The sequence below is a fragment of the Kogia breviceps genome, chromosome 8, assembly GCF_026419965.1.
Source record: "Kogia breviceps isolate mKogBre1 chromosome 8, mKogBre1 haplotype 1, whole genome shotgun sequence".
Taxonomy (NCBI): Eukaryota; Metazoa; Chordata; class Mammalia; order Artiodactyla; family Physeteridae; genus Kogia; species Kogia breviceps.
In genome coordinates this window covers 36,026,431-37,179,863 of record NC_081317.1, presented here as the reverse complement: position 1 = coordinate 37,179,863, position 1,153,433 = coordinate 36,026,431, and the positions used below count along the sequence as shown (strand labels likewise).

The window sequence follows — 1,153,433 nt, the reverse complement described above, 5'->3', positions numbered from 1 at the left end:
AGAATCCAGACTTAAACCTGGGTCCTTCTCACTCCAAAGTTCAAACTCTTTCTACTACACTGGCAGACATTGCTTTTGGAAGCCCAAACAGTGTCCTTTAGAGCAACATGTTTTGCAAACTGTGAAGTGCTGTGCAAACGTAAGGAATTGTTATTGATGGCTGTTTTCCTGACATTTGAGAGACTTAACAGTGGAGAGTAACTTGGCCAGTGAACATCCTCTGTCTGTGTGCTATGCAGATCTGAGGTCTTCAAGAGGAATTCATGGCCAGTCACAGCAGAGGACAGAAAATTTAAGTCGAAGCTCAGATTTCTTCCAACTAAAGCAACGGTCCCAAAACTTTGCTGCACAATAGAGTCACCTGGGAGGGCTTTCAAACCCTAATGCCCAGATCGCACCCCAGAGAGGTAGAAGCAGAGCATATGGGTGGGAGCCCGGCAGCAGGAGTTCTTAAAGACCCTGGTGATTCCAATGTGCTGTGAGATTTGGGAACTAAGGCCTGTTCTTATCGTGTCAGGAAGGATCTAGACAGTTTGGCACACATCCCTGGTTTGGATGTGGTGTCTGAGAAATTACCTAATTCACCCCAGAGCAAACTAGAAGCTTTTGTCTGCCCGTTGGAGCCATTTCAGGACTTGAGGGCGGGCAGAGAGAGGCGGGTGGCATGAGTGTAAAGCGTGCCTCCTCCGGAGTGCCTACCTGAGTTCCGACCACATCCCATGGCTGTGGTTCTCAGCTGGGCAGTTTCACCCCCCAGGGGACGCTTGGCGATGTCCAGAAACATGGGGTTGTCACAACTGGTGGAAGGGGGACGCTACTGGTGTCTAGTGATGGAGGCCAAGGTGCCTCTAGCCATCCCACAGTGCACGGGACAGCCTTCCACAGCAGAGAATCGTCCTGGCCAAAATGTCAGTAGTGCCGAGGCTGAGAAAAGCTGATCTGACGGCAGGGATTGTGACCGGGGTTGAGAGATTGGCAGGTGTGCTGTCTGTCAGATCCGGGCATTCCCCCAGCCTCCCCGGGGGAATAGAACTTGAACTGTCCCTGGTGAACACTGAGAGATGAGCCAAAGGCCCCTTAGTCTTCTTCTTTAAAAAAAATGTTGCTTTTCGGGCTTCCCTGGTGGCGCAGTGGTTGAGAATCCGCCTGCCGATGCAGGAGACACGGGTTCGTGCCCTGGTCCGGGAGGATCCCACATGCCGCGGAGCAACTAAGCCCGTGAGCCATGGCCGCTGAGCCTGTGCGTCCGGAGCCTGTGCTCCGCAACGGGAGAGGCCACAACAGTGAGAGGCCCGCGTACCGCAAAAAAAAAAAAAAAAAAAAAAAAAAAAAATGTTGCTTTTATTTCTTTTGAAGTTGCCTCTCATCTTTTCTACTTTTAAATTTGCAATAATTCCTAAAACTGCAGCAGAAAGATACCTCAGCCTCCGTTCCCTCCTCGGTAGTGCGTGAACAGCCGGCGTTCCTGCCGCCCTGGAGTGGCTCTGAGGTTACTGCACACGACTCACTGAGATTATTAGGAGGCGCTCAATAAATGTTAGCCATCATCGTGCATGTTCACGGCCTGGAAACAGAAAGGAATTCGTTCGGTGTGAAACTGCAGCCCTGTGAAAATTCTCTAGTTAAAAAGCAAACACCAGAGTGCCGTGGACCCTTATTTCCTCCTTTTATGTTCACCGAAAATCTTCAGATCAAAATTGTAAAGCTCAGCCTTTTCTTTGAAACGCACAGTAATTACCAGTAACTAGCTTGATATGAGTGCTGCAGATTGTCCATGGAAGGATTTTAAGACGTTAGCTTCCACTAACTAGAATTTGCCAGCAAATGACAGTCTTTATCGTTGGCCTAACTGAAGAGAGGAGGTTCCGGACGAAGGGTAATCTGCCCGCTAACGAGGTGCCTGGTTTGATTAAAGCCTGTGGGCCTGAGACATCTCGCCATTGGACCTCAAAGCACCGATGCACGGATTTTTCTACTTCTTATCTTCCTTTTTTGGACAATCAAGTGAAATAAGGATTCCACAGAAAGGGAAATAATCCAGGACATGGTCTTTTGTCCACCTTATTTGCTTCTGATGTTTGTTACACCGTTTCTGCCTCAGATGGCAGTACTGGTGTGTGGAACACACAGCTCTCTGTCGTGGAGGACAATACTAATCGTTTTTCTCCAACAGGATGGAAAGACAGCAGAAGATCTTGCTAAATCGGAACAGCATGAACACGTAGCAGGTCTCCTCACAAGACTCCGAAAGGTGAGAAATTGTGGTCTGAAATGCTCTGTTTTTATGTGAAAGATTCTGTTTTTTCTCTTGTAAACTATGAGGATGAACAAAAGAGGCTTTGGACACACAGGTGGTACCAAAAGGCACTGGTCCTGTGCTGTGGTTTGCATATCGATTTGCATGAACACATTGGCTACCTCTCTGATTTCTTCTTCTGTATCGAGACTTGGAAATCATTGGCTTCTTTGCAGTCGCTATGCCTGGTTTCCCTCCTCCTACCCGCTTTGTAATACCTGCCCCCTCCCCACTGTGAAGTAGAGGGGAAATGAGAAAGCTGACTCTGCTTCTTTCCTTCTTAATGTTTCAAGCTCCAAGATATCACTTGTGCTCCAGTTTATCCAACGTTATTGCTCTAAGGTTTGAGGAAACATGACAAAAATAAGTAAATGCAGGTGTACCTTTCCAGCCCACATCATAGCAGTATGTACTGAGAGACTTCAAAATAGTCACACCCTTTAAGCTAGGGATTCTATGTCTGTGACTGTATCCTGAAGAAATGGAAGAAACACAGAGAAAGAAAGTTCTATGCACAAAGATGTCCACTGCAGTATTATTTAAAATACAGTAATAAAAATTGGAAACATTGAATGACCAACAATGAAGTCTAGTAAATTGACAGACAGCTATAAAAGAGAGTGGTTTGGGGCCGTTAAAATGTTTTTGAAGAGGTTTTAGTAACAGGAGTTTATTGCTTAGGATGTTCCTGGGCTTCAAAGCAGAAGATAAATTATGTGCACATTGTAATCTCAGCTATGTCTTTTTTTTTTTTTTTTTTTTTTTTGCGGTATGCGGGCCTCTCACTGTTGTGGTCTCTCCCGTTGCGGAGCACAGGCTCCGGACACGCAGGGCTAGCGGCCATGGCTCACGGGCTTAGTTGCTCCGCGGCATGTGGGATCTTCCCGGACCAGGGCACGAACCCGTGTCTCCTGCATCGGCAGGCGGATTCTCAACCACTGCGCCACCAGGGAAGCCCTCAGCTATGTCTTTTTAAAATGCATGGGAAGAAAAGGGTAACAGTGGTGTCTTTGGATTTTGCTTTTTTAATTAACACTCTTCTTTACACATTACTGAATTTTTTCCAAATTTCCTATAATAATCATGTAATAATTTTTCAAAAAACAAACTATATAGAAATAAAAAAAATTACTCAGTTAAGTGCTCATTGAAAAGGTATTGTCCAGAATGAGCTTGGTGTATATCCTACAGAGATCCTGCCATATAAATTGAAAAGTGCCTGGGAGAGGGATTATAATGTCTTATAATCATAGTAACTTTCACAGCTACTGAAAGTTTGAATTTTCACAGTGGTCCCCTGGCCTCCTGGTCCTGGTTGAGGGGGGAGTGAGAAGGGACACATACGTAGGTTGGAATGATTTCTTCCCCAGTGCTCGGAGTTGACCTGGGGAAGATAATTCATTTTCACACCTTTGTGTTTTGGATCCTGTGAACTGATAAACACTGAGATCCCCAGGCCACTGCAGCGGTTCAGTCTCTTCTTTGATCTAGAGGTTCCAGAAAGAGATCCCTCCTTATTCACACGTTCTCACAGGAAAGACTTAAATTAACTCTGGGCTTAATTAATTCTCCTACTCTGTACCACCACGGACTGTCTCATTGTGAGGGAGAATTTGAACTAGAAAAACAAGGGAAAACCTTTTGTGTACAGGCAAAACAAGGGGTGTGCCGGGGAGCCTATGCGTCTGTCAGCAAGTCAATAATGAACTTTCACATAAAATCTCCTGATCTTAAAATTCACTTTATTTGAAGCTGTATTCAGCCAAATGAAACACAACTTCAGGCCACCAGTTTGCAACCTCTGACTTTTGCTGGATTTTATAGCAGGGAGCCCCATATTTGTGTGTGTGTGGAGTCTTACGTTCGTAGACAAATTGTCACAATATAAGAGCTGTTTGAAATTGATTCCTCATTATAGTTTTCATCCACAGTGGAAAGAAACGGAAACAAAATCTGGCCTTTCCACAGGCTGGATGAGCACACATTTTTACAGTTAATTATTTAGCCTCTAGTACGGCCCACTGGTAGAAACACTTTATTAAGCTTAACACCTTAGCAGGTATATAAACTTGCTGAGTCAGGTATTCTCCGTTTTCCCAAATTCCACAGAGTGGGATTTTAACCCACCTGCCACTCCTGGCGCCATCGTCCTGATCTGAGCCCTAGCATTGTCCCTGTGGGTGTTTTGTGGGCTCAGCTGGCACACGGGGAGCCCCCTCACAAGTGGCGCACTCTGGACAGTCCCATTGCCACATACTTTCTTGGAGTGCGGTTCACCATCTCAGAAACTCTTGTTAAACAGCAGTGACCCCAGGGGAAGGTGCAGTCTATTCTTTAAGCAAAAATCAACTGCAAACCACAACCTCCAGTGGTCTGAGGGTCACCCTTGGCCGAGGGACGAGGCTTTTCCTTGGACTGTGCTGTGTTTTACTGCCCATCTACCCGTTAGGAAGATCCTTCCTTTTATTTAAAAACAGATTGCTACGCTGGGTGCAAACCCAGATGTCTATTATGGCAGGTTGGAAACAACGGATAAATGCCCAGAAAAAAGACAGGAAGGAGAGCACCCAACACGATAGCTGAGGTTGGGTGGATTGGATGGGTGTAATATGTTTCGACTATTTTATAATTAGAAATATATATAGGAGGTGCAGCTCCACGCATCTCAGGGAAGGGTGGCTGTTTCCAGACCAGAATTTTGAATTCCGGGTGGCGTGGGTTCTTGCCTGTTCCCAGTTTGGCTTTCCCTTTTTTTTTTTTTTTCTTCCATTAATTTGCACTTTGTTTTTTGGTGTCTAGATTTTTTTAAGAGGGAATATTACAACGTTTAGTATTTTACCATTATCCTGTGGTTTTTGTAAGGAGACAAAGAAAGTCTTTCAATGCCTGTGAATATAGTACATCATCCATGTTAGAGCCCAAAATCTACCTAAAGGTTCCCCTCTCATCTTTGCTTTGAGAGGCAAAATATGGGGTAAAGGCTGAGAGTGCAGACTCAGGAGACCCCAGTCTGCCATCTAGCTGGATGAACTAGCCAACTGTTTAACAGCCCTGGGCCTCACTTTCCCTGTTTGTTAAATGGGCTGAATATAGTGCTACTCACGGGATGGTGATGAGGGTCAGATAGGTGATGTAAATGATGTCCTTAGAGCAGTGCCTGCACACAGTAAGCACCATGTGTTTGCCACAGTCGGCATCCTTGCTTGCATCCTGTGGTCCACTCTCTGAGTCCGGGGGAAACATGGAGGTTTCCATGGAGACTCCTCTTGTGACGCCCCCCTCCCAGGAGCAGAAGTTGGGGCATCAGCAATGGCAAATGTGGCAGGGTACACTTGACAGTCATTTTTAGTAACAGCCACCATTTACTCCTCGGTATGTGTGGCGGCACTGTAATTTTACATCCCCGAGATGGGGATGCTCCTGCAGGAAACCTGGACTCCACAAGGTTAAGCAACATACTAATTCGTGCAGGGCAGAGATCCAGACCAAAACAGAAATATCTGCTTTCAGGGCTCGATCAGGGGCTCAGGGCTTCTTCGGTGCTGATTCCTCGCCAGCCAGGGATGGTCCTTTCCCCCAGTGAGCTCACGTGCTTTGTGGCAGGCATGGGTCGCCTTCCGCGGGGTCACCCAGAGCCCCATGCCCTGCAGCTGAGTTTTCCCCAACTCTGTGTTCAGAGAGACGTGCGTTTTCGCTTGCCTTTGTCATTCCCTCAAATGGCTCTAGACCTCAGCTTTCTGAGTCGCCAGAAAGGGAGGAGTTGGCTGCCAAGCATTTCTAACCACCCTCTATCTTTTTTTTTTTTTTTTTTTTTTTTTTTTTGCGGTACGTGGGCCTCTCACTGTTGTGGCCTCTCCCGTTGCGGAGCACAGGCTCCGGACGCGCAGGCTCAGGGGCCACGGCTCACGGGCCCAGCCGCTCCGCGGCATGTGGGATCTCCCCGGACCGGGGCACGAACCCATGTCCCCTGCATCGGCAGGCGGACTCTCAACCACTGCGCCACCAGGGAAGCCCTATCTTTTAAAAAAAAAAAAAAAAAAATCCCAAAATAAATAACTGCTTGGGATTTGGGGACACCCAGCACTGGAACCTGATTCTTGAAAATGATCGTGATATCCCAGTGCATCCCTGGAGAATGCATCGCGGAGGACTTGTGGGCGGTTGCCTCAAGGAGCAGGCTCTACCTGCAGAGAAAGCCAAGAAAGTAGATTTAAGTACAATCATAACCTGGATCATCTGCAGGAAGAGACTGTCCACAGCCCGGTACAATGGGTGAGGGGAACGGGAAGAGGGTAGTTTATACTTAGGGGCATCTTATCACCATTTCCTTTCAATGTCATTGTCTCCTCCATATTTGCCAGTGTTTCTCATCAGGGTGTTATCAGCATCAGCATTTTGGGTGGGTGGAACTTCCTGTCTTTGGAGGATGCGAGGACCCCCAAGCGTCTAATGTTTAAGGTATTCATTCCTTCCCCCATTCATTGTGGAAACCAAAAAAACTGCCTCTATACCTTTCCTAACACCCCTTAGGGTGTTGCCACCCTCAGTCCTACCCACCCCACATGGATCCTAAGCACAGTCATGAGGAGAAGTCTGCATCTGGGACAGCAGGGAGGTTGGCCTTAAGTTGCCTTGCTATGCCATTTGGTTTCTAAGGGCCAAATTAGCAACAGAAATGTTCCCTGTGTCTTCACCTTTAATCAGTTGGCAAGTCTAGGAACGTATTTTTAAACATTTGTTAGGGATAAGCCATGGAGCTTTCTCTTCTGGAAATAGAACCAAAGTCATCTTGTTCTTCTGCCTGATCCAGGTGTTGGTATGTCCCAGGGTTACATCTGTTCACTCTTAACCCCCTTCCAGTGGGTAGTGTCATCTTTGCCTTGGACTTCAACTGTTGACGCGTACTGAGGACTTTCCAACCCTCCCTCCATCTCTCATCTCCTTCTAGAAGCCCACACCTGTGTGTCCAGAGATCTTTTTTCTTTTTAAATTTTATTTATTTATTTTTGGCTGTATTAGGTCTTCGTTGCTGCGTGTGGGCTTTCTCTAGTTGAGTTGAGCAGGGGCTACTCTTTGTTGCGGTGCACGGGCTTCTCATTGCTGTGGCTTCTCTTGTTGCGGACTCTAGGCGTGCAGGCTTCAGTAGTTGTGGCACGTGGGCTCAGTAGTTGTGGCTCGCGGGCCCTAGAGCACAGTCTTAGTAGTTGTGGTGCATGGGCTTAGTTGCTCTGCGGCATGTGGGATCTTCCCAGACCAGGGCTCGAACCCGTGTCCCCTGCACTGGCAGGTGGGTTCTTAACCACTGCACCACCGGGGAAGCCCATGTCCATAGATCTTCTGATCTCCATCTGATGACTCACAAACTTGATGTGTTTAAAAGTCTATTCTTCATCTTCCTCTCTAGTCTGTTCTTCCCTAGTGAATGCATGACTCTTTCCAATCACGGCAATCAGAAATTTGGAAAAAAAGAAAAAAAAAAGTCATCGTGTTGACCAGCTCAGGACAGCAGAGGGTGGGCCGGAAGAAACTGAGAGAAGATTCTGATCCTTTGTGCAGGAGGCTGACTTCGGGGAAGTGAGACCCTTGCAGCCAGCACATCGGGGCAGGTGGGGGGAGAGGGCGGCCGAGCTGGGGCTTGTGAGGGTAGGAAGAACACAGTGCATCTTCCTCTCTGATCCAGTTCAACAGGAGATGATTTGGGGGTAGTGGCATGTTGGGGCCCCAGGCACTGTCTGGGAGACCCCCCCCATACACATCTCTCCCCAGCTGCGTGTCCAGTGCCATCACATTCGGGGCTTGAAATCAGCCGTGGTGGTGGTATTTACCCCACAGGAATCAGCAAACACTACAGATCAGACCTTTCCCACCCCCGCCCCAAGCCCCCTGCAATGAGCTGCTTTTCCAGCACACCATTGCTACGGGGTCTCTGGAGGCTCCCACAATTCCACCTTGCATTGTAGGTACTACCTTCTTATAAAGAGGAGCTGCACCCTCCACTGCCCCGGTGCTCACCCCCACTACTAAACAAAGCCCCCTTCAGCCCTCCAAACCTGCCCAAGAACTGTGTTGTTACTTAGCCAAACCACTTCTCCTTCTCCTAGAAAAAGGAGGGGTGCATGTTATGACAGGCGGGGGAGGGCTTGCACTTAGATTTTGCATTGGCATCCATTTTTACTATCACTGCAAGGTCAGTTCTCATCTGATTTTAAAATACTACTTTCAAGGGGGTTGGGGGAGTTGGCTTATTTTTATTTTGTTTGATTGTTCTTCTAATCAGCTTTTCTGTAAACTGATATTAAAAGTAGTTGCTTTTCCTAAGCCTGAGACTAGACAGTGAAGAAACATGCCCAGGAATATTTTGAAAAATAGGACAAAGTTGGGAGTTTGCCCAGAATTTAAAATTCACCACAAGTAAACTGCATTTGCATAATTAAGAGCTGCTGCTCCCATCCTGCTGGGTCTAATTGCATCCTGCCACGTGTGGAAAGCCATGTCATCTCTCCATGCTCTTATCTGGCTTTCCCAGACTGGAGATGGGCCTGCCTGTCAATCTGCTCATGTTTAGTTACCATTGCAGGTGAGAAAGTGAACGCTAAATTGCCAGGGGGCACAAGGTGCTGGAAGAAAGGAAACTAGAAACCCAAAGTAACCAGGCCTTCAAAAAGCAATGCAGTTTCCAAATAATACCCATTTAAAAGATAGTCGTAGTATCTACTATAGGCCAAGAACTGTTCTAGGCACCAAAGAGACCACAGCAAACAAAGGGGAAGGGAAGACCAGCCAATAAATAAATAAGAAAATGCCAGATAGGTCAGGGGGTGGCAAACAATGGCCATAGAGCCAAAACCAACCCATCACCTGTTTTTGTAAATAAAGTTTTATTGGCGCACAGCTACATCCCTCCATCTACTCCTGTCTCTGGCTGGTTTCTAGACACATACGTGGCAGTCACAAGAGACCACTTGGTCCTTTACAGAAAGCTTTGCTGCCCCCTGGTGTAAGTGAAGGGGATTCAAATGGGGTGAAATGAGAGAAAGTAAGGGGATGGCAGGTGGTGGCTGCTTTCCACTTACTGGTGTGGGGATGCCTCTGTGATGGTGACATTTAAACCAACACCCAAAGCCAAGAAAGAGGAGCCAACCAGAGGAAGGGCTGGGAGAATGCAGAGGGAATGAGTGAAAAGGGCCTGAGGCAGTCAAGAAAGAGTCAGGTGTGTTCTAGGAAATAGATCAAAAAGGAGGGGGTGGGCTTCCCTGGTGGCGCAGTGGCTGAGAGTCCGCCCGCCGATGCAGGGGACGCGGGTTCGTGCCCCGGTCCGGGAAGATCCCATGTGCCGCGGAGCGGCTGGGCCCGTGAGCCATGGCCGCTGAGCCTGCGCGTCCGGAGCCTGTGCTCCGCAACGGGAGAGGCCACAACAGTGAGAGGTCCGTGTACCGCAAAAAAAAAAAAAAAAAAAAAAAAAGGAGGGGGTGATGGGGTTAGCAACAGAGTTTGAGTGTGGTCTTTGGGGCAGAAAATGATGCCCGAGGAGATCTGATCTGAAAGATAGGCCCAGCTTTACAGATCTTGGTAAGGTGACTGGTTATTGGTCCAAGTGTGTTAAGTAAGTAGGTTAGGAATTTCCCCCCGCTCAGACCGAGAGACCAGATAGAAGGTGGTCTTGGCGGCCAGGTGAGATAGGACAGCTGCTTGGACTAGTGTTGTCCAGGCTCAATTACTTTGTGAGCTTTGGGCAAGAATACAAATGAGAGCTCACTTTCCCCATGTAAATATTTAAAGTATATAGTTAAAGCTAACGGGGAAACATGTGCTCTAGCCTCCCACTTTCACAAGAGCACCTTTGTGAGCGCCTGGAAGCCCAGGTTCTGGTTTAGGATTCTGATTCCTCGGGGTTCACTGCTGCTTCCCCCCAGCCTCCCAGCCTGCTTGCAAGAGGCCTCACCACGTCCCAAACACATCCGCCAGCCTTTGGGGGCGAGCAGGACAGGACACGAGAATATTTCAACGCATGAGCCACGACTTGGGTAACAAAGAACCCTCCACTCCCCCGGGGAAGTGTCCCTGCTTATGCTCCCCCGGCCCAGCCAGTGAGGACCTGACCAGCCCGGGCACAGGGAGGGTCTTAGAGCTTCTGTTAAATACAGACCACGGATGGACTTTAGTGCTCCCCCTCCAAAGACATCGATATCCTACCACCTTCTAGAGCTAGCCAAGAGCACACTCCGTACCCTCCTTTGCCCCTCTCCGCATCAAAACCAGTCTGCCTTGGAGAGCACAGACTCTTAGACTGATTGATGCAAGCTGCCTTCCTGGGGACCCCGGTCTGGATGCGCCACCCGTCCCTGTTGCGACATCTCGTGGTGAAAAGTGGAAACGCATCACCCACCAGGAGGGGAGAGATTTCAGAAACTTCTGTCTCAGATTGCTGTATCAAATTCAGTTGTGTTCAGATTCTCCGAAGTTCTTAGTGAGCACGAAGAGGGGTCGTCCTCGAGGACGAGCTTAAATTTCCTTAGATAGGAAATCTAGAGTATATCTTGCTTTTCCTTGCCTTTCGAGATAATGGTGGATTCTGTCAGTCTTGATGGAGAGCAGTGTCCTGGCTCATCTTCCCAAGGACAAGGTGAAGGATGAATGAGTCCAGCCCAGCCCAGGCCAGCAGGTCCTGGTGGAAGGGGAAAGGAAGGGCCAGGAGACGTGCAAAGGCCCTGGGCAGAGAGCAGGAACGTGGGATGGCTTGCAACCCCTGTACCCGTTTCTTTGGCCTGCGAATTATCTTTCTCACCTGCCCACCGTTCACCTCCACTTGAAAGGTGAGAACGCGTGTGTGTTCGTATGATCGTCTGGAATTGAGGATTGTAAAAGCCGAGCTGTCAGTCCAGTGAAGCAGTATTTTCTTGGACAAAACAAGATTTCTTGAGGACAGTTATTATTGGAGAAACAACATGTGAGCTAGTGATGGGTTCTGAGATGAGCACAGCCCCTCCAGATGAAGGCTCAATCTGCAATTTCATAAAAAAAAAAAAAAAAAATCTTGAAGCCTCCCTGGGGCTCCCCGAGGATGTGGAGCCTGTTAACGCAGGCCAGCAATCCAACTCATTTGCTTAGGAAAAATGAGGTGCTGAAATGTGCCCTTTGTCCAAGCAGATCCAGAGCAGTGTTCCCCTTCTCATTCTACTTGCCTTTATCGTAGCAATGACTTATAAATCTTACTTTAAATCGGCACCCTGCACTAACTGGGAAGCGTCTTCTGAGTGGGACAAACCGGAAATTGCCTCCTTGGATATTCAGTGCTTGTAACTCAAGACATCCCCACTTTGAGATTCTGCTCTTGATCTGCAAATCCTTGTTTACCGCTCCCAGTCCCCTTCTGAGAAACCCACCACCTCCCTTTCACTGACAGCAGTGGTAGAAAAGAGACCTGGTGGTGAGCTCTGTCTTTGCCTTGGGCAAGTGCCTTGGCCCCTCTGAGCCTTGGTTTCCACATCTGAAAGAGAGAACGACCACATTAACCACAGAGGTTTCTTTGAGGTTTAATAAGGGATGTGAGTGAAAACACAGCATAAGCTGGGAGATACAAACGTGGAAGTTACTGCTGCAGACAGGAAATGCATCTGTCACAACTCCTCCGGCTGTTCATGAAAGAATAATTCATGACCCTTCCGGGGTTACTGCAGTGGGCGTGTAGCAGAGGAGAGAGACTGGCTCAACCCCAACTTCAGCAAAGACAAGTGGGGATTTATAGCCAAGGAGCAAGGCGGGGAGGACAGTGGGTGGAAAATTGCTAAGAGGAAACCCAAAGGCGGGGAGGCTTCTTGCTGGATTGACTGCTTTGGATTCTCTTATGAGATGGTCAGCCGGTTGTGGCCACGAGAGGAGACAGAGGGGAGGCTCAGGGCAAAACATAGGTTTTTATATCATAAACAGGGGTTAGAGCATTGTCACAGAGCTCAGACTCAAGCCAGGGGCAAGCTGTGAGCCCCCGTGGCAAGTGCCTTTACTAGGGATCAGGGTGGGTACATGAGGAAAGGCAGGAGGACTGGGGGGTAGTGTCACTGGTGCGTTTGAATGTCACGGGGTCACCCTCGGGAGGGTAGGAAGGGGAACTTGTGGCTGAGCCCACCTTACACACCGGTGCACCTGGGCCGGCTCTCACAGCCCGTTTGTGGGGATGTTGAGGCAGCGGGAAAATAGGAAGTTTTAAAGGTTATAATATTCTGGGCTTCCCTGGTGGCGCAGTGGTTGAGAGTCCGCCTGCCGATGCAGGGGACACGGGTTTGTGCCCCGGTCCGGGAAGATCCCACATGCCGCGGAGCGGCTGGGCCCGTGAGCCATGGCCGCTGAGCCTGCGCGTCTGGAGCCTGTGCTCCGCAAAGGGAGAGGCCACAACAGTGAGAGGCCCGCGTACCGCAAAATTAAAAAGGTTATAATATTCATCAGAATTCTTGCTGAAGGCGCGCCAGGGTGATCAGGTATCAAGGTTGGGCATGAAGAATTTGCTCAGCTATCAGGGGTGGGGGATTTTCTGTAAACGTGACCCTGCAGGATTCTTGTTTAACCTGGACTAACCGGACCAAGGTCACAGCCCACTGTCACTGGGTCCTCTTGCCTCCGGCTTCCATTTCTGGGGCTGACCTGGGAAGCAGGCAAACAGATCGCCAGCCGCTGCCGGCCCACCACTGCCCTGCGTGGAATGGGGAGGAGTGAGCGGGGCTCTCAGCCTCAGGCGGCGCTGAGCAAAGTGGAGACATACCGTCTCTCAGCTGCGTGGGGCAAGCCCACCTTGGTTCACAGCTGCTGCTGGAAGCACGCAGGGTAGCACCTGTGTCCCTCGGTTCCCTGGGTGCAGGTCTGCTCAGAGAGGAAGGGCCTGCGGGGACTCGTGCAGAAGGGACAGAAGTGCCCTCACTCCTTCCCACAGGACAGACACGTTGGCCAAAGCTCACAGTGTCAGGATCAGGAAGGCACGAAACAGAAGAGAGCAGCGAGCGATTCACTGCACAGTGCGTCCAGACCTAATGACGGGATTGAAGCTGGAAGCAGGTTTTCTGCCTTTGCCCCGTATCAGGAGAAGCAGATACTGGCTTCACGCAAAGGAGCTGTGCGTGTTGGGTGGCTGTGGGTCATGAAATAGGTGGAGAACTTTTTAATTTACGCAGTGAGGTACTCCTAGCGGAAGGGGATGCTGACAGTTCAGACACTCAGCGTGAGGTGGTTGGAGATGTAGTGGGGGCCTGACTTAAAGGGAAGATAAAGGGCTGGTTTCGGAGATTAAATTAGAATGAGAGATGGTAGATTTCTTTCAGGGGATCATGGGCTCATCCGCAGCAGTAGATGACATGGGGAGAATGCCAGCGCCCCATTTCTTCATGCCTGCTCAGCAGCACCCCAGTGAGTAACTGTCTCAGGATAGAACTTTTCAGCTTCTGTGCTGACTTGGGTAATAATTCAGGGCAATTGCTGGCAAGATTCCCTAGCTTTTTCCACCCAATGCAGTGCTTGAGGTTAGAAAAAGAAACCAGATCACTGTCCAAACCATGGTTTCCAACCCTAGCCGACCCAGTACTTTATAATGTACATACTGTGATGCCCCTTTACTCTCCCAAAATAAAATTCAAAGATAACAATGTACCTACACAGGTAATTTTAAAAGGTCAATAGAGGGAATTCCCTGGTGATCCAGTGGTTAAGACTCATGTGCTCCCAATGCACAGGGCCCAGGTTCGACCCCTGGTCAGGGAACTAGATCCCGCATGCCACAACTAAGAGCCCGCGTGCCGCAACTAAAGATCCCACAGGCCACAACTAAGACTTGGCACAGCCAAATAAATAAATATTTTAAAAATACAAATAAAGGGCTTCCCTGGTGGTGCAGTGGTTGAGAATCCGCCTGCCGATGCAGGGGACACGGGTTCGTGCTCCGGTCCGGGAAGATCCCACATGCTGTGGAGCGGCTGGGCCCGTGAGCCACGGCAGCTGAGCCTGCGCTTCCGGAGCCTGTGCTCCGCAAAGGGAGAGGCCACAACAGTGAGAGGCCCGTGTACCACAAAAAAAAAAAAACAAATAAAATAAAAGATCAATAGAGTGCCCTAACTATAATATAACAAAGACATCGAAGGAATATATATAGTATAATAGAATGTGTATGTAAATGTGGAGCACAGGCAAAGAGGAGACATTGTGAAATTGGCAGATACTTGGACCCATCTGCAGAATCACTGAATGTAACACCTACAGATGCCACGGATGTGGGAGGGATAGCAACTCAAATACAGCAGCAACAGGCTGACATTTCAGAAGTGGGGATCAGAGCTCCTGAAAGCTTAGGAAAAAAACCCATGTATATATAATTCCACCAGTGTATAAAATAGTTGCATTCTTGAGAAAGTCACTATGTATTAAACCAAGCCCTCCCAAAACCCTCTGGGTCATATGTAAAATGCAATTAAGTCCTAAGCTCAGATGATCATAAACAAAGTTTTTCTCTTATATAAATGCTCAGCAGACACTCAGAAGTCAGGCAGACTCAAGAGAATTCTTACCGCTCAGGACATTGTACGTACACGTCAGGACCCCTAGCACCCACCTACCCACCACCAGCAGTATCCCCCAACGCTGAGAACTAAAGCTGCTACCGTCCATTTCCAAAATGCCAGCTAGGGGACAGTGTTGCCCCTGCTGAGAAAGATGGATCAGTGTTTACCAAGAGAAAATGGGGGTAGGAACTCAGGGGAGCCGTGTTTGTTACTGAGCACGCTGCCATCCTTGGTCATTGGTGGAAAAAGTAACGGTGGCCCAGCTGGAAGAGATCAGCAGTAAATCAGCGCCTCCCAGGATTTGGGTCTGGAAGCAGTGGTCCGGCCAGGTCTGAGATCACACTGAAAGGGAAAGGCACACACTCGCCTCCGAAATGCTCTTGCATGGGTCACCCCATGAGTACATCATTTACACAACACCTCTTTATTGGGCATCCTACCTGTGCCAGGTGCTGGGGATACCGTCTCTCCCCTCAAGATTTGGCCCTTGAGTCTAAAGGAGAAGAGTGTCACAGTCTAGTGGGGTGACGATGGAGAGCCACACGTGTGCTTGAGCCTGCCTGAGAGGAGACCTCCTGGAGAGGCCGCAGCAAGATAGGTCTCCTGGGATGCGTGGAAGTTAACAAGCTAAAGCAGAGGGGATCATCGTAGGTAGGCCGGGTGTGTGAGGCTGGGATGGAGCCAGGGTGGCATGATCAATGCCCCCCCACGTAGCCCTTGAGATGGGTTCTCTGGGGGGCACAGAGCACCTCACCAACACCATCCCTTCAAAAGCACCAATGTTATATTTGATGTCACACCGTTCGCATGTCTGTGTCCCCCCAAAACTGCGGATCTGGGGCGGGTGTAGACCTTGCTGTTCCGGCACACGAAAGGTCCTCCATAAATGTTTGATGATGAATCTGTGAATTCTCCAGGGCTGCAGAGACGCCTGCTTCTCCCCTGTAGGGCTGAGAAAGAAGAAAGCGGAAAGGTTGTCGTGGCCCCCAGGCCCCTCCCCAGCATTTAGCTTTGTACCTTGTGATGCCCTTCTTCTCATCATCTTGTACCTTCAGAGAGTCGTAAGGGAGCAAGACCCCTCCACACAGAAGGAGCAGGTGACCTGACCAGTCTAACGGGGCTGACCCCGTTTCACTTTTAAATTGACCACTTGGCAGGAATCGCTCTCTCCAATTCATTGTGCATCAAAAGGCAATGGAAGTAGGCAAATCCACTGAGACAGCACACTGGTGGTTGCCAGCAGCCGGGCAGAGAGGGGCCTGGAAAGTGACTGCTCAGGGGCACAGAGTTTCCTTGTGGGGGTGTGAAAGCGCTCTGGGACCAGATAGCAGTGATGGTTGTGCAACATTGTACATGCACTAAAAGCTGCTGAATGGTTCACTTTAAAATGGTGAATTGTATGTTTATTTTACATTTAAATTTTTTTAATGCAGTGGGGACAGAACAGACTGTATCTGCCACGTGGGTAGAAATTGCAGGTTGGGGTACAAACTTCCAGTTATAAGTTAAATAAGTCTTGGGGATGTAACGTACAGCGTGGTGACTGTACCGCACATTTGAAAGTTGATGAGAACAGCTCTTTAAAATTCTCATCACAAGGAAAACAGTTGTTACTATGTGTGGTGATGGATGGTAACTAGTCTTACTGTGGGGATAGTTGCACAATATATCCAAACATCAAATCATTTACGTTGTACACCTGAAACTAATACAATGTTATAGGTCACTTATACCTCAATTTTTTTAAAAAGGCAAAGAAAACTCACAGACCGGAAGGATGCAGCAGGGGTCCTGAACGGTGGGAATCAGGATGTGCCTTTTGCTGAGGGGCTGCTCTTCTCCTGTGACTAACAGGCCCTCTCTCATCTATATTCAGGACACGCACAGAGGACTCTTCATCCAGCAACTGAGACCCACACAGAACCTGCAGCCGAGAATCAAGCTGAAGCTGTTCGGCCACTCGGGGTCTGGGAAGACCACCCTGGTGGAATCTCTCAAGTGTGGGCTGCTGAGGAGCTTCTTCCGAAGACGCCGGCCCCGGCTGTCCTCCACCAACTCCACCCGGTTCCCACCCTCACCCCTGGCCTCCAAGCCGGCAGGTAGGCACCCCACCAGTCCCTGTCTCTCCACTGGGTACTTCCAAGGTCACGGTCAGGGAGGAGGTGTGGCTTTGTTTGGAGCTCTTGGCCTGAGGCTGACCGGTTCCCGCTGCCTTGGTGGCTTCCAGGTGTGGTCCTCCCGGCTCTTGGCCAGTGAGCGCACCCTGCCCTGGTGCTAGCGAGGAAAGGGCCTCACTGAAATCACGGTCCTCGATCACAAACGTGCAAAATAGCACAATCGTGTTCTGCTCTGGGACTCTGCCCTTGAAGACACAAAGAGCTTGTCTGGACTGACACAGGTTCAAGGTTGCACGGATGGAACATCGGCCCGCAGGACGGGTCCTCACCCCTTATGCTTTCTTCTTGGAATGCTGCAGGTACATCCAGGAATGCGAGAACACAGAGCCACAAAACTGGGTGCACGGGGAAGCCCGCCCTCGTGTATCTGGAAGTGGGGTGGTGGCTTTGAAAGGCTCCTTTATGGCTTTTCAGTTAGCCCGTCTGTTCCCCGGGACCCTAGTTGGGAAAACGATTTTGCTGTCTGCCTCCACCTCCCACAGACACGATTATCAACGGGTTCATGCCCGGCACTCCAGGGTGGCCTGTCCCTCCCCAGGGAGAAACACCTGCAGCAAGCAAGAGGAAGTGGTGCAGTCTGGGGTGTCATTTTTCCTAAACCCACCCTTTTAGAGTGAGGAAATTAAGGTTTTCAAAGATAAGACTAGAGACCTTCAGAGAGTTTCCTAAACAACGTCAGTGTTGAAGCTCTGTGCCTCAGACTCACATTCTGTACATATTACGAAGGTGTCATATCTGTTCCCTAGGATGAAAACAAATGTTTTAAAGTTTGTGTTTCTATGTAATTTCTCTCTCCATGAGGAAGGATGTCTGGGCAGCATTAGCTGGAGTGAGGGAGAGCTGACTGAGATCTGCATGCCCCTTTCAACTTCTTCCCTCTGAACACAGCAATAGAATTGAAACTAGGGGAAGAAGTGTAACCAAAATGGATATATAATTAGAATGATTACAATATTGCTAACACGTGTTGCTAATGCGTACTGAGTACTAACTATGTGCCGGGAGCTAGGCAAAATGTGGTACGTGTGACACCTCATTTAATCCACGTGACAGCCTTATTGGCATTTTTACCACCCTTTTACTGAAGCCTTGAGGGGTCGAGTAGACTGCCCGGAGTCACACAGCTGGCGATTCATGAAGTGTCGGGCTTCTGAGCCAGGGCTTATTAATGATACTTATAACTCCGTCTGACTTGGGGCATATTTGTGCTCATGCTTTCCATTTTCCATTCCATGTAATTTTGTTCAGTTTCAGTATGTAAGATAGGTCTACACCTTCTCAGAAGCCAATAGTTTTCCAGGTTTAATGATTAAGTTGAGCCTCTTATGTGTGGGCCAGACCAGTATTGCTTCAAGGTTCAAAGTGAGCTTCTCTAGCAGTTCCTTGTGTCACCCCTAGAGGGAACCAGCTCTCTCCTGCTGTGGGTTAAGGTCACTCCAATCTCTGGGTGGGGGGGTGGGGGTGGGCAGGGGGCCGGAGAGACAGAGACAAAGAGCAGAGACAGAGAGAAAGACAAAGAGATGAGAGCTATCCAGATCTGTGACCTGGAATTTTTATAAGTCGTATTGGATATGAATTTATGCCTCAGGAGCCCATGGGCTAAAGTGAAGCAGCCACATATCAAGTGACATCTGGGTTCCCCCGGAGGGAGAACAGCTCAGCCCTCACCCCTCAGAAGTAATATCTCCAGTCATCTTCCTTCTGGTCAATTTCCCACATCTGGAAGAATCCAGATATAGAGTCTTGATAAAATGCAGCTCAGGATGGCTGGATTATCGGCAAATGTCACTGTGTCCTTCAGCCAGGGCTTAGAGAGACTTGGGTCATGGGGCTGACTGACACAAGATTCTCTCGAGGACAACAGGTGCTCTGGACAAGGAGAACCTCCCCACTACACTCAGCAGAGAGAAAAGTAACTCGAGGCGCTGGGAAATAAGTCAGAGGTCAGCAGCCTGGTGAGCTGCAGCATTCTGTGTAGTATGAGGGGAAGGAGAAACATTGAATTAGCTTCCAACGTTTAAAAGTCAAGATGTCTGGACTTCCCTGATGGCACAGTCGTTAAGAATCCGCCTGCCAATGCAGGGGACAGGGGTTTGAGCCCTGGTCCGGGAAGATCCCACATGCCGCGGAGCAGCTAAGCCTGTGGGCCACAACTACTGAGCCTGCGCTCTAGAACTTGCGAGCCACAACTACTGAGCCCTCGAGCCTAGAGCCCGTGTTCCTCAACAAGAGAAGCCGCTGCAATGAGAAGCCTGTGTGCAGCAACGAAGACCCAATGCAGCCAAAAATAAATAAAATCAAGAAGTCTCACCTAAAAAGTTGGCTATTTGGTTTCTTGTAACAAGTTGGTAGTTCTGGCACACTGGATTCACATTTCCGCCTGGAGCCAGTTAGTGGAGAGGAGGGGCTACCCCATGTAGAGGGGCGCAGGCTCTGCATTTCACCCTGTCTCACACAGCACCCTAACTCCAGGTGGGAGAGCTCAGGAGCAGACTCCTCCACGCCCGTGTCTGAAGGTTTGCCCTGTGGCAGAAATGACATTTCAGGAGTGCATTGGAGTGTGTGACCCCTGGACTAAGGTCATACCTAGTTCATCCCAGAGCTGTCTGGCCAGAGCCAGGCAGCCTCCCACAGGGCCTGGGCAAGGACGGAAGAGGCCCGCGCTGCTTCATGCCCAGGTGGCCGGTCTGCTCCAAGGGGGTGCGTGAAGTTTCTATCCAGACAACCCCTGCAGGTGACAAGATTCGTCCTCAGTTAATTCTAGTCCTGCCTGAGGCCTGGAAGAGCCAGGAGGCTATGTCTGCAGGAGGCTCCAGAGCAGGCCCTCCTCCTGCCCTGCCCTGCCCTGCCCAGTGCGGGACGAGCACACCCTGCAGGGCCTGGACCCCGCCAGTCCTCCACTGGGCCTGGCCCTAACATAACAGCAGAAAGGAGTCCTGGGAAAAGCAGCGTGGCACAAATAGGAAGTGCCAGGACAGCCACCTGCGGGAGACCTGACCAGAGGCATCTGGCAGGCCCTAGGGGCGTCGTGTGCCGTAGGGGAATGGACAGAGCAGCGTTTCTTTGTCAGGCACTTGAGGAAAGCCTACTCTGGAGTGTGGCTTCCAGGGAAGGAAGTCCGTCTCCAGAAACAGCTGCATTGTCCCTCCACAGTGGCATTGCTCGTGCCTGGGGGCCATGCTCTGCTGTGTCCCAGGCCAGAGCTCTGGACGCCCCTGACCTCTCTGCTAGAATGGTCAGGCCTTCTTCCTTTCCCTGGGAGAGGTGCCCACGTGGACACATTTACATCACTCAGGCAGCAGGAAGGTCGTTTGCCTTTAGCAACTTGGCTTAGCGTTGCACTGGAGGCTAAAGGCTGAGCCACCAGCCAGGAGACAGGATGGGGTGATGTGGGGACCTGGAGACAGCCACTCATGGCACGTGGCTGCCATGCACACACTGCCTTTGTGGCCAGCTGAGTGCCATAGCTGCTGAACTGTGGTTCTGCGATAGGAAGGAAACCCCGGGTGCCAGCAGAGGAGCGCACAGCCAAAAAGATCACTGCAGGAGGCTGTTGCCAGCTCACCAGATAGGAGCGTTTGCAGGAAGTCTCTTCTGACCAGGGTGCAAAAGCGGCTTCTCCCTCAGGGCCTGCCACTTTTTACCACTAGGGGTCAGTGGTTAGCAAAAAAAAATGTTTTCCTCCTATGATTTTAATGTTTCCCTATGAAATTGTTATTTTAATAATACTGTATACAAACTCTGTCCTAACCTTTCATCCTCCCAGCAAAAACTGTCCGTGAGGTGCCGGAGTGCCTGGCATTTACCAAATCCGTTCTGGTCTCCCTCGGCAAGCCCCAGCCCACAGTGCCACTAAGACAAAGCTTATTCCTGACAGGGGTCGTCCTGTACACAGGTTTCCAGGCACAGGGAAATGGACAAACCCATTCTTGTGAAGTCGCATGGCTTTTCTCGGACTTGGACTAACAATCTCTAAAGAAATACACTAAAATGTCCATCCCATTGGCCTAGAGAGTTGAGTCATTTTGTTTTCTTCTTTACACTTCTGTTTGCCAAGTTTTCTACTTTTATAACCCGGGGCAGTGGGGAGCTCCAGTTTTCTCTTCCTCCCCGCCAACCCCTTGGATATTCCCATTGTCCTGTCCTCAGTCTGAAGTCTTTGGTCTTTAAACAAGGGTTACCTTTGTGTTTGGATCACCAATTTTAAAAGTCAGGTCTTGCAGTGACTGTCACTATTAACTCTGAACCAAAGGTACGAACTATATGGTGCGATTCGGTTCACTGAGCCCCTCCCTGATGCACTCATGGAGCCTCCCCCTGTGCCCACCCCAGTTCTAGCCCTGAAGCGGAGAGGCCAGCTCTGCCTTCGGGGGTCTGTTGTGAGAGACAGGCAAAAGCCGGAAGGAGGTCAGGACCGAGGGCACACAGGGCACCTCTCCTGGCCCAGGGGACCCAAATGTGTTATTCAGCTGATTCCCCTGCCCCACAAAGTTCTACCATTATTATTTATGTAATATTTATAAAACTGATTCTTTTTATTTACTAAAAGACATAGGTTTGAAAGTGAAATCGCTAATGTCCTTACCATAAATGGAAAACCCATACCACTACTACCAATAAATAAAAATAAATGCAATGAACAGCAATATGATTAAAATCTAGGGCTTTCCTGGTGGCGCAGTGATTGAGAGTCCACCTGCCGATGCAGGGGACACGGGTTCGTGCCCCGGTCTGGGAAGATCCCACATGCCGCGGAGTGGCTGGGCCCGTGAGCCATGGCCGCTGAGCCTGCGCGTCCAGAGCCTGTGCTCCGCAGCGGGCGAGGCCACAACAGAGAGAGGCCCGCGTACCGCAAACAAACAAACAAAACAATTCTAGCTATATACTGTTGCCCACTCTCTGTTTTTTTTTGTCCTAGAAAGAGGATGAACATGCTTCCATATTTTTCTTTTTTTTTTAATAGGGGTATAGTTTTTTACACTCTCTCTTTATTAAAAGGGAAGATTAGCAAGGATTGAAGACATGCTAAAAACTTAATGTCACAAATTGAGACTTGCTACTAGAGCAATTTAAAGACCTTCAAGGGGATTTTATAAAGGAATGACTTTCTCACTGTGTGATTCAGCATTACTTAATGCCGTGGCCTGTTACTAAGATCATCTTGCATTCAACCTAACAATCTCGTGTACCAGAGTGGTACTCATTTTATCTGTATCAGTCAGGGTCCTGGTGGAGATTTAATGAAAGTTCAAAGTCACAGGCACAATTCACAGGAACATACAAGAGACAGTGAAGCATCCGGAGGCTAGGAACAGAGGGGAGCCATTAGTTCCCACCCCTGAGGCTGAAAAGGCAAGAGGAAGAAGTCACGATCCTGGGAAAGCTGGAGCTCCAGGGGAGAAGCCGCCAGGGGGTCTAGGGTCAGAGACACAACTGGTATCAGAAAAGCTGCAGGCAGTGAGGAGGGAAAATATAGACCTCGACCTTTCTCTCCTCCCAGGCTCTACAGTGCCTCTCACCGGTGGACCGTAACCGGAGGCAAATGGCAAGCAAGCCTGGGAGATGCAGTCCATGGGGTTAGCCTCTCGGGACACAGAGTAGCGCAGGAAAGGATGTGGGAGGTGGAGCAAACAGTCAACACAATGTCCCCGGGAAACATTGCTGCCCAGCATACACGAGAGGCACACACACAAAGCAGCCTGAAGCAGTGGTGGGGCAAGGGCAGAGGGCAAAGTCTGGGAAGGAGGGCAGGGGGCAAGGTCTAACGTGCTTGCTGTCTGGCCTGCAGTTTCCGTGAGCATCAACAACCTGTACCCGGGCTGTGAGAACGTAAGCGTCAGGAGCCGCAGCATGATGTTCGAGCCGGGCCTCACCAAGGGGATGCTAGAGGTGTTCGGGGCCCCGTCCCACCACCCGCACTGCTCCGCCGATGACCAGTCCACAAAGGCCGTCGACATCCAGAACGCCTATCTGAACGGTATGGCTCTCCCACCCCAAATGGGAAGGACCTCGAGTTTCCCCCAGGGAGCCTGGCCCAGCAGGCATCCATCACAGCCGCACAAAGGATGGAAGGAGGGCCAGCGCAGAGTGATATTGGGAGTGACCCAGAACTAAAGCATGGCTGGTTAACACCCCCAAAAAGTAAAACTAAACCCCCTGGTGTCCCTAGCACCTGGCAAAGCACTGGGCACACAGAGGTGCTTAATAAATGACTTGAGTAAATTAGTACATTTTTAAAAGTACTGCTGAACTTCCACTTGGATGGGAAATCTCATAAAATACGGTCCCACTAGCATTTTGATATACCCGAGTTTGAAACCCAAGTGCTGCTTCCCCGGAGCTCCCAGGGCCCCCAGCTGGGCCCAAGGCACTGGAACACAAGCCACAAGTTGAGACACGGTCCGGGGCAGTTTCTCTGAGGCTAAGTTCCCACAGCTGTGAGGATTTTACGAGCTCGTGTTTATTAAAGGTCCTAGTATAATGTGTAGCAGGGAGAGGCTCTCAAAAAGTGAAAATGGGGGAGCATCTTCATGAAGGCCCTTTTATTATACTAAACCCAGTGAAAAATAGAATACTCAGGGTGTTTACCTAAAGCAGAGTGGTTCTTAGACTCCAGTGTGCGCACAGATCCCCTGGAAGGCATGTGAAAACACAGACTTGCCAGCCCTGCCTCGAGTCTCTGATTCAGCCCATCTGGGGAGTGGCTTGGTGCTGCTGCTGCTGGGCCAGGGACCCTAATGAAATAGAATTAAGTCCGTGTGCATTCTGCTCTCTTAAAAGCTGAGTGTTCTCTGAGCTCCCAGGAGCAGAGCTGGCCCCGCAGCATTGGGAGAGCAGAAGTGTGTCCTCAGCACCCATCACCCTTACCCTCGTCGCTCATCCTCCCCTGGCCTTATCCCATCCCATGTCCGGCTCCCAGTGTTCCCCAAGCTCAAAGGGCCTATGTCTGTGTTCCAAAACTGTTCACGCTACGGCCTTAGCTTCCAGACTTAGAGGGCCATGTTCCCCAGGAGCACCTGTGCTCTAGAAAAGCCCTATGGATCTTCCAAAATGACTCTCAACTGCAGAATTTCTGGCACGGGATAAGCACCAAGGGGAAAAATTAGGGAAAGGGAGCCTGAAATCCTATAACATAAGTGGTCCTGCCTGGTTTCCCGGAGGCCAGTGGGTGGGTGGTCACTGACCTGGTGGGGTGTGGCAGCGTAGAGGTGACTGTGAGCATGTGTCTGCACCGTCGTCAGGAGGTTCCGGGTGCCTAGGAACTCCATGTCAGAATCTCACCCATGACACTTGTGGGAAAAGCAGCCGCCCCCAGAGCTCCTGTGTGGGAGAGTGGGAGAGTAGCTGCCCCCCTACCCACACCCACAGCCTTCCTCCCCCCGCCCCTTCGGCTGCCTCCCCAGCAGAGGTGGCCTCTCGGACCCAATCTCCTCACAGTTCCTCTTACATCCTTCCTGTGCAAAGCTGCTCATCAATTACTGCATCTTACACCTGTGCACGGCAGCCTGCTCCCTTCTGACAGAACAAAACAGGTCTCTCATTCACCTGTGGAAGGTGAATTTAGTCACCATTTAACCAAAATTAAGGTTACATTTCATAGTGAATATACCAACATTTGGGGGTGAAAAACAAAATATATGTGTCCACGTACACCTTTCCATGTATGCTTATAGGCATGCATATACACACACATGTGTGGGGTGTTATGTGTGTGGGGGGGTGGATGTGTGTGGGCGCGTGTGGGTGTGTGTACCACTCTGCGGTATTATAAGTAGATGTGCTGGAGATAGAGATACAGATACAATAACGAAGGCACTAAGGAAAATTGATAAGCAGATACAGATATAAGTAGGTTTATGGATATAGATATTGTAAAAGGCATGGATGTAAAAACAGACATAGACATAAGAAATAGGGAAATGTAAATATTCCATATGTAGATCTATACTTAAGTAGCTACATAAATAAATAGATGAATGCTATGAATGTCACTGTCCCTACTGGTCATCCCTAAAGTGCTGAGAAAAAATGTGATTGAAATTTGGTGGTGGTGTTTCACAATCATAATCTTTCTTTTTCTTTTTTTCTGTAGGTGTTGGTGATTTCAGTGTGTGGGAGTTCTCTGGAAATCCTGTATACTTCTGCTGTTACGACTATTTTGCTGCAAATGACCCCACATCCATCCATGTCGTCGTTTTCAGTCTAGAAGAACCCTACGAGATCCAGCTGAATCAAGTGATTTTCTGGCTCAGTTTTCTGAAGTCTCTTGTCCCGGTTGAAGAACCCATAGGTAAGGGCTTCCCTGGTGGCGCAGTGGTTGAGAGTCCGCCTGCCGATGCAGGGGACACGGGTTCGTGCCCTGGTCCGGGAAGATCCCACATGCCATGGAGCGGCTGGGCCCGTGAGCCATGGCCGCTGAGCCTGCGCGTCCGGAGCCTGTGCTCCACAACGGGAGGGGCCACAACGGTGAGAGGCCCGCGTACCGCAAAAAAAAAAAAAAAAAAAAAAATAGAACCCATAGGTAAGCCGAGGTGACCCTCAGGGAGGGTGTGCCCTTCCTGCCGGCCTTGCACCCTGGTCATGCCCAGATCTGACAGCTTGTGGCCCACAGCTGCGGGCACCCTTGTCCCTCCTTCCTATCAGGAGATTTCCACTCTGGAAGTTTCCTAGGGCTCAGCTGTTTGTTTTGTTCTGCAAGGAGTTGTTTCATGATTGCATATTTCTGCCACAAAGACTCAATTCTGAGCAATTCCTTGAGAGCCATTTCTCGCTTTCTTTCTATATTTTAGGGCTGTGGTCATTTTTGTTAGGTTCAAAGTGGAATACCTCCTTTGACAGCTACTGTGCCTTACCTAATGGGTACATAATTAACCGAATGAGCTCTCCTTTGTTCTGTAGTTCCATCAAAAATGATAGAAAAGGAACCATGTTAACTGAATGCATTATCTTAGCTTTATCCCTAGAGGAAAAGACAGCATGGACAGACTTATTTTGTTCTTTTCATACAAAAAAAGAAGCAGCCTTCCCTGATGAAATGCAAAACTCAGCAGTCATTTCTTTTTGAAAAGCTTACAATAATAAAATAAATTGGGTTAATTCCCCTCAGGGTACCTCCAATTTTGCCTCTTTCTTTCTCATTCTTTTTCATGTTTTCGTTTTAAACACTCCCATAAGTGAGAGGCTCTCTGCCTGTGTGAACTGCAGGAGTCTCCCTTTTGAGCCATTTCTGTGCTGGTGCTGCATTCAGCGGGCTTACTCTGGTCTTATAAAGGGTGTCCCCCTGGTCAGAGGTTAGATCTCTCCTCACCATGCAAACAAGGCCTATTTGGAGGAAGATCTGAGAAGCTGCCTTATGCCCTGTGGTCACTTCTAGTCCACTTCTTAGCAATCTTCCTGGAGGCCCAGGAAATAGGCTCATTCCATTCTGGGCCAGGCCTAGGCCTTCCAGAGGTCACTGCTAGCAGCAGGCCTGGGGCCCTCAGGTCTGCGGGAAAAGTTGCATGTCCACCTGGCGAGACAGCCCAGGCCTCAGGCAGAGCACCCAACCTCACCTGGGCAGGATGGAGGACCCACCTGTGAAAAGGTTTGCTCTCTGCCCTCAGCCTTTGGCGGCAAGCTGAAGAACCCACTCCGAGTTGTCCTGGTGGCCACCCATGCCGATATCATGAACATCCCTCGTCCAGCTGGAGGCGAGTTCGGATATGACAAAGACACCTCATTGCTGAAAGAGGTCAGGAACAGGTAAGTCGGCTGCTGCATCTTCAGGGCTGATACAGCCGAAGTCATGTGACCCAGAGAAAGGAATTAAAGAAATGAAAGGCCTCTTTGGCTTGGTCAAATTTTTTTTACTGAAGCCACAAATACACTTAATAACATCAAACAGAAGTAAAGGGCACATAATAAAAATCAGCAGCCTTCTCACTTCTGTCCTCACGCCCGAGTACCACTGCCCAGAGGTAACTCCTTTTAGTTGTTTTATGTATTTTTTTTTTAGCTCTAGGGAGGAATAATTGACGAGTGAAATTGTAAGATATTTAAAGTGTATAAAGTGGTGATTGGATGTATGTATACAATGTGAAAGGATTCTCTCCATCTCGTTAATTAACATATCACCTCACCCATTTTATCTTTTTTTTTTTTTTTTTTGGTGAGAACATCCATCAGTATTTCTCAAAATGTAAGTTGCAACCTGCTAGTGGATCATGAAATTCATTTAGGAGGTCTGGAGTGGAGTGGAGGGGAGAAGGACGTGTTGGAAAATATCAGAGAGCATTTTGTGTCAAGTATTTTTGGAAAAATTTTTTTCTCACTTATAAATATGGATGTGCACAGAATCACAATGTAAAAGTATCTATTTTTACTTAGTGTCCATCCCCAAAAACGTTTGAACCTGCAGTTCTATTTAATATGCTAGTAACTTAAATTCTTGGTTTATCAACTGACAACACTTCTCTGTTATCTTCCTGATGTGAGAAATAGGGCTTCTACTAATATTTTAGATCTAAGGTGTTATTTCATACTCATCCCTCTGTTCTCACTCCATCAACCTGCAGAAGCATCTCTTCTCCTGCCTTGTAAAGTGAGTGCATTAGGCCTCCCCTTTCCTGCATCGGGGGAAGCTGTTTCCCCCATTTTGTGGAAGCTGGGGCGCCTGTGCACCCGGAGCAGGCGGTGTCCCCAGGCCTCCGCCCCAGAGTGACGTTACAGAGTCCAGCCAACAGCAGGTGCGGGGTGTCTCTGCAAGGCCACCAGAACTTTCTTGCCTCCCACCAGCCTTTTGGGCCAGCAGGAGCCTGGCCCTCTGTGGAAACACCCGGTGAGACTGCGTCACTCTGAGGAGGTCACTGCTCTTCCCTTAGGTTTGGGAACGATCTTCACATTTCAAATAAGCTGTTTGTTCTGGATGCTGGGGCTTCTGGGTCTAAGGACATGAAGGTACTTCGAAATCACCTGCAAGAAATACGGAGCCAGATTGTTTCGGTGAGTATACCTGGGGAGGGCTGGACCCAACCTTTCCCCGGACCATCCAGTGACCCGGGAGTTGGGCCTCTTTGTGTGGCCCACTGGGTTTGGTCTGGTTTTCATGGGACCCAGTACGAGGTGTCTGCATGGCCATGTTTTTATCCTGTTACCCTGGGGTAAGGAAGGAAGAGTAGAGAAACAAGGAGATGGCCTTGAGATGAAGCGTTGTTATGGGCAAGGTTAGAGTGTATGAAATTCTGACAGTTTTGGTTGGTTGTGTAAAAGTAAAATTGTTTGTTAGAAATTACAAAAGCAATTCAAAAGTGACTTACTGTGAAATATTTGGGAAATGCAGAAAAGTAGAAAAACAGTCACCAACAAAATTCACTGAAGAGCATAAAATAATACCTGTCCAAATGGAATAAGATGGTGTTCTTGGATGGCAAGATTTTATTACTAAGTGTTTCATTTTCCCAAGTTATATAAACTTCATACAGTTCCAGTTAGCATCTGAATGGGATTGAGGAGATGGGGTTTTTGTCTTAAAATTTTAATAGAAGAATAAATGAAACATGTTATAAAGGCTCTGTAATCAATAAACCAATAAGTAACTGGAATAGATTCGTGAATGTTGAAGTAAATCAGAACATCTGCAGAAATTTAATAGAGAGCATAGATGTTACTTAAATTTAATGGGGAAAATATTTATTTAATAAATGATCTGGCACAACTGGCTATTTGCCTAGAAGGAAATTAGGTTGAACGCTTGCTCATTACATAGCGCAAAAATAGACTGTAGGCTGATTAAAGCTTTTAAATGTAAAAAATAAAGTAATATCTTGATGGAAATGCAAGATAATTTATTTTTAAAATAACTTAGAAGTGCTTTGAGAAAACTTTTAAGCCAAGATAGAAAAGCTCAGAAGTTTTCAAAGAAAATACACCAATATTTTGTCAAATACATTTGACAACATAGAAGATTTTTCTGGCAAATAAATTCCATAAACAAAGTTAAAAGGTGAGATAGATTGGGAAAAAAATATTCTCAATGCCCCTGGCATATAAAAGGTTGCTATCCATAATATTCAAAAAGCTGTCTGAAATGGGTAAGAAATGGGCAAATATCCCAATGGAAAAAATCCTAAAAAAAAAAAAATGCTCCGGGGACTGTTCTTGCTTCTAAGCTCCAGTGTAACAAGGAGGACATGGCTCTCGTTCGCCTGCCTGGCAGGTGCCGTCTTTAGTGATAACTCATCGTTTGCCTGATAGAAGCGCCGTGCTTACAATACCAGGCTCCAGTTCTAGACATGTTTTTGGAATTTGCAGGAACCCTCTCCTCTCTCGTGAAGCTTGACCCTCGCTTTCTAAAGGGGGCTACACTACGGCAGAGTCAGTGGGCAGGGGGTAAGCCTGGATGGCCTTGGAGAACCTGGTCACGGAAACCAGTGGGTGGCGATCAGGAACAGCGGTCTGTGAGTGGCTCAGCGCCTGCTCACCAGATGGGCTGAGGGCCTGTGCTCCCTGAAGAGTCTTGAGCTGGGGTGTGGCATGATGTCTGCTTCACATCCCGCACACCCCCAACTTCTGCGGTCAGGCAGATGAAGCTCACCAAAGAAACTGCTTTTATCCCTGGGAATATTGTTTGTTGAATAGGGAGTGGAATTCAGGGGGTGTGAAAGATGAGATTCTAGAAGGGACTGCCTGATTAATGATGCAGTACAGTGTATGACTCATGGCGTTTTTAATTAGGAAAGTGTGCTGATTATGAGTCTGTAACATAGACTGATTTATTTAACCAACTTAAGAGATTAAAAACTCATTTCAAGCCAATTACCAAGAATTAATCAAATTTGAAATATTTCAACAGTAATCCCCATGAATACCTAATTTACTGGTAAAAAGCCATCTAATATTGATAATGATACTCTCTTTCCCTGTCTCTTTGTTCATAAAGTGGCCATCAGCTGGCTCCAAGAGAGGGAGGGAGGAAAACATTAGGAGTTAGTGAACGTTAGTTAATTGAGTCCACAATTCCAAAGCCATTTTTTGTGAATCCTTGCCATCTATTTAAGACGAGCAGTGGAAATGAAAGCCTCTATAAAATTTTATATTAGTTAAATAGATTCTGCTTAAAGGCAACACTGAAAAAACAAAACTGCCCCAGTACTTAACCAGAAGCACTGGTGCAGCCAAAGAATTACATGCAACAGTGCAGATGTGAGCAGCATCGTTTCATCCCAGCTCCTCCTGAGTCCCCACAGCTGTGCGTTGACCTGCCTGTCCTGCATGTTCTAGGTCTGCCCTCCAATGACTCACCTTTGTGAGAAAATCATCTCCACGCTGCCCTCCTGGAGGAAGCTCAACGGGCCCAACCAGCTGATGTCATTGCAGCAGTTTGTGTACGACGTGCAGGACCAGCTGAACCCCCTGGCCAGCGAGGTGGACCTCCGGCACATTGCCCAGCAGCTCCACAGTGCCGGCGAGGTGAGGGCTCCAGCCCTGGCAAGGGTCTGGGAGGGGGCCCTGGGATGCAGTTCCAGTGTCTGAAGGTGGGATGAGCTGCGGAGGCCGAGTGGCAACTGCCCACTACCCATGATGTTTCCAGACGTGTGACTATCACAGGAAGCCTCGAGTGATTCCCCGAACTGCAGTTCTTTGCTCTCCTGTTCACCTTAAGGGCTGTTCTTTTGTCTTGCTTTGGTTGGTTTGTTTTCCGGCTTCTCTTAGTTTGGGAGCACAGTTCCTGCTACAATGGGTGACTGGGCCTCTCCTCTCTCTCCCTGGGGCAGTTGATGCTTAGCTGTGATTCCTGCAGCCTTCAGGATGGCTGCTCTCCATGGAGTGTATCAGCTCCAAACAGACCTCTCGGGCTCACAGACAATCAAGAAATAGTAGTGACGTATCTCCAGGGAGAGAACATCTGGAGACACTAAGACATGGCAAACAGTGATCCCCAGAAATGACCAAGAAATAGGAATCTTCCTGGTTAAGCTCTGGGGTGCAGTTTGGGAACCCTGTTCTAATTGCTTCATATGCTGCCTGTCCCTCTCAAGGAGTATAGCCTTCACATTCTTCCATCATGTGAAATCAGGAGACAGTGTAAGCTAGTATGGGCTAAGAAGAACAGTTCTGAATATGAAAAACCAGAAGCAGTTCCAGGAATTTTACAAACCAGAAGCTTCTCTGCTCAGTCTCAGGTGCCACGTGGGGCCCTTGGCCAAGGATTACATAGGTTTGAAATTCTACTTGAATCAAGAAGCCAGTGACCCTAAAAACTAGAGCCTCAAGCAGTGATTGTGTCAGTCTTTGAATTCCAATGAAACTACAGGCTAATCTACTGGCCCCTCCAGCAGTACTTTTTTTTTTAACATCTTTATTGGAGTATAATTGCTTTACAATGCTGTGTTAGTTTCTGCTTTATAACAAAGTGAATCAGCTATACATATACATATATCCCCATATCCCCTCCCTCTTGCGTCTCCCTCCCACCCTCCCTATCCCACCCCTCTCGGTGGTCACAAAGCACTGAGCTGATCTCCCTGTGCTATGCGGCTGCTTCCCACTAGCTATCTATTTTACACTTGGTAGTGTATACATATGTCCATGCCACTCTCTCACTTCGTCCCAGCTTACCCTTCCTGCTCCCCGTGTCCTCAAGTCCATTCTCTACATCTGCGTCTTTTTTTTTCTTCTTTCTTTTTTTTTTTTTTTTTTTTTTTGCGGTATGCGGGCCTCTCACTGTTGTGGCCTCTCCCGTTGCGGAGCACAGGCTCCGGACGCACAGGCTCAGCGGCCATGGCTCACGGGCCCAGTTGCTCCGCGGCATGTGGGATCTTCCCGGACCAGGGCACGAACCCGTGTCTCCTGCATCGGCAGGCGGACTCTCAACCACTGCGCCACCAGGGAAGCCCTACATCTGCGTCTTTATTCCTGTCCTGCCCATAGGTTCTTCAGAACCATTTTCCTTTTTTTTTTTAGATTCCATATATGTGTGTTAGCATATGGTATTTGTTTTTTGCTTTCTGACTTACTTCACTCTGTATGATAGACTCTAGGTCCATCCACCTCACTACAAATAACTCAGTATCGTTTCTTTTTATGGCTGAGTAATATTTCATTGTATATACATGCCACATCTTCTTTATCCATTCATCTGTTGATGGACATTTAGGTTGCTCCCATGTCCTGGCTATTGTAAATAGAGCTGCAATGAACATTGTGGTACATGACTCTTTGAATTATGGTTCTCTCAAGGTATATGCCCAGTAGTGGGATTCCTGGGTCGTGTGGTGGTTTATTTTTAGTTTTTAAAGGAACCTCCATAGTGTTCTCCATAGTGGTTGTATCAATTTACATTCCCACCAACGGTACAAGAGGGTTCCCTTTTCTCCACACCGTCTCCAGCATTTATTGTTTGTAGATTTTTTGATGATGGCCATTCTGACTGGTGTGAGATGATATCTCATTGTAGTTTTGATTTTCATTTCTCTACTGATTAATGATGTTGAGCATTCTTTCATGTGTTTGTTGGCCATCTGTATATCTTCTTTGGAGAAATATCTATTTAGGTCTTCTACCCATTTTTGGATTAGGTTGTTTGTTTTTTTTGTTATTGAGCTATATGAGCTGCTTGTAAATTTTGGAGATTAATCCTTTGTCAGTTGCTTCATTTGAAACTATTTTCTCCCATTCTGAGGGTTGTCTTTTTGTCTTGTTTATGTTTTCCTTTGCTGTGCAAAAGATTTTAAGATTCATTAGGACCCATTGTTTATTTTTGTTTTTACTGCCATTTCTCTAGGAGTTGTGTCAAAAAGAAACTTGCTGTGATTTATGTCATAGGGTGTTCTGCCTATGTTTTCCTCTAAGAGTTTGATAATGTCTGGCCTTACATTTAGATCTTTAATCCATTTTGAGTTTATTTTTGTGTATGGTGTTAGGGAGTGTTCTAATTTCGTTCTTTTACATGTAGCTTTCCAGTTTTCCCAGCACCACTTATTGAAGAGGCTGTCTTTTTTCCATTATATATTCTTGCCTCCTTTATCAAAAATAAGGTGACCATATATGCGTGGGTTTATCTCTGGACTTTCTATTCTATTCCATTGATCTATATTTCTGTTTCTGTGCCAGTACCATACTGTCTTGATTACTGTAGCTTTGTAGTATAGTCTGAAGTCAGGGAGCCTGCTTCCTCCAGCTCTGTTTTTTTCCTCAAGATTGTGTTGGCTATTCAGGGTCTTTTGTGTTTCCAAAGAAATTGTGAAATTTTTTGTTCTAGTTCTGTGAAAAATGCCATTGGTAGTTTGAAAGGGATTGCATTGAATCTGTAGATTGCTTTGGGTATTAGAGTCATTTTCACAATGTTGATTCTTCCAATCTAAGAACATGGTATATCTCTCCATCTGTTTGTATCATCTTTTTTCTTTCAGCAGTGTCTTATAGTTTTATGCATACAGGTCTTTTGTCTCCTTAGGTAGGTTTATTCCTAGGTATTTCTTTCACTAGTATATAGGAATGCAAGAGATTTCTGTGCATTAATTTTGTATCCTACTACTTTACCAAATTCATTGATTAGGTCTAGTAGTTTTCTGGTAGCATCTTTAGGATTCTCTGTGTATCATGTCATGTCGTCTGCAAACAGTGACAGCTTTACTTCTTCTTTTCTGTCTTGGATTCCTTTTACTTCTTTTTCTTCTCTGATTGCTGTGGCTAAAACTTCCAAAACTATGTTGAATAATAGTGATGACAGTGGACAACCTTGTCTTGTTCCTGAGCTTAGAGAAATGGTTTCAGTTTTTCACCATTGAGAACAATGCTGGCTGTGGGTTTGTCATATATAGCCTGTATTATGTTGAGCTAAGTTCCCTCTGTGCCTACTTTCTGAAGGGTTTTTATCATAAATGGGTGTTGAATTTTGTCAAAAGCTTTCTCTGCATCTATTGAGATGATCATATGGTTTTTCTCCTTCCGTTTGCTAATATAGTTTATCACATTAATTGATTTGCATATATTGAAGAATCCTTGCATTCCTGGAATAAACCCCACTTGATCATGGTGTATGATCCTTTTAATGTGCTGTTGGGATTCTCTTTGCTAGTATTTTGTTGAGGAATTTTGCATCTATGTTCATCAGTGATATTGGCCTGTAGTTTTCTTTCTTTGTGACATCCTTTTCTGGTTTTGGTATCAGGGTTATGGTGGCCTCATAGAGTCAGTTTGGGAGTGTTCCTCCCCCTACTATATTTTGAAAGAGTTTGAGAAGGATAGGTGTTAGATCTTCTCTAAATGTTTGATAGAATGTGCCTGTGAAGCCATCTGGTCCTGGGCTTTTGTTTGTTGGAAGATTTTTAATCACAATCTCTATTTCAGTGTTTGTGATTGGTCTGTTCATATTTTCTATTTCTTCCTGATTCAGTCTCGGATGGTTTTGCTTTTCTAAGAATTTGTCCGTTTCTTCCAGGTTGTCCATTTTATTGGCATAGAGTTGCTTGTAGTAATCTCTCATGATCCTTTGTATTTCTGCAGTGTCAGTTGTTACTTCTTTTTCATTTCTAATTCTATTGATTTCAGTCTTCTCCTCGTTTTTCTTGATGAGTCTGCCTAAAGGTTTATCAATTTTGTTTATCTTCTCAAAGAACCAGATTTTAGTTTTATTGCTCTTTGGTATCGTTTCCTTCATTTCTGTTTCATTTATTTCTGATCTGAGCTTTATGATTTCTTTCCTTCTGCTAAATTTGTTTTTTTTTTTTCCTCTAATTGCTTTAGTTTTTTTTTTTTTTTTTTTTTTTTTTTTTTTTTTTTTTGCGGTATGCGGGCCTCTCACTGCTGTGGCCTCTCCCGTTGCGGAGCACAGGCTCCGGACGCGCAGGCCCAGCGGCCATGGCTCACGGGCCCAGCCGCTCCGCGGCATGTGGGATCTTCCCGGACCAGGGCACGAACCCGTGACCCCTGCATCGGCAGGCGGATTCTCAACCACTGCGCCACCAGGGAAGCCCTAATTGCTTTAGTTTTAAGGTTAGCTTGTTAATTTAAGTTGTTTCTTGTTTCTTGAGTTAGAATTGTATTGCTATAAACGTCCCTATTAGAACTGCTTTTGCTGCATCCCAGTGGTTTTGGGTCATCCTGTTTTCATTGTCATTTGTTTCTAGGTATTTTCTGATTTCCTCTTTGATTTCTTCAGTGATCTCTTCGTTATTTAGTAGTGTATTGTTTAGCCTCCATGTGTTTGTATTCTTTACAGATTTTTTCCTGTAATTGATATCTACTCTCATAGCATTGTGGTCGGAAAAGATACTTGATATGATTTCAATTTTCTTAAATTTACCAAGGCTTGATTTGTGACCTAAGATATGATCTATCCTGGAGAATGTTCCATGAGCACTTGAGAAGAAAGTGTATTCTGTTGTTTTTGGAGGGAATGTCCTATAGATATCAATGAAGTCCATCTTGTTTAATATATCATTTAAAGCTTGTGTTTCCTTATTTATTTTCATTTTGGATGATCTGTTCATTGGTAAAAATAGGGTGTTAAAGTCCCCTACTATGATTCTGTTACTGTCGATTTCCCCTTTTATGGCTGTTAGCATTTGCCGTATGTATTGAGGTGCTCCTATATTGGGTGCATAAATATTTACAGTTGTTATATCTTCTTCTTGGATTGATCCCTTGACCATTATGTAGTGTCCTTCTTTGTCTCCTGTAATACTCTTTGTTTTAGAGTCTATTTTGTCTGATATGAGAATTGCTACTCCAGCTTTCTTTTGATTTCCATTTGCATGGAATATCTTTTTCCATCCCCTCACTTTCAGTCTGTATGTGTCACTAGGTCTGAAGTGGGTCTCTTGTAGACAGCATATATACGGGTCTTGTTTTTGTATCCATTCAACCAGTCTATATCTTTTGGTGGGAGCATTTAATCCATTTACATTTAAGATAATTATCGATATGTATGTTCCTTTTACCATTTTTGTAATTGTTTTGGGTTTGTTATTGTAGGTCTTTTCCTTCTCGTGTGTTTCCTGCCTAGAGAAGTTCCTTTAGCATTTGTTGTGAAGCTGGTTTGGGGGTGCTGAATTCTCTTAGCTTTTGCTTGTCTCTAAAGGTTTTAATTTCTCCGTCAAATCTGAATGAGATCCTTGCTGGGTAGAGTAATCTTGGTTGTAGGTTTTTTTCCCTTTCATCACTTTAAATATGTCCTGCCACTCCTTCTGGCTTGCAGAGTTTCTGCTGAAAGATCAGCTGTTAACTTTTTGGGGATTCCCTTGTATGTTATTTGTTGTTTTTCCCTTGCTGCTTTTAATATTTTTTCTTTGTACTTAATTTCTCATAGTTTGATTAATATGTGTCTTGGCATGCTTCTCCTTGGATTTATCCTGTATGGGACTCTGTGCTTCCTGGACTTGACTATTTCCTTTTTCACATTAGGGAAGTTTTCAACTATAATCTCTTTAAATATTTTCTCAGTCCTTTTCTTTTTCTCTTCTTTTTCTGGGACCCCTATAATTCGAATGTTGGTGTGTTTAACGTTGTCCCATTGTCTCTGAGTCTGTCTTCAATTCTTTTCATTTTTTTTTCTTTATTCAGCTCTGTGGTAGTTATTTCCAGTATTTTATCTTTCAGGTCACTTATCCGTTCTTCTGCCTCAGTTATTCTGCTATTGATTCCTTCTAGAGAATTTTTAATTTCATTTATTGTGTTGTTCATCATCATTTGTTTGCTCTTTAGTTCTTCTAGGTCCTTGTTAAACGTTTCTTATATTTTCTACATTCTATTTCCAAGATTTTGGATCATCTTTACTATCATTACTCTGAATTCTTTTTCAGGTAGACTGCCTATTTCCTCTTCATTTGTTTGAACTGGTGGGTTTTTACCTTGCTCCTTCATCTGCTGTGTGTTTTTCTGTCTTCTCATTTTTCTTAACTTACTGTGTTTGGGGTCTCCTTTTCACAGGCTGCAGGTTCGTATTTCCTATTGTCTTTGGTGTCTGCCCCCAGTGGCTAAGGTTGGTTCAGTGGGTTGTGTAGGCTTCCTGGTGGAGGGGGCTAGTGCTTGTGTTCTGGTGGATGAGGCTGGATCTTGTCCTTCTGGTGGGCAGGACCGTGTCCAGTGGTGTGTTTTGGTTAACTGTGATCTTATTACGATTTTAGGCAGTCTCTCTGCTGATGGGTAGGTTTGTGTTCCTGTCTTGCTAGTTGTCTGGCATAGGGTGTCCAGCACTGGAGCTTGCTGGTCATTGAGTGGAGCTGGATCTTAGTGTTGAGATGGAGATCTCTGGGAGAGCTTTTACTGTTTGATATTACGTGGAGCCAGGAGGTCTCTGGACCAATGTCCTGAACTCAGCTCTCCCACCGCAGAGGCACAGGCCTGACACCCAGCCCAGAGCACCACTTCAGCCACATGTCTCAGTAGAAAAGGCACTAAAAAAGAAAGAAAAGAAGGAAGGGAGGGAGGGAGGGATGGAGGAAGGAAGGAAAATAAAGTTATTAAAATTAAATAAATTATTAAAATTTTTAAGTAATATTTTAAAAAAGGAAAGAAAGAAGAGAGCAACCAAAAAATCAAATCCACCAATGATAACAAGCACTAAAAACTATACTAAAAAAGAAAAAGAAAAAAAAATAGATGGAACCCTAGGACAAATGGTAAAAGCAAAGCTATACAGACACACAAAGAAGCATACACATACACACTCACAAAAAGAGAAAAAGAAATAAAATATATATATTTATATATTTTAAAAAAGGAAGGGAGCAACCAAATCAATAAATAAATCTACCAATGATAATAAACTCTAAATACTAAACTACAATAAACATAAAACCAAAAACAAATTAGATGCAGAAACCAAACCCCAAGTCTACAGTTGCTCCCAAAGTCCACCACCTCAATTTTGGGATGGTTTGTTTTCTATTCAGGTATTCCAGAGATGCAGGGTACATCAAGTTGATTGTGGAGATTTAATCCGCTGCTCCTGAGTCTGCTGGGAGAGATTTCCCTTTCTCTTCTTTGTCCTCACAGCTCCTGGGGTTCAGCTTTGGATCTGGCCCCACCTCTGCGTGTAGGTCACCTGAGGGCGTCTGTTCTTCACTCAGACTGGCCGGGGTTAAAGTAGCAGCTGATTAGGGGTCTCTGGCTCACTCAGGCCGGGGGGAGGGAGTGGTACAGAATGCGGGGCGAGCCTGCAGCGGGCAGAGGCCTGCGTGACATTGCAACAGCCTGCGGCGTACCATGTGTTCTCCTGGGGAAGTTGTCCCTGGATCACGGAACCCTGGCAGCCTCCTGCACAGGCTCCCAGGAGGTGAGGTGTGGATAGTGTCCTGTGCTTGCACACAGGTTTCTTGCTGGCTGCAGCAGCGGCCTTAGCATCTCATGCCCATCTCTGGTGTCCACACGGATAGCCGCAGCTTGCTCCCATCTCTGGAGCTCGTTTAGGCGATGCTTTGAATCCCCTCTCCTCGTGCACCCCAAAACAATGGTCTCTTGACTCTTAGGCAGGTCCAGACTTTTTCCCGGACTCCCTCCTGGCTAGCTGTGGCGCACTAGCCCCCTTCAGGCTGTGTTCACTCAGCCAACCCCAGTCCTCTCCCTGGGGTCTGACCTCCGAAGCCCGAGCCTCAGCTCCCAGCCCCCACCCGTCCCGGCGGATGAGCAGACAAGCCTCTCTGGCTGGTGAGTGCTGGTCGGCAGCGATCCTCTGTGCGGGAATTTCTCCACTTTGCCCTCTGCACCCCTGTTGCTGCACTCTCCTCCGTGGCTCCAAAGCTTCCCCCCGCCCACCCCCTGTCTCCGCCAGCAAAAGGGCTTCCCAATGTGTGGAAACCTTTTGTCCTACACAGCTCCGTCCCTGAGGTGCAGGTCCCGTCCCTATTCTTTTGTCTCTGTTTATTCTTTTTTCTTTTGCCCTACCCTAGTACATGGGGAGTTTCTTGCCTTTTGGGAGGTCTGAGGTCTTCGCCAGCGTTTACTAAGTGTTCTGTAGGAGTTGTCCCACGTGTAGATGTATTTCTGATCTATCTGTGGGGAGGAGGGTAAGCTCCATGTCTTACTCCTCTGCCATCTTGAAGGTCTCTCCAGCAGTACTTTAAATGATTGAATCCCAGGGTGGGGATAAGCAAGGGATCAAACCTTACCTTGTAATATAGTGCTAGATATAACAATATATATTGTAACCATAATAATAAACTCACTCTTTTAATACAGTATTCTCTTGCCTTGTGGCATTTGCCAGCAATTTTCTAGCTCATAGTGATTAATCCACATTATTTGACACCACATTCCTCATTGCCCTTGAGACTTTAATAAGTAAATGAAGGCAGAATTAAAAAGAAGGTAAATCTAAATCAGGTGGCCTCCATTCTCATTGGCCTCCAGCCCCTCCTCCAGTACTATTCCTGCCCTCTAGTAAGTAATCTAAGGATCTTACTCAGATTTCATCAGTTGTCCTGTATTTTTTCGGCTCAGGATCCCACACTGCACTCAGTCATCTGTCTCCTTAGTCTCCTCCAATACGGGACAGTTTATCAGTCTGTCTTTTGTGACCCTGAGGAGATAGTTGTGTCTAGGAATGAATTGCAGGCAGTATTCCACCAAATGCCTTATCAAACATTAAGTAGATACTGCTCTACATTCCAGAAATGTACACTCTAAGTCTCAGTTTTGAACAGAATCATATCTACAGGGCATCTCAAAGATTTAAACCAGACTGTGGGGAAAAAGTACTTCTGGTGCAAACAGGTCCAGGGTCTCAGCCTCCATGTGAGAATGGAGTCCATCTTGGATCACCATTCTTTGTAAAACTAGCCCAGAATAGGGAGGGAAGGGAGGGAGGGGTAAGTGTTCCGTAAAGGGGAAAGTTGCTTCTATTTATTGTCACTTTTTTTTCTTTCTGACATCTGCTTTTTAAAGAAATGAATGTGACAGGAAAAGCTTAAGTCCCTTTTGGCCACCTCTCACCACTTTCCTCTCTCCCCACTCCAGGGCCAACCACTGTCATGGTAGCATATCTTTCTAGACCTTTTTTATATGTATGTGTGTTAAAAATTTACCTAACAGTCTAATATTGTAACATTCTGAACTTCTTTGAAAAATTCCAAGCATTCAGAGAAGTTGGAAGACTAGTACAATATCTCCTCATATCCTCGACACCTAATTTAACCAGTTGTTTACATTTTGCTACATTTGCTTTATCTCTTTCTCTTCTATTTATTTATTTGCTTTGCAAACATCATGACCTTTCACCCCTAAAAAATTTAGCTTGTACCTCCTAAGGAGAAGGACATTCTCCCACATAACCACAATATAATTAATTATCACTTCCTGGAAACATAACATTGATATAATACTATTGTTGAATTTATAGTCCTCATTCAAGTGTTTGCCACTTGTCCCAGTAATTTCATTTATAGCTAATTTCATTCATTTGTATATTTATTTGGGGATTCAGAATCCAGTCAAAAATCACCCATTGCATTTGGCTACCCTCTCCCTCTCTCTCTCTCTCTCTCTCTCTCTCTCTCTCTCTCTCTCTCTCTCTCTCTGTCTTTTATTACATTGACCTTTTATAAGGGTCAAAGGTAGTCTTTTCAGAATCTCCCTTATGACATTGCCAAGCTGGTTTTTTGGCTCAGTATTGATTTTTGAGATCTGTCCATATGAATGTGCTGAGCCATTCCTTATGGTATCTGCACAGATTTCATCCTTGCTCAGGCCATTTAGTGCTCTCAGCAGCTGAAGCATCTGGCCATTTATGTTCCTATGTGTGACTTCCCATTGTCCTCTCTGGCAGATCAACATCATGCAGAGTGAAACCGTCCAGGACGTGCTGCTCCTAGACCCCCGCTGGCTCTGCACCAACGTTCTGGGGAAGCTGCTCTCCGTCGAGACCCCACGGGCCCTGCACCATTACCGGGGCCGCTACACCATGGAGGACGTCCAGCGCCTGGTGCCCGACAGCGATGTGGAGGAGCTGCTGCAGATTCTAGATGCCATGGATATCTGTGCCCGGGACCTGAGCAGCGGTGCCATGGTGGACATACCCGCCCTGATCAAGACTGACAACCTGCACCGGTCCTGGACGGATGAGGAGGACGAGGTGCGGGTCTACGGCGGCGTGCGCATCGTCCCTGTGGAGCACCTCACGCCCTTCCCGTGCGGCATCTTTCACAAGGTGCAGGTGAACCTGTGCAGGTGGATCCACCAGCAGAGCGCGGAGGGAGACGCGGACATCCGCCTGTGGGTGAACGGCTGCAAGATTGCCAACCGTGGGGCCGAGCTGCTGGTGCTCCTGGTCAACCACGGCCAGGGCATCGAGGTCCAGGTGCGCGGTCTGGAGACGGAAAAGATCAAGTGCTGCCTCCTGCTGGACTCGGTGTGCAGCACCATCGAGAACGTCATGGCCACCACGCTGCCCGGGCTGCTGACGGTGAAGCACTACCTGAGCCCCCAGCAGCTGAGAGAGCACCACGAGCCCGTCATGATCTACCAGCCGCGAGACTTCTTCCGGGCACAGACCCTCAAGGAGACCTCGCTGACTAACACCATGGGCGGGTACAAGGAGAGCTTCAGCAGCATCATGTGCTTCGGCTGTCATGACGTCTATTTGCAGGCCAGCCTGGGCATGGACATCCATGCGTCAGACCTGAACCTCCTGACCCGGAGGAAACTCAGTCGCCTGCTGGACCCACCCGATCCCATGGGGAAGGACTGGTGCCTTCTCGCCATGAACTTGGGTCTCCCCGACCTTGTGGCAAAGTACAACACCAATAACGGGTCTCCCAAGGAGTTCCTCCCGAGCCCGGTCCATGCCCTGCTCCGGGAATGGACCTCCTACCCCGAGAGCACGGTCGGCATCCTCATGTCCAAACTGAGGGAGCTGGGGCGCCGGGATGCAGCGGACTTCCTACTGAAGGCATCCTCTGTGTTCAAAATCAACCTCGACAGCAACGGCCAGGAGGCCTACGCCTCAAGCTGCAACAGTGGCACATCTTATAATTCCATTAGCTCGGTCGTGTCCCGGTGAGGGCAGCCTTTGGCTTGGGCAGGGTCTCTTCCAACTGCAGAGGCAAGGGGGACACAGCCCATCTTTCCCAGTGGAGATTCTGGCGCATCCCTTCCTACGCCCACATCCTGAAGGACGCCACCCTCCCTTCTGCTTCACCTATTTCTCTGCTACTACCTCCCTCCTCTCACACATTGCATTGTGTGTGAATGGTCTTTCTAGTTTAAGAGCAGACCCTATCCTTTCCTTTGGCCATTTGAAAAGCTAGCCTCCCTCCATCTCTCACCCTCTAGTACCTTGCTTCTTACTGATAATTTTACTGGAATTCCTAACTTTTCAATGAAATTTTTTAAAACTATTATATTGATTGTCCTTTTTTTAAAAAAAGTGCACATTTATCCAAAATGTGTATTTCTTATACTTTTTTCTTTGTTATACCATGTCCTCAGCTTATCTCTTTTATATTTGTAGGAAAAACTCCCATATAAGGAATCCCACTGTATGATTTATAAACAGACAATATGTGAGTGCCTTTTGCAGAAGAGGGTGTGTTTGAAATCATCCAAGTCAGCCCGGAGCTGTCGCGAAAGAAACGCTCCCTCTCTGTCTCTTGCTGTATGCTGATCATCGCCAGAGGTGCTTCACCCGAGGTTTTTTTTTTGTTTGTTTTTTTTTTTTTTTTTTTTTTTTTGGCAATTTTTGGCAATTTTTGTGTTTCCTTTGACAAGGAAAGGGGAGAAAGAAACCTCCTCTAGAGCAATTTCATGGCCAGTGTTGTTGCTACGATAAGACATGTTTGTGTTTGCTTTTGTTTCAACGTCAGTGTGAACATCCACGTGGAACCTGCAGACTGTCACGCTTCATCATCCCCTGTCATCTCAGGTAGAAGGCTGACACTGTTGTAGGGAGCCAAGACTGTGTGAGAATTCAGAAGACCCCCGACTCATGATTTGTGGCAGTTTGTTGTCATTTGTGCATAGCAGATGGTTCCCCACATTTAGATCCTGGTTTGATAACTTCCTGTACTTGAAGTCTCAAAAAGAAAATAAAGGAAGCAAGTTTTCTTGCAGTGATTTTAAATTGTGATAGAGTTTTAAATCGAAATAAGGGAACATGTCCTAATTCTTCTGTCCTGAGAAGCATGTAATTTTAATGTTATATCATATGTATATATATATATGCAGTATGTATATACATATATATTAATACAGGTATTTTTACTTAATCTATAAGATGTAGTTTAAAAGGTTTTATTTCCTTTTTAGTTCTTTTTTTTCTTTTCCTTTTTTTTTTTTTTATAAATAAACTGTTGCTTGTTGCATTAGTTTGTTGGTGTTTAATTCAAAAGGGATTCTTTTTCTTTGTTTTGTTTTCATTTGCCAGTACCCCACCTCGTGGGACAAACCAGTCCAGAAAGTGATTAAACCTAAACTCTCGGGGGGGGGGGGGAAATCAACCCAATTTATTAGGTGCTTAATTATTACTAAAGTTGGGAATGATGTGGGGAAAGAGAAAGAGCTCAGGTGATTTCACATGTATTTCTTAATTTTTTTTTTTTAATTTTTATTTTTTTTGGCTGTGTTGGGTCTTTGTTGCTTAGTGCAGGCTTTCTCTAGTTGCAGCAAGCGGGGGCTACTCTTCGTTGCAGTATGCAGGCTTTTCATTGCAGTGGCTTCTCTTGTTGCAGAGCACGGGCTCTAGGTATGCAGGCTTCAGTAGTTGTGGCACACAGGCTTCAGTAGTTGTGGCACACAGGTTCTAGAGCGCAGACAGTGGTTGTAGCGCACGAGCTTAGTAGCTCGGCGGCATGTGGGATCTTCCCAGAGCAGGGTTCGAACCCGTGTCCCCTGCATTGGCAGGAGGATTCTTAACCTCTGCACCACCAAGGAAGCCCCTCACGTGTATTTTTGCTTTAAAGAAAAGAGGCCCCTTCCATTTTCCTTGGGTGAACCCCCAAACCCAATTGGATCATTCAGGCTCAGCAATGGGGGACAGAGGAAGCTTTCTATTCCTATACAAAGGTGTAGGGAGCTCCTGCGGAACAAGAGAAAACTTGCTACAAAAGATACATACCTTCCCGCCCATCTTTACTTAGAGACCACACTGCAGCAGACCATCAACTAGGAACCCTAGTTTTGACCTGCATGGTAGCTATAAGTGACAAAAGCTCTAATGACAAAACCCATTTTTAGTAAGATCTCAAGACTGGTTTTAAAAAAAAATGGACAAAGAAAGAAGATTGGAAGGAAAAAGACTACAATGATATGGGTGATTTTCCCTACGGTTGTGGGAGTAGAATTCATTTCTGTTGTGCCTAAATGGTCTGTAATAAACATGATTTATTTTTATAAGGAGAAAAGAAATAAGGAGTAAAATTAAAAGCTACATGTAAATATGCGTCAAAAGGATGACACTGAAATTGAAGTCGTGATTGCCTTAGAGGAGTTGAACTTCCTTTTCGTGAGTTAACTCCCTCCCGAACGTCAACTTCATCTCTCCTGCTTCAAAAGTGCTTCATATCGCAGGATCTGGCACCAAGATCTAGGACCCAGGAGGCAGTAAGTAAAATCCCTAAGAAGGAGTCTGACTGCTCCAGTCTCGGTCATGGAGCCATCCCAGCGGTTGGGAGAGAGAGAGTCACAAGATTGCCCTGGCCCTGGGGACCCTAGGACAGTGTTGGGAAAGGAGCAGTTTCCCCCAAGAAGGGAGTTCTGTTAACAGGAAAAAGCGGGAGAGGGAGGATGCTGTGCAAATGCAGCAGAGGACTGCAGGAGTCTTTATACTTTTATTTTAAGCAGGTGCCTGTCCATAAGGTTATGGGGCAACCTAAGCTCCTGAAATGTTGAAGCCATACTTCAGAATCATCACTACACAAATTTGAAGAGTTTAAGGTCCACTGAGCTCACTGCCCTGCCCTGGGAAATGCTGTGGGGTCATTCCAGGCGGCATCTCAGAGTCTTCAGTGCCATGAACTCTGGTTAGGCTGAAACTGCCTGGCAAAGGCCCAGCATGGGTAGCTGGCTCTGCCTCCTGCAGAAGGGGAGAAACCAGGCCATACATAGCTCACTTCCTGCATCCACAGTGGGAATCAAAAGGTACAGGTTCTTAGGAGCCAGAAGCAGCCTTTCATGGACCCTTTTTCTTAGAGTTGCTGTAAAATGCACTCGGGCGACATGTTCCTTATCCCCTGGGAGCTGTGGCTCCCCTGGGGTGCCTGAGGCTCCCCTATGGACAAGAGCATCCCAGGGACCCAAAGCCTCCCTGGCACGGGCTGGAGGGCACTTCTGAGAGTTCTAATTGTTTCCAGAATCTGGAGATCACAACTTTGGAAAGAAATCAGAACTCTGGGTGGTCTTTTTTTCAGAAAGGGGTTTACAATTTAAACTACAGGATTTCCTGAAACCATAAAACTACATTTGGCCCTATCGTATCAGTGTCCAGAGACTACGCCAGTCTTACCAAACCCTGATGGTGTGACCCCAGAAAAGCCACTCCAAAATGAAAGGCTGGGCCTGGCTATTCCTGCCTCAACAGCAGCTAGATGCCAGCCAGGCTGTAAAACCGAAGAGTAGATCTGAGCTGAAAAGCTTCATTAAGAGTAAAAGGATAGTTGCAGTTTTGCAATGTGAAAAAAGTTATGGAGGTGGATAGTGGTGATGGTTGCACACCAATGTCAATATATTTATTGCCACTGCACTATGCAGTTACAAGTGGTTAAAATGTTAAAAAAAATTATGTTATATTTATTTTAGCACAATTTTTTAAGAACAAGAGAAAAAAGATAAAGCTGGAACCGAAAAATATCCAGGTAACGGTAAAGCTTGCCGAGTACAGGACTACCCATGTGTTCAGAGCAGCCCAGCAAGGCCTGTGCCCCCCACTATGGGGAAGAGGGGATTAAAAAATGAAAGATTGCTTTTAAGAAGATTTGATATTTTTTATTTTTAAAAAACCTGTAAAATGGTTATCATGGGAGGAAGAAGTGAGAATTTTGTTTGGCTTCTTTTCTTTTTTTGTTTATTGTTCAGTGTTTTGGGTTTTTTTGTTTGTTTTTCAGTTCGAATTCATACCTGGGATGGCACCAATAGTCTTTTAAGGAGTTTGGATTCTTTTTTCTTTTTTTTTTTTTTTTTTTTTTGGCTATGTTGGGTCTTTGTTGCTGTGCGTGGGCTTTCTCTAGTTGCAGCGAGCAGGGGCTACTCTTTGTTGCATGCATGGTCTTCTCACTGTGGTGGCTTCTCTTATTGCAGAGCACAGGCTCTAGGCACATGGGCTTCGGTAGTTGTGGCTCACAGGCTCAGTAGTTGTGGCTCGCAGGCTCAGTAGTTGTGGCTCATGGGCTCTAGAGTGCGGGCTCAGTAGTTGTGGCACACAGGCTTAGTTGCTCCATGGCATGTGGGATCTTCCCGGACCAGGGCTGGAACCCGTGTCCCCTGCATTGTCAGGTGGATTCTCAACCACTGTGCCACCAGGGAAGCCCTGCGTACAGTTTTTTAAGAAAACTTAAGCCATCCTAGCACTCCTCAAAGGACCTCCTAAATTCTAATAAGGCAAGTAAAGTTATCTGTAACATACAGGTAAAACATATGAGACCATGGATTGTATTTTAAGTTCTGTGGGTATAGTCTTAGGACATGTAGGCCTGATTTTATCAGTTGGGGAGCATAGTTTAATAATGTTAACTCTATCTTGGCTTTTAACATATAGGCTTACTTACCGCTATAGTTTATGGTTCATTTCACTAATTTGATAACCTGGCTCATAAGAAGTAAAGAGGTAAGTAGGGGTTGTTTGTGAATCAAATTCTTGCATAAATGTTTTCTGAATTAAGCAAGAACTCTGGAAGGATTTTTTGACCTCACAATAAAACAGTATTATATTAGCCCTACTATAGAAGCTAATGCTTTACTTCATTTTCATAACAATCCTATGAAAAAAATATAATTTGTATCCTCATTTCCTCAATGAGAAAACTGAGGCTTAGGGGAGTTACATAAGCTGCCTACCGCCCCACAGCTGGAAAGCTGCAGAATGGCTGCTCTACCCCAGCCCTGACTCCAAGCCCACACACTGAGTCTCTCTGTACACCACTCTCACACTGCAGAGAAGTGTTCAAGACAGACGTGAAGAAAGAACACAGGCTGCCTTCACAGAGGTATTTCAAGATAAGCAGGCAGTACCTAACTGTTTAGAGATATGAAAAGAGGCTTCTAAGTAGAGCAAAATCAATACTCAGGGCAAATTCAAGATCTACTGATATACACTTCTTTGCTTGAAATAGCTATTTATGTCCCAGTTTTAGGAATATTGCTTAGCTTTCCAGCTGCTAGAGGTGGCCTGGCCATCTTTATGAAAGATGACTAATCCCACCCTACAACTGCAACTCCCTTCAACACAAGGCCCAACTATTCTTGTAGGCTTTAAGATCAAAGGAATAAGTATCACCATGAAATGTTTTTTCAAAGAGTACAAAAGTGTATACCATTGAATGGGGAAAAAATGTGTTAAGCAGCACATAATGTGCTACCTCTTATGGAAAAAGAAAAGGAGAGAATAAGAATCTATATTTTCATTTGTTCTCATATACATAAAGAAATTCTAGAAAGATGCGTAAGAAATGAATAGTAGATTTACATGGGTGGGATGGGGACTGAGATGAAAGAAAAATTTGACTATATACCCTCATATATTTGGGGGTGGGGAAAGGTCGCAGAATGTGACTTTTGTAAAAAAGTTACTCAAATATTTGTTTAAATAAAATAATGGTGAATAACAAAAAAGAACATGAAGTAAAAACTTGATGTCTCCAACACAGGCCATTCTTTCTCATTGCCACAGATAACTGTTCTAGTGTGCTACATATTCTCCTAGATTTTCTCTTTATATAAACCTATGTTCTTTTATCAAAATGCACAGATAGTTATTTTATTTTATTTTATGTTGGCTTTTAATGGGATCTTACTATGCACATTGTTCTGGAATTTGCTTTTTGCACTCACGCAGCCATAAATGCTGGACATTTTTCCATATTTGGACACACGTCAACATAACTAAACAATCCCCAACTGACAAATATTTAGTTTATTTTCCAAAGTTTTCTATCACAAACAGTACTACAATAAAAATATTTGAATATGTGAAGTATGTACATTTAAAAAATGATGAAGATTTCCCAGTAGCTGGACCAAAAATTGTATCAATTTACAAAAGCGAACAAGAAGACCCATTTCTCCACACTTTCACCAACCCTAAATATCATCAGTCTTTTACACTTTCACATAGCTGAGAGGTTAAAAATAGAAAAAGATCTTAATTTGCATCTCCTGGATTATGAGAGGGTGAGCATCTTCTGGTATTTCATCTCCTTTTGCTTATACTGTGAGAACAAGAGAGGTCATGAGATGGAATCTATGGTGGGAGCATAGTCTCTCCTCTGAACTCCTTAACTCAGAATGTTCTCATCACATCAGAGGAGCAAAAGTGATGAGACATAAATTCATCCAAGACAGAGGTTGCAAATCGAAATGCCTTGGAGGGCCCCCAGGAAAATGTAAATAAATGCTGAAGGGCAACAGTAGAGAGTGGTGAGGCCTTTGGTGAGTGCAGAATGCCACCCTATCTAAAGGATTCACATTTTTTAAAGTGTTAATGATTGTGCAGACCCAATATCTTGTCCCTGACCTAAAATGGTAAAGTCTGATTGTCCAAAGAAATACATCTAAGTACCAGATTTGGGCTTCTGTAGAAAAAAATCCTTATGTTTAAAATTCTAAACTTTTGCTAAATTCTTTTCTTGTTTTAAATTTTAAGTTAAAGTTTTTGTCTTGATTTTTGTTTCAAAATTAACATAAAACGTAATGTTTAGAAAACACATAAAGTGGGCTTCCCTGGTGGCGCAGTGGTTAAAAATCCGCCTGCCAATGCAGGGGACACCAGTTCAAGCCCTGGTCCAGGAAGAGCTCACATGCTGCAGAGCAACTAAGCCCATGTGCCACAACTTCTGAGCCCACGTGTCACAACTACTGAAGCCCACATGCCTAGAGCCCATGCTCCGCAACAAGAGAGACCACCACAAGGAGAAGCCCGTGCACTGCAACGAAGGGTAGCACCTGCTCGCCTCAAATAGAGAAAGTCCTCATATAGCAACAAAGATCCAACACAGTCAAAAATAAATAAATAAAATAAATGGGTTTTTTTAATTAAAAAAAAGAAAACACATAAAATACTTTTTCACCTCACTTAGACCTGAAAAGGAAGATCAACTGAAAGTAATTATGAATTTGCCAGGAAGCAAGTTTTATTTTTTTAAATGTATTTATTTTTGGCTGCATTGGGTCTTCGTTGCTGTATGCAGGCTTTCTCTAGTCGTAGCGAGTGAGGGCTACTCTTCATTGTGGTGCATGGGCTTCTCATTGTGGTGGCTTCTCTTGTTGTGGAGCACGGGCTCTAGGCACGCAGGTTCAGTAGTTGTAGCTCGCGGGCTCTAGAGCACAGACTCAGTAGTTGTGGCACACGGGCTTAGTTTTTCCGTAGCATGCGGGATCTTCCCGGACCAGTGATAGAACCTGTGTCCCCTGCATTGGTAGGCAGATTCTTAACCACTGAGCCACCAGGGAAGTCCATGAAGCAAGTATTAAGAATTTGCTTCTTTACTTTAGTACTTACTTATGTTTATATAGATATATTCTAAGTAAAAGAATTCTCTTTTTTTTTACAATTTGAATACTGCTTTATAATTTTGCAAATATTTTTACCTACATTTAATAAAGTATTCATACAATTACAAAACTTAGTCCATTTACTGCATAACCTCATAACATAATTAAGTAACAGACATAAAGAAAATATCGACTCTCCACACCGCCCCTCCCGGGAGCCTGTGCAGCCCGCCGCTGCCGGGGTCCCAGGATCCAGGGACAGTTTCCCTGGGAGAACGCGAGCCTGGTGCAGCGTCATGCTGGCCTGTGCCGCCGTGGGCTTACCTTGCATCCGTGCCCCTCCCTCCCCCCGGGCTGATGAGCCAGAGCCCTCAAATCAGCTGCTCCTTTAACCCCGTCCTGTCTGAGCGAAGAGCAGACGCCCTCGGATGACCTACACGCAGAGGCGGGGCCAAGTCCAAAGCTGAACACCAGGAGCTGTGCAAACAAAGAGGAGAGGGGGAGGTCTCTCCCAGCAGCCTCAGAAGCAGCAGATTAAAGCTCCACAATCAGCTTGAAGTGCCCTGCATCTGTGGAATACCTGAATAGACAGCGAATCATCCCAAGTTGAGGAGGTGGACTTTGGGACCAAGATATATTATTATTTTCCCCTTTTCCTCTTTTTGTGAGTGTGTATGTGTGTGCTGCTGTGTGAGATTCTGTCTGTATAGCTTTGCTTTCACTATTTGTCCTAGGGTTCTGACCGAACCGTTTTGTTTTTGTTTTTTTTAAATGAAATTTTTCTTCTTAATAATTATTTTTTATTTTAATAACTTTATTTTATCCTACTTTATTTTATCTTCTTTCTTTCTTCCTTTCTTACTTTCTTCCCTCATTTCTTCCTTCCTTTCTTCCTTCCTTCCTTCCTCCCTTGCTTCCTCTCTTCCTTCCTTTCTTTCTTCCTTCCTTCCTTCCTTTCTTGCTTTCTTTCTTCCTTCCTTCATTTCTTCCTTCCTTCATTTGTCCTTCCTATCTTCCTTCCTTCATCCTTCCTTTCTTCCTTCCTTCCTTCCTTTCTTCCTCCCTTCCTTTCTTTCTTTCCTTTCTATATTTTCTCCCTTTGATTCTGAGCCGTGTGGATTAAAGGCTCTTGGTGCCCCAGCCAGGCGTCAGGGCTGTGTCTCTGAGGTGGAGAACCAGCTTCAGGACACTGATCCACAAGAGACCTCTCAGCTCCACATAATATCAAACAGCGAAAAACTCCCAGAGATCTCCATCTCAACACCAAGACCCAGCTTCACTCAACGACCAGGAACCTACAGTGCTGGACACCCTATGCCCAACAAATAGCAAGAAAGGACTACAGCCCCAACCATTAGCAGAGAGGCTGCCTAAAATCATAATAAGGCTACCGACATACCAAAACACACCACCAGACGTGGACCTGCCCACTAGAAAGACAAGATCCAGCCTCATCCACCAGAACACAGGCACTAGTCCCCCCAACCAGGAAACCTACTCAACCCACTGAACCTTAGCCACGGCGGACAGACACCAAAGACAATAGGAACTATGAACTTGCAGTCTGCAAAAAGGAGACCCAAAACACAGTAAGCAAAATGAAAAAACAGAAACACACACAGCAGATGAAGGAGCAATGTAAAAACCCACCAGACCTAACAAATAAACAGGAAATAGGCAGTCTACCTGAAAAAGAATTCAGAATAATGATAGTAAAGATTATCCAAAATCTTGGAAATAGAATAGACAAAATGCAAGAAACGTTTAACAAGGACCTAGAAGAAATAAAGAGGAAGCAAGCAGTGATGAGCAACACAATAAATGAAATTAAAAATACTCCAGATGGGATCAATAGCAGAATAAATGAGGCAGAAGAATGGATAAGTGACCTGGAAGATAAAATAGTGGAAATAACTACTGCAGAGCAGAATAAAGAAAAAAGAATGGAAAGAACTGAGGACAGTCTCAGAGACCTCTGGGACAACATTAAATGCACCAACATTCGAATTATAGGGGTTCCAGAAGAAGAAGAGAAAAAGAAAGGGACTGAGGAAATATTTGAAGAGATTATAGTTGAAAACTTCCCTAATATGGGAAAGGAAGTGGTCAATCAAGTCCAGGAAGCACACAGAGTCCCATACAGGATAAATCCAAGGAGAAACACGCCAAGACACATATTAATCAAACTATCAAAAATTAAATACAAAGAAAACATATTAAAAGCAGCAAGGGAAAAACAACAAATAACACACAAGGGAATCCCCATAAGGTTAACAGCTGATCTTTCAGCAGGAACTCTGCAAGCTGGAATGGAGTGGCAGAACATATCTAAAGTGATGAAGGAGAAAAACCTACAACCAAGATTACTCTACCTAGCAAGGATCTCATTCAGATTTGATTGAGAAATTAAAACCGTTACAGACAAGCAAAAGCTGGGAGAGTTCAGCACCACCAAACCAGCTTTACAACAAATGCTAAAGGAACTTCTCTAGGCAAGAAACACAAAAGAAGGAAAAGACCTACAAGAACAAACTTGAAACAATTAAGTAAATGGTAATAGGAACATACATATCGATAAATACCTTAAATGTAAATGGATTAAATGCTCCCACCAAAAGACACAGACTGGCTGAATGGATACAAAAACAAGACCCATATATATGCTGTCTACAAGAGACCCACTTCAGACCTAGTGACACATACATCCTGAAAGTGAGGGGATGGAAAAAGATATTCCATGCAAATGGAAATCAGAAAAAAGCTGGAGTAGCAAGTCTCATATCACACAAAATAGACTTTAAAATAAAAACTATTACAAGAGACAAAGAAGGACACTACATAATGATCAAGGGATCGATACATGAAGAAGATATAACAATTGTAAATATTTATGCACCCAACATAGGAGCACCTCAATACATAGGGCAAATACTAAGAGCCATAAAAGGGGAAATCGACAATAACACAATCATAGTAGGGGACTTTAACACCCCACTTTCACCAATGGACAGATGATCCAAAATGAAAATAAATAAGGAAACACAAGCTTTAAATGATACATTACAGAAGATAGACTTAATTGATATTTATAGGACATTCCATCCAAAAACAACAGAATACACATTTTTCTCAAGTGCTCATGGAACATTCTCCAGGATAGATCATATCTTGGGTCACAAATCTAGCCTTGGTAAATTTAAGAAAATTGAAATCGTATAAAGTATCTTTTCCAACCACGCTATGAGACTAGATATCAATTACAGGAAAAGATCTGTAAAAAATACAAACACATGGAGGCTTAACAACACACTACTTAATAACAAAGTGATCACTGAAGAAATCAAAGAGGAAATCAAAAAATACTTAGAAACAAATGACAATGGAGACACGACGACCCAAAACCTATGGGATGCAGCAAAAGCAGTTCTAAGAGGGAAGTTTATAGCAATACAATCCTACCTCAAGAAACAATAAACATCTCAAATAAACAACCTAACTTTGCACCTAAAGCAATTAGAGAAAGAAAAACGAAAAAGACCCAAATTTAGCAGAAGGAAAGAAATCATAAAGATCAGGTCAGAAATAAATGAAAAAGAAATGAAGGAAACGATAGCAAAGATCAATAAAACTAAAAGCTGGTTCTTTGAGAAGATAAACAAAATTGATAAACCATTAGCCAGACTCATCAAGAAAAAAAGGGAGAAGGCTCAAATCAATAGAATTAGAAATGAAAAAGGAGACATAACAATGGACACTGCAGAAGTACAAAAGATTATTAGAGATTACTATAACCAACTGTATGCCAATAAAATGGACAATCTGGAAGAAATGGACAAATTCTTAGAAATGCACAACCTGCCGAGACTGAATCAGGAAGAAATAGAAAATATGAACAGATCAGTCACAAGCACTGAAATTGAAACTGTGATTAAAAATCTTCCAACAAACAAAAGCCCAGGACCAGATGGCTTCACAGGCACATTCTATCCAACATTTAGAGAAGAGCTAACACCTATCCTTCTCAAACTCTTCCAACAGATAGCAGAGGGAGGAACACTCCCAAACTCATTCTATGAGGCCACCATCACCCTGATACCAAAACCAGACAAAGACGTCACAAAGAAAGAAAACTATAGGCCAATATCACTGATGAACATAGATGCAAAAATCCTCAACAAACTACTAGCAAACAGAATCCAACAGCACATTAAAATGATCATACACCATGATCAAGTGGGGTTTATTCCAGAAATGCAAGGATTCTTCAATATACGCAAATCAATCAACGTGATACACCATATCAACAAACTGAAGGAGAAAAACCATATGATCATCTCAATAGATGCAGAGAAAGCTTTTGACAAAATTCAACACCCATTTATGATAAAAACCCTGCAGAAAGTAGGCATAGAGGGAACTTTCCTCAATATAATAAAGGCCATATATGACAAACCCACAGCCAGCATTGTTCTCAATGGTGAAAAACTGAAACCATTTCCACTAAGATCAGGAACAAGACAAGGTTGCCCACTCTCACCACTCTTATTCAACATAGTTTTGGAAGTTCTAGCCACAGCAATCAGAGAAAATAAAGAAATAAAAGGAATCCAAATAGGAAAAGAAGAAGTAAAGCTGTCACTGTTTGCAGATGACATGATACTATACATAGAGAATACTAAGGATGCTACCAGAAAACTACTAGAACTAATCAATGAATTTGGTAAAGTAGCAGGATACAAAATTAATGCACAGAAATCTCTGGCATTCGTATACACTAATGATGAAAAATCTGAGAATGAAATTAAGAAAACACTCCCATTTACCATTGCAACAAAAAGAATAAAATATCTAGGAATAAACCTACCTAAGGAGAGAAAAGACTTGTATGCAGAAAACTATAAGACACTGATGAAAGAAATTAAAGATGATACAAATAGGTGGAGAAATATACCATGTTCTTGGATTGGAAGAATCAACATAGTGAAAATGACTCTATTACCTAAAGCAATCTACAGATTCAATGCAATCCCTATCAAATTACCACTGGCATTTTTTTACAGAACTAGAACAAAGAATTTCACAATTTGTATGGAAACAAAAGACCCCGAATAGCCAAAGCAATCTTGAGAACGAAAAATGGAGCTGGAGGAATCAGGCTCCCTGAATTCAGACTATACTACAAGGCCACAGTAATGAAGACAGTATGGTACTGGCACAAAAACAGAAATATAGATCAATGGAACAGGATAGAAAGCCCAGAGATAAACCCACACACATATGGTCACCTTATCTTTGATAAAGGAGGGAAGGAAACACAGTGGAGAAAAGACAGCCTCTTCAATAAGTGGTTCTGGGAAAACTGGACAGCTACCTGTAGAAGTATGAAATTAGAACACTCCCTAACACCATACACAAAAATAAACTCAAAATGGGTTAAAGACCTAAATGTAAGGCCAGACACTATCAAACTCTTAGAGGAGAACATAGGCAGAACACTCTATATGACATCAATCACAGCAAGATCCTTTTGGACCCATATCCTAGAGAAATGGAAATAAAAACAAAAATAAACAAATGGGATCTAATGAAACTTAAAAGCTTTTGCACAGCAAAGGATACCATAAACAAGACCAAAAGACAACGCTCAGAATGGGAGAAAATATTTGCAAATGAAGCAACTGACAAAGGATTAATATCCAAAATTTATAAGCAATTCATGCAGCTCAATAACAAAAAAACAAACAACCCAATCCAAAAATGGGCAGAAGAACTAAATAGACATTTCTCCAAAGAAGATATACAGATAGCCAACAAACACATGAAAGAATGCTCAACATCATTAATCATTAGAGAAATGCAAATCAAAACTACAATGAGAAAAAAAAAAAAAAAAAAAAAACTACAATGAGATATCATCTCACACCGGCCAAATTGGCCATCATCAAAAACTCTAGAAACAATAAATGCTGGAGAGGGTGTGGAGAAAAGGGAATACTCTTGCACTGTTGGTGGGAATGTAAAATGATACAGCCACTATGGAGAACAGTATGGAGGTTCCTTAAAAAACTACAAATAGAACTACCATATGACCCAGCAACCCCACTACTGGGCATATACCCTGAGAAAACCATAATTCAAAAAGAGTCATGTACCAAAATGTTTATTGCAGCTCTATTTATGATAGCCAGGACATGGAAGCAACCTAAGTGTCCATCAACAGATGAATGGATAAGGAAGATGTGGCACATATATACAATGGAATAGTACTCAGCCATAAAAAGAAATGAAACTGAGTTATTTGTAATGGGGTGGATAGACCTGGAATCTGTCATACAGAGTGAAGTAAGTCAGAAGGATAAAAACAAATAACATATGCTAACACATATATATGGAATCTAAAAAAAAAAATGTCATGAAGAGATTAGTGGTAGGATGGGAATAAAACACAGACCTACTAGAGCATGGACTTGAGGATATGGGGAGGGGGAAGGGTAAGCTGTGACGATGTGAGAGAGTGGCAGGGACATATACACACTACCAAATGTAAATTAGATAGCTAGTGGGAAGCTGCAGCATAGCACAGGGAGTTCACCTCTGTGCTGTGTGACCACCTAGAGGGGTGGGATAGGGAGGGTGGGAGGGAGAGTGACACAAGAGGGAAGAGTTATGGGAACATATGTATATGTATAACTGATTCACTTTGTTGTAAAGGAGAAACTAACACACTATTGTAAAACAGTTATACTCAAATAAAGATGTTAAAAATAAATAAATAAATAAATAAATAAAATTTAAAAAAAAAAGAACTCTTACAACTCAACAATAAAAGGATAAATAACACAATTTTAAAAACGGGCAAATGATTTGAATAGACGTTTCTCCAAAGAATATATACACATAGCCAACAAGCACATGAAAAGATATTCATCATAATTCATTAGGGAAATACAAATCAAAACCAATAGCTATCACTTCTACCTACTAGCGTGGATATCACTTCAAAATGGACAATAAGATGTCTTAGAGAGGATGTGGAGAAATTAGAACCCTCATATGATGCTGGTGAGAAAATAAGACGATGTAGCCACTGTGGAAAACAGTCTGGTATTTCCTCAGAAAATTATACATACCAATTCCTATGTATATACCCAAGAGAAATTTAAAAATTCCCTTCATGCAAAAACTTGTATACAAAAGTTCATGGCAGCATTATTCATAATAGCCAAAAAAGTGAAAAAAACACAAACGTCCATCAATTGATGAATGAATTTTTAAAATATGGTGTATTCATGCACTGAAATGTTACTCAGCCATAAAGAGGAATGAAGTACTGATACATGTTATAATATGAAAAAACCTTGAAGACTTTATGCTAACTGAAGAAGCTAGGCACAAAAGGTCACATTTTTCATGATTTCATTTCTATGAAATGTCCAGAATAGACAAATCCATAGAGCCCCAATGTAGATTATGGGAATTGGAGTTGGAGGGAATTGGGACTAACTGAGACTAATAAGTACGAAGTTTCTTTTTGGAGTGATGTGAATGTTCCAGAATTGGATGGTGGTGATGGTTGCATACCATAGTGAATATACTAAAAAACCACAAAATATTCACTTTAAAATGGTGGATTTTATGTGAAAATAATGTTATATATTTAAAAAGAAATAGGACATAAGTAAAAATCAATTCCTATATCATTAAGGTAAGTAGTCAAACAGAGGAAATCTTTGTGTTGTTGGGAGAGCTTGCGTATGTAAATGCCCTGGGGTTTGTTCCACAGGAAGGGCATCTCCACCTCTGAGTACCTGGTACTCCTGGAAATTAAAGCATGATTAGAAAAGATTCCTGCGATGATAATGATGATTCTCATATCTAAATAACACAGGTGCCAAGCAATGTTCTGAGTTTTTTATATGTGCTCCTTCATTTACTGTTCCCAACAACCCTATGACAGTGGTTCTCCAACTTGAGGGTGCATCTGAATCACCTCGGGGTTAGACAGCTGATCTCCATCTCCCAAGTGTCGGATTCAGTGGGTCTGGGAAGGGGTTCCAGAATTTGTTTTTCTAACAAGTTCCCAAGTAATGCAGATTCTACCGGTCAGGAGACCCACTTGGAGAACCACTGCCCCAGAAGATGGGTGCTATTGTATGCCCCATTTTACAGATGAAGATGGTCACAGCAGTGGGGTATACAAAATCAAGCGTGGTGCCAGATTCCCCTCTAAAGTGAAAAAATAAATGTGCTTCAGGCCAGCAGAGCTTAGAAAAGGAAGCTGAGCCTTGGGAACTTTGCCCTCATCCCTCACCCCCCAGCCCCCATCACTCGTTTGGCAAACTGGACTCTGGGTGCCAGAGGGCATCAAGAGAATGAAACATGAGCACTGAGGACATGGTGAGATAAGGAACCAAAGCTCCCCAGGGCCAGGCTCTGGACTTCAGTGCCAGTGCTGACTTACCTGGTGTCAAGTGAAAAGAGGAAAAGACAGGTGAGCGACACAGAAGGCATGCTGCCTGCCCTGGGCTGGGCCTCTTCCTACCCCATCGGCCTCCAGGAGGGTGTTTTGCCCTGTGCCTCCTGTGTGTTTTTTGCTTGATCATTTCTTAGTGACAAAAGCTCTGCAACTTACCTCCAATGATAATCTCAGGTATTAAAAAATGAGGTTCATTCATTCACCAATTCTAAAGACACACTGAAACATGTGTTTAAAAATTCTGAGACCACAAAAAAGAAAAAGAACTCTATAATCAAGCATCCCCAATTCTCTGTATGATCACCTCAAAAACCAAAACCAAGGATATCTTCTCAATATAAACTTTGGATGTTTGACTGAGTTACTGACTCTACTGTGTGGTTTATTTTTGTTTTTCCTTGTGTCTGTATGTCCCCCCTCAACACCTAATGCTTGTTGCCTCCCTATCCTGGTTTCATCAGCCTTGAAGCAGACCTGTAGCTGTAGATTCAAGCACATCTAAACTTTATCCTCAAATCTATAGAATCCACTGAGGAACTCAGCTTCTATTTTTGAGAACTAACTTATTCTCTGAATAAAGAATCTGATAATTCTTGGGGAGCACTGCTAACATGGCCAGATGAAATAGCATGTAAGAGTTCAGTACAGAACACAGAGTTCTGGTTGAAGGAAGCCACAACTGCTTCTTTTAAATGCATTTTATTATTAATAGCATCCTGTGCCCAGATGATATTCTCCCATTCTAGGAGAAGTTAAGTGGATGGCAGAACACCCAGGTCAGATTTGCAGAAGAGATCCTCTTGTGTTCAGAGGATTGTTTGTAGACTTGGAAGTAGGGATGAGGAATGTGGGGAAAGTGACACAAGGTCACAAGTGTACCTACTGCTCCAAGATGCTTGTCATAATTTCACTGATATATATCTATCATGCTCTGTGCCCATTTGCTGTAAAATCAGGATGATGGTGGGAATCGTAGGTTTTAAAATAGAGAGGCTGAGTCTGAGAAAACTGTTAGGAAAGGAACATGTAGATTGTCTCTACAGAAATTCTCAAACTACACCAAGCAAAGGAGAATGAGCACAAGGTCAGAGTTTAATTAATTCTTTTTGATTGATTGATTTAATGAATTGGCTGACTGTTTAACTCTACAGGAAAAGCAATGTTACAGTAGCTCAGAAAACTAAGTTGTTTCATAAATGGCTTCATATGAATATCAACAGTCTGTTGTCATAAACAGGTTCTTTTCCATAAAATTATAAGTGATAATAAACCACTTTACAAATGGACAGTTGTCTGGATAATGTTTCTTAAGCATAATTCTTGGCTCATTAAATTTAACCAAATTGGAGGGGGTTGTTATATTGGGCAGAGCTGTTAAGTTGCCTCAGGGTCTTGAATACCACCACACGAGATTTGTTCACTCCCTTATGGTTTAAAACTTCCAGAGATGGGGTAAAGAATCATATCCTGTTTAACTAGTGAGCAAAAGAAATCTAGACAGATGCACACAAGAATATACTTTCACACAGATCGCCTCATCCATCAGAGGGCAGAGAGCAGATGCAAGAAGAACTACAGTCCTGCAGACTGTGGAAGGAAAAACACATTCACAGAAAGATAGACAAAATGAAAAGGCAGAGGATTATACACCAGATGAAGGAACAAGATAAAATCCTAGAAAAACAACTAAATGAAGTGGAGACAGACAACCTTCCAGAAAAAAAATTCAGAAAAATGATAGTGAAGATGATCCAGGACCACAGAAAAAGAATGGAGGCAAAGATCAAGAAGATGCAAGAAATGTTTAACAAAGACCTAGAAGAAATAAAGAACAAATACCTAGAAGAATTAAAGAACAAACAAACAGAGATGAACAATACAGTCACTGAAATGAAAAATACACTAGAAGGAATCAATAGCAGAATAACTGAGGCAGAAGGGATAAGTGACCTGGAAGACAGAATGGTAGAATTCACTGCTGTGGAATAGAATAAAGAAAAAAGAAGAAAAAGAAATGAAGACAGCCTAGGAGACCTCTGGGACAACATTAAACACAACAACATTCGCATTATAGGGGTCCCAGAAGGAGAAGAGAGAGAGAAAGGACCCAAGAAAATATTTGAAGAGATTATAGTCGAAAACTTCCCTAACATGGGAAAGGAAATAGCCACCCAAGTCCAGGAAGCGCAGAGTCCCAGGCAGGATAAACCCAAGGAGAAACACACCGAGACACATAGTAATCAAATTGACAAAAATTAAAGACAAAGATAAATTATCGAAAGCAGCAAGGGAAAAACAACAAATAACATACAAGGGAATGCCCATAAGGTTAACAGCTGATCTTTCAGCAGAAACTCTACAAGCCAGAAGGGAGTGGCATGATATATTTAAAGTGATGAAAGGGAAGAACCTACAACCAAGATTTATCTACCCAGCAAGTATCTCATTCAGATTCGACAAAGAAATCAAAAGCTTTACAGACAATCAAAAGCTAAGAGAATTCAGCACCACCAAACCAGCTCTACAACAAATGTTAAAGGAACTTCTCTAAGTGGAAAACACAGGAGAAGAAAAGGACCTACAAAAACAAACCCATAGGGGCTTCCCTGGTGGCGCAGTGGTTGACAGTCCACCTGCCAATGCAGGGGACACGGGTTCGTGCCCCAGACTGGGAAGATCCCACATGCCACAGAGTGGCTGGGCCTGTGAGCCATGGCCGCTGAGCCTGCACGTCTGGAGCCTGCACTCCACAACGGGAGAGGCCACAACAGTGAGAGGCCCACGTACCGCAAAAAAAAAAAACACCATAACAATTAAGAAAATAGTAATAGAAACATACATATCTATAATTACCTTAAAGGTGAATGGATAAATGCTCCAACCAAAAGACACAGGTTTGCTGCATGGATACAAAAACAAGACCCATATTTACGTTGTCTACAAGAGACCCACTTCAGACCTAGGGACACATACAGACTGAAAGTGAGGGGATAGAAAAAGATATTCCATGCAAATGGAAATCAAAAGAAAACTGGAGGGCTTCCCTGGTGGCACAGTGGTTGAGACTCCGCCTGCCGATGCAGGGGACACAGGTTTGTGCCCCGGTCTGGGAAGATCCCACATGCCACGGAGTGGCTGGGCCCGTGAGAAATGGCTGCTGAGCCTGCGCATCCAGAGACTGTGCTCCGCAACGGGAGAGGCCACAACAGTGAGAGGACCGCATACTGAAAAAAAAAAAAAGAAAAAGAAAACTGGAGTAGCAATACTCATATCAGATAAAATAGACTTTAAAATAAAGAATGTTACAAGAGACAAGGAAGGAAACTACATAATGATCAAGGGATCAATCCAAAAAGAAGATATAACAATTATAAATATACATGCACCCAACATAGGAGCACCTCAATACATAAGGCAACTGCTAACAGCTATAAAAGAGGAAATTGACAGTAACACAATAATAGTGGCGGACTCTAACATCTCACTTACACCAATGGACAGATCATCCAGACAGAAAATTAATAAGGACACACAAGCTTTAATTGACAGAATAGACCAGATAGATTTAATTGATATTTATAGGACAGTCCATCCAAAAAGGGCAGATTACACTTTCTTCTCAAGTGCACGTGGTACATTCTCCAGGATAGATCACATCTTGGGTCACAAATCAAGCCTTGGTAAATTTAAGAAAATTGAAATCATATGAAGTATCTTTTCTGACCACAACCCTATGAGATTAGAAATCAATTACAGGGAAAAAATGTAAAATACACAAACACATGGAGGCTAAACAGTACATTACTAAATAACCAAGAGATCACTGAAGAAATCAAAGAGGAAAGCAAAAAATACCTAGATACAGATGACAATAAAAACACAATGATCCAAAACCTATGGGATTCAGCAAAAGCAGTTCTAAGAGGGAGGTTTATAGCAATATAATCCTACTTCAAGAAGCAAGAAAAATCTCAAATAAACAATCTAACTTTACACCTAAAGGCTCTAGAGAAAGAAGAACAAACAAGTAGAAGGTTGGTAGAAGGAAAGAAATCATATAAAGATCAGAGCAGAAATAAATGAAATAGAAACAAAGAAAACAATAGCAAAGATCAACAAAGCGAAAAGCTGGTTCTTTGAGAAGATAAACAAAATTGATAAACCTTTAGCCAGACTCAACAAAAAAGAGAGGAATCAAATCAAAAACATTAGAAATGAAAAAGGAGAAGTTAAAACAGACACCACAGAAATACAGAGCATCATAAGAGACTACTATAAGCAACTCTATGCCAATAAAATGGACAACCTGGAAGAGATGGACAAATTCTTAGAAAGGTATAACCTTCCAAGACTGAGCCAGGAAGAAATAGAAAATATGAATAGGCCAATCACAAGTAATAAAATTGAAACTGTGATTTAAAATCTTCCAACAGGGCTTCCCTGGTGGCACAGTGGTTGAGAATCCGCCTGCTAATGCAGGGGACACGGGTTTGTGCCCTGGTCTGGGAAGATCCCACATGATGCGGAGCAGCTGGGCCTGTGAGCCAGGGCCGCTGAGCCTGTGCGTCCGGAGCCTGTGCTCCACAATAGGAGAGGCCACAACAGTGAGAGGCCCGCGTACCACAAAAAAAAAAAAAAAAAAATCTTATAACAAACAAAAGTCCAAGACCAGATGGCTTCACAGGTGAATTCTATCAAACATTTAGAGAAGAGCTAAAACCCATCCTCTCAAACTCTTCCAAAAAATTGCAGAGGAAGGAACACTCCCAAACTCATTCAATGAGGCCACCATCACCCTGAAACCAAAACCAGACAAAGATACTACAAAAAAAGAAAATTACAGACCAATATCACTGATGAATATAGATGCAAAAATCCTCAACAAAATACTAGCAAACAGAATCCAACAACACATTAAAAGGATCATACAGGGCTTCCCTGGTAGCGCAGTGGTTGAGAATCTGCCTGCCAATGCAAGGGACACGGGTTCGAGCCCTGCTCTGGGAAGATCCCACATGCCGCGGAGGAACTGGGCCTGTGAGCCACAACTACTGAGCCTGCGCATCTGAAGGCTGTGCTCCGCAATGAGAGGCCGTGACAGCGAGAGGCCCGCGCACCGCGATGAAGAGTAGCCCCCGCTCGCCACAACTAGAGAAAGCCCTCGCACAGAAATAAAGACCCAACACATCCAAAAATAAATAAATAAATTTATAAAAGGATCATACACCATGATCAAATGGGATTTATCCCAGGGATGCAAGGATTCTTCAGTATACACAAATCAATCAATGTGATACACCATATTAACAAACTGAAGAATAAAAACCATATGATCATCTCAATAGATGAAAAAGCTTCTGACAAAATTCAACACCCATTTATGATAAATACTCTCCAGAAAGTGGGCATAAAGGAAAATTACCTCAACATAATAAAGGCCATATATGACAAACCCACAGCAAACATCATTCTCAATGGTGAAAAACTGAAAGCATTTCTTCTAAGATAAGGAACAAGACAAGGATGTCCACTCTCACCACTATTATTCAACATAGTTTTGGAAGTCCTAGCCATGGCAATCAGAGAAGAAAAGGAAATAAAAGGAATACAAATTGGAAAGAAGTAAAACTGTCACTGTTTGCAGATGACATGATACTATACATAGAGAATCCTAAAGATGCCACCAGAAAACTACTAGAGCTAATCAGTGAATTTGGTAAAGTTTCAGGATATAAAATAAATGCACAGAAATCGCTTGCATTCCTATACACTAACAATGAAAGATCAGAAAGAGAAATTAAGGAAACTATCCCATTCACCATTGTAATAAAAAGAATAAAATACCTAGGAATAAATCTAAGGAGGTAAAAGACCTGTACTCAGAAAACTATAAGACACTGATGAAAGAAATCAAAGATGACACAAACAGATGGAGAGATATACCATGTTCTTGGATTGGAAGAATCAATATTGTGAAAATGTCTATACTACCCAAAGGCATCCAGAGATTCAGTGCAATCCCTAACAAATAACCGGTGGCATTTTTTACTGAAATAGAACAAAAAAATCTTAAAATTTGTATGGAGACACAAAAAACCCCGAAGAGCCAAGCAGTCTTGAGGGAAAAAAACGGAGCTGGAAGAATCAGACTCCCTGACTTCAGATTATACTACAAAGCTACAGTAATCAAGATAATATGGTACTGGCACAAAAACAGAAATATAGATCAGTGGAACAGGACAGAAAGCCCAAAGATAAACCCACACACCTATGGTCAACTAATGTATGATAAAGGAGGCAAGGATATACAATGGAGAAAAGACAGTCTCTTCAATAAGTGGTGCTGGGAAAACTGGACAGCTGCATGTAAAAGAATGAAATTAGAATACTCCCTAACACCATACATGAAAATCAACTCAAAATGGATTAGAGACCTAAATGTAAGACTGGACACTATAAAACTCTTAGAGGAAAACATACGAAGAACACTCTTTGACATAAATCACAGCAAGATCTTTTTTGATCCACTTCCTGGAGTTATGGAAATAAAAACAAAAATAAGCAAATGGGACCTAATGAAACTTAAAAGCTTTTCCAAAGCAAAGGAAATTACAAACAAGACAAAAAGACAACCCTCATGATGGGAGAAAATATTTGCAAATGAATCAAGGGACAAAGGATTAATCTCCAAAATATGTAAACAGCTCATGCAGCTCAATGTTAAAAGAACAAACAACCCAATCCAAAACTGGGCAGAAGACCTAAATAGACATTTCTCCAAAGAAGACATACAGATGGCCAAGAAGCACATGAAAAGCTGCTCAACATCACTAATTATTAGAGAAATGCAAATCAAAACTACAATGAGGTATCACCTCATACCAGTTAGAATGGGCATCATCAGAAAATCTACAAACAAGAAATGTTGGAGAGCGTGTGGAGAAAGGGGAACCCTCTTGCACTGTTGGTGGGAATGTAAATCGATACAGCCACTATGGAGAACAGTACGGAGGTTCCTTAAAAAACTAAAAATAGAATTGCCATATGACCCAGCAACCCCACTACTGGGCATATACCCAGAGAAAACCATAATTCAAAAAGACACATGCACCCCAATGTTCATTGCAGCACTATTTACAATAGCCAGGTCATGGAAGCAACCTAAATGCCCATCGACAGAGGAATGGATAAAGAAGTTGTGGTACATATATACAATGGACTATTACTCAGCCATAGAAAGGAACGACATTGGAGCATTTGTAGAGACGTGGATGGATCTAGAGACTGTCATACAGAGTGAAGTAAGTCAGAAAGAGAAAAACAAATACCATATAATAATGCATATATGTGGAACCTAGAAAAATGGTGCAGATCAACCGGTTTGCAGGGCAGAAATAGAGACACAGATATAGAGAACAAATGTATGAACACCAAGGGGGGAAAGTGGCTGGGGGGGTGGGGTGGGGGTGGGATGAATTGGGAGATTGGGATTGACATGTATATACTAATATGTATAAAATAGATAGCTAGGGCTTCCCTGGTGGCACCGTGGTTGAGAGTCCTCTTGCCGATGCAGGGGACACAGGTTCATGCCCTGGTCTGGGAGGATCCCACATGCCGCGGAGCGGCTGGGCCCGTGAGCCATGGCCGCTGAGCCTGCGTGTCCGGAGCCTGTGCTCGGCAACGGGAGAGGCCACAACAGTGAGAGGCCCGCGGTACTGCAAAAAACAAAAAAACAAACAAACAAAAAACCCAAAAAACAAAAATAGATAACTAATAAGAACTTTGCTGTATAAAAAAATAAAGTATAATTCAAAAATTCAAAAAAATAAGAATACACTTTCACAGATATTGCATTTTAAATAGGAATCAGGAAGTTCTGCTAACTGCATTTTATCAAAGGCAGAGTTAAGGATTGGTCACTTGACTAAAATGTGACCATTTTCATAATGAGCACTCATTTAAGTTATTTGGCAATGCAATGAGATAGAAGAGTAGAAATAAGAACAAAATGGTTTAGCTAATGTCTTTCTGTAACACATTACTTAACAGATTTTATATAAATAGATGTTGCAGTTTCTTGCTTAAGTGGCCTTCTCCCATATTTCTCTGGCATTTAGATATTTCTTGGTCTAATTGTAGATTTGAGGCACATTCGGTATTTTTAAAAGTCCAGCGTTCTCCAATGCATTTGCATCACATTCCAAGGAACAAAGGAGCCGCCACCCTTCGGAACAGCCTCCAGACAGGCTATTGCTCCAGGTACTCATGGTCATGCAGTGGCAGGTTTTTCCACCCTGTGACCCAAGGGCAACTGTAAAACCCATAGATTACATTATGTACTTAGATTTCTTGAGTGAATGATTGTGTTGAACTCCATGGTGTATTAAAAAAAATTTTTAACCTCCAGTCATTTATAATACAACACGCTTTTGTAACCACCTAAGAGCTTCAGCCTCTAGTCATGTCTGAGAAAGAAAAGTTTCTATTTCCTCAAAGATCTTAACATTTTTAAAGAATTGATTTTTCTAAATTGTATGGTGTTGCCAGGACCATTCAATAGGGAAAAGATAGTCTTTTCAACAAATGATGTTGGGAAAGTCGGATATCCACATGCAAAAGAATGAAATTGGACCCTTCCCTTACACCATATGCAAAAGTTAACATAAAATGGATCAAAGACGCAAACATAAGAAATAAAACTATAAAACTTTAGGTGAAAACACAAGGGAACAGCCTCCTGATATTGGGTTTAGTAATAATTTTTTGGATACGATACCAAAAGAACAGGCAACCAAAGAAAAAATAGGTAAACTGAACTTCATCCAAATGTGCACCAAAGGACAGTATTGACTTTACGAAAAGGCAACTCAAAGAATTTAAGAAAATACTTAAGATTGGAACTCTGTGCAATGCTGGTAAAATGTAAAATGGTGCAGGCACCATGGAAAACATAGAAGAAAATTAAACATAGGATTACCATATCCAGCAATTCCACTTCTGTGTAGATCCCCCAAAGAACTGAAAACAGGAATTTGAACATTTGTACAACAACGTTGACAGAAGCATCATTCAAAAGAGTCCGATGTGGAAATAACCCATATCCATCCAGGGATGACTGGAGAAACAAAACACGGTGCATTCATACGAGTGAATTTTATTCACCTTTAGAAAAAAAGAGAAATTCTGACACGTTACAACCTGAATAAACCTTTAAGACATTATGTGAAGCATAAAAGGACAAATATTAGATGATTTCACTTATGAGAGGTACATAGTCAAATTCAGAGAGACAAAATAGTGGTCGCCAAAGGCTGGGAGGAGGGAGAAATGCAGAATTATTGTTTTGTGGGTACAGAGTTTCAGTTTGGGAATATGAAAAAGTTCCAAAGATGGCTGATGGTGACGGTTGCACAACAATGTGAGTGTACTTAATGCCACTGATCTGCACACTTAAAAATGGTTAAAATAGACATTTTTATGTTATGTACATATTAACACAGTAAAATTGTGTCTGATTGTGCTCCCAGAATGCTTATCCATTTAATCTTAAGTAGAAATTAGTTTACAAGGCCAGTGAACCATGACTACATTTTTATTTTAAAAATTCAAAATATACAGAGAAAAAAGGTAATGTGGGAAGGGACATGAGGTAATGATAAATTTTTTCTAAAAGGTATTTTCTACAATGAATATATTTTTATGTAGTAAAGAACAAACATGTATAACTTTTCTGGCTTGTGTTCCTTAAATTATTAATTATATAAATTAATATTTAATATATAAATATATTTCCCTCCATTTAAAACGTTTCACTAACTGTCATTTAAATCCTGACATTAAATGTAAAGTAGAGGGCTTCCCTGGTGGAGCAGTGGTTGAGAGTCCGCCTGCCGATGCAGGGGACACGGGTTCGTGCCCTGGTCTGGGAGGATCCCACATGCCGCGAAGCGGCTGGGCCCGTGTGCCATGGCCGCTGAGCCTGCGCGTCCGGAGCCTGTGCTCCGCAACGGGAGAAGCCACAACCGTGAGAGGCCGGCGTACCGCAAAAAAAAAAAAAGTAACGTAGAACTCACTGAAGTGAAAGTCAAATTTCTTAAATCTCAAGAAAAGCCCCTTAGATACTAAGGAAGACATAACAATCCCTAATGCAGAGTGTGGGAAGGTAAAAGCAGTTTCTACCTTCCACCTTTCCTTTTTTTAAACTAAATTTTTCTGTAAAGAACTCGTTTCTGTTGGTTTTGAGGAAAGCTTGACAGGTGAGAGGAGCCCCTGACCGGGGAAGACAGGAAAGGGGCATTACAGAATGCCATGCCTTCTCTGGAGACCCACCCAGCCCGTCCTCTTTCACTCCTGGGATTTGGGGAGTGACCAGCACTTCCGGAGCTTTGAGGAACTGCCTTTCCGCTCCGATTCTTCTCAAACCCAGCTTGTACCACCCTCAGCCCGGGAGGTAAGGCGTCTGTCTGAGGGCTCCGCATTCCTCCAGCCCGCCCCACCTTTGCTGTGGAATAAGCGGGAACCCCTAAACTAGACAGTTCTCAGCCCTCCCGCAGACTTTCACCAAAAACTCTAGGACTAAAGGAGGCACAAGGTTGCGCTGAAAATCCACCTGGTGCTCCCTATAAGCTTCTTTTCATGAACCACCGGCCGAGCGCAATCGAGGTAATTAGTTGATCCGGGTCCCCAAGGAGACGCCGGCCGCCCTTCCCAGCGCTGCCCAGCTCGCAGCCGTCGGGTCCACTGAAGCTGGCACCTGGCCACGTTGGGACCAGCCTCGTGAGGCGCCGGGAGTCCCAGCACAGGGACCCCGCCCACATGCAGCTCAGCCAATCGCGGCGCGGGCTAGCGGGGGCCGGGGCAGGCCGAGCGGAATACCGGAGCCTTAAATGGGAGGACATGTGCCCACAGCCCAACCTCCGACGCCCCCGGATCCATAGTTGCTGGCTGCGCCTGCGCAGCTGCGCCCGCCGCAGGTGAGCTTACCGGGCTGGGGCCTAGCGCGACGGGGTCACCCCGGGAACCAGCGGGACTGCCAGGCTTGGGGTTTGGAGCGGTCCCAGGAGGCGCCGGTCACACAGGGCAGGCTTACTCCCGCACGCCGGGCTACACAGCTCGCTGTTCCCTGCGCCGCGTCAACATCCTCTGAGAGCGGCGGGCGTTCGCCGGGGGCGGGGCGGCACGCCCCTGACCTGGCCCCGCCTGCAACGCGGGAGGGAACTTCGCCTTAGCCGCTTCTCTGAGTCCCGGAGGAGCCTGACAGTCTCTCCGGCGCGGAAACTGGGGTCTCTGAGGTGTTTTTCTTTATCCACGTACTTAGCCATCCCCTACAGTCCTTGTGTAAATACTTGGGAAGATAAATGTTTCTACTCCACCATAGTGGGTATAACGTCTCAGAAAAAAGTAGGATGGCCTTTTAGTAAGATTGGTTTAATCAGATACTCATTTCTTTTCCCTTCCTAGGCTTTTGAAACATGAATCCTTCACTCCTCCTGACTGCCCTTTGCTTGGGAATAGCCTTAGCAGCTCCAAAACTTGATCTCAGTTTAAATGCACAATGGAAATTGTGGAAGGCAACACACAGGAAACTATATGGCTTGGTTGGTAACATCTGAAACTGTCCATCTGAAACCCCGCAGAGAATGGTCCGTGCTGTTGGGAGTTTATAGCAGATAGTAGCCTCTTGAGGCTGGCTCTTACCAGGGCAGTAACTTCATGGCACCCATTACTGAGTACAGTACGGGCATACGACCCTGTTGTGTGGGTGCTGGGAAACAGTTCCCAACAGTATAAAGCCATCTCTGGCCATGCTTTCTCTTCCTCTCTGTCTGCAAATCCACTTGGTGAAGGTGGGTTGGTTTTAAATAGAAATAAAGAGTATAGGTTACCTGTTTGCCTGTAGAATGAAGAAGGATGGAGGAGAACAGTGTGGGAGAAGAATATGAAAATGATTGACCTGCACAATCAGGAATACAGCCAAGGGAAACATGGCTTCACCATGGCAATGAATGCCTTTGGTGACATGGTGAGTGTGGCATGAACTTTTTGTGCCTCCCCTCCTTAATACTTTAGGAAAATAACCTCTTGCTTTTCAACATTGTTTCCTTTTCCTTGAAGACCAGTGAAGAGTTCAGGCAGGTGATGAATGGTCTTCAAAACCAGAAGCACAAGAAGGGGAAAGTGTTCCCAGTACCTGTCTTTGCTTTGATTCCCTCATCCATGGACTGGAGAGAGAAAGGCTATGTAACTCCTGTGAAGAATCAGGTATGACAGTATTCAGCAGATCTCTCTCCAAGAGTAAAGCCAAATAGGCGTTGCCATCCTTGCAATGGTAGGCTGTGGAACAACATGCCATTTACTCGTTTTTTTTGTTTGTTTGTTTTTTTTCAAGAATTTAAAACATTTTATTTGTTTTCAAATTTCCTTAAGAGAAAAAGAATTGTGTTGATAAGTTTCTTGGAATGAGAGACGCATTTGCTGTGATGAAGAGTTGTTTGCCAGCTCTTGAAGACTTTTCCTTCTGAAGCATTGAAAGTGGACACAAGAGCCCTCAAATGCCTGGAGAAGAGGTTTCCTTTTGGAAACGCCCCATGGCCTGCTCTGAATGACTAGAGTTTGGATGCAATTCACAAGTTTTTAAAAGCATTTTCAGATATATGGGTTATTGTTAAAGTCTTGCTGTTTGTTTTGTAGACCAAGAGCTTTTACATTTTGTTTGCAGGGTCATTGTGGTTCTTGTTGGGCTTTTAGTGCCACTGGCGCCCTTGAAGGACAGATGGTCCGGAAAACTGGCAGACTTGTCTCACTGAGTGAGCAGAACCTGGTGGACTGCTCTTGGCCCCAAGGCAATGAGGGCTGCAATGGTGGCTTAATGGATAATGCCTTCCAGTATGTTAAGGACAATGGAGGCCTGGACTCAGAGGAATCCTATCCATATCTTGGAAAGGTAAAAGGAGCTCCTTATCTTGTTATCAAAGTTCAACACTTTGGGGGAAAACAGATACCAATTTAGAATTCACATTTTAGATTGTAGACTCTATACCTGCAGACTGTCAGAACTAGCATTAAAATGTTAGCCTTGCACAGTTCTCTGTTTAGATAGTTACCATAAATCTGTTAATATTTCTGTGTCATGTGGAAATACACATACCATTCTATGTAAGTATAAATTTCTCCAGAGTAAAAGTTTCTTATGGACAGGTAGACTGAGCATGTCTCATTGAATAGACACCAGCTACTTTCTCCATTTCAAACCAACCAATATCATTTCATCTCCTGGGATACTTTATAACGAACTTGACTTGGAAATCATTAAGCTGCAGACTGTCTTGAACTCATGTACCCCAGGAGGGGGATGGTATTAATCAAGTCTCTTCCCCATTACCTTTGAAAGGATGAATCCTGCCACTACAGACCCCAGAGTTCTGCTGCCAACGACACTGGTTTCGTGGACATTCCTAAGCAAGAGAAGGCCCTTATGAAGGCAGTGGCAACTGTGGGCCCCATCTCTGTTGGTATAGATGCAAGCCATCCAACCTTCCAGTTCTATAAAGCAGGTAAGCATTTGTCTGTATGGAAGTTTAGGCAGAAAAATTGGAAAACCACCATGATATACAGCAAGATTGACTCTTTGGTGTGTAGAATTTGGGGATGTGTAGATTTAACATAGTTGTTCATGTAGTAATTGTGCCTGATGTATCCATTTGACATTACTTGAACCATATCCCCATGATTTTAAGCACTTCACAAATATATTTAAATGGCTACTTAATTTGATTCTTATAGCTTAATTTACTTTTCTACAGTTGTTAGACTTTTGAAATTTTCCAAAGAATTTTACTCCTGTAATTAAAACTGGAAAGAACCTCTTGCCTGAAGTAATTTTGTGTTGTGTGCTGTTTCCCTAGACTGACATTCTGAAAGTAAAATGATAAGGTTTTAGGGTGTGGTCTTTCATGCCTCTTGACACATTGTTTACAAGAGATCGTGCCAGTATTTCTGCTAGTGTTAGATGAGAACCTAGATCCCTAGCCTAGATTTTAAAAAAAGATCTTGTTTTTAAATCCTATCCAGATTTATGTCCTTTAGCTGAATTTTGAGGTGTCTCTCTTATCCTAGTTGATAGGCTGGGTTACTGTCATGTGTCACTTGGAGGTCCTCACCCCAACATTGAATTTTATTTTCCCAGGCATTTATTATGATCCATACTGCAGCAGTGAAGACCTGGATCATGGTGTTCTGGCAGTTGGCTATGGGTTTGAAGGAGCAGACTCAGATAACAATAAATACTGGCTTGTCAAGAACAGGTATAAAGTGCCCAAAATACTTACATTTGAGATTGAAATGGGAGTCCCTTTTGGAATCAGTATTTGGATACAGGTTCTCAAACCCTTAAGTACACTTCCGAAGTCTTTATGACACTTAGGGTGAACACTGACATATTAATGTTTGATTATAACATTAAGGTACTCTCTCAAGCTTGCCTAGGGTATTGATGTAGTTTTGACACCATTGCATTTCTTTTTTTAAAAATTTAATTAATTAATTATTTTTTTTTTTTTTTGGCTGCTTGGGTCTTTGTTGCTGCACGGGCTTTCTCTAGTTGCGTCGAGTGGGGACTACTCTTCGTTGCGTGCGTGTGCTTCTCCTTCCGGTGGCTTCTCTTGTTGCAGAGCACAGGCTCTAGGCACGCGGGCTCCGGTAGTTGCGGCATGCAGGCTCAGTAGTTGTGGCACACGGGCTTAGTTGCTCCACGGCATGTGGGATCTTCCCAGACCAGGGATCAAACCCGTGTCCCCTGCATTGGCAGGCAGATTCTTAACCACTGCACCACCAGGGAAGTCCCAGCACCATTGCACTTCTAAATCTGAAAATTTTCTTAAATCTGAAACACATCTGGCCCCAAGAGTTTCCTTTTTCTGCCTCTAATTTTGCAATTCCATGAGAGGTTTGGAGATTGAAGTTATTTACACATTTAGAACTCAACCAGGAACAGGAACAACTGCCCCTCTTGCTTCTTTCTGAATCTGTCCTGGCCTCTGGGGCACTATTTAAGTATTAATAAAGATAAATGTGTTTGATTCTTTGTATAAAATGGAAAACCCTCTCTTCTTTTAGCTGGGGTGAAGATTGGGGCATGGATGGCTACATAAAGATGGCCAAAGACCGGAACAACAACTGTGGAATCGCCACCATGGCCAGTTATCCTACTGTCTAAATCTCAAAGGCAGGATTGAGAACAGAATATACAGAGGAAGTATTTTCTTTAAAACTACCCAGACCTTATTGTGTGGGATGAAACACTTGAATCATTGAAGATCCAAGTTGTGATTTGAATTCTGTGACATTTTATGCTGGTGAAATGTTACCACTCCTTTAATACTATTGTAAATAGGTTTGTATAAATTGACTTGCCTCAAGAATTTTGAATTTTCATGTTTTAAAAGGATGTATAAAGTTTTACCTTTAAAATAAAACAATTTCAGAGTAGAGGTGGTACATCTTTCTGTTTTTAATACATTAAGTTTTTGTAGAGTAAAAAAGGTAATTGGGCCCTGAAAACATAACTGAGTGTGCCAGTGGTCTGTTAGAATGGCTGCGTGGCCTTCTGGTTCTCATAATTCTGAATATGTCAGCTGCCTATTGACTGTGTCTGACCCAACCCTTGAATAGAACAAAATTTGGCAAACAATCTAAAGGACAAAGGTAAATTATTTTAATAAGGAAAAAATTCACATTTTAGAAAAGTGAACACACATACATATGATTTCCAATCAAGAAAAGGGCCTTAGAGATCATGATCATTTGACCCACGATGGTGACAACCCAGCAGAGTTACAGGATGAACGTCACAGAGCCAATTTCTGGTGCATCTTCCCCAACTTCTAGCAAAGACTATGTGGCTACTTTGCAACTGAGGAAGGACCAGACACAATGGCTTGCCAAGAATGTTTGTCTTTGTGTCCATATGCGATGAAGGATAAGCTCCCACATTTGAGGCTGGGCTTCAGAAATAGTCTTGTGACCTCAGAGGTGGGCAATAGGTGAAAGCATCAAAAGAGATAGTCTGAAGCCTAATATACACCTAGCTGCCTAATTCCTGAACTTGTTTTACAAAAGAAAAACTCCCTACATTCCACAGGCTAAGGAAGCACATAGTTTCATTTGCTGTCTTTGGGTTTAAAATTCTCATGTTCCTTCCTACTCAAGGAAATAAAGAGTAGGTGGAAGCATTTAGTTATTAGACCCTGTAATTCCTTCTGAAGACATGAGGTGGAGGACAACTGGGGTCTCAGCCCACAAGACCTCCAGCAGCCTCTGGTCAAGTCCATCTGCACTGGACTGTGTGCCATGCTGGACCCTCAATGTGTCCTTCCCTCGCAGGCACTTACATTTCCAACTTTCTGACCTAAAATGACAGATGTTGTGTCATTTGGAGTAAAATTCTGTGGGTTTTAGGATAGCATGATCAAGTGTAGCCACAGGAAGATTTCGGAGGCTCGCAATCTGAGTCCCTTCTACTGGTTGGGACCACACTGAGACAACTGGAATTGAGGTAGCATCCATGGCGTCCCAGTCATCACCCTGTGGAAGAGACATTCCCAACCCTGAGAAGGAGATGGTGCTGTTAGAGGAGGTGATTGAAACACCAGAAGGAAGAGAAACAGGACATGGACCCAGAGGAGCCGGGCAGTAACACAGGATAAAAGGGTGGGTATCTGAGCAGAGACTTCCCGGGTCAGAACCCCTTAGAAAAGAGAAAACATTTAGAGGAAGTGGGAAGGTTGAGGCGTGGGAGATGAGGCTGGGCCCACACACAGGTTTTTAGGACACGGACACAAATGGGGCATGCAGTGAAAAGACTATTCTGGTTATCTATTACTAGAAAACAAAATACCAGGAAACAACAGCTTGACAAAACCATATTTCCAATTTCCTGACTGGGCTTAACGACATGTTTTCCTTTGGAAGTCTTTCACGTGTGCTGGAATCATTAGCGGTTTTGACTGGGCCAACATCCAAGCAGGCTCACTCACATGGCTGTCCTAGATGCTGGTGTGGGCTGGGCATTCAGCCCTGGCTGCCCACCAGAGTATCTGCATGGGCCTCTCCATGGCTTGGGCTCCCATGGCACGAAGGCTGGCTCTGAGAGGAACATCTCAACAGAACGTAAGCCAGAAGGCCCAGTGAGGAACTGCAAGGCTTCTTATAACCTGGTCTTAGTCCCCAGTGGAACCTCTGCTGCTGCATTGTATTCAGAGCATGTCACCAGGGACACCCAGGTTACAGGGGAGGGGGCTGACAGTCTACCTCCTGGTGGGGAGAGGCAAGGTCACTTAGCAGAAAAGCATGAGGGATGGAAGACGTTGTGGCCATCTTTGGAAAATGCAATCTGCCACCTTCAGTCTCTGAAAGTCCACTAGAAAGGACTCCTTAGTGACTGTCACCTTGCTTCACTGTGACAGGCTAGCTCATACTGCTGTCCACATAATCTTGGAAGTACAGCCCAAGACTCTAAGAAAATGCCTAGGTACTGATATGAATGAAAATGTGAAGACCTCTCAGATGTCATACGATTAAACAGATATTAGAGTCTTCTGCAACTTTCAAAGACATTTATATTTATTTAAACTTGTTAAAAGTTCCAAACTAAACAATACCTAAATGATTAAACAGATGTTAGAAAGTTCTGTAACTTTCAAAGACATTTAATTAATTTAAACTGTGAAAAGTTCCAAACAGCATCTATCATAAAAGCTTTTTAAAATAAGCCAGACGTTGGGCTTCCCTGGTGGCGCAGTGGTTGAGAGTCCGCCTGCCGATGCAGGGGACACGGGTTCGTGCCCCGGTTCGGGAAGATCCCACATGCCGCGGAGTGGCTGGGCCCATGAGCCATGGCCACTGCGCCTGCGCATCCGGAGCCTGTACTCCGCAACGGGAGAGGCCACAACAGTAAGAGGCCCGTGTACCACAAAAAAAAATAATAATAATAAGCCAGTCGACATGAATCAAATAAAGCTGAAAGGGCTTCCCTGGTGGCGCAGTGGTTGAGAGTCCGCCTGCCGATGCAGGGGTCACGGGTTCATGCCCTGGTCCGGGAAGATCCCACATGCCGCGGAGCAACTAAGCCCGTGAGCCATGGCCGCTGGGGCTGCGCGTCCGGAGCCTGTGCTCCGCAACGGGAGAGGCCACAGCAGTGAGAGGCCCGCATACTGCAAAAAAATTAAAAAATTAAAAAAAAAAATAAAGCTGAAAACAAATTTTGATTTTACAAATGTGGATGAATGTCGCCTGTCATGTCAGTAAGCCAAAGATATTGCAGCCATCAAGCCCTCTGCCACTGCAACTGCCCCCAACTGTGCACCCTGAGGGGATTCAGGATGGAGAAAAACAGGATACCGGCCCTAGATAGTTAAGATGCATATCAAAGGAGTAGTTTCAATAAGTCCAGACTCTGGCATCTTCCTACTCATGGAAAAGCACTAAATTCGTCAACTTGAGATGTCTGGTTTTCTTTAATTAACAGTAATCTTTTGATGTTCTGACTACCTGGTTTTATTTGTTTGTTTGTTTGCAAAGACTCCTATATATATCCAGGCTCCTCCCTTACCTGTTCAGAACAGTCCCTCAGCTATCTGAGAGGATGTCTCCCCAGCTTAAGTCCTCAGAATGTCTGACAAATAAAGCATAATTCTCAACTTTTAGGTTGTGCTTTTTTTTTTTTTTCAGTTGACACAAAAAACTTGTCTGAAACATGAACTTACTATCAGAAGCTGGAAGAGACAACAAAGGATTCCTCCCTAGAGCCCTCTGAGGGGATATAGCCCTGCAGACACTTTGGTTTGGAATTCTGGCCTCCAGGCATGAGAGAATAAATTCCTGTGAGTTTAAGCCAGTGATTTTGTGGTATATGTTGTGTCAGCCCCAGGAAACTACTGTGCTTGTCCTGCACAGCTAGCCTCGTGCTCTCCTTAGCAGCCCAGAGGTCACAGGTGTGGCAAGCAGAGCCGAACTTTGGTGGTCTGGTCAAGACCACCACTTCTCTGGTGGTTAAGAATCCACCTGCTAATGCAGGGGACACAGGTTCGAGCCCTGGTCCAGGAAGATCCCATATGCTGTGGAGCAACTAAGCCCGTGCACCACAACTACTGAGCCTGCACTCTAGAGCCCGTGAGCCACAACTACTGAGCCCATGCGCCTAGAGCCCATGCTCCACAAGAGAAGCCACCTCAGTGAGAAACCTGCATACTGCAACGAAGAGTAGCCCCCACTCGCCGCAACTAGAGAAAGCCCGCGCGCAGCAACGAAGACCCAATGCAGCCAAAAATAAATTTAAAAAAAAAAAACACCACCAAAGACAAGTCAGACTTGCTAAACATAAGGGAGAGATAAGTAAGAAATCTCTCAGCTCACAATGGTTCTCGGCCTTTCCGCACATGCTTCAAATGCTACAATCCACAAGGAAATGGTTGGCTAAGACAGGAGAAGTTTGGATTTAAAGATTTGCAAGCAGAAGAAAAGACACAAGAAGTTTGGGTATCTTTTCCCTTCCTCACATATCCTCTCTCATCTAAATCAGGCACTGGTGAGCCCTGCAAAACAGGAACAGTCAATACCTCATGGCAACACATTCTCACACATTAAAATGCACTGAAAACAAGCTTTGCTTCCTTCTCTTTGTATTTAACTTGGTGAAAATTAATTTCTTTACTCTCTGGCACCTCTTTCACTGATGACACCAAATGTTTCCTGTTTTTCTCTGCGAGGGAGGAAAGACCATTAGAAAGATATGAAGGAAAACATGAGAGTTGATGCAAGAAAGCTTAATATTATATATGCTGCTCAAAAAGTAGTGGTGACACAAAATGGCCTAACTCATGCTGGGGAATACTGTGGTCCTTTTTGACACTAAAGTCCTGATCTCTGGTAACAAATGCTCTTCCAGGGTTTTGTGCTCTGTCTTCTGAGTGTAGGCTGTCTCCTGTGGCAACTTTTGTTTTCCTTTGGTAGTAAGTAGTCCTGGTCTGCCCTTGCTGGCCCACCATTCTCACTGTCCCTGGATGTCTTGGGAGCCTTTTGTCACATGACTGTCATATTGTCCCGGGTGTCAGTCTAACTTCCAAGAGGAAGATAGCTTCCCAGGGATGAGCTGCATTTCCAAACAAAAAGCCCCTTGAGAAGCTCTTTTGTTAAGGAACAGGCCAGAGAACATGGTCTCAGGTGGAGTTAACAATTCACCTGGTGGGAACCTGCACTTATCTCCTTCCTACTCACTTTCCCAGCTATCAAATGTGCACCAGCCAATCAAAACTACAATGAGGCACCACCTCACACCAGTCAGAATGGCCATAATGAAAAAGAATACAAATAACAAATGCTTGGAGAGGGTGTGGAGAAAAAGGAACCCTCCTACACTGTTTGTGGGAGTGTAAATTTGTGCAGCCACTATGGCGAACAGTATGGAGGTTCCTTCAAAAACTAAAAATAGAGTTACCATATGATCCAGCAATCCCACTCCTGGGCATATATATGGACAAAACTATAACTCTAAAAGACACATGCACCCCAAGGTTCGTAGCGGCACTATTTACAGTAGCCAAGAAATAGAAACAACCTAAATGTCCATCAACAGATGAATGGATAAAGAAGATGTGTTACACATATACAATGGAATACTACTCACCCATAAAAAAGAATGAAATAATGCCATTTGCAGCAATATGGATGGACCTAGAAATTATCATACTAAGTGAAGGAAGTTAGATGAAGACAGATATCAAATGATATCATTTATATGTGGAATCTAAAATATGACACAAGTGAACTTATCTATGAAACAGAAACAGACTCACAGACATAGAGAACACACTGTGTTTGCCAAGGGTGTGGGGGGGTTGGGGTGAGGGATGGATTGAGATCTTGGGATTAGCAGATGCAAAGTATTATATATAGAATGGATAAAAAAAGGTCCTACTGTATAGCCCAGGGAACTACATTCAGTGTCCTGTAATAAACCATAATGGAAAAGAATGTGAAAAAGAATATATATATATGCATAACTGAATTACTTTGGTGTACAGCGGAAATTAATACAACATTGTAATCAGCTATACCTCAATAAAATAAATTATAAAAACAACAACAACAAAATGTGCATCAGGCCATTCGTGAGATTCTGGAAGTAGGATGCTTAAAAACATGCATAGAGTATTTTTTTTAACGTTTTGAAAATTTTTTTAGTTTAAATGTACTTTTATGTATTTTTTGTCCCCTTCCCTATAAGGCTTTCCCCTAGGTGTATACAAGGCTCCCCACTTCCCCCTGGACTTGGCTGGAATGTCATCCTCTTTGTGAAGCCTGTCTTTACCAGGAACTAAAATTAAAACAACCCCTGGTAGTATTGTTCTCCCCTCCCCTGATTTATTTTTCCCATAGCATTTATCACCATCTGACATGCTATTACATTTTATTTGTTGGTTTTGTTTATTGTGTCTCTTCCACACATCAGCACTTAGTGTGTACAGAGACCCATACAGAGACAAGGGGCTCTGTTTTGTTCACCTCTCTATCCTCAGCACTAAAGACAGGACCTGGTACAAAGCAGGCACACAACAAGATCTGCTCTCTGGACGAATGAGTAATTGATGTATCCACATTGTATGAACACATTCTCAGAGTTTTAAGAGTCAAGCAGTGAAGATAAAGCAAAGGCCCGTTTTAAATATTCCCCTTCCTCAGAGGAACAACCACAATTATTAATTCAGGGATATTAACAGTCCTTTTGCTTTGTCTTTCCCCAAACACACATGCAGTTTTGTTTTTCATTGTTTTTATTCCTTCTTTTTTTTTCTTTAAAGATGTAAGTGTGTCTTGTCCATCATAAAACAAGCAAGTAAAACCCCTCTTAACCCTGGGTTATTCCAGTTACTGCATTATGTTCCTCTTCCTGTTTCCAGCTGAACCTCTTGAACAGCTTGTCTAAACTTGCTATCCTCCACTTCCTCACCTTCTATTCTCATCCTAACTTAGGTCCGTCCCTAAAGTAAAGCTTTCCTTCGAGACCCTCCCAAATGACCTCATCTAGTCTAATTTCCAACCTTCCTTCCATATCTTTTTCATTTGTATTCTCTTCCTCACTAAAAAAAAAAAAAAAAAAAAAAAAAAAAAAAAAGGCGATTAGATTTCATTTCATGAAAGTGAAGCCAGCGAGTAAAGAACATATTAATTCTCATCAGGTTAAAAAGAAACAAAAGACCTTAGGGTGCTAGCTAATATATTTCTTTCTTTCTGCATTTGTCTATTTTGATGTTAAGAATGCCTTTGCTTAAAACTATTTCAGGTATTTATTTCCACATTCATAAAAGACTGGAGTGGATTTGTAAGTCCCAACTTATTTAAACTGCTGCACAACAAATCAATTATCTCCCTACAGGTGGACATTTAAATTGCTCTCATCTTTTTGCCATTACAAGCAATACTTAATTTTTAAAAGACTAATATAGGCTGTTTTATACATACCAAAGTGTAGGACTACTGGGCCAGAGGAGCTGTCCATTTAAACAGAACTGCCAAATTGCCTTCCCAGAAGGCTGTCCCCACCATCTGTCTCACCAGCAGGGGGAACGGGGTCATTTCCCTGCATCAAATGTTTTCAGTCTTCATTGTACCTTGCCAATCTGAGAAGTGAAAAGTGATGTTATTTTACTTACATTTCCCTGATCATCAGGGAGTCTAACCATCTTTTCACATGTTTAGTGACTGTTTGTTTTCTCTTCTGCAAATTGCAGTTTTATATCATTAGTTTATTTCTCTAGGATAGTTTCCTTTTCCTCTCAATATGTATGATTCTTGACGTTCATTTTTTGTTATAGGTTACAAATATTTTCTCCTAAGCTATCAATTGTCTTTTAACTACGTGGTGTATTGTTTTTATTTGATATATTCACATCTGTCTTTCCTTTATATCTTATGCTTTGTGTCTTTTGGTCCCGTTTAAGGTCATAAATATATTCTTCTTTATCTTTTTGCCATAGCTTTACAGTTTTATTTTTTGGGTTTAATTCTGAAATGCATCTGCAACATGTTTGGGGATCTATGTTTTGTGGTGTTGTTGTTTTTTTCCCCCAAATGACTAGCTTATTATTCAAACACCAGTCATTCATGTCCCACTGATTTGAAACACCATGTTTTCTTCTTATTTTTAAAGAGTATCTATTAAAATGCTTCTCTCCTTTTGATGTGTTAATGGTCTGCCCCCCAAGCTGCTGAAGCTCATCTGCCCCAAAATACAATAGAAACCAGTGAATGGTCCCACCTTCCCCAAGTGGGGCCAGACCTGTAGAGGGTACTTTGGGGGCTGCTGGAAAATGGAAAGAACAGCTGGATTTCTCCTGAGATAGACAAAAGCATCTAAACTGAGAAGGCAATCAGGAGGGAATGAGAAACCAAGAGGAAAGGGATTCTCAGATCACTTCAGCCAGAGAGCCCAACTTCTTTTGAGGGTCTTTCCAGACCCTGCCTATGAAAGCACTGGTCACCCAGGCACCATTGCACCAATGCCCTCAAATCTTTGATATGTAGCCACTGAGAATGGAATGCGAGTCCCATACTCTTCTCTAGTTTCCCGTTCTTAGATTTGAGGTACAGGGACCAAGAGTCTCAAGCTTGAAGAAGGGTAGTGAGTGAATGGATCTTTCCCTGACCACCTACCACATTCATCAAAGCAACACAGACCATGATTGAAGGTGCTATCATTCACCTTAGTTTCCAAAAAATCCTTCCCCTCCTGGCTGTGTAGTCCTGAAACCATGTGCTCACCAGATCAATTTATTCCTAAGAAGTGAAGACTTCAGTTTGAATCTTTGAGATATAAGTTTCTGATGAAATGTCTAATGAAGCATTAATAGCCCATTGGTTAGAATCAGAATGTTTCCTAGAAAATCTTTGTGTTTTGTGGAGGAAGATGAAAATTTTTCAATTATGTATTGACTTTTACTGCTTCTGTTACTGCTGCCAAGCAGAGGTGGACTGAGGAACACCACTGAATCCTGAATTATATCCAAATTGAAATCCATCTTTGGGTGATATGAACCACCTCATCCAAAGCTAAAGTGGGAAAGGAATGTTTCTTCCCATGGTTTCTCCTAGCCCCCACCTCCCCACCACTGCCTTTTGCTTTAATCGAATGCATTATTTAATGGATTTTCTTTTTTTTAATTAATTAGTTTATTTATTTTATTATTTTTGGCTGCACTGGGTCTTCGTGGTTGCCCGCAGGCTTTCTCTAGTTGTGGTGAGCAGGGGCTACTCTTCGTTGCGCTATGCGGACTTCTCATTGCGGTGGCTTCTCTTGTTGTGGAGCACGGGCTCTAGAGCGCAGACTCAGTAGTTGTGGTGCATGGGCTTAGTTGCTCCACGGCCTGTGGGATCTTCCCGGACCAGGGCTCTAACCTGTGTCCCCTACATTGGCAGGCGGATTCTTAACCTCTGTGCCACCAGAAAGTCCCTGGATTTTCTAATATTGAATCATTCTTGAATTTTGGAGTTAAGCCTGATTTTGTCCTGATGTATCTTTGTTTTAAATATTTCTGGATTTGTTTGTGAATATTTCATTAGGTATTTTTGGCCTCCAGGTCCATAAACATATATAGCAACTCTTGGAAAAGGAAGCTGAGATTTCTGATGCATATGCCACCCCATCCCAATCTAGACATAATTTGGACAAATGAAGGGTCATTAACCAGTGCACTCTGGTTAGGACCTAGGATAGATTAAAATGTTTCCTGAAAATATTAAAAAGGAAAAGTAAAGAGGTTGAGAAAAGTAGGTATTAGTTTTTAAATATTAATTCCAATTAGCATGTGGTTTTGTCAATAGGTGACCACATATTTCTATTCAAATAGTTGTTGGTTATCCAAATAATTGCTCCTAATAAAGCCTTGATCCAAAATTTTAGAATTTAATACCCGGGCTTCCCTGGTGGCGCAGTGGTTGAGAGTCCGCCTGCCGATGCGGGGGTCACGGGTTCGTGCCCTGGTCCGGGAGGATCCCACATGCCGCGGAGCGGCTGGGCCCGTGAGCCGTGGCCGCTGGGCCTGCGCGTCCGGGGCCTGTGCTCCGCAACGGGAGGGGCCGCAGCGGTGAGAGGCCCGTATACCGCAAAAAAAAAAAAAAAAAAAAAAAAAAAAAAAAAAAAAAAAAAGAATTTAATACCCATGAGATTTCTAACTCAAAACTATCCACAATAAGACAAAAACTTCTAAGAAATTAAGTCAGCCATTTATATATTTAAATATATATAATGTATATATTTATATACCTTGAATATATGTAAGTATATATAATAAGTATATATATAAAATATACATATCTATTTTATAAGAAAGGAAATTAATCACTATAGCACTCAGACACTAGGTTCAAATTTTAAGCAAACCAAGACAAATTCTTAACTGATCTCTGTACCTATTGCCCACAGGTGGATAGCTGCTGATTACTTGGGCTGATAGACTTAGAATCACAACCCTATTTGCCACAGTTCATGACGGAAGACAAATCAAAGTTGTTCTTTTCACACGTGGGTTTTATTTTTAGCCCTTTACACTGACCACAGACTCGCCTCTGGCTTCTAGACTTATCGTGAGCGCTTGGCTGCTGCTCTTCTGGATGTGATTTGGTGGATTTGCCTTTTGTTTCTCATCACCAGCATTCACTCACCTATCATTCATCTAGGGTCCTTAACAAGGTACGACACAAAGAGAAGAGGGCTTGAGGGGTCAGACTCACTACCTGCCTGCCTGTGTTTTCTGTACACAGGTGAGATATTCCTGCACATCATCCGGGGACCCTAGAATGATGGGGACTCGTTGGTGAATGGCCTCAGGCTTCACGTCCAGCACAGGCTGGGTGCCTGTGGTCGCCATGCCTCCTGCCTGCTCGATGATGTAGGCCACAGGATTGCACTCATACAAGAGCCGGAGCTGCAGAGGAACAGAGTCAGGTGGACAAGTGTTGCAAGTTGTCAAAATTCCCAAGCCGTGCCCCTAAAGCTCCATGAGGAATTCCAACTACTCAACTGCTGTCTCATTAGTGCGAGTGCATTCGTGCATCTCAGCGGAGCCGGCCACCCGGAGCCCTACACTCTCCAGAAGGCTGGGCACCTCAGCTGATGCTCATCACATATGCCTCTGGGGACACCTCTGGTCGATATCTACCTATCTTGTGACCTTTGTGCTTATGAGAGCTTGGCCTTCTCACTTGGGAGTATGAGATCTAGGTACTCATTTCTCTTTGGTTCTGCAATGAGGTGAACTGATTTTAGGAGCCTCTGGATGCCAGGCCTTATGGCCAGTCAAGAGTCAAGCTTGGATGGGATCGGAAGGTCACCTCGGGAGTGCTGGCCAGTCTCTCAAGATAACCAGAGTGTCCGGCATTGTGGGGAGGAACATCGCAAGTGTCGACTTGGCCGAACAGTTTGCTGGTGTTTAAATGGCCTTTCCTTTTGGCCCCTTAGACTAAGTTAGTTAACTCTCTCGTTGCGTGCTCTCCCACAGTATCCTGTACTTCCCCTTTCATAACAGTCCTGACTCTGAAGTTTGTTTAACATCTGCCTTCCTCCTTGGATGCCCTCCCTTGAGGGCAGGGAAGGGGTCTGTCAAGGTTGGTCTTTGTGGCATCTCCATTCCTAGTACTGCCTGACATGTAGAGAGTGTCCAAACAAGGCTACCGTGTACATTGCATAGGGTCTCCCAGTGGAGGGCAGAAATGGGGGAGGAAATCAGCCTGCACTTTTGTTTGCCAAGCCAGGTACATGGGTCCAGGGCCGAGCCTGTTCTGAGGAAGAAATGCCTTTCTAAAAGGCACTGTGACGGCTAGCGGGTGTCTGTCCTGTGTCCAGTTAGAATATGGTGAATTGAATTGAAATGGGCTGACTGAATGTCCTTTCTGGATCTACTTCTGTCATTATGTTCTGACTCCCTCCCCATCCCCTGACCCACAGCGGACACACACACACACATCGCATTAGATTCAGGGTGACATTCTAGCTGCACGCTCTGACTCAGTATCATACTATCTTCTCCTTCCTTCCCCCATAGGTACGAAATCTGTAGTTAAAAAAATTTTCTCCTTTTCTGCAATGAGCTTTCAAAGTGGTTGATCTAGTTCTGTGCAGCCTTTTTCTTTCCATCCTTTTCTTGAAATGCGTTTGTTAAAACTACTTGGAGAAAATAGTTATATCTTGTGCTGATTTTTAAATTATTGTTATTTCAAAGAGAGGAACAAAATATCTCCAATCTGGGTTGGAGAGCCAGGCATCAAGGAGAAAGTAAATTAAGACTGTAGAGGGCATTTATTGCCATTTTGGGAGAACAGCATACCATGTTTTTGTTTGTATGTTGATTCAGATACAATAAATAAATAAGTAAACAAATAAATAAGCACAGCATTCTTGCATAAAGCTTGTCTTGGAGCCAAGGTTTGTTCTGACCTTAAAATGCCATTGTTGTAGTAAACGCATCTTAAAACACAATGTCCAGATCTTCATGGTACCTTGACCTGCAGGCCATGCAATCTAATTTTTTTCCACAGTTAAAATCTACACTGCTCTACAGAGACAAGTGCACATAGGAGGAAAACCCAACCACTCACCCACACACACAAATGTGGTCAGAGACCTTGAGGGCTAAAACATGGAGGTCAGAAACCAATGATACTTTCAATATGGTGCTATGAATATAGATCTATATATGCAATTATACATGCTTATGGAAATGTTTTTGTAATTATATGTGGATATTTTCAGACTCATTTTAAATTATCTTAATAATTAGTAATAATTAGTCTTAATGTTCTCCCCATTGGAAATGCATACATGGCAAGAGCGGTTCTACTTAAGAATTTCCACATTAAAAAATAAAAAATAGGGGACTTCCCTGGTGGTGCAGTGGTTAAGACTCCACGCTTCCACTGCAGGGGGCATGGGTTCAATCCCTGGTCGAAGAACTAAGATCCTGCATGCTAGGCAGTGCAGCCAAAAAAAAGAATTTCCACATCTTCTACTCTATCTCACTTAATACTCCATAACACTTTTCTTTCCTCCAGCACCTTTTGTGCAGATTTATCTGTGACTCTTAGTTCAACCAGCTAATATAGGTGAGCTAAACACTCACGTGAAAAAAAAAATGTCTGACATACCAAGCTGCATATTAAAATCTCCTCTCTGGTCTCATGTGCTGTGTTAGATTTCTTATTGTGGCTTTGAATCTGGCATTCCAATAATTCAGGTCGCCCATGCTGAGAGACATATATACATGTGGCTACTTGTTAGTGTGTCAGAGAATACGACAGGCCTTTGTCTGGATTTCTCTACTTGCCTATGATTCTGTGACTGGCTAAAAATCAGACACCTTTCCATGGCAGTGTCTATTCAAAACAGATGCATTGGGATCATAAAGTTGCAGTGAGACCTTCCAGGAGCTACCTTTCCAGAAATATAGAATGAGTTCTGAGCAGAAGTGCTTAGTCTGGACTTTGGGATCTCTCTAGGGAATTTTTGGGTAGACCTCATATCATCGTGAACCCCCTGAAAACATATGTCATGTGTATGTTTACGTGTGATTTTCTTCTGGGAAGTGGGTCCATAAGTTTCATTAAATTCTCAAAAGGGGCTATGATGCAAAATCAGTTGTTGATGATGCTAAAAGATAGACACAGCATTGGGAAAGTGAGAGATGAACACAGTTGACTCACAGTGAATGGAGGGGCATGAGGCCCGCGGAAGTGAAGGCCAGTGACAATCACCAATAACAACAACTTCAGCCGCCTCCTTCTCCACACCTTCTACCACAGCCTCAGAATTCACTAATGGGATATAGACTTCGTTTCTCTTCCACCTACCCACTCGCAGACAGACATGCCAAGGACAGGGCAGTAGCCAAAAAGCAGGCATGATGAGAAAGCGAATTCTGACTAGTTTCCTGAACGGGTTCAGCCAGCAGACAAAGGAGAGTTACCTTGCCCTTCGGATTTTTCTGGTTCGCTGGGTACAGGAAGATCCCTCCATAGACCAGGGTGCGGTGCACGTCAGCCACCATGGAGCCCACATACCTGGCCCCATAGGGAGCACTGCCATCCTAGAAGGCAGAGAGGAAAGAGACAAGATGCAGTGAGCTTAGCAATTACTCAGCACCTGCTTCAGGTTACACATCCAGCTGGTGCGACCTCTGCATTCCAGGGCCTCCTTCTTCCACCGACTAGCTTAGGAGCTGAAAATATTATATAACTGAGCATTCCATTCATTAGGAGCCCCCAAACCTCAACTAGTGATTGGACTCATGAAATGTTGGACTACTTAAAGTGAGAAACAGGGCTTTCCTGGTGGCATAGTGGTTGAGAGTCCGCCTGCCGATGCAGGGGACGCGGGTTCGTGCCCCGGTCCGGGAAGATCCCACATGCCGCGGAGCGGCTGGGCCCGTGAGCCACGGCCGCTGAGCCTGCGCGTCCGGAGCCTGTGCTCCGCAATGGGAGAGGCCACAACAGTGAGAGGCCCGCGTACCGCAAAAAAAAAAAAAAAAAAAAAAAAGTGAGAGACAATATGTGTCCTAAGACAGAAGCTAACAAGAAAAAAAAAAAAAGTAAAAGAAAGAAAAAGGAAGTACAGACCAATGCCAACTGTTTGGCTGCTCCTTGAATCTCCTCCTCGGCCCCCAGAGTTCAGAGCACTTTTCAGCTTTCTGAAAACCAGACTCCCTTGAACCATGATAACTTTTGCACTTAGTGTAAGCAGTGCTTATTCACTGGCAAAATTATTTTAAAGAGCCTTAGAAATCATGCAAAGAAACACAACAACTTCTTTATAAACCTCAATTTCATTAGTCATGTAATGAAAAGAATATTTGTTCTGAAAAAAACAAAGTTCATAATTTCCCTTAAGTAGGGCATGTCAGGTAAGGCATGACTGTCTGATGAAATGGTTTGGGCAGGTTTGCTTTTCCTCATTCAGTGACCCATCTGAGATTTCTGTGTCTAATCTAATAATTCTCTGACGGTGCAGGGAAACACCAAAATTCCTCAGGGCAGATATCCAGTGTTTTATGTGGCATCAGCCACAATAAAATGCATTGATTTCATAAGCATTTATATTCATAAGCCCCTCCATCAGTCTGTGACACCCTTGGAGAAAAGACTTTCTGCTTGATCTTGGCATTCCCTGAGCCCAGCCTGGTGTGAGGCAAGTACGTGCTGGGAAAATACTTACTGAATTTCATTTACGTGAGATTTCTTTTTTTTTTTTTTTTTTTTTGCGGTATGCGGGCCTCTCACTGCTGTGGCCTCTCCCGTTGCGGAGCACAGGCTCCGGACGCGCAGGCCTAGCGGCCATGGCTCACGGGCTTAGTTGCTCCGCGGCACGTGGGATCTTCCCGGACCAGGGCACGAACCCGTGTCTCCTGCATCGGCAGGCGGATTCTCAACCACTGCGCCACCAGGGAAGCCCCTACGTGAGATTTCTTGAAAGCACTACTCAGGTTGTTACCTTAAAAATTACATGGGAGATTTTGCCTCCTCCATTTTATTCACATAATGATATTAAGTATATAAAACACCTTCAGGGCTTCCCTGGTGGCGCAGTGGTTGAGAGTCCGCCTGCCGATGCAGGAGACACGGGTTCGTGCCCTGGTCTGGGAAGATCCCACATGCCGCGGAGCAACTAAGCCCGTGAGCCATGGCCGCTGAGCCTGTGCGTCCGGAGCCTGTGCTCCGCAACGGGAGAGGCCACAACAGTGAGAGGCCCGCATACCGAAAAAAAAAAAAAAAAAAAACACCTTCAGATGCCAATTAACAGACTTCTCAGTAGGTAAAAGAACACAGGTCTGAATTAGACCAATGGCCATAGGGATTAAGAAGATGGACTAACTTGAGAGATATTTAGGAAATAGAGTTGATAACACCAAGTGAATGTTTAGACATGGGCATAAGAAAGAGGTAATCCTCTTGACTCACTCCCTGAATGTTGTTGGCAATGAGTATGATGGTTGAGGCAGTATGGATCAAGAGAAGAAGAACCAGGAAGGAGCAGGCTCGGGGGTGTATGTTTAGCGGGGGGTGAGGGATAGGAGGGTCAGAGTTGGACATGTGGAGTTCTAAGTGTCTGAGGAGCAAGCAGATCTGAATTCCATCAGAAGAGACTTGATGAGTTCACCCTGGCAGGATACCAAGCGTGAGCTGAAAGGTTTGTTTGGAATAGAGTCCTGTACCAAGCTTGAAGGGCAGGCAGAAGCGTGGAAGCCAGTAAAGGAGGCTAAGAGGGCTTCCCTGGTGGCGCAGTGGTTGAGAGTCCATTTGCCGATGCAGGGGACATGGGTTCGTGCCCTGGTCCGGGAAGATCCCACATGCTGCAGAGCGGCTGGGCCCGTGAGCTATGGCCACTGAGCCTGTGCGTTCTATGTCTGTGCTCCGCGGCGGGAGAGGCCACAACAGTGAGAGGCCCGCGTACCAAAAAACAAAACAAAAAAGAGGCTAAGAAGATGATTAGGAAGGTGGATGGAAAACCAGACACAAGGCCAAGGAAGGGGTAAACAGCCCTAAATGCCATGGAAAGGTCAGATAACATAAGGTGGAACATGAAGCTAGATTTGGCAACACAGATAAAAGAGGATTATAAAGGGCAGACAATTGAGCAAAGAGGGTTAAAGAGGGAATGACAGGAAAGAAAAACTTAAAAAAAAAAAAAAGGAAATATCCTTCCAACTTCTGGGTATTTACCCTAAAAAAATAGGAAATAGAATCTCAAAGAGATCTCTCCATACTCATGTTCACTGCAGCATTATTCACAATAGCCAAGAAGTGGAAGCAACCTGAGTGTCCATTGACAGATAGGTGGATAAGAAAATGTATATACACACAGTGGAATATTATTCAGACTTTAAAAAGAAGGAAATCCTGTCACTTGTTACAACATGGATGAACCTTGAGGACATTATGCTAAGTGAAATAAGTCAGTCACAAAAAGACAAACACTACATGATTCCACTTATCTGATGTATCTAAAGTAATCCAGCACATAGAAACACATAGGAGAATGTGATTACTAGGGATGGGGGCGGGGAGGAGGAAATGAGGAATTGTTCAATGGATGTAGAATTCCAGTTTTACAAGATGAAAAAATGCTCTGGAGATCTGTTGCACAACAGAAGGCTTAGATTTTAATCCTGGTTCTACCAATTAAATAAAGTCACCTTTACTCAAGTTACTGAATGAGGAAGAACAAATCTGTTTATTTTACTTTAACCTTCATTCATTGCTTTTGCTACAAATTAAGAATGTTGCCTCTAGGCTGAAATATACAGGACAGTCCATTCTCAAGGGTCTGACCTTCAAAGGTCACTTTTCCATTCATATAGAGATAAAAAGTTGCAGAACAGAGAATAACATTTGTCTTGTTGTAGATTTACAGGAGCATCCTAACCTGACCTATCTTGACAGCTGCAAGAACAAAGGATGCTGACACCAAGAAGTCTGCAACAACCAATCACACCCCCTTCCCTTTTAGTATAAAAGAAGCCTGAATTCTAACTCAGGTAAGGTGGTTCCTTGGGACACTAGTCCACCATCTTCTTGGTCTGCTGGCTTTCCCAATAAAGTCGCTATTTTTTGCCCCAGTAACTCATCTCTATTGGCCTCTATTGCCATGCAGCAAGCAAGAAGAGCTTGAACTCGGTAACATTACTTGACTGTTCAGGGCCTCAATTTCCCCATATGTAAAATGGGGACTGTGGTATTAATACTTATCTTGTAGTCTGTTGGAGAATTGAATGAGTTAGTACACAACAAGCACTAGGAACAGTGTCTGATGCAGTATACCCGAGCTACTATTATCATGACTAATAGAAGAGTGCAGTCAGGGATAGAAGAAGCTGTTACTGTCAGGAGACAAAACAGCAAAGAAGGACTGCTCCTTCCACAATGGCGGAGGGTAAAGAAAAGTGCCTGGACCACTTTCCATCGCCCGGGGGTGCGGTGTGTGGGAGAACACAAAGATCCTGCAGGGAAGCAATGGCCTCAGGAGGAATGAGGAGTAGGAGGAGCACTGCCTGCTCACAATAGAGGGGCTTCCCGAGGGCAAAACTACAGGAGAGTAAGGGCACTTCTTTTTCAAAACAGAATGATCTATTCTTTCCATTTTTAAGTGCAAAAGTAAACATTCGTTTTAAATGGAAGAAGAAACCACAAAATATTACAAATTTTTAAAAGCTGACTCACACTGTATTGAACAACATAAAATCCAGAAAAAATATATTTTTATTAATTAACTACTTGATATGCTTTTTCCCTTTAAATTTTTTTGGTTGTATACTCTTTGATTGCCTCTTCAACTGACAATGCGTTTGCAATAATTTCTACAAAGAGAGTTGGAATGATCCGTTTTCAATAACACAGGATCATTGCACATATTCACACAAGAGAAAGTGAAGAACCCTATAACCTCAACTTCCAGAAACCACTATTAACAAGATGGCACATTTTTAAGACATTTTATGCATATATACATACTATGTATATCTGTGTGCATAAATACGTTCACATATATATGTGTATTTTGTGGACATGTTTCACTACCAATATATAAAGAAGCACTTACCTTCCTAATGGATGAATAGATGTGTGGCACAATATTTCACTAGAATATTGTGGATGCCCCCAACCAATCCTTCTTGATGGATACAATACTTCAGTTGTTCCTTTGTTGTTATAAACAACGCTGCAGTGACATATCCTTGTTCATTTATCTCTTTTTATTTGACCTATTAGTTCCTTAGGATCAGTTTCCAGGGGAAATTTAGGATTAACTAAGTCAAAAGATTTGAATATTTAATACTTGAAATCATACTGCCAGATTGCCTCCCCCCAGAAAAGTTGTGGCATTTATGTTTCCTTTAACATTTTATGAGAGCGCTTATTTTCCCACACCACTGAGCACTATTCATCTGTTAGATCTGGGCAAATCTCATATGTGGAAATGATGTTGCATTTTAATTTGCCTTTCTTTTTTATTAACATCTTCCCATTTGCTGACTGGATATTTGTTTCTTCCATGACTTGCGCTATTGTGCCCTTTGCCTGGTTTTCGGTTTGGGTGTTCATCCTTGTATTTAGGTCCTTGTGTAGACACTGTTCACCTGTTGTCAGTCATATGCGTGGTGATTACTTTTTTTCTCAGTTTGCAACCTCTCCTTCAAAAAGATTTATGGGTTTTTTTTCATACGAGTTTGGTTTTTCAGTGGTAAAGTAAGTATCTTCCTTTTGGGTTCTAGAAGAGGTGCATTTTAATTTAGAATGAGAACCACCGTGAAATCACCTCCAAGACTGGGAACTTGTAAATAATTTTGACTTTATCAACCTCACAATTCATATCCTGTTGCTTCCGCCCTTAAGATGTCTAACAGGTTTGTGCATGACAGCAAAGGAGGGGTACAGGAGACTGCACTTCTAAGAATTTTGCTTAAAGAACAAACAGAACAGAGAAAGAAGAAAACTCTCTAAAGCTTCCATTTGAGGCAGCAAACGGAAGGTCCCAGAACCCTGTTGACTAACTGCTCTGGACCCTCTGGAATCCTGAGCTTTTTCTCCCTGGAGTTCGTGAAGGGCTTCCAGGGACAGCCAGGCTGGCACATCACACCACTGCTTTTCCAGCCACTTCCTGTGTAGGTCAGACTTCACATTCTTGATCTGGAAATGCTCTGACTCCTTCACACACCTGTCTTAAAAGCGCTCTTTGTATGGCAGACATACGTACTGGATTGTTTGGGCTATATTAATAGCCACATGAAGCCCAGGACTCGGTGATCACACTGAGAGCCAAAGACCTTCCTAAAACTTGGAGTAAACACCAGGCCCTGATATTAGAGCATATGAATGGTACTTTTTTTTTTTTTTTTTTTTTTTTTTTTTTTTTTTTTTTTTTTTTTTTTGTGGTATGCGGGCCTCTCACTGTTGTGGCCTCTCCCGTTGCGGAGCACAGGCTCCGGACGCACAGGCCCAGCGGCCATGGCTCACGGGCCCAGCCGCTCCGCGGCACGTGGGATCCTCCCGGACCAGGGCACGAACCCGTGTCTCCTGCATCGGCAGGCGGATTCTCAACCACTGCGCCACCAGGGAAGCCCTGAATGGTACTTTTAAATGTACTTATTCCACCTAAATACAACTAAGTGACCAGAATCAGCACAGGTGGTAGCTCAGCAAAAAATGACAGGGGAGATGCTCTGGCCTGAAACTCTGGATTTTGAAACATTGGTCTCTGCCTTCTTCATAGACAATTTCTCCTGGAAAAACTCACCTGGCAAGTATTATCTATAGTACGTAAATTTTAGCTATGAAAGATATTGATTGCTTATGAAGAAAGTCAGAGTTTGCCATTCTCATATGGGCCAGAGCCATAAACAGGGACACCAACCTCTTTCAGCCAGGCCCCGACATCCATCCCTGAAACAGGAACCCACTGAGACAGCATTCCCCCTGCTTCCGCCTTAGCTTTCTTCACTCACCTCGGGAAATTTCTTTTTCTGCACATATTCTGTGGTGGCAGCATCAAAATACTTGGCATAGCCCTCATTGAGGCTGTAAATCTTTCCTTTGTTTTTAATCTTGACATCTTTTTCCACCAGGACAAATTCACCAAGAGCCTAGAAAGGTGAAGAGAAACACCAGGAAGAAGAGAGATATCAGGAAACAAAAGCCAACAGCACACACCAACAACCAGAGAACAGTAGAAGATGTGGGTCTGCTAAAAGAATCCTTGGGTTGCGCTTCCTGGTGGCACAATGGTTAAGAATCTGCCTACCAATGCAGGGGTCACAGGTTCAAGCCCTGGTCTGGGAAGATCCCACATGCTGCAGAGCAATTAAGCCCATGTGCCACAATTACTGAGCCTGTGCTCTAGAGCCCACGAACCACAACTACTGAGCCTGTGTGCTGCAACTACGGAAGCCTGTGCGCCTAGAGCCTGTGCTCCACAACAAGAGAAGCCACTGCAACAAGAAGCCTGCGTGCCACAACTAGAGAAAGACTGTACACAGCAACAAAGACCCAATGCAGCCAAAAATAAAAATAAATAAATTTATTTAAAAAAAAAAAAAAAAAAAAGAACCCTGGGGTTTGCCAGGTCCTCTGCAGGCTGCCCAGTGATGTTTTTATGAGTTGTATAAAGAACGGTGACAATATGGAGCCTGCACAAGCAGCTCAAGCAGTGATATAACAAGAAATAAAATAATTCAAAGGAAAAAGAGGGAAAATTTCCTTTGTAACTTTCACCGTAGCTGGGTTACTCATTTGTAAAGAACCTAGCTGTATTTTTCCCCCAAGTTCTCACCCCCGGTCAATTCCTAATGTTTTCCGGAAGATTCGGGCCATCAACAATGAGAAGAAGTTACTCGAATGGTATTTGTCATGAAGGTGGGGGATGCAGTTAGACCACTAATTTGTGGTCCAGTTATTCTTCTTTAATTTATTTATCCTGTATTTTCTATAATGTTTTTGCCATCCTCTTCCACTTTCAGTTCAGCTTTTTTTTTTTTTGGTGTCGGGGGGTGCCGCAGGGTGAGGCATGTGGGATCTTAGTTCCCCAACCAGGGATCGAACCTGTGCTCCCTGCATCGGAAGCATGGAGTCTTAACCACTGGACTGCCAGGGAAGTCCCCAGTTATTTTGTTTATCTTAACGACTCAATGTTGGAAACCATTCGAAGTTCCTTGTATCCCAATTACTCTTATATGGGTAAAGAGAAATCCCTTCAGTCAGAAACTGTATTCGCTCAGCATGAGGAATAGTTGATAAAAAAATGTTTTTTAAATCCTCAGAATTAGAGTGCTGATGGTCTCATCCCTAGGAATGTAATTAGCTAGCTGCAGATTCACTTTGAAGGGCTGGATGTTTCTGTAAGTCACTAGGAAGAAAATCAGACCCTGGAAATCTAATCAGTTTTGATTAAACTTTAAAGACTGAGAAAATAAAAATCCCCCAAGATGACAGCTCACAGCTAGAAAGCTCCTAATGAACGTCCACAACAAAGAGACAAGGCCACACTGATCGTGTCTGAAATCAGACAATGATGAGTATACTCAAGTGCAAAAACAACTCAACACGCCTCTCTTCTGCCAAATGTGAGTGATGGATGCTTCTTTACCAATGAATCTTTACCCTCACTTTAAACGTCCCACCTCCTACATATAAACTGAGATACACAGTCATTCATTGTACCCACATCTAGACAACACCCAATCCAGAACTGACCCTCTCTTTCTCATATACTCCTTAGAATCATCAAGCAAAACCCCAAGTGCTATAATAAGCCCAAGCCAACCCAAGCACGATGCCTCACGGTTCCTCCAAAGCCTTCTCCTTTGCTAGTAAACCAGCTCCTTATGTTGCAGGGAAGTACTTGATGGTCTCTGAATCATGAGCTTTAATAACTTGATCTGGACATTTGTTGCTTTGGAGCAGCTCAGCATGGAGTTCCACGTCCTAAAAGCACCCGAACTTCCTTTGAATAATTAACTTTTCTCATTGGATGCCAGTCTAAGAAGACTCTAAGCTGGGCCTCCTCTAGCCCAAGGTCAGGCACCTGACTGAGCTTAGCAAATTACATACTCCTCTCTGGCATTTGAAACCTGAGCGAGAGACACAGCATCAGGGGTTGTGTCCAGACCTGACTGGCTGTCCTGTGGGACGGTTCCTGTGAATCCTGCTTCCCAGACCTGCCCATCTCTAGCCTGGGGCCTGAGCTTTCCCATTAATACAGTAAGTCCTTGACTTAGTTTAGCCAGGATCCTTTTCTTTTTGTTTATCAGCAAAGATCAAAGACAGATACTGTTGTCTAAATAATGTCTTCGCTTATTTATCCACCCCAGGGGCTGTGGGTGTAGACACTCAGGCCCCTGGAGAGTTGTTCCCTATTGTAGGATGGAGGAACTGGCTGTGAAGCCTTACTCTAACCTGGAAAATAAATGCCTTTTCCTGACTGTGTGATCACTGGCGCCCATTGAATATTAAAAGTGCCTCCCACAGCTTTGAGAAGAGGGTACCTGATTATTAAATGCAGATTTTGTTTTGTTTTGTTTTTTTGCGGTACATGGGCCTCTCAGCTGTTGTGGTCTCTCCCTTTATGGAGCACAGGCTCCGGACGCGCAGGCTCAGCGGCCGTGGCTCACGGACCCAGCCGCTCCGCGGCATGTGGGATCTTCCCAGACCAGGGCACGAACCCGCATCCCCCGCATCGGCAGGCGGACTCTCAACCACTGCGCCACCAGGGAAGCCCGAGGGTACCTGATTATCAGGCACCATATCCTTGTCACCCAGAAATGATATCTGCCATTTGTAAACAAATGCCTTGTCATTGCGGCTTGTACCACAGTTGAGAGTTTGGTTAACGTGAGGCAGTCCCTCTGTGCCTGAACAAAATGTGTGCTCTGACAAAATCAAATTACCAGCCCTGCAAACTCACAGATCAGGCAGGCTCTTGTTGCCCCACCAAGGAACTCCGGCCTGTGAGGCCCTGCCTGAGTAACCTGCTAGCCACCCTCTATGGTTTTCTAACTGTGACAATTGCCATAAGCTGCTTCAACTTGAAGTCAACCTTTCAAACTGGTCCTCAGCTTCATACCCTGGGTCCTTGCTCAAGTGTCCTTTGTAGTAGGGTGATGCGATCCAAAGGGTTTTCAGGCTAATAAAGAGAGCTCAGCAGAGAGCATGCTATGGTTCGTCTCTTCTTTCTGATGTGTGATCAAACTGTCTGGCCTACCTGTATCCAGACTGGGGCCCCCTATCATGACCGAAGGTGGAAAGCATGAGCTGTGTCTCTAGAATCCTTCAGCTGGACCCCTGAGCCAAAGGCACCTCCCTACTACCCTTAGAACCACTTCAGAATGTTCTTGGAGATATGTTGCTTGTAATTGAGAGAGTTTATTCAAAATTGTCTGGTATAATAGTTAAGCACAAAACTGCCTGTGAATTGGTGTGCCAAGGCCACTTCCTCTGTGTGTGTGTTTGTGTGTGTGTATGTGTGTGTGTGTTGGGGGGGTGGGTAGGGGAGGAGTCCCACACATACTGTTAAGGGAACCACTGACAGAAACCACTGGCCCTGGTCAGGTACCACTCATTTGCATGAGTTATCTTACAAGAGGAGGTCCTGGTAAGGAACATGGAACTAATAAGCTACCGCCAACCGGAAGAATTCGGTAAAGGTCAAAAGGAGAGAGGAGACCCCAGTCCATATATATATATATCTTACCAAGCTCCCAGAATCCTTCTTGCTGGAATCCTTCTTGGCTGAGTGACGCAGGCACCACCAGGAAGGAACCTCAGTCAGAATGATGGGTCAGAGACAGCCCCGAAACTAATCCATTACCATAAAACCCAAGACTGTGAACCACATGGAAGAGCAGTTCCCCTGGGTTCCCTTCCCCTGCTGCTCTCTGCCCGGGTGCTCCTTCCCAATGAAGTCTCTTGCTTTGTCAGCACGTGTCTCCTTGGACAATTCATTTCCAAATGTTAGACAAGAGCCCACTCTCGGGCCCTGGAAGGGGTCTCCCTTCCCTTCCTGCAACAATTCAACCAAGCAATTCTCGGACACCAGCAGTGTGTCTGAAATTCAACTCAATTCTGACACTATCTACACAGAGATAGCATCAAATTCTACAAGTTAAGGGTTCCGTCCTACAAGTCTGCCCTCTCCCGAAGTGGGGACACTTCAGACGCCAGTTCCAAACCCAGGTTGTCACCTATAATTCTGACCGGCCATAAATCAGAGGTTCCCAGGATGAAACCAAGCAGGGCCCTATGGGGCTCCCAGGCATAGAGGCCTTTCTGTCCCCCATTTCTTGCAGGCAAGACTCCAGCCTCCATGACTTTCCCTGAGTTCCAAAGGGCAGATTCCAATAGTTGCTAATTAAGAAAGGAGCAGCCATGAAACCACCTAAGGTAAGATAAAAGGGACCCGAGAAGCTCATCAAGATTAGGAGACCTGACCACCTGAGACCCTGCACAACCCTAATCTTGTCAGCAACGCCACCCTTTTGAAACTTTGCAGAAGAATGCAAGACTGTTACTGCCTTTATCCTTATCACATACCTCTGACCATAAGACCTCTCCCTATTCCCCAGGGAGGGGGGCACAGTTCTTGAGGCGCTAGCCTACTGTGTTCCCTCTGCCTGGCAAAGAAATAAAGCTTTCTTTCTTCTCCACAATTCTGTCTCCATATTTCTGTTCAGCATCAGTATGCAGGAAAGCCAAGATTTGGGCATCAAGGACCTCTTTCTCAGGTCAGTTAATTTGCTACAGTGGCTCCTGGAACTCAAAGAAGCATTTTACTTACTAGATTACTGGTTTCTTACAAAAGTCTGTAACTCAGGAACAGCCAGATGGAAGAGACGCACAGGGAAATGGTGAAGAGCTTCCCTGCCCTCTCCAGGCTCACCACTCTCCTCAGTCTCAACCCAGAAGCTCTCTGAACCCAGTCCTTTGGGTTTTTATGGAGGCTTCGTTATACAGGCATTATAGGCATGATTGATTAAATCATTTGCAATTGATTCAACCTCCAGTCCCTTTCCCCTCCTCAGAGGCCAGGGGGTGAGATTGAAAGTCCCAACCCTCTAATCACGTGGTTGGGTCCATTGGAAACCAGCCCCCATCTTTAGGAGCCTTCCAAAAGCCACCTCATTACCATAACAAAAGACACCTTTAGCACTTTCAACACTTCAGAAATTCCAAGGGTTTTGGGAGCTGTGAGCCAGGAACCATGGATGAAGAACAAATATATGAGGAATATATTTTGGTCATCTTGAAACCGTGCACCTCAGATTGGGACTTGAAGCCACACTGCTAGGACTCAAACCCGGCCAAAACCCAGTCTTCCAACTGAGATCCCACACCTGGTTTCAGGACTGAATGAAGCTCATGTTCTTGATGTCTCATTGCAGAAAGAATTCAGTGAGAGACAAAGTGATAGGTAAGAAGTGGATTTATGTATAGAGAAACACACTCCACAGAGTGTGGGCCATCTCAGAAGGTGAGAAAGGAACCAGGGTATGGGGTTGTCAGTTTTTATAGGGGTGGGTAATTTCATAGGCTAATGAGGGGGAGGAGTATTCCAGCTATTTCAGGAAGGGGCGGGGATTTTCAGGAACTGGGCTACCGCCCACTTTTTGATCCTTATGGTCAGTCTTGGAACTGTCATGGCACTTGTGGGTGTGTCATTTAGCTTGCTGATGTGTTACAGTGAGCATATACTGAGGCTCAAGGTCTAGTGGAAGTCGACTTGCCGGCCATCTTGGACCCATTTGGTTCTATTCAGTTTATGTCATGTCCTCGGGCTGTGTCATTCTTTCAAAGGTCGTGCCCTGCCCCCTTCCCTCCTGTTTCAATCTGAATGATCAAATTTATTTTTTTCTTATAAATCACAATGATTACAGCCTGAGTATGACTCTTGGCTCCACTGCTACTAGCATGACCTTGGGCAAGTTACTTACCCTCTCTGTGCCTCACTTTCCTCATCTGAAAATGAGAATAGTAGTAGGCCCTCCCCTCACAGGGCTGCTGTGAGGCTTAAATGCATTAATATATGCAAGTTGCTTAGAACAGATACCTATCCACCACTTAATAAGCACTGTCTAACTGTCAGCTACTATTCTGAGAGTATTATTGTAACGCTAAATCAGACTCCATGCTCGATCTGTTTCTTTGACTTTAACCTTTACTTTTCATTGCTTTTGTTATTATAATCATACATAATGGCCTGCCACAGGGAACCTTTACCCTGTGGCTGAATGTTAAACTAAAGTGCCTTTGCTCAGCTCACAGGGAGATAATCTGATCCTGACCACCTGTGAATGGCTGCAGAAAAGAAGAAATTAACACACCACCTCCCGATGTTGGCCAAGACAGGCAAAACTAATGGCCTCTTTACTTCACTTCCTCACCTCCTCCCAGTCTCTGTTCTATAAGTGAAACTGGCATCCAGACCCCGGTAAGATGGTTTCTTGGGTACCCTAACCTGCCATCTTCTCGGTCTGCCAGCTTTCCAAATAAAGTCGCTATTCCTTGCCTCAACACCTTGTCTCCCAATTTATTGGCTGTCGTGCGGCAAGCAGAACAAGCTTGGGCTCAGTAACATTATTTGTGAACTACAGATTCCTGCTTCTGGGCTTCCCTGGTGGCGCAGTGGTTGAGAGTCCGCCTGCCGATGCAGGGCACACGGGTTCGTGCCCCGGTCTGGGAAGATCCCACATGCCGCGGAGCGGCTGGGCCCGTGAGCCATGGCCGCTGAGCCTGCACGTCCAGAGCCTGTGCTCTGCAACGGGAGGGAAAAAAAAAAAACAGATTCCTGCTTCTATGAAAATAAGGAGAAATTAGAGCATCAGTAAACCAACACAGCAATGCGTTTTGCTCTGATGGGTTTATATGTGAAAAATTTAGACTTTAAAAAGTACCAGGGCTTCCCTGGTGGCCCAGTGGTTGAGAATCCGCCTGCCGATGCATGCAGGGGACACAGGTTCAAGCCCTGGTCCAGGAAGATCTCATATGCCATGGAGCGGCTGGGCCCGTGAACCATGGCCGCTGAGCCTGCGCATCCGGAGCCTGTGCTCTGCAACTGGAGAGGCCGCAACAGTGACAGGCCCGCATACCACAAAAAAAAAAAAAAAAAATAGGTACCAGATGGACTTCCCTGGTGGCGCAGTGGTTAAGAATCTGCCTGCCAATGCAGGGGATACAGGTTCAAGCCCTGGTCCAGGAAGATCCCACATGTCATGGACAACTAAGCCCATGCACCACAACTACTAAGCCTGCACTCTAGAGCCTGCAAGCCACAACTACTGAGCCCACGTGACACAACTACTGAAGCCTGTGTGCCTAGAGCCCATGCTCCGCAACAAGAGAAGCCACAGCAATGAGAAGCCCATGCAACGCAACAAAGAGCAGCCCCTGCTCGCCACAACTAGAGAAAGCCCACATGCAGCAACGAAGATCCAACGCAGCCAAAAATAAATAAATAAATAATTTTTTTAATAAATAAATAAAAATTTCAAAGATACCAGATTTCCATATTATAGAGTTTAGTTTAACTGTTTTGAAATTTGTAACCCCCTTCCCTCCACTCACATGTGAAACAGGAAAGAAGGGGGCAGGGCACAACCTTTAAAAGAGTCACAGAGCCATTGAGGACACAACAAAAACTGGTTAGAATCAATTAGGCTCAAGATGGCAGAAGACTTGACTTCCAGTGGACCTTGAGCCTCGTGATACGCTCAATGTAATACACCAGCATATGCTAAATGACACACCTACCAGCACCATAACAGTTCCAAGGACGACCATAAAAGGTCAAAAAGTGGGCAGTGGCCCAATTCCTGGAAATTTCCGCCCCTTCCCCAAAATAGTTGGAATAACCCTCCCACTCGTTAGCCTATGAAATTACTCAGCCCATAAAAAGCTAACCACCCCTTCGGCTTCCCTGGTGGCGCAGTGGTTGAGAATCCACCTACATGCCGGGGAGCAACTAAGCCCGTGAGCCATGGCCGCTGGGCCTGCGCATCCGGAGCCTGTGCTCTGCAATGGGAGAGGCCACAACAGTGAGAGGCCCGCATACCGCAAAAAAAAAAAAAAAAAAAAAAAAAAAGCTAACCACCCCATATTTCCGGGCCTCTTGCCTTCTGAGATGGCCCATACTCTGTCTGTGGAGTATGTTTCTGCTTTGGCCACTCTCACTTTCCAAGACAACCCCATGTCCTGTGGCCATTCTCACCTTTTGAGACAGATTCTGTGTATGGAATGTGTATCTCTCTAAGTAAATCCACTTCTCACCTATCTCTCTCACTGAATTCTTTCTGTGATGAGACATAAAGAACCTGAGACCTGAGACCAGATGTGTGATCTCAATTAAAAGACAGTGAGTTCAAGTCACAGTCCGAGTTGTGCGGTTTCACATGCACCAGCATGTAAAATCCTGAAATGTTTGTCTAAAATGTTTGTTTGATCAGTGCATTATCTCCCTCCACTGCCTAGAATGGTATATGGGGACACACTAGATGCTCAATAAACATTTGTAATTTCAAATTAAGTTGAAATACTGAACAATAGCTTTTGCTTCACAGAATACTGGAAATTTTGAAGTGGACTTTGGTCAAAATTATTTGAGTTTTCACAAGACCTGATTATATTTAGCAAAGTAGTTCACAAGTAATAAGCAAAGCATCCAGCATTTAAAAGAGAAATTCTATAAGTTACACATATTTTCCAAAATTTCTCCTGAACACTTTTGATGTACATTTGCCATGAAGGCTCACCCTTTATTTTTGAACTCTTGTGTCTTTATCCAATTATGTCATCCTCCAAACACCGTTGTGCTATAATATTTTTTATCTTCCCAGAGGTTTTGGTTCTTCCCCTTCTGCTACTGAGCATTTTCTCATTGTGGAGAGCATGGAGAACAACACAGAATCTGATAAAAATAGCTTTCTACCAGTCACTCCTCCCATTGGGAAGAACGTGTATTAGGGGAAGTCCTCCAAACTGGTGTCCAGTAGGGTAGCCACTAGTCACATGAGGCTATTTAAGTTAATTAAAAAGAAATAAAATTTAGAAACCCAGTTTCTTAGTCACACTAACCACACTGCAAATGTTCAATGGTCACAGGAAGCTAGTAGCTGCCGTAACAGACCGTATATTTTACAGAACATAGCCATCATCACAGAAAGTTCTATTGAATGGTGCTACTCTAAAGAATCCATGCTTCTGGCTGGAAATTGGCATCATTGGGATTCTTAAGTCATTGGATTCCCATAAACCAAAGAAGTTGAATGCATTTTTTGGTCATAAATTCCTTAAGAACAGGGCCTGAGTTGCTACGACTGACTCTGTAGAACCCCTCAAATGCCCTCACTTGAACAGAGGTTCTTAATGTTTTTAGATGATTCTGTTGGCTCTCCAAACTAGACTCTGACCCCAAAAGCAAGTATTAGGAATGACTAGGAAATTATCTCTGAGGACAGGAATTAAAGCACAAAGGCCCATACTGCCTTATTGGGTACCTACTGGGTCAAGCATGAAGAGGTCCACTCCTTGCCCAGTGGAAAGAGCCACCAGTGTTGCACTTCCATAGAGTGCATAGCCGGCGGCTACCATGTTGCGGCCTGGCTGCAGGGCATCCTTTTCAGAAGGCTCATCCTCTGAGATCTGCAAAAGAGAAAAGGGAAACATTACTGTCTCTGGAGAGAACGCTTTGCCAGAGGCCTGCATTTCAGATCTACTTGAACCACTGAAGGAAACGGAGTTCTAGAATTTCAAGCCACAGCAAATGCATCTAGAGGAAACACGTTGCCATGTTAATGAATGGTTCTAGATGAACCATTGCAAAGGCCATTCTTGGACTTTTCCCTGTTTTCTGAACGTATTTGTCTCCATCCTGCCAAGAACAGCACCCAAAGTGCTAAAACTACACCTTCCCTTAAAAATCATAAGCCATGCTCCTTGATGATTATAACGACCAAGGTCATTGAGCTCTGATTTTGTGCAGTACCTCATTCTACATACACAGCAGCACTCCAAGGTAGATACCTTTATGACCTCCATCGTTCAGATGAAGAACTCAGAGCCTGAGCGATTGGATAACTCACCCAGCATCAAGAGGAGCTGGAGTCAACCCAGGCAGCTGGGCCCAGAGCTCGTCACCGTCCACGCGCTGCCCCTTGAAGACTCTGCCCCTGTCTGTCCCCAAGTTTACAGCTCTGGATGTTTTCTTGAGGACGCCTCTCTCTTTGGCTAGCAGCACTAACAGTGCCAATGGGAGTGGGAATTCAGAGAGACAGGGCAAGGCAGGCGTGCTGACGAAGGAAGAGCGAATGTCCTTAATGGAGGGGCAGAGCCACAACTGAGACTGGATTTCACAACCTACTTTTCCAGGTATCTCTTGAAGGGCTCGTCCCTCCCTACTTCCTTGTGCTCAAAAAGGCAAGGAGGGACTTCCCTGGTGGTGCAGTGGTTAGGATTCCGGCCTTTCACTGCTGTGGCCCGGGTTCCATCTCTGGTTGGGCAACTGAGATCCTGCAAGCTATGCGGCGCAGCCAAAAAATAATAATAAAAAATAAAGTTTTACCTTTAAAACTGTAATCTATTTTGAGATGATTTGGGTATAAAATATAAAGTTTAGGTTGAGTTCTTTTTTTTCCCCCTCTGTGGATATACAGTTGATCCAGCATTAATTGTTGAAAAGACTCCTTCCTCCATTGAATTGTCTTCACAACTTTGTCAAAAATCTGTTAGCCATAAATTGTGTGAAACCATTTTTGTGTTCTCTGTTCTGTTCCATTGAACATGTGTCTATCCCTCTGTTAATATCATATAATCTTAACTTTTAGAATAACCTTATCTATATCTACAAAATATCTTGCCAGGATTTTGAGAGAAATTGAGTCAAACCTATACATATATCAGTTTGGGGAGAATTAACATCCTTTACAATGTTGAGTCTTCCAACCCATGAACATGGTATGTTTCTCCATACAAGACATATTATTTGATTACTTTCATCAGTAATTACTGGTAGAATTACTATTCCTTTTTTTTTGAGTAATTGTAAATTGTATCATATTTTAAAGTTTAGTTACCATATGTTTATTGCTGACATATAGAAATCCAATTGATTTTTGTATGTTGATTTTGTATCCTGTGACCTTGCTGAACTCACTTATTAGTTCTAGGAAGCTGGCTTTGGTTTTGGTGTTTGTAGATTCCTTAGGAGTTTTCTACATGGACCATCCTATTAACAGTTTTTCATTCCAATCTGTATGGTTTTATTTCTTTTTCTGGCCTCACTGCCCCGGCTAGCTCTTTCAGCATTATGTTGAATAACAGTGGTGAGGTTGGACATCTTTGTTCTTGATTTTAGAGAAAAAGCATTTTGTCTTTCACTGTTAAATATGTTAGCTGTTGTCTTTTTATAGATGTTCTTTATCAAGTTGAGGGAAGTTTCCCCTCTATTTCTTGCTTCCTGATAGTTTTTGTTTGTTTGTTTTGTTTTGTTTTATAACTGAGTGTTGAATTTTGTCAGATGGTTTTTCATCATTGATGGACATGATTCTATGATTTTTCTTCTTTAAGCTTGTTGATGTGGTGGATTACACTGACTGATTTTTGAATATTGAACCAGCTTTCCATAACTGGAGTAAACCCACTTACTCATGGTATATAATTCTTTTTATGCATTATTGAATTTTATTTGTTAATATTTTGTTGAAGATTTTGCAACTATTCATGAGAGATATTGGTCTGTAGTTTTCCTTTCTGAACTGTCTTCATCTGGTTTTGGTATCTGCGTAATGCTGGCTTTAGAAAATAAACTGGGAAGTATTCCTTTCCCTTCTCTTTTCTAGAAGAGATTGAATAATCTTTAATCATTTGGTATAATTCTCCAGTGAAACCATCTGGGCCTAGAGATAACTCTTTTGAACTCTATTTTCTTAGTAATTATAGGACTGTTCAAATTATCTGTTTCATACTGAGTGAGTAATAGTAGTGTGCTTTTTAAAGAATTGGTCTACCTCATCTAAGTTATCAAATTTATGTGTGTAGAGTTACTTATAGTATTATATTATCCTTTTGATGTCTCCAAATGTTTTAAAATATCAGAACGACTCTGAGATGAAAAATCTAGTGCATAAACATGTGTTTCTCTGATTATTTTCCCAAGAGAAATTCCAAATAATAAAAGTATTGGGTAAAAGACTTTTGATACATATTGAAAAGTTGCCATGCAGAATCTGATAAACATAAGATGGTATTGTCTTTTCAACTTGGCCAACTTGATAGGTACAAAAAAAGACATCTACTTTAATTTCCATTTTGTATAGTTAATAAAGTAAATTTTTATATATTTATCGACAATTTTTATTTCTTATTTTGTAAGTTGTCTGTTTGATGTCATTGCTTATTTTTCTATCAGGGTACTCATATTCTTATTGTTAATTTTAATAGCTTTTTATATATGAAAGATATAAATACCTTATATGTTACAAACATTTTCCCCAATTGTCATCTGCCTTTTAATTTTATTTAGAGTGTCTTTTTTTTGCAGGTTTTTTGGTAATTAAAACTATTCATTACAGCCTAATTATTTTCTTCTCTTGTCTTTATGTTTAGACAGAATTTCTCCTATATCAAGACAAGATTAGACAAATATTCCACAATTTTTTTCTGGTTTTATTCCCCACCTCGGCACCAAACTTACAACCCATCTGTAACTTATTTCAGTTCCTGGAAAAAAGAAAGTTTCAACTCTCGTTTTCCCTCCAATATGATCTTGGAACTCCCAAAATACACTTCATGTTAGTATTCTCCATTGCCATGACACTTTTCTCAAAAATCTCAGAGGAGTTTACAAATGATTTAGTGCTATCTTTCTCAAATCTTTACATTTTTCCCTACTCCACTAAAATCTTTATATTTTTCCCTACTCCCTACTTCCCTGTCACTTATAAAGGCAGTGATGCCTCCTATGGCCACTTATCAGTAAAGTTAGTGACAATTGCAAAGGCTCAATGTGTTTGGTGGTAGAAGGTATGGGAAAGTTGATGATCTTTCTTTTAATTGAGGTATAAATTACATATAGCAAAGCACACAAATCTTAACTATACAGTTTGATGAATTTTTACATATATATAGTACATACTGATGTAACTACTAAGATCAATTTATAGAATATTTCCTGCCACCTAGCAGATTCTCTTATACCCTCTTTCAGTCACTATCAGCTCCCCCAAGGTAACCTCTATTCTGGCCTTTCTTATCTGGATATCAAAAGAATAACTAGCTTTGACTGTTTTGGAACTCCATATAAATGAAATTACAAAGCATGTGTTTTTTTGTATCTGGCTTATGTTTCACAACATATGTCTTTGTGATTTTATCTGTGTTGTTGCACATAGCAATAGTCTGTTCTTTTGCATTGCTATGTAGCTTTTTGTCATGTGACTATATCACAGTTTATTTATCTACTCTTATGTTGATACACTTTTTGATTTTGTTCAGTTTGGGTCTTTTATGAATAATTTGTACACAAATTATTAGTCTTTTTAATTTTAACCACTCTGGTTGGGGGCGGGTGGTAAATGATGTCTCTGTTTCCTTGTCCATTTCCCTGATGACTAATGATTTTGAGCATCTCTCATGTGCTTATTAACGAGCTGGGGAAAAAAACCTCTTTTTTGAAGTTCCCGTTCAAGTCTTTTGCCCATTCCAATGATCAGATTGACAGTATTTTTTTTATTGATTTGTAGGAGTTCTTTATTTATTCTATATATGAGTTCTTTGTTGGATGTATGCATTGAAAATTTTTCCATCCGTCTGTAGTTGCCTTTTCACTCTCTTAATGTTGTCCTTTTTTAAAAATTAATTTTTATTAGAGTATAGTTGACTTACAATGTTGTGTTACTTTCTGCTGTACAGCAAAGTGAATCACTTATACATATACATATATATATATATATATATATATATATATATATATATATATATCCACTCTTTTTTAGATTCTATTCCCATATCGGTCATTATTGAGTATTGAGTAGAGTTCCCTGTGCTATATACCAGGTTCTTATTAGTTATCTGTTTTATATATAGTAGTGTGTATATGTCAATCCCAGTCTCCTAATTTACCCCTCCCTCCCCTTCCCCCTTGGTAACCATAAGTGTGTTTTCTACATCTGTGATCCTATTTCTGTTTTGTAAATAGGTTCATTTGTACCGTTTTTTTAGATTCCACATATAAGCGATATCACATGATATTTATCTTTGTCTGACTTACTTCACTAAGTATGACAATCTCTAGGTCCATCCTTAATGTTGTCTTTTGATGAACAAAAGTTCTTAGTTTCAATGAAGCCCAGTTTACTAGCCTTTTCCTTCATGGTTAGTACTTTTTATGTCCTGTTTAAAAAATCTTTACCTTCCCCAAAGGCATGAAGATATTCTCCTGTGGTTTTTTTTTTCTAGGAGCTTCATAGCTTTACTTTTTACAGTGAAGTCTCTGGTCTTTAATTAATCTTTGTGTATGGTGTGAAGTAGGAGTCAAGTTCATTTTTTCTCATACCGATTTTCACCTGGACCAGCATCACTTATTGAAGGGATCATCCTGTACAAATTAAACTTCAGTATTGCCTTTTCATAAATCAAGTGATCATACACATGTGGGTTTATCTCTAGGCTCTCTTTTGTGTTCCACTGGTCTATGTATCCTTATGTCAGTAAAAGAGTAGAATTTTCATGATGTTGACTTACCCATAATAATGGGAGACGGGGTCTCCTGACCCTGTGTGTTAAAACCCACACCCTTGATTTACTCAGATCAACAAGACCAGCTCCTCCCATCAGGACGACTCCCTCAGTCCTCTTCTTAAGCCTCTGCTTTTCAGTTTTCTGTGATTCTGGTCCCCTGCCCCTTACCTTGTGTTTATTGCTTGTTCATTTCAATGAGCTCAGCCACGAATTTATAGGATGATATACTGTATCCAAAAGTTCTGGATGTCTTGAAGGGAGAGAGTTTGCACTTTGTCTAATCTGTGACTGTTGGAAATGGAAAATGTCAACTTCAAGAAAAGGGAAAATCATAAAACAGGGAGCTGAAAGCAGTATGGGACATCTTAAAGGGTGTTTAGCAATGCTCCTCAGAGATAAGGGGAAGAAAATACTTTTGACAGTTCTCTGACAGTCCTGAAACTTCTATCTCGATGCTTGTAGAGAATCACAGAAATCCTGGTCAGAAACGGGCATCATTCCTGGCTTTGACAAGGTTCTAAGAGGCTGTGACAGCCCGGTGAGGTCTCTGAAGCAAGCTGCTCTCTCATTAGACATTGCTTAAGCATCACAAAGCTTTCTCTTCATGTCTCATTCGTTTCTCAAACTTGCTCCCCTTCTTTAGAAACATTATCAGAGAAAATCTATGGTTATTTGGACTAGCCTTCAAAGCCTCTGGTTTATTTGAATTTTAAGACAAAATCTCTGTGTTCAAAAATCACCAAAATTCAAGTGTGAATATCCCATATAATGTATAGTAATATTCTTCTTTTTTGTTTCAAAGACTTCATTTTTTTGAGAACAGTTTTAGGGTCACAGAAAAATTGTGAGAAAGATATAGAGATTTCCCACATACACCCTGTCCACACACATGCACAGTCTCCCTCATTATTCCTCTTTGTTTTTAAATCAGTTGGCTTTAAGAAGCTATTAAGACCATCAACAAAATGAAAAAGCAAAAAATATTTGGAGACCATAAATAGAATAAGGGATTAATATCCAAAATATACAAAGAACTCACACAACTCAATGACCAAAAAAAAAATGATCTGACTGAATAGACATTTTTCCAAAGAAGGCATACAAAGGGCCAACGGGTACAGGGAAAGGTGCTCAACATCACTAAACATCACTAATCACCTCACACCTGTCAGAATGACTAATATCAAAAAGATCATCAATAACAAGTGTTGGTGAGGATGTGGAGAGAAGGGAACCCTCGGGCACTGCTTGTAGGAATGTAAATTGGTGAAGCCACTATGGAAAACAGTATGGAGGTTCTTCAAAAAATTAAATATAGAGCTATATAAGATCCAGCAATTACACTTCTGGGTATATACCTGAAGGACATGAAATCACTCTTTCACAGATATATATATATAAAATTAAGCAATGAAAAACAAGGAAATCCTGCCATTCATGACAATATGGAAGGACTTTGAGGGCATTATGCGAAGTGAAATAAGTCAGAGAAGGACAAATACTGTATGATCTCACTTACATGTGGACTCTAAAAAAAAAAAAAAAAAAAACAAAACTCATAGAAACAGAGAACAGATTGGTAGTTTCCAGAAGCAAGGGGTGGGGTAGGTGAAATGAGTGAAGGTGGTCAAAGGTACACACTTCCAGTTATAAGATGAGTAAGTCCTGGGGATGTAATGTACGGCATTGGGATTAGAGTTAATAATACCATAGTCGGGCTTCCCTGGTGGCGCAGTGGTTGAGAGTCCACCTGCCGATGCAGGGGACACGGGTTCGTGCCCCGTTATGGGAGGATCCCACATGCTGCGGAGCAGTTGGGCCCATGAGCCATGGCCGCTGGGCCTGCATGTCCAGAGCCTGTGCTCCACAGCGGGAGAGGCTGTGGCAGTGAGAGGCCTGCGTACCGCAAAAAATAATAATAATAATAATAATAATAATATTGTCACACTTTCTTCTCAACTGCTCATGGAACATAATACAGGATAGATCATATCTTGGGTCACAAATCAAGCCTTGGTAAAATTAAGAAAATTGAAATCATATCAAGTATCTTTTCTGACCACAACACTATGAGACTAGATATCAATTACAGGAAAAAAATCTTTACAAAAATACAAATACATGGAGGCTAGACAATACACTACTTAATAACCAAGAGATCACTGAGGAAATAAAAAAATACTGAGAAACAAATGACAATGTAAACAAGACAACCCAAAACCTATGGGATGCAGCAAAGGCAGTTCCAAGAGGGAAGTTTATAGCCATACAATCCTACCTCAAGAAACAAGAAACATCTCAAATAAACAACCTAACCTTACACCTAAAGCAATAAGAGAAAGAAGAATGAAAAACCCCAAAGTTAGCAGAAGGAAAGAAATCATAGAGATCAGATCAGAAATAAATGAAAAAAAAATGAAGGAAACAATAGCTAAGAGCAATAAAACTAAAAGCTGGTTCTTTGAGAAGATATACGAAATTGATAAACCACTAGCCAGACTCATAAAGAAAAAGAGGGAGAAGACTCAAATCAATAGAATTAGAAATGAAAAAGGAGAAGTAACAACTGACACTGCAGAAATACAAAGGATCATGAGAGATTACTACAAGCAACTATATGCCAATAAAATGGGCAACCTGGAAGAAATGGACACAGTCTTAGAAGACCAAAACCTTCCAAGACTGAACCAAGAAGAAATAGGAAATATAAACAGACCAATCACAAGCACTGAAATTGAGACTGCGATTAAAAATCTGCCAATAAAAAAAAAAAAATCTGCCAATAAACAAAAGCCCAGGACCAGATGGCTTCACAGGCAAATTCTATCCAACATTTAGAGAAGAGCTAACACCTATCCTTCTCAAACTCTTCCAAAAGATAACAGAGAGAGGAACACTCCCAACCTCATTCGACAAGGCCATCACCCTGATAGCAAAACAAGACAAATATGTCACAAAGAAAGAAAACTACAGGCCAATATCACTGATGAACATAGATGCAAAAATCTTCAACAAAATACTAGCAAACAGAATCTAACAGCACATTAAGAGGATCATACACCATGATCAAATGGGGTTTATCCCAGGAATGCAAGGATTCTTCAATATATGCAAACCAATCAATGTGACACACCATATTTACAAATTGAAGTATAAAAACCATATGATCATATCAATAGATGCAGAAAAAGCTTTCAAAAAAATTCAACACCCATTTATGATAAAAATCCTCCAGAAAGTAGGCAGAGAGGGAACTTACCTCAACATAATAAAGGCCATATATTACAAACCCACAGACAACATCATTCTTAACAGTGAAAAATTGAAACCATTTCCACTAAGATCAGGAAAAAGACAAGGTTTCTCACTCTCACCACTATTATTCAACATAGTTTTGGAAATTTTAGCCACAGCAATCAGAGAAGAAAAAGAAATCAAAGTAATCCAAAATGGAAAAGAAGAAGTAAAGATGTCACTGTTTGCAGATGACATGGTACTATGCATACAGAATCCTAAAGACGTTACCAGAAAACTACTAGAGCTAATCAATTAATTTGGTAATGTAGCAGGATACAAAACTAATGCACAGAAATCTCTTGCATTCCTATACACCAATGATGAAAAACCTGAAAGAAATTAAGGAAACACTACCATTTACCATTGCAACAAAAAGAATAGAATACCTAGGAATAAGCCTACCTAAGGAGACAAAACACCTGCATGAAGAAACTATAAGACACTGATGAAAGAAATTAAAGATGATACAAACAGATGCAGAGATGTACCATGTTCTTGGATTGCAAGAATCAACACTGTGAAAATGACTATACTACCCAAAGCAATCTACAGATTCAATGCAATCCCTATCAAATACCAATGGCAGTTTTCACAGAGCTAGAACAAAAAATTTCACAATTTGTATGGAAACACAAAAGACCCCTAATAGCCAAAGCAATCTTGAGAAAGAAAAACGGAGCTGGAGGAATCGGGCTCCCGGACTTCAGACTATACTGCAAAGCTACAGTAACCAAGACAGTATGGTACTGCCACAAAAACAGAAATACAGATCAATGGAACAGGATAGAAAGCCCAGAGATAAACCCATGCACATATGGTCATCTTATCTTTGATAAAGATGGCAAGAATATAAAATGGAGAAAAGACAGCCTCTTCAATAAGTGGTGCTGGGAAAACTGGACAGCTACATGTAAAAGAATGAAATTAGAACACTCCCTAACACCATGCACAAAAATAAACTCAAAATGGATTAAAGACCTAAATGAAAAGCCAGACACTATAAAACTCTTAGAGGAAAACATAGGCAGAACACTCTATGACATAAATCACAGCAAGATCCTTTTTGACCCACCTCCTAGAGAAATGGAAATAAAAACAAAAAAAAACAAATGGGACCTAATGAAACTTAAAAGCTTTTGCACAGCAACAGAAACCATAAACAAGACGAAAAGACAACCCTCAGAATGGGAGAAAATATTTGCAAATGAAGCAACTGACAAAGGATTAATCTCCAAAATTTATAAGCAACTCATGCAGCTCAATATCAAAAAAACAAACAACCCAATCCAAAAATGGGCAGAAGACCTAAATAGACATTTCTCCAAAGAAGACAGACAAACTGCCAATAAACACATGAAAGAATGCTCAACATCATTAATCATTAGAGAAATGCAGATCAAAACTACAATGACATATCACCTCACATCAGTCAGAATGGCCATGATCAGAAAGTCTACAAACAATAAATGCTGGAGAGGGTGTGGAGAAAAGGGAACCCTGTTGCACTGTTGGTGGCAATGTAAATTGATACAGCCATTACGGAGAACAGTATGGAGGTTCCTTAAAAAACGAAATATAGAACTACCATGCGACCCACAAATCCCACTACTGGGCACATACCTTGAGAAAACGATAATTCAAAAAGAGTCATTTACCACAATGTTCATTGCAGCACTATTGACAGTAGCCAGGACATGGAAGCAACCTAAGGGTCCATCGACCTATGAATGGATAAAGGAGATGTGGCACGTATATACAATGGAATATTGCTCAGCCATGAAAAGAAACGAAATTGAGTTATTTGTAGTGAGGTGGATGCACCTAGAGTCTGTCATACAGGCTGAAGTTTAAGTCAGAAAGAGAAAAACAATACTGTATACTAACACATATATATGGAATCTAAAAAAAAAGAAAATGGTTCTGAAGAGCCTAGGGGCAGGACAGGAATGATGATGCAGATGTATAGAAAGGACTTGAGGACATGGGGAGCGGGAAGGATAAGCTGTGACGAAGTGAGAGAGTGGCATGGACAGATATGCACAACCAAATGTAAAATAGATAGCTAGTGGGAAGCTGCCGCATAGCACAGGGAGATCAGCTCAGTGCTTTGTGTCCACCTAGAGGGGTGGCATAGGGAGGGTGGGAGGGAGACACAAGAGGGAGGAGATATGAGGATATATGTATATGTATAGCTGATTCACTTTGTTATAAAGCAGAAACTAACACACCATTTTAAAGCAATTATACTCCAATAAAGATGTTTTAAAAAAAATACTGTATTGTCTATTTGAAAGTCGCTGTGAGAGTAGATCTTAAAAGTCCTCATCACACACACACACACACACACACACACACACCACACACACACTCACACACACAAATTGTAACTATATGAGGGGATGGATGTTGACTGTTTCAGTGAATTTTGCCAACAGCCTAAGCGAGCCTGGAAGTGAATTCTTCTCAATAGGATGCCAGGCCAGCTGACACCAAGATTTTGGCCTTACAAGACAGAGAACCCAGCCATGCCTGCCAATCTTCTGACCCAAGAACTGGGAGATAATTAATGGAGGTTTTTAAGCCTCTAAATGGGTGGTGAACTGTTACAGCAGCAACAGAAAGCAAACGCAGTAAGATTCAAGATACACAAGGAAGGAACAGAGGGGCCTCAAGATGCCACCTGGAACCAGTTCCACGTCTGGCATTTGTGTTGCCTCCAGATTTTCAAAACAAGGCCCCATCTATCAGCTCACCCTCCCTTCCTAGGCATGCCGAGAACAGGACTGAAGGAAATGACCGATTCGGGTATTCAGTGAGAAGCCCGAGGCAGAGAGAGGTTCATGGCTTGCTTGCCACGCTGTGTCTGGTTAGTGGGAGGACCGAGGTTAGAACTCCAGATTCATGGCTCCCAGAACAGGAATGTTTGGAACCACCAGAGGAAGGAGGTGTTAAAGAGCATACTGTTTACTCACCTTTCTGTAGATGGCAAATATGGTTCCAATGGAGGCCAGGCAGTCGATGTTCGAAGATCCATCCAGTGGGTCAAAGCAGACCACGTATTTCCCCTACATGCACAGAGGGCAGAACACCTGATCAGGTCACCTTCCGAGCAACACACTCTATGTACGTGGCTGTGTGTGGAAGACCACACTACAGCAAAAGCGATTCAGAGCAAAGGGATATCCTCGTCAAAAAATGCAATTATTTAAGGAGTGCAGAGTGTATCAGCATACATTCACTGTGCAGCTCAGAGCCCACCTGCCCATAAACAGATTAACTGACACCCACAGGGGGTCACCAGGGAGGTCCCACCCACCTCCGAATAGCTCTCCTCCCACCTGCCCTGGCTCCGCCCTCCCCTCCTACCTAGGACCAGTGGGGACTCAGAGCTGCTGAGGGTGTGAGAGGGAAGTGGTGGAGAAGCTGGAGATGACCTTGGACAAGCTCTACCCACGTCCACAGTAAGGTTGGCTATTGATTTACTGATACTTCTGAGCCTGTCCCCAGACGGGCTTTTTTCATTTTAGCACATTTTTACTGAAAGAAAATCTCAGAACAATGTCCCAGGGCCTTTAGGTCTGTCTTATTAAAATAGCTGGTATGTATGACTGCATCAGGAGAGTAAAAATACTCCTCTGGGTTTTGCTGCATCCACCCTACCTTGCTGATGTGAAGGTCAGAGACAAAGCAGGTGGGGTCTTGAAATACCATGTCCCTCATGCCCACTCGCGCTGCTGTCACCGGCAGCTCAGGGGAAAGAAAGCACCAGATACTTTTTACAGGCCTCTTATGTGCAAGGTTCTGCGAGAGCCTTAGTGATGGGGACTGGGGTGTCCTGGCTAATTAAACACGGGTAATAAAGCACCAAGTAAAATGGAAGTCATTTTTCCCACCTCTAAACTACTTTCCCCTGACTTTCCAATGAGTAATGCCCTAGCTTAATGTGAGCTTTCTTCCTTTCTTTCTTTCCTTCCTTCCTTCCTTCCTTTCTTTCTTTCTTTCTTCCCTTTCTCCTTTCTTTTTTCCTTGTTCAACAGGAGGTGAGGCGTGGAGGGCAGTGGAATTCATAAACTTGGAAATTCCCCATTCTCCCTGTAGATAAGCCAATTCAGCCCATTCATTTCACACATGCATGCATTCAGCAGATATTTGTTGAACATCAAGCATATGCTGGCGAAGGTTCATGAGCTGATGTGGGAACAAGCAAGAAGTATTCAAGAACTAGCATGAAGACCTGTGTAGCTCAGGCCAACGGGGAAACCATGAGATTTGATCAGAGAGATAATCAAGGGTCATATCGTGGAAATCGAAAGTTGAAAATAATAGGTGTGACTTAGCCTGATGATGTGAGACAACAAGTATAACATGCTTTGGCACAGTCCCCACCATACAGCAAGTGATCAATAAATTTGGCTTTGCTTTACTTTTTCCATCCTTTCAGCTAATCACAAGGAAATGGCACCTTGTCCCCAGGGTCCACTGTACAAAACAAGGGCCAACAGGGCTTCCCTGGTGGCGCAGTGGTTGAGAGTCCGCCTGCTGATGCAGGGGACACGGGTTCGTGCCCCAGTCCGGGAGGATCCCACATGCCGTGGAGCGGCTGGGCCCATGAGCCATGGCTGCTGAGCCTGTGCGTCCGGAGCCTGTGCTCCGCAACGGGAGAGGCCACAACAGTGAGAGGCCCGCGTACCGCAAAAAACCCCACAAAAAACAAGGGCCAACAGTCTTAGCGTTTATTTGGCATCACTGTTCGGCAGCTGAATATGGGTTGAATTTTTTGGCCACCAGCTTTTTTGTTGTTTTTAATAAACTGTGAAAACATAGTGAATATAGACCCTCCCCAGTCATGCCCTGCACTAACCAAGTTTACCATTGCATTAAGGCCAGAGCAACGATCTTTAGGAATTCTTTTATGTTTTAGTCTAACAGTTTGTCAGGCATGAAGAAATCTCTGTTGAAACCAAACCCCCTTGGTTAAGGGGCTGGGAGTATACTTGGGATGAGAAGATTAAGAGAGGGTATAGTACCACAGGAACTCTACTTCTTACTGGACTGGATTTTCAAGCGCTCCAAAATGTTGGGACTTGTTACCAGTACAGTAAGTGAAAACCCATGATGAACCCCATCCACTGAGAAGTTTCGGTAAAGCACTCTGATTTATTTCCGGAATGAATCACTGCCCTATTACAGAGTCTGTTTGACTAGACAGCATAAGGCTTCCAACTAAAGAAGTATGCAATCCCTTGTTTGTTTCCAGAAAATAAAAAATTAATCAATAGAAGAAAATACCAGAAATTTTAAAAAGCAAGGCAACCAGTCTTCCCAACTCAGCTGCGCCCTCTACTGGTGAGTAGAGGAACTTCAGCAAGGCTGCCACACTCACCCTCTTCTCCGGGGTGGTGATAAGTGCGTCTTTATTCTCTTCCGAGACCAGGACGCAGGTGCTGTAGGAGGACTGGAGCATGTTGATCACCAGGGAATTGGATAACACGTCCAGTTTCTTCACCTCATCCCCTGTCACGTTCACGCTCCCCGCGATTCCGTACCTAAGAAGACAAAAGGCTGGAGGAAATCAGGAAGGGAGCCTGGACTCCTGCAAAGATGACCAGACGCTAAGATACTGCCCCTGTATCCCTCTTTTCCCTTCATGGCGCCAGAGTCTCCAAATTATAAATACGACCAAGTGCGTCCTGTCTCACAGCGCTGGTTCTTACTCTTGCTTCCTTTACACCTCAGGGATATTGTCCTAAGTCCCTCATCGTCCCAGTAACACTAACCAGAATTCAATCTTACTAATGAGCAACCCTGCCCCCCGGCCCTGGGAGAGAGAATTCATAAAGTCAGACACATCGCCATAATTAATAACTCTAAAAAGTAAAGGACCGTGGCTTTCCAGCCCCGGAATTTCTAGTATTTGTTGATTATCCTCAAATAGTGGCCTGCTGGGCTGAATTAAAATTTGCTCTGCTGTAGCTTGGCATTACTTGAATAAGAAGGAAAGTGGGAGACAGACTTAACTAGTTTAATTTGATTCTTTACCACCATTCCAAGCAATGTGAGAATGAACACTACTGTAAGAATTCTATCTGGAGGCTTTGTGTTTTAGAGGATTGCTATGCAAAGGTCTCCAGGGAATTCCCTGGGGGTCCCATGGTTAGGACTCAGTGCTTTCACTTCCCCAGGCCCGGGTTTGATCCCTGGTTGGGGAACTAAGATCCCGAAAGCTGTGTGGCTCGGCCAAAAAAAAAAAAAAAGTCTCCAGCTCCCACCCTCGTGGGTGGGATCCTTCTAAAATCAGCCAGATCACCCCTGTCTCTCCCAGAGTTCCCAGGTCCTCCACAGTGGGTTTCAGGCCACACCAAGGAAGGTCTGGTCCCACACTGGACTTGCCTCTTGCCCCTCTCACCCTCAGTCTCAGCCTCTGGAACCCAACGGGCACACACCTGTCTTACACAGACCCATGGGTTCCCTGTCCCCCACCCCCCATGCTCTTCTCTCCGTGAGCCACATGGCTACCACCCCCGTTAAACCCTTCTCATGCCAACAGCCACCAAGGTCCTGAGGCCACCAGCACCCAGCAAGCTGTTCCTCTCCTCTCCCCCTTCACTCATGGTATCCCCCTCATGGGAGTGCTTTCTGCCTACAGACAGCTTTCTTCTACTTGCCCTCCTAACCTCTTCCAGAAGCTTCCCTGGCCACACACACCAGATACAGCCTTGTCAGCCCTTCCAGAGCAGCTCACAATCCGTCTGTGGGAATGTCCTTCCTGCTGGATTATCTGCTCACCGAAGGCAAGAGCTGTGACTCACTGTACTTGTTTCCACAGTGCTCAGATGCTCAACATACATTCACTGAATTATGAAGAGTGGATGGCAGGAAAGTAATTCCCTCCCCTCTCCTTTTTGTTAACGCCATTTATTTGTTGAAGGAATCCTCAGGCATCTCTAACAGGTAGCCAGGGTTGAGATCCACTGATTCACCCTAAGCCTGGGCAGGGGACAACTCATTTCCCACCTTTTTCCCTGATTGACAGCCTCTCCCCTCCCCCACAGATCCCCCCATTACTTGATGTCTGATGTGATGAGATCTGCCTTGGAAAACAATACTGGTGGCCTCACCTCAAAGACTGTACCTTCTGGTTCAAAATAAAAGCAAACAAACACACAACAGCAACCACAAAACTGGGTTATGTTGCATCAGAGTTTAAAGGGTCCACAAACCCAGTCCGTTGTTTAACTGGAATCTTGATACAGCTTCTACCGGAGAATGAAGAGCTGGGGTGCCCAAGGCCTGTGGGTGTTGGAGAAACGGGTTCTCTGTCCTGTGCTTTGCAAACACTTCCTCCACTTCCACACAAACCCCGCCCTTATCCCGCCCCTCAACCCACCCTCTGCACCCTCCCTGAAGGGCATTCTGCTCTGCCTATCCCCTCCCACCATCCACACCCCTCCTTTCAGAAAGAATGGAAGATCATCACAATGAGATCTAATCGCCTGACAACTGCTCCAAGTTAGATAACGAGCAGAAAAGTGCTTTTAAACCCGTAAGACAGTATTTTTTAGATCTTAACTAACATTTAAGCTTTACTGATAATTTTTTAATGGATTGTTCTGCTGTTTTGACATTAGAAAGCCGTGGAGAGGATTCCAGGGGTGGTATCTAGCATTCCCTTCTTCCTACAGCAAGGAGCAGAGAAAAAAGAAGAAAAATATGAGACTTTCTGATCTGTTTTGCATTTATCGAGCAGGTGCCTAGAAATGTCTTCCCAAAAAGAGGAAGCAAAAGAATGAGGGGCTTGAGGCCCCCTAAATGGGAAAGTGGCAGGAATATGTTAAAGTCCCATTTTCATGAGCAGAATTGTTCTGGGATAGGACGCAACCTTTTAGCTCTTTGAGAAGCATTCCAGGGTCCTCTTAAAATTATCTCAGCATCTTATTAGAAAGAAGGAATTTCCAGCCAATGGACTTCTCCCACTGACACTTTGGGTATCTATTACAGAGGCACCCAGGGAAGGATGCCGCCTGAATTGGCAAAATACGTGGTCTCTGCCTTACGGAGGATACCTGCCGCAGCCTCCGAGAAAAATGCGAAATCCTGACGTCTTGTTTCCACGGGCTGCGCCTGCCACCTAGTGGTGGGTTAGCGACATCGCCCTGTTAGCCGGCAAATTTTCCCAGATTCGGGCTTGGAACCACAGTAATAAGGAGCATTTATTATGGGGCTGGCACTGTCGAAATCATCATCACGTGGACCTACTAAGCCTTACAACTAGCCCTACGAGTTAGGTGCTATTAGTATCCAATCCGTTTTACAATTTTACAGGCCCTAGCGAGAGTAGATCACTGACCATGATCACATGGCACAAAAAACCAAGTTGGAGGAGCACCTGAATTATCCAATCGCTGAGTCCAGGTCTTCTGGACACTCCACGGCCACAAAGTCAGAGTTCTGCAGCGGTTAGCACAACCCCACCACAGCAGCCCCTGCCCAGCCCAGCCCCTCTGCACTGGGGGTAACATAGTTTGTTTTTTTGTTGTTGTTGTTGTTTTGCAGTACGCGGGCCTCTCACTGTTGTGGCCCCTCCCGTTGCGGAGCACAGGCTCCGGACGCGCAGGCGCAGCGGCCATGGCTCACGGGCCCAGCCGCTCCGCGGCATGTGGGGTCCTCCCGGACCGGGGCACGAAGCTGTGTCCCCCGCATCGGCAGGTGGACTCTCAACCACTGCGTGACCAGGGAAGCCCAGGGGGGTAACATGTTAACATGGGTAACACTGAGAGGTCAGCAGGCAACCCAGGTAACTGCTCTATGCGTAGCCCAGCTCACCACGAAATAGGAGCAGAACGGGGGCAAGTAGCTGTGTCTCACCTTCATGACGGTCTTTAAAGGTAGAGCTGGCCATTATTGGCAAATGAGGTACTCATACAGTTACAGCAATACACAGAGAGGGGGAAAACCAGTCACAATCACCTTTAACTTGTAGCTCATTACTGAGTCACCAAGCATTATATAAATAAAGTCTGCAATTATCACATTTTTTTTGTGTTAAAAGTACTAAGTTGGGCTTCCCTGGTGGCGCAGTGGTTGGGAATCCGCCTGCCGATGCAGGGGACGCGGGTTCGTGCCCCGGTCCGGGAAGATCCCACATGCCGCGGAGCGGCTGGGCCCATGAGCCATGGCCGCTGAGCCTGCGCGTCCGGAGCCTGTTGCCACAACAGTGAGGCCCGCATACCACAAAAAAGAGGAAAAAAAAAAAAGTACTAAGTTGTTAGAATAAATATTTCAAATTATTGGACTTTGTTATTTCTTCATTTTGGAATAATAATAATAATAACAACAATGGGTCTCTTCATCTTCTGAGAGGACCTCCACTGCAACTGCTACCAGGAAAATGGAAGCCCAGAGAAAGACTGCTTCTTTTCACCACAGACTTAAACTGGACCCTTGGCTGTGAGAATCAACAGCTGTAGCATGAACTTGGGTAAAGCACCGAGAGCGCAAAGTGGAAGAACACTCTTCATTCCCTTCTCCCGGGCCCAGCACCTCCCAGCTTCCTGCACACCAAGTGGAGAGAAGATTGAGTCACAGAGAAGAAATAAAATACTGTTTTAAAAGCAGAAGACTCTTTTCGATGGTGAGAAAGGAGATGGACAGCAGGCCCTGGGATTCAGTAAATAATTTTACCTCCTACTGACTATGGGCAAAGGTCATGGTAATAAAACGCTCATATCTGCAAAGGGCGTCAAGCGTCCTCTCAGGTCTCCTGACGGTTGCTTTGTGCCAGTGAGAATGCAAGCACAAGTCACGATAACTCAGGATATGTTCCAATGGAACAAGCCCCTGAGCTTGTTATCATTATAATACATGGTAACTGGGAAAATTATACATTTTTTCTCCTTAGCATGTCTCCAAGTATATTGTTTCTTTCTTGAAACAAATCAAAGGCCCCTTTATCAAAGCACACCTGGCAGAAACTTTAAAGGCAACTTCCCTCCAGGGCGCACAGGCTAATACTTCTGAGCCCCTTTCGGCCCAAGCAGCTACAGCTCTGCCCACCCGCACCTGTGCCCCCGGCGCTGCGTGTCGCGCGGTGGGGGGGGGGGGGGGCGGGGGCGGGTGTAGACTCACAGATGGGCCAGGCCGGCCTTGCGCACGGCCGAGGAGATGGCTTTGATGGCCGTCAGCATGGAGTTGATCAGCTGTGTGAGCTCCCCGGTGCCTTTGGCCTGACGCCCCTTTTCCATAACGTAGCGGGTCAGGGTGAGCATGTCCGTTGCGAAGGGGCTTCTGTCCCCCATTGTGGCGGGTAGCTTTTCAAATCCTTTTCTCCCTGCAGAAGAAAGCCTTATCTCTAAGGGCTGGTCAGTGGTTCTGCAGTATCAGAGCTGATTAGAAATCTGTACTGGCCGTGCCAGGACCTTTAAGGGAAAGTGCCCCAGGCCACGTGGTTGAGATAACTGGGCGAGTCCTCAAGGAAACCTCTCGGGCCTGGCTGACCTGAAGGCTGCCAAGCTGTAAATAGAAACGGGCAGCTGGGAAACACAGACCTACTTTTTCTTGACGAAACTTTTTCTTTAAAGATCCTAAGAAGCAACCGTTTAGTAAAGGTAAGACATGACAATTCCAGCCACTAAAAAAAAAAAAAAAAAAAAAAATCCATAAAACCCTCTTATTCAAAGACTCAAAAGGTTTCTTCACATGTATCTACTGCAGGGCCCCATTCCCTCACGTTGCAGGAGGCAGATTGGTAGATATCTTACCTGGGGTATAGGTCACATAACAAAATAACGGCAATCCTGGGACTTCTTAGCCAGGGTTCTTGCATATGTTTGAAAAGGATGCTTTTAAATTCCAAAAAGCATGTATGATTGGATGGATATTTATAATAGGTATTCAAATCTGGAAGAAAAAAATATTCCTAGTGCCTAGCACTAGGGTTATTTTATCAATTCTTTATTTTTTCAGTTTCTCTAGATTTGCATTTTTATAGCAAAAATGATGCCTGCTTATTGAAAAGGAAACACTACAGAACCAGCCCATCCTCCAACCCACTGCCAGAAATAACTACATTAGAGGTGGTGGGGGTCTGTCTTTGTAAACAGGGGAGGAGGTCTGCATAGGGTGGTTCGAGCACTTTCTCTAGGGGCAGAGACACCTGGCTCCGAGTCCCAGGCTAGTCATCTGCTAGTTGTACAGTTTGGAAAAGCTCTGAAGCCTCAGTTTCCTCACTTGTAAATGGTGACAGCAATAAAACATCTACCTGACAGAGTGGTTGTGAGGATTAAAGTGATAAGATGTGCCTGTCATAGTAGGTGCTCAATACTTGCTAGTTGTTATTACCCTTCCAATTTGTTGATGTATGTATAACTATCGTGTATACATATACAATTTCATTTTACAAAATAGGACAATATGCATATTGCCGTGCAACTTGATTTTTTTCCTTTGACAGTTACTTCAATCAGAATGTGTTTAGCTGCAAGTAATAGCAAACATAGAGTGGTTTAAATATGTGGGGTTCATTAGTCTCATATTTTCTCTGAGGAAGCAGCTGGCATTCATTTAGCTGGTCAAAAGTTGCATTAGGAACCCCTCTCCGTTTCTTCTCCGTTATCCTCGGTCGGCTGGCTTTTGCCTCCAAGCTTATCATCTCACGGGCACAAAATGGCCACTACAGCTCTGAACATCTGAAGACCGAAAGAAGGGAGAAGGGCAACACATCCGTTCCCTTTTATTAGGAAAGAAATAGTTCCCCAGAAACACCCTCTGCCTACCCCGCACCCCCACCCCAAGTAGCCTTCCACTTTTGTAGCATTGGCCAGATTTATGGCATATGATGATGCTTTGCTGCAAGAGTCAGGCACCGATATTGAATCAACCAATCGGAAGTGTCTTCCACAGCCAAACATCTGGGAAATACATCCGTGTCGACACACAGAGACATACTGCTTTCCCACGTGTGGACAGTCAGATATTTTTGAAATATTTGCTCCTCAAACAATGCTGCACCAAGATCCTTACCTTTGTGTATGCGCTTGTGTGAGGGCTTCAGTAAGATACAGCCCTAGAAGAGGAGCTTCTATGTCAGAACATTTTAATTTTGACATCACCAGGGTCTAAATTGGAAAACTTTCTTTTTCTTCCCCAAGAGCTTCTGGAAATTGTGAAGACTGTAGAATGGAACTTTCTTTGATCCTGATGTTTCATGTTGCCATCAATAAATAAGTCAGTTTTGTCTTTCACATGGGAGATCAACCATGATTCTTCAGACATAATTATAGAAAGACCGGTGGCTGGATATTAGGAGTTCTGGGCCAGTAAATGGCTGCAAGATAAAGAGAGTGGCCTGGCTGATTGGTTTCCAGATTTCCTTTGAAGTCGAATGTCATCATCTGATTAAGAGGGTTTCCCCTCTTTGTGGTGGTACAAAACGATGCCACTCAGAGTGGACTGTCACATCTTCCCTAGAGAAATGAATTGTATGTTCCAACCAAAACCCATTCGTGAATATTTATAGCAGTTCTATTTATAATTGTCAGGAACTGCTAGCACCCAAATGCTCTTCAATGGTGGTAAAGAAACTGTGGTAGATCCATAAAATAGAACACTATTCAGCAATAAAAAGGAACAAGCTATTGTTACATGTGGCACTGGGACTAATCTCAAAGGCATTATGCTGGGTGAAAGAAGCCAGTCTTAAAAGACTATATGCTGTATGATTCCATTTATATGATATTCTCAGAAAGACAAAATTAGAGGGCTTCCCTGGTGGCGCAGTGGTTGAGAATCTGCCTGACAATGCAGGGGACACGGGTTCGAGCCCTGGTCCGGGAAGTTCCCATATGCCGCGGAGCAACTAAGCCCGTGAGCCACAACTACTGAGCCCGCACATCTGGAGCCCGTGCTCCGCAACAAGAGAGGCCGCGACAGTGAGATGCCCGCGCACCACGATGAAGAGTGGACCCCGCTCGCTGCAACTGGAGAAAGCCCTCGCACAGAAACGAAGACCCAACACAGCCAAAAATAAATAAATAAAGAAGCTTTCATTTAAAAAAAAAAAAAAAGACAAAATTAGAGAGTTAGAGACCAACTTCATGGTTGCTGGGGATAGTTGGTATGGGGCAGGGAGGACAGGATGGGGAATTTTTTGCCTGATGGAACTGTTCCTTATCCTGATTATGGTGATGGCAACTTGAACCCATACATGTGTTAAAATTCAGAGAACTGTACATTTTTAAAAAGTCATTTTACTGTAAAGTGAAACTCTGTGCCTATTAAACAATAACTCTCTCTTCCCCCTCAATCCTTAGTCCCTGACAACCAGCAATCCACTTTCTGTTTCTATGAATTTGATTATTCTAGGTACTTCATATAAGTGGAATCATACAATATTTCTCTTTTTGTTGCTGGCTTATTTCACTTAGCATCATATTTTCAAGGTTCAAACATGTTGTAGCATATGTCTGAATTTCCTTCCTTTTTAAGACTGAATAATATTCCATTGGTAGATATACAACATTTTGTTTATCCATTAATCCATCAACAGACACTTTGGTCATTTCCACCTTTTGGCTATTGTGAATAATGCTATCATGTCCACAGTAGGACAAATACATGTTCAAGTCCCTGCTTTCAGTTTTTTGAGGGTATATACATACAAAGAAGTAGAATTGCTGGTTCATATGGTAATTCTATGTTTAACTTCTTGAGGAATCACTGTACCATTTTCCACAGTGGCTGTACCATTTTACATTCCCACCAGCAGCGCACAAGGGTTCCAATGTCTCAACATCCTTGTCAACAGTTGTTATTTTCTGGTTTTTTGTTTGTTTGTTTGTTTATAACTAGCATCCTAATGGGTATGAAATGGTATCTCATTGTGGCTTTGATGGGCATTTCCCTAATGATTGGTGATGTTGAGCATCTTTTCATGTGTTTATTAGCCTTTCTAGTTAATTTTTATTATGTATTTGTTCACAAGAGATTGGAAGTAAACAAGCACACTAGTGCTTCAGCGCAACTGTCTGGAGAATCCCTGGTGCCCAGCACACTATGGATGTTAAGAATGAGCAAGACTAGATAATTTGGGAGTCAGAAGGGAGAGTATTGGCTGGTGTCCTTTATAAGCAGTCAACCACTCGTCCATAAAGGGATCTGAGGGAGGGGCTGCTACTTCTGTCACCATCCAGCCCAGGCTGACAGCCGGTACAGCAATCCCACCACTTTGAGGCTGCATTTAAATGTCAGAAGTGTGTTACCCAATGGTCTAAAATTGCAGCTGATGACCTTTCAGCAAATGCCAAAGTTCTTTCAGGGCACAGGACAGAGTGGAAACTGAAAGGACAGCTGTGGCGAAAGCCCAGAGGAAGGTAGAAGAGCATCCAGCTCACATTTATTTCAGTGCCAAGGATACACTGGTGACCACAAAGCTATCTATGGCTTTGCTCTGCTTAGTGAAAGATGCTCACAGGACTGCGTCTAACTAAATAAGGTCAAGCAGACCGTCCTAATGGCTGGGGCAACCTTGCTCCTGCCTCAGCGCCCTCCACCCAAAGACAAGGATCTGGAATGTGCCTCTAGAATATCAGCTGAGGGACCATTCTTTGTTAGCAAAACTCTGCTAAAATGCTTTATGTAATCCCAACATAGATTTTTTGTGTTTTGTTTTGTTTTTAATATTTATTTGTTCATTTGGCTTCACCTGGTCTTAGTTGCAGCATGCGAGATCTAGTTCCCCGAGCAGGAACTGAACCCTGGCCCCCTGCATTGGGAGTGTGGAGTCTTTAACCATGGGACCACCAGGGAAGTCCCCAACATAGGTTTTTGTTTTACTTTGTTTTTGAAGTTTTCAATCAGAAAAGGTTTTATTATAAGAAACAATGCTGGGCTTCCCTGGTGGTGCAGTGGTTAGGAATCCGCCTGCCAATGTAGGGGACATGGGTTCGAGCCTTGGTCCAGGAAGATCCCACATGCCGTGGAACAACTAAGCTCGTGCATTACAGCTACTGAGCCTGCGCTCTAGAGCCCATGAGCCACAACTACTGAGCCCGCGTGCCACAACTGTTGAAGCCCGCATGCCTAGAGCCCATGATCCACAAGAAAAGCCACCGCAGTAAGAAGCCCACACACCGCAGCCAAGAGTAGCCCCCGCTCGCCTAAACTACAGAAAGCCAGCAGGCAGCAACGAAGACCTAATGCAGCCAAAAATATAAATAAATAAATAAATAAATTTGAAAAAAAATGAAAAAAAAAAGGAAATAATGCCATCAGGTAAAAATGCAAAAAATTTTACAATTATGGCAAATGTTTCAAAATATCTGCGCACTTGCCCCCATAGGACTACAGTACTTACTACATACCAGAGCACTGAACATTGAGTGCCATTCTAAACAGCTTCACATAGGAACTCTGTTTCTTTGCAGATCACACCTTCCTTTTCTCATGTGCCAGTGAAACCAGCTTTATGCTAAAGCATCAGCTTTGTTGGATAACAGAAAACAAAGATAAAAAATAAAGAATACAATTTCTGCTTTCCTATAACATAGTTTTACCAAGATACCAAGTCTAGTTTTCAATGTATAAAAATATGTAGGAAAGTGCTATATATGTTCTTCAAATGCAAAAATAAAGTTAAAGTGGGACTGGCATATGTTGGAACTATATTTTAATTCTTTCTTTCTTTGGTACCCATTGCACCATTTACTTATATTCTCATCACACTATGCTTTTAAAAAAAAAATAATAAGGCTTTATCTTTTAGAGTAGTTGAGGTTTACAACAAAATTGCAAGGAGGTACAGAGATTCCTCATTTCCCTCTGTACCCACACATGCACGGCCTTCCCTGTTATCAACATCACTCACCAGAATAGTATTTCTTTTTTCTCTTCTCTTTTTTTTTTTTTTTTTACAAAAATGAACCTACATTAACCCCTCATTATCACCCAAAATCCATAGTTTACCTTAAGGTTTACTATGGGTGTTGTACATTCTGTGGGTCTGGACAATTGTATAATGACATTTATCTATCATCATAATATCACACAGAGTAGTTTCACTGCCCTAAAAATTCTCTATGCCCTGCCTTTCATCACTCCCCACCACCTTACCCCTAGTGACCACTGATATTCTTATTGCCTCCATCGTTTTGCTTTCTCCAGAATGTAAAGTAGTTAGAATCATACAGTAGGTAGCCTTTTCAGATTGGCTGCTTTCACTTACTAACATGCATTTAAGATTCCTTCATGTCTTTTCATTGCTTGATAGCTCATTTCTCTTAGCAATGAATAATATTCCATTGTCTGGATGTACCACAGTTTATTTATTCATTCCTCTACTGAAGGACATCCTGGTTGCTACCAAGTCTTAGCAATTATGAATAAAGCTACTATTAACAACAGTCTGCGGGTTTTTGTACTAATGTAAGTTTTCAGCTCCTTTGGGTAAATACCAAGGAGTGTGATCATATGGCGAGAGTATGTTTAGTTTTGTAAGAAACCTCCATCTGTCTTCTGAAGTGGCTGCACCAATTAGCATTCCCACCAATTTTGTATGAGAGTTCCTGTTGCTCCATATCCTCACCAGCATTTGGTATTCTGGATTTTGGTCATTCTAATAGGTGTGTAGGAATGTCTCATTGTTGTTTTAATTTGCATTTTCCTGATGACATATGATGTGGAGCATCTTTTCATATGCTTATTTGTCATCTGTGTATCTTCTTTGGTGAGGTGTCTGTTAAAGTCTTTGGCCCATTTTTTAATCTGTTGTTTCCTTATTGTTGAGTTTTAAGGGTTAACAGTCCTTTATCAGATGTGTCTTTCGTAAATATTTTCTCTCAGTTTGTGGTTTGTCTTCTCATTCTCATGATACTGTCTTTCCCAGAGCAGAAGTTTTTCTGGTTTTTTTTTGCAGTACGCAGGCCTCTCACTGTTGTGGCGTCTCCCGTTGCAGAGCACAGGCTCCGGACGCGCAGGCTCAGCAGCCATGGCTCACGGGCCCGGCCGCTCCGCAGCACGTGGGATCTTCCCGGACCGGGGCACGAACCCGCGTCCCCTGCATAGGCAGGCGGACTCTCAACCACTGCACCACCAGGGAAGCCCCCTCTCCACTTTTGATGGATAATTTTACAGGGTACAGAATTCAGAGGTTGATGGGTTTTTTCCTCTAAACACTTTAAATATTTCACTCCAAGTCTTCTTGTTTGCATGGTTTCTGAGAAGTCAGATGTAATTCTTTGTTCCTCTGTAGGTAAGGTGTTTATTTCCTCTTCTGGCTTCTTTCAGGATTTTTTCTATATTTGATTTTCTGTAGTTTGATGATGTTAGGCTTAGGTGTGGTTTTTTGGCATTTATCCTGTGTGTTATTCTGTGAATTTCCTGGATCTGTGGTTTGGTGTCTGACATTAACTTGGAGGATATTCTCAGTCATTATTTTTTTTTTTTTTTTTTTTTTTTTTTTTTTTTTTTTTTTCTCAGTCATTATTATTTCAAATATTTCTTCTGTTCCTTTCTCTCTTTCTTCTTCTTCTCCTGATGTTCCCAATATGCATGTTACATCTTTTGTAGTTGTCCCACAGTCCTTGGATATCCTGGTTTGTTAGGGTTTTTTTCCAGTCTATGTTTTTCTTTGTTTTTCAGTTTTCAAAGATTATTGATATATCCTAAGGCTCGGAGATTCCTTCCTTAGCCATGACCATCAAATTCCAATCAAAGCCATTCTTCATTTCTGTGACAATGTTTTTTTTTAATCTCTAGTATTTCTTTTTGGTTTCCTTCTCTTTGCTTACATTGCCCATCTGTTCTTGCATGCTATCCATTAGAGTCCCTAGCAAATTTATAATTGTCTTATTTTTTTTTTGAATTTTATTTATTTTTGGCTGTGTTGGGTCTTCATTGCTGTGCATGGGTTTTCTTTAGTTGCAGTGAGTGGGGGCTACTCTTCATTGCAGTGCATGGGCTTCTCATTGAGAGGATTCTCTTGCTGCAGAGCACGGGCTCTAGGTGCATGGGCTTCAGTGGTTGCAGCCCACGGGCTCAGTAGTTGTGGCATGCAGGCCCTAGAGTGTGCAGGCTTCAGTAGTTGTGGCACACTGGCTCAGTAGCTGTGGTGCACAGGTTTAGTTGCTCCATGGCATGTGGGATCTTCCTGGACCAGGGATCGAACCCATGTCCCCTGCATTGGCAGGCAGATTCTTAACCACTGCACCACCAGGGAAGTCCCATCATAATTGTTTTAAATTCCCAGGCTGGTAATTCCAACATCGCTGCCATGTCTTGTTCTGAAGCTTGCTCTGTCTCTTCAAATTGTGGTTTTTTGCCCTTTGGTTTGCCTTGTAATTCTTTCTTGATAGCTGGACATAGTGTACTGGATAAAAGGAACTGCTGTAAATAGGTCTTTTTTCTCCCCCCCGTAAGTGGTATGGGATGGCTAGAATTGGCGAGAGTTTGGTATTTTCCCTTCCCCAGGTCAGTTAAGACTGAGAATCCTTGATTGGGTTGCTCTAGTTAACTAATTTCCCCTGAGGGCAGGACTTGTTAAGAACAGAGTGCTCTGGTGTGTTTCAAAATGTTTCCTTTTCCCATCCGCAGCCAGAAGCCCAGTATTTTCTTCAGCATTCACTGTGGGATCCTGGTCAAGCTCCTAGAGGTAAAACTCACAATCCTGAGGGGCCCCCTGTAGGTTGCCCTGGAGTTTTTAACTCTCAGAACTGTCCAGGCTGAGCTGCCAGCAATTTGTTAATTACAGTTCAGGCTTTAGACCCCAGCACTGGCTCCTACAGCAATTTCCCTTCGTGAGTCTTTGCTCTGGTGAGATGTGACTGCCTGTTTTCACCTGTCTCGCCAACCTTGGGGACAATGGTTTGTCCTGTGTCCTTCCTTCTCTTATGGACCCAAGAAGAGTTTTAGACTTTTCAGCCTTTTCAGCTCTTCACTTGCAGTTAGGCTGGAGTGGTGACTTCCAAGCTCCTGACAATGCAGAATCAGCCTGGCATATGCCTTTTCATGTTAACCTCAACATCCCTGTGTGTAGCATGGCAGATATCTTTGAGGTATCTGCTCAGCCCATGATCCCCATGTCTCTGGCTGCAGCTGATTGGATCAGAGGTAGACATTTGATATAAGGTGAGCCAATCAGATTTTCTGTCCTGGGAACTTAGCTTGAGACACAGAGACACTAGTGAATTGGATGATAATGCTGGAACTAAGAAGGATGTGTCCTTTGTAAGCTGTCCTCTGCAGTGGGTACTGAACTTCATGAGATCCCCTTGAAACTTTCCAACAAATTCCCTTTCTGATTTAGTTGGCCTAAGTAGGTTACTTACAGTGAATATGGCCTTGACTACAACAATAATTACTACAATTAACATTTTTTTAATGAAGAAACTGAGGTGCAGAAAAGTTAAAAAAAGAAAAGCAAAGCTTACCCAAGCTCAGTCTTAGGATGGCCTAGGTTATGTTGCAGTAACTAATAAGCCTGAATGAAATTCTAGGAGCTTAGTACATCAAAGGTTCATTTCTATTTCACATCACAACCTAATGTAGACAGAGTGGTGGCTCAGACACTCAGGCTTTTGTCCTGTTGTAATACTGTCATTGAAACACATGACGTTTGATGCATGGAAAAGAGTGGATGAAGGATTATTCATTGGGTTGTCAAACTAGAATTAGTATACGTCATTTCCACCTACATTCCACTGGCAAAATCCTAATATATGTAGAGCTTAAGAAAGTCCAGATGTTTCTTAACATCTGATATAACTTGCCTATAATCTTGGAATTCCAGTCCAGAAAGAACCAGGGTCAGCTAAGGGAGGAAATGTTTTTACACAGAGCCTAATAGAAAAGTGCTTGTTTGCAACAAATTGTATTTCCTAAATCTTGTTCTTGTGGTGAATCCTTTTCTTTATGGTAATGAAACCTTACAAATGATTATATTATGTTAATTCAATGAAGTGTTATGTTTTTATAAAAAAACTTATCACTGAGTAATAATATAAACCTTCATTTGTGCCTCAGATGCTTAAACCCATGTACAGGAGGCCAAGAGGTCCTAGATGGGTACCACCAATAATATGTCACTTCTCCAGTTCCCAGGAGGTCTTAAAAGCATTGCTCTGGGCTTCCCTGGTGGCGCAGTGGTTGAGAATCCGCCTGCCGATGCAGGAGACACGGGTTCGTGCCCCGGTCCGGGAAGATCCCACATGCCGCGGAGCGGCTGGGCCCGTGAGCCATGGCCGCTGGGCCTGCGCGTCCGGAGCCTGTGCTCCGCAACGGGAGAGGCCACAACAGTGAGAGGCCCGCGTACCGCAAAAAAAAAAAAAAAAAAAAAAAAAAAAAAAAAAAAGCATTGCTCATGTTGATTCTGCACCCCCAGACCTGAACAGACAACACACCGGAGAAGTGATTCATTAACTCCAAGTTTAGTGGCCAGACTGCCTGGGTTCGTATCCCAGCTCTGTAGCTCACAGGCTGGTGACCTTGAGCAGATTACCTCACCTCTCGGTCCTCCATTTCATCAACTGCAAAATGGGTTACTCTCAGTGCCCAATTCATAAGGTTGTTATGACGATTAAATGAGTTATCTAATGTTATATGCATTAGCTGTTATTATTATTACTGTTATTTGGCACAAAGCAATGAAGACTTTTTTTTTTTTTTTTTTTTAGAAAAAGGAAGAATGTTTATTTCTCCTCTAGCCACTCAAAATATATCGTGACCATCTGTGGCATTACTGAGATAGCATTTTGGCTAGGCAGCATAAGGCATTACACAGCATTTGATGGTGAAAATATCCATACTTTTAATTTCTATGTCTAGGAATATCTGATGCACAGTCAGAATGGGGTAGCACCCTGTGAGATCAAAAGTCCAGATAAAAGGCAATTCTATTTGGTGTGGGCAAGGCCAGCTCTTCATTTGGCAGCGTGCTTCTTATATAGCTCCAGGAACTCAGTCACGTCTTCAGGAGACCCCAAGATGATTGGCGCCCTCTGGTGGATGTCAGTGGGAACAATGTCCAATACAGCTTCCTTCCCGGTGGTAGCCAATCCTCCTGCCTTCTCCATGACATAGGCCATGGGGTTACATTCATACAATAGTCTCAACTGGAAAACAAGAGCAGCATTCTCAGACCAGAATAGATTACACAGAAAAGAGATCTGTTTCATAGAAAAATAGTGCAGAGCTGATCAAATTAACTGATACTTTCCCTTACTTTCCATCACAAGGTTGCATCTAACACCGAATGGTTAATTTAACCATTTGGTTAAATTAAGCCATCCATCAAGAGCCAGCAATAGATTGCCTGACGCAAATGTGAGGCAGACCACCTGGGCTCAGGACCGAACGACATTTTGGCAGAACCGATGTTTCCCTTCTCTTTATAGCACGGAAACTGGACCTAATGAGTGATTCTGTGTGTGTTTTGGATGGAGCTTTGCCTATTCTATAAGCATTTAAAAGTCCATGGTAGTGTCTGGCTGCAGACATCTGGAAAGCAGCCTGGCTCCTCCAAACAGTATAATATTGTTTGCAACTCTGTACACATTCCTTTTACAATTCTCCTAAGGCTTGAGGGTTGGAATTTAGTATGTTATACATCTTGGCATTTACTTTTAAATATTAACTTTTTTATTGTATGCATTTTCATGCAGTCTGCCTACTGAGTAGACAGCTTTTTGCAGGTGTTTCCTGACTCTATTTCCATACAGGTGTCAGGGTCAGATTTGCAAAACTGAAAAAAAAAGAAAAAGGAGGAACCTCAATATTTGTGTTAAGGAACAGTTTTTTGAGGCATTAGAGAAAAGCGCTATAAAGCAGGCTAATCACAGGTTGGGATGCCCGAGGTAGGTGGCTATGGTAAGAGTGGGTGTTTTAATGTTTTCAGTAAACTGGACGCCACATGCCATAAACAGAGATCTGAGCATATCTGAAATACATCCGTTTCTAACTATGGGGATTATTCCTATTCCTTCTCTCACATTAAAAATAAAATAAAATAAGAAAAACCTGTCTGTCCTTTGAGAAAAACAAAGGGACAATACTTGAGAAGGAAACACACTGTCCCTCTGTGTCGAAGAAAAGTGGGTGTCCCTTCGCCAGCATGAGCAAACACAGCCCACCCCATGGCTTGTAAGAAGGTCGTGGAGATGAGACCAATGCATCAGTTACAGCTTACCTGAAAGCTCTAGGTGTCCCCAGAGATGCTTTCCTTCCCTAGAAAGGTAGCATTTCTAAGCAGCAAATGTCAGCTCACTAGTCATTTCAATTTTATGCCTTTTGAAAACAATCAAAGAAAACCTCTGTTCGGGATGCATATGTGATTTGCTGCCTTGGTAATGAGGCTGGACTATTTCATTTCATTTTATGAATGGCATTCATTTTGCCCAAGCCAAACCATGTGTATCCACTGGAAGCAGGAAGCACTTTTAGTACCCTCTGACCATAGCATCATTACTTATCTTTAGCAATGGAAGGGCTCTCAAGAGATCATTTTTAGCTGATATCGCCTGGCTTTAACCAGGACAGCCTTTAATCTAGAAAAGAATATGCCACAGACATCCTTGGCACCCCACTGCAGAGCATAACAGCTACCATGACCTTTTCTTCCTCAGTCAAATCCCCCAGGCTGCAAATGAAATCCACTGCTTCTCAACCACTCTTCAGGGGATTTATTTACCTTTCCGTTGGGGCTTTTCTTGTTAGCTGGGTACAAAAAGATCCCTCCATAGACCAGGGTGCGGTGAACATCAGCCACCATGGAGCCCACGTACCTGGCACCGTAGGGGGCTGAGTTGTCCTACAAGGTTAAGACCAGTAATTGTTAGGGTTACAGAAGAGAGAGCTCTCTTTATGTCCTCTATGCTTATTTGATTCAACCATCGAACAGAACACCATCAAGGTGTGTGTTTGGGGCTGTGCTAGGAAATGTGATGAAAATTCTGTCCCCAAGCAGCAGAAAATGGAATAATGGAGACAGCCTCTTACATCTTACAATAACTCAAATTACCGGAGGAGGCCCTAAGGAGGGTGTGGTGGATTCAGGCTCTGGGGTGGGGCAGGCATTTAGCAGGACCCTGAAGGAGAAGAAAGATTTTGCAGAGCTAAGGAGAGGGGGCAAGGGTGGGGTTTTCATCTCTGCAGGAGCAGGAACTGCCCAGCCAAAGGTAGGGCAACTAGAGAAGCACGGTGCAGTCTGCCTTGGGCCCTGGGAGGAGCCTGGTGCAGCTGGGGGCAGGAAGGGATCTCTAGGGAAAGGTGGAAGGAGAGATAATAAGGCTGGAGAGAGAGCCTGGGGCCAGCTTGGAGGGCCCTGAATGCCAAACTAACAACATCTAGGCTTCTTCCTCAGAACACAGCAGCCTTCAATGGCATTAAGCAAGAGTGAAACTGAGTGAGGCCCGGTGGGGCTCCCAGGCATGGAGGCCCTTTTGTCCCCCATTTCTTGTAGGCAAGACTCCAGCCTCCATGACCTTCCCTGAGTTCAAAGGGCAGATTTAAACAGTTGCTAATCAAGGCAGGAAAGGCCAAAAAACCACCTGAGGCAAGATTAAAGGGACCAGAGAAGCTCAGTCAAGATTAGGAAACCACCTGAGAGAAGATTAAGGCGGGCAGGCCCTGCTCACACCCTGATCTTGTCAGAGACCCCAGCTCGAACCACTGTTATATAACCCTCATCAAATCCTCCCAGGGTGGAACATATAGTTTTCTTTCTTTCTTTTTTAAATAAAACTTTTTAAAATATTTATTTATTTATTTATTCTAGCTGCACCGGGTCTTAGTTGCGACATGCAGGATCTTCACTGTGGCATGCGGGATCTAGTTCCTGACCAGGGATTGAACCCGGGCCCTCTGCATTGGAAGAGCAGAGTCTTACCCACTGGACAACCAGGGAAGTCCCTGGGACACATAGTTTTCGAGGGCAGGAGCCCACTGTGTCCCCCTTTGCCTGGCAAAGCAACAAAGCTATCCTTTTCTACTTCACCCAAAACTCTGTCTCTGAGATTTGATTCAGCACCGGTGTGTACACAGAGGCCGAGCTTTCAGTAACAAGAGTAGGACAAGATTGGATATTCCTACATAGAACCATCTCTACAAACAGCCATTTCTTCTCTTCGTGTTCAGTGATCTGTAACCTCTTTAGAGAGATGCCATGATGGAGGCTCTCAGTCTAGAGATGACTGATAGAAATCCTTCAGGTGCCACAGGGCCGGGGCCTGGGGTGGAAGAACCATGTTTTGTACCAACTGGGATCAGGGACCCCAGCAGTGAAGCATGTTTTATTGCCATGACTTCATTCATCCGGCGGACTTTACAGTCCTGATTTTCTTCTGCCAAGAGAAAGTGGCAAAGGGGTTGCTGTCTCAGGGCAGAGGTTCCAGTCCCCAGCACAGTGGAATCCACCCACTTCTGTCCCTGCCGCCTTTCTCTCCAGGGTAGATCATGAATCAACACATAACTCAGGGGCCCTCCCCCAACCCCGACCCCGCAGCCCTCACTTACTGGGGGGAACTTCTTCCTCTGGACATACTCCATGACAGCAGGGTCGAAGTCCTTGCTGTAGCCCTCGTTGAGGCTATAGATGCTCCCTTTCTTTTTGATCTTCACATCCCTGTCCACTAAAATGAACTCTCCAATGGCCTATGAAACAGGAAGGAAAGGTGGAGCCGTGACATCTCCTTCAGGCCTGTGGGAGGGGGTGGCGTGAGGCCTGTGTCCTTCAGCACAAAGAGCTTGGTTTTTATTTTTTTGTTTTTTCAACTGAGGTATAATTGACATAGCATTATGTTAGTCTCAGGTGTACAACATAATGATTCAATATTTGTAACATTGTGAAATGATCACCAGCAAGGGAGTTTCTCCTTGGCCTGGGATACCCATGCCTTTGAAGAAAAAAAAAAAAATTGGTGCAGACAGGAGGTAGGATATCAGGAGAGATGGGCAGCTGAGTTACACCGATGTGTTCATGGCTGCTCTTAGCTTTCCATTCTTTCGTTTCTATCTGGATGTCATTTTACCCGAGCACAGTGAGTTTCGATTCACAGCATATATAGCTTCTGGTGTCTTTGCTCACTGATCTACAGAGTGCTTCTCAGAACTTGGCCTCCCACAAAGTCCAAGTGCTAAGCTGATGCCTTTAAGGCTTAGGTTCTTCAAAGGAGATTCGAACTTTGGAGTAAGGTGTTACATAACTCCTATAGCTCTGGACTGAGGACTGTTTGGAGGTCCTACACGTCCCTGATAAGAGAGTGATTGAGGCTCCGCCCGTCTGGGTTGGGAGGTTGCTCCAAGGAGACAGAGTTAAGGGAGGTCCCACCTTGGACACATCTCTCCCCAGCCACTTATTCCCATAGCAAAGCTTGGTTCCTGCCAATATGGAGCATGTTGGAAGTAGAGAGGAAGTGGGGGAGGGAGAGAGGAGGGCAGGGGGTGGAAAGAGACTAGAATTAACAGTGGTCACTGAAAGGTATCATTGTGAGTGATTCTTTTCTTTTTTTCTTTTATGATTTTTTGGTAAAAGTCTGGAAAATGAAGCCATCACACAACAGGTGCTCATGAAGCCATGCTTTGCAGGCGCCCCACCCTGGTATCTGGCCACAGCATCCTAGCTGTGAAGGAGGTTAGTCTCTTGGACATGAGAAAAAGACTGAAAAGCTTTTCAAACCTTAAAGCCTGCTAGAAATGCAAATAAAGCTGTTGTGGTCTTCTTAGCAGAAGCTGTCAGCCAAAATGAAAAGAAAGCACTAAATTGACCCCCATCCTGCAGGCATTCATCAGATCTGGGAGGTCAGCCAGCAGGGGGTAGTACAGCCTCCAAACACTGAGTGGCCATTAAGTGTGAGGAGGGCAAAAGACTATGAAACACACAGAAACTTACTCCCGGACACAAGGTCTGCAACCTGGAAATAAGAAGAGATTTCATGTTTTCTACACATCCATCACCTGAAAGGTAACAGAGAAGTTACCGGAAGAATGTCTTGGGAAGCGGTAAACGCCTGCTGAGAGGATAAATCCAAAACATCATTGATTTCGGAAACTGTACCCTGGGCTCAGAGTGAACTTCGCTCGGGCCACTACTTTACCCTGAAATCACCTCCTTTGGAGGCTTAAACTTGTGCTGTTTCCCTACCCTTGTTGATTTATTAAGCACGGGTGCTTCCAAGGAGGCAAAGTCCAGTTGTGCAAGCGTGCAGGGGACAAAGGCAGTCTACATTCTGATTTATCCCACCCACCACCCACAAACCTCAAGGCCCCACCACCAGCAACCCGCCCCTCACAGGATTCTAGCAGCTGATTGTACCTGGTGTTCGGTTTGTCAGCAAAAAGCACCAAATAAATAGTGCTTTTTATGTCTTTCATGCATAAAAATAATGCTTTTTATGCATTAATAGTGCATTAATGTCATCTGAGGACATTTCTAAAACTGAAAGGTATTTATAACCTCAATTCTTTTTCCCTTGGGACACTGGACCAAATGCATAATGAATGTGCTGACCTACGGAAGATGATTCTATGGAGTCCATTTCAATGGTGGGTTTAGTTATGCCAAATATGTAAAGAGATTTCTTTGCTCAATTTATCTGCTCTGTCGAAACTGTCATGTAACAGAATAAATAAAGAACTCCAATTAATACACATGTGGAAGAAAATTATCCACAAATTAAAAATTGTTAATGAATATTTTTCATGGCACCTTGGGCTCCTCTCCATGAGGAATTGGTTCCTTTTTTGGTTTTCTGGCCGAACCACGTGGCTTGTGGGATCTTAGTCTTGTCAGGGACTGAACCTGGGCCCCAGCAGTGAAAGCGCCGAGTCCTAACCACTGGACCACCAGCGAACTCCCGAGGGAGTTTTTCCGCTATAAGTTGGACAGACTACGGAATTATCTTCATTTCCTGCTTTATTTTCACTTCCTTGAGTTCGTCAAAGGCTTTCAAAACCACAAGGGTTCACCGAAGGTTTGTGTGCACGTGCACATCAAATGAATTTCGGAGCTAATTTTGAAGAAATGAGGTGGTCCACTGCTTCGGCCGGGACACCCATTCACCTCAGGAAAATAAGCTAGTAATGGATAGCGTGGGTGGCAAACAGACCATCTATGGGCCCCATCTGGTCCACAAATGTGTTTTAGTTGGCTAGCACAGTGTTTTACACATCCAGAAACATTACATTTTCTAAAAGTCCAGTGTTTCTTGAAACACTGGAAGCCTTGGCAAAACTGAGCTGCTATTCCCAAGGAGTAACAACTGCCAGACCTCCCCAGTTCCCCAATGCCCCGCCACTGCCCTGCCACCACCCTGACCATCCTTTCCCAGCACACTCCACTCATCTGTGTGGCCTGCTCAGCCCAGTGGGTATCTGAGTCAGCTGAGTAATGTCCACTCTAAAGAATTCATCGTGGAAGAAAGACTCCTTACGCTCTGGACAGACACCATTTCTCACCTCGCTAGTCTTCTCATGATGGTCCCCTCCATCTCCCTTCCCCCCTTCCCCAACCCATCATCTCTGCCCCTTCATGGGTCTCACCTTCCACCTCTAGGTACCGCCTCTCCCCGCTCCACACACACACACAATAAACACTCACGCACAGCCACCAGCGAAGCACCCAGCTTCCCCTGGGGTCTCTCACCGGGTCCAGCATGAAGCAGTTGACTCCATTCGCCATGGCCAGGACCAACATGGTGGCACTGCCATAGAGTGCATAGCCAGCAGCCACCAGGTTCCGGCCGGGCTGCAGAGCATCCTTCTCAGAAGGGTCATCCGTTGAAATCTAGGACAAGAAAGAAAACAAAACACGTTTTTGTTGCGCTCTGTTTTGTGGTTCTTTTTTGCAGTTCATCCATTAGCAAGATGCATTATCAAGGTGCTCTCGTAATGAAATAGGGCTTCTTCCTAGAGAAGCCTTCCTCCTCACATCAGTAATATCCTGATTATATTACCACAGCGGCCTTCCCACCAAACCCCAAATTTCCTGCATCTGGATCCTTCTTTCCAATCAGGGTCCTCCTCCAATTTTACTAATTTGATATTCTCTCATCTCTCCATTATCACTCTCAAAAAAAGAGCATGCTTCCTTGTCAGCTCCTACTAATTTAATCTTATTACAGTCATCAATGTCTTTCCCCTGCCTACTCTATCTTTATTTAAACAAATTAAAACAGGGCTGCAGGGCTTCAAGTCTGGTACAGAAATCAATTTCATGAGCTCCTGCCAGTTGCAGCACATACTCCAGTGAGCAGTGTGGTCCATACTCACACATCAAAGAAATTCTCAGAAATATGGCAACTGAGACTCTCCAGAGTTGTTACAGTGTAGGTCAAATGCTTTCCCTTTTTTTGACCATGACTCACAGTAAAAAAATACATTTTGCATCACAAACCAGTACCAACACACATGCACCTGCACACACAACTACAAAAATTTAATAAAACAATACTTAGGGCTTCCCTGGTGGCGCAGTGGTTGAGAGTCCACCTGCCGATGCAGGGGACACGGGTTTGTGCCCCGGTCTGGGAAGATCCCACATGCCGCGGAGCAGCTGGGCCCGTGAGCCATGGCCGCTGAGCGTGCGCGTCCGGAGCCTGTGCTCCACAATGGGAGAGGCCACAACAGTGAGAGGCCCGCGTATCACACACACACACAAACTTACATTTAGAACATGACATGTTCTCTAATCTTTTCTTTGTTTTTTATTTAAAACACAGCCCACTGGGTCGTGTGACTCAGTTTGTTCCCTAATACTAAGGAAAGGAAAAACTTAAGGGCATGGCTCCTAATCAATGATTACTAACTGATAATTACCTTCTTAACACTTGACAATTGGCTTCTATGATTCTCAAAACAGCCTCAAACAAATCTTTCAGCTTGAATATTCTCTATTTGAATTTAAACAGAAATGCAAATGGGCAGTTTCTGCCAATTTCATTTATTCCTTCCCCAACCGCAGATTCCAGGGGCTGAGAATAAGTAAGGGCATCTATCTATATCATGATACCAGAGATGGAGGTCATCTCAGCAAAAACATTCCTGGTACGGGACTTCCCTGGTGGTCCAGTGGGTAAGACTCCATGCTCCCAATGCAGGAGATCTGGGTTTAGACCCCTGGTCAGGGAACTAGATCCCTCATGCGTGCCGTAACTAAGAGTTCGCAGGCCGCAACTAAGAGTTCGCATGCTGCAATTAATAGTCCACATGCTGCAGCTAAAGATCTCATGTGTCACAACTAAGACCCCGTGCAGCCTAAATAAATAAATAAATAAATATTTTAAAAAAGAAATACATTCCTGGTAATTTCTTCCTATAACTTTTGAAAGTGTGGTCCAGAGACCATGTACATCAGAATCACTTGAGATGCTTATTTAAAATGCAATTCTGGGGCTGCAGCCTTGACTTACTAAGTCAGACTTTCTAAGGTGGGCCCTGGGAATCTGTATTTTACCATGCACCATAGCTGACTGACTCTTGCACTGAAGCTTAAGAACTACTCATGTAAAAGGAAATGTCAAAAGAGCCATTTCTCTTTTTTTTTCCCCCTTGTCTCCAATCTTTGTGTTTAATAGTTTTCATCTAGGTGGTTGGTTGCTTGCTTGGCTGGTTGGGTTGGGTCAAGTTATTTAATTTAGTTTGGTTTGTATTCACAGGGTAGTGCATTGCAGCTAAATACAGATTAAACACAGTATCAAAAATTTGAGTTGTTTCTCAAACTCCAAATTTTGCCAGTGTACAACCTTGAAAAAGGAACCAGCTTCCTTCAAAGCCAGTGACATAGTGGGAGGAAAACAGTCAAGCTCTAACCGCTTCCTCTGTCATAACTACTTAACCCTGAAAGTGCAGCACAAAATAAGACAAAGACAACATTTAAATAAGTAAGTTGACTGGAAGCCCCTAGGCTTGGAGTAGTCAGTTCTCCACCAAGAAAAGTCCCCCAGAGATTCACCTCATCCAGAACCACCCATGTCTGTCTGTGGCACAAGGATGAACAGCCTTTCCCTCAAACACTGTCACCAAATAATCTCAGCCTTTAACTTCCTTGCATGGAATAAGAAACAGTAACATTATCTATGATCCATATACTCAAAAGAAAGACAAAATAATTCCATCTAGTCATTAATTTGGAGGAATACTTTTCTACCCCGACCCCCTTTCTAATGCATGAATTCCCTCCTCCAAACCCTCAGCAATGAATGCCTTTGTTCCAAGGGAATCCACTACAGTCTCATGTGGATGCTCATGGACCAATGTGCATAAAGCACTTGACAAAATGAAAAAGCCTCTGGACCCTACCTTTACTTATCCCAGGCCACCACCTGCTGTAGGTGTTGCTCTGTTTTAATCCACGTCACTCCATATAGAGTATGAAAGACACCATGGATTCTGGAGACTTGAGGTGGTGGAGGAGAAAGTCAGGCAGAAGTGGGGTGGGGCTGTCATATCATCAGATGGTCTTCCCTCAGAGTGGCAGCCAAACCCTCCCTAGAAGGTCTCATAGGGCATATGGCAGAGTCTCCAGTAACTCAGCCAATATTGTTCACCTACTATTGTACCAGGCTCCCTAGCAGACAAAAAAATATATAAGAGAAGGTCCCTGCTCTCAAGGCGTTTATAATCTGCAGTGAACATCCATTGATTTTGCCTGGCCAGCACCCATCACCCTTCTGCTGATAATTGAACCTTAACCTTCCTCAAAATACTACCCCCCTGGCCCTCAGTTCCAGGAGTGAGCACATGACCCCGGTCTAGCCAATCAGATCACTGCATGCCTCAGGCCACAGTGATTGGTTGAGAGATGGAGACATGACCTAAGCCAAGACAATCAGGGCCAATGAGATGATATTCTTGTTGGAATTGTTGGAAAAGAGGTTTGCATCTTCTGTTTGAGTTGCTGAAAGGATTGGATGTGGGCCCAGACATACTGGGAGCCATTTTGCCACCAGAGAGGAGGGAGCAATAGAGATGGAGAGGAAGTGTGTCCTGTTTATGTCGTCTGAGTCCTTGAATGCAGCTGGACTTTCTAGTTACATGAACCAATAATTCTCCTTTCCTTTCCTCCCTCCCTCCCTCCTTTCCTTCCTCAAGCTAGTTTGAGTTGTGATACTCTCTGTTGAATCTTAATACACAAAACAAGACAAGTAATATTAATAGCTACCATTTATACAGCACTTTTTATATGCCAGGCACTATTTTCATTGCCGTTGTGCTTAATTTTCAGTATCTCCCCTTTATGGATAAGGAAGCAAGAGGTTACCTTGCCCAAGGTCCCACAGAGCTAGTAAGCATCAATGTCAAGAAGCCACATTCCATATGGCTATTACATCTCCCTGTGCCCAGTTAAGGGAAGTGAATTGGATTCTGAAGCTGCTAGAGCACTCTGCTTTTAGTCATGGGGACTGGATATTTTTAAAGGGTGTTGAAAATTCGAATGGTATCCAATAGAGGGTGACCACACTAGAGAGGTCGAAAAACCATCTCACATGAAAGATATTCAACTTAAAGAAGATTTAAAAGAAGGGGAGGGGAGGGCGCAAAAGCCATTTCCAAGCACGTAAAAGAGTCTTCTGACGCTCCAAAAGGCCATATGAGCAACAGGGAGACAGATTTTGACCCAATATTTGGGCAAACACTCTAGAATGCTACCTTTTCTGAATGTCTCCAGCCAGAGGCGGGGTGACCCTTCCGGAGGTGCTGTGGCAGGAACTTCATAGAAACACTGGACCACAGGCCCTAAGAGATCCCTTTGGAGCCTATTTCCAGGCACCATGTGGGCAAGACCAGATCACTGTTTCCGAGTTCCAGTTACCAACTAATGTTATGCCACTGAGCGGGTGCACCAGGGAGCTGAATTCCAGCCCAGATCCAGCTCTACAGAAAGCAGGAAAGGTCTCCTTTAAAACATCAGACGGTCAATATTTATGACCCATAAATCCTCAAACAATCAATAAGGCTTTTGAAAACTGAAGTGACTTAAAGGGAATGTGACACTCATCACCTCTTTCGGTCTTTTAAGAGAGTCACTTCAGGTTTACTGAGAAGAGTGTGGAGACTCATTGTTGAGTTGTTCTAGCATTTGTAATTCCAGTTGCTGTTGCAGGCTGTTTTGATTTTTTTAGTTGATAGCCAGTGTCAGTTTTCTTGGGTTTTTTTTTCCTTAAAAAGAGTCTTTATTTGGGGGGCTAAGGTGGAAACTGGGGCTGGCAAACATTAGTGCTGCTTTAGCTTTGGCTGAGTCATTATCAGAAGTCTTCCTCTACATGAAGAATTTTGCTGCAAAGTTCTGTTGCTATGCTATATAGATCTGATAACTTGCAGGTCAAATTACATGCCTCCATGTCTATAACAAGAATGCGATGTTTCATGGTATGACTTGGAAAACAGATTAATTACTGCCTTTGTCTTTCTGGTACGAGTATTAGAACTTTCAGTTACTCAAATTGATCTGCCTCCCGGCCAAGACAAATGCAAAGTACATTTCAATGAGGAAATAGAACTGTCCCATGGTGGTCCTACTTCCCATGTTTGAAAGGAGTTTATGTGCAATAGTAGACAACAAGTCACTTTGAAAAACAAAGCACAAATTGCAGTCTCACTTCTTAAGTGATGGCCTCTGTATCCCAGAACAACGAAAGTTGGAAAGGGCTCAGCCTCAAAGGCATCTATGAGGTTTTATTTCTAAAATAAACAAGAAGGCTGAAGCCAAGATGACATATTTTAGATTTCATCATTTTTTATGATGGGCCCACGGCTATTCATTCTATTTTTCACTTGTATATTATTTGGATGCACTTCCACCAAACCGCCCCCCTCCACCCGCAAACACACACACACACACTTAAAGCAATAGAAGGGAAGAGAGACTTTTGAGGTGGAGTTACCTGCTCAGGTCACCCAAGTAGAAAAGACCCAGGGCAGGAGCCTGGATCCCCACACTGTACCAGTGTGCTTTCTATAATTTATAGCAGAGTCAGAAAACTCTTTCCATAAACCAACAGATAGTAAATATTCTAGGCTCTACTGTCACACAGTCTTTATCAAAATCACTTAACCCTGCCTGTGCAGTGCAAAATCAGCCAAAGGCAACATAGAAAACAAGTGAGCTGACCATATGGCATTAAAACTTTATAGACAGTGAAAATTAAATTTCATATAAATATCACGGGTCATGAAATATTATTCTTTAGATTTTCTTTTTAGCCATTCAAAAATTCAGAAGAGTTATTTTTTGCTCACAGGCCATAACAATCAGGCAATGGGCTGGATTTGGCCCGGGGAGACCATAGTTTGCAGACCCCTGATTTAGAGGATTTAAAGGACAATTTTGATATAAGTACTCTCTATTGTTGTCACACTCTCACAATTTTTAGTCACATAGTTACATCATTGCAGCTACCCTACACTGTCTCTTTTGTTTTTAATTTTATTTTCTGTCACAAAAGAAAGCAAGGTACAGTTAAAAGAGTGAAATATCTTTCTCTTCCCACCCACCTTTTACTACCTTTTCTTTTAACAACCTAATAGATTTTCACTATGCAGTTAAGGCTGGAAAAAGTCAGAACTTGACATATAAACCTAATTCAAGCCTCACAAGGTTTCATGATCTACATTCTGGCTGTGCTACCAATAGTGAAACAGGACTGGATGTTCAACCTTAACTCTCTTTTTGGTCCCAAACCAGGAGCTTGATCCATTACATTTTACCTTTCTGTAGATGCCAAAGATGGTTCCAATGGATATAAGGCAGTCGATGTTGGAAGATCCATCAAGAGGATCAAAACAGACCACATATTTACCCTGAGCAAAAAAAAAAAGAAAACACAACTTTACATTTTAAATGAATACATTGGGACTTCCCCTGTGGCACAGTGGTTAAGAATCTGGAATCTGCCTGCCAATGCAGGGGACATGGGTTTGATCCCCGGTCCAGGAAGATCCCACATGCCATGGAGCAACTAAGCCCGTGCACCACAACTACTGAGCCTGCATGCTGCAACTACTGAAGCCCGTGCACCTAGAGCCCATGCTCCGCAATAAGCAAAGCCACCGCAGTGAGAAGCCTGTGCACTGCAACAAAGAGCTCGCTGCAACTAGAGAAAGCCTGTGCACAGCAACAAAGACCCAATGCAGCCAAAAAAGAAAAAAAAAAAAAAAAAGAACACATTGTCATGAAATAAAGAGTATACACTAAGGGGTTAAAAGAGGGAATCTAGGCGAAAATTCAAGAAATGTGTCTTATTTATACTCTGTCAGGGAAGGTATGAGGTGGTATACAGAGTGAAAATAACAACAAATATATATCAAAAGATCATTAGGCAGAGAAAACACAACTTAGAATAGGAGGCATAGATATAGATAAAGGTGAGGAATACAGATAATTAAGTAATAATTTCCTATATCATTGATTTGAATGAATCATAATTTTGGTTTGAGTTTCCTGGCAGTCAAAGGAAGAAGAGAAACAAAACTTTATTCTTAAGGGCAAAACATAATATCTTAGATGAAGCAAAGACAACATTAAGATCTCTAAGAAAATTTTCATGCAGTTCTTATAGATGACACTTGGGGTTACAGTGCACAGAGTTCTCAATCATATCCCTACTGTAACTCCCAAAGGAAATAACCCTCAGCTGTTGTAGGACTACTAAAGACTCATTCTTTGGACAGGATTTTCAGGGGTATGTGGGAGCTGCCTGGAGTCAGCTCTCAAGGGCCAATGGTGTACATCTCTTCCCAACTCTGTTTTCAGTGATGTCATGTTGGTAGTCTAAAATCAACTCCGGAGGATCATTTGCACAGTTGAAAGTGGCAAGTGCTACAAATCAGAGGGGTTTTTTTCTAACAGAGAGCCAGTTTACCAGCACACCACTGGAGATTTTCCACCTTCAAATTAGCCACTTTAAGAGGTGGTTTATAAATTTCTGCATCAAATTAAGGCAATTCTTTGATTCCCTGACCTCTTGCTCTTAACAAATCACCTTGGTTGATGCAGGAGAAACTGTCATCAGGAAAACAGGAACATGCTTACCACGAAGGCACACTGTAGTCAGAGAAGTTGGGCAGACCAATAGAGAATACTAAAAACAAATTCAATCCACATGCCTAAAACTGCCAAGTACCTTCAGAAGCCCAGGAGAGAACAACATGAACTTGAATCTGACACGTAGTGCATTTTAAGAATGATGTAAAACAAGTTAATCAGATGTGGCTCCCCATCCCTCTTATAAATGTCAGACTGGATATCAGGCAGTCTCTTTAAATTCATCTTCTGACTGATTTTTTTCTCATCCTACTCCTTCATGTCCCCAGTTCATCTCAAACAGGGAAAGATAGTAACCCATCTCAAATGGGGTTTTTTTTTTGTTATTATTATTACATGGTTTTTGTTGTTCAGTGAAAGCTGGATATACTCTGTCATTCACTTTTTCAACAATAATTTATTGTTGATCCCCTACAATGTTGTGCTAGAGACTGGGATACAGAGAAGAATATAATTCATTCTCTACCCTCAAGAAGCAATCAGACCGTAATTGAGCAGGACGCTACAGGGCTTTCTTAAGACAGATTCCCCCCACCCCAATGTCCTCTGCCTGCCTCTTTTCTGTAGAAAAACTTTAGCCAAAGAATAAGTTTAACCAGAGAAGTGAGAAAATGAAAAAACAAAGGAAAACAATCAAATAAGACAAAATAATAATAGTTTAGTCATTAAACAAAGTCAGGAAACTTTAGTTCCTCTTCATGGGGTATATATAATATTCTGAGCCATATCCTTTAAGCTGTTTTGCAGATACTGAATCCCCCACAGGTGGAAGAAGTTAACTACATGATGACCAGACTAGAAATGACAAAAGCTCCTCCATCTTACACAGTTCTTTTTAAGAACTGGCCTCAAGGAGATGGGAACAAACTGACCCTGGAGTTGAAGATTAGCTGTACTTAAAACAATCAAGATGACACTGATCAGACCACCACATGGCCAATTTCAAGATGATTATCAGAGCTAACTGTGCTGTTCTGCATGTAGCCCCCTCCCTCTGCTTATACACCCCTGAAACTCCCCTTTAAAAACTCTTGCCCCCAGATGGGCAACAGGGAGTTGGTTCTTTGGGACATGAGTCCACCTTCTCCCCAGGATTGCTGGCTTCCTCAATAAGGCTATCTTTCCTTTTACCCAACACCTGTCTCTCAGTATTGGATTCTTGAGCATCCTGAGTTTGGTAACAAGATTAATAGGATTCCAATGGATTCCAATGCATGAATCACTGATATGAACAGTTTATATTGGCAGGAAGGTTGGTTATGAAGGTTGGGAATTGGGTGGATGGAAGGATGTAGTTAACAGAGCCAGACTTTGAAGAGCCTTGAACATGACAATAAAAAAAAAAGTTAGAAGTGGAGGTGAGTATGAGTATATTTGAGTCTCTCCCATGTATGAGCATGCAGGAGAGATGATAACGGCATGGACTGTGGTGGAAGTGTAGATAGGAGAGGACAGTTTGAGATATAGCAGTGAAGTGTAATCTGTGAAATGATGACTGATGGTTCAGGAGGGATCTAGGCTGTGTCTTAGGAATCCAGCTTGGCTGAACAAGTGGAGTTATTTATGAAGCCAGAAAGAAAAATGATTACATTAAAATCCTCAATAGTATAGGAGCAGACCCACCCTTTTCTCAGGTTCTACTATTATGGCGTGTTTATCTTCTTCCGACACAAGAACACAGGTAGCAAAAGATGACTTTAACACATTAATAACCAGGTCATTGGAGAGGATATCCAACTTCTTCACTTGATCACCCGTCACATTGGTAGAGCCAGCAATTCCATAGCTACAGGGAAGAAAAGATACAAAAATATAAGCCATGACCACCAGAATATGTCAATGCATCTATAAACTCACTCAAAGAGGGCATTTGGTAAGATTTAGAAGAAAGGAAAGAAGACACATGATTTGGGAGAAAGAGAATGAGAAAGATGGTCATCCATCTGGATTGGCCCCTGGAGGGAAGGAGATATCGTCATTCACCTGTCCAGTGCCTATCATGGTACCCAGCACACCTTTGTGGTTAAATCGATGTTTCTCAAGCTTTTTTTTCATTATGGCCCCTAAGGAGGTTTTTTTTCCCTAACACACTCCCCCATGAAATTTTTTTTTTTTTTTTTTTTTTTTTTTTTTTTTTTTTTTTTTTTTTTTGCGGTATGCGGGCCTCTCACTGTTGTGGCCTTTCCCATTGCGGAGCATAGGCTCCGGACGCGCAGGCCTAGCGGCCATGGCTCACGGGCTTAGTTGCTCCACGGCATGTGGGATCTTCCCGGACCAGGGCACGAACCCGTGTCTCCTGCATCTGCAGGCGGATTCTCAACCGCTGCGCCACCAGGGAAGCCCCCCATGAAATTTTAATATTGCAGATAAAGTGTGTATCTGTTTATGCACTGTATGTACATATATTTCACACCCAAAAAGATTGATTTTTTTTCACCTGCCCCAAGAACCAATTTTCACTCCCGAATGCATGAGCTAATGCATAATGAATCAGTTGACAGACATAGCAAGCAAGGAAACTTTCTGGGTGGGAAGGAGCCTGAGAGGGAAACTAAGCCAAGGGATCTATGGTTTTATAGCTGATGAGACCCCCAAAGAAAAGTAATGTCGGCAGATCCCACTACCCCATTTTATAGGGGAGGACACTCACTCCAACGGGCTTCTCTAAACTGGAGCAGCAGAGCAGAGGTGAGAAGCTCACTTTGACTTCCAAGCCAGGCCTCTCCTAATGGCACCTCACTGCCTCTGGCAGGAGTCCTAGGGGCTGAAGGCATTGGGAAGTCTGGAGTCCTTACTTTATTTTCAAGGTATCTGCAAGTCAGTAATTATGGAGCTTCCAGAATCCAAGTGACTGGTCCAAAATGGAGCCTAGTTTGTTAGAATGAAGGAAGAGGAAGGTTGTCATAGCCTGGGGTTGAGTAGGAACACTGAAAGGAGGGAAAATGTTTTAGAAGAAGGATGCACTGAACAAGGTAAGAGACTGGATGTGGGAAGGGAAAGAGCAGGAGCAATGAAGATACCACCAAGCAGCTGAGAATGGGAGAGAAGGGGTACCATGGCGCCCTTGGCTGAGATTGCTGGAAGCACTTGCCTGGGGACCGATTGTCACGGCATTCACTGCTCAACTCCTGAAAATGCATTTTCTCTAAACATAACTTGCATGTCTCTTGCTGGAGAAAACTGAGCCAACACCAGAAACTCTCTGAACCCAAAGGGTTCACACAGCCTGACTCTCCAGGAGGTAACTCCAGTTATCATCAAGCCCATTCTCCAGTGTTGCCTCTTTCAGCATCATTCCCTCGCCCACCTGGAAAACAGTGTCTTGTCCCTCTAGCCCTCCTCCCACTTCTTTTCATCATGTCATTCCTATTTCATGAGTAAAAGACCAAGGGATCTATCAAACTTGCAGCTGGGGTTTCCCTTCTCTTTCCACATAGTCTCTTTCTCACTTCAACTGTGAGGCCGACACTGATGAAGAAAGAAGGCAGCCAAATTCTGGATGGAACTAGGGCTTAGCAGGGGCCAACAACTCAATGGCCTACATCTTCCTCAATGGCCCTGCTGGAACCAATTGGCTCTCTTTCCTAGCCTGACACTTCCACCATTAAAGTCACTACTAATTCAGGAGGGTGAATAACGCTGATGGAAAAGAACATGGGCTTCATGGCAGAGACCTGGCTCAGCCCTCAGCTCTGCAAGGCCCCTGCTCTCTCTGAGTCCTCCTTTTCACGCGTGACCAGGGTCGTGGGGTTGTTGGAGGATTATACACTTATCACACATACACAAAGGGTTTAGCACAGCCCTTCACACCTCATGTTAAGTCCCTTGTTTGCTCTATAAAGGGAGCACTCATTACGGATCTGCAATACTGTGGGAGGGGAGGGGGCTCTCAAGATCCCCCAGGCTTCATCATCTTCATGTTGGCATGGTTGTTTAATCTGTACTTCCACGAGGATGAGGACAGAGGGTATGTTTTCCCCCACTGTGTCCCAACTTCCAGCACACAGTAGGCCCTCTAGCAATACTTGCTGAAAAGCATCCGCTGAAGAGAAGAGAAACCCAAGCCTGCAGGAATAAGTATAGGAGCAGTAGACTTCAAGGTCATTCCACACCTTGGAGTGTGGAGGAAGCCACTGGAACAGTCCCCAGAGGGACCAGCCTATGGGGACAGTTCCAGGGAGGCCTGGGAGGCTGGGACAGGTGGACAAGGCACTGAGGCAGACATGGGAAAAGCCTACTTCACACTTTGTTCTGGGTTATCTGGCTCAGCGAGATAGGTGAAGAACAGTTAGGCCTCAGTTCCTCTTACTCAAAAGCTTCCTAGAGGCCTGTGTAAATGATCATTTATTCCACAAATATCTATTGTCCCCACTGTGCTGAGTGCTGGGGTTACAGTGCTGAGCAAGATGGATGAGATCCCTGCCCTCATGGAGCTTATGTTCTAGTGAGTGAGGTAAACAAGAAACAAGCAAGTGCTTTTGAATGAATAAGATAATGTTGGATAGTGACAGGTGCTCTAATAAAATGAAACAAGATGCTGGGGGATGGCAGGGTAAGGGGTTTAGATGGTCAAGGAAGGTCTCACTGTAAAGGAGCAGTTCCAGCTGAAGGATACTTTGAATGTTTTTCAAACAAAAATGAAGCTATAACAAAGCCCTAAAAGAGCCCAAATGAGCCAGCCAGTAATGATTCCAAAGAACAGCTCCGGGTCAGTAATTTATCCAAAGGAACAGGGAGTTTGTTTTTCATATATTTCCAAATGGGAGGAGTTACTCTGTGCACATTTATATAAGTAACTTTTTAAACCTCAAAGTCTTTTTCCCATGCGGTGAGCTACGAGAGGTTACAGTCAGCGTCAGGGCAGCTGGATTGTCCAGCCAAGACCACCAGCCAGGTTCCTCACTGCTGTTCCAGGGTTTTGAGGTGGATCCTGCCCTTGGATCACAGAGAGTAGCACCACCGGTCCACGGGGAGTCGGGAGGGGCCGTATAACAGCTGCAGGATGAACACTGTAAGGGACACTCACCACACCAGAACTGAAATGGCCATCTTCATGGCCAAACCATGCAGACCACTGGGATGGCTCCACCTCCCTGCCTGGTTGGGTGGTCACCCCTCCTTGCTCCTCTTTACTCCCATGGAGGGTCCTCCTCCTCTGTTCTAACCAAAAGGACCTTTCCCCATCTATCCTCCAGTTGCTGGTGAAGCATAAAAAACATGGAGATAGATGATTCTGGGACCCTCAAACTCAAAATTCAGGCACTTTATAACGCTTCTAGGTCATCTTCTGGGAGGGTTTCCCTTGGTGAAACCTTGGTGAGACCTTGTGTTAGGAAAGTCTTCGAGAAGGCCCAGGAAAGTGATTCTAAGGTAGAAACAGGATTCAGGAGAATGAATTCCCAGCTTGCCATGTCAATAGTGACAATATCTTGAGTCTATACCCAATCACCTCAGATTCTGTACGTTGCACCTTAGCGCAGGAAGTTAGCCATGACACGAGGAGTTTCTCACATGGCCCTGTGTCATCCTGCCCAGGGATGAGGAGTCAGGACTAGGCAAATGCTCAGTCAGACTTCTCCCAAGATGCCTCAGGAGGGGCCCCCAGAAGGGAAGCAAGACCCCCGAGGGAACACATTCCATGGATCAATGAAAAGCCGGAAGCAGGAAAGGCTTCTACAACTCTGACAGAAGAAAAAAGCCCTAAGAAAATCCTCAAGGAACTAATTAGCCAAAGAGCACATAGTTTATTTTCTTGTAAGTTTTCAGAAAATCCCTTAGAAACAATACTCTTCTGCATTCTGATCAGTCATCATTCCATCAAAGGCCCCAAAGGATAGAAGAAGAGCCTTTATTGTATAACCCGATGGCCACGTGCGGGAGCAGTGGGGAAAGGTAGCGTCATCATGCGCTTTCCTCCATGGGCTGGAACTCTAGACCCTGGGGGTTCAAATCCCAGCTCCGCCACGTGTTAACCAACCCTGTGCAAATCTCTTAGCTTCTCTGATCTTCGGTAAAATGGGAATTTAGTGCATCTATGTCACAGTATGTAGAGAGGGGGAGTAAATGAGGTGACATAGGTAAAGGGCTTAGAAGAGAGACCGGCGCCAAGGTAGTGAACAAGAAATGGTATCATTCTCTTCCCATCCCTAACTCCCCTCAGCAGTAATACCACCATGCTGAGAAGCAAGGTGGGTCCTGACAAGAACACAGCACCAGGGACCTGGGTTCAAATTCTGCCTTCCCTCTTCCTGATTATATGACTTCCATCAAGTTGTCTCAGCTCCCTGACTGTTTCCAGGCTTTGTAAGGGTGAGGGCTAACCCACGTGATGCACCTGATTCATAGCGGCCAATGGCAGCCATCACTGTTCTTAATGGAGCCCACAGATTGGTTGTATAGGTTGGTTGATGAAGGGGAAGGGAAATGACTTCTAAACCAGTTTTTCAGGCAGCTCCTGGGAAGACAGGCAATGCAGAACAGTGTCACAGGTAACTAACTGAGAGGAAAAGAAAGTGCTCAGAGTTCACATTTGACTGAAGTCTCCCTGGGAATATTATTTCATTTGAGATGCTTATATGTCACTTCAATTTTAGTCATATTAGCTGGCCCTGCAGCCCAAGTTGTTCAGGGAAGCACAGCATCCTGTGGTTTATGCTGTCAGGGTTTATGCCCCTGTGACTCTGTTTTTAAACCCCCAGAGACACAAAACTTCTCTTTCTGGAGTTTGGGGGAAAAAAATCAATTTGAGAAGCTGCCGTCTGGAATATCTCTTCTTTTTGTTTTTTGTTTTTTTGGCCACACCACAAGGCGAGTATTGTAATATCTCCTTTTATGCTTACTATAAAAACCTCACTGAAAAATGGAAACAACTGTTAAGTCATTTTAATTCATATCATGGGAAACTCTTTAGAAGGATAGGTTAATTTGGCCAGTATTTTTAAATCCTTAGATATTTGGACTAAATATTAGCATGGTTTTTCAAATTTGCGTACGGTTTCTCCAGCCATTTCACAGCCATAAAGTCTGCAATTAATGATGGTCAGGAGAAAGGCTCCTTTAACATTTCTGAAGCAGATCCCTAGACACAAGGACCGGAGCCAGGGCCACACTTAGGGAAGAACTTTTGATGACTTCCTTGATTTGCTAACTAACTAGACCTTTTCCGTCTGATGTCAGCATGGCAATGTAAAGCAGGCCGCCCTTTAGATAGCATGCACAGGAGCCAAGAGGAAGAGCGCATTTTTAGAAGAAAAAGGAAGGCAGGTTATTATTTAATCCTTATCACTGAAGTCGAAAGTAACATGACTTGTTATTGATTGATTCTGAAGTAAATGACCAACCATTCACCCAGCCCAGAACATCCAAAGGTCAGATGAGAAATACAGGCCGCCCTCGGTATCCTGGGGTTTTGCATCTGCGAATTTCCATTGTTAGTTGAATCCAAGATCACACAGGGCGGACTGTACTCAGCCATTTTACCTAAAGGACTTAAGCATTCGCGGATTTTGCTATCTGCTGGGTGTTCTGGAACCAATCCCTGGTGGATACCTAGGGATGACTATACATTGAATAAGAGGCGTCAACCAGAGCAGCTTCAAAGGCCACAAACCCCAAGGCTGGCTTGAGTTCATGCCAGCCCAAAATGAGCAAATAGGATGGTATGTGGCTGGCTATGCTTCTGGTGTGGAAAGGAAGTTACAATTCCTTTTTGGTAATATGGAGATGACAATACAAGAAATATAAGATACATATGATAAAATGTCCAGAAATTTAAGATTGTAAACTCTGCAAACTTGAAGATAAGCTCAAGTATGTGTTAACTGACCTGTAATTCCAAAATTAAAATGAAAGTTATTTATTATTTTCCTCCACCAAACAACAGAAGTGACCTCACATTTACAAGAAAGTTTTCTTGATGTCACGTGAGCACAATGGGAAGTTTCCGGTAACCAATCTGAGGGAGCAAAGTCCTCTTAATATATAATATTCTAGCCTGGAATATATCCTTGTTGAAATGCATGTGGGCAGCTACTAAGGAATGAAAAGCAGAATATAGAGCTATCTGTTTTCTAGAAACAAAAAACTTCAACTTAGGAAAACAATGATGACAGTATCAATGTAATGAACTCAGTTCTTCCACATACAACTCTTTGAGGATTAAAAAAACAAGTTGTCTCCATCTTACAAGTGGGGAAGCTGAGGCTCAGAGATGTTACGCCAATTGCCTAAATCCTCACAGAAGTTAAATAGCAGAGGCAGGAATTTGAGCCCAGCTCCACCTCTCTCCAAAATGTGCTCTTAAAGCCTTGCATGTTCCTGTTCTGCTAAACCGGGTCCTAATTTTCTTCTCCTCTTCCTCTTGCCTGAGGAGTGGATGTGCCAAAATCCAGTGGCCTAATCTTCAGTCAGTTCTTCACACCCAAATTCCAGACTGTCGCAACTAACTGCAGCCTGCGCAACATCTCCAGCTATATGGCGGCCCTCTAACACCTCAAGTTCCACATCACCAAAATGTCAGCATCATCTTCCTACCCTTCTCCAGCCTCTAAAACCCAGCTCCTCCTTTGGAATTCTGGGTTTTGGGGTTTTTTTTTTTGTTTTTTCGTTTTTGTTTGTTTTTGTTTTTTTTTTTTTTTTTTTTTTTTTTTTGTGGTTTTTGTGGTATGCGGGCCTCTCACTGTTGTGGCCTCTCCCTTTGCGGGGCACAGGCTCCGGATGCACAGGCTCAGCGGCCATGGCTCACGGGCCCAGCCGCTCCGCGGCACGTGGGATCCTCCCGGACCGGGGCACGAACCCGTATCCCCTGCATCGTCAGGCGGATTCTCAACCACTGCGCCACCAGGGAAGCCCTGTTTTTGTTTTTAATGGCACAGCCCTGCTTCTCGGGGTTCTTTGAGAACCTCCCTTGCTGTCCTTCTCCCCCATCCCCACCCAGACTTCTCCCAGATCCTCCCCCTCCTCCCCTCTAATCCCCTAGATCTGAATGCTGCTTTCCTCACCTCTCCCCTCTTCAGTTGGTGTTCCACATGTCTTAGCTTTCTCTCTTTTAACTCTATACTTCCAGCCATACCTGCCCCAGATGAATCTCCATTCATTCCACTGCCCCACTCAAAAACCTGTACCTCTCCCCTTTGCTTAAACCCCCAAATATAAAGTATTCACCCTTGCCATTTGATGTTCCCCCAATGCACCCACAATTTAACATCCACAAATGCCGCATCACTACATTACTTGAAGTAGTCCAGGCTTCAGTCAAACGGAATGAGCAACTTTTCCAGAAACATCTTCCTACTTTGTACATTTCCTCACACGATGGCCCAGCCTAAAATGCTCTCCAGCCATCAAACCTAGGACCATCTTTTCCTGACCATTGCAAATGCCTATCTTGATACTCCACAGTCCTCTGCATCCACATCATATTTTTGGTACCTCTAGGAAAGTATCTTTCAGAGCTCTATTGTTTTATAGTTCTATATTTGTAATATTTTTCCTACAGCATAAGCTCTGTATCATTCTCATCTCTCAGTCTCTTCTAGAACTAAAGAGACGGGGGGGGGGGGGGGGGGGGGAGAGAAGAGAGAGAGGGAGAGAGAGAGAGAGAGAGAGAGACCTCTCCAGGCTCTACATTTAAACTCCTGATCTGTCCCTGATGATGAGTCATGGCTGAGCTCCATAAACTGGTTCCCCAAGGTTCCTGCAATCTGTGGATCACCTTGTCCCTCTGGCTAGATGCCCTTCTAGGGCAAGTCATCAGCACTAAGAAGTTATTTGCAGGCATGCTGGCCTTTTCATCCAGGATATCGAAGTCATGAGTGTAATCTGGAGGCCTAGGTTGAGATCTTGTCTTATTGCCCCCTGCTCAACTACATGTGATACTGAGACAGTCAAACTGATTTTCCCACAGGAGTACTTAATGTCCAGGTTCTAGTCCTCCTCTGTCAGCCACCCACATGGCCATGCATCAACACCCATTTCACAGGTACAATGCTGTTTGAAATAGTCAAAGAGCAGTGGCATGCCCAAACATATGGGAAATGTCAAATAGCTCATGATATGTCCATGCAGTGGAACACAATGCAGCAATTAAAAACAAGGAGGTGGGGCTTCCCTGGTGGCGCAGTGGTTGAGAGTCCGCCTGCCGATGCAGGAGACACGGGTTCGTGCCCTGGTCCGGGAGGATCCCACGTGCCGTGGAGCGGCTAAGCCCGTGAGCCATGGCCGCTAGGCCCGCGCGTCCAGAGCCTGTGCTCCGCAACGGGAGAGGCCACAACAGTGAGAGGCCCGCATACCGCAAAAAAAAATAAATAAATAAAAATAAAAATAAAATAAAAATAACAAGGAGGTGGATTTACATGTCCTAACATTGAAGGATGTTGAATATATATATTGTTGAATAATGAAAGCAAACTGCAGAAGAATATGTTAAGTGTGATTCCATTTTGTTTGCTATTTACAAAGAGTCATATGGAAATACGTATCCATGTATAAATTTATATTAATATAAAGAAGTATCTAGTATAACTGACTCACTTTGCTGTACACCCAAAAACTAACACAACATTGTAAATCCACTATACTCCAATTTTTAAAAAAGACATTAAAAAAAAAAAAAAAAGAAAAGAAAAAGACATATCAGGCTTCCCTGGTGGCGCAGTGGTTGAGTGTCCGCCTGCCAATGCAGGGGACACGGGTTCGTGCCCCGTTCCAGGAAGATCCCACATGCCAGGGAGCGGCTGGGCCCGTGAGCCATGACCGCTGAGCCTGCGCGTCCGGAGCCTGTGCTCCGCAACGAGAGAGGACACAACAGTGAGAGGGCTGCGTACCTCAAAAAAAAAAAAAAAAAAAAAAAAATAGTATCTAGTAAAATAACCAGTAAATTATGAATAGTGGATACTCCAGGGAATGGGTAGAGGTGGGTTTCACTTTTCCCGTTGTGGTTTGAATGTTTGTTGAGTGCAATTTATTAAGGAATTTATAATTATAGCAACAACAATATTTTTTAACCTGGTATTTACAGGTACCTAGTGTAAAACTATACATAATTTATATAGCCAACATTAGCACCCTTTGTCCAGGTCCCACTATCGAAATCACACTACCTAAGGTCCCACTATCTGACATTACTTAAAAGGCGGGAAAGATGCACCTCAAAGCAGATCTTGTGTTTCTGAGTCTCTCTGGGGTTGTGAAAGGTGCTGACACATTTTAAAATAATACAAGAAATGACAAACACTCTTTTTGAAGAAGCCCCCTGGTTTTCAAAGGCAGGTAAAGCTGTTAGGACACTTTTACTTATTGTAAATTAAATCTGAAGTAAGATTTTAATTGAGTGTGTTTCCTAAAGCACAGCCTCCTTAGAAATGTATTAAGAGGGACCATAGGTGAAATAGTAATGGAATCACCACCTTCCTAACATACTGTCCCAATCCCTCTCCCAGCAAGGGCCGTCCCTGCTTGATATCTGAAAACAAATGTGATGATACACTCCTTCCTTAACAGTTAGCTCGGATAGATTAGGAGTTTGGGATTGACATGTACACACTGCTATATTTAAAATAGATAACCAAGGACCTACTGTATAGCACAGGGAACTCTGCTCAATACTCTGTACTAACCTAAATGGGAAAAGAATTTGAAAAAGAATAGATACATGTATATGTATAACTGATTCACTTTGCTGTACACCTGAAACTAATACAACATTGTTAGTCAACTATACTCCAATATAAAATAAAAATTAAAAAAAAAAAAGTTAGCTCTACCAAGCCATACTGTGGGACCAAAGGCAAAGAGCTGACCAGAAAAGGAAACTAGGTTGCAGGGATTATACTTTTTCAGATCAGCTAAGAGCACTATGCACAATGTTTAAGGTGTTCCTAAGTGTGGGAAATATTAGGAAGAAGTGTGGGCAATCTGAAAACCCAGGCATCCTTCAGCTATACTGAGGACCAGTCTAAACAAAACGCTCGTGCACACCAGAATAAACCAAAGAGCACTTGTGTTACTTACAACAAGCCACACAAGAAGGTACTCTCTGAATCCCCTTGTCCTGTGATTGCTTTGCTAAATAGAATGTGATCTGCGGACCAGCAGTCTCAGCACCACCTACCACAGGAGAACGTCTTAGAAATACAGCATCTCAAGCCCCACTCCAGACCTCCTGCAGCCCTGTGCTCACCAGCACTGCCGCCCCTGAAGACTCTGGACAGAGGGCCTCCTCCCAGCCTCCTCCCAGCGGGGTTTCGACCCACTGCTCCTAACAGGACTTGTCTAGGGTCAAGGAGATACTGAATTAGAAACCTGACTTGGGACCCCAATTCCAAAGGGAGTGAAGGAGGTCAAAGAAAAGAAAGGGAAAGGAAGGCACCTGGGCCAGCACTTTCCTGTTTGAGGCTAGGATGGGTATGGCAGTCAGGCCAGGTGCCCATCTGGTCAGCCAATTTCATCAGGAGGAAGCCAGAGGGGTGCTAAGGCAGGCTGCTCAGCCCAGGGGAGCAGGCTGCAGGATGGATGCAGCTGTGGACCGTGAGACAGGCCCCCAGGTGGAAAGCTTAATGGAAGGGGGAACTAGGCTTGAGTGCGGCTTGAGCTTCTGTAGAGGGGCAGAGAGAGAGAGGGAGGGAGGGAGGGAGAGGGAGAGAGAGTCCCAGATGTCAAAGAGAGACTGACAGTATGGGCAGAGGGTCAGACATCGGACTGCCCGGCAGATCCCCTGCCAGAGAGAGAGGACACGGCCAAGGTGAGGGGTCCGGGGGTACAGAGGCCTGACTCACAGGTGCGCAATGCCCGCCTTGCGCACAGCGGTGGAGATGGCTTTGATCGCGGTGCAGAGCGAGTTGAGCAGCTGGGTCATCTCGCCCGTGCCGCGGGCCTTCCTGCCCTCCTCCATGACGAAGCGGGTCAGGGTGACGATATTGGTGTCGAAGACCGCCTGGTCCGTCATGCTGTGGCCGGGTTGCTGAGCGCTGGACGGCAGGTGCAGGCGGCTGGACGCGGTGGGACGCGGCTGGAGCGCAGACCGACGGCCTCCGAGGGTCAGCACCGCTCGGAGTGGGCCGGGCCCCAGAGGGGTGCCCCGCGGAGCCTATAGGCGCGGGTCACCGCCCTCCGCCCACAGGAACACCTCCGCGCCCTGGCCCCGCCCCTCCAACTGCAGCCCCGCCCACTCCGTCCCCCACCCCCACCCCACGTCCGGGATCCTCGTCCAATCTCAGTTCCTCCAACAGCGGGGCTGCCCCCTCCCCCGCGGCCCACCGCCACCTCCGGTTCCTCCGCTGTCGCCGCGCCACGCCTCAAAGCACGGCCACTGGCGTGGTGGAGCGCTGCTCCGGGCCACCTACATGGTCTTTTTCAGTCCCCACAACGACCCTGCCACAGAGGTGCAATCATGATTTTCCCCCCAAGATATAAAACTTAAGTTGGGAAGGGTAAGCGTGGTGCTCAGTGCAGTGCTGCAGCCCAGCTGCTCCCGGGTTCCGGCAGGCGGCTCTAACCGCTGCGGTTCCCTCCCCCTCCGTGGCCACCTGCCATCTGCTCCCTGCCCTCTGTCCACCCCTGCTTGGCCTGTTACCTGGGTCTTCTGACTAACTTCAGGAGACATGGATTCCCTTGTTCATTACCTGTCTGATGGCCCGGCTTTGGATCCTTAATTCAGGCCTCTTCTCAAGATTGCTATAATTTGAGAGCTGTTAACCTTCCTTTCCAACAACTGCATTTTGCAGAGAAAACAGTCACAGACACAGGAAAGTGTCTCCCGGATACCATACTGAGGACAGGGGCTCTGAGGCCACATCTTGACTGCTCTGTAGGCACATTGCTGCAGTCCTAAGGCAGTTCATACACTGATTCATAGAACAACATTTATTGAGCACTTACTGTTAGTGAAACAGTGCTTTGAGAACTATCCCCTGTCCCCTTGTCACAAGTAACAAATGCTTCTGTTTAATCAAAGTACTTGGTGTGGGGACTTCCCTGGTGCCATAGTGGATAAGACTCCGCGCTCCCAGTGCAGGGGGCCTGGTCAGGGAACTAGATCCCACATGCATGCCGCAACTAAGACCCAGTGCAACCAAATATATATATATATATAATTTTTTTAAAGTACTTGGTGTGTTCATTGGCTAAGCACCCCAAAAGATGGACCCATTGAGTCCAGTACAATTTCTGGCAACTCTGGTAGGACATGTGCCCTGACCAGGGACAAGGGGAGCCGGCCACACCGGAGTGAAGTAGACTTATTTGCTTCTGGTATTGGTCAGATCATCCGGGTTCTCTTGGTCAAACATTGTTCTTCTGGGTATCTGTTGGTTCAGAGACTGCCCCCTGGATCTCCGTGAGCAAAGTGGTCACGCGAACGACTCTGTTCAGTGCTAGTGTTACCGAGTCCAAGCTCGCTCTGCTCGCCTAATGACAGGCCAGTGAATCGGAAAAGAGCTGTTGAGGCAAGGAATACGACTTTATTTGGAAAGCAGCAGACCGAGAAGATGGCAGACTAGTGTCGCTGAAAAACCGTCTTATCAGGGTTTGGATGCCAGTTTCTTTTATCGCACAGAGAAGGGGAGGAGATGAGAAAGTAAAGTTAAAAGGCCATACGTTTTGCAAATATCCCCTAAAATGGCCAGCCTCGGGGAGGGGATGTGTTAATTTCTTCTTTCTTGCAGCCATCAGCAGGTGGTCAGGGTCAGATTGTCTCCCTGTGAGCTGAACAAAGGCACTTTAGTTTAACACTCGGGCAGAGGGGCAGGGTTCCCTGAGGCAGGCCATTATGTATGATTATAATAACAAAAGCAAAGAAAAGCAAAGGTTAAAGTCAAAGAAACAGATCGAACATAGAATCCGATTTAGCTCTTCCCTGTTACACCAGCAGACTTCAGAGGGTGTGTAGAATTCAGGACCGGTGCTATAATAGGTGGGGATATCAGGATAGCCTCACTTTTGATTAAAGCAGAATTTGAGAAGCACACAACTGGGCTTGGGTATTCGATTTCATCCTGGGTTTGTGTCCAGCGGTTCTGATTTCTGTAACTGGGAGGTTGCATTCCTGCGGGTAAGGAACCACAGGTCTCTGTGAGTGGGAACTCCATTCCTACTATTCTGGAAGGTTGCATTCCTTCCTGTGGGACACTAGAGACCTCTGGGTTTAGAAGCCACCTTTTCTGTGACTGGAGGGGGGCAAGGGTTGAGTTCCTTTTTAATAAGAAACAAGAGACCTCTTGGGTGCAGGGAACACAGGTGTGAACAGGGTCCCTGAAATCACTCTTCCAGATGGCAGAAACTGACTGCCAAACTTGGGTCTGATTATCTTATATGTTTAAAAGAATTAGTTGAGGGCTTCCCTGGCGGCACAGTGGTTGAGAGTCCGCCTGCCAATGCAGGGGACATGGGTTTGTGCCCCGGTCCGGGAAGATCCCACATGCCGCGGAGCGGCTGGGCCCATGAGCCATGGCTACTGAGCCTGCGCGTCCGGAGCCTGTGCTCCACAATAGGAGGGGCCACAACAGTGAGAGGCCCGCATACCGCAAAAAAAAAAAAAAAAAAATTAGTTGAAACTGAGTTCCTTGGTGACCTTAGAAAAACTACTTTTGATCTTTGATGGCCTCGGCCTGCAGCGGCTTGAAGCAGGATTTCGGTTCCTGGCCATAGACTGAAGTCAGGCTGCAGCAGTGAGAGCACTGAATTCTAGCCACTAGACCACCAGGGACCAGTGGCCAGTGACAAGGCCCTGGCCCGTCAGCTGTGTAGAAATGAATTTCCACATAGACCCGGGAAGTCGTGAAGCAAATAAAGTGTTTATTAGGAGGAAAAAGAGTACAGTACTTGTGGATAGACACACGTGTGGGCTCCCAGAGAGAGTCGCACCCTCATGATAGTCTGAATCTCTTTTATGGGGCATTTCTTCTGGGTTTCCTTTGACCAATCATCTTGCTTTGCCTGGTTCTGAGTCTGTATTTGGTACATCTCAGGGTGCTCCTATGTGTGCGTGTGCATCTCTTAGCCAAGGTGGATTCTAGCGCAGAGGCCTATGGGTAGGTTGGCATCACTTACTGTGGGGTGGTGCCCCCTCACTTTTTGACCTCCAAGGAGTCTTTCTACGCACATGTAGTCAGGAGGGTCTCCTTGACTTTGAGAATGAGGAATATGTGGTCTTTTGTCTTCTATCTGGGCGGGGCCCAGCCTCCTCTCTCCATAGTCCTGCTATTGATATTTTGCAGTTTCTGTCCACAGGGAACGAACTCCAGCTGCTCAGTCTGGGGCCCAACTATCTCCTGCCTCACTTTCAGGCTCAAGATGAGCAAACTCTGGCATCTATAACTCACATTAGTCAGCCTTTGAGAATGGCTGCCTCCCAGTGGTACATCAGAATGGGAAACAACATTTCTGTTCCCAACTGTAGTCCATTGGAATGTATTCTAAACTGGAAATCTTTTGAGTATCAACCCACGCAAAAAACCAGATGGTGTTTCTCAGTAATGCTGCCTGGCCCCAATACTTGTTAGAAGATCAAGAAAAGTGGCCAGAAAATGGGCCTCTAAATTATACCACCACCCTGCAATTGGATCTTTACTGCAAAAGGTTAGACAAGTGGGACGAGATCCCCTATGTTCAGCGCCTTATGGCACTTTACCAAAATAGGGGCTGCAGCAACGCCAAACGCAGCCCAATCACCAGATCCGGAGAACAACAGCTGGAGGGGGAATTAAAAACAGCTGTCCTTCTTTTACAAATCTATTTCTTTACAGGACCAGAGGTCCTACAGAAACAATCCAAAGCCTACCAATCCTTTTACGACTCCCCAAAGCCTCCCCTATTCGTCTTAAGAGGCTTATAAGTATTGAGAAAATTTTATTCTTATCTCAAAGTAACGCAAGTTTCTTCTAGGAGGAACTTGCATTTCTCCTCTTAGGTCTTCTCCAGGCATTCTTATCTAGGCCATCTTTAAAATGAAAATTTGAGGAAGGTAACTATTATCGAAAGAAAAAAAGGAGGGGGTAGGTAATTTCGGAACTTGACTTGTCAAGGACAAATACAAATCTTGAGTGTCTTCTCTATAAATATTAGTGAAAAGGGGTTAACCATCTAAACAGGTGACCTTCATTTGTTCCATTTTCCAGAAATGCAATTTGAACCCAGCCTCTTTTGTAACTGATGACTTTTGTACTATTGTACAGGATTCAGGGCTGACCCATGTGCCAGATGCTGCAGGTGGGCCCAGCAAGATGAGAGCTGAAAACTGACTGCTGAGTTCAGTCGTGGGGACCTTGATGCTGATAACTGTGCCCAGGGCTGTCAGATGGGGGAGCACTGGATGAGGTAAGTTGGTGGGACCACCAGGAAAGACAACTACTGACTCCTCACATAGCCCGAGGTGAGGGGGGGCTGATGCCACCGCAGACAGCAGGAAGAGCAGACCCTTGAGGACCCAGTTAACTTTTCAGGAGAAATACTGCAGAGAGCTCAAAAGGGGGGAGGGCCTTGGAAAAGAAATATTTCCTTAAAATATAAAATTTGAAGTGTAATGACTAATATTTTTGGCCTAGCAACTAGTTATAGCAGCTCTATTCAAGTGTTTGCCCATGTATGTGTCAGACATTTAGTCCTTGGGGATCTCAGATTTGCTGGGACTGTAAAAGTCCAGCCCAGCCCTGCTGAAGTTTAATCCCTTGGAAACCATCCCTGGTAAGAGGTGAAGCACTCAGGACTGGGATTGGGCAGGCCTGCTGGATTCCCAGTTCTCCCCAGCCTGGAGACCTTAGCCAGTTACCCAATCTTGCAAAACCCAGTTTATTTGTGGGTAAAGTAAGATGGTTGTTCCAGCTCGGAGGGATGTCATGAGCAAGACATGATATAATGGCAGAGTGCTCAACTCCCAGCCGGACACAGAGGACACACTAAGTACATGGAAGAGACTTCTGTCTAGCTCAACTATTGATCCCTGTCACCCACAATGAAGGGACACCCAACTACTTACAAGACAAACCATCCCCTTAGATATAGGCCATTTTGCATGGTGGTCAGGTACACAGACTCTGGAGCTAGATGGCCTGGGTCTGAGTCTCGGCCTTACCCCCTTACTGGTGTTATAGGCCTGTGCAAGTTACCGACATCACTGAGCAACATTTTGTTCATCTGTGTATTGGGACTAATGACTGTAGCCACCTCATAAGATTATACAGTGATGCAGGTACAGTGTTTAAGAACCACGCCCAACCTGTAGTAAGTACATGCCATGTAAGCTTTGTTATATGAGTAGTGACAATGCTACTAAACTGAGGAAGCCAATACTCAAGAAAGTGTTGGTTGGAAAGGAAAGTTTGCTGTACTCAAGAGGCCAGCAACCTGGGGAAAAGGCAGACTCATGTCCAAGAACCAACTCCAAAGATTCTGCTTGACCCTGAAAGTTTTTAAAGGAAGAGTCATTTGGGGAGGGGGTCAGCATCTTCATTATCTTCCACTGTGTGCAGACTTTCTTCTGATTGTTTGGTAATAGGGCAGTATTTCAGGAATCTTGGGCTCAGCCTGAAGTTACCACCCTCCACCTGGGTAGGGGCCTTAGTGCCTGCAGAAGAACTCAAAGATAGCATCACCCATTTCTTGACCTGGCTCCAACCCCAGGAAGTCAGCTCTGCTTTTTATCAGAGGCAGGAAGTTGAGAAGTGACAGCCTGGGTGATCACCTGCCGCCCTACCACCCACCCCCTGAACCGAGGGCACTGCTGCTTGCTTCCCCCGCACCCCAGGGCAGCTACTGCAACAGGGAAAGATAATACCAAGTGGCTGCTGATGAGAGGGATTGCAGCAGTGTGGCCCTTCCTTAGGTGAGCACTAGCTCCTGGGATCTCAGTGGCCTCATGCAGGTAACAGAGAGAGGACCTGTAATCTCTGGAGTGACAGAAACTAAAGAGCCAAGCCCTCAAACTGACATCTATTTAGCACTTGCTAAGTGCCCAGCATTCAGAGAGGGCTGTAGTCACAACCTTTCATTAACCTGGCAGCCCTGTCAGGTGGCTTCTACTCATGCCCCTATCTTTCCAGATGAGGGAACTGAGGCTATTCAAGGTCAAAGAACTTGTCCACGCCTGTGGCCAGCCAGGAAGTGGTAGAGCCAAGACTTAAACCCTGGTCTATCTGATTTTAAACCCCATGTTCCCACTGGCCTGTTGGTTCCACAGTTGCCTTGGTGATGAGGCTCTAAGCTTGCCAACCACAGCTGCAAAAATCTGCTCTACAAATTCTCTACCCACCCATTAGCTCTAGACCTACTTCTTAGGCCTGTGTTCATTCATTCACTCAACAAATAAGTTATTGAACACCTGCTGTGTGCTAAAACTGTACCACACGGTGGGGTTACAGTGGTGAACTAGACAGACCTATCTCTGTCCATATGAGGCTTACATTCTCAGAAAACAGAATCACAGAATAGACAGGGGGCAAAGAGTGCCATGAAGCACGTGAAACAGGGCAACGAGGTAGAAACTGATCACAGAAAGATTTCTTAGGAAATGACCTTTGATTCAAGACTGAACAACAGAAGGAATGGGACAAGTGAGCATATAGAAGAACAAGCAAAGGGCAGCAGGTGTAAAGGCCCTGAGGTAGAAATAGGCTGGAGTATTCAAGGACCAGAAAGAAGAAGGCCAGTGTGGCTAGAAGGGGTGGGGCATGGTGAGGAAGAGCCATAGGAGATAGGTTGAAAAGAGAAGCAACAGCCAGATGATGAAAGGCCTGAGAATAAACTGTAGGCGATCAAGGTGGAAGTGGGGAGACCAGCAGGAGTTTGACCCAGCCTCTACTTGATTGCCTGCCAGATGTGGGAAGACTGGGGCTTCCCTGGTGGCACAGTGGTTAAGAATCCACCTTCCAGTGCAGGGGACACGGGTTCGAGCCCTGGTCCAGGAAGATCCCACATGCCATGGAGCAACGAAGCCCATGTGCCACAACTACTGAGCCCACATGCCACAACTACTGAAGCCCGCGCGCCTAGAGCCTGTGCTCTGAAACAAGCCAAGCCACCGCAATGAGAAGCCGGCACACTGCAACGAAGAGTAGCCCCTGCTTGCCACAACTAGAGAAAGCCTGGGCGCAGCAACGAAGACCCAACACAGCCAAAAAAAAAAAAAAAAAGTGTGAAGAGTGCTGTCATATTCCTCATAAATCTTTACTTCTCCTCTACATATTTTCAGTTCCTTCAACTGTTGCTCATATGGCAAGGTTCTGAAGTGTCTTCCTGTCCTGCTCTGAACCCACTGACTCCCTGAGACCTTCCCACACCATGCTCCATTCCTATGATGGCTCCCGCTCTCCTTCTGTTCCACCCTACTCCCCAGTGATCCATTCTCCTACCTCAAAAATCAGCTTTCTTTTCTCACCCCTGATGATAGTAAACAGGCTGATTATTGCAGCAGCAGGATGGAGCTCATGGTGCAGTTGCAGGAGAGGGCTCAGCCAGCCCTGTGGGGACCTCTGAAGCTGGGGTGACCCTTCAGAGTAGTCTGTAGCTGGGGCAACGGGGCCAGAACTTCTATCCCCGTGTCAACCTGTCATTGGCTCTAGGCTGCTGTGGGAAGGGTCATGACATAGGAGAGGTAGCTCTCTTCTGCCCACGCAATAGTCCCAGGAGCTGGGGAACAAGTTCTTTTTCTTCAGTGAGGAACTGGGTGAATAACCAAAGAAGTCTAGGAACTGGGGTGAGGCAAGTGTCTCTCTGCATCTCTCAGTTTTCTTTTGCTCTGTGTGTCATCACTGAGACACTCTCTCCCCTTGAAGGAGCATGTATGGCCAAAGGCATTTCCAGACCTATGTTCTACAAGCTCAGCTACTCCCCACCCCCCGGTTCCAGCAAAAATCCAATGTTGAACTCTCACTGGTCCAGATAAGTGATCATTCCTCAGCCAATGATTGTCATTATTGGGATAGCACTGAATCTCCTCTAATCTATAAAAAATGTAAATAATTATAAACATTACTGTTGGAAGCCAACCTGGAGCCTCTGTGCCATGACAGGGTCATGGAACAACAATCCAAGACAGCGCTGCAGGGCAGTGCTGTGCCCAGGAAGCTAACTACATCTCTTCTGATCTGTTTTGTAATTTTGTGCTTCTGCCTTGACAAAGTACATGGGGGATTTGCCACCCACCCCCACCCCCATCCCAAGCTTCACCGTGTAAAACATCCTCTTCCCCCTCCCAAACCAAAACCTACAACTTGGGACTTTTTAACAACAGCCCCTGGCTGGTGGGAGAAAAAACAAACAACCTGGAAATGTAGGGTTGTTTCTATGGAAAACACCAATAATAAAAAAACAATGGCCCTACATGGGAGTAATAAATGTTTATGGGTATTGTTGGTTCTGGTATAAGGATAAATTAATCATACAGAGTCAACTGCCAACATTGGAATTGTTGACTCGTCCATTCAGACAAGGCTTCTTGCCCAGAAGAACACAGTGATAGATTAAATTGTGAACTATATTGTAGATGATTTAGGGGTACATTGTTAAGACTTGTCCATGCGGACCTCTGGGACACATAGGAAAGTTCAGGAAACTTCCTCCTTCATAGTTTCTTTTAATGGCTTGTTACATATTAGCTTGGCTTTGTTATTAGTATGGATTGAACCTACTCTAAGTAAAAACGATGTTTTGAGAACCTTTAGAATTATTTTTAAAGTACATATAGAAATATTAGGTACACGCTATTATAAATATCTTCTGAGGTTTTAGCTAAGCACCTGATGATGTAATCACTTAGGGTATATAAATCTGACTGTGAGAAAATAAAATATGAGACCATGCTTGCACATACAGAGTGTTATTGATTTATTTAACCTCCCCTCGCCGACGCTGTCCATCCCTCGGGTATTCCTGGACCTGCAGGAGCTGGACTCCCGCACATTAGCATTTTGCCTGTTGTACAGGTTCAATGAAATCATGCATAAAAGCGTAGCTCCTGAAAATTAATAGATGCTTAATCTACTGCTATTGTTAGGATTTAGATAGGTATTGAGGGTTGATATCCAGGATGGAACATTCTGGAGTTAAAAAGAATGAGAAATAGCATAAGAAAGCTGAGTCGAGTCTGAGGGACTGTGAGCCAACCAGACTGACAAGGAGGAAGGTTGTGATGAGAGAAGAATAGTGGAGAAGCCTGGAGAGTAGATTGGCTGAGACTATGGAGGGTTTGAATATGAGAGTAAGGCGGTTGAACATAGTTCTGGAGGCCATTGCCACTGCAGGTGGGGTCTGGTCTGCAGTGTTTATTACCTGTCTATGATAAGTATAGAGATTGGGAGTAGAAAGTCACAGCAATTTGACAACAAATGTATGTCTAAGGAACCTAATAATAAAAAATTGGGACCTGTATTTTATGTCTTTCTAATCTCATTTTTCTTGATATTCACTTTTATTGTATTCTACAGAAGCAATGACCCATGATGGATTGGGAATGTTTTTTAAAACCAGTCTTTCACCACAAATAGTTTGAGAAGCACCACTGAGGACGGCAGAGGACCTTCAAAGTTTTATGACAAATGACATGTGACAAGATTCTACTTTTCCTAAATGTAACGCTTGGGGTAGATTGAAGTGGAGAGAAAATGGAGAAGGAGACACCAAGTGGGAGCCTCCCAGGACCGTCTGGGTGGGAGCCAATAAAGGCCAGTGGGAGCAGAGATCAATATTCTGTTATAACCTAAATGGGAAAAGAATTTGAAAAAGAACAGATACATGTATATGTATAACTGAATCACTTTGCTGTACACCTGAAGCTAACACAACATTGTTAATCAACTACACTCCAATATAAAATAAACATTTAAATGATGAAGTCATAAAAAAATAAAAAATTTAAAAGACAAAACAAACAAACAAAGACAAACCACTCACAAGATTATCACCTGGAGATTCTTTTAGCCCATGGAAAGTATTTCACTCTGTGAGTATACCAAAACACTTCTCACTAGACTCCTACTGATGATATCCATTGAATTGTTTCTGTTTTTAAAAATAATAATGGGGACTTCCCTGGTGGCATGGTGGTTAAGAATCCACCTGCCAGAGCAGGGGACACGGGTTCGATCCCTGGTCCAGGAAGATCCCACATGCCACGGAGCAACTAAGCCCACGAGCTGAAACTACTGAGCCCATGCACCCTAACTACTGAAGCCCCTGCACTCTAGGGCCCGCGTAGTGCAACTACTTAAGCCCATGAGCCGACAGCCCGTGCTCCACAACAAGAGAAGCCACTGCAATGAGAAGCCCACGCACCGCGACGAAGAGTAGCCCCTGCTCACTGCAACTAGAGAAAGCCTGCCCATAGCAGCAAAGACGCAATGCAGCCAAAAAAAAAAAAGTGATAATAATAATGTATGATGCAGTGATGTATATTCATGTACACCAAGTGTTGCCCGTATGTCCAAATCTTTCCTTTTAATAAATCCTTCCAAGTGTAATTTCTCAAGAAAGAAAGAAAGAAAAAAAGAAAAAGGGCATAATGGAACATCCATGGGCTGGGTTTCTTGAATGTGTCTTCACTGCCTATGACAGTGATTAATCCCTATGACAATCTCCTGAGGTTCTTAGCTCCATTTTCATAAAGCTTAGACAGGTTTACTCTCCTGCCCAATGCCATACAGTAATAGGTAGCTGAGTGGGGATTTGAACCCAAGCACTAAACATACAGCTTCTGTATCGTGGGATGAGACTAAGAAGGAAAACACCCAGATTCCAGGACCAGCTCTGTTAGAAACCAGCTTATCTTATGAATGTCACTTAATCTCTTCGGGCCTAGCTTCCTTACTTGTAAAATAAGGAGATGAAACTAAATGTTTTTGCAAACTTACTTCCTTCTTTTACATTCTTTGACCCTGAGTAATAATAATAGCTAATGTTTGTTGAGTTCTTATTAAATGCCTAGCATTGTGCTAAGTGTGGTTTTAAACAAATTATCTCATTTGATCCCACACACCCTTATGAATAAATGCAGCTATGATTCCACTTTGACAAATGAGGAAACTGTGGTTTGGAGACATTAAGTAACCCTCCCAAGGTCACACAGCTAAGCAGCAAGATGAGCAGGTTCTAACTCAGAGAAGCTGCCTCAGGAGTCTACTTCTTAGCCTGTCTGGCTTCCAAGATCTCTGTAGCCCAGTTCTCTCCTGCCTCAAGCCTGGGCCACCTGCTGTTTCCTTGCCTGAAACAGTTCACCCCTCTCCCTGAGCTCACTTGTCCCTGGTAATTCTTGGCCACCAGACAGGTCTCTGAGGCCCAGCTTCCCGGAGCTGGGTCAGCTACCCTCCTGTGGGCCCTCACTGCCCTTTGGACCTCCTCCATCATCTCCTTATTCTGGCGCTGGGTACCTTTGCTGCCCCTCACACTGGGCTACAGGCTCCAAGGAGGGCAGGAATTGCCCTTGCTGCCCCGGGACATAGAACAATGCATCGTACTGTAAAAGGGTAATAATGTCTTTACTTAGAGCAGCACTCACTGAGGAGATATCAAAACGGAATGCTGCTTCACCTCAACTCATTCTAACTGGGTGAAGAGACGTAGGATGCTAGTCCCATAGTAGAACTCACTGAAGACTCTTTTGTGACCAATGAACAAGGGATTTTTTTCTAAGCCACCCTATCCAGGGTACATTCTGGCAATCCTCAATTAGCATAGCTACCACGAAACCTATTTTTTCTAATTCCTAAAACAAAAAAACCTGAGTTTTCTCCTCCCAGAAAACAAGTGAGTGAATTTCTTCACTTGCCTGACAAGTAAATAAATTCAGCGTTATTATAATTAGTAGTAGTAGTAGTATAGTTATGTATGTATGGCTCTCTCTGATGGTCATTGTATTACTCTTTGACAGTGCACAGTAAGTGCAATAAATATTTGTTGAGTGTCATAAATACAAATAACTGTTGCATCAGGTGAGGAATGATATTCACGTGGATTCCTCAGGAACCAGGAAGAAGGCAGAATCACTTCTCCATGAGGTAACCGGGGAAGCGTTCACAGAGGAAGTAAGGGGTGAACTTGGGTTTGGTAGTCATCCTCTACTTTTTCCTAATCTACCAGCCTCTTTGTTCCAGACTTCCTTTTCCAGCATAGGTCCCACAAGGCATCATTTCATTGACATTCTTGGCAATATTCTCAACTCCTTGCCCTCCTGTATTTTCATCACCTCTGCCAAGATAAACCCAGCTATTTGCTCTCTCCACTGATCACTCCACTGGAGAAAGTCATACCAACTGGCTCAGCATAGATTCATAAAGCCATACTTTGCCCTCAACACTGTTGGACATTTCTCCAATCAATTCACCCACCTATTCTCAAACCTCCAGCCCCTCACCTCCAACTTTATTGATTAAATAAAAGCTTTAGGTAGGAGCTCTTCAACTTCTGCCTAAGTGAGAAATCTAACTACATCTGCCTCTAATCTGACCCTCTTTCCTTCCTCCTAAAACCAATCCTGCATCTGAGCCTTGGAGCCCATCTGTTTGCTGTCTCAGCAAACCCTGCCCCACTGTTGAGTGTCTGCTTCTTGTTCATTCAACTACCTCCTCTCAAATGGATCTGTCTTATTATCTTATTATGTTCAAATCCCTCTCATCTTAAAAGGAAAACAAACAAAATCCTACCCTGGCCCCCCCTTACTCCTCTCCAGCTACCATTTCACAGTCAAGACTCTTGAGAAAACGTAAAAAGGGTCAACGACTATAAAAACTTGCTCCATTTTTCCAGCCTATTGTGGGTTAGCTTTGAACCCGATTTGCCCATTGAATAAACCCTGGCCAGGGTCCCTGATGACTTCCATGTTGCTAAGCACAGCATACATTTTCAGTTCTCCTCTTGACTTCTCAGGAACATTAGACATTGTCGACTGCTCCCTTTTTCTTGCAACACTCTCTTGGTTCCTTTGTCACACACCCTCCTGCTTTGTCTTCTACCCCTCTGGAGCTCTTCATGGACCCTCTTGGTAGTAGTCTCCCAAGGCCAGCCCATGGCTTTAATTGCCATCTGTTTTCTAATGGCTACTAAACTCCCATCTCTATCCCAGATCTCCCCTTGGAGCTCCAGATTCCTACGTTCAGTTGCTTCATATTTTCAAAAAGACCCCATTTTTTCTTTTTAGAGAAGTTTTAGATTCACAACAAAATTGAGAGGAAGGTATAGAGATTTCCCATACACCCTCTGCCCTACACATGCACGGCCTCCCCGTTATCAACATCACTCACTAGAGTGGTATATGTGTTACCAAGGATGAACCTACATTGACACATCATCACTCAAAATCCATAGTTCACATTAAGGTTCACTCTTGGTGTTGTACATTCTATGGGTTTGGACAAATGTATAATGACATATATTCATGATTATATTTTACAGAATATTCTCATTACCCTAAAAATTCTCTGTGCTCTGCCTATTTATTCCTCCCCACCACCTTGCCACTGGCAACCACTGATCTTTTTACTGTTTCCATAGTCTTGCCCATTCCCCAAATGTCATGGTTGGAATTATACACAACATGGATTTTCCAGATAAGCTTTTTTCACTTAATAATATTCATTCAAGTTTCCTCATGTCTTTTCATGGCTTGATAGCTCTTTCCTTTTTAGTGCTGAATACTATCCCATTGTCTGAAAGAACCACAATTTATTCAACCATTCACCTACTGATGGACATCTTGGTTGCTTCCAAGTTTGGGCAATAATGAATAAAACTGCTATAAACATCCTCTTGCAGGTTTTTGTGTGGACATAACTTTTCAACCCCTTTAAGTAAATACCAGGGACCATGATTGCTGTTTTGTATGGTAAGTGTAGGTTAGTTTTGTAAGAAACCACCAAACTGCCTTCCAGAGAGGCTGTACCATTTTGCATTCCCACCAGCAATGTATGAGAGTTCCTGTTGTTTCACATCCTGAAGAGAGAGGCAGAGGCTAGAGTGATGCAGCCAGAAGCCAAGGAACACCTGGAACCCCCAGAAATGGTAAATGGCAAGGAGGGTTTCTCCTTGTAGGGTTTCTCCCTACAACCATCAAAGGAAATACAGCTCTGACAACCCCATGATTTCAGATTTAGCCTCCAGAAATGTGCAGGAATACATTTCTGTTGTTTTAAGTCACCGCATTTGTGGTACTTTGTTATGGCAGCCATAGGGAGCTAATACAGGGACAATTCAAATCCCCTGATGGAATTCCTTCATTTTACAGATGAGAAAAATAATATCTTAGCAAGTATGAAATGTTTCCACACAGCTGACCACATTGAATGACCATAGCAACTCTCCAAGATAGCGGTTGTTGTGCAAGAGGAGGGAACTGAAAGCAGTTCAATGATTCGCCTGATAACAAGCATCTGAGCCCTGGAGCAGCATGTGGATTCTTCTTGCAAAGTTCATACTCTTCCCACCAATTCTCTCTGCCTGTGTCTCAGAGGGGTCCAAGGACATATCCACATCACACAGCTGATGAGACACAGTCTAAAATAGAGGACTTTTTTCCCTCGTATTTCTGCTCCAGGTACAATAGGCTGCATCTCAAAACTGTCGAACCATCAAGAGACTGGTTCTGCGGGATGACCTCAGAGTTCATAACCTACATCCTTGGGCTAAATAAAAATTGATGTCTTCAAACGACAGGGGTCATAAGCTGCAAGTTACTTGAATGAATTGTATGGGCTGTTCATTTCTTTATGAAATATGCTTTAAGATTCTCCATACACTCAGAAAGTCAAGATAATCAACAGCTCTCCCAGGCCAAGCGGGTTTGGGGGACCCTTCATTCCAGTCTGTCTTATAAAATATTTATATGCTGCAAGGGGCACTACATCAAAGTCCCAATGGTTCTAATGGTAATGAGTGAACAGTCCTGTTAAGCAAATAGCAAGGACAATAACAATTGTTCTTGTGATAAAGCCCCCCAGTTTGCAATTACTTGGTTTAAAGTCACTTCGTTTGGGAAATTTTGCCTCTGAGAAAGGCTGAGGCTCTCTCTCATTCAGAGGCCAGTTAAATTAGGAACAACACATTAGCTGGGGAGTCTTCATTCATTTGGGGTTATTTGCAGCTTTGATTATAATTCAGATACAGCCAGAGCCATCCTTTGGAACATTTTCTTGCCTCAGCGGGCACTGCAGGTGATTGGGTCCCTGGGAGATGCCAACAGCCAAGGCTGTTGTGTTACCAGATTCTACTCTAGACCCATTCTCCCTGCTACTAAGGGACAGTCACAGGAAGTGAGAACCCTTAATAAGATCTTTCTTCTGTAAAAACAGCTTTGTTGAGGTATAATTAACAGATAATAAAATGCATACCTTTAAATTAGATAAGCTTTGACATGTGTATATACCTGTGGAAATAACCTCACAATCAAAATAATAAACATATCATTGTTATCTCAAATTTCCTCATGCCTTTTACAATCTACCCCCCCAAAACTACTCCCCCATACCAGTCCCGCCCCCCACCTGCACACGTGAGAGCACACACATATTCAGGCAACCACTGGTCTGCTTTTCATTGTTATAGATTAATTAGTTTGCACTCTTGTTTTATTTTTTCACACAGCATAATTATTTTGAGATTCATCTACATTGTTGCTAGCATCAATAATCTCTTTTTATCGCTAAGTAGCATTCCGTTGTACAGATATACTACAATCTAGCTCTTCAGCTGTTGAGAAATGTGGCCTGTTCCCAGTTTGGGGCTGTTACAAATAAAACTGCTGCAAACATTTGTGTGTGTATATATATATATGCTTTCATGTCTCTTGGGAAAATACCTATGGGTGCAATGGCTGGATCATATGGTAAGCATACAGTTAATTTTTCAGAAATCGCCAAACTGTTTTCCAAAGCCATTGTACCATTTTGTACCCATCAGAAATTTATGAAAGTTACATTGATCTCCCTCCTCACCAACACTTGGTACGGTTGGTTAGTAATTTTAATGTTAGCCATTCTAACAGGTTGTATGGGTATTTTTAAAATTAACTTTATTTTATTTTTGGCTGTGTTGCGTCTTCATTACTGCACATGGGCTTTTCTCTAGTTGCGGTGCGCAGGCTACTCTTCGTTGCGGTGGCTTCTCTTGTTGCGGAGCACGGGCTCTAGGTGCACGGGCTTCAGCCAAAAATAAAAAATCATGTTAAAGGAGATTTTTAATTTTTACTTTTGGCTGCATTGGGTCTTTGTTACTGCGCGTGGGCTTTCTCTAGTTACTGCCAGCGGGGGCTACTCTTCGTTGCGGCGCGCGGGCTTCTCATTGCGGTGGCTTCTCTTGCTGCGGAGCACCGGCTCCAGGCACGCGGGCTTCAGTAGTTACGGCGCGGGCTCTAGAGCGCAGGCTCAGTAGCTGTGGCACACGGGCTTAGTTGCTCCACGGCATGTGGGATCTTCCCGGACCAGGGCTCGAACCTGTGTGCCCTGTGTTGGCAGGCGGATTCTTAACCACTGCACCACCAGGGAAGCCCTAAAGGAGATATTTTTAAGCAAGGAAAGATGATTGCTGTATATGGCTAGGTGAAAATTGTAATGCACTATCTGATATTATTTTTTGCAAAGCAAAAGAACAGAGACAGAGATTGGAATAATCTTCAAGTTACAGGTTTAAATGAAAAAAGTAAGGTGTATAAGAGTACGTACAGCATTCTTCAATTTGTGTTTAAAAACCAGTGTGGAGGGCTTCCCTGGTGGTGCAGTGGTTGAGAATCTGCCTGCCGATGCAGGGGAAGCGGGTTCGTGCCCCGGTCTGGGAAGATCCCACATGCCGCGGAGGAGCGGCTGGGCCCGTGAGCCATGGCCGCTGAGCCTGCGCGTCCGGAGCCTGTGCTCCACAACGGGAGAGGCCACACCAGTGAGAGGCCCGCGTACCAAAAAAAAAAAAAAAAAAAAACCAAAAAACCAAAACAAACAAACAAACCCAGTGTGTATGAGTGATTGGAAAATCCTATCACAGGACTTCTAGTTTAAATCACTTGCTATTATAAGAAAAGGCAACATAATAAGGAGGGAGAGCAAAAAAATAAAATAAGGAAACCTGTTAGGGGCTATGGAAGGAGGGAAAAAAAAACACTGGAAAAAAAATCTGCCAAGATTCACATCATCGAGGTCTTTTCTCCCATTTTCAAATATCCTCCTAGTAGTTTTGCTGTCTCAGTCCTGTATTGACAAACGCCGGTAATGGGAACGTATTACAGCAATAGTACTCTGAGGAATCCGTCCGGCTTTTAAATGTGGTTCCATTATGGGATTATGCGGCGCCTCCAAGTCCAATACCTGCATCCCAAGGATGGGGGATGTGGCCCAGGGATTGCAGGCAAAACAACAAAGGAGCCGGTGGTTCAGGCTCTAGGGGAGCAGATAACATTCCCTTCTTCCAAAGAACCACAAAGCCTTTTAAAAAGCAAACGGAATAAAGATGTGAGTGAGAAGTCCCCCTTCCTGAGATAAACAGATCCGGGAGAAAGAAAGTAGAAAGCAGGTGAACTGCCAAAGAAGACAGTAACGTGAAAAACCGTCAAAATTTCGGAGTTAATTACATACCACTCTTCAAGAAATGAGAGATAAGCAGCCAGAAAAATACTAATTTACTGAAGGTTGAACAAACAATTCTTTTCCCAGTGGCAAAGGACGGGAGAAGCAAGCATCTCTAAACACTGGCAATTATGCAGATGGCGGAAAGAATAAAGCCTCAATTTCATTGGCGATGCAAGCCCACATAATAAGGGAGAGTATTAGGGAGACAAAAAGCAGTCTGAAGTGTTTACAGTTTCAAGTGTGCCAACAGCTCAGCAAGCATTTAGAACACATTATCTCAGTTGTGAAAACTGCCCTCCGAAATTAAAGAAATTAATCAAGAAGTTAAACATTTATTAAAAACAGGCTCAGAGAATATAGGAGAAAGGTCGTGTCTGAAGAGTCACCGAAAGCCGAATCAGGTGTTTCTGTGCTGCAGGGTGGGTGGTGTTTGATTTGGAGCGCAAGGTCCAGATGTAAGGGGAACTTCTGCAGGCCCTGTGGGCTTTGCGGGCCTCGAGCCTGCAACACAGGAAAATAGCTCTCGGTGTCAGTTACTCTTGCGAAAAGCCGCTGATGCAAACACTGAACAACTGGGACCCAACCCCTCATGACGTCCGTACTCAGGGAAGGGAAGCCAGCATTTGTTTGCAGCCACATAACTGTTGGACTTGGCTATGGGGCAACATTCAAAATTAAACCCAGCCCGAGTCTTCCAGCACCCAGTTGCCAAGGTCTCGACTCCAATTCCCCGGGTGAATAAAGCGCTTTGCTGTGGGTGGCAGCCTTGCTTCCCCACACTCCTTTTGTCATAAATGTTGAGCAAACAGGAAAGATCATTTTTCTACAGCTAAGGCTGTCTCTGAGGCACTTCTTAGCACAGTACTGAAAACGCGGGATGTTGCAGGGATGTGCACAAAGCTACTTTGGGGGATGGAAGTGAGGATGAGGGCTTTTCCTGATGACTAATGAGTTTGCACCTCATACCTGCCCGGAGTGAGATCCAGCAAGCGTAAGATCGTTACGAACCTTGGTCAAAATGTGGATGGCACAGAATCCTCAGGTAGTCAAGAGGGAGAAACAAAAAGGCAAATTTCCTGTCCTCCCACCTTGGTCTAGTTTATCTTTCATGAGTACCTATTACTAACCCCTCTCTCTAGAACTCCGTGAATTAAGACATATATAAAAAGTTTACATGACCAAAATTTTTACCAGGAAAGGGAATAAGATTTAAAAAAAAAAAAAAAAAAAACGGAAGCCGTTCCCTTAGCATCCTTTAGTTGCATTAGAACTTACAGCAGACATCTTGAACTTCTTAAAGTTATGTGAAATCCTAAAGGTCCTATTCTCTCAGGCAGGTATTATTTGGGGAGATGATGGTAGAATGCTTATGAGCTTTTGAGTCGAAAAGGAGTAGTTCAAATGCCAGCTTTGTCAATTACTAGTTGTGTACCCTTGAGCCACATGCTTAATCTCACTGAATCTCAGTTTCATCATCTGTAAAATGGAAATAATAACATCTCCTTTATGGAAACATTCAACACAATAACGCCCACAAGATAGAATGCACTTAGCACAGTGATTGGAGCATAGAAAATCTCAGTAAATAACAACTATTAGTATTATTAAAATAAGCTAGAATTTTGAAATAAATGTTTTCTCTAAATGATTAATTTCAAACCTTTTGAACCAAATGTGCCCTATGAATGAATGCAACCTGCACTGTAACAAAATAAAAAGGACTCAGCATTAGAAATGTTGCATGCAAATATTCAGAAGAAAAATTGAAATTTTCCTATCCCCCGGTAACTCTTGTTGAGTCAAGTTTGTTCTGTCAGCAAGCACTACTATTTCAAACTAAATGAAACCTCTGACATTTTCCCTGATACCTAGAGTTTTGATGTATGACAATGTTTATTTTTTAAATTTATTTATTTTATTTATGTTAATTTTGGCTGCGTTGGGTCTTTGCTGCTGCACACGGGCTTTTCTCTAGTTGAGGCAGCGGAGGCTACTCTTCATTGCAGTGCGGGGGCTTCTCACTGCGATGGCTTCTCTTGTTGCGAAGCAAGGGCTCTAGGCATGAGGGCTTCAGTAGTTGTGTCACATGGGCTCAGTCGTTGTGGCTCAGGGGCTCTAGAGCTCAGGCTTAGTAGTTGTGGCGCACGGACTTAGTTGCTCCACAGCATGTGGGATCCTCCTGGACTAGGGCTTGAACCCGTGTCCCCTGCATTGGCAGGTGGACTCCCAACCACTGAGCCCCCAGGGAAGCCCTATGACAATGTTTATATTCTAATGTCCTACAGTTCCAGGAAGTTTGGGTGACGACATAATATAAATTCCAAAATAATCGTGTGTTGTGAAACATTTGTGTTTCAAATACTGTGTGTTAGTATTCAGAGAGAGAAGGAAAACATGGGTCTTTGTACAGCTCCTTGCTAATATAATTTACTGTAAATTTATGCATCACACTTAAGAGAGTGAATATTTTCATCAGGGTTCAGCAGCAGAAAATAGAAATGCCCTAGGCACTTTAAGCACAAAGGGACTTAATACTGTGAGTTATGTTATGTGCTTACAAAATCATCAGAGGGTTTGGAGGAACAGCTCTCCAGGAGCTGCTGCCTCAGTATCCTCAGAAAGATGGGGAATCAAGAAGCCGCCTGGGACTATAGCCTTGGGGTGTACTTTTGATGCAAGTCAGGGATCAGAAAGCCTCGTGGCCTCAGCCCTCAGAGCCACATCTCTTGTCCTAGATCTGTGCTGGCAAAACTAGTATCCCTCCATGTCTCTTGACTCCCAGGCAGCTGTGCGGCAAACAATCCGCCTCCGTTGCTGAGTTTGCCAGCAGAAAGAACAGAAAGATGCGTTGCGCTAATCCACCTTCAGACATCGTGGGAGTGCGTCTAATCCATGTAACCCAAATCATATCCAGAATCCAACTGTAGGAGAGTCTGGAAAGGAGGTTTCTTACTTCTGAAGGAGGTGCAGGAAAGTATGCTAGAAGGAGCTGGAAATGGATGCTGAGTACCAGCCCATTCTAGCATCACCTGTGATGTGGGGCAGGACTGGGCCTGGAAGCCAAGGAACCAGATGTGAACACCGACTCTGCTCCTTGCTAGTAGCTGTGTGATCACAGCAAAAGCTCGTAGTTCCTTCACATGTAAAACAAGGTGGTTAGACTACACCCTTTCTAAAGATCTTGTCAGTTCTTGAAAGAAAAATTCACTTCTCTAAAAAACATGAGGAGAGATCATCCTCCTGCCCCTTACCTCCCAAATGTAGCATTGTGGGTTTTTTTTTTTTTTTTTGCAGCACGTGGGCCTCTCACTGCCGTGGCCTCTCCTGTTGCGGAGCACAGGCTCCAGGGCCATGGCTCACAGGCCCAGCCGCTCCGCGGCATGTGGGATCTTCCCGGACCGGGGCACGAACCCGCTTCCCCTGCATCGGCAGGCAGACTCTCAACCACTGGGCCACCAGGGAAGCCCTGTAGCATTGCTTTGTCTTTGCGGTCTTTGTCCTTTCTGGGAAGTTTATACTAGTATCAGCTGGGCCTCAGCTGTTTTCTATTTATAGGACTCCCCCAGATGCCCTCCAACCCATCCCACCTTGGAACTTTAGAGTACATTGGAATTTGCTACAGTTAGAAGTAGGAATAGGGCAGGAAAATGTTGGCAGAGCTGAAGTTCTCTGATCCCACACCTGCCTTTCCAAGAGTCCCTAGACAGCCTCTGCTGTCAGCCAACATTCTTGGAGCCACTTTTGTGAACATACCAAGCTGGATAACGTGTTTCATGGCTTGTAGGTGTTGCACTGAGCTCAAACACACCCTAAGAAAATCCTTTTTTTTTTTTTTTAAAAAAAGGGCTTCCCCGGTGGTGCTGTGGTTGAGAGTCAGCCTGCCGATGCAGGCACGAACACGGGTTCGTGCCCTGGTCTGGGAAGATCCCACATGCTGCGGAGCGGCTGGGCCCGTGAGCCATGGCCGCTGAGCCTGAGCGTCTGGAGCCTGTGCTCTGCAACGGGAGAGGCCACAATAATGAGAGGCCCGTGTACCACACACACACACACAAATTCATAAAAAAAAAAAAAAATGAAAGAAAATCCTTCTTAATAAACCCTTAGAGCAGTGCTTCTCAGACTTTGATGTGCACACAGATCTCCTGGGATCTTGTTAAAATGCAGATCCTGAGTCAGCGGGCCTGGGGTGGGGTCTGATGTACCCTATGTCTGACAAACTCAGGTGCTAGATTTACAGGCACCACACTCCCACCCCAGCCTCACCCCAAGTGGATTGAATTAATGCAAATATCTGTGTTAGAATGTCATACATTGAAGATTCTAACCCTGAAGGGATTTGTGTGTGTGTGTGTGTGTGTGTGTGTGTGTGTGTGTGTGTTTTCCTGTAAAGATTCAGTACAAATCTGGCATAAGCGCTCAGAGACACATATACCAAGGGGTTTTGTCTGCACAGTTTCTCCCCCTCCCATATCATCCCTATTTCCTTGCCCACTCCTTCTGGGTTTGGGCTTCAGTTTCCTCATCTGTAAAGTGGGGATAGAAATGTCTACCTATGGTATTGATAAGGGGAATAAGTGAGATACGGCATGCCAAGAGCACTTGCTACATCACTGGAAGCTTCGAGCTGTTACTTGTCTCCTCATCCTTAGTTATCCCTGTCCTTGTCTCAATCCCATTTCACTTTGGAACCTCCCTTCTATCACATGTAAAGAAAGATATTATTCACCTCATTTCCATAGCATGGAAAAGCTTCCATTAACTCTTGAATGGTAAGGGGGAATACTGAATGGTATAAGATAGAGAGTTTTAAAAGCTTTCAAATATTTATCCTAAAATGGTACCCTGTGAATTTATAGAATTGCTTGGTATAGTAAGTTATGGTAATAAAAACAGAAAAAAAGTCAGTGACAAAAAAAGAAGAAATTGAACAAATACTCAAAAAAGGAAACATGAATTAAGAATGAGGATATTCATTGTAGCTTTATATAGAATGACAAAGGAAACAACCTAAACGTCCAGCATTCTAGATACAGGTATGTAAAGCATAGTGTATCTATACACAGAATACTGCGTAGCCTATATTGCTTTGTTTAGATTTTTAGTGGCATGAAAAATGTTTATGACATGATGTTTAGAGTAATAAGAAAATCTGGCTACAAATGATGTCTACCGAATTAAAACACACAGAGAAAATAAGGCAGGAAGGAAGCATGCTACAGTAAAAAATAGTGGTTGATCTGTTTTTCTTTTTTTTTTCTGTTTCTTCATACTTTTCTGCACTTCCCAAACTCTCAGTAATGCCAGTATATTATGAGCACAGACTGTGGAGCCAGACTGTTGCCACTGCTGGTGTTTTACCCTCTCTGCTGCCTGCCAGCTGGGCGAGTCCTCACACACAGCTCTCTGTCTCTATTTCACCATCGGGAAAATGGAGATAGTAATCACATCTAACTCTTGGAATTCAGTTAGGATGAAATGAGTGAATACTGATTAAATGTTTAGAGCAGTGCCTTTTATAAAATAAATGCTTTGCAATTATTAGCTCTGATTTTCATAGCTATTGCTCATATTAGCAAAAGAAAATCAAGTAAAAACTTAGAAAAAGATGAAAGATTGGAGAAAAACATTTATAAATGTTAGGATGAGATTTGGATTTTGTTTTGTTTTGTCTTTTAAATATTAATTAATTAATTAATTAATATATTGGGTTGGGCCGGGTCTTTGTATTGGCATGCGGGATCTTTAGCCGCAGCATGTGAGATCTAGTTCTTTGACCAGGGATTGAACCCAGGCCCCCTGCATTGGGAGCATGGAGTCTTAGCCATTGGACCACCAGGGAAGTCCCAGGATGAGATTTGTTTTAAATGAACTTTGTATTTTGAACTAATTTCACATTTATAGAAAGCTACAGAGTTCAGAGAGACTTCATATATCCCTCACCCAGTTTCCTTCATTTTATTCTTTAATTTTGTTGTTTTTTGTTTGCTTTTTACTTTTCTTTCTTTTTTTTTTAACATCTTTATTGGAGTATAATTGCTTTACATTTTTGTGTTAGTTGCTGCTGTTTAAAAAAGTGAATCAACTATACGTATACATATGTCCCCATATCCCCTCCATCTTGCGTCTCCCTCCCACCCTCCATATCCCACCCCTCTAGGTTGTCACAAAGCACTGAGCTGATCTCCCTGTGCTATGTGGCTGCTTCCCACTAGCTATCTATTCTATATTTGATAGTGTATATATGTCAATGCCACTCTCTCACTTCATCCCAGCTTACCCTTCTCCCTCCCCATGTCCTCAAGTCTATTCTCTATGTCTGTGTCTTTATTCCTGTCCTGCCCTTAGATTCTTCAGACCACTTTTTTTTTTGGATTACATATATATGTGTTAGCATATGGTATTCTCTTTCTGACTTACTTCAGCCTGTATGACAGACTCTAGGTCCATCCACCTCACTACAAATAACACAATATCGTTTTTTTTATGGCTGAGTAATATTCCATTGTATATATGTACCACATCTTTTTTATCCATTCATCTGTTGATGAACACTTAGGTTGCTTCCATGTCCTGGCTATTGTAAATAGTGTGGCAGTGAACATTGCGGTACATGACTCTTTTTGAATTATGGTTTTTTCAGGGTATATGCCCAGTAGTAGGATTGCTGGGTCATATGGTAGTTATATTTTTAGTTTCTTAAGGAAACTTCATACTGTTCTCCATAGTGGCTGTATCAATTTACATTCCCAGCAATAGTGCAAGAGGGTTCCTTTTTCAACACACCCTCTCCAGAATTTACTGTGTGTAGGTTTTCTGATGATGGCCATTCTGACTGGTGTGAGGTGACACCAGTTTTGACAGTAGTTTTGATTTACATGTCTCTGATGATTAGTGATGTTGAGCATCCTTTCATGTGTTTGTTTGCAATCTGTATATCTTCTTTGGAGAAATGTCTGTTTAGGTCTTCTGCCCATTTTTGGATTGGGTTGTTGGTTTTTTTGATATTGAGCTGCATGATCTGCTTGTAAATTTTGGAGATTAGTCCTTTGTCAGTTGCTTCATTTGAAAATATTTTCTCCCATTTTGAGGGTTGTCTTTTCGTCTTGTTTATGGTTTCTGTTGCTGTGCAAAAGCTTTTAAGTTTCATTAGGTCCCATTTGTTTATTTTTGTTTTTATTTCCATTTCTCTAGGAGGTGGGTCAAAAAGGATCTTGCTGTGATTTATGTCATAGAGTGTCCTGCCTATGTTTTCCTCTAATAGTTTTATAGTGTCTGGCCTTACATTTAGGTCTTTAATCCATTTTGAGTTTATTTTTCTGTATAGTGTTAGGGAGTGTTCTAATTTCATTCTTTTACATGTAGCTGTCCAGTTTTCCCAGCACCACTTATTGAAGAGGCTGTCTTTTGTCCATTGTATATTCTTGCCACCTTTATCAAAGATAAGGTGACCATATGTATGTGGGTTTATCTCTGGGCTTTCAATCCTATTCCATTGATCTATATTTCTGTTTTTGTGCCAGTACCATACTGTCTTGATTACTGTAGCTATGCAGTATATTCTGAAGTCCAGGAGCCTGATTCCTCCAGCTCCATTTTTCTTTTGCAAGATTGCTTTGGCTAATCGGGGTCTTTTGTGTTTCCATACAAATTGTGAAATTTTTTGTTGTAGTTCTGTGAAAAATGCCATTGGTAGTTTGATAGGGATTGCATTGAATCTGTAGATTGTTTTGGGTAGTGTAGTCATTTTCACAGTGTTGATTCTTCCAATCCACGAACATGGTATATCTCTCCATCTGTTTGTATCACCTTTAATTTCTTTCATCAGTGTCTTATAGTTTTCTTCACACAGGTCTTTTGTCTCCTTAGGTAGGTTTATTACAAGGTATTTTATTCTTTTTGTTGCAGTGGTAAATGGGAGTGGTTCCTTAATTTCTCTTTCAGGTTTTCCATCATTCGTGTATAGGAATGCAAGAGATTTCTGGGCATTAATTTTGTATCCAGCTACTTTAACAACTTATTGATTAGCTCTAGTAGTTTTCTGGTAGCATCTTTAGGATTCTCTACATTTAGTATCATGTCATCTGCAAACAGTGACAATTTTACTTCTCCTTTTCTGATTTGGATTCCTTTGATTTCTTTTTCTTCTTAGACTGCTGTGGCTAAAACTTCCAAAACTATATTGAATGATAGTGGTGAGAGTGGGCAACCTTGTCTTGTTCCTGATCTTAGAGGAAATGGTTTCAGTTTTTCACCATTGAGTATGACATTGGCTGTGGGTTTGTTATATTTGGCCTTTATTATGTTAAGGTAAGTTCCCTCTATGTCTACTTTCTGGAGAGTTTTTATCATAAATGGGTGTTGAATTTTGTCAAAAGATTTTCTGCATTTATTGAGATGATCATATGGTTTTTATTCTTCAATTTGTTAATATGGTATATCACATTGATTGATTTTCGTATATTGAAGAATCCTTGAATTCCTGGGATAAACCCCACTTGATCACGGTGTATGATCCTTTTAATGTGCTGATGGATTATGTTTGCTAGTATTTTGTTGAAGATTTACATCTATGTTCAGTAGTGATAGTGACCTGTAGGTGTTTTTGTGTGTGTGACATCTTTGTCTGGTTTTGGTATCAGGGTGATGGTGACCTCTTAGAATCAGTTTGGGAGTGTTCCTCCCTTTGCTATATTTTGGAATAGTTTGAGAAGGATAGATGTTAGCTCTTCTCTAAATGTTTGATAGAATGCGCCTGTGAAACCATCTGGTACTGAGCTTTTGTTTGTTGGAAGATTTTTAATCACAGTTTCAATTTCAGTGTTTGTGTTTGGTCTGTTTATATTTTCTATTTCTTCCTGGTTCAGTCTTGGAAGGTTGTGCTTTTCTAAGAATTTGTCCATTTCTTCCAGGTTGTCCATTTTATTGGCATATAGTTGCTTTTAGTTATCTCTCATGATCCTTTGTATTCTGCAGTGTCCATTGTTACTTCTCCTTTTTCATTTCTAATTCTGTTGATTTGAGTCTTCTCTCTTTTTCTCTTGATGAGTCTGGCTAATGGTTTATCAATTTTGTTTATCTTCTCAAAGAACCAGCTTTTAGTTTTATTGATCTTTGGTATCATTTCCTTCATTTCTTTTTCATTTATTTCTGATCTGATCTCTATGATTTCTTTCCTTCTGCTAACTTTGGTGGTTTTTTTTTTTTTGTTCTTCTTTCTCCAAGTGCTTTAGTTGTAAGGTTAGCTTGTCTATTTGAAATGTTTCTTGTTTCCTGAGGTGGGATTGTATTGCTATAAATTTCCCTCTTAGAACTGCTTTTGCTGCATCCCATAGGTTTTGGGTCATCGTGTTTTCATTGTCATTTATTCCTAGGTATTTTTTGACTTCCTCTTTGCTTTCTTCAGTGATATCTTGGTTATTTAGTAGCATATTGTTTAGCCTCCATGTATTTGTAATTTTTACAGATATTTTTCCTGTAACTGATATCTAGTGATATTGTGATCAGAAAAGATACTTAATACAATTTCAATTTTCTTAATTTACCAAGGCTTGATTTGTGACCCAATATGTGATCTATCCTGGAAAATGTTCCATGAGCACTTGAGGAGAAAGTGTAATCTTCTCTTTTTGGATGGAATGTCCTACAAATATCAATTAAGTCCATCTTATTTAATGTATCATTTAAAGCTTGTGTCTCCTTATTTATTTTCATTTTGGATAATCTGCCCATTGGTGAAAGTGGGGTGTTAAAGCCCCCTACTATGATTGTGTTACTGTCGAGTTCCCCTTTTATGGCTGTTAGCATTTGTCTTATGTATTGAGGTGCTCCTATGTTGGGTGCATAAATATTTAAAATTGTTATATCTTCTTCTTGGATTGATCCCTTGATCATTATGTAGTGTCCTTCTTTCTCTCTTGTAATAGTCTTTATATCAAAGTCTATTTTTATCGGATATGATAATTTCTTCTGCTGTTTTCTTTTGATTTCCACGTGCATGGAATATCTTTTTCCATCCCTTCACTTTCTGTCTGTATGTGTCTCTAGGTCTGAAGTGGGTCTCTTGTAGACAGCATATATACGGGTCTTGTTTTTGTATCCATTCAGCCAGTCTATGTCTTTTGGTTGGAGCATTTAATCCATTTACATTTAAGGTAATTATTGATATGTATGTTCCTATTACTATTTTCTTAATTGTTTTGGGTTTGTTATTGTAGGTCTTTTCCTTCTCTTGTGTTTCTTGCCTAGAGAAGTTCCTTTAGCATTTGTTGTCAAGCTGGTTTGGTGGTGCTGAATTCTCTTAGCTTTTGCTTGTCTGTAAAGGTTTTAATTTCTCTGTCGAATCTGAATGAGATCCTTGCTAGGTAGAGTAATCTTACTTGTAGGTTTTTCCTTTTCATCACTTTAAATATGTCCTGCCACTCCCTTCTGGCTTGCAGAGTTTCTGCTGAAAGATCAGCTGTTACCCTTATGGGGATTCCCTTGGATGTTATTTGTTGCTTTTCCCTTGCTGCTTTTAATATTTTTTCTTTGTATTTAATTTTTGATAGTTTGATTAATATGTGTCTTGGCATGTTTCTCCTTGGATTCATCCTGTATGGGACTCTTTGTGTTTCCTGGACTTGATTGACTTTTTTCTTTCCCATATTAGGAAATTTTTCAACTATAATCTCTTCAAATATTTTCTCAGTCCCTTTCTTTTTCTCTTCTTCTTCTGGAACCCCTATAATTCGAATGTTAGTGCATTTAATATTGTCCCAGAGGTCTCTGAGACTGTCCTCAATTCTTTTCATTCTTTTTCTTTAATCTGCTCTGTGGTAGTTATTTCCACTATTTTATCTTCCAGGTCACTTATCCATTTTTTCCCTAGTTATTCAGCTATTAATTACTACTAGAGAATTTTTAATTTCATTTATTGTGTTTTTCATCATTGTTTGTTTGCTCTTTAGTTCTTCAAGTTCCTTGTTAAATGCTTCTTGTATTTTCTCCATTCTATTTCCAAAATTTTGGATCATCTTTACTATCATTACTCTGAATTCTTTTTCAGGTATACTGCTTATTTCCTCTTCATTTGTTTGGTCTGGTGGGTTTTTACCTTGCTCCTTCATCTGCTGTGTATTTCTCTGTCTTATTTTGCTTAATTTACTGTGTTTGGTGTCTCCTTTTCGCAGGCTGCAAGTTCATAGTTCCTGTTGTTTTTGGTGTATGTCCCCAGTGGGTAAGGATGGTTCAGTGGGTTGTGTAGGCTTCCTGGTGGAGTGGACTGGTGCCTGTGTTCTGGTGGATGAGGCTGGATCTTGTCTTTCTGGTGGGCAGGACCGTGTTCGGTGGTGTGTTTTGGGGTGTCTGTAGACTTAGTATGATTTTAGGCAGCCTCTCTGCTAATGAGTGGGGTTGTGTTTCTGTCTTGCTAGTTGTTTGGCATGGGGTTTCCAGCATTGTAGCTTGCTGGACTTTGAGGGGAGCTGGGTCTTAGCATTGACATGGAGATCTCTGGGATAGCTCTTGCCGATTGATATCACGTGCAGCTGGGAGGTCTCTGTTGGTCCAATGTCCTGAACTCAGCTCTCCCACCTCAGAGCCTCAGGCTTGACACCCGGCCAGAGCAACAAAACCCTGTCAGCCACACGGCCATGTACGTGGGGAGTTTCTTGCCTTTTGGGAAGTCTCATGTCTTCTGCTAGCATTCAGTAGGTGTTCTGTAGGAGTTGTTCCACTTGTAGTTGTATTTTTGATATATTTGTGGGCAGGAATTTGATCTCCATATCTTACTCCTCTGCCATCTTGAAGGTCCTCCTGTGTCCTTCCTTGTTCCTCTGTTGGTGCTTTCTTGTAAACTCTAACATTTACAGTCTCCAGTGGTGCTGAGGTTTTCCTATGCCCAGTTTTGTTGGCTCATCAGACAGACTGAAGCACCTTTCTGCTCCTGACACCAAAAATCTTCCTTGATTTTTAACATCTTACATACCACAGGACATGCATCAAAACTATGAGATTAACATTGGTATATTATTAATTACACCTCAGATTTTACTTGAAATTCATCTATTTTTCTATTTATGTACTTTTTTGTTCCAATAGGATAAGATTTTTGAATTTTGCCTAATGTGGTTGGGTTTTTTTTTTTTTTTTTTTTTCCGGTACGCGGGCCTCTCACTGGTGTGGCCCCTCCCACCGCGGAGCACAGGCCCCAGACGCGCAGGCCCAGCAGGCACGGCCCCAACCGCTCTGCGGCATGTGGGATCCTCCCGGACCGGGGCACGAACCCGCGTCCCCCGCATCAGCAGGCAGGCTCCCAACCACTGCGCCACCAGGGAAGCCCTTGGGTTTTTTTTTTTAACTTTTACTTGTGAAGCATATATAGACTTTATAAAACACAAATGTACTGTTTAAAGAACATCACCAATGCCTTAGAATGTCATCTTGTATCCTTTTTTCATCATAATTCCCTTGAACCTCCCTACTCCAGAGATAATCATTATCTTGACTTTTATGGCAATCACATCCTTGCTTTTAATCAAGGGAGGAGCAGCCAAGAAACCACCTGAGGCAAGATTAAAGGAATCAGAGAAGCTCATCAAGATTCGGAGACCACTTGAGATGAGTTTAAAGGAGTACAGGCCCTGCACACAGCCTAATCTTTATCAGCAACCCTGCCCTTGAACCATTGCTATAAAACTCCTTACTGAATCCTCCTGTGTTGGGACACACAGTTTTGAGGGGGCATGAGCCTACCAACCTTTTTCCTGACAAAGCAATAAAGCTATTCTTTTCTACTTCACCCAAAACTCTGTCTCAGTGACTCAATTTGGCACCACTGCCCAGAGACCAAGTTTTCGGCATTGGAGTTAGCTATCTTTACCACTCAGTAGTCCAGAATCGCATACTGCCTTATAACATCCTTTTCACTACTGTATTAGTTAACTGTCACATATTTTTAACTAAATAATAGAAAGCTCAACTGATATGCAATGCTTGCCTGTTAATGTCCATAGCACTACACCAAATCTCAAGGAGTATTTGCTGAATGAAAAGTCATGTTCTTAACGAACTCAACAGAGATTTAAAGTATTCAGTTGCACGCCATGTAAAGAAGTAGCATGCAAAATGAGGATACCGATTTTTAAATGTCTTGACTTCAGTGTTTAATTTGGCTATGTTAGCACTGGATCTGTTTTCAGCAGGGCTTGGAAATATTTTTTCTAAGTGTGAGTTTCTTGGCTGAAATGCAGTGGGGTAGCCACTCTGTAATGAAACCTGTAACTATGCCATTCAAAATAAGAGAATTCTGTGTGGGGGAATAGAGACAGCTCTGGGAACTTTGATTTTCTTACCTCTCAGATTTAAAGGAACAGCTCTGCCCCAGTGAGACAACAGATGGAGATGTATACTTTTGCTCTTGGTCTATGTGATATTTACCAAAAAGAAAAAGACAGAAATGGTAAAATAAGTGGTTTCCAGCATTCTCTGAATTCCCGGAACAATGTTGAAATAGACATTTTTCTGAGGAAGCCATTATAAGGTATTGTGTTTGGCCACTGCTGAGCAGGTCTTTTCCTTCCAAAGTTATTTAATTTTTGCTTATTATTATTCGGGCTGAAACATTTTTGGAACCCATCCTTTCTGTCCACTCTCATGAATATGGTCAAAATAGCTGTACATCACTGTTGGACCAAGTTCCAAGTCAGTCACCACACCGAGCTGTCTCTACTGTTCCTTTCTGCCTCGCTGGTTGCAAGTTCCTCATCATTTCATAGATGAATAGGAACTCTGGTCAAAGTCTGAGCACCTAGGAGTTCCTATCATCTTTTCCTTTAGCAGTCATTTATTTGAATATCTGCAATTGTTAAGCTTTTAAGTTCTTTGTCCTGTTTAACCCTCCAAACACCTCACAAGGAGATCATATAATTGTCTTCATTTGACAGAGGACAGAAATGAGACTTAGAAGCCACCAAGGGTCTAGATGGCACAACCCAGAAGTGACGGGCATTTGGCCATCTAGGGGTATACACTGACCACTGGGATACAGGAGACAGGAAGGAGTTGGGCAGATAGATTCCCCCTCTTCCATGGAGTTATAACCCTTCCAGAGAAGCCCCCTTGGGAAGTGGCCATGCCTGCTGTACAGTATGCTCTTTCTCTTTATGGCTTATTGTGATGCCATGGCCAGTGCAGTAATGTGTTACCTCACGTTGATTTACATCTTTCCTTGCTTCACAGACCACCTCTTCCCTCACCCTCACTGCCCTAGGTTTGCACCTCCCAAATAAATTACCAGAACTTTAATCCTTGTCTCAGGCTCTGCTTTCTTGAGGACCTGGGTTAAAACAATTATTTTATATTCCCAATTTATGAAACTGGGTTACTGGTTTTAAAATGGTTCACTGAGGGCTTCCCTGGTGGCGCAGTGGTTGAGAGTCCGCCTGCTGATGCAGGCGACACAGGTTCGTGCCCCGGTCCGGGAAGATCCCACATGCCGCGGAGCGGCTGGGCTCTGCAACGGGAGAGCCCACAACAGTGAGAGGCCCGCATACCACAAAAAAATAAAAAATAAAAAATAAAATGGTTCACTGAGGCATGAACAGAGTAATGAGCATGGTAACATAAACTACAATTCAGAAAAACTTCCCAAATATAAGCAGTGGGTAGGAATTTCTTGTATATATGGAATATGAGTCCATGTGGATCAAACAAGTGATTATTTCACGAAAGAAACAGAAAAAGAAAAGTCAAATTGAGCATGTACTGTCTTCTATGAAACTTTGTCAAACTCTTGCTTTATTTTTATACAAAACACTCTGAACTCTCTAGTAGAACAATTTAGTTTTTCTAGGATAAGCACAAAGTAATGTTTTGCAGTATTCAATTTTGTTGCTAAGGCCAAAGAAGAGACCAAAAGCATAGAGACACCATTCAAATTCCTACTTCTTTTAATAAAAACAAGTAGTTTGCTTTGCTGCCAAGAATCTTGTAAAATCAGTCCCAAATTTGTAAATGTCATGCCAGGAGTAAGAGCAGAGTAAATTCCTATATAAAACATCTCCGTGGACATCACATAAAATTAAATGGTGTAAAAATGTGGAAAAGCCATTCCTATCATATGTATGAGCAGATAGTTTACTTTAAAGCTGGATAAAAGTGTTCATGTCCAAAGTACGAATCAACTTTTGGTCTGTGTAAAGTCAAGTAGGGCTAGACTACATGTAACAACAAATAAACCCTGAAACTGTGCCTTTATAAAGTCTGACGCAGCTGGGTGACCCCCTACTGTATTGTAGCTGGGCCATGTAGAACAAGGTCTTCCAAGATCACTGCAGCATGGAAAGAGACGGAGGAGGGACATCAGCTCTTAAATATCTTAGCCTGGAAATGACACACTGGGAAAAGCCAGGAGGAACCAGTGTAGGAACAACAAACCATGGTCCCTGCCATAGTGTTTGTATGAGGGAGAAGAACTACTGACTTTGTTGTTGCTGATTACCAATGAGAACCCATGCTATGGAAAAATGGTGTGTGTGGCTGTTCGGTTAAATAAACTGGGAGATGTGATGTGACCTGGAAAAGCTGCCATGGGGTCAGTGCTGATGGGGCATCAGCTCTGTGTCCACAAGAAGGGACATTGCCAGGTAAAGAAAAGAGGCTACATCGGATGTCGATCCACACTCAGGGTTATCCCCAGAGAACAGCCAATGGTCGATAGCATGCTTCTGATCCTGAGTCAGTATTTAAGAAAATGGAGAAAATTGCACCTGTGATCCAAATGCATCTACTGAAAAAAAAAAAAAAAAAGCTGTGGCAAAAAATGACAGTAAACATGCGACGTTGCTGTTCCAAAATCAATATAACAGCTGTCAAAGTAAAGAATGCTCACATGAGATTCTGAAGTAAAGAATGATAATTTTAGTAAAGATTGTTTCTGTGATTTCATAAAGTTTGTTCAAGTGACATCTGGCAGCGAAATTTTCAGTACCTTGCAATACCTGATTCAGTCACTTCAGGCTGTAAAAATTCTTAGCATTGAGAGTAGGCTATCCGGACTTTGTAAGATGACAAAGCTCTATTGTAAGCGGCTCAGTCCCTGAGAGCTGGACTCTCCCCAACTCTAGGTGTTTTCCTTTGCTCGTTGGTGAAATGGATCGATGGCCTAAGGTTGGACGTACTTAAAAACTCAAGCCCAAATGTTGCAACAGAATGTGAAGGAATTATTTCCTGGGATATATGCAACCAAAGAATGGATTAGGCACCCAACCATTCACTACTGTCTCCTGAGCTGAAACATTCCATACTTCAGCTTTTGGGCATAATGAGCCCATCCGCATCACAGCTGCAACGCACTAACAGGCGTCCTACAGAGAAATAACCCTGTGGTTTCTGAACGTGTTTGACAACGTCACTAAACACGTGCCATTCACTATAAGCTCTAATTCATTAGGAATAAGGAACATGAAAAGAAAACAAGTGGGGAACCTCACCTATGCATCAATCCATTTACTTTCTAGCCATATATATATATATATATATATATATTTTTTTTTTGGTGAAATATTACCAAAATATTATCCCTGTCAATACTATGAAATATATTACTTAAAACATTAACATATATTTTTATTTAAAATTGTGATGAACCTTTTAAGTTTTCCTGAAATTGCCTGAGTATGAACCACACACCACAAATTGGTTTATAAATGAAAAAAATGTTCCAGGAACACCCTTAGCTGCTCTTCGGAATAGTCTTTGAGGTGTCAGTAGAGTTGAGGAGTTTATCTTCTGGCTTCTTTTAGCTTCTAGGCCCCAAGGGAGGCTAGGGGGGCAGGGAAGCCTGGAACTTGTATGGTCCTTGAGTCCCTCATGGTCCTTTACCTGCTTCTGGTTCACTTTGTCTAGTGGTATGCAGGTCTGAGCAGAAATATCCAAACACTTAGGGTCCAGACGGTGTACTTCCACGCAAATGTGAAACAGATAGTCATTAACTAAGGGCCTGGAGGACAACAGCAGATATCACCCAACAGAAAAGGCCTCTCCTCAGTGACTGTGAGCCCAGGAAGAAGGAAGCTTTTGCTGATGATGCAAGCTGTCTAATATCACAGCATTTCTCAATTTTTTCTCTTGCCTGTTATTCTCCATAAGAAATATATTTTCTAACACAACCCAGTACATACATACATACATATAACAGAAACAAAGGTCTCCCAAATTAAAACTTCCTCTTCCCCTTTGAAATGCACTCAGCTCTTTCTTCTTCTCTTAGTTTCCATTCTAATTTCTCTTCTCTTCTCTTATTTTCCATTTGTTCTATTCTATTTCATTTTTTAAAATACTGCTCAAATGGAAAACAGATCAGTGGTTTCCAGGGGTTACGAATAGGAGAGAGGGTAATCATAAAGGGGTAACATCAACTTTCATAGAGAGAGAGAGTTCTGTATACAAATCTGTACATACGATAGAATTATACGTAACACACATAAAGTTGTACGCGTAAAAAGTGGTGAAATCTGAGTGAGGTCAGTAATCTGTAATAGTGAATGTATTATGCCAATGTCAATTTCCTGCTTTTGATGAGGTGCTATAGATGATAAGATGCTGCCTTTAAGGAGACTAGGTGATGGGTACATGGGACCTCTCTGAACTATTTTTGCTACTTCTTGTGTATCTCTAGTTCAAAACAAAAGTTTTTTAAAATGTTGCTCAAGACCCATTAGATTGATATCATGAGGTTGCAACCCATAATTTAAAAATTAAGCCCTATTTCTCCAAAGTTGGACATTGGATTAGCATGCAGCTGTGGCTACATGAACTGATTTGTCTGAAGAAGGACCTCAGCCTCTGCAGACCTGTGTTTGAGCAGCTGAGCTACAACTTTAACTCCTGTTAGCCATCTAGTGGAATTGGTTTTGGGGTTGCATTGAGTAGACAGACTTTTGTTCCATTTTGTTTGCGTGTCATCTTCTATATAAATGCTCCTCCCTACCCACATCCTATTAAAAAAAAGAACTGATCATCATTCTACCACTCAGACATTAGAGCTGTGTTTCTTAAAGTGTGGTCCCCAGGCTTAATTAATTAGACTTTTTGGAAGTGGGGTTCAGAAATATGCATTTCATTTTAAAAATTAATTAATTTCATTTTTCCTTCCAGTTTTGTTGAGATATAATTGACATAATAGCACAGTATGAGTTTAAGGTGTACATCATAACTATTTGACTTACATATATCATGAAATGATTACCACAATAATTTTAGTGAACATCCATTATCTCATGTAGCTTCAAAATAAAAGAAAAAGAAAAATTTTTTTTTTCCTTATGATGAGAACTCTTGGGATTTATTCTGTTAACAATTTCATATATAATATACAGCAGTGTTAATTATATATTGGATATATCCAGTATATATATTGGATGAAGATAGTCAAAAGGTACACACTTTCGGGACTTCCCCGGTGGCACAGTGGTTGGGTACCCACCTGTCAATGCAGGGGACACGGGTTCGAGCCCTGGTCCAGGAAGATCCCACGTGCCGTGGAGCAAAGAAGCCCGTGCGCCACAACTGCTGAGCCTGTGCTCTGGATCCCACGAGCTACAACTGCTGAGCCTGTGTGCACAACTGCTGAAGCCTGTGCGCCTAGAACCTGTAAAAAAAAAAGGTACACACTTTCAGTTATAAGATAAATAATTACTAGCAATGTATTGTGCTACATGATTAATATAATTAACAAAAATTTTAAACAAGGTCTCCAGGGATTTTTATGCACATCAAATTGTTGGGAGGCCTGGAGAAGTTTGCTAAAACTGGACATGTGAACACATGGGATGCTTACTGCAACAAATACAGGAAGTGAATTTGAGTTTAAAAGTTCCTCTGTTGTGAAAGTAGGATTTCTGAGAGTAGCTTTCTTTCTAACTTATATTCTCTTTAAGCAATAAAGTTTTCAATGTTGGCATAAGCCACATTTCCTGCCTTTCATGACAAAAACATTACTTTAGTGACTCAGTTTCTCCAAGCGTAAGGATAAAAATTCCAGGAATCTCCCTAATTCCTAGTGCTTCTGCAGACAATGACCATTTATTCTCAGATGGAAGTAATTCCATTAGCATAAGTGAATGCATATTTTATAAACACAGGCACATGTGTTTCATATTCTACTCATATTTATTTACACATTCTGTAAACATATGTATACACAGAGCCACATGGACATTTTTAGAGGAGCCATGAAACATTTTGCACATGTAAATACCACAGTTGATGTCTCAGGGTCTTTTTTCTCAGTTAACTACCTTTTCTCAGGTAAACATGTACCCTGCAGCAAGTCAGCCTCTGGAAATTTCTCAACTTTCTTCCTCCCCTGAGAATGTCCTAGTCTCTTGAGCTTCTGATTTGTTGGAAAGCAAATGCATCCTAACGTGGTAATGATTTCTAATAAGTCAATATCATGGTCTTCCCAGATAACATATCTCTAAGTCCCCAGTCCCCAACCTTAATGAAGAGAAGTTTAATCAGATTGACAAGGGGCTACTTTTTGACAATTACATCTTACAGCTCCCTTCCATTAACACTAAAGCTCTTGGACATTCTAACTAAACTTCCATAAAGTTAAGTTAGAATGAACCTAGTCCTGGAGAGTCAGGCTTGCACAGAGCTGGAGGGGGGTGGGGGGAATGGGAAAGGGAGCTGCAGGTACTCTTCGATTTGAAAATAGTGTCTCTCTTCTGAGCCTCCCACATGAGACTGAAACAGACCCAAATACTACCTCTTGCAGTGGAAACAATCAGTTAACCACAACCCAGTATCTCCTGGGCTAAATTTTTTGTGTTTTTTTTTTAAACTAAGTACTCAATATAATGTGAGAGAGAAAGGTAGAAATTGTTTTCCCCAAAGTTCTCTGGATTTAAATGGCGTGTTTTGGTCCAGAGATTGTGTCCCTTTTCTCTCCCCTCTTTAAATTTGTTAAGCTTTTTTTTTTTTTTTTTTTTTTCTGAGAGTGAAATAGCTGTTTCCTGCTGAGAACTTATTCTGCTCCAGGCATATGCTAAGCCCTTTACATTCATCCTTTCAAAGGGCCTGTGGGGTTGATATTCTTGGCTTCACTTTATAGATGAGAAAACAGATACTCAGAAAGAGTCAGCAGCTTGCTCAGGGTGAAACAGCTCATTAGTAGCTGAGCTGATGTCTGAACCCAATGACCATGTGCTGGGATGGATACTGTCTCCCAAATTCCTGCACTTCCCAGAACCTCAGAATGTGACTTTGGAAACAGGGTCCCTGTAAATGTAATTAGTTAAAATGAGGTCATGGCAGAGTAAGGTGGACCCTAATCCAACATGACTGGTGTCCTTATAAGAGGAGAAGAGACCCAGAAGACAGGGAGAACACCACGTGAGGACGGAAGAGGCAGAGTTTGGGATGATGAGGATTGCTGATGACACCAGAAACAGAGAAGGACACAGAACAGATTCTCTCCCCTAGAGCTTCTGAGAGAGCATGGCCCTACTGACACCTTGCTTCCAGACTTCTGGCCTCCAGAATGTCAGAGAATAAACTTCTGTTGTTTTCAGGCATCCATTGTGTGGTACTTTGTTACAGTAGCCCTAGCAACATAATAGAGTCCACAAACCATTTACCGTAGAAATTTTGGAAAACAAAGAAAATTTACAAAGTCCTGATGATCCCATGTTCCAGAGCCAATCACTGAAGATCATATATTTTCAAGTTTTCTTCACTTCCTTCCCCTGGCCATTCCATCCACTTCCACCTTTTAAAAATAGCAGCAACTCTATTGTGTATTTTCTTCTCTTTTTTTGTTTGATCAGCTGTACTCTTTATGGGATGTGCTTTTAAAACAGTGAGAACAGCTGTAAACCACAGTATCCTCTGTATTTTATCATCATCATCATCATCATCATCATCATCATCATCATCATCATCAGTGTCATCTTTTCAGCTCATTGAAATAGGTAGGTCCAGTTGAGATAAGTGGACCCATCTTCGATTTGGAACATTGGCACTAAAAGTAGAACAGCTGGCTGTGGGTGAGATCCCCAGAAGATGGCAGTGTGGATCATAAAACCACACCATCCACATGGACACTTCACCACCAGCCAGTGAATCCTTCTTGTACAATGGCATGCGTTGGGCTCAGGGGCCTTTGCAAAGGATCCTGGAAACAGCAGTCAGACCACTAACTAGCCTGAGAGGCTACTTGGAGTGAATGTTTTCCAACTTTGCAAGGTCTTTTATTCTAACTAAAGAGAGAAACACTGAACTGCAACTCTAAGCCCTTCATTTGAAGAAGCTTACAGTTCAGACACTGATTTTTGTCAACAATATTTTGCCATATCAACTATAATCTCTATTTTCTGTCCCCTACTGATCTGAGGGTATAAGGCAGGCATCTCAGTTCCAGTATATACAGATTGTGGATAAAGAAGGGAGAGCTGAGAAAGAATGAAATGGAGAGAGCTCGGAAGGAACAAGGAAACAGAACACCAAGACACGACTTCAGTGCTCACTAGCTGTGTGATCCTGGGTTACTCACTTAACCTCTCTAAGTATCCTCATTTGTTTTGTTTTGTTTTGCTTTTTTCATGTGCGTGTCTGCTATGCTGATTCTGTACTGTTGTAGCACAGCTCAAGTGAGAAAATGACTATTAAAACTATAAAACATTATTTTTATTATCAATTATTTTCATAAGTATGGTCTAGCAGTGATTCTCAAACATGATCTTGGATCAGAATCACCTGGAGGGCTTATTAAAGCACGAATTGCTGGGCCTTACTCCAGAGTTTCTGGTCCAGAGAATTTGCAGCCCAAACAAATTCCCAGATGATACTGATGTTACTTGTTAGGAGGGCACTTGGAAAGCCACTGGCTAGAGCAAGGGTAAGAGAATTTAGTACACTGAGGCCTTCTACCTTTCTTGGAACTTCCTAGGCTACTTTTTAACATAAAATTAAGGAAACTGTTTTCAAAAAATTAGGTAATCTGTCCTAGTCTTTATCCTGTGTATGTGTGTGCTCAATGGCTAGATGTAGCTGAACATGTAACTAAATTATGGATCGTGTCATTTCCAGTGGGTGTATAGTTTTCAGGAGTGAGTGTTTTCTGCCCCATGGGGTCTGGAATAGTCCATTCCCCATGGCTGCCACGAGGAGCTGGTGGCTGCTGAATGCACAGTGGAATCAATGTGGCCTGCAGGGTTCCCTCAAAGGCCAGAAGGGAAGCTCAGAGAGGACCAATCTCTATCTTGAGAACTACAAAAAGTGGTGGAAAGTATTTGGGTCACTGCTGGCCTCCTAGCATCTTACCCTACTCTATTTTCACCACTGTATCAACACTTTCTAATATATTTCCCCCTCATTATTAGGTTTATTTTTTGCTTACTGTCTATCTTTCTCTCTACAAAGATCAGGGAGTTTTGTTCACTTTCATACGTCCCCAAAACAGTGGCTGGCAAATAGCAGGCACACAAATGTTTCGTTGAATGAATGGATACATGCTGACAGTGCCCTGCCTCTCCCAACCACTTATGATTCCACAAACCACATTTGAGCCTACAGTCAAATCTACTGTAGATTTTGACTTTACAGTCACCTTCCAGAATGACTGTGAGAATGGCTGAGTTGTTTAAGCAAAACACACACTAACCATAATGAACTATAAAACCCAGGTATTTAAGGAGAGTACCCAAATACTTGCTCATGTATTAAAACAATCAAAACTCACATAATTCAATCAGGAGTTAACCAATGTCAACGAACATGGAATTACAGAACCAAAAATGTTAGCACTGAGAAGGGCTAAGCAATTCTTTAACTCCCAGTACTTTATAGATGAGGAATTAGAAGGTCCCTTCCCACAATTGGCTGAGGAGCAGGTGACCAGTGAGGGCCCAGATCTCTCTCCTGGGCCAGAATTTCTGCCTTGGGTTTCTGTCGGACACCTGGGAAGTGAACCCCACGATGACATCCTCCTAGCATTAAGAGAATTAGCATTGAGACTTCCCTTGTGGCACAGTGGTTAGGAATCCACCTGCCAATGCAGGGGACACGGGTTTGAGCCCTGGCCCGGGAAGATTCCGCATGCCGTGGAGCAACTAAGCCCTTGTACCACAACTATTGAGCCTGTGCTCTAGAGTCCCAGAGCCACAATTACTGAGCCCACATGCTACAACTACTGAAGCTCACACACCTAGAGACCGTGCTCCGCAACAAGAGAAGCCACCGCAATGAGAAGCCCACATACTGCAACAAAGAGTAGCCCCCGCTCGCTTCAACTAGAGAAAGCCCGCGTGCAGCAATGAAGACACAATGCAGCCAAAAATAAATAAATAAAATTAAAGATTTAAAAAAAGAGAATTAGCATCCAGTGAATGCTGAGAGTGTTGCTGGTGGTGAGTCAAGTGGTTCACCTTCAGGAATATTTAATTCCCCACCAACCTGTAATGTATATTCTAGGCTGAACCACATTAAATTGTCATTTTTATAAGTCAAAAATGGTTGAGTAGCAGTAATATCATTTGGCTCAAACTAAAAATTATTATTCCCATATTATAGATAAAGAATCTGAGCCTCAGAGTGGATAAATATACTGCCATCAGTCATTTGGCTAAAAAATCAAGGAATAGAAAATTTTGAACCCAAATCTGGTGGACTCCAAATCTCATTCCCTTTCTACTATATTATGGGGCTAAAAAGAAGATTAAGCTAAGCGAAAGCCATAAGCAATCACACTGTATTGTACTGGTCAACGTTTCTTTTAATAACTTATAATTCTTTACTCTTCCTCTAGAGTCATAAATAATGCACTTTCGGAGAACTGCAAGTACTATCTTGAAGGGGCCTTAAGTACTAAAAGAACCACAAATGGCTGTTTTCAGGTTATCAAATTTTAATAACATTATTTTGTTGCAATCCTGCATTTATCCTTTTAAATAGAATGTTCCAAGAACTCATTATGTGATTATAAAATAAGACTCTTTATAGAGTGATGAACAAAAGGCAGTCCCTCCTGTGGAAACATGCAGGATCCCTTAAATTTTTAAAAAATCCTAAGCATGTGACAATGCTTTTTAGAGCATGAGTATATAAAGCACAAAGTAGGTATATGTGGGGAAGTAAACAAAACATGATCAAAATTAATCTGGCACATATTAATTACACTTCCAATAATATCATAGAGTGATATAGTCTTAACTCTTTTTTTTTTTTTTTTTTTTTTTTTTTTTTGGGAACTTCCCGGACCGGGGCACGAAGATATAGTCTTAAAGGTTGGTGATTCTCAAGTGACAGTGATGGTAATGTCTTTTACACACAATCAATTTGAATATTTGGGGTTTTCTCTTCTTTTGTGCTCTGGTATCATTGTTAAAATTTTCCCTTATCATGCGTTGTTTAATCCTAAATGCACACACTTGGATGGAACCTAGTAGAAGCTTAATAAATATGGGAAAAATAAGTGATATTGAAAGACCAAAGTCTTTGTATCATTTTATCAGACAGTTGGGTATCCACTGTGCTAAACACTGGAATGAAAATAAAGCAGTATTTAGACATTTTTCTGGCTGCTCACACTGTACATCTTACGATGAAATTTCTGTGATCTGACACTGATTAGTAGATGATGTATGAACAGAACAGAAACAGCTTTGTAGTTCATGAGATTTTGATTCTACAGCATTAAGAGGGTAAAAATATGAGCATGTCAGTTTAGATGTTCCTTGTCTACACACAATGCATGGAAAAATACTGCTATTTCCACAGTCCAAACAGCCCCTCTCCAATAACTAGCTTCTTGCAGTTGTGATAAGACAAGTTGTGACAAGATGTAGGTACACCAGAGGCTGTGCCAGAGGTTTCAATTTATAAAGAATGGGGTTAACTGATTATATATGGGATTTCTTATGCCCAGCTTCATTTAGTTTTTTTTTTTTTTTTTTTTTTTTTTGCAGTACGCGGGCCTCTCACTGTTGTGGCCTCTCCCGTTGCGGAGCACAGGCTCCGGATGCGCAGGCCCCGTGGCCATGGCTCACGGGCCCAGCCGCTCCGCGGCATGTGGGATCTTCCCGGATCGGGGCACGAACCCGTGTCCCCTGCATCGGCAGGCGGATTCTCAACCACCGCGCCACCAGGGAAGCCCTGCCCAGCTTCATTTAATGAAGGACCTTGCTCAGAATCAAATAAATACGATGCTTCATGGTATCTGTGGGGTTGGGTGTCAGCTTGCTTAAGATGGAAACTTGTTTCCCAGAATCTCCTTCCTGTGTGTGGTTCCAGGTTAAAGTTGCCCAAAGAGGAATTTGAATGAGGAAGGGAAGCAACAGCCGTAACCTGAATGGTCATTGCAGTTGGACAGGCATTCCTGGAGGCGCTGGAGGTTTCCAGCTTGTTCTGCCTCCTGTGCTCCGTATCTTGATCTGCTTCCGGACTTCTGGACCATCACCAGATGCTTCGCTATGGAGCCTCAAAGACAACATCTTCTCCCACAGCCGCTTCTTGGTGTTCAGGGATGGGATGTTTTTGGCTTCTAGGATTGACTGGAACCTGAGTCCTCTGATCGCCAGTCCTCCTTTCAGGTTTTTCCCTCCCCAACACCTCTCGCCATGGTGTAATGTCTACTTTCTGTAATCGATCCTGAGTTCCGTAACTCATAGTGATTCTGCCTTCCCGGTTGTACCCTGATGAAACGGTAACGGTTTAATTTGTAATAGCTCTGTTGTTCTGAAATTTAATACTACACACTCATAATTTTTAAAGTCGAGCAATAAAGTACAAGGAAGAAAGCAAGGGATCACTTACTCAGTCTCACTAACCAGAAGTAGATTTAGTGCTAATTTTCTACAAATTTACCTTTGTGGTTCAGGGCACATCAACGTCATTCACAGAAAGGAGAGGAAACGGGTGTAATGGATCTGAGTAAATAATTAAATTTTATGCCACTGCCACCCTGGGTTCTATTCGTGGATTACTTTCTGGATTAAAAAAACAGGTGTGCTTATTTCTCATGCCACAAACCTGCTTCATAAGCATATATGTTAAAGAAAATTTTAAGTGGCATTTCTCCCTCATTTCAGTTAGGGTCCGTATAACATATTTTTGCTCCAGTTTTAATCAGAACTACAAACGCCTCCCTTCCTCCACCAAAAGAAGCAGCGTTGAGTAATTTGTGTCATGCTCCATTTTTAACTTGAGTATCATTGCATTTTTTCCGAGAAGAGCAACCTCTTGGGAAAAGAGTCAGGATACTTTGGGTAAGATATCATAGCAACAGCTTAAACTGAGAAAAGATTGTGGAAATATATCTTCCCCAATTTTCCAAACCCAGACTTGTGCTCCATTCATGCTTTTAACCATGGAAGACCCAAATACAGCATAAGAAATTGACTTTTTTTTTTTCTTTTCTTTAAAAGCAACTTTTAAGCTCCCCCCCGAAAACATGTTGGAAGAGAAAAGTTTTAGCCCTTTGCTCTCTGCCATAGATAGATCCCGAGACCTTCCAACCCTGCAAACCCTCCACCATGTACCACAGGCTGGAGCAACAGAGCTGAGGAGGGCGGAGGTTACCAGGCAAGTGGCCAGACCCACTCACTAGCTCAGGGCCTCCCTCCTGCCGACCAGCCTCCTGCAACAGATTCGAGCTGTGCCACAGCAAAAGTATCAAGGTACTGCATCACTTGAACTTCTCAAATAGCTGAAAGTGCAAATATTGAATCTACAAAAGCTAGGAGTAATGTAGTCATGCATTTGACTTCCAGTGCAAGGAGCTGAAGTTCAGCTCTAGCTTTGACACTCAAGTGGTCTTGGGCAAATTACCCAAACTCTCTGTTGTGCAGGGTGAAGATAAAAATGACATAATGTCTGTGAAACGTTTTCTGAATTATAAAGTACCGTATGAATGTACTGTACTATGGGAGTCCAAGTGACTGGTCTGATTAGTGACTGTCTTCATTCCAAAGCATTTCCCAAATTTTCCACAAATTCCCGGGGCCCCATAATCTCAAGGTCATGCCTGTCTCCATTCTTCCGCCTCCTCTGAATCCCATTTCTGTATCATCTCAGGTTCTCTGCTTGCTGTCCCTGCTTCATAATGTGTCAATCCAGATATAGAATTCCAGCCCTTTCCTCGTTTCCTCCCCAAACTTCACACAAGGCCTGTGCTTGTAGCAGACTTTACTAATGTTTTTGAGGAGACAGAGTAGGTTTACATGGCAGAAACTCCAAATACCATAAAACCGAGTCTGAGACTCCCTTTGGCCATTCTACCCATTCTATCACACTGAGTGAAGGTTCCCTGGCTGCTTTCTTTGATCTATTTCCTTCTCAAAACCAACAATGCCTACACTCTCCCTCTTCTCTTGCTATACCCCAGCTAACAACAGGCCTTCCCCGTGTATATTTTCAAATGTTCCCTGTACTCTGCCCAGGAATCTCCTCTTCTTTATGTCTTCATCTTTGCAGGGGAAAGGAAGTGATATAGAATTTTATTTCTCCTGGACAATAAATTGTGTCATCCTCATCCCTCCCCCTTAGAAGACAGAAGCAGCTACAGTCTGTTTGTGTTTAACAACATTTTAAAAAAATTGTTCATTCATTCAACGAGTACTGACATCCTTCACTGTGCCAGGGCCTATGCTAGATGCTGCGATGCAGCCACAGCAGACAAAAATCCTACCATCGTGGAGCTCATATTTGAGTAGGAGGAAACAGACAATAAGCAAATGCATAATTAAAATGAATGTACGTCAGAGTGTGCCGAGCAGAGAAAGATAAAGCAGGATAGGGCAATAGGGAGAAATGACACGGGGGAGGTAGCCTGCGATTTTAAATTAAGGAGTCAGGGAAGGTCTTCTTGAAAAGGGGTCATGGTAGCAAAGACTTGCAATGTGCCTGGGAGTGGGTCACATGACTGTGTGGGGGGGAGATGTTGCAGGCAGAGAAACAGCCAGTGCAAGGGCCCTGAGGCAGGGTGCTATCACATCTGTATTCCATCTGAATGAAAGATAAGATTTCACCTTTAGTTTAGCTCAATGTGAAGAGTTCCTTTAGGGTCCCAGAACCTCCTCAAATTTATCCTTACCTTCTTTTTGTATTTCCTGTCGGTTCTACCTCATCTATCCATATCTTGAATGGATCCCTTCTTCTCCATCTGATCTACCATTGCACTTGTTTGTACATTTGTGATCTTCCCCCTGGATTACAGATACAGCTTCCTAACTGGAGAGTCCAGCCCCCTTCAGCTCCCATCAGAGTGATTTATAATTCAAATCTGAACACATTGCTCTGCTGCATTAAATAGCTCAATTCACCACTCCCTCCAGCTTCCATAACCTCAAGAATAAAATTCCACCTCCTCGGCATGGCTGTAGCAAATGTTGTCAGTGCCCCACTCATATCCCCTAGCACTCGTTGTTCTAGGATATGCCCACAGCATCCTATTGTAAGCGCCTGCTACTCTTCACTTGAGGGATTTCTCTTAGTTGTGAGCGATAAGTGTCAGGAAATTAATGCTCCTAGGGAGCAGCCCTCAGCCAGTGATGGATGGGAATTGAAGGATAAATTCTCCATCTTCCTGGCCCCTGGGGCAGGGGGGTGGAGAGGAAGAGAGAGAAGAACTTTGAAGTATTTTCCATACTATCTCCCAGATGCTCCCAGTGGGACTGACTTCAATTGCCCACAGCAGCGACCACTCCGTAATGCACATTATTTTGGCTTCCTTTTCTTCTCTGTCTTTCTCTCCCACTCCTCTACCAATGATTCCTAGAAGCATCCCGCAGATGAACGACTTGTACTCAAATCTTTGTGTTTTGGTTATTGTTTTAGGTTGAACTGTGTCCCCACCAAAGATAGGTTGAATTCATGACTCCCAGGTACCTGTATACGTGACCTTATTTGGAAAGGTTTTTACAGATGTAATTAAGTTGAGATGAGGGATGGACCCCAATCAATAAGATTTGTGTCTTATAAGAGGAGGAGGGAGACACATACAGGGCGGAGAATGCTGTGTGAAGACAGAGACACGTGGGAGAACGTCACGTGACAACAGAGGCAGAGATGGGAGTGATATGTCTACAAGCCAAGTAATTCCAAGGATTTCCAGCATTTCCAAGTTTTCTCCCTTAGAAACTTCAGAGAGAGCCTGGTCCTGCCTACACCTTGGTTTTGGACTTCTGGCCTCTAGAACTGTGAGACAATAAATTTCTGTTGTTTTAAGCCACCTGGTTTGTGGTGCTTTGTTACAGCGGCCCTGGGAAATGAATGCAGTTATCTATTGCTCGGTGTAACAACTGCCTCAAAACTTAGTGACAAAGACAACAGCCATTTTCTCTTCTCTCACAACTTTCTGGGTGAGGAATTTGGGCAGGGCTCAGCAGGGCACATTTCTGTCCCACGTGGTGTCAACTGAGCTTACTCATAGGTGTTCAACTTACAACTGGGAAAGTCCAGAGTATCCAGGACAGCTTTGTTCATGTGCCAGGCTCTCTGGCAGGTATTTCAGGGATGGCTGAAAGGCTAGACTTGTCTGGGAGGGTCTACACACGGTCTCTCTAACATGACAGTGGGAGGGTCATTGGAGTTCTTACGTGGCAGGTCAGGGCTCCCAGAGAGGGTGCTCCAAGAGACCCAGGCAGATGCTGCAAGGCTTCTTGTGACTTTGTTTCAGAAGTCTCAGAATGTCACTTCTGCCACACTCTTTTGGTCAGCAGGTCACTAAGTTCAGCCCAGTTTCAAGGGGTCATGAATAAGACTCCACTTCTCAGTGGGAGAAGTAGCAAGGGGTTGTGGCTGTCCTGAATCTACCTCGCCTTGTCTCAGGGGCTGCCTCTGGGGGAGCCCCACCTGAGACAACGAACTTCAGGAGCTTTCAGAGTCTGCCCTGCTGACCTCGAAGGGCATCTCTTGCCCTCACATTCACCTTTGGTGCCTGCTGTACTAGGCTCTTCGCTGTTTTCTAACACCCCATGCTCCATCTTGCTTCCATGCCTTTATTTACTTTATTTTTAATGTACACTGTAAAAAAAAAAAGTACACAATAGATGCTACACTATAGACGTCCATACTCTTCTCTGCTTAGAATGCCCTTCCCCCTGGTTTTTGCTCACCTGGCAGGTGAACCCAGACCTAGCCTGGACTTCACATTCTCCATTCCAGCAAGGGCACACGCCTCTCCTCTTGTTCCTGCCTCAACTGCAAGGTAGAGATCTGTTTACTTTTCAGGAAGTTCCTTGGGAGAGGGGACTCTTCTCTCCTCTTCTCTATTCTCATGTCTGTTGATGGATGAATGGCCTGTGGTCCTAAGAACCCCAAGGCAAAAATCCAATAAATTAGGCAGATTACTAACGTTTTACATTGGGGTTCTTCTGTCATTTCTTGAGTGATTTTTTAAATGTCAACCAGCTCACTGTGGAAGCTGGTCATCAAGCCTTCATGGGGAGAGGAGCACAGGTGAGAAGATCAAATGCAACTATTTGATTTAAAATGATGGAACAGTGTACACAATTGATTGTTCCTACACCCTCATTTAACATCGAACTCTCCTTGTTCCCTAATAGGCTTGGTTGATATCTAATAAAGTTGATCTCTTTCTTGTCCCTTGTCCTGTTCTGGCAGTATAAGGGAAGTCACGACTGCTCCCAAGAGGGGAGATTTGTTCATAAACCTGTCAGAGTCCTACACTGGAAAAAAGCATTATGACAGTGAAAAGGTCAGTAAAACTTTTCTGTACAGAGACAGATAGTAAATATTTTAGACTTTGTGAGCCAAGAGGCAAAACTGTATATATATATATATATATATAAACCACCCCCCCTCTTTTTTTTTTTTGGCCACACCGTGAGGCAAGCAGCAACTTATTTCCCGGACCAGGGATCGAACCTGCGGCCCCTGCAGTGGAAGCGTGGAGTCTCAGCCATTGGACTGCAGGAAAATCCATATATAACCATTTTAAATGTAGCCATTGAAGAATTTAAAACATCCTTCAGCTGGCAGGCAGTGGGCCAGATTTGGATCATGGGCCGTAGTTTGCCAACCCAGAGAGTAGCTGATTAAAAGCAAGATTTGAGGTAAGGAGAGCTGGGTTCAAGCCCTTGCACCATCACTTATAATCACGTGATCTTGAGCAGTCACATCTATGGCAGAAGGCCCTGCTGGAGGTTCTGCCAGTGGCGGAGGCTTCACTTCTGAGCGGGGCGGGGGTGGGGTGACAAAGTTAGGGATCCTGGCTAACCTGCTATGTTCCAGGGCCAAAGGGAGTTGCAGATACTTGATTCTAGTGGAGCAGCGAAGGAAAGGAACATGGTCACAGGACCGGCCCTCCAGGGAACAGACTGTGAGCTCAAGCCCCATCCCAAGAGCACACTGATGGATGCGCAATGCTGGGCCCATGATAAAGGGAAGGGACCTGTGTGATGGGCCTCACGCCAGTGCAGAAACAGGGGCTCAAGCAGAGCACGTAGCCCAGCATCCCATTCTGCATCAGCGCCCAAACAAAAGCCCTCTCGTCATCAGGGTTCCAGTTCCCCTGTGACTTAGTAATTAACTGGCACTCGGGCCCGGTTATCCAGGGATGCTGTGAGCACAGGGGTTCTCTAGCGGGATTGGTAGTGTGCTCCTGCGAGGTTCTGCCCAGCCCATTCATCTTCAGGGAAGGGTGTTTGCCAGAGATGGCACAGGTTCTGCAATCCGTGGAACAGACACACACGGTGAGACACGTCCTGACCCAAATGCCATCAGCGCCCCGCTGAGAAGTGTTGTGATGCTGGTGTCCCTGAGACATCCTTGTTACCTTTAACTCTGATGCACCTCCCCTTCCTCATCTAACCTCCGAGGTGCTTGCAAGAATCAAGAGATAATGCATACGGAAGTCCTTTGTAGACTGGCAAATGTTATAAATATATCGTTGTCCTCGGGTGGCTCCTAAGGGTGATGCCCTTATTTATTTATTTATTTATTTTTGGCTGTGTTGGGTCTTCGTTTCTGTGCAAGGGCTTTCTCTAGTTGCATTGAGTGGGGGCCACTCTTCATCGCAGTGCACGGGCCTCTCACTGTCGTGGCCTCTCTTGTTGCGGAGCACAGGCTCCAGACGCGCAGGCTCAGTAGTTGTGGCTCACCGGCCCAGTCGCCCCGCTGCATGTGGGATCTTCCCGGACCAGGGCTCGAACCCGTGTCCCCTGCATTGGCAGGCGGATTCTTAACCATTGCGCCACCAGGGAAGCCCGGTGATGCCCTTTTTAAAAATAAGTGAGATATAACTTACATGCAGTGAAGTACCCAAATCTTAAGGTACAGCTTAATGACTTTTCCATATGTGTACACACCTGTCTAACTACCAGCCAGCTGAAGATGTTAAGGTGTTCCCATCACCCCGGAAACTTCCCTCATTCCCCTTTCCAGCCAATAACCGCCTCCCAGAGGCAACCACTGTTCTGAACACTCCATAGCTCAGTTTTGCCTATTCTTGAACTTCATGTAAATGGAATCAGACAGTATATGCTCTTTTGTGTCTTCTTTTGAGATTCAGCCATGTTGTGGCTTGTATCAGTAGTTCATCTCACACTGATTGCAGAAGCAACATAGAATCATTCCATCTCTAGCCTGAGTTCTGCTCCTGGGCCTTCCCAGCCTCTCCCTCTCATGCTTGGGGAATTATAGTCAATTAGCTTTCATCTGCGTTGGGTTAGGACCAGACTGTCATCCCTAACAAGGACAAGGTCTTTAAGGGGAAAAGGTTCTATTAGCTTAACATGTCTTAACCTACTAATCTGTTCTTCAAATCAAGATTCTGCTTGTTTCTTCTTTAACTGTTTTATTTACATAGAAATAAGAAAGACAGACTACCACTCTCAACTTGGGAGCAGGGTGCTTTAAGACAAAAAAGTACACACTCTGCAAACAAGATGTGGAAAGGGGAATGGAAAACTCCACTGAGTGCTTTCCTGGCTTCTTGCCACTCCGTGAATACTTAACAATATATATTTTTTAAAGCCAACTGTTCTCACATTTAGGCAAAGTTTTCGTTTGCTAATACGGTCTTTTCTTGACTTCAGTCTGAAACAGATTGGAAATCGAGAAAGATATATTCTACCTGCAGTTTTATTTCACCAATAGTCCGTTCAATTTCCACTAAGAGCGATCATTTATGTATCTTTAAATATTAATGTTGACACTAAAGAACACAAGACAATTCAACGTTCAGAGCCCAAATTGAGTAAGGACTCCTGTGGAGGTGCAGGCGAGGGGGGGTTTCTTCAGGTTAGTCAGTTTGGTTTGGTAATGCCCGTTGCTGGAGGTGAGGGGACCCACAAGGAAATGAATGAGCCCAGAGGGAACAGTGTCTGTCACCAGTCTGTGGATTTAGATATATGGTTAGGCAAGTGTCTGACACATTTTCTGTAACTGTCAATGGTGCCATGTTAGATTGAATCTGGACCCCCTTAGAAGTCGAAAAGAAACTCAGAGAGAAATGACCTTATACTTCCCCTCTTGTTTCTTGTCACTGTGACATTACTGCACCTTAATCAGCATCCCCAGGATTAGCCTTTGTATTTCTTAGTGCTGTGTCCCAGAGCTCACCCCAATTTGGTTCTTAGATTAACACAGGAGGGCATGATTGCCACACTGAAGTCTTTAAGAGGGTAAATTGAATTCGGCAAGTAATGCACTTAGTAAGTGCAGGAAGCCCTGCCTCTCTGCTACCTCCGGTTCACATTGAATGTTGCCCCAAGGAAAGCTGCAGAATAAGCCCTTCAGAAGATGTTATAAAGGTTAATTAAAAGGCAGAGTCCGGGCTTCCCTGGTGGCGCAGTGGTTGAGAATCCGCCTGCCGATGCAGGAGACACGGGTTCGTGCCCTGGTCCGGGAAGATCCCGCGTGCCGCGGAGCAGCTAGGCCCGTGAGCCATGGCCGCTGAGCCTGTGCGTCCGGAGCCTGTGCTCCGCAACGGGAGAGGCCACAACAGTGAGAGGCCCGCATACCGCAAAAAAAAAAAAAAAAAAAAGGCAGAGTCCCTATTTTAAAATAATTAAATATAAAGTCTTGTCCACAGAATGAGAATAAAGTGTCTTCATTTGTCCCAGCAAACTGACTAAAACAATCAGGTATTATGGCTTATTGTCTGTCTTCTCCTGCCTTCTCTCATCAGAATATAAGCTCCGTGAGGGCAGTGACTTTGTTTAGTTCACCATTATATCCCTGCTGCCTAGACCAGTGCCTGACACATAGTAAATAAATGTTAAATAAATGAGGAACTGAAGGGATAAGGGAAGGAAGGAAAGAATAAGGTTCATATCAGTCAAAGTGCCTTGCGCCAGGTCACACAACCACAGTGACCTTGGTGTTCAAGAGGGACTGATCATAAACACCACCCCTTTGTTAAATCTTTTCACTTTTCATTTCTGTCAACAGCATTCCCTGTCTTTATGGGGCAGGGAGGTGAGAGAGGACAGAAGTTGCCATTTTTCTAGAAAAACACTTTTAACAAGTCATCAGAATTACTGCATATCCTACCTAAGGAAGAGGGCAATAAAGTTGCTTTGGGAGTGGATGCTGGTGTCTGGCTAGGCCCACCAACCAGCAGGTAACTTGCTGACTTACGGCATATGATTCAAACTCTCAGATCACAACGTAGCAGAGACCTTAGAAAGGCTGTGACTGTTTTAATTCCACAGATATTACAGGTTTGGGTAGTTAATCACCCTGAGGGCCTTCTGCCTAATCTACTTTTATTTTTTTTAACCATATCACCTAAGATTCTTGTGTATCATAAGACATGCCCATAGAAAAGCTAGAGTTGATGGTTGGTGCTCTTTTCTGCTCATGAATATGCAAATAATTGATTTAAAGTCTAACTGACTTATGAGAAAATTCTTGAATCACCTCTTGGTGTTCTAGGAATTCAATATTTCTCAGTGCAAATATCAAACACCTACTCAGTTACACCAAATGGGGACTCGGCTGCTTTTGAAGCATCTATTTACTCAGAAGAAGAAAGCCCACACTTAGGAGAAAATGTGCCTTATTCTATCTGATGTTCCAAATGCGTCTTTCCTTAAAGATTACTCCAGAGGGATGCCAACATAGACAATACAGCTTTATAGTGAAGGGGGGGATCCAATCCAGCTCAATATTTCATATTTATGTTTCCCCAAATTGTAAGGCTGGGCTTTCCTGGTGGCGCAGTGGTTGAGAGTCCTCCTGCTGATGCAGGGGAGACGGGTTCGTGCCCCAGTCCGGGAAGATCCCACATGCCGCGGAGCGGCTGGGCCCGTGAGCCATGGCCGCTGAGCCTGCGCGTCCGGAGCCTGTGCTCCGCAATGGGAGAGGCCGTAACAGTGAGAGACCAGCATACCGCAAAAAAAAAAAAAAAAAAAAAAAAAAAAAAAAAAAAAAATTGTAAGGCTCACAGAAAGAGGGAGGAACCAATACAGAGAGAAAGTGCTTAAGCTTTCTGGAAAGAATAAGATGCCAAGATGGTGATAGGACCAGATAGCATACTTAATGCCTTTTAAAAAATTTATGTGTGTACCTGTCTTTCTCATTCTAGTCTGTGTTCTCAGGATAGAGAGCAATTCCCTGGCTTAACAATGTTTTCTGCTAGCAGAAAAATTACAGTAACCCAGCACACCTGAAAGCTCATAAATTTCCCAGCTGGCCATCTTTAGGTTTATTCCTTTCATTACATTAAAAATGGAGGCTAATTAAGGCAACTGTGGCTAGAGCAGCCCAAATTGGATTTTTCTTATAGCTTTCCCTTCATCTCACAGTGACGTCATTAAATGTTCAGGCTATGAAATGCTAAGCACAGCCTGTTTCCACTGTACTGTGGATCATGCTGGAATGCCAGGGAAATATACCTTAGAATGTCATAAAGCTTTAAAGAGTTACAATAAAACCTACATGGAGGCCAAACAGAATATGGGCCTTTACTTCTCTTTGTAAACAGACTCCATGAAGACAGAGGGACCGTAGGTGGAAAGTGAAGCAGGAAGTGATGAAATGAACAGCATTACACAGCCACTCTGCAGGCTTTTGGGTGGGGGGCCTCTTGAATGACTGGTCATTACACAGAGGCTCTGCATAGAACTAGGAACTGGGACCACAAAATTGCATGCCTTCTTGGCAGATGTATTTGACCACAGGGAGCTCCTGAGTTATAGGGTTATATTATATGGCCACTTGATACCTGCTTATAATTGAGTAAGCTCCAGTGGGTTTTCATAACAGAGATGTATTAGGCAAATCAGTTTACCTCATTTGTTTCCATAAGCCCTGTGATTTGAAAAGTTAAGAGTTAGGTTATAGTCCACTAACCAAGTTCGTCTCATCTAAATGGTTTTCTTAAAATGGAGTAGCCCCATTTTATTCTCAAGTGAAAATTATTTAGCCAGACTCCCCTGGTTTTATTGTTCTCATGTATCTAAGTAGTATTTGAGTCTTTAATCTTACCCAGATATAACCATTTGTGTTGATGCTGATCAAAAAACATGACTATTACTAACTATCCAGCATGTAGCCAGTAACTAGTACCTACTATGTGTAAGGCATGGCTCTAGCTGCAAGGAGATAGACATTGATCAGAAAGCTATGATATCTGCTCACAAGGAGATAAGCTAAACACACATTAAAAAGGTTAACAACATAAGAGAGCCTACAAAAAGGGCAAAGAAAATATAGCAGTTTAAGTAATAATTGGAAGAATGTGAGGGGAAACATAGATCAAGAGAGATAAGTATAGCTTGGGAAGACCACAGAAGATGTAAAATGTAAGGGCAGTGACCTTTAAGGAGGAATAAACAGAGAAAATGAGCACAGTGGGAACTGATATAAGACTAATTTGACCAGAACAAAAAAGTTGGCTCTGTTCCACCTGTAGACTATCTTAAATGCTGAGCTAAGAAATTTAAGCTCATTTTTATAGACAATGGGGAGATATAGGGGATTCTTAACAAGGGACTTATATCATTTGGAACTATTTTATCATGAGCAACAGAGAAGCCACCTTGACCTGGTTTAAATAATAAAGTGAGTTTCTTGGCTTACACGATGAAAATGTCCACCGGTGATACTGGCCTCAGTTAAGGCTTCATCTAGCAATCTGAACAAGGACACTAGGGGGCTGGTTCTTTTTTGTCTCTGCTTCATCCTCAGACACCATATTGTCCTTCCTTCCCATCCCCTTCTCCTCACAGGCAGTTCCAGGGTCTCCACTTGTGGCAGCAAAATGGCTGCAGCAACTCCCGACCTCAGATCTCCTCCTGCATTTTCCAGAGGAAGAATGAGCATCTTTTTCTGGTAGTACCTGTGGAAGAAAGAGGACGCTTGTCTTTCTCAGAGGTCTCAATTGTCTCTTTTTTTTTTTGCGGTACGCAGGCCTCTCACTGCTGTGGCCTCTCCAGTTGCGGAGCACAGGCTCCGGACGCGCAGGCTCAGCAGCCATGGCTCACGGGCCCAGCCGCTCCGCGGCATGTGGATCCTCCCAGACCGGGGCATGAATCCGCGTCCCCTGCATCGGCAGGCGGACTCTCAACCACTGCGCCACCAGGGAAGCCCGTCTCTTTGTGTCTTGATGGATTTGACTGGGTTACTGGCTTATCTGAGGACCAGTGGAGGAGTTGAGTAGGTAAACGGGAAAAGTTAATAGGTTTAAGCCAATCAGCGTTCATGTCTAAGAGTGGGAAAGGAGGTCAATCCCTCCCAAGCCACAGTGCTGAGAAGGAAGAGACATATCCTGAAGGAATCACCAAGTACTGTTAAGAAGGGAAGATGGCCGCTGGGTGGCCAAAAAGTGACAAATGTCTACTAGAAGAAAAACATGATAAAAGAAGTGTTATATGATAGTCAAGACCAATGAAATTGAAGAGGTGTAAGCTAACTACCTAGGTATCTCCCCCATTTCCACCTGGCCCTGTGTGCACATGCCTTGCTCCTTTTACTTCAGCAAGTCTTAGAAAGGCATCATCTCACTCCACGTAGACCCAAGAGTGATTTCTCAAGTGCAAAGAGTTCTTAAATTTATAATTGGAAATAAAGGAATTATGTTTTTAGAGATGCCAGCATTTTTCAGAAATCTCATCCGTAGCTTTATTCTGCACAATGACCAGCCAAGAGAAGGCAGTAGGCATTCAGAATTCATGAGAAAAGTGTGGTCAGCCTTGAAAACTGTCTTTTTGTGTGTGCGTGTTGCTTTTTTAAAACTGTTGGGCTCAACCCTTTGGCCCTCACAAGAGCAAATTTTGACATTGACTTCAATGGGGAGGAGGAAGCCACATTTTCAATAGAAGGGCACTTTTTTGTCTGGCTCCAGTCACTGAAGGCCGGAACCCATTGTGAACTACAACAAAGCTATCTGTGCACAAATTAGGAGCACACCCACCGGGCCTCGCCAGCTGTTCTGCTTTCTTCAATGAAGTCACAACTGTCGTTGCCACCACAGTTCAATGCCACAACAACAATTGTGAGGGCTTAGTGTGTGTATTGCTCAAAGTTTCTGGGGTTTGGGGAGAGAGGTGTCCCCCACCTGGCTTCCTACATCAGAGGCTCACATTGTCCCCCCACCCTTACTTCTCTGTCCCTGGGCCAGAGCCTTTGCAAATGAATGCAGCCTGGGATGGTGTGAAACCAGGCAAAGATGGGAGGAAACCCTTGAATAAGAAGGGTTGGCTGGAGGAAAGACAGAATTCAAAAGGAGACAATTTGACAGTGATTGGAGACGTGACCCTTATAAAGTGCATCTGAGCTTGACATGATTCTCTAAGAAGGATTCCTTTATGCTTGGAAGGTTTTTAATTCACACAAGCAGGTTGGGCCATAACAGCTCTTGATTGGGAAAGAAAATGCAAGTTCAAGTCAGAAAGAAAAATAAAGAGCAAAGCAGCAGTCTTCCACTCTCAGACTGTGTTTATTTGTACTCCATGAACAGCTGGACCGACAGGGATTTACTCTTATCCTCTCTGACAGCAAACTTGCTCGAAATGAGGAACGTTGGTTTGTTGCTAAGACTGAAGGCTCCAGGTTTTAAAAAAATCCTCTGCCCTGTGCAGATGGCACACACTTCTTAAATGTAGCAGCCGATAAATGAAGATAATATTGCATGTCTGAAAAAGTTTAAAACAAATGGAAAGTGAAGAGAAATGAAAAATGATAAATTGCTTAGTGTCAAAGGTAGAGAGAGGCAGAGAACATGAGGAAGCCAGGGGGATCAGCATGGGTGTGAGAGGTGATAAGATGCTTCTCTCCATATATAACTAGTACTTAGGGCAGAACAGTGTGCCAACCCTCTGTGCAGTTGGAAATCTGCATATAAATTATAGTCGGCCTTCCATATATAGTACACACATTTCCTCAATATCCTAGTTCCACATCCCTGGATTGAACCAACCTTGAATTTTGTAGTACAGTAAAAAAAAAAATCTGCATGTAAGTGGCCTATGCGGTTCAAACCTGTGTGATTCAAGGTTCAGCTGTGCTAAGGTTCTTGGCATTTAAAGCTGGTAGGTGCTATGTCCACTACTGATGGCATAAAGGAAGTGATCTTGGACTTCTTTTCCTTTCTTCTCGCTCTTCTTCTTATTCTCTCTTCTAAAATATCTCTTTGCCTAGTATTTTGAATTTTGCCAAGTAGTTTCTAAGGCCCCTGAACCACAAAGAAAGTGTAAACGACTCTAATTCAATTTCCTGAAAGCTCACCAAACAACAATACTGAGAATATTGCACACTTTTGCCTAAGGAGAACAGTATAACCACATCTTTGTACCACAATACTACCATCTTATATTGATTTTTTTAATCTAAGTAATCAGTGCACATGACAGTAAGTCAAGCAGGGCAGCTCCCGATGAAATCAGTTTCTTCACCTCAGCTCTCCCCACTCAGTTCTATCATTAAAAAAATTTAAAAAAGGGCTTCCCTAGTGGCGCAATGGTTGAGAGCCTGCCTGCCGATGCAGGGGATACGGGTTCGTGCCTTGGTCTAGGAGGATCCCACATGCCGCGGAGCGGCTGGGCCCGTGAGCCATAGCCGCTGAGCCTGCGCGTCCGGAGCCTGTGCTCCGCAACAGGAGAGGCCACAACAGTGAGAGGCCCGTGTACCGCAAAAAAGTAAATAAATAAATAAAATAAAAAATAAAAAAAGATTTCCATGTTTAGTTCTTCTTGTGGTTTCCATCTCATCTCTATATTTTATTCCTATTTCTCAGTTTCTTGAGTGAATTCTGGACTATTTACTAACTCTGGTAAGAAAGAGGATGCTTTGGGACTTCCCTGATGGTGCAGTGGTTAAGAATCCGCCTGCCAATGCAGGGGACACGGGTTCGATCCCTTGCCCAGGAAGATCCCACATGTCCCGGAGCAACTAAGCCCATGAGCTACAACTACTGAGCCTGCGCTCTAGAGCCCGTGAGTCACAACTACTGAGCCCGTGTGCCTAGAGCCCGTGCTCTGCAACAAGAGAAGCCACTGCAACGAGAAACCTGTGCACTGCAACGAAGAATAGCCCCCGCTCGCTGCAACTAGAGAAAGCCCGCGTGAAGCAATAAAGACCCAATGCAGCCAAAAATAAATAAATAAATTTATTTTAAAAAAGAAAGATGATGTTTTAGTTTGCTTTTGTCTAGCCCATCTCTTCCTCCCACTTCTTCTAGTGTTCGAGAGTTAAATGATAATTATTAGCTCTTCTATGGATGATCTTTGTAACTATAAAGAATATACTATATGCAAATATTATTATAATATAATAAATAATATGCTTGAATCTCTAGTTTCTCTTCCAGCAACTCCCCCCACTATAAAATGAGGATGTTGCCTAGTTGGGGCTTGTCTCCTCCTTTCTCCCCCTCTTCCTGTTCCCCACCTTCTGTTGGTAAAACACTATTACATCAGGAAGATACTACCCAATCCTCAACCAAGTCTTCTGTGCTTTGTCTACTGAAACTAACTCTAAAGGTGGAAATCCAGTACACAGAGGCTGTGTAGCCACTCAGTTACTCTTGATCACTGCCAAAGGGATGTATTCTTCTCCAAATTCAACTATATTAGCAAGTACCAGCTCACAGAAAGTACCTATCTGAGAGACTTCATCATTACAGAGGGTTTTAGATAGCATCCTAGTCATTTCCCCACCTAAGAGATTTAAGATATAACCTCTTTGAACCTTGCTGCTTCAATCATTGTATTTGCATAAATTAGCACCATTTCATCTGTGAAACAAGTTTTTTCTTAACAGCCTTTTTTGGTGCAGAGAGCAAAAGGCTGAACTATAAATGCACAGAACTGTTTGGCAGTCAAATTCCCCATTTTGATTGTTAATGGTTTAAAAGTGTATTAATCAACGCTTAACAGCACCACTTGAATGGTTTTCTAAGTATATACAACTCAAACACACGTCTTTCCGGTAATGCAAATCTAAATGTGTCTAAGGTTAAAAGAATAGATTTGCTTTTTAAAATAGAAGCTGGAGAACTTTCCATTGCAACCAGACATTTCTTGGTAATGGATAGAAAACAATCCTCATATATTACTTAAACCTTAAAGTAAGAGCGGTAGTGTAGCAGTACTAAACTTTTTCTAAGTAGCTACCAGGATGACCAACTGTCCCAGTTTGCCTGGAACTTTCCCAGTTTTAGCACCAAAAGTCCTGCAACCAAGGAAACCCCTCAGTCCTGGACAAATCTCGGATAACTGATCACACTGTACGTATGGTAACAATGATGATAGTAATATTATTTGTGATCGTAATAGGCCAGGTGCTAAACTAAGTGATTTAGATAGTTTTAAAATGTAATCTTCACAATAATCACACAAAGCAGGTATTATTATCACCACTTTAGAGATGGGAAAACTACAGCTTGACAAATTTAAATAACTTCCCCGAGTTCACATACCCAATAAGTGGCTGAGCTAAGATTCAAAACTAGTTCATCTGACTTCATACTGGTTCCTGTATTAAAACAAATTCCACTGCATTTTGGATTTAGGTTGTCAGATAAAAATACAGGGCACACAAATTAAAATTTCTGATAAGCGATGAGTAATTTTTTAGTGTTATGTCCCAATTGCATGGGACATACTGATACTAAAAAGTTATCTGCTATTTATCTGAAATTCAAATTTAACTTGACAGCTTATATTTTTATTTGTTAAATCTGAAAGCCCTAACTTGGAGCAGTCACCTTTTCCAATGAAAATAAATTTTGACTGATATTTTACGTGACTCAATATATTTATGAGCTGGTGAGATCTAGGGAAACTCAGGTTTCAAATTAAAGGAAGGCAAATAAATGAGAGCAAAAATGCATCTACATGTTGCTTTATTTGAGAAACCTGGTTGATCTAAATAGCTCTTTCTGTGATAGCCTCATAATTGTGATATATTTGACAATAAGAGTGAAATGAAAGTAAGGGACATTCATTCATTCATTCATTCACTATGTACTGAGTGCCTACTATGTTCTAGGCACTATTCCAGATATTGGGTTACACCCAAACAAAGTCCTAGCTCTCATAGAGTTTTTATTTTCTAGGAGAAAATGGGCACTAGATAGATAAAGTAGCAAGTAGTTTATCTTGCTAGTTTCTGGTAGTGGCAAAAACTATGAAAGAGAATATAGCAGGGTAAGGGGATAAAATGAAGGGAAGTGTTATTTGAGACAGATATAGTTAAGGGAAGGTATTCTGTGAGGAATAAAAATCCTGCATGAAGAGAGCAAAGCCATGTGTATATCTGGGAGGAAGTATGCTAGGCAGAGAGAAGAGCAAGTGTGCAGGCCCAGAGATAAGACCCAGCTGGGCATGTCAGACGCACAGTACAGAGGCTGGAGAGTAAATCACACAGTGGGAGGCAATGAGGCTGGAGAGAAAGAGGCAGGCGTTAGTCACTTAGGGCCAACTGGCCATAGTCAGAACCTTGGATTTTATTCTAAGTTTGAAGGATTTTGAGCAGGATGATAAATGATCAGATTTATGCTTCAAAGGCTCACGCTAGGTGCCATGGAAACAGAGATATAGTTGCAGAAGTAGAGGATAGAGATGCCAGTGGCATGAATTAAGATAGAAGCAGTAGAGAATGCGCCAGTTACGTCTGGGTTCTATTCAGATTGTGTGGCCCAGGCAAATGTGAGACTTAAAATCACCACAGGTAACTCAAGTGAATCTCCAAGGTTAAGGAGCATCACTACTTTAAATTATGATCAGCCATTTGGACCATTAGTTCTGTGCTTCTCCATGTGGGTGCACCCAGGGGACTTACAAAATACTGATGTGTCTGTCCCATTCTCAGAGATCCTAGGAGTGCAAGCCTGGATATCAGGATTTTTAAAAATCTCTTTGGATGATTCTTATGTGCAGCCGAGTTGAACATTTCTGATCTAGAGAATAGTGGGAACCCTAGGTTGTGAGGTAGATGACATTTCAGGGCACGAGGCAGGAAAGGAACAAGAGTAGGTAAAATGAGGTACAAGAATTCACCGACAGGGCTTCCCTGGTGGCGCAGTGGTTAAGAGTCCGCCTGCCGATGCAGAGGACACGGGTTCGTGCCCCGGTCTGGGAAGATCCCACATGCCGCGGAGCGGCTGGGCCCGTGAGCCATGGCCGCTGGGCCTGCGCGTCCGGAGCCTGCGCTCCGCAACGGGAGAGGCCACAACAGTGAGAGGCCCGTGTACCGCAAAAAAAAAAAAAAAAAAAAAAGAAGAATTCACTGACAACGCTTTGCTTTTAAGGCAAGTTCTGTTAAAAACACTCAAAGATGGCCCTAACCATGTAGGGTTCCAAATGCCTCTGGCTGTAGAGCGGTTTGACAAGGGTCCTGCATGACTATCTACTTTGGGGCTGTCATGGTCTCCCCATTTTTATGCTTCCCTCTCCCATATGACTCAGAAGCAGAATCGGTCATTAGTAACTATGTCCCCATACTGTTGCCTACCTCTGAAGCCTGCCACGGCCGCGGTGGTGACTTAACTTGAGAATGTCATCTCCTTCACCAATTTTTACTTAGGCCGACTCAATTTCCAGAGGACATCAAACTCTTGGAGATTGCAGGATAAATTGGGAGGTAACCAGACAGCAATTCTCTTGTGTTCCCTTCCAGGGAAGGCATATGGTGACCATTCTCCTATGCTCTCAGGAGCAGCCCTGAAATTCTTTTGCCATTGATGGGGAAACTCAAACAAAAATCAAAGTAATAATCAATGTCACTCAGTGAATTAGTGATGGAGACAGGAACAGAATCCAGACTTTTAAACTTGGGGATCCCTTTCTTTTAAGTCTAAATGGTGCTTTTTATTTTAATCCAGCTGTGCTGAGTTAATAAGACTTTGACGAGATACAGCCCCGTGTTTTGTAGAGTTAACATATTTGATATTTACCTCGGCTATTTGTTGTCTGTTTAATAAGTTTTGTTTGTCTTCCCAGATGCACATTATTTGGCAGCGTATAATCACGTACAATTGTTTACACCGTTTACCGTTTGCTTTCAAGTCTTGCCAAGAAAGGCTTGGTGTAAACAAGCTGTCTGCAACTGCCACACTAAGTTAAGCCTTTGAAAGGGTCTAATTGGGCCTATATAAATAAATAAAATGATATGGAAAATAACTTCATATAAATTTACTGCACTGCTGGCCAGCTGGTAAATATGCAGACCTTCTCTCCTATGGAACAGATAGGATTAAATCTTACTCAGGACAGTACAGTCCATGTAATGATTACAGAGAGCTATTTAAGTTTTAATCTAGAGCCCCATCCTAAACACACACACACACACACACACACACACACACACACACACACACAGAGTCCTTTCAGTGGCAATAAATTTCAATCATATGGTTAGCAAAGCTTCACTCTGGCTTTCATTTTCAGAGAAAATGGTCAGTAAAGCAAATTTCCTATCTGCTCATTAGAAAGCGAACGGGCAGGTCACAATAGCAGAGCGGGGGCGGGGGGAACCACAGATGCTTCGATCATCTTTTAAACTAATAAAGGAGATCAGCAAAAATTCACCAACAAAATGCTTGAGCATATGAAAGAAACTAGCTCATAAAGGGAAGCGACATCTTGCTGAAAACATTCAGGGCAATCGATCGATCCCTCATTGTAAAGTAGCTTAACGCTTGCCTCTTCCTCATGGGGGTTGAAGGGGTTCTGTGGCATGGTCTTCGTGCATGAAAACAATACAGTATAACATAGGCTTTTAGGACTGGCTGAGAATTAATTAATATTAATAATCACTAGGGTAAAAAGTGAATTTAATATTCATTTCTTCAATAAATGTCCATGCATGTGGGGCACATGTGCTAAGTGTCACAGGCCAGGGCAGGAGATTTGCAAAGATGTGAAAGACCTAGTCTTTGTTCTTGAAGAATGAATAATTTAGGAGATTTTGTCTTCTTTATACCTTTGTTCATGCTGATTTCTCTGCTACTTCAGAATGAGCACACATCCTTTAGAACCCTTTTCCATGGCAAGTTCTGCCTTGTACCTTTATTTGTGGCTAATTCCTTCTGCTTTGTATTACATGTACTTGGATATAAACCTGCATGTTACACAATGCCTCAAAGACAAAGGTGTTGATCTTTGTATCCTGTGCTTAGCAAGACAGGTGTTCAATAAATATCTGTCGGATCAAGGAGTGATTGAACAGTAATATATTTCTTTCAATATTAAAACAGCAAGCTATTTTAATACCCAGTTGGAGTGTTTGAATTTACCTCCTCTGAAGTGGTACCAGAATGGTATTTAAACTTGCTCACATAGTTTAATTAATACCAGAAAGTTTTGTGTTGGCTAAAATCCTGTAGGAGAGGATTTCTGTTTCATCTAGCAAGTATTTTTTAAAATGCCTTTTTAGAATTATCGTTGATTTTGGAGTGTGTGTGATGAGGGTATTGTGGTTATGTTTAAAAGGAGAGTGCTTGTATGTCAGAAATACATACTGAAATATTTAGAGATGAAATTAGATGATGTCTGGAATTTGCTTCACAATAACTGGGGAGGGATAAAGAATAGGAATTGAGACAAAGGAAGACCAGCCATGAGTTGATGGTTGTTGGGGTGATGAATACATGGAGGTTCATTAAACTATTCTCTTTACTTTCGTATATGTTTAAAAGTTTCCATAATAATTTCCAATTTTTTTACTTTTACAGAAGAGGAGAATCTGGAGTAGCATCACAATTGAACTATAAATATGAAACCATAGACCTAAGCTTCTCCTGCTTCAAATGCCACATTTTGGATGAAGTAAAAAGTAACAGAAATGTACACTTGCTTCATTTCTGACCACTTTCTTTCTTAGCCCTCAGAAATTATCTTTCTGGGGGCCAAGATTCATTTTCAAGGATTGCAATTTGACCATTTCCTGTTATAAGTGCATGTGCTCTAACTGTTAATGGCAGACTGGTAGGACTGGAGTGGACCAAAAAAAAAGTGCTGCAACACTAGGATCTCACCCCAGAAATACCCTGAGATCAACCCTGGGCCACCTCAGTGCAGGATGAGTAAATGAAAAATCTCCCACCTCCCACCTGCACTGTGTTCCATTCTAGCAATTTTCATGAATCACGTACCTCTTGGATAGAGTTTTTAGGTAAAATGCAAGAAGCCAAGTTAAATTTGAATTTCAGATAAACAACAAATAATACTTTAGGATAAGTATGTCTCAAATACTGCATGGGACATACTTATTTTTATTTGCTAAATCTGGCAACCTTATTCTTGGGTCTATGTGGTGCTTACAATTCCAACAGTTAGGTTAGTTGATTAACTAATTACAGGCCTATTTTCCATATTTATTTGGCTTAATTATCCTGAAAAGTCTTATTCAGCTCTGCCCTTCACTAGAACATTGAACTAAAAAGGCCTAAGTTTACTCAAAAACACCAAACTCTGTATAGAATGCCTGTATTTTCAAATCTAATTAATTTTTATTTTAAGCAAAATAACATACACTGTTAAAATCAAATAATACTAAAAGGCTGATAATTAAAAACAGCTGGCTTGGGCTTCCCTGGTGGTGCAGTGGTTGAGAATCCGCCTGCTGATGCAGGGGATGCAGGTTCGTACCCCGGTCTGGGAAGATCCCACATGCCGCAGAGCAGCTGGGCCCTTGAGCCATGGCCGCTGAGCCTGCGCTTCCGGAGCCTGTGCTCCGCAACGGGAGAGGCCGCAGCAGTGAGAGGCCCGTGTACCACAAAACAAACAAACAAACAAAAAAACCCAGCTGGCTCCTGCCACACACTCTCCCGAACCCTAGATCTATTCACTCTTTAGAACCAATAGTACGTAGAGACCACCAGCCCTGTAGCTGCCTTCATGTCACTAAAGAATAGCATTATACTGTTATTTCTTGAGTTATCGATTTTTGGCATTATGTATCGAGTTTCTTTTGATAGATGGAGATTTAGTTTGTTTCCCACTATTCTCATTCTCCCTTTTTAGTTTTATTAATACTTTTAGAGAAATCAATAATCAAATGTTTTCATCATTATGACCATTGCTATGGACTGAATTGCATCTCCCCTGAACCTTGCAAATTCATATGTTAATACCGTAACCTTCAGTGTGATGGTATTTGAAGATGGGACTTTGGGGAAGTAATTAGGTTTAGCTGAAGTCATGAGGGTGGGGTCCCCATGATGATATTAGTGCGCTTATAAGAAGAGGAAGACAGACCAGAGTTCTCACTGCCTTCCTCCATGTGGGGACACAGAGAGAAAGCAGCTATCTACAAGCCAGGAAAAGAGTCCTCACCAGGAATAATCTGTTGGCACCTTGATCTTGGATTTGCCAGCCTGCAGAACTGTTGTTTAAGCCACCCAGTAGCACCCCAGTAGACTAATACAACTATACATATATTACTAACTGCAGAGCCAGGTAATGCCTTATGATTGCAATTCCTTTCTTTTAATCATTTTTTAAAATTAAGAATTTCCTTATTTTTTCACTTGCATATGTTTTATTACAGTGCAATTCAAAGTATGGCCCCACAGACCAACAATATCAACATCATCCAGGTACTTATTTAAAATGCTGGAACAACTGGATATCCACATGCAAAAAAAAAAAAAAGAATTTCAAATTTCAATTCATGTCTCACACCTTGTACAAAAATTAACTTCAAATGTATCCTAGACCTAAATGTAAAACCTAAAACTATAGAGCTTCCAGAAGAAGACATCAGAACAAATCTTTGTGAACACAGGCTAGACAAAGATTTTCTAGCTACAACCTCAAAAGAATGATCCATAAAAGAAAAAAAATTGACAAATTGGACTTTACCAAAATTAAGAACTTATGCTGTTTGAAAAATACTTTGAAATAATGAAAAGATAAGTCACACACTGGAGAAATATTTTCAAAACATACATATGATAAAAACATACACAGAATTTAGAAAGAATTCTCAAAACTCAGTAATAAGAAAACAACCAAATAGAAAATGGGCAAAAGAGTTCAACAGATACTTCACCAATGAAGATATATGGATAGCAAATAAGCACATGAAAAGATGTTCAATATCATTAGTCATTAGGGACATGCAAATTAAAATCACAGCATGATTCCACTGCTAATTTACTAAAACTACTAAAATTAGAAAGACTGACCATACCAAATGTTGGCAAAGGTGTGGAGGAACTGGAACTCTCATGCACTGTTGGTGATATTTAAAATGGTATAACCACTTTGGAGAACAGTTTGGCAATTCCTTAAAAAGTTAAACATATTATCCTGGCATTCCATTCCTTGGGTATTTCCCCAAGAGAAATGAAAGCATATGTCCATACAAAGACTTGTACATGAATATTTGTAACAAACTTATTTGTAGTAACAAAAACTGGAAACAATCCAAATGTCCATTAACAGGTGAATAGATAAACAGATTACGGTATATGCATACAGCAGAATTCTACTGAGCAATTAAAAGTAATGAACTACTGATACACAGTGCAAAATGGATGAATCTCAAAGTAATTATGTGGTCATGGAAGCCAGGCCATGTACATATTGTAGGATTCCACTTACATGAAATTCTAGAAAATGCACACTAATCTATAGTGACAAAAAAAGATCAGTGGTACCTAGGGAGGGGGAGGAGTGTGAGAGGAGGATTACAAAGGAAAAGAAAAAAGTTTCCAGGGTAATTTTATGATGTCACAGGTGGACACAATGTCAAAAAAATGTCAAATTTTACGCTTTAAATATGTGTAGTTTATTGTATGTCAATTATCCCCTGATAAAGCTGTTAAAAAAATAGCGAATGATAATTGGGATGTCATGTAGGTTGAGGGGAAACGTGAGGGGTGCTTCTCTTAGGCAGCTTCACAAGGGAGGGGAGGTTATTTTTGTAACTATCATAAGCATGATGACATTGTAAAAAAAAAAATACCAAAAAAAGTTCACGGAAAGGGTAATGCAGGTTGAGATATCTTAGTTGCTAATTTCTTTGGTCTGCACCAATGTAAAAATTGAAAATTTTTCATCAAGATAGAAAAATAATGCTGTGAGCTATTTGTGTGTTCATTTGGAGGTGACATCTTTGTTGCCTATCCCGGCCCTGTCTCACTCCTCCTTTCATATTAATTTGTTGGTGCATGTTGTCACCTACACGGTTTTTCACCACCCAGTACAGCTTTTCATTCTTCTTCAGTTTTGAAATTTGAGCCACGATCAGCTGTAGTTTCTTTCTTGGAAATGTCAATCAGTTGAATATGATGTCAACAGACAATTCTTCCTCTCAAGCATCTGCATGAATTGTCTCTGTCTCTCTTCTTTCCTATCATTACCTCTTACCTCAAATGTTTTGGCATATCTAGGAGAGGTTAGATAGACTGACTCCCAATCACTGAACCTGTGACTTTGTGCCTTTTTCTCACCCCACATTTCACGCCATGCCTTTGTCATGACTCCAGAATAGTTTAACCCTAGGTCTGCTAGAGTATAACATGATTACAGAAGTCTCCCCAGCATGATTGCAAGTAATCCGATGTTCATGGGATGCTAAATATTCCAAAGACTCTCTCACCATTGCTATTTGGGGGCAGTTTGAGTTGACAACAGTTTTCCTCCACTTTTGGGTGCCTCCAACCACCTGCCCCCATGTCCAGAGAATTCTAGTAAGTTGAACTCCTTGGCTTGCATGTCAACCCCTCAGAACCCTAGGACCTCAGCACACTAGGAATGGTGACAATATGCTGGGACATTCTAGAGTTCTGTGTGTTCATACACAGAATTACACAAATGCTGTTTTAATTAAAGCCATGAGGCTTGTTTTAACGATGCTCAGAAATCAGTGGAAATCCAGGACTGGAATAGTCAGTGTCTTCAGTCAACTGTGAAGTAAACTCTACTCCTTTCTAGAAGCTGGCATGGCTAACGCCAAGCCATCTGGTGTTTCTTCTTAGGACGGCTAGAAAAGTAAAGTAGGTTTGCAAATCTTATGAAATATTCATGTAGAATTTTATACCATGTCATTGGACTTATACTTTTAGAAAAGTCATGAAACATAGGCCACTTTTAAAGATTAGATTTCATGCTCAAGAGAGAATTTGAGGAGTAAAGTGCATCCAATTTTGCCAATATATGGCCTTTTAAACAGAAAATGTGAAATAAAAGATGGTGAAATTACTTACGATTATAGCTAAAGATTTGGCAAGCTTTATTTCATATCTTGATAAATCATCCAAACAACAGCATTTGTATTCAACTGATATAGAACTAGAATTAATAGGGTAATGTTGTCCAAGAGTGTATATTATTAATTATTAATAGCATGACATTACTTTCCCTGATTGAGACATTTAATATCCTGGAATCAGAGCATAGAGTAATATATTAGAAAATAAGTGCTATTGCTCTATCGTACCCCCATACAGAGCCACCTACACACAATATTGTCATCTTTCTCTTTCTATCATTTATTCATTCCCTCTTTGGAGTTGTCACCTTCTGCCCAAAGTAATGAACAAAATAAGTGTCATAATGGCTCCTTTGTACTCGCCAGTACAGGGTCATGTACCCATTAAATGCTCACTAAATTGATCTCATAATAAGGGAATTTGGGGGAAATTCTCCAACCACTACTAAGAGATGCACTAGACTGTACTGGTTAAAAACTATTTTAGTTTGGGTTCCCCGAAAAGCAGACCCTGAGACAAGGATTTAGGTGCAAGTAATTTGTATAGAAGTTGTTTCCAGGAGGCACTGAGGGAGAGTTAGGGAAGGGAGTTAGAGAAGGGAGGAGAGCCAGTAAAGGGTAAATTAATGATCCAGTTACCTGTGTGAGCAGCTGAGGCACATTCCTGCTGGGGACCCTCTGAGAGACTTGTGGAGCATACCTCAGAAGTATTTGAGGGAGGAGCAAGTAAGTGGGGCTCTTTGTTTCCTAACTCCTGTCCTCATTGACTGAGTGTCGCTTCTATGAGGTTAAATTCCTGTGCAGAGGTCAAATGAATTCCAGTGGCCAGAGAAGGCCCTCGTGCAGAGATATGCAAGAAGCCCATGGGCATGTTGGGAAAATATCTGCAGGGAACCTTCCAGGTGGGCATGTGGGGGGGAACTATCTGCAGGTGTTCTCCTAGGTGGGCCAAGGGGATATGAGTGGGGTACTAACCACATCTGCTGCAAGAACTCTCATCAGATTTGATTCACATCCTCACTCTGAAACTAGCTAGCTGTTTGATCTTGGACAAGTTAGTTAATCTCTCTGCGCTTTGATTTCTTATCTTGGAAAATAATAATAATAGCACACAAGTAGTGGCAGTTCCAGGTCTAGAAGTGCTAGGAAGGAGTGCTTAAGGACTGTCTGGAAATTGCATTTCCATAGTCAGCACACTGTTGTTTTGTTTTGTTTTGGTTTTTGTCTGATAAGAATGAGTGTTTATGTGGGGTGGTTGATGGAGAATACAGGGTTGCTAAACTTCCCCCAAGCTAGCTCCATGAACCTGCCATTATGCTTACCTTATAGAACTACTGTAAAGATAAAATGCCTGTAAATCAAATGTGATTGCATTACTCCCCTGCTTAAAACTCTTCAATGGTTTCCCACTGCTTTCATGAAAAAGACCAAAATCTCTTAACATGAGGTACAAGACCCTGTAAATGCTGGCCCCTCCCTATCTCTCAGACATGCTTTCCTACTTTGCTCCTCCTCTCTTTAAGTTCCTTGGATGTACTGTGTATTTGTTTGTCATAGGATCTTTGCATATGCTGTTCCTTCTGGAATGTTCCTCAGCCCTCACATCCGCAGGATGACCTGACCTTCTACCACTGGGACCCCCCCCTTTAGGGTAAGGTTCCCACTCTTCTCATTGCTTGGCCAATTCTGCCTGCACCCCACTACTAACCCCACTCTCCCATCACCCTGGGTATACTCCCTGGGTACCAGGGAGTTGATTTCCAGGTGTCTTATACTTCAGCTTCCCAACACAAAAGCCATTCCTAGGCTCGGGGTGTAAAACACAGAACACAAAGGCTTCTTGAGATGGGAAAAGACAATGCCTCCTTATTAACTCCAACAGCACTAACAAACACAAATTAATATCCTGCCATAATTATCTCATCAAAAGCCAGTTTCAGGGCTTCCCTGGTGGCGCAGTGGTTGGGAGTCCGCCTGCCGATGCAGGGGACGCGGGTTCGTGTCCCGGTCCGGGAGGATCCCACGTGCCGCGGAGCAGCTGGGCCCGTGAGCCACGGTCACTGAGCCTGCGTGTCCGGAGCCTGTGCTCCGCAACGGGAGAGGCCACGGCGGTGAGAGGCCCGCGTACCGCAAAAAAAAAAAGCCAGTTTCATTTCTTACTCATATTCATTCATTACTAATGTAGGAAATAATTCTGTAATGCGTAAAATTCCTCCTATATATGTTTCATCTTTGCAAAATATTACTATTCTTCAGTGAAAAATTTCACAGTTCATTGACCATGGGCCTTTTCTGAGTACGTTTCAATCAATGAAACTATTTGCTAATATCTGTTCTTCTTTCAATTCATCCAGAAAAAAATATTGAACTATCACTTTTTCTGAAGGATGGAAATAAATACTGATGGAAAATAGGAGACATTATGACTGACACATTAACTTTTTTTCTGTGTTCAAAAGAATCTCCCAAGAGCCTCTGCAGTATGACTTCACTGCTGGCTTCCTGCTAAAACTCAGTTGGCAATAATGAGCTACATGATTTAAAAAAAAAACATATAAATACTGATTAATATGATTAAAATGTTGAGGAATGTTTGTGCTGTCCCACAGTAATTTTATCACAGGGCTCCTTCATCTGAAAAGGCTAAATATTAGTGTTTATCAATCCTTTTATGGAACTGTTTGTGTTTTAAGTGGGTTTTATTTTATTTTTTTGGTCCTGGCAGGGACTGGGCTACTTTATTATTTATTTATTTTTATTTATTTATTTATTTATTTTTGGCTGTGTTGGGTCTTCGTTGCTGCGCATGGGCTTTGTCTAGTTATGGCGAGCAGGGGCTACTCTTCATTGCAGTGTGCAGGCTTCTCATTGAGGTGGCTTCTCTTGTTGCGGAGCACAGGCTCTAGGTGCACTGGCTTCAGTGGTTGTGGCGCACGGGCTCTAGAGAGTAGGCTCAGTAGTTGTGACACAAGGGCTTAGTTGCTCCATGGCGTGTGGGACCTTCCCGGACCAGGGCTCGAACCTGTGTCCCCTGCATTGACAGGCTAATTCTTAACCACTGCACTACCAGGGAAGCCCTAAGTGGGTTTTAAAATCAGAATCTTTAAAACATTGTTATTATTGGCAGTGACGGAATTAGAGAAATTCAGTGACTTCTTTTAAAATTAATTTAATTTTGGCTGAGTTGGGTCTTTGTTGCTGCACACAGGATATCTCTAGTTGTGGTGAGCAAGGGCTACTCTTCGTTGCGGTGTGCGGGCTTCTCATTGTTGTGGCTTCTCTTGTTGCAGAGCATGGGCTCTAGGCACACGGTCTTCAGTAGTTGCAGCATGCAAGCTCAGTAGTTGTGGCGCACGGGCTTAGTTGCTCCGCGGCGTGTGGGATCTTCCCGGACCAGGGATCGAACCCATGTCCCCTGCATTGGCAGGCGGATTCTTAACCCTGCACCACCAGGGCAGTCCAATTCAGTGACTTTTGAAAGGTCTTCAATCAAATTGAATCCCACCGGGTCTTAGGAATATATATCTCTAGGTTGGGACAAATAGCAAGTTTTTGCTACTGCTTTTAAAATCATTGTTTTCTGGTGGGCAAATGGACCCCAATTCTGGCTGTTTCCAACAGTGTCATTGGTGATCAGTGCAACTTGCTTCCATCTGCATAAGCAGGACTGGTGGGAGGAGCCCTCCTATGGGGTGATTGCCTGGGTTGCCAGGACCCAGTCCCTGTGAGGGGCCCACCAGAGAGCGCTTTGCTGGCATCTTTCCAAAGTTATACCTTTGGGTTTGTGCTTGGGTGAAGTATTACTTGTGCTATGTTAGCTCAGTGTCTGGCTGTAGACAGAATATGCCTCCCCACAGTCCCATTCATAGAGAATGTTTATATTTTCATGTGTCTGCTCTACCACCTACCAACAACACGGGCACAAAAATCATAAAAGAGTCTTATCTACCATTCACCCATTCTTTTAATAAATAAATAAATAAATATGCACTGAGCACCTTCCCAAGGACAGTATTACTTGGTGTTGCAACTGGCTGCCCATGTTAGCCTGAGGCTGACAAACTACTTAACCTCTCCCATTCTGTCAACCAGAATGACCTTCCTAGGGCCACCCCAGGCCAGCTCTTTTTGACCTCTCCATTCTACCTTGTTTTCAGCTTTCTTGGTTTCTCAATATCCCACTGCCCTACCCAATTTTATCCCCATTTCTTGGTCTGTCTTTTCTTGCCATACTGGTTTTGCTATTTGGAACCCATATAGGACACAAGTCTAGGGCTCTGGCCTCTAATGTAATACAACACTTTTTTTCTCCAGAGTAGCCTGGAAGTTCTTTGATGTCAGGGATATATTTTTTTTCTCTTTGTGTCCTCAGAGCTCAAAAATGTACCTAATACATGGCAGCATCTGGAAATATTGATGGAAGAAAAAAAATGAATGTGGCTATATGACACATTCAGTTAGCAGCAATGTATCAATGCCAAGTCTCACACACCCCCTTTCCCAGTGACTGTGCTCCATCATTAGAGAAAAAAAAGAGACCAGAGATGGGGGTAGAGGAACTTTCTTTTCTAGAAGTCAGAGGCTCTGTGCCATCCATGCTGATGTGTTTACTTTCATTGGAATTCTGTTGGATACTGTTGTCTTCTTCTCCAGTAAAAATGAAATTTCACCATGAATTCCAACTTTCTTTCTTTTTAGGAATCATCCTCTTTGGCAACACTACCTTGATTCCTCCCTGAGCCTCTTATTTTTTATTTTTAGTGAAAAGAGCATCATTTTCAGACTCAGTGCCCTTGTAAGTGACCCTGTCTCTTCAAGCCACAGACTCTTCTCTCTGTTTACTTCTGGCATCAGCCACCAGTGCTCTCTGTAGTGATAGGGTCTGTGGCCCAAACTTCGATATATGTAAATTCTACAGTAATCTCTTCAACTCATACTGACCAAGTCACTGAGATGACTTTCAGCTCACGGCTGCCAGGTCAATCATTATGTTCAACTTTCATTTACCAATCGTCCCTCTCTAATATGATTTTTCTCCTGGAAACTTGCAAATATTTCAAATCCTGCATTTATATTTTGACACATTCATTCCACCTGTCTCTCATCAACCCACAGTGAGTTTTAGACAGAATCTTTTCGCCACAGTTCCTGCCTTAGGAAATGATGACATGCAAACCCAAGCTGGGTCTGTCACACGTATTCCTTTGGTGTGACGTGTGGGTGGGCTATGGGGACATTAAATAGGCCAGAGGCATGGCAGACAGACTTTAGGCTAACTTCCTTATTCTTAAGGGAATTTTATCAAGAACTTACAGGCTTATATAACTATATTTGGTATCTAGGTGAAGTTGGGAAAGAAGAATTTTGAAATTTAAAAAAAGCTCATAAAATCATTTACTGACATTCTCTAATATACAGATGAGAACAAAGCAAGCTCAGAGAAGTTGAATGAGTAGATAGTGACAGGATCAGTAATAATTATGGATTTTCCTTTAGTAAATTGGGGATTTAGTGGGACACAAATACCCAGAATTCCTGGGGCCTCTTATAACAAGCAAGGCACAACTATATCTTCTATTGAACACAAAGCCCCATTTCCTTTCTGTGGACTCTTCACAGTTCAGCTAAAGCAGTGGGAATGACATACCAAAAACTGTATTGATATTAGAGCTATGCAGAAAGGCTATTGTAAATATAGTTTAAATCCATAATTTGCAGAGAAAATTATGTAGAAGGGTTTCTTTTTTTTCTTTTCTTTTTTTTTTTTTTTTTGGCGGTACGCGGACCTCTCACTGTTGTGGCCTCTCCCGTTGCAGAGCACAGGCTCCGGACGCGCAGGCTCGGTGGCCTTGGCTCAGCGGCTATGGCTCACGCGCCCAGCCGCTCCGCGGCATGTGGGATCTTCCCGGACCGGGGCACGAACCCGCGGCTCCTGCATCGGCAGGCGGATTCTCAACCACTGCGCCACCAGGGAAGCCCCCATGAGAAATTTTTTGATAGACTTTTGAGATTTAGCTTTAAGAAGTAATATGCAAAGTAAGGTAAGCCAAAGTGGGGCTGGGGGTATATTTTCCCTTCAGTTGCTGGCCTGGGTATTTTACATTTACAAGTTTGATGGGTTCTTCTCCATCTAAAGATAAATACTGTATTTTAAAATGTCTGAAGACTGAAGCTACAAAAACAAAGCTAGACATAGAGAATTTTAAAAAGACAGTGAGTTTTGATTCTTTAAATTTTCATTTTTTTTCAAGATAACCTTTATTTACTTATTTCATGTTGAAAATGAAACATTTACTGCTGTGTTTATGTATCAAGCATATAAACTGACTTGATTTACCTTTTTCTACGTATTTTGAGGTATAAGAAACTGACATTAAAATATCAGGGTTTTAAAAATCTTTCAAATTGAAACCAAAGCATCACCTCTGTAGGAAAGATGGCACTTACATAATTATAATTTCAAGTGCTGTGCAAATAACCTTCAAGAACACACACCACATTTTACATAAACCAGAGTCTTAGAAATTGATTTCTTAAAAAAAAGATTACATTTTTTCATAATAATTTATTTTGTAAAAGCTGACTTTTCCTACATAACCATGAGAAACAGGTAGAAAGAAAAAAAGACAATGGAAGGGGATCTTTATTTTTATGAGTACAAATATAACAAAGTGTCAGTTGAAGCATGGTGGTGATTGGTACTATATGAATGACTCAGAAAAACAAAATAGCTCATATCAAGTGGTTTGCTGTCTTGGCTCTAGTTGTTTGTTTTAACTGCCACATACAGAGTTTTAAGTGCACACTTTTCTAGTTTTCTGAGTTCTTTTTAGCCCGAATCATCAAAATGAGAAAACTTCTGCATCTAAACCAACTTTTTATAACTTGTTAATATCAGAAATGACCATGCTCGTGACTGCAATCCAAGTTTGAAAATTCTATTTGAAATCTTTAATATAAAACATAGTACTTTCTGGAGCAAATTTCATTATGCCAATTTAATGCCATGATCAATTTTATATTATAGTTAAACTGTCTTGTTTTTCCATTTTTACTAAAATCATTTTAGCTGGAATCATTTCCAGTTCTTTTACATTTGAAGTTACAATTCAGTATTATTTTTTCTCTTTATGAACTATACTAGCCATTGGAGCTTCTGACATGAACTTTCTTTTGTGGGTAATTAACCAAGGCCAATTTTCTTTTTCTGCACAAACTTTGTAGATCTAAATTTTGACATGAATATTTGATTTTTACATCAACTTTTACTAAACAACAAATTTTACCTTGTCTGTATTTCTTGGCTTTTTCAGTTTTCAATGTTACCAGTCAGTAGTTCTTTTTCAGCCAGTGTTTATTCTATAATAAAATTGTGTCTAGTTTTAGTCAATGTTAATTTCATTTTGTATTGATTATTTTTATCAAGTTCAGCTTTTCCTGTCAATCTAGCCACAGTATTCTTGGTATTCAAATAACCAGGCCAGGAAATTCCTTGGCGGTCCAGTGGGTAAGACTCCATTCTTTCACTACCGAGGGCTGGGGTTCAATCCCTGGTTGGGGAACTAAGATCTGGCAAGCAGTGTGGAGCTGCAAAAAAAAAAAAAAAAAAAAAGAAAAAAAAAGCCAGGCCAAAAAGCCAACAAAAAAGTGATAAGTAACTACTCTGACAAATTTGGTGGCTTTATGAAACAGAATTTGACAATGGAACAGATCCTAGGAATCACCTAGTTCAATCCTTTCATTTAACAAGTGAAAAAACAGGTGTAGAGAGGTCAAGTGACTTACCAGAGAGAGATAAGAAAGGCTTGAGCAAAGGCAGTGATTATTTAGTATGGAGGTGATGGGCAGATGTGATAAATATTGAAGAGATCACGATCAGGACAAGGAGAGGAACAAGTCTGGGATGATCCTGGATTTCAGGCTTGGGTGAGTGGATGGACATTGATGCTGTTAACTGAGACAGAATACTTGAGTAGGTTAGGTTTGGGGGCCAGGGTAGATAATGAGTTCAGTTTTAAATGTCAAGTTTGAGATGCCAACTGGATATCTCAGTGGAATCTGAGTACTTCAATAAGAAATTTTGAAAGGCTTGGGTGGTGAGATAGGCTTGGGAGTTATCAGCTTACAGGTGATAGTCACGTGAAAGTAGACAAAAATCAGCATCCTGGGAAGATATCTGTCAAGGAGGCAAAGTTGCAACTTGCAGGCCTCATCTGACCTGCAGATGCATTTTGTTTGGTCCAAAAAAAAGTTCAACAAAATTTGAATTAGTGACCAACATTTGAAATTTGAGAGATTTCATGTATCTGCACATTGATTTCTCTTTAAAAATGAGAGGATCTAATTATCACTGGGAAAGATTGCTGGTTGGCAAAAATCAGTTAGAGCTGAGTAGGGACCATGAGCTCCAGTTCTTCATAGTCTCTATCTATGAAGTTCACTCCTTTGTGTTCACTGCTTGGGCACTGTAGGCTTTTGGGTTTGCAGCCCCTGATGTAGCATAAGAAGATCAAGGGGTAAAGAGTTAAGGGAAAGGAAAGGAAAAAGGCGCCCCTTGATGGAAACTGAAGGGAGATGATCAGAAAGGTAAGAGGAGAACTGAGGGGGCTTGGTAACAAAGAAGCAAAGGGATCAGTGTTGAAAGGAGGAGGAGAAAAATCTTGTGAAGTATTAGAAATTGTCTTAGCTGTTATCTAGCTACTTGCACAAGCCCAAAATTCAGGAATCATTTTGACACCTTTCTTTTCCTTATGGCCTTATCTAATCTATCTTCAAGTCTGTCATATCTACCTCCAAATTATTCCTTAAATTTGTTCACTTCTCTCCATCATTTCTTACTTGATCATTGCAAAAGCAACTGTTCTCTTTGAACCTTTACTCGACTCCAAATAGTTTACTCTTATACACAGCAGGCAGGGTGATCTTATAAAACCAGATCCTGTCACTTGCATGTTTAAAACTCTTCACTGTCTTCCCATTATAGTTAAAATAAAATCCATGCCTCCTGCAAAGAAACTTTGCGAGATCAGAACTCTCCTTGCCTTTTAATCTCATCTTCTATTCTTCCCCTAGCCTATTTTCTCACTTTCTCAAGGGCACCACTACATTCTGTCCCCTCCCCATAGTTTTCCATCATTCTCTTGGTTGTTCTTGCTCCAGATCTTCACAGAGCTGGCTTCTTCCCTACTCAGTTTAATAAGCCTCTTCATAGGGCACTTCTCTAACATCCTCCTTTAGTTTTTGAGTAACTCACATGAATTTTTTGGTTTTTAAGTGAAAATAGAAGTTATGTTTACACTATAGTCTATTAAGTGTGCAATAGCATTATGTAAAAAAATACATACCTTAATTAAAAATACTTTATTGCTAAAAAATGCTAACCATTATCTGACAATGGCTGGGTTGCCCAGTGACATAAGGTGAAGGGCAATAAAATGAGGTACGCCTAAAATATCTTTGTTGAGTTATTCAATGTTTGCTTCTCCATGAGGAAGCATAGTGTCTGTTTGTCATCGCTGTATCCCAGATTCTGTAACAGTGCTTGCCTGGAACACAATAGGACTTAAATAAACTGTGCTGGAACGAACGAGTATACAAACAAGAGTTGTATACAGAAGAGGAAGAGCAAAATAAAGAATAAAAAGTCCATGTCTGTATTTCAGTAACATTCTTTTTCTTAAGTGCCTATAAGATTTTACAACTAGGAGTAGGAGGGTAAGACGGAGACGCTACAAAATCCAAAACAAGCATTTTTCACGCCTTCCCAACCCCGAGGCAGCTCCGCGCCTGCGCAGACCTCCACTGCCCCACCCCTGTACACAAGGGGGCGGGGCCAGGCGGACGGCGGCTTGGGCGCGCGAGGATGACGTCACTCGGCGCGTGTCCGGGTAGCCCGTGGTAACACCTAGTCTGCGGAAGTGGAGACGAGCTAGCAGGCGGCTGAGACAGGTAACCTGAGCGCTCCCTGTTGGGTCCCTGCCTTCCTCTCCAGCGGCACCTGGATGGCGGCGGGGTCAGCAGCGTCCCGTTTTGAAGGCAGCCAGGAGCCCACCCCTACCCTCATCTTTCTTGATCAGCTGTGTCCCCATTCCCTCTCAGTCCTTCCAGACTCCTGAAGCTGAACCAGTTCTGGGGACTGGGCTGAGCCTGCCACTTCTCTCCGCCTCCACCCTCGGGTGGTGATGGGCTCTGACGCTCCTCTCCCCTGTGGCACAGACATTTCCCAGACTGCAGTTGCCGCCTCCTTCCTCTGTTGCTTTCAAGGCCCACCTAACCCGCTTCTTTCCGCTCCTAGCCCCACAGGGCTCATCTCCAATCTTGTTTAACGAGACAGAACAGTTTCCGATTCTGTTCATTTCCACTTACAGTGACACCCGGCCACCTTCCCTCCTCCCCGAGGATCCTTACTGAGAGCACCAAGTTTTGAGTTGTTGTGTCCCTAAAGAACATTCGTTCACTGTCAGTCTGGAGTTTTGCTCATTAAGGCATGTGTTTGTTGGGTAAGGGGGTGGCACAGTAATGTGAAAATTTATTGCTATAATTGATCCACATGGCATCCAGTCAAACGCCGAGATAGATGAAACAGTTACAGCATTTCATTAAAATGCTCCTGTCCTGTATTTCTTTTTTGTTTTCAAGCAATGATTACAATTATCCTCGCAAAGGTAGCCGTCAAAATAAATAAGCAACAGTACCCAACTAGGAATGTTTAGACCTCCAAAAAATGATAAGATTCGTATTGTTGATAAAGGAATGCGGGTTATTACAAAACCAACCAGAAAAGACATGGGTGGAGAAACAGGATTCCGACGTTGTCTCATTTGATGATTTGGTTTTGTATTTTCTTGTACTTTAATATGCTCCATTTTTGAATAGGGCATATAGTACTGTACTTACTGTAATTCTGAGAAGCCTATGAATGACTTGCTAATTGGTTAAGATTAGGCTCTTACATTTGGGGGACAAAGTAGAAAAAGGTTAGGGAATAATAGTAGTCGCTGTTTGTTGACCATCTGCTATATCCCAGGGACTGTGTTCAGTACTTTGCATGTGTTTTTTCCTTAGCTCACACAAGAACCCTGTGAGTTAGGAATTAGTATCCTCAACTTACAGAGAAGGAAACTTTGGCTCAGGTATGTGAAATTAACTTGCCAAAAATTCATAGTAACTATACTGGTGGAGACAAGCTTGAAGTTCAGTTCTATGTATGAGTTGAAAGCCTGTACTTTTTTTTTTTTTTTTATAACTCACTGAGTGATCAGATTCTAGGCTTTTTACAACAATGACACAATGACACAATTCTATGAGTTTATTCACTCATCTATCCAAATGATTTGACACTTTCTAATATCTTTAGTATTAAGTGCTTATATACCTAGAATCAAAACACCTGGAAACCTTAATTTATTTATGATCCCCCTACACACACACACACACACACACACACACACACACACACACATCACACGCATACCATATTTTTCATTAAGAATGAGATAATTGGCTCAGTAACTTTCTGTTTGGTGCTCTCAGGGAATGAGTAATTTTGGACAGTTGAAAGTTTTACCCCTTTAGAAATGAAAATCATATTGACAGTTTTGGATGGAAAAAATTTAAATGCACTAAATAATTCTTTGCCTTCTAAAACAGTGAGTATATTGAACATATTTTAACTTTCCCTTATGTCTTAGAGCAGTCATTATGAATCTCATTTATTGTTGTGTTGTGATTTGGTGATTTCCTCAGAACTTTTGTTATATTTGGCCCCCAAACTGCTTTGCATTTTGAGTTTTCCTAGACTTTATTTAGTCTACTCCTTAATATCACCAAGAGATTGTAAACCATAGCAATTAAAATTACGGACCGGGAAAGCACACTTGTAGGATTCCAGTCCTTGCTCTGCCACTTACTAGTAGGACAGTGAGACCAGACAACGTGGTTGACCCCTCTACACCTCAGTTTCCTCATTTGTAAAATGGGAATAATAAGAATACTTGTTGGGCTTCCCTGGTGGCGCAGTGGTTGAGAGTCCGCTTGCCAATGCAGGGGACACGGGTTCTTGCCCCGGTCTGGGAAGACCCCACATGCCGTGGAGCGGCTGGGCCCGTGAGCCATGGCCGCTGAGCCTGCGCGTCCGGAGCCTGTGCTCCGCAACGAGAGAGGCCACAGCAGTGAGAGCCCTGCGTACCGCAAACAAACAAATAGTGCTGCTGTGAACATTGGGGTGCATATATCTTTTTCAATTAAGAGTTTTTGTCTTTTCTGAATATATGCCCAGGAGTGGGATTGCAGGATCATATGGTAATTCTATTTTTAGTTTTTTTAGGGAACCCCCCTACTTTCTCTATAGTGGCTGCACCAATTTATATTCCCACCAACAGGGTAGGAGAGTTCCTTTTTCTCCATACCCTCTCCAGCATTTATTATTTGTAGACAATTTAATGATGGCCATTCTGAATGGTGTGAGGTGATACCTCACTATAGTTTTTTTTTTTTAATTTTTTATTTATTTATTTTGGGCTGTGTTGGGTCTTCGTTTCTGTGCGAGGGCTTCCTCTAGTTGCGGAGAGCAGGGGCCACTCTTCATCGTGGTGCGCGGGCCTCTCACTATCGCGGCCTCTCTTGTTGCGGAGCACAGGCTCCAGAGGCGCAGACTCAGTAGTTGTGGCCCACGGGCCCAGTCGCTCCACGGCATGTGGGATCCTCCCAGACCAGGGCTCGAACCCGCGTCCCCTGCATTGGCAGGCAGACTCTCAACCACTATGCCACCAGGGAATCCTACTGTAGTATTGATTGGCATTTCTCTATGAAAATTGTTATTCTTTGAATAGTATTTGATATGTGGTAATTACAAGAAAATTAAATTATACTAACTAGAATCCTGTATCCTAACCTGTATGTTAATTAATTAATTTATTTCTAGTTTGCTGATCTCTGCTTTATTTTCTTAATTTTAACATCTTTATTGGAATATAATTGCTTTTCAATGGTGTGTTAGTTTCTGCTTTATAACAAAGTGAATCAGCTATACATATACATATATCCCCATATCTTCTCCATCTTGTGTCTTCCTCCCACTCTCCCTATCCCACCCCTCTAGGTGGTCACAAAGCACTGAGCTGATCTCCCTGTGCTATGCGGCTGCTTCCCACTAGCTATCTGTTTTACATTTGGTAGTGTATATATGTCCATGCCACTCTCTCACTTTGTCCCAGCTTACCCTTCCCCCTCCCTGTGTCCTCAAGTCTATTCTCTATGTCTGCATCTTTATTCCTGTCCTGCCTCTAGGTTCTTCAGAACCTTTTTTTTTCTTTTTTAGATTACATATATATGTGTTAGCATATGGTATTTGTTCTTCTATTTCTGACTTACTTCACTCTGTATGACAGACTCTAGGTCCATCCACCTGACCACAAATAACTCAATTTTGTTTCTTTTTATGGCTGAGTAGTATTCCATTGTATATATGTGCCATATCTTCTTTATCCATTCATCTGTTGATGGACACTTAGGTTGCTTCCATGTCCTGGCTATTGTAAATAGTGCTGCAGTGAACATTGTGGTACATGACTCTTTATGAATTATGGTTTTCTCAGGGTATACGCCCAGTAGTGGGATTGCTGGGTCATATGGTAGTTCTATTTTTACTTTTTAAGGAACCTCCATACTGTTCTCCATAGTGGCTGTATCAATTTACATTCCTACCAACATTGTAAGAGGGTTCCCTTTTCTCCACACCCTGTCCAGAATTTATGTCTGTAGATTTTTTGATGGTGCCCATTCTGACTGGTGTGAGGTGATACCTCATTGTACTTTTTCGGTTTGCATTTCTCTAATGATTAGTGATGTTGAGCATTCTTTCATGTGCTTTTTGGCTATCTGTACATCTTCTTTGGAGAAACGTCTGTTTAGGTCTTCTGCCCATTTTAGGATTGGGTTGTTTGTTTTTTTGATATTGAGCTTCGTGTAAATTTTGGAGATTAGTCCTTTGTCAGTTGCTTCATTTGCAAATATTTTCTCCCATTCTGTTGTCATTTCGTCTTGTTTATGGTTTCTGTTGCTGTGCAAAAGCTTTTAAGTTTCATTAGGTCCCATTTGTTTATTTTTGTTTTTATTTCCATTTCACTAGGAGGTGGGTCAAAAAGGATCTTGCTATGATTTATGTCATACAGTGTTCTGCCTATGTCTTCCTCTAAGAGTTTTATAGTGTCTGGCCTTACATTTAGGTCTTTAATCCATTTTGAGTTTATTTTTGTGTATGGTGTTAGGGAATGTTCTAATTTCATTCTTTTACATGTAGCTGTCCAGTTTTCCCAGCACCACTTATTGAAGAGGCTGTCTTTTCTCCACTGTATATTCTTGCCTCCTTTATCAAAAATAAGGTGACCATATGTGCATGGGTGTATCTTTGGGCTTTCAATCCTGTTCCATTGATCTATATTTCTGTTTTTGTGCCAGTACCATACTGTCATGATTACCGTAGCGTTGTAGTATAGTCTGAAGTCAGGGAGCCTGATTCCTCCAGTTTCGTTTTTCCTTCTCAGGATTGCTTTGGCTATTAGGGGTCTTTTGTGTTTCCAAAGAAATTGTGAAATTTTTTGTTCTAGTTCTGTAAAAAATGCCAGTGGTAGTTTGATTGGGATTGCACTGAATCCGTAGATTGCTCTGGGTAGTATAGTAATTTTCACAATGTTGATTCTTCCAATCCAAGAACATGGTATGTCTCTCCATCTGTTGGTATCATCTTTAATTTCTTTCATCAGTGTCTTATAGTTTTCTGCATACAGGTCTTTTGTCTCCTTAGGTAGGTTTATTCCTAGATATTTTATTCTTTTTGTTGCAGTGGTAAATGAGAGTGTTTCCTTAATTTCTCTTTCAGATTTTACATAATTAGTGTTTAGGAATGCAAGAGACTTTTGTGCATTAATTTTGTATCCTGCTACCTTACCAAATTCATTGATTAGCTCTAGTAATTTTCTGGTAGTGTCTTTAGGATTCTCTGTGTATAGTATCATGTCATCTGCAAAGAGTGACAGCTTTACTTCTTTTTTTCCAACTTGGATTCCTTTTATTTCTTCTTCTTCTCTGTTTGCTGTGGCTAAAACTTCCAAAACTATGTTGAATACTAGTGGTGAGAGTGGGCAACCTTGTCTTGTTCCTGATCTTAGTGGAAATGGTTTCAGTTTTTCACCATTGAGAATTATGTTGGCTGTGGGTTTGTCATACATGGCCTTTATTATGTTGAGGTAACTTCCCTCTATGCCTACTTTGTGGAGGGTTTTTATCATAAATGGGTGTTGAATTTTTTCGAAAGCTTTTTCTGCATCTATTGAGATGGTCATATGGTTTTTCTCCTTCAGTTTGTTAATAAGGTGTATCACATTGATTGATTTGCATATATTGAAGAATCCTTGCATTCCTGGGATAAACTCCACTTGATCATGGTGTATGATCCTTTTAATGTGCTGTTGGATTCTGTTAGCTAGTATTTTGTTGAGCATTTTGCATCTATGTTCATCAGTGATATTGGCCTGTAGTTTTCTTTCTTTTTGACATCTTTGTCTGGTTTTGGTATAGGGTGATGGTGGCCTTGTAGAATGAGTTTGGGAGTGTTCCTCCCTGTGCTATATTTTGGAAGAGTTTGAGAAGGATAGGTGTTAGCTCTTCTCTAAATGTTTGATAGAGTGTGCCTGTGAAGCCATCTGGTCCTGGGCTTTTGTTTGTTGGAAGATTTTTAATCACTGTCTCCATTTAAGTGCTTGTGATTGGTCTGTTTATATTTTCTATTTCTTCCTGGTTCAGTCTCAGAAGGTTGTGCTTTTCTAAATATTTTTCCATTTCTTCCAGGTTGTCCATTTTATTGGCATATAGTTGCTTGTAGTAATCTCTCATGGTCCTTTGTATTTCTGCAGTGTCAGTTATTTCTCCTTTTTCATTTCTAATTCTATTGGTTTGAGTCTTCTCCCTGTTTTTCTTGATGAGTCTGGCTAATGGTTTATCAATTTTATTTATCTTCTCAAAGAACCAGCTTTTAGTTTTTTGCTATCATTTCCTTCATTTCCTTTTCATTTATTTCTGATCTTTATGATTTCTTTCCTTCTGCTAACTTTGGGGATTTTTTGTTCTTCTTTCTCTAATTGCTTTAGCTGTAAGGTTTTTTTTTTTTTTTTTTTTTTTTTTTTTTTTTTTTTAATGCCGAACGCAGGCCTCTCCCGTTGCGGAGCACAGGCTCCGGATGCGCAGGCCATGGCTTATGGGCCCAGCCGCTCCGCAGCACTTGGGATCTTCCCGGACTGGGGCACGAACCCGTGTCCCCTGCATCGGCAGGCAGACTCTCAACCACTGCGCCATCAGGGAAGCCCTAGATTGTTTTTTTGAGGTGTTTCTTGAGGTAGGGTTGTATTGCTACAAAGTTCCCTCTTAGAACTGCTTTTGCTGCATCCCATAGGTTTTGGGTCATCATGTTTTCATTGTCATTTGTTTCTCGGTATTTTTTGATTTCCTCTTTGATTTCTTCAGTGATCTCTTGGTTATTAAGTAGTGTATTGTTTAGCCTCCATGTATTTGTATTTTTTACAGATTTTTTCCTGTAATTGATATCTAGTCTTATAGTGTTGTGGTCGGAAAAGATACTTGATACAATTTCAGTTTTCTTAAGTTTACCAAGGCTTGATTTGTGACCCAAGATAATCTATCCTGGAGAATGTTCCATGAGCACTTGAGAAGAAAGTGTATTCTGTTTTTGTTGAATGGAATGTCCTGTAAATATCAATTAAGTCCGTCTTGTTTAATGTATCATTTAAAAGTTGTGTCTTCTTATTTATTTTCATTTTGGATGATCTGCCCATTGGTGAAAGTGGGGTGTTAAAGTCCCCTACTATTATTTTTTTGCTCTCAATTTCCTCTTTTATGGCTGTTAGCATTTGCCTTATGTATTGAGGTGCTCCTATGTTGGGTGTATAAATATTTATTATTGTTATATCTTCTTGGATTGATCCCTTGATCATTATGTAGTATCCTTCTTTGTCTCTTGTAATAGTCTTTATATAAAGTCTATTTTGTGTGTTATGAAAATTGCTACTCCAGCTTTCTTTTGACTTTCATTTGCATGGAATATCTTTTTCCATTCTCTCACTTTCAGTCTGTATGTGTCCCTACGTCTGAAGTGGGTCTCTTGTAGACAGCATATATTCAGGTCTTATTATTGTATCCATTCAGCCAGTCTGTGTCTTTTGGTTGGAGCATTTAATCCATTTACATGTAAGGTACTTATACATATGTATGTTCCTGTTACCATCTTCTTAATTGTTTTGGGTTTGTTATTGTAGGTCTTTTCTTTCTCTTGTGTTTCTTGCCTAGAGAAGTTCCTTTTGCATTTGTTGTAAAGCTGGTTTGGTGGTGCTGAATTCTCTTAGCTTTTGCTTGTCTATAAATGTTTTAATTTCTCCTCAAGTCTGACTGAAATCCTTGCTGGGTAGAGTAATCTTGGTTGTAGGTTTTTCCCTTTCATCACTTTAAGTATGTCCTGCCATTCCCTCTGGCTTGCAGAGTTTCTGCTGAAAGAAAAGCTGTTAACCTTTTTGGGATTCCCTCATATGTTAATAGTTTCTTTTCCCTTGCTGCTTTTAATATTTTTTCTTTGTATTTAATTTTTGATAGTTTGATTAATATGTGTCTTGGCATGATTCTCCTTGGATTTATCATGTATGGGACTCTCTGTGCTTCCTGGACTTGATTAACTATTTCCTTTCCCATATTAGGGAAGTTTTCAACTATAATCTCTTCAAATATTTTCTCAGTCCCTTTGTTTTTCTCTTCTTCTTCTGGGACCCCTATAATTTGAATGTTGGTGCTTTTAATGTTGTCCTAGAGGTCTCTGAGACTGTCCTCAATTCTTTCATTGTTTTTTCCTATTTCTGCTCTGCAGTAGTTATTTCCAGTATTTTATCTTACAGATCACTTATCTATTCTTCTGCCTCAGTTACTCTGCTATTGATTCCTTCTAGAGAATTTTTAATTTCATTTATTGTGTTGTTCATCATTGTTTGCTCTTTCGTTCTTGTAGGTCCTTGTTTAAAAGTTTCTTGTATTTTTTCCATTCTATTTCCAGGATTTTGCATCATCTTTCCTATCATTACGCTGAATTCTTTTTCACGTATACTGCCTATTTCCTGTTCATTTGTTTGGTCTGCAGGGATTTTACCTTGTTCCTTCATCTGCTGTGTGTTTCTCTGTCTTCTCATTTGGCCTAACTTACTGTGTTTGGGGTCTCCTTTTCGCAGGCTGCAGGCTTGTAGTTCCCGTTGTTTTTGGTGTCTGCCCCCAGTAGTAAGGTTGGTTCATTGTGTTGTGTAGGCTTCCTGGTGGAGGGGACCAGTGCCAGTGTTCTTGAGGATGAGGCTGGATCTTGTCTTTCTCGTGGGCAGGACTGTGTCCGGTGGTGTGTTTTGGGGTGTCTGTGACCTTATTATGATTTTAGGCAGCCTCTCTGCTAATGGGTGGTGTTGTGTTCCTGTCTTGCTAGTTGTTTTGCATAGGGTGTCCAGCACTTTAGCTTGCTGGTCATTGATTGGAGCTGGGTCTTAGCGTTCAGATGGATATCTGTGGGAGAGCTTTCGCCATTTGATATTACGTGGAGCCAGGAGGTCTCTGGTGGACCAATGTCCTGAACTTGGCTTTCCCACCTCAGAGGCACAGGCCTGTCACCTGGCTGGAGCACCAAGGAGGCCCTGGGTAGTTCAGGGTCTCTTAGGAAGTGTAGACAAACTGAAGTCTGGTGTTGCAGAAATCTCAAGCCCAGTTGGGGCTGGAAAATCTGCTTCCAAGCTCACTCATGTTGTTGGCAGGTTTCAGTTTCATGTTGTTGGCAGGTTTCAGTTTCTGGCTGGCTGTTGGCCAGAGGCTCAGTTCTTCTACCCGTATGTTAATTTATTAAATTCACTTTCATTGTGTCTTTGTAATGCAATATGCCTTTTTATTAGAGTGTTTGGAGTAGAGCTTTCAAATATTTCCCTTTATTATATGTGTTAAAATAATGGACTTTCAATGTCTGTTTGAATTTGGGGGGATATTTTAGTGTTTTAAATTATGGTTTACCAATACATGGGAACCCTCTCTACGTTTGAATTGAATGTTAGTTGATCTACACAGCCCTTTATGGTGCCCTGGGCAGGTATACTATTGCACTTATGTTATCTTGCTTCTTTGTGGATAAGTACTTCCTTATAAAACCACCATTATGCATTGGCCTCATATAACATATCTCCTCAGTATAGTTCTCTTTCCTTCTATCTCCCTCATGGAAGTAAAAAACAAATTGACTCTATCAACAAGGCAAAATAATGTTCCGTATGAAATTTGCAAGGTATATACCCATTTTCAGGTGTGTACTTTAATCCAAGACCAGCTAAGAGTTGATATTGACTCCTTTGATGTCCCTAGTTAGGAACTTGAGAATAAATGGTCTATCCTTTATTTTAATACTATTAAGGCTGTTAATCATGTTAAAACTTCTTGTTGAAAATACAGGCTATAGTTTTAAAAAGTTTTTCTAAGATGGTAAAATGTATTTACATAATATAAAATTGAGTATTTTTATGTATACAGCTCATTGGCATTAAGCACATTCACAGTGTTATTTAATTATCACCACTATCCATTTTCAGAATTTTTTTATCTTCCCAGAGAGAAACTCTGTACCCATTAAACAACAACTCCTCATTCCCCTCACTCCCTGTACTATCCTGCCCCAGCCCCTGTTAACCTGTATTCTACTTTTTGTCTCTATGAATTTGCCTATTCTAGGTTCCTCATGTGGGTGGAATCAGACACCATTTATCCTTTGTGTCTGGTTTAGTTCAATTGGCATGCTTGCAAGGTTCATCCAAGTTGTAGCATGTATCAGAATTTCATTCCTTTTATGGCTGAATAATATTCCATTGTATTATCTACCATATGCTGTACTTCTGATGCATATTTAATTTTGCTTATTTAAATTTTTAAAAAATTTTCTGTTTTTTAAATTTATTTAAAAAATAAATTGATTTTAAAATAAAATTTAAAAAGTAAATTTGATTTGAATTCAAGTCTTTAACCTGTTTTGAGTTGATTTTGTTTATGATGTAAGATAGTGGTCCAGTTTCATTCTTTGGTATGTGGCTGTCCAATTTTCCCAACTGCATTTATTGACGAGATTGTCCTCTCCTCATTGTATATTTTTGGCTCCTTTGTCATAAGTTAATTGACCATACATATTAAAAAAACCAAAAACAGTTCACCAATTTCTCCCACCTCCCACCCCTTGCCACTGGCAACCATCAGTCTGTTCTCTGTATCTGTGAGCCTGGTTATTGATTGATTGATTGATTCCACATGTAAGAGAACATATGGTATTTATTTTTTTCTCTCTGCCTTATTTCACTTAGCACAATGCCCTTGTGGTTCATCCATGTTGTCACAAATGGCAGGACTTCATTCTTTTTTATGTCTGAATAATATTCTGTTGTGTGTATACACCACACTTTATCTGTTTGTTCATGGATGAACACTTAGGCTGTTTCCTTATCTTGGCTATTGTAAATAATGCTGCAGTGAACATGTGGTGCATATATCTTTTTCAGTTAGTGTTTTTGTTTTATTTGGATAAATACCCAGAAATGGAATAGCTGGATCATATGGTAGTTTTATTTTTAATTTTTTGAGGAACCTCTCTACTGTTTTTCATAGTGGCTGCACCAATTTACATTCCCACCAACAGTATACAAGGGTTCCCTTTTCACTACATCCTTGCCAACACTTGTTATTTTTAGTCTTTTTGAAAATAAACATTCTAACAGGTGTGAGGTGATATCTTATTGTGGTTTTGATTTGCATTTCTCTGACAATTAATGATGTCGAGCACCTTTTCATATACCTGTTGGCCGTGTGAACGTCTTTTTTAGATAAATGGGTATTCAGATACTCCTACCATTTTTTAATTGGATTTTGTTGTTGTTTTTGAGTTGTATGAATTCTTTCTATATTTTGGATATCAGCCCTTTATCAGATATATGATTTGCAATTATTTTCTCCCATTCAGTAGGTTGCCTTTTCATTTTGTTGATGGTGTCCTCCACTCTGCAGAAACTTTAGTTTGTTGTAGTCCCACTTTCTTTTTGCTTTTATTGCTTTTGCTTTTGGTATCAGATGCAAAAACTCATCGCAAAGACTGATGTCAAGGAGCTTACCACCTATATTTTCTTCTAGGAGTTTTATGGTTTCAGGTCTTACATTCAAGTCTTTAATCTGTTTTGAGTTGATTTTGTATGTGATGTAAGATAGTGGTCCAGTTTCATTCTTTTATATGTGGCTGTCCAACTTTCCCAACACCATTTATTGAAGAGATTGTCCTTTCCTCATTGTATATTCTTGGCTCCTTTGTCATAAGTTAGTTGACCATACATGCATAGGTTTATTCCTAGGTTCTCTGTTCTGTTCAGTTAATTATGTGTCTTGTGTGTGTGTGTGTGTGTGTGTGTGTGTGTGAATTATGCCTATTGATACTTCTCATTTCATGTGGTATGAACTTAACACTCAGTGATTTGATTTGACTGTGAGTGCCTAGAGGATCAGGATTGGAGATATCAACTGAAATAACATTGTTATTGAACTATGAACAAAATACCTGGTAACAGTGTTAAACTGGAGCTTGAGCGTACATTATAGTGTTGTTTTTCTTCTCACCTAATATTTAGTCAAAAAATAGGAAGGAAAATAATAATAATGATAACTTTACCCAATATTTCTATAGCATTTACAGTATGCTAGGCATTGTGCCAAGCACTTTACCTATGAAGTAGGTACTATCATTGTTCTGTTTTACAGATGAAGAAACTGAAGCACCGAGAAATTAAATGAATTTTTAAGATTACAAGGCTGGTAGGTGGTGACATTGGGAGTTTACCCAGTCTGTGTGGCTCTAGAGTTGATTTATCCTAAATTTTGAGTTGACCAACCATTAGGTCATTATCAACTTTACAATGTAAATTGTTTTGTCTAACACATTCTTTCTCTACCCTCTTCTTCTATATGATCTTCAAAACAGAACGTTACTTCTGAGCTTAGTAGGCAATGGAAGAGCAACTGAACCCAAACTGTCAAAAGAGTAACAGGTGCTTCTCATTTGAGTGGGGTGACAGCATTTTAATGGGATTCAGACTGCATTTACACAGCTTAGTTTGCATTATCTCCTCGTCTTTAAAAGTAGATCCTAAGACTTTTTATGATCTCATATTGCATATATATTGTGTTGGTGTCTGACTTTAGGTATTGTACAATTCCCACACTACTGTTTTGTGGGTAGAAAAAGCTTTCTGTTCATAATGTTGTTATTGACTGTCACAGTGGTTTATAGTGCACTCATTTTATATCTAACTCATTATTCTATGTTGCTTGATTCCTGAAGAAATTATTTTGAAATAGCATTTTTCTATATATATAGTCAGCTTCATTACACTTTTATCTTGGCTTTTTCTTTTGCTTACATTTTATTTCTTTGACACTTGTAATTGAAGGTTTAGTTTTTTGAAACTGATGGTAATCAGGATATGCTGGCTATATTTTGGCAGCAAAGGGGACATATCAGCCTGTTTCTTTTGGCACCAATAATATCTTGTATATGTAGCAAGTATGGTGCATATTTGGAGGTAGTAACTCTCTGAGTAATGTCTGGTAGAAATACAATTATAGAATGAATGTTAAGGGTTCAAAGGTCCTTAGATATATCTCTTTTACCCTTCATTCAGCATTTGGGAATCTGAAGCTTGAGATGAAATGATTTGCCTATATTTATACATTATTAGAATACATTTTAAAAAAAAGAGTACCTGTGTTCTGTGTTCTTTTGAATCATACCTCATTGTGTAGCATTCTTACTGGTAAGAAGAGACTTCCAAGTTTTTTACCTGTATACCCTTAATTATGATTCTTCTTAGAATAATGTGTCTGGGTGAGAGATAATGATCTGAATAGACAGGTTGCAGAGAGAATGAATATGATGGATCCAAGAGATACTTAGATTAAATTGATAGGACTTTGCAATTGTTTATGTGTAGGTGAGAATAAGAAATCTAGGATGATCCCTAGGATTCTACTGTGGGTAACTGGGTAGATGATGATGTCATTCACTAGGAAAACTTAGAAGAAATCAGGGTAGGATGTATGATTTGAAGTGACTAGAGCATGGATTGCACAAACAAGTGAGAAAGATTGAAGCTAGAACTACAGGACACACCGACATCTAAGAGGTGGGAGAAGGAAAGGCCAAAGAGGTATGTATGGAGGAGAGAATGGTATTGCAAGCACCAAAAGAAGAGAAAACTTTAAGGAGGGCACGGTAATTTGTGTTTATGCTCCAAAATTAAGGGCTGAAAGAACCCACCGAAGTTGATAACTAGGAAGTCATTTGCCTCCACTGTCGACTTTTTGTGGCATAGTAGGGATGTGAGCAGGGAGATGGAGTAATGAGAACAGAGTGAAGGCAGTTCTTTTAAGGAATTTAGTTATGATGAGAGATGTGGAAGGAAAGGTTTTTGTTCATTCGTTCATTTGTACTTTTTTTCTCCTAAAAAAAAAGGCCTGGGAAAGAGGAAGAAGTTGAGGTAGATGATTTAGGGGGTTGGATAATTGATGAAGCAGGGTCCAGGAGGAGACCAGCAAGAGATGCTATCCAGAGCGTAGGCCATGATCAGAGTTTGCTGGGACAGGAGGGCCATTTCTTCCATTCTCCTAGGGAGAAAGGTGGGGATAGATGTAAAAAATTCTTCCATAGGATGGGGAAGGAATATGTGGAAGTTCTTGTCTAGTGGTAGCAAAATGTCTTTTGTGAAACAGCTAAAGTTGCTGACATTGAGTGTTTGATTTGGGGGATTGAGGGGACAGGTAGTGTTTAGAATAGTCACTGAGGGAAAAAGATAGGAGTCAAGGGGGTGACTAGCAAGAGACAAGAAGAGTTGCCTGCCTGATTATGCTGAGGGTTTTGCTGAGGTTGGAATCTGTGAATATGTACTGTCAGTTATTTTTGTGATTTATGTGATATTTATTTGTTTTGCTTTTGTTGAGCTCTGTACACCAAGTTTAGAAGTAGAAAATTGGGATGATTCAATTCGTTGAGAGTTATGTTTTATAGAACAGGTGTGTCAGAAGGATGAAAGGGCAAGAGAATTTAGGTTAAAATGTTCTAAGAGTGATTGAAGAAATGGGCCACATTATCTAAAGAGGACCATAGAGCAGGTATTCTCAACTTTAGAAACATTTATAATTTTCTGTTGTAGGGGCTGTCCTATGCATTGTAGGGTTTTTAGCATCCCTGGCCTCTACCTACTAGATGCCAGTAACAGCCCCCTCCAGTTGTAACAATCATAACTGTCTCCAGACATTGTCAACTGCCCTCTGAGGGGCAAAATCACTTCCGATTGAAACCACTGCCTTAGAGTCAGAAGAAGCAGATGGATTGGAGATAAAAAGAAGGGTGAGGGACTGGGGTCTCAATGCAATAAGTAAAAGAATAGGCAAGTAAGCAAGAGAAAGAGTGGGGAGAATAGGAGGTCATGTTCTGAGATTAGATTATGGAAATTACATATTTTATTGTATTTTGGAAATTACATATTTTAGATGTAGATCTATTCCAAGTAATAAAAATGTCAAGAATGGACCATTGGTTTGCTGAGTGGAGTGAAGATGAAGGTTGTTGGCACTGAGTGGGTAATTTTGGGAGAGAGAGAAAGTAGCCGGAGCAAGTTGGAAAAGCAGTCATGGGCCATCCTAAGAGTTTCTGAAATAAGACAAGAACTAAGACTTCCTGGATGTTTGTTTTCTTACTCTATCCAGTAAATGTTACTCAACTCTTTTTCTAACATTGTCAATTCCCTGAACTTGTACTTCCCTCCTGCAGTGTTTTAAAAAGTCATGGAATTCATCCAGTTTGGTTTTCTTGCAGTGTTTTTTTAGGTGAGTAGTTGTTTTTTGTTTCTTTTTCAATATTTCCTGATCTGATTTTGTGATCCTTTACCTCTAAGTATTCTGCTTTTCAAAAGGCCCTGGTTCTGTGCTATGTGACCTAATTTTGGAACATTTCTTTTGTGTTTGGGCATCTCAGTCATTAGCTGAAGTAATGTCAACTTACCATTAAATCTTACAACCTCTTAGAAGTATTCTTTTCCCCTGCCTTCTCCCACCTGCTCTTTATTGTTTCATATTCATTTGGAACATATGTACATACAATTTTGATTGACAGATAATTACAATGGACTTAGTAAGCAGGACATAAACTACTAGTAGAATACTCCTGTAAATATGCTTTTTTCTATGTTTGATTAATCCAGACTTCAGTGGAACTTGTTTTTTTGCCTTATCTTAATGAACTTATTCATCAAGAATGGGTACTAACTCGTACCTCTTTTACAAAGCATTAAAAATTATATATATTATCAACAGATACAAGCTGACCTAGTTTTTGTTATATCATAAGTATTGTCATTGCAAGCTAGGAAGTAAGTAGGTGACATTAAAAGCCTTGACCTTTTGATTGGAACATTTAGCCCATTTGCATTTAAAGTAATTTTATTTTTATTTATTTATTTTATTGATGTATAGTTAATTTACAATGTTTTGTTGGTTTCAAGTGTACAACAAAGTGATTATGTTTTATGAGTAATATTCCACTATCTATATCTATATCTATATCTATATCTATCTATCTATACCACATCATCTTCTTTATCCATTCATCTGTTGATGGACATTTAGGTTGCTTCCATGTCTTGGCTATTGTAAATAGTGCTGCTATGAACTATACATATTGGGGTGCATGTATCTTTTCAAATTAGAGTTTTCTTTGGATATGTGCCCAGGAGTGGGATTGCAGGATCATATGGTAATTCTATTTTTAGTTTTTTAAGGAACCTCCATACTGTTTTCCATAGTGGTTACACCAATTTACATTCCCACCAACAGTGTAGGAGGATTCCTTTTTCGCTACACCCTCTCCGGACTTTTTATTGATGGCCATCTGACTGGTGTTTTTTAGTTTAATTAAGTCCCATTTGTTATTTTTGTTTTTATTTCCATTACTCTAGGAGATGCTTCCCCCAAAATATTGCTGCAATGTGTGTCAAAGAGTGTTCTGCCTATATTTTCCTCTAGGAGTTTTATAGTATCCAGTCTTACATTTCGGTCCTTAATCCATTTTGAGTTTATTTTTATGTATGGTGTTAAAGAATGTTCTGATTTCATTCTTTTTCATGTTGCTGTCCAGTTTTCCCAGCATCACTTATTGAAGAGACTGTCTTTTTTCCCTTGTATATTCTTGCCTCCTTTATTGTAGATTATTTGACCATAAGTGTGTGGGTTTCTTTCTGGGCTTTCTGTCTTGTTCCATTGATCCATATGTCTGTTTTTTGTGCCAGTACCATTCTGTTTTGATTACTGTAGCTTTGTAGCATAGTCTGAAGTCAGGGAGTCTGATTCCTCCAGCTCCGTTCTTTTTTCTCAAGATTGTTTTGGCTATTCTGGGTCTTTTGTGTTCCCATACAACTTAAAAAATTTTTTGTTCCAGTTCTGTGAAAAATGCCATTGGTAATCAGTGAGTCTGTAGATTGCCTTGGATAGTATGGTCATTTTAACAATATTGATTCTTCCAATCCAAGAACACGGTATACCTTTCTGTTTGTGTCTCTTCAATTTCTTTCATCAGTGTCTTATAGTTTTCAGAATATAGGTCTTTTGCCTTATTAGGTAGGTTTATTCCTAAGTATTTTATTCTTTTTGTTGCAGTCATAAATGGGATTGTTTCCTTAATTTCTCTTTCTAATATTTTCTTATTAGTGTATAGAAGTGCAACAGATTTCTATATATTAATTTTGTATCCTGCAACTTCACTGAATTCATTGATGAGCTAGCTGTAGTAGTTTTCTGGTGGCATCCTTAGGATTCTCTATGAATAGTATCATGTCATCTGAAAACAGTGACAGTTTTACTTCTTCTTTTCCAGTTTGGATTACTTTTATTTCTTTTTCTTTTCTGACTGCTGCGGCTAGGACTTCCAATACTATGTTGTTTGTTTGTTTATTTATTTATTTAGCTGCACCACGTGGCATGTGGGATCTTAGTTCCCTGACAGGGGATTGAACCCACGTCTGCTGCATTGGAAGTATGAAGTCTTAACCACTGGACTGCCTGGGAAGTCCCCCAATACTATGTTGAATAAAAGTTGCAAGGGTGGACATCCTTGTCTTGTTCCTGATCTTAGAGGAAATGCTTTCAGCTTTTCACTGTTGAGTATGATGTTAGCTGTGGGTTTGTAGTGTATGGCCTTTATTATGTTGAGGTTTGTTCCCTCTATGCCCACTTTTTGAAGAGTTTTTATCATAAATGGATGTTGAATTTTATCAGAAGCTTTTTCTGCATCTATTGAGATGATCACATGGTTTTTATTCTTCAGTTTGTTAATGTGGTATATCATGTTGATTGATTTGCAGATATTGAAAAATCCTTGCATCACTGGGATAAGTCCCAGTTGATCATGATATATGATCCTATTAATTTATTTATTGTTGGAGTCAGTTTGCCAGTATTTTGTTGAGGACTTTTGCCTCTGTGTTCAAAAGTAATTATTGATAGGTATGTGCTTATTGGCATTTTGTTAATTGTTTTCTCTTTGCTTTTGTAGTTTTGTTGTTGTTCCTTTCTTCTTTTGCTCTCTTCCCTTGTGATTTTATGACTAGTTTTAAGATTATGTTTGGATCCTTTTTTTTTTTTTTTTAACTTTTATTTATTTATTTATTGGCTGTGTTGGGTCTTAGTTGCAGCACCTGGGATCTTCGTTGCAGCATGCAGGGTCTTTCATTGCAGTGCATAGACTCTTCATTGTGGCTCATTAGCTTCTCTCTAGTTGTGGTGTGCAGGCTCCAGAATGTGTGGGCTCAGTAGTTGCGGCACGTGGGCTCTCTAGTTGTGGCATGTGTGCTCTAGAGCATGCAGGTCGGTAGTTGTGGTGCATGGGCTTAGTTGCCCTGCAGGATGTGGGATCTTAGTTCCCCAATCAGGGATCGAACCCACGTCCCCTGCACTGAAAGGCGGATTCTTAACCACTGGACCACCTGGGAAGTTCCATGTTTGGATTCTTTTCTCTTTTTTTTGTGTGTGTATATATCAGAGGTTTTTGATTTGTGGTTACCTTGAGGTTCATATATAACAACCTATATATATGTGATGAAGTTGATGATCTCTTAAGTTCAGATGCATTTTAACCACCCTATATTTTTACTCACACCCCCCCCCAAGATATTTTTATATCTTTTTGTTTTTTGTACTCTCTAACTACTTATTTTGGATACAGGTGATTTTACTACTTTTGTCTTTTAACCTTTTCTACTTGTGTTATATGTGGTTGATCTACTACCTTTGCTGTATGTTTCCCTTTACTCATGAGATTTTTTTCCTTTCATAATTTTCATATTTCTAGTTGTGGCCTTTTCTTTTCCATTTAGAGAAGACCCTTTAACTTTTCTTGTAAAGCTGGTTTAGTGGTGCTGAACTCTTTCAGCTTTTACTTATCTGTAAAACTCTATCTCTCCTTCAGATGTGAATGATAACCTTGCTGGGTAGAGTATTCTTGGTTGTAGGTTTTTTCCCTTTTGTCACTTTGAATATACCTTGCCACTCTCTTCTGGCTTTCAAAGTTTCTTCTGAAAAGTCAGCTAATAATCTTATAGGAGTTCCCTTGTACATAACTTGTTGCTTTTTTATTGCTGCTTTTTTTTTTTTTTGTGGTACGCGGGCCTCGCCCTGTTGTGGCCTCTCCCGTTGTGGAGCAGAGGCTCCGGATGCGCAGGCCCAGCGGCCACGGCCCACGGGCCCAGCCACTCCTTGGCATGTGGGATCTTCCCGGACCAGGGCACGAACCCGTGTCCCCTGCATTGGCAGGCGGACTCTCAACCACTGCGCCACCAGGGAAGCCCTATTGCTGCTTTTAAGATTCTCTCTTTATGTTTAATTTTTGCCATTGTATATATAATGTGTCTTGCTGTGGACCTCTTGGGTTCATCTTGTTTAAGACTCTCTTGTCTATTTCCTTCCCCAAATTAAGGGAGTTTTCAGCTATTACTTCTTCAAATAAGTTCTCTGCACCTTTCTCTCTCTCTCTCCTTCTGGGACCTCTATAATATGAATGTTAGTATGCTTGATGTTTTCCTGGAGGTCTCTTAAACTGTCCTTATTTTTAAAAATTCTTTTTTCTGTTCAGCATGGCTAATTTTTACTACTTGTCTTCTAGATTGCTGATGCATTCCTCTGTATCATCTAACATACTGTTGATTCCTTCCAATGTATTTTTTCTTTCAGTTGTTGTATTCTTCAGCTTTGCTTGTTTCTTCCTTATATCTTCTAACTCTGTTGAAATTCTCACTGTGTTCATTCTTCTCCCAAGTTCATTGAGCATCTTTATGATCATCACCTTGAACTCATTTTGAGTAGATTGTTAATCTCCACTTTGTTTAGTTCTTTTTCTGAGGTTATGTCTTGTTTCTTTACTTGGAACATATTCCTCTGTCTTCTTATTTTGCCAATTTTCTTGTTTATGTCTGTGTATTAGATAGTTCGGTTATGTCTCCTGATCTTGAAGAAGTGGCCTTAATGTAGGAGACATCCTGTGGGATCCAGCAGTGCACTCCCCTCTGGTCATCAGAGTTATATGCTCTAGAGGTGTCCCTATGTGGGCTGTGTGCCCCCTTCTGTTGTGGTGAGGCAGACTGCTGTGGGCATGCTGGTAGGCAGGGCTGCCTCCTGCGGTGCTTGCAGGTCTACTGGAGGGTGGGGTAGGCTTCTGATGTGGTTGGCTGCTCAGAGGTGGGGGGTGGTATGGGTCTGCTGCTGGCCTGCTGGAGAGCAGGGCCAGGTCCCCAGGTGGCTATATGCAGGGCAAGGGAATGTCATACAAATTATTTTTCATGGAAGCCAATCTATTTGATGTAGTATAAAAAATCAGCTTCTGTCAAGGAATATCCTATAATCACTAAATCCTCTACTGGTGATTAACAATATTTTAAATAAATTTATTTATTTTTATTTATTTATTTTTAGCTGTGTTGGGTCTTTGTTGCTGTGGGCGGGCTTTCTCTAGTTACAGTGAGCAGGGGCTACTCTTCATTGCGGTGCGTGGGCTTCTCATTGCGGTGGCTTCTCTTGTTGTGGAGCACAGGCTTTAGGTGTGTGGGCTTCAGTAGTTGCAGCACGTGGGCTCAGTAGTTGTGGCTCACAGGCTGTAGAGCACAGGCTCAGTAGTTGTGGCTCACGGGCTTAGTTGCTCCGCAGCATGTGGGATCTTCCCAGACCAGGGCTCGAACCTGTGTCCCCTGCATTGGCAGGTGGATTCTTAACCACTGTGCCACCAGGGAAGTCTGATTAACAATATTTTTTTTTTTTTTTTTTTTTTTTTTTTCCGGTATGCGGGCCTCTCACTGTTGTGGCCTCTCCCGTTGTGGAGCACAGGCTCCGGACGCGCAGGCCCAGCGGCCATGGCTCACGGGCTCAGTTGCTCCGCGGCATGTGGGATCTTCCCGGACCAGGGCACGAACCCGTGTCTCCTGCATCGGCAGGCAGATTCTCAACCACTGCGCCACCAGGGAAGCCCAACAATATTTTTTGACCTTATTTCCATACTTAAGTATGGGGCTTTCTAAGAAAAAGATTAATTAATTACCTCAAGAAAGAATGATGACCAGTTTTTTATACCATATGGATCTGATTTGTTTTGGAGTTTAGGATCTAGCACCTCAAAGGAGAAATGGGTTGCTGTCTCCAAACCATGAAAATGGATGTTTATGCTAAATACGACAACATGCCAGAAAACAACATTTTGTCAAAGAAGTAGTGTGGTAAAAAGCAGCAGCATTACATCCATCAGTTGGTCTCCTGTAGCAGATGACATTAAATGATTTGTGTGCTCAGTTTGCACCCATATTCAGTAGTTGGACAAACCTAAGACTCTTCAGTGGTCACACTAGAGCAAGTGGATGCCCAAGGATTTGGACTGTTGTTTATAACAAATTTTTTTGATTCAGAACATGGCTTAACATCTTTTCTTTCTAAAGCAAGGTTTTGGAAATACCATGGTTATGGTATATGTTGTATTTAGTAATTTTCTTACAGTGGTTTAAGGAAGTCATATATTTTTACCATACATAGTAAATTATTAATGTTATGCAGTATTTGCAACATTTAACTAGCTTATGGCCAACATTTTAGAAACATCCTTCCCTATTGGTGTAGTTCTGTATTTGTTCTCCAGGTTTACTTTTCTCTTAAGAAAAGAAAAAAGAAAAATAAACTGTTTAGCCTTACCTGTTAAACTTCCTAATTAATTTTAACATGTTCCCCAAATTGTTAGTTATATGTTCAAATTGAAAAGATGATTGAGCTCCTGAAGATCCTCTAAAGATATTTAAGCTTTATCCAATGCATTTTCTTATCTTGCTCCGAAATGCTTTTCAATTTCTGATAATTTATTGAAATATTTTTTCTTGGGAAGGATGAACTGAATATATATGCAATTCACCACTTAGAACCCGATGCTGGGAATATATTTTAAACCTTGGTGAGATGAATTTGAAAGCTGATTAGAGAGAATGGGGTACCTATTTGTAGTCTGTAAATTCTGGATCTATCTCTGAATGGAGAAATCTGTGTTATATATTTATTCCCACGAAGGACCAGTATGTAAATGTTGAGAGCTGAATGCTTCTATTTCTGGACAATCTTTTGAGTTTATACTTGACCTAATTGTGCCTCCAGACAGTTGTACTCCTTGCTGAGTTCGTTTGTACAGCTGTAGTCCTGTGACAGTCATCAAATAAATCACTAACTGGAGGGAGCCTGCCTTGATTTCCAGCTAAAGGAAGTGTAGTTCCCTAAGACAGGAACAAACGGACCTCTTGACTTTCCAACAGCTTTCCTGCATAGGAAGTATAGTTTCAGGGTAGGAAGTGAGGCTGTAGGGTCAGACAGAGGCCAGGAATTGGGAGAGGGATAGGAAGGGTGTTTATCCCTGGAGCTGCCAAGAAAGGACAAACTTATTGCCCTTACTACAAGTTTTGAATGATGGGAACTTCCTGAAGATACTGAACAGCAAGGGTCCTACACAAGAATCCCTGCAACCGGTGGTTAGAGTCTTTGCCAGTTGGAATAGGTTTTTTTTAGCATCACTGAACTCACTGAAGGAGACCAGATTTAGATTAAACCAGTGATTCTCATGTCTGGTCTCTGGACCAACAGCATCAGTATCACCTGGAACTTGTAAATGCAAGTAGTAGTCTGTGTTTTAACGAGATCTTCAGATGATTTTAAATGTATGTCTAGTTTGAAAACCACTGGCCCAGGAAATTCAAAGTGGTTGAGAACCACTTTGCCTAATTGTGGTGGCAAAGTCACAATGTTGTGAAAGAATGAGTGCAGAGTTTATTGCATGCTGGAGCATCCTTTAATCATTATGTAAGTATGGCATTCCTCTTACAGAGTATCCTGTGTTTCACATTGAATGACAGAAGAGATATTGGTATCTTTACTATAAATATGAATAACAAATAACACTTGTCTTACAGGTAGAGAATACTTCCTGTTCATGGCTGCAGTTCACACTAGAATCTAAATTCTGCCAGACTGTAATGGAAGAGAACTTTTCACTTTGCCTTCTTTTCCATATTAAATATCTATTCCTTGATTCTTTTTTAAATGTATACTTTATATATGCAATGACTTGTGAGAATCCTGTTTTTGTGTTTTTGTGATGGCAACAGTTGGTTCAAGTAGCTAAGTGGTTCAGAAGCATTAAGGTACATAAGAATTACCTGGCCATCTTATATAAAATGTGGATTATTGGCCCCATCCCTGGAGATTTTGATTTAATAGCTCTGACATAGTTTCTAGGAATCTTTTTTTTTTTTTTAATTGAAGTATAGTTGATTTACAGTGTTGTGTTAGTTTCTGGTGTATAGCACAGTTACTCAGTTCATACACATATACATATAATTTTTCATATTCTTTTCCATTATGGTTTATTACAGGACACTGAATATAGTTCCCTGTGCTATACAGTAGGACCTTGTTGTTTACCAATGCCAGACTCCTAATTTATCCCTCCCTCACCCCCTTTCCCCTTTGGCAACCATAAATTTGTTTTCTGTGTCTGTGAGTCTTTTTCTGTTTCATAAATAAGGTCATTTGTGTTATATTTTAGAAGAATCTGTATTTTTAACAAACGCGCTCCCCATTTGATTCTAGTGCGTGTGATCCTCAGACCACACTTAGAGACACACTGTGGTAGATCTCTGAGAAGAGTTGCGATTTATCTGGTTATAAAACAAATGTTTTCATGAGTTTCTGAGGATATTTACAGATGTGAATCTGAATTGCTAGTAATGAAGCTACCTGAATGTGTAATGTTCAATGGAAATTGATGATTGGGATGAAATTCTTTGAGAAATCATCAGTAATCTTCCTAGGTTAAAATGCTCCCAAAGACCATTTTGACAGTATAATATTGTAACATAAAACCAATCAGACTTAAAGGTTTTGTAGTTCTATAATTTATATTTTCTGAACAGTCTTTAGGAAGCCTATCTTTACAGTTATGGGGCTATATATCAAAGCTTCACACAAAGAATAAATTAACTGGAGAAAATACTAGGAAAGTGTATCTTTCCAGAGTCTCCAAGCCATGTGCTAGAAGCCTAAAAGGCATCAAGAGTGTTAAGAAAATAATATATCAGTGAGCCTATTGACCAGAACCCTAAGATCACTTTCAGGGGCAGGAGTAGATTTATTTAAAATGATTTATGGGGCTTCCCTGGTGGCACAGTGGTTAAGAATCTGCCTGCCAATGCAGGGGACATGGGTTCGAGCCCTGGTCTGGGAAGATCCCACATGCTGTGGAGCAACTAAGCCCAGGCTCCACAACTACTCAGCCTGCGCTCTAGAGATTGCAAGCCACAATTACTGAGCCCATGTGCCACAACTGCTGAAGCCTGTGTGCCTAGAGCCCGTGCTCTGCAACAAGAGAAGCCACCACAATGAGAAGCCTGCGCACCGCATAGAAGAGTAGCCCCCGCTCACCACAACTAGAGAAAGGCTGCACACAGCAATGAAGACCCAACAGAGCCAAAAATAAATAAATAAATTTTAAAAAATGATTTATGATTTTTTCTTATATAGATTTTTAAAAAAAGTTGTTATATCTAGCTCTCAGGAAAATGATTAATGAATAAGAATAGGGAAGGAAGCTTTTTTTCCTTTTTTTTTTTTTTTTTTTTCTGTTCTCTTTAGAGAGAGCCTTCAGTTACTATCTTTCTGTATACCTTGCTATTCCAGATTTCAGTTAGGGCTTCTTAAATGGATAAGAGTAAAGACAGTGGCGTGTTCTTGATTAACTTACTTAGGATGGATAATTGTCAACAACAGTAGTTGTTCCCTCTGCAGTGGGAAAAGGGAGTAAAAAAGGGGATGATCAATTTTTCCAGGGTCTTCAATGTGAGTTTTTTTGAGGAGGGGTTGTATGATGACATCTCCCATCAGGAATGGGAATAAGCTTCTCTTAGGAATCTGTTTCAAACCACCCTTCATACTAATATTTCAAAATGAAATATAACTCATGTTTCCTTTACACAAGAGGAACAGATGTAGTAGAGCCCAGACTCTCTCTGCCCTGGAGTCACTACTTTAGTAGTGGGCCCCTCTTCAGGCTTTTAGGACTGGTGTCAACAGGAAGGAAGAAGCAGAGTCAATAAAAAGCCCTGCCCCTTGGGCTTCCCTGGTGGCGCAGTGGTTGAGAATCCGCCTGCCGATGCAGGGGACACAGGTTCGTGCCCCGGTCCGGGAAGATCCCACATGCCGCGGAGCGGCTGGGCCCGTGAGCCATGGCCGCTGAGCCTGCGCGTCCGGAGCCTGTGCTCCACAACGGGAGAAGCCACAGCGGTGAGAGGCCCGCGTACCGCAAAACAAAAGACAAAAACAACAACAACAACAACAACAAAAAAAGCCCTGCCCCATCTGATCATCAGACAGTCTTCCTTCTGCCAAATTCAGCTCTGTTTGACAAGCTGAACTTGGCAGTAGCACCTGGACTGTATCACACTATATCCAAGAACTTGTAGAGAAGACCTAGCATCCCTGTTCTTTCAGCTGCTTCCCTCATGGAGGCCTACTGCCTGCCATTTTCCTCTACCATCCACCCCAGTACTGTTCTCAAAGACTTTCTCTTGGCTAAGTGCAAGCCCTGTTGCTCCCATTGAACATGTGCCTTACTTTATAGAAGAGTCCTAAAAGTGGTTTTCTGAACATTCTAATTTCCCTGTCACTTTTTAAAGTATAGATATGTTACCAGGGAAAGCTGGTTTTTTTAACCAGTATTTTCTTGAGTTGTATACGAGATGATTTAAAGTGGTACATGGATAAGCATATTTTGAATTTTAATATATGGGGGAAAAAAGTGTGTGTTAGCACTTCAAACCCATGATTTCATGGTTATTACAAAAGGTGAGTCAATGGTGAAGTGAATTGAAGGAAAATGTTTAATGAATAATAATACAGATGGTGTGAGGATGGCAAAAATACTGAAGATGGTAAAAATACTGAAGATGGTACATACGTGACTAAATCTTGGGAAATACTGTTTTAAACAAATACTCAAGGCTAACAGTTTTTGAAATAGTCTTCAAAATAATATCAAAATAGGGCTTCCCTGGTGGCGCAGTGGTTGGGAGTCCGCCTGCCGATGCAGGGGACACGGGTTCGTGCCCCGGTCTGGGAGGATCCCATGTGCCGCGGAGCGACTGGGCCCGTGAGCCATGGCCGCTGAGCCTGTGCGTTCGGAGCCTGTGCTCCGCAACGGGAGAGGCCACAACAGTGAAGCCCGCATACCACAAAAAAAAAAAAAAAAAATCAAAATAAGTTCTAAGATTGAATTGCTGTGCCATGTTGGAAGGAGACATGTACTTAGCATAATTCTTTAACTGTAAGTTCCTGTTGAAATCAATATGTATCTTTTTAAAATAGTCCCTTTAAAGTATTAAGCTTATTTTTTTTTTATTGCAGTATAGTTGCTTTACAACGTTGTGTTAGTTTCTGCTGTACAATGAAGTGAATCAGCTATATGTATACATATATCCCCTCCCTCTTGGACCTCCCTCCCACCCCACCCCATCCCACCCATCTAGGTCACCACACAGCACTGAGCTGAGCTCCCTGTTCTGTACAGCAGGTTCCCACTAGCTATCTATTTTACACATGGTAATGTATATATGTTAATCCTAATCTCCCTAATAATCCTTGCTAATATCATTTATATGTTTCTATTGAGTCTTTTGTTCTAAATTATGTAAGATTTTCTATCTTCCATAGGACACTTATGAGAAAATCACTGTAAAACTTTGTTTAAATGGTTTACTTTTCTTTCCTCCCCAATTTTTAAAATAACAGCTTTATTTAGATGTAACTCAGATACCATAAAATTCACCTTTTAAAAGTATACAGTTCAGTGGTTTTTAGTATATTCACACAGTTTAGTATATTCACCACAGTTTAATTTTAGGATATTGTCATCACTCCACAAGGAATCCTTTTATCCATTAGTAGTCAGTCCCCATTTTGCCTTTCCCCAGCCCCCAGCAACCACTAATATACTATCTATCTCTGCCGATATGCCTGTTTTGGACATTTCATATAAATAGAATCATATAATATTTGATTATATGATCATAGAATCATATAATATTTGGCCTTTTGTGTCCTTCTTTCACTTAGCGTAATTTTTTCAAGCTTCATCCATGTTTAGTATATATCAGTATGGCATTCCTTTTTATGGCTGAGTAATATTCTATTGTATGGATATACCACATTTTGTTTTTCCATTCATCACTTGATGGGCATTTGGATTGTTCTGCTGTTTTTAAACAATATTAAAAATACCTGGGGTTTTTGAAATAGTCATTGGATGCCTCTGCAGGTGTGTTCTAGAGGGGATTCAGGCTGTGAGTGGGAACTGGATTTCTAGTCCTTTGTGATCATAGATTCGAGGAGTCTGCATCTGTCATCTCTTTATGCTAATAAAATATATTCTCTTACAAGCTAGAGCAGTAACTTTTTCTCCATGGTAGAACATTTGTTACTAATAAACTACTTTCACATTATTTCTTTAAGGCCAAAATTTCAAAAATAGCTTCTATTAAAAACAGTGGTTTTCAGGGACCTCCCTGGTGGTCCATTGGTTAAGACTGTGCTTCTACTGCAGGGGGCACAGGTTCGATCCCTGGTTGGGGAACTAAGATCCTGCATGCTGTGCAGTGTGGCTTCAAAAAGTAAAAACAGGGCTTCCCTGGTGGCACAGTGGTTGAGAGTCCGCCTGCCAATGCAGGGGACACGGATTTGTGCCCTGGTCCGGGAGGATCCCACATACCACGGAGTGGCTGGGCCCGTGAGCCATGGCTGCTGAGCCTGCACGTCTGGAGCCTGTGCTCTGCAACGGGAGAGGCCACAACAGTGAGAGGCCCGTGTACCGCAAAAAAAAGAAAAAAAAAAAAAGTAAAAACAAACAGAAAAACCCAGTAGTTTTCAACATTTCTAGAAGAGGAAATCTTACTTAAAAAGCTGATATTTTTCTCTATATTTTCTTTTCCAATTTCTTTATTTTTACCCTACTGAACCCTGTAACCCAGCTCTATTAATCTAGATCCTGTTTCCAGTATATGAATATTTATGGACATAATAAATTCTATTACTTCTCCTAATAGAGTTTTAAAGGTTTTGTTAATTTTTATCATAGCATAACAAAAATTCCTGGGTGGTTTTATAATGCTTTCATCATTAAATATTAGATATTAAGCCAGTTCTTTTTTATTTTTAAAGGCTATATTAGTTGAATTATATCCACAAAAGTGTTCAATAGTTATTTATCTTGGGCCTGTGGTATGCAAAGCACTTGGTGAAATAATACCCCTTCCTTTTGAATCTGCTATGGTCATACCTTATTTCTCAACTGTTGTACTGCATTGAGGACAGTGAATGACCTCGAGTGTGACCTGGGGTTTTTATGAGGGTTTTAGAAACTGTCATGTGAAAATCAGGTGAAAGAACTGATGTTCCATTTTTGAAGAGAAGAAGCCATTCAGAGTTTGTCTATAGAAGTCTTTTCTTCTGGAGAATGGTGGGAAGAAATTTGAGTGAAAGAAGCATATATCAACAAGACTGGTATTCCTGGCAGCCTAGAAGTAGACCTAAAACATGAGTTTGTGTTCTAATTTTCCATCCTTATTTACCTTTCCGCCATCTTCCAATCCCTAGAATGTCTAGTCCAGTGTCTCATGTTAAGAATGGTTTCTGGATAGTATGTTGCCTATTCAGGGATATATAGAATGTTATATTATTGCATCATCATTAATACATGATTTTAGCTTTAACAAATAGAATATCAACATGTAAAGTGTTTGGTATTATGAAATTTTATATAGTTAACTTTCATTAGGTCAGGATTAAGATATACCTTTCACTTGGTGTGTATGTGTAAGATTTTATTACTCCTTAAAAGGCAGGGCCTGTAGCATAGTATAAATTGCAGGACCTGTGACATAGTATAAATTGCCTTGCCAATAAGCAATAGAATATGGTGTTTGTGAGTGGTGGGAAGACTGGTGATGGTGGATAGCCATGTTTGTATGGGAATACGGGAGTAGTTTTTGACCTGTTTCAGTGTCGCCTTTCTCTTTCAACTCAGGGGTTTAGGATCTAATGCACTTCCTGTGCTTAAAATGGACATTTTTGATCTAGACTTGGACTGTGCTTCAGGCAAAGTGTAGTTTTAAGACTCTGGGATCTGAAATCAGACATTCTATATGAATCTAAATTTCAACTCTGCCATCTAATAACTGAATTTAAGGAAGTATCTTCACCTCTCTGGGCCTCAAATTACTCATCTGTAAAAGGAGAAGAAAAACCTACCTCACTGGGTAGGGAGGTAAATAGATGCAATGATGTACTTAATACGCCTAGCTTATAGCAAGCAGTTGTTAGATGGAGTTGCTAATTGTTGTTAATACTGTTATGCAAAGGTCAGGTGGCTTCTCAAAGATTTCTGAGTAGTCCAGAGGAGTTCTGAATTGACTGACTCCCCATAGGCTAAAGACTCTGATTTCTCTAAGGCATTCTAGATTCATGTTGCTAGCTTGGGACCAATATGTTCTAGGGAATTTTTTGGGTGAATGGTATTCTCCAGGCCTGCCATAGTCTAGATCTGTTCCCCACCTTGTTTCCTGAACCTCTGAAACGTGGAGTGTTTGTGGAGTGGGAGTTCTCTGGAATTTTTTCAGAGGAGCAATGGCTGAATGTGTAGATATTCCATAGGAACACTGGAACCTCAGAGCACTGTGAAAAATTGCACCATTTTATCCTGTAGGAGAAAAGAAGTACCTTTGTCTCAGGGGAGATGTAGAAAAGGGCAAGAAAAAAGGTTTTATACTGATGGGGGAACAAAGTGGACTACATCTAAGTCTCCGTGAGTATCATAAAACTATTCAGTTTTATATGATTGAGGTATCCATTCAACAAGTGTCTATTAAGCATTTATGGATACTGCTTAGCTTTGTCTAGGAGAGAGTGTGTTAGGAAACCCCTTGGGTTTCATTACTAAGACTGCTTCTCAAATCCAACTTGGGATCTTTATACTCTTTTCCTGGTGGCAGGTTGCAGAGGCTCAAGCTGGTTTTCTCTCTTCTCAGAACTGCCTGCACCCACTCCTCTCCTTGGATCTTGTTTTTCCTAAGACTGTCTACAGATAAGCCACACTTTCCTTAGCTTTTGCCTTTCCTTGTTGCCCCTATGGTTGTCTTCATACTCTTAGGGATTTTCTTGCTAATCCTTATGGAAAAAATAGAAAACGACTAACATATGTAGGGTTGTTTAGAGATTTGGAGATTCCACAATTACAATTAACAATTCAGTGCTGAGATAGTAACTGCTAAAATTGGAATTGTAAGACAAGATGGGCTTCTGTCTTCTTTATGCTAAGCAGGAAGGCCACCAAACCAATTCTGTTCCATGTACCACTCCTCTCTCTCCTCTATGCCCACTGAAAATCCTTCTTTCCAGCACCAATGGAGATAGAATCCTGCCTGGTCTCAAGTGTGCAGTTTGCATTTTCAAGGACCTCCAGATGTGATGATCTGTTTTAAAATATACCCGGGGTTTTGTTTTAATCAGGTATGATAGGATGACAGACATGGAGACAAACTGCCTTTGAAAGAAGAGTTTAGGGGCTTCCCTGGTGGCGCAGTGGTTGAGAGTCCGCCTGCCGATGCAGGGAACGCGGGTTCGTGCCCCCGTCCAGGTAGATCCCACATGCAGCAGAGCGGCTGGGCCCGTGAGCCATGGCTGCTGAGCCTGCGCGTCCGGAGCCTGTGCTCCGCAACGGGAGGGGCCACAGCAGTGAGAGGCCCGCGTACCGCAAAAAAATAAATTAAAAATAAATAAATAAATAAATAAACCGCTCTGGTTCACAAAGAAAGAGTTAATATAAAAAGAAAAAAAAAAGAAAGAAGAGTTTATTATTTACAGTTCCCAAGAGAAGGGAGTTGACTATGGAGGGTCACACTGGAGGCACTGGGGTTGATCAGGAGGCAGGAGGAGTAAGGGGGAAGCATGGGCATGATCTTTTATTGTGGTTTCTGGGGGAAAGGCAAGGCAGGACAGGGTCAGCAGACTTAGGATTGGCTAGTTTGAATAATTTCAGAGGCTCTGGGCTACAAGGGTGGTCCCTAGTTGTCTGGTATCTTGCCTTGGGTGATTTAGGGTAGGGGAAATATTGACGATGTGTGAGTTAGATAAAGGAGGTGGCTGGGGGTATGGACTCTGGATTGGCTGGTTTGCATATTAGCTAGCCCTGGAAGGGGTTGTCTCTCCAGAGTCAGCAAGGCCTCAAGATCTCAAGTGTTATAAACTACAGAAAAAAAAAAAAAAAATGACTAATATCTGTCCTTTCCAGTAGAACTGTACTTATCGCAGAGTGATTCCTTTGGGGACATTTTCTTATTGAATGATACAAAGAGTGGTAAAGCGTATCCCCAGAGTTTACAGTCTAGCTTAGTATTGATAGATAAAGGCTGCACACATGAAACTGTGACTAGTCATGCAAGGTACAACTTTATGTGCTAGGAAGATCCACACAGCATAATGGAAGTTCAGTGAAAGGGGAGATCGGAGTGTCCTAGAAACAATATAGGGCAGTGATTAAGAGGACAGTCTTTGGAGTCAGACTGCTGGGTTCATCTGGTTTCATAATTTATTAGTCGTATAACCTTCAGCAAGTTGTTTAATCCTTGTATTTTAGTCTCCTCATCTGTAAAATTAGTTTAATGATACCTACCTCATAGAGTCATTGTGAGACTAAATGAGTTAGTACATTGAAAGTACTAACTTTAGAACAAAGCCTAGCACTTAGTAAGTATTCATGAAGTGTTGGCTGATTTTAGGACTGTGGAGGAAGTTTAGTGGAATGGATAGAACTGACCTTGCCTTTAAGGAGGAGAGAGAGAGGAATTGTTCCTTTGTTTGGGCAGGGGATGGTATGGGGTGGTGAGTCTGGCAGATTCAGGTAAAAGAGGTTGATCTGGTAGGATGTTTGAAAAAATAGGTTGGTGAGAGCTTTGATACTAAGGAGTTTGCATTTTTTGGTTTTTTTTCTTTAAACCACAGAAATTCATTTGAGGCATGCCATTTTGTTTTATTTTATTTTTTAAAAGTGGGGACACATGATGATAAATGTGCTTCAGGGACCTTCGTCTTGGTGGTGGGGTTTTGGAGAGAGGACAGGCTTGGGTCAGAGTGTACAATCTGTGAGTTAGCAATAGAAACAAGCATCTTTAAAATCTTTGTGGTTTAAAAAAATAGAGATATGTTTCTTGCTCATGCTGTATGTCCATCACAGCTCAGTTGGAGGCTCTCCTTTATCACAGTCATTCAGAGACCCAGACTGATAGAATAGCCAATATCTCATATTTTTTTTGCCTTAAGAGAGGGAAAAAAAACACTCTAGAGGGTCATGCACCAGCAATTAAATCCGAGGCCTGGAAATGACACTCACGCTTCCATTTACAACTCATTGAGTACAACTAGTCACATGGCAGTAACCAACTACAAGGGTTCCAGAAATTGTAGTTTTCTGTGTTTGAGAGGAGGGGCTGGGGAGGTAAAACTGGAAATATTTGTAAATAGCACTAATGACTGCTCACCATACAAGGAGACTCATTTAGAAGGTTGTTGTATGATAGTTCAAGTAGGGGGTCTTAGCTTCTGAATTAGGGTTGTTTCAGTTAATGTGGAGAAGAGTTGGATGGAAGACAGAATTTGAAGGACGAAAATTTAAAGGTTGGTAATTGATAGAGTTACAAAGGAAGGAGGAGTCAGGATGAGGCAAAACTTTTGGGCCCAGTGGAAGGTGATGCTGGCATAACAGACAGAAATATGGAAGTTGGTGTCTGTTAAGGGAGTGGCAAGATGGTAGTTGGATGCCCTATAGGCCTCTAGAGCTGTGCTCCTTGAAATGTAGCCTATGGCCAGTGTCTACCCACGGCCAGTGTCTACCCACAAACTAGTTGGTCTGCAAGAAGAGAAGTGCAGAAATAAAGAGTAATCATTTAGAAACTGTTATAGTAATTTTTGTCTTTTTTTCCTATGCTGTTGTTTGTTCTGATTATGTTTATATTAAATCTAATACTTTTAAAATAGGGGCTTGTATTTTGTATGTCTTTTTGTGATTTGTTTTCATTATATTTTACAAAAGTATTGACCTGTAACAGGGGAAAAAATGACTAGCCCTTCATTGCTTTGGAGATAGGTGACAGGGACTTAACGATCAGAGATGTTGATAAGGTGTTGAGTCCTTTCCATAGAATGATTAGTTGAGTATCTGATATGTGAGCAAAAGGAAGACTCCAGAATGGAAGAGGGCCCAGAACTGAGCCTTGGTGAACACCCAGTGTTCTGGAGTCAGAGATGTAAGAGGAAATGTAGGCAGTATAATGTCTTAGGAATCATCAGAAGTTAGTAGTGTCAGATGCCACAGAGAGTCAAGAAAAATGAGGACTGAGGTCAAGCTAGATGTGGTAAGAAGTAAGTCACTGTGAATGTTTAAAAGTCAGTTTTCAGTGAAGTGGTTTGGTCAGTTGCCAGATTTTAACAGTTATAAGAAATGTGTGATCATACAATGGAAGAGAGGTATAAATTATCAGTTGAAAAACTTTGATAGCAAAATGAAAGCAAAGACTAGAATGGTAGTTATTGGGCCAAGAAAGGGAAAACATATTTTTGTTATCCTTGTTTTTTCCAGCATGAAAGCCCGAGCAACTTTAAAGGCTCCTGTCAGCTGAGAGGTGGGAAAGTAGATGCGGGAAGAAGGAAGGAGGTGGCAGTGGTCTGTGGCCAGGAGCAGGAGTGGAAGAGAGAGGCCATGGGAGTGAACCTGGGCGTGGAGATGAGGGTGGATTGAAGAGGAATGGTGCAGAACCCAGATAGCTACTGGTAGGTGGCAAACCGAGTGTGGTTAAGGGGCAAACGTGGGACTTTGCAAATCTCAGCAGACTCAGATGGGAAAATACAAGGTGGGGCTTTCCTGGGGTCAAGCATTAATGCAGTGGATGTGGTCACAGTTAAGTAAGCAGGGACTCAGAAGCCCTTGTGAGAGTATCCATGAAATGGCTCGAAATTGTGATTATGGGTTCAGCTTAGGAAATTCAACTTCTTACTCTAGTCGATGCTCAGTAAATAGGAGTATTGAATAATAATGTAATGGAGGGAGGAATGGAGTGGGGTTACTTAATCCCCAGTCATGATTATGATTAAAAGAAGAATAAAAATATGGTATAAAATGGATATAGGATAAAATTATTTAATTATACTTATAGCTAATATTTAGAAACACAGTCATTATTCTTCAAAAGTAAGAAAAGAATAAACGTGTGAAGTTAGGTACACTACACATTGTAAAGTTTGAAAAGCGCCTCAAAATTCCTACCTGTCAGAGAACTGTTACTGATCTCTCATTTTCATTGAACTGTCTCTTCTTTTAACTGTTAGAGTGGGACAAGAGCCGGGCAGAGATGCAGTGTCTCTTGTTTGTACCCACTTCTCCCTTCCCTCATCTAATTATTCTCCCTTCACCGTCCTGAACTCAACCCTCAGGAGTCCCCTCACCTTGACTGTTGTCTGTGATGGGCCTTTGTTTTGTTTTCCAAATGACATTGATACAAGGTGGCATGACCTGGTTACTCTGTAGGATTGCCATGCACTAGAGGCCATGTATATAATGATTAAGAACACTCTGGAGTCCAGCTGCATGAGTTCACATGTTGGTAATCTTGGGCACTTAGCCTGTCTGAGGATAATTTCCTCATCTGTAAAAGGGGATAGTAAGAATAAAAAGGATTTCAAGAGAGTAGGAGAGTGGCGGCTACCTAGTAAGCACTCAAATAATAAATTCTTCTAAGTAGATACTCTCTAACAGATGTTTTCACTAGTTTTAAGTTTTCCATAAGTGCACTTTAAAAAAAAAACCTGACAAATCAGGTTATTTGCCCCTGAATAGTGGAAAGTTGTCTGGATATATAAAGTCTTGTTCCTTGAGCAAGATGACAAAGGCCAAGGGAAGAGGGAAGGATAAAGGATTCTAGGAGGATATGGTCACACTTGATAGGAGAGGTGTAGCTACAACAGACAATGTTCTGATTGATTCATTCTTTGCTGTGTTCTATTGATATGTCTTTAATAATTAGTTTTGACACAGAAAGGTTATTTTCTAATTTTATAATTTAGTTATTTCATTTTAAATCTTTAACTGTTGGTAGTTCCCAAAACAAATAAGTCAGTGCTGATGAAGACACATCTCCTAAGGAGGAATCAGATACTGAAGGTAAGTAACCTTTCCATTGCCTTCACTGGCTGGCCTCCATGGGGAAGTATGACTTCTTGAAAAAGGAGTAGAAGAGCGAAATCTCCTTTTCTGTGTAACTGTAATGAGTTCTCCCAGGAGTCCTTTTCCGATCACTCTGCTATAATTTCGTTTAAGTGGTACTTTTTTAGAAAACTGAAACAAGCTGTATTTTGTGAGCAAGTAGCAATCAAAGGGATAAATTCCTTCCTCTTTGAAAATGGAGTGAAATCACTTCCAATATGATCTTTGCAACCCAATGCCTGATGATAATGTGAGCATAAACACATTAGGCACCAAAGAGGAATGGCATCTGGATGCTAAGATGCGATCAGAACAGCCAGAATAAACACAAGCTGCCATGAGGGAATCTGAATTCCATCATACCACAGCATGTTGAAACATAATTCAGTGTACTGATACTGATGCGAGTAAAATCAGTTTTTGTTTTCAGTGTTCACATTTTCGATCTCTTTCTCCCTCACCCCTTGACTGGTTTGTTATAATATATAAATCAAGCCACAGCTGACAGTGATTTGCTTTCTTTATCCAGGAAAAGGTCTTTGGCTCTGATTCTGACTTGGCTTCACTGCATTATCTTCATCACAAGCACTCTTTGTAATTCCTGCAACAACCTTAAACTCTAGTTGTTTTTTGGTTTTGTTTTTGTTTTTTGCATATACATATCACAATAGGATCTTTCATTACATGATCACAATGATCACAAATTATATGCAGTCACTCTTGTATGCTTCATGAAAGCAGTAAGTTTAAAGAAAAGAGATACTATTTAAAACTTGAGACCAGAGAGCATAGTTTATCTTATTTATAGTTTAGCTTAAAGATTGGTATTTAAGTTAATATCCTACCACATGTGGTAATCCTGCAAAGTGCTATATATTTTTATTTATAGTTAAGGGAATAAAGCAAAATGCCCTTTTCATTATGTTATCTTGCATTATTTACTCAGTGATAAATGACATTGCCTCGCGGGTATGAGTTTTGCAGATGAAAGACCCTATTGTAGCAAGTATTTATATGGGGGAGGGGGAAGGTTGTTAGGTTGTTAGAGTTATGGTTCCCAAGGGAATTTAAACTCCGAATATCCTGGTACTTATTCAGTTAAAACATATAGCTTAATGTTCTTTTAACACTGTATTTTTACTTGAAGTAAAAGAAGAGTTAAAAGGAATGAACAAAGGGGGAAAACTTAAAGTTAAAACTTAAAGTTAAAATGCTAGAAACCAAATACAGTGACTGAAAGCATGTCAGCATGTCCCAAACTCAAAGATTAAAATTGTACCAGAGATAATGGTGATCTTTTGATTGGCTTGTTTCTGCTGTTTAAAAATTATTTCAACTTTAAAAGTTTATTAACTGTTTAAGAGCAAATGATTTCTATTAAATTGAGGAGATATGAAAATGAGTAGCTGAAAGAAAAGTTTTGAGGGACTTGAGAGTTTAATATCTGCTCAAACCTTTGAGTAGAAAACCTGTTCCACGCTATGTACGTTTGTCCAATATTCATAAGAATTTATACTTGAAGAAGAAAAGAGCTAGATATTTTGGAGGGAAGGTTACTATTTTAGAATATATTTGTTTTGAAATAGAATTTTTTAAAAAGCCAGATAAATGAGAGGAGATACCAATTGTGAATAAAGTAGAAATTAATTCAGTCTCAACTCATTCAGAATTTTGGATAATTTTAGCCAGAAATGGGCTGCCATTTTGCTAAGTATAAAAATAAGGACTTCCTAACAGATTATAAGATTTTAGGACTAATATAGTTGAGGCAAATGTAATTTGCTCCCAATTCACTGAGCACTTAAGATATAATTCCATTGTTTTCTGGGCCTCCATTGTTTCTGATAAGTCAAGTGACATTCTGATGAGAGGCCAGCTATCATTTGTGTTACTGTCTCCCAATGTAATATTTTGTTCTGGCTGCTTTCAATTTTAAAATTTTTTGATTCTCAGCAGTTTGACTATGATATGCTTAGGTGTGGTTTCCTTTGCATTTATCTTGTTTGGGTTTGTTCAGATTCTTGAATCTTTAGATTTATATATCTCACCAAATTTGTAAAATTTTAACTATTCTTTTAAAAATAAATGGTTTCTTTCAGAACACTTTTAGATTTACTAAAAAAGTTGTGAAGATAGTATAGAACTCTCACATACATCATCTAGCTTCCCCTAATGGTATACGTAATATATATATAATCATGATATCTTTGTTAAACGATAAAAGTAACATTGGTACAATGATATGAACTACAGTTTTCCACGAATGTCCTTTTTTTTTTCTCTCCTGTTTTAGGATCCAATGTAGGATACCACATTATATTCCATTTTCATATCCCCAAGTCTCCTCCAATCTGTAACAGTTTCTTAGATTTTACTTGCTTTTCATGCCTTGACTTTTTATTTATTTTATTTTTGGCTGCGCCGCGTGGCTTGTGGGATCTTAGTTCCCAGACAAGGGATGGAACCTGCACCCCCTGCAGCGGAAGTATAGCATCCTAACCACTGGATCGCCAGGGAAGTCCCCATGCCTTGACATTTTTGAAGAGTACTGGTCAAGTATTTTTTAGAATGTCCCTTAATGTCAAGTTTGTCTGGTGTTTTCTCATGCTTAGACTGAGGTTATTGGTTTTGGGAAGAATACTACAGAGGTAAAGCGCCCTTCTTATCAAATCAAATCAGGCAATAATGATATTGATATGACTTAATAACTTTGATAATGTGGTCAAGTTTATATCTGCAGGTTCCTCTACTGTAAACTTAGTATTTTTCCTTTTCCATTCTTTATTCTTTGGAAGCAAGTCACTAAATGCAGCTTATACTCAAGAGGAGGGAAATTAAACTCTACTTCTTGGAAGAGGTAGTACCTACATCTAATATTTGGAATTCTTCTGTAAGGAAGACGTATCCTACCCTACCTCCCCTCTGCCCATTTATCAATCATTTGTTTATATTAAAATAGAGTCATCATAGGTATTTATTTTATTCTTTGGGTTCTAATCCAGTACTATCACTATTTATTATCTTGCTCAGATTGTTCCAGATTTGGCCATTGGAAGCTCTTTCAGTTGGTTCCTATGTCCTTTTTAGATGCCCTTTCCTTTTTTTTTTTTTTTTTTAAACTTCCTTACTTTTGGGCCTATATGATGCTCTAGGCTCATCTTATGTTTTCCCTGTCCTAGTACTAGAGTCAGCCCTTTCTCCAAGGAGGCCTGGTTCCTGTTATTGGAAAAGGTATTTAGAAACCACAATCTGGGTGCTGGTTGTTCTCACTCTTCATTATTTTTTAAATGTTTTATTGAGGTAAAATTGGTATATAACATTACAGTTGACCCTTAAACAACATGGGTTTGAACTGCAGGTCCACTTACATGCAGATTTTTTTCAATAAATACGAACTACAGTACTACATGATCCATGGTTGTTATGTGCTGATGCAGAACCATGTATATGAAGTACTGATTATAAGTTGTACACAGATTTTCAACTGCACAGGCGGTTGGCTCCCCTAACCCTGCTTTGTTCAAGGGTCAGCCATATATTAGTTTCAGGTATACACTATAATAATTTGATATTTGTATACACTACAAAGTGATCATCACAAAAATTCTGGTTACCATCTGTCACCATACAGTTGATCTCCTTTTCATCCACCCCCAAACCCCTTCCCCACTGATAAACTATCAATCTGTTCTTTGTATCTATTAGTTTAGTTTAGTTTTGTCTGTTTATTTGTTTTGGTTTTTAGATTCCACAAATAAGTGAAATCATACAGTATTGGTCTTTCTCTGACTGACTTGTTTCACTTAGCATAATACCCTCAAGGTCCATCCATATTGTTGAAAATGACAAGATTTCCTTCTTTTTTATGGCTGAGTAGTATTACATTATGTATTTATAACTCACATCTTCTCTATCCATTTATCCATCAGTGAGTGGGCACTTAGGTTGTTTCCATGTCTTGGCTAATGTATGTAATGTTATAGTGAACGTAGTGGGTGCATATATCTCTGCAAATTAGTGTTTTTGTTTTCTTTGTTATACCCAGAAATGGAGTACTTGGATCATATGGTAGTTCTATTTATAAGTTTTTGAAGAACTTGCATACTGTTTTCCATAGTGGCTAAACTAATTTACATTCCCCCCAACAGTGTAGGAGGGATCCCACCTCTCCACAACCTCTCCAACACTTGTTATTTCCTGTCTTTTTGATAATAGTCATTCTGACAGGTGTAAGATGATATCTAATTGTGGTTTTGATTTGGATTTCCCTGATGATTGATGTTGAACATCTTTCCATGTGCCTGTTGGCCATCTGTATGTCTTCTTTGGAAAAATGTCTATTTAGATGCTCTGTCCAGTTTTTAATCACCTTTTTTGTTGTTATTGAGTTATATGAGTTCTTTATATATTTTGGATATTAGCCATTTATTGGATATATGATTTGCAAATAACTTCTTCCATTCAGTAGGTTGCCTTTTGTTTTGCTGATGGTTTCCTTTGCTGTGCAGAGCTTTTTCGTTTGGTATAGTCCCATTTGTTTATTTTTGCTTTTGTTGCCATTGCCTTTGGAGTCAGATCCAAATACACACACACACACGTGTGCACACACACACACTCACACACATACACACACACACATAGAAGAGTGATGTGAAGGAGCTTACCACCTGTGTTTTCTTTTAGGAGTTTTGTGGTTTCTCAGTTTACATTCAAGTCTATAATCTGCTTCAAGTTAATTTTTGTGTATGGCATAAGGTAGTGGTCCAGTTTCATTCTTTTGCATGTGGCTGTCCAGTTTTCCTAATACCATTTATTGAAAAGTATTTTCAGTACTTTTGTATTATATGTATGTTGCATATTCTTGGCTCTTTTGTTATAAATTAGTATACATGTGGGTTTATTTCTGGGCTCTCTTTTCTGTTGCATTGATCTGTGTCTCTTTTTATGCCAGTATTATACTATTTTGATTACTATAGCTTTGTAATATAGTTTGAAATAGGGAGCATGATACATCCTGCTTTGTTCTTTTTTCTCAAGATTGCTTTGGCTATTAAGAATCTTTTGTGGTTCCATACAAATTTTAGAATTATTTGTTCTAGTTCTGTGAAAAGTGTAATTTTGATAGGGATTGCATTGAATCTTTAGATTGCTTTGGGTGGTATGGGCATTTTAACAGTATTAATTATTTCAGTCCATGAGCGTGGAATATCTTTACATTTGTTTATGTCTTCAATTTCTTTAATCAGTGTCTTATAGTTTCCAGTGTTTAGGTTTTTCACCTTCTTGGTTAAATTTATTCCAAGATATATTTTTCTTTTTGATGCAATCATAAATGGGATTGTGTTCTTAACTTCTCTTTCTGATATTTTGTTACTGCTATATAGAAATGCCACAAATTTCTGTATATTAATTTTGTATCCTGCAACTTTATCAAATTCATTTGTACTTCTAAGAGTTTTTTCTGGAGTCTTTTGAGTTTTCTCTACATAGAGTATATCATCTGCAAATAGGGATGGTTTTACATCTTCCTTTCTTATTTGGATGCCTTTTATTATTTTCTTGCTTAATTGCCATGGCTAGGACTTCCAATACTAAGTTGAATAAAAGTTGCAAGAGTAGGCATCCTTGTATTGTTCCTGATCTTAGAAAAACAGCTTTCAGCTTTTCATTGTTAAGTATGTTGTTAGATGTGGGTTTGTCTTATATGGCCTTTATTATGTTGAGGTATGTTCCCTCTATTCTCATTTTGTTGAGAGTTTTTATCCTAAATGGATGTTTAATTTTGTCAGATGCTTTTTCTGCATCTATTGAGATGAGCATATGATTTTTATCTTTAATTTTGTTAATGTAATGTATCCCTTTGATGATTTGCTGTGTTGAACCATCCTTGGATCTCTGGAATAAATCCCACTTGATCATAGTGAAGGATCTTTTTAATGTATTGTTGGACTTAGGTTACTAATACTTTGTTGAGGATTTTTGCATCTTTGTTCATTGGGGATATTGGCCTATAATTTTCTTTTCTTTTCTTTTTGTGGTGTCCTTGTCTGTTTTTGGTATGAAGGTAGTGATGGCCTCAAAAAATGAATTTGGAAGTGTTCCCTCCTCTTCAGTTTTTCGGAACAGTTTGAGAAGGATATGATTAAATCTTCTTTGAGTGTTTGGTAGAATTCGCCACTGAAGCCATCTGGTCCTGGACTTCCGTTTGTTGGGAGGTTTTTGATACTGATTCAGTTGCCTTACTAGTAATTGATCTATTCAAGATTTTTCATTTCTTTATGATTCAGTGTTAGAAGACTGTATGTTTCCAGGAATTTATTTTTTTCTATGTTGTCCAGTTTGTTGGCATATAATTGTTCATAGTAGTCTCCTGTGTTCTTTTGTATTTCTGTGGTATCAGTTGTAACTTTTCCTCTTTCATTTCTGATTTTATTTATTTGAACTTTCTGTCTTTTTTTCTTGGTGAGTCTAGTTTTGTTTATCTGCTCAGTTTTCCTTTTAGTTCATTTATTACAGCATTTATGTCCTTAATTATAATACTAATAGTTGCTTTAAGGTCCTTGCCTGCTAATTCTAATATTTTGGTCCGCTCAAGTCAGTTTCCCTTGATTGCTTTTTCTTTGAATATGGGTCCTATGTTCTTGTTTCTTTTATGCCTAATAATTTCTGGTTTTATCTTGGACATTGTGTTGATATTTTATAGAAACTCTGGGTTCCTTATGTTCCTCTAAGCAGTACTAAATGTTTTATTTTAGCAGGCAGTTAATGTGGCTGAACTCAAACTTCTGACTTTACCTTCCCTGCATTAGGCAGCAGTAAAAATCTCAGTTTAGTTCTGTTCATTTAGCATAAGGAGACTCTTTGGTTTTCCCCAAACAGGGGGTCAGTTAGAAAATTGGGCAGTTTATATGTAGAATATGAGGCTCTCGTCCTTCCTGAAGTTTTCCTTCTTTACTTTCTAGCTGCTGAGTCAGTTCTGAACTCTGACCTCCGATTCTTCAGCCATTGAAATTGCAGATTTCAGTCTGAATTTTAGCTGCTCTGCCTAGCCCCAAGTAGGGCCTACTGTGAGATGAAAAACTGTAAAACAGGAAACTCAGTGCCATTCTCTTCTCCCAGGTGTCAACTACCTACAGTTATTCCCATGTGCCTTTAGATTTTTTTTGGTGTTGTCTAGAGTTTATAAGTGTTGTCAATGGGAAGATTGGTCTGATATAAGCTATTCCACTACTACCAGAAGGGACACTCCCCTTCATTTAAGAGGAAGAATAATATTAATTAAATAATTACAAAAACAGATGTAAAGCTAAAACTTTTTTTGTGCTGCAAAGTACACAGTGCTGTGAGATTTCATAATAGGGGAATTTGACTTAATCAGTGAGGTCAGGAAAGTTTTCCTTGAGGACATGGTGGGGAGAGTGAGAGAGTTACTAGACAAAGGGAAAATTGAAGATGATTCCACATATTTGTTGAATGAATGAATAATGTAATCCAGCTTTCTCTGCATCTTGGCTTCTTTCTTTGCACATATTCTTATCCTCTTAATCTTTAATCATCTCTCCAGGCTTCTGTGATGATGAATGAGTATCTATAGCTATGGTCCTTATAAAATTATTCAGTGAAGCATGTCCTTCATGAAAATTTCTTGAACCAAAGGACTTGTGGGTATGGACTATTTAAGTGGTATAGCAGGGTTCATGGCTTTATGGTCCATATGATCAACTGAGTTAAAAGGAAATCCCCCTCGCAATATCAGGTATTTATAAATGCTGGGTAAAATATAACAACATACACATGGCTACATACACACAGACACACACACATGCAAATTCAAAACCAAGAAAGGCTTACCTTAGTTGACCAAAATGGAGAGGGAATGTAAAGTTAGTATGATGAATAGGAGTCTAATCTAAGAGGCTCTCACAGAGGAATAGGTGTAGGCCTTAATAGCTGGGTGTGGGGGGGGGTAAGGGAGACTTGATCTCCACCAAGGAAGGGGTACCCAGCCATGGACTCAGTACATGTGGAGAACTAAATCTGAATTATTTGTGTAAAGCCAGAAGCCATAAGGGGGAGATCCCTACATTCAGTGGAGAAAGAAAATTCCATTACACTGTCCCAACAGAGAGGCAGGAAATCTGCTGTCTACTCAGGGCTAGACATGGAAAGAATTCCCGAGTCCTTCAACTGAAGGAGCACACTGTATCCTGAGCAAGCCAAATAAAAATAAGTCCACATTTAGTCACATTGAATGAAACTGTAGAAACTCAAAGATAATGAAAGAATATAAAAGCTCCTAGGGAAAAAAAACAATACATATCAAGAAATGCAAATTGATTATAAACTTCTTATCAGCAAAATGATGTCAGAATATAGTAGAGTAATATATATTCAAAGTGCTAAGTGAAAATAACTGTCAGCCTAAAAGTCTACACTTAAATGATCATTTAATAGTGAGGATGTATTAAAGACATTTTCAAACATACAAGTTTTGAAAGAGTTTACTACTCCCAGGTTCCTCCTGAAAGAGTTACTAAAGAGATACTTAAGTAAAAAGGAAATTGTGGCAAATTGTATTTTCCAAAAGGGGTCATAACAATATCTACCATCTCACATGCTCTTCTCCAATGTCACCTAACCAGAGATGGAGTTGAATTCCTTCTTCTTGAATCTGGACTGGCCATATGACTCTCTTTTGAAACCAGTAGCATGTGGTAGAAGTGATACCACTTCCACAAAGCCTTGACCTTTGAGGCTAGATCAGAAGAGGTCATTCAGCTTTCAACTGGTTCTTTGGGACACTTGCTCTGGAGGCTGCCAGGTACCGTATGTTTTCTGACTTTTCTGAGATTTCCATGTTAGAGAGGTTTTGTGTAGCCACTCTGATCATCAGACCTCCCAGACATGCCCATTCTCCACTGAGTGCCATAGTCAAATTCAAGATTCAGAAGAATGCCCTATCTGAGTAATATATATATAAGGTATATAATAAATATATTTTATATTTATAAAGAATATAATAAAATCTTGCTGTTTGAAGCTATAAAATTTTGGGTTAATTTGTTATGTAGCAGTAGTAACTGTAATAAAATTGAACCCTGAAAGAAGGAGTGAAATTTATGAATCCATCATGAGCAAGGAAGCTTGTGAACAAATAAGTACTGACTTTTTCCTAAGTTGGCTGAAGGTTGTTGAAAACAATGTGATGCTAAGATATTAGCTATGGAAGCTGGTATAGAGTAGGAAAGAGGAAGGACTCATAAGACTTTCTATGGTCCTTGTATTTTTCAGAGATTGACTTTAAGTAGACATATTCAAGAAAAGAAATAGATTGTATAAGGTATGGAACAGTAGAGGGAAAAAAGAGAACTCAAAAAAAAATCAACAAAAAGTAGAAAAGTAAAAGCTAAGAAGCAAAGAAATTCATGGTAAATAGAAAGCACAAAATAAGTTGGTTGAGACTAGTGCTCTTATAATCATGATAAATGTAAATAAAATTAATTTCAGTTATCTAAAATGACTATATATTTTAAAAAATACAGCCCAATGTTGCTTAAAAAAGATACCCAAGGCAAAACAACCCAAAGAAGTTAAAAATAAAAATAAATGGATAGAGAAGATGCATCAGTATATCAGGAAAAAAAAAAAAAAGAAAGAAAGCAGGTGTGACAATATTAATATTAGGCAACTAGGTGTTTTACCCAGGAAACACTTGCACATGTGTACCTGGAGACATGTACAAGGATGTTCATTGCAATATTGTAATAATGAAAAATTTGAAAGAACTGAAATTTCTATCAGTAGGAAAATGTATGGATAAATTGTGGAATATTCAGGGACTTCCCTGGTGGCACAGTGGTTAAGACTCTTCACTCCCAATGCAGGGGGCCTGGGTTTGATCCCTGGTCAGAGAACTAGATCCCACATGCATGCTGCAACTAAGAGTTCGCATGCCACAACTAAAGAGCCCATGAGCCACAACTAAGGAGCCCGCCTGCTGCAACTAAGACCTGGCGCAACCGAATAAATTTTTTAAAAAACTGGAATATTCATTTCAGGACAATGTATAGCAATTAAATAAGCTAGATTTATTTGCATTTTCATGGCTATATTTTGCAACAATTGAGAGAAATAAGTTACAAAATAATATGTTAGTGTGACATTTCTAAACATAATACATTTGCAATTCTAAGATTCCTTCTAATTCTGAAATCATCAAATTTCACATCAGTAAGCTATATTCCTATGACTACATGCATTTGACTATCTGAGGAAGTATGCCCAGAAACAGTATACTTCAGTAACCCAATTACTGTCATTAAGAGCAATCACTGTATCCTAAAGAATGAACACACTTGCAATAGAAGACAACTGTCTTCCTCTGAACAAGTAATCAGAAGAATTAAATATTTTGTAACTATTCCCAGTATGCTCAATGCTATGTAATAAGCATATATGCAAAACTCTCTCCTTTTCCCTTGAGTTGCTTACAAGAAAAGAGATGTGGCAGAAACAGGTGTATGATGAGAAGAAGAAATGAGAGCTGTCTGGAAGATGTTTAAGCAATAACTTTCTTCTAGAACCTATGCAAACCAGAATCCCTGTGCTGTAAATAACTAGACATTGAAATCACAAATGCCCTCAAATGTCACATTCCACAGATATTTATTGAGAACCTACTGTGTACAGGGTATATTCTACTTAACATGGTCATGAACACAGAGATGAGTTAGGAGTCCCAAGTTCTTTATAGACCTTTGGAAGATGAAGGTAACTATAAAACGAGGCAGGATAACTTAAGGGCCATGAGAGTGATACAGAGGGCTTTGTAGCTTGAACGGAGAGAAATTATTTCCTTTGGAGAGTTCCAGAATGGAAGCTGTTTCACACATTTGTAAATGTGCTTATTTCTGTTTGGGTGATTAAAGGTGACAAGGCAGTTTCTTTGCCGTGCCATAGCTCTGTTTAGTATTTAATCCTCTTCCACTTACCCCTGCCCCACCCCCCCGCCTTTCTTAAGAAAAATATTGCTGTACATTAAATCTTTCAAAGCCTTTAATGGTGTTGCTGAAACAATCATTTAAGCATTTAAAACACACCACATAGTACACTTATTTTAGAGGTAGCAGTGGTTAGCCACTGGAAACTAATCATTGGGTTTGATAAAGGGAGGAATTTTATGTTATGGCTTATGACGGAGAATGGAAAAATGCTTTAGTGAGATGAGCTGGCATTTAAAATTGGAGCACAATAATAGCAAAAAGTGCTGAAGTCAATGAACTGCTTAGAAATATGGTTACTATTTGCTGAGAGAGGCCTTTCAAGGTGGCCAGATATATGTGTTTGCAACCACAGTCAGTTCAGTTCTTCCCTAAACATGGGACTGTGACCCTGATTGATGTCAGTGATAGTTATGTACTTGCAGAGAAAAATGTTTAGATCATCCATGAATCCAAGGCAGATAGGAAATAGGTGTAATAAGAAACAAGTTTTAATAGACTTACACATTATACATAACTTAGGTTAGAAACCATGGGAAGGTGATGGTGATCTTTTGAATCTTCTGGGCTTGCTTAAAAATTCTCCTTTTTTTTCTCCAAAGCTATTATACTCTGAATTGATTCTAGTCCACACAACTGAAAGAAAATAAAAAAGGTAGAGTGGGGGTATGGAAGAGAGTCTTAGCATTTGATTTATGACTTGGACAATATGAAGGAAATGGTCATGAGGATGGAAATTTCAAGGAAAAGTATCAGCAAGTGGAAGAGCCTCAGAAATTGACCTTGGGCAAATTGCTTTACTTCTCTGGACCTCATTGTCTTCATTTGTAAAACTAGAGTGTTGGAAATGAGCCGTAAGGAATTTTTTTTTTTTTTCCCTCTGGTACGTGGGCCTCTCACTGTTGTGGCCACTCCCGTTGCGGAGCACAGGCTGCTAATGCGCAAGCTCAGCGGCCATGGCTCACGAGCCCAGCCTCTCTGCGGCATGTGGGATCTTCCCGGACGGGGGCACGAACCCATGTCCCCTGCATCAGCAGGCGGACTCTCAACCACTGCGCCACCAGGGAAGCCCAATTTTAACTAGTCTACGTCACTGAATTCTCAAGCTGAAAAGTTCCTTAGGGGGGCTTCCAGGGAAGCCCAATTTTAACTAGTCTACGTTACTGAATTCTCAAGCTGAAAAGTTCCTTAGGGGGGCTTCCCTGGTGGCGCAGTGGTTGAGAGTCTGCCTGCTGATGCAGGGGACATGGGTTCGTGCCCCCGTCCGGGAAGATCCCACATGCCGCAGAGCGGCTGGGCCCGTGAGCCGTGGCCGCTGAGCCTGTGCATTAGCAGCCTGTGCTCCGCAACGGGAGCGGCCACAACAGTGAGAGGCCCACGTACCACCAAAACTACAACAACAACAATAACAACAAAATGGACAACAGGACCAAACGTAGTACACACACACACACAGGACCAAACGTAGTTTTTGCTTGTTTGTTTTCTTTCCAGTTTCATTGAGATATAATTGACACATAATATTGTATTATTTTAAGGTGTACAACATAATGCTTTGAGATATATATGGCTCCCACTCTAAGTCATATTCTCCAGTTTAGTCTTCATCAATAATGTGATATTTTGGTCTCCCTTTGCCATATCCTCATCTTATTTCCCAGTATGTTCAGAATTTGGATGTGCAAGAAGAGTGCTGTCCATTTGGCTCTCTCAGACCCCAAAAGCTGGGATGCAGGGGGAAAAATTGGCTTTGGTGAGAAGGGATTATTGTTTCCTCTGAATCTGGAGAAGGCAATATGTTTCCTCTGATTCAGGAGATGGTACTAATTGTGAAGAACTAGAAATCCTTGAGGTATGGTGGAGTTTCAGGGATTCAAAATCATCTCAGTCAGGTAGGAGGCCAAATAATCAGCTAAGAATGAGTCATCAGGCATGGACTTGGAAAGTTAAAAGGAGAAAAGATTTATAATTGCCTCTATATGGAGTATACTCAAGAATCCACTGAAAGAGGTTTAGAGATGGGGACCAAGATGGCGGAGTAGAAGGACCCTGAGCTCACCTCCTCTCACAACCACACCAAAGTCACAGCTAGTTTAAGAACAACCATCAGTGAACAAGACCAGGACCTACCAGAAAAGATCTTCTACAACTAAAGACATAAAGAAGAACCCAAAATGAAATGGGTAGGAGGGACAGATTCACAATATAATCAACTCCCATACCCACAAACTGGAGAATAATTATAGTGCTTCCACAGGAGTGAGTGTTCTGAGCTCCTCGTTGGGCTCCCCAGCTTGGGGGTCCTGCACCAGGAAGACAAGCCCCCAGAGCATTTGGCTTTGAAGGCCAGTGGGACTTAATTTTGGGAGTCCCAAAGGACTAATGGGAAACAGAGACTTTATTCTTAAAGCACACACACAAAATCTCATATGCTCTGGGACCCAGAGCAAAAGCAGTAATTTGATAGGAACCTGGACCAGATCTACCTGTGGTCTTGGAGAGTCTCTCAGAGAGGTGAGGGTCAGCTGTGGCTCACCCTAGGGACATAGATGTTGGTGACAGCCATTCTTGTGAGCTGCTACTATGTGGATACTGGTGCTGATAGGCGCCTTTGTGGAACCCTTCCTCTAGTTCATTAGTTCTAAGACCTGGCTCCACCCAACTGTTCATTAGCACCTGTGTCGGGATGCCTCAGGCCAAGAAATGAACTGGGTAGAAAATAGCCCCACCCCTCAGCAGATGGGCTGCCTAAAGACTTCCTGAGCCCATAGCCACCTCTAGACACGCTTCTAGGCATGATCCTGCCCACCAGAGGGCCAGGACCCAGCTCCACGCTCCAGGGGGCAGTCACTAGGTATAAGAAAACTATGATCCCACAGCCTATGGACCCAGCCTGCCTACAGCAGGCCAGACCCTGCCCTGGGGCCGGCTGGGCCCTGTTTCTGCCCATTGGCAGGCAAACACAAGCTTTGGGACATCCCAGATACTGTACCCAACTGTGTCAGGAAACAGCCCCTCCCCACCAGTGATCTGACACAAGCTGTGGGATCCCTGGGCCCTGTAGCCAGATTCCAGGACCCAGCTCTGTGAGCCAGTAGTCCAGCACTAACCCCAGAACCTGGCTTCACCCACCAGTGGGTAGACAACAGCCCTGGGGTCTTCTGTACCCTGACTCTGCCCACCAGTGAGCCAGCACTAGCCCTGAGGCCCCCTGGGGTTCTGCAGTCAGCTGCTTCATGACCAGGCCCAGCCAACCAGCATCCAGAAGCCTCTGCACAAGGCAGGGCCTGGCAACCAAGTGGATTAGGGGCCAACCAAGACTACCAGACCACCCACATAGTCAGCCTACCTCAACAGAAGGACCTACACAGCCCTCATAGGGGAAACCCCTAGAACATATAGCTTGGATGACGAGAGGGGGGTGCACTGCTGGGACACATAGGACTTCTCCTACAGAAGGCCACTTCTTTGGGGTCAGGAAACATAATTAACGTACCAGATAAATAAAAATACAGATAGCACCTTAGGCAAAATGAGGCATCAGAGGAACATGTTCTAGACGAAGGAACAAGGTAAAACCCCAGAAGAAGAACTAAGTGAAGTGGAGATAGACAATCTACCTGAGAAAGAGTTCAGGGTAATGTTCATAAAAATGATCAGAGAACTTGGGAGAAGAATGTATGCACAGAGCAAGAAGTTAGAAGTTTTTAACAAAGAGTTATAAAGAACAACCAAACAGAGATGAAGAATACAATAACTGAAATGAAAAATATACCAGAAGGAGTCAACAGTAGACTAAATGATACAGAGGAAGGGATCAGCAAGATGGAAGACAGACTAGAGGAAATCACTGACATTGAACAGACAAAAGAAAAAAACAGAAATGAAGACAGTTTAAGAGACCTCTGGGACAACATCAGGTGCACTAATATTTGCATTATAGGGGTATCAGAAGGAAAAGAGAGAGAGAAAAAGGCTGAGAACATATTTGAAGACATAATAGCTGAAGACTTCCCTAACCTGAGAAAGGAAACAGTCATCCAAGTCCAGGAAGTGCAGAGAGTCCCCTACAGGATTAACCCAAAGGGGAACACACCAAGACACATAGTCATTAAAATGACAAAAATTTAAAATAAAGAGAATATTAAAAGTAGCAAGGGAGAAGCAACAAATAGTGTACAAGGGAACTCCCATGAGGATATCAGCTGACTTTTCAGCAGAAACTCTGCAGGCCAGAAGAGAGTGGCATGATATATTTAAAGTGAGAAAGGGAAAAACCTACAACCAAGAATACTCTACGCAGCAAGGCTCTCATTCAGATTTGATGGAGAGATCAAAAGATTTACAGACAAGCAGAATTTAAAAGGATTCAGCACCATCAAACCAGTTTTACAACAAATGTTAAAGGAACTTCTTTAGGTGAGAAAGAAAAGGCCACAGCTAGAAACAAGTAAAATTACAAAACGAAAAAGCTCATCAGTAAAGGCAAACATAAAGGTAGGAAATCATCCATGCACAAAGCTAATAGGAAGGTTAGAAGACAAAAGTAGTAAAATAATCTATATCCACAATAAGTAGTTAAGGGAGACACAAAACAATTAGATGTAAAATATATAAACAATAGTCATCATGAGGGGAGGAGAGTACAACTGTTGGGTTGTTAAAATGCATTTGAAATTAACAGATCAGCAACTTAAAGCAATTTTATATATTTGCTACTAAACAACCAGTGGCTCACTGAAGAAATCAAAGAGGAAATCAGAAAGTACATGGAGACAAATGAGAATGAATACATGACTATCCAAAACCTATGGGACGCAGCAAAAGAAGTTCTAAAAGGGAAGTTTATAGCGATACAGGGCTTACCTCAGGAAACAAGAAAAATCTCAAATAAACAACCTAACCCTATAGCAGATGAAAGCTCTTATATATAGAATGGATAAACAACAAGGTCTTACTGTGTAGCACTATATTCACTATCCTATGATACACCATAATAGAAAAGAATATAAAAAAATATATATATGTATAACTGAATCACTTTGCTGTACAGCAGAAATTAGCACAGCATTGTAAATCAATTATATTTCAATTTAAAAAATGGAAAAAGAAAATATAGGTGAATTATATCACAATGAAGCTGGGAAAAAAGAAATAAAATAAAACATTATCATAACTTATAGGAAAAAAAATAAAGCCCCAAAGACCCTAACCCTATACCTAAAGGAACTAGAGAAAGAACAGATAAAACCCAAAGGTAGTAGGAGGAAAGAAATCATGAAGATGAGAGCAGAAATAAAGGAAATAGAAACTAAAACAATAGAAAAGATCAATGAAACTAAAAGCTGGTTTTTTGAAAAGATAAACAAAATTGATAAACCTTTAGCTAGACTCATCAAGAAAAAAGGGAGAGGGCCCAGATCAATAAAACCAGAAATACAAAAGAAGTTACAGCCAACACCACAAAAATATGAAGGATCATGAGAGACTACTGTGAACAACTCCACTGTGAAAACTGGACTACCTAGAAGAAATGGACAAATTCTTAGAAATGTACAATCTCCCAAGATTGAACTGGAAGAAACAGAAAATATGAACAGACCAATTACCAGTAATGAAATCGAGTCAGTAATTTAAAAAAATTCCAACAAGCAAAAGTCCAGGACCAGACGGCTTCACAGGTGAATTCTACCAAACATTTAGAGAAGAGTTAACACCTATCCTTCTCCAAATATTCCAAAATATTGTGGAGGAAGGAACACTTCCAAATTCATTCTATGGGACCAGCATTACCCTAATACCAGATAAAGATATCACAAAAAAAGAAAATTACAGGCCAATATCACTGATGAACCTAGATGCAGAAATCCTCAACAAAATATTTGCAAACTGAATCCAACAATACATTAAAAGGATCATACACAGTGATGAAGTAGGATTTATCCCAGAGATGCAAGGATTTTTCTATATCTGCAAATCAATGTGATACACCACATTAACAAATTGAAGAATAAAAACCATGTGATCATCTCAATAGATGCAGAAAAGCTTTTGACAAAATTCAACATTCATGTATGATAAAAACTTTCCAGAAAGTGGGCATAGAGGGAACATATCTCAACATAATAAAGACCATATAGGACCTACCCACAGCTAACATCATACTCCAGTGAAAAGCTGAAAGCATTTCCTCTGAGATCAGGAATGAGACAAGGATGCCCTTGTCTTGTTTTATTCATCATATTATTGGAAGCCCTAGCCCCGGCAATCAGAGAAGAAAAAGAAATAAAAAGAATCCAAATTGAAAAAGAAGTAATACTGTCACTATTTGCAGATGACATGATACTATTTGTAGCAAATCCTAAAGATGCCAGAAAATTACTACAACTCATCAATGAATTCAGTAAAGTTGCAGGATATAAAATTAATACACAGAGGGGCTTCCCTGGTGGCGCAGTGGTTGAGAATCCGCCTGCCGATGCAGGGGACACGGGTTTGTGCCCCGGTCTGGGAAGATCCCACATGCTGCGGAGCGGCTGGGCCCGTGAGCCATGGCCACTGAGCCTGTGCATCCGGAGCCTGCGCTCCGCAAAGGGAGAGGCCACAACAGTGAGAGGCCCGTGTACCACAAAAAAAAAAAAAAAAAAAAAAATTAATACACAGAAATCTGTTGCATTTCTATACACTAACAACTATCAGAAAGAGAAATTAAGGAAACAATCCCCTTTACCATAACATCAAAAATAATAAAATACCTAGGAATAAACTTACTGAAGGAGGCCGAAGACCTGTACTCTGTACTCTGAAAACTATAAGACGCTGATGAAAGAAATTGAAGATGACAAACAGATAGAAAGCTATACCATGTTCTTGGATTGGAAGAATCAATAATGTTTAAATGACCATACTATCCAAGGCAATCTACAGATTCAAGGCAATCCCTATCAAAATACCAATGGTATTTTTCACAGACCTAGAACAAAAAAAATTTTAATTTGTATGGAAACACAAAAGACCCCGAATAGCCAAAACAATCTTGAGAAAGAAGAGTGGAGCTGGAGGAATCACACTCTCTGACATTAGATTATACTACAAAGCTACAGTAATCAAAACAGAATGGTATTGGCACAAAACCAGAATATAGACAAATGGAACAGGATAGAATGCCCAGAAATAAAGTCACTAGTCTACAACAAAAGAGGCAAGAATATAGAAGGGAGAAAAGAAAGTCTCTTCAATAAGTGGTTCTGGGAAAACTGGACAGCTACATGTGAAAGATTGAAATCAGAACATTCTCTAACACTGTACACAAAAATAAACTCCAAATGGATTAAGGACCTAAATGAAAGACCAAAAACCATAAAACTCCCAGAGTCAAACACAGGCTGAGCACTCTGACATAAATCACAGCAATGTTCTTTTGGCTCTATCTCCTAAACAAAGGAAATAAAAGCACAAATAAATAAATGGGACCTAATTAAACTTAAAAGCTTCTGTACAGCAAAGGAAAAAAAACAAAAACAAAAACAAAAAGACAACCTACTAAAGTCACATAAATGTCCATAAACAGATAAAGAAGATGTGGTATACATATACAATGGAATACTATGCAGCCATAGAAAGGAATGAAAATCTTGCCTTTTGTAACAACGTTGGTGGACTTCGACGGTATTATTCTAAGTGAAATAAGTCAGATAGAGAAAGACAAATACTCTATGAGATCACTTATATGTAGAATCTGAAAAATTCAACAAATGAGTGAATATAACAAAAAAGAAGCAGGCTCACAGATATGGAGAACAAATTAGTGGTTATCAGTGGGGAGAGGGAAGGAGGAGGGGCAACATAAGGGTAGGGGATTAAGAGGTATGAACAAATTATGTATAAAATAAGTTACAATGATATATTGTACAACACAGGGAATATAGCCAATATTTTATAATAACTATAAATGGAGTGTAACCTTTAAAAGTTGTGAATCACTGAATTATATACCTGTAGCTTACATAATATTGTTCATCAACTAGACTTCAATTAAAAAAAAAAGAATCTACTGAAGAGGACAAAAAGATTTCCAGTTAGGTTGACAAACAAAGTGATATTAACAGTCTTGGATGGGCAGGGCTCTAAGGCAGCCTAGGGACAGCCACCAGGGACAGAAGTGATGAAAACTACTCTATAGAATATATTTTATTAAATTATATTAACTTTCACCAGTAAATGAAGGAATCTATTAGGGTTAGACAATAAATGGTTTTATCTGTATTATTAGAAATACTAAAGTATTCTATTTCAAATTTGATAGTTTAGACAGCCACAAAGTTAACCCTTGTCTTAATTGATTCAGGCTTTTCCTTGTGTGTGTATTCAGTTTTTTAAAAAATATTATTAAAAAAAAATTTTTAATAGCCCAATCAACAAAATACTGCATTACAGCAGCTCCAAACACCAGCAGGATGAAGTTTTAACAACTGTTGTTTCTAATTACATAGATATAGCCAATAGCTTTATTGTAGTTTATTATTCATTATGTGACAAGTTCAATTGTTCTCATGCAGAAAAGAAAATACCCTGGCTTATTCCCTTTGTCCATTGACTTTTCTAGGATTAAAGTGAGTGCCAGCTTCTCCTTAAAGTAATCTCAGACTATTCTTTTACATCCCTGATTTCTCTCAATTCCTATCATTCTTAAAGTCAAAGTGTGTATTATCACATACAGTTTGGTGGGGATGGGGGAAGGAGAGTAGGGAGCAGGGAAGGATTTCAGGAGGCCATTGGACTTGAACTGTGTGGAGGGAGAATAGAATTTGGCAGGTGGATATGGGAGGTGGGAGCCAGGAGCACTCCAGGTATGGCACACTACTTGCCTCCAAAAGGCATGGAGGCAAGATGTCAGGTCATCTTTAGGGAGTAGTGTGCTGAGCAGGCCCTTTGACTAGAGGACAAGGATTCAAAGGGAGTGTGGTCTCCATGACTGGAAAAAATAGCCTGAAACCAGATTGTACAAGGCTGCAGGAAGCCAGCTTCTTTTAAGGATAGGTGAGATTTTGATGAGGAAATAACCTGTGGAGAGGTAGAAAAATGAAAATTCAATAGTTTTGATTGTTGGAATGAGATTCTAGAAGGAAAGGAAATAAGAGTCTAGGAGATTGGCAGAAAAAGTTAGAAGGGAAGTGAGGAGGAGTTAAACAATAAAAAGGGAGGGCTTAATTTTACTTGAAAAGTCAAGCAAGTAATGTTGTTTTGCTGTTGATAAAAAAATACCTCTTGATATTTAGAAATACAAAAGTGATTTTAAATAAATCTACTCTGTCAGAGTCTTTGTTTCTTTTCCCCTGCCATTTTTTTTCTACTTTTGGTTAAAAAAAATATGCTGAAAGATATTAGGTACACAACAGGGACTGAAATAATTTCAAATAATTTTTCTTTTAGCTGGATTGCTGTTATAAAATAGGACTACATTTTGATCAGAACTTTTATGAAGAACTTGGGCATTTTATTACAACATCTGTTTCCACGTTTTAATTTCTCTCTTTCCTTTTATAGGCATTTGCATACCGTTTTTTTTTCAGATGAGAAGACCTTTTCGTTTGCCACAAGAAGGCTATTATCCAGAATGTTAATGGGCTTTCAGCTATTAAGATGTAATGATATACCTTGAGTATTTAACTATAAATTTGAAAAATCTCCATGAACAATCTCAAAGGAATACTTAGAATGCACTCTTGGTAAATTGGCTCATTTTCCTGTAATTTACTGGAAGTGCTGATATGAGAGCAGTCCTAATGTGAAAAGTACAATAATCCCTGGAGTTACATTGTATGTATTAAATGATTACTCTCAAAGAATAAAACATATGAGACCATTTAGCCTTCATTCACATTTGTTACTTAGAATCACAGTAGAGAAATAATCACTTTTCTTTTGGTGCACAAAATTAGAAACGATACATTTAATATCTTTTAAAACAAGAGATACAGTGATGTTACACTTTTGCCTAACAATTGCTCTTTTCCAAAACAAGGACTGTTCTAGTTAGGAACATGATTCTTCTGGTTTTGTGGAGGCCCCTTTCATTCCATTGATAATTGAAATATTTTTAGAAACCCATAATGTAGTTTTCTTTGATGTCAGTCAAAAAGATTAGTCTGCCTTCTAGCCATGAGCTTCCACTACATCGGGGAGTTATTTAAGGAGGTAGTCAACTTGCAGAAGCAGCAGTTGCAGGAGCAAAGGGTCTTGTTTGGAATTTTGTGTGATTGTGTTTTTCTTCTTTACCAGGGTACTGAAAGCTGTGGAACCCTAATGTGTGACATCAGGTGTTTTTTGGTAAGCAGCCATTTATGACTCTGGAAGATTGGGACTGACAGGAAGCCCCTTCTGAGATTTTAACAAAGTTCTCGAACAACACCTATACCATGGACATAAAGCTGGATCCTTCCCGAGATGACCTGCCTCTCATGGCCAACACCAGCCACATACTTGTGAAGCACTATGTACTGGATTTAGATGTGAATTTCGAAAGTCAAATCCTTGAGGGCACCATAGTGCTTTTCCTCGAGTCCGGAAATAAATTCAAGAAACAGAGTAGTTCCAATGAGGAAACCTACCCATCAGAGTCAAACGAAGCCTGCAAATTTAGGACGCCTGAACCCTGCCATATTCCTGTGACAAATACAAGGACCGTCTCATCTAAAATGGGATATAATGATTTTGTAATCTGTGGTGAAGGTGAAAAAGATACTTCTGGTAAAGATGGTAACCATGACAACCAGGAACAGGCTTCTGGGATTTCTAGCTCAAAGTACTGCTGTGACACAGGGAATCATGGGAGTGAGGATTTTTTGCTAGTGTTGGACTGCTGTGATTTATCTGTGTTAAAGGTTGAGGAGGTGGATGTTGCTGCTGTGCCAGGTATTGAAAAACTTGCAAGGTCTCCCAAGCTCAGGAATCAGATTGTACGTGAACTCGTGGCTCTGCCTGCAGATCGTTGGAGGGAGCAGTTAGACTATTATGCTCGCTGCAGCCAGGCTCCTTGTTGTGGGGAACTCCTGTTTGACATTGACACTTGGAGCTTACAGATCAGGAAGACAGGGGCTCAGACAGCTACTGACTTTCCTCATGCCATAAGGATACGGTACACAACCAAACCCCAGGGGCGATCAGTTTCATGGACCTCAGACCAGAGTGGCAGGTAGGTTATCTGGGCACTCTGCAGTCCCCTGCCCATTAATCTTACACACCGGGAGATGAGTCTTTGTAAAGACACTCCTCTTTATTGTGGCATTACCCATCTAACCTTAAATCCTTCGACCCACAGTGAAGCAGGTAAATTCCCAGGCATGCTGAACTCTTAATAGGATTACTTCCCTTAACTCAGGATGAAAAGATTACTTTATTAAGCCCCTGTATTACTGAGTTAGGAGACTGAAAGTCAGGTTTAATGGTTAAATGCCCAGCCTAGCTCTCTGTTGAGATCTCTGCTGGCAACTTCCAGTACTGTAGATGGAAATGATATGTATCTTTGAACAAGTACTTTCTCAAAGTTCCTTCATATTCCCCCTGAGGGATTACATAGCTGCCAAGTTGGGTTGGTGTGAAGCCTGGCAAAGTGCTTCCAAATAAAGCCAGCTCTGCTTTGTGGCTTTCTTACTGTACCTGTCTCTTGGCAGCAATGCCTCCCTGGACTTCGTCAGTTATTATGTAATATGAACCCTCAAACACTGGAAAGATCTGGTTCTGAGGAGTGTGACAGTCAGTCCTGCTGAGTCCACACTTGCCTCTTTGACCATGATTCTGGGTATCTGACACCAAGGAGACTGCTGATTTTTTGTGTGGGGAGAAGGAACTGGTGAGGCATCGATGTTCAGAGGGCGGGTATTTAGGCAGTCATTTGTTCTTTTCTTCTTGCCTGTCCTCTAACAGTTGTTCAGGGTTTTTATTTTTTATTTTATTTTATTTTTTTTTGTGATACGCGGGCCTCTCACTGTTGTGGCCTCTCCCGTTGTGGAGCACAGGCTCCGGACGCGCAGGCGCAGCGGCCATGGCTCACGGACCCAGCCGCTCGGCGGCATGTGGGATCTTCCCGGACCAGGGCACGAACCCGTGTCCCCTGCATCGGCAGGCGGATTCTCAACCACTGCGCCACCAGGGAAGCCCGTTCAGGGTTTTTAGAATTTGAGAATTTTCAAATCAAACTTTATTGCTTCCTCATTATTCTACCTATTTCTTTGTGCTAATGTACTGCAAAGCAATACAATAATTATAGCAGATCATGCTTGGAGGAGTGTTCATCTCTGTGAGCTTGTTTTCAGCGCCTTCTTTTATAGCATTGGACTCCCTTAATGGAGGCAGTGGTCTCGGTAAATTGCTTACATCTCTCCCCCAACTCGGCCCCCAAAAAACCTTTCAGATTACATTTTTTAAAGCATCACTTTCACTTTGAGCTCTCATTATCCCGTTCCTTGCCTCTAATCTTACCTCCTGCTCTGGTCTCCCTCCCTGCTCAGAATGAGTTTGCTTCCTGTCATTTCTGCTGGAGTCTGAGGTGGCCTTTGGGATAGTGCAGGGGTGGTGCAAATTTACATCAGTACAAAAGCATAGTAACTTATCTATAGAATAACTTATTTGACATTCTTGGGAGTCTGTGAGGGAAAGAAATAGGTGTTCCTACTGTATCTTCAGATTTTTTTGAAATTATTGAAGATGGGCTTTTCAGTAAGATTTGACAATATACTGTCTCTAAATATTTAACTAGGAAATTCTAGATTTTATACTCTTGAGATATTTCATTTTTGAATTAGAATAACGGAGAAGAAGAAGCTATCGACAGTATTTAGAAGAAATACTCAATAATGGCATCAAACATGGCTTTCTTCTCAGTGCTTACTACAAAGAAAGAGATTAGACTTGTGAATTACACTGCATGTAAAGTGTTGAGTAGGAATGAGTTATTGATAAATGCTGGTTTCCTTAAAGAAACTCAGAAGGTCCGTGGGCACATTTTGCTCCTGAAATGTTGACTTGAATTTCCTCTTGATGTCTCCTTTTCTGAAAATTCAGTAAAACACATGATCACAGCAGGAGTTTAAGCTGTATTTTTGGAAGTTTGTGATTATATGTTAGTAAATAAATGGCATTTATGCAGTCTTACAGGGTTAAAAAATTTTTTTAATCCTCAAAGATTTTTTTTCTCCCTTTTTTTTTTCTTTTTTTGGGGAGAATTTTATTATAATCAAGATAATCTTCCATGAATGGCCACCAAATCTCTGTAAATTTTCCCACATGCTTAAGAATAAATCTAGGTATATACTGGTAACTGTTTGGATACTACAAGGACTTAAAATGCCCAAGGATCCCAGCTTACTAGACAGAAATAATTGCTTAGTGATATGAGCAGATAGTAATCATCAGAGTTACAATGCTTTATGAATATAATTGTGTGAAAATGTAAAATTTCATAATTGTGTGAAAAATATAACTGGGTAGAGCTTACTTCCTTCAAGGCATAGAGTCTACATTTATTAAACTAAAGTAGTGGTTACATTTTTATCCTTGAATGGCAGAATACTATCCATATGCCTACTATAAATTCTTAGTCTGGATGAGAAACTTTTTATTCCCATTTTACAAGTAGGAAAATTGAATAAAGTTACTGAAAGCTCCTAGAAAAATCCATGGGTTAATTGTGAAAGGGAGCTATGTTTCTTACTTTTGATTTTTACCATGTTCCTTATTGTATGCAAAGATTTCAATACATTTTAAAAAACAAATTATATTAGCTTTCAATAAACTTCTGTTTTTAAGCAGATACTAGACAGAAACTTAAGAAAGGCTCTAAACTGGTACTTTTCCTTTCAAGTTCCATCAGTGGCTTCTCGCCTTCCCACTCTCATCCTACCCTTTGTGGAGAATAAAACTTGTTATTTTGTTTGATAATATGTAAATAAATAATCACTTAGGAGGTCAGAGGATCCTAGGATGAAATGTAAAATGTGACAGAACAATCTAGCTATATTAAAAATGTATGAGGGCTAACCTGGCGGCGCAGTGGTTGAGAGTCCGCCTGCCGATGCAGGGGACACGGGTTCGTGCCCCGGTCTGGGAAGATCCCACATGCCGCGGAGCGGCTGGGCCCGTGAGCCATGGCCTCTGAGCCTGAGTGTCTGGAGCCTGTGCTCCACAACGGGAGAGGCCACAACACTGAGAGGCCCGCGTACCGAAAAAAAAAAAAAAAAAAAGTATGAAACAAATTCACTGAAGGGAGTAGAGGAAAAAGATACTGACCTAAGTAACTTCAGAAATAAGTTGAATCTGTAAGGCTAAAGGCAAAAGGAACTGTACATAAATACTGTACTGTAGTTGATAGAGTTGTTTCCCATGGGGGTGCAGGTTAACAATACTGGTACCACTGTACGTGTATCCTGGAATTGAGCAATTTAGTAAATGGATGCAGATGATGGGAGCCAGGTTTCTCACTGCTGAGTATGAGCAAGGGGAGGAGGCTAGAATGATCCATGTGGAAATGGATTAGAATTGGAGACATCACTATGAACTCGTGTTTAGCATACTATAGATACAGATGGTTGCATATAGAAATAATTATAGATATGGTTGTTTGCAAGTGATATCATACACACATATATTTCCTTGTTTGTCAGCTGAGTGGGTTTAGAAGCAGTGAGTGTACCCTAGAGCCTGGATCTTGGTTTCTAATATATTCTCCAGTAAAGGAACCAGGGCTTCTTGGAGGAACAGCTGGGACTGGGGCAGGCAACATGCAAGATGAAGGTGGAGCATCTATAGTGCCAGAAAGTAAGGAAATGCTCAAACAGCAGCAACAAGAACCTGGAATTACGTGTGTCTGTCAAAGTCCAAGGAGCCATCTGAAAGAACTCCTAATGACTCAAACTGAGCAACAAAATAAAATAGTTTTAGATGATAACCCAAAGTATAAAATAAATATTCATGAGTCCATACTAATATAAAACTGATTGACTTAAATAAACAAATGGAGGAGAATGGCCAAATCAATGGTGCGAAGGAAGTCCAAGTTATATAGATACTCTACCCTTAACGTGGTAGAGCATAACTCCTCACTCCTTAAGTGTGAGCTACTCATAGTGACTTCCTTCCAAAGAGGACAGTATGAAAAGGGGGAAAAAGTCAATTTTCATTGGAGAAATCTGATAAACGTGACCTCGGCAAGGAGATCAAAGTTAACATCAACAGTGATGAGTCACATTGATAGTATGTACCCTTGGTATGGTGTGATGAATATGTCATCTTTGTGATCTTCTTCCCCAAAACCCATAACCCCAGTCTATACAAGAGAAAAACATGAGATAAATCAGACTTTCAACAAAATACCTGACCAGTACTCCTCAAAACTCTCAAGGCCAACATAAATAAAGTCTTCAGAAACTGTCACAGTCAAGAGAAGCCTAAGGATGATGATTAAAATTAATGTAGTATCCTGGTATAGAAAAGGGACTTTAGAGAAAAACTAAGGAAATCTGAGTAGTTTAGTTAATATCTGGACGTTAGTTAATAATAATGTGTCAACTGTGACAAATATACTAATGTAAGTTGTAGGGCAAACGGTATGGGATACACGGGGGCTCTGTGTTTTATCTTTGTACTTAAAAAATAAATCTAGGGGCTTCCCTGGTGGCACAGGCGTTGAGAGTCCGCCTAACGATGCAGGGGACCCGGGTTCGTGCCCCGGTCCGGGAAGATCCCACATGCGGCGGAGCGGCTGGGCCCGTGAGCCATGGCCGCTGAGCCTGCGCGTCCGGAGCCTGTGCTCCGCAACGGGAGAGGCCACGACAGTGAGAGGCCCGCGTACTGCAAAAAAAAAAATAAATAAAAATAAATAAATAAATCTAAAACTGATAAAATAAAAAACTCATTAAAGAATAAACTTCAAATTTGAAAAAAAAAATCATCTTTCCATCCTGAAATTCCTCTTTCATAAGAGCTCTCGTCCCATTTTTACCAAGTAGCAATGATCTCTGGACAAGAACTGAAAATGTATTTGCAGCTATAAAAGAGTTTTCCTTTCAATCATTGTCAATCATTTCTTCTTCCTCATTGTTATTCTAGTTCTAAAATGAAATAGCTGGAAATATAAAAACTACATTTTCTTACTTTGTTTTAGCCATTGTGGGGCTCTGGCTTCTCTTGAACCTAAATGCTCTTTCTTGCCTCCATCATTCAGATAACTGGATTTTAGGTGACCTTTAAAAATGACTGATGGGGCTTCCCTGGTGGCGCAGTGGTTGAGAGTCCGCCTGCCGATGGCAGGGGACACGGGTTTGTGCCCCGGTCCGGGAGGATCCCACATGCCGGGGAGCGGCTGGGCCCGTGAGCCACGGCCGCTGAGCCTGCGTGTCTGGAGCCTGTGCTCCGCAACGGGAGAGGCCACAACAGTGAGAGGCCCGTGTACCGCAAAAAAAAAAAAAAATTAAAAAAAAATAAAAATGACTGATGAAATAACCACATACATAACAATATGATACATGCTTCTTGGAAAAAATGTTTATTACTTTTGTGTGGTGTGTGAGTATGTGTGCCCTTTGAAAATATTTTGATGCAACAGTCAAGAATGTGTAACGGTGTTCTTGCTAAGCTAGACAGGAAGAGGCCTTAATATCTTTTTGATTCTAGAGCCTCAACATACTTAAGAAAAAAAATCTTTAAAAAAATGGAAATCTTTATTCAAAGTTTATGTACTTTCTGCATTTTCCTGCCTTTTTTCCATTCCAGTGAATAAAATGTTATTTAAAACCGAAGCATTTTTTTCTGGTAACCCATTCCTTTTTCCCTTTGGGTCATTATAATAGTTGTGGAACCAGCCAAGTGGTCTAGGAGATCTTGCTTAAGCTGATGACATCACTGAACATGAGTTGAATGGAGGGGAAATTCAGTTAAACATAGGAAATTTTATTTTTAAAACTATCATTATTTGGGTCATTGTTAAAGATAGCTGACTAGGAAAACATTATAACTTAAAGTGATATTAAAATTTAAAATTTCCTATATCACTATGATGTTTCTTTGTTTCAGACAAAGCCAGAATGATGTTGGCAAAATACTAAGGAGGGAATGATTTTTTAAAATTATATTTATTGTTCAGCTGTTGGACCAAGGACGATGTAGACCTTTGGAGTATTTTTAGTTTGATATCAAAACCAGATGTTAAAACATGTCCCCCCACCACACACACACACACACACACACAAACACGAAAATAGTTTCATTGTTTTGTGTCTTACTATTAAGTTTTAAAATTAAAAGAATGAGCAGAAGATATTTTAGAAGAGATTTCAGGTCTAAAATGAACATTTCTGTAATTAATACCTTTTTTTCCCCCTACTTGCATCAAGAAACCAATGTAAAATTCATGAGAACTGAAGGGGAAATACACATTAATTCTATAATATCATTGTATAACTGCAAAGGAGGAATTGATAATCCCAAACATGAAAATGTTCGGAAGTGTTCTTTTTCAGCCTCCTTATCCCCTTGCTGCACTGTCTAGATGGATCTCTATTTCTCAGAATCCCAGTTGAGTATTGGGAGAAAAGGCAATGATGGACTGTCTTAATTTAAACAAGTAACAAAAATGACCAAACAACAGCAAAAAAACCCATAAATCAGCAAACATCAACAGAAAATAACAAATCAAAATGACCTATAACCAAAAGCATGGAGTGTTGAAAAGAATCTAAAAATTGTGGGCTTCCCTAGTGGCGCAGTGGTTGAGAGTCCTCCTGCCAATGCAGGGGACGCGGGTTCGTGCCCCAGTCCGGGAAGACCCCACATGCCGCGGAGCGGCTGGGCCCGTGAGCCATGGCCGCTGAGCCTGCGTGTCCGGAGCCTGTGCTCCGCCAAGGGAGAGGCCACAACAGTGAGAGGCCCACGTAACGCAAAAAAAAAAAAAAAAAAAAAAAAAAAGTGAGAGCCAAGAGAACTGAGTACTCAGAGCTGGGCTGCCAACTGGCTGTGTGACTTCAGATAAGTCATTTTACATCTCTGGAGCTTAATTTCCTCATGTGTAAAATGAGAAAATTCCATGAGAGGATCTCCAAATGTTTTCCATACATGAAATCCTATACTCACAAGGGACTTCCAGGTGAAAAGTGCTCTCTTTGCCTGTACAAACAGCTTGCTTACTTTGCACCCAAAACACCTCTGTTAAAGAAGAGGTGACTTCCTGTCTCAAAGCCACTTTCAGTCCAGTCCATTTTGACCATACACAAAATCTATCCAAGTCAAAGCAGCATTGTCCTTGGACTTGCCATATATTTTATTATGATTGGTGAGTCACAGTTTTGGTGACTGTGCCATGAAGAAGAATGATGATAAGGGGTGTGTGTGAGAATGTGTGTGTGTGTGTGTGTGTGTGTGTGTGTGTGTGTGTGTGTGTGTGTGTGTGTAGGGGTGAGAGAGTTGTGGTTGACACTTCCTGTTTTAGATCGGGTGCAGGAAGGAGTACAGATGGAAAGGAATTAGAGGAGGCCTGAAGACTTTGTAACTCTGGGGAGTTTATAAAAGAATCTGACCCACTGAGCTGTCACATCTGTGGCCCCCTGGCTTCCAGTGACCAGATCAGTGTGGGAAAACATCCCATCAAGCCACACCCACGGGGGGCTCATCACCTCCTACCGCAATCTGTTGAAGCAGCCCTCTCACCAGGTGTTGATCTGTGATAATCAAGTCTCTGAAAATGGATGGGTGATTTTTATGGAAAGTGGTGAAACTTGAAACTTTTTTTTTTTTTTTTTTTTTTTTGCGGTGCGCGGGCCTCTGACTGTTGTGGCCTCTCCCGTTGCGGAGCACAGGCTCCGGACGCGCAGGCTCAGCGGCCATGGCTCACGGACCCAGCCGCTCCGCGGCATGTGGGATCTTCCCGGACCGGGGCACGAACCCGTGTCCCCCTGCATCGGCAGGCGGACTCTCAACCACTGCGCCACCAGGGAAGCCGGAAACATTTTTTTTAAACTAAAAATAACCCCCTTTCACTCCGACTGCAAAAAGACATGAATATAGTAAACTGAAAATAAAAGAAAATACATGGTTTGAATCTATTCCCTAAAGTTTTATAGATGGCTTTAAAGATGGCTCCTTCTAAAAAGACAAGCAAACATGTTAGTTTAGTTGATGTCTTAGTCGATTTGGGCTGCTATAACAAAATACTGCAGAGCAAATGGTTTGTAAACAAGAGAAAAATATTTCTCACAGTTCCGGAGGCTAGAAGTCAGAAATCAGGATGCCAGCATCGTTAGGTCCTGGTTAAGGCCCTCTTTTGTGTTGCAGACTGCCGACTTCTGGCTGCGGCTTCACATGGTGGAAGGGGCTCGGAAGCTCCGTCTGGCCTCTTTTATAAAGGCATTAATCTCATTCATGAGGGTGTGCCCTTATGACCTAAGCACCTCCCAAAGACCCCACCTCCTAATACCATCACTTTGGGCATTAAGATTTCACATATGAATTTGGACGGACACATTCAGACCATAGCAGCATAGTGTATCTTGTCCTCATTTGACTACTCTGCATACACACAAACATGTAACAAGAAGCTGAAGTAATTGTTACTCTGACAGGTTCTTCCTCAATTTAGGAGTTCTTTAATGGCAACAAGCCATGGGCTTGCCTGTGACCCCCATCTTAACCCTGTTTTCTTTCTGATTTTCAGTGGCCTCCTCCCATTCCCACAACTCCTGTGCAGTTAGTCTGGGCTCTCCAGGGGGGTCTTCCATGTGGGTGGGTATCCCAGGGCATGTAGAACGAGCCCTGGTGAAAGAGAATTTTCCTTTTCATGTTGGAAGAAATTGTTCAGTTGGGAAATAATGAAGTTATAAACATCAGAATTGCAGGCTGGCGCCTAAACATCTATCCCATAAGCATTTTAGCAACATGGCCGAGGTGCAAGGCTGTGCCTGTTGAATAAACACAGCTGCATTTCTTTGGGAGATTACATATCCAGATAACTGCAGAGCATGTTTATAAATGCACATAGATTTTCCTCCCCTCTTGGGACACAGGGGCGGGGGTGGGGGGGGAGGGAGGGGTGGGGAATGTGTGTGTGATAGGAGTCACCACGTAGAGAGTATGATTTTCAGGAGAGTATAACTCCACGAAGACCTTATGTCGACCAGTTCTCCACTTTCTGTCGGATGCCCAAAATTCCACCACTAGACCTTAATCCAGGGGTTAAAGCTTTCATCCCTGTTAAAATGCAGTTACTTAATTTTAGATTGTTTTAGACATTTGCACCATGACGTGTGACATGCATAAGAATATCAGATTGTGAAAGCTGAAAAAGCCATCGGTTATGAAGTCACTGGCACTTGGTTTGAGTGTGTTGAGGAGGGAGGAGTGAATTTGCAGCTGAGAAAGAAGAAAAGGCCAAGAAGGGAGTAGACTGGGAACAGGAAGGGAATCTACATTTTCAAAAAATTTTGTCTAGGATTGTTTTCCTATTTATGAAAACACTCCAATAAGAAAGTGATTCAGTATTATATCAGACAAGGGTATATTTATGGGTGTGGCTTTCAGACAGATGAATTGATCTATACTTTCAGAGTTATAGCTCTAGAGACCAAGTGGAAAGCTAGAAAGAAAGCGTATAGACTTTGGCAGAAAGGTTGCCCCAGCCATATAAAGAGGGGAGGGAAAGAGACTTGTGGGGACAGTGGGAGGATTGGAGGTGAGAGCTTCCTGGGGTCTGGCCAGGCAACTAACCCCCTTGGTGGGACACTTCAGGCGCCAATGCAAAAAGAGCCTTCAAGAGGATGACAGGGTCGATCAGGACAAAACTCTAGAACAAAATATCTAGAACAAGGCTGTTTAGAGGGGGAAATAATAGAGAACTGGGGAGGAAATGATGGTGATAACATGCTTTTTAAAATCCAGTCAATGGAAGGATTCCCTCCCCACCTCCCTATTTGTGTAGGATACCCAGACTCAAATCTGCCTGCAACATCAATACTTACTACTTCATAAAATCATCATTTCTAAATTTTTGAGATAGGTCTAATTTCAGACACTCAGTCCCATTGTTGGACACTATACTGTTTGGGTTTAGGAAATTGAGGTCTCTGTGTCCATACAAGTGTCCTTTGCCATATGGTGTGTTAAGCCCTTTCTATGCAAATTAAACAGGTAGGAACTCCCCTTCTCCCTTGTCCCTTCCTGTGACCTGCCTGGCACCCTTCGTTTCTTCTCTTGTTTAATAACTTCATGATCCATCTTATCTCTTGAGGCAGAAACCTGAGAAAATTCTGTAATCTATTGCTGCATAACTAATTACCTCAAAACCAAACAGCTTAAAAGAACAAAACTTAAACACAGTTTCTGAGAGTCAGAGATCCAGAAGCAGCTTAACTGGGTTGTTCTGGCTTAGGATCTCTTACAGTGTAGCAGTCAGCTGTCTGCCGGGGCCACAGACATCACAAGGCTTGGCTGGAGCTGGAAGATCCTCTTCCAAACTCACGTGCAAGGTTGTTGACAGGCCTCAGATCCTCACTGACTGTGGGCCAGAGGCCTTCGTTCCTACCACATGAGCTCCTCCGTAGACTGCCTGAGTGATCTCATGACGTGGCACCCCCCGCCCTGCCCTGAGGAAGTGATGGGACACAGAGGAAAACCCCTAAAACAAAAGTCAGAGATTTAAAAATAATCTGATCTCAGAAGTGACATCACTTCTGCCATAGCCATCGGTCACACAGGCCAACCTGATACAATGTGGGAGGGGACTACACAGGGGTGTGAATACCAGGGACAGGGGTCACTGGGGTCCATCTTGGAAGTTGGTTACCTCAGAGGGGCCTTCTGTTCCTTCCTTCTCCTTCAGCAAATCGCTATGTCTTTCTGATTCTTCCTCTGCAGTGTTTCCTCACATATGACCTCATCTCAAATCTGATTGTTTCTTCTGGAAAGAGGTATGGAGGCTGATGGAGGAAGCCTTGGGGACCACATACCTAAGGGCACAGGTGGAATGCATAATAATATACCAGCATGACCTCCAACCCAAGCTATCGGGAGGAGAGCAAACATCTGGGCAAGCCAGTCTTTTGGGGAGGATTTGCTCCCTGTGCAGGGAAGGGAAGACCTGTAGCACCAGAGTCACCCGAGGGAAGTGAGGTGCTACGTGCAAAAGCAAGAGAGCACAGATACTTTTAGACTTGGCCTAAGTACCCTAGGACTTAGGGCCATAATATGGGGTCAGCTTCCCCCGTGCATGAGGCAGAGAAAGTCTTAGGCGATCTCTAGGCAAGGGCCTCCCACCTCCCTGTGAGCATCACAAATAGGTTTATCTCCACAAGTCTACTTAGATTGGAAGTGGATTCCTAAATCTCATGAGCTGAGCAAAATTGTGGGGTCCATTCTGCTTCAGTGAGAAAGCAAGCCTTGATTCTCAATGGCTGCCATTGTCAGAGGAAGAGGAGTTATACCTGCCATTTGGCCAGTGGCAATATAGTCTGTTTCCACTGACTACATGTTTCGTCTTGGGATCCTTCCCTAAGATGGGCCTTTTGGGGAAAAAACAGGTGGAATTTTCAGAACTTGAGCTGCTAAAGCACCCCCCCGCCCCGCAACCCCGCAGGCAACCACAACCGGCAGCCCCGACTAGGAGGAGGTGGCTTTAGGCGACTTCGTCATTAGGTTCTCAAACAACCTGAAGTTGGGCAGTTAACTAAGGCTAAGTCAATTAACCAAGGATCCAAGGGGACCAGGGTGGGAGCTCAGCACTCACTGAAATTGATGGGGGATTCTGGGCCTTCCATGAGAATTTGCCTTTGTTCTTGTATCTATGTTTCTGGGACGTAATCATAGGTTTATGGATCAGAACAGATAATAGAAGTCACATACCTGCCCCCCATCCCCATTTTGCATATGACTCAGAGACGTCAAGGGACTTTTCCATAGCCACTTAATGAGTTGGTAACCCAGCCAGGACTAAAGTTTTCTGAATTTCTAACCTTCTTTACCTGCCTCATGTCAATTCTATGAGTTATCACAGCATATACACTTCTAGGAGGTAGACTGCCTGTTTGCTCTAAGGTCCATTTTCTGCTCTTATTATGATCTTCTCTGAATGACAAGGAACCTCATTTCTCAGGCTGCCTTGTCTTCTGGCTTCCTGTCAGGTTTGGCCAATGCGGGGCATTGATGGAACATTCGAGAGTTGGCGAGAAACAAGGTATTTCCTCCCCTCTTTCTGCTTCTTTTGGCATCTCCATCAATGACTGAGTCTCCCTGGTCCCAGCACCCATTGGACATTCCCCACTGTGACTCTGGCTTCTGTCAAATGACCCTGTAACAACCAGTAACAGTAGCTCCTCCAACCCGTGGAGTCACAGCTCCTTACCACTGTGGCTAATCTCTGAGTTGCCTTACTCTCCCCTGTTTGGCTTCTCAGCACTTCTATTACTTGTATGACCAATTCCCTATGTTAAATTACCTCTGTTTATTAAGTCCTAGACTGGTTTCTTTTTTCCTTCCTGGACCGTGACTGATGGAGTGGGGCCATTATTCTGTGTGTTCTTGCTCATTGTAAGAACACAATAAATGTTCAGTCATAACAATGTTAACTAAAAAGGAAAACCAGTTTATGCGAGAGAGGTAGTGCTCTGCTCTATTATTTACTCTATAAATCAAGCTGATTAAACTATATCATATTTGCCATAACTCCTGCAAAGCAAAAAGTAGAAACATTTTACTAAGACATCTTCCTGAGGGTCAGTCTGTACCTTCTCCTCTGTGGTGTTAAAAGAATAGATTTCTTTGATCTCATAGATTTTTTTTTTTTTCCATTTCTGTCTGTGACTTAATCATGGAAGGGACTGTTCTTGATATGTGCGGGTTTGTGTTTTTTAACTGTAGCGGAATGAGCCCTAATGTCATGCTGTTGGTTTCCTACACTTGCTTTGGTAACAACTCTGCACTTGGCCTTCCCGTCACAAGCCTGGTTGTTGTGACCTACAGTCCTGTTGATATGCCAACCCCTGTTCTTGGCCTCCACACAAGGATTCCCACAAGGGTTCCTTTTGAGATGGTGGTTTCCAAGATTGGGGGTATCTGTCCGCCAGCACTGGATTTGAGACCACCGGCTTGTTTTTCTAAGTATTAATATCTCAGTGATCGCTAAACATATTTTCTTTTCCAGAATATTTTCCAAAATTTTTTAGGAATGTCTCTAAGAGACAACTTTTTTCTTTCGAAGGCCTAAGGGCCTAATGGGAGGGGCAAGGCTAATGTAAACTGTAATTTGGCAGACTAGTATTTAAAACTTTATCCAAAAAAAATTTTTCCCCTTAACAAACAAACAAACACACAAACAAAAAACTCTCTTTACATGTTTAAGTAATTCATTTGGGAGAAATTACCACAGCTATTCACACAGCCCTTGGCAGTTTCAGTTCAGGATGCTCTGAAACCAGTCAACTACAAAGTCTCAGATATTTTCTCTTTGAAAGCTCAACTTAACCTTCGCTACTGTGGTGGTGAGAAAAGTGACAACTCATTTTAAAGATTCTCCCCCTTTGTTTCTTTGTCTTTCTTCTGCAGGCCATGTGTTTATACTATGGGATCGCCCATAAACAACAGGGCCCTTTTTCCATGCCAGGAGCCACCCGTTGCCATGTCAACATGGCAGGCTACAGTTCGAGCAGCTGCATCTTTTGTTGTTTTAATGAGTGGGGAAAATTCTGCCAAGCCAACACAGCTTCGGGAAGGTACTGTACGTGTGTTCTGTGCTTCTTTATGTATTGCACACATGCTGGACCCAGCAACCCAATACACAGTGTTTTTCTCCACTTTAAAAGAGCTCCTTGATTAGCTGGGTTGGACTGAACATACTATAAAGCATCCTATCAGAGAAAACAGCCCGGGATGGGGAGAGGCACTTGGGAGCCTAGGCATGGCATGTGGGGCTCTTCATGCCAAAGTTATCAATTCCTATATTATTAAGGCAGTTGCTTTCAGCTGATGGTTTGTGGGCCATAAGTGGGTGGTCTTGGTTGAAGACTTTCTGGGCAGGCAAGTGTGTCCTGGAAACACCATTATAGTAGAGTTATCTGTGGTTTGGTCATGGAGCCTGGACAGGGTTATTCATTATTCTGAGCGATAGTGCTCCTGTTGGCTGGCCCACTGGAGTCGTCCTGGTATTGCACCTGTTCTGTACACTATTAGGCCGTGAAGTTTTGTCTTGTTTTTTAAATTAATTAATTAATTAATTATATTTTTGGCTGTGTTGGGTCCTCGTTGTTGTGCGTGAGCTTTCTTTTAGTTGCAGTGAGCAGGGACTACTCTTCGTTGCAGCATGAGGGCTTCTCATTGCGGTGGCTTCTCTTGTTGCACAGCACGGGCTCTAGGCACAAGGGCTTCAGTAGCTGTGGAGCACGGGCTCAGTAGTTGTGGCAAGCAGGCTCTAGAGTGCAGGCTTCAGTAGTTGTGGCCTCCTGGCTTAGCTGCTCCACGGCATGTGGGATCTTCCCGGACCAGGGATCAAACCCGTGTCCCCTGCACTGACAGGCGGATTCTTAACCACTGCGCCACCAGGGAAGCCCTGGCCATGAAGTTTTGAACCAAAGGTGTATAAGAAAGATGGAGGGCAAGTGCTAATGCATCATCAAGGTTTTGTCTGCGAATTTCTTGCTTATTGTAATAATTAACACTTTCAGTTGAGATCCTGGGCATGTTGATGCCAGGTAAAATTTTTGTAATTGCAATATTTCTTTATTTAAAATATGGTGTCTCCTTCCACTACTTATTATAGAGACTTATACAAAAAAGTAAAAGTAATAAAATTAAATAATTTTAAACAAAATGGTTGCTAACATTTTGTTGCATTTCCCTCTGGTATTTAAAATCTCTCTATAGGGACTTCCCTGGTGGCGCAGTGGTTAAGAATCCGCCTGCCAATGCAGGGGACACGGGTTCGAGCCCTGGTCCGGGAAGATCCCACATGCTGTGGAGCAGCTAAGCCCATGCTCCACAACTACTGAGCCTGTGCTCTAGAGCCCGCGTGCCACAACTACTGAAGCCTGTGTGCCTAGAGCCCATGCTCCACAGCAAGAGAAGCCACTGCAATGAGAAGCCCGTGTACTGCAGCAAAGGATAGCCCCTGCTTGCCGCAACTAGGCCCGGGCACCAGCAACGAAGACCCAATGCAGCCAAAAATAAATAAATTTATTTAAAAAAAGAAAAAACATCTCTGTCTATAGTACATATTATCATTTAAAAATTGTCATCATAGCATATAATAGTTTTGTATTCTACTTTTTTCATTTATATCTTGCTTGTCTTTCAGGTCGTTAAGTATTTTTCAAGTTGATAATTTTAATGTCTGCATAATGTTTTATTGTATTAATATATCAGATTTTACTTAACATTTCCATATTATTAGACATTTTTATTGTTTCCAAGGTTTTTTCTTATTATAAATAAAGTTGCATTAAATTCCTGGGGAGATAGTTTGTATAAAGTTAGAATTATTGAGTCTAAAGTTTTGAACCTGTTTAAGGCTGTTGGTACATATCTCAAGTTGTTTTTCAGAAAGGTTGTACCAGTTTACATATCCATCAATAGTTATGAAGGTCTCCTTTTCCTTGGAGTTTCACCCATCTGATAGGCAAGAGAAGGCCTCTCTTTAATTTGGATTACTTCAATTATCAATGAGGTTTCATACATCCTTATATGTTTCTTAACTGTTTTCATTTCCGATTTGTTAATTTCCTTTGCTCATTTTTATATCGAGGTGTTAGTGAGGTTTCCAAAAGTTTGTTTTGTCTTTTAATTTGATTGGATCTTTAAAAAATAAAGATGCTGGGCTTCCCTGGTGGCGCAGTGGTTGGGGGTCCGCCTGCCGATGCAGGGGGCGCGGGTTCGTGCCCCGGTCCGGGAGGATCCCACGTGCAGCGGAGCGGCTGGGCCCGTGGGCCGTGGCCGCTGGGCCTGTGCGTGCGGAGCCATGGCAGTGAGAGGCCCACATACTGCAAAAATAATAATAATAGGCTTCCCTGGTGGTGCAGTGGTTGGGAGTCCGCCTGCCAATGCAGGGCACACGGGTTCGTGCCCCGGTCCGGGAAGATCCCACATGCCGCGGAGCGGCTAGGCCCGTGAGCCATGGCCGCTGAGCCTGCGCGTCCGGAGCCTGTGCTCCGCAACGTGAGAGGCCACAACAGTGAGAGGTCTGCGTACAAAAAAAAAAAAAAAAAATAATAATAATAATAAAGATACTGGGAAAAAAAAAAAAAAAGATACTGGAACTTCCGGGTTAGTGAACACGCAGAGATGTGAGGAGAATTGTGTACCTGGAGAGGGCATGGAAGTTCTGTGCTCCTTCTCACGTACCTTGCCCTGTGCATCTCTTCCATCTGGCTGTTCCTGAGTTGACTGTCCATTTGTCATCAAACCCAGCAGAAAAGTATGCAGGTCTGTTTCTTCGTGCCTTCATTTCCTGTGGAGGCTCCCGTGTCATATAAGACTTACATTGCATAAATCTGTAAGCTATTCTCCTGTTTAAAAATATATATAAAATAGGGCTTCCCTGGTGGCGCAGCGGTTGAGAGTCCGCCTGCTGATGCAGGGGACGCGGGTTCGTGCCCCGGTCCGGGAAGATCCCACATGCCGCGGAGCGGCTGGGCGCGTGAGCCATGGCCGCTGGGCCTGCGCGTCCGGAGCCTGTGCTTCGCAACGGGAGAGGCCACAACAGTGAGAGGCCCGCATATCACACACACACAAAATATATATATATATATATATATATATATAAAATAGAGATATTAATCTCATATTTGTGAAAAGTATTTTTCTCAGTTTTTAGTATACCTTTTAATTTTATGTAATATTTCTAATCTATAGGAGATTTTAAATTTTATGTAATCAAATATGTTAGGTTTCACTTGGGAAGTCTTTCTTTGCTCTACGATTCACCTGTTTTGTTCTAATATTTTAATTTAATTTTAAAAATTTATTTATTTTTGTAATTTCACTCTTTAATCTGTTTGTAGTTTATTCTGGTCAGGGTTGTGAAATGAGGACTAAACATTTTTGTCTTCGAATAGGAAACCAGTTATCCAAGATCATTTATTGAATCTTTTCTGATTTGTGATGTCTTCTTCATAAAAAAACTAGATTTACACATGTAATAAAGCCTTCAATGAATGTTTACTTGATTCTCAAAGTAAAAACAAAACAAATCATATATTTTAAAATTTCATTTTTAAAAATAAGCGGCGTTTACATGGTTCATTTAAAAATGAGCAAAGGATGAAAAAATTTACAATAGATTTCTCCTTTTTTTTTTTTTTTTTTGTGGTACATGGGCCTCTCAGTGTTGTGGCCTCTCCCGTTGCAGAGTACAGGCTCCGGACGCGCAGGCTCAACGGCCATGGCTCACAGGCCCAGCCGCTCTGTGGCATGTGGGATCTTCCTGGACCAGGGCACGAACCCGTGTCCCCTGCGTCGGCAGGCGGATTCTCAACCACTGCGCCACCAGGGAAGCCCTAGGTCTCCTTTTTACTGCTAATTCCCAGCTACCCAGTAACTCTTCCCCAAGGCAACCAAGGTCACCAGTTTCCTTTGTACAGTATACTTTTTCCTCTTTTGTTTTACAAATCATAACATGCTATACACTTTTTTGTACTGTGCTTCCCTCTTTAGAATAAGTTTATCTTATAGATAATTTCTTATCTGACCATGAAGAGCTTTCTCAATATTTTTATGACTATAGAGTATTCCATAAATGGATGTTTCACAATTTAGTTAACCAATAGCTCTTGACTTCATTCTATATCAAATAAAGAATTTAATGGGCATTTACTTCTATCAACTTCCCTCACCCACATTCTCCAGCTTTAATAAGTACAGTTTGGGATTTGCGACTCATATTATCTCTATATTTTGTTTTTGTATTATATCTTCTTTTCTAGGAATTACAATTGTTGTTTTACATTTTCATCCAGTTTCAAATTATATTTTTATATTTGCAATAAGTATTTAGACTTTCTTTACTCTTGATCTCTTAAGTCTGAGTCATCTCCTAGTCAGCTGGGAAATGGCTTCAGTACTTTTTTTTTTCCTTCCTAGAAGGATGGGTATGTGGTATATTTTCTGACCCCTCCCATTTTTAGGTGAGCTTTTTGTTGTGTTTACTTATGAACAATCCTTGGCTAGGTATTAAATTCTTACTTCTTTTCCCTTTTAAAGGACTGTACATGTTTTCATTACCATATCTTACTTAGTATTTCAGAGGAGAAATCTGATATCATTTAAAAAAAATTCTTTGAAAGTAGTCTGATTTTTCTGCTTACAGGCTCATAGAATTTAAAAAAATTATTTATGTAATTCAAAACTTTCTAGAATGGAGCTGGTTGTGGGTACCTTGGTTTTTAATAAACTTAATTACAGTATAATTTATGTATAATGAAATGCACACAGTTTGTCTTGTTCAATGGTGTTTGACAAAAAAAATGCATCTATGTAATTAATCAGCACCCCTATGAAGATGTAGAACATTTCTATTACCCTAGAAATTCCCTTGTGCCTTTGCCATCCCTCCTTAAGTAAGTCTTTCCTAACCCCACTCCAGTCAACCACTGATCTGATTTCCATATCTATAGATTAGTTTTTTTTTTTTTTTTTTTTTTTTTGGTATGTGGGCCTCTCACTGTTGTGGCCTCTCCCATTGGCGGAGCACAGGCTCCAGACGTGCAGGCTCAGCAGCCATGGCTCATGGGCCCAGCCGCTCCGCGGCAGGAGGGATCTTCCCGGACGGGGGCACGAAACCGTGTCCCCTGCATCGGCAGGCGGACTCTCAACCACTCTGCCACCAGGGAAGCCCCTATAGATTAGTTTTACCTCTCCTAAACATTCATATAAATGGCATCATTCGTGTGTACTCTTTTGTGTCTGGCTTCTTTTGCTCAGCATGAGACGTACCCATATTGTTGTGGATATCAATAGTTTATTCTTTTTTAAAAAGTTGATGAATAGTAATCCATTATGTGAGTAAACTAGTTTGTTTATCCACTCATCTGTTGATGGACATTTCAATTTTGAGGGGGCATTACAAAAAATATTCTGTGAACATTCATGTGTGAGCCTTTTTGTGGACAAAGGTTTTAATTTCTCTTGGGTAAATAAATACCTAAGAGTGGAATTGCTGGGTCAGAGAAGTTAACTTTGTATCTGGCAAGCTATTTGCAAAGTGATTCAATCATTTTACATTCTACCAGCAGTGTATGAGAGTCCAGTAGCTGTGCATCCTTGCAAACACTTGATGTTGTCTGTCCTTTTAATTTTAGCCCTCCAACTGGGGTGAAATACTATCTTGTGGTTTTAATTTGCATTTCTCTGATAACTAATGATGGTGAGCAACTTTCATGCCCTTACTGTACCTTCTTATGTCTGCCTTTGAAAAGTGTCTCTTCAAGTCATTTGCCCATTTATTTAATATGGTTTTTTTGGTTGTTTTATTGTTAGACTATAAGAATACTTTATATACTCTAGATTCTAGCCTTTGGCCAGATATGTGTCACAAATATATTCTCTATAATCTAGATTCTAGCCTTTTGCCAGATATGTGTCACAGATATATTCTCCCCGACTGTATGGCTTGCCTTTTCATTTTTATTTACACTTTATACCACTGAGTTTCCATGGAGACATTTTATTCTTTAGTAATTGCATTATAGATTGTTATTGTAACAACCCTTGCAATGCTTCCTTATCTTGTTTGTTACTTTGTTGTCTTCTGATCTCAATCTGTTACACTGTTTCAGCCTGTTGTCCTCTCATGGCTTTTTACCATTTTTTCATAGAAGTTATATCTTCTTGTATCATAATGGGAATGCCAGTTTTCTAAACTTGTTTTGGTTTCTGTAGTAAATTCATTTCTGAGGCTTGTTCTTCCTCTGAGTCCTTAGAACAATGTTTTCTTTTGCCTTTATCCTGCAGTATTTTTTCCTGTCATGCTCATGGCTTTCCTCTCTGGTGTGTTTCAACAGACAGGATAAAGTCTGAGGATTTCCCTTAGCTCCATTCACTGTCCACTTGTGTGCTGCCTGAAATCCCCTCTCTGTTCAACAGATGAAAGGATACTGAGGCACACAGATCCTCTATCCAGGTTTTGGTGTCTCGTGAGTTGTCTGGTGAAGTTCTCTGGGACTCACACAGCATCTTTTTTACCCTCCCTGCTTGTTTCCTTGACTCGCTGAATTGATTGAGTAGATGAAACACCGCAGTCTCAAGCAGGCACTGATACCTGGACTCCTCCAGCCTCCATTTCTGGTTTACTTGTGATGGTAACTACACTTTCCCAAGATGCGATTTGGCTCTCCCTACCCCCACCTCACCAAGCCTGCATACTTTCTCATTCATGGTTTGGTCCTGCAGTTCAGATGTAAAAGCTTGTGTTTGGCAGTGTTTCTCAAACTTGAGCATTACTTTTCTTGTCAGAGGGAAAAAAAAACCTCATGATTCACCAGGGTTGACTGAAGTAATTTGTATTAGAATGATATCTTTAAAACTATAAATGTGTGTTTTTTTTACAAAAACAGGCAGTAGACTGGATTTGGCCAGGGGGCTGGATTATCCAGATATAAATAAATCCTGTCAAAACAATTTTGTATTCCTATACTCTTACACATCTAAAACACCAAAAAAGTCTAAATTAAATGCAGACCAAACCATTAAATCATTGAAATTCAAATGGACAACTTCGGTTTATTGTAAAAGATTATTATTTTCCTGAAATGAAGCTGCCCCTTACAATATGAATGTGGTGCTGACAGCTCCGTGAAGGTTCTCTTGAGGTCATTGTGCCTGTTCTACCCTGAGACACATGATGATCTTATTCTCCACCACTTTTCTTCATATGCTGTAAAGCTTTTGCTTACAAAGCATGCCGTGACGTCACTTAGCCTTTACTCACCAAAAGCATCATTCTTATGTTCTTTTCTCATTATCTCTCAATAATTAAAGCAGTGCTACATGTCCCTGTGCAATCATATACACTACTGCAGATGTGAACTCGGAAATTGTTTGTCGGGACTCATTTGTATCTGGATAATCCAGCCCTTTGGCCAAATCCAGTCTACTGCCTGTTTTTGTAAATAAAGTTTTATTGAAATACAACCATTGTCTATGGCTGATTTGGTGTTGGCAATGGCAGAGTTAAACAGTTGCAAAAAAGACTGCATAGCCTGCAAAGGCTAAAATATTTACTAACTAGCCCTTTACAGAAAAAAGTCTTCTGATCCTTTCAACATCTCTCTGTTTACCTATCTATTTGAAGATTACCATCAAAAATTAAAACAAGAATTGACTTTAACATTTTCATGGAAAATGTTCATACCTCCAACAGTGTATCTGCGGATTTTTTTTTTTCCGAATTTCCAATTCAGGGCATAGTTATAATAAAGTAGATGCTAATTGGGATTTGCTTATATACAACTTTATATGATACCATAGAGCAGACTTTACCAATTCAAACTGAGAGAGGATAGAGCTACACCAGAAGAAAGAACTTTATGCTTAATATTGCACGCCTCCTGCAGCCCACAGCTGGGCTTTATCAGAGGGCAATCAGGCAAGAGTATTAACAATGCTCTTTGCCAGGCCCCAAATGGCTGTTCTGAGGATGGAATAATATCTCCAAATGTGTCTGCACTCCTTAGAGAAAAAGGGTATGTGGATACAAGATGCTACTACTTCCTTTCCAAGTTATGTTTTCTAGACTGGTAGATTGGTCTCATAGGACCTCCACTCTGTTGTGCACAATGCCCTTTAAAACGAAGAGCTATCATTGAAAACATGAGCAAAACCCAGCCCGCAAGTCACAGTTTCCATCACAGTGACACGTCAACCTGATTAGTACATTTGCCAGGCACCAGCTGATTTCCCAAAAGAAGAAAAGCACCTGGGAGCAGCATAATGTAATGAGGCAGATAATAGTGACAGAAATGATAAGAACCCTTAGGCAGGGGATGGAAATCAGACGATGGACCTCCGAGTTCTCACTACATGAGGGAAATCATTCCTCCTGGCTATTTTTAAGAAGGCGGCTAATGGTTTAGACGGTAGTGTGATGACCATCATAAGAATCTTAGTAGCTGAGAAATCACTATCCTTTTTCTCAATAAGGCTAAGTCAAGGCCATAGATTTAGATTGACTTATTTAGCTCCTTTATTATATAACTTCCCCAGCATCATGTCATTTGGGCAGACAGAAATCTTAGCCTGTGTGTTATTGTCAGCCTATATTCCCTGCCAAAACGTAGCTAAACTATTAAGCACAGAGACCCAATGTCCAGTACAGTGTTTTGTATATAACAGGTGCTCAATACCTATTTGTTGAATAAATGTGTTCTCTGTAATCAGACAGAAGTAATAGGTTGATGGAAGAAGCATTTAAAATCACTACTGATAGTAACAAAAATGATTTCAGGGTCATTCCTTTAGTTTTGCTTCTGATTAGAGTTTATGCCTTTTCTCCAGGCTCAGTATATTTTAAAAGGAAAAAATTGGTGTAGGACATTCTTATTTCCCCCAGTTTGGTAATTTTGTTGTGGTTGTTTAATTTTGTTTTATTTTCACAGGGTCTAATTTAGTGTCTACTTCCTAGAAAATTAAAACATTCCACTTATGTTTTTCATGGGAAGCCTCAAGTAAATGAACAAGACTGACTAATTTAAGCTCCTTCCAAATGTAAGAGAAAAAGCATATGAACAAGTGAAAGGTGTTAAAAACTATTTGTGCCCTTGCTTAGGATCTGATTTCATTTTTCTATGCAAACGTAGGAGACTGTAGACATTACCTCATCCTGGGCAAAATGCTACTCTCTGGCCTGCCCAACTGACCAGCTCCCTGACATTCTCTCTCTTGATTTCGTGTGGGAAATTCCAGGGAAAAGCCAAGATCTCAGGGTTCGGACCCTCCTGTGTGCAATTGAAAGCCAACTTTTCTTTCCTCTTGATGGCTCAAAATGAGCAATACTACTATTTAGACTGCTTCCACAGTATGAGACCAGGAATTACGTATAAGGAAATGGTAAATTAAAAGACATTAGGAATGGTTATGATTAAGTGTTTTCACAAAGAGAGAATGAAAAGTAGAGAGAGCGCCTTGTTTCTTGAACTGAGGAAACTTTATTCTGGGCTAGTAGACATACACGTGTTTCAAGGGGTAGGAGTACAGAGTGAATGCATCTTTTCTCTTTAGAAAAGTACTGTTGTTGAGGACTGTGTTCTACTCTGTTACATCCCTCATAAGGTCTCACATAATGCCTTGCACGTTCTAAATCTTTGTCAGTTCATTCTTTTGTTTGTGATTTGCTTTTTGTCTAGTTCTTGCTTGCCCTCCTAGAGTTGCGCTTACCATATTTGGCAAACGGGGAAGTCATCGTGCTTTCTTTTGGATAATGATGATTCCGGCAGGCGTGTGTATACCCGTTCTTGTTGCTATGGATTTTCTTTTTTTTTTAAATTTATTTTTGGCTGTGTTGGGTCTTCGCTGCTGTGTACGGGCTTTCTCAAGTTGCGGCGAGCGGGAGCTACTCTTCGTTGCAGTGCGGGGGCTTCTCATCGTGGTGGCTTCTCATTGCAGAGTATGTGCGGGCTCTAGGCGTGTGGGCTTCAGTAGTGCGGCATTCGGGCTCAATAGTTGTGGCTCACGGGCTCTAGAGCACAGGCTCAGTAGTTGTGGCGCACGGGCTTAGTTGCTCCGCGGCATGTGGGATCCTCCCGGACCAGGGCTTGAACCCGTGTCCCCTGCATTGGCAGGTGGATTCTCAACCACTGAGCCACCAGAGAAGGCCCCTGGATTTTTGTTTTAGGCTTGACATTCATGAATTTTCTCAAGTGAGTAAAGTAGTAAAGCACACTTGTGACCATCTGGCACAGAATGATTTGGTGTCCCGTTTGCTGATCCACTTTGTATTTAAGTTTAAGGGGAACTAGGTTATCCACAGCGTAGGGCAGAGTGCAGGTGAGACTTGGCATAACAAGCCTGGTGAAATGTATTCTTTTAGGTATTCCATTAGCCACGAGGGACAACCTCAAAACCTGTGGAGGTGCTTGTGTTCTGGGTTCAGTAGGTGGCACTCTTCTACCTGGTTCACGAGTATGATCTTGAAGGTCATTCTCTCCTGGGTCTCCCGTGCCGTAAGCAGTACCATGTTGCCAGGAAAGGAAACCTGAAGCCTTGCCGGGTGGCATCAGTGCCTGAGAAGTGGTGGCATGATCTGGCACATGGCCCTGGTCAGGCAGGGCTGCTGCATACCAGCCCAGGGCGTCCTACTGTCTCTTTTGTTCTGGTGCCAGTTCTTGCCCTTGAGCAAGAGTGGAAAAGGACTGACAAAAGACAGTCATGCCATGGGTATTCAGGAGGGTGGTACTAGCTCATAAAACCAGAATGCGTAGACTCAGCGTCTAAAAAGTCGTGAAAGAAAAACGCTGTCGTCTGCTGAAAGCCCCAAACGCTAGAGAAAGAAGCCAAAAGAGGAAGAGCAACCCAAACTGGGAGCTTTACCTATCTTGTTATGTATTTATTATAATAAATATATAATAAGAACATTATATATAGTGTCTCTATACACTTATAAATTCATATTCCTATATATACATGCTCTTATATATACCATCAAGCATTTAAAATTTGTAATACAAAGATGTTCCAAAATAATAAAATAGCTTGACATACGGACTAGTTTGGGCAGGAAGCTCTGAAATTAAGAATAGTGGCTAGAGAAAGAAACAAGCTTGAGGTAGGAAAGAAGCAGGCACTGCAGAAGAATTGAGTAAAGAAATATATGTAAATAAAAGCATGTATCAATTTGGTGTTTCCAGTTGCTTCATGCTGTTTGTCTAACCTACAGTGCAAGAGTTTAAAAGATAAAGTGGATGCCTTAAATAGGGAGAATTTAAGTGCCTGTTTTAATTTGCAGTGAAACAGTAACTCTTTAAAAACAAGAAATTTTGTGAGATGCTTAACTTTGCAAAGATAAATCATCTGCTTTTGCCTCTGTGGAAGCAGAGCGTTTGTGTGTGGTGTGGCTGTGCCTTTAGTATGAGTTGAGTGAGTATGTCCAAGACTCCCCCTAAGAATAGTACAATGATGTTCCATAAGTTTTGTATTTAATTTACTATTAGCAGGCATGATCGATGTGTAGAAATAACTACGGTATCTTGATTTTTTTCCCTTAAGTTTTCTTTCTTTTTGTAAGAACAATTTCCTCAAATAATTAGCAAAGTTTTTCACAGGTTTAGCATAAAAAGTTCTCTCTCCTCCCATGAACGGAATACTCCATCATGTTCTTCCTTTTTTCCTCTCCACTTTTCCTCCCCTGAAAGATAGAATCTTCAAGACAATTCATAAGGCAGTTTTTTAGAATAGTATATGAAGAAAATAATTAAGGCAGTTGTTTTAACACTCTCTAGTTATAAGGATTTTCAAAACTTACAATTTGAAAAATTACCCATCTGAAATTCTTATCGTACTTGCAAAACACACAATCATCTTTAAGGAAAATTTCAGTCCTGGTTTTCTTTTGTTGTTGTTTTGTTTTTGCGGTACGCGGGCCTCTCACTGTTGTGGTCTCTCCCGTTGCGGAGCACAGGCTCCGGACACGCAGGCTCAGCGGCTGTGGCTCACGGGCCCAGCCGCTCCGCGGCATGTGGGCTCTTCCGAGACCGGGGCACGAACCCGTGTCCCTTGCATCGGCAGGCGGACTCTGAACCACTGCGCCACCAGGGAAGCCCTTCAGTCCCGTTTTGAAGATGAAAATGTCTATTTGGATCTTGTAGCAGCTGCTAGCACAATTATAAGAACAATATTTGTTATATCTGTCTTACTAGTGAGACAATTGAAGTATAAGAATTTTCTCTCCTAAACACGTTCCAATTAGAGGAGGTGGCGTAGAGGCTTTCAGGAACTTTATGAGGAGGCCCAGAAGGGAGGCTTCTCAAGCCTGCACAATTAGGGAGCGCCTCTTCCTCTGGGCCCCTTCCTACCGCCCCTCTCCCCGGGCGTCTTGCTAATGAATCCTGGCCTGGCCTTGAAATCATCTGCAGAGGGAAAACTCTGGGTTAATTCAAGCACAGGATGTTCTCTTTGCTTTGCAGCTGGTGTAGCAAGGGAGTCTAGGGCAAGGGGATTGAATCAAAAAGGAAAATGAAGGCATTCACTGTCTATTTCATCGAGGATGGCTCATTTAAAGTAAACACCATTTAAATAGTCTCCAAATGGCCCATTCTATATGAAGTCATACAGGATGCCCCCTTTGGGCTGTCATTCTCCTTTAAATGGATCGCTTTGTGTGCACAGTGTTTTAATGCCATTCAACCTTAAACCCCATATGTGGGCCTCATCGGGCCACAGGCTTCAGTGCACATGTGGCAGCCATACCTTCGATATGCTTAGTTAGTCTCTGCGTCCAGAAAGTCAGCCCAAGCAACAGGGGGAGGCAGCTGTAAAGATGACAGCAGTTAACATTTCTTCAGCACTTACTATGTGCCAATTACTATGCCTAGAGACTCCTAACAATATATATGTTATCTAATTTAATCCTCACATAATGCTGTGAGGTAGAGACTGTGATTGTTCCCTTGTTATAGATGAGGAATCTGATGCATGGAGAGATTAAGCAATGTGCCCAGACTGGTAAGTGTGGATCAGGGAATTGAACCCTTGCAATCAGATTCCAGAGCTGGAACTCAGTCAGTGTATATACTCAAGACAAATAAACTCTCGTCAATTCTCCTTGCAAGGTCGACTTATCCCAAACAATAGATAATCCAGAAATTATTTCTCTTTGTCTTTGGAATGCACGCTCTGCTTTCTGGGGGCAGTATTCCCACCTTGTTATTTGCATTTTTTTTGCAGTCTGGTTTGAGGTGAGGTCAGCTATTCCCTGAGCAGCTACCTCCCTGTAGCAGTGGGCTGTCTTCATGCAAGGTTGGACTTAGTGGAATAATCCGTGAACAGACAACCTGAAAGAGACTTTGCTACCAAATGAGGATACTAGACAGGCCCTCATAGTAATGAACTAACAAGAGCCTCCCCAGAGCCCTGGAAGCATTCAGTTGTCGCAGCACTGGCTCCACATTCACCCAGAGTCATGCAAGAAGCCCACTGGACTGGACCTTTGAGAAGCTTCTGAGAAGAGTCCAGCTAGGGTCTTTGGGAAGTGGGTTCCTGGCCAGTTCTTACGTGGCCCAGCCTAGTGATGATCTGCCCCTATTTGACTTGCTTGGTAGCCTAGGAAACTTTTTTACTTTAAAACCTGAAGTATGAATCAGTTTCTTCCATATGAGCTCCACTAGTAGAGAAATCTTGAGGGCTGTATAGGAGAAAATCATTTTGAACATTTAGAGTATGGGTTTGGGAGATGTTGTCAACACATTTCCCCCTCAAATCCTTTTCTTTCTATTATTTAACTTCCTGAGAAGGCTGTGGAGAGGGCATGGCAGTTCTAAAATACTTTTTCTGGACTTGACTCAGGTTCTGTTATCACTTTTGCGATCTCACTCCCAAACTCTAGGTCATTTTAAGGTTTCTTATTTTTTTTAATTGCTCATCTCATTCCAGTCCCCTGCCACACCCCTCTGTGGCTTTCAGTGCCCTCCCCACATCACCTTGAGCATACAGACATTCCGATAAAGGTGCTGGGACATGGTGTGATTGGGCACTCTGTGTGGATTCTCCATGACCATGTGCAGGCATCTAACAGATACCTCTTATTCCATTAGCAGTGTTCTTTCTTGAAAGGAGTTGCAATTCCTGCTATTTTCACAAGTCTCATCTTGTCCCTGTGCTAGATGGATGGTACAAGAACTAGAGGGGCAGCAAAAAAACAGCTCAAAAGTTCAAAGCAGAACGTAGGGAGAAAGCCTATTGTGCATAGTGTTTCATCCTTTTCCCCCCCCTAAGCTTTATTGAGATATAATTGACATGTAACATTATGTAAGTTTAAGATGTTCAATGTGATGATTTGATATATGTATATATTGCAAAATGACCTCAGTAGGTCTCTCTCTATATATATATCTCTCTATCTATAAATATATGTGTATGTGTGTATGTGTGTGTGTGTGTGCATGTGTGGTGAGGACCTTTAAGATCTACTCTCTTAGCAACCTTCAAATGTACAATATTGTTAACTGTAGTCACCATGCTGTACATTACATCCTCAGAACTGATTCATCTTATAACTGGAGGTTAGTACCCTTTGAACACGTTCACCCATTTCCCCCCCACCTGCCCTCTACATACCACCCTCGGCAGCCACCAATCTACTTTCTCTATGATTTTTTTTTTTTCTGTTAGATTCCATATGTGAGTGTGGTCATACAGTATTTGTTGTTTTCTGTCTGATTTATTTCACTTAGCATAATGCCGTCAAGGTACATCCATGTTGTTGCAAATGGCAGGATTTTCTTCTTTTTTAATGAATGAATAATATTCCTCTGTGCGTGCATGTGTGTATCACATTTTCTCTATCCATTCCTCTGTCATTTGGGGCTTAGGTTGTTTCCATGTCTTGGCTATTATGTATAATTCTGCAATGAACATGGGGTGCATCTGTCTTTGAGATAAGTGATTTCATTTCCTTCAGGTATATACCCAGAAGTAGACTTCATTATACAGGTTCCCTTTGTGTCTCTCTTGTGTTGGATCATCTGTCTTCCTCTTACTTGGTTTACTACCTCCTTTTGAAGCATATTTTACATACTCTAGTAGCTTCCAGAGAATAGAATGTGTGGGAGGTGAATTTTTTTTGAAACTTTACATGTCTGAAAATGTCCTTATTGTATGTGATTTTTGTTTTCTCTCTCTTTTTGGAAGCTTGTAGGAGCTTGTCTTTATCCTCAGGGTTCTAAATTTCATAATGATGCATCATGATGTGGCTGGATTTGTATCCAGTGTCCTGGGTCTTGTGTGCCCTTTCAATCTGAAAACTCATGGTCCCTTAACTTTGGGGAAATTTTCTGGAATTTTTTAGCTGACGATTTTCTCCCTTTTATTTCCTCTGTTGTCTTTTTTCTGGAGCTTCTATTACTTGGGTACTGGACCTTCTGAACTGCTCTTCTATCTTTCCCTCATGTTTTTGTCTTTTTTTTTTCTTTCTAGGGAGATTTCCTCAACTTTATATCCCATCTTACTCCTTTTAATTTTTTTCTTTCCTTCTATCCTTAATTCTCTTTACTTTCAAGTCCTCTTTTGATATCTTATACTGTTCTTGTTTCAGCACTGCAATAAATTCTCTGAACTTTCAGTGTGTATCTGTTTGGTGTTTTTTGAAGTTTTCTTCTTCTTTCATGGTCACTGTTCTCCAACTTGCTTGTTTCTGTTTGTTTTGGTGTCTCAGTTTTGCATTAGGGGCTTTCTAAAGATGCCTGAAGGTCCTTGATTTGTCTGTAGGCATTCAGGGGTAGGGGACTAAAATGCTGATTGGAGCACTGAATGAATACATAAGGCTTGTCATCTGTAAGTTTCATAATAGGCTGATCATAGGGAACCTCCAATGTCAATATCCTTCTCTTGGGTTGGTCAGGTTTTTTCATTTTCCTGCCTGGAGGTAAAAACCTGGTTGTCAGCATTTTGGGAACCAAATAAGGGGAGATAGCTGGTGGTCTCAGTATCTGATATGCATATGTTCATCTAATCCCATTCAGTTTGCCTTCAACTATGCCATTCTCCCCCTAGAGGCCCTCTCTTTTATTCTCTAGAAAATAAACCTCCAGTTATTTGCTGGTGTGTGTGTGTGGGGGGGGGTTGGGCAGATAGTCCAGGTGTGAGGAGTAGGGGAAGCCATCCAGAGATCTGAGCCCTTCTTAGTCATCCAGCCTGTCCTGCTTAGTTTAGTACTTCTCCTACTCCCAGCCTTTTGGGGGCATCTGGGGGATAAAATGAGGTGAATCTTGTCTTTCCCGGAGCTAATTTAGGATTCAGGGCTGCCATGTCATTCGCCACTCTTCCCACCTGCATTCTGGCTCCCGATATTTTGATAAATGTTCAATCTTCCATTTTTACGTGAAATTCTCACTATTGCTGTTTATTTACTGAACCCCCAAGAGTCTGAAGTTTTAAAAGGAAGGTTCAATGGCCCATGTTAAACACTCCAAGATATGCTTCAGAGAAAGAATGACCAGACCACACAGCCCTTTGACCAAAAGAGTCTTGTTATTTAAAATTTTTCTTTTAAACCTAGGATATTCAAAACATTTAGTTCTTTACTCATACCTTCTTTCCTCTTCTTCTCTCTCCACCTCCCCCCACCCAACTTGTGCCAGCTCTCATTGTGTTGTTCAGTCCAAATTGAAGTTCTTCATGGAGCAACTACAGGGAGGCATCAGGTTGCGAGTGAGGTAGTTATGAGAAAGTAGAAACATTAGGGAGGTGGGTGCAGTACAGCATGTCATGTCAGGTTTTTATCAAGACTGCTGGGATTGTCTCTGCCTTCTTCTTACTGGCTTGGGATCACAGCAGCCATTTTCTTTAAAACTGTGGTTTTCCTTCAAGCCCAGTAGAAGCTATGCACATCATCAGAGTCTCTCCAGCATCACTGGATTTGGTTGTCTCTTTAAAGAGGAGCAGACCTTCAGCTTCTTAGTCAGCTGTGGAGGAGGTGATCTCAAGAGTGGCCATTCTGATTCTAGAACCAGGATCAAACTTACAAGCAAGTTTGAGAGAATGGCTGCCTCTTTAATGGGTTTCCAGCAGCATGCCCTTCTACATGTCTTCTGCAAGTATCTCCTCTAATAACTTCTAAATGTGATATCATATCATATTTATTCAAACTTGATATCATGTTTATTTTGTCTTTGTTTCTTATTTAAAATTTTGTTTTTTATCAGAGAAGTTCTGCCATGTATTTCTTTGGATCTAAGTTGGTAGAGTTCAGACCCCACTAATGACCCCACTAACCTTCCGAAGTTCAGAATTAGTTGAGAGACAAAAATCCAAGCATATGGAGAGAAAAATCTAACCTATTACTGATTTTTACTGGTAAAGCACTTTAAAAAATGTCAGTAGAGGTCTGCTGGTCAATATAGGCATGGTAATATTTCTACCCTGAATTTGACATCTTATTCACTCATTGACCAAACTGGGTGACCACAGGCCACTCTATAAGTGTTTAACCCTCAAAAACTTAAAACAAGAAAGAAAAGAATAGCTCCTCAAAAGGAGTCAGTAAGGGGTGGAAAGAGAAGCTAGGGGTGTTACTCTAGTAGAAGTTTCCCCCATGGGAACATGAAGAGTGGAGAACTGTGTTCCATAATGTGAGGTGATACCAAATCCCTGAAGGCTCACCATTAATTTATGGCAGATGCTCAGAAAAAATAATATATTAAATCAGGTTGAGCAATACATTGAGATTTCAGTAACATTAAAATCATTTTCCCATCTTAGAAGAAAGGAAGCATAGTGTTATAAGTTTAGTCATTTGTTCCTTTGGTTAAAAAACCTTCTTTATGGTTTGGACTAAGTGGAGGGTATACCGTTGGCTGTGGTAGGGAGCCCCAGCTACAAATTCCAGCCCTGTTACAAAATAGCTGGGAGTCCTTGGCTCCCCTGAACCTCTGTAGACCTGTTTTTCATCTGCTTAATGAGGAATTGGGACCACCCCAATACATTAACAGATAAAAAGGGTGAGGGATAAGATTAAACTTCCATAGATAAGTAGTTTCAGGGTTGGGACTAAAACCCCAGTACTTTCCTTCCGTAGTCTCACTGTTTTTTACTATATGCATTTTAGATTGACTTGAACTGAATTTAGACAAAGTAGTTTGGCAGCACAGAAGCGATCATTCATTTGTTTTTTCACTCATTCATTCAACACAGCATCTTCTTTTTTATGCCAGGTACCATGCTAGGCAATACGGATGAGCCGTGTCCTTGATTCCCCAGCAGCGTACAACCTCTGTCTTTATGCATTTGCAGCTATTAGTGGCCACCCCGACCACCCTTCATTTATAGCCTCACTTGAAGGGCTTCAAACTGATCCCTGGAAGAGATCCAGATCTCCTTGTCTGTCTTGAATCCATCATCCCTGTTTTGCTTTCCCTGAGACCTAGAATAATGCCCTCACAGTTGACATGACAAGAATTAGCTCATCCCAGCTTAGCACACAATCTCTTCAAGTGACTAAAGAGAAGAATTACAGAGTAAGGTCTAGGACCATACATTGGCCTCATTATGTTTTTCTCGTTCTGTTTATAGGATGCTCAAGTTGGCACTACTACGTAACCATGCCAATGCCAGCCTCCACCTTCACAATTGCAGTAGGATCCTGGACAGAAACGAAGCCAGAGATCTGCTCATCAAATGATCTGGCAACAGAGAGATCCTTCTCACCTTTCGAGGCTGACTTCAGGTTTGTACTTGGGAACTTGCTGAAAAACAAACACTTGAGGGAGCAGTATGATGCATTTATTCCAAGCACTGGGAATGTGAGTCATTCCTGCTGAGAAATTAAACCAAAATATGATTAATCAAAGCGGGAAAAGCCCTGCTGGGAGAGAAAGAGAGTTGAGAGGCAGAAATGTGGGTATATTGTTTATGCAGAAAGAAAGAGAAAAGAATTATATATGAAATCCTCTGTGTAGTCAGGTGAAATATTTTTATGTGTTTCATTAAGTCAACAGAATCTTCAGATTCAATACTTTCCTTCTACATCTTTTAACTTTGATTTTCAGTACTTACTTGTTCAAAAACGCAACTTAATAGAAAGAAGTTGCTTGTCTGATGGATTAACTTGTAGGCCACTCTACTGTTTTGGTTCCGTGATTGCTATTAGCAGTGTGTTTGTAGGGGCAGCCCTACAAACGTGGGGGGAGTCAGCCTCCTTAGGAGCACAGGACATGAGGAAGCTGTCAGACGGCCATTGGGTTATGAGAATCTTGCCGGGTCAGGGCTCTGTTAACTTCAGCAGCAATGTCTTCTTTTTCAGGGTGGATCAGAGAAAATCGCTTTAAAGTTTTTAAAAATTAGTATAGGCGGGCTTCCCTGGTGGCTCATTGGTTGAGAGTCCATCCACCTGCCGATGCAGGGGACACGGGTTCGTGCCCCGGTCCGGGAAGATCCCACATGCCGCGGAGCGGCTGGGCCCGTGAGCCATGGCCCCTGAGCCTGCGCGTCCCGAGCCTGTGCTCCGCAACGGGAGAGGCCACAACAGTGAGAGGCCCGCGTACCGCAAAAAAAAAATAAAAAATTAAGAAAAATTAGTATAGGCTCTTGGATATTTACTTGCAGCCTCCTGAGGCATTCACCTATTTCTAGTTTTCAGAGCCAATAGGGAGGAGAATGCACATATGAGGCACAGAAGTGTGATCATTGTGCATAGTTGCACCATGCTTTATTCCTAGGACTTTGACAGCCACATCAGTTTAATCTTTTTTCCTGTTTACAGAAAGTCACTAAGTCAGTACCATTTGGTGGAGAGTAATGATACAAATGCTTAGTTCGTTCTTGAAAACCAACTAAGATATGCTCTTAGTGCAAATTCCTTTTGTTTTATTTTGCTACGTTGCTTTCATTCTTACCACAGTGACAGCAGTGGTTGGTATCCTTAGGGGATAAAGCCATTGAGGCTTCTCTTAACATAGGCATGACTTATTGCCCGCATTTACTTTTTGGAGGAAGGGAAGTAATTTCTACTTCCTACTCAGTAACTTGCCTATTTTGGACTGTCAACCCTGAGCTATATAGAGGATCCTAGATTGCTTATTGGATTTTACTTATGCACTCTTGAGGGAAGAAGAGAATTGTGGGCAGAGGTGACATGCTGCTTTCACATGGGAACATTTAATTGCATGTGCAACCCTCCTATACTCTCTTCCCTTGTTACTGAGATCACAAAGTAGGCCTCACTTTAGCCTAGACTTCTGAGTGGGGAGGACAGGTGCCCTGGAGAGTCACTTGGATTCACAGTGCACTTGGTATGAGTGAGAAATAACCTTTTTTTCCGTTAAGCCACTGAAACACTGGGGCTATTTCTTACTGTAGCATATCCTAGCCTATCCTGAATTGATACAGAAGCCACTGGATGCGGCAGCCAGGGAAAGTCTTGATCTAAATGTGATCTCAGTTAGTTATAGGATAACTTATAGGATAAACCTATAAGTTAGATAGGCTTTATTATCTCCATTTTTCACATAAAAATACTGAAGCTTCAGACAGCAACTTGTTCATGTTCATAACCGTACTGAGTTACAATGCCCAGATTCACATCTGGGCTTGACCCCCTAGAAAGGTGATTCAGAATCTTGCCTGGGGACTTTTAAAAATTCTATGTAACATCCACACCTCACCTGGAGTCTGCTCTACCTTCCCACCTGGAGAGTCAGCACAATGATTGAGCCACGGTTGTTGATTGGGACCTGTCATGTTGGAATAGAAAACAGAAGTTGAGAGCATTGCCTCTGAGGCCAAAGGTGCCATTTCTACTGATTGGGTATGTCTCTTTGGGCAAGCCATACTTTGCTTCTCTGTAGAATAAAGACTTTGTTCGGGGTTCTCAGATTCTTTGTGGTAAAGAAGCACTGTGCTCTTCATCTACACCCTCAGGACTCATTGACTCTTAGGTGAGGTGTGCATTGAAAAATGTGTTCCTTAGGAAGAGAGATGAAAGCAAAGATAGAAATTTGTTATTTTGTCCTTCTAGCCATATTCCCAGAGACACGAGGTGGGGGAGTAGGCAGAAGCCATTTATCGTGTGTGCTCTTTGCTGCCCAGAAGTAACTGCAATGGCTTTTCACTCTTCTTGCACCCATAATTGTGATGGGAGCAGGATATGGACAGATCGAGTGGGGATTCTGGGAAGAGATGGTATCTGAAATTCCTACTGGGGTTTAGGGGAAGGGGTAAATCTGTTTCCTCTTTTGTCCTCCTGAGTCAGAACCAATTGAGAAGCAGACAGAAGGAGAGCAAAATAAAGGTTCTTTTGGTTGACAGAAGCTGGACGGAGGGAGTGTTCAGGTACAGTTTCAGCGGGCTTTCTAGTACTTCATTTCCAAATTAGACAAACTTACCCACCCACCCAGTGACCCACCCAGCTGGACCTCTGCCAGCCTCCACAACACAGGTGCACACAGACTGCCTAACAGCCAAAAGTAACCCCTCTGTGGGCAAGCGGACTAAACAAGAGAAAGCCCAGAGTGGCAAGCCAGTTTGATCAGCTGTGGAGAGAGGTCAAGGGTGCCACTCCGGGGAAGCATGTCCTTGTATGGAAACGAGGGCCTGCGGAATGGAGTCCCTCCCGCACGCCCTTTCACGTCTGACATGCTATGACTGTTTTCCCTCTGTTTATCACTGTGCTTGTCCATCAAAAATGTACTGCTGATAAATTAGCAGCTTACATTTGCTTAATCCTTCCCTGGCTGCGTGCTTCATGTGTGCTGTCTTTAGTCATCAAAGGGTGGCTTTGTGTTTTTATCCATTAAATCTTTGGCTCCATGCTAAGTTTGCCAACAGAGGTGCTCTGAAGTGCCAACCGCAGTGGTGTTTTTGGTTATGTTCACATCTGGTCCCCTTGGCTCGCCCCCCAATACCCCCCCGCCCCGCTGCCCTTTTCTACTTCAAACCTTCCTAAGACCACCAGTTCAATTCATGTAAATGTAACGTATACAGGGGCCTTATATTCCACAGGCTTGCATTTGACTGAAGTGTTCATCTGGGTCCCAGAAATTTGACCAAAGTATTGGTCACTGAACTTTTGATCACTGTTCATGTGGCCTAAATTATCGGAAGAACATTCTTCCAGCTCCAGTTCCACACATGCTCTAGCCCATTCTGGGTGAGCAAATGCGTTAGTTAACAGGCACTTAGGTAAACTTTTGAAAGTTTATCAATTTTCTTTGGCTGCAGTATAACCTTCTCCAGCCACAGGGGAATCTTTGCGTTATGTTTAATCTCTCAAAAGGCCTTTGTTAAAGCATTGTCTTCACCTGGGGGCCATATAGTTTAAGCATGACATGGAAACTTGGATAAAGTTCAGAGGACTCAGGAAAAATGATTGAAAGCATGGAAAACAGGCAACCCAACGAAGAAACGGCATTGAGGTTGTTCATTCTAAAGAAGAGAAGACTTGGTAGGGGAAGAGGTCTTCTTTAGAGTTGTAGAGGTGATGAAAAATTCCCATGTGGACCTTGGAGGATGAATGCTGTTTCTATCCCTTTGAGAGTCTTGAAAAGAAGGAATAATATGTATATAACATATTATACATATATATAAATCATAGGAAAAAATGCCAATTTCCAGTACACCCTTCACTATGAGAGAAGGCTTTCCATATCTTTCTGGCTTGGTTTGATTTCTCCAGCCCTTGCTCCTTCAAGGTATTTCAGCTTTCTGTCTCTTACTGCACCATCTCAATTTGCTTTGCAATGTACTGAATGCCCTGAGAAAATGCATCCAGCTTCCAGACTCTACTATATCACTGTATATATCGACATCACTGTCAACAATTCATTGGGGGCTGGTGCTGGCATTTTGAACACTCGTGATTTTTACGGTAAGCAAGCATCTAATCTGCTTGCTGGAATATGTTAATAAATTGTGTAAACTGTGTCACTGTACCTTTCAGAATTTAAAATTTTTTCTCCCAAGAGAAAAAGCTCCTCGAAGATAGGGTTGGAGATTTATTCATATGTGTGTACACAGCAGCATCCTCTGAGGTGCCTTGAATAGAGCAAGGATGCTGGAAATATTTACTAAATTGTAAGATCGAACTGAGGAAGGGGTTTGTGAGTGAAGGCTATGCATTCCCAAGGGAGACTTTTCTAGCCATTCCTTTTGAACCTATGACAGGGAAACATTTGTGTCAGGTGGTTCTAGTTCAGAACCTTCTTGAAACAAGAGGATGGCTGAAGGAGAACTTCCTGACGGTTTTCAATCTTGTGATTATGAGTAAAACACGGTCACTCTTACTCCTTGGAAGGACCTCTTATAAAATAATTTCAGCCTAGAAATTGTATGAGAGGGAACCAGTGATCAGGTTCCCATCATTTACTAGCCTAACATATATTTCACCAGTTCTTCCCTCTCCTGCCCACTAATGGGCAAAAACTACAAGGGGCATCAGGAAGGCAGAGAACCACAGACCAGCTGAGCTCAGCTTCGAAAAAAATCCAGGATCCCAGTTAACTCAAGAAGCATCATGAAGTATGTAGAGAAGGAGGGTCAGCAGCGAGGAGCTTATGATGATTCACGATGTGATGAAAAGAATAGTTCTTACTCTTTAGGAATGTTGTGTGGATTAATTGGGATAATTTATATAAAGTGTTCAGAACAGTGCTTGGCACATAGTAAATGTTCAGTAGCAGTTGTGGGAGGAGTTATTATTGTTTATTCTTATTATAGTTAGTATTACAGATTATTAATTAACAATCGAATATTATTAATAATCTGTACTATTAATATATTTACTCTGGTTACACATCTGGGCACAAGGAAGAGGTATTTACAAATGCTTGATTTGCTGGTATTGAGAGTATATTGGAGCAGGTACATGCACAGAGATTAATAACTGAAGGTTAGTGTGAAAGGAAGATACAGCATCTTTGAGTTAATACTGGTTCTGTGGAAGACTATTCTTGACTCTATGCAAGTACCGTGTTGCCTCACTGCTTTAGGAACATGGCTGTTGTATGAAGAGGGGCTTCTGTGGTGGGTTGTCACGGAATCACAGAGCCAGAAGAAATCTTAGAAACCATTTTAGGTTTTCTGTTTGTTTGTTTTTAATTAAAGCATAATTAACATACAACAGAATGCATGGATCTTAAGTGTTTGGCTTGATGAGCTTTTGATGATTGTATGTACCCTAAACCAGACAGAGAACTTTCCATCACCCCCCCCCACCCCCCCGTGAGTTCCCTCACACCCCCTAACAATCAATTCCTCTCCTCCCCCCCAGCAGCCACTTTTGTGAGACCATGTTAGAGATGAGGGAAAAAAAAGAGGCCCCAGATACTGAGCTGCTCGCCTCAGGTCACAGCTAGCCAGTCTGAGAACAGACTCTGAAGCCTAGGTTTCCTGATCCCTACGTTAGGAACACACGTGTGGCTTCCCAGATTCCATTTCCATTTTTATCGGGAGCCTTAATATTCTCACATAGCTTGATTATAGCGAGATTGCCTTAAAGTCCTGCATATTCTCCCAGGCTTTGCTTATGAAAACTGGTGCTAATTCACACAGCCGGAATGACCTTCATGACCCTGGCTAGTGCTATTCCCGTCCAGAGGGAATTTAACTCACCTTTTCTTTTGAACGAAGTGGCTTTTTTGGGTATACCTTTGGCTACCCCAAACTATTCTCTAACCTTTGATTGAATTGATGCACCAGCACATTACTTGTCATTAGGTGGACAACTGCAGCCTTTTCAGTTAGATGTTTACCAATAGGCAGCTATATTCACTGTCTCTGTAAGGCAAGGGTATCAATCCGGGGACTTTGGCTAGCATTCAATGTCAATAATGATGTTCTTGCTGTCACTTTATCCTGGCAGAAGTTTTTATGGGTCTCCACCCATTTCTCTTACCCTAAACTGTGGTGAAATGTCATCGGTGCTGGAAGCTGTGTTCTATGTCCCAGGCTGGTGGCGGGCAAGGCTTATCTCCATAGCTGCGTGGATCTCCTTGAGTGGTGCTGGCCTTGGATGGGTGAAAGGCACTTCAGAGACGTGGAGAGGAATTATTGTTGCAGTCTGCCCTCATTGGGATGTGCCAGCATTTTAAGGTTTTTCAGTATTCAGCATGAATCTAATAAGCACCTATGGTTAGAATTATAATTTGTAAATTTAAATTAGAGAGGCTTTCCATTCTGTTTGAGTAAAGGATGTGTTAACCTGTGAAAAAAATAGAGTTTCCTTTGATGTTGGTTTCTTTGGGTAGATAAGTTCTCTTGAGGCCTCTGAGTCAGGTTCTAGGAATTCTTTTTCAGCTCCACCTTTGACAGAATAACTGGCAGTGGTCAGATGGTATGGGCTGGGCTCTGGTCTGTTTCCTTAAAAGGTTGATTCAGTTAAATTTGTATTGAAAGTGGATTGGGGGAAATACTGTATCAAAGTTTGCCTCTGTATTCCTTAACAGCCCAACTTTTGATGGCCTTTGTAAAGAACAGCTAGGTTACTTTTCAGTAAAATGGATTGTATTCTTTTGAAAAGCTTTGTCATTTGGTTTGCATGATACATCACTGAGTCTGTATCTTTTATGGTAGAACATTTCAGAGTGAGATCTTTAACTTGGCTGCACTGTCCCTTCCTTTCTGAGTTGCAAATTGTCCCCGAATTGGAGAAGATTTTCCCGGTAGTGACATTTGAAAGGCACATTTCTGAGGGCAGGAAATTGCTTTTTATTTTGGTGGGGCGTTGTTTTGTTATTTTGAATCTTGGAGGTTCTCCCTATTTATTCTAAAAGAAGATTTTACTACTTTTACTTAGCTTCGATTGAAAATAGTCAATTCAGCACAATCATAAGTATTTTGACCTGTAATTTTTCACCACTGTGCAGAAACAGACAAGCCAAGAACCCCAATGAACTGCTTTGCTTATAAGCCCATCAGAGCCACGGTCTCCTAGAAGTTGTCTGTGTCTGTGAGAGTTCCTCATCTCCGTGGCAAGAGGAATAAACCTGACTTCCCAATAAAACGCATCTCCTTATTTCGTGTTGTCGCCAGGTACGTTGGTGTTTGCGGTCACATGGACTACCCCTGCCGCTTCCAGAACGCTTCTGCCACCACCCAGGAGATAATTCCTCACCGGGTCTTTGCTCCAGTGCGCCTGAAGGGTGCCTGCCAGGAGACTGTTCTGCCGCTGATTCCTCGTTGCCTCTCAGCAGCGCACTCTGTCCTGGGAACACACCCGTTCTCCAGGCTGGATGTCCTCATTGTCCCTGCCAACTTTCCGAGTCTGGGGATGGCCAGGTACGTTGTTCTGTTGTGGCTCTGTGGAAATATTTTGACTACGTCTTGCTTTCCCTGAGCTCTGTCAGAGCAGTCGTTTGATTAGGATGGCAGGGCCATCTCACCGCTGCCTTGAGGGACGGTGTGTGTGTACTCCACCGTGCATGAGCCTTCGGGTGTCATGGGCTCAATTCAGTTGCCTTGAGAATAAACACTCACATTGTTGCCGGGATTGAGAACACACTGTGCCCCCAGCATGGTGCGTGTTGGATTGTGGCTAATCAGCGGCTAGTTAGCTCAGGTGGTGAGAGCATAATGCTAAGGAGCCCAATGTCATAGCTCTGGGCAGAGTCACACAACTTGGTTCTAGAGCACAGGCTGCTCGCGGATCCCGACCAGCTGTCTCATCCATTCTCACCGCTGGTCACAAGGGCAACGACTTGAGAGCCCCTGTGTCAGAGAGACTGTGGATGAATCAGTGTAAATCTATCACCGCTGCTAGAAAAACAGCTCAAAGCAGATGGCTCACTAGGGAAGGTTAGAGGGGGGGTCACTTGTCTTGCTACTATTTTTTAATGTAATAAATGTATTATTCTCATTGTCATCCCAGGTTAGTTCCTATGGAAAATCAAGACCTGAAAGTTGAACCTTTTCCTATCTGTAATGTATGCCCAAAATTCATTCATTAATGCTGTGGTTCATTCAGTAATAGGTAAACTGCGTTTCACTCAGTGTTTTACTTGGTTATGTACTCAGGATTTTCTTGGTTATATTTCTGTTTGAAAAATCTTAATTATTAACAGTGAATGTGCTCGACTAAGGATGGGAAAAATAAGCTCATCAAAACATGTGACTTTAAGTTTTTCCCTATTAGTCAAGGAAATTCCTGCTGCCAATTAATTTCTATGCTTTTGAACAGCTGTCATTTGTGGTGTTTTCCCTGAAAGCTGCACACATTCTTAGTGAAACCCATGAGTAGAAAAGAACTGACCAGAACATTTGCTTTTGATCTTTACGACATACGTATACTTTTTAAAAGCTGGCTGGTAGTCTTAATCCTTAAGGAGGTCTGAGAAGGTCATTTAGGCTGATGTTTATCCTATATTCATGAAGATAATGGGAATGTAAAAACTAGGATAATTATATATCTATTTGGTTATGTGCCTCATGTAATTGTCTTGGCTGTCTATATATAGAATTTGTCTTAACAAGGGGTCTTCTTTGGTCCCTTTGAAGAGTCTGCTGGACTTAATTTGAGTGGAATTACTGGCAAAGGAAGGGTCGTTCGTTAAATGTTTCTGATTTGTACACCGTTTTGAGGGACCGACCGTGTTTGTTTGGGAGTTTTTAGCACTTTATGAGAGTTGCAGTTTTTCAGGGCATGTTTGCTAACAGTTCCATGTTCTGACCTGAGGGAACCAGAGGCATGGTACTTTTCATACAGAGAAACTTGTTTATTTTCTATAGCTCCTTTCTGATACCAGTCTGCCAAAAGCAGAATTTGTTGACCTGTAGGCCAATCTATAAAGCTTTTCTTTTTAAGTATGTGTGCCCAAGCTGTGTGTCTGCTTCTTTTTGAGATATTTAAATTGATTTAAACATGCCTTAATCTGTTTTTTTTTTTTTTAACGTAGTAAGCCTAAGTACCCTACGGCCAAATGGTACTGGGCACAAATGTCAAAAACTGTGATGGTGATAATAACTTAGCAGGAACAAGACTGCTTTTATGCTTAAAAACAGGAGAACCGTACATTTAAAAATTTGTGGTTGGTTGTCAAATACCATTTTTTTCCTTCTTTTTAGACTGTGGAAATAGTCTGCCCTGGTCTAGATGTTTTCCTGGGCTTAGTTACCTCTCCCTGTATTTGAACAGTGGAGGGGGGATTGTGGTATCTTCCATTGCCAGTTGGGGGTAGGGAGGCACTGTTTTTCCTAACTCTGGCCTAAATTGATTCCACTTGCTTGGCTTGACTCTCTCGGGATCCCAACACCTTGAGCCACATGCAACTGAGTGAGGTTTATGACTCAGCTGGCTCCTGGGGCCCTGTTGCCTTATTTATGGTCAAGTCTTTGCTTGGGGCTCTATAAAGCAAACTGGAACAAAAATGACAGTCTTGAAGGTCAATTCTGTACCCTAAAAAGGAGTAGAGAAACCCCAAGTCTAGTAGGAGCCGCTCAAGAAGACATCTAAGAGGAAAAACAAATACCATATGGTAACACATATATATGGAATCTTAAAAAAAAAAAAAAAAAGGTACTGATGAACCTAGTTGCGGGGCAGGAATAAAGACGTAGACATAGAGAATGGACTTGAGGACACGGGCTGGGGAGGGGAAAGCTGGGGCAAAGTGAGAGTAGCATCGACATATATACACTACCGAATGTAAAATAGATAGCTAGTGGGAAGCAGCTGCATAACACAGGGAGATCAGCTCGGTGCTTTGTGACCACCTAGAGGGGTGGGGTAGGGAGGGTGGGAGGGAGACGCAAGAGGGAGGGGATATGAGGACATGTGTATGCATATGGCTGATTCACTTTGTTGTACAACAGAAACTAACACAGTATTGTGAAGCGGTTATACTCCAATAAAGATCTATTTTTTAAAAAAAGACATCTACACTGAAATTTGCAGTTGTCCTATTAGTTGTAATGCACTGGAGATCAAAGGATTCCTTGGTAAATTAAATGCTTCTTTCCTGAGTCCACATTTTATAAACATGTATGTAAGATCATAAACTCTATACCTCTGGATTTCTTTAGTGACTAGGTCTTAATCATAATGAATAACATTTTACATAAACTTAGTATTCTTTTTTAGTAGATGACATTAAGCAGTCCCACATGAACTAAAATGGGTGAATTATTAATAAAAGTTTTAAAAACTTTTGGGATAATAGCCATAATGATTTCACTGTATTTTACATATTACGTATCATAGTTCACACGAATAACCTTAAAACTCTCCTCTCTGAGTCTGTTTTTGAGCCTGATTCTGATATTTCAGTAAAGCAAGAAAAATACATTTGTACAATTTGAATGTATGATAATGACAAATCAATTTATAACAGAGTAAATAATAAACAAACAACGGTTTAGAATTTGGAGTGTTTTTCAAACATAGCAGTAACTAGAACATTTATCAATACTGCACTTCATGATTTTTGTCACCTTTTAATATACTAGGAACTGTTACTTATCAACCCCTCCCCTTTTTCTGAATCATTACTCCAGGGGAGAGATACTTTCATTCTATTCTGATTTTAAGAAACATGACTAGTTTGCCTCTAAGGCACTATTCACAGTTCCATTCCCATCCTTTTCTCATTTTGTAAATGTGGGCTTTCTGTTTTTGTTTCATTTTACTTTTGCCTTCCGTAAAGGCTGAATCTGCCATATGAGGAGCTGTGGCGTTTACATTTCTTGGATTGAGTAATATGGTATCTAAACGAAGATAAGAATGCATTTTATTTTATTTTATTTTTATTTATTTATTTATTTATTTTTTGCGGTATGCGGGCCTCTCACTGTCGCGGCCTCTCCCGTCGCGGAGCACAGGCTCCGGACGCACAGGCCCAGCGGCCATGGCTCACGGGCTTAGTTGCTCCGTGGCATGTGGGATCTTCCCGGACCAGGGCACGAACCCGTGTCTCCTGCATCGGCAGGTGGACTCTCAACCACTGCGCCACCAGAGAAGCCCAAGAATGCATTTTAAATGAGTCTCTAATGTATAGAACAACTCTCTTCGTGTTGGTGTAATTAGCATTCTGCCATTTTCATTGTGTCCTCGTATTTTCTCAAATGTCTCAGCCAGGCATTGACTAGTAAGCCTAATTTCCTAGGTATTGAGAAATTCATGAAAGGAGTTCGTCATCCTCCTTACACTCTTTGTTATAATAATAATAATGTTAATGGAATAATAACCTAGAATCAGATTTATGACAGTTGTCTCAAAATTACCACCTCAGTCTTACCTCTGTGCATGTTGGTAATAAGTGCTTTGCTCCACCATTTGTCTTTCAGCGGTTCACAATTACGTGTCACGGGGTGTGATTAGGTTGGCAGAACTACCTTGCTGACATCGAAATACGTTCTTGTTTTTTTTTTTTTTTTCTCCTCTATTTGAATTGGAAGAATCTTCTGCAAATCATTTCAGAGTGGTTTTTTTTTTTTTTTTTTTTTTTTTTTGTGGTATGCAGGCCTCACTGTTGTGGCCTCTCCCGTTGCGGAGCACAGGCTCTGGACGCGCAGGCTCAGTGGCCATGGCTCACGGGCCCAGCCGCTCCGCGGCATGTGGGATCTTCCCAGACCAGGGCACGAACCCGTGTCCCCTGCATCGGCAGGCGGATTCTCAACCACTGCGCCACCAGGGAAGCCCCAGAGTGGTTTTATGTATAGAGCATTGAATAAAAAAGCCATGTCCTCTACGGCTGTGCTTCCCCACGCTACCATTCACGTGTAGTTTCACCCCAGTCCTTCTTGGAAAACTGGGGACAAAAGAAAAAAAAGGCAGCAGTGTGGTTGATGATAGGTGACCAATTCTGCTTTGATCTTTTTCCCCTCTGGTTCTGTACCAGATTGTCTCGTTCATCAGTTCATTTGTTTGTTTATTTATTCATTTATTCATTCTTAAAGTTCTATTAAGCGCGTACTGTGTGCCAGGTAGGATGTAAGGTGCTGGGTCTGCAGGGGTGAACAAGGTTGATGAAACCTCTGTCATTACGGAACTTACATTCCAGTCAGGGGGGAAAATAGTACACATGAAAACATACAGTTAAGATGTGTGCTATGAAGAAAATATAGCCACATTAAGGGACAGAGTAACTGGGGACCAGTAGCATCGTTAGGGTGAAGAGGCAAAGGCTTCTTTAAAGAGTGACTTTTGCAGTGAGACTGAAGAACAGGAAGGAGCCCAGTCTTGTGGTACTCTGGTGGGAAAGCAACTCAGGCTGAGGGAAGTTCAAGTCCAAAGGCCCCAAGGGAGCCATTGTAAAGGGCTGGAGGAGCAGAAAGAAGGCCAGCATGACTAGAGGGCAATGAGCTTTTAGAATGGCTTTCCTTAGACTCATTTTGGCCACCAGGAAATGCCATGGTCCTGCAGGGCTTGGGTTACCTGAGCCACCCGTACACTCATTTGAGGAAAGTGAGGGAGAGCCACTAAGAAAGGGCAGAGGTTGAGCAGAGATGGATGGTTCCACGCAGTCCTGTGTCTACGGAGAGAGTTGTCAGAGAGGTCAAATCGTTTCTCGGCTTTCTGGGGACCAGTGGTGCCATAGCATCTTGTGACTGACGACTGACTGGAGCCTGACTTGGCTTAGCATCTGCTGTGCTTGAGCAGAATTCTCCATTGAGGGGGCATCAGAATACTTGGCACCCAGACTGGCAACTCTCCCCAGTGGCTGCTGGTTGATTTCTTGCAAGCTTTTTTTTTTTTTTTTTAAACACAACAGGTCACAAGGAGGGAGGCATTATTTATATGTTTGCTCAGCCTAATTTTTAAGGTTTTTAAAGACTGAACAAAAATAGGACCGATAGGTAAAGAACATAGAGAAATAATGATCAATGACTGAAATATCTTCAGTGCACTTCACAGTGGGGCAAAACTATAAAGCTCCCAATCACACATGACTTGTTCTTGAAAGATTGGATTGTGCAATAAAAGGCTTCTGAATGCTTGTACTGGTTGCTGACTGTTGCATGCCCAATTTTCTTAAGTGCCTCAATTTGCGAATAATCGGTGTGCGCGTACCTGCCCAAGAATGAATGTAACCAGCTCTCCTTCCACCTCCTCCTCCTGGGGTTAGGCAGGGTATTGCCCCGTTTATTCTTATCTCCCAGCCAGTGTGTAATAGAAGAAGCAAAACATAACAGCTGGTACAAAGGGCCTGTTGTTTTCAGCTTTCTGATTGTGCTCCTTTCTGTTGGGGAAGGAAGCGGTCGTAAATTTTTGTCATTATCTTAAGTAGCAAGGTTTCACAGTTTGGGGAATTTTTCTTTACTTGTTCTTTGTTAGCTTCTACTTGAAGTTTTGGCGCCCCTAAACCAAAAACTGCTCTACATTTAAACAATCCTCTTATAAATTTCAGGGGCTGTGACCCCTTGATTTCAAGGCAGGATGCAACCATAGTGATTCTTCCCTTGGGGAAACGGATTTTGAGCCAGAGATTAGCGTACCTTTCGGTTCACCAAGGTTGCCAGCTCCTCTGCTCTCTCTGATGTGCTGTGGGTTTGGGGGTCTATGTGTGGCTTTAAGTTCTTTGTTATTGTTGCTGTTTGTTTCCCAGACTTTAATAAATTCTTCTTTCTGCACGGATTTGTTTTAAAAAACAAGTATTTTGAAGGAGCACTTCTTTCCCTGTTTTCCTCTATAACTCTTTTCTGTTTTTACAAACAGGTGGGTGTGAATGGTAGAAAGCAGCTCATGCCTTCTTTTTTTCCTGTAAAATTTTAATCCTTTGTTTACTGGTACCCCTGCCATTGCTGGAGGGATGAGCAAATAGGATACGTTGTGAGTAGCCAGGTCCACAGGTCCACACAAGGGGGCTCAGGCCCCCTCAGATGCTTCCTTCGTGTTGCTTTCTTTGTGTTTATTTCTCCACTCTGTTTTCTATTTCTATTTTTCTTCTTAAGAAAATTATTTGACTTTATTTTCCTCCTATCTTATAGAGAAGGGCTTTCCCCTTCTAATGTGTTCTGGTTCTTTCATTTTTCTTTCTTGAAATAGAAGCAGGTATTCATAAGGCGATGTTCTTCTGGGACTCTGGAAGCCCTTGACTGTGATTATTTGGTTAGTTGTGACAATATCAGTCTGTAGTGATTGAGACAGGAGTGAAAAGGTGTGCGTATGCTACATTCTTTACAGCGCAGCTACAGGAGAATATATGATGTCCCCAAGTCACTTAGAGCTGGGAAGTCAGAGACAGAAGTAAAAGGGCCTCATCCTGGGATGGCTGTCAGAGCCTGGGGTTCAGACTTAGGCAAGACTTATCTGTAACCCTCTCTGAGGTATATATATTTGCTTCAAGGTCCCCCTGTAGAATCATAGTGTCATGGAGTCTAGTTGAAGATCAGTGTTCACTATGGGCTTGCTTTGAGGCAACCATAGAATCTGGGTACCGGGCAAATTCCTGGATCACATGAGTAGGTTGGGGCCAGATTCTCTGTATAGAGGAACAACAGGCAGAGTGAACTCACAGCTTTTGGCTTAGCCAGAATCTTCTTCTTGCCATCAAACAGCTGTGCTGCTTGTCAGATCCCGAAGTAGCATTTTATCACCATCTTACTACTATTCCTCACCCTCTGAAAGATGACGCTTAAGTGTTTTGTCTTCTTTGAACTGTTCTCCACACACATAGACTGACAGTTCTACCTTCAGAGAACACTGCTGGGGCCATTCTTCAAGAGAAGTTGTCAGGCCTTTGAAAGGCCTTCCCGAAGCAATCACCCATCTACCTACATTTTTAGTCCTCTCTCTCTATTGATGTCATCATAGGCCCCTAATCTTTTCCAGCCCTTGAGCCTGCGATGGCCAGTTGGCCCTACTTTTCCATTTTGCCATTGCAAAGAAAAGCCTTGTATTTTTTCCTCCTCTCAGTTATTTCTCTACAGAAGCACCATTACTGAATAGAACATACATTCCTTGGGTGAAAAAGTACCATGGAGTTGAATGCGCGAAGTTGTCTGAGTTGGAATATTACCAGTCTTGTGCGTTCTCACTCCTTGAAGCCCTTCACAGGGTGAGCAAATGCTCCTGGCTTCTGGACTGTGTTGTGTGTGCATGTGGCCATGGGGCAGTGTGTGTATTTCTCTTAAGGCTAGACTCCTTTTAGGGGAGACACCAACTCCGGAAACAGTTCTCAAGCAAGGCACAGTCTATGAATAGCTCTGCTCAAGGGAACATTGCCTCTGTTGCATGATAGCCATCGTGCATCTGGAACCCACCACCGTCTGAGCCTGAACCCACCCAGAGGCCTGTTTGCATAAAGTGGGTAAGAGATTGCCTTGTCACTCTACCCACCCCTGGAATGTAGTTGGAAGAGTATCCCAGCTACTTTTCTTAAAAAGAAGCATTAACTTTAAAAGGCCAAAGATGTGAGGAAACACTCCTTTAAAAGTGTGTTACTTTTAAAAAAATTGATTACTTTGTGGGATTTGTGGGTACACTGCAAAAGTCCACTCTGATTTAACCTCAGAGTGGAGCTTGAAGAAGCTTGAAATAGAAATGTTATATTTCTTGGTTAACTAACCATGCTGTTTATAGAGGTGCCTCCTCAGAAAGTCTAGACATTGTTCCGGAAAGACAGAATGCCAAATCTGCCCTTTATGTTCCCCGTCAGCTTGCTGAAAATTATCATGTCCCCTTTTCACCATTGAAATGGAAAGCTTGGAATTCCATTTCATTGAGAGTGTGAATGAGCTCCCCAGCCAAAACTTAGGTTGGCCAAGGAAGTCAGTGTGCTCTTGTGAGCCTGGAGACTCGCCACAAGGCCTTTGCCCCTTAGAGGCCCGCTTGCTGAGAGATGCAGACTATGGTTGGCGGGTCCTAGTTTTTGAGTTAGCCTCCCCTAAGAGGAGACCCCGAGAACCTACTCTGAGAATGAGTCAGCTGCAGTTTCTAGCTTTTATCATACATGTGCAATTTGGCAGTTGGAAAGGATGGATGGGCAAAGCCAAGGAAGGATTCGCTCAGTAGACTCATATCAACGGACAGGTATGATGAACGCTGTTGATTCTCTGGCTCCAAGGAAATATGAAATCTTTGGCCTAAATCAGGATTTTCTACCTAGTTTCCAAGGCTAGTCTTGTGGAATGTTTATAATGTGGGAAGAGAAACTGTGGGCTAATTAGGAAATGAATGGATTAAACAAAGTTAAAAGGGAGTCTTTACTGGAGGGCTTCTAAGAAAGCCTTTAATATCCTTATTATCCTGATTTAATATCCTGTCATATATGTGCCTCTCAAAGACAGGGCCATAATATGCAGTATTCCCCCAAATCTTATGCCCAGGGATCCCCCTTTACCATGCTCATTTCATGGGGCCGTTGTGGTCTCAAGAAAACCACCTCCTCAAAACACACTTTAGGAAATGATTCTTGGGGAAGAAATATCTTGGAGCCCATTGCACAGCTGGCTGCAGAATCCAGCTTTCATGCTGTCAGTTGCAGTTGCGGACTTGCCATGTGTCAGGCACTGCTCAAAGGCCTTGCTTTACAGCAGTGAGGAAGATGGGGTCACCATTTAATGCAGGAGGTCCCACACTTTTCTGACTATATATCAATTTTTGAACAGTCACCCCTTCCATATATTTATATTTATTTATTAGTTGTATACATTTAGTATGGTGTTAATATATTAGGTATATTATAAAATACACACAAAAATGGAAACTTAAAAGTTTCCATAAGGAGAAAACAATTATGAAAGGAAGTTCTGACATTTCTCCCTGCACACCATTGGGTTGGTTAGTGCCCTAGGGTCTCTGCAGCTACCTGGGTCCCACCACGGAGACTCTGATTCAGTGGGTTTGAGGTGCCGTCTTGGCATCTGGAGTGTTAACACTTCTGCCCAGGTGATTCTGCTGCAGGTGTTATTTTGTGGGGACTGTGAGGGTGTCTCTGGACAGGTTAAGTGTCTCTTGGGTAGTTTTCACAGACTCTACACCCTGCCTTCTTCTCTCAGGTGAGCGTGTTAGACCGAGGAAAGAGGATGGTGGGGAAGCTCCTTGGTGATGCTGTCTGCTTGTCTGTTATTCATAAGGAAGATGTGTTCCCCAGGAGCTGGGCCCAGTGACAGGCCAGAATCCCTGGCAAGTCACTGGGCCTCCCTGGCCTAGTTTTCTTCTCTGGAAAAGTAAGGGGCTGATTTACAATCACCTGCAGAGTGTCTTAGAGCCTTAACATTCTTTGATTTGATTAGGTTTGAGTTTTATTTTGAACAGGAGTGAGGGTGACGCAGTTTCATTCAGTGATTTACACACAGGTATATTTTCTTTTTGATGTAAGGGCTAGTTAGATAACAAGCCTGCGATTTCTTTGTACTTGGGCACCTGGGCAGCAGTAGGCATTTAACTGTTAGGCCTGCAAGCAGGAGGTTCAGAAGGGGCCTCTCTTAGCCCTAGTCAATTGCAAAATAAACAGATCTCAAAGTCAGGGGCCCCTTCCTTTCATAATAGCCCCCTCTGCTCTGTGCACCATCAATGCAAAACAGCATTTCCAAATACTACATCAGGAGTATGCTGCGTGGAAAAAGGCCTTCTTCCTTCAACCTGGCAATTTACCACTCAGACCCCCTCCCCACATCTCCTCAAAGTTAGCAGCTAATTTGTCAGTCCCCCCTGCCCCCACCCACTCGTTTTTAGCCTCCAGATATCTCCATTTGCAAGCCAATAAGTTGCACGTACATATGTTTGAACAGTTGTCAGGCCTCTCTGCTGCTCAAACTGTGCTTTGGTTTAAAACAAACAACAGCAGACGACCCGGGGAGGGGGATGGATGAAGACATTTCAGTTTAACCTGCAGGTGGTGTTGTTTTGACCTTGACAGTCAGCTTTAAACGACCTGTCAAGCACCTTTGTGTGCTTCTGGGCACACCCACCTGGAAGATATTATATCCCCTACGCTTTATGTGCCCCAGCAGGCAGGCACCAGGCCCCTGGATTTTGTTTTCATCGATGGAGGGTTAATGCATGCATGGCAGGACTTTACTGAGAGGGGCCCAGCTACAAATGCTGTTTTCATTTAATTTTGATTTCTCTTCTCCCTTGGTCTAAGCGTCCCCGCCCCTAGGCTCTCCCAGCTACCCCCTCCAGTCTCCCTCCACCCCCAGTCAGCCTTCCCTGCTCTTTCACCCCCTCTGCTTGGCTTCAAACCATTTCTTCCTGTCTTTGATATCTCCTAGCAGAGCTGCAAGCAATCAGGAGATTATGGACCCCAGAGCTCAGCAAGGCACAATGCCTGGTAGGGGGCTCAGGCCCCGGTCCCCAGGCCACCACAGGAAATGGGACCCAGAAAATCTGCCAGCCTCCAGACCCTCCACCCTGGCCCCTGTGCCTGTTCTGGTAACCAGATCCCCGGGGTTGTGGGGTGAGGTACTTCCTCAGCTTAAGCGGTGTCTCAGGGGACAGACCTCTTCGGCAATAATTCTGACTTTTCCTGTGTGGTCCAGGGTCATCTCTGTTGCATCTGTTTGAATTTTATCTTTTTAAACTTTGAGCTTTTCTCCTGCCTTCTGAGACCATACAAGCTGGTGTCCGGAAGTTGGGGTGAGGAGAGTGAATGGACTGATGAAGGAAACCCCTTGGATTCAGCCTCATGCCTACAAACGCTTGGATAGTTTCAAGTTATTTGAGGATACAGATGATGGCTCTTTATTCCGGGAACCCCTCTCCTTTGACTTCCATGTGTAAGGCCCAAAGTTGTTGAAGGTAATCTGTACTATATTTCTAAAGGTAGAGGTGAGAGAGAGGGTGCTTGTTCTCAAGAACAGATGAATGTACATCTTATTATTCTGTAATACTTCCTCCAACATCTGAAGGGAAATAGACCCAGAGCTAGATATTTACCTTTCTGACGTTGCCACCACCAACCATGTGTTCTCTCATTCAGTGGGCTCCCAGAGGTGCCTGGAGGAGAGAGTCTCTGCTTGTCCTCTAGATACCTTCCTGAGATCTGACTGAGGATCTGAGAGGAAGATCAGTGCTAGTCAAGGCATCCTGCTCAGCTCTGAGGAGCCCTCCCAAGCCATGGCTGTACATCACACTGTCTCCTTCCAGGGGATGCAAAGCCACTTACTCTTCATAACCCCTGCCCTAGGGGCACCTCTGTGTAGGGATCTTATTATTTAACTTTTGGCACAAGTCCTTCCCTGGGATTGCCTGGTTGGAATGAAGAGAAGAGGAGGCTGCGAAGCATGTGGTGTGAGGGCAACTGGACTATGTTTCCAGTCACCCGGGGGGACCTGGTCTCAGAGAATGTAAGAGAAGCAGAAATGTGGGCGAGAAATGGCATTCACTTGTGTGCCCCTGCCCTTCTTTTTGGCCCAAGCTACTTGAGCTGTGTTTCTGACATTTACAACCCAGGGCCCTGACTAATTTACAAGGGCTGCTTCTTTTTTGCCTATACAAACAAAAGCATCATTAGTCCTTAGGATTAAAAAAAGAAGTCAGTGGCTTTGAGCAACTCTGGATCCTTTCCCCTCCAGCCTTCATTCTTCAATGATGCTACCACCTGACTCTTTATAGGTTGTAGAGTGTCTCCATATACATATATGTTTGTGAGGATCAAATGAGAGAATACACACACACACACACACACACCATATATAACATATATATACATTTTCTCATTTGATCCTCCCAAACAAGCTCTCAGCCCCCTTCCATGGCCCGGCTGTCACAGGCTCCCCACAGCTCCCCTCAAGACCAGCCCTGTTGTGGCAGCTCTCCCCAGTGTGTCTGAGACCTGGAATCCCTGTTATTGAGTAAGGCCTCTCTGCCTAGCCCCTCCCCAGATTCTCCTACTTTCTGCTCGGCCGAGAAGTTTATCTTGTGGGGTGATGAGTCCCAGCAGGTGCTGACAGCTGGGTTCAGGGCCTAGGCTTCTGTGGCTCTCGGCCTCTGAGGCACAGGGCACGTGGGGCCTGATGATGGTTGCCTGAGCTGAGTGGTAGAAAGCTGCAGGCCCACGCCTGGGTTGTGAGCTAAGTAAGGGCGAGCCCCAGGCAACCAAGTGCACCTACTGTCTTGTCATTTCACTTATTTCTCCTTGCTTAGCCTATAGAACTGCCGTGCTGTTACTGCATGCTTCTTCAGAGCCCGTGCTCGTCCTTCCGACCCTCGGGACACCATGTGAGATGGTGGAAAGAGAGTCCTGATTTTGCAGTTGGAAGACCAGGTGGCAATGCAACTGTGCCCTTGAGTGCTGTGAAACCTAGCCCAGTTACTCGTTTGTGAAAGCACTACTCACCTTGGCACATGAGATAAGATGATGTGTAAAACGTCCTCGGCATTGGTCCCTTTGTTTAAGTAGGCTTGGAGAAATTTGGTAGTTTTCTGGCTCAGAAAACAACTATGGTTTATTGCTTGTGAGTGTGAATCACAAACTTTAAGGTCCCTACCAACCCAGAATGTCCAAGATTCTCTGAAATAATAGCTGCAGCGAGAAGAAAAAAATAGATGTGATAAGTAACCATGGTAGTATGAAAACATGAAAGGTTTGTTTCAAAGAGTTATTGAGTCCGGATTACTCAGATTGTACAAGTGGAATTTCTTAATTGACTGAGGGAGCATTTTAGAGTAGCACCTATATTCTTGTCAGGTCTTCCTTTAGGGATGTAGCTTGAACTTTAGTAGTTTAAACATACATATTAACTTTTCTTCCCCTCAAAAGAAAGTTGAAGAGGGCAGCAGAGTAAAAGCACTGGGCATTTTTGATTTAGGTCGAATGCATTTCTTAGTTCCTTTTCCATATCTAATAACAAATTAAAAGAAAGCCTGATCTTCCAGGGATTTGGGATCTCACCTGGACTCGACTGAACTGTCCAAGCTCCTCTGGGGCCTTGGGTCCACCGGTTGGACAGTGACCTCTTTTCCCCTCACTTTTGGGTCAGAGATTGAGCCCTGTCCACTCCGGAAGCAGCTGTCTCTGCTCCATCTCTGGTTTGTTCTTGGTATCAGAGGCATTATCTGAGCTGTGCTTGAGAGGACTACATGATGGAAACTCCCGAAAGAACCCAGTGTTGCCACATCTTCTGCTGCCAAATGGAGTGAGAGAGGCTCAGGGTCAGAAATAAGGCCAGAATGGAGGGGGCAAGCAGCAGCAGGGGTGACTCGAACTGCTCTCCTTTGAACACCAGTCCCACTCTACAGCCTTTCCAAGGTCCCTCTCCCAGAAGCACACACAGCTTTTTGTAAATAGTACTGTCTGTGTTGGTTGAGATAATCCTGTAGCCCAGTGTTAGACCTGAACGGTCTCCGAGGGATCCCAGCTCGCCCAAGAACCGCCAAGAGTCGAGAGTCGCTGCAACACGCAAGAGGTTTATTAGGAGCCGGTGCACCGGGGTTCCTTGGTCCTCACGCAGGAGGCCGAAGAGGAACCCCCCCCCCCCCCCAGCGGAATCACATACATTTTATAGCTTTCATTTTTCATTATGCAAAGTGTGGATATATCAAGGGTTTTTTTCTCATTGGTTTGTTTGTTCCGGACCGGAGTGGGGACTTGGCTCTAGTTCCTTGATTGGTTGGCTGTCGGATGCCTACTTTACATTTACCGGAGTGGGGTCTTGGCTCTAGTTCCTTGATTGGTTAGCTGTCGGATGCCTACTTTACATTTTCGTGTTTTTGTGGTGGGGGGGTTGAGTCACATGAGTTATGGTTGGCTAGGGCGACCTTTAAACTCTGGCTTAATCATTCTTATCACCCGCCATACTGGTTTGCTCGAGGTCTTATCCCCCGCCATACTTGTTTGCTCGGAACGGTTTCTGCCCAGGGGGGAACATTCCAGTATCTTATTGCCAGCCGAAAAAGCTCAAAAGTATCGATAGGGAAGAAGGGGTGTAAGTATAGTTAAGGCCCTACACCAGAATAGCTCAAGACGCTTTTGCAAAGGAATCAATCTTAAAAGGCGTTTGAATAGTAAGTTTCTTTAGTAAAATTGTTTTCTACTTTTGTTCCCCACCTCTGTTTTCATCTACCCCATTCCTCTCATTCCTTATATACTTTTAGTAGCTTTTTGTATAACCTTCTATGTCTAGTTAAAAAACAAAATTCAACTGAGTAAATTTGAAGACCCCAATAAATTGGGTTTATTCAGTGATTCATGAATCGGACAGCGAGAAGAAATGTGCTCTGGGAAGCTGTACAAAATGGAAGATTTTTAAAGGCAGAAAGTGGGTGAACAAGGAAGTCAAAAACAAAAGAAAGGGTTGTTTCAGGCAAAGTCACCTTCCTTTGGAGGAAAGGTGCATCTGTCATGCAGATTACCTCACTGATGTTGATTAGGAAATTCCAGACTGATTGGTTGAAAATTCTGCTCCTGGGAGAGGCTGAAACTGCAATTGTGCTAGGTATTAGGTTTTGGTTTGCTGATGTGGGGCTTAAGCACAAGTGACTTCATTTTGGACTGGTTGTTTCTTTTTTTTTTAAGGAGTCTCTTCATGCAGATGCAATAATAAGTAGCCAATAAAACTATACAGATTATTATCCCTGCTCCTTTTTCTTATACAAAAGAGGGCAGAGCACACACCCTGCTTATACTGTGCTTTTGTCACTTCACATTATATCCTGCATTTCTTTCTATTATTAGGCCTTAGAGAGTTTTCTCATTCTGTTTTTATTTAGCTGCACGGTATTCTATTCTATGGATGTTCTCAGTTCATTTTTCCAGATTAGGGATCTTTGACTATTTTACTGTTATAAACAATGCTGCATGGAACTCTTGGTGCATTTTAGAGTCAATAAATTGCACAATGATTCTGTTATTCTGCTGATATACCTGCCATCTTGTGGGAAGTACGGATGTGCCTGCATCTGATTTATCCCCCACCAGTGCTATAACTGTAGGTGGAAACACGTGAAATTTCTGTTTTGGGAAATTTCCAACACAATGGAATATCAGCACTTTTGTGTGGCTCACAAGTCTTAGTGGAAATAAGATTAGTGGAAATAAGATTAATAAACCTAATGTATCATTGTGAAGCTCTTGCTTATATAGGCCCAAGTCCTCATCTAATAAACCAAGTGGAAGCCATGATGATACCCTTTTCACTAGTTTTGTAATGACCTTGTTCTTCAGATTTCATTAATTTGAACTGTAAAATTGTGTTCATTCTATTCTCAGTAAACTTTGGAAGTTTAAAGAACCTTTTCTAAAAAAAAAAATGAACCCATATATTTGCTATTTTTAAATAGCATTAAGAAGTACCATTTATTTTTCTGGTAAAGGGAGCTGGATATTATTTACACAATTTGAGCTGTCGGTTATATTTATTTGGGTTGCGCCCTGGTGTTGAGTGAACAGTACTAGCTGGTGTAGGGACCTGTAGCTGGGCTCCTAAGAACAGAGCGTTTATTCCAGAGGTAGGCCAGTAAGAGGCTGCACTCAGCTCAGACCAAAAGGCCAGCAACCAGTCTTATAAAATAATGCCTTTGTGTAGGTTTCAAGTTAGAAAATTTGAAGGAGGAAAAGGGAAAATGGTCTTTAACCACAGTGAGAAAAAAATGAAGAAAGCTAATGCTATCTCTTTTTTAAATAGGAGGATGTTGAGGAGACAGATTTTTAATGCTTTTAATCTTCAGACTTAGGTAGAAGGCCACGCATGATCTGAATACAGAAAACATAGAATGAAATGCCAGAAAGGCAAGTGGAAAGTAGTGAGTTACGGAAACAACCAAATGTGTCCGAATTTCCAGGCTCTTCAAGGAATTGGTTGAATTGTGGCAGTGTGGCTGAAACATTTTTTAAAGCTCAGTTGAATATCCACATGCCACATAATTCTAGAGCATATCACTCAAAACTCAATTTTAGATAGTTGGCAGGGCCTAGCCTGCTACTCCATTATGGTTTCATGTTGGCCAGAATAATCTAATTTTTTTCGGTAACATCAATGGGAGGAAAGCAATGGACATGATTTATTTCAGCCTTAATAAGGCATGACACGAAAGAACAAATTTGGAAAATGTTTTACCAGCATGGCAATTTTTTTTTTTAATCTCTAAAGGGCAACCACTTTAGTGGATACAAAATTAATATAAGCTATAGGCCTCTGCACTATATGTAAACACACACCACAAGCATTCAGCCTATTGACCTCCCTGGTAGTTATTTCCTATAGACACACATACAGAGTATAGTGAGCCCCACACTGGCTTGGCAGTCCAGTCATCACTTAGGGGGAACAGACAAAGAGAACTGTTACAGAAGGGCTCAGAGGCTCAGAGAGCACAGTAATTGGAGCTGCTGGTCATTTGTGTCACCTCCGCCACCTGGCAGGACCCTGGACCCCTTTAGGGATGTGGTGATCTTGTTAGAAGCTAAAGCAGCAACTGGAGGCTCATTTTTCTTATCCTTTGAAATGGATGCCTCATCTGATGGGAAATAGACTTGTGCTTGTCTGGTCTGGAAGGCCAAGGGAAATGATGCTTCATAAAAAGAAAATTGTGAGGAAGTTCTTTTTTATAGCTAACCCTTGCTCCTCTTGCTGCAATAGCATATCTTCCCTCACAGCCTAACTCCAGCAGCAGAAGAGCTGGTCACCCCATTCTGAGTAAGGGGTGCTTTATTGCTTATTTGCTTTGCTACTTAACCTTCCGCCTTTTGCTTTTCTAGGCTAGGTAGTCCCAACAGTTATGAGTTCCTTCTTATGGTTTCTAGTTTCCTTTTCTTTAATCATTTCAGTGGCTTTCTTCTGGATCACTTTCTAGTTCTCGTCATTACTCAGAAGTTGAAAAGTCCAAAACCAGGCACAGGAAGCTGCAAAGGTGTCTCCACGGTGAAAACAGGATCCATTTATGGAGCTCTTAACTCTAGGCCCAGCATTGTGCTGAGGGCATTTCACGCATTATCCTGTTTTAGCCTTACAACCTCTACAGGGTAGAGGCTATTACTACTGGCATTTTGTAGCTGAAGAAACTGAGGAAAGAGTAGTTCCCTGTCTTTCCCATCACCCAAGTGACAGCGGAAGTTCAACCCCAGTCTCTGACTGTGGAGCCTGCAGTCTAGACCACTTCTCCCGGGTGCCATGATTTCATTCACCAATTCCAGAATTTTATATTTAACTCTAACAACTTTGCTGAGCAGCTGACTTGCTTTCCATTTATATCACTATAGCTCCCTTTTACTACTTTATTAACAACACGGTTAGTCATTCCTTACTTCAGGCTGGTGGGCATGCGTTCCTGGAAATTCATTTTATTTAACCACTTTTCCAAGTTCCTTGATTCTCTCTGCATTCTAATTCAGCCCTTCAACAGGCTGTTAACTCCTCTGAGCTTGATTCCCTGGAGGATCTAAGGTGGTCTTTTAACTGGTGCGCCCCTTGGGGAGTCTTGGGTGTCCAGTGCCCTCCCTGATGTCATTCCCCACACTTACTCTGGCCCTCCCCCGGGTTTCCATAGCAGACTGAATGGAAAGAGGTGTAGAGTGAGCAACAATGTTGGCTGTCCAGTGGCAGTGAATTTTTAAGTACTATCTATTGGGAGGATCCACCAGAATTTCACAATAACTTCAGAACTAGGAAGTCTAACTAGGATTTTGTTTCAAGGCCAGGGCTGCTGTATACTCATTGCTCTTACGGAGAATGGTGGGGCACTGCCAAGATGCCAGTCTGTGGTAGTCACGTCTTCGGATTGAAAAAACACTGTCTATGAAAAATATTCACCTGATGCTGAATTGTATCACAACCAGCATACTACACACAGTACCGGGCATGTAGATGACATTCAGTTACTATTTATAAAGCGAGGAAAAGAAGGCATATGGGAGTAGCAGTGGTGATGAAAGCAATTTTACTTTTTTCCAAAGCTGGTGTGATTTCCCCAGTGTATGGACATCAGTTTAAACAGGGGAGAGTAAGACAGGAATCACCATTACAGTAATACTTGAAATTAAAATTAAAGTGAAAAGTATTCTCTCATAACACATTTTTTTAGGAACAACAACAAACAACAACAAAATCAATGTTCCAGAATCTCCTCAAGCCCCTAAAAAGAGGGTCTCAAGAGTCTTTGGTCTTTGGCATTTCTTTCCATCTCCCCTTTTCTGGTTTCTTTCCCAAAGATGTTAAAAATCAGCCAGGGATGGTCTCCTGCGAATCCCTTGCAATTATACCCATCATTACAAGTGTAGCTTGCTGTCTACTGTATTTAAGAACTCAGAGGCACTTGGAAACACTGCTGGGAATAGTTCCTAACTTACAGGTGGAACCAGAAAATAAACAATTTCTATCTCTACGATTATGCTCTTCCAATCAATTGTCAAACTCAGCTCAAAACAAGATCTTGAGTACAGAATATTTTTTCTGGTTGCTGCGTAGCTCAGTTAATCTGTAAACCACGGGAGTGTGTTATTGAGTGCATCTGCAGAAGGGTGGAACCGAGAGCTCGAGACCTAGCAAGAAAATGGTTCCTTATTTACGGTCCAAGGGAATGAAACCCCTGAGGCTTGAATTCCATGTCTCCTCCAGGGAATTATGGGTGCATTCCTTTACCTTGATGGAGGAAAAGAATTAAATAGAGAAAGCAACCATTCTTTTACATCTCTTTTTCCTCTTTCAATTTTGCTCTCCAGTTTTTATAATGCCGTTCTCAAGTCTTGAAAATACAACTGCTTCCCTTTTGGTAAGCTATTTTTTTTTTTTTTCCTTTTTCCATTTGGCAACAGCATTTTCCTGTGTTTTCAATGGCACCAAAATTAACATGGCTGTTTTTATTTAACAGGAACAACTTCAAGTTTTATATTACACGCCCAGCCAAAGAAGCTTTGATTTTGCCCTGGTGTTTCCCAAGATGTTAGCATGGCTTTGAAAATAGGGCTGTTTAACTGCTGTTGCAAAGACAGCAGGGGGAGCATGGCAGATCGGGGAGGGAGGAGTGAGAGAATGGAGGAGATGAGGGAAATTGGCCTCCCCCAAATCACTAGTTTTAAAGTTTGCTTGCCTACTGAATAGCTCAATTTACAAATCCTACTGAATATCGTTTTGACCTTCTCCACTTTTCTTTCCTGTTGAAAGCGTGATGGCTGCGTTGGTGGGAGACAAACCATTTGTTCTATAGTTTTTTCCATGTGTGTGCTTCCTTATGAACACCAGACCCTCTACTCCCCTCAATAGGGGGTACCCACATTGTCAAAGCCATCCTGCGGGTGGTATCCAAGCCCAGATTTCTTAGGTGATGGGATCTCAGATCCCAATTAGAAACACTCCAGGAAACACACATCTTTATTTGTTAAACAAATAGTCTTATGTGAACCTTGGCTAGGACACTCACTTATTTTAAATAAGTGAAGTAAACATTAATGTGCAGGGGGTAGTCTTCTTATGTAGACTGTAACTTTGAAGCCCAGTTTTAAGGTTTTAAGTTGGAATATGCAGTGCTCTTCTTTCCTTGGCTTGGCTTCTAGAGAATGTTGTTTCCTCATTTAGTAATTGGAGAGTTAATGGGCTTCTTTGTGATGCTACTATAGAAGAGAGACTGTATTTTATTTGATTCTGGGACTGTAATTAAAGTGGCGCCCATCGGCATGGTTGAAGTTAAGATTGCTTCAGCTTTTCCAATATAAACTCATATTCAGGGCTTTATAACCAGCTATAAAAATATGCTTCTAGCTACAGACCTGGCATATTCAGTGTCAGCCTAGGAATAACCTTTATTTTTTTTAAAAAAAAAGTCTTTTAAAAAAGATAATTAAAAATTCAGTTTAGCTGTTTATTACTGTTAAGTTACAAGGATGTAAGGAAATAAAAATAGCTTCCTTTTTTTTGTTTTGTTTTGTTTAAGCAGAAACTTGTGACCTATTTTTTAAATGTGGACAGAGTTGTTACATATTTTTTATGTCTTCAAAGAAGAAAACAGCAAAATATCTGTGAAAGAGATTGTAAAAAGGTATTGTTTCAGTTTTCCTTATGGTGACAGGCAGGGCATTCTTGTTCTCCCAAGACATGAGCCTCCCATAGGACGACTGGCAAAGCTGTTTTGTCAGTGGGCTTCAAGTTCATTGTAACAAAACTCCTGGCCAGCCTCTTCCTGGCAGATGGAAATATGGCCAGCCCTTCCGGTTATGAGGCCATGGCTACTCACTTATTCCACTCAACTCTAACCTTCTGGGCTCTGTATGTTGGGACACAGTGAATAGCCCAGGTACAAAGCCAGGTTAGAGACCCACTTGGGGGCCTGGGGAGCCCTCTCTCAGTCCTTGCTCTGTGTCCCACAAGGGTGGGGAAGCGGAGGAAGGAGTGTGCCTCTCCAGGAGTCTCTTTCCAATTTAGAGGTATTTGTTGTAGCAAGTGGCTTTAGGTGCGGCCATTTTTGTACATGCTGAGAGATGGATGTGGCACAGTTTGCCCAGGTGATTCAAAAGTTCTCTAAATAGAACCACCTTTAAGTCATCATGCTAAGCAGGTTTACTTTTAACCATTCTTTTTCTAGCAACCGGGGCCCTGACTGATGCCATGTGATGATAATGATGGTAGTGGTGGTTGTGATGGGGGAAGACGAAAAGGTAGTATTGGTCATGGTGATGGTGCTGATAATGTGACTAGTGGAGGTGGTGATGGCTTTGGCAGTAGTCAATGGTGGAAGTCACAGTGGTGATGGGTAGAGATGTGGTAGTGCCAGCACTGGGGGCTACAGACTTCTGCCTACAGAAGCCATTCTTCATCTTTGCAGATGCATTGGCTTAGGGAATCTTCTTGTTGTCGCTTTGCTACACACAGTATGCCCAGTGGAGCTAGCAACTGGCTTTTGGTAGATTTTGCCTTCCATTGAACAGTGAGGTTTGTTTGTGGGTGAGATGGGTACATGCCCTTTTTCAGAGGCAGGTCTCCATTTTAGAGTCAGAGAACAGCCCATCTTCTTTTATGGTTTCCAGTTTAGGATCAAAGAACATGGTGACCTGAAGCTCTGGAACCAGAGCCATTAGTAGAGAGTGGGACGTATCTAGTAATTCTACCAAAATTGAATTGCTACTGTGTCCCAGGAACCATGCCCTGTGTTTTACATACATGATTATCTGTAAATCCTTTCAACAACTCTGTAAAGTAGGCTTTTATTATTTCGGTTTTACAGATTTAGGAAAGTGAGGCTTGGCTCATAGGTAGCAAAATTAGGATTTGAAAACCATGGTATATGTGACCCCAAACCCTTTACTTCTTCCTGCATTGCAGCCACCAGAGAACTATTTCAGCCCTCATGGAGCATTCTAGAATGTCTGTTGTCTTTACTTAGGTAAGGGTACGAGAAGAAATGCAGAAGAGAATATTCTGTATTTGGTTTTCTTCTCTAACTTAGCATGAGGGCAAAGAATGTCTTTTCTTCCTACATATTTCCTTACACTCATAGTGTACTCAAATGACCCTTTTAAAATTCATATGGGAACTGTTTGGAGGCTCTTCCCGCATGTTTTCAAGACTGGATCTGTGGTGTGATCTTTTCCTGACCTGGCTGGTCTTTGGCCAAATAGGACATTGAGCAAGCCAGAAACCAGGCCCCAACAGAAAAAAAGCAAATAGAGATAAATATTTATCATCGTCCCAGTGGGATCCCTAGGTTTTCAGGATCAAAGGCCTACTTTGTGTGTATCTGTTCGTGAGCCTTGGATAAGTATACAGAAGCAGGCGACTGGCAGTGTAGTGAAGGCCCCGTGGTACCCAGGGTCTTTAACCCTCAAACGAATTCCCTAGTGACACTGGGGGAAAAATAGCAAAACAAAAAAACAGAATCCCATTTATAAAAATAAAAATTTAAATTGCATTCCCTAGGCACAGGATAAGGAAAAGATGGAGAAACAGAGTGGGAACAAAAAGAAAAGAAAAAAGATGAGAAGTGAAAAAGAAAGGACCAGAGACAGATAGCAAGAAAAAGAGGCATGAAGAGCAGCAGTTCTAGAGTTGGTGCAGGGAAATATTTCTATGGGAAGCATGGTGGCAGATGCTATAATAGATGTTTATTCTTCCTATTCTGTGAGTTGTCTTCTCAATTTCTTTTCTTTCTTTTTAAATATTTATTTTATCTATTTATTTATTTGGCTGTGCCGGGTCTTAGTTGTGGCACGCAGGATCTTCATTGCCCTGTGTGGGATCTTCATTGCGTCATGCAGGATCTTTTTTTTTAGTTGTGGCATGCAGGATCTTTAGTTGTGGCATGTGGGGTCTTTAGTTGCAGCATGTGGGATCTTTAGTTATGGCATGCGAACTCTTAGTTGCAGCATGTGGGATCTAGTTACCTGACCAGGGATTGAACCCAGGCCCCCTGCATTGGGAGTGTGGAGTCTTAGCCATTGGACCACCAGGGAAATCCCTGTCTTCTCAATTTCTTGATAGCGTCCTTTGAAGCACAGAAGTTTTTATTTTCAATAAAGTCCAGTTTATCTAGTTTTTTCTTTGGTTGCTTGTGCTTCTAGTGTCATATCTAAGAATCCATTGCCTGATCCAAGGTCATGAAGATTTATACCTATGTTTTCTTCTAAGAATTTTATAGTTTTAGCTCTTTCATTTAGGTCTTTAATCTATTTTGAGTTGATTTTCGTTTGTGGTATGAGAACTTCATCCTTTTGCTTGAGGATATCTACTTGTCCCAGGTTTTTATTCCTTAATTCAACCAATATGTATGACATACACCTTGTGTGCCAGACATTGTGTTGGATGCCAGGGATAGAGCTGTCAACAAAATAGTGGTATCAGAGTGGTTTTAGAACCTGGGGACAAAAAAAGCAATTCAAGAAATTTGGGAGGTAAGGTAGACTTTTAGAGGATCTATCTAGACTTTTGAGCAGAGGTTTTTTTTTTTAAACTATAATACAAGGAAACATGCATTAGAATTACCTGGATTGCTTGTTAAGAAAGCAAACAGACTGATTTTATATATATATATATATATATATATATATATATATATACACACACACACATATATACACACATATATATGTATATATAGATATATATAAAGAGTTTATATATATATCTACATATGCATATATATATATATAAAACTCTTATATAACTCATGTGTAAGAATCACTGCTTTATATATTGAAAGCTAGCTAGGCCTGGCTATTATTCCCTTTTAGATTATTAGCAAATATCTGAATATCATTGTTTTATATTTTTCAACATGAAAAACGTCAGCCTTTTCTGTGGCCTTATTTTGAGATCCAAAGAAGTGAGGCCATTGTCAAGCCACATACCAGACTGCAGTTGTGGAAGTCATTCTTCCAAAAGCCTATTGACGAAGAAATATTTTAGATGGGAAACATGATATATCTCTGGAAAGAGAAGTAAGAAACTATTCCCCCCATTCTTAAATTGGATGCACTTCACAAAACAGGCCATACCCATGATGCCAGGGCACTGGGCAGAATTTCCCTGAGCAGCTGGCTGCAGCTGCTCTTTCTACCAAAATTGTTCTCTCTTCCATAAAAACACCCACAAAACATCTGTGTGAATACCCCTTACTCTCCCTGGCCGCTTGGCAGGCGCTGACTGGCCCCAGGGAGAATTTGTTCTCCTCTTGCACCTAGATTTCCTTTGCTGTTCATTCCCTGAATGGAGAAGGAACAAAATGCCTTGATGCTAGCTCTCTCTTGGCTCTTGGGGCATTTGGTGGTTTGGATACTATCTGACTTCATGACTGCAGGTGGCACAGGGGAGCTCTGTAAAAAGGAAACACAATGATGCATTCACAGGCATCCCTTTACATTGTCTGCACAATCTTAAATGTTCATGTGTGTGAAAGAGCAGTGTCAGGAAAATGATGGCATGAGCCGCATCGAGTTTTGACTTGTAAAATGGTAAGTGAACTACTTCCAACATATGAACTGACTGAGTATAAGACTGCTTTTGTACATTTTCTAAGGAACGGAAGGGGAAAAGGTGATGATCAGTAAAAAAGTTAAGTTGAGTCCTAGAAAAAAACGTGAATGAATTCTATTTTTAACCAGAAAGTGGAAAAAAATCCTGGTTTCAAAATCCAGAACCAATAAAACAAAAGACTGATAAATTAGACATGAAAACAAAATATGTTTGCACGTAAAGAAAAAAGCAAAGCAAATGATTCCTTGAGAAAAAATATCTGGAGTTTATGCCACAAATAAAGAATGAGCTTCTAAAAACAGAATAGGGAAAAAACCCCACAGCCATATAGAGAAATGAGCTAGAGATATAAAAAAGAGTTCACAGAAAACAAATGCAAATATCTGAAACCTATAAAAAGATGCCCAACTTTGCTCATCATAGGAGAAATGCAAATTAAAACTGCACTGAGTTGTCATTTCTTACCTATCAGACTGGCAAAGATACAAGAATTTGACAACATACTCTGTTGGTGGAGCACAGGGAAACAGGCTGTCTAATTTGCTGATAGAAATACAAACCGGTTTAACTTCCATAGAGGGGAATTTACAATATCTAGCAAAATTAGATAGGCTTTTGATTCAACAGTCCAATTTCTAGGAAATTATACTAAAGATGCACTGGCAAAAATATGAAAATACTCATCTATGTGATTATTTATTGGCACAGCAAAAGACTAAAAACAACCCACATGCCCATTAATTTGGGCCTATTTAAAGAAACTATGGTACATCCACACAGTGGAGTACTATATGGCTATATAAAGGAATGAGGACTCTCTCTAAAGCTATACGGTAATCTTTAGGTACATTTTAAGTGGAAAGAACAAGATGGAGAAAATGTGTATGGTATGTTAAATATCATTTCCATTTGTATTTAACAAAACAATGGAAATATAAATGGTAATCTTAAAAAAGTGGTTACCTGTGGTAGAAGGAAGGGAACAGTGTGTCAGGGACAAGGATAGGAGCTAGATTTCTACTGACTATACTTGCTTTGTAGATTTGACTTTGGAACTAAGTAAATATTGTATATAATTACAAAGCTAGTTATTTTAAAGCAATCGCTAAAGATTAAAAGCAAAATGAAACAAATGAACTTACCTATGTTTTGGGGTGGATAGCATAACTGCGCAGAATAACTCTTCCAAGTGACTTTAAAATACAGTAATTTGATTGTATACTCCTAGAGAGATTACTCTGGTCTATCTAGCATGATTTGTAGTGATGGTATTGTTATTTTGAAATTGTTGTCTATTGTAGGGTGAAGCAAATGAATAATTATGTTGGTATCTTTAATAACTGAGATTTAAGGCATGGGAGAAATAAGATCCAGATGTAAAATTGATGAGATTAAGTAAAAACTTTACAGTCATGAATTTGAGTTGGAAGTGTTTGTGTGAACTCATCATGAGAAAAAATATTTCCCAGCTCTTGTCAGCTGAAAGGCTGAGGAATAGTGTCTAACAGAGTAGCAGTGAGTATCCCTAGCACATAGGGTGTGCATATTAAGTACCTTTTCTTGCTAAAAGGAACTAGGACTCTTTATAGAAACGATTATTTCCCAATGTAGGGCAGGAAATGTATAACTTGTGCCTGGAGTTTCTCATCATACCACAAAACAAAGAAACTATCAAAGACAACTACAGCCATTACCAAAAGACTCAGGAACCTAATTGAAGAGGTTCCTACTGGGACGATTTGAGCATCAAAATGGTAAAAACTGCAGTGGTTTAAAACCCAGCAAACATGTTTAAATCCACAAGTTCATAATAATAAAAATAAATTCACATAATTGGTTGCCTTTTAAGGATGCCAGAGAATTAACTCAGTATTTTAAAAAGAGATAAAAAAAAAAAAGAATCAAGCATTTATCCTGTCTTTCTTGCATACAGCGTAATCAAATTGTTGAGAAAGTGAGTTTCTCTTTATAGAAGAATTTCAGCTAATAAATTAAGAAGTAATGGTTTCCTTTGCTGTGCAAAAGCTTTTAAGTTTAATTAGGTCCCATTTGTTTATTTTTACTTTTATTTCTTTTGCCTCAGGAGACAGATCCAAAAAAAATATTGCTACAATTTGTGTCAAAGAGTGTTCTATGTTCTCTTCTAGGAGTTTTATGGTTTCAGGTCTTACATTTAGGTCTTTAATCTATTTTGAGTTTATTTTTGTATATGGTGTGAGGAAATGTTCTAATCTCATTGTTTACATCAACAAAACAAAAAGGCAACTGACAGAATGGGAGAAAATACTTGCAAATGATATGACTGACAAGGGGTTAATATCCAAAATATATAAATAGCTCATACAACTCAATATCAAAAAAGCAAACAACCCAGTCAAAAAATGGGCAGAAGACTTGAATAGACATTTTTCCAAAGAATATATACAGATGGCTAATAGGCACATGAAAAGATGTTCAACATCACTAATCATTAAAGAAATCATTAGTTCAACATCATTAATCATCACAATGAGACATTGCTTCATACCTGTCAGAATGACTATCATCAAGAAGTCTACAAAGAACAAATGTTAGCGAGGTTGTGGAAAAAAGGGAATCCTTGTACACTGTTGGTGGGAATGTAAATTGGTGCAGCCACTGTGGAAAACAGTGCGGAGGTTCCTCAAAAAACTAAAAATAGAACTACCATATGATCCAGCAGTTCTACTCCTGGGTCTATATCTGGAAAGAGTGAAAACACTAATTTGAAAAGACACATGTACTATTCATAGCAGCATTATTTACAATAGTCAAGATATTGAAACAACCCAAGTGTCCATCAACAGATTAATGGTTAAAGAAGATGTGACATGGTCCAACATGGATGGACCTAGAGAATATTATGCTTAGTGAAGAAAGTCAGACAGAGAAAGACAAATACTGTACATATCACCTATATGTAGAATCTGAAAAATAATACAAATGAATCTATAAAGCAAAACAGAAACAGACTCATAGAAGACAAACTAGTGGTTACCAGTGGGAAGAGGGAACGGGGGAGAGGCACATTAGGGGTATGGGATTAAGAGATATAAGCTACCATATGTAAAATAGAAAAGCATCAAAGATATATTGTAGCACAGGGAATTATGGCCGTTATCCTGTAATAACTTTTAATGGAGTATAATCTGTAAAGATACCAAATCACTATGCTGTACACCTGAAACTCATATAATATTGTAAATCAATTATACTTCAATAAAAAACTAAGTTTTTTTAAAAAAACTATAAATAATAATGATAATAACAATAAATCAAAATAATAAAGAACAGTAAACATACACACACACAAAGAAAATAGATCAAGCCAGAGATGTTATCATTGCCAAAAGATGACAGTATTTGGCAGACTTAAAAATGTTTGTCACCTGATTTATGCAAAAGCAGAAAATTGACTGTTCAGTATTTTAGTTTAAAAAAAGACCAGTAATGGTAGAATGTGATATTACCAATTTGCAACACCTACTTAATGGATCTAGGCAATGGTCATTTGTGCCTTCTCATGGTGATATACAACACACTTTCATTGAAATATTCTTTCCCAACTAAAACCAACATGAATTTGATCCAGCCTCTAGATCTGATCACCAATTTACAGGAAATACAGATGACAGCATAACAAATTAAATAAGACTACAAGAATACAATGAGCAAAATCTAGGCAATCTTAAACTCATAAGACAGACAGCCTGGTTTAGTCAACAAATAAATTGCAAGGAGAGAGAGAGAGAGAGAGAGAGAGAGAGAGAGAGAGAGAGAGAGAGAGAGGTGGTGGGGGAGGGAGGGAGGAGAGGAACCTGAAAGAAACTTAGAGAAATACCAACCAATTCCAATATATGGACCTTATTTGGATAACAATTTGGACAAACCAGCTGTAAATGAACATTTATGAGAACATTTATTGAGGAACTTTGAAAACTGACTAGATAGTTAATATTAAGGAATTATTACAGTATTAAGGTATAATATTGGTATTGTTTTGTTTAAAAAAGAGTCCTTTTAGAGCTACATACTGAAACATTTGAAGGATACAAGATGTACATCATGAAACAGTTATAACATGATGTAGTGAACAGTATAAGAGAGTATATTGAATTATTTTTGCCTGTTTACTTGATTCTTTCCTCACTAGTCTGTGACTTTCTGTGTGATGATCCTTTATTTTCACTTCTATATACCCAGTGCCTACCTATTGAATCACATTTAAAGATGACAGGTATGGGGCTTCCCTGGTGGCACAGTGGTTAAGAATCTGCCTGCCAATGCAGGGGACGTGGGTTCGAGCCCTGGTCCGGGAAGATCCCACATGCCGCGGAGCAGCTAAGCCCATGCGCTGCAACCACCAAAGCCCGTGCACCTAGAGCCCGTGCTCCGCAACAAGCGAAGTGACCGCAATGAGAAGCCCGTGCACCGCAAAGAAGAGTAGCCCCCGCTCGCCGCAACTAGAGAAAGCCCACGCACAGCAACGAAGACCCAAAGCAGCCAAAAATAAATAAAATGAATAAATTTTTTTTAAAAAAGATGAAAGGGTATGATATTTGCATGTATTGTAAGCATCCTAAGAACTATAGGCAGTGAGAGAAGAGATCTTTGTTGCATACAATTATCAAGGAATGCGGAAGGATAGGAAATGTTTTGAGGATGGTAGGAAAGCATCCCAGGCTGATAAAGAAGAATGGCCTGAATGGAGTGATAGGGCAGCAGTGAGAATGGTGTACAGTATGCAGGAAATGGTGGTGGAGGTTGAGGTAGGTCGAGCTGAACCAGAAAGTTGCTGGATTTAAACACTTTGATGTCAGAATGGGAAATTTATACTTGATATGATGGGCAGTGTGGAGTCATTATAGATTCTTGAGAAAGGAAGAGGCACAATAAAGGGTAGGAAATATAAAAGTCGACCCATACGTATATGGTCAGTTCATTTTCAACAGAGATGCCAGGTTAATTAATGGTGGGAAAGGACAGTCTTTTCAACAAATAGTTCTGGAACAACTAGATAGCCATATTAGAAACGAATATTGATGCTTACCTTATGCAATACACAAAAATTTACTCAAAGTGGATCATAAACCTAAAGTAAAAAGTAACATAAAACTTCCGTAAAAAAGCATAAGCGGACTTCCCTGGCAGTCCAGTGGTTAGGCCTCTGGGCTTCCACTGCAGGGGGAGCAGGTTCAATTGGACTTCATCAGAATTTTAAATTTCTGCTATTTGGAAGACATAGTTAAGAAACTGAAAAGGCAAGCCAACAGACTGGGAGAAAATATTCACAATATATGTTTCTGACACAGGACTTTTTTTTTTTTGCGGTACACAGGCCTCTCACTGTTGTGGCCTCTCCCTTTGCGGAGCACAGGCTCCGGACGCGCAGGCTCAGCGGCCATGGCTCACGGGCCCAGCCGCTCCACGGCATGTGGGATCTTCCCAGACTGGGGCACGAACCGGTATCCCCTGCATTGGCAGGCGGACTCTCAACCACTGCGCCACCAGGGAAGCCCTGACAAAGGACTTTTATCCATAATAAATAAATAACTCTTACAATTCAATAATAGGAAGAGAATTCAATAAATAATTGATGAAAGATTTTTTTAGAATCACTATGTTGTATGTCTGAAACTAATATAATATTATAAATCAACTATACTTTAAAAAAGATTTTTTAACAGATACTTTAGAGAAGTAGATATATAAATTGTTAACAAACAATTGAAAATGTGCTTAACATCATTGGTCATCAGAGAAATGCAAATTGCACCTCAAAGACACCTCAGTTGACCCCTACACATTAAGAATGGATAAAATTGAAAAGACTGACTGATAGTAGTAAGCATTGACAAGGATGTGGAGCAACTAAACCACTCATACATTTCTGGTGAGAATGCAAAATGGTACAAACACTTTGGAAAACAGTTTTGCAGTTTATAAGTTAAACATACATTTACCAAATGACTTATCAATTCCATTTCTAGGTAGTTCCCCAAGAGAAATTAAAACTAAATTAAAATTGTGTGTATGTTCACACAAAGATTTATACACCAATGTTCATTGCCACTTAAACTAGAAACAACCAGATGTCCACCATTAGGAGAATGGGTAAACAAATTGTGGTATATCCATACTATACATATAATGGAATCCTACTCAACATTACAGGCAACATTGGAGATATTTCGGGTTCCATTCTGGATCACTGCAATAGAAACAAATATCACAATAAAGCAAGTCACATGAATTTTTTGGTTTCCCAGTACATATAAAAGTTATGTTTAAACTACACTGTACTCTATTAGGTGTGCAATATCATTATATCTAAAAAACAATCCACATACCTTAATTAAAAAATGCTTTATTGCTAAAAAATGCTAACCATTATCTGACAATGCAGGCTTGCTGCAAACCTTCAATTTGTAAAAAATACAATAGCTGCAAAGCTCCATAAAGTGAAGTGCAATTAAATGAGGTAAAAGAAGTGACACACCCAGCAACATAGTTGAATCTCAAAAGCATTATGCTAAAAGAAGCCAGATATGAAAGAGTGCATGGTATAATTCCATTCATATGAAACTCTAGAAAAGATAAATCTTTAGTGACAGGCAGCAGATCAGATTAGCTGGGATGGGGCATAAGTGGCAAGATGGAAAATATTCTAAATCTTCACTATTGTGGTGGTTACTTGGGTGTACAGATTTGTTGAAACTCATCAAAATATACCCTTTAAACTAGTGCATTTTATTATATGTAAATGAGTGAGCAGAATAGATTAGATGGACAGGAATCCAGCTAGAGGAGTGCCACCACAGGACATACAGCAGTGATTTTCTTCCACACAATATATACTTTAACTCTTTACTAAGGGTTGCTGTAGTCAGGGTTTTGCTTTGGCTCAACTGTTGCATGCTCTGTGATCACCGTTGATCTGTTCCTTCCTTACCTTGACCAGTGATTTCCTTCATTACATTACTAGGAACAACCAGGGCACTGGGGAGAATCTGGTGACTGATGGAAGAGGGTATGGAAAATTTTCTGTCATCAAATAAGCCTCTTTTTTCTCCTTTAAAGTAAGTCTAACTTGCTGTCACGTCTCTAACTTGGTTTCCTACATTTCCCAGTGACTTGAGTTAGAGATGTAAGGCCTCTCTAAGAAAGGTATTGAGACTTCTGATTATACTAAAATTTTGTTATATTTCTTTCTCTTTAAACCAGGTTAGAGCAAAGACTTTAACACAGAGTTTATAGGTGACTGCTTGAACTTATTTTCTTTTTGCTTCAGTCAAAATAGTATCTGTAAAATTCCAAAGAGTAGATGAGTGGAGAGAGTAGAGGGCCAAGGCAATTCTTTATTTATGGCTAGTCCCAGTGTCTCTTCCAGGCAGTGAGTTCAAAGGCTCCTTTGATCAACTGATTGAGGTTTCAGCGGGCTTTTTCTGGGTTCTTCTACCATTCTTTGTGTATATCTTTTCCCCTAGAAAATCAGTCAATCCCAGAGCAGGGGATCTTGAGGTCAGAGATGCAGCGGTGCAGGGTGGGGGCATGGAGCTGTGTATGTTTATAGGAGAAAGAGCCTTGATGAGATTACGTGCATTTGGTTCACTTTTCTTCCTGCTAGTTTGTGTGTGTGTGTGTGTGTGTGTGTGTGTGTGTGTGTGTGTGTGTGTGCGCGTGCGCCCAAAGGCACAGAGGCATAAACACCTTTTTCAAGGAAAATGTAATTTCCATGTAACTTAAGACATGCACAGAACTCCTGTAAACATTCATGTACACGTTTTTGTGTGAGCATAAGTTTTCATTTCTCTGTGGTAAATATCTAAGAGAGGATTGCTGAGTCATATGGTAAGTGTATGTTTAACTTTATAAAAAACGTCCTAACTATTTTGCGAAGTGGTTTTTCACTATTACATTCTGATCAGCAATGAACAAGACACCACTTGCTCTTCATACTGGGCAACACTTGATATTGTCAGTTGTTAAAATTTTTGTCATTCTATTAGCATGTAACGGTTTCTCATTGCGTTTCCCTATAGTTCATGATGTTGAACCTTTTTTCATATACTTATTTTCTTTGGTGTAGTATCTGTTCAGATATTTGCCTATTATTATTTTATGTAATTTTTATTTATTTATTTTTGGCTGCGTTGGGTCTTTGTTGCTGTGCGTGGCCTTTCTCTAGTTATGGTGAGCAGGGGCTACTCTTCATTGTGGTGCACGGGCTTCTCATTATGGTGGCTTCTCTTGTTGCGGAGCATGGGCTCTAGGCATGTGGACTTCAGTAGTTGTGTCATGCGGGCTCAGTAGTTGTGGCGCACGGGCTTAGTTGCTCTGCAGCATGATGGGATCTTCCTGGACCAGAGCTCGAACCCATGTCCCCTGCATTGGCAGGCAGACTCTTAACCACTGTGCCACCAGGGAAGTCCATTTTGCTTATTATTAATTGGGTTGTTTGTCTTCTTACCAATGAGTTTTGAAAGTTTGTTATTTATTTTGGATACAAGTCCTTTGTCAGATATGTGATTTGCAAACATTTTCTCCCAATTTGTAGTTTGTCTTTTTATTCCCTTAACAGTATCTTTTACAGAACAAACTATTTTCATTTTGATGGAGTCCAAATTATCAATCTTTTCTTTTATAGATTTTGTATTTGGTGTCATGTCTAGGAATTCTTTCCAAATCCTGGAGACTGTCTACGTTTTTAAAAAATGTTATAATTTTATGCTTTGTATTTTGGTCTATGATTAATTTGAGATAATTTTTTGATAAGGTGTGAAGTTTAAGTTAGTGTTCATTTTTTTGTCTTCGTATGGCCAATGATGTTTTAACATCATTTGTTGAAATACTACCTCTTTCTCCATTGAATTGCCTTTGCAAAAAATTTCTGACCATTTTTATGTGGGTTTATTTCTGGACTTTCTAACCTTTTCCATTGTTTTCTGTGTTTCTCTCTTCTCCAATAGTGTACCTGTCTTGATTACTGAAGATTTATAATAATTCTTAAAATTAAGTAGTGTAATTCCTCCAGCATTCCTCATTGAAAAAATTGTTTGGCTAGGCCATATAAATTTTAGAATTAATTTACCTATATCTACAAAAATATTATGCTGAGAGTTGGATTAGATATTCCTTAAATCTAGAGGTAAATATGGAAAGCATTCATCTTTACTGAGTCTTTACTTTGAGTCTTCCAGTTCATGAACATAGTATGTCTCTCTATTTGTTTAGGTCTTTGATTTCTTTCAGCAGTGTTTTGTAGTTTACAATATAAAGACCCTATACATGTCTTACTAGATCAAGACCTAAGTGTTTACTTCTTTGAAGTTACTATATAACTGGTATTCTTTTTAAATTTTGGTTTCCAATTTTCATAGCTAGTATATAGCCATACGATTCATTTTTGTGGGTTGACCTTCTGTGTTGTGATCTTACTTCTCATTTCTTAGTTCTAGAAGTCAACAAATGGAATAGTTTTATTTCCTCTTTTCTAAATTGTATAACTTTTCTTTCTTTTTCTTGCCTTGTTGCACTCTTAAGGACTTCCAGTATGATGTTGAAAAGGAGTGGTAAGAGTACACATCCTTGCCTTAAGGAAAAAGCATTCAGTCTTTCACCATTAAATATGATGTTAGCTGTAGCTTTTTGTAAATGTCTTTTCCAGGTTGAATACACTCTCTTTTATTCCTAGTTTGCTGAGAGATTTTAACATGAATGGGTGTTGAACTTTGTCAGATGCTTGCTCTGTATTATTTGGTATAATTATGTGGGTTTTCTTCTTTAGACTGTCAATATGATGGATTACATTGATTAATTTTCAAATATTGACCCAGCTTTGCATTTCCAGATAAACCACACTTGGTTGTGGTGTATTATTCTTTTTATATATTGCTGGATGCAATATTCTAATATTTTGTTGAGGATTTTTGCATCTATGTTCATGAGGGATACTGGCCTACAGTTTTCTTTTTTTATACTCTTTGATTAGTTTTGATATCAGGGTAATTCTGGCTTTATAAACTGAGTTGGCAAGTATTACCTCCTCTTCTTTTTCTGGAAGAGATTGTATAGAATTGGTGTTGTTTGTTCTTTAAATGTTTGGTAGAAATCACCAGTGAAACTATCTGGGCCTGGAGAATTTCCTTATCAGAAGGTTTCTAACTACACATTCAATTTCATTAAAGTTATAGTACTATTAAGATTATCTGTTTCATCTTGGCAGAGTTTTGGTAGTTTGTAGTTTTCATGCAATTGTTTTCTTTTATCTAAGTTGTCAAATTTGTGTACATAGAGTTGTTTATATTATCCCCTTGTTATCCTTTTAATGTCTTCAGACTCTGTAGATATAATTTCATTCCTGATATTGGTAATTTGCTTCTTTTCTTTGTCATCTGGCTAGAGATTTATCACTTTTATTGATCTTCTGCAAAACCAACTTTTGGCATCTTTGAGTTTTCTCAAAGAGTTGTTTTTTGCTTTTTCTATTGACAATTTAATAGGTTTCTGCTCTTATTTTTATTATTTCCTGCCTCTGCTTGCTGTGAATTTACTTTACTCTTCCTTTTTTTCCAGTTTCTTAAGGTAGAAGCTCAGCTTATTGATTTGAGACCTTTCTTCTTTTCTTATATAAGCATTTAATAGCATAAATTTTCCTTTATCACTGTTTTAGTTGTATTCCACATATCTTGATATTTTTTCATTTTTGTTCAAGTCAATATTTTCTAATTTCCTTTGAGATTTTCTCTTTGACCAATGGGTTGTTTAGAAGTGTGCTATTTGATTTCCAGTTGTTTACAAATTCTCCTATTATCTTTCTATTATTTTTATTATTACTCTTTTGGCCATGCCATGTGGCACGTGGGATTCTAGTTCCCCAGCCAGAGATCAAACCCACACCCCCTGTGTTTGAAGCATGAAGTCTTAACCACTGGACCTCCAGGGAAGTCCCTATCTTTCTATTATTGATTTCTAGTTAATTCTGCTATTTTCAGAGACCACAACTTTTGTGATATTAATTATTGTTTTAAGGTTTTTAATCTCATCACACAATGTTATATTTACTTTCAATTGTTAAGCATATTTTAAAGAATTCAATGAGAGAAGATTAGTCTATTATATGTACACAGATATTTACCCTTTCTCTTGCTTTTCCTTCATTCCCAATGTTCCAAGTTTTTTTTTTTTTCTTCTGGTTTTATTTTTCTTGTGTTTGAAGAACTTCCTTAAGCAATCGTTTTAGAGCAGATATGCTGACAAGAAATTATCTTAATTTACCTTCATTTGAGGATGTCATTTCACCTTCATTCTTGAATGGTATTTTGACATAGAATTCTGGGTAGATAGTTCTTTTCTTTTGACACTTTTAAAATGTTGTTACTTTCTTCTGGCCTCCATAGTTTCTTTTTTTTTTTTTGCAGTATGCCGACCTCTCACTGTTGTGGCCTCTCCCGTTGCGGAGCACAGGCTCCGGACGTGCAGGCTCAGTGGCCATGGCTCACGCGCCCAGTCGATCTGCGGCATGTGGGATCCTCCCAGACCAGGGCATGAACCCGTGTCCTCTGCATCAGCAGGCGGACTCTCAACCACTGCGCCACCAGGGAAGCCCCATAGCCTCCATAGTTTCTGATGAGAATTACACAGGTTCTCTTATAAGTGATTTCTCTGGCTGCTTTCGAGTTTTTTTTTCTTTGTCCTTAGTTTTCAGCAGTTTGGTTATGATTTGTATTGGAATTGATTTCTATTTTGTTTAAGCTTTGCTCGTCTTTTTAAATCTGTAAGTTTATGTCTTTTGCCAAATTTGTGTAGTTGTCAGATGTTATATTCTCAAATATTTTTTCTGTACTGCAGTTTTTCTCTTCTCTCTGGATTTTTTTTTAATTGAAGTACAATTGATTTATAATACTATGTTAGTCTTAGGTGTACAGCATAGTGATTCAGGTCTTCCTTTCAGATTATATTCCATTATAGGTTATTAAAAGATACTGAATATAATTCCTTGTGCTATACAGTAAATCCTTATTGCTTATCTATTTTATGTATAGTAGTTTGTATATGTTAATTCCATACTCCTAATTTGCCATGTTTTCTATGTCTATGAGTCTGTTTCTGTTTTGTATATAGATTCATTTGTATTATTTTTTAGATTCCACCTATAAGTGATATCATATAGTATTTGTTTTTCCCTGTCTGACTTATATCACTAAGCATAATATTCTTTAGATCCATCCAAGTTGCCACAAATATAAATATTTCATTCTTTTCATGGCTAAGTAATATTCCTCTCTGGGAATTTAATGAAACAAATATTAGCCCTTTTAGTGGCTGCAGGTCCCTGAGGCTTTGAGCATTAAAAAAATTTTTTTTTCTCTCTGTTATTCAGCTTGTATTGTATCACTATATCTTCAAGTTTACTGACTCTTTTCTCTGTCACTTCTAACCTGCTATGGAGCCTATTCAATGAAGTGGCTTTTTAAAATATTGGTTTTTATATTTTTCAGTTTTAAAATTTTCATTTGGCTCTGCTTTATATCTTTTCTTTCTTTCTTTTTTTCAGTTGGGACATGATTGACATGTAACATTGTATTAGTTTCAGGTGTACAACATAATGATTAGTTATCTGTATAGATTGTGAAATTATCACAACAATAAGTCTAGTTACCATCCATCACTGCACATAGTTATAATTTTTTCTTGTGATGAGAACTTTTAAGATCTCTCTTAGCAACTTTCAAATGTACAATACAGTATTATAACCTATAGTCACCATGCTGAACCTTACATCCTAGGATTTAGTTCTTTTATAACTGGAATTTTGTACCTTTTGACCTTCTTCACCCCCCACCTCTGGCAACTTCCAATCCATTCTCTGTATCTATGAGATTTTTTTTTAAGATTCCATATATAAGTGAGATCGTAAGTTGTTTGTATTTTTGTCTTTCTGTGTCTGACTTAGCATAATGACCTCAAGGTCCATCCATGTTGTCACAAATGGCAGGATTTCCTTCTTTTTATGGCTGAATAATATTCCATTGTGGTGTGTGTGAGTGTGTGTGTATCACATTTTCTCTATCCATTCAGTCATTGATGGACACTTAGATTGTTTCTATAATTTAGCTATTGTAAGTAATGCTACATATGACTTCTGTTTCTTTGCTGAGACTTTCTATTTTTTTTAATTCATTTCAAGTGTGTTCAGCCTCACTTTGCTGAGCATTTTTACAATTACTGTGTTAAAGTATTCGTTGGGTAATTTCAACATCTCTGTCATCTCCACATTGTCATCTGTTGACTGTCTTTTCCCACATAATTGAAATTTTCTTGATTCTTCATATGCAAAGTAATTTTGGGTTGTATCTTGGACATTTTTAATATTATGAAATTTTGCGTCTTGTTTAAGCCTACGGATTATGTTGATTTCTTTTTTTTAAGAGCAGGTAGCTGATACAATTGGGTTTAGACAAGAGGTTCTGACCAGCCTTCTGTAAGGTTATGATTTCAATGTCTGCTCTGTTGTAAAAGTCTTCACAGTGCTGTTTGGACCTGTCCCTCATGTGTACCACCCAGTGGGCACTGGGAGATGGTCTTTCCCTTAGTGTAGCTCTCAGTGTCTTTGGTATGCCTTTTATGATCAGATCCCTACTTGCACAGCTTGGGAGTAAGCTTAGGAATTTATAAACAATGTCGTGGGGTCCTGAGCCCCTCTCTCTCTGCATTCTCTCTGATACTGTCTGGTTACCTGGGCCTCCTTTTTTTGGTGCTCTGGCCAAAAAGCTGGGGCTTTAGTTACCCTCCTCTTTCACATACTGCCCACAACTCTGCCCTTGTTCAGGGCCAAGCAGCAGGAGTATAGACAGGAAAAGAAAAATGAAAAAAAAGCAATAGGTGTTTTCCCCAGCCTCTTGGGATCACAGCTTCTCCCAAAGTAAAGGAAGGTTCCCACCCTCAGTTTTAGGTGTGTTCCACCCCAAAGTCTCTACTTCCAGTCACCACAGCCACTCAGGATTTCCTGGGGGTAGGATGTGCGCAAAGAGAGGAGAGAAAAGAAGAGGAATGGGACTTCCTGGCAGTCCAGTGGTTAAGACTCCATGCTTCCCTGCAGGGGGCGTGCGTTTCATCCCTGGTTGGGGAACTAAGATCTCACATGCAAAAAAGAAAGAAAGAGAGAGAGAGAGAGAGGGAGGAAGGGAGGAAGGGAGGAAGGAAGGGAGGGAGGGAGAGAGGAAGGAAGGAAGGTAGGAAGGGACGGAGGAAGGAAGGAAGGGAGGGAGGAAGGGAGGAAGGGAGGGAGGAAGGAAAGAAAGGAGAGAGGAAGGGAAGGATGAAGGGAGGGAGGGAGGAAGGGAGGAAAGGAAGGGAGGGAGGGAGGAAGGAAGGCAGGAAAGGAGGGAGGGAGGGAACGTGGGAGGAAGGGAGGGAGGGAGGGAGGAAGGGAGGGAGGGAGGAAGGAAGGGAGGAAGGAAGGGAGGGAGGGAGGAAAGAAGGAAGGGAGGGAGGAAGGAAGGAAGGAAGGGAGGAAGGAAGAAAAAACAAGAGGAAGTGGGGGATTTCTTTCCATGTGTCTCCCATCCCCTCCCTCTGAGCTTTAAGTGTTCTTCCTCTCCATCCCATTCCCCCTTTGAATTAGAGGATTTCTCCTGGAGCTCTGTCTGTCCTTTCCTTGGTGCTTTTCATTGATTTTCAGATTGCTTTTGAGTTTCCTCTGGGGAATGCTGTAGGAAAAATGGGGATTTCACCACTGACTGGTTCAATAGTATTTTGAATTCTGGTCTTCATGTACAAATCTCCTGCTACAATTTATTTTTCAGAGTCTTCCAATAGTTGTTCCATGCATTCTGTCAATGTTTCAGATTTGCATTCATTGGGAGAGACAGGGTGGAGTGGGCTTATTCCATACAACTTGAAACCAGAACTCCGCTGGACCTATATTCTTTTAGTTAACATTTGGTTACCCTGCATGAGCTCAAAGGTCTTGTAGTCTGTATTATAATGATACTAATAAAAGCTTATTGAAATTGATTATGGTAGTGATAGTTTAGAAAATAAACACTTATTAATCCATTTTTATTTACCAAAAGTGAATAAAATTCAAAAATATTTTCAGATTATAACTGGAATGTTTATCTTATATGGAAGTAATAATACGTAAGAAGGAACAAACAGAAGAAAATGTTGAAGTCTCCAAAAATTCCATGCTCACCCTCTAAAAACGTATTCATGGGCCAGTAAACTTATGGTATTGTTTGAAGGCTATAGGATGCCAAGTCCTGTGGTTTTTCAGTTTCTGTCAGCAGATGGGGTTGACCGTGTCAGCTCTGCTTTATTTAACGTGGCCTTTGTATGGTGCAACAGTTGTGAGGGCACAATGCCAGGGAAGCAGTGTCCCCAGCCCTGTGACACCATATCTCTTCAGAGAGGCCAGAGTCCAGGACACTCGCACCTATTTTCTCCTCAGGCCAGCTCTGGAAGCTCTGGAGAACAAGCTGAGTGTAACGGAGGCCCCACTGCCGTGCCCAGGCCGAGTTGAGCAGGCACAGACACAGCCGTCTCTTTACCAGCTGTCATCTTCCTCCCTCCTCTCTTCCCCTCTTCTATCTTGGTTAGTGGGACATCCATTCAGTGACTTAAGACACAAGCCTTCAAGTTAGCCTGAACTCTTGCTGACCTCACATTCTCTGCATCTACCAGTCACCAAGCACTACCTGTTTTTCCTCCGAAGTACCTTTGAAATAAGCCATCTTCTCTCCCTTCTGCAGGTGCTTCCTGATTAGAGCCCCTAGCATCTCACTTGAGCTTTTGAGGAAACCTTTTCTTGGGCACTCGTGCCTCTGGACCTGCTCCCCTCAAATCCTTCTCTGCACTGCTGTCAGAATCATCCTTCTAAAATGCAAACTTGGTTTTCCCGCCTGCCTGAAAAGTAACTAGAATTGGCTGCTTATCCCCTTAGCATCATACACGAGGTCCTTCCCTGCCTGCCTCTGCCCATGTCTCAACACGGAACTCTCTGTCCAGATTCCTTCACAATTTGAGGTTTTTTGTGCCTCTGCACCTTTTCACATCTTGTTCCTTTGCCTAACTTGCCCTCCCTGTTTCCCCACTCCCCTCCCTTGCTGTCTGACAAGCTTCTACTCGTCCTAGAAAACCCATTTCAGGACTTTCATCCTTGGTGATCCATCTTTGATCCTCAAGAGTGAGTTCATTTTAGCTTTCTTCTTTCCCATTGTACATTCCATGTGTTTTTATTATTACACTTTTTGTACTCTGTTATGATGGTCTGTGTCCATGCCTCCTTCTCTGAGCCTCAGTTCTCAAGGACCTCATGGTCTACTGTGTCTTATTCATACTTATGTCCTCAGTGCCTGGCACAGTCTGGCATTTAGAAGAGGCTCAACCAGTGAATGAATGTCTAGTTTATATTATCATCGTTCTTAATCCTTCAGCCTACTGGGTAGGTTGGGTACTGGGCATAGAATGCCCATGAACCTTTGAACCAAGTTTTTTTTAATGGAAATTACAGATAAAACGTTCAATTTGACCAGGACTCTCTTTTTTGTCTTGTTTAGTATTACTGTAATGATTATGGCTCTTGAACACTCTATTACTCTTCAGAAAGGAAAAGATTATACTGTCTCATAGTTTTTTCTCTTATAGCCTGAGCTATACTATTTGCACTTGGCTTTTTGTTTCCCTTCAACATACCTTCCTGTCTTTTTATATATGTCTTGGTGTTATTTTTTTTTCCAATTATTACTATCTGATTGTTGGGCCCTATGCTATGGAAAAGATCTATGCTATGAAAATAATTCTTGAGTAAACCTAGGTACAATTATTGCTTCATCTAACTATATCTGGGCTATTATTTTTCTCCATGGAGTTGCCCAGTCATATCTAGCATATTATTTAAATCCAAAAACACATAGTCAATAGCCACTTTGTGCCAGAAACCCCTAGCACTGGGGGTGAAAGATAAATCCAGAATCTGTGCCCTGGAAGAACTCATGGTCTCAGGGGGCTGATGGACCTTCTCTGAGGGCTGCCTGTGAAGCCAGAGCAAGCCAGGTAGGGGCTATCTGTGGGAGTGGAGTTCAGGTGGGATGGTGTGAAGCCTTTTAGTCCAGGGACTAAGTTACCTGAGCCAGTCCACGTGGCAATAAAAATGTGTCCATTTCAGAAAAAAAGTGAAGAAGCCTAAGAATTTAATCATTTACTCAACCTGTCAATTAACAAATATTTATTGAACACTTACTATGTGCCAAGTACTATTCCAGGGACTCAGAACAGACAAAGTCCATTCCATCATGGAGCTTAAGTTCTGTTGAGGAAGACATAATAAACAAACAAATGAACATGTAATATGTAGCCAGGTAATGAAAGTGCTCTGTAGGATAAAGCAGGGTAAGGGAACTGAGAGTGAGGAAACTTGTTATTTTTTTATGGCGAGTTCAGGTGGAACTTTCTGATAATGTGGTATTTAAGCACAGATCTGAATGAAGCAAGGGAGAAGGCCAGGGAGACAGAGCCCCTGAGGTAGGAATATACTTAGCAAGTTGAAAGAAGGCCAGGTAGCTGGTGTTGAATGAACAAGGGAAAGAGTGATAGAGAGTGGAGTTGGAGAAGGTATGGATGATCCAATTTTGTAGGGCCTTCTAGGTCTTTTATTCTGAGTGATATGGGGGAACCACCTGAAGGTTTTGTGTAGTGAGTAACATGATTTGATTTATACCTTGAAAATGTGATTCTGGATAGATGCCTGATATTTGGGTTTGGGGGATAGGGGCAGGTAAGAGCAGAGCAGGTATACAAATTAGAAAGCTAACAGAGAAATCTATATGAGAGATAATGGTAGCTTAGACTAGGGTGGTAACAGTGAATGACGTAAGAAGTGTTCAAATTTGGGATATTTTGAAGATTGAATTGATGAGATTTTAGAGTGTATTGTATGTAAGATGTGAGAGAAAGAGGAATCGGAGACAACTTCAAGATTTAGGGCCTGAACAAAATGTTGGTGCTATTTTATTGAGATGGAAACGGCAGGGAAAGAATAAGGTTGTTGGGGAAGATCAGGATTGATTTTAAATTTGTTGTGTTTGAAATGTCTAAGTGGAAATGTAGCTGGAATTCAAAGGGAAGCTCATGGTTGGAGATATGAATTTGGAGGGGTTCTTTAGGATACAGGTGGTATTTAAAGTCATGGGACCGAGAAGCACATCATGGAAGGAGATAGAAAGAAAAGATAAGAGGTATGAGGACTGAGATGTGGTGGCCAAGTGTGTCAGCCACTGGAAGTGAAATATACATGGCCTGAGAATGGACTATGGGATTTGGTCCAGTGGAGGGGACCTTAAGAAGAACAATGGTGATAGCATTGTGGGAAAGAAAGCTTAATTGGAGTGAGTTAAGGAGAGAATGGCGGCGGGGGGGGGCAGCCAAGAAAGTTGAGATATCTATTAAGGAAGCTCTTTGAAGGAGTCCTACTCTAAAGGAGCAGAGGAATAGGGAGGTTGCTGGATAAGGATGTGAAGTCAAGTGGGGATGTTTTAAGGACAGACTTTATCAGAACACATTTGTACACTGATGAGAATATGAGTAAAGAGGAAGAAATTGATGAGAAAGGAGAGAATGAGAAGACAGGTGATGTTGGCAGCAACCATATGCATCATTGTGGTGAGAAGGATGGGGGGTCTAGAATGAGAGTAGAGTGAGTCTTTGATGGGCACACAAAACATTCTCCCACTGTCAAAGAAGAAGAGGCACATGTGGAGGTGGGTGCAGGTAGGATGGGAGATTTGGTGGTGCAAGAGTTAGGACATTCCATGTTGATTGCTTCTGTTTCCCACAGAAGCCACAGTCAGAGGCTGTTGCCATGGACCAGGTGACATCTCTCTTTGGTTCTTTATGCTGTTGATTTGTTGTTAACTCCTACCTTTTTGAAACTGAATAGATTCTTATAGAAGACTGGAAGAAAATAAAATTCATTCAAGAAGTAATGAAGCAGAACTATGTTATTAGCTGCAGGCGAGTAGCTGATTTCCTTAATAGGTTGAATCATTCAAGGGGTGGGAGATTGGGGCCTTTGTGTGTGGTAAAAGAGGAAACAGATATGAGTGGGAGAATATTTGAGTTATGTTGGAACCAAAACAATCTCATTAGTTACTCTTAATATCCTTAGCCATTCTGTAGGGACAGTTGATATCCTTTAACAGATGAAGAATGAGAGCCCAGAGTGTTTCTGTAACTGCCTGTAGCACCCAGCAAATTAATGATAGATCCAGAATTTAAATGGTATCCTTGAATTTCTAGTGCTTTACTTGGTCCCTGGACTGAAGCAAAGCGGTAAATCCTGACTATGAACCACCTGCAGGATTGAGGCATATGACTTAGTCTTTAGCTTTCAGGCCCTAACTGCTTCACATAATTTCTACAATTTAAAGTGGGAATTATTTGGCTACTGGCTCCAGGGGAAATGTAATACTGCAATTAGTCATTCAGTTCCCATTTTAAGGCCCTTTGTGGAAGAGAGCATCTAAGCAGCATATATTTGGTTAATGAGGGTTAATGAGTAAAACATGGAACCTGACTCCCTGATGGCTGGAACTGCTGAGCTTCCTCCTTTTTGTGAATGCCTCACCAAGTAAATAACAGTGGGACACACACATTATTATAGTAAGCATAAACACTGAATATAAGATGCATCCTGATTTTAGCAGTGTTAAAATAAGGGTAGAGGTGATAGAAAGGGAAGAAAACATATCTTAGAACTGGAAATTAGGCTGCTAAAATTTTCATTTGACATTATACTGTGGAAACATTTATTCTTTAAAGATAAACCTATGTTTTGGGGCTCCCCTGGTGGCGCAGTGGTTAAGAATCCACCCGCCAATGCAGACGACACGGGTTTGAGCCCTGGCCCAGGAAGCTCCCACATGCCGCGGAGCAACTAAGCCCGTGCTCCACAACTACTGAGCCTGCACTCTAGAGCCCGTGAGTCGCAACTACTGAGCCTGTGTGCCACAACTACTGAAGCCTGAATGCCTAGAGCCCCTGCTCCGCAACAAGAGAAGCCACCTCAACCAGAAGCCTGCTCACCACAACAGAGTAGTCCCTGCTCACTGCAACTAGAGAAAGCCCATGCACAGCAACGAAGACCCAACGCAGCCAAAAATAAATAAATAAATAAAATAAATTTATTAAAAAAAAAAAAAAAAACCCCTATGTTTTGTTTAAGGTTAGCTTTAAGAATGTTTTGCTGATAAACCTGACTCCATAGATTAGCTTTAGGATTAAATGAGATAATGCATGTAAGACATTTATAGCAGTCTCCAGCACATAGTATATAAAGGCTCAATAAATATTCATTATAAATAATAATAATAATTATTATTGTATTTCTCTGAATATATTTTCCAGGGAGCAATAGATTTTTGAAGTATTTCCAACTGTAGCTACTTTTGGTCAGTAACATCTTTTTGCTAGCAATAAGAAGAAATGATTCTTTTAATTTAGTTATTAATATGCAAAAAACCAAATGAACTTATTGAATGCCTAACTGAGCGTGACACTGTACTCAGTACTAGTCAGAGAGGACCCTTCTTCCCAATGGATGTAGTCCCTGCTTGTTAGCTATTATCACCTATGACAGAGACTGTGGAGATGGCCAGTAACATTTATTAAGCCCTCATATGGGCCCAAGTCTATTTGAAGCAGTATAGATCCTCTCAGCAACACTCTGAGCTAGGAACTTTAAGTATCCCTTTTTCAGAAAGAAGAAAACTGAAGCCCACAGAACCAGTTAGTAATTGGTACAGTGGAATTTGAGCCCACTGCCTGTGACTCCAGAGTGTATGCTCTTTACCACTATGCTCTACAGCCTGTTTCTAATATGATGTAAAGCTGAACTGACCTGTTGTTGCCTGCCTAAAACCTAGTCCCACTTTCTTGCTTGCTGAAAGAGACTTGATTTTGTTTGGTTGTTTACTTCTCCCTATGTGTCTCAGAGAAGGTGAATCCTGTCCACATTTCCATGAGTCAAGACTGGTTCATCTAAATCGATCATGGTGACCCATTTCCCCTTGCCAAGAATCTGGTTAAGCCAGGGTATTTGACAAGATTCTGGCTGAGGGAGTATGAGTAACTTTCCAAGGGCTTCTGAGAATGAGTTCTTCACTGAGAGAAATAGACACATAAGGAAGGACACCTCCCTTCTTTCCCTGATCATATCACATCTGTATGTGATGCCTAGCAATGTGGCAGCCATCTTTCCATCAGCCTAAAGAGGTAGCCAGCCAATACCCAGAATAGGCAGAGCACAGAGGATTTTTAGGGCAGTGAAACTACTCTGTATGATACTATATTGGTAGATACATGTCGATATACATTGTCTAAACTCACAAAATGTACAACTTTGAGAGAATTTGAACATTCTGTGAGTTTGGACAAAGTGGGATGAGTGAACTTTGATGTAAACTATGGACCTTGGGAGATAATGATGTTTTAGGTAGCTTCATCAATTGTAACAAATGTATCACTGTGGCGCAGGGGTTGTTGATAGTGGGGGAGGCCATGCATGTGTGGTGGCAGGGCATATATGGGAAATCTCTGTACCTTCTGATCAGTGTTGCTCTGAACCTAAAACTGCTTAAAATTTTTTTCCTACTAAAAATCAGAAAAAAATTTTCTATTAAAAAAACAAAGTAAACTCACAAAAAAATACAAGAAAGATGAAAACGTACCTGTGGTTGTGACAACTAAATATACTGATGAAAAAAATATGAAAAAAAATATTGGCAAACACTGTACTAACTGATCAAAAACACATAAGAGAAAAATTATGTATCAGTGTGTGTCAATAATAAAAAAGTTTAATAAAAAAAAAAAATATATATATATTTTGTGTGGTACGCAGGCCTCTCACTGTTGTGGCCTCTCCCATTGCGGGGCACAGGCTCCGGACGCGCAGGCTCAGCGGCCATGGCTCACGGGCCCAGCCGCTCCGCAGCACGTGGGATCTTCCCGGATCGGGGCACGAACCCACGTCCCCTGCATCGGCAGGCGGACTCGCAACCACTGCGCCACCAGGGAAGCCCCAAAAAAATATTCGAAAGGGTAAATGTATGTTTCTAAGAAAACATCTGATGCCCCATTCTCTTTGAGCCTGATGACCCTCAAGATCCCATTCAAGTATAATTTCCTCTGAGAAGCCTTCCCCAATTTCGTAGGTTGTTAATTGCTCTCTCCTGTGTCCTATAAAAGACTTTTAATATTTCTGTAATGGCACTTACATCACTGTGATTTAAAGATTGGGTTTTCAAGTTCATCTCTGCCCGTGGACTGTAAGCTCTTGAGTGGAAAAAGTTCCTTGTTGAGAATGGCTGTCCGGAAGCCCGGAACCAAGCTCAGTCGTGGTACCTAGATTAACCTAGATGTGGTAGTTATAGAAAGATAATGCAGTCCCAGAGTATTGATTCTCAATCTTGGCTGATTTTTAGCAACACTCATGCCTGGTTCCCATCCCCAGAGGTGATGATTTATTTAGTGTGGGCTGCAGCCTGGATGTTGGTATTTGAAAGGCCTTAGTGGACTCCGGAGTCAGTCAATTGAGACCATTGTCCTGGAGGGAGATAATAACATAGCCAGAGGGAAAGATGATGAAGGCTATTTTGAGAACTGTGTTGACAGTAGATGTAAAAGGCACCAGCATCAGTAGGTCCACTGGATCCAGAGAATCCAGCAGGGAGCTTGTCACAGTAGCCCTGATGAGAGATAATGATCTCAGGAGGTGAGTGGGCTCATGGGGCATAATAATTGAGAGACTACTATGGGAGATAGTATGGGAGATACATACATACATACATACATACATACTACTATGGGAGATAACTTATGGCAGTACTACCTTATGGCAATGAGCCTCATCCTGCTTCCCTGTTAGAATCACTGGGGAAGCTTTCTAAAAACATAAAGTACTTGAACCCCATCCAGAGATTCTGATTAAATTGCTCTGTGGTGGAGTCTAGGCAATGGTCCTTTTTAATTTTGTTAAAACTCTCCAAGTGGTTCTAATGAGATTGAGAACTACTGCCTTGTAAGAATAGCAGTAGAATTTGACCCTACTTTTATGCTAGAAATCAAACAGATTATCCCAAGCTTCCTGACTGGTGATGCTGAGAAGTTTGCATAGAACAGGGGTGATGGGAGGGCTGGCTGGAAATTGGACATAGGGTAAGGAATGAGGGGAGAAGATAAAACGCTTCTTCTTGAGGTTCAGTTTGAGTTGACAGTGGAGTCTGAAATCCATGACAATTATATGACTGATTGTCACACAAACCTAAGTCAAGCTGGAAAGCTGAGAGCAAATTCTCAGTGTGGCCCAAATGGATTCCCTCCTACCCTACCCCATCCGGTCGGGTGATCCACAGGTGCTTTGACAGTTTTGGAGAATAGATCAATGAAGTCATTTTATTCACACACTTTTATTGATTGGAAATAACATTAACATTATTATTTTCACAGTAATCCTATTCCTAATCATCTTTATACTCTTAAAGATTGTGTATGTGGTAGAAAGACTATCAATCACTTTGTCTTGGCTATTTCTTGTTCAGCTAAGTGAAGTTCATCTTAGCGGACAGATTTGTACATTATCTGCCATTACTGTTCACATAAATTTTCATCCTTTTACAGTTATTATACACCAATTTTTAAAAAAGGGCTCAATGGTGAAGGGCAAAAGAATGAGTCAGGTAAACACTCATAATAGGTAGTCAGGTAGCACTCATAATACTGTTAGAACTATAAATAGTGAGCAGGGTACCAGTACAAAGATAGAATGTGTATTTGTAAGCTGATGGGACAAATGACTACTTGAGTAGCATGATTCAACATAAGCAGCCAGAAAAGGAAGAAAGAATAATGATGAATATCTGAAATTAGATTTTATTGAACCAGTAGGTCCATTCAACAACATTTCACAGTCCCCTTTTATCAAATAGTGCCATGAAGTCACTGAAGCTTTTCTGTTACTTTTAACACAACAGAGGTAAATCCATTAAGTTTTTCCAGAACATATCCAAAATAGTGATTTTCAAAATGAGATTGTTGAGTTCTCTAATGAAGTCAGAGACATCAAAATGACTGAGACAGTACTCAGTGCTCTACTCCACGTAGAGGAAACCAGGCACAAATTGCACTACGTGGAAAAGCGCACTAAGATTGTCTCCAAGGTTAATGACAAATGTAATTCTCAGAGAAAGCAGAATAGGGTATTTGGCAAAATGCTTTTATCAAGTGGATACTGCATAATATCCATGATATAAGTATGGAAAAGCAGTTAGTGTTATATAATACTATATGCTAGCAGATCTCTTACTTTACATTTGGGCAAAACCAGTGGTGTGCAGATGATGAGTCAACTCTTGATCTATGTGCAGTACTTACATGAAAGAGAATTGCTTGATGAGTTTCTGTTCAGTGAAAACCCTTGTCATAGAGAAGAATGTTGTGTTTTGTTTTGGTCAATGATTATATTGTGTGCCATGAAGGAGAATGAAAAAGGTAAGTTGGAATCAGTAGTGACAGGTAAAGAAGGAGAAAGGACATTGCTATGTGAATAAAATAAATTGCACTAGAATGTGAATAACAACATTATTTTGTTCTCAGAGAACAGTGGGTGATCTGTACTGTGCCTCTTAAGCCTGATTGTAGTTGAAAGAAATAGTGAAAAGTGTGTCAGTTTCTTGCAATATGAAGAAAATGGGCAGCAAATAGCAAATAGTATAGAGGATGAGAAGATTTTAGAATGTGGTATGAGTTAAAAACGTATCTTTGTAATTCTGATTAGCGTCTATAAAAGCCATTTCTATTATTTAGGTAGCTTTTTCAAGTTATATACTATTTTGGACCTGAACATTAAGATATTTAATGTTTAAGTATGAGAAATCCTGTTACCTTGTGGGTCTGTGAGGACAGAGACCCAGTCTTGTTTCTTACTGTATCCCTAGTGCCTAGCAATGTCTGCAGTAGCTCAATAGATATTTGCTGAATGAATGGATGTTCAGTCATTAGTCAGAGAAAGAACTGATGGTATAGTATAGGTTATGTTTTAAAACCACATCCAAATGCTGCAACATGCTTGCCAAATACAACCAAAAAGTAGCTTAAGCATCTGTTTGTTGCTTTAGTCCTCTTGGAGTATTCAACCCAGTCTTCTAGCTCTTGAATCTAATGTGCTCATCAATTTATATTTATCAGCACCGAAAGAAGCCCTTGGTGAGAAATCATCCCATGATTTCTAGGACTATGCTGAATGCGAACATCCAAATATATATGACGGAGCCACCAAACACTTGTGGCCCTTTCTGACAATCTTTACATGTAAGGATTCTATTTTAGCAGAAATAAAAAATAAGAAAAGAAACTACCTAGAAGACAGCTCAAACTATTTCTCATTATATGTATAATAACAAAATAACTTGTTATTATAGACATAATGTCAGACACATTAACTAAATGCTATAAACCATATCATCCCTTTTGCTGATATGAACTTATTTAAAATAATGATTTTTTTAAATACCATGTTTTAGTTTATCCTTTAAACATTGTGAGGAATCTTGTTTTTAATTTGCCTAGAACTGGTGGTTGGCATGTGGGTCAGATTCCCATTGGGTTTGATAAATAATAGCCTAGAGATAGACAAAACATATTTGCAAATTATTCTTATAAAAACTCCATTATACAAAGTCACAGGTGTCCTCTTCTTGGATTCTGGGGTGAGACTCAAAGAATATACGATGAAGGAGAGGTGTACTCCCGTCATCGGATGTGCATGCGTCACCACTGAGGAAGCGTTAGCATAAGAACCCAGCAAAGGGACACATACGCAGGGTTCATGCCTTAGAGTTACTCACATCCTAAGTTGAATCTAAAAGCCAAGAAGCAAGCTGTCACTGGGGAGGCCAGTACCTCTGGGCACCAGCTCTGGGCTGGGGGTACAGCAGCAGAGAGGTTAGAGCCCCTGAGCCTGATGGCTAGGCAAGCATCACATCTGGCATGTGTGCCTTAGGCACTGTAGCCATGGACCAGTGCGCACACACGCACTCACCCGGCACCTGCGCTCAGCAAAGGTGCAGTGTCACCACAGGCTGCGGTCTTCAGGGTGTCTGGTAATGACTCAGCTGTAAAACCAGTGCAGTCTCAATGAAAACAAACTATTTGGTCAAGTAACTCTCTACCACCAAGGAGGTTAAGGGGAGGCAAAGGGTAAAGGAGGAGCAGGAAGATGATGGGGGTGCTACATCTGTTCAAATGTCCTATTGAAAAGAATTGGTAAAAAGCAATCAGTTTGAAATAGCTCATTATAGAACAGATTGACAGTGCTCAAAAATTAATTTGCCTCTAAGAAATAAAAGGTAATTTGTCATTATTTAAGCTAGTAGATACATCTCTAACGTCTGAAATGAATGTGGAGAGGCAGAGCACACAGAGTGCTAGAGGAGGGTCTACCTGACCTGAGTTTGCATCCCAGCTTGGCCACTTGACAGCTGCTTGTCCTTAGGAGGGTGACCTAACCCATGTCTGCTTCAGTTTCTCATCTCTAAAATGGGGCGGTTGAGCTGTGATCTCCAAAAGTCTTTCCTACTCTCTAAATATGATGATAAGTGAAATACTTTTTAAGAGTTTTAACTGCTTCCCAATTCCACCCTGGACTGTCTGAGAAGCACGTTTGCTCAGGAGATGTTCTTGCATTGAAATATCCTCACCTTCCTGCCTTGCCTCTGTCAAAACTCAGCCACCTTGAGTTACCTCACCGAATTCCCTAAACCATATTTTCTCTCTCCCCCTCATCATCTAGAGTTCTTTGTGCTCCCTTACACAGCTCTTATGATAGTCATTTCTTCAGCCAGATTTTAACTACTGTGAATTCACCCCATGTATGTCATCTTAAACTGCAGAGCCATATTGACAACAGCTTTGAAAATTTCCGATTTCCTTTGGCAGGATTAATTTCCAACAACTTAATATCCTCTTCCCATCTGGAAGCTCTAAATGGAATAATAGCAAGATGGCTGCTCTGGCAAGAGGTTTATCATCCCTGTACTCTGGGTGGGAATATTGAGAGAATGTTAAAATGTATTTCTTCACAGTATGTCTCACCTCATAAATAGCATTTGACTTATGATGTTAAAATAAGTCATTGAAAACTATGTTTCTCAGCACCTTGTCTTACAAAATTATAGGTTGTCTTAAAGCAGAGTAGGTTATCACTCTGCCCAATCCAGACCTTTACTATATGAAACCATGACCCAAAGGTAGGCTGAAAGATGAATTTGAAAGTACATGGCCTTTCGTTTCATGGAATATGATTCTTGAGCTTTTTGAAAGCAGTTGTTTATCTATTATAAATAATTTACTGTACTTTATAAGTGAAAACAGAAGATCTCTGTGCGTCCAAAAACATTTTGGAGGCAATATTAAGCCATTGTTTACGTTAGTTTGGACATAAGTCCTGAGCTTTGAAGCATTTTTATCCTTGGTGGTCAGTCATTTCTTTTGTTTTTTTCTTTCCTCATTGCTCATTCTCGTCTTTGGGAATGTATAGTAGAGATGGTGCTGAGAATGGAGGTGCCATGTTTACCTGTGGCTGAATAGTGTATGGTGCAATGCAGATGGGGACATAGGGAAGGAGTAGAACTTCCCCAGGCATAAACCGCTGTGTTGTAGCAGGGTAATGTGATGGACTCTGTATTAGGTTCCTATAGCTACTATAACAAATCACCACAAACTTGTTGGTTTAAAACAATAGAACTTGCTTCTCTCTCAGTTCTGGAGGCCAGAAGTCTGAAATCAGAGTGACTGGGCTGAAGTCAAGGTGTTGGCAGAGTCACACTCCCTCCCTAGGCTGTAGGAGAGGATCTGTTCCTTGCCTCTTCTACCTTCTGTTGGTGGCCAGCACTTCCTGATTTGTGGCTGCATCACTCCAGTATTCAAGGCCAGCATCTTCAAATCCCTCTCTGTTCTCTTCTCGTATCCGCATTTCCTGTGTGTGTCAAACTTCCTCTGCCTCTTTTTTAGGACCCTTGTGATTGCATATAGGGCCTGCATGGGTGGATAATCCAGGATAATCTCCCCACCTCGAGATTCTTAACTTAATCACCTCTCAAAAGACCTTCTCCCTGTCTTCCTTATTTATTTATTTATTGCTATATGAGGTAACATTCACAGGTATCAGGAACTAGGATGTAGATATCTTTTGGGGGGTCATTTTCCAGCCTATCACAGGCTCCATTTGTTCCAAATGAATCCACTAAACATCATGGCTCCTATATCTTCCATATCTCCTATATCTTCTTCTTCTCCTGACGTAATCGAAGTGTTAAGAGCATAAACATATTAATTCAACACTAATTTATTTAGGAGCTACTATGTGCCTGCCACTAAATTCTGTGGCTACAATAATGAACAAATAGATATGGTCCCTGTCCTCATGGGGTTTATAGTCTTGTTCGGGAAATGGAAATTAAACAAATACTCTGCAAAATATAATACCACAAACTGGTCAATGCTATGCAGAAGAAGTGGCTGCTGACAAGCTCTTTGGGAAGGTCTATCTGAGGAAGTCGTGTTTAAGCTGAGATCTGAAGGATGGTGAGAAGTGAGCATGGCTTGGAGTAGAAAGAAGAGCATTTCATGCGGGGAGGGACAGCCTATGGTTGGAAGGAACTTGGAACTCTGGAGGACCTGAAAGAAGTGTTGGTAGGACTTAGGGAGCTCTGGGGGGATTGGGGTGAGACAAGGGGTCAGACTAGGCAGGGCCTTCTAGAAATCTGAGCTTCATCCTAAGTGTATCGGGAAGACTGTGGGTTTAATGCAGTGGCCGGGTAGGAATAGGGATGGGCATGACATGATCTGGTTTGTGTTTTTACAGAATTACGCTGGCTTTTGGTTAGAGAAGGGACTGACAGGGACAGGAGTGGTGGCAGTGGATGTGAGAGCAGAGGTTTGGCCGTAGTCCAGGCAAGAGGCAAAGGCGGCTTGGACCAGGGTGGAGATAGTGATTGTGGGGAAAATTGGAGACATTCAAGATATGCTCTGCGGAAATGGCAGAACTTGAAAGTTTTATGTGGGGGAGTTGTGAAGAGAGGGAGGTGTCAAGGATGACTCCCAAGTCCCTGGCATAAGCAGTGAGATGGGTGAGGGTACCACTGATGAAAGTGGGAGGAAAGATTCTGAGTTCAAGTTTGTATATGTTAACTTTTAAGATGTCACTTGGCACAGTGCCTGGCACAGAGCACACCATAAATAGTAGCTTCTATTTCAGTCAGTCGTTTCAAAATCATAACTGGCCTTTGAGGCAATAGACTTAGGTTCTAGCTCTGACTACGCCACTTTAGATACATAAACCTCTCTGGGCATCAGTGTCCTCATCTATAAATTGGAGTTGAATTAGATGCGTTTTGTGCTTCCTTTCAGCTTTAATATGCCTGCAGTGCCATGAAATTCTTTGGTCTTGACCACCTGGAATGCTACTCTGGCCAGTTGGATCCCCTTCAGAGAGGCTGATGAACTAGAACTCTGCATATGGGTGGCAGTTTCTGGTGGAAGCTGACGCAGAGGGAGGTCTGGCCAAGGCAAACTGTGGCTAACGAGGAGGCCTCATGACGAAGGGAAGGATGTGGTTTGAGGAGAGCAGCAGCTGCTGCTGTCACTGAATAAGCATGAAATTCACTAAGCTTCAGAGGAGGAGATTGCAGCCAAGGATGGCTGCCTGTTCATTGGCAAATTAATGTGATTTGGGGCATATGGAGAAATGGTGATGGGCAGAAAAGAAGACGAGGAGTGAAAAATCATATTTCCTTCTTTCCCGTGCACTCCTCTGTAGTTAGCATAGAGTCATTGCTGGAGCCAGAGTGGGTATTAGGGGTAGATCATCTCCAGGCCAACTCCCTTCATCTACAGCGAAAGAAACCAAGGTCAACAACAATTGCCACCGTGGCAGAGCCGGACCAGCAGTCAAAGCTCCTCCCAGCTGCTCCGCACTTTCCTGCTCCGCTGGGCTGCCAGCAGTGACTCCTGGGAGCCATTTTAGGCGCAGGTTTGGAAAAGGGGTCAGGTTGGGTTTCATTTGCCTTAGTCAAGACACCAGAGAGATTATTCACTCCTCCTAACCTCCAGATAGAAAAACCACTTTCTGTAACTTGTTACGATTTGGGCCCTCTCCTCAGTCCATGCTTTATTAGTCACTAGTAAACCTGACTGGGCCTTGATCCATAGGGATCCTTCTATTTTACTGACCTCATCTGGGCTCCCCAGTTTTGGAATGCTTACTCTTCCGAAGCATGTTCTGTGATTGAAGGCTGTGCCTGGGTCTTTCATTAGATTAGACAGTGCCCTTTTCCCCAAAGGTGTTGGTTGATTAAAAAAAAAAAAGAACAAAAAACAAAACTGAATGACTTTGTTTATGAGGAGCAGCTGAAAGGAAACTTATTGGGAAAGATGCTGCTTCATCCTGTGATTGTGGTTAGCCTGTGAGTAATCGAATTCCCTGGCCTCTTCTTTGGAAGCAATGACTGGTCAGTCTACGGCTTTATTGTTATTTCAGCAACGTAGGAGGCAGATCACACTATCTCTACCTAACAGTTTAATTTAAAAAGCCCCGTCAGAGGGTGCAGGCTAGACTTCATATGTGCCTGTTGCAGAGTAGGAAGCACATTGTTCTAGAAGTCACTACTGGGCTGAGGTCCGAGCAGGATCTCTAAAGAAAAGCAAGGGCCTTGGGCTGAGGGCCTACGGAGTCGGCCCTGGGGGAACCATACGCAATGTCAGGTGTGTGTTATATGCAAGGCAGGGAGAATGTGCAGCAGAGATTCATCTCCTAAACATGGGGTGAATGGTGAGGTAAGCCATCCTTTACGAGGACTGAGAGTCCACATTCTGAGAAAAGGGAGGGCTCTGTTTCTAGAGGCCACACATCTGGTTGACCTTCTTCCAGTCTCCTTGAACATGCTGTGCTCATTACTGAAACAGTGGTTTCCCTGCTGTTGGTCCCTACCCTGGGGACACCCAGCTAGTTTCCAATGACTCTCCAGGTTCTGCCCCTCCTGAAGGGCTCACCTCAAGGGCCAGCTCCTCCCTGCAATCTTCCCCAAGGACCCCAGTCCTCATTGCCCCTTTGGTTTCTGAATTCCTTCCATAATTGCCATCTCACTTCAGTTTCACTTTTTGTTCTTTGCTGCTGTGTGCTGTTTCCTCCTTGTTTCCTCTTGGTGGGTGTCTTGGGGATGCGGGTATTGGCAGTTCATGCATGTTCCTTTCCATCGGTGAAATCACTAACTTCTTAAGGATAAAAACCTGGTCTTGAATTTCTTTATATTCTCTTATAGTATCAGGTTTAATTCTGAAGACAAAATATGTGCCCACAAATACAGTCGGCCATCCTTACCTGTGGATGAGGAGGGCCAACCTTACTATGCCATGTTATATAAAGGACTTGAACATCCATGGATTTTGGAATTGGTGAGCCTCCTGGAACCAATTGCCCACAGATATTGGAGTGTGACTGTACTTGCCTACTCACTGAAAAGAGTTCTCAGTATGTTTATCAAATAATAGATTTCAAAAAGGCATATGTAAAGTCTACCTGTGCCTGTTTTCTGAATTGTTTGCAAAATCATATCACTATTTGATTTGGCTACATGTGAGAGAAAGCTCAAAATAATAATGACTTAATTAAGGCAGAAGTTTATTTCTTTCTCCATGTTAAAAAAAAAAAAAAAAAAAGGCAGAGGTAGTAGAATCCAGGGTGGAGCGGGACTCCACAGGGCAGGAACCCAGCCTTCTCTCTTGCTGCTCTATGATCCTAACATATGATTTTTCACTCTCAAGGTCAACTCCTAGATTCTCAAGGTCAACTGATAGTCCATAATGGCTGTTTAAGCTCCAGCCACACATTCTAGGCAGCAGGAAGGAGAGAGGGAGGAAGAAGAAGGGGCAAAGGAGCCCCTCACACAGGCTGTCTTTCGAGGAGCTTTCCAAGAAGCTGTTGTTAAATGTTTTTGTTTACATCTTACTAGTTCACATCTAGTACACCTAGCTGCAAGGGAGGCTGGAAAATGTAGTCTTTATTCCAGGGGGCCATGTATTCAGTGGAAACTTAGGGATACTAAGAAAGAAAAGGGAAAACAGCTAGAGACTCTAACACATAGGATCAATTGGATAAAGTGAAGTACATTGAAATAACTGCATCTTTTTAGCTTTATCTCATCAAACCATTCATGAATTCTTCAGAGAGCCACTCTTTGCATCTATTATGTGTCTGACATGATTCTAAGTGTTAGAGATAGAGCAGAGCACAAGACAGATGAGTTTACTCTCAGCTTACAATTCAAGTGAGGGAGATGACAATAAACAGAAGAACAAATAAGTATACAAGATAATATGAGATAAGAGTGAGTACTGAAAAGAAAATAAAATCACTTGCCTTAGTTGGTTTAAAAAAGTATCCATCTATTGAATATGCTTAGAGTTATTAATTATATGAATGAAACATTCAGTCTTCTTCAAAGCTATTTTGGTTTCTCTTTTGGATTGTGCCTGTAAATCTATGAGCTTTTTAGGGGGAAAAATGCATCAAAGATTGCTTTGCTGGACCGTTTATAAGAGGATTTATTTAGACTGGAAAGTTTTAAGCCGACATTTCTAAAAAGTTTATATCTGGTGTATATTTATATTAATTAAGGTTTTATTTATATAATACAAATGCACATTTTTCAGGAGCCATTTATTTAAACATGTAAAGACCATTAAGAAAAGTGCTGTCAGTAATAGAAGAGATTTCTAATGGTATGTGTTTAATAAAGCTGCATAATTTATAAAATACTTAGAAAAATGTTAATGTTTTATACTCTTTTCCCAGGGGAGGAATTTTTATTTCCCTACATTTCACACACAACAGTATGATTCAGTTTTAAAAATTTTATAATATGTTGCCGTTAGAGTCAGATATGTCTTTACAGAGGAGTTCTTGTTTGTTTGTTTGTTTTTAAGTGAACAGAACAAAGAGCCATCAGCGACACTCGTGTGGCTTTGATTTGATGTGTTTTATAGCAGTTCAAGTTGATTCCTGGAATCTTGTAGTAAAATTGCTTCAGGATAAAGGGATTTTTATGAAATTTTCATTTTATGACTCTTTCATTAACCCGTGCTTGAGTAACTTTCTAGTTTATCATATTAGTTTTCAGCTATTTTGATACATGGCCTGTCATCTCTTAATTATGGTGAAGAGCACAATCTGGATAAGAAAGATAAAATCCATATTGTTTAGAATATCTTTAAATAAGAAGTCCTGGAGACCAGTTCTTGATTTTACACATAGAATCGTTAATCAACAGCAATAAACTGTGCACTGACGACATGTTGAAAACAAACCAGAACTTAGGAAAAAACAGGAAATTGGACCAAACAACTCTTCCTAGTAACAGGTTTTATGTGTCTTTGTTAAGATTATCACAGCTTGTTTTAATTCTTTGTCAGCTTCCTTTCCAAAATTTGATGTTATATTTCTTTGCAGTTTTATATACAGCTTTCATTTAATAAGCACTTTTCACTTCAAACTGGATTCCTGTGATAGAGGAATTGCAAATGAAAGGAAGCTATAATGAAATTGTAATGCTGCATATTAATCCATAGGCAAATTGGTGTTATAAACTTGCCAATTAATGAGTCTTTTGCCAGGATAGTACTTAAACAGCCTTCTAGTCCAACTCTTAACTGGTAACATTATCTGGCATTTTGTAGAATGAGAATACCTTTTGCTTACCATTCTTAGGCTTATTCTTATATTCTTAATTTTAAACTTGACCCTTTGTTGCCATCGTAATGCAAGAAACCATTCCCATTTAATCTGGGACAGCTGCATTTGTTTAGATACTATATGCTTAAATTCTCACAGAAATCTGACCTAAAATGGACAGATGTTTGAACTCCTATGTAAAAATCTATTCTAAACATTCTGGGCTACTGCTAGACAGGAATGCCAAACATTTCCAACCACAAATTATACTTGATAATAACCACCTTAATAGCAGAAAGCAGCAGATCCCCAGTTCCAGTACATGATCTGGAGGAAGATAACAGGTCTTTGGCATTTTACCTTAGATTTGCTTTATTTACGGATGATTAAGTCCAGTGCAAATTGCATCATTGTGAAAATTAGAAAGTATTAGGTCTTATACAGAAAATTCTCTGAGCGCAGAAATTTGTCCTTTCTTCTCCATGTAACTGGGCCATAGCAGAGAATTGCTGCCTGTGAAGCAGGAGCAAGCCAAAAACCGGGCAGGCTGAGTACACAAAAAGCCACATGGCTCAAGGAAATGGACACTCATCTCCTTTTAAAGTTTCTGGAATCAACGTATTCCTGAAGAACCATTTAAATAAGCTCACCAGCATGTTTTACTTTGTGAAAAGTGGGGCATGCCGGTTATGAAATGGGAGCCCTGAAATGTGACACACCCATCTTAACCAGCTCGGGGTTTTGTTCGATTCTTCAAGCCTTAATCCTATTGACTCTCACACACAAAGGACATGCAGGGCTCCTCTCTGATGATTCTGCCCAGGCCTCATGGCATTTGTAAACCAAGTCTTGAATTTTACAAATAAAGCTTATTGGTTGATGAAAAATATAACAAGCATCAGGGAAGCCACTTTTCAAAAAGAATGTTTCAGATTGTTTACCTTAAGAAACGCCCTTAGAAGAGATTAATGACTTCAATCAGTTTTTAGAATTTTAGGATTTTTTTTTTAAAGCAGCTCACTTGAATATGCAAATTTTTTGGTGTAAAGCACATCAAATATATGGCTTTTTCAAACCAAATCTTTGGCTTTACAAATAAAGTTCATTGGTTAATTAAAAATATAAGCAAAATCAATATAACCACTGTTCAAAACGGACTTTTTAAGACTGTTTATGTAAGAGGTTTTTGAAGGGTTTTATGCTTCACAATCGGTTTATACAATGTGAAGATTTCTTAAAAGCAACTTTACTTAAATAAGTCAAAATTTTAATGTGAAATGCATTAACCTTATTTCTGGCCATATGTCCTTTGGACATGGATCTAACCAGCAAAGCTATGATGCTGATGGGAGTTAATCTCATTGTAGTGAACATGAGCCAATAACACATTAGTCCATATTATATTATATACTTTTCAGTCTGTGGCCTGCTGTTTTGATTAAATTTACTTCCTACCATTCAGATTTGAAACAGCAAAGTCTTCCTATTACAACCTATCAAGTTTATAAAGCCTTTCTCTAAAATTTTGAACTGTTTAGATCTCCATTACTTACACAACTTTATCCAATGTAAAATTTTATCTCTACTGTAAAATCAGAGAGGATATTTGCATCCAAATACTTGCTACTTACAGGTGGTGAACTGTCATTAGCACAGTCTGCACTATGCTGCGGTGGCCTGGAATGTCTAGTCACTTCGATTTATAGAACAGTTTCACTGGGGGGTTTGCTTTCAGAGGTCACTTCAACGTCAACCTCAGCAGTCCACTATCAGTCTGCCTGTTCCACACGATTGGCGAAGGAAAAGAAAATATTTTATCCAAGGCGTCCTCCCTACTTTCTTTTCTTGGTCTAAATTCTTTGACTCTACATTAAAAGAGTAATGGAATTCACCTCACATTCTGAAGAATGGGTTTATTTTTCTGTCTGATTTCCTATTCTGTCTGACTCTTTTCCTGTCTTGGAAGGCACCTGGCCTTTTAACCATGATGGCTGAATGCCCCCCTTCCCACCATGTCATCCCAAAGTAAGGAATGGCACTAGGTCAGCACCCTTTGTCATCCTTACCAGAGTCCTCCCAGCTCTGAGAGGATCTGTTCTGACTCAAAACATCAAGGAACATTCTCTTGATGAATGAACCTTGCTTCTTATGTACTAGTGCATTGACTTCCCTGTAGCTGGGTAATGTAAGCCACTTGCCTTTCATTTCAACCATGTCAAAGTATCAAATAAAGCTATAACCTCAGACCAGCCAGGAAAATGAGCGCCTGGACAGTAACATGTTTATAATATAAATCCTTCCTGTTTTCTCAACCCTTGCCCCATGGCTGTTTTACATTCTGACAGTCAGAAAACTCTGGAGATTTGCCTATAGACAATGGTGACCAAATTAAGGATTTGTTGGTTATTTATTAAGGAAAATTACAAAGCTCAAATAAATGAGCCCACTGCTGGGTAAAACAGTGGACCCAGATCAGTCATTCCCAAGATCCATTAGCATTAATTATTATAACAACCAGGATAGACAGGCCTTGGGTCACTCATTTCCCAGGAAAGCAGTTTAGAGGCTGCAGATGACTACTTCTTTCCAGATCCAGATACCTCAGATGTACTCCAATTCACCAGTGTGGGGAGGACAGTTAGCCGGGGCTAAGAATACCTGCAGGTCCCTTGATCTTGAGGACAAGCTTTCTGACCTTGGAGAAAACCTGTTTCAAAACATTGATTTTTTTCAGTTGTTATAGTTACACATCACGTGTCTCCTAAGCTTTTGAGTCACTTGAGTAATGTTTGTGAAATGTTTAAGTATGATAAATAAAGGTAAAACCAGTTCCTAACTGGAATTCGAGGAGGAGCCCCAGGAGTTACTGACAGCCCAGAACTAGGATTCTGTGCTCCCCTGTGTTAAGTGTGCACTGCTGAGCAGACACACATACACACACACACACACACACACACACACACACACACACACACACACACGCATGCATGCATGCTGTGCTCTCAACCTGTCTCTCTCTCTCTCCCTCTCTCTCTTTCTCAAAAAAGTATTCAAGGTACCTTCACCTAAATGTATAACCATATCTACTTACTGATATTTGGGGAAAAGGTGGTTTCAGAAGAGAATGTGATCAACATTGCCAAATAACATTAGGAGGTATATATTCCAATTAAATTTCCTCTTTCTCTTCAGAATGGCACAGACTTAACAATTTTTCTTTTTTCAAAGTGTATCTTCGAAACTTACGCTTCCTAAAATGCTGTTCAGGAGATACACCTAAATACAGATACTATCAATTAAATGAACACTCGTTTCAGACTGTTAGAAGCATGCTTCCTTTGGGGGAGAACTTGGTAGTTAAGTATTCTCTGGACTGGCTACATAATTGGTGGGGCTCTGTGCAAAATGAAATGTGGGGCCCTTTATTCAAAGGCAGGGAAAAAGGTAGTAACATAGAGAGATTTTTCCTTTTTTCCTCAGTCTCTCTCTCAACTTCTTATGGTATGTTTTATTTATCATTTATTATTTTTAAGTAAAGAAAAAATTTAAAGATTAAATTATTAGCATGAATTTTACAACACATCTCTATATTATCAAAGTCAATTTTAAATGCAAATATAAGAACATCTAACTCATATGCAGAGTCATTGAAATGAGACAATTCTTCGTAGCTTGTACACACGTGTATTCTTTTTTTCTTACCAGCACAGTGGAAAGGCTGCACAAAACTAACTCACTGTTTTTATTTAACTTCTTGATACATGCACTTTCTACTTTTGTCTTCCTGATGAGTAAAGAAAAACTAAAAGGAAATGAACTATAGGTTGCCCTATCTTTCCTTTTCCTTTATGCCTTTTTTCAACATATGTGGTTGGCTAATACGGAGAAGTAGCAGGAATAAGAAATGATGTGATAGGGTTTTTTGGTTGTTAGTGTTTCTTAGAATACTACTGCTTTCTTTCTGCATTTGAAGAAAATTCTGGTTCAAATGGAAAGCAGAGCCTGTCAGGCTGTCAGCAATTCCACTTACTCAGTCTTAGACATAACACAGCTACCTTGTACTCACTTTGGGTCTCACTGAACCTCCCACACGTTGTGGGTCTACCAGAAGTCTTTGTTCACGGGCATTGCGACTGCTGTATATGGACAGGGTGGTAAGGAACAGTGGCAGACACACATAATGCTTGTAGCTCCTCTGTTTATGCACACACTCCGTTGTTCCATTGGTCTTCACTTACACAACACAGGTTCAAAGACAACACTATTAAGAATTTCAAGACAGCAACATTAAACCAAGCACGAGGAACACTTGTGTGACTGACTACACAGGTCACATGCTCATGAAGCTGGCCCTGAGTACTCTGTACCTCCTGTGTAGACTAAGATAGCTGACCCCCTATGTAGACTAAAATCCTGAAAGGTATAGGGCTTCATGCTTCACCTGCCTTATCTAGTTTTGCCTGCTGGGAAGGTCTTGAGAGCAGGAGTGAGCCGGAGGCTGATGCTTCCACCTTGACCCAGATTGCCCTTGCTTAGCCCCTATCAAAGAGTTGTCTCAAGGCAGGCTTTCTCCCCTTTAGCTGAGCTCCCTCTTATCTAACCATCCTCTAATCTCTCCTTACTCAACCCAGTGAAATGGAAATGAGGGTTGCTAGGATCCATTTTATTATTACTAACAACTTACCAATATTATCAAACAGACTTCTCTCTCATAGGTCGACAATTTTGTGTCATAGAGCTGTTTTTATTTTTAATATTTTTAATACAAAGTATCACAGAGAAATAAAGAGATTTAGAGAATTACATATTATCTGGGTACCCATCATCCAAATAAGACCTAAAATATTACAAATACAGTGGAAGTTCCCTGTGTTACCTTCCGCAACTTCATTCCTCTTCCTGCCCCTCCCTCCAGCAACTACTATTATTTTTTATTCTCCTGCATATCTTTATTTTGTTACTTCATATGTATGTACTCTTAAAACGTGTATTTAGTATTGCTTGCTGTTTTTTAAAACTTACTGTGAACAGTATCATTTGGTACACATCCAGCAGCTTGTTTTTTACTCTCAACTGTATGTTTTTGAAATTTGTCCACGTTGTTATGGCTCTAGCCTTGGTGTCCAGTTTAATTTTCTGTTTCCGAAGTTCCAAGTTTGTGATATTGTAGGGAGTTGTTGATTATTATTGAATGCCCTATTTCTAGCTTGGGTGGGTTTTATATGGTGATTAGACTTTGAAGCTTTATTTAACTGAAAACTTGTTTGGAGACTTGAGTCATCAACCCTTATCTGTTTCACTGGGTTTCCATTCAGCCATTGTCTGGGCAAAATATGTGTTGGAAAAGTTTACTAGTGTCTCTTGGCAATCATTTGCTGTGGGGTGGCATAGCCATGTAGAATGAAGTGGGTAATGTTTTTTTTGGTTACACTATTTAGCTTCAAATTAGATTGAATTAGTATAAAAGGAAGCATGGTAGAGATGTAGAATCCAAGCCAGATAAGGCGTGTCTTACCCAGAAGCAGAATGAATGATTACTCATCTATAGAAATGTCATTTGAGGACAGCCTATCTGCTGTGAATATCTCTCCACAAATTATTCTTTTATATAATCATTGCCCAATCCCATTATATGCATTGCTTTTTAGAGTCACCCTTTGATATGAGTGACATAATCAAATTGATTTCTCTAACAGGAAAGATGGGGCAACATAAGGGTACTTGGTGCTTGGGCAGGGGAGGGGATTAAGGCCATGGAGTTTTTTGAAAAGGGGGAAGGAATGGTCAAAACATGATTTTTTTTTTTAAAGGAGAAGAGTACAGAGAATTAATAATAATCACTTTCATTTCTAGAATATCACTCAGTACATTGCCAAGTGCTTTACATATATTCAAATACCATTCAGTTCTCACAACAACCCTGCAAAATAGATGTTTGTTTTATCATTTTGTAGATGAGAAAAATTCAAAGACATTAAGACAGTTCCCTCAAGGTCCCAGAATTGGTAATGGAAGGGCTGGGATTGGACCCCAACGTGGCCATAAAGGCAGGGTTCTTTACACACTCCAGCCAACCAAGCTTGCTGATGCCACAGTTTAGCAGCAACTCAGCTTTGCCATAGACAAGAATCATCACTGGTGCCTGGCACAGGGTGATGACTGGATGTATGCTGTGACTTTGGTGGATAGGGAATATATAAATTGGATGTGGGTCAGCTCAGTGGGAAAAGAAGTAGAATGTTAGTGGTTATGTGGTTTCTAAGGAAGAGCCAAAAAAACTAAAAAGTCACTATGATTTGGGTTTTTACAGATCCGCCTTTGGCCTCAAAGGATCACTGCCCTATTTGAGGTCTGTCTGTGGCTGGCTGGCCTTCTGAAGGGTGATGGGACCATCACCCGCCTCTCTCTGCTCTACTGGGCTAGGCCAGAGTACACTCCTCCAGCAGTTAAATAGTGTTCTTTCTCAAGGTACAAGGTCAGTCATTCCTCTTTCTCTCCATCCTTCTCTCAGCCTTCCAGCCCTGCTCTTCTGAGACCTGGGCGTAATTCCCAATTCCATCCTCTGAAAAGGTCTGTACCCTGGAGTGCATTCTCATGCCCCACCCTGACACCATATTTTTGAGCCTGTGTCAGTAACCTTTCTCCTCACTCTCATTATAGTCCTTTCATATGACCTTGATTCATCTTGCTATCTTTAGCTTTGCTCTCTTAACCATAGGCACAGGTAATGCCACGACTCAAGTGATCACTTTATCTTCAGGTCTTGGCTGCTTTTCAGCCTTTCTGTTTTAAGTGTGTCCTTTATTTATCATCAACCCAGGAAACTCTTTGGGTTGATGGCATAATTTTCAGACTTCCTGACATCTGAATGCGGCACATACACACCCTCCTTAATGCTGGCTGATTTTAATCTTCTCAGCCACAATAAATCTGACACATACCTCAAGCCAATGGCATGCTTGCCTTGATATTTTGATCCATTTTCCTTTACCACAGAGATTGCTTGATTTAAGAAAGTAGCTCTGGCATGTACTGTTTTTACTAACATCGGAGTGTCAAATTGGCATTCCAGCACACTTGGATTTCTGTAACCTTTTATTAACCTCATCATTCCAGACTTAAAAGTATTTCACCTATCTGATATTTGCTGGTACTGAAGATCAGTTGGGTTTTTTCCTTGTCTTGTATCTCATAGAGTAATAAGAAATATGACAGGTTGAAGATTTTTCCTACTAGTTTTCTATTGTCCAACAAGGTATCTATAGGAAGTAAATGGTTCTGATGACAATAAAAGTAGTACCTAGAATTTCCATTTCATTTTTCTTCTTTTCTTCTCTGGGTCTCATTTGGATGACATTTCTCTGGATATTTGAATGAGTGATCCTCTAAGTAGGGCATGTGTTTAAAATAGATTTATGGCAGGATAAACAATAACACTTCCTGGTAAAGATCTAAATGAGGGTACTAATCATTCTTTAGTTTTGTTTTTGTTTTCTTTATTTCGTTTTTAAAGGGCATCTATTCAACTCCCTCATTTGACAGAGGAGTAAACTGAAGCCAAAAAAGGTTGACCTACTCATGATTACTAAGATAATTTATGACAGAATCACGGCTCATGAGTTCGTATACTCAGAACCTCTAGGAGGAATTCTGAAACCTTACTTCCACATAATATTGGGTCACTAACTGATGAAGCAATAGAAATGCCTCTTTGAGGCAAAAGTTCTATATTCCATTAGTTAGCTTCTTGTAACCTGTGTGTCTCCTATATTCTTGAGTAAAAGAGCTTAACTATCTAAAACTCATTTACCTCAAATCCTGTTATCCCCAAATGAGGCTCTAACTTACTTCCATGAGATATGTCCACCATCCTACTCCATCAGTAACTATTTGTTAAGTTTATACAGTATGTTTTTCAAGACTTAGATGTGATGTTCCATGTCCTTGGGTAGCTGCCTACTCAATTGGAAAGAAAAGACGTGAAAGATGAACAAACAGCAATAAAGTGCTAATTGTGTGTGGTACCAGTCATTGGTGCCGCAGAACTTTAAGGGAAATAAAAATCACTGGAAGCTGGAGCAGTCCAGAGAGGCTTCTAGAGCGGTTTCTCACTTGCAACATGGTTAAGGTTTTTTACAAAGTAGTAAGACAGGAGGATCTGTCAAAGAGGTACCCAGAGGCCGGGAGAGGCAATAAGAACAGGAAATATATCCCGAGGCAGTGAGTTAATAGCACAAATAAATAGAGGAGGAGAGCCGAGGTATAGATGGTCCAAAGAAAAACCAACAAGGAAAGGGTGGGAAAAGGAAACGGGGGCGGGGAGGGGGGGAGTGGGGAGGAAAAAAGATGAAAATGAATCACCTAATTAATGGGTGGGAATGCTGGCTGATGGTTTCCAAGGGCACTATTTCTAGTCCAATTATCTGTCAAAAATACTTTGGCTTGGTGTCCAAAGGAAACTTAGGAGAAAACTCCCTACTAAAATACTTGAATGCTTACCCCAAACCTCTACTTTTATTTCTCTTATTTGAAAGAATATAAAAGACAGTGTTATACCTTTTGACCAAGAATATAATTTTAAAGTTCCGACTCTTGAGTTTTTTGGAATTAACATATGTGAGGTGTGGTCTTTAGCTCATCACTTTGGGAAACACCTGACATCTTTGGAGCCAGAGTATAACTTAATAAATTACAGTTGCCTGGGTGGTTAGGAGATAACTCTGAAAACAAGTTCGGACTTGGGCCAAGTTGGAAGAAAGAACAAAGGAGGAGATATCTCTGCTCTGCATTTTACTTTTCTCTCCTTCCGTGTCTGGTTTGTACATAAGAATTTATCAACCTGGAGAATCTGAGCAATTATCTGTGGACCATAAAGAAAAAAATTTCGTTTTCTTTATTCTGTTTATTATACGCACATATTTAATACATATTTATTGACTTAATAAAAATGAGAAAATGCTTAGTATAATTTTTTTCAAACAACTTCTTTGAAACAGTAATATATTATTCTCTGTTTTATCAGCATGCTATAAAAAGATTTAGGTAGTACATGATATATATATTTTTTCTCTTTCTTTTGGCTGCACCACGGCACATGTGGGATCTTCCCCAACCAGGGATCGAACCCATGCCCCCTGCATTGGGAGCATGGAGTCTTAACCACTGGACTGCCAGGGAAGTCCAGTATATGATATATTCCCAACATAATTCAGATCACAGCCACTGTGATAGTTACAGCCACTGTGCTCAGTGAAGTGAGAAGATTATAGGTCCTACTCTCAATGGAGGATACATTAACTATTAGTAGTTGATTGACTACATTCCTTCTTGTGCACAACCTGGATGTGGAATACAGCTTCTCTTCAAAAAAAGAAGGAATGGGCATGTAAAGAATATGAGGCTTATATTTTATTTTGTGATCCTGGAGAAATGTGGTTTTCCTGTAAAACTAGATAGAAAAAAAGTGAAAAATGGTGATTAGAAATTTTCCTGTTATAGTTCATTAAATACAATTTTAAAAAAAGAATTTTAATTGTATTAATACAGTTCTCCAATATTACCATCCAGGCAGCACCTTGAGCATTCTTAAAGGCATTGCTCAGCTACCTACTCCCTTTTTTTAATCCCAGAGAAGTCCTGATTATTTCACATTCTTTTACAAGAATATCCTACTTTTGGTGGTTTAATTATTTTTTTAATTGATTAAAACAGCAACCAAATGAATATTCCTTTTTAAAAAAAGAATACCCAGGGCTTCCCTGGTGGCGCAGTGGTTGAGAGTCCGCCTGCCGATGCAGAGGACACGGGTTCGGGCCCTGGTCTGGGAGGATCCCACGTGCCGCGGAGCAACTGGGCCCGTGAGCCACAGCTACTGAGCCTGCGCGTCTGGAGCCTGTGCTCCACAACAAGAGAGGCCGCGATTGTGAGAGGTCCTTTCACGGCGATGAAGAGTGGCGCCCGCTCGCTGCAACTGGAGAAAGCCCTCGCACAGAAACGAAGACCCAACACAGCCATAAATAAATAAATAAATAAAATGAATATCTGCTTGTAAAAAAAAAAAAAAAAGAATACCCACAGGAAAATTGAGTTACTTTTATAATGATAATACTATATACAGATCTGTGGTTTTTCATCTAAGAACTTTCTAGCACTTTTCAAATGTCAACTCATCAATCCATAACACACTTAGAAGATTGGGCAGTAATTCTGCTTCTATTTGATTTCAAAGAACTCACTGTGTCCTAAGGTCCAAAGACATGTGGACTCTCCTTTTTTCTTTTTCCTTTTTTACTTCTTCTTTTTTTCTTTTCTTTTTTTTTTCTTTGTTAAAGGCCAGAAGAAATATGGCTTGGTCCCAACCCACTAGGAACTCTTTGTGATGAAGGAAGGAGCCATGGAAAAGCTCTTCAATTTCCCAATAACACATGCTACAACTTAAAAACCAGAGACAGAAATCTCTACATATTTTGAAGTGTCCAGAAGGGTACTCAGTAGACTCTGAGTCCTAAATTTTTCCAAAATACAGAGGCAGACTTGCTTTGCTCAACTGACATTTTAATCAGTATTTTTCTTATTTTTTAACAGGACAACTATGTTACTTACAATATTTCTTCCAAAGGTGAATTGATGCCTTTCACCTGTGTAGGGAAAGAGGATTAAGGATGGATTCTTTTTTAAAAAAATAAATTTATTTATTTATTTATTTTTGGCTGCATTGGGTCTTTGTTGCTGTGCATGGGTTTCTCTAGTTGTGGTGAGTGGGGGCTACTCTTTGTTGTGGTACACAGGCTTCTCATTGCGGTGGCTTCTCTTATCGCAGAGCACGGGCTCTAGGCATGCTTCAGTAGTTGAGGCACGTGGGCTCAGTAGTTGTGGCTCATTGGCTCTAGAGCACAGGCTCAGTAGTTGTGGCACACAGGCTTAGTTGCTCTGTGGCATGTGGGATCTTCCTGGACCAGGGCTTGAACCCATGTCTCCTGCATTGGTAGACTGATTCTTAACCACTGCACCACCAGGGAAGTCCCAAAGATGGATTCTTGGCTGAAGAATTAATCTATAAATATTTCCCAGGCCAAGGATAGGAAAATAGGCTGCCAGTAATTCAAAGTTTTATGAAGTAGCCATTAAGATTTTGTTGATTAAAAGTCTCAAGACTTAGCCTTTTTTAGACAATAAGTAGGCTGATTTCCTTTGGTAGGTACAATTCAGTGGCCTTTCTATATATTCTTCAAGTTGTTAAGGTGGAGAGCTGGGTTGGGGGATATTTTTCAACTCAAGGGCTGTATTTTTTCACCCACATGTTTCTTAATTCCTCCATTTCCAGTTCAAGAATGGTGTGAGAATAGTGTTTATGAGTATGAATCTTTATGTATGAGAATAATAAAGTTATAGGAGTAAGATACTTCTAAGTATCAGAAAAATATGTTTCTTTCATCTATCTCTCTGAAACAATTTCAGTTGATAGCAGAAGACATTAGTTTAAAATGTTAAACAGGAGTTAGGTTTGAAACAGAAATCAGAGAAATAGTGTTTGACATACTAAATGGAGAGGGTGAGAGAGGAGACCCCACAGAATGATGGTACTGTGGGGCCTCTATGCCAGAAAGAGTTTCTAGAAGCTGGGACTCCGGGCAGACTTCTGGCTACTTCACTCCTCAAGACTACACTCTAAGATGGAGTCACTTCATGGAATGCCCCCACATGGAATCGCATGAGGCACATACCTAGCTCCATGCTCAACTGCTTTGGAAGGCAAAGAGTTGGCTGAATCTTCCTTATGACCCTCTGTCTTCATCAGCACCAAGCAAACCATAAACCTAGGGAGAAGTCTTTCTCCTCTGGTTACAGAGAGAGATGGAGAGAGGAAGAAACCGTGAAATACCTTTTAATAATGCTGTTTACTTCTTCCTTTGTCTCAAATTCCCTCCAAGTATTAGCAGGTAAAATTGTTAATGAAAGAGAATTAAGGATGCCGAAGTGAGGCTGTGAAATCCAAAGGCAAGATAGCTGTTCTACTAGCTAAAGAATGAATTTATAAGGAATCGGGTGTGGCAAGCCAACTCAACTTCTGGGAAAGCTGAAGATGAAATTCTGTTAGCTAGTAGGGACTTTCTGACTGAACACATATTTAGGTTAACTTAGAGTTATCACAAAACATGAAACACATGTTACTAATCGGTAAAGAATTAGAGTAATATCTAGCACAGAGTCATGTCTAGCACAAAGCACAGATACTGGAAGTTGGACTGCAGCATGCTCACCCAACCTTGCCACTTGTTTGCTGTGTGATCTTGGGGAAGTTGCTTAACATCCCTGCACTTCAGTTTCCTCATCTGAAAAGTGGAAGCAATATTACTATGGTACCTATCTCACAGGATTTGTTAAGGTGAAATGAGTTAATGCACGGATAGCTCTTAAATCAGGGACTGGCACAAAGTGGGTGTTATAGTAATAACTGCTGTGATGATGATGATGATTTTGTACTAAAAAACGTAAAAATATTTTGTATTTAGTTACCTGCTGACATTCAAATGGTTGAAGGGGAAAAAACATGGAGGAGTACACATAGGAAGTTTTTATGAGCTGGTCCTGGTCCTGGCTAACATTACTCCTACTCACATTACACTGGCTAGAACTCAGTCACATGGCCACACCTAAACCGCAAAGGAAGCTGGAAAATACAGCCTAACACTGGGAGTCCAGGAACAAGAGGAGAATGTAGATTTTGCTGAGCAAAAGTCTCTGTCACAACCCTAAAACCCATCGAGAATTTCCTAGCTGTTTCTCTCTTTTATGATATCGTGTGGTTAAAATACATGTGCAGTGATCATATTTTTGCTAACTGAACATTTTATATGTGGCCTGAACATTTTTTTTTCTGAGTAGTGAAAGCTTTTTTATGAAAAGTCTTACAAAATCATAGATATTAAATTCATTTGGTTGTATATTTATTTATTTATTATAAATTTATTTATATGTTTTTACTTTTGGCTGTGTTGGGTCTTCGTTGCTGTGCGCAGGCTTTCTCTAGCTGCGGCGAGCGGGGGCTACTCTTCGTTGCAGTGGGCAGGCTTCTCATTGTTGTGGCTTCTCTTGTTGCGGAGCACGGGCTCTAGGCGTGCGGGATTCAGTAGTTGTGGCATTCGGGCTCAGTAGTTGTGGCTCACAGGCTCTAGAGCACAGGCTCAGTAGTTGTGGTGCACGGGCTTAGTGCAGGCGGATTCTTAACCACTGTGCCACCAGGGAAGCCTGGTTGTATATTTAAAGAGTTACTTTTATGTAACAGGGTATCATTGTGCAAAATCAGGACAGTGCCAGAAGTTCTGAAACACATTCTCCATTCAGTAACAAACAACTGACCCATCGTTGTAAAATCCACATTCACTCTATTGACTCAGCAGCCAGGGTCAGTGTCAGTACAACTTGAGGTTAGTACACTTGAAACCCCAAGTGTTAGTGAAAATTAAAACCACAAAGCATTGGAGGGAATTGAGAGGTCTGGATGGAACATAAGGGTCACAGCAATTTAGTTAAATTTTCTATTGTCTGATGAAAAAGCTCTACCCCAAAGGAGAGGGAGAAGTCATGTGCATCTGGCAGGTGGTGGGCAATGGAGTTTCCTTGGCACTTTTTAAAGTACACAAATAAAATATAGCCAAGGGCCAGATGTGCTTTGCTTAATGTGTAAACACTTCTGAGAAGATGTCCACAAACTAAATTTGTAAAAATCCAATTTTAATGCTTTAGAAAAGATACCTGTGTAACTGAGCCATACAGAAAAGTTTAAAATTCTGTTATATTCATGTGATCTATAAGCATTTACTAATTTTCTTGATGTAGATTATCCTACCAGTTCACGTTACCTATTTGAGAAAGCAAACTTGTGATAATTTAAAAAATCCAAAATGGAAATTTTGTTTTTCAAATTTTCTATAATAAATATATTACTTTTAGAATTAAGAAAAGTAAAAAGAAGATGGCATCATGCAAGATTTTCTTAGGAAAGGAGTTTAGACTGATTTCCTACAGTAGGATTTTTCTTTGTTCCTTAGCACTGTTGAATTATTATGGGACAGTGGAGACAGTTTTATAAAGGGTTTATGTAACATTTTAAATTAAGTTCATGAGTCTAAAATTCCAGTAGCTGCAGTTATCTTTAGAATCCCTTAAAGCACCCACAAAATATACTGTATGTGGATTTGTTTATATAAATCTATTATGTAACATGAATATGTAATGTAGACTAATGTATAATCAATGATGAAATGTACATGCAAATGTTGTCTCATGGTACTACTTAAATTATTAGCAGTGTTTTTTTATTGTGTGTGGTATGGCTTAGTTCATGGAAGTTATATCCATGCAAGATGAAATTCCATGGTACAGAGCAACAAGCACTAGACTTGATTGAGTTGGAAGTCCTGGCATTTTATGATCTTGGTCAAGTCATTTGATCTTTCCAGGCTCTACCTCTGTTGCCTGTAAGATGAGGCTTATACTACTTACTTCATAAGTTCTATAAAGAGCAAATGAAATGATGTAAGCTCTAACGTACCAAACATATTAAGAGGTCCCCACTAGGTTGACCCCACCCGTGTCAGGAGGGCTGGCACCATGTCAGTCTTATTTCTGTTGAATTTTCATGAGTTTCTGCCGGAAGTTACATTGGATGACCAAATCAGTGAGGTAGTTCAGTCCTATGTTCCCTGCCCTCATGGCAAATACACTCAGATGGACCTATGCACAAGGCACTGTTAATGTATCTGCTGTAATGAAGGCAAACTGGGCTCTTTTCTTGAACTTCAGTCTGTACAGAGAGAAGCTAGGCTGTGCATGTTTATGTGAAATAAGCCCATTGAGAAATCCAGTGTAAACACTGGAAGTTTCCCTCAGTAAGCAGAGAGCAGTGGGTTTTATTGGGAACAGATTCATCATGCTGTTAAGTTTTCTAATTATAAGGCCATTGTTTGCTTTAACTATTGAAAATATGTCTGTTCACCAAACTTTCATCTTCTTCCTAATAGTACATCTTAGAAAGAGCATTATGTTAATTACAGTAGCATATAACTAACTTAATGACAAAAAAAGGAGTAAAAATGAAAATGAGCAAGAAAATCTATCCATAACAGGTGACGTGTCAACCAATTAGAATTTTATTCCCTTCTCCATAAGATGAGACTTTAAACATTTTTGGCCATAGTGCTCATATAATGTTACTCTCTTAGAATAAATTGCGACCATGCACATGTTGTATGTGTGGGTTTACTGTTTATTTCAAAATAATTACAGAGTCCAGGAAGTTGCAAAGAAATGTACAGGGAGGTCCCATGTACCCATTACCCAGCCTTCCCGAGTGTTCACATCTTGCATAACTATAGCATGATGTGAAAACCAGGAAATTGACATTGGTACAATCCACAGAGTTTATTCAGATTTCACCAGCTATACATGTATGCATTTCTCTGTGTGTGTGTGTGTGTGTGTATAGCTCTATGCAATTTTATCATGTATGTATCATAGTACATGACATGTAACCACCACCACAATAAAGATACTTAAGTACACCATCACCACAAGGCTCCCTCATACTGTCCCTTTTCAGCTGTACCTACCCCTTCCCCCATCCTTAACCTCTGGCAACCACTAATATATTCTCTTTTTCTATAATTATTTCACAAAAGTTACATAAATTGTATTATACAATATGTATCATTTTGAAATTAGCTGTTTACACTCAGCATAATTTCCTTGAGTTTCATCCAAGTTGTTGTGTGTATCAATAGTTTATTCATTTTTATGGCTGAGTAGAATTCTATGGTATGGATGTACCACAGTTTGTTTAACCGGTCACCACTGACAGACATTTGAATAGTTTTCACTATTTGGTTATTACAAGTAAAGCTTCTGTGAACATTCATGTCAAATTTCTGTGTGAAAATAAGTTTTCTCTTTTTTTTTTAGTATAAATTTATTTATTTATTTTTTGGCTGCATTGGGTCTTCGTTGCTACACATGGGCTTTCTCTAGTTGCGGTGAGCGGGGGCTACTCTTTGTTGTGGTGCACCAGCTTCTCATTGCAGTGGCTTCTCTTTGTTGCAGAGCACGGGCTCTAGGCATGCAGGCTTCAGTAGTTGTGGCACGCGGGCTCAGTAGTTGTGGTGCATGGGCTCGGTTGCTCCTCGGCGTGTGGGATCTTCCTGGATCAGGGCTCAAACTCATGTCCCCTGATTTGGCAGGAGGATTCTTAACCACTGTGCCACCAGGAAAGTCCTGAAAATAAGTTTTCATTTCTTTGGATAAATGTATAAGGCAGTACAATTGCTGAATCACATGGTAAGTCCATTTTTAGTTTTAAAAGGAACTGCCAAATTATTTCCCAGTGAGGCTTACCATTTTACATTCCGGCCAGCAATATATAAGTGATCTAGTTTTCCCATATTGTCTCCAGCATTTAGTGTCATCACTGTTTTTTATTTTAGCCAATTGGATAGGTATGTAGTGATATTGCATTATGGTTTTAATTTGCATTTCTCTAATGCTTAATGGTATCGTTTCATGTGCTCATTTGCCATATGTATATCCTCTTCAGTGAAATGTCTGTGCATGTCTTTTGCCCATTTTCTAATTGGATTATTTGATTTTTAATGTTGAGTTTTGACAGTTTTCTGTTTCACTGATTTATAATCTTTATTATTTTTTTCTTTCTCCTTGCAGTGGGTTTATTTTGCTCTTCTTTTTCTAGTTTCTTGAGTTAGGAACTTAGATCATTGATTTGAGGTCTTTCCTCTTTTTGAATATAAACAGTGTTACAGATTTACCTCTGCCACTGTTTTAGCTGTATCCCACAAACTTTGATATATTCATTTTCATTCTTATATTTAAAAAAATTTCCTTTGAGACTTTCTTTTTGACTATGGATTATTCAGAAGGATGTTGTATAATTTCCAAGTGTTTGGAGATTTTTGTAGTTTTATTCCATTATGTATGATTTTCAGTTCTTTTAAATTTGTTAATATTTGTTTTGTGACCTAGGATCCATTGTGGCAAATGTTCCCCGGGTGCTTGAAAAGAATATGTATTCTGCTATTGTTAGGTAGAGTGTTCTATAAATATCAGATTAGATCTTGTTGGTTGATGGTGTTGTTCAGTTCTTCTCGATCCTTGCTGATTTTCTGTCTAGTAGTTCTATCAATTGCTGCAACTGGGGTGTTAAAGAAGCCAACTGCAATTATGGATTTGCCTACTTCTCCTTTCAGCTTTATCAGATTTTGCTACATGTACTTTTATTTTTAAGCTCTGTTGTTTGGTGCATATACATTTAGGATGGCTATAATTTCTTTTTATGATTAATACTCTTTCTCTCGTACTTTTCTTTGCTCTGAAGTCTACTTTATTTGATATTAATATAGTCACTCCTACTCTTTAAATTCATGTTTGCATGATATATCTTTTTTCTACTCTTTTACTTTCAACCTACCAATGTTATGTTTGAAGTGAGTTTTTGTAGACAGTTGCTTTTGTAGTTGAGTTGGGTTTTGTCTTTTAATTGGCATATTTAGACCATTTACAGCTAAGGTAAGTATTGACATGACAGGGCTTAAATCTGACATTTTATTTGTTTTATGTTTGCTCTTCTGTGCTTGTCATTCTTCTGTTTTTTCCTTCCATTTTTGATTATTTATAATGTTTTTAAGTATTTTGCTTTTTCTAGGTTTCTTAGTGTTTTCTCCAGGTGATACCATTTACATATGTCGCTTATCACAGCCTAATGTTGTTGACATTTTATTCCTTCAACTGCAGTGCAGAAACCTTACATTTAGGTCCCTTTACCCTTCCCATTTTTAAAATATATTTTGTCTTAAATATTTCATCTACATACTTTGTGTACCACATCACATGGTATTATAACTTTTGCTCCAACCATAAAATATGATTAAAGAAACCTGTGAGGTGAAGAATAGTCCATTACTTTTACTTCTATTTTTACCCATTCTGTTCTTATTTCCTTTATGAATCTCCCAACCTTCTTCTGATATAATTTTCTTTTTGTTGCAGGAGCTTCCTTTAGCCATCCTTTAAGAGTAAATCTGCTAGCAACAAATTCTCTTAATTTTCCTTCACTTGAGAATGTCTTTATATTCTCTTTACTTCTGAAAGAGAGTTTCACTATATACAGCATTCAGAGTTGATATCTCTTTCAATACTTGAAAAATATTGTGCCACTTCCTTTTGGCCTCCATATTTTCAAATGAAAAAACCACTGTCATTTGAATGGATGTTCCTTTATGGATAATGTAACACTTCTTTTTGATTGTTTTCAAGACTTTTTCTTTCTCTTTGATTTTCAGAAGTTTAGCAGTGCTGGGTCTTGGTGTGGATTTCTTTGGGTTTTTCCTATATGGGATTTGCTCAACTTCTTGAAACTGTAGGTTTATGTCTTTTGCCAGACTTGGGGAGTTCTCAGTCATTATTTCTTTGAATACTTTTTCAGTTCCACATTCTTCCTCCTCTCCTTCTGAGACTGTAATGTTATAAACATCAAATCTTCTGTTATTTTCCCACAGAACCCTGAAGCTCTGCTTATTTTTTCCAATCTATTTTCTTGCTGTTGTTTAAACTGAGTTAAGTTTATTGATCTGCCTACAAGTTCACTGATTCTATTCTCCATTATCTCTATGCTACTTATCAGACCCATCCACTGAGTTTTTATTTTAATTATTGTATTTTTCAGCTCTATAATTTCCACTTGGTTCTTTTTTATAATTTTTTTTCTTTGCTCAAATTTTCTATTTTCTTGTTTATTTCAAGATACTTTTTAATTGATTGTTTAAGCATTTTTTGATGACAGCTGCTTTAAAAACCTTGTGAGATAATTCCAGTATCTGATTCTTCCTGGAATTGGCTCTTCCGGAGGAAAATTAATGATCCAAACCTTGAAACTTTTTGAAGTCAGTGGTGAACTGATTGAACTACAGCTGCAACAAAAACAAGCCACTGTTTGACTACAGGTTATATTGACTTAGCCTGACAAAGGAAAGAGCATACCTTTTCCTGGGGTAAATATTATCTACTTTAGTCTTTTTTTTTAACCCTCAGCTGAGTAAGCAGAAAAACAAAAATGAAAGAAAGGTGAGGAAATAGGAACATGTGACCCCAAATCAAGAAAAAAGTTAGTCACTAGAAGCAGACCACCAAAAACCCAGATGTTGGAATTAGCAGACAAGGACTTTAAAATAACTATGATAAATATGTTAAAGGATCTAATAGAAAAGGTAGACAATAGATGGGGAATATCAGGAGGAAAAAGGGAAATGCTAAGAAAGAACTAAATGGAAAGTCAAAAAAAGAAAAAAGATATTAAATAGCACATTTATATAATGGGATAAAGAGAAGACTAGACACAGAGAAGAAAGGATCAATGAACCTGAAGACAAGTCAATAGAATTTATCTGAAATAAGGTGAAGCATATTTATCCGAAATAAAGTAAAATGAAGAGGAAAAACTGATGAGAACACTGAACAGAGCATCTTAGAACTATAGAAGGTTATTAAATGGTCTGACACATAAGTAGTTGTAGTCCCAGATGGAGATTAGAGAGTATGCAGAAACAAAATATTTGAAGAGATAATAGTCAATAATTTTACAAAATTGCCAGAGAAATTGACCCACAAATCTAACATGCTCAGCAAACCCCAAGCAGGATAACAAACTTAAAACAAAATGACACCTATGAAGGTCATGTCAAATGCTAAATATCAAAGATAAATAGAAAACCTAAAGTGCAGCCAAATTAAAAAGACACATTACATTAAGGGGAACAACATTAGAAACGTTGGCAGGCATTTCCTCAGAAATAATGGAAGCTGAACACAGGGTAGAAAAGATCACTACAGCAGAATAGGGTATCTAGAAATTGATCCATACATACATGATCAACTGTGTTTTCACAAAGATGTCAAGGGAAATCGGTGGGGGGAGATGGGGCTGAAAAAACTATATATCACTATGAACACAAGTGAACCTCAACCCCTACCTTACTCCACAAGGAAAAATTAATTTGAGATGAATTGTAGCTCTAGATATGAAAACTAGAACTGTAACTCTTCTTTTTTTATAATTTTATTTTGTTTATTTTTTTATACAGCAGGTTCTTATTAGTCATCAATTTTATCCATATCAGTGTATACATGTCAATCCCAATTGCCCAATTCATCACACCACCACCACCACCACCCTGCAGCTTTCTCCCCTTGGTGTCCATACGATTGTTCTCTACATCTCTGTCTCAATTTCTGCCCTGCAAACCAGTTCATCTGTACCATTTTTCTAGGTTCCACATATATGCGTTAATATACGATATTTGTTTTTCTCTTTCTGACTTACTTCACTCTGTATGACAGTCTCTAGATCCATCCACGTCTCTACAAATTACCCAATTTCATTCCCTTTTGTGGCTGAGTAATAGTCCATTGTATATATGTACCACATCTTCTTTATCCATTCATCTGTCGATGGACATTTAGGTTGCTTCCATGACCTGGCTATTGTAAATAGTGCTTCAATGATCATTGGGGTGCATGTGTCTTTTTGAATTATGGTTTTCTCTGGGTATATGCCCAGTAGTAGGATTGCTGGGTCATTTGGTAATTCTATTTTAGTTTTTTAAGGAACCTACATACTGTTCTCCATAGTGGCTGTATCAATTTACATTCCAACCAACAGTGCAAGAGAGTTCCCTTTTCTCCACACCCTCTCCAGCATTTGTTGTTTGTAGATTTTTTGATGATGCCCATTCTGACTGGTGTGAGGTGATACCTCATTGTAGTTTTGATTTGCATTTCTCTAATAATTAATGATACTGAGCAGCTTTTCATGTGCTTCTTGGCCATCTGTCTGTCTTCTTTAGAGAAAAGTCTATTTAGATCTTCTCCCCATTTTTGGATTGGGTTGTTTGTTATTTTAATATTGAGCTGCATGAGCTTTTATATATTTTGGAGATTAACCCTTTGTCCATTGATTCATTTGCAAATATTTTCTCCCATTCTGAGGGTTGTCTTTTCATCTTGTTTATGGTTTCCTTTGCTGTGCAAAAGCTTTTAAGTTTCATTATGTCCCATTTGTTTATTTTTGTTTTTATTTCCATTACTGTAGGAGGTGGATCAAAAAAGATCTTGTTGTGATTTTTGTGTATGGAGTTAGGGAGTGTTCTAATTTTACTCTTTTACATATAGTTGTCCACTTTTCCCAGCACCACTTATTGAAGAGGCTGTCTTTTCTCCCTTGTATATGCTTGCCTCCTTTGTCATAGATTAGTTGACCATAGGTGCGTGGGTTTATCTCTGGGCTTTCTATCTTGTTACATTGATCTATATTTCAGTTTTTGTGCCAGTACCATATTGTCTTGATTACTGTAGCTTTGTAGTATAGTCTGAAGTCAGGGAGTCTGATTCCTCCAGCTCCGTTTTTTTTCCCTCAAGACTGCTTTGGCTATTCGGAGTCTTTTGTGTCTCCATAGAAATTTTAAGATTTTTTTGTTCTACTTCTGTAAAAAATGCCATTGGTAATTTGATAGGGATTGCATTGAATCTGTAGATTGCTTTGGGTAGTAGCGTCATTTTCACAATATTGTTTTTTCCAATCCAAGAACATGGTATATCTCTCCATCTGTTGGTATCATCTTTAATTTCTTTCATCAGTGTCATATACTTTTCTGCATACAGGTCTTTTGTCTCCCTAGGTAGGTTTATTCCTAGGTATTTTATTCTTTTTGTTGCAATGATAAATGGGAGTGTTTCCTTAATTTCTCCTTCAGATTTTTCATCATTAGTGTATAGGAATGCAAGAAATTTCTGTGCATTAATTTTGTATCCTGCAACTTTACCACATTCATTGATTAGCTCTAGTAGTTTTCTGGTAGCATCTTTAGGATTCTCTATGTATAGTATCATGTCATCTGCAAACAGTGACAGTTTTACTTCTTCTTTCCCAACTTGTATTCCTTTTATTTCTTTTTATCCTCTGATTGCTGTGGCTAGGACTTCCAAAACTATGTTGAATAATAGTGGTGAGAGTGGACATCCTTGTCTTGTTCCTGATCTTAGAGGAAATGGTTTCAGTTTTTCACCATTGAGGACGATGTTGGCTGTGGGTTTGTCATATATGGCCTTTATTATGTTGAGGTAGGTTCCCTCTATGCCCACTTTCTGGAGAGTTTTTATCATAAATGGGTGTTGAATTTTGTCAAAAGCTTTTTCTGCATCTATTGACATGATCATATGGTTTTTATTCTTCAGTTTGTTAATATGGTGTATCACATTGATTGATTTGCACATGTTGAAGAATCCTTGCATCCCTGGGATAAATCCCACTTTATCATGGTTTATGGTCCTTTTAATGTGTTGTTGGATTCTGTTTGCTAGTATTTTGTAGAGGATTTTTGCATCTATATTCATCAGTGACATTGGTCTGTAATTTTCTTTTTTTGTAGTACCTTTGTCTGGTTTTGGTATCAGGGTGATGGTGGCCTCATAGAATGAGTTTGGGAGTGTTCCTTCCTCTGCAATATTTTGGAAGAGTTTGAGAAGGATGGGTGTTAGCTCTTCTCTAAATATTTGAAAGAATTCACCTGTGAAGTCATCTGGTCCTGGACTTTTGTTTGTTGGAAGATTTTTAATCACAGTTTCAATTTCATTACTTGTGATTGGTCTGTTCATATTTTCTATTTCTTCCTGGTACAGTCTTGGAAGGTTATACCTCTCTAAAACTTTGTCTATTTCTTCCAGGTTGTCCATTTTATTGGCATAGAGCTGCTTGTAGTAGTCTCTTAGGATGCTTTGTATTTCTGTGGTGTCTGTTGTAACTTCTCCTTTTTCATTTCTAATTTTACTGATTTGAGTCCCCTCCCTCTTTTTCTTGATGCGTCTGGCTAATGGTTTATCAATTTTGTTTATCTTCTCAAAGAACCAGCTTTTCGTTTTATTGATCTTTACTATTGTTTTCTTTGTTTCTATTTCATTTATTTCTGCTCTGATCTTTATGATTTCTCTCCTTCTGCTAACTTTGGGTTTTGTCTGTTCTTCTTTCTCTAGTTCATTTAGGTGTAAAGTTAGATTGTTTATTTAAGATTTTTCTTGTTTCTTGAGGTAGGCTTGTATAGCTATAAACTTCCCTCTTAGAACTGCTTTTGCTGCATCCCATAGGTTTTGGATCTTCGTGTTTTATTGTAATTTGTCTCTAGGTATTTTTTGATTTCCTCTTTGATTTCTTCAGTGATCTCTTGGTTATTTAGTAACATATTGTTTAGCCTCCATGTGTTTGTGTTTTTTACGTATTTTTCCCTGTAATTGATTTCTAGTCTCATAGTACTGTAGTCAGAAAAGATGCTTGATATGATGTCAGTTTTCTTAAATTTACTGAGGCTTGATTTGTGACCCAAGTTGTGATCTATCCTGGAGAATGTTCCATGCACACTTGAGAAGAAAGTGTAATCTGCTGTTTTTGGATGGAATGTCCTATAAATATCAATTAAATCTATCTGGTCTGTTGTGTCATTTAAAGCTTATGTTTCCTTATTAATTTTCTGTTTGGATGAACTGTCCATTGGTGTAAGTGAGGTGTTAAAGTCCCCCACTATTATTGTGTTACTGTTGATTTCCTCCTTTATAACTGTTAGCATTTGCCTTATGTATTGAGGTGCTCCTATGTTGGGTGCATAAATATTTACAATTGCTATATCTTCTTCTTGGATCGATCCCTTGTTCATTATGTGGTGTTCTTCCTTGTCTCTTGTAACATTCTTTATTTTAAAGTCTATTTTATCTTATATGAGTACTGCTGCTCCAGCTTTCTTTTGATTTCCATTTGCATGGAATATCTTTTTCCATGCCCTCACTTTCAGTCTGTATGTGTCCCTAGGTTTGAAGTGGGTCTCTTGTGGACAGCATATAGATGGGTCTTGTTTTTGTATCCATTCAGCAAGCCTGTGTCTTTTGGTTAGAGCATGTAATCCATTCACGTTTAAGGTAAGGTTTTTTTTTTTGGCGGTACGCGGGCCTCTCACTGTTGTGGCCTCTCCCATTGTGGAGCACAGGCTCCAGATGTGCAGACTCAGCAGCCATGGCTCATGGGCCTAGCCGCTCCGCAACATGTGGGATCTTCCCAGACCGGGCCACGAACCCGTGTCCCCTGCATCGGCAGGCAGACTCTCAACTACTGCACCACCAGGGAAGCCCTAAGGTAATTATTGATATGTATGTTCCTATTACCATTTTCTTAATTGTTTTGGGTTTGATTTTGTAGGTCCTTTTCTTCTCTTGTGTTTCCCACCTAGAAAAGTTCCTTTAGCAGTTGTTGTAGAGCTGGTTTGGTGGTGCTTAATTCTCTTAGCTTTTGCTTGTCTGTAAAGCTTTTGATTTATCCATCGAATCTGAATGAGATCCTTGCTGGGTAGCGTGATCTTGGTTGTGGTTTCTTCCCTTTCATCACTTTAAGTATGTCATGCCGCTCCCTTCTGGCTTGTAGAGTTTCTGCTAAGAAATCAGCTGTTAACCTTATGGGAATTCCCTTGTATGTTTTTTGTCGTTTTTCTTTGCTGCTTTCAATAATCTTTCTCTGCCTTTAATTTTTGCCAATTTGATTACTATGTGTCTCAGCATGTTTCTCCTTGGGTTTATGTTGCCTGGGACTCTCTGTGCTTCCTGGACTTGGGTAGCTATTTCCTTTCCCATGTTAGGGAAGTTTTCGACTATAATCTCTTCAAATATTTTCTTGGGTCCTTTCTCTCTCTCTTCTCCTTCTGGGACCCCTATAATGTGAACGTTGTTGCATTTAATGTTGTCCCAGAGGTCTCTTAGGCTGTATTCGTTTCTTTTCATTCTTTTTTCTTTAGTCTGTTCTGCAGCAGTGAATTCCACCATTCTGTCTTCCAGGTCACTTATCTGTTCTTCTGCCTCAGTTATTCTGCTATTGATTCCTTCTAGTGTATTTTTCATTTCAGTTATTGTATTGTTTATCTCTGTTTGTTCTTTAATTCTTCTATATCTTTGTTAAACATTTCTTGCATCTTCTCGATCTTTGCCTCCATTCTTTTTCCGAGGTCCTGGATCATCTTCACTATCATTATTCTGAATTCTTTTTCTGGAAGGTTGCCTATCTTCACTTCATTTAGTTGTTTTTCTGGGGTTTTATCTTGTTCCTTCATCTGGTACGTAGCCCTCTGCCTTTTTATCTTGTCTGTCTTTCTGTGAATGTGGTTTTTTTCCCCACAGGCTGCAGGACTGTAGTTCTTGCTTCTGCTGTCTCTAACAGAAGACTGTTAGAACTCTCTAGAACTGTAACTCTTCTCATTTTTTAAAAAATTTGGTCACACTGCATGTGGCTTGTGGGTTCTTAGTTCCCTGACCAGGGACTGAACCCAGGCCCCAGCAGTGAAATCTCTGAGCCCTAACCACTGAACCACCAGGGAATTCCCTGTAACTCTTCTAGAAGAAAATATAAAATATTTTTATGACTTTGGAGTACACATAGATTTCTTAGAACATAAAAAGCACTAACCGTAAATGATAAAATTAATACAATTTAAAGTTTTTATTATAAATTTTTGAAAATGAATAGGTTAGCCATAGACCAGGACAAAATATTCACATTTTAAAGGGCTTATGTTACAAATATATAAAGAAGACAAATAACCCAATCTAAAATGATTTACAAATGGTCAATAGCACATGAAAAAGTATACAAAATCATCAGTCATCAGGAGAATGCAAATAGTCAAAGCACTCTGAGATACCACTTATATGTCTACAAGAATTTCTAATGGGTAAGATTGGCTAAAATAAAATATTATTTTGTTTTACCAAATATTAACAAATATATACAACATCTGGAACTGTCATCTATTTCTGGTGGAACTGTAAAATGGTATAGCCACTTTGAAAAACGTTTTTGTAGTTTCTTATAAGGTTAAAAATATACCCACCATATGACCTAGGAATCTCACTCTGAAGAATTTATTCAAAAGAAGTTATCCACAAAAAGACTTGTACAAAAATATTTATAACAGGGCTTCCCTGTTGGCACAGTGGTTGAGAATCTGCCTGCCAATGCAGGGAACGTGGGTTTGAGCCCTGGTCCAGGAAGATCCCACATGTCGTGGAGCAACTAAGCCTGTGCGCCACAACTACTGAGCCTGCACTCTAGAGCCCATGAGCCACAACTACTGAGCCCACATGCCACAACTAGTGAAGTCTGCACACCTAGAACCCGTGCTGCACAACAAGAGAAGCCACCACAATGAGAAGCCCACACATCGCAATGAAACGTAGCCCCCACTCGCCACAACTAGAGAAAGCCCATGTGCAGCAATGAAGACCCAACGCAGCCAAAAATAAATAAATAAATTTATTTAAAAAATATACTTATAGCAGCCTAATTCTTAACAGTGTCAAACTGTAAGCAACCCAAATGCCTACTAACAGGAGAATAAATGAATTGTAGTATATTAGTATAATGAAATACTACACAGCAATAAAAAGGAATAAACTACTTAATGACACAGCAACCTGGATGTCAAAAACATTGTGTTTAGCAAAAGAAGCCAGGTACAAAAGAATATATACTATATGACTCCATTTGTATGAAATTCAAGAATAGGCAAAATTAATGTATGTGCTGGAAAAGAAGCTGTCTTTGGGGCGAGGATGGGGATTGACTGGAATAAAGCATGAGGGAACTTTCTGGATAATGGAAATGTTCTATCTCTTGATTTCAGTGGTGGTTACTTGTGTTTATTCAGTTGTCAAAAAGCCTTAAGATCTGTTCATTCTGTTGTATGTAAATTAAATTTAATTCAACTAAAAAAAAAAAACTTTCACCAAGTATCTTTAGTGTCAGAGAGACCTGGGTTCTAGGCCTCAGCTCCACTATTTAATAGCACTGCTACCATGAGCAGGGTATTTAACCTCTCTGAGCCTTAGTTTTCTCATCTCAGAAATAAGGATCAAAGCAATATCTACCCAATCTATCCTTGCAGGATTACAGTGCAAGGCCCTTTAGATCACATGCTAAAATGAGTCTAGTCAGTGAAGGTTATAAGAGTAGAGAAAGGAGAAAGTCAGTGAACTCAGCCTGATTTCATGGGTGAGTCAGGTCTTTAGCCTTAAAAAGTGAGTATAAAATGAGCAGATGAGGAGACATTTAAGAACACAGAATATGAACCAGGATTTTAACAACCTACATATAAAATCCTGTTTTAACTTTGTCATTGACCCATTTCATCATAGACCCTATGAAATGAGTGACTTAGTAGTCTATCAGTCTTATGCTGGTGTGAGGAGAGACTGTCCAGAGCCAGTTATCCTCAGAAAAATAAACTCATTGAATATAAGCAGCATTCGTTCATTCATTCATTCATCAACCACTTACTGAGCAACAATTGTGTACCAAGCACAGTACCAGATATTAGATATACAAACATGAATAACATAGGTCTCTTGCTCTTAAGAAAACAATAATGCAGAAACAACTTTACATGGCTCTTAGAAAGAAAAATGTAAAGTGTGTAATTGCTTTTAAAAATTAGATCATGGGCTTCCCTGGTGGCGCAGTGGTTAAGAATCTGCCTGACAATGCAGGGGACATGGGTTCGAGCACTGGTCTGGGAAGATCCCACATGCTGCAGAGCAACTAAGCCCATGTGCCTCAACTACTGAGCCTGCGCTCTAGAGTCCATGAGCCACAACTACTGAAGCCCATGCTCCTAGAGCCTATGCTCCGCAGCAAGGGAAGCCACTGCAATGAGAAGCCCGCGCACCACAACAAAGAATAGCCACCGCTTGCTGCAACTAGAGGAAGCCCGTGTGCAGCGACAAAAACCCAACGCAGCCAAAAATAAATCTACAAAATAAATTTATTAAAAATATATATATATAGATCATGGAATATTTATAGAAGTTAATCATGTCTGAGGACTTACTAAAAATGTCATTCAGTTCCTCAAAAATAGAAATAAGACTACCTCTGATCCCAATGCAATAAAATAATAAAGTTAAGAAATATTAAAGGAGAAACAATACCTCCCCCTTAAAAACTCTTCTCTCTTAACCTTTGCATCAAAGAAGAAATTAGACCTAAACTGCAGCATATCTAGAAAAACACATAAATGAAAACACCATATAGCTCAATCTATAGGGTGACACTAAAATTGTTTTTGATGAAAAATTCATAGCCCAACATCATTTCTCAGGAGGTTAGAAAACAACAATGAAAGCAACCTAAAGAACACAGAAGACATAGAGATCAAAGCAAACATGAAGTAATTAGAAAACATGAAAGAGAAAGCCGGAATTAATAATCCAAAAGTTGATATTTTGCCAAAACCAATAAAACAGAAATAACTATTGGCTAGCTTAATTAAGAGGGAAAAAGGAAGAACTTGCTAATACAGAAGATTAGAAATGAAAAATGGCAAACAACAACAGATGCGGAGGAAATTCAAAGAGTCATAAATAGTACTTCATAAACTTTTCAGCAAATAGTTTTGACAACCTGGGTGAAATAAATTATTTTCTAAGAACATATGAATCACCAAAAATTGATACCAGAAGAACTATTACTAAACAACCAAATAAACAATAACCATGGAAGAAATTGAGAAAGTTATCAAAGAGTTTTCCCTGGAAAAACATCAGACCCAGGGGGTTATATAGGTGAATTTGCTCAGCATTTCAATAAACAGGCAAGTCCTAACCATAAAAATATTTTCATAGAAAGTGAGGTTTTCAAGTTATATTTATGAAGCCAGCAAACTACTTATACCATAACCTGACAAGTTAGAATAATAACATATTACAAGCTACTCTTATTTGTGATATCAATGTAAAAATCGTACATAGACTATTAAAAATAATTCAGTAGTATATAACATATCAAAAACATGATAAAACAAAACCTGGTGAGTTTTATACCAAAAGTATAAGAATGGCTCCATCTTAAGAAATGTATTAACATAGCTTAATAGAGGACTAAGAGTCAACACTCAATAGGTGCAAAAAAAAAAAAGCAGTTAACAAAATTCAACAATATTCCTAATAAACACTTTTAGAGAAAATAGGACAAGGTGAATATTTCTTTAACATTATTTAAACTATGTGTATGTGTGTGTGTATATTTGTAATCGAAAGCCAGCATTATGCTTAATAGTGAAACACAAAAACCATTCTGTTTAAAGTGAAGATTAAAACAAGACAAGTACCCACCATCACCATCGTTATGTAACATAATTTGGATTCTAGACCAGTGGTCAGTAAACTACCACCTGTGGACCAACTGCCTGTTTTTGTAAATAAGTTTTATGGAACACAGTATTGACCATTTATTTACATATTGTCTATGTCTGCTTTCATGCTAAAGTTGCAGAATTGAGTAGTTGTAACAGAGGCCATATGTGATAAAGTCCACAGTATTTACTGTCTGGCCCTTTATAGAAAAAGTTTGACCATCTCTGTTCTAGACAGTACAAGTAGACAAGGTAAAGAATAAAAGATATGATTATTAAAAGGAAGAAGCAAAATTATCACTAGTTGCAGAAGGTACATCGGAAACCCAAGGTAATCAATTGAACAGAAAACACAAACAATAGGAGAATTCAACAAGATGGATGGTTGCAAAATAAATTTCTTTAAAGATCATTAATTTTCTATTTTATGAACAATAAAAAATTATAGTAGAAGAAGAGCTCCCATTTAGAAAAACACACACAAAAAAACATTTCTCGGGATAAACCTAAGAAATGTGTATAGAAACATATGAAGAAAAACCTACACTTTCTTGAGGATCATAAGGGAAGGAAAATGATAGACTTGTAAAATTATGTCTATCACTTATTTTACAGTAAGCTCTTATAAAAAAGAAACAACTTCAAATACTCTGTAAATTCAATGTGATGCCAATTAAAATATCAGTAGGAAATGGGTTGAATTGGTGGGGGAAAGGGGACTTAAAAATGATACTAAATAATATAGATACAGATGGATGCATGTCAAAATATGTACAAATGTGTGTATAAACATGAGTTTGTATATGCACATATGTTTCATTGTTCTGTCCACTCAGATGACCTAGAAGCAAAGAAACCGCAAAAGCAAAGATCGCACCTGGTATCAAGATCTTGGTTTCTAACATTTTCCAATAAAACGAATCAGAATTCCTTGGGGAAACGGCTGATTCTAGGACCAGGGCAGGAATATACAAGATAAGTCTGTAGAACCCTGTAATGCCAGAAAGTTAAGTCCTAAAAACAACAAAACCCCCTGACAATGATGTGGATATGTCAAAAGGATGCAACTGAAAGAGTTCTCAACTGAAAGAGTTCCCAATGACAAAACCTGGAACAAATTGAGCAATAAACTAATGCAATGTTAGACTATAACCCAAAGTATAAAATAAATACCTGTGACTTTATACAGATATAAATAAATGATTGCATAAATAAATGGGCAAGAATAGAAAAATTTCCTGTGCAGAATTCCAGATACTCTATGTAGAGACTCCCTCACTTAAGGAGATAGATCATAATGCCACACACCTTTCGTGTGGGCTGTGCATGGTGACTTCCTTCTAAAGGGTACAGTATGGAAAGGGAGAAAAAGAGTAACCTTGCAGTGGAGAAACCTGACAAACATTACTACCACCTCAGCCCCAACATCAACAGTAACGCGTAGTCTTGTGCATCACATGTCCTTTGATGTGATGTGATGAGAATGGCCCTTTATGTCTATGGTCTTCCTCCCCCAAACCTGTAACCCTTGTCTAACTACAAGAAAAACATAACACAAACCCAAACTGAAAGACACTCTCTAAAATACCTGACCAGTCCACAAAACCTTCGAGTTCATCTAAAACAAGGAATGTCTGAGAAACTGTCACAGCAAAGAGGAGGCTAAGACAGTGGTCACCAACCTTTTTGGCACCAGGGACCAGTTTTGTGGAAGACAATGTTTCCATGGACCGGGGCAGGGAGGGGGGGTGGGGGGAGAAATGGTTTGGGGATGATTCAAGCGCATTACATTTATTGTGCACTTTATTTCTATTATTATTACATTGTAATATATAATGAAATAAGTATATAACTCACCATAATGCAGAATCAGTGGGAGCCCTGAGCTTGTTTTCCTGCAACTAGATGGTCCCATCTGTGGGTGATGGGAGACAGTGACACCCGAAGTATGTTGCTTATGTCCGGTCTACTCCGTGATCTTGTTTTGGTTGCTGTCACTGCAGAAAACCCTACTTCGCAAAGATAGGATGTTGGAAACGGAAACGGGCTTTTCAGTGCTTTTGTGGCAATCTCAGGATATTCCGCCTTGACTTTAATCCAGAACGTATGGAGATTTGAAGTTGTCTCAAACATACTTTTAAGGCCACCGTCATTTGCGATCTCAAGCAGTGTATCCTCTTCTAGCATGGACAAAGTCGATTCACCTGGCTTATTCACAAATGGGTCGCGGATACATTCCTTCCCAGTTCAGGGTTTTTTTTTTGTGGTTGGAAAGTAATGCTCACACTCTTTTGAAAGCTGAGATAGGTGATCATGCACCAGCTGGGAGAAAGAAGGCCCCAGCTCAGTCTCTTTCAAAATCTCTGCTAATGTTTGAAACATGTCAAAAATCCCAAAGTTCACTCGTCACCCCCATAATTCCAGTTTGGCTTTGAATGCAGCCACTTGATCTGCCGACTTGAACACAGTTGTCGTTCTTCCCTGAAGTGACAGATTGAGTTCATTGAGCAGGTTGAATATGTCACACAAGTAAGCAAGTTTTACAACCCATTCTGTGTCACTGAAATGTGCTGACAGTGGTGACTGTTTTTCTAAAAGAAACCTCTGGAGCAGCTCTCATAACTCAGAAACTCTGGCCAGTGATCTACCTTCAGAATCAGAGAAGACGTGTCCATCTCCTCCCAGAGCTGCACAAACAGACAAGAGTTAAGGGCGTGTACTTTAATGTGGTTGAGAATTTTAATCACCTCCTGCAAAACGTTATTAAGTTCAGGTGACATTTTTTGGCTAGCCAGCATTTCTCAATGGATGACACAGTGCATAGACTCACATTCAGAAGTGACCTCTTTGACCCAAGTAGTGAAACCAGAGAGAGCCGTCCAGTCACGGCAGCCGCTCCATCTGTGCTTATACCAACACAAGATGACAAATTCCGTTTTCCTGATATGTAATCATTCAAAGCCTTGAATAGTTCTGTAGCTGTGACGTTAGTTGGCAGCAAATGTGCACATAACATATAACCTCATGCACATCCTCCTGAAAAATATATCGCAAAAAAGCAAGCATTGTTTCCTTGTTGTTAACATCGGTAGACTTGTCAACCTGGATTGCTTACCACGGTGACTCATTAATCCTCTCTAACAATTGTACCTCAATATCCTCTGCTATTTCATCAATTCATCTAGTTTTAGTGCTAGCTGAAAGAGGAACACGTGCCACCTTGTGAACAGCAACCTTTCCTAAAAGTTCACGACAAATGTCCTTAGAAGCAGGCAGGACTTAGCAGCAGGCAGGATCAACTCTTCACCAATAGGGCTTCTTGGCTTTAGCAATGCAGTTAGCCACTAAGAATCATGCTCTGAGTGCAGAAACATTTGATGAAGTGGTGGCCTTTGGTAATTGCTTCTGTCCTTCGTGTTCACGTTTTTTTTTTCTTTTGAAAAACTCCAAAGGCTTGTCTTTTAATGCAGGGTGCTTGGTCTCCATGTGGCGAAGCAGTTTTGAAGGTTTCATGGCTTCGTTGGATAGCTGGTCGCCACATATTATACAAAGCAGGCTAGGAGAATGTGAATCACCTGTTGCAATGAACCTGTAATTTAAGTAGGACTCTTGGTATTTTCTTTTAAATGCAGCTTTCTTTTTGTTGGCAGTCTTATAGTCTTCTGCTGTCTCATCATTGGGTCTTTCCTCCTTTCAAAGAAGCTCTACAGCAACGTGTGATTTTTACTCATTTTGGCCAGGGTTACCTTGTGGGCTTAACAAAACTGTGACTGAGACAAGTGCACAGTGCAGAAAAGAGACATGGACGGAAGTGGTAAATAAAATAATGGGTGAGCCACGTGCAGACTAAAAATAAGTGTTGGATTCTGACTTAAAGCCTGCCAGCAGATGCAGCTTAATTGTCACATGCCACTCACTGATAGGGTTTTTGGTTTTGTTATTTCTTTCTTTATTTTTGGCTGCATTAGGTCTTCATTGCTGCACACGGGCTTTCTTTAGTTGCGTCGAGCAGGGTCTACTTTTTGTGGTGGTGCGTGGGCTTCTCATTGCGGTGGTTTCTCTTGTTGCAGAGCATGGGCTCTAGGCACACAGGTTCAGTAGTTGTGGAATGCAGTCTCAGTAGTTATGGCTCATGGGCTCTAGAGCGCAGGCTCAGTAGTTGTGGTGCACAGGCTTAGTTGCTCTGCGGCATGTGGGATCTTCCCAAGCCAGGGATCGAACCCACGTCCCCTGCATTGGCAGGCGGATTCTTAACCACCGCACCACCAGGGAAGCCCCACTGATAGGGTTTTGATACGAGTCTGCAAGCAGTTGATTTATTATGCTCTCTGTGCAGTCAAACCTCTCTGCTAATGATAATCTGTACCTGCGGCTGCTCCCCAGCACTAGCATCACCACCTCAGCTCCACCTCAGATCATCAGGCATCAGATTCTCATAAGGAGCGCACACCTAGATCCCTTGCATGCGCAGTTCACAGTAGGGTTTGTGCTCCTATGAGAATCTAATGCCACTGCTGATCTGATAGGAGGCGGAGCTCAGGCGGTAATGCAAGTGATGGGGAGTGGCTGTAAATACAGACGAAGTTTCGCTTGCTCGCCCGCCGCTTACCTCCTGCTGTGCAGCCCAGGGAGCTTACTTCATGTCTTCACAAGTAAGACATAAAGACTAAATGTAATGTGGTTCTGGATAGGATCCTGGGACAGAAAAGGGGTAATAGGTCAAAACTAAGGAAATCTGAATAAACTGTGGAATTTAATAATGTATTAATATTGGTTCATTATGTTACTAGTATGGTACATTTTGACAAATGTATCATACTAATGTAAGATGTTAACAATAGGGGAAATTGGATGGGGGTATTCTATCTTCACAACTTTTCCATAAATCTACAACTATTCTAAAATCAAAAGTTCATTTAAATAAAAAAGAACCAAAAAGAAGGTAAAATATGTTGTGTAGACTGGCCTCAATAAATTTCCCAGATCACAAACATATAAATACATATTTTAGAAAAGTATAAAAGAAAGAAAGAAAGAAAGAAAGAAAGAAAAGAAAAAAGATACTAAAGGTCATCTGAAAAAATAAACATATGAATGGGACTTCCCTGGTGGTGCAGTGGTTAAGACTCTGTGCTCCCAATGCAGGGGGCCCAGGTTTGATCCATGGTCAGGGAACTAGTTCCCACATGCATGCCGCATCTAAGAATTCACATGCCACAACTGAGGAGCCCACCTGCTACAACTAAGACCCAGTGAAACCAAATAAATAAATAAGTAAATAAAAAATAAACATGTGAGAATGAATGGGAAAAAATCAAAATTAATAAAATGTTCTAGTTCTATCAAACATTATAAATGTTACAAAGATATATTAGAATAATTTTTTGCTGGGAAGGAACTAAGCACTTGGAATGTGATAGAAGAGAACTCAGAAACAGATTCAAATGCATTCAGGACTTTTTATATGATAAAGGTGGCATTTCACATCAATGAGGAAAAGATGGATTGATCAATAAATGTTATTGAAATAACTGATAAGCAATTTTGAAATTTAGCTGCATACTGTTATTTCTTTCACAAAAATCCAGATCAAACATTAAATGTTTAAAAAATCAAACCATAATAGTAAACAAACATGGATAAATTTATTTATGCTCTTAAAATGTGGGGGTGGAAACCTTTTACAGTCAGACAGTAAAACCTGAAGCCATAAAGAGAAATAGTAAGAAACATGTTCACATCAAAATTTTAAACTTCTTTATTGAAGAAATGCCATAAACAATACCAAAAAAATAAAACAAATGGAAGAGGGGAAATATTTACAGCATATGACAAATAAGGAGCTAAATTCCCTATTTTATAAAGTATTCTAACAAAAGTTTTTAAAAATCTTCCCCCCAAATGAAAATATCATATAATCCAAAAGAAAAGTGGGCAAATGAACCTGGCATTCTCACTTATTCTGGGAGGGGGAGAATTTTTTGAGGACAATTTGACAATATTTATCAAAGTTTCAAAAGCATATTCTCTTTGACTCAGGACTTCTACTGCTGGGAATTTTAGCAAAGTATAGGTGAGTAAATGGGCAAGGATGTTCACTTCAGCATTGTTGCTAAAAACAAAACTCTTGATTATCATACTAAGTGAAGAAAGTCAGACAGAGAAAGACAAATATCATATGATATCACTTATATGTGGAATCTAAAAAGATAAAAGTGGACTTATTTACAAGAGAGAAACAGACTCACAGACATAGAAAACAAACTTATGGTTACCAAAGGGAAAGGTGGGGTTAGGGATAAATTAGGAATTTGGGAATAACATATAAACACTACCATATATAAAATAGATAAACAACAAGGACCTACTGTATAGCACAGGGAACTGTACTCAATATTTTGTACTAACTTGTATGGGTAAAGAATCTGGAAAAGAATATATATATATATATATATATATATATATTCACACACATATACATATATGTATATGTATATATAGATATAGATAGTGTACTAGTGTACTTTGCTGTACACTAGCACATTGTAAATTAACTATACTTCAATTAAATAAATAAATAAATAAATAAATAAATAACCCTCTAGGTACCACCTGTGTCCATTAGCAGGGGCCAGGATAGATGCATTCTGCTGCACCATTTAGTGATTCCTTTAAAAGGGATGAGATGGAACTACATGTGGGAGAAGCTCCAGGATATAGTTATCAACTTAAGAAACAAGATACAGTGTCCGTCATGCATTTGTCCTATATACCTGAAAATATTTTATGGAAAGGTTCATAATAAACTTTTAACAATAGCTATCTTGGAGAAGAAAGACTCAGGACTGATAAGAAGAGAATTTTCCTCTTCGTGTGCTAATTTTTTACACTGACTCTTTTGTGTACATGTTACTCTATTAATCATTTATTAATCATTCAAATTACAAAAACAGAAAATAGGAACAAAGTACAGACTACCTTTTCAATAAGCATTATAAAACTTTAAAACTTTCATTGCATACATCCCAAATTACTGCCTCTCTAAGTAGAATTAACATATACTGAGTTAAAATAAATTTAACCAAAGGCAGAGATGTGGCGCTTTAATCCATTTTACCTTTTCTTCCAGCAAATATATAGATTCAATGAACTTTTTGAAATACTGAAATGTATTCCCATGTATTTAGAGGATTTGAAGGGATCAGGGGAACCCAGGTTAGGAACACTATTATAATATGAAGAGCACTGGACGGGGAGTTAGGGAATGAATTCCACCACTAACTACAACTTGCTGTGGGACTTTAGCAAGTCCCTTACCCTTTTTGAGCCTGAATTCTCGCCTCTGTAAAATGAAGAGCTGGTGGCAAAAGACCCTTCTAGCTGTCAAATTCTGATTTATGAGCACTCTGTAAACTTTCAATGCCATCAAAGCTATTGTGATGACCACCATAGCCAACTAATGTAAACATTATTCTTCAAATTGCACTCTCGAGGTCCAAAACAGTATTGTCCCTGGGTCCTGACGATATGTTATTGAGAGCTGGTGGTCCTTCACCCTTCATGGAGGTGAGTGCAGACCCACTTTTTCTCATCATTTCTGAGCCTTTTAGGTCTTCCCTGTGCTTCCCTCTCTCTCAGGAGATTCTCTTGCATTATCATCATCTTCTTATTGCTCCTGCCTCACATTACATCAGGAAAGTGTTTTATGGTACTCAGGTAGAAGATATCATGGGAAACGAACTATCATCTCTGGAATACTAGTCAATAATGATAACTCTTTGAAACAGTTTTCTCTGCATAACTGTATCTTAGTCAACTTTCAGGTTTCCCCCTAATCAAGGAGAGTGGGGAGTGTAGATAATCCAAATATCATCTATATTTGTCTTTAGACTGCGTTTTCTTCTTAGCTTTGAATTCTGGATATATCTGAGATTCCAGGAACTGACTTTAAGCAAAATCACGAAGCTTTGAAGTGAGGATATATCTGACTCATGAGTTAAGTGGGACACTTTCCAGGTGCCCCATTTTTTAGACCTTGTTCAAGTCTTTCCTCCAATAAAATTCATGCTTTGGTTGACCCTCTTTCTCTCAGATTTTGGCAAAACTGACCTTTGCAGTATTACCTCGTGTCAAGAGATGGTTACCCTTTGGGTTTCTATTTCTAATTCATGCACAGTTGATAAATAGTATGAAACATCACTTCAGTAATTGGTTAGGTGAGAGTCATTATCAAAACAAGTAGAATGTGGTACTCACTGTTAAATAAACAGGAAATCAAAATTTCATAATCTTCTCTGACTTATGTGGAGTTGACATATTTGTGGCACCTTCCACCTTTTAATGGGGAATGACAAAGAATAAAGAATTCAGATTTGCTCAGATTACAGAAGAATTGATTGCTTCCTCCTCTGTGCCCCATACCCCTCAATACATTCTTTCACTGTAGCAATTTTAATAACCTAACTAGTATTAGACAGTATATTGTAGTCAATGTTTTATTTATTTTATTTTGTAAAAAATGAGATATAATTGACTTGTAAAAATACACTAGTTTCAGGTGTACAACATAATGAACCTATATGTGTATACAGTATATTGTGAAGTGATCACTGAAGTAAGTCTAGTTAACATCTATCACCACACATAGTTATGCATTTTTTTTCTTGTGTTCAGAACTTTGAACATTTACTGTCACAGCAACTTGCAAATAGACAATACAGTATTAGCTGCACATTTTAGCCCCAGGACTTATTTATGTTATAACTGAAGTGTGTACCTTTTGATACCCTTTACCCATTTTTGTGCACCTCCCACCCCCTGCCTCTGGCAACTACCAATCTGTTCTCTGTATCTGTGAGTTCAGGTTTTTTTAGAGTCCATATATAAGTGAGATCATACAATATTTGTCTTTCTCTGTCTGACAGTTTCACTTAGCATGTGGCCTGAAGGTCCATTCATGTTGTTGCAAATGGCAGGATTTCTGTCTGTTTATGGCTGGATAATATTCCTTTGTGTCTATATACCACATTTTCTTTATCCATCCATCCATCACTTGGTTGTTTCTGTGTCTTGGCTATTGTAAATAATGCTGTAGTGAACATGGGAATGCAGATATCTTTTTGAGTTAATGTTTTCATTTCCTTAGGATAAATACCCAAAAGTGGAATTGCTGGATCATATGTAGCTCTATTTTTAATTTTTTGAGGAACCCACATGTTTTCCATAGTGGCTACACCAATTTACGTTCCCTCCAACAGTGCACTTTTCTCTGAATTCTCACCAACACTTGTTATTTCTCTTTTTTGTAACAGCCATACTAACAGGTATGAGGTGATATCTTGTGGTTTTGGTTTGCATTTCCCTGATGATTAGTGATGTTGAGCACCTCTTCATATACCTGATGGCCATCTGTATGTCTTCCTAGGAAAAATGTCTATTCAGATTCTGTGCCCATTTTCAATCAGAGTTTAAATTTTTTTTTCTTTTTTCTCTCTTTTTTTTGCTATTGGGTTGTATGAGCATGTTATGTATTTTAGATATTAACCCCTTATCAGAAATATGATTTGCAAATATTTTCCCTTATTCAGTAGGTTGCCTTTTTGTTTTGTGACTGATTCCTTTGCTGTGCAGAAGCTTTTTAGTTTGATATAGTTCCACTTGTTTATTTTTGCTTTTGTTGTCTTTGCTCTTGGTGTTCAGAAAATCATCACTAAGACTGATGTCAAGGAGCTTACTGCCTATGCTTCCTTCTAGGAGTTTTATGGTTTCAGATCTTACATTCAAATCCTTAACCCATTTTAAGTTAACTTTTGTGTATGGTGTAAGATAGTGGTCCAATTTTATTCTTTTGGATGTAGCTGTTCAGTTTTCTTAACAATATTTATTGAAGAGATTGTCCTTTCCCCATTGTATGTTCTTGGCTCCTTTGTTGTAAGTTAACTGACCACATATGCCAGGCTTTCTATTTTGTTCCATTGATCTATGTTTGTTTTTATGCCAGTACCATACTGTTTTGATTACTATAGCTTTGTAACCTAGTTTGAAATTAGGAAGCATGATGCCTCTAGCTTTGTTCTTCCTCTCAAAATTGCTTTGGCTATTCAGAGAGTTTTTATACAAATTTTGGGATTGTTTGTTATATTTTTGTGAAAAGTACCATTGGAACTTTGATAGGGCTTACATTAAATCTGTAGATCACTTTGGGTAGTGTGAACATTTTAATAGTATTAATTCTTCCAATCCATGAGCATGGAATATCTTTCCATTTATTTGTGTCTTCTTCAATTTCTTTCATCAGTGTCTTATAGTTTTCAGTGTAGAGATCTTTCACCTTCTTGGTTAAATTTATTCCTAGGTATTTTTTATACAATTGTAAATGGGATTACTTTCTTAATTTCTCTTCCTGATAATTCATTACTAGTATATAGAAATGCAATGATTTCTGTATATTGTCCTGCAACTCCACTGAATTCATTTATTACTTCCAACAGTTATTTGTTGGAGTCTTTAGGGTTTTTCATATAAAATGTCATATCATCTGCAAATAATGACAGTTTTACTTCTTCTTTTCTTTTTTTGTGGTACACGGGCCTCTCACTGTTGTGGCCTCTCCCGTTGCGGAGCACAGGCTCTGGACGCGCAGGCTCAGCGGCCATGGCTCATGTGCCCAGCTGCTCCTCAGCATGTGGGATCTTCCCAGACCAGGGCACAAACCCGTGTCCCCTGCATCAGCAGGTGGACTCTCAACCACTGCGCCACCAGGGAAGCCCTACTTCTTCTTTTCTAATTGGATCACTTTTATTTCTTTTTCCTGCCAAATTGCTGTGGCTAGGAATGCCAATTCTGTGTTGAATAAAAGTGATGATAATGGTCATCCTTGTCTTTTTCCTGATCTTAGAGGAAAAGTTTTCAGTAGAGTATGATGCTAGCTCTGGGCTTGTCATATATGAACTTTATTATGTTGAGGGAATAGTGAATGTTTTAAATGGCAGGACAGGCCTTGAACTTATTCATCCTTAAACCCCCTCCACTTGGCTTAGTGTTCCACATATGGTTGATGTTCACCTGATAGTTTTAAATGCGGGGTTTGTCTCCTGAATGTGGGATTAACCTTGGGTTCTTAGGATTCTCCCCTGCTTCTCAGTGTCCTGCATACCTTTTGCAATCCACAAGAAGAAAAAAGAAAACAAAAGGAAAACTAGATTCTTCAACCACTGTCATAATGTTTATGCTGCTAAAACTTTAATGTGCATTTAAATCAACTGGGGATCTTGTTCAAATGCAGATTCTGATTTGGCAGTTCTGCGTAGGGGCCAAGAGTCTTCATTTCTAATAAATAAGCTCCCAGGAGTTGCCTATGGCCCTGATCCCAGACCACACTTTGAGTATCAGGAATTTACAGTTGACTTATGTGTGCTATTGACTGAGTGTTTATGAAGGAAAGACATGTTTTAGTTTCCCAGTGAATACGTCATTTAATATTTCTTACACACATATATATAGAAGGGGGTGAAGAAGGGTTAATAGGGTTCAGTATGAATGATGTTCAGAAGATGAGAAAGGAAAATGATGAAGCTGGCCGGATATTGCTTTGTGCGATGTGTGCTTCAGCTCAGCGAACAGATCCAGAGTGGGGGTAAGGTGAGCAGGGTCAACTGCTAAAGCATAGGTTACTGGGGGGCGGGGTGAAACCCAGCCTCTGTTTAATGTCTCCCCTAACAGCACACCCCCATTTAGGACTGGAAACGTAGGAATATATTGTATCCAAAAGAAATGACAAGGAATGGCAATTTCCTTGTAAGGAAAGGCAGGTGGCAATTGCCCAATTGGAAATTTACCAAGTTATCAGCAGTGTGATTTATGTGACTTATCTTCTACAAAGATGTGTTTCTATACCTCTTTTACCACACTTCAGGTATATTTTCTGGCCCGCAGTTTCCTAGTGTTTTCTTAGAAATATATTTTGTGTGTATGGCATTTAAAGAAGAAAATTGGAAGCTCATTTTTATCTTTCTGTGATAATTCTTTGCATTTCAGGTTCCCTGACGTAGCTCTGCTTGTTGTTTCTTTTTTAAGGGTTGTAATAACAAGGCAGCGGCGGCACCCCACACCTACCTGCTCCCCTCCGTGCGGGGGAGGGGGGGAGGGGGAAAGGGGGCGTAGTGGAAGCACATGGATCTGCAGTGGTATACAGCAGATATCATCCTCACCCTCTCTTTATGGTAATTGAAGGTTGAAGAGACATGGAAATCCAAACTAGATACACGTGTAAAAATATCACTAAAACACTTCTGATTGCCATTTGACTGCACACCCTAACTACTCGATTTAACCTTCTTTTTGCCCAAAATACTGAATTTTCAGTTGAGTTGCTCACAAGCCCGATTAAATTAATCTCTCCAAAAGTAAAGGAGGTGAAATCAACTGGTCTGAGGAAAGTGTGGCCAAGATATTCATGTATGAAAAATGTACATGGCACTGGAAATCCTGATAGCTTCCCTGCCAAGTGGTTGTGATGTTCATTTTAGAGAAAGGAAACTGAGACCCAGAGAGGTGGAGAGCTTGGTCTGAAGTCACACTTGAGCCATGCACTTGAGCCAGGATTTGAACTCAAGTATGTCTGGCCTCAAAGCCTGTGCCAGACCCACTAGGTCCCTGACAATGTACTGCCGAGTCCTCTAGGGCACTCGGTGCCATTTGAAGCTCTTTTTTTAAATCGCAGTGAAACATTATTCAGAGGCTCTCCCTCTCACACTCCAGTAGAGCCCTGTGCCTCAGCATCATCCACCCTCTTGTTTCCTATAGCGTTTTTTTTTTAAAGTCTGCTATAATGTGGAATGTGATAGTCTCAGTTAAATTATCCTTTTTATCATGACCAACAACAAAAATCAGGAAGATCCTCTCATTATATATTTCTTTCATACCTTTAAGAATTTCCTTTTGTTCTGATTGGTCTTGCTGAACTAAGTGAGTTTTAAGGTCTTCTCTAGGAAGAAGAAATTTTATTTCTCAAGGTTCTTTTCTCATCTACCTGAAATCCATATATTTGGGTTATACCATCACTATTAGAAATAGGTATCTTCATAGAATTTCTAGTAGTTTGCGAGAAGTTGAATGTTCCAGAATCATAGCATGTATTTCAGCTGCACTATTAGCATTCTAGCTAAGGGGAGTTTATTGTTCCCGTTTTCATTATAATACAGTCCTGTTTAATATTGCATGATCTGTGGGTTGCCATAAACTCGGTACAAATTGGAGTGCTGATATAACATGAAATGAAGCGCCTTGTCTGAATGTTGCTTTTGTTTTGTATTTAACAAATTAGTATGTTGACATTTGTCACTGATGGATTTCATTATTTGCTGAAAGGGTTTTAGGGGGTTTGACAGCATGAATGGTTTGTCCTACAGACTTTTGAGAATTGATAAAAGCATCTTTGTTCTTTGTACAAAAGCACAACAGATATCTTATTGATGGACGCACAAAAAGGGATGGCTTGGCTTGTGTAGCTGCAACATAAAATAAACCAAGAAAATAATTTTTGAGTTGCTGCTTAGGCTTTTATGTGATTTCTTCCTCTCTGTTTTCCTGATTAAAGAATATGTTTCACTCATCTCAATAACATACTCAAGAGCAATCAGTGATCTTTTAGGAAACTTAAAATATTGGCTCCTTTATACTCCATTTACATATTGTTTAAAAAGAAAGTTTAAAAACATTATAAAAGCAGTTATTGTGTAGGACTTGCATTAAATAACTGTTCTGAATCCCCAGATAACAGAGGGGTAACATGGAGGAGTCAGCCTGTGGATCAAGAAATGAAGAGTTACATATAGTAAAGAAAAAAAAGATAAAACTTTGATTTAAAATTCTAGTTTAATCAAAATGGTAGAAATACACATTCTTCTGTCATTTCTTTTCTATAGTTATATTTAGGGGAACAGCCTTGCCATCCAAATATACCTTCCCTGTGCGTATCATTGAGTTCTTTTGGAAAGCTGCTCACCTCACACTTTTGCCCCAGCGCTGTTAAAACCTATCATAAAATATGCTCTGTGACACTGACACACACACACACACACACACACACACACACACACACTCTTTCGGTAAAAGCCATGATAGAAAGGTACAATGAATGAAATCTATCAATGATCAGATAATGACACCCATCACTAACAACTGCCAACACTCAAGACTAAAGCAGTAAGACAGTGTGTGGAACCATCCGTCGCCCCTGTCATTTCGGCGGGCAGTGGAGAGCAGGGCTTGCGCAGGGAGGGGAAAGGGAGGGCTGCTGCAGAGGCCAGTAGCGAGCAGGACACAGACCAAGGTGGTGCTATCCAAACACGACTCAACGTTTCTAGGTGAAAACACAGGAGCTAACAGAGGGAGAGAAGTGAATGGCTCAATAAAGAAATAATCGCATTTATTGAATTCCCCCCTCCCCACGGTTAGACTATGATCTCCATGAGACCCCATCCCTGTCCCTTTTGTTCGTTAGTGTATGCCAGGCACCGAGCACAGGGCCTGGCAGTTAGTAGGCTCTCAGTAAATATTTGCTGAACGAATGAATGGTTCAGCATCACTAACTGCCTTCTGTGTCCTGTTTGTCCAACCTAGTCTTGGACCAAGAGTTTCTGTTCTTTGAATGAAATCACTTTGTGAAAAAAAAAAAAAAGAAAAAGAAGAAAGATATCACTTTGTGGTCCAGGAACCAAAGCTGGTGCCACTGAGCATGTGTTCCGAGCGGCATTAGGAAGAAGTCCTGAGCTTGAGTTCCTGCTCTGTCATGCTCAAGCTTGGTGTTCCAGGGCAGTCTCTGCCACATTCGGAGCCTCCATTTCCTCACCTGAAGAGAAAAAAATCCACAACCATCACAAAGCTGTTGAGGTTCAATTAAAAAGAGAAAGAAAATATGGAAGTGAAGGGCTTTTAAAATGATAAGGGTAGGGGCTTCCCTGGTGGCGCAGTGGTTGAGGGTCCGCCTGCCGATGCAGGGGACACGGGTTCGTGCCCCGGTCCGGGAGGATCCCACATGCCGCGGGGCGGCTGGGCCCGTGAGCCATGGCCGCTGAGCCTGTGCGTCCGGAGCCTGTGCTCTGCAACGGGAGAGGCCACAACAGTGAGAGGCCCGCGTACCACAAAAAAAAAAAAAAAAAAAAAAAAAAAAAAATGATAAGGGTATTACTATTTATTTTATTAACTGAAGGATTTTTCTTCTGGGAGGTCACCGACAGGAGAGTTAATTTATGAAGGGAAATAATAAATAATATAATAAATGATAAATGAATAATAATACAATAAATAATAATAAATAAATGATAAGCGACTTAACGGTGTTTTAGTATCAGGCTTTATCGTTCTCCCAAAGATGCACGGAAGAGCTGAACCTACAGCCATGTGTGGAACAAGTGGACAACCGTGCTTTGTGACTTGTGCACACTGCTTCTCAGCTGTCCCTTAGCAGTCACATCGGGGTCCTTCCTGTGAGGAGAAATTTGAAGAACTGAGAGACCCAGTGGTTAGCCCCAGTCCCCGAGCCGTGGGGCTCCTCAGAGTTCCAAGGTGTGGGCTCCCCTGCAAAGTGTGCTTAACCCCACATATCAGGTTGTTTTCTGGGGGCAAAGGTATAAGAGGGAAGGGTCTGCTTGGCCGTGTGCCCCTTACATGTACACAGAGCCTCTCCAGAGCTTCTTCTCAAGCAAGAGCTCTGGCCTCAGGGGGTCAGTGGGACAGGATGATTCTTCCTTCAGCCACCCATGAACTTCTGCTGAAGCAACCCCTTTGTAAACGAAATGCAAGGTAATTTCTCCCCTGAGCAGCTGTAAAGGTGTGGACTGTTGGCTTTGTGACGACAGCGTGGTGTAGAGAGTGGGTTTTGCCCTGGACATCCAAGGGCCGAGGCTCAGTCTCCAACCTGCTCTGAGCCTCAGTTTCCTTGTTTGGAAATAGAGGTTACATCAAATGGCCATCAAGTGCCTGTCCAGCTCTAAGACTCTTTGAACTCCAGGTTTCTTCCTTTCCAACTTATGAAAATTATTTTCCCCACTTTTCCTAAGAGGGGAAGTATAGACCCCAGGCTGTCTGTGACAACTGCCAAAGTGGCTATTTTCTAATGGAAAGCCAGCTTCCTTCTGAGGTTGCTTAACACAGCAGAAGCTTCTCGAGAACAGAGAAGCCCAATGTTTCCCTTTAGGTGTTTGACGTCATTTGCCTGTGGGTGGGTTCCCTTCCGCCACCTCTCCAACCACACGAAATTTTATTGCACAGATTTAAAAAACACACCTCATTGTGGCAGGCCACCTAAAGAAGCAATTTAGCCCAGGAGCCCCACCGCTAAGCTGCGGCCGTCCAGCCTCGGACTATGTGCCGTCCAGCCTCGGACTATGTCAGGATCCCATCTCAAGGAGTGAATTAGCCATCCTCCCCTTCCCGGCCTCCCACCAATAAAAGCAGAATGTTCACTTTACACTATCGCATGGGGGATTTGAAGAATCATTTCTAAACACAGACTTGAAAGCACTTAGCAATCTACGAGAGAGTGTAAGGAGGAGGCACTACCATTTGCGGCATGTTGACTGTGTGCCGGGTACTAGGGTGGGCACTTGACTTTCATTCTTTGTTTAACTCAGCTGTATAATCATCAGACACAAAACTGTCAAACAGTTGGTTTTTAGGCCACTAAGAACCCAGAGCTTATCAAGAAGACAATGAACAAGCAGGGGGAGAGAAGGGGAAACCAGACCTACCATAACATAAGCCCCTGAGGAGCTGCATGTCTTTAGCATTCTTAACAGCATCCACACAAAGTTTAAAAATCTAATTATGCCCATTTGCAACGCACAAATGTGAGGCCGTTGGAAAGACATCCATTCACACAAGTATTTTGCCCTCTTGATGCTTGCAAATGTCAGAGTTCAGCTGAGTGATTGCTAATTTAGCTGCTGATAAATAATAGAGATGTTAATCTTATTCTGATATTTTCCTTTCTGAGTTAAAAATAATTTTGCCGGGCTTCCCTGGTGGCGCAGTGGTTGGGAGTCCGCCTGCCGATGCAGGGGACACGGGCTCGTGCCCCGGTCCGGGAAGATCCCACATGCCGCGGAGCGGCTGGGCCCGTGAGCCATGGCCGCTGGGCCTGCGCGTCCGGAGCCTGTGCTCCGCAACGGGAGAGCCCGCAACAGTGAGAGGCCCGCGTACCGAAAAAAAAAAAAAAAAAAATTTGCCAACCCTCCTAGTACATGTTTAGGTGATTCCTCTTATAATGTGTAAAAGATGGGAAATGCAGGAGAATTGAACTTGGTCGCCAAAATAAGCAACATTGCCCATGACATTATGGAATAAAAACACACGCTCCTCTTGGGCCCGCCCACTTTGAGGCTTCTATCGCCTGGTAATGTGAGCAGTGTTCACGGTGAGGCGCATGTGTGGAAATCATGCCACGTGAAAACTGTGACTCAGGTCTGTTCTCAGAAGAACTGAAGTAATGGCTATTAATAGTTTATTTCATACATTATAGTCTTTGCAGGAGCAAACACTGTAGTTAAGGTTACGTGCATTGACGCCCCAGCATGGTTCAGTTTTTCTTTAGGCCAGGCTTGCTTTCCACAAATGTGCTCAACCCAAAGGTGAATATTCAGAGCCTTAAAAGAAATGAAAGAACAAGAAAGAAAATTTGAAAACAATTAGGTAAACCATTATAATAACACAACTGTGAAAAATATGACACTTGTTATACTTAGAAGATAGTGTGAAATGTTTCTTTTCTCTTGTCTGTTGTCATTCTCCTCCCAAGTGAAACTGGTGACCAACAAACCAACATGGTATCTGAGGTTGTTGAAACTTTCCTTAAAGGTAGCTCTTTGTCAGCAGAGGAAAAGGCCAAGTCTTGCCCGAGGAACCATCTTAGTGCGCAGCTGCTGGTACTTGCTGTCATAGCCGTCTGAGAAGCCTTTTGTGAAGGTGGCTACAGAGGGCAGCAAACACAGGTTTCTGCCCTCAGTCGCTGTGAGCTTCTAGCCTTGAGTGAGTCACCAGTTTCAGGCAAGGGGTCTCCTTTGGTTCTGCTGTGACTAAGATTTTTTTTTTTTTTTTTTTTTTGAGGTACACGGGCCTCTCACTGTTGTGGCCTCTCCCGTTGAGGAGCACAGGCTCCGGACGCGCAGACCCAGCGGCCATGGCTCACGGGCCCAGCCGCTCCGCGGCATGTGGGATCCTCCCGGACCGGGGCACGAGCCCGTGTCCCCTGCATCAGCAGGCGGACTCTCAACCACTGCGCCACCAGGGAAGCCCTATGACTAAGATTTTGTAAAACGGTTTTGAATAAACCATCGGGCGGATTTAGGTCTGAGATGGCTTAGCTGTGGCACGCGGGCAGCTCCCACCATGTGGCGTGAACAGGCTGGCTCTCTGCGTCTCTGTTCTCTCCTATGTAGGATGGGGAGGGGTAGGTCTCTAAGATGCCTTTTGGATTGAGTGTCCAGGCATTCCTGAGCCAGTCTCACACCTTCCCCGACTTCACTGCTAGCTTGTCTCTCCACTGCGGACCCTATCCCACCTATGGCCGGATTCTGCACCGGCCTTTGAATCCATGTGTCCCTGCCCCAGATGTGCTCTTCTTCCCACGCCCCTCCCCATCCCCAGCCCCCTATGGACTAATTCCTTCCCTTTGATAGTTCTCCCTATACTCTCACCTTTCCGCCTCACCTCCAGTCCTCCATCAAAATGAACTTGTTCTCTTTCCCAGAGCCCTTCCTGGCAGCTAGAACCGAACATGGTACACATGTTCACCTTGGGGAAAGTGGCTCTGAAGCAGCGTGCTTTCTCCGCTGGGCCCTGGGACCGCGTGATACTTAATCCACTGGGGTTGGCTCAGGCATCTGTGGCAGGCTGGTCGACTGAAATCACACTCTCCAGTTGGGATTCCAGCTTCGCTGCAGTAATGGCCCAGCCTGTTCACCCCGGTGTGCAGGTGCAGACGTGGGTCTTGGGTGGCCTTGTAGCATGCAGCACATCAGCTGCACATCCGCTCAGCCTCCCCAAGCCTTGGGGGCCACTGCTGTTCCAGTCTCCCTGCTTTGACCACTCCTGCTTCTGCTGTTGACTGGAAGATCCACTTCTACCCTAAGGCACCTGGCTTCACACTGAGCAGGCAAAGGACTGAGGTGGCACTGATCTGGGGCAGGGACTAGGGTCCGGCTCTTTCTAAGGACAGCACAGTGTCATTTGCCAGGGACCTCTCATCTGTACTTTTCCACAGTGGGATGCAGTGGTGTTTCTAATTCTGTTGTTTGAAAAGTATGGGAATTTCCTTAGATCTTGCCGTTTCTGCAGCGAAGTGTCTTGGGTGAGGGAGGGACAGTCTATAGGATGAGCCCTGTGAAATTGCTCATTTGGGGAGGTTCAAATGGTCAGATATCAGCAGTTTCATATGGTTCATCCGAAAAGTTGAAAAGGTGAAGGAAGGTCAGGGCTTTGTCCTGATGTTATAGTTGCCTAGAATATTATATTACAGAAGAACATCAATATTCTATATCAAAGAATATTATTGTATAGATATAGTTATTACCACTACTACTTGAGGTCACTTTAACAACAATTGATAGAGGGAACACTAAGTCACCCCCTGGGAGCCACAAGCCTTGGCCTTGGCCCCTGGTCTTCCACCGTTGGAACTAGTTATTTAAAATTACTCTCTTTCTACTCCCATGGTTGTTTTGTTTGGGCCAATGTGGTTAGTTTCGGAGATAAGGAATGTTGGGTGATCAATGGCCTCAGATGATATTGCTACTACAGTTTCATTTTCAAAACGCCATGGCAATAAAAAAGCCATTTGCTAGTAAAAAGGGTGGGATTCATTGCTGAGTGGCTTTCACATCCATGCTGTCACTGCCTCACCCTGATTTCTCAGAGCAGCCGCTGGCTCAGTGTCGTGGCTGAATGATGTCATTTCAGTCATAACGTAATTTTCCAGCTGGCGAGGATAGAAAAGGGGTTTATTATTGTGTCATGTTTTCCACTGTGTCTGGAAGAAAATGAAGCAGACATGGATATATGACAGTATCAGTTCTGTTTTTACAGGTGTGTCTGAAGGATACAAGATACCTTTCACTTGCAGTAGAAATGTGACTCTATGGCAAACGCAAATTTAAAGAAAAGAAAAAAACCTTTTCCTCAAGAGACTTAAAATATATGTACAGTTAGTGTTGGGAACTGGCCTGGAGTACATTCATCTGGACGGACTAGGGCCAGGCAGCCCAGTCTCTGGTCTCATTTCTGCCCCTGCTGACAAGACTCTGGCTTAATCTTTGCCTTGATTCTCCAAGAAAAAAATGGAGACCTCCCAAGATACTTGTTTCTATGTTTGTGTGTTTCTTTGTTTTTAAATTTTCATTGAAGTACAATACGTGCAGAAAAGTGTACATCTTAAGTGTACAGCTCATCTAAAGTTCACAAACTGAACACACCTCTATTAACTAGCACGTTGATCAAGAAACAGAATGTGGGACTTCTCTGGCGGACGAGTAGTAAAGAATCCACCTTCCAATGCAGGGGATGCAGGTTTGATCCCTGGGGTTTGATCCCTGGTCGGGAGTTAAGATCCCTCGTGCCGCGGGGCAACTAAGCCTGCGTGCCACAACTACTGAGCCCATGTGCCTCAACTAGAGAGCCCGCGCGCCGCAACTACAGAGCCCACGTGCCCTGGAGTGCACGCGCCACAACTAGAGAGAGAAAAACCACACTCCACAACTAGAGAGAAGCCTGCGTGCCGCAGTTAGAGAGAAACCTGAGCAGACTGCACGCCGTAATGAAGAGATCCCGCATGCCTCAACAAAGATACCGTGTGCCGCAACTAAGACCCGACGCAGCCAAAAAAAAAAAAAGGAAAATAAATAAATCGATATTTTTTTAAAAAACAGCAGAATGTGACCAACGCCCGAAGACCCCTGTGCCCCCTTCCAGTCACCTCCCACCTGATACACACAGGGACCAGTGTCCTGACTTCTTTTTTTTTTTTTTTTTTTTTTTTTTTGTGGTACGCGGGCCCTCACTGCCGCGGCCTCCCCCGCCGCGGAGCACAGGCTCCGGACGCGCAGGCTCAGCGGCCATGGCTCACGGGCCCAGCCGCTCCGCGGCATGTGGGATCCTCCCGGACCGGGGCACGAACCCATGTCCCCCACATCGGCAGGCGGATTCCCAACCACTGCGCCACCAGGGAAGCCCCTGACTTCTAATAGCATAGATTTTTGCCCCGTGAGACCCATGTCAGACTTCTGACCTACAGAACTGTAAAATGATAAATCTGTGTTGTTTTAAGCCCCGACGTTTGTGGTTATTTGTCACAGCAGCCATAGAAAACTGATACAGCGATGCAGCTGGTAGATGGGAGAGCCACAAGTCAAAGTCAGGGCTCTGTCTCCAAAGCCTGAGTTCTTAAAAACCACCATCCTATATAATATTGCCTTCAGCTTTAGTAGGTTTTTGGCCTTTTGTGGAGGATCAGAAGGTAAAATAAAAGTCCACATGTCATCCAGCATCAGGTTAAGTTGGGAAATAGGTAGAATGTGTCTTCGAAGTATGCTGACTTGCCCATCCTGCAGTCCCCATGTTCAGAATGCCTCCTGTCTAGAAAAATGTAATATGGTGGTATGTTACTAACACTTCAGTGTGGATTATTTTAGTATATTATCCTTTCCTAAAGTATTTGCATTCTAAAAGACCCAAGGGGCTTCCCTGGTGGCGCAATGGTTGGGAGTCTGCCTGCCGATGCAGGGGACGTGGGTTCGTGCCCCGGTCCGGGAGGATCCCACATGCCGCGGAGCGGCTGGGCCCGTGAGCCATGGCGGCTGGGCCTGCGCGTCCGGAGCCTGTGCTCCGCAACGGGAGAGGCCACAACAGTGGGAGGCCCGTGTACCACGCCCCCCCCCCCAAAAAAGATTAAAAGACCCAAGGAATGACTCTCTCATATTTATGAGAAAGAGGGCTACACTAGGGTACTGCAGCTGACCCTGTGGGTTGATGAAGCCAGCACCCCATAAGCAATGCCCTTCTTCCTGTCTACCTCTACCATAGAATCAGAAAAAGCCAAATATCCCCTTTCCCACGCTGCCTTGTAGCTTGGGTTACCAATGAGTGGAAATATAATATGGGCTTTCTAGGAAAAGTTTTGCTTTCCTGATGAAAGGGATAAATGTTGCTGGCAGGGCTCTCCTCCTCTGCAGCCCCCCCCCCTCCCCCCGTTTTCCCTCTGTTGAACATAAAAGTGCTGCCTGCAGCTGTGGTGGCCAACTTGTGACCATGAGATGGCAAGCCTGAGGATGAAAGTGAACATGGTAAGGATGGCAGAGTGGGAAGCTAGAAAGACCTAGAGCTCTGACCACATCACTGAGTCACTGAACCAACCCCAGCAACCTTACCTTCCTCCAGGGGTCTTGTTACAGGAAAGGAAAAAACCTTGCCCTGCACGTGCCAACTCTAGTTGTCTTTTCTGTTACTCGAAGCCGAATACGTTCTGAATGGATTGAGGTGCCTTTCAGCTCACTATAAATAAGGCAGCTACCCAGAAATAGGGACATGGGCACTAAGAATTATTTAGAAGGAGAGAAATTCCTCTGATCCCCCCTCCAGACACACACGCGCGCACACACATACAATCACCATGGTGAGCACCTCCAGGGGAGCCATCCCAGGAAAATGGGATTTAACTATAGATAGCCAGTAAACCTGATGCATTGCATTTGGAGAGAAGAAGTGCAGTGCTCCTAATTTTAAATGAAAAGCTTGGTTAGAGCTAGGAGACTTTGGAGAGCAAAAGCTTTTATTTGTTTATTTTTGTTTCTGGTGAGGTTTATTACCTTCTAAAGAGAAATGCTGTTAAGTTCAGTACCTCTGAGAATGACCATCTGTCCCATACTTTCTAGGACCACCCTGGAAAATATGAGGCATATTTTCCCTTTATCTCCACAACTGTGCTGCTTTGGTCTATTTGTGGAGTCACAGATTGAGATTCAGAAATATGGCTATTGTTCTTAAAAGCTCAGTTATTTATGAAGCCTCCAGGAGCCAGGTGATCCCTTATCCTTAATGGCACTTACTGATGTGGATGAGTACTTTCAAAAACTCAGAGAGACATTTACTTTGTAAGCAACCACTAAGAAAGATCTCTGGCCGGCTAAAGATAACTGGAGCAAAAAGGTGGTGATATATATTATGGCAGCTGAATACTCCTTTACAGCCCAGGGAGAACAATCAACAAATTCATTCATTTAACTCATGAATTTCCCTTTATTTACACTTTAAACAAACATACCAGTTGTTTGCTTAGCTAACAAGCTCTGCCTTCATCATAAGCCATTAGTGGCTAGTAATAATTGAAACTGTGTTTGGATTTTAAAACTACAATAAATCCAATAAATTCCACCCTTAGTAATACGGAACTGGTAGTGACTGACTTGAACTAGGCTAAAGTTTGTACCTTTGTTCTCTCCACGAAGCAAGAGTTGCTAAACTATTTTATAGCCATGAACAAGTTTTATAGTAGAATTTTTCATAAGAAAAACTAAACAAGAGGTTAAATCCACATGCCCGTAAGGAGTCAGGCAGCAAATATAAATGAGTGCATGGGCAGAGCATCCTTTAAGAAATACTTGGTCTTCTCTACCTACTTTTGATGGAAATGTGGATAGAAGAAATATTTCACTTTTCTCTTAATCCTGCTATAGGGAAGGGGTGGAGGGAAGCACATGATAATCACATATGATTATAAATGACAAATGGAGTCAGCCAGTGGTGGGGAAATAGGGGGAGTGATGGGGAACTGGGGAGCCCAAACCCCCTCTGAAAGGGTCAGCTGCTGTTCAGCTGCGGTTACTACATAGGAGCGTGAGCCTAGTGTAGTCATATCTTTCAAATTTTAAATAAAATTAGAAAATCTGGATTTCTAGGTGAAATCTTCTTCCTATTTATAAATTTTGGCAATGGATTTCTTTTTTTTTTTAAGTTAAAAATGCGTCTTTCAAAGTGTAGATCAGCGGCTCTCGGGGTGTGGTCCCTGGATCAGCAACACCAGCATCACCTGGAAACTTCATAGAAAATGCAGATCTCAGGCTCCACCCAGGCCTATGAATCAGACTCTCGGGAGGTGTGGGCCCGGTGATTTGTTTTAACAAGCCCTCCAGGTGGGTTGCCAGGTTTAGCAACATTGCATGGGACACACACTAAAAAATTATTAGTTATTTATATGAAATTCAGATTTAACTGAGTGTGTATACTACACACATACTACAACCTACCTTTAGGTGATTCTGAAACACGCTTATGTGGATCAAGCAAAACATGTATGCGAGCCAGGCTGCCTGTATTTGAATCAGCTTTGACACCTACTAACTATGGGATCTTGGACAAGCAGTATAACTTCTCTGTGGCTTAGTTTACTTGTGTGTAAAATGGGGATAATAATATCTCCCTCACGGCGTTATTGTTAGAATTGAATGAGTTGGTGAACATCAAGTCCTTAGAACTGTGCCTGAGAGAGGGTAAGCAATGTCTAAGAGTTTACTGTCATCAGTACTTTCTTTTTCCTTTCCTTTTTCTCCACCACCATCATTCCAACTGTCAGGGAATACCTGAACTCAGCTTCCTTCAATTCTCTTATCCTAGATCCAACTTTGATTTCGTGATAGAACTAATTCTGACACCCTAAGCCCTAAGGTAGCTCTGGTGCTTGTTCCTACCCAAAGTAACCTCCTGCTTTGAAAGCTAGTTGACAGTGTGACTGTCTGGCAGAGGAAACTCGTGCGTCCTTCCACACCAGCATCTGCTTTCAGGGCTCATCCTCTCAGCCTGCAGTGCCCTGCTGTATCCAGGCCTATGGCCGCAACGACCAGCCTTTGTGCTTCATGTGTGCCTTCACTGGCCCCCAGCAGAACACTTAAACACATTTCTGACTACATCTTGAGTTTTCAGATGCCCAGATTGCCTGACTGGGCCACGGATGCTTGCTCTTGGTTGTGGAAGCAACTGACGGCCCCCTCGCCAATTAAAGTTCTGAGTACTCTTTGGGAATTCCCCACCATTTCTTTCTTTAGACTTGATTTGTGGATGCAGAGAATGCTTGCACTGTATTTCAAAAGGAAACCCATAACCGCACCGCTCTTACTGCGGGTGGTGCAAGCTGCCCAAACGTCTTCCTTCATGAAGCAGCTTTCCAAGCTTCCACATGGCCACAAATGACAGACTTGTACACGCAGCAAAAACCAACTGGATGAGCTATTATGGTTCTCAGTTGCGCCATATTATTGCTGTTCTGGGAATGAAGCAAAATGCATTATTTTATTAAATAAAGATTTTCCCTGTATCATGGTAGAGGCTAATTTTATTAGCTCTCTTTATGGGAACAAACATCATCACCCTGGTTGGGGAGGCCGGGAGCGGGGGCCGGGGGTGAGGGAGCAGAGAGAATCACATTTTGTCATGCATGTACTCCAGTGGAGGCTGCCAGCATGTTTTAATTGGTAATTACTTACCAGAAGAGTTCTCCAGATCCTGCAGAAAATGCACAGCTCTCAGTTCATAACTCATTTAGAGATGATTCAGAAGACCTGTTCAGCTACAATAAATATTGTTTATATAGTTGGGTATGGGTGTGCCCCTGGTATCCAAAACACCAGAGTGTTCAGTAACTTAAAAAAAAAAAAAAAAGTTAATTCTTTGTTCTCCTCTGTGCGAATGCAGAGACTCCTTAGGTTGAACATGTACCTTAAGATTCAGAAAGAAAGGAGTCCAAATCTAGAGTTGGAAAATTCAATCAAATACTGGTTTTTGTCTCTGCATCTTTAGCTTTAAAACCTGAGACATCCACTTGAAGCTTTATTTAGCTTTTTAGATGAGCACACAACCATGAGATGCCGACCCTGCCGCCTTCCTCAGGCAGGGTAGCCTGAGTTAGGTGTAGCCAACTACTAATCATCGAGTAATCATCGAGCGCCGGGGCTGCCTTCACTTAGCACGCAGGACCGAGATCTAGAAATCCAGCTCTAGGGACGATGCCTGCACGCAGAAGTGAAGTGTCCGCTCTGCTTATGGCTCTGCTTACCGCTAGCTGAGCAGTCCACCAAAGGCGGTCTCTGTTTTCTAGAGTCAGAGGTGGCCTCCATGTTTTGTCATCGCCATGCTATTAATTTTTCCTCTTAGCAGTAGGCCAAGGCCAGCACTAAACAAAATTATGAAGCTGGCAAAAATGTTTCGGTGTCCCCAGCGGCACCACTTTCCCCCTCCTTATACCTCAGGAGGAGCGCCCTCTCTCCTCCTAACTGTCATCCGTGCTCAGCTTTGGGGCCTTTCCCTCTTTTCTGTGAGCAGCCATGGAGAACCTGGCGGGATCCAGATGTTACACCTCAACGTGCCATGAGGCCATGCGCTTCTCCTCCTAAGATAACTGCTTCAAACCTGAGATGATAAACTTGTAGCTCCTGTCCATAGGTTGGTTTGCTTTGGCAAAACGTTTTTTAAATGTGTTGTCTACTTCCCTCTATTGTTCCCTACTTTTCTCCTGTAGTTACCGATTTCCTTATATTGTTATCACTCCCCTAATCTCGTTATCTACTTCCCTCATCTTGTTCTCCACTTCCATCTTGTCATCTACTTCCTACCTTTTGTTATGTGCTTTCCTCATTTTATCTGTTTCCCCACCTCTCATTATCTACTTCCCCATCTCCTTACCCACTTCCCTCTATTGTTATCTACTTCCCGACTTTTGTTACCAGCTTCCCCCATCTTATCTACTTCCTTCATCTCATCATCTACTTTCCCATCTCCTGTCTACTCCCCCCACCTCTCTGTCTACTTGCTCATCTTTTTTCTACTCTCTCCACTGAGTTATCCACCTCCCTCATTTTATCTTCTTGGCTCCTGTAGTCCTTTGAGTTTGTGATCTGCTTTAAACCATCTCTTCTTTAAAAAAAAAATCAGGATTTTTAGGGCAGTGAAACTACTCTGTATGATACTATAATGGTGGATACATGTCATTATACATTTGTCCAAATCCACAGACTGCACCACACCAAGAGTGAACCCTAATCTAAGCTACGGACCCTGGGTAATGATACATCAATGTAGATTTGTCATCTGTAATAACAAATGCACCACTCTGATGGGGGAGGTTGATAGAGGAGGAGGCTGTGTGTGTGGTGGCAGGGCATATGGGAGGTCTCTGTACTTTCTGCTCAATTTTGCCGTGAACCCAAAACTGCTATAAAAAATAATGTCTCGGGCTTCCCTGGTGGTGCAGTGGTTGGGGGTCTGCCTGCTGATGCAGGGGACACGGGTTCATGCCCTGGTCTGGGAGGATCCCGCGTGCCGCGGAGTGGCTGGGCCCGTGAGCCATGGCGGCTGGGCCTGCGCATCCGGAGCCTGTGCTCCGCAGCGGGAGGGGCCACGGCGGTGAGAGGCCCGCGTACCGCCAAAAAAAAAAGGTCTCTTCAGGAAAAAGAAAGGTCAGGCTTTAACAAAAGGGGGTGGGAGGTAGAGGCTGGGGAGAGGCAGTAGGCAGTCTGGCATGTTGTCCTTCCTGGGCTCCTGAAATCGTACCCTAGGGACTGACCCTTGCACCCTTACACCTGCTTGTCTAAGCATCCCCTTGCAGTGGCCCACAAGGGACCTGGCATAGGACAGGGTTAGGAAGAATGGTGCTGCATTCAGGAATTTAGGCTCTTGGGGGGGGCTTCACTAGAGCAGTAGTGATGCTCCCCACTCTTTTCCCCTCTCCCTTCCTTCCCTACCTTCCTTCTCACCAGAAAGAGGTTGAAGCTTTGTTGATCACAAGGTCTGATAACCTCCGGTCAGTTCTAGCTGGGTCCTGGGGTGTGGCTGGTCACTCCCCTTGGATGGACTCTGAAGACGGAGCACCAGGGAGAACAGTGAGCATTGTACCACCAGCTTGAGCTGGCACAGAGGAATGGAAGCCCTGAAGCCACAGGTCTAAACCCAGTGACCCTGGGCAGAGTGGGTCAGAGTAGGACTTCAGGGTCAAGATTGTGTGAATGGAAATACCAGCTCCATTACTTACCAGCTGTGTGACCTTGAGCTAGTCATTTTACCTCTCTGTGCTTCACTTTCATCGTCTGTAAAATGGGACTGATAATAAAATCTATCTCCTGATAGATAGATGTAAAATATAGTGCCTAGCACCTAGCAAATACTCAAGCATTTGAGTCTTTCGAAGGAGTATATGTTTCTGGTAGAAGTCTCTGGCCCTGGGGCTTCTCCTCAGTCACTCTCTGCTACAGTCATGTTGGCAGTTTTAGCCAAAATTCATTTAGGTAAGTGAGTAGATGTTTTACTGCCTTTTTGCTATTTAGAATTTTTATTTTTTATTGTTTGGCCGCACTGCATGGCCTGCGGGAATCTTAGTTCCCCGACCAGGGATCCAACCTGGGCTCCCTGAAGTGGAAGCGTGGAGTCCTAACCACTGGACCGCCAGGGAAGTCCCGCTATTCAGAATTTTTAAAGGAAAACATATACTAGCTAACATTAGCTGTTTCTCTCAAACCTAGATCCTTGTGTTGATCTACTGTAGTAAGTTTTCTTCCAGTTTTTAGATCCGGTTTCCCCCTCAGGCTACTGAAAGGCCCATATTCCCATATCTCCTAAGGCGCCAGTTTAAGACTACAGCATGTGACCGCAGCGCGGGATGCCTGATGGAGCAAAGGGAAGGTTACTAGTCTCCACTGAGCAGTCTCAGAGCCAGAGGGGAGCAGGGGCCCTCCAGGTCATCTGGGCCATCCCTTTGCCTTTGGGACAACAGACACGTCCCCTACCTTAGACTGCATCTGGGAGAGGGGCTAAGGGATTTCACTGTACAGGTGAAGGGGCCGGAGCCGAGCATTTAGTTTGTAAATGCACGGAGTGAGGTGCTGGCACAAATCACATCACACCTTACGGAGGAAGAGAAAGCATGTCCTGAGGCTAAGGGACAGCTAACTACGATTTGTCCTCCCTTTCAGATTGCCCCAGACTCCTATGAGTCTACCTTTCAGTTATCCAAATTAAATTTGCAAGTAATTAAGTCATGCAAGTAAAAGTTGCTTTCACATGATTATGAGGCCCTTCGAACTCTCCAGTTTTTTTTTTTTTTTTTTTGTGATATGCGGGCCTCTCACTGTTGTGGCCTCTCCCGTTGCGGAGCACAGGCTCCGGACGCGCAGGCTCAGCGGCCATGGCTCACGGGCCCAGCCACTCCGCGGCACGTGGGATCTTCCCGGACTGGGGCATGAACCCATGTCCCCTGCATCTGCAGGCGGATTCTCAACCACTGCACCACCAGGGAAGCCCCCGAACTCTCCAGTTTAAGTCTGAAAGTACAGGCGCCTGAGTTCCCCTCTTTGTTTCTTCTTCTTTCCTCTCTATAATGGGCTATTGGGCTTCACATGTTGTTGAGATTGTGAAAAACTTTGAACCCATAAGAAGTTCAAACGATGAATATGTGTCTGTTTCCTGGACAAACCTCTGAGAATCTGTACAGAAAGTGAATCTGCTCCCCCTGAGGGGAGTTGGGAACTGCTCCAGTATAATGGAGGGGTGGCCTGGAGCTCTTCTTGTCCTTAACCAAAAGCAATTTCCTGTCCTCTTGGTCCGCCTGCAGCCTGCGGGGCTGGAGCCCGCCGTGCTGTACCTCTCCCTGAGCAGCAAGGTGGGCCACGCTGGTCACGTCTCCCTGGACAAAGCAGAAATAAATCACACTCCAGCCCCTGCTTAAGATCTGATGAAATTCCCCATTTCCGCTCCAAATTGAATTCCTCCCGAAGGATTGGAGCAGCTCCCGGGTAATGAAGGCACTCCTTCCTCCTCTGCTAGAAGCATGTTTTAAATGAACTGACACAGCCTTCTAATCTGGGTGGGGAGGTAGCTTTTAGGAACAATTCTGAGAAACTGTTTTCAGACCAGAAATGATATTTTTAATCTTGAGGGGCAAGGCGGCAGACAGACAGTACCACGTGGCCTTTGTCGGGAGGCAGCCCCGCTGCTGGTGGTCTCCTGGGAAAGAAGGAGAACACGTGTCCTGCTGACGTTCTGCCCACCCCCCTGCTCTGCCCCGCTGGCCTTCTAGATCACTTGCAGTGAAAGAGAATTTATGATGGAGAATACAAACAAGAGGGCTTGTACTTTTTGGGAGTTGAAAATATTACTTTCCCACCCATCTCTTATTTGGGAAAAACGATCAACTCTGTGATTTAAAAACAAAACAAAACAAAACAAAACAAAACCAAAACCAAAAACCTTCTTTAGGATGAAGATGTCATTGAAGTGATTATCTTCTGTCCTCTGTAATGATGATGAATCAACAATTTGGCATTTGTAGAGGCAGTTGACACAGGCCCTTTCAGGGGAAAAAAGGAAGAAGAAAAAAGAAAACCCGTTTTCAAATAGGGCCTGTCAGAATGAAGCCTGGTGCCCCGCTGGCTGATTAGGACCATGAATAAGATTCTGAGAACTCAGAAAGCGTGAGGACCCCAGGGGTAACACTTATAAATCAAGTGTAAGGTAGGGGTAGAAAATTCTAAACATGCATTTTGTTTTGAAGGTGGGCATGAAGGAGATTATCTGCTGGTAGAGGAATATTTAATATTATTCCTTGAAGTGAGTTTAAGAGCATTATACCTTTCTTCATTCATTGTTGGAAAAAATAGTTTAAAAATTCTACTTAACATGAAAAATCCTGACACTTAGGTTCAAAAGGAGAGGAAGAAGTTCTCCTTGAAATAAAATTCTATTGGTCCTTTTATGCCAGAATTTTGTTAACAACCCTTGAGGGCTTCCCTGGTGGCGCAGTGGTTGAGAGTCCGCCTGCCGGTGCAAGGGACGCGGGTTCGTGCCCCGGTCTGGGAAGATCCCACATGCTGCGGGAGCGGCTGGGCCCGTGAGCCGTGGCCGCTGAGCCTGCGCGTCCGGAGCCTGTGCTCCGCAACGGGAGAGGCCACAAGAGTGAGAGGCCCGCGTACCACAAAAAAAAAAAAAAAAAAAAAAAAAAAAAACAACCAAAAAAACCCTTGAGAAAGGTTATCAAAACCTTACTCTGTGTTTTTAATTTAGTTTAAGAACGAACCTACTTCCCTCATAGAAACTATGATCCACAGGTAAAACCCAACCTTAGACGACAAACTCCGCTGCAGGAGGATTTGGGGTCTGGTTCTCAACTGGAAAATTGCTTTTCAGGGAGAAGGTCATGTTTTCCACTGATAACAGGGTCATTTATATCAATTGAAACGCACATCCTCTGATCTAGGAGGAAGTTTAAGCTTTGGTCTTTCTCAGAAGACAGGAGGAAATACATTTCTCCCTGGCTCGGAAGAAAGTATTGAGGACGGGAAGTGAGAAATTAGGTACCGTTCCAGCAATGCCAGGGTCTGTCCTGAGCCCAGCCAAGGCCAGAACGGTATCTCCAAAGTACTGACAGGTGGGGAAGGAGGTCTGCTGGAGACAACAAAGACTGTTGAAGGGGAAAAACTACAGGACAGGAAAATGAAATGCCATCCCCCCCACCACACAGCTGCTTTTGTGCATTCCTTCAGGCCCTTGCAGACTTTGATATTTGCATAAAAGGGCCTGGCTCGGCTTCCACACTGGGACAAAGCAGCGAGCAGGTCGCTGTGGACGGGGCAGCCTTTTTCTTCGTGAACAGTCTTGCTGCCATGTCACAGTCATCAGCGTGTGTACGCTTCTTGGGCTGCGGGGTCGGCTCAGCCTTACTGTCTCTGTAACTGCGTGTGCACCGTCTGGGTCTCTGGCCAGCAGACCTTTCCAGCGCAGGCTGTCTGTGAGCCTGTTTACAAAGCCTGAAGTTGCTTCTGTTTTGCTTTAGCCAAAAGGGTGAAGCGCTGCCAGCAGTATGTCTGGAATGTTATTTACTTGGTACATTTCTGTGGCTTTTCTTTGCAGTGCTGCACATGCCAGAGCAAAGGGTTATTTACTTGAAAATGCCAGGTTTCGCAGTTTGTCTTCTCCATGGGGCGACTTTCTCAGGAAGAGGAAGTTTAGCTCCTGGGCCTCTGTTTCCTCCCTCCCTCCTTCCCTCCCTCTCACCCTTTTCCCTTTCCTTCCTGTCTGCCTTCCTTCCTTCCTTTTTTTTTTTTTTTTCCTGAGTTAGTGCTCTGAACTTCTGTTGTTGCATACTGCATCGCACCTTTGTATCCTAAACGCCCCAACTACACTTTTAATTTCTGGCATTTCTGGTGGACTCTGCCGGGATCCTGGCGGACACCTTCTCATTTCCGCGCCTGCCCTGTTATTATTTCACATGAAAGCTGTCTATTTTGGCACACATGACTCCCGCGCTTTCAGTAGAGCTCTCTGAGCTGAACGGGCGATGCTGTGCAAGGCAAGTACAGGTGGGCTTTTCTCTACTGGCGGCCGTGGGGGCAGAGGACAAAACTGCAAGCTGTCCTGGCTTGTGCAGAGCCCACACGATGGCAGATGCATGACTTTTGACGGAACGAACCGGTGTGTACAGCTTCTTAATTTGGAAGGTTTTACGACTGCTTTTGTTCAATCGATGGAGGAGAGATTGCTTTTTTTAAAAGAGCAAATTCTTCATTCATAAGACGGTAAATGAGTCCTGGATAAATGAGAAATACCGAAGGTAGAAGCACAGGAGGTATTTCCTTTGCCTCTTCTCTCTTCAGCTTCCCTTCTTCCCATTTCATCAATGCAATTCTAATTATGGTATTTGGGGTTTTAAAAGAAGGTGTGGGAAATGAGATTAGATAAATCTCCCGGACTGGTGCCAGCCCTGGAACCATTTGCACACCTGAGTGAGTTAATTCCCTTCTCTCTCTCTCCCCCCGCCTAGTTTTGTGTCATGGGAACGTATAAGCATCTATAGTTAGAAGATACCTTTGAAAATCTCGGCCTCACAGAGACTCAGCTTTTATCAGAGTCTCTTGAAACCTCACCCACCCATGGCACCTAGGAGTTTGTTGCCTCTGTAACCACCCTCAGTCTGAACTAGGAAATGTTTGGTTCCATTCTTCTCGGCTTTTCGGGTCCTTCTGCATGACTTCTCACTTTGTTTGTAAGCTGCTCAGATTTTTTGGCTGAAGGGTCTTCTTTGATCACTGTCTCGACAGCATGGGCTTCGCATTCTCACACCTGCTCTTCTTTTACAGTCCAGATTTCAGGGTAAGTGCTTCCATCGCCTTGTAATTTCTTCAGTGTAAAACCTCGGTGCAGGTTGCTTATTACAGGTAATAGCTGCTTGATGACGGAGACGCCTGCTTGGCAGAAAAGGCAACCTGAACCTCTGCCAGGAACTTAAACTGCCACTTTATTTCTAAAAGCATCTAAGCTGCGAGCCTATTGGTCGTGATCTAGCATGCACAGATAATAACAGGCTGGCAGGGCTGAGAAAGCCAGCCCTGGGGGTGGCCATGAGGACAGGCCCTGATAAGACTGTGTGTGTTTTCTCCCCCATGATCCACAGCCCACACCTCGTCTTCCTCTCTCAGAGCACCTTGACTGGAATGAGCCAGCTCTGTGGGACCCGTCTCTGCCATGAAATTGCTCACGCCTGGTTTGGCCTGGCTATCGGGGCCCGAGACTGGACGGAAGAGTGGCTCAGTGAAGGGTTCGCCACTCACTTGGAAGATGTATTCTGGGCCAAGGCGCAGCAGGTAGGTTTCAAGTGCGCTAAGCATTTCACTACCCAGAGTCAAGTTCAACTCAGAGTCTTCGTTTCATTCAACAGATAGGTATTGAGTGCTCATTATGCACTTAGGCACTTGTTCTATTTGCTTTGTAAATGGGAGGAGAGTCCTTGCTTCCCACGGGGTTCATGGTCTAGCGATGAGAGAGAACAGATAAACAGATAAACATCTTTAACATGTAGTGATGAGTACTGTCAAGAAAATGAAGCCGGATAGAGAGAGGTGGGTTTAGTGCTGTTTTAGAAGGTGCTTATCAGAGAAGCTCTCTGATAAGGGGACATTTGAGCAAAGACTTGAAGAAAAGGTGGTGCTATGCATACTCAAGCACTCCTTTGTGGTATGGTTGTGGTGTGTTTTGTTTTATTAAATAATGAGATGAAATTTTAACTCAAGAGTCACGATCTCAGATGTATGCTGGCAAGTAATAAAGAATGAAGCAGTTGGTGTTATAGATTCAGGAATGGTAAGGACTGTGGCAAACCGGAAGCTTCTCCTCAGCTCTAACCGATTGCTGTCATGCCGAAAGGAGGGCTCAATACAACCTAGACTTCTAGTTTTTTAAAGGAAATTATGACTCTGGATTTTTATGTGAAATTTACTGATTTAAAAAATATGCAAACCAAACATACACCGGGGCCAGACCTAGTCAACACACTCCCAGCTTACAACCTCAACTTTTTTTTTAACTTTATTTTTATTTAAAAAAAAATTTAAATTTAGGTAAAATGGACCTATAACCTTACACTAGTTTTGGGCGTACAACATAATAATTCTATGTTTGTATACATTGTGAAATTATAACCACAAGTCTAGTTAACATTAGTCACCTTACATAGTTACAATTTTTTTTCTTGTGATGAAAACGTTTAAGATCTACTCTCAGCACTTTCAAAAATGCGATACTGTGTTATTAACTATAGTCACCTTTCTGTATATTACATCCCCATGACTTGTTTATTTTAAAACTGGAAGATTGTACGTTTTGGCCCCTTCACCCACTTCTCCCACTTTCTGACCCCTGTCGCTGGCAACCACCAGTCTGTTCTATGGATCTGTGAGCTTTGTTTTTTATTGTTTTTTACAACCTCAACTTAAAAAAATTAGCCACCAGCAATAAGGAGGATATGGCAGCTAACCGGCTTCCTGCTTAATTTCTAATTTCTAATATTTGGCTGCTTCTGTTCCCTACCATCTCTATACACTGGACTACTTGACATTTTCTGAAATTCCCAAGTTTGTGCATATGTGTATGATTTTGTTCAAGTTCCTTCTGCCTGTTGAAATCCTATTTATCTTTCACTAGCAGCTCAGACTGTTCATCTCACTCACAGTTCAATACTACTCTTCTAGAAACTTTGGATTTCCACTGTATCTGTACTTACTCACCTGTTTTTTTTTCACTTTTTCCTTCTTCTTTCTATCGTCACGACTAGACTGTGACCTCTTTCAAAGTGGCACTGTGTCTTACTCATCCTCCCCCTTTCACACCTTGGCTGTAGAGCTAGCAGCGTGCATAGCTGTGTGCCCCTCCACACAGAATCCTGTGGAGCGAGGCCACATGGAAGGTTCTCGAGCAAAGGGGCTGGGTTTGGAGTCGGACCAGACTTGGAATCCCAGCTTTGCTGTTTACAGTAGGTTATGTGGCCTCCCTGAGCCTCAGTTTCCTCCTTTATAAAATGGGTATAGGAATGCTTAACCTTGCAGAGTGAAAGGGATAGTGTGTGAATGAGCTTAACACAGTGCCTGACACATGGAGGGGGTTCAAGAAATACCAGTTCTCCTTTCTTGTTCTCTTCCTCTTTGATTTTGCCACCACCTTGCACACAGTAGGCATTCAGCAAGGATTAAATAGGTTTAGTGTAAATGTGCCTCTTTCACCGTCACTTCCCCGAGGTACTTCCCTCCTGAGACAATCAGATTTAGGCTGTTCTTCATAATCGTGAGTGTATGTCAGGCATCTGATGATCATCTCTCTGTCCTTTATCTCCTGAATCCCCAAAGAGCGCTCCCCCTTTATCCTTCCCCTTGCCTGTACCTCCTGGAATCTCTTTGCTTGTGTCCTCCCTCCAGCTGCCCTACCTTACATCTGTCTCTACCAAAAAAGGCACGACGCTGGCCTGGCTGCATCTCACAGCTGCACAACTTCCACGTGTCCATCCTGTGCTAGATCTGTAGGGATAAAAGGATAAGACTACAACGCTGCTCTGAAAGAGGGCAGAGTCTAATTTTGAACATAAGGAAAGCACACCGTAGAAGGAAGAAGAAAATAAGTTAGAAAAGAGAGGTAAACACCAAATATTGTGGGAGTTCACAGGTGGAAGAGGCTGGGTATGAGAAAATCCAGAAAGCCTTCTTGGAGGAGGTGACTTCTTGTGGGCCTCAAAGGGAAAGTAGGAGTTGAAGTTTCTCTATCCCTCCTTTTCCCTTAACCTGGAGTAGTGGGCAATCCACCTCATCATCCTTTAAGGTACATGCAGTAAGTCTTCAATATGTGAAAACATGGACACCCCTGAAGCGAAGTGGCCATTCTAGAACCAGCACAAAGTTTGGAAACATTTCCAGAGTACACCCATTGCTCTGGCCCCTTCCTTGAAGGTTGAGTTAGACTGAGCTGTTGGTGGTCCCTGACAAGTGTTCACAGCAAGCCTCCCAAGCAGGAGAGGAATGCTCCTTGGGGCAGGAAAGGGTGGGCTGCCTCACGGGAGACTCCCAGTCAGCAGGTCATTTCATCACTGAACAGAGGGCGGGAGGGTGCAGTGTTGCTTTGCTGCCCAGGAGACTGCACTGTGCAGCACCGAGCATCAGCAAGTACAGCAAAGGGGAGTGAGAAATCTTTGAACAAGGAGATAGAAACCCACATTCCTCTCAGAGTGGCATTCTGTAGGGTGAGGTGAATAGAGTTAGTGGCAACTTGAATCATATAACTTGTCATCAACTTGGAGAAAGTCTAAACTCCTTCACAGCTGTCGTATTCAACTCGGGCTGCCATAACAAAGTACCACAGACCAGGAGACTTAAACAACAGACACTTGTTTTTCTCACAGTTTGGGAGGTTAGAAGTCCAAGACCAAGGTGCTGACAGGCTTGGTTTCTGGTGAGGCCTCCCTTCCCTGACTTGGGGAGGGCCTTCTTCTCACTGTGTCCTCACATGGCCTTTCCTCAGTGCACACATGGAGAGAGAGTTTTAGTGTCTCTTCCTCTTCCTGTAAAGACACCAACCCTATTAGATTAGGGCCCCATCCTTTTGAACTCATTTAACCTTAATTACCTCCTTAAAGGCCCTATCTCCAAATCCAGTCACAGTGGTGATTAGGGCTTGAACATATAATTTTTGTTAGGGAAGGGGACAACAAAACTCAGTCCACGACAACAGGACACACACAGTGTCTTGATCACCTGGCCTCTGCTAGCTACTTGGCACCTCTGTCCCTCCCTGGCTGGCAGCCTGCTCCCTGCCTGACCCGAACCCTCACCATTTTTAAAACATTTCACACTCTTTCCAGGCCCCACGAGCTTTGTACATGCTTTCCATCTTCCTGAAATTCCTCCTCCTCTGGCTGGCTCCTGCTTTCCCTGGGGAGCACCTCCTCAGGAAAGCCTTCTGACCACCCTGGTTGGCCAGGTGGCATCTGGGTTCTTCCTTAACCCCTGCCGTCACTGAATTCTGATGGTTACTGTGCTTGTCTGTCTTCCCTGGACTCCTCACGTTCAGAGCTGATTCTAGCAGAGAATCAGTAAATACCTGCTGAGGGAACTATTAGGGACCTTTAATTCCCAGAAATGCCTGTAGACACTGACAGTTCCCTGCCCAGTGGATGCTCTGCTGCCCTCCCTTGTGGGGTTACAGCCATGGGGCCTTGTGAGCACATCGAGCGACAGCAGCCAATTCTGACCAGTAGGGCAGGGTGCGATGGCCTTCCCCCTCCCCAAGAGTGAGTCCAGGCAGTGCACTCTTTCTGGTTATATGCAAACAGAATCATCTGGGTTGCATTAGCTGGCTGCATTGTAAACAGCCCTTAACAAAACTGAGGGCTGGGAAAAGTAGGAGGTAAATGGAGGGGACCTTTCCCACCCTGTGCAAGAAGACAAAGCAGGAAAAGGCTGGATGGGATCAGAGTGGAAATGGCTCCCTAGGGAGGGAGGTCTGCTCTTTCCAGGCCAGGGGTGGAGGTGAGGGGGCAGGGGGAGGTTCCGGGGCCAGGGGGCACCTCCCAAACAGGCAGCGCAGGAGTGAGGGCTGGTTCTTTGTTTGAGGACCTAAGAGGCCCTTTCTGATGGAGCGCAAGGTGCGGCGGGGGGCTGTCTGTGCCATCCCCCCCCTGAAACAAAGCCAGCTGCCCCAGCGGTGGCTGTGACTCCGCGGGAGGACGACAGTGACTGTGCCCTGAGCGTTTGTGTTTGTGTGTCTGTCCTCCAAGCAGCTGGCCCCCGAAGAGGCCCAGGAGCAGCAGGGACTGAGGGATTGCCTGCGCTGGCGTCGCCTCCAGGACGAGGTGCGGAACTCCCCGGAGGATATGCAGGTGTTGAGGTAAAGCGCTACGTGGTCCCGTTACCTTGCTGTCCTTCCATCACGCTGCTCCTTTCCTGCAAGGCACGTCCAGGCCATCTCTTAAATCTGCTGTGTTTCCTTTTTAAATTAAATTGGGCTAGATTACTCATCTTCCCAGGGATGTGATTGTTATGTTTTAAGTCTTTCAGGGTGTGGGTTTGGATTTGCCTTCTGACATTTTCCTGGTGTCTCTGTTCAGGAAAAAACTAGCACAAGGCCATTTCCGGGACCAAGTTCTTCATTTGAAGTTCTAATAGTTACTTTATGTGGTGGCTGTGGACTTGGAGAAGGTTAGGGTCTGGTAGCCTGGCAGACAGTAACTCTTTAAAGCCAAAAGGAAAAAAAAAAAAAAACCTTTAAGAAAATATTGATTCCTAAGTGTTTAGTAGTAACAGATGTTTGTGTCAATGGGGCCTTTTGTTCCGGATGTGTCCCTGCAGGAGGCCACTCCTGTGCTGGTGGGAGGATTCTACTCTCAGCTCCTGTGTTGTATTTTCAGAACTTGTCTTGCAGCACTGGTAGGATTACTTCTTGCCATTTTCCCATTTTTTTTTTTTTTTTTGGTCCCTCTCTGTTTGCCTGTTTTTTTTGCCTGTTTTTTTCTCCACTTCTGTAAATAGTTGTTTATCTGAAACCTTGAGCCTCGACCCCAGGAGCTCTGTGATTGCTATGGTAACAGAAGCTTTCATCCTGTCCCCTCTTGACTGCAGCCAAGCCTTTGGAGTCTGCCATCAGACAGGTGGGAAGGCAGCCATCCGGGAATCACCCCTCGTTTTAGATGGCAGCTCTGAAGGCCATTCTACCGCCTGGGTAGAAGCCTGCCTGGACCCGTCCTGTTGTTTGTTTTGAAATAAAAACCCCTCTCCGCAGTACTGCCCACTGAGGCCAAAGTCTGAGGGGAATGCCGAGCCCAGCCTGACCCCAGCGAGGTCGCCAGTCCTTTGTGTAGCACAGAGGGTGTGGCCGCTCTTCCCACGGAGAAGTCCTCTCTCACACGCTAACCAACCGCCGGCGTCTGCTGACTCATCCATTGTTTAGGAAAGCCGGAGCCCGGAGCCCTGTCTTCCCCACCCAGCGCCACTGTGCTAGCATCCGTTCACTCAGCCAGCGGGATGGCTACACCCACCGCCAACATGGACAGGGTCCCCCCCGCTCGGGAGAGGCAGGCAGGAGCTAGAGCGTCCGTCCAGCCTTACCCTGAGTGCGATGGAAGCTGCCCCAGGGCCTTCAGCACGGAAGGATCCTTATCTGTCTCGGGCTTTTACACTGCTGCTCTGGCTGCTGTGCGGCCCGGACTGCAGGCCTCAGACAGAAAGCCAGGAGAAGGGTTAGAACGTCGTAGTAGTCCACGTTAGAGGTCCTGGTTGTGGCAGGGCAGACACAAGAAGCAGGCCTGTTTAAGCCATGTTTTGGCAGTGGCACTGGCACGTCTTTGGTCTGTTGAATGTGGAGAAAAGGAAATTGCAAGCGTCCAGAATGACTTCAAGGCGTTTGACCTGAGCAGCTGAGTAGACAGGTGGTGATGCCATTTGGTGAGATGGTAAAGACTTTGGGAGGAGCAGGCTTCGGAGGGAAGAATAAAGATTCCAGTTTTGCATGTGTCAAGTTTGACATAGTCAATATTGAAAACTCAGTGAGGTTTACAAGTCAGGAGCTCATTGGAGAGGCTGGGACATTCAGCCTATGGATACTTAAAATTCTGAGCACGTTGAAATGACCAGCTAGAGAGGAAAGCGAGAGAAGAGGTTGAGAGGAAGATGAGGAGCCCGTGGAGGAGCTGGGGAAATCAGTGTAGAGAAAACCCCCATGCCGGGAGTCATGGAAGTCAGGAAAGGAAATGCCGGATGCTGCTGAGGGGTGTGTAAAAGGGAGGGAGAGAAGTGACCTTTGGTTGGACCACACGCACGAAAGGTGTTGGTGACCTTGACATGCATGCATTTATTCATGAGCTGTGGAGAAGGGAGCCAGACTGAAGTGGGTAGAGGAGTGAATGGGAGGTCAGGAAGCAGAGACATTGAGTGTGGACTTTGTGAGAGAAGTTGTGCTGGGAGGGGAGGGAAATGTGGGTCAGGGAGGTTTGTTTTAAGGTGGCTGATGCAGGAACAAGCTTACGTGTGAGCTGTATAACTGGGCCAATCCTGCCAGCTCTCAGGACTCAGTTTCCCCACCCTCCAAGTCTCTAAGTCCCTTTGATGCCCCCAGTTCTGTATGACCATAGACCGTCGGTTCGGGTAAGGACACTATAATTAACAACAGTTGGTGAAATGTGTTCCCAACTTATAAGCAGTCAGATGGACCCTGGGAAGTCAGTGCACATGTGTGGAGAGCCTTGTCTCTGGGGTTCGTGGAGCTTCTGATGTCCAAGAGCTTTTCCTTTGTGTGTGGAGCTGGGAGAAGGAATACGCTATTTTTAGAGCCTTGTGCTAAAAGGCTTATTATGGCATTTGTTTTTCTTTTTCTTAGTATTCAGAAATTGTGTTTGCCTAAATTTAGGCTAACCATGAAATGAGTGCATTTGAAAGATTTGTTGCACATCAACATGGAAAATATTGTTATCAGATGCACTTACAATGAAGAGGAAATGTTTCTGAACCTGCCCCAAATTATATAGTCTAGGTTTAGTTTATTCCCATCCCTTAGAATTCTCCCTTAAATGGGCTCAGAGAACCTAGAAATGACTGACAATAAAAGGAAGAACCAGAGTTGTGACAATTTGTTCTCAGATTTTTGTTTTAGTACACAAATAAGACCTTGGGAAAGAAGTCTCTTAAAACAATACAGTAGTCAAAGATGCTATCTTTTTTCTTTCTTGCTTTTAAGATACCCCATGGTCTTCAAACGATGGACCAAGAACAATTTAGAAGTCTTGGTTTCACGTAGCCAGAGGCAACGGAAACTTCTCCTACTCACCTTTGCAGCAACTTTCAACATAGTCGACCACCCCCTGTTTCTAAACACCCTTTCTTCTCTTGGCTTCTGCGTCACACTCTCCTTGATTTCCTTCTCCCTCACTGGTGGTCCTTCCCCACCTCTCCTGCTGGCTGTTTAACATCTTCACTTAGATAACTCATGGCTTTGAAAGACCAGTTAAGGTGTCCAACATCATACAGCCAATAAAGAGCAAAGTGGGGATTTAAACAATCCTCTTTTCCTTACACCATCTCCCTGCCTCCAAAGAACTTGATATAGCATTTAGTTGCATTAAAAAGAAATACCCCAGGTATCTTGAACTGTGGAAGGACATGAAGGTCGGGTTGAAAAAAGTATCCTTAGGCAAAGTATCTTTGTCGTTTTACACATGAGAGTGTGTGTCTGATTATTTCAGTCAATATAGGGAAACAGGAAAACTCAATATTGTGTTGATGATAGCTCTTGGAGGGGTATTGATAAAGTGAGAAGAGAAAAATTAAAATTATGTTTGTCTCTGACTTGCTAATTTCAGTAATTTATAAGAACTGTTTTCCATTTGTGCCTCCCATATATCCAGTGTTGAATCATGGCTCTCATCAAATGTGTCTTAAATTGACCTGGTTGTAAGTTTCATTTGGTTAAAACAGTTCCTTGTGTTTTCCGAGGTTCTTCAGCCTTCACTGGCTGGGGAGCCTGTAATGTGGCTGCAGGCTCCCGGGGCATAGTTTCTAAATGCTAGGGTCACATTACTGGCTCCATGCCTTTTCCCATTTGTTAATTATTAAAATGCCTTTCCCATAGATGAGACCCCAGTGGCTCTCTCCAGACTTTCCCTCACCTCTCCCTCCACCAGGCCTGGGCAGAACCGTTTGCCGTTCAAAGCCTGATGTCACTGCCGTTCCGCTCTGCCCTGCCTGGCTGCCACCACTTCGCTCTCTCCTATTTGTTCCCCCAATCTCCCCCCACTCTTGTCCAGTGCAGCAGCCATGACTCTTGACAAGGAAGACGCCAGGGGGCTTCTGAAAGGCTCCCGTGCCTTTGGTCTCTAGGGTACAGCTGCATCAGCATCTTCCCTCTAAGTGCTTTCAGTTAGTGTATCACGACAGGCCGGCGGGATGGAAGAGCTACGGTGGCGGGGTCAGAAGAAATCTCTGTTGGTTTTTATAGTTTGTGATTTATTATCACTTCCCCCTTTTTCTGGATTCATTGTGAAAGTCAAGCTCGTGCTGCGAAAAACGTTAATAAAATATATCACGTTGAGTAGGTGCTGACAAGCCCGGAGTCTGACGTGGCTCTTTCTAGCTGCTGCCTCCACAAGTTGATACAATTCTAGAGAAATGCAGACTCTCTTCCCATCTTCCTCATGAATCCCTCACCCCCCTGGTTCCAAAGACATCCCATAATAATAATAATAATAGGGAAAACCCCCTAAGTGTGTAACTCTATCTACAGCCAAAATGAAATGTGCCACAAGTTCTGTGAGTTTGCATGATGCCTAAGCACTGTGTATTCCATTTAACCAGCGAGACATTTTTTCCATTAAAAGCCTATGTGTAAACCTTCTCTAGTGTTCATGAAGTTTTCACCTTTAAAGTTCTTTTTCAAAATTTTTATTTCTAGTCCTTGAAGAACATAGCAGTCTTTCCCACCCACATGTGGGAACGTGTCCATTCTCAGCCACACAAGCCTGCCTCATGGAAAAGCTCCAGCCCAGAGCTTCACTGCTGGGCCCGAACACTCCCCAGAATTCTTCTTCAGTCTCCACTGGCCCTGCAGGCATAAATAAATCCCTTCGCTTCTCCTTGGGCAGCTCCCTTCTCCTTGCCTATGGGATTTATTCCAGACCTTCCCCATGCTCTCTTCCTTCTCTTGCCTGCTGTCCCACAGGGAAAACGGAGGCCACCAGCCTATTCAATTCCCTTTGATTCTGTAAGCACATCAGCATCCACATCTACCCTGACCTCTCAGAGGCCTGAGTGCCAACTTGTCAGTCTCCGTACAGCTAAAGACAATTTTCTGGTTCCAGAAACAGAACTAGAAACGAATGTGCCTTGATACAGATCACAGAGCTATATATATATAGGTGAGTCTTGGAACCCCCTGCCCACGAGGGAGAAGGGAGGGAGGAACTGTACACCAAGCGAGGATGACATTCTTGTGACTTTGGACATGAACCGGGGTCACAAGTCTAGGGAAACTTTTCCCTCAGGGCATTGTGCCCTTATGATCATCAGACTCTGTAAACATATTTCAGTTCTTACCTTACTGGGTTCCTCTGCTTCCTTTGGTACTGTTAATAACGCTTCCCTTCTGGAAATTTCTATCACCTGACTTCCATGGCTCCCCCACCTCTGGTTTTCTTTGGCCCCCTCTGCCTTCCCTCCTCTATCTCCTTCACAGTCTTCTCTTCATCTTCCGTCTTGGAAGATTGGTTGGTCTTCCGCAGGGGCCACCCTCCTGGAGTGGTCTCATCTAAACACCCTCTCTTAGGTGGGGTTACCCAAAAGCAGATGAAATTCGTGTGAAAGACATTTGTTAGGAAGAATTCCCAGGAGGGGAAAATGGAAGGGAGAATGGAGGGCCAGGCCGGGGTGCCATGTTATCAAGTCAGGTTACACAGGATTGCTCTGGAAGCCATGTGGGTCAGCTTCAGAGTGGTCCTCATAAGGGGCAAGGGGCCCAGAGGGTAAATATCCTTGCACCTGTCATCATTGCTTAGCGAGTACATTCCAGGTGCTTCTGGTTCTTGTGTTCACAGGCAAGACAGGCTCAGGCAACCTGAGGGTCACATCCGAAAAAAGAGTCACAGGGAACGTGCCAAGAGCTGATGTGCACAGAAATGATAAATGCGTCCCACGGGATATGAGTAGGGCACGCTGGCCACAACTCCTGTCTGTGCTGGAGGCTCCCAAGTCTCCAGGCCAGCCTAGCTCTCTCGTAAAGATCAGATGTGAGTGCTGAACTGTCCACCTGACATCATCTCTTCCTGGTTGCCCTATATCTCACAGTGGTGACCCCCTCTCTCCCACTCCCATCGGCTCACCTCCAGTAGCACGGAACTCATCCCTGGTAGCACAAGTTCACACACTCATCCAAGGTAGAAACCTGGGAAACTCATCCAATTCCTCCCTCTCCCTGGGAGGGTTTAAGCCTTCACTCTGAACCTACCTCATAAGTCTTTCTCAATTCGACCCTTCTCCACCCCTAATACCACTGTCTCTCTCTGTTTAGAGCTTCATGGCTTGCTTGCACCCATCTAATATCCTCTGACTTGTTTTCTTCTACCTGTAGTCTAGCCCCATCAAATCCATCTTCCTCACTGCCACTGAGGAGCTTTACTGAAAACCCATTATGGGGCTTCCCTGGTGGCGCAGTGGTTGAGAGTCCGGCTGCCGATGCAGGGGACACGGGTTCGTGCCCCGGTCCGGGAAGATCCCACATGCCGCAGAGCGGCTGGGCCCGTGAGCCATGGCCGCTGAGCCTGCGCGTCCGGAGCCTGTGCTCCGCAACGGGAGAGGCCACAACAGTGAGAGGCCCGCGTACCGCAAAAACAAACAAACAAACAAACAAAAAAAACCATTATGATTCTGCCACCTTCTTGCTTAAAACTCTTCAAAAGTTTCCCCTTGTCTCCAGGGAAAACTTCCACAGCAGGCAAAGCCCGGCACACCATCACTCCTATTTTTCTGGTCTCTTCTCTTACCATTCTTTGCTTCACTCTCTAGCCACCCCAAATAGTTCACAGAACCTTACCCCTACTGTATTGCCAGGGCTCCCATAACAAAATTCTATGTGGCTTAAACAGCAGAAAATAATTTTCTTGCAGTTATAGAGGCTAGAAGTCCAAGATTAAGGTATCAGCAGGTTTGGTTTCTTCTGAGGTGTTTCTCCTTGGCTTGCAGATGGCTGCCTTCTCTGTGGGTCCTCACTTGGTCTTTTCTCTGTGTGTCTGCAGTCCTGCTGTCTCTTTGTATGTTCTAATCTCTCCTTATAAAGACACCAACCAGATTGGATAGAGGTCCAACCTAATGGCTTCATTTTAGCTTAACTCCTTCTTAAAGGCCTTATCTCCAAATGCAGTCACATCCTGAGGTACTGGGGGTTAGGGCTTCAACATAAAAATTTTGGAGAGATGTAATTCACCCCATAACATCTACTGTCTGCCTGTTCTTTCTTATCTCCTTGCCTTTTTTTCATATTGTCTCTATTTAGAATATGCTTCCTTTGTTGCATGACTCCAGAACATTCTGACTCAGCACAGGTATCACTGCCTTCCAGAAGTCTCAGTCCCTACCCTGACAGGACAAGCTGGTGACCCTCCTCTCTACCCACTAAATGCTCTGCTTGTATCTCCACCCATGACCTTACTATATTATTTTATAATTATATTTAGAATGAGCCATATTAAATTGCCAATAATTGACTTTTTTTTTTTTTTTTTTTTTTTTTTGCGGTACGCGGGCCTCTCACTATTGTGGCCTATGCCGTTGCGGAGCACAGGCTCCGGACGCGCAGGCTCAGCGACCACGGCTCACGGGCCTAGCCGCTCCGCGGCATGTGGGATCTTCCCGGACCAGGGCACGAACCCGCGTCCCCTTCATTGGCAGGCAGACTCTCAACCACTGCGCCACCAGGGAAGCCCAATATTTGACTATTTTTAACCTATAAAAACAGCGTTTTCACATTGCCCAGCTTGATACATCTCTCTTCTGACCCATCAACCTTTTGAACCTAGGGAGTATGTCTTCTTTGCTTCTGTATACCACAGTGCTTGGCACTGAGTGGATGCTTGATTAAATATTGAAGAAGTGAATGCTGTAGACAACATGATCTCTGTCCCTGAGTTTCTTTGTATATTATTCAGAGAGTTGAAATATTGGTCACAAGACAATAGATAGACAAATTCTAGGCTGTACCCTTAGAATTCAAAGAGCTGAGAGTAAGCTTAGCTACAAAAGGCCATTGGGAAAATGTGAGGCTTGAGCTGGGATGGTGAGAAAGAATTTCACTGAGGCTGGTAAAGCAGTGAAGGGAGGGGAACTCAATGAGCAATGCCTGGCAGGCATAAACAGTGAATTGACTGTGGAAATGTCCATTAAGTGAGAATGGGTTTACTGAAGAGGAGAGCCATTAAGAACCTATGAGACTGAAGGTGGACCAGGCTAAGTAATGGAGTTCCTTAGATGCCAAATTCAAGAGTTTGCACGTGACCATCCAGGCAGTGGGGAGCTATTTTCAGTTCCAAGAATGATGTAATGCAAACGGAGTTCTGGGAAGATTACCCAGCCTTTGGGATAACACATGATCAGATAGAGTGGAGAGGCCAGATAGAATTAGATGGCTGTTTCAGGAACCCAGACCTGAGATTAGAAGAACTTGGAATCCTCTTCTTGGATAGCCTAATAAGGCTTTGAATGAGTCACTTTGGAGTTATTCAAAGCTGATCGAAATGTCAATACAGCTTCAAGAAGTCTTCTAATAATATGATGTAAAGCCATCCCTGATCACAGAAAAGGATCAAGCCAGTAAAGGAACTGGTTGAATATGTGAGCTTTGTGAAGTTCGTTACGACTTTGAACAGAGTGAAGGGCAACAGTCCCAGTGGCTTCTTGGCCAAGGCCTGGTCTGTTCTGCCTCATTTTTAGAGAAACATCAACTGAGGATGCAGAACTGAACTCTCTCCAGGGCTTGTCAGTGTTCAGTTCTCAACGCAGGAAAAGTAGTATAGGGTTCAACAAGCCTGGAAGACAAACTGCCTGGATTTGAGTTCAGTGCTGACTCCACGACTTGCTATGTGACTTTGAGAGTTACACGACCATGCTGAGCTTTAGACTCCTTGCTGTAGAATGGAGTGGGGATAATAACACAACAGTTTCCACTTTATAGGTGAGTGTGAGGAATAAATGCCATGAGTACATGCAAATCATTTAGAACACATGTGTTAGGTTGAATCACAGGAAATTACCATTCTGATGGATCTAAAATAACTGATTATCAGCAATTTCCTGTGGTTCAACCTATAGTAAATACTCAGCACATGTTAGATACTGCCATCTAGACCCTCTGGCACCTGATAAAAGTTTGCCCAACAAGTGACAGAGGCACAAGGACACAGCCCCCACAGGCAGCCTCACTCTCCCTCCTGGTTCATTCTGATTTCTGTCTCTTCTTTCACTGCTGCCACCCTCCGGATGGCAACCACAGAGGCATCCTGCTCATCTCTCTTTAACAACTAGAGCCTGGAAACACCTGCTTTTGCTCCTCACAAACTTAACAATTGGCTGGAATGTTCAGAAAGTTAATTTTGCGAAGGAGTTAAGAGAATATTTTTTTAAAGTGCAAGAGAATGCCTGGTTACAAATGAAAAGGATAGGATTAAAAGCAAACCATCCCACCCCCGCCCCCCCCCAAAAAATCTGAATGTTAAACAAAGATGCTCAAATGAATAGCTTGAGGGAAGAATTAACTTGGCAATGCTTCTAAGACTAATGGGATCCTCATACCTTCCTGGAACCTACTTCTGGTCTAATCTCTACATTAGGGCCACCCTGGTGTCCCCTCTGGCTCAGATTCCCTGGCCCCTATACAGAATCTGACTACCGCCCTGAGAAGATAAACGTTCTTGCCTCTATGGCCTTCAGGAGTTCTAACCTGAGCTCGCACCACTGGCACTGGCCTGTGAGGTTCCTAAATCTCTACCTCTGTATCCTGGAACTTCTGCCCTCCCCCCATCACTCAGGCTCGGGGTCGCCCCACCCCATTCTCCCTGTCCATTCTTTTTTGCTGTTTGTTTGTTTTGCTTTTTTAAATTTGAGCCACACATGCTAGGCTGTGTAGACTGTTTCTACCCTTTTGTGAGTGGAGGCTTCTGTACCTGTGCCAGCATTTTCTGAAAATCTCGAGGGCTCTCAGCCAGCCAGAAACAGACTCTGTCCTTTCCTGTCTCAAAGGCCAGCTCCACCCCCTTGAGCTGCCCACTTAGTTCCTGTTTCCTGTTGGAGGGACACCCTCAGCTCTCATTTCTTTTACCCAGCAAAGATGACAGACATGTCCTGAATAGTTGAACTCAAATAACCCTTCCTTCTTCATTTTTCTAGACCATTCTCTGGTTACTCATCACTCAGGGATTTCTAAGGGAGGGGTAGAGTTCTCTTTTATAGGCCCCTAATAACATACTTACTGTACATGGTGTTTCATTTTTGCAATAACACTTGGTAGAGTTTTTTTAATATAGAAAAACATAAAGAAGGAATAAAGTAGCTCATAATCACTATTTAGTTAACCACTTTTTTAAAAATACAAGTATATCACAGGAAATTTCAGTTTAGAAAAGTGTAAAATTCCATTCTCACCACCATAGTCCTCGCCCTAAGGTAATCACTGCTAGCATTTTCCTGTGAATCCTTCAGAAAATAAATTTTATAAGTATATGTGCATAATTTTTCTGTATTGCTGCCCTGTGGGGCACTGATTCACTACAACAGTATTTGCCCGTGAAGTATTTTCTTAAAAAATAATTCATCTCCATAAACCAACCTATAATAGTTCACTCCTATTTTGCTCATCCTTGGAGGCTATCTCATGCCCTCAGCCAATGCTAGCACTATGTATATTACATTCTTGGCTAATGAGTGTTAGTTTCCCATTCAGAAAAACTCTCAAAGAGTGAGTACTTTCTCATGTAATCCTAAATTAACTCTGTTCTACAAATTATTTGCTTACTCCCTGTAGGTCTACCCCATGCTCCCCCAAACTATTGTGTTTGGGCCAATAGTTTTGGCCAAGAACAGCTGACAAAAACTGTGCAACTGGGCTTCCCTGGTGGCGCAGTGGTTGAGGGTCTGCCTGCCGACGCAGGGGACACGGGTTCGTGCCCCGGTCCGGGAAGATCCCACATGCCGCGGGTGGCTGGGCCCATGAGCCATGACTGCTGGGCCTGCGCGTCCGGAGCCTGTGCCCCTCAATGGGAGAGGCCACGGCGGTGAGAGGCCCGCTTACCGCAAAAAAACCCACAAAAACTGTGCAACTATTTGACTGAACCTGCTTCAAAGACACATAATGTCTTTAATATGTAGTAAGAAAAACTTCTTGCTACATATTAAAATCCAGTTTTATAGGGACTCCTCCCCTTTTCAAGTCAGTGGTTGAGGAGAGAAGGGATAAAAAAGAGGGATTGTATTTCTGTTAAACATTGTACTGGAGGGTCTAGCCAAGGTAATTAGGCAAGAAAGTGAAATAAAATACATCCACATTGGAAAGTAAGAAGTAAAACTATCTTTTTGCAGATGACATAATCTTATATATAGAAAATATGAAGGAAGGAATCCTCCCCCAAACATTGTTAAAACTAATAAACAAGTTCAGTAAGATTGCAAGATACAAGAGCAATATACAAAAGACAGTCGTGTTTCTTTTTTAAAAATTGAATATTGTGTTAGTTTCAGGTGTACAGCAAAGTGATTCGGTTATACATATATATATATATATATGTATACATCTGTATTCTTTTTTTCCTATTCTCTTCCATTTTGGTTAATTATAAGATATTGAATATAGTTCCCTGTGCTATACAATAAATCCTGTTGTTTATCTATTTTATATATGGTAGTGTGTATATGTTAATCCTGAATTCCCAATTTATCCCTCTCCCCAACTTCCCCTTTGGTAACCATAAGTTTGTTTTCTATGTCTGTGAGTCTCTTTTTGTTTTGTAAATAAGTTCATTTGTACTATTTTTTAGATTCCACATATAAGTTATATCATATGATGTTTGTCTTTATCTGACTTACTTCATTTAGTATGATAATCTCTAGGTCCATCCATGTTGCTGCAAATGGCATTATTTCATTCTTTTTTATGGCTGAGTAATGTTCCATTGTGTTTACCACACCTTCTTTATTCATCAAGACAGTTGTGTTTCTATACACTAGCTATAAATAATCAGAAAAGGAGATTAAAAAAATAAATTCATTTATAATAACATCAAAAATGATAAAATCCTTAGGAATAAATTTAACAAAAGAAGTGCAAAATGTATACTGGAAACTACAAAACACTGTTGAAAGAAATTAAAGAAGAACTAAATAAATGTAAAAGCATCTTGTGTTCATGAATTAGAAGACTTAGGGTCGTTAAGATGCAATCCTCCCTACACTGATCTAGTATAATCCCTGTTAAATCCAGTATAATCCCTGTTAAAATTTCAGTGGCCTTTTTTTTTTTTTTTTGCAAAAATGGACAAGCTGATCTTAAGATTCACATGGAAATTCAAGGGACCCAGAATAGTCAAAACAGTCTTGAAGAAGAAGAACAAAGGTGGAGTACTCATACTTCTCAGTTTGAATACTTACTACAAAGCTACGGTACTCAGGACAGCATGGTACTGGCATAAGGACAGACATATAGATCAATGGAATAAAACTGAGAGTCTAAAAACAAACCCTTTCATTTATGGTCAGTTGGTTTTTGACAAGGGTACCAGAACTATTCAATGGGGGAAAGAATATTCTTTTCTACAAATGTTCATGGGCCAACTGGATACCCACATGCAGAAGAATGACGTTAGACCCTCTGCTTCATACCACATACAAAAATTGACTCAACATAGATCAAAGACCTAAATGTAAGAGCTAAAACTATAAAACTATTAGGAAAAAAGCCCTAGGTGTAAGTTTTAATGAACCTGGTTTAGGTAACAGTTTCTTAGATATGACACCTAAAAAGGGTCAAAAATCAAAGAAGGAAAAATATCAATAAATTGAACTTTATCAAAATTTCAAACTTTTGTGCTTCAAAGGACTCTGTCAAGAAAGTGAAAAGACAACACAGTGGGAGAAAATATTTGCAAATCATATATCTGAGGGACTTGTATCCAGGATATATAAAGAACACTTACAACTCAACAATGAAAAGACAAATAACCCAATTTAAAAATGGTTAAAAGATCTAAATAGACATTTCTCCATAGAAGATAAACAAATGGCCAATAAGCACATAAAATGCTTGACATTATTAGCCATCAGAGAAATGCAGATCAAAGCCTCATTGAAATACCACTTCACACCTACTAGAATAGCTATAATGAAAAAGACAGATAAGAACAAATGTTAAGGAGGATTTGGAGAAATTAGAACCCTTATACACTGTTGGCAGGAATGTAAAATGGTGCAGCTCCTTTGGAAAGCAGTCCAGCAGATCCTCAGAAGGTTAAATGTATAGTTACCATACAAACCAGCAATTCCACTTCTAAGTATATATGAGACCTGGAAACATAAGTCCATACAAAAACATGTACATGAATGTTCATAGAAGCATTATTCTGAATAGCCAAAAAGTGGAAACAACCCACATCCAGTAACGGATGAATCGGTAAATGAAATGTGTTATATTCATACAATGGAATATTAATCAGCCATAAGAAGGAATTGAACTACTGATATGTGCTACAAAAGTGGATGGATCTTGAAAACACTTTGCTATCTGAAAGAAGCTAGACACAAAAGGCAACATGTTGTATGATTCCATTTATCTGAAACATCCAGAAGAGGCAAATCTATTACAAACCACACTGTGTTGAAGAGTTAATGTATGAATGTTAAATGTAAGACCTAAATATAGTACACAGTTGCCCACAAGACTGAGAACAGAGCTGCTCTCCCAACTATTCGTCCTGTTTTACATCCTGGTGTGTGTTGGGCTTCAAACTCACGCAAGCCCTCCACCCGCTGCCACCTCTAAGTCCCCAGCACTGTGCCATCCTCCACCGAGAAGGGAAAAGTCCTTCTCCAGCTCCCACAGACCATCTGCTCCTCTTTGAGTCATAAGATGAGACGATCCTTCCCATTATCTCAGCACACAGCACCACACATGCTGTTAGTGTTCAAAACGTGCTTCTAATCTCCCCTTGTAAAATGAAGTCAGCATTTGTCTCATTTGCCTCTTTCCAAGATAAAGTCATGGAGGTTTTTTTGACACATTACAAGAAAAGTTTTCCATTTTTACCCTTTCTACTTTTGCTTCCTGTAACTTTCAGGTTCTGTATATTCCGGTGTTCTGAATGTATGGAGCAGACTGACAGCCTGTGCTCCATTATGATCACCTTAGCGCTTTTTAACCTGGCTTATGAGGATACTAGTTCAGGTATATTGCATATGCACCTCTCAAACACAACACTGTAAAAAAGATAATGAGAGCTTGGATTGCCTGGATTCTATACTCTTTAGTTAAGTCTATCCCTGAATATATGTGGTTGAATAAAATTCAGTTATGGTTCCTCTAATTCATTTAATTTTTTTTTTTTTTTTTTAATGAAAATCACCCTTGGTGGATTTAGCAAACCCAAGGCTGCATAGCAAACATTGACTCCACTGCAGTGGATGAATGATGTTTTACTTCTGAATGCTGCAGCTTAAATATACTCTGGGCTCTCTTATCTCATGCAATCATAGAATATTAGGGTCAGAAAGGGCCTTAAAAGTGATTTTGCCTAGCCTTCCATATCGCTGACAGACAGCCACCTAGCTTCTACCTGCGTATTCCCAGCATCCAGATCTCACTGCTTCAGCAAGCAGCAGCTTCCCCATGGGAACGGCTTATCTTAGAATGGGCTTCCTTGGATTGGGCTGGAACCTGCCTCCCTATTTATAGGGAGGTCTGCCCTGTCCTCTTAGCCCTTACCTCCAGAGTTGCACAGGATTTGCCTTGTTCTCACACAAACAGTCCACATGCCTGAAGACCATTGTCTTTTCTTTTCTAGTCACTAGGTCACAGGGTTGGGAGAACGGTTTCCCTCTTGGGCTTGGTTCCTTGTTGCTCTCTTTGTTGACAATGGCCTTCTCCAGATGTGACACCTGAACTGAACATAGCACTCTGTTTGAGGTTACACCTGTGAAGAGTGTAACTATTATTGCTTCCCTTGATCTGGATAATCCAGAAAAGAAAGGACAAGCATTAATAGGATTAGTTGCAAGCACTCACATATATACCATATTTCATTTTTAAACCTAGTATCATACACCTTCTCAGGGTGGTCTTAGCATTTCAACTCCCATGCATATTTTTCTCCTTAGTTACGTTCATTGAGTGCTTCTGATGCACCAAACATTATTCTAAGCACTCTATATACATTTATCTCATTTACTCCTCAAAATGGCCCTATGAGATAGGTGCTAGTACCGTCTTCCTCCACATTTCATAGATGAGGAAACAGATGCGTATAGCAATTGACCACCTTTCTACCGCTAGCGAGTGGCAGAGCCAGGATACCAGCGGAGGCAAGTCTGGCTCCAGAGCCCAGCTCTCCATGATGTCTGCCCCCAAGCCCGTTCCCAGCAGGATTTCCCGTTACATCTCATCGCTCCTGTTGATCTCACCTACTGTTGTGTTTATTGTTTTGGAAGCCACATCAATCCACCCCTTGCTACATGTTGAGTTTACAGACAATTTAATATACTAAATCTTTTTCATAGGTAAATACTAACTTGTAAAATCCTCTTCGTCCTTTACTAACTATTGTTTTTATTAATTTTGGACCCTCATTCCAGCCTGTGGTTGCTGTTCTTGACCGTAAATGCTGTCGGTCAACCAGCTAGACCTCCAGACTCGACTTATATGCAAATTTCTTAAGCCAATAAGTCATCATTCCTTGGGCACAGCCCTAAGGACTCCCTCCTGGTTGTAGCAAGTAATTAATCAACAGCCTTGGGGTTCTGTTTTTGAACCTTCTATAAAGCCATGCAACAGCCACCATATGCTAGCCACCTCATCCATTCTGCCAGCTGCCAGAAGTCAGGATGCCTGGGGGCTTCCCTGGTGGCGCAGTGGTTGAGAGTCCGCCTGCCGATGCAGGGGACACGGGTTCGTGCCCCGGTCCGGGAAGATCCCGCATGCTGCGGAGCGGCTGGACCCGTGAGCCATGGCCGCTGAGCCTGTGCGTCCGGAGCCTGTGCTCTGCAACGGGAGAGGCCACAACAGTGAGAGGCCCGCATACCGCAAAAAAAAAAAAATAAAAAAGAAGTCAGGATGCCTGATACCCACAGTGAATTTCGGGAAGTGGCCCTCAAGATCCCATGCAACCTCCTTGCAGTCCGTCATTTTCTAAGTGCTCACGAACTATCTGTTCAATACCTAGTCACAAATTTTGCCTCACCTCCTCTTATTCCCTCTTCCTTTGCAATCAGAATGACATTTGTCTATCTCCATCAGCCCCCTTCCCATTGTCTCCATGATTTGATGCCTCCAGAGGCCTGTGATTGCAGATGGAAGTTTTCCAAACTGTGGCATGTCTCTCACCTGGGCCTGGAGTCAGAACTCCTTTAAAGGATGAAGGAGCCCTCTCCACTGGTACCAAGGATCAGTTCCCAAGTATGAAACATCAGTTCCCACATAACAGTGCTTGTTCTACCATGTATAGTTTGAAAAGTATTCTCCTTGGCAGGAAAGTTGAAGCAAAGTGGGAGTCAAGTAGTTCTATTCGTTCTGTCACCTCTTAACACCTGGTCTTCTTTAGGCTCCAAACATCACTTCAAAAGCCCTTTTTGTTGTCCTGGGCACTCTCCCTTAGCACTGGCTCATTCTGAATTCCTGCCTTCCTGGCAATGATTTTACTGCTTCCCAGCTCTTGCAGTGAGCTTTTCTCCAGCATCCCCGCTTTCCTCTTTTGTTCATGTCCTCTGACAACCCACCCTATCAGAAACCTCTGGGGCACTCCTTGCTCTCTGTTTTCTTCTTTGTGTCCTTTGAAAACGTGCAGATTACCTCTTGGTGTGTTGAATATGATGATATACTGCCCAGACTATTGTATTAGTCTGTTCCATGTTTTTTTCTTTTGGGGGGATTTCATTTCTTAGAAAGGAATTTCTGATTTATGGCCATTCAAAACCTGAGGACTATTTTGGTTTTTTATTAATGCTCATTACTTCCTGCTTTTCTAAGTTTCACCGTTCATTGTCCTGCCCTGCTTAGCAAAATTTGAGGAGTTTTTTGTGTTTTCCGCAGTTCTAACTACAGAGTCTTTTCATGTCACCCTCGTCAGCAGCTAACTTCTCCTTTCACCATCAGGGGACAGAATATACCTTCTTCACTTTCCTGTGGCTCATTGGAGAGATGTCTCTTTCTGTCTTAAATCATGTTATCAATTGCCTTTTTCAGCACTGGAATGATATCTTGCTGTGTTTGCTATAGGATAATGGTCCCGGACGGGAAAAACCTTCATGCTGGGTAGCTGTTAAATCCATTGTGAAAAGCACACAGATAATCAAACTTGCCAAACACCAGTAGCTTTGACACGATACAGCTTCATCAGTTAAAGGTGTGCACAGCCTTTTGTCCAGTTCTCTTTGGTAGCACTGTCCAAAGGCAAGGCAGTGGCGAGTGTTCATTATACACATTTTATAGATGGGAAAATTGTTGCAAAAACAACTGGAGGACATAAAATTCCTGTACTTTCAATCATTCTGCCTCCATTTTTCACCCAAAATTTTAGTCATCTTTTCACAGAGTGGTATAGACTTGGGGGTGAGGGGGGTGTCCGGAATACGCCCATACCTAGCTTTCTAGAATTTTAAGCAACACCTGAAATTTGTTGTTTCTTTTTATTCGTTTTCTGATGGTGATGCAACAAGGAGCAGGCTTACAGACCAGCCCCTGAAAGGTTTATGCTCAAAATCGGGGGTCTCGCAAAGGGAAGGTGTACGGCCACATTTATGTGCCTAGTCTTTTTTAAAAATACTTTTTATTTTGGAATAATTTTAGACTCGCAAATAGTTGCTAAAATAATAGAGTTCCTGTGCACCCCTCCCCTTGCTTCCCCCAACGATAACATCGTACACATGTAACTACAGGGTGATGTTTTTCTAACGTCTTTGCCTGTCAGAGGAAGCCTTAGCTGGCACTCCCTGACCCCAATCAGTATTCATTTTGATGAGATTAGTATCATTTATATTGTGCTTAAAAATGCCAACAGGCACTCTGGCTAAGCACTTTTAGACACTGCAACAGCCTAAGGAGGTGCCATGGTCAGTATCATTGTCCCCTTTTTAAAGATGAAAACTGGCCTTTATGGGTTGCCTGACTCACTCAAGATTACGTGGCACTGAAGTGGCAGAGTCAAGATCCTTAACCCAGTGTGTTACGCTGCTTCCCCAGGAGATCTCACTTGTGCATTTGGAGCTCAGAGGTCTCCAGGGGTCTCCACAAAGGTAGTATTTAACTTCCTCTGTTACTTCGGGGTGAGTGAGGCCCTGCTCCCGGACCCTCAAACCTTGTGGGGCAGCTGCCACTGATAAGAGCAGGGATGTGAGAATGCTGATTAATCCCTTTCTGTCTCATTTCTGGGATGCTTTGTCCCTGGCTCAAGTACTACAGTGGCAAGTTTGTAGATGAAGCTATCTCGTGGCTCTCACTTTTACTGCCAAGGAGTACAAGACAGAGAATGCTGGCAGACGGCCCGTCTGGGCTGTAGCACACCAGTAGGTGTTCAGACCTCAGCTGACATGCCTGAGCACCTTTCAGAGGCGTTTTCTCAGATCCCACCCTTGGCAATAGTCCTGCAGAATCGGTTCTTTCTTCAGGAGGTTTGATTCCAAATCAAATCATGTGGATCAAATATCACTGCCATCTGACAGCTTTTTAAATGTCCATATTGCTGCTGTGAGTGCAGTGGAAAAGGAAGGAGGTGGGCAGGGAAAGGTCATACTAATCTCGGTTGTTACATTTGGTGCCAGGTACAACAGAAACCAAGGGCGTTTAAGCCCAAACGACCTTGGTAACTTGATCTCTCACATTCCATGTATTCCAGCCAAGGAAATAAACACTGGTGTAAAATGTTGAAGAGATACTTAACACTTTTACGTTACAAAGTGCTTTTATGTTATCTGAGCCTCATCACACTCTTTACAGGTGAGGAAATTGAGCGTAAGGGAGAGTAAACATGTTGTCTGAGGTTCTCCACTTAGTTTTTGGCAAAACTGAGATGGGGGCCTGGATCTTGGGGAAGCCCCAGAATGCAGCAAGGACTTTGGTGTTCCATGGACCCGGGTTCTAGCCTCAATTCTGCCACTAACTAGCTTTGTGGTCATCTCCAGGCCTCACTTTCCTCCACTTTAAAATGGGCATCATCACAGTACCTGCCCCACAGGTTCTTGTGAAGGTAGAAGGACATGATACATAAAAAGCTTGGCAGAGTACCTGACACAGGAAGATAACAGGAATGGTAGCTATTAGTATTGGTTCAATTCTCCATCCATTAGGAATGAATCTGGCTTCAACTATTAGACTAGTAAAGCAATGTTGACTTAAACAAATAGGGGTTACTTTTCTCATAAAGTGAGTGTGAAGGCAGGCAGTCTTGGGCTGGCCAGCAGCTGAATGGTACTATCAAAGACTGTTTACCTTCTTTCATTCCATCCGGGTCTCTATAACATGTTGATTTGCTGCCTCATGATTGCAAAGTGGCTGCTGCAGCTCCATCCACCATGTTTGGGGGAAAGAGGAATAGTACTAGTCATATTTCCCCTTTTGTAAAGAAAGCAAAAGCTTTCCCAGAACCCCACTCCCAACTACAGCAGACATCTGTTTTTGTCTCATTGGCCTGGACTATGTCTTCTGACTCTCTGTAGCTTCAAGGACACCTGGAAAGTGAGTGGTTTACCTTTCTAGACTTAATTGTACAAGTGGCAAGAAAGAAGGTGGATGAGAATGGGAGTAGACTGAGCCAATTGTATTTGCCAGAGTTCTTCCTTCCTCTTACAATGTCCTTAGAAAGTTTTTTATTTAATTGGTCCTCGGGTGTAGAGAGCTTAGTTAACCCTAGTCATGTGTTCATGGCACATGAACAGCCAAGCCCCTTTTCTAGACTGATTCCATTTTATTCTCACAAAATGTGTACTGTTTCATGTGCATATATTTTTTTCTTAACTTTTTAATGGAAATATATATACACTATAGTGCACAGATATTTCTAGATGGCTCAATAGGTTTCTACTATTTATCCTCATGAAAGCACCACTCAGATTAACAGAGAGTTAATCCCACCATCCCAGAAACTTTCCCCTTTTTTCCCCACTCTGTTAATACTCTCTCCCAAAGGTAACCATTATTCTGATCTGTATCCTCATAGAAGTGTTTTGCGTGTTCTTTGACTTCATTTAACTGTAGTCATACATTTGTATGTAGTCTTTTGGGGTGTGACTTCTTTCATTCACTTGTGAGAGTCATCTATTATTGTATGTAGTGGTAGTTCATTTGTTTCCTGCTTTCTCTCTGTGCTTTGTCTCCCTGCACAGACATGGAGTAAGTGGTCTTATGAGAACCAGAATAGCACCGAAATGGAAGTCACCCTTTTTCCATGTGTGGAGTATTTTTTCCTCATAAAAACCACCCCCTTTGATTTCTCACGAAGCTCGCCTGGGCACTGCCCTCTTCTGTACCACGTCTACTTTAAAAGGAGTCTCTTGGGGACTTGTACATTTGCCTTGGATGCTGTCAGCATAAAAGAATTTTCTTAAACACTTGGAGAGGGTAGAAGAGGAGAGTAAGAGAGAGATACTTTCTGGAAGGACATTTTTAGTCAGAGGAAAAAAGCACCAACTAAAGTCGTCATCTGAAACTTGAGCCTACAAGCCAGCCTTTGGAGTAGAGATTTAGGTTGGTCTTCTGTGTTCCTCCCCTTCTAACTGTCTCCATTCAGAGCTCAAGGGCAAAAGAAACTCACAGCAACTCTGTCTCTCTTGGGGCTGGGAAAACTGGTTTGAATTCAGGTTGACACTGAGAAGTCTTCCTCCCCGCAAGGTGTCTGGCAGGCTTTCCTATCAAAACCAACATGGCTTTCTTTATAAAAACATTCAACTCCAGTACAAACTTGAGAGCAGGAATAAAGCTGATGCTTTTCAATGGAGTCTTAAATCAAGATGAAAGGGACTAACTAGTTATTCCTGCAAGTATGGTCACGTCTGTAAGTCAGGGATCAACTGGAAAAATTCAAACTATGCAGTTAGCTCTAGTGGCTGGTCATCATCGTCTCTGCTTTAGGTATCTGCTGGTCCTGAGCCTGTGTCTGCTGAGATAATGTACTAGAATATTCAGCAGCGACTTAATCAGGGGTTCTTTGCTTGGCAGCTAGAGCACACTGCAAAGGGACTGATTTGGCAAGCTGGGTCATCCTCAGGCACTGCCGTTCAGGTCCAGCACCCTTCCACGTTTGTGTCTGCGGGCATATAGGATTAAGGGGATGAACCATTGAAATCTATTGCCTCTCACATCAGATGACCAACCTTGAATTTAGCAATATTTACTGCTAACTTCAGACAATTTTATTAAGTTTATTGAGTAATTTCCGTATCCCCAGCCCTCGCTAAGGGCTTTGCATATATTATTTCAGTTATTCCCCAGGTGACCTGGGGAGATAGGTAAGGTTATCTCCATTTTTGCAAGTGAGTAAATTGAGGATTAGAGAATTTAAGTAAACTGCTACTGAGTAACAGGTAGTAAGAAGTAGCGTTGAGAGTCAACACTAGGTCTCTCTGATTCCAAATGCTGTGTACTTTGTAACACTAACTACCTTTTAAAAATAACCCCTCGCGGGCTTCCCTGGTGGCGCAGTGGTTGCGAGTCCGCCTGCCGATGCAGGGGACACGGGTTCGTGCCCCGGTCTGGGAGGATCCCACGTGCCGCGGAGCGGCTGGGCCCGTGAGCCATGGCCACTGAGCCTGCGCGTCCGGAGCCTGTGCTCCGCAACAGGAGAGGCCACAACAGTGAGAGGCCCGTGTACCGCAAAAAAAAAAAAAAAAAAAAAAAAAAACCCCTCGCTATATATATAATGATATGCTACTCAGCCATTAAAAAAGAATGAAATAATGCCATTTCCAGCAGCATGGGTGGATCTAGAGATTATCATACTAAATGAAGTAAGTCAGAAAGAAAGACAAATACCATAGGATATCACTTATATGCAGAATCTAAAATATGACACAAGTGAAATTGTCTACGAAACAGAAACAGACTCACAGCCGTAGAGAACACACCTGTGGTTGCCTAGAATAGATAAACAACAAGGTCCTACTGTATAGCATTGGGGACTATATTCAATATACTGTAATAAACCATAGTGGAAAAGAATATGAAAAAGAATGTATATATGTGTGTAACTGAATCACTTTCTGTACAGCAGAAATTAACACAACATTGTAAATCAGCTATACCTCAAATAAGTTTAAAAACAACAGCAACAAAAAATAAATATATAAATAAAAATGGGCACTTCCCTGGTAGTCCAGTGGTTAAGACTTCATCTTCCAGTGTAGGGGGTACGGGTTCGATCCCTGGTTGGGGAGGTAAGATCCCACATGCCTAGCGGCCAGAAAACCAAAACATAAAACAGAAGCAATATTGTAACAAATTCAATAAAGACTTTCAAGATGGTCCACAGCAAAAAAAATCTTTAAATCTTTAAATATATAAATCTTTAAATATATAAATAAAAATAAAAATAACCCCTTGTCTTTCTGATGTGCCAGCCCTTTTGTCAGCCCTTGCCTTCCCCTCACCCCAGCACATGCTCTTCAATGTTTGTCCAATAAGTGACTGGTTTTCAAGCAGCTAAAAGCTGTAAATACCTTGTCACTTACTTTGAATTTAGTTAGTTGTTGAATTGTCACTGTAACACAATGATATTTTATTAAGGGAATTTTTAAAAATATTTAAAACCATAGAGCATAATGGAAAACACTGATAGATAGTAAGGAGACATCGTTGGATTCAATCCTTAATGTCGCCATGAATCAAAACAAGCCATGAGACCTTGAATACAGACTTAATTTCTCTGTGCCTGTTTCCCTCATTTGTGAAATGAGGAGGTTGAAGTATGTGATTACTAATGTCTCTACCTGTTCTAAAAACATGGGCCTCTGTGACTTTTCTTGTTTTGTTTTCGTGGTTCTAAAATGGCTTTAGAGTATGAATATTTCTTAAAAGAGCCTTAATTACTAAATGCAAATCAAGAGAAGTAGATAACATTGGGGCTTTCGGAATTTTTTGGAAAAGATATAAGTTCTTTACTCTTCCAAGTAAAGCTACATTTTCCATTGCATCTCCCAGTCCAACATTCCCACCAAAAGAAAAGTGTATAGTTTCTTAAATAATTCATGTTGGAGCTGAGATTCCTTGAGGGTCTGGCAAGATTTAATCTTGGATAAGATGATGTAGAATACTGCCAGTAGCCAACCTCAGGTTGCCAACCCAGATATAAATCCCTCCCTGTTCAGTATATGCATTTATAACGTAAACCGTTTTAAATGATACCTGGTACTATTGAATAGAATTAAGACGCTGTTGGGCAACCCTGAAAATAAGAAATAAGGCGATATTATGGTCTAATTAGTTAAGAATATGCTATACTTAAAGAAAATTTTACTGCATCATTTTAGACCCAATAAAGAGAAAACTGGCCATGTGAGTGACTCAGGATCTTCTGTCATCAAACACGGGCTCAATCCGGAGAAGGTCTTCATGCAGGTTCATTATTTAAAGGTAAGCATATCTGAGTGGCAGAAGCCAGTTATTATGGTGCAGCACTTTTTAGATTTTACATGTAAACAGTGAGGGTTAGTAACATGGTTGGGGCAAAACAAAAAATTCATCAACCTTGTAATGACATTTGACTGAGCAGATTCTGATTGTCCAATAGTTAAAGCATTTCATACCCAAATAATGAGGCATGAATCAAAGGAAGCTGAACTGTTCCCTTCCCTGTACCTCCCTTCTCCCTGCTTCATGTCACCTTCGAAGGGCAGAATCTTAAAATTGCTGTCAGGTTCCACCTAGAAGATAGGAGTGATTTTAAAAAGTATTCTAAGTTGTCAAGGCCATTCCTGATAGCTGAGGGAGAGAGGAGCCGGACCCCTTTTCCCTTTTGGTCCATGATGGGCATCCAGGCTTCATGTGAGCCAAGGATAAACAAGATGGTGATACCATTAATTGATCAGTTGAAAGCAGAGTAGTTGATCCTTAAGTACCAGACTCGACCTGGTAAGAATATAAAGGGCTGCCTGGGACAGGTCAGGCCAAACTTTGTAGATGAGCATAAGGTGCTGGTGGGTAGGTTAGAGTTGAGTTTGTAAGTGTTTTTCTGATGAACACATGATAAGTATCTTTTTTTCTTCTTCCTTTCTTTTAGGGCTATTTCCTTCTCCGGTTCCTTGCCAAAAGACTAGGCGATGACACCTATTTTTCATTTTTAAGAAAGTTTGTGCACACATTTCATGGGCAGCTGATTCTTTCCCAGGTAATTTATAAGTCCTTGTGAGTCCATGATATACAATTGGAGGAGGTGTAGCTTGTGGCGACTAGATGATGTGAATTTTAAAAAGTAGGGAAAAGATTTTTGTTTAATACAATAGGAAAAATAGGAAGTTAATGAAGTGGACACAGGGAAGTGTTGTTTCCGGGAGGGTGATGTCCCTGTAGTTTAGGACAGAGTGTAACCCAAATCTGTCCTGTGCACAGTGATGTGGGTATTTGCACCTTAAGTGACCTGGAAAACAAAAATGAAACAATCCTGCTCTCCCCTCCATCTGGAATGAGCTTTGCAAGGTTGGCTCCTTGTCCTTTGTCTCAGTGTCAGTGCCACAATCTCAGAGTCACTCCAGCTGAGCAGATATACATTCACCCAGTTCTTCTCTAACCTTTGCCTTTTTCATTGCCTTCGTTGCCATAACCGTTCTTCACAATTATATTTTCCTTTATGGGTCCATTTGTTTCTTTTCTCTCTCCTCTATTCTGTGTATAAGCTCAACAAGGCCACACCAGTACTAAGTACTAGTACTTTATTTCGCCAGTACTTAGTATAGGATTTGCACACAGTACATACACCATATATATATATTTGATAAACAAATACATTAAAGACAAGATACACTGAAATATTCAGACAGTCTGGCCACAAAACTGTCGGAGAGAGACTCTGTCAGTTTAACGGGTGTGAGGCCGAGCTGCACATAGCAAGAAAATTAACAAAGAGGGAGAGGCTCTGAAAAGAGTGCTTGCAGCTGATAGAGGATAAAGGATGCAGTCCCAGCACAGACTGGACTGATGTGTATTTTTGATTTTTGACAGTTGTGCTCATATACAGTTTTGAAGTCAAACTGTGCACAATGTTAGATGTAAAGGATGTACATGTATAATCTGAACATATGTGCAAGGAATAGCATGAGTGTAACAAAACTAGATACCTGTTCCGTGTCTCTACCCTCTTCTTATTCTTTGGTTGAAGGGAGGGGTGGTGTTCCTAAACATGTATTTGGAAAGGCAGCTTGAAAACTGGCTCAGGAGTCTTATATGATCAGTTGACCGAATAGCCCAAACCACTTCTCACCAAGATACGGCCACACTGAAGGAGTGTTGGGTTTACTGTGACTTCTGAGGCTCTGATATCCACTTCCCATGGAACACTTAATGCTCCCGCCACCAAATTGTTCAATTTTACTTTTGTTAAACTCTTCTGAATTATAGCTTTATTGTTTTTTCATAACAGCTTTATTGACATATAATTCACACACCATAAATTTCACCCTTTTAAAGTATACAAGTCAGTGGTTTTTAGTGTATCCACAAAGTTGTGCAACCATGACTGCTCTCTAATTCCAGAACATTTTCATCACCCCCAAAAGAAACCCCACACCCATTAGCAGTCACTGCTCCATTTCCACCTCCCACCAGCCGTAGGCAACCACCAACCTACTTTCTATGGATTTGCCTCTTCTGGACATTCCGTATAAATGGAGTCATATAATATGCGGCCTTTTGTGACTGGCTTCTTTCACTTAGCATAATGTTTTCAAGGTTCATGTTGTAGCATGTATCAGTACCTCATTTCTTTTTTCTTTTTTTTTTTTTTGCGGTACACGGGCCTCTCCCTGTTGTGGCCCCTCCCATTGCGGAGCACGGGCTCCGGACACGCAGGTTCAGCGGCCATGGCTTACGGGCCCAGCCGCCCTGCGGCATGTGGGATCCTCCCGGACCGGGGCACAGACCCGCGTCCCCTGCATCGGCAGGCGGACTCCCAACCACTGCGCCACCAGGGAAGCCCCATTTCTCTTTTTTAATTTTACTTGTTAACCTTTTAAATTGTGATGAAATATACGTAAGAAAATTTACCATTTTAACCATTTTTAAGTGTATAGTTAGTGTATTAAGTATCCATACATTGACATCGTTGTGCAACTGTCACCACCATGCATCTCCAGAACATTTTAATCTTCCCCAAATGAAACTTGTATCCATTAAACAATAGCTCCACATTCTTTCCTCCCCTCAGCCCCTGGCAACCACCATTCTATTTTCTGTCTCTGAGTTTGACTACTCTAGGTACCTCGTGCAAATGGAATAGTACAATATTTGTCCTTTTGTATCTGGCTTGTTTCACTTAGCAAAATGTCTTCAAGCTTCATCCATGTTATAGCATGTATCAGAATTTCCTTCCTTTTTATTTATTTATTTATTTATTTATTTATTTTGGCCGCACCACCCAGCTTGCGGGATCTTAGTTCCCCGACCAGGGATTGAACCCTCAGCACTGAAAGTGCAGAATCCTAACCACTGGACCACCAGGGAATTCCCTTCCTTCTTTCTTATCAATATTTCATTGTATGCATATTCCACATTTGGTTTATCCATTCATCCATCAATGAACACTTGGGTTATTTACACCTCTTGGCCCTTGTGAATAATGTTGCTGTGAACATTAGTGTACAAACATCTGTTTGAGTCCCTGCTTTCAATTCTTTTGAATTGAAAATTCCACCTAGAAGTGGAATTGCTAGATTATGTGGTATTCAATTTTCTGAGCAACTGCCATATTGTTTTCCACAAGGGCTGCACCATTTTACATTCTCACCAGCAATGCACAAGGGTTCCAATTTCTCCACAGCCTCACCAACACTTGTTGTTTTGGTTTTTTTGATAATAACCATCATAGTGAGTGTGAGTGGTATCTCATTGTGGTTTTAATTTGCATTTTTCTGGTAACTATGCTGAGGATTTTTTCATGACTTAATGGACATTTGTATATATTTTTTGGAGAAACATCTATTGAGATCCTTTGCTGATTTTTCATTTGGGTTGTCTTTTATTGAGTTGTAAGAGTACTTTATATATTCTAGATTCAAGTCCCTTATCAGATATATGATTTGTAAATATCTTCCTGCCTAATTAAAAATTACTCCTATGTTTTGTTCTAAGGACTTTGTATTTAAGCTCTTATGTTTAGGTCTCTTACCCATTTTGAGTTAATTTTTGTATATATTGTGAGGTAGATGGTTCAGCTTCATTCTTTTGCATGTGAATATCCAGTCGTCCTTCTGCCACAGTCCCATAGTAAGTTTGGAAATTATTGCTTTTTCGACTGACACATACTCATTATAAAAAAAAATGTAATAAGCAGTACAGAAAAGTACAAAGAAGAATGTAAAATATCATTCAAAATCTCACCATCCATAATTACCTATAATTAATATTAGGTGAACATCATTCTAGAAATTGCACTCTGTTTCTTTCTCTCTTTCTATATATTATATATGATATGTATACACGTATCTATGTGTATATGGGTATATAGTACATATGTATGTGTGTTTATGATTGTACACACATGTATAGATACAAAGACATATTTAGAAATAATTTTCTAAAAATATGATTATATTATATGTGCTTTTAAATGAAATGTTTTAAATTTTATTTTACTTGGATTTAATACATGAAAAAGAAACTGAGGTGAATATAAAAGACTTTCTTGAACTTCAGATAAATATAAGAGAGATCATTTCCTAAAAGATTCTTCAATTACAGAAAATCTTTAAGAGATTGAAATTGTTAGTTTTTTTCTCTTTAGATATATATCTTATTTTTAGAAAGCATCAGTTTTTTCTCTTACGTGAAAGATGAGGAAACCGGTAGTTATGCACTTCAACTACTTTTCCCCCAATTCTAGATTGGCCTTAATTAATATTTTTACCTTGTTAAGAGGTTTATATCATTTATAGTGTGTGCTGTTACTACAATATAATTTTCACATTGCATAGTCCTAGCTCTGCATGTAAAGGATTTCGGTATTCACTAACAGTCATTTTACCACGCTTCTGTATTCATTAATGCTTTATTTTGATTCAACTCTTCTTTGGCTAAATTTTGTTAGCAAATTGATGTTCAAGTTGTTTGAGAATGTTTGCCTGTTGCCTTTATATTTGAATTACAAACTGTCTGGGTATAATATTTTTGGGTCATGCTTTCATTTCCTCGGAACTTTGTGGCTATTGCTCAACTGCCTTCTGGCATTAAATACTGCTGTTGAAACTTTCGAAGTCAGTCTATTTTTTTCTCTTTCTACCACTCAGATGACAGAAGAATTCTTTACCATTGATGTTTAGTAATTTAATCAAAAGTGGCTTGGTGTCCATGAGTCTGCATCAGTTTTTTTTCCTGGAAAACACTGTGCATTTTTAGACTCAGAATCTATTCTTCCTTCTTTCAGTAAAATTGTCTTAATTGTATGTTTGAACACATTCATTTTTTTTTTTTTCCCTTGCAGGATTCTGTATTTCAAGGTTACTGGTTATCTGTATGTTATGTCATCTTTGTCCTCCGTATTTCTTGTTTTCTAGTCGCTTTTGTCTTTTTGTTCTTTATAGTATATGTTTATCTCAAGCAATATTATTTTTTATTAATGTTATTATTATAAAATTATTATTAATTTTTTTCTTTAATAGCTATTCTTTTCCTTGATGTTTCTGTTTTATTAATGCTTGTATAGTGGTTTTATTTTGGTCCCTAATTTATTCCCTTTGCTTTGAAATCTCTTCCTCTCGTTTAGTTGTTTTGTCGTCTTGTCTGAGCTTTCATTTTACTGAATTTATGTCCTTATTATTTTCTTTTAACTTATATTTTAGTGTAAAGCATTCATGGAGAATTTTCTTCTGTGCCTTGGAGTATGTTTTCTTCAAGACTGGATTCTTTGTCTTTTATGCTATGCTTGTTGTTTCTGTCTCTCTCTTTTTGTGGGTTTTTGTTGTATTAGTTTGCATAGTTGCCATACTTTTTTTTTCTGGCTCATTCTCAGCATGAGTTGCACTGTCCTGACCTTCTGTTTATTCTCATATGTATTGGAACGTTATCTTTGATTTCTTTTGCAACTTGTCTTAGGAATGTTTTTCTTCCCCTCTGAGCTATGGTTTGAAGTTTGGATATTATGCATGGAGAAGGTGGAGGGGAAGAGCTCCTCTGGAGCTGTATACAGCCTTTGTTGTAAGAATTTGGCTCCACTAACTCTTGAAATTTTGTTAAAGGTCCCCAGCCAAGATTCTCTTCACTTAATTTGGGTGCTACTTTTTTCCATTGCAGGTACTCTCTCAATTAATATTGTTCTTCCAATTCAGCTTGGAGCCCTAGAACCTATACAGTTCATGAGAGTGTCATCCTCAGTTGTTTATTTCCCATCTCACTTGAGCAAACATTTTTCAGTCCCTTCACAGTCAAAAAGAGAGGAAAAATAAAGATATTCCTGTTTCTTTCCAAATGTGTGGGTATTTGTGAGAATTTCTGGGGTTTGGGCAATTCACCAGTACCACTCCTGCTAAGCATGAGGGAGGGGGTGGTACAGAGGGAGGGTTGGAGGCTGTGTTGGAATCTTATGTTTCTTCTTTAGTTGTCTCTTTGAGGTTTATGCCACAAGCTATATTCCTTCCTTGTTTGGATGCTTCTGGTGAAGTTTTTGCTAACTTTTTTTAATGGATTGTGTTTTTGTTTATATTGCTAGTTAGTTATTGATGAGGAAGACCATGATTCAGTTTCTTTACTCAGATGTTCCTCAGTTTCTTCTTTTTCCAGTTTACTTTTGAATCCTTTCCTTTTTGAATACCCCATCTGCCCAGTATTTCAGAATTATCATCTTCCTACCTCCCAACTAAAATTGCTCTCTTGAGCTTAACAATGATTTATTCCTGACCATTTCATTCCTTTTCAGCTCTTATGCTGCCAACACCACCCTTATTTCAACATTTTGATTATTTGTTTTGCCTCTCCTACCTCCCCCTTCCCTATGACCACAGTAATTACTCATAAAACGTCTGACAGAAATCCCTAATCCTGTGTAATTATCAAGCCAGTGTCAGTTTATCCAGTAGAATCTACATGCGCCTGCTTTTTGTTGAATGCTTTCACCAGGACTAAAAAATAATTACCAAATTAGTCATGTGCCGAAATCGGTGTAGTTTTTTTTAATTGTGACGCTTAATTTAGTGTTGTTAGGTGATATTCAAAATAAGCTGTCTGGGACTGACCTGATTAGTATATAGATTATTAGGAGAATAAGAAATGAAAAAAAATTCCCAAGGAATGTGTTTTTCGACTAGAGTGTGGGCTTGTAACAATTGTCAGGGATCCAGATAAAATTTCACCCCAACCCACTGTCAAAATGGCAGGATTGTTGTTGTTGTTTTTGTCTTTTGCTTTAATTTTTTTCAGGCATACTCTAGTGGTGAGAAACTGGGACCCCTAGTATTTGTTGCTAGCTGACTTTGTCAGTGATCCTAGATCAAGTCAGTGTCTTAGATCCTGTCAGTGATCCTAGAATCAGCCTTGAAAGAAAACCCTCCTTGTCCAATTGATATTTGTAAGTTGTTTTTATAAAAGTGCCAACATGCTGAAGGGAAAAGTGAAGACAGATGAAAATTGAAAAGAGGTGGTAAGGGAAGGGATAATCATAAGAGACATCTTTCTTTTTATAACATTCCATTGTGGAGAATGGGGAAAGGCTTCTATGATAAATCCACTCCAGGAGTATTATGCCAATTTATGACTAGAACCAGGAAAACTAGCACTTTGTGGTTAAGATTATGTCTATGAAAGGAATACAAAGGGCCAGTTGAGTTGATTCCACTGATGATACGAAGACTGCCTGGATGAGACCAAGTGTCTTCTTGGATTGGCTGGAGCATAGGACAGAGAAGAATGTTTAGCACTGTAGACAAACATTCCCATAGCCTGTGGAAATACAGGCATCGTGTCTTAGAGATGCTTGAGGTATTGGTTTTTTGTGACCTAGGGTGATCCCTTAGACCCATCATCCTCAGCATTGGTTGGCAGCCTTCAGCTAGCTGCTGTGTGGCCTGCAGGTCTCAGCTCTGAGACAGGAAGAGGCAGATGGCCACCTGCTAAGAAGTGGGACAGTTATCTTTCTTAAAAAATGAAGCAGGGTTTCTTGGGGACTTCCTGCAGTTTTCTTGTATTCACACAAAATCTGAAACATTGTGCCTGCAGTTTTGTAAAGAAAGATCCAATTGTAATTGGAAAATGCAAAAGGGCAGAATTAAGGTTAACTCTGGATTTCCTGCTTCTCATGCAATTAAATTCTCCCCCTTGCCATTGAGTTAATGTAATTTTCCCCCCACATAATTGGGCATAAATTACTGGACAAATATGGGATAAGTTGATGTGGACTGTAAGGAGATAATGAAGTAAAGTTATAAGAAATTATAATTACAGTACTTGGATTTTTAAGAAGCAAGAATTCTGTCATTAAGCCAATGAAATATCTGCAAAGTAATCTAATAATAGATTATGAAAAATTCATTTCTAATTCAACTTTTTTAACAAAATAATTATTAAAATAATAAAAATAATGACTCTAAGAACCTCAGTCAAAAATACTTCTTTGCGTTCTAAATATTGCTTTTGTTTCATTTGGTATTTTTTCTCAATATACCCACTGCAGGTGCATTATTCTGTTTGGGGTTGTCCCCTTCCATTTTGACTGATACATGTTTTGTTTTTATTTTTAATTGAAGTATGGTTTATTTACAATGTTGTATTAGTTTCCAGTGTGTCCTACAAAGTGATTCAGATAATCTTTTTCAGATTCTTTTCCATCATAAATTACTACAAGATATTGAATATAGTTCCCTGTGCCATGTAGTAGTACCTTGTTTTTTATCTATTTTATATATAGTAGCGTGTAACATAGTAGTATGTATCTGCTAATCCCAAACTCCTAATTTATCCTTCCCCCTCTTCCCCTTTGGTAACCATAAGTGTGTTTTCTGTGTGAGTCTGTTTCTGTTTTGTAAATGAGTTCATTTGTATTATTTTTTTAGATTCCACATATAAGCGATATCATATGATATTTGTCTTTCTCTGTATGACTTACTTCACTTAGTATGATAATCTCTAGGTCCATCCGTGTTGCTGCGAATGGCATTATTTTATTCTTTTTTATGGCTGAGTAATACTTTATCCATCTGTTGATGGTCACTTAGGTCACTTCCATATCTTGGCTATTGTAAATAGTGCTGCTATGAACATTGGGGTGCATGGACTGATATATGTTTTTAATATTAGTTTTGTTGTATTTGTATTGTTTATTTTGGGTGAAGCAGCAATAGGCAAGTAGAGTCTTAGAAGAAGAACAGAGGTTGCAAGAAATAAATCTTTCACTACTGCTCTTAATAGGATGATTTTGGCCTCTGGAAGAAATGGACCTAGCCACCCATAAACACATAGGAAGTGATGGCTGGCTTCACCAGTGTGGTGATGGCTGTGCTTAATGCCATGATAGTAAAAGAACACCCTTGTCATACAAATCGTTTGCAGATTTCTATTCCTGTGTAATTCCATCTGTTTGTAATATGATGGTCTGCACTGCTGCTGGCACCTCATGCTCTGAGTTAAATGGATCTCATCAGAGCCCTGTGCTGACCCTGGATCTGCAGACTTGATTGGGGTGGGCGTTTCAGTCTGGAGGGATGCTCATTCAGCAGTGTCATATTTGGTCATCTGGGCTTACACATGTGCCCTCTTTAAAGGACCAGTTTGAAGGGTTATTTTCAATTTATTGAAAGAAAACCTTCATGTGTAGGTCTTGTTTATTACTCAATATCAAGCCTCTAGAAAGTTAAACATCGTTCTTGTTTGTTTCGTGCCTGTATTTATCCAAAATGTATCTTATCAAAACTTCAGATGAGGGAGGGTTGACACTAGACTTACCCATTTAGCAAATAAAAATGTACAGCCCCCATAACAGATAAAGAACAAGTAACTTTTTAGTGTAAATATGCCCCCAATTTAACTGAGCATCCTATATTTTATCTGACAAACCTAGTTGAGACCAAATCAAGATTCCAGAGTTAGATGGGGTAAAAAGATTGGTCACAACACACAAGATGCAAATTAAATATGAATGTGATTTTGAACATTTGTGTGTGAATGTTTTTTAGGTCTTCTGGTATTGTGGTTATGTTTTAAAAGACGCCTTATCTTTTAGAGATATTTACTGAAACATTGACTGGTGAAATTATGTAATGTTTGCGATTAACTTCTAAATAATACAGGACGTAGGTAAGTGGATGGGGCAGATTGGCTGTGGGATTGGGTATGTGAAGGTAATTATGCTTTTTTGCTACTTTTGAATGTGTTTGAAATTTTCCATAGTAAAGGATAAAATGGGTTTGTGTGTAAGTCATGCCTTTAGATTTAAAAAAAAAAATCTATTCTTGAAACACCTTAAGTGTCAAACAATTGAGGACTTGCACAGTGGCGCCAGAAGAGGCTGCAGATGGAGGCAAGGGCCCGTGAACTATTTCTGGAATTGTGACTTCTTTGTTCCTCCACTGGGATATTAATTGTCTTGATTTTCGTCTTTATTGTCTATAGAGCAATGCAAATAAGCTGTTGGTTACTGGCCTCCCAGAGTTGAGATTATTCAATGTGTAATAGGATATCCAGGGAAAGCTCACAAAGAATAGAGCATGGTTAAGTAGAGGGGGATAGTGCTTTATGCCCTGGCCAGCCTTTTGAAAATAGTTAAACATGAAATGAAATAAACTGTTGGGTTAGGTCAAAATAACAAACGTTACTTTTTTTCAATTTGTTTGTGGTTGTAACTGATTGGATTGAAGCCCTGGTAAATTAATAAATTGAGTATATAGCTTAATAATTCAGTATTGGCCTACCTTCCCTAGCAGGTGATCTGTCAGCAGCTGGGAGCGCTCAGTCCCTGGCATGACTCTGGGTGAGGTTATTTACTGATGGACATCTTTAATGATTTGCCTTTTTCTTCTTCCAGGATTTCCTCCAAATGCTGTTGGAGAGCATCCCAGAAGAAAGAAGGTGAGGACCGATTTAGGAATTAAGGGCCCAGTTTTGGTTTTGTTTGTTTGTTTTTTATTATTTAACATCTTTATTGGAGCCCAGTTTTATTTTTAAAGTTAAAAATGACTCTGCCATTGTTTGGCAAGTTGCAACCTAGAAAGTTTAATCTTCCTCTCTCAATAGAGGAGGGACCTCTGCAGACAGCAGGAGTCCTGGGATGATCAACTAGGTCTAGAAATGTTGGGAGTGTGGATTCTGGAAGCCAGCACGCGCAGCTGGGGAGCCCTAGCGTCAGGAGCCCTGAAAATGGTAGAGGAGGCAAGCCAAGGACACTCTGTGGCCTCAGCTGCTATGGAAAAGAATGGAGGGCAGAAAAATTCCAACAATTAGGGTGGCTTGTTTTGGAATGTCTGAAATGTTTCAGATTTACCATCCTTCTTTTTTTTAAGTAAACATATGGGTTTTCGTCATGTAAAAAAATCACATCAGATGTGGCCATTATTCCTAAGGTCAGGAACAACAGTTTACCTGTGAGAATTTTTCTTTTCTTTTGTACTTGCCCTGAAATAACTTTTCAGGTCCTCTAATAGAATGGAGCAGTTTCCTTAGGAACTAATACAGAAAAAGGAAAAAGAAAATGAATAGACATTGTATATTACCTCCTTAGGCTGTTACCAAAGTCTGTTTCTGAATGACGCCTATGCATTCTTTCAGAAGAACTTCTCAGGACACAAATACAGGAATTTTTGTGGAAGCAACAAAAGTGCATTTTTAGTTTTGGAGGTCTTCTTTCTTTTCATCCTCTTCCTAATAAGGTTATGGAGTTCATTTGGATGGCCCCAAGCCCTCTGGCTCTGGGGGACCTGGATTTTATCATCGCGAATATTTTTTGTGGACCCACAAAGAGACTTTTGTTGTGATTGTGGAAGTTAAGAGCAGCATCTCCATTGAATGGTGGCCACCGACCACCAACCTTCACCCTTGAGAGGATGCCTCTCCCAGCTCGGATCACTTTTTGGCCAGCAGGCTTAAGCTTCTTTTTAAAATTCTCCTGGAGAGTTAAGGAGATTTCATTGCTACAATGAATGTATTTCAGCAAGTATACTAGAATATATTTTGAAACTGAAACATCTTCTTTCCTGCCAACTAATCTCAGAATCTAATCCAGCTATTAAAGCAGACTGTTCACCCTTTTGCCTGTGCAGCATGTTGTACCAATTTTATCCAGGTCTCCAAAGGCCCCACACCTACCCCTGGAGCTTCCAACCTTTGGCTCCATTGCAAACTGATCCTCAGGCACATCTGTTAAGCACGTGAGCTGTTCTGAACAGGACAAAGCTTTTCACTTTAGACCAGCCAGTTAGGGTCCTGGGGCTGGCACGTCTGTGTCATACTGCGTTTCCATTGTTCTCTTGCTTCGATTAATTTTCGCATTCTCTACTGAGCACCTCCCTTACCAGACTTTAGGCTGGACAGTAGGTAACAGAAAGGAATCAATTCTATGCCTAGCCCTCAGGGAGCTCCTGGTCAACTGCTGAAGACGAAGATGTACATGAAACATGTCATGACTCAGGGTAGGAGGTTCTCTGGTGAGCTTCAGAGTCCTGGGTGCATGGAGATAAAGTTCAGCAGTCCTAGCCTCGAGCCTTCAGGCCCGAGGTACTACTGAAGGTTTTAGGTAGGGAAGTGCCGTCAGCAGGTTGGAAAGATACTCGGGGGAGGCAGCATGGGAGATAGATGGGGGTGGGGAGAACTGGACCTCAGGAGACCAATTAGAGACCGGTACAGTAGTTCACTCAAGAGATCCAGAGCTGGAGCCGTGGGTGGGATGGTGGCAGTGGGCTCTGAGAGTATGAACAGATCTCAGGAATATTCCGGAGGTGCCACAGTTAAGACTTGGTTGATTGGTTGTGAAAGCTGACAAGAGGAGTCCAGCATGACCTGACTTTTCTCTCTTGGCCACTTAGTTACATGCTGAGCGAGGAAGCCCCGGAAATCCAGCTGGTAGTGGTTTGGTCTCAGGAATCAGTGTGGCACAGAGGGAAGGAAGGGAGAGTATTTGAACGTGGAAGAGCGGAGATGAGGAGTCATGTTTTAGACATCTTCAGTCGCTTTAAATGCTGATGAGACCAAGGAAAGAAAAAGCTAGACGTGCTTAGAAGGAGATTCAAACAAATCCTGGGTGCCTGTCTGCCCTGGTAGAACAGCACCCTAGGGAACACCTTATCCAACATGCCTTACCCACCTGATATTCCAGGGGTATCCACAGCTGCGGGTTCTCCCTTGGCTCATCAGTTATTGTCGTTTGTGTGTGCACATTCACGTGTTTGTTTTAATTCAGTACTTTTCCTCCCCCACGAAGCTAGGGAGTACTCATTTGTAACTGTTACCTCAGCAATTTCCATTATCTACCCAAGCACAAATGACTTGCTCTGATCAAGAAAAGAAGTAACCATGTGCAAAGCTTTGAGGCATACACTATTTGTACCCCCACACACACATAGGGAGGGAACTTACAAACGTAAATTACTAAAATTTAAAAACCCATACAGAATGTAGGTTGCATTCCAGAACAAGAGCATTTTCTGTTTCAGACCCTGAGCGTGGAAGCTCCGAAAGCCTTCACCCATCTAGAACTGCACTTTCCAAATTCTTTCCATCTTCTCGCAGTTCCTGGGAACGTTACTGGGCCTTGTGCTTTCCTTTAGAGGCGCAGATAGAATGTGATCTTTAGAATCTCAAGAGGCCGAAGACAGAGCCAAGAGTGATAAAGACCTTTCTCCTGATCAGCAGCAACAAGTTGATAGGCACAAGCAGCAGCTATGGTTAATAGTCAGTTCCCCATCCTTGTCACCCCACCCCCAGAAATCAACCGAAGAAGCAATACACCACAGGCAATACTGTTTTCTCGCACGCCTGCGTCTGTTTCTATGTACTGTAATATTGCGAAGAGAGGAGCAACTGGTCACTTTCGCAGCCTTAAACACAGATTATTTTTCTAGCCAGCATCGTGCAGGATGGCCAGCCTATTCTCTCCCTTGCGGCATCAACTACACGTGACCACATTTAGAGCTCACAGGGTCTGGAGACCCACTCCTAAAACTCAGAGTTGCCTTTCAGGACGTAGGCGTACAGCAAGGGAACTCTCCAGCCAGAGGGTGAAACAACCTGCTGTTCCAAATACCCAGGAGGTCTCAGTAATGAGGCGGAAGTACCACTCACTAGTACAGAGATGGAGGGCGTGCAGTCGTGGGTCTGTGTACTTTTAGCTATCTGTATAAAATCAATTTCCATAGTGATCAGACATGCAGAAGAGTAATTTCCTGTAAAGTTCTGGATCCCAGCGAAGTGGAAATGCTTCTGCTTGTCTGTTGTGATTATTTAAGCCACATGATCTCAGAGGGGAAAAATTCACCGTTGGCTTTGACTCGGAGTGTCTTGATTTGAAAAAGTCAGCTTTCAGCTTTACCACTGCTATACATCCAAGTTCAGAACTAAAAATTCACCTGTACTGTCATCTCAGTAATTATGATCAAAACAGCAAAAATTATGTACATTTTTTTTTCCATAAAACATACAGCCCATTTCTTTCCTGAAAGTTCAGCATTTTCAAACAGTCTCCCATAATTTCCTTGGGACGTAAGGCTACTTATACTACCTTAAAAAATCGTTTCTGGCAGATGGAGTTAGAGCTTTGATCTTCCTCTCATAGTTTAACATCTCATTCCTCGATAGGAATCTGTAAACAGGCATCAGTGCAGTTTGATGTCTGTGCTGATACTGGGAGTCTAGAAACGGAGATCTTTTCTTTAGCCCTTTTCTTTAGCCTGGGCTGACTTTGACCAGTCTTCTTATACTGCAGTTTCTCCATCTGCTAAAAAGCCACACAACAATTGACACCCACTTCACGAGGATATTATGAGGCATGACGTGATAATGGTTATAAGATGTTTTGAACCTTTCCAGGGGAAAGTGATCTGGAAACACAGGTTCTCTTCATTCACAGGAGAGTGTCTTTTGCTCCTGGATGCAGCTAAACAATGAAGTCTCCTGTCCTTATGCTTCTGCCCCTCCCAAGAGTCTCCCTATCTCTTTGGAACTGTAATTGAGGGACAGACACACAGGGCAACCGCAGCAGCAGCCAGGTTACCTTCAGCAGGAGAGATGTGAACAAGAAGTCAGCGTTGGTGAGAGCCAGCGCAGGCCTTCTCCTCCTGCAGGCTTGTCTGCATCATAAATCATGAACCAATGTGTTGTGGATTAATTTCCTGAGTTAAACGCAGAAAGAAAAGCGAGGGCTTTGCAGCCAGGCAACACAAGTTTAAATCCCAGCTCTTCAAGCACCATCTAGGAGGCCCTGCATAAGGCCCTTAGTCTCTTGGACCTTTATTTGCTCATCTCTAAGATGGGGATAATAATGTCGGTCTTGTACAGAACCTCGTGTCTGATAGGCATCCACCGAATGTTTGCCACGTAGAGAAGCTTTTGCCCGTTCTCAGTCTTCTCTGGTGAAGACTTGAACCTCAGTTAGTAACATTCTGGGACTCAATTCCCCAGCCTCCGCCCTCCTCCATGCCATCCCCCCGCCATGCCACCGCTAAAGAAGTGTCTTTAAGCTAAAATTCCCTGAAGGAAATTTATGTCCCTGTCCTCTTATTCACTCCTCCATGGACATGCACAACAGCTGTGCACCATCTTTTGTAAAATCGCTTGAAAATGGCTCTGAAGTCTCTCCCCAGACTTCTCCTCTTCAGGATATTTAATACCAGTTCCCTTGACCTCCCCCGTGGGTCCAATGTGCTTACCCCTTTGATCATCACTACTGCTTTTTTCTAAATCCTTTCTAAATTCTCTGTCTTAAGTTGTGGCAGGTTTAAGAATGCCCATTTTCCTAGAATCCCCAGCACAATGAAGCTCAGTTCCGAGTCAGACACTTGCTGCTGCCTTCTTGGGTATCACCTGAAGGATGGGTGACAGGGGCTTTTGGCCCCAGGGCCCTGGACACAGGAGTGTCTCTCTTTGGCTGGAAAGGAAGCAGATGAATGAGCTGCTTCGATAGAAGCACCAATGAAGGAAGGACAGGGAAGAAAATGGACCCTTGCTTCTAAATCAGGGCAAACAACTTAGAGTGCCAGCAGGGCCTCCACAGCCGCTCAAGCGCCGGGGCAGCAGCTCTACCCCACCAAACGAACTGCCCACCCGGGTGCCAGGCAAGGTGCAGAAGGCTTGCATTCGTTCCAAACAAGAACAGTCCTTCCACTGAGCATTGTGTTCAATGGAAATGACAAGATTTGTCTTACCTTCCAGCCTCACAAGTGTCGCTAGAAAATAAAACAACCTCAAGTCTCCCTGGGCACTTCTCTAAGTGACCCTTCTGCCCCACTTTCCTCCTCCTAGCAGATCAGTCAAGCCAGTTGAGGGCATTTCCAGCGCCTCTTTCTACGGTCAAGCAGATAAATCAAGCCCAAGAAAGAATAATGATCTTGATTTAAGGTGCTCTGAGAGATGCCTCCTCTCTTCTAGTCGCCCCCATCCCCGGCCCACGTGCGTGTGCACACACACACACATCTGAGGGCACGCACGCATGCACATGTGAGCACACACACTTCCACACTCTCACAGCCTACAGAGGTGACTTGGCCATCTGCACTGAGAGTGGTGGTGTTAGATGACAAGAAATAGTGGGGAAAAGCCCAGGGATGGTGGCACCTGGCCTTTCAGAGAGGCACAGCCAGTAATTCCGCTGACCTGGGAACTGGACAAACAGCCTAGGGAGGTGGTCACGTTCCCCTTATTCACTTCTGGCCTCTCCCCTGCCTGGTCGTCCCACAGGTGGGCATCGTCTTGAAAATGAATCCAAACCAGTTTCTTTCCCTCTTTGTATTTTCTCTGTTTTCAAATAGCAACAGTTGCCTCCTTCGGCAGTCTTTGCTTTTGCCCTGGGCAGGGAAGACAGAGGCACACAGGTGACTTGCTTCTCAGTGGAGAAGAAAAGGAAGGGACGGTATCAGTCAGCCCCGTATTCCCCAAGCCCAACCCCCTCCTTCCCTCCCTCCCTTCTCAGCTGTGGTCCAGCCCAAAGCCCAACCAGCACAGGTGTGAGGGGAGCACTTGGCCTTCGGCACCTTAACTAATGCAGACAGCAGTTGTATCTTTCCGCAACTTCTTTACAATTCCAAAGGGAGGGAGGAGGGAGTCTTACATATATGTAACATAGTATATAAAATTTTAAAAAAATACAGAGCTGAACAACTTGGGAATATCCTATGGGGGAAGGTGATTATTAACTTAAAAAAGAATAATTTTTATTGAGTCAACAATGAAATGTGTTTTCATTCATGCAAATAAAAAAGATCTATGGGGATCCTCTCTTATGCCAAGAACTGTTTTAAGTGCTGGGTTAAGAGAAGTGAGTAATACAGACTTGGACCCTGGTCTCAGGGAGCTTTGATCCAGTGAGGAGACAGTTAAAAGTCAAGTAACCAAATAAATCGCAGTCACAAACTGTGATGGATGCTGTGCCACAGAGGACAGGGAGCATGGTGGATATGACACACACAGCCTGGGAGAGGCTCCAGGAAGGCCTCTGTGGTTAGAGAGACCAGGCATGAGCAGGAATTAGCTAGAAGCCAGGGAGGAATTGCTTAAACTTCAGGAAGACCGTCTGTGGACCCTAAAAATATTGGATACTTAGTACATTTAAGGAGCATTTAAATCAGCAGGGCATGAAACCAAAAGATTTCATCTTCCTTTGGATCAGAAGTAACAAGCAATCATAATATTTCAAATAAAGCAGAATGAAGGCCTGCTTGGAAACAAGAAGCAGAAGCCACGTGTGCTCCATGGCTGTGAGCCTCTCAGGGCTCCAATAATATTAGGCTTGTATCATTTTTGCTTGCTGTAGCCCATGGTCACTATAAAGTTGGAATTTCATTTTGGTGCACTAAGTGCTAATAGTGTTCAGATTTCACTTTACTCCACCTCTTTCCAGGAAGCAGTCATGCCTGCTGTGTGCCATGAACGTGCCCTATGCTCCCTGAACGGGCACTCCCAACCAAGAAGTTCCTCTCAAGACATTAAAAACACCTATTGTGGTGTGCCTTTGATTCTTAGATTTCATCGTGTGCACTCTTCTTTGACTGGAGAGGAGCTGTACTGAACGTGACAGGCTCCCCCTCCTCACTTTAACCTGGGACAGCATTGCGCTTTCTCCCGATTCCTCTGGAAGATTGATGCGGTGATGTGCCCGAATAGTTAGAACCATTCTGTGTAATAAGTGCTCTGTAACTTTTTCAGTCCTTTACTTTTTGTTGTTTTATTTTTAAAGGCTTGAGTTGTCTGTTGAAAACATCTTCCGAGACTGGCTGGAGAGTTCCGGAATACCACAGGTGTGCTTAAGATAACTGCTTCCCGGGAGTCTGTGGAGGACAGTAAGGCTTGTCACTTAGTGTATCAATCATGACAATGATTTATTTGTATATACTTACAAAAGTAATCCTCTTGCTGAGTTGGAATATACCTAAGTCAGGAAAATGATGGTCTCCCACCGTTTTAGGCCTGCATGGTGATGTGTGCTTCAGGTCTCTGCCTCTAGTGACTGTGGTGCCGTAGGTGGACATTCTGGTTGACCCTGAACTGAGTGTTAAATGAGGTCTTGCAAAGCGTGGAGTATACTTTGGGCGGCGTCACCCGGCAGCAGGTCAATGCTGCCATCGGGCCTCGTGCTCCGCTATTTGGATGCGGCCACACACATGTGAGCTTGTTTGCCTGCCATGTCCGTCTGACTGGGTGTACCCGTCGTTCCTCCGTCATCACCCCTGTGCGGTGGCCCTCGACTTCCCCCTCTGGCTGTGCATCTCTACCTCTGGCTGCTCTTCTCATCGGAGGGAGCAGTTTAGATTCATTTCTCTGTCTTAGGGACCGGGACCCATCCCTCCTTCAGCTTTTCTTCTCTCCCTCCTTTTCAGTCCATGGGCAACTCTGAGGGAGAGACGGTTCCCAGGCAGCCCTCGCTGCGTGGGAATCACCCGGCCTGGAGCCTTCTCTCCCTTCCGCGCTCCCCGGGTCTTGTGCTTCGCGGAGCCTGAAGCGCAGCCCCGAGGGCCGACCCTAGCTAGAGCCTGGGCCCTGAGAAGTCCGAGGGTGGCATCCTGGATGCGGCTGGTCAAAGGACCCTGTAGGCCTGGAGCTCTCCCAGCCTGGGCTGGCCCCCGGAGCAGCTGCAGACCCATCATAGTGGGCCCTAGAGTCTGGGAGTGGACCCCCCGAGGTGGTGAGAAACTCTGCCCCGGGCCCAGGCAAGCAGTGCTGTTAGCCTGCACGTTTCTGGTTTCATGACCGGTTATAGGAGCTTCCCCTTGGGAGTGTCTGAATGTCAATGAAGGTCTGTGAACCATGAAATTAAGGAACAGGAGGGGCTGTTCTCCATTACCTTTTCATCCCTCTACTCGCATCTTTGTCCTGTTCTACCACACTGGGGGGGAGGTGAGGGGGGTGGGAAATGTCGGCCACCAGCCACCATGAGCTCATTCCTAAAAAGGACGCATTGCCTTCGGTTCAGGAATGCGTGTCACCTGTAAAAACTTATTTGTTTGGCCCAGTCCTTCTGGGAGTGGAGAAGAATAAACACGCAAAACAAAATGGGTGGAATAAGGCAGCACCTGGTCCTGGGAGGCAGTGCTTTCAACTCGTGTATATTATCATGAGCTCTTGTGATTTCTGCGTCGGTGGCTTCCAAACCAGGGCACTAGCTGAGTACCAAAATCCCGGGAAACAAAGTTAAGGTTTGTCTGATCCTAAATAGCCAAGCCTTGCTCTTCTTGTTTCCGATGGGGCTGAGGTGAGGGCCGGTTATCCCCCGAAGCCGTCTGCCTTGTGTTCCTAGGCCAGGCTGTTGCAAGGCTCCCAGACATTCTTAGCAGGGCCTGGAAGCTTGGAAGAGTTGGGAGCTCAAAGAGCAGAATCCCACATTTCCTGGCCCAGAACAACAAGGCCACTGTGTTCAGCAGTTAGCCCCGAGGGAAGAGAAAAGAAAGAGTCCTTAATCGAGTGCCCAGAAGCAGGCGCACCCCACTCGGGCTGCAGCACTGGGGCTGACCCGCTTGCTCCCAGGAGGCTCTAATTTCCCCTGAAGAAGAAGAGGCTTTGCCACCAGCAGGAGGCTGTTGCTTTTCATTAAAAGGGGGAGGGGTGCGTGGAAGGGAGAGATTTGCCTCTGAGCGGTACGTTTTTTCCAAAGGTCTAGTTGCATTAGTGACAGCTTATAGCATAGACAAGAATCTCCGCTATAAACTGACGAAACCTGCTGTCAAAACACAGCCAGGTGCAATGAGGCCAACCCGGCTATAAATTGTATTTAAGACCCAACTGGTATTTCCTTGGGTGCTTAACTGTTCGGTAAAAACAACAGCGTCAGACAGAAAAGACCCTGATTTAGTGCACATCTTTTCATTGGTGAATGATCAGACGGCATCTTTTCATCTCTTCACCCATTTTCTGCCATTATTTATGTGGTTGATGGTGATTTACCTGCTCGCAGCCCTCTTCGCTTTCCTTGAGAGCTCCTTCTCGTTTCCACTTCAGTGAAAGACTCTGCGCCCTCTTGTTGCAGGAGCCTCACAGTGAATGGAACACCTTGTTCTTTGTCCCCATCATTATAATATAAAGTTACCGGTGTGTTTGGCCTGGAATGACAACCAGAGCCCTGAAATCGTCTGATGCTCTTTGTTCTCATTGAAAATTTCTGTTCACCAGCAATTGAAGTCATTCACGACAAAAGAGTCACGTTCTACTGGTGAAGTTTTCATTCTACAGGTTACAGAGGCTTTTTGTCTTCTCTCAGGAAGGCTTGCCTTGGGGTTGGCCTCCATTTTCCTTTTTGCCCACATGAATGGAAATCATTTTTTTTTTTTTTATTGTGGCGATAGCTTCAGCAGCTATAAAAGTAAGCATGAGCCCCAAAGAAGTAAAAGAAATTGGATCCAAACCTCTTTAAAGAAACACCCAACTCTATAAACTTTGACTTTGCAAACAGACTTCAAATTGATTGTGTCACTGGTATTATAGATTATTTCTTTTATGACTTTTTTCTGATTATAGAAATATTACATATTGAAATATAAAAAGTTTGTAATCAGAAAATAAAAGTGACCCAGAGATAATTTTTTGATAGAAATCCTTTCAGTCCATTTTCTGGTCTCCCTTTTCAAAAATAAAAATTATATGTCCTCTGTAGCAAGTTCAAGCACTACCAAAGTATAAAACATAAAAGCTCTTGTTCCTTTCAGTCTTACTCTGCAGAAATAATCTATCTCTGGTATGTGTCCTTCCACACATTTTCTGTGCTATACATTATGTAAATATATATCCTTAAAAAAATGGAATCTTATTATCCAAACTTAAGGTTTTCATTTAAAAATATATCTTAAGCAATTTCCCATATCCCTTGCTATAATTCAAGAGCAATGATTTTTAACAGCTGCATAGCTTTCTAAGAAGTGGTACCATAATTTAATTTACTCAGACCCTCCCAACTGTTGGAATATTATACATTATTTCTAAGAAAGTTGCCCATTCTGCTAATTTGACAGTTCCATAAATAGATTTTTATTTCTTTTCATGTTTGCCCAAAGATCTCCTCCCACCACCGGCCCATATGTACATATATTCCAATGCAAATACGTTAGAAATAACTTTTCTCCCTCCAGCTCTTCCTCTTTACTTCTTTATTTTAGTTGTTACATAACTCTCTGACTCCTCCCTTTCTTTGATTTCCTGCCCACATTGCCTGATATCCTTATGTAAATTTATAATTTTCTTTCCTTTCCTAGCACCTCCCCCACTTTTTCATTATATTTTGCTTGGACTAGTGCAGTAGCTACTTGCTCTTTTAGCCACCAAGCTGTCGCCCTTTCCATCCATCATCTACATCAATGCTAAGTGAATCTTCCCCCAAACACAGCTTACATCCCTCCTCACCAGAAACTTTTTTCCCCATTTAGAACAATCTCTTTGGCTTGCTGTTTGAGGCTGTCAGCAGAACTGCCCCAAGCTACCTTTTTAAGCTTTATTTTCCACCACTGCTAGGCATATGCCCAATCATAATTATCAGTCTCCAAATAGTTATGAGCTGAAGTTTAATTTTAATTTAATCTAAATTTAAATTGAAAATCTAATAATACAGTCATGGTTTGGAACAACATGGGTGTGTGAATGAATCCACTTTTTCAACTGTCAATTCTATGAAATCTAAATTCAGACCAAGCATTTCTGAATCAAATTTAGCATCCAATTGAGATAGACTGTGAAAACACATCAGATTTAGACGACTTATACAAAAAAGTGAAGGTAAAATATATCATTACATGTTTTTAAAATATTGGCTACATGTTGAAATGATTATATTTTGGATACATTATAACCCAATGTATACATACCCAAGAAAATATATTATTAAAATTAATTTTAGCTGTTACAGCTTACATTTTATATGTGGCAATTAGAACATTTTAAATGACAAATGTGGCTTGCATATATTCATATTGAATAGCGATACTCTAAAGCTATTGGTTGAGTTAGAATCTGAGTGCATAATGCCTTAAAACCCCTCACTGAATAGATATAATTGAAATCATCTGTATTTTTTGTCAAATGTATGGATAAAGATGGAGCTGGCCAATCCATAGACGCCCTTCTATCTGCTCTGATGGCATGGATGATCCTAATCCACGGGTAAGGGGTCGGATGCTGCGTTCACAGCAGGCATTCATAAGGGTATGAACGAATTACCAGCCTCTCTTCAGTTCTTAATTTCAACCCCCAGGTGACCCATTTCCCAAAGTACCAACAAGTAACACAGTAACGCTGGTGAACCTCACAGCCCTTCTATGGCTTGGGCTACTCTTTGGGAAAAGTGCTCAGCAGCCTTAAATGGCAAAGTCACGGGCAGCAGTGGCAGCAATGGGGATAGAGAGGGTGGGTAATGGCCAATCACATGAAGTGTCCTAGAAATAGGCAGGAGTCAAGCTCCCGGGATTTAGAACATCAGGTTATTGTGTCGTCTTGGAAAAATGCCTCTCCTTTCTAAACAAACACCTGCAAGTTGCCAAAGTCCACACAAGCAAATGATGGAAAACTTAAGTCTTGTAGGGCAAAATGCTGCAGTCACAAAATTGAGGAAACTTGATAAGACATGATGCAAGAGACTCCATGTCATTGGGGCCATGATGTGCTTTTAGCACAGAGCAAGCCAGGTGGTTTGTTAGAGGAATAACTTGTAGGCTTCTTTTAGCACAGATTATGTACTATTATCAACATAATTTAAAGCCCCATTAGGATACTTAATCTTAGTGGTGTCTATAAAAATTCTACATTTAATGGTCATTCAAGAAAACTGAGACAGGTTATTTTGCAAATTCCAGAGAAGTCATATTTTTCAAATTATATGTGCTATGAGATCCTTGGTTCTTTTATATCAATAATAGCAGTGGCCATAATGTGGTGTGTGTTTTGGGTTCCTAGTAATTTTGCTGTCATTCTTGTTCAGTGGTTAGATTAACAATTTCTAAGTGACTAAACATCTTGTCAGGGATCCTTGGAGATACGTTCTCTGTCCTCACTTGGGGCAGGGCCTGCATTGTCGATGAGTCACCACTGTCACTTACTGTTCATCGAAGCAATGGCCCTTCTTCCCACAAGCTCTATATCAGAGTGATATACTGCTTGGCAGTCACAAGAGAGGAGGAGAGATTTTATTGAAATACTTTCATTTTTAGCCTAATTTTCTTTATTTCTGGCCTCTGTGGCTTTGTGCTCATATTAGTTAGCTCAGGCTGCCATAACAAAATATCAAACCAGGTGGCTTAAACAGCGGACACTTATTGTCTCACAGCTTTGGAGGATGGAAGTCCCAGATCAAGGTGCGGGCAGGTTTGGTTTCTCCCAAGACCTTTCTCCTTGGCTTGCCGATGGCCACCTTCTTGCTGTGTCCTCACATGGTCTTTCCTCTGTGTGTGTAGAGAGCTCTGTCTTAATCTCCTACTCTTATAAGGACACCGGTCAGGTTGGATGAGGCCCCACCCTTGTGATCTCATTTTACTGTAATCACCTCTTTATGGGCCCTGTGTCCAACACAGCCACATTCTGTGGAACTGGGGGCTAGGACTTCAACATGTCAATTTGGAGGGTACAAATTCAGCCCACAATAATGCTGATTCCCAGTATTTCTCTGATTAGTTCCACATTTCTTGTGAATCCTTTCAAAGTGACCTGTAAAAATCACTCAAGTCAACCATACTGTATTTTATTCCCTTATAAATGAATATGCTTTGGATATAACTTTTTTGGTCCCCAATGACATTAGCATCCTGTCCACAAAAAGTTAAAGTCTCTGATGAAAATGAGAGACAAATGTGGGAAGAAAGAGTCCATTCTCTCAGGGAGAAGTAGGTAATTGAAGGTCTGTGCCGGGCATTGTGTATTATTGGGGGCGTCCGATTTGACACTGTCCAAATGTATTGACCTCTTCACAGTGTAAGGCACCACATGAAACAGGAGACATTTTCCTTTGGTGTCCCAAATGAAAGCACTGCATCCTTCCTTCTTTTCTCTCCCTTTCAAAACCTGATTTCCAGAAAGAATTTGAATCTCATTCACAGTAATCTACGACTAGACACCAAGTGAATAGTAAGGATTAAAAGTGTTTCCTCTCCCTTGAAGATTTCCTTTGTAACTGTGTCAGATCTTAGGCTTCGACAAAACTGTCAAGCATCCCAGACCAGATGGATGAGATTTGCTAGCGGACGCTTCTTCCAGGATCTGAAATCATACCTCCCAGCCAGGTGCCTTCCTTCCTTGCCCCTTCCCTTCTTTCTGTGAATGTTGCCCGTATATCTATCCTTTACGAGGGACTGTGCATGACTCGAAGATGAGAGAAACACAGGCTTTACCCTCAGGATGCTTAATAATTCAGTGGGAAAGATAGATACACAAATAACCGACCTAAGGCAGAGAGCGGTAAGTGGTGTAAAACTCACTCACTTTGAGAGTTGGGAAGAAAGAGGTCATTTTGCATTTGTGGAAGCAGAAAGGATTGAGGTGCCATTTAAAGTTCAGTCTTGAAGGACAGGTAGGGGAGAAGGTCATTTCAGGCAGGGGGAGTGACATGTTCAGCGTCTAGTGGTGGAAACTAAGTGTGCATGTTTGAGCAGCATGGTGCAGAGTCAGATCTCAATGATGGGGGTGAGGGGAGGTGTTGATTAACTAGCTTGTCATAGCATGATTAAGGCTCTGTGGGTAATGCCTCGGGACAAGGGGAATGGAGGCAACTTCCCCGGGGCGGGGAGGAGTGAAGGAAAGGACCCACCCTCCTAAGTGACCCTTACTCTCCCTCTCAGCTCACTTGCCCCAGCCCCGGCCCCTGCCACACTCTAACCAAGGCGATTCCACCCCACAAAATGGACAGGTGAATGAATGCAATTCATAGTGATAAAATACATCAGGTGAATGCATTTTGACTATCATTTGGACCAGTGATCTCTCCCTCTCCATTTTCCTTCTTAGGAAGTAGTTTATTGTTGCCTCCTTTGCATGGAGGGCAGGATCTGCAAAGCGGATTGATTAGTGAGGCAGGACACAGCCAGGCTGCAGAGGGCTGAATGTGATGATGAAGAGTTCTCACAAAATGCACCGAAGGCTCGTAGAAAGAGTGCTAGTGCTTGAGTGGCAGTTAGATACCTGGACAGGTGGGCCAGCAGCCTTGCTGGAAAGAAAACTCCCTGGGTGAAGGGCCAAGTCTTTCCCCTCCACGCAGGTACTAGGGAGTCTCGTGGAGTGAGAGGCACAGTTAGAGAGACTTCTGCTCCTTGGTTTTCAACTTTTGAAATTTTATGTCTAGAAGCTATTCACTTACATGGATACTTTTAAAAAAGCGTCATTAAATATCTCGATGGCCATTGGCATCTCCCCAGAAAACACACCTACAGGTGCCCTCAAAGAAATGAGTAGGAAGGGACATGAAACAAGTACAAGTTCATGCAATGCAGATGATGTGCCCAAATCCTGCTAAGTGATGAGGGAGAACACTGAGGAAATTGATTGGGACCAAGGCCCGCATCCTTCAGAATCTCAGATTTGATATATAAAGATTTTTAAAGCAAGCTCAGAGGAAGGCATATGATAATGGCTTTCTCATGTGAATAAAAAGCATTTGAGAACTTTTTTTCCTTTAAAAAGGAATAACAATTCTCAACTGGCCCAGATGGACACAGACATGTTCAGGATGTAACAATGTGGAGAGAAATCCCGTATTTGCTTGGTGGACTAAGGATAAACCTGCTGTCCTGCCTTCTGAACCAGAAGGAAAAGGAAACAGGAGCCACTAGCTCTGGAAAGTCTGCTTGGCTCAGTTCAGTTGATGGAGACAGTTGGTAGTGGCCTGTGCACACGTGGGTTTTAATAAAGAGATAAGGCTGGGTATCTTCTAGAAACATAGCTTTGCAGCTTGGGTTGGAGGCCCTCACCTAGTCCAGTTATACTGGCACCTGGTTTTGGAATAATCCAGGAAGCTGTTTAAAACTACAGGTCCCAGGGCTTCCCTGGTGGCGCAGTGGTTGAGAATCTGCCTGCCGATGCAGGAGACACGGGTTCGTGCCCTGGTCCGGGAAGATCCCACATGCCGCGGAGCAACTAAGCCCGTGAGCCATGGCCGCTAGGCCTGTGCGTCCGGAGCCTGTGCCCCGCAACGGGAGAGGCCATAACAGTGAGAGGCCCGCATACCGCAAAAAAAAAAAAAAAAAAAAAAACTACAGGTCCCAGACTCAGGCCACACCCTCTGAATGCAGATCACCATAAGGAGGACTAGGACCGACTGATAGAATCCATAATTATGTCATCTTCTGAAATACATTCTGTGAAAAGGGTTCTTCTTTGCCGAACGCAATCTAAACTCTTAGAGGCCTTCACTTTTATGTTCTTCCTGAGCAATCCAAATATTTGGCTTTGTGGTTTAGTTTATTCGTTCAACCAATATGCCTAGACTTGCGCTGGGCCGTGGACATACAAAGCTGAAAGAGCACAGCCCCTGGCCAGGAGCCCATGGTTTGTGGGAGCATCTGCAAACCAACCATTGTTCAAGGTGTGCTCGGGGGGCCTCTGCTCTGAGTTTGAGACCTATGGGGAACCGTAGAGGTTGACTTCCGTATTTGCCAAGTTCAGCCGGGAGGCCAAGTCCATTAGAAGACAACATGCTTGGAGGCTGGAGACTCGACTGTACCACCCCCATCCCCCCTGCCCCCTCTTGGTCACAAGTTGGCCAGCTTATTGTGCAAGGGAGCCCATGTGATTGTCCTCAAGGTGCAGTGTCTGGTGGGTCATGTCTGAACATACAGGCATTACCTGTTCTTCAGGCTCATACATGTTGTGCACCCACAGAAAGATTCACTTAAATAAGGACACTGTAGCTCTTGTAAAGAGTGATTCTGTTTAACAGGATTTCCTTGAGCAGTGCTTTATCTGTTTCATAGAGAGAGATCTTTAGAAAGAAGGAACAAGGTAAACTCAAAGAATTATGACAAGGATATCGACTTCAGATTACAAACCTTTTGTCAATAGAAAAGACATTCAATTCTGCCTTTTAAGAAGAACTGCCCCCATTCTCTCTTCTATTTGGCTGAAGACATACTCTGGTGGACTCTTCATCAAAGGCACATTATTCTATATTTGCATCGTGCTCTTCCCATACCCCGGGGGAAAGCCCTGAGACCTAGCAGTGCAGTGAGTTGTGTACATGGGTGCACACACACGCAGGCCTCCTTGACTCTTTGACATCGCACAGCATCATTGTACATGCTGGTGTTCAGATCTGCATCCCAGGCCTGAGAGCATCAGCTCCTACTGTGGCCTTTCACAGTGCTCATGGGATTTCGGCCCGTCTCTGCTGCCGGAGCACCTGCTGACAACGAAAGCTATTAGGAACACTTGGCTGCTTTTAGAACATGGGGCTTTTTTCTCTTCTTTTGTGGAGAGCCATCATGTCGTATAAAATAGGTGTACGTTTAATATCTGCGTGGTACATATCTCTTGGGTGTGGCCTCTGTTGCTTCATGGTTAAATTTTAGGCTTTTCTGGTGTTGCAGGGCTTTCAGTCTGCTTTAGAATCCTTGGTAGGAGCAAGTCTTGGAGAAGAGCTCATCTGTTCATCCGTGGGGTAGCTGCGCCCAAGCTCATAGCCCTAGTTAATGGCAGAGCCAGGGCTTTGCTCTAGGACCCTGAGTCCTCAGTCTACCTAAGACATTTTATATTTTTAGCAGAGTTGCTTTTAATCCAAATTAGCTTGATCCCATTCTTGACTTAGTTTTTAGAAGAACTATAAAGAGATAATAAATGAATACAGCAGAAAACCTGAGCAGGGATGATTTTGAATTTATTTAATGACTGCTCTTTTTCCTGAATATGTTCATTTCTATTCTTTACAGGGCCAAAAAAAAAGTACATTGTGTGTACAGTAATGTGAATCTCACATTCCAGGGCTTTTCATATGTGTCACAGGTATACACGACCCTCTTCCATTTATATATATCTAAATGGTAGCCCTGTATGTCTGACAAAATATTTTGCATAGAAAGTACGGGGCATCATTGTATTGAAGAGCTGGTATCTTTTTTGGAGTGAATGAATGCGAGTGTGTGTAGAGATTAGGTCTTTGTCTTTGGAAAGATACAACTATTCCTCTCTTGAGTTGGAAACCAAATTAACTAATAAATACCAGGTGGCCAAAACAGCAAATGAGAAAAAGCAATTGGTTGAACAAAAAAGTGTCATGTACCTTTGAAAGCGTTTAAGGGATGATTCCCGTATCTGCTTATTTGCTTTCAAAAGCAAATGCCAACTAGAGTCCCTGGCTTTTGCCCTCGTTTGTCCCTTCTGCTGACCCAGAGGAGGAGAGTGTCAGTGGCACAGCCCAGTGGCAGCCAACCAGCAAGTGTATAACAGGTCAGGGTAACAGTCAATGATTGTCAAACTGTCCAAATCCAAATGTGTGTTTCAAAAAGGGCAGCGTTCGTGTCACACATATCTCTGAATGGCAGTTCTCCAGGATTTATTGGCGCTTGGTAACAAGTGTGTTCAGCTTATTCAGCAGAAGACCCCATCCTTCCAGGTCAATCCTCCGCCTTGGGCCTTTACAAGCTCAGTATTTTCTGCTTCTGATCCTGTCTAGTTATAATTGCTACCATCACACTCTGAGTGGGATTCAGACAATCTGATGCATAAAATGCAAAGCTGCATTATTCTGAGGTTAGTGAACAAGAGTGGAGGCTGGATGGAGGAGGAGAGTCAAGCGTGTTATATGCAATGTGCTGTTTTCATAAAGCATGCGGTAGTGAAGTTTTGTTCTGCAATATTCTATGTTGGATGAAGGAGATAATTGATACCTTAGATGGAGCTTTGGAGAGAGCCCTACACCACTAAGCTGTGTGCCTGTGGGCGAGCCACTTGCCTTCTCTGAGTCCTCACTGCTTCTTTGGGGGATGAGGGGAACAGGCCTAGGTGAAGGTCAGAGCCACTTTGAGCCTCATGTCACAGTATGCTGTGCCCAGTACCTCGCTGAGGCCTCAGCTCCTGATTACCTCTGAAAGGAGGAAGTTGGAATTTACTTTTCCTCTGAGTGTCTTCCTTTCTTCTCCAGGAATCTGTTGAATTGCCCTCAGACTGAAAACTTGCCCTTAGTTAGGAGTGATATCGGGAGAGTTTTCATATGTTTTGTCCTGAGTGGTGTTTTACAAATGTACACTATCAAAAACAAAACAAAACAAAACCAAACAAAACCCTGTTTGTGCCTTTCTTTTCTCTTCCATTGGAAAATTGCTATATGAAAGATTATCGGGAGAAATCTTAAGTAATAATCAATCTGCCAGAGCACTTATGCTGGTTGATCATTGAAGGATAGGCCTTTGCTACTAATTAAAATCAATTATTCACAGATATTAACCTGTTTGACCCTCAGGAGATGAAAAAAATTTTGGTAGGGTTGTTAATGTCTTAAAATTCCTGCATCTCAGTAAAAACTGCAGGTGAGTTTTACCTTGGACAGTGGCAGCTATTGCTAGGATACATTTTGAGACATAAAAGTAAGTGCTGGTATATGTCTGTTGTCCACATGACCTTGGGAAACATCGTCCAGTGAGTTCTAGGTTGCTTTTCGAAGGAGGGGAAAACATTGGGGGCAAATGCTCCACAAGGAGCACTTCATTTTTATGCTGCTTTTATAGTTAAATCAGAGTATTTGCCACTTTAAAAATAAAAACAGAGCCAATAATGAAATATATATGAGAAATTGCTACAGTGATTGCTGCATAGTTTGTAGCGGGATGTTGCAGTGCTCCTTACATTGAGAAAGTAGAACCTATTCGGTGTTGAGGTATAACAAGAAATGATTAAACCCAGATGCTTTCCTAAAATTATATTTTCAGTGCATTTATATGTCTGTTACCAACGGTGCTACGTGCTAAAAATATTTTCCTTTGTAGGCCGGGGGAAATTTCAAACCACATCGAGGGCATCATAGATCAGATGGTTTTTCTTAAGAGCGTTAAGGGCATCCTGGTTGTTATCAGCCCCGACTTTACAATATGATATTATTTATGCCCCAAAGAGTCACAGTTCGGTTCTTAATTTCAGCAACTTTATTGGCATGCAAATGCATGGGAGGTAGGCCAGAGTCAATACATCAGAATAGGGGACTGAGACTCTAGGGGCACAAGTGACAACGCGACTAGACTGGAGAGAGCCCCTTCATCCCTGTGGCCTGTTGCCCTGGGGAGAAGTCACCCCCCAGGTCCAGTGGCTCCTTTGGCCTTTGCTCCAAGGACTCCATCTCCTTTTCCCTCTGTGCTCTCTCCCTTTTCCCTCAGCTATGCGTGCTGAAACTTCATATTTTGTGTGGCCAACCAAAGACACATTCTCTTTAAGACTCTTCTTGGTTGTATTTATTACAAAGTTGGCTTCTCCTGAGTTCTCACTGGTTCTCTGCTTCTCAAATTGTACTTCTTTATCACTGTCATTGATGTTGTAATTGAGGGATGTCTGCCTGGGTTTGGCATAAATACTTATAGTGAATTAAACTGTAAATGGGTAAATCCAAGAACATATAGGTTGTGTAACTCCCTGTAGAATTGTATTTTTTATTTAATCCTTCTCCCCTCCCCACAGTACACTGGGGTATACTATTTTGCCTATTAGAATATCCAGAATGTAAAAAGGGCTATCATTTTATTGAGTACAATGCTCAGTACATTATACATAATTGCTATATACTGTTTCTAGTCACAGCTCTCTAAGACTGACATCATTATTATACCCATTTTATAGATGAGGAAAAGCAAATCTGTCTAACTTAAAAGCCCAAGTTCTTAATTATTATATTGGTTTTAAATGCATGTAGCTACTATTAGGATTTTAGATGTTTTTGCATCTAGCACCAGGTCGTGCTGGTATCTTCAGAGAAGAATGTAGAAATATCAAATTTCATTTTATGGTCTTTCTGTAACAACAGTGGGCTTATTGTTTTGAGCGAGGTGGGGACAGAAACAGAACGATCTCCTTTATAATCAGGCATACGAGGAAGAGAACTTGCTCCATTTTGTCCACCAGTCCTTTGGGAAGGGACAGGCAGTGGTTTGCAGCGCCTCAGACGTGTCATATCTCTGTCCAGTGGCATCGTGTCTGTGTGGTGGCTTTTTATTAGGATGTCACAACTCGATTATATTGAGACCTTTCAAAGGTTACTTAGGTTCAAAGTACGAGACCGGGGCTTCCCTGGTGGCGCAGTGGTTGAAAATCCGCCTGCCGATGCAGGAGACACGGGTTCGTGCCCTGGTCTGGGAAGATCCCACATGCCGCGGAGCAACTAAGCCCTTGAGCCATGGCCGCTAGGCCTGCGCGTCCAGAGCCTGTGCTCCGCAACGGGAGAGGCCACAACAGTGAGAGGCCCGCGTACCGCAAAAAAAAAGAAAAACAAACAAACAAACAAACAAAATACGAGACCGGCTTTTGTTTCTGAGGGGAAAGAGGAAGGGAATTAGCATTTACTGGTCTACTTGGTGCCTCTCACTTTATGTACCATCTCATTTCGTCCTCAGCACAGCTCTGCGAGGCAGGTTTCCTGAGGGTTGTGTGACATGCTCAGGGTTATATAGCTTCTAGATGGCAAGAATGAAGGGTGCCTCAGTCTAAGTTCTCAGGTGTGTATTTCCCATTACACATGGCTTTGTACAGAGGTACTTAAGCCACATTCACAGGCCAGCACCGAAAACAGCAACAGCATATTTGGTTGTACATTAGCATGATTTCCAGTGCCCTTGAACCTGAGAGCAAGGCAGTGAAGTAAGAAGTGCTCAAATAGAAGGCAAAGCTAAAACAGACCATAGTATTTAAACTGTAAATTGAAATCCATAATTATAAAAACAATCAAGTGACCAGAAGATTGTTAGGTTTGAGATTCTAACATACCTAATATTAATATGGATATAAATTAGCTGGGTGGATTCTTAAATTCTGCATATTAGGAGATGTTTATGAGTCTAATGAAGCTCTAATGTTCTTTGTGGTTCTTTTCCATCTCATACTACTGAGCACAAAAGCTGTGTTGTGTGCAGAATGGCTGGGTTTATCCCTACTAGAAAGAAGTTATGTTTGGTATCTAAAGAACAATGAGAGTTTGCTGCCTGGCTGATCAATGGTGGATCAAGTTCACATTCCCGGGCTCCTACTCTCCCACCTACACATGCACGGGGTGGAAGCATAGCAAAGGGAGGGAGGATACCTCCTTTTTTCACGAGGAGAGAGAGAGAGAGAGAGAGAGATGTGAGCTCAGGATTTCCTAATATGGACACAGCTGGGCCTGTGTAGCATTAAACACTGATTTAATCCACCGCTAGAGGAAACATCCTACAGAAAGTAGAGATTAGCGGCCAATTAATTCTGGCCCTTCCCATTGTTCTTCTGGAACATCTCTTACATGGATCTAAATGTTTGGTTAACAAACATTCTGCAAAATAGCTTTTTTCATATATTATTTACATTCGGGACAGCCATCTCCCCCCATTTGTGATGGATTTTATTCTTCCTACACTGTGTGTGTATACGTATGTTATGTGTGTGATCCTACTTCTCTATAGAGGTATGATGATTTAGGCCCATTCCTCTTGTGACTTGGCAGATTGTGACTTCATGGGGTTCCTTTGGGAGACCAGATGATAGGCAACAGAGTCTGAGTGCCAAGATTTTTTTTTTTTTTCTTTTTTTTGCTGTAGGCGGGCCTCTCACTGTTGTGGCCTGTCCCGTTGCGGAGCACAGGCTCCGGACGCACAGGCTCAGCGGCCATGGCTCACGGGCCCAGCCGCTCCGTGGCATGTGGGATCTTCCCGGACTGGGGCATGAACCCACGTCCCCTGCATCGGCAGGCGGACTGTCAACCACTGCGCCACCAGGGAAGCCCCCAAGAGTTTTAAAAACAGAAATGTTGGAAAAAGAAAAATAGACATGCCAAGGGCCACAGAGTCTAGGGAGCACGTGTGCTCCATGTGCACACACTTACAGATACCACACCCATTCCATTTTAGGGAATAACCAAAGAGACCCAGATGTGAGTATTTGCTTTTCAAACTAGTGAAATGTTAACATATATGTTTGTGTTTTAAATTAGTAACTAATATCATGGGAAGCCCCTGGTGGTCCACTGGTTTGGACTTGGCACTTTCACTGCTAGAGCCCGGGTTCAATCCCTGGTTGGGATTAATAATAATTAATAATAAATAAATAATATAAGGCATTTTGCCAGAGTAGTTTCCCTGTAGCACTGATGTAGTGTGTCTTTTCTAAACAAGGAAGTCCATTTGGTTAGAGCACGGTACCCAAGACTCAAGCTACCTGGGTTGCTTTCTGTGTGAAACAGTAGCTTTTGCACGCAGCAAAGGGTCTTTTCCATTGGTACCCACTGTCCCCTAATCCTAGCCAGCAATCTTCCAAATGCAAAATGCTTGTTTCCAGGGAATGTGTGGCAGCCATCAACATAATTAGAGCATTGTTCACAGGGGATGAGTGGGAAATACCACCTCATGTTTACAGAATTCCAGGTCAGCACTAAAATCAGGGTCCCTGAAGATGAGAATCTATGCTCTTTCAGTTAGGATCCAGAATCATATTAACCAGGAGCCTGGAAAAAACTCTGGAAAGTCAAATATCCGTCCATTCTTGCCTTCCTTCTGGGTAGTGTTGAGATCTTCCATTTACACTTGTTTTTTTTTTGTTGTTGTTGTTGGTACGCGGGGCTCTCACTGTTGTGGCCTCTCCCATGGTTCCGGATGTGCAGGCCCAGAGGCCATGGCTCACGGGACCAGCTGCTCCGCGGAATGTGGGATCTTCCCAGACCGGGGCACGAACCCATGTCCCCTGCATTGGCAGGCGGACTCTCAACCACTGTGCCACCAGGGAAGCCCCTCCACTTCTTTGTAATTCTTGTGTGTGTGTGTGTGTTTGGTTTTTTTTTTTGGTGTGTGTGTGTGTGTGTGTGTGTGTGTGTGTGTGTGCATGCTCACAGGCACGCTTAAGTAATCTTGCCCTGAAGTTTATCCCTAAGAGTAAGCTATAGGAAATGCTACCCTAGGTCAGCCTGACAGCCCATCCTGTCCAGCTTTGTGTCTGCCATCTGCCCAAAGGGACTTATTGTAATAGAACACAATAGGTGGCTGTCCTCTGTGGCATTGACCTTGAAATTTAGATGTCTCCCAAACGCCTGGAATTTCTTCATAGTAACCTATTAGAGATGGGTCATCATTAAAATGATCCAAACCAGTGGTTCTCAACACAGGCTGCCCGTTGGAATCCTGGTCGGGGAGGGGGGACTTGTAAACTGACTGATGCCTGGGGCCCACTTTTGAAGATGTGAATCTAAGTGGTCTGGAGTGCTTCCTGGGCACTAGGATTTGTAAACCCTCCTGGTGATTCTAATGAGCAGTCAGGGGTTGGCAACCACTGATCTAAAACCACGCCTACATAATTTTATATTTCACCTGTGAAACTCTAAGATTATAGTGTCCAAGAATGTTAAGTGCCTGTAAAGAACTGCAGTCATATGGGGATTGAGGAGGATATACTTATACCTGTTTTCTAAAATGTCTGTTTCAATAGACCTTTATGGTATGGGATTATATTTTACGGGCTGTGTTTTAATGTATGGTGGATCTGATCCACATAATAAGCAAATATCTTAAAGCGAGACAGTCAGGCTAGATGTTCCCTAAGCTCTCATGCTAGAGTAGAAAGAACACTACATTTCCAGCCAGGAGGTCTAAGGGCCACACAGTATGAGATATTAAAAGCACTATACTTCCCTGAGACTCAGTCTCTTCATGCTGAAGATGGGACGGTATGAGAAACAAACAGAACAGTCTACATGTGGAAGTGCTTTGTAAACTTAATCCTGTACAAAACTGGCCACTCTGGTTCTTTCTACCAGTTCTGAGGTTCCACGGTTTCTGATATATGTAGTACTTCAGCACTTTTTTTGTCTTCAGGTCACTTTCCTCCAGCTTCTAGTGACGTTGTGTTGCTTCTTAGTTCCGGTAGTCTACACTTTGATAAGTAACAACTGCCTTCTCTTGTAAGCACATCGCATGTGTCATTTGATCTTCACAACTCTATGAGAAAGAGGCTTAAAGAGGTCAGACAGCTAATATGTGGCAGAGCCTGGATTCAAACCCAGACAGGCTGTCTGCGCACTCTTTATACCATGCCGCCTTACCGCCTGGTCATACTAGTCTCCTGAGGACAGGGATGGTGTCTTATTCATCTTTGTGTTCACAAAGTCTAGTGCTCTGTTTTGCAGTAGGCAAACTCAGTGTATTTGTTAAGTGAATAACCTGTCTATATGTTCCTCTGGTTTTGATATCAAAAGTGATAAAATACTTGGTTGGTTAACATTTTTATATTAGTCCTCTGTGATGTTTGTATAGTATTATATTTATTTTTGGCTTTATTTTTTTAACAGTTCTTCTCCTCAAATTTTATAAATGGGGTATAATCATATGTCCTTACCTTCTATACTTCACTTCTAAGTGTTAATGGAGTGAAATATTAGAACCATAAAATTTTTTTCAGACCCCCTTCCTCCCTCCAAAAGAGAAAAAGAAATGTAAAGAAAGAAAAAATAAACCCAGAATATTTTATTTATTTATACTCCTCCTTGTCCAAAAGAGAGTTAAGAAAACTCTTAGAAAGCAAAATATAGCATGATATAAGTAAATTAAAATAAGAAAACTGAAGCAATGTGAAAATAATGTTAGGAAAATAAGATGGGGCCAGGAATTACATTAGCATATAATATGTACTCCCTGAAGTTCCTATACTTGGCTTAATGTAGGGTCACAGAGCTTTCTAGAAGAAGGAAAAAGGATCAATTTGCAGTGTTCATTAGGTAAAACAAACCAGTTGCCTAAGTCCAACTATTCCTGATGTTGATACTATGGGGAAGTTTTTCCTATGGGTCCTCACAGAAAATTACTATTTAATATAATAAACAACCATCTAAAACCATCCTTACGGTAAACACTGTGATGGATTTTATGGGTTGTTTTTTATAATGCACCTCAATAAAGGTTGATGGCTTCTTCCCAGAACATAATGCGATAAAAGGAATTTCACAGAGCACCAGTAAGATGCATCCCGTACCAGCTGTGAGGCGGTCTGCCTTAACCCAAGAAAATCTTAGACTCTCCTGGGTAGGAGTTTTGGTATCCGCAAACTCCGTGAACCTCCTGACAGTTGGTGTGTTGGGTGGCTGTGCACCTTGGTGTATTTTTCTCTGGGGAGCCAGTAGTTGATAGCAAATGCTTCATCAGATTTTCAGAGGGGATCAAGAAATGGAAGAACTGAGCATGCTCCCTCAGGCAAGTTCTGTAAAAGTTTTTGAGCAACAGTGAGTTCAGGGTTATGGTTACTAAGAGGAGAGATTCTGTCAGCCAGGTCACTGCAAAGCAAGTGTGGGATGGATTTCCTTTTTTGAAAACTATGCTTTATAAGGACTTCCACTGAGAAGTTCATTTGGCAGAGCCAAAATCTTCTTCAGAAAGAAATTAGGCATTCATTCTAACATAGAGACAAAACGGGCAATAATACAAATTATAATTTTTCTCAAGTCAAATAAGTCAAATAAAAAGATATCATAAAGGAATGTTACATTTTAAAATGATAGAGCAAAATTTAAAGACATAAACATTGGATAACTTTGCCCCTAATCCTTGCTTGTTATTATTTGCAACTTGAACTAACCTTGATTTTATTTTCCGACATGTGTAGACTCTTACCTTTTAATTTACCCTGAATATATGTTGGCTATAGAGCCCTTCTGAAGCCAGCAAAAGCTTCTGGACCTTTTCTACCTTGTTTGGTATTAAAAAGTCTTTTGACTTCTTATAGTGGATAGTTTTCCCTCTGCTGTGCACAAGGGAGTATAATTTGCCATCTGAAGCTGTTCGGTCTAATTAAAGGGCTTCCCTCATTTGCCCTTTCAGCCTTCTGGTTGTCTAGAAAGGCATGCTGCTGCTTCTCATTCCTCTGGACTGTACCTCATCACCAAGCAGAGGCACACATCCATATTAACAATATGAAATTTGTATCACTATCATTTTCCAGTGAAAGGAGTCATTTCAAGGAGTTACGTCCTCTCGACTAAAAAAAAATAAAACAGAAAAAGGATTTTCCCTCCAAAAGTAATCTCCAGCCACTAGGTTAAGTAATGCTTTTATTTTAAAGCAATGGCATTTTCCTCAGCTTCTGAAATTGTCTTCAACTATTATAAACTGCTTTGACAAGAAAGTTTCTTAAAACATTTTTTTTTTCAAAACTTGCATCTCTACTAGACAAGTCATTTTTAAAGATATAATTAAAATAGAAGACATCTGTTTTTAAAAGATAGCTTTAAAGTGCTTTCACCACATTTTCAAAGACAGGTATTAGAGTATTCATCCCCAGCTACAGAATTCAATATTTTAAAAAGTCGTCTTCTTCAAGTTTCTCCACATCCTACCTTCACTGGGGTCCCCTGATGAAGAAGGGTAGATTTAGGTGGACAAAAGGAGAAATGTGTTGAGGTTATATTGAACATGATCAAAGAGAATTAATACTTTTCCAGGGTCATGAAATATGTTAATATTTCATTCCAGATTAAAGTCAGCTCCTACCACCATTTTGGGATACAATTTTAGTGAATAATATATGAGGGGATTAGGAACTTTTATTTCCCATTTCTATTTTTATTTGATTTTTCAAAAAAGTCATTTTAGAAGTACCCTGGCAATGTAACTGATAACCCATGGTGTCTCCTTTTAAAAATATATAATTCTGTGCTCTTTACAAATTAAGATATTTTAGTAGGGAAACGAGCAGGAGTTAATTAGAAAGATCTTCTCCTTAAGATTCTCCCCCATGAAATTTCATATGCCATTCATTCAGTCATTTATTCCTTTTTCCTTCCATTCACTTACTTAATGCATTTATTGAGCATCTACTATGTGCCAGGCAGTGTTTTTAGTGACTGGACAAAAATCAGGAACAGAAGGGACAGGATCTCTTTCTTCCCAGACCTTAAAATCCAGTCGGGGAAACAGATATTTGATAAAATAATAAAAAATAATTATAATAGACCTGTACAACACAAGAGTGAACCCGAATGTAAACTATGGACTTCACTTAATAGTGTATCAAACATTGGTTCATTAATTGTAACAAATTCCCGGCACTGATGCAAGAAATTAATAATAAAGGAAACTGTGGGTTATGTTGGCACACGGGAATTCTGTGCTATCTGCACAAATTTTTCTAAAGAATAATGTCTCAATAAAAATAAAACATTTTAGGGCTTCCCTGGTGGTGCAGTGGGTTAAGAATCTGCCTGCCAATGCAGGGGACACGGGTTCGAGCCCTGGTCCAGGAAGATCCCACATGCCACGGAGCAACTAAGCCTGCACGCCACAACAACTGAGCCTGTGCTCTAGAGTCCACGAGCCACAACTACTGAAGCCCGCGCGCCCTAGAGCCAGTGCTCCGCAATGAGAAGCCCGCACACCACAACAAAGAGTAGCCCCCGCTCCCTGCAACTAGAGAAAGCCCGCGCGCAGCAATGAAGACCCAACGCAACCAAAAATAAATAATAATTTTAAAAATTATTTTAAAAATGATAAAAGTAAAAAATTTTAAATATCTATAAAAGATAATTACTTCCAAGGAAATAAACAGGAAAACATAGTGGGATGACATAATTTGGATTGGGGAGTGAGGAAGACCTTTCTGGGGAAGGGTTGTTTAAGCCCAGCACTAGAGAATAAGTAGGAGCCAGCCAGGCAAAAAAGAGAAGGAAATGCATCCTCAGTAAAGCAAAGTGATACCATTTGAACTACCTTTGTAAATACCATTCTAGTTTCTTTGTGGAGAAGAAAGATTGAGGGGGTGGGTTTGGGGGCCAAGAGGACAAACAAGGAGACAAGTTAGTAGGCACTTAGAATGGACCACAGCTTTTGCTACCCACTCAAAGTCCTAGAAGAGTAGAGTAACAGTAGGATGTTTTCTTGCTCAGCTTGTGCCAGAAACCGTTAGGTTCTCTGTGAACTGGGTGCTAGCAAGAAAGGAGACTGTCAATGGCACCGAGATGGTGTTCCCAGGTCTCAGTTCTTAAGATCTTTCCACTGGCTCAAAGGGATTTTTAGAATGAAGAGCAATCTTGTGTGTGTGTGTGCGTGTGTGTGTGTGTGCGTGTGTGCGTGTGTGTGTGTATTTGAGACCACAACCAGATGAAAATTATAAGGGGAAAAAGCTTTCAAGTATTAACTACCCAGCTGTAACAGCAGATTTTCATAGAAGTCTGTATAAGGTTTAATTTGCAATAGTTATCTTTCTTCCTGCTGCTGGATTGTTGGAATTTACTTTGGTTTTTGTTTCTTCTAAGACTACATGTTTTTAAATTCTTGCTAAATCAACAAAGAGGACACTTAAGAGAGGTCCATTTAGGCATGGCACTGTACATCAATATTGAACTGTTTGTATCAGGGATCTTAGACAGGGATCTTAGATTTTTTTCCCAAGAAAAAAATTCTAGTGGGTAAAGGGAAATGTCAGTCAGTGATAGATTTCTATTGATTCTGGAGCTGTTATAAGTAGCACGAAGCTTAAATAGTTCAAAGTTTTATTTCCATTTAAAATTAAGCAGCTCTGCAATTACATACTTCATCATTTGTAATTTTTACCTGCCTATGTTGATGTGCATTTGAGGCTTGCAAGCCTATCTATATTTGTGCATTTCTTTTACAGTACAAAAATTGTATGTGATGGTTGTACATTATATATAAAAAGATTTGATAACCTTGAAAAAAATCTTTAGCAAACCAGCATGCATTTCATAGCACTTAGCTAATAACGGTTAATATGTTGATTTAACTCTACATAGTTTTGTTATTTTAAAAAAATTCCTGTTAACACAAACACCAAGTGAAGAATCTCCTGTTTGAGCAGTCCTGTTGTTTGTTTTAGGAAACAGAAGTGCATCATCAATGTAATTTTAAGTTAGTCCAGTTATGAATCTGGGATGCAGGGATAAAATAAAGTTTTCCACTCTGATGTCTCCATTAAGAAGCTCCCCTTTGTGTAAAATACTCCATGGCAAAGTTGCTTCTATTTAAAGTAGTGAGTTTGATCTTGGCTTTGATCTAAAGCTTTTGATCTTGAAAGAAGGATGGAGTAGCAATAAAGAGAGGGCAAGACAGATTTTCTTTAAAGAAATGCGATAAAGTTAAAGGAATGGTCAACATCAGCAAACGCGAGTGCGACCCGACTCTTCTCACCCCCCAGGCTGGTTCAGCCCACTTCTAATGAGGATGGAAAGAAAGACTTTTGGGGGTCGGCGGAAAAAACTGAGGGTATCTCACACTTTTATAAACTGAGTGGAAAGTTTACCCCTACTTATGAAGACGTACTGTTCCCTTCTTAAATTCTACTAGTCGCTTTGGAGGGGTCCACAGGCCGGGCAAGCGCGACGCCGGCCGCGCTCACTCAGAGCGCGTTAGCTCCAGCAACGCGCGGGCGGAGCTCCGGGTTCGCTTTTCACGCGCTCGCGGCTTCTCCCCCAGGAGGTCACCTGCCACCTCCCCGGAGTCCGGAGGGGCCACTGAAAAAGGTCAACTCAATGGCGTCTAATCCATTCCCAGAGAAAACTCCATTAGGAAAGTTCCTTTCTCTCCGCGAAGGCCATCTGGACACTTAGGTTTCTGACCCGAAGGGCGAGTTCAGGCTTGGCCGCGGGGTTGAGGGAGCTTTTGCCGCTAAGCCTTTTCGCCTGCCGGCGGGCAGTAATCCTGCTCCCACCGCGGCCAAGAAGCCCTTTCGCGGTACCCGGGGTCCCGCAGGCTTGTGGGCTGGAAAGGTAAGTGCGTGCGCCGGGGATCGGCCCGCGCGTGGGAGGGCGCGGGCAGGACGCAGGGAGGAGAAGAAAGATATTTGCGAAGAGAACAATAACACAGGCGGCGCGCCGGCGGGGGTGGGGGCGGAGGCGACCTGCGGGGAGGGCGGCACGGCCGCCTATACCTTTAAGGCAGGCCCCGCCCCCGCCCAACGCCCGCCCGCCGCCCGCGCCGCCGCCCGGGCCCCGCGCTAGCCCGCCGCCCGCGCTGTGCCTTAGGTGTTGCGGGCCTCGAGCGTTCGCCGTTCTCCGGCGGGCTGGCGGGGCGGACGGCCCTGGGCGCGGGTTCCGGCGCCAGGCTCCCACCTTCACCTATTGCGGGCGAGGTACGGGGTTGGCGCGCCGAGTTGGTGGGGCGCGGGGGAGGGAGGCTGGGGCGGCTCCCGGGAAAAACTTGACTCTGTCCCCTTCCCCCGCAGCCACTGCAGAGGGAGCGCCTGGCCGGGGCGGAGTGCGGGCTCGCGCGGCAAGTGAGCGCCGAGGTGAGTGCGGGCGGCGCGGTCCTTGGGCTCCCCTCCTTCCCCGGGCGGTGGGTCGCGCATTGCATCCCTGGCGCGGAGACCCCGGTCGGCGGCGACGCGCGGCAGCGGTGGGTAAGATGGCCCTCGTTTGGGGGCTCTGGCTCCCACTGGTGCGGGGGCAGCAAATCGGGCCCATGACGGAGGGAGCGGCCGGGGCGAAGGTCGCGGCCTCGGCTCGCCGTAGACCCGAGGGCCCCCTGCGCTGAGGCGGCCCCGCGAGCCCCGAAGGGTGCCTGTGGCTCCCCCAGGTGAAGCCGAGGAAGGCTATGATGTCTGGAGGCTGTCGATCGTTTCTTTCTCACGCCGAGGGGCGGCCCCCAGGACCCGTCGTCCTGTGTTTAAAATGCCCTGTGGTTTTTGAACTTCAGGTCGCCAAATGGGTCCGAGTGAACAGGAGACCCCGAAAACGGAAACGAAAGGAGACGGAAGAAGTGTTGGAAAAGGTAGGGGTCCCCGAAAGAAAGCACTGGATGGAGTTCTTGATTAGTCTCCCCGTCTGCCCCTGAATACTTGGTCGCAACGACAGAGTAGCTTTTATTTATTTATTTATTTTTAAGTTTGCAGTAAACCTTAGATTTATCTGGATAGTTCTATAGGAACGCTGGTGATAATTCTAGTGACTTATCAACGTACTGTGTTCTCAAGAAGTTAGAATGACCCGGGATAGAGATTTCTTTCATGCTTATTAAATATTGAGCGTTAGGACATAAGCGAGTTCCGTTATTACATTAGACCAGTAGTATTTATTATGGTATTATATTATTATATAACTACCTCTAAAAAAGGGGGTTGTTCTGAATAAGTCACCCACAGTATCAGGTTTCTCTGCTTGGTCGTGATAGAGACAGTAGCACACTCATTCATTTAGACTTTAGAGTACTCTCAAAAATGGAGAGAGAAGATGAAAGAAGTGTATTACTTTTGAAACACTAGGAGAGATTTTATTTACTAACGCAAATGAGAAGTTTGTTTTTCTACACTTAGAATTTCAGTATGCTACTTTGCAGAAGTTTGGACTACCTGTTTTCTCCTGAAATTGTGTTAAGTCAAAACTTGATTTGTCATTGTAATAAGTAATACGAAATAAGGTAAGTAGTCTGTTGTTTCCTGAGCGATTTCATTGAAAACTCTTAAAAGTGAATAATTTTTTCACAAACCTTACAGCAGATATGGTTTTTGTTGCTTTTGCTTTAATTATTTTTACTGTTTTTTGATTCTTGAAAGCACCAAGGGATTAAAATAGCAGTGTGATGTTTTTCTGCTGCTAGAATGTATGATGAATCACTTCTGATTCTGAAGCCAAATTCTTGCTGATAGCATTGCTGCCAACTTCTGTGATGTGTTGCCTTAGTATGGGCATTGCAGCGTCCGAGAATGTGCACAAAGTACATCATAATGAAGGTGATACCAAAGTTTCAGAGTGCATTTAAGGATACCGAGGGCAGCTTCTGAGAGAATTGCAAAAAGAACTGGTCTAGGAGTGTAGTCATTTGTAAGGAGAAATCCAGTGTGTGAAGAGTGTGACTCTTTAAACAGAGTCATATATGTCACTTCAGTTAAACAGTAATAGAAAAAGTTGTCATTTTGAACGGGCCTGAGTTTTCTGACCATACCTTAACATGCTATAGTAGGTCGTGTTTGTTCAACTTTCATGGTCTAGGTGTTTTTAAAAATGTTTGTGAGGTGATGGATAGATGAGATCATAAAATGTCCAAAGAAGGAAAAAGAATTACGGCTTGTTTAGTATTTAAAAAAATATTTTTTAGCTGTTATTTTTTTAAACCCAAAGTAAGATTACTCAAGCACACAATGTATCATGCATAAAAGAAGGGGAAGCCCTTATCTTTGTGGATTACCAGCTACCCGTCACTACCGAAATCTGAATTTGAAGTAACCGGTACCTGTGACACACCCATGATCTGACCACTGCCTTCTGAGAATGAGAAGGGTAGGTAGGGACTGAGGATTTTGCCTTCCAGGAAAACTGGAGTTCTTCATTGAGCCATTTCTCCTTGAGAGAGGCTGTTGTGTTGGAGCTTATGGGGAGGACGCACTTTTGACTTTTCTTAGAAATTGTGGGCAGCAGTTTTGAGGAGGACGTGAAAATGAAGTGGGTTGAGACCATCGTGCTGAGCTTCCTTTCCAGGAATGAAGCTTAAAGCTGACTAGCTTTGAGGCTGGAGGTGGGCAGGGCAAGAAGGTGGGAAATATCAGAATTGTATCAGACAATATTAATTATCAGCGTCTCCCATCTTTCCATCTGGTTCTACACAGCAGCTGAGCCCTTTGCCCACTGTTTTGCCTCTGCCGCACCTGGGAGAGAGTTTGGAGCTCACTGAGGCAAAGCATATGCAATATTTTCAAGGGCAGGGTTTAGAAAGGGGGAGCGATCAGCTGCCAAGGGCATGAGAACAAGTTCTGAAAGGCACAGAAGCTATCCTGCAGCTGGTAGCCGAGGTGTGTCCTCTGCCCGAGTGTCTATTCCAAAATGCAGATCAAATTCTGTGGTTATGAGTATTCAGATAGGTCATTTGTTAACTTTTTGCTGGGATTTGAACCTGTTATTCGTAGGAATGTAGGTAGTTACCTTACTGTTGAGTTTAGTAAGTTTTTTAAAATGTTTGCCATGCCAGAGTCAATTTTTCTTTTTTCATGCGTTTACTGTTTTTCTGCAACGTTAGAATAAAACTGGCGTTTTCTGCTTTTATTCATTTTATGTAACTGTAAAATAAGAAAATGAGTTTTAGTCGTTTCTGGTTAGTTGTACATTTAAAACCTAGCCATTGCTTTTATTTGCCTACTTTGTCTTTGCCCCTTTCTCTCCCTCCTGTTGCCCTTTCCTCCATCCCCTAAGTCTGTATTTGCACCTTCAGGCCTCAGGCAGGATTTAGCCCTGATGAGTGAACTTGTGGGATGACTGGTCTGTATTTAACTATGCTAGGGTCATAACGTTTTTCCTCTGATTTTTACTGACCTGCTTGAGGAAGGAAAACAGAAAGCAGTGGTGCAAGGCCAGAGTCTGAAGAGGGGCGTTTGGTGAGGAGTTAAACGTTAAAGAATGGAATCTTACAGGAATGATTATTTCCCCCCTCTTAAAATCTTGAAGGTGCTAAGTGCTAGGCATAACCTGGTGTAACTTGAAATACTAGTTGAGGTTTTCAGTGAACTCAGAAGGAGAAGGAAAACAAACTTATACTGTGCTCAGCTGTGGGTTAAAATAACGAATAATGAAATAAAGTAAGCTGGGTGAATGAGAGGTACCACCGGTAAAGTGATTTAAAATGCTCTCCTGGCCTTTCCTGGCCTACTGCTGTGTTGTGTCATTCCCACCCACCCAGCAGATAGCTCTACTGTCTTTCTATGCTGTCTTAGGGATTTTCATTTCTTGTCTTTTCTGTAGATGTGTCATTCTTTTGTCTGCATTTTCTCCTATTTTCTCTGACACTTATTTCCACTTTACTCTGTGTTTTAGCCCTTTTTCCACTGGTGTAACTGAATTCCTTTACATTGTTTTTTCGTTTTCTTCATTTTTAGTTACAAAACTCACCTCTCTTTTGCTTCTGGTCCTCAGCTATTTTCTGCTTACATTCTGATATTCTTCCTTTTTCACTATTTCGAGTTCCTTTTATTTAATTTGAATAATTTATACAACAGAAAGGCAAGGGGAATGTGAACAACTATACAAAGAACAACTAGGATGAATGGATCAGCCTGCTCTGCAAGGGGCGGGTTAAACAATGGCGATTGCCACAGTGAACTGTATAATGTATATTTAAAAAAATAATGTTAATAGATTTTACTAAATGACTACTGGTTTTGGAAGAACACTTTTTTTCTGCTTTTATCTTTAACTGGTTCAAAGATAAATACAAATTATCTATCATATTGAAAGATTAAGGACTAATATAATGTTCTTATAAATATATACATGATAATACAGCATTTTTGATAATTCTTTAATCAGTATTCTAAGGATTAGATAATAATTTATGAAATCATATATTTGAAGAAAATATCTGACTGGCATTATGATTTCTTTAGAGGAAGAAAATTCCAATTTTCATATTTGAAAGAAGCACCTTTTCTACTTTATGCACATCTGAAAATAGAACAAATTTTTAAAATATTCATTTCTAGTCATCAGTAAGTAATATGATGATGTCAGAAGTATTCATTGGCATACTTTCAAAACATTGAAAATTCAACAATACTAAGGTTTGCTGTTATTATTAACAAGCGCTCCTTCATGTGTGTTAGTTTGTTTATAAGCGTCTTGTCGAGGTAGGATTGGCCTCTGTTACGATTAGTCATAAGAAACGCTAGGTGCAAATGGTCTCCAACAAAAGCACCCTTTAAAGTTACCTTAATTATTCTTTTCTGCCAAAACCTGAAAAATAATACACGTAAGCATAAAATTGTTAAAAATTTGGTGAAGTTTTCCTTGAAATATTGAATAAAACATGAAAATCTAGAAAGATGGTTGTGAAACTGGATTTATAGAATTTAGTGGCCATTTTAATGGGATCTAAATGGTAAATTCTATTTTCTGAGTCTTTGAGAGAAAAATACTGGAACTATTTTCTTTATGATAATATCCTTCCTAAATTCTGGACCATTTTCACTCTGCTTTTTCATTTGTTCTTTCCACACGCTTGATTCTGAACTGAAATCATAGATAACCTTGATAATAATTCACAGAAGATTTTTAAAATCCAACTTGGCTTATGCATTTTGCCACATTTATTGCTCCTTTTAAACTTTAACACATTCTAGGAGAATGTTTTTATTACAATTCTGATATTGAAATATTCAAAATGATAAAGGTATGTACAAATTTTAAACTATTTAATAAAGTGCTTTACTGCTGTTTGTCTTTTGTGACAAAGATCTGTTTTCTATTTGGTTTATGATTTCTGGAAAACAGCATTTAAGACTAATAAAAATTTTCAGGTTTTTCTCTTGCATCTGTAACAGCAGTCGGCAACGGTGTTAGGCTTGACTCTGGAGCTCTTAGGATACAAAGCTTGGCAAAATGGCACAAAATGAATTTAGGGAGTGCTGAACCAAAGGGTCCCTTCTCTTTATAGGCACTACCTGCATTTAGCAAAATGGTAGGTGTGGGCAGCCACTCTTATGTAACTGAGGCAGCATTCGTGTTGAGTGGTTTCCCAGGCACTGGTGCCCTTTCCTCTTTTTGAAAATGCTCTTGCCATGTGAGAATTCATAACTAGTCTACATTTATATAGCTGTAACCTCTTACAATAGCTTCATTGATACTTGATCTCGTAGAAAAGCTTTATGGATTCTAATGAGTCACAGCTCTTGAGGCACCAGCCGCCCTCTCTTACACCTTCCCTATCAGTGAGTGGCTTTGTGTCCTGTGTTGTACTGATTGTGCCTTTGGATGACAACTTACTTGAGTGATAGGAGGAGGCAGAATAATTTATTAAAAATAATTACAAAGAAACCAAACAAAAAGGGTAATTACAGCACTGTTAATACGCAATTCGTTATTTTATTGCTGAAATATTTGGAACTCAGTCTTTTTTGTGTGTCTCCCTTTTTTCCTTGTCAATCCCTAACAAATACATAACTTACTAAATTTTCTGTACCAGGTCTCAGGTTAGGTCTGGTTTCACAAGATCTTGGTTGTTTTATTTATTTATTTTTTTCCTTAGCTGGACCAAGGAAGAATTGCTGATAAAATATATTTTTGGTAGCCTTAGGAAGGAAGTCTGATCTGTATAATTTTACGGGATTAGATTTTCATCGATTTTGTAGATTTTTTTTAAGAATCTGCAGTTCTTTAAAGAAAAGTGAGAATTTTGAGTGTACTAAAATTTCTTCCCATTTTCAGCTGGCATGATGGGGAAAATTTAAAAGTCATCCACTTACCCTCATGCACTTATTCACATATTTTAAAAAGAATATTTGAATGGAACTATTACTGTAATAATAGCTGACACTTGTCATGTGTCAAGCACTCTTCTCAGTGCTTTACATGTATCAACTCATGTAACTGTACCACTAAAGTAGTTTCACAAAATAGCAATATGATATGTCAGATGCTTTGTGGAGGTAGATGAGTTATAAACAAATCGAATAATTGTTGTAGAAAAGAATGCTTTGGGCAAGGCTTAAAAATTCTTTTTAACCCAGGCTATTGACATTCCTAGACCACCAACATAAAGCATACGTTTCTAAGTTAGGAAAATCTCAACCAGCATGTATTTTGGAAACACTTGAAAGTGTGCAGATAATTACACCATTGTTGATTTTAGCAGATTTGATGCCAGCAGCCATCAACTCTTATGTGCCGTGAGAGATGAAAGCCATTTTAATATAAAACATAAGAGTTTGGCTAGAAAAGGGAGGCGGGCAGAGGAAATTTTTGTGACTTTTAGTTTTATAGGAAGCATTAGTTACATTCCTGTGACAGAGTGCTTTACTTGGCAATCATTCTCATCTTAGGCATTTTAATGAGCTGCTGTTTTGTGCCTGGTATCATATGGCACTAATAAGATGCATTATTTTAGTAGCACCTACTGGTGTCAGTGTAGTTTAGGGCCTGTCATTGTTTCCATTAATCTTCTATTTTAGGAGGCCGACACTGGCATGTGTCTTTAAGTCTAGCCAACATGTATTTCATTTATATTTCTGGGTGTCTGCACAAAGGAAAAATGACACTCAAGCCTTGTGTTTCCAGTACTTACAAAAGGACCTGATCACATACAGCCTCAATAAATATTTGTGGAATGGATTAGATGAGTGAATCTCACAAATGGTACCTTTCTATAAAGTTATACCTAGCTTTTGCATTTAAAAAGATTTCAATGTCCAGGTTTTTATTTTGTTCTCTAATGATGGAGGTTTCCATTAAAGCACATTTGGTAGAGCTTTCCTGGCTGTCGTGGGTCATCTTTTTCATCTCTTCTATAAAGAGAGCTCAGAGCCAGGAAAACTGACACTGATCCCAACTCTGCCACCTAATTATGCGCTCCTTAAGTTTGTCGCTTGACTTTTGCTTTCATCTGAAAATCCTTTTATTTAATAGGCCAATTAAGCCAATTTGTATTAATTGTAAAATTAACATTTACAGTTTTATGATACATTTTTTTCTCTTTTGTCCGTTTTTTGGCATTTAGGAAGGCATGTATTTTTGTTCTAATGGTTACTTTGACATGATAACACATTGCTGCCTCTTGTCCACTTTTTTTTGCTCATGTGTATTGATTTCCTGCTGTGAGCAATAGTAAAGTTAGATACTAACCTTTTCTTGCCCCACCCCACTCTGTCTTCCATCCTGTGACTTGACGTGTTATCTTTCAGCTTCCAGATAAATACCTATGACACAGTCAACAAACTAATAGTATTTTTCATATAATCTTCCCATCCCCCTCCCCTTTTTGATAGTTGTACCTACAATGTCAGAGCATGTCACCATTACATATTATACTGTATCCTTTATAAAATCACTTAGTTTTAATTTTGCAAGTCCGTCTATATTTAATGCTCATCATCTACCCTTCTATTGATCTTCAGTCATTTTGGTTTTTTGAAGCCAGTTTTATAGTGGATTTCTCAGGAAGAGCTTGGGGGAGCAATAATTCCTGAGTTCTTGTATGTTTATAAGTTTGTGTTCTTTATACGTGAGGGTCAGTTCAACTAGACATGAAATCCTTGGCTCATATTTTCTTTAAGTATCCTAGATATGTTCCTCCATTGTCTTGCATAAAGTTTGACAGTGGCCTCATTTCTTTTCCTCAGAGTGACCTGTTTTTTTCTCCTGGATGCCCAGATTTTTTTCTGTAAATTCCCTCAATTTTTCTTTAATATAACTCATTGTGGGTCCATTTTCCCAATTGTCACTTGCTTTTGACCTTTATTTTCTTCATCTGTAAAATGAGAATAATGATAACTGTTTTTGCCTGCTCAGGGAGTGGATTTGAAGACCAAATGAGATACTGTATATAAAGTGCTTTGAATTTATTGTACTTTCTTGTTACCCTTTAAAGTGCCTTGTTGTCAGGAACTTTAAAATTTACAGTACTTCATTTTATAGTCAATCGGATTTGAGTTGGCTTTATATTTGTGAGAAATCTAAAGTGGATACCCTGAAGTCTTCTGTCTGTATTCTGGCAGTAAATAAACTCACCCTGATCCGCCTGGGTAGAATTGCTGGCCTAAAAGCACTGGTGCTTTTTGCAAGTATCTCATTTAGAAAACTCCATCTCCATTGTATTCTTCTCATACTCTTTCCTGTTGTTAGTTTCCCACACAAAACTCTGGGTTTATGTGATTTTAGTTTTATATGTGCATATAACAACACAGAGGAAAAAAAGTTAAAGGACTCTATTTTTTCAGATAATGAGGAGAGCTGAAAACCTAAATCAGTCTAATCAGTCAACATATTTTCTTAGATTTGTTGTATATAAGGCCCTGTGTAAGAAGCTGCTGGAAAATGCCAAAGAAACAGGATATTCCATTTCTGGCCTTGGGAGATAAAACACACAACATATCAAAGATCATTTACCAGATAGCATGTGATAAATAAATCTAAACCAATGTAGCACAAACTAAGGGTATGAGTATATGATGCATTTTACCTGAGGCTACCCTGGACTAGAGTTTCCATTCCTGGGCCTTGTTTTGATAAAGCAGCCCTTTACACAGGCAGGCTGGAAGTTATGGTGGGAAATGGAGTAATTGAATTAACTGAATCCATTTTAATGCTTTTACCTGATTTGTAAGCACAGATAGGGGTTTGATTGACATACATATAAATAGTGTTAGTGTCTTTATTGAATATGTGATTTTAAAAAATAAATGCATCCATGTTTTGCAAGTAAGGCTGGAACCCATCATAAAAATTCTTCTGACACTTATGAATCAGAATGATTTGGAAACCCAAGGCTAGAAATGTAATGCTGTTTATGATTCTGTGTAATGCATTCCTTATTAAATTCTATATTTACTTAAACAATTTATTTACTAACTTCATTGCATATCCACAACACACAAAACCTTGAGTAAGGAGTAGGGAGTACAGGGATGAATGGAAAACAGTCCTCAGAGAGTTTACAGTTGAGATGTAAAAAACTAGAAACAGAAGAAAACAGAATTGAATGAAACCTGTATCAGAGGTACATTTGGTATGTATACAGAGCAATTTGGATCTCATAAGGAAAGGAAGTCATATCACTTTGGGCTATTTGCGTTATCCACAAGCCTTGTCCAGGCTAATAGCAGGATACAAATATTTGCTCCAGTTCATTCAACTTTTGTTATTTTGTAGAATTGAGGATGCCATAATTTCTGTTCTCAAAATTCAGATTGTCTTCATAAGAACATACTGAAACTGTGAAATCAGTATAGTTGACCCTTGAACAACTTGGAGGTTAATCCAGGTATAACTAGCTTACAGTGAGTCCTCCATATCTGAGGTTCCTCCACATCCCTGGATTCAACCAACTATGGATCATGTGGTACTGTAGTATTTACTCACGAAAAATATCCACATGTAAGTGGACATGCAGTTTAAACTCACATTGTTCAAGGGTAAGCTGTATTTCTCTTTGGCTCACTAATGTGAAATCAAAGTGCTGCAGCAAGTTTAGGCTACCTCTGAACTTGAGGATGTAAATTTTTCATTCTATTTCTCTATTTTTTTTCCTTTTATTTGCATCTTTCAGTTTTGGGATTTTTCCTTCCCCCTAAATATTTGGTTTCAAGGCAAAATGAGAAATGAGAATGTTTCAGGGTTAGGGGTGGTGACTTCAAGTTCCAGAGCTCTTCAGAGTTGCCCCCTCTTGTGATTTTTGGATGTTGTGTTCTCTTATTCAAAAAGTATTCCATATGTTTTCAACACCACAGATGACCTCTTTTTTTTTTTTTTAAACAGTATTTTAAAGAACAGTTATATACTCCTTTTATTTTTTGGTGATGAGAACAAATGAACTTATGAGGTAGGCCACAAAAATAGCATTAAGTGTATATCCAAATCATTGATCATTTTATGTATCTTTCTATAAATCAAACAAGCATTTTTTAAAATAAAGAATACCGTATTTCTTTTATTTTTAAATATTTATTTATTTATTGGCTGTGTCGGGTCTTAGTTGCAGCATGCAGGATCTTTTGTTGCGGTGAGAGGGCTCTGTAGTTGTGGCATGTGGGCTTAGTTGCCCCACGGCATGTGGGATCTTACCCTGACCAGGGATCAAACCGCATGCCCCTGCAGTGGAAGCACAGAGTCTTTACCACTGGATTGCCAGGGAAGTCTCTGCTCCTTTTTATTATGAAGTATTCTGTTGTGTGGATGTACTACATTTTGTTTATTATTGGTTGATAGATGTTTGGATTTTTTGCAGTGTCTGGCTGTTAGAATAGTGGTTTAACTATCTTCATGTAGACCTATTCCTCTTGGGTAGATACCTAGGACTGGCATGGCTTGGCCTTTTGGTAGGTGTATGTTTAATTTTTAAGAAACTACTGCAATGTTTAAGGTTACAGTCTCTGCCTCCTATCAGCACTTGGTATTGTCAGATTTCTTTACGTTAGCCATTCTCATGGGTATTAAAAACCATGTTTTTTATACTTAAGGCTTTTATTTCTTGTGAGGATCTGTAAGTATCTAGATAATCCTAATAAACTTTTGTCCTCCATTTTGCAGATCAGAAGGCAGTAGTGCAGTAAATGGAAAATCTGAATGTCTCCCCTAAGATCCCCAAATAAGTCACTGAGCCTAGAGTCCTCATGTGTCAGTTGGAGTCGTTGTGACCTACTTTTGTTCCGACTCTTGTCTCCCTGTGACTCTGGTCCTCCTTGTCCACGTAGCCTTGTTAGGTGTGCCTTTCTTTTGATCTTTGTAGAATGATCCATTGTTGTCTCTCTGGAGTTTTGTCTGATGAAATCCAGTTGTTTTCTGCAGAGGGGTGCTATGTCTCGGAGAGGTGACCCTTCCTCAAGTATGCAGATCTTGGGTGGCTTGCAGACCTTGGATGGCTTGGGCCTGGCTCCCAAGGTGGACCTCTGATGACTGTACCACCACATGTCATCCTGTCAAAGGGGCTGGATACTCGTCTTGCCAGAGCCTTGTGAGAATTAAGTGAGGTGTCTTATCTAAAACAGCTGGCACTAATGAAGCATTTAGTACATTTTGGAGCACCTCCTTAAATAAGATGGTGAAAGACTGACTACCTAATAGCATGTGGATAGACACCATTCATTTGTTTGTTTGTTTGTTTGTTTTTCCTTCTCCACAGTAGTGAGATAGGAAAACATTCTTAAATTTATTTATAGACCAAAAAACCCCAAAAACAAAAACAACCCCCCCCCCGCAAACCAGCCTTGATTTCTTCCTGTAATTGTTCTTTGGTTTGCAGCAAATATAGCGGTAGTACTCATACAAGTCTGTATGTTTTGTCTCTATCTTTTGACTTTATTCAAGAAGACTGGTCCTATTTCTCAGCACTACTCTACTGTTTCATTTGCATCTCTCTTCAATTTGTCTACTACAGTATAGTAAATTGTCATTGTTCTTGTTCCAAACAGGAAGCTCTCAAAGAGCTCTTCAGGCTGTTGATAAGATTTCTATTCTAGCAAAGCTCCATTTTAAAATCAGTCTATAATCATTTTTTGTACTCAAGTCATTGCTTTTATTTCTTTTCCCCAAACTATCATGATTTGAAGTTCCTTTAAAGGCTGGTGGAGCTTACACAAATATGCGCTAATGAATGGCACTGAGTATTGGGCATACCTCCTCCTCTGTTGTCATTTTGCAGTATATTTCTGGTCTAAGGGGAAAACTACCTCTGTTACCTTTCACTAGGCAGGGTTGCAATGTTCAATTTATTTTCTGACAAAAAGTGAATTCTAGTACAGATAGTTGGCTTGAAATGATTATATTCTCTGAAATGGTTCTTGGTCATCTTGAGTTTGTAACATAGTTTAGAACATAGTTTTTGGATCTGTGGAAATGTCATCGTTGTGTAGTGCAGCTGCACAGAACATCAGAAAGAACTAAAAAGTTCAGGTAACTTAAAATAAAATCACCAGCTAGGAGCTGTCTAAAATACCTGGAAAAATGATAAATCAAGCACCTGGAGGAGTGTGCTAGTGAATAAAATGTTATGAAAGCTACTTGAAGTCCTTGACACTTGGGTGTGCTGGGCCACAGAGTGAACGGAGTGGGGGAGAGCATCTCATGGAGAGCTCAACAACTCACGCTTCACTTCAGCGCTTTATTTGGAATGCTGTACAGGACTGGAGTTGTTAGACTGGGGGAAGGCCTCACTGCTTCTCTGACTCTAACCCTTGGTTTCACATGTGAGAACATGGGGGTCCGCAGTGCTGGCCTGGAACCAGGCCCAGCTCTGTCTCCCCGTGCTCTTTTCAGCTGTCTGCCGGGGCAGCTCCTCGAAGTAGGAGGGGGGAACAGCTTTGGATGCTGGGCCAGGAGAAACGTGTACAGCTGGTCTTTGTTGTGTTCTGGGGCACGGACGCCTGGGGGTGGCAGGAAGCAAGGTCTGGGAGACTCAGGCTGCCCCTCCAAGGCCACCCCTTGTGGCCTAGAAACTTGTCCAGAGTGAGGGCCTTTTTATGGTTTATGGAGGACTCTCCCATCCTGGCTTGGTTAGGTGTGGACTGGGTCAGATTTTGAAGGCTCAGGCCTTCCAAAGAGCGGGTAAGACTATGTGGTGAGACAGGTGTCTTCAAGGGTTGGTGTGAAATTTTGCTTTTCATATTGTTAGTAAACTTTACAGGGCATAGGTTATTTGAGGTTTTTGTGATGTTTGTCACGGACCAAACAACTTCGACATGAAAATGTTTTCGCTGTTCATAATCAAACAGTAGTGTGACCAGATAACAAGCCATTTTACTTTGGAATGCAGTAAAGGTACTCTCTCTCACAAATGCCTTTTCTTCAGTCTGTGCAGATTTTTAAAAAATATATACATTATAATTTTTTCTAAAATGCAAGGCTGCTTTCCATGTTTAAATATATTCATACCTTGATGTATTGCAAATTTAAAGTTAAGTGAAGTTTTTCTGTAATCTTTCTGAATTGGCTATTTGCTTATAGGCCAATTGAAACCAACTCTACCCCCAAAACAGTATTAATAAATGCTGAACTTGGGTTATAAAAGGTTTAGTCCCCCAGATCTCTCTGTACTTTTGGCAGGACAAAGTGAATAGGAATATTATGGTTTGCAGAAGAAACTGCCTGTTTGTTTTCTGCAATACAACTGGCAGATAGTGTCTCAAGCGGGCAGGTGAAAAGAAAAGGTAGGTACTGAGCTGCTTCAGACTTGTCTAAGGCGCCCTTCCCTTCGTTCCCATCAAAATGAAAGCTGCTGGAGAGAAGGCACTGGATGATACTCCTGTATTGCTAACCCTGGCATACTTTGAGTCTTTATTAGAGATTAAGTCACTGGCATGGTCAATAGTAGCATTACATAATCGTAGAGCACCAGATTATCATAAGATGAATCTAAATGATGCTGAACTATCTTCCATCAAAGGATCACTGATGTACCACTGTGCATGTATAGCCTGGGTGCATGTGCATGCAGACACGCACACTTTAACCATTTCATTGGGCTTTGACTTATGAGCAGGGGAGGTTTTGGGCCGAGACTGTTACCACTATCTCCCATCTTGGAGGAAAGCTGCAGCCGCTAGCTATTTCCAGAACTAGCGCTGTTTGCCTCTGTGTCTGCCTCTGACTCATGCTTCCCTAGAACTGCCCTGGGCATAATGCAAAGTCATTGTCATCGTGAGCCTTCCTAGGGAGAGGCTCAGTGGAAAAAGTTAAGGTGGAGCAAACCTGGCTCCAGAATAGAAGGTGAAAGATACGTTTTTGTTTACTTTTGCTTAACTTCACATTCCATTTTTGGGGGAAGTGCTATAATCCTAATGAAGTTCAAGATAAAAGAAGAGGAAATCTGACTTACTGTTGCAAGACTCCTTGCTCTGGTGTTCAGGTTCTTGATTGAACAGGATGAAGAGAAGAGAGTAAAATAACCATAAGTGATTGTTGTAGTTCTTGAACATGTATTCATAGTTGCTTGGTTTTTAATTTTTTTGTATCAGACCTGTTTTGCAATCATACACTGTTACAGAGAAGGGGAGGGGAATGTATTATAAATATATTTGACCTGCAGTATTCTTACTACTTGTCTTTAAAGTGATCTTCCAATAATCTTGGAGGGTGAGACACATCGTTTAAATGAGGGTTAAAAATAAAGAAGTATATCTGTTGTATTCTTAGTGGCACTTTTTCCTGTGAAAAATTGTTAACAGCATATTTTAAAATACTTCCTTTTTTAAAAAGACAGCTCATTATAGTCAATTTTAATAGAAATAACTCAAAATTAAAATAAGTGAACAATAAAATACTATTTCAACAATAGTTCAGTTTTAACAATAGCTCAGTATAAAGAGTTCATTTGTAAAAGCATTTACTTCCCAGGCAATTTCCCGACTCTAGTTTTCTTGGCAAGAGAAATGTTAATCTGTTGTGGATAGACACTTTTTTTCTCCTTTCCCAGAACATGTGTGGTTTCCATTAACTTCTCTCTCCACCACAGAACTTTGGAGATGGCCGCAGCTAATGCCTTGTGGGTCATCTGTGCTCTCAGAAGTAAATTGAAATCGTAAAGTACATTTCCTTCCCCCTAGAGGCCTTCATGATACGGAATTCATAGTCAGACAGATGGGTTGAAATCCCATATTCACCCCTTGCTAGCTTTTGTATCTTTAATAAACTAGCCTGTGTAAGCCTCAGTTTCCTCACCGGTAAAATAATTACTGTAAAGCATTTAGCAAAGAGCTGCTACTGCGTCATTGCTCACCAACAGTAGTTATTAATGTTGGTGGTGATGGGCTTTTACAATGCTGTTATCAGGGTTTAGGTCATTTGTCATCCGTGGTATATTAATGAGAACAGAAGGAACCCTGAGAACCAATAGGATAGACCAAGAAATGTGGCCACAGGAAGAATGGCTCTAAAGGCATGAGTTTGGAACATCAACCTGGTGTTGATGGGCCAGCTGAAGTATCCTCAGAGTTAAGACCGGGGAGGCAGCCTCATTACTTCCCTGGCAGGTCCCAGCCATGCCTAGAGGTGCACCTGTTTCCCAAGCTGACACAAGAATCTGCTGTTTGGGGCCACTCTGCCTCAGGGAAATACTACCTCACATTCTGTTGGAAGTTTCCACATGCATCCTCCAAAGAGAATTTTAGCTGAAATCATCAGAGCAGTTTTATTGATTTGGGTTCAGGTCTTAGTTAAAGTGATCTCAATTTGCAAAAAGTCTGGCCATCAAGAAATACAGTGCTTGCTGGTGTCCTGAGCCCTGTGTAATTCCAGGAAGCCTTTAAAGACAAGTGTTGAGATATCCCCATACACATACCCTGTAACTATAGAGGTCTGAGTTTACAATAACTATTATTCTTATGTAGAACTGGCTTGGAATAGTTAGTAAGTTTCCCCAGGTGCTGACTTACTTATAGAAACCCACCCAGACACAGAAGAAATGGGCCCAGTGTTTGTCTCAACTATGAGTGATGGGTTGTGCGTGATTTTAAAAAGGCTTCTCAGAATGTCCTTGCTTATGTAAATCCAGGATCAATATTTTTTTAGGAAGAAGTCTTTATTGATAAGCCATAACATTTGATAATTAGATATAATTTTCAAGTAGTTAAAAGGGTCATTGGACAAAACCCTATAGACTGGCTTTTTAGTTGCTAAGGATTGAAGCTCCACATGCCCTCTAAATTATGAGCATGCTTGAATTTTTTATGGGAAGGGAAGTATTTTTTTATGCAGGATAATTTTCATGTCAAATGTTATATTAGCCTGCTAGCTCTATCAGATTATGCAGGTAGCTGCTTTTACTCACCTGATCCCTGGTTTTCCCCTGTGAAGTTTATTTTAAATAGAGATTAAGGAATGAGAGAGAAAGTGGGATGTGGACGAAGGGAATGAATCATGAGAAAACAGTGCCGGTCATTTTGTTAGTCCTTGGCATTCTTGGAATATTCTTACCTCTGTTGACAGAGAGCAGTAGTTCAGCTGCAGGCTCACAAGCAGTCAGGGACAGTGTGGGCCCCTGAGGAGGCCGCTGGAACATTCTCCCCATTTTCTCCCAGGCAGAACAGTGAGAGCCACTGGAAGGATTTCATAGGCCAGGGGGTGCCACTCACCCAGGCGCCGCAGTAGTGTGCAGCCGTATATATGTGTGACCCGTCAGGTGGCGTTTTTCTGTACTCCGGGCCCGAGCATGGGGTTCCCCATGCCAGTGGTGCCTGTGAGTCACTGTGTCTCTGAGCAGAGGGAAAACAGTTTCATTGCTTTCTTCTCAAAGTAGAGGAAATGCTCAAGAGTGGTGGGAGAGAAGGGGATAAATATAGTATTTCCTTTTTCCTGCCTGAATACTCTTTTCCACAACATTTCATTTTCATGAGATCCTATCCACTTCAACTAAAAATAATTCCATGCCATTTCTATCAGATTGGTCCTCTTATCACTTACGTACTTACTGTTTTTTTTTTTCCTATTCAGAAACTTTTGTACGGGGACGTATGAGATGGTCCTAAAATGCATGTCTTCTGGACATGGCACATGTGCTGCAGCTTCCAGCTGGGAACTTCTGTGAGTAGGTGGCAGGGGCAGTCTTGGTGACCTGGCTGTGGATGGTCAGAAAACTACAGAGACTCTGACTAGCTTATCCTTGCACTTAGCTCTTTCATGACCCTTTTTCCAGCAGGGGCTGTTCATATGCTTGTCACCCTGCCCCTTCCAGCCTTCCATCAGTGAGTACTATCAGCTCACAGCACTCAGACATGGCCCCAGAGAGCCCGCACCTTGTCTGTAGTAACGGTACCATCCAGTCCCTTGTCCTGCTGCGAAGAGGCCCGTCATGAGTCTGCAAAGCAGAGCTAGCACATTGGCTCTAAGGCCCGACTGAGTAAAGCAGTGAGTTTATTTAATACGTGTTTGGCAAGTTGGCTCTTTAAGAGATGGGAGCGGGGAGGCAACATAGGTTGTCTTAGGGTTTCATACATGGTGTGCCTGTTTTACCAGATTAAGGTTTTTGATTATGTAAAATTATTAAGTTGATATTGATTTTAACAAATAAAACCTGAGTTTGAGGTTTGGGAGGTAAGTGGCTTATATTAGTTTTTTTTTTTCTTTTTAACATCTTCATTGGAGTATAATTGCTTTACAATGTTGTGTTAGTTTCTGCTGTATAACAGAGTGAATCAGCTACATGTATACATATATCCTCATATACCCTCCCTCTTGCTAGATTTTAGTATGTGAACTAAACATAAGAATTTCTGTAGTTTCTCATTTCCTAATTGTTTTAGCGTGTCCATTATCGTGCGTAGCCTAATGCCTGGCCTGGCTTTGCCCATTACAAAGGTCTTGTGTTCATAGGGTGGTGGACTCTGTTCCCAGACCCCAGCACTGCCCCAGCCGGCAGTGCACAGTAATAAGTAAGCTACTCGTGGTTACCAGCTAATAGGGCCGTGACCCGGTTTGAACTCCATAATGAGGAAAGAGCAGATTTATTTGCTCCCCCTGTATGATTCCCTCCCCTCATCCTCCTTTGTTATCTTTAAGAGGAAATTGAATAGCAAAATTCTGCATTCTCATAATGTTAATAGCCTGATGTCATCTTTTCCACTCTGGAGTCAAGAAAGTAAGAGGGACAACCAAAACACAGATTTAACACTTTGTAGCCGTGCAGGGCTTCAGCTGTAGGCTCTGTGTGTGTATATATGTGTTTTAAACTGATTGTATACGGTGTAATGTACATACCATATAAGTCAGTGTACAATTCACTGGTTTTTAGTAAATTTGCCAAGTTGTGCAGTCATCTCCAGAATCCACTTTTAGAACATTTCCATCATCCCAGAAAGATCCCTGGTGACAATTAGCAGTCACTCCCCGTTTCACCCCCTCCCCAATCCCTAGGTAACCAGTAATCTACTTTCTCTTTCTACACTATAGGTTTGCCTTTTCTGGATTTCATGTCAGTGGAGTAACTCAATATGTGGTTTTACGTGTTTGCCTTCTTTCACTTAGTTTAATGTTTTTAAAGTTCATCCACATTGTAGTGTGTATCAGTAGTTTGTTCCTTTTTATTCCTGAGCAGTGTTCCATTGTGTGGTTGTACCACATTTTTGTCTGTCTATGCACAGTTGGTGGACATTGGGGTTGTTTCTGGTTTAGGGCTAATCTTTATAAAGACTCACAAGTTTTTGTGTGGACATGTGTGGAGTTTTTTATTGTGTTTTGGGGTGGTTTTTTTTTTGTGTGTGTGTGGACATATGCTTTTAGTTCTCTTGGGTAGATAACTAGAAGTCATATAGTAAATTTATATTTAACTTTTTAAGAACCTGCCAGATAGTTTTCCAAAATGGCTACACCATATTACCTTCCCACCAGTGATGTATGAGGGTTCCAGTTTCTCCACATCCCTATCACAGGCCATATTTAAGGAATAATCTTAACCTTTGACTCATTTTTTATATTCTTCTGCACAAAGAAAGCTAGGAACAATTTTAAGATTTTTGCAATTTTTCAAGCATCATTAACACATGTTAACTAAAATTGTAGTCCTTGGTACTCTATTCTCTCTAATCTCTTGGTTCTGCCACCAGGCATGCTTGCAATAGTTTGACAGCTTTCCATTTAATTGTTTTTTTCTTATAAACTTAATATAAAGTATGGAGGTTGTGTGTGTGTAAGTATGTGTGTTAATTAATCATAATTGATATGACGTTAATTGTCTAAACATTAGTTTACTTTTAGAAGGGATTTTATTTTTTGCACTTTTCTGTTTTTAGTTTCTCTTGTTATTCAAATAAAAGGTTGTAAGTTTATATTTCTGATTATATACACTGTTTTAATATAGAGTAGACACATGTATCTATAGAACCATGTTTTATGGTGCTTTAAATAATTAAATGGTAAAGTTTCTAGCTTACAGAATTAGGTAGCTTTTCAGGGTTCTTTATTAAAAATGCAAATAGGGATGTTTGTATGAATCTGGGCTATTTCCAGAGATCCCACAAAAGTTTTCCAGAAAGAATTTATCACATCATTTGACATGGCACGGATTACTGTGCACGTTCAAGACCAAGTGGTGAAAGTAGCTCATTATTTTGTTTATTCTAGGATTTGCAGGTATGTTTTATTTTGGCAGTGAGCTTATCAAATAAACTTATTTTTCTGAGTAAGTCATACACTCAGTCATGACCGAGCATTCTGGTAAAATAGACATTTCATCACGGGGGAGGTTCATGACCGCTATTTGGGTACGAGCCGAAGCGTGAGTCTCAGGACACTCGTCACAGGCCCATTTGTCTTTTGAATTTGTGATTGTTCAGAGTGGGTTTTAGCAATGACCAGCTTAAAGATGATACCCTTCAGGGAGGGCACGTCACCTAACACGAGGAAAGGATGAGAGGCACCCAAGCACCAGGTGACAGAAGTCTACTTGGGAGGGAAATAGTGGCAGAGATGATTTTCTTATGATCTGATAGCTGAAGAGACAATCTCAACTGGATACAATTTGCATGAATTAGTCTGGCTTCCATAGGCACTTTGTCATTGTGGGGGCAGTTTGGTGAAAAGATGGTTCTCCCGGGTCAGAATCACCCCCATGGGGGTGATGTGGGTGTTACAGTGATTGGGGGTGCTCCTGGCCTTTAGTGGCCTCAGCCTCAGTCCAGGAACATTATGCCTGCAATGCACGGCAGTTTCCAGCATGGCGAGGAATTTTTCTGCCTTCCACACAGTCTTCAGGTGTCGGCTAGAGAGTTACACAGGTGAAAAACCTGTGTCTAATGTTTAACCTTTAAGCTCTTTTATATGCACAGTTTTAATATTTACTGAATTATCTAGGAATGTAAGTGCCAGATAAATCTGGGAAGATTGTATTTTGTTGAATTTTCCCGAGATTTGTTTGCCATTTTGTAAAATCTTGTCATCAGTGGGAATGCTTTTGTGTTTGAGTAACTACACCTCACACCTACTTCAGTTTGTGTTAATAGCTGTGTGTTTATGGGGATTCCCTAGGCCTCTCATTGCTTCATTATGTCTTATAGGGTATTCAGGCTTGGAAATACTGAAATCCGTATTAATGCATTCTGACCCACTTTCCTTTTAATTTTCCTTTATGTTAGAGATGAGGCATTCTATTAAGGTCCCCGCATCATATGTGTTACGTGAGTTACGGTATTTAAGAATTTCATTTCAAGGACTTCCCTGGTGGCACAGTGGTTAAGAATCTACCTGCCAATGCAGGGGACATGGGTTCAAGCCCTGGTCCGGGAAGGTCCCACATGCTGTGGAGCAACTAAGTCCGTGCGCCACAACTACCGAGCCTGTGTGCCACAACTGCTAAAGCCAGCGCACCTAGAGCGCCTAGCTCTGCAACAAGAGAAGCCACCGCAATGAGAAGCCCGCACACCACAATGAAAGTAGCCTCCGCTCGCTGCAACTAGAGAAAGCCCACGCACAGCAACGAAGACCCAGTGCAGCCAAAAATTAATTAATTAATTTAAAAATTTTTCATTTCTTTCTTTTTTTTTTTTGTGGTACGTGGGCCTCTCACTGTTGTGGCCTCCCCCGTTGCGGAGCACAGGCTTGGCAGCCATGGCTCACAGGCCCAGCCGCTCCGCGGCATGTGGGATCTTCCTGAACCAGGGCACAAACCCGTGTCCCCTGCATCAGCAGGCGGACTCTCAACCACTGCGCCACCAGGGAAGCTCCTCATTTCAAGATAGTGTTAGAAGTGAGGCATTGTTTGTATTATCATGAGAGCCATGGGCCCCAAGTTACGATAGGTTTTTGGTTCATATTACCTAAATGTGTGTGTATGTGTATGTGTATGTGTGTGTGTAGGGATGCGACAGAGGTGGGGTGCTATATGTCATTGATCTGTGCTCATTTTCTGTAAACCGATTCTCTAATGGGTTCTGTAACATTCCCTAGGATGCAACCTTCTGGGCTTGGCTGCCTTCACCAATGCAGAATCGTCCCTGTCACCATGTGCCCTCTCAGTGGGGAAACAGTGTCAAGAGGCCAGCCATGTACTTTTGAGAAGGGATGTGGTTGAGAGGTATAGAGCAGAGATGAGAGTGAAGGATTAAGCTCTTGGGCCTCATGATAACATTACTGAATTCCTTAGGGGTGTTGCATAGATGCAGACATTAAATCGTTTTACCAGTCTCAACTTTCCTGGCTTTTGCCTTTTTGTCGGTGTGTGTGCCTGACGAGGAGCCATGCCCTGTTACACACCAGAGCAGCCCCTTCCACAGCCTGTGTTTTCTTAGCAGCGTAGAATTAGTCGGAGCCCTCAGGTGTAAGCTCCCTTCTCCCTGCGTGCTGCATTTCACCCACCTGGGCTTGCAATGTCCTCCTGAGCTTGTGGAAGACCTGCCGTCCGTTCATCCCTCCAGGCCACTTGGTGTCATGCCAGATTCGTGTCATGCCACGTTTGAGAGACGTGGCATTTTACTGGCTGTTTTAGCACTGATCAAAGTTTGTAGATTTTCTAATAATGTTCTCCTCCTTCTTGTATTTGTTACCGATATTTTGGATTATAAGCACCTTCTCCAGCAGCTTATCAGAGACACGGTGAAGAGGAAAGAAGTTAATTCGGCCATATCATGAAAACTCCTGAGAAAGGTTTACTCAGGGGCAGGAGGTTGGAATTAATTTTAATTTGGTTTCATTTGTGATAACCAAGCCACTGTTAACATAAAAACTTGAGTTTCTACTAAGCCTTATTAGCATATACCTTTGAGAGTGCCTTGATTAAATCTGAGTGCTACCACAGGGCAGCATAGGCTACAGCATGCCCAATTGGGTTGATTGGGTAGGCTCCCTGGGGACACCAGTTCATGTTGCTCAAATTGTTAAAATCTAGATTGAATGCCAAGTTGACTGTTGCAGTCGTGGTATGTTCCAGTTTCTGTACAGGGGAACTAAGTTTTGTTTTCTGGTGTGGCACCTTTCCTGTCTTTTTATTTCAGTTCAGTATATTTAGTTCCCCGCCTTCTAGTTTCAAACAAACCATGAGCCAAGGAAATTAACATTTTTTTCTCATTATAAAAGTGCTACTGTCGATTAGAGAAAATCTAGGAAATCTAAGAAGGTGTAAAGAAGAAAATTGAAAACTACCAGTAATCCAGTTATCCAGAGAGCAACTTACTCTTAATATTTTGGTATTTGTCATTTAAATCTTTTGGTGAAAATAATTATTGAAAAAGAGTGAGAGCATGTTTTTGTTTGTCACTTCTACTTTGTGACTTCAAAGGTGGTTCATTCAGGTTACTGTTTTAAAAAAATTTAATTGAATTCGGCAATTTTGAAATTCTGCCTTTTTGGAAAGATCTGTACTTTTCCTAAAAGGTAACTTGACTGACAAGTACTGGAATTCAGCATTTAACTGCAGCTGCAGTCCTGGCTTTCCCCAGGCTTTCCCCAGGACTTGTATACCTTAACCAAATCTGTTTGAAAACAATCCCCAGTGTACTGGAGTAAACTTTTGTAAATACAGACTGCAATCTGATACCACTGTCTCATGAATGGATGGTTGGACTGGGTAATGAAGGCTTGTGGATGACTCCTTTTACCTTTGACTTTCTGTATGTGACAGTCGATGTAAAAAGTGGCAGCAGCTGTGCTGTTTTTCCTCTTCTTCTCTCAATGGGAATCAAACTGACATCCATTTCAAGATCTGAGGGTATGCTACCAGCTCACCTTGTGACTTGTGTGTTGAGCTTGTAGTCACAATATGGAAATTATGGAAGATGAGCCTCTGTTCAGCAATTAACTGTGAGGCTCTTTCTGTTCTACTTTAAGAGTTATGCTGAAATCGATACTCTCAACTTATTTCTAAGGCATATGCAGTCACACAATCATCTCCTGCTTTCTGGCTTTTATTAAAATGCAAATAGTCTTAACTTCAAAGTAACATAATTGAATCCTGAAAGGGGTTATTACTCTGATGCTTTGCTACTTCTTTGGTATTTTTGTTTTACCTTCCAGCCTGGCTGGCTTTTCTGACCATCTTGCTCTCTACATTGGTGAAAACCCCTCCTGGCGAGGTGTGGTCCCAGGATAGTGGAAAGTCTGGTGTTTGCAGTGCCCAGCTCATCTCTGGGATGTGCAGGCACACACGCACCCCACAAACCCAGTAGTGTTAGCACATAAAAGTGCATGTCAAATGCACATTTGTGTGGGTGAGGAGCATTAATTATTTTGGCAATTAATAGATTTCTCTTCATTTACCTGTGTTTATTACTTAAATGAAATGGAGTTAGTGCTTCTCTCTGTATTTGTTCTTCATGCCAGTGCTCTTATTAGTTTCAAAAGAATGTCATGAAACTTAAGTAGGCTGCCTTCCCTCACAACATCCAGTAGCAGAACGTGTTGGGCATGCTCCACGTGTTCCCAGAGAACCGGAACGTGATGTCAGGTAGGTCTCCATTTTAATGTGAGGAGGAAATAAGTTCCTTAGAGCAGCTTTTTGTGGGAACTGATACCTGATTGAAACCTCGGCATCCATCGAAGACCGGGAGCACAGCTCTGTGCTGATGCCCTGGCAGTGGCCAACAGGTGGAGCTTGAGGTTGGAACTGCATGCTCCTGAAGACCAAAAGGGACTTTTGGGTTGTACTCCCACAAGGCACCAGAGAGCTGCCAGAGCTCAGCTGTGCCTCCTCTTTCAGCCAGAATGCTGGAGGGTGGGAGAATTAGAACATAAATTTCCTCGAAGCTTGCTGGATCATGTCATTTTAGGTTCGCTTTTCCAAATGTATCTCAATTCAGACAAGTGAACACTAACTGCCCCATCTTTCAACTTGTCCCATGGAGGATTCTCCAATTTATTGAGCGCCACAGCTGAGGAGCTTTGATGTTCCACAGACCCCACCCCTTCTTTTGATTACATGTTTCTGCTAAAGACATCTTTTTCCAGTGTTTATAGGGGACATGAATAAGTTGCTCGGTCCCCTGTAGTTTTTTGTAATTTGTGGTTTCTCTCATCTTGTTGTATTAAGCATAACATGGAAAGGGGCCTGATCGGAAGGCATATATGTCCCAGGATATCAAGCTAATGTGAGGTGGCTGGAAACCTCTGGTGTGACTTGGAGTAGGCCTGGAGACATGCTTTGTCCTGTGTGTCCAAGCAAACACCACTGGCCCTGACTAGCTGAGGCCAACTGCTGATAGTGTGCTTTCCTTTCAGGTCACCCCTCCTAGATCTGTAGGTACACCTCCTGGCCCTCTCAGAGTGCTGGGGCTGGCCAGGTGTTCTGCAGGTGCAGGGTAGCCATTCTGGGCCTGACGGTCTGTTAGGCCTCACGTGGCCCTCAGAAGGCCTGTCCCTTCAGGACCAGAGTGGACTTGGCTTCTGGGGAGACGAGGTGGGCCCTGCAGCGCTGTTTTTAAAACGTGCCTCTCAGGTATGTCCTCATTTAAGTAAGTTGTTGTTCAAAGGTGTTTCCATCGACACAAGCCGCAGGGTGAAATTGAGAGATGTTTTCCTCTGTCTTTTGCGAGGGCCAGTGAAAGATGGCGATGTTCACCTTCACCTTAGGTGCCCAGTGAGACTAGTCAGAAGAACTGATGTTCTCTCAGCATATCACTGCTCTGTAGGTCACTCTGAGGCCCAGGTTTGGCACATTTCACATTTTGGCACATTTCAGTAGTACCAGAGGCTAGTTATTTATAACTAGTAAATGATAGGTGTTAGTTAGGAATAAATGCACATTCACTGAAGCAGATCAGTAACTACACAACTGAATAAAGTTAGGGCAGGGTGATTTGTAGTTATTCCCACTTCTGTGCCTTATTGCTGATTTTGTAGGATGCGCTGCCCTGAAAGGTTCCCCGGAGGTCTTTACTGAGTGGGGGGGTGGTGTGTGCTTGTGTGTGTAATGGGGATAAGGGTTTTCTAATATTGGGCCAAGTGCTAGAACACTAGAGTTCATTTTAGAATGGCTATTTTTAGGGTACCCATGTAACTTCCAAGGAGATTGAAAACAGTACAGCTGGAGGCACACCTGACGTGGTTGACTTCAGCCAACACAGATAGCTAAGAATAGCCCCATGACTGGGTGCTGTTAGTCTCAGAGGTAGTTCTTTCCTGCTGGGGTCATGGAGGCCAGTGGTTGGCACAGTTGAGGTGCCAGCCTAGTGTGTCCTCATTTCACCTCTTCTTTTGATACCTTTGTTCTTCCAATGCTGGTCTCTCCTCCCGCCTGTCAGCTCAGGTGCTCATACCCTCCAAGCGCCCAGCGTGGGTCTCCATTCTCATCTTTTATTCCTGCAGCAGCTCACATGGTGACTCCTTCCCTCTTGCAGAACCTCTTCGTCCAGTTTACCTCTCCTTCCACCCCATCATGTTCCTTTACCTCGACTTTCTTCCATAGGTGCTATGATAAATGAGGAGAATTGATGAGCTTACGTGTGTGTGGTCCTCTCCCCGTTGGTCAGTGATTCTCCATATTAAAAGAGCTTTACTGGGCTTCCCTGGTGGCGCAGCGGTTGGGAGTCCGCCTGCCGATGCGGGGGACGCGGGTTCGTGCCCCGGTCCGGGAGGATCCCACGTGCCGCGGAGCCGCTGGGCCCGTGAGCCGTGGCCGCTGCGCCTGAGCGTCCGGAGCCCGTGCTCCGCAGCGGGAGGGGCCGCAGTGGTGAGGGGCCCGCGTACCGCAAAAAAAAAAAAAAAAAAAAAAAAGAGATTTACTGAAGGTACAATTCCATAACTCAAAGTGCCCTCCTTCTTGAAAATGAAATATTAGGTTAATTATATGACACTATAACTAATAATAAATTTAACCTAGTTAATATGCCTTTCACCAAAAATATCACATGGGAAATTTTTGACATTTAAATACATGAGCTTTACATTGAGTCTTCGGCAAGATTCAGCAAATCACAATACTGTTTTTATTTATTTTGTGACATTTCAGAAATGGGAATATCGTGTATCCAGAAGTTAAATGCCCCAAATCCCATGTGTGAGCAATTAAACGTGGTATACTGTAAATAAAAATTTATAATATCAAATTACATTATGTGCTTAACCAAATGGAGACTTTAAATTTTTGTGTGCTGTTCTCTGCCCCTGTTTTGCTGTCAGCTGTATCAGTGTAGTGAAGCCATCAAAAATGAGAGAATTGCTTTCTGAATGAAATGTTGAGGCCATGTCCTCACTTTGTCCTCTATTAGAAGTTTGGGGCTTCCCTGGTGGCACAGTGGTTGAGAGTCCGCCTGCCTATGCAGGGGACATGGGTTCATGCCCCGGTCCGGGAGGATCCCACATGTCGTGGAGCCGTGGAGCGGCTGGGCTCATGAGCCAGGGCCGCTGAGCCTGCGTGTCTGGAGCCTATGCTCCGCAATGGGAGAGGCCACAACAGTGAGAGGCCCGCATACGGCAAAAAAAAAAAAAAGCTTGTTTTTGAGTCCTGACATTCGTGTTACTTTGTTCTCAGGGTACATATTTGAAAGCTGTATTTTTCAGATATACGTGAAACATAACCAGTATTCTTATTTCATGCTGAAAGCCAAGATGTAAGCAGCGATTTTAACTTTATTCTTAACTATACTGTTGGATAATAGCTTAGACAGGTGTCTTCATAAAGGGGATCCTTGGCAAGGGAAAATAGATTCAGATACCCACTAAAACATACCTTTTCCCTCCGTTTTCTCCTTCCTTACAATAGGTAGATTTGATAGAATAGCATCAGGATATCAAAGGACAAAACTGGTAAATGCAAATTGAGTTCTGACACAGATCATAGAGATGAGAGAATTTGAGACCATGCTCCTCATAACTTGGAAATTATAAATGGGGTGGAAATGGCATGAGGAGTGAGGTTGAAACAGTTTGAAAGTAAAGACGAGCTAGTCTTGAAAGTCTACGTGGGTATTAATAATTTTTGTCCTTAAGCCACACACTGGGGGCCTGTGAGGCCTCCTTTGGCTCATCAGTTTTTATGAGCCAAGGGCTAAAGGCGCTTGTTTGGAAGATGTAAATATCCTCGTGTTTTTAATGGAGAAATGTTGGAACAATCATGCTTTCAGTTCTGATCAGCTGACTGTCTTTGATTTGACATGGGCCACACAGATAAAGCAGATACTGTTTCAGTGTTGTAATATGGACCTCTGGAAAGAGGAGCTTGACAACTAGGCCTTGCTGTGATTCTCTCCAATGGCTGGATTGGATTGATTGATACAATTTGGTTTTGTTATTATGAACCTGGGATTGAAGTGGGAAGACATCCTATACTAACATAGCATTTCATTTAATAACTTGGAAGGAAAACATTTTTAACAGTAATCACATACCAATTTTCTCCTGAAACTGGATATTAATTGTTGGCATATTTGAAAAATCTGCTCCTGTTCTACATCCCATAGGGACAGTCATTAACCAGAGATAGCAGTGTGACTCAAGTTGAGGACCAGTTGGAATATCTTGAATATCTAAGCAGTGGTAAAACTGTAAGGAATTTCCTTTGTATTGGTGATTTACTGTTTGTTTTTTTTTTAATAGGAATTCCTTTGACACCAGATTCGGGTAATATTTTTTAAAGAAATTGCTTGTGACACAGTTTGTCAGTAAAAGCAGGCACCCACCCCCTCTTAATTCATTCTCCCAGACGTGCCTCCTACCTTGTGCTTTCAGATACTTCACCTAGAAAATGAGCATGAGAGTTCTGATTGTAGACCTCAAGGAGAGGCTCCTGTGACACTGGTCGTACTGAGTTTTCTTGAATACAAAGGGTTATACAAATATTTGTGTTTTAAATCTTCCTAGAGTTTTTCTATCTAGTGATTGAGATGTCTTTAAGAATTTCTGCTGTGTTTAAGGGTTCCTTTATGATGATGTACATATTGTGAGCACACCTCTCTAAGCCTAAGGTTGAGCCCAGTTGCAATCTTCCAGTGACCTTGCTTGCTTTTTCAAGATCTTAGCACTGATTTCTCAGGACACTTCAAAAAAATTTAGTTATTTGAAAATATGGAGATAAAATCTTTTGATTTTATTTTTGAAGTTGATCCTACTTTCTTTTAATCTTTGCCTATGGAAGAAAATTCTAAATTTTAAATAAATTCCTTAGAGTAGCAAACCTTAAAATGATAAGAATCATAATGAAAGGTGGGGGAAGGTCTTTCATCCCTTATAAAGGTGTTTAATCTTTTTTAAAAAAGCTTCCCTTACTCCTTAATTATCTTAAATATTGGCCATAAAATAAAATATGTATTTACTTGCTCTTAAAAACAAAAATGTGGCATTGCATTCCTTTCAGCAGATGTCAGAATGGTAGGGAATTTTTTTTTCAATGTGGGGAAAACATTGTATTCTGTTCCAAATGTCACCAGGCATGATATAACTGAGATGGAAGAAAGCTGTCACCATGAGTTCCACTTGTGACCTTGAGTTACTAGGCTTGAAGTCAGCCTCGTGGAGGCTCTGGGTTTTGGAGTCCTGTGATCTTGTTCTTCCAGCCTGACCACAAGCTTGTCCTCCTAGCAGTCAGTGTCCCGAGTGTCTTCTCTTGCCCGTTCAACTGTTAGGGGATCAGATGCTCACTGCGATTTGTCAAGATAGGCGTTCTCAGTGTGCCACTTGCAGAAAGTGGTGACATCTGTTAGACTTTTCATTCGAAGCAGTTATGCTTCTTTTTAGTTTGAACATCACAGAAGTATGAGGTATAGTATTCAGCCTAAGAGTGGGCATGAAAACTGTAGGAGAACCCGTAGAGGCTTTTGAAGTTTTTTTACCGAAAAGACCTCAGAGCATTGTTGGTAGTTTAGTTATAGGTGACTGTTTTATGAAGTTTCAGGAGTAACATATTTTTTGTCCACCTTTTAGCCTTTATTGTGATTTAAAGAGGGGAAAATTTTCTTTAACAACCTTTAACCATTTTAAGAATTATTTGTTTATTTTAACCAGAAGTCATCCTTTGTTATTTTAACCAGAAAGCTGATTAGAGCTCGCCGATAGAAAATCATAGTCTGTACAAATAACCATGAAAAATATCTTTGTCCTTGGCACCTAAAGTCGTTGTCAGAGTATTGCCTCATTTGGTTGTAAAGGGTGTTCAGGGTTTTTTTGTTTGAGATAATGATATAAAAAAACGCAGTGTCTTGGGCACCAGAGCTTGATGAATTCAGGTGTTTTCCAAGTAGTTTAACTTGCATTTTTCCCCTGGTATAGTCGCATTTCTTTTCCACTCCTAATTTTGTGGAGTAAATAAAGCATAACCTTTGTTCTGGGCACAGTTTCTTCTAAGAGGTTGCTGGAGAACTGAGGAAAGACTGTTTTAGTAGTTAACTATCCAGTTTGCTAAACTAAAAAGGAAACTTCACAAGCTCTATTCATTCCTCTTCAGCTGAAAGCTGAGTGCTTTCAGACACTCTTGGAGAAGGGAAGTGATCAGTCCTGAAAACTATGGCAACATTATAAGTGATTTATTTAAATAGTGTAGCCTATTACCTGGCAGGACAAGCTAAGAAATTCCTCACTTCACTTTCGGATATACAGTGGTCCTGACTGGCTTTCTGACCGAGCCCCCATTTACAAAACGTGACCATGAGTGTGATGACATGGTGGGGAATGTTGGCACCTCAGACCTGTACAAAATGCATGGCACTCCTTGGATGAAGGTTTCTCAGTGTGGGAGATGCTTTTAGAGTGAGAAAGCTTCCATCTATTTATCCATCCACGCTGCATGCAAAGTAAGTTCTATGCCACTTGGGCCTGTATCTCCCAAATCTGAAGCTACACACACTGTCCTGATACAGGAGGAGGGACACAAGTTTCTTGAAGAATAAAGTGCATTCAAGCAGGACAAAAAACCACACTGATTTCTCTCCCATTTTATCCATGGCGATGGTATAACTAAACCAGACTCTCTGGAAAACTAGATACCATCAAGCCTGAATGACAGGCTAGATAGGAATGAGCCCACCCTGGAGTGTAGTTGGGGAAACATACTATTTCCAGCAGCTTCCATCTAGCATGCATCAGGCTGTGAATGCTTCTGTGCTTTGGTTTCTAGGCAACTTGCACAAATTTTAAATCTGAATATAAACATATACCCCTCCCCCAAAAATTAAAGAAACAAATAAAATTATAGAAAGCTTAATGATATAACCTCTGTTTGCCAAATATAACCTTTGTTTGCCACAACAAACAAATCCAGGCAACTACCTGACTATTTAAAGATTCTGGTAGTTAAACCTAGAAAATGAAGACAAAGCAGCTGTAAATAACTCTGTTGTGAAATGCTGACTCTTTTTACAGTATAGGCAAATCATGGGTACTCTACCTCCAAAGTCCCCTGCAAGAGAAGAGATTTCTTTTCCTGTACTTTTAATTAGTCCTGCATTAAAATTCTTAGAAGTTGTAGATCTTGTTATTGTCAGCAGAGCGCTCAGTGCATGAAGGGGTACTAGATGAATACTGGCTTTGTGGGTCTCCGCCAGTCATTTTTTCCTGTAGAAGCTCTTTGGACTCAAATATTTAAGTGTCCAAGTTCTGGGTGGGCAGGCGCTCATCAGTGCCTCCCCTGCCACAAGAAGGGAGATGATAGGAGCGGTCCCACCGTCAGGGTGGCTTGATATTGCTATTGGAAATTTGGACTTGAAGATAACCTTGGTGAGTTTGAGTTTATAAACGAGGTGGATTGAATATGGTTGCCTGTAAATTTGGCAGTCTAAGTGATCTTGTTAAACTAGGCACTATTTAGATACATGTGGAAAACTGACCAGCTCTAGGTTTGAAAAAATGGTTATTGTGGCCCAGTGGATGGACAGAAGTCAAATGGAACACCTGTGGGTATGTGTGCAATGCCTTTAAATATTGAATAATGTGATGGCAGGGAGGGTTAGGAGGGGATCAGCCAGGCCACTTTATATGCTTTTGGAGTCTGCATCTTGAACAATGTGGATCAGTTGAGACAGGTCCAAGTAAAAAAACTAATAATATTATGGGGATAAAAAATAAGACCTATGAGATAAGATTTTAAAAATTGGGTTTGTTCCATCTAGTAATAACAATGTTCAGGGCTTTGGGGATGAGCTGGCACCAGGGTTCTAACCTCTGTGCCGCAGACAAGTCATTGGGTGCCTCTGGGCTTAAAACTCTCATGTAATGAGGAAGCCAGACACCCTGCCATCTTTTACCTTTATTCTTGTATTCAAAGGAGGTGATCACAAGCTATTCTTTATTTTCATAGCACAGAAATTAAGTGACCTAAATTACATTGGCAGGGTTTAAGAATGATATTTTTGTGAATAATAAGTCAATAATATACTGTGCTACGAATAGAAACAATGAACAAATTCATGTATTTTTACATGGTTATCCTCAATGCTAATTTTTCATGGCTTCACCAAAAACAGGATCACAGTTTTAAGCAAGTCCTATCTTACCAGCAAAACACAACATTTTACTTAAGAAATACTTCTCTCAAAAGCTTTAGGACAGGGCTTCCCTGGTGGCGCGGTGGTTGAGAGTCCGCCTGCCGATGCGGAGGACATGGGTTTGTGCCCCGGTCCGGGAGGATCCCACATGCCGCGGAGCGGCTAGGCCTGTGAGCCATGGCCGCTGAGCCTGCGCGTCCGGAACCTGTGCTCCGCAACGGGAAAGGCCACAACAGTGAGAGGCCCGCGTACTACTGCAAAGGGAAAAGGAAAAAAAAAAAAGCTTTAGGGCAAGCTGTACAAAGAAACAGCTTATGAGTTTGCTAACTTGTTTGTCCCTGCTATGGGCATCATACTTTTTTATTTATACAGTTGTTCATTCACTTCTTATGTTACTGATTTTAAGAAATCTTTTCAATAGCCACTGACATTTATTGTCAGAGCAATGATTTGTGATGGCAGACTAAATAAGATTGCTGACATTTTTTTATTCTTCAGATTTTTTAAAAACAGTTTTCAGGATGTTAATTTTTTATAGTTATTGCATGATTGATAATTTCCTTTTCCCACAGAACTAAAGCATGTTAAAGATGCTATTTTAGTTTAATTTAATTCTGGGAATATAATAAGAATAGCATTAGGGGCATGTAAGAGGAACTAGAAGAGGAGAGCATAGGACCTCAAGTAGGGGAGAGAGGAGCACAAGGTCAGGCGACTTTGAGGCAACAGCTTCACCAGAGGGCTCTGCTTCCTCAAGCCCCTTCCCATAGGCTTGCACCTACATTGATAGGAACGTACGAAATCAAACATCCATTACTTTCCTGTGCTTTGTAAAATTTAATGCCCAAGCCTTTTAATTCTGCATTGTATTTTCCCCCTTTAGAATTATATAGCTACCAGGAATGGTTTTCTGAGAACTAGAGACCAAGGAGGGCTGTATATCATGATGTGCAATTCTGCTAATAAAATTGGCGATCAAATACAAAGCCAGGTTTAGCCTCTAGCCTTAGACCATTGTAAAGCCACATGATAAGCACCTTTTTCCAAAGGAAAAAGGGCAGAGGCCCAGGCCCAGGTGTGTTTCATCTTGGGTTTCTTCCCATTGCCTGAAGCAGCACGTTTTCCAGTTCTTCCCCAGATCCTGTCTCCATCCCTGAGATTAAATGGGAGAGCTGGGAGGTGTCTTCTTCCCACTCCTCTCCACTTATTTCTGACCACGTGCTCCAGGAGCCGCCTGTTGGTGCTGCAGGCTTTCTCATCCTCTCCAGCTTGCATGTTCGTGGAGGTGGAGCCATGCACAATAGAACCCCCTGCGGCTCAGCCTCCTTCTCTTGCAGGGGTTCAGGGACTTACTTGTGAATGATCCCATCTCCTCTCATGCCATTTCGGCTCCGTGGACAGTAAAGCCAAATGAGAGCCAAAGATATAAAAAACATAGTCTAAGTGAGGAATGATCGGAAAAAATGGCTTTTCTAATGTAAGACATGGTAAAGAATTGTACTTCATTCCTCAGTGAAGAGTTTATCTGGAAAGATATGGCTGTTTGTTTCCCTTTGGAAAATATAACTGTGAGCTCTGGAAAACATAATCAGGCAGTTCCCTGGCAAAGTCTCTACACAATGAAAAAAGAAGATAATGGTGTTGGTCTTATGGACGTGTGGGTTATTCCAGCCTCTTACCCATTCCTTTTACTACATAGACACTTTGTCAGACTTCTCAAACCAAAAGGTCCTGTGCCATTCAGACTTAGCCAGGTTTAACCTATGTGAATGAAACACTTGGGGACAAAGGAAGACCCTACCCTGTTAACAGCAGTAACATTTTTTCTGAACATTGTAGGAAATGGCCTCGTGGAAGGATTGATTCATGCTGGAAAAATAGAAAATAAGGGAAACTATTCAGAAATAACACTGTCTTTTAAACCAGTTATGTAATAATGTAAAATCTGATATAGCCAGATTGTAATTGCAGTGCTGTGTGTTCAGAGTCCATGTGTATGTGTGTGTGGGTCTGTGTTTGGGGGAAGGAGGAATGACACTTTAAAAATTGCATTAAACTGGGCTGTGATCTCACCATATGTGTTGAATTGAACACAACTCTTCTGCATTTAATGAAGACTTTAGCCTTTAGGGGTAAATAAAACATCCCTAAACAGGGATGGCCTGAATATTTTTTACTGGCTGTAATAATTAAAGCCATGAAAAAGGTGGTAGGGTTATGTTACTTATTAACTTGAATCGCTCTTAGATTTGATCAAGACGTGGTTGCTTATGGCGTTTTGTTTCATGTTTGTCCTTTGTTTCATTGACATGCTCTGCCCAATCCTCTGTGGCACTATAAGAGCAGCCAGGCAGTTAGGAACCAGACCCAAAAGGGCTTTTAGACCCCTATCCGGCTTTCTTCTCATCCCTCCCCAGCAACCCCAGCAAACTTTTCAACCCCTAGAAATGAGCCTGAAATCCCCCCATAAAGGTGTGTACTTGGAGGGAGGTGAGAAGAGGGACCTCGAAGAAATCTTCTGCTCTCAGAAGGAAAAGGTTAGAGTTCAGGTGTCGCTAAGAGATTTTTTTAAAAAAATAAATTTATTAATTTATTGGCTGCATTGGGTCTTCGTTGCTGTGCACGGGCTTTCTCTGGTTGCGGTGAGCAGGGGCTACTCTTCATTGTGGTGCGCGGGCTTCTCATTGTGGTGGCTTCGCTGGTTGCGGAGCATGGGCTCTAGGCTTGCGGGCTTCGGTAGTTGTGGTGAGTGGGCTCAGTAGTTGTGGCACACGGGCTTAGTTGCTCCGCGGCATGTGGGAGCTTCCTGGACCAGAGCTCGATCCCGTGTCCCCAGCATTGGCAAGCAGATTCTTAACCACTGCGCCACCACGGAAGCCCTAGCTAAGAGATTTTAAAGACTGCTTTTATTTTCCTCACATGTTAAGCCAAACATTAAGAAGCGGTGAGGTTGATTATGAGAGGAACTTGGAACCCAGATGTATTAGTTTCCTATTTCTGCTGTAACAAATCCAGTGACTTAAAACAACACAGATTTATTATCTTACGGTATCTGGAGGTCAGACATCCAAAATCACCTTCACTTGGCTAATGTCAGGATGTCAGCAAGCCTTTGTTTCTTTCTGTAGGTGCTAGGAGAAAATCCATTTCCTTGCCTTTTCACCTTTCAGAGGTCCCTGCATTCCTTGGCTCATAACCCCTTACTCCATCTTCAAAACCAGCAAGGTTAGGCTGAGTCCTTCTCATGCTGCTACCTCTCTGGTTTCTCTCTTTCCTGTCTTCCTTCCTCACTTACAAGGATCTTGTGGTTGTATTGGGCCCTCCTGGATCATCCAGGATCATCTCCCCATCTTTAGGTCAGTTGATTAACCACCTTAATTCCCCTTTGCCATGTAACCTAACATAGTCATAGATTCCAGGGATTAGGACGCGGCTGTTATCCTGCTTACCACACCAGAGAATGTTGATAATGTAAAGGGTAAGTGAATTGGGGAGTTCAGAGGGTTGGATAGAAGACAAATACAGGGTGTGGTATTAGAAATGGGTTTTTACAGCTTCTTTTACAGTTTCTTATAGCTACCATCAGGAAAAATACATATATTGATATATGTATATTTATACACACATATATAACAGTGGAAAAAGTCATTCATATTTTTAGCTTAAGTGGGATTTTACTGTAATATCCAATGTCAACTGCTGAATTTTAAGTGTGACATCCAAATAATTTATAATTTTAGTTTGTGGGAAATTGGCATTTCTCTATTCAAAAGAATGATCCAATTATTATAGTTTTATTAACTTTAGAATTAATCATGTTTTGTCTTGTGAACATTTTTGTGCTGTAATTTGTTTTTATTAACACAACTTCATAGGAGAACCTCCAATAAAAATGATCCTCTATTTTTAACACTATAGACATCCTTTTTGGTGTGCACATCTGTAAAAATTTTATGTAGTTTTAACCGCTCTTGTACATGTTCTTGTGTGTTAAGTGGCTAGACTTTTCTGGTTCCTTTTCCCCAGTCATTTCTTTTAAGGTTTTGGGTACTGTGTTGCCCGTCCTGCCCCCACAAGGCCATGGCAAAGTCAACTGAGATAATAGATTCGTTAAGTTCCCTGGGAGAAAAGCGCCACATGCATTTGCATAAAGCAGAGCTGCAGTGGTTAAGCTGTCAACAGCTTCCTAGTAGAAAATGTCCCTGAAATAGATATGACATTTACCTGTAATGGCTTTCTTTGCCTGTGAAATTAATAGTGTAAGGCTTTAAAAAAAGTTATTATCTTAAAATTTTTCTAAGGTTGAACCTATTTTAACAAATTTTCATCATTTAATTGCTAAAAATTAGTGCTAATGGGCACAAGATCGAAACTTTGATCTTGCTACAAGACAGGTTACGTTAATACAAAATTGATTGTGGTGGGTCCTGGCAGGTGGAGAGATTCAGAGAAGACATCCCAGGCCTGCAAGGAGCTCAGTAATTTGAGCATACGCACTGTAGCACTCTAATGAGTCTGTTACATGGCGGAATAGAACGACCTACATGGGAATGAATGAGAGAACAAAACCCAGAAAGCAAAAATTGTTTCTGGAAGGGTTCTTGAAAAAGGTAGCCCTTGAAAGGTGATTCGCAGAGAGGGAGAGCAAGAGAATTCCAGGCAGGGGGATATCAGTTCATATTGGGATTGAAACTGGAAATGAGCATATTGAACAACACACATGGGGGCATACATGTCATTGTTTTAGTCAGAGGACAGAAAGATGGAAAGGCCGGGGTCAGAGCTGTGCATTAGTGAAACTCGCCGGGCCTGGCGGTGCTGGGCAAAGTGGGTTTAATAATTCAGGTTCTTGCAGCAGGGCAGGTCTGATTCACTAAAGGGGGGCGCTGGAAATCAGGGATGAGAAAGGAGTTTCTTGGGCAACTGGTTTACATTTGCTGGTTATTTTGGTAGGGTCACCGGTTGCATTCCTCACCCTCTGCTACTTGTATGCACAGTTGGTCTTTTAAGGAGCTTTGAGGAGGAGGGTGGGCCATTGTTAATTCACGCCCAGGAGCGAGCAAAGTAGGCGCCAAGAGTGTTTCCTGATTTCCTGACAACTCTCAAGAGTTGGGTCGAGTTTTGAATTGATGAGAGACGGAAAGTTGCAGAGCTTGTGCCCAAGGTCACTAGGTGAGTAGCCCGGCAGGATTAGACCTGGGTTGTAGGTGACTTGTCAGCGGAAAGGTGCTCCTAGTGCCTGCTATTTATGTGTTCGGAGGAAAGGACGATAATGTTTAATTAGAGGGAGTTTCATTCCCTGCACCAGGCAGGACCCGCAACGGGTCACGCAGTGCGTGGTGCGGGGAGGGGGCAGCAGCTTTGGGGGGGGGGCAGGGCCAGGGCCAGGGCCAGGATGCCGCTCCGTGGGTGGCCCTGCGTCCCTGCCCCACCCCCCTGCCGTCTCGCGCTGACAGTGCCTCCGCACGCACGGTGGGCTGATGCTCAGACCCTGAGGCCACCCTGGGCAGTGGCCTCGCGGTCGGTGTCGGGTTGAGGGTCCAGGGCATGGAGGAAGAACCGCTTGCTTGGTTTAGGTTTAGCACACCTAAACCCTTGTTGTTTAGGTGTGCTCCCGGCTTTGGAGCACGGCTTTTGGGCTGGATTCACATGAGATTCCCTAAATCCGCTCCTCCCACCTATCTTCCCTGCGGAGACGGACTGCGCCTTCCTGGTGGACGCTGGTGGCTCGGTCCTCTGGCGAAGAGCTAAGGGTTTCTGTCCGTAATGAGGGATCCCGCGCGTTCACCAGGACCTCGGCTGTGGAACCAAGAGAGTTGCTCAGATCGATTCCTGCACCACAGCCGCAGCTCCACTAAGAGCTGGGCACTGTAATTTTGGTCTCTTCCATTCATAATCCATTGTCCTCGTGCTTCTAATTTGGGTCATTCTTTGCTTTGAGAGACGAACGTGCTCCGGGGACAGGTGTCAGCCCCCGTAATTAAACTTACATGAAGTTAGTCGAGAGCGGGGAGCAGGATGTGCAGGGACTTAGGGCATTATTGCCCAGCGGGCCCTGCGGAGTGGTAGTGCCGTTTGGGGACTTGCTTTGGAAAGGAGTCACCCACCCCCGCTTTGAAGGGCGGTGGGAACTGGGTGATGCACAGGTGGTTCAAGCACTGTTGGCCAGCAAACGACTGTGCTCTGCTTAGAACAAAGGGTGAAACGTTTCCGAGATAGGGTTTCTTTCAAAAAAAATAATTTTATGGGATAGGGCTATTGGTTTGACTAGCAAAATGGGAAACGGTAATTATAAAAAGAGCTTGAACAAATAGTATTGGAGTCAGAAATGAAGTCTGTGGTGATGATGAGACCTCTGTCCTAGGTGGAGATACTCTCAGGACAGTATGTGGTATGTGGTTTTTATCGTAAGTCTTGCTTTACCTTTCATTTTAAAGCAGAATTGCAGATTTGATCAACAGCTTAATCAGCAACAGCTTTTTGCGTGTAATAGTAAATTCTAAAATAAGTTTGTCAGGCTGATAGCAGCATGGTGCTTGGCTGTTAGGTTTTTACTTTTACAAGAACATTTTGGTATATTTTGTAAAATTTTTTTATTCTTGTCTCTCACTGAAGAATATTTGTTAATTATCTGAAGGTAGATATCATGCATTTTTCAAACTGAAAAAAATTCATTACAAAATTTGAAGTGTTCTGATACATTTGAAAATATGCATAAACCTTATTAATGTTCTTAACATTTAAAGTGTGGTGTCCTGTCTTGCACACTAGAGATAAACTTAGCTAAGAAAACTTTTAAAGCTATTTAATTTAAAGATTTAGATCTTGACTCATTGGGGAATTTTGGAAAAATAAGTTTTGGGGGAATATTACATTTTTCTTGCAGGCGCTTTCTACCTATGGTCCTCAGTTGCTCATCATGTTTATTTCACCTGCAGAACAAGTGTTTGGGAGTCCTTTTAAAGTTTTTATTTACCAGGCACCTGGTTTTCTTAGTTTAAGCATTGAAGAATGTCATCTTACTTTCAGGACATTAAAGTTTTAGGTGAGGTAGACACATTAGCATTTGAAAGTGTTTGCATTTGGTTTTGTTTCTTATTTTCTACTTGTTTTAACTTGAAATTAGTTGCTTTTCTTATTACAAGAGATTAACTTTCAGAGTGGTTACTGCAGTGAAACTTTACATTGTGTTCAGATATCTGTCATATTAATATTTAGAGAGGCAAATTTAGCTGTTAAACAAAAATAGCATTTTGTAGTAAAATAAGATACTAAATTAATTTTCCATAATGTGGCAGTTCCTTCATTTAAAAATGGAGAAATTTTAGAGCATATCTAGTAAATGCAAGGAGTGGGGCTGAAAACTATAGTTACCTGAAATTTTGAAAAAAAATGAAAATGTTTTTGAAATACAACCTGTTTTATGTAGCGTTTTTGTAGTGGTTGTTTTATTTTTCTACTCCAATAGTTCACTGCCTATTTTTAAAAAATCTTTCACATGAACTTAATTTCCTAATTGTTTAGTACTAAAATGGATGTAGATTGCTTTAAAGATCAAACCAGTACTGGAAAAGAAAGTACAGAAAGGCTTTTTTGTTTTTGGTATTTGGTTTTATTTTTCTAAGCACATATTTTATGGGTATAATTTTCCTCATCCTGAAATATCTCCTGTACATCTCAAACTAGGCTGAAGAGATTAATACTCATAACTGTGAATGTACGGTTAATAAATTTCTGGGGAAAATAGGCCTGATCACTTCCACCAGTACTAATTAAGAATTATGCAGATTGTTTACTAGAAAGATGCCCTGGGTAGTTTGTTTCCCTTTTATTCACATAATCTGTAAACAAAACAGCCCTCCCGCATCTTTGTACATCTTTTACGATTCTACCAGGTGATCCAGGAACATTTGTGAATGTTCCGCGGGAGGGACTAAAGTCATCGATCAGTTCAATATTCATTTTTTGAAAACAGTGTTTTTTTCTTTTTTTTCTTTGTTGTAAAGGGCACGGTCTGGTGTTTTTCCATACAGATGGAAAGTGAAGTGGCATGTACACTAGAGGTTAAACTTGTTTTAAGTACAGTGAGCAATGAGAGAAAGTCTTCACATTCTATAAATTAGAGGAAAAATTGCTACAGCTATGATTGCCTTTGTTCTCAAAGCCATTTGAATTGCAGGCTGTGTTGGGACTGGTTCGTACATTGTTTAACTGCTGAGACTAAAACTTCTAATTAGAGTAATTACTGGGTGGGAGCTGACTGGCGGGGGCAGGGTGGGGGCCAGGGGTGTGGCTGGGAAGGGGCGCAGCGCGGTGGGAACCCGGCCCGGCTGGCCGCGCGCGGGGCGGGGCGGGCAGGCGCGGCGGCGGCCTCTCCGGGGATTGGCCCGGGCGGAGGAGGCGGTGCGCGCGGCGGGCGCTGCCGATATCAGCCGGCGCCCGGGAAGGATCCGAGAGGACTCTAGGCTCTGGCCTGCGCCCCGACGGGAGCCGCAGTAAGTAAGCCGTTTTCTTCTTTCCAAGTCGGGCCCGCCCGCCGCAGCCCGGCCCGTCTGATAGCTGCGGGGGCCCGGGGCCGTCAGCTGGTGTTCGTTAGGAGAATTAAGGTGGTTTCTTCTCCGTCTACCAAATCCCTTCTCATTTTCCTCCTTTAAAATAACCTCAGCCTTTCCACCAAATGAGCTTTATCAGGAAAGAAAGCCAAGTTTGGTTCACTCCTATTCGTTCTGCTTCATAATCCTGTCCTTATCTGCTTATAGCGAGCAGCCCATTCTGTGGAGTTTGCATTCCCAGTACCATGGTGGTATCATTTGATGTGAATGGGAATTCTAGTTGCCTTCAAAAATTATGTGGGGTGCTTCTGACGGGCTCTTGCCTTTGTTTTCACGCCGTTGTACTTGTAAGCATTTTAAACTTTGCATTCAAGGGCATGGGTGTCGGTATTGTAATTTTTTGTGTATTTTATTTACCAAGCCTTCAAGGAAGAAACATCAGGTAAATAAATACATTCTGAAGTGCTCAAGAAAGCTTACTTGAAGGACAAATCCAGCAGGAAAAGAGTAACAACAAATTACTGCTTCAGACTAGAGCCTTCTTTAGAAATGTTCTGCAGGTTAACTTACTGTTCTCTTTCCTCTTTGTTAAGGTGTGTGTGCTAACTTAGAGGGGTTCTGGTCTTTGGTCTCAATTCCTAGAAAACATTCTTAGGTGGAAACGTAGACCAGGTTTTAAACTTAGACTCTGAGGAAAAGTTTGTTAGGGTTGCCTTGGAGGGAGCAGCCTGTTCATGTCTTATTTCTATCTCAGAGGTAACTATTACTTGTAGTGTTCTGAGATGAGACACCCTACATTGTGAAGTCAGCAGAAAAGTGGTTCTCAACCTGTGAGGTTGCATTTAGTAAATTTAAAAATCTTTGTGTCCACTTTTCCTTTTTGTGGTGGGGGGGCGATCTGTGATCACTGGTTCTTCAGGTTGATTTGTTATAAGCAAGTCAAGCTTCACTTCGGAATAGAATGTGTAGGTTATGATTGGTGTGTTGTAACTTCGATAAAAGCACAGTTGCAGAAATTCTGTTAAAATGTGGAGAGTAAACATTTTTTTAAAGTTTCTTTTTTTTTAGTTTAAATTATATAAGAAAAATTTCTTAAAACGTACACAAAGAAAACGGTTTGATTGCTCCCCCCCCCCTTTTTTTAACATGAATTCTAAGTTAATTCATAAAACAGATAAGCTTGGATACTCAGGGGAAGGAAAGTGGTTTTTCGCAGACTGACTGTTTTTCATTAAAATTGAATAGCAATTCAAAAACTTAGAAATGTCTTAACATTTCCTGTAATTTCCAAAAGTTCTGTGCTATTAAAATGTATTTCGCTGATAAAATAATACCGTATTTTTCTTATATAAGCATATTATATATACATAAAGGCAGATATGAGAAGAATAGAAATGCTAAAACTGAACTACAATTTGTATGACATTTCTTTAGGAGTCTATTAGGAATAACTTGCAATACTTGAGGTTTTAGATTGTTACCAGAAAAGGTATCTTAGGTTTAATCAGCTTTATGCCAACCAACGCCTATGAAAAGGTTTTGGTAGATCTCAGGCCTACTAGGATTTTAGGTATGTATCTATTTTTCATCTTTGAAGACTTACTTCTGTTGATTGACTTTGGAGTATTTGAATTCACATGAGAGGAGTTTTCTATGGTAGCAAACAAGGCCGAATTTCAGATTTCCTGCTCCTGTACCAGCTTCTGGCTGCTCTGGGCCATGAGTCCAAGCTGGAGCTCACAGTAGATGTAAGATTTTAATGTCTGAATTCTGATAGCAGTAAAGAGTGTGTTTAGCTTTAAAAGAACATTTTTATAACACTATTTCAGTCTCCTGTTTAGTTGGGAATAGTTCTTATCGTGATGGGAAAGTACATTAGTTTATGAATTATTCAGCCCTTGGTACATAGCCTGCAACTTTGGGGTAAACAAACCTGGCATCATTCATGTGCATGTAATTTATTGTTCTGTTTCCCATTCACCTGTTTGTTTCACTTTCTCACATGATGTGCATCTGTAAGACAGCCATTTCTCTTCCATACAAAATGCTGACCCATTAAGAGCTTTTATTCCCTTCAGCTGCGCTGGTATTGAGGTGGAAGAGAGAAAAGGAAGAGTTAAACATGAGGGAAACATTTCTTGAAAGTATGTGAAACTTGTTCTTTGCCTTTCTTTTGCCTGAAGCTCTTAAGTCCATGTTTTTTTTCAATAATATGAATTTCTGTAAGTTTCTAAGTGACCCTTAAGAAGTTAATTCTTTGCTCTATTCCTCATAAAACTTTTCAGAGTTAATCCGGGATATAAAATGTCTGGACTAGAATCCAAAAGTGTACTGAATTTGAGTGAAATCTGACTCCTGTGCTTTATATACATTAAATCATTCTGTGAAAGAAAACTGAGACATTGGATAGTAAATTGTGCGATACTCTCAACACATTTTTATTAAGTAAAAACAACTTTATTCCTTTATTTTTCCAGCAATAATTCTTGTAGTTGGACTCCTACCCTCTTCCACCTCACACCTCCCCAATTTTTCTTTTGTTGTGATTGGCTATACATATCCCTAAGGATATGTTTCTTTGTCAACTTTATGACAGAAACCACAACAAATTGTGGACGTGTGGCTAATATTTATGCGTAGTTTGGGTTTGGTAGAAAATGCAAGAACAGGAGAAATTAAAATCTAATCAAAAAGGTATTTATGTTGTTTTGACTGTGAACCTATGAAGAAGAAAGGACAGGAACTAGGAGTAATGGAATGTTAGTATTTTACACCAGAATAAATACCCCAGAGTGAAAATTGCTTGTAAATTATGCTCTCTCCTTAAAAATTTGTTGAGTATATGTGTGTGTCCATTCCCAAGTCGTTTGTCTGAGCCGAGCGCCAGAGTATGACTTCGTTTCTCCTTCCTTCTGTTTCTTGTCTTTTTCTCACCTTGCAACTCTTGTTAGTGTCATTATCTCTAAAATGCTTTTGTGGCTTACTTTTTTATAGATGTTAGTTTTGATGATAATTTTTAAAAATGTAATCTGTAATAACAAGTTTTAACAAGGGGACTGTAGAAAGCAAAGGGACAGGTCTTTGTAAGACATACTATTGAGTCTTTGCATTTAGCGCAAAATGGGTTACAAACACTACAATCTAGCTTATTCATTAGATGGTTCTTTTAAAACATCGCAGAACCATCATTTTGTTGATTACAGTTGATTATAATTGAGGAGGCATTTCCGTTACTTTACTATTCGCTTTTAGAGTAAGAACCTATTATACAGAAGGTTTACAAAACTTTAAAAATTGATATATTTAAGTTGTGTGTTTTTGGATTCATTTTCATTTAGAAGTGAGAATCACTTCTGGCTTGAATTTTCATGTGTAGCTATATAAATTTTCTTTCGATATAGTTTTATTTAAATCACTGAATGGTTGCTTGACAGCTGCTCTTGCAGTCATTTTTCTGTATTACTCCATCTTACCGTATTGGACATTAAGTCCTTTATTTAAATTTGATAAACATTTGAGTATCTGGCATAAGGTAGGTAGCACATGAAATGAGCAAGATAGGGTTCCATCCCTTAGGGAGTTGCCTTAAAAAGGTACATTCTTTTTATAGAAGTTGAAATATGGTTTTATTTGAACTCAGTTATTGTTTAAACTTAAAAGAGGAGGATCCTATTTTTTGTCCATAAATTTTAAGGAGCTTAATTTCGGTAAATGCTTGTGTCCCCCCCCCCCATTTGCTTATCACCTGTAATTTTTAGAGGAAAACTGTTTTCAGACTGAATATTCCTAAGGATTTTGTATTTGTGCATATGAACACCTTAATTTTGTGCATATTATCACTTTTTGCCAGGAACATAGGGCTAGCTATAGAAAAGAAACTCAACTGAATGTTACCCAGAAGAATCTAATGTAGATGCAGTTATTTTCTAGAAGTGTTAAATTTGTAACAAATAATCCCGCACAGACGATCTAATTTTGATATATTGGGGGTAATAGTGGAAGTTGAAGGAAGATAGGAAGAAATTCTGGTTTGAATGAAATTACAGTTACTGTTTTTTCCCTTGGAAAAAACTCTGAAAATATTTGATGGTTCATTTATATTATAAATGACAACATAACTAATGCAGTGCTTCATGTATATTTGCAAAGCATTTGGAAAATTTTAAATTCTTTCAGTATTTCTGTTGTTTTTTTTCTCTTTTATTCTTTATTTCTTATAAACCCTTATGTCGAAGGCTGACTTTCAATAGATCACAGTGAGGGAGCTGCTCTAAAATTCTTTCAGTATTCGCACATTGCTCGCACAGAACTTAGGTCTTACATTTAATGGTATTCATCTCTACGTAGAGAAGTATTGACATCGGAACTTTTGATATCTATGTTGTTGCTTTGAAATACTGTTGTTATGACTAAGAATAGTGAGGCTCTGATAGATTTCTAGGTGCACACTCCTGCTAGGGGATCTGCTTCTGACTGCTTTATAGAAGCCCCTGGTTTCCAGGTTGCTAGCTCAGTATTTTGTTAGAGCATGTGCTTTAATCATTTACGCATTTCAGTGCTTAGATTGAAGTGTTAAATTTCTTCATAAAGTGGATCTTCTCTCCTTTAAGTAAATTATTGGGAAATTTTTAACATGTTTTAAGAAAAATAGTTCAGCTTGATCTGGAGGCAGGAAAAAGAAAAAGGCCAGGCAGCTAGCTGCTCATGTAGGTTACTCAGAGAAAAAGTTGATGTGAAGAGTACTTAATTCCTTTTTGTATATCTTTAGAAAATTTTTCACGCAAATTCAGCCATAGTCTATGTTCTGTTCTTAACTTTTCCCCCCACTTAATAATATTTCTTGCCATCTCAGCATATTACAGAAACAGTTAACATCTCATTCTTTTTAATAGCTGTGTAATATTCTGTTGTGTGATGGTTATATACCGTAGCCATGATTTTGACACACAGATTTTGACTGACAGTTTTCACGGTAAAGGTATATTCATATGGTGGACTTTTGGACGTCATAAATTAGTTGGTATGCAACCAGGATTTTGAATTAGAAAATATCACTTTATAACTTAGGAACTCAGATTCATAAAATGTATACTCTTAAGATAGATAAATCAATTATTAAATACAATATTAACTTAGATAAGAGCATTAATTCTAAAGAAAGGAAAAGAAGCAGATTTCTATTAAAAGAAAAAACAAACCAAAAACCTGTGAATACGATTAAAGTTAGACGTATTCTCTGAGCCTTTCAAGTGTTCCAAATTCTTTAGAAAGCCTTAAACAAGCCGTGCGTGGAGCATGTGTTTTATCATGGCAGGGTGAATGGACTGAATCACTTAGGAATTTATAGTTTCTTCTTCATGAGCGATGTTTTTCTTGAGAAACATAAAATTCAGATCAGGAATGGTCTCCCCTTTGGCCCCTTTGGTTATTGGTCTGGCAAGATCCTGAATAGGGAAGGCAGATGCAAAGATACCAAGAATCTCTTGTAAAATACTTGGGAATTTTCAATTTGAGTGCTTACAAAGATTTATTTTCAAACTGTGTTATAACATAAACCATAAGCATACACATGATTATAAGAGTTGACAGGAGGACTGCATTTAATGTAGTTTAAATAATATGCTTTGTATCAAATTGCGTGTAGTTTGGGTAATATTTTTTACAAAAGTTAGTTAAGTGTTAGCACGTGAAAATTTGACCCTTATAATCTGACATGAGTAGATATGAGAATGATTTATGCCAATGAATTATTTCAGGTACTCTTTGCTAAATGATGGTGTCTGTTTTGGTCACTGTGGTGTCACTTTTGGAAGCACCACAACCAAACTATGGCTCAAAAGTTTGGTAGTCTTTTTCAACTATAGCTGTTAGAATTGTTTTCCCCAAAATATAGTAAATATGCTTTTTTTCTCTGTGAACTGAATTACATAAATATTTGCTTCTGATTGAATTTTCCTAAAATTTGTCTATAGGCATACTCCCTGAAGATGTTTGATAATCAGAAATACTGATTATGCTGGATAAATACATCTATTCATTGATTTCTTTATTTTGAAGAAAATTATTTTCACTTTAAATTTTATTTAGTGACTTTCACTGGTTGGCAAATCAAATTTATGTCCCCCAAATAATATGAACCAGAGACTTTAATTCTTAAATTCGTCAATTCTTTAAAATGTATTGTTTTTCTTCAACATGGAAAGGATGGTTTTTCTTTGGTAAGTTGTTTCTAGAAGCAGTTCAGAACAATTGTGTTTTTCTTCTATATAAGTTACCATGTTAGACTAAAACCATTTTAATTATATCATGATATCCTTGTTGACAACAGCTCTTGGCCAGACACTCTCCTATGTATATATTATCAAATAGTTCATTTTTGTCACTTAAAAATGTTTATCATTAAGAAAGTGCCAGATGAAAGATCCTATACAAACAATGAAGTGAGAACCATGGTCCTGGCCAGTGTTTGGAGTAGGCAAAGTCAACTTCACCAGAGTTCTGATACTCTTCAGGGCACCTGAGGGTGTGTAGTGTGGTAGATGTGTTTTCTGGGAAGAGTAGAAAGGAATTTGTTAGACTTCGGGGGAAATCTTATTAAAAAGACCTTTTATATCTGTGGGATTACCTTTCTAATCCAAGGGGCAAAGGAGAACTGCTGTCTCTTTTGTGCCTCTATGCCAGAATACATGTGACTTTCAAAGGTCAGCCTCCCCAATTCTGGTTTGGACCCTGCTTGTGTTGAATTTCAGCCAGCGTACAGGAGAATTTGAGATTTTTCCTCCCTCCCCCATTTTTTCTGTTTTTGTTCAGTGTAAACAGTTCCTGCCGTAGTAACATAGACAAATATAGCAGAGAATGCTTTTCTGGAAGAAGAATGCTCCCTAAGCATTTTTTAACCATTTTTGGGAAGAATTGATCTTTCTGTGTATTTCAGGCAGACCGAAAGAGAGGGAGGCCATTGCTGTAAATTGAAGTGACATCATATGTATTTTGCCCCCATTGATCTGCATTTAGTCTCCAGCCAGGATAAAAGGAAATGGCATCAGGGAGGAAGCATGCTTCATTTAGGCGCAGATCCCAGAGTGATAGTGAGGTAATAATAGAACTCACGCCACTGTCCTGTCCCTCGGTGGCTGCATTAGTCCTAGGCTCATTCCCCGTCTGGGAGTCTGAGACTTCCTTCGTGTGTGGCTGCAGCGTGCCAGCTGGGCTGTGAGGGGAAGTGCCCTCCTTTGCTTTTGGAGGGGTGCGGGCAGTGGACGTGGATGTTCACGGGCCCCGGGTTCCCTGTGTTGGTCCTGCCTGTGGAAGGTCAGTAGTGCGATGCGTATGGGGCACTTTCTGATCTAGGAGCCTGGCTGGCCCTTTCAGAGTCCTGCTTACAGAAGAAATGGTGGAGGGCCTCGGTTGTGTGGTTGGTCTTCAGGGAGCCAGGAGTGAATGATGCCCCCGTGACAGTAGAAAGAGGTTTCTAGGCTTCTGGAAGAGTCAAGGTTCGTTTTCTTTCTGCTGCTTGTAAACTAGAAGGGTGCGTTTGGAAAATCCATATTTTCTTTCCAAGAGCCTGTATAAGAACTCTTTAGAACTGTTCAAACTTGCGCAGCTTGCCGCAACCCTTAGGCTGACTGGGAAAAATTACGAGGTAGACTTTTTTTCTCTTTGTGCATTTCTGGGTAATTAGCAGCCATGGAATCCTCCATGTTTAGAGCAAGAACACAGACTTCCAGAATTCTTAACAAATCTCAATGTATTGACCTCCTTTGGTGTTTTATTTTTTGTGTTCGAGTAAGTTTTCCAGTGTTGTGAGGTTCTCTATTTCAAGTGCCCACATGACTTTGGCACCCCACTCTTATTTTGTCTAAGTTTCTGAGGCAGATGCATTTTAAAAATACTGAGCTGGTTTCCATATGGAAAAAAAATAATAACCTCATCATGAGTTCCTAGTTTGTGCAAAGGAAAGAACTTGCTCTTCCTGTCACTGCTGAACTGTGGGTGTGAGCACTACTAGACCCTCAGAAATAAAGGCAGGTTCTTTTTCTAGTGTTTGAAGGAGCTGCCTTCTCAGGAGATAATGCTCTGAGGCATGTGCTTTATTTTTCTTAATCACTCCATGCTGTGACTAAAGCCGTGTCTGTCTCCACCCCATCGCCCCACACTGCTGTATTAAACACAGTGGGCCTAGAAGTCATGTGAAATTTAATTTGATTTCTACATGGGTGGGAGTGGAGTGACCCACACAGCATTTCCCAACGCCCCTGTGCTTGCTGCCAGGGCGGGTGGCCTCCAGCGCTGCGTCTGAACACGTTTGCTTGGGGTATGATATCTCTCAGTTGCTTTGCGAACATTTTGGTTTATTACTTAGTACTTCTTTTTCATTATAGGGTGGCTTTATAGGGAGTAAGTGTTTATTTTACAAAGAGAAATATGCTGTATTAAAGCAAGCTGCTTACCACATTTTTGCTTCAGTATTCTCTTTCCAAGGTCTGTAAACTCATGTAAAAATTATGTAATGTTTACTTACTCATTTGTGAGTGAGAGATAATGAATTTTATTGTCTGTGTACTAAAATAGCATTTGATCACCGATTTGAAATACAAGCCCCCCCCCCATCCCCACCGAATTGGAGGAATTACAGTTGAAAGCCAGATGGCTACAGGTTGTTTTACTAAGGAGAGTCATTTACACAGGTCCGTTCTGAAGACCTCTCAGCATTATGGAGGAATGTTCTCAGGCTCTTTGTTGGTCCTTGGTGCCCCTGCCCACCTCTGAGCAAGTCAGTTCTTGAAGCAGCCGCCAGGCACCTTTGTGAAGGAGGAAGGAGAGCTGGTGGGGTGTGTGCATGCTTGTTCTTTGCCTTTCTCCAATTAAAGCAAATTAAACTTAACAAAGAACCGCAAAGGCTTGACTCCTCCCTCCCTTCCATCTTGGCTGCCCATCTTAAGTCAGGGGGCTTGGCTTTAGATATTTTTCCATTGCATAAAATGAGGAGAGGACAAGAGCTTTCAGTCATCCTTCTGGTTGTGTTTCTCTGTGCAGGTGTGTGTGAACTTTTTGCTTAGAAGAAAACTGCGAGAAATACAAAAGTGTGAATCCAGATATTTTCATAGGTTCCCATGTTAGTAATTCTCTGACTTTAAACAGGAGTTTATTGGTCAGACCCAGCTGCGGTAAGTTGAGGACCAAGCTAGTCATCTTACTCAGGGTTTCTTTCCTCCCTGGGTCTCTCTAGTTTTAAACCAAATCCTAAGCTTGGGTTCTAACAATAGGCCTCTTTGTAAGCGCAGGCACGTAATAGGGAGATGCTTTTCTTTCACTCTTCCCTTCTCTGCAGTTCTGCAAATTGGCCGGGCTTGTTCCTGCTGCACTTAGTTAGCGAATAAGGCCGCCACCCGCAGCCCGTGGGTGTTCTGTGCTGTATCAGGCTGGGCCCTTCCCCAGAAGCTGTCTTCTTGAATAGCTGTTGCTGCCCTGGATTGGCTGCCTGTAGAAGCGCTGCTGACCAGTTCTGGGCATGCGCATGGCGATGCAGGACTGGCTAGCCCTTCTGACCCAATCTGGGACCCTCCCCTCCCCTGCCCCTGTACAGACAGATGGGTTGCTGCTGGACGGGCGCCTAGGCCCGCCTCAGGGTGGGGGGCACGTGGAGCACACTTTGGAAAGGGATGTAGTGGGGCAGGTGGGGAGAGACCATTTTGGGGAGAAAGGGTAGGCTCCATGAGAAGGGTTCAAATGCAGGAGGGCAGTCAGGGAGAGTGGCCTTCGGGAGGAATGAGGGGCACACTCACGGCTGGGGCTGAAGGCTTAGCCCCCACCAGAGAAGGGGCCCCTCCTGGAGCACAGGAAAGGAAGGTCCAGAGAGGGAGGCTGGGTGCCAGGCCCGGCTAGGCCGAGCTGAGGAGACAGAGCCACAGTGAGAGGGGCCACCAGAAAGGCTGGGAACAGTGTTAGCCCTGCTGCCTGGTCAGGAATGCCAGAGGCTGGGTAACCCCTCCCCCTGCCCGTGGTCAGGAGTGCCGGAGTGCCTGCCTGCCTGCCTGCCTGCCTGCCTGCCTGCCTGCCGAGTGCTCGTGCTGCGGGTGGCGTACAGGGGTGTGCGTGCTCCCCAGAAGCTGGTGGTTCTGAGTTTGGTCTGTTTTATAAAACAGCAGATGTCTTTTAATATCATAAAAGTAGCCTCATGTGTCTAAAACTGTAGAAAATGGAAAAATGGCATTTTTGTACTAGTATATAGTAATCTGATATCTTTAAAGCATCTTACAAACACAGTAGTTCTAATGGAAGGAAATTAAGTGTTCTCACATATAATCTCACAGATCAGTGCTGAATCGTAACCCTCTGGTTTTGCTGAAGCACCTTGTTTCTCCTGTCAGCCTGAGAGAGGATCCACAGCATGACTCTGTAGTGGATGGAGTGATGTTATGAAATGAAAATACCCAAGAATCAAGTGTTGTGCATTTGTGTCTGTCTGTCTGGAGGGAAGTGGGGGTTTAATTAGACCTTAGAAAGGTGAGGTGAGGAAAGATAAGAAACCCTTTCTTTGTGGAATTACCTGGTAAATTTCATGCACGGGGTCTCTGCTGGGTTTTCCTACAAGAGCATTTTGAAAGAGAGTGTGTGTGAATGGAGGGGGAGGCAGAGGTGCAGTGCACACTTGGGGGCTGAAAGGTAAAGAGAGGTAGGGGAGAAGCCAATAATTTTTGAAATTTCTTTTAGAGTAACAAAATGGGGATTAAAATCTAGGTGTTCTTATGAATATTTTGTTGCTCTAGTATTGACTTCCAGAACTGTAAATTTGGGTTAGTTGACAAGGATTGCCTGGGCATAATCAGGAATGGAGAAAAGCTAAATGCCGAGAATAGTGGAATTCATAGTAATTATTTTAAAACCTTCATTTTAGAATAAATACATTTTGGTTTCTACAAGATGTATCTTAAATTGATTTTTTTCCTTCTGTTAACAGTTTGTGTGCTGCTCTGTGCTAGAGGCTGATCTAGGCGCTGTGGTACAAGAGTGAATAAGACAGATATTTTAAGTTCTTGGATTTCACAAGTATTGTTTGTTCACAGATTAGTTTGTGTTATTTTTGAACCATATAAAAACATCTTCCTCTCTTTGCCCTTAAGTGGTAATACATTTTTACTTATCCTGTATGAAAACTCAGGGATCTGAGTGACCTTATGTGGTTGGGTGTGTGTGTGTGTGTGTGTGTGTGTAATCATACATACAGCCTTCTTTTTATGGAGTAATAAACTTACAGTTTTTATAATAGAGGGATTGTGAAACATGGTTCTAGTTTCATTACATGCTCTTTATTTCTTGGTGTACACTTGCAAGACACATGCTAAAGAAGGAAATCTGAAAGTTGCTTATTTCTGTTAAACTTCCATGTGTTTACCTAAGATCAGACCATTTCTTGAGTATTTGTCTAGGCTAAATGACCTTTTTTGGCATATGCATACTGTAGAGAAAAAGATCTAATAAAACCATGATAATGTTTTATTAAGATAAGCACAGTTTTTATCATTCACAGTGTATGTGTACATTTAAATCATCATGTTGTATACCTTAAAAAAATTTGTGGTGTACAACCTAAAAAAATAAACAAGGTAAACTCAGTTTTGATCTGCTCTTAAATATAGAACTGACATGAAAAGCCATGGAGAATAGGACTTAATCAGGCCCCAGAATGCAGTGTCTCTGGGGATACAAGGTAAACCTTGAGGTTTTACCATAGTAAAGTCTACAGTCTTCCCATGTTTCAGACAGCTGCTGGGAGTCCCCAGGTTACCCTGGATTTGCTGTCTTTGGTCTAAACGTTTGGGTTTAATTTCTTGTAAGCTGAATGGCATTTTCACAGGCTGTTTGGTTTTGTCCTCAGCTTCTTCCAGACCAGCTGGTCTTGCTTCTGGAGCATCTCTTGGAGCAGAAGACTATGAATCCCCGAACTCTGCAAAGACTTGAGAGGACGTACCACCTTTCGGAGCAGGATGCAGAGGTAACCAGGAACACCCTCAGAATTTACACTGTGGGTCCTCACTGTTGGTGAAGAATGATGATCTCATTGCATCCCAAACTGTTGGAACTCTGTAAGCAGCATCCCATGCTGTGTCTTACGAGTGAAAAGCAGCACTTCAAGCAAAGAGTAAACTGCTTCCCTGGTTGCGCTTGCTCCAGCAGGGGGCCTCTGATCGTGGTCATTACCAGGGTATTTTGAGGTCCTAAGTTTTCCCCTCTTTCTTCTTAAATCATTAAGATGGACATAAGTCTCCTAAAGGAACGAGCAGGCGGGTTTTTGAATTATAAACTTGGGTGGGTCATCTTGTGCATGATGGTGGTGCCATCCTGTTGCACATTAAGGAAACTTGGCTGAGATGTGGCAGAGCTTCTTGGTTGCATTCAGCTAGGACAGGAAAGGAGCCATGTGTAAAGGAAATGAAAACTAAATATAACAGCCATGGTTTGAAAAGCAGAATTGGATGCTTGTGGGAAAGCAATATGATGGGGTCCTTAATATCTTTTAGCTTACTGTGAAGAATGCAATGTGAATCCTAAGATGAGTTCCAGAGTTTTTTAAATATATAAAATAATAAATTATTTAGTTATCTTAAGTAAAAAAGTACACAGTCTCTCTTATATAAAACTCCTTAAAGGCAAGTAGGTTTGATTTGTGTTCAGTTGAGAATAAATGAATGTTTAAAAACTGTACAGTCCAGTATGGCAGCCATTAGGCACATGTGGCTGTTGAGCACTTGGTATGTGGCTGTTCTGAATTGAGGTGTGCTGTGATACTGGAGACTGGTATAAAAAGAGGAAGCAAAATGTTTCAATAATTTCTTCTTATTGATTACAGTATAGAAAATGATATTTTGGACATGTTGGGTTAAATAAAATATTATTAAAAATTAACTTCACAATTCTTAAAATGGAGTAAATGGAGAAAAGCCAGCTCATTATTAGATTAAAAGGTAAAATGGGCACTGTTATACATGTTAAAACCCTTATGTAAATTCAGGAGTTAATTGAAAAACTCCAGAGAAGACATATGTAGCTCTTTACCCATCTCAGCATAGATCAGACGTGCAACTGTTGCTGTTTATTTCAGCTCTTACATTTTTGTTTATAGGAGTTTCCAAATGCCAGCTTGTTATTTTTAATTAGTGTTTAAAAGAGGTTTCTATTTATAGGCATGAGGTTATGCTTTAATCAGAGCTGAATACCACTGAAATGCCAGGCCCCGGTGACAGGCAGTGGGGCCGACGAAGGCGGGAGGATCAAAGCAGGTGCTGGGCACCTGTCACTCCTCCAGTTCTTGCCAGAAGCTGGGAGGTGGTAGACCCTGGTCCCCCCACCCCTTTCCTGTTGGCATAAACATATAGCACGCTGTGTTCTTAGCTTACAGCTCAACTTAGTTGTTACATATAACTTCTTAAACCTTCGAGAAATATAAAAGGTTTTATTTTGGTTGCTTCTTTGTGTCTCAGACTGCATCATGATGCCCAAAGCCAGAGCAGTCTCTTCAGGCTTGGTTGGCTCTTTGGTTATGAGAGACTGGGGCCTGAGGGAGGCTTGACTGGTTTAAGTAACTAGCGTGGTCAGCGTTCATGCAGTTCACAAATACTCTGCCCGTCACTAGGGATACAGCAGTGGCAAGGGTCACCCTCAGGAAGTTTGGATTCTTCTAGAAAGACAACTCATAAGTAAATGAGCAGGATAGTTTCAGATAAGAGCTACAGAGGAGATTGCAGGTGAAAGTGAGCTAGGTGTCTCTAGATAGAGTTCAGGAAAGGCCACGAGAGAAAGTGACATTTGAGCCAGTACCTAAGGGCAAGAAGGAGTTGGCCATACAAAGCCAAGGGGCCAGGAGTGATTTCCATACAGAGGTGACAGCAAGTGCAAAGGTGTGTGAGCATGGCATGTTCTAGGATAATAGGGGTCAGCAAACTTTTTCTGTAAAGGAGCAGATTTTAATATTTGAGGCCATATGGTTTCTGTCACAACTAACTATTCAACTTTGCTGTTGTAGCTGCCATAGGCAGTATGTAAATGAACAGACGTGCCTGTGTTTCAGTAAAGCTGTTTATGGACCCTGAAACTTGAATTTCATATAATTATCACATCTCAAGATAATTCTTTTTGTTGTTGTTCCTTTAAAAAACTCTTCTAAAACGTCCATACCACTTCTAGTTGTGGGCTGGTTTGGCCTGCCCCCTTCTGAGTTTGTTGACCCCTGCTCTGGGGCCTGCAGGGTTGAGGTCAGGGGTGGGTAGGGCCCAGATCAGGGCCTTAAGGCCCTGAGGCCTAACGTGCCACTGCCTTGCCCCCTTCCCAGGCCCTCTAAGGCCTTGGCACATAGTCAGTTACATTGACAGCTTATCTCACTGTGAGGTTTCCTTGAAAGGTCACTCAGAACCAGAAAAGCAGCAGGATTTTGGCCAACCAGGGTATGTTCTAGAAACTTTATTAGTTAAGTGTGATTTATTGTGACACTGATTAGCAGGAATTTCGTTGACTAACCATCTGCCTTTATTTTAAGTGACAGAACATTTCATGGGAGAAAGAATTGTTACTTGCTGGAAAAATGAGGATTCTGACTTTATTCTTGGTGCTTCTCCTTGACCAAACATATAAGGATAGTCCCTTTCAGTTATTATCAGGGCTTTTAAATAGGTGATAAATAGCCATCATTCAAAACATGGCTGAAGGAGCTGGAGAGTGGCAGGTTGTACGTGGAGTGGTATTTTCCTGGCGAGGAGCAATGTGAGTGACTGTGCTGATACTCTTTGTTCAGGGTGCTGTCACAGGCCCTGGGACCATGGTGCTGGATTAGGTGTCTGTGCGGAAGGACTTCAGTCCCAGGACGGGGGGTGGGAGGTCTCTAGCACAGCAGCAGGGAGTGCTCAGGACAGTGGTGGGGCGGGGGGCTACTTCCTCATGTTTCCAGGAGGTAAAGAAAGGCTCCCCCTACTCTTCCTCGGACTAGCATTTCTCCTGAAAGCACAGATGTGAAGTCACTTTTTGAGAAGGTGAGCCTGCTATTTCCATAGCTCGTTTCAGCTCCTAATTGCCCAGCGCACTGCAGAACTCTCTTGTTGGCAGAGCAGCATGTTCTTGATGTACCAGAAGTCTCAACTGTGTGAGAAGCCTGTGCTACCATGAATCAGCTCCCTCTGTTCAGTAGTTGCTGTAGCTTCTTTGCTGTCGTGCCCACTTGTCCCTTCCCTCCCTCCTTCTGTGTCTGTGGGTGGGCTGGTGCTGTCTCACGGGGAAGTTTATTTTAATGATGCTCTTTGTGTAGCTCAATATTTGTATTAGTTGTGTTGCATCTGTGTTTCCGGTTGTATTCAGAGAACGTCCAATCTGTTGGTCAGGATTTCCGAGCATGGCGACCAGGTGGATGATGTTCTTTGCCAGCTGTTCGCAGGTCAGGGAAACGCTGTTCCATGTTATGCGCCCCTTGTCCTCCGTGTACCTGCATCACATGTGGTGTGAATACACAAGTCTGCCCTGCAGGGCGGGACACCTTGTGTTCAGAATCTTAAAGGAAAAGTGCATGAGGACAGATGTAATAGGCTAGGTACAGTAATGCATGTCATCTTAGGCCATTTTGTGCCTTGCCTGGACACTCTTGTCACCACCATGTGAAAAGTGGGGCTTTGGAGGAGGAACGTTTGTATTCCTTAGCCTGGAAAGTAACACTGACTATAGGACTAGTTACCATCTTTTACCTCCTGAATCAAAGAAGCCTCTAGCCATGTTGCTGGGCTGCTTTAACGAGGTCAGAAAATGAACTTAAAGGGAAACTTAGTGCACAGGAATACATTGTCTACAGTTTCCGAACATGTTGGTTCCAATAAAGACCCAAAAGGTTTTAAAACATGTTAAACACCTGATTCTTCAAACAAAAGGTATTTTCTGAGATCCTTTTTTAAAATAACGAATTTCCAGCGTGCTTTATCAGGTCTCCTAAGCCTCAAAAATAGCTTTCCTTTGTTAATGAAGAGAGGCTCCACTCAACTTGGCTCTGTGACCTTTTTCCCCAAAAGCCCCGCGACTGACCTTGAAGCAGCTATTTCTACAGACTACAGTTGAACACTTCAAAACTGGGGCACCCCTCAGGTGAAATTTCAGAAAATTTGGAAGCAGCCACTCCCTATCTCATCTGGCTCAGATCGGAGTGGTGGATGTTCGTCAAAATGGTCCCCACGGTACCGTGCTCTGCTCTGATGTTTCAGTTGGTAGGTTGAGCCAGAAATTTAGTTTTCTGGGAGAGGCCACAACCAGCACCAGGTCTCCCCCTCACTGTATTTGCGAAAGTACTGTTGGTTGAAAGGAAGAGGCCTCCTGGGTTAGGGTGGGGTGGGAAGGGGTGGGCACAGTGTTTCCATCTTTCCCTGGCTCCACCCCCCAGTCTTTGTTCAGGGGTACTGCTCTTTCAGGTCTCCGTCCCATCTAGACACCCAGGCCGTGCACCTGGTACTGGCAGAGGCATCAACTTAGCAAAAAACTGGACTTGGTCCCAGGTCCCCAAATGGCTGGTGGCCACTTACAAGTTGCCCACCCTCCTGGGCCCCTTTTTCCTCGTCTGCACAGCAGTACCGGGACTAGACTGCTGGCTGTCAGCCTTTTTGACCACAGTCAACTGGCAAAAACGGCTGTATGAAACTGTTTTTACTCTTATATTTGCTATTATTTCCTATTTTATTTTCTTTAAAAATGTGCGATGTGATGCAGCAAATTGATTTTGTGACCCACCGAGTCGCAGCCCACAGTTTGGAAAACGTGGAACAGGACGATCTCACAGTCCTCACCAGCTTCCTGCATTCAGACTTGTGGCCAAGGTCCCTGAGCCTCTGTCTCCTCAGGATTAAAATGGAGCCATAAACCCCCTCTTCATGGGATTGTTAACACCGTGAGGAGAAGTTTTAGCATAATTTCTTGTCATATAAGATTCACATTCTCTCGTTTGGTGTGAAATGGTCAAATTTTATTTAGCTCAGACAACCTTTGTCTTGTCTCTTTAACCTGTCAGGACTGGCAGTGAGAAAGAGAGACAAGAAGTACAAGCTACCAACTGTTAGGAGCCCCTGAGCACCTGGTCACAGAATTCTTAATCTGGGGTCTTGGCGGTTTTTTCGGTGGGGTCGGGTGTAGCGTGGTTTGCTCTAAACCAAGGTTTCTCTACCTTAGCATTACAGATATTTTGGAGTGGATAATTCTCTGCTGTGGGGTGTCCTGTGCATTGGGTGATGTATTGTACCCCCAGTTTTCTCCCCAGCGATGCCAGTAGCAGTTCTCTCCCTTCCCCACTCCACCCCTGTTTGGGCAATCAGAAGTGTCTCCAGACATCCCCAAATATCTTCTGGGGGATAAAGTCATCTTGGTTAAGAACCACTGCTCTAAAGCAGCAACCGACCACAAAAGGCAATTTTTTCATCTCATCTAATGAAGTGCCTAATGATGGTTACAATACAGAGTGGAATAGCTAGAACATGGTTAACTACATTTAGGGGCCACCCTGAGCTGGCTGTATTCTCTCAGGGCTCCAAAGAATGTAACCCTGGGGGAGGTGAAAACAAAATGTTTCACATGGAAGAGAAAGAAGGAATTGCAAAACAAAGTAGTAGTAGCAAGTAAATCTAAGGAAACAGGTGAGTGAGTGAGGACAAATCTGTTTTACCACTAGTACCCAGAGAAAGCCATGCCAGCATCTGTCTGCATTCTGCTCTGAAAAGGACACTTTCAAGGTTGATTGCAAATGGAAGAACATCCAACGTTGCAGGCCTTTCCCTCACCACTGCCTTTCCTCTGGTGCAGGTGGAAGAGCCCTTGAAAACTATGTAAACTGGCCTCCTCCCTTGGTGGGTTTTACATATGCGGGGAGGGGGTGGATTTTAATACTTGTCAGTAAGAGAACTCATTGTTTATTTGAAAAGAAAATACCACAGCAGTTATTTGAAGTCCACAAGTGGAAGGTATGATTGCAGGCCCATTAAAGTCTGACAGCTCCGATGCTCATTTTTGAATTTCATTTGGGCCAAAAGCGTAGTTTCTGTGAACTGAGAACATCCCGTTATCAACTGACCTCTGGAGAGGTATACTGAAAGGGCAGAGAATAAAGGTTTAGTCAGGTTATCGTATGTTTAAAATCGAAGACTGATCTGTAGCTGTGCTTTCTGCCCATTCCCTTTATGCTAAAACTCCTTGTGGTCACGATGACCGTCGTCTTCTACACAGGGTCCATTCAGGGACCGTTCCCTGCCGTCCGTTCAGGGGCTCAGCACTCCCTTTTCCTCCCCTGGCTGCTTTTCTGTAGTATTCTGGCTACAAAATAAAGAAAACGTTTCTATTTTGTGCTCCTCACAGGAAGAGTTTAGAGGAGAGGTTAGATGTAATCTCAGTGAGCTCTGTTGCAGCTTCAGGGTGCTCAATAGTGTATATTTAGTAAACCGCGGTGTGCTGAACTTGGTGCCTCCTTCCCCTTTGGTACACCTTGATGCAGAATCCAAGTAGCACAAAGGCAGAAACCAGCCTTGCTGATGTCAGGTCCTGTCATCAACGGCGGTGTGTGAGGGCAGCCTGCCCGGCTGGCGCCACAGCCCCTGCAGGACTGCAGGGCTCTGCAGGGTCACCAGGGCCCAAGCGTAGGAGCAGTGCCAGAGCGCCAGCCCCAGCCCCCTTGGTGGGCGCCTCTTCCTCCCCTCCTTCACTTTTGGAGTCTGTTGTGGGGGAATGCATATCCCCAGGCTTCCCCAGGTCACTGCCCAGCAGTGTCAGGAGGCACCATTGTGGAACAGTGCGCCAGGAGGCAGGTTTTCAGATTGAACATAAAAAGGAGACTGTTGGGGCTTCCCTGGTGGCTCAGTGGTTAAGAATACGCCCTGCCGGTGCAGGGGACACAGGTTTGAGCCCTGGTCCGGGAAGATCCCACATGTCGTGGAGCAGCTAAGCCTGTGCGCCACAACTACTGAGCCTACGTTCTAGAGCCCGTGAGCCACAACTACTGAAGCCTGCGTGCCTAGAGCCTATGCTCCGCAACAAGAGAAGTCACTGCAATGAGCAGCCCGTGCACCGCAACGAAGAGAAGCCTGTGCACTGCAACGAAGAGTAGCCCCTGCTTGCCTCAACTAGAGAAAGTCCTCGTGCAGCAACAAAGACCCAACGCAGACAAAAAAAAAAAAAAAGGAGACCTTGTGGAGGGTTGGAACGGTGTGGTGCAATTAGCAAAGTGGTTTTCCGGGGTAAAATACAAGGAGCCAGATGGAATGGGAGCTTTCAGAAAGGCAGGTTGACACCTGCCATATCTAACACTGGGCCGTTTTGTCACAGTTTCTTCCTGGGGACAAGGGGCCTGGCTCCTTGGCTCCGTGACATGGTCAAGCTTAGGTTGCAAATCAGAGGGTCAAACATTGATGGATCTAAACCTTAGGATGTGACCTATAAGTAGTGTGACTTAATATCCATTTTTTAAAAAGCTAAAACAGTCCTGGTGAGGGACGCAGCTGTCATTTTGACACAGCATTGTAATTTGTAGAGTTTTGGAAAGCTGGGCCAGGGTATCGATTGATAAAAGGGATTGGGGTGGTTTTTTTTGGTTGCTTAGACATATTGGGATATATATATATATATATATATATATATATATATATATATATATATATAAAATATGGGATATTATATATATAATGTGGGATAAAAAGCTCATATAATTCTTTAGTTATATTTGTGTATTTTTTTCTTTGTATTTGGTTTATGAAACATTTACTGCTTTAGAACATTTCTTCAAAGTCAGGAAGATACCTCTAGATAATTTTTTCTTGGAGTTTTCTTTCTCTGTTATTCAGTTCAGTGCCCCTAGAATTTTTCTGTGTAAACCTTGTAACAAAAAAGTCTCCATTTCGTTATACAGTGATACCAGGATTTTTGAAAACTGATCTAAAATGACAAAGGACTTTGTTTTGTTTGTTTGTTGGTTTTTAGATGAGTATTCCTCTCTTGTTCCTGAGACCAGGGCCTGTGTTTTTTTACCTTGAATTGTTACAGGACATTGTGGCTGATCAGATGTTTGTTTAAAGAAAAAATGAGCCACTGGTGGCATAATCTGCCTAATTTTTCTGAAAAGACCTTTTAAGTAAACAATTATAATCAGTCAGAACATATAGAATTTATCTGTTAAATAAAAGAGGAAAAGAGCATTTAACGGCGGGCTTTTAGCTACAGGTTCAGCCAGACTTTATTAGAAAAGTCTTTGCCATTCTTTCTTCCACTGTACTTAGCAGCACGTCCTACTGTACAGATATTTGGAGATTTAAGGGGCATTATCACCTCTTGCCATCTGTGTATGTTCCCCCCCGCCAAGTCTGTACAGATTTTCTCGGAAAGATGTAGAGATGTACACATTTTCTGGGTTAATAAATAACACCCTGATGCTCTTCTTTTGACAGTGCCCCAAACCCAGCTACATCTCCTATTCCTTTTGTCTTTAATGTTATTGTGAGTAAAATCAACATGAGGGGTTTTATTGGTGTTTCTAGGTTCTTTATACCTCCATCAATAGTTTATATATTTTTGTATGAGATTTCTGTACTGAAATCCACACCCAAGAAAAGCACACAGTTGTCTGTGAGCCACTGCCATTTTCTTTCACAATTATAGAGTCATATTCCCATGTAAAGTTTGCCTTCAGTGCCCTAAAATAGAGGGCTCACTTTTGCCAAAATATCGTTCCAGATTGCTCTTCTTCCCTCTGGTGCCTTTCCGGTGCACCCTCCTTTGCTCTCTAGTTCCATGATACACCAGGATTTGAGAGTTCGCTCTCTCTGGCCTTCAAGCTGTGGAACCTTCAGGCTGTAGATAAAATGAGCTCTTCCTGTAGTCTGTGGGAGCCTCCCACAGCGTCAGCGGCCTAAGTATGGTCCCTGAACCTGCCCTTTAGGGAGGAGGCGGTGCTCCATAGATCCTACAGGATTCCCTGGCAGCTTATGCCTCTTATGGGCGAATGTTTGTGCTGGTACCTGATAGCAAAGAGAAAACAATTGTATTGAATTCAAATTGTTTTAAAAAATGAAAGGACCCCCATTTATGTGCAAATGATGGTATTTTGTATGTTTGTCAGGATATGAAATTTGAAGATCAGCAGACTTTATGATGTGGCACTAAAAATGATTTTTAAAGCTACTTGGTCTACATGTTGCTTTGGTGCAGCTTTGAACCACATGGAATTGTGTTCCATAGACCAACAGATCTGTGGGTAGGAGCAGATGACCACGCTGAGCGTGGAAATCTACGGGCACTGGGGAGAGCAGCCAGCCAGCCAGCAGCAGCCCAGAGCAGGCTTGTCCCCCTGGCTCCACTGTCAGGACAGCAGGTAGTCTCCTCAGGAATTGACTGCGTAGACTAGTAGTACCATAACCTGAAACAGCCTTCCCCAGCTTGACTCTTGGGTTTTTGTTTTTTTTTTCTTCTTCGGTATGCGGGCCTCTCACTGTTGTGGCCTCTCCCGTTGCGGAGCACAGGCTCCGGACGCGCAGGCCTAGCGGCCTTGGCTCACGGGCTTAGTTGCTCCGCGGCATGTGGGATCTTCCCGGACCAGGGCACGAACCCGTGTCTCCTGCATCGGCAGGCGGATTCTCAACCACTGCACCACCAGGGAAGCCCTCTTGGGTTGTTTTTAATAGCAACCTTTTTTGAGAAATAATTCATATACCATACAATTCACCCATTTTGAAGTGCACAACAGTAGTTTTTAGTATGTATTCACAGAGCTGTGTAACCATCACCACGGTCAATTGTAGAATGATCTCAAAGAAACCCTGTACCCTTTAGTTGTCATTCCCATCTCCCCCCCCACTCCAGTCCTTGGCAACCACACTAATCTTTCTGTGTCTACAGATTTGCTTACTCTGGACTTTCATGCAAATGGGATCACGTACACCTTTTGTGAATGGCTTCTTTTCACTTAGCATACTGTCTTCAGGAATCATCCATGTTTTGCACGTATCAATACTTCTTTGCTTTTTATTTCCAAATACTTTTGATGGTATGGGTAAACCCCATTTGTTTAACTGTTCATCAGTTGATAGACATTTGGATTTTGTGGCTGTTATGTGTAATGCTGCTGTGAACATTTGGGTGCAGTGTTTTGTGTGGACATAAACTTTCACTTCGGACTTATACCTAAGGAGTAGAATTGCTGGCTTATATGGTTGGTTTGTTAAACTTTTTAAGGAACTGCCAGACTGTTTTCCAGAGCACCATTTTACATCTTTACCAGCAGTGTATGAGGGTTGCAGTGTTTCTTCATCCTTGTCAATATTTCTTATTGTCTGTCTTTCATTTTAGCCATCCTACTGGGTGTGAAGACCTATCTCATTGTGGTTTTTTGTTTTTAAACATCTTTATTGGAGCATAATTGCTTTACAGTGTTGTGTTAGTTTCTGCTGTATAACAAAGTGAATCAGCTATATGTATACATGTATCCCCATATCTCCTCCCTCTTGCGTCTCCCTCCCACCTTTCCTATCCCACCACTCTAGGTGGTCACAAAGCACCGAGTTGAACTCCCTGTTGCTATGCAGCTGCTTCCCACTAGCTATCTATTTTACATTTGGTAGTGTGTATATGTCCATGTCACTCTCTCACTTCATCCCAGCTTACCCTTCCCCCTCCCCATGTCCTCAAGTCCATTCTCTACCTCTGCGTCTTTATTCCTGTCCTGCCCTGAGGTTCATGAGAATTTTTTTTTTCGATTCCATATATATGTATTACCATATGGTATTTGTTTTCCTCTTTCTAACTGACTTCACTGTGTATAACAGACTGACTAGGTCCATCCACCTCACTACAAATAACTCAATTTCCTTTCTTTTTATGGCTGAGAAATATTCCATTGTATATATGTGCCACATCGTCTTTATCCATTCATCCGATGATGGACACTTAGGTTGCTTCCATGTCCGGCTATTGCAAATAGTGCTGCAGTGAACACCGTGGTACATGTCTCTTTGAATTATGGTGTTTTCTGGGTATATGCCCAGTAGTGGGATTGCTGGGTCATGTGGTAGTTCTGTTTTTAGTTTTTGAAGGAACCTCCATACTGTTCTCCATAGTGGCTGTATCAATTTACCTTCCCACCAACAGTGCAGGAGGGTTCCCTTTTCTCCACACCCTTTCTAGCATTTACTGTTTCTAGAGTTTTTGATGATGGCCATTCTGACTGGTGTGAGATGATATCTCATTGTACTTTTGATTTTCATTTCTCTAATGATTAATGATGTTGAGCATTCTTTCATGTGTTTGTTGTGGCAATCTTTATATCTTCTTTGAAGAAATGTCTATTTAGGTCTTCTGCCCATTTTTTGATTGGGTTGTTTGTTTTTCTGATATTGAGCTGTGTGAGCTGCTTGTATATTTTGGAGGTTAATCCTTTGTCAGTTGCTTCATTTGCAGATATTTTCTCCCATTCTGAGGGTTTGTTGTCTTTTCATCTTGTTTATGCTTTCCTTTGCTGTGCAAAAGCTTTTCAGTTTCATTAGGTCCCATTTGTTTATTTTTGTTTTTATTTCCATTTCTCTAGGAGGTGGGTCAAAAAGGATCTTGGTGTGATTTATGTCATAGAGTGTTCCGCCTGTGTTTTCCTCTAAGAGTTTTATAGTGTCTGACCTTACATTTAGGTCTTTAATCCATTTTGAGTTTATTTTTGTATATGGTGTTAGGGAGTGTTCTAATTTCATACTTCTACAGGTAGCTGTCCAGTTTTCCCAGCACCACTTATTGAAGAGGCTGTCTTTTCTCCACTGTGTTTCCTTCCCTCCTTTATCAAAGATAAGGTGACCATATGTGTGTGGGTTTATCTCTGGGCTTTCTATCCTGTACCATTGATCTATATTTCTGTTTTTGTGCCAGTGCCATACTGTCTTGATTACTGTAGCCTTGTAGTATAGTCTGAAGTCAGGGAGGCTGATTCCTCCAGCTCCATTTTTTGTTCTCAAGATTGCTTTGGCTATTCGGGGTCTTTTGTGTTTCCGTACAAATTGTGAAATTCTTTGTTCTAGTTCTGTAAAAAATGCCAGTGGTAATTTGATAGGGATTGCATTGAATCTGTAGATTGCTTTGGGTAGTATAGTCATTTTCACAGTGTTGATTCTTCCAATCTAAGAACGTGGTATATCTCTCCATCTGTTTCTATCATCATCAGTTTCTTTCAACAGTGTTTTATAGTTTTCTGCATACAGATCTTTTGTCTCCTTAGGTAGATTTATTCCTAGGTATTCTATTCTTTTTGTTGCAGTGGTAAATAGGAGTGTTTCCTTAATTTCTTTTTCAGACTTTTCTTCATTAGTGTATAGGAATACCAGAGATTTCTGTGCATTAATTTTGTATCCTGCTACTTTACCATATTCATTGATTAGCTCTAACTAGTTTTCAGGTAGCACCTCTAGGATTCTCTATGTATAGTATCATGTCATCTGCAAACAGTGACAGTTTTACTTCTCCTTTTCCAATTTGGGTTCCTTTTATTTTTTTCTTCTCTGATTTCTGTGGCTGAAACTTCCAAAACTATGTTGAATAATAATGGTGAGAGTGAGCACCCTTGTCTTGTTCCTGATCTTAGAGGAAATGGTTTCAGTTTTTCACCATTGAGGACGATGTGGGCTGTGGATTTGTCACATATGGCCTTTATTATGTTGAGGTAGGTTCCCTCTCTGCCTGCTTTCTGGAGGGTTTTTATCATAAATGTGTGTTGATGTTTGTCGAAAACCTTTTCTGCATCTGTTGAGATAATCATATGGTTTTTCTCCTTCAATCTGTTAACATCATTTATGACATTGATTGATTTGCATATATTGAAGATTCCTTGCATTCCTCGGATAAACCCCACTTGATCATTGTGTACGAGCCTTTTAATGTGCTGTTGGATTCTGTTTCCTAGTATTTTGTTGAGGATTTTTGCATCTATGTTCATCAGTGGTATTGGCCTATAGCTTACTTTTTTGTGTGACATCTTCGTCTGGTTTTGGTATCAGGTTGATGGTGGCCTTGTAGAATGAGTTTGGAAGTGTTCCTCACTCTGCTATATTTTGGAAGAGTTTGAGAAGGATAGTGTTAGCTCTTCTCTAAATGTTTGATAGAATTCGCCTGTGAAGCCATCTGGTCCTGGGCTTTTTGTTGGTTGGAAGATCTTTAATCACAGTTTCAATTTCAGTGCTTGTGATTGGTCTGTTTATATTTTCTGTTTCTTCCTGGTTCAGTCTAGGAAGGTTGTGCTTTTCTAAGAATTTATCCATGTCTTCCAGGTTGTCCATTTTATTGGCGTAGAGTTGCTTGCAGTAATCTCTCACGATCCTTTGTATTTCTGCAGTGTCAGTTGTTACTTCTCCTTTTTCATTTCTAATTCTGTTGATTTGAGTCTTCTCCTTTTTTTCTTGATGAGTCTGGCTAATGGTTTATCAGTTTTGTTTGTCTTCTCAAAGAACCAGCTTTTAGTTTTATTGATCTTTGTTATTGTTTCCTTCATTTCTTTTTCATTTATTTCTGATCTGATCTTTACGATTTCTTTCCTGCTGCTAACTTCGGGGTTTTGTTTGTTTTTCTTTCTCTAACTGCTTTAGGTGTTAGGTTAGGTTGTCTATTTGAGATTTTTCTTGTTTCTTGAGGTAGGATTGTATTGCTATAAACTTTCATCTTAGAACTGCTTTTACTGCATCCCATAGGTTTTGGGTCGTCGTGTTTTCATTGTCATTTATTCCTAGGTATTTTTTAATTTCTTCTTTGATTTCTTCAGTGATCTCTTGGTTATTTAGTAGCATATTGTTTAGCCTCCATGCGTTTGTGTTTTTTACAGTTTTTTTCCTGTAATTGATATCTAGTTTCATAGTGTTGTGGTCAGAAAAGATACTTGATACGATTTCAGTTTTCTTGAATTTACCAAGGCTTGATTTGTGACCCAAGATATGATCTATCCTCTAGAATAGGGTAGATCTATCCTGGAGAATCCTCATGAGCACTTGAGAAGAAAGTGTATTCTGTTGTTTTTGGATGGAATATCCTATAAATATCAGTTAAGTCTATCTTGTCTAATGTGTCTTTTAAAGCTTGTGTTTCCTTATTTATTTTCATTTTGGATGATCTGTTCATTGGTGAAAGTGGGGTGTTAAAGTCCCCTACTATGATTGTGTTACTGTCAATTTCCCCTTTTATGCCTGTTAGCATTTACCTTATGTATTGTGATGCTTCTTTGTTGGGTGCATAAATATTTACAAGTGTTATATCCTCTTCTTGGTTTGATCCTTTGATCGTTATGTAGTGTCTTTCCTTGTCTCTTGTAATAGTTTTTATTTTAGTCTATTTTGTCTGATATGAGAATAGCTACTCCAGCTTTCTTTTGATATCCATTTGCATGGAATATCTTTTTCCATCCCCTCACTTTCAGTCTATGTGTGTCCCTAGGTCTGAAGTGGGTCTCTTGTAGACAGCATATATATGGGTCTTGTTTTTGTATCCATTCAGCCAGTCTGTGTCTTTTGGTTGGACACAAGACTAAATGGTAATCCATTTACATTTAAGGTAATTATTGATATGTATGTTCTTATTACCATTTTCTTAATTGTTTTGCATTTGTTATTGTAGGTCATTTCCTTCTCTTGTGTTTGCTGCCTAGAGAAGTTCCTTTAGCATTTGTTGTAAAGCTGGTTTGGTGGTGCTGAATTCTCTTAACTTTCGCTTGTCTGTAAAGGTTTTAATTTCTCCATCGAGTCTGAATGAGATCCTTGCTGGGTAGAGTAATCTTGGTTGTAGGTTTTTCCCTTCCATCACTTTAAATATGTCCTGCCACTGCCTTCTGGCTTGCAGAGTTTCTGCTGAAAGATCAGGTGTTAACCTTATGGGGATTCCTTTGTATGTTATTTGTCGCTTTTCCCTTGATGCTTTTAATATGTTTTCTTTGTATTTAAGTTTTGATAGTTTGACTAATATGTGTCTTGCCATGTTTCTCCTTGGATTTATCCTGCATGGGACTCTCTGTGCTTCATGGACTTGATTGACTGTTTCCTTTCCCATGTTAGGGAAGTTTTCAACTATAATCTCTTCAAATATTTTCTCAGACTCTTTCTTCTTCTCTTCTTCTGGGCCCCCTATAATTCGAAAGTTGGTGCGTTTAATATTGTCCCAGAGGTCTCTGAGACTGTCCTCAATTCTTTTCATTCTTTTTCCTTTATTCTGCTCTGCGGTGGTTATTTCCACTATTTTATCTTCCAGGTCACTTATCCGTTCTTCTGCCTCAGTTATTCTGCTATTGATTCCTTCTAGAGAATTTTTAATTTCATTTATTGTGTTGTTCATCATTGTTTGCTCTTTAGTTTTTCTAGGTCCTTGTTAAACGTGTCGTGTATTTTCTCCATTCTATTTCCAAGGTTTTGGATCATCTTTACTATTATTACTCTGAATTCTTTTTCAGGTAGACTGCCTATTTCCTCTTCATTTGTTTGGTCTGGTGGGTTTTTACCTTGCTCCTTCATCTGCTGCACATTTCTCTGTTTTCTCATTTTGCTTAACTTACTGTGTTCGGGGTCTCCTTTTCGCAGGCTGCAGGTTCGTAGTTCCGGTTGCTTTAGGTGTCTGCCCTCAGTGGTTAAGGTTGTTTCAGTGGCTTGTGGAGGGGACTGGTGCCTTTGTTCTGGAGGGTGGGGCCAGATCTTGTCTTTCTGGTGGTCAGGGCTGCATCTGGTGGTGTGTTTGGGGGTGTCTGTGAACTTCGTATGAATTGGGGCAGCCTCTCTGCTAATGGATGGGGTTGTGTTGCTGTCTTGCTAGTTCTTTGACATGGGGCATCCAGCCCTGGAGCTTGCTGACCATTGGATGGAGCTGGATCTTAGCGTTGATCATAACTTCCCAACCTCCAGAATTTTTGTTCAGCCCGTTCATCTGTGCGTTTACTTCTTTCGGCAGTACTGGAAATGCACAAGAATTAAAAGGAAAATCCGAATTATTTTCTGGAAAACTGGAGGTAAGATGACTCGGGAGTGACAAGACACAAAGTACAGTGGGTGGCGGTGAAAGACAGCCAGGGTAGGAGGTGGCTGAGGCATGGAGCAGTGCCCTAGGGGAGTGGCAACTTCCCACAGGGACCCCTGCCTCTAGAGCATCCTCTCCCAGGCATCGCCGCTCCATGGGGCCCCTCTCATTGTGGTTTTGATTTTCATTTCCCTATTAACTAATTATGGTCAGCATCTTTTCATCTGTTTATTGGCCATTTATACATCTTTGGAAAAATGCCTAGTCAGATCTTTTGCTCATTTTTAAACAGGTTTTTCTTTTTATTATTATAATAGTTTTTTGTATATTTTAGATACAAGACCCTTATCAGGTATATGATTTGCAAAAATATTCTCTCATTTTCTTAGGTTGTCTTTTCACGTTCTTGAAAGTGTCCTTTGAAGCACAGACGTTTTAATTTTGAAGCCATCCGATTCACCTGTATTTTCTTACTTTGCTTGTGCTTTTGCTGTCAAATCTAGGAAACCAGTGCCTAATCCAATGTCTAAAAGATTTATGTCTGTGTTTTCTTCTAAGAGTTTTATGGTTTTATCTCTTACATTTAAGTCTTCGGGTTTAATTTTTAAAGTCCATTTCTCTAGCTTCTGTAAGGAAGGTATTGGAAGAAATAGCCACTAAGAAGAAATGGGGAAGGGAGGGTTGCATTTTTTTCATGGAACAAGTGGTAAGGGTGGAAATCGACTGAGCTTAGGCTGCCCCGTTCAGCACTTGGTGACTTTTCTTCCTTTGTCTCCTAGTTTGAGTGGCCCTTTCTCAGGGAGTCTCCTGACTACGTCCCAGGTCTCTCCCATTGCCCTCATTGTACCCTGTTACCTCCTGTCAGGGCCTTTGTCACTAACATGAGTCTGCTCCTGCCTGTTTACTGGATTTTTCTTAGACTTTCTACTGAACTATAAACTCAAAGAGGGCAGGATCTTGTCTCTTTTATTCACCACTTCATCCTTAATACCCAGTACTTAATTTTTTGGAGAATGACATTTCCTGCGTCTCCAGGTATTCTGGATTAGAGTGACTAGTATATGACAGGATAAGGTGATTGGATAACTAAAGCTACAGGGAAACCCCTTCAGGAGGGAATGAACCTTTTTGGCTGACTTGGTGAGGCCCTCCGGAGTCAGTCACGTCTGCCCCTGAGGAAATGGAGAGAGAGCACGGGTGTCCCTTCAGAGCTTCTCAGAGGAAGTGACCCATGGTCAGTTTTCTGCCAACAGTAAAAGTCCTTTTTTTCAGCAAAGGCCATGTGTCGTACATTAATGAAATGAAGAAAGGAGGTGGAATTCCATATTGGAATGTTTTACCATTTAGTGTGCCGTTTTGATAGGGAGGGAAGGCTCACTGTACTGTATTTCAGGGTGGACTCAACATGGGCTACTGAGTTCTACCTTTTGGAGCTAGCTGCCTTGAATAGCATTAATGTCATTAAATGAAATAGTATGTACATAGGAGAAGGAAGAAAGGTTGGAATTTGCCTGAGAGAACATATAAAACTTGATGTTTGTCGTCACCTTTGACCGTCACCGTCACTCTCCATGTGCACACTCGCTGTGATGATCCCCATGGCAGGTTTGGACGATCCCTGTTTTGCACATTGCCACAGCTCTAGTTATAACTGGTAAAACCCGTTATTACCGGCTATAACCAGTTAACATAGAGCAGAGAGCTTTAGGGTCTGACTCAAGCAAGGTTAGGAAGAGCCCTTGAAAAAGAGCTGAGAGCCTCCGCTGCCTCGCTGCCTCGTTTGTTGTTTTAACTTCAGGGCGAAGGGGGTTTACTAGCCTGGCTTTGTGGCAGTACACAGAGCAACTTCTCATTCCCTTTAGTTAAGACAGTGTTAAGATCTCAGCCCTTTGAGAGTAAGGAGCTGTAAGGTGAGAGAGAGAGAAGGAGAAGGGAAGTGTTGGAAATCTTTATGGGACAAGTGTACGCTCAGCTGTGCCTCCTCTTTTCTCATGAGAATATGTGCAGGTGAGACACCCTGGACTGTCACAGACGCCCCTAAACGAAATGCCTGCTGGGAAGGCTGGCTGTTCCGGAGCTGCTCTAGGAAGGCCTACCCACGCCCAGGCTGCCAGGCAGGCTTCCCTCACCAGCAGTAAACCCACTTTAAAGCAGCGTTAAATCTAATTTAAGGACACAAATTTAAAAAGTAGGTTTGTTTATTGCAGTTTTAGACTTACTAACTCACAAAAGCCATGAGCCTTGGTCTTTCTGTTTACAGATTATAAAATGGAACTCAAAATGAGGTTTAATGGGCTTCCCAGATCGTGTTCCCTGGACAGATTTTTTTTTTCCCCTTCAACAATAAATTCTGAAATCAAAAGGACTTAAAAAGAGGAGTGCTTCCTGTCATAAATAGGATGTGTCGCATTCTTCAAAGCATTTTACAGCTTCCAACTGTGCATTATAATTTCAAAGTAGCTGAAAAGCATTCTGTTTTTTAAATGGTACGTTTATTCAGAAACATTTATTAAGCAGCTACTTATGTGCCAGGCATTGAGACAGGGCCTGGAGATAGCCTGAAGGCTCCCGGGCCCATGCTCTCACTGAGCTTGCACTTTATTGTTAGTAAAGACATAAACTACTGAATAAGGAGACGGCAGTTTCAAAGAACATTGGGCTGGAGAGAATGTAAGACACAGCTCTGAGAGAGTGACCCGTAGGGAAGTGGGTGGAGCTGAGGAATTCTGGGTCCAAGAGGTGAGTTGAGGGATGTGGACACATCAATATCAGGTCATTCCACTGACCTAGGGTGTGCTGGATGAGGTGGGGCCACAGCGGTGCCATCTAGTGTCACAGCAGATGTCCTTGACCTCTGTTGACTTGACCCCTCATAGCCTTCTTGGTAAAAAGCTAAAGGCTATTAACACACTTTGGGACTTTCTGGGACACAGTTGATTGAGATGGACTTTCTGGCATCATCAGAGGATTGAAAGACTAATGGAACTGTAGTATATTAATAAGGGGATGCCCTGCAGTTGTTATTACGTTAAAGTATATGGGCCACACTAAGCTAGTAAATCCAACGGCAGGCAGCAAATGGAGAATAAGGAAAAACACAAAATAATATATTCATGTTGTTTATATGTAAAGCTACCTATTCAAAAATAAAGCAAGGGAAGCAGCTGTGTGTAGGAGCCACAGGTGCTTTTTCAAGTGTGGCAGTGAGTATGCACCAAAACAAACCCTGGCTTCAGGCTTGCAGTGACAGAAGCAACCCAGCTGATTTTCTGAGTCCGACCTTGACTGTGTAATGTGCTTTGTTGATGGCACAGTGGCTACCAGAACCAAGTTTGGGGTGTTAGCCAAGTTGTTAACACTGAGCTGTTTTGTCTAACCCTGCAGCGCGTCTGCTCAGCCTCTGTGACTCCACTTACTCTTCAGGGGCACAGTTAGGCTTCTGTAAGACCCTGGTTTGCAAACTCCACCTCAAAGGAACTCAGCCCCCCGCACCCCCCAGCCAAGGGAGTTTAGTGTTTAATTTAAGATGTTTTCTACGAGACTGATTTAAACTGCTTGAATAACCCACGTATGTTTTTCTCCCTAATATATCTTTATATGTACTGGAGTTACAGATTACATTTTTATTAAAAGAAGAATTATGTTTAAGGAAAGTCTGAAAACTCCTTTGGAAAATTAGTCCATAAGATAATAAGCAGCTTGTGGGGGAGCATTCTCGTGTAAGAATTTCTTTTTTTTTTTTTTTTTTTTTTTTTTTTTTTTTTTTTTTTTTGCGTTACGTGGGCCTCTCACTGTTGTGGCCTCTCCCTCTGAGGGGCTACAGGCTCCGGACGCGCAGGCTCAGCGGCCACGGCTCACGGGCCCAGCCGCTCCGCGGCACGTGGGATCCTCCCGGACCGGGGCACGAACCCGCGTCCCCTGCATCGGCAGGCGGACTCTCAACCACTGCGCCACCAGGGAAGCCCCATCGTGTAAGAATTATTTCTTTGAAGTAGCTTCATGGAGAACACACTAAAATTGAAGACAAAAAGAAAAAAGAAACTTGAGATAAAAGGTATAAAAAGAACATTGAGAACTGTAAAGTGTTAATGAACACAGGGTCTGGGGTGTGTAGTGATTTGCAGAGGAAGCGTCTGGTCAGCGAGGGAGATTGGGAGTGACCTGATGGAGGGGATTATTCTTCCTAAAGTTTGCATTTCCTCAGTGTTGGATCCCCTATCCACAAGTGGCGCCTTGCATTCATGCTGGGCTGTAGGCCAAGGGGTGCTCTGTTTCCGAACGAATGCCAGAGCAGGTTTTTCGGTACAGAGGAGTGCAGTCCACGGAGGAAAGAAAAGTCCCCACATTCAAGAACACCCTAGATTTCCTGGCAGAATGGGCAGAAGCTGGCTGGAGCCAGCTGGTGAGGGCCTCCCAGCTCTGTGTTCTCTGGCGTCGTGCTGGTGGATTTGGGGGGTTAGCACAATCACTCGGGCAGCCTAAGGCGTGGGCTTCCTTTGCAGATCAAGGGTCAGCAAACTAGAGCTGGCTGGTCCAGCCCACTGCCCTTTTTTTGGTAAATAAAGTTTTATCTGAAGATAGCCACACCCACTCATTTACATATTGTCTAGGGCTGCTCTTGTGATACAAGGGCAAATGGGGTGAGAAGCCATAAATGCTCACTGTGTATAGCCCTTGACAGAAAAAATTGGCAACCCCTGTTCTAGAGTTTAATAGGAGTTGGTTCTGGATGCGTTAAAATTCTCAGATTGAAGAGATTGGGGGGCTGGTGGGGGGGTTGTCTTTTAGCAGTTTTTCTTTCCTTTTCCAGGAGGGAACAATTAAATGAGAGGTACATGTGGTTATATCACAGAGGTGCCCGGTGGATCGTGGGACTTGTCCCTGAATCTGAGCTGTGGTTTGACCCTACAAGGCAGGTCCCGCTTTCAGAGAGGCCGGCCAGAAGTCGTTCAGTTCGCCTGGGCCTCTTGGGTAGTGAGTGATAATGTTCTTGAAATGGTAGAAATGCCATGTGCCTGGAGCTGATGCTGGGGCAAGGCTGTCTTTACAGACGGGTTTGGAAAATTCCCAGGCACCTGGGCCCTGGGTATACTTCCCCGAGGGTGGATGTAAAGTACCAGCTCCCCCAGGCCTTGAGGAGGCCCCTCCCTGAAGGAACCCCTGCTTCCTCTGAAGGTGCCCTCTGGCACTGGTGTCTCGGAGTCCTGAGGCTAGGCGCAGGGCGGCCGGCTCTTCCTCCTCAGCTGTGTTGTCCCATCCTCTCCCTCCCCCTTCCCACTCCCTTCCAATGCCTTCCCTCCTCAGCACCCACCTGACAGGCACCTTGCTCCTTCGGGTTTCACCAGTTAACTAACTTTTCCTTGGAGTTGATACTATCACGTTTTTATAAATTCAAGAAATAGAACTTTTGAAGTGGAAATGAAAGCCAGAAACATGCTACTCCTGCTAAGAAGACAAGCGCATACTGTGTGGGAGTCACAATCCTAACGCTTGCTGCAGTGACCTGGGGCAGTTCCCACAGCAGCCCAGGGGCAGAGGCTCTTCTAGCCCCTGCCCTGGGGAGACAGCTCTGGATCAGGACCCAGTGGGTCATGAAATCAGTTTAGTAGGTTGCCAGCCAGCATAAAGAAAGAACAATAACTGTCAAGTGGTTGCATATAGTGAGGGAAAGTATTAAAAAAGAAACTTGAAAAAACAAAAACAAAATACTTTTATTTTGGGATGTGTGTGTGTGTGTGTATGTTTGTGTGTGTGTGCGTGTATACACATGTATACATATCATGTACAAAATATGTTTTGTATACTGAGGACACATGTCTGCTCAGGTTTCCCGGTTGGCTCGGGCCTTTTACCACTGATATACTCCATCCTCCCGGTGGAGTCCCTGCTGTGGGTTGGGGGTCCCCCATCCTGGAGCAGTTACAGTTACCTGAATTATAGGAGGGTTTTAATGTCCTATCACCAAACGTGGGTCTGACATGAATGGGCTTCTGCAGGCTTACCCTTCCTTCTTCCTGCCCCAAATTCTAAGACCCTCACATATGCACCCAGCTCCAAAGAACCACTGCATTAGTGGGCACTTCTCGCCCTCTGTTCATGGAGGCTTTGGAAACCTGGAAACTTCTGGAATTCATTTCCAAAGGTGTAAATTAGCACTGCTGATTTAAAACCCATACTTGCACTGAGGGAACCACCCGTATCATTTTTCTGTTCAATGTCCCTTAAGTAAGGGCACTTTGAAAAGTGTTCTAATTAGTCCAACTAATTTTTTTGGACCAGAGTATAATGGGTGCACACCTGTGTGTGCACATCTTCATTGTGGCCAGAGTCAGGGACCCACGTTCCCTTTCTTCATCATCATCCCCCCTCATTCGTGTGCCAGGGACTGCTAAATGCTTTGCTTGTGTTATGGAGCCTTCAGCGTGGCGTGGGTGGTGGATGCGCTCCTGTCCTGGCAGGAGGTGGGCCAGACCAGCTTCTGTCTGCACTGAAGACTCGGTGAGGTAAAGATGGGCACGTGCTCCAGAGGCAAGGTTTCCAGTGCCCCGCGACACCACACGCTCTGGGGCGGCTGGGACGAGGCTGCTGGTGCCCCAGGCCCTCCGACCCTCCTGTTCACCACCACGGGCAACTCCGCCTCGTCCCACTCCTGACACGTCCCTTTTCTGATTTTCTCGAGATTTCTTATTCTTTTTCTGCCCGCTCCCCCTTCCCTCGCCCTGGCCCCTTCCCTGTCTGGCGTGACCACGTTGCTGGAATTCAGGGCTGAGGTGTTTGCTGGCTCGAGGCTTTCAGGTGATTCCTAGCATGAGTTTGGAATGACTTCATGCTTGAGTCACCGTTGAAAAAGTCATTAAACTTTTTTATCTTTCTTGAGACATTGTGGAATAATGTGAATCTTCAAAGTGTAAATATTGATTGGTTTTAGCGTAATGTATATACCCATGGAATGTTGATGCTAAATGAACAGAGGCCTTGGTCGCTGTGGAAGGCCTGCTGGGCCCAGATGTTCCCACAGATGTATTTATGTGGTGGTGTTTGTTTACTTTTCACCTGACTGAGGAAGTTAAAAGACAAGGTGACCACTATCGCCATTAACTAATTAATTGATTAGAAAGTAAAGAAGAGTAGATCTACAGAACAGACAGCTTTCTCCTTAGAGACCTGCCTCTGCTTCTGAATTCTCTGATGCTCCCCAGCACCGGGAACTTCACCTTCCTCCATTATCAACAGAGGAAGGAGCCAGGTACAAGTGTGGTGACCTCTTGTCAGGAATGTTTTTTTTTTTTTTTAAGTTTCTCAGTGATCCGGAGAAAGGAGATATTCCATCAGTGCCCACCGTGGAAATATTGCTGGGAGAAATTGTGACAAATGTCACTTTGCTGCCAGCTTTTCCGGAAGACCCCTGTTCCAGGTGTGACAAGTGGCCTTGCGAATTGTGGGTCCTGGACAGTTTAGAGGATAAAAGATAAACATTTTCTTTGTTTCTCAAAGAAATGCGAAGAGACGAAAAAACCCTGGGACAAGGAAGAGATATCTGTTGGGCCCTCAGCCTCACACAGCATCTCTGTGATGTCTTTTAAACATCCTGTTATTGAAATTTTGAATTATGTTTAATTCTTTTGTAATGAAAAGGCTTGTTGTTTTTTCTGCTCTTTGTGGGGTTGAGAGAGGGGTTGGTCTGTATTTCCTGGATGTCATGTTAGCCTTCAGGGGTCAGAAGACTAGATCTCTTATTAATTGTGACAACTAACTATTTTTAACAGTAAGAGAAGTGGAAATGGTGACTTCATATTGGTTGTGAAAGAGACTCTTTCACTCAGCTCAGCTCCTGGATCTTCTTCCAGTCGTAGTGGGACCGACCCTGCCTTTTGCCCCTCTGTGGACCTTAATCCTACTAGGAAACACCCTAATTTATGCTTTGTTATTTCTGTATGTGTAAATAAGATGAAGGAGAGCACAGGGAGAAAAATAATGGGAGGCCAATAATACCTTCATTCTCAAAATCAGATCTAAAAAAATATACTGTCCCCAAGTTTTGGAGTGATAAACAGCTGTCCTTGTCAAAGGCTTGGTGTGATCAGGTTGCAAAATCTAAGTTGTTAGATCACTGTCGAGCTGACAAGAGTTCTCTTAATACTTGTCTCTCCTAAAAGCTGGTACAGCTCTGTCCCCCTGTGCAGTGGTGAGAAGTGAGAACAGGTGGCCCCAGTCCCCTGACTCTCATGGTGCATGGCAGACCTCCCGCTGGGCCACACTGACTTGCCGGGGCCTTCTCCTTTCACAGAGCTCACAAACAAAAAGACACAGCACATCCACTGGTGCGTGGATGGGACTGGTGGTTTCTGTGAGTTGGGACAGAAATGAGAAATGGAGGCATCCAAGGGACCCATTTGGGTTCTGTCCAGTGCTCAGCCTTTGGTACTCAAACCAAAGCATGAGAGCGGGGATTTGGTTGTTCTGGTAGCTGCTTCTCTGGTTGGTGCAGTATCTGAGCTCTGCTCAATTGTTCTTCTACTCCAGATATTTTAAGGGCTACCCTTTCCCTTTTATGATGCTAATTTCTATTGGCTATATAGGAAAGAGAACATTTTGTTGAAGGTAGAAAGATTTCCAAGACCTGTCCAGCCCAACCTGCTTCCCTTTTGCTGTGATGATCCAGGGCTATTAGCTCATTTCCATGTGCCTCTGAAATTCCTTCGTGAATGTAAAAAGTTTGTTGGCATCCTTTTCTTAGAAGTTCAAAGGGCCTGGCTGCCTGTAAGCAAAGGGCCCACCACCAGAACCCCGTCGTGTCTCAGAGTGCACTGTAGCTTAGGGGAAGGATTCTTTCCCAAAGATTTTTTCTTTACTTCATTCCTAATTGTTTGTGTGTAAATCTATTTATGGTGGATTAAAGAAGAGATCCGGCCATCAGTGGGTAATGATATAATTTACAGGGGCCCCAGCCAAAATGTTGAAATTGCTTACATTTTACTATTGCCACAAATGGATTACTATAAAGGGTCTCCCTCTTTCAAAGGCAGTAAAAACAAAGAGTGATGGAAGGAGGCTTTTTTTATTTTTTAAATGCACATAATCACTTCCATGTATGGCTAGTGTTGAACCAATAATGGAATATAAAATGGTGGACTGCTCACCGGATTTAATTGAGAGGGCTTTAATGCAGTAGAAAATGGCCCAGGACTGAATTCTTAAACCAAATGTAGGTAGAATCTCCACGTAAAGAATGTCTGAAGTGCCTAGAGATGGGGGGGGGGGGGTGCAAGACTGCCTCTTATCCGCAGAGGCAGCCAGTGCTGGGATCCAGCTCCCCTATTGTCTGTAGGGTTTTGGGGAGGGTTTCCTGGCAAATTCCTGCTTGTAAACCTTTTGTCACGTATCTTTACTAAAGGGCACCCACATTTAGCTTGTCTGTTTTCAGTAGGTTGTGCAGACCTGCAGCACATACTTGCGGGCATGTGGCAGGATCTCCCTGCGTCAAGGTGGGCTGCTCCCCTTCCTTCCCCTCCGGCAGGCGCCCTGAGCTCCTCAGAGGGTGCACTTTGCCTCTTAGGAATGTGGAGAGCAGTGTCTTCCTCCTTTTACTGTGTTTATTGTTGCAATCACCAGCACTGAACCAAATCGGTTATTGCAGGAAATTAAGTAGTTGTGGTTTATAAAGGAAACCTTCGTTGACAGCATCCTGCAGGGCAGAGCACCAGCCTGGCTGCCTAGGGATGTGTGTTTAATTTCCCAGTTACGTTTTGCATTTATCTATTATCTTGCAAAATTGTCTTTAAAAACATCCAGAACACCTCAGTGAAACATGCACCGTCTTCCCCTAAAGTTGACTGGCAGCCCTCCTCATGAAAGGACCTCATGGTTCCTTCCTTTGTAAAAGAAATTAAATTAAAATGAAATTTTAAAGTGTCAACAATGTTAATATACTTCAGAGAGTAACTTTTTCTAACAGGAAAGGCTCTCCATCATTAAACTTGTTAGGCCAAGGAAACCTACCAGTTTTTTGCTTACTGGATTTTCTCCTTTCTTAAGGTTCGCCATCGATGGTGTGAACTTGTTGTTAAGCACAAATACACAAAAGCGTACAGAAACGTGGAGAGGTTCCTTCAGGAGGATCAGGTAAGTTTCAGTTTTCAGCAGATGGGGATTCTTCAAATGCTGTCCCCTGGCTATGCAGTACACTTAACACAGGGACCCAAGTTGTTGACATCTCTATTTAAAAAACAAATATTTAAACATTTTTCAAGGATTTTAAAGAGTTGTTAGGTGCTTACCTACCAAACTTTGAGCTGATTTTTTCCCTCTGTCTTTGTATCATTGAATCATGTCCCTTAGAAGCTCCCTCGGTTTGACGTAGCTGTGGCCCACTGCCGTTATCAAATGAAGCATGGGCAGACCTCATGAGCTTTCTGCATCTTTGAACCTCAGATTCATTAGGTCAGGGTTGTGGCTTAGGGCTGCCATGGTGTGTACCTGTGCCTTCAGTGGCCCTCACTTAAAGTATGTATGAAGATTAGACTAGGAGAGCGCTGGCTGGCTGGGACAGTCTGGTCTGTATCTGTACCTGCCACACCAGGTGGAACCCTGTGCTGAGATTCCTTCCCGTGAGAACTTTCCTCACTGTTCACCAGGGAAAACGATCACCTTGCAAGGAGCCCACAGGAAGCACGTGCGTGCACGAACCTGTTGGAAGATGTTTTCCTTGCCGCCTCTGTTGGGCCGCAGCCTGTGGGGGTCAGCACCCCGCCACACCGTGTCCCCCAGCGTGGCTGTCCATGGTGGTGCATGTGCCGTGGCTTCTGTCGGCTGCGGGAAGTTGGCTTCGGCTCGTTCCTGTTGGCGTGACCAGTGCATGCCTCTGAGTGAGCTTTCTGCCGGGCGCTGTGGGCTGACAGAATGGAGCCATGTTTCGGTTGGGGTGGAGAGTTGGGGTAGGGGCTACAGAGGGACTTTTGAGAGGGCCTGAGTACAGGGGGCAGCCAGCAAGTGAGGGCTCGTTATTCCCGCAAAGAAAAATACACAGCTTTGTACCAGAAGAAATGTCACATTTGTACAGTTGAAGCAAGAGGTGTTTGGAAACACAGAGGGGAGTATAAGGACAAAATGTAAGAGCAACTTAAGGCCTGTTCTGAAAACCAAAATTAACTGCAATATATTTGGAACCACGATCTTTGCCAAATAAGGATTACCATCAGCTTTTTCAGGAAAAAATTTTTGAACCCCTAACCACCAAGTTTTCATTTTTGCACTGTATTTGAGACCCTTCTTTTAATTTGCTCCAGGAGAACGTAATCTGTAGCATAACTAAGCTTAGAACAAGAGAGAAGGCGGAACCAAGTGGATCTTTTTGGTTTTCCAGAACATAACTGGCTTTTTTTAAAACTGTAGGAAAAGTGCAGATGTGAGTCATTGTTCTCGAAACAGAAGAGCCAGTGTTTGCCGCGGTAGTGGGGCCCATTGAAGGGAGCTGGCAGGCTGGGCTGGAGCAACAGGCATCTTCTAGGGCGGCCCGACGGCTCTCCCCACCCATGGCGCCATGTGACGGGTGGTCTTCATTCCCCAGCTGTGCTAGGCACGCACTTTCCTAGGAAGATGGCCTGTGTCTGTGTGACATACACACGGCGCCTCGGGTGCTTCTTTCAGCTTGTGGGGGTTTCCACGGGGGTCAGTCACCATGGGAACCTCCCTGTCCTCATCAGCCATCACTAGAGAAATGCTCACAGTGTCGTCAGCTCAACCACCAGGGTCTGTTGACGGAATTGACAGCCAAGAATTCCTTGGGGGTTGCAGTGAGAACAAGAAAGAGAAGGGGATCGAAAACTGCAGGCTCCTGAAGTACAGCTCTTCAGGCGTCTGTCTTTTCTAGGGTCTTTGTAACTTCCAGACCAGCAGGTCCGTGCAGAACAAGCACAGGCTGTGCACTCAAGCGCGTGGGGTCACACGATTGCCTTTTCTTCAGCTCTCTGGCCTCTGTGCCTTCCACAGGCCATGGGCATCTACCTCTACGGGGAGCTGATGGTGAGTGAGGATGCCCGGCAGCAGCATCTTGCCCGCAGGTGCTTCGAGCTGAGCAGGGAGCAAATGGACAGATCCTCAGCCGAGGTGGTGGCCGAGATGTTATTTTAAAGAGGTGATTCTCTCTCTTTCCTTTCTTGTTGCTCGCCTCTGAGATTCCTCTTAGGAGCTAAGTAAGCCAGTAAGCCAGCTGGTGAGCTGAGGGCCCCAGCAGCTTCCCTTAGGGTGCGGGGGCACGTCGTCTGGCCGAGCGGCCACTGGAAAGCCCGTGCCGCCCACCCCGGCGGAACAGCCTTCCTCGGCACAGTTTTGGCCACTTTCGGGGTTTTGTTATTTGTGGGGAGGGAATTCGCAGGAGAACATCCTAAGCCGGTTAGGAGGTGCGCTGGAGGGCCTCGTGGAACTGCGAGCCGCGTCTTCAAGGGGAAGGCTGACGTGGGGGTGTGTGGTGGGCTCCCCACACCCTGCGCTGTGAGCCGCCGTGTGAGAATTTGCGGTCCCTCCGGCTGCCCCCGCCTGGTGGGCGAGGCTGGCAGGTCCTTCCTCCCTGGTGTCCTGGATTTCTCCACATTGCGTGTCGGCTGGCAGGCGGGCAGGTTACCTGGAGTGGGAGTCCTAAATTATTTACGTTGCTTCCTCTCTTAATTGTGCTTGGCCCTGACCTGTTACGTTCACATTTTAGCAGTTTTTAACTCTGGATTTCTGCATTCTAAAAGTGATTTAGCAATGGTACATAAAGTTTTGTAAGTAGAACTGTGGGATTATAAGTGGGTTTTTTTGGTTTTGTTTTGTTTTTGTCTAATGTCGTCATTTCTCTGACTCTGGTTTTCTTTAAGGTTTTACATGATGTTATAGGGTATGTCTAATTTTGTGTTTTTTTAAAAACTTAGCATCAGATTTCAAGTATTTTTCATGTAATATAGCTTCTCTATAATTTTAATGGATATTTAATATTTTATGTTGATATTCTTAACCTATTGTTGGACATTTAGTTTGCTTCTAATGTTTTGCTCTTACAAAAACCATTTCTGTCTAATATGTTTAACTGTCTTATTTATCTGAAAGAACTCTAATACTGAAGAGAGAAAGGTTTTCTAAAATCCGATTCTCTTCTTCCAGAAGAGTCAAGGAGCCATGTTGACCAGGAAAGGAAGTAGTGGGGATAATTGCCGCGATTGTGTATCTCGTAGCGGAGCAGCTACGTGCAGGCTTCCCCAGAGCTCCCCTGTGGCAGCTTCAGAGCCTGTTCAATGACGGGCCAGTTTAAAACACAGAACAGTTACACAGTTACGTCTTGCCAACCTCATATAGTAATCAGTATAAATCGTATTTCTCTTCAGATTTTTAATTTCACGGAGAGTGTGTTTCTTGAAGTGTGTGAAACTACAGTGGTGCAGACTATGCCTTTGATGTTCCCTGGGTTCCAAATTGTGGAGAAACCACCGCGGGCTACACAGCTTTGGCAGTTCTTTATTGTGATTTTTTTTTTTTTGCCCCAAGCAGACAAAGGAGTAGTCCCAGTCACAAGCCTGTTCTTTTCTCACCGCCCCTCTGTTCCTGCCCTTCTGGACGAACACAGGGTCATGCACACGCCCTTTCCCCCTGCTACCCCAGAACAGCTGGTCAGTGCATTTTTCATTTCACCTTCCAAAGCTGCACTGGCATTTGTATGGTCATCTGTGAGTCCTTTGGTTTTTAAAAATTATATCCCTAGGACGCCCAGTAAACGAACAGCGAACAGAAATAAAACCCATTTCGTAGTGTAGCAGGCCTGGAGGTGCTGCTGTCACCTTGTGCCCGAGGAAGCTGGTGCGTGCGATGTGGGCAGCCCTGCGGTGCTGCCCCCAAGTGCTCTGGCTGCTTGGGTTCCTGGCATGCTGATTTGTGACTTAAGATTAAAATCACATTGCCAGGGATTACCACGCAACCACGACCCTGACTGCTCCTCCAGAAGCCATAGTTACTCTCTCTCTGCAGTTCGGGGAACAGATGCATCTCATAGCTCCTCTCTGGAAACAGAAGAAGCCAACAGCCTTGGAAGATGCTCTCCAGCCCTTTCATTATGCCCAGCCGACGACCTCTCTGACGAGGTGCAGAGCTTAGCTGATTGGTGAACAGTGACTGGTTTCCGCTTTGTTCACAGTGGCTAAGTTCTGCACCTGAAGAGAAGGTGAGATGGGGACAGTTAAGTTGGAGCTGCCGGGGCAGAGGCCGCTGCTGAGCGGTCAGCTCGGGGACCGAGCACAATTCTGGAGGATGAGAGCCTGCCTGGCCCCAAGGATGCACTTTGTCTTGTTATGAATGCAAGGAACATACCAAAAGTCTACGGAAATATAAATCCGCTAATTAGACATCGGTGTCTGAAAGTTCAAATGTATTGAAAGCTGCAAAATTATTCTTTTAAAAATCTAAAACCCAGTGAATCACGAAAGTCGAGTAAGACCATGTCAGCAGTCGATGGCGTGTGAGTAGAGCTGGGTACTTTCAAAGGAGACTGACTCCCTGTTGTGATTTCCGAGCACGGTGAACTCTCTCTTGTATTTGCAGTCCAGGTTTCTGTGTCTTCTGCAGCCGCCCGCGGGACGAGGCCGAGCAAGCTCCCAGCTGAGGCGCTGCTTCTCCCGGCTGTCAATTGGACCCGCCCTCCGGTGCCTACTGAGCTGATATCAGTTCTCATTTTACACACTGGCTCAGTTCAGCAGGAACAGGAGTCGAGCCCTAGAGCAAAGCCTTCCTGTCTGTGAGTGCCCGGAGGCTCGGGAGCTGGGGCTGCAGCCGCAGGAAGACAGGCCCGAGCGTCCACAGCAGAGCTGACCGGCGGCGGAGGCCCCTGCGTATGTGCCCTGTGTGTGGGTGTTGCTAGAGCTCTGCTGACGTGACAGGAACGAGCTTCCACCCATTGGCGCCACGCCTGCCACGCAGGCAGTGCATACCTCTGTCACGGTGTAGGACGGCCCGAAAGCAGTTGGAGTGAGTGCGTGGCTGAAACACGCTGCCTTTCTAGTATCTGTCCTGTGAACGGAGCCCAAGTTATAGCCGCCGGCTTTCACAGCCCTGTGTGAGCAAAGCGAATGGCACGTGGTGCAGCTGTGAAGCCCCTTCTCGGGGCTGTGAGATGTGCCCTGGTCTCCTCCTGTCCTCCGCTCATGGTCCTCTCTCCAAAGCCGAGAGCAAAGGCACACACAAAGGTACTCGTTTACAAGAATTCCTCCGTTGTGACTGGGCAGTAAATTTTATTGCTGTTTCCTTTGCAGGAAAGATCACAGCGAGATTCTTTTTCATGCATCTACTCGTAGCCCTGGTGGGACCAGGATCACATTGACCCTGGACATCAAAGGAAGGATTATGGGGCTGCTAAAGCCATCAGCCGACAGCAGTGTGCACATTGTGGGGTGACCTTTGAGGCCCTCAAAGTGGAGCCTGTGTCAAAGGCACATCCTTGTAAACGGTCTCTACAGGGCTGTGTGATGCCTTTGTGCCCACCCTGGATGTGCCACCTCAAGATCCTGAATCTGAATTGAGTCTCCCCTGTGAGTTCAATGCAGTTCTTTTCACACAAAGATGGAAGATACCCGAGGCCCGTCGGAAGACCTGCTGAACCTTCTCCATCCATCCCTCAGCATGTGGATATTTATTTCTGCACTTCCAGAAAGTCAGAGTTTCTGCATACTGGGACCACCTCTTCAGGATTACTTTGATTGATAGGTCCTGTATTTAGATTTTCCAAAATTTTAGTACCTTTTGGTAGAAGGGCAGGATAACACTCTAAGATGTATTGATAATAAAATGTAATGGATTCGTTTTTTTTTTTTCTTCCTGTTTGCTTCCTAATTTAATACTGTTTTTAAAAAGGAAAAAAAAAAATGTGAAAGAGGAGGGTTGTCTGCTCCTTCTGGTGTCATTCTTTTCTCACCTTACTGGTTTTCTCTGTAGTTTTCAAGGTGGTGTTGCTATTCCTGGGAGGACAGTGGGCCCCCTGCTCCTGATGGAGGCAGCGTCAGGCACCATGGGGTCTGTGGTGATGTTGCCTCTTTTCCCACAAATGTTTGAAGTTAAAAAAAAAAAAAAAATTAAGCTTCTCAGGACTGTCCAAAGGGGAAGGATGGCTTTAAAACGCTCCAGAAGCCACAGTGGTTGATGCAGTCACGTGATAGTGTGAGGCTGAGCTTAGCGGGAGTGAACTGACCCGTCTGCAGGGGCCGCGCTCTCGGGGCTGTGGACCCGCCGGTGGGGGGGGACGTGCGGCTCCACACAGCCCTTCGTTAGGAGCTCCTGACCTTCAGAGTTACCTAACAGTGACCGTCATTCCAGAAGGGTTCCTACGGGTTGGTTCTTTGCTGTTCCATGTGCCCTGCCTGTGGTTGTATGTGCTTTGTTTACCATGTTGGTAGAAGAATAAAAATTTGTTTTTTTAAATATGAAGAAATGTCAGAACGCCGTTCTCTGTGAAGACTTGGAATAAATCACTCTTTCTCCCTCTGGTCGGAGTGTGTCTGGTCCTTTGTGCAGCAGAGCAGGAAGCCCCCCGGGCACAGCCTGCACCTCAGGGGCTGCAGGTGACCAACCAGCCTGGTGGTTTGGTCTGGTCTTGTTTCTCCGAAAAGTTAAAGCCACGCTTTGTCATCTGTAGAAGCTGCTGAGGCAGAGGTGAGCGGCCGCGTGGGTGGCTTCGCGCTAAGACGGCTGGTCCCCTGGCCCCGTGGCCCGGGGGTCCCGCGCTGCCTCCGAGCTCGGGTCTGGCCCGCAGGCGGCCAGTCCTGGAGGGGCCGTCAGGACCCGAGCGCCGCCTCGCCGGCTGTGGGTAGCTTGCCTTCCCGCCCGCACGTTGGTGCTCTTGCAGGCAGTGCTGTGCCTGTGGTGAGGGAGGGGTGAGCGGCCTCCCTCCAGCTGCACCCCGCACCCCGTCTGTCCAGGCTCCGGGACTCCTGGGGCGGGTCCTCCGTACCTCCCGAGAGGGCTGCAGAGAGCGTGCTGTGGAGGAGCCTGAGGCCAGGGCCTGGCAGGCACTGCTGGGTTCCAGAGTGGCCACCAGTCAGTCAGAAGACAGGTGTGTAAAGCTAGTACTCTGCATTCTTACACGATTCATCTGGTTTGAAAAAAGTTTCATGTGGGTGATGGGCAGGTTCCCCAGGGCACGTCATGGAACTTAGGCTGCTTTATCAGCACGACCCGGGCACCTCCTGACGGACGCCTCGGTCCAGGTGGGAGTGTTTGCCGAGGGTCCAGGAGCCCCGGGGACAGAGGATGGCTGTCTCCGAGAGGCAAGGGTGCGGGAGCCTGCCCTTCGCGAGTTCCCCCCATGGGTCAGGCCTCACGGTGCTGTCCCCAAGGTCACGTACTGAGCGACAGGCGGCGGGATTTCAATGTGTCCACCTGGCTTGGGATTCTCCCCCACCCCCGAATCCCATTCAGGGTGTAGATTGTGTCTTCGGTAATAAACTCCTCAGGGATTCCTGGTCTTGTCTTTCAGCCAGAGGAGGCTTGAGACACCTGCACTCCTCACCCAGTTTGCTGTGAGGGGGGCCTGGCTGGTGCCCAGGGAGCACATCGGCTTGAATCTGGAACAGTTATTTCCCCGCGGGGAAGTCGTCAAGACAGGTCCGCGGGGGAGTCTGGCACTTACTTTCTCAGGGGCACAACTTCTGATCTTTGCTGCCCCAGGAAGTATACCTCTCCAGCCCCAGTGTTCCCCCTGTCATGTTCCCAGGGTGAGCGGACGGGACGGTGTGAGCTCTGCCCTCCAGACTGAGTAGAGGAAATGAGCCGACTTAGGAGCCAGTCTGGTCACGAACAAGGTGATACCTCCATCCGGAGGGGGGACCAGGGCACAGGAGGCGCCCAGCGTGAGCCTCCGTTGGTGCCCTGGTCTGGTGGAAGCGAGGAAGCCCCAGCCCCTGCCCCTTCTGCTGTTGCGTACGTTGGGCTGCGGACCGCCGGCGGCATCCCTGGCCGGCAGGGGCCGGTCGTGGGAGAGGACGGCTTGCTCTTTCAGCGCCATGGTCGGTCCAGAACTGTTGGTGGGGTAACTCGGCCTGGTTCGCGCGCTTGTTAAACCGGGGTGAGAAGAGGTGATCTTGTTCCCTGAGGGAGTTAAGGGGTTAATTGCCAAGCGACTGTCCTTTGCCTGGAGAACAAAGGACTCCACAAATGGAGATGCTCCCCTACCCGGCACAGGACCTGAGCCCTCCTGAGCCCTCGCCTCAGCTTCCCATGTGTGGACCTGCCCCCAGCCTGGCTGTCACCCACCGGCCTGCCTGGAGCGGGACCCGAGGTGGGGGAGGAGATGGGAAAGAAGTCAAGAGAAGAGATTCGGGTCTCCCTCTTGGCCTGTATTTTAGGATTAAAGGGTTTCAAGCACTTAGCTTTATTGGAATTTCACATCAGAACTTCGAAATTACAGTCTGTCTCCATCCCAAACGAGGTACAGAGATGTCACGTTAGGCAGAACCCAGTGCCCCAATGGCAGCAACTGGAAATAGCAAACCTCGTCCCTAACATTAACCCATCGCTTTCAAGTGAAGAGAAGACCTCTAAAAGGTTTCAGGCAGTTATTTCCAGTGCAATCTGGGTTTCCTGCAACTGGCCTGACTGCACGAACACTCACGGCGGCTAGGCTGCCGTGCAGGGCAGTCTGCTCTCAGAGGGTTGCCTCGGCCGCAGCCGGCCTCGCCGAAGGCAGCGGTAACCCCCCAGACGGCTGGCTGGAAAGCAAAAGCTGAGTGACTCATCAAGGGCTAGTTTTTTTAGAGCGTGATGCTGTAGGCCAGCCGCCTCCTCATTCTATGGATGGAGCTGGCTGGATGGGAGGTTGAGGCGTGTGAGAAGGAATCTGCCCAGAACTCCTGCACGGCCGACCCGCCCTGCAAGTAAGCACAGTGTCCCACCATCTCCTGCCAAACAGAACTCCGGGTGTCCCAAGCCTGTGGCCTCCCTGGGGCGGCAGGCCGGCCACACCCCATTCCTGAGGAGTCAGTGAGGGAGATGCTCCCCCTGGCACTTTGCCACCAGGTTACAAGTGCCAGCAGGTGACAGGGCTTCGTTAGATGATGCTTTACAGCATCCCCTCCCCAGGGCACCTTGGACTGGACCACCTCAGGGTGCAGAGAGAGGGTGGGGGGCCCTCTGTGCAGGGCCCAGCCACGGCAAAGACTCTATACAAGGTGCCAGGACAGTGGTGAGCCCAGGCCTAGACCTGCTGGAGCCGCCCGCCTCAGTCCAAGGAGGGCTGGAGCGCTGAGTGTCTAAAGCCCAAGGGATCTGGGCGTTTAAAGGGCTGCCTGGACCTCCCAGGGCCGTGCCCAGAGGCCAAGCTCAGTGAGGAGAGCTCTTAACCCCCCAGGCCACTGTCCCAGGGACAATGACCTCGCCCTCCCTGGCTGGGCCCTGGGGGTTTACAAGGTGGAAGGGAGGAGAAGCTGGTTGGGGCCATTCACAGGCGAGGTTTTATAGATCTTTTCCCATCCTTTGGTGCTGTCTGGGAGATTGATCGGCTAATGAGGTATTTCTGTTCCAGTCTGATGACTAGAGAGGGTGTGACAAAAAAGAGGGAGGAGGCTGTCAGCCGAGCCTGGGGGCGGAAGGAAGTTACCATAAAACTACAAACGTTCCCAGTGGTTCCCAGGACTAGCACAGTCTGCCCGGAGCCTCCTGCCTGGATGGTGGGTGGGCATCCGGGTACCCTGGCATCAGAGCGTCAGAGCAGAGGCAGACCCGGCCCTGGTGGGAGGACCAGCCGAGGAGCCCGCTCTTGGGGGCTGGGCCTGAGAGAGGGGGCCGGTGATGGTACTAGAAACCCACGCTTGTCTGTATGTGCGCATGCGTGTCTGCGCGTGCGTGTTTGGGAATGTGAGTCAGAGTGCAGAAATGCAGATAAAGGCCTCTCTGACCACACATTTTCCCCTACTCCAGACAGCTCCCATAAAACTAATCTGGGCCCTGCCAAGTGTCGTTTGAGATAAAACAAGTTCAGGGATTTGGCTTCTCAGCCCCAAGGACTGACATGGGACGAACTGCTCCAGAGACCTGTCCGCGGCCTCCTGTGCCACCCGCCTAGGCCCCCAGCTTTTGCTGGCTGCTCACCACCGCCCGGGTGGCTGAGGGGGGCCGGCTGGGGCTCCCTCGCGGGGTGCCCACCTTGAGGGGCAGAGCTCTGCCCCGCCGGGGAGCCTCGCGCCTGCTTCCCAAGCAGATCCTCTGTGGCTTTGTCTGGGAAGCAGAGGGGACTGGGCACACGTTGCAGTTTCTGTTTTCTTCAGCCTTCTTCGTGCTCTTTCTGCCTGTAATTTCCTCCAGCTCCGGCCTTTGGGGATGGTTCCACCACTGAAAGCCCGGCCCAGAGGGTGTTCTTACCTGTGGGGTGGAGCAGGAGGTGCTGAAACTGCCTGCTTTCGGGCCCTAACTACACTGCCTGGAGTCCCGAGTTCAGAAAGTTCTTTCCCGCTCTGATAGGCGGCCCTTGTCACACGAGGTCTGGCAGGACAGGCCTCGGAAGCAGAAGTGTGTGTCCTAAGGCTGGTGAGGACGCTCTTGGTAAGATTAGAAAGGCAGGAGTGATGCCTCGGGTTTTCACGTTCTGACTGCAAGATTTAAGTCTCCCGGGACTTTGACATCGGTTACGTCTAAGGAGGGAGGCTCAAGACAATGTGAATTATGGGGATAAATCAGCAATTAGATAGGAGCCAATTTTAGAGTTTGCCGATGGGACAGTACAGGTACAATGGTGCCCTTATGTTGGGTTGTAAAGAAAAGACGTAAGGGAAAGGAATTGTAGCTTTATGATTTTATCTGCTTTAATAAATTAAATGGTAACGCTGAGGGAGAGAGAACTGCAGAAATTGTGGCTTCAGCGCAGCTAGGGGCGGAGAAGGCGTTCTGTAGAGCAAGAGAGTGATTATTAGTGATGGCAGAAGCTGGGCAGATGGACAGATTGACATCGGGAGAGTTGGGTCATGGCCCCCAGACTGCCCCAACTGGGGGGACCAAAGCCCCAGTCCTCAGGCCACCCACCCTTCCCTCTAGGTTGGGGTACCTCTTCTTTTTCTAGAAAACTTTCTGTCCAGTACTAGAACATAAGTCCTATAAATAGGCTGTAAAGATGCCACCGTGCTGGTGGCAGAGCAGGGGCGCCAGTGCAGGGGTCTCCTTTCTGGGTTACAGGTGGGGATGGAGGCCTCCTTTTCTCTGCAGCGTCATTTAACAGAGAGTCTCTCTTGGAACAGACAAATACAAATCTTCCCTCACACACTGATGATTATAAATTCTTTTTGCGTGCGTCACAGATATAAACAGCATGTCAGCAAAAAGCACGTGCTGCCCCTCCTCCAAGGCCACCACTGTGAGGAGAGTGGCGGCAGAGACTGAGGCGACTCGCGCGGCGGGGTGCACACCGCTCCCTCAATGGCTCCGTTGTCTGGACGTCACACGGCTCAAGAGGCAGTGGTCGCAGTCTCCTTAGGTCCTTTTGTTCAGATCCCAGCCCTGCCAGACGTCGCCTGTGTAACCTCTCTGGGCTTTGGTTTCCTCATCTATAAACCATGGACAACTTCGTTAGGTGGTTGTGAGAATTAAATGAATTAATTTATGTAAAACCCTGATAACTGGGCCTGGCATCAACTATAAAGGTATGTGCTACCCTTTGATTGTTGGTTGACTTTATTCAGCCAGCCCTCTACTGATGGACCTGTGAGTTGTTTCCAGTGGGCCGCGGTGTGAAGCTGCGCTGCAGTAAAGCCCTGGGCATTTCGCATATGCCCAGGCACCAGTGTGTCTGTGGGATAATTTCTAGACTTGCTCATGGCGGGTCCACGCAACCTGAAGTGGGGGAAGGCAGCTCTGAAGAAGTGCCTTTTTGTTACTAGATTAAAAGTATATATAGTTTAAAATTTTTTTATTCAATGTTCTACCGTGGTAACTCATACATAAAATTCACCATTTTAACCATTTTCAAGTGTACAGTTCAGGGGCATTAGGTACATTCACATGTTGTGTGGCCGTCACCACCATCCGTCCATCTCCAGAACTTTTTTGTCACCCCACAGTGAGACTCTCACCTGTTAAACAATAACCTGGAAGAGAATAGAATTCTCTCCTGCAGCCCATGGCACCTGTATGGTAACAGAATTACCATATGATCCAGCAATTCTACTTCCAGATGTATCCCCAGAATAACTGAAAGCAGAGACTCAGAGGTATTGGTCCACCGATGTTCATAGCGGCATTATTCACAATAGTCAAAAGGTAGAAATGTACACCGTTCTATTTTCTGTCTCTCCAAATTTGACGATTCTAGGTACCTCATATGAGCGAAATCATACAATGGTGTCTTTTTTTTTTTTTTTTTTAACATCTTTATTTGAGTATAACTGTTTTACAATAGTGTGTTAGTTTCTCCTTTACAAAAAAGTGAATCAGTTATACATATACATATGTTCCCATAACTCTTCCCTCTTGATTCACCCTCCCTCCCACCCTCCCTATCCCACCCCTCTAGGTGGTCACAAAGCACAGAGGTGAACTCCCTGTGCTATGCGGCAGCTTCCCACTAGCTATCTAATTTACATTTGGTAGTCTGTATATGTCCCTGCCACTCTCTCACATGGTCACAGCTTACCCTTCCCCCTCCGCATATCCTCAAGTCCATGCTCTAGTAGGTCTGAGTTTTATTCCCATCCTACCACTAATCTCTTCATGACATTTTTTTTTTAGATTCCATATATATGTGTTAGCATACGGTATTTGTTTTTATCCTTCTGACTTACTTCACTCTGTATGACAGACTCCAGGTCCATCCACCTCACTACAAATAACTCAGTTTCATTTCTTTTTATGGCTGAGTAATATTCCATTGTATATATGTGCCACATCTTCCTTATCCATTCATCTGTTGATGGACACTTAGGTTGCTTCCATGTCCTGGCTATCGTAAATAGAGCTGCAATAAACATTTTGGTACATGACTCTTTTTGAATTATGGTTTTCTCAAGGTATATGCCCAGTAGTGGGATTGCTGGGTCATATGGTAGTTCTATTTGTAGTTTTTTAAGGAACCTCCATACTGTCTCCATAGTGGCTGTATCAATTTACATTCCCACCAGCAGTGCAAGAGTGTTCCCTTTTCTCCACACCTTCTCCAGCATTTATTGTTTCTAGAGTTTTGGATGATGGCCAATCTGACCGGTGTGAGATGATATCTCATTGTAGTTTTGATTTGCATTTCTCTAATGATTAATGATGTTGAGCATTCTTTCATGTGTTTGTTGGCGATCTGTATATCTTCTTTGGAGAAATGTCTATTTAGTTCTTCTGCCCATTTTTGGATTGGATTGTTTGTTTTTTTGTTATTGAGCTGCCTGAGTTGCTTATAAGTTTTGGATATTAATCCTTTGTCCGTTGGTTCATTTGCAAATATTTTCTCCCATTCTGAGGGTTGTCTTTTGGTCTTGTTTATGGTATCCTTTGCTGTGCAAAAGCTTTTAAGTTTCATTAGATCCCATTTGTGTATTTTTGTTCTTATTTCCATTTCTCTAGGAGATGGGTCAAAAAGGATCTTGCTGTGATGTATGTCATAGAGTGTTCTGCCTATGTTTTCCTCTAAGAGTTTGATAGTGTCTGGCAATGGTGTCTTTTTTTGTCTGACTTATTTCACGTAGCAAAATATCCTCAAGGTTCATCCCTGTTGTAGCGTGTGTCAGAACTTCATTCTCTTTTTAAGGGTGACTAATATTCCATTGTATAGATATGCTACATTTTGCTTATCCACTCACCTGTTGATGGACAGTTCTATCCATGCCTGCTGTGGGGCCTGGGGTTGCATCTTGCGTAGAAAGGGTTCCCTTTCTGGCCTGGGAGCTGAAGACAGGATTCTTGGATTCTGCCTCAGGCCCCTTCCCTACCTCCTGTGGAGAAGGACCCTCTCTTCCCCTCAAAGGACTAAGAAGTCTTCTTGGAAGCAATGACCCAGAGGCTTTGAACTTGCAGACCCCAGGCAGTGGGGAGGGGGAGGCCAGGGGCTGAAATCAGAGTTTATGTGAAAGCCTGCAAGCCACAGGTGAGCAAGAAATTCTTAATGAAATACAAGAACATTCTTTCTACATTTGGGGAGTAGGAAAGTCTTGATTTTATAAACTAATTTTTTACTTATCTGAGTAATAGACTCTCTTCTCAGAGTGGCAGCAGCCTTCCAAGCACCCTTGTCCCTCCTCCCTTTCCAAGCTGAACTGCTTGTTTTCTCTGGAGAAAACCCACAGCCTCAGAGAGGAAACCTCCAGATACTTTGGTAAAGAAAGAGGGCTAGGCATTTTTGTGTGTGTTTATTTTTATCTAAGAAGTAGAGCTCCAACGTGATTTCTCAGCACCATCTTTCCCTGTTGATGGAAATGCCCTTACCGTATATTAAATCCCTGTATGGACTAATTCAACAAATACTGGGCACCTACTGTATGCCTGGAACTGTTCCAGGCACTTGTATTGGAGACGGTCAGGTATGTAAGTAGACTACCTGGGGTCTAGAAGGTGTTATGTGTTAGGGACGAAAGCTGAGGGGTGGAGAGTGGGGTGCCACTGGAGACGGGGGGTGGGTCAGGCCATGTGGAGGTGGTGACACGTGAGCAGGTGAGGGATGGCTGTGCATGTCTGGGGAAGGTGTGTGTGCAGGACAGCCCATGCAGAGGCCCTGGGCCGCCGTGGCTGGAACAGGTGGGTGGGTGAAGGGGTCACAGAGAATATTAGGTGGTGAAGTCAGAGAGTAAAAGGGGGCCCATACTGTGTAGGGCCTTGAAAGCCATTTTAAGAGTGTTGAGTTTTACTGAATGAAGACGGGAGCTTTTGTCGTGCTCTGATCAAGGGGTGTGATATGATGGCACCGGCGAGGGATCGCTGAGATGCTGCAGAGGGGCCAGGGCGGCGGCGGGGAGAGCAGGCAGATGCTTGTGTCTGCGAGGAGGGCAAGGAACGGTCCGATCCAGCGACGTCCTAGTGACTCAGACGTGGGGGTGAGAGAGGAGTGAAAAATAAGTACAGAACTGGTCCTGAGTCCCTGGAAAGACGGGACGGCCATCGACTGACTTGGGGAGACTGTAGTTTTGGGTCGGGTGGTTGGTGGCATCAGCTTTGGACGTGTTAGTTTGACATGGTCACCTGACCTCCCAGTGGAAACAGCCGCTGGCCCGTGGGTATTCAGGTCTGCGGTCCAGGGAGGGTGAGGCCCCTCTGCACAGAGGTGGCTTGTGGAAAGCCTAGCAGAGTGAGGGTACACAGGGTGGGGGCCCGGGCGTGCCCGCCAGGCTGAGGTCAGGGGTTGAGCAGGGCCCACCCCCCTCAGGCTGAGGAGAAGCCCTGGAATGTTCCACCAGCCAAAGGAAGCTGTCAGGGAGGAGGGAGACCCAGTGGGTCAGATACTGCCCAGGCTGGTGCAGGAGGCCTGAGAATGGTTGGCTGGAACCCCAAGGAGAGCCCTCGCGACCCCGACGGGGACAGTCTCTGTGGGCTCGGGTTCCACCAAACCATCATAATGAGTCGAGCTTTAGAAGATGTGCCAATGTGCGTACTCTTCATTATACTCCATCACGCTTCACTTTCAGGATTTTCCTGGCTGTTCTTGAACGTTTATTTTTTCATATGAATTTTGGGGTCAGATAATCTAGTTCTATTAGGATTCTATTAAGTCTTATTTGTATCTCTAAGATAGTTACTGTTTCTATTCAGGATATCTTTCCAGAAGGAAAGAACCACCAGTTAGACCAGTGGTTCTCAACTTGGCAATATCTGGACAAAGTTTCGATTGTCGCTCCTGGGCTGGCACCTAGCTCAGAGAGGGTGGGATCAAGCCGCCGCCACAGAGACTTACCCGGTCCCCAGGGTAGCAGCGCCACACTGGAGAAGCCCAGCCTCAAATGCCTGCACCCTGGCTTTCTGCTAAGGGTCCTCGTCTTCCTTTTCTTGCTGAGTAGAGTATCGGGCTGCTGCATGGCACTCATCCTCTGCAGTGCTCGAGAAGAGTAGACAATACGTAGCGTTGTGGACGTTTTTAAGCCTCTTCCACTGCCCAGGCTCTGGCCCCTTCCTGTCTGTGGGAGATGCAGTTGGCCGTGTCCAATACCCTCACAGAAACGAAACCAGCTCCCCTTACAGCCTAAGTGCGGGTGGAGGACCTGGGCTTCTCTAGTCAGATGCAGCAGCCGGGACTGTGGCCAGCCCTTCAAAGAGTGGGGTGCAGGGGCCTGTCTCGCCACTGAAGGTTGCAGACCTTGCGGGATGAGCTACAAGGATTGCAGAATTCAGTGACAGCAGCAGCAGGAGTTTCCTCACCGGGCCACTCTGAAGCTGGGTTTTGGGCACTGCTGCTGGCTAAGCCTTGTCTGCCTGACAATTCTGTGGGCTTTTAAATACCCTTTGGATCGCTTCCCTTTTGCTTTCAACATCGTGTCTGTTTCTGTTGCTTGCAACCAAGAATCCTGACTGATTCACATTGGATTCATTATATTGTGAGAAACACCAGAGGTTGAGATTTTCAACATTGTTTTATTTATGAGACTTTCTACTTCTACAGAAAAGCTAAGAAGTGTGAAACTTTCAGTATCCAAGCATGCAAGTTTCCTACCCAAAACACCAAGTACAATAAGCTATCACAGTTATGTCAGTACTGGGGAAAAAAGGGAAGGTCCTATATTATCAACTTCCTTTATTACTGTCGGTCTGTATATGAGAGATATGATTTGGACCCATGCTATAAACAAACTGTGGACTTGAATTTTACAAGAAGGCTTTAAGACATTTATTTTGCCTGAATTTTGGTTCTTTAGGAGTGAGATGGTTTGGTGATGATTAATAACTTAGGATTGTTTGACGAAATCCATGTCAAACTCAGTGTCAGGCAGAGGAAGGAGGCCATCACCAGCAGCGCTGGCTGTGGGTGACGTGGTGATGGGCTGGCAGAGGAAGAGAAAGGCAAGGACAGCAACGCAGTCAAGTTCATTCTCTTCCTCCTTGGAGAGCACAATTTGGATTCCTTGTCGAATAAGGAAGAACATTCCTCACGTTTGTTCTCACTGTGCAAACACCAGGCCCCTTTGGGTAACACAGGGACAGGCTCAGTTTAGATTTTCCTTGCATTTCTGCCCACTGCCCAGGCCCACATTCTCTCCAGGCATCCCTTTCCAGTCCCTGTCCTTGACTCCTCTTCTTCAACGGAAAATGTAGCTTTCTGCTGGCCTCTGGAAGAGCTCCCATTTTTGTCTAGTACCCTTGTCCCAGCAAGAACGGGGCCGAGAACGAGGCCGAATGAAGAAGCCGGAGCCCAGGACCGCCCGGACAGGGGCTTGTCCCCAGGTGCCCTCTGCTGTCTCAGGTGCCTCCTGGACAAGATAAGAGGCCTCAGCACCCGATGTAAGGAAGCAGAGTGGTCGTCCAGAAAACCCACGCAAGCTGCTTGCAGTAAAACCGGGAGTGGCCAAGGTCCTGTGGGAGCCGCGGGGCGTGTGCTTCAAGGATGAGTGGAGCCACGGGCCGAGTCCCTCCTTCCTGACACCCAGGGGAGCCCGGGGAGGCCGGAGCGCCAGGGCCATGAGTCTGAAACAGCAGAATGAGCAAGAGGGTGGGCTGTGCTTTGTCCCATGCATTCCCGCTTGGAGAAATGGGGGGAAACAATGTGTAGATCAATTCGACTTACACTCAGTGGTAATATTTAAGTCTGGCTTAAAGGAAAAAATGTGTATATATGTAACACGCATTTCATTTGGTTTAAGCAGCTCCTGCTGACTGCCTGCCCTACGGTCACTCTCCTTGGCACTTTTCAGACATCTGGTGACAAGATTCCCAGGCCTAGAGATAAACCACAATTGGTCTTCTCCAGGTGCAGTCCTATCTAGGTTTTGTGAGACCTGAAGCTTCCATAATTGGGGAGTAGAGGGAAGCTTTCTCTGAGAAAGATTATAATAATGAATACAAAGTTAGCTGCCATGTGACTTTTTATTTAGAATGACAAACTATAAGACGAATTACAAATTTTAAAAAGCTAACCAATTCTGCAAACATCATGAAGTCCTGATGAATAACATAACATCTGTATTAATGGATGGTCATTAATGCCTTTTCTCCCTATAGTTCTGGGCTCTGTCCTCTCTGATCCAAGTCCAAGGCTCAGGAGAACGTTAAAGGCTTTGTAAAGGAATTGGGAAATACTACAGACAGACTGAGGTAAGGTCAGGACAGGAAGGGATTTTCCAGAAATGCAGCTTAAACAATCTGAGATAACCGTCTTGTTTTTATTGTTTGCTGTGAAATACAGTGTGAATGGATGTCCACGTGGAAGCACACTCCCCACAGGGAGGTCTGGTTTCCAGTGGCCGCTGGGTTTAGGGGTTACTCACTGCCACCAAACTAAGCCCTTTTCTTCATGTTCACAGAGGTTGGTCACAGCTTCCCTGGCAAAAGCCAACGTAGGAGAGGCGTCCTCAACACCAAGGGAAGCATATGATGATGGCACTTGTGATAAACGTATTTTAACAATATACCTTTCATACTGTAACATTTCTCTAAAGAAAAGCTCAGGTCAGAAGGTCTTGGAATTTTCCAGATCTTCAGGTGGATCCATATACCAAAAGAAGTAACTCCCCTAAAAGCTCAACCTCTAATACATCAAAACTCTACTTACACCTCAAACAGGAGCCAAGAATGAGGGAGATTCAGAGATTACTGATGCAGAAATCCAAGTGAGAAAAGTCTGGACTCAATCGACAAACAGATCATACACAAAAGAGCAAAAGAATAAACCTGAAAGGAAAAAAATATCTTCAACTGATGTGAAATAAATATTAATGTTGGCGTTGCCAACATTAGGAGCTTCCAATTCTTTTTTTTTTTTTTTAATTACTTATTTTATTTATTTATTTTTGGCTGCGTTGGGCTTTCTCTAGTTGTGGTGAGTGGGGGCTGCCCTTTGTTGCAGTGCGCGGACTTCTCTTGTTGCGGAGCAAGGGCTCTAGGTGCGCGGGCTCAGCAGTTGTGGCACACCCGCTTAGCTGCTCTGTGGCATGTGGGATCTTCCTGGACCAGGGCTTGAACCCGTGTCCCCTGCATTGGCACACAGATTCTTAACCACTGTGCCACCATGGAAGCCCCCAATTCTTTATTAGAAGTTTCCAATTCCCATTTTAGTTAACAGAGAACTGACACATAATCTCTTCCAATGTTTCTAGAACACATCCTGTACCCTCCCCCGTCAGCCACCTTTGAGGTAATATGAGCTCTTTTGGTAAAAGCCAGTGCTTAGCCAGTATAAAGCAAAAAGCCCCAAAGCTGGCTTTATTTCATTGCTAAGCAGTGTTGCTCCCCGCTCACCACTACTTGCTACTGGGCTTGTGTGGGCTCTGCTCAGGGGGCATGGGAGGGAAACTTGAGGGCTCCTGACTATCCTGGATGAAGAATGTCTTAGGGGAGCAAGAGAGTATCCCGGTGGATAAGACGAAATACCAGTAACAATTACAGGACTTCTTAAAAAAGAGATCTGTGGAAAACGGCTAAGTTACTTTCTAAATTGATCAGTGGTTCATGACCAATTTCTTGGTCCAAAGAGTTTGAAACATCCAAATAGTTGTGCATCTTGGTGTGATATGGGGGGGCAGGGAAGGAAATACAAATCTGTTCTCCCATCCAAGCCTTTTCTTGAGTGATTCTCTAATCAACATCCGGGCTGAACAGGCGCAGGGAATGCTGAACCATAATCCTGTCATTAGTGAGTAAATCTCACTGAATTCAGGCTAAAGCACCTGACTTCTCATTTTGTAAAATACGTACTACCAGATCTTGCCAAGATGTTTATGGCTCCTTCTTGCAACTCAAAGAGGGAATGCGTTCTACAAACGGAGGCCATAAGAAGCAGCCCCACCATTTCATCGCGTAGCCTCCCTGGTTAACTGGCCCGGGCTAGGCTTGCCCACGCAGCTCTGCAAGGAGCTCTCTGGCCAGTTTTCTCGACCTAGGGGCTTCCACACAAAGATGGTCCCATCTGTACAAGGTCTGGTCCAGAAAGCCAATAATCTCATGCATTATTGCATCAGTCTGCGCCATCTGCAATGAGGACAGAAGAGAAGGCAAATTAAGACACTTTCCAGACAGATTCATCTCTTCGTCCAGTGGACCAACTGTAAGCATCCTGTCCCCAAAAAGCACCTGCATTCCTGTCAGCTCCAAAGGGCTCTTGTTTTGTCTTCAAGGTGATGAGCAAAGCGAGTGTGTTCTCAGAGGTGGGCCATCTAGTGAGCAGAGCCATTTCCTAACGCTGGCCCTCTCAGACCCACAACGGCTACAGACAAATGCTGTTTCTTGGAACACCCATCACAAGCTTTGGGGTTATTTGCCGTGGGGAGCAGAGGCCAATGAGCATGCTGTGGCCTGACTTTGCAAAAGGCTCACACTACTATGAGAACTGGAAAATGCTGAAAAGAGAGTGCCACCTGTTCTTACACAAACAGCTTTATAAATGGCATTCTTGGGCTAGCGGCAGGCCCACTTGTTTGTTAATAGGCACCTAAGGTTTTAACACTTGATTCTCAAGGGAAGCAGGAAACACAGGAACTGTCACTTCTGCTAAATACAGCTTTAGCTGTTGGTACCCATAAAGGGAGGGTGAGAATCTAACGATTTATCTGCGTGAGGCCATGAGAGGAGGATGGAGGAAGGTGAGCCGGTGGCACAAGGGGCGGCTCAGAGGAGGATCGGAGGCCGCAAAGAGACAGGGCTCAGACGCGCAGCCTAGAGCGAGCACGGCTCTCCAGAGCTGAGGGTAAGACAAGAGGGCCGAGACCAGGACCTGGGCCCGGAAGCTGGCTGGCCCTGCTCCCGCCTGAGTTCACATCAAAGCCAGGCCAGGGCTAGGGTCCTGAGGGTGGTGATGCCAAAGCCCCTGAAAGAGAAAGGCCGTCCACCTGCTCCTGGCCAAGCAGACCTGGCCCAGGGCTCTTCCCAGGCTGCTCACAGAGGGAGGCACCAAGGAGCCCACGAGAGGCTGGCACTGCGCAGACCCCTTCCACCTGTCCTGTTTGTAGCTGCTCTTGCCGGGCTGTCTTCAACCGACTGTGTGGCCACTGCAGGAAACCTTCGAGTTAGGAAGGCCGGTATGTTTGTTGGTTAAAACAGTTTCTGAACATATGCAAGGGCAGCGCCCAGGAGGGGCTCTCAGCTGTGACGGGCTCCGAGGTGCCCGGGAGGCCGGCACCCACCTCCTAAGGAGCTGGTGCGGGAAGAGAAAACACTGAGTTTCATCCTTTAGTTAATCTTTTTTTGCAGCTGAGCTGACTTCTGAACGTGAATGAAGGCGCCGGGGTTTTCCGAGTTGCCCCAGGCTCAGGTGTAGACCGGCAGTGCTGAGGCGTGGCTGCAGGTGAGCTGTTATGTGGCGACCCTGAGCTTGGTGACACGACCCAGCTCCTGAGCCCCAGCAGCCCAGTCTGTGGGTGAGACCTGAGGGCGGTCCATTGTGAACCTGGACTGTCTCCCCAGAATGTAGGGAAATGTGATTGGAATACAGAAGCAGAGACCTGAATGTCTCCGAGGAGCTTTCTCTGGGTTACATTCTCTCACACTCTACGTGCTGGGCCGGCCGTGGTCTCCTTGGCTGCTCGCCACTCCCAGGGTGACAGGACAGCAGAGGAGCAGGAGGGTGCAGGCTCAGGGAGGAGAGGCAGCCGGGTCTGAGCAGGCTTCACGGGCTGAGGCCCCTCCCACAGATGTCCAGGGCCTGGGCAGGAAGTCAGAGGTCAGGCAACAAAAATGCCACCAGCACCTGCATGATTCAGAAGTGTCTGCCTTTTTTTTTTTTTTTTTGCGGTACGCGGGCCTCTCACTGTTGTGGCCTCTCCCGTTGTGGAGCGGAGGCTCCGGACGTGCAGGCGCAGCGGCCACGCCTCACGGGCCCAGCTGCTCCGCGGCATGTGGGATCTTCCCGGACCAGGGCACAAACCTGTGTCCCCTGCATCGGCAGGCGGACTCTCAATCACTGCGCCACCAGGGAAGCCCTGCCTTTGACTTTTAAAATAACTTTCAATTTTAGAACAGTTTTAGATTTATAGTTTGACCCAAAAGAAAATACTGAGAAATCTCAAATCACTCAGTTTTCCTGTTAACATCTTACAGTAGTATAGTACATTTGTCAGAATTAATGAACCAATATTAATGTTTTATTAACATTATCTTTAGGTCAGAGTTTATTCTGATTTCCTCAGTTTTTCCCTAATGTCCTTCTTCTGTTCCAGGATTCCATCCAAGACACGACATTACATTTAGTCATCATCCCACCTTAGGCTCCTCTTGGCTGTGACAGTTTCTCAGACTTTCCTGTTTTTGATGACCTTGACAGTCTTAAGGAGGACTGGTCAGGTAATTTTGTCAAATGTCCTTCAACTGGGGTTCTTGTCAACTGTTTTTTCAAAATTAGACTGGGGTTATAGGTTTGGGGTAGGAAGGCCACAGAAGTAAAGTGCCATGTTCATCACTTCATATCAACATGACTTATCCCTGCTGATGCTGACCTTGATCACCTGGCTGAGGTGGTGGCTGAAAAGTGACTATTATAATTTACACTTGGCCAGAGAAAAAGTTGGTTGATACCAAGTTCTACAGATATGAGGACATTATTTAACTCTCGCCTATGTAGTTCCCCTCCCCAAATGGATTTGGAGGTAAGTGAGATGTGCATTTTATAAAAGCACACGATAGATCCTTGTGCTGGGGTGGGCCCTGAGGAGATGGCACCCAGCAGGTGAAAAGCAAGTCCTCTGCTCTCGGCCATGCCCAGCCTCTGGGAGGTCTTCTCTCTGAGCCCGAGAGGGCAGACTGACAGGCTGGCTGCGTGGTCTGCCCACCCCCACACACGTTGTTCTCCTAGGACCAAGCAGAACCTTGCGGGCACTGGTTACTGAGGTTCTTGGCAGTCCCACTGGGCACTGGGACTTTCTTCAGGTTCACATTCAAACAGAGCCTGCCCTGGAGGGGAGCCGGAGGGGGCCTCTGGGTACTGGGAACATTCCTTTCTTGATTTGGTTGCTGGCTACATGGGTGTTTTTGGTTTGCAAAAATGCATCAAGCTATACCTTTCTGTATATACCTTATATGACAATAAAAAATAGAAACAAAAACAGAAAAAAACCTAACTCCAAGAACCAGCACGTTGTTTTTTTTTTTTGAGATGAGGTCATAACATAAAATTTGCTATTTTAACCATTTTTATATGTACAATTCAGTGGCATCAAGTACATTCACAATGCTGTGCAACCACCACTACTATCCATTTCCAAAACTTTTTCATTATCCCAAACAGGAATTCTGCACTACTCCTCAGCCCCTAATAACCTCTATTCTACTTTGTCTTGTTTTCCATTTTGTTTGGCTTGGTTTATAGTATATGTCCTAGGGGGTATGGAGCGGTACCTCATTGTGGTTTTGATTGCATTTCCCTAAAAGCTAATGATGTTGAACATTCTTATTGGCCATTTGTACATCTTCTTTGGAGAGATGTCTAAATTCACTGCCAGTTTTTTTTTTTTTGCGGTACGTGGGCCTCTCACTGTTGTGGCCTCTCCCGTTGCGGAGCACAGGCTCCGGATGCGCAGGCTCAGCGGCCATGGCTCACGGGCTTAGTTGCTCCGTGGCATGTGGGATCGTCCCGGACTGGGGCACGAACCCATGTCTCCTACATCGGCAGGCGGATTCTCAACCACTGCGCCACCAGGAAAGCCCACTGCCAGTTTTTGAACTGGGTTGTTTTACTGTTGTTGAGTTGTACGAATTCCTTTTAAAGTCTAAACACTAAATATTAAACCCCTATCAGATATGTGATTTCCAAATATTTCCAAGTATAAATTCGAAATTTTTCTCCCATTTCAAGATTTGTCTTTTCACCTTCTAGATAGTGTCCTTTGATTTGCAAAGGTTTTTATTTTGATGAAATCCAATGTGTTTTTTCTTTTGTTGCCTGTGCTTTTAGTGTCATTATTCAAGAAATCATTGCTGAGTCCCATGCCATAAGTGGTGCTCACGTTTGACTTGGACTGTAAAGAACCTCTCAGGTCAGCTGGGCTTCCAGAAGGAGCTCTTTGTAATTAGCAAACTTTAAAAAAAATTAACAGATGAAATTCTTTGAGCCACTGCAGTGACCATATTTTCACTGAAGTCTTATTTCTCTTCATGAGGAGGAAGAGTCATGAACTGTAACTGAAAGACGACAGCCTGGGGAGACAGGAGATGAGCTTTCGCTGTGGGCCCTGGCAGTGAGCTGTGTGACCTGGGAGAAGTCCCCTCCCTTGTCGGAGCCTCCCTTTCCTCTTCTGTGCCACGCAGGTGTCGCATAGGGCAGGCTCTGGGTCTGGCCCAGCTGTCCCCTCCCATCCTGTCCAGCCACGTTTGGACAGCATCTTGGTACCCACACTCTTCAAAGGCTGGGTCCTTGGGTGATAACCCACCTTTTACCTGGGATGACAGTGAGAACCAGGATGCCAGAAAAGGGGAGACTTACCAGTGTGATGACTTCCTGGGCAATCGCGTGGCCTCCGGGAGCCCAGAGCAGGAAGTTCAGGAGGAGGCGCCTGATCAGCTGCTGACAGGCAGGCGGTCTGGGAGCTCCCTCTCCGCCCTCTCCGGCTGCTGCCTGCAGATCCCTGGCCGAGAGGGTTGGACTCCTGAGCAGCTTCATGAGGCAGCTGAGCACTGCCTTCACCTCCACCTGGGAAGTAGAATTTCAAAGGGAAGAGATTAGGGGAGAGTCGGGACACGCAGGTTGTAGGATGACTCAGTTCTTTGAAGCAACCCCCAGAAACAGGAGAGGACTGGCGCCCGAGGGAGGGCAGATGGGGCGGACCATGTCAGAGTTTACACACTGCCCCACACAAACCCAAATGGGCGTAATGGAAATTTCTTGACTTTCTTTCGTCCTGCTCACTAAGCAGCCAGGGCATCATGCCAGGAATCGACCTTTTTTTGTATGAAAGGAAATGGAGAAAAGTCCTCAGCAGAATTTAGTCAGATTTTTATATTGTGGGAAAAAGAACAAAAGGCTCCTTGAAGAATTGCTCACTATCACAGCCACAGGTCAATTAAAGCCCGGTGCTCGGACCTCCGCTGAGCCAAAGTGCCGATAAGAATGAGGTTTGCCTTTTTGCCACCTTCGCGGGGAGGAAGTGCGTGCGTACACAGACACACACACACATACCACACTGGTTTGGTTTAGACACTGGGACACTGTTCATACATGTCTAAAGCTCAAGCAGAGGTCACAAGTCTGTGGAATCCACATAATAATAGTGGCTGTTATAGATCTGTGCGTTGTTTTTGCATAAAAAATATTTATTTCATGCTGAGATTTCTGTTTGCTCTAAGAATGGTACATCAAGTTGTGACTTGGAAAACAGTAAAAACTGAAAGCTGTACATCCAAAATGCCACATGGAACTCATGAAGAGCTATGTTCCCTCATTTTCAAAAGAATACTTAGGCCTACTCTGAAAATTCCCATGACCAGTTTTATGGATTTTGTGTGAGTCGTTTTTTCCCCTGGAAGTTAAGGCTTCATTCAATGAAGTCTGTCATAAGCTCCAGTACACTAGCAGTGCTGTGTGAGCGACTCCAGCCACAAGGCAAGACCGTGAGAAACTGCACCCCAGGGCCCTTCCATGCAGGAGGGCAGCGTCCCTCACCCCCTCTTCTCTTGTCCGGGACCAGCCTGCCCTTGTCTGACAGTGTCTACGGGGGCCCACGACTGTCCTGCACCTAGGTAGGTCTGCAAAAATGTCAGGGCTTAGGAAGCAATGCCTCCGTGTCCATTTTCTTCCTGACTGGAATTTGATTTTCTCCTCTCATCCAATATTCCCTGAGGCTTGTCTTCTTCCTTTCTCTTTCACTCCAGGCTGTCTTTCCCTTCAAATACCTTCCTCACTTGCCCCAAAATTTAATGCTTTCTAAAAATCTTTCCAGGAGAAAAATATACGCTTTCTTTTCTAAGTATTAATTTTTATCCTGCATTATGGAAATTTATATATGCTCACTGTAAAACATTTGAACAAAAAAGTAAAAAGAAAAAAATCAAAATGACTATAACTCCACTATCCAAAGAGACTCGTTGAAAGTGAGGTTTACATCCTTATCATCTTTTTTCTATGCATTGTGAACACAGCACTCACTATACATAAGGTATTCTAGAGTTTTCACAGTTCACTATAAGCAATTTACCATTATCTATAGCACATTTTCTTTGATAACATGATTTTTCATGGTAGAATGCTATTCTGTTGTTGTAATACAGCACAATTTATTTAGCCAATATCCTTACTATTGAAATGTAGGCCATTTTCAGTTATTGTAGTTACAAACAATGCTGCAATGATCTTGTACATAAATCTTTATATGGCTCTCTAACTACTTCCTTAGGCTAATTCCTAGAAGTAGAATGACAGGGTTAAAGAGTATGAACCCTCACCTAATTCTTAAGAGTATACAAACATAGACAGTTTGTTTTTTATCATGATTTAATCCAAAGTTAGCAAAAGACGATGAACACTGGCTGGCAGAGAACATGGTTTGCAGAGTGGAGCGGGTCTCTGAGCAGGCCGTACACATCCCAGGCAGGAACAGCTGCTCTTTGCCCCACCCCCTCCCAATCCTGAACCTCAAGGATGCCCAGCAGAGGTGACAGTTCCAGTCACAGAGCACTGCTGTGTACAGTCCAGTACCGTGATTTAATTATGCCTTTCAAGGCAAAGGTACAGATATTGTCAAGCTCAGTCAAATCTTACAATAATCATGCTTTCAAAGACAGTTCACAGTTTGTCAAGTCATCCAACAGACCATCAAAGGTCAGGAGAGCGAGAAGTATGCACTACTAGTTAAACTAGGAAAACTGGGCCCCATTTGCTCCCCGGGATGCCACACAAACTGGTGCCTCAGGTTGAGCACCGAGAAGGAAGAGGAAGGAAACAGACGTACTGGCACTAAACTACTCTAAGTGAGCTAATCCGTTTTCATCCAGGCTGCCAAAGCACCCCCTGAGTAAGAACCAGGCATACGTTTTATTAAAAAAAAAAAAAAAAAAAAAAAAAAAAAGGACCAACTTAACTAGTAGATAGATAGGCCAATGCAGAACTCTCTAGAAAATTAACATTATTGGACAATTTATTTCTCTACACTTCAAAAGTAATCTGTCAGCTTCTATGATCGATTTGGAATTTAACATATAACCTACCAATTTAGCTTATACAGAATCAAATATAAAGTGTATATAAAAAGGCTTTAGAAATCATTAGTACTTCATACATTTTAATTATTAAAATTAAGATAATGAAAAATTAGGATTCTCTTCAATTAGTTTTGTTGTTGTTGTTGTTGTTGTTTTTGCGGTACGCGGGCCTCTCACTGTTGTGGCCCCTCCCGTTGTGGAGCACAGGCCCTGGAACCACAGGCCCAGCAGCCATGGCTCACGGGCATGCAGAATCCTCCCAGACCGGGGCACAAACCCATGTCCCCTGCATCGGCAGGCGAACTCTCAACCACTGCGCCACTAGGGAAGCCCCTTCAATTAGTTTAATGTGATATTTTAAAAGGGAAAAAATAGGTTTTCTTTTTAATCAGATAGCAATTCTGAAATACATGTTAATTTCTAAAGAGAATGTTCTACTTTTGATCCAAAATCATCACCAAATTTCAACTTTTAAAAATCCCAACTCTTTTCTTTCTCCTGCCATATAACATGCTTTTAAACAAGTAAAATATACAGCCATATCTGAACTAGTCTCTGTTTTTTTCAAACAGAAAACATCAAGCAAATAGGAGCACTGCTCTCTACATAAAGAAACCTGCTCCCCTTAATTATTAAAATCAGCAAAAAGTGCTGGCAGTTGAACTTTTAAAAAGCAGCAAATAAATGTTTGCAAGGAAGGCGCAAGTGCCTCTAATCAAAACATTGCTCCTGTAATTCTTATATTCCACACAAAATAACAACCGTCTCTGCCACAGACAGTTAGCCACTCCTGTACTTTGCTGCTCTGTTATTTAGGAAATGACCAAGTCCTTTTTCAGAAGCTAAGTGGTTAATATCCTGTGATTACTTCTGTAAGAGTTCTAAACAAAGCCTGTACTGTGAGGATCTATTGACTGATCCAAGAAAGGAGTTAAGTCAAGACGGAAGCTGACAGTGCCAGGCCACTGATTAGAAAGAGGACGACGCTCCTCAGAAGAGTGGTCAGAACCTGCATGGCATCCCCTGGAGGGAGCGGCCCCAGGGCCAGGCGCGCCTGTGAAGCATGACAGAGTGGCAGTGACCAAGAAGAGATAAAATGACCCAGGGATGGAAGGGTTCCTCCCAGGACAGCAGGCAGCGCCTGGCCTCCAGTCCACTCCTGAGGGCAGGAAAACACCTCGACCACAGGCTCAGCTCCCACTCACTAGTCCAGGCGGATGTCTGCATGTACCTGCTGAGGTGCCTGGGGGTCAGTGAAAGCCAAACCCACTGCAGGGCCCCTTCCAGCCCCTGAGAGACTGATCCTGAGGCCGCACACCATAGGCCTGGCCACCCACCATGGTCTGTGCTCTCTGCTGATGTCCAGCTCCTGGACCGCAGCTGAAAGCCAGGAGCCACAGCAGGGCCTCTGGAGCTTCAGCCTCAGCTTCTGACATCATTAGCTGCTCAGCCGCCATATCAGCCCATCCTCCAAAGTGAACGAACAAAAACCAGCTCTCAAAGGGGCCTCCGTAGGACCTGGAACAGAACCAAAACACATGGCAGCCGGGCAACTGGATTTCTTTTTCCTTTAGGTTCTTAAAGCAACTTACGTTTGTGAATGGTTGGCTTCAATTGTTCTTATCCACTGAAGTACAACTTGCAAGGAATACGAGTTAGCCTCAGAAAAAGAACTCACAATGCCGCCCTGAACCTGTCACAGGACTTTCAATGGCAAGCCTCTCAAAACCTCATGTGCCCTGAGGACCTCAGACGTTTAAATCTTTAAATCAAGTTCATCCAGGGACACTGAGTGAGCACAGGCCTTCGAGAAAGGAAGGTTTGGGACCATGATCATCAAGAACGATGCAAGATGAGAACCTGCAGGCCCACCGCTCTGCCTTCTGCATGGCCTGCACAGCTGGGCTGCTGTGTAGAGTGGGGCCCCTCAGCCACCCAGGTAGCCCGGAGCAAGAAACGAGGGGGCTCCCTGGGGTCCAGACGGAGACCAGAGAAGGGACTCGGGCCGAAACACGTGTTGTTCCTTTTCTCACAAGACGAAAGATTCTGGTATTTTGGCAATTATGAATTTTTAACGAGCTGTATATTGTACTCTTTCCTGTCATCAAGTATACATCAATGCTGAAAAGTTAAAGCTTTTGTGAAGCTATCCTTTTGTCACACAGGGAACCGGGAGTTGCAGTAAAGGGTAGACTCTGCTTAAGGTAAAAGGACCCACTAATTTTCCATAGTGACAGTCCTAGCAGTTTAACATCTCCCCTGGGAGAAATGGAGCAGGACTGGCCTGAGATTAACATAGAGCAGAACTTCCCTTCTGAACTGGGGAAGCTCCTAGAACAGGAAAACTCTGAGCCCCTCTGCAGTGCTCCGTCTTTGCTGGATCTGGGTGCGTGGCCCTCTGCTTGGCCCGTGGAACCCCCAAGCCAGCACTGTTCCCGCCTCTCCTAGTCACTGCTTTCCTCCTGTGTAAGTCCTCCCCGAAAACAAGTGATTAAATGTTCTGAAATCTAACCTGTCAAACAATGACAGAAAAGGAAGGAGGAGGAGCATAAGTCTTACTCCCTTGTCCCCACAAGAGGGAGAGCTGACGCTCCAGGGGCCACACGAGCAGTGGGCTGGGTTATGTCTCAGAAGCAAGGAACCAGCTCCACGGGGTCTCCTTCCTGCAGGCCTCACGGATGAGTAAGCTGAGCAAGGGCCCCCCCCCACGCTCGCTGCTCCACACGGGCACCCCTCCTGGTCACGGCTCAAGGCCTGGTCACTCTGCAGCTGAGTGTGCAGTGCAGTCCCATGGGGCTGGCTGAGAAGGTGCCTAAAGCTGCTCACAGACCCCTCCCCGCAGGTGGCCCTGAAGCCTAGGTGAGGCAGATCTGGGTTAGGCAGGAGCCCTAAGAGCTCTGGGGTCTAGGCCCTGCTCTTCAACAGAGACAACCAGAAGGGGTGTGTATGGGGCTGCCAGGGTATGGCAGGTCGTTAATATGGCCAATCCTCTGACCTCCACTTGGCTGACAGTTCTGTCTGTCTCCTCTACTGGTAAGAGTTTGGGGGCAGGGTCGGGGAGGGAGGCTGTGTGAGTCACTGGCACCCAAACCTGCATCAGTGATGATGAACAGAAGAGCACCAGCCATAATATGTGATGGCTCAGTAATGAGCTAATAGAGAATTTCAAGAAGGAAAAGTGGCAACAAATAAAGACAGTATTAGTAGGCTAGTATAGACAATGAATAAAATATGTATACTCTAAAAGCAAAGAAGTTAAGAGGAAGCCGAAGGGTACTATGTTACAAAGAACTTAGCAAAGCCTAAATGTGAATGCTTCTAGGGAAATAACACATAGAAGAGGGTACCTAATATCATGTTAGAAATTACTTTACGCTAGAATGGATTTTCTAAGTTTAGACACATATTTATCACAAGGGGGAGGAAAAGAAACATTTCATCCTAATGTGCAGGAAGAGTTTAGAATTTCCTTCCCTAGAGAAGTAGAGAAGACTGAAGGGCCCAGAGAGGTGCCCTTCTCATTCTGCAGGCCAGGGGTTGCAGCATGTGAGCACTGCTTTTTTCCTAAGGTCTATTATTTTTTATTGTTATGCTTGTACATTTCAAAGCCTAACACTAGCCATTACTCAGAACAGTTTCTGTGCTAGGTATTTACACATGCAGCCTATTTATTCTGAGCTGCTCGAACTGCTTCCTCCACTTCTTACTCAGTAGTGTGCTTACCTGTTTGGGGATGGAAACAGAGCAATACAGCCATACCTATTTTACTGCACTTCTCAGGTAATTGTGTTTTTTCACAGACTGAAGGTCGTGGCAACCTTGCTTCGAGCAAGTCTATTGGCTTCATTTTTCCAACAGCATTTGCTCGCTTCCTGTCTCTGTGTACATTTCGGTGATTCTAACAATATTTCAAACTTTTCCATTATATTTGTCATGGTGATCTGTGATCAGTGATGTTCCTTGTTACTATTGTAATTGTTCTGGGGTGCCATGAACTATGCCAATATATGGTGATGAACTTAATCGATAAATGTGTGTGTTCTGACTGTTCTACCAATTGTCCGTTTTCTCTCCTTCTCCTTGGGCCTCCATAGGAAACACAACAATATTGAAATTAGGCCAGTTAATAACCCTACAATGGCCTCTAACTGTTCAAGTGAAAGGAAGAGTGGCACGTCTCTTACTTTAAATCAGAAGGTAGAAATTATAAAGCTTAGTGAGGAAGGCACGTCTAAAGCTGAGACGTGCTGAAAGCTAAGCTTCTTGCGCCAAACAGTTAGCCAAGGTGTGAATGCAAAGGAAATGTTCTTGAAGGGAATTAAAAGTGCTACTACAGTGAACACATGAATGATAAGAAAGCAAAACAGTCATTACTGATATGAAGAAAGTTGTAGTGGTCTGCATAGAAGATCAAACAAGCCACAACATTCTCTTAAGCCTAAGTCTAATCCAGATCAAGGCCCTAACTCTCTTCAATTCTATGAGGGCTGAGAGAGGTAAGGAAGCTACAGAAGAAACGGCTGAAGCTAGCACAGGTTGGCTCATGAAGTTTAAGGAAAGAAACCGTCTCCATACATAAAAGTGAAAGGTGAAGCAGCAAGTGCTGGTCTACAAGCTGCATCAAGTTATCTGGAAGATCCAGCAAGATAATTAATGAAGGTGGCTACATTAAACAACAGATTTTCAATGTAGACGAAATAGCTTTATATTGGAAGAAGATGCCATCTAGGACTTTCATAGCTAGAGAGGAGAAGTCAATGCCTGGCTTCAAAGCTTCAAAGGACAGACCAACTCTCTTGTTAGGGACAAATCTAGTTGGTGCCTTTAGGTTGAAGTCAATTCTTATTTACCATTCTGAAAATCTTAGGGCCCTTTTAAAAATCTACGTGTGCCTGTGCTCTATTAATAGAACAATAAAGGCTGGATGACAGCACATCTGTTTATAATATGTTTTACTGAATATTTTACACCCACCACTGAGATCTACTGCTCAGAAAAAAAAATTCCTTTCAAAATATTACTGCTCATTGACAATGCACCTGGTCACCCAAGAGCTCTGACAGAGAAGTACAGTGAGATTAATGTTGTTTTCATGCCTGCTAACATAACAGCCATTCTGCAGCCCATGAATCAGAGTCATTTCAACTTTCAACTCTTACTATTTAAGAAATACATTCCTCTGAGGGATCTGGGCAAAGTAAACTGAAAATCTTCTGGAAAGGATTCACCATTCTAGATGCCATTAAGCACATTTGTGACTCATGGGAAGAGGTCAAAATATCAACATTAACATGAGTTTGGAAGAAGTTGATTCCAATCCTCATGGACGACTTTGAGGGGTTCAAGACTTCAGTGGAGGAAGTAACTGTAGATGCGGCAGAAACAGCAAGAGAACTAGAGTTAGAAGTGGAGCCTGAAGATGTGACTGAATTGCTGCAATCTCATGATAAAATTTTAATGGACGAGGAGTTGCTCTTATGGATGAACAAAGAAAGTAGTTTTTTGAGACGAAACCTACTCCTGGTGAAGCTGCTGTGTGACTGTTGAAATGACAACACAGGATTTAGAGTATTAAATAAACTTAGTTGATAAAGCAGTGACAGGGTTTGAAAGGAATGACTCCAATTTTGAAAGTAGTTCTTCTGTGGGTAAAATGCTATCAAACAGATTGCATGCTACTGAGAAATCGTTTGTGAAAGGAAGAGTCAACTGATGTGATAAACTTCATATTGTCTTTCCTTTTTTTTGCGGTACGCGGGCCTCTCACTGTTGTGGCCTCTCCCGTTGCGGAGCACAGGCTCCGGACACACAGGCTCAGCGGCCATGGCTCACGGGCCCAGCCGCTCCACGGCATGTGGGATCTTCCTGGACCAGGGCACGAACCTGTGTCCCCTGCATCGGCAGGCGGACTCTCAACCACTGCGCCACCAGGGAAGCCCATATTGTCTTATTTTAAGAAACTTCCACAGCCACCCCAACCTATAGCAACCACCACCATGATCAGTCAGCAGCATCAACATTGAGGCAAGATCCTCCACCAGAAAAAAGATTACGACTCACTGAAGGCTCGGACAATGGTTAGCAATTTTTAGTAATAAAGTATTTTAAAATTAAGGTATGTGCCTTTTTTTTTTTTTACACATAATTCTATTGAACACTAAATAGACTACAGGATAGTATAAACATAACTTCTATATGCACTGGGAAACCAAAAAAGTCGTGTGACTCACTTTATTGCTGTGGTCTGGAACGAAGCCTGCAATATCTCTGAGGTATGCTTGTAATGCCTTCCCCTGTCAGGCCTGCTCAAAGGGAAGATAAGGATCCAGAGCAAATGCGTGTGAAACAGACCTACGAGAGTCATCAGTGTTTGCTTACCCATGAGTTTGGTCTTCAACTACTTCTTTGAGCATTTCAGAGATATGTTTCAGTGCCTGGTGCCAAAGTCCCTGTGGGATATCTGTGGGTGGAGAGAGCCATCAGAGAGGAGCTGAAGAAAAGTCAAACCTATTAGGAATCATTTACAGCTAAGACCAGAAGAGGCCTTTTGGAGGAAAGGCCTTAATTTTCCTGGTCCACAGAATCCATACCACCGCTCTCATGCTGATCCCAGGTAGAATCTATGTCTCTGGCCTAGGAAGAAAGACCTGTCAGTGTTACACAGAGCCAAACTCAAAGGCTCTTTATCTTGGGTACATGGGAGTGGACAGCACAGGGTTTACAAAGGCTATGTGGAAGATGCCCCAGGTGTTCTTCTTTTCTACTCACCTACCCCCTCCTCTATATCACTAGTAATCTGTGATTTCAACATACATGGAGATTATAATAAAATAATCAACAAGGAATTAGGAATGGGCTGCCCCACTGTTTTTCTATGATTGTGATGAATTTAGAATAAGATTTCAGGTGTTATAGTTTTTTAAAAAAAAAGGTCAGAACAAATGTCTTTTCTTTAGTTAGTTTTTCTGGTTTCACAATTTTCCCATGGTCTTAAACACTTCTGAGCATGTATGTATCTGTAGTTCTAAACAACATCTGAAAAAGGTTACCATATTTCCATGTAGTGACAGGTTCTGTAGTTAAATACAGGAGAAAGATAATGTAAGTGATACAATAACCACTACTACCCCACAAATGTTAAAGAATCATAAATTATCTCTCTCCCTCTTCTGAACTCCCATAACTCTTGATTTGCAGGCTTTGAAGGCATTTTTGTTTTCTTCTTTTTATTAGTTGTTTAGATATGTATTTTATGTCTCCTTTACTTGTAGCTCCTGGATAGTCAGGGCTCATAAGTGACCCATCTTTTATGCCTACAAGACTTTACAGTGGGCACAAAATCAATTTCTGATGAATAGAAGATTCTACTGTTAAAAACACTTCAATTTGTGAATGTAACATTATTTTTGCAAAGGTAATATGCAGAAAACTGTTCTAGGAACTAGCAGAGGTAGTCTTTTGTTTATAGATTTCCAAATTTAAAAAATAACAACCCCAATACTTTTGATGGAGCTCATTCAGCTGCTCACATAGGCTGACCTTAGGCTTTGCTGATCTGACTTAGGCTGTGAGACGTGGCCCTGGAAAGTGAATTACTGACTTTTCTGTGTTGTTATTAAAGTTTTCCCATTGAGTCCCCCACAGGTTAAGTTCCACAAAACAGTTGACTAGAGATCCCAACAGGCCCATCACCACCTCCACCTCTAGCATCTGAGAGGACAGCATCAAGAGGGTCACTTTGGGTGAGAACCTAATCTTTTAGAACAAGGAAGAGGAACTTTGATTTTGTAAAATGCTCTGAAACTTCGAATCGTACTTTCCTCAAGTGAATTTACTTACTCAAGTCTCAGGAAAAAGCCAGGGAAAAAAACAGCATAAAAAGGAAATATTATGGATTCTTTTACTCTTTTCTCTCCTCTTTCCTTCCATGGTCAGATGAATGCCTTTTTCTATGGTACAGAGTCTGTCTTGTGTCAGTGTTGCCTCTGCTTCAGATTTCAGGCTTTAGACGGGAAGGATGTCTATATTCTCTATTTCTGAAATGTTTCCTAAACAGGAGCTCACAGGCATGTTAACAGATCAACATCAGTGGAATCAGGTCAGAATCATCACTCCCCCAACTGGATATGGCCTCTGGAAGGCTGGCAAATGAAATCAGAGAGGGCTGTGGTCTAATACACTTACTGAATTCTTTCAAAAGGCTTCCCTTGGCTTGGTTAGGAGAAATTTCCACTAAACTTCCTTGGCTTCATTCATCATTTTATCTTTTCTTTTGCAACAGGGGGCACAGAGTAGAAAGAATGAAATACAAATAAATATACTGTTTTATTCCAAATCAGCCAAGTCTTAGCCTGTTCCTGGCATCCAGGTAGATCTGGCTGGCACGAGCAGAGGCCTTGTGTTATCCAGAACAGACTATCAAAACCCAACTGGAGGCCATTTTGTTCTTTTTTCTTTCTTTTGGTAAATGATTGTAACTGGGAAGTCAAGCAAATTCTCATATCAAAATCCACAGAATGTGAGACCCTGAGAGCTTAAAGGATGTTAGCAATGACCAATTCCCTTTACAGATAAGGAACTGGGAGGAAACAGTTATAATTTAATCAGTGTATTCCCAGAAGTTATTTCAATATGGGCAAAATCAACCTTCACGTACCTTTCGGGTGTTGGAGTAGCACCATGACAAGAGACGGAGAAGCATAAGGAAAGTAGGTCTTGAATGCAAACTTCAGCTACAATAGAATCAAAAATTCAAAACCATTTGAACATTAGCATTGGAAAGGGTATTAAGAAAATACAAAATCTTGCATCCTCTGCCCAAAAAAGACCCTCTACTTTATGTGGTCAGAATGTTTCCTTGCACGCTTATTAAAAAACAACAACAACAAAACATTCTCCTAATAATCTTGTAAATGTGTTCCAAAAAATTAAACCTTTTTAAAGTCACCTTCTAGGACTTAAGAAAAATAAAGTTATACTCCTGATGTCTTTATATCAGTTCTTCACCTCACATGAACTCAATTATATACATAAATCTCTTATTTAAGTGAGAGTTTCCAAGGCAGTTGTGAGATGGTTTTTTTATAATCAGAAAAGCATAAAACAACAATGGTGCTCACAATACTTTGAGGGCCAAAGCGCTATCCTATCTATGCCCTCAGAAGGCACAGAACTTTTAAAAAAGTAAAAAGTTGAGGTAAAATCTATAAGCAGTGAAGTGCAAGGGCTTTAAGTGTACAATTTGATGACTTTTGGTAAATGTGTAAATCCAATGTGACCATCACTCCAATCAAGACACAGAACATTTTGATCACCCCAGAAAGTTCCCTTGTGGCTGTTATAGTCAATCCCTCCACCCCATCCCAGCAACCAATATTTTATTTCAACAAGAGAGAGTAGTTTTGTATTTTCTTGAATTTCACACAAATAGAATCATAAGAGGATGTATTTTTTTGTGTCTGGCTTCTTTGGCTCAACATTTTCTTCTGCAACTCATCCATGTTATTGTGTATGTGGAGTTCATTTCTTAAAAAATTGCTCTGAAGTAGTCATTGTATGAATATACCATAATCTATTTATTCTCCCATTGATGGGCACTTGGGTTGTTTCCAGTTTGGGGCTGTTATGAATAAAGCTGCAGTTAACATTCACATTTATGTCTTTTTGTGGATATGTGCTATCATTTCTCTTGGGTAAATACCATAGGAATGGAATTAGTAGGTCACAGACTAGATGCTTGTTTAACTTTATAAGAAACTGCCATGTAATTTTTCAAAGTGGTTGTACCACTTCACACTCCCATCACAATTTGTGAGAATTTCAGTTGCTCCACATTCTTGTCAACTTTTGGTATTGTCAATCTTATTAATTTTAGCAATATTAGTGGGTGTGAAATATTACCTTATTATGACTTTACTATTCATTTTCCTGATGTGTTTACTGCCAACTTATACACATTTTTTGAAGTGTGTATTCAAGTCTTTTGTCCATTTTTTAAAACTGAGTTCTTTTTTTTTTTTTTTTTTTTTGTGGTACGCGGGCCTCTCACTGCTGTGGCCTCTCCCGTTGCGGAGCACAGGCTCCGGATGCGCAGGCTCAGCGGCCATGGCTCACGGGCCCAGCTGCTCCACAGCATGTGGGATCCTCCTGGACCGGGGCACGAACCCGTGTCTCCCACATTGGCAGGCGGACTCTCAACCACTGCGCCACCAGGGAAGCCCCGCAGTGGCTTCTCTTGCTGCAGAGCATGACTCTAGGCACGCAGGCTCAGTAGTTGTGGCTCACGGGATCTAAAACGCAGCTCAGTAGTTGTGGTGCACGGGCTTAGCTGCTCCATGGCATGTGGTATCTTCCTGGACCGGGGCTTGAACCTGTGTCCCCTGCATTGGCAGGTGGATTCTTAACAACTGCGCCACCAGGGAAGTCCCATATTTGCTTTTTTACTAGGATATTTAGTTGATTTTCACTTAGTTTTTGTAATTAATGTACTTGTAGATATATTTGGGTTTATCTTTTTATATTAGTTTCTTTTGCCCCATCTACTTTTTGTTCCTCTGGCAGCCCACAGCTCTGTCTTTAGACACCTCAAGTCAATCAGATTGTGCCTTGAGTTCTGGCCACCACCTCACCCCTCCACCCCTTACATGAGAGCCCTCATGGAAAAGTTAGAAGATTACCCAATGTGGTTTCCTTTTTCAAGGGTTGAATCCCCTCCAGTTTTAATCTGCTTTGGGGGTTGCTCTCCAGTACCTTCAAATAGTTTTTAAAAATATTTTCCCCAGAGTTTATAGTTTTTATCTGTGGGAGATTTAGTCTAGTACATTATTAAACTCTGCACTACTGGCACCAGAACCTGAACTGATTTGCTGTTTGTACTGGAGCCATTCGTTATGCAAGCTCAGAAAAGAGGCTTGTCGTGACAGCCTTAAGTCTTTGCCTACTAGTCCGACTGGGCACATTGATGGAGCTGCACTGTGCTCTCCAACTAAAACAAGGGTGAGAGGAAAGGATAAAAAGAGAATGAGAAGCACTGAAGATAAACATTTCTGACAATGGGAAAGAATGTGGATTAATGGGATTTCTCATAAACTGCTGGGGGGAGGGACTTCCCTGGCAGTCCAGTGGTTAAGACTTCGCCTTCCAATGCAGGGGGTGCTGGTTTCGATCCCTGTTTGGGGAGCTAAGATGCCACATGCCTTGCGGCCAAAAAACCAAAACATAAAACAGAATCAATATTGTAAAAATTCAATGAAAGACTTTAAAAATGGTCCACATGAAAAAAAAAATGTAAAAAAAAGATATCATTCTAAAAAAAAAAAAAAAAACTGCTGGGGGGAATGTAAATTGGCACAAGCATATATGAAAACAATTTGGCTATATCTGCCAAAGCACTCCTAATAACCAGCACTTCCAGTCCTAAGTATATGCCCCAGAATGTTCAGAGCAACACTGTTTATGAAAGAAAACAAAATCTGGAAATAATCCAAAAGCCCACCACCAGGAAGATAGTTACATTGTGGTACACTTTCCCAACAGAGCACTACACAGCAATCCCCACCAGGACCACAACCACGCACAGCACAGAGCAATTCTGGTAGCACGATGCTGGAAAGAACAAGGCTCAAAAGACTACATACGGTGTGCTACTCTTATCTATTGTTTGTTTTATAAAGTGCAAAAACAGTCACAAGTAAAGAAAACACGGTTTATCAATCATATACACATGACCAAACTATTTTCAGAAAAAGCAAAGGAATGATAAACATAAAATCAAAACAGCAGCTACCTGAGGGGAGAAAGTCAAAGTGACAGGATAGAGGAGGAGCACGTGGATACCTGAAAGTTGCTACTAGTGGGCCAGGTCTTGCTGGATGTCAGGTTGGTAGATATTCATTTATTAAGAATGAATATGTGGATGGATGGATAAAACACCGAAAGAAAAGAGGGCCATGCATGGACCAAGTAGGACAAAGGATGTCATGCATCAGGGATTAGGATTAATCTACAAAGGGGCACTCAGGAAGGCAGGGGATTGATGATGAGAATGGCATCGACTAGAAAGGCAGGCAATCAGGAACAGCCCCAGGAAAAGAAATGACATAACAAATGTGGATGAAGGCATTTGCAAAGTTAAGAGATTATTGCTCTTGTATCCTGAACCCAAGGTGAGGGCAGTGAATTCCTGTTTCTTTTTGGATCCCTGCCCTGCCTTCCACCAGAACCCAATCTGTGCCCCTCACACCAGCAGACACATGTAGCCTGGGCAGGGTACTATTTTAAATTAAAAGTGACTGTCAGAACAGTTCAACCAGTCCAAATCTAAAGTGCCAAGGCCAACCCTGCAACTCAGGGGAAAAGCTGGTAAGGAAAACAGACTCAAGCTAACGGTACAGAGCAATACTTCTTTCACCAATACCCTCCACCCTAACCTAGGTCTGTTCCAGGAGTCAAAGGCACAGGTTTTCTAGCGGTCAATTCCTAATTGGAAATACTAAGAATATTCACGGAAGATAAAACATATTTATAGTTATGCCTCAAAATAAGCGTGAGGGCCAGCCAGTGCCTTTCAGCAGAGCTCTCCTCCCGAATTCCAGGCTGGGTACCATTGATAGTGCTGTTTGCTACAGTCTAGCTAACTTCCCTTGGGAAAGAAAAGATGGGAAAAAAGCATCATAAATATTTATCATTACCTTAAAAAACAGAAACCTCTGCTAAAACCTGAGAGGTTTCTTGGCGTAGGAGTGTATGGGATTGTAGTACAACCAAGCATCACAGCAGTGCTCTCCTAAGTCAAACTGCAGAAAGCATACCAAGGGACCATGACATATCTCACAGGAAACTGCAGTGGACTTGGGCACTTGAACAGGCAAAGCACTACACAGACATTAGGTCTGTGGCCATCAGAAGTACAGGCCAGTTAGAATGCCCAAAGACAAAAGCTCTCTGGTAGAAAAGGTTCCTGTTACACAGGTCACTCTAATCCATCAGCTGCCTCTGCTGACGGCCCCCCAGTGCAAGTCCTCCTGCAGATCCCTAGGTCCAGCTTCTTGCTTACTGAGTCCAACTGACACCTCTTGATCATGGCCATTCCTAGCTCCTCGTCTACAATTATTCAAATATTTCCTTTTCACTCTATCTCCTTTCTCCCCCCGGAACCCAATTCACATTTAGGTCTATGATATGCATGGAAACTAATAATTAAGAATGTCCAGTATTGCTTTGTAATAAGTGGCATTTCCTTCTTAGCACATGCCATATAGACTCCAGAATATCTCTCTCTACCCTGGGAGGGGAAGAGTCCTGCCTGACAAACACCATACAACACAGGGCCCAGAAAGTTCACCCTCTGGGGTGTCACGTGCTGGCATGGCAGAATTCTCTGTGCAGCAGTAGATAAATGCTTCTGGGTACCAGGACACAGGACGGACAGGAACCATCTTGATTTACTTTCAATTAAAATGGTTTTACCTTTGCTGGGATTTTCATTTGGAAGCTTTCTTCTTGAATGAAACAGTCTATCAAAATCACTGAAAATAAAGTGCTCCTTTCTGGTGATTAATCAAATACTCTTAAAAGCTTCTTTTTCTTTGGGGGAATGAATAATGCCTGCAATATAACGAACCTGCCTGTCTTCTTTTTCCAGAGCTTCTACAAAGCATCGTGTAAACACCTGGATAGCAGCTAGTACTTCTAGGGCTCCATCAGTTTCCAGGAGTGCGTACCTGATCAATGCAAAGCCAGATCACAACACATTCAGTGATTAACCTGGCAAACATGTGAACCTGAACATGTAAAAGGGAAAAATGGAAACATTTTTTTGTGCCATAAGCTTCAACAGTATCTCAACTCATCAGTTTTCAGTCCTCGCATGAAATCCCTTTTCTAAAGATTTTCTTTAAAATTGCAAACATGCAGAGCTCCCTTTCTTGTTTTTTAAATTATTAAGCACTTCATATCCCTTCCACATGGGCCTGGAATGCTCTTTACAAATATTTGCACACTGTATGCCCAGAAATGCAACATCCATAGAACTTTGGCTTTTGCAAGTGGAGAAAGAGGTGCCCCCAGGGTTAAAATGGCTCCACTCAAATCCACCCAGCAAAGTGGTGGAAGAATCTGCATGTTCCTGGTTTATTTTCTATGAATTTTCACACAACTAACTTTTCTTTATGTTTGTTTAAACAATAACAAAAAAATCAACTGAAACTTTGCTAGCTTTAAACTAAAAACAGCATTCTGACTTATTTCTATACTCATTTAGCTTAAAGTTGGTATGTTTCAAGACCAACCCAAGTGCTGGATTACTTGCTACTGTAAAAATTCTTTTCCCCAGTGTCTGCTGTCTGCCATGGGGCCTCTGTTTGCTGAGTGGAAGGGGGATGGGATAAAGAGAGTAGATACCCTGGCTGTACCAGCACCCAGGAAAGAGGCTGGAAACCCTCCCCAGGTGGGCAAGTCCGGCCCCCCACTAACTGTCAGCCATTACCCAACCGAATGTCCAGGGGTCTCCTCATCTTTCATCATTGTAAATCCAATGCCTTTACCAAGAAGTTCTGGTATTTGCAGAATAGAAATTAGTGTGCTGTAAGATAACATGAATAGTTGATTCTGCCTTTCAGAAGAGCTCTGTTAAGAATGGCATCATTTATTTATTATTCTTGGTTTTCCTTAGCTTTCAAATCCTTTAAAAAGATTGGTCAGCCCTCATGTGGTGAAGGGAGAACACTACTACGCTTTGAGTTGAGAAAAATTCTATCTACATGAATATTGAATGATGTAAATTTAATGTAAATAATTTTGCTTTTCTACCATTATTATTATAATTTTAAAAGGTTAAAAAAAGATAGTTATCTTAATTTTTAGACATTGGCTTTTAAATATACATTGACATTTGGGTTTTACCAAAAAGCTCAGCAGGAGGGGATGGAAGCAGAAACTAATTCCCCCGTGGTACAGCCAGAGAATACCACAGAGTTTTTTATTCGCATTTGGAAGCTGAACATATTTAGACCAATTTACTAGCAGAAACAGCACAATACTGACCTGAACATTTCATCAACAACTCTGAATATGGCAGGGTGGCAGGCAGCTGCAGGCTGTAAGGAAAAGACCATGAGAAAGTAAAATATCAGAAGCATTTCATCAATAATGACTTGCTCTTATCAGGCAAATGAGTTGTCTAGAACTGCTAGTGTCTAGAAAATGGGTACATTCCTGTGAGTTAGAAAAAAACAAGAAGCAGTTCATAGCAAAAGCCCTACATACAAATACAAACAGTAGTTCTCTTGGGGCCAGGGGATTGTGTACAACCTTTATTTCTTCCTTCCTGATACTCTGTACGTTCCACATTTTCAACAATAAGCCCATATGCTACAGAAAAAAGAGTCATTAAGTATCATGGAACATTAAAATGTACCTTCTCCCGGCATGCTGTAATGAAGACACAGAGCCTACCTGTGTTGCTAGTTTTACACAATGTGCCCTGTGTGTCTGACCTCCTCACATGACTTAAAAGTGCCTCAAGGTCGAATCTGGGCCGGCTAACTTTTCATTCCTGCTTATTAGGAAATGAGTGCATAATTTAGGATTATTATTGAGGAAAGCAGTGGCCACTACCATGCCAGACTAAATAATATTACATCTTAGTGCACTATGAATTTAGCAGCTTAAATTACTTCAGATGAAAAAAGATACCATCATCTTGAATGATGAAAGCAATCTAATTTATTCCATGAGTATTTTTATGACAGGTTTTGATTGTATAAATCTGCAGAAGCCGACCTACTGTGGCCTGGGTGGGGCTTCAGTGGGCCTGACCCAGATTCCATATCTTTTTGGCCAGAGCTCAAAGCATGACATTAAGCCAGAGGAAGATGCCACTTGGGTTCTAAGATGTTTTACAGTAGCATCAAAAGGTTAGTGAATTGGCTCTATAGCGAATTTCTCTGAGTCACATTGAGCTTGATATGACTAGCTTTGGGAAACATTTTTTCATACCCCCTCAACTAGAAAGACAGAAAAAAGGATATGCGTTTTCTCTTTCTTAAGTTTTCTAGACCAAGCTGAAGAAAGAATGATGCCCATCTCCATGGACTCTCTTCCACCCTGTTCTGCGCTGGCATTTTGTAACATTGAATGTGCGCCATCTAGTGTCCATACACCGCCATTACAGGCTGTTACAGAAGGCTTCAGACAAGAGTATTGTCACTTGTTAAAATGATGGGATAATTCCTTTATTTGAAGAGAGATTTGCGATTTGTAAGTTACAGATCTCTATTTTCTGAGTAATCCATACTCCCTAATCCTTCACTGATGTCCATTTTTATCTAAAAGAAACCAACTAAAATTTTTCATAGATAAATTCATTATATATATACTCAGAGTGATTTGGCAGAATTCAAACTGAAGAGAGGCAGAAGAAAGGTTCAACAGAAGAGAGGCAGAATATTTTTTGGCTTTTATTTCAGACAAGTCAGTTAATCTCCTTGCTTTTCAGCCTCACTGTAAATAATAAGTTATTAAAAGGTCACTGGATATATGCCCAGAAAATATCATGGAAGTTTCTATGATTTCATAATGGAAAAATCAAACAAGAAGGGAAAAGCAGGGCTTCCCTCGTGGCGCAGTGGTTAAGAATCTGCCTGCCAACGCAGGGGACACGTGTTTGAGCCCTGGTCCAGGAAGATCCCACATGCCATGGAGCAACTAAGCCCATGAGCCATAACTACTGAGCCTGCGTGCTAGAGCCTGCACACAACTGCTGAGCCTGTGCACCACAACTGCTGAAGCCCGCGTGCCTAGAGCCCATGCTCCGCAACAAGAGAAGCCACCGCAATAAGTCCGCGCACGGCAACGAAGAGTAGCGCCCGCTCACCGCAACTAGAGAAAGCCCGTGCACAGCTACAAAGACCCAATGCAGTCAAAAAATAAAATAACTAAATTTTAAAAAGAAAAAGGGAAAAGCAAACTGCACGTCCTGAAGAAATGTGATTCATCAAATTTGCCAGAACGATTTTTCAGTCTTATATATAGACAATGTGTGTTTAAGACCAAACAACACTGTCATGTGACACACAGAGCCTAAAAATGCATTAATAGAAAGAAAGACTAAAATTGAAAATGGTAAAATAGAACCATTCCCTTTGTTCTAAATAGTTAAACTACTCCAGAACCACTCTATAGATTTGATGCTAGTAGAAAATCATTCAATACTGATTACAGGGATTTCCAAATGGCAAAGAAAAGGCTGATCCAACATGTAGAACAGGGCTACCTTGAAAAGCAAGGGGGAAAGCAAGAAAGCTCTAACTCAGTTTGTTGAAAGAGGACAAGAGCTTGGACATGCTTGTCTTTTATGCAGTGTTTTCTAGCAAAACAGCTCAATCAAATGTTTTAAATATCTACAGACTGTGTGGAATCTGCCTGTTCTCTCCATGCCAATGGACTCTCCTCTTAGATTTCTTTCTGTCCAAATATTTCAGACCTTTGGTTGCTCTCAACCTGCTTCTACAACCTGTTTTAGCTTTTAAAACAGATGTTAGGAGGCAGGGGAACCTCCTGGAGATGACCAGGCTTGAAACAGCAATGGCAGAGATTTTGATTTAAAAACCAGTCTCCCTCACCACTCCAGAGTTGTGAACAGCTTTCTCATCTGCAGCCTTTATGGATAGTTTTAAAAATGACACTCTTCACACTTCCCGAGCACATAATTTCAAGGTCAGTGAGTCCCCTCATGAAGCCGAAGTGCTCACAGGCCAGGCATGTGTCCCAGTGACATCAAATCACAAAAGCAAACGTAAGCCGCTTTTCTTATCAAGGGAATCCTCTAAATAGAATTAAAGTCTTAATTTATGCTCCTCTGGAAGCCATAAATTCCCCCTAAATCTTTACAGCATCCATGTGAGGGGAGAGGCAAATATTTAACCCCTCTGTATCCTGTTTTATTTTTAAAACGGGACCCTACATTAACATAACAGGTCACTCTGCAACCCAGAGCTCCACACCCTAGTTCCGAAGCCCCACAATCCAGGCAATTATCTTTCCTGTTACAATGAGGACAGAAAAGAAAACCTTTCTTGGGTTCCATCTGTTTGTCTGTTTTTCTCCATCCTACCAAAATCTGTTCCTTCTCAAGCTCTTCTCTTCTCCATATGGTCTAACGATTTCCGTGTACAGATTATTTCAAGTCTAGGGAAACTACGTTACCAGGAGGCCATCGATAACAGGAGTTATGCCCTTCTTCTCTCCCCTCACACTGCCCCCAATTCCTTCACTAAACGTCAGAGGATGAATGGAAGATGATGACGGTGAGCTCCAGACTCTGGTTTCCTTTTCTTATGGACCAGATTGTTCTGGGGTGCTCATCCCTTTACCTCTGCCACAGTTACCCAGAACTGCATTGCTCATCTCCTCTCTGCCCAGGACAGCCCATTCCCATACCTCGAAAAAACAAGGGAAGACTAACTAACATAGAGAAGTGCGCGGCGGCTGCATTCTCTAGGCCTGCATTGTAGGCAGAGGTGACAGAGAGGCCAGCTTGTCATTCTGTGCCGTGAACTGTACAAATAACATCAATGCTTGCTCTCTGTCCTTAGTGTCTAACCTGTTTTCAACCCGATTCATCAATGATTATTACAAGCCACCTGCCACTTGAAAGAGGCCCAAGAACACAGAAGAACAGAATTCTCAGGAAGAAATCTTTCCTTCTTTCTAACATTTTTTGATTCTTTGTGTGTGTGAGAAAGAAAGAGTATGGGTAGAGGGGAGAAAAAGATAGAATATAAACCAGAAAGGGAAATTATGCTATGATTTGAGGTAATTCACAGAGAAAAGTGAATGCCTCTCATAAAAAACAAAAAGGCAGTGAAGACACAGAAAAAAAAAAATTCTCAAGCCATCTATATTTATCACCCTTCATAGATATTTTTCCTAAAAACATAAAGAGAGAAATTTCAGGTGAGAGATAAACTGAAGTTCAGTAAGCCTGGGATAGCTTCTCTTTCATAATCGATTTTTATGTAGTTTTATATAGTTCACTCTGGAATGGAGTTTGTTTTTTTAAAAAAATTAATTGCTGATGAAACGCTTTTCCTCCAGTTTACCCAACAGCTGGCAATCATGTCCCACTGTGTAGCTGACTCTTCCAAACCCTTGACAGGGAGGAGCCCCTGCCTTAATATATAAGTTAAAAGGTGACCATTCATCAAGAAATAACACTCTTCTTTAAAAAAAAGATTCTTCATAAGTTTCATTTCAAAAAACACCTTTACTGAGTTCAAAAACAATTTGGTTTAAAAAAAATCTACTTATATAAAAAATCTTCACCTCTGTCATGTAAAATATTATGCCATTTTCTTCATTTCTCTCAAATACCAAACTTAAGACTGTAAATATCCCTTTTGCATTTTAAGATCTGTTTTGTTTCAAAACATTCACATTTCTTTCAACAAATTTGAGCTTGGAAAAATGATTCTTTCTTTTTAATCTTTACCAGATGTTGTTTATACTACAAGCAATTTTTTTTCAGTACTCCATAATGCAATTATTGTTTAATTAGTGATAAATCTGTCATTTCTGGGCTTAAAAAAAAAATAACAAGTACCAAATGCACTTTTGTATTTTAAATTTACCCGTGTTCTCTGAGAGGGTTAAGACACAGGGATGCCAGCTCTGGAAGCAGAGCAAAATCCCTCAAATCTGAAGTTCCTCTTCTAGCCTGGCCCAGTGGCCTCTATCCTGTTGGTTTGTGTAGCCTGGGGGGGGCGGGTGCGGGGCGGGGAGATAGCTCTTCAGCCCCCTGCTGCTTCTTGGCTCAGCCTCTGAATGGCAGTGACCTCCCAGGTCAACTACTGCCCTGTTTTGTTTTCTTCCTCTTTTTTTTTTTTTGTTTTGTTTCTCTCCCTTCATCCCTGACTGGCTGCCAAGTCCTGCATCCCCAGCAGTGAAAACAGAACTTGAGATCTAGGCCTCTTTCTTTACAGACAATGCTGGGTGATCTGGTGCCCCCTTGAGGTCGATGCTGGAAAGTGCAGTTACTGTCTGAGATTTTATTTTTTAGCCTCTTAGCTACAAGCAGAAACCACCTCCACACTTTTCTATTCACTCACTGCTAAATTAGCTACCTCAGCTTTTGTTAAATTACATGTATCACATTAAAAATCTCAAAAAAGAAATGCTTAAAAGACTGCTAATGAGAAAGCAGGAAAAGAAAATCCTAGAACATTAGTAAGAAGGTATTCAAACAGAGAAAACTGACATCATCCAGGATGTGGAGTTAATTCTTCAGTATAATTTTTTATTAAAGGGGAGCTGTCTTTGGAATTTTGTGTAAAAGAAGTTTCTTTTTCTTTTGGAAGTGGCTATGATTGCTATCTGGAGAATGAAAACAAGAATGCATCTTATCTCATATGAGGGAGGTCAAGCAGGACACTGAGGTATCTGCATGTTTATTATTCTTAAGCTCTTATTAGATCAAGAACTACTTTTTCACCCTATCTTTATTGAGGTATACTTGACAAGATAAAGAGCTAATTTTAAGGGCGCTATGAAGAGAATACCAGGAGTGTTTCCTGATTTAAAATCTGAATAAACAAAACCACCCCCCCGCCCCACCCCCACACTCCTTCGTGGGCAAATCTCTAGATCCCGCTGGAGGGGCCAGCCAGCGAAGGATCAAATGGGAGGGCATGGGAACCAGGGTATATCCCGGCCCTGGCATGCAGCAGGGCAGCCAAGCACAGTGCCACCCAGCCAGCACTTTTCATTCAAATGTGGAATATAAACAATAGCTTTCTGGGCTCCACAAACAGAATTGTAACTGGAAAACATAACATCCTTCTGATTTGGGGCCAGCCTTGGGAAACCAAACAGTGCCAAGAAAGCTGAATAATTAGCAAGTGGCTTTCACTGCTTTTGGTGACATCAGTTTTTAAGGTCAGGTCTGAAGCTATGGATTAGGTCTTCCACTGCCTCTTCTGTCAAGAGACACACAAGACCCTCTGCTTTTGAAAAGTGTCAGTCTGCTCAGTAGATGACAAACTGAGGTTAATACCTTGGTTTATTTAGGAGTACCAGATGTGGCAGGTGGGCATGTACTTGGGGGAGGTCCAGCCCACGAGAGCCAAAGGGTGAGTCTCAAAAGTAAACAGGTTTTGAAAACTTACTTTTATTTTAGAAGTCAAAAACATATACATGCACTTAGAATTCAGGTGATTATTAGGTTAGTGCCTTATTATTCATAGTCTTAATGGAAAATACCAAGCCTCGCGTCCTTGAGAGGCCAAAGAACATTTGGGGGAGATTATTTCACTTTGTACAACCTGTACTACACTTTTATCTTTTGTTTTTGCAACATCTTGGTAACTATAGAATTTCTAGGGCTAATTCTGGATAGTCCCAAGAGATGGAAACATAATTAACAGTGCTCCATATAAAATACAAGTTATGTAGACCATCACACTTTAATTACTCTCAGAATCCAGCTCTAATGTAATAGGCATCAAGTTTCTTCTGGAGGAAAGTACCGCAGTCCTGTGCTAGCTGAGTCTTCAAGATCTCTCTGATACTTATGCATGGTCCTGTCACTGCACCAAGATATTGTGCTATGATAAATGAATCAGATGATGTAATTAGGAAGCAGGTTCTTCAGGTTACCCTTCCAATCACTCAGTCGTCACAGGCTTATTCCAGCCTGCCTGTTTTTTTGGCCCAGTATGCCTGAGGAGAGCAGCCCACACCAATCAAGGACTTTCAGCTCTGTATTATAATTACCTCCTTGAACCATAAGGCACAGAGGGGTTACATCCTGCCAATGCCACAATAAATTAAACCAACTAACACCCTCTGGAATCCCCCCTTTAACCATAATGGAAGCTCTGAATGTCTACACACATGATCCTGATAAATGCTCTTGGTAAATCAACTGACTTCAAAACTGTTTGGGGGAAATCATTTTAAACTGTAAATTGGAGACCGAAGGTTATACAATGCGATGTTTAATGGGAGCGCCTGCTCTCTCTCTCTCATACACAGTATCCTGTGTTTACTGAAGTGCTGCTCAGGCCCTAGGGCCGCAGGGAAAAGGACGCAAAGAGGCTCAGAGAAGAATCACAAGGTTGCTAAATCAAACCAACTTAGAGAAGTCGATGAAACTGGAATTTTTCTATAGGGAGAAGACTTAAAGGAAATTTAATGGGAACCTTGAAAGCAAGAAAATAGCTCAGTTACTATATTTTGCCACTGAAAAAGGACCAGAGAAAATTAAATTATAGCATGTATATTTAAGTTAGAAATAGATTTACCTGATAATAAAGGTAATGTTTTGAATGGGTTGCCAGGGGCTTCTAAAAGCCTTTGTTTATATTGAATTTTATTATAATTATTTTAATATAAAGTGCCTTCTTATTTTTCACCATAATATGCAACTCTTTTGAATGATGAGGTCAAGGAGAATTTTCCTAAAAGTAACTCTCTTTGGGCTCTCTCAGTCTTTATACCTATCTTCTTTTCTTTTTTTCTATAAAACACTATAAACTTCTAAATCAGTTGGGTTCAATTTGTGCCAGCTAACTTGCAGATGAAAGCATCATGGCTGTTGGCGATTACAACACTATCCATGGTCACCTGGGAGGCCCCAGAATGGGAAGGCAAAAGGGGAGCCCAGGAAATAGGGAGAAGGCAAGCACAGCCATGGTCACACATGTGAGCTGGTAGGGACTGATCAGGACCTAAAAAGAGAACTGGGATATTCTAAGGCAGCAGATTCAATTATAATTCTCTTACACAGCCTCCAATTTAAAAGAGAAAGAAAAAAACCAGGAAGTTCTAAGTGAATTAAACAAATAGAAGGTGTCGGAGGGGGGCTGTGCAAACTCAGCCAACCTCGGCGCACTCTATGCAGAGACTCACCCCCACCCCCACCACATGCCTCAGCTCAGCAGGGAGGCACGCGCTCTCCTCCGCCCAGTTCCCTGAACACCAACATAAGATCTGACGGTTCACCATCTCCCTCCAGCTAAGTTTCTCCATCTGTACAATAGGAAGCAAATCTCTGCCCCATATCTCCCCTAGGTTACAAAAGCTAATGAGAAAACATGTTAGAGCCCACTGAGGTTCCTGTAAGAGGCCCCAGAAGCATGACACCTCCTGTAGTTTTTTAATTGTTTTTTTCAGAGTGCATTGGTCTTCATTCCTGTTCTTACAAAAATGCACATAAATTCCAGAGCTGCCTCCCACAGAGGGAAACCATCCCCATTGGCCTTCCGAGGACTGCCAGAGGGCCTGGGCCCCTGACACTGGATTAGGCAATGGGGCCCATTTGGCCCACTGAGTGCTGAACTTCCCAGGCCTGAGAAGTTCTGAGTAGAGCGGAGACTGGGCAGCCCTTGAATGGAGGGAGGGTTCAAGGCTGGCAGGCTGACACCAAAAGAAAACTGACAGAATTCTCAGTTGCTTTTGTTGTTTTAACCATTTTTCTGGGGTTTTGTTTTGTATCTTTTAAGTATTTTATTTTTCCTCTAGCGAAGGGTTAAAAGTTGATTTTTTGAATGCTTTTCTTTGTTAATTGATTCCTCCTATTGTTCATAAGATCCTCACTTTTTAAAACTTAACTTTCCATGTGGAAATGAAAAATACTGTTTTAAAAAATTTGTTGTCCAAATGTCAGGTCAATTCTTGTGAATATGCAATATAAGGTGCAATGATCAAGTAAATCTCGAAGCCTGCCTTTTTTTTTGCCCGTGCCACTCAGCTTGTAGGCTGGTGGAATCTTAGTTCCCTGACCAGGGATTGAACCTGGGGCCACAGTTGTGAAAGCACCAAGTCCTAACCACTGGACCACCAAGGAATTCCCTCACTTTATTTTTAATACATGCTCTAAGTATGCAGAAAAGCCCCCTACATTAGGCATTTCAAAAATAAAGTGTAGATACATGATAGTTTTAAAAGGTGCCAATCGCTCTTTAGTTTACATTTTTTTCTGCTTGTGCTGACTAAAAGAAATGATACACAGCATCGTCTTTAAGGATTTTTCTCCTCATCAAAACCTGGCACATACCAGTGATGAATCTTTCATAAAGCATTCGATCCTCCTCAGTAAATTTCTCTCACTGGAGATAAGCTTTTCAAAAAGATGCAGCATTGTATTTTCAAGGCTGGGAAGGTGCCGAAGCCAGAGGCAGAGTACAGCTGACGTGGGGAGAGAAATCTTCTTCCTTTCAGTAAGAAATAAACAAAACTTTAATATAAATGAGTCACTGAAAAAAGAAGCAACTGACAAAGGATTAATCTCCAAAATATACAAACAGCTCATGGAGCTCAACATCAAAAAAACAAACAACCCAATTAAAAAATGGGCAGAAGATCTAAAAAGACATTTCACCAAAGAAGACATACATATGGCCAAGAGGCACATGAAAAGATGCTCAACATCACTAATCATTAGAGAAATGCAAATCAAAACTACAATGAGGTATCACCTCACACTGGTCAGAATGACCATCATCAAAAAATCTACAAACAATAAATGCTGGAGAGGGTGTGGAGAAAAGGGAACTCTCTCGCACTGTTGGTGGGAATGTAAATTGATACAGCCACTATGGAGAAAAGTATGGAGGTTCCTCAAAAACCTAAAAATAGAACTACCATACGACCCAGCAATCCCACTACTGGGCATATACCCTGAGAAAACCATAATTCAAAAGGACACATGTACCCCAATGTTCATTGCAGCACTATTTACAATAGCCAGGACATGAAAACAACCTAAATGTCCAACGACAGATGAATGGATAAAGAAGATGTGGTACATATATACAATGGAATATTACTCAGCCATAAAAAGGAAAGTGGGTCATTTGTAGAGATGTGGATGGAGCTAGAGTCTGTCATACATAGTGAAGTAAGCCATAAAGAGAAAAACAAATATCGTGTATCAACACATATATGTGGAATCTAGAAAAATCGTACAGATGAACCTATTTGTAGGGCAGGAATAGAGATACAGATGTAGAGAATGGACATGTGGACATAGTGGGGGAAGGAGACGGTGGGTCAAATTGGGAGATTGGGTTTGACGTAGATACACTGCCATGTGTAAAATGGATAGCTAGTGGGAACCTGCTGTATAGCACAGGGAATTCAGCTCGGTGCTCTGTGATGACCTAGTTGAGTGGGAGGGAGGTCCAAGAGGGAAGGGATATAGGTATACATATAGCTGACTCACTTCATTGTACAGCAGAAACTAACACAACATTGTAAAGCAATTATACTCTAAAAAAAAAAAAGAAAGTTCAAAATGCAATAACAAATCCAAACTGTGACTTTTTTTCATTATGGTCATAGTAGCAGTTAATATTTATAGTATCAATGAATATGTACCAAGTATCCCTTTGCAAATATGCTTCCACTTCAACTCAAGAAAGAAAAATGCTTTCAAAAAGGACAAATAAATATATAGTGAAGGAAGAAAGAGAGTGATAAAAAATGTGATGGAAAAAGGCCTTGAGATATCCAGGTAAATGCAGTCCTTAATTTAAGAAACAGTTATGTTTGAAAGTGCATCACAGTGGTTTAAGATGTAGAGTCAGCCCTGGGTTTGAGTCCCAGAGCCACCACCTACTCAGTATATGACCTTGGGAAAGTTACTTAACCTCTAAACCTCAGTTTACTCATCTGTAAAATAGGCCTACCTCCCTCCTAGTGTTGTCAGAAGGAACAAATGCAATAATAACACATGTACAGTGAGTGCTTAGGACAGTTCTTGGCACATAGTAAATATTTAATCACTGTATTTGTAAGTCTGTTGAAAATTTTCTTTAGTAATAATTTCATAAAAGGTGGTTGGACTGGTTGATCCACAGCATGATACACTATAGACCCTAACCATTTTGTAAGTTACATTTCTACAGGATAATGTATTTGGAGATTCCTCCTATGTCAGGTCAGTGAATCAGGGATTCTACTTCTCCTGGGAGGGAGCACTAGGGGGACATCTGTCTAACTCTGAGCCACGGGCTGGGGGGCCCTCCCTGTGAATGCTGAGCCTATTCTGACCTGGTGGAACTTGGCTTTCTTCTCTCGGCCCTGCTTTTCCAAGGCCTCCTGCCCTTTCACCTGCAGGACCACAGAGAGCAGAGTGCTTTTCCAGGTTCTGCTAAAGATGTTTACTGCTTTTAATAAGAAAAATGAAAGCTGGGGACACAAAGGTCTCCCATTACCCAACAACCCCTTCAGGGTCTTTCCCTTCACCATCACTTCTGGGCCACTTCTCTGCAGGAGCTGGCATGAAGCCCAGGGAATGGGTACGGGGGCAGGAAATGAATAGGCAAAGACACAGGGTAGCAATTTCTAGTCGTTTCTTTTTGCTCTTCTCTCATAGCCTAACTCCTGTAGACCTTGTCCTAGATTAACTCTGGGGCAAGACTGGAGGAGGCTGAAGAATTGTAGGGTCTGTCACAGGAGCAGGCAGAAGGGCAGGAGAAAGGGAGGGAGGCATGGCCCTCATCCGACCCTTTTTATAACTCCCATCTCACCGTGAGCTTCAGCTCTTCTGGGAAGTCTTACAGGACCCCCTTCCCTCACCTCTCCATACCTGGCAATGAAGAACTGCCATGGTGCCCCAAACTCGTATCACCTGGCACATTCTGGGGCCACACTACGGATGTAGTCTATTGTGGCACCAGTGCTTTGGGCTGCCATTGCCATGCCACCACCCCTGTTATACTTGATGGCAAGGAGCTGGTAGTCACGCATTCAAGGAAGATGACTAAGCACTTCCCGTGTGGCACTCAATGTGCTGGGTGCAGGCCAAACAACTGGGAACAAACAGACCTAATCTGTATCCTTAGCGGTTTAGGGCCCAGTGGGAGGTATACGTACATACGTACATACACACACACACCGAACTGATAAAGGCAATGAAGGAAAAGGACAGGCTGAGGAAAAAGAGAATATCAGGAGGGGCCCAATGTAGATCAGGTGGTCAGGGACAGCCTCTCCAGTTGAGTTTAGCTGGAGACTAGCTTGGTGGGATAGGCAAGGTGAAGAGTAGTGGGAAGAGCACCTCAGCAGAGGGAAGAGCAGCTGCGTCAGAAGAGAGCAAAGGTGAGGCGGCCTGTGATGAGGCTGTGCAGGACCACAGGCAAGGCAAGGGTCTGGTGTTTTATTCTGGCCCAGAAGGGTTTTTTTTGTTTTTTTTTTTTAAATTTATTAATTAATTTATTTTTGGCTGTGTTGGGTCTTCGTTGCCGCATGCGGGTTTTCTCTAGGTGCGGCGAGCAGGGGCTACTGTTTGTTGCGTTGCATGGGCTTCTCATTGCAGTGGCTTCTCTTGTTGCAGAGCATGGGCTCTAGGTGCGCATGCTTCAGTAGCTGTGGCATGTGGGCTCAGCAGGTGTGGCACGTGGGCTCTAGAGTGCAGGCTCAATAGTTGTGGCACATGGGCCTAGTTGCTCCACAGCATGTGGGGTCTTCCCGGACCAGGGCTCGAACCCGTGTCCCCTGTATTGGCAGCTGGATTCTTAACCACTGCGCCACCAGGGAAGCCCTGGCCCAGAAGGTTTTAAACAGAGGAGTGCCAGGATCCAATTTACATTTCAAAGATCACTCGGATTGCTGCACAGAGAACTCAGTTCAGAGAAAAGAGTGGGTGCAAATTTCCAGGGGGAGCTGGTGTTAGCTTGGACCTGGGTGGCACTGGAGAAGGAGAGATGATGTATTCTAGCAGTAATATCAAGAGATACTGTCAATGAATTTGGTGAGAGCTGGTGAAGATGAGGGGGGAATCAAGGCTGTCGCAAGTTTCTTGAGCTGCAAGATGGATGGACATACCATTTACTCAATGGAAGGAAGGGAAGAAAAGATTTGTGAAGGATTTACTGAGAGCTTAGTTTGGGGTGTGTGAATTTAGAATGTCTGAGGCACAATCCAACAGAGGTATGACGTAGGTCCTTGAATATCCAAGTTGGAAGTTCTGGGGAGAGATCTGGGCTGAAGATCTATATTAGGGAGCTGTCAGATGGCATGGAGCAGCAAGAGAATGGAGAACTCTGAGGGACAGAGGTCTGAGTGGGGAGAGGGCCCAGGTCTGTGCCCCAAGCAGTTTCAACAGGTAAAGGAAGAGGTGGAGGAGCTGCAGACAGAAGGAGGAGCGCCAGGCAGACAGGAGACACAGAAGCAGAGAAGCATGTCACCAAGGAAGAGAAGGCCAGTCCAGCCGTGACCAAGTCTGCTGAGGGGCTGAGGACACGCGGAGGGGAACACAAGGACTGCATCGGGCAGGCCTTTTGTGACCTCCCCAAGGAAAGTGTGGGATGGGGATGGAGTGATAGAAACTGAAGGCAGAGTCCATGAGAAGAAGAGTGGAAGTGCAGCCAGCATTGCAGACTGGTCTTCAGAGGTATGGCTGTGCTAGGAGTGAGCGACAACAGGAAGCCACACAGGGTGGTGGCCTTGTGTGTTCCTGAAAGGTGGTGTTTTAGGCTGACTGCCGATGCGCCGGATGAGAGGAGCTGGTGAGGCTGAAGGACCAGTGGCTGCCATTTATTAAGGTCTCACCTGGAACAACGCTAAGCATTTTACTTGTATTTTAATCCTCATAACAACCCTACAAAACAGGTACCATTATTATCCTTTTTTTTTTGTGGTATGCGGGCCTCTCACTGTTGTGGCCTCTACCGTTGCGGAGCACAGGCTCCGGACGCACCGGCTCAGCGGCCATGGCTCACGGGCCCAGCCGCTCCGCGGCATGTGGGATCTTCCCAGACCGGGGCACGAACCGGTGTCCCCTGCATCGGCAGGCGGATTCTCAACCACTGCGCCACCAGGGAAGCCTTATCCGTAGTTTTTGAGGTTGGAGAGGGACTGAGGATTCACAGCCACGAATTGAACCTAGGAGGTCTGGTGCTGGAGCCAATCCTCAGCCTCAAGTCATATATAAGCCTGTCCACTCTGCAGGCAGGAGAGTGGAGGATGCTGCTCAGAAGCTGGGGCCTGGTACAGGGGTGAGATCAGACAGTTTTCCCGGGTGAGCCAGATGCCTGGACCCTGTGTTCACTTCCTTCAGTGTCTAGGGAAGTCTTTTCAAAAGTCCAGGCTATCAGACAATTTTAGCCACATTAACAGACGCCTGGGAAGGAATTTCTGTCCAGCTTTCTTGAGGAAGAAGAATATCCCTTGGGAGTAGGGAGAGGGTGTCTGTAGCCTCTGTCTCAGAGCCAGAAAGCCCCTGAGAGGCAGGGAAGCTCTGAGGTGGAGGGGGAAGAACTTGGCCGCACAGTGGCTCCTCCCTTCCCAAATAACACCTGCTCTCATCACACCTTATCTTTTTTGAGGATCTATGTGAAATAAATATGTACATCATTAGAAAAGTTTCTCACTTCAGTTAGAGTTCTTCAGAGGCAGTCCCATTTCTAAGCTCTCTGAATAGCAATATGCACAGTATAATTTCTATCATGAGGTCATGGTGGCCGAGTGATGCCCAGTGCACAGAGGCAGGAGCTGTTAAGAATGATGAACAGTAGATAGATATGAACAAATGTGAAAGGAAGCTAGTGTAAAATGGTAGTTCCAGCAAATATCTGAATTAAAAGATATTGCTCAGTTACAAACTTACATAAGAGTTGTGTAAGTTCTATACTCAAGTCAGTAAGTACATAATATTTTTGTTCTATTCTCAGACACAGTTTGAAAAATGTATATGTTAATAATTGTTTTTATTACCCTGGATTCATAGCACACTCTACTAATTGCTGTAAATGATTAAATCTATGGGCTCATGTTTAGTATTTGAATCATCTATTAACAAAAAAAAAAAATCTATTTTTCTCTAGAACATCAAAGACTTAACTACAATTAATCTTGGGTGAAGAAGTTACCAAAGCAACATGATCTTAATATACTGCATAACAGAATTTGGCTGGACTGTAAATGTAAAGTATATAAAATTTACATTATATATAAATTATATCTCAATAAAACCAGGAAAAAAGAAGGCAAATTATAAAAGTGCAAATGGCCAGTAAAAATATGCAGATTTTCAACCTTATTAATAGTATAGAAGGGTAAACTAACACATCAAGGAGGTATCATTTTTTCATGCTCACATCAGCAAATGTTTAGATGAATGATAACATCCAGTGCTAAAGCAAGTATAGGAGATGGGTGTTCTCAGAAGTGGGACAGGGAATGGCTTTGCCCTTTTGGTTAAGTCATGTGATACCACCTAATAAACTTAAAAGACACATATCCCTGGTCATCATAACCATACTTTTGTGAATCTGCCTGGCAGAAATAAAAGCATTAGTTAGAAGGTATTTATTGCAGCAATATTCTAAAGAAAAAATTAGAACCAACTTGAATGTATCCATTGGCAAATAGCTAAATAAATTAAGGTCCATTCATATTAGGAAATATGTTCCTATTTTATAATGAATTGGATCTATATCCCTTGAGGGATACCCAGGATATGTTGGTTAAAAAACAGGTTCCAGAGACATGTGTATGATGCAATGCTGTTTTTCTTTTTGTTTTTTTAAAAAATCTTATTAAAAAAAGAGACAAAATTGTTTCACATAGATTTCTAATGCTTACAAGAGTATAAGGTATAACCGGTTACCAGAAGTACTACAGTGTGATAAGGAGGGGATAATTGACATTTTCTGTATATACTTCTGCATTGTTTCACCTGACCTGATAAAATGTATATATTTCTGTGGAAATGTTAAAGCGCCAATAAAGTAAAAAAAGAAAAACGTTATTAGGGACACTGAAAATTTCCATTCTATTCAACATGTGTTAGTTACAGAAACTCTAAGGCTGTCCTTTTCCTACTCTGTCTACAGTTATTCCATCCATCTAGCCTGGATACTGATCAAAATGACAAATTCAAGAAAAACAGATTAAGATTAAAAACTTGGCTCTCCAAAATTCCTACCTAATAATCACAGGAAGTTTTCTGCATTATAGCTGTTTTATAATTTCTGACACAGAGCAGGAGAGGCCTGGACAGGACACTCCACCCTGTCCAACATCTCCTGCTATTAGACTCTTCTGGACAGATGCCTCCAGGACATTTAAAAAACTGTACTTTGTTTCCCCAAATATTCAATTTAGTGAGTTAGTTGTGTGCCCCATCCCCTTGAAAAAGATGTAATTAGGTAAAGAAATTGGTCCAGATGCTTATTAAATAATTTTGGCTCCAAATGTTTTTTATAGCTATAATACAAAACCAGAATATGGAATTCAATACTTTGCAAGAGAGGTTCCGGAGGGCGGCGATCATCGGTAGGGAATGTGTTCTAACGCTGTCTGAGAGGTAGAGGAGAGAAAGGAGCTTCCTTACTCAAGAGGAACGCAGACAGTGTTCCATCTTTCCAAACCAGAAAGAAATCAAGGGCTGCCTGGGCTGCGCGAGTAGCCCATAGAAATCAGGACCAACTTTTTTTGAGAACTACTTAATTCCAAGGACCCAGAAAGAATATTCTCTATTACATTTCAAAGGTGTATTTCCATGAAAACTTGATCAAAGAAGTATATCAAATTTGAGGAAACTGTGCCATCATTATCACTTATATGTGCAGAGAAGTCACTTCTTAAAGAGCAGCAACACCGATAAAAGGAAATGTACAAATCCAAACATACTGGAATGTCTATTACAAATCAGTATCAGCAGGTTTTTACTTGAAAAGTAAACTTTTTCAATAACTAATTTTGTGATCATATCTTAGTAAGCTTAAAAAAGAAAAAAAAGAGGATGCCAGGATAGATAGAAATGGGAGTATTAGTTACTACTACTGCTTTGCTAACTTTTTGTCCTTGGTATTACCCTAGCTTTTCTTCGTTTAGACGTTCACCTATACTGACAATATTTAAAGCCTGATTTTTCTTTCGTTTTTTTTTTTCTGGCTGTGCTGCATGTTTTTTGGGATCTTAGTTCCCTGACCAGGGATCGAACCTGGGCCCCAGCAGTGAAAGCGCCGAGTCCTAACCACTGGATTGCCAGATTTAAAGCCTTAAAGTCTGATTTTTTTCTTATCAGAGCTGAAAAAACACAAAACTAGAAGCTTGGTTGAAGGTTAGCCTTTTCTTGTAATTTAGTTTTTTTTATTTAGCATCTTTGGAGGCTGTATTAGCTTTTTCAGCAATGGAAATTTAGCTACATCTGGACTTAGTTCAGTGATAATTTCATTAGGAGGAAAAGATATAAGCTTGAGAAAACCTAATAAAACATTATCAAAAATAACATAATTATTATTAAAGTCAATAACAATAATAACAACAATAAGCTAACAGTTATTGAGTATTTATTTTGGGTGCCAGGCACCATGCTAAACATTTTATAAACACTGGACCCATTTAAATATGTTCCAGTGTGCCTGGGACAGGTTTGTGTCTTTTATCCCACCATAATTATAATAGGTACCTTTTTAACTCTCAAAAGTGTCACAGTCTACAATTTATAATTGTATGGTCACCCTATTTGACACTCACAGTTACTGCATGAGGTCAGTTGCTTGGTCAGTCACATACCCACTCTGTCTTTCATTTGTTCATTGGCTCATTCATTCCAGTATGTAGAAAAAATTCTCCAACTAGTTATCAAACTTCTCAATATTTTTGAAGCAATGGATTTATGTTTACCTTAGAGGCCATGTCATGCAGAATTACTTGTACTACACAGGCTTATGAAAGGATTGCAGTAGCCCTCCCAGAAGGGTTTTACACAATATGCAGCCTGCAGGTGGCTATTACGGCAACCCCAGGGATAGACTTAAGGAGTTTGGTTTGACTTTTAAGCCAAGAAATTATGAAGTTCCTCTAGGTTATCTAAACTGCAGAGAGGAGCAAGCATCTGCTGTTTAAAAGAAGACAGGCTGGGGCTTCCCTGGTGGCGCAGTGGTTGAGAGTCTGCCTGCTGATGCAGGGGACACGGGTTCGTGCCCCAGTCCGGGAAGATGCCGCGGAGCGGCTGGGCCCGTGAGCCATGGCCGCTGAGCCTGCGCGTCCGGAGCCTGTGCTCCACAACGGGAGAGGCCACAACAGTGAGAGGCCCACATACCACAAAAAAAAAAAAAGGACAGGCTGCCCATTTCTGAAAATATGTGACTTTATTTGGAAGCCAAGGCCAAAGACACCCAAGCAATTGTAAACCAGATGAAATTCCACTGGTGACTGTGGTAAGCAAATAGTTGGAAGGCTAAACACAGGGCAGGACTCCTTGGTCAAAGAAAGTACGTGGTTTCTAAATGACCACGCAGCACATATGGGGAACTCTTCAAGGGGCTGGGGGAAAGGGGGTACCAGTGCGGAGGTGGTAATGTGAATCAGCCTCCCCATGTCAACATGTGGCTGGGATGCTCTGTCTATGGGAAAGTGTCCATGGAAAGGCTCCAGCCCTTAGGCCACTGCTTGGGGAACTTGCTGAGCTGAAGCCATAAGAATTGGACAAGTTGAAGACCACCCAGCATTTCTCGACAGTCTGTCCCCTGTGGATTAGCAGACATAATTTTACAAACCAAATAAATTTTATTAGTTACTGAGGGAGAACATGCTATCACAAGTAAAATAAATAGCAAAGGAGTTCAGGCCTACTCTTGGAGCTGCTACCCTCAGCTTTCCATCTGAGCACTGCTGGTCAAGGAAGAGAGGCTATTCTCTAAGCAGGCCTTCTTCTCACCAGTAATTTCTGAAGCAGCTTTGTGGGGTTTCACAGAGGATGCCGAGGGGCATTCTCCTTCTCATTCCCTTTAATTCAACTCTTGTTGAAAAAGTAAGACTGGAAATACACGTTGTTAAGGCCATATTCTTCAATAAAATGCATTACTAAATAAATCAGAAATAGAGCTACCAAGGTGAAACGCAAAGAGCGTTTTACTTAAAAGTAAATACTATGTATAATTGCTTTGGAGGGTAAAAAATGAAATTTTCTGGTGTGAGCCACTAGAACCTGCAGTGTGTACTCAGGTAAATGATGTGATGGACACATGCATGTGGAGCACACTTACCACATTATACAGACTTTCAGATTGATTATTACCCAATATCTTAAATAAATAACAAAGATAACTGATCAGACTCCTCAGGAGGTTCAGACTCTTGGATAAATTTTGACATAAGTATAAAGTAGACAGAAAAAAAGACTTCATATTTTTAACCATGAAAATTATGTTCTGACTTTTTAGTAAAGCATCAAATAATTTAACATTCTATATCTCTTTCTAAATTTAACCTTAACAAATTCCTGAGTTATAACTTTCATAAAAAATGAAATTAAAATATACATTATAATTTTTAGGAATTATATAAGAAAAACAACAAATACTCTATTGGTAACTACTTCTTCTGAAAGAATGATGGCAGCTTTGAGGTTGTTCACTTTCCAAATTAATAAATCAATTTGAAAATGGGAAGAAGATCCACTTACTACAGCATAAATAAATAAATGAAACCATTAGGAATAAGAAATGTCTAAAACCTATATGTGAAAAATATGTAAAAGACTCCTTAAGATCATAAAAGTAAACCTGAACAAAATGGAAAGACATAAGTGTTCTTGGATAGGTGGATAGAAACCCTTAACATCATAAAGTTGTCCATTCTTCCTCGGTTAATCTACATATTTAACATGAGCCTCCCTCCAAATAACATGAGCTGACTCTCCTGGAGCTAGACAAATTGGTTTCAAAGTTTACTTGAAAGATAAGACAATCAAGAATTGCCAGAAAAACCCAGAAAAAGAAGAGAAATGAGTGGGAAATAGCCTTACTTTATACTAGAAAAACTCTTATTAAAACAAAGTGGTACTGATGTGTAAATATATGATAGGCTAAAGAAACAGAACAGAAAATAATAAAACAGGCCTAAATGCATACAGAAATTAAGTACAACTCAATCCACAGATAAGGAAGGCTAACTGTACTACCAACTGTACTCTGCCATTTTATATAAGGGACTTGGGCATCTGTGGATTTTGGTATCCACGGGCATCCTGAAACCAATCCCCCATGGATACTGATAGATGACTGTATATGACTAAGGGAGCATCTTAAGTCAGTGGAGGGTTGAGGGGGCGAATGCACCCTTTATCACACTCAAGGCGGTAGGATGCTCTGTAACCTGAGAGTGGGGAAAAGCAACAAAATTACTTCAAGAAATAATTTGCAAAACAAAAGGAACCTATAGATTGAAAGAGATTTGTGAACCCATCAACCAAATGCAATGTGTGGACTTTGGACTCTTAATTCCAAAAAACCAAACAGGAGAATTTGTTCTCTGCCTAAATACATTGATCATGAATCAGTGTCAATTTTAAGATATAATAATGGTACTGCAGTTAATGTTTTTAAAAAATGTACCATATAGAGACTTCTGGTTTCCCATTCTGCATGTCAGGAGCTTGGAAGTCACCACTTTGTCCTAACAAAAGTAAAAAGCAGAACAGACTGAAAAATCAACAACTCTTCTTGCATCCTTAAGAGAAGGGAGGACACAGGGCAAACCTTGGTCCCCTAGACTGGAGATAACAGGTAAGCGAATACAGGGAATCATGGCTGACTGGAGCAGAGATCCACAAGTAGAAACCACCACAGGCACCAGTGCTGGGTAGGAAAACCTGAACTGGAATTAGCAAATGGCTGGAGGGTCAGTGTGAACAACTCTGAGAGTTAAAAACTCCAGGGAGACTCAGTCCTAGAGGGGCCCCCACAATATTGTGAGAGTTACCTCCAGGAGTTCCCACCAGGTTCACATAGTAAATATCAGAGAAAAAGTCACCCCTGCTTTAGGCAGAAAGAGGGGAAAGGGAATCACTTTTAAATACAACAGAGCTCTCTGTTTTTCTTAACAAGGCCTGACCTCAGGAGTATTATCAGAGCCTAACTGACCAGGGGGAAAGGAAATAACCACTTCCAGACAGCTCTAGGCATACTATCCCACTTAAGAGGAAGAAAAAAACTGAGAAAAACTTATGAAGTTTCCAGGGCAGAGGCACAGGCTCACTGAAAGACTGAGACCTAATCACAAGACTATAGAACACTTCCCCTCCCCTCACATCTCACCACCACATTACAAAAAGCTTACAGCAGTTCCTTTTACTTAGTACACATCTTGTCCAGCTATTAAGAAAAAAATTACTTGACATACCAAAAGGGGAAAAAAAACACAATTTGAAGAGACAGAGGAAGAATCAGAACCAGACATGGCAGAGATGTTGGAATTATCAGACTGGAAATTAAAAAGAACTATGATTAACATGCTAAGGGCACTAATGGATAAAGTAGACAGCATGCAAGAACAGATGGGCAATGTAAGCAGAGAGATGGAAATACTAAGAAAGAACCAAAAAAGAAATATGAGAGATAAAAAAACACTGTAAAAGAAATGAAGAATGCCTTTGATGAGCTTATTAGTAGAATTGGTGGGAAAAGAAATCTCTGACTTAGAGGATATATGACTGGAAACCTTTAAATCCAAAAGGCAAAGATGACAAAGACTGAAACAAACCAGAACAGAATTTCCAAGTGATGTGGCACAGCTACAAAATACAGCATATGTGTAATGGGTCTAACAGAAGAAGAAAGAGAGAAAGGTACAGAAGGAATATTTGAAATGATAATGACTGAGACTTTCCCCAAATTAATGTCAGACACCAAATCACAATTCCAGGAAACTCAGAGAACATATGCAAGATTAATGTCAAAATCCTACACCTAGGCATATCATTTTGCAACTACCGAAAAAAAAAATTAAAGATAAGGAAAAACCCTGAAAGAAGCCAGAGGAAAAGAAATATCTTACCTATAGAGGCACAGAGATAAGATTACATCCAACTTCTCAGAAACCATACAAGCAAGCAGAGAGTAAAATGACATACAAAAGTGTTGAGAGAAAAAAACCCACCATCTAGAATTCTGTACCCTGTGAAATTATCCTTCAAAAGTGGAGAAGAAATAAAGGCTTTCTCAGACAAATGAAAATTGAGAGGATCTGTTGCCAATACACCTGCTTTGTAAGAAATGTTGAAAGTTCTTTAGAAAGAAGAAAAATAATATAGGTCAGAAACTCAAAACTACATGAAGAGCATTGAAGAAGAAATAACTGAAGACAAAATAAAAACTTTTATTTTTTCCTATTCTTAATTGAGGTAACAGATAATTGTTCAAAAATAATAATATGAACAATGTACTCAATTATGTATTTTTATGTGTATGTATATGCTTATGTATGCTCATATGTATGTGAAACAAATGACAGCAATGATATAAGGAATGAGAGGGAAGAATTAGGATTATTTTGTTATTATAACGTATTCACACTACCTGTGAAGTGGTGTAGTGTTGCTTGAAAGTGAATTTGGATTAGCTGCCAATGTATATTGCAAACTCCAGGGCAAAAACTAAAAAAGGTAAAAAAAAGAAGTGTAACAAATATGCCAAGAAAGGAGATAAAATGAGATCACATAAAATGTTCAATTAGAACCACCAAAGGCAGAAAAAGGGTAGAAGACAAAAAGAGGAACAAATAGCAAGGACAACAAATATAAAGCAGTAATAAATATAATAGATATTAGTCCAACTATAACAATAATCACTTTGAACCTCAATGGTCTAAATGCATCAATTAAAAGACTGAGATTGACAGAGTGGATCAAAACAAGACCAACTATACCTTGTCTACAAGAAACCTATGTTAAATATAAAAACACATATAGATTAAAACTAAATGTATGGGACTTCCCTGGCGGCACACTGGTTAAGAATCCACCTGCCAATGCAGGGGACACTGGTTCAATCCCTGGTCTGGGAAGATCCCACATGCTGTGGAGTAACTAAGCCCATGCGCCACAACTACTGAGCCTGCTCTCTAGGGCCCGTGAACCACAACCACTGAGCCCTCCTGCCACAACTACTGAAGCCCACTTGCCTAGAGCCTATGCCCTGCAACAAAAGAAGTCACCACAATGAGAAGCACGTGCACTGCAATGAAGAGTAGCCCTCACTCACCGCAGCAAGAGGAAGCCTGCGCACAGCAACAAAGACCCAGTGCAGCCAAAAAGAAATAAATAAAATAAATTTAAAAAAAAAAGACAGGGCTTCCCTGGTGGCGCAGTGGTTGAGAATCTGCCTGCCAATGCAGGGAACATGGGTTCGGGCCCTGGTCTGGGAAGATCCCACATGCCGCAGAGCAACTAGGCCCGTGAGCCACAACTACTGAGCCTGCGCATCTGGAGCCTGTGCTCCTCAACAAGAGAGGGAGCGATAGAGAAAGGCCTGCGCACCGCGATGAAGAGTGGCCCCCGCTTGCTGCAACTAGAGAAAGCCCTCAAACAGAAACAAAGACCCAACACAGCCAAAAATAAATAAATAAATAAATAAATAAATAAATATTTTTTAAAAAACGACAGCGTCAAAGAAAAATTTTTTTTAAAAAAGACAACAACTAAATAGATGGAGAAAAATATACCATGCTAACTCTAATCAAAAGAAAGCAGTAGCTGTATTAATTTCAAATACAGCAGACTTCAAAGCAAGGAAAGTTATCAGGAATATGTAGCTCATTACATAATGATAAAGGGGTTCAATTTTCCAAGAAGATATAACAATCCTTAACTTGTATGGGCCTAACAACAGACTGTCAAATTATGTGAGGAAAAAAACTAATAGAAGTGTAAAGAGAAATAGATGAATCTACTATCATAGCTTGAGACTTCAACATCCCTCTATCAAAAATGGACTGATCCAGCAGCCAGAAAATCTATAAGAACATAGCTGAATGCAACAAAACCATCAATCAAGTGAATATGATTGTCATCTATAGACTACTTTATCCAACCGCAGCAGAACACACATTCTTCTTAAGCTCACATGGAACATTCACCAAGACAGACCATATTCTGGGCTATAAAACATACCTTAACAAATTTAAAAGAACAAAAGTCATATAATGTCTGTTCTCAGACCACAATGGAATTAAATTAGGAATCAATAACAGAAAGTTAACTTGAAAATCTCAAATTATGTGGAGATTTAATAACATAGTTCTAAGTAACACACAAATCAAAGAAGAAACCTCCAGAGAAATTTAAAATTATTTTAAACTAAATGAAAATGAAAACATAACTTATCAAAATTTGTGGAATACAGTGAAGCAGTTCTTAGAGGGAAATTTATAGCACTAAATATATATTTAGAAAAAAAAAATATCTAAGATGAATAATCCAAGTTTCCAACTCAGGTAACTAGAAAAAGAAGAGCAAATTCAATCTAAAGTAAGTAGAAGAAAAAATAGAATTAGAGCTGAAATCAAATGAAAATGCAAACAGGAAATCAATAGAGAAAATAAATGAAACCAAAAGGTGGTTATGGAAAAGACCAATAAAATCAACTAGCCAGGCTAACTAAGAAAAAAGAGAGGGCACAAACTACTAATGCCAGAAATGAAAGAGGAGACATCACTGCAGATCCTAAGGCATCAAAAGGATAATAAATGAGTACTATGAACAAGTTTATGCCAACAAATTTGATACCCTAAATGAAATGGACCAAATACTTGAAAGACACAGTCTGCCAAAACTCACACAAGAAGAAAAAGACTAAATGAGTAGGGCTACATCTCTTAAAAGAAATGGAATAAATAAGTAATAACCTTTCAAAACAGAAAGCACCAGGCTTGGATGAATTCACTGGTGAATTCTACTAAACATTTAAGGACGAAATTATACCAATTCTTTACAATCTCTTTTGGAGGACAGACGCTGAGGGAATACTTTCTAACTCATTCAATGAGTCCGGAATTACACTGATACCAAAAGCAGACAAAGACATTACAAGCAAAAAAAACTTAGAGACCAATATCTCTGATGATCACAGATGCAAAAATTCTCAACAAAACACTAGAATCCAACAATGTATAAAGAATTAAATATCATGCTCAAGTGGAATTTGTCCCAGATATGCATGGCTGGTTCAACTTTTGAAAATCAATCAATTAATATAATTCATCACATCAATAGGCTAAAAGGAAAAATTACAGGATCATATCAGTAAATGCAGAAAAAGCATTTGATAAAATCCAAACCCATTCAATACAAAAACTTTCAGTAAACTAGGAATAGAGAGGCACTTCCTCAAATGTATAAAGAATATCTACAGAAACCCTACAACTAATAATCATAATAATTGTAAGAAACTTGAAGCTTGCCCACTGCGTTCAGGTACAAGTAAAAGATGTCCCCCTGCACCATACTTTTTCAACTTCATTATAAAGTCTAGCTAATGCAGTAAGAACAGAAAAGGAAATAAAAGCTATACAGATTGTGAAGAAAGAAAGAAAACTGTCGGGACTTCCCTGGTGGTGCAGTGGTTAAGAATCCATCTGCCAATGCAGGGATATGGTTTCGTGCCCTGGTCTGGGAAGATCCCACATGCCGTGGAGCAACTAAGCCTGTCCACCACAACTACTGAGCCTGCGCTCTAGAGCCCATGAGCCACAACTACTGAAGCCCACGTGCCTAAAGCCTGTGCTCCACAAGAAGCCTGCACACTGCAAAAAAGAGTAGCCACCACTTGCTGAAACTAGAGAAAGCCCGCACAGCAACGAAGACCCAACACAGCCAAAAATTTAAAAAAAGAAATAAAACTGTTTTTGTTCACAGATTAACTGATTATCTATGTAGAAAATCCAAAATAATTGATTAAAAAACTGGAACTAATAAGCAATTATAGAAAATTATCAGGATACAAGTTAAAATACAAAAGCCAATCATCTTCTTATATACCAGCAGTGAACAAGTGGAGTTTGAAATTAAAAAGAAGATACCAAGTACCTCCCAAATTAAATAATTATGTATAAATCTTACAAAATATGTACAAGACCTAGACTAGAAAAAATACGAAACTCTGATGAACAAAATCAAAGAAGAACTACATAAATGGAGGATATCCATGGACAGGAAGACTCAATATTGTCAAGATCGCAGTTGTTCCCAATTTGACTTATAGATTCAATGAAATCTCAATCAAAATCCCAACAAGTTATTTTGTGGATATCAACAAACCGATTTTAAAGTTTATATGAAGAGGCAAAAGACCCAGAATAGCCAATACAATATTGAAGGAGAAGAGCAAAGCTGGAGGACTGACACCACCTGACTTCAAGATTTACACAAAGCTACAGTAATCAAGACAGTGTGATACTGATAAATAGACCACTGCAACAGATAGAGAGACCAGAAATAGACCTAAGTATAGTCAATTGATTTTTGATAAAGGAGCAAAGGTAATACAGTAAAGATTGTCTTTTCAACACATGGTGCTGGAACAACTGGACATCCACATGCAAAAAATCTGATTCTAGACACAGACCTTATACCCCTCATAAACGTTAACTCAAAAATGGATCTTAAGTCTAAATTTAAACTACAAACTATAAAACTCCTAGAAGATAACATAGGAGAAAACCTAGATGATTGAGTTTGGCGATGGTGATGACCTTTTAGATAAAAAAAAAAAAACAATCCATGAAAGAATTGATAAGCTAAACTAATGAGAGAGAAAGAGAGAGACAGCTCAAATCTCAAATAAATAAAATTATAAATAAAAGAAGAAACATATTACAACTGACACCATACAAATACAAATGATCATAAGAGACTACTATGAAAAATTATACACCAACAAATTGGACAACCTAGAAGAAATGGATAAATTCCTATAAACATACAACCAAGACTAAATCATGAAGAAATAGAAAATATGAACATAATAATTACTAGCAAGGAGATTGAGACAGTAATCAAAATTTGCCAACAAAAGTCCAGCCAGATGGTTCACTGGTGAATTCTACCAGATACTTAAAGAACTAATATCAATCCTCCTCAGTCTTCCAAAAAAAATAGAAGAGGGAGAACACTTCCAAACCCACTTTATGAGGGCAGCACTACTCAGATACCAAAACCAGACAAGGATACCACAAGGAAGGATAATTACAGGTCAATATCCCTGATGAATACTGATGCAAAAATCTTCAACAAAATATTAGCAAAACAAATTCAACAATACATTAAAAAGATCACATACCATGACTGATATTGTGATTTATAATAAGATATGTATTTGGCCTTGGACCCCATTCCTGACACAGAGCTCCTAAAACCCTTGGAATTTCCTAAGTGAAGAAAGCTATTAACGTATCTATTGTTATGTTAATGAGGTGACTTTTAGACTTCACCTAAGGGTAGGGGCTGGTTGCCAAGAGAACCAACCATGTGACTAGAGGATGGGAATTTTCAGTCCCATCCCACTAACCTCCAGGGAGGGGAGAAGGGTCTGGAGATTGAATCACTTGCCAATAGCCAATGGTTTAATCAGTCATACCTATTAATGAAGCCTCCCTTAAAACCCAAAAGGATGGTGTTTGGAGAGCTTCCAGGGTGGTAAACATGTGGAGATCAGGGGAGAGTGGCACACCTTGAGAGGGCAAGAAAGCTCTGCACACTTTCCCCCTACCTTGCCCTATGCATTTCTTCTATTTGGCTCTTGCTGAGTTACATCTTTTTATAATAAACCAGTAATCTAGAAAGTAAAATGTTTCCCTGAGTTCTGTGAGCCATTCTAGCAAATTAATCAAAGCCAAGGAGGGAGTTGTGGGAACCCCCAGTTTGTAACCAGTTAGTTAGAAGCATAGGCAACAACATGGGCTGACAACTGCATCTGAAGTGGAAGATGGTCTTGTGCAACTGGGCCCTTTACCTGTGCAATCTGATGCTATCTCTGATAATAGCAGAATTGAGCTGAATTCTCAAATAGCCTGCTAGTGTCAGAGAACTACTTGTTAGTGTGGGGAAAACTACACACACACACACACACACACGTTGGAATTGGGTCCAGGGGCCTAATTTGTTGACCAAGTAGGATTTATACCTAGAATACAAGGATGGTTCAACATCCATAAATCAATCAATGTGACATACCACATTAACAAACTGAAGGATAAAAAAAAATCTTATCATCATCCCAATAGATGTAGAAAAAGCATTTGGCAAATTTCAATATCCATTTATGATGAAAACTCTCAAAAAAACAGGTAGAGAAGGCAAATAGCTCAACATAGTAAAGGCCATATATGACAAGCACACAGCTGACATCATATTCAACAATGAAAAGTGAAAGCTTTTCCTCTAAGAATGCCCACTCTTGCCACTTTTATTCAGCATAGTACTGGAAGCCCTAGCCAGAAGAATTAGGAAAGAAAGAGAAGTGAAAGGCATTCAAATCTGAAAAGAAGTCCCTATTTGCACATGACAGGAGATACACATACACACACACACACACACACACACACACACACACACCCTAAAGACTTCACAAAAAAACTGTTACAACTAATAAACAAATTCAGTAAAGTTGTAGGATACAAAATCAATATAAAAATCAACTGTGTTTCTAAACATTAACAATAAATTATCTAAAAAAGTAATTAAGAAAACAATCACATTTACAATTGCATCAAAAAGGCTAAAATACCTAGGAATAAATTTAACCAATGAGGTTAATGATCTGTTCACTGAAAACCATAAGACTGAGGAAAGAAACTGAAGAAGACACAAATAAATGAAAATATATACTGTGCTCATGGATTGGAAGACAATATTGTTAAAATGTCCATACTACCCAAAGCAATCTACAGATTCAGTGCAATCCCTATCAAAATTCTAATGCTATTTTTCACAGAGACAGAAGAAATCAATCCTAAAATTTGTATGGAAACACAACCCTGAATAGCCAAAGCAATCTTGAGAAAGAAGAACAGGCTGGAGGTATCATAAGTCCTGATTTCGAACTATATTACAAAGCTATAATAATCAAAACAGTATGGCACTGGTATACACACATAGATCAGTATACCCACATAGATCAGAACAGAGAGCCCAGAAATAAACTCACACATATATGGATCAACTAAGTTACAACAAAGAAGGCAAAAATATACAATGTGGAAAGAATAGTTGCTTCAATAAATGATACTGGGAAAACTGAATAGCCACACGCAAAAAAATGAAACTGGACCCCTATCTTATACCAAACACAAAAATCAACTCAAAATGGATTAAGGAATTGAATGTTAAGACCTAAAACCATAAAACTCCTAAAAGAAAATATAGGGATAAGAATGACATTAGTCTTGGCAATGACATTTTTGATTTGACATCAAAAGCAAAGGTGAGGGCTTCCCTGGTGGCACAGTGGTTGAGAGTCCGCCTGCTGATGCAGGGCACACAGGTTTGTGCCCCGGTCTGGGAAGATCCCACATGCCGCGGAGCGGCTGGGCCTGTGAGCCATGGCCGCTGAGCCTGCGCATCCAGAGCCTGTGCTCCACAACAGGAGAGGCTACAATAGTGAGAGGCCCGCGTACCGCAAAAAAAAAAGAAAAAAAGAAAAAAAAAAAGGCAAAGGTGACAAAAGCAAAAATAAATAAGTGGGACTACATCAAACTAAAAAGCTTCTATACTTCAAAAAGCTTCTACATCATCAACAAAGTGAAAAGGCAACCTACAGAAGGGAAGAAAATATTTGCAAATCATGTCTGATAATGAGTTAATATCCAAAATATATAAAGAACTCATATAACTCAACAGAAAAAAAACCCCAAACAATCTGATTAAAAACTGGGCAGAGCATCCAAATAAATATTTTTCCAAAGAATATATGCAAATGCCCAACAGGTACATGAAAAGGTACTCAACATCACTAATCACCAGGGAAATGCAAATCAAAACCAAAATGAGATACCACCTCACACCTATTAGAATAGCTAGCACCAAAAAGACAAGAGATAATAAGTGTTGGTGAGAATGTGGAGAAAAGGTAACCCTCGTGCACAGTTGGTGGGAAAGCAAATTGGTGCGGCCACTATGGAAAACAGTATGGTGGTTCTTCAAAAAATTAAAACTATAACTACCACATGATCCAGCAATCCCACTTGTGGGTATATGTTCAAAGGAAATGAAAACAGGATATCAAATAAATATCTGCACTCCCACATTTATAACGGTATATTTATAATAGCCAAGATATGAAAACAACCTAAGTGTCTATTAATAGATGAATAAATAAAGAAGATGTGGTATATATATCTATATCTACATTACACATATGCTATATATACATAGTGTGTGTGTATATATACACACATATACAAAATTGGCTATTATTTAGCCATGAGAAAAAAGGAAATCCTTGGGTGTGACAACATGGATGGATATTGAGGGCATTATGCTAAGTAAAATAAGTTAGAAAGAGAAACACAAGTATGATATCACTTTATGTGGAATCTTAAAAAGCTGAACTCATAGAAACAAGACTAGAATGATGGTTATTAGGGACTGGGGGGTGGGAGAAATGGGAGTATGTTGATCAAAAAGTACAAACTTCCAGTTATAAGTCCTGAGGATCTAATAATATAAATGATTATAGTCAATAATACTGTATTGCATATTTGAAAGTTGCTAAGAGAGTAGATCTTAAATGTTCTCATCACAAAAAAAGAAATGGTAATCCTGTGATGTGAGGGAGGTGTTAACTAACACTATGGTAGTAGTCATTTTGCAATATAAAACTGTACATCTTAAACATATGCAAAGTTATATGTCACTTATATCTCAATAAAGCCAGGAAAAAATAAAATGTAATAAATTAATATAAATTCTGATATTTTCTCTTGTGCCTACATGGAAACATAACAAAAAGCAAGTGCATTTTTGTCTTATTTGGTAATAATATTAAACATTTTTTTAAACTTTCCTAAATTTTATCCAAATAATTGTAGATATAAATACATTTTATGTTTCATATATCTTTACACATTTTATATAACATTTTTAGATTTATTTTAGAATTTAATATTTTATTCAAAAATAAAATTTATTTATAATATATTTTCTTATATTAAAAATGGACCCCTGGCTTTAAAAAGGAGAATTAAGAGATTTCTCATCTCACAGGTGTTTCATTGGGAAAAGATGAAATCAAAACGTCAGAGATTTCTCTGACTTGTGAGAGTGGGACATCTACTCCAAAGTAATGCACTAAACTGTAAATGAAAAACAAATATGAGGAAAGTTATTTTTCCCTTGGCTTTATAGATGTTAATAATTTACCTTACTGTGTCTTATTCAATAGAATGTTTTCAAATACTATTATAGTGCTAATTAATTGCAGCAGCAACTTGAGACCAATCATTCATAATCTAAACAAAAAGGAATTAAATAATTCAAATGTGTATGCAATAAGTTAATATTTCATCAACAGAACGCTATTTCTGCCTTAAAATTGAATCTCTAGATATGGCTGGACAAGTTGTGTTGCTTGTATTCATCTGGTATTAGCACCAGCTAGGGACAGGAGTTTTTTTAGGTGAACTAGGCAATACACACATGTGGTACAGAAATACGTGAAATGCTGAATAACTATTTTGAATCTCGTGGTTTTCCTAGAACAACTGTGTTGACATATGCATTCATGGTGCAAAAGCAATAGTGAATAAAACTGCTATGCCTAACACAAATCAAAGCAGGGACAGTAGTCACTGTATTCTTTACTATTACATACTCACAGTAAAAACACTGCCAGTTTCACATAAAAATGCATTTCATGAAAAATATTAATATAAAATATTGATTTCATTAAATTTTACCCTTGAGGATAATTTCAATTAAAAAAATTCTGTGTGGTGAAAAGGTATGCATAAAGCATTTCTGCTACATACCAAAAAAGGATAATTGTCTAGAGGAGAAGCACTTGGGCAACTTGCTGAGCTATAAGATCAACTAGCCACTTTTTTCCGTCTTGGAAATTTACTTGAAAAAAATCACTGGCAGACAAACAATTGTTATTCAGACTTGAGTATTGGGCACATACTTTCTCAAAAATTAGAGAAGTGACCCTAGTACACTAAGGAAAACAACTGACAGTATTTATAACCAATGATAAATTTGAGTTTTTAAGCTCAGAAATTAGAATCTTGGAAAATTTGCTTTCACCAATGTGAGCTTTACAGCTTCCCAACACTTATAAGACATTTCTGATGAGACTGGTGGTGAATGAATGTAAATTTTGATAGTATAAAATGAAATATGTCAATGTTTGGAAGATCTGCCTAACTTAATGAACCAATATTTTCCAAATGAACCATTTATGAAGCTATAAAATAAGATCCATTAAAAATGCAAGACAGACCAATTGGTTTTAATGTAATAGTATGAACAACTCATTGATATAATTTCAGATTCCACATTGCAACTAACCTTTAAAAAACCACCATTTTCAATTTTTGGTGAGGTATCCATGTCGAATATCCACAATTACCTGAGATGGCCATTAAAATATGTCTTTAACAAGTACATATCTGTGTGAAGCTGGATTTTCTTCATATACCTCAACCAAAAAACCATATTGCTCCAGACTAAATACAGAAATACCTGTGAGAACCTAGCTGTCTTCTTTTAAGTCAAACAATAAAGAGGTTTGCAAAAATGTGAAAACAATGCCACCCACTCTTGTTAGACAATTTTCTTCTTGGAAAAGGTCACTTTTTCATTAAAAATACGCTATTTGTATTAACATGTAATCAATTTATTGTTACTTTAAAATGAAGTGATAAATATTTTTTAAACTTTTGTTTTAATTTCAAATATGGTAAATATTGATAGATAGAACCCATATTTTTTAGAAAGCTCATTGATATCCTCAATAATTTTTAGGAATGTAAAGTGGTACTGAGACCAAAACATTTGAAAACTGCATTTCCAACATACTATTCTAAGAAAAGGAAAAACAAAATTGGATAATAAGGTAAATGGTCATCACTTACAGCAAAAAGGCCTCATTCACAGCATCACAGAACTCAGGCCAGAGCACTTCCTGAGGTTCATGTCCATGGTAGGTGAGCAGAGCCTCCACCAATGGTTCAAAATCTGGCAGGGTAACAAGTGGGACACAAACTCGTGACAGGGACCTTACTCGTTCCGGAGCCATTCTATGGAACAAATAAAATGAGAAATAAGTACCCAAAACTTAGAGCCACATGTACTGATAGTTAAAGGCATATAAAATCTTCATGTTAAAAAGGTTCATGACAGGTCACTTGCTTTGCCCCTCATATAAAAAGGGGGTACCCTAACACCATCTATGAACTCTATTCTCTTACATAGTTCTCTAGGAAGAAACCCTTTAGAGGCAGTTCCCATTTTGATCTCTCTCATTGTCAGGACTGTGGCTTAACCCTCTAGAGGCACCTCTAGCTTACCATGCCCAAAATAGAACCTGAATTCCTTCCCCAAATGTTCTCTTCCCCCAGTGCTCCCTATCTCATTTGCTCAAGCCCAAACCCCTGAAGTCCATCCTTGATTCTTCCTTTTTCTCTCCTGCCCCTTATCTGATCCAGTGGTTAATACCATCAGTTCATTTCATTACTTCTCTACACATCCATCACTACCCCCTAATTCACCATCACCTCCAGCCTGGGTTACTGTAGGATCCTCCTAATTTTCTCAATGCGTCTGCCCTCACCTGCCTTGTCTATCACTGGAACAGGTCCAGAACCCTTAAAAATTCAGATCACTTCACTTGTCTGCTCAATGGCTTTCCACCTCACACAGAGAACAAGCCAAGTCTTATACTAGTTGCCAAGGCCTTCCATGGTGGGGGTCCCCTCTGTTTCTCTGGCTTCAGCTCTTTCCACTCTTACCTTGCCCATTCTGCTCTGGCCTTTTCAGCCTCTGACTACTCCAGATAAGGTCCTGTTGTTCATTCTGCCTGGAACACATGGTTAGCTCCTTCATCTTGTATAGGTCTCAGCTCAAATCTTGCTTTATGTAGGGGAGTTCCCTGACCATCCCATATAAATGTACTGGCTAATACAGTAGCCATCAGCCACATATGGCAACTTAAACTTAAATTAACTGGAATGAAATGAAACTTAAATTCCATTCTTCAGTTGCACTAGGACAGATCAAGAGTTCCAACAGCTACATGAGGCTAGTGGTTTACTGTATCAGACAGCGCAAATTCACAAGGCTTGTCCATTACTGCAGAGCTAAACATAGCAAGTGTTCTCTTATCTGTGTTCTTATCTCTCTTACCCTGTTTTACTTTTCTTCACAGTACTTTTCATCACCTGACCTATAATGTATGTGCTTGTTTATTGTTCATGGTCTGTTTCTTCCTCCTAGGACATCCACTCTGTAAGGGCAGGCACTTTTCCTATTTTGCTCACTCCTCTATTCCTAGTATGTAGGGACAACTCCTACTTATAGCTCCAGAAACAGAGATTAAATGAATAAAGGAACAACTAGAAATCAGGAAAATGAAAGTTTGGGATGTATGCTATTAGATCATTCTCTAGGTATCTTCACATAAAACCATAAATCTACAAATTTAGTCTTTTGTTTTGAAACACAAATGAAACCACAATATAGAACATACAGCTGTCACTCCTTTTTTTTTACTTGCTGCCTATTATTATTTGTTTTGTAATTTAACAATATCTCCATTTATGGGCATTTAGGTTGCTTCTAATTTTTCACTATGAAATACTGCTGCAGCAGTATCCTTGCACATGCCTGTTCGTGCCCCCATGTGAATATCTGCATATTGAATTGTTTTCCAAAAGACTACCAATTTACTTTTCTACCCCTGACAATGATATTATTCTGGATATTTTTATTTCTTCCTAATCTGGGCAAAAATTATCCCATTGCTTTCATCTGCATTTCCCTGATATTTTTTGAGATTGAATATTTATTTGTATGTTACCCACTTGTATTTCTGCTTCAGTGAATTGTTTTTAAATTTTTGTATATTTGTCCTATTTATTCATCTAATAAATATTTTTTGAAGCCTTACTATATTCAAACCTGTTTGCAGTGGTAGTGCTATAGAAGCAAAGACAAGACAAAGCTTAGTAATGAAAAGCATAAAATGCCGGATGATATCAAGTGTCATAATGAAAGTAAAGTACACTGAGGGGTAAGAGAGGGCAAGAATTTACTGAGGGGAGCATTTGAGTAGAGATCTAAAGGAAGTGTATGAACAAACCATATATGTATGTGGGAGAAGAATGTCACAGGCAGATGCAAAGCAAACACGAAGGCCTGGAGTATCTAAGTACAACAGAGTCCGAGGTGGCTAGTCCACAGTGAATGTGGGGTGGGGGAGGAGGAAGGCAGGTTTTGAAGAGACCGGTGTAAGAACCTGGGATGTTAGTCTTTTTTTTTTACTTATTTTTTAGTTTTATCAAACTTACAGATACAACTACCTTAAATAGTCAAATAGCTCTTCAAGGCTTATGAAAAAACAGCAGCTTTTGAACAAGCACTCCCACTCCCATTTTCTGATCTCAGAGGCAACCACTTTCAAGCCTAACTCATGCTTCAGATATTCAATATGTTGTTTTCTGTGGGTTTAGTGACTATTACTTGGCTTGCTTGTTTGCTTTTTTTGGGGCACTGATGATTATTTTAAAGCTAAACTTTCGCCCAAGTATGTAATCTTGCAATACGTTCAAACATATCTGATTCTGCCATTTTCATCTTCTTATAAGAAATTTCTCCTAGAACCTTCTGACCTATTCCAATCTGAACAGGTTGCTTTTTACTCCCTCTGTACAGTTATCTTGGGACCTCTACCATAGGGATTTCCTTCACTTCTCTCCTGGATCCCATATCTTCTTCTTTCTTGGTTCATTCTTCTTACGTGAGAAAAGGTACAAGAGAGGTAAACTATTTGATACCTTGCATGTTTGAAAATATCAGTATTTTACTCATACTTGATTGATACTTTGGCAGATTATAGATTTCTGGTAATTTTTCTACAGAATTGTGAAAGTGTGATTCTACTATCTTTTAAATTTCAGTGTTTTTCCTGAGAATTCCCATGCTGTTATGAATCCTGACCCTTTATATAAGTCCTGTTTTTACTCCCTGGAGGCTTTTGGATATCCTCTAACAAATTTCACATTGATGTGTCTTGGTATGGATTTATTTCTATTCATTATGCTGGACATTCAGTGGACCTTAAATCCGGAAAGATCTTTTGAATTATTTCTTTGATGATTTCCTACCTATTCTTTTCTCCGTTCTCTCTTTCTGAGGACTCTGGTTTTTTTGGATATTGAACTTCCTAGACAGTTCTCTCTTATCTTTTCTTTCTTATTTTTCATCTCTTGGTCTTTTTGCTCTAGATTTTGAAAGAATTGTTCAACTTTACCTTTCAATCTTTTATTATGTTTTTAATTACCACTCTCTCATTATTAATTTCCAAGAAATATTTTCTTCATTCTCTGGATGATTCTTTAAAAAAAAAACAGCATTCTGTTCTTTTTTTAAATTTTATTTTTATCTTAGGACTCCTTTATTGATTTTTTATTGAAGTATAGCTGCTGTACAATATTATGTAAGCTACAGGTGTACAATATAGTGACTCACAATTTTTAAAGGTTATACTCCATTTATAGTTATTATAAAATATTGGCTGTATTCTCCAGGTTGTACAATATATCCTTGTAGCTTATCTTATACCTAATAGCTTGTATCTCTTACTCCCCTACTTCTATATTGCCCCTCTCCCTTTCCATCTCCCCACTGGTAACCACTAGTTTGTTCCCTATATCTGTGAGTCTAGCATTCTGCTCTTGTTTAGTGGATATAATATTACCTTCTATTTTAATAGGGACTTTTTTTTTTTTTTTTTTTGGCTGAGTTGGGTCTTAGTGGCAACATGCAGGATCTTTTTGTTGCGGTGCATGGGCTTCTCTCTAGTTGTGGTGTGCAGTTTTTTTTTTCTCTCTTTAGTTGTGGTGCAGCAGGCTCCAGAGCACTAGGGCTCTGTAGTTTGGGGCACGTGGCTCTCTAGTTGAGGCGGGCAGGCTCAGTAGTTGTGGCGCACAGGCTTAGTTGCCCCGTGGCATGTGGGATCTTAGTTTCCCGAGCAGGGATTGAAACCACATCCCCTGCATCGGAAGGTGGATTCTTTACCACTAGACTACCAGGGAATTCCCTTAATGGGGACATTGACATGAATTTATTTTAGATTATCTTTTCTTTAAATATCTTTTTTTTCTTTATTTTTACTGGTTTCTATTTTCAATACCATATGCTTAATATATTTCCTTAAATATGTAGTGACCATTGTCCGTCACCTTTTTTTTTAAAACACCTTAAATATATATATATGTATATAAATTTATTTTCTTTTTTTTTTTTACTTTCAAGAACCTTTATTGAAACCAACATTCAAGTAGTATCTCAAGGGTGAAATTCTGTTTCAGCAAAACCAGTTTAACAATTTCAAATAGATATAAAAACATTTAAAAATTAATCTTGTTAAAGGTGATCATTTCTCCTTCCCCCATTTTATACTTTACTGCACACCAGATAAACAGGGAAGATTCTGTTCAATCATCTGCACCAAAAAAAAAAAAAAGAAGAAAAGGAAAAGAAGGGAAAATTGCATTTGACAAGTACCAAATATCAGAAATCACATCAAATCAGAGTGTAATTATAGGCTTAATGTGTTATAACTAAGGCTTTTGATACTACAGTCCACAAACCCAATATGAATGCCCACCATTCTAAGGGCTCCCATAGCTTGACTTTGCTGGACTAAAAGGCACAGGGGCCATTACCTATGATAAAAGAAGTGATGCAATATTGGAAAAGTAGAAACTGGTAGTAACTAAGGGTTTACTTCCAATTATTTCAGCAATAGTCTGGCTTGACCAGCCTGAGAAAGATTACATGTCTGGTTCTTATTTCTGAGTTGGGCCCAAAGAGGTGAGCTGCTAGTGGAACAGAAGTTATGGCCTGTCATGTTATATTTAACAGTCAGGCACTAAAAACCCAGTAGTGAGTAATATGTGCATGGGTGGGGAAAGCTGACTGTGATCTTCACTATAGGACAGTAGTTTTTAGACTTTTTGAGTTTCAAAAACCCTTAAAAATTACTGAAAGACCAAACAGCTTTTTGTTTCTGAGGTTATAACTATTGATACTTATATTTGAAATTAAAACAAAGACACCTAAAAGTATTTATCAATTCACTAAAAGTAACAATAACAAATCCATTATGTGTTAACATGAATAACATTTTTGTTGAAAAATTACTATATTTTACAGAACAAAAATATTTAGTGAGAAGAGTGGCACTCTTTTTTTAAATTCTTGGTAAAACTGGATCTCTTAGTTACTTGATCTCAATTGAAAGTTCTTTTATTTTTAAAAATTTATTTATTTCATTTATTTATTTTTGGCTGTGTTGGGTCTTCATTGCTGCTAGCGTGCTTTTTCTAGTTGCGGTGAGCGGGGGTTACTCTTTGTTGCAGTGCGTGGGCTTCTCATTGCGGTGGTTTCTCTCGTTGCAGAGCACGGGCTCTAGGGACATGGGCTTCAGTAGTTGTGGCTTGAGGGCTCTAGAGCGCAGGCTCAGTAGTTGTGGAGCACGGGCTTATGTGCTCCGTGGCACGTGGGATCTTCCCGGACCAGGGCTCAAACCCGTGTCCCCTGCAATGGCAGGTGGATTGTTAACCATTGCGCCACCAGGGATGCCTGGCACTCTTTTATATGTTTGCAAATTTCTTTCCTATATAGCTTGAAAGAAGACGGCTGGATTCTTGTATTTACTTCTCCATTTAATTTGTTGCAATATGTTTTTTTCGGTTGAACTACAAGGGGAGTCTAGCCCCACATAGATATGTAGTTTTAAAAGGTGGGAGTATTATAATAGCTTCCTCACACAATTACACATATTCTCCTTTGATACTACACCAAAATTTATCAAGTGCTGCTCACCCTTTTTCCTCCAAGCCTATCTAGGAATGCAGGTAGAGCTGCCTGCCATAGGTTTAGGGCATTGGTGATCGGTGGTCTCTACCATGAGAAGGGCTGAAATTATCTACAATTTACTGGCCAAGCCTTACCCTGAAAGCTGAAAGTCCTCAAACAGACTAGCGTACTAAAATAGTTATATCAAACAGATCCTGTCAATGAAATTTTTGTCTAGGTGAAGAGATGGATTCCTGGTACTTCCTAATCCACCATCTTCCTTGACACCCCTTTCGATCTCTGTACTAAAAGTTAAAAATTAAAAAAAAGAAAACACTTTTCTTACTTTCCATTTCTTTGTCCTTTTGTATTATATCCCAGGAGAACTACTAAGCTCAATCTTTGGAGTCATTGTTTGTTAATATTTAGCTTTATCTCCTATTCATAAACTCCTGTTTATTGAATTTTCTTTTTTTTTCCCCCTGTAAGTCTCTTTAGAAAAAGCCCCAGCTTATTCCTACTTCAAGGATTTGATAGTTTCTCTTACTATTCTTAAGATAATTAATTATTCATTTTTTATTTTAAAAATCCATTTGCTTGTCCTTGGGAATGCATATAATTGGTACATTTGCATTTTCTGTTTGTTGCATTTGGTTCATTTTTCCCTTATGCTGTCAATTTTTCATGAATGTCTGGTGATTTTCATTTATTTGCTCTTTCTGGCATTTGGGGTTCCATGTTAGTCTCTCCATGAGTGCTCTGTTCAGTGCAGCCCGCCTCCAGTACTTGGTCAAGGATCAGGACGCAGTGCTGGCCGGGGCTGCCAGTAAATTGCATTCTGGGTGTTAGAGCATCCCCACACTGCTGGCAGTTGACAGCCATCCGGTGCTTGTTCTCCTCCAAAGGCTCCTCCCCCATTCTTGTGGGAAACAGGACACCTTTGTTGTCTCTTTTTGGGGGGCAGTGGATGAGTTGGAGTGTATGAGGGACTAGTCAGCTGGCTGCTATTACTGCAGTACTCTAACAGGTATCTTGTTGGCTGCCATGTACCCTCCTACTCCTCAAATGCACACCCAAAGTAACCCTCTTGGCAAGCTTCCTGGGATGTAATATTTGCCTTAAAAAATATCCCACTACCAACCATTTTAAGCCTTTCTCACAGTTTGTGGGTCATCAAAAGCCCCCCTTATTTCACAATATTATACATTTAATTGTTAAAATTTCCCTGTAATTTCTAGAGTTTGGAAGCATAAAAAGAATGCTAGGACATTCAGGTGCTTAGTTCATCACTTGACTTAATTTTTTTAATTACATTTTCATCTTAATCTCCTGGCTAGATTATTAGAGTTGCTATTCCTCATAGGTCTTGCACTTAGTCTTTAGGGTCTGTCCAAGTTCTCTACAGCAGACCTACTCAAAGTATGGTTCTGGGAATCAGCAGTATCAGCAACCTTGGGAGTAAGGCCAAGAAAACTGTTTACATTTTTCCAGGGGAATCTTATACACATTGAAGTTTGAGAAACACTGCTCTACACTTTAATAGCAGTCCCCAGAACTACATATCAATCTCTAGCAATAATCTGAATACTTTACGGAAACATGATAGAACTGCATTTCAGGTTTATATTTTAATTAATTAATTCCTACAAATTATTAGTTTAGCTGTATTATTTTCTTGATAATCAAGAGTAAAATTCTCATAGAGATAATTTTTTTGTCGAACTACACAATGATATCTTCTTTTGTGTGAACACTTTGTCTTTTCTCTTTAAATATTCACCCTTTCTAAAACTCACTTCTTGTTCTTTACCACTTTCCTAAATGACTGAGGTCTCTTCAACAGCATTGATCTTCCACAGTGCTCTATCATCTTTCTCTAACTTACCATCTAGGTGGTTTCAGACCTAAAATTAATTCATGTGTTTTTGAGTCTATCATCTAAGTTGTTAACAAAAAGACATATTTATCTTGAGTTGTAAATACCTTAAATTTTTGGAATATATGAGCTTACTGGGTAGGATAAGAGAAGGGAAAGTTGTGTTTGATGTAGGATGCTTTTTTGTGTGCATATTTTGCACAGAATCTAGCAGAATATTTTGCACAGAGCAAGGGCTCTATGAATGTTTGAGAAATTGAAAAATATGTCTGAGAATTACATGCACTCATAATAAATCCAGAACTCTGAAATATAGGAGGACAGAGATGGTGATCTTGCCTCCACAGCCTTGACTCATCAGTCTTCCTCTTTAAAAGACTTATAAGTACAACTTTTCTCTTATTATCTTAAAAAAAAGGAAGAGAGTCAGAGACTATCACTGGTGACTGAGTGGGTGGAAAAGAGGACCTCAGCACCAAGGGCATTTATCAAGCACTGAAGCTTATGGGCTGCAGATTGTATCTCTTATTAGACTGAAAAAAATCCAAGATAATTTTCCTGAAAAATTCTAAAGTCTCAGGTAAACTGAGGTAGCTCTTGGTTCTACCACAATGCAAGCAGGCCAAATGACAATCTTCTGAAGGGCTGCAAAGTGCTCACAGCCTTCAAGTCTCCCTCTTTTGGCAGAAGCTTGCCAGAGAGCAGAGATCCAACTTCAACCAGAGTTACACAATGTTTTCCAGACTGGATTACACTAAGCATTAGGTCTTGACTGATTGCCAGAGCAGCACTTCCAAATGATTTCTGCACAAGAATTCAACTACAGAAGGCTCAATGGTAACCATATACTGCTGGAGACACCCTTCCTATGTGGTTGTACTGAAGTTTCCAAACCATCTGCAGCAAACCATAGAACTACAAGATAAACTGATGATGCTCAGAAAGTCCACAATGTTGCTCCTTCTAGACAGTTTGTACAAAGAGCAAGAGAGATTTTAAACATTCTGTCACTGGATTGTTGATTTTACTTGGTGGCAAGTGAAACTCTATTTAAAGCACTATGACAAGACCATTTATCAGGCGCCTAAATATAATGCAAAAAGAACCAAACAGATTTTCCTAATTTCTCCTTTTGTTCCACTGACAATTTATGCATTGATGCTATTACATTAATTTCTATATTTTCTATGAGGCTTTCAAATCTTTTGAAATGAACTTTAAGCATTCAAGTGGCAAAAAGAAAAAAAGTGTAGAAACCCTCTATAAAACCTCCCAAAACCTCAGAAAAAAAAGCAGTATAACATCATTATAAGCAATTTAAGTGTCTTTTGGTTGTTTTAACATTTGAAGCCATACAAGTAGAAGGAAAGTAATGATAAAACTCAAGTTTCATAAATAATAGGAATATCTGGATTCAAGTGTATCAGAAAGTAGTTTTGCCCACCATGCTGTATTCAAATTAAACTTTTTAATTAAAAATGTACAGATAACTTCAGATATATAGTAGGACAAACATATTATGATACATATTTTAATTATTATAACTTATTACAGCAACAACTGTAATGGCTCCAGCACGTTTGGCAGCTCTTTCAAATATTATCACGATGCCATTCCACTAACTGATTTCACAAGATCAGTTCCTACTCAAGACAAGACAACACACTTGGTTCAATTTATAATTCACTAGAGAACTGTACACTTAAGAGTTCTGAGTCTCACACAAGGTTTTATGGACCCGGGTCTTTTCTGGAGGTAGAAGAGAACTTCCTGGTTTTAGGTCTTAAAAGTAGGATTTTCAAAGCGCTCTCTCTCTTTATGAGACACAAAAAGTATGTTGAGTATCAAATTCCTTTTTAAATTCAACCTTCTGGTAAGTATAAATGAACCTAATCCAAGAGATTGAATTTCCCTAAAAACACAACACATTCAGAAAAATATCCACAAGAAGTTTTTCTTGTTGAATTCTAAAATTCTCTCTTAAAAGGGAAAAAAAAAAAAAAAACTCCATAGAAAACATCATTCAATAGAGCAAATTTGGAATGTATTGATGTGTCAGTGTCTAGAGAACATTCTATTAGCACAGGCATCTCATATTCTTGGTAAATTCAGTTAAGAATTTTACTAATTAAATCACAGATTTGCCTTGACTAAGAATGCTCTAAACTACTAACCAAATTAATCACCATTTTATCCTTGCTGCTACTGCCAGCTGGGGTGCCAGCATGGATTACCTTCAGTGGACTTTGCTCTGCGCCAGGAAATTTGTCCATGTTGTTTTTAAAAAACAAATATCCTTAATGAAGAAACAGTCATGAATTTGGAAATGAACCTGTCCCACAAAATGGCCCAATCTGGCACAAACAGAGCCTCAGCTATAAAGAGAGGATCTGCTAATATCTTTCAGCAGGCTCTCCTGATTGTGGTCAGCAGAGTTTAGACACTTTTCTGAACTGCTGTCTTCTCTTGTCCAAAACTGAGAATAAGAAAAGCACAAATAATTCTGAGAAAAAAGTCTGAACAGACCAGTATAATTAAATAATGGATAGAGTGCAAAAATATGTAAATAAAGGGGAAAAATTGCAGAGAGGAATACATACTAAGTTATCTAAGGCTGATTAAAGATGATTATTTTTTCATGAACTACACCTGCTATTTTGGAAACAAGACCTGGAGGCAGTAAATCATTTCTTTATTTTGAATATTATCTAATTTTTAGCATTTTACTAGGTAACACTGCATTTTAGTTTTTAAAAGTTTAATTATAAAATACTTATGATGTATACAAAGACATAGAGAATTATTAAACATCAACTGTATACCAACTGCCCAGATCTTACAATGCTAACATTTTATTAATATTTATATTTGATGTTTTAAGAAATAAAATGTTTCAATTACAGTTGAAACACCTTTCTTCTCATCCCATTTCCTCTTCCAGGAGTTAGCACTCCCCTAAAATGGTGAAGATCATTTCTGAGTAGTTTTAACTCTTTTACTTTATATGTAAGTATTGCTTTGAGTGTTTTAAAATTTTATGTAAGTAATGACATATTACAGATATCTTTTTGCAACTTCACTGCTAGTCTGTTCCATGGGTCTACATGTCTGGCTTTATGCCAGTAGCAAATTGTTTTGATGATCATAGTTTTGAATTGTGTTTTGAAATAATGGAGTATGAAGCCTCTGTTTTTGTTTTTCTTTTCAAGATTGTTTTAGTTATTTGGAGTCCATTGAGGTGCTATATGAATTTTAGGATGTTCTTCTATTTCTGCAGAAGAAGAATGCCATTTGGATTTTGACAGAATTGAATCACACCTATAGACTGATTGGGTTGTATGGATACTTTAACAATATGGAGTCTTCTAATACATGAACACAGGATGCCTTACCATTTATTTGTGTCATATTTAATTTCTTTCATTAATGTTTTGTAGTTTGTAGTGTGCAAGTCTTTTACTTCCTTAAGTTTATTCCTAAACATTTTTTTTTTGACGCTACTGTAAATGGGATTGTTTTTTAAATTTTGTTTTGGATTGCTCATTGTTAGTGTATAGAAACAAAACTGATTTTGAGTGTTGATTCTGTGTCCTGTAACTTTGCTGAATCCATTTTTTAGTTCTAACCATTTTCTTGTGGAGTCTTTAGGGTTTTCTGCATATAAGATCATGTCGTCTATGAACATAGATCATTTTACTTTCTCCTTTTATACTTGAATGGCTTTTATTTCTTTGTCTTGCCTAATTGCTCTGGCCAAGACTTCAGTACTATGTTGAAAACAAGTGGTGAGACAGGGTATCTTTGCTTCCTGGTTTTCAAAACAAAAGCTTTCAATCTTTCACCAGTGAGTCTGATGTTAGCTGTGGGCTCTTTACATATGGTCTTTATTATGGTTGAGGTAGTTCCCTTGTTCCTAGTCTGTTGAATGTTCTTATCATGAAAGGGTATTGAATTTTATCAAATAATTTTTCTATGTCAATGGAAATTATTGTGTGGTTTTGTCCATCATTCTGTTAATATGGTGTATTACATTGATTAATTTTTGTATGTTGAACCATCCTTGCATGCTAGGAATAAATCCCACTTGGTCATGCTGCATCAGCTTTTTAATGTGCTGTTGAGTTTCTTTTGCTAGTATTTTGTTGAGGATTTTTGCATCAATATTCATCAGGGATATTGGTCTTGGTTTTCTTTTCTTATGGTATATTTGTATGATTTTGATATCAGGGCTGGCTCCATAAAATGAATATTGAAGTATTCCCTTCTCTAACTTTTTGAAAGAGTTTTGGGAAGGACTGGTATTAATTCTTCTTTAAATGTTTAGTAGAATTCCCCAGTGAAGTTATCTGGTCCTAGACTTGTCTTTGTTGAGAGGTTTTTGATTACTGATTCTATCTCCTTACTAGTTATAGATCTGTTCAGATTTTTAAATTTATAATTCAGTATTAATAGGTTGTACGTTTATAAAAATTTACCTATTTCTTCTAGGTTATTCAATCCATTGGTGTATAAAAGTTCATAGTCTCTCGTATGATTCTTACTACTTTTATGGCATCAGTTGTAATGTCTCCTCTTTCATTTCTGGTATTTATTGATTGAATATTCTATTTTTGTTAGTCTAGCTAAGGGTTTGTCAATTTTGTTGATCTTTTAAAAAACTAACCCTAGTTTCTTTGAGTTTTTTCTATTGTTTTTCTATCCTCTAGTTTATTTCTGTTGTAATCTTTATTTTTTTTCATTCCTGCTGTATCTTTGGGTTTAGCCTGTTCTTCTAGTTCCTTGAGATATAAAATTATGTTGTTGATTTGAGATATCTCTTACTTTTTATTTTTTTAAAAAATATTTATTGGGCTTCCCTGGTGGCGCAGTGGTTGAGAATCCGCCTGCCGATGCAGGAGACACGGGTTCGTGCCCTGGTCCAGGAAGATCCCACATGCCGCGGAGCAACTAAGCCCGTGAGCCATGGCCGCTGGGCCTGCGCGTCCGGAGCCTGTGCTCCGCAACGGGAGAGGCCACAACAGTGAGAGGCCCGCATACCGCAAAAAAAACAAAAACAAACAAAAAATATTTATTTATTTATTTGCTGTATCAGGTCTTATTTGTGGTACGCAGGCTCTAGAGTACCCAGGCTCATTAGCTGAGGCATGGGCTTAGCTGTCCTGCAGCATGTGGGATCTCACTTCGCTGACCAGGGATCGAACCAGCATCCCCTGCATTGCAAGACTGATTCTTAACCACTGGACCACCAGGGAAGTCCCTTCTTCTTTTTTAATGAAGGCATTTACCACTAGATACTTCCCTCTTTTTTTTTTTTTTTTTTTTTTTTTTTTTTGCGGTACATGGGCCTCTCACTGTTGTGGCCTCTCCCGTTGCAGAGCACAGGCTCTGGACGCACAGGCTCAGCAGCCATGGCTCACGGGCCCAGCTGCTCTGCAGCATGTGGGATCTTCCCAGACCAGGGCACGAACCCGTGTCCCTTGCATTGGCAGGCAGACTCTCAACCACTGCGCCACCAGGGAAGCCCGATACTTCCTTCTTAATAATGCTTTTCCTGCATCCTATAATTTTTGGTATATTGCGTTTTTGTTTTCATTTGTCTCAAGGTATTTTTAAATTTCCCTTGTGATTTCTTCTTTGACCCATTAATTTTTCAATGGCACATTGTTTAATTTGCACATATTTTTGAATTTCCCAGTTTTCCTCCTGTTATTGATTTTTAGTTTCATACCATCATGATTAGAAAAGGTATTTGGTATGATTTCAATCTTGAATTTGTTAGGACTTGTTTTGTGGCTTAACATGATCTATTCTGGAGAATTTCTGTGTGTGCTTGAGAATAATGTACATTCTGCTATTATAGAGTGTTCTACATATAACTATAAGGTCCAGTTCATTTATGATGTTTTTCAAATCTTCTGTTTCCTTATTGACCTTTGGTCTGGTTGATCTATACATTATTGAAACTGGGGTATTGAAATCTCCTATTATTATTGTCCTGCTTTCTATTTCTCCCTTAAATCAATGTTTGCTTCATATATTTTGGTGCTCTGCTGTTAGGTGCATATATATCTATAATTGTTATATCTTCCTAGAGAACTGATCCTCTTTATCGTTATATAATGTCCTTCTTTGTCTCTTGGAACAGTTTTTGACTTAAGTTATACTTTGTCTAATATAAGTATGGTCACCCCTGCTCTCTTGTGGTTACCATTTGCATGGAATATCTTTTTCACTTTCAGTTTTTATATATCCTTACATCTAAAATTAGTCTCCTGTAGACAGCATATAGTTGACCCTGTTTTTTATCCATTTAGTCACTCTATGTTTTTAGATTGGAGCATTTAATCCATTTACATTTTAAGTAATTACTAACAGAGAAGGACTTACTATTGCCATTTCATTGTTTTCTGTATGTCTTGCAGTTGTTCTGTCCCTCTTTTCCTTACTTGCTGCCTTCCATTGTTTTGTTGAAAAAAAATTTTTTTTGGTGGGGATATGCTTTGATTTCCTTCTCATTTTCTTTTGTGCAACTTCTATAGGTATTTTCTTTGTTGTTACCATGGGGATTACATTAAATATCTTATGGTTAAAGCAATCTATTTTATTTTTTAAATGGGCCTAGTTAAAGTTCTTTAAGCTTCTTTAATTTGGCTGCCCAATTCCTTCTTCAGATTTGATAAGCTCTTTCCCCTTTTCCTTCCCTCTTCTCCTTCTAGGACTCCCATAATGCATATAATTGGTCCACTTGATGGTGTTCCATTAGTTCTTGGGCTTAATTTACTTTTCTTTACTCTTTTTTTTTTTTTTTTGTGGTATGAGAGCCTCTCACTGTTGTGGCCTATCCCATTTTGGAGCACAGGCTCTGGACGTGCAGGCTCAGCGGCCATGGCTCACGGGCCCAGCCGCTCCGCGGCATGTGGGAGCTTCCCAGACTGGGGCACAAACCTGTGTCCCCTGCATCGGCAGGCGGACTCTCAACCACTGCGCCACCAGGGAAGCCCTACTCTTTTTTCTTTACATTCCCCTAATTTAATAATTTCAAACAACATGTCTTCAAGCTAACTGCTTGATCAAGTCTACTGGTGAACTCTTCCAGTGAATTTTTCATTTCAATCATTGTATTCTTCAGCTCCAGAATATCCGTTTGGTTGTTTCTCAATATTTTCTATCTCTTTGTTGATAGTCCCATTTTGTTCATGCATGATTTTTCTGATTTTGTTTAGTTGTTTATCTGTATTCTACTGCAGTGCATTGAGCTTCTTTAGAATGATTATTTTGAGTTCTTTGTCGGGTAATTCATAGAACTCCATTTCTTTAGGGTAGGTTTGTAGAGGTTATTTTTATTCCTTTGATTGGGCCATGTTTTCCTGTTTCTTTGTGTGCCTTATTATTTTTTTCTGTTTTGTGAATTTGAAGAAACAGTCACCTCTCCCAGTCTTTACAGACTGGCTTTGTACAGGAGAAGACTTTCACAATCAACCTAGCTAGAGAAGCTGGGGGTCCTTCAAACATTTTCTGGGGATGCGTCTTCTCTGGGCCTAGGCACATAATTTTCCAGTTAGAGCTTTGCCAGTTTCTTTTTCAGGAGTTTATAATCTCTTCCTCCCTCTAGTGTTTATCTGTGGTACCACAGGTTCTCTGATGCTGCAACAAGCCACTAAGCTCTTCTGTTCTCTCCAGGCCCCCAGGCATCCAAAGTATGCTGGTTCTGTTACTGCCTCAAGTCAGGGGAGATGGAAACTAATCTCTAGGGTAGCCCCTTTAAAAGTTGTAACATGGTATGCATATTCCACTCTTCTCCCCACCCCCACCCCAAAAGAGAAGCTGTGAGTTGGGTACTTTGTCCTAATCATGCTGATCTGAGCCAACCTGTCTGTGGCACTGCCAGTTCTCTGTTGCTGCAAAGAGCAGCTGAGCTCTCTTTAACTCTCCATGGTCTCTAGCAATTGAAAGTATGCCGATTTCCTGTCAGTGGCCGGGTCAGGAAGGACAGACAGCAGTCCCTCAAGTAGCCCCCCAAAAGTTAGAACACTGGACACATTCCAGTCTTTCCCTCCCAAGGGGGATACTTCAAGCTGGACTTTTCCTCCCAATCCTCCCAAGCCAGGCCAGCTTAGGGGAGGGGCTACTGTGGTTGATATGAAATGGCTTTCTTACCCGTTTTGATACGGCTATGCTTGACTTTGAGTTTGCCAGAGGTACTGTGACTTTGTAATTGATTTCTGAAGTCTCATAAAGTCTCTGTCTCTGTGGAGGAACAGGACTAGGGCTTCCTATTCTATCTTGCTGACATCACTCCTAAAAATTTTTTTAAATGTTTATTATTTATTCAGTTTTCCTCTTTGGGTAATGACCTGCTTATATAGCTTGTCCATTTCCATACTAGAGTGTTTGCCTCTTTATGAGTGATTTCCAGGAGGCATTTCTATAGTTTGCATACTAGTCCTTTGTTTTACAAGTTGCAAATATCTTCTACATCTGGCTGTTCTTTTCTATTTGTTAATAGCTTTTTGTTTTTGTTTTTATTTATTCTTAGCTGAATTTTAAGAAATCAACTTTACCTATATTGGGAGTTTGGTGTGGGGTGTATGTACACACTGCATCTTATTGATTTTTCAAGTCCTCTTCAGTAATTTTTAATTCTATTATTTAAAAGATCCATTATTCAACATTCACCTCAAGGCTAAATCAAAGTCTCTACCTGACATGTAAATGATGGTAATTGCTTTCCATGCACCGTATGGGCTCTTCTTATTACTTTTTAAGGTATACTTTATATACCACGAAATGCACCTATTTGAAATGTACAATTCAAAGATTTTAAACAAATTACTGACTTGGACAACCATCATCATCATCATCATCATCATCATCCACTTTCAGGACATTTCCATCACTTCAAGATCTTTTGTGCTCATCTGCTGGAAATCCCTGTATGTACCTTTAGTCCCAGGTAACAACTAATCTACTTTCTGTCTCTATAGTAAGATTTGTCTATTCTGGACATTCTGTAAGCATGGAATCATACAATATGTGGTCTTTCATGACTGGCTTCTTTCACTAAGCATTATGTTTTTGAAGTTCACACATATTATAGCATGAATCAGTAGACTGTTCCTTTTTTACTGAGGAATAGTATTCTATTGTATGGACATACTATATTTTGTTTATCCATTCAATACTATATTTTGTTTATCCATTCATGAGTTGATGGATATTTGGGTTGCTTCCATTTTTTGTCTACTATGAATAATGCCACTTTGAACATTCATATACAAGCATTTGTGTGCTTATTAGCCATTTGTATATATATTTTTGGTGACATGTATTACAATCTTTTGCCTATTTCATAATAGGGTTATTTGTCTTCTTATTACTGGGATCTTTGTATATTCTGGGTATGAACCCTTTATCAGATGTATGATTTGAAAATACTTTCTCACAGTCTATGACCTGTCTTTTCAATTTTTAAACAGTAGTAAAAGATAATTTTTTATTTGTTTATGCATTCACTTGCAGATGGTCCTTTGGATTGTTTCTGGTTTTGAACTATTAAAATAAAGCAGCTATGAATATATAGAAATATTTGTGAATACTTACATTTTCATTTGTCATGACAATACTCAAGAGTGGAATTGGTGGGCTCAGTGGTAAGTATATGTTTAACTTTATAATAAACCACCACACTGTTTACCAAAGTAGTCACCCCACTTCACATTCTTAAAAACAGTGTCTGAGAAATCCAGTAGTTCCATATCCTTTCCAACACATGCTAATGTGAGTGTTTTAAATTTTAGTCATTTGAGGGAGTGTATAGTGGTATCACATTTGTTTTTTTTTCTTGTTTAATTTTTTTTTGTGGTAAAACACACATAATAGTTATCATTTTAACCATTTATAAGTGGTAACCATTCCATGGTATTAAATACGTTCACCTTCTGTCACCACAGACTATACCCAAAGTTTTAATTATCCCCAATATTAACTATGTGCCTATGAAACAATAATTCCATTCCCTCAAGCCCCTGATAACCTCTATTCTGTTTCCTACCTCTATGACTTTGCTTATTCTAGGTACCTTATATAAGTGGAATCATAGAATATTTGTCCTTCTGTGGCTGGTTTATTTCACAAAGCATGATGTTTCCAAGGTCCATTCATGTTCTTGCATATGTAAAAGTTTTTTTCCTTTTTATGGCTAAATAGTATTCTTTTATATTTATATACCACGTTTTGTTTATCTGTTCACCTGCTGATGGGCACTTGGTTGTTTCCACCTTCTGGCTATTGTGAACAATGCTGCTATGAACATTGGTTTACAGGTATCTGTTCAAATCCCTGCTTTCAATTTTTTGGAATATATACCAAAGAGTGGCATTGCTAGGATTTACGGAAATTCTATGCTTAACTTTTCGAGGAACTGCCAAAATGTTTTCCACAAGGGCTGCACCACTTTACACTCTCATCAGCTATGTATAAGGGTTCTACTTTCTCCACATCCTTGCCAACATTTGTCATTTTCCATTTTGTTTGTTTGTTTTTTAAATTATAGCCATCCTATTAGGTATGTTGTGGTATACCACTGTGATTTTAATTTGCATTTCCATAATTGGTAATTTTAAAGCATTTTTTAATGTGCTTATTGGATAGTTGTACATCTTTGGAGGAATGTCTAGTCAAGTCTCTTACCCATTTTTGAACTGAGTTTTTTCTTGTTGTTCAGGTTTAGGAGTTCTTTTTATAGTCTGGATATTAGTCCCTTATCAGATATATTATTCTCAAATGTTTTCACTCACTTAGTAGGTGTTGTCTTAATATTAATGAAATCCAATCTATCTACTTTTGCTTTGTTTCTTGTGCTTTTGGTGTCATATTCCAAAAATTCCTCCTAAATCTAATGTCATGAAGATTTTTCTCCAGTGTTTTCATCTAAGAGTTTTATAGTTTATTTTAAGGGGTTAAATGCAAAGGATTCCTAAAGGCTGAGGGCAAAGACCATTTCTGATAGAGCTTTAATTGCCAATAGCTTTACAAAAAAAAAAAATTTCTTTGGCCCCCAGACTCTCTTAATGAGTTGTTAAAAATGAAATGCTCACCAATAAAAACAGCTTTGAATTCCTTCATATAGTGAAGAAACATTTTGTAATATGATTAATTGCCTTTAAATTTGTCTGAATCTGTTTGATTTGTTTAGTCTAGATTTTGGAATATTATGTTTCTTAAACTAGGTTATTTGTGTACATCAAGTATCTATTGCCTTGTAAATATTCTGATCGTGCATGTGTGTGTCTGAACAATACACACTCACACTGAGCTGCACACTTCTTCCTTTTGTGTTCCATACTGCATATGTGGGGCTTTTTACTCAATGGGTGCCCAAGAGTCACTGCATGATCTACTTACCGACTTGAGAGTTGAGAGAATAGTAATTAAAAATAGAAAATTTGGAAAACTTACCAATTTGCCATGTATCCCCTGAAAATAATCTCTCCACATAGAATATAACCATAACTATGAACATGCATTTCCTAAGAATTATAAAATTTGTCTCTCATAACCAAACGGATACATTTTGAAACTTGAGAATAGGGATGTTTAGTTTAACACCTACCGCCTTTGAGTGTTAAATCCATTAAGATGATTCTCTCTGAGTTCAGACACTAATGATAAAACCATCTGTAAAACAAAATCAGTTGCAGGTTAACTCACGCTGCAAACAGAATTACATCAGTTCTATTTTTCTTGATGTGAGTGATATATCCGTTGAGATTCCCTACTCTCTTCCCCCACCAATCCTTTCCTTGTCTTACTTTGTCAAAGCAGTGCCAAGTCACATTTACTAATAACTTGGATTTTATGTTTAATGTCTGTTACTCCATATTCTGATGTAAGCAAATGAATAATAGACAAGTCATTAATTTCCCCCAAATTAAAACCAAACCTGTTAAAAATAAAACCATGTTAGAGGTTAGAGTTAGCTTACTTTTTTTCTTTAACCTAGTTCTTTATTTTTTAAAAATGCTATTCATGTATAAAGCTTCCAAAAGACAGGAATAGTTAATAAAACATTAAAAATCTCATAACAGTTTTTAGAAGAGCTATGTTAAGACCGTAAGTTAAAATTTCTTGAATTTGGCTAAAATTTAAGGTAGACAAAATCACAGCTTTAATAGTAAGATGTAAATATATAATACTATTTACAAGATTATTATTATTGAATATTTTGCTTTAACGTAAAATTCCTATCAGGTTTTTTTAAATACGAAATTTGTCCAACAGTAAAAGGCTGTGTTTATATTGGTTAAGGAAATCTTTTCTCCCAAGAATCTTTGAGAGAATAAATGAGATGTATGTGTTAAGGGACAGAGAGGTTGGTTGATTTAGAATAACCTCTCCTGGTTTCCTTCTTCTTTCTCATAATCTCCCATCTCACATTTTTTCCTTACATGGTCATAAGTCCGCCCAAGGTAAGAAGAGATAAACATAGAAAAGTTAAACATCTCTCCTGGAGGAGTGAAATATTTCCATTTACCTTTTTTGCAGATGGTACATTAAGCAATGAAAATTTCAATACTAATAAATTAAAAATACTCACATTTTTAAGTAAACCAGGATAGTAATCTGTGGGTGCATATCCAAGAACTTGAGTAAAAAGATCAACTTCTTTTATATCAAATCTGAATGTGGAAAGTATATGAGATAACAACCCCTAAAAAACATAAACAGAAAGAAAAAAAGGTCTTAAAAATGAATTTAAGTCCCCATTATATATAATGCCTAGAATCTGGGTCATTTGCAAATGGGGTGGTCTCTATGAAATGAATAATCTTAATTTGTCCAAATAACCCAGGTCACTTTGATTCAGGTATAAAGAAGAAATAAGTTAGTGATAAAATTATTACATTAAGTAAATTTAAACAAATACTAACAGTGAAAAAAATTTATAACTAATGAACAGTGCTTTAACCATATTAAAAATGTGATCTTTACTATTTTCAAACTCAGTAAACTATTTTTATCAGAGTAGAGATGATAATTTAATACATAACAAGGAACACACCACAAATCACAAAGGAAAGATTATGCAATAAATGGTGCTAGGAAAACTATTTGAAAAAAATTACGTTATTTATCAAAATATAATTGAATTTACTGTAAATTAAAGAGATCAATGTAAAACTCAAATAAAATAATAAACAAGAAGAAAATACAAGTACTTTTCACATGTCTGAATGGGGAAGAACTTTGTAAACTGAAAATCAAGGGAGCAAATCATTGATGGTTCTAAATTAAAAAACAAAAAAACTCTTGTGTTTTCCAGAGAATAATATAAGCACAAAACTATGAAGAATATTAACAACAAATAATACAGACATATGTAATCAAATTAGTGTGCAAAACACCATATGACAAATACTAAGAGCATAAAAAAGGAGTATGAACAGATAATTCCTAAAACAAAACACAAATGCCCACGAAACATATGGATAAATGTTCAGCCTCATAATCAAAAAGGCAAATTTAAATATCAACATAACATTTTCCACTAAATGAATTAAAGAGTTTTAAAGACATGAATACCTAATGCTAATCTGGGTTCTCTGAAACAGGTACTCTGTGTGAGCTATTGGAAAAATACAAATGGGATCCACACATCATTGCTATTGTGAACTGCACAAAGGCACCTATAGAGTGTAAGCAAGTATAACACAAACCATACCCACCCCCAAGCTTGGACTGCCAGGGCTATGTCTGCCTAGATGTTTGGAACATGAAGACACCATACAGGTTGGTAGAGGCCAACCTATAGAAATTATAGAAAACAATTTGAGAATGTATATTAAAGGTTTTAAAAGCATTCAGAGCTTTTAACATACATTTAAGGAAATAAATCCAAATATCACGATGGGGATTATGCTCAAAGATGTTCACTACAGTGTTATTTCTCATAGTAAAAAATGTCTAACGGCAGGGAATGATTAATTTATAATACCCTCAATACCATGGCTCACTGTAAGCCGTTAAAATGCTTATAAAGAATTTATGACAGCATTTAAAATGGTTATAATGTTAAATGAAGAAAGGAAGATGCAAAATTGTATATACAGAAATGATCTTATCAATATAAAAACAATACAGACATAGGAATGAAAAAATAATGGAAGAAAATATCAGCAAATGTTAACAGTCTCTGGGATGGTGCTAGTACGGGTTTATATCTTTTTTCTTCTTTCTACTTCAGTACACTTTCCAGTTTCATATATTTGTTTGTACTACTTTTTAAGCAGGAAAAATATCTTTACCTTTTGAAAAGTGTTATTTGGAAATATTTTATGTTTTAACAACAGCTTTATTGAGATATAATTCATATACCATAAAATTCACCCCTTTAAGTATATAAAACCCAGTGGTTTTTAGTATACTCATTAGCCAGCCGACAGTCATTTTAATTCTTTTTTTTTTTTTTTTTTTTTTTGTGGTATGCAGGCCTCGCACTGTTGTGGCCTCTCCCATTGTGGAGCACAGGCTCCAGATGCACAGGCTCAGCGGCCGTGGCTCACGGGCCTAGCCGCTCCGCGGCATGTGGGATCTTCCCGGACCGGGGCACGAACCCGTGTCCCCTGCATCAGCAGGCAGACTCTCAACCACTATGCCACCAGGAAAGCCCTAATTCTTTTTTTAAAGTCTTGTACTGCATTTTGTGAGTACACATTACAAGATTAAATGAATTTGTATAAATGTGTGTGAGTTCATACACAAATACCTAGGGCAGTCAAATCTAGGGAAGAGGCTATGCATCACTTTAGTCACAGGTAGGCCCCACGAGGCTGGGGCAACAAACACACCAGTTAACACAAAAGGGCACATATCACTAATACATCATGTCACTCTTTTCAAATCTATCATGAACTATTTCACATATTCAAAAGATATAAAATGACAAATTTTGCCCGCCATGTAACTTAATAAAGCATTAGAAACACCAAGGAAGACTTCTGTGCTATCTCTCCTTTTCCCCACCACAATTCTACAGCAGTCCTTCTCCCAGGGGAAAAAATCTACCCCAATCTGGTGTGCACCCTTTCGTGTAGATCATGGTACTTTCTCCCTGTGAGCTCAGACTTGCCTTAGTATCCTCAAAACAGAACTCCAGGCAACACTACTAAGTAATAGAGATTGAAACCTGCTGTCCTTACATGAAATCCCATCTACTGTTTTCAAATTGGAAGAGTTTATAGCAAGCTAACAAAGTGACTTTGAAACACTACTACTCAGTAGAAGATTTTCATGATTTAAACAATAACAAAAAAAGGCCCAGCCACATGCATAATGTGATTCACAAAAAATGAAACTGGAAAGGGAGAAAAACAGGAAATTTACAAAGTTAAAGTGAACTTATTAGTAAGGTATAAGATAATGAAAAGGCTCCTTCTAGAGTGAAGAAAAGTCTGGATGGAAGCTACCTGCATGTATTGGCCTTTTTTTCCCTTTCAGTTCAAAGCTGTCCTTTATAAATACAGAAAGCAAACAGGAGCTGACAATAGCCCCAGGAGAGTTCATCTCCCAGTTATTTTCAAACACTAAGTGCAATCTGGGTGAGATCAAGCAGTTGTGGTTAGGCTGGCAGAGCCAGGAGAAGTAAATTACAGCCAATGTACCATCCTTTGAGAGGCGGTGCTTACTGGTGGATTCTGCTTAGTTCACCACAGCAAGGAGCACACATGGTGCTCTCAGCAAGTGGGACCTGACTCCCTGTGTGGGGTGCAATGTAGATGTTCTGGTGAAGGAAAGTCCAGGCTTGGCCAACCATATGCCGCATCCATGTGGAGGTGCCCACATCAGACCAGGCAGGGGGAGGGAGGAAGCCCAATTTCCTTATTTGGAAACGAGGCAGCCAATGGTTCAGAGTCAGGAGCAGTCTGGGTTTTTCACAGAGGAGGTCAGTCTGATGTTAGATGGAGGGAGGGCAGCACTGGCACTGCTTAACTTTCTGCTACCAGACTTTTGGCATTCTATTTAACAAACATTTAAAGCACTTATATGCTGGGAGCTGTTCTATCAATATCAACTCATTTAATCCCCACAGCCTATGGGGTAAGTGCTACTACTAAATGTGTTATAGATGAGGAAACTGAGACACACTGAAAGTAAGTAACATGCCCAAGGCTGGTTACCTACTCTGCGGCCAAACCCTGTAGGGAATCTCCCTATATGCATTCTCTATATCAGCTTAAGACTCCCAATAACTCTTATAGTGAAGCCCAAACTTCTCTCCAAAGGATGACCTGGCCCCACTGGTTTTGCAGCCCCTGCGTAGGGCTGAGTTTCCCTCACTAGCTTGTTTGGGGCCCTGAAGGCTCTTTGGTCCCCCAAGATTTTAGTCCAAGATTTTAGAATGTTTTAGTCCATTTACCTGGTTAAGTGTTGCTTCTTGAGGGAATTCTAACAATTATAACAACCAAAGTATTTTGAGTGCTTACCATGTGTGAAGCACTGGGCTACATTATCTAAGTATGGCATATCACTTAAAGTCCCATAAATTCAGTTTTTAATATAATTCAATTAAGCAAAGTTTCAATTAAGCCACCTAGAAACCGGTGGCTGCCATCATAATTCACTTGATTGACTTTAAAAAATTAAAGCATGAAGCACTACAGACCCAGTTGAGATAGAAAGTAACACAGTGTATGCACAATAGAAGAAAACCAGTTTCAAGCCAGTAACAGTTAAGGGTTAGCTAAAATTGTAGGTCTTAAGGGAAACCATGTAAAGCCTTTCCCTTGTAATCCAGTGCTGCCCAGTACACTCACAGGCTGTGTGCTAGACCAAGGCATGGAGGCTACCTCCCCAAAACTGCATGAGTTACTCCGGTAGCTGAGCCAATGAAAGTTAAAAAAAAAATCTAGGACATTCAATAGATTCAGAGGGTGTAATCAGGGACTGTAAATAATTCCTGAGTAATGTTTAAAATATCCATAAACAGTTCCCTTGATAGTATTCACAACACCTGCATTATACAAGCTGACTATAATGCTTAAGGTCTTGGAAAGACGAAAATAACTTAACTGGCAGACCTGTCTTGGCTTAAATTCCCAAAATGATATGGTTAGAAACTGATTTTTTAGAAAATCAAATGCTATAAAGATTAGTTCCCCACCCTACCTCTTGCTCTGTTTAAAAATTAAAAGAAAAACAACCCTATACCTTAATACTCCGTGTTGGCAAGGATGTGGTAAGGGGCACTCCATTGCACAAATTTTTTTTTAATAAATAAATTTATTTTTTATTTACTTATTTATTTTTGGCTGTGTTGGGTCTTCATTGCTGTGCGTGGGTTTTCTCTAGTTGCGGCGAGTGGGGGCTACTCTTCCATTGTGGTGGGCTGGCTTCTCATTGAGGTGGCTTCTCTTGTTGCAGTGCACGGGCTTCAGTAGTTGCGGCACACGGGTTTAGTTGCTCCACAACATGTGGGATCTTCCTGGACTGGGGCACGAACCTGTGTCCCCTGCATCGGCAGGCGGACTCTCAACCACTGCGCCACCAGGGAAGCCCTGGTAGGCAGATTCTTAACCACTGCGCCACCAGGGAAGTCCTGGGAGCACAAATTTGTAAAGCCTTCCTGGGAAGTCACTTGATGATATGTAACCAAAGCATTACAATTCATATCCTTTTATCCAGTAATTTGATTTCCAAAAATATATCCTAAGGAAAGATTTAGGTTCATGACAGTATTACTTACAACAGTGAAAAACTAAAAGCAACCAAAGCATCCAACAACATTGGATTGGTTGAATCCATCATGGTTTATCCAACAGCATGAATCACATTGTAAAAAAGATATTTAATGACATAGGAAAAGACAATGTAACGTTAATTTGAAAATCAAGGTGTAAAAACTGTATATTCAATGTGATAGAAACATGACAAACAGTTAACATACATTATTTCTGGGAGTGATTTAAAATTTCTTCTTTATACTACCTGTATTTCCAAAGTTTCTACAATTACCATATCTTACTTTTTATCATAAAATGTTTTGTAAAATGCAATTATATGCTTTAACTTATGTGTTTTTTCTCATAATTCCCTAATACAAATTGCTATGAAGGGACACAAGAGTTTTATCCTTGGATGAAATAAGCATAAGTCTTAGAAACAACATATTGAGGCCTGGCTATGGTTGCATAACTTCAAAAGAGACACCTTAAACTTTAGACCTCCAAATCTCTCTTTTAAAGTAAACTTAAAAATTGATAAGCACTTCTCATCACTAAGAATAATATTTCTTACTGCCACCTAGTGGCAAACATTCTAAAGAAAAAACCATTAAAGATTCTGTAGGCACTAGCCCTTGGACAAAAATTAATTCCTACAGTCACACGATAATTGACTCATTTTAAAATGCTGACAAAGCAATCTTGGAAATCTTCTACTCCAACCCCCTCATTTTACTGATGAGGAAGTGAGCTTCTACATACATAAATCATTATCTACAAAAAGATGTGCATGTATATGAATAGGCTCCAATTTGAAAGGCATAAAGAAAACGTGCAAATGCAACACGCTGACTAGTGATCTAAAATCTTTCAAGCGTAGAAAGTGCAAGAACCAACACAGCTGTGCATAAAACATTAAGCCCAATTTTGATTCATGTATGAGTTTGAAGAACTTTGCTAATGTTTGAAAAGCCACTTAAAACTGCTTATACCATGAAACTGAACTTCTGAGAAGAAAAGTTTTAAATAAATCAGGGGAAAATCCATTTCCCTTATTTTCAGGTGTTCTTTCTTGTCCTAGTTTCATTGTATCTGCTCCATCTTGTAACAGGCAGCACATTCACAGGCGGGTTAGTAAAGCTGGAGCTATGAGGCTGTGGTTTGGCACCGGGTATGGGTGTGGAAGAAGGGCTGTGGTTTATGCTCAGGCAAAGGGTTAGGAGAGCCAAATTGTGGTCAATACTCTTGAACTGAGACAGAGCACATATTTTATACTTCTCCAAACAATTTCCTCATCTGGTCATTAAAGTCCTTTAGAATTTCCACCACTTTGGTCTCTACTACATCTATCTCTTTACACATAATATAAATAAAAACTTTTGTAAACAAGGATCCCTTATTCATTCATTCATTCATCAACAAACATATATTAAGTATGATCTGCATTCAAGCCGCTCTACTGGGGCTATTGTGATAAGAAGCCCCCTACAATCTGATGAAGGGAGATAGAGATGGAAATATCCGTAATACAAGACAGAATGCACTAAGTGCTATAATGAAGGGGTAAGACAATCACTGTGGAAACAGAGGAAGTAATGATTAATTCTAACTGTAGGGTTTCAGAGTGCTCCCAGAGATGATGACTTCTGAGCTGATTTTGACACCTAGGGAAGGAGAGAAAGAGAGAGGAGAAGTGGATATAGGAAAGAGAGGGTGCGTAATGTTGGCTGCGCTAGACAGAGAAAAATGACGAGAGGGATTAGAGAAGGGCGGTGGAAAAGTGGCCATGGTGTGTGGGCAAAGACATGAGAAATGTTCCTGTAACCCCTACTACTCCAATCCTTCACTGGATTCCTGAGCATAGCCTCCCCTACAGGGCCTCAGCCTACCTGGTCAAACTTACTTCTCCCGAGGAGGGACCTTCAAGATGGTGGAGGAGTAGGACGTGGAGATCACCTTCCTCCCCACAAATACATCAATAATACATCTACATGTGGAACAACTACTGAGCACCTACTGAATGCTGGCAGAAAACCTCAGACTTCCCAAAAGGCAAGAAATTCCCCCCGTACCTGGGTAGGGCAAAAAGGAAAACAGAGACAGAATAGGGAAGGGACCTGCACCTTGGGGAGGGAACTGTGAAGGAGGAAAAGTTTCCACACACTAGGAAGCCCCTTCACTGGCAGAGATAGGGAGTGGGTGAGGGGGAAGCTTTGGGGCCACAGAGGAGAGCACAGCAACAGGGGTGCAAAGGGCAAAGCAGAGAGATTCCTGCACAGAGGATTGGTGCCAACCGGCACTCACCAGCCTGAGAGGCTTGTCTGCTCACCCACCGGGATGGGCGGGGGCTGGGAGTTGAGGCTCCGGCTTCAGAGGTCGGATCCCAGGGAGAGGACTGAGGTTGGCTGCGTGAACACAGCCTGAAGGGGGCTAGCCAGAAGAGAGTCTGGGAAAAAGTCTGGACATGCCTAAGAGTCAGGAGACCACTGTTTCGGGATGCACAAGGAGAGGGGATTCAGAGCACCACCTAAACGAGGTCCAGAGATGGGTGCGAGCTGAGGCTATCAGCGCGGACCCCAGAGACGGGCATGAGACACTAAGGCTGATGCTACAGCCACCAAGAAGCCTGTGAGCAAGCACAGGTCACTCTCCACACCTCCTCTCCCGGGAACGTGTGCAGCCTACCACTGCCAGGGTCCCATGATCCACGGACAACTTCCCTGGGAGAACACATGGTGTGCCTCAGGCTGGTGCAACGTCACGTTGGCCTCTGCCGCCACAGGCTCGCCCCGCATCCGTACCCCTCCCGCACCCCGGCCTGAGTGAGATGGAGCTCTTTAATCAGCCACTCCTTTAACCCCATCCTGTCTCGGCAGGGAACAGACGCCCTCAGGTGACCTACAAGCAGAGGCAGGGCCAAATCCAAAGCTGAACCCCAGGAGCTGTGAGAACAAAGAAGAGAAAGGGAAATCTCTCCCAGCAGCCTCAGGAGCAGCAGATTACATCTCCACAATCAACTTGATGTACCCTGCATCTGTGGAATACCTGAATAGACAATGAACCATCCCAAAATTAAGGTGGTTGACTTTGGGAGCAACTGTAGACTTGGGGTTGGCTTTCTGCATCTAATTTTGTTTCGGGTGTTATGTTTAATTTAGTAGTATTTAGGGCTTATTATAATTGGTAGATTTGTTTATTGATTTGGTTGCTCTTCCTTTTTAAAAAAATATACATATATATTTTCCTTTTTCTCTTTTTGTGAGTGTGTATCTATCTGTATGCTGCTTTTTGTGATTTTGTCTGTATAACTTTGCTTTTACCATTTGTCCTAGGGTTCTGCCTGTCGGTTTTTTTTTTTTTTTTAAGTATACAGTGTGCTCTTCTTATTTACTTATTTTTGGCTGCATCGGGTCTTTGTTGCTGAGTGTGGGCCTTCGCCAGTTGCAGTGAGTGGGGGCTGCTCTTCAATGTGGTGTGCGGGCATCTTGTTGCAGTGCGTGGGCTTCTCACTGTGGTAGCTTCTCTGGTTGTGGAGTACAGGCCCCAGGGGCAGGGGTTTCAGTAGCTGAGGCACATAGGCTCAGTAGTTTGGCTCATGGGCTCTAGAGCGCAGGCTCAGTAGTTGTGGTGTATGGGCCTAGCTGCTCCATGGCATGTGTGATCTTCCCAGACCAGGGCTTGGACCCATGTACCCTGGGGATTGGCAGGTGGATTGTTAACCACTGTGCCACCAGGGAAGCCGGACACTCTTTTATATGTTTGCAAATTTCTTTCCTATATGGCTTGAAAGAAGACAGCTGGATTCTTGTATTTACTTCTGCATTTAATTTGTTGCAATGTGGTTTTTTTTGGTTGAACTATATGGAGAGTCTAGCCCCACACAGATATGTAGTTTTAAAAGGCAGGAGTATTATAATAGCTTCTTCACATAATTATACATATTCTCCTTTGATACTACACCAAAATTTATCAAGCACTGCTCACCCTTTTTCCTGCAAGCCTATCTAGGAATGCAGGTAGAGCTGCCTGCCATAGGTCTAGGGGGTGATGGATGGTCTCTACCATGAGAAGGGCTGAAATTATCCACAATTTACTGGCCAAGCCTTACCCTGAAGGCTGAAAGTCCTCAAAGAAAATTTTACCTTTTTTCTTAGGGTTCTGCCTGTCTGATTTTTTTTGTGTGTTTTTTTTTGTATAGTTTTTAACACTTGTTATCATTGGTGGATTTGTTTTTTGGTTTGGTGGCTCTTTCTTATTTTTTTATTTTTAATAATTTTTAAAATATTTTATTTTAATAACTTAATTTTATTGTTTCCTTTCTTACTTACTTTCTTTTTTTTTTCTCCCTTTTCTTCTGAGCCGAGTGGCTGACAGGGAATTGGTGCTCCGGCCATCTGTCAGACCTGAGCCTCTAAGTGGGAGAGCCAAGTTCAGGCCACTGGCCCACCAGACACTCTTGGACTCACATAATATCAAATGATGAAAGCTCTCACGGAGATCTCCATCTCAAAGCTAAGACCCAGCTCCACTCAACAACAAGCAAGCTACAGTGCTGGACACCCTATGCCAAACAACTAGCAAGACAGGAACACAACCCCACCCATTAGAAGAAAGGCTGCCTAAAATCATACTAAGTTCACAGACAACCCAAAACACACCAGTGGATGTGGTCCTGCCCACCAGAAGACAAGATCCAGCCTCATCCACCAGAACACAGGCACCAGTCCCCTCCACCAGAAAACCTACACAACCCTCTGAAGCAAGCTTAGCCACTGGGGGCAGACACCAAAAACAACGGGAACTACCAAACTGCAGCCTGCAAAAAGAAGACCCCAAACACAGTTTAAGTTAAGCAAAATGAGAAGACAGAAACACACAGCAGTTGAAGGAGCAAGGTAAAAACCCACCAGACGAAACAAATGAAGAAGAAACAGGCAGTCTATCTGAAAAAGAATTCAGAGTAATGATAGTAAAGATGATCCAAAATCTTGGAAAGAGAATGGAGAAAATACAAGAAACATTTAACAAGGACCTAGAAGAACTAAAGAGCGAACAAACAATGATAAACAACACAATATATGAAATTAAAAATTCTCTAGAAGTAATCAACAGCAGAATAACTGAGGCAGAAGAATGGATAAGTGACCTGGAAGATAAAATAGTGGCAATAACTACTGCAAAGCAGAATAAAGAAAAAAGAATGAAAAGAATTGAGAACAGTCTCAGAGACCTCTGGGACAACATTAAGCGCACCAAAATTCAATTTATAGGGATCCCAGAAGAAGAGAAAAAGAAGCAGTCTGAGAAAATATTTGACGAGATTATAGATGAAAACTTCCCTAATATGGGAAAGGAAATAGTCAATCAAGTCCAGGAACCACAGAGAGTCCCATACAGGATAAATCCAAGGAGAAACATGCCAAGACATGTATTAATCAAACTATCAGAAATTAAATACAAAGAAAAAATATTAAAAGCAGCAAGTGAAAAGCAACAAATATCATACAACAGAATCCCCATAAGATTAACAGCTGATCTTTCGGCAAAAACTCTGCAAGCCAGAAGGGAGTGGCAGGACATATTTAAAGTGATGAAAGGGAAAAACCTACAACCAAGATTACTCTACCCAGCAAGGATCTCCTTCAATTTGACAGAGAAATTAAAACCTTTCCAGACAAGCAAAAGTTGAGAGAATTCAGCACCACCAAACCAGCTTTGCAACAAATGCTAAAGGAACTTCTCTAGGCAGCAAACACAAGAGAAGGAAATGACCTACAATAACAAATGCAAAACAATTAAGAAAATGTTAATAGGAACATACATATCGATAATTACCTTAAATGTTAATGGATTAAATGCTCTAACCAAAAGACACAGACTGGCTGAATGGATACAAAAACAAAACCCATATATATGCTGTCTACAAGAGACCCACCTCAGACCTACTGACACACACAGACTGAAAGCGAGGGGATGGAAAAAGATATTCCATGAAAATGGAAATCAAAAGAAAGCTGGTGTATCAACTCTCATATCAGACAAAACAGACTTTAAAATAAAGGATATTACAAAAGACAAAGAAGGACACTACATAATGATCAAGGGATCAACCCAAGAAGATATACAACAGTTGTAAATATTTATGTACCCAACATAGGAGCACCTCAATACATAAGGCAAATGCTAACAGCCATAAAAGGGGAAATTGAAAGTAACACATTCATAGTAAGGGACTTAACCCATTTTCACCAATGGACAGATCATCTAAAATGAAAATAAATAAGAAAACACAAGTTTTAAATGATACATTAAAAACGATGGACTTAATTGATATTTATAGGACATTCCATCCAAAAACAACAGACTACTTCTCAAGTGCTCATGGAACATTCTCCAGGATAGATCATTGATTGGGTCACAAATCAAGCCTTGGTAAATTTAACAAAACTGAAATTATATCAAGTATCTTTTCCAACCACAACGCTATGAGACTAGATATCCATTACAGGAAAAAAATCTATAAAAAATATAAATACATGGAGGCTAAACAATACACTACTAAATAACCAAGAGATCACTGAAGAAATCAGAGGACATCAAAAAATACCTAGAAACAAATTACAATGAAAACACGATGACCCCAAACCTATGGGATGCAGCAAAAGCAGTTCTAAGAGGGAAGTTTATAGTACTACAATCCTACCTCAAGAAACAAGAAACATTTCAAACAGACAACCTAACCTTACACCTAAAGCAATTAGGGAAAGAAGAACAAAAAAACCCCAAAGTTAGCAGAAGGAAAGAAATCATAAATATCAGATCAGAAATAAATGAAAAAAAAACAAAGGAAACAACAGCAAAGATCAATAAAACCAAAAGCTGGTTCTTTGAGAAAATAAACAAAATTGATAAACCATTAGCCAGACTCATCAAGAAAAAAAGGGAGAAGACTCAAATCAATAGAATTAGAAATGAAAATGGAGAAGTAACAACTGACACTGCAGAAATATAAAGGATCATGAGAGAGTACTACAAGCAACTATATGTCAATAAAATGGACAACCTGGAAGAAATGGACAAATTCTTAGAAAAGGACAATCTTCCAAGACTGAACCAGGAAGAAATAGAAAATATAAGCAGACCAATCACAAGCACTGAAATTGAAACTGTGATTAAAAATCTTCCAACAAACAAAAGCCCAGGACCAGACGGCTTCACAGGCAAATTCTATCAAACATTTAGAGAAGAGCTAACACCTATCCTTCTCAAACTCTTCCAAAATATAGCAGAGGGAGGAACACTCCTAAACTCATTGTACGAGGCACCATCACCCTGATACCAAAACCAGACGAAGATGTCACAAAAAAAGAAAACTACAGGCCAATATCACTGATGAACATAGATGCAAAAATCCTCACCAAAATACTAGCAAACAAAATCCAAGAGCACATTAAAGGGATCACGCACCATGATCAAGTGGGGTTTATCCCAGGAATGCAAGGATTCTTCAATATATGCAAATCAATCAATGTGATACACCATATTAACAAACTGAAGGAGAAAAACCATATGATCATCTCAACAGATGCAAAAAAGCTTTTGAAAAAAGTCAACACCCATTTATGATAAAAACCATCCAGAAAGTAGGCATAGAGGGAACTTTCCTCAACATAATAAAGACCATATGTGTCAAACCCACAGCCAGCATTGTTCTGAATGGGAAAAACTGAAACCATTTCCACTAAGATCAGGAACAAGACAAGGTTGCCCACTCTCACCACTATTATCCACCATAGTTTTGGAAGTTTTAGCCACAGAAATCAGAGAAGAAAAAGAATCCAAATTGGAAAAGGAGAAGTAAAACTGTCACTGTTTGCAGATGGCATGATACTATACATCGATAATCCTAAGGATGCCACCAGAAAAGTACTAGAGCTAATCAATGAATTTGGTAAAGTAGCAGGATACAAAATTAATGCACAGAAATCTCTTGCATTCCTATACACTAATGATGAAAAATCTGAACGAGAAATTATGGAAACGACTGCAACATAAAGAATAAAATACCTAGGAATAAACCTACCTAAGGAGACAAAAGACCTGTATGCAGAAAACTATAAGACACTGATGAAAGATATTACAGATGACACAAACAGATGGAGAGATATACCATATTCTTGGATTGGAAGAATCAGCATTGTGAAAATGACTATACTACCCAAAGCAATCTACAGATTCAATGCAATACCTATCAAACTACCACTGGCATTCTTCACAGAACTAGAACAAAAAATTTCACAATTTGGATGGAAACACAAAAGACCCCAAATAGCCAAAGCAATCTTGAGAAAGAAAAACGGAGTTGGAGGAATCAGGCTCCATGACTTCAGACTATACTACAAAGCTACAGTAATCAAGACAGTATGGTACAGTCACAAAAACAGAAATATAGGTCAATGGAACAGGATAGAAAGCCCAGAGTTAAACCCTCACACATATGGTCACCTTATCTTTGATAAAGAAGGCAAGAATATACAATGGAGAAAAGATAGCCTCTTCAGTAAGTGGTGCTGGGAAAACTGGGCAGCTATGTGTAAAAGAATGAAATTAGAATACTCCCTAACATCATACACAAAAATAAACTCAAACTGGATTAAAGACCTAAATATAAGGCCAGACACTATCAAACTCTTAGAGGAAAACATAGGCAAAACACTCTATGACATAAATCAGCATGATCCTTTTTGACCTGCCGCCTAGAGAAATGGAAATAAAAACAAAAATAAACAAATGGGAACTAATGAAACTTAAAAGCTTTTGCACAGCAAAGGAAATGTATAAATAAGACGAAAAGACAACCCTCAGAATGGGAGGAAATACTTGCAAATGAAGCAACTGACAAAGGATTAATCTTCAAAATATGTAAATAGCTCATGCAGCTCAATATCAAAAAAACAAACAACCCAATCCAAAAATGGGCAGAAGACCTAAATAGACATTTCTCCAAAGAAGATATACAGATGGCCAACAAACACATGAAAGGAAGCTCTACATCACTAATGATTAGAGAAATGCAAATCAAAACTACAATGAGTTATCACCTCACACTGGTTCAGAATGGCCATCATCAAAAAATTTACAAACAATAAATGCTGGAGAGGGTGTGGAGAAAAGGGAACCCTCTTGCACTGTTGGATGGGAATGTAAATTGATACAGCCACTATGGAGAACAGTATGGAGGTTCCTCAAAAAACTAAAAATAGAACTACCATATGACCCAGCAATCCCACTACTGGGCATATACCCTGAGAACACCATAATTCAGAGTCATGTACCACAGTGTTCACTGCAGCACTATTTGCAATAGCCAGTACATGGAAGGAACTTAAGTGTCCATCAACAGATGAATGGATAAAGAAGAGGTGGCACATAGATACAATGGAATATTACTCAGCCATAAAATAAACCAAATTGAGTTATTTGCAGTGAGGTGGATGGGCCTGGAGACTGTCATACAGAGTGAAGCAAGTCAGAAAGAGAAAAACAAATACCGTATGCTAACACATAGTTATGGAATCTTAAAAAAAAAAGGTTCTGATGAATCTAAGGGCAGGACAGGAATAAAGACGCAGATGTAGAGAATGGACTTGAGGACACAGAGAGGGGGAAGGATAAGCTGGGGCGAAGTGAGAGAGTGGCATGGACATATATACACTACCAAATATAAAATAGATAGCTAGTGGGAAGCAGCTGCATAGCACAGGGAGATCACCTCAGTGTCCCCCTAGAGGGGTGGCATAGAGAGGGTGGGAGGGAGACACAAAAGGGAGGGGATATGGCGATATATGTATACATATAGCTGATTCACTTTGTTATACAGCAGAAACTAACACACCATTGTAATGCAATTATACTCCAACAAAGATGTTAAAAAAAAACCCACAAAATTTATTTCTCCCTATCTTTCTCTTTGATCCCTGTGATTTGGTAACATCAGACTCCCTGTTGGTCTCCAGACTCACCCAGCCCTTTCCCACTGCCATACCATTTCTTTCTCCTGAGAAACCCAACAACCTGCACTCATCTCTAGCTGCCAAAGGTATACCAATCTTTCAAAATCCATCTTTCTCCAAGATTCCTGTTCCAGTTCCCAACAGTATGAGATAGAATTCTCCTGAAATCTCCACAGTATCCTATTTGTATTTCTCTCGCAATGCCTTCCAAGTTCTGCCTTGTAGTTATATTTCCCCATTCTACTCGTTAGCACACAGGCTCTCCAAGGAAAAGACTGTCTTACTAATATTTATATTCTTTGGAGCAACTGTTAACTTGCCCTTGGCATTTCACACACTAGGTGTTCAATAAACCTTAGCTGAATCAAACTCATTAGAATGAATTGCTCATTTACACTCACTGAACAATAAAATTATTGCAGTATTCCTTTGTGACCTCATTACAGTACAAAATGATAAATCTTTTCACAATTTCCTAAGTTTCAACCCAAGAAATACCCTACTGGAAAAAAAAAACATTACATTGCTATGTACTTTTTTTTTTTTTTTTTTTTTTTTTTTTTTGCGGTAAACGGGCCTCTCACTGTTGTGGCCTCTCCCGTTGCGGAACATAGGCTCCGGACGCACAGGCTCAGCGGCCATGGCTCACGGGCCCAGCCGCTCCACGGCATGTGGGATCTTCCCGGACCGGGGCATGAACCCGTGTCCCCTGCATCGGCAGGCGGATTCTCAACCACTGCGCCACCAGGGAAGCCCGACATTGCTATGTACTTTTACTTCAAAGAGTTTTACTTAATTTCGTAACACTGACTGGAACCTGGCACATTGATGTGGATGTAATTTCACTGAATAAAAATATTGCTTTGGTGCAACTCTGCCTGTGGCAACCTATGAGTATGCCACAATATCAGAGCACCCAGAAGGGACAGGAGAATCAGTAAGTAGCAAGGACCATCTTTGTTGAAAGGGGCACTGGAAAATTACAAAATTATCTCCGATATGCTTAAATAAAAATTATAATTTGAAAAACTTTTTTTTCCCCCAGCAAACCTAAATAAGAAAACAAACCTTTTGTTAGTCCAATCCAATTTATTCAATTATTTTTGGCCCCCAAATTTAATCCTCGAGGTACAGCACAACATGTTTAATCTTCTCTTTTCTCAAGCTTTCACAGAAGTATCTGGTGTATTCAGACCTTGGCCAGCAGCGATGCTGCCATTTTGAATATTTGTCAGGTTCTTTTACCATATGAAATACCTGTGCCCAAACACTGAATTAGTCACTTTCTTTTTTATGTTCCCATGACATTTTATGTAAGTATCTAATAAAACATTTATATTCTTATCCTGAAATTGTTTGTTTACTTAAGCAATATTAAAATTCCCAAATTAATAAGTCACTGGTAAGTGATTTATCTAAACTAGATACCATAGTGAAAATTGTCTAATTTTCTTAATAACACAATCTTAAATTATCATTTCTCCCTGCCAACAAAGGCAATCTAGAAACTAGACCAACATGTAAGCATCAACTAAATATCTTACTTCACTGAAAAAAAAGTTGCCCTCTATAAAGTACTAAAATGGCAAGAAATGTTCTGTGCACAGCACTACATAACAAAACAAGAAAGAAGACAAGTGTTATAAAACTTAAAAAAACACATAGTGAAGACCTGCATAAATGGAGAGATAAATCAATACTATGGTCATTATCAAGAAAAATGCAATGTCATAAAGATGTCAATTCCCTGTCATATAGACTCAATGCAATACCATCAACAACTCTAAATATGTTTTTTAGTGGAACTTCAGAAGCTTTTCTAAAATTTCCAAAGAAAAGCAAGTGGCTAAGCACAACAGCACATGCTAAGGGAAAGAAGAAAATTATAGAAGTAAACATATAGGGTAACTCCATTTCTATGAAGTTCAAAAACAGGCACACTAAACAAGATGCTGATCAGGAGTACATATACAACAGGCAGAACTACATATTCCTCAAATTACTTCTGGATGCAGGTTCTAAGAGACAAGGAATAAATCAAATGAAATATTTCACACCATCACAACAGCTATTCTGTGCCTGTTAGTCTGAAGCACCCATAATTCTGAGACTTCTCAGGAAGGAAATATCATTATTACGATGTAGTTTCATTTCTAAGTCTTCTAAAATCTGAAATCCTTAATATCTGAAATTATAAGGAAGACTTCATTATATAAGATATAATACATACCCATTGCTGATAAAACTAAAAAAAATAAGATAAAAATTGCTTGAAAACTTATTTAGAATTCTGTTAAAATTTTTTAAGCTTCCACGTATTTGTTATTTCTATAAATTAAGAATTAAAATATAGTTACACATGTAACTGGTACACCCAATACTAGAATAATCTATAATTAAAATTGAGAAGAAATGAATCCTAAATTAAGGTATAGGTTTATTTCTAATGCATCCTTTCTAAAAATCAGACATGTCTAAATTAATTTAAAATCATTTTGAGGGGAAAAAAACCTCATTATTTTCATTACAAATATTTGTGATAATGTATTCTTTAGCAAAGTAATAATGGACGGTTAAATTTTTTAAGGAATGAAGACAGGCTAAGCTTAGGATTTGTACATTATTTCCTTCAAACACAAAACGGCAGTCTGAATAAATTAACCTAAACAATGCCAAAGAAAACAAACAATGCCCAATTCCCAACCTGGAACCCAACAACTTGTTTCCTACAGTTAAGGGTCTTGCTTATTAGTCTTACTAGGGCATCATAGGTTCAAACTAATAGATCTACAATTACAAGAGCTCCTTTTATTTCAATACAATATTTCCCTGTTAAGTGACTTCCAATTTCACAGAGTCTATATCTACTTAAGCACAAGTGGACAAAGTTGAATTTGGTGGACAACTTACTGCTGAAGAAAAGCTAACCATATAAAACATGTGTTGAGAAACACTTTTCCCTATTACATGGTTGGGAAGCAAAATTCAATTAGTAGTTAGTCATTGATTATTTCGCCTCCTTCATAAATCACACTCTGAGATGCATAAAATTTCAAATATGATTTCAAGTCAGGGAGGAAGCCAGAGTATAACAGTTTTTTTTTCCCTTAGAAAGCCTGAAAGCCTACCATTTAAAACAAATGGATTTATTACCCAGCACTCTTTTAAGTAAAGGTCAGTGCTGAGAAACTACGTATTGATCAAGCCCCTTCGTGGGGCTGCTGAAATACCTTGAGATGAGTAGGTTTTCTCAATCTCGGCATTATTGACATTTTGGAGCCTGATAATTCTTTGCTACAGGGGTGGTGGTGCTGGTGAGGGGGGTGCATTTCTGGCCTCTATCCACTAGGTACCAATAATAACCCCACTCCAAGTTGTGATAACCAAAATTGTCTCGAGACCTTGCCAAATCCCCTCAAGAGCAAAATAGTCCTGGCTAAGAAACTCTGGTTTAAACATATACAATCAGCCCTCCATATCCATGGGCTCTGCCTCTGCAGATTCAACCAACTGTGGGTTGAAAATATTTGGGAAAAAGAGTTTCCAGAAAGTTGAAAAAGCAAAACTTGAATTTTGGTGTACCAGCAAATAATCACATAGCATTTACAGTGTATTTACAACTATTTACATTGCATTTACATTGTATTAGGTATTATAAGTAATCTAGAGATGATTTAAAATACACAGGAGGATGTGTGTATGTTATTAGCAAATATTATGCCACTTCATATAAGGGACTTGAGCATCAGAGGGTTTTGGTATCCTCAGGGAGGGGTGGGGATGGGGTATGTGGTGGTGGGGGTACTGAAACCAATCCCCTAGGATAGGGACGGATAACTGTCTGCTTTTAAAAATCAGTTTGGATTATACTTTTTGGATATTCCTTTGTCTCTGGTATAAAGATGAATACTGGCAATATAAAGAAGACCTTGTGACTGATATGGAAATAACTCCAAGAGCTAGTATTTTATGAAGAAAGTAAGTTGCAGAACAATACATCCAGTATAACTCCATTAATGTGAAAAGAAACATAAAACAAATTAATATATTTTCATATATAAATGCAGAGAAGACTAGAAGGATCTACAGTCAACTGATATATCAGAGTTACTTCTGTAGAGGGATATAAGGTTGGGGGAAGGCTGCTATGTTTGTATTTATTAGATTTTTTTGAGACTATTAATGACTTATTTGTATAATTTAAGAAATAAAGAAAAAGAAAAAAGGTCACGGGACTTTCAAATTAAACAGACTTTGAGTCCTAGTTACATGACCTTGGGGTAATATTTTTTTAACAGTGTTAGGTCTCCTCAGTTCCTTCTTCTATAAACTGTAGCTTATGAAATTGATTTTATGTTTGTTATAAAATTAAATGAGACATATACACGGGAAGTAGCTAGCATGGTGTGCCAGCTCACAGCACATCCTTGATCATCAGTGGCTGCTATATCGTAAGTCTCAGTTCAGGTAAAAATGAAACCTATTCCTGGGTTCTGGGTACCTTTAATCTTCTCTCTCTTCATTATCACAGTCAAGGTCTGTGTCCTGCTCTCTGACTCATCATAAACGCCTGGTCTCGCATATACTTAACTAACAGTGAGGGGAGCATCTCTAGGTTTGCCACAATCAAATAAGAAATGTATGAGGAGACCCAAGAGGAGCTACATGTGAAAACTGGGTTGCCTACCCCATTGTTTCTCCTGGTGTGATGTGTAAATACCTGGATCTGAATCATCTTTTTTCTTACTACCATACAGACAGTCCACTGAATCAAAACCTCAGGCTGTAGAGCTCTAGAATCTGCTTTTCCAACAGGATCACCACCCATCTCACTGCACTGTGACCCGAGCACATGACCACAGCTCAAACACTATGTATCTAAATGCTATGCATATTTATCTCCTATGCACTGAGGAGAAAACTGAGAGAACAGAGAGAAGCCCAGGTCTGGGGTTCCTGGGAAGGCAGAAATTATTGCCCAGTGAAAGGAAAACCATTAATTTTCTTTGTACTTATTATTTCTGTCCATACTTTTAAGTCTTTATAATCAATAAAACTTATATCCCTAAAATTGCTGTTACCAGGAAGTATGAAACAATTGTTTGAGTTTGTTTTCTCTATAGGTTATCTGTTTCCTACTAATTTCTACTCCTGCAGTTTCCCATTCTCTCATTGTATAAAGTCCATCTCTCATCCCCCAACTAATAATCCTTCCCTGAATGACTTGTGGGCCCCTGTCTCTTCTCTTAACCCTTTTCTCATTTCACTCTGGATACTCAAAATTATGGTATGATATCCCTGTATAATTTTTTAAAATAATATTACAGATGAAAAGTTATGAATGATACGTAAAATAAAATTCAAAGTGAGAATTTCTTTTAATTTAAAACTTGGTATATGTAATATTTTCACAATGGCATATTGTGCATTCTGGTATGCTATTATTCAAGTCCTTTGAACATCAATTAAATGTGCCAATTTCTCTCACTTAAAATATGGGACAAAGTTATTCCCATTCCTTTTGCACTTTTACATCCATAGCCAGAACAAATTACTGCACAGATTTCTTAGCTTTTCCTTCAAAATCCTGCTTTCAATTTTTAAAAAATTTATATGTCCCATTGCAGTTTAAATGAAATGATCTACAATAAAAAACTTAACTGGCCTGGTATTTTTAGGGCCTTTTTTACTATGAAATAAACACTCAGAAATCTGGAGAATTGCAGTGGTTAAGTTTGCAAGTGTGAAGGACGGCTGCTCATTCACAGAACAGCCTAACACCCATTGTTTACATAGCCTACTCCATGAGCAGGATGCTGACATGACACAATTCACAGAATTTCTAAACACAGCTCCAATCATAACAAAGTCTGCAATTTTTACTTTTGCTTACAGAACCTCTTGCTTGCTCGCTCATTAGTTCTGAGGGGCAGGGGAGAGAGAATAGAGTTGGTTTTCCAAAAACCAAAATCAAAAGGCTTTAGAAAATAAGCCTGAACTAAGTAACAGTATGAATGATTTAAACAACGGCATTAAAACATATCAATAATCATGTAACATAGAAAGACTATAAGTAGATAGACATAGAAATGTATACTTTACTAAATACACTTACTATAAGCCAGTCACGTGTTTGATAAATACGTTGCCAAGCTTAAATAATCACACCCTCAACTCCCTGCTTTCTGCCCACTCCCTTTCTAAAGTACTACGGTACTTGCCTTGTAAAACCCTGACCCTTGTGAATCCAATTCTGCACTTTCTCTTTACCAGTCAGTGCCCACACAGCTGAACTGCTAAGAACATCAGACACCTGAGCCAATGACTCTGATTTCATTACCACAATCCTTGAGGGGCTCTGTGCTGCCTCCCAACCCACCCTCCTATGCTTCCCTAGTCAGTCTGCTTGGCAACTTCCTGAGCAATTATTTCACGTCTTCTCTCTCATCACATCACCCCTGCTTCCCCGCTGAGGACCTTGCCTCATATACAGTTGAAAAAACAGCAATTAGCTTGAACCTCTCATCTCGTCACCAAGCGGCTGACAACCCTACACGCACCTACACACACCCCTTTTCTGTCTTCCCTCCTGTTCTGAAGGAAGAAGTGTCTCTGTTACCATAAAGTGGAGTTGGCCACTTGGTCTCTGACCCCCTCAACTCCCTTCTTGGCCAGGACTCTCTACAGCAGTGATCCCTAGTCCCTCTGGCATCAGCACTGAATTGCTTATGTCAGCATACACACATGCCTTAAGATGTCCCTACATTGACATCTCCTTCCTTCTCATCACTGCCTATTTCTTTGTTCTCCATTTAACAGTTTCCTGAGAAAGATGTCTAAACTCGCCTTCTCTACTTCCCACCTCACAGTCATTCTTCAGTCTTCTCTAATCTGGCTTCTCTCCCTACCAATTCACCGATCAGAACTCCATGATGCAAACCAATGGATCCGCTTCTGCCCCATCCTTGCTCACCTCCTCAGCAGTACGCTAGTGTTGACTCTCCTTCCAGGGGACCACCCTGTACACCTCCAGTTCAGACACAGACTGCACCTCATGGCACTGTGGCACACATCTGTGCGGATACACATGGTGTCCCTAGCTTCTGCTTGCTTGAAATACTTTTGTCTTAGCTGGTAGCACATTACACTATACACGTTTCTCCCCTCATCCTGTCTAATTTGCTGCTACTTTCTCCTCAACCTGATTTTTAAATGCTGGCGTCCTCAGAGTTCAGTAATCCCCCAGGAGATCTTATCTAGTTCCATGATTTTAGACACCATTTATTGCCAATATCTTTTGTCATAAAGAGTTTAAATCCATTTTTGATGTCTGACTGCTGACAGCTTTCAAGTCCCACTGCTCCCCTTTATTCTTCTGCCCCACATCTGGGCAAGCTGATAAAGAAGCTGATAAGAAGGCCTGGGTGGAAGTTCACACCTTGCGAGGCCCAGCTCACACAGGGTAACTCTTGCCCCAAGTGCATCCTCTATTCACCATGAAAGCTAAGCCAGTCTCCTTTCCTGCTCTCTCAAGCCACTTTGGAACAGCTGGGGAACCAGCCCCGCTCCCCCATTATGTGAGTAATAAATCTTTTCATACCCTCTTGGTATGGGTGTGGTACTCTCTTGGTTTGGGTGTAAGACCATCAGTCTCTATATCAGAACCAAATTGGGGGATGGCGTGGTAGGAGGTCCATCCTCTACTGTAGGGTGACTGCAACACATTCCAAAATTCTAGCTCCAGCCCTGCCCCCTCTCCTATGCTCTAAATTCATATACATAATTGGCTTACTTGATATCTTTTAATGTGTAATAGATATCTAAAAAAAAATTCCTAGTTTCCCAAATTAGCCAGCTTTCTAAATGTTTCTTGACTTCTAGAACCGTACCTTTTTGGAGTGAAGATATGAAATTTTTCACAGTGGGCTGTTAAATACAATTATGTGTGAACAAACTATAGATCACTATCCAAATATAAGTTGTTAGTATAACTCCCTTTGACATGCCCTTTAGACAAGAAGTACTTTTAATTTGGCTTAAAAAAAAATTTACTAAAAATTATAGGAACAACAGATAAAGATCATTATGGAAGTTTAAGAGATATATAAAGCTATACTCATAAGGTAAAAATTCTTGGATATTGCAATAATTATAGAATTCTATTTCTAGCTTGTTTTTCCCGGATATCAGTCTTTTCCTATACAGTTTTGTTTCCTACCACATTCCTGGCCTCCATTTATCCAAAGGTTACATGTGAGACTGTGAATAGAAAGAATTTCATTAAACAAAACAATTTCATAAATTAATATATGTTAAAATCAATAGAAACCAAGATTCTCTTATCAGAGAGTTGCTTTAATATAAAAACCTTACTGTAAGTATCTATCATTCAAAGTAAATTAAAGGATATTTATTGAGCACCTACTTTGTACCTCACAGCAGTGAACAAGACTATTTAGTCACTGCACTCGTGTAGTTTTTATGCTAGTAAGGGGAGGGGGAAGAGGAAATGAATAAAGAGGTAAACAATATAATGACAAATGTTGTAGAGGAAATAATCAGGATGCTGTGATTAGAAAAGAAAAAGGGAGGGAGAGAATGGATTTCCTTCAGATAAGTAAGGAAAGGCAACTCTGAAAACTGAACATGGGGCCAAAACAGAACAAATGCAAGAAAGAAAGTACTCCTGAAGAAAGCCCAAGAAGGCGCGTGGAGCTGGGCCATGCTGAGCAGAGGGAAGAATGGTATGAGATGAGGATGGAGATGAAACTGGATTCAAAACAGTGTCTTATAGGCTGTGGTAATAAGGACTATGGATGTTATTTCCAGTGCAACAGAATGACACTAAAGGGTGTATAGTAGGAATGTAACTTGATTTGATATTTTTAAAAGTATTATGTTTGAGCTTTATTTTGCAGAGAGTGAGGAACAATGAAAATGTTTCTCAGTGACATTAGCTATGCTTATGAAGATTGGATTGGCAACACTGTGCAAGACAGACTGGAAGAAGAGGAAGATACTGGAGGTTGAGAGACTAATAGCCAGCTATTATGTAAGGTCAAAATGTAGTAAGTGCTTGAATTGCAATGATAGCAAAGAAATGAAAAAGAAGGATGAAAGGGACATACACTACACAGGCGGAATGGATAGAATTTGGTTCGACTGGTGCAAAAGAGGAGGAATCAGAATTGTGGAGGGGGCTTTTCAACCTAGAGACTAAATAATGCTGCCATAAGGAAGACATACAAAGTACAAAGGCATAGGCCTGCTAAAGGGAAGATAATGCATTCAGTTTGGGCCATGACACTACTTTCTTTTCACTCTGCTACCTCACTACATTATTCTGGTCCAGCATTCCAGTGTGTCTCATCCAAGGCTGGGCATCAGCGTCATTAGGGACCCCAGGCCACAAATCAATCCTACAGAAGAACGTGGAGGTTATTTTATTTTTAATTCCATTGGTGATTCTGATGTGCAGCTAGAGCTGAAACTCACTGGCTCACACGGAGTACAAAAACAGGACTGATTTCTTGTATTCTTTGCTGGAGGATTATTTTGATCATTTTCCTTCTGCCTGAAGAAAACTTTTAGCATTTCCTTTAGTGTAGTCTGCTGGTGATAAATTCTCCCACTTTTTGTTTACCTTAAAATGTCTCTTTTTTTTTTTTTTTTTTCTTTTTGGTATGCGGGGCCTCCCACGGCTGTGACCTCTCCCGTTGCGGAGCACAGGCTCCAGACGCACAGGCTCAGCGGCCATGGCTCATGGGCCCGGCACGTGGGATCCTCCTGGACCGGGGCACAAACCTGTGTCCCCTGCATCGGCAGGCGGACTCTCAACCACTGCGCCACCAGGGAAGCCCCAAATGTCTCATTCTTAAATGAATGAGTCTTTTTCCCTCACTGGCATTTGAAGATATCATTATCTTGTCTTCCATTACTTCTATTAGAAGTCAACGGTCAGTCTAATTATCAATGCTGGTACTAGAGTAATGCAAGTAAGGTGCTTGCCACGGATGCAAAACTGTATCCACTGTCACATTCCTACCAGAAATGTAAGCGATCCAGTTCCTCCACATCCTCACCAACATTTAGAAGTCTATATTTCATTTAAGCCACCGGACAGGTGTGTAGTGATATCTCATTGTCATTTTATTTTTTGCATTTCCTGATGGCCAGTGAGGTTGAACATCTTTTCATGTGCTTATTTGCCATCTGTACATGTTTTCTGATAAAATGTCTGCTCATGTCTTTTGCCCATTTTCTAATTGTGTTGCTTGCGTTTGTACTATTCAGTTTTGAGACTTTATACAGTCTGGACACTAACCCTTCATCAAATATGTGGTTTGCAAATATTTTCCTCCAGTCTGTAGCAAGTCTTTTCATCCTCTTCCCATGGGTCTTCACAGAACAAAAGTTTTTAATTCTGATGAGGTCCAGTGATCATTTTTTCTTTTATGTACTATGCTTTTGTTATCAAGTCTAAGAACTCTTTGCCTAGCTCTAAGTTCTAAAGATTTTCTATACTTTCCCCCAAAGTTTATAGTTTTAATTTTATATTTAATTCCCTGATCCATTCCAGATAAATTCTGTCAGTTGTAAGGCTTAAATGGATGTCCAATTGCTTTGGCACCATTTGATGACATTCCTCCACTGAATTGCTCCTGTACCTTTGTCAAAATCAGTTGAGCATATTTAAGTGGGTCTATTTCTAGGGTCTCTGTTCTGTTCCACTCATCTATGTGTTTATGCCTCTGCCAAGATCACGTGATCTAATCTTATAGTAAGCCTTAATATTGAATAGTGATTCCTCCCACTTTATTCTTTTTCGTTAAGATTGTTACAGCTAGTGCCTGTACCTTTCCATGTAAGTTTTAGAATAAGTCTGCCTTTGTCTACAAAAACCTAGCTGCGATTTTAATAGAAAATGCTTTAAACTTATAGATCAATTTGAGGAGAACAGACATTTTTACTATGTTGAATCTTTCAATGCACAAACACTATATGTCTCTCCACTTTTAAAATTTAATTCATCAGCCATTTTGTAACTTTTAGCATACAGATCTGTTTTGTTAAGTATATAACGAAGTATTTCATTTCTTAGGAATAACTGTAATATTGTTTTTAATTTTGGTTTCAACATGTTCATTGTTATTATATGAAAATGTAGTTGATTTTTGTGTATTGATCTTATATTTCGTGACTCTGATGAACTCATTAGTTCTAAGACATGTTTTCTTTTCTTTCCTTTTATTTTTAGGTAGCTTCCTTCGGGTTTTCTACATAAAGAATTATATCATCCGCAAATGGGGACAGTTTTATTTCTTCCTTTCCACTATGTAGAGCTTTTCGTTCTTTTTTGTGCCTTATAACAGTAGCTAGAACTTCCAGTGCTGTGAGATCAGACATCCTTATTTTGTTTCTGAACATAGGGGAAAAACATCCAATCTTTCACCATAAAGTATGATGTTATTAGTGTAGGTAGCTGTAGATGCTCTTTATCAAATTAAGGTAATTCCTCTCTATTCCTCACTCATTGACAGATTTTTGTCATGACTGGATGCTGGATTTTCATCAAATGCCTTTTGCTGTATCACCTGATATGATAATACGATTTTTCTTCTTTTGCTTGTTAATATGGTAGAGTATACTGATTGATTTAGAATGGTTATTTTAAAGTCTGAGTTCTATAATAATGCCAGTATCTGGAGCCCTTATGTGTCAGTAGCCTGTTGTTTCTACTGATTCAGTTTTGCTGTCTAAACTTTTCATGTGACTGGTTATTTTTATTTTGTGCCAAACACTGTTATTTGAAAAACTGTTGGTAGAAATAATCTGAATCACCAAGGTGATGCTAGTTTCTTCCAAAGAGGATTCTGCCAGACCTGAAGCACTGGCAATCCAGGATCACCTTAATACAATTTCAGCAACTGAGAAGATCTGAAGCTAAGCTGCACTCCTTGTGAGGGCCTGTTTACTTCAGTTAACACTTACTCTTAAGGTATATCCTTTCAGAGTTCCAACATAAATTGAAGGTTTCACCAGGACATCCTCACTTGGCAGGCCATGAACTCTAATTCCTATCCTCTTAGCCTACAATGCTGTAAAAGCACCTTGCTTCTTATAAGGATGCCCCCTTTGGAACTGGTAGACACCCCCCCAGCCCAAACAATGGATTTACTTCCCTTGGCCTCTGTCCTTACATGGATCCTGACTTGGTAAGTCTTTACTAGTTTATCAGCTTTTTCATTCCTTCAAGCATGTTTTTAAAATATTGCTCATCTAACTGTTGAGTTTTCAACTGTTAGAACAAGAAGTCCCTCAAAACCTATTCTGAGTATCTGAGAAAAGGAATGAACTTTCTTCCAGGAAAACTATACAGACCTACAACATTCTAATACAATTTCGTGGAGTTTGCTGACCCTCTAAAGCCCATCCATGAACTCCAGGGTCCAAGGTCTTCAAGTTAAAAGCTTAATATAGTAAAAAGAAATGGAGACTGTATGGTTCACCTGTACTGACAGCTTTCTCTGCCAGGTATGATGCTAATAGCACAGCCCTATAATCATGCTTGTTTTTGTGCCTACCCCTTACAGTCTCTGCAGGAAGCATAGCTTGTTGGTAGTGAAAGTGCTGGGCTGACTCATGAGGAAAACCACCAGTGCTAGGGGCAGAACTTTCTACTGCTGCTCCTGCTGAGATGCTACTGAACCCTGAGTCAACATAAAGGAGTTGCTAGGCAGAAGGCCAAGGAACAATGTCTCAGACCTGTCCATGTTTTGAACTGATGGAGCCATCCAAATAGACCTTCCTGGTAGGAGGAGTGAAAAAACAGAGGTCCCCATAGGATCCAAAAATGGTAGTCAAGAGGGCAATAGTGGTCATTTTCCAGGAGTCCATAGGAAGGGGTCAACCTCAGAAGGGGAGATGGTCTACAATCAAAAATATAATCAGAAGCTTGAGACTCAGACCCCTAGAATGGGCACATGGCTTCACACCAGAGGCAACAGCTGTAGCTAAGCAGGCCTCGATGTATACTAAAGGCACCCAGAGCCAGCACTCAGAGGAGTGAGACATGCTTCATGACCCAGCAGCAGCTAGTGATAATGGAATTTCCAAAATATTAACACACCTGACTGGTGTTAAAGGCTGTAGATTTGGGCAGAAAAAGTCTATAGTGCAGAACAGTGGTTCTCAATGGGACTAATCAAAATCCACTTTTTTTCCTTAAATTTGTGGCTCTAGTGGCATTTAATGGTTAAGAAAGCAAAGCCTAGAAATACACCTTACAATGATGAACTGTCACATACAATTTTCAGATGTCCCACGTATGTGTCTTCATGCATCTGAAACCTATTGTTAGAGCCTAAATCTGTTTTACACATAAGCACAAAGTATTATTTGCATGTTTTGACATCCTCTGACTTCTCCAAAAATGTAACTACCATGTTGTCAGGGCAGATCTTACGGCATTTTGTATTTATGTATTTATTTTTTTAGATTTTATGGCATTTTAGTCAGAGCTTTATCAGAGTTGTCCATAATTTTAGAAGATCACCTCACAGAAGGCAAGGTCACTCATGGTATTTGCCTCACTGCCACATCACTCTCCTATATCAGCCTTCATTTGTGGTGGTCACACTCTCACAGACCCTATGCATACATCAGGCCGTTTATTATGTCTTCTAGGGTCATAATGTCCATGCACTTACATTTCAAAATGTACATTATTTTATTTAAAATTATTTTCCTTTTATTTTTTTCTTTACTTTAGTACAGGCAATATAATGATTTTTTTTAAAAGAAAGTATTTATGGATTTTTCACAGTAGGAACTCTGGTCTGAAGAGCTGGATATGAGGCCTCTGCGTGTGGCCCCCTATGAACAAGTGAAACTAGTCTAAGCAGAAAGGAAAAAAAGAATCCATTGCCAGGGATTGGAGACAGATGGCTGAGCAGAAGGACTCTGAGATCACCTCCTCCCACAAACACACCAAAATCACAACTAACTGCTGAACAACCATTGATAAAAAAGACTGGAACCTACCTAACAAAGATATTCTACATCCAAAGATGTAAAGAAGAAACCACAAGATAGTAGGAGGGGCATACTTGTGATATAATCAAATCCCATACACCCTAGGTGGTGATCCACAAACCGGAGAACAATTATATTGGAGAAGTTCTCCTACAGGAGTGAGAGCTCTGAGTCCCATGTCAGGCTCCCCAGCCTAAGGGTCGCCATTGGTAGGAGGAGCCCCCAGAGTATTTGGTTCTGAAGGCCAGCAGGGCTTGCTTGCAAGAGCTCCACAGGACTTGGGGGAACAGAGACTCCACTCTTGGAGGGCACATAGAAGGCCTCCTGTACTGGGACCCAGGTCAAAAGCAGAGACTTCACAGGAACCTGGGGCTAATCTACCTGCTGGTTTTGGAGGGCCTCCTAGGGAGGTGGAGGGTGGCAGTGGCTCTCTCTGGGGTCATAAAAGCTGGTGGCAGACATATTGGGGACTGTTCATCTGTGGGAACTCTTGCTGGAGGCACATAGCAATATGCTTGCTTGGGTCATAAACACCAAGACCTGGCCTCACCCAACAGCCTGTAGGCTCCAGGGCTGGATGTCTCAGGCCAAACCACCAATGTTTCAGAACACAGGACCACCCATCAGCAGACAGGCTGCCTAAAGAGTTCCTGAGCCCACAGCCACCTCTAGACACACCCCGTGACACACCCCTGCCCACCAGAGGGCCAAGAACCAGCTCTATGCACCGGTGGGCAGGCGCTGGCCCCTCCCACCAGGAATCCTGCACAAGCCTCTAGACAAACATCAGCCACCAGAGGGCAGCCACCAGGTGGCAGCCACCAGAAGCAAGAAAACTATCATCCCGCAGCCTGTGGAACTGAGTTCGCAAACAGGTCAGAACCTACCCCAGAACTAGCTGGTCCCTGGCCCTTGGGTGATGAGAGGGGAGTGTACTGCTGGGACACACAAGACATCCCCTACAGAGGGACATTTCTCCAAGGTCAAGAAACGTAACTAACCTACCACATACATAAAAATACAAATAGAAATTTAAATAAAATGAGAAGGCAAAGGAATATATTCCAGATGAAGGAACAAGATAAAAGCCCAGAAGAACAGCTAAGTGATGTGGAGATAGGCAATCTATCGGAGAAAGATTTCATAGTAATGATCGTAAAGATGATCAAAGAACTCGAGAAAAGAATGGATGCACAGAGTGAGAAGTTATAAGAAGTTTTTAACAAATAGTTAGAAAATATAAAGAACAACCAAACAGAGTTGAAGAATACAATAACTGAACTGAAAAATACACTAAAAGGAATCAATAGCAAAATAAATGAGGCAGAAGAAATCTGGAAGACAGAGTGGTGGAAATCACTGCCACAGAACAGAATTTTTTTAAAAAATGAAAAGAAATGAGGACAGTTTAAGAGACCTCTGGGACAACATTAAACACACCAATATTCACATTATAGAGGTCCCAGAAGGAGAAGAGGGAGAGAAAGAGCCTGAGAAAATATATGAAGAGATAATAGTCGAAAACTTCCCTAACGTGGGAAAGGAAACAGTCACCCAAGTCCAGGTAGCACAGAGAGTACCATACAAACCCAAGGAGAAACATGCCAAGACACATAGTAATCAAACTGATTAACAATTAAAGACCAAGAGAAAATATTAAAAGCAACAATGGAAAAGCAAAAATAACATACAAGGAAATCCCTATAAGACTGTAGCTGGTTTTTCAGCAGAAACTCTGCAGGCCAGAAGGGAGTGGCAAAATATATTTAAAGTGATGAAAGGGAAAAACCTACAACGAGGAATAATCTACCCAGCAAGGCTCTCATTCAGATTTAATGGATAAATCAAAAGCTTTACAGACAAGAAAAAGCTAAAACAATTCAGCACCACCAAACCAGTTTTACAACAAATGCTAAAGGAACTTCTCTAAGCAGAAGACAAAAGGTCACAACTAGAAACAAGAAAATTACAAAATGGGAAAGCTCATTGGTAAAGGCAAACATACAGTAAAGGAAGAAGACCTTCTACGCACAAATATGGTACCAAACTAGTAACTGTGATAGGAGAAGAGTACAAATGCAGGATATTTAACATGTACTTGAAATTAAGACACCAGCAACCTAAAACAATCATGTATATGTATAGACTGCTATACCAATACCTCATGGTAACTGCAAAACAAAAATCTATAATAGATATACACACAGAAAAGGAAAAGGAATCCAAGTACAACACTAATGGTAGTCATCAAATCATAAGAGAAGAAAAGAAGGGGGGAAAAAAAGACCTACAAAAGCAAGTCCAAAACAATTAACTAAATGGCAAAAAGAACATACATATTGATACTTACCTTAAATGTAAATGGATTAAATGCTCCAACCAAAAGACACAGACCAGCTGAATGGATACAAAAACAAGACCCATATATATGCTGTCTATAAGAGACCCACTTCAGATCTACAGACACATACAGGCTGAAGGTGAGGGGATAGAAAAAGATATTCCATGCAAATGGATATCAAAAGAAAGCTGGAGTAGCAATACTTATATCAGACAAAATAGACTTTAAAACAGAGAAAGTATTTATGGATTTCACTTCAGGACAGCCAAGGTGGCATTATAAAATATCTGTTCTAAGAAACTGGTGTTGGGTCTGAAAGTACCGTATTATTTACCATGTCCTTAAAACAATCTGCGCTCAGGTCACACTTTCAAAGTTCCCCCACCCCTTAAAATCCCTTCCATGTTCTCCTGCTTCAGCTTAGATACAAACCCCAGGGTCGACCTCTGCAGCCCCACCTTGTACCCCACAGCCTTCAATGCTTCATTCAGCCCCTTATACTCATCATGTTCCCTCCCACTACATGTTGCCTGTTTCCTGTATCCTATCCCCTTCCCTCTGCTCTTCACCTATTAAACCCTTAATCCCTCTTTAGGTATTAGCTCCAACCAAGAGCATTTCATGTCCATTTGCCTTGATGTTACTGGCCCACCCTTCTCCCAGGTATGGTCCCCTGGTCTGAGTGAGCACTGATTGATGGCAGTCTGCCCCCTGGAAAATATGCTCCACAGAGAAGGGCTTGGGTCAGTTCGAGCACCACTATATGTTCAGCACAGAACAGGTAGGGCCTGGTACAGACAGGCATTCCATCTGGTGAATGATGGAGTGGAAGAACAGAGATAAAAACACCATTAGAGGCCTCTGGTTTCCATTCCAAGAATGAGTGTTTTACAGCAATGACTTCCTTACAGGGTTCTGAAAGGTGCACATTCACCTTGGTACAATGACTCTCTTGTTTAGATGAGACTCTTCCATACCTCACTCCCCCCTCAAAGTTTTATATTACATTATTAAGAACCTTTTATGTAAGAGAAAGGACATATATTAGGTAAAAATTTTCAAAGCTCATATGAGTCTTCTTTCTCAGCAAACATTGGTCTTACTTTTATGCTAGTTAACATCTATCTGCTCCAGGTAGTATATCTACCGACAATAATGGATAATTAACATTTACAAATGTTTTCTCCTTCTTTCTTTTGGTGTAAATCTAAAGAATAAAACTTATTTCTAAATTTTTATTGTCAAATCTTTAAGATTACAGGCAAATGCAAAAAGATGCTATTAGAAATACGAGTGAATACTTGGAGTTTGAAAATTAGTGCAGATGAACCACTATTGGGAGCTAATATAGCACAGCAGTTAGGAATCCTGAATCTTAGAGCAAAATTTCTGGGGTTCATACTGGTGCCCACCACTTACTGGCTTTATAACCTTAGGAAAGTTACTTAATCTCTCTTTACCTTAGTTTTCTCATCTACAAAATAGGGAGGCTGTTGAAGGGATTAAATGAGATAAGACATTATCTCAAAGTGTGTGGCACTCTGAATTCGGTCAATAAATGTGCATTATAAACAATATTATTACTGCTCTTCATCCACATGTAAAATAAAAAGGAGATCTAACTGGAAGCCAATGTGGCTGTTTCGCTTTCACAGAGGAGCAGCAAGATGTTCAGTGAAGTACCTTCATTTGCCAAATGGGAAGTTTCAGGCAAATTCCTTATGGTCTCATCTCATGTATGACATGGAGATAATTATATCTGCCCTGTCATATCACGAGGTTGTTGTGAGAATTAAGTTAGATAACATATGGATTTACTTAGAAATCTACTAATCAAATCTAAAGTATTAATACAGTTTTATTTTCCTTAGAAATTCACTATTCCTCGAATAACTGACATGTATAATAAGATCACATATAAATGGCAGATCATTTTTTTCTTAAAAACTATAAAAATATACAGAATAAAAGGCATCTATTTTAACTTCATGATATTTATTTGAATAAGAACAAGACTTTCCCAATCATAAACACAGTCAAATGTTCTTTTCAGACAATCAAAATATATTCTCTAGAACAAGTCAACTAAGATTATACTTAGCTGTAAACTGAAGCACATCTCCCAACAAGAAAACAAATCCACACAATGCAATCTGGTACTAAGCAATATAAAAATAGTTAACAAAAGATCATTTTAAAAATCTTTAAACAATGTAACATTAAGCATTTTTGAATCATTTGATTTGCTTCCTTTTTAAGCAATAGGCAAATGTTAATTCTGCTGAAGCATTATTACACAAATCAAGAGGGAAAAGGCCAAACCTAACACACACACACACACACACACCCCACACACACACCCTTGCACTTCTAGTCTCTCATCAATTCCAGCTCAGTTAACCTCTGTGAAACTAGTACAGGAAAAATAAACTGAGCTGCTACTGTGGCTAAGACCACACAACTTTTTAATGGAACTGATCCAAGATCTGAAGTTCCATTTGAAAGTCACTAACAAAACCCTTGGAAATGTTAAGAAAAAAAAAAGCCAAAGACTGAAGTCCTGGCAAGCTCCAAAGCTTATGCTTATCCACACTCATGAAAAGTAATCACAGGTCCAGTCCAGTTCTCTCCTTCCCTCTGCATTTTCTTCAAAGCAACCCACTAACAAAACTGCTAATTTTTTTTTTCAGTGAAAAAAAGGAAAAGGATGAAGGAATGCAGACAGATTCTGCATAAACGAAATGTGGAAAAAACCCATTTATGCCACCACATAACAAAAACTACAATAGTTCTTAACTAATCCACAATGAAATCTGTTGGTTTAGCACCTAGTGATTTAAATTTCTTTATGCATAAGAAACACCACACTCTCATACTAACCAAGACACAGAAGGCCACCTACTTAGACAGTAGTAGATCCATTTTTAAGTGATAGGTAATAGCTGGTTTAAAAGGTTTCCAAGTTTAAAAAGATTTCCAGAACTGAAGTCCAAAGTCCTTTAATACACTCCAAACTTCAGATTAGGATATTGCGTTACTTTCTATAATAAGGTACACACCTACATTTTGCTTATTTAAAGAAAGAATTTACAGCTGTATCCATGTAATACAGAAGGTCGATGGTTCTTGACTACTATAATCTCAGAAGAAAACTGAAAATATCAGTTAGGTATGTATTTGGTAGAACTCAACAAACAGCATAAGCTCATTATCATGCAAATCACCTGCAATGCCAAATATATAGAATTGCTGCATTAAGCTCAGAAGAGGAAAACTTCCTCCCCATCCATGTGACTAGAGACTAAATGGAAGACTTCAGAGGTGCTGCTGGCTGTGAGGAGGGCTGGGGAAACTCCCCCAGCAGAGGTGGAAAGGACAGGGTGTAAAGGAAGAAATTATAGTCTCAAGAAAAAGCCAGCTCTCTTAGCACGAGTCAGAAGTTAGACAACTTCCTACATAGATCAGTGATTGAACCCAGCCCTAAGTTGCCAAGGAATACTCTCTCTTTCTGGAGATACACAGAAGATAAGCAATCACTTGCTCCAAAGATTTAAGAAAGGAACTGGATCAGATCTTACTCCATTTCCAATACAGAAGTTTACTCCATAGGGCAGTTAACCCCTTCTAAGTCAGAAGCAACCACATTCCAAGAGATTAGTTACAAAGCAAGATAAACTAAAAATGGAAGATTTAAGGTAAGACAGAGACAAATGAAAATGATAATCCAAAACCTATGCAATGCAGCAAAAGCAGTTCTGAGAGGGAAGTTTATCCCTATACAAGCTCACCTAGGAAACAAGAAAAATCTCAAACAATCTAACCTTACACCTAAAGGAACTAGAGTTGCCACACCAAGTAAAGTAAGTCAGACAGAGAAAGACAGATATCATATGCTTTCAGCTTTTCACCATTAAGAATGTTTGCTGTGGATGTGTCATATATGGCTCTTATTATGTTGAGGTAGGTTCCCTCTATACCCACTTTCTGGAGAGTAAATATATGATATCGCTTATATGTGGAATCTAAAAAAACAGTACAAATGAACTTATTTACGAAACAGAAGTAGAGTCACAGATGTAGAAAACAAACTTATGGAGAAAAGATCAGTGAAACTAAAAGTTGGTTCTTTGAAAAGATAAACAAAATTGATAGCCAGACTCATCAAGAAAAAGAGGGAGAGGGCCCAAACCAATAAAATCAGAAATGAAAAAGGAGAACTTACAACCAACACCACAGAAATACAAAGGATCATAAGAGACTATTATGAGCAACTATATGCCAATAAAATGGACAACCTAGAAGAAACAGACAAATTCTTAGAAAGGTACAATCTCCCAAGACTGAACCAGGAAGAAATAGAAAATATGAACAGACCAATTACCAGTAATGAAATTGAATCAGTAATTTAAAAATTCCCAACAAACAAAAGTCCAGGACCAGATGGCTTCACAGGTGAATTCTACCAAACATTTAGAGAAGACAATCAAAATACACCTATCCTTCTTAAACTATTTCCAAATAATTTCAGAAGAAGTAACACTTCTGAACTCATTCTATGAGACCACCATTACCCTGATACCAAAACCAGATAAAGATATCACAAAAAAGAAAACTACAGGCCAATATCACTGATGAAAATAGATGTAAAAATCCTCAACAAAATATTAGCAAACCAAATCCAACAATACATTAAAAGGATCATACACTATGATCAAGTGGGATTTATCCCAGGGATACAAGGATTTTTCAATATCCACAAATCAACCAATGTGATATATATCACATTAACAAATTGAAGAATAAAACCCATATGATCATCTCAATAGATGCATAAAAAGCTTTTGATAAATTTCAACATCCATTTATGATATAAATTCTCCAGACAGTGGGCAGAGAGGGAACATACATCAAAATAATAAAGGCCATACATGACAAACCCACAGCTAACATCATACTCAACAGTGAAAAGCTGAAAGCATTTCCTCTGAGATCAGGAACAAGACAAGAATGTCCATTCCTGTCACTTTTATAAACATAGTTTTGGAAGTCCTAGCCTCAACAACCAGAGATGAAAAAGAAATAAAAGAATCCAAAATTGGAAAGGAAGAAGTAAAACTGTCACTGACTGCAGATACATAGAAAATCCTAAAGATGCCGTCAGAAAACTATTAGAGCTCATCAATGAATCTGGTAAAGTTGCAGGATACAAAATTAATATATAGAAATCTGTTGCATCTCTATACACTAACAATGAACTATCAGAAAAATTAAGGAAACAATCCCATTTACCAGTGCATCAAAAAGAATATAATACTGGAAAAAACCTATCTAAAGAGACAAAAGACCTGTACTGGGAAAACCATAAGACACTGATGAAAGAAACTGAAGATGACATAAACAGATGGAAAGTTAGACTGTGTTCTTGGATTGGAAGAATCAGTGTTATTAAAATGACCATACTATCCAAGGCAATCTACAGATTCATTGCAATCCTTAACAAAATACCAATGGCATTTTTCACAGAACTAAAACAAATAATTTTAAAATTTCTATGGAAATACAAAAGACCCTGAATAGTCAAAACAATCTTGAGAAAGAAAAACAGAGCTGGAAGAATCAGGCTGCCTGACTTTAGACTATACTACAAAGCTACAGCAATCAAAACATAATGGTATTAGCACAAAAACAGACACATAGATCAATGCAACAGGATAGACAGCACATATACTTATGGTCATTTAATCTACAACAAAGGGGGCAAGAATAAACAATGGAGAAAAGACTCTTCAATAAAAAAGTCTCTTCAATAAGTGGTGCTTGGAAAACTGGATAGCTACATGTAAAAGAATGAAATTAGAACATTCTTTAACACCATACACAAAAATAAACTCAAAATGAATTAAAGACCTAAAGGTGAGACCAGATACTATAAAATTCCTAGAGGAAAGCACAGGCAGAACACTCTTTGACATAAACTGCAGCTATATTTTTTGGATCCATCTCCTAAAGGAAATAAAAGCAAAAATAAACAAATGGGACCTAATTAAACTTAAAAGCTTTTGCAAAGCAAAGGAAACCATTGACAAAATGAAAAGACAATCTACTGAATGGGAGAAAATATTTGGAAATGACATGATTGGTAAGAGATTAAAATTCAATGTATCTAAACAGCTCGTACAACTCAACATCAAAAAAACAAACAACTTGATTAAAAAATGGGCAGAAGAACTGAAAAGACACTTTTCCAAAGAGGAAATGGCCAACAGGCACATGAAAAGATGCTCAACATCACTAGTCATCAGGAAAATTCAAATCAAAACCACAATGAGATACCACCTCATACCTGTCAGAACGGTCATCATCAAAAAGAACACAAATGACAAATGTTGGCAAGGATATGGAGGAAAGGGAACCCTCATACAATGTTGGTGGGAATGTAGCTGTTCCAGCCACTGTGGAAAACAGTATGGAGGTTTCTCAGAAAACTAAAAATAGAACTACCATATGACCCAGCAATTCCACTCCTGGGTATATATTGGAAAAAAACAAATACTAACTTGAAAAGTTATATGTACTCCAATGTTTACAGCAGCACTACTTACAATTGCCAAGATACAGAAGCAACCTAAGTGTCCATCAAAGAGGAATGGATAAAAAAGATGTGGTATATACATGTAATGGAATACTACTCAGCCATAAAAAAGAACAAAATTTTGCCATTTGCAGCAACATGGACGGACTTGGAGGGCATTATGCTAAGTGAAATAAGTCAGATAGAGAAAGACAAATACTGCATGATATCACTTATATATGGAATCTAAAAAATAAAACAAACTAGTGAATATAACGAAAAAGAAGCAGATTCACAGATACAGAGAACAAACTAGTGGTTACCAGTGGGGAGATGGAAAGGGGGAGGGGCAACATAGGGGTAGGGGAGTAAGAGGTACAAACTCTTATGTAAAAAATAAGCTACAAGGATGTATTGTATAAGATGGGAAATATAGCCAATATTTTATAATAACTAAATGGAGTATAACTTTAAAAAATTGTGAATCGCTATATTTTACAACTGTAACATAATTTTGTATTCAACTATACTTCAATTAAAAAAAAAAAGACTGGGCTTCCCTGGTGGTGCAGTGGTTGAGAATCCGCCTGCTGATGCAGGGGTCACGGGTTCGTGCCCCGGTCCGGGAAGATCCCACATGCTGTGGAGCGGCTGGGCACGTGAGCCATGGCCGCTGAGCCTGCGCGTCCGGAGCCTGTGCTTCACAACGGGAGAGGCCACAACAGTGAGAGGCCCGCGTACCACAAAATAAAAAAAAAAAAAGAAAAAGATTTACAGTAAGAATAAAGGCAAAAGTAATGGTTATTTTGCCAGTTACTTTCTTTTTCTTCTTCTTTCCCAAACTAGAAATCAATTGAAAAATAAAAAACATTAGGTAACTGACACAAATGTGGTTAGAAACATCCCAAGTACACATAACAAGATATTCTATGTTTATTAAAACTGCTGTGGATTCTATGATTGCCATGGAGTCATATATGAAATATGACAATCTATAGTGTTTGTTAAAAGCCATGTATTAAGATGCAGATGGGAGAATATTATGTCAAACTACAAAGAATATCAGTTATATAAGTAAAAGGGATCATAACTCTGTAATCTATGTCTCCTTCTTAAATTTACAAGAGGATGTTGGCAGCTTGCTTGATATTTCATTTATAAAAAGACACATCATGAAAACATCCTAAAAATGTAAAGGAGACATTTCATTAAAACCTCATGCCTGTGGGCTAATTTTATACATTTTATAGGCTAACTTGGATCAGACTCTCAAAGAAGCCAATGGAAGATTGATTTGAGAACCACAGCAACAGTCCTAATATTTAACATAACAGTTCTTAAATTTTCTGGTCTTAGGACCCCAAAGAAAAATTTTTATATAGATTTTATATATCAATATTCACTATATTAGTAATTAAATCTCAAAAAAATTTAAAATATTATATATTAATTCATTAGAGATAATAATAAACCCTTTACATGATAACAGAAATATTATTTATGAAGAAAACTATATTTTCCAAAATAAACAAATTTTGAGTTAGAGTGGCATGGTTTTACATTTTTTTGGCAAATTTCTTTAATGTCTGGGCTTAATAGAAGACAACTGTGTTCTCATGTCTGCTGCTGCATTCAATCTGTTGCTTTGGTTCAATTTATAAAGAAAATCCATCATCACAAAGATACATAGCTAGAAAAGGAAGGACATGGCAAGCTTCCTGGAAGGGTCTCAGAGACCCCAGTGTCCTTGAACCACACTTTGAGAGCTGCTAGTCAATGACACAAAACATAATGATGAATATTTACACTTTGGGTGAAGTGAGGGGAATACAGGACTGTAAATTCCACCAGGAGCAGATAAACACCACATTGGTATATGTTAGTGTGTTCTTTATAGACCAAAAGCCAGGAAAGGAAATTGATTTCAAGAACAGTAAGCTAAGTTCATGTAATATATCTGTGCTTTACTTTCATTCAAGAAACAAAAAACATAACATACAGAGCATTATCTTCCAGTTTTATTACTTTTCTCTCTTGTATTGCTATGTATCTTTTTTTAATGAAAGAAATTCAAGGGGCTACATCTGTATAAACCCATGAATCTCCATCCTGAGGACATCGGCATAATTACACACTGGTAACCGGGGAAATGTTCTGAAAACAGGTCTGTGATAGAAACCTGCTGCACCTACACTGGGTCTCATTCAGTGAGGAACCACACATGAGCCTGAAATGAGACATTTAAGACTCTAAGGCACGTTTTCAGTGAAGGAGGGTTTACCGTGATGTCTTAGGCAAATTCTGGGAACCATCAGGAAGCTCAGGAAAAGGGAGATGGAATACTCAGTCGTAAGTGTATATTAACCAGTACTATTAAAATTAAAAATGTCAACATCCCTGCTTTTGATATTGTTACTAAACTCCAAATGGTAATTTCTAAAACCAAAACCAACCTGCCTTACCCCTACTCCATTTAAAATTAAATGTAATCCTTCAATTTATAGATGAAAGACAATTCCAAAAGAAAGTTAATTTCAGCATCCTTAACTTATCCCAGTTGCACCCAGACTCTCAAGTTCCAATCCCCTCTGCCAGAGGGTCCCACATCAAACACCCGATGGCTCCCCATAAACAGACTGTAATGTACCATAAAACAAAGGGTGCCCAAAATAGCTTCAAAATACCAAAGGGGATTAGGCAGCAATTTTTTTTCTTAAATTAAGCCGTTGTGATCTAAAGCTTGGCAAGTAGCATTAGAACAGAGAATTAGATTAGCTTTATCATAAATGAAAATGACTAAAGTATTTTTCAAATGCTTTCATGAATAACAATAAAATTCTCCAAAGATCTATGTAGAGTACTGGATTTTTTACAGGTAAGACTATAAAAGGAATTTATTTCTTTCAAAATGTATAATCACTCTACTTTCTCTTTAAGCTGGTTTTGACAATGTCGTTATACATTATAATTGTAGGCAACTTATTTATAATCAGTTTACGGGAAAGAAGTACAATATATGTGACTTTATTAGGGACTATATCTTATATAAAAGTTTGCAAATTATTTTCTTTTTTACATACCTTCTTTATGTTACTTATGTAGGCTAAAATAAAATGTCAACTAAAATGTCATGTTTTATTTAAAAACTTGACAACTAGAAACAGTCTGTTTATAATTTTATATATGTTCTTATATATAGGAACAGCCTGTCTATAATTTTAAGCAATAAGACAGAGGGGTGAGAGGAGGTAAGGGTACACATTTGTAACATTAACTGTTCTTTTATTAACATATTTACGTTTTTCCAAGTCTTCCTTTTAAAAATCCCTCTTTCAGAAAGAAAATGTTAAAGCTCAGATAATACATTACCATTTGTACACATTTATCATTTAAAATAATTCCTCCCTAGAGAAATCGACAAAGAGCTGTAATAAATTCCATTAGTTCTCATGAATGGACAAAAACTAGTGACTTTGCATTTCCATCACTTGCTTCTTTCTTTGATATTCATAAACATTAAGGACTAGGACAATACAAGCTTATAAAAAGGGAAAATAGATTATTAAGGAACAAAATAGAGTAGCAAGGACAACATTTTTGAATGGGGAAAAAAATCTTTGCAAATGATTCAAATTTTCTTTCAGTCAAACAAACATCAGAGGAAACAAGGGACAGAAGTTAGATGTTTTAAAAAATGAAATAAGATAATAAGTTGATTAAATGCAATTTTCCAGGGCTTACTGCAAGAAGTTGCTAACTTGTAATGACCACAACATCCTACTGGTCATTTTCAGCTTTTGTGCTGAAATAGAACTTCAAAGTGTTAAACATTTTATTTTGTTGCCAAAAAAAAAAAAAGCTGAACAAAGAAAGCAAAAGCATATGCAATAAGGTTTCATCTGATAAAAGCAAATAATCTAAGCAACAAAAATTTAAAGGAGGGGGTTGGAGGAGATAAAGTGGAAAAGCAACCTAAAAGAAATGGAAATCCTGAAAAGCTTGTGAAATGCTGTTTACTTGTGCTCTGCTTCACAATCCCTCTCGCAAGGGGGCTGGACTGCCTGATACGTCTGCGGACTGTGACCACCCACACTATGGGAAGCACCGTGATTAAAGAGAATGCTGTATCCAGTATCTGCCAGCACAGTCTATGCCATGTTGTAATTATTAAATTTGCAGTCTTTTTGTAATCTGTTGCATGTGTCATGGCAAGTTCCCTACACTGTGTAACAAGAAAACCACTGAACATGAATAGCAAGTTATTTTTAACGTGCATAAATGCCTAGGAAACTGAATTCTTTTAATATTACACTTTCAACATTCACAAAAATGGTTTAACTTACCATACATCTAACACTACAATGAAAACAGATATGCCACTCCAAATTCCCTTCAATCCTCTTAAAGAAGATATATAGCCCAAGTTAAACGCCTTAATAAGTAGCTAAGTGGTAGGTTAAACCTATACCAAGGAACAATTCACCCGTATCTCTCTAGTGATTAAATACACAGGCAAATACCAAGGAATACAGCAGTTGTAAAATTCTGCAGGTCTGTTTACCCCCCAAACTTTTGTTTTCTATAAAAAATTTGCCTTCCATTGTAATTTTTTTCCCCAACAGTAATGTGGCTTTAAAGACATACGTTTCAAGAAGCATTATCCCAGGTAGTGTGAAAACATTAGTCAGAACACCCAGAATAGGCATTCAGAAAAGGATATTTACTAAATGAATGAGAATGCTACCAAATCCTGGCTCAACAACTTCCCCCAACCCAACCCTCCCACCCCGCTGGAGAAGCTGTCGCCCCAGCATAGCAGGCCTTCTCTGCAGGAGCCAGGATAATATGAAGATGGGGTTTTTTTTTTAAGTCTTTTTAGAAAAGAACAAGTCATCCCAACCAGAAATTGGCAGGCAGGCCTGGCCCAAAGGCAAGTAAGGAAGACCTCCAAACCTCAACCTAAACCTGTCTACTTCAGAGCCCCTACCTTGGGAGGGGTGCATGAGTGAGCTCACACAAACAGCTGGCCGTGGTTTTTATCACTAAATAGGAGGGAAACCGAAAGAATAAAAGAAAACAAAATAACCATACGAATTTTTTTTACAAGATCCTTTATAGGAGCATAAAATCAAAACAACCAAAAAATCATGACCCATCTCTGTAATGCTCCTGCCAAAATGAGCCTTTCATCTGGAGGACAGATGACAGCCTCGTTTTCCTCTTCCCAATGATCAAAGTCCTTAAAGATTATTTGCATAGGTTAAGCAAGGAATGAGGATCCTTCATTCCCAAATATACCTCAGAAAGCCATAAAATCCCCCAAATCACAAGACCAAGACTGAGAAAACCAACTCTGAACTGTGCTGGCCTCCAGGAGACAACATTTCCCATCTCTCCCCTGGATGTATGCTCCTGTGAATTGCAGATGGCTCCACTACTCAGTGATGGGGCAGAGAGAAGAAGGAAGTCTCTCTCTCACAACCTTCCCACGACCCACTCCAACCTAACTCATTATGTATATACTTTACATGTGGCAAAATGCTACACAGATAAACAATGACATAAAGCTGTGTGAGCCATGAACTGACCTTACAATCATAAAGCAGTTTATATTTAGAGGCTTAATTTAACTTAAATTTTACTTCATTCCAAGGAAGGGGAAAACAAAAAAAAGAAATATTTAAGTTTGTAAAGTTATGTATTTGAGTTAAAGGCCTCAGATTGTTTGAGAGTTCCTTTTTGATGTTTATTTTAAAATTTTACTAATACAGATTAGACTGTGTTTATGAGTATGACACGAATGGTTCTGACTGCAATATTTTGGTCTGGCTCTTAATCTCCATCTTCTAATAAACTTTTTAGGGAGGAGGCAAAAGGACTGGAAAGTACTAAACTCTTTAAATGACTTCTGCTAATTCGCAAGCCTTTTAAGAGAAAAGCCACCCATATATATCCTTTACTACTTTACTGTTGTTTTATATGAAGGCCATTTTCTTTTCTTTTTATAAATCTAATACAATTTCAAGTTTAAGGAGTTTTCAATAGAGCCAGAGGTCTTGGGCCCATAAAGTTATTGGTACCTGACCTAGCTAGGAAATGGGGATTAGAGTATGTGTAATACACATTTAAAATATCTCATTTACACACATTATACAGAATACACTAAAATTCATACAAATCTCCTGAATTTTAAAGTGCCTGATTTATGGACACACAGATACAAGCTTAAAGTGGATTATGAGCCTTTAAGAGTCTTCTTGTATTATATACTGACTTCAGTATAAATTGTAACAAAAATAACACTTGCAACATTTGCAAACTGTTTATTCTTTTAAAGTCTTCCAAAAAACCCCCACAACTGTTTGTCTAAATCTGGAGGTAGATGGTGGCATTATTATTGTTATTATTATTATTATTAATTTCACAGATAAGAAAGCTGCTCAAGTTGCCCATGTGACGGGTCTATGGGCATCAAATTTGTGGTAGGTGTGCATATGTGCACATAAACATGTCCTATTCCCTGGAAATTGTAAATATGTTACTTTATATAGCAAAAGGGAATTAAGGTTGCAGATGGAATTTAAATTGCTAATCAGCTGACTTTAAAATAGGGAGGTTATCCTGGATTATCTACATGGGCTCAGTTTAACCGTAAGGGTCCTTAAAAGTAGAAATAGGAGGCAGGAAAGGAAGAACCAGAGAGATGGCAGTCTGAGAAGGACTTGTTGGTTCTGAAGATGGAGGAAGGGGCCACAAGCCAAGGAATGTGGGGTGGCCTCTAGAAGCTGGAAAAGGCAAGGAAATGGATCCTCCCCTAGAGCCTCTAAAAGGAACGTAGCTCTGTTGACACCTGATTTTAGCCCAGTGAGACCCATTTGGACTTCTGACTTCCAGAGCAGCAAGGTAAAAATGTATTGTTTAAGCCACTAAATCTGTGGTAATTTGTTAAAGAAGCACTAGGAAACTAATACACATCTCATCAGTAGCAGGGCCAAGATTCAAACAAAGAGCTTCAGACTTCATCTCATTTGCCATGTCCCTTATTTTCCACTGTCCTTTAACAGATAAGGCATAATCTCTTATCTCCAAATGTCACTGCATTTAAATTACTTAAATATGGATAAAAGACCTTAACAGGATCATACCTAACCTATATGAAACTTATACAACTAACAACCTCCACCAACACAGCTCAAAACTGGGTGTAATCAAGAGATACCAAGTTCAAATCTCAGGATATTCCTAAGGGAGCCTCTTGTGTCTGTATTCAGTGTCATTACATATAATCCCAAACCATTTAGTTCTTATTTATGTTTAAAGCAGATGTAAAGCAGTATATGGGAAACATAACAGTACAGTTTATAGGCAAGCATACTGACATTATGAATAGTAGCTAATGGGATATTAAAACTGAAAAAAAAATACCCATGGATGAAATGAAATGAAATAAAATAAAATGTCTTATCTATTGTGAGAAGTCCCCATTTCAGTAAATGGCACCTCCATTTAAAATCCTCGGAGTCATCCTTGTTGTAGCCTTTTATTTTCCATTTAGAGAAGACCCTTTAACACTTCTTGTAAAGTCAGTTTAGTACTGATGAACTCTGTTAGTTTTCGCTTGTTTGAGAAGCTCTTTCTCTCTCCTTCAATTCTGAATGATAATCTTGCTTGGTAAAACATCCTAGGTTGTAGGTTTTTTCCTTTCAGCACTTGAAATATATGTCACTCCATTCTGGCCTGCAAAGTTTCTGCTGAAAAATCAGCTAAAAGCTTTATGGGGGTTCCCTTGTATGTGACTCTCTGTTTTTCTCTTGCTGCTTTTAAAACTCTCTTTTTATCTTTAACTTTGCCATTTTAATTATGATATGTCTTGTTGTGGGTCTCTTTGGGTTCAGCTAGTTTGGGACTCTCTCTGCACTTCCTGTACCTGGATATCTGTCTCTTTCTTCAGGTTCAAGAAGTTTTCAGCCATAATTTCATCAAATATATTTTTTATCCTTTTCTCTCTTCTCCTTCTGGGACCCATATAATGCAAATGTTAATATACTTGATGTTGTCCCAAAGGTCCCTTTAAATTATCCTCATTTTTTAAATTTTATTTTTCATTTTGCTGTTCTGATTGGGTGGTTTCCATTATTCTATCTTCCAAATTGATTATGAGTTCTTCTGTATCACCTAATCTGCTGTTAAGTCCTTCTAGTATATTCTCCATTTCAGTTATTGTATTCTTCAACTATTACTGGTCCTTTTTTATATTTTAGGTTCTTTTTGAAATTCTCACTGTTTGTCTATTCTTTTCCCATTCTTTTTCATTATGGCTTTTCTTTTTTTAACTATTTATCAGGTATATTATCTGTTTTTATTAGTTTTTTTTCTTTTGTTCTTCCTTCTAAAACATGATTCCTCTCTCTCCGGTCTGTATGTGCCCAGTGGCTTTGGTGGGAGGTCTGGATATGAACTGAGCATGGGCCATGTGTCCCTCCAAGGTGTGCTGGAAGCCACTGCCTTGGTGGGAGGTAGGGCTGGAGTCGCAGGGGCTAGAGCCAGAGTCAGGTGCAAGCAGGGGTTTCTCCTATGCTCAGTGGCTGTCACCACTCTATCAGGGGTTGGGGAGGGATTGGAGGAGCCTGAGGGAGTTGGGTTTCTCCTCGGTGTGATGACAGTCTCTGTCTTCGTTGGGGCCTGGGAGTCATCCTTGATGCTCCATCTTCCTTGCATGGTCCTGCTTTTTATGAAATACACTATCAACACCTGTTAATTTCCAAACAGAATCTGAGATACATATGCTTCCCTTCATCACCTGGGAGCCCTTATGGTTCAAGCCCCAGAAATCCTTTGCCTGGACTACTGCAACAACTCACTTCCATGCTGGACTGCTTCCTGCTGGCAGCTGGCTGAAAATTACAACCTGAAATTTCTGTTTCTAGACATATACTCAGAAACTCTAGCACATGTACACCAGGAGGCATGCATAGAAATATTCAGAGCCATACTATCTGTAACAGCAAAAACCTAGAAGAAAAATACTATACAGTAGTGAAAATGAATGTACTATAGCTACATATGGCAACATATATGAATCTCAAAAATATATATAACATTGAGCAAAACAAGCAAGAAGTAGAAGAATACATTATCATATTTAAATGACATTCAAACAATATGAAAAATTAATTTATATACTATTTATGGTTAAATCAGTATATAGTCAAACTATTTTTTAAAAAACAGGGCAACAATAAATAGAAAATTCAAGATAAGAGAGAGAATGGACTATGTGAGTGGGGAGAGCTGTATGGCTGACTTTGAACATAATAACATTCTATTCCTAATGCTGAATGGTACATATGTTATTTACTATTCTTTAAATTCTACAATGATATACATGGTTTAAAAAAAAGGGGGATGTTTCAGGACATCCCTGGTGGTGCAGTGGTTAACAATCTGTCTGCCAATGCAGGGGACATGGATTCGAGCTCTGGTCCAGGAGGATCCCAAGTGTCATGGAACAATGAAGCCCGTAAGCCACAACTACTGATTCTGCACTTTAGAGGCCGTGAGACACAACTACTGAGCCTGCGTGCCTAGAGCTCATGCCGCGCAATGAGAGAAGCCACCGCAAAGAGAAGTCCTCATGCCGCGACGAGGGGTAGTCCCCACTCACTGCAACTAGAGAAAGCCTGTGTGCAGCAATGAAGACCCAAAACAGCCAAAAATAAATAAATAAAATTAATTAATTTAAAAAAAAAAACAAGGGATGTTTCCATTAAAATGGTAAAAATTTTTCTTGAGGTTTAGAGGAATAAATATTAATCTAATCAGAAACTCAGACCCCTGATATGACAGTCACAACAATGAAAATAATAACTAATATTTATTGATCACTTAATGTCAGCCATTGCTATAAAAACTTTACGTACACACAACACACATGTACACACATGCACATATATCATACATATAATCATTTAATTCTCCCAACAATACTATTAAGGTGGTAAAATTATTTTCCCTTTGCAGAAAAAAATTGTGATTCTGAGAAGTTATGTGATTTTCCTAAAGTAATACCAAGCTAATAAGTGGCAGACCTAGAATTTGAATCCAGTCAGTTATGTTGCCGAGTGCCTACATGTAACAATTCCAAAACACTGTCTCAAACTGGAATAATTCCTACTAGCTCTGACATGAATGCCCAACAATTTTTAAAAATTTAACAATCTTTAAATATGACAATTATTAGAGAACAAAGACTCTTAAATTATTTCATGTACATTCTGTAAGCTTTTACAATTTGTATGCTTATAGGACAGGTCATAATAGAGCTCTGTTATCTGAAAATGTTAATTAATTATACAGAAGGCAAGTAGCACCTTACTATATATGCTAATATATAAAACTGATTTGGAAGCTAGCAGAAGGAAAGAAATGATAAAGATCAGATCAGAAATAAATGAAATAAATGAAGGAAATGATAGCAAAGATCAATAAAACTAAAAGCTGGTTCTTTGAGAAGATAAACAAAATTGATAAACCATTAGCCAGACTCATCAAGAAAAAAAGGGAGAAGACTCAAATCAATAGAATTAGAAATGAAAAAGGAGAAGTAACAACTGACACTGCAGAAATACAAAAGATAATAAGAGATTACTACAAGCAACTCTATGCCAATAAAATGGACAACTTTGAAGAAATGGACAAATTCTTAGAAATGCACAACCTGCCAAGAGGGAATCAGGAAGAAATAGAAAATATGAACAAACCAATCACAAGCACTGAAATTGAAACTGTGATTAAAAATCTTCCAACAAACAAAAGCCCAGGACCAGATGGGCTTCACAGGCAAATTCTATCTAACACTTAGAGAAGAGCTAACACCTACCCTTCTCAAAATCTTCCAAAATATAGCAGAGGGAGGAACACTCTCAAACTAGTTCTATGAGGCCACCATCACCCTGATACCAAAACCAGACAAAGATGTCACAAAGAAAGAAAACTATAGGCCAATATCACTGATGAACATAGATGGAAAAATCCTCAACAAAATACTAGCAAACAATACAAAAACACATTAAAAGGATCATACACTGTAATCAAGTGGAGTTTATTCCAGAAATGCAAGGATTCTTCAATATATGCAAATCAATCAATGTGATACACCATATTAACAAACTGAAGGAGAAAAACCATATGATCATTTCAATAGATACAGAGAAAGCTTTCAACAAAATTCAACACTCATTTACGATAAAAACCCGGAAGAAAGTAGGCATACAGGGAACTTTCCTCAACATAATAAAGGCCATATATGAAAAACTCACAGCCAACATCATCCTCAATGCTGAAAAACTGAAACCATTTCCACTAAGATCAGGACCAAGACAAGGTTGCCTACTCTCACCACTTGTATTCAATATAGTTTTGGAAGTTCTAGCCACAGCAATCAGAGAAGAAAAGGAAATAAAAGGAATCCAAATCAGAAAAGAAGAAGTAAAGCTGTCACTGTTTGCAGATGACATGATACTATACATAGAGAATCCTAAAGATGCTACCAGAAAACTACTAGAGCTATGAATTTTTCATAAATTTTCACAAATTCAATGAATTTGGTAAAGTAGTAGGATACAAAATTAATGGACAGAAATATCTGGCATTCCTATACACTAATGATGAAAAATCTGAAAGTGAAATCAAGAAAACACTCCCATTTACCACTGCAACAAAAAAAAATAAAATATCTAGGAATAAACCTACCGAGGAGACAAAAGACCTGTATGTAGAAAACTATAAGACACTGATAGAAAGAAATTAAAGAAGATACAAATAGATGGAGATATATACCATGTTCTTCGATTGGAAGAATCAATAATGTGAAAATGACTCTACTACCGAAAGCAATCTACAGATTCAATGCAATCCCTATCAAACTACCACTGGCATTTTTCACAGAACTAGAACAAAAAATTTCACAATTTGGTCGGAAACACAAAAGACCCCGAATAGCCAAAGCAATCCTGAGAAAGAAAAACGGAGCTGGAGGAATCAGGCTCCCTGACTTCAGACTCTACTACTAAGCTACAGTAATCAAGACAGTATGGTACTGGCACAAAAACAGAAATATAGATCAATGGAACAGGATAGAAAGCCCAGAGATAAACGCATGCACATATGGTCACCTTATCTTTTATAAAGGAGGCAGGAATATACAGTGGGGAAAGGACAGCCTCTTTAATGAGTGGTGCTGGGAGAACTGGACAGGTACATGTACAAGTATGAGATGAGAACACTCCCTAACACCCTACATAAAAATAAGCTCAAAATGGATTAAAAACCTAAATGTAAGGCCAGGCACTATCAAACTCTCAGAGGAAAACATAGGCAGAACACTCTATGACATCAATCACAGCAAGATCCTTTTTGACCCACCTCCTAGAGAAATGGAAATAAAAACAAAAATAAACAAATTGGACCTAATGAAACTTAAAAGCTTTTGCACAGCAAAGGATACCATAAACAAAACCAAAAGACAACCCTGAGAATGGGAGAAAATATTTGCAAATGAAGCAACTGACAAAGGATTAATCTCCAAAATTTACAAGCAGTTCATGCAGCTCAATAACAAAAAAACAAACAACCCAATCCAAAACTGGGCAGAAGACCTAAATAGACATTTCTCCAAAGAAGATATACAGATTGCCAACAAACACATGAAAGAAAGCTCAATATCGGGCTTCCCTGGTGGCGCAGTGGTTGAGAATCCGCCTGCCGATGCAGGAGACACGGGTTCGTGCCCTGGTCCGGGAAGATCCCACATGCCGTGGAGCAACTAAGCCCGTGAGCCATGGCTGCTGAGCCTGTGCATCCGGAGCCTGTGCTCTGCAACGGGAGAGGCCACAACAGTGAGAGGCCCGCATACCGCAAAAAAAAAAAAAAAAAAAAAAAAAAAAGCTCAATATCATTAATCATTAGCGAAATGAAAATCAAAACTACAATGAGATATCATCTCACACCTGGCAGAATGGCCATCATCAAAAAATCTAGAAACAATAAATGCTGGAGAGGGTGTGGAGAAAAGGGAACACTCTTGCACTGCTGGTGGGAATGTGAATTGGTACAGCCACTATGGAGAACAGTCTGGAGGTTCCTTAAAAAACTACAAATAGAACTCCCATATGACCTAGAAATCCCACTACTGGGCACATACCCTGAGAAAACCGTAATTCAAAAAGAGTCATGTACCAAAATGTTCATTGCAGCTCTATTTACAATAGCCAGGACATGGAAGCAACCTAAGTGTCCATCATTGGATGAATGGATAAAGAAGATTTGGCACATATATACAATGGACTATTACTCAGCCATAAAAAGAAATGAAACAGTTATTTGTAGTGAGGTGGAAGGACCTGGAGTCTGTCATACACAGTGAAGTAAGTCAGAAAGAGAAAGACAAATACCGTATGCTAACACATATATACGGAATCTAATATTAAAAAAATGTCATGAAGAACCTATGGGTCAGATGGGAATAAAGACACAGTCCTACTGGAGAATGGACTTGAGGATATGGGGAGGGGGAAGGGTAAGCTGTGACAAAGTGAGAGAGTGACATGGACATATATACACTACCAAACGTAAAATAGATATCTAGTGGGAAGAGGCAGCATAGCAGAGGGAGATCAGCTCGGTGCTTTGTGACCCCCTAGAGGGGTGGATAGGGAGGGTGGGAGGGAGGGTGACGCAAGAGGGAAGAGATATGAGAACATATGTATATGTATAACTGATTCACTTTGTTGTAAAGTTGAAACTAATACAGTATTGTAAAACAGTTATACTCAAAGATGTTAAAAAAAAAAAGAAAAGAATTAGCTTGTTAAAAATACAAATACCTGTACCCATCCCCCTTCCCATGCCAACAGAATCAGAATCTCCGGGGAGAGGTCTGGAGGGTTTTTTTTTTAACAACTTTATTGGAGTATAATTGCTTTACAATGATGTGATATAAAAATAAAAATCTTTGAACAAAGTTTTAGCATGTAGAAAGCAGCAATATACATAAAAAGGATTATACTACATCACTAAATGGGGTTAATCCCGGTAATGAGAGCTGTGATTAACAATCTAAAATCAATAAATCCAATTCATGATACTAGCATTAACAGTATAAAGGAGAAATATTATCATTCCAATACATGAATAAAAAATCATTTTATTATTATTATTATTGGCCACACCACATGGCATGTGGGATCTAAGATCCACAATCAGGGATCAAACCTGTGCCCCTGCATTGGAAGCATGGAATCTTAACCACTGGACCACCAGGGAAGTCTCTTACTGTTTTTTTATAGAGAAAGATTTTTCTGATGGATTGTTTTCTTAATTAAAATATAGTTGAAAAATATAGTTGACATACAATATTATGTTAGTTTCAGGTGTACTACATAATGATTTTATATTTGCATACATTATGAAATCATAACCATGATAAGTCTAGTAACCACCTGCCCTCATACAAAATTATTACAATGTTACTGATCATATATCTTATGCTGTGTATTACATGCCCATGATTCATTTATTATATAACTGGAGATTTATACCTCTTAATCCCCTTCAGCAATTTCACCCACTGTCCCAACCCTTTCTCTCTGGCAATCACCTGTTTGTTCTCTGTATCTACAAATCTGTTTTTGTCTTGATTTTTAGATTCTACATATTAGTGCAATACTTGTCTTTCACTAGCTGACTTATTTCACTTAGCATTATACCCTCTAGATCCATTCATATTGTCCTTAATGGTAAGATTTCATATTTTTTTATGGCTGAGTGAATTTCCTTATATATTTAATCGCACCTTCTTTATTTGTTTATCAATGGACATTTAGGTTGTTTCCTTATCTTGGCTATTGTAAATAATGCTGCAATGAACACTGAACTTCATATATCTTTTTGAATTACTGTTTTGGGGTTTTTTTTGAGGGGAGAGTAAATATAAAAAAGCAAAATAGTACGGTAGTTCTATTTTTAATTTTTTGAGGAACCTCAAAACTGTTTTCCATTGTGGCTGTAACAATTTATAATCTCACCAACAGTACATGAGAGTTCCCTTTCTGCCACATCCTCAGCAACACTTGTAATTTCTTGCCTTTTTAATGAAAGCCATTCTGACAGGTGGTATGAGGTGGTATCTCATTCTGGTTTCATTTGCATTTCCCTAATGATTAGTGATATTGAGCATCTTTTCATGTGTCTCTTGGTTATCTGTATGTCTTCTTTGAAAAATAACTACTCAGGTCCTCTACCCATTTTTAAATTAGGATATATATATATGTATATATACATATATATTTAGTTGACGTTGACTTGTATGAGTTCTTACGTATTTTGGATATTAACCCCTTATCATATCATTTACAAATATCTTCCCCATAGTTTCCATCGCTGTGCAAAAGGCTTCTAGTCTGATACAGTCCCATTTGTTAATTTTCTTCATTTTTTTTCCTTGCCTTAGGAGACATATTCAAAAAACTATTGCTAAGATTGATGTCAAATAGCATACTGCCTATGATTCTTCTAGGATTTTTATGGTTTCAGATCTACATTTAAGTCTTTAATCCATTTTGAGTTTATTTTTATACATGCTGTTAGAAAGTAGTCCAGTTTGATTCCTTTGCATGTAGCTGTCCAGTTTTCCCAACAACATTTAGTGAAGAGGCTGACTTTTCCCCATTGGATATTCTTGCCTCTTCTGTCATAGATTAACTGACCATATAAGTGTAGTTTCATTTCTAGGCTCTCTATTCTATTGATCTATCTGTTTGTTTTAGTACAAGGACCATAATGTTTTGATTACTGTAGATTTGTAATATAATGTGAAATCAGGGAGCATAATAACTCCAATTTTGTTCTTGCTTCCCAAGATGGTTTTGGCTACTCAGGGTCATTTGTGTTTCCATACATATATAGGATTATTTTTTTTAGTCCTGTGAAAAATTTCATGAGAATTTTTACAGGGATTGCATTAAGTCTGTAGATTGCCTTGGGTAATCTGGCCATTTTAGGAATATTAACTCTTCCAATTTGTGTATACAACATATCTTTTCATTTCTTTGTATCGTCTTCAATTTCTTTCATGAATGTCTTCTGGTTTTCCATGTTGAAGTCTTTTACCTCCTTGGTTAAATTTATTCATATTTATTTTATTCTTTTTAAAACAATATAAATGGGATAGTTTTTAAAATTTCTTTTTCTGATAGTTTGTTATTAGTCCATGGAAACACAAGAGATTTCTGTATATTAATTTCGTATCCTGAAACTTTGCTGATTTCACTTATTAGTTCTAATAATTTTTTTGGTGGCATCTTTAGGATTTTCTACATATAGTATCATGTCATCAGCAAACACTGACCATTTTATTTTTTCCTTTCCTATTTGGATGCCTTCTCTTTTTCTTGTCTGACTGCTACAGCTAAGACTTCCAATACGATGCTGAATAAAAGTGAAGAGAGTGGGCATCCATGTTTTGTTCCTGATCTTACAGAAAAAATTTTCAGCTTTTCAATGCTGAGTGTAATGATGGCTATGGTTTGTCATATACAGATTTTATTAGTTTGAGGTATGTTCGCTCTATAATCACTTTGTTCAGAGTATCAAAAATGGATGCTGGATTTTGTCAAAAGCTTTTTCTGCATCTATTGAGCTAACTATATGGTTTTTATTCTTCAATTTGTTAATGTGGTATATCACATTTGATTCTTTGCAGATATTGAACCGTCCTTGCATTCCCAGTATAAATTCCAGTTGATCATGGTGTACGATCCTTTTAATGTTGATTTCGGTTTGCTACTTTTCTGTTGAGGATTTTTTCATCTATGTATATCAATGATACTGGCCTGTAATTTCCTTTTATTGTTGTGTTTTTGTCTGGTTTTGGATTCACGGTGATGCTGGCCTTATAGAATAAACTCTGAAGCATTCCTTCCTGCAATTTTTTTGAATAGTTTGAGGGGGAAAAAAAGGGTATTAATTCTTCTTTAAATGTTTGGTAGAATACAGCTGTGAAACCGTCTGATCCAGGACTTATGTGTTTTGGGGAGTTTTTGATTACTGAAACAATTTCATTACTGGTGATCAGTCTGTTCATACTTTCTATTTCCTCCTAATTCAATCTTGGGAGATTGTACATTTCTAGGAATTTATCCATTTCTTCTAGATTGTCCATTTTATTAGCATACAATTATTTGTAGTAATCTCTAATGCTCCTTTGTATTTATGTGCTGTCAATTGTAACTTATTTTCCATTTCTGATTTTCTTCATTTGGGCCCTCTCTTTTTTTCTTGATGAGTACCTCTAAAGGTTTATCAATTTTATCTTTTCAAAGAAACAGCTCTTAGTTTCATTGATCTTTTCTACTGGTTGTTAGTCTCCATTTCATTTACTTCTACTCTGATATTTATGATTTCTTTCCTTCTACTAACTTTGGTTTTTGTTTCTTCTTCTTCTAGTTCCTTTAGGTATAAGGTTAGGTTGTTTATTTGAGATTTTTCTTGTTTCCTGAAGTAGGCTTGTGTCACTAAGAACCTCCTGTTTACAACTGCTTTTGCTGCATCCTATAGGTTTTGGAGTGTCATGTTTTTGTTTTCATTTTTGTGTTTCACTGTCTCTAGGTATTTTCTAATTTCCTCTTTGATTTTTTTCAATGATCCATTGGTTATTTAGTAGTATATTGTTTAGCTTCCACATCTTTGTTTGTATGTTTTTCTTTCTGCAGTTTTTTTCTAGTCTCATACCACTGTGGTTGAAAAAGATACTTGATATGATTTCAATCTTAAGTTTATTGAGACTAGTTTTGTGGCCTAGCATGTGATCTATCCCGGGGAATGTTCCATATACACTTAGAAAAATGTATATTCTACTTTTGGATGGAACTTTTTATATGCATATATATATCCATCTGGTCTAATGTGCTGTTTAAGGCCAGTCTTTCGTTTTTTTCTACCTAGATGATCTCTCCATTGATGACAGTGGGGTATAAAGTCCCCTACTATTATCATGTTACTGTCACTTCTCTCTCTTTATGTTTGTTTATATTTGATTTACGTATTTAGGTACTCCTATGTTGAGCACATATATTTACAATTGTTATATATTCTTGTTGGATTGACGCTTTTTATTATTATGTAATGTCCTTATTTGTCTCTTGTTACAGTCTTTGTTTTAAATTCCATTTTGTCTGATAAAAGTATTGCTACTCTAGCTTTCTTTTCCATTTCCATTTGCATAGACTACCTTTTCCATCACCCCTCACTTTCATTCTGTGTGTGTCCAGATCTGAAGTGTCTCTTATAGACAGCATATATGGGTCTTGTTTTTGTATCCATTCAGCCATGCTTTGCTTTTTATCGGAGCATTTAATCATTCATGTTTAAGTAATTATTGATAAGTACGTACTTACTGCCATTTTGTTAACTGATTTCAGGTTGATTTTGTAGCTCTTTTTTATTACTTTCTTCTTCTTTTGCTATTTTCCCTTGTAGTTTGGTGTCTATCTTTAGTGTTATGTTTGGATTCCTTTCTTTTTTGTGTGTATCTATTAAAGATTTTTTGGCTTGTTGTTACCATGAGGTTTATATATAGCAAACTCCATATGTATGTGTATGTATATATATGTATGTATATATATATATATTCATATATATATACAAATATATATATACACACACACTATTAGTTTAAGTGGGTGATCTCTTAAATTTGAACACATTCTAACAACCCTGCATTTTTACCCTTTCCCCGCCATTTAATGTTTTGACATCATATTTTATATCTTTTTATCCTGTGTATCCCTTAACTACTTATTCTGGATGTCAGTAACTTTATTATTTTGGCTTTTAACCTTCCTACTAACTTTATAAGTGGTTGATCTACTACCTTCACTATATATGGGCCCTTACCAATAGGATTTTTCCTTTCGTATGGAATATTTCACCCAATAATCCCAGAATACACATTTTTCTCAAATGCACATGGAATGTTCTCTGGAACAAACCACAACTTAGGTTGCAAAACAAGTCTTAATAAATTTAAAAAGTCTGAAATCATAGGAAGTTATTTTTTTCCAATCACAGTGGAATGACACTAAAAAACAATGATAAAATAAAATATGGAAAATCCACAAATATGTGGAAATTAAACAACACACTCTTAAACAACCAAGAGTTCAGAGAAGAAATCTCGAGAGAAAGTAGGAAATATATTAAGACAAATAAAAATGAAAATAAAATCTATGAAAACTTATGGGATGCAGGGAAAGACATGGAAAGAGGAAAATTGTAAAGTTGTAAATGTTTACATTAAGGAGAAAAACAATCTTAACAACCTAACTTTAAATCTTAAGAAACTAGAAAAAAAAACCCTACATCAGTTACCAGAAAGAGGGAAATAACAAACACTAAAATAGAGAAAAACAAAATAGAGAATAAAACACTAGACAAAAATCAACAAACCTGTAGTTAGTTCTTTGTAAAGAACAAAATAAAAATTGACAAGCTTTAACCTTGACTGAATTCAAAAACAAGAGAATACTCAAGTAACACAATTGAAAATGGAAGAGGAGACATTTTACAGAAATAAAAAAGATTGTAAGAGAGTACTCAGAACAACTGTATACCAACACATTGGATTATCTACATGAAATGGACAAATTTCTAGAAAAAAATAAACTACCAAGACTGAATCATGAAGAAATAAAAAATCTAAACAGACTTATAACAAGTAGGGAGACTGAGTAATCAAAAAACTCCCAACAGTTTTTGGTCCTCCAAAAGTCCAGGACAAGATGGCTTTAGGGGAGAATTCTATGAAACATTAAAAAAAAAATTAACACCACTCCTTCTCAGTCACTTCCAAAAAATGGAAGAAGAGGGCTTCCCTGGTGGCGCAGTGGTTGAGAATCTGCCTGCTAATGCAGGAGACACGGATTCGAGCCCTGGTCTGGAAGATCCCACATGCCACGGAGCAGCTAGGCCCGTGAGCCACAACTACTGAGCTTGCGCATCTGGAGCCTGTGATCCGCAACAAGAGAAGCCGCGATAGTGAGAGGCCCACGCACCGCGATGAAGAGTGGCCCCCGCTTGCTGCAACTGGAGAAAGCCCTCACACAGAAACGAAGACCCAACACAGCCAGAAATAAATAAATAAAAATAAAGAATTATTCTTTAAAAAAAAATGGAAGAAGAGAGAACACTTACTAAATCATTCTGAGGACCACTATTAACCTGATACCAAATCCAGATAAAGACATTATAAAAAAACTATAAACCAGCATCTCTGATGAATACTGATACAACTTCAACAAAATATTAGCCCACCAAACTCAACAACACATTAAAAGTTTATACACCATGACTATGTAGGATTTATTCCTGAAATAAATACATATAAAATAAAGATGACTCATTATACAAAAATCAATCGATAAATGAACCATAATAACAAAATGAAAAAAAACACATGACCATGTGAATTGATGTAGAAAAAGTATTTCAAAAAATCAAAATTCAATACCTGTGCAGGATAAAAACACTCAATTAGGAGTACAAGGAAACTATGTCATATAATAAAGGCCGTATGTGAAAAGCCCACAACTAACATCACACTCGATGAAAAACTGAAAGTTTTCCCTCTAAACATAAGGAACAAAGCAAGGATGCCCTCTCTCACCACTTCTATTCAATACAGTACTGAAGGTTCTAGCCAGGGCAATAGGTAAGAAAAAGAAATAAAAGGTATCCAAACTTGAAAGGAAGAAGCAAAATTATCTATTTTCATAGATAACATGGTCTTATATGTAGGAATATATAAAGATTCCACCAAAAAAAAAAAAAAGTTAAAACTAATACATGAATTCTGCAAAGCTGCAGGAGAGAAAGTCAATATACAAACATCAATTATGCTTCTATACATGAATAATGATGACCCAAAAAGGAATCTAAAAAAACAATTTCGTTTACAATAGCATCAAAAAGAATGAATTTACAAATAAATTTAAGCAAGAAGAAAATTTATAAACTGAAAACTACAACACAATACTGAAAGAAATTAAAGAAGATACGAATAAAGGCATCCGATATTCACAGATTAGAAGACTTAATATAACTATCAATACTCCCTAAAGCAATCTACAAATTCAATGCAATCCCTATTAAAATTCTAATGATGCTTTCTGCAGAAATAGAAAATCTATCCTAAAATTCAAATTAGACTTTCAGGGGTGTCCAAATAGCCAAAACAATCTTGAAAACAAAGAACCAAGTTAGGGGTCTCACACTTACTGATTTCAAATTTACTACAACTCTGCAATAATCAAAACATGGTGGTAATGGCATAAAGGCGAAAATACAGACCAATGAAACAGAATACAGAACTCAGAAATAAACCCTCATGTATTTGTTTAAATGATTTTCAACAGGGGTGTAAAGTCTCTCTGATGGGGAAAAACAGTCTTTTTGTCAAATGGTTTTAGGAAAACTGTATATCCACATGCAAAATAATAAAATTGGACTTTTACCTTACACCATATACAAAAATTGACTTAGAGTGGATCTAGGTTCCAAAACTATAAAACTCTTAGGAAAAAACATATGGAAAAAGCTTCATAACATTAGATTTGGCAATGATTTCTTGAATAGGACATGAAAAAATCAAAGGCAACCAAAGAAAAAAATAGATAATCTGGACTTCATAAAAATTTAAAACTTTTGTGCATCAAAGGATGCTATCAACATAGTGAAAAGGCAGATCCTAACATACTGGATCTCAACCTTTTTCATACATAAGAATTTTTTGTAGGGCTTGAGGAGATTGGTTCAAGATGGTGGACGAGAAGGACATGCGCTCACTCCCTCTTGAGAGAACACCGGAATCACAACTAACTGCTGAACAATCATTGACAGGAAGACACTGGAACTCACGAAAACAGACACCCCATATCCAAAGACAAAGGAGAAGACACAATGAGACAGCAGAAGGGGCGCAATCACAATAAAATAAAATCCAATAGGCACTAGATGGGTGACTCACAAACTGGAGAACAACTATACCACAGATGTCCACCCACTGGTGTGAAGGTTCTGAGCCCCATGTCAGGCTTCCCAACCTAGGGGTCTGGCAACAGGAGGAGGAATTCCCAGAGAATCAGACTTTGAAGGCTAGAGGGATTTGATTGCAGTACATCTACAGGACTGGGGGAAACAGACTCCACACTTGGAGGGCACACACAAAGTACTGTGTGCATCAGGACCCAGTGGGAAGGAGCAGTGATGCCACAGGAGACTGAACCAGACCTACCTGCTAGTGTTGCAGGGTCTCCTGAAGAGGCAGGGGTGGTGGTGGCTCACTGCGGGGACAAAGACACTGGCAGCAGAAGTTCTGGGAAGTAGTCCTTGGTGTGAGCCTTCCCGGAGCCCACCATTAGCCACACCGAAGAGCCTGTAGCCTCCAGTGCTGGGTCACCTCAGGCCAAACAACCAATATGGATGGAACTCAGCCCCATCCATCAGCAGACAATTGGATTAAAGTTTTACGGAGCTCTGCCCACTAGAGCAACACCCAGCTGTATGCACCACCAGTCCCTCCCATAAGGAAGCTTTCACAAGCCTCTTAGATAGTCTCATCCACCAGAGGGCAGACGACAGAAGCAAGGAGAACTACAATCCTGCAGTCTGTGGAATGAAAACCACATTCACAGAAAGACAGACAAAATGAAAAGGCCAAGGACTATGTACTACATGAAGGAACAAGATAAAACCCCAGAAAAAACAACTGAAGTGGACATAGACAACCTTCCAGAAAAAGAATTCAGAATGATAGTGAAGATGATCCAGAACCTTGGAAAAAGAATGGAGACAAAGATTGACAAGATGCAAGAAATGTTTAACAAACACCTAGAAGAATTAAAGAAAAACACCTAGAAGAATTAAAGAACAAACAAACAGAGATGAACAATACAATAACTGAAATGAAAAAATACACTAGAAAGAAACAATAGCAGAATAACTGAGGCAGAAGAACGGATAAGTGACCTGGAAGACAGAATGGTGGAATTCACTGCCGTGGAACAGAATAAAGAAGGAAGAATGAAAAGAAATGAAGGCAGCCTAAGACAATTCTGGCACAACGTTAAACGCACCAACATTCATATTATAGGGGTCCCAGAAGGACACGAGACAGAGAAAGGACCGGAGAAAATATTTGAAGAGTTTATAGTTGGAAAATACCCTAACAGGGGAAAGGAAATAGCCACCCAAGTCTAGGAAGCACAGGGTCCCAGGGAGGATAAACCCAAGGAGAAACACGCCGAGACACATAGTAATGAAACCGACAAAAATTAAAGACAAAGAAAAATTATTAAAAGCAACAAGGGAAAAACGACAAATAACACACAAGGGAACTCCCATAAGGTTAACAGTTGATTTCTCAGCAGAGACTCTGCAAGCCAGAAGGGAGTGGCATGATATATTTAAAGTGATGAAAGGGAAGAACCTACAACCAAAATTACTCTACCCAGCAAGGATGTCATTCAGATTAGACAGAGAAATCAAAAGCTTTACAGACAATGAAGAGCTAAGAGAATTCAGCACCACCAAACCAGCTCTACAACAAATGCTAAAGGAACTTCTGTAAGCGGGAAACACAAGAGATGGACTTATAAAAACAAACCGAGAACAATTAGGAAAATGGTAATAGGAACATACATATCGATAATTGCCTTAAATGTAAATGGATTAAATGCTACAACCAAAACATGCAGGCTCGAAGAATGGATATAAAAACAAAACCCATATATATGCTGTCTACAAGAGACCCACTACAGACCTAGGGACACATACAGACTGAAAGTGAGGGCATGGAAAAAGACATTCCATGCAAATGGAAATCAAAAGAAAGCTGGAGTAGCAATACTCATATCAGATAAAACAGACTTTAAAATAAAGAATGTTACAACAGACAAGGAAGGACACTACATAATTATCAAGAGATCAATCCAAGAAGATATAACAATTATAAATATATATGCACCCAACTTAGAAGCAGTTCAACACATAAGGCAAATGCTAACAGCTATAAAAGAGGAAATCGACAGTAACACAATAATAGTGGGGGACTTCAACACCTCAGTTACACCAATGGACAGATAATCCAGACAGAAAATTAATAAGGAAACACAAGCTTTAAATAACACAATGAACCAGATAGATTTAATTGATATTTATAGGACATTCCATCCAAAAACAGCAGATTACACTTTGTTCTCAAGTGCACATGGAACATTCTCCAGGACAGATCACATCTTGGGTCACAAATCAAGCCTCAGTAAATTTAAGAAAACTGAAATCATATCAATCAAGCATCTTTTCTGACCTCAAAGCTATGAGATTAGAAATCAATTACATGGAAAAAAACGTAAAAAACACAAACACATGGAGGCTAAACAATACGTTACTAAATAACCAAGAGATCAGTGAAGAAATAAAAGAGGAAACCAAGAAATACCTAGAGACAAATGACAATGAAAACACGATGATCCAAAACCTATGGGATGCAGTAAAAGCAGTTCTAAGAGGGAAGTTTATAGCTATACAAGCATACCTCAAGAAACAAGAAAAATCTCAAGTAAACGATCTAACCCTACACCTAAAGGAACTAGAGAAAGAAGAGCAAACAAAACCCAAAGTTAGCAGAAGGAAAGAAATCATAAAGATCAGAGCAGAAATAAATGAAACAGAAACAAAGAAAACAACAGTAAAGATCAATAAAACTAAAAGCTGGTTCTTTGAGAAGATAAACAAAATTGATAAACCATTAGCCACACTCATCAAGAAAAAGAGGGAGGACTCAAATCAATAATATTAGAAATGAAAACTGAGAAGTTACAACAGACACCGCAGAAATACAACACAATCTAAGAGACTAATAAAAGCAACTCTATGCCAATGAAATGGACAACCTGGAAGAAAGGTACAAATTCTTAGAAAGGTATAACCTTCCAAGACTGAACCAGGAAGAAATAGAAAATAGGAACAGACCAATCACAAGTAATGAAATTTAAACTGTGATTAAAAATCTTCAAACAAACAAAAGTCCAGTACCACATGGCTTCACAGGTAAATTCTATCAAACATTTAGAGAAGAGCTAACACCAATCCTTCTCAAAATCTTCAAAAATATAGCAGAGGGAGGAACACTCCCAAACTCATTCTACGAGGCCACCATCACCCTGATACCAAAACCAGACAAAGATGTCACACACACAAAAAAAATTATAGAGCAATAACACTGATGAAAATAGATGAAAAAATCCTCAACAAAATACTAGCAAACAGAATCCAACAACACATTAAAAGGATCATACACCATGATCAAGTGGGATTTACCCCAGGGATGTAAGGATCTTTCAATATACACAAATCAATCAATGTGATACACCATATTAGCAAATTAAAGAATAAAAACCATATGATCATCTCATTAGATTAAAGAAAAGCTTTTGACAAAATTCAACACCCATTTATGATAAAAACTCTCTAGAAAATGGGAATAGAGGGAGCCTACCTCAACGTAATAAAGGCCATATGCAACAAACCCACAGCAAACATCATTCTCAATGGTGAAAACCTGAAACCATTTCCTCTAAGATCAGGAACAAGACAAGGTTGCCCACTCTCACCACTGTTATTCAACATAGTTTTGGAAGTTTTAGCCATGGCAGTCAGAGAGAAAAAAGAAATAAAAGGAATCCAAATAGGAAAAGAAGAAGTAAAGCTGTCACTGTTTGCAGTTGATATGATAGTATACATAGATAATCCTAAAGATGCCACCAGAAAACTACTAGAGCCCGTCAATGAATTTGGTAAAGTTGCAGGATACAAAATTAACGCACAGAAATCTTTTGTATTCCTATACACTAACAACAAAAGATGAGAAAGAGAAATTGAGGAAACAGTCCCATTCACCACTGCAACAAAAATAAACTACCTAGGAATAGACTTATCTAAGGAGGTAAAAGACCTGTACTCAGAAAACTATAAAACACTGATGAAAGAAATCAAAGATGACACAAACAGATGGAGAGATATACTATGTTCTTGGATTGGAAGAATCAATATTGTGAGAATGACTATACTACACAAAGCAATCGACAGATTCAACGCAATCTCTATCAAATCACCAAAGGCATTTTTTACAGAAGTAGAACAAAAAATCTTAATATTTGAATGGAGAAACAAAAGACCCCGAATAGCCAAAGCAGTCTTGAGGGAAAAAAACGGAGTTGGAGGAATCAGACTCCCTGACTTCAGACTATATTACAAAGCTACAGTAATCAAGACAATATGCTACTGGCACAAAACAGAAATACAGATCAATGAAGCAGGATAGGAAGCCCAGAGATAAAGCCATGCAACTATGGTCAACTAATCTATGACAAATGATGCAAGAATATACAATGCAGAAAAGACAGTCTCTCCAATAAGTGGTGCTGGGAAAACTGTACAGCTACATGTAAAAGAATGAAATGAGAACACTCCCTAACACCATACACAAAAATAAACTCAAAATTGATTACAGACCTAAATGTAAGACCGGACACTATAAAACTCTTAGAGGAAAACATAGTAAAAACACTCTGACATAAATCACAACAAGACCTTTTCTGATCCACCTCACAGAGTAATGGAAATAAAAACAAAAATAAACAAATGGGACCTAATGAAACTGAAAAGCTTTTGCACAGCAAAGCAAACTATAAACAAGATGAAAAGACAACCCTCAGAATGGGAGAAAATATTTACAAACAAATCAACGGACAAAGGATTCATCTCCAAAATATATAAACAGCTCATGCAGCTCAATATTAAAAAAATAAACAACCCAATCAAAAAATGGGCAGAAGAACTAAAAAGAGATTCCTCCAAAGACGACATACAGATCATGAAAAGATGCTCAACATCACTAATTATCAGAGAAATAAAAATCAAAACTACAATGAGGTATCACCTCACACCAGTCAGAATGGGCATCATCAGAAAATCTACAAACAACAAATGGTGGAGAGAGTGTGGAGAAAATGGAACCCTCTTGCACTGTTGGTGGGAAATGTAAATTAATACATCCACTATGGAGAACAGTATGGAGGTTCCTTAAAAAACTAAAAATAGAATTACCATTTATTTGGATTACCAGAAATTCCACTACTGGGCATATACCCAGAGAAAACCATAATTCAAAAAGACACATGCACCCCAATGTTCACTGCAGGACTATTTATAATAGCCACGTCATGGAAGCAACCTAAATGCCCAATGAGAGACCAATGGATAAAGAAGATAAAGTACATATATACAATGGAATATTACTCAGCCCTAATAAAGAACAAAACTGGGTCATTTATAGAGACGTGGATGGACCTAGAGACTGTCTTACAGAGTGAAGTAAGTCAGAAAGAGAAAACCAAATATTATATATTAACACATACATGTGGAATCTAGAAAAATGGTACAGATGATCTGGTTTGCAAGGCAGAAATAGAGACATAGATGTAGAGAACAAACATATGGACACCAAGGCGGGGAGGGTGGTGGTGTGATGAATTGGGAGATTGGGATTTACATATATACACTAATATGTATAAAATAGATAAGAACCTGCTCTATAAAAAAAATAATAAAATAAAATTCAACAAAAAATAACAGTGAAGAGGAAACCCACAGAACAGGAGAAAATATTTGCAAGTCATATATAGGATAAGAACTTAATATTCAGAATATATAAGGAATTCCTACAATTCAATAACAATAAAACAAGCTGGTTAAAAAGCGGGTAAAGAGATCTGGAGAGAAGATGGTGGAAGTGTAAGACGCGGAGATCACCTTCCTCCCGACAGATACATCAGAAATACATCTACACGTGGAACTGTTCCTATAGAACACCCACTGAACGCTGGCAGAAGACCTCAGACCTTCCAAAAGCCAAGAAACTCCCCATGTACCTGGGTAGGGCAAAAGAAAAAAGAATAAACAGAGACAAAAGAATAGGGATGGGACCTGCACCAGTGGGAGGGAGCTGTGAAGGAGGAAAGGTTCCCACACACTAGAAGCCCCTTTATGGGTTGAGACTGCGGTGGCAGAGGGTGAAGCCTCAGAGCCACGGAAGGGAGCGCAGTAACAGTGTGCGGAGGGCAAAGTGGAGAGATTCCCGCAGAGGATCAGTGCAGACCAGCACTCACCAGCCCGAGAGGCTTGTCTGCTCACCCGCTAGGAAGGGTGGGGGCTGGGAGCTGAGGCTTGGGCTTCTGTCGGAAGTCAGGAGAGGACTGGGGTTGGCTGCGTGAACACAGCCTGAAGGGGTTAGTGCACTACGGCTAGCTGGGAGGAAGTACGGGAGAAGTCTGGAGCTGCCGAAGAGGCAAGAGAACTTTTCTTCCCTCTTTGCTTCCTGGGGCGCGAGGAGAGGGGATTAAGTGCGCTGCTGAAAGGAGCTCCAGAGATGGGCGCAGAGCTGACTAAGAGACATGAGACTTTTTCTTGCCCCTTTGTTTCCTGGTGCAAGAGGAGAAGGGTTTAAGCACGCGACGAAAAGGAGCTCCAGAAATGGGAGCAAGCTGCAGCTATCAGCACGGACACCAGAGATGGGCGTGGGATGCTAGGGCTGCTGCTGCAGCCTCCAAGAGGCCTGTTTGTGAGCACAAGTTACTCTCCACACCTCCCCTCCCGGGAACCTGTGCAGCTTACCACTGCCAGGGTCCCGGGATGCAGGGACAACTTCCCTGGGAGAACACACAGCGCACCTCAGGGTGGTGCAACGTCACACTGGCCTCTGCCGCTGCAGGCTCACCCCACAACCGTACCCCTCCCTCCCTCCTGCCTGAGCCAGAGCCCCCGAATCAGTTGCTCCTTTAACCGCGACCTGTCTGAGTGAAGAGCAGACGCCCTCGGGTGACCTACGCGCAGTGGCGGGGCCAAGTCCAAAGATGAACCCCAGGAGCTGTGCGAACAAAGAGGAGAGGGGGAGGTCTCTCCTAGCAGCCTCAGAAGCAGCAGATTAAATCTCCACAATCAACTTGAAGTGCCCTGCATCTGTGAATTACCTGAATAGACAGCGAATCATCCCAAGTTGAGGAGGTGGATTTAGGGAACAAGATATTTTATTATTTTCCTATTTTCCTCTTTTTGTGAGTGTGTATGATGTGTGTGCTGCTGTGTGAGATTTTGTCTGTATAGATCTGCTTTCACCATTTGTCCTAGAGTTCTGACAATCCTGTCTTTTTTTCTTTAAAAAATTTTTCTTAATAATTATTTATTTTAATAACTTTATTTTATCCTACTTCATTTTATCTTCTTTCTTTCTTTCCTCCTTTCTTTCTTGCTTCCTTTCTTCCTTCCTCTCCTCCTTTCTTCCTTCCTCCCTCCCTTTCTTCCTTCCTTCCTTTCCTTTCTATTTTTTCTCCCATTTATTCTGAGCCATGTAGACTAAAGGGTCTTGGTGCTCCAACCAGGCGTCAGGGCTGTGTCTCTGAGGTGGGAGAACCAACTTCAGGACACTGGTCCACAAGAGACCTCCCAACTCCACGTAATATAAAACAGCAAAAATCTCCCAGAGATCTCCATCTCAACACCAAGACCCAGCTTCACTCAACGACCAGCAAGCTACAGTGCTGGACGCCCCATGGCCAACAACTAGCAAGACAGGACTACGGCCCCATCCATTAGCAGAGAGGCTGCCTAAAATCGTAATAAGGCTACACACACCCCAAAACACACCACCAGACGTGGACCTGCCCACCAGAAAGACAAGATCCAGCCTCATCAACTAGAACACAGGCACTAGTCCCCTCAACCAGGAAACCTACTCAACCCACTGAACCAACCTTAGCCACTGGGGACAGACACCAAAAACATCGGGAACTACGAACCTGCAGCCTGCAAAAAGGAGACCCCAAACACAGTTAAGCAAAAGTAAAAAACAGAAAAACACACAGAAGATGAAGGAGCAAGGTAAAAACCCACCAGACCTAACAAATGAAGAGGAAATAGGGAGTCTACCTGAAAAAAAATTCAGAATAATGAGAGTAAAGATGATCCAAAATCTTGGAAATACAATAGACAAAATAAAAGAAACACTTAACAAAGACATAGAAGAAATAAAGATGAAGGAAGCAATGATGGGCTACACAATAAATGAAATTAAAAATACTCTAGATGGGATCAATAGCAGAATGACTGAGGCAGAAGAACGGATAAGTGACCTAGAAGATAAAATACTGGAAATAACTACCACAGAGCTGAATAAAGGAAAAAGAATGAAAAGAACTGAGGACAGTCTCAGAGACCTCTGGGTCAACATTAAATGCATTCGAATTATAGGGGTCCCAGAAGAAGAGAAAAAGAAAGGGATTGAGAAAATATTTGAAGACATTATAGTTGAAAACTTCCCTAATATGGGAATACTTAATCAAGTCCAGGAACCACAGAGAGTCCCATACAGGATAAATCCAAGGAGAAACATGCCAAGACACATATTAATCAAACTATCAAAAATTAAATACAAAGAAAACATATTAAAAGCAGCAAGGGAAAAACAACAAATAACACACGAAGGAATCCCCATAAGGTTAACAGCTGATCTTTCAGCGGAAACTCTGCAAGCCAGAAGGGAGTGCCAGGACATATTTAAAGTGATGAAGGAGAAACACCTACAGCCAAGATTACTCTACCCAGCAAGGATGTCATTCAGATTTGATGGAGAAATTACAACCTTTACAGACAAACAAAAGCTGAAAGAGTTCAGCACCACCAAACCAGCTTTACAACAAATGCTAAAGAAACTTCTCTAGGCAAGAAACACAAGAGAAGGAAAAGACGTACAAGAACAAACTCGAAACACTTAAGTAAATGGTAAAAGGAACATACATATTGATAATTACCTTAAATGTAAATGGATTAAATGCTCCCATCAAAAGACACAGACTGGCTGAATGGATATACAAACAAGACTCACGTATATGCTGTCTACAAGAGACCCACCTCAGACCTAGGGACACATACACACTGAAAGTGAGGGGATGGAAAAGGATATTGCATGCAAATGGAAATCAGAAGAAAGCTGGAGTAGCAATTCCATATCACACAAAATAGATTTTAAAATAAAAACTATTACAAGAGACAAAGAAGGACACTACATAATGATCAAGGGAACGATCCATGAAGAAGATATAACAATTGTAAATATTTATTAACCCAACATAGGAGCACTCGATACATAAGGCAAATACTAACAGCCATAAAAGGGGAAAGCAACAGTAACACAAGCATAGTAGGGGACTTTAACACCCCACTTTCAACAATGGACAGATCATCCAAAAAGAAAATAAATAAGGAAACACAAGTTTTAAATGATACATTAAACAAGATGGACTTAATTGATATTTATAGGACATTCCATCCAAAAACAACAGAATAAACATTTTTCTCAAGTGCTCATGGAATATTCTCCAGGACAGATCATATCTTGGGTCACAAATCTAGCCTTGGTAACTTTAAGAAAATTGAAATCATATCAAGATTCTTTTCCGACTACAAGGCTATGAGACTAGATATCAATTACAGGAAAAGATCTGTAAAAAATACAAACACATGGAGGCTAAACAATACACTACTTAATAACGAAGTGATCACTGAAGAAATCAAAGAGGAAATCAAAAAATACTTAGAAACAAAGGACAATGGAGACACGACGACTCAAAACCTATGGGATGCAGCAAAAGCAGTTCTAAGAGGGAAGTTTATAGCAATACAATCATACCTTAAGAAACAGGAAACATCTCGAATAAACAACCTAACTTTGCACCTAAAGCAATTAGAAAAAGAAGAACAAAAAAACCCCAAATTTAGCAGAAGGAAAGAAATCATAAAGATCAGATCAGAAATAAATGAAAAAGAAAGAAGGAAACGATAGCAAAGATCAATAAAACTAAAAGCTGGTTCTTTGAGAAGATAAAAATTGATAAACCATTAGCCAGACTCATCAAGAAAAAAAGGGAGAAGACTCAAACCAATAGAATTAGAACTGAAAAGGGAGAAGTAACAACTGACACTGCAGAAAAACAAAAGATCATGAGCGATTACTACAAGCAACTCTATGCCAATAAAATGGACAACCTGGAAGAAATGGACAAATTCTTAGAAATGCACAATGTGCCAAGACAGAATCAGAAAGAAATAGAAAATATGAACAGACCAATCACAAGCATTGAAATTGAAACTGTGATTAAAAATCTTCCAACAAACGAAAGCCCAGGATGAAATGGCTTCACAGGCGAACTCTATCAAACATTTAGAGAAGAGCTAACACCTATCCTTCTCAAAGTCTTCCAAAAGATAGCAGAGGGAGGAACACTCCCACACTCATTCTATGAGGCCACCATCACCTTAATACCAAAACCACACATAGATGTCACAAAGAAAGAAAACTACAGGCCAATACCACTGATAAACATAGATGCAAAAATCCTCAACAAAATACTAGCAAACAGAATTCAACAGCACATTAAAAGGATTATATACCATAATCAAGTGGGGTTTATTCCAGGAATGCAAGAATTCTTCAATATATGCAAATCAATCAATGTGATACACCATATCAAGAAACTGAAGGAGAAAAACCATATGATCATCTCAATAGATGCAGAGAGAGCTTCTGACAAAATTCAACACCCATTTATGATAAAAACCTGCAGAAAGTAAGCATAGAGGGAACGTTCCTCAACAAAGTAAAGGCCATATATGACAAACCCACAGCCAACATCAATCTCAATGGTGAAAAACTGAAGCCATTTCCACTAAGATCAGGAACAAGACAAGGTTGCCCCCTCTCACCACTCTTATTCAACATAGTTTTGGAAGTTCTAGCCACAGCAATCAGAGAAGAAAAAGAAATCAAAGGAATCCAAATTGGAAAAGAAGTAAAGCTGTCACTGTTTGCAGATGACATGATACTATACATAGAGAATCCTAAAGATACTACTAGAAAACTACTAGAGCTAATCAATGAACTTGGTAAAGTGGCAGGATACAAAATTAATGCACAGAAATCTCTGGCATTCTTATACACTAATGATGAAAAATCTGAGAGTGAAATTAAGAAAACACTCCCATTTACCATTGCAACAAAACGAATTAAATATCTAGGAATAAACCTACCTAAGGAGACAAAAGACCTGTATGCAGAAATAAGACACTGATGAAAGAAATTAAAGAAGATACAAATAGATGGAGACATATACCATGTTCTAGGATTGGAAGAATCAACATTGTGAAAATGACTCTACTACCCAAAGCAATCTGCACATTCAATGCAATACCTATCAAACTACCACTGGCATTTTCTACAGAACTAGAACAAAAAATTTCACAATTTGTATGGAAACACAGAAGACCCTGAATAGCCAAAGCAATCCTGAGAAAGAAAAACGGAGCTGGAGGAATCAGGCTCCCTGACTTCAGACTATACTACTAAGCTACAGTAATCAAGACAGTATGATACTGGCACAAAAACAGAAATATAGATCAATATAACAGGACAGAAAGCCCAGAGATAAACCCACACACATATGGTCACCTTATCTTTGATAAAGGAGGCAAGAATATACAGTGGAGAAAAGACAGCCTCTTCAATAAGTGGTGCTGGGAAAACTGGAGAGCTACATGTAAAAGTATGAAATTAAAACACTCCCTAACACTATACACAAAAATAAACTCTAAATGGATTAAAGACCTACATGTAAGGCCAGATACTATCAAACTCTTAGAGGAAAACATAGGCAGAACACTCTATGACATAAATCACAGCAAGATCCTTTTTGACCTACCTCCTAGAGAAATGGAAATAAAAACAAAAACAAACAAATTGGACCTAATGAAACTTAAAAGCTTTTGCACAGCAAAGGATACCATAAACAAGACAAAAAGACAACCCTCAGAATGGGAGAAAATAGTTGCAAATGAAGCAACTGACAAAGGATTAATCTCCAAAATTTATAAGCAACTCATGCAGCTCAATAACAAAAAAACAAACAACCCAATCCCAAAATGGGCCGAAGACCTAAATAGACATTTCTTCAAAGAAGATATACAGATTGCCAACAAACATATGAAAGAATGCTCAACATCATTAATAAGTAGAGAAATGAAAATCAAAAGTACAATGAGATATCATCTCACACCGGTCAGAATGGCCATCATCAAAAACTCTAGAAACAGTAAATGCTGGAAAGGGTGTGGAGAAAAGGGAACCCTCTTGCACTGCTGGTGGGAATGTAAATTGATACAGCCACTATGGACAACAGTATGGAGGTTCCTTAAAAAACTAAAAATAGAACTACCATACGACCCAGCAATCCCACTACTGGGCATATCCCCTGAGAAAACCGTAATTCAAAAAGAGTCATGTACCAACATGTTCATTGCAGCTCTATTTACAATAGCCAGGAAATGGAAGCAACCTAGGTGTCCATCAACAGATGAATGGATAAAGAACATGTGGCACATATATACAATGGAATATTACTTAGCCATAAAAAGAAATGAAACTGAGTTATTTGTAGTGAGGTGGATAGACCTGGAGTCTGCCATACAGAGTGAAGTAAGTCAGAAAGAGAAAAACAAATATCGTATGCTAACATATATATATGGAATCTAAGAAAAAAAATGTCATGAAGAGACTAGGGGTAGGATGGGAATAAAACACAGACCTACTAGAGCATGGACTTGAGGATATGGGGAGCGGGAAGGGTAAGCTGTGATGAAGTGAGAGAGTGGCATGGACATATATACACTAGCAAACGTAGGGTGGATAGCTACTGGGAAGCAGCCACATGGCACAGGGAGATCAGCTAGGTGGTTTGTGACCACCTAGACAGGTGGGATAGCAAGGGTGCGAGGGAGGGAGACACAAGAGGGAAGAAATATGGGAACATATGTATATGTATAACTGATTCACTCTGTTGTAAAGCAGAAACTAACACACCATTGTAAAGCAATTATACTGCAATAAAGATGTTAACAAAAAAAAGTGGGTAAAGAACTTGAATAGACATTTCCCTAAAGAAGATTTATAAACGGCCAATAAGCACATAAAAAGGTTCTCAATGACACTTATTAGGAAAATGGAAATCAAAACCAAAATGAGAAACCACTTTATACCCATTAAGATGGTTAACATTAAAAAAACAAACAAAAGGTTGAAAGTGTTGGGAAGGTTTTGGAGAAAGTGGAAACCTCACGCACTGCTGGTAGGAATATAAAATGCCCCAGCCACTATGGATAACAATATGGTGTCATCTCAAAAAAAAAAATTAGATGACCCAGCAATTCCACTTTTGACTACCTGCCCAAAAGAACTGAAAGTAGAGATTCACAGAGACATTCGTACACCCATGTTCTTAGCAGCATTATCCTCAAAAGACAAAAGGTGGAAGTAATCCAAGTATGTTTTGACACATTAGTGGATAAATACATGTGGTATGTACATACAATGGATTATTACTCAGCCTTAAAAAGGAAGGAAATTCTAACATATGCCACAACACGGATGAATTGTGGATACATTATGCTGAGTGAAATAAGCCAGCTACAAAAAGACAAATGCTGTATGAAACCACTAATATGAGAAACCTGGAGTAGTCAAATTCATAGAAACAGAAAGTAGAATGGTGGTTACCTAGGGCTGCAGGATGTGGAGTTCTTATTCGGTGGGTACAGGGTTTTAGTTCTTTAAGATGAAAAAAATTCTGAAGATGAATGGTGATGGTGGTTGCACAGCAGTGTGAATGTATTTATAAAACTGAACTATACACTTAAACAGTTAAAATGATAAATTTTATGTTTGTATATTTTATCACCATGTTTAAAAATTAAATAAAATTTTAAAAAATTCAACATTCATTTATCATAAAACTTTCAATAAATTATAAATACAAGGGAATTTCCACAACTTTATAAACGACAACCATGAAAACCACAGTAATGCTTAATGGTGAAAGGCTGAATGCTTTCCTCTTAAGATCAGGAAACAGGCTAGGTGTCTACTCTCACAGCATGTATTCAACACTGTAGTGAAGTTTTAGCCAGTTCAATTAAGCAAGAAAAAAAATGTTAAAGGCATACAGATGGGGAAGTAAATATTAAAACATGACTATCTATGTAAAAAATCCTAAAGAATCTATGTAGAGCTAGTAAGTATAGCAAGGTCCCAGGATACTAAGTCAATTTTTAAAAGTATATTTCTATCAACTGGCCACCAAAGACTAGAAAATGATATAAATTATAAGCATCCCAAAACATGAAATACTTGGTATAAATTTTACATGAGCAAGAAATGTATACTATAAATTATAAACTACCGATGAGAGACATTGAAGACTTAAATGGACAGCTATACTATGCTTATGAATTGGAACACTCAATACTGAATATTCAGTTGTCCCCAAATTGATCTACAGATTCCAATCAAAATCATTTCACACATTTTTGAAGAAACTGATAATAAGTATGGCTAATTGAATAACTGGGTATCAATTTAGAAGAAAACAAACCTCTACCCTGACCTCACATCTATGTAAAAAGTTAACTCAAAATAGATCATGTATCTAAATGTGAAGGCTAACACTATAAAACTTTTGGAAGAAAACACAGAAGACCTTCATAAACTTGGTATATGCAAAAATTTCACACACAGAAGTCTGAACCATAAGAGAAAAAATTGGCAAACATAAATTTGAGCAAAATTTAAAACTTATGCACTCTAAAGTATACTATTAAGAAAATGAAAACACAAGCCACAAATGGACTCTAAGGAAAGACAAAGGAGCACTATCTGTAATACTTCAAAAAGCACTCTTACACTTTAGTAAGAAAGCAATTTTAAAATGAGGAAAATATTTGAATAGACACTTTACAAACGAAAATACAAGTACATAAAAGTTGCTTTAACATTAAATTATCAGGAAAATTCATATTAAAATCACAAAAAGAGACAGCTATAAGAATGACTAAAACAAAAATAGACTAAAAATACTAAGCGTTGGTGACTATGTGGAGCTACTGGAACTCTCATACATTGTTGCTGAGAATGAAAACCACTACGCAGTTTCTTATAACATTAAGCATATACTTATTACGCAATCCAACAATTCCAATCTTAAGCATTTATCCAACAGAAATAAAAACATATGACTACACAAAACCCTTACAGGTATGTTCAGAGCAACTTATTCATAGTAGTCAAAAATGAGAAACAATCTAAATCAATATCAAAAAATAAATGGATAAACAAATTGGTATATCAATATTAGGGAATATACTCCTTAATAATAAAAAGGAATCAACTACTCAGATAAGCTACAAATGGATAAATCTCAACAACATTATGCTGAATGAAAGAAGACAGAAAAAAGAGAGTATACTATATTACTCTGTTTAAATGAAATTACAGAAAAGAAAAAGCTAATCTGTGGTGACAGAAAACAGATCAGAGTTGACTAAGACCAGGATTGAGAGAGTGACTGACTATAAAAGGGCAACAGAGAACATTCTGTGATTAAAAAAATGTTGTATTCCTTGATTACAATGGTGGTTATAAGGACATATACACATTAAAACTACCCAACTGTACACTTTAAAAGGGTAAATTTTATACTACATAAAATTTGCCTCAATAAAGTTGATTTTTAAAAAATAATATTGCAACCACAATACATTAGCATAATCATATGTAATAAAAGTAACAAATTAAAAGAAATATTAAAAGGAAAAACCCACCCAGATCCCACTTTCCTAGCAAAGCCTTTTCATTTCTGTGGTCCCTCCTGATCTTAGTGAATGTATATGTACTTTGCACAGCTGTTATCATTTGGTATAAACAATTTTGCATTCAACTTTTTTACATATTTACATTACACACATTCTTCACATTCTTTCATAGGCTATATAAAATGACAATATAATATTTCATCAAGTAGATATAATTTGGTTATTTACTAATGCCTAGACATTTTGGTTACTTCTCACGCTTTCTGATCATAAAAATTATTATAACAAACATCATGTATTAAGATCCTTTCTTAATTTGAATATTGCTTGGGATAAACTCCCAGGAACTATGGCTAACTTTTATTTCTTTTTCTTTTTCAATTTAGAAGTTATAGTAGCGGGCTATGGATGCTGTAAAAAAAGTACCACAAACTGAGTAACTTAAAATCACAAAAATTGGGACCTCCCTTGTGGCACAGTGGTTAAAAATCCGCCTGCCAATGCAGGGGACACAGATTCGATCCCTGGTTTGGGAAGATCCCACATGCAGCAGGGTGGCTAGGCCCGTACACCACAATGACTGAGCCTGCGCTCTAGAGCCCGTGAGCCATAACTACTGAGCCTGACAGCCACAACTACTGAAGCTTGCGTGCCTAGAGCCCATGCTCTGCAACAAGAGAAGCCACCACAATGAGAAGCCCGCGCACTGAAACAAAGAGTAGCCCCCGCTTACCACAACTAGAGAAAGCCCACGTGCAGCAATGAAGACCCAACACAGCCAAAAAATAAATAAAATTAAAATAAATAAACTTTAAAAAGAAAATCACTCCTTGGCTCATACAGTATCACCCCAATCTCTAAGTTCATCTTCACCTGACCTTCTCCCTGTGTGCCTGTCTCTGTGTACGAATTTTCCCTCTTTATAAGGACACAAGTCATATTGGATTAGGGGCCCACCCTACTCCAGATGACCTCATCTTAACTAATTACATCTGCAATGATCCTACTTGCAAAAAAGGTCACAATCTAAGGTACTGGGATTTAGGACTTTAACACATGAATTTAGGGGGAACACAATTCAACCCAAAACAAAATTTATACTTGTTATTAAAAACTCAAAAGGCAGAGAAATATACAATGAAAAGGTGAAGGCCCTTCTCAGTCTCTGAGAACCAAGCCTTTTTAGAGAAGTAATCACTATTAGCACCTTAATTTGAATAGCACTGTATTTTTTGAATGGTTTTAGAGTCACACCTAGATCCAAAATGGTCTGCCACTTACTAGCTAGTAAATTACTTCTCTAAATCTAAGTCTTCTCATCTATAAAACAGGGTAATAATACCTGCCTTCATGGAGTTGTGAATATTTATTGAGATAATGCATCTAAGGTACATACCAAGCACTCAATTAACAATAACACTATTAATTTTAAAAATTAAAACATTTAAAAATTGTGAAAAAAATAACATAAGATTCGCCATTTAACCATTTTAAGTGTACAGTTCAGTTAAGTATATTCACATTGTTGGGTAACAGATCTCCAGAACTTTTCTTCTTGCAAAACTGAAACTCTATGCCCTTTAAACAAACCCCCATCTCTCTCTCTCCCCCACCCCTGTACTTTGTTTCTATGAATCTGACTACTTTAGATACTTCATGTAAGTGGAATCATATAGTATTTGTTATCCTTTTTTTAAGAAAAGGAAATGAGGGTATGTGATTAATAAAAGATCTCACTAGTAGAGCCAGAACAGACTTGGATTTTCTGATTCTTAAAAGAGTGATTCATTTGAGGTCATTTTTTAGTTCCAGTTGAACTATGAGAGCCTTCTGATAGCCAGAATTTTTATAAGTACTGCTATATCTACCATAGAGTAAAGGACTATTTTAAACCACAAAGCTTTTAAAAGATCTGGAAATCAAGATTTATGGGTTTAAATATGTCTGGTTCTTTTGCCATGCTGCTAATTTATAGAAACTCCAATGTTGTCAATATTAAACAGAACCAGATCTGATAGGAACAATAGTCAGTAAACTAAGACAAAGGAGACAATCTCTAGGTCAAAAAGAATAAGCCAGTTATAGTTACCAGCTTACAATGCCTGGGTGCTGGGAGGGATGTCAGTCCCCTAAAGAAATACACATGTAGTCTGGGAAACAAATGACTTCAAAACAGATGTAGAGATCATGCTGCCACATGTAGTACAGATATCAACACAGCCCCTCACCAGTGGCTATTCAAATGCCTCCCACTACAGACATTACTGTTTAAATTTGCTCTTCACAGTAACTTATCCCTAAACAGCCCAAGGAGCACCAGCCAGACAATTTAGATTGAAACACAGTGAGCCCATATCTTAGAAACATGTATTTTATCTGTAACCCACAGACCTAAAAATTCCAGTCACTCCAGACTAAGGTTGGGGCACAGTAAGAGAATTGGGGGGAGGGGTGTGGAATGAGGAGAGAGCTGGGAGTTAGAGAAGGGGATCTGGTTAATGTTCTATTTACTAAGCCAACTCAATTAAAGTTATAGTTTAATGGAAAAGCCAACATGATCATAAAAAAACACAAAATAAACAGAAAACATAAAACAGGTCATCCAGAGAACATCACTAAACATCTCAAACATCCTGTTCCTAATTGGCAATAAATGACTTGATTTGGCCTATGTGAGCAGTGGCAACTTACTAAAAAACAATCTGATACGATTTAGAGTTAAAATGAGCAGAACTCCATCTAAATGAAATCAAAAACAGAAAAACCTAGCCAAAACACAAACGGTATCTCATTTGCCCCTTTAGAGGAAGCAAATTTTCAATCTGGGAAGTTTAATAATAAGTTCAGTGTATTTCAACTCCCTCAAAACACACACACATATAAAGACAATAAACATTCCCAATTAGACTTTATATATGCAATGAACTGCTGATCACATCAAATGAACTTAAAATACTTGGGAACGAGAATTACAGTGATTTTCCATTTTCCAGAGCCCTGAAAAATCCTATATATCATATTTATACTGCAAAACTATGAAATGTTGAAAACACTTTATCAGACTAAATAAAAACATGATATTTAGTAAGGCAGATGCCATTTTGTGGATTTACTTAAGTATTTGCTGAATCCAGCCTACTACCAGACTCCAGTGCCCAAACACAGTATGACAGACAGCTCTGGTGGTTTCCAAAACCCTAGAGAACATACATTGACAAAATTATAAAGAAGTTTTCCACACTTTCCCATTCTCAGTGGCCTGTTCCCTGCCAGTTCTACTCTATAACAGACAGGAAGATAAATGCAAGAGGACTCAATTTGTATTATATTCCCTGCACTATGGTCCCAAGCATGTATAGGGACAACAAAAAGCAGTGAGGAAGGCAGGAGAGAAGACAGGGTCTCTACATGACACTGTGCTGGAACATGACACAGAAGAGGAATATGGGACACTTGCTGGGATGACCTGATCTCCACCTCCTCACTCTTATATGTTCTTTCTTGGCTTATTTCAGGGATCCTGCCCCCTCTGCCCCTTACATTTCTCAGTGAATGGTACTACCATCCACCATGATGCACAAGTCAGAAACCTAGGAGTTCTCTCTTAGAGGGAAATATATTGCTTAGCCCTCGTATTTACAGAGAAGATAGAATATCCACCCCACTCCCTAGGAGGGAAGCAGAGAAGGAATACTTTTGGTACATGTGATGGATGTTGTGATTTCACATCTATATCATACTCAGCTGTCTCTACCTTGCCCAAGATCACAGCCCCTTCCCAGAGGTGGCCATACCCCCATGACTGATGGATAGATAGGTATAAAGGCCCAGTCCTCTTTCCCAAAGTGAAAAAGCTCTGAATGGTCTCCCATCTTTGTCCCTGTAGGCAGAGCAGAAGCTTCTGTTGAGACTACATTGCAGCTAATCTTTCCCCTCTGCACAGTCCTGCCTCCTTCCTTTCCCTTCCACAACTGTCACTCCCCCAAACACTCCCTGCCCACTAATCTCCTTCTCAAAGTCAGATTTCCAGTGAGCCCAAACTATGACATCATCTCTCAATTCCCTCACTCTCTACTCTCCAGGGAAAGAACTGGTCAATTTTCAAGAAGAAACTAAAAATGCCCAGCACCACACACTGCTCTCCCTGTGTCTTTCTGACTTACCTTACTTGAGAAAGGATGTGATCTGATCTACTGTTGCACCATGTTAGCCAGGAAGGCTTATTCCCTGCCAGGCAGGCCTATGGTGGTTCATCTTAGCTGTGACTGGCTGATTTGTCTACCAGATCCAGAAGAACCCAACTGAACCATAAGTTACATTCTTGAATCTGTTTTAACAGTTAAGGGACAGATGTTTTGATTTCCAACTGTCCACCTCTGATATCTTATATCTCAACTGGTTCCTATCTCAGGAGAAGACAGAGGTGTTTTTTTTTTTTTTTTGCGGTACACGGGCCTCTCACTGTTGTGGCCTCTCCCATTGCGGAGCACAGGCTCCAGATGCGCAGGCTCAGCGGCCATGGCTCACGGTCCCAGCCGCTCCGCGGCATGTGGGATCTTCCCGGACCAGGGCACGAACCCATGTCCCCTGCATCGGCAGGCGGATTCTCAACCACTGCGCCACCAGGGAAGCCCCGAGGTGTTCTTTATTAGTTCCTCCAAAGCTCAACATTATTCTTAACTGCTCTTCTTTCCTTTCCCTAACAACTAATCAGTACCAAGCCCTGCCCTAATATGCTCTCAAGTGTATTTTCAACACTAAAGCTACTATCTTATTTATATTTACTGAGGGAATAAATATATTTATTTAGAAAAAAATACATTTATTTAGGAAATACTCCCTTTTTAGGAGTACTCATATTTTCCTGGCCACGCCCAACCTTCTGTGTTCATTCTCTTCTTTCCAAGTGGAAACCGCCTCCACCAATCACCACCACCAGATTTTACCATCTAAAACTGTACTCATTTATTTACTAATTCAGCAAACAATCATCAAATGCTTATGTGCCAGGCACTGTTCTAGGCTTTAGAACAAAGTCTCTGCCTTTATGAAACTTGAAACCAAGTTGGGAGGTAACAGGGAGACAAAAAAAAAAAAAAAAATCAGTATGTCAGGGGATGATCAGCACTAAGAAGAAAAACAGTTCAAAATAAGAAAAGCAAATGCTTGAGATAGGATGAGAAGGAAGGCCTCTCAGATAAGATGATATTTGAGCTGTGGCCTGAAAAAGGTGCCAGAAGAACCATGTGGCTCTCTGGGAAAGAGCTGTGGAAACGCTTGAATAAACTCCAGGGACGGGGTTGCTGGGTACACATGAAGAACAGCAAGGCCAGTATGGCTGGAGTGAAGTGAGAAAATGCGAGAGAAGATCAGAGAGGTCACTTGGGGCCAGGTCATGGAGGGACTCATAACCCAAATACACATCGCATTTCACTCTGAATAATACGGGAAACTATCAAAAGGTTTTGAGCAGAGGCCCTTTTAAAAAGATCATTTGCACTGAGACTATAGGAGAGCAAGGGTGAAAGGAGGAAGACAGACGAGGTATACTGCAGGGGTCCTGATGAGAGGTGATGGTGGCTTGGATAGAGGCAGAAGCATTGAAGCTGGTGAGAAGTAGTCAGATCCTGGATATATTTCATAGATAGTATCAACATGTTTGTTGACAGACTGAAACGCAAGAGGAAAAGAACAGCCACAGATGATTCCAGAGTCTTTGAGTTGAGAAACAGGAAAGATGAAGGTTGCTTTTAACTGGATTAGGGAAGCCTGTAGGAGAAACAAGTTTGGGGGAAAAAACAGGAATTCATTTTGGACAGGTTCAGTATAAGATGCTCATGGACATCCAAGTGCAGATATCAGACAGGCAGTTATGAGTCTGGAGCTCAGAGGAGAGGTTTAACCCAAAGATGTACGCTTAGGACTTGGTGCATATGCACACAAACATCCCCCCGTGCCCTCCCCCAGTACAACAATTTATCCCTCTTTCATGGCTCCTTCCACATTTGATCTGGAAACAGATCATCTCAAAATAAAACAAAAAGTCTGATAATCTACAATTTAGGAAAAAGAGAATGAACAAAATTCTGAATTAAACTTTACTTAATTTTAATCCATTCAGTAGTTTTAAACTTTGTGCCTGTTATAAGCTAGAAATACAATGCTAAACAAAACAGACACAACTCAATTATGTGGAATTTAACATCTGGTAAGCTGACAAACACTGCTTAAACAGTGCTTCCTTAATTTTTTTTAGTAATAAAAAAAATTTTAAGTATTCAATTCAGAAAAAATAGAGACTTTTTCAAGGCCACATGAAGAAAATTCTGTCCTCTGTTGTCCCCAGCAGTCTGGAGGACAGTGAACGAGCTCTCCTCCACTGGTTACTACCAATGTCCCGCTCCAGAAAATGTAGACACAGTGCAATCACACATACTGCATGAACTTTGGGTCACTGGCCAGAGCAGGCCAGATGTCATGTAGTACAGAGTCTAAATGCTTTTCACACAAGGGCGTGGTTTTACCAGGTTAAGTCTGTTTTCATGGGTAAGAAGTCTGGAGAAGCACATATCTTGCTTTCTACATTGCATCTGGCCTATGGATGAATAAAAGACCATCATCTCCAGTGCAAAACTGTGTAACCTTAGTAGGAGAATTTTTTTGTGTAACTTTATACCATTTAAAAAATATGACTTATTATATTCAATTTTAAGCCTGAACCTTTGAATTCTGCAAATTTTAACAAGTACTGTTTTTAGAACATTAGTTTACCCTTATGCTTTATTTTTCTGAGATGGTCTACATTGCAATATTTTCAGAAAGTAAAAACCAAGTCCATAAAATATCTAAGTTATGTCAGTTTTCCAAAGGAGGTTGCAAAGAAGCTTTTTAAAAACATGATTCATCAAATCAAGGTCACACTATATTTGAAAGTTTCAAATGTGGAGAAAGAAAGAGGTACACTGCTCATGATTGACTTGAAGAAGAATTTTTATGGAGATACAAATCGAAGAAAGGGACATTTAAAAAAAAAATTTAGATTGGCCAGTCCTTTATTATATGGTAAGCTGTAACATGGGATAAAGGTATCACATGCGGGCTAGTCTCTCTTTCAGCAAGATCTTGTGGTGACACTTTTTTGGTTTATGCCATTTCAGTCTGCTACTATGTAAATGAGTGTGAGGTGACAATTACATTACAATCTCACTTCAGGACTGTGCAAAAAAGTGAAATGAACTGAGGCTGGCAAGGGCCCTAACCACAACCCAGAGTTTTTCTGCCTATTACCCAATGCACATGTAGGCAAATATATGGCTGTTAGCATGACTGATACCATTTTGGGCACTTAAGGTTTCTCCTATCCTTTCACTGACCCTACCCAGGACTGTACTGTGCAGCAAATCATTCCTCTGTTGTCAAGGGCTTTGTAGTTAACAGATATTGTTTAATAATCATTAGGACTAGGTGGATTCCAGTCCCCAAACAATGATGAAAACCTTCCCTAAAATATTCCCAGAGCCCACAACACTAGTTACTCATTCATAAATCTTGACTTTGGACTGTTTCCAAGCACCTACCCCCATACCTTAGGTCAACTATAAAATTATCCCCACGTCCCCTCAGCAGAGTGGAGTGGATCTGTGAATGCTTCCAAATCACTGTCCACCTCATCCAGATTCCACCTGTGAGTAACTTAACCTATAATAAACCGATCCATTGATGACATGGAGCTGTCTGCCTCGTTTTTCGATTTCAAGATGCATTTTCAGTTCAGTAGGCACTTTCATTCCCTCCATCTTCCAACAGTGAGACTCCTCCCAGGTCCCTTGGTGTACAGTGCTAGATCCCACAACTCCCACAGAGGCACTTTTGTTCACAGACAGTTGTCAAATTATAGACGCTATGGGGAGACTAAATTGAGGGAAGTCTTATGTCACCATGATGCTGCTGTCGGTCTTTTAAGGACACCTTCTTCAAAACATATCTTCCACAATGAGTGGTAGTGGTAAAAACAACTATGAATCAAGTATGAATTAAAGCAACTTTTAAGAAACTAAAAGTATTTCATTAAATTCACTGTTTATTCAGAGTATCCTTTGAATAAATAAGACTTTAACCCAGCTTTGTCCCTGAATTTCACCTTGCCTCTACTGTGTTTTACTAATCACCCCCAGGAAAATGGTATTTTCTCTTTTAAACTACCATTCAAATGTAGACAGAAATTCTTTCCCTAAGTTTTGATATCCCAGCTGTACCAGGCTAGTATTTTCAAATCCAAAACAGCACAAAACCAAATAACAATAGAAATTATCAATAACACAGACATCATCAAGTTTCCAAAATATCAGTGTCTGTCCCTTGGCTGACCAATTCCTAGTGCAGTTGAGCTGCACCAAACCTACTGTTTCTTCTGAGTCCCCTGCCTGTCTTCCATCTTGCTGTACATACCACCATTATGTCTAATAATACTGGTTTTCTAAAAATGCAGAATGTTCTCTGTACAATGCCCTGACAATGATATGTTACACTAAAAATAACAAAACATACAATTTGGGATTCACTCAAGAATCACTTTTTTTCCCTCTGAGTGCACAACATAATGATTCCGTATTTCTATACACCATGAAATGATCACCACAGTAAGTCTAGTTACCATCCATCACCATACATAGTTATAATCTTTTTTCTCATGATAAGGACTTTTAAGATCTACTCTCTTAGCAACTTTCAAATATACAATATAGTATTATTAACTACAGTCACCATACTATACATTACATCGCCATGACTTATTTTATAACTGGAGATCTGATCTTTTAACCATCTTCACCCTTTTACCAATTCCCCACAACCCCTCCCCTCTGGCAACCACAAATCGATTCTCTGTACCTATGAGCTTGGGGTTTTTTTTGCTTGGGTTTTTAGATTCCACACATAAGTGAGATCATACAGTATTTGTCTTTCTCTATCTGATTTATTTCCCTTGGCATAATGCCTTCAGGGTCCATCCATGTTTTTTTTCACAAATGGCAGATTCCATTCTTTTTATGTATGAATAGTATTCCATTATATATATATACACCACATTTTCCATTCATCCATCAATGGACATTTTGGATGTTTCTACATCTGGGCTATTGTAAATAATGCTGTGATAAATATGGGGATGTATACGTATTTTCAAGTTAGTTTCTTCATTTTCTTCAAATACCCAGAAGGAGAATTGTTGTGTCATATGGTAGTTCTAGTCGTAATCTTTTGAGGAACCTCCATACTGTTTTCCACAGTGGCTGCACAAATTTACGTTCCCACTAACAGTGGACAATGGTTCCCTTTATCCATATCCTCACCGACATTTGTTATTTGTAGACTTTTTGATAATAGCCACTCTGACAGGTGTGAGGTGATATCTCATTATGGTTTTGACTTGAGTTTACCTGATGATTAGTGATGTTGAGCATCTTTTCATGTGCCTGTTGGCCATCTGTATGTCTTCTTCAGAATAATGCCTATTCAGGTCCTCTGACCTTTCTTTTCTTTCTTTCTTTCTTTTTTTTTGCTATTGAGTTCTCTGAGTTTTTAAATGCATTTTGGATATTAGCCCCTTATCAGATATACAGTTTGCAATATTTTCATCCAGTCAGTAAACTACCTTTGCATTTTGTTGATGATTTCCTTTGCTGTGCAAAAGCTTTTAGTTTGATGTTGTCCCACTTGTTTGTTTTTGCTTTTGTTGCCTTTGCTTTTTAGGTCAGATCCAAAAAATCATTGCCAAGACTGATGTCAAGGAGCTTAGCACATATACTTTCTACTAGGTGTTTTATGGATTCAGATCTTACCTTGAAGTCTTCAATACACTTTGAGTTAATTTTTTTGGCCTAGTTTTATTCTTTTGCATGTGGCTGCCCAGTTTCCCCAATACCATTTTTTAAAATTTAAGTACCATTGATTTACAATATTGTGTTACACTGGTATACAACAAAGTGATTCATTTATACATATATATCCATATTCTTTTTCATTTTATTTTCCATTATAGTTTATTATCAGATATTGAATATAGTTCCCTGTGCTATATGGTAGGAACTTGTTGTTTATTTTATACAGAGTAGTTTGTATCTGCTAATCCCAAACTCCTAATTTATCCCCAACCCCCTTTCTCCTTTGGTAACCATAAGTTTATTTTCTATGTCTGTGAGTCTGTTTCTGTTGTAAATACGTTCATTTGTGCCATATTTTAGATTCCACATATAAGTGATATTTGTCTTTGTCTGACTTTATTTAGTATGATAGTCTCTAGGTCCATCCATATTGCTGCCAATGGCATTATTTCATTCTCTTTTACGGCTGAATAGTATTCCATTGTATATAGTTGTTTTTTGTTTTTTTTTTTTTGGTGGTACGCGGGCCTCTCACTGCTGTGGCCTCTCCCATTGCGGAGCACAGGCTCCGGACGTGCAGGCCCAGCGGCCATGGCTCACGGGCCCAGCCGCTCCGCGGCACGTGGGATCCTCCCGGACCCGGGCACGAACCCGTGTTCCCTGCATCGGCAGGCGGACTCTCAACCACTGCGCCACCAGGGAAGCCCCATTCCATTGTATATAATACCACATCTTCTTTATCCATTCATCTGTCAATGGACGTTTACGTTGCTTCCATGTCTTGGCTATTGTAAATAGTGCTGCTATGAACACTAGGGTGCATGTATCTTTTCAAATTATAGTTTTCTCTGGCCTAATACCATTTATTAAAGGAACTTTCCATTCCCTACTGTATATTCTTGGCTCCTTTGTCCTAAATTAATTGACCATATATGTGGTTCTATTTCTGGGCTCTTTATTCTGTTCCACTGATCTATGTGTCTGTTTTTATATCACTATCACACTATTTGAATTATTACAGTTTTGTAATATAGTTTGAATAAAGAAGTGTGATGCCTCCAGCTTTGTTCTTTCTCAAGTTTTCTTTGGCTAACTGGGGCCTTTTGTGGTTCCATACTAATTTTAAGATTGTTTGTTCTATTTCTGTAAAAAATGCCATTGGAAATTTGATGCGGATTACACTGAATCTGTAAATTGCTTTGGGTCATTTTAACAATATGAATTCTTCCAATCCATGAGCACAGTATATCTTCCATTTATTTGTACCTTCTTCAATTTCTTTCATTGGTGTCTTATTTTCAGTACACATCTTTCACCTCCTTGGTTAAATTTATTCCTAGTATTTTATTCTTTTTGATGCAACTGTACATGGGATTATTTTCTTAATTTCTCTTTCTGATAGTCCATTATAAGTGTATAGAGACACTAATATATTATACTGCCTACTGGTTTTGTATTCTGCAACTTTACCAAATTTGTTTATTACAACAGTTTTTGGTGGAGTGTTTAGAGTTTTCTCTATGTAGTATCATATCATCTGCAAATAGTGACGGTTTTATTTTTTCCTTTCCAATCTGGATGCCTTTTATTTCTTCTTCTTGCCTAATTCCTCTGTCTAGGACTTCCAATACTACATTGAATAAAAGTGAAGAGAGTGGATATCCTTGTCTTGTTCCTTATCTTAGAGAAAAAGCTTTCAGTTTTTCACCACTGAGTATGATGTTAGCTGTGGGCTTGTCATTATACGGCCTTTATTATGTTGAGGCACATTCCCTCTACACCCACTATGTTGAGAGTTTTTATCATAAATGGATGTCAAATTTGACAAATGCTTTTCCTGCATCCGTTGAAAGGATCATATGATTTCCACCTTCATTTTGTTAATGTGGTGTATCATACTGACTGATGTACAGATATTGAACAATCCTGGAATAAATACCACTTCATCATGGTATACAATCCTTTTAATGTACTCTTGAATTCAGTTTGTTAATACTATGTTGAGGATATTTGTATCTATATTCATCAGGGATATTTACCTGTAATTTTTCTTTTCTTTGGTGTCCTTATCTGATTTTGATATCAGGGTAATGCTGGTCTCATAAAATGAGTTGGGAAGCATTACCTCCTCTTCTATTTTTTGGTAATTGATTGGTATCAATTCTTCTTTAAATGTTCAGTAGGATTCACCAGTGAAGCCATCTGGTTCTAGACTTTTGATTGTTGGGAGGATTTTGATTACTGATTCAATCTTCTTACTAGTAATTGGTCTATTCAGATTTTCCATTTCTTCATGATTAAGTGTTGATAGGTGGTATGTTTCTAGGAATGTATCCATTTCTTCTAGGTTATCCATTTTATTGGTTTATAATTGTTCATAGAGGTCTCTTATGATCCTTTGCATTTTTTGTGGTTATCAGTTGTAACATCTCCTCTTTCATTTCTCATTTTATTTATTTGAGCTCTGCCCTTTTTTCTTGGCAAGTCTAGCTAAAGGTTTATTTATCTTTTCAAAGAAGCAGCTCTTAGTTTCATTGATCTTTTCTATTGCCTTTTGAGTCTCTATTTCATTTATTTTCTCTCTGATCTTTATTTCCTTCCTTCTACTAACTTTGGGCTTTGTTTTATTCTTTTTTTCCAGTTACTTGAGATGTAAGTTAGATTGTTTATTTCAGATTTTTCTTGATTCTTGAGCTAGGCATGAATCACTATGAACTTCCTTCTTGGAACTGTTTTTGCTATATCCCATACATTTTGGTATGTTGTACTTCCATTTTCATTTTTCTCAAAGTATTTTTTTGATTTCCCTTTGATTTGTCAGTCCTTTGGTTGTTCAGTAGCAGGTTGTTTAATCTTCACATTTTTGTGATTTTTCCAGTTTTATTCTTGTAATTGATTTCTAGTTTCATACCACTGTGGTAAAAAAAAAATAAAATCCTTATAATTTCCAACTTCCTAAATTTGTTAAGACTTGGTTTTTGGCCTAACATATAATCTATCCTCAAGAAAGTTGTAGGTGCACCTGAGGAGCAGATCTGCTTTTGGATGGAATGTTCTATATACATCTATTAAGTCTATCTGGTCTAAAGTGTCATTTAAGGTTGATGTTTCCGTATTGATTTTCTGTCTAGATGACCTATCCATTGATGTGAGTGGGGTATTAAAGTTCTCTACTGTTACTGGATTGCTGTCTATTTCTCCCTTTAGGTCTGTTAATATTTGCTTTATGGGCTTCCCTGGTGGCGCAGTGGTTGAGAATCCACCTGCCGATGCAGGGGACATGGGTTCGTGCCCCGGTCTGGGAAGATCCCACATGCCGCGGAGCGGCTGGGCCCGTGAGCCATGACCGCTGAGCCTGCACGTCTGGAGCCTGTGCTCCACAACGGGAGAGGCCACAACAGTGAGAGGCCTGCGTACCACAAACACTAAAAAAAAAATTTGCTTTATATATATAGGTGCTCCTATGTTGGCTACATAAATATTTACAAATGTAATACCCTCTTGTTGGATTGATCCCTTTACTGTTATTTAATGCCCTTGTCTTTTATTATAGTGTTTGTTTTAAAGTTTATTTTATCCGATACAAGTATAGCTACCCCAGGTTTCTTTTATCTAAAGTGAGTCTCTTGTAGGCAGCACACAGATTATTATTATTATTACTATTTTTGGCTGTGTTGGGTCTTCACTGATGCGCACAGGGTTTCTCTACTTGTGGCCAGTGGTGGCTACTCTTCATTGGGGTGTGCAGGCTTCTCAGTGTGGTGGCTTCTCTGGTTACAGAGCCAGGGATCAAACCTGTGTCCCCTGCATTGGCAGGTGGATTCTTAACCATTGTGCTACCAGGGAAGTCCTGGTCTTATTTGTTTTTAATCCATTCAGCTACTTTGTCTTTTTAGGGAAATTTTAGCCCATTACATTTAAAGAAATTATTGATAGGTATGTACTTATTGCCATTTTATTAACTGTTTTCTGTTTTGTAGTTCCTCTGTTCCTTTCTTCTTCTCTTGCTCTCTTCCTTTGTGGTTTGATGACTTTCTTTAGTGGTATGCTTAGATTCCTTTCTCATTAATTTTTGTGTATACATTATTGGTTTCTGCTTTGGGGTTACCATGATACTTACATATAACACATATTTATACAGTTTATTTTAAGTTGAAAACAACTTAAGTTTGAAGGCACTAAAGCTCTACATTTTTACTCTCCCCCTAACACATTTGATATATTTATGTCATTTTACATCTTTTTATCTTGTGTATCACTTTAAAGATAAAGATTCTCCTTTTACCTTTAACTTTAGACATTTTAATCATAATGTGTCTTGGTGTGGATCTCTTTGGGTTCATCTTATTTGGAATTCTCTGGGTTTCCTGAATCTGGATGTCTGTTTCCTTTCCCAGGTTAGGGAAGTTTGCAGTCATACTTCTTCAAATAAGTTTTCTCTCCTTTTCTCTCCCTCTTCTCCTTCTGGGACCCATATAATGTGAATGTATTCTGCCTGATGTTGTCCCATAGTTCCTTAACCTATCTTCACTTTTTAAAATCCTTTTTTGTTTTGCTGCTCTGCTTGGGTGAGTTCCACTGCCCTGATTTCAAGATCACTGATCCTTCCATCTGCTTCATCTAGTCTCCTGTTGAACCCCTCTACTGTATTTTTCAGTTCAGATTATTGTATTCTTTGGCTCTGTGATTTTAGTTTGGTACTTTCTTTAATTTTCTACCTTTTTGTTGAAGTTCTCACTGTGTTCATCCATGCTTCCCCCAAGTTTGTTGATCAACGTTATGACCATTATTTTGAACTCTTTATCAGGAGTTACTGATAATTACTTATCTGTTTCACTAAGGTTTTTCTTTTTTTTCCCCTGAGGTTTTATTTAGTTCTTTCATTTAGAACATATTCCTCTGTTTTTCTCATTTTGCATGACTCTCTATGTTTCTATGTATTAGATGAAACAGCTACCTTCCCAGTGAAGGAGTGGCCTTGTTGGGAGGTTCACCTTCATTCAACCTTGCCCTAGCAATGGTTGTGTCTTGGACCTTTGTGATTGTCCAAGCAGCCTATTTTATTTTTAACAGCTTCTAGAGCTTAAGCATGTGCCAAGACCTGTCATTGTCCCAACAAGAGGGATCTCAGTCAGCACTTAGTTTAAGGCTAGAGGCCAGACCTACAAGCAACAGCTTTTAAAGTATGAAAATATATACAGTTGTATGGGACCACAATCGTAAACTCTGGTGGTCTCTAGACTAGGCAATCTGGAAATGTCCAATTGTTAAAGTCTGTGAGACTCAGGAACACAAGCTCCAATGGCCACCAGAGCCAGGTAATCAACAAGTGTCCCCCAATTGGAAGCTGTAAAAATTGGGGAACCAGAGGACAGGAAGGTAGAGCCCACCTTCTGAGGTCCCTAAGAAAGGTTAACAGTCATCAATGAGTTGTATGTTTAATTAGAAGCCTGCCCCTCAGGCTACAGCTATGATGATGAGCTTATAGGCCTCTTTCACAGGAAGACTGATCTCCTGGGTCTGTTGCCTCTTCCTGGTGGAGGACGGTAGCTGTTTAAGAAGTCTTTCTCTGTCAGTTACAGTCCTGTGGGATCTGTGAGTATAAGCCATGATGACCTCCAGAGCCAGATGATATACAGGTGTCCCCTGGCAACAGCTACAAAAAAAATCAGGGCACTAGACTAAGGAATTAGCTCCTTTCTGGGAGACATCAGCAAGCTGTAGCAAGGCAGAGGGGGAGCTCAATGACTCATCCACCAGCCTCTGTTCCCTGAGTATTCCACAAGCCTTGAGGAGTGTGCCAGACTAGAAGCCTGTGCCTCAAGCCAAAGCTTCTGGGCATGCAAATAGGCTTCTTTATCAGAAAGATGGGAGTTGTGTTTCAGTCTGCTATCTATGCAGTGCCCTTGGGGTGGCAGACTGCCAAGAACTGTCTCTGCAATTGTTACAGTCCCATGGGACCCAGGATGGACCCCCACCATCCTTCAGAGCCAGGCACTCAAGGGGTATCCCTCAGCTATGGTTGCAAAAACTGGGGCACCAGGTATATAAAAACCTGGGCACCAGACATGTGTAAAAGCTCCCCTCCAGGAGATACTGGCACTGTGGAACATGGCAGAGGGAGAGCACAAAAGATGGCCTGCACTGAGGAAAAAAGAAAAAAGGAAAAAACTAAGCAAAACTAAAAAAAACACTGTTTAGTAGATTCCAACAGAGAGAAAACTTAGGGGAAAAGCAAAAAAAAGAAAAAGAAATTATACTAAATTTTTCTTTGCCTGAATATTGAGAGCAGACCATCATATTCATTTAGAGGCAAAGCCTTTGTTAAGCTTAGGGACAGCAAAGTTTAACACACGATGTTATAATATAATATATATTATAATATAATATAACCAAAAATCAGAATATATGATATATCTACCAGATAAAATGTTTAAAATTATAACTTTTCCCCAAAACCTAGGCCATTCAGTTCTATACCTTTGCACCAACATGATAAATGGTCTTTCGGGCCTGAGCTTCAAAGTCACACAGATCTGGGTTTGAATTGTAGCCCTATCACTTACTCACTGTGTACTTTTGAACAAGCTACTTAATCTTTCTGTGTCTTCATTTCCTGATCTATTAAAATAGGGCCAATAATACCTCCCTGACAGAGTTGCCGTGAGCCTTACATGAGATCATCTATGAGAAGTATCTAGTACAAGGCCTATCCCATAGGAGATGCTCACTCCTTCACCTCACTGGACACTGTTTATGTGCAGCAGTGACAGACACATAAAAGATACACTAAAAATCCCAGAAAGTATTTATGAAAGAAAAGTATCATAAAAACTGAAAAAGAATTAATGGGATGGATACAAAAGTAAAGTATTTAGTATTTAATAGGACACATCTACCAAAGGGCATAAAGGGCAAAGAAAAATCATGAGGTCAGTATATAAAACAGGTAAAGAGAAGGTGGAAAAATGTTCTGATGGAGAAAACAAGTGACAGGGTAAAGAGTGTCTTCAGTGGATGGAAGTGTATAAGATGACAATAAGGAGGAGAAGCAAACACAAGGACAGATTTTCACATCCCAGGTACTGCACACCAAAATATATTGAAAAAAACATAAACTACATAAATGATAAGTTCTACTACCATTAAAAGGAGTGAAACAGAGCCAGGGTAAAGGAAGACCCTCGCAATGGTCCCCCAGAGACCTCTCAGTGCAATGGCCCTTGGTCTACTCCTTGGCAGGGCAGGAAATCTGAGAAGCAGCACACTCAACACAGTGAGGCTTCTCACACACTGACCCATGCTGGCAAAATTTATAGGAAATGATATATAGTTCAAACAAACAATTTACTGACGATAATAAGAAATATATTTTTCCATTTGAAGAGAATACTTAATGGTTTACTCTTCAAGATATGAGGAATACCAATTTTAAAAACTAGTAAAAACTAAGATCGGTAAAAATCAAAGTATCATTGGTCATTCAACAACAATCATATATCCAGCAAATATTTATTGAGCACTGACAGTGTATGGTAGACACAAAGCTACGTAAGCTTCAGCTACAAGGATTACTATGACACTGCCCTGCCCTTGACCATGGTAAAAGATATCTATAATACAATTACTTTCAGTATGAAAGACTAAGAAATATAGATACCATGCAAACAGAGCAATCCTACTTCAGGAGAACTAGGGAAAGGAAAGGGACAAATAAGCTGGATATTTTAAATTATCTTTCAAATATGAGCTTTCCAGAAAAACAAGGGCTGAAAACCATTCCAAGAAGAAGAAAAGGAATATGCAAAGTACAAATCTGTGAAAATGTTTGCCATATATGGAACCAATGTGGTAAGATCCTAGGATGTAGTAAGATCCTGAGATGGCCTTCCTGGTGTGTGGGGTGCAGACAATGGGAAATGGCGGGATATGTGGATTCAGAAAAGGTTGAGAAAAGTTGCATATACCAAAGTAGCATGTGGATTTTATCAATTAGACTAGTAGTCACTAAACTTGGGGATATGCAAGCCAACTTGTATACAAGATAATCCACTGAGTTGTGAAAAAAAGTTAGAATTTTTATATAAAAGAAAAAAATTAAGCTTTAGTAAGATTTCATAAATGGATCAACACTGCAGCCTCATTCAATCTTAACATAAGGTGGTCATGTGTCACAAACTGTCGAAGTGGTATCTTGAAGAAAGAGTAGGGGTTCTACCACATGCAGGGAACCCTCAGCCTTTCATTCACTTTCAGGATATACATTACAGTTTCTACAGGACCAGCAAGGAAAATGTACTGAGTATACTATTTAACTAAAGTAACCATCAAATGGACACATTGCTTATAAAGATTCTTGCAAAGAAGTCAGACATTAAAGATAATACTATAAAGGCAATAAAAGTTAGAAACTAGGAAATGATAGAGCTGACACTTCTATTCCCACTGTGAGCTATTCATCAGCCTCATTAATAAGCTAATAAGAGGTCAGCAGAAAATTTTCATAATTATCAGGAAGACCATTTGAAATAATGAATTTATAGACCTTAATAAGAATTCATTCACTCTTTCAAAATTTTACTGTGCAGGTATTGTTCAATTTGCTAACAGTTAAAAAGCTGATAACAAGCAATTCTGCCCTAAGGGTACAGTGTTCACTGAGAGTCTCACCAATTGATTGATTATAATGTCAGTCAAAAATCCCAACAAGTTATTTTGTTTTGGAGTGAAACTTGACAAACAGATTCTAAAATCTATATAATGGTAATGCAAAGTTCAATCATCAGCCAAGATGATTTGATGATTTTTCTGATAAAAAAAAAACCAAGCTGCAAGGACTGCCTCTTGGATAGTAAGACACTTAGAAGGCCACATTAACGAAGACAACGTGGCACTGGCATAAAGACAGTGTTTTAGAGCAGAATCTCCAGAGAAAAAGAACTAACAGGAGATTATATAGTTACATATAGAGACTTATTATAAGGAATTGGCTCACTTAATTATGGAGGCACGCTGGAGACCCAGGAAAGCTGATAGTTTAGTTCTAGTCTAAATTTGAGGGCCTGAAACAAGGAAAGCCAATGGTTTCTGAAGGCTGGCCGACTCAATACCTAGGAAGATCCAATGTTTTAATTTGAGTCTGAAGGCAGGGAAAAAACTCAGGTCCCAGTGCAAGCCCTGTCAAGCAGAAGGAATTCTCTTACTCATGGAAGGGTTCAGCCTTTTTGTTCTACTCAGCCCTTCAACTAACTGGATGAGGCCCACGCACATGAGGAGGGTAAATGCTTTATTCAGTCTATTGATTTATATGTTAATCTCATCTAAAAATACTCTCGCAGAAACATCCAGAATAATGTTTGACCAAATATCTGGGCACCCTATGGCCCATTCAAGTTGACACATAAAATTAAGCATCGCAGATAGACAATGAGAACATAAGAGATATTTAGGATCAAACCTGCACATAAAAAGACATTTGATTTATGGTATTTCCCTGGTCGTCCAGTGGGTAAAACTCCGTGCTCCCAACATAGGGGGCCCAGGTTTGATCCCTGGTCAGGTAACTAGATCTCACATTCATGTCACAACTAAGAAGTCCCCTGCCGCAACTAAGACCAGGCGCTGCATAAATAAGTAAATACTTAAAAAAAAAATTTTTTTAAAGACATTTGATTTATGATGAAGGTAGCACCATAGCCCAGTGAGGAAAAAAGACTTTTCAGTGATGGTGTTGGGACAATGGGGTATGCATGTGGAAGCAAAGTGAAAATGAACTCTTACCTTAGACCACACAATGAAACAGTTACAGGTAGATCACAGACCTAAATGGGAAAGGCAAACCAACATACTTTTAGAAGATAATGTAAAAGGTCTTCATGACCCTGAAGTGGGGATACATTTTCTTAAATAAGATACGAAGTAATTAAACACAAAGGAGAGGACTGATAAATCTGACAACAATAAAATTTTAAATGTCTATCTTAAAAGAAGGTTAGACAGGTACTTCAGAGGCCAGCCCAAGCCCATGTTGTTACCTGTGCTTCTGACTGACTGGCTACATTGTGACTGGAGGTCCCAATAACCCCCTCCAACTCAGGATGCTAATCCCAAGCCCACATTATTACCTGTACATCTGACCGACTGGCTAAATCAGAAGTTCCCACAACCCCCTCACTGGGATCAATTAATTTGTTAAAGTGGCTCACAGAATTCAAGAAACCCACTTACATACTAGATTACTGATTTCTTATAAAAGGATATTAAAGGATACAAGTCAATAGTCAGATGAAGAGATGCATAGGGCAAGGTCCCAAACAGAGAAGCTTCTGTCCTTATACAGCTTGGGGCCTGTCAAGGTGGCATGCAAAAACATTCTGCTTCCCCCATGTGGAAGCTCTCTGAAAAGGGGCCAAAAAGCAGTCCTTTGGGTTTTTATGGAGGCTTCATTATATAGTCATGATTAACTAAGTCACTGGCTAATGGCAACTGATTCAACCTCAAGCCCCTCTCCCCTCACAGGAAACCAGATGGTGGGACTGAAAGTTCCAACCCTCTACTCAGAAGGTTGGTTCTCCTGCCAAGCAGCCCTCATCCTCAGGTGCCCTCCAAAAGTCACCTTATTAACATAACACAAGACACCTTTTATCACTCTTGACACTTAGGCCACTTAGGCGATTCCAAGAGTTTTGGCAGCTGTGAGCCAGGAACTGCAGACGAAGACCAAATATAAATAAAAAATATATTTTGGTCATCTGAATGACCAAATATATATTTCTTATAAATCACAATATCTGAAATACATACTGCATTATTCCATTTTTACCAAGATAAAATAACAGGCCAAACTGCATAATTAAGTGGTAAAACCATAAAGCAATGTAAATAAAAGTCAGGCTAGTAGTAACTGCTAGCAAGGCACATAAGGGCATATAAATAGGAAGGGGCACTTGGGAGCTTCTAGGAGGGAGACAATGTTCCATTCTATTTCCAGACCTGGGTGGTAGTTGAAAGGGTTGTTAAGCTTGGCATTTATGCTTCATGAACTTTTCTGCATGTTGGTTAGATTTTGTAATTTAAAAGGGTTTGTTTTTTTTTTAATTCTAAAGAATGAAGTAGAGGACTGAAGCAATACAGGAACATCTGGATATTGCTTACTACTGCATTTAAATGGAATAAAGATTGAATAAAACCCTTTTGACTGATCTCCACTCCTGGTATTCTGCCATTTTCTTCTCATCAGAATAAAATATAATACTGGTATGGTCTTGCCCAAAGAACATAAGTAGTTCCTAAATTTGGCAGGCCCAGAGACCTTCCCTTTGGATTATAAACTCTGAGAAGAGACTGTCTTTAGATCCACTGCTGTATCCTCAGCTTCTTTAATAGTGCCAGGCAAACAGTAGGTTCTCAAAAAGCATCTGTTCAATGGATTTACTGGTAAAACTAAGTTTTTCAAGAACCAAATATTCCAAAAAGATGTGACAGAGTCCTGTGACTTCAACCAGTCTCTAAGAGCTGTAAGAAGAGCCATAGAGGTGGTGTTATTTGACAGTACCTTTGAGGTTACTAGTAAGACTCCAAAAAAATTAATGTATTTCCAACATAACATATTAACAAAGGCTAATATATGGCAAGCGTCAAACAATTTCTAGGACAGGTGTGGAATTTGCCTCTGCACCATCTTCCATTGGATGCTGTTTGTGCCATCACTGGAGGGCTGGCAAGATGATGGAGTAGAAGGATGTGAGCTCACTCCTTTCTACAAAAACACCAAAATCACAACTAACTGCTGAAAAACTACTAACGAAAAAAACCACTGAAACCTGACAAGAAAGATACCCTACATCCAGATACAAAAAAGAATCTACAACAAGATGGTAGGAGGGGCACAATCACGATAAAATCAAATCCCATATCCACCTGGTGGGCAACCCACAAACTGGAAAATAATTACACCACAGAAGTTCTCCCACAGGAGTGAAAGTCCTGAGCCCCACATCAGGCTTCTGAGCCTGGGGGTCTGGCAACAGGAAGAGGAACCCCCAGAGAATCGGATTTGAAGGAAAGTGGGGTTTGACTGCAGGATTCCACAGGACCGGGGGAAAAAGAAACTTCACTCTTGGGGGGCTCACACAAGGTCCCATGCTCACCAAGACCCAGGGAAAAAAGTACTGACCTCATAAGAGACTAGGCCAAACCTACCTGCTAGTTTTGGATGGTCTCCTGCAGAGACAAGGGACGGATGTGGCTCACTGAGGGGGAAAAAGACACTGGCAGCAGAGTTCCGGTGAGTACTCATTGGCGTGAGCCTTCCTGGAGGTCACCATTTCCTCCCCAAGGCCTAGGCCTACCCAACAGCCTGTAGGCTCCAGTGTTGGGCACCTCAGGCCAAACAACAAACAGGGCGGGAACACAGCCCCACCCATCAGCAGTTAGGCTGCTTAAAGTCTTCCCGAGCATGGCCCTGCTCACCAGAGGGACAAGACCCAGATCCACCCACCAGTGGGCAGTAATCAGACCTTCCCAACAAGAATCCAGCACAAGCCTCTTAGATAGCCTCATCCACCAGAGGGCAGACAGCAGAAGCAAGAAGAACTACAATTCTGCAGCCTGCTGAACAGAAACTGCTATCACAAAAAGTTAAACAAAATAAGACGGCAGAGGAACATGTCCTACATGAAGGAACAAGATAAAACCCCAGAAGAACAATTAAGTGAAGTGGAGATGGGCTATCTACCTGAAGAAGAATTCAGAGTAATGATAGTGAAGATGATGTAAGATCTTGGAAAAACAAAGGAGGCAGAGTTTGAGAAGATGCAAGAAATGTTTAACAGAGACCTAGAAGAACTAAAGCACAAACAAACAGAGATGAACAACATAATAACTGAAATGAAAAATAAACTAGAAAGAATCAATAGCAGAGTAACTGAGGCAGAAGAACAGATAAGTGAGCTAGAAGACAGAATGGTGGAAATCACTGCCACAGAACAGTATAAAAAGAATGAAAAGAAATGAAGACAGTCTAAGAGACCTCTGGGACAACATTAAATGCACCAACATTTGCATTACAGAGTTCCCAGACGGAGAAGAGGGAAAGAAAGGGCCTGAGAAAATATTTGAAGAGATAATACCAAAAAAAATCCCTAACATGGGAAAGGAAACAGTCACCCAAGTCCAGGAAATGCAGAGAGTCCCAGGCAGGATAAACCCAAGGAGGAACATGCCAAGACACATAGTAATCAAACTGACAAAAGTTAAAACAAAGAAAAAATATTAAAAGCAACAAATAACATACAAGGGAACTCCCATAAGGTTATCAGCTGATTTCTCAGCAGAAACTCTGCAGGCCAGAAGGGAGTGGCACGATATATTTAAAGTGATGAAAAGGAAGAAACTGCAACCAAGAATACTCTATCCAGCAAGGCTCTCATTCAGATCTGACAGAGAAATCAAAACCTTTACAGACAAACAAAAGCTAAGAGAATTCAGCACCACCAGACCAGCTTTGCAACAAATGCTAAAAAAACTTCTCTAAGTGGAAAAGAAAAGGCCACTACTAGAAAGAAGGAAATTATGAATGGAAAAGCTCACTGGTAAAGGCAAGCATAAAGTAAAGGTAGGAAATCATCTGCACAGAAATATGATATCAAACCAGCAACTGTCAAAAGAAGAGAGCACAAATGCTGGATACTGGAAATGCATTTGAAATTAAAAGACCAGCAACTTAAAACAATCTTGTTTATATACAGACTGCTATATCAAAACCTCATGGTAAAAGCAAACTGAAAATCTACAATAGATATGCATTTCTTTAAATGTAAATGGATCAAATGCTCCAATCAACAGACACATACTGGCTGAATGGATACAAAAACAAGACCAATATATATGCTGTCTACAAGAGACCCACTTCAGATCTAGGGACACATACAAACTGAAAGTGAGGGAATGGAAAAAGGTATTCTAGGCAAATGAAAATCAAAAGAAAGCTGGAATAGCAATACAGACAAAATAGACTTTAAAATAAAAACTGTTACAAGAAACAAAGAAGGACACTACATAATGATCAAAGGATCAATTCAAGAAGAAGATATAACAATTGTAAATATATGCACCCCAACACAGGAACACCCCAATATATAAGGGAATAGCCATAAAAGGAGAAACCTACAGTAACACAATAATAGTGGGAGGCTTTATTTATTTATTTGTTTATTTATTTATTTATATTGGAGTAGAGTTGCTTTAAACTGCTGTGTCAATTTCTGCTATACAGCAAAGTGAATCAGCTATACGTATACATATATCCCCTCTTTTTTGGATTTCCTTCCTGTTAAGGTCACCACAGAGCACCGAGTAGAGTTCCCTGTGCTATACAGTGAGATTTCATTAGTTTTCTATTTTATACACAATAATGTATGTATGTCAATCCCAATCTCCCAATTCATCCCACCCCCTCTTTCCCCCCTTTGTATCCATAAGTTTGTTCTCTACGTCTGTGTCTCTATTTCTGCTTTGCAATAAGATCATCTATAACATTTTTCTAGATTCCAATAGTGGGGGACTTTAACACCCCACTTTAATCAATGGACAGGTCATCCAGACAGAAGATCAACAAGGAGACACAGGCCTTAAATGTCACATTAGACCAGATGGACTTTATCGGTATTTGTACAGCATTCCATCCAAAAGTAGCAGAATACACATTCTTCTCAAGTGCACATGAAGCATTCTCCAGGACTGATCACATGCTGGGACACAAAGCAAGCCTTAATAAATTTAAGAAAACTGACATCATATCAAGCATCTTTTCTGACCACAATGCTCAGAAATTAGAAATCAACTACAAGAAAAAACATGTAAAAACACAAACACATGGAGGCTAAAAATATGCTATTAAACAACCAATGGATCACTGAAGAAATCAAAGAGGACATTAAAAACTACCTAGAGACAAATGAAAACGAAAGCACAACGATCTAAAACCTATGGGACGCAGCAAAAGCAGTTCTCAGAGGGAAGTGTATAGCAATACAATCTTACCTCAGGAAACAAGAAAAGTCACAAACAACATAACCTTACACCTAAAGCAATTAGAGAAAGAAGAACAAACAAAACCCAAAGTTAGTAGAAGGAAAGAAAACATAAAGATCAGAGCAGAAATAAATGAAATAGAAACGAAAAAAACAATAGCAAAGGTGCATGAATAAAAGCCGGTTCGTTGAAAAGATAATCAAATTAGCAAGACTCATCAAGCAAAAAAGGGAGAGGCCCTGAATCAGTAAAATTAGAAATGAAAAACAAGAAGTTACAATGGACCCCACAGAAATAAAAAGGATCATAACAGACTACTACAGGCAACTATATGCCAATAAAACTGACAACCTGGAAGAAAAGGACAAATTATTAGAAAGGTACAACCTCCCAAAACTGGACCAAGAAGAAACAGAAAATATGAACAGACCAATCACAAGTACTGAAATTGAAACTGTTATTTTAAAACTCCCAAAAAACAAAAGTCCAGGACCAGATAGCTTCAGAGGCAAATTCTATCAAACATTTAGAAAAGAGCTAACACCTATCCTTCTGAAACTATTCCAAAAATTGCAGAGGAAGGAGTACTCCCAAACTCATTCTATGAGGATACCATCACCCTGATACCAAAACCAGACAAAGATACTACAAAAAAAAAGAAAATTACAGGCCAATATCACTGATGAACAGATGCAAAAATCTTCAACAAAATACTAACAATCTGAATCCAACAATACATTAAAAGAATCATACACAATAATGATCAAGTGGGATTTATCCCAGGGATGCAGGGATTTTTCATTATCTGCAAATCAATCAGTGTGATACACCACATCAACAAACTGAAGAATAAAAACCATATGATCATCTCAATAGATGCAGAAAAAGGCTGTGACAAAATTCAACACGGATTTATGATAAAAACTCTCCAGAAAGTGGGTGTAAAGGGAACATACCTCAACATAATAATGGCCACATATGACAAATCCACAGCTAACATCATACTCAACAGTGAAAAGCTGAAAGCACCTCCTCTAAGATCGGGAACAAGACAAGGATATCCACTCTCACCACTTTTATTCAATATAGCTTTGGAAATCCTAGCCACGGCAATCAGAGAAGAAAAAGAAATAAAAGGAATCCAAACTGGAAAAGAAGTAAAACTGTCACTGTTTGCAGATGACATGATACTATACATAGATCATCCTAAAGATGCCACCAGAAAACTACAAGAGCTCATCAATGAATTCATTAAAGTTGCAGAATACAAAATTAATACACAGAAATCTGTTCTATACACTAACAACAAAAGATCAGAAAGAGAAATTAAAGAAACAATCCCATTTACCAACACATCAAAAAGAAAAAAATACCAAGGAAAATCTACCTAATGAGACAAAAGACCTGTACTCCAAAAACTGTAAGATGCCGATGAAAGAAATCAAAGATGACACAAACAGATGGAAAGATATACAATGTTCTCAGATTGGAAGAATCAATATTGTCAAAATGACTATACTACCCAAGGCAATCTACACATTCAATACAATCCCTATAAAAGTATCAATGGCATTTTTCAGAGAACTAAAACAAACAAAAATCTCAAAATTTGTATGGTGACACAAAAGTCCCCAAATAGTCAAAACAGTCTTGAAAAAGAAAAATGGAGCTGGAGGAATCAGGCTCCCTGACTTCAGACTGTACTATAAAGCTACAGTCATCAAAACAGTGTGGTGCTGGCACAAAAAAAAAATATAGATCAACAGAACAGGACAGAAAGCCCAGAAATAAATCCACGCACCTATGGTCAATTAATCTATGAAAACAGAGGCAAGACTAGACAATGGAGGAAAGACAGTCTCTTCAATAAATGGTGCTGGGAAAACTGGAGAGCTACATGTAAAAAAGTGAAATTAGAACATTCTTTATCACCACAGAAAAAAATAACCTCAAAATGGATTAAAGACCTAAATGTAAGACTGGGTACTACAAAACTCTTAGAGGAAAACATAGGCAGAACACTCTTTTTTTTTTTTTTTTTTCCAGTACAAGGGTCACTCACTGCTGTGGCCTCTCCCGTTGCGGAACACAGGCTCCAGATGTGCAGGCCCAGTGGCTACGGCCCACGGGCCCAGCCGCTCCGCGGCATGTGGGATCCTCCCTCACCAGGGCACAAACCTGCGTCCCTGGCATCGGCAGGCGGACTCCCAACCACTGTGCCACCAGGGAACTCCCAGAACACTCTGACATAAACCACAGCAATGTCTTTTCCAAGCTGTCTCCTAGAGTAATGGAAATAACAAAAATAAACAAATGGGACCTAATTAACTCAAAAACTGTTGCATATCAATGGAAACCATAAACAAAACGAAAAGACAACCCACACAACTGAAGAAAATATTTGCAAACGATGCGACCAACAGGGATTATTCTCCAAAATTTACAAATAGCTCATGCAGCTCAGTATCAAAGAAACAAACAACCCAATCAAAATATGGGCAGAAGATCTAAATAAACATTTCTCCAAAGAAGAAATACAGATGATCAAAAAGCACATGAAAAGATGCTCAACATCACTAATTATTAGAGAAATGCAAATCAAAACTACAATGAGGTATCACCTCACACCGGTCAGAATGGCCAGCATCAAAAAATCTACAAACAATAAATGCTGGAGAGGGTGTGGAGAAAAGAGAACTCTCCTACACTGTTGGCGGGAATGTAAATTGGTACAGCTACTATGGAGAACAGTTATGGAGGTTCCTTAAGAAACTAAAAATACAGCTATCATATTATCAAGCAATCCCACTCCTGGGCATATATCTGGAGAAAAATACGGTTCAAAAGAATACATGCACCTCAATGTCAATTGCAGTGCTGTTTACAATAAGCAAGACATGGAAGCAGCCTAAATGGTCATCAACAGAGGAGTTGATGAAGAAGATGTGGTACATATATACTATGGAATATTACTCAGCCATTAAAAAGAATGAAATTTTTTTTTTTTTTTTTGGGTACACGAGCCTCTCACTGCTGTGGCCTCTCCCGTTGCGGAGCACAGCCTCCGGACACGCAGGCTCAGCAGCCATGGCTCACGGGCCCAGCCACTCCGCGGCATGTGGGATCATCCCGGACTGGGGCATGAACCCGTGTCCCCTGCATCGGCAGGAGGACTTTCAACAACTGCGCCACCAGGGAAGCTCCATACTAAGTGAATTAAGTCAGACAGAGAAAGATAAATATCACATGATATCGCTTATATGTGGAATCTTTAATAAAAATGATAGAAATGAACTTATTTACAAAACAGAAGCTGACTCACAGACTTAGAGGACTATCTTATGGTTACCAGGGAGAAGGGTGAGGAGGAGGGATTGATTTGGAGGTTGGGATTGACATGTACACACTGCTATATTTAAAACAGATAACCAACAAGGACCTACTGTATAGCACAGGGAATGCTGCTCAATATTCTGTAATAACTGAAATGGAAAAGAATTTGAAAAAGAATAGATACATGTATATATATAACTGAATCACTTTGCTGTACACCTGAAACTAACACAACATTGTTAATCAACTATGCTCCAAAATAAAATTTTTTAAATGACAAGTATAAGAAAATTCAGAGGAATAAGGTTAACTAGGCATTCAGCAAAAACAAAACACAAAAAAACCCCAGAATTTCTATTATATCTCTGTCCTAAAAACACAATTAATCAATTCAGTCTAACATTTTCAAATTTAATAATTAACATGAATTTTTATTGCATCTTAGAATTTATAGAAGAAATTCTTTGATTTTGACTCAGAGTGTTTCAATCACATTTGTGATGCTCCAGAAACACAGAATGACCCAAGATTTTATTACCACAATTAAAACAGGCTAGCATATATCAGGTACTAAATAAATGTTCACTGAATGAAACTAACAAATATTATTAACATATGTCTTGTTATATAGTTTTAGAAGGATGCTTGATGACAAGTTACACATTTTTAAAATGTAATATGTCACTCTATAACTTTTATGGAAAAAATATCACTTTTAAGATAAAAGAAAGTATATCCAAGATATGTACAACTGATTCATAAACTAGCAACCATCTTTTGTCTTGCTGCATTTACAGTCAACATTATACAATCATGAAGGTACTGATTTGTGATAGGTATATGTAACTAGCTTTAGACTGCTAAAAGTTAAATAATTAATATTATTCCTACACATCTTTTTTTATCAATTAATATTACAGGTTTGCCTAGTACAATGATGAGGGAAACTGTTTTCCTAGTCTCTTAAGTGCTCAACTCCTCTCTAGTGGCACCATCTTCTCAGAGTAAGGCAGATTCAGAACCATCTCTATTTCAATCAACTTTCTCTCCTTCCTTCACTGCCAAGTTTCTTCAAAGAGTAATCAAAGTTTATTACCTCTGCTTCCTCACCTCCCCATCATTCCTCAATATCTATAGCAACCTGGCTACTTCCCTCAACCTCCCACTAAACCTATTCTCACCAAAGTCATTCCTCCTTAGTGGCTAAATCCAGGTAGTGTTTTTTCAGTCCTTACCTTGCTCTTTCAATCCTTTATGCTCTACAATTGCCGTGTCCAATACAGTGACAACTAGCCACGTGAGGCTACTCAGCACTTTCAAATGTAACAGGTACAATGAAGAAAAATGAATTTTTAACTTTTAAAATTTTAATTAAATTTAAATTTGAAAACAGACACATGATTCAGCTTTAAGTTTCTTTGAAACAATTTGGGTATGTGAACCTACTTTTTCAACTGTATATTTTATAAAACAAATCAAGAATTTCCAATGAAAATTTAGCCTCTGAATTAAGATGTAACATATACACTGAATTAAGTATAACATATACACTGGATCTCAATGACAGTATAAAAAAAGATTATAAAATGATCACATTAATAATTTTTATATTGATTACATATTTTAATAATGTATTTTGGATATACTGGGTTAAATAAAATAATCATTAAAATTAGTCTCAACTTTTTCTTTTTACATTTCTTAAAGCAGGTACTAGAAAACTGAAAATTATCTATGTAGAACGTACTTTGTTTCTATTGGACAGTGGCATGCTATAGCATTAGATATAAATGACCACTCATTCCTTCTTAAAATGCTGCTGCTTTTCTCCTTCTTCTTGGACTCCCCCTTTCTAGTGTGCGGTGTAACTTATTCTTCCACTCACTCCTTAAATGCCAGTGTCTCCCAAGGTTGTCCCTAGGCCCTTTCCCCTCCTCACACTAGGTACTCTCCTTGGGTGATCTCACCCTCACGCATGGCTCCCACTGTTCCTGTACCCTGAGGACTGTCAACCCTCTATGTGCAAATCAGCCCCTCTCCTGAAAAGACTAAGTTCAACTCCACCTACACCTAAGTACACCTGCACTTAATTTGCCGTTACATATTTACCTTATTAATAATCATAAATCTGGTCCCTCTTTTCCATTTCATTCAGGCCTTCATGATTTCTCACTTTTATCACTACAATTGCTTTGAAAGTGGCACCTTCCAAAGCAACTTCCTTTTGCTGGTAAGTTTCTAAAATTCACATCTGGCCACATGATTTCTCTATTTAAAATATTTCGGTGGTTTCCCCACTGCCTTCAAGTTAAAATAAAAACTTCTTATAATCATACATTAAGGGTTTATGCTTCATCATCAACCCTACAAAATCCCAAGCTCAGGGATATCTACGCACCTGCAGTTTCCTGAATACAGCATTTGCTTCTTCACCACCATCTTTGCACATGCTCTTTTTGCTGGCAGGAATATCGTTCTTAAAACTCTATCCTGTTCTCTTAGTCGTCCTTCAAAACTCAGCTGATATATCATCTCTCCCAGGAAACATCTCCAAACCACCAAATCTGAACAAGTATCCCTCCTCTGCGTCACCATCACCCCTATACACAGCTCTACCAATAACCCAATGACGCTGACTTAGAATGACCTGGTTACTAGTCTGTAAACTCCCTGAAGGTAGGAATTAAGTGTTTTAACTTTACCTTCCTGTGCTACACTTAATGAGCACCTACGTATTAAATGGACACAATATTAAATAGGAAAACCCACAGAATAAACTGCAAGGCTAGAAACTTAAAACCAGGCTAATATAAGTCACGAGTTAACTGAAGAAAGTTAACCTAATCACTCTAAAAACACTTTATTAGATGGCCTATTTCTGGACTTAGTGAGCTAGCCAATAAAAGTATATATCCTAAATAATCACTAAAATAGCAAATACTCAACAAAAGCAATAATTTTAAAAATTGAAAACTAAGTATGTTATTCTATTTCTATAGTCTTGTTTTTCATATATTTTCTTCCCTAATTCTACTTATCAGTTCCTTCCTTCAGCTCTTTAACTTTCCTTCCAGTTAAACGTTACATTTTTTTCCTTCCTTTGCCCAATCCTTTTCACTTCTACTGTCCCTCCAATTCTTCTTTTAATCTAACAAAAACACAAATACTGTCTTTGTCATCTCTGCCAGCAATTCTGTATGAAACAAAGGAATGGTAAAAAGCATTGAACGGAATGATATCACCAGTCAGATTGGTAGACAAAACCATATGCATTAATCTGGGTGGTTGGTCTCATAATACTAAGCAGCTAATCTAGACCATATGCATAGTAAGTGGAGCCTGACCGGCATCAGCAAGTCCTTGAGGTTATTGCAGCAGGACAGTGGGGGGTAAGAGAAAAGGCCAGCCAACTTGCTGGTGGTGAGGGCAGCTACAGCACAGCCTTACAACATTCTCCTATTTGTGCCCACCATTCAAGAGGAAGCAGAAACGGGGAATTCAGGAAGCTGTCAGCTATCTGGACTAGCATGCTCAGGTAACCGATTTGACTGTGTTTGCAGCATTAGCCATCCAGCCCTAGATGCTGGTCTGAGCACACTGGCCAGGGTACCAACTTTAGGACACAAAATAAAGACTGCTGCTCCCAGGGCACTTCTGAATTTTAGTTTTACTACAGAATAGTTTCTGAGAGAGGTAGAGAAGTACCTGAAGAGAAATTATGTAAGTATTTAAAGTAGGTTGGTAGGAAGAAACAATTGTTAGAAGGAAGGGGAGTACATACTTTTAATTACCTGAGAGTAACTTTCTAAAACCCCTCAACATCAGTTCTTGCAGGCATGGGGAAGTTCACACTGAGGACCTATCTGTTAAGGAATTCACAATCAAACAAAAATGAAATCTCTTGAAAAGCTTTACAAGTTTAACAGTGAAGGATGTATTTGAAAAAATTTCTGGACTGTCAAAGCAGCACCTTTATTGAATTCAAAGCAGTATAGTGCAAGATTTACTTTTACCCGTGTCCAGGAGTTAAATTTTGATTCTCCAGAATTCTGTGGATCTTTCTTAATCAGACAACGTAAGCACCATATTAGAATTTTTTGGCTTTCATCTGCAAAAAGGAAAACCAAAATGAGTAGGTTTTATCAAATAGAAAGAAAAGATAATCAGTATAAAATTTGTAATATTATATACTAAAGGAAATATATTTATTATATTTTAGGAAAATCACAAACTACTAAGTTCATAGAACAAGCAACCAGGACCATGTGTGAAACTTTGTGGTTTTTTTCCTTCATGTGGGTTCAGGATCACTTATGCTTAGCCCTTGTGAGGCCAATTCTCTTTCTGTCACAGCAGCAATTTTTAAAGCCAAAAGAGAATGATGGAAAGAACAAAACGAACTAGCTTTTCTCAAGACCAGTTCTTTATTTTATATTCAAACCATTAGTAATTTCAACCTTTTTAAGGCAATATCACTGCTATAAGCAGTGGTCAATATTTCTGATTTAATCTAATTGGCCAAAATACCCCGACTTGTTAAAAATAAATTTAACAAAAATAATTGTTTTAAAATACATTCTTTTTAGTACCAAATGGTTTGGATAAAATAGAAGCCTTTTACATGCTCCTAATTCTTTACTCTAAAATGTAAAACTTTACTAAATATGTGATAACAATGCTGACCTTTGAAATCTATTTGGCTAGAACATCTACTTGGTAAGCCATTTTCTCTTTCCTCCTTTGGTAACTAAGTCCATTCAAGTTGGAGATTCTATAACACAACTGAGAAGCAAAAATGAGACCTAAAAACTGAAGATGTCAGTACCTGAACTAGAGCCAATCTACTATGGACTTTACCACAAGGCCATGGAGGTGACGCTGAGGAAACCCACTACCTGGAATCACTCCTCTGCAGAATCACCTGATGCTCTTTACTTTGTTATCTACTGCAATTTCATAAACACAGCATTTCTAAGGGCTTTATTAACAAGAAATAAGGAGAATACAAACTACAGTAAGCTATCTCAGCATTTTCAACCACAAACCAAAGGACCCTGATAGTAATTTTAAATCCATTTTCCCCCCATAAACTTAGGCTCTCCTAATAACTAACATCTCTGAACAAACTTTATCAGGGGTTATCCTGAGGGATATTCCTATTTTTCCTAGCTTTTATGAGCTCAAATACATCACTGGCTTGCCTGAAATCAGTTCATTACAAGAATCACATAATTTAACCGCTGGAGATCCTAGAGTTGTTCAGGTTGAACCAATGCCACTGATTAAAAATCTGACTGTTGTACTTTCTATGTTTTAAATATCAGAAGAAATTATAACTATCTGCATGTCACAAGTGTGACAAACACATCTAATGATATGCTTATGTAAGCAGCTTCCCGTGTTATACAGAATGCAACCTGATGGGGAGCATTTCCAAAAATCAGACACTCACCACTAAAGAGAAAAAAGACAGAAAATGTTAATTATGGAGTGTAAATCTAAAAGAATCCAAAAGATAGGAGTTTTCCCCAGGTGTTGAGTGACTCTGCACATTTAGTTCAACAAGGCATATTATTTTTTACTTTTCTCTCAAAAAGAAAAAGAAGAGCAAGAGTAACTTGCCCCCAGACTTTATTTCTTTGCCCAGAGTCAATGCACTGCTAATGAGCTTACTTTGCTTTAGGGATTTAAAGATGCAAGCCATCACCTATTATTCATGAATGCCACCAGCACTGTCTACAGGGGATGGCACCTGTCAGGCTCCTCCCACATCCGAGCTGGAGCACTGGGGATGGAAAACTGCCCGGGATTCATCATGCAGACAGTCACTAGTGCAAAGCACTCATCTAAAAATGAGTGTAAGAGAAAGGAATATACCAACATATATTTGCCACCTAGTATTTTATTTTTTGATATCTTGAACTGAAAGCTCAAATGAAAGCTAAATTAATTCTTTAAATTAATTCTATAGTTTAAAAGTGTGATGGCAGCATTTTTTTGGACAATAAATATTTGTTTTAAGCTGCCAAGTTTGGGGGCAAACTCTCACACAGTAATAAAAAGCATGAGGAAAACAGGTTACAGCTATAATATGTTAATCATGAGCTCAGACCTAGAACCTACCAGCCAGAACTCCAAGGAGGTGAAGGCAGTAATTTTATGGAGAGAACACCACTGAATAAAAGGTGTTTTTTCCCTTTCTATTACCTACTTTTCCTCTTCCCTTTGTGGACTCTTTTAATTTCCAAATCCTTCCTCCTTCCTTATTATTCTTATTTCTGATCCTATTCTCACTTACTTACTTGTTTCCTTGATGGAAACTGTTTACTTTTACTGTACTTAAAAAATAATTTTGATATTACAAAACCATAAGAAAAGATCCTTTCCTGGAAGAAAGTGCCCAACTAGTGAAACAACAGTGGCAACACAGGCAAGATTTAATTACTCATGAGTTCTGTGCCTGTCAGTCTCCTCTACGAACTCAAAACCAAATGCATACCTCAAACAGGAAACTGAAATTTAATGGGCAGTTCAAATGGTAAAACAGGCATTTAAACAGAAAGAGATGGAGAATTTGTTTCTGGTTGATAAAGGGGGACAAAGTAATAGAGATTAGGTGCTAAGGAAAGATCACAGACAGATGCAAGTCTAAGTCCACAGGGAAAAATCAGTCCAGCCTCTCACTTTTACAAATAAAGAATCGGAGACCCAGTGAGTTCTGTGGCTTGCCTTAGAAAATCCTACCTCATCTATTTTCCTCTAAGACTCAACCCCCTCAAAACCTCCCCCGTGTAACTCTCCTTCCCCTCAGCAACTTATTCAAAGCTCCGCAGTACCAACCATCATCCTGACTCTGGCTGATCTCCTTAGGTTTCTTTTTTTCCCTGACTGGAAGCTCCTAGAGGGCAGAAATTGTGAGCCATGTTTTCCTAGGGCTTGACATTAAAAAAAAAAAAAAGAAAAAATAGTGACTATATACATTCACATGAAGCTGGCTGGTGGTAAAGCCAGGACTGGAACATTTCAACTACAGTGGTACAATCCATGGGGGCAGATCATTACAAAAGGCTTTAGAGGAGTAGGATCCTGGATTTTATTAGTTGTATATTCTGAGAAAAGTGACATATTTAGGCTAATCCATAAAAACCTATCCTGCAAGCCTATCAAGAACTCAATTAGACCCACTATGCAATCCATAGAGAATAGTGCTCAGCACAAAGTGAGCAATGCCCCTCATTCTACTTCAATTCTACAACCCAAACTTTCCCACATTTTAACATTTCTGAATTAAGGATGTGTCCCACATCCACTAGGTACACTTAAAGGGCATATTATTTCTTTTTTCTAAAAAGTGGTTATTCAATCCATGAAGTATGTAACAATGAGTTATGCCTTTAAATGGAGGAAATTCAACAGTTTCTTTTCCTTTCTCCTGCCATCAACAGCATTGGCCTAGCTCAATGTTTGTCACACTTTTGGTCATGACCTATAGGTGGATTGTAAAATCAGTTTGGGGTCATGAAAACCGTTTTAAAAATGGTATAGTGAATATGAATTGCGCATAATAAAAGCAGCATTTTTTCATGAAATGTGTGGGTGTATAACTGTTATGTATGCATATATACACATGTATAGAAAATGTATTTCTGGTCAAAGGTTTTTTGAGAAACACTGGCCTGGTTGAAATATATAAATTTAGGGCAGGTAAGCGTGGCCCTGGTAGGCAAATACAGTGATGGCTTCACCATTTTAGATCAAGAACTTGAACAAGCTAAGTGGGTAAAGGAGGAAGTGTCAACTTAAGGGGGAAGAGGAAGCAAGAGGTATTAAGTGAAGAGGAAAAGGAATAGAATGAAGATGGGGGTAGAGCCAGTAAGTTTGAGTATATGCAGTGCACCCATGCATGTATGCTCATGGAACCAAATGCAAATGTTGTCCCTTCCCCACCTAGTTCAAGCTCCTTCTAATGACTTAGAACAGGCTAGGAAAGAGACACTGTACAATTCTCTAAACATCAAAGGGGAATATTCATATTATTTTTGATTCTACTATCATTATATTATGCAATTAGTCTCTGACTTTAAAAATATGAAAAGTAAATATTACATTAGCTAACAATATAGTCAAATCAAGGCAATAAACCTCCACTATCTACCTTCAGATGTGTCTATTCACCCTGTGCTAAGCTCTGGGACAAAAAAGAGAACTAAAACCACAGTTCCTGCTCTTGAGAGGCATTCAGTCTTCCAGGGCATCAGACAGGCAAATCAAGAATTATAAAGCAGTGTAGTAAATGTTATAATTAAGGGAGATACTGGCAGCTATGCACACACTAAGAAAGGTTCCTAACTCAGCCCTAGCAAGGCTATTTCGAAGAAGATTTGAGGACATGAGATGAGAACAGAGTTCCAGGCAGAAAGAACTGCATGTCGCAGGCCCAGACATCAAGCACTGTTAGTAATTTAAACTGTCTACAATGCATGTGGTATAGCTGTGGAGGATTAAAGAGGAAATGAGGCTAACAGGTAGGGAGGAGGTCAGTGAAGGGACACCTTCCCCAAAGTATCCCCAAATTCCTCTTAACCTTGGGTAAAACCAAACTGTCACCCCTAAATAATGGCAGACCCATGGCAGGATTCAAACACTGAAGAATTTTACACATGGAAAACGGTGTGTGAGTTAATATGAAATTGCAAAACAAAGAAATTATTTCATTATTATAACCATTTTACACTGAATTAAAAATGAAGTTATAACAATCATCTGGGAGTTTCTGCCCTCTAATTCAAGGAGTTCTGTTCTCCTACACATCTGCATGTATGTGTTTGTTTGTGTGTGTTTATCTATATACACATACACAAACATATATGGACAACAATAAAGAATGCCTTCTTTGTAATGGAACAAGAAATACATTTGATAAGTTGTTTCATGAAAAATAAGAGAAAGGCTTATAATTTAAAGTTCTGTGTTTTGTTAAACAATGCAAAGATTAAAATTATCATTAGAAGTTTGTAATTTGAGAGGACATGCCTTGGATTCTTACCATATGCTAAGATAAAAGGATTCCGGCAAGTTTTTGCCAACAGTTGACCAACTGTGGGGAATCTTTCAATAATTGCATTTGAATCCTATAAAAGAAAATTATGTTTTGGTCAGTAAAAGGACACTACGCAACTCAGAAAAACCTGAACTGCCATTATAGGTTGAGGGAGCTTGAATGTTTCTTGTTTAGCATGTATTTTAGAAAAGTAGGGGGAGAAAAAGGTTAGAGAAGATCTTTAGGTAAGTAATTCTAATAAAGTTTAACAAGCAATCACCATACTTCATCCTTAAACCAGGCCATCAAAACTAAGAAGTACAACAAGTTTAGGTAAAATCAATATTATTGCAGAATTAACTTTATTTTACTCATATTTAAGTCAAGAAAGCCCACTTTATCTAAAAAATAACAAAGACTGCATAATAGTGAAAAAAAATTATAGGTGATTAATATCTATATGACACCATATGTCCATCCTGGGTTTTTTTCCTAACATAATAAGAGAAGTTCCTGAGTCAGCTCCAATAGCACTATCTCAAAGAAGGTTTAGCAGGACAAGAACTGCAGCCAAAGCATATAGATATATATCTCTGTTTATTACTATTTTGATTACTATATGCTAAATGACATCATACTTGTCTGCAACGACCTAAAACCTGACACAAAAAACGATCAACCAAATAGAAAACAGCTTAAGATTAAAAAATACACTTGCTGTTGTACACTTGGCCCTTTCCCACTTCTTTACCTTTCAAGAAAGTTAAAAAATAAGACCAAACTGGGCTAACATGCACGTAAGCTGAAATGATAAGTATTTCCTACTGCTGAAGCAATAAATTCCTCACATTTGTCTGAGCAACAAGGTCAGTCCTGGACTTTCTGGAATCACTTTAAGGTCAAGTTACAAAAGTCTCATTGCCAAAAAATAATTTTAAAAGTTAGCATTAGTTGTTCATACAGACAGTATCTTTGCTTCTACTTTCTAAAGACATGTGAACTCATATCATCACTATGAATTATTCTTCAAATTTCCTACTTGCTTCTTTGATTAAGGAAAGAAAAGTATAATACAAGAACACCTACATTAAATGACAATTTTGCTTTACATTTTGAAATTAGAAAATAAGTATAAACAAATAATATTTTGATATTATGAAAATACATTAATTTGCAAAAATACCTATTGCAATGAAAATAAGAAATCTTATGTCAAAATGAAAAAATACCAAATTTTGAACACAATAACGTATACAACAGTGAAGACACTCATAATCTTACTATTCACAAGAAAAGTCCACTTAAAATATTTATAAAGAAGAGATCTTAACATTTATCATCTCTTAGTAGAGCCCACTTTAGAATAGGGTTGAGAAAAGAGTAAGCATTTCAGCAAACCCTTCAATATTTAAGAGATACAAAGGCCTTTAAAAGAAACCCAATTATTACCTGACAACAAGTGTCAAAGTCTTGTTTATTTAAAAACAACTTGATTGATCGGAAAGTCTCATGTGACAATATAACTAATCAAGAAAGAAAAGACTGATGTCATAATGAATCAGACACTAGGAAACCACATCCTGTCTGCAATATTTACAGGTAATTTGTCTGTCTAATCCTTCAATACGTTAGGTCAATACCACAAGTCCCTGGACTGCATTCAGGCTTAATAAAAACTGGTAGAGTTCCTGATGTCACAAAATAACCTTATTATTTTGGTTCACTACTCACCATCTCTTTCAAGGCTTCATACAACTGCCTCAGGAACTCCTGGAACTGAGGCAGGTGAAGACAGGTGTCTTGTTGGGTTTCCAAAGTGGAGGCCTGGTCCCATACGGAAAGCTTCCGCATCCAAAATTGAAAATCAGAAGGAAGGCCTACTGAATCTTGAGCCATCTCAGAAAAAGGGAAAAGGTGATGTACCTTCACAGTGGTTTGTCACACACTGAAGGAAACAGTGAACACACATCAAATCTATAAGAAAAGAAAGGGGGAAAGAAATGAAACATTTAAAAAAGGATCGTTTATCAATGCCTTCATAACCACTGATGAGTGAAAAGAGGATTACAAGGGACCAAAATAGCATGCCTTCTGTGAAGTCATCTTTGAGTTATTTTAAAATGTGTCACCCAGCTGTATCTCCAATTTTTACCATCTGAACTTTTTATCATGAGTAATATCATTACACTAAAAGTCATTATACCTCCACAGGCACATGCTAATTATGTACAAAAAGCACAGCTGATAATATTTTATATCTTCTTGTTAAAATTGACCTATTTTTAAATGTTCTGAATATGAAGTTCATTTGAGTATTTTAATGGAATGGGAAATCAAAAACATCCATGGGAGTTTCATAATAGTCTGTGCCTAAGAAATGTTTTTGAAGTTCTTATGTTTTATATGCACTTCTGGCTTCTCATTTAGGTGTAAAAAATATCTCTATGCATTACTGTCTAATGAATTTTCTTCCTAGTTTCTCAATTCTGAGAAAAAAGTAAAATAATTCATTCCACATGCACCAATTTGAACAATTTGCTTAATTTAATTAATGACTGCTGTATATGCTTGGTCTCCATTCACAAGAAGAAATCATATTTTGGTGAAATAAGATAAACTCCAATTGTTGAGTAGGTATGCCAGTCCTAAGTGACAGAAAATAAAAACTCATAAACCTGACTTACCACATCTGAAGTACATGTTAAAAAGAATAGTGGAGTTACATGCAGAGGGAGTGAGTACCTCAGGCAGAGATAGGTCAATAAACTCCAGGTGCCTCACTACCATCCCAGCTCCTTGCCATCCACACCCACGGGAAGCATACTGGGCAAAGAAGGGAAGGCTGCTTCTCAACAGGTGCAGGCTTTTACAGACTCATAGTTTCCTGGGGCAGGGATAATACTCAGCTATCTAATTTCAAAAGATTACTCTGCAAGTGGTAAGTGAGTTTAAATCTTCAACAGCAATAATTAACAGATAAAGTGCTCCCAATTAAATGCCAATAACATCAACAATGGAGGTTTTCACTACTAAACAGGAAAATAAGAAAAAAAAATAGGAAGATTGTACAATTTTGCTGCAGTGCAAAAACAATCTAGACCAGGAAGATAAATGTTTTAAAATAGTACTAAAAATTTAGTTTTGAAAAGTACCATAAAATTTTTTTAAAGTTTAATTATGGAGGGAATATATGCATACTGTCAAATGGCACATACATAGCCAAAAATCTAAACATCTGATTCCTCTTTCTCTATCTTCTTCATCCAAGCCACCACCAATACCTGTCAATTCTACCTCTAAAATAAATATATGTGATTTCATTTGACCTCATTCACTCCTTTCCATTTCCACTACTGCCATCCCATCCCATTTCTTCCCTAGAGTCTTCTATCTGGTGCCACCTATTCATCTCCAGTTCATTTTCTACACTGTCAACAAAAACAACTTTCCCAAAGGTAAATCAGATCTAGTACACTCCTGCTTAAAAACCCCCTTCAATACGTTCCTTGGAAGAAAATCTCAACCCATGCAGAAAAGATACCGGCTCCTTACCAGAGTCTCCAAGATACCGGGCTCCTTGTAAAACATAGCTCCAGCACACCCTCCCACGTCCTATGTTGCCTCTCCCCAGCTGACCAGAGTCCACTCCAGGCCTTTCATCTGTTTACCAACGCACCAAACCCTCCTTCCAGGCCTTTCTGCTGATGCCTCCACAGCTCTGAGCACACTGGTTAATTACCCTGGGCATTTATTTGTTCACTCAGTTATTATTGCCTCTACTGGTACACGCATTCTCTGTCTTCCTTAAATTTAGCCCAGGCCTGGAAAATACTCAATAAATGTTGAGTGAGGAAATATTTTTCAAAGTATAGTTCTAAGCTAAATGTTATAACAAAATGCTTTTCCAGGTAGAGCAATTTAATTTTTAAAAGGTAACTCCCCCCAAAAAGAAATTTTGAAGGTATTTTTATGTTATCTATGTAAAACTTAATTACTAATATCCCATTTTATAAATTCAGTAATAGCTTACATATTCATATAATTACTATGCTCTTGGCAATATATTAAATACCTTATGCATACTAGCTAATTTGATCCTCACAACAACCCTATGAAATGGGTATGTACTACTATCCTCATTTTACAGACGCACAGAGATTATGCAATTGCCCAAAGAAAGATTATGTAAAAGCCAAAGGAAGTAACTGTTAGTAAGTAGCAAAGCTATGGTTGTGGAATTTGAATTCAAAGACTTAAGCTCTAAAGTCTGTGCCCTTAAACAAAGAAATAAACTGAAGAAACAAATTGATGAATTTCTAACATGTTTCATATGGCTCTACATGTAAGTCACTTTAGATATTTGGGGACATCAAATTGAAGGACTTTTTGATAGCAGAGACAAGCAACTTTTTTATTTTAACAAAATTACAAACAACCTTTAGTTTAGCAATGGAGATGCATCTGACTGTTTTAAATGGCAAAAGCTTTAGGGATCATGCAGTGCAGTGGTTCTGGACGCTCTATTTCACAGCCTGTCTGGGGAGTGGGGGCAGTGGGAGCAGGGAGATGATAGCAGTTGTGAAACAGGTGGTACCCTGGTTGTGATGGGAGCAGTGGAGGTGCTGCTGGCATTTACTGTCCAAGAGCCAAGGATGCTGAACACACTGCAATGCAGTGGGACAGCAGCTCAAAAAGGAAAATGGTCTTCCCCCAAAGGCCAACGATGCCCCTACTGAGAAATGCTGACCTAATCTGAACACTCTGGAATGGGCATCTTTGCCTGTTTACCATTCCTCCTCCATTTTTAGTTATAACACCTTACTTTTCCTTTAGCAAAGTATGTCCCCTATATTCCCCAGGTCTTGGCAGGTCCATTAATCAAGGTACCTATGCCATCAGTCAAGGGGTGAGATGATGATTCAAATTAGGCAAACTAGACTCTCTACTGGGAATCTGAATCTTGAGCAGATTGCCATAAAGGTGGAACTAAGTCATTCAAACATTCTCTTAGTCTAAATCCCTATGTCATCTCCTTAACGAGGTATGACTTTTCAGCTTTCTCTTTAATTCTGTCAGCTACCCAGGGGCCGTTTAATAATTTTTTTTTTTGCTTAAATTGAACACTATTGATTTGTGTGATTTTCAATAAAAGAACACAAACTGATATAGTCTGATGTTATACAGTATCGGATACAAACTGATACCAGATAGTGGGCTGCAGACAACAGACCTTTGGAGAAAGGAGGGGAATTTAGAACTGCTACTGGACCAAGTCAGGTAAAATGACAGTGAAACTTCTGTTCCTAATAGGGAACTGGAAACCAGAAGTCCATGGAAGAAGAAGGTAATACAGGTCAATGAGGCATCACCCTCACACAGGGGTCCTGAATCATTATACTCTTCTAGTAGGAATGGCCAAGTGAAAACACTTGACTATCAAAAAAAAAAAAAAAGTCACACATCTGATGACTTGCAGAGAACCTCACTCCCCAGCTGAGGGGCCAATGGGTCTTAGTCAGTGATAGTAGGCTGTCATAAATGTAATCAAATGGTGACTCCAACTCAAGGTATACTTTTTTTTTTTTTTTTATTTTTTATTTTTTTTAACATCTTTATTTGAGTATAACTGTTTTACAATAGTGGGTTAGTTTCTCCTTTACAACAAAGTGAATCAGTTATACATATACATATGTTCCCATAACTCTTCCCTCTTTTGTCACCCTCCCTCCCACCCTCCCTATCCCACCCCTCTAGGTGGTCACTAAGTACAGAGGTGAACTCCCTGTGCTATGCTGTAGCTTCCCACTAGCTATCTAATTTACATTTGGTAGTGTGTATATGTCCCTGCCATTCTCTCACATCGTCACAGCTTACCCTTCCCCCTCCCCATATCCTCAAGGTATACTTTTAGATATGAATCCTAACTGGGGCAAATTAATACCACCCTTGGCACCTAGAATACAGTTACGAAGCTGGTAAATGCATTTCTCCATCAGGATAAACTGAGGACATGAGAAAGCAGTTGACTTTCACCTGACTCAAAGATAGCAATTCTGGATATAGCACATTACACTGGTCTACCATATTGAAGATATCAGGCTGATCAAAGTAGGAAGATACGGGTGCCTTGTTTGTATTCCATATGGTGGGATATAAATCCCATGAACATACAGGGCCTGCCATTTCAGGGAATTTCTTGTAATCCAATGGTCTGTGGTACAGTCAGGATATGCCCTTTAAAATGAGGATACACAAGAATCTAGTACCAGTGGTCGCCTCCATTGTGGAGACCTAAGTAGACAGATGATAAGTGCAGGAAAGGAAATGTCCTTTTCTGTACTTTTACTGTACACCTTTTTGCACCTTTTCAATTTAATGCCATGTGTACTAGTTACTGACTCAAAATTAATAATAATAAACAAACAAAAAAAGTGAATGATAACTGCTATACCTTACACCTGCTAAGAAGCAAAATGCTTGGCTGATACCTCTGGGATTCTGAAGGTAACATATACTGCATGGGTTTTAGACCATTTATCTGCTTCTACCCACTTGCCTGGCAAGGAGAAAATATGGGTAGGCCCAGAGGAATAATCACTATACAGCTTATCTGTCCATACTAAAGTGCTCTGCCACTCAGCTACGACCCAGCAGATCCACCACTCTTTAAAGCCTGTGTGGAAGATCTGGAGTCTGGAAAAACCTTATGGCAGGCCTCAGTGACTGGACTGATCTTCCAAGCCACAAAGCTGGGTGTACCCAGCAGCACTATATCATCATGTGCAAATTATGCCTGCTTGGTCAAAATGCATGAGTGAGGTTTTTGGATGCTATCTGTATATGTCTTGCTTGCTATGTCATATAATTTTTTAAAATTCCCTTCTCTTTCATTTTCCCCCTCTCCTACTACTGCATATATGAAGTATATTATTAGTAGACAAATTTGCTAAAATCTATAATTTACAGATAATAACAAAGATGGAAAAAGGAACTGACATTATCCAGAACCTCTGGACTTGAAGCTAGATGCATTAACCAGGCATTACTTTGAATTACCTTTTTGGAAGGAAGAGAAAGTTAAATTATGTTAGTGGAAAGTGTTTTAAAAATTCTTTGTATGGAAAGCAATAGGTTTGAATGTCTTGAGTAACCAACAAGAGACAGCGGGCATATCTGTTGTTTTTGCCCGCCTAACACCCTTTTCCTGTTCTTTTAATATACAGTCAGCGCTCCCTATCCACAGGTTCTGCATCTGTGGATGGAAATTTTTTTAATTTCAGAAGGTTCCAAAAAATTTGCCATGTACCCGCTACTATTTACAAAGCATTTACCTTGTATTTACAGCTATTTACACAGCATTTACATTGTATTAGGTATTATAAGTAATCTACAAATGATGTAAACTATATGGGAGAATGTGTGTAGGTTATATGCAAATATTATGCCACTTTATATTAAGGGAATTGAGCATCTGTGAATTTTGGTATCTGTGGGGGTCCTGGAATAAACCCCCTACAGATATCGAGGGACAACTGTATACACACCCCACTTATGCTCTGAAGAATTGCCCTTCTTTTCCATATAGTTTTAATGAGACTGGTTTGCCTCCTCAGAAGTGGAAGAGTTACACAAGTCTAATAGATAAAACTAACAGCTAAGGAATACACTATAAAAATAAAATGAGTTTATGCCCTTTTTATCTGACATAAACCGTAGAATTTCACCCATTAAGGAGAGTACTTTATGATGATCTCGCTTAAAACACAAATTGTGTGGCACAAGTGAAATTCTGTTTATGATGTTTTCTTTTTTTTTTTTATACTGTTCAGTGAGTATTTTTTTAGTATTCAAAAAAAAAGGAAACAGCCAAATGAACCCTATGTACCCTTTAAACAGTTCAATTATCAAGATTTTCCATTTTTAAAGCAAATCACAGATACCATATCACTTTACTCAAAACACCTTGATTTGTGTCTCTTTTTTATAAAGACTTAGAAGAAACTTAACTACAATATCTCTTTCATATCCAATAAAGCCAACAATGCTATCATCTAATAGGCCTTCTATGTTCAAATTTCTTAAAAACTTCCCTTTATATTTGGATCGTTTATATTCGGATCCAAACAAGATCCACACATTGAATGTAGTCAATATTGATATTTCTCCTTTAATCTGTAACAAAATGATATTTAAAAAAAGGCTTCTCGGGGGCTTCCCTGGTGGCGCAGTGGTTGAGAATCCGCCTGCCGATGCAGGAGACACGGGTTCGTGCCCTGGTCCGGGAAGATCCCACATGCCGCGGAGCAACTAAGCCCGTGAGCCATGGCCGCTAGGCCTGCGTGTCCGGAGCCTGTGCTCCGCAACGGGAGAGGCCACAACAGTGAGAGGCCCGCATACCGCAAAAAAAAAAAAAAAAAAAAAAAAAAAAGGCTTCTCGGGCTTCCCTGGTGGTGCAGTGGTTGAGAGTCCGCCTGCTGATGCAGGGGACAGGGGTTCGTGCCCCGGTCCAGGAAGATCCCACATGTTGCAGAGTAGCTGGGCCCGTGAGCCATGGCCTCTGAGCCTGCGCTCCGCAATGGGAGAGGCCATAACAGTGAGAGGCCCACGTACCGCCAAAAAAAAGGCTTCTCTAATCTGTAACAAGTACCCCTCGTTTATTTTTTTTTAACCTCTTCATATCATTTATCCTTGGGAAAAACCAACACATTTGACCTATAGAATCTCTCACACTTGTGCATTTAGCATTTCTTGTGGTGGTCTTTAACATGTTTTGCTCTCTCTTCTATATTGCTTGCAAACTGATAGCTAGACCTAGAGGTTTCATTAGATTCAGGGTTAGTTCTTTTGCAAGAATACTTCATTTGTGGTGTTGTGTTCTTTGAATCAAATCAGAAGTCACAGATAATATCTGGGTGTCTCATGTATCATAATGTTGAAACTGATCAGTGGTTTCAGGTATTGTCAAACAAATCCATCCATTATAAAGTTCACCACCACCTTTTCTCTGATGGTTTTAGGATCTTCTGATGATCAATTTAGGTCCATTAGAGGTTGAAAAATAGTGATTTTTCTAATTTTATCCATTCTCCTGCTTTTATGATGTTTCCTGACATATAGAAGTTTTACATTTTTAGGTAGTCAAGTTAACAATCTTGGAACTCCAATGTATGTCTCTTCAATCCTGTGAAATTGCCAAAAGTTCTGCTAACTTCTCTTACTTTTAGTAGTACAGGACCTCTTCTAGGTTCTTGGTCGCTTCCAGCTTCTCAAGAAATGACATATGCCCTGAGGCTGAAAAGCTGCTGTAAAATGTCTGCTCAGAACTTTGCACTTCCCTTCATCTCAAGATCTTAACCCCTTGAGTCACGAGTACCTTCATAGTTCTCCAGTATCTTCCAAATACATTTTATCTGGCTTTTCTAGCCACTCTAAAATAGCTGGAGGTAAAGTCTATAATACGTTCTCTTGATTAACCAGTATAGGTGAGGTAGAAAAAAGTATGATACAGACTATATTTAATGCAAACATACTTTCTTTAAAATTACACCCAATTTCAGTTCTATTTCAGACTATACAGTTGAGACCAACCTTCCTGCTGAAAGTTATTATATAAAGCTACATGAAATATAAAAATATAATTCAAAAATCGCCAAGGAAACAGCAAGATAGTGCGGAATTTTCAGAGAAATATCTTGGTACATAGGTGGCACAGGCCTAGGAAGGCTTTTCTGATCCTGAAGAGGTAGTTTAAAGACAAAGCAGCAATTTTGACAGCCTTACTAGAGAGTAAAAGCAGGAGGCCAGGCCTGTCAAAGTGAGGTCCTGGTAAACCACCCCACATTGAGGACAGCACCCACAGAGGTCCACCCTGAGATTATGGGTGACCCAGAAGTAAACCAGCCTGCATACAGACTACAGCCTAACTATGAAATTGAAACTGAATTAAGGTGGTCCCATGTTGCTAGTGCTGTTAGGTACCTGCAAGATGCAAACAAAATTCCTCTCTGGAGAAAAATAACATCATCATACCTTTCTAATTATTTCTGAAAATAATTTTTCAAATCCAACAAAATTAAATAATTAAAGACAGGCACACAGGAAGAAAAGAACACATGAACAAGAACCCAAAAACAATGGACAAGAACAACAACAACAAAAAACCCCAAAACAGAGAGGTACTCAAGATAGTTCAAAAACTAGACAAAAGTAACTAAGAGGGTCCCTTGTGAAGATGAAAGCCAAAATTTCATCAAGGAACTGAAAACTATAAAAAAAATGACCCTGTAGATGAAAAAAAAAAAAAAAAAAAAAGAAAGAATTCTAGAACTAAAAAAAACTGAAATTAAGAATTCAACAGATGGGTTTAACAGCTAATTCAACACAGTTGAAAAGGGATTTGATAAACTTGGAAGATATATTAGAAGAAACTATCCAGAATTCAACATGGAAAGTAAAAACAATGGAAAAGTACAGAAGAATGGATAAGATACACAGAAATACAGTGAGAAAAAGCTAGAAAACCTATCTTCAATGCAATGAAAGGAAGAAAGGACCAACCCAGAATAGTACACCAAGCTAAAATACTCTTCAGGAATAAAGGTAAAATAAAGCCCTTTTGACACACTGAAAGTATCTGTCACCAGTAAACCTTCTCTAAAGGATGCTCTTCAGGCAGATGGAAAATTATTCCAGATGGAAGTCTAGAGATGTCAGAAGAAGTGAAAAAACAATAAAAAATGATAAATACATGTAAAATTGTAAATTAACACTTATGATATAGAATAAGAATAGTATTATTGGGGTTTTATACACATATATATATATATATATACTGAAATTAAAATATACAAAACAATAGTACATATGCCAGGAGAATGACAGACTTAAAGAGTTCTAATGTCCTTGCATTTTCCAGGAAAAGGAGGATAAAAGTGTTAACATTCGACTTTAATAATTCAAAAAAGCATATCATAATTTCTAGGCTATCCACTAATGGAAGAATAAAAGTATATAATTTCCAAGTTATCAGAGGAGAAAAATGCATAGTAAAAAACACTTAACCCCCAAAAGGGCAAGACTGGAGAGAAAAGGAATATAGAATAGACAAAATAAATAAAAAGCACACAATAAGATGATAGATTTAAACTCAAATATATCAGTAATTATATAATATGCAAATAGATTAAATTCTACAAGTAAAAACCAAAGATTATCAGTTTTGAATTTTTTAAAAAGCTAAATGTTGTTACAAAAGACACATCTAAAATATAAGGATATAGGGATAACAAGCTGAAAGAAGAATAGGGAAAAAAATGCCATGTTAACCTAACCAAAAGAATCAAATAGAGAGGGTGGGAGGGAGGCGCAAGCAGGAGGGGATATGGGGATATATGTATACATATAACTGATTCACTTTGTTATACAGCAGAAACTAACACAACATTGAAAAGCAATTATATGCCAATAAAGATGTTTAAAAAAGAAAATCAAATAGTTTCAATTTAAACACACTTTGGGGCGAAAAGCATTACTAGAGGTAAACAGAATCATTTCATAATGATAAAATGTTTAATTTACCAGGAATACGTGACAATTTAAGTTTGCATGTATATAATAACATGGGAATGTAGAACAACATATAAAGCTTAAAATATAGCACAGAAATTAACATAACTACAATGAAAAATAATAAATTCCAATCATAGCAGGAAATTTTCACACACTTCTCTCGGTAATTCATAGGATAATCAGACAAAAATCCATGAATTACAAGTTTTCCCTCAAAGCACACTCTAAGCTTATGTGTTTATGTACACTAGTAGAATGCTCGTAGCAGTATTATTCATAATAGACCTAAATTGCAAACAACCTATATGCCAATCAAGAGTAGAATAAATAAAATATTCATACAAGGGAATACTATGGAGCAATGAAAATGTAGAAACTACAACTACAATCATAGAGATGAACTGACAATCACTGGTTGAGAGAAAGAAACCAACCCATAAGAATATATAAGGTATGATTCATTTATATAATGTTCAAAAATACGTAAAACTAAACTGTAGTGATTATCCCAAAAAAGCCAGGAAGCCTGCTGCATTAGAGGAAAGGAAGTATTATTATTGGGAGGGTATGTGAGAAAGGCTTTCAAGATGCTGGCAATATTCTATTTATTGACCTGGATGGCAGTTACCTATGTATGAACGTTTTAATAATTTATTAAAGTGTAAATCATATTTATGTACTTTTCTACATGTATTATTTCCACAACTACAGAAAAGTTGTTTTAACTTCTAGCTACATATTTGCCAAACAGATATCACCCCAAAGGTAAGGAAAAAAAAAGAAAATATAGTATAGTTTGTAAATGTGAATCAAGACGTAAAGTACTTGATGAACATAATAAAAGGTTTTAAATTGTTGAAATAGTCTGCATTTTCTATTTTTTAGTTGAGTTCTCTGTTTGAAAAAATTAAAACCACCAGAACTGGCCAGGGATACAGTTCCAGCGCTTGCTTCCTCTTCTTCATTCCTGTCCTCAAAATGTCCCCATTTTCCCAATCCTGGCTCTGAGGAAGAGAAAATCCACAGCCTTCTCCCTCCATCTCCCTTCCCTTAGCTATATGGCTACTGCTTTGCCCTGTGAGGGCCATTGTCACAAGAAGGGAGAGACATCCAATCTACCATGCAGGGAAGGATAACTGGTGAGAGCATGAGGTGGTCTGTGCTCATGTATGAGGCAGTGTCCATGTATCTCAAAAAAAAGAGAGAGAGAGAGAGAAATTCATGCCTTGTAAAATGGGGATGATTCTTCAGATTCATAGTGATTTCAACTTTTTTCACAAATGCACTGATTTTTTTTTTACCAGTTAATCTGCACACTTACTACACAACTGAGAATTAAATATACTTTTGATTGATACCACATCTTTTGATTGGTACCAAAATCCTTGATACTGCCCTGAATGTAAATCCTTGACTTTCTTATGATCCTGCTGAGTGTATATGCCCTCACATGGATGTCTATGCCTACATTCATTTCATACAAACAACTAAAGAAATATTGTTTAGCATCTTTTATTTAAGAGCATAAAAGAAAGGTGGACGTTCAATGACATATTTCCTCAAAACTCAAGATTTTAACAAGTATTTTGTACACACACACACACACTAATGTATACTAACATAGCAAAAGCACCGGGCATGGAAAAAGTTAAAAGGAAATCCCCTTTTTCATTTCTTGAATATCTCTCTTTTAGCACATTTACACAGGTTCCTAAGGAATCAAACCATGATTTCACCTTCTCTACATACAGAGACTAAAAATAACAGAAATTGCTAGTCTCCTCAGTATATAGGTCCAAAAGAAAACAAAATGACCTTCAGAAATTCTTATGAAGAGTGAACTAAAGGGAAAGTCCTATGAGCAGAGAGACCTAGACACCTGAATGGAAATGACTGTCCTGTGAAAGATTCCCATGTGCTTGTTCATGTCCCTGTTTCCTGCTGATCAGAGGAAAGCAGGAGGTGGGAGGGGGACGAGTAAAGTGGCAAGGGAAACCAGCTATGGGGTCCAGCAAACATCTGAGATACTGAAAAGAGACAGGGTCAAAATGGTGTCAGGTTGGGATCACTACATTTGCCCTTCCCCTCTCATCTATAAATTGGTCAAAAGTTACTTTGTTACTTGCCAAGTACTATTCTATGAACTCAAATCACATGGCACAAAGATACACTATTGGATACCCTCAATACCTTCAATGTCTATGAGGGTTCATACTCAGACTCAAAGTACAGCAGGTGAGAGAGAAGTAATACTTCAGGGATAAAAGATTCCCCCATTTTGGTTGACTTCTGTTCTTCAGAAAAAGGATATATTCAAAAGCTTCACAGTAATGTCAACACAAGGTATATGGATTTCACCAGGCACAATTCATTAGAGTAGAAAAAGGAAATAAAAGCATCAAAACACTTAAGGTACTGTCTGAAGAAAGATGACAAAAAGTGAAGAAACAATTGGGAGACAGGCTGGAACAAAGTGTCCTAATTCATTAAAAACAAAAACATTTCCCTTAATTTAGAAATCAAGAGGTTTAAGAACCTGGCAAGGGACAGCCCTAGGCCAGTGGTTCTCAAATTATCTTTCAGAAAGCAAAGTGGGTTCCTAAAGTTCTATGTTAACACCTAAGCATTTAAGCAGCCCTGACTTCAAAGAGCCACAGGCAGGGCTACACAGTATATCCAGTCTACCACAGTGCTAAGACCAGTGACCAGTAATGACATGAGCAATTTCAGCCTCTTGCTTATTAACATTATATAACATTATTTCCCCTCCTAAGTTACTATGTTTCAGGATGGAAAAATAAACATTCTATAATTTAACCTGTGATATTCTGGTCCTCCATTTGCATTACTGTTGGTTGAACAGTAATCTCAAATGATGGTTCCATCTAGAAACATCTTAGAACTCAACCTTTTAAAGATTTTCTGAAAAGTCTAAAAAGAATCCCTACTCAGCTGATATGATGAAGAATCTGGTACCTTTAAAGTTCTATCAAAGGATACAATTGCCATGGATGAAAGAAAAAATATTTAAAAAATCATTTAGCCTTAATCATTGTTTTCTTTCATGGCAAATATGAGGTAATCTATAAAGCCACGTATGCAAATAAGAGTAGCCAGTGCCACATTTTGAACAGTGTGAGAAATTCTAAAGCAGTTATTGTAAATTAATCATGAGCACTGAAGTAATAATTACCAAGGTAGTACCATCTATACCTTCTAAACCAGTGCAGTGTGTAAACACCTAGGATGACAAATGTGAAAATAACAACAACAGTGATATAGAGCTTTAAAGCTCTTTTAAAAATCATTTAGCAAAAGGAAACCTTGTGTAAAAAGTTCTACATACAAAATGGACAGACCCATGCAAATCATATATCTGATAAGGGATTAATATCCAGAATATACAAAGAACTATAACTCAATGACAAACAAAGGACCCAGTTTTTTAAAAATGGGAAAAGGGCTTGAACAGACATCTCTCCAAAGATATACAAATGACCGATAAACACATAAAAAGAAGCTCAACATCACTAATTATTAGGGAAATGCAAATCAAAACCACAATGAGATACTACTTTATACCCATTAGGCTGGCTATCATCAAAAAACAAAAAATAGCAAGTGTTGGTGAGGATGTGGAGAAACTAGAACCTCAACTGCTGGTGGGAATGCAAAAGAGTGTAGCTACTGTGGAAAATGGTATGGTGGTTCCCTTAAAATAATTAAACATTGAATTATCATATGATACACTTCTATGTACATACTCCAAATAATTGAAAGTTGGGCTTCCCTAGTGGCACAGTGATTAAGAATCCACCTGCCAAGGCAGGGGACACAGGTTCAAGCCCTGGTCCAGAAAGATCCCACATGCCATAGAGCAACTAAGACCGTGTGCCACAACTACTGAGACTGCGCTCTAGGGCCCACCAGCCACAACTACTGAAGCCCGTGTGCCCTAGAGCCCGTGCTCTGCAACAAGAGAAGCCACCACAATGAGAAGCCCGCACGCCATAACGAAGAGTAGCGCCTGCTCGCCACAACTAGAGAAAGCCCCCACACAGCAATGAAGACCCAATGCAGCCAAAAATAAATAAATATATTTTTTTAAAAAAAGAAACTAGGGACTCAAACAAATAATTTGTTTCCCCATATTCATAGCAGCAGTCACAGTAGCCAAAAGGTAGAAACAACCCAAATGTTCATCAACAGATGGATGGATAAACACAATGAATATATATAGACAATGGAATATTACTCAGTCATAAAAAGGAAGGAAATTCTGATACATGGATGAACCTTGAAAACGTTATGCTAAGAGGAATAAGCCAGACACAAAAGGACAAATACTGTATGACTCCACTTATAGGAGATACCTAGAATGGTCAAACTCAGAGGCAGAAAATACAATGGTGGTTGTCAGGGGCTGGGAGAAATGGAGGAGGTGGGGATATATTGTTTAACGGGTAAAAAGTTTTAGTTGGGAAAATGAAAAAGTTCTGGAGATGAACAATGGTGATGGTTGCACAAGAATGTGAATGTAATAATGCCACTTAACTGTACACTTTTAAAAAATGGTTAAAATGGTAAATTTTATGGTATGTATATTTTACCACAATTAAAAAAGAAAGGATATACCTGGGTGGAGTGGCTCCAGTCAAAGCAGAGGCAGGACCTGGAGCACACCCTGGGTCTCAGCCATGCCCTCCTTGCCAAAGCCCCCTCCTCAGAATAGTTCTATAAACACTGCTGGTTGCCCATCCAACAGCCTAACCCCCTCTACTGCTTCTTTGTTAACAGAATCAGTTTTGTACAGGAATCTCACAGCCACTGAGTCTTGGGTGAGGCTGGGATCTTCCCAAATGCCAAGGGTGAATTTTGATTAATGAAGACCAGTGGATCTCTAACATTTTGTTCTCAGGCCCCCTTTATATTCATACACGTTATTGAGGACATTACCAAGAGCTTTTGTTTAAGTGAGTTATATTTATCAATATTTACCACATTAGAAATTAAAACTGAGAAAACTTAAAACCCAAGAATATATTCTATTAGTTGCCAGAGCAATGACATCATCATATATCATATAACCTCTTAGCAACTCCACTGTAGACTAGTGAGAAAATTAGACTAGTAAAAAACACAAACAATGTTTTAGCATTATTATGAAAATAGTTTTGCTCTTGTGAATCTCCTGAAAGAGTCTCAGAGATACCCAATGACACATTTTGAGAATGGCTGGTACAGACCAGTCATGGTATTTCCATTTGTCTTCCAACTAACTGTAGGAATGTAGAAATGGGCAATGTTATGCAACTCTGGACAATAAGAACTGAGTTTCAGCTGGAGGATTATTGAGAGAGTCTTTCTCAATCTTATATAAATTCACTTTTTTCCATATTAGACACTGTAGTCTTCATGTGACACAAAATAACAGCACTAGTTACCTTGGGACTCAAGCAATAAGTAAGCCTGAGGGGACCAGCCAACATGCTGCAAATAGCAAAACAGAAAGATGGACCTGGGTCCTCTCACTAGCACAGCTGAGGGAATGAAGGAGCCAATCTTGAAATTTTCCTTTTGGTTTAAGTCACCTTTCATTGGGTTTTCTTACAGTCAAATGTGTCCTAGCTGGCACATCTCCTCAGAACCTAATTTGCTGAACACATTCTGAAAACCACCATTGTGTACATAGCTGGCATACAGTAGAAGCTCAATACATATTTGTTGAACAAATGTGTGAATAAATAAATAAACAAACAAACAAATCCACTAAGGCTGTTGTAGACGAGAGACTAAGATAAAATTTTGAATGATTTTGTGTTGACAGAACACTGTGTAGCTCCCAGATTGCCAACACTTAAAACAAAGCTCATTATAAACCTCATAGTATCAAAAATGGCTTCATACTGTACCTATCAGGGGGGGCCGAGAGAGTGAGAAATTGCTTTCCTTTAGTCTGCACAATCTCCAAGACAGAGGTATGAGAGGTAAATCTACACATGCCAAATACAGACCATAACCTACTCAAAGTGGCAATCTGATAAAAAGCACTGGTTTTTATTTTTCCTCATTTCCCTGAGCATGAGTCAACTGAAGTCACTTCTCCCATGAATAAGCACCAAACAGAGATTTATGGACAGAATGCTAGAAAACACACTGTTTATGGAAGAAGGAAAAGGGACAAATCAAATACCTAGCCTCCAATCAATGTCACTAACTAGGGGCACAATGGCCTTGTCTGAAACTACTTAAAACCTCCATAAATATAATCAAATATAAAGTTAAGAAATTTAGGCTCAACTATGCTTACACTTGACAATATTCCTCCTCTTCCTTACTGAAAACCTGATACCAATATTTTTAATACACTTTAATGTTTCTTTGCTTCATTACTTTGAGTAGAAGTGACTGATTTGTCTTTTTGTTTGTAGCGTTCTAAAAAAATTCACAATAAAATATTCTTGTTCCCATAAAGCACTTACGAGAGAAACAAGTGATATTTTTCCCCTAAAAACAATGAGGTTTTAAGAAAAGGTCCACTAGGAGGAGCTGGCTTTTTCTCTGTTGAGTCAGGAGTGTTTGGCCTCTGAGCTACTCTAACCAAAAACAAAGACCTGAAATTTGCAGATAATTTCAAACAAACCCCAATCATAAACAAAATCTGGGCCTAAGGAATCAGAGGAGGCAACTGCAATCCAGGTGCAGAGTATACACACTCTTCACTCAACTTTGCAAAAGAATTAGGGAAGTTTAATCTAGCAGATAACTTTCTGGGGGTTTATTGAGCTCCATTCTCCCACTCATGTCCCTAGCCACGTGGGAAGTAGAGCTGTTCCCTGGATCTGGCTTCCAAGTAGAAGCATCCCTTCATGAGTGGTATACCTTTGAAGCTGCTCAGATAGAAACCCCTGACCTTGTTCTCCATCAGAGAACCAAAGACCTAGTATTGGGACTTGAAAAATACCAGTCTTCCCACATACATTCTGTTAGACATAGTGGTTACTTATTTTCCTTGCATTCTTGTCCTCAATTTACTTAACTGACAGACTGTGAGCTTTCGGTGAGACCAGATACAAAAATGGGCTGAGGAGCACATTAGATATAAAAATATTAGAAATCTTTTTGCCTACTTGGCTGCAAGTTATTTCTGCCTCTTTCCACCCTTAGTTCTACTCATAAGTTATAACTAAAAAAACAAACAAAAAATCCCACACATTTATTGGAAAACTACCATACGACAGGAACTCTAAAAACACTGCAAATAAAAAGATGGCAGTGTTTACCTGCTCTTAAGCAACCCATGGCTAATGAGGAAATCAGGAACTGCAAACAGATAAAACATAATCCCTTCTGGGAAGGACTGGGAGAGACAGAAACACAAGGTGCTGCAGGGAGCATCAAGAAGGGGCACCTCGTCCAGCAAGAAACAGCAATCTCTCACTCTCTCATTCAAACACATTGTTTACATTTTCACCTCTGTTCAGTTTTCAGCACCTAAAAGTAGTGCTACTTGGTGCCAAGACAAGCACAACTGCAGGCACTGACATCTTAAGACACTATTCAGTTAGAACTGTGGGCAGTTAGGTGTTTGGAAACAACTGAATTCTTAAAATTACCATCAAAATGAAAAATAAGGGACTTCCCTGGTGGCGCAGTGGTTAAGACTCCTCCGTCTGCCAATGCAGGGGACACGGGTTTGAGCCCTGGTCTGGGAAGATTCCACATGCTGCGGAGCAACTAAGCCCATGTGCCACAACGACTGAGCCTGTGCTCTAGAGCTTGCGAGCCACAACTACTGAGCCTGCGTGCCACAACTACTGAAGGCCCTGCGCCTAGGGTCCGTGCTCCACAACAAGAGAAGCCACCACAATGAGAAGCCCATGCAGTGCAACAAAGAGTAGCCCCTGCTCGCCGCAACTAGGGAAAGCCCACGCACAGCGACGAAGACCCAACGCAGCCAAAAATAAATACATAAATTTATATATGTATAAAAAAATAAAAGGTGAAATTCCTTGTAGAGAACTATGGCATCCTGCTTAATACCACGCATCTTTGGGGGGCTGCAAGCCTCTGAAGGTGGAGTTTAAATAAATTTATGCTATGGGTCACTGAAGTTACACAGAAAAGCATTTTTCTGGTTAGCTTTTAGTACTATGTAAAAACAAATTTCTGACTTTGTTTCCTTTAAACTCTCAGCCCACGTGACCTCCAGTTAAGATGGCAAGTAAATTCACTCTTTGATGGATCCCCTCTACTCCAAACACAGAAACGAGAGAGGAAACAAGAAGAGAAAACCAAGAGGATGCAGGTAAGCTCAAAAACAATATAAAAATTTCTGTGAAATTGATATAGGGCAGAAACACAGTGAGGTAAATCCTCAGAGTTAAAGCCTTTAGCCCACTAAGCTCAGGATCCAAAAACAGGCACTGAAACTGGAAGCATGAGACCTACACAATTTGGTGGCTAACCATAACCCACAAAGGACAGACTCAGACATAGCATCATACTTGAAGGCAGGGTCAGAGGTGAAACTGGAGGAGGGTTCCTCCATTCCTAAAAGAAGGTTGGTTATTTCATATGGAGCTGTGGCCTAGGGAGGAGGAAGAACATAGACCAGCCAGAGACCAGGAACTCAATGAAGCAGCCTGTGATTGCCCAAGTAACTGAAACACCACTGCAGTTCTAGACTGGGGCTCTGTGGAAGCCAGTCAGAGACAACTATAAATTGCTAAACAAGAAAAGACTGAGCAGAGAGTGAGAAAGACAGGTGGAAAATGAATGAATGAAAGCAATTTAAAAATATATCTCATTCAAAATAGGCCATTCAACTAAAATTCTAAAGTACATGAAGAAATCTAACACCAATAAAGGCAACTAAAAGTCAGCCATCAAACCACTAATTCATTTCAGATGAAATGAATATTATAAAATAGTCCAACAAAATAAGTATATTTAACTGAATTGAAGACTTAAATTTAAGACCTGAAACCATAAAACTCCTAGAAGAAAACAAGCAATAAGCTCTTTGACATCAGTCTTTAGGAATTTTTTTTGATGTCTCCTTAGGCAAGGGCAACAAAAGCATAAATAAACAAAGGAGACCACATCAAACTAAAAGCCTTTTGTACAGCAAAGGAAACTACCAATGAAACAAAAAGGCAACCTACTGAATGGAAGAAGACATTTGCAAATGATATATCCAGTAAGGGATTAATATCCAAAACATATAAGAAACTCATACAACTCAATATGTAAAAAAAAAAATCCAATCAACAAATGAGAAAAAAAATAAAATGAGCAGAGGACCAGAATAGACATTTTTCCAGAGAAGACATACAGACAGCCAACAGGCAAATGAAAAGATACTCAGCATCACTAATCATCAGGGAAATGCAAATCAAAACCTGTCAAATGGCTATCGTCAAAAAGATAACAAAGAATAAACGTTAGCAAGGATGTGGAGAAAAAGGAACCCTAGTACGCTGTTGGTGGGAATGTAAATTGGTACAGCCACTACGGAAAACAGTATGGAGGTTCCTCAAAAAATTAAAAATAAAACTACCATATGGTCCAGAAATTCCACTTCTGAGTATTTATCCCAAGAAAAGAAAAACACTAATTCAACAAGATATACGCAAACCAGTGTTCACTGTAGTTTTATTTCCAATAGTCAAGATATGGAAGCAACCCATAAGTCCACTAATAGATAAATGGATAAATGTCACACACACACACAAACACACACATAAAATGGAATATTGCTTAGCCATAAAAAAGTATGAAATCTTGCCATTTGCAACAACATGGGTGGATCTAGAAGGTGTTATGCTAAATGAAATAAGTCAGACAGAAGAAGACAAATAACATGATTTCACTTACATGTGGAATCTTAAAAACAAATGAACAAACATAACAAAACAGAAAAAGACTCATAGATACATAGAAAAAAACAGTGGTTGCCAGAGGAGAAATGAAATGGGCAAAACAGGTGAAAGGGATTAAGAGGTACTACCAACTTCCATTTATAAAATAAATAAGTCATGGGGATGTAATGTACAGCACAGTGAATACAGTCAGTAATATTATTATAACTCTATATGGTGACAGATGGTAACTGGACTTACTGTGATTTCTGTAATGTACAAAAATATCAAATCACTATGTTGTACACCTGAAACTAATATAACATTGTAAGTAAATTATACTTCAATTAAAAAATAAAAATAATTGTATTTGAGATGCTATAAAGCTAATTAAAAACAAGAAATTATAAAGCAAAAAATGCAGAATTAAAACAATAGATTGTTAAAAAAGAATCAATTGAAAATTATGTAAGTGAAAGATACAGTCAGTAAAATTTAAAACTCAGTATACAAGATACTTTAGACCAGAAAAAAATTGAAGAAAGAACTGGTAAATTTGAAGATAATACTAAGGAATTCACTCAGAATGCAGCCCAGAAAGAAAAACAGAAAATTATGAGAGAATAATTAAGAAACATATAAGGATAATTCCACAAACATCTAGGAGGTGGCATAGCAAAAAAAAAAAAAAAAAAAAAAAAAGGGAAGAGAATGGAAGAGAAACAATGTTTAAAGAGACAAAAGCTAGGAATGTTCAAGAAATACATGAGTTCTCAGATTAAAAGTACATTCTAAATACTGAGAAAGACAATTTAAATAATCAGATAAATAAATCAAGTTTTAAAATCCACACAAACTAAAATATTCATTGTAAAAAGAAAATCTCAAAAGCTACCAGAAAGCACCCTAAAACATCACTGGATCTGCTGGGTCACAAGGCTCAAGAGGCAAGCTGCTGGAGCTCCGGGTGAGCTCACTGAGACCTGACAGCCTGCCCAGACAATGGGGAATTAAGCAGCTCAGATCAGCACACCCAGGCTGATTCAGAAGTCCCACAAGAATTTTGCCTCTTCCTTAACAGTTGGTGGATACAAAGTGAAGTGACTGTCTTTCATTTTAGAGACAACCCCAAGAAACTCCTTGAAAAAGCAGAACCTTAAAGTTTCCAGCAACTTCTAGCAACAAGAGATTTGTCCTCCCTGGAATGATACAGTCTGGATTTAAATTTCTCTTCCTTGCCTACCACGCTTTCTGCCAGCAGCATCAAACATGGACTTTCTTGGATGCCTTGTTCACCATCATGGTATCACAACCAACTTCAGACCAAGACTCATTATACAGCAAAAGAAGTGAGGCAAGGAGCTGATGCCAGCAGGGTTCACTGTCAGCTCTAGTTATTACTAGCTGCTATCTGAACTTGATGTTTTTTCATCTGTGTTTCTTCATCACAAATTTCTCTACCACATATTATTTCATCCCATTGCATCTTAGCTGAAAACATAAAGAAACAAGAATGATAGCCTGAGTTATCTGCAAAAGAACTTGATTTGGAGGATCATAGCTGATTTCCAGTAGAACAAATGGTCTCAGAAAACTGGTAACACACAACACACATCATAATTGGAAAAAGACTCGAGCCACAAATTTTTTTAAAAAGGTTAGCAAACTTCTCATTTAGGTTCCCCTGGAAAGCAGAGATCAGGCAAGCTAGAGAAGGTAAAGACCTAAATTCACCTTATTTCCAGACATAAAATCTTTCACCAAAACCACCATATGATACTATCCAAGTGGTGCATCTGGTAGTCACTCAAGGGGATCAATAAGGACAAAGGCTCTAGAACTCGCCACTGGGTCTCAGAAATGTTCTAAAAAAATTTGTTATATTATGGCACAAGAGCACCACCTACTGAAATTGTTCCAAGGGACAAGTTAGTCCATTTATTGGAAAATGGCTAGCTATATACCCACCTCTAACCAACTGTTTACCTTGACTTCAGAAAAATATGACTGTGGAGGGATGGACTTCAAATCATTTCAATATAACTGGCTGTGTCTCTTTCTTGTTTAAAACTAGGGCCCTTGCCAAGACCTCCTGAAAAAGAAATCACTCTCCTCATTTTTGCTTTAATAACCACAGTAAAATGAGTCTTGCTACCGTCAATACCCTCTTTCTCTCCTATCCAGCTTCAGCTATCTCAGTGAATACCGCTATTTCTAGAACTCTTCCCCTACTTGTTTTACAAGAAGCAGAGAAAACTCAAGGGGAGAACCTATAGTAGTTCTAATGGGCCTGGAAAGGATATATATGTCAAGTCATTCAGTCAAATTTTAAACCATACAAGGCACAATACTAAGATTAGGGAATTGTGCTTTTTTTCCCCAAACTCATTTAAAGATGATTACAATAGTTTCCCTCCCCCCAAGGAGCTTAAAATGAAAACTGAAGTTGTAGACCAGCAAAGCTGGAGGCCAAATGACATACTAGTAAAATAGAATAAAGAAGACAATACATAGGGAAAGACAATTTATGGGATATTATAACTAATATCAGAGTATGACATTGTTTCTGCTATGCTGTATACATATAGAATAAAACTAAAGACATGGCAAAAACAGGGTTCTTTCTGTAGCCCTTCAGGTTTTCATGAAGTTCTTAGTTATTGCCAATTACAAAAACCCTGACCCAGACTCACTTGAACAATTCACATAAATTCTAGCTTGTAAGTCATTTAGTTTTGTTACATTTTATTGGTCTGATGGGGGTACTCTATGAGCCACTGTATATGTAACCTCTACTAGGCCTTAGATGTAATGAAATTCTAAGATAAAGAGCAACTGACTAGTTGACATAAGTAAAGCAGAAAAAAACCCAACAAGTGATTCACAGGCCCATAGAATTTTTTTTTAAAAAGGCATAATATTGGGTTTTATTTGTCCAATATAAAAGACCATAATGTTAGACTATACCAACAAGGACCTAAGAAAAATTTAGTAGGTCTGCTACATTTGACCCAATTTTGTTCCTCATTAGAATTTTAGGTGTAGTGAAAATTTGCAGTTACCTCTCCAACACCCATTTTCTACATTCCTCCTTCCTAACAAGACCTGAAATTTCCTAGCCAGCAGATTTTGGTGAGACAAGAATAGCTCTGACTGGTTTCAATCAGGGGCAACCTTGGTTCTCAACCAGGGGCAATCTTGACCCACAGGGGACCTTTGACAATGTTTGAAGACATTTTTGGTTGTCATAACTGGAGGAGTGTGCTGCTGACACCTAGTGAGTACAGGCCAGGGATGATGTTACACATCCTATAATGCACAGGACAGTCCCCCAAGACCAATAATTATCTGGCCCAAAATGTCACTCCCTCACCCATGCTAGAACACTCTTCTCTCACTCAGGAGCTACTGAAAAAAGACTCTCTTTGTCAGATGTAAAGGAAACAAGAATTCTAGTTGCTGCTGGGAGCCATCTCACAACCACACAGAAGCCAGCTTTAGGGTGAAGTGTGGTAGGCAAACAGATTTCAGGTGATGACTTCCTGCCATTAGGGCTCTTAAAAAGATATACCACTTTTTGGACAATGACTCCTTTTTTTCCCCCTCATTATGTGACCTTTTCACCCCATAGCACACTACATAAATCACCAAAGGTAATATATCGACACTACGATTTCAGAGAAAGAACACTCACTAATTCACACAACACAGCAGTTTTTTGTCAAGAATATCACAGAACAAAAAGATTTTAAAAATTGTTCAAATATGCCACCTCATCTGCAGTAGGCTAAATGACCGCCCTCTCAAACGTTAAGGTCCCCCTGGGACCTGTGATTATTACTTTGAAGAAGTGAATTCATATTCACCTTGTAAGGCAAAAGATGTGATAGTTTAGGATCTTGAAAGGAAGTACCAATACTTATAATGGATTATCAAGTTAAGCCATAAAAGTAATCAGATGTATCCTTATGAGAGAGGGAGAGGGCATTTGAGACAGACACACAGAGGAGGAGGCAACGTAAAGACAGGCAGAGATTGGAGTGATGCAGCCACAAGCTCAGGAATGCCACGCTGGCAACACCAGAAGCCAGGACCAGATTCTCCTCTAGTGTCCCCAGCAGGAGAACGGCCCTGCCAGATTTCAGACTTCTGGCCTCCAGAACTATACAAGAATAATACATTTCTGTTGCTTTCAGGCACTAAATTTGTAGTCATTTGTTATAGCAGCCTCAGGTAACTAACACAGCATCCAACAAAGAGGTATAAGAATTGCAGACTACAAGAACGGAAGCAAACTCCTATCTTGCTATTTTTTTGTTCCCAAAGATATTTCTTTGATGCCAAAGGTTTCCACAATCAGAAGTTTCTTCTGTCAAAGTCCCAAAGAAAAAAAATTATCACTAAGCACTCCTGATATTGAATACATGTCTCAAAACCCATCACCTGACTCTACCATCTTCCAAAGAATGGCTCCTTCCCTCTTCCATCAATCCCCACAGCCTGTCAAGATGCCTCTTTCTTATTTATTTACGCAAGAAAGCAACATTTAATTTATATTTTGTGTATAAACTGTAGTTGTTTTCAAATTATTGTTTACTTCTTACATAAAAATGTTTTCATTGCTCAATGATATATTTGTCTATTTGTGGAAAACGTTTGGGTATCTTAGGTTAGGTTGAAACACCTCATAAATTTTCCCATTAAAATTAACAGAAGTAGGGCTTCCCCGGTGGCGCAGTGGTTGAGAGTCCGCCTGCCGATGCAGGGGACGCGGGTTCGTGCCCCGGTCCGGGACCCGGGAGGGTCCCGCATGCCGCGGAGCGGCTGGGCCAGTGAGCCATGGCCGCTGAGCCTGCGCGTCCAGAGCCTGGGCTCCGCAACGGGAGAGGCCACAGCAGTGAGAGGCCTGCGTACCGCAAAAAAAAAAAAAAAAAAAAAAAAAAAAAAAAAAAAAAAATTAACGGAAGTAGTATTTTCTTCACTAGCTTTTTCACTTAGTGACTGAGTTTACAGAAATGAATTAAAGTCATTAAGGTATATCTATTTCATCTATAGTAAATGCCTGGTAAGTAGATTGATTTCTTAACCCTCTTCATTAATGCTTTATCAAGAATATGGAACAAAAAGTTTTAAAAATGGTTCAAACATGCCATCTCATCTATTGTAATGGTACTCTCCCATTCCAAAATATTGAATATATGTCCACATCCTAATCCCTGGAACCTGTTAATATTACTTTTAAGGAATGCAAGAGCTATAAGTTGGAAATCAGTGATCCAGCCCAACCCTTTCATTTCACTGAAGAGGTAACAGGGGAAGGAGGAATGAAGTACCTTCCTTAGACCATCCATCCGGTTGGAGTCCCAGCAAGAACAGAATCCAGGTCTCCTAGCACCTAGTCCAGTATGCTACCTAAGGTTATATGAAGGAACTGAAGAAAAATGCAATGAATAAAGAGTCAGAAAACAACAAAACTTTTTTCTTTTTTGAGAAAAGATAAAATGATACAGACATTCTTTAGCCTAGAAAAGGGAGGGTAGTGAATGAGTTAATAAATGCCTAGAAGTGAAGAAAACACTGACTGACTAAAGGCTACCTGACATACACTTATTTTGCACTGATAACAAGAAAACAAAGATTAGGTGGACCAAGTGAGAACTGGAACTAGAAGCTCCCACCACCGTCTCTCATGGGTCTCTATACATCTGCTCCACTCTACAGCTTTTCACTATAGACTAGCTTCCTCTGCTTTTTTTGTTGCCTCTGACTTGCACATGGCTTTTATGGTGTAGTTCAAAACCTGGTCACAACTCTATATGATCCTTCAGCCCAAGGATTCATCATCAACCAATTAACTCAGAATCTCAAGGTCCCCGTTCTCAGGAGGAAAATTTAATTGGCTCAATCCATCCAACGGAGTCTCTAAATTGTTTTCTATTGGGTCAGCTGCTCATCCCACAAAGATTGGTGTTCGACAGGTACTAAAGTCTGTGCAGATTCTTCAAAGGCGGTATATAGCAAAGACGAAATGATCAGCAGGTGCACTAAGGTACTCAAGAGTTACAGAGCTCTTTTATTGGGTTGGCCAAAAAGTTCGTTCACATTTTTATGAACATCTTACAGAACGAACTTTTTGGCCAACACAATAGCTAAGCCTACCCAGGAAGACTATGTCATTTCTGTATTTGAGATCTGTGGAAGAGATGACCACTATCTGTAAACAGAGAGTAGGAGTCATTTAAAAATTTCCTTCTAGTTCTATGGGTCTAGAGCAAAACCTTACTACTTAGGGCTGTATTATCAGATTGTATCATTTATCCAGAAGTATCTCCAATTAGCAGACCATCAAGGAAATCTCAGGAAATGAAAGAACATCTGTTATACAATATGGTCACCGACTTGCCATTATTGGGGGAAAGGAAGGGAGGAAAGGAATAAAGGGAAGATATCAGTAGTGCTTACAGAAGTAAAAATCCTCTGAACTAGTTATGGTCAAAGTACAGTGCAACAGTTCAACAGAGCAGTGGAATTGTAACAGAACTGGTCCTTGGGTAATTAAAAAAAAAAAAAAAAAAAAAAAAAAGCCTGACAGGGGTTGAGGAGAGGGGAAGATAATAGGCAGGACACAGAATTCTTAGGACAGTGAAACCACTCTGTATGATACTCTAATAGTGACTACATGTCATTATATACTTTTCCAAACCCATAGAATGTACCACACCAAGAGTGAATCCTAAAGTAAATGATGGACTTTGGATGATTATGATATGTCAATATAGGTTCATCAACTGTAACAACTGTACTACTGTGGTACAGGAAGTTGAGAATGGGGGAGATTGTGCATATGTAGGGGAAAGAAATATATGGGAAGTTTGTACTTTCCACTCAATTTTGCTGTGAACCTAAAACTCCTCTATTAAAAAAGAAAAGTCTTTTTAGAAAGGCCATGGTGACAGGAGCAATTTTGGCACAACAAACCCAAACCTACTCTAGACACTCTGAGCATAAGGGTCAGAAATAGCAGGAGCAGAATGAAAAAGACAAGAACAGCTCTCAACTATTATCTGGCAGCAGCTGCAGCCCTCATACCCTATATAATAAAAGTAATCAGTTCCCTGAGTTACAATTTCATAAATTCTGATAGCCAGATGCTTGCTTCCTCCAGACACAGAGGATAATTCCTGTTGGTTATACTATGAGGTATTATCTGCTTCAAAGTCTACTATGTGAACTCCTCAACCACCAGGAAATTAAAATACAGAAGTTTTTTATTGGGTCCCCCCCTAACTCTACCCTCAAGATATTATGCATTTCCAATGTCAACTAAGAATTTCACAGGGGAAATTCCTCTCACATGTAAGATATGAAGGTTTTTTTGTTGCTGGGTTTGTTTGTTCTTAAAGAAGTTTTCATCCCGACTTAGACTGCAGGATATTCTAACAGTACCATATGGCCTCTGGCATTAATTCCATGGACCAACTTTTCTTTAATCCATTCCTCTAACAGATGTTCCTCTCCCTGTCACAAGGAACCTAGTCTTTTTCTTACCCTCCTCTACCTCACCTTCAAGACCCCTCATTTAGGGGCAAAGTAATCTCAAGTAGCAGCTTAGTTATGTATGTAGGTACCCAGCCTAAGTATTAATAAAGTGCTACTGATCATTCCTTGTCACACCCCAAGAATTGTATTTGGTCTGGCAATCCTCAAAAGGTTTAACCACATTTATTTTGCTAAGATCTTAAAAAACAAAACAAAACAAAACAAAGAAAGAGTATGAGTCCATTTGCTTACTAACTGTGGGTAAAGATCTTGAAATTTTCCACTAGCTTAAGAAGCATAAATGTAACCTTTGGCTAATTAAAGTTAAGACTTGAAAATAAACTAGCTCATACATAATTGCTTTTGTCTACCTTGTCTTCTGTTTCTATGCCTCCTTCCTAATAGTACAGATTTCTTCCTTTAAACATTTGGGAAGGAAGATCCTATGAAAGTACAAAATGTTTACATGGTATATCCTGGGTCTTACCCATCATTTTCATTGGAAAAAGAAATTTACAAGTCATATTTCTACTCATTAAAAAAAATAAATTCCCAAGCACTAGTTCTGAGATACTTGTAAGGACTCCACAATCAAAGGGTTCAGGAGTCAGGTAAGGTTTCTAACTGTATGCTATAATCTCTCTTAGGGTATCTCAGTGCACAGTAACTTGTTAAAGACTGGGAAGTCTGGCATTCACACAATAATTCAACAAACATTCATTAAATGGCTACTGTGTACCAGGCACTGTGCCAGAAATTAGTGACAAAATGTAAGTCCCAGGAACAGTCTCTTGCCTTAAGGAGCCTCAGTCTAAAGAGTGATTTTCAAATTGCAAGTTGTGAAATCTATTAGGTAGATAGCAACCAAGGATATATTTTTTTTTTTTTTTTTTTTTTAGTGGTACGCGGCCTTCTCACTATTGTGGTCTCTCCCTTTGCGGAGCACAGGCTCCGGACGCGCAGGCTCAGCGGCCATGGCTCATGGGCCCAGCCGCTCCGCGGCATGTGGGATCTTCGCGCAACAGGGCACGAACCCGTGTCCCCTGCATCAGCAGGCGGATTCTCAACCACTGTGCCACCAGGGAAGCCCTCAAGGATTTTTTTTAATGAAGTAAGATATAATAGAAAATATCACAGTGTATCATACATAGAAAGAGTAGGTGCTATTTGGTGAAACCTTTTAAAAATTTATGTGTGTGTGTGTGTGTGTGTGTGTGTGTTCTAAATAGGATATAAAGTGTATTTCTTAATGTGGAACACAATGAAAAAGTTTTCAAAAACCCTGCTCTAGCAGAAGAAATACATTACAATAGAAATTATAATAAAATATAATGGATGATATAAGAGAGTATATAGAGGATCCTATGGGAACAGCAAAGAGCATTCCCAAAACTTGTTTTGAGCCTAATCCCATTATCACTTCACACTTGTTAAAAACCTATAGAATAGGGAGGGTAGGAGGGAGGGAGATGCAAGAGGGAAGAGATACGGGAACATATGTATATGTATAACTGATTCACTTTGTTGTAAAGCCGAAACTAACACACCATTGTAAAGCAATTATACTCCAATAAAGATGTTAAAAAAAAAAAAAAAATCCTATAGAAGAATGGATCAACTTCCAGCAAGACAACGTGAGGAGCTCTGCTGACCTGCCCCCCAGTGAAACTGGTGAAAATTATTAAAACAACAATGTAAAGCCTCTGGAAATGGTCCTACGGGCAAACAGCAAATGAAAAAAATTCAAGAAAATGTATGAAAATTTGGTAAGAGTGAGTCTGTGGTATTTAAACCAGACCACTATCTACTTCGCTCCTTTCAATTCAGTGTGGCCCACTCCACACTGCTTCATCCAGAACAGCTCATGCTCCCTCCAGCTACTAGCCAAAGGGCTTTCTTTCTAGAAGGAGTGGGACTTTAGCTTTTCTCATCTTGCCTCCAGCCACCTGTTGCTAAGTCCTAGAGGAGTAAGACTAAACGGTGGGAGCTCCCTTCTTCCACCCAGCCCCCACTTGCAGAATGGCAGCTCTACCTTGTGTGTGGCACACAGAGAATAATGGGGCCCTGAACACTCCTGCCCCAGTGGTTCCACACCAGATATGGCCAGCTGAGAAGACCTCAGGCTATTTCACTCCCACCAAGTGCTCACCTCCTAGAGCAAGAATGTCACTCAAAGAAGCTTGTCATTGTCACCAACCCAAGCTCCAGAGCTCTGACTCAGAGATTTTACCTGAAAGGGGAAGCCGGACATAACAGACAGCTTCTAATCTTTACCCAAAGAAAATGATTTCATTTGCAACAGAGACTGAAGAAGTTCAAGCCTAAGTATGCTCCCCAAAACACTGGAAAATGTGGGAAAAGGCAAGTGGGAGGAGATTCAAGATACAGGCTTCAGTGCAGGCTAGCTAGTTTGCAGGAGAGAACTGTGGATAAGTCAGGAGAAGCCCTTCTGGGCCCGGAACAAATATCAAACTCTGATCTCAAAAACTATACCTTCAAAGGAGTCACAATTTGATTGGATTAGTTTGTAAAGCAATGTATGTCCCAGGGCACTGTTAAAAATGTAGAGTAATTAGCCAGCAATCAATGGAAATCATCAGCTGGGTGTGGTAAGAGAAAGAGTTGAACAGAGCCCTACCACTATCACTGTCATCCCAGGGTGACAACTGGCATACCAAAGCTGCTGAGGAGCAACATAAGAGGCTTAACACTGTAAAGGAAAATGAACTAACCAGTTGCTAAAGAAATAAACAAGTAAATAGCATAACAGGCCCTGGAAGGGGGTAGGGGAAGACAACCAGTATCCAGGTTTGCTACAATATATTATTTTAAATGTCCAGTTTCCAACAACAACAATTTAAAAAACCTATGAGGAATGAAAACAAACAGGAAAGTATAACCCATACTCCTGGAAAAAGCACGCAACAAAAACTGCCTGTGAGAGCAATCAGATGTTGGATTTATCAGAAAAAGGTTTCAAAGTAACCACTATAAACATGTTCTCAGAACTAAAGAAAACCATGATTAAAGAAATAAAGGAAGGTATGATGACAACGCTGCATCAAATAGAGGACATCAATAAAAAAATAGAAATTATAAAGAAAGGAACAAATGGAAATTCTGGAGTTGAAAAGTACAGTAACAAACAATTAAGAAAACACCTCACTAGAGTGGCTCAATAGCAGATTTGAACTGACAGAAGAAAGAATAAGCAAACTTGAAGATAAATTGACATAGATCAACTCAAAGAAGAAAAATAATGAAAAAAATGAAAAGAGCCTCAGAGAAATGTGGGATCCATTAAGTGCACCAACATCCTCATAACAGAAGTACCAGAAGAAAAGAATAGAGGGAAGGGAGCACACAAACGTGCGCACGCGCGCACACACACACCCACACACACAACTAAAAATAATGGTTAAACTTTCCCAAATTTAATGAAAAAAATGCAGGAAGACCAAAAAAGCCCAAGTAGAATAAAAGCAAAGAGATCCACAAACAGAAACATAGTAATAAAACTGTTGAAAATCAAGGACAAGGAAAAAATCTTAAAAGCAGCTAAAGAAAAATAACCCATTACTTACAAGGAAACCCCAGTAAGATTAAAAGCTTGAGTTCTCAGCAAAAACAACAGGTGCCAGAAGAGACTGGGGTAACATATCAAAGTGCTCAAAGAAAAAAACTGTCAACCAAAAATCTCATATCTAGCAAAACTATCATTCAAAAATGAAGATGAAATAGAAACTTTCACACATCAAAAAAATAAAAAGCAGAAAATTTGTTTCTTAGAAGAAAGTCAGTTCTTCATATTGAAAGCAAGTAACCAGAGTCCACACAATAAAACAAAGAACACTAGTAAAGATAATTATGTAATTGTAAATGCATATTTTTATTTCTTCTCATAACTGTATAAAAATCAATTAAAACATTATGTATACAATGTACTGTTGGCCCTATAACATAAAGAAATGTAAGATATGTGTGATATATTTGCCAATATGAGTGCAAATGAGGTGTGTGGGAGCAAAGCCCAGTAAGGCTAAGGAAATAACTACATATGGTAAAATAATATCTATAATAACATATGGTTGGGTTTGAAACATTAAATGATGTAATCTGTATAACACAAAAAGGTGGGGAGAGAAGGGAATAAAGATATATAGGATTAACATTACTATATACCACTGAAATTAAACTAGTATAACCTGAAAATGATTAAAATAAGTTAAAATATATATGGTTAGCTTTTGAAGAACCACTAAAAAAAAAAAAGAAAACTCAAGTTGGTGTGGCCAAGATGGCAGAGTAGGAAGACCCTGAACTCACCTCTCCCATGGGCACATCAAAATTACAACTATTTACAAAGCAAGTATCTATGAGAACAACCTGAAGGTTAGCAGATAAGATTTTCCAAAATTAAAGTTACAAAGAAAGAACCATGTGAGATGGGTAGGAGGGATGGAGATGTGGTACAGTCAAGACCCACACCACTGGGTAGGTGACCCACAAACAGGAGTGTAATCAGAATTGCAGAGGATCTCCCTAAGTAGCAAGGAGTCTGAGCCCCATATTGGGCTCCTCAGACTGGGATGCACTGGGATGATGAGCCTCCAGAACAGCTGGCTTAGAAGACCGGTGAGGCTTGGGTACAGGACAGCTAGAGGGCTGTAGGAACCAGAGACTCCATTCTTAAAGAGTGGATGCAAAATATCACAAGCTCTAAGTCCCAGCACAGAGGCAGTAATTTTAAAGAAGCCTTGGCCAGACCCACTTGCTGATCTTGGAGAGCCTCCTGGAGAGTCAGGACCCAATGGGGACTCACCTTGTTACCCTGGAGACACAGACACTGGAAGCAGCCATTTGAGCGAGTTCATTTTACCACCAGGACAGTAGTGCTGACAGTGCCATTTTGGAGTCCTCCCCCTAGCCTCTTAACACTAGAGGTTTACCCATCCACCAGCTAACTGACATCAGTTCCAGGGACCCCCAACTCCCACAGCCAGCCACCCCGGAATCATGCCCAGTACGCAGGCACCAGCCCTGGCCATACCCTCCAATGGCCAGCAGCCTCACCACAAAGCAGAATCTGGTGGCCAACTGGCTGAGAAGCCAGCCCCACCTACCAGCATGCTCATAGCAGTTGGCCTCATGACAACAGAAGGGCCCACAAAACCCACCTAGGGGTCACCCCTAGAGCAGCGGTCCCCAACCTTTGTGGCACCAGGGACTGGTTTTGTGAAAGACAATTTTTCCACGGATGGCAGGGGTGGGGAGGGGGGATGGTTCAGGCAGTAATGCAAGTGATGGGGAGCGATGGGGAGCAGCAGATGAAGCTTCATTCACTCATCTACCGCCCACCTCCTGCTGTGCGGCCCAATTCCTAACAAGCCATGGACTGGTACCAGTCTGCAGCCTGGGGGTGGGGACTCCTCCCTCCTAGAGTATGTTGCTCTGATGACCAGAGGAGAGTGTGTTGCTGGGCCCCATAGAATGTCTCCTACATAAGACCACTTTGCCAAGATCAGGGACATAACCCATCTACCTAATATATAGAAATAAAAACAATGAATTAGGTAAAATGAAGTGACAGAAGAATATTTTCTAAACAAAGGAACAAGGTAAAACCCTAGAAGAACTTAACAAAATGGAAATAAGCAATCTATCTGATAAAGAGTTCAAGGTAATGATCATAAAGTTGTTCAACAAACTTAAGAGAAGAATGAATGAACAAAGTGAGAGCTGAACAAAGAGTTAGAAAACATAACAAGAACCAAACAAAGGTAAATAATACAGTAACTGAAATAAAAAAATACACTAGAAGGAATAAACAGTAGATGAGAGGATACAGAAAAACCAATCAGTGAACTGGAAGACTAGTGGAAATCACCCAAGCTGAACAGAAAAAATAATTTTTAAAAAAAAATGAGGATAGTTTAAGAGACCTCTGGGACAACATCAAGCATACTAAAATTTGCATTCTAGAAGTCCCAGAAAAAGAGACAGAGAAAAAGGGGCAGATAACTTATTCAAAAGGATAATAGCTGAAAACTTTCCTACTCTGGGGAAGGAAACAGACATTCCGGTCCCGGAAGTACAGAGATTCCAAACAAGATGAAACCAAAGAGGTCCACACCATGACAAAAATTGCAAAAACTAAAGACAGAGAATCTTAAAAGCAGCAAGAGAAAAGCAACTAGTTACGTACAAGTTAAGTACAAGGGAACTCCCCTAAGACTATAAGCTGACATTTCAGTGGCAACTTTGCAGGCCAGTAGGGAGTGGCACTATTAATTCAAAATGATGAAAGATTAAAAAAAACTTAAAATCAAGAACACTCTACCCAGCAAGGCTATCATTAAGAGTTGAAGACGAGAGAGAATTTTACAGACAAGCAAATCTAAAAGAGCTCAGCACCACTAAGAAATGTTAAAGGGGGGCTTCCCTGGTGGCGCAGTGGTTTACAGTCCGCCTGCCGATGCAGGGGACATGGGTTCGTGCCCCAGTCCAGGAAGATCCCACATGCCGCAGAGCGGCTGGGCCCATGAGCCATGGCCACTGAGCCTGCGCATCCGGAGCCTGTGCTCCACACTGCGCATCCAGAGCCTGTGCTCCACAACGGGAGAGGCCACAACAGTGGGAGGCCTGCGTACCGCAACAAAAAAAAAAAAAAAGAAAGAAATGTTAAAGGAACTTCTCTATGTGAAAAAGAAAAGATCACAACTAGAAATATGAAAATTACAAAAGGAAAAATATCATTAGTTAAGGCACACATCATAGAGCAAAGGCAGTAGATCAACCACTTATAATCAGATATGAAGGTTAAAGACAAAAGTAGTAAAATCATCTATATCCACAATAAGTAGTTGAGAGATACACAGAATATAAAGAATATATGTAAAATAGAATGTCAAAAACATAAAAAGTGGGGGAAGGGGAAGTAAAAATGCAGGGTTGTTAGTGTTTGAACTTAAGAGATCACCAACTCAAAATAATCACTCATATTCATATTCATATTTATATATGTTGTTATATATGAATCTCATGGTAACCACAAACCAAAACCTATGATAGATACATACAAAAAAAGAAAAAAAATGAAAGAAAGAAAAAGAATCCAAACGTAATACTAAGACAATCATCAAATCACAAGGGAAGAAAGCAAAAAATGAGGGAGGAAAAGAAACTACAGAAACAAGCAGGAAACAATGAAAAAAATGGTAATTAGTACATACTTATAAATAACTACTTTAAGTGTAAATGGAACAAATACTCCAATCAAGAGACTCAGAGTAGCTCAATGGATTAAAAAACAAGACCCATATATATGCTGCCTACAAGAGACTCACTTCAGATCTAAAGACACACACAGACTCAAAGTGAGGGGATGGAAAAAGATATTCCATGCAAATGGAAATGAACAGAAAGCAGGAGTAACAATACTTATATCACACAAAATAGACTTTAAAGTAAAGACTTTAGGGCTTCCCTGGTGGCGCAGTGGTTGAGAGTCCGCCTGCGGATGCAGGGGACACGGGTTCATGCCCCAGTCTGGGAAGATCCCACATGCCGCGGAGCGGCTGGGCCCATGAGCCATGGCCGCTGAGCCTGCACGTCTGGAGCCTGTGCACCGCAACGGGAGAGGCCACAACAGTGAGAGGCCCGCATATCAAAAAAATAATAATAATAAAATAAACAAAATAAAGACTTTAACAAGAGACAAAGGACATTACATGATGATAAAGGGATCAATCCAACAAGAAGATATAACAATTGTAAACACAGCAAATATTAATGCACATAAAGCGAGAAATTGACAGTAACACAATGATAGTAGAGGGCTTTAACATTCACATCAACAAACACATCAACCAGACCAAAAAAAAAAATTCAATAAGAAAACACCGGTCTTAAATGATCCATTAATCAGATGAACTTAATAGATATATAAAGAACATTCCATCTAAAAGTAGCAGAATACATTCTTTTCAATGGCACATGAAACATTCTCCAGGATAGATCACATGCTAGGCCACAAAACAAGTAATAAATTTAAAAAGATTGAAATTATATCAAGCATCTTTTCTGGTCACAATGGTATGAGCATAGAGGTAAATTACAAGGGAAAAAACTGCAAAAACACAAACATGTGGAGTCTAAACAATATGCTACTAAACAACCAACAGGTCACTGAAGAAATAAAAAAAATACTTGGAGACAAATTAAAACAGAAACATAATGATCCACAATGTATGGGACCCAGCAAAAGCAATGTTAAGAGGTAAGCTTATAGCAAGCCTACATCAGGAAACAAGAAAAATCTCAAACAATCTAACCTTATACCAAAATGAATGCAGAAAGAACAAACAAACAAAACCCAAAGTTGGTAGAAAAAAGAAATCATAAAGATCAGAGCAGAAATAAATGAGCTGTTTCTTTGAAAAGATAAACAAAATTGATAAACCTTTAGCCAGGTTCATCAAGAAAAAAAGAAAGAAGGCCCCAATAAATAAAATCAGAAAGGAAGGAGGAGAAGTTACAACTGTCACCAGAGAAATACAAAAAATCAAAAGAGATTACTATGAACAATTATATATATGCCAATAAAATGGACAACCTAGAAGCAATGGATAAATTCCTAGAAATGTACAATCTCCCAAGACTGCATCAGGAAGAAACAGAAAATATGAACAGACCAACTACCAGTAATGAAATTGAATCAGTAATACCAAAACTCTCAACAAACAAAAGTTCAGAACCAGATGGTTTCTCAGATAAATTCTACCAAACATTTAAAGAAAAATTAACACTCACCCTCCTCAAACTATTCCAAAAGATTTAAGACGAAGGAACACTTCCAAACTCATCCTATGAGCTCAGCATCACACTGATAGCAAAAACAAAGACACCACACATGTGCGCATGCACACACACACAGACACACACACAAAATTACAGGACAACATCATTGATGAACATAGGTAAAAAATCCTCAATATATATTACAAACCAAACTCAACAATACATTAAAAGGATCTTATACCATGATCAAGTAGGATTTAGCCCAGAGAAGGATGGTTCAATATCCACAAATCAATCATTGTGATACACCATATTAAAAACCTAAAGAATGAAAATCATATAATCATCTCTGCAGAAAAGGCTTTTGACAAAATTCAACATTCATTTATGATAAAAACTCTCAATGAAGGGAGTATAGAAGGAACATATCTAAACATAATAAAGGCAATATATGACAAACCTACAGCCAACATCATACTCAAGAATGAAAAACTGAAAGCATTTCTCCTAAGATCAAGAACAAGATAAGTATGTCTACTCTCTTGCCATTTTCATTCAACATAGTATTGGAAGTCCTAGCTACAGTAATCAGAAAAGAAAATGAAATAAAAGGCATCCAAATGGGAAAGGAAGTAAAACTACCACTGTTTGCAGATGATGTGATATCATATATAGAAAATCCTAAAGATGTCACCAAAAAAATATTAAAACTAATAAACAAATTCAGTAAAGCTGCATGATACAAAATTAATATACAGAAATTTGTTGCATTTCTATACATGAACAATGATCTTTCAGAAAGAGAAATTAAGAAAACAATCCCATTTACAATTGCATCAAAAAGAATAAAGTATCTAGGACTAAAATAACCAAGGAGTAAAAGACCTGTACCCAAAAAATTATACGACATCATTGAAAGAAACTGAAGATGGTGCAAAGAAATGGAAAGATATACCGTGTTCATGGATTAAAGAATTAATATTGTTAAAATGACCATACTACAAAAGGAATATAGATTCAATGCAATCCCTATCAAAACACCAATGGCTTCTTTCACAGAACTGGAACAAATAATTCCAAAATTTGTGTAGAAACACAAAATACCTTAAATAGCCAAAACAATCTTGAGAAAAAAGAATAAAGCTGAAGGCATCACATGCCCTGATTTCAAATTATACTACAAATCTACAGTATAGTAATCAAAACATTATGGTACTGGCACAAAAACAGACACATAGATCAATGGAACAGGAGAGCCCAGAAATGAACCCACATTTACATGGTCAATTAATCTACGACAAAGGAGGCAAGACTATACAATAGGGAAAAGATGCACTCTTCAATAAATGGTGTTGGGAAAACTGAACAGCTACATGCAAAAGAATTAAACTGGAATACTTTCTCACACTTTATACAAAAATCAACTCAAAATGAATTAAAGACTTAAATGTAAGACCTGAAACCATAAAACTCCTAGGAAAAAAACAGACAGTATGCTCTATGACACTGGTCTAAAGGAATATTTTTTTGGATATATCTCCTCAGGCAAGGGAAAGAAAAGCAAAAATAGACAATTGGGACTCCATCAAATTAGAAAACTTTTGCACAGCAAAACTTTTGCACAGCAAAACAAAGGTACCATTCAAAAGATGAGCACTGAAAACATTTCTGAAGGCACCCACCAAAAATATCACCACCACCCCATACTCTACTTAACAGCTACAATTCACATGACATTTTACTTTTACCTTTAATAGATTATTTTCAAAATGTATAAAATGTTGACATCATTTTAATCAATTGTGTACTAGGAATAATTTAAAAGATAACTAAATTCAGGAAGTTAAATGCATCATCTTAAATTATATACATTTTATTGCAGAATTTTAACTCTATTACATAATATACCTATATTCTTGTTTCACTGTATTCTACTCAGTCAGAAGTTTCTTCATCTTTGAACTATCTATCCTGAATATCCTCAACTTCCCATACTTGCCTCATTTCCAAATGTAGATTCATCCTTTCCTACTTCCCTGAGTTCCCTCACTTTTCCCACCCATGATCTACTCATATCTCTTCCCATCTCATTTAAGACTTTTTCCATCTACTGTTCTCCCTGTCCATCACCTCTTCTTGAGGTCTAGACTTGACAGCAAAACAGAGAGACTGCTGGAAGAGAGATGAGGATGAGAAGGAGAAATCTCCTGAGCCACATGAAGAAGAGAGGCAAATAGTGAAGGTAATTCTGTACCCTGGCCTTTGATTTTTTATTAAATGCAAATTCCCTGAGAAGATGAACCATAATCTTAAACATTAATATGAATATCTTAGGAGGGACTTGTAAGGTGGTTAGGGACCCCATCCCACCTAGTGATGGGGAAAGACAGAAGAGATCAAGGTGCCAATGATAGGTAAAATGAGAAGGTGTCAAAGACAAATTCTGCCTACAGCCAGCCTGGGCAATTCCAAACTATTTAGCCTGCCGTTTCTAGAACATTCAGTTATAAAGGATGGAGTACAGGACCAATAAGGCATGGTCTATTTATTACAGAGTATTAACAAGATCACTTGATCATTCTGTGACTATCACTTTGATTCTGAACCCACTCTTCATATTTTGTTTTTAACACTATCTTTCTAGGAGACCATTTTATTTATTAGAAATGCAAGCTTATCTAAATTTTTATAAACACATAAGAATATGCTTTACCCACTGTTTCCACCATAATATTAGGTACAAGACAATTCATTTTTAAGAGTTAAGAATTTAATGAATGGCAATAGCTTAACTATTTTGAGCTGCCACTAGACATAAAATTAAACCTTTTCCAAAAATGTGAACAGCTACTTAGGAGTCATCTATCTCCCTCTCTCTTTTCATCTAATAAACATCAGTATAACAGAGTAATTAAGGAGACTGCCTCTGGAGGCAGACTGCCAAGGTTTGAATCCCCTCTCTGCCCTGTAACCTTGGGAAATTATTTAACCTCTCCATGCCTCAGTTTCTGCATCAGTAAAATGGGGACAACCTAGGAGGGTTACTGTGAATAATAAAATATATTACTATCTAGAAAGCACTTAGACTTGTGCCTGGCACATTGTAAGCACTCAAAAAATGTTAGCTACTATCATTAGTTATGGCATTTCTAATAAAAAGACTGATGGCTTTCTCCAAGATTTCTCCATTAGGTAGAGATAATCTTTCTTGGCGAATCTAAATGCCTGTCAGCAAAAGTGCTCATGAAAGCAAGGGAGTCAACAGTGAGAATAAGCATCAATGCCTTGGACAGGCTGCACCACACAAACCTGAAAGCCACAAAGTTGTTTGTTTTACTATACCACAAATATTAGAGTCCGAAGTTTCAAGATTTTGCTAAACCAGTTTTCCTGCTACATTCAAAACATGGTAATATAAGATGGTTTGGTCTGCTGTCAAGTCATGGGTTGTATAAACACTAGTTTACAACAAAAAGGACTGTAAAAGTAGTATGGTTCTTAATGGTTATATTAAATTATATTTGAGGCCTTTTATTTTTCTAGCTGAAAATAATAGCAAGAAGAGTCTACTTGAAAGCAAGAAACAAATTTAAATAAACTGTAAATTTCTCAACATAACTTGGAAACTTCAGTTCAGTCTCTTTTTATGTGAAATCCAAACACATCACTACCAAACTAGGTTCCAACCTAGCTCTACCACTATTAGCTGCGTGCCTTAAAATATTTCACCACTCTCTAAAAGAAAGGGGTAATGATAACCAATCTCCTAGAACCAAAAAGTAGATTAAATGAGATAAATGTTAACAGTAAGTAGAGTTGTAACTATTAATAAATATCACAGGAAAATATCATTTAGTTGAGCTCTGAGATTACACACAAACACACACACACACACACACATACATTTTTAAAAAAGAAAAAGAAAAAAGAATCTAAGAAGTGAGAAGGAAAGCTTAGAAAGAACATAATTTAAAATTCCTCTTACTTAAAAAGGTTTTTATACCTGGGAGAAAGTGAAGATAAATAAAATGCTATGTTGTCAAAGCAAAGAAATGTGAGTAAGAGTCACTGATATTTACTAAATAACATAAAAGAATCTGAAAAGAAACAATTTATTTTTCAGTCAATATCAAAGATGAAGTTTATACGTAATTAGGAGCACCAGGAAGGATGGAATAACTCACCCAATCAGAGTTGGCTCTGAGAAACTATAATATTATGTTCTTTATGTATATCATAATAAAGTAAAAATAATGATGCCACGTAAAGGAGATCACATCAAGAAACACACATTTATTCTTTCATTCAACTGATATCTGGATTGCTTGACTAAATGAAAAAGTATTCTATAACACTGGTAATCCAAAAAAAAAAAAAAAAAAAAAAAAACCCAGAGTAAAACAAAAGAATACCACTTTTTGCCTATAAAATTAGCAATTAAAAAATAATTCCCAGTGTTGGCAAGAATAGAGTTAAATAGTCACTCATATACAGGTTTATGGGAGTATAACTGACACAAGTTTTCTGGACTTCTAGGAACTGAGTCTAAGGAAGTAACCAGAGGCGTAAGCAATGATTGATATAAAATGATGTTCACTGCATATTTACAACAGTAAAAAACCACTATCTAAATTTCCAACAACAAGCAATTAATTAATTTGTAATATAGCCATATGAAGGAACAAATGAACTCCTGTCTCATTTGAGATGAATGTGATTTAGTGGCATGGAAAAATGCTTGTGTTAGACTGCTAAGTTTAAGACTCTAAAACACTATATACAATATGATTGCAATTTTCTTTTATACACAAAATATATACAACCAAAAACTGAAAAGCGAACACTGCAATGTTAACAACAGTTATCTTTGTGTGATGCTTTTATTTTCTTAATTATACTTTTCATTATTTTCCAAATTTCCTATGATAATTGTGTATTATTTTTATAATCAGTACAGTCATCTTTGTGGTTTACCCAAAACACTTATTCCACCTAAGTCTATCAGGGTAATCCCACTCCCCTGTCATGACTATATCCTGGCCAAGGAGATATAAGGAGACATCTGGGATGGAAGCTTCCAGGAAAGGTTTCCTTGCTTCTGAGAAGAAAAGTGGGAGAAGTATTGCTTTCTTCTGAAAACAGTCACATCTAGATGTGATTCATTTATTTATCATTCAATACACATTTACCTGAACACCTAGTGCAGTTCTTGACCCATCTCTAAATAGAGAGATTATGCTTGCTATTACTTCTAAGAGTCCTAAATTAATAGCTTTAGTAGTTAAATACAAAAAATCTTAATTATCATCCATCTTCCACTTTATTTGTCACAGGTAAGAGAATTTGTTGACTCCATGGCAGTATTGTACAAGAAAACAAAACAAACAACACAACAACAAAACCTGACCAATTGCATAGGTTAAGCAAAACAAAACAAAAATAAAGACAAGACAGCTTCAAGCCATCATTACCCTATTACACATTATGGACAGACAATGTTACAAAAGATAAGAGGAGTATGAAAGTCTGGAAGGAAGATTAAGGGCTTTGTTTCTCTCATGCTAACTTTACTGTGAAAAAAATACATGAATCTTTCATTTCAATGCACCTAAGAATACACTAAACCTGACAGAAGTTGCTAAAATCACAGAGGAATATTAAGTGCCAAAACTTGCTATATGTATTCATGATGGAGATCTTTTTCAAAAGCAGATATACAATTCCATGTCTTTTTAAAAGCACATCTGAAAATCTGGATGACTTTGGGGCTGGCCACCATTAAGAATTGCTGTGTAGCTCCGTAATATAATAATGCCCTTAGGGCGCACTGGGGTGTGTAGAGTTCTTTGCCCCTACACTAAATGGCTTCACGTGGCTGTATTTTTTTTTATGTGACATTTACTGGCTCATGTTTTAATTAGGAAAAATGCTAAGAAAATAATTACATTTTTCAAAAGTTAATTTTTCAAAGGTAACATGGACATATTACAAATCACCTTAAACACTGAACAATTAATTCATTCCTAATTCATTTCTATAAAAATACATCAAATATACTTAGGTTATTAGAAGAAGAAGTAACTTCCTCTTCAAGAGACTTTCTTAACCTATTGATATAAAAATGATGATGATGATAATTATTATTATTATAGCAGCTAATACTTAAACAGTGCTTATTCTATGCCCACAACTATAAATTCTTTTGACATTCCTCAATTAATCTCCACAATCCCATTCTATAGATGAGGAAACTGAGGCAGAGATGAAATTTCTTGCCCAAGGTCATGTATCTTGTGAGATAGAACCATTCACTGAGGAACAGATCAAGTACTCATCCACATCACAATCACTGATGCCATGTCACAAAAGGAAAGAAGGCTGAATATAAAAAGTAACTTTTGTTTGTTTTTATCTATAACAAAAGCAAAATTTTTCAGGGACCCTGACCTAAAATTTTTGGCTTATTTCTTAAGGAAATAAGCCATTTTATTCTGAGCATTTGCATTCCTCATTTACATTCAAATACTTAATTCTTTTCTCAAATCTCTCTAACAACCCCGTCCCATCCCACATCATCAGGGTCAACTGTCTCATTCTAAATTCTCAGTGGGCCCTTCCAACTGTCAGAGGCAATCTCTCTGTCTGCTGTTTCTATTTACACATCCCATTTCTACCCACCCAAACTTCTGTGGGGAAACCACAGACAATGTCTCCCTCTGCCAAAGGATAAAGGGAGCAAAATGTTTTCCACACAGTTAAAAGAACTCCTTTTGTCAAATCAATCTGATGATGCTGAATAAACTGAACACTTCCCTCTGACCATCTCATCACCATTAAATTGCATAATTTCCAAGATGGAAACTATTCAAATTGCCCTCAAAAAGTTAAACTAGAAAACCTTTTTTGTCTATAACAAAAAGGCAGGCATTTGTAGACAGCTGTTATCTGCAATATGCTTTTTGCTGAATAAAAATGTGTTTGTATTCTCTTATATAAAAATTCAAGACACATATCCAAGATAAGGGATTTGGTATAGATGTTTTTACCATGGCTATACACTAGTTAAATCAGTTTTTCTAGGTTTCCCTATCTTCCCAAGTCCAATTCACAATTTCTCTCAAGAGCTCTGAAATTTAATTTCTAAATTCATGTCCTCAGTTGTAGAAAATTCATGTCCCCAGTTCCTGATAATCTATGTACGTATTAGAACAGGGTATGTGACAGAAGTGAAATGTCTGGCATTTAACATTAATGAATGCGATTTAAAATTGTTTCTTTTTTATCTAAAAACATTCGTGCTTTCTCTACAACACAGGCTAATGTTTCAGCAAGGAAGAATAATTTTCAAAGTAGGGTTTTATTTACAATTTCACTGTCCAAGTGATCATGTCTATTTTATGTAAGATGACGTGTCTTTACTAAGACCACAATAAGAGAAAATTAAACTTGGTATGGAACTATTTTCTCCAACAGATCTTTTTTTTTTTAACATCTTTATTGGAGTATAATTGCTTTACAATGGTGTGTTAGTTTCTGCTTTATAACAAAGTGAATCAGTTATACATATACATATGTTCCCATCCAACAGATTTTAGCAGTTATAAATAAGATATTGATGTATTTTATTTATCTGCCCATGTACGTGAAAACCACTGGACCATTTCAAGGTCGTTGCTTAAACTTAGCACGCGCTGATACAAGCTCCCCTGGCAAACTGCACTCTCATACAGGTGTCCATGTTTTTGTGTTTTATGTAAATTTCCTTTTAAATGTTCTCATAATAGGTAATAGTTACAACACGTAGCACATGGATTCAGGGTTTAATGCTGATGCTGCATTAATATCCTGCATTATCAAGCTCTTGCCAGGACACAAATTTCCTATCCTCTTCCACCTTGATTAGTTTGTTGAGTATTTGCATCCAGTGCTTCTACTTGATTAGCATTATAGCACTTTACTCTTTTTCTTATTTCCAACCACATTTCTCTTTCTTCACTGTTTTCTATTCCTATAAGAGTTTCATTTCAATCTATAGTTTCTCCTTTTATATTTCACTAATGTGTCTTTTACAGTTTGTCAAAGATACTACATGGGGATCAGCCTTTCTTTTTTAAATTTTCTGAACCTTTAAAAAGTCTGGTGCAGTAAACACTCAGAAGCATATATAATTCCTATATATAGCACTACCTATCTCCTGCCACTGAGGTATACATAAATTAATAGGTATGGTTTTCACACAATCTTTGAGTGTTTGCATTTCCACTGGTTGGAGTAGGAACCTAAAAACTATACAACTGAACCTTGACAAAATATACATAAGTATATTATAAACAGAGCACACCAAAAAGGGCAGTTGTCTTTTACACTTGTATTTCACAGGGTAGTAATAATTTCATGTGTTAATATCTATAGTTAAAGCTTCTGATCATGCTAAAGTTCATAAATCATTCTTCTCCACAGAATTCATATAAATTCCAATATTCATAAATTCTCTATTGTTCTCAAATTTTTTTAAAAAGTTTAATTTTAACCTTAACTGTAGCACACAGATTTCAGAACATGCTTGGACATGTCTTAAGTTTAGGCCTGCTGAGAGAATGCTCCCAGAAAACTGGTCTTCATGTCCATCCAATCTTGCAGTAAACTCTGAAGAAGGTATGGGGATTGCTGTATATCTATTACTTCCACCTATTCAGTTGGTAGGCATGTCACTGGGTTCCAGAACAATAACATTTAAGTATGAGGGGTGCTAAATGACCAAAAATGTAAAAAAACTCATGAGAACTACTAAGGGGGCTTAATGCACAGATTTCCAAATCTATTACCATTAAGGAAACTGAACATCTGCCAACTGTATCTTTCCATCACCAATATGCACATTAATCCACAGATCTTAGAACTCTAATTAATGCCAAGAACAATAAATGCCTTATTTTGGGTTCCCTAGAAGTAGTTTATTTGGAAGGTAAACTGTTAGGGAAGTGGAGAAAGGATACAGGGAAGAGAATTTTGAGGATAACCATTAAAAGAACAGACATAGAGTATGTAATTTTGAAACTAACAGAAATACACTATGGAATGATTTTTTAAATTATCAGTCAAAAAGAATGCAAGAAAGGAGAGAAAATGGAATGCAGAATAGTTGGAGTTCAAAGAAGGAAGGAAATAAAAGACTGATTTATCATTGGTCACACCAAATGTAAATATACTAAAATGATCTACTTTGAAAGAGATGATCAAATTGGATTATCCAAACATACAATGTTTATCAGTGTGACAGGTAAAACATAAGGATAAAGAAAGGCTGAGTATGGACACAAACTGACAAAAATAAGGTTGGTGTAGCAATTTCTATTAAACAAAATAGGCTTTAGAGCAAAAATCATTACTAGAGAAAGAGGTTCACTTCACAATGACAAAATTCAATTCACCAGTATGTTATAATAATTTTAAATTTGTATTCATCAAACAATATAGTATCAAACTATATTTGACACTATAAAGTGAAACATAAAGCAAAAACTGGCAAAACTCTAAGAAGAAATGGAATAGTTCCACAAGCAAAACAAGTGGGACATAATTAAAGCATTTATAGATGTAATTGTGTACATTTTTTAAAGGCTTAAAAATTAATGTACTCTAACCTTATACCATATACAAAATTAACTCAAAATGGAATAAAGATCTTAATATAAGTGCTAAAACTATAAAACTCTTAGAAGAAAACATAGGGGGAAAGCTTCAGGACACTGGGCTTGGTAATGTTTTCTTAGATATGACATCAAAAATACAGGTATTAAAAGAAAAAGAGATTGAACTTCATAAAAATTTAAAACATGTATGCATTAAAGGACACTATAAAGAGAGTGAAGAGAACACAGAGAATGAGAAAAAAAATTTGGAAATCATATTTCTGATGAGTTAATATGGAGAATATAAAAAGAAGTCCTATGACTCAACAACAAAAAACACAAACAACTTGATTAAAAAATGGGCAAAGGTCTTGAAGAGACATAACCCCAACAAGATATACAAATGGCCAAAAAGCACATGAAAAGATAGTCAACATCACTAATCATTAGGGAAATGTAAATCAAAACCACCATGAGATATCTCTTCACACCCATTAGGATGGCTATCATCAAAACAAACAAATAAAACAGAAAATAAGTGCTAGTGAAACTGCAGAGAAATTGGAACCCTTGGGCATTGATGGAATGAATGTATCATGATGCAAACACTGTGGAAAACAGTATAAGACTGTTCCTTTAAAAATTAAACAGAATTACCATATATGACCCAGCAATTCCACCTCTGGGTATATATCCCAAAGAATTCAAAACAGAGACCAGAACACGTACAGCCAGGTTCACATCAGCACTGTTCACAAGAGCCAAAAGGTGGAACCAACCCAAATATCCAACAACAGATGAACAGACACACAAATTGTGATATATATATATACAATGAAACTTTTATGTTGTGTATATTTTATGTTACATAACTTTTATCTTAGGTATATTTTACCACAATGAAAAAAATTTTAATTAATAAGTTAGGTATCTCAAAAAGTTAGGGGACAAAAAAAGAACCCAAATAAGAGCAAAAAGGAAGAAGTAGTAGATTATTACTCAAAAGAAACTGTTCAACAAAAAGTTTATAACCCAGTTATGAATCTCTCTTATAAATTAAATTTCCTAACTATAAAAGATCTTACAGGAGACAGAAGAGAAGATGGCGGAAGAGTAAGACGCAGAGATCACCTTCCTCACCACAGATACATCAGAAATACATCTACACGTGGAACTCCCTCTACAGAACACCCACTGAACGCTGGGAGAAGACCTCAGACCTCCCAAAAGGCAAGAAACTCCCCACGTACCTGGGTAGGGCAAAAGAAAAAAAGAATAAACAGAGACAAAACAATAGGGACGGGACCTGCACCAGTGGGAGGGAGCTCTGAAGGAGGAAGGTTTCCACACACTAGAAGCCCCTTAGCGGGCAGAGACTGCGGGTGGTGGAGGGGGGAAGATTTGGAGCCACGGAGGACAGCACAAATAACAGGGTGCAGAGGGCAAAGCAGAGAGATTCCCGCACAGAGGATCAGTGCCGACCAGCACTCACCAGCCCGAGACGCTTGTCTGCTCACCCGCCAGGGCAGGCGGGGGCTGGGAGCTGAGGTTTGGACTTCAGTCGGATCCCAGGGAGAGGCTTGGGGCTGGATGCGTGAACACAGCTTGAAGGGGCTAGTGCCCCAAGGCTAGCTGGAAGGGAGTCCGGGAGAAGGCTGGAGCTGCCGAAGAGGCAACAGACTTTTCCTTGCCTCTTTGTTTCCTGGTACGCGAGGAGAGGGGATTAAGCACGCCACTTAAAGGAGCGGGCGCAAGCTGTGGCTACCAGCGCGGACACCAGAGATGGGCATGAGATGCTAAGACTGCTGCTGCCGCCACCAAGAAGCCTGTGGGCAAGCACAGGTCACTCTCCACACCTCCCCTCCTAGGAGCCTGTGCAGCCCACCACTGCCACGGTCCCGTGATCCAGGGAGAACTTTCCGGGGAGAACACATGGGCATGCCTCAGGCTGGTGCAATATCATGCAGCCTCTGCCGCCGCAGGCTTGCCCTGCACCCATACCCCTCCCTCCCCCCAGCCTGGGTGAGGCAGAGCCCCCAAATCAGTGGCTCCTTTAACCCCGTCCTGTCTGAGAGAAGAACAGACGCCCTCCGGCAACCTACACCCAGAGGCAGGGCCAAATCCTAAGCTGAACCCCAGGAGCTGTTCGAACAAAGAAGAGAAAGGGAAATCTCTCCAGGCAGCCTCAGAAGCAGCGGATTAAAGCTCCACAATCAACTTGATGTACCCTGCATCGGTGGAATACCTGAATAGACAACGAATCATCCCAAATAGCGGAGGTAGACTTTGGGAGCAAGATATATTATTTTTTTCCCCTTTTTCTCTTTTTGTGAGTGTGTATTTGTATGCTTCTGTGTGAGATTTTGTCCGTATAGCTTTGCTTTCACCATCTGTCCTAGGGTTCTGACCGTACCGTTTTTTGTTTTGTTTTTTTACTTTTTAAAATTTTTCTTCTCAATGATTATTTTTTATTTTAATAACTTTATTTTATTTTATCCTACTTTACTTTATCCTTTCTTTCCTTCTTTCTTCCTTCTCCTTCGCTCCCTCCATCCCTCCCTCCCTTCCTTTCTTTCTCTTTTTTCTCCCTTTTATTGTGAGCTGTGTGTCTTAAAGGCTCTTGGTGCGCCAGCCAGGCATCAGGGCTGTGTCTCTGAGGTGGGAGAACCAACTTCAACACACTGGTCCACAAGAGACCTCCCAGTTCCATGTAATATCAAACAGCAAAAATCTCCCAGAGATCTCCATCTCAACACCAAGACCCAGCTCCACTCAATGACCAGCAAGCTACAGTGCTGGACACCCTATGCCAAACAACTAGCAAGACAGGAACACAGCCCCATCCATTAGCAGAGAGGCTGCCTAAAATCATAATAAGGCTACACATACCCCAAAACACACCACCAGACGTGGACCTCCCAACCGGAAAGACAAGATCCTGACTCATCCATCAGAACACAGGCACTAGTCCCCTCAACCAGGAAACAACTCAAAGCACTGAACCAACCTTAGCCACTGGGGACAGACACCAAAAACAACGGGAACTACGAACCTGCAGCCTGCGAAAAGGAGACCCCCCAAACACAGTAAGATAAGCAAAATGAAAAGACAGAAAAACACACAGCAGATGAAGAAGCAAGGTAAAAACCCACCACACCTAACAAATGAAGAGGAAATAGGCAGTCTACCTGAAAAAGAATTCAGAATAATGGCAGTAATAAAGATGATCCAAAATCTTGGAAATAGAATAGAGAAAATGCAAGAAACATTTAACAAGGACCTGGAAGAACTAAAGAGGAAGCAAGCAATGATGAATAACACAATAAATGAAATTTAAAATACTCCAGATGGGATCAATAGCAGAATAACTGGGGCAGAAGAACACATAAGTAACCTGGAAGATAAAATAGTGGAAATGACTATTGCAGAGCAGAATAAAGAAAAAAGAATGAAAAGAACTGAGGACAGTCTCAGAGACCTCTGGGACAACATTGAACGCAACACCATTCGAATTATACGGGTCGCAGAAGAAGAAGAGAAAAAGAAAGGAACTGAGAAAATACTTGAAGACATTATAGTTGAAAATTTCCCTAATATGGGAAAGGAAATAGTTAATCAAGTCCAGGAAGCACAGAGAATCCCATACAGGATAAATCCAAGGAGAAACACGCCAAGACACATATTAATCAAACTATCAAACATTAAATACAAAGAAAACATATTAAAAGCAGCAAGGGAAAAACAACAAATAACACACAAGGGAATCCCCATTAGGTTAACAGCTGATCTTTCAGCAGAAAACCTGCAAGCCAGAAGGGAGTAGCAGGACATATTTAAAGTGATGAAGGAGAAAAACCTACAGCCAAGATTACTCTACCCAGCAAGGATCTCATTCAGATTTGATGGAGAAATTACAACCTTTACAGACACACAAAAGCTGAAAGAGTTCAGCACCACCAAACCAGCTTTACAACAAATGCTAAAGGAACTTCTCTAGGCAAGGAACACAAGAGAAGGAAAAGACCTACAAGAACAAACCGGAAACAATTAAGTAAATGGTAATAGGAACATACATATCGATAATTACCTTACATGTAAATGGATTAAATGCTTCCACCAAAAGACACAGACTGGCTGAATGGATACAAAAACAAGACCCATATATATGCTGTCTACAAGAGACCCAGTTCAGACCAAAGGACACATACTGACTGAAAGTGAGGGGATGGAAAAAGATATTCCATGAAAATGGAAATCAAAAGAAAGTTGGAGTAGCAACTCTTGTATCAGACAAAATAGACTTTAAAATAAAGACTATTACAAGAGACAAAGAAGGACACTACATAATGATCAAGGGATGGATCCATGAGAAAGATATAACAATTGTAAATATTTATGCACCCAACATATGAGCACTTCAATACATAAGGCAAATACTAACAGCCATAAAAGGGGAAATAGACAGTAACACATTCATAGTAAGGGACTTTAACACCCCACGTTCACCGATGGACAGATCATCCAAAATGAAAATAAATAAGGAAACACAAGTTTTAAATGATACATTACACAAGATGGACTTAATTGATATTTATAGGACATTCCATCCAAAAACAACAGAATAAACATTTTTCTCAAGTGCTCATGGAACATTCTCCAGGATAGATCACATCTTGGGTCACAAATCTAGCCCTGGTAAATTTAAGAAAATTGAAATCGTATCAAGTATCTTCTCCAAGCACAACGCTATGAGACTACATATCAATTACAGGAAAAGACCTGTAAAAAATACAAACACATGGAGGCTAAACAATACACTACTTAATAACGAAGTGATCACTGAAGAAATCAAAGAGGAAATCAAAAACTACCTAGAAACAAAGGACAATGGAGACATGATAACCCAAAACTTATGGGATGCAGCAAAGGCAGTTCTAAGAGGGAAGTTTATAGCAATACGATCCTACCTTAAGAAATGGGAAACATCTCAAATAAACAACCTAACCTTGCACCTAAAGCAATTAGAGAAAGAAGAACAAAAAACCCCCCAAATTTAGCCGAAGGAAAGAAATCATAAAGATCAGATCAGAAATAAATGAAAAAGAAATGAAGGAAATGATAGCAAAGATCAACAAAACTAAAAGCTGGTTCTTTGAGAAGATAAACAAAACTGATAAACCATTAGCCAGATTCATCAAGAAAAAACGGAAGAGTATAACTGATTCACTTTGTTGTAAAGGAGAAACTAACCCACTATTGTAAAACAGTTATACTCAAATAAAGATGTTAAAAAAAAAAAAAAAAAGAAAAAGAAAAAACGGAAGAAGACTCAAATCAATACAATTAGAAATGAAAAAGGAGAAGTAACAACTGGACACTGCAGAAATACAAAAGATTATGAGAGATTACTACAAGCAACTCTATGCCAATAAAATGGACAACCTGGAAGAAATGGACAAATTCTTAGAAATGCACAACCTGCCGAGACTGCACCAGGAAGAAATAGAATATATGAACAGACCAAACACAAGCACTGAAATTGAAACTGTGATTAAAAGAAGAAATAGACAATACGAACAGACCAATCACAAGCACTGAAATTGAAACTGTGATTTAAAATCTTCCAGAAAACAAAAGCCCAGGACCAGAGGGCTGAACCAGCGAATTCTATCCAACATTTAGAGAAGAGCTAACAACTATCCTTCTCAAACTCTTCCAAAATATGGCAGAGGGAGGAACACTCCCAAACGCATTCTATGAGGCCACCATCACCCTGATACCAAAACCAGACAAAGATGTCACAAAGAAAGAAAACTACAGGCCAATATCACCGATAAACATAGATACAAAAATCCTCAACAAAATACTAGCAAACAGAATCCAATAGCACATTAAAAGGATCATACACCATGATCAAGTGGGGTTTATTCCAGGAATGCAAGGATTTTTCAATGTACGCAAATCAATCAACGTGATACACCGTATCAATAAACTGAAGGAGAAAAACGATATAATCATCTCAATAGATGCAGAAAAAGCTTTTGACAAAATTCAACACTCATTTATGATAAAAATCCTGCAGAAAGGCATACAGGGAACTTTCCTCAACATAATGAAGGCCATATATGACAAACTCACAGCCAACATCGTCCTCAATGGTGAAAAACTGAAACCATTTCCTCTAAGATCAGGAACAAGACAAGGCTGCCCAATCTCACCACCCTTATTCAACATAGTTTTGGAAGTTCTAGCCACAGCAATCAGAGAAGAAAAAGAAATCAAAGGAACCCAATTCAGAAAAGAAGAAGTAAAGCTGTCACTGTTTGCAAATGACATGATGCTATACATAGAGAATCCTAAACATGTCACCAGAAAATGACTAGAGCTAATCAATGAATTTGGTAAAGTAGCAGGATACAAAATTAATGCACAGAAATCTCTGGCATTCTTATACACTAATGATGAAAAATCTGAGAATGAAATTAAGAAAACACTCCCATTTACCATTGCAACAAAAAGAACGAAATATCTAGGAATAAACCTACCTAAGGAGACAAAAGACCCGTATGCAGAAAACTATAAGACACTGATGGAAAGAAATTAAAGATGATACAAATAGATGGAGAGATATACCATGTTCTTGGATTGGAAGAATCAACATTTTGAAAATGACTCTACTACCCAAAGCAATCTACAGATTCAATGCAATCCCTATCAAACTACCACTGGCATTTTTTACAGAACTAGAACAAAATATTTCACAATTTGTATGGAAACACAAAAGACCCCGAATAGCCAAAGCAATCTTGAGAACGAAAAATGGAGCTGGAGGAATCAGCCTCCCTGACTTCAGACTATACTACAAATCTACAGTAATCAAGAAAGTATGGTACTGGCACAAAAACAGAAATATAGATCAATGGAACAGGATAGAAAGCCCAGAGATAAACCCATACACATATGGTCACCTTATTTTTGATAAAGGAGGCAAGAATATATAGTGGAGAAAAGACAGCCTCTTCAATAAGTGGTGCTGGGAAAACTGGACAGGTACATGTAGAAGTATGAAATTAGAACACTCCCTAACACCATACACAAAAATAAACTCTAAATGGATTAAAGACCTAAATGTAAGGGCAGACACTATCAAACTCTTAGAGGAAAACATAGGCAGAACACTCTATGACATAAATCACAGCAAGATGCTTTTTGACTCACCTCCTAGAGAAATGGAAATAAAAACAAAAATAAACAAATGGGACCTAACGAAACTTCAAAGCTATTGCACAGCAAAGGATACCATAAACAAAACCAAAAGACAACCCTCAGAATGGGAGAAAATATTTGCAAATGAAGCAACTGACAAAGGATTAATATCCAAAATTTACAAGCAACTCATGCAGCTCAATATCAAAAAAACAAACAACCCAATCCAAAAATGGGCAGAAGAACTAAATAGACATTTCTCCAAAGAAGATATACAGATTGCCAACAAACACATGAAAGAATGCTCAACGTCATTAATCATTAGAGAAATGAAAATCAAAACTACAATGAGATATCATCTCACACTGGTCAGAATGGCCATCATCAAAAAATCTAGAAACAATAAATGCTGGAGAGGGTATGGAGAATAGGGAACACTTTTGCACTGTTGGTGGGAATGTAAATTGATACAGCCACTATGGAGAACGGTATGGAGGTTCCTTCAAAAACTACAAATAGAACTACCATACGACCCAGCAATCCCACTACTAGGCATATACCCTGAGAAAACCATAATTCAAAAAGAGTCATGTACCAACATGTTCATTCCAGCTCTATTTACAATAGCCAGGACATGGAAGCAACCTAAGTGTCCATCAACAGATGAATGGATAAAGAAGAGGTGGCACATATATACAATGGAATATTACTCAGCCATAAAAAGAAACCAAATTGAGTTATTTGTAGTGAGGTGGAAGGACCTGGAGTCTGTCATACAGAGTGAAGTAAGTCAGAAGGAGAAAAACAAATACCAAATGCTAACACATATGTATGGAATCTAAAAAAAAAATGTCTTGAAGAGCCTAGGCGTAGGACGGGAATAAAACACAGACCTACTAGAGCATGCATGGACTTGAGGATATGGGGAGGGGGAAGGGTAGGCTGTGACAAAGTGAGAGAGTGGCATGGACATATAAACACTACCAAACGTAGGGTGGATAGCTAGTGGAAAGCAGTCACATGGCACAGGGAGATCAGCTGGGTGGTTTGTGACCACCTAGAGGGGTGGGATAAGGAGGGTGGGAGGGAGGGAGACGCAAGAGGGCAGAGATATGGGAACATATGTATATGTATAACTGATTCACTCTGTTGTAAAGCAGAACCTAACACACCACTTTAAAGCAATTATACTCCAATAAAGATGTTAAAAAAAAAAAAAGACCTTATATAAGAAATATGTTCTTGAGAACCCTGTCAATACCACTAAAGTATATTATAGAGCAAAACATAACTAAAAGTTTTAAATGACTCTTTCAGACTTTAATTGTTGTACCAATCAAAACCATCTATAGTCAGGCAGAGAAAGGCAAATATGATATCACTTATATGAAATCTAAAAGAATATACAAGTCAACTTAGTTACAAAACAGAAACAGACCACAGACATAGAAAACAAACTTATGGCTACCCAAAGGGAAAGGGGAGGGGAAGGGATAAATTAGGAGTATGGGATTAACAGATACATACCACTATATATAAAATAGATAAAACAACAAGGATTTACTGTATAGCACATAGAACTATATTCAGTATCTTGTGATAACCTATAATGAAGAAGAATCTGAAGCTGTACACTGAAAACTAACACAGTATTTTAAATCAACTGTAAATAGTTAAATTTTTAAAAATCATTTGTAAACTAGTGATACAAAAAAACAATAACAAGTGCTGATGGGTTGTGGAGAAACTGGAATCCTCATACACTGCTGGTGAGAATGTAAAATGGTGCAGCAAATTGTGGAAAAGAGTTTGGCAGCTCCTCAAAAAGTTAAACATAGAAATAACATATGACCCAGAAATTCTACTCCTGGGTATAGGCCCAAGAAATTAAAAAACAGGTATTCAAACAAAAATGTGTATACATATATTCATATCAGCATTATTCATAATAGTCAAAAAGTGGAAGCAACCCAAATATCCATCAACTGATGAATGGATAAAATATGGTATATCTGTATGATAGAATATTATTTAACCATAAAATGGAATGAAATATTGATACATACTATAATGGGGAACCCTGAAAACATTATACTGAGTGAAAGAAGAAAGACACAAAAAGCCACATATTGTAAGAATCCATTTATACAAAATGCCCAGAATAGGCAAATCCATAGGGACAGCATATTAGCAGTTGCCAGGGATGGGTGGGGGTCAAGGGTTCAAGGGGTGTTGGGAGGATAACAGGGATTTTCTTTGTGTAATGCAAAGTTAATGTGAAGAATAAACCAATCATAGTGCTAGGGACAAGTTTCCTCTTGAGTTCCAAAAGGTGAAGCTGTTACTGACCAGAAATGTACTCCATAAGATGACAGAGACAAAAACAAGTGCTGAGGAATATGAATAAGCAGTGTGTTGATGTTCAGAACCCTGGAGAAGTACTCTAATATTAGAAGTTGCTAACTGCCATATTCAATCATTTGTGACATACATTAAGTCCCCTACGTACAAACCTTCAAGTTGCAAACTCTCAAAGATGCAAACGTATGATCCATCAATGTCAGGCATGAGTGAAATTGCAGCTTGCCCTAGTCTCCTATTGCTGACGATCCTTCAGCTCTACCGTCTCCCACCTTCTCTCCCTCCTCCAGTCAGTAACTCTTCTTGCCTGTTCACTCGATGCCAGCCCCTGTATGCCAGCTGTTGTGCTGTACTACTGTACTTTTCAAGATACTGTACTGTGAGATTAAAAATGTTTTGTTTATTTTTTGTTTGTTTTTTATGTATTATTTGTGTGAAAAGTATTATAAACCTATTACAGTACAGTACTATATAGCTGATTGCGTTGGTTGGGTACCTAGGCTAACTTTGTTGGACTTACAAACAAATTGGACTTAAAATGCGCTCTCGGAATGGAACTCGTTCGTATGTAGGGGACTTACTGTATTGATGAATACAAGAATGCCTGAGCAGTAAATTTCTCATTAGCCCCATGTAAAATAAATTTATAAAGAGGTAGAAAGGGAAAAAACAGTTATTAAATATTCTTTAAGGGGCAGTAATAGGGTAGCGGATTAAGAGGTAATACTACTATGTATAAAATTAAAAAGCTAGAAAAGATATATTATACAGAATGGGAATATAGCCAATATTTTATAATTACTATAAATGGAGTATAACCTTCAGAAATTTACCTCATGTCTTAAAATTATGGACCTTTAAAAGGAAAAAAGGATCATCTAATTTCACCCTCTACATATTAATTATAAATAGTTTGGTAACTATTCATTTAGCCTTTGTTTTCTATGTGTAGTATAACAAAAATATAATTTTTTATTCTACCCCCCCCCAAAAAATTATGGACCTTTACTCTCATTAAAGATTATTTTTAGAAATTGACTAGTGCCTTTAATACTTGATGTTTCATATTTTATATCCATGACCCTGGTTTTCTACAGAATATTTCCACAAAGAATAACAGACTTCTTCCTATGTTCAGAGCACAAACTAATTACCTTTCCAACTTCTACAATTTCTCATTTGCTTGAGCAACTTTCACACTGGCTGTAGTACTCAATTCAACAGGTTCACTAACTTGATGACTTCCATGGACTCATTCACATTTTAGTTCAGAATTACAATTTAATTAGACATCCTAATCTTTAATTTATATAAAACTTTACTATTCACACCTAGAATCAACATGTTCTTAGCTCTTAATATTTTCTCTTCTCTTTCTTCAACAGGACTAGCAGTTGGCTTTCTTTATAAAACCATTAAAAAATATTTTATTAGTACTTCATAAGAACTATTGTGTAAGCTCTTATGATAAGCAGACACCAAAGTCACTCTGAAAGGCAGACACTGTGACATGAGTTAAGCTTACTCACTAAGTCAGTGCCTCATGCCCACAAACTTGCCTCACAGTATTGATTACTCAAATATGAGTCTCAGCAAAACTATAACTTACTGCATCTCATAGATTTTTGAAATCAACTGCAAATAGTCAAAACTGCACATGTTAAATCTGAAAGTAAAGTCTACTGTATATAATACTGAAAACCCCCTATATCACAGTCCAATTTAAAATGAAATAAGAATAATGATATAGACACACTGATTTAATGTATCAGGAGGCTTCACTGCCTAGAAAATAGAAAAGAGACAGAGGCCCCAAATGTCATGTCTTTTGGATGACAAAGAAGACTGTGATAAAGTGAAAAAAAATATTTGAAAATAAATCTACTCCTTTTTTCATTGTTCCTTTAGATTCCACATCAAACCCATATATCTTTGTTAAGTATTTTTTTCTTATTCTAAGGTAATTTATTTGGATTTTCCAATAGGGTTCCAGTAAAGCATAAATTAGGAAATTACATATCCTTACTGGATTACAGTATGTCAAGCATATTAAACTCCTCTGAGCACATAAATAAAAGTGCTCTCAGAAACAACAGTTCTAGACAACACCACCTGAGGAAATACACCTGGTTCATGAAAGTAAATATCCATTCTAACAGGAGGGGATTTAGGGGCTAAGTGCTAAAGAGGGCAAAGAAAACTTTTAGGCTGAAAGTGGAAAAAATGCAGGTAGGGTATATCGAGTTAGCCAAACAAGCACAGGTCATGTATTGGGACAAGACTGGGCTGGCTTTAAAGCTAAAGTATATACCAAAATAAAGAACATTAAACATGAACACCAGCATTCACATTCAAGTCATTCACAGCTAGACTGGGGCAGGCTAACTCTCCTCCACAGAATACCTTATGGTATGCTCTGCTTAAATTTTTCAAAGTCGTAATTAGGTTCAAAGGCAACTCATGGCTTTATTGGTTTCAGGAGTGGAGAAATGCCTCATGACTCTAGTCAATTCTCTTTTAAAAACCTCCTAAAATCCCTTTCATTTTAAATGGTAAAATTAGTCATAGTCAATGAACTTAAGCTAAAGCTGCAGTATGAGAAGTGTTCTGTGGTATGGGAGACTCAGCAGAACACTTAATCCAGACTTGGGGTGTCAAGGAAGGTTTCCAGAGAAAGAGACCTGAACAACATGTGAGGGTTCATCAAGTGAACAGTAGGCAGAATGTTACAGGTAGAGGGAACAGCATGTGTGAAGACTGAGGCAAGAGGACCTGTCAGTAGACAAAGCACAGACTAACAAGAGAGCTGTTTTAGAATCTTGCCAGATCAGGATATACTCCTTTCTCTGGGAGAGGCCAACACTGACTTCTTTTTTAATCATGAAAACAAACATTTTAGGGCATCTAGAGATAGAGACCAGCCAAAGGATTACTCTACTGGTGCTTTTGTATTCTGACCTCATCATTTATATCCCTCCACCAGAGACATTCTTTTCTTCTTTCCTTCCTTCCTCCCTCCCTCTCTTTCTTCCTTCCTAAGATTTTCAGGAACCCTACTCTCTTAGAGGGAGACTTACCTACAGCCAACCTCTGTTGGCATGTTTGGGCAACTGCTTCAATGGGAGCTGTTGTTAACTCTTTTATTACCTTGTCTGGAGAAAAATGACAGGCTGCGGTGACAACTAATCACCTCCATTACTTTATTTGAGTCAGGCTCAATGAAGTAGATAGCCTCTCTATAGTATGTAATAAAAACATTAAAATAACATCAAGCATAACGTCTAGAGATTTCTCAATGGAACTTGCCAACCAGTACAACTATCTGCTACAATATGTATAATGTATCTTTAGAAAGAAGGGCACACAGCTCTGACTGGGGTTTACTAATGGACAATAGACCACAGTAAAATTTCTGGCTTCTCATAAGAAAAGCATCATGAATGATAAATGTTAGGGGGACTTCAGGCTAAAAAAGTAAATTTGACCAAGGCTGTCACCTTGTTTATGCAAGCAATAGATGGATTTGAAAGAACCTTATAAGATTGGTAAGGATGCCAAACTACATTCTAAGAGCAATGGGAAGCCACTGAAGAAATTTTAGCACAAAAGTGATATAATTAGGTTTGTATTTTAGAAAGATCACTAAGAAGCAGTGTAGAAAATGAGTAGAAAACAGGAAGACTACACTGTATGATAGAAGTTCATCTTTTAGTAATCGAGGCGTAATCTAAATGCATGAAAGAATGTAGAAAAGTGTGTAGATATGAGAAATACTTAAGACGTAGAGTATATAATATTTAGTGTCTGACTGAACATGGCAAAAAAGGAATAGGGAGGAACTAAAGAGGGTGTTGAGGTTTCTGATTAGGAAACTAAATGCATGGTACCACCATGTACTAAAAGAGGGAACAGAAGAACAAGGACATACTTAGGTAGAAAGATGAGTTCAGTTTACGGCATGTTGAGTGTAAGATACTTGAGGCATCCAAGTGAAAATGTCCAAAGAGCAATGGGCTATGAGTATAGAGGCTAAGTGACAGACATGAGCTAAAGACATAGATGTGGGAACCATCAAAAGATAGAAGGTATTTAAAGCCATGGAAATGGATGAGCTAACCTAAGGAGGATGGAAAAAAAAGCACTGGGCCAAGGACATAGGGATGTGAGAGCTATGGAGGATTTCGTTGACTTGCAGATATTTAAACGAGGAGGGAAGGGAAGTTAATCATCACAATAGTTATGTTAAGGGAGCAAGGTCTTGCATTCAGGGAGAAATTGCACTGATTCTCCTGGGACAAATTAGCAGACCTGTAGTAGGGAATAGGAGGAGTGTCCACCCATTCTGTTCTTGGCTCTAGTTTCTAGGTTAAGTCTGCCACCTTCACAAGGACTACAGTCATCCAAAATAAATAATCAGTAAAAACTGGCAAAATCATTGTTCTAGTTTTCTCTTACTTAGTAATTCAAAACTGATACCATCTGTGCAGTGAAGCAATGTATCTTACTCAAATATAAGGGGCTTCCCTGGTGGCGCAGTGGTTGAGAATCCGCCTGCCGATGCAGCAGACATGGGTTCGTGCCTCGGTCCGGGAAGATCCCATATGCCGCGGAGCAGCTAGGCCCGTGAGCCATGGCCGCTGAGTCTGTGCGTCCGGAGCCTGTGCTCCGCAACGGGAGAGGCCACAACAGTGAGAGGCCCGCGTACCGCAAAACAAAACAAAATATAAGAATCATTCTTGTACCACTAATGCAATCCAAAAGCCATATCAGGGCAGCACAAACATACAAGTAATATCAGATGTAGTTTCAGCTGCTATAAAACACAGTGATTCTACATTTTGGTTCCAGGCTTTAAAAATACTATAGTAGGGCTTCCCTGGTGGCGCAGTGGTTTAGAGTCCGCCTGCCGATGCAGGGGACACAGGTTCGTGCCCTGGTCCGGGAAGATCCCACATGCCGCGGAGCTGCTGGGCCCGTGGGCCATGGCCGCTGAGCCTGCACGTCCGGAGCCTGCGTTCCACAACGGGAGAGGCCACATCAGTGAGACGCCCGCGTACCGCAAAAAAATAAAAATACTATAGTATATGTGGTTTTGAATAAGATTCTACACTGTAGTCGGATTCTTCGACTAGTTTTTTCTATTTAAGTGTTGACAGGAAAAAATATAGTTTTAGTCTGACCTTACAGGCACACACCATTTACCCTACTTTTAACTTGATTTTAACCTTTAGGGTATCCTTGCAAAGGAGCAAAAATGTGCAAAACTGCCGCCAGCCGCGGCGGATCCTCAAAGTGCAGCAACGATCGACGAGAGGGGGTAGGGAACTGAAGGCACCGAGGTATGGGATCAGAAGGGCACAGACAACTGATGGTTGCAAGGCAAGTTTAATAACAAGGCATAGCCATATATATACACCCCTAAAGCAGGGAATTTGCTTAGTCACCATCTTATCGGCATCAGCTGGTTGATTGGCTTCTCGGCTTTTCCCTCAAAGGCACCAATTTCCCCTCCAGGGTTGCTTTTCCTAGCTTTAGGGAACAACCAGGGACTCCCAGTAACTGAGCAGGTCCCTGGAGCGATTTGGCCAAAGGCCATCTCCTTTTTTACGTTCATACCATAAAGTCCAGGATGCATACCAAGGAGAGTACAATCGGGCCCTGAGGCTTATGAGGGTCTTAATGGCGCCTTCCTCAGAGGGCAATGCTCGCCACATTTCCCCCTCTTTTATTTTTTAAAGCTTGATAATGCAATTTCAACCCATACACCTCCTGACCAAGAGCAGCGAGACGGCCAACAATAAAGCGTAATAAACAAGGTAATGCAATTAACATCAACAATACACATAACCCCACGGTAATCAATCCTGTGAGTCCATTTTGAAACCAATGCATTGGGTTTAACCATTGAACCTGATCCAAGAGTCCTTGAATTAATTGTTGGGGCCCATCTTCTTGAAGATGAGCTTCTTGAATTGCTTGTATTTCTGCATTAAGTTTTTGTATGTCCAAACTAATGTGTCCATCAGTCCATACACTTAAAAAGTGCATTTTTACTTTGTTCCAATCCCAGTCAGTTTCATTATAAGCGTGTTGAGTCACACAAATCCAAGTATATTTAGCATGGCTAATCAAACGCATTTTCAATTTTAAAGCCATAATTTGGTCTCCTAAACCTATGAGAGCATTTTTTAACTCATCAACCTCAGTTTTTAGTTGAGTATCAATATGACTTTGTAATACTAATGCAATACTGGTATTTTTAGACAATTGATTAACATAATGTGCTTGTTGTACAGTTTTACTTAATGCTAAACCGGCGGTAGCGGCTATGGCTGTTAAAGCGGCTAAGGCTGCTACATATTAATATTCCAATGAATCGTTTAGGTCTTTTTAAAGCTTCAGATAATTCTAGCCAAGCTTGCATGCTAGTACTATGATACCATGGTTCAGAAATATTTACAGGCAGCATTACATAGGAAGGTTGTTTTAACATCACAATAGAAAAAGTTCCTTTCATAGGCAGAATGCAAGTACTAAAAATACAATTCTGACAAGTTATATTATATCCTAAGGAAACAGAAGTAAACTCAATCTGTAAATCTCCTATTAGCAAGGCATATGAGGGTGTAACGCAAGTAATAACCAGTTGATAAGAATAAGACAATGCAAACTTCCCAAAATCCCAATGCTTATAAAAAACCAAACTACTATTAGTAACAGAAACTGAAGAAATTAAAATGGTACCATTATTATAATTTAAGGTGCACCAGATTTGAGAATTCAAAATCAGATTGGGGAAAATCAGAAGGAAAAAAGGAGGGAAACTTCAAATTTGTAACAGCTTTAACTACCCTTAAACTATGGCCGGCCAGTAAAGTAAGTCCCTTGTCCTCCTACATATACTTCAACACAAAAATAGTATCTTTGACTTTGCAGCTTCTATTAGAGCTCCACTTTCAGCTTTATGATTAGACCCATCTTTGTTGCTGTAATTACCAGTCTCATTCTTTCCATTTTTATTATTGTTGCCCTGTGAAATCATTTTTTCTAGAACAGCAAGAAGATGTAAAGCTTTCTCAGTTTGGTAGGTTAATATATTACAGGTCTACGAACAAAAAACACTGCTTGGGCAAATTTTTCTTCAAAAGGTTCTATGAACTGATAAAGTTTTTCACCAACGGATATGGCTTCTATATACTGTCAGACATGATACAGGATGACTGCTTGATTGTAATACAACATACTGTTTTCAAGATCATCTAGTCCATCCATTTCTTCAACAGCCGAGTACACCTGATTCTTTAATTGGTTAAGTGTCTGTCTTAAACTATCTGTTGTTATCTGGTTACTTTTGAAAAACTCAGCTACTGCCGTATTCAAAATTATTTTATAATCGTCTTTGTTTATATCTTGTAGGCAGGCAAGATGTTGCAGACAGACATCATAATTTCCAGCTGTAAAAGCCTGGAAAGCACTGGTGGACAACTCCTTCTCTAGATCAGTGATCTCAGGTCGCTTCTTGGATACTTTTTGTCCCATATTTTTTTTACTTCTGACTATTGCCCCGAGTTACTATCAACTTTACTATGTGGCCACACTTTCACTCTTCACTCCGGGGATTCACCTACCGAGATTCAGATGTCCCTCTCGTCCGGTCCCTGTTCGGGCGCCACTTGCCGCCAGCCGCGGCGGGTCCTCAAAGTGCAGCAACAATCGACGAGAGGGGGTAGGGAACGGAACGCACCAAGGTATGGGATCAGAAGGGCACAGACAACTGATGGTTGCAAGGCAAAAGCTGGGAATTTGCTTAGTCACCATCTTATCGGCCTCAGCTGGTTAATTGGCTTCTTGGCTTAATCATGCCTTATCGGCATCAGCTGGTTGATTGGCTTCTCGGCTTTTCCCTCAAAGGCACCAATTTCCCCTCCAGGGTTGCTTTTCCTAGCTTTAGGGAACAACCAGGGACTCCCAGTAACTGAGAAGGTCCCTGGAGCGATTTGGCCAAAGGCCATCTCCTTTTTTATGTTCATACCATAAAGTCCAGGATGCATACCAAGGAGAGTACAATCGGGCCCTTAGGCTTATGAGGGTCTTAATGGCGCCTTCCTCAGAGGGCAATGCTTGCCACACAAAACTAAGGTCAATTAATAACTAGTTTCTAAAATCTACTGAATTTTTGACTGAACAATATCAAATCCCTATAATTTGTAATGAGCAATAGTAAAATTAAAAATTTTCCAGTTTCAACTAGGATTTCCCCCAAAATGATGAACAGGTTCTTTTAAGAAATTCTGATTCATCTATATGTCCCTTTAACTGCTTCATTAACAATTATTCTATTGCTAGATATAAGGTTAGATATAATAACCACATTTAGACCACATTTTAGTAAAAAGCTGTCCAATTCAATACTGAAATTATTATTCAAATTTAACTGTCTTCTAGGAATAAAACCTTGTTTTCTGAGGCCCAGAATAGGTTCTATCCCTTAGTACTTAACCTTTCTTCAAATAAGAGTAACTAACAGTATAGCCTTGTTTATTACCAACATAAAATATCTCTGTATACTTAAAACTCAGCTCCTTCTGAAAGTTTTCCATTTTTATCTATCATCCATTCACAATGTGTGTGTCACTGATACCATAGTTTCTTATTGTCATGTTGGTTTATCTTTGCTGGCGTATTTTTCTTGCACCTTCTACACAGGCAGGTACCTTTTCCCACAATGCATCATGAACTCATGGGAAATGGGGACTTATCATTATCTCTTTGTAAGGCTTTGCACACAAAAGCCACTTGATTTTAGTGTCCAACTGATTCTACAGTCTCCCAAACACGAGGAATCAAAAAGAAATTAGGTTCTTTAATGTCTTGTTTAACATTATATGAAACAATTAGCAGGTGGTATATATACCCCCACCTCCCTATCCCACCCTCCTGTCGCCACCCAATGAAAAACTAGATCATGAGATGCAAGCAGAATGCAAATCTGATTAGCACAGGGCTGATTAAGAAAAAGGAAAAAGTCTGAGGAATCAGAAATAGGGAAAATGTAAGAAAAAATGAGCAAAGTAAAATGACTAAAGGGAAATTTAAGCCAAAAAATTTAAAAAGGAATAAGATAGATAATATTAAGGCAATAATATCAGATGATGACCAAGAAAAAGAAGGAATGTAGGAAATACATTTAATCTCTTGCTTAAACTGATCACTAAACCACAGCTCACAGAATAACTAACAACTTTCAAATCCCAGTCCACCGACGTGTGGTTATCCCACCATGGTACTTGTTATGCCAAATATTACTGCTGACTTGGGGTGCTCTTGAGTCAATTGAGAGGACCACCATCATTTCCATTCCCTGCCAAGAGACACATCAGTGACTGGGGGCTGTAACAAGAGCCAGTGGCAAATATACCACAGCAACAGGCTAAGGACTGCCCAAAAGAAGTCTGGTATTGAGGTTAAAATTAAATGAAATGGAAGAGAAATAAAGACAAGGGAGGATGAGAAGAACAAACACAGCACCAGTGTGGGTTCTTTCTACACGCAGGGAAAAGGAAACATCTGGAATTATCTGGTGCTGAGTACCACCAAATTTAAGACTTTGTTATTCTCTTGCAATTATTTCTTAGTAACCATACAAAGAAAAAATAGACCTAAAGGCTAAAATGAAGGAGAGTGGTTAAAGTGGGTATAACAATAACCATTACACACACACACACACACACACACACACACACACACACACACTTTTAAAGTAACAGCAGTGAACTGCACAAGGAATATTCCTGACTGACTTGGAGAGATGTTCATCCTAAATTCTGAAGTTCAACGAGGAAGCTGCAGACAAATACATATAATAACATGATAACATTTTTGTAAAAATATGCCTGTACAAACACAGGAAACATCTTTAAATGATTCCAAAGTAAGTGCTGGCATTATAAGTGGTTTTTACTTCTTTTTCATTTTTCCTGTATTTTTTAATGTAATTACTGATAAAATAACAACAATCCCCTAAAATAAAAGAAAAAATATCCCCTTGCAGGTCTTTCAGTCTTTACCTTGAACTAAATGTGTATTCAATCTACAAAAACCCCTTTTACATAGAGCACAGCTTTGAGAGACCTGCTCCCACCCAGTGGAGAGGAGGGGCCCCAGGCCAAGTCCAGCTGCATTATGGTGGAAAAAACACAAGCTGTGAAGACCAATGAAAAGACTTGAATCCAGCATCTCTATTGACTAGTTCAGTGACCCAGGGCAAATTACATGAAATTTCTGAGTGCTACCTTCACTTGGCTTCAGGAGTGGAATAATACATACCTCACAGGGTTGTTTTGAGGATTATCAAGACCAGCTCCCACATATGACAACAGACTGGTGGGCTAGGTACCAGGGAGATTTTGACCCTTCTGAACAATGTTACACTGTTTATCATCTCATGAAACAATCTGTTCTGAATCATGCCACGTTGTTTGCCACTTTTACTGACCTCCCCTCAGTCTATGATTCCTCAGACTAATTAGTGTTCAGCAGAGCAACCTGCTTACTGATGCTTGCTTCAACAGCATCTGTATCTACTACCTCCAGGAGAGAGCAAACATCCAGCGGAGAAAAACAGAGAAGCAGGCATCAGATAACAAAGGCATGTTTATCCAAGTTCTTTGTCCTACAGATATATAAGCAAGCCCAGAAGGAGTAGAAAACAGTTCTTCTAGGGGCACATACTGCAGAAGCATGACCAAATGAATAGCTTGATAATTGCAGATATTGTTACAGACTCAGCTTGACATATTATACTTTAACAGAGTTTGCACTGTAATTGGTTATCCATTTCTTAGTGTTATTATTTTAAAAACTTTAAGGATGCCCACCAAAAACTTTAGTATTCATAAGTATGCCTTGAACCTGCAGAAGTTTGGAACCACTGAGACAGAAAATAAATAGTGAGAGGTTTGAGGCAACTATCAAGAAAAGTGCTGCTAAGAAAGGCTTTCCTCAAAGATGGAAAATTTTTCTCCATATTTATGTCATCCAATACCATAGCCCACTAGCCACATGGGGCTACTGAACACATGAAATGTGGCCAGTACAACTGAGGAACTTAATTTTTAATTTTATTTTTTAACTAATTTAAATTTGTTTCATGAAATATGGTTATTGACTATGTTATTGGATGGCACAAATCTAGAACACTGGTTTAATGACTTGTGCTAACTCAGAAAAGGTGGTATGTGGATGAGTTAGTGAAGTTTAAAAGCTAACAGACAAGAAGAGAAACAAACAACACACACACTAAAACAACAACAACAAAAACCCAGCACCATGTTAATATTTCTCTTGCTTCACACAGGATTCACCTTGATAAAGCTGAGGTCCCACTCTGATTGCAACCTGTCATAGTCAGCTCAGGCTACCATAACAAAAAACTATAAACTGGGTGGCTTAAACTACACAAATTTATCTTCTAACAGTTTTAGAAACTAAAAAGCCAAAGATCAAGGTTCTGGACAAATTGGTTCCTGGTGAGATCATCTTCCTACCTTGTAGATGGCCGCCATCTCTCTGTGTGCTCACATGACCTCTTCTTTGGTGGGTGCAGGGAAAGAGATCTCTTATCTTTTTATAAGGTCACCAAACCTAATAGATTAGGACTCCACCCTTACTTCATTAAACCTTAATTATCTCTCTAAAGGCCCTATCTCCAAATACAGTCACACTGGGGGATAGGGCTCCAATGTGTGAATCTGGGGGTGGCAAAATTCAGTCTTTGCACAACCTTCCACTCTCCCATAACTAGTTTTTTTTATCATGAGTTCCAATATTCCATAAGCCATATTTCTTGCCCTTAATTCGTAATCTTCTAGAGGCTTAGTTTTCTGCCTTCTCTTACTACACCACCAGTTTACACCTGAGTAAGGCTTTAACCCTGCCATCAGACAACTCTGAAATTCACTGAGATTAAAACTTATCTTTGGCCCTCAAAAATGACTTCTTACCTCTTAAACTGATTATGCAGAAAAGAATCATTTAACATAGCAGGCCTGACACTGCTCTCCTTAAAAAAACTGTTTGTAAGGTTGGCCCCTGGATAGGGTCTGGGAACTTGGATACTGGAAGAGTTCCCACCTCCCTAAATACTAAGAGAGACTCTCTCTGCCCAAACTGTTTGTACAAACAATGTGATTGATGCTGAACATCTGCTTTCCTTCTGAGGGTCTGGAATTTTGGTACTTGCTAGACATACGATAACTACGTGACCAGCCCCCAAAATAAACCTTAGGCATTGAATCTCTAATGAGCTTCCTTGATGGATGACACTGCACATGTGTTGTCACAACTCTGCTAAAGGAATTATGTGAGTCTTGTGTGACTCCACAGGAAAAGACTCTTAGAAGCTTATGTCTGGTTTCCTCCAGACTTCATCCCATGCACCTTTTCCCTTTGTTGATTTTGCTTTGTGTTCTTTCCCTGTAATAAATTATAACCATGAGGATAACTACATGCTGAATTCTGTGAGTTTTCCTAGTAAATCATCAAACCTGGGGGTTATCATGAGCACCCCCAACATATCAAAACCACAAACATTTTTATATAAAAAAAAAAACTTGCCCCCCTATCTCTTAGGGAACATTCACCCCAGTTACAAAAGCATTAATCCTGGAGGTCAAAGTCCAAATACAGGAGGGCCAAAGAAAACAAAGGGAAGGATATAATCAACAAAACATTTTTTTAGAACTAAAAGACAAGCATTTCCAGATTGGAAGGGCTGACCAAGTGCCCAACACAACAGATGAAAAGATGTACCACAGTATGTCATCATGAAATCATAAAAACACTGGAAGGCTGAATGAAATGGAACAATGCCTCCACAATTCTGAAAGAAAATTATTTCTAACCTGGAATTCTATATCCAGACAAACTATCAATCAAGTATGACTAGCACAATGACACATTCAACAGTCAGTGACCAAAAATAATTTACCTCCCACACCCCATTTTAAGAAGAAACAAGAGGATGTGCTCCACCAAAAGCAGGGAGTAAACCAAGAGAGAAGATACAGTAAAGAGAAGATATAATATCAGCAAAAGGATAGAAGAATGGATGATAATGAAGGAAAGCCCTAGGATGGTTGCAAAGAAGTTTTTAAAAAAGAAAGGAAGGGCCTATTTATATCTGCCCAGATTACCATCTCAAAATACAGAAGTTTATGTAAATACCAAGAGAGATAAAAGAAACCTCCACAAACTCTTAAATTAAAAGAAGGGGGAGGGAGGCAAGAAAGAAGAGGGAGGCAAAAACAACAGCAGCAGTCATAGTGGTATACCAATCTTTTATGTTGATAGAAATATCCAAAGCTCTTTTGAATAAGGGATTACCAAATCAGCTATGCGCTTTCAAAATTACCAACTTTAGGTTACAACATGGTACTTGAAAATGGTTGGCAATTCTCCTGATCAAAAAAATATGTTCAACAGAAGTTAAAGAACAAATGTAAATGAGAGATTCCACTGGCCTCTTTTGATAAATGTTGCCTCTTTTTATTCAGGGACTAGGGATAGCTTATCAACAGACACATAACCACTCTGTTACCCAATTTAAAGACTCCCTCAAAATTCTAGTTAAGAAATTCAGTAAAGGCAAATGCATTTTAAAATCTAGTCAACAATAAACAAACGAACAAAACCAAAACAAGCACCTGCCTCCTTCCCACCACCCCCGCTCCCTGCCAGAACTATTTGGTCCAGTTCATTCAAAAAGCCTCCAGTGGACCCTTATAGACCCTTAAATTTGACATTTATATACTCAAAATTCATACAAGATTTCATAGGAAATCAGAGCACAGAATGTAACTCTAGAAAATATATTGCTGGATTGATACCTAACCAGTCATATCATTAAGTGGAAAATGAGGAGAAAAACAAATTAGAGTGGTGCAGATTTTGAATGATTGTCCCACCCTGGTCTAGCTGAAAGACAAAACCACAATAGACATGCTCAGAATCATTTAAATAAAACTCTTTCCTTAAATACAGCATTCTAAAATGTCAAACTACAAAAGACCCCGAATAGCCATAGCAATCGTGAGAAAGAAAAATGGAGCTGGAGGCATCAGGCTCCTGGACTTCAAACTATGCTACAAAGCTACAGTAATCAAGACAGTACGGTACTGTCACAAACACAGAAATATAGATCAATGGAACGGGATAGAAAGCCCAGAGATAAACCCTCGCGCATATGGTCACCTTATCTTTGATAAAGGAGGCAAGAATATACAGTGGAGAAAAGACAGCCTCTCCAATAAGTGGTGCTGGGAAAACTGGACAGGTACATGTAAAAGAATGAAATTAGAACACTCCCTAACACCACACACAAAAATAAACTCTAAATGGATTAAAGACCTAAATGTAAGGGCAGACACTATCAAACTCTTAGAGGAAAACATAGGCAGAACACTCTATGACATAAATCACAGCAAGATGCTTTTTGACTCACCTCCTAGAGACATGGAAATAAAAACAAAAATAAACAAATGGGACCTAACAAAACTTAAAAGCTATTGCACAGCAAAGGATACCATAAACAAGACCAAAAGACAACCCTCAGAATGGGAGAAAATAGTTGCAAATGAAGGAACTGACAAAGAATTAATCTCCAAAGTATACAAGCCGCTCATGCAGCTCAATATCAAAAAAAACAAACAACCCAATCCAAAAATGGGCAGAAGACTTAAATAGACATTTCTCCAAAGAAGATATACAGATTGCCAACAAACACATGAAAGAATGCTCAACGTCATTAATCATTAGAGAAATGTAAATAAAAACTACAATGAGGTTATCACCTCACACCAGTTAAAATGTCCATCATCAAAAAATCTACAAACAATAAATGCTGGAGATGATGTGGAGAAAAGGGAATCCTCCTGCACTGTTGGTGGAAATGTAAATTGATACAGCCACTATGGAGAACAGTATGGGGGTTCCTTAAAAAACTAAAAATAGAACTACCATATGACCCAGCAATCCCACTACTAGGCATATACCCTGAGAAAACCATAATTCAAAAAGAGTCATGTACCACAGTGTTCACTGCAGGACTATTTACAATAGCCAGGACATGGAAGCAATCTAAGTGTCCATTGACAGATGAATGGATAAAGAAGAGGTGGCACATATATACAATGGAATATTACTCAGCCATAAAAGGAAATGAAATTGAGTTATTTGTAGTGAGGTGGATGGACCTAGAGTCTGTCCTACAGAGTGAAGTAAGTCAGAAAGAGAAAAACAAATACCGTATGCTAACAAATATATATGGTATCTAAAACAACAACAAAAAATGGTTCTGAAGAACCTAGGGGCAGGACAGGAATAAAGATGCAGTCGTAGAGAATGGACTTGAGGATGCAGGGAGGGGGAAGGGTAAGCTGGGACGAAGTGAGAGAGTGTCATGGACATATACACACTATCAAATGTAAAACAGATAGCTAGTGGAAAGCAGCCACATAGTACAGGGAGATCAGTTCGGTGCTTTGTGACGACCTAGAGGAGTGGGATAGGGAGGGTGGGAGGGAGACGCAAGAGGGAGGGGATATGGGGATATATGTATATGTATAGCTGATTCACTTTGTCATACAGCAGAAAGTAACACACCATTGTAAAACAATTATACTCCAATAAAGATGTTAAAAAATAATAAAATAAAATAAAATGTCAAACTAATACCACCCTAAAGTATCAACTATTTTTAATGTCTTTTTATATTTTAATTGACCAATGCAATTGGATTCCATTAATAGCTAATTTTTGCCAAATTTAATTCTAACAAACTCACTTAAAAGACCATAATGAAAGAATAAAAATACTTATACCACATTTTTGCATTCCTACAATTCAAAAGCAACAGGATCAAATTTTTTCAGGCTGTGAATAAACATGCCATACTTTAGGCTAAAAGCATATTTTATCCCAAAATTAGAAGTGAAAATGAAGCTCAAAAGAAATGACCTCCCAGTCTTGAATTCAGTGGCATTAATATTAATGACAATCCCACTCATTTCAAAGGCATGTCCCAGAGTGTTTATATTATGAAAAATGGGTCTGGAATGTCATCTTCAGTAAATTTTAAACTGTTCAATCTGAGGTTTTGCTAGATTTGTAACAGCTGCACTTGTGTTTACAACTATAATTTACAGCATGGCACTCTTTTACACATTTTTTTTTGGATATGGTTGGTACAAACATGTTGTACTGATCAATGGAAATGAGTTTGGTATCTCTCTATAGCTACAAGTTTAGTCAGAATATAGTTTTGTTTTGGATTAACACTGTAAAACAAATGCATCACGGACCTTCAGAAGTCTTATGGTATTGGTTAAAGCAGGAAAAGACAAAAACTTCCATTCATATACAAACATTTGGAAAATGACTCAATTTGTGTTTGTTGAATTCAAATTTTGTTTGGGGAAAAGATATGCATATCAAATACACTGTGGGTCTAATTTGTTTGCTGGCATTCATTGAGGGTCTCGGGGCACCAAGCAGAAACTGGTTGGGCAGTATTCAAAAATTACATTTCTTCTAATGCCTCTATTTACACATAGAAAGATGCAACAAAAAAGCCTGCCAAAGACTTGCTTAAGAATGCTTCAGGGGCTTCCCTGGTGGCGCAGTGATTAAGAATCCGCCTGCCAATGCAGGGGACATGGGTTCAATCCCTGGTCCAGAAAGATCCCACATACTGTGGAGCAACTAAGCCTGTGTGCCAAAACTACTGAGCCTGCGCTCTAGAGCCCACAAGCCACAACTACTGAGCCCACGTGCCACAACTACTGAAGCCCATGAACCTAGAGCCCATGCTCCACAAGCCACCACAATGAGAAGCCTGCACACCTCAACAAAGAGTAGCCCCTGCTTGCCACAACTAAAGAAAACCTGCACACAGCAACAAAGACTCAACACAGACAAAAATAATAAACAAAATAAATAAATTTATTTTTTTAAAAAAAGAATGCTTCAATAGGAAGCATCAGCAACCCTTGACGTGGAGTTGCTAGTGCAATGAAAAGAGCACTGAAAAGAGTTCGTTTCTCAGGGTACCACTCAACAGCTTTGCCACTAACCTCATCTTCCTCCTCTGCAAACATTTCAAAGAAGTTATTACTGAACGTGAATGTTTTCTGCTAAAATCAGTTGAGTCTGGGTAACCAGAAATGCTTGGCTCTTTTAGTAACTGAAAAGGTTATCATGCCGTAAGAATTAAGACACATGTAAAAGTTGCACAATAGAAGTAACCCCAGCAGTTCTCTAGCAGCTATCTTCTTTTGGGGCAATCTTTCAGGAACCCTTAATCCTGGTCTAAATTAATTTTTTTGAAAAAGCTCCACTCTATTTTCCTTTTTGTTTTAATACCTGTCTTACCTTGGTACATATGGTTATTGTAAGAATCACATACAATCTATATGAAAATAATTTGGAAAGTATGAAACATATTTAGTAGGGCTTATGACCAAGGCAATGTTAGAAATGAACCAAGACCCAAAAGTAGTGGAAAAAAAAAAGCTTATAAAATCAATGAACTTTTGGGCTTCCCTGGTGGCGCAGTGGTTGAGGATCCGCCTGCCGATGCAGGAGACACGGGTTCGTGCCCTGGTCCGGGAGGATCCCACGTGCCGCGGAGCGGCTGGGCCCGTGAGCCATGGCTGCTGGGCCTGCGCGTCCGGAGCCTGTGCTCCGCAACGGGAGAGGCCACAACAGTGAGAGGCCCGCATACCGCAAAAAAAAAAAAAAAAAAAAAAATCAATGAACTTTTTTAAAAAATCAACAGAACAAAAGCTCTTATTTCTAAAGGGTATATGGTATATTATTGTTCAAGATAATAATAATAAGCTTTTTTCTACAAGTATGAAACTTTGAACTCACCAGAGAACATAGACTACTGTAGTAATTTCCCCAATAAGTATGATAAATTTGTTTTGAACTACCCATTGTTTTTTCCAAGTGTCAGTTCGGCATTTCAAAATGATTCAAAAGTTAGTAAATCACTTTAGACAAAGGTCATAAATTCCAATGTCCACAATAGGTAAGTAAAATGAGTAAAGCAATCAGATGGGCTTGAAGCAACCAGAAGACAAAGCGCTATCCAAAGAAGACGGCCAGAACTTAGCTCCTGCCAGCTGCTGCCGAAAAAAGAAGTCAGATTTAGTGTTGCCAGATTGCTTTTCATCTAAAAGATAAGCTGAAAATATGGATTTTTAAAGGTAAAATAACTTAGTGTTTAAATGTAGGTAAATGACTCAAAAAAGCTTAAAACATCATGCAAGCCACACATATCTTGTAAAGCAGATCTGGTCTCAGCTTTATCATCTCTACCATGTTTGTTCTATATAGATGTATTTAAAATACCATTATAAGATTGAAAAGAACTTTGGTGACATTTTTTTAATGCTTCAATTATACTACGAGTCATGTTAATGTATTCAACAGAGTTTGCTTTTTCCTATAAAAATTATTACCTGAACTTCATCAAGCAAGAGAATTCATCTGGACAATTGCAAATGGAAAACAGTAAACAATTCTTCTTTTACCGAATACCCAGGTATGCCACAACACCCTCTCCCCCCAATCCATCCTGGATGGTAACCTCAGCTAGAACAGGAATCAAGTCTACTTTGCCCACTGTTATATCCCCAGCACCTAGCATAGTGCCTAACTCATAATAGTTGTATGTGACAGAGTTTAACAGTGCTCCCCACATCTGGGGCAAATGAGTATTTCCCAGCTCCTTGGTAGTTAGGCTGGCCATATGACTAAGTTCTGGCCAAAGGAATGAGAGCATAAATGATGTATACTACTTCCAGGCCTGGTCTCTAAAACATCCTGTGCAGTAGTCTAACTTCTCCCCCAATACACAAGGCTGGAAGTAAAGGACTGAGTCAGTGCAGCTAGAAAATGGAAGGAGCCCAGAGAAAGGGGGACTCTGCAGAAAATCTGTACCATGGAAATATGCACAGAAGAGACATCTGACATACAGGGGTCTGTGACACCAGCAAAAATTAGCACTTGTATTATGTTAAGCCACTGAGATTTAGGATTTTGTTACCACAACTAGTATTTACTTTGACTAATACTGTGTTCAATATTTGTTAAATGAACACCTAAATAAATAAATAAATGCCTTAGGCAAGTAAGAATCTAGACATCAAAAGTGCAAAGATTCCTGTCCCTCTGAGTTGGTTGACAAACGCTAAAGTAATGATCTTCAACCCTATTACAGACATTATGGCTTGAATTTCAAAATACAGGAGATTGTGGAAAATAACCACAAAATTAACACAAAGGCAGTCAAAACAGTTAAAAGAGAACAGAATCTCCAAGAACTTATGTGTACCTCAACAGAGGCAGAAAAAGCATGTAACAAAAATTAATATCCATTCGTGTTTTTAAACATCTCATCAAAATAGGAATACAGAAAAATTTCCTCAGCCTGACAAAGGACATCTACAAAAAACCTACTACATGTAACATTATACTTAATGATGAAAGAAAGAACACCTGGAAAACTCAATATTGTTAAGCTAACAATTCTCCGAATGTGATCTACAGATTCAATGCAATCCCAATCAAAATCTCAGGAGGGCGTTTTGGAGATATGAACAAGCTAATTCTAAAATGTATATGTAAATAACCTAGAATAGCCAAACAACTTTGAAAAGAACAATGTTGGAGGACTTACACTACTTAATTTCAAGACTTATCAAAAGGCTATAGTAATCAAGGCATATAGACATGTATACAGACAATGGAACAGAAAAAAGAGTTCAGAGATAGAGCCACACATATACTGTGTGATTTTTGACAAGCTCCAAAGCAATTCAATAGGGAAAGAATAATCTTTAAGGTATGGAACAACCGGAAAAGTACATAAAAAACTGAACCTGAACCCTTTCCTCATACAATACATAAAAACTGAACTCAAAATGGATCATAGACCTAAAATGTAAGAGCTAACCTGGACTTCATCAAAATTAAAACTTCTTGTTCTTCAAAAGATAACATTATAAAAATAAAAAGGGAAGCCATAAACTGGGAAGAAAACATTTGCAAATCAGGTATATGACAAAGGACTTGTACTAGAGAAGTGCAATTTAAAATGACTGTGAGGGTTTCCCTGGTGGCACAGTGGTTGAGAGTCTGCCTGCCGATGCAGGGGACACGGGTTTGTGCCACAGTCCAGGAGGATCCCACGTGCCGCGGAGCAGCTGGGCCCGTGAGCCATGGCCGCTGAGCCTGCGCGTCCGGAGCCTGTACTCCACAACAGGAGAGGCCACAACAGTGACAGGCCCGCATACCGAAAAAGAATAAAAATTTTTTAAAAATAAATTATAATGACTGTGAGATAACAGTACAAATCCATTAAAAGGGCTAAAATTAAAAAGACTGACCATACCAAGTATTGGTGAAGATGTGGAGCAACTGGATACTCTCACATATTGCAAGTGAGAATATAAAATGGTATAACCCTTTTGAAAATAACTTAGCAATTTTTTTTATTGAAGTATAGCTGGCTTACAATATTGTGTTAGTTTCAGGTGTACAGCAGCAATTTCTTAAAAAGTTAAGCTTTCACCTACCCTACAATCTAGCCCTTCCACTCCTAGATTTTTACCAATGAGAAATAAAAGCTATGTTCATAGAAAGACTTGTACAGAAATACTCATAACAATTTTATTTGTATAGACAAAAAATGGAAACTACCCAATGTCCTTGAAAAGGAAAAAGATAAACTGTGCTATATCCAAACAATGAAATACAACTCAGCAATAAAAATGAACTAGTAATACATGCTATATAATACAATTATCAAAACAATTATACTAAGTGAAAAAAGACCCAAAAAAAGCAAAAAAGAGTAGATATCATCTGATTCAATTTGTATAAAATTTTAGAAAATGCAAATTAGTTTACAGTGACAGAAAGCAGATTAGTGATTGCCTGGGAATGGGGGAAGGGGTAGAGTGGAACAGGGGAGAGGATGACAGAGGAGCACTAGGAAACTTGAGGGTATGATATACATGTTCATTATCTTAATTGTGGTGATGGTTTCAAGGATGTATTCATATTTAAAGAGTACAATTTGATGTGTTGTGACATATCTGTAGCTCACTGTCTATCAATAAAACCTCAGTTAATCTGCTTCAAAAAATAATTAAGGTATAGTCAGATACTCATAGCTACTGTGGCCACAAAACAACATAACCAAAGATTGTTCTAATCAAGTATAACAGTATTTTCAAACACTTGTCTTATTTTAACTATTTTGTCTCAAAAACAGATAATTCTTTAAAAACTCACATTATTTTAAAGGTAAAGAAATTAGACAAATTATTTTAAAACTTAAAGAACTTAGTGCAGTATTTAGCCATATATTAAATGTGTACTGTACACACTTAGAGAATTAAATGGAAATACAGATCTTTCATATAATGAAATAAATTTCTAGCTTTTAATATAGTTTCAAAGGAATGTCACTACCAAATTCAAGACATTGTTCATTGCACTTATCTTAATTTATAATCACTCAATTTAAAAATAAAGTCATTCTTATTACAGTACTTCATATAAAAGTATTTTTAGTGTGTTACTTCTAAAACTGGCTGCACATTTTCAACAAAATACCAATTCATCAAGCAAAACTTTCACTAGCTTTGCCAACATTTTTAGTATAATGACTAAGAAGTCTAATGGTGCTGATCAGAATCAGAAACAGGATATTTTTCTGTGTGCCAAATACTGCAGAAAATACCACTTGATAAATAAAATATCATACTGTTATACCACTAACACAAGGTTACTTACTCTCAAGGCCTATGATTACAGATACATAGCTAACAGCTTCAAATAAAAGCAAAAATGAGTCTCAGTAGAAATTGGAAATGTCCAAACACACATTCTATATAGCCTTTTGTTATAAATGCTGATTTGCAGGGACAGGCTAAAGAATCATCACAACCCATGTTTTACAAGGTCATGTTTGAGGACCCCAAGTTCAGAAAGCTAGGGTTAAGTACAAATGATTTCTTCAAACAAGCATACGTCTTACAAATCAGTCTGAATGTATAATCTGCATACACTGTATATATCACATACACAAGTAATTATAAACTATATCACTTAGAATGCTTTTGGTTTCTATTAACTGAAATCTAACTTTATTCATCAAAATAAGATAAATTATGCTATGATAAGTTTTTGCTCATGCTGTATGTTCAGTGCCTGTGTGGGAGGTGAAGGGCATGAGAGTGATCTGCTTACTCACTTGTGGACCCAAGATGACAGACGCTCTGACATCTTAGCACCTTGCATCCATAATCACCACTGCAGGGAAGAGAGACAGCTAGGTCATTCATCTACTACTAAATGTTTCTACCTAGAAGTAACCTGCTTAAAACCTATTGGCTAAAGAATCACATGGCTGTGCTTAGCTGCAAGTGAAGCTAAGAATTAATATTGTTGAAATGTCCATTCTACCCAAAACAATATACAGATTCAATGTAATCAAAATTCCAATGGCATATTCACAGAACTAGAACAAATAATTCTAAAATTTGTATGTAACCATAAAATATCCTAACTAGCCAAAACCATCTTGAGAAAGAAGAACAAAGCTGGAGGTATTAAAACCCCTGATTTCTGACTATACTACAAAGCTAATAAAATCAAAACAGTATGATACTGGTACAGAAACAGACATATAGATCAATGGAACTGAAAGTCCAGAAATAAACCCACACATACATGAACAATTAATTTATGACAGAGGAACAAACAACATACAATGGATAAAGGATAGTCTCTTCAATAAATAGGAAAACTGGAGAGTCACATGCAAAAGAATGAAACTAGACCACCATCTTACACCATACACAAAATTAACTCAATGTGGAGTAAAGACTTGAATGTAAGGGAGTGGCCAAGATGGCAGAGTAGGAAGACCCTGAGCTCACCTCCTCCCATAGACACACCAAAATTACAACTATTTACAGAGCAACTACTGATGAGAAAAAAACAAAATTAGCAGAGAAGATCTTCTACAACTAAAGATATAATGGAACCGCAAAGAGAAGGGCAGGACAGGTAGAAATGCAGTATTGTCAAGACCCATACCCCCGGGTAGGCAATCCACAAATGGGAAAATAATCACAGTTGCACAGAGGTTCTTCCCCAAGAAGCGAGGGATCCAAGACACTCATCAGGCTCCCCAGCTCGGGGGTCCCACACTGGGAAGACAAGCCTCCAGAACATTTGGCTTTGAAGGTCAGAGGGGATTACTTTCAGGAAAGCCAGAAGGCTGTGTAAAATACAGACTCCACTCCTAAAGGGTACACACAAAATCTCACACACTCTGGGACCCAGGGAAAAAGCAGTAATTCGAAAGGAGCCTGGGTGAGACTCACCTGCTGATCTTGGAGAGCTTCCCACAGAGGCAGGAGGCAAATGGAGCTCACCCTGTAAATACTGACAATAGTGGCAGCCATTTTTGGAAGCCCATTCTACCTGGAGGACAATGCTGCTGATGAGCACTATTTTGGAATCATTCCTCTAGCTTATTAGAGCTGAGACCTAGGCCCACCTACCAGCCTGTAGGCAGCAGAACTGGAACACCTCGGGCCAAACAACTAGCAGGGCAGAGACACAACCCAACCTACCAGGAGACCTGCTGCCCTAAGCCCCCTGAGCCCACAGCAGGCCTGGGATTGGCCCTGATCACCAGAAGGCACAGGATCCAGCCCAGCACACCAGCACACCCCCCAGGGCCCTGCAGCCAGAGACCCTGGGACATGGCCCCATCCCCTATGGGCTAGCACTAGTGGCAAGACCAGCCTCACCCACCAATGGAGAGATACCAACCCTGGGATCCCTGGGACCACTGCCCCACCCAGGCAGGCTGAAACTAGTTCTGGGACACGCAGGGCTCTGTAGCCATCCACTTCATGACCCAGCCCCAGCTACCAGCATACTAGCACCAGGACTGGGACCCCTCTGGCCATGCAGCCAACAATGCCAGGACCCAGTCCCACACACCAGTGGCTGGCAGCCTCCACACAAGGCCAGACCTGGCAACCAACTGGACCAGGACTAGCCACTTCTACCAGTGTGCCCACAGTAGTCAGCCAGCTACAACAGAACGACCCATACAGCCCACATAGAGGGCATCCATAGACAGTACAGTTCTGGTGACAAGAGAAGAGTGTACTGCTGGGACATACAGAACATCTCCAACAAAAAGCCACTTCTCCAAGGTTTGGAAATATAACCAATCTACCAGATATATAGAAATAAAAACAGCAAATTAGACAAAATGAGGCAACAGAGGAATATGTTCAAAATGAAGGAACAAGATAAAACCCCAGAAGAAAAACTAAGTGAAGTGGAGATAGACAATCTACTCAATAGAAAGTTCAAGGTAATGATTGTAAAGATGTTCAAACAACTCAGGAGAAAACTGGATGAACAGATTGAGAAGTTAGAAGTTTTGAACAAAGAGTTAGAAAATATAAAGAAGAACCAAGCAGAGATGAAAAATACAATAACTAAAATGAAAACTATGGGACTTCCCTGGTGGTCCAGTGGTTAAGAATCCACCTTCCAATGCAGGAAACATGGTTTTGATCCCTGGTCAGGGAACTAAGATCCCACATGTCACGGGGCAACTAAGCCCACGTGCTCTAGAGCCCATGCACTACAACTAGAGAGCCCATGCGCCACAACTAGAGAGCCACCCACATGCCACAACTAGAGAGAAGCCCGCATGCCACAACGAAAGATCCTGCATGCTGCACCGAAGATCCCGTGTGTTGCAACTAAGACCCGATGCAGCCAAATAAATAAATAAATAAATATTTTTTTTAAAAAACAAGAAAAATACACTAAAAGGAAGCAATAGTAGATTAGAAGACAGAGGAATGGATCAGCGAGCTGAAAGACAGAGTAGTGGAAATCACTGAAGCTGAACAGAAAAAAGAAAAAAGAATAAAAAGAAATGAGGACAGTTGAAGAGACCTCTGGGAAAACATCAAACATACTAACAATAGCATTACAGGGGTCCCAGGAGAAGAGAGCAAGAAAGAGACAGAGAACATATTTGAAGACATAATAGCTGAAAACTTCCCTAACCTGGGAAAGGAAACAGACATCCAGGTTCAGAAAGTACAGAGTCCCAAACAGGATCAACTCAACAACTCAATTAAAATGGCAAAAATTAAAGATAAAGAGAAACTATTAAAAGCAGAAAGGGAAAATCAATAAGTTAAGTACAAGTGAACTCCAATAAGGCTATCAGCTTACCTTTCAGCAGAAACTCTACAGGCCAGAAGGCAGTGGCACAATATATTTAAAGTGATGAAAGGGAAAAACTTACAACCAAGAATACTCTGCCTGGCAAGGCTTTCATTCAGATTTAAAGGAGAGATCAAAAGTTTTACAGACAACAAAAAGCTAAGAGAGTTCGGCAGCACCACACCAGCTTTACAATAAATATTTAAAGGACTTCTCCATGCAAAAAAAGGCCACAACTAGAAACATAAAAATTACAAAAGGAAAAATCTCATTGGTAAAGTCAAATATACAATAAAGGTAGTAAATCAGCCATGTATAAAGATAGTAGGAAGGTTGAAAGACAAAAGCAGTAAAACTGTCTATATTCGCAATAAGTAGTTAAGGGATACACAAAACAAAAAGATGTAAAATATGATGTCAAAACAGTAAAAATGCTGGGTTGTTAAAATGTGTTTGCGCTTAAGAGATCAGCAACTGAAAATAATCATAGATAGATAGATAGATAAGATAGCTATGTACAGTGTGGGGAATATAGTCAGTAATTATGTAATATTTTTATATGATAACATTGTAACTAGACTTATAGTGGTGATCATTTTGAAATGTACAGAAATATCAAATCACTATGTTGTGTAATGGGAAATAACACAGTATTATAGGTCAGTTATACTTCAAAAACAAACAAACTCATAGAAAAGGAGATCAGGTTTGTGGTTACCAGAGGCAGGGGTTGGGGGGAAAGGGGAATTGGATGAAAGCAATCGAAAGGTACAAACGTCCAGTTATAGGATAAATAAGTACCAGGAAAACACAGGGAATATATCCAATAATTTATAATAACTATAAATGGAGTATAACTTTTAAAAATTGCAAATCACTGTTGTACACCTGAAACTTACAGAATATTGTACATCAACTATACTTCAAAAAAAAGTTACAAAAAAAAATAAATAAATCCTAGGAATGTAATGTACATGATAAATATAATTAACACTGTTATATGTTATATATGAAAGTTAAGAAAATAAATCCTAAGATTTCTCATCACAAGAAAGAGATTTTTTTTCCATTTTTAAAAAATTTTGTATCCATATGAGATGATGGATATTCACTAAACTTACTGTGATAATCATTTCATGATGTATGTAAGTCAAATCATTATGCTGTACACTTTAAACTTACAGAGCTGTTATGTCAATTATATCTCAATAAAACTGGAAGGGGAAAAAAAATACTCAAATGTAAGACCTGAAACCATAAAATTCCTAGAAGAAAACATAGGCAGTAACTTCACTGACATCAGTCTTAGTGATTTTTTTGTGGATTGGACTCCAAAAGCAAGGGAACCAAAGGCAAAAATAAACAATGGTGCTATATCAAACTAAAAGTTTTCCCATAGTGAAGCTTCCCCATCATCAAAATGAAAAGGTAACCTACTGATTGGAAGATATCTGCAAATCATATATCCAATAAGGAGTTAATATCCAAAACATATAACCTCAACATCAAAAAAACAAACAACCCAACTAAAAAATGGGCAGAAGTCCTGAACAGATACTTTTCCAAAGAAGACATACAGATGGCCAAGGGTCCATGAATTGCTCAACATGACTAACTATCAGGGCAAATCACAGCCAAATTACAGCCAAATCACAGCAAATCACAACCATAATGATGTATCATCTCATACCCGTCAGGATGGCTATTATTAAAAAAAAAAAACCAACAACAACAAGGAATAACAAGTGTTGATGAGGATGCAGAGAAAAGGAAACCCTTGTGCACTGTTAGTGGGAATGTAAATTGATGCAGCCACTATGAAAAACACTATGGAGACTACCATATGATCCAGGAGTTCCACTTCTGGGTATTTAACTGAAGAAAACAAAAACACTAACTTAAAAAGATATATACACTCCTATGTTCACTGCAGCATTATTTACAGTAGCCAAGATATGGAAACAACTTAAGTGTCCACTGATAGATGTATGAATAGAGAGTATGTGGTACATATATAAGGTGGAATATTTTTCAGCCATAAAAAATAATGGAATGTTGCCATTTGCGACAACATAGACGGACCTTGAGGACATTATGCTAAGTGAAATAAGTCAGACAGAGAAAGGCAAATACTGTTTGGTCTCACTGACATCTGAACTTATTGATACAGAGATGAGATTGGTGGCTGCCACAGTGGGGGAGCAGGGGACTGTAACAGGCCAAATAGGTGAATGAAGTCAAAAGGTATAAGCTTCCAGTTATATAATAAATAAGTCATGGGAATACAATGCACAGCATGATGACTATAGTTAGTAATACAGTACTGCATATTTGAAAGTTGCTACAAGAACAGATCTAAAGTTCTCATCACAAGAAAGTAAAAATTCTGTAACTATGTATGGTGATGAATATTAACCAGACTTACTGTGATGATCATTTAGCAATATATACAAATATTGAATTATTATGTTGTATACCTGAAACTAATATATGCCATTATACCTCAATTAAAAAATGAAAAGTTCACATATACTTTGATTTGGCAATCCAATTTCTAGAAATATATACTACAATTATAGTTACACATGTGCAAAATGACATGTATGCGAATATTTCTGGTAGCATTATTTGCAACATAAATCCATTATGTTGCATTTACAAGCTGAATAAAATGTAACTATTTAAAAGAATGGGGCAACATTCTGTATACTATTAGGAGAGACTGCCAAGGGATATTATTAAGGAAATCCATCCTCATTATTCACTAATTCTGCATTTGTGAATTCATCTACTCAATATAATCTTCCTGTAACCCCAAAATCAATATCCGTTGAACTTTTGTGTTCATTTGCATATATGCACAGAACAGCAAAAAAATCTGCATCACCCTGTACACCTCTTCTTAGCTGACTGAAGTCCAACAACACGTCTCTCTGCCTTCTTGTTCACTGCTCATACTATAAACAAATGTTACTTTGGGGTCTGTTTAGTGTTATATTTTTCACATTTTTATGCTTTTTGTGGGTGATTTTTGCTGTTTAAAATGGCCCCCAAGCATAGTGCTCAAGTGCTAACTAATACGACTAAACACAAGAAGGCTTTGATGCACATTATAGAGAAAACATGTGCCTTATAGTTACAGTGGCAAGCTCTGTGGAAGGCAACTTGTTAATTGTTTAATAGGTTTTTATACTTTGGGGAATTTTATATCACTTGCATGTACTGCTAAATCAAAAGATACATAATTTTATAAAAGAAAAAAAAAAGAAACTGGCAAATCCTGAGACAGGGCAGACTTCATGATTGATCTACCTCCATCCTATTCCCCTCATGATAGCAAAATAGTTCAGTCATTACAGGAGTCCCATTACACATCATACCACCCAAAAAGAGAGTAAAGATGAGATGCTGTTGCAGCATCCCCCCAAGTAAAAGACCTCAAATGTTTTCAGACTGTACTTGTTTAACCTTATGTCCATCCCTAAGCAATGACTGTGATCATGCAAATTTTATTGCCTATTTTAAGGCAGATTGTTTTAAGCCAATCAGAGTCTACCGCAGGAGCTAGACGTGAGATGTGTGTTCCCTGAAGGCTATATAATGGTGACTTCTGAAAGGAAATCCAGGCCCTGTTAGGAAGGAGAAAAGCAAGAACGGATGCTGGGTAGGCACCCAGCAAGGTCAACAATCCTGAAGAAGCAGGCTAAGAGTTGTGGAAATAAAGCATCCACACATAAGACAACAGTATAAATTACAGTGCATAAGGACCAGAAATGATCATCAAGCAATCAGGGCTTGGTAAGGAAATCTATGGATACAGCACATAAATGTACAAACAAAATCAGAGAAATGGGGTTAGGATTAAGTACAAGGAGGACTTATAATGTGATTGCTCTAAATAAACAACAACAACAAAAAAGGAACCAGCCCAGGAGGATGTTGGAAGTCATTAAGGTAAATAGCACCTCCAAATTCCTATGAAAGAAGCAAATTAGTTTAGCAGTTCTGCACCTTCAAACCTGACCAGGTAAGGGATCATAGAGCCAAACTCAAATTCTTAAATAATGCCTGACCTGAATAATTGTGTGTATGTGAAAAACAGCAGTCTCAAACTGTCTTATTGGCAGTTACCAGAGTATCAGACCCCAGATCTCAGGTTATGCTAAAATAGATTAAATTTACACAAAATGTTTATACAACATATATATTCTGTATTACAAAATCAGTGTTGGGCCTCTAAAGGAAAATGAAAAAACAACAGTCCTAAAAATCTGAAAAATGAAAACCACGGGGTAAAAGGTAATAAGAAGTATAGCCAGACAGATGTAAAGTCACACCATCTCGGGGTCCTACCCACTGGATGCCATTAACACTGACCACAGCACCAATTCCCTTCCTCTTCCCCTTCCCTCTTACCCCCAACCCCACTTCCCTTGATACCTGTACTATTTCTAATTTTCAGAGGCCTGAAAGAAGCAAAGGAAATACAAAGCCCAATTCATCACTATACTTTTGTACAGTGACATGTCATATTCTCACCAAAACCTACCTTTTGTGATATGGAAGTGGTAATAACCCTAAGGTTTTACTTTCACAGTTCAAGAAAATGAATAGGCTAAATACTCTCACCACTCACTATCTCTTGAGAAGGTTGGAAGCAAAGATAATGGATCAATCTGGGTCCCATCAGGAGAGAGAAATCACACAGTAATTTGAATAAAGGAAATCAAATATAAACAATTAGTCACTATAACAGAAGATTGGAGTAACCAGGGATTAGGTAGTCAAAAGTAAAAAACAAAAAACAAAAACAAAAAAAACACTAAAGAATATAGGAATAGCAGATATAAAGAGGACCCACTACCTTCTAGTGCTAGAATTCAGAACCCAAGGAAGAGCACCCCCTTTGACCTTACCCACCATGCACGCAGTAAGATCTAGATCTTGTTGGAGAGGTCATAGCCATGGCTCACTGAATGACAGTGAAGTGTCTATGGGTGCTGTGCCGGTAGAACTTGCTGGAAATCCACCTTTTGTAACTTGCCAGATACCTACCCTGTAGGGTGCCATGGTCACAAGGAAGTGTCTCACCAGAGGCACTCTGTTACAAAATCACCTGAGGGGAATGATGGGGTAAGTTGCTGGCAGCTGGGTGCTGCTGGCCATAGTGCACAATAGGACTGGGCACTAAAAAAGCCACACATGCCCAGGAGCCTGCCAGAGGAGCCGCAAGTCCAAGGAGCTAGGCAGTGGGGGAGCTGTGCTCTGGAGGGACCACTCAAGTTACAGGAGCTGGGTACTGGGGAAGCCATGTGGGCTGCAGGAGCTAGAAGTACTTGTCCTGACGGTACGTAAAATATCACACTGGTCTACTACTTAAACAACATTATGCTGATTGCATCTGATGAACAGGAAATAACAAGTACTCTAGATGCCTTATTAACACACATGCCAATAAGTGGGTGAGAGATAAACCCCACAAAAATTCATGGGTCCCCCACCTCAGCGAAGTAAATGGGGTTTAATAGTTTGAAGCAGAAGTTAGCAAACTTCTTCTATAAATATCCACATAGTAAATATTTTAGGCTTTAGGGATTCTGTCACATATTCTTTTGGGGGTTTTTTTCAAACACTTAAAAGTATAAAACACATTCTTAGCTCACAGGTCACACAAAAACAGGTAGTAGGCCGAATCAGACCCACAGGCCATAGTTTGCTGATTCTTGATCTGGAGCATGTTGAGGTATCCTCTACAAGGTGAAATATAAGTTTCTCTACCTTGCACCACCTACCATGAAAAGAATCACAATGGTGAGATAATTTTTTTGAATTTTGGAGGCAACATATATCACATTTGCACGTACTATTTTGACCCGTCTATAGAGTCACAGGTAAGCTGCCTGCTTTGAGTGGGATCAGAGCAAGAGAAGGCTCTGAAGCTAGATCCTTCAAGAATAAAGATCTGCTCATTTACCAGGCAAAACCAACCATCTAAGGCTCTGGCTGAGGGCAAAGGAAACAGGGAATAAGTTGTGGAAAGAAGTCACAGATATCAATTATAGCCCTGTGGTCAACTAGAGGAACAAGGATTGTAAGTAATTTTGCATATTTTCTATTTGCTTATTATATGTGTGTGTGTGTGTGTGTGTGTGTGTATATATATATATATATATATATATATATATATATATACTCACATGCACACATTTTAGCAAATTTCCTTCCCATTTTTATCTTATGTACAAGTTGTTAGAAGTTAGCTTTATAATTTTGTCTTTAAGCAACAGAATATTCAGTGGGACTATTGCTGATTTTGAAAAGTAATATAGTAAGCAATTAATACAATGACTCTTGGGATTGTGCATTTGCTCATTTGGGGAAGGAGTAAAATTTGTTCACTTGTAAGGACAGCTTTACCTTGTTGGGTAGAAATACAGTTGTTTTGTTGTTATAAAGCCAAAACAACAGGCCTTAATAAATTTTAAAAGCACATGTTCTGGGGGACTTCCTTGGTGGTCCAGTGGCTAAGACTCCACACTCCCAATGCAGGGGGCCCATGTTCAAACGCCAGTCAGGGAACTAGATCTCACATGCCACAACTAAGAGTTCGCATGCCACAACTAAAACCCAACACAGCCAATAAATAAATAAATACTTAAAAAAAAAAAAAAAGCACATGTTCTGACTACAATGGACTTAAATTTAGAAATCAATAACAAAAATGTATGAAATCCTAAAATACTTGGAAATTGGGCCCACACTTCTAAATAACCAATGGGTCAAAAAAAGAAATCACAAAGAAAATTAGAAAATATCTTGAACTGAGGACAAAAACACAGCATATCAAAATTTGGGGGATGCAGCCTAAGCAGTGCTTAAAGAGAACCTTGTAACTGAACAGGTGTATTAGAAAAAAATAAAGGTCTCAAATCAATAATTTAAGCTTCTACCTTAAGAAACTAGAAAAAGAACATCAAACTAAACCTAAAGCAAGCAGAAGGAAAGAAATTATAAAGATCAGAGTGGAAATCAATGAAATAGAACACAGAAAAACAACAGGTAAAATCAATGAAACAAAAAGTTGGTTCTTTTTTGATTTGAAAAGATCAAAACCAATAAATCTTTAGCTACACCAGCAGTCCCCAACCTTTCTGGTACCAGGGACCAGTTTTGTGGAAGACAGTTTTTCCACAGACCAGGTGGGGGTGGGGGTGGGGGTTTCAGGATGATTCAAGCATATCACATTTATTGTGCACTTTATTTCTATTAATATTACATTATAATATATAATGAAATAATTATACAACTCACCATAATGCAGAATCAGTGGGAGCCCTGAGCTTCTTTTCACTTGCCACTCACTGATAGTGTTTTAATATGTCTGCAAGCAATTGATTTATTATGGTCTCTGTGCAGTCAAACCTCTCTGCTAATGATAATCTGTATTTGCAGCCACTCCCCAGTGCTAGCATCACTGCCTCAGCTCCACCTCAGATGATCAGGCATCAGATTCTCATAAGGAGTGTGCAACCTAGATCCCTCACACGCGCAGTTCACAGTAGGGTTTGCACTCCTATGAGAATCTAATGCCGCTGCTGATCTAACAGGAGGCGGAGCTCAGGTGGTAATGTAAGCAATGGGGAGCGGCTGTAAATATAGATGAAGCTTCACTCTTCTGTCCGCTGCTCACCTCCTGCTGAGCAGCCCAGTTCCTAACAGGCCACAGACCGCTACTGTGCGTCAGGCACACAAAGTTACATTTGGTAACAAAAGATTAAATGTTTTCCCCCTAAGATCAGGAACAAGAATGTGCACTCTCCTCACTTCTGTTCAGCAATGTACTGGAGATTCTAGGAAAAAATTAAAAAAACCTAAAGGCATCCAGATACAAAGAAGTAAAATTGTCTATATTCACAGTGACATGATACTGTATGTAGAAAATTCTAAGGAATTCACAAAAAACCTGCTTACAGTAATAATCAAATAAGGTTGCAGGATACAAGATAAATATACAAAAATCAATTGTAGGGCTTCCCTGGTGGCGCAGTGGTTGAGAGTCCGCCTGCCGATGCAGGGGACGCGGGTTCGTGCCCCGGTCCAGGAAGATCCCACGTGCCGCGGAGCGGCTGGGCCCGTGAGCCATGGCCGCTGAGCCTGCCCGTCCCGAGCCTGTGCTCCGCAACGGGAGAGGCCACGGCAGTGAGAGGCCCGCGTACCACAAAAAAAAAAAAAAAAAAAAAAATCAATTGTATTTTTACACACTGGCAATGAACAACCCAAAAACGAAATTTGAAAAATAATTTTAATCACAATAGCACAAAAAAATGAAATACTTCAAAATGAAGTTAACGAAAGAAGGGCAAGACCTGTACACTGAAAATTACAAAACATTGCTAAGAGAAGTTAAATATCTTAAACTGAAAGACGTTCCATGTTCATGTTAAGATGGCAATGGCAATTCTCCCCCAAACAGATCTATAGATTCTATGCAAATTCTATCAAAATCCATCACAGTAAGCTTTTTGGAAAAAATGACAACCTGATGCTAAAATTTATATGGAAATGTAAGGAAACCAGAATAGCCAGAACAATTTTGAAAAAGAAGAAAAACATCGGAAGATTTATACTACCCAATTTCAAAATTTACTACAAAGATACCATATAATAAAGACAGTGTGGTGCTGGTGTAATAAGAGGCATAAAGATCACTCAAAAAGAAATGAGAATCTGGAAATAATTTATGGTCACTTGACTTTTAACAAAGGTGCCAAGGCAATTAAATGGGGAAAGGTCCTATTTTTTCTGAACACATAGTGCTAGAATAACTGGATATTCATATACAAAAAAAGATGAATTTGAACTCATACCTCATACCATACACAAAAGTTAACAGAAATTGATCATAAACCTAAAGAATGATCAAAAAAAAACCTGATAAACTGGACTTCCTCAAAATAAAAACTTTTGTATTTCAAAAGATACCATGGAGAAGATAAAAAGACAGATAACAGGCTGGGTAAAAAAATCATTTACTGAAATAACTTATAAAACATATATCTGATAATTGACTTGTACTCAGAATGTACAAAGAATGCCTACAGCCCAGTAAGAAGGCAAACCCAATCAAAAAAATGGACAAAAGATTTCAGTAGACATTTCAAAGACAACATAGCAACAGTTAATAAGAACATGAAAATATGTTCAACATCATTAGCCAATGGGGAAATGCAAATTAAAACCAATATGAGATACTACTTCACAGTAAGATGGCTATAAAAAAGACAATAACAAGTGAAGATATAGAAAAATTGAAACCTTCATACACTGCTTGTGGGAATTTGATATGGTACAGCCATACTGGAAAACAGTTTGGCAATTTCTTAAAAAGTTAAAACATGAACTTACTATACAACCCAGTAATTCCTTCATAGGTATCTGTCCAAGAAAAATGAAAACTTATGTCCACACAAAGACTTGCACATGAATGCTCACAGCAGCATTATTCATAATAGCCAAAAAGTAAAAACAACTGAAATGTCCATCAACTGATGAATGGATAAACAAAATGTGGTATAATAATACAATGGTTATTCATCAATAAATAAGAACAAATTACTGACACATGCTACAACATGGATGAATCTCAAAAACTTTACACTAAATGAAGCCAGGCACAAGACAGCACTTATTCTATACATCCATTTATATGAAATGTCCAGAAAAAATTAATCAATAGAGACAGAAAGCGAATCAATGGTTGCCTGAAGCCAGGTTTGAGTGCAAAACTTGCATGGGCAAACTTGTCAAGGTGATGCAAAATTTCTAAAACTGAATTGTGGTGATCACTGCACAATCCCCAAAATTTACTTAATTTACTAAAAATCACCTAATTATTTAGAAAATAAGGATATAGTCTCCAAAAGGTGATTTCCATATGAACTCTACCTTCCTGTAACTAGAGAAAGGTACCAGGAAGATTATAGATGTTCCTATATTAGAGATCTTAACAGAGATCTACACATGCAGCAGAGTTTATGAAGAGCCTAAGAAAATGGACCAGATAACTCTGCAAAGTCTCTTCCAAAATCAGTCCAAAAAAAACAAGTCTGATATTTAGTAGAAAATTTTAAATGCTCAAGATTTGCCTTGTTATCTAACTTTTCTGATGAAATTTTTAAAGTTTTTCCTTCTCTACTTCTACTGCATTTTTATTAAAACACTGCGAAGTCAGTGCACTTCCCCTATAGGTGTTCTTTCATATTAAAAATCAGTCATTCAAGATCTATGAACAAAAACAGAGAATGTACATACCCCAGCCTAAAATAAAAATGTAATAAATCCATTTAAGGGAGAGGGGATCGAGATAGCGGAATAAGAGGACATGGAGCTCACATCTACATGTGGAATAATTCGCAAGGAAAACTAACTGGAAACTGGCAGAAGAAATCCTATTAAATCAAGGCTGTAATAAAGATACATACATAATTGGGCAGGACAGAAAGAAAAGCATCAGCTGGACCTGTGCCCCTAGGATGGAACTAAGAGGGAAAAGGAGATCACATGGGCAGACACTTACCCTGGGGAGTGAGTAGGGCCTATGCGGGGGAGACAAACCCCCTTGGCTGACTGGAGAACTGCTGGGACAGACAGAAAGACTGGAGAAGCCAAGACTCCACTAGTAAGAGGTACATGGGTGCTGGCTCACCACCAGTCAGGGAGGAGAGAGGTCTGCCCTAGTGGCTGCTTCCTTGCCACACTCCCCAATCCACACCAATCCCGTGCTTGGCACGGGATCTAGGGTAGCCAGGACCTGGGGAAAGACTCGATCTAGGGACACAGAGCACACATGGGGGCCTAAGGTGTGGTCCAGGTGAGGCAGCAGTGGCTATTGTTGATGCTTACTCAAACAGCACCACAGAAGCAGCCCAGACTTCTGAAAGCAGCACAACTGCTTCCCCCAACCACCAAACCATGCTCCCCAGTGCCAGCTTAGTGAATGCTCTGGCCCTGCCCACTCCACACCACAGAACAACCTAGCACTAGATCTGGGACAACCACAACAGGGGAAAAGACACACCATGAGCTGCGTCTGAGCAGAGCTGCAGATGCCTACAAAGGCAGAACATCAGGTCTTTATAAGCACACGAGTCCCATTTGCTACAGTACTTCCCCCCTTTGGGGAAAAGGCCCCAGTGCAGGGAGAAGGAAAAACACACACTTAAAGGAAACAGAGCCAGCTTCAGTTCGACATTCAGGGCATCCTCTTCAGCAACCTGGGAGCAGAATCTGCCCCTTACAGGTTGGCTACAGCCACTGAGCAGAGAGCAAGTCCTGTCTTACACCCTGCACAGACTCTAGCTCTCCAATCATCAGCCACACCCCCTACCAAAGTGATAGCAACCAGCACACTCTGAGGAAAAACATGACTGGCATCCACATCAAATTCAGCCCTAACACCAAAGGCACTGGGCACACACAGTCTACACAGGGATGCTCCCACATAAGAACACTCCTTCAAGACCACAAGATAAAACTGTTTCACCTAAATTCATAGAGACAGAGAAAGGATAAAAAGGCAGAGAAACTACCCTCAGTTGAAAGAGCAAGAGAAAACCCTTGAAAAAATAAATAATGAAACAGAGATAATCAGCCTACCAGACCCTAAATTCAAAACACTGGTAATAAAAATGCTAACCGAATTAGGGAAGAGAATTGATCTCAGCACAGATCATTTTAACAAGAAACTAGAAAATATAAAGAAGACCCTATCAAAAACAGTTCAACTTCTGAGATTAAAAAGCACTCCAGAAGCAATGGATAGCAGACCAAATGACACAGAAAAACACGTAGTGATCTGGAAGATGAACATAGAAATCACCCAATCAGACCAGCAAACAGAAAGACAAATGTAGACCTTTTAGAATATGTTTGAATTTAAATGACTATCAGTTTAAAGCAAGTAGATATAATTATGGGTCAACATATATGAACCCCATGGTAACCACAAATCAAAAACCTATGATAGGGCTTCCCTGATGGCGCAGTGGTTGAGTGTCCGCCTGCCAATGCAGGGGACGTGGGTTCGTGCCCCAGTCCGGGAGGATCCCACATGCCGCAGAGCAGCTGGGCCCGTGAGCCATGGCCGCTGAGCCTGTGCGTCCGGAGCCTGTGCTCCGTAACGGGAGAGGCCACAACAGTGAGAGGCCCGTGTGCCGCAATAAAAACAAAAACAAAAACCTATGATAGATACACAAAAACCAAGAAGAAAGGAACCCAAGCATAGGAGAAAAGAAAATCATCAAACCACAATGGGAGAAAAAAAAAAGAAGAAATGAACAAGGAAGAACTACAAAAAACAAACAAAAACAAAAAACTGGTAAACAAGGAATAAAATGGCAATAAGTACATATTTATCAATAATTACTTTACATGTCAATTGGATTAAATGCTCCAATCAAATGACATAAGGTGGCTGATTGGATAAAAAAAACAAGACCCATCTATAAGCTGCTTACAAGACTCACTTCAGAGTCACACACAGACTGAAAGTGAGGAGATGGAAAAAGATATTTTATGCAAACAGAAACAACAAGAAAGTGGGGGTAGCAATACTCATATCAGACAAAATACTAGACTTTAAAACAAAGGCTATAATGAAAGACAAAGAAGGGCATTATATAACCCTCCTACACTGTTGGTGGGAATGTAAATTGGCACAGCTACTATGGAGAACAGTATGGAGGCTCCTTAAAAAACTAAAACTAGAGCTACCATATGACCCAGCAATCCCACTCCTGGGCATATATCCAGAGAAAACCATAATTCGAAAGGATGCATGCACCCCAATGTTCACTGCAGCACTATTTACAATAGCCAGGACATGGAAGCAACCTAAATGTCCATTGATAGAGGAATGGATAAAGAAGATGTGGTGCATATATACAATGGAATATTACTCAGCCATTAAAAAGGGACGAGGGACTTCCCTGGTGGTCCAGTGGTTAAGACTCCACACTCCCAATGCAAGGGACCTGGGTTCGATCCCTGGTCAGGGAACTAGATCCCACACGCTGCAACTAAGAGCCCCCATGCCACAACTAAAGACCCTAAATGCTCCAAAAAAGATCGCACACGCGGCAATGAAGATCCTGCATGCCGTGACTAAGACTTGGCACAGCCAAATAAATAAATAAATAATAAAATAAAATAAATAAAAAGGAATGAAATAATGCCATTTGCAGCAACATGGATGGACCCAGATATTGTCATACAGAGTGAAGTAAGTCAGAAAGGAAAGACAAATATCGTATAATATTGCTTATATGTGGAATCTAGAAAAATGGTTCAGATGAACTTATTTGCAAAGCAGAAATAGAGTCATGGATTAGAAAATAAACTTATGGTTACCAAAGGGTGATGAGGGGGTGGGATGAACTGGGAGAATGGGATTGACATATACATACTACTATTTATAAAATAGACAACAAATGAGAACCTACTGTATAGCACAGGGAACTCTACTCAGTGCTCTGTGGTGACCTAAATGGGAAGGAAACCTAAAAAAGAGTGGATATATGTATATGTATAACTGATTCACTTTGCTGTACACTTTGCTTTACAACATTGTAAAGCAACTATACTACAATAACTTTTTTAAAAGGGGCATTATATAATGATAAAGGGATCAGTACAAGAAGAGGATATTATACTTCTTAACATACATGCACCCCAATATAGGAACACTTAAACAATTAAGTTTTATTTATTCCAGGGTCACAAGGATGGCTCAACATACACAAATCAGTCAATATGATACACCACATTAACAAAAGAAAAGACAAAAACCAAATGATGATCTCAATTGATGCTGAAAAAGCATTTGACAAAATTCAACATCCATTCATGATAAAAACCCTCATCAAAGTGAGTATGGAAGGAACATATCTCAATATAATAAAGGACATTTACAACAAATCCACAGCCAACATAATACTCAACAGTGAAAAGTGAAACCCTTCCTGCTAAATTCAGAAATAAGACAAAGATGCCCACTCTCATCACTTCTCTTGGAAGTCCTAGCCACAGCAACAAGCCAAGAAAAAGAAATAAAAGGTATCTAAATTGGAAGGGAAGAGGTAAAACTGTCTCTATTTGCAGATGACATGATACTCTATATAAAAAGCCCTAAAGTTTCCACCTAAAACTATTAGAATAAATGAAAACAGCAAGATTGCAGGATACAAGATATAGGTTTAACCCTCCCAAACTTCAGATTATACTACAAAGCTACAGTAATGAAAACAGCATGGTATTGTCACAAAGACACATGATCAATGGAACAGAATACAGAGCCCATGCACCAATGGTCAATTACTCTATGACAAAGGAGGCAAGAATATACAATAGAGAACAAACAGTGTCTTCAACAAGTGGTGCTGGAAAAACTGGACAGCCATACATAAAACAATGAGATTAGAATATTCCCTCACACAATACAAAAATAAACTCAAAGTGGTTTAAAGACCTAAATGTAAGACCTGAAACCATAAAACTCCTAAAAGAGAACATAGGTGGAACATTTTTACGTAAGCTGTAACAATATTTTCTTGGATCAGTCTTCTAGGGTAAATAAATAAAAGCAAAAATAAACAAATGGGGCCTAATTAAACTTTAAAGCTGTTGCACTGTAAAGGAAACCATCAACAAAATAAAAACACAACCTACAGAATGGGAGAAAATACTTGCAAATGATGCAACCAACAAGGGGTTAATACCCAAAAGGTACAAAGAGCTCTTACCACTCAACATCAAAAACCAAACAATCTGGGCTTCCCTGGTGGCGCAGTGGTTAAGAATCCGCCTGCCAATGCAGGGGACACAAGTTCAAGCCCTGGTCCACGAAGATTCCACACACCACCAAGCAACTAAGCCCGTGCGCCACAACTACTGAGCCTATGCTCTAGAGCCTACTAGCCACAACCACTGAAGCCTGTGTGCCTAGAGCCCGTGCTCCACAACAAGAGAAGCCACCACAATGAGAAGCCCGCTCACCTCAACAAAGAGTAGTCCCCACTCACAGCAACTAGAGAAAGCCCACGCACAGCAACAATGACCCAATGCAGCCAAAAATAAATAAATAAAATTAAAAAAAAAAAAAAAACCAACCAAACAACTCAATCAAAATATGGGCAGAAGACCTGAATAGACATCTTTCTAAAGAAGACATACAGATGGCTAACAGGCACATGAAAAGATGTTCAACATTGCTAATTATTAGAAAAATGCAAATCAAAACAACAATTAGGTATCACCTCACACCTGTCAGAATGGCTATCATCAAAAAGTCTACAAATAACAAATGTTGCCAGGGATATAGAGAAAAGGGAATACTCCCACACTGTTGGTGGGAATGTAAATTGGTGTAACCACTATGAAAAACAGTATGGAGGCTCCTTAAAAAACTAAAAACAGGGCTTCCCTGGTGGCTCAGTGGTTGAGAGTCCACCTGCCGATGCAGGGGATACGGGTTCGTGCCCCAGTCTGGGAGGATCCCACATGCCGCGGAGTGGCTGGGCCCGTGGGCCATGGCCGCTGAGCCTGCGCGTCCAGAGCCTGTGCTCTGCAATGGGAGAGGCCACAACAGTGAGAGGCCCGCGTACAACAAAAAAAAAAAAAAAAAAAGAAAAAAAAAAACTAAAAATACCATATGATCCACTTCTGTGTACAGTCTCTGGAAAAAATGAAAACACTAATTCGAAAAGATACATACACCCCAATGTTCACAGCAGCACTATTCACAATAGCCGAGATATGAAAGCAACCCAAGTGCCGACCAACAGATGACTGGATTAAGATGTGTAGTATATATATGTAATATGTTAGCCATAAAAAAGAATGAAATACTGCCATTTGCAGCACCATGGATGGACTTAGAGAAATTATGCTTAGTGAAATAAGTGAAACAAAGACAAATACTGTATAGTATCACTTGTACATGGAATCTAAAAAATAATACAAATGAAGGTATATGCAATAACAGAAACATGCACAGATGTAGAAAACAAACTTGTGATTACCAAAGGGGAAAGGAAAGGAGGGGGAGGGCCAAACTAGGGGTATGGGATTAACAGATACAAAGTACTATATATAAAATAGATAAGCCAACAAGGATACACTGTATAGCATGTGGAATTATATCCATTATCTTGTAATAACCTATAATGGAGTATAATCTGCAAAAATACTGTATCACTATGCTGTACACCTGAAACTAACACAATATTGTAAATCGAGTATACTTCAATTACAAAAATAATAATAATCCATTTAGTGCTGATTTCCAGCCTGACTTGAGGCTCCGCCACTACCAACCTGGAACTGCCACAGATGTGAGATTTCCTCAGCTGTCTCTGTGGCCTGGATAATCAATCCAACTTTCTACTGGCTAGGCTAGCCTCCCTGTAACTGGTTTTCATAAATACAAAATTTGTATAATTGTTACTGGAACTACTTGCTGAAATATGGAACTTGTTAAAAGTACCATTTATTTTAAAATGTACATGCACAACAGTTTCACATACAAGCAGCAGCACATCTTTCAAATCCAGCCAATCAATCAAGTTAATGCTTCCTATTAGAGAACGGAACAAAAAATTCAGATATTCCACTACAGAGTTTGCCTTTCTTTTCTGGGGCCTTAGTAAACGTTTTTCAAGAAATCAAGAGGTATATGACTAAATAATGAAAAGAATGAATTAAAATGTATAATATACCAAGGTATAATTAGCTCAACTCTAAAGAAGCAGGACCTAAATTTTACTCTGGGGGAAAGAGGCCTTTGATATAACTAGGAAAAGCAAATTCTTTTTTGATGCAGTCTTTCTTGTACACATATATGAGTAATGTATATGAGGGCTTATTTCCCTGCGAATCTGGCACAGTACATTAGAATGAAACATCAATTTGATTTAAGCTTAATGGATAAAGTCACAATGAATATATATTTATCTAAGTTCATGTATAAATGACCCCAACACATAGTATGAATTCTATCATTTGTAACAACCTTTCCAACTCTCATGAGGGGAGTAATGAAAAACTGTTCTGAGTTGCACATCACTAAAGGTGAGTGACATCCAGAAAGAACTGAAGTTGGGTGGTCCAAAAGTGCCTGCTCGTCTGATAAATAACTCAGTCACATCTCAGTTAAGATGCATTAAATGGGACACAGGTTAGAATGAAACCAGGAGCCCGGGAGCTTTCCAACAGTTTCAGATTAGGACAAACGCAGAGGCACATACAGGTCTTTGCTGGAAAATTCCTTGGCCTTTATTTGACATTCTAGTCCCAAATTTCTGATGTTTTAAAAACTCCAAATCTTTTGCGCCCTCCCGACTTTTCTAGCCCATACAACATGACCACAGAGGGTTCATGGTTGTAAACGCGCCCACGTAAAAAAGTTCGAAAGAAGCAAGCTAAGCAAACACACCCCACCCCACCACCACCCCCAAAAAAAACCTCTCAAAGGCTTTGTACGCTATTTGGCCTGTCATTCAAAAAAAGTGAGTTACTGGGAGATGACCGCCCACCACAATCCTCCTCCCCTCACAGGATGAAAAGCCCGCAGAGTAGGAGGGCTAACAGCCCGCCCGGGGCTCCTCTAATTGGCCTCCCGCTCCCAGCGCCCTGAGGAAGGGGGGCGGTACGGAGAGCATGCGGCCAGCTGTAAAGGGTGATGAATTTTAAAAGGCGACCTTTTCACATCTCCCACGGATCCAGGGCGAAGAAATTCACCTTTGCTCCTGTCCTTTTAAGAAAACATAGCTAACCTAGGCTAAATGAACAGAAAGAAGCAAAACGCCAACCCCTAGCTCCCACCGCTCTGGCGGACTCCCTTCCTTGCGACCCCTCTGTCGGCTCCACCCCCTGGGCCTCCTCCGCCCTCTAACCACGCCCCTCGCCAGGGGCCCCGCCCCTACGGTTGGCGCCATCCCATCCCCTACCCACTCTCCTCAGTCCCTACAGACAGCGAGAGCCCTGCTCACCCACCTAGAGGCGGGGAACGGAGAGGACGTTCTAGCGAGTCTCCCCCACCCTCACCCAACCCACACCCCCAGGCTGACGTGTCGGCCAGACCCCCGAAGGAGGCAGCTGCCTTCGCTGTCGTTCTGCGGCCTCTCTCTTACCAGCTGGTCCGCGCCAGAGCTGCTTCAGCAGTTTGGGCAGTGGCGGAAAGCCTGCCACCGCCCGGTTCTGTGGCTTGAATATCTGACTTTGCCTCGTACTGGTTTTTTTGTTTTGTTTTGACTTTTTTAGAACTTTCCCGCGGTCGCTCGTCAATGGAGCCGCGCGCGCACGTATCCGCAATGCACTCTGGGGCCTGGCCAGCGGCTCCGCGCCCCCGCGGCCTCGCGGGAAAATTCCGACGAATCTCTTGCTCGTGGGGCGGGGCGGGGTAGGGGCCCCGGCTTAACCGGAAGTCGGCCTGGCGGGGCGGCTTCCCCGGCGAGGGGGACGTGCTGAGGCTGCCTTAGATGTCAGCGGTCTCTGGTTGGTGTCGCTGGCCGCAGCTAGACCGCAGGAAGTACCTGGAGGGGAAAAACGCGGATTTTTTAATCAGTTGTTGCTCAGTTATTTCAAGATTCTATTCAAAATGCAGAGACCTTTTAAAAGAAAAGTTGGGTCTTTGTCAAGAAGGTAAAACCTCGGAAGAAGGCCTAGAATATGATTTTCTAAGTGTGGGCACCCACGAAAAAGGAATCTTTCTTGGGTTCATGCCCCTCACCACCACCAAAATCAGTTCTATCAGCTGTTTGATTGGGGTTCAAATCAATTCTACGCTGCATTTAAACCTAAGTCGTTTAAATAAATAAATGGAAAACAGCATTTTTTAATAATCTTCCATTAATGTTAGTATTAGCGTGTCTTGGTGGATTTTTTAATTTTAATTCTTGAACTTAGTAATACACGAAGGTTTTTCACAGATGTTTAAATTTTTACAAAAAAATTTTTTGAGGAAACTACCTAATCTTAAGCCATATTTTTTTTTTTAATCAATGACATAAAACTACAACTTAACAGGTGCTTTCAAAAAATTTACTACAAGGCAATGTACACACATAATAAAAATATTCAGACACCTCCAGCCTTCTATAATAAAGGAATATCCACTTTACCAAATACACTTTACCGAATAAATTGAATTCAGAGATTAGATAATCTATTAAGTTTATACAGCTTGTAAGTGACAAAGTTAGTGTGTAGGGTAATGGTGACAACAAAAAAAAAAAATTTTTTTTAATTAAAGGGAGATGAAAAAGGAACTAGACCTAGAATTTGAGACAAAATTGGCAGGATCTATATCAAGAAATAAGGTGTTAAATATATTCTTGAAAATATTCCCTGCCAACTAAAGCGGTCTGTGCTTGTTTGATGTGTGCATAGTTCAAGGTGAGTAAATCTAAAGCAGGGCTTGTGCAAAGAGACACATGCTTGAGTGATATTCATCATGGCACCTTGGCCATAAGAAGAAAGTCGCCTATGTGGTGACAAATGTGACAAGTTTAAGTTTTGTGTTTACCAGCAAAAGAAGCAATTAAACCATGTATTTCTTTAGAGAAAATATCTCTTTAGTCTCAGGTCCTTTTAAGTATTTGTTGAAAAATCATTTCTAGTTTTTGTAGTGTTAATAATTGAGGTCTTGCCATATTGTAGTTTTATGTTTTTTTAAATCAGTGATTAATAAAGAGTTGCATGGCTCATTACAGTATATGAAAGGACATCATATTTAAGCCTAATTTAGACCTAAATGGGTAGCATGTATAGTATAAATTTCCAAATATAAATTTATTGGAATTTATAGACATTCATTTTATCTGGCATCCATATGTATGGAGCTATCCTAATACTTTAATACTGAGATGATCACTATAAAATGAATGAAAAGTTTCTTGAGAAAAATACTTAGATATGAATCCTACTTTTAACTGCCTCATAAAATTGAGTATGTGTGCTTCTAGAAACAATTTTGGTTACAGTATAGAGTCAAATCACACAAATAATATGGCAAAAATGAAAAATGGCATGTGTAGGTGAAAATTATTTCATCCTTAGACACAATTAGAATTAGAATCCATTCTAATGGAATCCATCCTTTAGAATCTTTACATTCTAGAGAGAAGAAACACCACAGCTGCGTGCTGCAAGGTTACTGACATTAAATCTTCCTTTAAAATTCAACAAGCAAATAGAATAAACTGTCTCGGATTCTAGCCATTGTAGTAAGACTCATGTTTCCAGAGTTAGTCCAGACACCCACCTGGTTTCCGGCTCTCATATGGCAACCCAACACTTAACACTATCTTGTCCTTGGCTCTAATATTTGCCGCTGGTATCTCAACTGTGAATATTTAATAAGCGTTTATTAAGTCCAGGCACTAGGCTGATTATTTTCTTTAATTCTCACAGTGATCTTTTGTGGCCGTCAATATTCCAGTTTCACAGATAAAGAAACTGATGCACAGAGGAATCTCAACTAATAGGTGTTATACCTTCGAATACAAGTAGATTGATTCTGGTGCTTCTTATTACTTGCCATTCTCTTGCTCTTGCCCCAGTCTGAGTACCAGACCACTTTCCAAGATTTTAGTGGGGCAGAAGTGGGGGAGGGGTGATGTGACCCCAGAGGCTGTGCATGTTCATAACCGCACTGCTTTCCTCTTAAAACATTCTGACTGAGGAAATGAATGTTGAATTGCAGATGAAAACAGTAATAATAATGCTTGTGCACGAAATGCATCAAGAAATGGTGCAAGTAATAGTGAAAGTCTTTGATCTGCCACGCTGATGGCGGAAAAGCACCTGAGGTCAGGAAACAGGGCTGCCAGAGGTGGAAAATAACAGAAAAAGGGAAATGTATTATAACTGTTGCATGGTACTGCCACCCTCCCCCAACATGCTCATTCTCTAGGCTCTGTTGAAAGAATGAACCTTAGGAAAATATATTTGTACTAATTACCCAGCTCCCTGCCACAACTACTTGAACCAGAAATAGTAACCTGATCCTCACTGAACCAATCAAACTGTTGCTGAGGAATTTGAAATCACAGCGCTGAGACTGACTGTGCCAATCCTACATCACAGGAGCCAAATCCCATGCCAACCAAAGACACTGAGGGAAGAAAAAATATAAGTAGCAAACAAAGTTAGTTGGTGGAAAATGTTGAAAGACCATGTTATTCCATGAGAGATAGAGGGTAGTTACCGTTCCCAACTTTATATTTTTAAGCCCAATTTTAAGGCAAACTGACTAGCTTATTTTTCTGTTCTTAGTTGTTGGTGAGATTTCCTTGTATCATTGCAACAATCACTCCTTCACTTATTCTGACTTCAGTGAGTTTCTCTCCCTTACTGCAAAGCAAGCCCTGACTAAGGACCTGGCAGTGGCAGCTCTTCTTTGTGTTACTGGGCATTAACACTTTGGATAAAACCTACTTGATAAATTAATCAATGGATACCTCATGAGAACCTCCCAAGGAGAAGGCATGAAGCATACAGGCTGCGTGGAAAACACAGATCCATCTGAGTATATTGGAGTTTGAAGAAGTCTCGCAGCTCACCTATATAGTCCAGGAGTTCCCTGTATGTGGGCCAGTAAAGTGTCAATAATATTAGAAGACTAACAGAGTTAAGTGTTTATTAGGTCAAATAAAGACTTTGGGGAACAAGGGGGAATCTACCATCATTTCACTTTTTTGGTAACATTTTTGACTTTCAAAAAAGATGGGAAGGAGTCTCAAAGAACAGTCTTATAAACTGAATAAATTTTGCTTCACGAAAAACTTATTAGATTGTCCTTATTAATCTTGTTTTACCACTTCCTCTTTCCTTGTTAGCATGAGAATACTGCTTTTACTTAGCATGGCAATGTGCCCAATAAAAAAGACTACATTTCCCAGACGCCCTTGCTATAAGGGGTTGGTCACGTAAGGAGGTTGTAGCCAGTGAGAGAGAAGTGGAAGCTGTCGGGTAGGACTTTCAGAAAGGTTTCTTGAAAGGCCGAAAGACAATAGACAGGGAGCTTTTTAGCCCTTTCCCTCTTTCTCTTTTTTCCTACTGGAGGTCCAGTCACCTTGGACCATAAAGTACCTCAAGGACAATGGTCATGGAATACAGACAGCAGAACAAAGGAAATAAAAGGACCCTGGGTCCCCAGTAATCATGGGAGTCACCTGGTTTTCCTAACTCTGGACTTCTTTTATTTTTAAAATATATTTATTTATTTATTTATGGCTGCGTTGGGTCTTTGTTGCTGCACGTGGGCTTTCCCTAGTTGTGGCGAGCGGGGCGGGGGGGGGGCGGTTACTCTTCGTTGAGGTGCACTGGCTTCTCACTGCAGTGGCGCCTCTTGTTGCAGAGCACGGGATCTAGGCACGCGGGCTTCAGTAGTTGTGGCATGTGAGCTCAGTAGTTGTGGCTCGCGGGTTCTAGAGTGCAGGCTCAGTAGTTGTGGCACATGGGCTTAGCTGCTGTGCAGCATGTGGGATCTTCCCAGACCAGGGCTCGAACCCGTGTTCCCTGCATTGGCAGACGGATTCTTAACCACTGTGCCACCAGGGAAGTCCTGGACTTCTTTTAGAACAAACAAAAATAAATATGTTTTGTTTCTAAAATAACTACTGTTATTTTATTTTATTTTTTAACATCTTTATTGGAGTATAATTGCTTTACAATGGTGTGTTAGTTTCTGCTTTATAACAAAGTGAATCAGCTATACATATACATATATCCCCATATCTCCTTCCTCTTGCGTCTCCCTCCCTCCCACCCTCCCTATCCCACTACTGTTACTTTAGATCTTTCTTGCTAGCAACTGAACTCAGCTGAGGCACTATAGTAGGATCTGAGGTTACTGTGATGAAGAAAATAAAAGAAAGAGAAAAAATACATATCCTCTGCCCTTGTGAAGCTTAGTCTAGTGAAGGGGATCGTCCTTTAATTAATCAACATCTTCTCTGCCAGTAGCATAGATGTTGTCAAAATGAGATAAACTCAAGACACTAGCACGTTTCATTCAAAAAAATACTAAAATCCTATAAATGTTGTAGAATGGAGAAACAACTTTATCATTTCACAATCTCTGACACAGAATTCCCAAAAAACAAAAGTTTGTTCTTTTTCCATTGATCAATGATATACCCTGTTTGGAAAAAAAGAAAGAAAGAAAGAAAAAGAAAAAAATATATATATATAAGAGCAGTTTTCATCTGCTTTTCTTTAATTCAGTAAAAAATACACTCCTATTTAGAGCATGCATTTCCACTAATCATGGTGTGTTGTAACTAACATAACACGTTTTTATTGCCTGCAAAAAATAATAAATTACATTTTGAAATAAGCACATGGCTTAAAAATAATTTTCTTCTTACATATTTCATAATGATTCATTTAGCATGAAATTAATAGTAAAGAACTGCTAAGAATAAGCAATTTAAAAATAGCAAATGAAAAGAAATTCTGCACATTTATGATTTAATTCTGGAAACTATTAAGTCAAAAATAAGTAAGTTTTTTCCCATTCTTGTGTCAGTTTCAGGTTGACCCTTTAATTGCCTAGCATTTCTCAGTAAGACTAATTAACTGCATTTATTTATGTGCTACATTTAGGTTTCAATACACTCAAGTCATACAATAAAACAGCTGCTGGTGAGTGGCAGAAATGTGGAGATGTGGCTCAAAGGGTACAAACTTCCAGTTATAAGATGAGTGAGTTCTGGGGATCTAATGTACAGCGTAGTGACTGTAGTTAACAATACTGTATTATATACTTGAAAGTTGCTAATAGAGTAAATCTTAAATGTTCTAATCAAAAAAAAAAGTAATTATGTGAGGTGATGGAGGTGTTAACTAACCCTATTGTGGTAATCATTTCACAATATACACATACATCAAATCATCACACTGTATTCTTTAACTTATACAATGTTATATGTCAATTATAATTCAATAAAGCTAGAAGAAAACCTGCTGCATGATAAAGGAAAAAACCCCAAACATGACACCAACATGTATATATAAAGTATAGTATTATACTATATAGTATAATATATATGTATAATATATACCTATATATATAGCTTTCATTCCTCAAGATCCAAGATCTATAAGGGTGAGTGGGAGAAACTAACATTTAATGAGCACCTACTATGTCAGGCATTTTGCTAAGCACGTAAGGTTTATTATCTCATTTGATTACTTTCTCTGGCATAACCTCATCACATGTAAGTATAATTTAAAAAAAAATGTCACTCCCCTTCTGCATGTAAGCCAGTAGAGACAATGTATCAGGAGAAATCATTTTAACTGTAAAAAAAAAAAATCAGGACTGCAAGTGACAGAGCATCATCTGCAGTCTCACTGGGGTTTGATTTCACAACTTCCTTAAATGCCTTGGATCTCTTTTCTTCTCACACTTGCAGACAACCTGTCTTTGCCTTGCCCTGGCTTCATGTGCATATATCTTAGCTCCCAACAAGGCCACAGTCATCTTTGGAGCTGAAACCAGGTCCTCTTCTTCTGTATCTCTTGAGGGTCTAGCAAAATATTGGGCCAGAAAGAATAAGCAAGCACCCTGAAGTTTGCATCTTGCCAACAGACTTGTTTTGTTTACCTTGAAGGCTGTTTGAGAAAAAAATTGATTGAAAACATTTAGAAATCAGAGGATCTCACAAAAAATTCTCTACATCCCACTTTTCTTCTAAAAGTGGAAAATATGGGCACCCTGGGCCAGCGTTTCTGCCTGGAAACCATCACCTGTAGTTCAAGAGCAGTACCTCCTATAGATTGGCAGTGGTTCTCCAGCTGGGTAGCCTCCATCCAGCCCCAGACTGACTCCAATTAGCACTTGACTTTGGGATTCCTGTACTAGACATGCCATAGAAATCTTTAGTGATTCCTAATAGTATCCCATCTTTTTTCAAGTGTGGAACCTGCTTGCTAAACCCATGTTTGGCCCAGGATCTATTTGAGGGCTTCGCAAAATATTTTTAACGTGTAAATTGTCCTCTGAGACCTTGCTAATCAAAGTGTAATCTGTGAACCTACAACATTAATATCAATGGGAGCTTGTTAAAAACTCTACTGATCCAGAATCTGCAGTTTAGCAACATACCCATGTGATGTGGATATGAATTAAAATTTGAGAAGTACTCCTCTAGATGAAGTTCATGGCTAACCCTATCTCTCTCTCTCTCACACACACACACATAGACACACACACACACACACACACACACACACACACACGCACAAACACCCCAAGGCCAGGCCAAATTCACTCATTTTTGTGTCATGGAAATAATATTTTGAAAATTACTATCAAGTCTTTCTCTTTTGCCTTTCTGAATGTAGAGTCAGAGGCATTCTTCTAAGTGAATGGAAAGAGATCAAAAATACAAAAGAATATGAGGTAATGTCTCTAGGCTTAGGCCACAAAAACCCAACTCATAGAATTTACCTATTATTCTTGATGACAGAAGGAGGATACACTGTTAGAACAGTGAAAGAAAAGCACCACTCTTTTTAGCACTAAGAATTGAGGGAAGAATACAGAGGCAGGAGAGACCTTCAGTCCAGGGTCTGAGCATGTCCTACATGTCCTCCCTTCTCCAGAGAGGTGTATAGATTCCATAAGGCCCACATGAAGGCACAAGGGTTTTTTTGTCCTCACTCTCCTCTTAAAATCTGCCTCTGACAAAAGAACAGACAGCACAATGTAAAATTGGACAAAGGACTTGAATAGATATTTTTCCAAAGATCTACAAATGGTCAAAAAGCACATGAAAAGATGTTCAACATCATCAATCAACAGAGGAATGCAAATCAAAACCATTTCACACCTAATAGGATGGCTATTATAAAATAAAACAAAACAGAAAACAACAAGTGTTAGCGTTGATGTGGAGAAACTGGAACTCTCATACATTGTTAGAATATAAAATGGTTTAGCTGCTGTGGAAAACAGTTTGGCAGTTCCTCCAAAAGCTAAACATAGAATGACTATATGATCCAGCAATTCCCCTCCTAAGTATAGACCCAAAAGAATTGAAAACAGGGACTGAAACAGATATTTGTACACCAATGTTCATTGCACCATTAGTCTCAATAGCCAAATGGTGGAAACTACCCGTGTCCACCAACAGATGAATGGATGAACAAAATTAGGTACATGCCTACAATGGAATATAATATAGCCATAAAAAAGGATGAAGTTCTAATCCATGTTGCAACGTGGATACATCTCGAGCACATTATAATGAGTGAAATTAGCCGGACACACTAAAGGATAAATATTGTATGATTATACTTACATGAAATATTTAGAATAGGCAGATTTATAGAGATAGAAAGTAGATTAGAGATGACCAGAGGCTGGGAAAAGGGAGTAATGAGGACAATTTCTGTTTCAGATGTTGAAAAAGTTTTGGAAATTGTGGTGATGAATACTACAAATCAAATTAATGCTACTGAATCGTACGCTTAAAATGGTTGAAATGACAAATTTTATGTTATGTATTTTTTTCCACAATAGAAAGAATACTTTTTGCCTCTGGGGCTCCCCACAGTACTGTGGGTGATTTGAAAGTTGATGGTCAGAGTGAGTGGACAGTAAATGGACCTCTGGCTGCTTAGCCCATAGGCTGGAGGGAATATGTGGCATAGACCCAGATGTCTACAGTCAGTGAAGATCAATGTGATGCCAAGTCAGGAGGGGTCACCTCAGACTGTGACCAGTCTGACAAAGAGACCAAACCAGAGGTGAATGACATCAGGCAACCTGCAAACAGGACTAGAGCCATGGTCCCAGAGGCCAGAGGAGTCAAAGGACACATCAACCAGACATCCCAACCCTTCTCTGTCACCATAAGAGGGTATAAGACACTCTACCACACATATCTCAAGATACTATCTCAAGAGAAGAAAGGTGGAAGGGGCAAATGAGACACATTTCTATCTGAGAAGGCTGAGCAACAGCTAAAGACACTGATACAATCTTTAAGCCAGATAGAACTAGCAGTTAATTTTTTAACTCCCTCTCTACTCCCCACCCGCACCATAAACCAAAGGGTGGGCTTTCATGAGGAAGATCAAATTGAGTAAACAAAGAAATTTCAAGAGCATGGCGGTGCGTCCCCCAGTTCCTGCTAAACCTCTTACACTGATTCTGGTGCCCCTCTTTTGGCTTCTACGTGCTTTTGTGCTAAGGGTCAGGCCCTGTGGGGACTCTTTTTGAAAAACTTGACTGGGGCTCCTGGAACCACCTCACCTGCAGGTGCAGACTCTGAAATTGAACGTTTGCTTGGTTTCTTCCCCTTCTCTGTCCTTCTTCCTCCATTCCCCTTCCTGGTTTCTTTAGGCACCCGCCCACTGCCTCCTTAATAAATCACTTGTATACAAAAGCTCATCTCATAGCCTGCTTTTGGGGAACAAACCTACAACATGCATTTTTCTCTGCACTCCCAAGTTACAATATACTTTAACATCTTCAACCTTGCCATATCTGTTACTTGGCTGACTCCAAAAGTATTGGAGTTTGTGGCCCCTGTTGTAGGTGTTCTGCATTGCTTGTGGGAAGCACTGAGCCGGCTCTGTGGTAGGAGTACCCCAGGGAGGGAAATTTCAAGCAAAGTTGGAAGGAACAGTTGAGGAGCAAGATCACAGAGGTGGGCCTCACCTCCTTCCTCCTCATTTTGGCCACCCCTCCCCCAAACCCCAACTCTGCTTCTAGATGTTTGACTCCAGGAGCCCAAATCCAGTTTTCCAAAGTGAATCACAGGAGGGCCGACCCTTAGAACAAAAACAAACTCTTTAAAATTTAGAAGGTAATATGGGTTTATTTCAGAAACCATAAACTAGTAAGAAATAACAAAAATAAAAGCAACTAATTCAAATGTCCTGTTTTATATCCATGAATCCATTCATTTTTTTCTCTTTTCCTGATTTCCACTGGATACTTTGAGATTTCTTCTGCTAGTTTAAGTTATGTAATATTTTTGTTCAGTAGCAGTTGTACTGATGTTTATCCCCATTGACTTCTTAAACTTTTCAACATTTGCATCTTCCCGTAAAAGTACTACTCAACTGCTACTACTCTAGTTCCAGGTATCACCGTCTCTCACCTGGATCACTACAAAGCATTGCTGTTGGATTTCTCTGCTTCTACCTTGCAGCTATACAGTCCTTTTAAAAGCCAAAATTGGCACTTCACTGAACATCCTCCAGTGGCACCCTATTTGACTAAGGAAAAAGAAGTCAAACTCCATAGCTTGACCTACAAAGGCGCACCGCGTCTGAATTCTCACTATTGATGTGGCATCATCCCCCTGTTAATCCCCCCTTAGCTCACTGGGCTTCAGTACATTGGCCTTTTTGCTCTTCTTCAAGCATGCTATGGAAGGTCCCACCTTGGGGCCTTTGCACTAGCTGTTGCTTCTTCTTTCTCTCACCTCTTTCATGTCTTTGCTCAAATGTTCCTTCTTAATGAGGTATACCCTGATCCTCCTATCTAAAATGGAAACAAAAACCAAAACAAAAAGCCCTCCCAGCACTCCCAATTCCCTTATCCTGCTCAATTTTTATTCTTTTTGACCAAAGCATCTCCTAACATATTATGTAATTTACTTATTTATTATGTTTATTGTTTATTTTCTGGATCCTCCAACTAACATGTGAAGCCTTGAGGGCAGGGATCTTCTACTGGCTTGCTTACTGATATATCCTGAATACCCAGGCCAGTGTCTGGCACAAAGCAGTCATTCAGTAAATATTGGTTGAATGAATGAATGAACGAATGAATAATGCTCTACTTTTCTTATGATTTATCTTCCAATTTTCTGTCTAATTGTCTTTTTCCTTTTAATTACTGGGTTATTTCTTCATTGATTTTTTCTGAATGTTGGATTGAATTTTATATTTCTGCAATCATATTTCATTTTCAAAAGCTCTTTCTTGTTTTCTAAATGGTCCATATTTATAATCCCCCATTTTTATCATGGATACAATATGTTCTCTTATTTTGAAGTTTTCTTGCATTGTCTTTTCCCTCTGTTTCCTTTTTTTTGTTTTTGTTTTCTATACTGAAATATTTCTTCAAATTTATGATGATCTTTGTCTATTCATATTTAATATTGAGGCACTAAAGGTCCATTGGAAATTCCACATACCTGGTTGGATCCTGTCAATGGGTGGTCCTCAATGGGTGGTGATAGGTGTCAGCCTGTCCTTTTTGCAGGGGAACCTTAATATCAGTATCTATAGAATTTCGGGGAGGGGGCTGGTTAGTCTTCCAGTAGAGAAGCTCCTCCCTGGGAGCATACTCCTGGCTGCCAGCAGTAAGGGACCTGAGCAGAATACAGGGGGCTGCAGTTCTCCCAGTTCAGAGTGTAGATTTTCACTGGCGTTTTCCAGTACAGAACTTTATCCCTGCCATAAGTTGGAGTGTAACCACAAGATCAGAGTCCATGGTTCAATTTTCCTGTCTTCAGCCAGTGTAGAGGCAGGGTAATTCTCTAGCTGCGCGGTGGGGAAGGGGCAGGGTGCGGCTTGGGGGTCTATTTCTTACCACCAATTTTACTCCTGCTTTTAACTCTGCACTGCACCCATGCTTCTGAAGTACCCAGCACCTCCAATTCCTGAGCCATCCCAGGGTTTAGTAGTGCAAACCTGCTCACTTCTGATCTTCTCAAAAGGTGGAGATTTTAGCTTCCAGTTTGCTAAGACAGATATCAGCCACTGATTTGCTTGCCAGCTTCCAAAATTTTATTAAACTCTTGCCTCTGCTGTTGTCTATTCTGCTTTCTTTATTCTTACGAGTTTATGTTTGTTTATTTTGCCCTATTTTAGTGGGGTTTTGGGAGGGAGCAAAAATTAAATTATTTAATTGGAAGTGATTTGTGTTATGTCCAATATAAATATTATTTATGTAAAAATGAAAGAAGAACACTTGCATTTTTCTTTTTGAGAGATTGTGTTTACATCAGGACACTGATTATCAAATGAAACCAAGTTTTATTCCATATATGCTTATTTGTGCAATACTGTCTAAAAAGTATCTAACCTTTAAAGACATTTAAACATTTAAAAATGATGGGTGGAAGCATTGTAATTTTACCCTCTATAACATGAATCATTTGTTCCGCTGGGACACTGTTTCCCAATATTTTTAAACTAATGTCTCTTTGGAACAAATATAAAACTTTTCATTTTCCCCAGTCCTTGCCATTTCTGAAAAATTTCTCTTAAGGGCCTAGAAGATATTTATTAAGCTTTATATTCTATATTTTGAATTATAAAAGTAAGGTTTTATTATATTTCCAAATATGAAGTATTGAGTAAATATATGTATTCAGATCGTATTTTCTCATTTCTCCAGATTCTAATTAGTTCCCCCTGCTGGGGGTAGGAGGGAGGACAGGTGACTTAGCAAGTTGGTAAAACTATGTGTAAGAAGATTTTAGAAGCAATATTTTTTCCCCTGATTCATGAGCATAACTATTCTGTGAAATTTCGGGCAAGGGGAAGAATTTTCAAACAATGTATGTTTTAGACAATGATTTCCACCAAGGTCTATTGCCTTCCAGACTTGACTAAATCAATGTGATAATTAAACTGCTTGTATAATGTGAATTTAAGCTGACTAGCTTATCATGGGAAGTTTATCAACTTCATCATGAGAAGCCATCCCAAGCTACCTTATTAAAATTAAATGGACTGCATTTGACATCTCCTCCACAACCATGACAGTGGTTATTTCACCATTTTAATAACATATTTAACCACATTAAATTAATTGGTGGAAAAGTTATTTGTAAAATCCGACTATAGAAATATAAAGAAAAGCACAAGTGAAAAAAGAAAAATTAATTAAAACAGACTTCATCAAAATTTAAAACTTTGTGCTTCAAATGATACCATCAAGAAAGTGGAAAAACAACTCACAGAATGGGAGAAAATATTCACAAATCACATATCTGATGAGGAACATATCTAGAACGTATAAAGAATTCTTACAACTCAGTAATAAAATGATAAACCAATACAAAAATCAGTAAATTATTTGCGTAGACATTTCTCTGAAGAAGATATACAAAGGTCCAATAAGCACATGAAAAGATTCTCAGTATCATCAATCAATAGAGAAATGCAAATCAAAACCACAATAAGCCACTACTTCATACTGACTAGTGTGGCTATAATATCAAGTATGTGGAGAAATTTGAACTCTCACACATCACTGGTGGGGATGTGAAATGTACAGCCACTTTGGAAAAAGAATTTGGTAGTTCCTCAAAACGTTAAAATGGAGCTACCCTATTATATGACCCATCAATTCCACTTCTAGGTATATATCTCAAAGAACTGAACACATATGACCACACAAAACCTTGTACATGAATGTTCATAGCAGTATTATTCATAATCGTCAAAACATGGAAACAATCCAAATGTCTATCAACTGATGAATGGATAAACAAATGTGGCATATCTATACAAAGGAATATTATTCATCCATAAAAAGAAATGAAGTACTGATATCCTGCTACAATGTGTGTGAACCTTGAAGGCATTATGCTAAGTGAAAGAAGCCAGACACAGAAGACCACATATTGTATCATTCCATTCATGTCCAGAATGGCAAATCCACAGAGACAGAAAACAGATTAATGCTTACTAGGGGCTGGGATGAGGGGGAATGGGCAATGATTGTTAATGATTATGGGGTATCTTTTGGGGGTGATAAAAATGGTCTGGAATTAAATAGTGGTGAGTGCTGTGTAAGATTGTGACTATACTGAAAATCACTGACTCTTACACTTTTAAAGGGTGAATTGTATGGCAGGTGACTCATATTTCAATAAAGCTATTATTAAAAAGCAATTTCCCTAATTATCTAAAAAGAAAATCTCTGATCTACCAGGTAGTCGTTGGAATCACGATATAACAAGGCCCACACAATTCATTTGGTTGGTAAATCTCTTCAGGCTCTTTTAAAATCCATCCATTTCCCTTCTCTTTTTCATGCCACTGATTTGTTGAAACAATCCCTTAATTAATACATCAGATTACTGTTTTGCTTGTGTTGCAGTTGTAGGATGGTGTAATGGTGAATTTCCTTTATTTAAAATATTCTCTCAGCTCCTTTAATGTTCCATTTTCATTCTGGAAGAAATAAGCCTCATTCCCTGTTATGGGAAACTTCCGAGCTTTCAGAGACTTAGGTCCTCATTAGCCTGCCTCTCTCCACATCCCCCACAATCATCCCCTCGACCTCCCTCGTTGCTGACCTCGGCCTGTTCTCCATTACCCTTCAGCCCAGCCTGGCCTCCCCAGGGTGGCACACAGAATTGCAACTCCAGATGTGGACTGACCAGGGACGCGCCTATTGGGATGGTTATTTCCCTTGATCTGGACGCCATCCTTTATTTAATATAAATTAAGTTCTCATTAGTTAGTTCATTCATCAGCTCACATTCTTGGCTTATTTTCCCCTTGAAATCAACTAAAACATCCAGAATGTGTTTGCGTGTGTGTGTCTGTTTTCTCATATAAACTTATGCCAGGCTGTGTACTTTACAGTGGGATTTTTGAACCTAAAGGCAGGTTTTTATTTTTACTTCTGTGCATTAAATTTCATTTTGTTGATTTTTGTCCATCTCTACAATCTTTAGAGATCCTTTGAATCGTGAGTTTTACGTACTTTACAAATCTGAGAAGCACATTTCTCTGTTGCAAGGTCAAATACAGAGCCCTAGAGCTTTCCTTTAAAGGCCTTCTTTCCCATATAACATTGATACATTGCCTCTTTGACCTCTTAGGTTTAATCAACTATAAATCCACCAGACTGCACCATTTCCCAGGCTTTAATTCTCCATGTGCTCTACAATAGTATCATGAAAGACTTTGAGAAGTGCTTATCTGAAGCCAAGAAACTGCTCATTTATTTCCAGACTCATTTCATTTTTCCTTACCTTTCATTGCAGCTCACTAAACAATAAAGTGTTTCCTTGATCTCAAGAATGAAATGAGTCCCCAAATTGCAAGACTAGATTGTTTTGCTGAAAATTTGGATAACTATATTATTCTGCTCACAAATCCATAATCTCTAATCTTTGAAACATAGTCTTTAAAAAAAATTATCACTAAGTTGTTTTAACAGACAGTATGAATTTTGTCTTATCCGGATAACATGTTGGGCAAAATATTCATTGATTTCAATATTTTGTTTTGAGGAGAATACTTTCTAATTTTAAGAAATTTCTTGAGAGTATCATATTTATTTAAGCTCTCTTAAATGTGTCTTATGATAAATACCATATGTATACAGGAATATCTTAACTGCTTATTCATTTTGACATCCTTTGTAGGCAACAGCATGCTTAAATCTATATACTACTCTACAGAAAATCAGAAAGCAAAAAGTAACTGCCGAATACAGCCACGAACACAGTGAATTCGATAAGGTAGGCTGAGAGACTCAGAGACTTCTTTCTGTCAGGTTCTGAAAGAAAACCCCACACTCCCATAGCTCATAAATGATAGGCATTTATGAGACATCCACAAACTGTGTGAATGGCTGGAGAGTCTTTCCATGACTGGTGGTCTTGCAGGACCACATTAGACTCTGCATCTGAACTGGCCACATTTGGTGATGTGGATGTGGACAGGTGAGCTTGATGCCCTGCCATTTTTACTATCAATCATCCAAAACACATTTGTGCTCAGGAAATACTGGTCGGTTTAGGATTGCAGGGAAATGGCAGTTCCCTCTGCTTGATGAGGTGATCCACTATAGGAAGATCTCACATTTTTTTTCAACCATTCCAAATGGAAAACAGCCAAGCTCTCGACAACAGCACATGGTTTGGTCTCTGCAAGATGCAAACCTGATCCTGCTCAGAGAATTTTTTTCCTGCTAAAAGAGTAAACAAAGCAGTAAATAAAGCAAACATTCTGTAGGAATCCTATGTGGAGAGTGTGGGGAAGGCTGCTCTGTCAGAGCTGACATTTCAAGAAACATCTTCAGCCTGAAGGAGACTTATGGCTTTGGCGTTATTCAGCCCAGTAATAGGTATACTGTGCTTTAGGGAAACATTCTAAATGTAACCATATTAATGGAGCTCATAACTTTACTAGTAGATTAATGAGGATCTGAAAGATAGGGTAAGTCTGATCTGGATAATGTGGTGATTAATGTTTGTGATGTAATAAGGAAGCCCTAATTAGGAAACTACAGGGGAAAAAAACCTCAACAGGCTTTTTCACTTAACCAAAGCTTCTACCATCTAAAGAAATTTTGCAGTGTCATTTAATAAGCTTTATGGACTCAGGACATAAAGTCAGAGGAAAGCCTGTTAAATGTTGAATCAAGAGTAAGCAATGTAACGATCCACTGAGACTTCATATCTTTCCTTATGAAAATTCTGACATCAGAACAAATTACTGTGAAAAATATGATTTGAGGTTATAATAATAAACTGGCCTATGTTTGTGATATTTCAAGTGCACTTTATGCTAGATTCTTTTAAGAATATGGGAAACATACAACATCATTTTCAAGTGGACATTCACCTACAGTCCAATTTTCACTCTCATTATGACTTTTAATAAATTCATCCAAAGTATTAAGGACAAAAACAAACACTCCCATCTTTAAAGTGAATTTTATACCCCCGTTTCTTTGGGCCAATAAAAACATTTTAGGATGCCAGATATTAGTAATAGTTTTACCTACATACACAGCATATTTATGTCAAATTATTCTTTTGTATTGGAAGAACATTCTAGAAATAAGAACCTAAAGAAACTTTAAACTACTATGCACATACATATATAATACGAGAGACATCTTCTTACTAATATATATATATATATGAAACAATTATACAGCCTTTTAAATGATACTGGTGAAATCCTTTTTTGTACCCTACTTAGTGGTTTCTGAAGGTTAATGACCATCTGAGGAGGATCAATGAGCTAAGGCTTCGTCAGAACTATTAACCTCAACCAATCATTAATTGCTAGAAATGTCTTGGGTCTGGGAGGTCAGCTATAGTACAAGATTAAGGAGAAGGAACTATAAGCTCTTAATACCATCTTTATGTGCTATGGCCTTTAATTTGGAATGTACATGGCAATTATTGTTTTATACATTGGCCGATCAGATGATTTAAATCACCATTCAGTATTCTGTCCAACAGTGCTATAATTAAAGGCCTTGGATTTAAAAAGGAAATAAAGTCCATTAATTTCTATCTATTTCAGTTGCTTATGATTTTTATATCCCTTGCCAGAGTTAGTTTTGTATTTTTTCTTAGCATCTTTGTAGAGGGATTTTATCTCTTAAAAAAGTCTACCTATTTGTTAATCAATTCACTGGAGTGTAATCAGTACTCAAAATGATCTAGAACAAAGTCAAGAAGTCTTCTGAAAACACTGCAATTTAAGCAACCACCTGCATTTCTCAGGTCCCAGAGAACTCTCTCTGAATCTTTCAATTTTACGCTTATCATTGAATGTTTTGTATTGGGCAGGGAAAACATCTTAGGTGTCTATGCAGTGTCTATTTTGTTTTTAGCACATGGAAGTCCCCCCAAAACATGTATTGATTTGACTGTATACACGTGAACCAAGTCTCTGTATATGCATCTTTAAACACAGTAGCTATTCTTATTTTCAAATACTCATGCTATACATGATTAAACATGTTCAGAACAGTGATGCCCATAACATATTACTATGTGAAAGAAGAAAGTATGTAAAATATGATCCTATTTTTTAAAAAAGAAAGGAAAATATTCTCAAATTATTAAAGTCACACAACTGTGAACTTATTCAGTTATGTGTCTCTCTTTTTGAAAAGATTCCAGGTTTCTTGAAGAACAGTGAGTTGGGAAGTTTTAGGCAAACAAATCAAAACTCCTCAAAGCATTCTCCTTAGTCTTGCCTTATATCAATCGCCCTTTCTTATTAACTTCTCACCCTTAAAAGGTGCTGCAGTGGGGGAAAAGTATGTGGTAGGCTTGGGGGTGAGGAGAGAGTTATAAAATGCAAATTATATAGAAGGGAGCTACAGCTATAACAACCACTTATGTTTGTTCTGAGCCTTGCTCAGTGTTTTGTAAGCACAATCTCCTTACTCCTCTGGGATGAGTAGGTGGCAAGACTCTTGATCTTTACTTGACAGACATCTATGATATAGAAACTTAAATGTGAGCATAAGATCTTAACAGAAAGGAATTGGATGATGAGAAAGGTTAATTTTAATGTATGCCCTCAAGCGCAGTTCAGAGCAATCTACACTACAGACTTGATTTTCAGCTGCATTTTTTAGCATCTTGCAACATGCAAAGTTTCCATGTGGTAGGATTCCCAAAAAACTGGTCACAGTGGTTGCCTTGAGGGAGAGGAATTTGGCAGATGGAGGGAGGGATTAATGAGGGGGAGATTTTTTCACTGTGTACTCTTCTGTACCTTTTGGATTTACCTATTCAAAATTTAATTAAAATAAACAAGATAAAAACACAAAACCTCCTAAAACAATTTTCAAGAGGGCAACTTCAATCAGAAGATCTGCTCCCTTGATGTTTTCCCTCCATTCTCCAGGAAACGTCGTGGCTGTGCTTTATCCTTCATATTTCTTTGTAATACTCTGATAGAAATCATTGCCTACAATTACCTACAATTTATAGTTTGTATAAAATGTATAAATTAGCCTACAATTAAATGTATAAATTCAGAGATTTAATAGAAATGAGAAGTGCAGTGTGTTGAAAGGCACTCTGGCTCTCCCTCTCTGTGAATTTATATATGTACTGCACTTTCTTCATCTGCGTGGTGGATCACACCAAAGACGTTTCAGGTGTCTTTACAAACCACAAAGAGTTTTTAAAAGAGGAGGTAAGTGTCCTCCTTTTCCTGATTTCACCCAGTTTTCAGCTCCTTATCAATTTAGTCTTGACTGAATAAAATAGATGTGAGGTCTTAGGCTGACTAGCAATGAAATACAACTTTTTAAGCAGGAACAAGAAAAGAACTAAATCAGGGTAACCGGTGGGGGGGGGGGGCAGTGAGAAACACACTTAATGATCGTACATATACAATTTTGCGCCCACCTCCCCATGTTTGAAATTTATCCCAGTAAATCCCAAGGGTAGCACTGTTTCCAGACAGACCATATGTTTCAGCCTAGGAGAGAAGAACTAAGGAAAATGTCTTTCCCTGACCTCTGTGAGCTCCAGAGCAGTGCTCCTCCAATTTTGAAGTGCCTCTAGATCAACCCCAGCAAATGAAAGTGCATACTTTTCTTGTTAAAATGCAGATTCTGGTTCAGCTGATCTGGGGAAAGGCCGTAGATTCTGCATTTTAACACACTGTCAGGTGACATCGTTGCTGCTGGTTCAGGGAGCACCCCTTGAGTAGAGAGGATTTAGATAGAACCCATGTCTCAGCTGCATCAGTTGTGAATCAGTTGTGTGAACAGATTATGCTGGTGCCAGCAATTAAGGATTTCTTTTTCTTAGCCAGCAAGCCTGGGGTCTGGCAGAATTGGGCTGATGAGACATTTCCACAATGCCATCAGGGATCTCAGATCCTTTGATTGTTTTTGCTTTGCCATCTTTCATGTGTGATTTTCATTCTCATTCTGTCAATAGAGTGGCTGCCCTTCTGGGTATCAGATTAATTTTTTTGTACAGGATATAGAGTTAATGGGAGAGGGCAAATGGTATATGACAGCTGAGTCTGCCTCTTTTAATCAGGAAAACAGTAGCTTTCTTGGAAGCCAGAATTCTACTTCTCATTGGCCAGTAGACTTCTACCGACATCTCACTGGCCAGACATGTCACATGAGCACATGCAGCTTCAAGGGAACTTTGTAAACAAAAATTTTCAACCAATCGTATTGTCACCCTGAACAAAGTGTTAAAAAGGAAGAAGGGAAGACTAGATATTGGGTAGGTGTGGGAGGCAGAGTAATGGCTCCCCAAAGATGTCCCTGTCCTAATTACTGAATCTGTGATTAAGTTACCTTGCATGGAAAAAAGGACTTTTTGCATATGTGATTCACTTAAGGCTCTTCAGATGAGGAGATTACCCTGGATTATCTGGGTAGACCTAAGGCAATCACAAGGGTCCTTAAAAGAGGATGGCAGAAGGGACAGAGTCAGGTAAGGGGGTGTGACGAGGGCAGTAGGAATCGAAGTGATGTGGGGCCATGAGCCAAGGAAAGTAGGCACTTCTAGAAGTTGGAAAAGGCAAGGAGATGGATCCTCTAGAGTCTCCAGAAGAAATGCAGCCCTGCATTCTGTGTGACTTTGTGTGACTGTGACATTGATTTTAATCCAGTGAAACCTACTTCGAAATCTTGACCTTCAGAACTGTGAGGTAAATTTGTGTTGTTTTAAGCAACTAAGTATACAGTAATTTGTTACAGCAGCCTTAGGATACTGATACAGTAGCCAACTAGCATTGCCTGTCATAAGATTTGAGTTAGGAAAAGGTGTGAAGAGGCCTGCATCGAGGAGGGAAAGAGGCATGAGAACTTAGTACCGTGGCAGGGCCATGCCCTGCCATCAACAAACTCACCAGATTGGGGTGAGTACTGAAAGGAGAACTACTGAAAAGTTAGAACACAAACGCACAAATACACTCAGCAAATGAAGACAACTGTCCTGAACTATAAACATTTTACAATTCATTTGTTTGTTTTATTTTCTTTTGGCAAGTAATGTTTCTTTAATGGGATCATGGACCACAAGGGAACCATAGTGAACATCTGGGTCAAGCCCCTCATTTTCCATCTGAGGAGTCAGGCCTGAAGGTAAAGTAGTCATCTACTTCCTATGTGAGTATGTTTTCTACAACGTCCCACTGCTTCATGCTTTTAAGCGGGTTGCCAGGTAAAATACAGGATAATTAAATTAAATTTGAATGTCGGATAAACAACAATGATTTTTAGTGTAAGTTCTGTATGTTTCCTATTGCTTCTGTAACCAACTACCACAAACTTAGTGGCTTAAAGCAACACAACTTTATTACCTTACAGTTCTATATGCCAGAAATCCCACTGGATCTCACTGGGCTAAAATCAAGGTGTCAGCAGGGGTGCGTTCCTTCTGAAGTCTTTAAAGGAGAATCTGTTTCTTTACCTATTACAACTTCTAGAGGCCACTGGCAATTCTTTGGCTTGTGAACCCTTCTTCCATCTTCAAAGCCAGCATTGTAGCATCTTCTAATCTCTCTCTGTTTCTGATCCTTTTGCCTTTCTTATCAGGACCCTTAGGATTGCATTGGGTCTACTCAGAGAATCCAGGATAATCTTCCATCTGAAGAATCTAAGTTTTTTTTTAACATCTTGAAGAATCTAATTTAATCACACATGAAAAGTCCCTTTAGACACATAAGATAAACTGTTCAGAAATTAAAATGTGGACACCTTTTTGTATCATTTTTCTACCTACTACAAGTATGTCCCAGATACTGCATGGAACCTACCTACACTAAAAAATTATTCATTGATTTTCTGACATTCAAATTTAACTGGGCACGACTTCCTTGGTCGTGCAGTGGTTAAGAATCTGCCTGCCAATGCAGGGGACACGGGTTCAATCCCTGGCCTGGGAAGATCCCACAGGCCGCAGAGCAACTAAGCCCATGTGCCACAACTACTGAGCCTGTGCTCTAGAGCCCGTGAGCCACAACTACTGAGGCTGCGTGATGCAACTACTGAAGCCTGCATGCTTAGAGCCCGTGCATCACAATTAGAGAAGTTACCACAATGCTAAGCCCGTGCACCACAACTAGAGAAAGTCCACACACAGCCATGAAGGCTCAATGCAGCCAAAAGTAAATAAATAAATTTTAAAAATATATATACATAAAATTTAACTGGACATATTGTGTTTTTATTTGCTAAATGTGGCAACTCTAGTGGCATATATTCTCTATGGCATGATAACTATTACACCTAAGACTCAAACAATAAATAAAATATTGTCTTTGGACTGGTGAGCTGCTTTTTCCATTTTGTGAAAATGGATATTCTCCTTTTAATATATCGTACTGTGTTTTTAGTGAAAATCTGCTAACCAATTTCTATCAAGTTAATCTTCATTGTGGGCATGTTACCCCTAAGAATAAATGAACATATCACAGCAGTCAGAGAGAAAGGATGCCAAGTATTTATTTCAAACATTTCCAATTTTCTCAAACACCAAATGGTTCAATTCTCTCAACCAGCCCATTAATAAATCTGTTATCAAAAAATGTGGAGCTAAACATGGCTTAGCTTGGCCTTAATTATTGAGTGTATAGAATGTTTTTCCCTTTTAACCAAAACATTTCATGGGCAAGAGAGGGGCCAGGAAATAGGACTATCACAGTGTAGGATGGGTTCAGATTTGATGCCTCCTTGACTGGCAGTGTTGAAACACCCCTGATTTCCACTCCAGCTGCTTTCTGAATAACCCCTGGAACAATTGTTTCTGTGGGCACTGGAGGTCCCTAGGCCTTCTCATTTCTGTCGGCTTCTCTTACTTGACTCTTCTCTAGAGGGAAGGTAGCAGGACACCACTCCTTCTAGTGAAGGGTGTCTAATTTCAACTACTTCCCACTCAAGGAATCAGTCAAAATGTCTCTTTCTTTGAGCAGATCTCTTCAAGCTCCCTTTAATGACTATGTTACAATTGATTACAATTAGCAGTATTTACTGATGTGTAAGTACTATAAGGCTCAAGTCCCTTAAAAAAAAACACACAACAAACCTGCCTTAAATAGATTGCTCTGGTGGTATTAGATAATAACAAAAATTATGCAGAACTTAGAAATAAACCCAAGAAGATTGTCTGTCTTTTTAAAGTCCTACTAGAACATGGTTTAACAGGCCCATCTAAGGATTATTTCATTCTGTTCATCTAGGAAATTGTACTATTATTTTACTTCCCTAGCTACTACTAAAGACTCAGACTTCATGCAGCTAAATATTAACTTGTAGACCTGTATCCTGTCCAACAGAAGTGTGAGTAATTTCTTTCAGGTAGAAAGATATCCCCAAAGATTATGATTTCATTGCTCTGAAGCATATTAACCAGTTTTGTCTTTAATTTAGTAATGTTATTCTAACCCCCTTTTTTAAAAAAAGTGACTTTCCTGATGAGTGATATAAAACCTTGTTCCTGAGATGCTCTTCTAACCAGCTTCACACTCTTATCAGATTCCTTATTAATTAATGAGCTGAATGAAATATTTGACATGTACCCATCCTAGATTTAGGAGTCATGTTTTAATTTTTTGAAAATTATGTCTTGACACTAATAAGTCCATTTGGCTTATGCTATGGATTTGCTTTAACAATGTCTTTCCTCACAGTTTGAAGGTCCAGATTCTTAGCATGGCATTCAAGGTTCTTCATATTCTGGTCCCAGCTGGCATCTCCTTTTCTGTGAAGCATTCTCCAACCTCTTCTTCCCCACCCACATCATTCCTTCCTCTGGCAGAGTCAGATGTCCCCTCATCTTTTGCACCCAACATCCCCAAACACATGTTTATTGATAAATCGAAATATATTCCTACCCTTGTGGTTGACATGTAACCTAGAGGTTAATTAAGATAATGCATTTCATCTCCTAGCCACAGTGATTGCTTCAGGTGGGGTTCAATAAGCACTGTTCTGAGGACATTTAAGGGAATGGTGTGACAAAATCACTCTTTCTTTTCTGCTGGATGTGGACAAAAGCCTGCCACCCTGGAATCTGGTGGCAACCATCTTGGGACCATAGGAGGTGTCACCTCAAGATGAAGCGGAAAGCAGCTCTGCGAACTGGAAAGAAACCGAGGCCTTGGTCATGGGTCAGTCTCTGGATCAAGCCTTAAAACAGCCCTGTTTCTCGACTTTTTAGTTCAGTGAACTAGTAGATCTCTTTGATCACTTAAGCCTGTTTGAAGCAGGTTTTCTATTATTTCCAGTCAGAAGCATCCTTGCTGATACATATACCTGTATCACTCATTTGTATATCCATCAATGTTTCCTGGATAATTTTGTATCTGCCTAACTTCTGGCCAAAGAGAAACATCTTAGAAGGGCTATATTCTTGTCATTTCTGCAAGCAGTAAAATAAAAACCTACTTTCCCCACATTCTGCAGCTCCCAGTGTCCATAGAATTCCAAGTCTTAATCATATTTTCTGGCAGCCCTCTCTCTCATCACATCTGGAGCCACATGAATCTCTGTGTGCTTCTACCCTACTGTGCCCACCCCTGCGCACTTCCTCTGGAAATTTTCAGAGAGAAAAATGCCTGAGCTGGCAAACTGTGGGTCTAATAGAGCCCTACGTAAATATGCCTACATCATATGTCAACAAGATGCACTTTGTCATTTGCTACTTTGGATCTTTAAAGTGATTGTGGAAACTCAGCATTCAGTGTGGAGATTTCCTCTGAAAGTTATGGGGCCCACCCTCTGAGCAGCCACACTTGAGGAACAGGCTGAGAAATCACCTGGGAAAGAGATTTTGCTGCCAGATTCAGAGGGCCTGGGAATGAATCTCTTCTCAATGACCAGGCACAAATGCTGGGAAGCACTTTGGAATCATCTCTCTCAACGGACATTCACAACATGTTCATCTGACAAGCATACTTGTCCTGCCTGAATAACCACTTTTTGACAAGCATGCCAATTTTGTTTATTGGACTTATTTCTCTCTTGTATGAAGAGTGAGAACTCAAAATATCTGTGGGAAGAACAAGCCTGGAAAATTAGTTTATGCTTAATATATTTTGCGTACCTTGAGAGTAGCAAGGGAAACACATTTCTTTGAACTGGTTCGAGTAGGTAAAAGCCAGATAGATTTGGTAATTTTATTTTTTATTTTTTATTTTTTTTTGCGGTATGCGGGCCTCTCACTGTTGTGGCCTCTCCCGTTGCGGAGCACAGGCTCCGGACACGCAGGCCTAGCGGCCATGGCTCACGGGCTTAGCTGCTCTGCGGCATGTGGGATCTTCCCGGACCAGGGGACGAACCCGTGTCTCCTGCATCGGCAGGCGGATTCTCAACCACTGCGCCACCAGGGAAGCCCTAGATTTGGTAATTTTAAATCGCAATTCAGAAAGCCCTTAAGTGCCCAGGGAAGAAATTTGTCTGCTTCAATTCCTAAATAAAATTGGTAACAATGTTGAAAAAAATACTGAATGAAATCAAAGTGGTCTCTGCCAGTTTCATATTTCAGATGTTACTTATGTTGTGTTAGTTTCCCAGAACCCACTTCATCTGGGACAAACCATTGCTAATAATTTATATATGATTCCCCATATCTCCATGTTAAAATAGAATGAAGTAACCAGTATCAACCTGGTTTTTACACCAAAGGCCAGAAACTTCTTTCCTCCTCAGCACCTGACGGCCCTTAGGGGTGGCGCTACCATTTAAACATGAAACACGCTCAATCCCTATATTTCTTTCTTTCTTTTTTTGCAGTACGCGGGCCTCTCACTGTTGTGGCCTCTCCCGTTGCGGAGCACAGGCTCCGGACGCGCAGGCTCAGCGGCCATGGCTCACCGGCCCAGCCGCTCCGCGGCATGTGGGATCTTCCCGGACTGGGGCACGAACCCGTGTCCCCTGCATCGGCAGACGGACTCTTAACCAGTGCGCCACCAGGGAAGCCCAATCCCTATATTTCTTCCTCTCCCTCTCAACTCATGAAACACTTGGAGTTAAAAACAAGAAGTAGGTGTATGAGACAGACACCCACAAGGAAGCAGAACTGATGATTTGTGTCTTACAGATTTAACAGATTTGCTAACACTTCCTCCTTTCACTGAATTTCATAGTATCTGATGCTATTACAAGCATATAATATTAAACTCATGGAGTTCCCAGTTGAGGCGTGGCTGTGAGGATAGAGCAAATGGACACCCATAAGTTATTTTTAGCAATGATAACCTGTCCCATGGGGTCACTGTGGACTTTCATTTTGAAAAGTGAGCCTGGAATATTTCACATCATAGGGACATATGACCACATCCACATTAAAATGAAAGTTTTCTGCCCCCAAATTGAAAATGCTTAAAGGAAGCAAGATTAGCATTTTTACATAACAGAAGGGCAGCTGTTATCTCCGTGTTGCCTAAGAGGCTCCCATTTTTATTTTGGCAACATAGCCATCATATCCTCAAAAAAGGTTAATAATCACATTGGACTATCTCAGTGTGGGTTACAGAACACAAATTTGTAAAGCTTAATGTGGCAATTTCTCAGTGAAAATGGAATTTCTAAGCTGAGAAGTCTAGGCCTCTGTCCATCTATATGAATTTATTAATCAGTTCACTAATACATATTGAATATTTACTCCATGCAAGGCTAAGGAGTGTAGGGGAGACTGTAAAGTCTAAGGCATGGTGCCTGTCTTGAATTGCTTATAATTGAATAGATGATAAAAGATTATATTATTTAAAAAACCCTCATATTCATCCTTCAAGAATCAGCTCAAGACTCTCTACCCTGACCCTCCTTTGGTATTCCTTCCTTGAGGGAGTTAATGAGGGAGTTAATCACCCCTTTTTCTGGACTTTCCAGTACTTTCACTCTGAACTGTAATGCTTTCTACAGCTATCTTCTCCCCCACAGCTATCTTTGTAGTTGCTTAATATAGTTCAACATAGTAGGTGCTTGAAAAAATGTGGGTTAACTAAATAAAGAACAGAGTTAGTGCATTAGAAGAACCAAGAGAACATTCTGGATTGTATAATAATATGCATGAAACAAGTGGGGCCGAATGAACCCTCCCTCCAACCTGGGTTGGTCAAGAAAGATTACACTGAGGAGATGGGAAACACCAGATCTTCACGGCTGGACTTGTCAGATGTAGGTAATTGTGCATGGGACAGTGAAGAACCCCATATCCCCCCTCCCCCAAATCTGGTGTTGCCTTTTGATATTTAAGTCAAATCAACATAAAATAAGAAGAGGTAGACTTTTTTTACAAAAGTGCTTGACAAGAAAAAGCAGCTTCACCAAGAAGGGTCACACATGTGCAGAAAGAATGCCTCCACTAAGTGTCTGTCCAGCTCAGAGAATTAGAATGGAGAGAAGCAAACTTTAGCAGTGGGTGTGCAGCATTGTCAAATAGAGAAAGAAGATGAATCTAATTCCTTCTAAATGGTCTTCCCACTCACCAGAAAACTATTTTAGAATAGTTAGCTAGCTAAACTCAGCATACCTCAGATTCATGAAATCCTAGTTTGTATGCACTATGGAATATTTAATCCATCCTTAATCATAGCCTTTTCCCATTCCATTGTGCATCCTCTGTCCCCCACCCAATTTCCCAACGCCCTAAACCTTCAAAACTTCCTCCACTCCACTCCATGCCCTATTCCATCTCTTGTCCCATCTGGTCTTTGTCACCCATCATTCACCGAATATTCTTGCACATTATTCACTTTTAAAAACAATAAATGAGGTTTTTTTTATCGTGGTAAAATATACATAACATAAAATTTACCACTTTAACCATTTCTGAGTGTACAATTTAGTGGCATTAAGCATATTCACATTGTTGTGCAACCATGACCACTATCCTAAATGATGTATTTTTCATTGCATCATATATATGAATTTGGTTCTTAATTCTATCAAAATTATGTAAATGTAGAGTTTTGAGTAAAATGGTTCTGTGAGGCTTGTTACTTACATTAGCAATTCCTGGCCCACCCATTCCCCATTTCTTGCACCTCCCTCATCAGGATCAACCATTTCCAATTCATTCATCTATTCCTCCTGTACTTAGGTCTACATACCAAACATGTTGCTACTTTTTGATTTCTTTTTTTTTTTTTGGCCACGTCATTTGTGGGGTCTTAGTTTCCTGACCAGGGATTGAACCTGGGCCCTCAGCAGTGAAAGCGCAGGGACCACTGGACCACCAGGGAATTCCCACCTTTTTCTTTTTTTTCAGTTTTCATACGCACTTTATTCATTGAAAAGTTACCTCTCGGGCTTCCCTGGTGGCACAGTGGTTGAGAGTCTGCCTGCCAATGCAGGGGACATGGGTTCGTGCCCCGGTCCGGGAAGATCCCACATGCCGCGGAGCGGCTGGGCCCGTGAGCCATGGCCTCTGAGCCTGCGCGTCCGGAGCCTGTGCTCCGCAACGGGAGAGGCCACGACAGTGAGAGGCCCGCGTACCGCAAAAAAAAAAAAAAAAAAAAAAGAAAAGTTACCTCTCTGACTTTATCAGGCTCTGTTCTGAGGCATGATCTGTGTTATGTTTATTTTATCTTTTCTTCCAGTTTTATTGAGATATAATTGACATGCACCACTGAATAAGTTTAAGGTGTATAACATAGTACTTAGACTTACATACATCATGAAATGATTATCACAATAAGTTTAGTGAACATCCATCATCTCACATGGATACAACATTAAAGAAGTAGAAAAACGTTGTGACTGAAACTCTTAGGATTTACTCTCTTAACAACGTTCATATATAGCTACAGCAGAGTTCATTATATACATCACATTGTACATTACATCCCTAGTACTTATTTATCTTATAACTGGAAGTTTGTACGTTTGGCTGCTTTCATCCAATTCCCTCTCCCCATGCCCCAAAGCCTGCCTCTGGTAACTACAAATCTGATCTCTTTTTCATTGTTTGTTCATTATTTTGAAGTATAATTGACTTATAATGCTATGTTAGTTCCTGGTATACAACATAGTGATTCAATATGTCAATACATTTCAAAATGATCATCATGATAAGTCTAGTTGTCATTTCTCACCATACAAAGATATTATATAAACTCCCAATCCATCCTTCCTCCACCTCACCTTCCCCTTGGCAACCACAAGTCTGTTCTCTATGTCTGTGAGCCTGTTTCTGTTTTGTAAATAAGTTCATTTGTGTCACATTTTAGATTCCACATGTAAGTGGTATCACATGGCATTTGCCCTTTTGACTTACTTCACTTAGTATGATCATCTCTAGGCCATCCATGTTGCTGCAAATGGCTTTAGTTCATTCTTCTTTATGGCTGAGTAGTATTCCACTGTGTGTGTGTGTGTGTGTATCACATTTTCTTTATCCATCATGCGTCGATTGCTTCCATGTCTTGGCTATTGTAAATAGCTCTGCTGTGAACATTGTGGGGTATGTATCTTTTCTAATTATAGCCAAAACCATTTCTTGAAGAGGCTGTCTTTTGCCCACTGCATATTCTTGCTTCTTTTGTCACAGATTAATTGCCTATATAAGTGTAGGTTTATTTCTGGGCCCTCTATTCTGTTCCATTGATCTATGTGTTTGTTTTTGTGCCAGTACCATAATATTTTGATTACTGTAGCTTTGTAGTATAGTTTGAAATCAGGGACTGTGTTACCTCCAGTTTTGTTCTTCTTTCTTAAGATTATTTTGGCTATTTGGGGTCTTCTGTGTTTCCATACACATTTTAGAATTATTTGTTCTGGTTCTGTGAAAAATGCCATCGGTGTTTTTTTTTTTTTTCTTTTGTGGTATGCGGGCCTCACTGTTGGGGCCTCTCCCGTTGCGGAGCACAGGCTCCGGACGCGCAGGCTTAGCGGCCATGGCTCATGGGCCCAGCCGCTCCACGGCATGTGGGATCTTCCCAGACCGGGGCACGAACTCGCGTCCCCTGCATCGGCAGACGGATTCTCAACCACTGCGCCGCCAGGGAAGCCCGCCATCAGTGTTTTGATAGGGATTATATTGAATCTGTAGATTGCCTTGTTGTAGTATGGTCATTTTAACAATATTAATTCCTCTATGAGCATGCTATCCATTTGTTTTTGTCATCTTTAATTTCTTTCATCAATGTCTTATAGTTTTCTAAGTACAAGTTTTTTACCTCCTTAGTTAGATTAATTCCCAGGAATTTTTTTTTTATGCGATTGTAAATTTAATTCCTCTATGAGCATGCTATCCATGTGTTTTTGTCATCTTTAATTTCTTTCATCAATGTCTTATAGTTTTCTAAGTACAAGTTTTTTACCTCCTTAGTTAGATTAATTCCCAGGAATTTTTTTTTTTTTTGATGCGATTGTAAATGGGACTGTTTTCTTAATTTTTCTTTATGGTAGTTTGTTGTTAGTGTATAGATACACAACAGATTTCTGTATATTGATTTTTTTTTGTCCCACAACTTTACCAAATTCATTGATGAGTTCTAGTAGGTTTTTGGTGGTGGTGTCTGTAGGATTTTCTGTGTATGGTACCATGTCACCTGCAAACTGACAATTTTACTTCAATTTGGACAACGTTTCTTTCTTTTTCATTTTTGTCTGATTGCTGGGGCTAAGACTTCCAATACTATGTTGAGTAAAAGTGGTGAGAGTGGGTATTCTTGTCTAGTTCCTGATTTTAAAGGAAATGTTTTCAGCTTTTGACTATTGAGTATGATGTTCCTGTGGGTTTGTCATATATGCCCTTTATTATGTTGAAGTATGTCCCCTCTATACTCCCTTTGTTGAGAGTTTTTTCATAAATTGATGTTGAATCCTGTCAGATGCTTTTTCTGCATCTAATGAGATGATGATTGTTATTCTTCAAATTACTAATGTGGTGTATCACATTGATTGACTGTGGATATTGCATCCCTGGGATAAATCCCACTTAATCATGGTGTATGATCCTTTTAATGTATTGTTGGATTTGGTTTGCTAATATTTTGTTGAGGATTTTTGCATCTATGTTCATCAGTAACACTGGTCTATAATTTTCTTTTGTTGTGATATCTTTGTCTGGTTTTGGTATTAGGGTGATGCTAGCCTCATAGAATGAGTTTAGAAGCGTTTTTTCCTCTGCAATGTTTTGGAATACTTTGAGAAGGATAAGTGTTAACTCTTCTCTAACTGTTTGGTAGAATTCACCTGTGAAGCTGTCTGGTCCAGGACTTTTGTTTGTTGGGATGAGGTTTTGGTCCCCTTGCTCCTTGGGGAGAACCTCAGCAATTGTAATTATCTTCTTTTTTGTGGGTCTTGACTCTTCTTTTCAGTTTGACTAAATCCCCTTTCAACATATTAGGACTTACTGGACATTCTATCAGTTTCATTTTTTTGAAGAAATCTCTCCAGGAACTTTCTTACCTGGTCATATCTGAACTAGTTGCTCTCCAAATTTCCTGAATAGTTGTACTACTGAGATAGCCTTTCATCATTATCCTGGGATTCACTTTTCTTTCCCCTGCATTAAATTCCCTTTATCCTGGATCCCCTGTCTTCTCTCTTTGTTTAGTCCCTTATTTTTGTGGACCACACCCTATAGTAGCTTCTTCTTTTTTTTTTTTTTTTTAGTAGCTTCTTGAGAAAGGGTACATGGAAGGTAAATTGAGATATTGCATTCTTTCTTTTTATAGCTTAATTGGGGTATAAATGACTTAAAATAAATGGTACATGTATGCACTTGTGAAGCCATTACTACAATTGCGATAATGAACCATCATGCCTCCAAATTTTCCTGTTCCTTGGTCATATCTCCCTTCTGGTGCTCCATGTGCCTCTCTTCCACCTGTAAGTAAGAACTGATATCTTTTGACATTATAGATTAGTTTGAATGTCCTAGAATTTTACAAAAATGTGGTCATAGAGGGTATACATTTAACAGAATTATTTTGAGCTTATTCCATGTTGTGTTATATAAATTGTTCATACCTTTTTATTGATGAGAGGTATTCCATGATACACATATACAACAATTTATTTATTCTACCACCTATGCACTTACATTTGAATTGTTTCCAGTTTTAAGCTGTTACAAATAAAGCTGTTATGTACATTCATGTACAGTTCCTCTCCTTTTATGTAAAACTGCTATCATTTCCTTTGGATAAATTCCAAGAAATTTAGATCCATGATTCCTGGAAGTCAAATGACTGGGTCTTATGGTAGGTATCTACTTAAGTCTAAGAAACCACCAAGCTGCTTTTCCAAAGTGGTTGTGCCATTTTAAATTCCCACCAGAAGAATAAGAGAGCTTCAGTTGCTTCTCACCAACACTTGGTGTAGTCAGTCCTTTTAATTTTAGCCATTCTAATTAAGTATGTACTGGTATATCATTGTGTTTTTAATGTGCATTTTCCTAATGACTAGTGATGTTGAGCATTTTTCATGGGCTTATGTGCCATTTGAATATTTTCATTGGTCTGTTCAAACCTTCTGGCAACTTTCAAAAAATGTGTTGTTTTCTTATTATTGAGTTTCGAGACAGTTCTTATATTCTGATTCAAATCCTTTATCAGATATCTAATTGACAAATGCTTTCTCCCATTTTGCGACATGTCCTTTCATTCTCTTAACAGTGTCTTTTGAGGAGTAGAAGTTCTTAATTTGACAAAATCTAACATCAATTAAAAAAATGTATTATACTTTTGCTGTTCTAAAAAAGTTTTGATCAACCCAAAGTTTCAAAGATTTTTTCCTATGTTTTATTCTACAAGATTTATAGTTTTAAGGTTTACATTTTGGCCTGTGACCAATTTTGAGTTTATTTTTATATATTATATGAAATATAGACTGAATTTCATTGTTTAACATACAGATATTTAATTGTTCCAGCACTATTTGTTGGAAAGACAGTCCTTATTCATGGAATTAACTTTGCACATTTGTTGAAAGTCAAATGACTGTATATATTTGGGTCTGTTTCTGGACCTAGTTTTCTTCCATTAATCTACCTTTATGCTAATAAAACACTGTCTTGATCATTGTAGCTTTTTAGGTAAAGTAAATTCTCTATTTTGTTTTTCTTTTTCAATGTTGTGTTGGTGATTCTAGGTCCTTTGCATTTCCATATAAATTTTATAATCCTATTATCAATTTGGACCACAAAAAACGGTCTTGCTGAATTTTACTTTGGATTGCATTGAATCTATGGATCTATTTGGGGATAACTGATGTCAACAATATTCTGTCTTCCATTCTATGATCATAGTATATTTCTGCATTTATTTACATTTATTTAGTTTTCTCAACCATGTTTCATAGTTTTCAGTGTACAGGTCTTGCACATCTTTTGGTGGATGATGTACTTACATTTTCAATACACTCAGATGATAAAAATAAGTTAATGAAAAAGATGGGGACGGGGGACCTTCAAGATGGCAGAGGAGTTAAACGTGGAGATTGCCTTCCTCCCCATAAATACATCAAAAATACATCTACATGTGGAACAACTCCTACAGAACACCCACTGAATGCTGGCAGACGGCCTCAGACTTCCAAAAAGGCAAGAAACTTCCCACATACCTGGGTAGGGCAAAAGAAAAAAGAAAAAAACAGAGACAAAAGAATAGGGATGGGACCTGCACCTCTGGGAGGGAGCTGTGAAGGAAGAAAAGTTTCCACACACTAGGAAGCCCCTTCACTGGCAGAGACGGAGGGTGGGTGGGGGGAAGCTTTGGGGCCACCAAGGAGGGTGCAGCAAAAGGGGTGCAGAGGACAAAGAGGAGAGATTCCTGCACAGAGGATCAGTGCTGACTAGGACTCACCAACCTGAGAGGCTTCTCTGCTCACCTGTCAGGGCAGGTGGGGGCTGGGAGCTGAGGCTTGGGATTCAGAGGTCAGATCCCAGGAGAGGACTGGGGTTGGCTGTGTGAACAGAGCCTGAAGGGGGCTAGTGCACCACAGCTAGCCAGGAGGGAGCCCGGGTAAAACTCTGGACCTGCCTAAGAGGCAAGAAACCATTGCTTCAGGGTGCACAAGGAGAGGGGATTCCTTCCCCGTCTACCCACAGAAGGCAGAGCACCACCTAAACCAGCTCCAAAGATGGGTGTGAGCTGTGGCTCTCAGCTTGGACCCCAGAGACGGGCATGAAACACTAATGCTGCTGCTGCAGCCACCAAGAATCCTGTGGGCACAGGTCACTACCAACATGCACTCCACCTCCCTACCCCGGGAGCCTGTGCAGCCCACCACTGCCAGGGTTCTGTGATTCAGGGACAACTTCCGCCAGAGAACATATGGTGTGCCTCAGGCTGTTGCAACATCACGCCGGCCTCTGCTGCCACAGTCTCGCCCCGCATTCCAATTATAGCTACCATACCCCTCCCCCCCCGCCCCCCCCCCCGGCATGAGTGACCCAGAGCCCCCTAATCAGCCGCTGCTTTAACCCCATCCTGTCTGGGTGGGAACAGAAGCCTGACGGCAACCTACATGCAGAGGTGGGGCCAAAACCAAAGCTGAATCCCAGGAGCTGTGCGAACAAAGAGAAAGGGAAATTTCTCCATGCAGCCTGAGGAGCAGTGGATTAAATCCCCACAATCAACGTGAGGTACCTGCATCTGTGGAATACCTGAATAGACAATGAATCATCCCAAATTGAGGTGGTGGACTTTGGAAGCAACTCTAGACTTGGGGTTTCCTGTCTGTGACTGACTTGTTTCTGATTTTTATGTTTATCTTTGTATAGTTTTTAACTCTTGTTATCATTGGTGGATCTGTTTATTGGTTTGGTTGCTCTCTTTTCTTTTATTACTTTTTAATTTTTTTATTTTAATAATTTTTAAAATTATTTTATTTTATTTTTTCTTTCTTTCTTTCTGAGCCATGTGGCAGACAGGGTCTTGGTGCTCCAGCCCAGTGTCAGGCCTGAGACTCTGAGGTGGGAGAGCCAAGTTCTGGACATTGGACGACCAGAGGCCTCCTGCTCCCACGTAATATCAATCGCAAGACCTCTCCCAGAGATCTCCATCTCAACACTAAGACACAGTTCCACCTAACTGTCAGCAAGCTCCAGTGCTGGATGCCCCATGTCAAACAACTATCAAGGACTTCCCTGGTGGTGCAGTGGTTAAGAATCCACCTGCCAATGCAGGGAACATAGGTTCAAGCCCTGGTCCAGCAAGATCCCTCATGCCGTGGAGCAACTAAACCCTTGTGCCACAACTACTGAGCCTGCACTCTACAGCCTGTGAGCCACAACTCCTAAAGCCCACATGCCTAGAGCCCGTGCTCCACAACAAGAGAAGCCACTGCTATGAGAAGCCCACACACCACAATGAAGAGTAGCTCCCGCTCACTGCAACTAGAGAAAGCCTGTGCTCAGCAACAAAGACCCAACTCAGCCAAAAATAATAAATAAATAAATAAATTTATTTTAAAAATTAAATACAAAGAAAAAAACATAAAAGCAGCAAGGGAAAAGCAACAAAAAACATAAAGGGAATCCCCATAAAGTTAACAACTGATCTTTCAGCAGAAAATCTGCAAGCCAGAAGGGAGTGGCAGGACATATTTAAAGCGATGAAGGAGAAAAACCTACAACCAAGATTACTCTACCCAGCAAGGATCTCATTCAGATATGATGGAGAAATTAAAACCTTTACAGACAAGCAAAAGTTAAGTGAATTCAGGACCACCAAACCAGCTTTAAAACAATTCTACGGGTTCGTGCCCTGGTCCGGGAAGATCCCACATGCCGCGGAGCAACTAAGCCCGTGAGCCATGGCCGCTAGGCCTGCGCGTCCGGAGCCTGTGCTCCGCAACGGGAGAGGCCACAACAGTGAGAGGCCCGCATACCGCAAAAAAAAAAAAAAAAAAAAAAAAAAAAAAAAAACAATTCTAAGGGAACTTCTCTAGGCAGAAAACACAAGAGAAGGAAAAGACCTACACAAACAACCCAAAACAATTAAGAAAATGGTAATAGAAACATACACATTGATAATTACCTTAAATGAAAATGGATTACATGCTCCAACCAAAAGACATAGACTGGCTGAATGGATACAAAAACAAGACCCATATATATGCTGTCTACAAGAGACCCACTTCAGACCTAGGGACACATGCAGACTAAAAGTGAAGGGAAGGAAAAAGATATTCCATGAAAATGAAAATCAAAAGAAAGCTGGAGTAGGAATTCTCATATCAGACAAAATAGGCTTTAAAATAAAGACTATTACAAAAAACAAAGATGGATACTACTAATGATCAAGGAATCAATCCAGGAAGAAGACATAACAATGTAAATATTTATGCACCCAACATAGGAGCACCTCAATCCATAAAGCAAATGCTAACAGCCATAACAGGGGAAATTGACAGTAACACAATAATAGTAGGGGACTTTAATGCCCCAATTTCATCAATGGACAGATCATCCAAAATTAAAATAAATAAGGAAACACAAGCTTTAAATGACACATTAAACAAGGTGGACTTAATTGATATTTATAGGACATTCCATCCAAAAACAATAGAATACACCTTCTTCTCAAGTAAATTTAAGAAAATTGAAATTGTATCAATTATCTTTCCCAACCACAACACTATGAGACTAGATATCAATTACAGAAAAAAAACTGTAAAAAATACAAACACATGGAGGTTTACAATACACTACTAAATAACCAAGAAATCACTGAAGAAATCAAAGAGGAAATCAAAAAATATCTAGAAACAAATTACAATGAAAACACGACAACCCAAAACCTATGGGATGCAGCAAAAGCAGTTCTAAGAGAGAAGTTTATAGCAATACAATCCTACCTCAAGAAACAAGAAACATCTCAAATAAACAACCTAACCTTATACCTAAAGCAATTAGAGAAAGAAGAGCAAGAAAACTCCAAAGTTAGTAGAAGGAAAGAAATCATCAAGATCAGATCAGAAATAATGAAAAAGATATGAAGGAAATAATAGCAAAGATCAATAAAACTAAAAGATGGTTCTTGGAGAAGATAAACAAAATTGATAAATCACTAGCCAGAATCATCAAGAAAAAAAGGGAGAAGGCTCAAATCAACAGAATTAGAAGTGAAAAAGGAGAAGTAACAACTAACACTGCAAAAATACAAAGGATCATGAGAGATTACTAAAAACATCTATATGCCAATAAAATGGACAACCTGGAAGAAATGGACAAATTCTAGAAAAGCACAACCTTCTGAGACTGAACCACGAAGAAACAGAATATACAAACAGACCAATCACAAGCAGTGAAATTGAAACTGTGATTTAAAATCTTCCAACAAACAAAAGCTCAGGACCAGATGGCTTCATAGGTGAATTCTATCAAACATTTAGAGACAGCTAACACCTATCCTTCTCAAACTCTTCCAAAATATAGCAGAGGGAGGAACACTCCCAAATTCATTCTACGAGGCCACCATCACCCTGATGCCAAAACCAGAAAAAGATATCACACACAAAAAAACTACAGACCAATCTCACTGATGAACATAGATGCAAAAATCCTCAACAAAATACTAGCAAAGAGAATCCAACAGCAAATTAAGGGATCATACACCATGATCAAGTCAGGTTTATCCCAGGAATGCAAGGATTCCTCAATATAAGCAAATCAATCAGTGTGATATACCATAATAACAAATTGAAGGATAAACACCATATGATCATCTCAATAGTTGCAGAAAAAGCTTTGGACAAAATTCAACACCCACTTATGATAAAAACCCTCTAGGAAGTGGACATAGAGGGAACTTACCTCAAATTAATAAAGGCCATATAAGACAAACCCACAGCCAACATCATTCTCAGTGGTGAAAAAACTAAAACCATTTATTGTAAAATCAGGAAAAAGACAAGAATGCCCACACTCACCAGTATTATTCAGCATAGTTTTGGACGTTTTAGCAGTGGCAATCAGAGAAGAAAAAGAAATAAAAAGAATTCAAATTGGAAAAGAAGAATTAAAGCTGTCACTCTTTGCAGATGACATGATACTATACATAGAGAATCCTAAACATGTCACCAGAAAACTACTAGAGGTAATCAGTGAATTTGGTAATGTAGCAGGATACAAAATTAATGCACAGAAATCGCTTGCATTCCTATACACTAATGATGAAAAATCTGAAAGAGAAATTAATGAAACACTCCCATTTACCATTGCAACAGAAAGAATAAAATACCTAGGAATAAACCTACCTAAGGAGACAAAAGACCTATATGCAGAAAACTATAAGACACTGATGAAAGAAATTAAAGATGATACAAACAGATGGAGAGATATACCATGTTCTTGGATTGGAAGAATCAACACTGTGAAAATGACTCTACTACCCAAAGCAATCTACAGATTCAATGCAATCCCTATAAAACTACCAATGACATTTTTCACAGAACTAAAACAAAAAATTTCACAGTTTGGATGGAAAAAAAAACCCGAAATAGCGAAAGCAATGTTGAGAAAGAAAAATGGAGCTGGAGGGATCAGGATCCTGATTTCAGAGTATACTACAAAGTTACAGTAATCAAGACAGTATGGTACTGTCATAAAAACAGAAATATAGATCAATGGAACAGGATAGAAAGCCCAGAGATATACCCATGCATATATGGTCACCTTATCTTTGATAAAGGAGTCAAGAATATACAGTGGAGAAAAGACAGCCTCTTCAATAAGTGGTGCTGGGAAAACTGGACAGCTACATGTAAAAGAATGAAATTAGAACACTTCTTAACACCATACACAAAAATGAACTCAAAATGGATTAAAGACCTGAATGTAAGGCCAGACACTATAAAACTCTTAGAGGAAAACATAGGAAGAACACTCTTTGACATAAGTCGCAGCAAGATCCTTTTTGACCCACCTGCTAGAGAAATGGAAATAAAAACAAAAATAAACAAATGGGAGCTAATGAAACTTAAAAGCTTTTGCACAGCAAAAGAAACCATAAACAAGATGAAAAGACAACCCTCAGAATGGGAGAAAATATTTGCAAATGAAGCAACTGACAAAGGCTTAATCTCCAAAATTTACAAGCAGCTCAATACCAAAAAACAAACAACCCAATCCAAAAATGGGCAGAAGACCTAAATAGACATTTCTCCAAAGACAATATACAGATTGACATCAAACACATGAAAAGATGCTCAACATCACTAAGCATTAGAGAAATGCAAATCAAAACTACAACGAGGTTTGTAGTACATTTGTAGGTTTGCCTCACACCTTTCAGAATAGCCATCAACAAAAAATCTACAAACAATAAATTCTGGAGAGGGTGTGGAGAAAAGGGAACCCTCTTGCACTGTTGGTGAGAATGTAAATTGATGCAGCCACTATGGAGTATGGAGGCTCCTTAGAAAACTAAAAATAGAACTACCATATGACCCAGCATTCCCACTACTGGACATACACCTTGAGAAAACCATAATTCAAAAAGAGTCATGTATCACAGTGTTCATTGCAGGTCTAATAGCCAGAACATGGAAGCAATCTAAGTGTCCATCGACATATGAATGGATAAAGAAGATGTGACACATATATACAATGGAATATTACTCAGCCATAAAAAGAAATGAAATTGTGTCATTTGTAGTGAAGTGGATGGACCTAGAGTCTGTCACATGGAGTGAAGTAAGCAGAAAGAGAAAAAGAAATACCATATGCTAACACATATATATGGAATCTAATAAAAAAAAGGTTCTGATGAACCTAAGCATAGGACAGGAGTAAAGACCCAGATGTAGAGAATGGACTTGAGGACACGGGGAGGGGGAAGAGTAAGCTGGGACGAAGTGAGAGAGTGGCATTGACATATATACACTACAAACTGTAAAATAGATAGCTAGTAGGAAGCAGCTGCATTGCATGGTGGTGATCAGCTCAGTGCCTTATGACCACCTAGAGTGGTGGGTTAGGGAGGGTGGGAGGGAGATACAAGAGGGAGGGGATGTGGGTATATATGTATACATTAACAGGTTCACTTAGTTATGCAGCAGAAACTAACACAACATTGTAAAGCAATTATACTCCAATAAAAATGTTTTTTAAAAAAAAGAAAGAAAAACAAGGAGATACAAGATGTGATGTTATAGGCTTCCCTGGTGGCACAGCCGTTGAGAGTCCGCCTGCTGATGCAGGGGATACAGGTTCGTGCCCCAGTCCTGGAAGATCCCACATGCCGTGGAGCGGCTAGGCCTGTGAGTCATGACTGCTGAGCCCATGCATACGGAGCCTGTGCTCCGCAACGGGAGAGGTCACAACAGTGAGAATCCTGCTTACCGCAAAAAAAAAAAAAAAAAAAAAAAAAAGATGTGATGTTATACCCGACAGGGAAGACCTTAGAATGGGCAGAGTGGGCATATTTTTACATTGGTGTTGTAGAGGGTATTTGCCACCTCTTCTATTGTTTGCCCTGCATCTCTTCTTTGGGGGGAAATAAAGCCAGAACCAGAACTAACCAGAGTATATTGCTCCTGCCACACTACTGGTAGATGTCTCATGGTCAGCCCACGCAGTTCAGGTGGAGCTGTCCCTGTGTCTGCACCTCCTCACCCACCGCATCACAATGATTGGGTTCATGGTTATCGGAACAAAGGCAAGCCAATGAGGCTCAACTTTTGGAACCTGTCTAGAACTATCAAGAAGTAGTGTTTTATTTTTGAAAGGATTACCAACTATGACAAGGATATCATAAGCCTGGAACTATGGAAGGCTACTTTTGTCACCTCTTGTTGAACCTCCCTGCCTGAGAAATTTAGAGAACTACATCAGATCAGGCAATTATAGAATGCAATTTGTGGTAACCAGCCTCCAACGTAGCCTCCAAGGTAGACTCTTAGATAGCCTCCCACTGATTCTTGCCGCCTGGTATCACCTTTACGGAGGCTCCACTTTGAATAGGGCTGATCTATGTAGCCAGTAGAATATTGCAGAAATGATGGAGTTTCATCTCCAAAGCTAGGTTGCCGCCAGCCGCGGCGGGTCCTCAAAGTGCAGCAACAGTCGACGAGAGGGGGTAGGGAACTGAACGCACCAAGGTATGGGATCAGAAGGGCACAGACAACTGATGGTTGCAAGGCAAGTTTAACAACAAAGCATAGCCGTCTATATCCCCCTAAAGCAGGGAATTTGCTTAGTCATGCCTTATTGGCATCAGCTGGTTGATTGGCTTCTCAGCTTCTCCCTCAAAGGCACCAATTTCCCCTCCAGGGTTGCTTTTCCTAGCTTTAGGGAACAACCAGGGACTCCCAGTAACTGAGCAGGTCCCTGGAGCGATTTGGCTAAAGGCCATCTCCCTTTTTACGTTCATCCCATAAAGTCCAGGATGCATACCAAGGAGAGTACAATCGGGCCCTGAGGCTTATGAGGGTCTTAATGGTGCCTTCCTCAGAGGGCAATGCTCGCCACATTCCCCCCTCTTTTATTTTTTAAAGCTTGATAATGCAATTTCAACCCATACACCTCCTGACGAAGAGCAGCGAGACGGCCAACAAAGCGTAATAAACAAGGTAATGCAATTAACATCAACAATACACATGCCCACGGTAATCAATCCTGTGAGTCCATTTTGAAACCAATGCATTGGGTTTAACCATTGAAGCTGATCCAAGAGTCCTTGAATTAATTGTTGGGGCCCGTCTTCTTGTAGATGAGCTTCTTGAATTGCTTGTATTTCCACATTAAGTTTTTGTATGTCCAAACTAATGTGTCCATCAGTCCATACACTTATTCCAATGAATCGTTTAGGTCTTTTTTTAAAGCTTCAGATAATTCTAGCCAAGCTTGTATGCTAGTACTGTGATACCATGGTTCAGAAATATTTACAGGCAGCATTACATAGGAAGGTTGTTTTAACATCATAACAGAAAAAGTTCCTTTCATAGGCAGAAGGCAAGTACTAAAAATACAATTCTGACAAGTTATATTATATCCTAAGGAACCAGAAGTAAACTCAATCTGTAAATCTCCTATTAGCAAGGCATATGAGGGTGTAACACAAGTAATAACTGGTTGATAACAATAAGACAATGCAAACTTCCCAAAATCCCAATGCTTATAAAAAACCAAACTACTATCAGTAACAGAAACTGAAGAAATTAGAATGGTACCATTATTATAATTTAAGGTGCACCAGATTTGAGAATTCAAAATCAGATTGGGGAAAATCAGAAGGAAAAAAGGAGGGAAACTTCAAACTTGTAACAGCTTTAACTACCTTTAAACTATGGCCGGCCAGTAAAGTCCCTTGTCCTCCTACATATATTTCAACACAAAAATAGTATCTTTACCAGTCTCATTCTTTCCATTTTTGTTATTGTTGCCCTGTGAAATCATTATTTCTAGAACAGCAAGAAGATGTAAAGCTTTCTCAGCTTGGTAGGTTAATATATACAGGTCTACGAGCAAAAAACACACTGCTTGGGCAAATTTTTCTTCAAAAGGTTCTATGAACTGATAAAGTTTTTCACCAACGGATATGGCTTCTGTATACTGTCGGACATGATACAGGATGACTGCTTGATTGTAATACAACATACTGTTTTCAAGATCATCTAGTCCATCCATTTCTTCAACAGCCGAGTGCACCTGATTCTTTAATTGGTTAAGTGTCTGTCTTAAACTATCTGTTGTTATCTGGTTACTTTTGAAAAACTCAGCTACTGCCGTATTCAAAATTATTTTATAATCGTCTTTGTTTATATCTTGTAGGCAGGCAAGATGTTGCAGACAGACATCATAATTTCCAGCTGTAAAAGCCTGGAAAGCACTGGTGGACAACTCCTTCTCTAGATCAGTGATCTCAGGTCGGTTCTTGGATACTTTTTGTCCCATATTTTTTTTACTTCTGACTATTGCCCCGAGTTACTATCAACTTTACTATGTGGCCACACTTTCACTCTTCACTCCGGGGATTCACCTACCGAGATTCAGATGTCCCTCTCGTCCGGTCCCTGTTCGGGCGCCACTTGCTGCCAGCCGCGGCGGGTCCTCAAAGTGCAGCAACAATCGACGAGAGGGGGTAGGGAACGGAACGCACCAAGGTATGGGATCAGAAGGGCACAGACAACTGATGGTTGCAAGGCAAAAGCAGGGAATTTGCTTAGTCACCATCTTATCGGCCTCAGCTGGTTAATTGGCTTCTCGGCTTAGTCACGCCTTATCGGCATCAGCTGGTTGATTGGCTTCTCGGCTTCTCCCTCAAAGGCACCAATTTCCCCTCCAGGGTTGCTTTTCCTAGCTTTAGGGAACAACCAGGGACTCCCAGTAACTGAGCAGGTCCCAGGAGCGATTTGGCCAAAGGCCATCTCCCTTTTTACGTTCATCCCATAAAGTCCAGGATGCATACCAAGGAGAGTACAATCGGGCCCTGAGGCTTATGAGGGTCTTAATGGCGCCTTCCTCAGAGGGCAATGCTCGCCACACTAGGTCATAAAAGATATTGCAGCTACCACTTTGCCCTCTCTTGGAATACTTGCTTCAGGGGAAACCAGCTGCATGCCCCAAGGACATCAATTAGCTCTGCGTAGAGTTCCACATAAGGTGAAACTCAGGCCTCCTACAAACATGTGATTGAGTTACTCTCCAGACCCAGCCAAGCCTTCAGATGACTGAAGCTCCAGCCAACATCTTCACTGCAACCTCAGGACAGACCTTGGTCCACAACCACCAACTAAACTTTTCCTGAATTCCTGACTCATAGAAACTGTATGAGGTAATAAGTGTGTATTGTTGTTTAAAGCCACTATTTTTGAGGTTAATTTGTTATGCAGCATTAGATAACTAATATATAGTCTAATAAAGCTCAGTCAGATTTGCCCCAGCTTAAAGACAATCATCTTTTCCCCTGACTCTTCTCATGTTTATTTTCCTTATGGGTCAGCTCCTTCTGGACCATGATCTTTTGTGTGATCTTTCCTTAATAATTTACAGTACTTCTTTCCCAGTCAGAGTCCTGTTGCCCTCCTTTGACCCTGGTGATGCACTTAAGTTCATTCCTCACAACCATCAGACCTCCACCTCTGCAGTCCCTGAAATATTCCCATGTGCTTATTTAAAAATTTCTTTTCTCCTTGTCCAGTTCCTCTATTTCCAAGCAGCTCTGTTCCTTGCATCATGTTTTTCTTATATTCTTCATTCTTTTTTGCCCTAACCATCTCTCTCTTCTTTCTCTTTCATGATTATATAATTTTCCAAATATATCATTCCCTAAATGTTCCTCCTTTTTCACAATATTGGTGACTTTGTATGTGCTGTTTGTTACATTCCTTTATCCATTCATTCACCCATTATTCATTCCTTCAGTAAGTAGGCCTTGTGCTCCTACCATGTGCCAGGCATTATGTATGCTAAGTGCTGGAGATACTTCTGCCTGGAACATCATTGCCTCTAAATGCCCTCCTTCTCCACCTGAACTTCCACTTAATTGAATTATCTGACTTTTACTGTGAGCTTATTCAAGGTCAGACAGTGTGCTAGACATGCTTTAAGCCTCTGCTCAAATTACCATCTCTTATAAGACTTCCTTTTTCCACCAGAGTTAATTTTTTCTGCCATACTCTGTATTGGTAATTCAGTAATGTTTTGCTTACTCATTTGTTTATTCACTCATTCTTTCATCAGGTATTTTTGAGAGCCTGCTATACGCCTGCGTTAGGAGCTGGGGAAACCATGGTGTGAGGTAAGTGCCAACAGACATTTGTGCCTAATACAATGGAAATTCTAAGTTGGAGCAACTAATTGTATGCTGTAATTATTTCCCTCGGTCCCTGGGTTCTTCAAAGATCTTGAGCTACCTGAAGGCATAGATTACATCTTCTTGTTATTTCCAGTACCTAGCACAGCCTCTGGCACATGGAAGGAGCTTACTAAAGGTTTGTTGTGTGTTTGAAGCTCACTACTATGCTATATAACAACTGGAGACCAACCTGCGTTGGATCATCATACAGTCATCAAATTAATGATCTCTCCAGGCATCCACATTTTGGCTTATGTCTTTTCTCAAAGTTGATTCAAAACAAAAGCTCATCTACAACTCAATTGCATTTCAGATGCTCTGCCCTTGTCAGACTGGCAACATGCCAAATTCACTTAAATTTCTAGGAGAAAGTTTATAGATTCTGAGGAGTGGCTCATGAATATTGGGTGCTTAGTGAGAGGTGAAGGAGAAAAACAAGCTGTTGGAAAATGAGATGGAGGCCAAATACAAGGTTGGTCTCCTTCTTCATCTTTCTGGGCCTAATAAAAACTCAACAAGTTAACTTTAGCCTGGGGTATGAAAATAAATGAAGCATCTGAGATGAACTAAAGACTGAAAACAGAAAATAACTGAATAGCATTTAAAAACATGCCCCCAACCCTGTGTAAAGTATTGTAGTTGTTGACATGCTGATGTCTGCATTCTTGCCAACTTCAGATTTTTACTGATAGATATACTCAAAGTTGATGAAATAATTTGCACATTTTATACCTAACAATGAAAATATTCCCTTTATTTCTAGAAAATAAGATATGCTAAAGAGAGTCTCATTAATTAGTTTTGGGAATGTCATCAGATTTTGTGGATAAAATCTGTCTCCAGGTACCCTGGTGGTTGATGGGGTTAATCTCTAGGCAGATTAATTCATTCTAGAAAATGAGATGATGAGATAACAGTAAGCACAGAAATAATCTACTTTTGGAAGACTTGCATTGCAATGTGTATATTAAGTTAATTTGCTTATCCTAATACTAGCTTTGTATTGATCTGCATTGCAAAATGATGACATGCTCTGATATCTTAAACCTCCACAAGGAAGAGTACAGGCAGAACAGATTGATTAGATTCCCTTAATGTCACTGTCACTTTGCTAAAAACAAATAAAAATCCTCCTATAATAAATACACTATTGTAGAAATCTCTGTGTCACAGAGTCCTGAATGAAGGTATTGACTCATGTATTTTTCCTTATTATATTTGAGAAAAAATAATTTTATCAACAAAATAATTACATTGATTACAATTCAGAAGTTATCTCCAAATTTTCTAATTCTGTACCAGCAAGTTAATTTATTTTACTAAAGTGGATTGTAACAGACAATTTCATTTAAGCTAAATTGACCTTCTGACTACCTGCATGCTTGGATGATTCTTTTGGAGGGCTTAGGCACTCCTGGAAATGCCCATTAAGGAGTTGATACACCCTGAACTTTTCTTCCCCTCTCTGGACAAGTTTGTCTACCCATCTTGGAGGATATTTTCTCTAATTCCAGTGCCTTTTCTCCCTTTCTTTGTCCATCAGGAGAACATCCGCTTACCTTGCAAGATCAAGTCAATGGCTATATCATCCATGAAAATTTACCTAACTCCCCACTTAACTTTGGGAGAACTGCATTCCTCCTCATGTGTACCTTTCTGTCTCCTATTACTCTGTGTGTGTGGGTGTGTGGGTGTGTGTGTGTGTGTGAGTGTGCACGCAAATATTTTTAAATTAAATTAAGCTTTCAACTTTATGATAACTGTAGATTCACATATACTTGTAAGAAATAATATAGGGAGATCTGTATACTGTTTATCCAGTAACCCTCCAGTGGTAACATCTTTCAAAACTCTGTACAATATTACAACCAGAATATGGACATTGGTACTTGGTACAGTCAAGATATGGAACAATTCCATCACCACATGTATCTCTCTTGTTGCCCATTCATAGCCATACCCACTTTATCCCTAGGTGACCATTAGTCTGCTTTTCATTGATATAATTTTGTCATTTCAAGAATGTTATATAAATGGAATAAAACAGTATATGACTTTTGGGGATTGGTTTTTCTTTTTTTCACTCAGCATAATTCTCCGGAGATTTATCCAATTTGTTGCATGCTGCATGTATCAATAACTCCTTTTTATTGCTGAGAAGTATTCCATGATATGGATGCAGCAAAATTTGTTTAACCATTCACACATTGGTTATTACAAATAAAGCTGCTGTGAATATTTATGTGCAGATTTTTGTATATAAGTTTTCATTTCTCTGGAATAAATGCCCAAGAGTAAAATTGCTGGGTGAGGGAATTCCTTAGTGGTCCAGTGGCACTTCCACTGCAAGGGGCGCTGGTTCGATCCCTGGTCAGGGAACTAAGATCCTGCATGTTGCATGGCACGGCCAAAAATTAAAAAAAAAAAAAATTGCTGAGTGATATGGTAGTGGCATGATCAGTTTCATAAGAATCTACCAACCTGTTTTCTAGAGTGGCTGTACAATTTTACATTCTCACCGGAAGTGTACGAGTGATTCAATTTCTTCACATCCTTGCCAGCATTTGCTGTTCTCACTATTTTTTATTTTAGCCATTTTGATAGGTGTGTAAAAATATTTCACTGTGGTTTTAATTTTTGCATTTCCCTGATGGCTAATAACGTTGAATATCTTTCCATGTGCACATTTGCCATCTGTGCATTTTTTTGCTAAAATACATGTTCAGATCTTTTGGCTGTTTTCTAATTGGATTTTTTTTTACTATTGAGTTTTTTTTTTTTTTTTTAACATCTTTATTTGAGTATAACTGTTTTACAATAGTGTGTTAGTTTCTCCTTTACAACAAAGTGAATCAGTTATACATATACATATGTTCCCATAACTCTTCCCTCTTTTGTCACCCTCCCTCTCACCCTCCCTATCCCACCCCTCTAGGTGGTCACAAAGCACAGAGGTGAACTCCCTGTGCTATGCTGCAGCTTCCCACTAGCTATCTAATTTACATTTGGTAGTGTGTATATGTCCCTGCCACTCTCTCACATCGTCACAGCTTACCCTTCCCCCTCCCCATATCCTCAAGTCCATGCTCTAGTAAAAACAAATACCGTATGCTAACGCATATATATGGAATCTAAAAAAAAAAAAAAAAAAGTCATGAAGAGATTAGTGGTAGGATGGGAATACAATACTATTGAGTTTTGAGACTTCTTCATGTAGTCTAGATACTAGTCCTTCATCAGATATGTGGTTTGAAAATACTCTCTCCCACCTGTAGCTTGTCTTTTCATCTCTTTACATGGGCTTTCACAGAAAAAAAATGTTTTAAACTTTGATGTGGTCCAGTACTTTTTCTGCATCAGTTGATATAATTGTGATTAGTTCTTTTTAGCCCATTGATTAGTAGATTACATTGATTCATTTTTAAATGTTGAATCAGCCTTGCATACCTAGAATAAATTCCAGTTGGTCATGGTATAATTCTTTATATTCATTACTGGATTTGGCTTGCAAATATTTTATTGAGGACTTTTATGTGTAAGTTCATGAGAGCATGTAGTTTTCTTTTGGGGGCTGTCTTTGGTTTTGGTATCAGGCTAACCTCACAAAATGAGTTCGAAAGTATTCTCTCCTCCTTTATTTTCTGAAAGAGTTTATATAAATTGGTATTTCTTCTTCATATGTTTGGTAGAATTCTCCAGTAAAACCAGGAATGAACAGGGGATATCCCTGAAGATCCTGAAGCCATTAAAAAATGCTAAGAGAATAATATTTTAAAAATACCTACAGCGTCTGCAACAATAGCCCCTGTTTCATTCCTGACACTGATGATTTGTGTCTTCGCTTTTTATCTTTGTCAGTTGTAGTAGGTTGAATTGTGGCCTCCAAAAGGTATATCCACCTGGAATCTCAGAATGTCACCTCATTTGGAACGAGGATCTTTGCAGATATAATTAAGGTAAAGATCTTGAGGTGAGATCATCCTGGATTTAGGTTGGGCCAAAATCCGAGACTTGTGTCCTTAGAATAAAAAGGAGAAGGAGATGAGGCACACACAGATTCAAAGAAGATGATGTAAAATATAGAGGCAGAAATTGGAGTGATGTGTCTACAAGCCAAGAAAGCCCAAAGTTTGCTGGCAAGCATCAGAAGTTAGGAGAGTGGCATGGAACAGATTCTTGCTCAGAGTCCCCAGAAGGAACCAATCTTCCTGAGACCTAGATTTTGGGCTTCTGTTCTCCTGAACGAGAGAATGGGTTTCTGTTGTAAACCAACAGTTTGTGGTAATTTGTTATGGCAACCTTAGGAAACTAATACATCAGAGGTTCACAAATTTTATGGATTTTTTTTGAGGAACCAGCTTTTGTTTCATTAGTTTTCTCTATTGCTTTTCTGATTTCAATTTCATTGATTACTGCTCTTATCTTTTTGTTTTCTTCTCCTGGCTTTGGGTTTATTTTCCTCTTCTTCTAGTTTCTTGAGAAAGCTACCTAAATTATTGATTTGAGATGTTTCCTCTTTTCTAAATGTAAACATTTAGTACTACAAATTTCCGTCTCATCACTGTGTTCCAGAAATTTTGATATGTTGTATTTTCATTTTCATTTAGTTCTGTGTATTTTTACAATAGTTCCTTTGAGACTTCCTTTTGAACCATGGATTAGTTCAAAGTGTATTGGTTAATTTCCATATGACTGGATATTTTCTTGTTGTCTTTCAGTTATTGATTTCTAGTTTGATTTTATTCTCAGAGGATATACTCTGTGTGATTTTGATTCTTATAACTTTTTGAGATCTGTTGTATGACACAAGATATAGTCTATCTTGGTGGGTCATATTTCATAAGCACTAGAAAAAAATCTGTATTCCACTGTTACTAATGGAATGTTCTACATAAGTCAGTTAGATACTGTTGGTGATTGTGTTCTTCAATTCTTCTGTATTCTTGCTGGTTTTCTATCTACTAGTTCTATCAATTGCTGAGTGCACAGTGTTAAGGCCTTAAACTATAATTGCAGACTTTTCCATTTCTCCTTTCAGCTTTATCAGTTTTTGCTTCATGTATGATGAGGCTCTGATGTTTGGTGTGTACACATTTAGGATTGCTATGTCTTCCTGATGGATCTGTCCTTTTATCATTATGTAATGTCTCTTTTGATCTGTAGTATATTTTTTCAATGTGAAGTCTACTGGATCTGATATAAATATAGCCAATCCTATTTTTTAAAATTAGTGTTTGCATGGTATATCTTTTTCTGTTTACTTTCATTCTTCCTATGTTCTATTTGAAGTTTCTTGTAGACTGCATATTGTTGGTTCATTTTAAAAATCACTCTGTTAATATCTGTCTCTTAATTGGTATTTTAAGACCATTTATATTTAAAGTAATGTTAAGGTCTGAATATCTGTGTTCTTCCCAAATTTATATGTTGAAACCCTAATCCCAAAAGGTGATGGTATTACTTTGCGAGGCCTTTGGGAGGTGATTAAGTCATGAGGGTAGAGTCCTCATGAATGGGATTAGTACTCTTACAAAAGAGATCCCATAAATTCCCCTAGCCCCATCCACCATGTGAAGATAAAACTAGAAGTCTGTGACCTGGGGAAGAGAGCTGATACTATCCAACTTCAGGACTTACTGTAAAGCTACAGTAGTCAAGACAGTGTGGTATTGGTAAAAGAAGACAAATATATCAATGAAACAGAATAGAGGGCCCAGAAATAAACCCAAATAAATATAGTCAACTGATCTTTGACAAAAGAGCAAAGGCTATATAATGGAGAAAAGGTAATCTTTTCAGTAAATAGTGCTGGAAAAACTGGACATCCACATGCAAAAAAAAAAAAAGATCTAAACACAGATCTTATGCCCTTGACAAAAATTAACTCAAGATCCTAAACCTAACTTTAAAACGCAAAACTATAAAAATCCTAGAAGATAACAGGAGAAAACCTAGGTGACCCTGAATTTGGCAATGACTTTTTAGGTACAACACCAAAAAGACAATCCATGAGAGAAAGAACTGAGAAGCTGGACTTCATTAACATTAAAATTTTCTGTTCTACAAAAGATACTGTCAAGAGGGTAAAAAGATAAGCCACAGACTTGGAGAAAATATTTTCAAAAGACATGTCTGATAAAGGACTGTTATCCAAAATGTACAAAGAACTCTTAAAACTCAACAACCAAAAAAATGAACAACCCTGTTTTAAAAATGGGGCAATGATGTTAACATACACGTCATGAAGATGTACAGGTGACAAGTAAGCATATGAAAAATGTTCCACATCATATAACATAAGGGAAATGCAAACTGAAACAACAGTGAGATACTACTACACTCCTATTAGAATGGCCAAAATTCAGAACACTGGCAACACCAGATGCTGGTGGGAATGTGGAACACCAGGAACTCTCATTCACTGTTGGTGGGAATTCAATACAACCATTGTGGAAGATCATTTGCTAGTTTCTCACAAAAGTAAACAAACTTTTATCATAAGATTCAGCAATTGTGCTCCTTGTATTTACTCAAAGGAGTTGAAAACTTATGTCCATACAAAAGCCTGTATGTTTATAAAAGCTTCATTCATAATTGTCAAAACTTGGAAGCAACCAAGATGTCCTTCAGTGGATGAACAGATAAACTGTGGTACACCCTGACAGTAGGATGTGCTTCGCCATTAAAAAGAATTGAGCTACCAAGCCATGAAAAGACATGGAGAGTCTTTGAGTGCATATTACTAAGTGAAAGAAGCTGGAAAAGGCTACATATTGTATAATTCCAACTATATGACATTCTGGAAAAGTTAAAACATCAGAGAAATTAAAAGATATGTGGTTACCAGGGGTTGCAGAGAGAGAGAGATGAAGAGATGGAGCACAGATTTTTAGGGCAGTAAAATTACTCTGTATGATACTATAATGGAGGATATATGTCATTATATATTTATCCAAACCCATAGAATGTTCAACATCAAGAGTGAACAATAATGTAAACTATGGACTTTGGGTGATAATGATGTGTCAGTGTAGGTTCATCAATTTAAACAAATGTATAATATTCTGGTGGGGGATATTGATAATGCGGGAGGCTATGCATGTGGAGTAGGGGGAGCGGAGGGCATATGGGATATTTCTGTACCTTCCTCTCAATTTTGTTGGGAATCTAAAACTGCTGTTTGAAAAGAGTCTTAAAAAATAGGTGCTAGAGTCACTTAAAGTTTTTATGAGTTTTTAAAAAATGTTTCTTTTCTAAACTTTTTTAAAAATTAATTAATTAATTTATTTTTGGCTGCGTTGGGTTTTTGTTGCTGTGAGCAGGCTTTCTCTAGCTGCGGCAAATGGGAGCTACTCTTCATTGCAGTGTGCGAGCTTCTCATTGCAGTGGGTTCTCTTGCTGCGGAGCATGGGTTCTAGGAGCATGGGCTTCAGTAGTTGTGGCACGTGAGCTCAGTAGTTGTGGCATGTGGGCTCAGTAGTTGTGGCACATGGGCTGTAGAGCACAGGCTGAGTAGTTGTGGCACACGGGCTTAGTTGCTTCACAGCATGTGCGACCTTCCTGGACCAGGGATCAAACCCGTGTCCCCTGTATTGGCAGGCAGATTCTTAACCACTGCACCACCAGGGAATTCCCTAAAGTCTTTATGATTTTAAATGATACAGTATATGAAAAGTACTTTGCTCTGTGCTTGACATAAGAAGCCCTTAGTAACTGGTAGCCATTAAATATAAATAACATGATAGGGCAGCATTACAGCACAAGTAAATGACAACTGGGTAATGCAAAGTACAATAGGGATGACCACAGAAAGTAGTGAGGAAAGGCTTTATGGAGGAGGTGGGCCTCATCTGGCCCTTAATAAGAGAGCAACGCTTAGACAAGCCTCAAGGTGGGAGTGGTGAGGATGACTACAGCATTCTAAACAGACAAGACATAATGCACTGTGGTGAGGAGTGTGCAAGGTGCATGGCAGGCTTGAAAAAAGATTATTTGGATGATCCAAGAGGTCTTGTATAGAAGTCATAGCAATACGTCCTGAAAATCACTCACCTACGAGGTCCCTAAAAATTCTGGGTTATTCAAGTCTTTTAAAATGTATAGCTAAATTTTCAAAAAATAAGGGAAACCTTTGAATTCTAAAATGTGTAAAAAGGATGGATATAGGGAAGTAATGAGCACTGAAGCCAGCTTCCGCCAGCTGCCGCTCTGTGAGCCTTTGTCAGTCCCTGACTGCCTGGAGCAGTGCTCTTTAAAGGGCTGCCCAAGGGTGACCAGGACAAAGGGTGTCAGACTGGAGATCCCCACAAAAACCTGAAACTACTTCAGTGGGTTACCTGTACAAAAATCTGCTCCCTCAAAGGGAGATTGGAAGAAAACTTGTCCTCTTCTGGTTTTAGCTCAGGGAAAAAAAAAAAAATCACTGAGAATTCACAACCACAGGCCAGCTCCTTATGGTGAGTGTGGCCTAAATTCACACTACCCATATGATTTGATAAATATCAAGCTAAGAATTTAGTTCAGAGTGAACCAGGGTTGATAGTGCCTGAGATACATGGCAGATGCAAACTAAAATTCTCCCTGGAAGAATGCTCCAAAAACCAGGCCTTGAAGAACTTCTTTAGAGAAAATTATAGAGAATGTGCGTCAAATTATTTTTTTAAAAAAATCAGAGGACATGTGAGAAAACAAGGTACTATGAGTGAGAGTCAGCAAAACAACAAACTGTAGAACCAGACCAGCAAATATACCAAATATTAAAGTGATCAAAAACAGAGTATAAAGTTACTATGTTGAATATATTTGAAGAAACAAAAGAGGCTATTAAAAGTACAAGTAAGCAACTAGAGGCTTAAAAATGACCAGGCAGATTTAAAAAGGGAAGTGATGAGAGATGAACCTGCAAAGCAGATAGTGGCATAACTGGAGAGTCTTGCCAGGTGAAGAACGTGGGACTTTGTATATACACACAATGGAACCATTGAAATCTTCAGACAGTGAGACTGACACATTTCAAGTGGAGTTTAACTAGGACTAATCTGGTAACTGTATGCAGAAGAGACTAGAGGCTAGAGGGTGCCATAAAGATCGATTGGAAATTCCATGGCGGGAGTGCCAGTGTGTGCTCCTAAGAGAAATGAGAATAGAAAGAATTTGTGGAAGCAGGAAAATCATCATGATGGCGAAAGCAACAGTATTTGGTGCCTGGATGTCAAGCGAGTAGGGAGGATTCTAGTCTAAGCCTTGGAGTCTCTGATTGACATCTTGTATTCCCTTCTCCTAGAACTTCCCCCAAACCCAAATCCCTGGATTCATCCTCAGCTTCCACTTGGTCCCCGTGACCTGGGCATGAGCGATGTGTGAGCAGAGAGGAGATGCACGACCCTTCAGGAAGCATCAGAATGCAGGAAGCTTCCTACTAACCAAACATATGTGGGCTTCACACAACTCTGCTGACACAGGGTAATAATAATCGTGCATCAAATATTACAAAGCCCTCTTATACGCCCCGTCTTGGTTGATCCTGGAAGCAATCCTTGAAGTAGGCTGACGAGACCTTATTACTTACCCCTATTTTATGACTGGTGAAGCTGAGGCTCAGCGATATGAAGGAAGATCCCCCAAGCCACACAAGTTCTTCAGTGGTGAAGCCAGCACTAGACTCTCCCAGGCTAGAATGCTGTTAATTCTTCCACATCTTGGAGGCGGGGAATCTTAGGATGGACCCTGTTGGTTTTTGTTATGTTCTATTGTATTTTGGTCCTTGCAATGATGCAGGGCATAAAAAGAAGGGAAGTTACTGGAAACTTTAGTTCTAGCTTGTTCAAAGCTATAAAGAGGGAATTGTGCAATGGCAACGCATTTTGCAATTTCTCTGATGCTTTGATCATAAGCTAGAATATTGAGTTGGGAGGGGTCTACTATGGGGGGATTGAAAGAGACGAATGGAGTTGCTTAGAGAGATACAGTTGTAAAAGGGGATAGCAGCTGAGTTTCTGACCCTAAATTTTTTGGTGCCCTATGGTGTTAATTAGACATTTCTTTTCAACCTGATTGACAGTGCATTTTAATGAAGAAATAACAGAGCCCAGCAGAGCCTGGCAGTATACTCTTTTCTTACAATTTACAAGCTGAACTTCCCTTGGCAACCTACATCTGGTTTGCTCTGCTAGTAAGTTTGTCAGTAGAACAATGTATAGGCTCTTTCATTTCAATAGGTTTGCTGTTATTAAAGCCTTCTACATTTTCCTCAGCTTAATTCATTAAGGCTGTTAAATTTCTTCAAATTACTTTCCTTAAATTAAAAAAAAAAAGCACAGTTTTGACCTGCCTGAATAAAAGTGGGATAGTATGGAAATGTGAAGGCTTTTAAAGGAAGAGGCTGTATGTTGAGGGTTATATAGTGAAGGCTTTATGGAATTCTTTTAAATTATTTTTTCTCTCCTTTAAAATGGGATGTTTCCTAGAAAATTAGAATAAATCCTAAAGGATCCCCTAAGCCTCCTGTGACCAGCTGGAAGCAGAAGGTCCCCACGCATTAAATGCCCTGACCGCCTCAGAGTGCTGATACTTGGCAAGTGTTTTGGAACACTTATTTTTTTTTTAAGATTTCACTTTCGTTTTATATTTACAAACAGACTTAAAAAAATAGTACATCGTTTATTTTTGACTTCTACGCAGAAGCAAATGTCCATCTCTATCAGAGACTAACAGGGATCCTTGCTTTTCATAGATAATCCAGGTGACCGGGGAAGACAGGCAGGAAAGACTGGGTTGACATACCTCCCCCTGCCTGGGGACAGGGTTGGGAGCAGGGCTGAACCTACAAATTGGGGGTTAAGTGACTCCAGTAGAGGCTATAAAGGCAGAGAGCCAAGCAGATCATTATAAGCTTCTCCTCCAGGAAAATGGAAGCCATTTAAAAAATTCCGGGAATTGCTTGGAACATGCAGTATTCTTAAATAAAGGACCTTTGTGACATTCAGAATTACTGAATTTAGAAGAGGAAAAGACTCATACCTCACCTGCCTCCCTTCCCTTGATCTACTGCCACTACTTTGTCAAGATCGGTTGAAAAGACCTCCAAATTTGGAGTCTAACCACAGTCCCACATTTTCATGAGGAGGGCAAATGGGTGTTGTACCCTATTAAGGATTCTGCCCATATGCTATTTCCAGGTGTTTGCCCACCTGGCTTTCATGATCTTCAGTTCTGTATTAAAATTTTCTTAGGTCAGAAAAATGCTTGAATTCATACTTCATACAAACTTCTATTGCTGCAGGGATAAGATAGAAGAAGATCATAACAAGAATAAAGTTAAAGCTCTACTCAGTAACTGCTGCTCACATCTTGTTGATTAGAACTGGGTTGTGTGAACACTCTTGGCTTGAAAAGAAGGTGAGTGATTTCTGGGCCCAGTGCTGCCCCAGACAGATTGGATGGACACTAGCAGGTTCTGCCAACTCACCATCTTTGGGGCATTTCTAATGTTAGTTTCTATGAGCCAGTTACAACAGCTCCAGACTGTTGTAAAGCTCTTATTAGTTCCTTATTATTCAGTAATACAAGTTCATTGTAAATTTCTTTAAATTAGAAAACAAAATTGAGGAAAATCAGAGAAAAAATACTTTTAATCTATTCTGTAGAAAGAACCCATGTTAACCTTGAGGTGTATTTCCTTTCAAACATTGATACATACACAAACATATACACAGACACATGATACACATGCATACATATGAAATACTTTTAAAAAATGGACTGATTCACTTTGAATATCTTTATTTTATTCCTGGCATTGCCATATTATAAGCTTGATTCTAAAGCAGAATGAAGGTATAACCTTGCCCAACCCAACAGGATGTTCATGTATTTCAACTGATACATAGAGTCTCTCTCTCTCCCTCTCTCACCTGTGTGCACATGTGCACACACACACACACACACACACACACACACGTGTTTTATCTGTTTATCTGTTAATAGACACAGGTTGTTTTCACATCTTGTCTATTGAGAATAGTGTTGCAACGAACATGGTAGTGCTAATATCTCTTTGAGATACTGATTTCAATTTTTTTTGGAGAAATATCCAGAAGTAGGGTTGTTGGATCATATGATAGTTTTATTTTTTATCTTTTGAGGAAACTCCATACTGTTTTCTGTATCTGTGCACCAGTTTGCATTCCCACTAGCAGGGTACAGGGTCCCAATTTCTCTACATCCTTGCCAACACTTGTTGTCTTTTGTTTTTTTTTTTATAAAAGCCATTCTAAGAGGTGTGAGATGATATCTCACTGTGGATTTGATTTACATTTCCCTGATGACTAGTAACGTTGAGCACTTTTTCATGTGCCTGTTGGCTATTTGTATATCGTCCTTGGAGAAATGTCTATTCAAGTCCTTTGACCATTTTTTCATTGGGTTATTAGTGTTTTTGTTATTGAGTTGTAGGAGTTCCTTATCTATTTTGGAAATAAACCTCTTATCAGGTATATAGTTTGCAAAAGTTTTCTCCAAACCTGTAGGTTGCCTTTTTAATTGTTTCCTTTGCTGTGCAGAAGCTTTTTAGTTTGATGTAGTCCCACTTGTCTATTTTTGCTTTTATTGTCTCTGCTTTTGGTGTCATATCCATGAAATCATTGTCAAGACCAATGTCATGAGCTTTCCCCTAGACCTCACTTTTGGGGTCAGACCTCAATTCCAGAGATGCCATGTCCTTGAGGTGCTTTCTAAGGTGAAGGTGAAGAGTGGGACTTGAATCCCTTTGCTCCTTTCCCCAGGGACTGGGAGCTGACCTGAGAAGAGGGTTTCTGGGGGCCAGAGCTTGTGCCAGAAGAATGACCGGAAGTGATAATAGTGCCTAAAGCAGAAGTGGAAAAGGGCAGATAGGGTGAAAGACCAGGACACTAGAGAAGTCCAGAGATTTCCTCAAACAGACGGGGGAGGCCAGGAGAGGAGGTGTGCTTGCCTGGGCTTATGTAGGCAGCCGAGGCAGGACTGGGTGAACCAGGCTGCTGTGTTGGATGGCTCATGGCATAGGCAGGGGCCCCTACTCCAGGTAAAATTGCTGAGCCAAATAGTGATTCCATTTACGAATGTCTCATTATCAACATCTGCCCAATGACTTTTACATAAGCCTGCTATGTTTAACGTTGCCTTGACTTAGAGCATTTTTGATGTTTAAACATTTCATCTGCTTCGAAATTACTTTAGCAATGCTGTTGTGGGCACTTTCTAGTGTTTTCACAGACTGTCATATGCTTACACATTTGATTCATGAACTGCCTCATTCAGAAAGGTCTCTGTTTCTCTGCTAAGAAAACTGATGTGCACAGAAGTAAAATCACTTGCCCAAGGCTTGACTGCTGCCAGTTTGGAGGCTCTTCTTTCTCAAGGCAATGAGCGTAACGATAATGCATGGTAATCTAGTTATCACTTATAGATATAGACACTCACAAAAGGCCAGGTTGACTAGAGGCTTTGTGATCACAAAGACTGGCCCAATCGATTGTCAAGGACTCTCCCTCTGGGCTGTCCACAGCTCCCTCTTCAGGAGTAGGACCGTTTCACCCTGTCAGCTGCTGGGTGCCAAGATTCCGCTCTGGGCTGTGAGGACAGTATGGTAATGGCATAGGAGATCAGTGCTCAGTAGCTGAGCATAAAGGAAAGGCCAATTGGGGCATATGAAATTCTCTTCTTCCGAAAATGAGAGTAATAACGACTGACTCACGTTAAATGTGAACATGAGAAAACAGGGTGAAATACGTAAAATCAGTTTATGAACCGAAAATTGCTACACTATTATAAGGTAATATAATGACTATTTTTATTATCAATATTAATAATAATAATATCTAATATTTACTGAGCACTGTGTCACAAGGTATACATGAATGATCCTATTTAGTCTGCAGAATAACCCCATGATATGAGTTTTATTATTATTAGTCCATTTTTATAGGTGAGGATACAGAGGCAAGGTTAAGTAGCTTTCCCAAGGTCACAGCTGGTAAGTTACAGAGCTGAGACTGTAACACAATTCTATCTAACTCAGAACTCTGTTTACTAGGTAATCTAGGTATGATTATTTTGTATGGTTTCCACATCCTTCATTATTCAGATTGTCCTCCTTGGATGCTTTCTTATTTATTTATTAATGTCTATTTTAAAATCCACCACCTATAACTGAAAAAATATTCCAAACATGGCCTGACTATAAAAAAGTACTATGGGCCCATCACTTTCCTTGTTTGAGATACTTTACTTTTATTATTGCATCCCAACATTTTATTGGCTTTTTGAACAGCTTGGTCCCACTAATGGCTTATCTGAGTTTAAAGTCTTCTTAATTCCCTAAGTCCTATTCTCTTGAACTGTTGCAAACTTGGTCTCCCCAATTCCAAACTCCTACGAATGAAATTGGATATTAGTCTTTAATATATTGCCTTGTTTGAGGCCCCAGCCAGAGTGTGGAAACTCTTAAGGAATCAATAAAATATTCTGCTGGGCGTTCCAAGCAAGATTCCCAAATGCTAATTATTATTGTTAACTGAGTGACTCATCTGAAAGAGTTTCCTTTTCAAGATGCATTGCATCATGTGGGAACTGTTTTAAATAGACCACCCTGTACACAAACATTCTCGTCTTAAAGCATTCAGGCACCACTTCGTGTAGTAAGAGAGTAATTGTCCCCTCCACCTCACAGACGGGGCGACTTCACAGACAGCACGCGACGTGAGAGTTTCCATGAGGCCCAGAGTTCCTGGGTCTCCTCCCGCTTCATTTCCAGAGGGTGAGACTGTATCTCTTCCATAAAAGGGAAAATTTAGCAGAAGAGAGAAAAAGGGCTGAGCAACCCCATCCGTTTTCCACTGAATTAAAAACAAGCCCTTCATGAACAAAAGAGGATTCTTTACAGTGGGGTTTAAAAAGAGGGACATAGGGGATAAGAATTCGAATTAAAATATTTTCAGGGCTACTTTTAACAAAGCAGGAGGAAGACGAAACGAATTTCAAGCCGCTCTGGAGGAGGAAAGACTGCGATCCTGGAGTATGTAGAATACATATGTAGAAAGAATACGTACGTAGAATATGTAGAAAGGAGGGCCTTAGCTGGGAGAAAGTGAGTGAATCCCATCGCACAGGAATTTGAGTTAACTGGTTAAATTCTAGACAAATAAGAACAACATAAATTTCATTGTTTGGAGGAGGGAGAAATCTCTTCTTAGAAAAACAACAACAACAAAAAACAAAGCAAATCTTCACCTCTCTGTGCATATTTTCCTTCTTTGCAGTGGTGAAAGTGTTTGCACTAATTTTCCAGGGAGACCAGAAAATATGTATGGTGTGTTTTGTCCCCAGTGGCATCCTGGGTCACTGAGCACCGTCATTCAGTGCAATTTGTTGATGGATAGGTGGAAGAATCGAACCTTTTCAGCATTAGGGGGAAAAAGGAACCAGAACTCAGTGTCTATATAGGAGCCCCACTAAAAATAATTTAAAATGTTAAATCTAAAAGTTATAGAAAACACCGCGCCATGGGAGGAAGCACAGACATTGTCACTGGGAGAGAACCGGCCAGTTGGATTTTGCCTCCGTTGGATAAGGTCATGTTTCTAGAAGCTGAGTGACAAAAATAGAGTGTTCCATGTGGTTTTTGAATGCACCAGATTCAGGCTCTCCACCTCAATTGTGTGCAGAAAGAAAGGCCCAAACTGCAAACCAGGGTTGCCCAGAGAACTGGTGGGCTGGGGCGGGGGTGGGAGTGGGGGCGGGGGAGGGGAAGAGCATTCTCTCTGCTTGCAGGGGGAAATTCTCCACCAGCTCATTCCCAGCTGAGCGCAGAAAGGGGATGCATCCTGATACCCCCCTCCAGTTCCCAAGGGAACGGGAGGCAGCTTGAGCCCTCCCCCTCGGTGCCTCTTGGTTCACTGAATGCAGTGGCCTCTTCCCTGGGGCTGGGGTGAGAGATCAGGGTGGCCCGCCGCACCTGGAAAAACTTGTTTGCTCTTGTCCTGCCCTTCACTGCAGGCGCAGGTGGAGTCTGCTCTGAACCTGAGCTGAGCCCATTTTCCTGATCTTACATAGGATGTTCAGAGGGAGGGGTGAGGGTGGGAGACTGGGATATGGTACAACCTGGAGTGGGGCACAGGAGACAGGAATGGGAAGGACGGATCCCCGGGCCCCTGTGATGTGCCAGGCCTGTGATAACTGCTTTCCAGCAGTTCTCTCATTTATCCTCATTTAACGTGGAGGACGTGGAGGCTCGGGGGCAGTAAGCAGTTTGTGGAAGGGAGGTGTCCCATCGGTAGAAAAGGAGGATTGCAGCCTGTGTCTGTCTGAGTCGCGTGGTCAGAAGTGTCGCTATCGGCTTTGGCCCAGAAAAGCACCAGCCTTTGGCCTTAGGAAGTGAGTCAAGGCTTCAGGTGTGATGGTGTTATTTCCACACAGACAGGGATGATCTTGTCAGGCCTAAAAAACGTTAAAGCCAGAATTCTTACCTTCGGCATGAAGGGAGAGGCTGACGTCTGAAGTTAGACTTAGTCCCAGGTTTGGATCCCAGCAGATCTACATTCTGTGGTTCTGTTGGGGAGCATTCTCGAATCTGCATCCTTGGAGGAGAAGGGAGGCAAGCAGGAATGCGCAGAGGAGGGGATGAGCTGCTAGACAGTCTCGGCAAAGGCCTCAGCCAACCCCAGCAGCTCTGGAGCTGAAAGTGACCTCCAGGGCTGGTATTTCTCACCCCTGCCCCACTACTCATTAGATGCGAGCTATTCTGGGGAAGGGGCGTGAACTTGGGAAAGGTAGTTCTTCTGAACCAAAGGCAAACCATAAAGAGGGACTCAGTTCAACACTCAGCACAGCTGAGGGAACTGGAGCCTCAGTCCTAGAGGGGCCTCTGGTGATGCATTCACAGTACAGATATACCAAAATACCAAAGCCGTCAGGCCAAGATGGAACAAGACCAAACAACAGGGCATTTTAAAGTATCCCTCAGTTGAGAGATACAGAGTCTTCACATGTTAATATTTCTGAAATTGGGATGCATTTTGCAATTCATGTCAAAGTAGGCTTGCCAACTCTTCCCCACCCTGCCTACTCCAAAGCTGTTATTAAATTGATGGTGGAGGGTAGAGTAGAAAATCTTAGAATTGAGGAAATACTATGATGAATTGACTGGCTGATAAATAGGACTCTGGGGGCAAAAGGATCTTAGGTCTGCAAATGGCTTGAGAAGAGGGACTGGCTCCACTCACAGTCAGGAGTTAAGTGCTCCAATCTTTTCTTTGCTTCTAAGCTACTTCCAAATTTTGTTTGTTTGTTTACTTGTTTTTAGTCTGAACCTCTGAAAATAAGGAAACAGATAAGTGAGTAAAGAAAAATTGTGGAATCTGTCCTGTGTGTCTGTAAGGCCTCTTGATTTAATAAACCTTATTAAATTGCTTCAGATTTTTTTTCCAAATTGCTCTGGAAATCTCCCTAGAAAGTTGAACTCTACTGCTGGAAAAGAATGCTGTTGCCTTGTAAATAGAATTTAAAGTCCACAACAAGTTTTAGGTAATTTTTATTTTGTCAATGCAGTACATGCACAATATTTATAAAGTGAAATAGTATTCAACAGCTTGTGCCAAAATCGTGGTATCTGCTCTCCTCATCCTCCACTCCTGTCCTAGGGACAACTACTTTTTTAAAGCTATTTTTTCCTGGAAGTTACATGTCCATGATTCTAAGTAATGTACGTATGTACTGAGTGAATTATTTTGACTCATCTGGGTTTTTTTTGGCCATGCCCCATCATGGCGTGTGGGATCTTAGGTCCTTGACTAGGGGTCAAACCCATGACCCCTGCAGTGGAAACGTGAAGTCTTAACCACTGGACCGCCAGGGAAGTCCCTTGACTCATCTGTTTTATCTACTGACTTCATACTACAGTAGAGGAGCCAACCCCTCAGCCTTCCTTCCTTTTTTTCCCTGATATAATTATGTCACAAATTTTAGAATTAGTTAATATTTAGTGTTTACATTACTATGGCTATACAAATATTCTCAGCTGAGCATTGTATTCTTCCTTATCTTTTCTCTCCTGAAGTTAATGATTGCCTTTCTTTTTCTTTTGTTTAGTTTTCTTTCCCATACCTATTAATAACCTCCTGGTACTTTCCACAAGGAAAGTCCTCAGGCTTCCTCATGAAGGAATCTATGCATTCCATTTATTTTCTTGGAGGTCCTACAGACCTCCATTCTCCCTCTATCTGGGCAAATGGTACAGCTGTCATCCTGAGACTTCTTTTCTGTCATACTTGTAATTGCCTTGACTTTGTCTATGATTGTATCCCCTAGTTCCTAGATCTTACATCTTCTCAAGGGAGGAATGGAAAGGAGTGGGGCAAAGCACAGATACATACACATACATTTCTATACACACACATATATCACATGTTAGGTTTATTGAGGTATCATTTACACTCAGTAAAATGCATGGATCTTAATTGTATAGCTCAGTGGGATTTGATAAATGAATATCCCTGAGAAAGATATAGAACATTTCTATATCCCAGAAAGTTCTCTTGTGCCATTTCCCAGTTAGTCCCACCCCACACTCCCCAAACCACCATTGATCTGATTTCCATCACAATTATTAGATTTGTTTTGCCAATTCTAGAACTTTATATAAAAAGTATTTTTGAGGGTCTGGCTTCTTTCACTCAGCATAATATTTCTGAGATTTATCTATGTTGTTGCACATAGTTTTGATTGCCAGGACAACTGTATTTTATTAATGCCTTTCAGTACTATTTGACCTTTAAAGCTATGTGTATGTGTTTGTTTGAGGATAACAAGCAAGTCATACAATGGCAGAGGGCATGGTGATGAGTGTGCTCCCCCGTGCTGTTCCCTGAGCCATGCTGTCTCTGTCAGGACTGGCTGCACGTGGCTTACAGCTGTATCTTGGGCTCTCTCTTCACAAGCATCCTATACTCCCTTCGATTCTATGCTATGTAGAATTTCCTATTTTCTATATCCCATATCTTCCTCTTTCTTGGTTTACTTCCTCATTGTTGCAAAAGTATCCTCCAGTAGCTTCTTGAGAAATGGTGTGTAGGAGATGCATTTTTTGAAAACTGGAATGTCTGAATTTGTCTTTATTTTACTCTCATTTTTAATTGATAGTTTGTTGTACATAGAATCTAGATTGGAGCTCATTTTCCTTCAGACTTTTTTTCTGAGGCATTGCTCCATTACTCTTAGTTTCCAGTGTTATTGTTGAGAAGTCTAAAAGCATTTTCATGTCTATCAGATTGTGACCTTAATATTGTCTAGAATATTGGAGGTTCTGAATTTCACAGTGATGTGCTTTTGTGTGGGTTAATTTTCATCTCTAGAAACTTGTATCCTTCAGTTTTGGGAACGTTTCTTACATTATTTCATTGTTAATTTCCTCCCTTTATTTTCTCTATTCTTGTTCTCGAGAACAACAATTATTTGAATGTTGGATAACCTGAACTTTTCAAGATCTCTTACCAAAGAATCTAGACTCAATACAATAGCCTGCACAATTGGAAGTGGTCTTGATGGTCTTCTCGGGTGGTTTACTGTAACGTGGACTCAATGGGTCAGCAGGACATTGGCAAGGAAAATCTTCCTAGTCTTATGAACTTTAATTGATACAGCTCATTGTTTACTTTTCCTGAAAGGTGAGATTGCCTGAAGTAAGGATCTTTATTGTTTCATAGGCAGTGGCTATCATTTGGACAAATGATCAGTGACTTGGAAGGACCAAGATTGGAGGACTGGTAACAAGGAAGCTTGGAGAAGATTTTAAATGGACTTTTTTTGCTATAGTGTGTGACAATATATTTATCTCATGTGATTGCCCACCCCAAAGCCCCTATCACAGAGGTGGTTACAAATATGCAGGTGGACAAATGACCCACCCTGTGGACATTAGTTAGCCTCTTTCAATAGCCTCCCAATTGCTTGTTCAATGGGCTTTTTGAAAAAGTGGACACAGTAGTAGGAAAGAAGTCTGTCAATAAACAAAACCATGTCACTTCCCTTCACATCATTCCTGAGTTCCTAACTTGCAAGCAGCAGTGACCATGCCTGAAACCCTGCCAAGGTATCATGCCTGGGAGGCCAAGCTAGTCATCTGTGGTAGGTGAAGAGGGCATGTAATAGATTTTTTCATTAAAAAAAATAGGCTTCGGGCTTCCCTGGTGGCGCATTGGTTGAGAATCTGCCTGCCGATGTAGGGGACACGGGTTTGTGCCCCGGTCTGGGAAGATTCCACATGCCGCGGAGCAGCTGGGCCTGTGAGCCATGGCCGCTGAGCCTGAGCGTCTGGAGCCTGTGCTCCTCAACGGGAGAGGCCACAACAGTGAGAGCCCCGTGTACCGGAAAAAAAAAAAAAAAAAAAAAAAAAAAGGTTTTATTTTTTAGAGCAGTTATATGTTCATAGCAAAATTCAGCAGAAGGTACGGAGATTTCTCATATACTCCTTGAGCCCATCTATGCCTAGTTTCTCCATAATCAACATCTTCCTCCAGAGTGGTGCACTTATTACAATTGATGAACCTACATAGATACTTATTTGGGGTTTGGCTTTTTTTCCCTACCCACCATGCTTCTTCCAGCAATGACATTCATGAATTTACTGAATACCTAAGCATCTTTGTGTTTTTGACAAGGAAGCTCACTTCATAAAGAAGTAAGGTAATGGAAAAATAAAAATGGGTTTCACCTCCCACATAGCCAGAAGCATCTGAATTCATAACAAAATAGCCTATAGAAGATGGGTGTGTTGCTAACAACACCTTGTGATGTTGGCAGGTTGTCTCGTGAGACAGGCTGTTTGCTTGGAATCAGTGACCAATGGTGTGGTTTCTCCCATAGCCAGAATTAATGAGTTGGAGAGGGCACGGCACCTCTTATTATTTATTACATTCAGTCACCTACCTAGAAAATTTTCCCTTATTGCCATTGCAAAACTTTTGTTTATTGCCTCTATGATTCTGTTCTGTATTGATTTAGAAGAGATCTTAGAGCTCAAGAGAGAAATGCTTCCCTTGGGCACACAATTACTGAATTGAAAGCTGTGACTTCCACCTTGATTGTTTGAGGCTCTTCATATTATTAAGTGATCAGGCAAAAGTTGGATTAAGTGTCGGTTGGGTTGATTTATACTAATTGTCCAGGGAAATAGGGTTTATGCCACCTAACAAGAACCAGGAGGAGTATGAGTGGAACCCACAAGATCCACCTGCTGGTTTTACCATATTCAGTGATAAAAATTAGTGAGCGACCCTGTGCAGTGAGACCAAGGGCTCAGATCCATTTTGGGTTACTCCATTGGATAAATAACTCTGAAATGTAAACCCTGAATTGAAAGGGAACATGGAATGGGTAGTGGAGGGGGGAATCATAAATATCAGTTAAAATCTTATAACCAGTTATAGACATGAGGATTCTAGCATTTAAGTCTCCTCTTTTATTCTGGGCTGGTAGCACTTTAGCCAGTATAAATATAAAAAAAAAATTTTATAGGCTTCTAAGTATTTGATTCCAGTCCACCAATTGCAAAAACCATGCCACGATTCTTATGCCATTCTACCCAGACTTAATTACTGCTAATTGAGACATATTGGGCTGTTGTGGGATCACACACTCCTTAGCTTCTAGGAGCTGTTATAGAGCTTAAAGGGTCTCCTAGATGCCAACTTGTGTATCTGCATGCAATAGGAAATTATAAGACATGACAAACATGTATACATATGAAGATGAGTCAATCAAAACCTGTAGAAGTAAAAAATACTTTTATAAAATAAAAAACTAAAAGACTTGTTTAGCAGCAGAAGACAGAATCCATGAACTGCAATACAAATCAGAAGAAATTATTCAGAATGTAGCACAGAGACAATAAATATGGAAAATACAGAAGAAAAGGTAAGAGCTATGAGGTAGTGAGATAAATATAACAAATACTTGATTTCCAAAAAGGAGAAAAGAGAAAGAAATAACAAAGACAATATTTGAAAAGGTAATGGCTAGGAATTTTCTAGAACTGACCAAAGACACGTGTACACACATTTGAGATGCACACTGAGCCCCAAGCATGCTGTTTTAGTTTTCTGTGGCTGCTGTAACAAATTACCACAAATGTGGCTTAGAAGAACAACAGAAATTTATTCCTTCACACTTCTGCAGAATAGAAGTCTGAATTCAAGATGGTGCAGGGCTGTACTATCTCTGGAAGCTCTGGAGAAGAATCCATTCCTTGCCTCTTCTAGCTTCTGGTAGCTGCCAGCATTCCTTGGCTTGTGGCTACATCACTCCAATCCTTGCCTCTGTAGTCATATTGCCTCCTCCTCTGTGTGTCTGTCACATCTCTCTTTGCCTACTTCTATGAGGAAATTTGTGGTGGCATTTAGGGCCCACCTATATAATCTTCTCTTCTCAAAATCCTTAATTTAACTGCATATGTAAATATTCTTTTTGCAAATAAAGTAAAATTCAGATGTTCCAAAGATTAAGACATGGACATATTTTTTTAGGGGAGAGTTTTCAACCTACCACACATGATAAATGTAAAAAAATAAAGAAACCCACATGTACTCACATCAAAATGAAAATGCAGAAAAACAAATTTTTAAAAAAAGAGCAACCACAGAATAAAGATAATTTCTCTTCAATGGATTAGTAGTTAGATTAAAGGCTCATTAGGAATCATGGAAGCCCAAAGTCAGAGAGATGATATTTTCAATGTTATTAGGAATCATGGAAGCCCAAAGTCAGAGAGATGATATTTTTAATGTGTTGCAAGAAGGTAACTATCACCTAGAATTCCATACCCAGGAAAACTATCTTCCAAAAAGGAAGGAGAGATAAAAATATTCTCAGAGAAAAGAACTAAGAAAGTTTGTAACCAGCAGGTACTGACTGACTTTAATTCTAAAGGATATATATTTTAGGCAGTAGGAAATTATTCCCAGATGACAGGTCTAAAATACAATAAAGAATGAAGAGCAAAGAAAGTGGTAAAAATATGGTAAATGAAGACTGACTATTAAAAAACAGTAATAATAATGTCTACTTGTGAAAAAATATAGAACTAAAATAAAGATAATAATAACATACATTGGAGTAATTCATGGAGTTAAAGCTTTCAAAAATTCTTGTATTATTCATTCAACAAAAGTTTTAGAGGTTTTGTTATGTACCTGACACTGTTCTAGGCACTGGGAATGCACTGATGAACAAACAGACAAAACCCTGGTTTTTAGAGCTTATTTATATTCTAGTGTGAACAGAGAAAATAAACAACAAAAAAAAGTTTTTAAAAAGTATTGTATAAAGTGATAAGTACAGAAATAACTAAAACAAGTCAGGGGAATGTAAAATATTGGTTGTTGGCTTTTACATTATATATGGGCTGGCTAGGGAATATTGCACAGAAAAGTGACTTTGAGTCAATTTGAAAGAATCGAGGAAGCTAGCCATGCCTGAGGTATGTATGTGTTGGGTGGGACAGGGAGAGGGGCAGATGGAGAAGGAGAATATTCCAGGCAGAAAGAAGACTGCAAAGGCTCTGAGGTGAGAAAAAGCCTAGAGTGCTCAAAGAACAGGAAGGATGCTAATGTGGCTAGAGCTGAGTAAAAGAGGAGAATAGAAAGAAATGCATTGAGAAAAGGAATAGCCAGATCCTGTGGGCCTTTTATGTCATGGTAAGGACTTGGTAAGTTTCACCATGAGTAATATGGGATGCCCTCAGAGAGTCTGAGCAGAGTGACATGATCTGACTTGAGTTTGAGCAGGATTACTTGGATCTAAATTGAAAATTCAGGCAAAGGATAATTGTGACTTGAACTAGGATGGTGGTGGTGGGGTGGGGGACAGTGAGAAAATTTCAAATTCTGGATCTATTTAGGAGAGAAGCCAATATGATTTGCTAATGTAATAGATGTGAGGCAAGAGGGGAAAAAAAGGGGTGAAGTATACATCAAGGTCAGGGCTGGTTGCACAATTTGCAGGGCTCAGTGCAAAATGAAATTGTGGGGCCCCCTGTTCAAAATTTGTGAAGAATTTCAAGACAGCTACTGCAAGGCAGCAAATCAGGCTCAAGGCCCTTTGAGTGTGGGATCCTGTGTGACTGCACATGTTACAAGTCCATGAAGCCTACCCTGATCAAGATTTTAGGCCTGAGCAACTGGAAAAATAGAGTTATCATTAACTGATACTGGGAACTCTGGAGAAGTGATTAGAAAGGTATTGATTTACTTTACCTTTCATCAATTAAATATGCATACTGTAATTTTAAAATTAACCATAAAATAGAAACAATATGTATAACTTCTAAGCTAACAGAAGGAGAAAAATGGGATTGATATAAAATAGGCAATGAGAAAAAAAGGAAGAAAGTTTAGGAAGGTGTACTGAACAAGTGGGATAAAGAGAAGGCACATGATAAGGTGGTATATTTAAATGAAAACATACCAAGAATCATATTAAATGTAAATGGACTAATTACAGATAAAAGATAAAAGATTGTCAGTCTGTCATATATTTTTTAAAAACACTCAACTATATGCTGTTTAGGAGAGACACATATAAATGATGGAAAAAAATACCTGCAAATATGAACCAAGGAAAGTTTGTATACCTTTATGAATATTAGATAAAATGGACTTTGAGGCAAAAGGCAATATAAGAGTTAAAGAGAGGGCTTCCCTGGTGGTACAGTGGTTGAGAGTCTGCCTGCCGATGCAGGGGACACGGGTTCGTGCCCTGATCTGGGAAGATCCCACATGCCGCGGAGTGGCTAGGCCTGTGAGCCATGGCTGCTGAGCCTGCGTTTCTGGAGCCTGTGCTCCGCAATGGGAGAAGCCACAACAGTGAGAGGCCCGTGTAATGCAAAAAAAAAAAAAAAAAAAAAAAAAAGAGTTAGAGAGCTAGCTCACAATTACACAAGACAGATTTGCAGGAATAATAATTTTAAATTTATATATGCATATACTATTGTTTAGCCTTAATATATTTAAACTAAAAATTCACAACTAAAATGAGAACTAGACACGCTTATGATTATAGGACAAAATTTAACATCATTCCTCTCAGTAATTGAAAGAAAAATTCATGATATAGATTTGTGCATGGTTAACAAACTCAACCTAAATTATGTATAGAACCCATGTCCAACAACTGCAAAATACACAGTCTTTTCAAGCAAACAGAGAACATACAAAAAGTGACAACCTAGTGAGCCATAAAAGTGAATCTCAATAAATTTTACAGAGGAATGTTCTCTGACCACAATGAAATTATGTTAGAAATCAATTATTAAAAGTTAAATCAGGGGCTTCCCTGGTGGCACAGTGGTTGAGAATCTGCCTGCCAATGCAGGGGACACGGTTTCGAGCCCTGCTCTGGGAAGATCCCACATGCTGTGGAGCAACTGGGCCCGTGAGCCACAATTACTGAGCCTGCGCATCTGGAGCCTGTGCTCCACAACAAGAGAGGCCGTGATAGTGAGAGGCCCGCACACCGCAATGAAGAGTGGCTCCCGCTTGCCACAACTGGAGAAAGCTCTCGCACAGAAACGAAGACCCAACACAGCCATAAATAAATAAATTTAAAACAGGGTGGGAAGCAGGAGAAAAGCATCAAGTAGGATTTATAGGAAACGAAGTTTGGTAAGAAAAGTTTTATTTTAAAAAAAAGTTAAATCAATTAAAATAAAACATTTCCATTTGGTTGGAAATGATCAAAGACACTCCTAAAAATATTATTGGTCAAATAAGAAATAACAATGGAAATTAGAAAATACTTAAATAAAACATCTTAAAAAAGATAAAAGTCTGAAAATCACAACTGAAGTATACACCTCAAAAATTAGAAAAAGAAGAGCAAAATAAACACAAAGAGCATTAAAAAAAGGAAGTAATAAATACAGGAGTAGAAGTCAGTGAAATACAAAACAAACATATAAAATGAGGACCAATAAGGTCAAAAGTTGGTTCATTAAAAAGATTAATAATTGACAAATTCCTGTCATGACTGATCAAGCAAAAAAGAGAAGGCACAAATAACCCAAATCAGGAATTTTATGAAAATAGAGACATCACTACAGATGCTGTAGACATTAAAAAGATTATAAGAGAATATTATGAACAACTTTAAGCTAATACATTTGAAAATTAGATAAACTGGGAAAAATTTCTAGGAAAAAATGTAACTACCAATTTTGAATTATGAAAAAGTAGAAAAACCAGATAGCTCTAGAACAGTGCTTGTCCAAAAGAAATATAATGTGAGCCAAAAATATGAGTCATGTGTGTAATTTAAATTTTTCTAGTAGACATATTTTAAAAAGTAGAATAAAAGCAGGTATGATTAATTTTAATAATAGTGTATTTTATTTAACCCAATATATTAAAAATATTATCATTTTAACATGTGATCAATATAACAATTATTGACAAATATTTTTCATTCTTTTTTGGTACTAAGTCTTTGGTATGTATTTTACACTTATAGCACATATCAATTTGAACTAGCCACATTTCAAGGGCTCAATAAACACATACAGCTAGTGGCTACTATATTGGACATGCAGATTTAGGCCAAGGTTGGAGAAGCTGCTCTACCAGATATCAAGATTTAATTTTTAACAATGTAATCATCAGGACAGTATAGATTTTGTGCAGAGCTAGACAAATACACCAAGGGCTGTCTCATCAATAACCAAGAAATGCAAATTAACACCACTTGATTTTCAGAAGCCTCAGAGATGCAGTGAATAGTCATGTGTGTCAAAATATTAAAACAGTTGAGAAAGCTGAAAGGTCTTAAACATTAACATTTATCAAGAAGGGTTATCTGAAGTAGAGTATGAACACAATGGGAATCTAGTATGAACACAATGGGAACCTAGATCTATAATTTTTAAGACTGCTTTATAATGCTTATTGACTTCCATAAAGAGAATAATATTTTGTTGGTAGTTCATGGATATTTTTTGTGTTATTGTTCTTATTTTTATTATTTTATTATTATTATTCTTATTGTTTTTTTTTTTTTGCGGTACACGGGCCTCTCGCTGTTGTGGCCTCTCCTGTTGCGGAGCACAGGCTCCAGACGCGCAGGCTCAGCAGCCATGGCTCACGGGCCCAGCCGCTCCGCGGCACGTGGGATCTTCCCGGACCGGGGCACGAACCCGTGTCCTCTGCATCGGCAGGCAGACTCTCAACCACTGTGCCACCAGGGAAGCCCTGTTCTTATTTTTAAAGTAATATTTAGAAAACACTAAAAGCATGAAGAACATAAAAATCACTCCAATTCCTATAACTGTATACTTTTGGTATATTTCCTTTCAATTTTTAGTGTGTGTGTGTTTAAAATAAATTTTGATCATGAGGTTTTGAGAGAAGTAATACACAGGCATTGCAAACAATTTGGAAAATATAGAAAAGTATAAAAAAAAATCCATAATCTCAACAGCCAGTGGAACCCTTCCAGCTTTAATCATCTTGTTTCTTTATAAACATTTTTATACAACCCAAGCAAGGCAGCTGTTTAGCTATACGTTTAAGATGAGGGATAGTGAAACATTTCTCCACTTCAGTGAAGCTAGGAAATCAGACAGGGTCTCCCTCACCCAGTCATCGAAGGAAGCTGGAGCCGCATAATAAGGGTCTACAGTGGCATGTATAATTAAGGGGGTATGTTGGTAAATGTATTACAAGCAAAGAAAAATGACAAGATCTAAGGAGCTAAGTATGATGGATTGCTTCAAAGCAGGCTGCTTACCAAGTGGGGCCTATATCATGATGTGCAAGAGAACACCGCAAAGAAAATCATATTGCTGAGGATCCAAAGGATGTATTTACACGTATATATATATTTAAAATCCCTTGGATGGACATCTGATTTGTGTTACCCTCTTTCTGTTTCAGAATTTCCATATGGAATGTTACCTCACCAAACCAAACTACTGTAGGGTCAGTGAGTTTGAAGTCTAATTAATTTTTTTCCCCATTACCAGACGGCAATCTTGGAATAAGATCTTCAAAAACATTGTAATCTTTCTGTAGGCATATTTATCTCTTTCCATCAAAACAACATACCAGAGTTTACAAAAAATTCTTTCAGATGAAATTCAAAATTCTATGTGTGTTTATGTACTAGTTGACAGACATTCCATTCTAAGCTAGTTAGAAAACTGAATTTTTTTCCAGGCCCATAAAACTGTGGTTGAGCCTATGATGCATCAAAACAGAGAAATGAAAAGTAAAAATGAAGTCAGATTTGACATTTACCATCCCAATGACAGATTCATAAAAATAATGAGTTGCTTCAATGTCTGAATCAAAAATCTAAAGGTATAGACAAAAGATATAGACATAGATAGTACATTGGACTTTAAACTTTTCATTAAATTTTTTGAGTGTTATGTATACACAGTAGATGCTCAGAATTGAAATTGGAGGCAGAAGGCATCAAGGAACTGAGAGTCCAGCTACGTTAGGGCAGAGTCTATGTCAGATTTATTTCTTCTTTCCATAATCTTTGGACCAGTCTCTGGAGCTTGTGCTCAAAATATGTTTGTTGACTGAGTGACTGACCAACTGACTGAATGAATGAGCATGTGAACATATGGAGTGGTAGTCTGTGCTGTAGATTGTATGTTGTAGCCTATGTGCTTTGCTGAGTCACTGATTATATGACTGTGTTGAAAAAAAAAGCTTTTAAAGTATAAAATCAAATCAATAAATCAGCAACTTTACTCATGAACCTAGGCTAGATATTGTGGTAAACATAAAGATGGTAGATCTTTACACGTGGAACATGTTGGGATGAAATTAAATAACAAACATTAAATACATTTGTGAACCCTGAGAGCCCTGGGAACATTGAACAGCTTTTAACTGAGAACTTGCCCTATACTACTGTACACAAAAATTAAAAACAGCTTCAAATTGCTATTATTTTGACATATTTCCCTCCCTTTCCCTCTACCACTGCTACCAAAGACCAAGTATTTCTGCCTAATTGCTATACATTGAGGTCAGGCTGACATGAACAGCTGGATGAAACTTAACCTGAAGTTTTGGTTGGACCAATTCACCAGCCCCACTTACCCAGAATTATAGAGATGACATTTGCCATTCACTGTATTAATCATTCTGACTAGATATTAAATTTGTGCTTTACTTATTGGAGTACACAGACTTAGCCCAAGGGATAAGTCTCAACTGAAGTGAGGTGAAAGTTTCACATCTTGTATCAATGTGACATTGAAACAATCAGTGAATATGATAGTAAAAAGTCAAGCCAGAAGTGTTTTCATGTCTGGGGTAATGATGGCTGCCTGAATCCAAATTTCTCTCTACATATCCTTATACATCTACTCCCCAAATATAAAATCACCAAGTAGTACAAATAAAACCACACATGCCCATGCCTTCAGCATTACTAGTATACAGAGAATGCCACAACCCTCAAATTACCTGAAAATAGAGAAATAAACACCAAATTTCAGGAGAGTCCCACAACTACTTCAAGCCTGTGGATGCTGAGAGTAAAGAGAGGGAGACTTAAGTGACTCACCAAAAAAATAAGAGACAGAAGTGAAAGATACATGAAGCATAGGCAAAAATCACCCCCAGAAAAGCCGAGCAGTAAGTGTCAAAATATTGAACCTATGTCTGGACTTAGTAGCTCAAAGCACCAGCTACAGAAGAGAGGCTTAAAATGAGCAGCCCTGGAAGTGGAAACCTTGAAGAAGCATTACTGCTTCAGTGGAAAAATCAGATAGAGAAGTGGTTGTGGCCTTGAAGATGTTGCCGTGAAGAACCAGAAGGAAATAAGAGAGAAAATTAATGAATGAAATTAGAACACTCCTTAATACCATACACAAAAATAAACTCAAAATGGATTAAAGACCTAAATGTAAGACTGGACTCTATATAAAACTCTTAGAGGAAAACATAGGAAGAACACACTTTGACATAAACCGCAGCAAGATCTTTTTGCACCCACCTCCTAGAGTAATGAAAATAAAAACAAATGGGACCTAATGAAACTTAAAAGCTTTTATAAAGCAAAGGAAACCATAAACAAGATGAGAAGACAGCCCTCAGAATGGGAGAAAATATTTGCAAACAAAGCAACAGACAAAGGATTAATCTCCAAAACATACAAATAGCTCATGGAGCTCAATATCAAAAAAACAAACAACACAATTAAAAAATAGGCAGAAGACCTAAATAGACATTTCACCAAAGAAGACATACAGATGGCCAAGAGGCACATGAAAAGCCGCTCAACATCACTAACTATTACAGAAATGCAAATCAAAACTACAATGAGGTATCACCTCACACCAGTCAGAACAGGCATCATCAGAAAATCTACAAACAATAAATGCTAGAGAGGGTGTGGAGAAAAGGGAACTCTTTTGCACTGTTGGTGGGAATGTAAATTGATACAGCCATTGTGGAGAACAGTATGGAGGTTCCTTAAAAAACTAGAAATAGAACTACCATATCACCCAGCAATCTTACTACTGGACATATATCCTGAGAAAACCATAAATCAAAAGGACGCATGTACCCCAATGTTCATTGCAGCACTATTTACAATAGCCAGGACATGGAAACAACCTAAATGTCCAATTACTGATGAATGGATAAAGAAGATGTGGTACATATATACAATGGAATATTACTTAGCCTAAAAAGGAATGAAAGTGAGTCATTTGTAGAGATGTGGGTGGACATAGAGTCTGTCATACAGAGTGAAGTAAGCCAGAAAGAGAAAAACAAATATCGTATATTAAGGCATATATGTGGGATCTATAAAGATGGTACAGATGAACCTATTTGCAGGGCAGGAATAGAACATAGACGTAGAGAATGGACATGTGGACACAGTGGGGGAAGGGGAGGGTGGGATGAATTGGGAGATTATATACACTACCATGAATAAAATAGGTAGCAAGTGGGAGCATGCTATAAAGCACAGGAAGCTCAGCTCAGTGCTCTGTGATGACTTAGATGGGCTGGATGGTGGGGGTGTGGAAGGGAGGTCCAAGAGGGAGGGGATATACATATAGCTGATTCACTTCATTGTACAGCAGAAACTAACACAACATTGTAAAGCAATTATACTCCAATAAAAACAAAACAACAACAAAAGAGAAACATGATGTTTAGGAGATATAATGGCTCACAAGGACTGATATCATCTCTTCCTAACACTGTGTTCAATGACATCCCGTTATTAGCTTGAAATCCACCATGGAGGAAGTATACACACCACAGAAACTAGCAAATGCTACAAATCAGGCTACTGATGCCCCTGGAGATCTGGCTGTTAAACACTTATCAGTAAGCTGTTGCACCAACCAATCCCCTTTCTCCACCACCACCACTACAACAGCCAACAACATTATCCATTAAAGAAATTGCACTTCAATAAACTGGCATAAGAAGGCACTCCAGGAGCCCTGCCCACAAAATGCCTAGAAATTGAAAAAGATAAAGCTGATTTCTTAAGAAACAATTGTTAAGAAGAAAACAAAGTTAAGCTGATGAAAATCCACCCCCAAAACCATTCACAAAGCAGAAGAAAACTTAACACAACCCTGCAAACTAAATTAAGTATCCCAAAGCAAATATGTGGAGATAGATTTTTTTTAAATCCTAGAAATCATAAATTTAAAAAACTAAGAATATAAATGGATGCAAAATAGGAAGAAATGCAATATGAATTGATTAAACTCAAGAAAGATATTGAGAAGAAGACTCACTTCTCTCAGAAATTAAGAATAAATTACAAATCCCAATGGAGAATATATTTCAGTGAAACTTTAACAAGGGATGCTGAAGAAAGCTAGACAACCAACCAAGAGAATTAAAGTGAGACAAATAAGTTAAAAGGGTCCAAGAGAAAGTGGCTGAAATGAAAGGCAGACAAAAAAGGTCCAGCACATGAAAAATTGTAGTTCCTGAAGGAGCAAACAAAATACTGGAATGGAACACTAGTATTTAAATGTATATAACTTCCTGGAAATAAAAGAAAGATTCAGTCTATATATAGAACAGCTTACTGTGTAACTATGAAAGCTGATGTGAGACAATGATTTCCAAGACATATCCTAGTAAAACGATTAGACTTTAGGACAAAGGAAAGAAATTCTTACAGTCTCCAGGCAAAAAGATCCAGTTACTCATAGGAAAAAAATCAGGCATGGCATCAGCTTCTCCTGAGCCCCACACAAATTAAGACAACAGTGAAGCAGCATGTTCATGAAACTCAAGGAAAGTGCTAGTCAAGAATTTTATATCCATCTGAGCTATCCAAACCATGTAATACTTGGAATACATGGAAGAATATACTAGAGAATGAGCTACATTCAACTGAGTGATGATAGAAGAAACTTCAGCAAAATAACCAATGGTGAGTCCTTCAAGTAGTTAATTATAGAGCTAGGAGTAAAAAAAAAAGGGAGGGAACATGAGTGGCAAGCATATAAAAGTTGTATTTTCTGATAAAGTAGAAATAATGTGACTAAAAAATGGAGGAGAAAGGACAAAGATAGGGGAAAGCAGAATAAGATCCCTGCCTGTTATAATAACTGGGAGTCAAACCATTGATGGGTCAGATAATAAGAGGTTAAGTAAGAAAAAAGGAGTTAGAGGAACTATAAAATATATAAATACAAAAGTAAAAACTAAAACAAAAAAAATTCTTAAATACCAAAAGAAATTTTAAAGTGAATATACATGATATTCTAAATGGGTAAGAACCACAGTAAATACAATGTAATATATACTGTAATTATAACATAAAATAGTATGATGAAATTGAGACCAAATGTATGTCATATTGTTAATATGAATAGCTCTAACTTGTCTATATATTATGACAAGATCCGCAAATAGGATTATATAGCACCACCAACTCTCTGATGTGATCAAAAGACACACCTAAAGCATAATGATTCAAAGAGTAAAAATAAAGAGATGGACAAAGATTTACCAGGCTAATGGAAACAGTAAGAATTCAAGGATTGTTATTGTGATATAAGACAAAGTGGAATTTAAGCCAAAAATCATTAAACAAGATAAACACTTATTAAAATTAAAACTATATTTCACAAAGGACTGGAACCTGTTTTGGAAGGGAAAATGCTATAAAGAAAATTATTGGAGTAATTGTCAAAACTGCAATATGGACTGTAGTTTAGATAAAAGTGTCATAGCAAAGTCATATTTTTTGAATAAGAGAATGGACTTGTTCTTAGGAAATATACATAGAATTATTAAGATGTAAAGATACATGATATATGCAACTTACCTGTAAATGGCTAAAAAAAAAGTAGTGAATCTGGGTAGAGGGTAAATGGGAGAGCTTCGTATTATTCTTGCAATTTTTTGTTAAATTTGAAATTATTTCTTTAAGAAAGCAAATTGTAGGGCTTCCCTGGTGGCACAGTGGTTCAGAGTCCGCTTGCCGATGCAGGGGACGCGGGTTCGTGCCCCGGTCCGGGAAGATCCCACGTGCCGCGGAGCGGCTGGGCCCGTGAGCCATGACCGCTGAGCCTGCGCATCCGGAGCCTGTGCTCCGCGACGGGACAGGCCCGCGTACCGCAAAAAAAAAAAAAAAGCAAATTGTATGCATTTGTTAAAACTCATCAAATGAGGTCCACTTTAAATTTGTGCATTTTACCTTAAAAATTCCACAAATCACAAATGAATGTTGAACTCTAATTAATAGATATATGCTAAAGTGTTTAAGAGTGATGTCAGCAACTTAAAAACTCTTAAAAAATAAGATGACTCAATGGACAGGTAAGAGCAATGTATAGATGGTTACTAATGTGAAAAAAGCAAATATAGCAAAATGTTAATTATGGAATGCAGATGATGGGTATATGAGTATTAATTGTAGGATCATTGCAACTTTTTCTGTATGTTTGAAAGTTTTCATAATAAAATAGGAGAAAAAAAAGGTAAATCAGTAGTTTGATGCCACGTAGACTTTATAAATAACTAGAGGACTGACTAGATTTTCCACCTTCCAGCACTTTCTCTTTTTACTCATCCTCTTTTAGAATCTAACATCCGGTCCAGTCACATTAAGTCTTGGAAACACAGGGAACCACTACCTGTGTCTTACTTGAGTCCTAATGCTCTATTGGATGGGCAAGTTTGTTCACGAATCGAACCGGCCCTCACAAATCGAACTCCGATTTCCTTTTTCTTTAACTTGGAATAAACTAGGCCAAGGACCCCTCATACTTTGAATTTACTTCCTTTAAAACATACTTTGAATTTGCTTCCTTTGTGGGTACATGTGCATCACACACACACACACACACACACACACACACACACACACACACACACACACACACCTGTCTTCGCTGGGTGAGGCAGAGCCAATTCCCACTGCTGTGGAAGTCTGGTTCTGGTTTATTTTTTAGGGTAAGAAAAAGGCCATTAAAATTCTCTCTGATGGTTGAGTCAGTCCTTGTTGGGGGAGGGGAGGGACAGAACCAAGGGAAGAAATTTCCTGGTAAGCAAAGCCCCACTTCAAAATTTTCCCTTTCTTTTTTTTTTGTTTCTCCTTTTTTCCCTCTTGAAGCGGCTCTCTCTGGAGTCAAAGCATTTTACAAAAACAAACCACTCCAAAGCTTTCAAGTCCAGGGAAAGCTCAAGCAAAGTTAATTAACATGAAGGTTCTCACAAAAGTTAATTAACATGAAGGGACTCACAAAAGCTGTCTGTTGGCATCTGCTCGCCTCCCATGTGCAGTGGTTTCTTTGTCTGATGGCAGACTCTAGCCCAGCCCTGCCTGCCTTGCAGCATCTCCCAGGGCCCAGGCAGCCTTCATTTCTCCCAAAGCACGTCTGCATCCTCCGCAAAGTTACACGACGTTCTAGGAGGCTCTTTGCTTCCATGATGAATCGTGGCTGCTTTAAGAAATCCCCGAAGAAAGCTAGTTTAAAAAATGCTAGTTTGAAAAGGAAAAAGAGGAAAGAAGGATAGGGAGAGAGGGAAAGAAGAGGGAAAGCAAATGAGAAAGGAAGATTTTAAAAAAGCCCTTGTAACAGAGAGATGATTCTTTTGTAGACCTATTAAAAAATACAGATACATGCAAAATATAAATCACTCAAAGAAATAATAATATAATGAAATAAATAACATAAGTAATGAATAATGCAACATATTAAGTAATAATATGTAACTATCAAATAATATTACATTAATATTGATACATAATATTGAATACTATTTGCATGAACACTATAATGAAAATGTACACCTTCTCTGTCTTTGCCTCTGTTCTTTTTTTTTAATATAAAAACTCATTAAAATAATTTTATTTCTTTTTTGTGCCTTTACCTGAATGGTTATATTTTCTATAATGAAGATGTATTATTTTTTTCATTAGTACATTTCAATAAAGGTTATTAAAAGATTTAAAGTCTTAGGTTTCATTTCTTTTCCATTTTATTTTTTAAAATTATCTTCATTTTACGTATGGTTTTCAGATTGCTGTAATTTAGCTTTTTTTTTTAAACATCCTTATTGGAGTATAATTGCTTTACAATGTTGTGTGAGTTTCTGCTTCATAACAAAGTGAATCAGCTATACATATATCCCCATATCCCCGCCCTCTTGCATCTCCCTCCCACCCTCCCTATCCCACCCCTCTAGGTGGTCACAAAGCACCAAGCTGATCTCCCTGTACTATGTGGCTGCTTCCCCCTAGCTATCTATTTTACGTTTGGTAATGTATATATGTCCATGCCACTCTCTCACTTTGTCCTAGCTTCCCCTTCCCCTTCCCTGTGTCCTCAAGTCCATTCTCTACATCTGTGTCTTTATTCCTGTCCTGCCCCTAGGTTCTTCAGAACCTTTTTTTTTTTTTTTTTTTTTTTAGATTCCATATACATGTGTTAGCATGCGGTATTTATTTTTCTCTTTCTGACTCACTTCACTCTGTATGACAGACTCTAGCTCCAACCACCTCACTACAAATAACTCAGTTTTGTTTCTTTTTCCATTGTATATATGTGCCACTTCTTTTTCCATTCATCTGTTGATGGACACTTAGGTTGCTTCCATGTCCTGGCTATTGTAAATAGTGCTGCAGTGAACACTGTGGTACATCACTCTTTTTGAATTATGGGTATATACCCAGTAGTGGGATTGCTGGGTCATATGGTAGCACTAGTTTTAGTTTTATAAGGAGGCTCCACACTGTTCTCCACAGTGGCTGTATCAGTTTACATTCCCACCAACAGTGCAGGAGGGTTCCCTTTTCTCCACACCCTCACCAGCATTTATTGTTTGTAGATTTTTTGATGATAGCCATTCTGAAGGGTGTGAGGTGATACCTCACTGTAGTTTTGATTTGCGTTTCCCTAATGATTAGTGATGTTGAGCATCCTTTCATGTGTTTGTTAGTCATCTGTATATCTTCTTTAGAGAAATGTCTATTTAGGTCTTCTGCCCATTTTTGGATTGGGTTGTTTGTTTTTTAGATATTGAGCTGCATGAGCTGCTTGTATATTTTGGAGATTAATCCTTTGTCAGTTGCTTCATTTGCAAATATTTTCTCCCATTCTGAGGGTTGTCTTTTCATTTTGTTTATGGTTTCCTTTGTTGTTCAAAAGCTTTTAAGCTTCATTAGGTCCCATTTGTTTATTTTTGTTTTTATTTTCTTTACTCTAGGATGTGGGTCACAAAAGATCTTGTTGCAATTTATGTCAAAGGGTGTTCTTCCTATGTTTTCCTCTAAGAGTTTTACAGTGTCTGGCTTTACTTTTAGGTCTTTAATCCATTTTGAGTTTATTTTTGTGTATGGTGTTAGGAAGTGTTCTAATTTCATTCTTTCACATGTAACTGTCCAGTTTTCCCAGCACCACTTACTGAAGAGGCTGTCTTTTCTCCATTGTATACTCTTGCCTCCTTTATCAAAGATGAGGTGACCATTTTTCATCTATGTTCATCAGTGATATTGGCCTGTAGTTTTCTTTCTTTGTGACATCTTTGGTTTTGATATCAGGGTGACGGTGGCCTCATAGAATGAATTTGGGAGTGTTCCTCCCTCTGCTATATTTTGGAAGAGTTTGAGAAGGATAGGTGTTAGCTCTTCTCCAAATGTTTGATAGAATTCACCTGTGAAGCTATCTGGTCCTGGGCTTTTGTTTGTTGGAAGATTTTTTAATCACAGTTTCCATTTCAGTGCTTGTGATTGGTCTATTTATATTTTCTATTTCTTCCTGGTTCAGTCTCAGAAGGTTGTGCTTTTGCAAGAATTTGTCCATTTCTTCCAGGTTGTCCCTTTTATTGGCATATAGTTGCTTGTAGTAATCTCTCATGATCCTTTGTATTTCTGCAGTGTCAGTTGTTACTTCTCCTTTTCATTTCTAATTCTGTTGATTTGAGCCTTCTCCCTTCTTTTCTTGATGATTCTGGCTAATGGTTTATAAGTTTTGTTTATCAACTTCTCAAAGAACCAGCTTTTTGTTTTGTTGATCTCTGCTATTGTTTCCTTCATTTCTTTTTCATTTATTTCTGATCTGATCTTTATGATTTCTTTCCTTCTGCTAACTTTGGGGGTTTTTTGTTCTTCTTTCTCTAATTGCTTTAAGTATAAGGTAGGTTGTTTATCTGAGATGTTTCTTGTTTCTTGAGGTAAGATTGTATTGCTATAAACTTCCCTCTTAGAACTGCTTTTGCTGCATCCCATAGGTTTTGGGTCATCATGTTTTCATTGTGATTTGTTTCTAGGTACTTTTTGATTTCCTCTTTGATTTCTTCAGTGATCTCTTGGTTATTTAGTAGTGTATTGTTTAGCCTCCATGTGTTTGTATTTTTTACAATTTTTTTCCTGTAATTGATACTTAGTCTCATAGCGTTGTGGTCAGAAAGGATACTTGATAAAATTTCAATTTTCTTAAATTTATCAAGGCTTGATTTGTCATCCAAGATATGGTCTATCCTGGAGAATGTTCCATGAGCACCTGAGAAGAAAGTTTTTTTTGGATAGAATGTCCTATAAATATCAATTAAGTCCATCTTGTTTAATGTGTCATTTAAAGCTTGTGTTTCCTTACTTATTTTCATTTTGGACGATCTGTTCATTGGTGAAAGTGGGGCATTAAAGTCCCCTACTATTATTGTATTATTGTCGATTTCCCCTTTATGGTTGTTAGCATTTACCTTATGGATTGAGGTGCTCCTATGTTGGGTGCATAAATATTTACCATTGTTATGTTTTCTTCTTGGATTGATCCCTTGATCATTATGTAGTGTCCTTCTTTGTCTCTTGTAATAGTCTTTATTTTAAAGTCTATTTTGTCTGATATGAGAATTGCTACTCCACCTTTCTTTTGATTTCCTTTTGCATGGAATATCTTTTTCCATTGCCTCATTTTCAGTCTGTATGTTTCCCTAGGTGTGAAGTGGGTCTCTTGTAGACAGCATATATATGGGTCTTGTTTTTGTATCCATTCAGCCAGTCTATGTCTTTTGGTTGGAGCATGTAATCCATTTACATTTAAGGTAATTATCAATATGTATGCTCCTATTACCATTTTCTTAATTGTTTTGGATTTGTTTTTGTAGGTCTTTTCCTTCTCTTGTGTTTCCTGCCTAGAGAAGTGTCTTTAGCATTTGTTGTAAAGTTGGTCTGATGGTCCTGAATTCTCTTAACTTTTGCTTTCTGTAAAGGTTTTAATTTCTCCATTGTATCCGAATGAGATCCTTGCTGGGTAGAGTAATCTTGGTTGTAGGTTTTTCCCTTTCATCACTTTAAATATCCTGCCACTGCCTCCTGGCTTGTAGAGTTTCTGCTGAAATATCAGCTGTTAACCTTACATACAAGTGGATTCCCTCGTATGTTATTTATTGCTTTTCCCTTGATGTTTTTAATATTTTTTCTTTGTATTTAATTTTTGACAGTTTGATCAATATGTGTCTTGTTTGCCTCTGTTCTTATACAATGATACCCTTTTTTTTTTTTCAGAAACAGGATTATAATGTACCTACTTTTTGTAACCTGTTTTTAAATTGATGAATAGATTGTGAACTTTTTCAATGTCAGCAAACATTGGTCTCTGCAGACCTTCAAGGATTTTTTTGATTTCCCAGATAATCAAATTGTCCCAAATAAATATGTATATAGGTTTTGCTATGTCACTTATCAGGCCTCTTATATATACGCATATAGTCAAATATAGAGTATGTGTGGTATATATTGAACAAATCACATGAAGAAAGGTTATGTCTCTTAAACAAGGGCTTACTGTGGGGATTCTTCCTTAGAAAGAAGTGTACGCTTATTTAGATTTATAAGATTTTGAAGTTATGTATCATTCACCTAGAACTTTGATGCTGGGAATGTTTGCGAAGAATGCTGATTTGATTCCCTTTAGAGACTTTATAATATCTATTTCCAAGTTCCTAATGGTTATGAAAGAGTCATACTGATCATGTGTAAATCTTTCTTCATTCAGGAACTGCCCAAGTGGACAGTCATGGTCCTTTGATGCTTTATGCTGCTACATTGTTGTCCCTGCCCAGGTGTGTTCACTGGGATTTATTTAGGAATTTTGACATGTGGGACTGATGTAACTAAGAGCCAAAGGCCGAGGAAGGATTGATTCCCATTGCAGATATCTCCTATTATCATTGCCAGAAGTTTGTTTTGTTTTTCCAAATACTTTTTATAATTCCCAGTGTCACTAAGACCCCTGGGTTTACCCCAGTTACCCCAGTAACTGCTTTGCTAGATTCAATAAGCAGAAGCATTTTGAAGTGACTGGCTCAGGAAGAAAAGAGGGCTGTACATACCACAGCCTTCCCAATGCCTGAGGTGATGTGGACAGGCTAGAGACAGGGTTGATTGCTTTTATTTTCTCCAGTATAGGCTATATCAGAAAAGTCTGCAGCTGATGACAACAATGGAAACTGTGGATATAATAGGTAAATGTAAATTTAGAGACCAGAAATATTTCTAGAGAAGGCCGAGACAGCAATGAAAGACCATTCTGGATCTTAGGAGGAAGTGTGGGGGTTAAGAGCATGACCTGAGTTTGAATCCTGGCTTTGCTCCCCAATGGCTGAAGGCAGTGGTGCATATAATGGCTGCATATTATGTGGTGGATTGGTGTCCTGCATCCATTCCAACCATCTTACATTTCAGAGGTGAAGAAATAAAAACACTTCCTAGACTCCCTTGCAGCTAGGTGTTAGGATGTGGGTTAGTCCCACCCATTAAGTGCAGTCAGAGAAAACAGAAAGCGGAAGTGCATTTTGGGGGCCATATTTGTGTTGTTTCTGGTGTTTCTCCTGGGAAGCATGGTTGTGGTGGTGTGGTTCAGAAGCTGCCAAGAACTTTCCAGTTTTACTGGTGGCTTCTTGATCTTAAAAGAGGCAGAAACCCTCTTGGTAGTATGTTTCTGTGGCATTGGCATTGCTCTTCAAAACAGCCCACAGCTTTTCTTCTCCAGCCTTCTCAATAATTCTGTTATTATTCTCAATCATTCATTACCTTGTAATAAATCTCTTTTTGCTTAAAACAGCAAAGAATGGATTCTGTTCTTTGTAATGGAGTCAACAGAGCTGCTTAACCTCTCTGTAATGGCTTCTGATGTGTCTCCTTGTCTAGGCTCAATTGCAGTCCCCAGTGTTCTCTTTCCAGTGTATTTCTGGTTAGGGTCATTCTCTTTCCAGACTTGGAGCATGGAAGGGAAGCAGTGGTCATTTTGTAGCATACACACACCTTCTCCCAGGTGTTCAATCAAACACTAACATAGGTGTTGCTGTGAAGGAATTTTGCAGATGTGATTAAAATCCCTACTCAATCACCTTTAAGTTCATTAAAAAGAAGATTATCATGGGGGGGCCTGGCCCAATCAGTTAGAAGGCCTTTAAAAGAAGGTACAGGCCTTCCTCAGCTTTAGAGTTTCTCTCCTGTGAACAAGCTTCAGCTCATGCCTGTGGGGTTCTAGCTTGGTCACGATCTTTTTGTCCTGTCTGCCCAAAGAAGGACCTTGGACTTTCTTAGCCAACTCCACAATTGCGTTTGTCAATTTCCTGTAATAAATCTATCTATCTGTCTATCTATCTATCCATCCATCTATCTATCATCTTCTGTCATCTCTTTTACTTCCTCTGCTTCTCTGGTTAAACCCTGATACACTCTCTGAGCCTCAGTTTGTTTGATTGCATAATGAGACTTGCTGTCTCACACTAGGCTTGCTCTCTAAGGGTTACATAAGAGAGTGAATGTGAAGCACAGTACCTGACAAAGATGTAACTCTATTTTGCTCCCATCCAATCCTGGACATTCATTCACAGGGTGGCTATAGCTCTGCCAGGTATGCAATCTCAAAAAAACCAGTTCTCTCTCCACAGAAATATCAAAATGACTCTGCCAGTTCACAATGATCCTTCCAGCCTCTGAATTTCTAGGTTTTGCTTACCTCTTCCTTAAGCTTAACCCCTATTTTCCTTTTAGTATCCTTTTATCATCTGATACACTACATTATGCAACATTTGTTCCCTCCCTAGCTCCCACTAAGGTACCCAAAAAGATTGGGGTATATACTGGTTAAATTGAATCCAACTTAGATATTTTTGTAAGCTGCATAATACTCCTTGCAAGCAAAATATGTGTGTTATTGGGATCAATGGACCCAACCTATTCTTCCTTTCCTCACCCCCACCCCCAACAGGTGGTGATGGGAAAGGGTGGGGATATGGTTAAATCCATGGCTACTTTGAGAATGGAATGGGGCCTCCCTTTGGTACTGAAGAATTAGAATCTCAGAGGTTAGATCATTCCTTAAGATGGTCATTTGCTTGGTTTTATTATTACCACATATTTTCACATGGGAAACACTCACACTCATCCTGTGTATCTCTCTCCTCAAATGACTAAACATAGGGTTACCACGTGACCCAGCAATTCTACTCCTAGGTATATACCCAAGAGAAATGAAAAATATATGTCCACACAAAAACTGGTACAAGAGTGGTTGTAGCAACATTATTCCTAATCACCAAAAGGCAGAAACAACACAAATGTCCCTCAACTAACCAATGATAAACAAAATGCAGTAGAGCCATACACTGGAATTTTATTTGACCATGAAAAGGAATAAAGTACAGATACCTGCTACAACATGGATGAACCTTGAAACATTATGCTGAGTGAAAGAAGCCAGTCACAAAAGACCACATACTATATAATTCCATTCATCTGAAACATCTAAAACAGAGCAGAAGGTAGGTTAGTAGTTGCTTAGGGCTGGGGGAGCAGGAGGGGTGGATGAGGGAATGAAAGCTAAAGGATGATGAAAATGTTCTAAAACTGACTGTGGTGATGGTTGCATAACTGTGACTATACTAAAAACTATTGAATTGTATACTTTAAATGGGTGAACTGCATGATATGTGAATTATAGCCCAATAAAGCTATTAAAAGAAAAGGAATCCAGAAGGTAGAGATAAAATTTATTCAGCAAACACATGCTATGACTTTTATGTTTTAGTCAGCAAATACACATGCTTCAAGTACACCTGCCTCATGCCCAGATTCCAGATTTAAATGCTCTAATCTAAACACTCATCAACTGATGGACCCCCACCCAACTCACTGGGCATCACCTTTCTAAAGGTCCACATCCAGAAATAAATTAATATAAATTAAGAATGCAGAACACAGTAACTGTTCACTGTGTGGCACAGAGTAAATAACCTGCACGTATTTGCTGTTATGACTATTACCGTGGAATTTGCAACACTTCCCAGTTTATGCTACTTCTTTTTGGCTGTGGTTGCCTCTTCTGATTGCCACTGCTTGCTGGGGTGTGTCTCATTCTCAGAGCAAATGCTACCTCGGCAGGGTTTGGCTCCCTTCACAGCATCTTGGCTGAAAGGTCTCCTTCCCTTTGTCCCAAGAAAGGAAATCCCTAAGGGAGAAGGCATAAATCAATGATAATAACACCCTGCCATGTAGAATGTTTTGCTTTGGCCACACCAAAGTTTGGGTTCTCTCTATTGGTCACTTCTTTTTGTAGCAGAGTTCCCTGTGTCCCTCTGTTTTCCTGAGGTCCACCACGTTCCCAACAGACCAGAATGTCCTTTCAAGATCCTTCCGATGGAAGTTGTAATTTCCTGGCAGGGAACCTATGCAGAAAAGGTGTCCAACATGCCTTCCAATGCGAACAGTTAAACAGATTCGCGTTCAAGGCGTGTTCTCATTAGGTGCAGGCTTCATTAAAAGTAATTAAAACTTGGCAAATATTCTTGTTGGATGATTAAAAGGTCATCTCCACTTCTCCTTTTGGGAGGTCATTGCCAGTTACCAAAAATGAACCTGCCTTTACATCAACATGGCTGCTGCCCGAAACTTAGCAGCACACAGCATTCCCAAAGCTGTTAAATATGTCTGTCATGACAAAAAAAGTGGGGCCTTATGTTTACCTAAGTCCTGAATAAATGTGGTGGATTTTGGGACACAAATCTGATTGAAAACTTCTCCTTAGGCCAATTATTAAAAACTAAGTTTTCTTACTTAGATGTATGTAATTTATAAATAATATAAAATTGAATGGCAATGGTCATCTTAGTGGTATAAAAAAACACATTGAAAAGAAAGTGTCTCTCAGTTTGAATCCCAATTAACGCAATTAGTGTTTTCCATGCTCAGTTCCTGGGAGTACAGATTCCCCATGACTTCTGAATGAATCGAGAGAGCATTATGGATGAAATTCACCACTGGAGGGCTGAGGAACAGGTAGCTGATTATACCAGGAGGTAGGAAGATGAGGTTATATATGATAGAAAACCCTGCTTAATACTTTATTTTTTCCGGGTAAAGTATCCGTTAAGGAGGATGTTGTATTACCCAAGCACCTTATTCCTTGGTTGGTGTACTGTATATCCGAAAACCTTCCCCTAGCTACTCTGACGCTTCTGTATGAGGGCCTGTGTTGCCTTGGAGGCTGAGAGGTGGTGATTGAACCAAACTCAGTGCAGGGTCCAGAGGTTCTTCTGAGTCTTTCAGTTGACTCTTCCTAACCCCTCTGGTCCAGACCTCTTCACAACCACCATTGCTTTCAAACTTCAGAAGTCTGCGAGGGACATGTATCATCTTTAATTTACGTACAGATTTGGACACAGAGGCCCCAAGGTTTCAAACGACTTGCCCAAGTCACAGTTGGTCAGCTGGAGCCCTCTCGGTGGGAAGGGTAGAAGAGGGTCTGGCCTGGCATGGACCTCCCCTTCCCCCCACCCCGGCCTGTTAGGTCATTGGCCCACACCCTCCAATGAGGCCTGCCCCACAGCCACGGCAGAGCACAAAGAAGGGAATTCCTCTCTCACCCCCCAAGCTCAAACGCAGAGTTCACGGGTCTCCACTCTCCCACAAATGAACATGTGTTTTTGTGGGAAGACCACACAGAGGAGTTGGGATCTCTATGCTGTTTCCAGATCTGGCCTGCACTGGCTGTGCAGCCCGAGTCAAATTAGAGAACCAAGGCCACATTCAGCTGGAAGGAATTTTTAGATCGCCTCTGCTGGTGCATCGGAACCACCAGGACAGCTCATGAAAGCACAGATTCCTGGGCTTCAGTCCCAGGATTCTGACTCAGTAGGTCTGGGGTGGCACTGAAGAGCCCGTTTTTCTAGTAAACTTCCAAAGCATGAGCGTGCCGCCGATACAGGCACCCCACGTAAGTATCACTGGCCTATGATAACCTTGTCTTAAGACGGGTCAGCAAACTTTTTCTTAAGGGCCAGTTAGTAAATATTTTAGGCTTTGCAGGCTGTACAGCCTGTGCTGCAACTATTCAATTCTGCCGATGTAGCTGGAAAGTGGCCGTGGACGATCTCTACATGCATATGGGCGTGTCTGTCTTCTGATAAATCTTCATATCAGCAGGAGGCCCCAGGGCTGCAGTTTGCTGACTCCTCACCCCATGCTGATTCTGAGTTCTTCCCCACCACTCCTTGCTTTCAGCTGTAAAATGGGGATGATATTCCTGGTCTTACTTTTCTCCATGGCTATGATGAAGACAAGGTATGATAAACACTCAGAAGAAACATTTTGTATCAGGTTCAATCAGTCCCATATTGTCAGCTATACTGTTTTTAAGCACAACACCTTCTTTTATTTTAATAATCATTGAATTGGACTTATAAATATTCCCTTGAATTATCAGGCATCACATAAAAAGAAACAGAAAAAGGCTAAGAGATGACAGAAGGAATCATTTTGAAGGGTAATTTAGGAACTTTGTGTTAGAAAATAAAAATGTAGAACTCTTCCTATGTCAATAATGCCCCCATGAAGGAGAACAAAAAAATGAGTATTTAACAAGGTTAGTCAGACAAAAAACAGCAAAGTTTATGACGGCATGACGCACTAACTGCCTTCGTAAAATATTTTAATTAAAAACCATTCCATAAACAAAGATGTAGCCAACAAGTTATATTATTTTTTATTCATGTTAGAATTTCTATCAGTGTTTGAACATTAATATTTAGAGAGTTTGTACATTTTTGCCTTCTGAGGTTTAAAATGAGAACCACACTAGGTCACAAATGGTAACTAATACACATTCCACAACTGTGTGAATATTCACTCAGTCTCACTCTCTTAACACTGTGAAACATTTTCTTTTCCTTGCTGTACTTTACAATGAAAAGTGTGCCCCACTCATGTCTCAGCAAAGTTCCAGACATTATGGATTCATCACATATAAATTCTTTAAAAATATACTTCTGTCAAAAGACTTGATGACTACTATGTACACTACAAAAATAAATTTTCATATAAATAAATTATATGGCATACTTTTATCTTTGTAATTGAAATGACACAAACCCATTTCTGCCAAAATTGGCAGACAATGAGACCCAGTTTGAATATTTCCTTTAAACTCCTTACGCTAAAACCTACCATGAGTCCTTAATGAAAATGTTATATACTCTGAACTATTTAACATTAGTAAGCACTCTATACAAATAAAAATTCTGTTCAAAGGTAAAACATAGCTGTAATAGTGTTTCCAATAGAAATAAAATCCCTGCATTTTTCTGTTATAAACTGGCATGACAAATACTGTAGGAAAACATTCTTATGATACAAAATTATAAATATCAGCAAAGATTTTTTTTTTAAAAAAAATTAAAACATCCAAATGAACAAACAAGACAGACAAAATAAAACTATTTTAAAAAAGAGAGAGAGAAATTCTGGTTGCCTGCCAGCCCCCGAGTTCTCCCTTTGCCAATGTGACTATTGGAGAAAGCTCTACGCTGTGCAGAAAGCAGAGGCCAGGCAAGCAGTCAGGCACCGTGCAAGCTGGGCTCAGGAAAGGAGCGAGGGCACTCCTCGAGCCAGAGGGAAGCAGATCTCTGAATTTTGCATCATCTCTCTCCTGAATGCGGGATATAAGTTTTCTGAGCAGAGCTGAGTGTTAGGTAGACAGACAGTGTGGCTGACAGAGGCACCAAACAGTAGCAGTGGGGCCATTTGGGCCCCTGGCATATTAACACACACATCTGGTAGCCACAGCCTTGCGGCGAGTTTTAGAGTCTGAGGTCACTACACTGCTGGCACTACTGTGGGCCGTTGCCTTTCGAATACGATTTTCCATGTAAAACAGGAGGCATTATGGGAGCTGCCATTTGTGCACTCCTACAGTAGCTTAGTCTGGGTACCGAGTGCTTCCCCAGCATTTGCTGGTCTCTGGCTAAGAGCCTAGGAAGACCAAACCTCAGAGCAAGAAAACAGAATTGGTATGGAAGCAAATCTTTAAAAGTAACACCTGGTTGAGAGCTATGTCTCTATATACATTCTTCAGTGGGGGTTATGCAATTAGCATCTTCCTGCTCTTCAATAAATGTCACATGGAAAGAATACTAATGATGATGAGAAGAGGGGGGTGAGATACTTAGGAAGCGTGCACCCATAACGTTAATATTAACACTTGGAGGATCATCCTTCTGAAGCTCATATCCTATAGAATTTGATTCTGTATCACCATATTGGATGCTCACTATTTTAAAGAGGATGCAAACAAATCCAGAAAGCCCCAACCGTGCCATTTAGCAAGAGAGGGAGTTTAAATTGTAGGGACTCAAAACATCACCTCTGGGTCTGCTGTGGACCCAGAATTAAAAGGTCATTGTCTCCAGACGATTTCCAATCCACTCTTAAATTTGGGTGGTGATAGTGGCGGTGGTGTGTGTAAGTGTGTGTGTGTGTGTGTGTGTGTGTGTGTGTGTGTGTGTGTGTTGTGCACTGGTTATAAGAGAGGTACAGTGAAGGCTGCATACTTTAGAGGATATGCTCACGGCCCAGCTGAGGCTCCCACTAGGCATGTTCTCTAGGTCTTTAATACCAATGAAGATGAAGAGATGTGAGCTCTGTACCCTAATGTTCCAACATCCACCACAATGGTCCATGCGAAGGAACTTATCTCCTCTGAGGCACGAGTTGGGGTGTCTGGATGGCAGCCAATGATCTTAAGAGATGCCCTGAACTTGAAGTGAGTCTGGCAAAAGGATAAGGAGATGTTTAGGGCTAGCCCTCCACCAGCGCTAGCACTAGAGATATCCTGACTCTTCTGGCCTAAGGTAGAGCCCACCACGGGTCACAGACAGTAAAAAGAAAAAAAGAAAAAAAAAAATCACAGTACAGTACATTGGGAAATCACATACGTGTTCACACACACAGCCAAACAAGAGAATCTCATCCAACTACACCTAGAGAAGCCACCGGGGTTAACGTGCTTTCTTCATATTTGCTCATTAAACAACAACAAAATTATCACGCATAGCGTGTTTGAAAGTTAACAGTAACATTTCATACTACCACAGGGTTGTGATATGCAAATTTAAAATATTTTAAACAGAAACCTTTACAAAATAATCCTATTACATAAGCAATATTTGCATAGAATTATACAGGTAAATTATACAATATTTAAGCAGCAGCAACATATGCTGAAATTTAAGACTAAGTTAAGCTTGGTCATGGCACAGAGACCAATGTACAAATAGGGAGGGGCTCCGCTGCGGTCTCACCACTGCCTGCTCTGGAGGCAGGAGTGGAGAAAAACCCAGATCACACTACTTTACATCCGTTCCTTCGTATATTACATATGTGTACACCTCTTAAATATTTATAGAAATATTTCACAAAATAATACAATCAGTTACAGTAACAATGAACTGCTATCTGGCACAGCACACCTTTCTAACTCCGCAGTTCTCTTCAAGCAGTTCTGGTGGGGCAGGGTAGGGGTAGGGAGGGGCTTCCAATCTTTGGCCTCTTTGCTTCAGATTTTACTCACCCTTTAAAAGAAAAAAAAAACAAAGGAAGTCAAAGTAACAGGTCTATGAGTCCCTATGTATAAAGCACAAACACAGGCAAAACGGGTCTGGGGTATAGAAATCAGGATGGTGGGTTATGGGTGAGGGCACGAGGGGCTTCCAGGGGTGGGTCATGATCTCTCCCTTGACCTGGGGGCTGGTGACAGGGATGTGCTCACTTTGTGACTGTTCACTGAGCTGTGCGTTCATCAGACATACCTGCTATGGCTTTAAAAGACTGAAAAATAGGTGAAAGGGGCAGCTGTCAGTGTCTCTGTTGAGATGCATTAAACCTCCACAGGCTAACTGTGAGGGACAGATCCAATCTGGAACTCAACTGGTTCTCCAAGGATGACGAAGCTTAGACAGGCAACCCTGCCTGTGGGTAAGAGGTCACTGCGGTTCAGGAGGGGACACATCAGTGCCCAGGGCTCCAGGAGGATGCAGCCATCTGCGTCCCTCTAAGTCCCTGAGGGGTCACTGAAGAGCAGCGCCTCTGGGGCCCACCCACCTGCCCACCGGCCCCGCCCACCTCAGTTGGAGCTGCTGCCCCGGCGCCTCTCCTCACATTCCACGTCCTGTAGCTCAATGACCTCCACCTTGGGATCCCTCCTCTCGCAACGGACGTTAAAAGGCACATGGGGGTCCTCAAACAGCCCGTGGTCAGTCTCGGGGTAGTCCTCGTAGCCTGGGCGAAGCCCCCCGCGGGGGTTCCGACCGGGCCCGGGCCCGGGGGCGGGTGGGGGGTGCACTGCAACAGTCACGGACGCCGAGGCCGTCACGGTGGTGATGGGCTGGCAGTAGCTGGGCACGGAGCTGCCCGTGGCAGTGAACGCTGGGTGCCGAGGGTTCTGAGAGCGGGTTCCCCGGGGGCCCGTGCGGTCCCTATTGCTAGGGCCAGAATGCCCTTCAGTAGAAATTTCGAAAGCGTCTCTGCGCGGTCTGTAAGGGGGCGGCCTCAAGCATTCTCTGGGGGCTTCTCTTCTGGGCTGCTGGCCTGGCCGTCCGGGTGGCAGGGACCCTGAGTCCAGATGGGGCTGCTGTTGAGGGTTGGAGGGTGGGTGCTGTCTCGGTTCAGGATGGACCACCTGCAGAGGGCAAGGGCAGGTTGAAACAGGCCGGATGCTCACCCCAGGCTGGGCATCGGCCCCCGCTGCCCCAGCCTTCCCTTCTTGGCTCTGGCTCCCGCCTGGCCACCCACAGCTCTTTCTGAACTAGAGCTTAGTCAACCCCACAGATGGCTGGAAGCGCCCCAGGGAGCTAACATGGGCCTTCCACCCACAACGACGTGGCAGAGGTACACCCTGTTTGGACCCTATGCCTAGGCTTTCTCCAGCACAGCTGGCTGGACACATAGGGCTGCTGCCCATAAATGCAGGGCTGTGGTCTAAGTACCGGAGCTGCCTCTCTCCCACAGTCCGCCACCCCACCCTGCTGGGTAGAGTCAGATCTCGAGCTCCTCATCTTCTAAAATGACTAAATGTCTGGCCCTGGCTTGCCCAAATGCAGGACGTTGCCCGGACGTTTCCTACGCTGTTGAATATGGTAGCCACTAGGGACATATGGCTGTTTACATTTAAATTAACTAAAATTTAAAATTCAGCCCCTAAGGTCGCACTTGCCACATTTCAAGTGCTCAACAGCCACACGTGGGCAGTGGCTACTGCACTGGAGAGCATTTGCACTGTCACAGAAAGTTCTACCGGGCAGTGCTGCTCTGTCCTGTTGTTAGGAATCTGGTTTCTGGGTCTCTGTACAAAGCATGGAGCAACACAGTGGCCACATCAATCAAAAGGACCGTGACCAACTTCAAAGTCGTTCAGCTTGTACCTATTTTTAGGCTCCCGCTGAACAAAACCAGATTCACACTGCAGCTCAGCAGGCATCGTCACGGGGGGTAAGAGGAAGAAAATTTAGGTTATTTGGTTGGCCTCTCTCTCTTTCATGGAAGGGCAGCTCCAGCCTGGGACTGGAATACCCATTTCCTGGAGGGACAGCAGGAGGCCCCCAGTCAGAGCAACATGAGCCTAAGAACATTCCTTGGGTTTTGTGTGCTGTGCTCCAGGCCTGGGGGGCCGAGGACATCCTGGGGAGCACAGAGAGGGGAGAATGCAGTTGGGGCTCTCAGGGCCTCTGAGAAGAGGCTCCGGGCTGCTCATGGTTTTCCTGAATTACTGAAGGCTGGTTCTCAGCTTCTCTGCTCCTTCTAGCCACCTAGAATACGAGCTTGGAGCCACAAAAGCTTTTGGTGAAGTCTTAGACAATAATGATTGAAATAATTTTATACCAAGGGCAATTAAAAGTAACAGAAGTGGAAGGGAAAAGAAATCACTTCTGCTGGCAATAAAAATACCGTTACATTTTAAAATAGGTATCACCCTACAGTGATATGTAGCTTTTAAAAAAGGGGGGCAGGGGAAGCAAGGCATGCTTTACCTCTGGTCCTTAAGCTCAAACTGTACTTAGCTCAAACAACATATATGCTGCTGGATGTTTTGCGTACTCACCAATATTGGTCCCTGCCCTTTTCAATCTGTATGAGATACAACCATATGAAACTGACATTTTTATAGTTTAAGAAGAGCCAAATATTGGCAATTTCATGAGTCCACCTAACCTATACATTTTTGGGCATGTTGTCTGCGATTTGCTGCTCAGAGCAGGCAGGGGCTGCCTCCTGGGGTGACTTATGACTTACGGTGGAGCGGGCGAAGACAGGGTTCTCTGTGGCTTCCACGATCACTTGGTGGGAAGCACCCCCGGTGCCCTGCTGGGCCTCATAGTGACGAAGCTCCTCACTGATGCCCGACACTGTTGTCTGAGAACTGTACTCTGAGTCAGAGGAATCAGACCCGTTGTTTGTGTGACCAGGGGGCAGAGCAAACCGGACCACGCTGGGGGGCGGCTCGGGGGAAGGGGTGGGCAGCCGGTTCAGCCCGTTGGCTGGAGACACCTGTTTAAGGGGATTCAATATTACAGGTGTTATCAACCATTTTACCTGGTGGCTACACTTAAGGTTCAAAGCACAGTATTGTTCAGGGGTCACTGCCCCTCCCTCGCTCCCCCCTCCCAGCCTCTCACGCTACCCTGTATTCACTTGGCCCAATCCCTGCCACTCTGAAGACCCTTGGGCCTGACAGCTGGAGCGAAAGAACTGCCCTCTGCTTTCACACTCTGGAAAGGCAGGCTGCGCCCTTTTTTACTCCTGTTCAAGCCCAGATAGTCTTCCTGAGTGGAAAGTGCTTCATTGACAGAGACCTACAAGACTCAGGTTGCCAATCACTAGGTTTCAAAAATAAACAACCTAAACCAAATCAATCCATTCCCCCTACATCCCCTAACACTATTAAATTGAAGAGAAAGAAGCCATAGTTATTTGAGTTGTTTACTGAAAAAGTAAACAACCAGCAAATGCGGATATACTTAAATATCTAAATTAAGAGTGACACCAGGAGAAACAATATTCAGGTGGTCTGAGGACTGCACATTATGCTGGCAACAATTACTGACCTCAGGATACGGTCCGAAGAAGGACAAAAGTACTGGCAGCAAAACCAGTCCATTGAGAACGCCCAAGATTGTCAGGATTGCCAGGACAGCAAAGAAATACCTTGAAGATAAAAGGGAAACGGGAACATTTACCATGGCAGAAGTAAATTAAGCTACCCTTCACGTGCCCAAACGTCAGAGCCAAAAATTAACAAAACCCACACCAGTGAAAAGGCTGTTACAACACTGCGTTTCAAATTCAGCACAAGATTAGTTTTCCTTCTTTTTTTCTTTTCTTTTAACCTTATGACTTTGAGGACTACATTCTACAACCCAAAGTGTTAGTTCATGAAGGGAAGAAAAAAAATTAGGTTTGTTAATTTGCTGAAATCTCATGGCATGTAATGTTATTTATGAATGTGTTACACAAACACAAAAATATGGAATGTGAACTGAATGGCCGAGCAGACTGAAAGCACAAATACAATGCAGAGGGGCCCCGTTCATGAAAACCCAGCAGAAGCAAACAAATGAAGTGAAGGGTGTAGAATTTAAACAATTTAGCCCAGGAGGAAAAGCAGCCCACTTCTGCAGGCAGCTAATCCACTGTGAAATGCTTCTGCATCTTAGAGCAGAATCTCTAATTAAGTCTCCAGCGTAGCAGGTAAGGCTTTCCTTGGGCTTTCATTAACCGCAACTTTCTGCCCAGAATTCTGTGAGTTCCAGTTTTACCAAATAGCTCCAATTGCAATCTTTTTAGAACACTGGAACCAGCTTTCGGCAAAGAAAACACTGGCCATTCTGTGGTTGCTGGGGCATTTTCGGGGGAGGGCGGTCCACAATGACGGGCTGCTCTGCCGGCCAATCTTTTGTTGAACAATTTAGCATCTCTGAATACTCTTGTTTTGCGTCAGCCAATTCAAACATAAAGGCCGCAGCACCATGAAGAAGAGGAGAGTGCACAAGTGGCCCTGCTTTCCCACCGTTGAGGGCTAAGGTCTGGGATCCTTCACGAATACCAAGGTGAACCTGTCAGCCAGGGAGAGTCGCTGGAGGATGTTGCACACAGCTGGAGGCAGCGGGCTCCACGCAAGCATGCGTTTCTGTAACTAACGGTTTCTAGGGCCATTCTGCTGGAAGTGGGCTGGGGTGGGGGAGAGCTCAGGATGTTCTGGGAAGAGGGAGGGCAAGATATCTATCTGTTAATGGTCCTCTTGATCATAAAACGGAACAGGCACCAAACTTTGCTGTGCCTATATATGTTTCAACATTAGATGAAAGGAGAGAGAATCCCTATAAAAATACAAATACCTCGCAGCTATTGTAAACATTAGAAACTTCTGAGCTGCATTAGTAAAAAACCAAGCAGCCGATGTCTTGCACTAATGTAAACTGCTGCAACTTTAGGCTGAGGCATATATCAGCAGCAGGCATTAAGACATTTGCATCCCATCCATCTAACTGTAGAATAAACAGACCAATTAGATTTCTGACAGCTTAGTGTATACAATGTCTGCTCATTTAGTCGACCTCAGTGAGGGCTTTATCAGGTTAATCCATCCAGTTCTAGAAAATGGGAAGCCCTTTTAAGTGCTTGAAACAAGAACCCTGATATCTCTGGGAGAGAACAAGACGCCATGGGTTAGATGGGAGAGCTGGGATCCTGCTCTCCACCCAGGTCCCAGATGGTTGTTCTAATTCAGGCTACGTTTCTTCTCTGTGGCTCCCCTGGCATCCCCCACAAGGCTGAGTTAGACCCTCTGAGATCCCACCACACTCTGTTTCCCATGGTTTTGAATTGCCTGTGACCTTGTCTTTGCCCCCATAGACCGTAAACTATGTAGAGGGGGACGGGGTCTACATTACTTGCAGTTGTGTGAAATGGCACTTATGAGGTGCTCACTACATTGTGTTGAATGAGAAATTACACAGAGGAAACTCTATTTGACATAGGGTTTTTACATCACAGAGAAACAACTACTAATGCCTGAATAAAGGAAAAGTCAAAATCAAATCAAGAGCTTAAAACAAAACCCAGACCCAAACCTTCATCTAGTTTAGGCATATGTCTACCTGTTATTGGCAAACAGGGCGTACTAATTGGCTTGTTAAGTGATCCGTCGTCTGTTTTGAGAGGATCATCAATATAGCCATCATTTGGGAGCTGGCTGGAAACGCAGACTCTGCTCCCCACCCCCAGTGAAGTCTGATCTGCATTTACAGAGAGCCCCAGATGACTCATGAGCACGTTACAGTTTGAGAAGTACTGGTCTACACCTCTCCACTCACTCTTCACCCAAGCGACACTGAGCCAACCCTGGCACTCATTCTAGCAAGGCTAAATCTCCATGATGTCGACCCGCCCAATGGGGTATGTCACAGACCAGTGGACTGATCTTTTCTCGTAATAAAGAAACTTTGGCCACAACTTAAAATCCTCTTCTTTTCACTTGGAATTGAAAGGCCTATCGCAACATACACATCAGAAAAGCCTGTTTAGATTCTCTCTCTAGATTATTGAAATGTCCCTAATGATCAAGTCATTTCTCACATTTCATTCTGCTTTACCATGGTGCTAATTCTGGACTATCTTTTACTTATTGATGATTCCGGCCTCGCCCCTCCACGGAGCAACAGGGTTACATCCAAGGGCAGCTATGTCAAAAAGCTGTGGAGGCTGTTCAGAGAAGAAAATGGTCTTTCCCTGCAGTTCTCAAATTCTTTTCAAAAGGAAAACTTGCTCTCCTTTTATACTTCACAAAGTCAAATCCTTAATTAAATTCACCAGAAACTGCTTGCCATGAAATCCAAACTGAAAGATGTATCCAACTAGGCTTGGATTTCAAAAATTTGACTGGTGTTAAGTCACACATTAAATGCTTCTTAAATCTTAGTGGCAACTCAAATGTGAAATCAAGGCATGTCATCTTCACTTCTTAAAAGAATAAAATCTATGTGAAAATTTTAGGTATCTGTACGTTTTCCTTTCTACAGTTTTGAAGGAGAAGTAAAGGTCAGATACAGTTAATTAATGGCAACCAGGTCATTTCTTTCTGTTGGTATTTCTAACCTCAATAGCAATAACTGGCATATCGGTTTCAAGCTGTAGAGTTGCCTTTGTTGCTAGCCCCAAACCCTCCATCTTTTCTCCCTAAGATATTCCCCAAGACAGCTCTAGAAGAGAGCTTGCTTTTATGCCTCTCAGGATACCTCTGAATTAATAAACTCAAAAGAAAGTGGAGTCACAGATCGTGGCAATCACTTCACAATGTATGCATATATCAAACCACCTCGTTGTACCCCCTTAAATTATACAATTTTTGTCAATTATACCTTGATAAAGCTGCGGGGTTAGGGGTGGGGAGTAGAGTCACGATGAAGACATGCTGCAATCTTCCAGAGACAGAAGGAAATAAGCAACAGAGATAACATTAGAAACTAATGCTTACCTGACAATGAAATCAAACTCGGATCCTGCAAGCATCAGCACTCCTAACAGAGTGGAAACAGCACCATCCAGAACAGGTGCAAACATGTGCTCCAGGGCGAGCACGGCCCTGCGGTTCTTATCGCCAATGGCTGTTAGAAAGGCCTGCGCAATGAGGAGAGTTTAGATGATCAGATTCCTGGACTTTACTTGGTCAATGGCCAGCTTCGTCTTACATGCTATTAGCCACTTTCATCTGCCTCCACTGAACCTCTCAGATCTTACCCTCTAGCTACTGGAATGTTTAATTGGGGCTGCTCAACTAGCTAAATCTAGGCTTACATTTAATTGACCTGTTCATGATAATGGGTTGTATATGGTATTGATGTAAATCTTGAACATCAAGAATAAAGAAAAGCACATTTACTTTAAATTTAAAAACCATGCCAAAACTATACAAATGAGCAAAATGTTCCCTTCTTTTCACTATTACTCACACTTGAGTTTACTCCCCACACTTAAATGATCTAGCATCATTCACATGGGAGACCTCCAGTTGTGAAAGCGACAGCATTTTGCCCGATTTTTTGAAAGGTCAAGATCTTACTTCCAAATGGGCTTAGCATCTGGGTGCTAAATACATATTTCCTCACTGTTATGCTGAGGTTAGAAACTCTGTCACTGTGTTCAAACTAATGTGTTTGTAGTACATGTAAGTACCATGAAGGTATCACAAGAAAAACACAGGGCTGTAAATTTAATCAAGCCTGTTCTAAATATGTGTGGATATATCTCACCACTTATGCATTCTCAAGGACACTGTTGATACCAAATGGGAACTTTATGGAGATCTTGGTACATCAGACTATTGGCTTGAGAGTGTGACCCAGGACCATTTTAATGTGGGTTAGTTACTATTACACCTTGCCTGCTCCCCCAGTGGGACCCAACAGGGAGGGCTGAGCCTGGCAGAAGCTTGCTCTCTGAAAGTTCAGGCTGCTCTGGGATGTTCTGAGAAGAGGGCTTGGGGCCCTTGCAGGTGCACTAGGGAAGGACAGGAGGTTATTCTACTTCATGGATGAAGAAATAAAATTACACAAAAGTATGCAAAGGTACATTGTGAATTTTCATATTTTTCTCTAAAGTGGGGTCTATGTATGGATGTTCTTTCAGAGTTGGGAGACTAGGACTTTAGGGTCAAAGTAGCTGTCTTTTTCTCCTGGGAGGAAAGCACCAAGATGGTTTGGAAGCATGTTGCTCTGTGCTGTATTTGGGCCATGAGGCCATAAGGGTCAAAGTTGGTTAATCTTCTTGCATATAACTTACGCTACTGAACAGTAAACTGCCAGGCACCCATCGATTCCTTGACGACTTTCATATACAGGACATGGTAAGAACACCATGTCCTGTGTGTGGACAGTCTCTTGATGAAGACTTGGGCTAGCAGCAAAAAGCCAAGTTGGCTCTTGAGACTCCTTAAATTCTCAGGATTAAATCTTGCATGAGGAGTAGAGGAGTTCCTTCACTGTTTATTCAGCACCGGTATGGATATTTATGTTCATACTACCTCAGAGATCCAAGGTGCCGCTACAGTTTAAAGACTGTTATTAGCATTTCCACTGCAAAAATCTGTTTCTGGGGGCTTCCCTGGTGGCGCAGTGGTTGAGAGTCCGCCTGCTGATGCAGGGAACACGGGTTCGTGCCCCGGTCTGGGAGGATCCCACATGCCGCAGAGCGGCTGGGCCCTTGAGCCATGGCCGCTGAGCCTGCGCATCCGGAGCCTGTGCTCCGCAACGGGAGAGGCCACAACAGTGAGAGGCCCGCGTACCAAAAAAAAAAAAAATCTGTTCTGGGACCACCCTTGTTTGTAATGCTAGCTACCAAGAAGAGTGGTTTTCATTCACATCAGAATAAAATGATTTGTGGATTTTTTTTTTTTTTTTTGCGGTACACGGGCCTCTAACTGTGGTGGCCTCTCCGGTTGCAGAGTACAGGCTCCGGATGCGCAGGCTCAGCGGCCATGGCTCAAGGGCCCAGCCGCTCCGCGGCATGTGGGATCCTCCCGGACCGGGGCACGAACCCGTGTTCCCTGCATCGGCAGGCGGACTCTCAACCACTGTGCCACCAGGGAAGCCCAATTTGTGGATTTTTAACTCGCATGTAATCTTTCTCCTTTTTAAAAGAAATGATATCATAATTATGTGTTCTCTAAGCTCTAGGCTCTTCTTTCTAAAAATCCCCTATTCTTCTTCCCAGCTCAACTGAGGAAAGTAATTCAGGTAGGCTCAAAACTTAGAAAACTGTTTCTATATATTATCAGCTTTTTATTATACATTGGGGGAAAAACAGGTTAACTGCAACAAAACATTTCTTCTGAAATACAAACATTTATAATCTCTAAGTAGCATAAGTAGAAGACAATAGAAGGTAGAAGGCAGAAGCATCTGTCTAGACACCCATATGTGTAGATATGCATGTGCCATGTGTTGAGCCCAAAGAAAATCAATGCTAGAGATTGCAGAAGCAAGGCTTTTTGCAAGAGCAAAGGCTTTACTCAATCAAAGTAATTTGATCCAAGTCAAATGCTTGGTTTCCTAGCTAAGCATTCCAAACACCAGTATTTATTCAGTCAGTAAGTATTTACTGAATGCCTACATAACCCCAAGGATGCAGACTATAAACACAAGTGTGGACGGAACATAATTTACACATCACTATAGGGCTTTTGAATAATTCTCTGATAAATGTGTACGATGGGCTGTCTCTTGCGTTAGACTCCTCTTGAAGTTTACTTTTCTCCCACAAAGCATTCACAGGACTGTGCATAGAAAGAGCGGGCGGGAGGGGGGAGGGAATTCCTATTGAGAGCAATACTAGTTCTCTTACTTTCTGCTGTCATGAATTTGGAGGCTGGGAGGTCAAAGGAGCTGGGTGGGAGAGCTAGTTCATCAGCCCCAGGGTATTTCCTCAGCTGCCAACTCACCTCACCCTCCACTATGCCATCCCCACCAAATCTGTGAGTGTGGTCTCACTTTATCCCTGCTTTATTACTGTGATTTTAAAAATTGTGTGGTTTCATGCACACGTATACACCATCTGTCTTAGGAACAGCAGACAAGTTCAGGACCCGTGGTGACACAACTGACAACACCACATAAGCAGAATCCTTCCTGGCCCACTCGGACACACCAAGGACACTGCCTACTGCTGACCTGGCCTGGCTTTCACCTTCGACACCCTTTTTCTTAGATTTCCCCCCAGAGGGAAAGGAGTCCAGCTGAACTTCAGCCACTCCCAGGGAATGTCTGTGCTCTGAAGCCTTTTTGCTGTGATGTGTGTCAGGTGTGTTCCTTGATGTTGGAGAAAATGAAAAGGTTCCCAACTTGGAAACTAAAAAGAGCTAGAGGAAACAGGTTGCGTTTTCATAGCTTTCACTGAAAACGTCTCCCATACCAGAGCAACATGAACGGTGAACTCCACTCCGATGCCGACGGAAGCGATCAAGATGACCACAGGCACGGCACTCAGCTTGATTCCAATGAGGCCCATCATGCCAAAGAGCTCGACCGTCATCAAAGCCAAGACTGTCACCTTTAAAAAGACACACAGGATGAGTGGCTGGGCACAAACACACTCCAGGTGTTGCAAAAATATTTTCAAAACTATTCCCCCAGCGCAATCTATAAGGAATTATAGAAACACGCACTCATTGCTGGCTACAAGTTTAATATAGTTTAAAACAAGGTGTTTCCTTCTGTTTTGATCTTGACCATCAGAGACCATCCTTCAACTTATAACTGAGTTGAAACTAGAGTTTTTGGTTGCCTTGCCCTCCATCCTAAAGAAAGCTGATCGGACGGGGTGAATGAAAGTTCTTTTACATAAAAGCAGCTTTGCTTTTGCTTGGAGAGTCCATGGACTGAGTGAGGATGACTTGGGAGAAAGGGGACGTGTGGTCAGCTGATGTGGGTCAGGTTACAGCCCCTTCACTTTGAAGAAATGTGGAGTTACTGGGGTGGACAAAGCAAACAGTCAAATCCAAGGAAAAGCTTTTATTTGCCCTTCTTTCATCTGTCTTGTAAAAATTTCTAGGGGGGTGGAAAGAAAATCTGTGTGGCAGACTTTGGAGTTTTTTGGGCAAAAGAGGAGAAAATACAAATAAAACAATACACTATACAGGGACAAAAGAAGGAGAGAAAAATCTTTCCTTCTGGAGGTGGAGGGCAGCAGGCAGTGAAGGGGGGACAGACAAGTACAATAAAAGTTCCCTTTGCTTTCTTTTAATAAGCTAATGAAAGATGGATAACATCAATTGCTTAAGTACCATGAAAACTCCTGTAGACTAAACATTTACCTTTAAACATACCTGTTGCACAAACTTATGGTGCAGAAACAAGACCTGGTCTCTGTTTTTATAATTCTGGCATTTTGAAGGCTATACCACAGTTCATGGAATTTAAATACTGCCATGATTTTATTAGACTCTACACGAAACTTGTTTCAAATCTGAGAGTATTATACTTGGAGAAAGAATGCCAAAAATAGGTTGGTAATACTCGTTTATCAATTCTGCCCAAGAGTTAAAACAAACACACCAAACAAAACCATCCCTAAGACCATTTAACCCTATAGCACCGTCCTAACTTCTCGAATTATCCCTCCATTTAGAAGAATCTTCTCTATATTTGGTTTGGGTTGTAGTGACAAAATGACACTTGAATTGAAAATAACAGTTATGCTTTGAGTGTTTGTATTTAATAAATGCTCAGCTCTATTACGGAAAGTGTGCTCAAAAACTCCCCTATCTTTACACAGAAAGTTTAAAGGAGAGGGGACAGAAGATTAAGGCCATTAAAGGCTCTACCTAACCATGAACCTCACCACCTCCAGTAGAATAAATACAGTATGGATGATGCAATCTATACCCTCCTCCAGAGGCCCAGACATAAACAAAACTTGCCGGCTGCAGAAAGAGCTATGCTGAAAGGAATTTGACTTCCACAAAGACCCTCAGAATAAACTCACAATGATCCCGGCCGTCCAGGGGTTCAGGAGGAAGACAGCACACACGAGGAACGTGCAGGCCAGCACCACGCTGATGGACAGGAGGAGCCAGTGGCGGAGGCCGATGTACTGCTCCCAGAAGAGGAAGGGGTAGCCGTTGGGGTAGCTGGAGAGCCCCAGGCTTGTGTAGTTGTTGCAGATCGTTCTGACGTTTTCAATTGCTTCTACGAAGTCTGAGGTGTCACGCAAGCCGTTGAGGTAGAAAGGGAACTGAGCGTATTCGATGGGCTCTGCTGCTGGGACTGGAGAGAGAAGTCAACAGGGAGAGGGCCCATGGGTCAGGGGCTCCTGGCAATACTGAGAAAGGCAAACGGACGCCACCCAAGGGTGGAAGAAATGCAGCAGACTCCCACCGTTAGCAATCCCAGATGTGCATTCCCCGGAGTCTCCACAATCGCAAGGAGAAGAGAAAGAACTCGGCACTTACTGCACCTCTTCCAACATGAAGGACTAACAATACCGATGACGGTCTGCAGGTTTTTACAGTTTCAATCTTTGGTTTAAGAAACTTTAAACAATGATCAACCTTTGATTTTTTTGGGGTGTGTGTGTGTGTGTGTGTGTGGAGGAGGAGCCTGTGCTGTGTGTACTGATTTACCCTTAGATTGATTTTAATCTTCTAGAAGCAGTCACTCTTTGTAATGGGTCTAAACAACTTAAGAATTCAATTGTGGGAACTTTTTTTTGTTCAGCTGACACAAGTGAAAATACTAAGTTCAAAACTGTTTTACTCAATCACTTATGAGAACAAAATAACTCGAAAGTCATGCTTTACTGAGAAAAATGCTTGACTTTCTTATCCTTTTAGTGATCTAACACACTTAAACCTTCCATGCTTCTTTTTTTTAATGCAATGCTAAGTCTTCAGCAGCAGGGGAAGAAATCCTTACACAACAAGCATTTAGTTGCTGCCGTTGTGTGTTCCAGACCCTCTGGGGTCATTCAGTTGACTTGCTAAACATGATTTGCCCTATTATAATCTCAACTATAAATTTTCATTAAGACAAGCCTTGGCTGCTTGCCACAAGGCTCTGAGGTTTAGATACAGGGAAGCACAACCCGCCCTGCTCTCCAGCCATGTTCGCAGAGGGACCTGTCTTCTTTCTCACGTCCTCCCTTGGCCTCGTACCCAAGGTATACGCTACTAATATCTCTAACACAAATGCAAATTAAATCCATCCAGAACCACCTTTCAAAGTCGGGGCTGAGAGGTGAAAGGAAGAGGACGCTGTTGTATACAGACTTTTCTGCTCCGGTTTAAACAGCTTTGACAGAGTACAGGTGCTTGGTGGCTTATAGGAATGACCCAACTTGCCAAAAATCCCTTCAACACCAGAGTTGACAAAGTTAAGATAAACATATAATCCCCAGCGATAAAACTCTGCAACAGTAAAACAACACTCAACCTGGAGGCGTCCCCAACTTTCACATGGAACAGCTGGCATTAAAGAGAGAAGCCTGGTGGACGTTTTAGAGTCAAAGGCACGAAGGGAGATTAGAGACTCTTATTTCTCAGTGTGATGGAGCATGGGTTGCATTCGATTACACATCCTCATCTGTCTCCCAGAATTTTAAACTAAAAGAAATATATTTTTCTGTTTACACTGTTGAACCCTGGGTAGTGTCAATGGATGAGGGCTATGACTGAGCCTGGAGGTATGGGGTGTAAGGAGCCCCATAAGCTTGCAGGCCCAGTGGAAGGCTACTTACTTCTCAGCCTGGTTTCTGGCATGTAGTCGGCTTTGTCGTGGACCCACTCAGGACGGTGAGGCCGGATGTTGGCTTGGGAGGCGGCATAAGCCACGGGGTCGTTGCTGACCCAAGCGGTCAAGTAGATGTAGAAAGCGTTGGGATTAATGATGCCGTCTGCATCCACCAGGCGCCGTTTAGTCAGCTGCAAAATGGGCAGAACAGAAGCCTTTCAGAGGGGTGCTTGGGGTAAACACACTCCTGCCTCGAGAGAAGAGGAGCAGAGCTCTGCACCAGCATTTGCAGCAAAGGAGAGAATGCCCACTGTTTGCAAGTACAGAAAATCCCATCAGAACGCCTTTGGTTTCTTTCAAAATGCACTTATCAGAGGATGCAATAATCGGCATGTTTATAACACACACACACACAGTTCTGCAGACGGCCCAAGAATGGACTGAACCAATTAAATCTGAATGCTAAAAGACTGTCTGCAGCCAAGGCAGAGAATGAACAATCTGAAGAAACATATTTATAGGAGAGGAAGGAGGAAAAAAACCTGGCAAGAATCCCCATACACGTCTGTGTGCAGTTAACCTCTGCTGTTAACACTAAAGGAAATGCCACCCAGTAAATGGAGGAGAGCTATAAAAATAAAACAACATCTGTATAAATTTTGCTAACACTAGCCTCCTATGACCTGTGTATTCAAAAAATGCCCGTTGCCAGAAAGTGGAAGGGATGGGTGCCCAGCCTTGGTCTTTCTGGGAATCTTATTCTGAGAGAGGTGGTCACACATAGTACACCACATCCTGTGAGGAAGCCAAATACTATGCTCCCTCTAAAGTGGTCTGTGGGCCTTGCATAGGTGAAAAACATCAGGAGACAGATATACATAGACACACACGTATGTATGCATATACTTTTCCCTGTTGACTTTAGATTGAGAACTGGTTCCAATGCTTTCGGTCTTTTTTAACAAAATGAAAACACCAATGACAGAAGTTAATAGAGAAAGAGTGAAGGAAGAAAGTGGAGGAGAGTGAGGGAACTAAATTTTAGGGATCTGGATTCAATTAATCCACGGGATATGTAACAACTGTACGTCTTCAAGCCGTCTCTGCAATTACATACTACAGCTCATGGCCTCCGTGCACACGGCACGCTCTTCTCCCTCCCAGGCAGAGGAAATGATGTCCGGGGGCCTGGCCCAATCACATTTGTTCCACAGTGTCCCTGGTCCCTAAAACCCAACCCAGCCCCCGGGCATCCCTGCTATCCCTCAGAAAGACGCCTCTGCCTGCATCCCTGTCAAACCAGACAGCATGCCCCGTGTGGCCATAAAGCACCAAGTTCACACTCCGTAATAACTCTGAACAATGTACTTTGTAAATCTGTCACCTTTAATGCCAGCAAAAAAGGGGAGACAATAAACAGAGCTGCTAGAAGATCATTAGCATGACGGTTTTCTGCCTGAAGTAAGTAAGCAAGTAAGCTACAAAGACCAGAGGGAATAGGATCTGGGGAAGCCAGTAGTGGGGCTGGACTCATTTGAAATCTGAAGGGTCCAAACACCTTTCCCAGCATGCCCAAGGAATCAAAAGGGATATGCCGGAATCCAAGTGTCACAGCGAAGAGGCAAATGCAGTTGGAGAATATGATTACCAAATAGCAACAGCTCTTCTTACTTAGGGGGTAAGCACAACAGTGAGTCCACTCAGATTCCAAGGATCTGCACTTCCATCTGCCTCGCTCATGAGAGAGCAATCTGTCTGTCCTCCTCTGCCCCTTAGGCCACAGTGATGCAAAGCAATCAAACATAACAAATCTTCCTATCCTTCTAGTAACCTCTCCTAACCCATCCATCCACACCAAATTCTATTCTTTCAAATTCTGCTCCCCAATGGATCCACCTTTCCAAGTTTGAATAAAACCAAGACTGACACGGTGACAAGCACTAGAATTCGAAAGAGAACAATGCATACACACAGTATGTCTAACATCTGAAAGAGTCTGCACTGCCTCAACTATACTTTCTTCTGACAATTGCTCTGAAGGTAAGTAACACACTTGTCCCCACTTGACAGATGAGCAAGGTGAGGCTCTCTGGGTTGCCTGCAGCCATCCGATTTGCTGGTGGAATGAAGAGAATTAGAGCCAACTCAGTATTCATTCTTCCAGCCCCTGATGCCTCAGATCTGCAGAGAGCACAGGCTGGGATTGCATGCTGTCAAGCAGTCTTCAGTGGCAGTTGCCCCAAAGCCCCGCTCAACGACGCTCTCCAAAGCTCCCATGGTGTAAGGCAGTGAGTGTACCTGGCTGATGTCGATGGGCTTATCACGGCTGCCGGTTTGCACCAGGAGTTTGTAGGCAAGGACCCCATCATCTGATCCATTTTTGTAATTGTTTGGCATGATTTTCCCAGTTTCCCAGTCACTGTCAAATGCATCCTGAAGTCCTAGAAAAGGCAAATGTGTGCAATACATTATAACTCTTAACCAGAATGATCCTGGTCCTAACAGGGTGCTCTGAGGACAGTGGAGTGTTTGCCATCAACCCCAAACACTCTGTATTCTACTTGTATTTGACTTCATGTGACACTATTAGATTTTTCGTGAATGAACTTCGGGTTGCTGATAATCACTGTCTCAAAGGCAGAAGGGGAGAATATTCATTTCTAGGAAACAAATACACATGTTTTACCTCAAAAAGCCCCCCAAACTCCCCTTCTTCTCCCCTATGACAAAAGAAAGCAAGAGGGCTGGGTGAGAAAGACACGCCAGGCCCATTCACTGTTTCGTGCCACATCAGGTGCTAAGCCATGGGTTCTTCTATACAACCAGAAATTCCACTCAGAGCAGGAAAAACACATTCAAACTCCCAACTTCAAACAGCAACTCAGTTGCTTCTCCAGCCCTGGGTGAGTGAACATGATTCTGTCAATTTGTTCCATCTGTTCGACTTGTGGAGCTAATACAAGCTGTGGGATCGACTGCCAGGTTGTGTAAAGATCACAGCCGACACCTATTCACTCTGGACTGTTCTCTTCCTCTCTGCCACCCTTCCTCCAAGAGGGGGTGTGGAGGACAGAGGAGGAGGAATCTGTGTGCCTGTGTGTGCAGGGAAATATCTCACAGGGTAAATTTGGATCAGACTGAGAACAGGAAGCCATAGGCCAATAGAAGGGGGCTCTGTGAGAACAGATGACAAACCGCAAGGCCAAGGAGGGGAAGGAAGGAGCTTTCTGGGCTTGGGGGATGGGCGCGCCCACCAGCCCACCACACACAGCTGCGCTTGGCCTCTGTAATCAAAACCATCATTACAGACCTGACGGTTTGGCTACAGCTGTAAAGAGATAAGCGTGTTGGAAGAGAAAACAGGGCCCCGGTGACCCGGCCCTCGGGTCTGAGCAATTGCTGGCTTGCACACACTCTCCTCTGACACCCCCCCCCTCTTCCGTCGCCCTGCTCCCCCAAACCACCTCCCACGTTGAGCTCCCAAGCCCCAGCAGCCCAGGAAGCCACATCTTCTGAACCAGCTGCACGTGCACGGGTTCGACGTGGCCAGTAAGGAGGGAGAAGGGTTTGTTTCATTTCGCGACATGCCCCCGCTCCCCGCAACACACAGAACTGGTTCCGTTCGTGCTCAAAATGGTTAAACTCTTGGGGTTTGAAGTTGGCGGGGGAGAAGGGAACACAGGACTCTCTCTCTCTCCCATTCTCTTTCTCTGTCCCAACTAAACCTTCCTTCCGACATTGCTGTGGACGTTGTTTTCACAGGAACAATTTGGGCATGAGGGCCTCGTGCTCAGTGGTGAAAGGCGGCCCTGTTCGGGGAACGTGGAGTGACCGCAGGGCCGGGCGGGGAGACCACCGGGATGGCTGCGCTCCCCTCTCACACAGACTGTTTTTCATAGCGAGGCATGCATACAACCATCAGTGCTGAACAGATGTTATTTTATTACCTAAAGCCTTTTTTTTTTTTTTTTTTTCTGTTTTTGAAAAAAATAAACAGGAGAGAAAAAACCCACCCCTACCAGAAAAGAGGCCTGTTTTGTTTTCCTCACCATAATAGAATTTCCATCACTTTGTGGCTTGTATGGCACTTTAACCCTTTCCTCTTGACCTGCTAATCCTGAGGAGCAGAGCTCATGCTTCTCGTGAGTGTGGGGCTGTCTAAACATTTTACATTGATTTTGCCCCTTGTTTAATTCTTAAAACGACCTCATGAGATAGCCTCCTAGTATTATGGTTCTCACTTTACAGATGAGGCTTGGGAACGTGAAGTAACTTGAGGAAAGTCACCCAGCAGGTAAGTGCTGGAGCTAAGCTTTGAACCTCTGGAAGAGGCAGCCTCTTCCAGAGTCAGCTGGAACCACGGATGCTCTAAATTGCCCTGAATGCACTATGGTGCCCAGGAAACAAACATCTGTTGAAGGCACGAGAATAAGACAGCAGAGTTAACGTGGGCACCGATGACATCTGGTGGCAAATAGGGGGCCCCAAAAATCTGAGTGCGGTTTTAAGATATTTATACTCTAAGACTCTGCGGACACCCTAGAGTGAAACAAGGAAAGAAAGATCTGACCTGGGGAGGTCAACCCTGTTGGCAATTCCTCTCAACTCATCACCCACGCTGCTAGCCCCCTACTCGCCATTCACTCTGCTGGGACTTCACGATGAATGAGAAATAATCACTGGACTTCACAGAAAAGTTAAGTTCTTTCATAATTAGTGTATTATTTTCTGATTAATTATCAAAAGGCTCAAGTAACAATGGTTTGGCCTAAGTGCACGCACACTATATATATACAGTCTTGACACAAAACAAGGGACAAGGATTTGCTTCTTCCCTTGGCCAAATATTTCACATTCCAACACATGCATAGTGTAGGAAAGAACTGTGACGTTTCACTTATTTTGTGGCATAACATGAAAGTTTTAGCTAGAACTTTTTCATTTAAAATATTTTATACTAGAAATTATTTTCTAGTGTGAAGTTCTGAGTTAATTATCTCAACTGCCAATTTTTCTTCGATACAGGACGCTAAAAAGAAAATACTAATCTAAATCTTATTTGCATATTTCAGTGTGAAATATAAACAAATACCATTTGTACAGTGTGGGTTTATCTCCAAGGTCACCTTATTTGCATGTATGTTTAAAAGTGACATTTGAGATAATTTCCGTATTACCATTATACATTTTTATGAGTAAATCCCCCTCCCCCCGAAAAAAATACTGGAAGGTTGCTAGAGACCAATGGGATGACATGGTTTGTAGTGGTCATTCCATTAAAAACTAATGATGGTCCCATCACTTAGCAACCACACAAAGTGCTTTGAAGGAAAGCTGACTCAAGGATAACTACTTCCTAAGAGGAAATGTTCAAAGACCAAATCAACCACTCAATAGGCCTGAAAAATGTCTAGGCAGCCGGTGGTCCCAGTATCTGGCCATCCCGTGTACACTGCTCTGCTGGACCTTGGCAGAGTCAGATGCAGAGGTCTAGGGCTGGCTGGGATGCCGACCAGTGGGCATGAATGGATCTTACTCGGTCTAGGTGGGTGCTGTTCACTTAGCAATCAAAACATGATTCAAACGCACCTTTTAAAAAGATTCCCAAGTCCAACTGCTTTAGGTCTTTAAAGGGATGAAAGCATGGGGATAATTTACAATAGGCTATAAAAAGGTTAGCCCTCTGCACTGCCTGGAGACAATGCTCCTCCACCCTCTTCCGAAGCTCCGCCTAACATGCCATATTGAACATCCAAAGGAATGGCCGAAGACACTGAAATCAATTCCAGGATAACCCTTCTTTGCTCAGATACTGGCAGTGCTTTGCAGATCTCTTTGTTATTTGTGGCAAGTTATTTGCATGTCTTTGGCCAAAGGGGGAAAAATGAAAAGCAGAGAATCTCTCAACTTTCTAGTCCTCTTTTGATTCATCATCTGAAAAAAAAAAAACAAACCCACTGCTTCCCAAACTACTGTAAAAAATAAGACTGGGAACAAATTCAAGTTAATCTCATGAGCATGTTAAAAAAAAATAATGTTAATGTCATGTAGTTCTCTTTGCCTTCCTCACAAAAAGAGGTCAAATCTGGTATACATGCACGGACAAAATTCTAGGAACACGAGTCAAAGACAGAAACTGTACTGAAGAATTTTCAATCAAATTCAAGTTGTTTACCATTTCATGCAAACTCACAGGGAAATTGGCTGCTTAATCTTTACATACAAGTGTATTGACTTAAGACCAAAAAAGGCACTTAAATCTCTGTTTAAACAAGCCTAATTAAGTGGGAAATTAAGACAATCATTTGGATAACTTAAGCCAAAAAATGTTGGGGCCATAATTATTTGGGTATTTCAGTAAGAGTATTTTTGCTTGAATTGTGTGGATAATTATCTTGATTCTCCACTTTACTTTGCATGTGTCAACACAGAATAAATGAACAGATGTTCTTAGAATCACTGAATACATTCATATTCAGTCAGCAGTTAGGAGCAAGTTTAGGCCCTCTTTCTCTCCAGTTGACTACTATTTCCTAGAAATGTTTCTAAGAGCAAGGTAAGAAGCGAAGGAAGGCATTTTAAAGCAGAAATTGATTATTTATGATATACTATGAGATGTGATCAAGCAATTAAGTTTACTCCATATGTTAAGTCAAACGATGGTCAAAATATGGAATTTTAAATTATATTCACCAATGATACAAAACTACTGATGTAGTAAGTTACAATTTGGCAGTGAGTCAGCCTAGAAATTCCATTAACACTTGGATTTCACTTGGTCACCAAAGTAGCTACCATTAAAAAAAAGTACTAGAAGCATCCAGCTCCATATTTTATAACCTACTTTCCCATTTCCTGCTTTAAAATGCCTTTCTCAGCTTCTTACCTTGCTCTTAGAAACATTTCTAGGAAATAGTAGTCAACTGGAGAGAAAGAGGGCCTAAACTTGCTCCTAACTGCTGACTGAATATGGATGTATTCAGTGATTCTAAGAACATCTGTTCATTTATTCTGTGTACTCATAAATTCTTACAGAAGTTCCTGAATCAGCCATTTGAACTGTTTGCATGGTTTTATAGGTAAAAACCAGATTTGGGAGCTGCCCCAGAAAGAGTCTATATAAGAATTTTAAGTGACACTTAGAAGTCAATGAAACATGTCAGTGTTACATTATAATCTAACACTTTAATAAAGTGAACAAAGGGAACTTGTAGAAGCTGAACACACAAAAGACCAAATGGTGAATGTTACAAAGGACAAGGGCCCTCCAGCAGCATCTTACCTTGGAGCCAGTCTCTGAAGTAGTGCAGCCACATTTTGGGAAGCTGTTTATTTTCTTCCAACATGACATACTTCACATTACTGAAACTCTTATGAAGGTCGTAAAGTAAGTGCTGGATATTCGGGTAGTCTGCTTTCTGAGTGACTATATACATGTTGTAGAAAGAGAAGTATTTGAACTGTGCAGCAATAAAGTCATATTCTCTAGTTTCCCGAGGCACAATGTCTGTAAGGTCCAGCCCATCACGCACTCGGGTGGTCCCATAAAGGCTGACCCCCAGCAGGCCCAGGAAAAGGAAGATCACCACGACCTGCAACAGAATAAGGGGCCCGAGATCAGACCCGGAGGAATATAACCGACTCTCCCTTGACAAAGATGAGCTGTTTGGTTTATACCTCACTCTTACCATCACACTGTCTTGATGTACAGTGTAGGGGTCGTTTTCCCAGAGGAAAAAACATAAAATCATGGTAAACGCATTTTTTAAACAAGCTCATTTAGAATAAAATCTTTAAAATGCAAGGAGTTGACGTAAATTGAAAGAAACATTTGCCACATAGAGATGCACTCCTGTAGAAGATGAGCTCATTAAAATGGCCTCAAGCTCTAAATGGACTGACTCCTTAGGAGGCCTGAAATACATCACATCTGAGGAAGCAATCTGATGAATTCCAAAGGCGCCTGCTCTGTTATTTTTTGCAGACAGTACGAGTCTTCTGTTTTGGTAATTACCTTGGCTTTTGGTTTCAAGAGGAAAGGGGCATAGTGCTTCTCGGCAAAAGATGAGAGTGTCCACCTGCTGCAGGGGGGCTCAAGGCAGTGGAGGCTAGAGTCAGAGAACTGGGAGAGCAGGTCCCTCGTGGAGCTGGTGCTCTCGGGGCTCTGGCAGCTGAGCGTGTCCTGGGCCACGGTGACGGGCTGCACGGAGATCTCGGAGCGCGGCTCGGCAGTGGTGTAGTACACGTGCGTGTGTGGGTCGTACTCCGTGCGAAGCTGCACCGTGGATTGCATGGTGATCTGGGTTTCGTGGGCGAAGCTGTGGCTGCTGTAGGGGGGCGGGGGGCTGTAGCGGGTGTTACTGTGAGTCTCTGTGTAGGCCTGGGGTTCAACCTGAATCACTCTGCTGACACAGGGGCTGAAAGAGGGGGAAATATGTCGGAATGGTATACCGAAACATGGATACGGTGATTTCATTTCTGCCAATGACTGACATTATCCACTTTACACGGCTCTGATTTAGGAGCAAAACATAGCACTGAACTCCACAAACACCATCCGGTTTAACTATCTGGACACAGACATGAGTCAATCAAAGGAGGCCAAATGGATGGTTGATCCTGAATTTGGCTGACAAAAATCAAGTTACGTGCTGATGAACCTCTTAATGCATAATTCCTTTTAAAAAAAACCCAAACCAAAAAACCCAAAGGGTGATATGTTTTCCAGATGGTGGTTTTCAACCTTTGTTCTGCCCTAATCCATAGAGATACAACACATTCCCAACAATCAGCAATATTGGTGTGTGGTAAACAATGATCATGTGTATCTCAACCTCGGGGCTGTAAGAATGTTCAGCCGAGGGAGGGGAGAACCCCAGTGACTCCGATGTCCCCCAGAGGAAGCATCCTCTGTCCATTATCTCCCCTGCGTTCATCACACTGTTAACTACGCTTCCTTCTAAGTTCACAGGCTGAAAATTTCTCTAAACATTACCACTCCGTTCCCAACAAATAAAGGCCACAGGGGACAGAAAATGTACCTTGTAAAACAGCAGAAAATATCCAATCTCCTGTCCTCACGTCGATACAAATCCATGCTGAGAATTGCAGGAAAAATCAGCAGAACCATAGCAAAATTGAATACCACTACTACAGCCGCCTGGGAGAAAAAAAAATGTAGAGGTCACTAATACATTTCCTCCCAGTCAGAGGACTGCTTTGAAAATAAAGATGCTTTAAACAAAATCTTTCTTTCATTTTCCTAACTGAGGTGTTTAAGCCTGAAATAGACGCTGGAGTTTCTCATCACTTTGCTTCTCGTCCTTCATTAAGAGACCATTTGACTAGAATAGAGGCCCCCATCATTCCTTTCCATCTCTAATAATTCCATGAGCCCACAGGGTACAAACACAGGAACTAAACTAAACCAAACTGACAAAAGCAGAACAGAGAATATGCTTGAGATGTTTTACTTTAAGATAAAAAGAAACATTTTCCTCTTAGAACATTTCTAAGAGTTCACGTAGCCCTGATTTTACACTTAGAACATTTATATATAAAGTAGATCGAGTATATCCAAATGTCACCTTTATAACACAAAATAAAAATTCAAATACGTCCCCCGAGGTTTTTAATAGGCACATTCCAAATAGCCTCTGGAGTAGCCTGTGGGGTGTGCGAGCGCAGTAACATAAAAGGTCAAGGAGAGTTAAGCAGAAATTCCTGTGTGTGATTCTAGTACGCAGAATAAATAAGTACGGATTCAAAAGTCACTCCATAACCTAGAATAAACACAGGGCTAGATTCTGTAGCGCTTTGGCAAATCTCCTGCTGACCTAGTAAAAATTACACAATTGGGTTGTTAATAGGGGAAAGTCAACAGAGGACAGTTGAAAGGGCTCTCCCGTACAGAAAGGCATGGAAAGAAGCAGCATGATGAAAAATGCAACTGGAATGCTAAGTAACCAAGAAATCATCAGAAAGTTTTTTTGAAAAATAAAAACTCTTACAAGGTTTTTCAAAGAACTGCTTAGTTCTAAAACCTTCTCAAACTGGGTAAACGTTTCAGGGTGAGAAAAGAAAACCTGATTACAACCGGTACCGAACAATACCAGAGGAGAACCTTGCAAAGGTCTCTGGATAGTAATTTGTGAATTTATGCTTGAGGTGAAATAGCAAGCCCAAGTTCTAGAGAGATGCTTTTTTCGATAATTAATTCCCTGTCAAGTCTACAAAACCAAAAAATAACCAAGAGTCTCCTAAAAATGACCCAACCCCTCTCTTCTTAGTCTTCTTTGAAAAATTCCTCATCAATTCAAAATATATGAAACATGTTAACTGGCCACTCTAATGTATATAACGTACTTTAAAGACCTGCCTAACATGTTACAAGCAAATCACTATTTTGACTAGAGGATTTATCTAAGAGGCAAATAGAAAAAAGAAAAGTCAGGGCAGCATATTGGGTATGGAAGACACAAAGATAAATAAGACAAAATCCTGCTCTCAAAGAAAGACACAGCCAGAACTATAAACACATTACAATCTAGGCTGACAAATGTAGTAATAGAAGCATGCCAGGGTTCCAGAGTGGCTCAGAGGAGGGGGGAGCACGCAGGTGGGGGTACACATGGGGGTGGGGAGAGTGGTCAGAAAAGGTTTCTCGGGAGATAGAGAAGACAAAAAAGGATTTGGGGAGGACCAGGGAGGAAGGATGCATGGAGGAAATCCGATAGGCCGTGTCTGAGTTTAAAAGCTATGCAGCACTGCTGGGTTTAAAATTCTGTTGAGGGAAGAGAAAGGAGGAGGAGGAGTGATGGGAGGTCAGGTAGTTGAGTTACACACGATCCTTTCGATTCTTACAGCAACCAGGAGGCAGACGTTAGTCCTGCTGTCAGCCCTTTACCTAATAAAGACCCGTGGTGCAGAGGAAGGTCACCTGCCTGAGGTTCCCAGTAAACTGGATTAAAACACAGGCTTGATGCCTAAGCCCCCAGCCCAGCTGGGACCTGGGAGTTCTTGTTAGATCTGATCACCTCCTGAAGAGACAGACACGGGGGCAGGGTTAGGATTCCTGACCAGTCAGAACATAGGGGAGAATGCGTCTGATCCTCAAGGGTTTTTCCAGGAAAACTTTATCTTGGGGGGTGGAATCCTGTCAGCTTTTCTTTTTATTACAGTCATGATGAGAATTCAGGAGTGTAATTGCAGACAAGACACTCTGGGCATCTCATTTTGAACAGAAGTTCCTGGGGATGAGGACAGAGACTGTGAAAAGATAAGCCATGCAGGTGTATACAGGTGGCCCAGACGTTGTGGCCAAAACAACACTGATGCTTTCTGCCATGGCTGGGGAATGTATCTGATACCAGCCTCATCCATCAGAGAAATTGGATGGGCATCTTGCTCGGTCTCTTTGTGGTGGAAATGGAGAAATGAAAGAAGAAACCCAAGGTAGCTTCCCATCTAAACTTACTGTCCAACAGCTTATTATATATATAGGTAGGACATTTACTGATGAGATAGTTGTAGAACTTCAACATCCTCTAAAGTGCACTGAAATAATAAAAACAAACAGCAAGGATTTCTCAGTAAGAGAGAAGTGACGCTGCTAGAGCAAAGAGCACTTTAAGAAATTTCAAGTAAATCTGAAAAGATGATGGAGATGATCCTGCACCGTCAATCAGTTCTAATTGCTGTGCTTAAAGGAAATGTCCCATTCCCCTGCAAAGCATCTATGGGTGGCCCCACTGAGACACTTGCAGAGCGGAGAGGAACTGGCCCTGCCTAGAGGGGCCCTCATCTAAACCCTCTTACTATTTGGAACAATAAGGCATTCTGTTCTGGGACTTTTCATTGAAGAACAAATACCATTCAGTTACCAGCAAAGCCCCAGTGTAGGGCATTCGTTCTCAAAGAATTATAAACAGTGCCACTGCTTTCTGGTATAGAGGTGGCATTTGGACAGATGGATAAAGATTGACAAGGACGTTTCTTTGGGAAAAAAATTCTATTTATTTTGGCAAGGTTACAAAATTGGAAAGGCTCTACAAGGAAAAATTCTAAACGTGGGTTTATTACTGGACAGAACCATTTTGGATATGTCCTTCTGATGCTTAATCTATAGTTTCCTGAAAATACAAATACAAATGAATACCCAAAGTTACAACTTAACACAGTTACTAAAGTAAAGAGGGACTATATAATGGTCAATTTCAAATGTCAATACATTTTAAAGGGAACCAAGTGTAAAATTTCTGATGGCTACTGCAAAAATCATGGCATGCTCTTTTTTCTTAAATTTTCTATTCTTTTTTTTTTTACTTTTTTTGTTTTTGTTTGTTTTTTGACAGAGAATGAACCAGTATCACAGGAAGCCATTCTCTAATAAATGAGAACTTCTAGAAGCTGTAGATGCAATTTCTAAAGTAATACTCCAGTGCCTTGGAATAGAAATGCAAAAGCAACAGTATTCATTTCATCTCAGTAAGGTGCTTACCTTGGGAGAACTTAGCGTACTGGATTTTCTAAAAGGCGTAAGGAAAACTCATGTAGCTTTTCAGGCCACCACACCATAGGATATCATTAAAGGAGAGTATGCCTTGATGAATCATCAGTTTGTACTGAGAGAGGAGAGGAGAAAATGAGAGAGAGGGACAAGAAGAAAAGAAGGAGCGTGAGGTAAAGCAGGTCAAGAACAGCGAGGGAAAAGGCAGGCAGAGAAGGACAGAGGCAGGAGGGAGGGTCCCACTGTTAAAAGACTCTAGAACAGCTTCTCAGTACCAGAATCTGCTGTATACGAGACAAGAGCAGGCTATCAAAGGGTGCTGCACATGTGCATGCCTGTGCAAAAGGCCTCCTAAAACTTTAGTGGTACCAATAAATTAGTGGGCACCTTGTATTTACCTTCCATATTACTGAGCAGTTAGATATATTTTCATTTTCCTTGAACTTTGGTCCCACTTTCAGATTTAATTTATTCATTCATTCACTCACTACTTCTATTTCTATTTTCTATATGTTCATAATAAAATGCAAATAAGCTTTTTTTAGTATTTTTCTTTTGGGGGGCCTGGTGGTCATAGTGATGGGTACAAAACTTTACACCAAATAGCAAACAAGTCTAGTGTCCCAAATGCAGTAAGATCACTAGTTGCTTAGGCCTCTATCGGTAATTAGTGAAATAAGATTCATATCTGAAGGCTAAAAAAGAGCTGAGTGTGTTGACAAAAATATAAATAGAAACCTAATCTATGATTTGTCAATTTCTCTTCCTGGTCACAATCCTTAGAACCTTTTGGTGATTAAAAGGAGTAAAGCAGTATGAATAAGCTGGATGGATGGAACAACCGTTTAAAAAGTGACACCAAAAATAGTTTCCTTTAAAAACCTGGCCATCTCATGAATTACTATCACATTGTAAGAGAGAAGGAAAAGGGAAAGCCACTGCTCCTTTAATCTTCCTTGGAAAACAGCTGGAGCTTTAAAATTTGAATTTAATTCACAAAACCTCAATAAGATCCTTGAGAAATCAAAACCCTAAACCATTTCAGGCTTAGGAAGACCACGCCACAAACTGGGCAAGTAGCCTTCTTTATCTGCTGCGTTGACCAATTTCAGGATTTCCCATGAGTTTCAAGCAGCTGAAGAGCAATGCCAGTACTTTACACCAAGCATAGAACTGACCATAGCTGCATCCCCAGTCGCGGGAACTCTCCATTCTTACAATTCATGTTAGCTGGCTCTTTGGAAAAATATCTCAGAGGCCTCTAGATGTGACAGGGCCCGGTTTGGAAGGAAAGAACAGAACAATGATGGACCAAATTGCTCTGCACAAGAAAGGGAGAGGAATTCTGTGTTTTCTTGGGCAGCTTGAGAGTCCAGTAGGGAACCAAAAGGAAGGAGAAGAGGGGCCAGGAAGAACAAGGAAGGAGAGGTGGCAAGTAAGGGCTGGCCAAGGAACCCCCGCAGGCAGAGGTTGGCCAATCCCTCCTCACATGGTGAGGAATCTAACGCTCAATATTTTTTTTTTTTTTTTTTTTTTGGTGGTACGCAGGCCTCTCACTGCTGTGGCCTCTCCCGTTGAGGAGCACAGGCTCCGGACGCGCAGGCTCAGCGGCCATGGCTCACGGGCCCAGCCACTCCGCGGCATGTGGGATCTTCCCGGACTGGGGCACGAACCCGTGTCCCCCGCATCGCCAGGCGGATTCTCAACCACTGTGCCACCAGGGAAGCCCTAAGGCTCAATTTTAAGTTATGGCCTGGCCTGTGCTACACTGCAACCTCATCCTCCTATCAGTGAAGTCTGCTCTGTGCAGCGGCTTTGTGTTGGGGGCTGCTTCAGGGAAATCAAGAGATGGTAGCTAGCAGGGGAAGGGGGTGAGCGCAGAAACTGAGAGTGAAGTTTAGAAGCTGGGACGAACAAGAGCTGACTGCACCAGGGCCCAATCCCACGGACTCCTGATTATCTGGAGTATGGGCTTATAGGCGTCCCACATGGAGCAGCCCTGGGTCATGAGGATACCCAGGCCTCAGGCTTCTGAGCTATAGGGCTTTAAAGGAAAGAAGGAACCCTAGAACTTTCTTTCAGAGGGAGTGTCAAGGTTATTGCTTAAAGAAGCATCCACCCAGAAGAAAGAGTCCCAAAAGCTGGCATGCTGCTTTACTTCATGGTGGTAGTACTGTAACCACATCACTGGAGAAAAGCAGACCTGGAAGGCTCACTGTTGAGTGCAGTACTCACAGAGCCCCCCAGATCTAGTCACTGGAAACTCACCTGCAGGGAGAATGCCCGCAGAGCAGGAATGGGGATCAACGCAGCCATAAAGAAGGCTGTGACGTTGCTGATGGATGTGAGGGCCACGCTGGCTCCCGTGCGCTTGAGACACTCCCCGGTCCTGTCCTAAGGATGAGAAACCACAGTGCTGAGAGCCGCACAGGGCGGAGTCCCCTCAGACCACAGACTGTGTGAACAATTCAAATACGTGGCAAAATAAGACAACTGGTAGTTTACAATGCTGACGTGAGGGGATAAGAAAGGGATATCTCTGCCTTTCCCTCTAACACCGACACTGAAATTCAAGTTTTCAGGCTATCTATACAGTCATGTGTTGTTCATGGTGATTACTACCCAAAGCACAAAGCTGCAAGATAATGATTTAAGTAAATTTTTAATATGATTAAAAAGGGGCAAGGAGAAATGAGAACAAAGAAACCCAAAAACCCAAAGAAACAAATGTGCACTTTGGAACAAGTGTCCTGAGATGCTTTCAACTTACTTTACTTATTTAGAGTCAGTAACGTGTCATCTGGCTTGGGACTGAAATATTTACTGGGCCAGATTGAGAAAAGTGAAAGGACAAACACTCAGGAACAGAGAGGGGCTTCTGCTGTCCTCAAAGGTTTCTTCTTTTGTTTTTCTATTACCTCAAAAGGGATTCTTTTATTCTGTCCTGTTTCACTAAACGCATGCGCCAGAAGGAAAACATCATCCACACCAACGCCAAGAGCAAGAAATGGCAAAACCTGTAGTGAAAACACAGCACAGTGACATCAGACACGCGAGGCCCAATTCTGAGAATTCTACAAAGCTATTTAAAACACTGCCACCAGCACCCCAAGTAGCTTACCCAAAGGATGGCTTACATGAACTCATGTGAAGAATTTAGTTTTATCTGATAGTTAGACCCCAAAGTCTAGCAGTTGTGGCTCACAGTAGATCTCGTCCATTACTATTTCTAAGCTCCACATACAATAATTTTTTTTTTTTTTTTTTTTTTTTTTTTTTTTTTTTTTTTGCGGTATGCGGGCCTCTCACTGCTGCGGCCTCTCCCATTGCGGAGCACAGGCTCCGGAGGCGCAGGCCCAGCGGCCATGGCTCACGGGCTTAGTTGCTCCGCGGCATGTGGGATCTTCCCGGACCGGGGCACGAACCCGTGTCTCCTGCATCGGCAGGCGGATTCTCAACCACTGCGCCACCAGGGAAGCCCTACAATAATTTTTTTAAGTTAATAAATGAGAAGGAATTATACTCCAATAAAGATGTTAAAAAAAAAAGTGAGAAGGAATCTAACTCATTTAAAGTGGTGGTTCTCAGAGCCTGATGACCAGCAGTGTTAGGAGCTGGCTAGAAATACAAATTATGTACCCTCACCCCAGATGGACGGCATTAGAAATTCTGGGGATGGGGCCCAGCAATCAGTTTTCACAAGCCCGCCAGGTGACGCTAATGCACACTCAAGGTTAAGAACCACTGCTCGAATAAATGATCTAAATTCCACTGAAAAATGAAGCATCTCTAACTAATCAACAAGCCCATTCAGGCCTGCCACTGTCAAGCGGTCCATTTAGAGACAGCACCCCCCTGAGAAATGGGGCATCTTAGTGGAAAAGGCTGGAGGACCCTTTAGGTGACACGGACACACTGGAGGCCAACTGGGCAAGCCCGGAGAGGGGTGTTTGTCAATGAACAACAGACGGATGGCTCCTTTAGTACCTGAGTTGTTGCAGCATTAAAGGAAATCCCGATCAATGAGCACAGGCCCAATCCTGCAGCCACTGACAGTGCAACCAACAGGACACCAGCCAGCCCCACGGCACCCTGGGACTTGGAGCAGTCCCAGCGCAGCATGGTTAAACAGGCATAGGCAAGCTGCAAGCAGAACAGGTGGGCAGGGTGGTGGGGAGGTGAAGGAATGACGGGGAATTGGAGGAAGGGGGAGAGGAGGAAGGGGGAGACACAAAACAAAAGCCAAACATTAGAATGTGTGAAGATTCTAATGTTTTCCCCCACCCATCACCCCAAATCAAAAGGTAGCACTTATTAAATCCAACAACAACAAAAACTTACATTACAGACGTCATACAATGATACAAGTCAAAGATGGGCAAACTGCAAATGGTAATAAATGCTTTACACGACCACTTTTTAAACCGTTACGAAGCCGAGCTCTCTCTGTCTTGGATGCACGTGTGTGTTAAGAGCAGTTAAAAAGCAGGGGCAGTCATGGAAAGGTAAAAACTAAAAAACAAACCAAAAACGCCCCCTGGGAGAACTGAATTGATTGTTACCATCAGTAAATAGCCACTGGCCACTCGGATGACGCTGACATCAGAGAAGGACTTGAGGATGTCATCCAGGGTTGTCGTGGTAAAGGAAAGCACCTTCTGAGTGGAGTTCTGAGCGACGCTTTGATGAACTACCTGCGGTCACAACGCAAGGATAAATTCCCAGATGGGATTAAAGCTACAATGAGCTTCAAGAGCACAGACCTCAGGTGACATGTCCCCTTTACCCAACCCCCACTTTTTTCTGATGCCTTGAAAAGAGCTCTACATGATTGGGGTTTGAACTTGGACTAACGTTGAAGGACCTGAGCCTGGGACAATGAACGCTACTGCTAATCAAGCGAGAATGTGGTGCTGTGGTGAGCCGGTGAGCCTGGGTAATTGAAGTTTACTCCGACAGCCTTATTTATGCTATGTCTATTCTCCTCTCCATAACTCTACAACTGATTTGCGGGCCCATCAGTTCCCCCCTAATCCAAAACAACTCATTCTTATGGGCACTCCTCCCCCTCTTCATTCGCTGGCCACTTTTAAAAGGTCACATGCAGCTCAGTAGAGGTCACTGCTTGGGAAACAAAGGCCAGCCCCTGTCACATGACCTAACCAAGGGGACTGCAGCTGTGAATAGATTCTATGCCTTGCTAATGTTTTCCAGACACCTTTTCTTGCTAACCAAGTGTTTTTTTTAAACACTGTTATGCCTCAGCTCTGGGGTTCACAATTGGTTACTCAAAATGTTTCAGGGCATCACAATTAGAATTAGCATCACCCAGATAGTGAGATTTTCAATAAAAAGAAAAGGAAAAAGTTTTCATCCCACCAAGTTCCCAGAATTACAATCAGTTTTGAAAATAAATCCTAATGAGAACAATGCTTCAAAACGTTAAAATGAAGTATTTAGTAACTAAGGGGTTTGTACTCAGATTCAAAGGGCATCAGAACGCCACCCATTTACCTCCACATACGTCCTCTGCCAAGCCTCCAGGATGGCTGCTGCCTTGTCCTCGTTCCAGTTGATGTGCGAGACATACTCATAACCCTTGAAGTGTTCGTACATTTGCTTGGGAGTCATTAACTGAAACATGGTCTGCAAGGCGTGGGCACTGTGATGGGGTGGAAAAGGCACGACATCAGCATCCCCAGGAAGCAGCTCTCACTGTGCAAAATCCCCACCGAGCACCCCTGACTCACTCGCAGCCATTCTGTCCTACACGAGCACATGTTTCCATTAAAATGGGACCTGGATGGTTATTTTATTTAATAGATTGATGTACCATATTAAAGGTGTAACCTTACAAACCTTTTACAGATACACCCCCAAATTAAATTAATAGGCAATTTCCTTTCTCAGTTTCTAGTCAACGAAACAGGAAGGGTAGTGGAGTAGATAGCCTGATCAGATATGCTGGGCTCAGCGCTGCACGCTTGCTTGTGCAGAAATCCCAGACGACAGCTCTCCCGAGGGAGAAATCTCAGACGGAGTGCCTGACACTTGACGGAGCGGAGTCCACAAGTGCACAGAGGATAATTCTTAGTTAGCCGTCAGTCGCTGGTCTTTCCCTTTAACAGTCTGTGATGGAGTTCAGCTCATATCACTTAACTCCACATGGTATGACCAATTCCTCTTGCCTACTTTATAGTTGTCCCGATTTTCTACATAATGGGTAGATCTTCTAAAATCCTGCAATCACTAACTACAGTCTCGATGAAAATGATAAATCTTCTCTTGAAAAATTCCCCATAAGGTGCTTTTTTGAGCTGGTCTAGTCCACTAATATTTCCTAATATTCTATTACACCAGACAGCTAGCTAGGATAACAGTGAAGTAGTAATACAAATACACTTGCCGACGTCAGAAGGGAAGTGGTTTCTGAGGAAAGGACAAAAAATAGATGGATTGGATTTTCCTCCGTGTGTTGGATTACCTGACAAGCTTTCCAGTGCTGTTCTTGACTGTGCCACCCACAATCAGTTCCTCCTGCCAGTGCATATACTTTCTGGATAATCCATGACACCCACCATTCAAAACAAGGGCCATATCAAGAGGCTAAAAATAAAAAGACAGCCTCATAATTACAGGAATTAGTAGGCAGGTCACATGCCTTGTTAAAATCCAGTGCATTAAGGGCTTGTTTGTTTCAGTGAGAACATTAATAACAAGGCTAATGAGAGGCGTATGGCAAATCTTACAGCAAAATTTAGCTCTTAGTTCCACAGACCAAAAAAGTCATTGAGAATGAAATCTTAAAAATAAAAATAATAGAACTAAAAATGGGGGCAAATATCAAGTTTTTCTCCCTTCCCCTCCTGAGGAGCAATCAATGGCTGTACTTACTTTGGTTGCATTTTTGTTGGGGGCTGTGGCAGGGCAGTCTGGATCAGCCGGATTGAGGCAGGGCCGGTCCATGTAACCATGACCAACTTCAGCCTTATTCAGCATTTCCTCCCAGCTGTCCACTTGATAGTTTATTTTCTTTAACTCTTCTAGGAATTCCAAAGGGTCAAAGTTTGTCCACTGCAAAGGAGGCTTACCTCTGTGAAAGAAATTAGGAGGCAAGACAATGAAAAAGAGGCTTCCAAGCCCTTCGTAAAATAACAAGACTGAATCTACTCTATCTGGATTGTATGATGCTCTTTGGGGAAACAACTGTAATTCTGGGACCTTGGCACAAAAACCAAATGCTCCTTTCCAGTATACCTATATGCAAACCTAAGTCAGGAAAATAATTCATGAATGAACATGGCAAACAGAGAGCTGATAAATTAACAAAGGTACCAAACAAAGAACCTTAACTTGCTGATGTAGTATATTTAATACCTAAAACCAAAATTAGCCAAATGGGTGCTTCTAAGCATAAGACTGAGACCCAGAATTAAGGGGTGGGGGTGGGGGGCGCAGAGGAAATCACAATGTCAAATTAGCACTTGCCAGCCTAATAAATGCTTTGTAAATGTCATCAATCAAAATATTTGACTTCCATTACCTTTAATAATCCCATACTTATGAGCTCTCTCTGACAGCCTGGCAGTCAACCCCACAAGCCCCCTGCTGCCTCTGCCATCACCGCCATCAAGGCCACTTCCCCACACACTCACTTTTGAATTTGTGCTGCTGACAGACCAGAAAGGCTTTTGGCTGCCTGTTATGTGGTTCAAACCACACTGTAGCTGCTTAACCAGGCTGAAGTCATTATTCAGAATCTCCCAACCAGAAAACACAAAACCCCTTATTTCCCACCTAAAACTGTACACTGAAGGTCAGGGTATGGCCACTGCAAATTGCTTTTGCAGATATGTGCAAGCTAGCAAAGAAACAATAACCCAAGCACTAACTCTTGCATAATTAACCGAAAACGTCTACACTGATTAACAATTATTCCTTAAATGATGCGGTGTACATAATATTCAACTGCTAAACTGTGAAGCATCCCCTACCATGACCTTCAAAGATAGTGGATTTCCCTCTTAAATGCCATTAATGTAATCCAAAGAAAGGTCAGCATTTCACTTAACAGGAAGATCTTGAACTTCAACATGCACCCACTAATAAATTCTCTCCTTAAAAAATAAGCTAAACCTACATTAAGTGCTCAGTCTACAAAACTGCAAATATTTTAAAGAGTTAAAAATCACACATACTCTGAAATAATTTGCATTTTATTTGCATATAAATAGGCTGGTAAAAGTGAATGAAATTTAATGATGCCTACAGAACTTTTTTTGAAAAGAGGAGAAACATTCTGCCGAAGTGCCCTCTCCCCCAACTATTCACTCAAAACATGCACATGGAATTTCAATGTTTTTATTTCTTGTTCAAAACTGAAATAGAATAAACAATGATAAGGTAACATCAGAAACATTCTAGAGTTTAGAAATCACAGACATCAGAAAACAAGATCACACACTTACAGTAGGTATGCTGTCCCAGACTGTAACTTTGCCCCTTCCCAGAAGCAGTCCAAAGGTGTAATAATTAAACAAGGGTAAAGATATTCTATTATCTGTCAAAGTTGAAAAAAATAGGCCACGCATTAAGCTAATGTATACAACTGGGCTATTTGAGAATTTTTGAGAATTTTTTGCAAACAAAAAGAAAATATACCTGATCCATGTAACCTGTTTCTGTGATAAGTTCTCCAGATTTATAACACAAATGTTCCAATTTCCATTGCCTATTAAAATAAAAAGCAGAAACAAAAGTTTCTTATTGTAATAAAGGAAATGTGTGCAAAATCAGAACTACAGAACATACAGAGAGAACTGTAATTTTGATCACTTTTCAGTATCTGTCAAAATGAGCAGAGCTTTGCCAAATAGATTCAACAAGCTTGCTTTAATGAATAGATAATACTCAACTGTAATTAACATGTGGGGTGTTTATGTAAATGAATGCTACCCAAAGTACTTGAAAAGTCTTGTTTTCTTAAGTGTTCTCCCAATAATCTTGTTTACACCATTAATCTGCTTTTCCACATACATTAAACAACTTCAGGGCAGATAATTCAGAGTTGAATTATCACAAATTCAAAATAGGTGGGGACTAAATTAGTAAGGTTTATAATGTATTAACATATATTGAGGTGGGAAAATATTACTTTTTTTTACTGGTAAATTATGTCCTTATTAACAGAGGGTGTTCAAAATGAACTGTCCTGTTCTTAACCACAAATGCTATAAAGAACATTACCAGGTAGATTGGTTTCCCACTTTACATTCTTCTATTCTTGTCCTACAGAAATTATATCAAATATACTGATCAACAACTACCTATACTATCCATCATCTATTATTATAGCATTTTGTTATCACTAGAAGAGTGCTATATAAGCCCAGGCCTTCCCAAGGGTATTTGGGAAATGAGTCTAATTTGAAAAAAAGAGAAAATTAGGAAAATGTGGGGATGGGAACTCCAGGAAAAGAAAAAATATAAAACTCCTTCTAGACTGCTCTGTTTCATTGGTCTCCTTTTTCTCTCTTTTATTAGTCACCCAAAAGAACATTCTGGACTTCGCCCTCTTCCTTGTGGAACCTTCCCATCCATCCCTCAGTGCCCCGCTGAAATGCCACCTTTTTGCTAAGCTTTCTTTGATCAGTGCTGTTGAAAGTGACCCCTTTCTCTTGAACCCCAGAGCAATGCTGGTCGGCTCTCCTTGACACTGGAGCACCTGTAGGAGGGAATGCCTGTGCTTTGTATGTGCTTCTCTATATTGTCTTTCCTCTCCCTAACTTAGGCTGTGGTGGTTTCATTCCAGAACTCTTCCTATGCTTTTACGACATCCACAGCATCATAAAGCTAAAGGGTAGTATTTGGTAAAGGTGTGTGAATCCACCTTACTCTGCCTACCTGTCCCCAGGAATTCACCACAGTGGCTCAACTCCCTTATTTTTCGGGGACACATACCAACCACTAACATCTGTAATGAATACAAAGTAATGAGAAGTAACTTCTTTTTCTTTCTTATTCTTTGTGAGGTGACTAAAGGCAATTCAAAATGTAACTGTTCCAAAAACAGGTTAAGCAATGAAACATCTTCAGAAAGGTGGACAGCCATCCAAATGGCTGCTTGAAGGACCATACTCATTTGGGTATAGTGCCAAGATACTCACTGAAAATACATTATAAAGTTATGTAGTTCATATGTTACTAAACTTTAGAGACAAATCAAGATTTTAAAAATCATTTCACGAGAAAATTGTTTGAACTAACACTTCCGCTGTATTTCCAGGGCAACTTTATTTGCTAAAACAAAGGGGTCTAAACCAGCCGCCTCTCCCCACCACCTTACCTTTTATACATATATACATGGACCCGGCTGGCCTGGAGCGCCGAGTCCAGGTGCTGTCGGAGTGCCTCCGTGGTCAGGACATTAGCACCGTCTTCCTTGGGGGTCTGAATCATGAGTTGAGGATTAAACATAGCCTCTTCTCCAATCTTCTGGCGAGTGTAATTTAATTCACGACTTACTCGCCCACCAACTGGTAAACATGTACAGGTTTCAATTAGAACAGCAAAATCCCCACAAATTCACATTCTGTTATCTCACTAACAGGAGCAGGGTACACGATAAATGAACTCTGGTCACGGAAATGTATGGCTGATGTTTAAGGGGTAACATTCACTTTATTATGATTGGCAATGTTAACTCTACCAATAACAAACGTATAAAAAATATTCACTAAACTTATTAACAATGGTCCTGCCCATCACACACGCAAACCTAATGCATGCGTGCTTTGTGCACCTTCTAACTAGCACACCATATGTATAAAGGGGGAGGGGGAAGGAAAACTTGAGACACTTTTCCTTGCAGACCAGACCAAATACCCCTGTTACAATTTCTTTCACTTGTATAAACAATGTGCCCCTGCAGCACATTTCAAGATAAATGGCTTCAATTTACACTCTTCTCCTAAATAATCTGGCAAAGGTAACAAGGAAATGTTTCTTCTTGTTGGAAAAAGAAACAAGGAAAGGTGGCAAATGTGTATTTAGCACAAAACTTGCCAGGAGAAGATAAATAATGTGATTTATGTCAGATGCACAAGGGGAATTCCCACTTGAGAAGAACCAAATGTATCAGCCATGGCTGTCTTGGGAGGCCCTGGAACCTGCTCTCTCAGATTCACCTGGTCAGCATCCAGAAAGCACAGGTGCCAGGTTCTGACTCACCTGGGGGTGGGCTGCCTGTGTTCTGGAAGCTCTCCTGGTGATTTTGAACCCCTGCCCCAGCTTCTCCAGCAGGCAGCCAAAGCTGGGCATGAGAGAAGCCAGCACAACAAAGCGTGAGTAATGTTGTTACTAAAAACTGCTTTTCTGTCTTCTTCCTCGGGTTCTAGGCTGTATTTCAATTAGGGTTTTAGAACGCGCCAAGCTCAGGACGCTGCACCGTCTGGGACATATGGAGGGAAAGGAGTTTTACTTCTCAACAGGGCCCTGATAGGAGCTGTGAAATGAAGCTCTGGAGAGGTTGCTTTCATTGCTTTGATTCAACAGGGCGAATGGTAAGGGCTTTGAGGGAAGGCCCGCAGGGACAGCTAACAGAAGAGAATCCTCGATCACCCTCACCCCTACACACTCCAGTTCCAAAAAGCACTGTAAGCTGAATGTTTACTGAAAAGCAGGCCTTCGGCTCTATCTTTTAGAAAGAGCCCTCAGGGATCATCTTAGCTTTCCCACGAGGAGAAATCCTTTTTCTTCAAGTTTAGTATTCAAGGACATAAACATTTGGTTTGAGCAAGTAAATAAGTACTGGGAACAGCGGGTTGTTTAGTTCTCTTGGCATATTTTATAAACAAGGGAGCAAGCTAAAAAGCAAATAATGCCCTCATTAGGAAAACTAGTCCAGATTCGCGGACTGGCAGAGTCATCTGTGCAGGTTCATGCAGATGGCCAAGGCCACCGTGGAACTCTGTGAGGTGAGGTTGAACATACTGTGGTGTGTTAGAGAGAAAAGAGGAGGAGGGAGGGGAGGGGAGGGGGAGGGGAAAGGAGGTGTAGGAGAAGAGAGAGCGAAATGATCATTGGCTATAAAAACTATTTAGATGCTGCAGAAAACTTTGGCAAATAGCCCAGGGAACTGCTGAGGCCCCTGTAATCAGTTTGAAGTTAAAGACCATAGGAAAAAATAGGAAACAACTTGCAACAGAGCATGAATTTACATAACCCATAGGCCTTCTCAGGATGGTCCATAAAAGCTGCCTGCAGGCAGGGTCTGGCTCCTTAGGGCAGGAATCACTATGTATTATGTCAACCAATTAGTGAACTGAATTACACTCAATCCACATTCTCTAGAGATAGAAAAGCTGTTTGAGACCACCCCCCCCAAAAAAAAGGGCAATTATTAGTCCAGAGGTCACTCCTGAAAAGCTACAGAGTTGCACACCAAGGAGCTCCAAATAGCCTTTTTGAAGAAAAGCTCAAGGCCTCCTTTTTTCTGGCTATCAGACATCAATGCCCCGTACCTGCCTCCTTAAGCACTGGCATAGCACGTGACTTCTCATGCTGCTTACAAAGCACTGGCATAGCACGTGACTTCTCATGCTGCTTACAAAGTCATAACGCCAGGTGAATTCAGACCGTGAGGTAGAAACCACCACCACCAAAGCAGGACCATAGACCTCCCCGCGGTCCACTGTCCCCCGGCCCTGCCCAGCAGAGCGGCTGCCTACAACTATAGCCAATAAGGTGATGACCCAGGAGAGGAGTGCACACAGAAATAAAAACCAAATGCAAGGTTCATGCTGCTAAGAACTAACTAAACTCTTCTAGACCAATCTCATAATGGTTCGATTAATTTACCTCAGGGGGTTTCAGAAATGATGCTATTTCCTACAAGATATAAAATGTACCTCAGGGATTCCATAATGTCACCTTTTTAGAGTTTTAAAGATGTATATTTAAATATGCACCTATATTTTAATAAAGGGGTACATTTTTCACATCTCTAAAATTGAAAACCTTTTTGCTCTTCCACCTCTTTACGCTAGCGATAAATATGAATATTTTGCTAATGTGACAACCAGTTTCAACCAAGACAAGACTATTATCATTGGTAGCTTTAGCAACTAGAGCTGACGGACCCTGAATTCTAGTTTCTACAACCAGCTATGCTGTATCCTACTTTTGAGTACTGTTAAATTAGATTTACTTTTCCATATTACATAACCATATTTTACTTAACACTTCATCTTTTATCAACAAATATGAATGTTTCTGCAAAACTATTCGGTAACTTTTTAAAAAGTTTAGTTGATATCCACTTTCTTTGATAAATAGTTGTAACATGACTCATTCAGCCAGCAAGCATTTGTGGGGTTCATGCTATGTGCTGTGTATTGGGGTGTGTGGTAGTTAAGACAGCTCCAAGAGGCTCGCTGGCCAGTGAAGCAAACAGGCAGTACACAAGCAAACCAATGTGGTAGTTTCACGGCATGACAAGTGCTCTGGAGGAAATCAAGGTGGCGATACCATGTGAGTTACTGGGTGGTGGGGCAGGGGAAAGGCCACTTCAAATGGAGTTGCCAGGGAAGACCTACAAGGAAGAGATACTTATGTTGACTCTGAAGACCTGGGGAAACAGCATTCTGGCCAGAGGAACTAGCAACCACAAAGTCCTCAGGTTTGGCTTGCTACAGGGAGAGAGAGGAGGCAAGAGTGGCTGGAGCTTGGTGAGACCATAATCATGTCATTCACTTGGTTGCACTGGTAGACTTAGCTCCTTCTCAGGTGTACCTGTGTCATAAACTGCACAGCATTCATACGGTCCTACATCAGTATTCACCCAAGTCACTCTAGAACAAGCTACCAGGAACAGAAATCCTTTTGGACAGGGCAATTTTACAGATTCACTGACTTTTGCGACTCTAGCAAATGCCTATCCTACATCACAGCTGAGTGACAGCCCTGAGCTGTTCCTTATCTTGCTGTCTTCCTTACCATGCAGGTGTGTGAAGCTATGGTCTCAGGAAGCCCTTTCAAGTCCTGAAATTACAGGTGTGGTTTGGGGAAAATGGTTTGCTCCCTTCTCTTTACCATTTTCAAGGTCAAAGTCCTTTTTTAATTTAAAAATAATCTCATATTTATGAGATACTGCATAGTCATTTTTAACTACTGAGCGGAATGACCTGTAAGATCCAGCATTTGTAATATAGATGTAGGTATACGGCCATGTGAACAGTGGTTATTGCTGTGCAGTGGTTTATGAATAATATTTACCCACTTTACTTTTGGGGCTTATCTCTATTTCTTAATCCTTCTGCAGTAAACACGTATAATTAAAGACTCCTACGTGACAAAAAGAGAAAAATACGAAAGCTACCTGACAGGCATCTGAATTAAAAACAAACTCAATGCAAAAATATTATGCATCTCTATCATATTCTGAAGTCCTCTGATATTTTTTTCCTTCTTCCAAACTGAACAACTGTAACAACAAAATAACAACCAAGCTTTTTGAACAACACTCAGGAAAACTGTTACTTAGGATCCCGGACACAAAATAAACGTTTGTATGTGTGTGGTGCTTTCCACTTGCAAAGCCCTTCACACACTCATCGTTTACTTATTTTTAAACATTTTGCTTACTGCTACTCCCCAGTCAACACGGGGCAAGGTGGAATGGACAGACAATGGGAACAGATATCAGAAGACCTGGGTTCTGAGTCCCAGTCTTGCCACCCGAGGTACGGAAATTTGGGGATACAGTTGAGTCTCAGTAACCTTCTCTGTAAAGTGGAATAAAAATGATACTACTGGGGCTTCCCTGGTGGCGCAGTGGTTGAGAGTCCGCCTGCCGATGCAGGGGACATGGGTTCGAGCCCTGGTCTGGGAAGATCCCACATGTCGCGGAGCAACTAGGCCCGTGAGCCACAACTACTGAGCCTGTGCGTCTGGAGCCTGTGCTCCGCAACGAGAGGCCACGATAGTGAGAGGCCCGCGCGCCGCGATGAAGAGTGGCCCCCGCTTGCCACAACTGGAGAGAGCTCTCGCATAGAAATGAAGACCCAACACAGCCAAAAATATAAATAAATGAATGAATGAATGAATGATACTACTAACCTCACAGGATGGTGTGAGCATTGACAATTATATGAAATTTCCCAAACCCTTAACCAGGAGCTGAGCAGGCATCCATTCATTTGTTTATTGCAGGGCATGTATCATCACCCTTATTTTACAGAGCAGGAAACAGAGCTGCAGAGTTTGGGTGACTTGCCCAAGGTTACCTACCAGTTGATACAAGGTGGAATCAGCCTTTAACTCTGAGCCCAACTGTCCTGCAAGCCTCAGGGCTTCTGTGCACCAACTGAGATTATGAGTTCAGGAGCGCCAAATTACACATACCACACTACCGTTAAGCTCACAGGTAAGAGTTTTCAGAATGCACAAAAGTATTGCACAGGACAAATAACTGGCGTCTTTATTTAAAGGACAACAATGTTGCCTCTCAGATTTTTCACCACCACTGAAAAGATAGTTTTTTTTTTTTTCCATAGGGCCCCATGGGCAGTAGTAGACAGGCCCCATTTCCCTCTGGTCCTCAGAGGTGCCTGTCTTAGAGGGGGCAGAGAGATGAGGGTACACAGAGAACAAGCAGCCCTAGCCTCTTTACCTACAAATGCTGCCATTTTGTTTTCCAGAAATCTGAGGCTTAAACCAATTCTTGGAAAGAGGCAGGGTAAAACGCATCGCTTCTGCAAAAAAGTTCTTGGTCAAGTTCTGCTGATCCTTTCCTCCGCAAATCAAACCAAGGATAGTTTTCCAAGGTGAAGAGGGGTCAACATAGGTAGGAAACCATTCCGCTCAGGGGTCCATACCCCCAAGCCAATAACATTCCAATCCATGGTAGACACCAGACGGTCCCCATGATGTTCTGCTGGATTGTTCCTCAGCACGGCCTTTCACACAGAGCTTAATAAACATCTGTGGCATTCAGGCAAAAAGCTTTTGGCAAAAGCTTATTGTGATTCACATAAAGATGTTCTGAAGGACCAACCAAAGTGTTTTTCACAATAAATTCCAAGTCCTTTCAGGGAGGCACTGTCCGCTGCCCACTCACCTCGGTGCACACTCAGTGTGTCGGATGAATAAATGAATGAACAGCCTCAATGCAGAGCCTTGGGAACAGGCAGTCATCTGTATAAGATATTAATTCTCCCCAAAGCCTCAAAAGTCAATCAGTCAAAACAAATGACCCTTTCAGCCTGAAAAGTACCCACTCAGAGTCCAATTAGGAAAATGGGGTCTGTGTATATGCAAGTGGGGCATTTGCATTTGATTAATCCCATGAATTATCTAACAGCCTCTAGACAGATTCCCCCCCCCCCCTTTAGTTGCTTCAGGTCCTTCTTTCAATCTTGTGATTAGTTATTGTGAGCATGAAAAAGTGCACATCTCTAAAAGGGTGTAACTGTAAAATTATTAGCACCAGCTCATTTTCTAAACTGAAAAAAATGAAGATTCAGTAATTTGGGCAATTGGCTGAGAACTCCTGGGCTGTGAGTTTTAGTCACTCTTCCACCCATCTCTTTTATTCATGACTAGCCAACTGCTGCTTAAGCTTCTGGGCTGTTTTTCTCCTGGTGGGATTGTGCCCTTGGGCGTTGCCATGGGAAAATGCTAGAATCATATAGCCCAAAGAGAATCTGTCTTCATGAAGTGAGCCCAGTGCGATGAAGACAGCAAAAACAAGAGCAGGACAGACACACTGCGACGCCTCCCCAGGGACTGTGAGGGGGGAGGAGGAGGGCCAAGCACAGTGGCAGTATAGCGGCTCTGAGCATGTGCCTGCTACTAGCCCCCGCACCAGCTGTTTGCGGTACCATCTGTTCCCACCCGGGCTGCTTCCTCTGAACGGCGTTCCCCGAAGCCGCCAGCTCGCCCTGTCGGACACGATCAGGTCAGCCCAGCACTCTGCCCACACTGGACCCGCTGCCTGCCACAGCTCCCCCGACCCGGTATTTCTCACAGGGCAACCAGCTCCCAACATGACACTGCATCCGTCAGGAGGCCCATTCTTCACTGGTCACTTGCTGCTGTGGCAAATCAGGGCTGGGGTCAACCCCACCTATGACAGGCTGAGTGAAGTCCAGCCTGCAGACCCCAGGATGTTGCTGGCTTCCAGTAGAATGTGGCAGCATAGAGCTCGGCTCTATCCCTAACTGCATACTTGCCCAGCTGTGAACTGTCCCAGGTCCTACCGTGATTTCACCCATTTGCTCAAGTGCTACGGGCAAGCAGATGCACACCCCAGTCCTGTCCTTCAGCAGGAGCTGAGCAAGCCCAGGAGGGTCTGACACAGAGCGGCATGCTTGCTCAGAGGCAATGCTGGACCAGGAAGCAGAACCCAGGGACCAAAGACAGCATGTTGTTATCAAGTTCTAAGTTCTTAGTGAAGGCCTCCTAATGCCTTCATAAGGACACAAAGCAACTGAACAACAACAAAACCAAATGCTTGCAAGGCTATGGGCTCTCTATCTAGTAGTCAGGCTGTTGCATGACATTAACCCCGGTTCCCTCCTCCCAGCTTCTGTGGGGCGTATATCACCTCTCTGCTCTGAACAGTCTTCTTGCCATGATCCAGCCTGGGCCTCTTTTCACTGGCCTCCCACTTCAGTGACCTGGGGAGTGGGGAGACAATGTGAGTCCCCACCTTCGCATACAGGCTCCCTGGCCCCTGCAGAACTCCATGCTGGCCCGATTTATCTCCCGCGCCGAACCTTCCCTCTGCATCTGTGTGGGGAGATGCATGTCACTGGTCACTTGGGGCCACTTTCATGATTGTGTGGCCATCAGGATTAGCTGGATTAGGGGCTGATGCATAAGGACCCCCTGGTGCTGTGAGGAAGTTTCATCACTAGGTCAGCATGGTGTGAACTATGTTCTGTCACCACCACCACTCCTAGAGTCACCAACCGAAGAAAAGTGGGGGTGGGGGGAGAAAAAATGCTTCCAGAGCAAAAATGCATGAACTCCTCATAGCAATAAATTCCCCCATCATGCATTTCAAAGGACACAAACGATTGAAGACTGTCTCCCTTTTAAGCAAGAAACCTACAGGATTCTTTTCTTCCCCATAAAGAATTTCATGGGTCTGAGAGTGGTGGTAGGTGGAATGGTAAGCATAGCTGCCATAAGACACAAGGGAACTTTTTTCTAGCCCTTTGCTAAAACCAGTCAAGCAGTTTGGGAAGAGAGTCAAACTGTTGGAACCTTATTATGTTCTAGGCGAACTAACACCTCCACAATGGTCAATTCTCATTCTTCTAAAGATGCTTGCCTAGCTCACCTAAGTGGGATAACCCTGTTTAATTAGAAGGAAAACAATATGGACAGGAGTAGTGGAGGGAATGGGAGGGGGCTAGTGGGAACAAGAGGATGGGGAGAAAACCAGAGGCACAACTCTTAACTCCTTTTAAAAATTCACTAACTGAAAGTTTTCCTCCCAGGAAATCATTTGGCCCATTCACCTACCCAAACCTCCCATCCTGGCCGCCACTCATATGGACCCTGCATGAAGTAAACACAATTTGTAGAGAAAGTAATGGGATTTCTGCAAGTGTGTGTGAGTGTGTGAGTGAGTGTGTGTGTGTGCGTGTGCGTGTGTGTGTGTGTTTTATAGAATAGTCCCTCTTGCACAGAACCGGGCTGTTCCATCAAAGCCGTATCTGTTATATTTCTGTCTTTCTCTTCTGTTTGGCGTATTCACCAACAAGAGAAAAGGAGGTAAGCTTTGGCGGCCCTGACCTGCAGCTGGAACACAATACTTTCGCACAGCCCTGCCGACCCCTGACATAAATTTTACACCGCAGCTGGCATTTACACACTCAGCATTACCATATGTATAGCTGCTCGGTGCTAATTATGCTAATCACCTGTCTAACTCGCTGCTGCGAAAAATGGTTGTATTTAGCAGTCCAGTGCCTACCAATGCAGCTTACTGTGTGGCTGAAATGTACATTCAGACGGCCCTGAATGGCAAGATTTTTCCACGTTGCTGGCTACATTCAGGCCTCAGAAAAATTTATTCAAGTCAACTGGTTTCGGTCCGCAACAAAAAAGTTACGAGAAAAAAGTGAGTGTGTTCTTGCCCTAACATTCTGGATCTGCTTGCAAGCAAAATGATAAATCAATTGGTGTGGGAAACAAAAAGGGAGAGAGATTTCTTTTGGGAGCCATGTGAAACTGTAGCCTATTTAAAAAAAAAAAAAAAAGAAAAAAAAAAGGGTCATCCTATTCCCCAAATCTCTAGAAAGAGCAGTTAATAGATATTTAGCCCTAATCCCAATTCTCTCAAATTGCAAGCTTTGTTTGCAATTAAGCAAGGTATTAAACATGTGCGGTTTTTTTCTGGATCATGTGTGACCAAAATGATGGTATCGTTTTTTAATTTATTACAACACTGTATGAACCTCATGGGGAAAAAAATCAGGTAAGAGGAAAGAAATAATGTCTTAGGTAGTCTGGAAAAATTATTTCGTTACTTTATCTTTTAGAAAGCTTCTACTTAAAAAAGACACTGTGTGATATTTACATCTATTTTGTGAAGTTTTCTGGCTTCTCCACTAGGAGAAGCAAAAGAAATCAAGGGAATAGGGGTGGGGAAGATGGGAGAATTCAAAATAAGAAAAAAAGTGGTTGGGGAGGGAGGGAGAGAGAGTAAAAAAGTCTACATTTTCCTTAACCTCAAAATTCCTGTTGTTATCATCAATGTTTCTTAAAGCAATTTTCTCAGATCATTCTATAGAATGGATTTCTAAAATCAAGATAATATTATTACAGGTTGTTTTAACAATTCCCCAAGTCCAAACTGAAACCCCATTCCCTCCTAACTCACAAAATACTTCCCTATTAATTTTTAAAAACCCTGAATCTAGTCATCGTAAGGACTGCTTAGTATTTGATTATTTGGGTGTACAGATATGTCTAGGCATTCCAATTTCCACAGCACATCAGACACGTTCTACTGGAGGGATGGCCCAAAGTGCTTAGTTACTTTCTCACCTGAAAATGATCATCATTAGATTCTTTATTTAAATTCAGACACTGGAAGCAAACTGGAAGGCCATTCATTTTGCAGGGTAACTTGGGTTACCCTCCCCCCAATGCTACAAAACACCAGAGCAGCTTTGTGATAAATCTCAGGTTCACACACAGAAGGTGTACGGACCCAGCAGGAAGGGGTTGTGAAAGAAGCTGGCCTCTCCTTGCCTTGCTTCACCCAGCTTTCAATTTAACTCACAGCTGATAAAAAGGGTGATGCTCATAGTAACTTGAAGATGCCACTATGAAGACAACAGCTTTCTTCGTATCAGCTCACCCCACCATTCTGTTCTACATTTTATAAACTTATCTGACCCAATGAAGCAACATTATCCAAGCCACATCTTGCTCTCTTTGGCATCACAATTCATGTTGCTTTTCCTTGCCCGTACAAAGTATTAATTCAACTGGGTTTTTGTAGTTTCAAGTCTTGACTCTGCAGCCAAAAAAACAAATGACACGATCACTACTACTGTGCTCAATGCAGAGGGCTTACCCCTCTCATTCCCTCTCAATCTCCTGCTCTTCTTAAACAGAAGATGGACCACCCTGCCTCATGGCACAGAGCAGTGTTTACATTGCAGTACTTGACTGTGTAATACATCTGGCATTTTTGGGCAGGATTCCTGAGCTAGGGGCCAGAAGCCCTTAAGCAATGATTTAAGGGGAAAAAATCATGCATATGTACTTAACAAAGCCCACTTCCAGTTCCTTTTGCTTACTTTCATACATGCTTCATCAATAACTGAACACTATCTTGGTTGATAAATTGGGGACATCTACTGTTTTTATTTTAACTCTAATAAATAAAGCTTGTGCTGCAGTACGGAGACTTGCTTCTCACTAGCCTTGCATTCATAGCCAGTTTGGGGACCCTCAGGCAGTGTGGATTATTTGGGCCAACTCACACCTGGGTTTCTGGATTGGTAATAAGGCCCTGCCTCCACATTATAAACCTCTCCAACAACAAACCTGTCACTCATTAGCAGGTACCTGACTGCCCACCGACAATACAGTTTCCTTAACACATGACAGCTGTTTTTCCAACTATGCTCTAAATCCCCAATACAACAAAATGGTCACAGTCCTGAAGGAACTGAGGACAGGATGCCTATTTCTGTACATACAACTCCCCAAAACCTCCACAATGGTCAAGAAGTTTCTCAATGGCAGCATGCTAATGATTTGAAAGGCTTATTTCTTCTGTCAAACTTAAAAATATATGTAGAAAAACGGAGATATTGCAGTGTAAAGGAAACAACAATCCTAAATCCAGTTTAAGAGGGGAAAAAAAAAAAATCTAAGAAGTATTACCATAAAGCACCTAAATTCAGAATTTGGAAGCAAAGAGTAATAAAAGTGTTTATATTTTGGTGACCTTGATGGTATCTCTGTAGTCAAGGGAGGTTTCCACTGAGGAAATCCCAAGGAGCTTCCTTCCTCCTGGACTGCCAGACACACCTTCATGAGCAAAGCTGTCTGCTTTCTGGGATGTCAACTGAGATTTCTCATGTGGATGGACCATCTAATACTGTGGCATCTGCCAAAATTTGGATGTGGAAACCTGTCCTCTTCCATCTCGATCTAAGCTCCATGTTCCCTTTGGTTTTGATGTGGGTTTCACCCAGGGAAAGCCTGAAGGTGGAACACCTGGGCTGGAATGTCATGGTGCACGTTTCACTTACCATCTCAGAAATGCTATGGGGCCCAATTCTTCCACATTTCATATGGCACATTAAGCACAGGGACCGAGACTTGTTTCACAGTCCACATGTCAATGGATTCTAAAGTTACCTCAGAAGCTCATTAAAATGCCATGACTCTTCAATAGGGGAAGCACATCTGCTGATAAGACCCCATCAAAGAATATGGTCTTGAAACAAACCCTCCCCAACCTAAGAACCCCAAAGATGCAATTGGCAGCTCTGCATCTAGAATCTCCTACAGCTGATTTGAAATAATACATTTACTAATTTCTTCTTGTCAGTCTGTGATTAACCAGATTTACTACCATTTCAGATTTCACACTAGTAGCTCCAGAGATCCACTGCGAGGAAATGATTTGGACAGTTTATGAATAGGTGGGGAGAGGAAAGGGTGGGAGACAGAGGGAGAGACTAGAGGGACGGAGATGAGCTAAGGGATATAGGTGAGGAAGGAAGGAGAGTGGAGAAAAGGTTCTGGGAACAGATGAGCAGCAAAGGAGATAACAGTATTATACTAATAGAATCATACAGGTATGGCGATTATTTAGGGATGTCTCACATAGCAGGAATTCCCTCAACTTTTTTTTTTTTTTCAAAATAGTGTCAAAACAGTGCTAAGTTAAAATACTGTATTCCTGCAAAGTGGCTTCTATTAAATCTGTCTCCTTTCAAATAATTTTAAATATTTCCATACTTGCTTTAAAAGCCAAAAAAGAAAATTGTTTTTAATAAAACATCCCCCTCCTCTCAACCAGTTGAATAGACTACTCCTCAAGGGCTAAATCTGGGCAGATTGCTGGCATGGACAAAGTGTGTGTGTGGGGGGAGCCATACAAATGGCCCCTTCCACTGCATAATTGTGACCCCCCAATAAGAGAAGGAGGGCAGACAAGTTACAGCTCAGCCCGAGTGGACAGAGCTGCAGGGGTCACAGGGAGGTCAACTTTGAAGGAGAAATCCCAATGAAATATAAACATGGCATTGTGGAAACCAGACAAATCTCCCATAGCTTGTCCAGCCTGCGTTAATCTCGCCATCAGCTGTGGCGCATAATCCAAACAAACTGATCCGGCGGTTCATACATCTGGAAACTGTCATCTTCTGGAGCCTCCAAGCAGCGTTCCGTGTATCTGAAACACCCCATCACCCAACCTGACTTCTAAACTTGTCGGCAGGCAGCAAAGAGATACGATGATTCACAGGGTCAACGACCCTGGGAAGAAGGCATCTGAGGCTATTTGTTACTTTTAAAGCAATTATTGTCGGGCATTAATTTTTTGATCATTTTTCTCCAGATATGAAAAATATGCCACAATTGCTTCCACCTGTACGTATGTGTCCACTATCAGAATCGAATCAATACCTAACTAAAAAACACATTCTTGATTTTAAAAAGTGCCTAGGCGACCACGGAGCAGAAAGGAGCTTCTGCATTTCATTCTTTTTGTCCCTTGTGAAATGCCCAAAACCCCAAACTGACAGCCCCAGAAGGCAGAAACTGGGTGATAACCTTGGAAAGGGCAGTAAGAGCAGAGCCCATGCACCGCCTGTCTGGCTGACGTGCCTTAGTCCCTCGCTGTCTCTTTGGTTCTGCTGCATAAGAGCACCTGGGGAAAAGTGGTGTGTGACAGGAACATCTGGAGAACTAGACCACCAAAGAGCCAATGTGCTACGTGGGCTTTGGAAAGGAACTGTTATTGCAGTATGAACAAAGTCCACTGGTGTCTTTTATTGCATTTTACAAAGTCACATTCATGCTAAAAACCTTCAGCCTACTGTGTTTGAAATGCACCGAGGTCTATCTGCAAAATTGCCTGAAGGAAAAGGAAAAAAAAGTATTCAAATATAACACTTCTCCTTTCTTCTATGCCTACCCCCACCCACTCTCTCTCAACTTCATGATGTTTTTATTTGCTATGTAATGTAATTCTAAGTATAATCAAAAATTTAAATTATTTGTATGAAAAATGTTAGTTACCTGGGTCAGTAAATACCGGGATGGGGAGGGAGGGTTATCTTGAAAATAAAACTTTTGCATTTATAGCAATGCTTTAGCAGCCACAACTCTGTCATAATAAAAGCCTTCCATCTGCACAGCATGGGACTTCCAATTGAAATCTATTATGTAAACCAGTGGATCTCAATTGGGGCAATTTTGCACCCCCCCCCTCACACACACACATTTGACAATGTCTAGAAACATGTTGTCACAGCTGGGAGAGTGCTACTGGCATCTAGTGGGTAGAATCCAGGGATGCTACTAAACGTCCTACAATGCACAGGACAGCTCCCGTAACAGAGAATTATCCAGCCCAAAATGTCAATAGTGAGAAACCTTGCTCTAAACTGAAAAGGATGGTGAAGCTCAATTATCTCCTCTAACTGCCTGACTTAGAGCCAAGAACAGCCAAGAACACCGAAGGCTTACATTACGTTATGTTAACTACAAACTCTAACTACAAACTCGAGAGCACTTAGAAACATCAAGCAAGCATTTTTTAAAAAAACTTTCCATTTCCCTTAAAAAAACAATCAGTCACAATTTGTGTCCTCTCATACTGGCCTCCAGAGATGTTAATAACCAAACACAAGGCAATATGGATTCATTTCAAGGCTGTTATTTTTTGCAGTAAAGGAGGCTGGGGGCTGGGCAAGCTTTGAGAAAAAAACCAAAAAGCTCAAAAAGATAAATGAACGTTCTGTCACTGGAGAATCATTGCAACAAACTTGTGTCTGAGAGAGGGCTGGAGTGGGGGGTAGGTATTAAGTGAGACAAAACCATAAAAGTGCTAAGCTAAAATGAAAAGCCAACAGAGAAATGGGCAAGGTTAAAAAGAAAGCTTTTCCCTTCTGTGCCCGAAAGGATGAGAAGCACTCTGGTACCAGGGAGGGCGCTGGAGGCCAAATACACCAGTGTAAAACTTGAGGCAGGCAAAGAATGGCTAAAAGGAAGAGTTGGCAGTCCCCTCAGCCAAACACCCTGCACACATCAGAGACCTTCCTGCTACGCATCTGGACCTTCCAAGCCTCAAGGCTTTCCACGTCAAACCTGATGCCCCAACCAAAGGCAAAGCATTGGGAGTTCTCCCAGGGGCCACACCCCTGTCCTCTGTGCCTTTGCCCAGGTTGTTCCTTTGGCCTGGAATGCCCCACCACCCTCACCTTTCCAGCCCTGGTCCTGACTCAGTCACCCTCCCTCAGGGCTGTCCTGGAAGGTGCCCCTGCCATCCTGCCACTTGTCTGTGTGTCCGCTGGGTGGAAGTCCTCTGAATGTATCCAAGTATAGATGTACACAGTTGCCTTTGTGTTTGTGTATATGTATGTCAATTTTTTACCCACAGGAGAAATAACATTTTCCAAACTGTCCCTCAGCATTCTCTCCCCTTAAAATCTCTTATGCTTTCCTTTCTTCTGTTGCTTTTTAACTAAGGAAATATGCAACCTCTATTCATTTGGTTTATTTAGTGTAGCAACCACACGTGTTTATGTCCAGAACATTTACAGTCTCTATTAAGGAAAGACCATCTAACAGACTTCTTTGCTGATAGTGACGAAGAATTTATCTAAGACATTAAAGTACACAATTAACCTAAATTCCACATTGCTTCTCATTCTACTCTACTAAACTCTGAGATAGCAGAGCATTCTTACTCTGAAAAGTAAATGCTGCCACTACTTGCTGTTGACATGAACACTAAGCTCACTATGTCAGGAACAAGACTTCCTCATCATTACCTCTACTTTGAATTTAAATTAAAATTATAAAGTGGTATGGTGGCCTCCCTGGTTGGGTTTACTTGCATTTATGAAACTGTTGCTTCTTCTACAGGGGAAGAATTTAGCATGCAATGAATGAATGAATGAATGAATGAGAAATCAAGGTCAAGGCAACAGGAGACCAGGTTTACTTAAATCACTAGTAGGCAAAGTGGACATGGAGACATAGAGGATCCATAGTTTCTCATTTGTAAAATGGGACAATAATTCACTTACAATTTAAAAACGTTTCATAGATTATCAGGTTATAAAAATAAAGATAATAATAGATAGCTACTTTACTGAGTGGTAAGACATGTAATAATATATAATAAGTGAAAAGGGTAGTTGCTCAACAAGTGATAGTATTGAGTAAATAATACTTGGCCAAAGAACCGGTGTGCCACACTGAAACTGCCAAAACAGAACGGGAAGGAAAATAGCTCAGAGGCCCAAAGTAGGCAAAATGAGTCTTATCTCAGGTGTGTCACTCCCCAACACTCTGTCACTAAGCTAGAGCCCAAGTGAGAAAGCTAATAATAAGCATGTTTCTCCTCCGGGGACTTGACATGAGCTGTGTAATGCAAAAACATAGTTAAATAAGCATGTTTCTCCTCCGGGGACTTGACATGAGTTGTGTAATGCAAAAACATAGTTAATTCTAGAAACATTTATAAAATGTTACATAAATCAGTTACATTAGCTCTCTTTTTTTTCACATGAGTTCTCTTTAAACTTATTAACAATCTACTGAAAAGTCTTGCTCAAAACAACAAGATATAGTCTTTTGTCATCATCATGACACCCAACAAATCTGTTGGCCCAAGTAGCAGAAAGTGAACATTTGGACAGAGCTGGGAGCCGCCTTTGCTCATCACTTGCTCTGTCTTAGAACCTGTGGCAGCTCCCCACAGTCTAGCCAATCACATCATTTCCAAACTGCAGCCCTGCGGTCCAGGGCCCAACCTGTTGCCCAGGGCCCACTGGAGCCACTGCACCCTATCCTCGCCACACTGGGCTTCTCCCACCACCGGCTGTCCACTCAAGTTAGGGCCTTTGCTTGACCCCCTTTCTGAGCTCTCGCCTAGAACTCCCTCCCTCCTCCACACTCTAGGTCGCTCTAATTTGCCTCACCACCTCCATGGAAGCTTTTTCCCTTTTCCATTTAACTTTCATGGCTTACTGCAGTTGTGAGCTCAAATTTAGTTCAAGTCTGACATTCAACTCTAGTAGTTTTAAGTGAATGAATTCGTGCACTTGGAGTGTCTCACATCTTTAGTGTCACAGTGCCTAGACAGTGCTAGGGCCATTACAGATGCTCAGTAAACTTGCTGCTAAGACATCACAGGTGCTTATTAAAACCCTTCTTTATCTGTCAATGACAATGAGGTGCTGAGTTGAGGTAAATTACCCCATGGATTCAATCCAAAGAACACTTGTATTAATTACCAAGCTTCTTAAGGCAAGAATGTTTTCTGTTCTTCATTATTTAGACTATTATTTTGTCACTACTCAACGTCAGACACCACCATATTCTTGCAAAACACTGAAAGCTGAATCTTCACAAACAAGGCAAGATTAACAAAATATTCTCCAAGGTTAGTTCTCCAGCAGCATTTTGAAAGGGATCAATTATGCAGTTATGCATGTAACTCTTAGACTTCCAAATTTTGTCTTAGATAGCTTTCACTAGGAATGCCTCAGATATTCTGGTGTGAAATATCTACATAATTACGGCAATCCTTCCCTCCCAGCTCATTGTAAGAGATTCCCTAAGCAGTGTTTAGGGGTTAAAATGTTTCCAAACAGCAACTCTGTTACTTTCCAAAAAGAATTAAAAAACAACGAACAGAAAATAAAAACAACCGCTCCCAAAACAAAACCCCTGAATCAAGAGTTACAAAAAAAAAAAAATGTAAAATGTTTCTGTCTGGGATGTCGCGGGTGGGAGGTGTGATCTATTTTAAATTTACAACCACTTTAAAAAAGGCTTCAAGAACCCCCAAATTGAGGAATGTGGATAAGACTGGCATAACCCCTAGGAGAGCTCCTGCGGCCCTTCCCTTCAAACCCGCTTTCTTAAAACACATTTATTCTTTCAGCTTCTAAAACGCAGCCTTCCCCCAGCATAATTCCATTTTAAAAGCCCCCACCCGCGAGGAAACATTAATCTACTTTGCAAACAAGCGTTCTAGTCTGTGCTTTACTGCTTTTTTTCCAACTCTTTTCCCCCCACACCCCCCCTTTTTTTGTACCTTGAGACAAATGTTTTTTTCCCCAAGAGTTGAAAGCTGTCCAAAAACAGGACCACACACGCCGCCGCCTCCGCAGGCCCGCGCTCTGCCCGCCCCCCGCCCTCCGCGCGGCGGTCGCGGCCGCCGGGGGCGCGCACACTCCCTCCAGCCGGAGGGGTGGCCTCTCTCTGCCCCCCCCACCCCGCCCTCCTTTCTCTTTGGACGCGGTGGGTGGGGGTGGGGGAGGGAAGGAAACCGAGGAGTACAGCCCGGAGCCGAGAGGCCTTCCTCTGGCCGTGTCTCGGCGCGCGGCGGAAGCGGGCGGCGGTGGCGGCGGGACCTGGGGGCCCCCCGGCCGTGCGGAGTGGTCTGTCCCGCGGAGGGGCCCCCGCGCCCCCGCCGGCCCGCCCTCGCCACTCTCTCTCACAACACCTCGCAAAGCGCAGCGCCCCGAGTAGATTACAGCGCGGCCTTTGTCGGGCGGGCCTGGCTCCCGGCCAGGCGCCCAAACAATAAACAATTCCCCCTGGTGCGGGCAGGGGGTTTTCGCTCTTCACAGAAAGGATCTAGGTGTATGCTGGCAAATATCTTTATCAATTGGAAGGAAGGGCAGGGGGCCCGGGGTGGGGGACGAGAGGGCGCTGCGGCGGGCGCTGGATCTCTTACCTTCCACCCACAGCTCCTCCACGTTGGTCTCGAGATTAGCTGCCTTTAATCCCACAGCGAAGGCCCCAAATATGAGGAGGCCTACAACCAAGAACTTGCCGCAGTTTTTTTGAATGTAACAACCCAGTTTAAATAGGAGTCTCTGAAACTTCGCTCTCAGCCACAGCGGCGCTTTCCGGCCAGTAGCTTTCCCCTGAGGATGAAGCAGAAAGGAGGAGTGAGCGCCGGGGAGTCGCGGCCCGCGCGCCCACGCCAGCTTCCGCGCACCCGCCCGGCATCCCGCGACAGCCGTGAGGGGTGTCCTTCGGGCTGGAACCCAGGTCGGCCCAAGGAAACACGAGCGGCGTGGGGGGGCCTGGTCATAAATCAAAGTCAGGCAGCAGCGTGGCAGCTGCACCTTGGTCACAGCAGGGGCGCCCCCACGCGCGGCCTTCGTAGCATCCCCGAGTGTGACTTGGAGGTCTGGGAGGAGGGGCTGCAAGAACAAGGGGAAGCCGAGGCAAGGAGGAAAGACACCATTCAACACAGGCAATATTCACACCAACCTGGGAAGGGAGGGTCTGCGTAATCCCCGCGATGGAGCCCAATGTTTAAGAACCAGCAAACCATGGCGCCCTTCCCCGCAAGTCCTGTCCCAGCCTTCACCCTTCTCGGGGTGCTCCGGCGAGGACAGAGGCTGGGGGACGAGTGCACTTTGGGAACAATGTTTGGCGGGCTCCCGCATCCTGATCCCCCGCCCGACGTGGTAGTAAATTGGGATCCACGTGGTGAACGTGGGCGCCGGAGCTCACTCGCGACGTATTTCCATAGCGTTGGGAGACGCCGTGTGAGCTGAATTAGGAAGTGGGGCAGCCATCTGCAACTTACGACAATATTTGTGATCGGAAGAGGGCAGCCACATGGATCTTTCCCTCCTCTCCCTTCCCTTCTGGTTAAACGTGAAAAGCAGCAGAATGCACAGGGGAAGAGCCTGGGCCGACGCAAGCGGGGGTCCTGGCTGGGCGCTGGCTGCTCCCGGCAGTGGCGTTTCCCCGGCGCTGGCCGCGGCCCCGGCCGGCCCCTGTCTGGGTGCTCGCCTTCCCCGGATTCCACACATTTCAGCGAACCTCGTAAACACAATGAACCCGGCCGCTCGGCAGACCCGCACCGCGGATTTAAGGTGGCAATTTGTTTACAACTTTCCCTTTCCCCACAGGCTCTGAGAAGTGGCTCAAAAACTGGAAAAGAAGAGGGAAGATACTCTCTTGCGAGGATAATTTTTAAGGGAGCAGAGATTTCATGCTCAACAAAAGCAAAACCTGCTGCCAAAAAAGGAAACCACCTTTATTTCGGCTCCCTCCCCACCCCCGCCTCTCTCCACTCCGCCTCCCCCTCCAAGAGGTTAAGAAATGTGGTAGTATTACAGGGGTTTAGGCTGCAAATAGGGGCAGGGACGCGGGAGTAGGGGATTCAGGGGCAGGGGGCACAGGGCAGTGCCGCGCTGCGGCGGCCCTGGAGGTGGTCCACTGTGGACCGCTTTCCAGTGCTCCGGAAAAGGCACGCCGGGGAGGGCGCGTGCACACACACACACACACACACACACACTCCACCCCCTGCGGACTTCAGACAGCCCTTTCCTCCCAGGACCGGAGGGAGGGTTTGAATTTTTCAATCCCCACTTGTGTGGGGTTTTTTCCTGGAAAGAGGGGTGTGTGTGTGTGTGTGTGTGTGTGTGGTGTGTGTGCTGTGTGTGTGTGTGTGTGTGTGTGTGTGTGTGTGGCGGGGACGATCCCAAAGAGGAAGAGGAGGGAAGAGAGAGTGGGAGGAGAAGAGAGAGTCTGAAATGCACCTTGGAAATCTGCTCCAGAGCGAAGGCGGCGTCGCAGTAGCTGGGCCGGTGCAGATAGTCCCAGTCCGGCGCGGCGTTGCGGCGCAGCCCCCCGGTCCTTCTGCGCCTCCCGCCACCGGCCGGCCGGCCCGGGGCCCCGCTGCAGCTGCCGCCGCGGTCCTGGGGCTCGGCAGCGTTACCAGCCGAGGCCATGTTGCCGCCGCCGCCGCCGCGGGAACCGAGGCTTCCCGGGCGGCCCGGCGCGCTCCTGCCGCCGCTGCGGGCTCCTGGCTCGCCTGGGCGCTCGGCTTGCTAGGACGCTGCTGGCCGCCGGCTGTTCGGGCTGGGGCTCCGGTTGACAGACCTGCTGCTGCTGCTGCTGCTGCTGCTGCCGCCGCTGCTGCTCACACTGCGGGCGCTGCTGCCGCTGCGGCCGTGGCCGCTGCCGGGGAGTCAGACCCTGCGCCTTCCATTGCCACATTGCGCGGGGGTCCCGAGGTCTCTGCGGCTGCCGCTGCCCACATCCAGTTCTCCGGAGAGCGAGAGCCGGCGCGTGGAGCCAGCCTGTCCTTCGGGCGCTCGCGCGGCGCTCCTCGCTGTCCCCAACTCCCCCTACCCGTCCCCCGCCCCGCGCCGCGACCCCTTCACTGCAGAAAGCGCCAGCAAATCCCCGCCGCTCCCGCCGGCCTCGCTGACTCTCTCGGCGTCTCACGGGTCGCCCGAGCGGCCGCGGAAGGTAAGCGCAGAGCCGCCGCCGCGGGGTCCGTGGGCGCCCGGTGAGTCTCAGCGCTGCCGGGCCGGGGCAGCCGCCGCCGCCGCCGCTGCTCCTGCGGCAGCTGCTGCTGGCGGTGGCGGCTCCTGAAGCTGCTGCTCGGACTGCTCGGGCTGCTTGGGCTCTGGCTGCTGGGTTCTCGGTGGCTGCTTGGTCCCGGACTCTGCTTTCTTGTGCTCCTCGCTGACCCGCTGGACCATTCTGCCCCAGTGCAGCGCGCCTCCCTCGCTCCCGGGACCTGGGGACTCCGCTCTGTGTGTGTGCAGCGGGCAGCGGCCGCAGCAGCTCCTTGATTCAATAGATGAGATGGAAGAAGAAAAAAAAGAACTCTCTCCATTTGGAGAAAGAGGAGGAGGAGGGGAGGGGGTGGAGGGGGAGAGAGAGAGCGAAAGAGAAAAAGGCTGGAGCTCCCGCCCCCGGGGCTGTCAGATGGCTTGGGTTTCTGCAACATGATTGGCTCGCGGAGGGCAGAAATTACTCAGCAAACATGACTATTATTAGCTGCTTAGCAACAGCTCACCAAAGTAGAGAGACCACCCAGGTAGGCAACCCCAGTGTGTGCATCCCGGGCTTCGGGGGGAGCCTCCGAGAGCGCCAACCTTCTCGCATGCAATACTTCCATTAAGGAATGCTCCCCCTCCCTTTCTTTCTTATTCTTTTCAACAGTGTCTTCTTTTTGTAAGATGCTTTTTGCGCGCGCACACACACAGACACCCACGAGCATTTGCCTCGCGATAGACACGGGGGAAAATGTAATATTTTTTTAAGCGCTTAAACAATTTCAGAAATTCCTCAAAGAAAACCCTTTCAGAGGCACCTTGGCCTCAAGCTGCAGCAAATACTGGGAGGTCCGGCTTGAATTCCCAGGCCTGCACCAATAATGACAGGGTGGTGGATAGTGCGCCAGTGTGTGCCAGATTTTTTTTTTTCCCTTCGCTCTTTTCTTTTATAACCAAAGAGAAGACTTAGGCTCTTGCAGGGAACAACGCCTCGCATTAAAATAAACAAAATGGAAAGTTAAAGAGGAAAGTAGGGACATTGGGAAAAGCCACCTTTCTTAAAGTTCGCTCCCCCCCCGCCCCGCCCCTTTCCCTCTCAAAACCCCTCGGCAGCACAGTCCTGGTTTGAAGAAGTCAGTGTTTTATAAACGTGGAATCCAGACACCGAAGTAGTCTCGTGGAAGCAGAGGAGTTTTTATTTGAATCTTTAATGCGACATAGGTAAAGGAGAAACAACAGAATCCTTTTAACAACCCAGAGAAACAAATGTTTTCTTTAGAAAGAGAAAAGTTTTCTTATTTTGGATTCATTTGGATCCCCCCTTTTAATTAACCACAAGTCCCTATTTATTTAAAGTCTGTTTTAAACGTTCCCCTCCCAAACTGGTACGCATCCTGTTATATTTAATAGTAGCGTGACATAAAGGAGAATAAAGGCTTTGATGCTGGATTCATTTGAAACAAATTGTGCGCTGATTGCTAGGACTTGTCCGGACACTGCAGCCAGTGTCACCGACACATGCCGGGGATTCGCTTCCCCTGGAGAAGAAAACACGCGACTCTGAGATGGATCCTGGGGCCAGAGACAAACTGTCTACACAGCTCCGACTTTTACGTAAAAAAATTTTTTTGAGAGTATTTTTCTTTTGCAAGTTAAGTTCCTCCCTGAGATGGGGACCAGATCCACAAACCCTAGATTCTGTCTCGTTTTAGTATTTGTTTTTTTCCTTTTTTTCTTTTTTAAAAATTGGGTTGAACTGCAGAGGCACCCTCGGCAGCAAGTAGCCGACTGAAGCCGTGAAATGGGGCAGTGTGGCTTTAAGATGCACACGGTGTGTGTTCATTGAAAAAAAAAGAAAGAAAGGAAAGGAAAGAAAGAAACCCAGATGGAGGGAAAGGGGGAGGAGCGGGGGGGAAAGGCGGAGCCCACGCGACCACGTGACGCAGGACCCGGCCGGCGCGCGCTCTAGGGCACGGAGGCCTATTACGCGCGCGCGTGTCCGCGTGCGCCCGCTTGCGCGCGCGCCGAAGCTCCGGACTCCCCACGCCCGCGCAGCCCTGGTCAAGCAGGTAGGGAAGTCGTTGCGCTCGGCTAGCGCCAGGCGGGCTCCAAGTCTCCAGTGCTGGCTCCTGGGAGCCCAGGCGAGGCGCACTCCCCGCCGGCGCGGACGGACGTGCCGGACGCGCCGTAGTACATTCCTGAAGGCGGTCGGCCCCCTTACGTTACCCAATGCCTGCGCGGCCTCCCCGCGGCCGGCCAATCGTTGAGCGCTCGGGTTAGCTGCCCTCTACCGAAAGGGACTGCAGCCCGGCGCGCCGGCCACCCGGGCGACCCACGCGGCTCCCGCAGGGGGTCTGTCGGCCAGCCCTCCCCGCCGCCTTACTTTCTCTTCGGCGGCTTCCCCCTGCCTCCTTCTTTCAATCTCCCCTTTCCTTTCTCCTTCCTCTTTCACCCCATTTCTCCCCCATCTCTCTCCTCCCTACCAGCCTCGCCACCTTCCCTCTAGCTTTTTCTCCTTCCTGGTTTCACTGGGAGGCCCTGCCCTCTGTATCCCAAACCGGCAAAACGTGTGCAGTACCCTGGGCAGGGTAGGTTGTCCTGCAGAATAAAGAGACAAAGAGAATAGAAGTGTCTGGGGGTGTTCACGAGATCAGGAGGAGGACCGGAGTACCCGGCCAGCGCGGAAATTCAAAACTCAAACTCCGAAGGAGCACGTGATTTTGTGCGCGGCTCTGGGAAGGGCTGCGAAAATGCAGAAGGGAAGACAAGCAGCGTGCATTTCAAATGACAGTAGGTTAATAAATAATATCGCAGGAATATTGGGCTCGACACAGAGCAAGCTTAATCTTTGAGCAATATCTGGTCTTTTTTATGTTTGGTAAATAGTATAAATCAGGAAACGTGATTTATTATTCTAGTTTTTCTCACTGAAAGGTTCTACAGACGTTTCAAGTCAAACCATTTTGTGCTTGCCGCTGGAAATTAATTTTTAAAGATTGGGTGTGGAACCCCTAGAAAGACACGTCAGTCTTTTTATATTTGAGGCGTGCTGTATAGCAAAGGTAACCATGTAGCTATAGGCAGGGTGCTGTGTCTGTACAAAATTCTTTACAACGTTTTATACCAAAATATTAGTTTTTCCACCCAATCTTTTATTTATAGCAATTTCAGTATAGCTACTTAGATTATGGAATTCTAAAATGAAATTATAGGCTGTGTACACATAATGGTTCCCTATTACTCTCCGCACGCAGCTGCATATCCTCTTGTTTTGGCGCTGCTACATGTGCACCATTTCAATGGCAAAGCCTCTTCCACTCGGGCTCATTTCCCTGGGTTTGACTTAATTCCTAAACGTTTTGAACATTGATCTCTGGGGTTTTCAGCTCCCTGAGCTCCCTCACCCGCTGTTTGATAGGTTAACTTTTCAGCATTTCAGACAATGGTCTCGGCCTGTAAATTCTACCCATCGGTTCCAGGACGCAATCCCCAGCCTGGGCTCTAACAAGCGCTATCTTAATCTCCCCACCCCCACCCCCACCCCCACCCGCCGCTTCCCCTGTGGTCTGCTTTTTTCATACACAGAGATGAATTACTTTGAGGATCTAATTGGCCTTGTTTCTGTAACGTTTTAAGAAAGGGAAGAGGAGCCAGTGTAAAAGCCTGCTCGACTTGGGTGGTCCGGGCTGAGCCTGCCCCCAATTTGCCTCATTGCTGATGCATGTGAGTTCGACATTCCCAGTGATAATGTTGTTCCTAATCAATCTGCCCTTATTTACATTTGTAAGCATTGTCGGCTTTAATATGCATGCCCTGTGCAGGGGACCGCTGAGCCACACCGGGTTTGTTAACTTCAACTAGTATTCTCTAGACCTGAGATGAGGCTGACAGGAGGAGCCAGGGCCGTGAAGGTGTCTGCTGGGAAAAGTCCCTTTAATGGTCTTTCTGCAGCATGGCTCCCCCGTGAGAGTTACCCAACAAGTGAGAAGCTTGATGCCTTTTCAACCAGCAGGAGTTGCTGGCCCTCTTTCTTGAGTATCCCATTTTCCCTTTCCAAGTAAAGTCCATCTCAACGCATTGTCATTTTGGTCTCCCCATCATGATCCAAGACTTCATTGGAATTTGTAGTTTCAAAACACATTCCTTAAACTCTTAAAATATGATTCCCTCATATCTTCTCTCTTCTCTGCTCCAATAGTCAAACAGCCGTGGCCACGCCACACACATCTCAGAAATGACATCTGATTATCCAAATGATGACACTGAAATCAAACATCTGCCCTTTGTGTTTGGACATTCCAGTGATAAGCAATTGTGGTAGCTGCATTTGGTGGAGTAATGAAAATCCACGATAGGACTTGACTTTTCACTGGTTTCCCAGATCCAACTAATTGGCTCTTTAAAATGTAATTTAGCTAATATTTGCAGAGTACAAATGAATGAAGGAGTAAATATATCTAGTAATTTGACCCTTGGGCCATGTTATAATTTTGTCTACTGAGTTTAATACTCTTTTCCACAAATGCAAAGTATTGCAAACATTACATTAAGTGCCACAAGTATTCCTGTTGAGAGGCTATGATGGGGAGAGGAATTGGGGATTTGATGTAATATTCTATTTATGGATGGAGAGCCCAGGGTACAGGATATGAGTGATGGCCCAGAGCCTGAGCAGTTCAAAGCAGGTACCTTGGATAAGAGTTGACTCAATTCAAGCCATTTCTTGGCTCCCTAAGAATGCCTTATTATTTTCTCATTGGCAGCTTTTGTATTTGCTTAAAGGTGATGCTAGAAAATGAGTCTAAAAGGGGGAGGGAAAAAAACGATTCAGCAGTCACAGAATGTAACCCCCTTAAGCATGACTCCCCTCCCCTTCTCCCTTCCATCTTCTGTTTCCTCCCCTATCCCCCCTCCCCAGAACTGGAGGAAAGGGAACAGCTCTAGCCAACTTGTCAAAATAATGCTGCTAATTACCCCTGATCTCCTTTAATGGGAAGCTGCTCCCAATTCTACAAAAGAGTAAATGAGGGGTCTACAGCACAAACCCGGGAGCACTGGCATTTTTTGAGCTTACAGTGAGCTTGGTGGGGGGAGGGGATGGTAGAGGGAAGATGTCCTGAGAAGGTCCCAGAAATCTCCGCATTTATTACTCCAGGTTCACATACTAGTTTGAAAAAGGGAATTAGACTTTATGCAGTGCCAAAGCTATTGGTATTCTTTTGCTGGGAATGTCACCAACTGCAGAGAAAATGTTCAGTTTACAATGAACTTGAAAGAGAACAGCATTGACCCTTATATTGATTTCCTCCCTTGTCTGTATATCTTCTTAGCCGCATTACTTTAAGCAATAGAGATGTATTCTGGAAAGACCTAGACTTTGAACATTTTTCCCTGCATCTCTCTCCTCGTCTCTGTCTCCCCATCTAATATATCCATATCAAGCGCAGCGTTTGGCAGAAGGCACACCATTCACTTCCGTGATCTCTGCCATAGGGTCTTACATGAAAAAGAAGCTGAGCAACATGATCCCTTTGACCCACTGCTGGAGCAACAAATTTATTAGAGATATAGGCATGAGAAATGAAAGGGAAGTAAAACAATTCCAGCTTATTGTGTGTCTTTCTTTCATACTGCTAATCCGGTTTACACATCACGCCTACACGTCTCAATAGGGCTTTATACACTGTGGCAGAGGCGGGAGAAAATAAAAGGTGTGTGTGTGTGTGTGTGTGTGTGTGTGTGTGTGTGTGTGTGTGAGAGAGAGAGAGAGAGAGAGAGAGAGAGGATAAAATAGGGAAGACAGATATTTTAATCCATTCAATACGTATTGATTTGCCTCATTAGTTTTTCTGTCTGTAGAAAGTTGAAGATAATTTGTAAAAAAACAGCCTTTTTTTTTTCTTCACAAAATAATTCCAAATGGTGCTAACTCCTATTCCAATAGCTTGTTACATTATGACAAGATTACAACCAGGAATTAGATACACTTCTCAGTGAGTTTGAAATGAAGCTAATACCCCAAATTCAGAATGGGCCCATTGATGTCTACCTTGATTCAACATTTTAATATAAAAAGATCTTGGACTCAAAGGTGTTTTATAGCCTTGTGGAAGGAAGCTGGGTGACAACTGGAACACACACATACTTACAATTGAAAGCCCTTGTTTTACAACATGGGTACACAATGCACCTGAGGCAGTAATTCATCCTGAGGTACCACCCAGAAATGATAAGTGACAGTGATAAAGGGTAACACCAAAAAGCATTGTCTTTCTTTGTGAAGGCAATTAATTGCATGTTGAACTACTAGAGCCAAAAAAAAAAAAAAAAAAATCGAGCACACAGAATGCTGAAAAAGGATTATTGTAGTAGTTCAAGACCTCAGTTATCTAATTATTAAATACTTAAAGCCACCCATGGTGGGTCTTTATGATTTACCTCTGGTTCTTTTATATTTTTTCTCCCTAGGGAGGAAGGAAGAATAGAAAGGGAAGAAGATGGTCTTCTCTCCCATGTCTAGGAAAATAGAGGTCTCTAGGTGTCTTCCATAGACATAAATCCATATGGTTCTTCTTAGGTGATGGAAATTGAGATCTAAAAACTTTTAGGTTATTGCTCACCCACCAAGTAGGGGTAATTTTTAACATGAATTTAAATACCTAGACACATAGTATATGTCACCCCCCAAGGTACAGTCTCTGGAAGTCCTCTGGTCCCAGTGTTGGCACTGGGTCTAAATCGGTTTGGATCAGTCTGGCCCACCTCAGGGCTCCCCTCAGGCCACAGCCCTCTCAGCATTGGGCTAGCCGCCCACCTCTTTAATGGTTGGCAGGCACCAGAATGCCCGATTCCGTGGGTGCAAGGGTCAACACATAGCTCTCCTACCGGTGGCCCCTTCCTGAACTCAGGAAAGCCCCTTTGGCTCTTCTTCCCACCAACTGCGACCAAGAGGAGAATGTTTGCGCTCCAGGTTTTGATAAGGTGCTTCTCTCCTAGCCCTGGGCGTCCCACTCATTCAGCATCCCGGCCCGGGTGCCGAGAGCACCGGGTGTGGGTGCGAGAGCATATGCCCAGCCCCTCGGGCAGACCTCCCCAAGCTCCCGGGAGACGAGAGAACTCGCCCGGGTGCGCGCGCGCTCTCGGCCCGCACCCTCCCCCCGGCGCTGTCACTCTCCGCACCAGCCCTCCATCCCCAGCTCTGCCTCCGCTGGCAGTCAGTAGCCACCACCAGGCTGATGAGCGGAAGCCAAGGTGGCGACCCTTTCAAGCGTGAAAATGGGATCCCAGGCGACCCCCTCCGTGAGAATTCCCCTCGGAGCCGTTCCCCGGCCGGGCCCCCTCCCCGCCCCGCTGGGCCGGCCTCGGGGGGCGGGGGCCCGGAGCGTGCGAGAGAGCGAGCGAGCTGGGAGACGCGGGCCAGCGCCCCCGCGCCCCGCCGGCGCAGCCCACCCAGCCCCGCGGCCCCGGCGCGCCGCCCGCCCGGCCCGCCTGGCCCTCCGGCCGCCGCGCGGGGCGCCTCGGCCCCGCAATCCCGCGTCCCCGGGGCGCACGCCGCGCGAGGGCGAGGTGGCGGCGGCGGCCAAGACGGCTGCACTCACCATAGCCGGCCGTCAAGCCCTGCCCGGAGCGCGGGTGCCGATGGCGCGGACGCTGCGCTTGGATTTCACATCAATTCCTTTTTTCCCCCGTGCCCCCCTTTCCTGGTCCTCCGCTCCTCCGTCTTCTCCCCGTCTTCCCTGGTCTCCCCCTAGCCTTGTCGCCGCGGATCTCTTTGTCTTCCTTGTCGTCGTCTTTTTCTTCGTCTTCGTCTTCTCCTCCTCCTCCTCCGTCTTTACAAAAGGAACGGAAAGTGTAAAAACCCCGGCGCACTGGGCCGCCGGAGGCTTTCGGCGGAGTGCAGCGCGGACTCACAATTACAAGCCTGTTTCTATTAAGCAGTTCCATGGCCCTCGGCGTGGGTGGTCTGCCGCGCCATAGGCAGGACCTGTCAGGGTCACGTGACAGATCCGAAAACTTTACCCCTTTACAATAAACTCAAGGAAAGCAAAGTAAACTCGAGGAACGTGCTATCAGCACAGCCCTCCTGGGTAAACAGGCGCTCCCCTCCCCTCCTTCCTGGGAGGCACCCAGCCGAGCGAGCTCCTGCGAGCCACTGCCGCCCCTCCCCGCCCCCCGCGGCCCTGTCTGCGGGGGGCCGCCGGGCCGTGGGGGGTGTGTGTGTCTCCGCTCGCCACCTCGCCTTCCCCATCTAGTGCTCCCCCACCCTACACACGTTATTTGCTGACATTTAGTCACTTGCCTGAACCCCCGGGTGGGGGGTGCTGGGGGAGCAGGGAAGCTCATTTCAGCATCCCCAGCACTACGGGAAATGTGGGGTGCCCAGAGCGCTGCAGAGAAACACCACCTTCCTGTCCGCAGTTCTCAAAGCCCTTTCCTGCTCGCATTCCCACGGAAGCCCCGAGAAGCTGGGAGCATTCTGGTTGACAGGCCCACAGGCTGACAGGGAGGCAGAGAGCCAGGGGAGCCGGGCAGATAACAAGAGCCTCCCGGGGGGGTGTGGGGGTGGGGGAATGTTCAATGTACTAAGATGTATGTGGATTCGTGCAGCTTCTGTCGGAGGTCCCTGGGAAGCTGATTCTTCTGAAGAGACTTAGGTGGAGTCCCTTGGAAACCAAGATTGGTAGCTGGCTGAAGAATCACTAATTGATATTTGCTCTTTTCCCTTACAATTACTGTGGTTTTTGGGGTATGCCACCCAAACACTCCCACCCACGCTGCCTTCCCAAATGAGGCCAACTTGGGTGATTGGGCTAGACGGAAGTGCTGTGGCTCTCAGGCTCTTACCCTAAATGGAAAGTCCTATTCAGGAGAGACTCTGCTACAATGTTTAACATTTTATCTACTCAAATTTGCAGGGTAGGCTGTTTCACACACAAGACAACTGAAAGGTGCTATTTTAAATGGACCCCGTTTTGAATAAAGATGAATAACAGATACAGGGGGAAAGGGTAAGATAATTTACTGAAACTACCCAGAGTTACCTAGCAGATCTTCAAGAAAAGCCAGACTTTGCTCACCTCATTCTGGGCTGACAGTGTGATTAGGTGTGTGTGTGTGTGTGTGTGTGTGTGTGTGTGTGTGTGTGTGTACCCGTGGTTATTAAAACAAAATAAAACAAAACCTAAGAGTCACAATTCATCTCCTTATCCCAAAGACGACATACCATTGTTTAACAGTGTCATTTGAGTTTACAGGGTGTTTGTGTTTGAAACACATTAAGTAATTAAACATTGGAATGCTGCACAGCCCTGTGAATTAGGCTAGTCCAGAAAGTCGTTTCATACCAATTGACTTTAGTATAAAATGGTCTTAAATGATATTAGTTGAGCATGGATCCTAAGAGTAATAATAATTGGAAAAACAGACTCACCAATATTTCCCTCTGAAACACTACATTTTGGTGTCATATCAAAGGACTCTGTTCATATCCTGTTATAAACTTGGGTGGGGCAAGCAAGAGGAAGGTATAAGTACATCTCCAAATAGAATGGTCTAGAATATGACAGAGAAAGAGGGATAAGAAAAAAGAAGAAACAGCTTAGCAAAGGACATTTAAACGGCCCATAATATAAAGTTGTTTGGTAAGCTAGTTTTGTGGGGAAATTCCAGCAGAATTTGTGGTTTGCTTTTCCCAATTAAAAAGAAGACCATCACGCAAGCACACTTGGCTATGTGCTCCTTGAGTGTGGCCAAGGTTTGGTGGGGTCTCAGGCATATGCATTTTTCTTTTTGGGAGGGGCTTCTTTATTGAGTCAAAATTACAAACAAAATCAACTACAGGGACATGGAAGGGGGATTGTGCGATGTGGGGCCCTGAAGCTGCATGAGCTTCCTGTCAAATTGCCCCCTTTATAGTACAGAACAGGAAGGTTACAGAGCTGCCCAGATTTTGTGGTCTCCATAGTTAAGACTGAAAGTATTAATGTCATATTTCAGTCAAATGCTTTATAATTGGGAGCAAAGATGAGCTTGGTTTGGGTGTGAATTATTGGAGTTGGACAGTGGTGGTTTAGTGAATCAGGGAGATAAAACCTTTGGTGAAGGAACCTACAAGCTCAGGAAGGAGGGGGAACACACGTGAAGAGCTCTGGCTCAATAGCAGCTTGTCCTTCCTTTCCTTCCTCTGAAATAAGGCTTTGAAAATTATCTCAGTGCTATGCCCTCTCTTCCCTCTGTTCCTAGATGTTAGAAACGTTAAATCATCAATTCTGAGACATGTGTTCTCCAGGGCCCAGAACCCCATACATTGTTACCTTCTGGCATTTCTCTGAGACTCTCTGCCAGGGTGGGTGGGCTCTTTCTCATCAAACAGCTGTGTCCACCATTCTAAAGTTGCTTGTGCTTCCCCTTCCTGCAAAGCCAGCTCCAGTGCTGCCCAGTCTGATAATCCACTTGGCGTGGAGGTGTCAATGACTGTCAAGGCTTCCAGGCTGCAGAGCTCAGTTGTAGCCTGCCCAATCTGATAAGCCAATTTGCATCAGGATGTTTGTTAGTGGCTTAAGGGGCTACTAGACAATACTTTTGCAAGTTAACTTGGACTTTTACAGCCATACCCAGAGGGATAATTCCCAAGTTGGAGATTTCAGGGCATTAAGGCAGGACCCACTGGAGATATGTGGGGCATCTGAGGAGGGAACAATGGAGGGACCTTACAAAACAGGTCTGAAAACAGGCCACATGGGCATGATCAACTCTGTTGATGGGCAGGATCATCCCTGGCTCTTTGTTTCTGAATATCTGCTGCTACTTGAGATACAGCTGTTACCCTTGTCTCACACACATGCACACACACACACAAAGGCACATGCATGCATGTACAGATTTCATTCTATGCTCCCCTCTTCCCTGTCAAGTAAAAGTGGGTGCCTAAGCACTTTTACTCATCCCCTCCCTAAGAGCAGCCTCCAGCAGCTGGAGGGCTTCAGAAGAAACATTTGTCCGCATTTGAGAAACTCTCCATCTCAGGATGAATGCCACTCTCATACTTGGGCAGTCACCCTAGGTGTGGCCATTCTTTAATACTGGATCAGACAGACGAAGCTTTCATAAAAAGCAATTTTGCCCAATGTAGGGATTTCCATTCTAAAATGACTACCCTCCCCCATTCCTGTCAGGAAGATACCCCAAGCCAAACCAACTTGTAGATTTGGGGCTTTAAGGACTGAAGGGTAAGAAGTATTTGAAGATGGTTGGTTGGAATTAGGAGACTGAACGAACAACTGAATTACAGTGCTAACTGCAACACTGAAACAGAAAAAGAACTGTGTAAACAACAGCAAGAAGTAAAACAGAAATGAAGAGCAGAAAAACCTGCACAGACAGCTTGGAAACAAAAGAGGTGGAGTGAGATGTGGAATGTAATAAACCAAAGTCTTTAAGGGACAAAATTACCAAGTAGGGAGGCACATGGAGGAGTTATAGTATTCAAAGACTGGACAAAGACTGGAAGAAGCAGGGAGACAGATACCTGTGAAACCCCCTACCTCAAAAAATGAAACTGATCCAAGTTGCTTACTCTTGTAACAGATGTCCACATAGGACTCCCTCTGATCAGAGGAGTCCCTCTATGGAGACCTGCAGGGGCAGCCTTGCAAATGAAGAATGTGGTATGAAATGAAATGCCAAAGGAGATTTTTAAACTGTGGGAGGCAGGTGTGCACGGGCTGGCTGGTGATGATGGTGATGGTGATAGTAGCAGATCAGGACCAGGAGAAATAGCTTATTGCAATCAAGCAGGTCAGAAAAATAATCAAAAGGTTCAATTTATATCTAAGAGGACTGAAAAAGATATTAAATGTGGTAAATATAAAAAATAGCCTCGGTCTGGAAAAAGAACAAAGCTGGAGATATAACCCTTCTAGGCCAGACCATACTATAAAGCTACAATAATCAAAACAGCATGGTATTGGCACAAAAACAGACATATAGATCAACGTAACAGAACAGAAAGCCCGGATATAAACCCACGCACCTATGTCAATTAATCTATGACAAAAGACACAAGAATACACAATGGAGAAAAGAGTGTCTTCAACAAGTGGTGTTGGGAAAGCTGAACAGCTAGTTGCAAATCAATGAAATTAGATTGACTGCCTCACCTCATATACAAAAATAAACTCAAAATGGTTTAAAGAACTAAATATAAGACATGACATCATAAAACTCCTAGAAGAGAACATAGGCAGACATTCTCTGATATAAATCATAGCAGTATCAGTCTCCCAAGGCAAAGGAAATAAAAGTAAACATAAACAAATGGAAACTAATCAAACTTTTTTTGCACAGGAAAGTAAACTATCAGCAAAATGAAAAGACAACCTACAGAATGGGAGAAAATATTTACAAACAATGCAACCAACAGGGGTTGATATCCAAAATACACAAATAGCTCATACAACTCAATATTGAAAAAACAAACTCAATCAAAAAATGGGCAGAAGGCCTAAATAGATATTTTTCCAAAGACAACATACAGATGGCCAACAGGCACATGAAAAGATTCTCAACATCACTAATTATTAGAGAAATGCAAATCAAAACTACATTGAAGTATCACCTCACACCACTCAGAATAGCCATCATCAAAAAGTCCACAAATAAATGCTGGAGAGGGTATGGAGAAAAGAGAACCCTCCTACACTGTTGGTGGGAATGTAAATTTTTGCAGCCACTATGGAGCACAGTATGGAGGGTCCTTAAAAAACTAAAAATAGAGCTGCCATATGATCCAGCAATCCCACTCCTGGGCATATATCTGGAAAAGACAAAAACTCTAATTCAAAAAGATACATGCACCCCAATGTTCATAGCAGCACTATTTACAATAACCAAGACATGGAAACAACTCAAGTGCCCATCAACAGATGATTGGCTTAAGAAGATGTGATATATATATATATATATATATATATATATATATATATACATACACACATATATATACACATATATATAATTATATATGTATGTGTATATGTATATATATGTGTATATATATATAACTCAGCCATTTAAAAAAATGAAATATTGCCATTTGCAGCAACATGGTTGGACCTACAGAATATTATGATTAGTCAAGTAAGTCAGACAGAAAGATAAATACCATATGATATCATTTATCTGTAGAATCTAAAAAAAAATACAAATGAATTCTATATACAAAACAGAAACAGACTCACAGACATAGAAAACAAATTTACGGTTGCCAAAGGGGAAACGGTGGGAGAAATTAGGAGTATGGGATTAACAGATACAAACTACTTTACACAAAATAGATAAGCAACAAGGATTTACTATATAGCACAGGGAATTATATTCAATATCTTGTAGTAACCTACAATGGAACATAACCTGAAAAAAAACTGAATCACTATGCTGTACACCTGAAACAAACACATTATTGTAAATCAACTATACTTCCATCTAAAAAAATGGCAATGCTTACAATTCCAATTCTGCATGTAATGGTAATGGCACTATCGCCACAGGGATACAAAACAAAGCTATGTCCTTGGAAAATATATGTATTCATATATACTTGTATAATTTATATTTTTATTTAAATATGAAAATATTAAAGTTGGCTGTCTCTGAAAAAAATAGCCTCTGTCTGACAAAATGTGCTGTTTTACACAATTAGCGATGTTGCTTCTCAGAATTCATCATGTGTTTTAAGACTGGTGGGAAAATGTGCAGAATCAAACTTTATTTATTTGAGCTACATGATTCAAAATTTGGAGCAGTGAGCCAAATTTCATTTCCACTCTGTGAGTGAAAGAGGCTGTGTGAAGGTGAGGCTCGGTGAGGGTGGGATTGTGGGGGAGGGTTTGAGGTGTGAGGGGGAGGCTGAAGCCTCCCTGAGCCTGTCATGACATTGCGTTCTGAGGCCGCTCAGCTGCAGGTGGGCCTGCTGATGGCTCTGAGGACCCCTCATGTATATAGACAGCAGCACTCCTTGGGCTTGTGAAACGTACTCTCTGAAGAAAAAGGGCCTGAAGAGGATGTGTGTTTCTGTTTCCTTTCAGTCCCCATGGGGAGGGCACTGGGCAGTGGCGCCTTCTCCGGCAACTCTGACCAGTTGTGGATGGAGGCCTACTCTGTGGGGAGCTGGGGGGGCGGGAGCCTGGGTCTGCCTGTCCTGTTGCCCGACTCTAGGCTTGGTGTCTTCCCCTCCACACCTGTATTAGTTTGCCAGGGTTACCATAACAATGTTCCACAAACAAACAGCGTAGCTTAAACAACAGAAATTAACTTTCTAACAGTCCTGGAGGCTAGAAGTCCAAGATCAAGGTGTTGTCAGGGTTGGTTTCTACTGGGACCTCTCTCCTTAGCTTGCAGATGGCCACCTTCTAGGTCTTCACATGGTCTTTAGTCTGTGTGTCTGTGTCCAGATTTCCTCTTCTTTTAAGGACACTGGTCTTATTGGGTTGGAACCCATCATTTGACCTCATTTTAACTTAATTACCCCTTTAAAGACCTTATCTCGAAATATGGTTATACTCTTGAGATACTGGGGCTTCAACATATGAATTTGGGGGGGATACAGGTCAGCCTATAATAGCACCCAAATGTTGACAGGAGCTGTCTTGCATCTGAAGGGCGAGTTCCTCTCTCTGCCTGTGATGTTCAGAGGGAGGAGTCAAGATGGACTGGAACCTGATCCTTCTTGGCTTCTAGTACTGAGAGGACCTGGCCTGCCACCTCCCAAGAACCTGTCCACACCTTTGCAAAACTGATGCTGGGTGACACATTTCCTAGGAACGCTGGTGAGCTGAGAAAATGGCTTTAGGCAACCAGCAAAACTTTTTCCCCACCACAAAGGATGAACACTGTTGGGCTAATTATAAATCTGTCTTTTTCATTTATTGCAGCAAGTTCCTTCAGGCTGTGGTTTCCAAGGCAGGCTGCTCCTCAAAATCACCTGGGGAGTTTAAAAACAAAAACAAAGAAACAAAGATAGATTCTTTTCTTCCATTTCAGAGCTATAGAATCAGAATCCCAGCCTTGGAGCATGACATTTTTCAAAAGAATCCCCCTAGAGCAAGTATAGTAAAAAGCACGCTTTCACTGTAAAATCCTCCCAACCTTACTGTATGTTTTGAAGTTTTTTCATAATGAAATGCCAGTGATAAAATAAAAGGATACCCAGGTGATTCTGTTGTGCAACTAGATTGGAAGACCTAAGGGACACATGGTTAATTTACAAATATATTCTTAACATCCTTCTCTATAATTGTACTTGTCACATTGCATTATTGCTGTTCATTCACCAAATAAAAGATCTGTGAGCTTCCACTAACTTGCATAATCCTCTGTTAGGTGCTAGGAATTGGGGAATGAAAAAGAAGTCTTCCTTAGAAACATCATGAAATTTCATTTTATGCCCATCAGATTGACAACGTTTAAAATTCTGACCACAGCAAGTGTGAGCAGACTAAAACAGTGGAAAATTTGGGGCACTGCTGGTTGGAGTGTAGATTTGGGTTCATTGCTTTCGGAAAATAATTTGGCATTATCTAGAAAGGGTGAATCCCATTCCTAGATATATCTCTAAGAGAAACACAAGGTCCAGGATGTGCATTCAAGAATGTTCACATCAGCATTGTTTGTGATGGCATAACACTAGACATGACCAAAATGTCAATCAAAGTAGAAAAGATAAACTGTGGAGAATACACACAATGAAATTCTACCAAGAGGTGAAAATAAATGAGCAATAGCTACTTTGTAACAATATGGATGAACATTATCTTGGGTGAAATACCTGGGTCAGAAGCAAGCCCCATGAGAATGCATATATAAATCCCATTTTTATGAAGTTCAAAATCAATATTTGTGAATAATCCATACCTTGTGAATAACCAATTCAAGGACAGTTACCTCTAGGGGTACAGGAGGTGAAGGAATTGGGGAGTTCAAAAACAATTCATTTTATTGTTCTTTAAAATGTACATAGAGGTGATAAATATACTTTTGAATGTATGAGCTATTTCATAGTAGAAACATTTTTTTAAAAGACACCATTGTAGCCCTAGAAAAACTGGTGGCCTGGTGGGGTGTGAAGAACAAATAACTGTAGAATAATGTGACAGGTGCAGGAGCCACAGTGTACAGGGAGTGTGTACCTGAGCCTCACCTCCTGAGAGGGCAGGGAAGGGGGAGGGGGACACTGAAGTAAGGAAGAGGGACTGCTGACCAGATCAAAGGGAGAGAGAAAGTGAGCTCTTTAGGAAGGGACAGGGGAGAGCCAGAGGCACCCCAGAGCAAATCCTGTTGTTAGAACCCAGGCCCCTACTTCTGGACCTGATCCTGTCAAACCTGTGAGCGACTGCCTTCATACTTTCTCTATATCAAGACAATGCCCTAGGTACAGACTAGAACCCCACATAATCTTTTCCTAGGGAATGAGGATATATAAGCTTAAAGCCAAGTCAGAAAATGTTGTGCAAATGTACTGTTACTTTATGGGCCCAAACCAGGGTTTAAACAAATCTGTAAAGTCAATATATAACCCTTCCATGGGGTCATCTTATAATGACATTTCAGTGGTTCTTTGTGTATAAGGTGATAACATTCATTTACTGTAACTATTATTAGGAGCTATGAATGTAACATTAAAAATCCATAAAATAGTGAATTTGCATGTTGATAGGATGTTTTATTATGAAGTCACTCAGCTATGGATAAAGTGACAGACAGACCGCTTAAGAAATATTCAGTTACACACAAGCATGGACCTGGAGGAAGTGAAGAAGGCAGTTTACAAATTGCAGCTCATTATTTACTTTTACAGATGAACAATTCTGTTTAAACTTCATGGATTGAAACAAGCTACCAGCCTACCCTTCACTGAGTGGCCCACCCATTTCCATGCCCCGACTTCTGCAGACATACAATTAATTCCATTTGGCTCCACTAATACTTTCCTTTTTCATTTTTTCTTAACATCTTTATTAGAGTATAATTGGTTTACAATGGTGTGTTAGTTTCTGCTTTATAACAAGGTGAATCAGCTATACATATACATGTGTACCCATATCTCTTCCCTCTTGCATCTCTCTCCCTCCCACCCCCCCTATCCCATCCCTCTAGGTGGTCACAAAGCACCAAGATGATCTCCCTGTGCTATGAGGCTGCTTCCCACTAGTTATCTATTTTACGTTTGGTAGTGTATATATATACCCATGCCACTCCCTCACTTTGTCCCAACTTACCCTTCCCCCTCCCCATATCCTCAAGTTCATTCTCTAGTAGGTCTGCCTCTTTATTCCCATCTGGCCCCTAGGTTCTTCTGACCATTTTATTTTCTTTTCCTTTTTTTTTTAGATTCCACATATATGTGTTAGCATATGGTATTTTTCTCTTTCTGACTTACTTCACTCTGTATGACAGTCTCTAGCTGCATCCACCTCACTGCAAATAACTCAGTTTCATTCCTTTATATGGCTGAGTAATATTCCATTGTATATATGTACCACATCTTCTTTATCCATTCATATGCTGAAGGACACTTAGGTTGCTTCCATGTCCTGGCTATTGTAAATAGAGCTGCAATGAACATTTTGCTACATGACACTTTTTGAATTATGGTTTTCTCAGGGTATATGCCCAGTAGTGGGATTGCTGGGTCATATGGTAGTTCTATTTGTAGTTTTCTAAGGAACCTCCATACTGTTCTCCCTAGTGGCTGTATCAATTTACATTCCCACCAACAGTGCAAGAGGGTTCCCTTTTCTCCACACCATCACCAGCATTTATTGTTTGTAGATTTTTTGATGATGACATTCTGCCAGGTGTGAGATGATATCTCATTGTAGTTTTGATTTGCATTTCTCTAATGGTTAATGATGTTGAGCATTCTTTCATGTGTTTGTTAGCAATCTGTATATCTTCTTTGGAGAAATGTCTATTTAGGTCTTCTGCCCATTTTCACATTGGGTTGTTTGTTTTTTTGGTATTGAGCTGCATGAGTTGCTTGTATGTTTTGGAGATTATTGAGCTGCATGAGTTGCTTGTATGTTTTGGAGATTAATCCTTTGTCAGTTGCTACATTTACAAATATTTTCTCCCATTCTGAGCATTGTCTTTTCATCTTGTTTATGGATTCCTTTGCTGTGCAAAAGCTTTTAAGTTTCATTAGGTCCCATTTGTTTATTTTTGTCTTTATTTCCATTTCTCTAGGAGGTGGGTCAAAAAGGATCTTGCTGTGATTTATGTTATGGAGTGTTCTATGTTTTCCTCTAAGAGTTTGATGGTATCTGGCCTTACATTTAGGTCTTTAATCCATTTTGAGTTTATTTTTGTGTATGGTGTTAGGGAGTGTTCTAATTTCATTCTTTCACATGTAGCAGTCCAGTTTTCCCAGCACCACTTATTGAAGAGGCTGTCTTCTCTCCACTGTATATCCTTCCCTCCTTTATCAAAGATAAGGTGACCATATGTGTGTGGGTTTATCTCTGGGCTTTCTATCCTGTTCCATTTATCTATATTTCTGTTTTTGTGCCAGTACCATACTGTCTTGATTATTGTAGCTTTGTAGTATAGTCTGAAGTCCAGGAACCTGATTCCTCCAGCTCTGTTTTTCTTTCTCAAGATTGCTTTGGCTATTCGGGGTCTTTTGTGTTTCTGACCAAATTGTGAAATTTTTTGTTCTAGTTCTGTGAAAAATGCCAGTGGTAGTTTGATAGGGATTGCATTGAATCTGTAGATTGTTTTAGGTAGTAGAGTCATTTTCACAATGTTGATTCTTCCAGTCCATGAACATGGTATATCTCTCCATCTCTTTGTATCATCTTTAATTTCTTTCATCAATGTCTTATAATTTTCTGCATACAGGTCTTTTGTCTCCTTAGGTAGGTTTATTCCTAGGTATTTTGTTCTTTTTGTTGCAGTGCTAAATGGGAGTGTTTCCTTAATTTCTCTCTCAGAGTTTTCATCACTAGCGTATAGGAATGCAAGAGATTTCTGTGCATTAATTTTGTATCCTGCTACTTTACCAAATTCATTGATTAGCTCTAGTAGTTTTCTGGTAGCATCTTTAGGATTCTCTATGTATAGTATCATGTCATCTGCAAATAGTGACAGCTTTACTTCTTCTTTTCCTATTTGGATTCCTTTTATTTCTTTTTCTTCTCTGATTGCTATGGCTAAAGCTTCCAAAATTATGTTGAATAATAGTGGTGAGAGTGGGCAACCTTGTCTTGTTCCTGATCTTAGTGGAAATGGTTTCAGTTTTTCACCATTGAGGACGATGTTGACTGTGGGTTTGTCATATATGGCCTCTATTATGTTGAGGAAAGTTCCCTCTACGCCTGCTTTCTAGAGGGTTCTTATCATAAATGGGTGTTGAATTTTGTCAAAAGCTTTCTCTGCATCTATTGAGATGATCTTATGGTTTTTCTCCTTCAATTTGTTAATATGGTGTATTATGTTGATTGATTTTCGTATATTGAAGAATCCTTGCATTCCTGGGATACACCCCACTTCATTGTAGTGTATGATCCTTTTTATTGTGCTGTTGGGTTCTGTTTGCTAGTATTTAGTTGAGGATTTTTGCATCTATGTTCATCAGTGATATTGGCTTGTAGTTTTCTTTCTTTGTGACATCTTTGGTTTTGGTAACAGGGTGATGGTGGCCTAGTAGAATGAGTTTGGGAGTGTTCCTCCCTCTGCTATATTTTGGAAGATTTTGAGAAAAATAGGTGTTAGCTCTTCTCTGAAAGTTTGATAGAATTCACCTGTGAAGCCATCTGGTCCTGGGCTTTTGTTTGTTGGAAGATTTTTAATCATGGTTTCAATTTCAGTGCTTGTGATTGGTCTGTTCATATTTTCTATTTTTTCCTGGTTCAGTCTCGTCAGGTTGTGCATTTCTAAGAATTTGTCCATTTCTTCCAGGTTGTCCATTTTATTGGCATAGAGTTGCTTGTAGTAATTTCTCATGATCCTTTGTATTTCTGCAGTGTCAGTTGTTACTTCTTTTTCATTTTTAATTCTATTGATTTTGAGTCTTCTCCCTTTTTTCTTGATAAGTCTGGCTAATGGTTTATCAATTTTGTTTATCTTCTCAAAGAACCAGCTTTTAGCTTTAATGATCATTGCTATCATTTCCTTCATTTTTTTTCATTTATTTCTGATCTGATCTGTATGATTTCTTTCCTTCTGCTAACTTTGGGATTGTTTTGTTCTTTCTCTAATTGCTTTAAGTATAAGGTTAGGTTGTTTATTTGAGATGTTTCTTGTTTCTTAAGGTAGGGTTGTATTGCTATAAACTTCCGTCTTAGAACTGCTTTTGCTGCATCCCATAGATTTTGGGTCGTTGTGTTTTCATTGACACTTTTTTGTTAGATATTTTTTTATTTCCTCAGTGATCTCTTGGTTATTAAGTAGTGTGTTGTTTAGCCTCCATGTGTTTGTATTTCTTGCAGATTTTTTCCTGTCATTGATATCTAGTCTCATAGCGTTGTGGTCAGAAAAGATACTTGATACGATTTCAATTTTCTTAAATTTACCAAGGCTTGATTTGTGACCCAAGATATGATCTATCCTGGAGAATGTTCCATGAACACTTGAGAAGAATGTGTATTCTGTTGTTTTTGGATGGAATGTCCTATAAATGTCAATTAAGTCCATCTTGTTTAATGTATCATTTAAAGCTTGTGTTTCCTTATTTATTTTCATTTTGGATGATCTGTCCATTGGTGAAAATGGGGTGTTAAAGTCCCCTACTATGATTGTGTTACTGTTGATTTCCCCTTTTATGGCTGTTAGCATTTGCCTTGTGTATTGAGGTGCTCCTATGTTGGGTGCATAAATATTTAACATTGTTATATCTTCTTCTTGGATTGTTCCCTTGATCTTTATGTACTGTCCTTCTTTGTCCCTTTTAATAGTCTTTGTTTTTAAAATCTATTTTGTCTCATTTGAGTATTGCTACTCCAGCTTTCTTTAGAATTCCATTTGCATGGATTATCTTTTTCCATCCCCTCACTTTCAGTCTGTATGTGTCCCTAGGTCTGAAGTGGGTCTCTTGTAGACAGCATATATATGGGTCTTGTTTTTGTATCCATTCAGCCAGTCTATGTCTTTTGGTGGGAGCTTTTAATCCATTTACATTTAAGGTAATTATCTATATGTATGTTCCTATTACCACTTTCTTAATTGTTTGGGGTTATTGTTGTAGGTCTTTTCCTTCTCTTGTGTTTCCTGCCTAGAGAAGTTCCTTTAGCATTTGTTGTAAAGCTGGTTTGGTGGTGCTGAATTGTCTTAACTTTTGCTTGTCTGTAAAGCTTTTAATTTCTCCCTCAAATCTGAATGAGATCCTTGCTGGGTAGAGTAATCTTGGTTGTAGGTTTTTCTCCTTCATCACTTTAAATATGTCCTGCCACTGCCTTCTGGCTTGCAGAGTTTCTGCTGAAAGATCAGCTGTTAACCTTATGGGGATTTCCTTATGTGTTATTTATTGTTTTCCCCTGCTGCTTTTAATATTTGTTCTTTGTATTTAATTTTTGATAGTTTGATTAATATGTGTCTTGGCATGTTTCTCCTTGGATTTATCCTGTATGGGACTCTGTGTGCTTCCTGAACTTGATTAACTATTTTCTTTCCCATATTAGGGAAGTTTTCAACTATAATCTCTTCAAATATTTTTCAGTCCCTTTTTTTTTCTCTTCTTCTTATGGGACCCCTATAATTCGAATGTTGGTGTGTTTAATGTTGTCCCAGAGGTCTCTGAGACTGTCCTCAATTCTTTTCATTCTTTTCTCTTTATTCTGCTCTACAGTAGTTACTTCCATTGTTTTATCTTGCAGGTCACTTATCCGTTCTTCTGCCTCAGTTATTCTCCTATTGATCCCTTCTAGAGAATTTTTAATTTCATTTATTGTGTTGTTCATCACTGTTTGTTTGCTCTTTAGTTCTTTTAGGTCCTTGTTAAATGTTTCTTGTATTTTCTCCATTCTATTTCCAGGATTTTGAATCATCTTTACCATCAGTATTCTGAATTCTTTTTCAGGTAGACTGCCTATTTCTTCTTCACTTTTTAGGTCTGGTGGGTTTATTGCCTTGCTCCGTCATCTGCTGTGTGTTTCTCTGTCTTCTCATTTTGCTTAACTTACTGTGTTTGGGGTCTCCTTTTTGCAGGCTGCAGGTTTTAGTTTCCGTTGTTTCTGGTGTCTGTCCCCAGTGGCTAAGGTTTGTTCAGTGGGTTGTGTAGGCTTCCTGGTGGAGGGGAAGCCTGTGTTCTGGTGGATGAGGTGGGATCTTATCTTTCTGGTGGCCAGGTCCAAGTCTGGTGGTGTGTTTTGGGATGTCTGTGAACTTAGTATGATTTTAGGCAGCCTCTGTGCTAATGGATGGGGTTGTGTTCCTGTCTTGCTAGTTGATTGGCATAGGGTGTCCTGCACTGTAGCTTGCTGGTTGAGACAGTGAGACCCATGTCAGACCCAACACAGTGAGACCCATGTCAGACCTCTAACTTACACAACAGTAAGATAACAGATTTGTGTTGTCTTAAGCCACTAAGTTTGTAGTAATTTGTTACAGCAGCAACAGGAAACTCATACGAGGACTTTATCTTTTTCTTCCCCACTTTCCCTCTTGTTCCCTGAGACCATATGCAAGAGCTTAGAAAGAAAACATTTTTTTAAATGTTATTTATGTTCTCTGGCTGAATATGCTGAATAGTCTGGCTGAACCATTTGTACCCTCTAGTAAAGACATGACAAATAGTTGAAATTTTGAGAGCCAATCTTGATAGCCTGAAAGTGGCTGCCAATCATCTGATGTTGAAGAGGATTCTGAGCCAGTGCAAGTCAAAGGGAAAGGGACATGACTGACTAGTGGTGTCTGCCATGGGTAGGAGACAGCACGTGGAACTTGTGCTTTCCACTTCTATTCTGGCCTCACCGTTCAACCCTCTTTTCCAATCCTTTCATTTCCTTTGTTGTTTTCCACAGGGCCCCTTGTAATGACTCACAAGCAAAGCTCTTCCCTGGGCAAATTCAAGCCCCAGGAATGTTGGGAACTGTTCCAAGGGTACCTGCTAAAGATACTCAGTGATGGTTGGCAGGTCATTATACTGACCTCAAAAAATCAGGCCTACAGTGGGTGTTGTCAGTGCCTCTCCGTACCTTCCAGACTCATCTGTGAGCAGGGAGTGCTCTTCAGGTTTCCAGCTGCTAGAATCTGCATCTCTGTGTGTGGTATGATGATATAATAAGAAGTATATATTTGGTCCTTGTCCCCAGTTCCTTGCACAAGAGCTTCTAAAACCTTAGAATTTCCTGAGTGATAGGGGTGAGAGGAATGTCTTATAATAAGCCCCTTTCATTCATACCTGTTTATGCGAATGAGGTGATTCTTGGTGAGCCCCTAGAGAGCTTAGGATTGGGGCTGGTTGCCAGCGGAACCAACCATGTGATTAGAGGGTTGGAACTTCCAGAAACAGCTCCTCCCTCCCAACCCCCATCCCCTCCCCCCAACCCCTGTCCTGATCTCCAGGGAGGGGAGAGGGGCAGGGGATTGAGCTTAATCACCAATGGTCAGTGATTCAGTCATTGGCTACATAATGACACCTGCACAAAATCCCTAAATGCTGGGGTTTGGGGAGCTTCTGGGTTGTTGAACACATGTGCCAGGAGAGTGTACCCTCCAACTCCATGGCGATAGAAACCCCGGCACTTGGGACCCTTTTGGACCTCTCCCTATGTACCATTTCCTCTGGCTGTTCATTTGACCCCTTTACAATGAACTGGAAATAGTAAGTAAAGCAGTGTCTGTGAGCCATTATAACAGATTATCACACCTGAGGAAGGGGTTGTGGGGACCATCCAATTTGTAATCAGTCACACAGAGGTGTGGATAACCTGGGCACCCACTACTTGTGACTGGCTCCTGAGGTAGAGGGGCAATCTGCACATTTAACCTGTGGGGTCTTGCTAACTCTGGGGAATTGATATGAGAATTGAATTAAATTGTACACCCAGTTGGTGTCTACAGAGAAATGGAGAACTGCTTGGTGTGGAAAACCCACACATTTGGTGTCAGAAGTGTAGTGAGTAGAAACAGACCATAGTACTGTGCCTGAGGATTCTTGTCCCTCCCAACAGCCAAATACACACTGCCGTTTAGTGCTTGGGAATCAACAACCTCCCTGCCCCCAGCAGCTCACAGTGGAGAATAACCGTTGCAGAAGGTGGACTCACAGAGGTTGGTGCATCAATACCCCAGCTCCCTCAGCCTGGGTTGGATAATTCTGAGGCTTGCGCTGTGCCCAGAGTTTCCCTGCAGGATTAAGCTTCATTCTCTCCTCACTGCCCGTGACTACGTATTTGGATTTTCTGTTTCTCTGCTCCTGCTTTCTAAGCAGGCCATACATTTTCAAATATCCAGTACTTAAAAAGAAGAAATACACTTCCATAATAAAAAGCCACGCAGTGCTAAAGGGTATGGAACGAAGAGTAAGTATCCTAGTTCTACTCTTGACTTCAAATCCTCCATTATCTTCTTCAGAGACAACCATAATTTTGTGACTTTGTTTACCTCTTAGGATTTTTGTGCATGTAATTAAGCCTATAGACATATAAGAGGTAGCATTATCAAACTACTGCTCTATCTTCTACTTAAAACCACAGTTTAACCCTCACCCCCCTTTTTTTAAAACACAGAATTGCTTACTTCTTGGCATCTTTTTAGCACAGCTTAGTGCTTTTTCACCAAATCCGTGCTGATCTGAGCAGGTGATGTAATTTGGTAGGCACAATTCATAATCAAAATGATAACATTGATGATGGGGATGGCAATACTGTGGGTTTTTCCTCACAGCACAAATTCTTTACGCGCATGCATTTACTTTGACTGAGTCTTCAGGAGTCTTACTATTTAATGTAAACTCTGCCTAGTTCATCTCACAGTTATAGCTCTTCTTTTGCTTTATGGGTGAGAATGCTTTAGTAGAGAAGGGGATTCTTTAAAAATGAGTACAAACCACAGTGCATTTGAGTCACACTTCAAAAGAGCATGTGTCTAAAGGAAGCCCACTATGACCTGGAGAAAAGGAGATTGTGGCCATTTAAATGAGGGAGGACACTGCAGAAACCTTAGAGGTCCCTGTGGCTGGGATAACAAAACCATCATTCCCAGGGCCATTTTTTGGTGGTTTCCTCTCAGGGGTTCCTTAAATGATCTTTCATCTACTATAAATCGGCTCTTTTACAATGTCTTTGTTAAGGGAACAAAATTCCCTCTAGAAGAGATGATGTCAGGGAATTCCTTATTGGCTGGAATACGGAAGACCCTTATGTTTCATGATCCAGTTTGATTTTCAAGTTGTTCCAGATGCCTTTCTGCAGCAACACTCTTTTAAATTAATTGTCGCAGACAGTGGACTCTGCTCACACATTTTTTTTTTTTTTTTTTTTTGCATCCACAGTGTGTAAGCTGTAGTAGATAACTTTTCATGATAGAGGTAACCAGCATCAGGCAGAACCTGGAAGTTTTGTGTCAGCTGAGCTCCTAGCTTCTGCTTCTCCTCCTAACCATATGATCTTGTATTTTGTATAATTGTCTATCGAGTATCTTTGAATAGTTTTGTAGTTTTAAACTGAATTAGGGACAAATGATTATTTTTCTTTGTAGTGGGCTTTCCATAGAAACAAAGAACTTAGGGAGATTCTTTGAACAATTATAAAAGAAAAAATGAGAACTCTGAGAACTTACAAATATAAAGAATTCAGGGTTTTTTCAAGACTAAATTAAAGTGTTGTGACTTTAATATAGGACTATATAGGAGGTCATTGCTATAATTTCTCTGAAGGATGGGAATTTGGTTGGTTCAAATTCTCTTTGAGTACACACAGCAAGGTTCATCAAATAAACCCCTTTATTACTGCAACAGCCTATTAAAAGGAGGTTATTTTAGGTAGGTAGGTTTTTCTCAGTTGGAGGGAAGGTCTCTGAAAAATAATTTCATGGTCTAGATCAGTGCTCTATCTAACTGGTCCAATTTTGCCCGCATGATGGGGGATAGCAGCTTTTATTGTGTGCTTCACTGTACAATTACCAGCTATTTCAGGAAATTCCTTTCCAACTTCAGATAAGAGTTACTTTGTGCCCCGTAGCACTGGGACAACTCCCTTATAATTGTATTCAAGCTCGGGTGGTTCGAGCGCTGCTTTTAGTCATACACCATGGAGATTCATTAGACCTTCTTTTTCACTGAGCACTTGGCCACACAGAATGTTCATTTGGAAGTTTCAGTCAAAGGCCCATAGAGCCCCACTACCCTGCACAAAGTTGTCCTGTATTTGGTCAACTGACTGTTGAATAATTGGCACAGCTCTTGATGCCAACGTGAAAGAAGCAGTAAAGGCAAAGAGTGCAATGCCCGACAGTTAGGAAGGATGTGCTGGTCTTGCATGAATTCCACTGTGTTTGGAGTTGGTGGTACGTATGTATTTATTGAGGTGCAGGGAAAGTCCTTCTGGTATAGGGTAGTGGTTCAGAACTGAGACTTTGGAGCCAGATATATTGTGCTGCACATTAGTGCATGACCTTGGACAAGTTAATACCCTCCCTCTTTGGCTGTAAAATCTCAATAATAGTAACTACCTCCCAGTGCTGTTGTGAGTTGAAAAATGAAATCATAAATGTAAAAGGCTCTGAACAGAGCAAGCACTCAATAAATGGGAATTAATTCTGTACTATCCATCACTGTGGTAGATGCTATTGGTGCCCCTGCTATATTCCCTTGTCCCTACCACTACAGCCTATATCAGCCCAACTTTTCCTTGCTGCTTTTTTTTCCTTGCTGCTTTTCCTTGCCAGAGGGCTTTCTCCGGCCACCAAACCATTTCTGCTGTCCTCATTGGCTGGAGGAGCTGAAGAATGAATATGTCTGGAAATAGCCTTCAAGCAAGGATTGATGGGTGTATAAATACCCAAGCTCTCCTGCCTCTTGGTTGGAATAAGCCTGTCTCTGGAATTCCCCAGTGGGATTGAGTTCCATTTATCCTCAGGGATGACTTTCATAATAATGGATTTTTATTGGCTACCTTCCTTTTCTCCCTACTGCACACCCCCACTTGCCACTCCCAAATAAACCACTTGCACTCAGATCCTTCCTCAGGTCACTTTTGGGGAAACATACATTAAGACAATCACCTTCAACATGAGGAAAGAATTTTCAGTTGGACTCAGTCATGCATATACATTTGGGTCCAGGTGTCAAAATTCCTACAAGGAATCTTCTTGCAAGTAAAATTTGAGACCTTTTAACCAACTGAGTCATAACTGGTTTTTTCCTTTTTTATATTAAAAAAAAATTTTTTTTGGCTGCACTGCATGGCTTGTGGGATCTTAGTTCCCCAATCAGTGATTGAACCCAGGCCCTCAGCAGTGAAAGCATAGAGTCCTAACCACTGGACCGCCAGGGAATTCTCAATTTTTTTTTCTTAATCCGCACAATTGATCCAAAGGAAAACTCTCTAGGAGCTGCTGAAATAAAAAGGCTAAATAACTTTCAAACAGATTTGTTTCTTTTGCAGCAGTAATTCCTGATGTTCCATTTGCCATTTTTTTTTTCACCTTTCAACAGAGGTTTCATTTTAGAAGGTTGTGCAAAGACATCAAAACTCTTTTTGAGTTTTGGTATCCTTTTTTTGAGGCAAAAACAACATTAATATGTATAAACCGTGGATATTCAATCTTTGGACATTATTTTGAACTGGATGCCTTCTAGTTATTTTTGAAAAAAGAGGAAACATTTAATGAAAGTTTTGAAGCTGGCAGTTATTTATTCTAGGAGCCTTTATTGCTAATGGGTGGTGAGCATGTGGGCCTGAGCCCCAGCAATAAAAAGATAGGTAAGTCCTCCTCCTGCTATGGCAGAGGAAACAGCCATGTGAAAAACTAAAATAGACTTGTTTTATTTCAGTTTCAAAAAGTGTCCATATTATGTGTTATGATAAAGGGTAAAATGACGAAATAGCTTTTGACTAGACATTTCTAGCTGATTCCTTTTTTTAGTGGAGGTGTGTCTAAGGGAAGGGATTCTAACATTTTTACATGAGTACTGTTTTAGTTTTTCAGTTCAACTTGTATAGTTACATCAGATGAATGAGCAACAAATAAACATTTTGTGAAGGGTTATGTATAAGCATATGTTGTTTAATCTTGTGTAATAACTAAGAGGTGGGAGCAAAAACATGTAGTGCTCATGCTTTGGGAGATAATTTTTGGTTAATAATTCCAAAGCCTTCCAAATATACAAAATAGGTATTTTAGAGAAACATGGATATACACACTCATTCATGCATTCATTACTTCAGCAGATATTTACTGAGTACCTACTATGTGCCCTGGCACAGATCTAGGAGCTGAGGATGTAATAGTGATCAAAACACATACATAGGACTTATGGTCCAGCAAACAGATATCATTTATTTAATTAAACAAGTGAATGTATAATTATAGAGTGAAGAATGTATATAATTATAAAGTGAGATTGTGCTCTGAGGGGTAGTAGTGAGTTCCATGAAGTCACCTAATAGTGGAATCTGACCTAAGCTGAGGAAGCAATGTTTCTGCTGTGATATGAAGGATAAGTGCGGTTACCTAGGCCAAATGCATTGGATTGGAGAGTGGGGAGTTGATGATAAGAATGTTCCAGGAGGAGGGAATAGCAAGTGCAAAGACCCTGGGGTGGGAAGGAGACAGCCTACATGAGGATCTAAAGGAAGGTCTGAGCACAGATAGCTCAGAAGACAGAGGGCCAGATGAGACTGGGGAGCCAGATTGAGGCCATGTCATGAAGGTTTTGTAGGTCATTTAAGGAGATGTCTTTATCCTGCGAGCCATAGGTAGATGAAGAAGGGCATTATATAGAAGGGAATTGTGATTGGGTCTGTGTTTTGAAAAAACAAAAAACTCAGATGGCGTCAAATCCATTGGGGGCAGGGCCAGAGGGAATAAGGGGAGGGATGGATAATTAGTAAGCTGTAGCAGAAGTCCAGTGGAGAGACGACAGTGCCTTGGAATAGAGTGGGGTGATGGAGAGAGAAAGTGACTAGATTCTAGAGGTATGTATGATGTAAAGTTGACAGGGCTTGGGGATGGTGTAGCTATGGAAAGCAAGAGAGAGGGAGGTGTCAAAGATGACTCTTAGTTTTCTGACTTGTGTCTCTGCATAGAGAGTCGTGAGTTCACCATGAGTTGGGGGGAGAATATAAGTTTGCTTTTCAACATAATAATTTTGAAGTGCCTTTGAGTCTTCTAAATGGAGAGGTAGAGCTGGCATTAATATATAGATCTGGAGACCAAGATGTTCTTTTTTATTATTATATAATTTGTTCTTTCCAAGATTTTAAAAATTAGATGAAATATGCAGCATTTATGTTTGCAAGTGCATATGTGTGTTTCTCATCCCTTTACAGTATTCACTTTAGCTCATAAAATTTTTTGAAAATATGTAAAATGGATTTTTCTCCCCACCATAGGAGATTAAGAAAATCCTCTTCTTATCTCCTATTAATTTGGAGATAATTGCATGAAGGTAATTCTGAAACTTTGATGTGTAATGTTAATTGGGAATTCTTCTGTAATTCCTGTTAAACTTGAAACATCGAGAGTTGGTGTTTGGTGCTGGCAGTGAGAGCAGCGGAGATATCCAACGAATGATCTCTTCTATGTGATTGAGTGTCCTCTGACCACTTCTCCTTCTTATTCTGCATTTCTACCTGGACAATTTCTTCACTCCCATGAGTTAGACTACTCTTCATCTAACAGATATTTATGGTGTGTACTGTTCTAGATGCTGGATATACAGCAGTGAACAAAACACATAAAAACAATAACAAAAAGTTCATATCCTTATAATGCTTGAATGTGCTAATGATTCCCAAGTCCATGTTTAGCTCAGCCCTCTTTTCAGCGATTTAGACACACCTATATTTAATTATTCCTTGGGTCCCTCAAACTCAAGATATCTAAAACCAAACTCCTATCCTTTTGTTCTATACCTGCTCTCCTGAATTCCTTGTTTGTCCAACAGACCGTGCATCCATCCACCTACCCAACTGCCCAATCCAAAGAACTGGGAATCATACTTAATTTCTCCTTCTCTCTCACTCCTAAATCCTATCAGTAACCCCCTCATCTAATTCCCAAGTGACCCTGCCTAATAAAGTTGGCTCTCACCATCTCTTGCCTGGACTGCTGTAAGAACCACTTTCCTAGTTTCCCCCAATCCTGTATTGTTTCCTTTAAATCCCTCCTCTATGCAGCTGCCAGAATGACTGGTCTAAAAGAAAACCTAGCCATGTTCCTCTTTAATGACTGAAACTCATTAACATGCCATTGAAAGCCTTCTGTGATTGCCCTCTACCCACCTCTCCAGTTCATCTCCTCCCATCCTCTCCTTTCTCTCATATACAACACTGAGTCACCTGTAGTTCCCATTCCCCAAACATGGAGGGTCCTTTCCAGGACTCCTCAGCCAGCCACTCCTGCTCATCTTCTAAGTCTAGGCTCATGCGACATTTCTTCTATGAAACCATCCCTCATCCTCTAACTCCCTCCACAGGACTAGGTGATCTCCAGGGCATCGTGTGATAGTTCCTTTACATGTTGTCTTGAAATTTCCTGCTTAACATTGAAATTGCCTGTCTTCCTCACATTTTGAAAGTAGGAACTGTGTCTTAGTCTTGGGTGTAGCCTCAGTGCCTGCCACAATATCTGGCACATAGAAGGCCAACAATCAATATGTGTTGAACGGTGTTGCTGAATATGTCCTATTTAGAATACTCCTCTATCGGGGAAATTTCAAGAACATGGTGTATAATTTTTCTTTTCTTAAAGGTGGTAGGATAATGTTGTAGGAATCCTTTAATCTAAAGTATGCTTGAAATAGAAGGGGAAATATAACTTTCTGCAGAGAAAAACTCTTTTCTGCAGAAAAAAAAGTGAGACTCACCATGAAAATTCTCAGTATATTGAGACTCACTCAATATACTGCAGTTTTTTCCTAAAATAAATTGTCTTTTACAAGTGTCTCAAGTGTAATATAGCAAAAGATATACCAAGCAAGGGAGTCACTGATTATTTTAAATTCTAAAACCTTCAGCTTACAGACAGGCTAACACTGTGTTGAATTTGGCATCCTCTCTTGACAATGCTATGTACACAATTGATTCTATCACCTAGTTCTTTCCTGTCTTCAACTTATTTTCCTACAACAAAGGATGGAAAATATTCACAACTCAGAACATATGTATATTTGGAATAGTTAGCTCTTTCTGCTTCTTCTTTTTTTTTTTTTTTGGTTCTTTGAAAAAATGTACTTTGATCTTCAGTGTACCACATGAAGGTCCTTTGAATGCAGTACCTAATGGGAAAAATAAATAAACCAAGAGCTGCTGTAACTTAAGATGTTCGCCTTGAGAACTATTGGTTTTTCTGTCAGTCTGTCAGCCCGCCTGTCTATGTGAGTGAGACTCTCCATTTTGAATGCCAGTGTTTTGTGTAAGTACCTTAGAGGTTTTGTTTTAATATCTAAATGCTAGCTCCTCAGTGTTCTTGCCAATTGCTATAGAATTCTTTCATCACTTAGCAAAGGCAAATTTTCTTTTTTGTTTCTTATTCAGCTTGGCTTGCTAAAGCTCTTAAACAGCTAAAGAAGACATCTCTACAGACCAAAAAGAATAATTTTGTCTCTTGATTGATTTTGTAAACAAACAAACAAAAACACAACACAATTACAAATTGATTTGGTGAAGGTGGAAACATTCAACGTATAGTGGATGCTGTAGTGTGCTGCCCAGATTCCCCCTTCAAGATCAGGATACTTATTCTCTAATCTGCTGGGAACATTGGCTGTAACAACCCACAGCTAAGTCCCTCTTTGGGAATTGACTTCAGCCCAAGAAAGCTACCTGACACAAGGATGATACTTCCTTGCCCTATTGCAAGAGGGGGCAATTTACAAAAGCCTGGCCTGCTAGCCTGAATTTGGGACAACTTTCTAGGGCCATGTCAGCTCCAGGACTCCCCACAGTCCAATTTCTCACTCTGCCTCACTCACTTGGGTGTTACTCCTATGAACACTACTGCATAAACCTCTTGCCCACATGTATCAGAATCCTAGAAATCTTTCCCAGGGAATGCAACCTAAGACATAAGATATTCAACAATGAATCAATTCAGGGAAAAAAGATTGGTGTATTAGAGTTCTTCAGAGAAACAGAACAAACAGGAGATACATATCCTAATATATATCATATAATGTACATCCATATATATATATATATATATATATATATATATATATATATATATACATACATGCAGTTGACACCTGAACAACATGGGAGTTAGGGGTGCCAACACCCGCCAAAGTCAAAAATTCCTGTTTTGTTTTGTTTTTTTGTACACGGGCCTCTCACTGTTGTGGCCTCTCCCGTTGCAGAGCACAGGCTCCAGATGCGCAGGCTCAGCTGCCATGGCTCATGGGCCCAGCTGCTCCGTGGCATGTGGGATCCTCCCAGACCGGGTCACGAACCCGTGTCCCCTGCATCGGCAGGCAGACTCTCAACCACTGCGCCACCAGGGAAGCCCTTCTGTATGATTTTTGACTCCCCCAAAACTTAACTACTAATAGCCTACCATTGACTAGAAGCCCTACAGCATAAGCAGTCAATTAATACATACTTTGTATCGTAAATGTATATCTACATATATTTTATGACATACCTAACTTTTTAATTATTTTTGATATTTCTAGGCTGTGTGGTTCATCCATAAGTGTTTTCAAATTGTTGCAAATCTCCAAAAAAAAATTCTAATATATTTACTGAAAAAAATCCATGTATCAATAAAAGTGTGCCTGCACAGTTCAAACCTGTGTTGTTCAAGGGTCAACTGTATATCTATATATCTCATCTGTATTACATATATAAACATTATCTATCTATCTATCTACCTATCTATCAGTCATCTATCTATCAACTATGTTTCCTTCTTTCCTGCAGTAGGGGATGGATATGCAGGAACCAGGAAGACTGCTAGGATGTACAGGGGACATAAAATGTTCTAAAATTTCTTTCGAATAAATTTCAAAAGAAATCTCTTCAATCTCTTTTGATGACATAAAATGTTCTAAAATTAGATTGTGATGATCTAATTCAGTGTAACTTTGAATCAGTTTAAGTGCCACATCAAGTACAATTGCCTTTTTCAGCTTAGATTTTTGGAATGTTTGAACATGAACATGAACATGAACATTGCCTTGGAGACTGGTTGTTTTCTGCCTGGGAGACCACGGATTGAGAGAGTAGGCAACGCTGTTGATTGGCTGAGAAGATGAGGGCTGAAAAGAGCACTGGACAAGAAAGAGTCGTCAGTTTTAAGTTTGTTTACTCACAAAAGCACTTTACACTCTGAATTTGCTCCAGCTCCTTCACCTCTCTATGTAGGTACATAGAGCAGAGGTAGATAAAGTCTTGCGGAGACAGCCACACAGCACAGTGAACAGCACACAGCCTGTTGGTATATATGTTAGGAATATGGTACCTTTACTTTGGTTCCCAGTATACTTCCAGATCAAACATTTGAGCTGGTTGGTCTTCTTAGCTGTATCAGCATATTGGGCTAATGTGTTTAGAGAATAGTCTACTATAACAAATGTTTATTGAGCACCTACTATGTGCCAGGTACTATTCTAGGTGCCGTGGATTTGTGGTGAGCAAGTTTGATAATGAATTTTAGATTCAACATTCACTCATCCAAAAACCATGCATTGAGCACCTACTGTTCTTCATGGCTAGGTTCCAACTAATGATGAAAACTCAAAAATAAAATTGCAGCTATAGAGGAATCATGTTTCAGTGAATTGTGGAGTTAAATAAAGCCAGGTGGGCAATGCCAACTTCACCCCCTCCTAGTTGTGTGACTTTGGAAAAAAATATTTAAGCCAAGGAACCTCAGTTTTCTCAGCTGTAGAAGTGGTAGAGAGAGTGTGGAAACTACATATGTCATTATATCCTGTAAAATTTATTGAGATAATATATCTCATTGAACACTCAGCTCAATGTCTAGCCCTTAGTATCTAAAAATAAATATTAGTTCTCTTCTAATTTTTAGTTCACTCCCATGGATTTAAATTATGGTTAATGTAGAAAGACATTTGAATAACCCTTTAATTCATTATAGGTGAAAAAATTGGGGCCTACATATATTACCCAAGGTTGCATAACTAGTTAATGTGAAATCAGCACTGAATGCCAGCTATCTCAATTCTCGGTTCAATGATTTTCTACCGCATCACAGTAATTTAAGAGATTTATTTGTTCTCTGCCTCTTTTACTTGCATTCTCAGTAGGGTTTAGCATTATCTTTAAACCTGGAGATTGCACTGTGGCATCTCAGAATGGTTTTAACAATGTCACTCACAAGAGAATGATATAGATGAGAAGAGATTGGCCATGTGTTGGTAATTCTTGAAGCTAATGGATGGATTCATTGGGATTTATTACACGACTCCTTCCCCCTTTGTGTATGTTTGACATTTTCCATAATAAAAAAGTTTTTAAAAAATGTCACCCAAATCTTATGCCAATACCAATTCCTGAAAACCCCTACTTCTACCACTTCTCCATCTCAAGATGGTTTCATTTATTCTTCATTTTCAGTCTTCAATAGGTTCTCAATCCCTGACAGATTATTTATCCCATTCACAAAGGAGTTCGGTTTTTCAGTTAAGGTTTGCTGTTTAGAATGTCTAAACAAGACGGCATGGCCGATTTCTAAACCTCCTTGGCCACACTCAGTGGGCCACCTAGGAGCAGAGGGAGCTGGATGTTGCTCGTTGTACTTGCTTCTTGTGGGGGCACAGAGGCCACGCTCCACACTGTGCCACGTTTGAGCAGCTCTCAGAGGAGCCAGGGCACGTCTGTGATGATGGACACAGAACTGGTCACCTGCTAGAGTAGGGGAAGAGAATTTTAAAAGGGCACTTAACTTAGTATCTCAAGATATTGACATAACACTTTAGGTAGGTAATAAAACTCTGAGGCCTAGGGATGAGGAACTATTGTAACACAGAAAGCGCTGTTGAGTTAGTGTCTTCTTCCTTTCACAAAACAAGAAGAGAATGAAAGTTTCTCTCACTGCAGCTGTGTTCAGGCCCCAGAGGAGCGAGTGCTCAGAGTAGAGAGAGAAAGTAGAGGACCATGGTCCCTGGCCATGGATGGAGTGGTGATTTTTAAATACCTTTAGCAGACATTTGGAGAGTGCTTTGAGAGAACACAAGTCTCCTTAGATATGCACATCAAATGGACTTATGGCTCTGCTGAAGACCCATGACAAGCTGCTTAAATTGTTAAGAACTTGTAATACTTTTTTATTGAAGTATAGTTGATTTACAATGTTGTGTTAGTTTTTGGTGTACAGCAAAGTGATTCAGGTATATATATATACATCTGAAAATGAATATGTATATATTCTTTTTCATATTCTTTTCCTTTATAGGTTATTATAAAATGTTGAATATAGTTCCCTGTGCTGTATAGTAAGACCTTGTTGTTCATCTATTTTATATATAGTGGTGTGTATCTGTTAATCCCAAAGTCCTAATTTATCCCCCCCTTTCCCCTTTGGTAACCATATGTTTGTTTTCTATATCTGTGAGTCTATTTCTGTTTTGTACATAAGTTCACTTGTATCATTTTTTTAAGATTCCATATATAAGTGATATCATATGATACTTTTCTTTGTCTGACTTATTTCACTTAGCATGATAATCTCTGGGTCCATCTATATTGCTGCAAATGGTATAATTTTCATTCTTTTTTATGACTAATATTCCTCTGTATATATATATATATATATATATATATATATATACCACATCTTATTTATCCATTCATCTGTCAATGGACATTTAGGTTGCTTCCATGTCTTAACTATTGTAAGTAGTGATGCTGTGAACATTGGGGTGCACGTAGCTTTTCAAATTAGAGTTTTCATGTTTTTCAGATATATGCCCAAGAGTAGGATTGCTAGATCACATGGTAGCTTTATTTTTAGTTTTTAAAAGAACCTCCATACTGTTCTCCATAGTGGCTGCACCAATTTACATTCCCACCAACAGTGCAGGAGGGTTTCCTTTTCTCCACACCCTCTCCAGCATTTATATGTAGACCTTTTGCTGATGGCCATTCTGACCGGTGTGAGGTGATACCTCATTGCAGTTTTGATTTGCATTTCTCTAATAATTAGCAAAGTTGAGCATCTTTTCATGTTCCTGTTGGTGATCTGTATAAGACCTTGTAATAATTTGAACAATTAGTTATGCCTGAGTCCTGAGTATAGCGTGACCACTCAAGTTGTGCAGAAGCAGATGGAAAGCAAAGTCAGAACAGTATGCATTCATGGAGGTCTCAGAACTGGCCTGACAGCAGTAGCAAAGCTAAGATAAGCATGTGAAGGAGGTACTTAACTAACTAGCACAGTAAAAGGACACCTTGGCTGTTATCTCTGAGCCCATGCCCACACCTCCACAGGAGATGTGAATTTACTTGTCCAATGTGAGCATCAGAGCCTGAAGGAGAACCCAGTTCTCTGACTTCTCTGCTCAGCACTCTTTCAGCTACCAGTGTTTCTCCACCTTCGCTGCACATTAGAATCCCCTGGGGATCTTTAAAAAATACTAATGCTGGGCTTCCCTGGTGGCGCAGTGGTTGAGAGTCCGCCTGCCGATGCAGGGGACACGGGTTCGTGCCCCTGTCTGGGAAGATCCCACGTGCCGCGGAGCGGCTGGGCCCGTGAGCAACAGTCGCTGAGCCTGCGCGTCCGAGCCTGTGCTCCGCAAGGGGAGAGCCTCAACGGTGAGAGGCCCGCGTACCGCAAAAAAAAAAAAAAAAAAAAAAAAAAAAAAAAAAAAAAAATATATATATATATATATATATATATATATATATATATATATATATATATACACATATATATACTAATGCCCTGGTACCAACCCAAATCCATGAGATCAAAATCTCTGAGATAGGGGCTTGGGTGTTAATATTTTTTTATAAGTTCTCAGGTGATTCTAATGAGCAGCCAAGGTCCCAAACTGCTGTGCTGTACTTTGCTGTTGCCTCCCCTCTGCCAGCTACATCCCTGATCCGCAGGTCATGTCACATCTGCTCCGACTGCTTCATCAGCCCCAATCTAGGTGCTTGCTTTCTGGCTTGGTGACCCTTCCTGTTTCTGAATGGCTGCATCCTTGCTTCTCCCTGGAGGTGGAGGCTGAACACTCACCACTTATTGTGGGCCGTTACTGTCTCCAGAAGTGCTCCTTGGGTGGTTTGAATGGTGGCTCCCCAAAAGCTATATTGTGTCCTGGAATGTGACCTTATTTGTAAAGACAGTCTTTGCAAATGTAATTGAGTGAAGGTTCTCCAGAGGAGATCATCCTGGATTTAGGGTGGGCTCTAAATCCATTGACAAGTGATCCTTATGAGAGATACACAGGGAGAAGGAGGAGAATGCCACATGAGGACAGAGGCAGAGACTGGAAGCACAAACCAAGGAATGGCCAGAGCTACTGGAAGCTGGAAGAGGCAAGGCAGGATTCTCCCCATGAGCCTTTGGAGATACCCTTCTGCTACCTTGATTTCAGACCTCGAGCCTCCAGAACTGTGGGAGAATATATCTCTTTTGTTTTAATCCACCCAGTTTGTGGCAATTTGCTACGGCAGCTTGAGGAGACTAACAGAGATACCATCTCAGTACCCTGCTTTTTGCTTGGTTGTATCTGGAGCAGACAACCATCCAATTTAACATGCTTCCTCTGGACTTGCTTACTGAATTTACCAAGTTTTGCCTTATCTTATTATTACATCTAGAAAGTTTTGGGGTATCTACTAGGGCAACACACCCCTCTTCCTCTCTCCCTTCCAGGCTTCTCCTCTCTATCCAGACTATACAGCACCCATCAAAAGCCATCTCACAGTGATCACATCCTAGCCTCTTCTTTTACAGGTTTTAATTGTTTCATACCATGCTTCTTTTAAAGTGAACAAAATTTGCACCTGGTTATTGTACACAGTTGAAACAATTTAGAAGAATAAGTTCTGCCTTCACCTGCTACTTTCCTCCATGCAACTTCCCATATGCACATACGGTAACCACTGCTAACCAAGAACAGTCTGGTGAATATCCCCCAATCCTTCTTTCCAGGCTGTAACTGACTCAGACAGGAAATATAAGCTATGATGCAGTTGGAAACAGCACTGGACTTGTTGAAGCAGGCAGGGGTGGGGTGCTTAGAGCCCGCCAACTACTTCTCCTAGGATCTCTCTGAACAACCCACAGGCTGCAAGGCACAAAGACACATCGAAAACCACCATCTCAGCCCTTTTGGGGTCTGGCCTGGGGGCCAAGGTGGGGACCAGGGCAAGGCAATCATGGCACATTTAAGGAGGCGCTCACGCTCAGGGCTATGCACACCTTAAGAAAGCTGCTGTTGGGTGGTGAAGACCCCCATCAATGGCGGAAGAGGGGCCCTGTCTCTCTCTACTTGTGGCTTCTAGGTGTTTCCAAAGGAGGAAGAAGCTGCAGCACTTATTTCTGGCTTTGTACATCAGTCAGATCAAGTCTGACTTGAAACCCTCTGATGTCTTTCTATCTCATCTACGGTGAAAGCCGACGTCCTTGCTGGTCACACGGTCTGCCCTCTACCCTGCCCCAGGGACTCTTCCTCTCTGATCCAGCTCCCCGTCGGTATTCCTGGCACTCACCCCACCCCAGTCACACAGGCCTCCTTCCTTTTCCTTAAACACACCAAGAGTGGTCTATCTCAGGCCCTTTGCAAACTTGCCATCCTCTCTGCCTGCAACACTCTTCCGCCAGGGATCCAGGAGGTTCACTTGCTTACTTCTTCCGGATCTCTGCTCAGAGACTACCTAACCAGAAAGGACTTCCCTGACTGTTCTACACCAGCAGCACCCCCAGCCAACCCCACCACTCACTGTCCACCTTGTGCTGCTTCCTTTTCCTCTGATTATCTCCTGACTCTGCAGTCACAGATAGACTACAACAGGTTTTGTGAGGAAAGGTACAAAAACAAGCTAGATGCTTTCTCCCACTGACTTCACTGTGGGATGCCTGCTGAGTGCTGTGTTGGGTTTTGTTCCTGTATGAAGAGCCCCGCAGACATGCCTTTTGGAAGTTGGACGCAAGGAAGCTGCACATCCCTGAAAGCACTGGCCTGTGTCTTTGTGAACTTTCTATTCCAAGGTGCTAATTGAGTATCTGCAGGGCTGCCTTTTTCTCTTTGGCTTCCAGGAAGTTTGGGGCCAAATTCGAGACTGAACTATAACAACTTTGTGAGACTTGAATGTCTTTCTTTCTGGTTGAGATTTTCCAGATTTATTTACATTTCCCCACCCCAGATTGTTCCTGTTACACTGTTATATGCTATAGTTTGTTCCTTTTTGTAATCCAGGGATGAGGTGGGAGAGAAATAAGCTAATTATTGGGGCACAGATGAATCCACAGGCATGGTGAAAGCGAGACTCCTGGATTGACCGCACCACTGGCATGAGCGGGTGGGACTCTGGCCCAGCAGGCACTGTTGGAAATTTAATACTGCCTTGGACAGAGAGGAAAAAGATGGGTGGAGACAAGGAGCACAGTCAAATCCTGAGGTCAAATTTTTGCTCATATAGTTGTTACTTGGAGTATAATATGAAGAATATGTATCCGTAAGTTTATAGAATTTTTGAGCTGAGAGAAATTGTTGGTAAATCCAAATATTTTCTTGTAGAAATGAGGAAACTGAAAACCAAGCAATTTGCTTAAGGCCCAAAACTATTTATTGGCAGAAACGAGATGAGAATCCTTTTCTCTCTCCTCCTGGCCCAAAGCTTTTTCCACAATACCACCCACAAAGTTGCAGTTCTTCCCATTTTGTGTATTAAGAATTTTTCATTTGAGATCCTTGGAAAATGTGTTAAGAGGTTATGCCTGCATACATATAATTCTTTTTCCTCCACAGACTTTCCAAATTCAATAAAGTAATGGAAGGGAAGTGCCCCCTGATTGTTTTCCTCAAAGCCAGCAATGCTCTGATTTTTCCTGACTTTAATGCACCAGCTCAAAAACACACTTGTTCCCGTGGGCTGTGGACAGAGTGTGAAGGTTAAAACACGGGCTACAGGAAACAACAGGGCTTGGGCAGCTTGGGGCTGGAGGTGGGCCGTGGGTGAATTCCGGGTGGCAGGTGGGATTCGCAGAGTAGGGCTTTTCAGGGAAAGCTGCCTGCTGGGTCCAGGAAAAGAAAGATTGGGATCCCAGATGTGCCCCAAACATGTCTAGTTTCGGTCAACATTGGAGGAATCCTCAGAGTAGGTTCTCAAAAATGCATAGAATCTGAGGGGGAGAGCAGGCTGAAAAGAGAGAAAGGGAAGCCCCTGCTCCCTGCAGAATCACAAGTCTCCAGGAGAGTTTGAACACAACAAAACGCAGCACAGGCTTGTTTGGCGGGTAGCATTAGGGATTAGGACCTAACTTTGAGAGGAAAATTGTTCTGATGAATGGGTATATTTGGCTAGTTCCGGCTAAGTGGTTTTCAATGGTGACTTCAGCCTAGAGCGCTGCAAAGCTGAGCTGCAGCCACCTGGTGTCACAGCTGCTTTGTTTTACCAGTTAGTCAAGCACAGAGCCCTGGGGGAGGGTCCGGGTGGGGGCACGTGGGAGAAGCTTAGGGCCTGGGAGCTGCCGCTGCCTGGAGAGAAAGCTCTGCCAAGCTTATCGTCAAAAAGGCAAGGAAATATTGGGCCTGCTCATTCCACCCTCTTGCATCGCTTGGATGTGTCTCCGTAGAAAACCAGAGCCTTTTCAGGCCTCGGTTGTACTGGACACGAGCTCTTGCAGATTTAATGCCCGTGTCAGCGTGGGGCCTTGTTTTCTGTAATGCACATTGCAAAATGATGGCCTTTATGATGACAAATAACTGACAATGATCCCAACAATGATGAACCCAACAAGCTACTCTTTTTTTTTTTCGGTACGCGGGCCTCTCACTGTTGTGGCCTCTCCCGTTGCGGAGCACAGGCTCCGGATGCGCAGGCTCAGCGGCCATGGCTCACGGGCCCAGCCGCTCCGCGGCATGTGGGATCTTCCCGAACCAGGGCACGAACCCGTGTCCCCTGCATCGGCAGGCGGATTCTCAACCACTGCACCACCAGGGAAGCCCCAAGCTACTCTTTTAAAAGCTAAGAAAAGTGATCAAAGGTAGGTAAGAAACTTTGTAATGATCAATGTTCTCATGAGACACAGCTGTGACCTTAGACAGACATGCAATTCTGAACTTCACCTTCAGTTTGTTTTGAAGGTTACCTAAACTGTTTCTGGTTTTGAGCTGTCTTTGTATCTCTCTTCCTTATGACGGGTACCATGTCAAATCAAAAGAGGACCTGAAGGAATGAACCTGAAGACCCTCAGCTGATCAAGCTAGAGCACTAAACTGGGATTCAGGGTAAGCTTTCTGACCATCCCTTAAATCTCTTTCCAGCTATGAGGTTGTCAATCTTCATTTTCCCAAGCCTGGCCTGAGGACCACATATGTTAGAATCTCTCAAGTTCTTCATTAAAAGTGTAGCTTCCTGAGCCTGAGTCACACTCATTGGATCAGACTATCTTGGATGTGGGACCAAGAACCTGTATTTTCAACATCTAGTTCTTACGCATATTTAGTTTTTTTAAAAAAATTAATTAATTAATTAATTTTTGGCTGTGTTGGGTCTTCGTTTCTGTGCAAGAGCTTTCTCTAGTTGCAGCAAGCGGGGACCACTCTTCATCGAGGTGCGCGGGCCTCTCACTATCGCGGCATCTCTTGTTGCGGTGCACAGGCTCCAGACGCGCAGGTTCAGTAGTTGTGGCTCACGGACCTAGTTGCTCCCCGGCATGTGGGATCCTCCCAGACCAGGGCTCGAACCCGAGTCCCCTGCATTGGCAGGCAGATTCTCAACTACTGTGCCACCAGGGAAGCCCGCATATTTAGTTTTTTAAAAAATAGTTCGATATTTGCCTGAAAGTGGACACTTATGTAGCTATCACCCTTGTCAAGAAATAGAACTTTATCAGCAATACAGAGACCCACTTATGTCTCTTCCTTTCCCCGAAGGTAACTATTATCCTGATTTTATGGCAATCACTTTTCTGCTGTCCCTTTGCATTTACATTTAAGAATACATTGGTTTTGTCTGGTTTTTAAAGTTCTATATAAGTGAAATCATATAGTATATAGCTTTGGCATCTGCTTTTCTTTTCTTTTCTTTTTTTTCCTTCTCACCATCATGTTTGTGAAATTCATCCTGTGGTTGTAGTTGTGTTCTACTGTATGACTAAACCACAATTTACTTATTTAGTCTACTGTCGGTGGACACTGGGTGGTTTCCAGTTTGGGACTGTTATGAATAATGCAGCTCTGAACATTCTTGCACACATTTCTGTTGGTTATACAGTAAGGGTGGGATTACTGGGTATGCTTATCTTCAATGGTAGTAGGTAATGCAAGCTGTTTTGCAAACTGGTGACTGCAGGTCCAATTTTAAGAACCTTTATATTTTTTTGCAGACTGGTAGGTGGAAACAACCACAGAGTGAGCTTTATGTGTAATTAATTGTCATTTCCTTTTCCCCAAATTATGGAGGTAATGGCTAGATTTGTTTTCAACTGGAGTTTTGTTGATAAGTTGGATTTCACTTTTGCTGATTACTGCTAAATCCTCCTGAATTTATATCCTGAGTGATTTCTTGATCTGTCCAGAAATTAAAACAGATATGCATAAGAACCTGCTATGTGTCAGGCACAGTGCTAGGCTCTAGAAACACAATGGTGAACAAGACAGGGAAGATCTTGGCCTTGGAGAAGCTTAAAGTCTAGTGAGGGAGAGACATAAATGAGAAAAGACACATGTAAATATATAATTATAAATTGTGAGATGTTCCATAGAAAAAGAACAGGGTGCTGGGGGAGAAGGAGGGGCTGTGGGGAGGGGTGGCACCACCTAGATATGAAGGTTCAGGGAGAGAGTGGGAGAGAGCTTAGCTTGAAAAGTGACAGCTCAGACCTGGGTGAATCTGTGAAGAGTCAGTGGAGGATGTTCCAGGCAGATAAGCCGTTCTCTTGTGTGGGCTCTTACAGAGAGAGGAGCTTGGTGCGCTGAAGAACTGGAAGAATTATGATGGATTACGTCAGAGGAGGGTTGGCGGAGTGAGCCTGGTGAGGAAGGCAGGACCCAGGCGTGAGTGTGGAGGCGTGGGTGTGGTCTGCTGAGTGGTGCAAATGGATGGCTCTGGCTACTGTGAGGAGAATGGGTTATAGGAGGCCAGGTGAGGGAGCAGGGAGGCCAGTTAGGATGACGATGTTAGGCCAGATGATGTTTAGCTGGACTAGGATGCTACCAGGAGACTTGGAAGATGTGGATGAATTCAAGAAACATGCTAGAGCTGGAACTAAGAAGTCTGGTGAGGAGAGAGGGAGGGACAAGTAAGAAGAATGACTCCCAGGTCTGGCCTGTGAAATCTGGGTGAGAGGAGTTTACCAAGATGGGAAAATCTCTTCTATGGACATCAAATTCCTTTCAGAGCACTTAAGACCTGCCCACATCCTCCTGTAGTTCGAATGTCTTTCTACATTCAATGCCAAAATGAAAGAAGTCTCCTAGCTTTTGTTAACAAACTTAAAGAAAACCAACTTTTATTGTATTTATTTTGTGCTGAATTTATTCTGGCCTTAAGTTTTTGTTTCTTCTGGGATATCTTTTTCTTCTGTGCAACTTCCTCCTCTGGTTTAGGAACAATCTGCTCTTTTTTAGTAATGATCATCTCAATGTGGCAGTAGGAGCTCACATAGATCTGTAAGTTCAGTGGTGCATCTTGGGGCCTTTGTTCACCTGGACGTCCTCAATGACCAGAGAATCTACATCGAAACCCTTAAGTTCAGCATTACTCTCTGCATTTATAAGCATGTGCAGCAAAAATTCAGCACTCTTTTTGGGCCACTGACCCTACATCCAGCTCCACTCTTGGGCCTGGCATACCCACCAACTCTGCCATTGTAAGGATGGAATGGCACACATTGATTCTGTAAAATGACATCTTTTCAGATATACATAAGCTTAACGGCTCTGGGCAGTTTCCTGGGTGTTCTTAAAGTGAACACAACAATTTGAACCTCTTGATTTACATGATTTTGTGGAGTTTTCTGAGTCAAGTGAATAGCAAACTATTTTCAGAGACCGCCACTTATAGGAAGAGCTTAACAGTCTTTCTTCCACCCTCTTCCACCATTATTGCTTATTTATTAAGTGTTTATTTGTATGCTTATGGTGTCCAAAACTTCTGGGTCATCGTTTTAAGGTGTGAATTAGTGAATGAGTTCTTTTTATTACATAAACCTACAGACCAAAGTCAACCTCCAGATTCTAAATATGGGTAGGCTACCCTGATAGGGAAAATAGCAGATCTAAACATGATTCTCAGAAAAAGTGCACTTGCTTAAAAATTATCTTTTGAGGAGTATAGTTATGAAACATTGAAAGATGATCTTAAAACCCAATAAAAAGTTCTAAATTCAGAAATGTAAAAGAAGTGACAGAAAAAAAGAACTTACTTCAAACTCTTCTTTCCAATAATGAATTGGACTAACAACATTTTCTTTTCAAACTTCTTTTTCTTTAAAGAATTTTAACTACATTAAGGCCATTTGAAATGGGCTTCCTATATAAAATACAAGATATAATCAATTTCTTCGAGATCTATACCTTTGAACATAAACATAGCAGCAGAAGTGTTTTTGGTTTAGAGTTTGTGAGGAAATTCCTGAATTTTCAGATTTGTTCATCTAGTGTATATATATATATATATATATATATATATATATATATATATATATGTATATATATATATATATATATATATATATATATATATGTTTTGGGTTTTGTTTTGTTTTTAGTTTTTTGCGGTACGTGGGCCTCTCACTGTTGTGGCCTCTCCAGTTGCGGAGCACAGGCTCCGGACGCACAGGCTCAGTGGCCATGGCTCACGAGCCCAGCCACTCTGCGGCATGTGGGATCTTCCCGGACCGGGTCACGAACCCGTGTCCCCTGCATCGGCAGGCGGATTCTCAACTACTGTGTCACCAGGGAAGCCCCATCTAGTATATTTTTAAAATTAGGTTTTGGTCTCTTGGCTGGTCCTTCAGAATCTCTTTCCATTCCCTGGAGTCTGATTGCTTGGGAGCACTGGAGAAGAGAAGGAAGTGTACTGAACGGACCATGCGGCCATCCAGCAGCCACTCCATCGCCTGGAAACAATGAAGAGGCCAGGCTTTCTCAACCATAAGAGTCCAGCTAGTGAAGCATTTAGTACAGAATTTCCACGAGTACCAGGGAACTAAGCTTAGATATTACATAGTCAGGAATAAGCAACCAGAAGAAAACCAACCATGCAATGAAATTGTTTTTTTAGCAGAAACCTCACTGTCCTCACTGCCAACTTTCCAGATCATATGCTACTGGGACCACAGAGAGAAACTTGGCCAAGGCTGTCATAGAACAAAAGCATTCCAACAAGTGCTTGCCAGGAGATCCTACTCTCCCTCACTATGCCACCTCCCATTGCTCACTGCTGCTTTCCAAGTCTCTCATGGATGCATCTATTTGGTACAGTCTAGAACACTTGCCCACTCCCTTGAGACTCAGTTCCAAATGAGTCTAATAATTGGTTTTTAGGGGAGTCTGGGAAGGGTGGTCTTTCCCTTTTTAGCCTCTACAGAGCAGGGACACATTCTAGATAGTGTTGGAAATGATGTTGAAATATTTTGCAGTATCTGCCACAGATAATTAACAAAATCATCAAAAGAAATGATCACCCCAAATCACTGGTCTCCTCCTCCCAGCACTAATTCCATTCAGAAGAAACAATGACCTGGGTCTTGCCTACATTTTCCAAACATTGTCATTTCAGGCACTTCCTCTTTCAGAACTGGTTCAGCATTACTGTTGAACATTACTGTGCACATCCAACTAAGCATCCATCTAAAGCCAGTAGACTTGAGGACCCTCCTTTCCCATGGAAGGCCCTTGGGCACCAAACAATCAAGCAGTCACTTTCAGGTCAGTGGCCTTGCTTTTCCCTGATTTCTGTTAGGTTTTTTGATTCAGGTCAACTGATGGATTAGAGGGCAGTTCTTATTTTTACGAATGTACTACAAGAAGCATAAAACATGAATAGTGATGGCACTGTTCACTTTCTTCTTTCACAGGATAGTGGTGGGGACAAAAGTGGCTTAAAAACTTTGGGGGGACTTTCTGTTTCCATTTCCATATGTAAGGAGATTAGCAGTCACCACTTTGTCCTAACAACAAGTAAAAAGTTGAACAGACTGAAAAATCAACAACTCTTCTAGGATCTGTAAAAGAAGTAAAGACACAGGGAAAACGGCTGCCCTCAAGATTGAAGAGACAGACAGGTGGACACAGGGAGCTGTGGCTCACAGGAGCAGAGATCCACAAGTAGAAACCACTGTGGGAAACAGGGAGGCAGGAAAACTGGAATGGTAATTGATGAATTGATGGAGGTTCAGTGTAGATGACTCTGAGAGTTAAAAACTCCAGAGGGACCCAGCCATAGGAGTGCCCCCTACATAGCAGGCTCTAGCCATCATGTCCTATCTAATGACGGGTGGGGGAGAAAAAAACTGAGAAACGCATGTGAAGTTCATAGTCTAGATGCACAGGCTTATTAAATGCTGAGGCTTAATCATAGGACTATAGAATGCTTCCTCTCCTCACCACCTCCTTACTAAAGGTCTATTTACAGCAGTTCCTTTTACCCAGTACACTATATCCAACTATCAAGAAAAAAATTATAAGGCAAACCAAAGGGGGGAAAAAAACCCATAGAATTTGAAGAGACAGAGCAAGCTTCAGAACCAGGAATGGCATGGATGTTGGAATTAGCAGCCTGGGATTTAAAACAATTATGATTAATACGCTAAGGGCTCTAATGGATAGATAGACAGCAGGCAAAAACAGATGGGCAATGAAAGCAAAGAGAAGGACATCCTAAGAACCAAAAAGAGAAGCTAGAGATCAAAACAGAATTTTATTTTAACAGAGTTAAAAATAATTCTTGGATCCAAGATGGTGGCTGAAATACCAGTCCCTTGTTTCAGAGACCACAGTGTTGCCTGCAGCTGTGGATACAGTGGTTCAAGGAGAACCAGCAACCCCTCATTTGACATGAAGAGAACAATATTATATGGGCAATGGTTGGTTTCAATGACTGGAGTCCAACAAGGAAAGATCTTGATAGCTGAAAATGTTAACACCTCCATGGTTTCCTCAAGGATGATCTGATGTCTAGTATGATGATCTCACCACATATCCCAGCACTGCACCAGAAACTGCATTCCCCGAGGTAGATGGGATCACAGCAAATGTCTAATTGATCACTTCAAACTTTTGAACCAGCAACCTGCTCAAGTTTATGGCTCCAGGGCTGGGCCCAGGGTTGGCAGTGGAAAGCCTGGATCTGATTTAGAAGAATAAAGAACAATGAAACCAGTGAAGATACAAACTACTGAGGCTGAAAACAGAGACCTTTGCTAGTCTAGGTCCATATCTTCCTATGTCTTCCTCATCATTCAGCTTCTAATAAAACCTGAGCTCTGATATACCCCCTCCAACCCTAAACTTGTTTCACTAAAGAGCTCACCTCCATGTCCACCCGGCCAAGCTCTAAGCGTAGGTCTATTTCTTTCCCTATTGAAGAGCTCGACAAATCCACCATTGAAAGGAGCTGAAAACCTTCCCCTGCTACATGTCACCTTGGCACTTGGCTACTGCGTTGGCCTAGCTGGGGACAGTGCATTAGAAAACCCCTGAGACCCAGGCCTGGGAAATCTTGACCTGCAAGTGTCTATGAAGGGAGAGTGTAGTGGGCGTTTTAGTTACCCTGGCCTGTCTGGGGCTTGTGCAATGAGGTTCATGAACACTTGATGGTGTTTCTCCTTATCTGTGGGCATTAACTTTTTCCCACTCTCCCCCCAGCCCTGGCCTGCCCTTTTGGTGCTATAAAGACCCCCCAACCGGACACAGTTTTCCCACTGAGGGTGCAGAGAGTCAGGCTGCTGTGTTCAGCACACCTGGGGGAACCTATTACAGGGTGTGTGATGTGACAGAGGAAGAAAATTTATTAGGCATGAATGGTCTTTGATTTCTTGCTTAACTCACTAGCTCTCCCCCAACTCTCCCCACCTCCAGCTCCACCTGAATAACCTGCATTTCTGGGCGCCTGCCGTATTACCTCTCACCGCTAAGCTTTTGCTCCTGAGTTCTGTCTGGAACATGTTCTCATTCTACTTGACTTTTTCTGAGGCTGAGATGTTGCTTCCTCTGAGAAACCTGACCTGATTCCCTCTCCCTAGGATGGGAGTGAGTTCTCTGACACCCCCACACACGTGCTCCCAGGGCAGCTACTGTTTTTCTTCTTTGTTGTAATCACTGCTAATTTTTTTGAGTAGAGACTCCTGGAGCACAGTGCCCTCAGTGTTTGGCACATAGAAAATGCTCAATAACTTCTTGTTCAGTGTTGAATGTGTGAGCTTGAAACTTGGCTTGGCTGGCGGAATCTTCTCATTCATTCTGGGTTTAGGATAACATTATGCATTCCAGTGAGAATTCCTGGTGGTGCTTCATTAATTACAGTAGTCAATATTTCTAGAATAATTATCATATATCAGTGTCCCATTAAGTGCTTAAGTACGACACAGGTGTTTGTCTCTGTCACTCTTTTCAACCAGCGAGGTAGATACTACTTTTAACTCTGTTCTACAGACGAGGAAACCGAGGCTTAGAGAGGTAGAGGGAATGGCCTAGGCCACCCAGCGAGTGAGTGGCCACAGTGGAGTTGGAACCTGGACGATCTGGTCACAGCCCTTCTGCCTGCAATGACACCTGCTGCCATGGAGTCCCTGGAGCTCCTCTGCTTGGCACAGGCATTAGGAACCTGCAAGAGACTTAAAATGCAGCTCTCCGTGTCTTAAATAGTGCTATCTACTAGTAATCTTGAAAGTCTTCAGCTTAAAAAAAAGACCCCAAATCCAGGGTGTCCTGCCAACTGAGACACGGTATTTTAAAAAAATTGTAATTCTTACTTATGAATGTAAGTCCAATTTCTTTTTTCTGCTCTTCTGTTATTTTTGTTGCTTTTTTTAAAAAAAATTATGCAAGTAATACCAAAGTGCGCTCTTCTTTCTCAGTGATTCAGATGAATTAGGAATACATAGAGTAAAATGTGAAAGGCCTCTTCACCGCTAGCTTCTCCTCAGTAAGCAATTCTGTTTTCTTCCTCAGAGGTAACAATTGTTAAGTTTGGAGTGGATCCTTCAAGTCCTTCTATGCACTCACACACGGGTATGTGGCCAGGGAATAAAATTATTTTTCCACATAAGTGGCATCATACTCTGTGCATCGTTTTGTCACTCAATTTTTTTCCTGCTAGACACTACTCTTGGAGACCAGCCTCATTCTATTTAAGAACTTTATAGTCTTTACCATCCTATAACTCTTCCCTTACTGATGGAAATATGGGGAGCACCCAGAAAAAGTTCAAATCACAGCTTGCTTTTGCTTTTTAAAAAATGCGCAAGAAGAGTGCTCATTTCGTGTTGAGCTTTACTGCTCCTTTTCTCGAACTTGTATAATCAGTGCCACTCACACTTTCTAGAATGAGGAATGCAGTCCGTTTTGTTTTGGTAAAATTAGTGACTCACAATGTCTCCTCTCTCAGCTGACAGAGGCCCAGTCTATTGTGCACTTGGAAGGGGCACAGGATGTTGTTACACTTGGCTACCCAGTTGCACAATGGTCTCGCGCTAGGTAAGGCCCCACGCTAGTTAAGCCCTTGTTTGCTCTTCAGATACTGACCACAGATTGACACAATGGGATTGCTACCTGTGCGGTCAAGGCTTACAGGTGCATGTGTGTATGTGTGCTGTGTCTGTATGTGTGTATATGTGTGGTCTGTGTGTATGCGTTGTGTAGGTGGTGCGTATGTGTGTGCATGGTCTGTGTATATGCTGTGTGCAGTGTATGGGCGGTGTGTAAGTGTGATATGTGATGTGTGTATGTGTGTTGCATGTGTGTATGTGTGGTGTTTGTGTGGTATGTGTAGGGTGTTTGTGTGTGTGCATTGGTGTGTGTTGTGTACTGTGCGTGTGTAGTGTGGTGTATGCGTGGCATATGTGTATGTGTTGTGTATATGCGTAATGTGTGGTATTTGTGTAGAGAATGTGGTGTGTGTGTGTGTGTGTGTGTGTGTGTGTGTGTGTGTTTGTAGACACCAGCCCACTCCTCTGCACTGGCCCACTGGCCCATTCATGTGATGGCAGGAGTGCCAAGAGAAGGAGGTTTACGCAAGGAGTGGAGCAGTAAAGGGACATTGCTCCTGACTCACTCTGTTTTATCTCTCTTGTACCAATTATTTCCAAGTCCAGAATGTACACAGAACTTAATGAACAAGTATTTCCCCTTCTGTGTAGAGGGTTCTGCAAGGACAATGAACATGATCTAATGAATCTGCAAATACAGAATCTCCCTGTGGGGAAAGCTTGGGGAAACTCTTGCTAGGAGTTATCCTTAGAGGAAATGCTGCTCAACACATAGTTTGTGAATGAGTTTTGGTGATTAATTTTACTCTAATCTATTGCTTGGACATTTGGCTTCAAAGTCCTCTGGCTGCTTTGTTTTCTGTGATCGGAGGCATCTACTCCGTTGATGTAAACAGCCCAGCATTGATTTTTTTTCTCAATTTGGTTCATAGTTACAATTTTACCTTCTATTAGCACCTTGAGTTTTCTGTTAGTAAATTTCCTTTCCACTGGTGTCCAGAAATGACCAGATGCTTGTTCCATTAATATTTAGTGTACGGAGGCTGCAGCTTAGCCCATGGGCTGCTGCAGAGCAGCTACTTGAAGATGCTCATCATCTTGGGCTCTTAGGATTGTAACTCTGAGGTCAGGTCCATTATGGTACCAGAATGACCTATCTTTTCAGTGGAAAAACTAGTAAGAATTGTACTTTGGGATTATGGTCACACAATTTTTAAACTTTCATTTCTTCCTTCCTTCCTAACTTTGAAGTACTGTGTCTTTTCCCTAAGAATTTAAGTATTTAAAATTTCATGTATTGCTTTTTTTCTTTCTTTAAAACGTTTTTCTCATATTACACATAATTCACCTCCTTGTTTTAAAAAATTGTAGAAACACATACTATAGAAAGTGAAAATCCCTATATGTCTTTCAGATATGAGTTTGTTGTTCTTGGGTCTTCCTCTACTTTCATTTCTTTCAGACAATGCAATTTGAAAATAACCCATAAAAATACAGAGGTAAATTCATGTATTAATTGAAACATTCATAACTCTTAATGCAAGTTTCCAGGGCATGAGTATCTCCTTAAACAATTATCAAGAGAGAAAATAGCGCACTGAGGTTAATTTCAATTTTCAGTAAGGTACATAAGGTTCCTTTGATCATGTATTGAGGAAATCCAAATTCTTTATTCTATTTCCCTTTACGGTTGGTGACTAAGTGACAAAGACACCAGAAATCCGCTGAAGGTGAAAGGACAGTATCAGCTTTAGTCCTCAAAACAGAGGGCTTCAGGATTACCCCTCTTTCCTCTCCAAAATGCGGATCTTGGGGGGAGGCTCCATCTGCAGGGCAAAGCTGGACCATTGTAACCCAGCCTCCTGCATGGAGGGTCTGCACCCACTCCCAGCCTGTCACATCAAGACACAGAGAGCTGTTTGGGCCTGGGCTCTGCCCACTTTACTTCCCACCTGGGAGCAGACAGACAGATCTGCTGACTTTCCCCTACTGTCACCAATCATGCAAGTCAGGTCTTCTGGATGGGTGCCTCCAAGGGTCTCTTCCAGAAGATACATGCCCTCCCCTGAATGGCCCCAAGACCAGGCCACAACCAAGCCCCCAGAGGTATGATCTGGTTTATCAGCTGAGTCAGAAGCAATCAACTTTATAACCCAGGATCTGATATCAGTCTTTGCTTCCTCCAGCCTGACTATGGGGCTGAGAGGGTAGCTCTTTCCTCCCAGAGCGCCTGCATTTTTTGAGGATGGAGTGAATGTTTGTGTTTTCATGAGGCCATGAGAAAGGAATGTGAATACTAGAAAAGAGCTCTATTTGTTAAAATGATCATTGCTAGAATGCTCTGGAGCCATCCATGTTTGCTCTTCTACTTCTCATGAAAGCCTGAGGAATGGGGCAACATCTGACCCTGACGACTTGCACTCACCAAGGCCCTTCCAGATGATAGAAAGTTGCTGTCATTTTGGTTATAATTTTCACTAATAACTTGGATTTCCCTTTGGCCACTGAATATTTCAAAGCAACTGGTTTTTACAGCATCCAAGAGCTGACTAGCCCCATGACAGTTGCCCAGGCTAACTTCATGGAGTGAGTGTGTGAATAAAATAATAAACGAGTGTATAAACATGCATAATTTATTTGAATCAATATTCATGCCTGATTACACCGTGGGCTGTTTCAGATGTTTGAAAGCCAGGCCTGGCTGGCCCCCGCAGACACCCCCTGCAGTAATTCCCTCAGGAAGTGAGCTCACCTCCCCTCCTGGAAGAGCATTTATAAAATGCTCGTGTTCCTCCTGGTGCCAACTCTGTGGGGTTGGGGTCAACTATGAGTTTCAGTTACTCCTTATAACAACTGAGAGAGTCTTCGGGAGCAAGCTCGCCTCCTTGTACCTTTCAGTTTGTTTCCTCCCGCGTGGTGCCTGGGTTTTCCAGTTCAGAGGCGCCTTGGAGTCAGGGAAAAGGAAGCAAGGAAGAACAGCAGCCTGTGAACAGCCAGTCTCCTCTTGTGCTTCTCTTCAGTCAAGTGAAGGGTCAGTGCTATGGTTTAGGGGAGATGCTCAGCAAATGGAAACATCTGCGTGTGCCCACTGTAACCACCTGAAGGTGTCAGCCTCTAGGAGCCGAGGTCCCTGTGCTGAGCGGCATCATGGCCCGGTGACCAAGTGCTGAGTTAGGTCATGTCAGACGGACCTGGTTTGCATCCTGCCTCTTCACGTTACCAGCTGTAAAGCCGCTGGCTACTTAGCCTCTCTGTGCTTTGGACTTCCCATCTGTAAAACAAGAATGACAGGAAGGCCTTCCCCATCATGAATTGAGAAGATCTTAGAAGAAGTCCTGCTCATAGAAGAATGACTGGGGAAACGACCAGGGATCAGTGAACTCCTGTCTCTACAAGGGTCTGTGCACACATTTGGTGCAAACCTACCCCGGGAGGAGAAGGAGAACCCCGTGTTTTCACTGGGATTGGGTCAGAGGGTTAACAAAAACTGCCTTTTCTGCCCTGGCCACCACTTTACCGCAATATTTTACGTTTCTTCTATGGTACATCAGAGGTGTAGACAAGCTCTCATCTTTCAACGAGTCATGGTTCTGGCCGGGCTTGGCACCCAGACAATCTGAGGCTGTCTCTCCCAAGTCATCCTGACGATCCGTATCTTCACCTTGTTGCAATAACATAATAAAAAGATCTCTCAAACATTCAAGTGGAGGTTATGTGTTCACTCACAGACTACTTTCTCCTAATTGTCCAACATGCTTCTAGATTGCTTCACCTTTCACTCCTATCTCTTCTGCCTCAGTCCTCCCCTGTTCCGTCACCAGTGGAAAAAAATATTTCCTTAAAGCTCAGGGCTTCTCAACCTTGGCACTATTGACATTTTGGATCAGATAATTCCTTGTTCTGGAGGCTGTCCTGTGCCTTGCAGGATACTTAGCAGTGTGCCTGGCCTCTACTCGCTAGATGCTAGTAGCACGCTTAGCCCCAGCTATGACAACTGAAAATGCCTCCCGATGTTGCAAATATCCCCTTGGGAAGGGGGAGCAAAATCTTTCCTGATTGAGAACCACTGTCCTAAAGGAATGCTTTAGAAGCATTTGTTTTTAGGATCTTATTCTAAATAGGGTAAGTCTAAATAGGACATCCTATTCATGTCAAGTAGAAATATTTTAATTATCTTGAGTTAATGGGGGAAGAATTGAGGCAGGCTTCTTATGTAATAATGAATTTGTACTCAATGAAGACAAAATAACACCAAGGTGCTCCTTTAAAGGAAAGTTTCAAATCAGTATGAAAGAGAAGAAAGCGGGTGGGTGGAAATGAGCCGTCACATGGCCGTCTGGGGGGCCACTCTCATGAGAGCATCAGTGGCTTAATAGATAAGAACAGAATCCATCTGTCACGTCTCCTTGATTAGTGTTGCTAGCTTGAACTCTATTATTTTTGCAGATTTTTAAACATATAATTTATTAATTTGTGTGGGATTTCTATAGCATCAAGTTTATTTATACTTGGGTTTTAGTGGTGGTTACACTTCTTTTCTTTGGCTGTGTTTGGAATCAGAGATGCAAGAATCAGACAGATGATCAAAACGTCAGCTCTGTAACTGATAAAAGGTAGACTGGGGGTCATGGCTTAGATGTGTTACATGTCACTCCAGAATGAAACTTGGTCAACTGGCCTTTGAGCTGAAGAGCTTCACTGATCCAAGGCAGACATCAGAGCAGCATCCTGACCCCTGTGGAGGGCAGCCCCAGCACAGGGAGGGGCTGCACTGAGCATGCCCAGTTGCTCTTTCCCAGCTCACCAATCAGATAAGCCCTTCTCCTCCCCAGGGAGGATCCGGCAGCCAGGGCTACAAGTGTTAGGCTGATGAATGTTCCTCCACGTGGAATCGTGGGAAGAGGGGAATAAATGTTTTCACCCCATCAGTCCTTGGCTTTATGCTTATACTTATTTATGTAATGCAATAAAAGTAATTTAGGTTGGCATTTGGGTTTGTAAGACCTTTTTAAAGCCTTTATTCTGAGTCACTGACCTATCACAGGGAAGTTTTGGCATATTTCATGTCAGCGTGAACATGAGTTGACTTACATCTCTGTGGAACAAGCCCTGCCTGCCTCGCTCTCTGTCCTGGCCCTGCTGGGTCTGCTCTTTCTCTTCACTTTTATGGTTTTCTACTGCCTCACCCCAGGAAGCCTTTAACTATACAGTAAAGGGGGAGGTGCAGTGAGAGGAACACGTGGGTTTGGAATTGACAGATCCCTGTTCAAGTCTGGGTACTGCCACTTCCAAGCTGTGTGATTCTGGGCAAGTTACTTAATCACTTCCCACCTCACTTTTCTCACCTGGGAAGTGGGGTGATGCCTCCCTCCCAGAGTTGTTACGTGGATGAAAGGAGATGATGAATGTAAACTCATTCAGTGTTCAAAACAGTTCGCTTTTCTCCCTGCTTGGCTGAGTTTTGGGCCTTTTCTGTTGTTGCATCTACTCAATTTTCAGCTCTTCAAATGCCCATTTGCTTTACATAGTTATAAAACTCAAATGAACACCAGTGGGAGGAAAGATAGATCAGGTAAGCCAGGCTTAGGACTCGTTCAGTTTCAAAGGATAATTTTCAAAAAGTTAAATGACTCTCAAACACATATTTAGTGATTGTGTATCAAAGATATATTTAATGTATTAATGAGAGAACTGATGGACGGTAAAGCAGGTTTGAGTGAGGATTGGGAAGACTGGTATATATAGTCAATCAAAGAAAAAATGCTGAAATAATATTGCTAAGTTAGATACAAAATTGGTTAATATCCTACAGCACAACAAAACTGTAACCTTTGGAGTTATCTTTTTTCCTAGATAGAAACAATTTGCTTTTTTAGTGGACAAAAATAATTTTTAACTCTACAATTTAATAATCTACCTTACAAAGTCTTGGCCCTAAACAGTAGTAAGTAGTGAGTCAAACAAAGATCACAAACTCTGGACTCTTAGGGGGGCTTTTTAGACAAGGCTCTAGTATGACATTGAAAGAGCAGGAGTTATACTTTTTTTTTTTTTTTAGGAGTTATACTTTTAAGTCCAAGTTATGGATAATTTTTTTTAAAGCCTATGTAGGATCTGATAATGAGAATATATGACATAGAAGCTACTTATTCTGGGTAGGGGTTGGCATGAGGCATTCAGTTATAAATTCTAGTTATGTCTAATAAACACTCTTCTTTAAAAACCAAAACAAACAAAAAAACTGGGAAAACCACCCAATTGCCATTTAAAGGAAAATTTCCCATTGGGGCCAATGATTCTAGCATGATTTATTTTCCCTTCATCAATTGTTTTCTACTATTCTGAACACTGAGTATCTTTGGATAGTAACAGAAGATTCAAAGTCACACCCCACACTTGACAGTGATGCTTTAGGACAATTCCTAACCACCAGAATCTCCTGGCTGTGAAATCTTGTCTTGAACCATATTTGAACCTTTTGGTATGAGAACCTGCTGGCTGGCTGGCACACCATAGCTTCCTGGTTTTCAGAAAAAAGGCTCAAGAGAGGCGCCTTGGACTTCAAATGGCTATTACAAAACAACATTTTGATGAGTTAAGTGTAAATGAATCAGAAGCATATGGACTTAATTAGGCTCCAAACACAGCCATTTCAAAATGCAGAAAGGAAAAAAGCATGCTTGTGTCAAAATACATCTTGAGGTTTTCCTGCTAAATTCAAAATGATGGAAAAACAGATGGGACCATCTGCCAAGCATTCAGGTTGTACTCTCCATATGTACTGTCTTATCAGGAACACAGAGCAATGGGAAATTTCTACCACAGAAATCAACAGCGTTTCGGCATCATGTTTGGCAGCCTATTTGTGGCCTACATTTAATTAAACCAGGCCTACGCGTGGCTGCGGAGAATGCAACTTCCCTGTTTTTGAAGATGGTCCAGGGTGCAATCCACATGGGACCATGTGTGTGGTCTTCTTTTTACAGTTGAAAACCCCCATATCATTATTCTCATGCCCCTATAAGTTTTTCCATGTTACCCCTCAAGCTGACCGTGAAGATGTTCAAGGGCTGAAACAAGTTACTCCTATTGCCTATTCTTGGTGAAACTCAGTGGCTTCAGGCAGAGAGTCAAGGCATATACATGCGTTTTCACTTAAATGTGGAACTGTTCTTTCTCCCCAATGAGAAAGGTGCTAAAAGTTCAGGGGTCAAAAGCTGCCTTCAAGTTGAAATGAAAGGAGGGGCCTGGTGGGCTGAAATACCTCAACATGAAATAAACAGAATTTATTCATATTGAGGCCAGAATGGAAACATGGGTCAATTCTTTTCATAGCTTTTCAAGAAATCATGTACCAGGCTTAAGCTTTTTTATGCATTGTCCAGAGGTTGTCCAGATTTACCACCGAATGTACAAATAATACCACACATTTACTGAATGAGGGCCTACGAAGTGCTTTTTCATATATTAATCTTTAATCTTCACAACAACCTGTGAATGGAGTGGAATCCTCCCCATTCTATAGAGGAGGAAATTGGGCTGACTGAGGTTAAGAGATCCACTCAAGTTCTCTCAGTTAGGAAGGGATGGAGCTGGACTTGAGTTTAAGTCTTTTAGTTCTAAGATTAGGGCATTTTCCACTGTCCATATCCACCAAGGAGGAATACGTGAATTACAAGTTTTATTTAGGTGCATATCAAAGACTTTCAGTCACTAGCCAAGGATACCTCCCAGTAGAGGAAAGTAGAGCATGCTCTGGGGCTCCTGAACTCATATCACTGTTTACCTGGGACATCCTGTCTTAATTATTAATAGTGCTCCATTTTACTCTCAAAGGTGTTCCAGTTTAGATGATAAATTATCTGGATGATCTACTATGAACCCAGTCTAAAAGGGTCAAATTTTACTCGTTTTATTTGGATAAGTCATTGAACCTTTTCATACCAGGGGCTTCCTATGTTTTCCAAATCACTGTTTTCCTGCATGGGAGAGGAATATTTGTTTTTAGAGAGTTTTCAGGTCCTCAGGTATAAATACTCAATGTAGAGTGAAAGCATTGATTAGATATCCATGAAATTCTTTATCCGTTAGTTCAAACCAGAAATCCTACAAATTGGGTCTTACTCCAAAGTAAAGTATGGTTTTCTCAGCCACCCCAAGCAGGGATGCAGGTCTTGGGTACCTTTGCACTTCCCTCCCTCTCCTTCCCTCAGGTACTGTCTCTTCTTGTCTCTTCTGAGGGCATACAGTGCCCTCAGATTGTTCTCTGGGTTCCTACAGTCTCTGGCATCAGCCCTCACTATATCTCTCACTACATCCCATCAAAGTTCAAATTTTCTCTATTGTCCTCAGATGCATTTTAGGAAAGCAACTGAATGCCCTCATTTCCGGTAATCTTCCTAAGCCTTGTTAATGGGGGTGTTTGGGGCAAGAGGACATCTCATATGCTATTTGAATCACAGAGCTCACAGGTAAGGCCAGTCCCTGTGGGGTAGGGTGTGAGTGAAGAGGCAGAGGGAGGGGGAAAAGATTTCTGTGGAAAACCCCGACTGCGGGCAGGAGTCCCCTCCATGGTTCTACTTGGCCCTTCAAACCTGTGAATCGCTTGCGTCTATGGAAGGGGTTCAGTCACATTCTTCCAAGGGCAAGAACTTCCGCAGAGAGTGGGATCACAGGGGAGGATTGAAGAGAGCTGGCCTCTGCGGAGGCTCTTCTCTCCGTGTGGACTTGCACCATCCTCCTCCGCAGAGCAGCTCGCTGTTCGGCTCCACTGTCCTGGAGGACCGTGACCTGGGTGGCACTTGGACACTGTGGCTCCCCACCCTCTCTCTGGCCCCTTTCTACATTCTGTCATTTACTGTTCTTTGGTTGAAAGCGAAAGAAACCAACTCTGGTTAACCTACCCGAGGAAGAAATATTTTGGGAAAATAATGGGGTATGTGTGCAGTAGTTTCCCTCAGAAGCAGACTTTGAGAAAAGGCTTTGGGTGCAAGTTGTCTTTTGGGGAGAGATTGTTTGTTTGCTTTTTGTTTTTGTTTTCTTGAGAAGAGGTATCAGTAGGCCCATGTAGAGGACTGGAGAAGTAAGTTGGGGAAAGGAAGGCAGCCACTGAGGGTCTAACAAGAAGCAAGTTTCCACTCTGGGCAGTCAGGGCTCAATAACTTTGGGGACCTCTGGGAAACCATACAGATGTCACCTGTGATTTAATCCACCCAGATTTGAGGAAGCTGGGGCATTTATACTCCCATTCATCTGTAGTTAAGAACTGTACCCGGGGGTGTTAATTCTCTGGAATTCTGTTTTCCATAGGCAGGCATAGTACACTTCCAGCCAGAGAACGTCCTCAGGCAGAGTTGCATGCACTTGAAGTAAAGAGCCACTGACAATTGGCTCTGGCTCCAAGATGGCTACCATTCATCAATTCCTTCCTTCCACGTATGCACAAGCTATCCCCCTGTTGAAAGATGAGTGGGCTGGTGACTTTTGAGAAGTAGAATACTGTGAAAGCGATGCCTTTCAGCTTATGCCTGAGTCTCTTGAAACACTCACTCTGGGAGAAACCAGCACCTGTCGAAGAAATCCAGCTACTTCAAGACCGCCATGCTGTGAGGAAGCCCAAACTAGCCATATGAAGAGGCCACATAGAGAGATGGCCTACCAGCCCCAAGACATTCCAGGCATCCCAGACTGATATAACATAGGTGAGTGAAGAAGCCTTCAGATGAACTTGGCCTTGACCTTAGACTGGCTGCAACGATATGAGAGACCCCAAGTGAGAACAACCCAGCTGATCCCATCAACCCCCACGGTAATAATAAATTATCGTTTTACTCTGCTAAGTTTTGGGGTGGTTTGTTAAGCAACACCAGATAACTGGAACAGTGAGTAAGGGAGCAGTGGGTGCCAGGGGGTATGGCAGGATACCAGCAGTATGGCTGCAGAGCAGCACATGGAGTGAAAGAAAAAGCTAATGTCTAGGCCTCAGAAAGAGTGGACAATCACTTCAGAGCATTGATCTCAGCTGCTTTTTATCCTAGTGTCACTCCACTCAAGAGTCAAGTTCCCGAGAGGGAAGGAGCCAGTTATCCTAGCATGGGTCAATGGCATCTTGAGCCAGAGGTGACAGGGTATCTTGACCTCTTAACACCATACTTGCATAATAGAGAAGGTAGTTCTTAAAAAATGAAAAAGGAAGTGAAGAAGTGAGGAGACCAGAACAAAGGGGAACGACAGGGCAAAAACAAGGACTGTTCACTTCATGTGTAACTCCACTGCACTCACCCCTCCCAGTTCACTTGGCTGACTTCTAGATCTCCAGGTACCAGCTCCAAATCCCAGGACAGGAATTGATTTATTTAGTTCACCTTTTCAAGCCACACAGGGGCCTGGGTTGTCAAGTGGTCAACTTCCCATCCCTTGGCCCCCAAAGTTGTGGCAAGATGGGAGAGCTCAATCGCATATTACAAAAACCTCACTGTGCCTCCTGGAGGAAGGGGCATGGGTAGGCCAGTTACCTGCAGCAGGGGTGTGGCTGGACAGGGATTCTGTACTGACCACATAAGCAGAGGTTATGCCAATGGACTCTAGGTTCAAGTCCCAGCCTTACCAATGGCAAGTCTCTACAGAAGCTACTCTAATTGTGACAGCCAGTTATCTTCTCTGTGATCACAATATCTACCCATTGGCTTGCTGGGAGGAGCAAATAAGGAGCATCTAGCACACTGCCTATACATAAGCTTTTAGTGGTGGTAGCATGTCATTTTTATCTAAAGGTTGAGGTCAGCCACCATGTCTGGTGCTTAACCCTCGGTGAAGAGGACTAGAGCCTTTGGTGCAGAGGTACATGTACCTAGTCAATACCCTCTCACACTTACCCTTTCAGTGCATGTTGATTTCCAGTGGCTAGCCCCTGCATCTCTTTACTGAAGGGCTTTCTTTGTCTACTGGGGCAAGCTCTATTCAAGGCAGAAGTGAGGGAAATTCATGACCTCTCCCCTCCCCCAGCAACACCCAACCAGTACTGTAGGGAGTCAGTGTATAAGTACCCCAGTGCCCTTGCCCATTGGGTGGGATGCTTCTGAGGCAAATGTTCTATGGTATTTTCCAGAATTCCTCAGAGGGATCAAGCTCCAATTATCCACAGTGGTAACTTTCTGGATGATGCATCCCTAATTGGAGGCCTATCTTACCCCACCTCACTTCCCCACTCCCACTGGTGTTTCCTAGGATCCTGTATGAAATGAACTACTTACATGTGAATTCTTGTCTAAGGGTCTGCTTCTGGGAGAACTCAAACTAAGAGAGAGTGGAAGGTTCCCTGGTCTATGACAAGAAGGGTCCCAACTTCCAATATTTGTCTTGCCCTGGTTCCTGAACCTCATAGGGATGGTCCTTAGAACACCTGGACTCCAATCCTGGGCCCCATGGCCCTCTGAGCAGCTCCCTGTTGTGTTTCCCCCCGAGATCTCTGCAATATTGGCATTAATTCCATTCTTTGAGTCCTCCTTCCCAGCTCTGTGTTCTTAGGAGATGGGCTATGGCCCACTAAGATGCTTCTCAAACTTGACTTGCAGAGGAGGGAATAGACCCCTGAGGGCTATGGGCCTTCTGAAGGTGCTAGTCACAAGCTCAAAATTCATTGCCTGTTCCCTCTCCCACTAAACGTTGATGTGAGTCTTGCATTTAACACAAATAAATGTGCCTTTAAAAAATATGCTTGTCTTAATGTACACATTAATATTTTCAATTGCTTATCATTGGATGAAATCGATGGCTCCATAAGATGGTCCATGCTTATTCTTGGAATTGATTTTCCGGTAGTTCTCCAGATTCTTATCTTGACCTGTTGAAGTAGCATGGATCACGGGGTAACTTGGGACCTAAGTCTTTCCTAGGCTACTTACTGCCCCAGATGAGGGCCAGGCAGGACCCAACCTGAGGAACAATGGGGTTTTGTAGTTCCAGTCTGGCCCCACCTGGGGAGAGCTGAGCCAGGTGATTTGCTTCTTGGGCACTGGCATGGGCATATAACGGACTGCTTCCAAGTCTCACGCTCAGCTCTTTTCTCCAAGGCAGACATTTAAAGCATAAGAAGTAACAAAGGGCTTCATAGTTCCTCTTTCTAGTATCTCCTGTCTCTTTGAACCACTCTCCTTTTTGAAGATGATTGGGAGAAGGGAGGGATAAAAGGAAGGAAGAATTTAGTTTTCTTGGTGACCAAAAGGATGCTCTCAGTACATCTGCCTTCCTTAAAGACCTTATTAACATCCCTGCAATGTGCTATGAGAGATTTAGCCCACTGCTGTTCTTCTTTAAAGATGTAAAAAAAAGAAAAACAAAACCAAAAAAACTCCATTTCTTTCACTTTCTGAAAGCAGAATGCCACGAAACTTAGTGTTCGTTGAAAAAAACATTAATAAGTTCATGACATCTTGGGGGGTGGTTGGAAGGAAGAGGGTTGTGGGCAGCCCACCTCAATATGTCATGGTGGGGAGTCATGGGGTGGGGGTTAAGTCAGGTCTGGGGCACTGAGAATGGATTCTATTACTTATAAAATGCACACAGACAACATGTTTAACTTTCATCTTTTAAAATTGATTCAAGGGCTTCCCTGGTGGCGCAGTGGTTGAGAGTCCGCCTGCCGATGCAGGGGACGCGGGTTCGTGCCCTGGTCCGGGAGGATCCCGCGTGCCGCGGAGCGGCTGGGCTCGTGAGCCGTGGCCGCTGGGCCTGCGCGTCCGGAGCCTGTGCTCCGCAGCGGGAGAGGCCACAGCAGTGAGAGGCCCGCATACCGAAAAAAAAAAAAAAATTGATTCAAGAAGCTAATGAGATTTTCTTAAAAAAATTATTTTATGGAAGTATAGTTGATTTACAATATTATCTTAATTTCTACTGTACAGCAAAGTGATTCAGTTATATATATATATATATATATATTCTTTTTCCTATTCTTTTCCATTATGGTTTCAAATATGATACAAATGAACTTATCTACAAAACAGAAACAGACTTACAGACATAGAGAACAGACTTGTGGGATTTAATTTCATGTTACCTGGCAAAGCCAGTGCCAGAGTCCTCTATTTCCAATTTCTACCCGGAATTTTATTCAAACGTAATGTGCCATGGAGACAAAGGATAAAGAGGAGAGAGGGTGGAGTTGATGAGCAAATTAAATGGCCTTTATCCCTTTAGCAAGCTGGCTAATTTACAGTTGAAACTTCACAACAGGCGCATTCTTCCTGACAACATCTGCATTTTATAACGTGCCCTGTGACAGCGGTTCTGCCATTATCTGCTGTGTGTTTTATAATATGTGCTGTGCTGAGCGCCCAAGGCATGGTCAGGGAAGGCCTTCTTTCCACGGTGATTAGATTTATGGCCCCGGTCTCCATCTGAGGAGAGATTAGCAGGACTAAGGCTGTTTAGTTTGGCAAAGGCGAGAGGAGCAGGGTATGTGATAGGTACATTATAGAAAATGATAAATGAAGAAAGGGAAGACTTTGGGGGCCCCTCATTTGCCATTGCAAAGACACTTAACACACTCTGGTCCCCAGCCCGGGCGTGTCATTAAGCCGGGTGGTTTGAGGCTTTGGAGGGAGCAGAGGCGGGCCTCAGGGAAAGGGGCTGAACCGATGGGAAATGTCTGGGTCGATGTATTTAAATGAAATAGCACCTATGGTTACATTAGCGAGGATCGGTTTACCGGGGCCATCCATCCTACTTTAGGGCATGGTGACAAGGCTGGCTGTGCTTCTTGCTTCCCAGGGGAGGGGGCCCCAGACGACTTGGCACCAGTCCCCTCCACAGGGTGTCTGGGTTTCCAGCAGCCTTTTCTCCATGGGAGATGGAGGGGGAATCCAAGCACTGAATGGATGCAAATATCTGGGGGGTTGTGGGGAGGGCATGCCTAGATGCATGCTACCAGTCCTTAGGAACTTAGTAAGGGCCACTATCAACATGGCCCACGGAGACTGCTGGCCTCAAATGGGAGAGACCTGGAAACTGCTGGCTTTTATTATTCACCTGGGATCTTCCTGTATCTCTGGTTCCAAAGAGAACTGGATCCTTTAAACGCTGAGGCGTGCAGGCCAGCCGGCTCCTGATGAGGGCTATACCTTTGATAGCAATGTTAGCAGTGGGTCTTAGTAGCAGTCTTACGGGGCATTCCCAGTTTCTTCACTGGCTCCTTTTTCTGTCCTCAGTTTCCCGGTCGAAGACTGCTGTCCTAACCCCAGGCTCCCTGAGGCTGGGGGTGGGAATGGTGGAGGGTCAGTCTGTTAATGTCTGACTGGCTCTTTGAAGTCTGCTTTGTGTAAGCAAAGCCCCCTCGGGGCACTTGCGCTGTAAACAATTCCAAACTGACCACCACTGGTGAGTGAATTCTTCCTCGCCTTCTACCCTTTCCCTCCCAGCAGCCCTGGAGCAGCTAAAACCTCCTCTGCAAAACTGACTTTCCACGACTTCCCCTTCCTTCCTCTCTCTGTCTCTCCTTACCTCTTTCCCTTCCTCCTTCCCTTTTTTCTCTTCTGTAATTCTCTTTTGTTTGTTGTATTTTGTAGGAATCTTAATTCAGAACTTCCTCTTGTCTGTGTATAGGAAACTTGTACTGCGGCAACCAATTTGGTTGATGGATCTCTCTTCCTCTGAAATGGAAATGCAGTGGTGCTCCTCAGACATCTGACCTCCCGAGGCAGCAGAAAGAACAGTAGGAAGAAAGCATTTTGATTTTTTGTTTGTTTGTTTCTTTGTTCTGTGGCTTTGAGCAAGTCACCTAAACTCTGAGTCATTCTCTTCAGCAGGAGGCAAAGACCAATGCTCTACCTGAGACACACACATACATACACACACACACACACACATACACACACCCAGAGCCACCCAGAGCCACCTTTTTTGGAGATGCTGAAAGGGACATATGTAGGGAATTAGGCTGATTAGTGGAGGGGTTGGTGGATGCCAGCTAAAAGCAGATAAGACAGAACATCTAGACAGCAGGCCATTGATAGGTGCTAAATGGCTTGGGGAATATTATTTTAATGTTTGACCCAGATGCATTATTTATACTAATTAACCACAAAATCATATGCTGTTGGACTTTTGTAAATAGAAGAATTGATAAAGGCAGTAATAAGACAGATTTATAGGTATCTATAGCCAAATTTAAAAAGCTGAATGAAATGCATTATGTAAGGGCAAAATCATGAACTCTACGTGTGATGTATATAAAACACTGAGACTGCACTTTATTATCCTAGGCTCTTGGCGTTGGGCAGCACTTGTGAATCAAGTTGGTCCAAAGGATAGAGAGGGGTCTTGAATCAGCCAGCACAGATCTGTTAGGAGCTGTGTGGCTTCAGGCAGTTAACTTAACTTCTCTGAGCTTCTCAGTTGTCTAAACAGCTAATACTTACTGAGCACCTCCTGTGTCCTAAGCATCATTCTTAGCGTATATTATTTAATATCACAATAACCGATATGGTAGGTACTATTACTGTATTTGTTTTACTGATGAGGAAACTGAGGCACAGGGCATTGAGAAACCTACCCAGGTTCAAAGAGCACAAATGTGGTACAGGCAGGATTTGAGTCCATAACACACAGCCACCATGGTCCTAACCTCATACATTAGTCAGGGTTCTCCAGAGAAACAGAATCCGTAGGATATGTAATAAAAGATTTCCTGTAAGAAACTGGCTCATGCGGTTATGGAGACTGACAAGCCCCAAGATCTGCAGGGTTAAGTCAGCAGATCATGGTTAAATCTCAAGTCAAATCTTGAGCTCCATTCACATAAAATGACCCGTGCGTTAAGCTAGCTGACCTCTGCAGGTGTCGTGCTCCTCAACAGAGAGGAACAGTATTTCTAGAGGCAAATGTCTCCTTGTCAAGGCATTTCTTCTTTCCCCTTCTCTGTTCCTTGGCTCTCTCCTCTTCTTGTCCATCTCTGGGGCCTAACCAGGAGCCCAAGCTGGGCTGGGGTGATGGAAGGTGTGACAGAGACAGTGAACCAGCGGCCTCCTGTTCTACTCACAAGGGATGCCAGCATCCTGGGCCACCCACCCTGGTTTTATTTATTTCCAAGCCGCAGCGAGGTCTGGGAGTCGCTCCCAGGCGGGGCCTTCTCCCTGGCGAGCAAGTCATCTCAGGGGGTGGGAATTGCCCAGGGCAGTGCCTTTGAGAGATGCGGCTGACTGTCTCAGTTCTCCAGGGTGGTCAGCCTGTAATTTTAAGATTTACTGGCCTCGCGGAGATAGCCGCAAATGGGGCAACAACGGTAATTACAAGAGGCTGCTCTGCTGATCCTTGGTTACAAATGTTAGAAGCTAAAGAAGCTTCGTGCAAGCATTTCCTGGAGTTGCATGGGCTCCATGTCCTTTTTGCTTTTATTTTCCTCTCCTTAAAAAGGGAGAAAAATGAGAGAGGGAGAAGACGAGAGAGAGAGAGAGAGAGAGAGAGAGAGAGAGAGAGAGAGAGAGAGAGAGAGAGAGAGAGAGAGAGAGAGAGAGAGAGAAAGAGACTGATTCTTATTTAATTTCACTGTGGCCACTAGGAATTAGAGTCTTTGAAGTTCAAATTATTTTAATGCTTTTTTGGGTTTGTTTTATATTTGGAATTGGGAAAAAATAGGAAGCTGAATTCCTAAAGCTCATGAGAACGCGTGTTGTAGGTTCTGCCAGTTCGTGGCTGAAGAAGGGCTGAACAGAATGATTCTGGGGAAAATGTCTCCAAGCTGAGTAAAAGAAATAAAACTTCTGGGACTCCTGCCTCCTCAGAGAAGTCTGGAACGTGCTTGCCCTCCTTGTTGCTCTCCCTCCTGAGCGCGGTTAGAGGGAGCTGTTTCATATTGTGTTCATTAGCCTTAGAGAATCCTCCCGACTTAATATCAGCGTTAACCCCATGTGCTGTATGAAAGTGACAAGAGATGGCCTGGGCCTTCTGGAGACAGTACATGGTCTTTGCCAGACCACTTGCCCTCCTGGTCTTGGCCTCTCTGGAGGCAGTTAGAGGTCATTCATTAGACCCAGGAGAGCTCTGAAGATAGAACTGACCCCAGAAGAAGAGAACAGCATTGGTTGTTTTCCTCCAATTCTTACCTTAGCTTCCAAATGTCTAAACCCACTGCAGCCTCCTTTGATGTGCTCCTGAGGGCTACACAGACCCCCCTCTGAGACCACTACACACCACAGGGATCAGTGGAGGCTGCTGTCACAGATCAGGCCATCTTCGCTCCCTTTCCTTGGAAGGTCCATTGCTTTATAAGGCCTTGTGGTTTTAAGCCTCCCCCCAGAAGATCCTCTGTGTACACCTTCTGCCCTGGAACAGGCCATTTCCGCCTCCCCATCCGTGGGAGTCGGCCTCTGCCAGGCAACATCCTGCCTCCTGCTGAGGGCCGCCTCCCAAGGATGCTCTGAGTGTGGGTTTTCTCCTCCTCCATGGAGAGCTCTTACGTGGGGCAAGACAGCACAGTTACCATTAATAACAGCTGTTGTGACAATAAAATTCTCTAACATATCCATCTGACCCTAGAGTAGAGCAGGCACCCAGGATGGGAATGGAACTTCCCTGAGAGTGTTCCTTCCCGCATAACAAGAGGACACACTGATGGGCTAGAATGAGCAAAATGGCTTTTACTGAAATAACTGATGTTTTCCTCTTTGCTTGAATAAGCAGTCGCCAGAGTGGCAATTTCCAAAACTTGAGCCCAAGCATGTTTATTTTGTCTTGATCAAAGTTGGTTTGTGAATGGTCTCTCAGGACAAGACAACTTCTCCATGATTTTGGGTGCCATCGCAAAATCCTTGGAAACCAGGTGGACATCTGTGGCAAAGAAGTGAGGGCACCTGTTTTGAGGCAAGCAGTTCTGAATTCTGACATTGACTCTATCACTTGTCAGCTGAGAGATACTGAGTAAGGCAGGTCAGCTCTCTGTACCCCAGTTTTTCCATCTGCCACATGGGCGTCATGGCAACTTGTGCACATGGTCCTGTGAGGATCACAGGCAATGAAAAGATGATTCCAGCACATCGCCTGGCAGGCAGCAAGTGCTTAATACATGCCAGTTGAACTGGGTTGGAGTAAATGGATGTCTGTTCTCTCTCAGATTCTAGTGCTAAATACTGGAAGGCTAGTGTCTCCTGCATCGATTTCTCTGGTCCAGGGGGGTTCCCCAAGCTGTACTTTTAACACCATTTAACAAAGGAGTCAAGGGAGTTTCTATTAAAGCCATGCCAAACTTTTAACCCCAAACCCACTTATTAGCAACTGACGCTGAGTCACATTTTCTTAATGAATATATATATATATATTTAATATATATATATATTCCTTTTTAGCTACCATTTATTGATCATTGTTTGTCAGATCTTGTTTTTTATTTTTTTTAAACTTTTACATATAGTGTCCCATTTAATTCTCAGTTAACACTTGTGAAGCATGGTGGTTAATTTTATGTGTCCACTTGGGTCATGTGTGCTTGCATATAGGGTCAAACATTATTCTGGGCATCTGTGAGGGTGTTTCTGGATGAGATGAACATTTAAATTGGTAGACTGAGTAAAGCAGATCACCCTCCCTAATGCGGATGGGCCTTATCCAGTCAGCTGAAAGCCTAAATAGAAGAAAAAGGCTGACCCTTCTCTGAGTAAGAAAGTACTCTTTCTCCTGGATGGCCTTCAAACTGGGACATCAGCTTTTTCCTGCCTTCAGACCTGAACTGAAACATTGGCTCTTCCTGGGTCTCCAGGTCTCCTGCAGCCTGGAACCACAACTTCAGTTCTCCTTGCTGGCCATATCCAGGGTACCAGGAGGAGGTATACTGAGGACTGTTTTGAAGAATGGATATGAACTAACAGAGTAAATGAGAACACTCAAATTCTTTCAGTAATTATGATTTGCACCATGTAATTAATAGTCATGATAATATCCATTTATTGGACACTTACTAGAAGCCAGGTATACAAGTGTACACACGTATAGGATCTTTCACGCATTCAGTCATCTCATTCAACACAATTCCTTCGGTTGTTATAATTTATGTTCATAAAGATAGCAGTAAAATGATAACCTCCTTTTTAAAAATGATAACCTACTTTGAGCACTTATGATGGACCAGTGCTCAAATACTGTGCTCAGTACCTTTACATACAGTTTTGCGTTTCACCAACACAGCAGTCTGGGGGTGGTGGGTATTAATATCTGCATTCTACATACGCAGCACCTGAGGCACAGAGAGGTTGAGTAACTTGCCCCAAATCACACAGCAGAGCCCAAATTCGAATCATCGAACCGAGTCACAGGGATGGCAAACCTAACTCTTCTGTTATCAGCCCCTCTATGTTTTGAGAATTATCACATTGCAAAATGTTTCATTTATGTATGCCAAGTGTATGCTAAACAATATGCTGGTGCTGAGTGTTGTAAGAAGATTGAGTCCTTGGGCTCCAAGAGTTTTCAGTTTAGTCATGGTGCTAACGACTAATAGCAATGCTCTAGAAGGTAAATAAAACAATGAACAGGATAGAGTCTCTTTTGGTAAGCGTTTTGGCATATCAAGACCTGGCTTTACATAAAAAGTATTGACAGAGCTTCATAAATAAGTTCATTTCCTGAGTAGAATTATTTTACTTGTTTTTTATTTTTATTATGCACTGGCGAAATGCCAGTCAATGTGGTGTTAGCTTTTTTTTTCAATGCATTTTGTAGTCCTGGATTTGCTTGGGGGGCAGCTTCTGTCAGGGTTCCTAGTGAAACCCACTTCTTGGTACTCATGCCCCTGTGTAATCCCTCCCGAGTGTGGGCTGAACCCAGTGACTTGCTTCTTATGAACAGAATATGGCAATAGTGCTGGCATCTCATGTTCATGATTAAGTAACAAGAAGCTTGACTTCCATCTTGCTGGCTCTCTGTCTCTTGCTGGTATTATCTATGGGCCTCTTATTTGCTCACTCCGAAGAAGCCAGCTGCTGTATTTGGAGCTGCCTTATGGAGAGGATTATGTGGAGAGGAGCTGATGGCCCCCTTTGGCCAACAGCCTGCGGCGAGCTGAGTCCTGCCAATGACCCCTTGAGTGAGCTTGGCCAATCCTTCATCAGGCGAGCCTTGAGATAAGACTGCAGCTCTTGCTGACACCTTTTTTTTTTTTTTTTTTTTAAATTTATTTATTTTTTGCTGCTTTGGGTCTTCGTTGCTGCATGCAGGCTTCCTCTAGTTGCGGTTAGCAGGGGCTACTTTTCGTTGCGGTGAGCAGTCTTCTCATTGCGGTGGCTTCTCTTGTTGCAGAGCACAGACTCTAGGCGCATGGGCTTCAGTAGTTGTGTCATGCGGACCCAGCAGTTGTGGCACACGGGCTTAGTTGCTCTGTGGCATGTGTGATCTTCCCTGACCAGGGCTCAAACCCGTGTCCCCTGAATTGGCAGGTGGATTCTTAGTCACTGCGCCAGTAGGGAAGTCCCTTGCTGGCACCTTGAGTGTAGCCTGGGGAGAGATCCTACAACTGAGACATGCTCAGATTTGTGACTTTTAGGAACTGTGAGATGATAATTGTTATTTTAAGCCACTAAGTTTGGGGTAATTTGTTGTGTAGCAAAAGATAACGAAACAGGCCCTAGAGAGTCAAGTACTATCTCTGGCCTTCTGTACAGCCCTTACTCTTGTCGTGTAGTCCTGCCCACCTGTGCCTTCTCCCAGTGAGAAGAAGTGTAGAAAACAAATGCTCCCCCTTTGGTCAGCTTGCCAATGGTCAGCCCCCAGTCCACATCCTTCTTGACCATTCAGAAATGGTTGACGCAGTTGATCCCCCCTCCCTCCACACACTTTCTTCACTTGTGCTCTCCTGGTTTGCCTCCTGCCTCTCTGACAGCTCTGTCTCAGCCTTGTCTCCTGGAACGTTCTCTTCTTCCCAACCTGTAGGTGCCAGAGGGCTCCACATCTCATGCCTCAGTCCTTGTCTCTCCTCTGGACACTCACCACCTTGGTGCTCACATCCCATTGCATGGCTTCAAATGCCATCTAGATGGCAATGATTCTCAATTTATATTGCAAACTCAGATTTCTCTCTTGAATCTAGGGTTGTATATCTAATTCCCTACTTGAGATCTCTGCTTGGAGATCTAGTAGACATTTCAGATTCAATGGGTTCAAAAGTAAATCCTGATCTTCTCCTTAAAACCTATTCCTTCTATAGCTGTCCCCATCTGAGGTCACGGCAAACCTAGCCTTTCAATCGCTTAGGCCAAAAACCTTGGACTCATCTTGACTCCTCTTTTTCACACTGTTCATCTAATCTGTCAACAGATTCTATCAACTTTATCTTCAAAATATATCTAGACTTCAATCTCTTCTCACCACCTCCGTGGACAGCAGCCTGGTTAAGCCACCATCACCTTTCTCCAGGATTACTACCATAGCCCCCAGCTGGCCACTCTGCTTCTTCCTCTACCCCCTTCAGCACAGTGATCCTTTCAAAATGCTAGGTCTGGCCACGCTTCTGCTCTACACCCTTCCGTGCCAAGACTCTGCACGAGATGCCTTTGCTTACTCTGCTCCAGCAACACTGGCCCCTGGCTGTTCTTGGAGAACCTGCCTGGCACAGTCATGCCTCAGCACTTTGCCCTGACTGTTCCCACCGCCTGCATGTTCAACTCCTTCACTTCCTTTCATTCTTTCTCCAAATGTCACCTCCTCACTGAGAAGCAATTAAAAATTACAACTCTAACCCCCGGTAATCCCAATTTCCCTTACCTGAATATAATTTTTCTTTTCTCTGTTGCACTTACCACCTTTCAACACACTCTTTTATTTACTTTTTTAGAATAATGCTTGCTAGGACAATTAGGCAAAGAAAAGACATCCAGATAGGAAAGGAAGAAGTAAAACTATATTTGCAGATGACATGGTATACAGAAAATCCTAAGAAATCCACTTAAAAACTATTTAAAAACTAATAAATGAGTTCAGTGAGGTTACAAGGTACAAGATCAATATATAAAAATTATTGTATTGAACAATGCAAAAATTAAATTAGAAAACAATTCTATTTACAAGAGCATCAAAAAGAATAAAATACTTAGGAATGATTAACAAAGAAGTGCAAGATTTGTACACTGAAAACGAGAAAACATCACTGAAAGAAGTTAAATGGAAAAGCATTTGTATTCCTGTGTTAGAATATTTAATACTGTTAAGATGGCATTACTCACCAAACTGACCCTCAAGCTCAACGTAAAACTTATCAGGATCTCAACAGCCTTTTTTGGGGGCAGAAATCGAACAGCTGACTCTAAAATTCATATGAAAATTCAAGGTACTCAGAATAGCCAAAACAATTTTTAAAAAAATAATCCTTTATTTTTAATTTTTTATAGATTTTATTTATTTATTTTTGGCAGCGTTGGGTCTTTGTTGCCGCGCACAGGCTTTCTCTAGCTGTGGCGAGTGGGGGCTACTCTTCGTTGTGGTGCATGGGCTTCTCATTGTGGTGGCTTCTCCTGCTGCAGAGCATGGGCTCTAGGTGCCCGGGCTTCAGTAGTTGTGGCGCACAGGCCTAGCTGTCCCGCTGCATGTGGGATCTTCCCGGACCAGGGCTTGAACCTGTGTCCCCTGCACCGGTAGGCGGATTCTTTACCACTGCGTCACCAGGGAAGTCTACCAAAACAATCTTGAAAAAGAAGAACAAAGTGGACTAACACTTCTAAATTTCAAACGTCTTAAGATACAGTAATCAAGACAGTGTGTTATTGACATAAGGATAGACATATAGATCAGTGGAATAGAATTGAGAATTTATAAATAAACTCTTACATTTATGTTCAATTGATTTTCAACAAGAATACCAAAGCCATTCAATAATGAAAGAAAAATCTTTTTAGCAACTAGTGCTGGGGCAACTGGATATCCACATGTGAAAGAATGAAGTTGGACCCTTATCTTATGTGAGATACAAAAATTAACTCAAAATGCATCATAGACCTACATGTAAGAGCTACAACTATAAAACCCTTAGAAGAAAACAGCAGTTAATCTTTATGACCTTGCATTAGGCAAAGCTTTCTTATATATGACACCAAAAGCATAAGCAACAAAAGAAAATATAGATGAATTAAACTTCATCAAAACTGAAAAACTTTTGTGCTGCAAATGGTACCATCCAGAAAGTGAAAGGACAGCCCACAGACTGGGAGGAAATATGTGTAAATCATATGTCTTATTAGAGTTTAGTATTCAGATATATAAAGAACACAACTCAACAACAAAAAGACAAACAATCTAATTAAAAAATAGGCAAAGGGTTTGAAAAGCTGTTTCTCTAAAGAAGGTATACAAATGGCCAACGAGCACTTGAAAAGATGTTCAAAGTTATTAATCATAAGAGAAATGCAAATTGAAATCCAGATGAGTGACTACTTCACACCCACTAAGATGGTTATATTTTTTTTAAAAAGAAAAATAACAAGTGTTGGAGAGAATGTGGAGAAATAGAAACATTTAAACATTGCTGGTGGAAATGTAAAATAGTGCAGTCACTGGAAAACAGTTTGGTGGTCCCTCACAAAGTTAAACATAGGATTACCAATTATATACCTATGTATATACACAAAATGATTGAAAATAGATACTGAAACAAATACTTATACCCGAATTTTCAGAGCAGCACTCTTTGTGGCAGTCAAAATATCCATCAACTGATGAATGAATAAATAAAATGTGGTATATCCATAAAATGGAAAGTTATTTTGCAATAAAATTCATTCATACCACAATGTGGATGAACCTTGAAAACATTATGCTAAATGAAAGAAGCCAGTCACATATTTATGATTTCACTTATATGAAATGTCCAGAATAGGCAAATCTGTAGAGACAGAAAGTGGTTAGTGGTTGCCAGAGGCTGAGGTGGAAGGCGGCGGGTGAAATGGGGAGTGACAGCTGATGTACATGTGGTTTCTTTTCGAGGTGATAAAATGATGTTTGCACAACCTTGAATGTAATAAAAACCATGGAACTGTATACTTTAAATGGATGAGCTTTCTGGTATGTGAATTATATCTCAATAAAGCTGTTTAAAATAAATTATGCTTGTTGTTTATTGACTGTCTCCCCTACCTAGAGTGTAAGTGAAATGAGGGCAGGGGTCCTTGGCTGTTTTGTTCACTTATGTATTACCAAACATGTAGAACAGTGACTGGTGCTCAATAAATATTTACTGTATGAATAAATATAAGAACGTTTCATGTTGACTTTTTGACTTCTGAAAAATGTTAAGTACCCCTGCATCAGGCAATACTTTTACCTGTGGTCCATAATATAAACCGACATGTAATGGAATTAATTTGCTACCTTCCTTAGATGGAATTTTGATCACAGATAGTGGAGAAAATCAGAGAACTGGAAGAAGGCTGGCTTCAATGGGACAGGAGGCAGGATGCACTGTGGTGATGAGGGCTGGCCTGGTGCTATGGGTACGGCAGCCTCTACCATCCTCTAAATCAGAAGATATAGACTAAAGACATAGGAACCAAATCTGGCCTCAGATGTGTTTTCAAGGCTCCTGGCAGTACATTCGACATCTATGTGTGAATTCCAGAAAGGTGCCCTGTCCTCTAGCCGACACCATTCTCACTCACCATGGTACCAAGGTACAGGACTTGGTGGGAGAAGCTTGGCTGATTATTCCCCTCTGTGTACCTCCTCATGGTCGACCTTGAAAAGTGGATAAGAGGTACAACCTTATTACAGTGGCCCTGTGCATTAAAAAAGAAATCTTGAATTGGTTTCAATATCCAGGGGCACAGAGCTTATATGAGAGTTGATCCCAGGACACGCCAGTGGAGGAGTAGGGACATGAGAGAGGGAAAGGATGGGAGATGATTAAGAGTCAATTACCAAGCTTGTCAACGATGGTGCTTACTCCTGGGGGAAAGTCTGGGAAGCAATGTGGGATATGGCTTCAAAGTTATCCCAGCCTGGGGTGAGGGACCTGAGGCAAGATAGAGTCCTATCAGTTGCTGAAGGCAACTGCAGGCGTTAATTCCCTGACAACTCCAGTCTGTGCACGTAGGCAGAGAGACCTTCCAGTGCTTCAGAGAAGCAGCTACTGGCAGCTGGAAGTCAGCCTACACCCTCTGAAGTGATAAGGGCCCAGGATTTGGGCATGGTACCCATTGTTTCTTTTTGATTGCCAACATTTTAAAAGCAGGGAGCTTTTATGAAAAAATGTGAATTTCTGGCTCCTTGAGGAAAAAATGTGAAGACCTGGCAAAAGTGGGCTGACATTCCCACTTGGCAGCTCCCAGCTGGCCATGCCCCCTGTAGCAGGATCCTGTGTTCCAACCCATCACAGTCCCTTCCAGGCTGCTGCGCTCGCTCACAGCTCCTGCGTGGCACTGGCATTTGTGATTCTTGCTCAGGGCCTGCACAAATCCTGGCCCATGTGCATGGGGTGCACAACTCCTGAGCTGATGTGCCCTGTGAAAAGTGGCATAAAGAAAAAAATCAGATAGAGATGGATTTTATTTTTTCATTTTTCCTCCAAAGAGTCATGACCTGCACACACTTGACTTGTGGTGAGAGTGCTGAAAGCTATTGCCAATAGTTTCATATATGTAGCTCCTGCTGCACCGCCCACCCCTCCCTCCCCCCAATCTAGGAGGGGCCAGGGCTTTGATCCGGGGCCTCTTCGCGCATGACCAGTCCTCGGACTCGCATGACCAAGCCTGGGACGCTGGAGGACTCAACAGGCCAGCCCTTGTGTGTAGCCTCAGGTCTGGGCCTGGCCTGGGGCCAAGGCTTGGTGGTGCTCATCTACTGGAGAAATCTGCTGACGCTGCGTGACCTGGGGCCCACTCAGTGCAGAGCGGGAGCCAAGCAGGGGTCCTTGTACCAGATTTGTGGAGAGCGGTGCCTATTAGTAGCCAATTGGGCATCACAATAATCAGTTGCCATGGAAAGCAGTGAGAAAGGATTGTTTTCATAGACACTACCTCCCCCCTCACATGCAGAGCTGGCCACCATGAAGGAACATCAGAAAAATTGTTTCAGAGCCAGTCTTTTAACTTAGTGTCTGCAAATATAGAAAATCTGGCTGCAGGCCTCTACCTCTGCGGCCTTCTCTTTGGTTACATAGTAGCTCTGCAAGGCTGGGTCTTTTCCTTGGGCACCTCGCTCTAGCTCTTCCTGGTGTCTCCACATGGGCTCTCCAGCATGTCAGTTTCAGAGGAGTGGCACTTCTTACACAGTAGGTGTGCCCAGAAGGAGAGATCTGGGCAGAGGCTCTGTCACCATTTCAGATCTGGCCGTGGGAATCACGTGGCATCACTTTCACGTGCTCTACCAGGGGCAGCAGTCACAAAGGCCTGCCTGCCTCAAGGGAAGGGGACATGGACTCCACCTCTTGACAGGGGAGTGGCAGGGTCCTGGAAGAGCACGTGGGAGGGGAAATAGTGCTGCCGCCACCTTTGGAAAGTGCAGTCTGCTGCAGTCTCCTAATCAGTCCCTGGTCTATGGCAATGGGGGGCAAACCTAGGGATTCTGGAAACTCTGGGGTTCTCGTGGGCCCTTTGGCATGACTAGTCACTGGAATGAGTAAGCCAAAATGAGACCACTGTTTGTGGCTGCTCCCCATGTTCCTGGGTGGTTTGGTGGTATTTGGGGTTTGGGTGAGCCAGCTGTGAGTTCTGTCCCCAGAGATTTTTAAGTGAATTAAGTGGGAGAAATGTCAGATTCCAGACAATATTCATTGAATTTCTGGGGTTTATTGTTAGGGGCAGGTGATAGGCCTGCCCCTAACATTTGCAGGGCTGGAAGCCAGAGTATACACACAGACACCTACCTACCAGATATCTAAATATTTACAGTTTACAAATATATACATTGTTTTTATAAAATGTATAAACTAGTTGTAAAGTAAATAGCTTATCCTGCTATCTTGGCAAATACCCTTTATAACAATGTGGAAGGCTAGATTTGAATTGGGATTTCTTGGATTCCTGGGAGTTCCCGAGTAGGGAGGGCCAAACCTCAGCCCTCAATTTTTTCCATACAGCCAGGGCTTTGAATGTATAAGTGCAAACACCCCCGTCGGCACAGCCAAGGTCTATCTGCACACCCTGCAAACAGCCACCTCTTGGTCAGTTCTCAGACCTAAAGTGTACACCCCAGAAGCACAGTCCTTCATGGGGGGTGGATCAGGGAAAGAGTCCCCACACAGCTTGGAAGCAGGCTTGGGGGCCCTTGGGCAGGTGGGTCCCAGTTACTGAGAGTGCAGTCTTCTCACTCCATGGGGGTGGGGGCAGGAGTACAGTGACCAGAGAGGGGCCAGATGGGTTCTTTGAAGTGTGTGGGAGGCCAGGGGCAGGGGCTTCTATTGCCCAGGTTCAGCTTGGTGTCTGACCCACCTGGCTACAGTGTACTACTTCTGACAAACCGGGATTGCTTTCTTTGGCTACAATGGATACATTTCCACAGGTAGGTTGAATATAGCACTTGTATGTCTTCAGCATTTAGGAAGATGATACATATTTTGTTATTTTTAGTTCCATTAAGTGGGGGAAATGAGAAATTATAGGGACTCTAGGACAGACTGTATACCTGTGATTGCCCAAAGCTTCCTTCAGAACCTCCTAGTAATGATAACTACCCATTACCCAGGCATTGTGTAAATGCTGTCCATGTGCCATTTCCTTTCATCCTTACCACAGCCTTAAGAAGCAGGTGCCATTATTTTCTGCACTGTACAGATGACAAAATGGGGGCTCAGAGAGATTAAGTACTGTGCCCAAGTTCACATAGCTAGTGAGTAGCAATTTCAGGATTTGAACTCAGGTTTCTCTAACTCCAAAGCACATGCTCTTAACTGTTACACCTGAGGAGACCTTGATATGAACAGCGTTTTTTTTTCTCCTGAGTTATCGACTGATGGGTTCCTGGGAGCCTCTTCATCTGGGTACAGGATATCCCTGGATTCAGGAAACAAGCTGCCAACTAGTTTTCCTGCATACTCTGGCTGAAATTTGCATCCAGGCCTTCTCTTAGGCTGGGCCTTTCGTGAGAAGAAGCTACAGTAGTGAAGCAGACAGCACAATGCTTTTGTGATGTGGAAATATGCCAACTAAAGAGGGGAAAGAATTTTTTCTATTTGGTTCCCAGCCAAACCAATTCAAGACATACATAAAATTTTAGTCTTTGATTCCCCTTACTTTTGTTTCCCCTCTGCATTTGGCTTTCCCATGAGCGGCCTCTCGTTCCCTTACTATTATCTTTGATTGAATTATGAAACCGGAAGAATTTGCAGAACTAAGCCAGAGTAAATGGGTCTTGCTAATCCTGTGGTTAGAAGGTCAAATCAGCAAACACTTGGGTGTGAAATGTCCAGGGCCAATTTCATTATGGCTCCAATTTGTAAAAACTGGGTGAGGAAAATTGTATTAATAACTAGGAAAGGATACCTAGAATGCTTTTCCAATTTCACTTATCCCAGCCTACTCTACAGCACACTGCAGAAATCCAACTCTCCAGTAAGAAAGTCATCTATCTTTCCGACCCAACTTTCTCATCTGGAAACATTATTCTTTATTAAATCTCACAAATATTCTTGGTGCATTAGCAAGTCAGGTTCAAGGCAGAAGTTCTGCATCCAAAGAACAAAGTTCCCAGGCTATATTCTATCTTGTTGTTATTTAGAAAGTCTATGGATGCAAGGCTGGGAATTACTGGATACCATATGGCATTGCTATAAAGAGGATGGTCAAAGAAAAGTCTACATAGTAGATTGAAGAATTGTTCCCAATTCCCCCCCACCACCCTGGTATATATGTCCTTTTTCTTCTGGCTAGATGTGGAGAATATATTTTTTAAAATTTTTATTTATTTGGCTGCTTCGGGTCTTAGTTGCGGCGCATGGAATTTTTCATCGTGGGGCGTAGGCTCATGACAGCGCGTGAGCTTCTCTCTAGTTGTGGTGAGCGGGCTTAGTTGCCCCGAAGCATGTGGGATCCTAGTTCCCCGCCCACATCACCTCCATTGGAAGGTGGACTCTTAACCACTGGACCACCAGGAAAGTCCCTAGAAGTGGAGAATATTTTCCTGCCCCAGTGATGTTGGGTTTGGCCGTGTGGCTTGCTTTGGTAGTGGGATTTTAGTGAATATGATACAAACAAAAACTTGAAATGTGCTTGTGTGATTTAGGTCTGTCCTCTGGTGCTTCTGTTATCACCATAAGAATGTGTCCTGATTGCCCGTTCATCCCCCAAGAAAAGGAAATGTAAGGAGTAGACCCAAATCAAACCTGCAGCGTGGAGTCAAGTTCACCACAAAGCCCAGCTGACTGCAGATGTGTGAGAAAGAAGGTATAATAAATGCTTATTGGTGTAGCCACTGGTTTGGAGTGTTTTGTTTTGCAACAATATTATTGCAAAAACTAACAGATTAGTCAGGGTTCTTGAGAGAAACAGAACCAGTAGGATAGATATAGAGAGATGAGCAAGTTGGAGGCCCAGGAAAGCCAGTGATGTAGCTCCAGTTTGAACCCGAGGGCCTGAGAACAAGGAGTGCCAATGTCTGAAGGCAGGAAAAGAAGGAAGTCCCAGCTCAAGCAGAGAGAAATTTCGTCCTTCCTCTGCCTTTTTGTCCTGTGTGGACCAATGGATTGGACGATGCCCACCTGAATTGGTGAGAGCAATCTTCTTTATTCAGTATACGGATTCAAATACTAATCTCTTCTGGAAACACCTTCACAGACACACCCAGAAATCATGTTTTTACCAGCTATCTGGGCATTCCTTAACCCAGTCAAGTTGACCATAAAATTAACCATCACACAGTCCTCTAGAGCCTTGTTAAATTCATATCCTTTATTCTGTTAACACAACTCCGGAAAGCAAGGATACCTACACCACAGCTCCATTACATGGCTTCAAGGAGTCTCCAGCCGACCACGTAGACATACAATAGGGCTCTTCTTGAAGAAACTCAAATGATGAGATCTGATAATATAGAATTTATGGATAACTTCTAAGGCTGGCAGAGAGGGGAGGGAGTGAAATGTAGTAGTCATGAACAGAGCTGTGAAGTTTACAGCTGAGGTAAAATCATGAAATAAATACTGAGAGGAAGAAAGGAGCATTGTATATATATCCTTCAGGATGAAATTTCTTCAGGGAGGTGAGTGAATGTTTGAGTGTGTGTGTATGTGGGGCTGTTTTTCTTGATTCTTCTCTGGCTGTGGGTTTGTTAGAAAGGATTACTCCTTTCGTAAACTGGTGTTTGAATGACCTCCTGAAGTCACCCTGTGACAATAAGTTTGGCCTCTGTGCCTGGGCCTCTATTTTCTCTTTCTGCAGTCACTCTCTGGGTGATCTCATTCAATCTCACAGCTGTAGATCCCATCTTGATCTGATGAATTGAAAATAGATCTCTCTCCAGTCAGGGCTCCCTCTTGAACTCCTGTCTCTTATATACAGCTGTCAACTGGAAGGCTTCACTGACAATAGTTATCACCCAAAACATGTCCCACATTGAACTGATATTCCCCCCCTAAATAATCCGTGTCCCCCTTTCCATCTTAGTGAATAGAAATTCCATCCGTCTGACATCTCAAGCCAAAACCAAGGAGTCATTTTGACGTCTCCCATTTTTTCATTCCATTAGCAATTCATGTGGACACTGTTCAAAACCTATCCAGAAAGCAGCCACTCCCCCTGCCACCAAGGCCCCTTCAGTGGCCCAGGCCACCACCTGTCCCCTGGATTTTTCAGGAGCCTCCTAACTGATCTTCCTCCTCAGCCCTGCGTCCCTTTAGTGTATTCTCAACACTGTGGCCAGAATGATTCTGTTAGGCTGTAAGTCAGCTATGTTATGCCTGTGCTTCCCATTTCACTCATGGCAAAAGGAAGGCAAAGTCCCTGCTCTGAGTATTTAAGGTGCCCACATCCCATCGGCCTTCTGCTCCTCTGCTCTCCCCTTCTCACGTCGCTTGGTCAGCTGAGCTCCTCACTTTTCCTCGAGCATGTCAAGCCTGCTCCTGCCTGAGTGTCTTCATACTTGCTGTTCCTGCTGTCTGGACCACCCTTCCTTCCTCAAGACTCAGCATGGCTCCCTTACTTATTTCAAGGCTTCACTCAAAAATTATATTCTCGATTAAAAAATGGGCAGAAGACCTAAATAGACATTTCTCCAAAGAAGATATACAGATAGCCAACAAACACATGAAAGGATGCTCAACATCACTAATCATTAGAGAAATGCAAATCAAAACCACAATGAGGTAACACCTCACACCAGTCAGAATGGCCATCATGAAAAAGAACACAAATGACAAATGTTGGTGAGGATGTGGAGAAATGGGAACACTTGTACACTGTTGGTAGAAAGGTAAATTGGTACAGTCACTGTGGAAAACAATATGGAGGTTCTTCAAAAAACTAAAAATAGAATTACCATATGACCCATCAATTCCGTTCCTGGGAATATATCCAAAGAAAACCTAAACACTGATTCAAAAAAATACATGCCCCCAATGTTTGTAGCAGTACTATTTATAATAGCCAAGATATAGGAGGAACCTGTGTCTATCAACAGATGAATGGATAACGAAGATGTGATATATATATATACACACACACACACACACACACACACACATATATATATACACACAAATATACATACACACAATGGAATAACGCTCAGCCATAAAAAAGAATGAAATTCTGCCATTTGCAACATGGGTGGACCTAGAGGGTATTATGCTTAGTGAAAAAAATCATACATAGAAAGACAAATATTGTATGATATCACTTATATGTGGAATCTAAAATATAAAATAAACTAGTGAATGTAACAAACAAACAGGCTCAGAGATAGAGAGAACAAATTAGTGGTTACCAATGGAGAGAGGGAATGAGGGATGGGGCAAGATGGCGGGGGGGGGAGTGAGAAGTACAAACTACTGTGTATAAAATAAATAAGCTACAAGGATATATTGTACAGTACAGGGAATATAGCCATTATTTTATAATAACTATAAATGGAGTATAATCTTTAAAAATTGCAAATCACTATGTTGTGTACCTGAAACATAGAATATTATAAATCAACTATACCTCAATGACAAATTTTTTTAAAAACTCACATTCTCAGTGAAGAAGCTACTCAATAAACACTAGTCAAACAAATGAATGAGCTGGGCTGCTCAGCGAAAGGGTATTCTGTTTGGTGACCCCCTTGCTTGTCACACTCTGCTCCAGGCATGAATCCAGCCAGTCCACGCCACCTCTGTCAGCGTCAAGTATGATGTTGACGTTCCATTGACCACGTGCCACGTCATGCGCCCTGTGTTTCCTCTGTTCCATCCCACTGATTTCTCCAACTACCTCAGAAGCTAGATGCTCTGGGGTGCCCCTGTGCTAAGTCCTGGGCTCTTTCGAGGCAACCTTCTGAATTCATCTAAGCTTGGAGAGTGTTTCCCCTGCACTCTGGCCCCAACCTGGAGGGACTTAGGGTTGTCCTCCTAATCTGACCCTCCAAGGATCCTGGGAGATTTGAAGTTCAGCACAGCTTGGGGAAGGTGGGGGCCCAGGGCCGGAAGGTGATACCAAGGGGCTACAAGAGCCTAGCTCAGTGCCTGGCTCCCTGTTTGCTGATCGAATCAGTGAAGGACCTCCTGGTGTTGCCTCCCAGAGGCTGCCTGGTGTGGGACAGCTGAAAGTGAAACAAGTTAAAGAGATGACTATGTTTAGACTGTTTTTACAGCAACAATATTTGGTCAAAGTTGGAGCAGAATAAAGCTAGCCCAAACAACTGGAGGGTCGTGGGTGGTCTCTGAGGGATGTAACTACATGTAATGGGGTGAAATTGAGCAAAGGAAAATCCTCTCACAGGGAAGCTGATTATATGGTGCCACTGGGTCCTCAGGAAGTGGTAAAACCCCTCCCTGAAGTCATGTTGGGCTACTTTGGGCGAAGTGCTCATCAGGCACACAGTGGAGGTGGGTGCGGGCTGCCTTGCGGGCCTGTGTGGCTTCCTCCGTCCCCATAGAGTCCCTTGATGGCCGCTGAGCCTTTTTCATGAAAGAATCCTAGTTTTAGACCAGGGTTGGGACGTTTGATCTGAAAATGCATTTTAAGGAGATTGTGCTGGAACTTTTTAGGACTTCCTGAGTTTATAATCAAGAAATAGAAATGTTTGTTTCCCTTCTCTAAGAACAACCTAGAAGTATCTCAGTGTAGGTGGGGAGATGCACATTGTGCTTAAAAAACAGTAACCCTTCTGGAGGCCAGCAGATTACCAGAGACAGCCTCAGAACCTCACATGTAGTTTGTGGGTTTTTTTGTTTTGTTTCTGCAGTACGCGGGCCTCTCACTGTTGTGGCCTCTCCTATTGCAGAGCATAGGCTCTGGATGCGCAGGCCCAGCGGCCATGGCTCACGGGCCCAGCCGCCCTGCGGCATGTGGGATCTTCCCGGACTGGGGCACGAACCCGTGTCCCCTGCATCAGCAGGCGGACTCTCAACCACTGCGCCACCAGGGAAGCCCCGCAGTTTGTGTTTTGAATTCCTCTTACATAGATCCAAGTCTCATGGGGATCCTTGTGAGGTTTTTCTAGTCAGGTTTGGGGTAAGGACAGGTGACAATGGCAAAGAAATGTCCCCTTTATCAGCATACTTGTGGAGATAAGTGGTGTAAGGGATTGTTTTCTTTTCCCCAACTTATTCAAGAAAACAAAGGACTTGAAATGACAGTCCTCAGGCCAAATTCAGTCACTGCGTGTCTTGCCTGGCCTATACAGGGTTTTTAGGAAACTCTGAGCCAACATTAAAAAATTGGGAGATTTCACATAAATATCTGAAATTTTGGAACGTCCTAACAATTCGTAAGGCCCAGGAGCTCCAGTCAGCACCCCATACCCAGTGTGGCAGCTTCCATGGAAGATCCCTTCCATGAGGCTGCAGCTCCCCAGCTAACCCTGGACCCACCAGGCAGGCCTCTGACATTGCCATGCGCTGCCTTATCCCAGGAGAAGTGGAATTTGCCACTCCTGAAATAATCTTTTATTTCAAGAAGAAAGCATGGGAATTTGAAAATTAAGGCAGTTGCTTCGTAACACAAATAAATTGTACAGAAAACCTAAGGCTGTAAAACCTGAGAGTAATGCTCTCAGTAGAGTCTATGCAAGGATTAAAACAAATGATTCTCTGTCCTGGGTTGGGTTTTCTAGAAGAGGAGCCCAAGCCAAAGATTTCTGTGCAAGGGATCTGATGGGCCTTTGCTCTCAGGAAAAGGAGAGTGAGAGAAGCAGGAAAGGAGATGGGGAGGAGCTTGCAAGGATGCAGTCTCAACCTGACCCCACAGGAGCTCTGGAACTTGAACTGTACCACATCACTGGTCCCACCGAGGCAGGGGGCACCCTTTCCCACTCCCGTGTCGGTCAGTCATGGGGAGACACATGGTAGGGGAACACCCAGGGTGAGGGGCTCGCATGCAGGGTGGGAAGAGGAAGGCTGTAAGCTCTAGGCAGAGGAGGCCTGGGGTGGGTGGATGTACCGCCTCGCTAAAGGGCATCTGTGTGGAACATTACCTCCCACCAACAGTTATAAAATAATGAATTCTTACTATTAAGAGAATTAACAAATGTAGGAAAGGTTAAGAAAAAATCATTTCTTACCCCACAACTTAGAGATAATAATTGTTCATATTTATACACCGAATTATCCTTTCCTTTTTCTTTTAACTCTGAGTTAAAATAACTTGGACCCTTATCTCCCTATTTGTGGGAAATCCAGCGCCCATCCCAGTATTCCTAAGCATTCCGCAGAGCAGAAAAGGGGGTATGTCATTGACCAAAGACCTCCTCTGCTGGACTCTGAAATCCATCACAGTTGTTGCGCTGAGGCCCCTTCCACCAGCCTCCTCCAGTTATATTTTCTCTCCAGGCGTTTTTCCTAATGAAATCCTTGCCTGTTTCGTCCCATCATGGCATCTGCTTCTCAGACCCACATTAACACAGTACTTACATTCTCCTAGGGCTAACTGCTGCTCCCTTCACAATGTGTGGTTGTCTCTGGCCATCCTGGCCTCTGCCCCAGCTGGAGCATTCTGGGTGCAGGGGTGGAGTGTCCAAAGGGAGAAAAGAAAGCAGAGAGAGGTCCCAAAGACTCATTTGGCCACTTGACAACTTTTCCCTGGCCTTCCTTGTTTTAGGACCCCTCTCTCAGGTGCCGAATCCTGGACCCCCTTGGAAGCCCACCCAGGAGGCCAGAGAGGGACAGGGCCAGGAAATAGGGGCTGTGCCCCAAACATCAGTCAGACTGCGGGAGCTGCACTGTGTCTTGCCCCCTGACCCTGCTGGTCTTCTCTCTCCTATCGTGTGCTGGCTCCTTGTCCTGCATCTTGTGCTGCTAAGACTGGATGACACTTTCTTATTCTCTGTCCCCCTACAGTGAGCTCCTTACCTAGCTTTCTGGTTTTGACACTGATGTTTTGGTTTCCTCTTAGAGCAGATGCTGTTTGTGCCCCCCACACATCATCTTGATGTTCACCTCCATGCTCCAAAGGCTGCTCACTGCAGACACCTGTGAGAGCTTTTTCTGGTCATGGGAGATGCTTGGTTTGAGCTCAGGGCCAGCCAGAAGTGCTATAAAGTTAATGTTCTGGAAGCAGCTCTGACCAATGATGGACAAGGCATGGGATAAATGCCCCAGCTTCTTGCCTCGTGGTTGGGATAATTCTGAGGGTGCTCTGCGCTGCCTCAGGTGTTCCCACAGGATTGCCCTCTGGGGTAACTGGCTTGTAAACTCACCCTTTATCATCTTCCTTTCTGTCTTTCCACTCCCATACCAGTGTTTCTTGGAATTATCTCCCAAATAAAGCACTAGCACTGGAATCCTTATCTTGAGGTCTGTTTTAGGACACCAGGAAAAACTATCTCTACATGCTCACTGCTGCTGTGGGCTAAATCTCTGGATGTTGAGAACCCTAAGGGTGGGAGAGAGGCACATGAGGACTGGTGAGAGAATGCCGAAGAGGAGCCCCCCTCCTTCTGAGGCCAAAGGGGCAGTAGGCTCAGCCCAAGGATCACGTGCAGGGGTTGCAGAAGAGGACTTTTGGATTGGTTTTGGCCCATGAGATGACCTGGTTTGGCATGCAAGTTTTCAAACTTGAATTAGTTGTCAAAACCGGAAGAGTTCACATAAGATCTACCTTTGCATCTCGTTTGGAAGAACTGGGAGAAGTAGCTGCCAACACTGGCCAGCACCCCCTCCTCACGCCTATGATCACCCTATCTGAGCAGCCGCCAACTCCCCCTTCAGACGGGGCTTGTGTGTTCCAGGTCTCCACCCACCAGGCTTCGTGTGTTTCCTCCGCTTGCCAGGAGCCTGCAGGCATCTGGGCTTGGGGTCCTGTGCTAGGATTGCTGGGACCCTAGAACTGGGGCCAAGGCAGATGGCCCTGTGCTAACTCACCTGGAGGGTAATGGGATGTAGAGAGAGCTGGTGCCAAGCCCTGGCTTTGCTGTCAGGTGACTGATGGGCCATGCTTGTTTCAGGAGCCCAGTACCTTCTTAAGAGAACAAAGCCAAAAAGGCCAACAGGATCCTGCATATGTAGCTTTCTAGCCCAGTGGTTCTCAACCCCTGGTCTTACTTGTTAAAAATACCAGGGCTTCCCTGGTGGCGCAGTGGTTGAGAGTCCGCCTGCCGATGCAGGAGACACGGGTTCGTGCCCTGGTCCGGGAAGATCCCACATGCCACGGAGCAACTAAGCCCGTGAGCCATGGCCGCTGAGCCTGTGCGTCCGGAGCCTGTGCGTCCGGAGCCTGTGCGTCCGGAGCCTGTGCTCCGCAACGGGAGAGGCCACAACAGTGAGAGGCCCGCATACCGCAAAAAAAAAAAAAAAAAAAAAAAAAAAAAAACAAACCAGCGTTTGGGCCCCATCCTCAGGAATTCTTATTTGAATGGTCTGGGGTTGGCCCAGGGTATTGATACTGTTAAGTGTGTGGGTGTGTGCCAGAGCAGTCTTTTCCAGCTCAGGAGAGACCATGCCTGTATCTCTTGTTTTTTGTTTGTTTGTTTGTTATTTATTTATTTTTTGTATCTCTTGTTGAAATCAACTACAGTGGGAGTATTCACACCATGGTGACAGAGCTTACCCCATCCTTCCAGAGAGCCTGTTGTTAGGTATTTCCCAGCACACCGCTGAAGAAATGGGAACTACAACACAAGCTGTGTCTTTAGCAGGGATTAATGACCCTGATGTGGGATCTGTTGCCCGCAGAAGTCTCTATATTTGGAGAGAGTGGGTGGGTGCCATATTGACTCTTTAATTTAACTTTAGAGTTGGAATCTCTGTTCTGCTCATTAACTGTGTGGCCTTGGATGGTGTCCTCAACCTCCGGGCCTCCAGCTCGCCATCAATTCCATAGGAAGCGTACTCTTTACCTCTCAGGAGAGTTGTGTGAAGGAAATGAGGTACCCAAATTGGTCATCTGCCATAGAGTCATACTCCATAAATGCCACTTGTCTTTCCCTTTGTCTGAAAGGGACACAATGTAGTTTCCAGAGCCTCCTGCGAGGAGCTGTTTCATGAATGGTGACTGACTGCTGATATGAGTGGGTGTTGCTGAAGGTCCACTTGGAGGCCAGCTGGGAAAAACCACTACTAACTGGTTCTTCAGTGGCTGGACCTGGGCCCCGGGGGTGGTGGAGTTAATCTTTCAGTTGGAAATGACTCTTCCAACTACGATTTTGATACAGGAAAATCAGGGGCTGCTGTCCATTGAAAGAAAAAAAAAAGAGCGACATTAATTACAGTCTCACCCATGACAATTTACTCTGCCTAAAATCTCGCCACTCACCATTTTGTATGATCTCTTTTAACCTGAAAAGCAGCTCTTTTGCTCCCTTTCTAACCCAGACCCAGTATTTAGCAGGGTAATGGGATTTATGATTTTGTTTACATCAGTCTCCGTGGCGATCCACCATAAAAGATCAGTTGCTTGGCAACTTGGCATTGTGGTGCTGCAATAGAGGGGGAATTTTTGTCTCTGAAGCAGGGCTTAAGGAATAATGAAAACTTCTGCTCATACTTCTCATGAATGCTTTTATTTTCAAGGTCAACCAAATGTTTTTTCAGAAAGACTAATGCACTTTTCTTCAAGTGATATACCGTAAAATGTTTCTCCAAGATTATCCTGTCTCTGAGCAGAGGACAACGGGCTCTAGATGTTTTTATTCTCTCCTTGCTATTGCAAAATTAGGTTTGAGCAACTCTGGGCCCATCATAATGGAGTGCATCTCTCTCATTTACTGGCATTTTCCACACTCATTAGCCAATTTTTTTTTTTTTTTTTTTTTTAATGAGCTGCTATACACTCTGAATCACTTGTCATCTTAGAAACGAGTTTCGTTTGGTCTGTAGTTGGTTTACCACGATCCCTTTGATGATGGGGTCAATGTTAGCAGAGGCCTGGAGGGTACAAAACCCCAATTTCCATCTGTGGTTCTTATTGACTATAGACGTTTCTACGAATGATCAAAGGACCTGTTTTAAAACATGCAAATGCACCTTCCTGACCTCTTTCTCAATGTGGGTACACATGAAGGGGAGAAGAAGTTGATTCATAGAGATCTGCATAGCCCAGGCTGGAGGTGTGGAAACCATGGTGAGAATCATGGTGAAGATGACAGTAGCTGACCAAACACTTGCCACACGCTTTACATGTAATATCTCACTTGATTCTTACAACACCACTAAGCCACATGTAATCAGCTGGGGGGCCAGTCACAGCAGCCCTAGCAATTGAGAGCCCCCCAGCAATGTCTCCCCTTTGGCCCAAGCCCCCCACCAGTACCTTCACTGATTTCTCTTCACTGTTGTTCTTTCAAGCTCAACTCAGAGCTCAGCTTCTCATGGTAAGTGACCCTCAACTGCCCCAGTCATAGGCCCTTCCTCACCCAAAGCCAAGTTTAAACCTAAAGACTTTTTTGCATCCTTATTAGGTGTTCTAATGATCTACCTGATTGTGACTAACTTACAGTCTACTAGGCTGTGGCACTGTGAACTCGTGCATCTCTAATCTGAAGATGTGTGAGAATCACTCGTGGGTCCTGAGGTTCCTGAGCCTCACCCTCAGAGACTGATTTAGCAGGCCTGGGGTGAGGCCCAGGAATTTTTGTTTCTAACAAGCACCCAGATGGCACTGCGGGTCCCCTGGGCCCCTCCGTGAGCAGAGTATTTTGTCTCAGTATTTTAGCCTGGCCCCTGCTCTGAAGTCTGCAAGCATTGCAGTCTCTAGCCTGAGACTTTGTGTGGATTCAGTAAATGTTTGAAGTGACACTTCATAATACCCAATTTTCATCTCACTTCTTGCCAAGGACTTGGCAAATCTTCTGTTCATGGACTGTTTAGAATTTACGTGCATTATGTTGCATTTGTAGAGTAGTTTATATACATTATGTTATTTGGCCCAGTGGGGTATGGTTTTGTGCATTTTACAAATTAATAAATGGAGCCTGAGATGATGACTTACTCATGTTCAAAGGGTAGTATATGGATTATGAGCCAGGCCTTTAGAAGCTAAATCCTGTAGTTTGTTCATTCCACCATAGCTGCCTACCTTCGTTTCATGTCTTGGAGTTGTCTCCGTGTTATGAGGCAGTAGAATACATGCTCTCTGAGGAAGCCAGGAACCGAGGTGAAGAAAGGATTCCTTCAATAGAGGCTGAGAGATCCAGCCATTAAGCCAGTACCCAATTCTCCATTCATTAAATGGGGTTAGCAGTATATCTACCTCATAGTTTGTGCATAGGGTTAAATGTATGTAGTGGGTTTGTCCTAGAGTGAGCAGTTATTAGTATCCTTAGTGAAGAAGAGAAGATACTAGAAGTCCTGGGACAGTGAGTCGACTGCTCATGTTGATTCTAGATGTTTCGTAGGCAAAGGATTTGTAACATTTTTTTTTTTGGCTGTGCCACTCAGCTTGAGGGATCTCAGTTCCCTGACCAGGGATTGAACCCCGGCCCTCAGCAGTGAAAGCACGGAGTCCTAATCACCAGACTGCCAGGGAATTCCCCATTCTTGTGATTTTTTTTTTTTTTTTTTTTTCGTTTAGCTCTGAAATGCTCATACAATCTGCAAAACGTCATTTTTGATGGAATTAAATCTTGGTTCCAAGGCAGTCCTCAATTTGGAACATGGAAACCCATGGCTGTAGGTCACTTTGTTCCTTTTCTTCCTTTGGCTCAAATCAAAGCATTTGAAAAGGGGTGTAAGAAATTGGTTGTTCAGCCAACTTCTGTGTAAGCTTGTTACTGAAGAATCAGGGATTGCTACAGAAATAAAATAATGCTATTTATCAAGCACTTACTTAGTGGCCAGTCACAACCATGGCGTGAAAAGCTATGAGGCATGAGGAAACTGAGGCTGGGCATGGGGGTGGGTCCCCTGCCCAAGCTCCAATTCAGACTCATATGGCTCTGCTTCCAAAGCCAGATTCTTAACCCCTCTGACACATCACCATGCCCCTCAATCAAAACCCCAAATCTACCA

The 1,153,433-nt window shown here is 41.2% G+C and overlaps 7 protein-coding genes across 31 annotated transcripts in view; 3 read left to right on the top strand and 4 right to left on the bottom strand.

Moving 5' to 3' along the window:
• DAPK1 (death associated protein kinase 1) overlaps positions 1–43,037 on the top strand; it is a 212,519-nt gene extending 169,482 nt beyond the window's left edge. For 4 of the 7 annotated variants that reach the window (XM_067041210.1, XM_067041211.1, XM_067041212.1 and 1 more), the window contains exons 19-27: positions 2,174–2,251; positions 16,709–16,931; positions 22,798–22,986; positions 25,102–25,299; positions 26,612–26,750; positions 27,869–27,989; positions 30,267–30,455; positions 40,753–41,981; positions 42,436–42,648. In XM_067041210.1, coding sequence (XP_066897311.1) covers positions 2,174–2,251; positions 16,709–16,931; positions 22,798–22,986; positions 25,102–25,299; positions 26,612–26,750; positions 27,869–27,989; positions 30,267–30,455; positions 40,753–41,981; positions 42,436–42,469 — 2,400 coding nt within the window. In that variant the 3' untranslated portion in view covers positions 42,470–42,648. Of the gene's footprint in view, positions 1–2,173; positions 2,252–16,708; positions 16,932–18,597; positions 19,259–22,797; positions 22,987–25,101; positions 25,300–26,611; positions 26,751–27,868; positions 27,990–30,266; positions 30,456–38,458; positions 38,637–40,752; positions 41,982–42,435 lie in introns of those variants that run through there. The other 3 variants (XM_067041208.1, XM_067041213.1, XM_067041214.1) reach the window with 3 other exon arrangements.
• Positions 43,038–69,004: 25,967 nt separating this feature from the next.
• CTSL (cathepsin L) lies at positions 69,005–73,595 on the top strand. Its single transcript, XM_059072366.2, has 8 exons — positions 69,005–69,074; positions 69,562–69,698; positions 70,001–70,123; positions 70,216–70,362; positions 70,820–71,044; positions 71,492–71,654; positions 72,287–72,404; positions 73,216–73,595. The coding sequence occupies exons 2-8, from the start codon at positions 69,573–69,575 to the stop codon at positions 73,313–73,315; spliced, it is 1,002 nt and encodes a 333-aa protein (XP_058928349.1). The 5' UTR covers positions 69,005–69,074; positions 69,562–69,572; the 3' UTR covers positions 73,316–73,595.
• A 10,064-nt stretch (positions 73,596–83,659) lies between these two features.
• On the bottom strand, positions 83,660–122,160 carry FBP2 (fructose-bisphosphatase 2). The gene is made up of 7 exons (XM_059072363.2): positions 121,834–122,160; positions 117,092–117,254; positions 114,681–114,773; positions 103,177–103,317; positions 93,639–93,776; positions 87,111–87,230; positions 83,660–84,077 (listed from the first exon to the last, which is right to left on the bottom strand). The coding sequence occupies exons 1-7, from the start codon at positions 122,001–122,003 to the stop codon at positions 83,883–83,885; spliced, it is 1,020 nt and encodes a 339-aa protein (XP_058928346.1). The 5' UTR covers positions 122,004–122,160; the 3' UTR covers positions 83,660–83,882.
• Positions 122,161–131,633: 9,473 nt separating this feature from the next.
• FBP1 (fructose-bisphosphatase 1) lies at positions 131,634–159,875 on the bottom strand. Its single transcript, XM_059072364.2, has 7 exons — positions 159,502–159,875; positions 148,352–148,514; positions 145,393–145,485; positions 139,331–139,471; positions 136,204–136,341; positions 134,381–134,500; positions 131,634–132,806 (listed from the first exon to the last, which is right to left on the bottom strand). The coding sequence occupies exons 1-7, from the start codon at positions 159,669–159,671 to the stop codon at positions 132,615–132,617; spliced, it is 1,017 nt and encodes a 338-aa protein (XP_058928347.1). The 5' UTR covers positions 159,672–159,875; the 3' UTR covers positions 131,634–132,614.
• A 77,837-nt stretch (positions 159,876–237,712) lies between these two features.
• AOPEP (aminopeptidase O (putative)) lies at positions 237,713–810,049 on the top strand. Of its 13 annotated transcripts, XR_010841934.1 has the most exons (18): positions 237,713–237,810; positions 294,160–295,072; positions 308,455–308,621; positions 327,112–327,265; positions 334,564–334,809; positions 455,855–456,044; positions 460,499–460,605; positions 483,957–484,059; positions 484,706–484,813; positions 494,642–494,685; positions 501,995–502,055; positions 525,586–525,648; positions 526,056–526,130; positions 577,585–577,701; positions 603,750–603,836; positions 625,014–625,107; positions 625,979–626,102; positions 631,520–637,807. XR_010841934.1 is itself a non-coding variant. In XM_067041203.1 (17 exons), exons 2-16 carry the CDS (start codon positions 294,297–294,299, stop codon positions 621,879–621,881), a joined length of 2,349 nt encoding a protein of 782 aa, XP_066897304.1. In that variant the 5' UTR covers positions 237,713–237,810; positions 294,160–294,296; the 3' UTR covers positions 621,882–621,923; positions 622,392–622,777. The 13 variants fall into 13 exon arrangements, 9 of the variants coding, with proteins under 9 accessions (XP_066897304.1, XP_066897300.1, XP_058928340.1 ...); XR_010841931.1 differs by lacking the exons at positions 625,014–625,107; positions 625,979–626,102; positions 631,520–637,807 and adding exons at positions 607,876–608,566; positions 810,037–810,049; XR_010841933.1 differs by lacking the exons at positions 625,014–625,107; positions 631,520–637,807 and adding an exon at positions 644,590–644,750.
• FANCC (FA complementation group C) lies at positions 620,232–913,152 on the bottom strand. Of its 3 annotated transcripts, none has more exons than XM_059072360.2 (15): positions 912,950–913,152; positions 814,184–814,426; positions 812,459–812,543; positions 807,426–807,520; positions 699,225–699,338; positions 698,241–698,305; positions 678,807–678,971; positions 655,000–655,156; positions 645,990–646,042; positions 644,569–644,668; positions 639,604–639,679; positions 637,326–637,407; positions 632,285–632,465; positions 628,237–628,443; positions 620,232–623,795 (listed from the first exon to the last, which is right to left on the bottom strand). In XM_059072360.2, the coding sequence occupies exons 2-15, from the start codon at positions 814,346–814,348 to the stop codon at positions 623,652–623,654; spliced, it is 1,689 nt and encodes a 562-aa protein (XP_058928343.1). In that variant the 5' UTR covers positions 814,349–814,426; positions 912,950–913,152; the 3' UTR covers positions 620,232–623,651. The 3 variants fall into 3 exon arrangements, with proteins under 3 accessions (XP_058928343.1, XP_058928341.1, XP_058928344.1); XM_059072358.2 differs by having other exon boundaries at positions 621,683–623,795; positions 807,420–807,520; positions 912,950–913,151; XM_059072361.2 differs by lacking the exons at positions 807,426–807,520; positions 812,459–812,543 and having other exon boundaries at positions 621,683–623,795; positions 912,950–913,151.
• An 89,603-nt stretch (positions 913,153–1,002,755) lies between these two features.
• Positions 1,002,756–1,070,685, bottom strand: PTCH1 (patched 1). Of its 5 annotated transcripts, XM_067041194.1 has the most exons (25): positions 1,062,140–1,062,331; positions 1,060,312–1,060,504; positions 1,042,195–1,042,384; positions 1,040,511–1,040,580; positions 1,040,318–1,040,409; positions 1,038,744–1,038,942; positions 1,038,334–1,038,455; positions 1,037,364–1,037,511; positions 1,036,412–1,036,543; positions 1,035,837–1,035,992; positions 1,034,768–1,034,866; positions 1,034,118–1,034,243; positions 1,028,383–1,028,501; positions 1,027,356–1,027,758; positions 1,026,624–1,026,933; positions 1,021,640–1,021,782; positions 1,019,349–1,019,532; positions 1,017,600–1,017,880; positions 1,016,028–1,016,165; positions 1,012,597–1,012,739; positions 1,009,169–1,009,268; positions 1,008,357–1,008,611; positions 1,006,227–1,006,746; positions 1,005,539–1,005,640; positions 1,002,756–1,004,838 (listed from the first exon to the last, which is right to left on the bottom strand). In XM_067041194.1, the coding sequence occupies exons 1-24, from the start codon at positions 1,062,329–1,062,331 to the stop codon at positions 1,005,636–1,005,638; spliced, it is 4,320 nt and encodes a 1,439-aa protein (XP_066897295.1). In that variant the 3' UTR covers positions 1,002,756–1,004,838; positions 1,005,539–1,005,635. The 5 variants fall into 5 exon arrangements, with proteins under 5 accessions (XP_066897295.1, XP_066897297.1, XP_066897294.1 ...); XM_067041196.1 differs by lacking the exon at positions 1,062,140–1,062,331 and adding an exon at positions 1,070,488–1,070,685 and having other exon boundaries at positions 1,002,756–1,005,640; positions 1,006,191–1,006,746; XM_067041193.1 differs by having other exon boundaries at positions 1,002,756–1,005,640; positions 1,006,191–1,006,746.
• Positions 1,070,686–1,153,433: the final 82,748 nt, after the last annotated feature.

Coding starts and splice junctions, on each gene's coding strand:
- CTSL (XM_059072366.2), top strand. CDS start 69,573: ATGAATCCTTCACTCCTCCTGACTGCCCTTTGCTTGGGAATAGCCTTA. Junction 69,699..70,000: donor ACAGGAAACTATATGGCTTG/GTTGGTAACATC, acceptor GTTTGCCTGTAG/AATGAAGAAGGATGGAGGAG. Junction 70,363..70,819: donor TAACTCCTGTGAAGAATCAG/GTATGACAGTAT, acceptor TTTTGTTTGCAG/GGTCATTGTGGTTCTTGTTG.
- FBP2 (XM_059072363.2), bottom strand. CDS start 122,003: ATGGGGGACAGAAGCCCCTTCGCAACGGACATGCTCACCCTGACCCGC. Junction 117,255..121,833: donor AAGGCCGGCCTGGCCCATCT/GTGAGTCTACAC, acceptor TTGTCTTCTTAG/GTACGGAATCGCGGGGAGCG. Junction 103,318..114,680: donor TATTTGCCATCTACAGAAAG/GTGAGTAAACAG, acceptor TCTCTTTTGCAG/ATCTCAGAGGATGAGCCTTC.
- FBP1 (XM_059072364.2), bottom strand. CDS start 159,671: ATGACGGACCAGGCGGTCTTCGACACCAATATCGTCACCCTGACCCGC. Junction 145,486..148,351: donor TAGTAGAACCTGAGAAAAGG/GTGGGTCTGCTC, acceptor TTTTTTGCTCAG/GGTAAATATGTGGTCTGTTT. Junction 136,342..139,330: donor ACTGCTTCATGCTGGACCCG/GTGAGAGACCCC, acceptor CCTGTTTCATAG/GCCATTGGAGAGTTCATTTT.
- AOPEP (XM_067041199.1), top strand. CDS start 294,297: ATGGACATAAAGCTGGATCCTTCCCGAGATGACCTGCCTCTCATGGCC. Junction 456,045..460,498: donor TCTGGGCCAAGGCGCAGCAG/GTAGGTTTCAAG, acceptor TCCTCCAAGCAG/CTGGCCCCCGAAGAGGCCCA. Junction 502,056..525,585: donor AGAGTTCCGGAATACCACAG/GTGTGCTTAAGA, acceptor CTTCCCCCGCAG/CCACTGCAGAGGGAGCGCCT.
- FANCC (XM_059072358.2), bottom strand. CDS start 814,348: ATGGCTCAAGATTCAGTAGGCCTTCCTTCTGATTTTCAATTTTGGATG. Junction 807,521..812,458: donor TCCTTTTATCTTAGCATATG/GTAAGAATCCAA, acceptor TCCTTTTTGCAG/ATGAAAGCCAAAAAATTCTA. Junction 655,157..678,806: donor GTGAATGAGGCCTTTTTGCT/GTAAGTGATGAC, acceptor TCTTACTGAAAG/GAAGAAGATTTCTCTCCCCA.
- PTCH1 (XM_067041193.1), bottom strand. CDS start 1,062,331: ATGGCCTCGGCTGGTAACGCTGCCGAGCCCCAGGACCGCGGCGGCAGC. Junction 1,038,456..1,038,743: donor CCAACAAAAATGCAACCAAA/GTAAGTACAGCC, acceptor TTTTATTTTTAG/CCTCTTGATATGGCCCTTGT. Junction 1,036,544..1,037,363: donor GGCAGAGGACGTATGTGGAG/GTAAATGGGTGG, acceptor TTGTGACCGCAG/GTAGTTCATCAAAGCGTCGC.